This window comes from Anticarsia gemmatalis, chromosome 26 (assembly GCF_050436995.1).
Source record: "Anticarsia gemmatalis isolate Benzon Research Colony breed Stoneville strain chromosome 26, ilAntGemm2 primary, whole genome shotgun sequence".
Taxonomy (NCBI): Eukaryota; Metazoa; Arthropoda; class Insecta; order Lepidoptera; family Erebidae; genus Anticarsia; species Anticarsia gemmatalis.
The window spans coordinates 1056745-2176919 of record NC_134770.1 but is presented as its reverse complement, the minus strand read 5'-3'; the positions used below and the strand labels follow the sequence as shown (position 1 = coordinate 2176919).

The following is a 1120175-nucleotide window of genomic DNA, read 5'->3' as shown; positions in this document are numbered from 1 at the left end:
TACATACATACTTATAAAAACTTTTATTTCAACAAGGCGGACAGACAACAAAGAATACCACTTGCTACCCCTACATGAATTTAATTATTACTGAATTAACGTAGTAGCTTATATTAGCGGAAATTTTACCAACAAAATAATAAGGTACAGCCAGTACTTTATTATTTCGTTGTTGAATTGTACTATTACTCGGACTAGCATTGTAAATGCGAACTATGTATCTTAAATGCATTTACTTGCATCCTGTCACATTTTCCATAGGTCAGCTATGAAAAATGTCGCAGACATTTGTTAAATTTAGTATCTTATAACAGTATCTATGTGCCATATAAGCATACATATTGCAATGTTGTATATCTTCCTGAGTAAAATAAAAAAATAAACAGCTTAAATTAAATGCACCTTCAGGTATAAAAGACGTAACATCATGAATGACTAATAAATAAGTATAAAAAAAATATTCTTAGCTAGCCACAACAAATAGTCATTCTTTAACTGCGAAGTTTATTCTAAGCACTTATAAACTAGACAAATAAAGTTTACATTCATAAACAATATGAGTAACTCATAGACCATTATGATTCATCGTTCATTGAATGACTGCACAAATAAACTTGCAATTTGAAATAACATGACTTTTGCACTAAGACGTGATAAGAATAAGATGATTGTGATGTTCCACGAATTATATTATGCATTGTTTTATAATAATAAAACGATAATGCATGACATAATTGCCTTGTGCTAGTTTATCAGTTAAAAAAACAAGTATTTGTCTATGATAAGAAATGCTATGGAAACTTACAGAGAACATAATATCAAAGTTGAGAAGTTGGAGGTTCAAACACGCATAATATTTTACAGGTGCAATCCCATCTGATCTAGGAAATGACATTCTCTTAGTTTTATTTAAAAAAGACTTGTCACAGCCCCGCAATAATAAAAAAGAACAGTATGACAAAGATTTTCCCGCCCAAAACTAAGCCGATAGATGGAAATGTTTTTATAAACTCAAAAGGAGGAAAATTAAAACCAATTTATTTTCACCGTTTATCTTTAACTACATTTAATTATTGAAAAAAATAACACTTTTCTTTTTTACACGCGCTTTATGTACAAATAATGTGTCTTACTTTTCGGCGTAAAAAAATATAGGTATTTCTATCACCCATAAGAAAAAATATGGCGCCGAAGGATCTCTTCCGTACTTACAAAGATTGTACAAATTTACTTAAGTATTACTCATCTATCAATAACAAACAATGAAACAACTCGACGTACATAATCTTGTATGTAGGTTTATAACTGCGATTCTTAAAAAGGAGGTTTTAGTCAGCGTTATGTCAACTGAAAAGTGATAATAAGTCATTGCTGGTTTACGCAGAAAAGAATACCGGTGGTTTAATAAGGTTAAGTAAGCGTTGACGCCTTTGAAGTGTGGGTGATCGTGAAGATAAAATATTGTAGAATATATGAGTAATTCAAAAAGTCAAGTCTGCTTCAAAAGTCATTGAATATAATCAATCTTTCGGAACCCTATATTTCGAAGGGTACATGCTATTTCAAAGAAACAACATGTGGCATTGACTGAAATTTTTATTAATTTTTAATTCTAATTAAATCTAACTGATTCTCTTCAGGTATATTTAAAAAAATCGAAGGTCTGCAATCCAGACTTCTTAACTTCTTAACCTTTGAGAAATGCTTAAGAGAAAAACTCTGAAAAGACTTTTTGGTCCGACCCAGGATTCTAAATATTCGAACCCGACCGCGCTTCAGAGGCGGTCATAATATATTTTACCAATTTCGTAATAGTATTGAAAATAAGAAATTGTAACACGACTTATGTAGCAGACTCTACCAAGCATGGGTAAGGCTCTACAAACCCTTTTCCAGTCGAGTAGGTAAACCTTGAGATGAGCACATAAAGCCGTTCATATTTTATTTATGGTCCCAAGAAGGTCCGTTACCACAGCTTGTGGTCACAACGTGACTTGCCTCGCAATGACTAACACATTTTTCTTATTGTTTTCTAATTGCAGTGGATAAAACTGTTGCAGTGATGTCATTGCGTCTTGTTGGAATGAGGTAAAGGTGCTGAAATGTAGTTTAGTAAGCTGCAGCGATTCTACTGGTTATGGTTAGTAAAACCAAATTAGTTGTAGATAAACCATCTTATTCATAACAATATATGAGGTTATTAAAGGCTTATAAAGAGTTTTGTTTCTTTCACTAATTAGCGAAATGAAAAAGAGAAAACATATTATAGTCGCTTTTTAACTAAAATAGGTTTATAGTGTGTTTATGAGTAAGTATATAGCGTAATACATAATATACTTCGGAAAAGGTAGGGTAGTGTAGGGTAAGTTTAAGAAGTGAAGCCTGTTTTAGAAATCCTGAACCGAACTCTTGAAAAACGTGACTTTAAGAAGAATACTATCATACCGTGATTTCGTCTGTGTGGAAGGAAGAATGTTTTCTAGTTAATCCCCTAGGTAGTCTTATGGTAGTTATATACCTTATTTTTTGGCAGGTATAAAAAAAACATTTCCTCATACCCTACAATACCTGCAACTTACGCCTACAATACAAAGGGTTTTCCATTTAATAATGTTAATTGCATACCGCGCAATGCAATTGAATTTTCCATTTTTCCGATGAAAAATGTAAATATGGAAGCATAGACTTATGTCATAATGTGTCACCATTTTAAATAAAACGAACAAGGATAAAGACAGTATGTCATCCATTTGTCACCTCTTAGAGCATTTTCAAAAAAAGAATATCATATTTAAAAATATAGAACAATGCAAAATCAATTTCTATGTTTAGTGATGTGACAAATTTGAGGTTTTCAGCCACACCAGTCCTATTGAAACTAAATTTTATCTGTGGTTGTTCTTTTGTAAAATTAGTAGCCTCTACTTATAGTAACTTCGAATCAAAATATTTTATTTTCTGAATCAAATAATGACGCTTATGACTTACAAAGTTTTGATGAATTCACAGTCAGTTCGGAAAGTAGCGCTATTAAGAAGGTGTTGATACGAAACTCTAAGCAACAATTTTTTAGTTTTTTACAATAAACCTCTAATTTTATAGAAATCGGTTCTAGAATGTTTTATGTTAACAAATGAAGATGTAGGTACAAGTACAGTAGCGAGTTTGCCGGTTTTCATGCCTTTGTATATATGTACATATAATGTTATTTAACTGCCTCTAAGGCCTGGGTGGTAGTGTATACGACTGCTAAACACGAGGATTTGTGATCGATTCCCGGGTTGGATAAAGCGATATTTATCTTTTCTACCTCTAATATAAAATATATAGATAGATTGAACTCGAGAATAGCCGAGAGTTTGGTAACGTGGGATTTGTATTGTAAATGACGAATCGCGTGTGATTCTTATGTATTTCTGCCTTCCCTTTTCTGCTTTCAGTAAACAATAGTTAAGAAGCACGAGTATTACCAAACCTCACGTGGCTTCTTATTATTCATGCATATAATTTTAAACTACTACAACATTTAAATTAATAATGACTCCATAATTATTTAGTTTTGTGGTTCAATGTCAATTTTCCGTGTCCAGATTTAGGCTTTGTCACTGTAATTAGTCACTTTTAAAAGTTACAAGTAAATATGTTATTTCCTTAAGTAGCCATAAATTTAAAATTGATTAATTAGCCACTTGTTTTCGCAACAGTATGAGTCTTTAGTTAGTCAATGTCCCTCCATTTTAAATAGTGTCCACTTCAAAATTAAGTAGGATTTTTTAAGAACATACTTTCATAGGATCTAGAGATTACCTCCTATTTAGTAATACGCATGTAAACCTTTTTGCAAGACATCACAAATATGATCTGTGTATGTCTTTCTAGGACGTTTCCTGGCCGCTCCATAAACGAATTTCTTAATGAAAAAAAAAACTCTAAACGGCAAGAAACTCTAGTTTTATAATTCAAATAGTTTTCCAAATCGGTTTAGTAGTTTCGTAGTTTCGATACAAACAATTATTCATTTTCACGTGATCAAACATTAGCATAATAGTCACGTGATGATCAATAGTATTCGGTGTTTATCTATACTTGTACAGATATATGATAAGAGTAGAGCCCGGTTGATTGATTAGAATTGTGTTAGAATGATAGCGAGAGATTTGTAGGCATTTGAATATGTTTAGCTACTAGTGTCTTTGCTTACACCGTAGGATTTAACAGGCGTGATGTATATATTTTTATAAGTCTATAGGATTTAAGCAGAATTACGAAGGCTCGGCTACTTTTCTTAACTCTGGTCAAATGCCAGTTCGTTTTACAAACCTCCATTGAAATCGTATAGTAGGAGAATTCAGATACATACTCGGATGTTGACATGGTGGTATTTTTTTTTCTACATAGAAATAAAATGTACTTTACTTTTTAAGCACTATTTTCAGTCCGAACGAATATTCGAACTCGAAATTACATGCTATTATTGTATACTAGCTGACCCGCGCAACTTCGCTTGCGTCACATAAGAGAGAATGGGTCAAAATTTTCCCCGCTTTGTAACATTTTTTACTCGTACTCTGCTCCTATTGGTCGTAGCGGGATGATATATAGCCTAAAGCCTTCCTCGATAAATGGTCTATCTAACACTGAAAGAATTTTTCAAATCGGACCAGTAGTTCCTGAGATTAGCGCGTTCAAACAAAAAACAAACTCTTCAGCTTTATAATATTAGTATAGATTTTTTAACCCATTACTGTCCCACTGCTGGGCAAGGGCTAACTCCCAAACGAAGGTAGGGTTAGGCCTTGAGTCCACCACGTTGGTCAAGTGTGGGTAGGGGACTTTGCATGCCCTCAGAAATGCATGCAACGTTTCATCACGATGTTATTCCTTCATCGTGATAGTGATTGTAAAGATAACAAGAGCAAGTGGTAATTCATCATCATCATCATCAATCATTTCTAATACACACATAACTTCGAAAAATCATTGGTGTGTTGTCTCGGGTTCGAACCTGCAACCACTAACGTGACTAACGTGGAAGGTGCCGACTTATACCACTCGGCTATCACTGCATCAAGATACAGTTTACATACGTAAAATATCTGAGATCTACACACATAATTTACAATTGCAACTCGCACGATATATTGTGTGTATTGCACATAGAAATGACCGGTCACAGATTACATTGATTGACTCCCGACCACTGTGTGTTTACTATTGTTTCACTATTGCCTTTCTTAGCTGCTTTAGTGATGTAGATTTTTTCATACATACCGCTCACTTGCGACGATAATGTGGCATTTCGAAAACCTCAATTTTAAATTGTACCATTTTAAAATTTTGATCATCGCTAGTGCCACACTGCGATAGTTGCGTCACTTTCTCTCGTTACACCGCCATTTTTGGAGTAAAAAATATCGCGTTTTTGTAGAATAAAGAGCACAGTAAGGCGGTTTTGAATAACTAAAAAATATTACATTGTCGTCGCAAGTGAGCGATACATACAATGCAAAATATTAACATTTTGAATCATTGATTGATGAAGTAGTTAAGATTGAAAGGCTGTGGGATCTGCCAACATACCAAAGACGTACTACGTTTAGTATACCTAAGCCTGGCTTCTCGGCTTACGAACAAGTGATAGATAAGCCTATCCGATAGATAAAATGATAACCCGTCATTTTGCATACGTAAAATATCTGAGATCTACACACATAATTTACAATTGCAACTTACACGACATATTGTATGTATTGCACATAGAAATGACCGGTCACAGATTACATCGATTGACTCCCGACCACTGTGTGTTTACTATTGTTTCACTATTGCCTTTCTCAACCTTAAGTGATGTAGGAATTGTTTATTTGAAGACTTTTTTGCAGGAATTAGTAGTTTGATATTATATTTGGTAGTCTGGCTGATTGATTTAGACACATTTTATTTTGGAGGTGGCGTTCTTTGGTCTCTACCTTAGTTTTAATTTATTTATTTATAATAAAGGGCTATTAACAGGCTCCCAGTTTTTCAAAGGTTTAAAGTTTTTTAGGTTCATAGTTACAGTATAATTCATAAAAGTAAAATTAATGAATAAATAAGTAAATCCCTTGTTTTAATATGTAGTCTGAAATAATTTTCTAAAAATATTTCCTCTTCGAAAAATATATCTTTTATCGCAAGAAATTGGTGCTCAGAAAAAGCTTTTAGATTTTAAACTATCGCGACCTGTGCATATATCCTGCGAATATTTGTTTTAAGGTTTTTAGTCGACTCTACATTTTTATTCTTTACTGTATAGTTTCAGGTACTTTTCATATTAAACTTTACTAGCTTTTCTTTCTGGCAAAAAGGGTACATTTCACATCTCCGAACCAATCATTATTGTTTTAAAACGAAACAACCAACTCGTCTGCTATTTTCTGCATACACTATTAAAATCAGTAATGGAAAGCACTCATTTTAACTAATAACTCGCAAACCTAAAACGACAGGCAACTCAGACAAATCTTTTCATAATTGTAAAACCAGATACGAAAAAAAAGAAAATCAACGTTTTCGGTATTTGAAATCTTGTGTGCAACACTACACTATCGACTTCAAAGAAAAATAAACCTTAGGTTAGAAGTTTAAGGTGTATTTTTTATTGTATTAAAAGTTCTAAAGCTCTAAGCTCTATGTTTGTTTGTGTGTGTAAAGTTACTGCTTTTCAATTAGTGTGAGTGTGTACGTGTATATAGGATATGGTTACGGTGTAGTGATGTCATCGTTGTGATTCGATGGATGGAATTTAGGTCGATTGTATTTGATTTTAGGGTGAGTAATTTTGACTTTTTTTGGCAGATAGTGCCTGGAGAATCCGCAAAAAAAATTGGAAAATTTACACGTATAAAGTTATGGTAAAAAGCAATAATTCTCTATTTATTATTATTACTTATATTTTTAGTATATTTAATGTATAATAGAATACGGGAATTAACGCGAACACGCATTTTACCTGATTTTAATTCTTTACTTTAAAGTTTAAAGTAATTTTCATATTAAACTTTACTAGCTACTCCTTCTGACAAAATGGGTACATTACACATCTCCGAACCAATCATTATTGTTTTAAAACGAAACAACCAACTCGTCTGCTATTTTCTGCATACACTATTAATGACAGTGAGTCAGCCTGGGACCACGGCGAGTGCAACCTAAGCCGAAACGATTAGGCATTTAAGGTAAAATGCGTGTTCGCGTTAATTCCCGTATTCTATTATACATTAAACATGCAACGCGAGAGTTTAAAAGTTATGATTTTTAGTATATGTAGACGTATTACGTCTTAATATTTCTTAAATTGTTCGAACGTCTAGTTTTTTATTGATTGAATATCCTTTTTTATTTTAAGATTTTGAAATTTATCTCTTTAGTTTGACCATATTTTTAAGATTCAATAGTATTTAAAAATGTCGTACGCTATTGTTGAAAAATAAATTTTGTGTCATGAAATGTTATTATTTAGACCTCATTTACTGAATGTATCGCGTTACAATTGTGATTCTTCTCCCTTTACAGACCATGAAAAAAAATTCTATCTGCTGGTAAAGTAAAATCTAATTTTATAAAGAAAATTAATATTTATTTGCGATACTCTAACTTTACATCTCCAAAAGAAATCATTAATATTTTATGCTTGAAATATCGACACTTGAAATATCGACATCAGCCCATCATTATCGCACGCACACTCCCAAACTCTCTCAGAAGACTCAACACTGTGCTCCGTTCGGAAAGCGAGCGACGCGTCGGAAAAATAAAAGTTTGAAAGCCGCCTCAGTTCAGCTTGCTAGCGCGGCTGTGTGGTCGCATCGAACGATAACACACGGTACGTCGGTAAAAACGAATTATTTCACAACTATTTTAACATAAAACAAAACTTAAAAAATATCGACAACGTTCTGTTTTATTTTTTTCTGTGTTCTTATTTTTTTTTAACAAAAAAAGTTGTGTTCTCAGTGCTACATTTGCATATTCAAATTTCGAAGTGACGTGACTAGTGAAAAAGAAATTAAAAAGAAAAACTGTGGACTCTTTTTGCGGTGCATTTTGTTTTGGCGCGGTTATTTTTAAATATACCTACCTATGTTATGCGTTTTGTGTCTGGTTATTTATTATAGCGAAAGCGAAAATAACTGAGGAGCGGTAAGGGATTATTTTAGACTGTGCTGTTGGCTACGTACCTAAAAGTTTTACTCTTTAACTAGGTACTTTCTTTAGTGTCAAATATTTATAAATTTTCAATGAAGATGACTTTAAAAGAAGCTACTTTTGGTAGAGTGAAAACCATGCACTTTTTTTATTTCTGATCTAAAACTTTGATACAACACATTTTAATCTACAGATTATATATAATAATATATTCTTAGATAATTGCTATCGGAATTTATCTAATATTGTTAATTATTATCAGTATCACGTAGTACCTTCATTGGAAAAGTAGTGTTTATCTATATAATCGTTTGTCAATAACTTTCGCGCGAAGTTTCTTGAAACAGGATGGATAAATACTAAACTTGCTTAATAGTTAAATATTTAGGTAAAATATATATTTTGTCAGTCATATTTTTACTGAAGAACAATTACCCGGTATAACTCTGTAGTACAATAAAGTTAGAATTTAATACTTTTTATAACTTTATGCCAAGTAACTTTCAAGGTCTTTTAAAATATTATAAACAGTTAAACTCAGATATAAAATTACAGTGTTTTTTACAACTATTAAGTTATTACACTGCGGTTTCGCTGCTGAAAATCTTGCATTGTTATTTTTTTATAACATTTTATGGCGATCTGACGCAAGACGGCTTACGGATTACTTTTTTTATCTGATAAACTACGAAATAGTTGAAACATGCTTGTTTGCCATGGATTTTAGAATGCCGTACCTACTTACATATAAACACATTTTTTTAACTCATGTCTTTTCTACTGCTGGGCAAAGGTCTCTTCCCGAACTAGGAAGGAGTTAGGTTTTGAGCCCATGACACTGACCAAGTGCGGTTACTTTGCATTTTCAAATTCAAATAATCTTGATTTCATATATCTTTTTAAGTATTTGAAATCGTCGTAATATTTTTTATATGCCCTAATAAATAAATTTTACTACTTTTTATTCATCAACAAAAATAAATACGTTTCAAAAGGGTGATTGCCCTTTGAGATAAATTGGCACAGATCAAAAAATATTTTTTAATCATAGAGTTGTCTATTTTTGTTTTTAAAGCGTTTCAAAGACTATTAATTACAGATATATTATTTCGTGTGACAGTATCCATGTTTCGCGGTGTCATTGACCCTTCTGACTTGTTACGTTAGTAGATTGTCTATTTCAACACGCTTTACGTCTTCGTTTTAGCCATTTTATAGTTTATTTTTAGTTTTTATTATTATTTTGACGTTTATGTTACTGTGAACTTTGAATTTGGTTATAAAGAATTTTAGGAAATTGTAGGTAGACGTACGATGTTTGAAAATGCTCCTAAAATGACAAATAAATAAATAAATTAATATTATTGGGCAACTCACACACGGTCGTTTGATTCCAAATTAAACAGAGCTTGTACTATGGTAACCAAATAACTGATAAACATACTCTATATAGGTACTTCTAAATACATACTTATATAGATACATTAACATCCAGGCTCAAAACAAATACAGAAATAGAAAAGAATAAGTTTGTCTATTATAATGACTATGAAAGATGGTCTTAACTAATTATACAATTAAAATTTCTTACTTTTTTCCATAGTTTTTACAATTTTTCTATAGTTAAGTCCTCTCGCCGCGTCTGTTCGCGACAAACTCAAAATCTACTATCTACTGAATGGATTTCACCGTTAGATCGAGTGATTCTCCAAGAAGGTTTCAGTACCTAGATATTTTCAATATTACCCCGGTGTAACCCGGGCATCTAGTTAAAATATAGTTTTCTTTATAAACTCTTTAGTTATAAGTTAGGAACTTTAGTAAGATACCTATTACGAATTGCATTCAATTGCATTGATTGCAGCTTGATAATTAAGTTATAATGAACTAATTTCCGTTTGATAGTACTCAACGAGTCTAGTTCTAACCTAGATTTTACGTTAATTATAATTATTACACGTTATATGAACCAGTGAATAATCTAGTGGATTATTACGATAGTAATCGATAAAATTATGTAGATTATACTACTTCCTAGTTCGGTAAAAAAGGTAAAATGAAAGAACGGGAAATCCTCTAAATTTAAACTTCTTTTTTTTTTCTATTAAATATAAAATATATTTGATATATTTTGGTCGTTGTTTTTGAAATTTAAATTGTTCTATGAGTTTTGAGTTCAAGGTAGAGTTAAAATCAACAATGTATTTAGCAGAAAATGTCTGAAATTTAATTCAACAGCTGACTAAATAAGCTTGTAAATATTTTATAGTGTTGATAATAGTCGTCTATCAGTACATACATAGTACTAATCAGTGCAATGATATCCGCAAAAATGCCACGTGCGTTGATCTCCCATATATGTATGATAAAACTGTATGTGGAATAATGTGGATAAAGCTAGTAGTATAAAGAATTAAAGATACATTACTTATCACTTGTTATAACGGTGAAGGAAAACATCATGATGAAACCTTGCCTAAAATTAGTTAAACACATTTCTTTCTTCATGCTAAGTTTCCAACCCGCGTTTGATGTGATGGACTCGAGGCATAAACTCGTTTGAGAGAAGACTGTTGCCCAGCTGTGGGACAGTAATGCGTCTCTACTATTCTCTAAAAAGAAAAGTCGACTATAATTCTGAGGTTTCTTATTTACACTTACTTATAGAGGTAGAGTCAAAGACACAAACATAGACAGTTTTAGTAACATTTTCGAAGGTATAATTTCACCGACTTCAAAACAAGAGGAGGTTCTCAATCGTCCCTATTATGTTACCAATATTGTGTAAAAGTAAACTTGAACAGTCTAGCTTGTTTTGCAAAGAATTGAAGTAAATAATACAATTTAACTGATACCCTATACAACGTCACTCGTCAGCGGAGATTCCCAGGCGTATTGTTTTTGTTTTTATTATAAGCAGCTGGATGGCATTTAAGTGCTGAGATAAAATAAATACCTATCAACTTTTTACAACATATTTACTGTGCATCTGTCAACGTCAAAGTTCTCATACAGTGACCTAATAAAGTGATACTGAACGTGCTAACTTTGCGTTAGCTTTGTATAAGAATTAGATGGAATTTTGCCAGTGGTTTTTATATATTTGCTGCTACTTAATCTAGCAGATAGATTATCTGAGACTTATTCATAAGCTTTGCATATGGCCCATAGGGTTAGAAGAGATCGAGAGTTTAAAAATAATGAAGAAAATATTACATTTATCGATCACGAACCTCATGTTATCATTACTGAGCATGCATTCCCTCTGAATATAAAGAGAGGTAGCAAATTTTATTAAGAAATTATAACGTGTAGACTTTCTACTGTGCAGTTGTCAACGTCAAAAACAGTAACCATTCGAATTTTGGCAGATCATTTCACATTTATCATTTTCGATAAATGTCAAAGATTTTTTCTGACGTTTTCGACAAAAATTGCCATAAACAAAAAAATAATTAAAGTGGTTTTTCTGAGGAATGTAAAGCAGGCTCTAAATATTCGTTTCCTATAAAATACGCTTTCTACCGAGTATAGGTTAGTAGTGTTCGCGTATCGATATTATCTTGCTTCTTATCACAACAGATAACTTACACAATCGTACTAGATAACGATTTGAGGTCGCACGTAGGTAACAAAATAAATATGTTTTACTTATAATATTGTTAGAGGTATTTTTATCCTTATTCTGAGATGTCTATATTTATAAGACCACTCATTTTCTAGAATTTTAATCTTTTCTTATTTTAGTTGAAAAACTGTCTCTTTTCACCCAGTTGCTCTCATTACAGTCTCACTACGGGGTATTTTGGGGTACTTCGGGGTACGTTTTATTCCAAAATTATTGAGGATTTTGCTCTTATTCTTTACATCTACCACAAAACGCAAATGCGGGTATGAAAACTGCATGCATTTAAAAAAATAATTTAGATAAAAGATGACACTTTAACGTGTTTATTTGTGACAAATATTAATAATAGTAAAATTAAGTGCATAGATTATATGAAAATATTTAATGTAAGTTGTTTTTTAGTATTGTTTGTTACTTGCTTGTGAGATAGTAAAGGTTTATTGAGAATTAACCAAGTGATGACTCATTTGATAAACTTAATTGATAGAATTGAGAATTTGCAATTAATGTGAAATACTGTGGCAATAATTACTTAAAGAATACCGCAAATGATTTTTACTATCTTGAGTACAGCTGTGCAAATATACAACAAACTGATTTGACAAAAACATCGCCTTAGTCGCGTAAAAATTACTGTCAATTTTACGAAAATTATACGAAATTTTACGTTAGAAACAACATGACGTAATAGATAAAGAGATCTTTACACCGTGAATTATTTCTAAAGGAAAATATAAGTATTTAATAACGTTTTATTTTGTTCAAAATAGTCATAAGATTTGCCTTACATGATCCGACTATTCTCATTAGTAGATCTCTCTCTCTCTCTTTGATTGTTGTCGTCTTCCTCAACCTCACATGTCTTAATGGTATACAATTTCTACAATTTATGTTCTACAATTTAATTGTAATAAAAGCATTGGACATTTTATTCCACGACAACACAAAGCCATAAACAAAAAAAAAGAAAAACGAATGTCACATTGACGTTAAAAGTGGCGGTAAAAGTCAAGGGTACAGATAATAAATGTAAACAGACCAACTTACTACGAGGAAATTATGCGAAATGTTTGCATATTATTATGATTATGATAAAAACTAGTTCTGCTATTATATTCTAGACACCTACGTTACATATAACTTATTAGAATATGATTTTATTAAATCGCATGTTTTTTTTCAAAATGGTGGCTCTGATTACCATTTTGTTTTTAAATAACATTTTTCATCGAATGTTTAAACGGCTATTATGTGGTTTGAAAAATAATTTTAAAATGAAAATGTTTGCTTTACTCTTAAATTTACAATAAGTTGACAATAGTCATTACCTAGTAATTATGCAAAAACGACTGCATAGGTATTTACTGTAAAACGAGCTGTAATTTGACATTGTAGAGTTTTCCTTACATACATACATAATGATGTAACTATTTAGTATGTCCTTGTAATATTTACTAGACTGAAAAATAGGTGCTTCTGAATAGAAAGGTAATTTTTAAATGCTATTAAAATATTACTGCCCCCGACTTCGTACATGTGAAAAGATTTCTTGTTATAAAATGTATTGTGTTAATATAGGTTATTAACTATCTTCGTACCAAATTTCATTCTATGTTCAGTAGTTTTGGCGTGATTGAGTACCTAATAAACATCCATCCAAACTTTCAAACTTTCGCATGTATAATATTTGTAGGTACGATATTTTTCTTTTCACTTAAGTCACACAACACACACACACTCTTTACTAACATACTCGTAATAGAATACTTTGACTAGTACCTATGACTATTTCGCTTTAAAAGCATTCGCTAAAATATACATATTTTTTACTACATTTGCCTCTACATTTGAATACGTTAGTCATTCAACACATGATATAAGTAACGTCAAACACCTTTGGCGCTCTTTTGTAAAAGAAGACACACACAATATAGCGAACCGGCATAATTTACTATCACCCGGCAAATTACCTGACTTAAATATAATTAATTATTTATTAATCCTTTTAAAATGCATGGCATTGAAATTTAAATTTTAAATAGACAAGTTTTTCAAGGCCTTTGTCACCCTATAGGATGGTCTTCACACCTTTTAATTTTGGGGTTCCGTACCCAAGGGGTAAGGAACCATAATATTATATTTCTGAGACTTCACTGTCTGTCTGTCATCAAGGCTGTATCCGATGAACGATGATAAAAAGTTGAAATTTTTACAGATAATATAATTTAGCTGCTGTTTTAACAATCAAATCAGAATAAACTAAATATTTAAGGGGGCTTTTATACAACAAACATGTTATTTTGGCTTAATTTTGCTATTTACAATATGTAGACGCTAAATACATATATTATATAGAGATATGGATGGTATTGATTCCGATTCGCATTTTGCCGTTTTTTTCCTTTATTTTGATAACGGCAACAAATAGACGCTTTAAATATTCACAGAATATCTATTTATAAATAAGCCATAAAGAAATGGAAGGTATGGAACCCTTCGTTTTGGTGCCGACTATAGGCCTTTTTTTTTAAAGTTCTCAAGTTACGTCATTGTCTCGTACCCCTAATGTTTGCTAAATGCTTTCAAGGTAACCAACTGTATAGATATCCCACGGTGTTTCAAAAGTATTATATTAAAACGGGTTTGTTCATGACATTGAAAATTTGACTTTTATTTATCTAATTACGATGCAAGAATGTCAGCTGTGTGTTTTGTTATGTAAATACGAGTATATAGAAGGTCAATAGTTCATATAGTAAAGACTAGCTTTTCACCCGCGGCGTTGTTTGTGTGGAATTCCACCCTTTCGAGAAAGATTTGCCAAAAATCCTCTCTTAGTGCTCCTCTACACTTCCTAAGGAATCTTTATACCCAATTTTTTACTTTCTACGTTCAGTAGTTTCGTCTGTGCGTTGTCCAGTCAGTCAGTCAGTAACGAAAGAGTTTTTGTTTGTGTGATTACTAGAGGCCACCCGCGATTTCGGCCGCGTGGAAACCCTTCCCGTATAAATCCCGATCTTCCGGGATAAAAAGTAGCCTATGTGTTATTCTGCGTCTTAGCTACCTAAATACCAAATTTCAGAGTAATAGCTTCTGTAGTATTTGCGTGAAAGAGTAACAAACATCCATACACACTCATAAACTTTCGCATTTATAATATTAGTAGAATATATTTATTATTTTGCTATCCGATATCGTGCCTACTCATGTGCCTAGGAATAACAACTAAGTATAAATATGAGACTTAATTTTTGTTTTGATTACAGAAGCCATAATATAATGCAAGAATTTTCCAAGTAATTTGCAATTAGATATGTATTAGGTCGGGGAAAAAGATTATTTATCCTAACTTATTTAAACTCCAGTAGGAGTTTTCAAAGTAAATATGGCTGAAATCTACAGAGTATTTTTTACTACCCCAGACTAACGTGGAAAATGAATAACTTTAGAGTAACTTTTCGTAAAACCATACTTATTAGGCGTTTTCATATAATACTAGAATCAATGCTGTATTGCGTTCAAAAATAAGTATTTGATCAGAAAACGTATGATATATTTATCTGCCTGTCATATTGACATAAAACATTCACGCAATATGTATTTCACAGTCATAGTTATTTGATATCGGACACCTATATTTTTATCTTCGTTTATATTTGGATTACTATATTAAATAACAAATATTATTTATTTGTTTTCGAAAGCACATAGTTGGTAACATTATTACTAGCCAATATAGAAATGTCAGTTGACCTAAAAACCGAGATATACTAGATTCCGATTTGTACTAGATTTTTCGTGGCGCAGTGGTTAAGGTTGTCGCCTCGCCACTATCATTGGGAGGTGGTGGGCTCGATTGTCACACCGGACAATTATTTCTTTGATCCACAAATAGTTGTTTCGGGTCTGGTTGTACTTTGTGTCCGTTGTTTGTATGTTTGTAAAAGTCCCCGCGACACAAAAGCAAATCTAAGTGCGAGAGTTGCCTAATAAGAAAAAAAAATAGAAATTCTTTTAAAAAATGGCGTCGATATATTTTTCAATACAAAAATTGTATCTTCAACCAAACTTATTTCTGTATACGCGGTAACTGGAGTATAACTTGAAGTGAACTAAACGGGTTATGTAAATGTTCGTTCACTCAATATTCAGTACCGGTCACTGAATGAGTTCGGAATTTGAGTTCGATGCACCAAACTATTTTGTGTTTGTATGAATGAAATGTTTTGGAACATATGGGTTATTTTGTCGCGTGTAGTAAGAATCTAATTTTCTGTCAAAATTACAAACATACATAATATTTAGCCTGTTATAATTGAAGGCTCAGGCAACGGTGTTAAAAATACTACTACATTTCGCGATTTAGTAGTCCCATGTAATAGGCTTGCTAATGCTATTTACCGGGCAGATTGCCAAACTCTAGGCTACTTTTGAAAAATAAAAACATACGTACAGAACATCACCTCTTCTCACGCCTATAGGGGAAGGCAGAGACCAGAGAAAAGAAAAACTATCAAAAAATATTCCAACATATATTGGAAAAGACTATTAGTACTTTGCTCCTCCCGTGAATCGAACCGATCAGTCAATTATCAATTTCAAAGTAAACAAAAAAATTATTAAAAAATTACAGAAGATTTTTTATGAAATATTCTACAGAAATATCTAGCAACTAGCCAAGTTCAAACCAAAATATGCGGTCGCATTTAAAATCAGTACAATTACTTAATAAACTATAATATACAGTTTCTACTAAGATAAGAGTGTTCATTGCAATCAAACCCTGCGCATGCGCAACTATCAAGAAAGTCGCTCCACTGACATTTGACATCGAACGTTTCATAATACATGAATATAATCAAGTAATTGATACAGTATTTTGTAATATTTTTATTGTTACAGTGTACTTTTATGATAATGGAATGAATGGGTTTGTTTTATAAAGTATTGTGCGTAATTCACTGTATAAGAAAGAATATAATTCTTAGTAGGAAATGCCTGCAAATATATTAGGTTAAGAAAGTACAGAGCAGGACAAAAATTTTGTCATTTGATGTTGTTGCAAAATATGTACAGTTTACTATCGAAAATAGTGAACCACAATTGTTAGTATTTATATATATTACATTTGTTGATGGCATGCAAAGTCCCCAACCCGCACTTGGCCAGCGTGGTGGACTCAAAGCCTAACCCCTACCTCATTAGGGAGGAGACCCTTGCCCAACAGTGGGACAGTAACGGGTTAAACAAAAAAAAAAACATTTCCTTAATTTTTACAACACAATCCAACTCCCTATAAATCTAATTTCTTCAACCATAAAACAAACATTAATCTCCACCAAAAGCTATTTTTTTCTATGCACATCTCTCTCTTATTCAATACAAAGCGGCCATTTTGTCGATAACAATTGAAAAGTGCATAACATTTTGGAAACTCATTGACCTGTATCGAACAGATAATAAAGCAGACGGTATTATCGTTCATTCACGATACAGTGCGCTTCGGTGAGTAACAAAGAAAGAGTTTATATATTGATGATCATATTTTGTTCTATTCTTTGGCTTTTCACTTGGATATGTATACCTTTAAAAATGGGTAAATTGAGTGTGCGTTTGGGACAATCTTCGAAATTATTCGAGTTGCTTGCCATACTGTACAATATTATAGTGGGTTCCTACCACTATCGATTGTCGACAACCGAGTAGCTATAGACCAATTTTGTATGATAAGCTGATGGCATCGCAAAAACGATTCTTTAGTTTCTCTAGTTTATAGTATGAAGTAGAGTTATAGGAAATAACGAAACAAATTTTGAGAAATATTTCGCTCAAAGAAAGATACGTTTTGTGACTACTTTTTCAGAACGAAAACAATTGGATATGAAATTTTTGCTGATACTTTATTGCTCAAGCATTTAGCGAAATTGTTGCTAAACAGAAATTTAAATTATCATCCTAAATTGCTTATTTTGTAAAGCAAAATAACAAAAGGAAGCCTACCTAGAAGATAAGATAACTTTATTTCTTCAAGATTTTCCTTAAAAATATATCTAAACATTAAAACCACGTATTCATTCATTAAATAAAACTATATCTGCATCCATTCATCTAAACCACGTAACTATAGAGGTCAAGGTTCAAATACAATAAAAACAAACAGTTACTTTTTGCGGTTACAAGTATATTATGTAATTGGGTACACCATTACGCATCTTGCAGTTTAAAATTACCGCGTAATGTTCTGAATATTATAATATTTCAGCCTCCGATTTTCGCAAGAAGAAAGATTTCCCTTTGTAAAAAGTAGCCTATATGTTAAACTGAGTTGTAAACTATCTGTGTATAAAATTTTAATAAAATCTGATCTGTAGTTTTAGAGTAATTGAGCTACAAACATCTATTTAAAAATCTAACACCTGTGTGGCATTTTAAAATTAGTTAAAACATCATAATGGTATGTATAAAACTTTGGGTTTCTTGACGTTTCGGCACTGTTTACACTTGCTGTAGTAGCAATCAGTCTGTTTCCATTCTAAATTTCAGAATCTACTGTAAAGATTTCCATAAGGGTTTAACCAATAGACAGAATTACTAAAATATTATTTTATTCAAGGTTAAGCTGTGGCAAGCCACTAGTTTTAGGTAATAATCATGTAACTCGAAAGTTAAAAGTTATAAACGATAGCATGTCTCTTAGATTAAGCGAAACAAAGGTAAAAAAAATACCAAAAGGTATTGTAAAATCCACATTTCCGTCCCAAAAATAAGTCCTAATTAACATAATCAATACTTATATGAAGGTGAGCCAATGGTAATCGAATTCTAAACCTACAATACCATAAACGAATGTGGATCGATAACTTATCAGGACTTGCGTCAGCGTTTACTGTTTAGGTAACTGATAACGTTACAGCCTATAAAGAACGCTATTTAGGTATGTGTTAGGTGTGAAACCTTTTCACGGCTGAGCTAAATGGTAGCTGAAAGTTAGATGTGTTTAAACGTGGTGTATCTCAGGAATTATTGGTTTGATTTGTACAATTCTTGGACTAGTAAGAAGCTGTATAAACACAAAAAATTATAGAACCTAGAGTTAACCTCTACAAGTACAAGAAGTCACAAAAAATTACTCTGAATTTATAACAGTAGTATAATTTTCCGAGTTTCGCAAAACATGTAAAGTTACCGGTCTTGTGCTTTATCGCCGGTCCCATCCCTATGAGCTATGAAAGTGATGGAATAGAGAGTGTACCTGCGTATTGTACACACCACTTACACTATAAAAAAATCTTGTACAGCTAGTTTAATGATACGGGAATAGCTGAATATCATCCAAAGCATTAGAATAGCGTGGTTATCTACAGCTAATACTATCGAATAACAAGCGTTTGTCATTTCGTACTATTGAAGGAGAATAGTTCTTATGAAAGACTCTAGGCTGACTATCAACAAATTTGTTTGAAAAGTTGATCAGCGCCTCTAGCGGATTTTGACTGAACTATTTTCTTAAATTAATTTTAAATGTCAAACTCTCGGTGATTCATAGTAGTTACTGACTGTAGAAAATTTTGTTAGGAGCAGTCCTAGTGTCAATTTGACAATGACGTTTATACGGTGTTGAGTCATCGGATTAACGCTACATAAGCGTTTCCCATGCTCATAGTTAATTGACAACCAAGGCGAAATAAATAATTATCATTATTTTATAGCTCTGACTCATATGTGTACTCATCTTTTATAAAAAAAACTAGTTTTTTAATGCATCATCGGAAATAATAGTCTAGTATGTTTTACTACCGCTAATAAGCATTGCAGCGGAGTACTCGCTTCTTAAAGAGTAAGAGGAATCAGGCTCTAGACCAATGATAATTAAACGCATATTAATGACATTGTATGCTTTTAAGAACTATTTTATGAAACTTCTTTTCACTGGGCATAGTTTGAGACCCTTAGCCAGTTTAGCATGGAATGAAATTACTGAAAAATAACCTTACCTTCTTATATAACATAACTGTAGCAAAATGAAATCAAGTTATTTAAAAACTTAGATAGAAATATTGCGTAAATTTATGCCATGAAAAATCTTTGTTCCATAATAGCATAGTTCTAAAATGTTTGTGTGCAGAAACCTACATTTCTAATCTCTTGAAAAACGAAAGTTAAATTGCAGCTGATCCGAAATTTTCTCTAATACACCAACCTTAAAGAAAGTCACGACGTATCGTCACGTTTTTCTCACATATCTTCCCTCCCTTTCACATTTCAACATTTGCGTATATTCCATCTCTTTCTAATACGTGACACTGGCCTTGTTTGTCTGTTTGTTCGTCTCATTGGCTGAAGTCTACTAACCTATATTGGTTTTCTAATTCACATAGGATATGTGATGTCATTTCGTATTAATGTCAGAGCCTTGATTTAGTAGCCATGAAATCTTAAATAAATAGTGATATTTATTGCGAATTCATGTTTTCTTTGGCGTAATCTATGGTTTTGTGTTGCAATCATCGTTAAAAATAATTTGTGGTACGTTATTGGTTCCAGTGATTTTTATGCGCAATTATATGGCTTCCTCTATCATAAAATAACATTTTTTTTATTTAGGTTTTGCTAATTGGCATTATTCGTTTTAGTTTTGGCCAATGTAGGCAATATTTGATTAGAGTAAATAAATTATTTCGATTTTAATCTCCGACTTTCAGACACCTATGTACTCGTATATTTTACAGGTTGTGTATTTAGGTAAAACGTTTTAAATTAATAATTTAAAAAATATGCTGCATAATATGAAATAGTAACTGGCCAAAACACCTGAGGCAACTTGAAACTAGGATTTATAAACGTTTGTATTTGGTTAATATCTATATGATTCCTGATCATTTTTTACAAGTATTTCATGTCAAAAACCCTGTTCTTTTAGTATTGTATTCTCGGAAAACCGTAACAAGACTACATTTGGATTTAACAGGAACAAAATGAAGATAGATAGGTATAAATCTACACTGCAGCATCCAACCTATTATTAGCAGCATCTACATCAGGATGATCTCCAACAAGACAATTGGACAATTCGCTATCAATCACAGCGAAGGCCGCACTCAATGGATCGTGAGGCTATTCAAACCCAAGGTTATTGTCTATGGGCCATGCTTGGAAGCATAGACACAATTAGAATTAGATCACAGTATAATTAGGTAATTGTGTTAATTTTAATGGATTAGCGAATTAAGGATTTCATTTTAGGATATTTCTTTGGTTTGGATGTTAATAGATTGATTTATTAATTAAAATAAATTTTTGTTTAAATATTTTTATAGTTCAATGCTAGGTGTAAGATGAATAGAAAACAATTAGAAAAAATGTAATTTAGAATATTTTCCTAAACGTTTTATGCAACAATGTAATTATAATTAATGTGTTATATAAACCATGAAATTGGAGAATTAGTTACAGTAAGTATGAGTTCTGAAAATAATAGTAGCATACATTTTCTTCTCACACTTACGGGGTGGTAAAAAATGTTATGAAATTTATCAAAAATCTTTGAATGCAGTTATATTTTTTATCAAAAACAAAAGAATGATTCCTTTAATCTTTCATATTTATAGTAGTTTCTCTTCAAAGGCCTGTATATTCGATAATAGGAAGTAATAACCGTTTTAAAAAAGAAGGAGGATCCCAATTTGTCGCATTTTTTACAATAATCGATTCATCAAAGAAATTAATGTAAATGATATTGTAATTTTTAAGTTTTCTTTAACCCGGTAACAATTATTATCTTGTAAGTACCATACTTATCTTAACATTAAACCTTAATGCGTTTGCCCTTGAATTTTAAAGACCGCCATTTTCGTGTCGCCATCTTGTAAGGAAAAAAAAGTTTTCCCGATAACAATATTTAAAAGACAATACAGGTTTTTCTTCAATTAATCGAGGTTATTACTGCAATACAATTGTATAATTAATTTACATTTTTATTTGAGTAAAAACTTGTAAGTGCATAATGGATGATTTCCTTTTTCAGTTGGTAATTCTTTTTGGTTGGGGACTTTTTTGTTTTCAACTGTTTTTGGTTATACTAGTATTAAAGGACAGTGTAGGTAGTAGCTTTAAATTTTGGGTCTACAACAAAGTAATAATTTTCTTGTAAAACTCTATTGCAATTTTGGCCATAAAAAAATATGTCTTTCAAATTAGATTTGATAAAAACTTGATTGGCGTATTTACTTTTAAAGCAAAGCACGAAGTATAATCCAACAAATATTTAACCACTTTGAAAATTGTAATAAAAGTACTTTCAATATATTATTACGTCTACATGTATGTCTGCATACCTGCCTGCCCTGTCCAAAAGTCAAATAAAAATATTTATTACTCTAATATAACAAACCCGCACTTGGTCAACGCCAGACAATACTTTCATTCTTTTTACTCATAAAACACGTTCTTTACAACAAAACAGGAAAAAAAGCATACGAAAACGACGAATCATAAAAATATTTACGTTTAATAACGTCGATGACAGCTGTCAAAAATATTTTTTTTTTCTATAAATCAAATGACAAAACGAATCGCTGTCAATATTTGAAATATGGACATTTTTATTTAAAAACAAGTTAATTTAAACCTCTAATATTAACATGTTAGTTATAAAGTTGAAAGATTAGTTTTCTCATCGCTGCATCGTTAAACGTATGGATCCGTTATTTCGTGAAATTAGTTACATCCGACATTTTGTATCGTAATTATGTTTATGAGATGTGGTACAAGTTTAATTCTCATGAAATTCGAAACTGGTTAAATATTTACTAGTATTTTGAACTTAAACAAGTCTTACCGAAGGGTGTCGTGTTATAACCCAGGTAACTGGGTTGTGGAGGTCCGATAGACAGTCGCTCCATGAAATACTTGTATTCAGCTGCATCTGGTAAGACTGGAAGCCGACTCCAACATACTTGAAAGAAAGGCTAGGCAACGAGGTATCAAAAAGACAGTCCAGAAAGCCCTTAATTGTAAAAAAGCATTTATTATTTCTATTACTTATCCAAAAAAAATCTTTGAGAAGACTTGTATTATAAACTATCGATCTGTTTAAAAAAAACTTTCAGTTACTCTTTTTCCCACCTCTATATTCCATAGACCATGTGTTTTTCATAGAACTTAAACCACCTAGGTTTAAAAAGTTTCTTAAATAATGTAATTAAAAGCGTAGTTAATTATCGCCGAATCTCTTATCCCTTGTACCAAAATCAATATTTATCAGCCGCGATACGCAATAGTAACGAAATAATTAATCCATGGGAATTTAACTCGGAACAGACCGGTTTACTGACCTCAAGCTATCTATTACGTATTGCACCATGGCCGCCATTGGATACGCAAAATTTTTGGATCAAAATGATCTATTTTGGTGTTAGTTCAAGGTTTCTTTTTGGACGTAATAGTAGTTAAATGGAATTCTGCAATATTTTCTTTGTATAGTTAGTGGTTAACCTTACGTTATAGTTGCTGCTTAGCTACTCAAAAGCGGTAAAGACCATTGGATATTTAATGCCATAGTTAAACTAGTGATAAAATTGTTTAGCTTCTCAAATGTTTTGGAAACGATTGGAGATTTAGGACCAGTTTCACAGCTTGTAAAAATATCTGAGATAAACTATTTGCTAGATAGAGTGACAGCTAATGTGAGGTCATTACTATAAAAAAATCATCTGACATAAAATAAAATACAGCACTTATCAAAAACTATCCAAATATCGAATGCAAAGAAACACATCTCCAATCTGACATACCATAGACAACTCTTCTATACCATAAAGCAGACGTTAAAAAAGTAACCGATCAGTTCCTATCATCTCAAGTTGTGAGATCAAAGGGATGCTGGCGGAAGACATGGACCAATAAATCGTCTTATTTTAGACACCATAAGTACATACTTCCTCATCGCTTATTAATTATAGTAACAGATATTTGGAGAGACAACATACAGGATTTTTTATACGTACAATGCAGCAATGGTTTAAAGTTATGGGGTGATTTAAATAATGGTAGTTTGACAAATGATTTCATTATTATTTTGGTCTCAAGAAGACTATTGTAGTCTAAAAAACGCACGATTATAAAACAAGAGAGCTTTTAGTTTTGTTAAACAACGTTAAGTGCTAAATCTTATAATTATAAATAATTGAATTGAAAACTGTATAAGCAAATTAATGTTCAAAGCATTTCTTTTTTGTTTTCTATGGAGTCGTATTCAGTTTTCTCTGCTGTCTTGTGATTGTTATAATTCTAAAAGCAAAATTTAAATAGTTTGAGTTAGTATTTAGTATAAGGTAAACGCTCTCATAAATTTTCTACCAAAAATTCTTGATAAAGATGATTATTTTTTCTCGAAATTTAACAACTTCAAAAGATTATTTTACATAATAAAAAAAATCTAAAGTTTGTATCATGAATAAATAAGCACGAATAAAGCAATTTGTTTAAAACCGTGTAATTTACACACCGCGTTAATTATAAAAAGCAGAATCATAATTTCTTAATATCATGATTACTCAGTATAACATTTATGGTTTGAACCATAAATAAGGTATCTTTGCGTGTCATATCTCGTCAACGTGACGGTACATATTGTCATGAAATAAATGTAATCTTTCCTATTACGTTATAATTATCTATGTATGTATGTGTGACTACAACTGTTTTGCAATGTATAAATACATTTTGAAGACATAATTGTTTTACTGTATAATTATGCATTATTGTTTAATACATTAATTTATTGAGGGCATGCAAACTCCCCAACCTGCACTTGGCCAGCATGGTGGACTCAAGGCCCCCCACCTCGTTTGGGCCCTTGTCCCTTGCCACTTATTTAACACGTATTCAGCAAAATGTAAACTTATGCCTAGTTGATCTGATAATAAAAAGGACACCTAGCAATTTGGCAGTCCAGCGCTAGGTATTAGATAATATTATGTCCGAAAATAAATCTTTATGTATTTTCATTTTTGAATATAAAAACGGAATTATGATCGCGCAATAAACTTCTCTTTATAGCATTTATTTGCGGACGATATAACATGAAGCTTTAGTGTTTTAAGGTTATTCTTAAAGGGTTCATAATGGCCCATTAATTTTGTTGTTTATCGCTTTATTTCATGAGTATCACGATTGATGGATAAAAAGGGATTTGGAAATGCTTGGTTTAAGAAATTTTAGTGTATAGCCTTTGCTGTTTGAGCGGTAGAGTATACGAAATGTGATGGTAACGGATTCATTTGACCAAATTTTTTCACCATCTGTATGTATTTTGTACACATCTGCCTACAGCTTTGGGTATAACAGTCTTGATATTATGTATGTGTTCTTGTTAATGAAGGCCTGTAATCAGCAGTATTATGTATTTCATGATCAAAGTTATTTAAGTGACGGTCCTTCAATCAGCCTAGCCTTCCGAAACACGGAGGAACTCGATATGTTTAAGATGGTTATCCATCCATAAGTCAACCTCGGCAAGCGTAGGTTAACTAAGCCAAGAGGTCCTCAAGTAATGGTCCTTGAAATCGAATATAAATACTTATCAGCTTCTCTGTTCAATTATTAATAGTATCTTCATACAATAAATATTTGAGAGCACTTACAATAAAAAATTAAACACAGATTAGTCTTGTACAATCTATTATAATATCCCATTACAAAGTTATATAATTTTACAAGCTTTTTTTATGTTGGCAATCAAATTAACGATCTAATCATGTTTAAGAATGAGGGCAACCATTTTGATAGACAAACTTGTTTTTTTTTATGAATGAGCCTACATCTGTTTTTGGTAGAACCATAATTTGTGAGTTTATTACAGTTATGAGGTTTTTTTTGGATTTTGCCGTTGGCGGTAAAGTTAAGTATGTGTATTTGATGTTCGGATATGATAAACGAGAATATTATTTGACGTTTTTAGAGTTAATTTACTGTTTTTGTATTAAGTAAAAGCTTTTCTATCGGCAATACTTTGTAGCATTAACTGTCTTACGTCGTGTTTCTCTGATTTATAGTGTTTTGGCACTTTCAACCAATTTTTAAACTGTATATGAGCACAATACAGAATAACTAATCAGATCTTACGTTTCTTAGTATGACAGTTAGTATATTTTAGAGTTAAAATCACTTTATAATAATCAGAATTACTAATACTTTTATTTAGTGTTAAAACTTTTTAACAAGTTTTGTTGTTTCATAGCCGACACAGTCTTTGAATAAGTATAAGTTACCTTATCACACGTAATTTTGGACAGTTCTTTTGATACTTTATCTAACGGATAGCGTATCTCAAACTTACCCAAATGTCATGAAACTAGTCCAAAGAGTAATAAACAAAATAAGATACCTCATATTGAGATAGTAAAGGGCCCAAATACCGATATCAAAAGTACACTTTCTAATCCTCAATTTCTCAAGATGGAACATGAAGGGCAATACTCGGCTTCAAAATGTTTATTTAAAGAACAATGGGCAATGTTCACCGTAGCTCGAGAACAGCTGTATCGACTTCCGTAAAACTCTGCTATAAATTATAAATTATATCGGAATGAGATATTTTTGTACCAGTGTGATTTGATTCTTATGGCGTATGGAACGAACTACTATAAAACTTGATTTTAAAAGAAAGTGATGTTGATTTTATTGTTCGTTTAATTGTAATAAGTTTTAGTTGTAACCAGACACAAAACGAAGTAAAATGCACCGCAATATTGTTTTCTTTTTAATTTTGCGAACAAACCAGAAAGTTTTCGATGTTATTTTTGTGTTTTTATAACATTTTTATTGATTATTCAGCTTTCTGCGTAACTTTGACTAAGTTTCTTAAATATTGACGCCGCATTGTGCGACGTGCGACGCGAATGAAGTCTATTTCCTAAAAGACTATCAAATGGTCAAAGCAACTATGAAAGCCTTATTCATATTAATCTATTCAAGTCATAGTAACAAACAGACACTATAAACCCTACTTTTTCCAAAAAACCTCCTCTATCGTAAAGTTAATCATAATTTCTTTTCACAGATTGAAACGACAGTGCCTAACCGGAAAGGAATGTGCCTTTAGTGAAAGTGCTAACAAAAAAGTGTTTTTTTAACAATTTATACAAAGTTTTAGTAAGTTATTCTTACTAATAGTGAACTGTATAGTGTTAAACAAGTGATATATTAATACAGAAACATGGAGTTGAGGAGATTGGCTTTGTGTATGGCGTTCTTCGTCTTGGCTGTTTCACAATGTTCAGGTGAGTGTTTTGACGTTTGCTGTCATATTTGACATATGTCACTATCATTTTTTTATTTGTATTTTGGGGTTTATTGGTAGATATAATGAGAAAAATTGTGTAAAATATTGATAGGATATAAGAATTTACTCAAAAACGCGCAACGCGAAAGTTGTACACTAAGCATATTTTACACTAAAAAATATATACGAACTTTACACTATATTATACTAGCTGACCCGCGCAACTTCGCTTGCGTCACATAAGAGAGAGGGGGTCAAAATTTTCCCCGTTTTTGTAACATGTTTTTTAATGCTGCTCTGCTCTTATTGGTCGTAGCGTGATGATATATAGCCTATAGCCTTTCTCGATAAATGGGCTATCTAATACTAAAATAATTTTTCAAATCGGACCAGTACTTTCTGAGATTAGCGCGTTCAAACAAACAAACAAGTTCTTCAGCTTTATAATATTAGTATAGATTTGTGTATTATGTATTGTTATAGTTGTGCTTCTAAATGTGTTATTTCTGTAGTATTTAAATACTTTGTTAACGTAAAACATCAAATTGTGATTTTTCTAAGAATAAAGAAGATATCTGGGGGCACGGAAGTGCCCCCGCAAGTCGAGCAAAAAAAAAGCGGCACGGCCGTAACATCCTTTTCTCGAAGCAATTCGGGCTATTTTTGACACCCCTATAATTTCGTTGTGGATAAAACAAGAAGCCTGGATTTTCAGCAACTAATTAGTCATTGTATAAACACGGTATATTTAAAATTTCAGTCAATTTGAACCAGTAGTTTAAGAATGACAACTTGTTAAAATTTTGAATTTTGTCACTCACTGATTCACTGACTCACTGACTCACCGATCATCAAAAGTCTAAGGTACTTCTAGCAGACTTAGAAGCTTAAAATTTAGAATACAAATAGGGTTTAGTGTCTTAATCATGGGAAAAATGTAATATTTTCTAATTTCGGTCCAGTTTTCTAAATACACCAACTGCAACAATAACTTTGTAATCCCATATAAATGTATAAGATTACAAGGTTACATTTGCAGTTAATGAATTATTATTACTGTAGAAAATAAAATAAAAATAAATAGGTGTAAATAGGTACCTACTATATGAGGCATAACGGGAGGGGGTATAGGGTGGGTAAGGGTGTTTAGCCCATGAAACTGAACAACATTCTCATAGGAAAATATGTTGAATTATGAAAAAAAAAAACGTCTTTCCGTAGAAATTGGACTTATGTTCGCTCTACAAAAAGAAGTGAGATGCCATCAAAAACATTCTGTAAAAACCTCAAGTCTCGCCGTAAAAAGTTGTGAGATCTATATAATACCAAGTCGATTAATCTATTTAGTCTCTACTTAAAGGACCTTCTGTCTTAAGTTATTACGTATGTTATTATCATGCCAATTAAAAAAAATACCTTTAAAACAAATAGATCGACTTGGTCATCGCAAGAAAACACAAATTCGCCATTAACATTTCAGGAGCATTAACTTCTCGTCGTGCTGATTAGTGTGATACATACTAATAATTAAATCATGCGATGGCCAGGTCGGTCTATTTGTTTTAAAGGTATTTTTTTTAATTGGCATGATAATAACATACGTAATAACTTAAGACAGAAGGTCCTTTAAGTAGAGACTAAATAGATTAATCGACTTGGTATTATATAGATCTCACAACTTTTTACGGCGAGACTTGAGGTTTTTACAGAATGTTTTTGATGGCATAAAGATGATTTCAAAGAATCATTTTCGTCGAACCCAAAAAAACAGACATATTAATATCATTACGCTTTCAAAAGCGTATAATTTATCCGGTCATTTACCTCTTTAATTCGACCCGTATTCTGTCATCGTGACGAAAAAAAACTCGCACCATAGACGAGACCATAAATATAGTGGCCTAGTTTTTTAAAATAGTCTATGATTTAAAGACAATACCGGGAAATCCTAAAGATCTAGAATGACTAAGGCTTGTATTTTAGTGGTTATTTCTAGGCCGACGCGGGCAGCCAACTGTGTACATAATGACAGACATAGAGGCTACAAGGTTGAGTTTTTACGACAGAAAAAAAAACTAGTCTATGGATGTGAAGATAATTTTATATTGACGATGTTCTGAGTGCGAATGACTAGTTAAGTGCATAGTAAATGTTTTTTGTTTACTTATTTTATATCAATAAGACTATATTTGTTGTTTTTATCGACTAGCGCCCCGGTTTCGCCCGCTTTACCTTAACAAATTGTGAACTAAAACCTTCCTCGAGAATCTATCTATCTTTCGTTCAAAGCCGTATGGAAATCCGTTCAGTAGAATTTGAGTTTATCACGAACATACAAATACGGCGAGACTTGGTTTTATAATACATAATAATATGTACTAAAGATATACTACGGCGTCATTAGCAAGAACATTTAAAAAGAATGCCATGAATTATTCATTAATTAATTAGGAATATTTATCATTCTGTACGGAAATACTGGTTTTTATGTAAACGGTTACGCCAGAAGTATTTTGGTTATACATAATAAGAAATAGAGAACAAGAAGGTCAAAAGGTATATAAAGAGTAAATATTTTTAACTGTTCGATTGGCGCAGTGGTTAAAGTGGTGAGGCGCAGTGGTTAAAGTGGCGAGGTGACCACCTCGCCGCAACAACCGTAGCGCCGCGTGTGGTGTGTTCGAATCCCACCCGGAACAGATATTTGTATGATGACCACGAGTATATTCTGTTCTGAGCTTGGTTGTTAATGTATCTATATAAGTATTATATTCAGTAATAATAAGTGTGTTTATCAGTTATTTGGTCACCATAGTACAAGCCCTGCCCATGATATTTATTTACAACAGCAATTCTAAATGCGAGAGTTGCCTTTAAGAAAAACAAAGTCTAGGAAATATTTTTTAGTGATCGATTATGTACGCATCGTAAATTCGTGCTTGTGCCTACATTGTGAAAACAAGAGTCAATAACACTTTGAAGGTTAAACCATTATAATAATTCATTCATTGAGTCAATGTGCTAATAGGTGAATGGAGAATTAGCATACGATTCGACTTTATTTAGCAATACATTTTGTATTCTATAGGGAAACTTCCTACACTGAACATTCTAGTGTTATGCCTACAATTGGCAGGAACGGTAATAAAAATTAGCTCTCACGGTTTATGAGATACAGCCTGGAGACAGACAGACAGAGGGAGAGACAGCGGAGGCTTAGTAATAGGGTCCCGTTTTACCCTTCTGGGTACGAAACCCTAAAAATTACATACAGTTAAGGCCTATGAGCCCTGAATTTATAGGCAAAGGTGTAATAAATACACTCGAACTAGTTTGCCGCTTATATTAGTTTTATAAATTAGGGAGCAAGCCTGTTGCCATTAGCGGGCTGCCATTGGGCCGTAGGACCTTGCCTGATTGGAGAATAAAACCCGAGACCTTGTAGTTAGCAGACGTACATAATACAGTCCAGATATCATGTGAGATGGTAGACAAATGCCTACTCCAACATTAAACAAAAAAATAACACAGGCAATCAAACTAATAAAAAAGTACCAAATTAGTCCCGCCTTTTATTGCAACTGTAAATAAAATTACTCACAAATCATTTCGCTCATATAATAACGCACTCATAGTAGGCCAAATCAAATAATAAAAAATACAATTTCATCTTCAAGTGTAGTATTAACACACATATTTTTGTAACGGCCCGTAATTGCGGTACTCATTGACAGCTGCTGTCAAAGCGCGCGCCCAATCGCCCTGTCAACTTGACAGATGTCAGTTTGAGAGTTCTTGAGCGTGAGTATTGAGATTTAATAGTTTTTGTTGTCGCTTGCGAGAAAATTGTTTTCCTTTTACATACTGGAATCGTTATGTCATGTTACCTTTCTTCAAGACTGCTTTTATGAATAAAATTGACAGCAAGATTCACTGGCTTGAAGCTAATGATACATAATTTATATTACAGTTACTCAGTTGGTAAATTTTAACTGAAATTCAAATGGTTAATCTTCAATCTCATAAATACCATAAATGACAATTATTTTCAGCAGATAAATAAAATAGATGTAATAAACATCATTGGTCAACTCACACACGGTCATTTGATTACAAACTAAGCAGAGCTTGTACTATGGTAACCAAATAACTGATAAACATACTTATATACTTCTGAATACATACTTAAATAGATATGTTTACAACCAGTTTTTTACTCTCCTTCTCTCTGGGATAAACTTAATTCCAAAGTAAAATTCTTTTCTCGTAACAACTCGTCCTAACAATAAAAATAACTGATCACGGTTTCTTAAAATTACCTTTTCAATAGTATCGTATAGCTATTGGTAGTCATATTATCATCTACATGAAATCTAAATATTTGACTAGCTGCCAAAAATACTATTATTTGAAACCGTTACTGTTGAAAGCATAGATTTATCTCGATACATACAAATTGAAAATATACATTGCTGACTACTTTTGTTTACGATCAATCAAATTCAGATCAATGAAGATAATGTAAGAAAACGAAGTTAAAATAATGTCTTTTGAAATACTTACGTATAGTATGATATCATATTTGTTGAATTAACAATAGGAATATAATGTCATTCCCTATTATTAATTGTCTTTAATCCAGGTGTAATCAGAGTACGGTACATACATAAAAAACAAATCGAACAAATAGAGAACCTCGTTTTCAAATTTATTAAATTTTGAAGGAAGATATCGTATTAAATGCCATGCCTAAAAGTTGCTCATCTCATTTTCTTGAGGACATGCAAAGTCCCTAACTCTTCCCTTATTGCGGGAGAAGACCTTTCCCTAGCAGTGGGCTAGATGGTTATAAAAAAATCATTACAAAATCTATTAGTTTTGAAATCTACGCAGAAAAAGTCGAATGCGAAGTTGTTTAGTGTCTTTTTATTTTCATCTTAGTGGCGTGATTAATACAACTTCTACTTGAATATATTTTATTTTAGTTAACCGTGTGAATGCGTATATATTATGGCCCTTATCTGAGAATGAAAAGGTTAATCTTGAAAGAGTTACTGGTTTACTATTTACGAAGATATTTGAGTATTTATTTCTTAAAGGGAAGAACTCTAAATGTCAAGTTACGGTGGTTTTGTCAAGCATTTTTAGACCTCGATTTCCGGGTCGGACAAAGTACAATATATCAATATTATGACAATGTATCAATAGTAATTCCGGAGTTTGGTTCCGTGCCCACTAAAATCAAAATCAAGATCAAATAATTTCGACACTTATGATAGTCAATGATACAGAGAGTGAATTTACCGCCAGTTCGGAAGGTAGGGTCAATGAGAAGAGCTGGCAAGAAACTCCTGGCTACTCTTTTTAATCTCCAAATGGTTTTAACTATATTATATTAGGTATAAATCATTGATCAAATATTAAAGGGCAGTATTACATGGGATTAACATGGCTAATATCGAAATGTTAGGTTTTACATACACCTCTGCATAAATATAAGGTATAACAAGCGTGATGTTATATATGTATACTAGCTGACCCGCGCAACTTCGCTCACTTCACCTAAGAGAATGGGTGAAAATTTTCCCCATTTTTGTAACATTTTTCATTGCTACTCCGCTCCTAATGACCGTAGCGTGATGTTATATAGCCTATAGCCTTCCTCGATAAATAGGCTATCTAACACTGAAAGAATTTTTTAAATCGGACCAGTAGTTCCTGAGATTAGCGCGTTCAAACAAACAAACAAACAAACAAACAAACAAACAAACAAACAAACAAACAAACAAACAAACAAACAAACAAACAATCAATCAATCAATCAATCAATCAATCAATCAATCAAACAAACAAACTTTTCAGCTTTATAATATTAGTATAGATTAAGTACTAGCAAAATACAAGAAATGCTTTTGCCCTTAGTGACATGTATGATCATAAATAGAAAGTTTCTAACTCATGCAATGATCTGCCGACCCTAGTTCGTGAAATGCCACCACTACCACCAGTGGCACATTTCATGTTAGAATGTGTTGATAAATGGCTGTTTACATGTACTATGTGCTTACTATGTAACTTGTAAGTGATTTATATTGACTTGTAAATGGTTTCTTGTTATTTGTGTTCGTAGTTAATTGGATATTCTTGAAATGTAGAGTTTTTGTACATAGTTGACTTTTTAAGCGATTTTTGATTATGGAATTAAGTCTATATAATGGCTTTGCTATGCATATGCTGTTTTTTACGTGAAAAGATAAACGTAATTTTTTTATTATCCTTTTTCACTCACACCCCGGTAAATATTAACATTAGGGTTTACCTATAATAATGGACGCTAAAATGCAACCATATACCAAAGTTAGCTACGTTTCAGCGCAATTTGAAAAGCTGTGTCTTAATTAATTAATAGCAAATATATTATTACAATCTTATCTATGTAATTAAAACCAAATTTCTAAACCATCCAATCAAAAAAACCTAATTTAAAAACCAACAGTCACACAAAAGTAAAACATCATCACTAACCATCAAAAATATACCAAAAATAACCAAAAAAAGTTCATTGTATCAACGAAAAACAGGTAATACAAGTGGCTCCCCCTCGCGGCGGGTTCAAGAAACTCATCCAATTAATTAACGCTGGATTATCACTGGATTCATTTGTTAGTGTCGCACTAACACGCAGCCAATGGATGTGGTATCTTTATAGGCATTTTTTGTATTAATTTTAGCTGCTTTTAAGGAAATAAGGCCTTGCCTTGCTGTGTGATACGGTAAATATTAGGTCGGGGAAAAAGTCTTTACGCATTATAGTATGTATGAACTTGTAATATAATCTTTTCTCTACACAAACGTTCGGTATTTAGGTACCTCACAAGCTCACTGAAAGAAACCTGATGAACCGTGTACTCATTTGGGATTCTTGAAGCTGAAGAGATTTTATTACAAGTTCATACATACTATAATGCGAAAATACTTTTTCCCTGACCTAATATTAAGTTTTGGTAGTTCGTGTGATACGGGAATATAAAATTGTTTGTAGTCTTTTTTCGATTGGCTAGTTGTCTAGTATAAAAGGACGTTTAAAGTGGTATTGAGTTACTCGAAAATATGTTGTGCCCTATCGTGTGTAATACCACAAGGTTTTCAGCTACAATTGGCTAGTTATCACTTGTAAGGAACAAGTGATAACTATTTCAAATACACAATATACATATCTATGAAAACTCATTGGTGTGTTGCCTCGGGTTCGAACCTACAACCACTTGTATATTTTATTGTATATTGATATACTACTAAAAATATTGTCGTTACGTCTTATAACCTAAGGTGTGGACAGAGAAATGGGTCTACCTTTTATAATGTGATCCCTACATACTTTTCAAGATAATCATTCCCAAAATACCGTAGGAGCATATGACCATATATCTCAAGTATCAATTCTATTCAAAATAGTTCCGATACGATCAGATGGTCACAGACCTTGAAATATCTGAAGGGACATTGGCCCAATACCACTGACGGAAAGGTCATAGGTTCGATTCGTTCTCTGTGTAGCGTGTGATTTATCTGATAGGTGGTGTATTTTTGTAGAGTAGTTCAGAATTTTATTTAAATACATCAGCGACTCGAAATTATCAATGTAAGTCCCATGTAATAAGGAGCGAACTTATTGCCACGTTACCAAACTCCAAGCTACTATTGATAATAATCCATACTTAATATTATAAATGCGAAAGTAGTTTGTCTGTCTGTTACTCAATTACGCCTAAACTACTGAAACAATTTGCATGAATATGGTACAGGACAGGCAGGTTTGAAAGGAAAGAGGAGAACCTTTGTCCGGCAGTGGAGCACATAAAGGGCTAATAAAAAAAAGGCAAAGACCAATAGCACTTCGTCCGACCTGGGAATCGAACCTGCGACCACGCAATCAACAGTCGGATACACTACCGACCGCGCCACAGAAGCATTTTCCCGATATAATTTAAAATACCATATCCATATTTACTTCCACAAATTATGGTAGTTTCCCTAATACATCTTGAGCGAGCTTGTAAATGCTGATAGTCACGCACTTTGTTGTTTAGTACGTAGTTCGCCAGTCCGCCCAGTCCGCCAGTCCGCCAGTTCGCCGCAGACTAATGTCCGCCACGCTATTAGAGTGATTGCACTCTCATTAACAGATTTTATTGCGTTGATTACTTTTGATTTGGTTAAGTTGTATGGTTTTAAAGGTTTAGCTGCCGGAATAGACATGGTGTCTTCTTACGAATATTAGGAACGGGAAATTTTGTGAGGCCTTTACTCAGAAATTGCTGATTAGATTATGATGTTTGGCACACAAACAGTTTATAATGTGGAAAAACACATAGAGACCCTAGTTTGATGACAACCAACTGACACTGTTTGCCGAAATGTCATTCAAATCAGAATTAAATGAGTAATCGGGTTCATTGCTATGTAATATTAATTAGGTAATAACAATTTGTATAAAATGCAATACTTAATAAGTCAGTTAAGTAGCAACAAAAATTGCATATTTATTCACATGTGCAATTTTTGAAAAATGCTAGTTTGTTAATTAAAGATTTTTGTAAGAATCAAAATTAATCACATATTTATTTAGGTCAAATATTGACACTTATGACAGTCATTACAATTACTGAATCTACCACTAGCTGAAAAAGAGCCTTATGAGAGGAGCTAGCAAGAAACTCACGGCCACTCCTTTTGATCGAAAAATAACACGATATAATGACAATTTATATTTATGATGTTATTCTACACTTCAAAAACGGCTTTTAAATATTATAGTCGCTACACGCAATCCAATCTCTTTAAGGCGTTACCTTTGCCCTATAGAAGTTACTACTTGAGCATTAATTTCTATTTCATACATATTACACACGGCATAGAAAACGTGTTGAGTTAGCTTTACAAGTTTATAAACCGGTCAAGATTTACTATAAATTAATAGGAGATATTGAATATGATATGATCACAAAGTACTTTGGATATGATTTAGGCTTTGACTTTAAATTATGCAGTTGAAATGTCTTTAGTAGCAGTCGACAAATTGATAATGTGCCCGCTGTAAACAGCAGGTAACACATGGTTAATCGAATAAAAAGATAAGTATCAATTTTTAATATGATTTCGATCTTTATAGTGTTAGAATTTTTCATCGTTTTGTTATTTTTTTAGTTTGTGCATGTTTTTAATTTTGGTAATAGATACATTTATTGAGGGCATGCAAAGTACCTAACCCGCACTTGGCCAGCGTAGTGGACTCAAGGCCTAACCCCTCCCCCTCGATTGGGAGGAGACCCTTGCCCTGCAGTGGGACAGAAATGGACAGAAAAAAAATCAATTACTACTACACAATGCAATTTGGAAATGAAAAAATACCCCATAAAAAACGAGAGAAGTTTTGTGTATACTCATTAGAATTACAAACTGAAAACTTCTTCACAAATCACACAATCTATTAGTTTTCAATCACTCTAATATATAGCCAAACAGGCTTTGTCTTATTGATATCTCCGTATTACCTAATCTAAGTAAACAAAAGTAATAACATCTTTCAATCACATTAGCATACAAACAATGCTCAATTGAACGTATAATGTATGAAATTTACGTAATGTATTCATCAATCATCCACGTCAATCCATTTGTATATTCAATTGTAGATTGATGACTGCATTAGCTTGGACTATGGGAATTATGTAGATCTCTAATGGTATTTGCTGATGTAGAATTGGGACAATAGGTTGCTTTATAGTCTTGGTAATCAAGGTCGATTCCCGAGTCGGGAAATTATTTTAAAGTTCTTCGAATTTCCGAAATATTAAGAATTTACTGCCTCGTTGGTAGATATGGTATACGACTACTGATGATGAGGTTTTTTGTTCGATTTCTGGGTCGGGCAAAGTGCTTTTAGGTTTTTATGATATTGTGGTATTTCTAATGGCTTATGCTCATATAAGATAGGACCAATATTATAAACGGCATGAGGCATTTCGATACATATCTACCTTCTCAGGTAGAGCAAGAGCAAAGCAATCGAAACATGTGAAAATCAGTTCTAATAAAAATACATTTTAGAGTAAAATAAAACCATTCTAAACTTCCAAAAACTGATTACAGCTACGAATCTGTAAAAGAAAACTAACCTAATTTTCAATAAATTAATGATAACTTTTAAACTCTCGCGTTGCATGTTTAATGTATAATAGAATACGGGAATTAACGCGAACACGCATTTTACCTTAAAATGCCTAACGTTTCGGCGCAGGTTGCACTCGCCGTGGTCCCAGGCTGACTCAGCCTGGGACCACGGCGTTAATTCCCGTATTCTATTATACATTAAATAAATTAATGGTCAAAAGTCAAGCAAATTCTGTAGTCATGTGTTTGATAACATTATGCAGTATTAAAATACACGTAGACATTTTGTCGCGAAGGTAATTTGATAAGCAGTGATAATACGTTTCTATGTGCGATATCTATCAATTAACATTACAGATTAAGATTGCAAAATGCATAATTTATTGATTAACAGATTTAAATAAAATATTGAGGTCAAAGTCTTTTTGTTTCAAGGCCAGAGAGAAATTTCTGGGCTACCTTTTAAGCGTTTATTTTTTTAGTATTTTAATAGTAGGTCGGGGAAAAGTCTTTTCACATTATAGTATATATGAACTTTTAATAAAATCTTTTCTCTATACAAAAAAACTCGATATTTGGGTATCTAACGAGCTCACTGAAAGAAACCTAATGAACCGTGTACTCATTTGTGATTCTTGAAGCCAAAGAGATTTTATTACAAGTTCATACATACTATAATGCGAAAAGACTTTTCCCGACCTAATATTCATGTTCATTAAAGTGACGGGAGGGGGCGCTCTTGAAAAACATAGACTGATCATACCGTTGTTGTCATGTAAAAACTGCATGAAAATGTATGGAAAATGAATGAAGCAAAAGGAAGGAACGTACCAATAGACGTTTTCTGGTCTCTTCTTAAGTCCTTATGGCTCTCATCTTAATTTTCCACAAGCGGGACCTTTTTTCTACGTATTTTCCTATTACGTATTAGGGTATCGTGTTAAATCCCAGGTAACTGGGTTGTGGAGGTCAGATAGGCAGTCGCTCCATGTAAAACACTGGTATTCAGCTGCATCCGGTGAGACTGGAAGCCGACTCCAACATAGTTTGGAAAAAAGGCTAAGCTGATATATTTTCCAAAGCATGTAGATGTTTCAAATACCACTAAGCGGTAACCATTCTATAGAATGACGGAGGCAAGGCTTGCTTTACTCACAGATCGTTTACTGACCGGTGAGAGCAACTGGGAATGAGTGCTTGAAAGAAATGTCGTCCAGTTATTGTTGGGATAGAAAGATGTTCAAGAACTGAGTACAGGAAATATAGAGAGTGTAATGGGTTCACGTTTGTTTTTCTTTTGTTTGGCGCTCGATCAAAAATGTAAGTGTAGTCACCCGTCCGGTAAAAATAGATATTATACAATGTTTCATATTGAAAGAAAGTTGTACGTGATAAAAAACATATCTTATCAAATTTAATTTTACTGCTAATGATCTATAAAATATTTTTTGCTTTATTAATGTGGTATTTAAGTCGAAGGTGGAATTTTTTTATAGTTCTTTCTTGTGTCACTTCATCTATCGGTTTGGTTAGTCGACACTTATCTATAAGCTATGAAACTGGACCTTCGATTTTCGATTACCTTGAAATTAGTATTCAGCATAATATTATAAAAATGTGTCCCTCTTTCACGTTCAGGGACAGCATAATTTGATAATTAAAGACAGGGTGATTGATTATTACTTAGCATTTTTTTGTGAGCGGAATCGGGGACCTAAGACAGTGCTAAACTGCCGTTTTTTTTGATAATTCGAATATATTTGTACTTCTTATATAATGGTCATAAACAAAATAGTTATACTGGGTATATCACAACACACAACATTCATGTGGGTGTTTTAAATCGCTTCTGCCTACCCCTTCGGCTATAACAAGCGTGTATTTATATGAAATATGACTTCGTGGGTGGTATTGTAAACTAAGTATTATATCTTAACCTTGTCTTAAAGATTATTGTGTTAATTATATTTTTGTTCATGTGTAGGTGGATGATTATCTCCGGGTTACGGGTTCAAATCTGTTGTGACATTTTTTATATGGTCGTAAAATTAACAAAATATTGCAGAATAAATGTTTGTTTATTAATAATTTTGTGGAGATGTTCAGGTTTTATGTATATGTGCAAAAGGTTACCGTAAACTTATGCCGTGAGTTCGATTCTCGTGGTACAAATATTTGAGAGAGGAAGTGTGTTGAGTTTGTTTGTTTTGTATGTTTGTTAAATTCTCACTGACGCAAGATTTATTAATATTGCGAGAAAATTTTGTATATTATGTAACATTTGTTATTAAATCTAAACTTAAGAATGCTCTAAGGCGATGCTGGGGATATGCATCGGTGTTAAAAATCACATCAAAACTAATTCAGCAGTTTTAGAGACAAGAAAAAACAGACACATACCTATAGGCAATCTTACAATAGTAATCACTAACTAAAAATTAAATAACATCAAATTCGTTTCACCACTTTTTGAGAAAAGATAAGAACAGACGCACATGCTTCCCTCCATTTCTTTAAACAAAGAAACTATCAAACACAAGAAAGTAAGATAAAGATACATACCAAATAAGACAAAAACATCTTAATATCTCGAATAAAACCCGTTTCTCTTCAATATCATGTTTGATAAAGATAACAAGTTGTTATCAGTCATGTCTTATCAGTTTATCTGTTATCAGAACATCTTACGCAACTCATTCCGGTGCGAGATGCTATCTACTGTCGTCTTAAATTGTGGATTATGGTACTTTTGATTTCGGATGATGAAATTTTTTGTTGTTAAGAAAAATGTGAGAATTTCTATGGTGTGTATAAAAACTGTTTATTTCAAGATGAGACCATTGTTTTATTTTATATCTATAGACAGTTCGCGCGTTAAGAATCGCTCTTATGTCACGGGGACTTTTACAAACATACTAACCAAGGGATAAAAAAAAACTAACATCATTATTTGTGGGTCACACAAATTATGATATAGAATTTCGTATGGGATCGAACCTATGATCCCTCGACGCACTAGTATTGCCATTGCGACCTCCTTAAACAAGGCGTTACGGATGCTTTATTAAAAGATTTCTTAATTAATTTCTATCCTTTAATAGAAATTTTTATTTTTGTACAACATGCTTTTGCAACATATAACAAAAAAAAAGAATCAAATTTAGATGCACAAACAAGAAAAAGTGTGTGTAAAGATGCTGCGAAAGCTGCACAAAAACAATGGTGATGGCTCAGCGTAATGCTGTGGCACTTGCATTGCTGCAAGCTCTTGACAGCGCTGATTTTCAGCGATCACCCAGAGTTAGGGTTGCCATCCGTCCGGGTTTCCCCGGATTTGTCCTAGTTTAGAGGGCATCCGGGGAGCGTCCGGGGAAGATTTCATTTGTAGACCGGGTTAGTTGTAAATAAATAAAAATTGGGCCGCCTGCGGGACACGCACTATGCTCGCACACCACGATCAACCGACGAACCAAGTATATTCACCGTTCCCCCACTCCTCCCGTTACGGTTGCTCTTCTTGTTGACATGTCCGGCTTTCGGACTCTAAAATCCGGGCTTTTCACGCGTCTTATCCGGTTTTCCAAATTTTAAAGATGACAACCCTACCCAGAGTCAACCCGACGTCCGTCAGTAGCGACTAGAAGAAGAAGAAGATATTCCTAGAACCTTCTATAAAAGTGTTGTTAAAAGTTTATTAAGTTGTAGCGCTTTTATTTGCAATATTACATCATCAGTAAGGCTATAGTCACTCATAATCTAAGTGTTTATCGCACTGTGTGGTCTTTGATTACAGCTGACATGTTTAATATAGTGGCTTAAGGGACTGCGGTGTACAAAACATGGCGGTCAGCTTTTTGTTTTATACAAGTCATTTGTGTTAGCAAGTGACATTTGCAAAGATAAAGTTGTGACAAACTTTTTAATTTACATCGAAAGTTCAGTTTCAGTCGAATTTTAGGCAAATAACAGTTTCGGTCGGACTCGGATGAAATCGCGCCTTGATAAATTAATTTGTTAATTTGAATTCTGAAAATCATACAGGAAGGTTTCTTACACGTAATATTATTTTGTTTAAAACTATTTAATCATGGTTATTAAAATATGTTTTTACTAAATGTTTTTTCTTATTCTTTACAGGTAAGCTTCAAATAACTAAATGACATCTGAGAATCAGCAGTATTAACCCCCGGTGTCTGAGGTACATTTAACGGTAGCTTATCTAGCGTATGCAATAGCGTTTAAACTCATATAAAAAGAACGCTATTGAATAGATAAACTACCGCTAAATGTGCTCAGAAACCGGGGGTAAGTAGTATCCAAAGTAAGTAGACACCTAAAAAACCGCTTTGATTTTGCCTAAATGAGAAAAACTGAATTTTACAAAGATAAATCAATTAAAGATAACAAAAGTGGGAAATATTAAAACAGTACAATATTATTTCTTCTTTAAAGCTATAAATCGTAAACTAACATTACTACCGAGCTGGCCGGCTAATTCCTATGGTAATATAAATTAACGTGTAACTAATTAATTATATGCAAAGCAGTACATTTAGATTCTAAACAGTATTACTGTCGTCACATTCCTAGCTAACGTTTGTTACTTGTTACATTGATTGCTTAACTAGCAAAGGTTTTTACCACCTTTTTGCAAAAGAGGGAATCCATACTAATATTATAAATGCGAAAGTAACTCTGTCTGTCTGTCTGTTACTCAATCACGCCTAAACTACTGAACCAATTTGCATGAAATTTGGTATTGAGATATTTTGATACCCGAGAAAGGACTTAGGCTACTTTTTACCCCGGGAAAATGACGCATTCCTATATGAAAATTCAGGTGGCGGACGAAGTCGCGGGTAAAAGCTAGTATTTATATAAGTGTATGTTGCGATTTTATCATTTGCACTTGGTATATGCATGTTATATTCTTTTTGCACACCAATTTTCGTGCGCGGAGTGCAAAAAATAGGTTTGATTTTAGGGTCATGCATTTTATTAGGCTAGTAAGTAGAGAATAGTTTTTTATTTATTTATTTCCTGCTTAAACTACTAATTATATGTACTTTGTACACATGTAAGACATATACTCATAATAAGGTAATTATAGCTCATAATTAGGTCACAGAAATATACTCTGTATTGTAAAATATACGCAGTTGGAGAATAAAAAAGTGAGTTACTAAAATCCTTTATTTTATGCTAGTTCAGTCCGCGACTTCGAATGCTTAGAAAGATTAAGAAAAGTTTTAAATTAAAAACACTGTTTCAATCTAGACTCTCTTAGTGCCTTTTAAAATACGCAAGGAAAATAGAGGAATGAAAAAAACTCAATATATCGTCAGAAAAATTACATTTTAAGTTAAATTTTGTTAAAGAGTGTTATTTGTATATTTATCTAATGTTTATTATTATTTGTCCCAATTTATTCCACTTACTGCTGTTAGACACGGAAGACATAAGATTAGTTTGTTATCAAACATTTTGTAATACCGATAACGTGTCACTACTATGAGTTCTTTAAGAAAATGTGAGTGAGTTGCGTTCGAGTTTGATTATGAGAATTAACTCTTTCTACGAAATAAACATATCATTTATATGATAGACGATTATATTTCAAGATTTATTAAATAAAAAAAACGTGTAAGGTATAAAATAAATATAAAGGTGAGACGAAGCTTTTATCAATTTTGTCTTACTTATCCTGGCTCTTCACAAAAGGATTAATAGGCTCTCAAAATATCGTAGATGGTTTGTCAAAGTAAAGAAGGTTACAAGATGTGTTTGAAATCACCACAAATTATGCAGGTTTGCTCTACAATGTCCCACATTACGTAAAAATACAGATCAATGATTGAACCCTTTACTTTCTACCCAAACGCTCAGTAACATTAACACAAATGCTTTCGCATAATTAGATTACCTCTGTCTTTGAACATAACAACTCTAAATTATCACTTAATTCTCACTCCATTATCACTCGATCGCAAAACACTAGTAGCAGCACCTTGCGTCACCTTCATATGCGTAGATTGTGACTGTCAACATTACGCCATACGCCATGAACACAAACATACAAAATATTTACTACCTGTACGATGTACATAATTATGTACAAACAAAATTTATAGGTAAACATCTGCTGTCGAATGTTTTAAAAGATTTGTTGTGAATTGAGAGTTAATTTCGCATTAAAAGTATTTTTCGCGAATGTAGTTTTTAGGTTTTAGGTTAGGTAGTATTTAGGTTATGCTACTTAGATGTTATGTAGTTTTAAATAATAATGTCTTTAATATGCTCATTTTGACTTAGAAACTTTTTTTTACATAAAGTCAGCCATAGTTTAATGTTTTGTTAACGTAGAGAATTAAAAAGATTTTTACTCAGATTTCGAACTTGAGACAAGTACCTATTTTAAGCATTAAAGTATTAATTCTTACAAATATTATTATTTACTTATTAATAATCAATATTATTTTAATATGTTTACTCAATTTCTGCAACAAAATTACACTTCTTAACTAACATTTGCCAAAACACAACTTTACTATTACTATAATTAATCTAAGATTTTGTACATCTTATCGGACATTTCTCAAGAATTATATCTAGTCGGAATTCCGTCGAGGTCACGGGTTCAGTACACCTGATATGTGCGAAGGCCGTTATTTGGTACTTACAGAGTGTTTGAAGTTTAATTCATAATAGTTTATGATCGTAATGCGTTCTCTCGAAGATTATGGCAGATATGTATTGCTTAATACATTTGGTTGTTTCTTACAAATGTGGGTGGGTATTTTATTGAACTAATTATGACTAGCCTAATTTTTAATTCATTTTAGATAAGTGACACTAAATCTAGATGATTTTGTGATAATAAGAATAAAGAATGTTTTAGTCAATTTTAAATAGGTACTCTGTTCTTGGTCCCTTTCTTTTGCAATAAAATAAAATAAGAGAAGAATGATGATCAAACGTGTGTAGAAGAAAAGTTCATGCTGTGAAAACTGAACATTTCAGTGATTTGAACATAGCTTTTCCTGTTTTAGTTTCACTGCTTGTGATTAGTCTACTTTCAAAGGCCCTCAACCCATTTTTGGTGGCATGTCGTAATTGATAATAATTGATCCCTTACTAAAACACTAGCATCTTGCTTTTACGCAGAATCGAAATGAACACCTTATCCTCGACATTCCACAAACTTTACAAAGCTTACTAAAACCACTACTCAACTAGGGATCAAACCCGAGACCTCGCAACGAATCCAGCTTCGCTAAACCAACAGTCATTGCCCTCTATGGATGTGAAGGTCGATTTTCAGTCAGAATTGTATGCAGCTCCATTCATCTTGGTTTATTATCAAATAAAACTGATTTACGTGCTATTGCATTCGAAGTACTCGTTTATGAATAACTGTAATGGTTACAGTGATACTGAAATTATTTTATGTTTTAAGGGGATTATGGAAAATATTATGTTTCACCTTAGATTGCTTGACGATTCGGCACAGGTCATACTGGCCGTGATTGTATAATGCTTAAGTTGAAAAGTAATAATATCACAATTTTACTAGCTTCTGCTCGCGACTTCATCCGTGTGGGAGAGTCATCCAAGGCAAAAGGTATCCTAAGCTGTAAACAACTTATTTGCGTACCGAATTTCATCAGTGTCCATAAAGTAGTTTTTGAAAGAGTTAAAAAGTCTATATAATTATTATACACCCACCAAACATATGTTCTTAATTATTTTTTTTTTATTCATATAATAGTACAAAATAATGTTTTACATGTATTCTCCTCGCCAAGTTCGCTGTTATTAATTTACAATTGTTTCATAGAAGAAGATAGAATTCCTTACCTACACTTATCTAGGTTAGTGTACTAAAGTCTAATTTGAGACAAGGCCCTTTCCCAACAGTGGGACAGAACACTCAATATTAACCCTTCAAAAGCCACACTAAAAAGAAACTACAAGAAAAAAAGACCAACCATTTCTCAAAATCAGTTTTCGTTAAGTTAAATTTACCGTCGAAGTATGCAGACGATATAAATCTTTATTCCTCAAGTAATAAATGTCAAAATCGTTTGATGATAATGTGGTGTCGTTTGTGAAAACGATTTGCATCTCTTTTGTTTTTTTAAACGGCGTGTTTTATGCAGCTGGTGTTTACACCAAAGCGTATTGCGATTTTAAAATATCGTAATTATTCTTAAATATTATTATTTAGCGGCGAATAACGCAAAATTCCACTGGTTGCTAGCTAATTATGCCGAAATGTCCAGCAAAAATCATAGTAAACTTACTTACTTGTCGGCACTGCACTTTCATCCCCTATTTCAGCCACATAGGGGTTGATTTTTGATAAAAATGCCTATACCTATTTGATCCCAACTCTTCAACTAACTGCATACTCAATTTCGTCAAAATATGTTAAGCGGTTTTATTAATCGCCAAATGGATTTGCAGACCGAATTTTGTACTTATAAAGTCAATATTCGATTGTTGTTTGAATAATTGGATGTTTCCCAGGAAATATTCGAATATTAGCGTCAAATGTTACTTACGAACATTTGACGCAAACAAGTGCCAATAACTTACACTTCGGTGTAACACTTGTTCTCACGTTGCACCGCTGGCCCACAAAGGGCTAATATATTTAGTCGTGACTCACTCAATAACTTAAGTCTAACTTTAAGCCCGGACTTAAAGAATTAAGTACGTCAATGACTTGAAACAAGGAGGTCCTTGAAATTGACGGGAAAGTAACTTGAGATCAGTAGTTTTTTAGTTATTTTTAATTTTTGCTTTTTTCGATTACTTTGTTAAAGTAAGTGTTTATGGAATAATTCTTCGCTGTATATGATTGTTTATTTGATTTTTATTTCGCACTAGCTGACCCGCGCAACTTCGCTTGCGTCACGTTAGAGAGAATGGGTCATAATTTTCCCCGTTTTTGTAACATTTTTTTCTGGTACTCCGCTCCTTTTGGTCGTAGCGTGGTAATAAATAGTCTTTCTCGATAAATGGGCTATCAAACTTTGAAATAATTTTTCAAATCGGAGCAGTAGTTTCTGAGATTAGCGCGTTCAAACAAACAAACAAACAAACAAACAAACAAAGTTTCAGCTTTATAATATTAGTATATAATATAGTATATGAATGCGAGATCTCGGGTTCGTTTCCAGTTGAAGTGTTGCAATTTTTAACTGTTGTATAGATCTTTTTAATTAGCATTTTGAAATTTCTAGGCGCTTAGCCGAGTTATAAAAGAATAAACTTAGGTTAATTGAAAAAAGGGCCTATTTAACTTACAAATTCAAACAGCGAGTAACTTTTGGAATTTAATTTTCTGTATGAAAGACAGCAAACATACAGGTTTAATGTATTTTTTTTATTTGGCTCCCTAAAGGATTAATAAAGCAATTAACCAAAATAATCAAGATAAGTAGCCCGTATAATATGCAAAACAGTTACAATTTGAACGCATCATTCCAAAAAGTATTTAAGCCGGACACATGCTCAAAACTAGCACAAAAGCATGCCACTATTGAACAACTATGTACTAATATACTACTTAATAGCACGTGTAATAATAATGTCCTCCTAGCCGATATACGGCTACGGCGGTCAGTTTCATTGAAACTGGCCATCTGTGCAGGACTTTGTTTATAGTGTCCAAGTGTGTGCACAATACACAGGTACACTCTCTATTCCATCACTCTCATAGTTTGGTGGGACGGATAACCGACACAACCAGTGAGAGGTCAGGCGCAGGATCGACGGCTTTACGTGCTCTCCGAGGCACGGAGGTCATCAACCTCAACTTCCTAACTCCGGGCAATCTCTAAGAAATTTTTAACAGAGAATCTCAGAAAAGACTTTTTGGACCGACCCAGGATTCGAACCCGAGACCTCTCGCACTGCAGTCGCATATACTACCGACCGCGCCACAGAGGCAGTTAACACAGTGGCACGTGTATAGAAAACATTGCTAATAACGAGCATGCTCATTTCAAGTTTGCTCAAGAATTATTTGTGCAATACACAACAGCGGGGGTTGTCTTTAAAAAAAAATCCGACTCCATACACTCTCGTTTAAAAAATATTAATCATACAAAGTCCCCTACACGTTGTAGTCTAAACAAAATAACCGTCAAACTGAGAAATTACCAGCTATTTATAAATTACGCGAGTTGTGTAAACATTCTTATATCCAGTGTAAAAAGAGCTCTTGTTTTAGTAATAAAAACGCTTTGAAAAATATATTTTTAGTCGAATAATTTTGTTCAAAACAGTTTGTGTTTTTGGAATAAAAATGTTTATGACGCATAATCTTGTTAGTTTTTAATTAGGAAAGTGCAGGTGTGGAGTTTTATTATAGTTTATTTTAATTATCATATCTTTTGAGCTTTTAAGCACCCATTGTTAGTGTGTACTTTAATTTATTAATATAATATAACGGAAACTTTATTGCTTGAGTTATTTTTGAAACTCCTGAGCTATAAATATTTTTAAAATAATAATAAATATATTTTTTTTTCAGGTCTTGAACTAACAATAAACAAAAATAAATATTTTTGTTTATTGTTAGTTCAAGACCTGACCCCTCCTCAATTGGGAGAGGAGACCGTCACGCAACAATAGGTCAGAAATTGGGTTTTATGTATTTTTATTTAATAAAATCAATATATATTTTACCAAAAAGAAATTGCAAGTTATGTATTACTTGCAAGACACTTATAGTAGAGTTAAAATCTATCAATTTGTGCTGCTAAATGTTTTAGTGATACTTAATAGAGAGAATGGAAGATATAAAATATATTAAGGTAATAATATAAACATTTTAATATATGCTTGCTGGTACGTTATATAAACCACATTGATGATGCATTAGTTACATAGTAAATTATAATTATACTAGCTGACCCGGCAAACGTTGTTGGCCATAAAAAATAAATAAAAAAACATTGTCCAGGGGACAAAATTGTGAATCTAAACCATTCTCAGATCCCCTTGAACACACACAAAAAATTTCATCAAAATCGGTCCAGTCGTTTAAGAGAAGTTCAGTGACATACACACTTACAGAAGAATTATATATATAAAGATTGCATATAGATTTGAGGAAAAATATGAAATATTATTACTCAATGGCGATAACCGTATGTCGTCATTAATAATAATTAGTTTTATTATTAGACAAGTTCATGGTCAGGAAGTGGGTTCGATTCCTGACTTCCGTATTATTAACTTTGTTGTTAATACGATAAGGATTTGATTCGTAGAATTATTTATATTAAGATAATAATATGATGAAGTTAAAACTATTGAACAGAAACATTCCTAAGAATCAAGGCGAATCGTGGAATCGTTTTTAGATATTCATTCCATCTAATTTATTCTTTTTTTGGGATAGCAATAATCCTATTTTTTACGAAAATAATGCATTTATGCATTTTTTAGTAGGTATACAAGCCACCATTGGAATTCTTTTACTTAAAATTTTATTTTACAAAAATCCATGAGTACCATTATCCTAATATAAAAGACTTTTCGATTATAAAACTTACTAAGTAAATAATTCGTTTTGCTTTTTATAATTTCGTATTACCGTGAGAATCATTTACCTTAAAGACCACACAGTTTCCAAAAAATACTAGTTATATTTAATGTGTATAACAGTTAAAGTTCTTAATAATCTGGTTAACAGCACATGTCTTTGCGGGGGTGGTTCACCCCACCGTGAAACATCGATTCTTGACAGTTACCCCCATTCATAATGCACGCTTGTTTTTAGAAATTAATCTTTTGATAAATTAGGGTGGCACATGCGAAATTATTTTGATTGAAATGTCACATGACTAATAAGGAAGTAGGGTGTATTTTGTTAATTTGTTTTGTATACGGAACTAAATTAAGTTTTTTTTTCAGAAATTGTGTTTTTGAATAATCCAATTATTATACTGAGACAGGCTTAAGTTGAGATTAATTTATGAGAGGCTATGCTTTTAGCTAGTGTTGTAAGTTAAGTTGACCATTCTATGTTATCTAAGAATGCACCTGTCTTGCAGACCCATGTGGTTGATTCCTTCATAGAAGAATTTGAACATGTGTGGAAAAAAAAATTGTTGCGGGTCTTGCCGTACCATTTATCTTTTCCCACTGTACTGTATATGCTGTAATATACTCCGTGGCGCAGTGTTTTAGGTCGCTACGCCGCCGCTACCATTGCGTTGGAAGGTCGTGGGTTCGATTCCCACACGCAACATTTATTTGTGCGATCCACAAATAATTGTTTCGGGTCTGGTTGTATTTTGTGCCCGTCGTTTGTATGTTTGTAAAAGTCCCCGCGACATAAGAGCAATTCTTAGTGCGGGGGTTGTCTTTTTAAATTAACAAAAAAAAATATCACTTAATATCCGAACATTCGCACGCTCATCGCAAACATTATATTCAGAATACCCACTACCAAAGTATTGCTACTTGAAAACCAATGACATAACCCACACTTGACATGAACAAAGCACCTTGACAACAATGTAAGTCATACATCAATTATACCAGCCGCTAGTCATTAGAGCTAGCTCACTAATTTGCTACTTGTACGTGACATACTGAGGAAAACTAGTTTTGTTGCAGTGGTTTCTATCGATAGAACATATTTGACAATACCGATAGAAATTGAATTCAACTTGAGGTAAATTTTGAAGAAGTATAAAATAATATAATTAATATTATTATAATTGTAATGGTCTAGAGTGTACTTACCTTTGAAGAGAAATAAATATTATTTATTATTGCTTTAATATCCGATTAAAATAAAAGTGATTTTTATTATGATCAGTTTTTGATGTATGCAATACTTGAAGTTTTACTTGGCTAAAATGCTGGAATGAAATCTTATTTTGAAAGACCCTTGTCTAGCATAGGGACTGTAATAGGTTATTTTTTATAATTATCGTATAATTATAGAATTTGCTTCAGTCAAAACTAGTCTATGATGAAAAGACACTCAATTATTATGGTGAAGGCAATTATTTTCTAATGTTAAGAAAAAAAAAACCAAATTAAGTATGAGATGAGCAATAAATCAGAACAGAATAATTTCTAAATTGTTGGCAGTCTACACAAAAGTTTATGTATTGCGTGTTTACACAAACGGAACAACAGTTAATATTTTATATTAGTAAAAAGAATTTATATTATATTAAAGCGTGACTGTAGGTGTGAAAATTAACACCTAACTTCGTTACGAGCAAGTTAATTTGTTAAAGCTGGAGTTATTAGGCTATTATACTTGTAGCTGATATTTTGACAATATTGTGATTTATTTCACACATTTCTCTTTTGTTCGGTTTGTTTATAAGAATCACGATATTGTCATTGAAGGGAGCAACAAAGAAAGATTCAAAATTTACAGACTTGATTGCATTGCTAAGACTTCATTAACGTAAAAAATAAACAAAAATAATATTGTGTTCAGTGTTACTAAACCATTTATTTGAAAGCTTGTATTTTTATAAATAAGAAACCTAGTTAAACTATGCATGATTATGATTTTTGTTGTCCATAATATAATTATTTCAGTACAGTTACTTCAATTATTAATTAATTCAATCGATTACACAAATACATAGAATCGATTATTCCGCTACAAAAATTACACAATATAATTAATATCACATAGGACTTTTCTATCCATATACAGTTTCATCGCACAATTTAATAATCATTTAGCCTTTGCTACCCTATTAGAAAAAGGTTTGATATAATGTATGCACATAAGTACTCCTAAAAAAACTCGCATAATTGGAATAAAAACAGTCAATTTCCAAACTTCCTAAAAATCGTCCTGAACTGCGACACAGCTTGCAGACTGTCTAAATCAGTTCGTAACGAAGGTGCATGTAATTGAAACATATTGTTTCAGTTCAATGCTGAAAGGTTGTGTTGTGTCGACTCCATTAACTGAAGTCATTTGTATTAATCGTTTAATTGTAGCAATTTGTGTTCACTTCCGTGTCTGGAATAGGAGATGGTGTGGAGTCGTGTTGTAATAGATTTTATTTCTTAATTTCATATTTATTATGTTTATCAGTTATTTGGTTACCATAGTACAAGCTTTGCTTGGTTTGGAATCAGACGACCGTGTGTGAGTTATCCAATAATATGTATCTTTACTAGCTGACCCGGTAAACGTTATTTTGCCATATAAATTTAAAAAAATAGTAACACTTAGGGGTATGAAAAATAAATGTTGGCCGATTCTCAGACCCACTCAATATGCTCACAAAATTTCATAAGAATCGGTCAAGCCGTTTCGGAGGAGTACGGTTACTAATATTGTGAATTTGTGACACAGAAATTTTATATGTAAGATTTTTATTTATTTGTTTCTTTATTACGTTATTTTTAGTGCAGTTGGCTAGTTTCAATTAAACTGACCGCCGCGTTGTGGCCTAAATCAAATTTAAACTTTTGCTTTGCATGTTAATTATATAATGTATTAAACAATTTGAGAATTGAACCTAGATCCATAAAACAGGAACAAATAAAATCGCCCTGGTGGTCTACTATTATTACAGTAGATAATAAATAATGTCCTAAGTTCGATTCTCGAGTAGGTCACAAAGTCATTATGTCAGGAATTTTCACTACTTATTATGATTAAACAAAGTAAGTCCATAGTTTATCATTTAAGTATGTTATCTTTAGCAATAAAATTAATTTGCTAAATAACTTGTGATAACCTATGAATTTAACTTCATATAAATTAGCGAACATTAATTTTGAGTGATTTAATATCAAAACATACTTGTAGTGATAAGTTTTACTGATATTTATGCATGAAACATAAATAACATCAATCCGTTTTTCAAAAGGAGTAGGCAGAGACCAAACGCCACTTATTCTGATCCCTAAAAATTTCTTAAGCTTGATTCACGTCGATACATTAATCTTGTCACTAATATTTACAAATACATTTATTTATACTGAAAGCCAAGTCCTTCACTTCGAGGCAATCTTTTGTCGCGGATACTTTTACAAACATACAAAATACTTACACAAGGAATTAGTGTCAAAATAGCAATTACACAAAAATGTTTCGAGTGGAAATCGAACCCAAGCCTCCAAATGTCGACCGCAACAGCATGGCAACTACTTTAACTACTGAGCTATGAACTATATTATTCTTTAACCCTTTAATAATCAATCAATCTTAACCCCTCCAGCGACTCTATTATCCGTATAAATAACCCGTAAACGCTAACTAGTATCACCTTGACAAATTGATGTAAAAAACATAATAATATGTAGTTGTTACATGTTTTGTTTTGAAATATAAATAGATCAAGTATAAAAATAGATTTATAAGTTATTTATGTGATATATGGTGTAAGTGATGAGCGAAAGCGGGTTTTTAAACGCTACCGCTTGTGATGGGACATCTTCTCTCTATGTTTTTTAAATAAATATCAGACGGTTCTAATATATTTAAGTGTTTGCAAGAAACTTTGCTGATAGATGAACTAAGTAAGATTATTTTTTTATTATATCTTTTGAATTACTTATACCTACATGTATAGTTTCATTACATAAATTGTAGTTTTTGACTTTATTTTATTATAAATAATTAAATTATATAGTGACAAGTAAAGTAACATTTATTTATTTTGTGACCATTTCCTGCACAAGTAAACTTACGAAAACAAAAATAACGAGTAGTCTTCCATATAGTTTAATGTTATAATTTTGATATACAATTTCACAATTCTTGAATAAATCGCTAAATACTTCACTATAGTTTACCTAGTCTATTTTAATTTGAGATACCATTTTACAATACTCTAATAAATTGCTCATTTGTGATCTCGCTCTCGCTACAGCTTATAACTTGTCCCATTTTAACCAAAGGGTTAAAAAACCCAGTCGTCACGCGTAACCCGTCAGTTAACCCGTAAGTGACGAACGATGCGGTTATTTCACGGTTAGTTTGTGTTGTACATTACATGGCTGTTGATAGGGTTAGCGCTGTTGCAGGGGATGAAGATGATGATGAATTGTATGAAATATTGTATGAATGATGTATGAAATGGGTTTGTGGATGTATTCTTGGTGATATTGTTTCAGAACAGTATATTATCGTGGATGGCTTATTTATGATGATATTATTCCATACAATTTCGTTTTGAAAGAGGTACTTTTCTTTTTCTTTCATCTAGAATTGATTATTGTGCTGTGATGAGTTTTACAAACATACAAACAACATATTTAAAGTACAACCAAAGTCATGATACTACTATGAACTATGAACTACTTGTTGGTAGATTTTCAGGTAATAATAAAGTACGTGTGGTCTGATTACTATAAATAGTAATGATTTTGTAGATTTTGAATTCAATAAACTATTTTTACTAGGTAAGGTTAGAAACTACAGATAACTATAAAGTTCTAAGCAAACTCGAAAAGACCTTAGACATTTACGAGGTTGACAAATAATTGTCCCAAAAACAATCTACAGTTTTAGTGATTAGTAACATAATTTATTTTTGTTTTATTCTAGTGAGCAATCCGTAGCAAAAAAAAACTATATCTTGTTAGAGAAAATATACCAAAAAGAAAATCCCTTATCTCCTAAAGAAGACATAACAATATTTTTTTATAGTATTCATTCCCCTCGATCGATGGTGCACACAGTCACTGTTATTTCATTGGTATGGTAATGACCATGATTGATGGTTCACCACCCTCTAGTCAAGTTGGGTAGAGATATATCTCTTAAAATGATTTAAAGTAAGATTTCCATTGATAAAGATAGGCTTTAGAGAGCTATAGAGATAGTATATTTTTTTGAAATCTTGACTTTATGATTTTGACAACGTAATTGCTTTTGCTATGAAAGAGTATTGTAGGATATTTTGTGTCGATTTGTATTGAAAGACGTGCAGATCTATTTATATTTTACATCTATGCCTACGATAAGCAAGGAAAAGCGTGATAACCTGAGTTTATGAGTCAGTTTTTCAGCCTATTTTTGACGTAACTGACCTTGTTGTTCATCATATGATAATAAAACTTCTAATAACCCTCCTCCGCGCTGTCGAGTAAAAATAGCAATCTTTGAGACCATAACTAGTTTTTAAAATAATATTTTAAGTTTCCATCACTGTAGCTGTATATTTCTATGTATTATGCGTATTTCGTCATTATTATAGCATGTTATGGACATCGCACCTAAAATTTTCGACTTGCTGAATCACACACAAGAATGCATGTCGAATCGTCCACAAGGGGAGAGCTATATCTACATATATTCATTATATTATGCGTATAAGTGTGACGAATTTGAAACGGCTTTTTACCGACGTATAGCCGGTTCGATTTTGGGTCAGACAACTGAAAATTTTAACTGTATGTAGATTGGTAGTTTTAAAGATGATTTATCGAGTACAGACCACCCGTATCGTTGTTTTTTGTACATTTTCTTGTCTATATTAGTAAAAAATATAGTATTTATAGCTTATAGAATTAGTTGCAGGTTAAAGCAAAAATGGAGGAGTAATCCAAATTCTTTATTATATCTCCTTTGCTCTGATTTTTAATTTGCACTTTTAATTAACCATAATGATGCATATATGACAAAAATATTTTTGTACCGATATAATATAACCGCTTGTTTTTTTTCGATAACAGCAGGTTTTTGCGTGTACAAATTTCTAATTGCGACATTATCTAAAAAGTTTTGCGTGATGTATTGGCAAAATCGTCAGATAAGGTGGCAATTGATAAGAATATCTTTGATTTTCACTCTTTAGCCTTTTTTAGTAAATCCTATATTTCCTTCTCATAAGTAGCTCATGTAATCTCCAAATTAAGGTAAATAAATATTGATTTACAAACTGTTGAATGATTGAAGCAAGGACATCGTGGGTGGGTGACGCTGGTGTTAAGTGCCACAGTTGAGAGCCTAAGTGACCACTTCAGAAAGCGTTTAAAATCAAGGACAAATCATGAAGTAATGAACAGTATTTTTTATTTTTGTGACTGCCATGGAGTACTTATGAGCGTAGTGTATATTAAAATTTGCTAATGTTTTCACAAGCGTGTAATTTTAAGCAGAATTGTTGGTCATTTTGTATTTTTCGTAATTTTAACTGAATTATGTTTTTTTTAAATAAGTTAAGGCTATCTTGCAGAATTCTGAAATTTCTTTGAATTGAGACAATAGAACTCGAGCTGCCTGTGTTAAGTTGCTATATAAAAAATAGTTATACACTACTGACATTATTATTATTATTATTTATTACTGAAATTTGTATATGTTTGACTTAAAATTTGAATATGCTGTACATTATTAACTTTGGTGTAGGAAATTGGGCAAGCGACTTTAAAATTACAATCAAAGCTACACTCAATTAGACACACATTTCTCAGAAACTTCTTATCAGTTATCAATCTTAAAAAAAAAGTGCCGACGTTAACAATAGGATGTCAATTGTTTAGTCTAAAACACCGGGACACTATTTAGCACAGCAATACGAAACTTCACTATCAGAAGTACAACAGTTTCTGAGAAAAATCGCACATGACAAACACATTTTTATCAAGAATGTTGACCGGATGTTGTAGAGAGTTGGTACGATTAATTTTTATTGCAAATACCGTTAAGATGAAGTCTTGAGAAAGAATTGTGTTAAAATGTTTATAAATATTGAAAAGGACTTGCAGCGTATGTGTTGTGCATGGAAAGTGGTCATTACCAATAAAGGTCACGATTCGATTCTCGAAAAAAAAGTGATTCTGAAAAAAGTTTGCTTGTATTTTGTGTCAGATTACGAGTTAACAGTAGTATGCGTTTTAACTGACTTCAAAGTCATGAGGAGGTTCTCAATTCGTCTGTATGTATGATCTCTAATCGTGTAATTCGTAAACGCCTGAAAAGATACAAAAAATCTTTATTTCTTTGAAGTGGTACTTTACAGTTGTCCCTTTGGTCAGGTGATAGGATCTGGGGATCTTGGGGAAATCGAGGGAATAACAAACAAACTGGTACGAATAGAATTTTTTGCCGATTTTATTTACAAACATACAAATCAGGAAGTGTTAAAGAAATATAATTTGCTCTGTTAAGAAATCTAACCTACTCCATTTGTACCTACTACGATTGCTCTCAAGTCATACTTCCAAAAAATCATAAATTAATTAACATTCTACTTAACACTACACTCCCACTGATTATCCCAACTATACCCACTTATGGGCTACTCACGAACCCCTTCAACAGTCTACACCCGCATAACCTAAAAACGAATTAAAACTTAATTATGACAAATGGGCATGTTGTCCTTATCACTCACTATACGTGTGAAAGAGATGCCATTATATCGTGGGAAAGGAATTAAGTAGGTGTTTTATGTACATAGTTTAGTGCTTATATGATTGAAGACAATTGAAGTAATGTTTTGAGGAGTCAACAGTAGTTTAAGATGCATACGTAAGTGGTGTATGTGAATCATAGTTTGTTAATTGAAACTGTAATATATACGGCTATAAAGTTAAGATGTTATTTTCTTGAAAATCGTTTAGAGACAAACAAGTATAAGGTTGAAACTTTTTTCTGGTATCGGACGATTATAGAGAGACAAAATCATTTTTGTAAAATAATTTGAATATTATTAATTAAATAACACAGGCATTTGATAGTCTGTTTAGTATTACAGTTATTTAAAAAAAAAAAACTTATTGTGTGATTGAAAAATGCGCCTTGTAGCCACTCTAACTCTCGACTTTAACTTAATATTATTACCATTTTATTAATCAAAGAAACTTTAAAATTCGCCGTTGGCATTGTCTGAAAATTACTAAACGGGGACGAAATAAAAATAAAACATTGTAGTTTCTTTCATCTCAGTTTTGGTTCCATCAATCTCATATTATGAAAAAGCCTACCTGTCGTTATTTTATTTCCTCGAAAAGTACTACCAACTGCAAAGTCAATGCCAACTCACTTCAACAAACATCTATAAGTCTTCATAAATCTATCTCCCAAGCTTCTTTCATCGTATCTAATCAATAGTGGAAGTGAGGGACAATCGATATCAATAAATATAAAGATATACACCCTCCCCTATGACACAAAACTGCCAATTAGTTAGCCAGCTCCCTACGGAGATGGATTGAAGGGTGGCACCAAGGGTTTCTTTGAATTCATTTTGTACAATTCGTTGAAAATACAAGATATTTTTCGGGGTGTTTGAGTGACGATTTTAACTGACTTCAAAAAAGGGCAGGTTTGCAATTCGTCAGCAGTTTGTTTTCTGTTTATATGATTACCGTCTGAGTTAATTTTAACAAAGAATATAAACTTTCTAATTAGTTACTTTAAAATAATGGGCAGGTAAAGTCATCATCTCATGGTAAAGTTTTCGGTTTGAGTCTCGAAAAGTATTGATGTTTAAGGTTTTACAGCGAATTGTTGAACTGTACCATTAAATACGAAAACTTAAATTCTAGAGAAATGTACATAATGTATGAATTAAATAACAAGCTGCTAGTAAAATCAAACTATTGTTTGCAAGCAGAGCCCTGAACAATTTTGGTTATGCAGAAAAAAATCTGGAGGTACAAAGCTGGGCCGAAATGCTAGTGTAATATAAAGTTAATCTTTCCATCTACGCACATTCAATCACTTTAAACAAGTGGTTACTAATGCATAAATACTTCACTTGATAAAGCTTTGACACTTTGTAAATATTTAACTTTTATCTTAATATGTGACCAAGGTTATGGTGACCTCAGCTTGTACTTGAAATTCTATGATGTCATAGCCTTGATTCTTTCGGTGCTGACTACTTACTTATTTTAACAGAGAATTTTCACGATAATGTATTTTAAACTTACTTCAGTAAATTTTCTTTTCTTCAGGGTTTCCAATTCGACTGTTATTCTTTGCTTGTTTTTTACCTTTTTTTCTGCATAAGATCGTTGGTGTAAGGTATCAACCTAAATCCTACCATGGCTTTTGGGAAAGTTAAAAAATTGACTTCGTAACAAATAAAGTGGAACATTACTAAAGGTTTGAATTACCTTATAATTTTTTTATCCAAATCGGTAACGTAGTTTACTTACTACAACGCGAAAGGCTAGTCTACTAAATTATATTAAATCTAAACGACTTAGGACGCATTCTCCAACATATAATCTTATACCAAACTTTACGCAAATGACGTGGCGTTTAGAATTAGAATTTTGGCATAACGACCAAGGATCAAACACACTTTCACACTTATGCCTCTGTTATTTGTGAAAACTTGTAATTAGCCTTATTTTATGTTTTACGTTTGTGTATTAATTCATTTAGCTGTAAGTTTTCCTTTGAATAATAAAATAAATAAATAGAAATCAAATAAGTATTGCTTAGTATAAAATGTTATCAGTAAACCTTCCTAAAGACCAATACGCCACAGTGCCTGACCTCAGTGGTGACCGCTACTAACGGTTCCCACATCATATTGTGAACTTGTGGGTTAATACAAGTCGAACTGAGTACATGACTACATAATGTATTGTGTTCCAGCTTTAAGACAAGGTTTATTGGTAGTTGAATAACGGGAGCGATAACGAATTACAAATGTTATTTTACTTACTTACCAAATATGGGCCCGTTTTCAATAACATTACGATTACATTTTTCTTCTCGACGTTACAGCTGTATTAAATTTTTTACTTCGCGATTGTTATACCCAAACGTGTAGGCAAAGGTGAAATACACCGTATTCATCCATTTAAAATGTAATCTCCCTGTATATGGGATAATTCTATTGCTAAAGACTGTCACGATAACAAAAAAATATAAAAGAACATTTAAAAGAAATTGGAAGCTTATTACAAAACTGACTCGGATATCAATCCCGTGATTCTGGTGGTCAGTAGTAATATACCCAACCGCTTTGATCACAGATGCAGTAACATTAAATTTATATAACAAAATTCGTGAATTTTGAATCCCCCAATCCGAATAATTTCAACACAAATTGCCTAAACCAACTCAATCGAAAATCCAAACAAACCTATTTTCGAAATTACCCAATTTGATTCTCGCAATTTATATCTATTACCTCGATTGCCTGACAATCTGCGGGTTTGCCATATAAATATGGCAATTTACCCCTAACTTAGGGTGGATTTTGACTCCATACACACGTATGGTCAAATTGAGATGTGTCTATGACCCGTATGGCAGTTACCAATTGAATTTGCTCAATTTATTTGTCGTTTTGACCGTGTAAATTAAACTATGCGTATTTGACTCTATTGTATCCACTACTATGAGTTCTCGAATGATGTTCGAAGTCGAATTGTGTCATAAATCGCGTGACTTTTTTGTCACATTACGTTTACGTTAAATCCGATGTTTGCAGATATATGAAATACACGCACATTTCACCATTTTTGTACTATGTTATAGTGAAATTAATGTCATATAGCGGGCACATGATTAAACTCTAGGCTAATATTGAAAACGTCAAAAAAATGGCCGACCTCATGTACTTTAACTGGTTTGAGAATTCAAAACCTTGTGATCACGAGCCACATACTCTATCGCTTAGACTATAGAGCTTGTTAACTTATAGTATATGTTTTCATATATGTTTATATACATGACGTGATAAAAATGATGTAAATCACAATTCTATATATCTGATTCACCACTTGTTTTGACATATAACGGAAAAATTCTTGAATACGGCAAATATTACAAATCATTAGCATCTCATGCATAACTAATTAGTTATTATAGTATATTTTATGCACATTATAAATCTGTTTGTCATATTATTTCTGTAAATTACTAAACACCTGTCAAAGGTGTCATACTAGTTGTTTTTCGAAAAATATGTGTAGAATATTAGAAACATACAAATATACACGTATAAAATGGGCCTAAATTTCGCCATTGATAATGCTAGTTCAATGTAATAGAGTGCGAGCTTATTGCCATATACGCGGCAGTTCATAAAGGTATGTATAGTCCTCAATCCGCACTTAGACAGCGTGGCGGACTCAAGGTCTAACCTTCATTCCTGGGAGGAGACCCGTGCCCAGCAGTAGGATGTTAAAATATCAAATTTATTTATAATTATTTTATGTACAGATTTATTTTATGAAATGAAAGTCAAGTAGCACAATAATAATTTATAAGGAATTGCGGAAATAAATAATTAGTATTAAATTGAAAACCAATGGTTACTAACTGCAGTAATTAAGGTAATCTTCAAGTACAGCGTGTAATTGACGAGTATAACTTATGCAAACTGGGTCTGCTTGTCAAGAAACTAGTTCTAGAGCCATTTAGCGACACCTTAGACGGGTGGAAAGTAATGAAAAGGTTTACATAAAGAATATGTCGTAATTATAACTGTTAAAGTCACCGTAAAAGATTTTTAAATTTTTATATTATTTTATATTTTATTAATTTTTAATTCATTACTGTCCCACTGGTTTTCTCCCGAAGAGAGAAGTTAGGTCTTGAGTCCACCACGCTGGCTAAGTCAAATTAAAATTGTACAATATTTAAAGCACGCATTCTTGATACACTAGTTAAAAATGAATAACGAGCGTTTAGCGTACAAAATAACTTGAAAATAAATCTTATAAATATTTTCATAAAAAAATTGCGATCACATTTTTGCGTTAATATAGGTAGATCGTCTCTATCACCTTGTCTTCTCCATATATCTCAATCCTATTTATAAACTCGAAAACTACAACATCAACAAACTCGAATGCAAACATCGAGTTAAATTCGAGAACCAATAGTACCGTCCCAGTGTGACCAGCATACCAATTTTACCAATTAGTGTAATAGCCGTTGTAGTTCGCATATGTTTGACCGGAGTCGGTCAATAGGTTGGTCACACCAGGTCGTGTCAATATTTGAATGAGTTATGAGTAAAGGGCAGTTTCATAGAATAAGTGTCAGATAATTTATCTACTAGACTATAAATAGTATAATATAATATATGTTAGTACTACAAATGTACGTCAGTAATATATGTACATACAAATAAACATAATATCACGCCTTTTTACCATAGGGGTAGGCAGAGACCAAAGAACGCCACTTGATACGATCCTTACAAATTTCCATTGTTTTATTTACATCCATAAATCTCATACGAGTTTACGAGTACTACGCACAAAAAATTTGTAAAAAAAACTGCGCAATTTCATCTAGTAAGCTATCTGTTACATAAATATCAAGAAGTGATGAACATTTTAATTTTTAGTTGATTGTGATATGGCATGAATTAAAGATTATTGAATTAAACGTTTGAGCGAATTAAGCCTTTTTTTTAATTAGATGTTTTTAATGGTTGTACTTATGATGTTTTTATTTTGTTACAGGTAATTATTACAACCATGACTGCAGATTTAATAAGGAAGATATAAAGTTGGTATTTTTAAGAGCATTATGAAATATTACGGACATAAAAGACACTCAACTTTCGACCACGTTTCGATTACCTAGATTTTGTCTGTACAAAATCAACCCTGTTCTTTCTCTGGAAAAGTATATATCATTCTAGAAAACCTTACCTATCCTTATCTAGGATGTTTAATAGCAAAAGCAAACGGAGAGAGAGAGAGTGTGAGAGCTAGATTTATAGTCATAAGGTATCGTAAAATAGTATTTTTGCCTGTATCTTAGAAAAAGACATGTGATTCATGTGATTTGAACAAGAGAAGTTGCGTACTAAACTAGTTATTTTATATTTTTGTAAAGAGGAGTCGTATGCAAATACTATCTTACATTTTATAGTATTAAATCAAGAGTAAATCAATAAAAATAATCAGTATTCTAGCAGTAGAAGTTGAGTCATGTAGCCAATGATTTCTATACAATATCACGAGGTACAGTCAACTCAATAGAGCTAGTTGTGAGTTAGTTCCGCGTTCCTAGCGCTACTGACTCATGGGGATATGTGTCGTTTATATACTAGTTACTGCTGCTTGCTTCGTCTGGGAATATGGAAAATATTTTCTGTGGCGCTGTTGGCAATGCATTCGTCTGCTGATCGTTAGGTCTCAGTTGTTTCCGAGCCGGCATAGTGCTATTGGTCCTTTTTTTATTTACATAAGATTTGCAAAAATAGTAGCTAAGTGACAGGTATATGGCAATAGGCTCGACTTTTATTACATGAGACTATAGTGGCAATGGCAACGTGGGTGGGATTCGCCTCAATCTTTTGGTACAATAAGTGTCATATTATATATGTGAATGTAAGGTGGAATTTGCGAACCGAATTCTTCACGAGATAGTAGGGACATAATATATCTCTCTATTCCGTGGAATAATTTTTCATAAATAATAATTTCTCAGAAAAGTTAGAAAATAGAGAGAATAGAAGTTAGAGAATAGTATTTTTACACTTTTGGGTAAAAATACTATTCTAACGGTATTTTGACAGCTACCTTCCAATTATCTAGATTGGAGACCAAATTGTCTCACGGACATGCAAACGCAGTTTTCTAGATAATTACAGCCGAAGCCAAGTATATAACAAGGTAATCTCTTAATTAATTGTGATTTCGAAACAAAAATAGACCATCTTATATAACTTTTAGAACAGAAATAACCTTTAGATAATTTAGATTGTTTGTTTCCTACATGAGTTTGCGTGCAGTTATTAATTGACTCATAAATAACGATAATTTTCCTCAACACCATTCCTAAGTGGAAAAAATGTAGCCTAGACTAACAATGTAGGTCTTAGGTTATAGTTATTACAAGGTTAAATACGAGATTTATAACTGAGATTATGATCTTTATATTGATAAAAATATAACAGACTAAATATCTCTAGTGAGAGTTTTCAAATATTTATCGTTCAAAAGTGACATAGTGATCTATCAACGCACAGCCCAAACCACTTGACAGATCGGGCTGAAATTTGCCATGTGGGTAGATGTTATGACGTAGGCATCTGCTAAGAAAACATTTTGACCAATTCCTCCCCCAAGGAGATAAAAAGGGGATGAAAGTCTGTATGAAAATTCTGTCCTAAGTCACAAACCACGCGGACGAAGTCGCGGGCGAAAGGTAGTTTTTATATAATAAAAGTCATCAGTGTCAAAAGAAAAAAATGATACCGTTAAAATAGGTTCCTACATACCGTTCTATTTTTAAACCCAACATTCTGACGCACAAATTACCACAAAAATTAGCACTCATCTCTCCTAATTAAAAGCACGTAGGTATTTAATTAGCAATACATAACATTGTTATACAATTAACATGTGCGTTTTAAGTGAAAGTAACTTGCGCCATTAAGTAGTTTCACTCTATTGTTTATGGTTGCACTTCTATTATTGTCTTTGGTATGACGTAAGAAGCCCTTTAGATGAGACAAAAGAGGTTATAGAGCAAGGTCTATTACACCATAGTGTCACCTGTGTGTTTTTTTTGTAATCTTACAGTTTTACTATTATTATTGCATATTTCTCGAAATTGGCAATAATAAGGGGTGTCTGATCTGTCTGGGATTACAGGGCGGGATTTGAACGGCATTACCAGTTTTTTTTTTAGATTTTATTTTAAAATAAAATACAAATATCCTGTATGCGAAGACGTATTGTAAAGGTGCGAACCAAGTGGAGTTTTTTGATCTCTGCCATCATCTATGGGAAAATCGTTGATATAGTTAAAAGTTTCCAATTCTGTGGTTTTCTCGCTTCTTAAACATATTTTAGAGACTGAAAGAACGGTGTAAGACTTGGTCATTCAAAAGTTCATTGACATTTACACTGACATTGAGACTGTAACTGCTATTCAGTGAAAACAAAACAAAATAATACTTTGCTTTGCAAGCAATCTTGAAACATTGAAAAACTCGAGTATGGGTATTATGATAAATACAAAAGATTGACCATTGAATAAAGACCCACTGAACAGCTGATCTTGAATAACAAAAGCATTATAGTTTTAGAAATTTAACCGAAAAAATGTCGTACTTAGTACTTGAAAAACATTGTTCTATTTTGTCAAATAAAAATAACAGGAAAAGTGCAATAAAATACAATAGCAGAAACAATAAATAGTCACCTATTGTCACCTGTTTCAAACTCATTCAACTTTTTAAATAAAAGTCGCCATGTTTGTTTAGAATGCGCGCGCTTTTTGTCCAAACGTCAGAAGATTTATGTTTCACTTCCGATGCGTTCCGTTTTTAAAAATTTTTTGTATTTTGAATTAGTAGCACGTATTTTTGGTTCAAATTGATTTATTAAGCGTTTGCTTATAATTTAATTTGGGCGGTGATGTGTTTATACGGTTTTACAGTTAGGAGCTAGGATAATGGAATATGTTAATTAATTTTTAGTATGGTATTTACCTAGGACGTCCGTAACTGTTTTAGTAGTGAAAGATTAATTTAATAAAACTGTTTAGCAGTTAAATTAGAATTCATGTAATATGGGAGAAACTTTTTACCAAAATATTTGAAATGATATTTTATCGGTATACATTTTAAGGTTTGTAATCCGGTAGATTTTTAATAAATTGTTATTTTTATTTAATTTGTTGATGACATATTTCAAGCTTTAATCATTTAGAGTGGAATAATTGAAATTTTATGTTATTTTTAAGTATCCTTTTAGACTATAATTAGCATGGATGACTCAACTTCACAAAATATCAATAAAAAAAAACATAAAACTTTATGTTAATGACCACTAAAACGGTGCTTAGCATATAAATCGATCATTGGACTCGAGTCAGCGGTGCGAGACCGAGTCGATTGTTAGAATCGATACAGAATCGATTGAGAATCGATAGTGACACGTCATCGGGGTCTCTAACGCTAGTTTGGGTCAATTACCGTCACTTTTTAGGATGGTATAATACAATGGGAGAACTAATGTTATAATGCTGGGTTATGGTTCAGTCTATCAGGTAAATGGGGGTGACGAATTACAATAGCCAAAAGTGATTGATGAATATTTTGATGTAATTTGTAGTTCAGGAAGCAGTGATACAGAATGGAATAGCTGTTATTCTGGTGGTGGTGAGAGTTCAGAACCTAGATACACCGCAATGACGGTTTGAAATTAGATTTTGAAAGGTGAAGGAAAACATGATGAGAAAATGTTGCATACCTGAGAGCTTTTTAAACAGATTATGAACGATTGCTATATTCCCTACTTCCACCATTAGCGAGGTAGATACAGGGCAGAACCCGTCCCTTATATTTATATTACAGGAGGAGCTCTGTGCCCTTCTGGGAGATTAATGAGTTATTTTTTCAGCACAAAATTCTTGTATATTATTGCAAGCATAAGTAATATTAAGAGTGGATCTTTATTTCAGCACCATTTTCTCTATAAAGCATAAACAAGTATTGTCATCAAAATACAGTTATCAACCCAAAGGCCTACATGTATTGACCATTAACGAAACAAAAGAAAGAGATAGCAACTCTCATTAAACTTTTATTGTCTATGAAAGCAGTTTGTATTGTCTATGCCACGCACATTCTCAATAACGTTATCTATGCCCTATAAAGTTATTTAATGCTTAACGCGAAGTTTATTCTAATGGGTTTATTCGGGGAATTTTTGAGTGTTGATATTCTAAACATGTAGAGCAGTGATTAAGGAATTTTGTAATGATTGTATATCAAAAATAGACTGTAAAATGAATCTAACCCACTACTGTCCTACTGCTGAACTGCTGCTGGGCTTCTCCTAGAAATACATTATATTAGGAGTATTAAACGATTTTCGGCCCATACTTTTAATCTTTTATAGAGACATCTATGTACGTAATTGGGAAAAGTTACGAAACTACATAATAATTTATCAGTTAAAATTTTCTTATGCCTGTGATTAAGTGATTATGAGGATCGATATCTTTATAAACTGTTACTTGTTTTACTATCACTAAACCACTAATTCAACTTAAAAATTCGATAATGTGACCGAAAATGTAGAAATTATGAAAAAAATATCCTTAGTTGAGTTAAAATATCAGTAGGGATAATTTAAATGCAAAATATCCAGTCAAAAATGATGAATAACACCGCCATTTGATCATGGCTCATTTTACCCACTCGTACTTCACACCACAGAGCATAGAGTGGCATAGACCACGGAATGAATCGACAATGTCTTGTCTACGTGATGTTATGCCCAGCGCTGGGCTTAACGTGAACAATAGAGCTATTTCGATACTATTCCACGAATTTTAAGTTTGTATGACGACTATTTTTAGTTCTTTCGTTATCGTAAAAATATGAAGGAATTTATTTGATAGAATAAATTTCGATTGTATTCAAAATCAATGATTTGCAAGGCTTAGCTGGGGTTTTTGTTTTAAGTCGTGTGGAAGCCTATAGATGATGATATTATTGTAAAGATACTGTTTGACACTCAATCGCAGACCGACTTTTTACGTGCCCTCTGAAGCACGGAGACACTCAGTTTACGTCCGTCCATCTATGGAATGTCCGCGCCAAGATTACTTAACCCACTGATTGTTGGTATCTGCCTACCTCTGTTGGAAAAAGGCGTAATTTTATGTATGTATGTATGTTTGTAAAATGTGAAATCTAATTTCTTAGAATGCAATAGAAACGGTGCATGCCCCATACAATTACCGTAAGACAGATATTCGTATTCAATGCTCAGCCCTTCACTTTAATTATTTCATTAAAACTTTCCTCCGCGTGTGCTGATTCAATAACATACATTTTGTTTCATTTGCATGTTAATTGTTTAATGGTTATGAAGAGTGAAACAATTTGAAGTGATAATATGTAATGTAAAAACTATTGTTTTAGATAGAACTGCTATAGAAAACACATTTGTATTGTCAATAAAAAATAATACTTTTACAATATTCAGCATAAAAACTTTAATCCAGCGAAAATATAACTCGCATAATTATATAGAAAAAAATCGTATTGAAATCTGAAATGAAAAATCAAATTTTCAATAAATCAATGTAATAACATAATTCAAGTGTCTAGTAACAAGAGTTATAACAATTAATAGTTATTGAGCATACTTTTTAGGGTTCCGTACCCAAAGGACAAAAAAGATAGAGTCCGAATCGTACTCATTAACACACTACTTTTGCTGTAAAATCCCATATTCTCTGTACATACCATTTAAACTTCAGATATCGTATGCAGCGTGATTTTGTCACTGTCCCCAAGATCTTCATGTCTCAAGAATGTCCAAACAACAATTTCTCCAATAACAATTAGCCAAAAGCACATGACACGGACCGCTGTGAAAGAAAGAAAGTAATTAACATGAGCATTGCTAACAGGGACATCCTGTGATCGTACAAACATATGCGGCCTACTTTCTATAGCCGAAATATGAGCGCGTGTAGTGTGTGCGCGCGTTTTGGTCAAGGAAGGAATATTTTGATTGTGATTTCTGTTTAATGATTATTGAATGACTAGCTGACCCGCGCAACTTCGCTTGCGTCACATAAGAGAGAATAGTTCATAATTTTCCCCGATTTTGTTACATTTTTCACTGGTACTCTGCTCCTATTGGTTGTATCGTGATGATATATAGCATATAGCCTTCCTCGATAAATGGACTATCTAACACTGAAAGATTTTTTTAAATCGGACCAGTATCACTGAGATTAGCGCGTTCAAACAACCTTCAGCTTTATAATATTAAGTATAGATTGAGTGTTTTGAATGGTAGCTGTTTTAGGGTTAGAGAGCAAAGATGTGCTATTGAAAATAGTCAATGTTCTATAGCGAGGATTGTACTGATAAGTTTTCGATATGAATGCAATGAAATAGTTTCAATAGCTGGTCATAAAAATGTGTCACTTAAGTACACAATTGAAATAGTAGCATAATTAAAATGATATTGAAGAATTCAAAATTAATTGAATTTAACCAAATTAAGATTAAAGTTATAGTATATCTTACAATCAGGTTTATCGGAAATTTACTTAATAAGAAAATAAATAAATATAAAAATTTACTGCAATAATAAAAGTTGAACAAATTACATTAAAACCAGTCTTTTCTTAACTAAAATATGCTACTATAATTCAAAAAATATAATAATTGAATTCCATAACAATATTATGCAACCAATTCAATCAAACATAAATCAAAATGATTGATTGTCCTGTAAACGCCGCCGGCGTTGTCTCTGGTCAAACATGGCGGTTGTCATGGCAACGGCGCGCGTCACTGTGGCGCCCACCAAATGTCTACTCCCCCTTGTGCTGAAAACTGAAGGGAAATTCAGGACGTACTTGTAGATATTGTGTTACTGTTTTGGGAATTTATTGATTTATTTGAGTTGTTTGTGAAAACTAACGTAGACTTATACTATTAGTATAAATGTGAAAGCAAAAAAAAAACCTTTATATTAAAAATCTATACTTACCAATGTTTGAAAATAGTTTGGATGTTTGTTATTCAATCACATCAAAACTACTGCACTAATTTTGGTACTTTATAACTTATGTACTAGAATAACGCAAAGGCGACAGTAATTGGTCTACGCAGATTCGCGGGCAAGAGTTATTTTTTTTTTTTTTTTTTTTTTTAATAACCCATATCTGTCCCACTGCAGGGCAAGGGTCTCCTCCCAAACGAGGGGGAGGGGTTAGGCCTTGAGTCCACCACGCTGGCCAAGTGCGGGTTGGGGACTTTGCATGCCCTCAATAAATGTATTAAACAAATATTAGGTATGCAAGGTTTCCTCACGATGTTTTCCTTCACCGTTGGAGCACGTGATAATTATTTCTAATACACACATAACTTCGAAAAGTCATTGGTGTGTTGCCTCGGATTCGAACCTGCGACCACTTGCGTGGTAGGTGCCAACTTAAACCACTCGGCTATCACTGCTCCTCGAGTCCAACTGCAAGAGTTAATAGTATAAAAAAAATGTAGGAAAACTAAGATAATATTATATTATAGAAAAATATTACGTAAACCTAATTGAGTTTGTTTTTGTTACAGGTAAATAACAATTACTATTTAAAGTCTAAAGGGTCAAAACAAATCATTGACTCACAACATCGTTCAAGTAAGATTCTATAAAATAATATCTACTTAATTATACTCTTTGCGGACGAAGTCACGGGCAGAAGCTATTATAGCCTGACAACTTAATGGAGAGCCTAGGCAAGGACGTTATTTCTAGATTATAATAAATAATTTTGGGCATTTTCGAAATAGTTGCATCAAACAGGCCACCGTTAGATGCAAAAGCCTGGTGGTCACTGATGTTTTAAATTCTGAATTTCGCATACATTCTTTAGGCGAGAACCTTCCAAACAAGGCTTTCTACAATATACACATAATAATATCACGCCGTTTTCCATAGGGGTAGGCAGAGGCCACAGAATTCCATTTGGAACGATACTTACAAACTTCCCTTGCCTCATTCACATCCATACATTTTGTCATACTCTAAGTTGTTGGCCAAATGGACAATATACGCTACAGTTCGGACTAAAGGAAAGTGTAAAATTTACTTAACACCGCATAACTTCGTAGTTATCAAACAAGGGTTAAAACATCCCCTACAGTAGTGTTACTAGCCGTTAGGGGTTGTAATAGCTTTAAGTACTGGTCACCCTATCCAGGGGTGTGAATGTTGAAATATAGGTTAGTTCGAGGGTGAATGTACGATCAATATTTTGGGGATGTTATGAATGTCTTCATTTCTGAAAACTCCGATAGTTTAAAATAATTTTTATGGTGACATTTTTAGCATATTTATTAAAAGAGACTTTTAGCTAAGTAGAGTTAAAATAATTGCAGTTTTAATACAAGATTCTACCGACCTATCCAAATCTATCTAGCTTTGGATAAAAAAACCATTTGATTGGTTATGTGTTTTGCCCGAAAAATGTCAGTGATATTGAAAACTTTTTATAAAAATAGTATCCCGCGAAGGGATAATAAAAATGAGAGCTCTATTTCATATATTATTTAATTCTGTTCCTATTTACATTATATATTTTTCCTACATTTCGTGGTTTAACATCTATGTAAATCATTAAAAATCACAAAGAACACTATTTTGGATAATTAAAAAGAAAGCACAATTACTTAAAAAGAAACTCCATTCAACAAAAACGTTAATTCTTAGCCTATCCTACTATCCTACTTTCTTCCAACAATCACAGCTTCAAAATCTGTAGATGACAATCAACGTTATCAATCTTGAACACAATGCCTAAGCCTGTACTTTATGACGTCATAAAGGCCCAACAATGGCGACCATGAGTCAAGGCACCCACGCATGGTGTAACCATGGGATTATGGAAGCCGTGAATAGTTAAGTGTACTGTAAAAGATTTGTTTTATGGTGATTTTTATGGGGTTTTGCGCTTACTATGGATTTGTGGTGTAGTTCGGTTTCGTTTTTAAATAATTGTGGTCTTTATTTTAGATTTTATAAAGTTGGGAATTATAAAGGATTTTGTGTATTAAAAGTTATGTTAGTTTGCTTGTAAAGTTAAATTAAGCCTAAGTTTTTGGCTTCTCCCTAGTATTGGGCAGAAAAAAGATTGGTGTCTCCTACTTTGGCTAAGTACGAGTTGAGAAAAGAATGAAGTATTTTTTTATTGTGGTACGTTATTTTTGTAATACAATCAATTTTACTTTTATTAAGTAAATTGTAAACGCTAAATTAAAGCTATTTTCACAGAAAAATCAATTTTCAAAACTAAATAACAAGCCGAATCGATAAGGACAAGTCACACCTACCCACAAACGTCAAATTATAATATCATCAAATATTTGTCTAGGACGGGAACCAAACCCCATAACCTCAATACTCAAAAAGGCTTGCCAAATGTGTGGTCTCAATTAAACTTATGTAAACAGTTTCCTTCTATAGAAAATCAATTAAAAAACTGCATCGATTAGAGTGGTACCTTCTTGCAATTCAATAGAGGTGTGCCAAATAACCGTTATATCGATTCAAATCGGTTTTATTGCTTTCATTGTATTAAAATAAGTTTGTTGCAACAATGAAACCGTAATTTTATAGTAAGCTTTTGTATGACTTGGTTTAGCTTGCGGCTTTGCTTGATTTATATACAAATATCGCGATGAATATACATATATGATAATTTTAATATGTGGTATCCCTGAAATGTAAAATATATTGTATTTTCATGTTAAACGGTTCAGTAATAAAATAAAGCGATTGTGATAGACAAACAGGCGTTTTTACGCAGTGTTTTAAATATTAAATCTAAACCATTACAGTCTAGTAGAAAAAAATAATAATGTAGTTAAGTAAAATAAAATGTCTGAATACAATATTTTAAAATTTTCTTGGATGTTGTATGAGTTGTATCACAGGATTTTGACCTATCTCTTTAGAAAACTTACATAAAATCGGCATAGCAGTTATCTCTAAAAGCGTAACAGACAGACAGACAATCACAATCATTACTAGTACGTATAGATTCATTGTATTTATGAATGACAAACGTATGAATAAATAATAAGGTCGTAAAATTATCTGGGACGATGATGAGACTGTATGCAAAATTGTGGTTATGCATTACGATGAGTCTGCTTGCCTTATCTACGATAAGTGGGTCGTATAACTAGATAGATAGTTGCTATCTATCTTTCGCCTTACTAATAAATCAATAATATTATGATACTTTTCTTTGAAATTTTTTTGGTACCTGTGATTCATTTTGGCAACACGGTAAATTAAATTATTTGTGGTATTAAGTAGATTATTATGTTCATGAAAAATCAGAAATCCTTTGGTTTAATGTTCCGTAAAGTTAGCTTTTTCTTTGCAGAAATAATATGTAAGAAAAATGGTCTTAGCTTTTGCTTTAATGTGATAATTAATTTGGTATTCATTTATATGCATTTTCACATTATTGCACATATGTACATGAGTCTGTTTCCACAATCAGAGAAGGATTTGCTCATTATTTAGTCTACCTCACTGGAAGAGTGCAATATGTATCTCTTTCTTAACGTTTTATAGCTCTTTATAGTCCCACTGTAACGCAAAAGTCTGCTCCTGGGGAAAATACTGTTTCAAAGGTCAAAAGTTGTCCATTACTAAAGTTAAATTTAAACTGGAAACTTAACAGTTCTTTAACTGTATAACAAAACTGCGTGCAAAGTTTTATCACAATGTTTTCATTCATAAAGTGATTAAAACTCCACAAAAATATAAACTAAATTGGTCATTCAAATAAAACAAAAAAATATAATCCGGAATTCCGACACGCAACCACGTGTTGCCAATTAACCCTTGTGACGTCATCAACATGGTGACTACATCTGCCGCCCATTTGATTGTTATCGTAAATAATATCTGTATTATTTATGGACCTTTTTGGGGTACAAATGGACTTACTACTAGTTAGAATAAAATTTATTAAGGGCAATTGTTTTGCAGCTTGTTTTTTTGTAGAAAATATTTTTGTTAATGAGGCAAAGGGTTTTTGTATCGATCATAGCAATTGGTGTTTTTTGGTAGATGCGTAGGCAGTACGGGGACTAAGTCTGGGATGACTTTCCACGTGAGCAAAGTTAGTTAGCATAAGCAACTAACATTTAAAATACAAGCAAATTCGACACATATTATGCACTATAAAATGCATAAGCACACTTGCATGTCCATGAATAAATTGACGAACAACGTCACATCCTTTAAAAGTAGAAAGACGGTGAATTTCCCGAATCGTGCGTTTAACGGTAACATACCGTTAGCAGCTGTTCAATGCAATACACTCGTATACTCTCGTATTGGGTTACTTGCGGATAGTGTGTCGTTCTGTGATTTATCTCTCGGTTGAAGATATTTTGTGATATGCATTATCTATTCTATTGTCTGTGTTGTAGAAGATATTAAGGTCTATTCTATTGTAGTTAAGCATACCTTTAAAAAGACTGGTGTTTGGAACGGTTGAACCGAAAATTTTGAACAAATAAAAAGTTAATACATTTTTTTATAAGAAAAAAATTGTCTCATAAGGGAGCTTTTTTATTCTTAAAGGGTATTGACTGCTGTTTAGGATATCGATTTTTTAGACTTACCTGTATTGTCTCGTATCTGGTTCATTCAATTGTAATTTCAGTTTGTTTTTCATGGTTTTTTGCGATTGATAGATGATTAATTGTTTTGTTATTTCAGACAGAGTTTTGTAAAGTTAAGTTTTACGATTTATTTTATTTGAAACATGTTGTTGTAGGTACGGTATATAAAAATGTATCATAACCACTTTTTTACCTAAATTCGTATGAGTTAAACAAAAAAACAGTCAGTTTTGTCCATTAAACCATATTTTAGAGTATCTATATTTTAGCAAAATACCTTAACAAAGTCGCACGTCCAAACCAGTTCAAAAGAAAGTAGGCTTCATAACTACTGAATGTTAACCTCAAATTAATTATGATGATGGATATTCAATTCTACCTGTTAGCCTCGAGGGACGTACTGATAAGGCTTATTTCATCACTATTATAACTATTTATGTGTTAGTAATGGTCGTTTTGTATTTCATAGTTTATTATGATTGGTAATTATTTGAGTCATGTCAGTTAGATGAATAAGCTTGTTTAATAGCCCATAGCCAGTTGCGCTTACCGGTCGGTAAATTTGTGAGTTAAGCAACCCCTGGCGCGGTCATTGGATAGATGGGTGACCGCATAGTGGTATTTGAGTTGGGCGTCTCCGTGCGTCAGAGGGCACGTAAAAAGTCGGTCCCGGCTGTTGTCTACTAAGATAACAGTCGTTAAGGCATGTCAAAGGCCTCTCGGGCGGCTTGAACAACTTTGACACTAGGTTGACCACTAACCATACGACAAACAAACAAACAATCGCTATTATAATTATTTATGTGTTTCTAATGTTCGTTTTGTACTTGATAGTTTATTATGATTGGTATTTATTTGAGTCATGACAGTTAGGTGAATAAACTTGGTTAATAAACGTCAAACAATCGTTTATGGTGCAATGGTTAACGCTACTACTGCGTCGGAGGGTCGTGGGTCCGATTCCCACACGGAACAATTATTTGTGCGGTCCAAAAATTATTGTTTAGGGTTTGTAAAAGTCCACGCGACACAAGAGCAGTTCCTAGAGCGGGAGTTGTCTATTAAAAAAATACTCAATTCTTTCTAATCAGATTCAAATAGAATTTATTAACGATGGATCTTATAAAGGTATTTTTGAAATGCAATAAACTAACTATCCAGTTATCAAAAATGCATCTGCTCTTCTCCAAATCAAACTTATAAACCTCCCACCGATATGAAGTAACAATTTTGATACACAAAAATGTTTATAATAAAACATTTTATTGTTTTACGATTAGACATAGATTTTACAACGCTCCCGTAGCGCTCGCATTAAGGCATACCGTGAAACGTCTAGTTTTTTGTCGAAATATGATAAAAATTCCTTTGTTTCGTATTTTTGTGTAAAAGTTATTGTGGTCGTGTCAACCCCTTGTCTTTTATGATTTAGAGTGGATAATATACGGTTTTTTCGGATTCCTGTGGTTTTAGTTTGAAGCGGAGAGATGTGATTTGAATATTGTATTTGCAAAATATTTTGAACATATATCACTTTTTTTCTACATAATATTGATATAAATAAACGGAGATGGCGGGATGAACTGGATGTATTTGAAAAGGACTAATCGGATCTTGCTACTGATAGGGGGTTTTGGAAGGGAAGAGGGGAGGCCTTTACCGAGCAGTATCATACACTCAAACAGGCTAAGGACAAAAAATATTGAATAGACTTCTTAGTAACATACAATTTTAGAAATTAAACTATTACATTATCTTTGAAAGTCTACAGATTTACTCTAAGCGCAATTTAAATCAAGGTCTGTTTAAGAAATGAGTTGGTATTAAACCGATTAACAGAAAGGAAGGGCTATTCAATTGTTTGCGCAAGATGTACTGGAATTATTGGCTTATCAGCTTACAGAGTGCGCATACTGATAGTTAAGTCGTCAGTGACGTAAGCAGATTTGATGTGATAAAATGAGAGCCCGGCAAATGTTGCCATTTAAAATCGCCGTCAAATATTGCTAGTTAAATATATTTGTTTTGATTTAATTTTTTTAATGTAAGTACTTTGTCTCGTTTTAATAACATATGTTTACCAAAAGACCAGCTTCATTCACGTAATTTTGTTACTAGATTATAAAGACCAATTTCATTATGAATAAACAATATAAAAGCACATTTATGGTACTCCTGAAATTCCATAATTTTGTTACTAGGTGATAAATGCCATATTTTGAATAAATAAAATAAATAAAAATCTACAGTACGCTTGAAATTTAAAGCAAGTACCTCAGCTAAACCAAAAACCTTCAGCCTTGAACAACATTGACCCTAGGTTGACCGTAAAAACCTTATCATCAAATCAAATCACACCCACTCGTTCTTCCCATAGATTAACGGCGACAATTACTCTTTAATTTATTTCCTTTGCCTCAAAAGGTATGTCCAGTAGTTAATGGGATATAAAAAAAACAAATGTCACTTGAAATATTTTAAAAGTGTTGTAAAAAAAGTCGAGAGAGTCATCAAAGGTTTACGGGCATTTAGCGAAACCAATTCTCGAAGTACTAAAAGATAAAGCAACAATACAGAAGAAAATATCTTTTATTTCTTTGCCAGAAGATATAAGACTTTATTTAGTAATGAATTAGGCTGATATTTGATTGTTAAATTATGCTATACCTTTTTTGAATCGATAAAATCTGTACCAAACACTAAAGTTTGCATCCTCCGTGTAATCTTTTAACTTTACGTTTCACAAAGAAACCGCGACTTTTTGTCTCATTTTTTTTTTACAAATTCCTCAAACCCGATACCTGTGAAGGCAAATAGTCGAATTTATTTTATACAAATATACATTTTGTTGCAAAGTGGTAAGGTTGAAAATTGTCTGGTTTTGTTTATTGTCTGCTACAAAGATCTCCCGCCTTATAATTCGGCTTGGCGCCATTTTTTCCTTTTATATTTATTGTAAAAGGGTTTTTTAGGTGTAGTGTTTGATTTAGTAACATTTTACATGATATTATTCAATGTTATCTTGTTCCTCTTGTGCTATAAAATATTAAAACATAAAGATATGATAAGCAATGTCTGTCTGTTAAGCTTTCACATCTGAACCAATTTTGATGAAATTTAGGATGTCTATGGGTAAAGATGGCAAGACACTCGTTCATGTCTGCTTTTAATCACGAAAAATTACTGAAAATTTTAAATAAAATTTGTAGCAGTGTTGTTAACATAACACATAAGGCTTTAAAAATGACTGTTATTGCGCGCGGTTTTGCCTATAACTATAATATCTTACTCAACCTGAATTTCGAACCCGAGACTTGTAAGCAGTAGTCGTACAACCACCCAGACAGTCTTATGAATAGAATTAAATGTACAAAAGTTAACATTTCCGACAACAAGACTTTCTTAAAGTCTCCATAAAAATTCGTATTTTTACTTAACAATTGCATTAACACTTAAATGTCAGTATTTCAAAGAATTCTGGAACTTTCCAAACTTCATTGTGATTCTATACAGCACGGGGAATGTAAAGGTGATCTCAATTGGGACGTTGTATTGTAGTGTATGGAAACTTGTATTGTGTCCATGGCTTTAGAAATTGTAGGATTTTTTTATTGAAGTGTATAGAAGTTTGTTAGGATTGTACGAAGTAGCGTTCTTTGGTCTCTGCCTACCCCTTGAGAAAAAGGCGTGATATTATGTTTGTATGTATGTAAAATAAAAAAACTTTTTGGTAATTTTGAACTGAATATAGGTTAAAATTAATGATTTCATTTTATTTGTAATTAATTCAATAATGAATATCATATAAATTATATAATGATACAGCTTCTTTATTTTGGAATACACAGAATACTAAATAACAATCGTCTGAATCGTGCATGCCAGGGCTCTTTACTAAGTTGTTGAATTATAGTTTGTCGCACTCCAAAATTATTATAACCTTATACAATGAGACCAGTCAATGACAGCAATTTTCATCCAGACACATTATTTAATGAATATCATATAAATAATATAAAATTAACATTTAACTAATTGAAATTCATGTTGTTTACACGAAACACTAATTAATTAAACACAAACATGTTTTAGGTAATTGATGTGTTAATTAGCAATTTTAACTAAATAATTGAAATACTCGCGTGTTTTAAGTAAAAATATTTGTCTAGATAACTAGTTAATTAATAAAATATACTTTTTTACTAGAACTTATTTTTGTAGTTATTAGAGTGTAACTATTAGTAATATAGAAACCAATTTCGTTGCAACATTACTATTTCGAAAATCTATTATTAGTTATTCAAGGTTGATTTTTTAAATCCGGGTAAAGTATACGGAGTAAAGTGCTATGTGGGTTTTTCAATATCAGCCACTTATTACATGTTTTATCGGTTTAGATTTTCAACCCCTGCTAAATGCTATTAGATTTATTCAATTTTCGTTGAAATATTCACAAGTGCATACCTCACTTACAGTGGAATCAAATTAGACGACGCAGATTGTTGTGAAGAATTTCAGCACACACATCTGCCTAAATCTTCTCATATAGCAGGCGTGATATTACAAAAAATACCAAACAAAATAGCCTAAATTATGTCCTCAAAATACCTCAATTCATATGGAACGTAAGGCACGCTTCAAACATAGATTTATGCGTGCTTTTGTGAGCACACCCGCCCGGGCAGGTGATCGGCGCACGCGCATCTATTGCCGTATTGTGGGCGTTGGGGCGCATGGCCGGTGATGTTACAACTAATTTTAAAAGTAGAGATTGCAAGAGATAATATTATTATATTTATGTGGAATAAGAAGTGTTATTGTTATTCTCCCATTTTCGGTGTTGACTGCTCATCTGTATCTTTCTGGAGAATTCGGCGTTATAGAGATTTGCGTGTTTAAACAAAAATCTTTCTTTCTATAGCTCGGTTCTCTGCTGCTATCAACTAACGACAACCGGCTAGTTATCGAAAATTTGTTTTTCAAAAAATCGGTTTAGCGCCTCTACCAGACTCCATGGCAACATTTTAAATGTCAAACTCTCGATACTCGACAGTACCAATCGTGGTTCCGACTGTAGAGAATTGCGCTACTATTATTACTATAGTAGTCTACATTTTTCTGAATGTAAACAACAAGCCGTAAAGGAAATACAAGAGGCGTTTAAATGTGTTTTCTTATAGAAAGATTTAGAGAAAACATTCGTAAAGTAGTAATTCATAGGGAGTAAGTAAGTATTATCAATAAGCCACAATAAAACACTTTGTAAGGATCGTGATCACGGATCATCTATCCTCAGTGAAGTCACGACTACTTTCAACGTTGTGATAAAATGCCGTAGCACACGAAGTTTTTACTATTTCGAGTATTTCCTTTTAAAATATTTTTGGCTTACTTTTTAGTTGAATATGGATATTAGTTCTGGTTATCAGTCCTGTATAACATGATATTTATAGGGATCTTTTTAATGTTGAAGTTATTATAAGTTTCCTTATTCTAGACCGATTTGTTTATAAATATTGCTTTACTGCCTATGTGGCGCGGAGATTAGTGTGGCCGACCACTTTTCACAAGGTTTCGGGTCCAATTCTCAGGTTGGGCAAAGTGCTATTGGTCTTTTCTAATTTAATTCAGAATAGTTCTCAATAGTAGCCTGGAGTACGGTAACGAGCCCGGTATATTGCAACAGGCTCGCCACTTATTACATGGGACTAAAATTGCTAATGGCAAACCTGGCTGTATTTCATACATCTCTGCCTACACCTTTAGGGAGAAGAAGCGTGATGTTAATTCTATATAATAAAAAATGCAGTATGATTTCTGAGAATTGACACAAAATCTCATTTAAAAGCTATACTGTACTTAATAGTATAGTTTCTTATAGTTCACTAATTTAAATGACACTTGTACAAAATTTTTTGAACACAGTTCTAAGTTTTAGACAAATACTAAGAATTTTAAGCGTTAGTAGTTTATTTAGATTTACTAACATTCATTTAAAAGGGCAGCTGCGCAACAGATTCATTTAATATGAGTTATAATCTGTAATACGATACACAAATGTCCGCGATACCATATTTATTTATATCAAGTTTCATGCATTATGGTACAGCCGTTTTTGAGGTTTATCTCTTTTTAGTTTTAGTATGTTTTTATTGAAGATCCAATGCATTTATGATCTGACTTTTGTCTCTAGGTATAAGATTCAATACCTAGGCTAAAAAGATTATAGCGAATTTGCCTTTAAAAATTTTAAGGAAATTACTTATGACTTATTTTAAAGCTTTAAGATAAGTATTTACCATTTACAAAAAAAATACCGGCTAAGGACCAGTTTCACAGCTAATGAATATGTTTTTATCTAACACCTACCTTTCCGATGGTTAAAGATAGCAAATCTATCAACAATCTTCCTGATACGTTAACCAACATTTGAAAATGAAATGAAAATGAAAATACTCTTTATTGTACTGAATACGTAAAATAAAAAAGAAGATACAAGAAAAAGAATAGACATGAATAAAAATAAAAACAAAATAGAATTAAGATGGTAGTACAAATGGCGGCCTTATCGCACAGTGGCAATCTCTTCCATGCAACCATTGGATGGAGAGATTAATGCATTAGAATGAAACGAGAGAGGGCAGTTCCTAAGAGTATTAGGAAACATTTATTGAGAAATAGAAAAAACCGGAGCTAACACGTATGTCATTTTAGTTTCCTAATACCCTTTACATGACAGAATATAACACAATTATTTTAAATAATATAATAATGTAGGTGTAGATCTCTGCCTACCCCTTTAAAGAAAACAGAAAGTAATAAACTAAGGACATAATTTTCCATACACCGTTATTATTTCATACAGTTTAAAGGTGTAATTCCACCATGAACAATAACCATAGATTTTGTGTTACAAATTATGTGGGGAGGACCACCGGTGTGGTACAGTTGACCACATAAATGTTTACCTTCATGGTCAAAATATGGCCAAAAAGGTATTGTATTGAAAAACAAGTGCGGGAGTTGTCTTTAAAAAAAACTGTTGGCCGCAATAATGAAGTAAAGTGTCATAGTAAAAAAAAAATCTAAGTATCATGGAATAGTGGTCAACAGGTAAAATCGGTTTGATATTTAAAAAGCAATTAATGCTTGTTTTAATATTTTAATGTTTGATGATCTTTTACGCAAAAAAATACTGTATTATTTTTTATACAATTTGGTAGACAGACAGGCAGTTTTGTAGCCAACCTGTATAAAAATAGAGTAAAGTGGATTATCAAATTGTTTTCATTTTTAAGCTAAAAATCTTTCCACGTGAATAAAATAACGGGCATAAGATAGTTTTAAATTATTTAAATCAAATTTTAGTGTCAAATAATTATGGTTTTCGTTTAAGAGAGTAATAAAATATTTAATAGTTTGTCCGTTTGAGTGTGGAATATTATTGTAAAGATAATTCAAGGATATTAGATCTTAGTGTTTATGACCCATTACTTGTATGTATGTATAAATATCAATGAATACATAATACTCATGAATATGATAGAAACGTTTACGATTTGTATTTAGGACTACATAATTTAAATTATATTATTGGGGACATTTACTTTATAATTAATACAATAATTTTACTGTTACTTCTAAAGAGGATTCTTTTCGAAGGTCTTTGTCAGTCGTTAACAGAAGTCAGAAGCTTGTAAGTCTGACAACCAGTCTTACCGAAGGGTATCGTGTTATAACCCAGGTAAATGGGTTGTGGAGGTCAGATAGGCAGTCGCTCCATGTAAAATACTGGTATCCAGCTGCATCCGGTGAGATTGGAAGCCGACTCCAACATAGTTGGAGGAAAGACTCCGCTGATATATTGTTGAGTTTCAAAATATAAATCTCAACAATTTCTTTCGTACATAAACATTTATGCTTCCGACTGTACTCCCACGTGTAAGAAATACCTGCAAAGCCCCCAACCCATTGTTTTTAATATAATAATGACACGTCACACATGACTTATGGTACAAAACACCATAGATTAACTTATCTATGCTTTTTACTTTTTAAAATCACTTTTGAGTTTTGCCTCTGGGTATGTTTGAAGATAATTTGGAAAGGTTCACGCTTGACCGTGGGTGGTATATTTGATGTATGTGATTGACAGGTCTTTGGGAAAGAAAATGTACCGTAGTATTGTTTATTTAAATAAATAGAAACCAATTCGTCTTCACTGTATGGCACAGGTCTCCTCTAAGTAGGTGAGGGGCTAAACTGCCCGACTCAGGAAACGAATCGCAATTAGTAACACGATTCTCTACTACTATGGAGTATCGACAACCGGATAGCTATCGAAAAATATTGTATGAAAATCTGATCAGCGCCTCTAGCGGACGTCGAGGAAACTATTTTGGCAGTACATTTTAATGTATAATATGGTCATCTATCTACAGAACAACCTCGACAGAAGTAACTTAACCTCAGAGATCGACCCGCGTGGCTGTTGTTAACTAAGCCTCGAGCTACTCAGACAACAGAGCCAAAAATTAAAATTCAAAGTTGTAACTCGTACATAGTACCAACTGTCCTTTAAAAGTTTGATCAGATAAAGTCCATTAGTTTCCGAGAAATGTCCAGGTAAGACGGATTTTTTTTTGTCCTTGTCACATTGACCGCTCATTGTTATACATAGATGTGCAGATTTTTTGTCTCGTTCTATTGTTGTTTTTTGTTATATTGATGAATGGTTAAGTGAGGACTTTTGATTTTGTGAAGTCCTATTATTAGTAGGTGTTTAGTTTAGGCATTATTCTTATTTAATTTTTTAGGTTATGTAACGATTACTTTTTAAAGCGACATTTCTTGAATTGGATTATGACTCCTGTGTGACCTTTTACAAACATACAAATTACTGATACAACATTTAACTGAACTAAAAACTACCGTTTGTTTACACAAATATTTGATTCGCTTGAAAATCGAACCTACTAGCACTAGAGTAGTAGTCTTATCCCAGTTTCTGAGGTACATTTAGCGGCAGTTTATCTATTCAATAGCGTTTAAACTCATATAAAAACAGTTTGAACAGATGAACTACCGCTAAACCATAATATGGGCATTAAACACTCAAATAATTGAACACAAAAGTTATAATAATATATATGTTCTATACCATTGTCCCACGCTAGGTGGGGTCGGCACAACATGTTTTCCTCTTCCACTCATCCCTTTCAGCCGTCAACTCTGTATTCACCCCTTTCTTGTTCATATCCTCTTTCACACAATCCATCCATCTCTTTTTTGGTCTTCCTCTACTTACATGTCCGCTTACATTCATATTCATCACTCGTCTCGTAACATGGCTTACTTCTCTTCTCATGACATGTCCATACCATGATAGCCTCCTACTCTCTAGCTTTTCTGTGACTGCCGCAACTTTTAAACTTCCTCGAATGTACTCATTCCTTATCCTATCCACTCTTGTCACACCGCACATCCACCTTAGCATTCTCATTTCATTTGTATGCATCTTTCTTTCATTCGTCTTTTTCATTGCCCAACACTCAGATCCGTACATGACAACAGGTCTGATGACCGTTTTGTAGATTTTGCCCTTGAGCTTAAGAGGCATTTTGGGGTCACACGCTGTACCAGAGACCTGTCGCCATTTCATCCAGCCAGCATTTATCCTATTATTCACGTCTCCGTCAATTTCGCCGTCGCTCTGAATGAGGGAGCCAAGGTACTTAAAATCGGAGCATACTGGCAGGGAAACGCCATTTAGAGCAATGGGGGAGAAGTTTGAGGGACCACCAAAGTCGCAGTAGAGGTGCTCGGTCTTAGTTCGGCTGATCTTTAGTCCAACCTTCTCCAACCTCTCCCGCCATTGCTCGAGTCTGCTCTGTACTCCGGCTGCATCTTCTCCAACAAGTACAATGTCGTCGGCGAACAACATGCACCAAGGTGCCTCTCCTTGGATTTCGGCGGTTAAAGCGTCCAAGACAAGAAGAAACAGAAATGGGCTTAAAGCCGACCCTTGGTGCAAGCCTACAGCCACACTGAACTTGTCAGTTAACCCAGCTTCGGACCGGACGTGAGTACTAGCACTTTCATACATCGAACATACAATCCTTACATACTTCTCAGGCAGATTCTTCTTTCTCAAAGCCCACCACAAAACTTTACGAGGCACTCGGTCATAGGCTTTTTCAAGGTCGATGAAGACCATGTGCAGGTTTTTATGCGCATGTTTAAATTTTTCGCACAACTGGCGTAATGCGAATATTGCGTCTGTTGTGCCCCGTCCTGGCATAAAACCAAATTGGTTTTGGGTTACCTCGCACTCTTCTCTTATTCTTTTTTCTATCACTTTCTCCCAAATTTTCATACTATGTGACATGAGCTTTATTCCTCGGTAGTTGTTACATTCTTGTGCATCCCCTTTGTTTTTGTAAATAGGCACCAGTGTACTGTTGCACCACTCATCTGGTATAATCTCTTCCTGTAACAACTTGTTGAAGAATAAAGTCAGCCACTTACATCCATCCTCTTTCAGAAACTTCCATACTTCAGATGGTATGCCATCTGGACCAACTGCTCTGCCGTTTTTCATGCTCATTACAGCCTTTCTTACTTCATCTATACTTACTTCCCTTATCATTCCTAAGTTCCTCGGTACTTCTTCTATTTTCTTGCTCCAATCATTCTCTTCATTCATTAACTTTTCAAAATACATCTTCCAGCGTCCTTTTATATCCTCATCGGCAGTTAAAACTTTTCCACTCTCATCTTTAATGCATTTTATTTTCGTAATGTCCCTTCCATTAATTTCTCTAGCTTTAGCTAACCGGTATAATTGCTTTTGTCCTTGGGGAGTTTCTAAGGAATTATATAGGTTGTCTTGGACTTTGCCCCTTGCAATAGCCACAGCTTTCTTAGCTTGTTTCTTACTTTCATTATACACCTTGCGTTTTTCCTCTCTCATAATGGGGTTACATATGTCCACACTTTTCCAGTCTTTAAATGCATCCTTCTTCTCTTTCAGTGCCCTTTGTACCTCTTCATTCCACCACCATGTATCTAATAAAAGTTATAATAATAAATAAATTTAATACAACAATTTTTATGAATATCCCAAAAATAACCCTAACGAGATTCGAACACTGTACCTCAATCAGTCACATAATTTTGACTATTTCCAACCATGGTCGATACTTAATAAGGGTTTATAAACTAGATAGGGGTAGTTAATTAAGTGTGAAACAAGTAATAAACTATTATACTGATAAATTAAATAGATGGAACCGCAAGATGAATTGACTTATTAAAAACACCTTTTGTTTTAAGATGGGCTGTAGTTTTGTTGTTTTTGTTAAAGGGATTTTAGGGTTCCCAAGAGGTGATAAAAAAACGGTTACTTATTTATTCTTAGGATCGGAAATATTGTTGTACACTTTTTCTATTTCAGAGACTTGAAGCTTGTTTAATTCAAATATAGTGACACAAACATGGAGTTATAGGAATATTATTATGTGTTTTTATCTGATTGCCTTTCGTAGATGATAATAATGAATTTTTACGTTTTTACAGAAAAAAAATTGTTGGATTGTAAGATTTTCTTCATATGTTACGATAAAACATACTGTGTAAAACATTAAAATGATAGATAAGGTATTTCAACTAATAAAAATTTTGAAAATTACTGTTTAAAACATTAAAATGACTGATAAAATATTTTAACTAATAAAAGTTTACAAAGGCAATATCCTAATAAAATAGTTGATTATAAATACACGAAATAAGTAAAAACATACGCAACTACAAAAAAATAAATTTTTCGTTTATTCTTTTATACGGGTCCCATACCATCGTCCAACACCCACGTACCAAGTTATTTCTTTTGTTTCTATACGTAAATAAGATTGGAAAGGAATCTATTTTATTGGTATCTTTTTAACTTAATTAATGTGAAGGTCTTATCACGCTTTTGTTATTAAGACAATAAATAGCCTTTGGGCGGCTTGACCGACCTTACGAAAGAGTTTCAAGAATACCAAGTAGTTGAAACGACTTTTTTGTGCAGTTTGATGCCTAATTATGGCATTTTTGGGAGAATTTTGAAAGTAATTTAATTCGTGATAAGATCGATTCTTTATAATGAAGACGGTAGTTTCATTTTATTGTAAACTTATTTACTATTCTTACTGGTATTCTTGGTCAGTAGCGCGATTCTGTACAATCGGTACTGTCGATTATCGAAAGTTTGACATTTAGAATGTACTGCAAAAATGTTTCCTACGAGACCCGTCAGAGCCACTGATCAGATTTTGATACAAAATTTCTCGGTGACAGGTCGGTTTCCGGTAGTCGATAGTAGTAGAGAATTGAGCTACTGTACTTGAAAAAAATATATCTTGCTTTCAATTATTACTTTGTCGTAACATTTTACTAATTCTTATTTTTCTTTGTTTACAGGTAAACATTCACTTCTGACATAAACTACTTCATAGAGTAAGAACTAAAGAAACTGGGGTCAAGGTTTAAAGAAAGACTTATACCTAACTACTAAGTACTTCAGTACTCAAAGTTCAATGAACTTTCTCTGATAAGTGACAAGCACTTCTCTGAAAGTCTTATCTTTATCAATATCAATAGTAGTCATTCTTTCGTTTGTACAGTTAATATTAACTGTCCTACCTATAATATAGGGTTAAAGATGAATCATTCAATAATCATATTATCTTTATTAATATTATAAAGCTGAAGAGTTTGTTTGTTTGTTTGAACGCGCTAATCTCAGGAACTGCTGGTTCAATTTGAAAAATTATATCTAATATAAGTATAATTATAGTGTTAGATGGTCTATTTATCGAAAGAAATACGTCTTTCAAAGTAGTTGTAGTTAAAAAAAGATTGAGAACTAATGTAGCTTTCTGTGTACGAAAGGATATTTATAATAGGTTCAGTAGTTTCGTAGATACCTAAAGCCAGTAAAGAAGAAAACAATACTTCTGAGTTGCAACTCATTGTCACATAATACTTACACTTTTACTTAAGAAATCATCAACAAAACCACCATTTAACAAACATTACCAAAAACAGACATGTTTTCACAAAAGTAAACGTAATTACTTGACCGTAAACTATCAGACTTTTCACTTTCGACAAACAAACGCTTTCAAACAACCGGTCTGTGTATCTTGCGTAGGAGTCTTGTGTAATTCTCGGATTAATATTCATATGAACTTTATTAAGGTGATAGTTGAGAATATTTAGAGTTTGATATTAAAAGAGAAAAAAAGGGCTCGTGGCCTAGTTAACAACAGCCGCGCGGATCGACCTTTGAGGTTAAGCTACGCTTTCCAAGGTTGTTCTATGGATGAGTGACCACCTTACAAATATCGAGTTCTTCCGTGTTTCGAAGGACACGTCAAATTGTGGGTTCCGGCTGTCATTTTCAAAGATCTTTGACAGTCGTTAACAGTAATCAGAAGCTTGAAAGTCTGACAATCAGTCTTACCGAAGGGTATATTGTTATAACCCAGGTAACTGAGTTGTGGAGGTCCGATAGGCAGTCGCTCCATGTAAAATACTAGTGTCCAGCTGCATTCGATGAGACTGGAAGCCGACTCCAACATAGTTTGGAAGAAATGCTACTATTTAATTATAAACAAATGTTTGATATTATCATCTACTATCATGATGTTATTCTTGTTAAAAAGGGCTATAATTTAACACAATTACTTCGTTACTTTACCGTTACGAAAAAAACTAATTAAAATTCACAAAATAATTGTTCCGAATACCTCAGTTTAATGAATGCACAATCTTGTTACATCGTTGTGGGTGAGCACAGATAATCAATGATTGATGATGCAAGTGAAGCATCAAATTGAACAGGTTGCTCTGACAGAATTTTGATTGAGAAATTAATATAAAGGTTATTTTTGAGAACAAGTTTGGTAATCTTAAGGTGGGTCTTGAAAAGTCTAAAGTTTTGGTTAATGTATAAATCTCATAAAATTTAAAGTCTTTCACTTCAATGACGGTGTTGCAAGAATTAGTTTGCTGTAAAAAATATTAAGAAAACGGTCTTTAAAGTGTACCCGAAATAATATACAATTAAACTAGTTTCTATGAGTTTTGAATCCGGACTATAAACTGTCTATAAATCCTCAACCTGTTGGCTAGGGTGGTGGATTCAAAACTTAACCTCTCCTTCGTTTTCCTAAAAAGAGGCCTTTGCCTATTGGGATAGTAATCACTTAAGTTGGTATTACTTTTTATCAATTATCTGCGTGAAAAAAATCTTTGATAAACAAAGAATTTAAAAGTTTTAGCGTAAATATCGAACTATCTTACTACTATTATTCACTACGTTAGGCAAAAATTACGTTACCACTCTAATCCATCAATGCAGGTTTAAAAAACTAATAAAACCTATGTTGCAACATTTAATATAAAAACAGTAATAAAGATGTAAAGAACCAGGAAACAATGCGAGAAGGAGATAGCAATACTTTTAGTATGAAAAAGAAAAGGACAGAGCATATGCAGTTGATTGCACTTTGATTGTGCGTCCTACTTTTTTAATTAAAAAAAGGTTTGGGCTCAATGAGTTTTTAATACAATATTAGGTTTGATTCCCGTGTCGGATTTTTAATAAGAAATAAATAGATAATATTTTCCAAAGTAACATTTATGACGAAAGTCTATGAGAAATATAATTATGAATCAGCATTTTTCTAGACAATGGTTAATTCAAGTTGTTCTTTTTATTCTTGTCGGAACACAGTCATCTCTTGTGACCATAAAATAGAGAACCACGTAGCGCTATTGGCCCTTAGAGCTTTTTTGCAAAAAAATTAAGGACTACAATCACAAAGTAATATTAGATACTAACTTAGCACAAATATCTTACCTTTGGTTAGAGATAGAGCCGATCTATCTAAATAAATAGAATATAAATTAATATTACAGAAAGCTGATTCAATCGATAGCTTTAAACACAATTTTACTACAATTCAATTATTTTTCATCAATTTTATCTCAACTTAACCTTTGTCTAAAATTTTTGTGTCCCACTGTTGGACAATGCTAAAATTCTCCACTCTATCCTTCCAAATTACTTAACCAACCGATAATCAAACCCAGTACAAGCACTCACAACAAAAGTAATACCGACAACACTGTCTATACCATCAGAATCATCACAAAAAGTAAAAAAGCGAGACAAAACACGCATCCAATAAGAGTGAGAGGGACGGAAGATACACCGGCTTCCCTTTGATGAGTGATGGTATCTAATTCAAGGGAAGCAAAGGGTCATATAAGGTTTTTTATTAACTTATTTTTGACCGGCACAAAAGACTTTGTAGTACAGTCACGGAGAAGTCGTTTTAGACGTGCCTTATTGATGTTGTGTGTTGCTATAGTGCATGACAGACAGACAGAAATGTATTACATACATACATAATATCACACATATTATACCTGCTTAGGCAGAGGTATATGAAATATACCTATGTTTCGCTATAAAAATATGTCTGTCCCATGTAATAGGGGGCAAGTCTAATGCCATTTATCAGGCCTGTTAACAGACTGCGGACTATTATTGAATAAAATTATAATAAAAAATAAAAATTACCAATAGTGCTTTTTGGCCAATCCGGAAATCGAACTTATTACCTCATAATCAACAATCTAGAAAGAAATATGGATAGGTAACCCACCCTGAAAGCTATTCACACGGCTTTAAGACATCACAATTGACCGCAACTATATATCAGCTTAGCCTTTTATTCCAAGCTATGTTGGAGTCGGCTTCCAGTCTCACCGGATGCGGCTGAATATCAGTGTTTTACATGGAGCGACTGCCTATCTGACCTCCGCAACCCAGTTACCTGGGATAACACGATACCGTTCGGTAAGACTGGTTGTCAGACTTTCAAGCTTCTGACTACTGTTAACGACTGTCAAAGATCTTCGAAAATGACAGCCGGGACCCACAATTTAACGTGCCTTCCGAAACACGGAGGAACTCGATATGTATAAGATGGTCACCCATCCACAAATCAACCTCGGTAAGCATGGCTTAACCTCAGAGATCGATCCGCGCGGCTGTTGTTAACTAAGCCACGAGCTCCTCTCACAATTGACCGCAACTAAGATACACATTTCCCGTCCCGTCCGAAGCGTAAAAATAGAATATGATGAATCGCAAACTATAATCATATATTCCTATTATATAACATATCAAAGATTAACCGATATTTTTACATAACCCAAATACCATGGATTAATAGGAGAGCATTTTTAAGAGCTTCCGCATATTGCCATCAATTTGTCCTATAACAAGACTGTTTATAAATATGTATTGTGTAATATGGCACATAGCCAATGAAAGCATGAGAGAAAGTCAGATGAAATGAATTAGCTTTGAAAGAAAAAGGATCAAATTTTAAAATGAGAGATTTAGGACATAATTCAGATAAATATAGGTATCTTTTACGAAAATTTTAGTGTTGGATATTTCTGATGAAACACTAAAATCTGATACTTAGGACACGTTTGGAATTTAGATTATTATATATTTTAGAAAATTTAGTACAGAATATCGCAGATTTTTTTTCGCGAGAAGTATAATAATATGTAAAATTATTTGGGAACTTTCACGTCAAAACGGCTCTACCGATTTTGCTCAGGAAAGGCTACGAATCGCTGAAATTAACATAAAATCAATACCTATTTCGATAGAATTTCCCTAGTTATTAAATTACATCTCAGGCTAAGACATAGGCTACTAATTTCACCAAAAACGCGGGCAAAACTGCAAGCATAAACTAGTATTAATACAAATATAATTCGCCTCTATACATGGTTTCGTTCAAAACCGACTGACCCAATCCCCTATGCCATTATATGCAAATGAAGTAATAAAATAATAGTCTAGTATAAAGGGTGTTACAGTGAAGCAGTAATAATATGTTGTTTGTGTTAATTAATGTAATTAGTGTTCTGTAGTGCAGTGGGGTGACCGCTTCCGGTTGACGCGAGTTACAAGCGACAGCGATTTTATACACAAACTGACAAACACTAATAAACGTAGCGTAATTTCTGATTTATACATAGTTGTATCACTTTTAATCTATATTAAAATTGCTTATGAGTCAAGAAACAAAGCACTATGTAATTTATCAGAGCTTACACGGCGCGACGTTTTCTAGTAAAAAAATACGTTTTGCTACACACTTTTTGGGTTGAATGGCAAACCGAACTTCGTTAAATGTAAGTAGAAATAAATAAAAATCTAAAGACTCTTGGTCACACTTAGGCTACATTTTCAAATATTTTTATTGAGTGCTTTTAGATGATTAGCACCAAATTTTGGATGTTTGGTCGTTTTTGTATTATCGCGATGTATTAAAACTAATCACGATGATATTTCAGAAAGATATAATTTTGTTGCGTATCTGCGATACAAAGAGATTGAGCTAGGATTGGATTCATGACAGTTATAATCTATCGTTAGAAAATTCATAGTTATCTTTCGCTTATACTTTGCACCACAGGTTACTTGCTCCTGTGCCCTAGAGTCTACCATTACATCATCTGTAAGAAAATATTGTTTCATTCAAGAACAACACAGATAAACTCGCGAACTTTAATTATCAACAAGTTCATTATTATTTGTACTTATAGAGCTTTTATATTCACATAGATATACGGACCCTAGAAAGACATAAATAGATAGTATCGGTGATGTCTTGCAAAAAGGTCAGGTGAGTAGTATTAGTAACCGGCGGTCCTGTATGACAAGATGTATGGATGTGAATGAGGCAAGGAAAGTTTGTAAGGATCGTACCAACTGGCGTTCTCCAGTCTCTGCCTAGTACTATGGGAAAAAGGCGTGATTTTATGTATGTATCAGTTACCTAGAACCAGTTTACGGCCTATGAATAAGTGTTAGATAATCTATCCAATAGATAAAGCAATAGCAAATGTATGAAAATGTCAGTACCCTGGTAAGCTAAGCGATACATAGTCCGAATTGGTAAAACAGGGGCTTAATATTTAAAACAACCTAAAAATATGTACTCATACTTTAATCTTGATTAAAAGTATGTATTTACTTATATACTTTCACTTCTTCTTAGTGATTACCCAGAGTTAGGAAGTTGCGGTCGCAGACTTCCGTGCCTCGGAGAGCTCGTAGGTCGGCCCGAAGCCTGACCCCTCACTGGTCGTGTCGGTGATCCGTCCCACCGGGCTATGAGAGTAAGGTAAAGAGAGTGTACCTGTGTATTGTACACACACTTGGACACTATAAACAAAGTCCTACAATTGGCTAATTTTAATAGTACTAACCGTTGTATTTGTAATCGATTACTTGCAACGGAACGAAAGCTAAATTTCTCTGAAAACCATTATTTAAATATATTCTATTATGATATTTTATAATGCAACAATAACTCTATCTAAGCAATTTAAATGTAGTTATTTAAATAAGAGTACAATATGCAGGAAACGCCGCGCGGCACTGTTTGTATAGTACATTAAGCACGATGTTCAATTGTCACAAGTTACGGGAATTTTACTAGTACGTGGGAAGTGGCCATGATTTAGGAAATAATTAGGACACGTCCCAAATTATTTACTATATTTACCAGGTATTGCAATATAAAAACATAAGTAATATATTTTTGTAAAAAGAAAAGAGAAAAAAAATCATGTCACATACATAAAATTATGATTTTATCCCATACTCAAGGGTAGGCTGAGACCAAAGAACAAAACATTTTTCGATTCCGAAAATGCAACAGCAGCATTTTCTATATTATCGTTAGAGTTGTAATTTACAATTTTAGAAAGACCTGAGCGCTGAATCGTAACAACTGACTAAAGACAGAGATTTGGCTTTGCTTGCAATAAGCAAGACAAAGTTTAGCAGACAATATTTTCTAATACCTATAAGAACACAAATTTGTCTAGATTTGCGATAAGTTTGTCTTAAGTTAGTCTTTACTTAGAACTGCGCCCATCCTTAAAATCGTAGTGCACAAAATATTCAACAATTCATATAGGCTGGTACAGTTATATTTAAAATAGTTCCATTTTAATTTTCATAAAAGGGCATAAAAATTATAAATGCAAAACACATATTTTATTTATAGTCTCTCCGAAAGCGTGTCGAAGTGTGAAATGTATGTCATATACATAATTAAAAATATAAATAATCACCTCTCATCAGACTCATTACAATACAACATTTGAAAAACACACCTTTTTTTGTATTTACATATAAATTAACAATAAAATATTCAACCCATTACTATTCTGTTGCTGGGTAAGGGTCTATTCCCGGGATGAAAGAGGGGTTAAACCCATCATGCTGGCCAATTGCGGGTAATTTTACTTTTATAAAGTTTGGATGGACGTTTGTTACCCAATCACATGGACTTTTGATAATTTTTTGATGAAATTTGGTACACAGATAGTCTATAACTTGGATTATCATATAGGAGACTGCAGATCATAGGTAAGGTCTCGGGTTCGTTTTCCAAGTCGGGCAAAGACAATTAATATAAACAAATTTATATTAGAAAAATTCTCAATAGCAGTCCGTAATTTGTTATCATGCCTGGAATTAATCAATTAATCTATTGCTCCTTATTATTATGGGACTGACACTGTAAATGGCGAAACCTAGTTTTCCATACACCTTCGGCTATAACTGGCATGATATTATAATATGTATGTATGTTAATCCACAACATATGACTTAAACTTTATCATTGCATGTTTACTATCGCGTTGCATAATATTATACGGGAATTAACCCGTTTTTTTTACCTTTCCTGTCATTGTACCATATGGTCACCCTATACCACAATAGACATAGTAATGTGTCCACATTTGCTGGACTATTAACTTCGGACAACGGGCCCAAGCGCAGGTATTCGAGCGAAAATACTAACAAAATACAAACTTTTATTTCGAAGCTTGTTAAATATCAATTTGTGGTGATGGTGAAGATAAGAATATCACGCCTTGTTCCCGTGAGGGTGGGCAGGGAACACTTAGTACTAAGCATAGTTATTTTAACTTTATCTTAAAGAAAAATCTCGTAAATGTAGACCGATTTTTTTAGAGATAATTTGGTTTTTAGTTTGATGGTTCTTGTCCATATTTTGATAATAGCTTTTAAAGTGAATTCAAAAAATTGTACGGTTGGCGGACCAATGAAATTGTAAATAAAAATTCAAGTGGTTTGTTATACTTCCGCGGTGAAACTAAAAATCTTTTTTTAATTCCAAAATATCATTTTGTAGTATGATTTTTGTTCCAAAATATTTTTTTTTGTGCGAACGAAGTCAGAGGCAGAAGCTACATAGATGCAATGAATAAATTATTAAATTTATAACCTTTTGCATTTGTTTCCGAGTTTCTCAATAATTGTATATTAAAATCGTTAAAGTTAATAATAGTTATTACTGTGCAATAAATCCTGAAATTGACCTTTACAAAGAAATTACTACTTACAATCAGGAAATCGAATAAATCTTTATTTAATTCGACGAAATTAGCGAAAAGAATGCTGTTGATGGAGGAAAATCAAGAAACAATTTATACATAATTTACATACTTTGTTGTTGAGTTGTTTACGTCTTAGCGTAAAGCGCCTCTAGTGTTGGATAAAGTAACTGATTTTGTAGTCTAATTTAATACTGAATTATTATAGCTTAATATTGTTTTTTAGATTTTTTTTTGGTATGTTAAGATGGATAATAAAAATGATTAAATTATATTTTGTGAAATTTTGTTGTCTTAAATGTCTAATTAAAAAATGCTGCTGCTTCCTAATTTGAGAAACTAGCAGTTTGCCGACGTCGATCGACATACTTAATCCTAAAAAAAAACTTTGAGAATCAATCCATCCATTAGTGAAAACCGCATGAAAATCCGTTCAGCAGATTATAAGTTCACGAGTCCAATGTGCTCTCTTCAAAGAGAAGTAAAACAATGAACAAAATTGTCCCATATAAAGAAACCTTGGAGGTTCTATAAGGCTAAAGCAATCGCTATCATCCGCTAGACATCTCAATAATGACTGCAGATTAAACTCAGGATTCCTATAAAACTTGCTATATTAGGCACCGCTAAGAAATATTATAATAATTATCATAGTTACCTTTAGAAAACGTCGTGATGAAATTGTGAGTACTTTTGTGTTTTACGTATATATCTCGAAAACTACTTATCAGATTTTTATAAATATTTTTTGTTTAGCTACATTATTAACATAGGTTATAAACTATATAACATCACGTAATTACTGACAGGAGCGGAGTAATCGACTAAAACGCAAGTGAAACTTTCATTTTGTAAAATAAATGAATTTAACCCATTAATGTCCCACTGCTGGGCAAGGGCCTCCTCCCGGAATGAGGAAGGAATCAAGCTTTGAGTCCACTACGCTAGCCATTTGCAGCATAAAGACTTTTCATACATCTAAGAACTGTTCTAAAGAACTCTCAGGCATGCAAGGTTGCATCACGATGTGTTCCTTCACCATTGAAACAAGTGATCATTATTCCTAATACACACATAACTTCAAAAAAGTCATTGGTGTGTTGCCTCAGGTACGAAAATTTGACCACTTGCGTGAAAAGCGCATGCTTAAACTACTCGGCTATCGTTTCAATCTATATTAATCTCGTGAAAAGATTTCATCAATATATCAAAACATGTGCCAAAACACCACTTTAATCCGTATGGTTAAAATATCAAACAGATCCAGAACTAGGTCACCGGTTCGATGCTCGGAACAGATTTTTTTGCACTTGTCTAAACATTTACTTTAGATTATGTTATTGTCTGGATAATCTTGTAAATCTAGGTCGATATTTTCGCATGGATTTTATCTGAAGTCTAGATGAAATGTAGACTTTTTAGGTACTGAAAAATACTGATTGATTTTGATAAGATAGATAAATGTATTTCTAGATGAGTGTTAAGAAATTTTAAAGATAAAGACTGATGGAAAATTTTGGAAGACAATAATGAAAAGTGTTGCTGTTTTTTTATTGGTCTGAATATTGAATATGTATATTTTTAAGATTGTTACTATTGCGGCTTGTTGCATGTCTATAATTTTTTTGAATTTTCAGGCTTTTAGGATTACATATTATTTTATTGCATTCATTGTGTAAACATAATTATTATTATGTACTATTACAGCAAGATATATTATGCGTACCTTATTATTTACGATTCTGTACTCAAAGGGAAAAATACGGTACGACTTTGGTGTCTATCTGTCTGTCCCTACCTACTGTCTGTCTACCTCATGAACCGTGATAGTTAAACGTTTAGAATTTTATTTTTTCTGTGTCAGTCCGACTCGGTCTTGACCATTTTTTAAACTAAAGCACTATCTGCGTGGGAGTTCGATTTAGTTATTTCCGATAAAAAAATACACAAATACTTAACGTTTGCACATCTCGATCAAATTCGATCCAGGCCAGGTAAAACTGAAATCTAGGCCAAACACTAAGGTCATTAGCCCCAGGTAAATAGGTCTTGCAGATTTATGTCTAAGACCTACTTAGGTGGAGTATCGTTAACGGTTTAATGCTCATTTTATAAGCTTTAGTGAATAAATAGCTGTTATTTATGAGTTTGTACTAATTTTGGAGCTAGTATTTTAGGTTATATTTTGGTGGACTATTTTTTCTGCTAAATTTGGTATAGGTTAATTTGTTAATTGGGTTTTTGGAATGTTTAGATCTAGACTGAATGAATAATGTTGGAAGATGTTGGTGTAAATATTTGTATGGTTTTCGTTGAGATAAAAATGAGATGAAGATCTCGATTACTAGCTGACCCGCGCAACTTCACTTGCGTCACCTAAAAGAGAATGGGTCATAATTTTCCTCGTGTTTCTAACATTTTTTGTTGCTACTTTGGCCATAATGGTCGTAACTTAAGCTATAAGCCTAGCTTTCCTCGAAAAATAGGCTATCCAACAGTGAAATAGATTTTCAATTCGCACCAGTAGTACCTGAGATTGGTGCGTTCAACCAAACAAACAAACAAACTCTTCAGCTTTATAATATTTGTATTGATTTATATTATTCTATAAACCTTTTTACATTCAATTGTTTACATCTTTGGAATACTTTAATCGTGGTCATAACTTTCTCCTACTTGATATTAATAAATTCTTACTAAATAAAAGTCACAGTAATAAAACCGTTTTCTACAGTAATTAATTCTTAATATCTTTAACAAAGACAAAAACAATACTCTATATTTCATCTACCATCATAACTTGAACATTAATTGTTTTAAATAACATAAAAATCCATTTCTCTATGCCTATAAAATATAATTGATGTAACGTTAATGTACTGGGGGTCCAATTTGTCCAAACTTGACCCCATGAAGAGGTCACGCCGCCCAGTGGGCCGGAACACCATGTGTTTGGACAAAAAATGTTCCGTTACTTGAGTGGCCAAAATTTTTGGACATATTTTTGGGTAATTTTAGTGATCTTTTTTCGGTTAAAGAATTTTTCGAATAATATAATAGGTTTTTAATGTTGTTGTTAAATATAAACTGTGTAAAATGATCGTAAGTCTTTTTTAAAGTATGATAATTTTGGGGAAATTGTTTTACATGCTTGTAACGTTTCATGTAATGGTCGTCATTTATTTACCTCCTTTTATCATTTACTTTAAATTCCATTATTTCAGGAGCTATTTATTTGACACTAATCCATTTTTTTTAATTATCTTAAACTAAACTTAAACCTTGCCCAGCGGTAGGACAGTAATGGAATAAGTTAGTTTATTTATTTTTATTTTTAATAGTTTAGGATAGCCTAAACTATTAAAAATAAAAATAAATAAACTTGATAAGTATGGTAGGTAAAATGTTTTTTTTTAATAATTATAGTCAATTGATAAGAATGATGATTATTTAATTAAATATATCAAACCTATGTAGTAATTTTACTCTAAAAGCAAGACACCTAAGTACTTCGAAAGCGATGCAAAGCACGGAAGTACCTACATCTTCTGAACACTAATCAGATGAACTAATTAGATAACATTGATTACAATCCTTGAATGAAACAGAAAGCTTCAATGTGCATAATTATTACAATCAAATTGCATAACCGGGACATCGAACTCGCTGCAACATGAAAGTGAGTACAAATTCTCGCCCACTTGAACCATTGTGTGGTTTGATATTATCGGATGAGTGGGATGATGAGCATAGGTATACAGGTTCGATTATAAAAATAAATTAGTTTTTTAAGAGTTCTTTGTTGAGATAAAATAATGGTTTGAAAATATTATTTATGTTGTATTAATGTACTACAAATCTATTTTCTTTGAAATGCAAATGCGTGATTGAAATATGATTTCGTTTATAATTATTTTCTATTGTAGTTTCGAGATATATGTCTAAATAAATTTGAATATTGCTACCATATTTTTTTTTATTATTTTATATAAGCATTGGCTTCTGCCCTCCACTTCTTCAATTAGAGTTTTTTTGATGTAATATGATGACTTTCACAGCATGAAAAAGTTGTTTGTAATGCTGAATAGCTTTAAATATTATTTCGTTAAGTCAGTTCAGAATATCCATCAAAAATTGTTAATAACCTTACCTTTATTTGTTACAGGTAACTACGAACCTCTCAAAAGCTCATAATTTGACGTGAGTAGTGGACCGTCCTGCTGCAGTCACAATCATGGCTTCTCTACTGGAATATCTTTATTTGCCGCTATTCGCCACGGTGCGCGCACACGCAGTAAGTAGGTGTGTCGCGCTCGTCGATGTTCGATTGGTCATTGTCGCTTATGTTGTAGGGATGTCGCTCATAGCTCTTGATTGAAGTAAATATAGTGAAAAGGTCTATAGGTTTACACTATACATAGGCAGAGACCAGAGAACGCCACTCGGTACGATCTTTAAAAACTTCCATTGCTTCATTCATGTAGGACTGTCGGATTTTTACACCATTCGAATCTATCTATACTAATATTATAAAGCTGAAGAGTTTGTTTGTTTGTTTGTTTGAACGCGCTAATCTCGGGGTCCGATTTGAAAAATTCTTTCAGTGTTAGATAGCCCATTTATCGAGGAAGGCTATAGGCTATATATCATCACGCTACGACCAATAGGAGCAGAGTACCAGTGAAAAATGTTACAAAAACGGGGAAAATTATGATTCTCTTATGTGACGCAAGCGAAGTTGCGCGGGTCAGCTAGTAATTAATATTTCATTATTTGCTGTTTTTGTGAGGCTGTTAGGCACTAGTTTTCTAAGGCTTCTACGAGGCACTTAGGCACTGCCTTTTTAAGGCATTTAAGATAGAATGTAAGTGTTGACTTTTGCCATTATCATAACAATGATAAATTAATTTTGATGCAAACGCGTAAAAATAATCGTTTAAAAACAGTCTCTTTATTACTTTTTCAAATTTTCAAGAAGCGATAAACGATCATTAAGAGTCTACAAGGAAGTAAAAAAAAGCTAAGAATTGTGTTTGTAGGGAAAATCTAATAATATACAGTGTTTAGGAAAAACAATGTAATACTTGCGGCTACTTTGATGTAGTAATCATTAGCGCTATTAAAAACACATAAACTCGATTCGTAGAATTTTCCTACGATCGTATTAAAAAGTAGTATACTTTTGCAACGATAAAAAGATAGCTCGGTGGTCTAAAAGATAGTTAACAGTCAAGAGAAAGATAGATAGTGGTTCTTGGGCCAGAGGTCCTGAATGAGATTTATTCATACTTTGCAATTATCTTACTTACGTGCGTACATGTTCTTAGTAAAATTGTCATTTCACTTTCGCTAGAAAATGACAATATTAGTACAAGTTGAAGACTTTTTCTTTAACCCAATGCTGGGCAAGGGTTTCCTCTCGAAAGAAGGAGGGGTGAGGCCTCGAGTCCACCACACTGGCCAAGTGCGGGACTTTGCATGTCCTCAAAAAAAGTTTTAAGGCATGTAAGGTTTTATCACGATGTTTTCCTTCACTGTTAAGAGCAAATAAAATATATACAATAAATTAGTTGACCATTCTTTTGACAGCCCTATCCATAGTGCCTTCAAAAGGCCAGCGACTTTTTGGTTGCATCTACTTTTTATAAAGTTTCGGTAGTCTACAGCGTAACCCGAATTTACTTACCATAAAAGTACATGAATTCTTTTCGGTACCATCCTCGGATGCTTGTGATTATTTTAAGACATTTCATTACTTTTGGTACAGCTGTTTTTGAGAACGTGCTACAAAAACGAGTTAACTGGTGGGTTTTGTGTATGGATTTATTGCTTTGTCACTTTTGTGTGCTAAAAATAAATTGACAGACATAAAAATGGCTGTTTTTGTGCACAAATTGAAAAGAACAGTAAAGATAGCGACTTTGGAGATCCTGGTTTTGATTCCCATGTTACGAAAGCCTAAAATTGGTATTGAGATTAAGTGTTAGAAGTTACTGTCTCACTGCTGGGCAAGGGTCTCTTCCCTAATAAGGGAGGGGTTATGCTTTGAGTCGACTTCGCTTGCCAAATACGGGTTAGGGACTTTGCATCCCCTCTAGAAATGTGTCGAACAAATTTTAGGTATGAAAAATTTCATCACGATGTTTTCCTTTACCGTTAGAGCAAGTGATAATTATTTCTAATATACACATCACTTCGAAAAGTCATTGGTGGCCTCGGTTCGAACCGTCAGCCACTTGCGTGAGAGATGCCAACTTAAACCACTCAGCTATCAGTGCTTTTTACCAAGAAAATAATGGTTTAAAACATATTATTGTGCTATTATATATTGCGATGTTCTATTAACAGATGTCGCTTTAATCAATTTTGAAACATCAAAGACCAACATTTCATCACCTGATTCATCTAGTGAACAATTTCAAAGACCGATAAAGCTTCAAATGGATCAAAGATTGACTGATTTCATCACAGATCTCGTTACAGACGGACAAACAGCACAGAACTGTTTCAAGGTCAATTTGACATATGTCAAAATGACACGTGTGAGAAAAGCCGTTGGTTTCTTTTAGAGACAACTCCCGCACTAAGAATTGATCTTGTGTCGCGGGGACTTTTAGTTTTTTTTCTCTTTTGTAATTTAAGTACGTAGGTAGTAGTTACAAAAGTATTTGGAGTGAGCTTCTTAATTAAATACTAATCCTTATCGCGATATGACGTCATTGTTTTGTACACTAAAACCGGGAATTCCCCGATTTCATTTTGGGGCGTGTGAATTTAAGTAACAATTACTGATTATAAATTAAGTTGAATAGCCCTTGAAACCGTATTATTTTACTATACTTTCCAGTGATTCTGATAACAGTGAACTTAACAGTTGGCTTATGAGTGTAAAAACTACACTTAAGAATAGTTCTAAGAGTAGCTTTTACACTCTTATGCTAACTAATATATGACTTAACAAGAGGATATAGATCCCTCCTTCTAACTGCTCAAGTTTTATTCGACACTTTTACTATAACTAAGTACCTAGTTCAGTCTTGTACCAATCTGGAAGTCCATTAAATTTATACTAATATTATAAAGCTGAAGAGTTTGTTTGTTTGAACGCGCTAATCTCAGGATCTATTGGTTTGATTTAAAACTTCTTCAGTTTTAGATAGCCCATTTATCGAGAAAAGCTATAGGCTATATATCATCACGCTACAACCAATAAGAGCAGAGTAGCAGTAAAAAATGTTACAAAAACGGGGAATTTTTTACCGATTCTCTCTTATGTGACGCAAGCGAAGTTGCGCGAGTCAGCTAGTGATCTTATAAAGAAAGAAAACAGAAAAATATCTAGTGCCTTTTTTAAACTAATATTCGGAAAAATAAAGGTTTTGTAAAGTGCATACTGTAAAGTGCCGTTGCATCACTTGAATTCATAACTAAATTCCCTTCTTCCACATCATAAAGCGATGCCTTCTGTCGTCACCTTTCATGTTAAACCGTGAACATTTCATCCACATGCAAGATAAAGTATGTCCCATAAAAGAGAGAGCATCAACTGCGTACGCAGAAAGTGTCCGACCTAATTTCTGTGTGAAGTTTATCTTGTGGTGTTCGTTTTCATTGTTATACGGGAAAATAACGGACATTCGTTTGAATGTATCGTATGACCGATTAAGACTGACACAATTTTGATTCGTATTTATATTTATCACGAGTATCACAGTTTTTAATAACGATTTTTTCAAGACACATAAACTTATATATCAATATTGTAAAACAATGAAGATGGACTTTTGTCAGAACGAATGCTATCAAATCAATGCTAATAGCATAAAGTTCATGAGTTTGTTTGACTGAACACGTTAATCTCAGGAACTATGGTTACGAATTCAAGAAATATTTTTGTCTATTAATTGAGGTAGATAATTTGTTATATAAGATCACGCTGTAACTAATAGGATTGGAACTGAAAACTCAACTCTATGCTTCCGAATTCGCGGGCGGCCGGTAGTTAGTCATACTGCTGCATATTCTCGTCCCGTGTTAAACCATGGGCACACACACCATACAGTCGCTTACGCAACCCATCTAACGTTACAGCACATGTGCGTATGACCATCATATAAATTATTTCAGGATCCGCCCGCTATGCCGTATGAATAGCGAGTTATTTCTGATTACTTTTGCCCGTATATATTTTAGATAATATTATAATGTTTTGAGAATGAAGCCGGAAGGGAGAGAGAGTAATTATTACGTCAGCGTTATTCTCATTATGCTGGATTTATTTTAAAGTTGAAGAGAGAAAATTAAGGTGTTGTTACAAGATTTTCAGTGCAAGAATTAAGATTGTACTTGGTTATATTTAATCTTGTATATCGTAATATGTCTTATGGTAATCATAATTAATATTCCCAATATTACAGAAATCCGCAACTGTCCCATTGCTGGAAAAGTTAGGCATTGAGAGCCAAGTGCGGATGGGGTCTTTGAATGCCTTTAAAAATGGTTTCATAGTATTTTCAAGCGTTCAAGGTTTCATCACAATGTTATCCTTTACCGTTAGACGAGCGGTAGTTATTAATAAATAACTATTGTTCGCGAATTCGTCTATATTGACTAAAAAGCTCAAACTTATAAAAACTAGTATTTCTATAGCTTTTGTGTTATTATAGTACAAAAACTACACTGCCAAGTTTAATCAAAATTGTTCAGTAGTTTGGCAAACATACATACAAACAATGAATTTTGCAAATTGATTCGTGTGTTGCATGAAACTATACGACTTTCAATGTGTGAACTGTGTAATCGAATGTTAATAAAACTAAAGATAGTCTAAAGGAAGTCTTTAAGCCCCGCATGTGTTGTAATTCAGTTAATTGACAACTAAATACCGATAGATGTTCGTTAGTTTATGAGTAATTGACGAACAAACGGTTACACAGTATAAAACCGTTGGTTAAATTGAAATTGTAGGTATTTTCGTATTTAATGTCGTTAAACATTTCTTTGATGATATTCGTGGTGCAGTGGTTAAGACTGACGTGGCATCGTTATGAAACCGGTGATCGTGGGTTCAAATTCTATAAAAAAAAATTGTGTGACTTTTGTTGCGCAATGGTTAAGATCGTCTTTACAGTGTTGCAATAGCACGCAGGGACCGTACATTTGATTCATGGAAATCAAATGTACGGTCCCTGCGTGCTGGCAGGCTAAACATTAAGGGAATTACAATATTTTGAAGAATTAACTGGAGTGTTCCATTTACATATGATTACTCCTTTGAATAGTAAAGCTTGAAAGAATTGAAAATTTACTAAATCTATTTCAGTATGTTTCAATTCTAAAATATTTTTAATCTAGTACTTTCTAAGAACTAAAATGTTGATATATTTACGCACTTACTCTTAGTCCAAAAACAACTCCAATTATTTACTAAACAGTTACAAAATTACATAACTTCTTAGTTCCATGGCAACTTTACTCTACTAACCTTTTATATGCGACAGTTTGTGAGTACGTTTGTATGTGTGTTACTCTTTCACGTGAAAATAAATCACGCATTTGGATGAAATTTGATACATGAAAATATAGTGAATAACTTTTTTTAAGACGAAGTAAACATATTATTGCATGTAGCGCAGGGGAACGTTGGTTCTCCGTTTTTCGAATTTGTTCATACCAACTTAAATCCTGACTGAACCTGTGTTTTCCCGACGATCATTAAGGGTCAGGAAAGTTCCTCCAATAAGATAATATCTATAGTTTATAACCATAGTACTCGTAATCGGCGGTCCTGTATGATAAGATGTACGGATGCGAATGAAGCAAAGGAAGTTTGTAAGGATCGTACCAAGTTGCTTTCTTTGGTCTCTCCTACCCTTACGGGAAAAAGGCGTGGTATTATGTTTGTATGTATGTATAGTTTATAATCTGGATTAACACAAACGATACTTTTTACCCCGGAAAATCTTTTCACGCCGGCAAAGTTGCGAGCATAAGCTAGTATAACAAAAGCTTCAGTTTACAACTAACATCCTGTTAAATCATCTGATTTAGACCAAGGGCAAATATTCTCATCCTGTGAGATCACAGATTCAATATACATCATTAGTAATAGTGAATAATGATCAATAAATGTTATTATGATTTGTTATGTAAAGTTGGTAGTTAATTTAGTGTCTACCAACCTCAGAGACCTAATTTATCAGATGCTCAGCTGAAAAGGATAGTTTAATGGGATAGTGGTTTCGATTCCCATATGATAGATGTTTTAATATTGAGTTGGGAGCTGTAATTGTCTCGGTTATACATTTTGTATGTTTGTTAATACAAGCTTTATTGACAATTGTTCTTAGAAAGTTAACAACAGTAATTTAAACATGAAGAGCATTAGAGTCGTTATTTATCTAAAATTTACTTCATCTATTACTTTTAGATTTTAAACTAAGCTAAATTGTGTTTTAGATTTTCCACATAACCTATATTTTTCCCTGGAATCTGAAAAAAACATTGCTGACGCAAAACCTCTTAAAATCAGACCAAAATTTATTTCTTCTCAACAGTTTCACGCAAATCGATTTTTAACGCTAATAAAAGTCAATATTCATTTATTAATGGCCGCTGTTTATACGTTTCGGTAATCTGACGTAACCGCCATTTGTGTTTGGCATAATGCCAGATTGTCTTTGCCTCGGCTGATTAGTTAGTAAAAGTTTTCTCATGTTGGCAATGCTGGGTAACTGTCATCGCAATGTTGCCAACATTACAGATTTGTTGTATTTTGCCAGATGCATTTGCCAAGTAGGGTAAGTTTTGATGAATGTTTATGAAATATATTTAGTGGAAATTTTAATTAGGTTCAGAGTAATCGTGTAGCAGTTCAAGTTTATTTTAAAATAAATTTGTCGTAGTTTTCATTGAACTTTTTATAAGAATGTGATTGTACTATCATAAGTTCTTAATTACGTTGTAAAGAATAGACTCTTATTATGAAACTCACATTATGCTTCAAAAGTGATTGAAAGCGACAAATCACTGTATAACTATATAACTAATCAGAGCTTAACCGACGTTTATTAGTAAGATAGTTAATGTATATCGACCGTTTCAATACGTCTTTAATTTCGATAAAATAAAGTCTAGAATACCACCATAAAGGGTCAAAAGTCTAGTACTATAAAAGAAAAAGTCATCTACACAAAAGCGACTGCCATTCCCACCTTTCTTAAAACAATATTTTCATAACAAAATACTTAAACACGAATCAAACCCATTAAAACCAACAGTAAGTAACGGTAAGCACATCATTTAAATTTTAAAACTATCATAATGCCTACATTACGTGGGAACAGACAGACAGAAGTATAAACAATGAAAGGCCATAGCGGAACCACGAATTATTTTTAACAATAACAAAAAGCAAAATATTTGTTTTTGGGTGGTTATCTCAGAAACTACTGAACCGATTTTGGTAATTCTTATATTGATAAAAAGCTATATTATCATAGAATACGATAGTTAAGTTTTTTATGCAGAAAAATTTTTGAAACTAATTTAAAAAACATTGAAACAAACAACAATTAAAACAAAATTTTGCATGTTTCTAAAATCGATCTTAACTCAAAAACTACAAAACAAATTTTAACGAAATTTTAACTAGTAAAGAGCTTAAAATCTCTCGTTTCAATTGTACCTTGTTTGATCAAAATCGGTCAAGTAGAATCAGAGATAAGTACGTGTTTTTACACACGCTGCTGTCGTCGGTGAGTTGTTTTTTATAAAAATAATACAAAAACGTGTTAAACCCAACGAGTCGTGAAGTGAATGCAATGAGTTTGTAGAGTAGAGAAGGAAACAGAGAATTCGCTTGGATGTTAATTTAAATATGTGGAGATGTGTCGTGAAGTATTTTTCGTGAAAAAGAAAATGAATAGGCTATTGTCGAATAGACGTTTCAGGTGTTAAATCAATTGTTTTTTTATTTATTTAATCCACTCCTTTAAAAATAGGTCCTTATTTATATATTATGTTGTGATGCCACGACAACGGAGTTATTTCCTAGATACAGTATCCAGCTGATCTTTTAAAAAAAAATTAAGAGTGATGATCTTCCCTTGGCAGTGGCTGTGTCAGACAAAACTGTGTTACTTTCTGTTTATATTGATAATAGGAATACAACTATAAATAATACTACTATATTTATCAAAACAATTAAGAGATTGAGCAATCAATGTATCATTGTTATGCATTTATGATAAACAGTGCCAAATCGTTTTCAATTAGCATTTCAAATCGCTAAGCGATTTGGCAAAGCACTCGGCTTTAATTGACACACACTATGGCACTTATTGTAAATAATTGTAGATAGTGATTAAGTATGTAATATTAATCTGTTGCATTTACTGGGCACGTTACCAAAGTCTGCTATTGAGTAAATTTGATTGTCTTACAACCCAAGAATCCAACCCATGACCATGTTGACGCATACGCATTATCCGCTAATTAGACTATAGTGACAGTTAAGTTTAATAATTAAAACAAAAATAGTTCTTGAAAGAAAAAAGTGGCCTACTCTGGTATCTGCCTACACCTACGGATAGAAAAAGTGATTTTATGTATTATGTGTGTTTTTTACTTTATATTTTTTTAAATGTTATACAAGTTTAATTTCGGCGGGTGAATAGAATCCGCGACACACACAGTCCAAAAATGCTGACTATAAACTACCATTCCTAATTTAGATAATAAAATTTTCATAAAAACAAACTCATCCAGTAATATCAAGTCAAAATTTCGTATCAAACACGTACCAAACATACAAACAAAAACCTCTATATCCTCCCTACTCTACACCACATATGCGCGTAGGAATGCACGTTTTAAGACAATCCTTGCACTTGTGTTAACATGAAATAAAGCCATATTTGTACGGCACATGTCTTTAACACTCACTAAACGATTATAGCTTACTTATGAGGCGTAATGTCGTTATTTACATAAAATATGATGTATTGTGCTAAAAGACTATCATAAGAAATCGAGTTCTATTTAGATTTTCGACTGAGTTAATATAAACTGTGACTAGCTATTATACGCAACTTGACAACCTGATTTTCGATTTTCTCTGCAGATTCAGAAAAATACTGATCATATTAATGATGACCAATGGTCTTAGGTTTGAATTCCACCCAGGGCAAATATATGCGCGATGAGCACCAGTATCTATTCCAAGCTTTATTGTCAACCAGCTTTTACCCGCTACTTCGTCCGCTACCTGAATTTTCCCATGGGAATGCGTCATTTTCCCAGGGTAAAAAGTAGCCTATGTCCTTTCTCGGGTATCAAAATATCTCCATACCAAATTTCATGCAAATTGGTTCAGTAGTTTAGGTGTGATTGAGTAACAGACAGACAGAGTTACTTTCGCATTTATAATATTAGTATGGATTTATCTATTTAGTATGTATTAAGGGGTACAAAAGTATATGTATCAGTTTTCTAGTTAACATAGTACGAGCTCTACTTTGTTTGAATCAGAGAACCGTGTGAGTTGCTTAATGATATTAACTATTTATATTACTGCACTCAATAGTAATGGTCAAGAGAACATTACTATTGAGTGCAGTTTTATGATACACATTTTCAATGCTAATAAAATCTCCTTTTACAGACTTTTCAGGCCAATGTGACCTCATATACAATCAGATAACCTTAAAATCATCTCAAATGGTTGTATCAACCTGTCATCAATCATTTTGCCTTAAAAGTCTAATATAATGATAGAAATTCATTAGAAACTTTAATCTAACATGATAGATGTCGTTGCCATAATTGTATTGTAATAAGTAAATAATATTATAATGTACTAGCTGACCTGCGCAACTTCGCTCGCGTCACATAAGAGAGAATCATAATTTTCCCCGTTTTTGTAACATTTTTCTTTGCTACCTCGCTCCTAATGGTCGTAGCGTGATGTTATATAACCTAAAGCCTTCCTCGATAGATGGTCTATTCAACACAAAACTAATTTTTCGATTCGAACCAGTAGTTCCTAAGATTAGCCCGTTGAAACAAATAAACTCTTCACCTTTATAATATTAGTATAGATTATAATATTAGTATAGATTAAAATACAAGCAACAACAGTTATATTAAAAGTTCGGTAGTATCGAGTTTCTATCGTCTAATTGTCAAATTGTCGATAACATTTCGATGGTATCTTTTACATTTCAAATGTCCTATCTTCGATATTTTTTGGTATACTTAGGTATAATATTTCTTGTTCAATATTAAAGTTTCTGTGAGCTTTGTTATATTAACAGCACAATAATTTGAAGCTGTAGTTTCTATCCATAATAGTCGTTTTCTTATAGAAGAATCTTTACTATTAGTTTTGTGACTATAGCAACCAAAGACGCGAGGAAAACTATGGACCACCACTAGTCTAAGACACGGTTTTATCAATTCGGGATATCTATCAGATAACTAATCAAATGGAAATTGTTTCGATATATTTTCTTCGCTTCACTATATTAAGCAGATCTTACACCTATTAACATTCTATGAAACTGGTATATTATTAGGTACATTAAAAAAAACACATAACTAAATTAAACCGACATCTGAAAACTAGGTCACACCATATTAAACATTAAACAATACCTTTTAAAGGAAAGAAAACTAAGCTATAAATATTAATAAAAAAGCCCTATTATAAGCTTGTCTGTCCTACAAACGTCCGTCCCAGTAGCCGAGACGCAGTGTAAGTGTCACATCCCTAGAAGGTAACTGCTGACTTTGATTTCTGTTTGCCGTACAAGGAGCGCTAGTGATGTACCTGTGTCGATAGTATCTTAAACTGTTTATGGTTTAGATTTCTAAATGTATTTGATATTATTAATGTTGTATGTTATTTGCGATTTCTTGTTACTGCGGAATTGAGTTAGATGAAAAGAATTAGCAAGCTTTTAGTTCTATAGATTTTAAAGCTTTGTTTTTTTTTTTAAATAAATCCGTATTTTGTCATAGGTAAGAAGTTTAATTACATGCAACACGGGTCTTTTCTCATAATGAGTGAGGGTAGGTATAGTTAATAGTAAGCATAAACGCGAATATAACTGAGGGGCAAAGCAATTATTATATTTTAATGCCGAAGAAGCAAAAACACATTTGGTAGGATTGCAAACGGCCAAAGCCTTTGCCTACCTTTATGGAATCTGTTGGAAATGGGATTATGGATGTGCTACATGAAATGTAAAAGTTTATGTTCCAGGCAAACTAACTATATCTGTTATTTACAACACTTGGAAGTATATAGATGTTTCCTAGCAAAGTATGTGTCGAACAGAGAAAGTCCCCCTTAAATAACATTACTTTTATAATGATTGCTTGGGTCTGTGAGACCAACACACAAATACAAATATGATGTCTAGATATTTCTTATTATTTTTTGGATATGAAATTGAAAAATTTCAATAGAATCAAGGCGTGATTTTACTAATATTATGCAATGTATTTAATTCTAATCATAATTTACATAAACCCAATAAATCCAAGTCAAGATAATTCATATAACGTCGAAACAATATAAAACAAACATCAGTAACTCAACGAAACTGCTTTAAAATAATAATGTATGGTTATTTCATAACAACAAAATTAATTTTATACCGCATTTCATGGTTGCAGTGTGCACGTCTTGAAATAAACTATAGACTAACTGCTTACAAAGTTAGCACAAGTTCAGTTTCGTACAATAATAATATGAACTAGCTGAATGACTATACTTCGCTCGGGTTGTCAGGCTTATTTCACATTCGGTTCGGCATTAATCGGCGTAGTCGGGCGGTAAAACCGAATATGTGTGGATGAACATTCGAGAAAAATGCCGCTCAATAATGCCGCACCTGAATAAGAACCGAATTGTGACGAATGACGATCAAACCCCAAGAAAATACCCGATCGGCACAAACCGAAATCGATCGCCCATATAGAATCGTCATATAGCCATAGCCAGTTGCGCTCACCGGTCGGTAAACGATCTGTGAATTAAGCAACCCTTGGCGCGGTCACTCTATAGATGGGTGACCGCATAGTGGTATTTGAACTGGGCGTCTCCGTGCTTCGGAGGGCACGTAAAAAGTCGGTCCCCGCTGTTGTCTACTAAGATAACAGTCGTTAAGCCCTGTCAAAGGCCTTCGGGCGGCTTGAACAACTTTGACACTAGGTTGACCACTAACCATACGATAAGATAAGAAGAAGACAAACCGAAAAAGTGCAGTAATTGCATCGATCGGCTTTGTTATACGATAAATACTGTATAACCGACCACACCGTTCCAAAATATGTGTGAAGTATATTACACACATATTTTGGAAGGTTTACCTTGTAATGTATTTCTTTTTAATGGTACAGTTGCTAGTCAACTTAGTGTCAAAGTTGAACAAGCCACGTTAAAACCTTTGACACAGCTTAGCGATTGCTTTACCAATTTGCATAATAGTTGTGACCAACGTTTTACGTGCTTTCTGAAGACCTGAGATGCTTTATTTAAATACTCCTTGGCGGCCATCCATCTGTAAAGAGTGCACGCTAAAGGTTGCTTAACCCTCAGTAAATTAATTTAATTAATTTAAAGGTAAAGAAACGAATGGTTCTTGAAATAGCGCCTTTAAACAAACCGTCTCTCAAAATTTCGTTTTTTAGTTTGTGTTTTCAGTTTTCTGCAGTTTATTTTTGATGCATTCATCTGTTTTCTGAGTATTTTTGGCCAGTTATCATCATGTGGGATTTTTTATGATGCAGTTCAAACTTTTGCTGACGTACATATGTAGGTTTGTTTGCATGATGCATTTATAATATAAATAAAATATTTATAAACACAGGATGTGGATCGAATTCTCCTGTAGCTAAAATAAAATTTATGTTACTGTATGCAAGAATTAAATTATCATTTTCAATTTATCAACTGGCCCGACCTCAACCGCATATAGTACAATTTATGCCTTTGATTCCATTCCCGTGGGAATTAAGATCCCATCGATCCCATCAATCCCGTACGAACTTTCTGGCTCTTACAAACATATAAAAAAAAATCTATTTGGTTTAGTTGTTCAAAAGTTATGCGCGTACAAAGTAATTTTTTATTTAATATATGTAAAGCCTTAAAAAGACTTATCTTACTTTCCCCGGCTCGGGGATCGAGACCTTATGATCAGCAGCCAAATACACTACCGACCACGGCACAGACAGTCAGCCTTTTCCACAAGCTTTATTCCCAAAACTCGAATATTTTTAGTAATAAAGCACATTATTACAGTAATAACAATATATTACATTGTTCCCTAATAGCATTATATGAAGGCTTTATTTTCTCCCTGTAATTTAGCCTTATTACTTTTATAGACCGGCTATTTTGTATCGTGATTCTTTTGTGTAATGCCTTCAAGAGCTTGACCTCAAGTTAATTTGATTGGCTATTAGGCTTGGGTGAAATATTGTTCAAGTAACTTTGTAGCTAGACTAGCTTTTGCCCCCGACTTCGTCCGCGCGCTTTGTAACTTAGGTCTGAATTTTCATCGCTTATTTTATCACCTTGGAGGTAGAATTAATCCAAATCTTAGCGGATGCCTACGTCATAAGAGGTACCATGATTTAAGCTATGGTTAGATTAGTAATGCAGCTTTTAATCATTTTAAGCTTATTGTCTACTGAAACTGTTACAGCGGGATATTTCTATTCAAAAACATCAATCCCAATATTATTGTTTATCGCGTCATTAGATCTTCAGGCATCATGATAGTGCAAACTTGACTACTAGCGGGTAATTCTAATGTAATATATTACGTAACAAACAAATATCAGATAATCTTACGTGTAACTGTAAAAATACAATAACTTAAGTAAGAGAAAAGAAAAGTGCCAAGCGCCATATCTTGCTACGTCGTAAAATTCAATGGCATAACGATTCTTATGTTAATATAACTATAAGATAAGATAACTATTATGACATAGAGAAAACTTATGTGTTAACGTTAAATATGAATAACTTGTGACGAAAATGGTTAGCGAGATGTATTCTTTAAGAAACTATTATTTTTTATTTCCCATGTATTGACGAAACAGTGTTTTGTGAATTTTGCTTTGCTTTAAAATCTCACTATATGAGTACAAAGGTAAAACATAATTTGTTTCGCAGAGATTTTGCAACTTTCATTAATAACTGATGTACACATCTCTGGCTACATCTTTTTCTATAACAGGCGTGATATTATATAGTTAAATCTAAAAATCATCCCCTTAAAAATAAATAAAGCAAATTTAGTATTTATAGGTCACAGGTAGAATTCCTTGACAGCATCAAGTAACAGTGTCAACCTGTGTCAAAAAAAGACCGTTAAGTGTGAGTCTGTTTCAATAATCGATATGTCAAAACTATCGATAGCTATATTTCAATGCATCACATCACTAGTCACCTTGTCCCATTCCCATAAAGCACTAAATGGGACATATTGCAGGCCCAAATAAGGCACGAGTGTGTTATTTTTATAATTAATTGGCCAATGAAAGCCGTCTCGCCATACAGTCAGTTTTTCTAATTGATTTACAATTACGATCGGCTTCTGTCGACCTTATTCGTTGAGGCTTACAACAGGCTTTTACCAATGACTCAGAAAACTTTCCCCGTTATTTGTTGGCTTTTATTCATCCGTATAACATTATTTGTGGAGTTTTTATATCGTCGTCTTTACTGTAATTACTAAGTTTCAGATTCGATAGAACCTGAAACCTAGTGATTACTTAAATCCAAAATAGGTATTTTGGTATTTAAAAGTGTGTTTTATGTTTAATGGCGTAAAGTTATAAAAAGTTTTAAGGAATTCTTTGGCGGTTGCAGTGCTAGAAAAATAAGTCATTTAGGCTTGGACTATCGTATAGTTTGTAATTGCAACACTTAAATATATGTTATAAATTGTCATCTGTCTTCTCTAAAAACTTTGTTCTGTCAATATGGTCGTTGCCTATTAAATACGTTTATTGTAATAATTTATACGTATATTTATTTACTGACCGAGTATTAAACACTTAAATACTTTAACATTTTATCAGGTGGCCATCAATAACACGAAAGTTACGATTGTATTGTTTAATACGTTATTTGTCAAATACGCAACGTGTGTCTATGTGTCTAAGACTTTAATAGTAAATGGAAAAGTAGTAGGCATAAAATACAAAGCCTTTGAGATCCAACTTAAATATTTAGTTCGTGCGGAACAATTGTCGCATCGTCGCAGTGTGTGGCAATGCAGTAGTCATTTATTTTGTATCAGACCCTATCGAGTATCGAGACAAAATCTACCCTCGTGCTCTGTAAAATGTCGCATCGCTATCTACAGTGGAAACTTTTAATGGCAACCTAAGCTTAAGGTTGGTTTTAATAGTCTAAAATATTGTAAATTTCTAGCTGCCACTTCGGAACAGTTTTTCTCTATTGTTCAGCTGTAATACAAATCAAAATAAGTACAACATTGTGAACTTCAGGCAAAAACTGTAAAAATATTTCCGTCACCTGCATGTATAATTCTATAAATTTTGCTTTAACTTGTAATAAAAATATCTACCCAAAATCATATCTGCAAGTCGCATTACATAAGTTTTATGTAAAAAAATACCTTCCTAAAATTTATTAAGTAATACTTAATTAATTAGATCTAAAATATCCAAAATCTTTTTTAAAGTTCAAAACTTCACTGTAATCCGAAAAACCCTTCCCAAACCAAAAAAAGTTGTACACCCTTTTCACACCTTCACATTTCAATTGGCTTGAAGAGCATCTGTACCATATGTGTTCGGCACGTGTCTGTAATAGGACACCATGAGCCATGGTGCTTGAATAGATAGTATTGATCAATGGGTTTTCAAGGGCTTTGAAATGGAAGTTTGAGATTAGTAGTAGCTTTAAAGGGTCTTATGGAAGATTTTTTGTCAGGATATGCTAAATATAAAGTTTATTTTAATTATAATAGAATTTAGGAATTATCGCCAACATGCAACACGTATTGAACCCTAGTATACCTGAATAAGTTGCAAAAATAGTGTATGCTTTTTGGAGTTAAGACTTTTTTGATTTTGAGATTTAGAAAGAAGTTTGTTTGAACCAAGTGTTCCTTATGAAGAAAGCTTGGTTAAAACTTCAGCAAACAGCAGTGTTTATTATAAACACACATAAAACCACCCATTTCCCATAGAAGGTAAAAACCAGAGAACGCCACCTGGAACGAATCTTACAAACTTTCCTTGCTACATTTACATCCATGCATCTTAGATGTTACATGTTGTTTAAAAACGTAAGTCGGCTTAGAGAGTCACTTAAAATTTGTCACATTTTATATCGGATAGAATTATGATAAGAAGTAAATGCCATTCTCTTTTTCGTAGATAGTAAGGTAATAAATAGTAAGGCCTTTGCTTCAAATTAGGTACATTACATATCATGAATGCAAGATTCTATTCGTGTTTCATGAATCATAAAACGCAATAGTGATTTTCATTACTCCACATTATGGCAAGTAATAAATGTCTGTACGAATCACCGGATTTAATTTATGTACACCTGAAAACTACTGAACAATCGTATTTCATTCAGACAGGGAAACAACTAAATGTATTATGGGCCACATTCACGCTTTTGCGTATGCATTTATTGCTATGTGAATCTTTCAAGGGGACGATTCCAAAAAGGATATCAGCACAAAAAAAACTGAAGCTTGATTTTCGTTTGGACTTCAAGGTAGGCAGCTGCTATGTGATATGCCCTTCATATTTCATACAAATATAATAAAAAAGACCTGAAAATTTGAATTTGACGTCACAGAAAATGTATATTATTAATAAATAAAGTTGCACATTTACAGAAAAAGCAGGAATTATAGTCAGTGGTGTTCTTTTTCTTAGCTTTTTCATGCGCAAACTAGATATGACTGTATGTACATATATATCATACAAACGTGCGTATATGTTTTTATGGTATACAGGCAAGATCTAATTATTGCGCGAACTGACGCAAGTCGAAATTGAAAACGAAAAACAAAATTAAGATAACACCGCACTAGCGTGGATTTATCTATGTTTCACGGTTTCCTAAATAAACAATGAGTCTTTGCACAAACATACAAAAGTACACATAAATACTGGTGTGAGTAATTCTGAGTCACGATTCAAACCGCGAGACAATTTCGTGAATATATTTTTCTTATTTATTTTTTCAATTGAAGTTTGTATCCATTGTACGATTTTGTTCTTACGTCTCTGCCTGTAACTTTGGGAAAAGGACGTAAATTTATATAAGTTTGAAATAAAGTTCTAGTGATAAAAAACATCGTACATAATACATAGATTTTATATTAGCCTTGTGTATTATTGAAACATTGAGATAATATAATAAGTAACATAATTAATCAATAAGTCAAGATAGCTTTCCGAGCAACCTTTACGAGCAAACCAAAGCATCTATACACGATAATTAAAACTTATAATAAGACCTTACTCTCTATGTGTAATCGAGTAAAAATATCAATTTTCAACTGTACCACATTACAATTTGATCGTTTTAGCCTAGAAATAAAGGTGTAAAAGATTTATCCGTTCTATCATGTAACACCTCGTAAACCGTGGAATGGGGTTACGACGCTTGTAACGTAGATACGACACGAAGCGACTACCTGTTGCCTTTGATAACACGTTGACTTTGGACTCTAGGACACAAATATAGGGTAAATATTGACTGAAACATTTTGGTTGACAATTTGCTAGTTAATTTGGTAAAACAAATGCTTAGTAATATGTTAATTTTTATAGAAGGTCGTAAAGTACCACAAAACACGTGTCATTGTCACCATTAATTTGGCTGATCATTGGTTGCTAAATGACTCCTTAAGTGACACAAAAACACCTCGTTTTCAAATTGTATTGTAGCATAAAGAGAGCGCCACCAAACAAAAAATCTGGTACAAATATGAAGATATTCTAGATAATGTCAGTGTGACTTTGATTTTTACTTTTTCGAAATTAGGATATAACATTATTTTTCATATTTAGTTATGCCCTATTGACCTGAACATCTGTGCTTTTACGTAGGGTCTAATCTGTCGAAATGCAGGTGATATGACGCCTTGCGGGTTTCCCTCCGATCATATTTAGCAAATTTCGAAAGGAAACAAATCTCGTATCGTACACAACAATGGAATGGTACATTTAATTTTAACACAGTGTTCACCTCCCGAAATACATGACACAGTTTATGTTAAAAACTGAAACACGGTCATTGCATTCGTTCCTAGAATTGTGCTCAACATAGTACATTGGCAGACGACGAAATGTGCTTTTTATAAAGATAGATTTTTTATAAGTTTTTGGATATATATGGTAATTAATAGTATTGTATACTGTAAAGGAATAATTTAGCTTTCTTTTGGTCAAAGAATTATGAAAATCGGTTCAGTAGTTTAGGAGATACTTAATCGACTTTAAAGTTTGTAATATAGAAGTTGTAGAATTCTTATTCTTATAGTTCGATATGTTTTCATTGATTTTCAAGCATATTTCGCATACAGACTAGGACTTATTACTTTTAAACTTTATAGTTGCTTAATGAAACGAAGCTCTTTGCAGAGCTTTCGTTATTTTCTTACAAAATTGACGAATTTCATGTACTCATGAAATTCGTCAATTTACAAATTGTTTCTTATTTTCAATCGACTTAGACTAAGTCGATTGAAAATAAGAAACAATTTGCACTTTTGGAATAAAAACACGATGTTTTGATTACCGTAAAGCTTTTAGACAACTTTATCAGTCTTATAAAAGTTTGAACGTACATTAAATATCACTTTATCCGAACATCCATCAAAACGAAAACCGGTAATCTCCGTAACTCAGAGAATCGGATTTCCAATCGAAACGGATCGAAAGACATCAAAGTCTATGGTATTTATAGAATGCATCGCTTTCCGGCCGTAGACTAGATAGAATGTTGGAAGGGAGCCAACGCGGACATGGCTTGTCTATGGAAATAGATTCGGCTTCTATTACTTGATTGTCTATGGTTTTTGTCAACCTGTGTCGTTGGGATCTGTGGACGTTTTTATTTTTGTTTAGATTGTTGCCATGACTGTGAAGGCGTAGGCGATTGATTTAGAGATAACATCTTATTTTCTTTTTTGATTAGAAATTCTTATTATATAAAGTACCTCGTCTAGTTTCTATGGAGAAATAGTATCTTTATAGATATTTAGGGAATTCCAATTGACAGCTAGTAGTAAGGTTTGGTTTACCTACATTAAATATGTAGTTAAACCAGAATGACTTTGTACTATTAACCAGTAGTTAGGTTTCGTTTACGTAGATAGTTTTTTGCAAAATGTCCTAATAAAATTGACCTTATTAAAAGTATAGGTAACCAAGTTTTAATTTCGTAGCTCATTGAATCATAAACGCAACAGTCCGTAACGATCAAAACCAAATCAAAAAGGGTATAGCCGTTTTTATTTCATTCTCGCGTACCCACCGTAATATTTGTTTTGGGTTATAACATAACAACGTTATTTTTTTAGCCATTGAAGCTTTAACATCCGTTATTTATTTAATTTTAAATAGCTTTGAATAATAATCTGTGAACAAAAAAATCCATGAATAGTTTTTAATAATCAAATTGACAATAAATCAAATTGTTGCCAACGTGCAAAAATGAATGAATGTTGCCACGTAACCCTTGAAATTATGCTGAATAATTTATGTGTTTTTGCACCTGGATATTCAATGGGGTGTAAAATCGAGGGTAGCGGTTTGATAATAATCTTTAATTTATTAGCGAATAGTTTTTTGTTAGTTTGTTGATTTTGCGAATTCACACGCAAAATATTCCAAGTAATGTACCCGTTATATTTCGATTATTATTTTGTATACGCCGTTTTTTTACTTACTTTCATTTAGTTTAGTATTTTATTAAAAAATCTCCGGTAGTTACGTAAAGTGTTTTCAGATTAGATATTGATAACAGATTTAGATTTAGAACAATTATTATTATTCTTACTGAATAACTGTTGTAATCAGGGATAATAATGGTTTCTTAATTTTACTATAGAACTCTTTATTATAGGCACTATCGAGTTATTAGTTATTTTAACTCGATTTTGAGTAAAATTACCCATCACTCTTTATGTGGCTGTAAAGGAATAATTTTGTTTAGAGTTTATGTCAGAAGGGTAGTATATTTAGGTACCCTTCATAACTTGCATAAAAATAATATCGGCAAAGAATTCCTTTTAAAAAACAAGCAGCTGCTTTTACAAGAAATGCATTCAATCGTTTATTGTACCAATTATTCCGCGGGGAGAAACCGTTCATATCAATAGCCAATTTATTATTATTGATTCTAGTTAAATGCTAGATTATATGGAATTTCCGGACTAGCATTCCTTTGTAATACTACGTAATATGGGTCAATAATACGGCCTTTGTGATTGCTAGCTACATTACAAGATGTTTTTTGAGAGACTACTCCCGCTTTAAGAATTGCTCTTGTGTCGCGGGAACTTTTACAAACAATTTTATTACACAAAGCACAACTAGACCCAAAGCAATTATTTGTGGATCGCACAAATAATTGTCCCATGTAGGAATCGCACTCACGACCTCCCGACGCAATGATTTCGGCGTGGCGACCTAAACCACATTTAAAAGGGTTCAATGTTACAAAAGTTCTCCATGTAAGAGATCGAGCATTGAAACCAATGACCGCCATAAGTTCACTAATTTAGTACTTACTAACATTATTAATGCGAAAGTCTTTTCGCCGATTGTATGAAAAAACTGCTCAACCGATTAACTTGATATTTGCATGGAGACAAATAAAGACTTTAATAAAGATCATTTGTTTCGAAAAACAACGTTTAATTCTCTTATTTATTTCACCTTAATTACAGGCTGCGATTATTACATAATCTTTAACTACAAATAGTAATCGTTTACTGCTAATGCCGCAATAGTAAACAGTGTGAACATGAAACAATCTCTATAAATACTAATTATGTTTACGTCTCGCCGCCATGACACGATTCTCTGTTAGTTTTTGCCGATGTTTACTCGATTACTGACTGCTAAGACCGTCCTTAATCATATTGACATATCTCTAGACGATTTCGCGGGTTTACTTGCTAATATTGCGTTGTTTTATTCAAGGCAGTTATACCGTGAGACCTGCGTTTTTTTGGTAAAAGTGGGAGTAACTCATGATATAATTCTATCAAACTGTCGAAATTTATAAAATCTAGTTAGACTATTAAGTCGTTTTCACATGAAGAAGGACTAGCAAATACGCTTTCATATAAATGTTACTTGTGTATAGATTTTGCAGATCGTCGGAACAGAAAACAGCCTTAGATACATAGAATACATACCTACATCAAATCACGCTTTTTTTTCTATAGTTATTAGGTATCTGTACTAAAATATGGTTGATTGAAACCTTGAAAGCAAGGTGGTCTTCACCCATCATTTATTTATGAGAACTATAAACTCTTATGACACTGTATAAGTAGTCAATAAAATATTATTGAATGAGGTCTATAATATAAGTTATTATCTTCCAAGAACAGATTGCCGTAGATATAAGTGTATCCCATCGTGCCACCCAAAGAGACCTGCTAAACTGTCTTCAGTTTAATGAAAAACTCAAAATCTATTGAACAATGTCCTGTAATAATAATGAGGCTAGGGAAGTTTGAAAGAATTGTTCCAAATGCCATTCTTTGGTCTCTGCTTACTCCTATGGAAAAAAAGGCGCTATATTATGTTACATGTATGTATTATCCATTGACAAAATAATAGCATAGTATTTTATGTATTAACTAAATGATGGTCAAATTAACAAACATACAAAATCTTACGCCATTTTTCACATACTGTCATGTTGTCAGATGACATAAGTGTCAAATATGACGCAAGTGACAGATTGCGTTAATGACATAAGCACGACAGTGTGATCATCGTATGATTAGTGTTGCGAAATTGTGACTTTGACGGTAGATTGATATTTGATGAAAAAATATTGCTTTAATGTGATATAGACAAGTTTTATTTGAAGTTAGTATGTAGGTAATAGTGTCACGGTTAAGTGGCAGTGTTAGCTAGATTGAAAGGTCTCAGGTTCATGCATACATACATACGTACATATAATCACGCCTTGTTCCTAAAGGGGTAGGTAGAGGCCACGTAACGCCACTTGATCCTTACAAACTTCCATTGTTTCTTTCACATCCATATAATAATATCTTGTCATACAGAACCACCGATTAATTTCCCGGGATTCCCGACTTCCCAAGTTCCGTTTCCGAGTTGGAAAAAGAGTGTTGGTTTCATAAAGACGTTCACCTTATACCCATAGCGAGAACATTAGTTTATCGACCTTCCTATGTTTTTCACAAGTATTTAGAATTCCACAATCTCTATTTATTTACATTAACGTACCGTTGAAACACTGCTTTAAAAATAATTCAACATTACCTACATACCTTCAATAAAACAAATAAAATTTCAGAGATACATTGACCCCAATACAATATACAAAATCTATATACATAATACTAATATACAAACAATCGGAAAGGGAAAATTTATCTATAAAACAGATGCCTGTAAACAACCAATGAGAAGACCTCTCGAGCAAACCAATCTCTTAACACTCTGAGCTCTAACTATTCTGGTCGATAGATCCAAACCACTAACCATTTTAGCTTGACCCCTTAAATAGTACATTTTGCAAATAGATATGGATCAGGTTAACCTGGTGTTTATGACCTATTCCCGTTAACGTTTAGATTTAGGCAAAATTAGGTTTCTAGGTTGAAATGTAGAGTGTTAGTGTTAGGCTATGAAATAGACTCATCCTTTAATTTGGACATTAATTTTGACTTGTTTGAAAATACGGTATTTTTACACTTTTTGTAGGATGTTAGTAGATTACGACCGGTAATTACCTAGGTTTTAGTGTTTGTTTTGTATAGCCTAGATATCTAGATTTTATGACATAATTACACGTTACTCGTGTGTAAACCTTTTGAAAGCTGATCTTAATTGTCAGAACTTTTGTAGGTTTATTTTCGCTATCAAGATTTTTTGGGAGCAAATTTTACATAGGTACTTTCAGTTTAATATATTTTCTGTAGTTTAATGGTAACTATAGAAGGCCAAATTTACACTAAATTGGGACAAACGCTAAGATATTATATTAATAGTCCATAATAAATACCTACCTTGCTTGCCGTAATTTTAATTTAAACAACATTGAAGTTAGTCAAGGGAGTAAAATTTTCAATTAAGAAAAAAAATGTTTATACTATAAAGCCATTATTTTAGTCACAATTTAGTGTGAACTGTTTAATTACCACGTTTTTCGTGGCCTCATAACATGTATATTTAATGCGTCCGCTGAACGACCTATTTATTTCATGAATGAGCCACACCACGTGGTTTACATTACACATTGTGGATTTACAAATAGATTAAATTCATAAATAAAGAATTTTGTTCCATCACTACCATTATATGTATGGAACTACTACTATTTCTCCTCCCCTCAGAATTAACAAGTCAATATATTAGTTTACTTTTCTAATAATATTCAGAAACTTGTTTCGGGTCTAAAATTCACAGAACTTTACGTAGGTACTTATAAAAAAATTCCGGGTTTTCAAGCATGAGTTTCCTATGTAAACAAAATTTACATTGATATCTATGACATACTTTGGCATTCATTTGGAGCCTTTTCTATCGAGCTTCCAAATTGTCATGTGACTGTGTTGCTGAAATGAAGCCCATTTATTATCCTCTATATGATAATGTACAGATAGGGTGAAATGATTTATCTATACTAATATTATAAAGCTGAAGAGTTTGTTTGTTTGTTTGTTTGTTTGTTTGAACGCGCTAATCTCAGGAACTACTGGTCCGATTTGAAAAAATCTTTCAGTGTTAGATAGCCCATTTATCGAGGAAGGCTATATATCATCAGGCTACGACCAATAGGAGCAGAGCAGCAGTAAAAAATGTTACAAAAACGGGGAAAATTCTGACCCATTCTCCCTTATGTGACGCAAGCGAAGTTGCGCGGGTCAGCTAGTCTTTTATATTGTGTAAAAGTGCGTTTGCTACATAACTTTAAAACTTTCGCGTTACATGTTTACGATCCATTATTATACAAGAAATTACTGTGAACATGCATTTTACCCTAAATTGCTTGACATATTGGCGCAGGTTATACAGGCCGTGGTCGGAGGTATGTACAATTGCCTGTTACATATATTATAGTAGTATCGTATATACATATGTAGCAGAACCGATTCACAATAAATATTTTACGATAATCTTCTTAAAATAGACCACAGTAATAAAAGTGGTAAACAAATGATATAAAACTCAAGGCAAACGAACCAGCAGTTCAGATTACAAGGGATTAGTGTAAATATCGATGATTTAGTGGTCTTTGGAACAAGTGTACCATGGATTTATTAGTAGGTTGGTTTTTGTTTGTGACTCTGCTTGGAAAATTACGTGTATTTTGACAGTATTTTAGAGTAAATGCGGACAAATTAATCGTGTTTTGAAATAAATTATATAAGATCTTACAAAGTTCCGAAATCGAGGGGAGAAGACTGAATAAGATTGTAGTAGTGTTTGATTCAATTATGTACATATAAAGTAAGACCTCTCTTTTGAAATTTATAAAAATATCTTGTCCTGTTATCCTCTCGAGCGCCCCAACGTCAAAATTCAAATATACCGTTAAGCGTCCAGGCCTAAAATGGCGCGCCGAATTGAATTGGCGGTTGGCGTTTAAGCGCCGATTCCGTCATATTTAAATACTAACACCCTAGTCATACCATATATATTTGAAATCTACATAAAATTTGCTATAGATTAAAAAATAAACCACAAATAATATTTGATAGTGGCAGTACAATAGTCGGTTTAATCTGAATATTGTGTGCTTTAGCCATGTGTTTGAAGAAAGTCTAATAAATATTTTTAGGCATAAAAAATAATATGACGAAAGGTCTTATCGTGTAGTTAATGAATAATGACATTAAAATCCAACTGTAAAATATACTCAAATCTTTAAAATTAGTTAAAAAAAGGATTTACAATATTGGTCATAAAGGAACATGTCGTTGGGTCAGATGTTGTTTAAGGTGCTCTCTGGCCTATATCAACCACTTATTCAAGTGTGTGCATTAGATCGTCGTCTCATTTCATCAGCTTCAATGTCAAATATGTTTGAAAGGGATAAACATAGGTTTAGCATTTCGTTTTTACGTTTTTTAAATGTAAGATCGTTTTGCCGTACCACGGTGGCGGGGCGCTTGACGGGGGTAGAACATTCAACCGTGACACGGTGGCCGGGCGCTTGAGAGGTTATAATTGCTGTACACTTAAAAAGTTCAGTCATAGACAAAATTCGTGCTAAAAATTGCTCCAACTATTAGCTGAAATGAACCTTTAGAAACTTCATCACTTCAGTAGTTTCTTAAATGAATTCCTAACAAATTACCCCTTATTTAAATAATTTGAGTCCCAAAAGTACATTAAGGTAAACTTAGTTTACAAACACAGACAGTTTTATTTTATTTTACCATACATGTAATATATAAGTAGTAATAAGTACAGTATGTACGGTAAATAAAATATGTGCTTAGTCAACAAGTGTAAAAGCATTTTACGAGCGATTACCTCGTCTCTACTTTTAATCTTTTAACTTGATTTGGAACTGAATTTAATGGCCCTTCTTATGTTAATATGAAGCTTAGCGGCCATTACTGAACTAAAGAACTTAAGCTTATTGTATTGAAATGTGCTTCGATGGGATTTTTTAAATCGGTTTATAGTTTTAGGGACATAACAAGCAATTAGGTACATACATACATACATTTCTCTTTTTATGTAGGTTAAGGCAGAGACCCAAAAAACTAATGGAGAGTTTCTATGTCTAAAATCTTTTTAGCTTATTACTGCTATAGTAGTTTTAATAGTACTGAATGAGACTGTTGTTCTTGTGGTCTCTGGTTTGGTTACGGAGTGAAGCAAAGTGTTGGGCTTCTATTTTTGTACAATTTCAAATGAGTGCCTTGCCATGTTTTATTGGTACACGAAGTAATATTTGAACGTCTCTTAAAGATTAATTGAAATACGTTTTAGATTCTTACTCAACTTTAAGTCTACGCTAATGTTGATTTAAAGATCTACTTTGAACAAAAGATCAACCATCGACAATGCTACCGCGAAATAGCTCGCTTAACCTGTATAAACCCAGTAACATAATATTGCAAATAAAATCTCTTTACAAAAAGCTAAGCTTACATTCTAAGTATTACTCGTTTAACATAAACAAAGGGCACATTTCGAGGTCAGCAAATATCATCCTGCTTGTGAAACACAAACAAGCTAATCTTATTAAGTAACGCTAAGTAATTGAACAGTCATAGTCAGGCGGCCATATTGTTTATAGTTTTAATTTGATGGGATGCTGGCGGGAAAGTTGCGATCCAATTTTTAAAATTGTTTTTTTTTGCAAGCTTTTTTTTTTCAATGTTTTAAATGGCAATAGAAGTGTTTTCCATTTTCCATTTTTTTTATTGTTTAAAACTGGAGTAGCTGTATATTTTTTTTCGAAATTAAATGAAATTTATTTATACAAAATGTCACGCTGTACGTATAACACGGTGTGGGCAGAGGTGTATGAAATACAGGCACAATATATTTTATAATAGATGAAATATGTTTTTGTACTTTATATTGTAAATACTTAAAATACTAATTAACCTTTTTTGTTGTTTACAGGTAATAAATCCAGATATTCACGCAATGGAACATGAAAACAAGAGCATACTTTAGTAAGTTCTTAAACCTCGAATTTTAAGAAGGTATTTTTTTAACAGGCGATTTGGAATTCCAACCCAAGATTAGGTATACGCTTTTTAAAACGGTTAATTTTCAGTTAAATTTACTTACTATCTATACTAATATTATAAAGCTGAAGAGTTTGTTTGTTTGAACGCGCTAATCTCAGGAACTACTGGTCCGATTTGAAAAGTTTATCGAGGAAGGCTATAGGTTGTCGAGGAAGGATATATCATCAGGCTAAGACTAATAGGAGCAGCGTCCAGTAAAAAATGTTAAAAAAACGGGGAAAAATTTCACCCATTCTCTCCAATGTGACGCAAGCGAAGTCGCTCGGGTCAGCTAGTATTACATAAATTTACTGCTCTTTCTCAGGACCCAATCTTTCTTTGTACAACATTTCATTCAAATTGATCCAGTGCTTCAGGCGGAATGACAGAAAAAAAATCTTTCGCAGTTATAGTATTAAACGGGGTACTACGAATTATCCTCAATCCATTAAATTAATAGCCTATTAACCACAAGGAAACTAATAATATAATGATCTCATACATACCTGAGCGTCCATACATACAGGATCCATAGCAACAACATTTCCCAACAACACGGCACTGATAGAATATTAATAAGAAGTACTTATCAATGAATGGTATATCGTCATTCATAGCTCGTGATGAATTATCATAACCAACTTAAAAAGACCCCTACGAGCCGATCATGAATGATCTGTGGGTTAAGCAATCTTATCACGGTCATTACACAGATGGGTGACCGCTCATAGCTAGTTGTGCTCATGGTAAACGATCTCTGGGTTAAGTAACACCAACGCGGTCATTACATAGATGGGTGACCACTACGTTTTTGGACTGCTTCCGACGAGGAGCTCATCGGTAAATGATCGGTGGGTTAAGCAATCTTATCGCGGTTATTAAATAGATAGGTGACCACTAGTAAAACGTGTAGTGTTCGTAACTCAATTAAGCCAAAGCTACTGGATGGATTTTATTGACATTTGGTACACAAATAGTTTATAACCTAAATTAGTACAGAGGATACTTTTTACCATAGATTTTTTTTTCACAAAGTTGTAAGCAGAAGCTAGGACACTAAACCATAGTTCAGATAAAACTAGTCAGTATTCTAACCATAACTAATTTAAATTGACACGTCTCACTATACATTTTCTTTGAAATCCCAGTTCATGTTATGCTAGTTAATAATTCAATATAGGGTACCTTACCTAAGCGGTAAAAACCGATCCGATTTTGCTGCCTGTCTGTCTGCCTGTCCGTTTGTCACCAGGTAGGATAATGAACCGTGATAGCTAGATATATAGCTGAAATTTCACAAATATTTTAGCCTCCTCAGTGGTTAAGGTCGCCACGTCCGTTCACACACGGGACAATTATTTGTGCAATCCACAAATCTTTGTTACGGGTCTGGTTGTACTTTCCGTTGTTTGTATGTTTGTAAAAGTCACCGCGACACAAGAACAATTCTTAGTACGGGAGTTGTACTTTTCGTAGAGTCAACAAATGGAATCAATTGAAAGGGAATCATGATTTTTTGCGGTTTTCATAAATAGTACCTACGGAATTCTTCATTTGCAATTCCAACTCACACTTGACCAGTTTTTAAACAAAACATCTACTATATCAAGACCTCTAATTCCATAAAGCTTATTCTTTCACATAGGTCTATGTAATCTGGTCTTATTAACATAACTATCTCGCCAGGTGTCAGTACATTGGTCACTTATAATGACTTATTATAATATTAATTAATATTCCAAAGATGGCGATCGGAAGATGATATTCTATTGTCTGACTAGGTTTTTAATTAGACGGAATTGCTCCATGTATGGTTTGTCGTTAGGGCAATGTTTAATTAATATAGGATCAGCCAGATAGCTTTTGTTTGTTAAACAGGAAAGTGAAAATGAGTTCGTTATGCTTGATTTACCTCCGGTTTCTGGGGTACTTTTAGCGGTAGTTTATCTATTCAATAGCGTTGAAACTCATATAAAAAAACGCGATTGAATAGATAAACTACCGTTAAATGTACTCAGAAACCGGAGGTTAGTAGTTTTTGAGTGATGTGCGTGATTCACAGATAATTAAAAAATGATTATGTAACTTGGGTTAAAGTTTAATTAATCATTCAATTAAGCAACATTTTGTTTTGATGAAAAGTAATTTTGAGATGACTATTTCAGTAGAAGTGTCTGTTTGTTATGCTATCTCTAACTACTAACAGCTAAACCGCTTTTGATGAAATTCATCAGTAAAATAGTTAAAAATACAAGCGCTAGCTTAAACTAGCATTTGGAGTATAAGCGTCAGAAGCAGCGTGTATAAACTAGAATATTACTAATTATACTACTACATTACTAATTTAATATTAGGTCGAGGAAAAAGTCTTTTCGCATTATAGTATGTATAAACTTGTAATAAAATCTTTTCTCTACACAAAAAAGCTCGATATTTGGGTACCTCACGAGCTCACTGAAATAAACCTAATGAACCGTGTACTCATTTGTGATTCTTAAAGCCAAAGAGATTTTATTACAAGTTCATACATACTATAATGCGAAAAGACTTTTCCCCCGACCTAATATAAAAGCTCTACCTACAGCTAAACTTCCGCTTACAAATATACCAATGTCAGCCATAACAAAACAGCTGATTTGTTAACCTTTCAAAAGTTCACAAATTTAGTAAAAAACTTAACAAAACGAACCAAACTAATGCGGTGACAAAGCAACAAATATCTATTCCTAGTCGAGTACGTTAACATCTGTGAAATCAATTAAAATAATTGATTCGACTAAAATAACTTGGCTTCTCGATTGACAACTTCGTTTTGGTGTAGCCAGAAAAAAAAGGTTTTAGGCGATTTTCAACTTTATGGCCGAAAGTATGGCCAGGAAAATAAAGATGTAAGTGAGATTCATACACTTTAAAATCCAAAGAACTGTTTGATAGATATAATATCTTTTAATGTTTCTGATTTCCTGATTATTGATTGCTAGATTACAAAGATTAAATCAATACAGGATGTATGGATGTGAATGAAGCAAGGGACGTTTCAATAAGTATCGTGTAAGCAGGTGGCATTATTTGGTCTCTGCCTATATTATGGGAAAATTACATGATTTCATACATGTATGTTTATACATATTGTATTGTATTAGATATACATTTTCTTCTATTACGTATATATGGACTGCTTTGATTGAGAAAATTTTGAAGTTATGTGGCAAATAATACATGTCTTTATTTATCTCGTTTATTTTTTATTTATATATCTTGTTCTATCAAAACATACTTTAAACAAAATTACGTTTTCGTACTTACGCCCTTGTTGCACTGGAACAAACTTTTTTTAGAACAACGGTAATCGCGCCCTAACTAGTGTTGGGCTAAAAATAAATATCGAATGGAAGTATCGATACATATATATTCATTCGGTTTGGTTCGTGTTAATACAATGATTCTTTTTATAGTACGACCGCGTATCCGGCTGCGTTGTTTCAAAGGGTGAATGGAACATTGTTCTAAATTATTTGATTGTAATTAAATTAATGTGTTGACTGAAAAATATTTTTTTCAGTGGGGTATCTTTGTAAGTTAAAATGCAATTAAAAAAACGTAAAATTTAAGTATAATTAGTGTATTGCTCGTTTAGTGCAGTGGTAAACGTAGCTTTCTAGCTTTCATAACTGCATTGTGTCATGGGTTCGAATCCAACTCAGGACATATCAGAATTTTTAATATCCATAATGAGGATACGTTAAACCTGTGATTTGTAGGAACTACTGAAGTTAAGTGCGCTAGGTATTGTGGGTTCGATTTCCACATGGAACATTTATATGTCTTATCCATAAATATCTATTTGCGGATTAAAAATACGACGCAGATTTTATTTTCAACTAGAACTTTAAAGCTCCTTTTCGCATTTTCTTGTACAATAATTTACTAAATTGTAAAATCTAATAATTTTATGTTAAATATACCTACTTGACATAATATTTTTTTACCAAATAAATTGTCTGAATATTGCTAATATATTTCAAAATCATATTAAACATCAAACAATACAGAAAAGTGAAGGAATAACGGGTTCTTTCCTGTTTTATAAAGTGTTATGTTTTTGTGAACGGAAGTTACAATATCAGAGGCATTGTGCCAAATGAAATTATTAGTATTGCTGCCGTTTTATATTATGTGACAAATCCTATTGGCATTTAATGTGATGAGAACATTTTTTTATATAGTTTAGGTAGATTGAATCTAGTTCTAAGAATAAAATATTATATTTAATAATTTTCTTCAAAAATAACATCCTTTTTTAGGTTAAGTCAAGTTCTAAGAATAAAAATCTTTTATTTAATGATTTTTTTTAAGAATAACATGCTTTTTTAGGTAAAGCGTTTTAAGAAAAAACGTATCATAAAGATACACTTAAATACCAAATACTCAAATAAAATAAAAAGTTTTCAGTGCCCTGTTATTGACGTTTTGGTATTATAAAGCATTATTATCTAATAACATAGTTTAAATCTTCTTTTGGACAAGTTTTATAACCTGAACCAGGATATTTTCTAATCACGAAACCAAACCTGGAACTTAAATCCTGTAAGTATAGATATAGATACTCATAACAAAACGAGTCGCACACGAGACAATCGACTCGCAAAAATAAGGTTACACTTTCGCTCATATCTCAAAAACTACTTCACCAATTTTAACAATTCATAGACAGATAGACAGTATATTTAATTCAGAAAAATATTACTTATTTCTGTACATACAAAGTTACAGTAATAACGTATGTTTTTAACTTAATAAATCAAGCACATCTGCTTTTCTCGGGGCGTTTTTAACACATTAATGAAAGGGCGCATTAATTATGATCTATTAAGAATTTTAATAGATTGACACGATTTATTGAGGACATTTTTTACTGCCTTGTTAGTTAAGTTATATGATTATTTCTAAAATAAGGCAGTTTTTGATAGATAGCTTTAAAAAATAGCATCCGCCATTAATATATGAGTGAAAAAGATTTTGGGCTACTCATTTTTTGTGAAGAAAACATGAAGCCTTTTTTCAGTCAAGACTCTACTCAAAATTATATAAATACATGAATCATGCATTGAGCCCATAGAGGCAGACCGAGACCAAAGACCAGATTTTAAATAACTTCCCTTGCTTTATTTACAGCCATACATCTTGTCATAATCCGCCTGATACGATTAAAATTATGTAAAATTTAAGAAACAAAGTACCTATCCTGTTGTATTCGAATATTTACCTAACTCAAAGTCCGCCAAAAGTGACGATGCAAAATCGCCATTTTTTTACGTGAAAACATCATAATTTCAAAACTAAGGAACCGTACGATTCGAAATACAAAAGTAAAACCATAAACAAAGTATCGAGTTGTATCGAGTGCACGTTGCAGGCGCGCCCTACTAGGTTAATAACCCTCTAACTAAAACAATATGGGCGCGGGAATTCGGTAGAATGCCACCGTTCCACGCGGTGGGATGGAGACGCACTGAGAGATTTTGTGTGTTAATTGTTAGTTGAAATGGGCTTAGATGTGATATTACTTTAGGTAAAACATATTAAGATGTATAGTTTATTGATATAAGTTATGTAAATTATTCATGAAAAATAGTTTTAGGAAGAAATCTAGCATAATGATTTATTTATTTATTCTTGCACAATTGCACAAACACGCTTATGAATACTACATATTCCCACAAAACATAAGTTTTATTTTTTGTTTATAAATTTGAAAGGTTTAGTTAAGTTTAACACAGGATATGTCTTGTCAAACTATTTAAAATTGAATGTAAAGATATGATATCATCATAAAGTTACAGTCAGAATTGTCGCAGTGAGTTTGCAATTTTTTACATATCACATCATATTTAACTTCAATACAAGTGCAAAATAGGGTTATTTATTTCTTCAAAGAAAACTTAATTTAATATCACAATATCATATCTTTACATTCAATTTTATCTTTACGTTCTGTGCTATTGAAGCACAGAACGAATTATTCCAACCATTCAATTGCGATACCGTTACCGAATTCTGTTTGAATCAGCGCACTTTATAATTCTACTAGCTGACCCGCGCAACTTCGCTTGCGTCACATAAGAGAGAATGGGTCAAAATTTCCCCCGTTTTTGTAACATTTTTCACTGGTACTCTTTTCAAATTAGTAGTAGCGTGATGATATATAGCCTATAACCTTCCTCGATAAATGGACTATCTCACACTGAAAGAATTTTTCAAATCGGACCAGTAGTTCCTGAGATTAGCGCGTTCAAACAAACAAACAAACAAACTCTTCAGCTTTATAATATTAGTATAGTATAGATAGAAATGTAAAATAATATGCAGTTACCGGAATGTAAATTGCACTGAGTAAAGCTTGCAACAAATTAAGTTTAAGTATACGTCTGAGTTAATGATCGGATATTAACTCGCTAGTTCTGTTTGTATTTGTTACAAAATAACACTAATAATATCATTATTTGATTATAGAGATATTGCCGTGTTACGCCATTTGTTATATTCCTGTAGTATTCTTGTGCAAGGTTTGAGATTTTACTTTATATAGTTATCTCGGTAGTTAACGTAGTTGTGCATTTTTCTAAACTTGACATTTCGGCACAAGTTAAAGGAACTGGTTTCAAACCATTGTCTGTTACACGAAATTTTAATGTGTTTCCTTCGGTCCCCTGATTTAAGATGAACTTATATGTATGTTTACAGGTCGCTATAGTTAAAACAGTCACCTTTTTCATCTCATAGTGTATGTTTTTAGGGTTTTAATCCCGCATAAATTATTGTAAAAGCTTGGTAAAAATGGTGTAGTTTCACAAAAAAATATATTAAACTACCATTTGAAAGAAAACAAACTCAAACTCTACGAAACTTAGTATGGCATCAATTATAGTCAATATTCTATATAGATTATATATTTAAACAGTTATAGTAAGTCTACAGTCTTCTTCAAACAGTTATAGTAACTAATTAGCAATATTCAGTTGTAACAACAAACAAATATGCGAATTCTGTTTGCCATTCATCTGGTGTAGAAATATAAGTCGGCTCTAATTACCATCGCGGGAGGCGGGAAGCGGTCTAGTCTATTATTAGACGACCACACATTGGCCGGGACTTGAGGATCGTATCGTTATCAAAAATAATTTCTTATTCATAACATATAATATTAGGTCGGGAAAAAAGTCTCTATGGCTTCAAGAATCACAAATGAGTACACGGTTCATTAGGTTTCTTTCAGTGAGCTCGCGAGGTACGCAAATATCGAGCTTTTTTGTGTAGAGATTTTATTACAAGTTCATACTCAGTATAATGTGAAAAGACTTTTTCCCCAACCTAGTATATACTAATAGATTGATACACTCACCGGCACGGAAACTTGGCCACATACGAATTTGGCGATATTATTTATATTATTAAATTTTTATTACTAAATCAATGGTAGATTGATTGATTAAGTGTTTGTTAGAATATTTAAAGTGGTAATTAAAAGATTAACTCACCAATAATAAAGTTTTTAAGTTTTTTACTTTCACGAAAAAAAGTTTCATCACTTTCCATAAAAACAAAAGCACTGTAACTGGAAACTAAGCGAAATGTTTTTAAAGTTTTTACATTTTAGTATAGTGTGTTTCCTCCTCGCGCCCTTATAACCGCTTGCATCCGATCAGGCATGCTTTGAATGATGTTTCTGACGTCAACTTGCGGTACACTGTTCCAAGCGGATACTGCTGCACTTCGAAGTTCGTTTAAAGTTAGGGGAGGGTTGGATACCGACTTAATCTTTCTTTTAAGCATATCCCAGATATGCTCTATTGGATTTAGGTCTGGGCTTCGCGCTGGCCATATCAGTTTTTGAATACCGACCTCTTCCAGGTATTCTTCAACGCAATTTGCGACGTGGGGGCGTGCATTATCGTGCATTAATCTGAATTGCTCGTGTCCAATGAATCCGGAATAAGGCACAACATGTTCCTGAAGAACCTCCTCGATGTATCGCACAGCTGTAAGGCGATTATCGACAACAACCAGCTCCGTGCGTGCATCGGAACTAATGCCTCCCCAAACCATTATTGAGCCTCCATAAAAACTCACTGTTTGTGTGGTGGTGATTGGTAGAAATCGCTCTCCTCTTCTTCTCCACACTCGTTCCCGACCGTCAGGAGCACGTAAAGCTATCCTACACTCATCTGTGAACAATACGTTTGCCCATTGCTCATGCGTCCAGTTAGCGTGTTCTCGAGCGAAGCGAAGTCGAGCTACTCGGTGTTGTCTGAGGAGTTGTGGACCTCGCGCTGGCCTACGAGCTTTTAAATTAACTTCCTCCATTCGTCTTCTCACCGTACGCTCACTCACATTCACACCTCTTGAAATTTGAAGTCGCTGGCGTATCTCAACTGCGGTGAGGTAGCGGTTTCTCAGAATTTCTAAGATAATAAAGCGATCGTCTCGAGCCGATGTGCACCTTTGGCCTCCACTACCTGGTCTGCGGGTGTGCCCGCCCGTCTCTCGGTATCGTTTCAGGGCATACTGCATTGATGACCGAGGTACATTAAGTGCAGCAGCAACTTCACGCTGCGACATCCCTTGGTCAGTCAGTGCTACAGCTTGTGCAACTTTTGCAGGTGTTAGGGGCATCCTTTATTGTTTAAAAGCACGCCTACTTACGAAATAACAAACAGGAAATCACAAAAGTAAAAAAATGTAACAGAAAACCTTCAACATCACACAAAATCAAACTTGCAACTTAGTCGCTCAAATGACCCGAACCAACTAAAGCTCAGAACTAACGTCATAGTGCACTCAATCGTTATGAATTACCCTCTTGAGCTGAAGTAAACATTTTTTTGACCTACCTGCACTACAAACCGTCAACTGAAACACTTAAAATTTTTGTTATCGCGAGATAAGTGACTGGCCAAGATTCCGTGCCGCTGAGTGTATTTAGCCAAGAATATGAAAATTCGGCGTCTCTTGTAGTGTTAGCAATCTTAACGCGTTTAGCCAATTTTGATGATCGGAAAATAAATATTGTTAAGCTCAATATTATACAGGGTGTCCCAAAACTCAACGATAATCCGAGACAGGATGAAAGGCCAAGTCATACCGGCTATAGGAAAAATAAAAAAAAAATCCCATATCACTTAGTTCAGCAATAATAGACACTTTTCAAAAAAGTTGAAAATCCACACCCTTGGTCGCATTTTCAAGTCCTGTGGTCACCAATGTCACAATATCGCTGTGTTTTTTTGAATTTCGTGATCTTAATTAAATATGCTATTAATTGTATAACAAATTAATGCACAAAACATTGTTAATTTAATAAAAAAAGTTAAGTTTTAGTGAGTCATCTTTCTCAAAAATATCGTTAGTCAACTTTGACGCTTCATACTGAAAAAAAAAAGTACTACACTACCCTTGGCAAGTTATTTCAAAAGCTGGCGCATTTAATCAAGATTTCAAAATAGTATAACACTTGCCACTTTTCTTGCCATTAAAAATGTTATTTTTATTTGAACGAAGAGTATCCTCGCAAATGGATCGGACGCAGTGGTACAATTTTATGGCATCCTCGTTCCCCCGATCTAAATCTAGTAGATATTTTTTACTGGGAATGCATAAAAGAAAAATTCTATTCAAAATTAATACAAAATCTATCAGAACTTCGCCAGAAAATTGACACAGCGTCTGAAGAAATAAATGCAAGGAATTTTGATTGATTGGTGCAAAGGTCTTTTGTAAGGCGTTGCAGAGCCTGTATTCGTGCCAGAGGAAAGCAATTATTTTTAGTAAAGATGTAATTGAGTCAGTCCATAGCAAATATTTAATGTAATAAACATAATAGGTTATAATAATTAAAAAAAAAACAATGAACGAACCATCGATCTTATTTAATTATTCTCCTTAAACTAAAGTAATTCCGAATTGTTTTCCTCTAGCATGAATTCAGGCTCTGCAACGCCTTACAAAAGACCTTTGCACCGGTCAATCAAAATTCCTTGCATTTATTTCCTCTGACGCTGTGTCAATTTTCTGGCGAAGTTCTGATAGATTTTGTATTGATTTTGAATAGAGTTTTTCTTTTATGCATTCCCAGTAAAAAATATCTACTAGATTTAGATCGGGGGAACGAGGATGCCATAAAATTGTACCACTGCGTCCGATCCATTTGCGAGGATACTCTTCGTTCAAATAAAAATAACATTTTTAATGGCAAGAAAAGTGGCAAGTGTTATACTATTTTGAAATCTTGATTAAATGCGCCAACTTTTGAAATAACTTGCCAAGGGTAGTGTAGTACATTTTTTTTCAGTATGAAGCGTCAAAGTTGACTAACGATATTTTTGAGAAAGATGACTCACAAAAACTTAACTTTTTTATTAAATTAACAATGTTTTGCGCATTAATTTGTTATACGATTAATAGCATATTTAATTAAGATCACGAAATTCAAAAAAACACAGCGAAATTGTGACATTGGTGATCACAGGACTTTAAAATGCGACCAAGGGTGTGGATTTTCAACTTTTTTGAAAAGTGGCTATTATTGCTGAACTAAGTGATATGGAATTTTTATTTTATTTTTCCTATAGCCGGTATGACTTGGCCTTTCATCCTGTCTCGGATTATCGTTGAGTTTTGGGACACCCTGTATAACTACTAAAACAGTGATTTTAGTTATCATTATTAACTACGGGATTTTAAATATTACTGAAATATAATGACAATAGACAAAGTTATTTGTTTTTAAAGCGACTGGTTTTCGTAATAAATATTTTTTCTTTTCATTTCCTAATCTCAGTGTATCACCATCTTTACCAATTCAAAATAAGAACTCTGTTCCTTCCTAATGAATTCGAAATACTTTTTTTTCTGCATAGATTAAAACTTTTTTTTCTTGATTGGGTACTAGTTAATTAATCATTTGAATAGATTTAATTGAAAATGGACGTTTTATTTTATTATCGATTATAAGTGATCGATTGTTAATTAAGTATCATTAAAATCTGAGATATTAATTAATTAGAATAATTAATTAGTGATGATTTAACGACTGTAGATCAAGTAGTTCATCTTCTAATTATTTAAAGCATTTATGACGCTGTCATAAAAAGGATGTAGGTATCTAATTAACGCATTTAAATAAAAGGTCTATAGGTAATTATATTGCTAATTTAATGTAAAAGTGAACTTATAAGTCTTAGCTGATATGTTTCACCGAATAGGTAAGTTACTTACCATGTTTGAAGGGGTGGAAATCTTCCTGGGTATTGATTATATATTTTTAAGAAGGTAATCACCTGTATTGCTTTACCTATCAAAACTTTTATATTCTGTACAGGGTTTTTAGGGTAAAGTAAAGACTTATTAGAAATAAGTAAAAAAATACCTAAATAGCTGAGAAATTGAAGATTGCCAGGTCTTAAGAACAAAGTTTTAATGCAGTTATAGAAATATCACTACAAAACTAAACTCCCTTATTCTCAACACATTTCACGTACCAATAGTCCTTTTATATCAGTATCATCTCACGTGGGTGGTTTATCCTTGTAACATCGTTATCTGTAAGACCTGTTTTATTAGAGACCCTCTACACCAGGGGCTCCCAACCTTTTCTTTGTCCGGGACCACTTTTATATTATTCTGGTTAGCAAATACCACTGTGTAAGTATATCTATACTAATATTATAAAGCTGAAGAGTTTGTTTGTTTGTTTGAACGCGCTAATCTCAAGAACTACTTATCCGATTTCAAAAATTATTTCAGTGTGCCCATTTATCGAGGGAGGCTAAAGGCTATATATCATCACGCTACGACCAATAGGAGCAGAGTACCAGTAGAAAATGTTACAAAATGGGGAAAATTTTGACCCGTTCTCTCTTATGTGACGCAAGCGAAGTTGCGCGAGTCAGCTAGTTAAAAATAAAGTGTAATAATCGTCCTAAAAATTTTAAATTTTAGAGTCATTCGCGGACCATATTTTGGCTTCCACGGACCACTGGTGGTCCGCGGACCACTGGTTGGGAGCCACTGCTCTACACCCACGGACTACTAGGGGCTCTTAGAAGCTTTTATTTCAAGGAAAGAATGAAACAAAGATGAGTGAACGATTCCTTGGGTAAAAATGAAGTGTAGAGTGAATGATTGATTCCTTGGTTGAAAGTTTGAACTATTAGATTTGTAGTAACAATTTGAGATATATAAAAGACTAAATGGCTTGGAATGAATGAGAATAGTACATATAATATTAATAATCTTTATTAATACATAAAAAAGAATCTTTAAACTCTAATGTAGGTTTTATTACAAAATTTATCTGAACGGTTATCTTTAGTCTTCTTCATCAGCAACAATAAAAAAAGTTACAATCAAACCATAAACAAGCAAACTTCCCACTTTCCCGCCAAAACACACGCCGCCATTTTCTAGGTCAGTTGCGTGCACTATCAGAACGCCACGTCATTTCGTGTTAACGTGTTAAACAATTCTAATTTTAATCTAAATATACGATAAACAGGCGTAAAAGTATTGTTTACTGTTAACCTAAATATTTTTAGGTTAGTTTTTGTGAACCATTGTTGGGCAAGATGGCTGATGTAGACATTATCATTGAGTAATAGGAAGGTACTCTAGAGATAGGCAAGATAAGTATTTAATGGGCTTTTGTTTAAGTTTTATAAAATGCTACCTTTTTTATTTATTTTATCTTGTAGTTAATTGTAAATCTAGTGTTACCCCGGTTTTAGAGTACATTTAGCGGCAGTTAATCTATTCAATAGCGTTTTTTTATATGAGTTTAATCGCTATTGAACAGATAAACTACCGCTAAATGTACTCAGAAAACGGGGTTTAGACAGAAACCGGGGGGAGTTGTGCACGCCAAAAGATCTTTGAAAAGGTGCACCTATCTGTTAAATGACCGGAGTAAGGTTGTTTAACCCACAGATCGTTTCTTAGTAGGTAATGTTACTTTTATAATATTAACAAAAAAGTATTGATAGATGTATTGTAATTTAACTAATAGATGAAAGTCAAATAAATATTTCTGAAAAGCTATAAATCTGTCAAACATATTTAAAGTCTTCAAAAGAAAAGAAAAGCTTATTTTGATTGTGCCGCATTTTTTATAAGAATTATTGTATTGTCTTGAATTTTTGCTATTTAATTAGGTCACTTTTCGTTTATTTTGGAATGCCAGCATGATTTTTAAAGAGCAAGATTTTTTCATTGGTAATTTTTTATATGGGTTATATTTGAACGGAGAAAGGGACCTTCGATGGGTTGAAGGGAGGATGATTAAGGGACACTAGAGGTATAAAAGAAGGATTTTAATTTAAAAAATCATTATCACAGAGATTTGTTCAGTGACTTTTCGAATTACTTTATATAAAAAACGGTTTCAGCACAGGGTAATGCGAACAATAGGTCAAATTATATACGCCGAGATTTCTTCTAAATATCTCACAAAAATCATATATTTCAAATATTACAAACAACAAACTTATTAACCTATTTCAACAAAAGACAGGCAGCCATTTATAACGTGAACAATTTCAGAACACAAGGAAACGCTTTAAACTCTCAGGAATGTGTGACATCTACAACACAGACGTATTATATAAACAGATTAGATCTTTAATGCTTACATTTGCGTAATACGGGAATAAAAGTCACTGGGTGTTATCGTTGAATAAAATTATGGTTTTTATTGAACTTTATCATTTTAGATAGACGATATTGCTAACTTTTCTTTCTTTTGATCGCGAGGTAAAGTCCTTTAAGAAATAATTGTGATTTTTTGACAGTCTCCTTCTGTTATACCTACTGTTTCAAATTCATCAAAATTATTCTTCGCATAAAGTTATCAGGCATTAGAAATCGACTCTTGTAACTAGTTTTAGTATAAATAATAAGTGCCAGACAACCTATCTGCTGGATAAAGTGACGACAAATGTATGAACTATCAAAATATGTGGTCAAACTGGACCACATTTGACTCTATCTACCTTTATAATTAAACTATAAGAGATATACCTATAATTATACGTAGGAAATAGCAGATTTTTTTTTGGGGTTTAGGTAGATAATGTCTGAAACTACCAATGCTTTTTTCTCAAACCTTGGCTCACGCTAAACAAAAATTGATTCCTTTTCACATAGGCTGGATCATCCCGAAAAATATATAATTACGGATATCTTTCAACTTGAGTCAAGCCACAAGAAGTATATAAATTCTTAACAAGGCCTCATAATGCCCTCCCACTCTCCCAAGTAATCTCAAGAATTGAAAATTCAAATCAATTTCGGTTGATTAAAATTTGACTGCAGCGCGAAGCAGCCCGCATACTACCAAATACTTTCATTACACCAATTGAATGAGTTTTTTGACCCCCATAGCACAAAAGGGATGAGGTTCTAATCATGTCAATCGAGATCAAACATCGATTACGATTTATCGATAACGTATTGTGAAGGTTGACACGGCATCTAATTGAAATTTGGAAAGCAGGAAAAAAGTTATAGAAAAATACCCTTAGTGAGTTATTTATTTATTTGGTAAACTAACAGATATATACCTACACACTTTACGCAAAAAATAAAATATAAGTAACCTGTAATTTTCATACAAATGTGTAGCACTAAACATGAATACTATGTCCATTGTCCGGGTTCGCTTCCAGACTAAGGTTCGCTTCGACTACTAACTTTAGTATTCGTTCCTTAATGTGAGTCTTCAATTAGTAGGTAAAACATTAGTTTAACAGCAAAAAACACCCAATTGCATAATACCATAACCATTACTGCCATAACTTAGAACGAGACCTGAAAATCAAAAAAAAAAATTGTTTAAAGTCAAAAAGCAATAGAGCTGTAACAAACAAATTTTTCAGCACAATCGAATGTCATGTATAAAAGTTAAACTGAAGCCCCTTATTGTTTTAATAATGAACACTCTTAGCTATAACTACATACATAAATTAATATATTATTATAACACTCTCAAAATGACGTCATCATTACCAAACGCTTACATTTACAATAATTTTCGAGGTTAGGAACTAAATGGCGGGCATTCTTTCGTTCTATTTTGACGCCATGTTGGGGTCAACGGCCCGAGTTCGCGCGTCCCGTTCACGAAGAACGTTATACAAACGAGTTGGTTGCATTTTGCATTCAGTTTAGTTATGTTTAAATGGAACAATCGTAGCTTGATTTGTGAATGCTCTTTGTTGTGATAAGCTTGAACTATGAACAGGCGTGCTTTCATGGAAATCGTGTTTCAATTTTTTTACCTTTTGAAAGAAAGATCCTGCTACACTTTATATTATATACGTAATATCATTTTCCTTAGAAATTACGACAGTGGATATGTTTGAATGTAGATATTGGGGTTTCAGATTTGATTCCCGAGTTGTTTTTAGAGCTACCAATTCTTCAAATAGCACTCATTCACATAATAAGACATGAAAATAAACTTGATAAAGTCTTGAATGTTCTTACACTCTGATATATTTTGCAATAAAAAAAAGCATTCATCTGTAGTTTCGCTAGATTTTCGGACAGGCAGTATTTTTTTTGTAGCTTTGACACAAAGATTTGTTGAATAGGTTTTGGAACGATATAATATTTATAACTGACTTTAAAAAAAAGAAGGTATGATCTCTCCTGTATCTTTTTTTAATTTGTTACTTAGATTTTATTCCTAGCCGATACAACCGCGATACCATAAACTTCTACGCACGCACCATTATAACACAAGCTCCTGTGTTGCGCCTCGCGTGTAATTCTCGCACTGAGGTTAATAGCAGTAGCCCGGCCCACGCACAACCCTGGCTTACTAATGGAACATAGTGATTACTTCGCACTGCTAACGGAGTTAGATTATTGTAGGTGTTAGTTAGATACATTTTAAGGTACACTATTAGAATATTAAATTAAAGTAATGTATATTGTTGATAACTTCAAAAGCCTAACCAAGTAACCACTAAAGTTTTAGAAGTCAGAGAGAATATAGAGGCTCTTATAATGAGGCCTGATGCACACTTACAGGTAAACGATTTGTGGGTTTAAGCAGCCATTGGCGCTATTATTACATAGATGGGTGACCACTTAGTGGTATTTCAAGGCTACGTACCCCGTAGTCCCAACCGAAATTTTTTTTTTCATTTCTTGCCTTTTGCAAGTTAAGTAAAGTATTCAATATTTCCACCAATTTTAATAAGAAATAAGTAGGATTATAAAAATAATTTTGTTGATACAGTGAATAGTAGCATTTGTCCGCATTTCAAGCATTATTGTGCTTATAGAACCGTTTGGTATTTAGGACATTCCAGCAGCTTAGTATGGCGACTGCGTTTTGACAATCTCTAAACTATTATTAAGATTGTTATCGGAGTAATGGAATTGATACTTGGTTATTTCAACAGGTGAATATTCGGTTTACTAGCCAATAAAAACTTATTGAATTAAAATATCTTGAGAAAATGTACCGCGATCAAAAAAAAAGGAAAAATAATATTTTCCAAAACAAAATTAAAAAACTTTCGCAGCGTTCTTACCAGGTTATACCCGTGACCCCTTTGTCTGCTTTAAGAATAATCTATAGTAAAAATATAATAATAATATGTCAATTATAAGCTATGTATGTACATACTGAAATTGAACAAACATTTTTTCGGTAGTTTTTCCACGGACTCTTGAAATTCTAATAAAATGGGACAATTGTCTTAAGTCCGTTATATTATATGTAGTCATTTAATTTAATATCGTAGACTAGTTGTACACTTAAATATGAGTAAGTATTTATAATTTTAGACTTAGTTAAAACATCTGCCAAAAATGTCGCCTTAGCCTTGACATTTGTCTTACCATGAACTCTTAAATTTATTGCTCTTAAAAAATCTAAATCATTTGCTTTATTCAATTGACTTCCTGAAGACACATATGGCCAGCATTTGTCTCTGAGAATGTGAATTACATATTTAATGATTATTATTTGAGCTATAAAACTATTTAGGACTTGTATATATAGTTCATTTTAGGATAGCTAAATTGCAAATTGTTTTTGCGAACTAATGATAGGAGATTCTGTATCGAATTCGAACAGTAATATTTTTACACAAATGAAATATTGAAATGCGATTTGATTTGGTTTGATTTGCGTACCAAAAAAGGAGTCGTAGGAATTGGGTAAAAGTACTATTAGTCTTTTCTAATAGATATTGGTGTATTTATCAATAGTAGCCCGGAGCTTAGCAACACAACCGGAATATAGCAATAAGGTCTCTTCCTATTACATGGGACTAAGATTGTTAATGGTGAAAATGAATGTATTTTATATACCTTTGCCTACTTTTTCTGGGGATAACAAGCGTGATCCTACGTTTGTTTTTGTTTTGTTTTATAGACAACTCTCGCACTATAAATTTGCTCTTGTCTCGCGGGGACTTTTACAAACATACAATCAACGGACATGTAGTATAACCAGACCCGAAACAATTACTTGTGGATCGCTCAAATAATTGTCTCAAGTGGGAATCGAACTTACGACCTCCCGACACAATGGTAGCGGCGTGGCGACCAAAACCACTGCGTAACGTAGACAGTTAGAGCAGGAAAAATACGTACTATGTATATCTCCTACTTATTTCATACACAATTTCACCAAATTAAGTTTATCTATTTTATAGCGTACCTAATAGATTGACTTGCAGATAAACACTTAAGCATTTATATCAGTATAGATCTTTTAACTAAACCTAGAAGTTGTCACTATAGTAACTGGGTCTTGGAACCGGTACAGTCCATCAGGAAACAGCTGCTTCCCATCCAGGGTACTGATGAAACTAGGTTAACGTGCGTAAAGAGTTTACTGTTTGAACTAGAATATAAATTATGTCAGGTTTCACTCGTGTGAAATTCTGTTTCAAAAACGTATTGGGACTATCTTAGCTTTCTATAAGTAAAAGAAAACTGCACGTTTGGCACAGTGGTTTAAGCGGTCACCTCGCTGCAACAACCGTAGCGCCGCGTGTAGTGGGTTCGAATCCCACCCGGGACAAATCTTTGTGTGATGAGCACGAGCATTTGTTCTGAGCCTGGATGTCAATTTATCTATATTATAAATTGTATTTACAAATATATAAGTATGTTTATCAGTTATTTGGTTACCATAGTACAAGCTCTGCTTAGTTTGGAATCAAATGACCGTGTGTGAGTTGTCCAATGATATTTATTTATTTATTTATTGAAATACCAAATTAGGACTAGTATTAAGAGTTTTTAGTAGTTTTGAGTTGAAACAAAGAAATTGACTTTAGTACTTTTCAGAAAAGATAATTGCGCAACCAGAATTTGCCTTTGAAGTAGTGAATTTAGAGCTAGCAAGCTCTGCTGAAAACGACAACAAATCTTACTTTAGCAAAAATGTAGCTTTAACGTTTAGATAATTGAATAGATAACAAAGAAAATCTGCAGTGTAATGCAATGCCAATATTCCACAACAATTGTGGTCTACCTTATCTATACTAATATTATAAAGCTGAAGAGTTTGTTTATTTGTTTGAACGCACTAATCTCAGGAACTACTGGTCCGATTTGAAAAATTCTTTCAGTGTTAGATAGCCCATTTATCGCGAAAGGCTATATCATCACGCTACGACCAATAGGAGCAGAATACCAGTAAAAAATGTTACAGAAACGGGGAAAATTTTGACTCATTCTCTTATGTGACGCAAGCAAAGTTGCGCGGGTCAGCTAGTTCAAAATAATCTTAAACTACAACTTAATAATGTAAATTATTCCCTAGTTTTTGCTCGCGACTTCGTTTACTTAGTAAAATTTCTCAATTTCAAAAGCACGATGTATGTTAATCCTTGCTGTATACTATTTGTATCAACAAACTCCATAAAAATTGGTTCAGTAGTTCTTGTTTAAAACAGCAACAAACATCCATATACGCTTGCTAACTTTCTTATAGTAGTATCCTTTGTCACAATACAAACAAGAGAAACCGGTTTTGTCCATCATTCATTACAATTTCATTCCACAATAAAATTCTATCACGTAATTTTCAAGTTTCTCAAAACAAACTACGACTTATTGTCTTGATACTTTTTATTTGTACCTTTGTTTTTTGAAACTGAAAATGTTACCGCTTTATAATCCTTACGTGACTGCTGCTGTCTTGCTCGCTCTTGGGCTGTTTGTGTAGGAGTGAGGGAGATGGAAGATGGTATTATAAGCTCGAGACAAACTGTAGTGTTCATTCATATAGAGTCACTGCACCGCATTCTACAGTAGTGATGTAGAGCATCTATCGATATTTCGAAAAGGATAATATATGATTTTCTTCTATTATAGGAAACTAGCTATCTTTAAGGTTTCGTACCTTAAAGGTTCCGTACGGCTAAAGATTCAATACCGTTATAATATATTTGATTTTTAAATAATTGTTAGTTAGTATGTAGATGTTAGATAGTATGTTAGTAATTTTTTTATAATATAATTGACTTTTAAAATTAAGCTCTATAATAACTTACAATTATGCCTAAGAATGCCCAATATCTGAGGGTATTTACATATGTAACAATTTATGTCTTCATGACAATACATTAATTACTTGAATGAAAAAACAAGTCAATAAAATTGGTACCTAAATAGCCCTTTATAAAATTTATCCATCTATCCTATGAAGAAAAAAGCGTCAACCAAATGTTTGTCCCAAACTATGAACCAAAATATCTCAATGAAGACCTTTTATCCTCAATTTTTGGACTAAAAAATCAACAAGCAAAATTCAGTTTTAAACACAGCCCACACCCTTTATAAAATTTATATTCAAGAAACGGCTATGTAGTACAAAATTTCAGTTAGATGTCATACATATTGTTTCATCAAAGAGTGGTCTAAAAGTTCAAACGCTATTTATAACAGTAATTGACACAAATAGCCGCAGTTTAATTGATATACTAGCTATTATAAATAAAGCGGCTCGTCTGTGTATTAAAATGAATGTCAACGATCAAAAGTCGTGTGAATTTCTATCAAACAACGGGCAGTCCTTATTTTGGATGACCCATCGTTTCTGTGAAATCTTCTGCATACGAGGAATCGGTAAATTCCAATTTTCTCTTTCAAATAGTAGTAGAGACAGGTAATATTCTTATCGCGGATTCATTTTCAGAAGGAGTAAATATATTAGGTCGGGTAAAAAGTATTTTCGCGATATAGTTTGTATGAACTTGTAATAAAATCTTTTCTGTACACAAGAAAGCTCGATATTTGACTATCTCGCGAGCTCACTAAAAGAAACCTAATGAACCGTGTATTCATTTGTGATTCCTGAAGCCAAAGAAATTTTATTACAAGTTCATAAATACTATAATGCGAAAAGACTTTTTCCCCGACCTTATATTTATCCCAATTCTGTCCCACTATTATTGGCACACAAGTCACACAGAATGAAAAAGGTCACATCAGATTAGGTCCATCACGCACTAAAAGCGTAGGTTGGGTTAGCCTTAGACCTAGCCTTTGTTTTAAAACTGTTTAAAGAAATATATAAAAGGCTTCTTCACAATGTTTTCTTTCACCGTTAAATCAAGTAGTAATGATCGATGAAACACACAGTAATTTTAGTGGTCATTTGCCAAGTTTTGAATCTGCAACCAATAAGGAAGAAGCAAAGCATGTTTAAAAAAAAATACTATTCTCCATTTTTAGTAAATAACATCATTTAAAAATGTTTATTTCTAAATCCTTTGTCTCGTACAATCGATAGTCCTTCGCAATTCCCCCATCCCTACCCCACCGGGATACCGAACCGGTTACCCGGTCGAATTGGCACAAGATCATTTATGTTTTTGCTCACAACCTCGTTCAGTTTATGTAACATACATACATACAAACATGGACTTATTTCATTCATAGAACTCTTTTTCTTGAATGAGATTTATTTATGGTAGTGATCGACATTTCAAACTTAGTTTTTATTAAAGAATTGTAGGTTTTTTCTATGCTTTAATGCGATTTGTATTATAGAATGAATTGTTCTTTCTAAGAAGACTTTACAAACATACAAATTTGAATTTTTCACTTAAATATAATTTGCTTTCTTTGGCCACAGAATTTAGGATACGTATGTCTCACGAGCATTCAAAAATGTTTGTCGACCACTAATTCCTGCTTTTTTCGTTGAACTAAAAATTTGGTTTTTCACCGACTTCATACATAATATATTTTCACATAGGGTAGACAAAGACCAAGGAAGGCCACTTGGTATAAAAAATAATTTCTGATTTTTGAAGACGGCTCCCTTTTGAAGTTGTATTGTAAGCATATCACCAGTAATATTTTTTTAGACAAAGTTTAGTTTAAATTACTTGGTATAGAAAATAATGTAAAGAAAATGACCTCTTATGTACAGTACACGTTAGTCTGCTAGGTCATTAACCGATCTTGCCCATCTCAAGTCATTTGTGGTTGCCTTGATTCAATTGGCAGCGTGCTGAGGATCACGCGATACGAAGTTCAATTCCCGGGTCATGTAAAGTGTTAATGTGTCTTTTTGTGAACACTAACGAAACATCTCGTATTTTACACCATATAAATGACAAATTGATCGAAATCTCATTTCAATCAATCTCTTAGACAATTTTGTATTAAAAAGTTGATCAGCGCCTCTAGCGCATGATCTCCTTGCCGCAATAAGTGTAGCATCGTGTAGGAACCCTGAGATAAATATTTGTGTGATGATGAGATGCACGACTATCTGTTCTGAGCCTGGATGTAAACCAATTTATATAAGTATGTATGTATTCAGAAGTATATAATGTTATTATGTTTATCAGTTATTTGGTTACCATAGTACAAGCTCTGCTTAGTCTGGCATCAGATGACCGTGTAAGTTAGTCAAAATTATTAAATATCTATTCCTTTTCCTCCTAAGTTAAAGTAAGTAGTTTATTTACCTGTTTTCATAAGCTCGATTCTCATAACTAACGTTAGTCATATAAGGAAAAAAGCTGGCAGGATAAGCCTATCATTTGAAGAGACTGCATCAAAATAAAAAGAGCTTGTTGCAGTTAATCCATTAGCTGTGCCTTTGAGTTAACCGCTGATTCGAATTTGATGGAATTTTGCCTGGAGATAAATTAAAGGCTTAGACGAGATAAAAAAGTCGTTGCTGGAAAAAATTGCGCTGTTTTTAGTAGATAGATGGACAGATATAGAGTTAAAAATACTGGTTTATTTATAATTCATATTGTTATAGTTTAGGAACTGTACTTTTTGTTTGTATATTGTATAATTACCTCAAAGATTTTTTTCAAAAATTAAATAATTAGGTATGTGCATAAAAACACCACCATTTCTTTTTTGCTTAGGGGTCGTAGTTCGATTCCCGCCAGAAGCATATAGAACATGGTAGTCAAATACACACTTTAGTACGAGAGATGCCTCTAAAATAAACGTTTTTGTAAACGAAGTCACGTGTAAAACTTAGTAATATGATACCCAAAGTGTTCCAATGAGTCATTGAACGCACAGCAATCATCGTGAAATGGTAGGAATTAGAACGACCTTATTGTATTGAAACAAATCAATGGAGCTCAATTACTTCGATATTATTCTTAGAATGCATCACTTACTGCACCCGACGGTAAACGACCGCGGTAAGCAATGATGACGCGTACTGGAAACGGATGGGAAACCGCTTAGTGCCTTTGTTCGAACATTTACAATAGACCGAATTGTTTTTTTTTATATAGTCTATATTTCGCTATTGCTACTAAGTAAATAATTGCCGTAATTAAAAATAATGTATTTGGTTAATAAAATTAAAGGTTTAATCATAAAAATAATTACTACAACACGAGTGCTAACTTGACTCGTTAAGTCATTTCATTTCAATATTTATTAAAATCTTAAATAACCAAAATCCTTTTTTCATAAAACTTTATAAGCCATAATCATTTAAACAAACAGCCCCAATACCAAACAAAATTTACTCTCAATTCCAAAGAACCACTAAAAAGATACCGTAAAATTAATTTGAATTCATAAAACCTCATAAAAAACGTTAAAAATTCCTCTCTACGTTATCAAAAAAAGGGTTATGAAACCAAAAAACGCAGTTATCTGTTAAAATAAACTTTATCTTGATGAAATGACCATAAAATCCTTACGGAGTTTTTAACACCGAAATCCTTTGGTAAACAGAGTACAACATTATTTACGAACACGATAACCTAATTATTTCAACATACATTGAGTAGTTTAATACAGCCTTTTAAATTTACAATGCTATTGAAACGTCAATGTGTAATGAACAAGAAAGTTTATCTCACGATTGGTGTACCAAAAATTTGTTCACTCACAACACTATTTAAGAAACAAAATGACATCCAATTTCTTTCACTTAATTCGATATACATTGAAAAGTTGAACAAGACTTTCTGAATTAAACATCGCATTGAGCCGTCAATGTACAACGAACAGAAAGTTTAAAACGGTGTTCCAGAAATGAAAGTCAACTTTTTTTTATTGTAAGGCAAAGGCAACATTGTAAAAGTGTTCTTTTTTCAACAATTTGTGAATTTCGTGAGAGAGTTCCGTTTCTGTTTTCCATTCATTCAATTTTAAATGCGTTCTACGTTCGAATTTAAAGTTTTCATTCACGATTCTTTTTTTTATTTTTTAATAGTTTTTAAATTCTTTATATTTCTTTTTATTATCATCACGCATTCTTTAAAAGTAAGCAGAATTATTTTCATCTGACAACCAGTACTACCGAAGAGTATTGTGTTATAACCCAAGTAACTGGATTGTTGAGGTCCGATAGACAGTCGCTTCATGTAAAATACTGGTATTCAGCTGCATTAGGTGAGACTGGAAGCCGACTCCAACATAGTTGGAAGAAAGGCTAGGCTTATATATATACACTAGCTGACCCGCGCAACTTCGCTTTGCGTCACATAAGATAGAATGGGTCAAAATTTTCCCTGTTTTTGTAACATTTTTTATTGCTACTCTGCTCCTATTGGTCGTAGCGTGATGATATATAGCCTATAGCCTTCCTCGATTAATGGGCTATCTAACACTGAAAGAATTCAAATCGGACCAGTAGTTCCTGAGATTACCGCGTTCAAACAAACAAACAAACTCTTCAGCTTTATAATATTAGTATAGACATTATATTAACACGCCTGTAAAAAAGTAAACAGAAATGTATGAAATTCAACTACACGGTACTTAATTTCGACAATTATTATTTAAATACAATAACAAAAGTGAGTTTATAACTAGTAACTTTTTCTTTAACTTTCGTATGAAACATGAAACATAATTTATTGGTTAATAAATAAACATTTAAAACTTTCTTTTTATTTACACAGTTTTGTTAACTGTTATTAAGACTTCATTGGTGGTCCTTGCATTATGCGACAATGCAGTCCAGACCGAAGTCTTATTTTTCGGACTTCATGTTTGAGGTTTTTTGTTTGATAATGCACAGAGACATTTCATTTCCTTTGACAATATAATGTTTTTAATTACTGAATATATCTTTAGAAAGTACTAAAAGTGTTTTTAAAAATACTTTAGTTGTGACTGTTAAATATTAGACTTCTGCTCGTATTTTGTCTTATATAAATTTCTAATTTCTAAATCAACCGTAAAAACAAAATTATTATAGATAATCATAGTTAGTTATTTATAAAACAAAATTATTATAGATAATCATAGTTGTGGCGCTTAACAGTCTCTGTCTACCCCTATGGGAAAAAGCGTGTTATATTACGTATGTAATAATACCTATGTTTCGTCAATTCAGACTATAATAATACCCTCTTGGCTTGTGCTAGCTTGAAACTGGCTGCTATTTTTTCAGTGGCCAGTTTCATGAAAATTCAGACTACATAGGATTTCCCATAATTACCTTGGTGGCAATTTACCAAAAACCGTTCCGCTTTTTTCCAAATTACTCTTTACTAAGAGCACAAAATGTCTTATTCAAAAGCATCAAATTCAAACCTTAAGTATATAAGCTTTCGTTATAGCAGGCGGAGTCATACTCGTCAACTAGTATAAAATACCGTCATGTCAGTGCACGTCAGTTAACAGATTTGATATTATGACAACGAGTTGAGTGGCCGAGCGTGTTCCTTACTGCGCTGATGTAATACAGATATTATAATATTTAATATTTAAATTAATTTATAGGTATATTGTTATTGTTAGCGATAGATTGTTGGGCGAGTTAAAAATATTATTGAGAGAGTGTTGACAAGTTATATTTTATTAGATTTTTAACGCAACTTTTGTCTGAATAAAAGACGATCAGTAGGTCTTGGATTCGATTTCTGGGTCTCCTCAACTAATAGGCTCGCCTCTAATTATTGGTGTATATTGTGTAGAGAGGTCTACACAATATACACCAAACTTTTATGCACAAGCGTTAAAAATCTACCATGTAATAGAAATTGGAATGTATTTACTTGTTTTTCAATTATTTTCCAAAAAAGTGGCGACGTTTCTTAGCTTCCAACTTATTATAGACATTTTCAAAACCAATTCTACAATTCTTTAGTTTTGTTTAAAGAACGTCGGCATATCTTTCTACAACTCTATATATCTCTCAATACAAAGGTAATACAAATATTCAACTCTGACTAACAGTTGACTCACGACCTAACATCTTACATACTAAGGACTTTGATATATTTTATTACTGCAAATAAGATCTGTACATACCTCATGACGCATTGTTGTGGCGATCAATTGAAAAGCTTATGTGAAGTTTTGTATGATGTAAGCTCAACTTATACTTAGTCATATGGGTTTATTTATTTTTGTTGGTCATGAAGTCTTGGGTTCGACTCCCGGGTCGGAGAAGCCATTATTAATGCGACTCTGTAGAAAAAAAACGACATGAAAGCTAGATTATAGCTTTAAGCACTGCCTCTGTGGCATGTATTGTATTGGATAGCTAACCACAAGGTTCGTTTCCTGGTCCGGGCAAAGTGGTATTTGTCTTTTCTAATTGAATAGTAGTCCGGAGTTTGGTACCGTGCCCGGTAAATGGCAACAATCTCGCCTCATATTGCATGGGACTAATGTCGATAAAATAGTGATTTCTTGCAAGGGAAGTTTGTAAGGATCGTAACTAGTGGCATTTTTTGATCTCTGCCTAACTCTCTATGGGAAAAAGGCTTGGTTTTATGTATTTATGTTTATATTAATTAACAAAACCAAATATCGTTGAAAACATTAAATGATTCCTCTCTATACACACAAACTAATACTTAGATTAATTAATACGGCAAGCTAAAGGAACTGGCCCTAAAGCTTATTTTTTTCAATTTTAAATCAATAGTTTCTAAGATGAGCACGTTTAAGCAAACAAACTCTTTACGAGTATAGACTGAAAACAAAGGCGTAGTGACTAAAAATAATCCTTTACAAAGCCGCCTAAGCAGATGCATAGATAAATAATGCAACAGGGGGGCCTGTGAGGGCATGTGAGGCCTATGAGGAGCATACCATATAAATGACGCGGAGTGACTCAGATGATGGGACTCAATTGAAAAGCTGAACTAACCACGATGACTCTGTGATGACTGTGTGGTGTAAGTGATGAGAGTTAAGCGATAGACTGATTTGTTGAGCGTGTTTAAGGCGTTTTTTGTTAGTAAACTGTATTTGAGTAAGTAGGTAAGAGTTTATGCGAGTTACAGACCTAATTATCATACTTGAAATCGTCGTTTTAAAGGTTCCGCCCTGGTCCCAAAGAGCTAAACTCTTACGCATACTGCGCCGTGCATCCGTCTGTCTGTCGCCGGGTACGTCATAAACCACGAAATGTCATTACAACAAATATAAGTAGAATATCTTTTTTAGCTGGGTCTCCTATACCCTATCTCATGTTAATTCTGGTATATAGATAAATCATATTATGTACTGTATATTGTTGCACTTTGAAATTTTCCGCGGAAAGCATGTTTTCCTTTAATTGCGAGACATTTTAAACAAAATCAAAGCTTTTTTTATTCCCGCTATCCGTTTATGACTTATCCCACACCCCAATCAGCTCACGCGCCGCTCTTACTTAAATTGCTGGAATAAAAATGCATCGACACGTATAAATTACTTGGTACGTTACAAACGCAATGTATTACATCCATTGCTGGGTGAGTACCGCCCACTTGTGTATAATTGTCACTAATTGTTCGATGAAATGTGTTATTACTATTCTTGTAATTGATAATTTGCGTGGTGGGCCTCGTTTGTGTAATTGTTACTTTGTCATGTTTATTGGGTGTAAATGACATTTGTTAGTATAATGGCCACTGGTCAGTGTAGGTTTGATTTCCGATTCGATACGATATTTGATCCATAAGTACACTTTTTAAAGAAATCTGTCTTTAATGCTTTCATGGCTAAACTGTTGAACCGATTCCAATGGATTTAGTACATTTGAATATAATTTCAAAAAATACTTTTTTTTGTAATGAATGAAAATATTGATTCAAAGATCGCTGCGAATTACGTTGTCATAACAAGACTTGATAGTAAATAAAGCGTAATATACAAGTTACTCAAGGTCTAACACCTCCCTCGTTTGGGAGGAGACCCTTGCCCAGAATTAGGACAGTCATGGTTTAAAAAAATACAAGTTAACATAACGCACTTGTTATACAATTAAATATAAAATATACCAGCATTGTCAGTAAACAGGCCATAATGAAATTCAAATTAAAGCGACATTCCTAGATCCGATGTAATTCTTCCTGTGTAATTGCTAAATACTCATTACAATTACATTAACAGACTAATTATTACACGCGGCATCGCCTACCCATAGTATTAGTATGGATGTAAACATACCATACTAAGATTATAAAAAAAAAGTTTGTTTATCTGTTTGTTACGCTAATACGGCTAAACTGCTTAACCAAATGTTTATTATACTATGGCCCTAGACCAAATATAATATTAAATATCTCAATTTTTCCAAGAACCTATGATTTTTTTTTTATATTATTATATATATTTTATAATCTAATTACATACAAGTATAAATTTATCATAAAATAAAGTCCCTTACATATTTGCGAAAGACTCAAAATGCGGAATTTTCATGCACTTTTACAAATAATTATTTTCTTGGAAGGTTTCATGTATAATTTGCAAAAGTCATCTCGGTATAACCCAGACAAAGCAGGGGCAGGCTACTAGTATCTTTGTATAGTCAGACAAGCAGTTTTATTGTTCAATAGTTAATACAATTTATTCCTCCGTGATTCATTCACGTAGGCAGCCATTTTACATTTAAGGCTATAATTGGAAACCAATTTGTTTAAACTATTGGACACCATCTTTGGTTTCATTTTATTACAAATTAAAAGTAATAAAGACTCTGTAATACTGAAAATAGGAAGAAGAGCCCATATAGTTTGCGTATTTTGTATCTCAGTTGACAACTAGTGTACGTCAATTTGATAGTCACTATGCAGTACATTGCTGTTTTAAAGTCACGGATTTATTACTATTATGTTAGTAAAGAAGCAATGTACAGCGTACTGACTATCAAATAGTTTTTTGTAAAAAACTGCGCTGAAACGTCAAGAAAGGTGAACATGCATGGTGCATGCATGGGTTCATTCTCGTATAGTTAATGTAAGATAATAGTCATGCTAAGTATGTCCCGACACAGTAATCGAACACGAATATTCGTATTTTCCTTTACTTTATTTTAATGTTACTTTACTTTTTGTTTCAGGTAATTACGAGTTTATTCACAAACATACAAGGATACTAAAGTCATCAAAAATGTACAACACTTGGCAAGTATTGCTATGGCTCAATTTATTTTCCGAAAATAGACTGACTTCATATTAGAATCGAACCCACACACCGACAGTATGCAGTAGTTAAGTGTCGACCTTAGCCCTACATTATTATTTCAGTCAAAATTTAACTTCATAACTACGTAAGGTCAAACGTTAAGCAATAAATAACCAAAAACCAATTTCATAAACAATAATAATATTATTACAAATCACCTTATTTGTTTATTTCAATCATACTAATATAAAAAAACATATATTATAAATATTGCTGTTTTAGTAACACTATTATAATATATTATTATTTCAAAACTAACAACCACCTGCTGTGTAGTTTGCATTTTATTATTTTCAATAAAACTGCAAGATTATTTCAAAATAATTTGTACAATATCTCATCTTTGTCCTACTGCTCTTAACCTAAGTAATAGCCCAGTGGCTTAGACATTAGACTTTAGATGAAAAGGTCGTGGGTCCCATTCCTTGTATTACTGACATGACCTAATACAAGTCTTCAAATACAGTGAAAGCATAAAAAAAAGTACTATTAAAGCTGTTATAATAATATCTATTGGTTATAATTTTATTATATTTCAAAATGAATTTAGAGCTCAAAGCTACTTATAATATGACATAATCATAAATTTAAAATCAGTTAATCAAGAAAAGCTGTTATAAGTCAATCAATATTGCAAATGGATCAATCAATTAGTCAATCAGCCACTTAATCATTTTAACAATCAGTAAAATGAGTCAATAAGTAATAATTTTCTTCAATATTTGGGACCCAAAATTGACAATTCAATAAGCATGCTATCTTTTGAGAGAAGCAAGATGTAACTTTAATAAAACATTTCACACGATCACAAAGTTTTTTATAGAGGTTATAAAATAAATAAATTTAACCCATTAATGTCCCACTGCTGGGCAAGGGTCTCCTCCCGTAATGAGGGAGGGGTTAGGCCTTGAGTCCACCACGCTGGCCAAGTGCGGGTTGGGGAATTTGCATGCCCGCAATAAATGTATTAAACAAATTTTAGAACAAAGTTTCCTCACGATGTTTTCCTTCACCGTTGGAGCATGTGATAATTATTTCTAATACACACATAACTTTGAAAAGTCATTGGTGTGTTGCCTCGGGTTCGAACCTGCGACCACTTGCGTGGGAGGTGCCAACTTATACCACTCGGCTATCACTGCTCTATATAGAGATTATAATAAAAGTAAATCATCTCGCTATGACCACGGGAGGTCGGCTGTGGGTCAAAGTGTTAGATAGTATATCCCGTACCAATTGAGTTTTATTTAATACCAATGACCAAATAAATTGGGTATCATTTATCAAAAGTGTTATGATGAAATGTAAGTTATGTTTTTATTTTGTAACACGACGTTTTATGTTTTTTTATATCTAAAGTAAGGTGAGATAGTCCATTCTGAACCTTTGTTTAAATGAAGTCAATAACTAAATCTACTTATGTACGTAAATACCGGTTAGGGAAAATTGTAAATTTAACAGATATCTATCATTGTGGCAAATTTTATCGAAATCCATTCAGTAATTTTGACGCGTCAACGAACAGAAAAGTTGGACAGTACGGACAGACGTCGTCTATGGCGCAGTAGTTAATATAGTCTACCCTGCTACCACTATGTTTGTGGGTTTTCAGTTATGTCAGTTCAGTTCAGTTTAATTTGTGTTATGCATGTGTTCTATGTGTTCCAAAAAACATAGCAACACAAGAAGAGAACACTATTCTATTCTTATTTACACTAACGAAAAATGTTATAAAAATATTTCGCATGACTTAGAAACAAAACAAAAATAACAGAAAAATATTAGACTATTACTAGTCCAAACGACAAAATCTTAAACATTCATATGACAAAAATAAACATGAAAGGTACAACCAGTTATTTTTGTACATGCAAGTTAAAGCCTTTTGTGCTCGCATGACTATGCTGGATAAAGCATGAGTTCTGCTGACTCATGGCTTGTTCCTATGGGAGTATGATTGAAGGGGACTGGCAGTTAACTGTAGAAGGTATTGAAGACATGGGGTATAATAGGTATTGAATGAAATTGATTATTTTTTGGGAATTTTAAAGTTTGAAATTACTTTTAAGTTATCATTTACAGGACAAATTATCATTTGTAGTACATGCGTTTTAAATATTCTCGCAGAAATTAAGGTTTCCGTTATGGAATAAATGTATTTGTAGAATACTATCGGCCCGTTTCGGCTTGGCGCAGGGTATACCGGTTTAATCTTAACCAACACTTTACAATGTTAATGCAGTATCGAGAACATACAGGCATCTTATTACACTAGATAACATTAAGTTAGATAAATCCATAAACCATCAAAATAAAATCTATTTAGTAAACAGAAGATTCATAAAAATTAAGAAAATTGCTGTAAATCTATCATGAAGCCCTAAAATAAATAGTTAACTTTAACTTACCTCAACTACTATCAAAACGATCCTACAACTAGCTGAAAACATAGAAAACCTACAAATGTTCCACTCATAACGAGGTCTATTTCCATCGTCATCTGAAAATATTGCCTCAACGCAAATATCGTAGCAATTTGTGAGGTTTATACGTCTTGCCCTCGTTAGCCTGTGCAAATTTATACACTCTGACCCGGTTCCCTTTGCAAATAATTGGGTGTCTGGCTTGAAGGGCTTTCATAGACCTATCTATCTATCGTATGGCTAGTGGTCAACCTAGTGTCAAAGTTGTTCAAGCCCGAAAGACCTTTGACATGGCTTAGTGACTGTTGGACCGACTTTTTACGTGCCCTTCGAAGTACGGAAACTCAGTTCAAATACCACTATGCGGTCACTCATCTATAGAATGACCGTGCCAACGGTTGCTTAACCCCCAGATCGTTTACTGACCGGTGAGCACAACTGACTATGAGCGCCTCAGATTGCTAGAAACGCCATAGTTAGGCTAGGATATGATTCGAAGTATCCAATTGGAGGTACCGTGTCCTGGCCACCTTATGGTGACACCGTCAGGTTTTTAGTCGGTATGTCCAAATTTAAAGCCAAAACGCCTAGACGGTAGGAGAGCCCGACAGTTAGTTACTTAGATAATTACTGATAGTTGCTTCGCGAACTACGCTAGCGCCCCTTTGAAAATATTAATAAGGCTTGAATTTTCCTTTAAGTACCTACGTTATAATAAAAAGCTATTTACTATCATTAAACGCTAATGAGGTTACTTTCTGAACTTCACCTACCTTAAATTTTATAGCACAAATACAAAATAGGAGAGAAAACGTGTCATAATAAATACGTCTAACATTTTTATGGCAAAGTAATAAAAGTCTTGTTGAATTCATGCTGGGAATGTGAACTGCATGATGTCATAGGTCCCTATATAGGTCTAGAATATTGTAGGTGGCCTAGATGACCTAGATGTGTAAGGAATTGTTAGTAGCGGTCGTAAATTTTCGGAAGTAGTTGTTTAGAATCAATCGGAAATATTGAATTTTAATGTGAGCTGAAGTTTTACTGTAGTAACGTGAAGATTTTTTGTGAGTAAAGCAACGAGATAAACTAACGGCCGATTATCTAACTTGGTTTAGTATATTTTTTGTAAAAGTTTAATAAACAAAATTTCAATATTTGTCGGTATAAGAAATACAAATGTAATGTGTATGGAATTTTCAGTGAGTTCGTACATATATTCCATATCATTAAGTTATTAATATAACTATGCCTTTTTCCTATTTTTATCTTTACAATTACGTTTCTTCCGTCCTATAACATGGTACTAATACTATTATTGATTACTACACAATCATGGGTATAATCCAAACACCTGCACTTTTCGGTATAACAGACGTGATGATTTGTGTAATAATGATTTCAGAGGTTACTCATTACAAATAGAAAAATAAAGAATATTTTTGAACATTAGTCATTTTTATATTTTAATTACAATGTGTTATGGGATACAAAATCATGAACACCACATGTTAAAATTAAAACATGATGTATTACAGAATTTAGTGCAAAATCCCGACGAACGGTGCCAAATGTTGCATATGAACGCACATGTATATTTAGGTCACGGTTACTTTGTATACAGGGTGTGACTTTTTAGGATAAAGATAAAATTTCGACGATTAAATATCAAATATCATTGGACAACTCACACACGGTCATTTGATTCCAAACTAAGTAGAGCTTGTACTATGGTAACCAAATAACTGATAAACATACTTATATACTTCTAAATACATACTTATATAGATAAATTGACATCCAGGCTCAGAACAAATACTCGTGCTCATCACACAAAGATTTGTCCCGGGTGGGATTCGAACCCACCACACGCGGCGCTACGGTTGTTGCGGCGAGGTGACCGCTTAAACCACTGCGCCACTGATTCAGGCATGCCTAGTGTGGGGACTACGGTATCCGCAGATTTACACTCAACTGTACAAGTAGTATGATATCCTGATCTCATTGTAACTTGTTGTACTTTGTACTATAATAAAACGTTTATCATTTTGAGTTCAGTCGATATATCCAGTTAGAATCAATCACTCCGATCGCAGATTTTTTAAATATAGATGCTAATAAGAAAGTGTAAATAAAATATATCAAAACAGTAATAGTCTACAAGACAAAAGATTTCGTTCAGAGTATTTTTGGAATATTTTATGGATATGCCAAAAATACTCTGAACGAAATCTTAAAACCAGAAACGAAAAAGAAAGAGAAACGAAAGAAATGTTTTTTTTTACATTTTCATCTTTTAACACCTAAACCTGCTTTAGTCGAACAAGCTTATGTCTGGAGACAGAGAAATAAATATACATTTTAAATAATCACGTGAATTTCAGATAAATGCTGTTTTTTATAAGCTTAAAGTTTAAGCCGTTTATCACAAAAGCAACCACCCTGTACATTAATCCAGAGTTTGCATACAATGACGTAATCGATGACGTCACACGTGATAATGGAGTGAAAGGCTTTATTAGTTTGCCTAATGACCTGTTGTTATATGGGTTAATGTTAGTGGGATGATGTTTATTTGAGATTTATACCGTGACGTGATCTATGGGGGATGTGGGGGGTTAGGTCACTAGGTTGACATGCTTTCAGTTAAAGTACTATATTGAAGTTCTTAGAACAGAGGTTCCCAACCTTTTCTTAGTCAGACCACTTTTATATTATTCTTGTTAGCAGGAACCACTACGTAAGTATTTTAAAAATAAAATGTAATAATGATCACGCAAATTTTAAATTTTAAAATCATTCGCGGACCATATCTTGACTTCCACGGACCACTGATTGGGAACCACTGTCTAAGAGTAACTGAGATGGGTAGAGAAGTTAGAATTGAGATAAAATATTACATTAAAATGCTGCCTCTGTGGTGTTGTCGGTAGTGTATCTGACTGCTGATCTTGAGGTCATGGGTTCGATTCCTAGGTCGGACAAAGTGCTATTATTTTTTTGTAATTCATTAGATTCATATTAGATTATTCTCAACAATAGCCCGGAGTTTGACCAGACTACTCCCCAGTTAATTATCTATTTTATTTTGGTTTTTAGTATTTGTTACTATAGTAGCAACAACACATATATCCGTGAAAATTCCGTATTTACCCATTGGGTACGAAACCGATATATTTTCTGCAATCTATTAGCCTAAGTACAAATCCATACTAATATTATAAATGGGAACGTAACTCTGTCTGTCTGTCTGTCTGTTACTCAATCACGAACTAACTACTGAACCAATTTGCATGAAATTTGGTATGGAGATATTTTAATGCCCGAGAAAGGACATAGGCTACTTCTACCCCAGGAGAATGACGCATTCCTAAGGGAAAATTCAGGTGGCGGACGAAGTCGCGGGTAAAAGCTAGTAATAAGTATTTCATATTTATAATACCCACTTCACAATCTATACAAATTCCAAATCAAATAAAGCATCCTAAAATTGTCTGCACGGCTTCAAACCAGCTACCCGTACGCCAGACGGACGATAAAATCTATAAGTGTTACGTAGGGCTATAAAATACATAGCCATGTGTTTCAAAGGGAATTTTATTTATTTATTCGTCGAATGACCCTGAAAATTCTCTTTAGTGCTATATAAAGATGTTTGTCTGAAGTGTCTTGGAAAGGAATTCGATACTCGTTCATTCTAAAAGTATTTCTTTCATAAATTTTACGCCGATTTTAAGAAATGTTCGATAAAGTATGAAATTAATGAAGAACCAGGAATACTGAAAAACAGTTCAGGAACTCCTTAATTATTGAAGATTAAATAATTATTACGACTGCTGATAACGATGCTTCGGGTTTGATTCCTGCGCCGGGCGACGTGCTATTAGTCTTTTCTAAATAATTTCAGGATATTTGCAATAGAAGCCCGGAGTTTGTTATTGTGCCTGTACGGCAATAGGCTCGCTCTCCATTGTACGGCGTACACCTCTGCTTACATCTTCAAACATGAGCGTCGTAATGATATGCATGTTTGTCAAGTGTATGAAGTAATTTTTGTAGAAGAGAATTTTCCGAATTCCCCTTTCGTTTCTGTTTAGGGGTCAGTTATAACATATTTTATTATGTGTATCAATTGAACACTGAAAGCAATATTATATTATACACTAGCTGACCCGCGCAACTTCGCTTGCGTCACCTAAGAGAATGGGTCAAAATGTTCCCCGTTTTTGTAACATTTTTCGTTGCTACTCCGCTCCTAATAACCGTAGCGTGATGTTATATAGCCTATAGCCTTCCTCGATAAATGGGCTATCTAACACTGAAAGAATTTTTCAAATCGGACCAGTAGTTCCCGAGATTAGCGCGTTCAAACAAACAAACAAACAAACTCTTCAGCTTTATAATATTAGTATAGATAAGTTTACGTCTTCATAATGATAACTAAGTATTTAAAACATGTCAATTACGTGAAACAAAAAAACTTATGGCCTTAGTGAACAAAGATACTTAAAAAAATTAATTATGTAAATAAAGCCATTAAAAACCCATTGCTCACTATATTCACCATGGGAATAGAACATTAGCTACAAGGCTCATGGTGCATAAACTCAAGGACTCTTGGTCACCATGACACCATGACATCATGTGATGAAGTGGCACGAGCTCGAATCTATACTCATTTTATAAAGCTGAAGAGTTTGTTTGTTAGATTGTTTGTTTATTTGAACACGCTAATCTAAGGAACTACTGGTGCAAATTAAAGAGTTCTGTTGCTGTTGGATAGCCTATTTGTTGAGGAAGGCTATAGGCTATATATCATCACGCTACGACTAATAGGAGCAGAATACCAGTGAAAAAATGTTACAAAAACGGGTAAAATGATGACCTATTCTCTCTTACTTGACGCAAGCGAAGCAGCGCGAGTCAGCTAGTTTTATATTTAAGTTTACGTCTTTATAATAATAACTATTTAAACATGTCAATTATATCAAATAAATATAAACTTATGACCTTATTAAATAAAAAAAATACTTACAAAATTAATTATGTAAATAAGGCCATTAAAAACCCAGTGCTCACTATATTCACCATGGGAATAGAACATTAGCTACAAGGCTCATGGTGCATAAACTCAAGGACTCATGGTCACCATGACACCGTGACATCATGTGATGTGAAGTGGCACGAGCTCGAATGGATCATAAAGTGTTTATTATTATGGCTTACTTAAGTTAGTAGATGCTTCTACCATTGTATTTTGCTAAGATCCTAATATTGTTTGAAAGTAATTTCCCATTATTCCCAACTAGCCATTCGTCGTAGAGTTAAAAAAACATCTTAAAACAGCTTACCCCCCCGGTTTCTGAGTACATTTAGCGGTAGTTTATCTATTCAATATCGTTTTTTGTATGAGTTTTAACGCTTAATTGAATAGATAAACTACTGCTAAATGTACCTGAAAAACCGGGGGCTAAATAGGTGGAACTTAATAGGCAAGCGAACCAGCGTGAATTAGAGAAGTTAGCAAAATTATATAGGAGCTACTTTCGGTATTGAAACGCTAAGAGAAAAAATCAGGATTTTTTCGGTCTGATATACCTCTATGAACCGAGTCCGTGTTAAGGAACCCGTACTGGGATTATAGAATCATAAGTTCTGAAACTAATTCTAGTCTTTTTTGCACACCAACTGTGTAACTTACAACAAAGTTGTCCAATTTTAATTACTATACAAATTAATTAATTATACCAATTAGTTACTCTATCTAGAATTCTAGGTAATACCCAAAGCACTAAAACCTATGTGTCATGGGTATAATACACAATGACTAAATACTTTTAGTTAAGCCGATGACGTCATGACTAGCCTAGTTAATTAAATACTAGATACAAATGATCCTAACTGTAACTAACTAATCCCCTCGGATCCACTCGCGCTCGTTATCATATCATATTTAAGTTAAGTCAATTTGTTTTCAAAAAATATATGGGATATTTAATATTGATACCAAATTTCATAAAATCAGTCTAGCATTTAAGTAATAAAAGCATAAGAGACAAACAGACTTTCGCATTTTCGTATAGTAGGTATTAGTTTCGATTGATTTAGGAATCCTTTGTTTTACGGAGGAAAGACAACACCCTGTACAACGTGAGATATCGCGAGGAATTTCAAATTACGTGTGAGAGTTAGATTCCCACTGCGTACAATATTTTATGCGATTCCAAATATATTTCTTATTTATGTATTTTGTATACGTTATTTGTATGTTTGTAGACACAAGACCTTATTCCGCCAATGTCTGAACTATTAGCATTAAAGCCTTAAATTTTCCTGAAAAGACAGCCATGACACCATTAGTGACTATTGACCCAATTCTACAATATAAATCACTCACGAGAGAATAGTGGTGCACCTTCTAATTTTCATAATAGAGTATTAATGTAATCGACTATTCGTTTTAGTAAATTACTAACGAATGATAAATTGATAATTGATTTTGTTACCCTAGTGACCTATTTGAAAAGGTACTTTGCTAATTGATTGCCTCTGTCTAGTCGTATCCGACTGCTAAATGTGAAGTCTTGTGTTCAATTCCCAGGACAGACAACGTGCTGTTGGTCTTTTTCTAATTTATGTAATACTAGCTGACCCGGCAAACGTTGTTCTGCCATATAAAAAATGGGGTATGAAAAATAGATTTTTCCCGATTCTCAGACCTACTGAAAATGCTTACAAAATTTTATGAGAATTGGTCAAGCCTTTTCGGAGGAGTACGGTATCTAACATTGTGATATGGAAATTTTATATATAACATTTGTATCAATAGTAGTCCGGAGTTTGGTAACGTGCCCAGTATATTGCAATAAACTCACCCCCTATTATATGGGACTAACATTGTTAATGACGAAACGTGGGTATATTTTATATTTACTGTCTACACCATCGGGTATAACTAGCGTGATGTTATGTATGCATACAATATAGAAGTTATTGCTATATTGCAAGTAGTTCCCAACTCGCTTCCCGTCTTACGCAACGTTTAAAACTACAGTTTCCGTTTTGTACATTCTTTCATGTTACCACATAAGGGATCCAGAATATCCCGTTGCCAAAATTAAAACCGTTTTAAACTATATTCTTAGAATGCTACAGCTGCATACCCTATAAACGTTTAACGGCGTGAGGGTAGACATAAAAAGGCAGTAAACAGTCGAACGATATAAGGAAATGCCCCGGTTTCACTCGACATTTAGGTCGAAGTTTACACGTTTTAGGTTTTGTCACATTGATGCGGCGGTTTTGAAGTGAGACAAACAAACGTATCAATTAACTTTTATTAAATGTTAATTGCTAGTATCTGCCTCGTAATTATACTCTTAGAAAATAAGTAAGTCCGAAACTAATTAAATAAGTTTTAAAAATATTTTTTGTTTTGTTTTGTGCGCAAAACTTTTAATAACCCAAGTAACTGGGTTATGTAGGTAAGGCAGCCTCTCCTTGTAAAATACTGGTATTCAGCTGCATCTGGTGAGATCGAAAGCCGACTCCAACATAGTTGAAAGAAAGGCTAGACTGATGAAGATGACTGATGACGTAGGCAAAACTACGTCTTCATAATTTTCTAGGTCTTAATGTAATTTTATAACGTATATTTATATGTTTTTTTAAATGTTCAGGCCGCCTAATGTCCTTTGATATGGCTTAACGACTGTTATCTTAATTAACAAGCACCTAAAATGACTTTTACGATGCCTAACACTACTGTAGTCATAAGGAAACGAAATTATGTTTACTTTATAAAAATATTTGAAAGCACGTCTCATTAATGAATGAGTAACACTTTAAACAATATTATTAATCTTGTTAAAGATGAGGACTTCTTAGAAGATATGTTCACAAAATTTCCCATGACTCATAATAAATTGAAGGAAGAACGAACAAATATCTTCATAGAATTATATCCTATGATGATATGAAAAATCAGTCTTATTTATAAGGGTATTAATGAGTCACACCAATGATTTTTGTTATGAGCATATTTAAAAACTAGGTACTTCAAGGATAAAAAATCTGTTTTTATTTTTTCCGTATCTTCAAAAATGACCGAGATATTAAACGTCAAAGTATGGCCTTCGCGCCAAACTCCGGCGAACCGGCCGCACGGACGTGTGACGTCATCTCGTGACACTGCTATTTCGTCAGTACTTGCCGATACCTACATAGGCTCGTTGCGCTCTCGCGGTTTCGCTTTAAATAATTTGTTTTGCTTATAGTGGACAAACAAAATGGTTAGAAAATATTGTATTGTTCCTATGTGTACTAACTCCAGTGAAAAAACACCCCAAAAATTGTTTTTTTCTGTACCATGTAAACTGTTTTATATTTTTGCAAAAGACACCTAATCTAAAACTTAAAGCCCGGTTCTGATACTGTCAAGCGCAAATGTTAAATAGAAGTTTATTGCCTTTTGAACACTTCCTCAAGATCAAGATGCCATATCATGTTCATACATACCTAGCAATGAACTTCTACCTAACAGTTGATACTATTTAATAAGCAGTTCAATGACCTCACAGGCGGCGGCGAGCCGAGCGCGGCGGTTGAGTCGGCGTTGGTTTTTTGTTTTGAAAAAAGAACCCATGTTTATTAAATCTAATAATATCAAAAATTAAAATTTTAGTTTAAAGTTCTCATTACACACCCAATCATATAAGACTACCTACCTACAGAGTAGATTCATGCGTTCATATGATAGCCATCAACCTGACTAAAGGCAGAGGCAGGGGTGACAACTTTTTTTTTTTTAAATTTATTTTAAAACTATGTTTTCCAAATTTACATTTGGTAGGTACGTAACACTCATTATTTGTAATGCCAGTTCTAACAAACTTTCAATTTTATTGTTAACTACACACAAAAATATTATTAGTAGTATACGAGTTCAACTTTCTTTACCTGGGTCTAGTTGATGATTGTGTGCGTGGCGATCGAGATCGAGGATATCTTATTTTACAAAAAACACGATGATTAAATTTATAACCCATACACATACTCAGAATCTTCAGATATTAAATGCAAATCACTTTTCAAATCAAAACTCCGCATCACCCGCAGTCGAACAAGCGTGTCTGTTGCATCGTGACGTCAGCGCATAGCGAGCGAAGCAACGCAAATTTAAAAAAGCAGTGAAACTTTATAACGCTGTAACTTCGGTAATTTTGATCCGATTTTGATAAAACAAAAACTATTATTATCAGCATAAGTACACAAATTAAATGCAGTATGTTTAATAGTCATATTTTGATGTGCTGGTGTGACTCATTATTTCAGCTTTCTAACTATCATGAGCCTGGAGACAGACAGACAGCGCAGGCTTAGTAATAGTGTTCTTTCATACCCATTGGGTATAAACACTAAAAACTGTCAATAATGGTACGAAAGTGTGAAAAACGGGGTAACCTTCATAAAATGTCATGAAACCATCAAGTTGACATTGTAATGACTTTTATAACCGTTTATAATTAGTGCGTGACATCATTAGCGGATGTGAGCGGTAATAAAATGATTCTGACTCAGTGGGATTTTTGGGAAACTGACTAAAACGAATATCATAAAAAAAAGAGTATTATCATCCATAGGTACATCTAACTTAATAAGCTTTTGCATTTACTATTCAAAATGCGATCTATATGATTGGCTGTAAAAAAAAAATTACTAAATTGCTGAACCCGAATTTTGATAAAATAAATTCGTAACATTTGTCTGTTTGTCAAAATGTTTGTCTTTAAAATTTTTATTGCTAAATTGCTGAATCGATTTTGATAGAATTTGGATTGGTGATTGTCGAAGATCAGGATTCAAACAATCGAAGTTTAGGGCTCAACAAGTTTATACCATTAATGAATTTTGCTCTAAAATATTTAACCTAAATCTTCAGTTATTTAACTGTAGTAGGAACTAAATAAATCTTAAGTAAAGTTTACAAATAAAAACAGATAATAACACGTACGGGATACGAACCTGTTGACTCGCGACTCGCGTGAGGTGACAGTTCGTTTGTTTGTTCAACAGACACCTGTTCCACTCCCTGTCGTGTGGTACAAGGTTCAAGCTCGGAGCGATTTAGGTATAAACACAAATAAATTTTACAGAATTCTCTACTATAAGATAACAAACAATCTGTCTTAAAAGTAATACGGGATTTTTTGTGCATTGGTTAAGGTAGGTTCCTAGTACCTAGTACGATGGACGGCCGTTGGTTCGATTCCGATTTGTAACAAAGTCCAGGCTTAACAAAAATTATATCAACATTTTATTCAACGAATAAAAATTACTAAACTCAGATAGAACTTAGAATCGAATAGAGAATAAAAAAACTATGTACAGGAATGGAATCCGGCACATCTAGTACCATAGAAGTCGTTGGGAAACTATCTTAACCATTAAGGCACAGCTTGATCATTGAAAATAAAATAGTATTTACTTGTACTTTATATTTTTATTTCAGTTAGCTAATGATGGCCGTATTACAATACTACTTCCAAGAATTAATTGTCGCTTTATCTACCAGATAAACAATACGCCACTGTAAAACATTTAGAAGACTGCATAGATACCTCTAAAGCTTGCTCCTTGCGCCACATTCTCTCAAATATTGAACATCAAACAATAATACTACCATAATATTGAAAATTGGTTTACTATTATCTATGCATCCTTACTGGGTTTTTAGGACAGATCCGAGAAGCGACAACTACTTCAGATTTTAACTGCAGATCTATGAACAAAACAATATATTTTTGTTATTTTTCGTATACTAGGCTCTTTGCCTGTATAGTTTACGTACCCGTGGGATTTCCGGAAAAAAATATACCTCCAACTATCTTTGTACCAAATTTCATCCAAACGGGTTCAGTGCTTCAAGCTGTAACGGGCAGAGCTACTTTTAATCGAAAATATTAGTATGGAATTAGTGGTTAACCAATGGAGAATGTTAACAAATTTTGATTTTTAGCACTCCTTATTCTTTGTAAAAAATAAAAAATACTAGTGAAAGAATTACTTCGATATCTCAATTAGTTTCCGATTTATAAGTAAAACAAGTTGTAACTGCACGACGCTTGCTCTCGGGGACGGTGTGACGTCACTCTACACTACGCTCAGTCTGGCTCACACAGTCCGCTTGCGGTCGCGCGCTCGGTGCGTTGAAATTATACCTAAATACTTTTAAAAATGTTCAATTCAAATATTAGGAAATCATATGTTGTGCCTAAATGTAATTAAATTTTATGTAGGTAAGTATATAAGTAATAATAATTAACTTTATCTTATAATGAAACAATTTCTTACCGGATTGATCGCGAATTTATTGATTTTACAGTGGCAGGAAAAATGTAAAATCAATAAGTACGCGATTATTTCGATTAAAAATTGTTTCTTTATAATATGCGTGATCGTAAATATATAACATAGCTGACTCGCGCAACTTCGCTTGCGTCACATAATAGAGAATGGTTCAAAATTTTCCCCGCTTTTGTAACATTTTTTATTGGTACTCTGCTCCTATTGGTTGTAGCGTGATGATATATAGCCTATATATAGCCTTCCTCGATAAATGGACTATCTAACAGTGAAAGTTTTTTTTTAAATTGGACCAATAGTTCCTGAGATTAGCGCCTTCAAACAAACAAACTCTTCAGCTTTCTAATATTCTAGTATAGATATTACAAATATGTATAATATACTAAAGGCCGCCCGTGACTTCGTCTCCATGGAAACCCTTCCCGTGTAAATCCCGATCCCTCGGGAACTCTGGGATAAAAAGTAGCCTATGTGTTATTCTGGGCCTTCAGCTACCTATATACCAAATTTCATCGTAATCGGTTCTGTCACATTTGCGTGAAAGAGTAACAAACATCCATACATACATACAAACATCCATACATACGTACATACATACCTATATACATACATTAAATATTTCATTAAATAATAAATATTGCTGGACAACTCACACACGGTCATTTGATTCCAAACTAAGCAGAGCTTGTACAATGGTAACCAAATAACTGATAAACATACTCATATACTTCTCAATATATAGATAAATTGACAATATAGATAAATTGACAACCAGAACAAATACTCGTGCTCATCACACAAAGATTTGTCCCGGATGGGATTCAAAACCTTCATACGCGGCGCTACGGTTATTGCGGCGAGGTTACCGCTTAAACCACTGCGCCAAACGTACGGAGTAAATAGTACAAATAAATAAATAGTACATACATACATGCATACATTCTCACAAACTTTCGCATTTATAATAATAGATAGGATTTCGGAGGCAACAAAATCTCTATTTGTTGATAAATAATGCGCAACCATTATTTTCATCTATTTTAGGTAGATTCTCCGATTGCCCTTTTTCAAATCCTTCATCCTTTTTATTAATTGAATAATATTTACTATTACTACACTATAAATGTAATAAGCGGACGCAAACACAACAAAATACTGCGCAAGTTATTACACCAAGATCAACGGCTGGCAACTTAATACTAAGCGGGACGCGGCCCGTGCGGCGCAAGTGTTGTATGACATCACAACCACTCACGCGGCCGTTAGCGGGACTAGATATTTTTCGAAACTTTGAATGCTTATAAAATCAAAACTATTCGGTATTTTTGACTGAAACAAAAACTAGTTTATATGTATACACACAGGCTATACTGTGTCAAAATTTAAAGCGATTTGGCATACCTAGTAACATTCTCCATTGTCAAAGTGGTTCAATCCTCCCAAAGGTATTTGACACACAGATATCATACTTAATTAACGAAACTGTTCAAATAAATTACTAAGTGGCTACCCATCCATAGAATGTCCGCGCCAGGGTTGCTTAACCACCTTCCTGGGCAGCGTAAAGGAGTGGGGTTAAAAGAGGAGGAACATAGGGCCGAGATAGATCAAATTTAGTAGTTTCAATAGTTAGACACTACCCAGACGAAATTTATCAAACAACTACATTATATTTCCTGGCTTCTATCACCCAGTCTATTAAAGGACATAAGTGGTCACTTGAACTACGATAGTGCTTGAATTTCTAAATATATTGATATGTGCGAGTGAGAGGGCAGATGGTAATATATGTCCGTCCTTGTCTAACACAGACGTCGGCTTGTCTGTGTGTACTTATGATTCAATGATTTGAAGTTATGTGCGTCAATGAGTTTCTAAATTTGTTTAGTATTGATTTATTTATTTTGGTAATTTTGGAATTTCAAGCTCTTTTAATTTCATTTGTATTGTAGATACAGAAATACTTTTGCTTTTAGTGTTAAAACCCTTACCTAATAGCCCAACGCGGGATGGTTAATCTACTTTTCAATTGAAAAGTATTTTTTTCTATTCCTTGCATTGTGTTATACAATACTAGGTATTTTGAATACTTCCTTTTCAGCTAGGAGTTTTGGGTTCACATAGTGCACTGGCTGGGAATTGAACTCGTGAACTCTCCATTGCAAGTCTGATGCCTTAAGCTCTGGACTACGACGTATCATAAACTTATCCATAACCAAAACGTTAACAAAATATAGCACCTAATATTAGTTTTGACAATAAATATATCTATCTAGCTATCACATAATAATGAAGAAAAAATTAAGAGGCGTAAAAATTTCATGCTATATATTAAAATGTTTCATTATAATAAGAACCACACTAAAATGCCATTAAACCGTTCTCAATACTAAACGAAGCGTAATAATACATTTAAGACCACTTTTCAACAAGTTTTACGCCACACTTTAACAAATAAACAAGCAAGATCTCTAAGTACATAATCGAAGGGCATTCTAACGCAATCCTCAGGTTTGTATACTTAAATATATTTGTATAATCGTTACGAAAGTGCATACGATTTGAATCAACCTTCACCTAAAATGATTCTGCCCTAAAGACCCTATTTTATTAACCTTATCCTAATTCTTATTGGGAACACCTTTGAAATCGGTTTAATGTGATTTTTTACACATAGTGTGAAGGGATAATTGTTATCACATACTATTTGATATCAGAACTTTGATACAATTTTTTACTTTTTATTTTTAGATTTGTAGAAATCTTGATTTTCAACTGATTTTACTCTACAATAGATACCATTGTTGCAAGCTAGTATCATAAGACTTCAAAAAGAAAGTTCTATTAGAATTTTCAAAGCCCTACCTTTCTCCCGTTTGGGAAGAAACCCTTGACCAGCAGAAAGAGAGAATTGGATGAAAATAACTCTGATAGAACTTTATTTGTATAGCTTATGCGTTATTGTAGCTAGCATAAGCTACAAGACTGGCAAGTTTCATCCAAACCCATTGGGAAGTTTTGGCGTGACTTAATAACAAATATCTGTCTACTTATCAAAGCTTTCACATTAATAGTATTAGGAAGAAGTAATTTTAGTATAACCGTTTTTATAATTTTATTATTACAAAAAAATGGTATGAAGTATTATATAAGTATGTATGCATGTATTCCGACTATAAAATACGTCTCAAATATCCAACAGCTGTTTTATTTCCCATAGCACTGACAATAAACTGGTACCAACAACTTAATCAAGGAATTGTAACATTCCGCCCTCTATTACTTATTGACCCCACTCGTTAATCAATTGTAGTAAATAGGTCAACTATTATGGCGAAAATTATAGTCGCGTTTTATTGCAAAATGTTTTCCACGCCTGTGTATTGAGATTAAAGGAAATTAAGTGTGCTCCGACCTAGTTGTTTGACCGTTGGTTACTTCTGACTTTTCTAAATTATAGTTTCGATGTAAAATATTACCTTTATTTAGATACATACATAAAATCTATGCCTTTTTCACAGAGGGGTAGTCTGAAAGCAAAGAACAATACTTGCTACGATCCCTACAAACTTCCCTTGCTTTATTCGCATCCATACATCTTGCCAAAGGACTTATAATTACCTATTACTTGTCAGCGTTTAAGCTATAATTATATAATTTCACATCTATTATTAATACGTGAAGAGAAACACTATGGGATATACATACATACCCGTACCTCGATTCCCTACCACTATCGACTACCGACAACCGGCTAGCTATCGACATTTTGACATTTAGAATGTACTGCCAAAAACGTTTCTATGACGCCCGTCAGAGGCGCTGATCAGATTTTCATACAACATTTCTCGATGACAGGTCGGTTGTCGGTTCTCGATAGTAATAAAAAACTGAGCTACTGTTGTGGAGGTCCAATAGGCATATAAAATACTGGTATTCAGCTGCATCCAGTGAGTCTGGAAGCCGACTCCAACATAGTTGAAAGAAAGGTTAAGCTGATGATGATTTATGTAGTTATATTATTATTTTCATTTATTACCACACGCATACTTCCGTATCTCACATCAGAACGACAAACGACTTCTCAGCTTGTCGGATATTGAAGATATTTGTGACATTATGTTATCTATTGTCAACTGAAAGTGACAGTTTTAGAGCACACACTGATCGGCACATCCTGCTGTAATTTATTGTTTTAATATTTGATTATTTACTTCTTAAACCATTTTCGTATGAAGCGAAGACAATGTGCAGGATAGAGCGAAGTGGCAGAGTAAGATTAGAAAGGCTGCTGACCCCATATGGGCATGGAAGAGAGAGAGAATTTTGAAACCTTTATTGTTGCCTTTTTTTACACTCTTGAGAAGAGTATAAGCTATCTATCTATCTCTAATTAAACCGTATAGTCGTTTAACAACATTTTCATAATGGAAAGTTGCTGTCAGGTCTAACACGCGATAAGAATTTTAGGGTTTGCGATACCTAATGTTTCATTTTCATATAGACAGAATTTACAAAGAGCACAACTTTTGTAATAATGGAGTTGGGATTCTGCGATCGGGAAAAACCATGATTCCTGCTATTCAATATCGTACCAATAAACTAAAGAGTTAAGTTTTGGAAATCCCAATGCATGTCAGAAAATAATAACCCTCCGTGGCGCAGTGGTTTAAGTCACAACGCTGCTACCATTGCGTTGGGAGGTCGTGGTTTTGATTCCCACATGAAAAAAATATTTTTGCAATCTACAAATAATAATTGTTTCGGGTCTGGTTATTCTCTGTGTCTGTTGTTTGTTTGTAAATGTCCCCGGGACAAATTAGCTAGCACAATAAAAAAATAATTCAAGAATTAACTAGCTAGCTTCAGCCAGAGCCACTTAATTATTATCAAGTCAATATTTTCCACAAGGAATATTCATAAGACATAATACATTACATATGGGAAAATATAAAACCTTTAAAATTCATAAATATATGAATAAAACACAGTACAACTCGAAGACAGTATTAAGTCGGGTTCAACAAACGAGCGCGCGTCACTACGCAGTAATCTCACTCCTTTATCGCACGGACAGACGTGCACGCTATTATATATAAGTATATTATACTCACTTGACCGCGGAAATGAATATCGCGACTTGTACAATATAAGCTGTATGTTAGCTTTATTACATCAAAGACATAGAGCAAGTTCATACGTGGTCACCCGTTATAGATTTGGTGACAACGCAAAAACAATATCATTTTTTTTCTGAAAATATGCAGAATATTGCATTATAATCTAGATTAATCGTGCATGCTAAAACTCTGCACTAAGTTGTCAGACTATAATGTAAAATGTGTAAATTCACTCTCTGTATCATTGACTATTATAAGTGTCAGCATTTGACCTAAATGAATAAATTATTTAATTTTTTATATTAGAAAAGATTTTTGCTGCTGGTTTAGGTAGATAAACAGGTCACTTTTTAAAAAAACTCTAGAATGTCTTTTTTTTTTGTATTCGCACTTAGTTGTAACATTTACTCTTCTTTTTTTTAAAAGACAACTTTGGCACCAAGAATCGCTCTAGTGTCGCGGGGACTTTTACAAACATACAAACAACGGACACAAAGTACAACCAGACCCGAAACAATTATTTGTGGATCGCACAACTAATTGTTGCAGGTGGGAATCGAACCTAGGACGTCCCGACGCAATAGTAGCGGCGTAATTTATATTTACATAAATCATGTAAACCACAAATATGTAGTTCCCAATCAACACACCACATCGAATAACTTTCCTGGAGCCGTCACAGTTTTAACATAATTTATTATCTTGTCAAATGTACCACAGAAGCGGAGAAACAACCATTATAAATAGAACTCTATATTCCTTTACAACACTCCCTATTAACCAAAACAAGTAATATGGAGTAGACAAGTAAATGAAATAACGTTATATTTTCCATTATTTTATTATTTATGGGGATAAAAAGTATATTTTATAGATAAGGATAGTTTAGCTTTTTATTCGTGAGAGTTAAAAAAATTTGGATCTATAGTTTTAAAAATATTTATCTGCAAATAAAACTTATATTTTGTTACAACGCTCCCTTATACACGAAACAAGTTTTTCGGTATTGCGCTATTATTCCCATTTTTTGTTGTTTTTCGGGATAAAAAATATCACATAATATATAACCCTGAATAGTTAACCCTTATATCTGTAAAATAAATATCAAAATCGGTTCAGTAGTTTCGGAGATATTTACCTACAAACAAAGTTCACTTCAATTTTCTTATAGACGTAGGTCTTGATAAATCGGTCGTGTTTTAATTATTTCTAAGATTTATGTGTTCGAGAGTGTAACTAATGTGTTAAGTATGCATACATTTTAGGATGTGTTCTGGTTTAGTAAGATTTTTCGAAAATGTTTCTTTTTTTTCTTTGAATAGAATGTATGGAGGAGTTCTGATGTTTTCGTGAGTATGGCTTAGTTCTAATGTTGTTTGGAATCGTAAAGTTAGTTTGTTTGTACGTTTATTGCTCGAGAATTGCTAAACAATCTGTAAAATGTAGATCTTACTAATTATTGTTGAAAATTGACTGTTATGTAATGTTATGATTCTGAAAATTATTTTTATTGCACAGGTATGATAACCCAATACATTAAATTTATCTCAAAAAATTAAGTGAGAAGACAGTTTTTTAAAACTTATGAAAGCTTACGTATTTTAATACTTGCTTGACTAAGTGAAACTTTTATTCGAACAAAAATACTTGACCACCCTAAAACCCTAATAAGCTTTACCCCAATCAAATTAATATTTACACATAAATGCAACACAGCTGGACAAATACATTCATATTATTATTACATACACCACACAGACAGACAGACCCACTTCAAACCGTCCGGTAGTACGAGTATGATCTATATTTGTACTAAGCGAAAGGGCATTTGTATTTCTGTTTGTCCATTCAGTTTAGCGTGTTAGAATTCGTTTCAGATGAGTTTTAGTGGTCGCTAGTTATGTATAGCTACACTTACTTAAACGATTTACGGTCTTTTGTAGTAATATGTAGCACTAGAGGCTACCCGCAACTTAATCCGCGTGGAAACCCTTCCTTTGTAAATCCCGATCCTTTAGAAACTCCGGGATAAAAAGTTAAGCCTATGTGTTATTCTGAGTCTTCAGCTACCTACATACCAAATTTCATTGTAATCGATTCAGCAGTATTTGCGTGAAAGAGTAACAAACATCCATTCATAGTCACAAACTTTCGCATTTATAACATTAGTAAAATAGTTTAGTAACGCGATAAAAATACAATATCTAACAATTTATATACAGAAATCATTGTCAGTAGTATTGTACCATATACCGTAAATATTTTAAGATACTGATTCGATATGCTGGCACACATTTGACTAGTTAGTGTGGTAAACTATATTTTTTTCCCTTAGAGCAGTCATAATGCCCTACTAATAGGAAAAATAAAAACATTATACCAAGTTTCACAAATACGGTAGTTTCATAAATCGTTTAATAAATACGATGCCTGCCAGCACATATGAACAGCGTTAACATAGAGTAATCTCTTCCATCATACTAGAAAACACGTATCAAGTAATGGGTCAAATATTATCATTATTGAAGACAAATATGCCATGAAAATGCGCATGATCTTTCGCCAAGATTCCAACATTCCATCTCGTTTAGGTCAGCACCATAAATACAGCATTCTATAAAATATTTACTACCAACCGTATTATTTATGCGTGGACATAAAATAACGATTTATAATCTATTTCGCTGTGCAAGCTTAGTTTTAACGGTTAATCTGCTGTAAAAGCAGGGGGTTTGATTACCGAGTCGTGATAAAATTCTGCAAGAAATTTCTATTGCCAGTCATTAGTGTTTGTAACCTGAAAAATCTTTCTTTTTAATCTTTTTTAATCTTTTAAAAAAGACAACTCCCGCACTAAGATTTGCTCTTGTGTCGCGGGGACTTTTTACAAACATACAAACAACGGACACAAAGCACAACCAGACTCGAAACAATTATTTGTGGATCGCACAAATAATTACTCCTTGTGGGAATCAAACCCACGACCTCCCGTTGCAGTGGTATCGGCGTGGCGACCTAAACCACTGCGCCACGGAGGCAGTCAAAAGAAAAGCTAAGAAAATCTATACTAATATTATAAAGCAGAAGAGTTTGTTTGTTTGTTTGTTTGTTTGTTTGTTTGTTTGTTTGTTTGTTTGTTTGAACGCGCTAATCTCAGGAACTACTGGTCCGATTTGAAAAATTCTTTCAGTGTTAGATAGTCCATTTATCGAGGAAGGTTATAGGCTATATATCATTACGCTACGACCAATAGGAGCAGAGAAGCAATAAAAAATGTTACAAAAACGGGGAAAATTTTGACCCATTCTATCTAATGTGACGCAAGCGAAGTTGCACGGGTCAGCTAGTACTATCTAAGTGTCTACCTAAATCTGTTCATACTTGTACCTACTAAACTACATCCATATTCAATCATATCTATATAGCCATAATGAGTGCATATTTGTTCATTAGACCTTTTTGTGCCTGAAAACGGCTGAACCAATTTAGACAAAATTTTGAATGGTGATGGATTATATCCCGGGTTATTACATGGATTACCTTTATCCGCGGGTAGGGTTAAGCTAGTTAATCTATAATACTAAATATAATTGAATTTTGTGAATTGTCCAATGATATTTATTTATTTATATTAAATAATCGCTATTAGGTACCATTTATTTATAACTATTTACTTGGATTAAACATTAAATAGTACCTACCTAGATGTATTACAATGTAAAATTTCTAAGAACTCTGTGTCCCAATTACAACTCTCTCTACAACGAACAACCACAATTTTCTAAGTAGCAACAATAAATTAATTAACAAACCAGACATTAGAGTACTCTCACCACTTCAAACTAATTACAAGTAGACCGAGTGCAATGAATAACATTAGATTAAGAGGCCTTACATACTACGAATTGAGTATTGAGAACGGCACGCTTTAGAAATGTAAGAAAAATAAATTAATAAACTTAACCCATTACTGTCCCACTGCTGGGCAAGGGTCTCCTCCCGTAATGAGGGAGGGGTTAGGCCTTGAGTCCACCACGCTGGCCTAGTGCGGGTTGGGTAGAAATGTAGAGTATTTAATTATTTAAGTTAGCGTGTAGTATGACATTTGATGAAGCACGTGCTGTTAAATTCTCTTAAAATAAATATTTTTATATCATCTGAGGTTAAGCTACACTTGCTGAGGTTGTTCTGTGGATAGGTTATCATATTATATATATCATGTTCCTCGGTGTTTCGAAAGGCACGCTAAATTGTGGGTTCTGGTTGCAATTTTCGAAGATCTGTGACAGTTGTCACCAGTAGTTAGAAGCTTGAAAGCCTGACAACCAGTCTTACTGAGAGTATCGTGTTATAACCCAGGTAACTGTGTTGTGGAGGACCGATTTGGCAGTCACTCCATGTGAAATACTGGTATCCAGCTGCATTTGTTACTATTACTGAATCTACTACTAGCTTGAACAAAGGGTAGAGCAGATTGAGTAAAGTTAGCAACAAACTTGAATAAAGACCCATAACTTTGTTAGATATTTACATCACACAAACGAAATTTACCTAGTGTATAACGCCCCTAAAACATGTTAAATCATCAAAACAAAAACACTAGTCCTGCAAATTAATTGCAACAATTAAAAAGGTCGTTTGAACAAATTCGCGCGTCCATGACCTAATTACCATAGACTATAGATGAATTAGACCATAGAGCCAGCTGTCAAATGAATGCTGTCAAATTAATGGCGGGAGATCACGGTATCGAATTTATTGCGTAATTGGCGCTTTATTTGGACAAAGAAAAGGCAGAAAAAGATCAAGGAAATAATTTTGCAATTATTTGAAATTAAACTATTCCGTTTCAGGGTTACTTTTGTTTCTACGTACTTAATTTATTTGCATTAAATTGATGTTTGAACATTACATACGACAAAGAAAATATATTATGCTACAGTCTTCGAGATATTATTTCTTTAAAATATTGTCTAAAGAAGAAAATGAGTGTCTTCCATTGAAGTATTATGTGCTGGTAAAGTTTGACTATTGTTATAACTTACAAAATAATCAAAATCACGTGAAACGCTTGATATTCTTCAAACGTCTTGTAAATTTTCCAAATAAGAATGACCAGAGCCGATAAAAAATAATAAAAATAATTTTCTCTACTTTAAATGAACAAAAGAACCTCCAAAATAAACCAATACACCACTAAAAATAATTAAAAATAGCAATAATATAATTGTATTGATTAAAAACATAATTAAAGTTACAAAATATTCTTAAACCTACGAGAATTTCTCTAAACATGATCTTTTACCCTTTACAAACCTTTCAAATCTGAAACGAAATATTTGTTCCAAACAGTTATCACTACAAGTCGTACACTTTCTTAAAGTACCACCAAACAATTAAGTCTCATTATAACAACACTTTAACCTCCGGGAACCGACCACAATTGACCACAATTAGTATTCCCTATCAATATTCCGTACCGACAAGCTGTCTCGACCCTATACACATAATATGGTATTTAATATTCAGTAGAGGTACCCATGGGCACGACTTGTAAGCACTTTGTATGGCGGAAATAAGGGCTAAAGGTATGAGTTTTGAATTATGGTAGGGAATGTATTGAAGCAGATATTGTATTGGGCCTAAAGTAAGTTCAGTATTGCAGAGCTCTGCTTTCAGTTTGTTGAGGGGTAGTGAATGCAATTGCCAAGAGGGCTTGAATCCTGGGTTAGCCAACTCAGTAAAATAGGTAGTGTGCTCTTCTTCCACCAGGGTAAAATGTAAATGGCAAAACTTATAAGTGTCTCTTAATCCCCCGATAACACCATACCATTTAATAAATGTTATGTTAATCATAGTAAAGTTTTCTTTTGGGGACGTAAATTAAATTGATACCATACTATCATAACTATTAGGTTTTCAAATTGACCATTTAGGTATATTTTTTTATTTAACAAAGATTTCGATACTCCGCTTGCTGCACCGAAAGACAAAACAACACTGACATAATCGGGCATCGAACCGGAATCGTAATAATGTGCATCACTACAGAATATAATTTATAACATCTGCATTTTGTATATTATTTCCCACTTTTCTAGACAATTTGTCAACAGCATCAAATTTTCAAAAAAAAAACTAGCCCAAATATAATCTAATCTAGTACCATCTGTAACATTGTCAACTGACCTATAATCCACACAAAATGTCCGTCCGTCCGTCTAATTGTGACTAATTGATTCGCCCCGGTTTCGCCCGTAATTACACCGCACACTTCCTTACTCGGTGGTTAGGTAAATATGTAGTTACACTGTCATTTTGATGATTGAGATGAGCTGTTCGCGGATGATGTTAGTCATCTGGACCTGAAAAGGTTTGTAATAATTGCTTTGAGGTATAAGCAATTTCTATCTATCTATTCAATGCACTATGATTTGATTTTGTCCATAATCTAACGCATCTAATCATAGCAAAGTAGCTCCTGCTTTTGACTTAATTCATGAGAAATGATTTCTTGGGTAAATATTACAATACTACGTTTTAACGCAGGTTATACTATAGTACCCAATTTGATCAAAACCTGTTCACTAGTTAGGGCGTAATTGAGAATTAGTAAAGGTAAACATTTCTATAGCCTATGTTTAATTCTAATAACTAGACTACAACAATTATAAGTTTAATTAAAATTCGTTCCATATGATGAAGAATGATTGAATAACATTAATTAATTCTAAGTAATATGTTATCATGAATTGAGCTGAAACGTTAACTTAACTTTCTTATAAAACTTTTGCGAATTAAAGTAGTTTTGTGAGAATTCAAATTCCATTCAAACTAAGCTTGAAAAAGAGTAAAATCGTGGTAAATTTTGTCCCAAGTTTCGTTTTCGCTGAATTATAGCAGGCGCCTGTCTAAATCTACCTTTAACATAAAACCAGCCATATCAGTACCATATTCAAAGCTCAAACATCAATTCAAACAAATCCATATACAGCATGTTTCAACATGTCTCAGTTTGTCTACAACATGTCCTGACTACTGAATATGCCTTATACGGGTTACTAAATATACGAGAACTGTTTTAGACATGGACGGAAATTTGTGTGGGATAAGTTAGAAGAAGGAGCGGGGAAAACATGTCTTATTATTCATTTGACCGCTCGATATAATATAAATCACATGGTATACAGGTATCCGTGCATAGGGTCTTCAATACATACATAGATAAAATCACGCCTTTTTCCCAATGGGGCAGAAACCAAAGAACGCCACTTATTACGATCCTTACCAATTTCTGCCTAATTCACATCCACACCTCATCCACTCTACCTGAAAACTTCGCCAATTTATACCTTTGAAAATGATATTCCATATTCAGTGAACTAACTTATTGTTATTATTAGTAAGTAAGAATATTGTGTAACTGTTTGTTTTCCCTAAATAAATAAATAAATAAACTTAACGCTAATTTAGTTTATTTACATTTTTTACAGATCTAAGTATCACATTATTATTTACAAACGACTACTAAAGACTCATTCATGTTTCCTATTTTCATTTTAATTATACTTTCGTGTATTTAACAATCTCAAAATTTCCAAGCCACTTGAAATGCCAACGCAATTTCTGTACACAAACTTAAATTATTCATCTCTGTCCTCAAAAACCTCAGAAAATACAAGGAAGTTATGACTCATAATCATTTCTCCGAATAAAAGTTAACAGGACGACCGGTTGATTACAAACGTTCCATGTCATTAATTTCGTCTGCCTGTCTGTCTGCTATTGAATAAAATTGATCGACCACATCGTTACTTATTATACTTAATTGTTTTGGATTAAAAACCGTTATAGTTCAGTTGCAGTCAGTAGTAGTCTGTGGTAAGCAACGTCTTGCAAGGTCTGTCAAAAGATGGGTGGCCGTTTCGTAGTCGCCGTTTAAAAGGACTACTGTAACTTTTACAAACAAACAAACAACAAAACACAATACAGAAACTTGTAATTACAATTTTTTATAGTTATAAGAGTCCAACCTACGGCCTCCTACTGAAATAATGACCACTTTTATAACTGAGTTATTCCAATCAGGCAATTGTTCATAATATTGATAACCCCGATACACGCTGCGCCTAGTGGGGTTGTCGTAGTTATAAGCATAATTTTGTAATACTGGACTGGTAATAAATGATTTTTATTTGTATTTATTTATAAGATAAAAATAAGTAAACTTAAATAAAATCGATTTTAAATTCGCGTTTTTCTTGTAACTTGCACCACAACTCCATCTATTTACAGAAACAACATTTAGAAAACTAGAAAACGTTTTATTTAACACAAAATTACTTAATTTCGTCTACAAACCGCTATGTGGGCACACACTAATGGGTTTACAATTACATCCAAATAAGTGAGTTAAGTCAACAGTAGGTGGCGCCACTGACTTTGTTTGCTCAACTAGTTATTACTAAAGGAATAAATAAACAATTTGATACAGAAATCTATTCTTTTTGAAGTATATCTGAGTATTAATAAGTCTTTTGAAATAAGGTTTTCGATTTTGTACCTACAACGATTTTCGAGTTTAAGTTTTAACTGAATTAGTTATAACTGTTTTAAGCGAAAGGAGGTGAAATACGAGCTAAAAAATATTATTTTGGCAAAGTCAAAATACTTTGATACTTACATAACATGTTAAAATATCAAAATATGTATTTTGAAACTTTGTTTGCAATGTGCAAATCGGTGTTTTTATTTCGTTGCTCTCAAACAAATATTAGGCGCAATATCATTCATATGCAAAATACCCCAAAACAAAATCCTAGATCTACCATTGTAATAGCTACACTGTACATAATCTTCAAATTCTATACAGAAATATTTTGCCGACATTGAGATAACGTGATTTAATTCCTCTTGTTACAGAAGCCCGACATTCGGTGCGACGTCGTGAGACTTTCGACGATGACGTCAATTATGACGACAACCTGTTGGCTGACGAGGCTGGAGACGAGGATACACAGAATGACACCGACAATGGTAAGCTAACTGACTATATCAAGGTATTGGACTAAATTTATTAGCCCAGTCCGAAATAAGTCATAATGCTATTGTATAATTTTCTAGCAGACCCGGCAACATTCGGCACGCGATGAATTTCTATTCGATAATTTGACTTTTGTAACAAAAAAAAGGTAGCCTGTGTTGGATCCCAAGACTTAAGGGCCCGATTTCACTTCCGGATAAGTATAAGATAGCTTAACAGATGGATTTTTTTAAAGTTGTTTTCAAACATTACCTAACATTTTATCTACCAGATATTTTAAGATCAGTTAAAGTTTATAGTGACAGACTTTCAAATTATGCAACGCAAAAGCTACGTAAACTAAAATTCTTGAACCAAACCCATGGACCATAAAAAATTACAGATATGCTTAATTTCGCACATTTTCTTTAAACACCTTTTCCTCTATGGGTTAGGATTAATAAATAACTAAGGAACTGTTTTTCTTTGTTGCAGATTCTCAACCCGAGCCAATAAAGGTCCAGGCTGTTATAGAGACGACTCCAACGTTCTACGAGGTCGAGTCTGGTGCAGACCAGCGTCTGGAGTGCAAGGTCTCACCTGACAGTAAGTATTGTCTTCAAATTGAGGAGTAGGATCCAAGAACAATGTTCACTAAACAGCTGATTTTACCATTGGTAGATGAGGTCAGTAGTTTCTATACCGCAATTGGCCAACGTGATGAAATTACGGAATGAGACCCTCAGCAAAGGGACAGTAATAAGTTAAACTATAGTCCAACAAGTTACTTAAGGGCCTCGTGTGCAAGTTTGCGGCTAACGGAGATATAACAAATTTAGAATTTAAAGCACCATCGACCTGCAAGTGTTTGCAGCTGACGGTAGTCTGCTTGGTATAGCTACTTTATTTTGGCAATAATCAGAAATACTGGTTACAATCTGAATAAATCCAGCATGCCATTGCTCTATCAAGTTGTTGAACCATAAGTAATTTAACGCCACTTGCTATGATCTTAGCAAATCTACTTTTTCTTAACTGTGCATTCATACATCTTGTCTCACAGGACCAGCGGTTACGAGTACCACTAGACCTTTTTAAAGAAAATACCCGATATTATCAGTGAATGTCTTTCTAGGACAGTCCCCTGTAAATGTCTTATTAGGGCGTCTACTAGCGCTATTTTGTTAATTAACGGTAATTTATTGACCCCAATAACTATAATTAAAGTCACTACAATGTTATGGAAATAATAAAATAGTCCGGCTATAACGATTGACCCAAATACAGACACGATTCTGGAGGGACAGCGTAAAGCAGAACGACAAAAACATAAAATACCCATAAATTCTCTACTCTAGGGAATTTTACCACCAAAATGAGGTAACTAGTAGCCTAATTCTCTACTACTATCAAATGCCGAGAACCGGCTAACTATAGAGCAATTTTGTATGAAAATTTTATCGGAGCCTCTAGCGGCCGTCGTAGGAACTATTTTGGCAGTTAATTTTAAATGTGAAACTTTCGATACTCGACGTTACTGTACTATTTCCCTAACTGTCCTATTTTAAAACACAAATATATTCACGATTCATTACGCAATAAAATTTGTACTATACAAAATGGCGGCGTTTCCGGCGTGGCGCCAAAACTCGTGCGCAACTTCCGGCTAACCGTCAAGAATAGACAACCAGCTTATCCTATTTGGTTATCTATATAATTAAGTGTAATCGTAAATGGTACTGTCGGTCTGTCTGTCATTAAAATATGAAGTTAGTTTATTGCTTTCACCGGCAGGAAGAACTATTTGTGTGTTCGTATCTCGGAAATGGCTGGACTATTTTTAATGTTGTTGTGGATAGGGAATTGGTTTGAATTATTTAGATGTTCGAATTTAGATGATTAGAACTAGGTTTAGTTTTTATTGGAAAATAAAGCATGAGTCACGTGATGTCCTATTTTGTTTAAACTTCCTTTTACATTGGGAAATTTGTGTGGAAACCCAATCAACATGGGTACCTAGTTCTAATATGTTAAATATCATTAACTACAAAAGATAGAGATCTTTTGAAGCTGAGATTCCTCAAAAGGTACTTGACCTTTTGAGGAATCTCAGGCGTAGATGTAGACAAAGCAAAAGAAATTTGCAGGGATCCTAGCAAGTGGTAATTTTAAGCTCCACCTCTGTAGTAACCGGCGAGATGTTATGTGTATATTTTACATAATATTGTTAATTGTTTCAGCCGGCACCGTGGTCCAGTGGTTCAAGAACAACATGCCGTACTTCATCGGCGGCATTAACTTGCACAATGAAGAAGACAGATACGCTATGTAAGTATTATGAGTATTACTTGTCCTGGCTTGTATCAGGTGTCGTGGGTTTGATAGTAGCATAATATGATAAAGTGACATAAGGGCTCCTGTTCAAGAAATCTCGGGTTCGATTCTCGAGTCAGGCGATTGGATTTTATTGATTTCTATTGAATGTTCTTAGTTATAGTAGCCTCGAATCAAGTAACGTGACCTTTATAAGGCTTTTTGCCTTAAACGACCGATTTGCTTACTCAATATTTTATGGGAATTAAATTATAAATAACGAAACAAAAACGTATTTATTTCACGCACCTCTGCCTCACCTATTTAGAGTTTTATGCTTGAAACAGTAACAAAGTTATAGAAAAACTAAATACATATTTGAACTTATTAAAAAAAAATGATTCCTCAGCCGCAGCTTCAAAATTTCTTACAGCATCTGAAGTTTCACATTTTTAAAAAACTTATAATGTTTCCAGTGCCCCTGACTCCAAGGACCTGCTGATCAAGAACGCGCGTGTGTCAGACAGTGGTGTGTTCAGGTGTGAGACGGTACAGCAGTCGCCTATTGCCATCAACCACACGCTGCTGGTTACTGAGAAACCGAAGGTTGTCAGTAAGTATACTTTGACATGTCTTTTTAATCAAAGATTTATATATTGCTATCGTCAAATGATAGTCAAACACAAAATTAAATTTTAGCACAATGTATTGAGCGGCAATCCCGTCTGGCAACACAAACAACTTTACCGGAAAAACCTTAATATTGACATTGAACAGCCAGTGGCTTCAACGCATAATTCATCACGATTGTTGGAGTCATCGCCTCAATAGAATCTACTCCTGAATTTTTTAGCCAAGTAATTTTCAGTGATTGCCTGCATTTCTAATAACAGAAAACACTACTACCAAATCTTAAGACTTTGTCTTAATATTTCTTTTTCCTTGTATACAATATACTAAACCTTTTACTAATTCTTTCAGACATGTCTTCCTCAAGCGGCGGCGTGGTCGGCGAGGGCTCAGAGCTGACCCTCACTTGCGTCGTGACCGGCTCCCCCGTGCCTACAGTCCTGTGGTCAGTCACCAGGAAGGGCCAGGAAGTAAGTTGAACACCATGTAATAGCCACCCTGTAGCCAACGGCAGTTTCTTTAGCAAAAGTAACACCCAAAGTATGTATGTATGTATAAGGGGTAGGTAAAAAATTTAAATTTTGTTTCTTCACGAATTTAAATAAATGTTAAATAGAAGTCAATGGCTTTGGCTATTACTTTAGGTATGTATGAAGAAATTAAGCCGAAAGACATTAACGATCATATAAAGAACTATCTTCTGCTCGTGATTTCGACGGTGTAATTAGGATTTCCGAGGTGAAAAGTATTTTATGTGTTAGTTTAGGTTAAAAAGTATATGTGTACCTACCAAATTACATCAAAATTCGTTCAGTAGTTTTAGTATGACACTAACAAACATGTATCCACACGGAACAATTATTTGTGTGGTCCACAAATAATTTCATCTGGTCTCTTTGTACTTTGTGTCCGTTGTCTGTATGTTTGTAAAAGTCCCCGCGACGCAAGACCGATTTCTGTCATTGTCCTTTTTAAACAAAAAAGAAACAAACATTCTTAATGGCGAAAACATGGATGTGTTTTATACACCTATGCTTACACCTTGGTGTATAACAGTCGTAATGATATGTATATCTTTCAATTCCAAAGGACTCACTCATATTATAATATTTATAATTCAAGTCAGTGCTTCCGTTACGATGTCATAATAAGAACAAGACGTGGCTATGTTTAGACCGCGGCGACGCCTGCTTTCTTGGAAACATTATTTATTATTAGTATCATGTGGACAAGTGTTTCGCTCCATTAATTTTGTTTCAAACTTCGGGAGTGACTTGGTGCAGTTTTGTAATAATTATTTGAAATTATGTATTAAGTACTTTTTTAGTTTGCTTTTGATTTGGATTGAACCCCTACTGATATCATAAAACCTAGTACACTATGAAAACTGAACTTAAAATGTACATAATATAGTTTGGGCTTGTGTATTATTTATCTCAAAACTGCCTTGAACAATTCTGAGATTAGATATTTTTTCTTGTGCAACCAAAAAACCTTACTTTTTCGTACAGTGGTAGATTTTTCTCAAAATATTATTCTACTCTATTTCTTTTATCTGTTGCTTAAAGCCCTAATGCACAGATATAGCATTACTAATACGCTTTCTACTTTCTATATCTAAATATAATATTAATGAACACCGTAACAAATTGAATAAACCTCTATATATTATAACATTAGAAGCGATTCATCAATCATACAGACGTTATCAATTCGTGCGCAAGAGTTTACGAAATAGAGCACATGAGAAGGAATATCAACTGTAACATGTAAGAAATAAGATACAAATTACTTTGTAGTAGTTATCTCTTTTATATGCATTGAAACTTTGTATTGAAGAGATTTTTTTTGAGCTCTATATTAGTTATTAGTAATATTATATACGTGAAAGTTTTGTATGAATTGTGTTTGCGATTCTTTCGCTTAAAAACGTGTATGTAATATGGATTTATAATTTGGCAGACAAATAGTTTGATACCTAGACAAACACGAACAATACTCTTTATTTGAACCCGGAAAATCTTTCTACACGAATAAATTTGCAGACCGAAGCTGAAACTAGAAAAAGGTTCTTCACTGCGTTCCGAAAAGTAGTATTTTAGTCAACTCTAAACTACTAAACGGATTTTCATGCAATTTTCTTCAACAGACAGAATATTTCATGAGGAAGGTCGAAACGAAAATTCATACAGTTTTTACTAAACGTGATAATGATTGAAGATGTCGAAATAGGCACCACATGATCATAAGTTCGGAAAGAACAGTGTATACTAACTTTAGCTGGAAATAGTCTTTATTGTACATACATTTAAGGTCGTATTTTCTTTATTAATTTATTGGTAAATAGCAGTGTGTGTGGTTCTAATCAATGGTGCTATTATTAAACTTAAATGTTGTAATATTTGTAATGATGACGTAAGAGAAAGTTTATCGAATAGACAGACAGACTGTTTTGTGTTTAATGATAAAGTACTCGTATGCAGTTATAAGCAGTGTTTTTGTTTACAGTATAAACTACTTTATGTTTATTATAGATAGATTTCTTTTGTTTTTGAAAGCTTATTAACGTGATTGAAGTATAGCATTGTAATTATCGTTGTCACGGATATCATAGGTTCGATTCCCTTGCGAAATGTTTAAGTGATTCACAAATAACAGACGTGGTTTTGGAGCAAACACAATCTCTGTGGTTTGATTTTTCTGTGGAGCAGTATTTAAAATCTTTTTGTTAGGAAAATCTCTGTGCCTAGCAGTTTGGAGTGCGACAATATAATGGCAAACTCAGCCCCCATTATATTTTTTAGTTCTAGAAATACTACGATATCATCACATTTTAAGGAGCAAATACCCCACCAAACCCAAATCAAAACACAATTCTACAAAATTTTTTCATCATATCAAAGTTTAACATGCCATCTCTTTCTCTCTCACAGAACGAGCGCCTAACAGAAAAGGACGGCGAATTCTCGGCGGACGGCAACATTTACTCTCTATACATTAAGAGCGTGAAGAGGGACCAGGCAGGGAAGTACTACTGCTATGCCTTCAACAAAGTCGGCACTCATCAGGCCGAAACTGAAGTTATTGTGCAACGTAAGTATTTACTTAAAAAAGCTTATTTTTTTAAAGAGTAACAGAAATCTCGGGTTTGGATATTTGGATAGAGTTTCCTGTTCCATAACTGTTTTATGAAAAAGGTTCTACTGTTCTTAGAAAATCTTATGCTAATAAGATGACAAAGCAGCCTTTCAATCACAAAACAAAGATGACCATAATATCATCAATACAAAGACCAATAGCATATTTCAGAGACTAAATATTTACATGGGATTGATTAAAACCAGCTGTCAAATAAAAAACAATATTAAAAAAAAATCATGCAGTTCGGTTTACCCAATAAAAAGGTATGAAACTTGGTCATAATATATCGCTCCTTCAATGCAAAAGGGCCACAACTCAAAAAAAAATGAAAATCGTTTTATTGCAAAAATGACACCTGAACCGACTATATTTTATAGTAAAAAAAAACCCCCATCATTTTTGCTTATTTTATGGCTGCACTGACTTACTGCCCTTTTTGCATTAGCTCACTTTGACAGGTAATGTCAGTGCAAAACAGCCACTTTGTGAGTTGCGCCCGGAGATTCAACGCAAATGCTCGTCAGTTGCGTGAAAAAGTGCCACAATCCAAAATACGTCTGTGTTGGGTGCAAAATTTCAAGTTCATGTGATTATATTTCACAATACAAAACTGCCATATTTTGGAAAACGTCCTTTTTGCATTCTAATTATAGTATTTGTTACCATATTTTGTAATACAAAAATGCCATATTTCTGAAAACGACCGTTTTGCATTCAAACACTAGTATTTGTTATTATATTTTGTAATATAACAGTAGCATATTTTGAAATACGTCCTTTTTGCAATAAATTATTGTGGAATAAATAATTATTTTTAGCATGCTACAATGGGAAGGCCATAAATATGACCGTTTGGCATGATAATAATTTTGGTTTTCCGTAAGGGACCATGTTTGGGCACCGTAGGTTAGGACGGGTAGTATAAACATTTCGACGAGCTTCCGCTTTAGTGACAGTGGAAGGTTACCTTTCATTAGCTCTTTCATGGACCAGGAGCTCTTCCAGGCACTTGTGACACGTTTGTCCAACTCTTTGTCCCGTCGGTTGTTAAAAGAGGTTATCTGGCTCAAGTAAGTGTATTCGTCGACATAGTGTATGACGTGTCAGCCTACCTCGACCCTACGTTTTGTGTTGTTGGTCATAACCTGGGTTTTTGTACGGTTTTTACTTAGTCCAATCTGAAGGCTTGCCGTGCTCAGATCTTTGAGCATTGATTCGAGTTCCAATGCAAAGGAAGAGAAGAGGACAATGTCGTCTGCAAAACGAAGGTTTGTTAACTGTTTGCCACTTACAACAATGCCTTTCGATTGCCGCCAGGCTCCTGAAAAATTTTCGAGGGTGCTGGTAAGTAATTTTGGAGATAGCGGGTCTCCCTGTTTCACGCTTTTTTGGATTTAGAGAGATTGTTGTATATTGCTTTGATGAGTTCGATGTATGTAGCTTCGATTCTTCATAGTATCTTTAAGAAGGTCTTGGTTATGGAGTGATGATTCTATGGCGGAATGACTGATGCTGCCAAAAGCATTGGAATAATCCACGAATGCTAAATATAAAGGTTTATTAAACTCATAAAACTTTTCTATTACCTTATTTCTTTAATACTCCTGCTGCACTCAGTCTACCCGTCACGTTACCCATTGATTGATGATGATGATTGATGTTAATTTGACTAAATAATGAAAGTTACGCACAAGGTTGATCTCTATTGTATTACTTACTTAATAATAAGTAAAGATTTTTTAATTAAGATTGTTTAATACAATGTTTTCCTGGTGTCTATTCACTTATGGTTTTATTTACTAATAAGATTTAACTTTTTGATACGGTTTTTTACCAAAAAATGTACAATAAACCATTTTTATTTGCAAAACTGTGTTTAATTTTTGACATATTTTTCATGATATTGGTTCAAATTTTGAATGCAAAACGGACTTATATGCGTTTTTTTCTTAATAGGTAACAGCTATTACAAAGTTTATATTGTGGATAGATAGAGCTAAAAAATACACATCTAATGATATATTAACATCTTATATTTAATTAATAAATATATAAAATATTATAAAAAAACAGTTTCAAAAATTTGTTTTGGCTGTCCTGTAAAATTTATAGTTTTCGATTTGTGGCCCTTTTGTATTCAAGGAGCGATATTATAATTATTATATAAATATCGTTGTAATTTGCAGGCAAACCTCAGGTGCACGTGACCAGGACTATTGTGAACTCAGACTTGAGGATCGAGGCTGTACTCCAGTGCTCCGCTCATGAGGAACCAAGGTAAATTCCTTTGAATTAACTGCTATAAGAATACGCGCACTGTGACTGTCTATTTAGTATTTCGGTGACAAAATGTATGACAATTTCGAACAACTAATGATTCAGTATTATGATGATAGCGACGATCTAATAACTATCATAAATGTAAATATTTGACCTAAATGAATAAATGACTAGAATTGTTTGATATAGTGCCTACTAAAATAATGCGAACAATTGACATTAACGAACAAAATCGTATTGGAGCTATAAGAATTAAGAAAAAATATGAAAAATTGAAATGAATAATCCAACATTTTAAACGTAACAATGAAATGGTGCATTTCATCTTCGGTTATGTAAACAAAATACCTATATCAATCAAATGTCAAATGTATTTCTATGAGCAAACCTCGATAATGGCTGGCCCAATGCAGCTATTTTTCTTCAATATTTTCATAAAAACACTAAACAGACCCTGTTTAGTGTAAATATGCTGAAAAGGAAAGGGAAAAATTGCAAACAAAAATTGTGTAACCATCATTCATGTACCATACAAACCACTAAGTAATACTTATGATAGAAATAAGTCCATCAGAGCATGTAGGTAAGTAGTAGTCTTATAAGTAAATGTTTTATTCCAGGCCACATTTCCGTTGGTACAAGGACGGCGGTCTGATCGAGGACAGCTCCTCCAACTACAAGATCATCACTCACGGCTCTCACTCCAACCTGACTGTCTTCCCTACTGATGATGCTGACTTCGGCACTTTCACTTGCGAGGTAAATATTTAAGGGACTTTGAAATAATTGAGATGACATCATTGGAATTATTTCCTTGGCTTAATGTAAGATTGGTCAGGAATTCTGTATCTATTTGTGGATCTGTCTGATCATAGAATAGAGACATTGTGATTCCAATCTACCCGAACCACTGCAGCCTTCACAAACTCATTCTCCCAACCCCAGTGGCCCGACCCGACCCAAGAACCAATTTAGCCTTCATAATAAACCCAGAAACCTCCAAAGTTAAATCCTAATTTGTCTCGTATATTTCCAGGCTGAGAACGACTTCGGCAAACACAACAGGTCCATCGAGTTGGTGCAGAGTCCCGTGGTGGAGGACCTGGAGGTGGACGGCTCCAAGATGAGCTGGATCGTGCATTCCCATCAGCCGCTCAAGGAAATGGAGGTCCAGCTTAAATCACACAGTGAGGTGAGGAGCGTTTCAAAACTGAATTTATTGAATTTACAAGTAAAATTAAGTTATTTCATCAACCTAGTGTCACAGGCATCCGGTAAGACTGGAAGCGGACTCCATATAGTTTAGAAGAAAGGCTAGCCTGACAGAATTAACCTAGTGTCAAAGTTCTTTATGCCGCCCGAATGGCCTTTAGCATGGCTTAACGACTTTTATCATAATAGACAACAACGGGGACTGACTTTTTATCTGCCCTTCAAAGCACGAATGTGCTCAGCTCAAATACTCCTTTGCCAACGCCCATCTATGTAATATCCGCGCCCAAGGTTGCTTATCCGATCGTTTACCGACCTGTGAACGCAACTGGATATAAGCACCTTGATATATCATAAATTAGGTTTAGGAAATCTTTAACAAACTATTAAAAACTTGCCAATACTTTCAGAACGGAGAATGGAGGCGGCTCACAGTACCTTTGCCAGAGGGCAGCCGTCACACGTACGAAGTGACTTACCTCTTAGATGACAAGCAGCTCGAAGCAGGACAATATGAAGCTATCGTCAAAGTAAAGAACTCCAAGAGCTGGGGAGGATCCAACGAACCCGCGAACGTTAATATTGGTATGTTTTAACTGGCAATTTTAAATGTTTTTGTGAGATGGCAATATTGCGACAGGTGTTGCCAATTAAAAGTTAGTGTGGTTTAGAATTTTTTACCCATGATTGAATTTATTTGATATTTTGCGTTTTTTCTATTTAAAAAAAGCGGTTTGAGCTGCTAATGGTTTTTGATTAAACGGTCAAGCAAAGTGTTTAGGGATTTTAATTTATTTTCGTTGCTATACTCAAAATGAATCCCGGAATTAGGTAGTGTGTCTGGTATACGGTTATATATATACTCGTCCACTATTACATGAGACTAATAAAATTATTGCGACTGTATACGAATATTGGGTGTTAAACACGTAAAATGATCACTTGTTAGTTGTTATATTTTCTGAGATATTATCATATTATTGAATGAGTGACACATGGGTAAAATTTTCTAAAACACGCTGTATATTCACAAAATATACCTTCAAGAATCGAAGGGTTTCAAAACTTCGGTACTAAATTCAAAATTTTATTTTTAACAAAATTCTAAATTGGTTTTAACCAACATTTGGCTTTATTTTGGTTTTTTACTTTTGTTTTTTTATCGTTTTATGATTTTTTAATGCTTAATCACTAACATGACTTATTATTTTTTTGTTTTTCTCTTCTCTTATTTAGAAGTTGACACTCCTGTTGAGTACATCCAGCACGCTTCAGGTAATTTATGTTTTATTTTGTTTTTGTTTTATTATTTTTTTACATTTTCTTTATGAACTTTTATTTTGACTTGGGTGGTTTAAATTGTGTTGAAGATATTGATATAATTTTATAGGTTCACTTTAGAGTGAGTTAATTCCAAAACTATTACTGGAAACATCTAAAACGTCTAATTATAAACACGCTATTATAGATCTTATGTGAATTACTGGCCACATTGCGCCTGAGTATTAAATTGTCCAAGAATGGCAGGCTTTCAACAACAGTCTATAAACTTCACATACCTCATTACCTTTAAACCAATTAATCTAAGACTCATAACTATTTATTTTTGTTTATTTTCCAGTGTACCGCGGCAGCGCGCATTCCATCCGACCAGCCTACACAGTTCTATCAACGATTCTCATGTATCTCCTCGTGCGAATGCTTTAAACAACCTAGCCTTACTTATTTATTGTTATCCACAAGTATTTGATGTTAATCCGAGACAAAACTATACGCAAACGCTTCTAAATTAACAAAAAATCAAGTAAAAATTCAAAAATCTTAACCAAAAGTACAAAATAATTTTGATAATTTGACAATTTTCAGTTTCATTTCAACGTTTTGTCTCCGTTCCATGAGTTTTTCATATATATTATTGTACAGAATAAAATAAGAAATTTAATTTTTATTTTAGCGTTAAGTGAATTCGATTGACTTGTGTAAAGCGAAGATACTTAAATTTTTTTGAACATTGTTGGCATCTAAATAAAAAACGCTTTTTAGATTAGAAATAAACAAATCATTGTTTCGAGATTTTTACTCGAAAATTTCGTGATTTTTGTTCCAAATTGTAACGCAGCATTTTAGATATTTCACTGCTTTTATTTTCTTCTAATATAATCAGTTTTAGTAATGTAAATATTTATTATTAAATTTATATTACGACAGTGAATGCACTATTAATTTTTAATAAAACTAGTTTCCATATTATTATTTAATAATTGAATCTACATTTGGAATTTTTAGTTTACTTACAGCTGGTTTTAGTAAATAAATTAGTCGACTTCTCATATTAATATAGTTTTTTTAATAGGTAAATATTACCAAAGTGTAATTAAGAATCACATTAGTTTATGTATTAGCTTACGTTAATTATGTATTACAATTAATAAATTTATGCTTATTAATTATTAAAAAAATATTTAAACTGTAGTTTTAAAAATACCAATCGCTTTTTTGATTAATAATATAAAGACGGTCACATTAAGATTTTTTCCTTTTATTATTTTGTATAACGCTAACGCTTTCTGTGTAAAGTTTAAAGTACAATAATAATAATAAATAATAATAGCAAAGTTAGAGGCATGTTTGGCTTTGGGAAATATTGAGACATTTCGTTATACAACACTTTTCTTTAAACGGTTCCTATGGTAATATTACCATATTTAATAATAATATTGTTTTTTGAAATATTAATACAAAAAAAATAATAATACTTACATTTCAATATTGACGTGAAAATGAAGAATATAGATTTTATTTTGTTTTTTGTCTCGTTTATTCCTAAAGCCAAATCAGTTGACATTTAAAATAAATAGTAACTAATATGTACAAGTCATGTTAGCTGTCATAATAACTTTGAACGCATATTATTATTAATAATAAAAGTATATTTAACTACCGTTATAATTTGAAATGTAAAAAAAACACATAAGCACAAAACTACTACAATAATAGTGAAATCTCAAGATAATTATTACAGGTCTTCAATAATAATTAGTATTATTATTTGTCTAAAATAATAATTAGTATTATTATTTGTCTAAAATAATAATTAGTATTATTATTTGTCTCAAATAATAATTGTTATTATTATCGAAGAACTTTTTGTTGACATGTCAATAATTTGTTTAAGCGTTCAAAGTGTTAATCAAATAATAATAAGATTTATATTACCAGTTATTTAGAATTAATAATCAATGTGCCTGTAAATTATTACAATAGTTCCGTAAAGGGTGCTTAGTCCGTTAAATAGTTACATACTTCCATTTTTTATTAAAATATTAGTGAAAAATACTATTACTAGTCTTATTTTGTATTACAGAAAGCTTTTAATAGTTAAATACCAGTAGTAATAATAATATTCACAATAATAATTGAATTACATCGATTTTAAACAGAAATATTCACTGAAGAATACTTTTTAACATTGGCAACAACAGAGAAATTAAAATTATAAAAAGACGTATCAAATCAGTGTAAATTGTAATATTATTTATTACATAAAAACGGGTCGTTTTGACACCGTGACAATGTCCTTTAATCCAAAAAAGCTTACATTCAAATTATTTGTATAGAAAAAACCCCATAGACTAAAAATCGGGGGCAATGACCTCGGCATTCCGGGTCAAAAGACCTTTAAGAAAAATTATATTGGCCTTATAACTCGACACTATGAAAAGGGTTGCCAGATACAGACTTTTGAAACCCGGGACTATGCCATCTAAGACAGCCTAAGTCTTTATGATTTTAGGAACTATAGGGACGTCATCGCTTCTCCTTCCCTTCTCACACCTCTTGTTAAGACGGCTAAAGGCTTTACTTTATTACCTTATGGATAATTATAGGGAACATGGGTTAAGAACAAATTTTGTCAACGTTTCCACGTCTCCCTTTACAACTCTGGTATTAACTTTCCATCTTCTATTCAGTGGTTTGTTGCTAGATTCAGAGACACAAACTCAAATAGCATTTAATATAAACCAAGTCACCTTTAGTAGGCGTTACAGCCTCTGAAAGCTTTGCTTGAGAAGAAAATCAAGCTATTGGGCAGAATTTCCTAAATAATGTACCAAGCTATATTTAGGGGAGGGAATACCAAATCCTTATAGCACCAGCTTTAGTTTAAGCTTAACAAACAACCCTTAACGGTCCCGGTAAAAGTTGGTCAGAATTCCCAAACAACCCCGGATTTTCCAGCCATCTGGCGATCCTAACTTTAAATCAAGTCGAGAGTTTACCAATTGTATCTATAGATGTCGCTGTTTAGATTATATTATGCGATATATTGTAATGTTCACGTAATGTACTGTGCCTTCTTGTAATTGAACTGAAAGAGGGTGATATATTTTTTCTTTAACGAATAAACGATTAATGTTTGTAAATATAATTAATGTTGTTGTTTTTATTTGTGACAATAATTATCCTTAATCACAATTATTTTAATTTATTGCTGTCCCACTGCTGGGAAAGGAAGGTACTCCTCACGGAATGAGAAAGGGCTTAAGTAGTCTACTACGCTGACCGAGTGCGGTTGGCGGACTTGACCTAAGTTCATTACCGTCCCCTTCCTGAACAAGGTACTCCTCTCAGAATGAGGAAGGGTTTAGGCTATGAGTCCTCTAGTGGACCGTTGGCCCAGCCCGGATTGCGGACTTACCCTTCAAGAACTTCTTGCAACTCTCGGGCATCAACAAACATACCCATATGTGCGAATATTTGGCCACAGAGTATAGTTATAGGCGAATAGTTGCACTACTTCTGAAAACAGTGTTCGACATTTTGAATAATATCAAGAATTATTGCAAAATATGTTAGGAGAGCTGATCAATATTTTCGTACAATTATTGATAGCCACTCGGAAGTGGATAGTTAATGCCTTGATGACAGAAAAGCGCCTCTCTGTGATTTGTGTATAGTTTTATAGCGTCGTACAAGTGTGCATCACAGCCCGCATAGCTCTGTGGGACATTTTTACAGGCAACCCGATAGAAAATCAGGTGACAAGAATTGTAGGTCATGACGCCTATTTCGCCCGATCGGTAGAACAGCCAACCGAGAGTCCTATGCACTAGGTCTATGTTAAGCTTGCTTATTTAAATCACAATATATGGTAACACCCATATGTATGCACTATTGCACTAATTTCCACGGAAAATTTTCTTAAACACGGCTTAAAGATAAACAAAGGACATTATTCTTAAATTGAAACATTACAATTTAATAAAAAGAATCTGACACAATTAGTATGAAAGGTTAAATAAAACAAGAAATAAGATAATATCGTTTTGTTTGTTTTAAATGTTTCCATTGACCCCTAATTAAGTAAAAAAGTTGACCCGCCGTCGCGGAAAACGATAAGCGAACGACAAAAACATTTAGTTATGTAATTCTAATACAATTCAATTTTACATTGTGCAATACGATGCAAGAAACGTGATTTGTTCGTGTATTGATAAATAAAAAATAATATCCCACTGTTGGGCAAGGGTCTCCTCCCAGAGTGAGGGAGGAGTTAGGCCTTGAGTCCACCACGCTGCAAGTGAGGGTTGAAGACTTCGTATTCCTTCAAGAACTGCGTTAGAGAACTGTCGGGCACGCAACATTTCCATCCGATGTTTTCCTTCACCGTTAAAACAGGTGATACTAATTTCTAATACACGCATTAATTAGAAAAGTCATAGGTTGCCTTGAGTTCTAATCTAGGAGCCTCATGCTTGGACCACGCGGCAATCTGTGTTCTGTTTAATCATAAAAGAAATAGCAATGAAGTAAATAGAAACACTGGGAGGATTAACTACGCCCCAGGTCAGGTGCGTTACTGCCTACCTCTGTAGGAAAAAAGGCGTGATTTTATTAACGTGTGTATTTTGGCAATGTATTGCTATGTCAGTATGTACTTAGTATGAAACAAACATTATTATTACTATGTCGTGTGTTTATTATGAGCTTGTTTGTTGTAAACAACAGATACCCTCAACCGTAGCATCTTTACTTAGCCATGTTAACTTTAACAACTGAAAAATGTAAGTATTTTCGCTAGTACCTAGTTAATGTTAGCTAGTAGTAATTGATGTCAAATGAAAGTCTCGGTTTAATAGCACTTTGTCTTTAAAATTAAACATATTTGTAATTACTCAAATAATGTACACGTAAAAGTTACTATGACAAAGTAAAGATGCGACAGTTGACTGCACCAATAGTTTTTTAAAGTGGGATAAAGACAGGACAGAAACACGCTGAAAACTTTACTTGGCACTCAACTGTCGCATACACAACCGACGGCGACAATCCAATCTAATACACGCAAAACTCATTAAAAATAAATAAATTAATATCATTGGACAACACACGGCAATTAAATTTTGATTCCAAACTAAGCAGAGCTTGTACTATTGTAACCAAGTAACTGATAAACATACTTATATACTTCTAAATACATACTTACATAAAGATAAATCAACAACCAGGCTTAAAACAGATTTTTATGCTCATCACACAGATATTTATCCTGGGTGAGATTCGAACTCACCACACGCGGCGCTACGGTTATTACCGGGTGACCACTTTAAGCACTGCGCCAAACGTACAGTTAAAATGTGTAAACTGTTTATCGTTCCCAACAGACATACGATATCAATAAAATACCGCCAAAGCAATCAATTTTAGCAATAGACCATTGTGTAACACCCTTACAACACAGTTATCTTACATATTTAAGAACAAAACTAAATAATAATTAAATTATTGCACAATAATTACAACTACAGAGTGTTGGCAAACGTGAGCTTTATCAGTATGTTTGTACTTATTTTCTAATGAACGTTATGAAATGGGACTTTGAAGTAATTTATTAAATTACTTTTAAAGAGATGATTTAAATTATTTTTTAATTTAAACCGGCACTAGCCTAACACCTTCCTGGTTTGGGAAGAGACCCTTGCCCACTAGTATTATATGGGCTAAAAATAGAATTTTAAACTAGATTTTTTTGCGCTGTGTCTCTGTGTAACTAATTGTTGCTAAAAGCAGCCAGTTTCTTTAAATTAAGACAAGAAATGAGGTTACGCCACGTGTCCACCTAGCAGCTTACGGGTTGGGAACATAATTGACAGAATTTTAGTAAATACTTTTCTGATGGCAAGGAATGAAGACACTTTTGTGTCTAAAGAGGTGGAAACAGCGTTCTGTCATTTATGATGTCAATTGATGTCAATAATCTAAAATATTATATTCACATATAAAATACAAATATACGTGTACAGCAACTAGTAAATATAAATAAATTTTAAGTTTTATAAAATGATTGACAAAGAAATGGTAAGATGAACTTTATATATTTAACGTTGACGATGCCGATGTTGCTTATTATGAAGCTTGGGCCATTGGGGATCTATAACGTATAGCTATCCTATCTATACTAATATTATAAAGCTGAAGAGTTTGTTTGTTTGTTTGTTTGAACGCGCTAATCTCAGGAACTACTGGTCCGATTTGAAAAATTCTTTCAGTGTTAGATAGTCCACTTATCGAGAAAGGCTATATATTATCACGCTACGACCAATAGGAGCAGAGTAAAAAATGTTAAAAAAAGCGGGGAAAATTTTTACTCATTCTCTCAGTGACGCAAGCGAAGTTGCACGAGTCAGCTAGTAACTTATACGACCAAGAGCCGGTCAATAATCTTTTTAAACTACATCGCCACAATGATCTGTATAAGTCTTTCTACGCCGTTATTTCCTGTGGGCTTATCACGTATCTCAGTTGACAGCTAGTATACGTCAAATCTATGGTCACTATTCAGTACATTGCTGCTTTGACGTAACGTACTAATCACTATAATCTAAGGGAGAAAACAATGGACAGCATAGTGGCTTTCAAATGGCTGTCAACTGAGATACGTGATAGCCCCCCTGGCATCTCCATATGATATTGTGAAATATTCTGAAAGATTGTTTGTTCTTACAGTTTGAGGAGAGCAGTACAAAAGTCATAAGCACAGACGGTCCCAGGTTCAAACAGAGATGTTCTCCGCAAAAGGCGCATGAGTATGATTTTCTTGCCGCCAGACCACATCTGGAGCATACTAACTCGTATGGTGATTCTATAACTTTATAGTAGAATAATGAAAATTATCATCATCTGCGATCTAAGTTCTTAATCATTTATGTCACCTCTATTTAGTGCCATAAGTTTCCAGTAGCGCGATTCTCTGCCCGTATTGACAACCGGCTAGGTAGCTAAAATCTGACTAGCCTAGTGAGGCAATATCTCGGTCTCGCTCATTTCGGTCTGAAAAAAAAGAGACCTAGGTATTGCCTCGCAAGGCTGCTCTGTCAGTCAGTACGCGGCTATTAGCGTCTGTAGCGGGCACTGTAGAAACTATTTTTGCAGTTTATTTTAAATGTTAATTTCTCGATACTCGAATGTAACAAGTGTAGAAAATTACGCTACAGCTCTCTACGAAAAAGTTTACTAAATTACCCCCCTCCTCATAACGTTACCCTACCGAAAGCCTGTCAAATGGAATGGAACTCAGGCCACCGGCTTAAGCACTTGTTACAAAAGACATAAATTATTATTGACTACCATAAGTGTCAGCATTTGACCTATATGAATAAATGATTTGATTTCGATTTTGACATGTATCCCAAAAAAATTAGTTTTTTTTACATAAAAGCCAGTGCGATGTGATTGTTAATTTCCCAGGATTTGTGAATCATCAGCTCACATGGTGAAGGTGATCCTCGGTGCTGGAGTGTACGGCGTCCATGTCGGCTTCACGAAGACTGGTGTACTGTCTGGTGGAATTATCATGTTGATAATGGGCATTCTCAGTGCTTTGGCTATGTGGGTTAGTTTATATATTTATTTTATTTGGCCCAAGACTTGTTATACCTGAAATTGAAAACTGAAGTGTACGAAATACAATAGCGTTACGCCAATTACAGTGTTAGTCCGCCAATTATTAGGAATATTTTAAAAGTAATTTAAAAAGCCTAAGAGCTCTTTTCCGCAAAGATAGATTAGCCGAAGACAAACAAGGCCTGTACTCCTCATTAGATAGAATTGGGATTTGAATGGTGACGATGATGACTAGGCCTGATCTAAGAATTGAACCTTAGACTTCATGACCAGTAGTCGTTTACCACTTAGACCTAGAGATAGTCTTCTTCTTCTTATCGTATGGTTAGTGGTCAACCTAGTGTCAAGTGTTCAAGCCGACCAAAGGCCTTTGACGTGGCTTAACATCGTTATCTTAATTGACAACAACCGGGACCGACTTTTTACGTGCCCTCCGAAGCACGAAGACGCACAGCTTAAATACAATTATTCGGTCCATGGAATGACCGCACCAAGGTTTGCTTAACCCGCAGATCGTTTACCGACCGGTAAGCGCAACTCAATAGAAGCAGTCAAAACCATATTTATTTCAATTCAAGATCCTATTTTTCCATCTGACAGTCGCTGGTACATTCAGCTCAGAGTATGTATGGAAGGATCCACGTGCCGGTCCTCACATACCCTGATCTCTTCGAAGCTGCCATGTTACTGTCACCCTATCCTCGAGCCAAGAAGTATGCTAGATGTTGCAGGTAAAGATGAAAGATTCTTCTGTTTACTTTCTCTGGGAGAAAAGATATTAATATACTAGGATAAAAAGTAGGTATGTGGTGTTAATCTGTATTCAACATTTTGTTTTGTTTTTTGCGCCATTTTATGTGACCCAGACAAACTTACATATTATTATGTATTCGTACAATATGGTACAATTATGAAATTCTAATAAGTCCGACAGTTTGATGAAAAAAAAACATGCTTTACCAAGTAGACAATTAATTTTTCACATTTCACATCACAAATTATGTGCTATTGATGACCTTACTCTTAAAGTAAGTTAATCAACTCGACAGATTAGAAAAAGACGAACACATCCACACTCATCAATTTATAAATGCAATTATTCTTCTTTCAAAGGTACATAGTAGAAGTAACATTAATGCTGTACCTAATTAGCTGCTGTGGCGTCCTCCACATCTTCCTAGCGAGGAACTGCAAGCAACTCCTGGAAGGGAATCCGTACAGGGATAGTGCAGTAATCTACGCTCAATCTATGAAGAAATATGTAATTGTGGTCATGATACCTTTATTGTTAGGTGCTATGATCACCAATTTGAAGAACTTAACGCCATTTGTGACTACTAATATTGCTTACATAGGTGAGTCTATATCATGGAATTTTTTGAAAGATAAGTAAAATTGTGTCTTGGCTTTCTAAAAAATCTTTAATAATATCCTGGCTGTCATTTTCAAAGATCTTTGACAGTCGTTACTAGTAGTCAGAAGCTAGAAAGTCTGACAATGACTCTTACCGAGGAGTATTGTGTTACAACACAGATAGCTGGGTTGTGAAGGTCCGATACGTAGTCGCTTGTAAATTACTGGTATACAGTTCATCCGGAAAGACTGGAAGCCAACTCTTACATAGTTGGAAGAATGGCTAAGCTGATAATACAAAATATTTAAAACATCTTTTTCTGATAGGGTTAGATAGCCTAATGCTTAAGCCAGTTTACGATGCACCCAAAGATGATATTTATTTTCTTGAAATCTGCGCAGGGGTGATAGCCTCAAATGCTCCCTGAGACAAAGATGTCTGACAATCAGTGAACATTTCTTGACAATTTTAATGAACAAAATTTGTAAACTCTTTGGAAAATTGGCAAAATTTTCAGAATTAGTAGACTCAAGGCCGAACCCCTCCCTCATTACGGCAGAAGACCCTTGCCCAGCAGTGGGACAGTGATTTATTTTAATTTACTTATTTCAGTGTTAGCCACAGGAGTGATAGTATACTTCGGATCGAAGAACCCAATAACAGCAGACGATTTCACCAAGTTCAGGAGTTTTGGCGGACTGTGCCAATGTCTGGGGATGTGTGTGTATTCCCTCGAAGGTATCACCGTGGCTCTGGGCATAGAAAACCATATGACTGAACCTAAGAAGTTTCCGTATGTGGTTCTTGGGTGTAAGTTGATTTTTGTAAAGTTTTCTTTATAAGGAAATATTCGACATCGTAAAGAGATTTTGTCAGGTGAGAGACGATTGGAAGGTCTAGCTTCTAATCCAATTGACTGTAGTACCCAGATTTTTAAAAAATGACTGTTGGTGTATTTGATGAAAGGAAAAGGAGAGCTGAATCCATAATAAAGTGGCTTTCAATCATGAGGTGACCTCTTACAAACAAACCTATATTATATATTTGCTTCAGAGTGAGAAAATGCTGAATTGGGCAATGTTACCACTTAAAAACATACCCATTCAAAGTTTTTAATAATTGTCTTTATTTCAGCATACATATTTGCAACTACAGTGCTGCTAACTGTGGGCATATTTGGGTATTTCGGCTTCCGTGTCAAGCCTGTAGCGCCTATCTTCGTACAGTTTCCTTGGACCCAGTGAGTATATATCATCATATTTGAAATATTTAACCTCTTTCCACTTAAGCAATGGTGGTACCAGAATTTGTTTTAGGCGTCCCCTCATGCTACACTGATACAGCGGCGTAAGTCGGTCGAGTTTTTCATCGGTAAAAATCGGGAGTGCACGTCAGCGTCGCTGTGCTGAGTCTCATAAAACATCGTGTATGTGTGTACTTACTCAGCCGACGAACGCTACTGACAGCATCATAGAAAGAAAGAGAGCCAGAGAGATTGTCAAAGTTACGCAACTCTCAAGTTTTAGGGTTTTAAGTGACGCCATGACCTCTTCTTCCTTAGGCACAAGGACAAAGCCTAAAGTCGGCACCTAAAACTGTATTTTTTCCTTCTATTAAAGCAAATGACAAAATTAGTTTATCTTGAAAAAGTCAAGAGGTTTTGAACTCGAATTGAATAGTCCGCGTCATTAAGATATCAATGTTTGTATGATTAATTATTATATTATTACATATGTTCAAAAAACAAGTACTAAAGTTCGCATTATCGTAGTGCTAATTTGCGACCTCGACTCCATAAAAATATTTGAGTGGGACGTAAATTACAATTGCAAAGCCAAACATCAGAATTGCTTCATAATTTTCAACAAATTGTCACTGAGTGAACATTTTTATAGTAAATATTTTCGGGAAATGCGCGCGAGAAAGATTTTTTTTCTGCTCGAAGCATTAACTAGCAAGTTTTTGTGTCGCGGGGACTTTTACAAACACACAACCAACGGACACAAAGTACAACCAGACCTGAAACAATTATTTGTGGAGCGCACAAATAATTGCTCCGTGTGGGAATCGAACCCACGCAATGGTAGCGGCCTAGCGACCTAAACCACTGCGCCTCGGAGGCAGAATACTTGTTAAAGTTTATGAAATAAAGCATAATTAACTTTGTCCTTAAACAGAAATCTGTCTATATTTCAGTCTACCAATGCAGACCCAAGTCTTCGTCACCATCTTCCTCTACCTGACCTACGTGCAAGCGTTTCACTTCGGTTTCGACGTTCAGTGGTACTATCTGAAGAGACTCCACACCAACTCCCACTACCTGTGGTTCTGGGAAAGGGTGTACAGAACCATCAATGTCCTGGCCATCACGCTTGTGATGTACATAATGAGGCACGGCAGCAGGATTGTTAGTTTTGTAAGTAATTGTTCATTGGTATTTTGTTGAAAAAGACTTTTAAGAAGTAGTTTAGACATAGCTTCTGTAAATTGGTTTAGACTATATTTTTGGATGAGATTAGTATTCGTATTCTCGTCAAACGCAAAGCAATTATTTGCTGATGACGCAAATATTTGTTCCGTATGGAGACCGAACCCTTGACCTCCCGACACACTGGAAGCTGCGTGGTAACCACCTTAACCACTACGCCACGAAGAAAGTCAAATTGTTATAATGTTATGTCATTTCAGTTAATTTTAAACTTCAATAAATATTACTAATATAATTTCGTTGATAACATAGTACAGTCAGCTTCAAAAGTAGCTGATCAATGATCATACTCAATCTTTTGAAACCCTATATACTGAACTAGCTGACCCGCGCAACTTCGCTTGCGTCACAAAATTTTCTCCGTTTTTGTAACATTTTGCACTGGTACTCTGCTCCTATTGGTCGTAGCGTGATGTTATATAGCCTATAGCCTTCCTCGATAAATAGGCTATCTAACACTGAAAGAATTTTTCAAATCGGACCAGTAGTTCCCGAGATTAGCGCGTTCAGACAAACAAACAAACAAACAAACAAACTCATCAGCTTTATAATGTTAGTATAGATGTGCACATTATTCCATGCAAAAACATTTGCCATTGATTGAAATGTTTAATTCTAACTCATTCTTCTTGATTTTGTTGTGGAATAATGTGCACACTTCAGTATTATAGGGTTTCCAAAGATTGAGTATGATCAGCTAATTTTGCAGCTGACTCTACTGTGTTTATTTTCCACTTTCAGCTTGGCTGCCTATACGTGCCTCTACTCACCTTCGTGTACCCAGCCATCATCAGGCTGCTGATGGACTGGCCGTACCCTGGCTCCGGGAAGTTCCGCTGGCGACTGATCGTCGTCGTCTCTGAATTTGTAGTCGGCTTCATAATATGCTTTGTTGGTACTTTGGTGAATTCTTTTGGAAGTACCTGGTAACATCTATGTGAAACAGTCAAAGGTATTCTTTTGTTTTAAAGACAAACTCCCACATTGAGAATTGCTCTAGTGTCACGGAGACTTTTACGAACATAATAATAATGTCGATGTACGGCTACGGCGATCAGTTTCATTGAAACTGGCCATCTGTGCAGGACTTTGTTTATAGTGTCCAAGTGTAGGTAGATACACTCTCTATTCCATCACTCTCATAGTGTGGTGGGACGGATAACCGACACGACCAGTGAGAGGTCAGGCGCAGGACCGACGGCTTTACGTGCTCTCCGAGGCACGAACATACAATCAACTTAGTCAGTTTCTATATAAGCCTTTTTTAACCCTTTCACCGCCACGGTCGGCTTTACTCGACAAATCAGAACGTGCTCACGACGCTATATTTGTGACTGGCAAAGGGCTTAAAAGAAAGTATTCTTATTTTGCATGGTTTAGTATTATAAATTATAGCAATAGTATTTCACAATACTGATGTCATAACACCAAAACATAACACGGAATATAATTTTGATAAGTGTTAATACATTTATCTCTATTTGTTATAATTAAATGTAATGATTGTTATAAATAATTTGTTTCTTTGTAGTACGTAGGTTTAATCACGGGGTTATCGTGTCACGACCAATAAAGTTTCATGTAACTTACAGGCTTTTATTTTTAAAGATTGCAAAGATCGATGGCCGAATTTTAACCTATATAGAAAGATATGGTAACTGGTTAATTGCAATTTTATCTAGACATTGGCCTTGATTTTCAAAAATATTTTTTTTGCATACTTTATCTCTATTTTATTAACGATTTCGAAGAAAACAGAACTGTATTTATTATGTGTGTTCACCGATTTTTTTCCTTAAACATATCAGCCTAGCCTTTCTTCCAACTATGTTGGAGTCGGCTTCCAGTCACAAAATATTTTACATTGAGCGACTGCCTATTGGACCTCCACAACCCAGTTACCCGGGTTATAGCACGATACCCCTCGGTAAGACTGGTTGTTAGGTTTTCTAGCTTCTGACTACTGGAAATACGGAGTAGCTCGGAATGCATAAGGCATGAAAAAATAGGGGGCAAAGTTTGTATAATTTTTTTTAGATTTCAGTCTGATTGAACTGAAATTAACGTAAATTCACCCGTAGGATATTTTTTATTACGTGAAACCTTTTCACTCGGACGAAGTAACGGGCGGAAGCTAGTACAATAAAACTCATATCATATATTATAATTTTTAAATATCTGTTTATTATGGAGATTTTATCTGTCTTAAGCAATGTTGAGGGTTGAAACTGCAGTACATCGGCCATATTGGCTGCACCTTCACTAATTTCACCAGCATACGGCATCTGAGAAGACAAATACACTATGAAATTATTTTAGCAGTGATAGCCGAATGGCATGAGGGCACCTCCCACACAAGTGGATGTGATGCACTACACATTAGTTCAACTTCGCGAGGTGCTCATTCGTGTAGCGTGTAGGTAACTTTATGCCCTTTGACTCGGCCGCAAAAGCCAACAAACGGAAGTCGGCCGAGGCGAGGTAAAGTCGGACGAATTAAGCCGAAGTGCTTCTCTACATTATTCTATACGTCTAACCTCGTTTAACTTCGCGAGTAGTGTAGAGGCAGTAGACGGTTCGAACCCGAGACAACACACCAATGACTTTTCCAAGTTATGTGTGTATTAGAAAATAATTATCACTTGTTTCAACGGTGAAGGAAAACATCGTGAAGCAACCTTGTATACCTGAGCGTTCTTTGGAACAGTCCTGAAGGTATGCAAAGTCCCCAGCAGTTGGCCAGCGTGACTCAAGACCTAACCCCTTCCTCATTACAGGAGGAGACCCTTGCCCAGCAGTTAGACATTAATGGGTTAAAGTTATTTTTTACTGTTACTTTACCTATTATAACCGAAACTTATACGTTAGCCGTGAAACTAGGCTTGCACGAAAAAGTTGATCTGAAAACGCTGGTCATTGCAGCGTATGTATAATCTATACTAATATTATAAAGCTAAAGAGTTTGTTTGTTTGTTTGTTTTAACGCGCTAATCTCAGGAACTACTGGTGCCAATTAAAAAAAATTAAAGAATTATTTTATTGTTGTATAGCCTATTTATTGAGGAAGGCTATATATCATCACGCTACAACCAATAGGAGCAGAGTACCAGTTAAAAATTATACAAACACGGGGAAAATTATGACCTATTCTCTCTTATGTGTCGCAAGCGAAGTTGCGCGGGTCAGCTAGTGCGAAATAAACAATCATACACAGTGAAGAACAGATAAAAGTGCGTGACAAATGCGTGCTCGAGCCTTTTTAACGTATGAAAGTTATCAGCTGTATATGTGAACACAAGATTAAAAATATAACAACACCCTGTACATAGCCGCTATTTTCAGATAAGAAGCTCACGTGAGATAAAAAGAGGTCCGAGGTCTTCTACTATCTCCATGCTGAATTTCACGGAAATCGGTTTAGCACTTTTAGAAAAACAATAGCTTATGCTTGCCCCCAAGTTTCCCATCCCCAATAACTCGGTCGAAAATGTATTACAAACAGGCAAACTTTCTAATTTATATTCATAATTTTGATGATAAAACAACAAACAAACATATTAGGTCGGAGAAAAAGTCTTTTCGCATTAAAGTATGTAAGAACTTGTAATAAAATCTTTTCGCTACACAAAAAAGCTCGATATTTGGGTACCTCACGAGCTCACTGAAAAAAACCTAATGAACCGTGTACTCATTTGTGATTTTTGAAGCCAAAGAGATTTTATTACAAGTTCATACATACTATAATATGAAAGACTCTTTCCCTGACTTAATATTTATTTCTAAATCTAATCACTAATCTGAACAAACACTAATGCTTAGCACACGTATATGTTCATCCTGCGTGGGTTACGAACCCACGACACGTATGTTAAAGAGCCATAAATATAAGTAGCAATTTCAAGTACCTTTGATGATCCAGTCTCATATACACATTGCCGGACACGCTGCCGTTCAGAGCTATGTCTGACCACAATCTTTCAGCTACAGCAGCCGCACGTGGCCATAGATGATAGTCAAGGTTACCTGTGAAAATAATTATATAAACATAATAATATCACACCTGATATACCCGAAGGTGTAGACATAGAGGTTTATCAAATATACTCGCGTTTCGCCATTAACAATGTTAGTTCATTGTAATAGGGGGCTAGCCTATTACCACAAAAAATAATACAATATAATTATGACTATTTCAAATACTTTGTACGAAGTTAACGAAATAAAGGATATTTTGAAGTTTGAATTATTTCAGTACGTCACCAATTCCAGGTTTCTATAGAGATTAGCAATGGTGTTCTTATATAAATGGCGTACTGAGGGTCTATACTCAACAGTGGGTAGAAAGAAATTACAAAAAGACCATTAGCACTTTGTCCGACCCGGGAATTGAACTCGGGACATCGTGGTCAGCATTCGGATTCACTTCACCACCGACCGCGCCACAGAGGCAGCAAATTAGTCAGAATAGAAAACAACAACTTTTTTTTGTTGTTTTTTTTTATTCCCGAAAAGACGTAAGCGCCAGAAATGCAATTAAATAAGATATTTCTCAGAAAATCAATTATTTTATCAATCTTCCGGTACAGTCACACATTGTGGGCTACCTGCCACGGTCCTTGGGAAAGACCCGGCTTAATTATACTGTGGTTGCGTATTAGTCATTTTAATTAGGTTTTTGAGTTTAGACTGGAATATTATCAATTTACCATATACGATTGTTAGTGGAAAAAACTAAGTTTTTGGCTGGTTTACGGATCTCCAGGAGCTTATAAAACCCAATCTGGCCATATAAATAGTTGTTAAACCTGGTTTTAGGTATCAGGTAAATAGTTAGCAAGTAATTAATAAATAACTATTGTAGCTTTTCGACCGTGACATTTTACGCGTGGAATTTCACCCCCTAAGGGGTGGAATTTCCAATAGTCTAAATACCACTAAGCGGCCACCTGTGCATAGAATACATGCGCCAAGGGTTGCTTAACCCACAATCGTTTATCAACAAGTAACCGAAACTAGGAAGAAGCTCCTCATGTTAACTTAACTTAACCGAACTTAATATTTATCTGTTTTGTGAATTAGTATAGGACAGACTTCCTTTCTAGGTGTCTGGTTTTTAGTTTTCTGAAAATCAGCGCTGTGCTTAGCACAGCGTACACTGAGCTGTAACCCTTTGTTACATATAAATTTAATGTACTGACTAGATACTAAGTTATGCTAAGTTTTATTTTGTGTAACAAAAATAAATGGTTTAAATGGTTTAAAGGATATACTTACTAGAATCGACCAGATCTGTCCACAATATGGACTCTCCTCCCTCTATGGTGAACACTTCAAGGTTTCGCCAAGACTTCCATGAGTACATTTCTTGCCATGTTCTAAAAAAAAACATAGTTTTTAACATTTTCGTCTACGCAAATCCCGGTTAGGGACTCTGCATACCTTCAAGAATTGTTCTAAAGAAGTTTCAAGCTGCTTGCTAGGTTATATCACGATGTTTTCCTTCAACGTTGGAACGATATACACACATAACTTCAGTTGTTAACATAAGTCAGAAACTTGAATGTCTGACAACCCGTGCTACCGAAGAGTATCGTGATATAACCTAAGTAACTGGGTTGTGGAGGCCTGATAGTCGCTTCATGAAATGTAAAATTAAGTATTCAGCTGCATCCGGTGAGACTGGAAGCCGACTCCAACATAGTTGGAAAAAAGGCTAAGCTGATATATTATACACACATAACTAGAAAAAGCAATAGTTGCGTACTGACTGAGCGAGCAGCCTCGCGAGGCAATATCTTGGTCTCTTTTCTGACTGCCTCTGTAGCGCAGTCGTTAAAAAAGCCTTTTCTGAGATTTTTGTTTAAAAATTCTCAGAGATTGCCGGAGTCGGAAAGTTGAGGTCTTAGACCTCCGTGCCTCGGAGAGCACGTAAAGCCGTCGGTCCTGCGCCTGAGAGTGTACCTGTGTATTGTGCACACACTTGGCCACTATAAATAAAGTCCTGCACAGTTGGTTGGTTTCAATGAAACTGGCCGCCGTAGCCGAAATCGGTCAGGACGACATCATCCCTTTTCTTTCAGATCGAAATGAGCGGGACCGAGATATTGCCTCGCGAGGCTGCTCGCTCAGTCTGGACCCGGCCGTTTGGTGTGTTGCGTTGGTTTCCGCCAACCACTTACATGAGAGGTACACTAGTCACTAAAATATAGGTAATATTAATAATTAATATAAAACAATAGTTACATTAAGACATGAAGTAAATCACTGAAATGTACTGATAATGAAGATAAGGTCATATTTCATGACCCGTGATGGGCACAAGATGACCTTTTTACCCATTGCGACGTATACATTTCGTATGCGTGTACTCAAACTACCTATATACATATATTTATTATTACTTGCTTATTTCCGCAACTTTAGTTGTAATTTTTTTATAATATAAAGTCTATGTCGTTAAGTAATTTAACGTCTAATCAAAATCAAAGAAAGTTTGAAAGGAGTACCAAGTGGCCTTTTTTGGTCTTTGTCTACACCTATGAGAAGGCGTGATTTTATGTACATACTTTAAAACAATTTTATTATAATTTTTTCTATAATAATTTAAAACAGACTTTTTGGAGTCTGTTCTAACATAGAGAATATTGTAACAGAAAATATTCACCACTTTGTCCGACTCGGAAATCGAACTCGACACCTCGTTCAATAGTCGCACACACTACCACAGAAGCAGTTAGTAATTATTTATGTAATTAATATATTACTATACCAATAGAACTCATTGCAAGGTGATCAACTTTATATTGAAAGCTAAACGATCATACGAGGTTGTACGAAAGCTAACTGTATGACGTCAAAGGAAGAGAGTAAGCGACCTTTGCCGAGGTCAGAGTATCGATGGGTGACCGCTAACGGCTGTTTGTGCGAACCGGTTGATATAGGTCTATTTTAGTTGCTAGGGAACTGTATTTTTTTACTTTATACTGATGTGTGTTTGCTTGGTTTCCTTCCAGATCAAAACGGCGGAACCGATTTCAATAAAATTTAGCATGGTCATAGATTATATCATTTATATTGAATTGGGGATATTATTTTGTAATAATATAATATTTGAAATTAAGCAGACTTATTTCTGAGGTTCTTTAAGTTCCATTTTGCGTCGCAATTCGATTTCCAACTCAATCAAAAATAATTTCTGATTATGTCATTCACCTAAGTTTTTCAAAGACTAGGTTAAGCTGCTAGTAAGTAGGTCTGACCTATTTACGGTCATTATATACCTGGTTTACGAGAGTGATGACATATACAGTGTACCCTCGTACAACACACATTTGAGCACTATAATTAATAATTAATTAAGTTATTAGAAACTCTATTGGTGTTAGCTAAAATTCTTAATTGCAACATTATGATAAATATTTATACTGTACTAGCTGACCCGCGCAACTTCGCCTGCGTCACATAAGAGAATCATAATTTTTCCCGTTTTTGTAACATTTTTCACTGATACTCTGCTCCTATTGGTCGTAGCGTGATGATATATATAACCTATAACCTTCCTCGAGAAATGGACTATCTAAAACTGAAAGAATTTTTCAAATCGGACCAGTAGTTCCTGAGATTAGCGCGTTCAAACAAACAAACAAACAAACAAACTCTTCAGCTTTATAATATTAGTATAGATTTATGTTTCTAGAACCAAAATAAATAAATAGATATACAAAGTAAGCCACCTTACATATTCCGGACCTTCAAAGAATTTGAAAAAAACCCAATGACACTGTGACCAACCCAAGCATCGAATCCGGGACATATCAAACGGACCGGATATAAAAAAAACGACAATCTACATATATCCTATACTAAGAAATCCTGTTCAAAGCTCATAGGAAGTGTCTTTGCAATACGGATTCAGGATTTACGAGAAAAACTACGTGACAAATGTTTTATAGATCAGAAATAATACATAATTAATGATATGGATAAATGAATTATTAATTTTTGAAACGGATTTGGTTTAGGTTTGTTGCATCATGCTTGGTAAATCCGAAGGGCTATTTGATCAAAACATTATGTCCATGTTTTGTTTATTTGTAAATTCTACGACAAGTAATGTTACATACATATATAAAATCACGCCTTTTTCCTATAGGGGTAGACAGGGAACGCCACTTTGTACGATCCTTACAAACCTTTGCTTCATTCACACCCATACATCTTGTCATAAAGTCATTTTAATTTATCTTTTTTTTCTACTCTTAATGCTTTACTTTTTAAACAGTGCTTTTTAAGACTAAAAACTGCTTTTCCACGCAAAAGCTACTGAATATATTTAGATGAAATTTGACACGCAGGTAGCTTATAATCTACATACCTATATATATACGTTTGTTACATAATATACTTTACCCCAGATAATCTTCGAACTTGGACAAACTCGGAGTCAGCCTAAAGTGTGAAGCTAGTAGAATTTCAAAGTAGTACACTAACCTGTATTTCCTACACCTCTGTTTCTTAATATCACAAGACAGGTCCCATTTGCTTGAATGTATCACTTTGAACCTACTCAAGAACTGATCTGAAGGACTCTGCTGCCATTCAGATAACTGTACTCCCATCCTGAAGACAAGAGAAGGGAATTATGGCAAAGTATATCTTTTTTATGGAAACAAGTGGCTGATGGAAATCAAACTACAGGTCACCGCAAATAGTGATATTTTGTGAACAATCCCTATAATCTTTATTCAGAACATTTTTATCCTGCAAAGTAGTTTTGCGTAATTAAAGATGCAGCGGATGTTGGCGTGCCAGATTGCCAACTTCAACTATTTTTCTTTGACAATTTAAGGAAGCTAGAATTTCTGTATATTAAACTAAGATAGACAATGGTCGGGGATGTATTTAGAATGTTTTAAATAACTAAAAAGGATCTAAGTATTGAGTAAGCATGAAATTGGCCTCGAAATGTTGAAAACAAATATTCTATCATAATTTACGAATTTTATCATTTACGGATAATTAGGATATTAACATATGGTATAATTTACTTACATATCCCAAGATCTCGCCTCAAAATCCTTCGACAAATGCGCAGTATACCACACAATCGGCAACTTAGGTACAAAACCTTTATTAGCCACTTTCAACCTAGCCAACGCCTTTTCCAGAAACCCTTCCCTCTCCTCTTCCAAATAATAACAATTCACCATCGAAAACAAACTATCACTCAAATGAAAAACATCATCGACTCTTGTCATTTCAATTATTTCTCTATAAATAATTTCGAGTATATTCATTATAGTGTCTCTCATTGACAGTCTGAGACAAAGCATATTGTTGCAAGTGAAATTTTCTGTTTTCGTCGGGCAAGACGCATCGGTGGACCACGACCAAGCCCTTCCAACCGGCCCTGGAGCAGCTACTTCAATCAAAACCCTTATTCCTCGCACTCCAGCTCGTTTCACAATCGCTTTTACATCTTCTTTAGTATAAACTAGATTTCTGCTATACGCTCCATATTCGAAAAGCATTGAAACCTTTTCTAGTAGTAAAGGGAAACTTGTCACATCGGAAATCCTCCAATGAAATGTGTTCAATTTGCAGGTAGACATTGCGTCTATTGTTCTTAAAATATCTGAGACCGGTATGTAGTTTCTTCCAGTGTCGAGCATCAGACCTCTGTATCTGTAGCTTGGAGCGTCTTTTATGATGATATTTGATAGAGTTATTAAATATCCTGTTGTCTCATCGACTAAAATAGTCTGGCTTAGTGTTTCGAGACCATGTCTAACCCCACAGAACGAAGGAGAGGCAATTCTGATCACCACTTGGTTGTTCAAAACTTCAAGTCGTAAATTGTAACTCTCGTCTGTATTCACCCTCATACGAGGATCAGCGTCGCTTTCCACATCAATTTGTATATTCATCTTTCTAACAAACAAATCTGTGTCATTTTCATCTAGGCGATGTAAACTGATTTTTTCTAATTCCGCTAGATTTGCTATAAAGAGCTTGAATGCTTCTGCTAAATACGAATGCACGGCTTCAGATGGGACTGATTGGAATTTATATTCAAGTTTGTTAGTAGCTAGAGCTATGACTTGTTTGGTGAAAAACGTGAAGCCTATGGGATGAGGCCATAGTTGTGGTCCCATACATTCTAAGACACATCGGCTAAAAGATACGTAGGTGGTGTCGGAAGTCTGATGGTAGACTTTTTGACAGAGCTTGTCCTTGCAGACGAATGTGTGTGGATGGTTCTTGCGCCTGGAAAATATATAACGCTCTATGAACTATGAGAAAAAAATATTACTTTCTTTGATAGCGAAGAATCATGCTTAAATTACTATAGGAAAGCCCATGTTGTGGAGGGGAAAGGCAAACGAAATCGTTCTAGTCTCTTTATTTTAGGTACAGTAGATACTTATATTATGTATGTATATTAACATAGTGCGTACCATCGGCGTGGCGACCTTAATCAATGTCTCCGTGGCGCAGTGGTTAAGGTCGCCACGCCGATACCAATACGCCGAGAGGTCGTGGGTTCGATTCCCACACGGGACAATTATTTGTCCGTTGTTTGTAAAAGTCCCCACGACCAAAGAGCAATTCTTAGTGCGGGATCTGTCTTCTAACAAATAGAAATATATTTATCGTAAGGTGATCCGTGCCCCGCAATGAGACAGTAATGAGTTACACCATTTTTAAAGGTCCCTTATCATCAAATGCTCCACTTACTTGACCCTTATCAACGTGGTCTGCATGCTTCTCTTGACATCGTTTGATCTCCTAGTCGGTTCAGCCGGATTCGTAGATAGTGATAAGTATGACATGACACCAGCCACCAGCAGACAGCCGAAGATTAGACCCCAGATTTGCCAGTTAAACTTGAGTCTAGAAATTAACATATATAACATATTTTATATATTACATATATGTTTAACATCATGTCTGTTATACCTGAAAGTGTAGGGAAAGGTATGTGGATAAAATCCTCATTACGTCATTCACAATAATAATTTTCTTAAAGACAACTCCCGCACTAAGAATTTATCTTATGTCGATTTGTGGATCGCACAAATAATTGTTCCGTGTGGGAATCGAACCCTCCCGACGCAGTGGTATCGGCGTGGCGACCTAAACCACTGCGCCACGGAGGCAGTAAATTGAGACTTCAATAAAAAGACGACCCAGGAATCGAACCCGAGATCTCGGCATCAGCATCGGCATATTCACCGCCAAGGTAGCAGTCAGACATTCAAAGAATGTTCTTTCAGTTATTACGCTAATGCTAAAGAAATTATTCTTACTTCTCTCTTAGAGGTTCAACTTTCAGTTCCCGTGATGGTAGATCTGGTGACTTGACGCATTTAGCCATGGTACCTCCAGGGTCACCGCAAGACGCTCCCATGGGAGAGCATCTGGTACACGCGCACTCTGGCTGGCAATTAGTCGCTGGAAACCAGACGAAGACCTTCAAGTACGATGTCAATTTTACATGAAAAATATAACCCATGCTGGACATGGTTTAGGTAATTATTTTATATATATTTGAAGGTATGTGGCACTTAATTGAATTTTGATTCTTGGGTATAAAAGTTTAACCTCAAATCGGTAACTAAATATACATATTAAAGACCCTCAATTAAAGTCCTCTTCACCTTCACGACACAGATCGCCTCTGAAGATTGAGATGAAACTAATAAGCTTTAAAATGGTCATCAGCGTATGAAGTACAGTTGTGAGAACTAAAGGTATGATATATGAGTTCAACTTAATCCGAGTCTTAGCCAGCTGCTGCAGACATAAAGAAATTAAAAACCTGCAAAACTAAGGCCCTGAAACTGCGTTAAACGGACGCCCATTCAGTGCATATGTACGAGTACGGACGTTTTCCGTGGGACCGCAACAGGGTCCATCGCGGGGATCGGATTATGCTGTGTTACTAGTGCCCTCGGGAGGGTATCCGTGGTACGGAGACGGTCACCAAAGCGCGGTTCCGTGCGACGGGTGCCCGCGCGGATGTCCGCTACGGAGCACTCTTGACCAGACCGCGCGGGCGTCCGCCTTACGCAGTTTCTGTCCTAAACTCTGTTTACTGAATTTAAAACGTCGGCTAGAATGGACTAATTGTCTTTTTGTATACGATCTTCAGATAGCTCGATTTGTACTAAGCCGGTAGAGAGTAAAATGACTTAAATGAAGTTTATCTGAATCTACTAACCCGATGTTTGTGTGACGCGGTGGGATACTTTCCTCCGGTTTCCTAATGAGAGAAGTCCATCGTCAGTTTGATGGTAATGGCTTCATATTCATGCGACGTCATCTACTACATCTCAAACTACCAAACTACTAACCCCATTCTTTATATTCAATTATCCCGTTAAATCTTTGGGCGGCTTAAACTTTAAATATAAAGGGTACTAACCAAAGTAAAGAAGAAGGCTAAATAACAACTGTTTTCTTTACATCTTAATCTACAACCTACAAATTGAGTACACACTATAGCATTTACTTATTTGTAGCCGGAATAATTATAAAAAAGTACTTTATCTCAAAAAGGAACTTTAACTATTTCCCATTTTTGTGGAGCTCAAAACTACATTAGCCATTAAACAAATTACACTTGACATAAAGAGTCTAAACAAGACTTGTAAAAACATAGTTCTATTGAACCCAAACTAAGAAACAGAGTAGTAGATGTTAAAAATCTCAGATGCACTAAAGAAATCTTTCGAATCAATCCATTCAATACATTTTCATTGCAGCTACAACTCCAAGTAAATGCCATAACGCTTACTCTCCCCAAGACCTCCCTCACCTGCAAGCTCAGAAGAATTGGACTGTACAATAAAATCCCTTTGAGGAGCCCGATCAAGTCCTTCAAGATTTATCTGAGTGTTCGCATGGTCTATCTTTTTATGTTCACTTAAATCTGCTTGGGCACCGTAGTGTACTTGAAAAGCCAATTCTGATAAGGACGAAGGGTCAGTTGCAGCTGCCGGTAATATTGTTATCGAAGATTTGAATTTGATACTGCGTTTTTGGGAAGGGTCTGATGTTAAGGAGTTTGTAGATGATTGTTTTAGAGTAGAATCGCTCGGTATAGCTGATTCTTCTGATACGGTGCTTATTGACTTCTCTGGGACTCGTTTTATTAGTCTTCTTCGAGGTGTCATTAGTTTTACTTCTTCGCATGTGTCTGTGGAAAAATATTACGATTTATTTTGATTTAAGCTAGATAAAGGAACTTCAAAGTCAAATTATCTTGGCCAATTTCACGTATTTAGCCCATTGACCATGAAAGTAAATAAATTCAACCTATATATATATATATATATATATATATATATATATATATATAGATAGCCGAGTGGTTTAAGTTGGCGCCTCCCACGCAAGTGGTCGCAGGTTCGAATCCGAGGCAACACATTAATGACTTTTCGAAGTTATGTGTGTATTAGAAATAATTATCACTTGCTCTAACGGTGAAGGAAAACATCGTGAGGAAACCTTGCATGCCTAAAAATTTGTTTAATACATTTATTGAGGGCATGCAAAGTCCCCAACCCGCACTTGGCCAGCGTGGTGGACTCAAGGCCTAACCCCTCCCCTTCGTTTGGAAGGAGACCCTTGCCCTGCAGTGGGACAGATATGGGTTATTAAAAAAAAAAAAAAATACTTTCCCGCTGCTAGGCGAGGATTTCCTCCCAGAATGAGGAATGGCTAAGCCCTTGAGTCCACCATGCTGGCTAATTAGAGGTATCCAAAAATGGTCGGGCATGAAAGGTTTCATCACGATTCCTTCACCGTAAAAATGCGATTACTATTTATAGCACACACAACTTCGAAAAGTCATCGAGTCTTGCCTAAAGCACTTGCGTGTTGTAGACCACTATTCTATCAGTGGTCTAACAGCAAAATCAACGTGCGAGGTGGCTGAAAACCGGAACACACAGGCCACTTGGTTTTCAGAGCTCTAAAAAATCTTAAATACCTTAGTCAACATTGCTACCAATAAAAAAAGTCATACATTTAATAGCACACTCCACATTATTACACGTGATCTCCATATCAGTCAGATGTTCGCAGAACTTCAACACCAGCTCCTGTTCTCCTTTATCGAGGTGAGCGCAGATATCATTGTCCACCTTGCCGTTGATAGAAGATACGCAGCAGTGGTAGAGGGTCAGAGAGGTTAGTACGTACTGCTTCTTAAAGTAGTCTTGACGGTCGCAGATGTATCTGAAAATGTATTTATTAATAAATGGCTGCTTTTATGGTGCGGCCGGATTGAAGATCATGAGGTCTAGGGTTCGATTTCCAAGTCGGGTAAGATATTATTGGTCTTTTCTTATTAATGTATTTAAGTAAGTTTATTAGTCGTCTGGTGTCTATAGCACAACCTCTGCTCAGTTTAGAATCAGATGGATTAGATCAGATCAATATAATAACCAATAACGCTTTGCCAGACCTGAGCATCAAACCCCAGACTTGGAGATCAACAGTCGTATACACTACCGACCGCACCACAATGGCAGTCATGATCTCCAACAATCATTATTAAACCCACTAACTGTATGTTAGTGGGTTTAATAATGATTGTTGGAGTACAAAAGTACTTACTTCAATCTCAACAACGGGTACTTATACTTCAAATAAGGTTCCACATCATCAGCCGCGAGGAATGCTCTCTCGACATCATCAGCGCAGATGTCCTGGTAGTACTTGTTGATGACGTGGACCAGGCTTCGTTCGTTCAGTCTCGTCACTGGAGCCTTAGGATGGACGCAGTGGTTTAGCTGAAAAGGTAGCTGGAATAATGACTTGTGGTTTGGGTCGAAGCACAATATTTTGCTGTTTTCTGAGAAAACCAGGAATTCGAGGAAAGTTAGTCTGGAAGTTGATAATTTTGTCGCCGTTCTTTACTTCTCTTCTCAAAAAAGAATTGCTCTTGTGTCGCGGGGACTTTTACAAACATTCAAACATCGGACACAAAGCACGACCAGACCCACAACAATTATTTGAGGACTGCACAAATAATATAATTGCTCCGTGTGGGAATCGAAAGCATGCCTCCCGACGCAATGGTAGCGGCGTGACGACCTTAAACCACTGCGCCACGGAGGCAGTCAATTGCCGCTATTGTTATATTTTTATTTAATTTAAGCTTAGATATTTTGGATTGGACATTATGTTTAGACTACGTTCGAATCCCGAGTCGTCCAAAGTGGTGGTTGAACTGTTCTTAAGGACTCTCAGGCATGCAAAGTTGCATCACGATGCTTTCCTCTACCTTTGGAACATGGAATTATGTCTAATACACACAGAACTTCAAAAAGTCATTGGTGTGTTGCCTCGGATAGGAACCTGCGACCACTTGCATGGGAGGTATCAACTTATACCACTCGGCTATCACTGCAATATTTGTGTAGACAATTGAATAAAAATATCCAATAGAAATAATATTCCTTCTAAATACATTTTGCAGGTCAGCAATACATGCCCTATCTTAATGCTCTTTACATGTTTTCTACGTACTAATTTCACAATATAAGAAATTGTTGAAATCATCAACGGATTTTAATAGTTTTTTAATTAATATCAATTTACCCCCACGTGATAATATAGGTTTTATTGTTATTCTCATTATGTATGTAAAGTCATTACCCTGTCTGCTCTTATTTAAATATTTACAAGTGTTATGTAATAGTGTTATTTATATTTCGAAATGTTATCAATATTAAATAATATTTTTCTCACAATTTGCAGGTTTTTTTACTTTTAAATCTAGATACCTAACTTTAGGCTGTACTTTTTAGTAGCCGATTCGGCCATGGTGACTATTTTCATCTAAACTAGTCAACTGTGGAAGAGTTTATTTAAAGCATCGCTCTCACTCTCTGTTCTGACTTATTGCCTGGTGCGACGGTACTCTAATCTGTTTTACATGTGCTTTCTAAGGCACGGAAGTCTGCAACCTTAACTAACAATCTAAGGGTGATCAAAGATAATTTGTTGACTGAAAAGCTCAGGAGTTAGACCTTTTCTGGACCGACCATAGCATGGCATTCATATGATGTATGTGAATGCCACATCATCTACCATAGAAGCACTAATTTCACAAGACGCTATTTGCTTCTAATTCATGTAAAATGTGTTAGTCCTGCATATGATTGAACCTGTGACCTACCTCTTCGAGTCTTCACAACAATACTGTGCTTGAATGTATATCCCGAGACAAAATAAAAGCATATTTTAATTATTTTATACTCGTACCCATTTCAATAAAAGTTTGGTCCATCTTTTCTCAATTAATTCTATTTTACAATCGGAGCACGAGGTTGGTGTCGTGTGCGAAGTATCTGAATACATTGTTAAAAATAAATAATAATAATTACAAATATTACTAAACGCTTCAAAAATACACCACTGACATTCAGTCAATGACAAAATCAAATATGAGACATTTTTAAGCAAGAAGAAAGAACTTTGATATCTATGGAATCCAGTAGATTTATTGGTCATGATAGAAGTCTGAACTATGGCACTTCAAATTGGACGTAGTTAAGCAGAAAGTACTCAATCCACACATTGACTCCACAATGGAGTTAAGTATGCCATCATTCTCCTGAGGGTCAAATCTATGATGTAGTGAAATCCCTATTTTTTAAATGTACATGGAAACTACTTTTCCTACTATCTCGACTCATCCCACAGTATGAAGAGCGACAAAATATACCCTCAGGAGAGTCCAAAGAAAAGATCCAGAGAAAAGTCAAAGTGTGCATTGAGTCCTTGCTGCTTAACTACAACCAATTATGCAAAATACAGCTCTAACGTCATTGAAATATGGCTAGTCATTTTAATTTGTAACAGTCGTTTATTCCTTCTCATATTTCAATGTGCGTTAAATGTCATCGGCTGAGTTTGGCGTCAGCCATCTTCAATGAAATAGCGTGACTTTCCTCTTGTACTTATACCGTTGTCACGACAGAAACCTGACCTACGACAAATCATTAAATTGAATTTTCAGCTCAGCGCAGCATAAGAGAGAATGGGTGAAATTTTTCCCCGATTTTGTAACATTTTTTACTGGTACTCTGCTCCTTTAAGTCGTAGCGTGATGATAGCCTTTCTCGATCAATGGGCTATTTAACACTGAAATATTTTTTCAAATCGGACCAGTACTTCCTGAGATTAGCGCGTTCAAACAAACAAACAAACACTTCAGCTTTATAATTTATATTAGTATAGATGTACAAATCCCAAAACTGATTATGACTTTTTTGTTATGATGCATATTGTTTGGTATCGTTATTTGTGTCTAGAAGAACTCCATAAAGCACCCTGATGTGACCTGTTTGGGTCACTAGTCTCACCGGACTATGAGAGTGATGGAATAGAATAGTGCACACAATTGACTGTATAAGAACTCCCTCGTAGATGACCAAAATTAATCAGTTTTAAGACAACTCCCGCACTAATTGCATTGCTGTCGCGGGGACTTGTACTAACACACAAAATACGGACATAAAGTACAACCAGACCCGAAACAATTATTTGTGGATCGCACAAATAAGTGTTCCGTGTGAAAATTGAACCCACGGCCTCCCGACGCAATGGTAGCGGCGTGGTGACCTAAACCACTGCGCCACACAGACAGTCATATCAGTCATCCATTCTTTCAAAAATTTGTCTGTAGTTACGTTTCCACCATTATTTAATCTTATAATTATTCTTAACTCTTTGATTTCATAATACAGGAAAACGTGAGTGAAATACAAATAACTAATAGATTTTTAATTAAAACCAATTTACCCCCAAGACTAAACATCGTTAAAACGCCATTAGGATTATTTAATGTTATCTTGTTACCAATATTACAATTATTATGAAACATCACATTTGCATGTAATATAGATAACACGTAATTGTATATAAACCTTTTTTAAAAACAAAAAAATTCAAGCTCTTTCGTGCAAAGAATACAAGCTCATTTGGCTATTGCGATTCGATCGCCCGACTGGTAAAAGTAAAGCTAAAATCCTCTACACGGGTCTAAAATAGAAAACAGAATATGTCTTCGGTTTTCTCTAGAGGTTACGTTCAGTTTCCGTTCTGAACTTGGCTATATACCATTATGCCAAATAGAAAATACTCTAACGCGACCGTACATTGTCGCATGTATCCAAGCGGCCTGTCAACGCTTGCAACGTGCTGCTAGTCGCCTACGGTCAAATAAAAACATGCATGAGCTTTGGAATTATGGCACGTGGCCATATTTTTCATATTGCAATATTTGACCCAGATACCTTATCTTGGCAAAACATTTGTGAACCCTATGTTGCGTAGAAGATTCTCGTGATTGGAAATACATGCCTTTTTAACGGGTGCGCCATTGAAACTAGATACAAGAGATTATAACGCATTATAAACAGTTATTTTTACTCACATATTATGTTTTAACAAGTTTTTTAATAGATCACGTTAATTACGTCTCAATTTACTTAAAAAATATGCTAAAAATGAAGCAATTCATGTTTTTTAATTACATTTCTGCCACAAAGTTCAAACGAGATCTACTACATTGTTTGTTTATCAATAATTAACTTAAAAGTTGTTTTAATTATCACTAGTTTCTACGCGTCGCTTCTACCGTAAAGAAAAGTCTGTCAGGTCAAAAATATCCCGTTTTACTTAAAACAACAAATATAATACTCCAGAACAATAATCCAGGTTATACCTTTCCAAATTACATTCAAATTCATGCAATCGTTCTTGCGACAAAGAGTGATAAATATTCACACATCCATGTGTCAAATAACTACCAATGAACTATTTCGCGTTGAGACAAAAATCGAAACAAAAAAAAACAAACTATCGAATTTATGACATTAGTACTCTTTCAAACAAAAACTACTGTATAGATTTTGACGAAAATCAACACACAGATAGGTTACTCCTAATAAATACTTACACACGGACTCAATTGCAGTCAAAAGGTATACTATAAAAACCTGAATCAAAGATTTTCGTGCACTCTACATTTCCAGCAGCAGAATATAATCACGAAAGATAATGTCACAACAAGAAAAATGCATAAAAAACCATTGATATCTTCTTAGAATTTGCAGAACAATGGTTTGGCCTCAAATAGCATGGTTGGTTAGGTCAAAACACCAACTATTATATAATTCGACCGTGAATTCGAATAAAAAGTGATTGTAAAAAATATAATCGCAAAAAATATTGGTCAAGCTCAATGTAAGGTTTTAGAGGTCTCTTAGACAGGTAGATAAACGGTTAGTTGATGTTTGACGAGGTGAACAACCTTTGGTGTAGGTTAGTTTGTGGATGGGTGGGAATTTTGTGTGGTTTGTACTGAATGTTTCTACTTCGCTGTTTTGGTGGTACATAGGCTGTTTGTAATTTTACTTTCTGGGTTTTGTTCATAAACCTATAAATATAAAACTCTTACGTTGCTGAGTGACTGACTGACTGACGAACAACGCACAGCCGTAACTACCGAACGTAGAAATTTGGTATGAAGATTACTTGGGAAATGTAGAGGAGAACTTAGAGAATATATTTTTGGAAATTCCCCTTCAAAGGCAAGGCTACACACTGACTACTTACTGTTATAAAATTAAGAAATGTTTTTTTCATTTACAATCATTTTTGTAGGTCAATTATGGACTTATACTACTAAAGAGAACTTTCTTAGAAACGACTTACTTTGTAACTTTGGCCGCAAATCTTACTCATTACTTCGAGTTACCGTTTCATCTACAAATTCAGCAATATACTCCTATAATCATATTTTGTTATCAGACCACAATATTTAGGAAGTAAGACACTCGATCAGGTGAGAGAACCGTGCTCTAATTTCACAGCGGTTTTGTGCAGCAGATATTGTGACAGAGTTGCCTAATTAACGATATTTGAGCTTGTATGAATCAGACTGAGTACCCTTTAGAGACCTACTTAGTACTTAAGATAAAGCCTATATTCCTCTTTTTACTCGACTGCGCAATGCAAAGGAGGGTAATGTGATAAGTACCCTTTAGATACTTACTTAGTATTTAAGTTATAGCCAATATTCTTTTTTTTTACCCGACTGTGCAATGCAAAGGAAGGTAATGTGATCAACAAAAGTAAAAGGTGTTTGTGGAAAGCAAGTGGCTTTCTTAAGTCTCTACCTACCATCGTTGAAAACAAGCATAATTTAACGTAAGTACATTGGTTTCGTAGCATTCAATATTTTGATTGAAATGTTTAAAAAATATTTTTAAAGGGTAAAACATTTCTTTATTTGTGTAAAAGTATGCTTATCAGTTATTTGGTTACCATAGTACAAGCTCTGCTTAGTTTGGGATTAAAAATGACCGTGTGTGAGTTGTCCAATGATATTTATTTATTTATAAATGTGTTGACGTACATTTCAAAGAAAATATTAAATGCTACGGAACCAGTGTACATTGTAATAAAGTAACAGAATATACTTTTCACTTTCACTGAAAACTATTAGTGCTCATTCACGTTGACTCGCGGGCGCGGTGGCGGGCGCGGTCGCGAAATATCAAACATATGGCGATGTACCGAAGTGTTCACGTACAAACCGTTCGCGCGGTCTAAGTCGCGGGCGAGCTAGCGGCGTCGCGCGCGGCCCGCGTGGCGCGCTCGCGCCAATATCAAACAAGTGAAGATGTTCGTGTGTGTTCACGTCGAACTAGCGGTGGCGGGCGCGATGTCAAGTAAGATCAACCAGTTTGAGCCAGTTTGAGCCAAACGCCCGCCTGGCGGCCAACGTGAACACAAATCGCCACGTCCCCGCGACCGCGCCCGCCACCGCGCCCGCGAGTTCCAACGTGAACAAGCACTAAGGAAGGAAATCATAAAGGAAAATGGTAAAGTAATCGATACTAAATATGTATTTAATAAGTAGACTAGAATTTTTACCTTGATTGATTGCATTTAGAGCGAGATTCTTTACAACGGCTTCACCGAGCTGGTTATAGGATGAAGAATATTTTCTAAATATCCTAATATCCTGTACTAAGAGTAACCTAATTTATTTTTCCTTTTCGAAAACAAAGGCAGTCGCCACATGTAAAATACTAGTATTCAGGTGCATCCGGTGAGACTGGAAGCCGACTTCAACATAATTGAAAGATAGGTTAGGCTGATACATATAGAACTGTACTATATTCTATACTAATATCTTTATCAAATAATAGTGGACATGTGTAAAAAATACAGTTTTCTTTACAAATAGCAACAATTATCTAATTTTTGTACTCTTTAATAAAATGTTTATGTTTAGTCTAATCATAATGATGTATCAATTATGTTTCAAATGATTTTACATTGTTATCTCGTAACCCTTTGACAGTTAGATAATATCACGGCTGTATGTCCGTGATAGGGTAGGCAGAAGTTAGAGTACACGTGTTTGTTTGTTATGTAATTGCTGACCTAATTGATTTATCTCATTTACAATTTTATGTTTTGTGATGCTAATGTTTTTTACCTAATATTCTATTAAACTAACGCAAATATAAAAAAAATATACATACTTATGTACGTACTATCATGTCTTTTTTCCAATAGGGGTGGGCAGAGACTAAAGAACATAAAAATATGTCACTAAAATTATCTATTCTTAAATCTAGGTTTTCTAGGTCTAGCGTTCCAACCTATGGCAACACACCAATGACTTTTTGAAATAATAGATGTGTTACAAACAATTATCACTTGCTCCAACGGTGAAGTAAAACATCGTAATGAAAACTTACATGCTTGAGAGTTCTTTAACACAAAGTCCCCAACCACCACTTGGCCAATATCTTACCTCTCCCTCGATTTCGGAGGATACTTGCCCGGCAGTGGAAAAGCGAAAGCTTCTTTTATTGCACCCCCTCGACGCAGAATATTTTTGAAGTTTGATGTCTACCTGTACATGTAAGTCCGTTCGTGTCACCGTCGCTCCTAAATGTATAAACCTAATTTTTAACCATTTAATATCAAACCCAGTAAAGAAAACTCTCAATATCAATATTTCTAGAAAGAATCAATGATCAATTTGTGGGCAGTTGCTGTGAAGTGCAAAAAACCCTTGCAATCAGTCATATCTTCACGCTTCGGCGCACAGGTAACAGCTGATCGTGGCAATGAGATAAACACGTTTGTATCGTGATGTAAGGCCGGACGGCAGACTTGTAGCTAAGTTACATTGTACTTAAAATTAGGTTCGCGAAAATATGCATTTTTATACAGGAAAGGAGTACTCCGTTTATATGATTTTCAAGACTATTGTTGTGGTACCAAAATACAGAGCAATCAAATGTTGAAAAAATTCTCCTGAAAATTTTCTTTGTTTATAGTAGATCCATGAATAGTTATAAATTAAACAAACAATAAAATAATATAGAAATTAAGAAAATATGTAGAACTTATCAAACCTACTTAATCTTCAAATAATAAATCTTCAAATTGGATTATGGGGTCACATAACATGGGTATATCTTGCGACTAAAATGTGAATAACATGGGAACTAGATGGATATAACATCTGAGTAGCATGGATACAAGATAGGAATGACGTGGGAATAGTATGGAAAAATGATAAAAATAACATGGGACCAACATGGGAATGGCAGGGGAGTAAAATGGGAATAACATGGGAACGACATGGGAGTAACATAGGATTGACATGATAGTGACATGTATTTTCAAAAACATCTACCTTTTAGTAATACAGTCGTGAGCTGAAAACCTATACCGCATTTCTTATTGACAGTGCTCTCACTTCCTTGAAAATAAGTAATTTCCCATACTATATGGAGATTCCTCTATGACTCTTGTTATGTGTACTATCTCCTAGTCACGTACGACACGTGTTAAAAGTATTGTGGTTTTCCTCTACTGATGTGGGTTTCCTTGTATTATGTCTATTTATTCATAGGTATATAACTTAGTAACAGTATAATAAAAACAATTACTACCTACTATTAATAATAGGTATTCAATACAAAGGTATTTTTCGTGGTTTATGTAATCAATTATTGGTTTCAAATAGTCAGTAGTCAGATCTTTGACTATTGTTAACAGTAGTCAGAAGCTTGAAAGTCTGACAACCAGTCTTACCCAAAGGTATCGGGTTATAACCTAGGTAACTGGGTTGTGGAAGTCCGATAGGCAGTCGCTCCATGTAAATTGCTGGTATCCAGCTGCATCCGATAACACTGGAAGCCAACTCCAATATAGTTGGAAGAAAGGCTAGGCTGATATATATAAGTTTGAAATAGGTAGGACGCCTACAGTTAATTATTAACATGTGGTTGGTCTAATGTAATTAGGGCGTTTCTCGGCGTATAGCAAACTCGTTAGCTGCCACTGGGGTGCTACCGATATTCAATCATTGCAATTTATATTTATAGTAGACTTTTTACCTACCTGCACAGAAGATTTTTTATAACTCTCTTTTCTTTTTATATAAACCCCAAAAATTCAATTTTATGAGTTCTCTCATCCACGAATATGCGATGACTTTCAAATATTTTCTGGACAGAAAAATTCACGAGCATCTCTTAAATCTCTCATTCCACTCTTATAATGATATTCACAACAGCTGCGCTGAAGAGAGATTTTGGCTACTAAATGAAAAGTGTAATTGAAAACACTAATTCTTTTATCCCTCATTGGAATGCTTTAATAATATCTAAACTAACTTTAAATACTTCCACCCCCTAGACGTTGAAATAGCTTAGTTACTCAATCCTTTGAATGTCTTATCCTAAATGATAACCCCTTTGAATTGCATATCGTTCCAAAAAATGGGTCACTAATTGGTTAGTAACGAACAGATTCCAAGAAGATCATGTTAAACAATAAACAATTAAGATCACCTTTAAATACCGTAATAAAAATAATATCCTTAACCTAATCATGGGAAAAAAGAAAGCCATTCATTTTCCTTGTAGTTAAATTTAATAAATATTAGACAGTTCATTAAACTGTATTTAAATAAATAAAATTATGCCTCCTTTCCCAGAGGTAGGAAGACCCAAAGAACACTAATCCCTACAAAATGCTTTTGCCTCATTCATTCCATACATTTTCTCATACAAGACCACCGGTTACGAGTACTAAGCACCTTAAGGAAACCTTTTTGAAGGACATCATAAATATGGTGATGTTTATGTGTGTTCACAAGTTTAAGGTCCTTCTCGAAAATAATATTAATCTACCACATTTTGGAAATATATTTTCAGGCACTATCCAAAGGGCATATCGAACCGCAAAACTGGTTCTTAGTAAAAGAGTTGGCTTTATACTAACCGCAAATATTCACAATTACATATAAAACCACAATGTACTAGCTGAATCATATTGATAGTATTTTTCTTATTTTTCAGGATAAACCCATTCATAACTAAATTTGTGCCGCAAAGACCAAAAAAAAGGTTGTTCCTGAGGGCATGCAAAGTCCCCAACCCGCACTTGGCCAGCGTGGTGAGCTAAAGACCTAGCTCCTCCCTCCATTCGAGAGAAGACCTTTCCCTAGCAGTGGGACATTAATATGTAAAAAAAAATATTTACTGAAAAAGATGCATCATCACCTGAAATCTCCATTTCTAAGGAAAAATTGGACTAGCACTGAAAACCCTGAATAATAATGTACTAGTAAATATACTTAGTCATATTTACGTCAGTTTCTAAGAAACACGTTTCATAATAATAATTTATAGTAATATAATGAGAAAAATACATTTATTAAATCAGGGACGCCCCGTTCCATCTAAAAGGATTAATGAGATTCATTTTTTACTCATTTTGTTGTGAAAATGAATCATCTTTATAGAACCGTTTGTAGTGTAACTAAAGGTTACTTTTTCCATTGTAAAATAAATTTATTGAATAAATAATTTTAAGTTTATGACAGCCAATTTATGTAAAATTTCTGCTCGTGACTTCATACTTATGCATCAAAAACCTCCCGGGGCACAAATTCTTTTGTGCTATTTCAGGTTGAAACCTGTACAACTGTTTAGAAAAATTTTAATTTAAATTTGAATAAAAATGTTGGCGCCCCTAGCGTATTTTACAAGAACTTTTTCCATCAAGTAATTCAATGTCAATCGTTTATACTGTAAATAAAGTATTTTAAATCAAAAGTAATCTGACTGCGTTCACAAATCGTCCATCAAAAGGCAAGCCGCGTCATATGTGCTTTCTTTCGATCAATTAGTACAAAAATTACACATCTCTTTATTGCTTTTTCCATAGATAAACATTAATTATATTTTCTTCCCATTGTTTTGTAATAATTCAATGAAATATAAAACCATATTACTTAAGGTCAAAACATGATAATTTTTATGTATGTTTAATACAATTAAATGATTGTAGATTGTTTGTGTGATACGTTTTATTACCAATTACATCATGTCGTATGTTTCTTCAAGTATGTTTCCCGGGTAAATATTAAACATGCCAGTTATTATTATCGTGAAAAAATGATTTTGTGTAACTGAAAAAATACAGTTAAAGGACTCTATTTGTGCTGTAAATGGGTTGTGTAGTCTATGCCAGTGTGAAAAAGGTTTCGAAAGGCTGGGTTTATAGGTCTACAGATTAGAAAGTCTAGGGTTCAATTTCTGGTAAAATATTTGAGGAGTAGCCGAAATGTGGTTACGAGCCTTGTTTATTAATATTTACCCATACTCCTATTTCGTGGGACTAAAAATTTAAATGGCGACACCTGATGAATTTGATGATCTCTCACCTATGAAGAAAGAAATAAATTTATGAAATACAGAGTATTTTTTTAAAAATGCTGTTTAAAAAATCATTAAGCACATTAGTTTACCTTACTTTTATTTCACGTGTGTTTTTGATCAGTCATATACAGTTCATTTTGTATTAAGATTATAGTTTTGGATTTAATTAAAAAATAAGGCCCCTGGCAGACTCCTGAATAAAGGGTGTCATTAGTATTTTAAGTATATCTATAGCTACGTGGTGTGCCAAAATCAAAACTCATTTACCGAACTTTAACCTGCATCTCAAAAAAATCAATTTCATTCGATAAAAACAGTTTTTTCGAAAAAGTTATATGTCAAATAATTAGGGCGCATATCAGGTTGCTTAATAAAAAAAAAAACATCTTAAATTTTACAATCAATTTGCCCCCAATTGTGTGTTATCATAACGGATAAAGTCATATTCACGTTTCTATGCACGCTTGCGTTCTTGTTAACAATTATCTAAAGTGACAAAGGCCACGATAAAATATGTACTACAGCCTAATATCCATTAATTAACTACAATATTAACACAAAAAAAACAGTATTTCATAACAAATAATAATAATAACTGTCAACAAAACCACAGTCAAAATTATAATAGAATTCTTACACAACTTTAAATCACATTTTTGTATAAATATAAGGAACTTTAGTAGTACTATAACCATTTCTGCGTGCGTCGTGGCCGAATCCACACCTCTTGGTTTTTTTATTGAGACTAAGTCCTTTTTTATTAAAACAATTATAAACCATTCTCCATTTTTTGTCGGTCGAGTTTACCTTGGATGTTTGAGAGTTACCGTTGCTCTAGTTGCGTCCAAGCCTAAGTGTCAAAGTGACGTTTGAAAGCGCGCGAAATAGTCTTCTTTATTTTTTTTAAATAACTTTTTCTTTCGTGACAATGAGGGAGCTTAACGGAGTCTCTACTACCTCAACCCTGGAGAAGAATGGAAACGGACACATTGTGGCCGTTACCAAGAAGAAGGCTGAAAACAGCAATGGAAATGGTGAGTTTTATTTTATAAATTAATATTTTCAGACTTTATTGTGATTATTTTATAAGATCTTTTAAACTTGGTCAAAGAAACAATTGGTAATTATAGGTTATCGTTTCGTGTTCATAAGGTCATTGAAGTAATATTTTTCAAGCAAGATAATTAAAAGTATTATTAAAACTTAATATTATCTTCCATTTTTATTTAATTAAGTAATGCAAAAAGGAACTGTTGGTAACTAACAATATTATTAAAATTATCCTGAATTAACACAGCTAGCGCCCTCTTGCGATTTCTTAATGTGTTAACATAGTGAAAAGTTATATAGGGATACTAACTAAATTTAACATAATATTATTATATTATAATTTCAAATGAATATGATTTTTAAAGTTACTTGAGTCGAATTAAAATAGTTTTGATAGGATCAAATATAATTTTAATGCTTTGTCTTACCAAGTGGTTTAGTAATAATATAATGCCATCAAAAACATTCTGTAAAAACCTCAAGTCTCGCCGTAAAAAGTGGTGAGATCTATATAATACTAAGTCGATTGATCTATTTAGTCTCTACTTAAAGGACCTTCTGTCTTAAGTTATTACGTATGTTATTATCATGCCAATTTAAAAAAAAATACCTTTAAAACAAATAGACCGACCTGGCCATCGCATGATTTAATTATTAGTATGGTCCACACTACACAGCACGACGAGAAGTTAATGCTCCTGAAATGTTAATGGCGAATTTGTGTTTTTTGCGATGACCAAGTCGATCTAATTGTTTTAAAGGTATTTTTTTTTAAATTGGCATGATAATAACATACGTAATAACTTAAGACAGAAGGTCCTTTAAGTAGAGACTAAATAGATCAATCGACTTAGTATTATATAGATCTCACCACTTTTTACGGCGAGACTTGAGGTTTTTACAGAATGTTTTTGATGGCATCTCACTTCTTTTTGTAGAGCGAACATAAGTCCAATTTGTATGGAAAGACGATTTTTTTCATAATTCAACATATTTTCCTATGGGAATGTTGTTCGGTTTCATGGGCTAAACACCCTTATCCACCCTATACCCCCTCCCCCGTTATGTCTCATATAGTAGGTACCTATTTACACCTATTTATTTTATTTTCTACTGTAATAATAATTCATTAACTGCAAATGTAACCTTGTAATCTTATACATTTATATGGGATTACAAAGTTATTGTTGCAGTTGGTGTATTTAGAAAACTGGACCGAAATTAGAAAATATTAAATTTTTCCCATGATTAAGACACTAAACCCTATTTGTATTCTAAATTTTAAGCTTCTAAGTCTGCTAGAAGTACCTTAGACTTTTGATGATCGGTGAGTCAGTGAGTCAGTGAGTCAGTGAATCAGTGAGTGACAAAATTCAAAATTTTAACAAGTTGTCATTCCTAAACTACTGGTTCAAATTGACTGAAATTTTAAATATACCGTGTTTATACAATGACTAATTATTTGCTGAAAATCCAGGCTTCTTGTTTTATCGACAACGAAATTATAGGGGTGTCAAAAATAGCCCGAATTGCTTCGAGAAAAGGATGTTACGGCCGTGCCGCTTTTTTTTTGCTCGACTTGCGGGGGCACTTCCGTGCCCCCAGATTATTGATTTACATATATTTTTTTACAAGTAGTATCCGTAATTCATTGAGGATATATTGTGAACCAAAAGTAGGTAAACTATGCTTATTAAATATATTTAATTAAAAGGATTAGATTTCAATTAATAATAGCTTCTTCTTAACTTTTTTTAATGAACCTCAATCTTAAAAAAAATACGTTTTTAGCACTAAACATTAAAATTGTGCAACAAAGTAACAGTCCTTCACAACACTCAAATATATTATAATTGCATTTATTTATAAATCAATAAAATAAATTTTATAGATCTTTGACATTAAACGTCAAAACCGGTATTATTTTTGGCGCCAAAACTTCCTGTCATGGCGGAACCACAGATAATAATCGTTAATGAGTTCAGAAACGTGACAGTGTGTTCAAAGTCAAGGCAAAGAATTACTTTCGAAAATAAAACTGTATTTATTATGATAGCCTTTTAGTTATGCTTATTTAGTTTTACGTCTATTTATAGCGGCCATGTTGTAAACTAGATTTTTAAACTAAGTCTTACTGAATTACTAGGATGAAATTTTGATATTGTTAGATATATGAATTAAATCATAAAATGTATTGCTTAACTAAATTACGTATACAAAATAATCTATTGGAGTGGTTACAACCTTAGTAGCCCTTTTCAAGCATTGCAATTTTTATTGGGTAGGTAAAACTAAATACTTAAAGATTATAGTTAATTATGTTAGCTTATCCAATGTTGTGAGTAAAATTCAAGAAACTGTAAATTTCAGTCAACATTATGAGTAGTTAATGATATCAATTTTCTAAAGAAAAAATATCGTTCATCACTTTCATTAGAAAATTTGCCAAAGGACCTAAAGAATTAGTCATTTCACTGTCATAGTAAGTTATGGTTTGGATAATGATACATTATTCTATGTAGTTTCAGAAATACATTCAATAAAGGTACCTAATTTTTATTCAACAATGTGAATTACGTGTCAACAAAAATGTGGTTTTACAAAGTATAGGTATAATTTTTGAGCCATAACATACATATTTTATTATTATTTTTTAAAAGCTTACTGTAATATGCAAAAAAGAAATACTATAATATAAATATAATTATTATGAATTCATAGCATATAATAATTTTGAAACCAATAATATAATCATTCGTTCGGAAATTATGTAATAAATATATAAAATCGTAGCTGTTAATTAATATTAAATAGTTTTTGTTTAGCAATTAAAAATAATAAACATAAACTTAGATAGCAAATTAATTAAGAAATTCATATCGTTGCCGAAAATTGAGCTTAAGAGTTCAAAATCCGATAACATTTTCTTAATAGATTCATTATGCGTAACCAAAATGACCTAAGAGTTCAAAATAAGTTGATAACAACTCAAAAAAAAAACAATTAATTAAACTTTATAAAAAGAGCAATTATGGGCGTACAGTAAAGTGTAGCTACATATTTCAAATCCATACTCCAATGCCTTTTCCAAGTAATATGTATTGAAAATATTAAAAAAATAATAACACCTAGTTTCTAACCGACTTCAAAAAAGGAGGAAATTCTCAATTCGACCGCATTTTTCTAGTCATATTGTAGTGTTACACGTGAGGACTTGTAATTGGCTATCTGTAACCTTATTAATAATATTGTCAAAATAAGCCGTTGGACCTCCTTAAATAAATAAAATTTAAAAAAATATAATGTTTCTTTTAAAATTTGTTACCTATTACGCTTAAAACACGAAAATATATTGGGTGTTTAATATTGACTATATTTTATTAAGTTTATCACAATACCACACGTACTTAACGCACTTATAAACTTTATCAATACATAGGTACGTACTTACAAAATAATTATCTCAACATAAAAAAATACATTGATAACTTTAAGGTTAAGAGCAACAAATTTTCCGCAATATTATTTGGTACAATGATCGCAGAACTGCTGACCGTGAAGTTTCACGTTCGATTCTCGGCGGATAAAAAGTATTTCTAGAAAATTCTCACTGTCAAGAACGTTTGCGATTATTTGTGAAGTTCAAGTATTATTGTGTGTCGCGGGGACTTTTACAAACATACAAACAACGGACACAAAGTACTACCAAACCCGAAACAATTATTTGTGAATCGCACAAATAATTGTTCCGTGTGGGTATCGAGCCCACGACCTCCCGACGCAATGGTAGCGGCGAGGTGACAGAAACCACTGCGCCATGGAGGTAGAAAAAAAGTGTTTAATAATAAAATAAATCCGTTGTAATCTTGTATTAAACCTTAACCCGTATAACAAAGAATTCAATGTATTAGTTAGTAATTACTAGCTAACATAAAACACAATAAACGTTAATTGTCTGACTTATTAAATTAATGTACGGCGACCATGTTTAGTTGAAATTATGAGATTTTTTTTTGTAGGACTTGTTTCCTGTTTTCTTAATAGCAGCTCAGAGAAATAGACATCTATGGTTGAGTAGTTAAGGTGGACAATGACAGTGCTTACATGCGAAGGTCGTGGGTTCCATTCCCATAGATATATTTACAAGTATTTGTGTGATCTATAGCTTGCAGTTTTTCGTTTGTCTGTATGTTTTATGTACGACTTATATCTACATCTCCAAATGTATTAAGCGTTTTTTAACAAAAATGTACGTATTGGAATCCCATATTTAGTTTTGCAATCTCCCATATTATAGAAATTCGGGTGTCACTAACAAAGACAAATAATGACATTGCTTGACTCAAGAATCGAACTAAACACCCCAGTGTAATTGATGTTATGGCAACAATTTATTGTCTAACGAAAAAATATCGTTTATAAATTATCCTACAAAATAACAACACTTAGTCAGCCTACAAGCAAACTGGAAGTTAATTGCAGATATTAATCAGAAATCCTTGAACAAGTAGACCGAGCCGCGGGGCGCGCCTAACTAGCCGGAAAATGTACTAACTCTATTGTACTAGATAATACATAACCTAGATTATAATAGGTAACCTAGAACACTTCCCCCTTTCCGGAATAAAGAAAATTCCATTCCCGGTTAATGTGAGCATATTATACCAAAAATACGTTTTATGTAAGTATCATGTATTTTTCATTAAATTAAGATTTCTTCAATATTAAAAAAGAAACCCATTACCTATGATTTTTCCGACCTTGAATACTGGGCTGGTTTTCATTCCGTGCTTCTGTGATTTTTTTAAACTGAAATTGGCTAAGCAGCATTGCTTGACCAGGGAATATGTTAGTTACACCACTAAATAAGGCTCAGGAAAAAAAATTGTTCAATAGCTGTTTTTTTTTACTTTTTCTTAACCTATAGAAGCTGTCCCAGTGTTGGACTAATGTCTTCCCAAAACTCCTCCACCGGACTCCGTCGTTTTTGGTGTTTTCTCATACAAATATTAAATACTAGCTGACCCCCGCAACCTCGCTTGCGTCATAAAAGAGAGAATGGGTCATAATTTTCCCCGTTTTTGTTACATTTTTTACTGGTACTCTGCTCCTATTGGTTGTAGCGTAATGATATATAGCCTATAGCCTTCCTCGATAAATGGGCTATCTGACAGTGAAATAATTTTTCAAATCGGACCCGTAGTTCCCGAGATTAGTGCGTTCAAACAAACAAACAAACAATCAAACAAACAAACTCTTCAGCTTTATAATATTATATATAGTATATAGTATAGATATCAAATTCACAAGCATATCTCTAGTATGCACTAGTTAACTAGAAGTAGGACAGAACCTATCTGTGGTATATGGTTAACCAATAGTTTAGTATTACAGCTCAGATATTGACACCGCAATACTTTGGTGTTATTCGTGTAACTAATATGTAATGTGACGTCATTAGCCTGTATTTATTTGTATATAACGTATTTTTGGTTAGAAATAAAGGAATTTTGCGTCTCTTAAATGTAAAAAGTACAGTGGTTATAGTGGCCACCATGCCATGTGTAGTAGGTTCGATTACCTAAACGAACAAATATTTGCATGGTTCATTATTATGATGTGATCCTTTTTTCTTGTAAAATAAATAATCACAAACTATACAGCGCCTGACCATTTTGTAAGAGCAAAATAATCTAATACAGCAATGTGTTCATGGCATTTTAAGAATCGATGACTATGTCTTAACTCCCAAAACACAATGAGTAATAAAATAAATAAATATCATTAAACAATCCTTGGAACAGCTACACCAACTTCTTTAATTCTTTATTTTATATATTTGTAATTGTTAGAACAAGGGTTGTATGAAATCGACGGGATTCAAACTCCCACGATGGGATCAACAGAAAGAAATTATACTATATACCCGGACTATATCCAGCCGAGCTAGTATTTAATAAAAATTAAAACATAAACCATATGAAAACAGAAACACAACAACCATTTTTACCCCTTAAAATACAATAAATTAACTAGTCAGTAACTAAATTCTCGATCAGATATTCAATGTTTTAGATAGTTAAGATCCGGTCTAAATATTGACACGGTCAACAATCTAAGTGACATTGAACTTGACCTTGTAACAAGTGATACTATAAAAAATGCGTGTTATTCAGATCATTGTAGGTACTACATTTACCTATATATTATGTAATGTTATAAGGCCCTCGCTTGGTTACGTTTTTTAGTAGACTTTAAAGACAAATCCTTTTCATCAGGAATATTTACAATATTGGTAAGTTTTACATAAGTAGGTATTACTTTCTAAAAAACATTAACATATTTCGCAGAGTTAAGTTATTTTCCGATAAGAAAAGGCGGACTTTGGTGTTCTTTAAAGCAGAAAAGTCCTTATGTCGGAATATGATTTCCATAAGCATTAAAATTGGGATGGAGATTACAAAAAATCTCAAAAGTATCCTATCTTAAAAAATAGAACTTTCTATACAATACTATTCTACTGTAACAAAACAATAGAAAAACATTTTTTTTTCATATTTAATTATAAAGAAAAAAGAAAATCAACCCTTTTCAAATTGTACTACACTGACTCTAACAGTACACAAATCCGAGAATTTCTCGGTCCTAGCAGCATAAATACTAGAACACCCTTAAAAAGCAGTTAAAACAGTAAAATATCAGCTAATTCTACTCAGTCATAAAGCCTACATTACAGTGACCTATTTTCAAAGCCTTATACAAGTGCCCATTGTCCCACTTATCTTCACGCTCTCTTAAGCAGGGAGGCTGTTGAGACCATTTCTAACAGTAAAGTAAGGATAAAAACCTTATTCTAACTAACATATGGTATCTGTATCAAATAGCAGAATTGTTTAGTAAGTTCTTCGCAATAAACTCCCTCACGGGGCGGTTTTACCCTCGTGGGGACAACTAAAAAAAAACTAACATATGGTAAGGATCAGTAGTCCTTTTTTTTGCAAAATAATATGCGAAAAATTTAGAAGAATAATATTCTCTTAGCCGACGCCGCGATATTTATTTATTTTAAAATTATATTCTATACCGTACAAATACCAGTTAGACCCTTCTTTCACGTCTAGCGGAAAGCCTTGTCTAGAACTTAAGTAAATGGATAAATTAAAAGTCACATTTTGATTGTAGGTTCAGAATAAGGAAGAATTTATTGCAATAGAGGTGTAAGATACAATTCTGTGTCTGGATAGGGAAGTGCGAAGATTTTATGCTGGTTAGAAGTAGTCAAAAACAGTCTTTGCCTCACTCGCAAAAAAAGTTTAAAAAACTATTTTTACTTTTACCTAAACTTCAGAGACACCCTACACTAATCCTTTTCCGTCTGAAATTACAACCGACGGGACTTGAATCTTGAACCTTTTTGCAAACACTAGCAATGAATATACCACTTCACTGACCTATTTACACTACTACTATATCTTAGATTCGCTCACGTGACCGTAATATTTTCTCAATTATTTTTATAACAAAATCTTTAAATAAATAACTATTGTAATAAAACAATATAGTATATAAAAAATTCACTTAAAAAATATAGTACGAAAAAATATTATTATGTCTGTCTATCGTCTTTTCGGATAAAAACCTGAACATCAAATGTTTATAAAAAGCATTGTATTTATTAATATACAAAAAAAGACAATTTAGACCTCACCCAACAATTAATTAAATAGCTCATTAAGAAACAATAAACTTACACAATATTGAAAAAATGTTGCAAAAAATACAAAAACTTAATGATCTCATAATTTTAATGGACGTTATAATTAAAAATCGATTATTTTAATCATAATTACGGATTTCGTAATAGGTAATATTTTTTTATTATTCGTAGCAATTAGAAATTAACTGTTCAATTTAAAATTAACATTCCGCAATTTAGGGGGTTTTTAAAAGAAACCGTACAAATATTTTTTGTCAATATTAACGCTTTTTCTACCCTAAAAAGAAGTATTACTTCCTTGTAATAGAGAACAAGATATAGCCACAACTATAAAACTGAAGCTCTGAGCTACTAATGAGAAAATCCCTCTGAAAATTAGAAAATCCTTTATTTACAGCAACCTCTATATAACCCAGGAATAGAACCTGGAGCCTCATGATAGAAAGCCACCGGTTACATTACAAAGATAGTTCATGTATGACATCTTTTAAATCATACATAATTGTGACTAATTATGTAACAGCTCCAATCTTCGTTAGGAAAGACCCATCTTGCTGCAATTACATTTTTCCTTAGAAAACAATTAAATAACATTAAATCGTATTTCCCACTCAAGTACATACAAAAACGCTTCATACAAATTACTTATATTCAACGTTTTAGCTCATTACTGTCCCACTGTTGGGCAAGGGCCTTCCTCCGAGGCCCCTTGGATCCACCACGCTGGCCAAGTAAGGGTTGGGACCCTTGCATGCCCTCAAGACATGCATTAAACAACTCTCAAGCATGCAAGTTTAATCAATATTCACCTATTTTTTACTCATTAATGTCTCACTGCTGGGCAGGGGTCTCCTACCGTAATGAAAAAGGGGGTAGCGCCTTTAGTCCAAAACGCTGGCCGAGTTGGAGACCTTACACGCCCTCAAGAAATGCATTAAACTTAGGCATGCAAGGTTGCATCAATATTCATTTGTATTTAACCTATTAATGTCCCACTGCTGGGCAAGGATCTCCTCTTAAATTAAGGGTGGGGTTAGACCTTGTGTCCACCACGCTGGCCAAGGGGGGGCCCTTGTATGCCCCTAAGAAATGCGTCAAACAACTTTTCGGCATGCAAGGTTTCTTCAATATATTCTAACGAAAAGTTATTTGCCGCTTCAAATAAATAAGGTTCTTTACATTCTTTTTGCTGCGTCATTTGACATCAAATCTTCCTATAACCAAACGTCATTGTCATAAAAAAATACCACAATTCAGAAAACCTCCAATAATGTGTTTCTAAGAAATAATAGTTTAGAAACCAATACATGTCGTATTATATTGATGGGTGGTTTTACCTATGTACGTATGAATATGTTAGTACGTAACACTAAGTAAATATTGACCGACTTTTGGTAGAATTTGCTTAACTCATAGATTCGATTCATTCATAAAATTACCAGTTAACTTATGTATGAGTTTTGACTAGACTGCTTTTGTAGTCTGTATAGAACTGCTTACAGTGCTTACCACGAGGTTTGATTCCCCGGTAAATTGCGACTCTGTTTCTAGTTTTTATTCGAAAAGGTATCCTTAATAGTAGCCCGTAGGCTTCAAACGTGATTGATATTACGAATTGCCCCCTATAACATGGGACTAACATTAATAATGGCGAAACGTTAGTGTATTTCATACACCCTAAACTACACCTTTAGGCATATCTTATAAGTTAGGTAAAAGTCTGGCATATTCAATAGAGTTTTTAAAAGATTATAAAAAAGAAGCCTTCCTTTAAAGCCTTCCTTCTCTCTTTTTAAACAGAAACCAATACGTAAGTATCTGACACCAAAAAAAATCGTTTAGCAAACATTACAAAGAAACACCTAATTCGTTTGACAAATATTGACATTCACTATGATTCAGAAACGCGGTGAATACCTCTTATTCTAGACGACATTATGACGTAGGAACATAATAGGAAAAATATACTAATTTCATAGCTCGTCACTTGAAGGAAAAACACTAACTTAACAAGTAAATAATGAGTAATATTTTGACATAATTATTACTTTTACTAAACAACTTTCGTAATAGAAAATTCCCATGTTTGTGGACTTTTTAGAAGATGCTAAATAGTCTTACTTAGTCTTGTAAGACTTCTTTTAACACTTATTTCTAGGAATCTATTTTGTATTGTTAGCTGAAAAAATATATTTAACCTCTATCTTAAGTTATGCTATATAAGGGTCTGCGCAAACGGGCATAATATATGGAAAAACGTGTTAAGTGGGTGTCGCTGGCCACCAGTGGCTGTGGTCTGTGACCGTAAGCCAAATAATTGTATCACAAATATACCATACCACTAAACATGGAAAATTAGCTCAATTTTAAAATAGTACTCAAAAGTAATCCATCCCGATTATGCTACACTATAGTTCAAAAACTTAATATTTAACTATATTATTTTTTATACCCTAGATATATATTCACCCCTAACTATGGCAATTAATTTGAATCTCTAGTGTTTAATTTCCATTCCAATTTCGCTATGTCATATGTCATACAAATATTTGTATGCAAAGCATTAACTTCTCGTTAAATAGTACTATAACATAGTATTATATATTAATAAACTCACTGGTAGTTAATTATGCATAAAATTCATTCATCATTGATGTGTTTGTTTATATTTCACGATACGTTTCCGACACGATATCGTCTTGAACATTTTTTTATCAGAATAATACGAGATATTGTAGAGTCCTTGTATCATTTTGTCTCTACTACAGTTAACCTACGAAAAATAATGGAGAAAATATCTTTATTTTACCAAAATTGGTCAAAATTAACGAAAGAAATATAAAACTTATATTTGCACAGTTATTAACTAAACAAAAGTTATTTGAAAATATTTTTTTTTTTGTATTATTTCAAAAACTCAAATATAGTGATTGTAAAAATCATACATTTGAGGCAAACATTGGCAATAATTATATGTTACATATAATAATTCAATTTGTTGTTGGACTAATTAACTAAAGATTTTTTACTGATTTTTGCAAGTAAGAAGTATAATCTCATACATTAAGTCTTTTTTTACTGTTCTAAATACATCTATATAAAAACTATCACTAGTCTAGCTCATAAATATAAAATTAAATGTCAAATCGCAACAAGATTGCATCCATTGTTTCATATAATATCTACATCTCATAGCAAAGAATGCATGCAGTGTTAAAGGTTAATACTCACATAGAAATAATATTAACGTGTCTATATGCAATAAAAATAAATTGATGACTTGTCCCTACTTATGTTGGAAACACGTGAAACTATTTTGAGCAATTTTTCATGAAATATAAACTAGAAATTATGAAAAATTTGCTATTTGTTATGTATTCTCATTCATTCATACCCGTAGCCAGTTGCGCTCAACGGCTGGTAAACGATCTGTAGGTTAAGCAACCATTGGCGCGGTCATTCCATAGATGGGTGACCGCATGGTTGTATTTGAACTGAGGTTCATGCTTATTTTTACGCTTGTTATTCTTAAAACTGTAGGCAGAGGTATATGAAATACACCTAAATTTCGATATTTACAACGTTAGTCCCATGTAAAAGGGGGCGATTGCCATATACTAGGCACGTTACTGAACTCCGGGTTACTATTGGCAACATTCTCCTAAAAATGGAAATAGCCTTAAATCTTTTTGCACCACCCGGGAATAAACCCGAGACCTGCAATCGGCAGTCGTATATTCCGGTAATTTGAGTCAGATTTGAAAATAAAGGAAAAAATTGTCAAGTCCTTTATTTTTATGTTCAAAGTTCCCAGTGACCTAAATCTGTGTTTTTTTACCCAAATATATGTTGAATGAATCACTACATAACCGTTTTAAGGCAAAATATTCTTAAAATTGTAAACAACGTCATCAGAACTTGTTTTAGGGGGACTTAATAATAAATTAAAAAAGGACTTTGACGTCGAATTCAAGTAATATGTATGATAAAATGTATGAATTTGGATGAAACAAAAATAAGTGTTAAATACCAGTTAATTTACATTTTCCGTGATACTATTTATTTGGTTAAAAAGTATAGTATATTACAGTTAAGTAGTTTTTAAAGATGATAGAAAGTTGCTTCTTTGATTTTTGCTTAAACCCATGACAAAAAGGCGTAATTATAGGGAGGGGAAAACAACTTAATACTTAGCTTTGGCATGTATGATTCCTCTAACTAGATTATAATACCAATAGTGACCAATACCATGTACTTCCGAAAAAAAGTATAGTATAAAACAGACCAATGTCAGCTGCATAAGCATGTCAGTGATGCTCTAAATTCTTATTTTCCCAGCTGCGAATTTTGCATAGAAGGCTCTCCATTAAATTTTCAGACTATATACAAAATAATTTTTAATTTATCACCGGCATATTAACTGCTCCCAAGATGATATAACGCCTGTTTATCAATTTAATAGATACCTTTGTAGTACTAATTAAATATTTTCAAGGTCTAAGTTACGTGTATTTACGGAAATTACCTATGATATAAGACTTCTATAGCTTATCTTTACTATTTTTTTTAGTTTAAAATAGCGATTCTATAGATTATTTTGACTCTATGGAGATAAAATTATGTTTCAGAAAGGGCTTTAAAAGACATTTTGCGTTATAAATAGGTATAACTAAGATTTTAGTACCCAATTTTAACTCTAGAACGATTGTCGTAACAGTTATATTAAAATCTTTTTGTTAAATATCTATATTTTTCATGTTATTTTACAAATTACATTTAATTAGTGTTCAATAATAATTGTTCAATAATTATTATTTCACAACACATTGTTCTTAGTTTATTATAAATTATTACAATAATTCCCTTGGTCATTATTTACTGCACGTCTTGCGTAACTATTTCGGAATAAAAATATTGTTTTATGTTATTAAATATGAAATTGTTATTATATATATATTAATATTATATTATGTACTGAATGAAACATTTCATTACCCATAGTATTTTGAGAAAAAAGCCCATAAATTGTAAAAGTCATATGTTAGAAATCAGTTTAATCCCTTTATAAATAAACAAATAACAAACATATTAAAAGTGAAAACATAAATAAATTATATTATAAATATACAATTTATTGTATTTTCACTTTCAAAGGTATTTTAAGTGCTACAGATTAGTAATATTAATATACATAATCCAATATTATTATGTATTTATTCAATATAATATACATTCTTTTGAGAAGATAATAAAATTGTATGTTACTTTACCTAAAAAAATATATCATAGATACATATATACAGAAGTAACAAGTAATATGATATACATATGTCTGTCCCACTGCTGGGCAAGGGTCTCCCCCCGAAGGAGGAAGGAATTGCCCTAGAGTCTCCCACGTTAGCCAAGTGTAGTTTAGGGACTTAAATGCCCGGAGTTTGGTAACATTCCGGATATATTTCAATAGACTCGCTCCCTATTACATGGGACTAACATTATTAATGGCCAAACGTGGTTGTGGAAAAACAGGTGTGATATTATTTATGTAAATGCATAAAATAACTATCTTCTATCTTCAATACATATAAACAAAACCATCTTGTAATATACCTTTACTTAAGATACATGCAAATCTTACTTGCTTTCATTTGGTTTTCCCTATATGCATGACGTTGCCAAGGGATTCACCGTACACTACAGCCTGTAACCAATTTGTGTAATACCAGATATTTTTAACACTTAGGTACCTTTAGGGGAGTTTTATGATAATACTAGCTTCTGTCTACAACTTTGGCAAAGTCTCTTAGGGTTTAAAATGATCCCTATAAGTATGATAAGGTAACTTAGATTAACTTAAAGGACACTCGAACTTGAATTAACTATCTGTATATCAAATGCTTTCGAAATCTTTTCAGTACTTTTTTATGTGAGAGAGTAACAAACATACTTGATTATCTTTCGCATTTATTATATTAGTGCCTTAGTGGCAATTGTAGTATTGAAATCGACTTTGAAAAAAGTTTTTCTTTACTTTAAGAAACATAAGAAAGGCTAAACCATTTAATCATGCTGGTCAAATGTTGACACATATGATAGTCGTTGCAATTACTGAATCTACCACTAGCTCGGAAAGGGGGTAGTCCCTTATGAGAAGAGCTAGCAACAATCTCACACACACTCTATTTCCTGTTAAATGGCAAATCTGAACTCTTAAAGATTTATCCTTAAGAGAGCATTAAACTTTGTTTCATATCTCCTTTTTTACTCAAGACATTTGTGAGAAATTATAATAAAATTATTATGCAGATTCACCTCAACAAATAACTGTTTAGTCTTTAGGTATATTTTTATGGTTGTAAAATCCAAAGCGTGATTATTCTTCTTGTGGGAAAATATTGTCCTCATATTTGAATTAAATCTTTATAATACTTACGCTGGGATTACCGTTTACATTTGAAATAAAAACCTTTTCTTTAAGACAAGATGTATGGATGTAAGGGTAGTTTGTAAGGAATCCGGGATTGTATCAAATATTCTTTGGCCTCTGCCCACTAGTACCTACCCCTGCGCGAGAAAGGCGTGATTTTATGTTTATATGTATTTTTATTTAGGTCAAATATTGACACGTATGTCCAAATAAAATTTTCTTATTGACATAAAAAAATGTTATCATTTGCGTCAAAAAATGTCACGTAAATCAAAGTTACAATTACGCAAAAAATATTACGAAATTAAAAAAATGATTCACACTCATTACTCTAACGACAATTTACTAATCGATTCAAAAAACTGGTTTAAATATCGATATCGTCATCTCGTAATTATCGATTCGTTAGTTTTGACGCATGCGCGTTTAACGCAGCTGAGGTACAAATACCATCTGTTGCATGTTCGAGCACCAGTCAGCCATCACCCTGTGTTGAGACAACGTGTCCACACAAAATTTAATTTATTTTCCTTATTTCGTTTATCAAAAAACCCGCGAAACTGTAAGTAGATATACAAGAATATTACCAAACGTTTGCTGTGTCCGTTTTAGTGATTTTTTTAGTGTTGTGACGTTTAGATTAACCTTCGTAAGTGATTAATTATATCAATGTGATTTACTTTTTTATTCTAGTTCCTGTTCCGAGTTGTGCCTAGGTCAACTTTTGACCTAGGCTGTTAGATGTAGGTACCTGTTCAAGTCGATAACGTAAAGACGTCATAAGGTTGCTATAGTTTTATAAAAGTGTGTTGTGGTGGTAAGTCTTATGATATATTTCGTCAAAGATTTTGTAAATATCGTCAATTTAAACTTAAATCTTATACTTAAATGTTGATTATTTGGTTCCTATGATGTTTTACGCATTACATTGTCCCGTAGCCCTATTTTTGAGGTCTCTACATAAATATCTAATTCATAAATACAAAAATAAGTAAGATTTTAACCAGTAGATAGATTTTTGTGATATTATGTTGTGTGTTTTGATAAATTTCTTAATAATAGTGAATTCGCCTCATGTATTTGAGTAAATTCATATCAGATAGCATGCAACGAAAAATAAAAAAAGTATGCATAATGATAGTTAAGACGTAATTGTTATAAAATCTTGTTTTTATAAAGAATAAATATAAAATACAGTGTTATTATAACGCGTATTTATCATTATTTATGATAAATACCCGTTATAATAATACTGTGTTTTAAAATCTTAGAAAACTGGTATTTTTTTGTACATTTTTTTTGTGTCACATCTTATACAGTGCTTATAAATCTTATAGCCTATTTCATAGAAAAATACCACGAAATCTTAACTAAAAATACAAAAATACAATTTCAGTTAAATACCGATACTAGCGTGTATATAAATACATTGAAACATACGCGATACTTGAATACTCACGATAAACCACCCGAAGTAGTTAGCGAACCGAAATCACGGTTTCCAATTAACTTGTACCGTTTACAAAACAATGTATTTATGAGTAAATATTATTATATATTTCATAATATTTAACTTACTAACTGAAAAACCTTGCACAAATGTATCAATGTTGATTAAATAAAGACCTTAAAATGGGTACAGACCGATTTTAAAAACTTGAATGTACCAATGTGGCCAAAAAGTAAGCAAAAACATTCAATTTCCTGAAAATGTATGAAATTCTATACAGAGTTTCATGATCTCTGCCTTAAACCAAAAATAAACAATAAAATATTGTTTTTTGTTCAAGTTAAAAACCCTTTGCATGTAAGTCTCTGCTTACTATATAAAATACGGCGTAATCTTAAAGTTTATTTACAAATAACAACAATCTGTAAATTTAATCAATATTTTGATACATTTCGGAATCGAACCTGACATACCTACTGTAGAATTTTATTAGTGTATCGTCCATCCATAAAACGCTTAAGTTTTTCTCAATTATTTAATTCATCACTTTGATTCATTCAATTATTTTGCTAAATTTTTTGCGCTATTAGCAAATTATAGTACTTAACTTAAATTGGACTTCAACTGTAGTTAAAAAAACTCGAATACTTCATTAATAGCACTGTAATTAAGGCTTCCTAAATTATATTCGCTTAATTAACTCGGGTTTTAAACGAATTTACAACGTATATCTTTATATACTCACAATACTTACTAATATTATAATCGCGACAGTAATTCTGTCTGTCTCTACTTTATGCCGAAACCATTGAACCAATTTGAATGAAGCTTTATAAAATGATAGTTTTGACACCCTAAAGAGCCTAGGGATAGTTTTTATCTCTAAGTCCTACGGAAATGGGAACTAGCCAGTAGCAAACCATATAACTATAGTGCAACCAAAGTCGGAGGCAAGAGCTAGTTTAATATCTTTAAAATCAAGTCTCAGATTCACCTTTGATCGGTCATCAACTTACGATAAAAAAACCTAAACATTAATTTCCTATTATAAAAGTAATCAATCTTCAATTTTGCATTCAAATCAATTTTAAAAATACCCTTTCCAATTATTCATAATATTTTTTGTAAGGAATTGAAAGTAAGAGTGTATAATTAATGTTCAAAACCTTAAAAGAATAATACCTAAGTCATTTTTTACATAAAATTGTCCTTTTTTGTCATCGGTACAAAACTTGGTAAAGGACAGGCGTTCACTTTTGCAACAAGGACATTAGGTACTCGACTTAGAACTATAGTCTAACAACTTAGTAAAGAGCGCTTTACGCTTTTAAAGCCTAGTTATCTATAAATAAGATTCTTTCTTCTTTATCTTATCTCATGTTAAGTGGGGTCGACGGCATGATTTCTTTCTAAAAAATATACTGTTAAGGGATTTGACTGATGTTTATACAACCGGCCACGTGCCTGAGGTCAACCCACCTTAGAAATTAATTGTTAATAAGAATACAAAGGAACAATAGAGGGATTTCTACTAAGTTGTTGGCTTGTTAGTAACATTCGTGACTGACGCAGACATGTAAAATTAAGAATTTAGAACATTAGTGACCTGTAGGCTTATGCATCTGATGGTGGCCTGTTTGATATAGCTACGTTGTTTCGAATTACCCAAAAGTATTATCTAGATAAATCGTGCGTGCTAAGGCTCTCTTTGAAGTTGTAGGATTATAAGATATATTAATTATTATTATGTTGGCTATCCTTAGTGAAGGGGACGTTACTATGTAGTGAAAAATAAATAAAATAATTTTGCACTAGTCAAATTCACAATATTACCTTTTTCCCATAAGGGTAGGCAGTGACCAAATAACGCCACTTGTAACGATTCCTTATTCATTTTTTTTAATAATAATAGCCACAAGAGAATTTATTCAATAAAGTTGCAATACCTGTCAAAATATAAATTAAATAACTAAAGTATTGATTTACAATCTTAAATTGACACACTAAATCAATAAATATGACATGTTTATAATAATGACAGGTCAATTTTCCTTATTTGACGTCAGGTTATTGTTGACATAGCAATTATGGTCAAATAAAAACATAAGGAAATAATTTTTAATAATATACTTAAGTGATACCTATTAAAATACTATCAATATATAAGTTAAAAAGATTCCATTGCTAAGCATCTACCTACTATAAAATTACTTTAACTTTTCGAATTAAATTTAGATAACCAATAGCTTAGATTCAAAGAGAAGACATATAGACTATATAAAATTTTAATACAACTCTTTAAAATATCAAAGCCGCGTTTAACTAAAAATAATAAAAAGCTATAGCCCATTTAATTTTGTAGAAAAGAACGAAAAAAAACACTGAAATATCTTTAGTAACTAAATCAATATTTATAAGCCTAAAATACATATAAATTGATCGTATAAAGACATCGAGATAACAAACATATAAGCAATTATCTTTTTATTTACATAATGACGAGTTGTTCATTGTGTTTATATACAAATGGGACAAAAAATAATAATGCGCGGGAAAACACCACAGACAAAGTATTTTTAGGGTACCATAGACAAGAGATGATATTATATTCTATAGTGTCTATGCTTTCAACCAGTTGATCTTTCAGTTGTCTTTGCGTGAAATTTTGGATAAAAATACGCTTATATCTCTTGGTAATTAATTAAAAATATTTTTGTGTAATTGATCTAGTAGTTTTTTAAATTAATTTATTTTAATAATCAAAGATTTCAGCTTTATCATTTTAGTATTAGTTTCGATGTTAGCAAAATGTTTTTCTTTATCCATTTGCTGGTTTTTATCTAGTTTGCATTACTTTTGTATAAACCTTGCAACATAATTAAAGAGTGAAATTAAATGTTCAAAATATATTACATCCGTTTGATTACAAAAATAAATGTAAAAAAGTCCAAATAAAAATAACTAGTACGAACATTTCACAAAATAAATTAATTAAAAGATAGTAATGTATCTCTTTAAATAGCTAAATTTAATTCAACTTAAGGCTATTTATTTTCCTTTATAGAAAAATAGAATTAAAGAAAATAACTCCTTCATTTAGTTATTACTTATTTAATTTATGTACGGAACCATATATTTTTGTGTGAGTAACACTTTTGCCTGTATCGTTAATGATGCGGGATCTTTCCACACAGCTGGTTTATAGACAAATTATGTTTATTATTGTTTAAATGGCGCACGTGACTAAAGAATTTTGAGACTTTTTGTGTTTAGGTATTATTAGTTATAGGCAGTAATATAATAAAACTATCTATTCCTAATGTTTTTTTGATAATTCGTTTGAATAATCTAAATATTATTAGATTTTTCAAGTCAATAATTAACGATTTTTCTATTGATATGCATATTCTTAATACAATATCTATCAACAATATTTAATGTATTCCTCATATAAAGTATAGTTTAGCCTTTCTTTCGGGTATGTTGTCGACTTCTAGTCTCATTTAGAGTAGCTGCTTCTATATGGAGCGACTTCCTATCAGACCTCTAAAACCCAGTTACCTGGACTATAACACGATATCTCTCGGTAAGACTGATTATCAGACTTTCAAGCTTCTGACTACTGGTAACGACTGTAAAAGATCTTTAAAAATTACTTAAATACATAATAATATACAAAAACTAGAATACTAAATAACTTAACACTTAAGATAATATTAGTTCATAAATTTAATAAATTGCCATTTAAATGGCTAAAATAACATCTTTATTACTAAAATGAGGGTCTTAAAGATCGAAATCTTTTAGTTTATTGACTTTAAAGTCACGTGGATTGAACAATTTTGTATTTAAACGATTTATTCCGCTACTAAGATATTTGCTTAGCAACACACACTTTCAACTTATAAATTAACAGATTAGTGTAATCTCGAACACAATCTGAATAAACGACATTCAAATCACAGCAAGAATTTGAATGTTTTTCAACAAAATTTAGATGTCTGTTTGTTTAGATAGACAGAACTCCAAAACTACTCAACAGATTTTGATAAAATTTATATCAGCTAAAAGTACATTTGTTAGGCTTTAAAATGATATACATTTGATGAAAATCGGTCTAGTAAATACAGAGATATTGATATGAATCTGAAATGAGAAATACGGAATCTGGTGCTACGTTTATACGTGACTGAGATCAAGTTTAGGTAAAAGTTTAAAGAAACCACTTTCCTTACTTTTTATTGTGATGCAATGTTTTCTTTTTTGACGTAAGACACTGTCTCTTACGGTATTTTAAAACTTAAAAATGTTACCTTTTACTGCCATAATGCGACTTATATAATGACATTTAGTGTATTGGCCCTAATTGTGTACCTTGAAGTACACCGAAAAACTTAGGTACTACTAAATATAAAATTTATTTTAAATTTTCTTGAAGAGATCTATAATAAGGATATATCTATAACGCATAGTTTTAATCTTAAGGATCTAAAAACTAATAATCCAAATGAATTACTAGCCTAACAACAAATTGAATTCGACCTAAATTCATACATACTTTTCTCAATATTTCAAAAATTATGTCATTATCATAACAATGCCTTATTATACTCTATTATGACCTCACACTTTAGCACATATAACTAGAGGTCTCAATAACCTAGCAATTACGGTAACAATGTAAAACCGGAAACTAAAAACCGCACTACATTAATAGGAAGTGGACCTTGGGCTGACCTCTACTTTCATATGTAGGTAAACGAACCGTAATCAAGGCTGCATATCAAAATACCGGTCGTTACCGGTTTTTCGGTATAGTTTCGGATAAATATCTTGATTTTAGGGTACCTTAGATCACATTGTCAACATTTTGCAACATGTTATTGCTCAAAAATGATCTAATTTTCTAAGGTCCCCTAGACCAGTAGGGCTATGGGCTATGGACTTATATCGAAATACTGTAGACCCATCAGCGGGGTCGATGGGTTCACGGGTACTTTACCCAAAATTCCTAAATTTCTTTCGCTTTATATTACTTTCTTATTTAACTACTACAAAAGTATAGCCACTACGAACTATAATACATCATAATATCATGCTACAATAATAATAATAACAAGTGATTTAAGATTAGTTATACTAATTGAAATCAATTACTACTATTAAATCATTTATTATGTCATAACATGCTCGCTAGGTCAAAATACACAATGACATGCTTATTTACAAACGCTATATAACTATAATTAGAACTTTCTATAAGATTTCTAAGCTTCTCCAAGATTTATACCCAAATGTATTCTTTATTATGAAACCCATTCTTTCTCATTCCATTGAATTAATTATTTGACTGAGAAACTATTATCACTTTACTATTAAAAGAAATGTCATGTATTCATGGCAAAAGTCTTCAGGATAATTAGAGTTACTGACACTAACATAGTCTATCATTACTTTCTAGAATTTTTCTCTCGATTAGGAACCTAGCAACTTTTCGTTATTTGTATCATACGGAACCAAATAATCAACATCATCGTCAACCTTATTACCAAACAAGTTTAAATCGCTACCTTATTACGCCAATAAAAATAACTTTAAAGTGTTTATATTCAAATCAAACATTTACTCCAAATACGGAAACACACTGACGAAATATAGCGAAATAAATTAATATGCCATCAAAAACATTCTGTAAAAACCTCAAGTCTCGCCGTAAAAAGTTGTAAGATCTATATAATACCAAGTCGATTAATCTATTTAGTCTCTACTTAAAAGACCTTCTGTCTTAAGTTATTACGTATGTTATTATCATGCTAATTAAAAAAAAAACCTCTAAAACAAATAGACCGACCTGGCCATCGCATGATTTGATTATTATTAGTATGTATCACACTACACAGCATGGCGAGAAGTTAATGCTCCTGAAATGTTAATGGCGAATTTGTATTTTCTTGCGATGACCAAGTCGATCTATTTGTTTTAGAGGTATTTTTTTTTAAATTGGCATGATAATAACATACGTAATAACTTAAGACAGAAGGTATTTTAAGTAGAGACTAAATAGATTAATCGACTTGGTATTATATAGATCTTACAACTTTTTACGGCGAGACTTGAGGTTTTTACAGAATGTTTTGATGGCATCTCACTTATTTTTGTAGAGCGAACATAGGTCCAATTTGTATGGAAAGACGTTTTTTTTTTCATAAATCAACATATTTTCTTATGGGAATGTTGTTCAGTTTCATGGGCTAAACACCCTTACCCACCCTATACCCCCTCCCGTTATGCCTCATATAGTAGTTACCTATTTACACCTATTTATTTTATTTTCTACAGTAATAATAATTCATTAACTGCAAATGTAACCTTGTAATCTTATACATTTATATGAGATTACAAAGTTATGGTTTCAGTTGGTGTATTTAGAAAACTGGATCGAAATTAGAAAATATTTAATTTTTCCCATGATTAAGACACTAAACCCTATTTGTATTCTAAATTTTAAGCTTCTAAGTCTGCTAGAAGTACCTTAGACTTTTGATGATCGGTGAGTCAGTGAGTCAGTGAATCAGTGAGTGACAAAATTCAAAATTTTAACAAGTTGTCATTCTTAAACTACTGGTTCAAATTGACTGAAATTTGAAATATACCGTGTTTATACAATGACTGATTAGTTGCTGAAAATCCAGGCTTCTTGTTTTATCCACAACGAAATTACAGGGGTGTCAAAAGTAGCCCGAATTGCTTCGAGAAAAGGATGTTACGGCCGTGCCGCTTTTTTTTTGCTCGACTTGCGGGGGCACTTCCGTGCCCCCAGATATATCGAGTTATCTTTGTGAAACAAGTAAATTGAAACATAATTTTGTTTTGATAACCTAAGAGGTCGCATTCACGACAGTAGTGTAAAACAAAACGGACACAACAGACGTATACTTAAACATTTTAATAAAAAAATATATTTCAATAAAAAAATCAAATTTCTAGTAAAAATGGCCGCCGTTAACGGAAAGGACTCAGAGACTGTAGTACCTCCTTCATCTTTGATCAGACGTGTCAGCTCGAGATCTATTAGGAATTCAATTTCTGAAGAAAAGGAGAACGGAGATGGACCCGTGAAGGGTTCTTTCGTGAGCAAATATAAGAAAGCTCCTGAAGCGCTGAAAAGTTTTCACTTGACTGACGCTGAAAGCGAATTGGAGGTCCCTGGAACACCGATGACACCTAGAACATCTACCACACCCGGTTTGTATTATATTGTTAAACAAAAGATGAAAGAATTGTATCCAAATCGTTTTGTTTTTCGACAATCCAAACATACGATTCTAAGGTATTTGAAATCGGCACTTTATACAGTTATTTGTTGACTATTCTTTTACTAGAAATCAAGTGATTTTCGCTCATTTACTTGGTTTTAAGTTCGTCTCTTTTACGTCGAAACTATTATTCATGTTCTGCTACACATTTACTACATTTCATTATTAATTTCTACAGAAATATAAATTTCATCAAAAACTCGTTCCTCATTATTCTGAAATTTTAACACGTGTTTCACTGACTATACAAATATGTATTCATTTCAAAGTTCTCAGCTCCAAAACAAACGTTCCTTGAAACTTTGTTACATGACTAAATTGTTTGTTGTTGTTATATAAACATTAACATATGACGAGTTAAAATAAGGAAACCATAAGGATTTTGATTATAACCGGCTGATAATTAGAACAGGTTTAATTACTTTTAATTTTTGTTAGTTTTATTAATGTATACTACGTAAAAAATAACCGATTGTTTGGACGAGTGTCCTGAAAAAACTATTCACCCGATTTTGATGAAACTTACTATATTTAAGAGTTCATATTCTGAATTATAAATCAAGGTAAGTTTGATCAAAACTGGTCGAGTAAATTCCGAGATATGGACATTTTTGTTCACGTCGGGAATCACGGATGTAGTAATAAGTCAGTAATTTTGCTTCAAAATTTGACCTTAAAATAGTTTAAAACGTTTATTTTAATACATTTATGAACACGCAACGATCTATTATGATTGCAACATACAAATGTTTCTTTGACTGTTATTAATTAGTACAAAAAAAAACTGCAATTCTAAGGCCTTGTTGCGTAATATCGTTCACATCCTATTTGAATGTTTCAGAAAATTCCACTAAGCATTTTGAATAAGTTTATCGTATAACTTGTATATAAAGGGATCTTGGTTTATTGTACGATATTGTTGTTTAAGTCGTAGAAGGCACAATGGCCGATGAATCAGCCGATCGAAAGCCTGACCCTGGTAATTTGTGAAATCATAACTTTTGAGTTATAACAGTTTTGTGAAATTAATTACAGGTTTCTTTATATAATTTAAAGTATTTTACACATTAATTTGTCTTTGTGCTTCATGGTCAATGTCTATTTGTATTTGATTTACTGTAAAATTTGACTATTGTAAGCTATTTTTCTTTCAATATTCAGAACTACAGAAATATCGATAAACTTGATGATTGATGTTTGGTTCGTATTTCACAAACTACCGGGACTTCGACCACTATTAAATAAGCCATTACAAGATTCCTTTATAACTCTACTCCAATATCTTGTTGAAGACCTATTTTAATGTGTATTTATTTTTGTTTTCAGGCCATGAGAACTGCACATTCCATCATGACTTGGAACTGGACCACAGGCCACCAACCAGGGAGGCTCTATTGCCCGATATGGCTAACTCCTACAGACTTCTGTTGACCGGTGCGTAGACTGTCCTTTTTGACAATTTTTATAGTTCTAGCCGTGACAATTATTAGACCTCTTTTCAAGTATTTTCGTAATATGTAGAACAATTTTGAAACAACAAATTATGGGTAATCAAAAACCAATAATCAAATCAATCTTCATAACATTTGTTCTTCTGGATACTTAAAATTGAGAAAATTTTGTTGACAACGAAATGATATTGATGGATGGTAAACATGTAAGTGGCCCAACTAATGGTTTTGTTTTGTTCTACAGGACTTGGAGAGGACCCAGAGAGGGCTGGTCTCCTGAAGACACCTGAGCGTGCTGCCAAAGCTATGCTGTTCTTCACAAAGGGCTACGACCAGAGCCTTGAAGGTATGTCTTCAAAACTAAATACTTAAACATAGCTGTAAAGCAATTTCAAGCTGGATTTTATGTTAAACTTGTATGCACAATTCAGTTCAATATATTCGCTTTGAATGTTAACTATAAGCAAATTAAAGCACAATCAGGTCAATATTAAACCTGAAAAACAGTTACCTAATTAGTAAAATCGAATCAGAAATCACTGAACTCCTAAACGATTTATCTTTATAACTATGCATCTGACAACTTTCAGACTTTTGATATCCTATAACTAATTTTTTTTTTCTTGCAGAGGTTCTAAACAACGCCATCTTCGACGAAGACACCGACGAGATGGTCGTGGTGAAGGACATCGAAATGTTCTCCATGTGTGAGCATCACTTAGTGCCCTTCTACGGGAAGGTCTCCATCGGCTACCTGCCGCAGGGCAAGATCTTGGGTCTGTCCAAGTTGGCTAGGTAAGAAACCATAACATATAAAAAATCTAACAAAGTTTATTAAATGATAGGACCCTGCGACATACCAAATTCTAATTTCTATGAAATAGAAGCGAGGGTTTACTGTCGTGTTTACATAAATATAGTCTGAGTGAAATAAAAATTCACAATCTTACTATTAAAGTAGAGTTAATATAACTTCATCAGCTGAATCTTACTTTCATGTACCTCTAGAAGATCAAGGGCAAATATTTATACACACCCAGTTCGAGTCAAATCCATGGCGTTTCCAAAATTTAAATAGTTGGATCTTTCACCCACAAGGAACGTATCAACTTCCCTTGATTTAGACTGTTCTCTATCTAATTGCTCTCCATCATTCCAGGATCGTAGAGATCTTCTCCCGCCGGCTGCAGGTGCAGGAGCGTCTCACCAAACAGATCGCTATTGCCGTCACACAGGCCGTGCGCCCTGCTGGAGTTGCCGTCGTTATTGAAGGAGTGTAAGTATTATGCACCTTTTTGAAAACAGTGTTCATTTGTATAAAAGAACAGCTAAAATCAAAATGTTTACTCATAATACAATATATGTGGCCTAGTTGGATAGGGAACTGTTAATTATTGACAGTAAGCAATTTGCTATATTATTTTGAATAGGAGGTAAATTAATGAGAATTCTACAATTACTTTAAGACATTTAAACTATATGACAATTTATAAACTTCAATTATATTCAAGAGAAAACCATAAAACTAAATTTCTTGATCATTACGAGTAGTTAAGTACTCGAAAAATACAACAGATGTCGCTACTCGGCTAATCATCTACATAGTACTTGTGTGATAAATCATTTAGTTCCGATAGATTCGCATAGATGGCGTTGTTTACAATTGTTAATTATCCTCACAGGCACATGTGCATGGTGATGCGTGGAGTCCAGAAGATCAACAGCAAGACTGTGACTTCCACCATGTTGGGAGTCTTCCGCGACGACCCCAAGACGAGGGAGGAGTTCCTTAATCTGGTCCACTCCAAGTGAGAGCGAGACAACATGACATTTATGAGGCAGCGGCCGTAATGTTTTTTTTTTGCATTTTTTTTTCTTTTTTTTGGAGGATTTTTTTGGTAAAATTTATTTTTTTAATTAATCTAATGTTATGAAAAGGAAATATTACGGACGCACGATTGTTCAATAAGTTATATTAAGTTATTGCTTTTTCTTGCTCTTTTCTCTAATTTATTATAAATCGAATATTATTTAAAATGGAAAAAAATACTTCTGTTGCAGCTTAACTTTGTTCCTTTAAAGTACAATTTAATTAATTTTGCAAAAATAACTCATACACATTACAATATACAGTATTTATGGAAAATAGGTATTAATTTCTCATAAACAAACAAATACTGCCTTAGTTAATCATAAGTACCATAATTTTATATTTTTTTTGCAATTTCCTTTTTTTTAGTTCCAAATATAATTATTTCTTAAAATTTATTTTTAGAAAATAATTTATTAGCACCAATTTTCTTATTAAGCAAAATAACATGACAATAAAAATGACAAAATAATAATTATTATTTTTAAATTTTTAACTGGGGAATGTGATAACAATATATATTGCCCAAAAATTATCACATTTTCCATAATATAATTGTTTTAAGAGATTTAGTACAAAAAATATAATTAAAAAATATTTTGTAAAAATTGTTGAAAACATTTTTGGACCAATAAGTTTAATTTATTTTTACAAAAATCTCAAGCATAAAATGGCTGATGTTTGACATTTTTGTAATTTTATTTAATGTTTATTATTTTAGTATAGAAAAATACTAAAAAAAGCCGATAATGTTGCCTTAAATGTGAATGTAAGAATTTTTGATATGTTTTAACTATATTCATGATTTTATAAATAAATGTTTTTTATTTTAAGTTATATACCGCTTTTTATTATAATCACACGCACACACACCTTTTTTAACTACCCTAAGTTAAATGTAATACACCCATTTCTTGCAGTCAAAGAAGAAACTAACAATTAAATGCATTGTTAGTTGGTTGTTGGTTTGTCATTGGTTTATTAAATAACGTTCAACAAATATGTATATTAAAACAGACCTGCAAATTACGACGTCAAATTTGAATTACAAGTTCGCTAGAAAAACGACTATGTTTAATGGTTGTAGCTCAATAATCTCCGAATGCCTATATCAGAAACATTTTACATTTAAACTAGCGGACCCGACAGACGTTGTCCTGTCTACACGTCAAAAAAACATTGTGAATCTAAACCATTCTCAGATCCCCTTGAACACACACAAAAAAAATCATCAAAATCGGTCCAGTCGTTTAAGAGAAGTTCAGTGACATACACACTAACAGAAGAATTATATACATTTAAATAACAAAAATTCCACCTCAAATGAATCAGTACTTAGCTTTTGAAAACATGCTTACTGATATAATCGAACATACATGAATAAATACAGTTCTAATATAAAGCATGATTCATGTTTAAAAACTTACTTTAACTCGTTAAATAAAAGAAAAATCTATTTTTACTTATAGCAAAAGAAAACACAACAACATAGTAACGACGACAAAGTTGTTTGTATTTCCATTTCCAAGTAATAATAATAGTCTATCGAATCTATAAAAACGATAGCAATTAACCTAATTAACGATTTTATTTACTTTATAAAACAAATTATCGACAGAGTGTCACATTCGTAATATGCCGTAACAAAGAGATAGGTATAAGGTTAAAATTTAAATTAGTAAGACAAAGTTTATTTGTTTAATGCATTTATTGAGGGCATAAATAGACCCCAACCCGCACTTGGCCAGCGTCGCGGACTCAAAGCTTAACCCCTCCCTAGTTTGGGAGGAGACCCTTACCCTGCAGGGGGACAGTACCTAATGGGTTAAAAAAAAAGACTAAGTTAAATTGTAAAACGTCTTATGTGACTTATCGTTGTTGTTTCTTAAGCTTTTTATCAAACACATTGCCCCTACCTCTATCAAATCACGATACGTAAGCGATGCAATGGCATCAGAAACCCCTTGTTCAGTAGCAAGATTATCTACAGTCAGAAAGTGCCGAAACGGAATATGTTTGTACTATGTAGCAAGCCTAATATGAGACATGATCAAAGCAGGGTTAAGTTAAGTACAGTAAGCAGGAAAGTTATTAAGTGAAAAAATTGTAAACAACATTTTTTTTTTAAATCTTCCAAAACAAGTTTGGTATAGTGGCAATCTCCACATAAAAAGAGTATTAAAAAAATATTTTTTATATAAACTTAAGGTAATTTGCATGCCTATTTCAGGGCAGATTGTACAAGGATCTTGAAATAATATTATGTCAACAAAAATAATGTAAAATGTATAAATAATGTATAATGTAAAAACCTACACTCTGAGCAAATAAATATTTCTATTTCTATTTCAAAAATGCTTGCAAGCACTGAAATTATCGGTGCTGAAAGAGCAAACCATTAATATCTATAAAAACGAACTTATATAAGTAACTACATCTCCCACTCATATTTTTTCTTATTTACGCCCGAAATCAGTCCCAATAATCACTGTCTGACCTCTTAACATAAACAATAAAGCAATAAATAACAACCGAGACACGTGGAAATATACATAACTTTTATATAAATATAGGATAGTCAAATTATAAAATTGCACTCACTTTCTACCGTGGATTTGCTCTGAAAGTAAATTGTTAACAAACTTTGAATGTCTATTCCAGAAATGCAAATTAGTCAAATATTAACATAGGTGGAAAGAGGGAAGGGAGACTTTTGCCCTGCAGTGAGACAATATGGGCTGATAAGTGACAATAATAATAACATTAATAGGTAGGCAGGTATAGATATCGATCTATTAAGAATTTCAATCAATTTTGATACTGTATATGCGTGAAAACGAAAATCTCTGTATAGTCAGAGCTTAACACTTCGTTTATCAGTAAGTCAGTAATACCATAATGGTACAAAACCTATTAATACAAGAAAAGAAAAAAAGAGATTTATTACTATTTGATCCTTAAAAACCAGCATTTTATAAAATAATGTAAGAAGTAAGTTAGTCCAGCAAAATAGGACCAAATGGTTGGTCTCAAGAATAGTTTTCATCAGACGACATAACCCAATAAGATATACAAAATAACCTAAAATATTTACCATTTTATTCAAGAACAGCACTACCTCCCCATGACAGTGATTGTCAGTTGCAAAATCTTAACACGATCTCCAAAGAAAAAGGAAAAACATGAACTTTAATAAATCAAACACCCATCTCGGACCAAACCTTGGAGATGTTGCTTACTACTTTACGACACTGCTATGGATTCTGCTGTCCAACTGTCAGATTTTTTCCAATTCTGCTAAATATAGTCCGACAACTCAGAGAGTATGCAAAGTCCTCAGAAGGCGGAGGTATACAAATAAGAATATATCTTTATACTAGCTTTTGCCAGCTTCTTGGTCCGCGTGGTTTGTGACTTAGGACAGAATTTTCATATAAACTTTCATTTCCTTTTTTATCCCCTTGGAGGTAGAATAGATCAAAATTCTTTCTTAGCGGATGCCTACGTTATAACATCTACCTGCGTGCCAAATTTCAGCCCGATCGATCGGGCTGAAATTTGGCTGTGCGTTGATAGATCACTATGTCAGTCAGTCAGTCAACTCTGAGTTATATATTAGGTCGGGGAAAAAGTCTTTTCGCATTATAGTTTGTATGAATTTGTAACAAAATCTTTTCTCTACACAAAAAAGCTCGCTATTTGGGTACCTCACGAGCTCACTGAAAAAAAACTAAAGAACCGTGTACTCATTTGTGATTCTTGAAGCCAAAGAGATTTTATTACAAGTTCATACATAGTATAATGCGAAAAGACTTTTTCCCCGACCCAATGTATTGAGATTACATTAAGAATTTAGAACGTCAATCATCCTTACACTTATGTAGTGGACAGTGGCCTGTTTACTGTAACAACTTTGATTTGGACATGGATCAAAATCTCAATTAAATTCTAGCATAACTAAATCGTGCATAACTTTACTAAGTTGCAAAAATGCGGTCGTGATTACATAGGCGTTTTAAACCACGAACGAAAATGTTTCTTCGTTTTAAATATTTCTCTGTCTGCCGAGACTTGAATCTACAACAGACGAACACACACCAATGATTATATTGCTACTAAGTTGTTAGACAATAAGACAAAATCTAGACTTTTCTTCCAAAAACCTAGCAACCCTACTGCATGTCATCCAAACTTTTTATAGACCTGTGCAAGGTCAGAACATGTATAAAGTAACTGATAATGAGCCAATTAACTTTTATCGTATTTATATGATACACAACACATACACTATCAGTCGAGTTTAATTTGTCATTCTGTGAACTAGTGTATCATGTAAGTAGTTATTATTATAATCTTATGTTTATTAAAAAATCCCGTTATTGTCCCACTGCTGGGCAAGAGTCTTCTCTTGGAAAGAGGGGTTGGGCCTAAGTCCACTATTTTAGGCTATTGACAACTTGGTACAAAAGCCTCGGAATTAAAGATTTATAAAGACCTAGCTGGCCCGGCAAACGTTGTTTTGCCATATAATTTAAAAAAAAAGTAGTGTCACTTAGGGATATGAAAAATAGGTGTTGGCCATTTCTCAGACCTATTCAATATGCTCACAAAATTTCATGAGAATCGGTCAAACCGTTTCGGAGGAGTATGGCAACGAAAACTGTGACGCGAGAATTTTATATATTAGATAATAATATAATAGAGATTTCCCGACATACTTTGCATATACATATAGTTCTCTACTATGTTGTCGAAATATTTAGTAGATAGTTTTATTGAAACTGAAAAATAATCGTCTTCTACACGAAATGTATGACTCAACTTAGTCAAACCAGTTCTTAGAAATTATGATTTGCATTAACAGGAAAAATGTTTCAAAGAAATCTCGCATGGTTAAGAGGTCTTTAAAGCTTGTATCAAAAAATAGGATGTAATCTTTAATCTAGGCTTAGTCAGCTAAGTGGAGTCAATTAAATGCATTGGAATTGAATTTGAAAGCCTAATTTTTATTCGATTCAGTCACTGAATACTGAAAAAAAACTTTACCTGCACTGAAAGTTCTCAAAAAGTAAAAAAAATAAATATAGATTTCAAACAATCTTTGCTAGTACTGCCACATTGGTATTTTGACTAATATTCCACTTCAGACTAAATCTAAAATCACAGAACTCATAAACTGGAATTTGAAAAAAAACCTTGTTTATCAATAATATCCTTGCCTAATTTATACGATATTGATGTATTCCACGGCAAAAACCAATTAAATAAGTATAGAAAACATCGTCAGATGCATTTCACTGTAGAATGAATGATTTAAACGTGACAAACCATTCTATCTTATCCCAAACTATAGGTTGCTCCCATAGGTTGCTGTAAAGTTGTACGTTAATCCACCAATAGCGATTCTGCAGCACAATCACAAGACCATCTTTATGACACCTTATTATCACATTGTACTCATCGAAATGCATTTGCGAAGTTTCACCCTGATAGAGTTAACATCTCATTTTATAATAGCAATAGTCTAAAATTTTATAATACCGTAAAATATGCTACATTATAAACTACAGCTACAATATAGGCCATTTACCCATTTCATGGAAGATAAGTCCTTACTACCTTCATACCAGTAGCACGGTTCCCTACACACACCTCTAAATTCCTTAAAAAACTGTTCTTGTAAAATATACTAGGGGCGCTGATCAGTTTTTTCCTTGTAATCCTTTTCAATAGCTTCCCAATAATTGTTTATAGTCCAAAGACTTACGGAATCTTTCCTCGAATCAACCAGACCGGGCTATAATTGAACATGCACTTTGTCCCTATTTTAGGTCTCCATCATGACATTCTTTTGTCCCCTAAAATTACATAAAAAAAAACATTTCCAGTAATTTTATCACGCAAACGTACATTGTTATTGTCAATAAGATAAACTTAGCTAGAACTTTAGTTTATCTGTCTTAATCAAGTGACTTTTGAACTCTTAGATTATGCATTATTATAGGTGGCCTGAGTACCTAACGTCAGAAAGTTATCACTTTTTGCTATATGAAGAACAGACAAGCGATATAACGACTATCGACTATCAAACAGTTAAATCTTTTAGTTTCTTGCCAGCTCTTCTCATTGGCCCTACCTTCCGAACTGGCGGTAAATTCACTCTCTGTGTCATTGACTATCATAAGTGTCAGCACTTGACCTGAATGAATAAATTATTTGATTTTGATTTGGATTTGAAATAAGCAATATTATAGAGAATAAGAAATTAATATCACTATCGACAATATAACAGAGTATAATAATTTAAAAAATAGTTCTCTTAGAATACGCTAGAGGCGCTGGTGAGCTCACGCCATTTAACTATACGTGTCTGAATATAACAACAAGCCACTGCAGCAGACGAAATATAAATATAAAAGACGGGCGGGCATAGGTACGAAAGAACGCTCGTCATTACGTCTTTGTTCCCGCTGGCTATTCAGTCCGTAAGAGGGCTCAAAAAGCCGCCGGTCCTGCGCCTAGCTTCACACCGGTAATGTTGGTTATCCGTTCCACCGGACTATTAGAGTGAAGGAATAGAGAATTTACCTGTGAAAGTGCACACACTTGGACACTAAACAATGTCTTGCACAATTGGCATTTGTTATTTGTTAGTTGACATAAGTTGTGCACACAAAATTTTGTTTAAAACCTGATCAGCGCCTCTAGCGTATTCCGCAAGAACTATTTTATTCCCGTAGTTTTAATTGTTAAACGCCCAATACTCTTTAAAACTGACCGAATATCGTCCTATTTTACAAAAATGACTGTTTCACGTATTCCCCACAGCCAATTGTCATTCATTAGTCTAAACTGTCGGTTGATTCTTAAATTGTTCTTAGTCACCGGTGAACCAAACATGATACTTAGGGTTTTCGTCATTGACACATCGAGTTACTCAGTTCCTGTCAATTTAGTGCTACGAAGAATTTTCAGTATAAATAGTCCATAATCTTTAATGTTTGTCAGTTGTACCGTTCAACTTCACCCGTGCATAGTTGATATAACTGGAAGCCTTGCATGCAAAGTTCGCAGTATATTAAATTCAGAATTTAGAACATTAGCCACCTATCGGTTTATATGCAGCTAACAGAAGCCTGTTTGATAACAGGTATCTAATTATTTTTTTAATCGAGATGTATCCTCAGGTTCTCTACCAAGTATAGGATTATAGTACTAACTACTACATTAACAAAGAGTATACATTCTAAATCCATCTTCTCTATTTTCCAGATCACAGAATGAAGCTGCTAGTGTTCTTCACGGCATCACTGCTCCTGGGCTTGGGGTCTACCGCTCCAGCCTCTAATGCCACCACCAACTCCGACCTAGTCACAGTAAACGACGAATTCTTCGATGAACAATTCGTCATCGTCAACGCAGAACACGACATCGTCCAAATTTTAGTACCTTTAAACGCTCTTAACTTCGGCGAAGACAGTGACGAAGAAGAAAACGATGGAGACAGCATAATTTTCTACGTTTTAGCTGATAATGAGAACGGCAAACGAGTTGACAAAGGTCTTTTCGTACGCAAAAACAACACAGTAACTAAGCTATTAGATCATGGCCGTGATGCCGCTGCAGCCAACGATGACACAAAGACTGCTTACTTCGCTGCCCAAGACGGTATCTACTCCTACAACGACAAAACTAACACAGCTGAGAAATACGGCACAATAACTGACAGCATCATCAGCATCGCTAAAGTCAATGGCAGTGACATCATTTACATTTTGACCGAAGACCATGTACTGTACAAGGTCACCGAAGAAGGCACAAAGAAGGAAAAGATCAATGATGTAGTTGACGCTCAACAGATCGTTCTAGATTACGAAAACAATTTGTATTACTACTCCAGCGATAAGAGAGTCTTTGTGCTTACCTCCGAAGGCGTTTTCAGGATCCAAGGATTACCTTTCAACGGTTCATACTTGGCGATCATTAAACCCCCGTTTATTATTGAAAGTGGTATTCCAGTTATTATTGATAGCCAGACCTTCATCGCTTACAGTAATGGAACGAGTGAATTAGGAGAGTTCGTATTGGAGTCCAAACCTACTGCTTACGCTATGGAAGCTACTCTTATTCAATACTACGGTTACAATAAGAAGATTTATGAGTACAATCTTCTTGCACTTCTCCTTGGTGAACTTTTGGATGACCTTAAGAATTATTTGGAAGACAAGACTGACTCCCTCAACGATATCGCGACCAGATCAAGAGGAGATCTCAGAGCGTAAAAAACAGAAAATACAATTATACTTCAAAAGCGAATGATTTAAGAATGTAAAACAGATATGTAAAGCAAGTAAAAGCATATAACTTCTATCTACATATAAAGATACATAGCATCAAGTAAAATTTGAATTTGACATCTGTCACTTTTGACAGCTGTCATTATGTTTTCTTTGGCATAGATTATCATCATATTTCCAAATAACCATGCCTTAGTAGGCGACTTGTATATAAGAATATCTAATACTTATTATAACATAGCCATATCATCGAAAAATGTATATTATAATATATTTCTTGAATGAAACTTTTCTGTTGTAAAATATTTTCTTATTTATGATATTAAAGAAATATGCTACAGTGTAAATTATGTACAAATTGATGTTGGAAACTTATAAATATATTTCAAAATATTGTATTAACGTTCGTGAATGAAAATAAAGAATCTATGAATAAGTTACTGGCTTACAATATTTATTATTTGTAGAACATTTATTAAAAAAACTTATAAATTTATTATCAGGCAATGGATTCGTTTTTCTAATACACTAGCTGACCCGCGCAACTTCGCTTGCGTCACATAAGAGAGAAGCATAATTTTCCCCGTTTTTGTAACATTTATCGTTGCTACTCCACCCCTATTGGTTGTAGCGTGACGATATATAGCCTTTCGCTTTCTTTAATAAATAGGCTATCTAACACTGAAAGATTTTTTCAAATCGGATCAGTAGTTCCTGAGATTAGCGCGTTCAAACAAACAACCCAACAAACTCTTCAGTTTTATAATATTAGTATAGAAGCATAGCTAAAGGTTTTGAGGAAAAAGGTATATTTGACTAGCTTCTTATAAAGTATTTTTTGTAGAACTGAAATTGACTGAAACTGAAAATGACGCTGAAAATAATACATAATTGTTTATATACAGTTTTATTATGCTTTTAAAAGGATGAGATTCCTCTCAATATAAGAGGAGTTGAATTCTTAAACTATATGCCCGCACGAAGGCAAATTTTCTAAGATTTAGTTAAAACTACGATATTTTTATTACAGTTACAGAGTATTATCATTTATTATGTTCGATTACACTACAAATTAGTTAATCCATCATTTTCTGTCTTTAGCAAAACCAAATATACTGTCTTTGGCCGTTTCAATAATCGACATGATTATCTTAGTGACATCTTTCGGCCATTCTGTTGTGACTCCAAACATAGATCTTAACATGACTTCCATTACATTAAACTCATAAATCTTTCCATTTACAGCTGCCACTAGATATAAAGCTGCATCTACACTAAAAGCTGTAGGTTTCTCATTAATTTGAAAGTCTTTCTTTTCATACGTACCGTTAGAATATAAGATATACAAAGACCCATCGCCGAAAAAGGGTATGCAATTCTCCATAATGAATGCAGGTCTTAAAAGTTTGATTTCTTTGAAATCTTCAAGGACACTGGCTGTCAAACTGAGAATATTTCCATTAGACTTAATAATATGAGGCATTTTGTCCCCACAGCTGATGTAATAGATATTATTCGAAGTATCTAGAACGAATTCTGTAGCACACGCTATACTTTGTATTCTTGTTTTAATCGTCGCATTCTTCTCCATTTTGAAGAGCTTTTTATCTGAATGTAATACATAAATAGTGTCAGTACCATTTGCTTTTTGCAACTGAATGATATCGTCTCTAAACGGACCGTATTTTTTAGCTGAAAGACTATCAGAATGGTATTTGTAAAGTCCATCTTTTGCTCCGAAATAAATGGCTCTATCGAAACTATAGTCTGCGGTAGAGTCTCTTCCCCCTTCAAGAATTTCGTAAGCAGCAAAGCCTTCTAAGACATAAATACAGGTTCCCCCTTCCATTTTCGGGTCTGATACTGTGAAGAATATTGAAGGTATCTCTGAAGACTCTCCCTGAAGGTACCGGTTCCCGTCTGCGGGGACCAGGATCTTGGTGATGTTGAAACTTGAGGAGAAGATGATCTGGTCGTCTTTGAACATACTGCTGCTGCTAGTTTTGCTGTTGGGAAGCATGCTCAGGAGAATGGAGATCTGGAGTACGTGCCACATTTTGTAATGTCTGTAATAGAAAAAAAAATGGATTTTATCTTAAACTAGCTGAACCGCGCAACTTCACTTGCGTCACATCAGAGAGAATGGGTCATAATTTCCCCCGTTTTTGTAACATTATTTACTGGTTTTCTGCTCCTTTTGGTCGTAGCGTGATAATATATAGCGTATAGCCTTCCTTAAAAAATGGGCTATCTAACACTGAAAGAATTTTTCAAATCGGACCGGTAGTTCCTGAGATTAGCGCGTTCAAACAAACAAACAAACTCTTCAGCTTTATAATATTAGTATAGATAGATGGTATTTTGTATGTAAACTAAATTAGATTCTGAGTTAGGTCACCAGCTTTTATAGATATAACTTGTGGTTTCGATCGTTTATTTTTGTGTATATCGTCCCCGTAGAGCGAAAAGTCATTAACTCGGGTTAATGATTTCTTTTTTTATTACACCATTGAAATCGCGGTATTTTTCTCTATTTTTCTGTCTAATCCTCATACCTGTAGCTATTATAGTTTTTGTTTTATAGAATGTGAAAATTAACCAGGTCAACCCTTTTGAGCTGAAAAATAAAGGAGCAAATTAACTAATTTTAGTTAATTAATATTCATTTCTTAGGATTGTATCTAACCCATACTTAAAAAATACCTAAAACGACTTAATTACTTTTCCCTTGAATTATCTCTGCATATTAAAATTATTATTAGTAATTGTAAAATCACTAAATGCATTTAGTTATTTCTCACATCGGTACACGCATTTCATACTGCGTTAAAAATCACTAACTCTGATCAAAAATTAACTAACTCGAAATTATGTTACATATTTAAAAAATAAAAGTAACTAATTTATATATTTTGATATTTCCAAGCGTTCAGACAATATTTTCTTAATGTAGTCAATATTAAATAAACTTTGTTATAATTTCCTTCATTTAAGACTATAAACGTAGAGATAGGTTACTGCAATCGTAAGTTATGAATTTTTATATTTTTAAAAACTTTGAACAGCCATATCTCAAAACAAGGTTTTTCGAGTTAATGACTTTTCGCTCTACGGGGACGAATTATGCTTGGGTAACAAAAACTGTTCCCATATAATAGTATTAATTTACTACCGTTTTCAGGTATTTGTATTTGTGTTCATCACAATGTTATGATTAAAATTTGTGAAAAATCTCTAATATCTTATCATATTTCAGTAAAAATATAGATACTACATGTAGTATACAGAGTGTCCCAAAACTCAACGATAATCCCCGACAGGATGAAAAGCCAAGTCATACCGGTTCTAGGAAAAATAAAAAATAAATTCCATATCACTTAGTTCAGCAGTAGTAGACATTTTTCAAAAAAGTTAAAATTCCACACCCTTGGTCGCATTTTCAAGTCCTGTGATCACCAACGTCACAACTTCGCTGTGTTTTTTTGAATTTCGTGATCTTCATTAAATATGCTATTAATCGTAAAACAAATTAATGCACAAAACATTGTTAATTTAATAAAAAAAGTTAAGTTTTAGTGAGTCATGGTTCACAAAAATATCGTTTGTTAACTTTGACGCTTCGTATTGAAAAAAAAAAGTACTACACTACCCTTGGCAAGTTATTTCAAAAGTTGGCGCATTTAATCAAGATTTCAAAATGGTGCAACACTTGCCACTTTTCTTTCTATTAAAAATGTTATTTTTATTTGAACGAAGAGTATCCTCGCAGATGGATCGAACGTAGTGGTTCAATTTTATGGCCTCCTCGTTCCCCCGATCAAAATCCAGTAGATATTTTTGACTGGGAATGCATAAAAGAAAAAGTGTATTCGAAATCAATACAAAATCTATCAGAACTTCGCCAGAAAATTGACACAGCGTCAGAGGAAATAAATACAAGGAATTTTGCTTGACTGGTGCAAAGGTCTTTTGTAAAGCGTTGCAGAGCCTGTATTCGTGCCAGAGGAAAACAATTCGGATTACTTTAGTTTAAGGAGAATAATTAAATAAGAATGATGGTTCGTTCATTGTTTTTTTTTATTATTATAACCTATTATGTTTATTACATTAAATATTTGTTCTGGACTGACTCAATTACCTCTTTACTAAAAATAATTACTTTCCTCTGGCACGAATACAGGCTCTGCAACGGCGCGAAATTCAAAAAAACACAGCGAAATTGTGACATTGGTGATCGCAGGACTTGAAAATGCGACCAAGGGTGTGGAATTTTAACTTTTTTGAAAAATGTCTACTACTGCTGAACTAAGTGATATGGAATTTATTTTTTATTTTTTTCTAGAACCGGTATGACTTGGCTGCTTTTCATCCTGTCGGGGATTATCGTTGAGTTTTGGGACACCCTGTATATATGCATTTTTATCAGAATCATCATCATGCATTAAGATCTTTCTTATGGATCACTTTGCCTTTTGGTTAAAACCATATAAGTTCATCGACGACAGACAAACGCGTTTAGTTCAATATAATCATCGTCACACGCGCTCCCTACCGTACTCTAGGTCAAGTAAGATTGTTTGACACAGAAATAACTACGGAAATATATGAGTTATCAGTCTTTTAAAATAGAACAATGAACTACGAATTTATAATGAGTCAAATAAACAAACATTGAGCTTCTATATGAACGAAATGTCAATTGATAAGTATAAAAATATGGAAATGCTTTTATTCGTAAACTGTAATGTTGAATTTTCTTTGTATATCATTAACTAGCTGACCCGCGCAACTTCGCTTGCGTCACTAAGAGAGGATGGGTCATTTTTTTCCCCGTTTTTGTAACATTTTTCACGGGTTCTCTGCTCCTATTGGTATTAGCGTGATGATATATAGCCTATAACCTTCCTCGATAAATGGGCTATGTAACACTGAAATAATTTTTCAAATCGGACCAGTAGTTCCTGAGATTAGCGCGTTCAAACAAACAAACAAACAAACAAACAAACAAACAAACTCTTCAGCTTTATAATATTAGTATAGATTATTTGAAATAACAAACCAAACTGTGTTAATAAATTCCTTGGTAATCAGTAAGAGTGAGAGTCTCAGTAGCTTTTCGCCTCAGCTGCAGGTGTACATTTCGAACTTATCCATCTATCACACCTATCCACTGACCAACTTCGGCAAACGTAGCTTAACCTGAGAGATTGATCTCAGCGACTACTGTTACTTAGCTACGAATTAGGCTACTAGACTTGCTACTCGGAAGGTCCTGATTTCGATTCCCACACGCAACAATTATTTGTGCGAACCACAAAATTATTGTTTCGGGTCTAGTTGTACTTTGTGTCCGTTGTTTGTATGTTTGTAAAAGTCCCCGCGACACAAGAGCAATTCCTAGGGCCAAAACACATATTCAGTTTGGGAAGTTCGGTTCGGCAATATTTAACAACAAAATCGACTCAACTCACTTGTTCGGCTTGTGCCAATCGGGTTCACTTACACACATTCGGTTTTGCCATCCGTCTAGGCCGATTTATGCCGAGCAAAACTAATAACGTGCGTTTTTTTATAAAATGTTCAAGACATGGTACATCCTGGAATCCCATGAATTCAGCATTGTATCCGACCCTGGCATACATGTTACGTAGCCCAGTTTCACCTTACATGAGGCCAGTTATACAACACAACACACGCACGATAGATCGACGGAGCGTGGAAGAAATGCTGCGCGTGCGCATTGTATTGTGAACGCATACTTTTTATGAATTAAGAGATTTTTATTGATATTTTATATCAATACTAGCTGACCCGGCAAACGTCGTCTTGCCATGTAAATTTGTAAAAAATTATGGGGTATGAAATATAGATGTTGGCCGATTCTCAGACCTACTCAATATATTCACAAAATGATTAATGAGAATCGGTCAAGCCGTTTCGGAGGAGCAAGGACTAACATTGTGACTTAGAAATTTTATATATAAGATTTAAATTCCTACATAAATATGAATATTTTAAACTAAACCATGACTCACTAATAAAAAAAGAAAGTATATTTTCTTTTGGATTTTTTTTTTTCATTTTTATTTCCTTTTGGAGAATTTTTGTAAATGAAAACGTTTTTGAGTATGCATGTTTGTTACTCTTTTACCCAAAAACTACTCAATAATTTTGATAAAATTTGGTACACAGCTAGTTTATAACCTTGATCAACACATAAGGCACATTTTTCCTCAAGTATTTTTATTTAGATGAACGTAGTCACGTGCAAATATAGCTAGTACCAAAACAGTGATAGTAATCCCGTATAAACAATGGAAACGCACACCCCACTTCCTTACCACCTGATATATAGCTCTTACATTCATTTTAGTAAACATTTACTAATATTTAACCCCAACACACAGCATATTAGGATTTATTTTAATATATTAAAATTTATTCACTGAGAACTAAACGATTTGAGTAGTTTCGTTATTTTATGTGTTAAGTGTAATTGTGTGGAAAGCTTATATTAAAAGGTATGTATTAAACTAAATATTTTACTTAAACTACTGCTGATGCAAGTCATTCCCAAATTAGTAAGTTTAGGTCTAAGTCCACCATGCTGGCTTATGCCCGGTTTCTGAGACATATTTAGCGGTAGTTTATCTATTCAAATATATGAGTTTAAACGTTATTGAATAGTTAAACTACCGCTAAATGTACCTCAGAAATCGGGGGTTAGTGCGGTAACTTTGCGTTCCTTCAAAAAAATCTCAAAACAGCTCTCAGTTATGAGAGGTTTTTATTTCTTTGCTGAAGATAGGTCACCTTCCGGAGGAAGAAATGGGTGGTACTCCTATGCCACCTAAATGGTCCTTGACATGTTTTCAAGATAAGAATTTTTGACTTTCTAGCTGAAAAGAAAGTAATTTTAATATGTTTTCTCAACTGCGCACCTAAACTCTCTCCTTGTAGTGGAAATATGAGTCAAGCTAATTTTATCACTCTTTCAAGAACACTTTTTTCATTCATATAAAGCTGTGATATAGTGATGTATAGTTCCGTAAAGAATAAAATGTTTAAATTATTTTTCTCATACAAACGTTACATTTAAGCAAGTTGGTACCTCCTGGGCAAGTGGTCGCAGGTTCAAACCCGAGGCAACACACTAATGACTGCAAAGTTATTTGTGTATTAGAAATAATTAGCACTTACTCTAACGGTGAAGAAAATTATCGCATTTATTTATTTATTTATTCGCATGAAAAGCCTTGCATGCCTAACAATAATATTATTATCATACAGATACCTGTAAAGTAACACATACGTGTTACTTTACACATTCTGAGCTTTTGGTCTTGAAAACGTCCCATATTATTATAAAAAATTATTTTGAATAATTAGCTGGTTTTTACAACAGTTATGTTTCATATTATGTATGTCATATATAAAATGACTAATGTGTGAATCAAATTTATATACCTAACATCTGTAATGTACACCACATTAATGCAAATAAAGATTATGATTGTGATTAAGTCTTTGGTGAAGTGGTATGCTGCCATTTGGGGGCATAGAAAACATAATATATGTGCCTTGGAAAGCGTTTAAGTAAAACAGACAAGAACTAACTAAAAGCAGTTATACCTAAATCTAAATTTCTTTCGAAATCGCTAAATAGCTGATATTTATTAATGTGGTAAATACTGTCTTAATAATTATCACTTAATGATATTTTCTACAAAAAATAAACATCTTTCATTGAACGAATAGTCGATAAATATTGATGTTTTTATATGTATGGTCAGCGGCAAAAAATGCATACACTGTCACATTTTGAAAAGCATTTTACCAATGAAAATAGTCCCGCTGCTGGACAAGGATCTTCTCCCATAATGAGGGAGGGGTTAGGCTTTGAATCCACCACGCTAGCCAAAAGCGGGTTGAGGTCTTTGCATTCCTTCAAGAACTGTTCTAAAGAACTTTCAGGCATCACTAAAGCATATCCTAATACTGATTGAATTGTTATTTTCATACAAAAAAGTACTTAAAATATGACAGTGTGTTCATGTTTCTAAAGCCGACTGTACTATCACGTTTCACACGAGTAAATTCGCGTGTTCCGCGTAGTGAATTATTAAAACATTAATTTATTACATAACTGATTTATTACTAATGTGTATCATAAAGTCTCATGTTTGATTCTTGAGTTACAATACTAGCTGAAATGGTGGTTTGGTTGCGTGTAAATTCCTTTTTGAAATGTAAAAAGTAGCTAATATAATGCTTTAACACATATCAACTCAATCGACAAGCCGTGGAACCGTGACTGATAGACAAACAAGCAAAAAAACATATAGACAGGCAAATAGGAAGACCGGTGGACAAGCAGACTGACAGACAGACAGACAGACAGGTAGACAGACAAATAGTCTGACATACACAAAGACAGACAGACGGACAGACAGACAGGCAGACAAGTAGGCAGATATACAGACGGACAGAGGCACAGACATTCACATTTATAATATTAAGTATCGACTAATACAATCACAAACACTGAAATTTACTTTTTAACTTGTTTGAAAGTGTTATTATTTCGTGTATACATCGCATTTCGTGAAATAAGAATATATTATCTAAAATTATAAATAAATAAATTACTCTACACATACATAATATCACGCCAGTTATACCCCAAGGTGTTGGCAGAAGTGTATGAAAAACACCCACTTTTCGTTATTAACAACTAGCTGACCTGCGCAACTTCGCTTGCGTTACATACGAGAGAATGGGTCATAATTTTTTCCGTTTTTGTAATATGTTTTACTGGTGCTCTGTTCCTATTGGTCGTAGCGTGATGATATATAACCTATAGCCTTCCTCGATAAATGGGCTATCTAACATTGAAAGAATTTTTCAAATCGAACCAGTAGTTCTTGAGATTAGCACGTTCAAACAAACAGACAAACATACTCTTCAGCTTTATAATATTAGTATAGATGTTGGTCCCATGCAATAGAGAGCCAGCTTACTTCCATTTACCGGGCACGTTACCAAACTCCGGGCTATTATTAAGTACCTTATATTCTAAACTAAATTAGAAAATACCAACAGCATATGCCGACTCGGGAATCGAACCCTTTTGCAACTGTAAATAACTGAAAAAGACCAAACTTTGTAACTAATCAGAGCTTACACGACGTTTATTAGTAAGAGAGGCGCCCATAACTAGTTGCTCTCACCGGTCGGTAAACGATCTGGGGGTTAAGCAAACCTTGGCGCGGTCAGTCCATAGATGGGTGACCGTATGGTGGTATTTGAGCTGGGCGTCTCCGTGCTTCGAAGGGCACGTAAAAAGTCGGTCCCGGTTGTTGTCAATTAAGATAACAGTCGTTAAGCCACGTCAAAGGCCTTCGGGCGGCTTGAACAACTTTGACACTAGGTTGACCACTGACCATACGATAAGTAGTATAAGTAAGTAAGTAGTAAGAGAGTATATGATAAATAAAAGATTTTTCGCTAATAATTAAAATGTTTGTACATTGACCTAATTTTGTTAGATATAAGTGCATTCAACTTGTTACGAGAGACTATGATAAATAATAGGGATGGGATTTTAACTAAAATCTAGATAATAATTAAGATTTATCATGAATTAAATGTGTAAGGTCGTGGCGCGGTCAGGGGGGTTCGCGACTACCGCGCAGCAGGCTCGGGTTCGAATCCTGGGTCAGGCAAAACGTATTTTCTGAGTTTTCGTCTAAATAATTTCTCAGAGATTACTCAGAGTTAGGAAGTTGAGGTCGTAGACCTCCGTGCCTCGGTGAACATGTAAAGCCGTCGGTCCTGCGCCTGATCTCTTACTGATCATGTCGGTCTAGCCGTCTCACCGGGCTTTACGTGCCCTCCGAAGCACGGAGACGCCCAGTACTAATATAACTATGCGGTCACGCATCTAAGGAATGTCCGCGCCAAGGGTTGCTTAACCAACTGATCGTTTACCGACCGATAAGCGCAACTAGATATGGGCGCCTGCTAACAAACTTATTATGCTTCATTAATATCCATAAATATTAGTATTACAGATTATTCGTCTAATATTTAAATAAAATTGTGCACATCACTAATTAGGGATGACCGCAAATATTGTATAAATAATAATTATAATTTGTTTTATCTTACAGTGGCTGACGCTGTTCGTGAGCGGGCGCTTGTGGACACATCTGATTAAGTTAATAATTACGTGAGTATTATGATTAATTATTTTAAACCTAGATAATGAATACTGTGGTTAACTAAAAATAGTTCTAATGCATCTCGAAAGAATGCAATATGTCTGATTTAATCATTAAACAACAAAAAGTAAAAAATATTACGTTACTAGTTTCAGGCCCTATCTAAGTGTCCTTTCGTAACACACTTAAAAACTATTTTCAATCATTTTAGTTTATAATTAATAAGAGATTAATTGTTATGTAGGTAAACATTAGTGTCTTGGACGTCAATCAATTTACTACGCAAGCGACTAAGGTTAATTCCCAAAAAAAAAATATTGACTGAGATAGTTAAATCAGTTATCCAATCTATCATAAGAGTTACTTCGGTTAATATAACCCATTCATGAATAGCAATTTCTACCGAAATCGGTTAACGATAGAAGGGTTGACGTATCTAAGATAGCAATCTATCTGTAATCTGCGACAGAATATTGAACTTGGCTAACGTATGTTAGTACTATATATCCGTTGTTTGTAAAACGTTCGATTCATTCAAGTGCGAAAGTTTCCGTTCTCTCATTCAGTCTTTATCTATTTACATTATATATTAATAACATTATAGTTTCACTATGAAGGACGTCTTTGTTTTGATTATATATCTAATAGCTATATAAACTATACGTCACATCCTGTCAATGATACCACGGTATAATACACGCATTTTATACCGGACTAGCTTTTGACCGAGACTTCGTCCGCGTGATTTAAAACTTAGGACAAATTTTTCATACAATCTTTCACCCCCTACTTTATCCCCTTGGGGGTATTTGATCGAAATCCTTTCTTAGCGGATGTCTACGTCATAACATCTACTTGCATGCTAAATTTCAGCCCGATACGTCCAGTGGTTTGGGCTATACGTTGATAGATCAGTATGTCAGTCAGTCACCTTTGAGTTTTAAATATTTAGATAGTGTAGGAAAAGGTGTATGAAATGCATCCCACGTTTCGCTATTTACAATGTTAGTCCTACGTAATAGGGTGCGAGTCTATCGTCAAACACAGGACACGTTACCAAACTCCAGGCTACCAAAGAGAATATTCTAATAGAAATAAGCAAAACCAAATAGCGAACTGACCTAGGAATTAAACCTGAAAACTGTTGAACAACTCTACCGTCTAGCTAGGCCAAAAACAGTAATATCTATATATCTAACTCTTGGCTACCGAAAGAATATTCTTATAGAAATTAGTAAACCAACCCGGAAAGAAGGCTAAAAAAATAAATGTGAAAAAAATAATAAACCTAACAGCTCTTGAACTTCCCACTCTACCGTCTAGGTAAACTAAAAAGTCAATCAAATCTAACCTTTTTCCACTTTATTTTACAGATCAAAATGCTGTTCCTCATATTTTTGATAATACCAGCCGTCTACACCAGCAACTGTTCGCACCATTACAATGGAATGGACTACACAAGGACTGCAATATTAACCATCAAAGGTTTACCAACGAATTTAGTCGTCAACCCAATGAACAAAGACCTGCACTTCACACTAATCGACCTGGAAAGCTTACAAAACGACAATGTTCAAACCAAAATGGATCAATATATACTTAGAGAAAACATGCCGATCAAAATTGACAATATAAACGGACAAGCCGCAGCAGTAGATATAAAAAATGAAAAAGTTTACCTAGCTAGTGATGATGGACTTTATACTCTAAACAGTTCCGATAAAGCTCAATTTTTAAGTAACAAAGATCAAGATATCGTTCAACTATTCAAACCTAATAACTCTGAAGAATTATACGCTGTTTTATTCCCAGATAATGAAGTATATGTTATCGATGTACATAATAATGAAAAGAGGAAATTAGAAAATGTACCCTGTGCTTTCATTTTGGCAGTTGATGATGACGAAAATGTGTTCTACGAATGTGATTCTAAGTATGTCAAAATGTTGCTGAAAGGTTTTCAGGAACCGATCGAGTTTGTTGGAATACCAAAGAATTCTGCTAGAGCAATTACTGTAGATAATTCTAATAGGGTCATCTTAGCTGCTAACGATGGTTTGTATTGGTTAACTCCCAATAATATAATCCCTGGTAAGCTAATGGATTTAGACTATGTACCGTCGGGTATAGCGTTCAATCATGATGAATTCTATTTATCTACCAATGGTATTATTTATAAATATTCTAGCGAGGATTGTTGATACGAATTAAATAGTTGAAATGTGTTTTTGGTTTTATTTTTAAAATTAATAAAACAGGTAATTTAAGTCACTCCTACTTCCCATATGGGCAAAACGCCACCTGCTACAATCCCTACAAACCACGACATTTTTTCCATTTAAATAAATATTACCGATTTAGAAGGTTACGCAGTGTTTAGCAATCGCTAACTAACCGCAACTCGTTCACGCAATTTGGCAATCAATGCCCCATTGTCATAACAATAGAATCACTTGCCGCGATCAAAAAATGATCTATGACTGATATTCTAGCTCTTCTAGGTTATTAAAGGACTAATGTACGTTAAATTTTATGTTTGTAGCGGTGACAGCCAAGTGGTTTACGTTGGCACCTCCCACGCAAATGGTTGCGGGTTCGAACCCGAGGCAACACACAGTTTTCAAAGTTATGTGTGTATTATTCTTAAAGATATTGTAAGTCCCTAACCCGCAATTTACCAGCGTGGTGGTAATGGCTATTTATTTTATTCAAAACCACTAGCTTCTGCCCACGACTCTGTCATGATAATGAATCTAATATGATGTCACGTCATCACCAGAACTTATGGGAACTCAACTGAATCTGTAGAAAGCATTCGCTATCAAAATAACACTACGCACTTTTCTTACTTGAATCAATGAAATACTGTTATGTTAGACGTCAAACTTTTGCTATTGTTTACCTGCATGATGTACCTTTGATTAAAAACCTTACCTTAAAATAAATAGACTACATAAGGAAGCTGCTGAAATAGGTCAACTGTTCTTATATTATGAGGAAGTAAATATGTTCGTATTTTGTTAGGTTTATCTCGAAAACTACAGAACTGATTTGGAAAATTCTTACACAAGTAAAAAGCTACATTAATCCAGAGTAACATAACCTAATTAACATGCCAGGAAAATATTTGGAAGTTTACGAAAAATGTGGGTAGATAAAATAGAAGATTTTTCTTACCTTGTGTTCCGGTATATTTCAGTCCGAAGTCAGCTAAGGGCTCCAAGGTACTGAAGGTATAATAGATTAGATCTATACTCCATAACTCGATGCTCAAATCAATGACATCTTTGTCATAATTACACAGATTACATCACTATTCTAATAGTCATTCATATTTTTTATTCACAGGGTGTTTTATAGACCGGTTGTAAAGCGGACTATAGGTTCATGGTATTTGAATTGCGGGTTCCTTGCTTCGAAAGGAACGTAAAATGTCTCAGTTGTTGTCTAGATAACAGTCGTTAAGACATGAAAAGCCTTCCGGTAGCTTGAACAACTTTGACACTAGGTTGACCATTAACCATACCACAAATGAGCAACCGGATGTTACGTTTGAAGCTTTATTTTAGGTTTAATATGCCATGCCTCGTTCTCCGTATATTAATGAAGTTTTCGAATTATGACCGTACTCCATTTTATCTACTATAGTAGGTATAATGGCATAGGCATATTGCATAAACATTAACTTATATTCTCGGCCCATGGTTTAAAAGAAATCGTGAAAGAATGCAATAGTAATTGTTACCTTACCCTTACTACACAGCTTTCTATCAAATAGACCTATTTATTACATATTTTTTTTTGGTTATTAGTGTTTGTGGTTGTTAAAAATGTTACACAGAAATTATGATTTATTTGAGACATCTACACTAGAAATCTCAATTATAAAAGCTCTTACAGGTTTTAGCATTTCTTTAAACGATCAGTGTACTTATTTACAATATCAGTCGGTTACTTGCATACTTAGCCTTCAGTCAATAGTTAGAGCCCGTCAAATAAGTTAACTGGAATTCACTGCCCAATGCTAGACCCCTTTTGTCCATTTTTCGCCTTATTATGCTGCACAATCATTTCACGCTCATAGAAAACCATCCAAAGAATAGCTCAGAAGAAAGTTTAAAAACTCACTCATCCTTTATAACACAGTCATAACATAAACATACAGCTATGTTTACAATCATACAAGCGCTTGACACAAAGGCAAATGTTTTATAAAGACACGTATATCAACGCATTAATATTACTACCGAGCAAGACGCAACAGAGACACCACACTTACTGGTAATATTTTATTATATATCTATTAATAAAAGTGTAGCTTTGCTCTCTAAAGGAAGTAAAAGAAAATTTTTATATATCTATTAATAAGTGTTTTGAAAGTAAAAGTGTTTGAAAGTCTTTTAAAAGATTTTGCGTTCAAAGAAAGAAAGTGATTAGAATCTTTGAGAAACGGTTTTGAATTTTAGTAAAGCATCTATTAAACATAATATAGATTTGCTTTTAATAAGGGTTAAAGAAAAGTGCTAAAAAAATCCTTAGATTACGGTTTTTGGTTTTGAAACTAAAACGTGGATTTTGTGTGATTTTGCTTTGTTGTTTGGGATAAGAAAGTACAGGGAGAGGTTGAATCCTTAAGAAAGTAAATAAGTTATTAGTGGGTTCAAAAGTTTTAAATGCTCTTGCTCGGTTTTTATGGAGACAAAAGTTGATGAAAAACGGTTTTTGGATAAAAGTTTAAGAGTGGAATTTTGAGTGATTAAAAACAGCAACGCGAATTAAATTACAGAATCAAAATCGAGCAAAAATTGTGATGTGTTATGCAACGAAAATTGGTTTATATACGAATTTTACTGCATAAATACTTCCGGTAATGTTTTTGAGTGAAAAGTTTTGAAGTGGAACTTTAATCTCTGATCTCCTTCCACAGGTAACAACATTGACATGCAATTATCTCTACAATGAAGGCTCCAAGCAAGATCTTACCTATCCTGGCCCTCCTCATCCATGGCTACACCACGGAAAAATGTGAGCGAATCAAAATCGGCAACGAATTCTACAAACGCCAATTAATCGCTACCATCGACGGCTATCCGACCGGAATGGTCATAGACCCTAGGACAGACAACATATTCTTTATACTCCACAAAAGGAATTATACCAAAGGAATCCATCTTTTGAAACACGGGTCTCTAGGTGTCAAAGAACTGCCGGTTTCTGATGAATTACTCGGACAATGTGTCGCTGTAGATGCCGTTACTAATGTTATATACATAGGAACTAATCAAGGCTTAGTTACTTACGATTATTCAAGAACAGAAATAACTGCAGAAAGACCGATTGGAGACGACGATGTCCGAAGTATCTTTATTGATAAAACAGACAATCAAATGTACATTGCAACGGGATCAAACCATGAAATTTTCAAGTTTGTTAACGGGTCTGCCGCTGTGAAACGTTATGAGAAGATCCCTAAGGCTTACAGTTTCATTTTGGATACAAAAGGTAACGCGTTTTACGAATACATTGATGGGAAATTGTATTTCTTCTCTGTAGATCTTTATGAACCAGTGCAATATAAGGGATTTACAAGAGAATTGAAGTACATTCTTCAGTTGAACAATAATGATGAAGCTATCGTCGCGGTGAAAGGGTCTCTGTTTAGATTGTTCACGAAAAGTATTCTGCCCATGAAAATTGGACAGCTTGGGTTCAAAATTACGGGTATGGTCTTCGATCATAAGAATAACATAGTAATTGGAACGAAAGGAAAGATTTACAGGTACAAACCCATCGATAGCAATGACCCATGTCCCGCTGATGACTATTTCATGTCTAGCATTTAATTGTTTATTGTTTTTGAAAGCGGAAACAACTGATATTGCTCAACCACCTCGTAATAACAAACAGATATTTTCAAACAAATGTAAAACAAATAATTGTTTGTTTTCTTATAGAATTCAAACAATTTTTTGTTTGTAAATTCCGATCATTTTTTTTGAGTTGCAGGAATATTGTGAATCACGCCATCTATCGCGTTTTATGTGAACTAAAATGGATACGATCGGATTGAAAAATCATCAAAATGTTAATTAGTTTTTGATGATTTTTCTATTTGTTGTGCACAGAGTCATTTGGTGATCATAATTTAAGTAATTTTATTTAGTTAAGTACCACAATTTTGCACAGTTTTAGCTTATAAGTTGGTTTATTTATTTTTTAATGTTATGAGTTTGGTTTTACTTAGTTTTAAGGGTGGAAGAAACGGGTTCATCTTTCTTTCCTGCACTATCGGCAATCAAAATGTAAATTACTTTTATTTGTTACACAAAGTTTGTTATTCCCAACTGATTTTTTGAACAACAAAATCCTTGTAAATTTATTTCACACTCACGTTTTCAGTTTTCTCTTATGTTTGATTAAAGATTTTGATTGTATTGAGCGTTTTATTATTTTCTAGGATTACAGTGACATCTAGCGGTCAAGATTCGTAACAAAATATTAGTGTTTCTGATTGCAACGAGATGGCGCTACACGTACATATGATATGTATTGAAAAATTAATTTCAACAAAAAACTAATAAAAATACATGCACAATATGCTAAAGATGCTGAGAGCGTATTTGCCAGGTTAAGTTAGACAAAAAATTTATTTGGGCTCGTCCGGGATTTGAACCCGGGACCTCTCGCACCCTAAGCGAAAATCATACCCCTAGACCAACGAGCCGAGTGAGAGACAGGGCGAAATTATAGTAAAAATTCCAAGAGACATTAATATAGTTAACTAATGTTGATAAATAAACGCATTTACAATGTATCATTGGAATATAAACTCTAAAGCAAGTCTAGAAATACGTTAATTGAATATCTGTTACTGTCGCTAGTGATAATGCTATATTGTCGGACCACATATTGTTTATACTAACAATGTTAGCAATTTGTGATATCGTTGTCATAAAATAATTGGAATGATAGGTTAAAAACTTTAAATTTAATTAGTTGGTTAGTAAAAGGACGTTAATTCGTCTCTATCAAAACTATCTAGTTATATTGGAAACTTATAATTAAGGGGCGATATTAAGTAAAGAAATGGTTGTTTCTTAAAGTAGGTATGATAAACCTTAACGGCACTATCACCTCACCATAAGACATAAGTGACATTATTACCAAAGTGTCCACTGCATCTGCCAGTCTGTTTCGCGATAAACTCAAAAACTAATAAACCGAATTTAATTCAGCTTTAATCAATACATAAAGGTTTTATTATAAACCACATTCATTAAAGTTTTGTGTATAAATAGACTGAAATATGACAAAGATTATTGAAAAAATTATAGTGTTGCGGGTTTCGAATTAAGGCAAAACTGTGTTTACCAGTCTTACTGAAGGGTATCGTGTAACTGGGTTATGGAGGTCAGATAGGCAGTTGTTCCATGTAAAAACACTGATATTCAGCCGCATCCGGTGAGGCTTTAAGCCGACTCCAACATAGTTTGGAAGAAAGGCTAGGCTCATTAATTAATGTTTACCATACCTTCTAGTGAAATAATAAAGAAAGGAAGAAGCCTATCTCAACGTAATATAACAATTGTTCTAAAGAATTTCTCATAAAAAATTACATTGTTAAATAATAGCAAATTGACATGCAAATAGGCAATGAACAAGAAATATTCACTAACGATCGAGCGATTTATTACAACACGTTGTTTTCGCAAAAAATCTAATTTGTGAGAATATTGTGGCACGTGAGGTTTAATAGATAACTTGTTAACTTTTATACTACAGCTATGAAGAGGTTTAGGATTCTATTCCTAAGTAGAGACAATATTAATGTAGTATGTGTACAAATAAATTCACAACGTTTGGTATAATTTTGTGGTAAGTGCAAGTAAATGTATAAGAAAAATGTTTACTTACGAATTATTATAATCTATGCATACAGTCATACGCTTGGCAGATCTATAATTTGAAATCCTTTCTCCCTAACAACAAGGGCTAAAAACAGGGGTTTTGGCGGACGGGGGCTCAATTTCATCAAGCCCAGCTTCACCTGAAACCGTGAAAAAGTGGACAATTTTTTTTATTTATTCTTTAAATTGAACACGCAATTTAACACCAGGAGAATACTTTACAATGTTTCCTACCCATTTTTCAACCCGTTTCTGTCCCACTGCAAGGGTCTCCCCCCAATGGGGGAAGGGTTGGGCCTTAAGACCACCATGCTGGCCAAGTATTTGTTGGAAACTTTGTATGCCCTTTGTATGTCAAGTAATAGTGAACTAATTTTAGGCTTGAAAGGTCATCACGATATTTCATTACATATTTACTTATAGCAATAAAAAATGCATAAAACCATCAAGTATATGTCATTCACATTGGTTAAGCCAGAGTTTGCATGTCTTATAGTAAATTATGGCAAAATCTATATAATTTCACATGTCAACATGTTTTTGTTAGCACTCTATTGTTCCGTAAGTCACAATGACAATACTTAATTAATAATTACTCATAACTGTAATAAGCTTTTGCATTAAATCTGATTAATTATGAATTTTCTAGCAAAAATGAAAATATAGATTTTTCTGTGGAATGTGTACTGTATCGTATCGACTTTGATAAAATTTTAGGAAAGCGATAGCTTTTTTTTAAAGCGATAGCGATAGGTTTTACTTTTCAAATCTACCCGGGAAAGCATATAATGCACCGTTTCCCAAAAACTTATATTTAAAACTATTATACTAATAAAAATACCCTTATTCAGGAAATAACCATTATACGTTCCACGGAACTGAAGCCAACACTTATAATTAATTAACTTATCTTTGTATATCATTAATATAGTACTGATGACATAACGAACCTTCTTCGTAATTATGACGTAAGAATAATGCTCTATACACACTAAAGTGGCCGACCCGCCGACAACCCGGCGGCATGTCAGCGGCTTACGTACAAAAGCGCTCAATTGACCAACTAACCCACCGACAAAAAGTTGGCGTCCTGATGTTTGGGCGCAGAACCTGGAATCGCCGAAACGTCACACATTTTAAGGTTAAATGTGTGTTCGCATTAATTCTCATATTCGTTCATTTCGTTACTGAGTGACTGACTGATGGTCAACGCACAGCGGAAACTACAGAGCGTAGAAAGTTGAAATTTGTTCTGAAGATTCCTTGGGAATTGTAGAGGACAACTAAGAGAGTATTTTTGGAAATTCCTAAAAGGGGGCAAAGCTTTATTTATATGAAAACCAAAGTCTACTATATGTAACACGAAAGTTTCAAAGTTATAGTAAATGTTGGCGGGTTGGCGACTTTAGTGTGTATTGCGCTTAATGGCGTCTGAAATAAGTTCGTAGATTATTTGTATTTATGTAATAAAGTCGAAGGGGTCAGTGGTTTGGATTTGTTTCCGGTGACTCGTTTCCTTTACATTTTTGAATTAGAATTTTGATTCAGAGATCTAGAACAAAAATACATTTTTTTATGTTAGGTTAATGTACTGATTAGCAATATCCTAATAGTATTAATTGTTTGATTCGAAAAAAACTAATTCTCGTGACAATTTGGTAACAAAATACTTTTTTAGTCATCACCAAGTTATTCAGATGTAAATAATTTAATAATTGTTTCAAAACTGAAAATGTTGCAGATTACACATTTAATTTAATATCAGTGTCAGCTAATATTGGGATCGGCCTCTAGATTATAACGAAAGTGTTCATATTTCTTGCATTTTCAGGATAAGATAACCTCATCACCAGCCTAGCCTTTTATCCAACTATGTTGGAGTCGGCTTCCAGTTGGCATCTATAGAATGAACGCGCCAACGTTGTTTAACTCAGAGATCGTTTACCGACCGGTGAGAAAGACTGGCTATGAGCTTACTGCCTATGTACAGGGACCCAGTCGTGACCACGGCCGGATAAACAAATAAGGTATCCTAACCATTATTTATTTTATTTTTAATAAAACAACTCCCGCACTAAGAATTGCTCTTGTGTCTCGGAGACTTTTACAAACATACAAACAACGGACACAAAGTAGGTACAACCCGACCCAAAACAATTATTTGTGGATCGCACAAATAATTGTTCCGTGTGGGAATCGAACCCACAACAGCTCGACGCAATGGTAGCGGCGTAACGACCTAAACCACTACGGAGGCAGTCCTAACATCTATAACCTTTAATTTTCAATCGCGTTTGAGACCCGTTACATTATAATATTCTAAGTAACTACCACAAAACAGTATAAAACTTAATTCCCAGCCTGTTTAAACCATACCACAGTTCACATTGTCTTTTAAAAGTGAAAATAAACTCTCAGGGTATAAAAAACACAGATTGTAATCGACATTCAGCCATTGTTGCGAATTATTGGTCAAGCGTGAGCCGCGCCGTGAGAAAATCTATATTGTCTGTGGTAGTAAAAACCTCTGTGAAGTTTGCGACTTTATCGATGTTCATAGACCTGTAGTTGATGTAATATTAGTTGGTTTTTTGTATTTAATCGGTTAGTTCGTAGATCTTTTTTATGATTAAATTTTCAAAGTTAATATTTCCCATGTTTGTTTGTTCACAAAACTGACGCAGCGTAGCGTAGGTTAACATATTTAAATATTAACAAAATAAACAGTAAAATACGAAAAACCTACCTTTAACCTTTTTCTTTAATTTTATTTAAGACTTTCTTATCTCAAAAATGCACAAATATTTTATTTTAATCCTGAAATTATTTGAGCTCTGTATATAAATACCCTATTATTACCCGTAAAACCTAAACGTATTTCTATATAATTTACATTTAATAATAGATAGGTACATAGTTTATTTCCTTCTATATTATTAGTCTCATCTAGTTCTCACATGATTAATAATACCGTTATACCGTAAGTAAACATTATAAGTCATTATTTCGTCTAAAAATTAAATAAAGCTATTTTAAAATAATTGCCGCCATTTAATTCAAAGAATACCTTTTGATTTTATACCATTCACTTTGTTAATATTCCCTAGTCATCCATCGAAGCTTATGAGCTAGTCGTTTAAAATTATATCAAACAAAAACGGTAATGTACACGTAACATCAAGGTCTGAACATTTACCACTGCTACTAAGATATCACTTAACAAAAATGCATTAACAACAACCTGTACAATAACCCAATACATTGCTGCTTTCATTCCACGAAACTGGTAAGACAACTGAACAAACTCATCGATGTATATGAAATAAGCGAAAGTATCAACGCATTGAATTTAGAATCTTATCACATCCACCTCCACATACGAGGTCGTCGCTTTATAACGAAAAACAAACCTCTGAACTGCCAGTACTATTTTATATTGCAACGAGGCTCAATACATTTATGCACGGTGCATGAAAAAAAAAGTTCGTGATATTTTAAAAAAAGAACGCTTTTGTGAATCTGTGATTTAGAAGTTTTTAGTTCGTTCTCTTATGCTGGATTATAAAATAATTTTGTGAGTATTTTTAACCATTATTAAACGAAATTTCGATGATAATAAGATATTAGTTATTATCTTATAATCATTCACAGGAGAATTTATTTTGCATAGAAAATATAAATTACAGTATTCTCTCGACCAACAAATCTTATTCCGATTGAAATTGTCTCAGATAATAATTAAATTAATGTATAATTATAAATAATTATTTATTTCATAAGTATTTTTGTTTCACTATAAAAGTAAAAAAAAACAATTTATCCAGCTTTAAAATTAGGTACATTACAACTTAATTCATAAGGCAAAGTAAAATAATTTAATGTTAGTTTAATAATTACATTATTTACCATAAAAATATATGAATTTTAATATAAATTACATAATTATTACAATTAGCATAATATTTATTTTAACCTTTCCGTATCGTTGCACTTGAATTATAAACATCTAATAGAACTTTTTAAACGAAAGTTGTACAATTTTAGAATAGTTTATTATCCGCATAATAGCAGTAATAAAGAATTTAGCTACAAAATAGTGAATCGCACTTGCTGTTACTAAAAGACGTAAGTGTTCATTACGTCACATTAACTTAAGTCCTTTTTCTTTTAAAGATGATTTCAATTATCTGACTGCCAGTTTCAATATAGGTTTGAAACAACTTTGACTTCGGTTAGCTTCTGAATAAGTGTTAGATAACCAAGTTGCTGTATGAAAACAACTGCCAAAATTCCACCCCATAAGCTATCTCATACTTATTTAGTCTTAATGAAATCTGGCTTTAATACATAATATATATGTTACTGTAAAATCCCGAACTGTGGTAAATCCTAAGATTTTCCGGTAAAACTAAAGATTTACCAACTCGGGCTTTTACAGTAACATATATGTATATCAAAGCTAATTTTCTAAATGCCAATATGTTAATTAAAACGCATTATAACAGATTCTAAACTATCGCCGTTTTGACACATAATACTAAGGTACATTAAGGCACTAGTTTTAAAATCAAAAGAAAATGTCTTGAGTAAAATTACATTATCTTTATATATATAATTCTTTTATAAGTGTGTATGTCACTGAACTTCTCTTAAACGACTGGACTGATTTTGAATTATGAAATTTTTTGTGTGTGTTCAAGGGGATCTGAGAATGCTTTAGATTCACAATTTAGTCCGCTGGACACTGTTTTTTTATTTAATTTTTATGGCAAAACAACGTTTGCCGGGTCAGCTAGTTATTTTATAAAATACTAGAGACTCACTGTTTCCGTAATTTATGCGAAGTCACACCTCCGCATAGTTTCCAATTGAGCCAATATTATCAAAGCAACAGCAAATTCTGAAGCTGTTGACATAATAATAAATTATAACCAGCATTTATTTAACACAACCATTAAATTTTGCCACCCACGCAAATGCACGCGAAATAAAAACCTGACCACTACACCAAAGACCTGTGGAGTCTTTGGTTTTTGAGGTAATTATTAAAGTCATTTTGTCACTTCTTCATCACTGCATAGTACAAAATAAAGTCACTTTCCGATGTGTTAAAATTGTAAAGGTTTATTGTAAGATAACCGTTGATACCGGGCGAAGCCGGGGCGGGCAGCTAGTTGGAAATAAAAAAGTAATAGAAATATTTAAGTTTAAGATCAATTTAGTAACCACAGAAATCAGTCTTTCAATTAATTTGATTATTTTTTGCTAGAAGATTAAGGCACTAATAAAGTTTGAATGAAACTTAAAATAAATCCTCGGGCATTGTATAATAATATTTAGTTTTATGTTCATTGTTATTGCGGAAACTATGATATTCACATCAAAATGTTAATTTTAATACATAATGTCTACATTTCAGGCTAACTTTACATAAAAGTGACAGGGTTTATTATCTTAAAACAGCATAATTAATTAATTGACCGTGTGAGACTTACGTCATTTTATTATCATCAATTATTAATAAATCCATATAATAATAGGCACAGTTGCTAGGTAATCTAGATTTACTAGCCTAAATACATTAATTAATAATAAATTAAGCACTAAATTATGTGACAATTCTTAAGAATAATTTAATGATTGTGTATTTTAAATCACAAATATTATGCACACAATTACGTAATTGAGAACAGACTGAATAAAATTTATGACTGTTCTCTTTGTACAAAATATATTTTTTACATAAAAGTTACGTAATTGAAAACAGACTGATTACAATTTATGACTGCATTTTTATTTTTTATTGCAATCGCCATTTTTTGGGTAATTTTTAAATATTTTTGTATTGTTATCCTTAAACTTTTTCTTTAAGCTTCCGTTTATAAAATCAAGGTCCTGTTTTAATTACTCTTGACCGTCATTTAACCTTTCTTTTTTTGTCTATTGTTTTGTCTTTACGAAAATAATATAATTCAAAACTGCATAATATTGAAGTAATGAGTTGGGTAATTACTTTGTTATTCGAATTTACTTGTTTAATGAATTTAGATGAGTTTTAACTGTGTTAAAACAAGTATTAATTGTTTAGTTAACGGACTATAAAAAGAGTATTTTTGTTATTTAACAGTGATAGCCGAGTGGTTTAAGTTGGCACCTCCCACGCAAGTGGTCGCAGGTTCGAATCCGAGGCAACACACCAATGACTTTTCGAAGTTATGTGTGTATTAGAAACAATTATCACTTGCTCTAACGGTGAAGGAAAACATCGTGAGGAAACCTTGTATGCCTAAAATTTGTTTAATACATTATTGAGGGCATGCAAAGTCCCCAACCCGCACTTGGCCAGCGTGGTGGACTCAAGGCCTAACCCCTCCCCCTCGTTTGGGAGGAGACCCTTGCCCTGCAGTGGGACAGATATGGGTTATTAAAAAAAAAAAAAAAAAAAACTGAATACTGTAATAGTTTTAATATTTTGTAATGTTTTTTTTTTTGACGGCTTGTACACATAATACTAAGTTACACAATGGGTCTTATGCGCGATTAATATTTTAAAGGTTATACAATACCTTATTTTCAGCTTGATGTTTCAGTCGTATTACATCGTTGCCTTAAAAATATTCTGTGTAGCTTTTTACAGTTTTTATAGCTCGAAATTTTTGTCACCGAAAGCCTGAATTCTTTGGAAAATATATTTATTTTACTAAAACAATAATGGTAAAGGTATGCGGAAGGTATAAACTGAATGACTCGGTTACTAGGAATATCTAAAGGTATTTGACGGTATTTCCTTTACGAAGGGCAAAAGTAAAAGAAATTATGAATCATGAAATATTTTCAGATATCAATACCGCAAAATTGTGTTACTAAGAATCAAGAATTGCGCAAGTTGTAGGTTTGAAATTTTCCTGTCTTTAATTGGAATAATTTTTGAATTAAAACATTGCTAAAGTAACTTTGACCAATTACTTACTGGAACAATATAAACATTATACACAATTTATACAATATAAACATAATGAACAATTATTATATTGTTATAATTAACTGAAAAACAAAATACCTATTATACTTAAAAACAGAGTCAAATCAAATACTTATGTAGTAATAAAAAAATTAATAGCTTATTAAACATTTAGACCTAAATAATATTTTTTTTATACGTCATATTATGTTCTATAGAAACTTGTCCTGGGATATTGCCTATTAAGAAATTACATTCAAGGCGAATTTTATATTCACAAAACGTGTTTACGAATTAACTTAATAAAGCCTAGCCAATAGTTTCGAAACCAAACGAGGCCTAAAACAGGCTTTACAGCTCTACATTTTGAATCCATACTAATAAATGTGAAACATTGTCTTTCTGTCTGTCAGTTTGTCTGTCTGTCTGACGGTCCCTCTGTATGTTTGTTAGTTTTTCGTGACTAAACTGCTAGAGGGAATTTAGTGAAATATAGCGTGGATATAATTAAAGACTGCGTATACATAGGTACCTATATTATTATGTTTAACTCAAAATCATACTCGTAATTGGTTAAAAAAGGGAATGAATGTTTATTTCATATTTCTAGCTGATGACTTTGTCCTACATATTGCTTATTATAATTGCCAGAGTTTATGAGCATGAATGTATGTTTATTACTTTTTCATACACAAAATTACTTATTAGTTATTAATGAAGGAATACAGGTAGTTTGTTACCTAGATTAGCTCATAGAATACTTTTTAACGCGATCATTTCACGGACGAAATCGCGATCAAAACCTAGTTATTTATAAACCTGGTTTTAACACACTAATCTATATTACATTTCCTATTGTCTACTGTCGATTTGAACCACAGTTTATTGTTAAAAACTTCATCATAATAAAAGTATTATCTTGAAGGCAATCTGTTACATTTCGACAACGAAAACACAATGGACTATCAAAAATATAATTTGATGTAGACCTAAACCTTTTTAGGCCAAAATAATTATGTTTTTATAGTTATATTCTTATAATGTATGTAACACAATGATTGTAGTAGTCGTCACGACGTCTCATAAGTTCTATTACGTCATAGTCCAAGATTCGAATTTTACGAACAAAATGATTTTCGAGTTACTCAAATACTTAGCTGTTTCTGGTCGGATTGTATTTATGCTCTTTTGCTTATTAATGGCAGGTGGCTCTGGAAATAGTGCTTTTTAAACAACCGAGAATCAACCCCGCGACGGCCTTTTAGGACACAAGACAACGTAGGCACTGAAGTTGAAATAAACAAAAGCATTTTTTCAAGATTAAGTATGTATAAAACAATGTTAAAAGTCCTGTTAACCCCTCCAGCTAAGCTAGGCATATTTTAGTAGGTTCTACTCAGAACAGACTTTTTCTCCTATTCTGGTTAGAAACTAGTCATCCTGTGTCATCGAACCTCACTATAAAAACCTTGTCTTATAAAAATGTTTATCTAATTCAACAATATATAAAACTTGTTTGTTAAAGCCTTATTGGTATATGGAGAAAATATGCAGGTTTGAAATAAACCTATCTTATTATAATCCCACTGCTAGGCATTAGTCTCCCAGCCAATGGTTACGCTACAAGTCACGCTGTCCAATTGCGGATTGGGGACTTTTCATTCCTTCGGAAACTCTTATAAAGAACATACCCACTTAATACTATTGTATGCAAGGTTTCATCACGGTAGTTTCCTTCACCGTTAGAACAAGTAATCATTATTTCTGATACTCATTTAACATTGAAAAGTCATTGATGGTTTATTCTACCTGTTTTATGGAAGGCGCAGTCTAATAATTGCGCAAAATAGAAATTATTTTTAAGTTCGGTATGGTTATATAAAGGAAATATTGAAGATTAGCTTTAAACCACGATTCCGTTCGTCCAACAAACTGTCGCATTTATAATGTTAAAGAGAATAGCTTTAGATCTTACCACAATGAATAGAAACATGATTTTATTCTTCAATGTTTATTGCACTTCATATAATTTTTACTTTTCCCTCATTTACGTATAATCTAGTAAACTTTAATACATTTACGAAACTTGAACGCATGTTATAATATTAAGTAAAACGCATGCTCATTGGCATCGGGATCGGTGAACTCAAGGCGCTCAACTTTCACTTAAACATGGCATTTTGTGCGGTACATCCTTGCCAAATGTACACCCTATGTGCTAGTGAACGCGATTTGAATAGCGAGTTCTTAGGCTCAGCGATTATAATAATATGTACATTACTTCACTATGCTGTTTCGTGAAGATAAAACTAATAAAATACTTCCTAAACCAGCCAAGAGGAGGTAACGATGTTATTTTTCACTTTTGGTGCTCAGTCTTTTAGGTTCTAGAGAAAAACGGCCGTTCGCTGAAATAAGAAATTTGAAGTTATAGCAATCTTAAATTCAACTACTGAGGGGACCGAATGGCTTTAACTGTCACCAAAAGTTTCAACCGAATCGGGTCAGTGGTCTCAAGTGTCTCAAAACTACGAACTGAAAAACTACAAAACTCTTCTTTCCTAAGTTAATAAATTTGATATTAATATAACAATGTAAAAGTTATTTGACGAGAAACGGGCTGAATCCATCTAGATATTGTTTTTGCAAAGTGCTACATTATATCCCAATAAGATGCATAGGCAATATTTTCCGTGGGTAGAGGCGCAAGCGTGGGATGATTACCCGCTGTCAGTCGTACAGCTTCCTATACAAATATATTCTATACATCACAAGGATGTACGTGAAATGTCAACTCATTATAGTCATTACGTACAAAATAACTAGGTTTCAATGTTTTTGTTCATTCATATAACGATCACTATCTATTTCTAACTGAATATGTATAGAGCTCATTTACTTGAAAGCGTATATGAATTACATTATGTATCATATTCATTATTAATCTAAGGCTTAATGTATCTTAGAAATAGTTTATCGCATTTCTAAAAGGCATGCAATATCCTCAACCAAAACGTGGTAGGCTCAAACCTTCCTTCAAATTGAGAGGAGACCTTTGTCCAGCAGAGAGATAGTATTGGGTTGAAAAAAACTTAAGCATTCTAAATAGTGTTTGCTTAAATCCCGTATCCTATTATACGTATAGACGTTCAAAGTTATGATTGCAAACTTTATAGGTAAGTCATCATCTGCCTACCTTCCACTATGTTGGAGTCGGCTTGCAGTCTCACCGCATGCAGCTGGATACCAGTATTTTACATAGAGCGACTGCCTATCGGACCTCAACAACCCAGTTACCTGGGTTATAACACCCTTCGGTAAGACTTATTGTCAGACTTTCAAGCTTCTAACTTTGTGAGTACGTTGATTTTTTCTTTTCTAAGTGAGAGAAAAATAACTCTAACTTTAACAACCTCTGCTTACTCTTTACCGCATCACGCATGCTCATCTGATTTCATCTGACGGTCAGTCCGTCTGTATACGAAATCAGGTGATCGCGGGTCGCGTCTCCGACGGAAATGACGCAACTTCCGCTCGTTGCGTCACGGCCGGCGCGTGTCGCGGAACACTTTTCAAAATTTTTAAGGTTGCCAAAATACGAAGAACTGAATTTTGGGTGTTACAAATTAGTTCTTAGTTTTGTATTTTGGTACATTTCTATACCTTAATCATAACGATCTTGTAGTTAAAGACTACTGCCTAGCATAAAAAAGGCAGACAATTTGAAATACCAATCAATTTCTAGGATCGTAGAGACTGAAAGTATGTAAGTTACCCAAAAATTATTAAAAGTTAATTAAAAACATATAACCTTGTATTATCTGTTGACAAAGATAAAATTATGATGAAATGTTCTGAAATCGTTAGTGTTTAGTATTTTATAAATATTTATTATTGCAAATTCAAAAAGCTATTAACCGCTGTACCTTGTATAAAACAGAACACAAAGAAAGTTACAAAACGTCACAATAAACTATAACATCAAGAGCAAACGCGTGCGAACCCTAGATGGCATGATGAATAAAGATGACCATTAAATAACATCACATTTCTACTTGCTCTCTATGTAGGTTTATGTGTTAATGTGAAACACCATATACTGCTATTACAATCGTTAATATAGTTACAAGACATATCACCATAACTTTAATGAATAATGGAGAATATAATAGTTCTGCTACTAACATTATGAATGCAAAAGTGTACTAATTGTTATGTCAAATTATGCTCTTGTATATAAGCAATTATATAAACGCATTAATGTCTCACTGCTGTACAGCGTTTCAGCCACCTCCCTGAACAAAAGTACATCATTTTAAGTCTAGAGGTGGCTGAAAATCAACCTTTACAGCATTTATGAATAGGTTATCTCTTAAAAGATAAAAATACACTGCATTTTTGTAATGTTTATGCTATAATGTGAAACACCATACACTGATATTACCATTATTAATATAGTTAATAGACCTAAGTAAGCATATTACCATAACTTTAATGAATAATGGAGAATATAATAGCTCTACTTTTATAATTATGAATGCAAAAGTGTGCCTGTTGTTATGTCAAATTATGCTCTTGTATTTTGGCTGATATAAGCAATTTTATAACGCATTGATAGACATGGATTTCTTCCCGAATCAGTCCAGAGTTAGCTGAAAAACGAGTTTTATTGATCGCGAGAATGCAACTTTCCAGAAAATATGAGAAACTTACGAAAACGGCATACCTACATTTTTATGGTTTAACGAGCTACTTGTAGTAGTTTTCAACCGAAACCATAAGAATAATGATTTTAATTTTGCTCTTTTTCACCTTATTTAAATGACAGCTCCAAAAACTAATATTATACTAATATATAAAATAAAATTAATAATTATTAATTATATTGTCAAAGAGTTACCAAATCTATACTAATATTATAAAGCTGAAGAGTTTGTTTGTTTGTTTGAACGCGCTAATCTCCGGAACTACGGGTCCGATTTGAAAAATTCTTTCAGTGTTAGATAGTCCATTTATCGAGAAAGGTTATAGGCTATATATCATCACGCTACTACCAAAAGGAGCAGAGTACCAGTGAAAAATGTTACAAAAACGGGGAAAATTTTTAACGCTTATGTAACGCAAGCGAAGTTGCGCGTGTCAGCTAGTACCTCATAAAAATACTAATCCAACGACACAAAAGGTTCAAACAATTTAAAGTCTTAGTTATTTTTAGCAAGTTATATTGAGTGTTATTTTATTGGCACTCAATCATTTGAGTTAATTGTCGATGATCTCACGATATATCAATTCGATACGGATTTATTTCTAAAAATAACTACAGTGTTTCGTTTTTAGCATAACATTTTAACACAGATGATTATCTAAACTGCTTTTTTGACTCCAAAACATACGTACATAAAATCGCGCCTGTTTTTTTTACCACAGAGACTAAAGGTCACTTGCCACGTGCCCTACAAACTTCTTTGCTTCATTCTCTTTAATATATTTTATCACAAAACTATTTTTATTTTCTAAATAATGTGTCCCTGTAAGAACATCTTCCGGGATGAAAATCACATATTACCTCCATAATGATGATAAAATGTTATTCAGGGAAGAACTAACTATCTCTACAATGATCGAAATCTGTACAGCCGTTTTTGCGTAATAGAAGAACGAACTTTTTAGCGCATTTTTATTCAGATTTCAATCATCACTAAATAAAAACAAAAATCAACTAAAGTCAACAAAAACTGCCTTACCCGACCCGGGAATTGAACCACAACTACAATACAAACAGTATTCTATTAACATTACGTAACAAAAACAATATAAAAATGTATCTTTGTCCAATTAGCTTTTTCCCTGAGACTTTGCATAAGAATTCAGTATTGTTTATTGTGCCCACCCTGTTCCCAACAAATAGATTGATGATATAACGTTAATGCACTGAGAAAGTGACTTTTAACTGCTTGTTTAAATGGTAATTACTGAAGAGGTCTCGGGTTTGATTGTAGAGTCGAGAAATATGACTTTGTTTAATAGAAAGATATACAGGGTGTCCCGAAACTCAACGATAATCCGAGACAGAATGAAAGGCCAAGTCATACCGGTTCTAGGAAAAATAAAAAAAAAATTCCATATCACTTAGTTCAGCAATAATAGACATTTTTCAAAAAAGTTAAAATTCCACACCCTTGGTCGCATTTTCAAGTCCTGTGATCACCAATGTCACAATTTCGCTGCGTTTTTTTTTATTTCGTGATCTTAATTAAATATGCTATTAATCGTAAAACAAATTAATGCACAAAACATTGTTAATTTTCTAAAAAAAGTTAAGTTTTAGTGAGTCATGTTTCACAAAAATATCGTTAGTTAACTTTGACGCATCATATTAGAAAAAAAATTTACTACACTACCCTTGGCAAGTTATTTCAAAAGTTGGCGCATTTAATCAAGATTACAAAATGGTGCAACACTTGCCACTTTTCTTGCCAATAAAAATGTTATTTTTATTTGAACGAAGCATGTCCTCACAGATGGATCGGACGCAGTGGTTGAATTTTATGGCCTCATCGCTCCCCCGATCTAAACCCAGAGATATTTTTGACTGGGAATGCATAAAAGAGAAAGTCTATTCGAAATAAATACAAAATCTATCAGATCTTCGCCAGAAAATTGACACAGCGTCAGTAGAAATAATACCAAGGAATTTTGCACAACTGGTGAAAAGGTCTTTTTTAAGGCGTTGCAGAGCCTGTATTCGTGCCAGAGGAAAACAATTCGGAATTACTTTAGTTTATGGAGAAAAATTAAATAAGAACCATGGGTCGTTCAATTTTTTTTTTAATTATTAATACCTATTATGTTTATTACATTAAATATTGGTTATGGACTAACTCAATTACCTCTTTACTAAAAATAATTGCTTTCCTCTGGCACGAATACAGGCTCTGCAACGCCTTAAAAAAGACCTTTTCACCAGTTGTGCAAAATTCCTTGGTATTATTTCTTCTGACGCTGTGTCAATTTTCTGGCGAAGATCTGATAGATTTTGTATTTATTTCGAATAGACTTTCTCTTTTATGCATTCCCAGTCAAAAATATCTCTGGGTTTAGATCGGGGGAGCGATGAGGCCATAAAATTCAACCACTGCGTCCGATCCATCTGTGAGGACATGCTTCGTTCAAATAAAAATAACATTTTTATTGGCAAGAAAAGTGGCAAGTGTTGCACCATTTTGTAATCTTGATTAAATGCGCCAATTTTTGAAATAACTTGCCAAGGGTAGTGTAGTACATTTTTTTTCTAATATGAAGCGTCAAAGTTAACTAACGATATTTTTGTGAAACATGACTCACTAAAACTTAACTTTTTTTAGAAAATTAACAATGTTTTGTGCATTAATTTGTTTTACGTGTAATAGCATATTTAATTAAGATCATGAAATAAAAAAAACGCAGCGAAATTGTGACATTGGTGATCACAGGACTTGAAAATGCAACCAAGGGTGTGGAATTTTAACTTTTTTGAAAAATGTCTATTATTGCTGAACTAAGTGATATGGATTTTTTTTTTATTTTTCCTAGAACCGGTATGACTTGGCCTTTCATCCTGTCTCGGATTATCGTTGAGTTTTGGGACACCCTGTATACATCACTATGAACAAATCTTGTCTAAAAAAATTACATCTACTTTTTCTCCTAACCCATAACTGTCCCACTGCAGGGCAAGGGTCTCTTCCCAAACTAGGGGAAGGGGTTAGGCCTTGAGTCCACCACGCTAGCCAAGTACGGATTGGGGACTTTGCATGCCGTCAATAAATATTTATAAAGCTTTTAAGCCAAAAGACAAAGTTAGTTAACTTTGAAGCTCTGCTTTCTGAAGTTGAAGTCGTAGACTTTAATCTTCGGAAAGCACGTAAAGCTCTTTGCGTCTGAACTCTGACCTCTTGCCGGACGTGTGGGTGATATGTCTCACCGGGCTTTGAAAATGATGGAACGTAGAGTCTCCATGTGTTTTGTGCACAAACTTAGCCAATACAACGCCACGCCGCTACTATTGCGTCGAGGAGGTCGTGGGTTCGATTCCCACACGGAACAAATATCAGTGCGATTCACAAATAGTTGCTTCCGGTCTGGGTGTACTTTGGGGCCGTTGTTTGTATGTTTGTAAAAGTCCCTATGACACAAGAGCAATTCTTAGTGTTAGAGTTGTCTTTTTATATGAATAAATAAAAGTCTTGCACAGTCTGCTATAAAACTGGTTGCCATATCTGCTAATCTGCTAGGTAGACGTTGAAAGAAAAGAAATTGTCAACTATAATTGCATTGTGTAGTAACATCGTACATTTTTCTATCACAAGGAAATATACAATATTGTTACAAATTTTAATTTTATAATATAACATGTAAAGTGTTCCTCATTTTTGTAATTACTACATACAATTATAGTTTTATTGTAACACATTATTTCCTACTTATTGTTCAATTGTCATTTGGATTAAAAGCTGGTTTATAATTATTTCCCGACGTATAAAATGCTGTATACACTTATGCAGTGATTGTTACTATAACGTATAGAAATACGTGTCTATGTAATTTAGCTAATAGGTGCGTATTAGACCTTATAAATATCATTGTTTTATTATTTTCTAATTTTATATTAGAACATTTTTTGATAGCAGGCCGGAGTATGGAAAAGTGCCCGGTATATGACAATAGGTTTTCCCCCCATTAATATGGGACTAACGTTGTTCATGGCGAAATGTGGGTGTATATCATACATCGCTGCCGACGAGATATGTTTTCTTGGATTAAAAAAAAACACGTTCTTTTAAATATATTAGGTCGAGTAAAAAGTTTTTTCGCATTGTAGTACGTATGAACTTGTAATAAAATCTTTGCACTACACAAAAAAGCTCGATATTTGGGTACCTCACGAGCTCACTGAAAGAAAGTTAATGAACCGTGTACTCATTTGTGATTATTGAAGCCAAAGAGATTTTATTACAAGTTCATACATACTATAATGCAAAAAGACTTTTTCCCCGACCTAATATTTCTGGATTCCTAGCGCCTGCTCATAAATATAATAACCCACTACTGGATAATAGTTTCCTCCCGGAATGAGGGTTAATGAGCACCTTCTTATTATAATAAAAAGATTCCTTACACAAGATTATGACACTAGCCAAGCTATTCAATCAAAAGTCTCGCATTATTATTTCGCAATTTACATGATATCATATTAAATAACGCTTGTCAAGGAAGTCCAAGATGGGGTCGTATCCGGAACTTTATTGTGTTTGTAACAATACGAATGTGCACACTCATAGATTATAGAACGTGTTGTAATAGACAAAATGTAGAGTCATTGAGGTTATGTTGGCTCTCAGGGTTGTAGAAGACGGAACCTTGTAAAAGCTTACTTCTAAATATCACGTGATGATATTCAGACCTAAGCTTGATTGTGATGATAATAATTAGCTACTTAGTATATTGTCAAATGATCCTAAAGAGTCGAGGTTTGAATTGTTTGCTTTAAATTGCTCTTACAGAATATTTAGTTTTAAATGGTCAAGATCTTAAGCCTAGTGTAAGTATATTGATTACGCAAATGCTACATATTTTAAGTGAAAAACGGTTTTCAGATTTTTCACGATATATGAACGTTTCATTTTACAAACATTCGATGTTTAATTTTTATATGTGTTCTGTACTTTAGGAAATATGCAACTAATGAGTCTGTTAGCGGGACCATTTCGTTCAGTTTTTATTTCAGAATTTCTTATTACTGTGCAGTGTAGGTTCATACTTTGACAGTGTATCTAGGCATGCGGTGACGATAGACCATAGACCATCATATTAATATTATTTATGGGCACAATTAGGCCTAAAACAAGTCTAAACTTAAAGTTTTAATACGTCATTTATGCAGATTATTTCAAAGTTATAAATAAAATTGCGTTATTTAACGAGCATTCGGCCTGAAACCTCACATGCCAGTCAATTGCATTTCGCAGAAGAATTTTAAAGTAAATAGTCGTGATTAGAAGTAATGAACCTATAAAAACGCAGTACAACCTATAATTCTACGTGTCTATGGCATTGAGTAAGTAGTTTATGGTACAGGGTTACCCGTTTAATTACTAATAATAAGTTAGTGACAGTGTTGCCAATGATTTAATATTTATTAGAGCTTTAATTACTTTGACAAAAGAATTTTGATTATTATTTACGTTATTTAAATTGACAATTGATATACTGTACTAGTAATACTGGCTTTGTTAACGTAAAAAGTCAGTCACTTTGGGGGTTAGTTTTTGAAAAAACTATCTAGGTATGTTTACTTCCGAGTTTTCAACTACAAGAAACCAAACCAAAAGTGTTACAGTTTAACCGTGAGATGATAGCAGATAAACATACTTACATTATTTGGTTTAGTATCAGTAAGCATAAATATTATTATTCTTTTTTATCACTCAGACGAAAACATGAATCCTTTCCTAAGACTTTTATTTTACCCTTAACTGTCCCACTGCAGGGCAAGGGTCTCCTCCCGAAAGAATTAAGACTATATATATACTATTCTTATACAGAATAAGTATTTCTTTCCTATTATATTTCTAGTCGATTTAATGCAAGTAACACCGCGTATAAAAGCTATATAACTAAATAAACCTGATATTTGAGTCAGCACACGATTCGCCAGGCAATTATTCATGATCGTGGGTTACCTTCACTCCACAATGCAATACTTGTTGTATTCTACATCCTTGTGAACTTAAAGCTTACTATTATAGCAAATAAACTGACTTATTATCGCGTTGTTGCCATAGTTGTAGGTGTGATTCCCGTACGGAAGAAATGGTTATTGCAATCCACAAATGGCTTTTTCGGGATTGTATTTACTTTATTAACTTTATGTATTTAGTAAGGTGGTTGTTAAAAACATCAAAGCAAAAAAACACGCAGTTCTAAGTAGTTTACTTCGAAATACCTCGAAAAGAAACGAATTTTAAACGTACACATAAATAAAATTACGCCTTCTTCCCATAGAGTTAAGCTAGGTATATTGGTACGATCGTTAGAAACTCCCTATAATAAAATTTGTTAATACTTAATGATAAATTATTTTAGTAAAAATATTTTCGTTTTATTGATTTTCTTTAAAACCATAATCAAAATTAAAGTCCGTAAAACTCATACTTATTGTTTTATTATCGCAATTATTGTAGTTAATAAACATAAATTGTATCGGTATATGGTTAATGAAGGTCATACAGTCGTGCTCATCAGTTCACTGCTGACCCCAATACAGTTGGGAAAGGATGAAGATAATGTCACGACATTATGACTGTGGCATTCAGTTAACATTATTTAATTTTAATACATTATACCCATTACCCGTTATACCCGAAGGTGTGTGTTTGTTTGGACTCGCTAATCTCAGGAACTACTGGTCCGATTTGATAAATTATTTCAGTGTTAGATAGCCCATTTATCAAGAAAGGCTACAGGCTATATATCATCACGCTACGACCAATAGGACCAGAGTACCAGTAAAAACGGGGAAAATTATGACCCATTTTCTCTTATGTGACGCAAGCGAAGTTGCGCAGGTCAGCTAGTGTAATATAATAGGGGGCGTGCCTATGGTCATATACCAGGGACGTTACTAAACTCCGAACAACTACTAAGACATACTTTACCATAAATTATAAAAAAATAGATTCTGACGAATGGAGAACCTACTCCTTTTTTGGAGGCGGATAAAAAGACCTATGAATAATACTTTGCCTGACCTGAGGATCGAACCCCGAACATCACAGGCATGCAAAATTTCCTCACAATGTTCGTAACCGTTATTACAAGTTATTTGACTAATTTATTACTAACTAATGAACGCTATCCAATTAGGTCGTAAATATTAACTAAATTCTGTTGAAATGCAATATTAAATGCAGATTAGTTCCAACTTACGCCATTATGTTAAAATTTACATTAATAAACCTAAATATTAAGATATTATATTTATTGCTTCCGTTTGATGTTAATACTGTATTAAGAAATATATAAATACTAGCAGGCGACTACTACAGCGTGCAAAAAGGTTATTTATTATAATTAAGGTTAATCAGATTTCATCAAAATTCGTTCAAAAGTATTTGAGTAAGAGTAACAAACATACATACATACATTAATTCTCAAAAACATTTTCAAATTTTAATAACCCATACACATCATACGAATACCTATTATTTATTCAAATGCATATTCGTCTTTCGCGTCAAAGCGGCTGAAACTAATTGGATAGAATTTGCACGGAAGATCGATTGTAGACCAAAATTATATACCTAGAAAAATAATTTGGACCATATATTAGCTTATATTAGCTTAGTCTTTGTTCCAAACTAAATAAGGAACAAACTATTTTATAGCAATATTCTCAAGAACTGTACAATGTACATAGAATTCCGAAACATGTATCTCACATTGTTTTACAAGTTCTTTAATTTCCTAATACACTTATAATTAAAACAAACTAAAGGTCACGAGAATCGAACCCAAGACCTTCTACATGACAGTCAAGTGATCTCGCTATCTGATAATGTCTAATTAACACAATCTGATTGTTGTACATGATATGTTTAACAATTAAATATACAATTATACAATGTAAAAATACAAGCTTATTTAGTACAAATATCAATATGTCTTTTGCAAAAAGGTCAGGTGCGTAGTACTCGTAACCGGCGGTCCTGTATGACAAGATGTATGGATGTGAATGAAGCAAGGGAAGTTTGTAGGAATCGTATCAAGTATCGTTCTATGAGGAAAAGGCGTGATTTATGTATTTAAGTCAACGAATCCCAGCATAAAGATGGGAATAAGATTGATCGACGGAGATAAGTGCGGGTCGGATATCTACAATCTCTTCAAGAATTGTTTCAAAGAACTTTCAGGTGCATAGAATGTTTCACGGAATGCTACTGGCATATATTTTCAAGAACAAATAAAATAAACACTTTTATTTCGCCATATGCAACGTTTCTTTACGATATTTTCGTTCTTTATTATGTTTTCCTTCGAGTTAAAACAATTGATCAAAATTTTTAATTCATAGTCATTTGTGTGTTGCCTTGAGTTTAAATCTTATCTTTCGACCACTTGCATGGAAAGCAAATACCTGTATCCTTTGCTTTTATACGAAAACATCACTTTCCAAAATCTTACGGTAATGTTCACCTACTCTGAAACTTAAATATCTATTTTAAACCGCCCCTGAAATAACCTTAACAGGGTTGTCAACAATATCAATATCACACACTAACGATGCCACATAATGACGTCACAGGGGGCAATGACCGCTATTTTCTAGTCTACGGGTACAGTCGCGAACAAAAGTGTTCGATACATAACATCTTGTAATATAATCGTTGTAAGAAATTACAATGAGATTCTCACGATGCTTTCAATTACAGTTTTTGTTGTGACTGTACAGTTACTGTTTAAGAAAAAGTTTTTGATGTAACTTTGTAGAAAAAATCTATTACGAAGACTTAAATAATCTATCATAATCGATAATGAGCCGTTCGTAGCAACTAGCGCCTCTGGCGGCTTTTATAGGAACTATTCTTTGATTCCCACCGCATTTTGCCGACATGATGAATTCAAGACCTAACCCTTCCTTCTTTCTTAGAGGAGATCCTTGCTCTGCAGAGGAATAGTAATAGGCTAAATTAAATTATTATCAGTCTGGCGCCTCTAGCGGATTTATAGGAACTATTCTTAGATTCCCATCGCACTTTGACGGCGAGGTGGTATCAAGCTTTAATCTCTCTTTCTTTCTCAGAGGAGACCCCTGCCCAGCAATGGGACTATATGGGTTAAATTCAGTTATTTTTCTGCCTATTTACTTGCTACTAAGACAATACGATAAGATTATCAAGTAACTTCGATACCATAAGAAACAAACGATATAAAGTAAGTTAAGTCAGTTTTTAACTCAATTTAGAGCATTCTTTAAAATCTAACTTGAAATTAAAGTACCAAACATAACGAATTCCGCGTTTCTTTTCACAAACAAAAATTATATTACTGTAATTCTATACAACAAAACCAACATCTTAAAAAAACAATGTCAGCAAAAAATATATCTCATTTCAATCTACTATTTATATATCAACCTGCCTTTACTAGATATTATCGCTATTATACCAGCTTAGTATTAAGTAATATTATATAGTAACACTTACCGGACGTTTGTGAAAACATACGTGAAGTTATAAGTAGCTGGCACGTCGTATTATTGAAGTTGTGTTTTTTATAAGCTTGGAAATGATAGGTAGTTGTTCTTTTTATATGTTTTGGATGTAAAGAAAGGAATAAAACTCAAGATTTGCGTGGGATAAAGACTAGAGGATGTAGTAATTTATTCTTATATAGCATTGTTAATAAGGTTGCAGATGTATTAATCCTTACTTCCTTAACATAAAAATTTCTAATTTCTTGTGTCCCTTAATGGACTTGTCATGCTATCATCCAAACAGGCAAAAGGGAGCTTAGCTATAAGAATATCTGGAAAAAAAATATTTCTTATATTCTTGTAAAAATCTTTTTTATATTCTTATAAATACACATAAACACCGATAAATTAACATAAAAGCTAAAAGCAAACAAAGATCATCTCAAAAATATTTGTCCTGCTTTGGATTCGAACCAACCAAATAGACACAGCGGTTATTGTGGCTAAATGATCACCTTAAGACACACAGTTTAGTTAAGAACAAGTATTTAAACTTGTTCATTCTTCAAGATAAATCTACGTAATCCTTCAACACCTTATTAGGTAATAAACAACTCTAAGATACACTTAGCGGCAGAAAAAGTGGCCCAAGCGCTTATCGTGAATTTGTAAACAAATTAAGTAATATATGAAAGATATATTGTTGTAAGTAGTTGCGAAGTGATCTGTTTAGTGTTATGAAGTGTTGAATTTCAGATTAATTTAAGTGACGGATGACTTTTTCTAACAATGTGTGTTAGAACTGAATTCAGTGTTGATTCGAGAGGTCAGTTGAATTCTGTATTTTGAAATATTGCTGCACGGAAACGATTTTCTTTATGATTTTTATTGATTATTGGTCTATTTAGATTTTAGAAAAGATTTGAAGATGCCACTTACTGCTGAACAAGTGGCTTAGGTGGTCTTGTTGTCCGATCAGGGCCATTACCATTGAGAGGTGGCTGCATTTTTCAATGTATCGCGTACCACTTTAAGGTCTGCGATTAGGAGGTATTGTGAGACTGGTCTCTACACGCGGCGACTAGGAATTGGACGAACACGATGTACATCCGCAAGAGATGACCGATTTGTTAACCTCGAGGTGCTGAGAAACCGCTTTCTGACAGCGTTTGAGATTCACTAGAGGCTTCAAGCGGCACGCGGAGTCATTCTTAGTGAACGGAACATGAGGCGAAGGATAAAAGAACGTAATTTACAGGCAGGAAGACCAACCCGAGTACCAGAACTCGAGAGACACCATCGAGTTGCGCGATTACGATTTGCTCGTAAACATGTGAATTGGCTATCGACCAATGGAGCAAGATCTTGTTAACCGATGAGTGCTGAGTAGCATTAAGAGCACCAAATGGTCGTGAGAGAGTGTAAAGACGCCATTAAGGACGGTTTTTTCCCAACACAACACGTCAGACGGTCAGTTACAAAGGTAGGTCTGTTATGGTATGGAGAGGTGTATGTTTGGAGGCACGTACGGAGCTTGTCATCGTAGATCAGCACCTAACAGCAGCCGGGTACATTGAAGAAATCTTCCAAGACCATGTTGTACCACTTATGGATTTCATTGGTCGGGAGGATTAACTCTAATGCAGTTTAATGCGCGCGCTCATAGCGCCCGCGTTGTGGAATCGCACCTTGCTGATATCGGGATTCAAAAACTGGCTTAGCCTGCTCACAGTCCAGACATCGACCCCATAGAACATGTCTGGCACATGCTAAAAAACAGTGTATGCGCACTGCCCAACCCACCAGAATCACTTGGTGAGCGAAGAACCGCTCTAGTCAGAGTGTGGGATAAAGTTCTTCAAGAAGTAATTAAAACATCCTCCAAAGCATGCCAGAATGCATGCAGGTCACCATAAATGATAGAGGAGGTAACACGCAGTATAAACTAGATTTTTTCTTTGGTGCAGAATTAGGTTTTTGCAAAAACTTTCAGTAAGCGATTTCGACAAAAGCTGTATTTTTTAATTTTTCCCATTTTTGATTAAAAATTACGACTATTTAGTGTAAATTGTAACTAAACTTGTGTATAAACTGTTTAACTAATAGTTATAGCCAAAATAGTAACCATATATTGATATTCTAAAAAGTTTTATCGTAGTTTTGCTTTGGGCCACTTTTTCTGCCGCTGAGTGTATTTCTCTTCCAATGTCATTACCACATCCCGTAGGAAATGAAGCTTTCGATTTCTCCGCGTGCCCATGCATAGTATCCTCCCGTATGTTGACGGACGGACAAACCAGTTGTAATATATAGTTATTTATGTTATATAGTGTGTTGTGCCGCGGTCAGTGAAAGTCCTCATGGTCATTGCGCTGAGGAGCAGACGATCACAAAACTGCTTTGTGACTATTTTAATTTAGATTTTTAGGGATTTAAACATGTTTTTACTGCATTTATAATTGTCTCTGTCTCTTTTGTGGCCCAAGAAGTAGTGTTTGCGATTGTTAACCAGTAAATCTCTAGTTCGATTTCTAATTAGGACAAAAAGTTTTTGGGTTTTCTGTTAGAATATTCTCAATAATAATTCGGATTTCGGCAATGGCGACAAAAGGTTGGATCGCGACTGAATTTTGACGAGTTTCATATTAAGAATTCTGATTATATGTTATTTATAAATTTAACCCATTAATGTCCCACTGCTAGGCAAGGGTCTCCTGCCAGAATGAGGGAGCGGGCCTTAAGCCCACAACGCTAGCCTAATGCGGGTTGGGGACTTTGCATGCCTTCAAGAACTGTTCAAGGGAACTTTCAGTTATATAATAGGTGTCATAATATTACAAGAGTAATAAGTTCCATCTTACTTAGTGTTGTTTTATGGTTTTAGGAAAATAATACAAAAAATAGAATAAAAAGTTCGAAACCAAAATATTTTTTTTGCAAACAATTTTCCTTCCACCTGTATTTATTACACACATGATGTAATGTTACATTCTAACTACACTTACATTATTTAAAATAATAATAAATCATAATATTACATATGCTTATTATGATTAATGATAATAATGATTTAATTAATGCTGTATTTCAGCTTAGTTGATAGAAAGGTGGACAGATACATTACGACTGTTATACCCGAAGGTGAAGAGATGAATGAGATACACTAGGGGTTCGCCATTTTTTTCATAATAATAAATCTGGGGGCACGGCAACTAACAGTAAAATATTTTTTCAATTCGCACCAGTAGTTCCTGTGATTAGCGCGTTCAACCAAACAAACGAACAAACTCTACAATTTTATAATATTAGTATAGATAAATTAGAAAAGACATGAAGCACTTCTTCCGACTTACGAGTCGAATCCGAGACTTCACGATCAGCAGTCGTATACACGACCAATCGCGCCGCAGAGACAGTAAAATGCAAAATCGGTCAAGTAGTTTCGGAGATGATCCGTACACATACAAACACTTATTTGTATGTAAATAGTTCTAGATCAGTTTCCCTCTAGTCTTATGTATAATTTAACGATTTGTTTAGTTATTATAAACAGATACATGATTATGTATTAGTTATATACGTTTTAGAAGCGAAGGAGGCACGTTGTGTGAGTCACTTGTATATAAACTTATATACTTTCTATATCTATAAGTATGTATTTTTACTTTAAATTAGATTTATAAGTAATTAGTAGTTTAACTGTCTTGATTTGTAGGTTTCAAACAAAATTTTATTAAAAAAATAGCTGTGCAATGTTGATTAAATATTCCATGATAGACTGAGACTAAAAAATATTATACATATATTTATCTTCTTTGAAATAAGTTGTACTTGAATAAAAACACATACTTATTGTTTGCTTTTGCGTTGCGCTTTACCAGCCGTAAAAGAATATTTCACTACTAGTTAAATACATAGGTTGGTAGATTAAATACATACAAATAGAAAGGTTTTTTAAAAAGGATAGATATCCAATGTAGTAAAACAAAAGTTAAATTTATTTTGATAATAATTTCCGTTCAAACAAGGAAGGGGTTAACTTTAATATACCCTACCTATTTTAAAATTACCATGTCTACAAAATTACTGATTCCTTAAATAATTCATACCTAGTATTTAGTGATTAGTTTACGAAACATTTTTGCTATGTGAATGCGACCAAACCCACAGGATGTATTATAATATATTCATAGATTTAGTTTATGATATACCTAAATACTAGTTAAACGAAATTAGCAAGAAAAGTAGTCTAATTTATGTTGATTTATATTATGCATATTTATATAATGTTATACTACCTATTAGCCCAGGTTTATCCATTTTGAAAGATTTACCGTGACCAAAATTTATTATGATAATGTTGCTAATAATTTTTTTTTTCTTTTTATAGAAACAGTGTCGATTATACCTAACACTTTATATTATTAGTAAAAATGTAAGACTCATATTAGGATTTCAAACACCTGATACAGCATTTGAAATCCTTTATGTACGTTTGTCACATTTTTCATACAAAACTTTCTAAGTACTTTCATTTTGATTTTCATTCAGTTTTAGTATTTGATTTCGAAAAAAATAACACGCCCATCACACACAATCTATCTCTAATTTAAAGTGAGGGAGGGTCGTTTAGACTTTCGCATTGTTATATATTAAACTGGTCGTAAATATATGAATCTAGGTCATATTTGAATATTCTGACTAATAGGAAATTGATTGCAAGGATCGGAAATTATCTAATAATTTATGTATTAATGTTAAAAATGGTGATAAAACTTGAATAATAGAACCACTTTTATTATATAAATATTAGATTAGCAAAAGCAGATCGACTGATGAAGTGATTATATTAAATGCTTTTGAGTCTACAAGTCGCGTTTTTAGGCTTCGTTTGCATTTAGTTCCTAAGTTCTGTATACACAGATTATGTTTATCTTATTTAGTGCCCATTTTCCATCTTTTGACTTAAACTAACGATGATTTTGATGTTTTTAACAAAGAGCGTACTTTTTGATTGTGGAACATAATCTGTAAAAATCAGCCTTGGAAATTCTAATTCTGCAACCATTTTAAATGTTATAACAATTTGAAATACTATTCTAACATCAAACTTTCTTTGTTTCCAGATAAAAATGCGGCGGCACAGAGAACTAAAAGCAGCAATTTTGCTACTAATACTACAAACAATATCTGCAAAACCTGGAAAAAGTACCGCTCCGGCTGTTTTCGAGGTGATCAATGAACAATCAAGAATAGACGATAAGAAAATCCTGCCTTACGCTAATCCATTAGCAGGGAACTCTTTACAAAATGCCAAAATACACGCACAGCATCAACAAGCAATGTTTAACGCGGAAAGGATGAGACAACAAAGAGCCCAGTTTCAGCGCTGGAATAAACAACCAACACAAGTCGATAGCTACATGAAAGCCTACCAAGAATCTCAAGAAAACCACCATTTAGCTCTAGAACTAATGCAAGCTAATTTAAAAGAGAAGAAAGGTAAATCCAGGCCTGAAAGACCTTTGAAAGATAGACCCCAACTCGAGCCTGTGAAAGTGACCAGAGCTGATGCAGTGGATAAAAGTAGGAGTCATAGGTCTTATGGTTCAGTTTATAATGGTCAGAGGAAACGTAAAGTTAATATCTATCCCGGACCTACGTATGATCAAGGCGTCACAATCAAACCTAATGGTAACGTAGGATTGAATCAATATGAAAAAGAACATTTTAGTTTGTACACAGAAGCTATACCAAGCAAAACTCAGTACGTATATCCAAAACTGTACAGTCAAATGCACGGATACCAATCTGCAAATGACATTAATGCTTTAAACACACTCTTAAGCAAACCTCCACAAGAACAACTATCGCAATTAAATACTCTTATTCACACAGCGAAGGAAACAGAAAAAGATAGTTTAGAAACACCGATAGATTTGTTCTTTTACTTGAAAGATCCTCATCCAGCGAATGCTGAACCACTTCAAGCATCTTACGCTGGACCTTACGCAGCAGATTACACGAACCAGAAAGACCACACGCCGATTAAAGAAGAAGTAGACGATATAGAAAATGATGAAGATCCCAGAGTAACATATGTACAACCACAACCAACAATACCTACAGCTATAACACACGATGATGCAACTACTACAAAAAGTAATTACTACAAAATAGAAGTGGAACAGACTGTCAGTGGAAATATACCTAAGAATGTAGAGTATCCTGCACAAACTATAAAACCTAGTTATGAAGCTTTAACATATGAAAAACCTTTGAATTTCTACGGCCACGGGCCGAGTACTGAAGGAGTGAAATATCTACAGTCCCAGCCAACCGGAGTTCAGCATTTAAGTCAAGATGGGACCGGAGTATCAGCTTATGGAGATGATGATGTAAGTATAAAAAATAGGACTAAACGAGAATTAGATACAGCGTTATTTTTATTAGGTAATGAAACTGTTTCTACCGAAAAACCTATAGTAACAAATCGAGTAGAACCTTTGAACGAAACTTTGATAAATTTAGAAATTAATTGTACGTTAAATATCAATAATTTTAATGATACAGATGATGATGTTTTAGATTATGATGTAGATAGGAATGAGACTTTACCTACTCCAGAAGAATTGAAACGAAATAGATTCATACAATTTGACAACGGTCATCAAGTAGGGGAGGCATACGATTATGATTACACTGACTACGAAGATGAACCACACAGTAATAGTAAATATGATTATTCGTACGACGATGATTACGATCCTGACTACGACAGTTCAGAACTTGATTACGAATACGACGCTCCAATCAGAGCCAAGCCTAATCGTCCAAATCGTAAACGGAGACCCAATCAGAATACAGAACTTGACGGTAGTTTTTCAAACAGATATAGTAGGTTTAAACATCCAAAATATTATGATTATCATCCTCAACCAAGTGATGATTATGGCCCACCACCTCAGTATGGACCTCCTAGTGCGTGGCCTCCGTTACAAAGTCCTCCCGCGCATCAATTTGGACCTCCTAGCAATAGTTATGGTCAACCAATACAGCAGTATGGCCCACCGGTGATGGTCCATCCCAGTCCTAGCACTCGTTATGGCCCACCACAACAGATAGATCTAACTCATCCTGCATCTCAAGTCTCTAGTGTAATAGATTCTTTAGAACCTGTATATGTCCTAACACAGTCTCAAATTAAAAATTTAGTAGGGCAGCAGAAATTAAATATTGAGCATTTAGATGTGTTCCAATATAGTCATGAGCCAAAACCTAGTAAAAAACGACCTAGGCGACCTAGGTATCCTAAGAAACAGAATAAAAGGTATCGTGGGAGAAGGCCGCAGAAGGGAAGAAATAAGGCTAGGAAATTACGTAAATTGAAAAAGATTATCAGATTTTAAGTAGGTGATAGACTTTTTTATATATATGTGTAGAGAAGTCGTGCTGGAATATTTTTATGTGAGTACAAAGTTACCATTAGTTCTAAGTTATTTAATACTAATTTATTCTATGTTTAAGATTTAAATAAATACTGTGTCTTTTATGACTTATTTTTTTACTTGTAGATATTTTAAATCCTTTGTTATAGATCCATATAGATCCGATAAATATAATAAAAAATGTACTTAATACTTTTCTTTAAACCAGTTTGTAACTTGTGAATTGAAGGACATTAAGTCCATGATTTGTATGTTTGTAAAGTCCAGAACCACCAGACATGAAATAACTAACGGACTGTGTTTCATACAAATATTTGTCTCATATAACATATTGGAATCAAACCTACAACACCTAAGGGTAAATTACTTTACACGAGTAAAACAAACATAACACTATCGAAACAAAACTACGATATTTTTCTCAAAAATCTTCTTCAAAAGAAGTTCATCGAAATACCATAAGAGGTAACATCACCTATTTAAAAATGCAGTACAATATTTCTTAACAAACAAACTCCAGTGAAATTCGTCAAGTCAAACATGAACAGTTATGTACTTAATACAAGTAACAACTAATTGTAGAGTCATCAAACATTTTCTAATTACATAAGTGAATTACTTCCTACTGTAGGATTATGACTGTCCATATTGCTTTAAGAAAATATAGTTATGCGTTTTCTTGATGACCATAGTCATATTAATATGGTGTTTTGTTAATCCGATTGGTTTTGTATCGATTTGGGCCGGTGAAATCACATCTCTATTTATGAATCAGCAGTTAATATTTTAATGGAAGCCTATAAATACATTATTTACATTACATTATAATATAGAATACAAAAAAATATTACTTTAAATCGGTAAAAAAACTCTGTATGTACATCCCGTAATGGAGTAAATGATCATGGAAATTATTTAATTGTACAAGTGATTACGTTTTTAGAAGCTCAATACTAGCACAAAAATTATAGAGGATAGAGCAATAATCATTGTTTAACTAGGGAGCAGAGCCGAAATATAATAGTTGACCTTAGAAAAACAAGATAAACCTAGTATAAAAGATACAGCTTCATATACCCTTTTTCAAACGGCTATTTTTACTACATCTATAGTTTAATGTCGGTATTAAAATCTCCACTCGGAACAAATATTTGTACGACTATATATGAACTAAAATCTCTCACTAAAGCAAAAATATAAAAAAAATGCCTTTTATATCCGAAAAATAAACAGTTTTTCTTTAACCTTACATATTCTAACCTACCTTAATTTTTCAGATACACTACGCAGCGAACTACGAATTTGGTTACCGAGTACGGGACCACGAAACGGGCAATGACTTTGGGCATCAAGAGGAGAAATCTGGTGACAATACTAGGGGCCAGTACCACGTGCTCCTCCCTGACGGTAGACTGCAGCAGGTCAGGTATTCTGCAGGTCCTGACGGCTTCCATGCTGATATATCCTATGATCATCTGTCACATACGCTATAAAAATAGAAGCTGAAAAAAAAAATGGTGCTATTTTTTTCAATTATGTTGATTTTTATGATTAAGTACTTTTTTGTTTTAAAATGTGATTTTCTGTTTTTTAGTTTTTCGTGTTCGTTAAGTTCAATATGTTGTGTTAATGTTGTTTTAAACGAATGCGTGCTATGAAATTCATATTGTAATTTTTTTTTGTTTCGAGAAAATGTGTCACAAAATATGTTGTAAAAATCAGTTTAAAAATGTGTGTAGTGTTTAGTTATTAAGAAGTCAAGTAAATTGTAAAATATAGGCTTAAGTTTGTAAATACGCCAACAATAATTTATTAAGTTATTCATAATTGTACATAAAACTATAGGTTTTAACAAAATAAAAACAAAACAATAATGCAATATTTATTTTTAAACCACACATAATATTTATTTCTATAAACTTAAATGCACAAACACTTAAACTAGATTACCACAGACTTAAAACTACTTTTTTAATAACTAGGATGTTTACGCGCGCACGTCCGAGTCAGTAATGGCGCGAAAGAAAAACGTCGCAAAATTTATAAGATGGCCGCTCGAGAAAACATAACAAAAGTTGTAATAATGATATAATGTAGGAGAAAATAGAAAGTTGTCGTATGTCTTTGTGCGAGCAATATTACTGGGTTATATAATTTCATAACACTTTATAGGAAGCGGCAAGAAATGTTGCAAAAATAAAATTTCTTCAATTGAAATACTTTTGTGTCTCTCACGACGCTATGTTACTATTTTCAATTTCTATCCATTGTTTTCTTTTCAATCTTATGAGGATTATTTTTAATTGTAATGAAAATATTCGGTTAAGCTATTTTAATGTTCGATTCAAAACATATTTCGGGCGTTTTTGGTTCATGAATACTAAATATCTGGTAAATAGTTAGATCACTTCTCAAGACTTTTAATGCTTTCTGTTCAGCTATTTTGACAATAGACCTTTGTTATTGTATAATCTTAACACGTCTCATTAAATGATTAAATTAAATTCACGCGCAAAAGCCTAATAATATTGAAGTATATCAACCAGTCTCTAATAAATTATACTAGGTATCTCTTCGGACATGATTAGGTACTTATTTCATACTTACTCAATCATTTACTCTTCCATACACGAAGTAAGATAAACATTTCATTGAAAAGGTTAATGGAGGCTAATTTATAACTCTAGACTTCAACAACAATCGTCTTGATCATTAATATCTACAGGTCTTCATAATGTCAGTTAATTATAATGTAAAATAGTATTAGTAAATTTCTAGCTTTCTAAAGTTATATAACATTTTAGCAACGAAATTGCGTCAGTTAATCTCTTTTTAAGGAACTAGGCATAAGATTTACAATTTTTTGGGTTATCCTTCAATATTTTAGGTAAAATATGACCTACATGTTAAAAACTCGTTTTTTTATCAGCCTAATATAAACGCAGTTTGTAAAACATAGACGGATATAAAATTACGAAAATCTTTTCACATTTACATAAATTATGAATTATGAATATAAAATATTTTACTTCAAATTCGTCCTTTGAAATGTCGTAAGTATTAAGGAGTTTAATGAACAAGTTTTATGGCAAAGATTGCATAATGGCTAAGTGCTACGATTAGATTGGCACATATTAGTAACTGTATAGTAAATGAAAAAGCCAGTTTTTAATTCATTCATTCAAAATCAACATATACATGTGTATGTATATAGTTACGTGGTCTATTAGGCGATCGCAAAGTAGATTTGATTCCGTTGGACAAAGTATGTATAAAGAAGATTTAGCTCGCAATTCAGTAACACGTCTAGAATAACAATAGGCTTCTTTTCTCTCGTGTCTTTATCATAATAACTTGACTAAAATGTTACATAAAATCCAACTAAATATTTGTAAATAAATCTTTAACTTTTGCGTAGTCCTTAGTAGCATATTAAAATACAAAACCTAAGATAATATCTAAAGTTTGTCAGCAAGTTTGCTAGCCATTGTTATTTTACCCGATAGAGTCAGTACATCGATCATGACAGTTCTATATTGGTACAAGCCAGTTACGAATAGTCACGATATAGGAAGTAATACAATACGAGAATGACACCTTGTTTATAGCAATCACGATCGTTATTACCTGTCGTTATGTGCCTTAGATCAAATGAGATTTTAACAGAAAAAATATATCACAAAAAAGTTATGAATTATCCGAATTAAGGTCGCCGAATTCTACTTTAGGTCAAATATTGACACTTATGATAGTCGTTACAATTACTGAATCTACCACAAGCTCGGAAAGGGGATAAAGCCTTATGAGAAGAGCTAACAAGAAACTCACGGCCACTCTTTTCAAACACCTTTATGCTGGGTATTAAATTACGTACGTACATAACATCACGCCATTTTCCCATAGGGGTAGGCAGAGCCCAAATAATGCCACTTTACACTTTACATACTTCCCTTGCTTCATTCACACCTACGTATATTATAGACTTAATGGGTGATTATTGTTCTTAAGCATTTTCAGTTTATTTTTCTTTTTTTTACAATCAATTCCTGCACTAAGTACTGCTCTTGTGTCGCAAGGACTTGCCCAAACAAGTCCCATGTGGGAATCGAATCCACGACGAAGTGGCGTGGTGACCTTAACCACTGCGCCACGGAGGCAGTCATTTACGAAACGTTTTATGGTCACAAAAATGTTATTATAAGGGCTGTAGTATTATGCGTTGAATTAATACAAGAACATTATGTAGTAGGCCGTTTACAAAGTTCCTAAATCAATTTGCAACAAGTGACGTAAAATAAGGCGCGAACTTAATAATTTCCCGCGCAAATTCCTAAATAGATTGCGTTTTGTTATTGCGCGATGAAATCTAATCAGTTTTTCATAATACACTTGCAACAAATTAAGGTTTCCTTACAAATTGCAATGTCCGTTGATTAGTTTTAAACGTTACACGGTAAAAACAAAACGTAATGATGATGATAGTGCGTGCGTAAGCTCTATGAATTATAACAGATTTTAATCTAAGTGTTATGAAATACGTTTAGTTCTACTTGAAAATGTACTGATTACTTTTTTGGATAATAGGAAAAATGTACCCTGTACCTAGTGTCTATACTTCCTTTGTTTTCTCATTTACCACAATAAAATATGAATTACTAGCTGACCCGCGCAACTTCGCTTGCGTCACATAAGAGAATCATAATTTTCCCCATTTTTGTAACATTTTTCACTGGTACTCTGCTTCTATTGGTCATAGCGTGATGATATATAGCCTATAGCCTTCCTCGATAAATGGGCAATCTAACACTGAAAGAATTTTTCAAATCGGACCAGTAGTTCCCGAGATTAGCGCGTTCAAACAAACAAACAAACAATCAAACAAACAAACTCTTCAGCTTTATAATATTAGTATAGATATTAGTATAGATTTATACTTAGACCCAAGAAAATTCATAATTTCTTCAAAATAAAGTCTGTGATAACTAAGTTTTAAAAGTCAGTGTTGGGTATGTACTTTTGGTGCAATATTATTATCTCCTATTTTCTAAATATTTGTGTTAAAACTATTTATTTAGTAGATAAACCAATTGTGATCAATTTATCTAAATTTAAGTCATTTTATGTGCAATGTATTTTTTCTTATTAGTCATAATTTAGTTTTTAGTTTGTATTATGGATGGTTCTAAAGTTAGATTTTCGTCTTCCGCCTTTCTAAGTGCCTACTCCTTTTAAACCAACCTACAAAGGCATTATTATGTCATTTATCTTTAACTTAAATCTACGTATGAATCATATGAATTATGTATATTTTATGCCCTTATCAGATCATCACAATTTTAAAACTAAAGCGTCGCAGGTTCGATGCTCGAAAAAATGTTAACAATTGAGGAATAATTTTGTTGTTTTCAAGAGATTATAAAATGAAAAATCTACGAAATATTTTAAAATTATTCTGAGTATAGTAAGTTATAAAATAAAAATAGGGAATTCCAGCTTTAGATTATTTCGATTTCGATAAAATTAAGTGTGAGATTTATTAATTTTGTTTGTATTAGTTATTCTGCCAGTTATCTCTGAATGAATATCGATTAACAAGGAGCTTCAGTACCTCGATTCTCTTCCACTGTCGACTACCGACAACCGGCTAGCTATCGAAATTTAGAATGTAGGTACTTACCTACCCTACTGCCAAAAAAGTTTCTACGAGGCCCGTCAGAGTCGCTGATCAGATTTTCATACAAAATTTCTCGTGACAGATCGGTTGTCGGTAGTCGATAATAATAGAGAATTGAGCTACAGCTCGCTTTTACTTTATCTATTGGATAATCTATCCATAGGTATAAGGTAACTGGGGAGGCAGTCACTCATACCAATTTGTACTGAAGTCGTATTTCAGTACTTTTGCAAGTTTTGTAATATAAAACCTTGTTGTTATTAAATTAATGTGTATTACGAAATGTCTCTCATTTATACCTTTCTTATTTACTTAAGTATAAGCAAAATTCAAGGACAATCTCAATGTTATTTTACATTGCCTAATGATGTATGAAATATAGGTGATACTGGTTGGGTCTCTTTTCAGACCGAAAGAAGTTATAGGCCTTTGGTTTAGATTATGGACTTTACATCCCTTTAGGAACTGTAAAAAAACATTTTCAGGTTTTTCTTTACCGCTAGAAGAGGTGACTTTTGTTTTTCTCAACTAGTAACTTGGATAAAACATAGATGTGTTGCCTGGCTTTCGAACCCTGACCATTTGCGCCGAAGCTGAACTCTTTAACCACTTGGCTACAGCTGCTTACGATGACGAATATGATGGTTAGTTAGTATTCATAAAATGAAACACCAAAATTATTCTCTATAATATATATTTTCTAATCCGAGTATTGATATAATACTTTCAATGACATTGACCGTTATAATCCTTAATTACTCTAACATACTAGAAGGGGCACAAACAGGCTTATTACACAAACTACCTTACAATAATAGACGTACGTTTTTTATTAAAACAGACATCAATCGCAATTGTCAATCGCCAATTTCTCTCTAAATCTCTGATCAAAACACGAATTTCTTATTTAAATAGACCTCAATTGCAATTGTCAATCGCATTGTCAATAACCAAATTTTTCATTCAATCTATGATCAAAAGTACACGAGGCATACACAAGTTATCACTCAAAACAGACATCAATTGCAATTGTCAATCATCAATTCTCATTCAATCGCTCTACAAAAGTATTTTAAAAAAGGTCTTATAATGAACACAATAAGAACTACATTAATTTAATTACTATTACAATAAAAATGAATTACTTTAACCAACAAGACGAGAGAAGTATTGTGAGACAACTGAGCCCTATAGGTGCAGCGCAGACTATCCGTGACGCACTTTTCAGTCTGTGAAAAATGCAGTAACGCACACGCGTTGTGTTGCGCGTTGCGCTAAAAAGTGCGTCACGAATAGTCTGTAGTCTGCGCTGCACCTTAAGGTCCATCTATTGATCCGATTGATCGACTTTTATCGACAACTAGCTGACCCGCGCAACTTCGCTTGCGTCACCTAAGAGAATAATTCAAAATTTTCCCCGTTTTTGTAACATTTTTCGTTGCTACTCCGCTCCTAATGACCGCAGCGTGATGTTATATAGCCTATAGCCTTCCTCGATAAATAGGCTATCTAACACTGAAAGAATTTTTCAAATCGGACCAGTAGTTCCCGAGATTAGCGCGTTCAAACAAACAAACAAACAAACAATATATTAGTATAGATATAAAGCTATTCTTATAGTAAAAACAATCGATACCTTGGTATGGAAACACGTTTTTAACGTGGCTAATACGTTAAGCATGCATCTACCCTTGGTGGAGTGCAGGGTTATGTGGGACTCTCCCATCAGAAAGGCAGGCATACCCACTAAATCACCACGTGTATCCTCACGATCGCTTAGCGGTTTGTGGCGGGATAACTGCCGAAGCATGTACCGCAAGTCGCATGCCACGGGGTTGCCTTCATTTAGGGGCTGTTCCTCACGGAGGCTTAGAAGACCTCATTTCTATCCACGGCTTGCATATCTTGTTGGCTAAAGTAACCCAAGTCTATAATATGAAACGGTATACAGACAGACATATTCAGTGAATATATTTTATAGTACATACTAAAGTGCGTTTAAATCTTTACCTTGCATTTAAAATATTTCTATATATGATCGACTAGGTATATGAGAGACTATTGTAAAATTTTAATTAAGACTAAGTACACATTCACGATTAAAGCAATATTAAATTAAAATATTATGCCCGTTATGTACTAAGGGGACAATATTATAATGTACTTGAAACCTTATCGATTTTGCGCGCTTAATCTTCTGGTATATACTCATAAAGGAAGGGGGCACTACGAGTGATTGGAGCACTAGGGGTGATACAGATGCTATGAGGAAACACGGGTGATTCGGGTGATAGTGGGTGATCCGGGTGCTGGGGTGCAGATGGTGCTAAAGATGCAAGGGGTGTTAGAATGGCGTCACTACAGGGTGGCAAGTCGACAAAATTCCACGGGCCCCCAGGAAGGGGCCCCCGATCAGAGAAGAATTACAACTCCAACATTTATTATATGTCATAACATTTCAGATTTTTATATTGTGGGGAAGGGGCCCATCCGATGAATTTGCCACGGGCCTCAAACGGTATAGTTACGCCACTGGCGCTAGAAGTAGGTATTGAGTGTAATTTGTAAAATGGGTGTTTTGTTTCCTTCACTCAAAATGGAAAAGAAAGAGAAAAAATATTAGCTTTAAGTAAACTAAGATAGAGTTTTTATTGTTTAAGAATAAAATACGTTTTAAAGTTGTTTTATGTTTGGTGAAATTACACAAAGATTAAAAATTCTAAGACATATACACAACCTTATAATATTATACTATAGTTCTATATATCTAAACTGCTATATAGACATTTAAATATATGTAATCTACATGCGTAAATACATAATATGTGCTTTTATAGTAAATATAATATATCCATATATGGATAAACGTAAAATAGAAATATTTAAAATCTATATTTAACTTACTAATAAACGTGAGTTCAAATTAGTTTTGTCTTTTTCACTCACAAATAGGTTTAAACTTGGTTGAAAGTGACAAAATATAAACATATTATATTGCATTAATTAGTAAACAAAGTGTGTCTATATGGCGTCAAAATCGTGCGTGATTTATATACAATATACTTATGTAAGAATGATTTGTTTTAATACATACCGATATAAAAACAATCAACACTCTTTTTATGGGCTAAAATATAAATACGGCTTAGATAAAAAGTTTTTATTGTTACTACTTGACCATCGCAAATATGATGGATAATAAATCAATCAGGCTAGCCTTTCTTCCAACTATGTTGGAGTCGGCTTCCAGTCTCACCGGATGCAGCCGAGTTCTAGTATTTTACATGGAGCGACTGCCTAACGGACCTCCACAACCCAGTTACCCGGGATATAACACGATACCCTTCAGTAAGACTGTTTGTCAGACTTCAAGCTTCTGACTACTGTTAACGACTGTCTATTTAAAAATTAAACGTGCCTTCCTAAACACGGAGGTACTCGATATGTTTAAGATGGTCACTCATCTATGGTTATAACTCTCCATATAGCCGTCCGTAAGATTGTCAGACATATAAACGAAGTATTACATGACCGATTTTTGCTATAAACTTGCTTTCCTTTAAATTTAACCGTTTAACCCTTTGACCGCCACGGTCGGCTATACTCCACAAATCAGTACGTGCTCACGACGCCGTTGTGGCGGTCAAAGGGTTAGCCAAAGCCCATAAAAACAATTTTTCAATACCAAAACAGTTACTCAAACAGGGAATCGAACTCATAACAACACATTGAACTACGTATCTAATAAGGCAGTGTAGAAATAACTATAATATTATCAATATGTATTAAAACAAACTTATATACTTAAATAAAAGTGCGTTATACAAGAATTACTTTAAACGACAGTTTCAAGACTTACAGATAAGTACCGATTTGCTTATTAGGAAGAACTTTGCCTGTTAATTTAATTAATTCGCTATTAGTTTACTCAATAGCTGACTAATGTCCGGTTTCTGGGGCACATTTAGTGGTAGTTTATCTATTCAAACTGTTATGTTTATATGAGCTCAAACCCTATTGAATAGATAAACTACGGCTAAATGTACCTCAGAAACCGGGGGTTAGATTGACTGAGACTTATTTATATGCCTTGAAACTGGGCTTAAGTAATACAGGGTGTTTAAGTTTTAGATAAAAAGAAAATTTAAAATTATAGCAGATTCAAAGATTTTATCAAAGAAAAAGATGTTATTTCTGCTCCTATTACGAAGTATATTTAATATTTTTTTTGTTTAAATAAAACTGACCAATATTAAAACTAAATATTTTATTAACACGAATTTTGTTAATTTTACACAGGACCTAAATTAATAGGCAAATAATCTCAAAATAAAGGTTTGACTGAAAATTACTAGAAAATAAAATAAAATCTGCTATAATTTCGAAGTTTTTATTTATTACAATTTTTAATCACTCTGTATATAAAACAAAGAAAGCTAAAACACTAGGCGGAATACAAATTTTGATCTCAATTTAACACTTTTCAAATCTTACACATTCTTTTAATTTAAATTTAAAACATACTTTTCAAAATACAATAAAATTTTGGCACTAATGATGTTAAAAATCATAATTTACTAAAGACAGATTTAGGCTTACACTAAGACGTAACTCAAATTTAAGTAACACTTAATGTACATATCTCTCACATATATATAAAATCACACCATTTACCCATAGGGGTAGGCAGAGACTAAAGAACACCGCTTGGTACGATCCTTACAAACTTCCCTTGCTTCATTCATAAAAATATATATTGTTAAACAGAACCGCCATATATCTCTTACTGTCTCATAATTACCAGTTTTCATCTACCGGATAGCTAATCAGAGGAATTATCAATCCATACATTTGCCGTCACTTTAGACTATCTACAAGATAGGGTATCTGAAACTTATCTAGGACTTGTAAAACTGGTCCTTAGTGTCACTTAAATTTGAGTCACATATCGGCAGTAGTTATAATCTGTTAATAATTTAACTCAATACAAAATATTCGAGTAATGAAAAGACATTATTTTATATTTGTGTTTAGTTGAAACATACGATCTTTAATCCAGAATTTTACAACCATTTAGCCGACATACAGATTTACAGTCCCACCAATGGGGTTTATATAAATATTTTCATACTTTTATAATTTGTAAGTGATTTTCAAAGTTATTATATACGTTGATACATTCTCTACAATGTTTGTATCACGAAATGTATAATGCATTAGAATTCTTATAAATTTTCATACTTAAAGCAGTCAGAAAACTTTGTATGTGTGAATTTAGCTGCAAGCCGTTGCCAGAGATGGAAACGTAGGCCCGCCAGCTACGAGTATTACGCACCTGACCTTTTTGCAGAACGTTCATACACACAAAGTTATCTGGCGCTTTGATATATATCTATCAAATAATTCTAATGCACAATTAATTTCGTTTAACGACAGATATATTGATGAAATAAGCTACATACATCAAAATCTAAGTAATATATCGCTACCTCTTTTCCTCTAGTGCTAAAATATATTTATGTCTCACACAACGTGTATTGCTTCATTATATAATGTGTAAATAATTTATATACAGTTAAAATTAGGACATTTTCGAGAATATTCCAAAAGGTATAGTATTTTTTGGGTATTTTTTGACATAATTTGAAGTGGAAGGGTTTATTTGTAATTATTTAACGTAATGTGCAGAAAACAGAAATATTGTATTTACAGAACTAACAGAAAAAAGTATGTGAAAACATGTAGGTACAGTCACAAGTAATAATATGCTAAGAATCACATTTTCAAAAAAACATAATATATGCATGAAAAAATCATCACTTTATATTGTAAAATTATATAGAACATAATAAACTGTAGTAATTTTACTATGTTCATGGACTAAAAAGATTGCTAAAAATATGAAAACAGTTAAACCTGAAGCATTGCCAAATATTTACTTTACTTTGGGCTTTTACAGTTACACATATTTTGTTCATGACTTCACATTGTTATTTATCATAAAAAAAACGTAATGTTTTAACATATGAGGCAAAGTTATTTTGTTATATAACAAACACAAACTGTGTAGAAGTTATAACATTGATCAACAATATTATTAAGCAGTAATAAAATTAAGCTATTTGCCTTTAAAAATAAACGTGGATATATTTTATAATATAACATATTCATATTTTAAACCTGTCTTACTAAGAAACGTCGTGAAAGCTAATTATTTAGTTAAATAGTGTTTTGTCACTTACAATCAATTTGAAACTGTCAGAAAAAAAAATACTCATAAATATCCCACTGCTGGGCTATGGTCTCCACCTGTAATGAGGCCTTAAGTCCACCACGCTGGCCAAGTGCTGGTTGGTAACTTTGCACACCTTCAAGAACTGTTCTAAAGAACTCTCAGACATGCAATGTTGCATCACGATGTTTTCCTTCACCGTTAGAACAAGTGATATTATTTCTAAAACACACATAACTCCGAAAAGTTGGTAATGCATTGCCTCGGGTTCGAACCATCGACCACTTGCGTGGGAGGTGCTTTCTTTCAAGGTGCTCAGTTTGAAACTGCATATGAATGAACAAAGCACGAGCGGCACCCATAGCCATTTGCGCTCACCGGTCGGTAAACGATCTGTGAGTTAAGCAACCCTTGGCGCGGTCATTCCATAGATGGGTGACCGCATAGTGGTATTTGCACTAGGCGTCTCCGTGCTTCGGAGGGCACGTAAAAAGTCGGTCCCGGCTGTTGTCTACTAAGATAACAGTCGTTAAGCCATGTCAAAGGCCTCTCAGGCGGCTTGAACAACTTTGACACTAGGTTGACCACTAACCATACGACAAGCAATGAACAAAACACTATATAATTAATTAGAGCATACACGGTATTTTTTAATAAGACAGTAAATATATAAAGTAGAATATATATTGCACTTATTATTTCAAGTTATTACACCCTTATTGCAATCAATTATAAACCAAGTCACATACAACTCGTACGAATGATTTTCAAACAAAACAATGTTTAAAATCTTATGCTTTTTACTCACACACCATTCTATTTGATCTACTGATGTTAACCAACTTCAAACAAAAGAAGGAAATTCTTAATTCGTCGGTGATACTTTTCTGTTTCACACCTCATAATTTTTGATTGAGTGAAACAACTTAATTATATAACTTTTTAGGGTATATTACATATTTAAGCGGTAAAATCAATACCCTATTACTGAATTATCGCGCCGTATGTGAGTATTCAACATTACTAAAACATTTGACCACAAAACTTTATCTTCAAAACCAATACTGTCTTCAAGTCTCCTTTAGTCAACATGAACCATTATTTTCAACGAAAAACCATACCGGTAACGGTACAACACATCGGAAAATGGACTTTATTCCCTCAAAATAACTCTTAATCAATCTTTTGCTTCTTATTGTCAGGTACAGTTAAATCAATAGTATCTAAACTGAGTGGGCGTTTGAGTTTGCTCTCATAAGATTTAGAGAGGTTACTCAAGTGTCTGATTTCGTTAGCAATGCCTCTTATTTTGGCAATGGTTGACTGTGATTTGTACCTGGGACTTCTGTCTGAGGATGTAGAGGGGAGGTTGTATCGATCTTCGAGTTTCTGCAGCTTAGGTGGTGGCTCAGAATCCGAGTCTTCTGAAAGGCTTGGAAGCTTGATCAGTGGTTTGCGTGGCTTCATGTTTGGTAGTACTGGAAATTACCAAAAGAAAAACTTAAGTATTTATATCTTTAGAAGTTAGTGATCAAAATCTATACTAATATTATAAAGCTGAAGAGTTTGTTTGTTTGTTTGTTTGTTTGTTTGTTTGTTTGTTTGTTTGTTTGTTTGTTTGAACGCGCTAATCTCAGGAACTACTGGTCCGATTTGAAAAATTCTTTCAGTGTTAGATAGCCCATTTATCGAGGAAGGTTATAGGCTATATATCATCACGCTACTACCAATAGGAGCAGAGAACCAGTGAAAAATGTTACAAAAACGGGGAAAATTTTGACCCATTCTCTCTTATGTGACGCAAGCGAAGTTGCGCGGGTCAGCTAGTGTAATTAATAAGTCTATAAATAATAATTCACTTAATTAAAATTTGTCAAGATAAATAAGGATATTATATCTTCAACGTAAAAGGTTTTTAATCCATACTAATATTATAAATGCGAAAGTAACTCTGTCTGTCTGTCTGTCTGTCTGTCTGTCTGTCTGTCTGTCTGTCTGCTACTCAATCACGCCTAAACTACTGAACCAATTTGCATGAAATTTAGTATGGAGATAGTTTAATACCCGAGAAAGGACATAGGCTACTTTTTACCCCGGGAAAATGACGCATTTCCCGGGAAAATTCAGGTTTCGCCACCGAAGTCGCGAATAATCAATATTATAATGGCAACTGTTTTAATGGCGGATATGCCTTAGTGCGACTTCGTTATATTAGGAGATATAAATAATTTTGAGAATATTTTTCGTGAAAAAAAAGCATATTTTATATCATCACGCTATAGGAGCAGAGTAACAGTAAAAAGTTTTACAAAAACGTGGAAAATTCTGACCCATTCTCTCTTATGTGACGCAAGCGAAGTTGCGCGGGTCAGCTAGTATTTTATAATTGGAAACTATAGAAGGGCATAGATACAAGTGATAATTGTGAAATTTTTAATAATGTCATGTGCCAGTCAACAAATGAAAACTATTATGATTCTTAACATTTAACCTAAATGATTTGATTTAGTATTGAATAAATTAGTAATCCTAATACAAGTATACTTACGTTTGCTATTCCGCTTAGAAGTGCCAATAGGCAGTACGGAGAGGTCCAGCTTGATCTGACTGGAGAAGTGACGGAGCGGCTGTCCCGAGGTCGATGCCTCGCCTGAGCTTGTAGCTAAAACAAATCATTTATTATAAAAGTTAATACACCAATCATTAAATTAATTCAATTAAAATAGAGGTAATCCACTAGCGATAATTACGATCGTATTCTACCACTGGCTAAGCGCGAGTTGGGGATTTTTCATTCCTTTAAGAACTGTTTCAAATTCATTCATCATTCATTTCAAAATCGTGTTTTTCTTCACCATTTAAACACAATGATGGTTTTATTTTATACACAACGTGGAAAAATCATTTATGTGTGTAATTGTGTAAATTACTGGGTAGGCCAATGCCTGGATTATTAACTAACCTACCTCAGGAATAGCTAATCTAGTCATACTGAACTAGTGGGTCAGGTCTAAAAGTTTCTGGGTTCGATTGCTCAAGCCAGGTAATTTTACAAACAATACGTAAATTAGAGTGAAATATAACTTACCAGTAATAGCTTTCCCTCCAACGGCTTGGTTAGTGTGTGTGAGTTCACTGTACTTAATATCACACTCCTCAATGCGTTTCTTTAGATCAGCTGAAATATACAATCAATATATAAAACGCTTGTTACTCACTGAATGACTGATAGACAAAGTACAGCTGAAACTACTGAGAGTAGAAAGTTGAAATTTGGTATGAAGATTCCTTAGTAAGTGTAGAGGAGCACTAGGAAGAGTTTTACGGTAATTTCCCCCGAAAGGGGTGAATTCCACGCGGGAAAACCCGCGGGCGGAAAGCTAGTTAAATTATGTAAATATTGTGGCGTAGGCGAGGCGAGCCTTCTGCCATCAAGTAATGTACATTTTGATGGCCTCCGTGGCGCAATTGTCAAGGTGGCCGCCGTACGTAAGGAGTTTATAGGTTTTATTCCCACACAAAACAAATATTTGTTTGATATAAAGATAGTTGCTTTGTATGTGTTTTGTATATTTGTAAAAGTCTTCACGACCGAAGAGCAACTCTAACTGCGAGAGTTGTATCTTTTAGAAGTAAATAGTACTTTGTCCGACATGAGAATCTAACCCGAGACTTCATGGTCAGCGGTCGGAAACATTACCAAGCAACTGCACCACAGAGGTAGTTATATTACTACAAGAGTTATATTAAAACAGAAATATTTACCAATAGAAGCGTCCTGTTCCCGCTGTCGCCTGGCTAAGTCTTTGATAGTCCGACGTTGACGAGACGCGATCTTTTTGTACTCCATCATCTGTAAACAATGTAGGCATACAACAGTCGACTTATCTGAGGGACCTTAAAACTATTGTTGAAATGATTTTAAATTTTAATTAAATAATACTTTATTTATGCCGATCTCTATTTAAAAAAGTGCTATTGACTTATTCATTGCAATAAGCCCATCTTTTACTAGAAAGTCTACTCCAAAGTCAAAGTCAAATAAATATGTTTTATTTCATAAACTTTTGACAAGTATTTGAAATCATCATGGTATTTTTAATCTACCACCGTTTCGGAAAAGCTGTTGCTCGTGAGAAGAAACGGCAAGAAACCCACGAGCTACTATAAAAAAAATGTTCTGATATGAATTAGAATAGATCAATAGATCACTTTGGCGAATCATTAATTCAAACCATACTAACCCCCGGTTTCTGAGGTACATTTAGCGGTAATTTATCTATTCAATAGCGTTTGAACTCATGTAAAAAAACTGATTGAATAGCCCCCGGTTTCTGAGTACATTTAACGGTAGTTTATCTATTCAATAGCGTTAAAATTCATACATAAAAAACGCTAACGTACCTCAGAAACCGAGGGTAGATAAACTACCACTAAATGTGCCTCAGAAAGACGTGCAAACTATACATCGGCAAGACACAGTAATAGTTATCGTACGTACAAGTAATAATAAGAACTATCTAACCCGTTTGTAGAATGTTTTGTACTGCGAGGCGAGGTACAGCGAGAGCTTGGCGTTCAGAATGGACCGCCGGCGGAGGTGGACCATTTCTTGTCGGACCGCTAGTGGAGCTATCACCGCTGTGAACAAAAATATAACATGTTATAATCCAATAATAATTATATAGTAGTAAAACTTGAAGTTTAAACAGTTTAAAACATCAGTGACCCACAAGCTTATACAGCTAAGGATGGTAGTGGTATTTGATACAGCTTCTTTATTTTACAAACTAGCTGCTGACCCGCGCAACTTCGCTTGCGTAACATTAACAAAATTTTCCCCGTTTTTGTAACATTTTTTACTGGTTCTCTGCTCCTTTTGGTCGTAGCGTGATAATATATAGCATATAGTCTTCCTCGATAAATGGACTATCTAACACTGAAAGAATTTTTCAAATCGGACCAGAGATCCTGAGATTAGCGCGTTCAAACAAACAAACAAACTCTTCAGCTTTATAATATTAGTATAGATTATGTATTTCCAAAATATAAAAGCCATTTATTAATTACTAACTGACGCGTGAAGCTCGGCTCACGAATTTTCTTTACGTTTTTTTTATTTTTTCTGTCTCGATAACAACCTTTCCCGTGTGTTTACAAAAACTTCGTTAAATTGGTTGAGCATAACAATGAACAATTATCATAACAGCTTTTAAATTCATCCTTTCCTTGACCTGGTAATATACCCTATTCAAGGGACACTTGTGTTCTTTGGTATTGGGCCCATATACAGTATTGCAAAAAAATGGTTCAATCGTAATGTTACACTTTGTTAAGAAATACTACATCACAATATAACACAATAACAATTATCATAAGTGTCAATATTTGACCTGAACGAATAAATCATTTGATTTTCAATAGCAATACCATATATGGGCTCATGCAGTAAAGATAATATTTCTCTTACAATGTGAGGGCCTGGGTTGTGCGGGCGCCGCTCCCTCCTGCAGCCTCTTCCTGAACGCCGGAGAGATCTTATCATCAAAGTGCTCGATGGCCATGCTGGATATATCTCGTAGCTCTTGCAACACTTCGTGTGCGCGAGGTGGAGTGGTTGCTGTCTCTACTATGGATAGTACGCGTCTGATTTCATCTATCACCTGGAAAGAAGGGTTTTTTATAGAAGTGAAAAAGATAAGAACCATAGATTACTTTATATATTGGAACATCCTTGTAACGGCTTGGAACTAAATTCAGACATATAACGATATTTGGCGTGCGTTTTAGCTATGTTGCTAAATCATAGAGCACTTTCAACGTCCCACTGCTGAGCAATAGCTCACTCCGCACTTGGCCATTGTGGTGGACTTAAAGTGTAGCCCATTTTTAGAAATTTGTCAAGCAGTGAGTCAGTAACTTAATACACGAAATTGTTGTTTAATACATCATCTCTCTTCTAAGTTAAAAACATCTATAATTTGCTCATTTTTCTACGTGGCTCCATCTAAGCCACTTGCAGTGTTGGGCAAAATTTAGTTTGATTGATGATTGATGATTAAGATTAAATTATTTAGTCATGACTAATGAATAATGACTAAAAAAATTCAATCATGAGTCGTGATTGATGATTAATTAGTGTTAGTGTTAGTTATTCAATCATGACTAAAATTTTAATGACTAAAAATAATAGTTAAATAAAACTAAGCTTTTCAAGTCTACGTTCCATGACTGTTGATTTGTTAATCACAGGTTTTTAATTAAAGCTAGTTTTACAACAGAATCAGTTAATTTTTTTTTTAATTTACACAGGTACACATTTGCAAAAATAAGTTCGGGCTAATTTAGTTTAAAATAATTTAAATTGCTTTTTAAAACTACGCGTTTTGAAAATCTAATTTTATAAATAATGGAATTATCTTCTTTCAGTCAACTTAATGTGGTGATCAGTTATAGTTTTATAGATGTGTTCAATTAAACTAAAATTATGTCACCTGAATTATTTTTTTTAGTTTAATCATCATACAAAAATACAATAAATTAGTCATCAGTCATTTAATCATTAAATGATTGATGACTAATTTATTTAATCATGATTATGATTATTATTTTTACTCATGATTAATTCAATCATGACTAAATAATTCATGACTAAATTAGTCATGACTAATCAATTGATTGAAAAAATTAGTTGATTGACCCAACACTGGCCACTTGGACTGCCGGCGCAAAGGTTGAAGGTAGTGAATGCAATCCCGATCTCGCGGGATCCCGATCTCGCGAGATCCCGTGTATTTTTTCGGGATCAATCCCGAAGCATAATATGACGAGATCCCGTTCGGGATTGTCGGAGAGGGCATTTTCAGCAGCTGGCTACATTGCAATAGACATAAGATGCCGATTATAAGCTCGTACTATTGATACACTTTGTATTTTAAGAGGCTACTTTCAAAATGCCATGTGATTACTTTTTATTTTGATCTCCTGGAGCTACACCTACTTTTTGATTATGTTCATGTTATTACACCTGTTAATTATGTTACGTTGTTAGTAATATTGAAAAATAAAGGCTTTTATTTTCTTTCAAATAATAATTTATTGCATTCACCACACTATCACACACATATTACATTAAACAAGCCGTTTGAATTGTATTATTTTTACTAACTAGACGGGATCCCGAAAATCTCGGGATCCCGCGGGATTGATATTTCTGATCGCGAGGGATCTCGAGTTGACGATCTCGAGTCGGGATTGCATTCCCTAGTTGAAGGTGATCACCACGCCTCTACTGGTGCGTCGAGAGGTCGTGGGTTCGATACGTTGTTTGTAAAAGTCCCCGCAACACAAGAGTTCTAAGTGCGGGAGGTGTCTTTTTAAAAAGTAAAGTAATACAAACCTTCCCAGGAATGAAGCAGCAGAGTCCATTGTCAATAAACTTAGAGTATGTCATGTTGAGCATCGATATGCGGGTCTCTATCGACGTCAGGATGTCGCAGTGACGGGACAAGTGATGGTATCTGAAATATTCACATAGATTTTATGAAATAAAACATACTTGACTTAAAAGTATGTTTTATTTTATAAACTTTGAACGAGTATTTGAAAACGTCATAGTTTTAAATCTACCACCGTTTCGGAAAAGCTATTGCTCGTGAGAAGAAACGGCAAGACACTCACGGCTTGTTCTTTTAAATTGTCAATAACATTTACACAACATTTATCATTACTTGTACTACGGTAACTTAGTACAGAACTCATAGGACGTATAAGCGACACGACCAGTGAGAGGTCAGGTGCAGGGCCTTTACGTGCTCTCCGAGGCACGAAGGTCTTCGACCTTAACTTTTCAACTCAAAACAATTTGAGAAAATCTTAACAGATAAATTCGACTTTTTTATCCGACTTGGGATTCGAACCCGAGACCTTTGCGCGGCAGTCGCATACACTAGCGATTGCGCCACAGATGGAGTATCAATAAATGTAATTAGGCTAATTAACTTTTGCGTTATATATTTATTGAATTCTGACATGCAATTTACCTTGGATAGATAAATATTCCGATGGAAGCAACGCTGGTCACGCAGCTTGCGACCACGTATAGCAAAAGATTAAGTTCATGATTTAAAGAATAAAAATATAAACATTATATATGTACTATTATATTAATATTAACTACAAATTAGATCCTAAGCCGCTTCTACACATAAATTTAATCTATATCGCTGACTGTTAGCAGCTCCTCGCATGATCAATTACTGTATCAACCATATTGTAAATCTTATGGGAATAAAAAGAGTGGCCGTGAGTTTCTTGGTAGCTCTTCTCATAAGGCTCAACACCCTTTCCGAGCTAGTGGTAGATTCAGTAATTGTAACGACGCGACTATCATATTATTAGTATGTGTTAATATTTCACCCAAATGAAAAAAATATATCACTATTACACTTATTTTAACTGTTTAGTCAATATTAGAGGCGAGGCGCTCTTAGTCAGTTGCACTCTGGTCTGTTTCAATAATCGATATGGGAGTTAACCAACACCTAGAGCGTTAGTTTTATTTAAACTGAGCATCTCCGTGCTTCGGAGGGCACATAAAATATTGGTCCTGGTTGTTGTCAATTAAAAAAGTAGGTCTTTTCGACACTAGGCTGACCGCTAACCATATGATAAAAAAAATCTAGTTTTAAACATACTGATAATATAAATCTGACGAGTTCGTTTTTTCGAAAGCATAAATCTCAGGAACTACTGATTCGAAGTGAAAAATTGATATATTCCCAGTTGTCCCCTCTAACACTGCCCCCTGGGGTGATAATTGGGACTAAATGGAATGAAAGTAGGAAGAAATTTCCCAACTGTGACAGCGTAGAGAAGACAACTGGGAATATACCGTAAAAAATCAATAAATAAAGAAAAAATAAAATGATAAAACTCACCTTCGTTCAGATTCCCTGCGAGGCAGTTGCGCCTTTACGTTCTTGAGTGCCATCGCATGCCTGCGCTCGATCATCATGAACCCGCGGTTCAGCATGCGCATGCTTATATCGTTGAATGACCGCGACACCTTGCAAACACATACATAAGTTACTAAAAATATATAGGCACACATTTGAAAATCTAAATATATAATAACTTATAGACTGACAGACAGACATAATGATCTATCAACGCACAGCCCAAACCACTGGACGGATCGGGCTGAAATTCGGCATACAGGTAGATGTTACGACGTAGGCATCCGCTAAGAAAGGATTTTGATCAATTCTACCTCCAAGGGGATAAAATAGGTGACGAAAATTTGTATAAAAATTGTGTCCTAAGTCACAAACCACGCGGACAAAGTTGCGGTAGTTTATGTTATAAAGTAAATAATTATATTAAGGTGATATTTAACATCACACCTGCTTTACACCAAGGTAAAGACAGAATTGTGTGAAATGTACACACTCTTCGCCATTTACAATGTTTCTCATATGTAATAGGGATCGAGCCTATTGCCATATACCGGGTACACTAACTCCTGGCTACTATTAAAAATACTTATTTAAAAAACAAAATTTCTGCTTTGATGAAAGGCACACTAATTGTGTCATATCTTTCTTTGATATCGCTTAGCGTCGCGTGAGAAAATGATTTCAAATTCAGTGAAATAGAAACGTTTATGATAGCACTAATCCATTATGTGTAATTGAAGCAATTAAGTACTTTCACTTTAATCCGATAACTTAGTAAAGAGCCTTGCATACAAGATTGGCAGCTGGAGGGGGTATACAAAAATCCTAAATTTAGAGTATCAGTGGCTTTATGCAGATGATTGGGACCTGTTTGGTACAGGCACTTTAATTGGGTAATACACAGTGTTACTAGTAATAACCTACATAAATTGAGGAGTGAGCTGTGAGGATCTCTCTACTTAGTTGCTGGACTACAATTGAATTTATTATAGGCAGAATATTATTGATACATTATGGAATATCAGATATTAACCACTTTAACTATTATATAGTTTTTTACCATTATTACTTTGTTTAAGTTTGTTATGTCCTAGATAAGGACTGGCTAGTATGTCACTGCAATACCTATCAGTAATTACATAGTTATTTTTAGACCTAATCAGTTTATTTTATTTAGGGTAAGTGAACATGCATTTTGTCATTTTAAACACCCAAATACCATATAGTATTTCCGATCACCACAAGTCTCTAGACACTTAGTTTTTCTTTATTTGTTGTCAAAATTAAGACAGCAAGAACCACTCATCATTGGCCTGTGTCCATCTCTTGCAGATGATTCAGGTGGCGTCAGAAAGAGGTATATTAGTAACTAGCTGACCCACGCAACTTCGCTTGCGTCACATAAGAGAGAATGGGTCAAAAATTTCCCTGTTGTTGTAACATTTTTTATTGCTTCTCTGCTCCTATTAGTTGTAGCGTGATGATATATAGCCTTCCTCGATAAATGGACTATCTAACACTGAAAGAATTTTTCAAATTGGGCCAGTAGTTCCTGAGATAAGCGCGTTCAAACAAACAAACAAACTCTTCAGCTTTATAATATTAGTATAGATGAGGGAACATCTTCGTTTGTGACTTAAAAGACCAGAAGAAAGAACCACTAGGATTATAATATTCAGATGATATATTTATTTACTTCATTAAATTCAATGTACATATTTATTATCACAATTTTTTAGCCAGGCATTAGTGCTCCAAAAAACAATTTTACAGGAAGGATCTGTAGTTGCAATTTTAAACTTCTTTTAAGTAATACATTCAGTTTTTTTTTTCGAGTATAAGGCATTCATTACAACATTTTGACCCATAAAAAGACCCACTTTAACCAGTAGATAGGTAATCTGAGACCTATATTCTCTGAAACTGGGCTTTATTCAAACACTATTTTATTATTGAGATATACTTTACATACTAATAATAATGACATAGTGCATTACATGTACTAGAATATTCAATGTCAGTGTGACCTTCATATACATAAGACAGTATATAGGTAATGTTGTTGCCTGCTTTACATGTGTAAAATGTTATGTAAACTATGGTTTTTATTACTAGAGACAAAAATGTAGGCTGCTCTGTCAGTTAAATTCTGTTAGGTGTTCATTTTTTCTATCTTCATAGTGGAAATTGTGACTGTTTAATTAAATGTATTGACTAGATTTATCTAGAAAATATTGTGACTCCATACAAATATTGGTGTGAGGCTTAATTTGTAAAGGGATATTTTTTCATATTTATTTATGTATCTACCCAACATTTTTTTTTAAATATTATAAATACAACAATATATACATTTTTTTTTTTTATATTTTATATTGTTTATGATATCTGCCGCACACAGTCTTGGAAAAGTAAATTATTGTGTTCTATATTTTTGATTTTAAAATATAAAAAGTAAGGACAGTTAAATTTATAAAGCTTTTTAATACCAATTGATTACATAAGTCAATATGAATATCATGCAAGTAAACTTCAATTAATGTACTTAATAGGTAGTAAGTAGTAAGATATAAACTTCCAGGATGTAATAATATTGTGAAACTTAATAAATAATACAATAAACAAATAAGGAAGTTGACATTGTAAAATAACAGATAAAAATAAACACATTGTCTTTTTTTCTGAAGTAATATTTTTTTTAAGAATTCATGTAAGTTTTACCTTATGGCAAGTTTAAAACTAAACTCAATTTTTTTTTTTTATTGCGTGCGGTCTGAATTGTATTATATCGAACTGTTGATCTAGTCTCAGGATTGATTCCTACGTATGTTTGGCAAAATACTATTAGGCTTTAGTTACTCCTAATGAAATATTTACAACAGTCGCACAACTTAGTAATGTGCTCAGTATTTGTAATAGACTCTCACCTATTAACTTGGGATTAACATTATAAATGGCAAAATATTCGGTGTTTTTTACATCATATCAAGTGTGATGTAATAAATAAAATAAACAATATTCTGTTTATTATTTTCATTCCCATATTAGTAGAAGAAGCATGTTTGAGTATTCTATTCAGCTTGAGAGTGAGCGGTAACAATAAATCCTTGAACTATGTTGTTAGGCTGTTTGATGGTGTTTCCAATGCCTTCTAGATGTTTTGATAAAACATATTAGTTGCATTGTGTCACATTTCATTCAACTTGGCTCCCAATGAGCTATACCACAGTCATTTTAAAGTGATTTATTTTTTTAAATCTATGGTCAAATATTTTTGATAAAAAAATGTAAACAAAGTTACATTTTGGTGATTTTTTAAACTGTAAAATACTGGAGTTAGTAAATATAAAAGAAAATTTTGAATTTTAAACAATAAGATGACTAATATACAAGTGTAACAGCACAATGCTACATAGCATCCAAAGGTACTTACTTAACTATGGATATAGAAATGGAAAGTTAAATCATTTTCATGTAACCAAAGGAAGTGTACTTCTATTATCTTCCGGAAGGTGTACAAAACACGAGCAAACAGAATTTACATTACTAACCAGTTATAAATAGCAGTATATAAATATACAATACATCGCCCTAAGTAGCTGCATAGAACGCCTAGAACTTTTTGCGTTACGTGACTTTTACCGACAAAATTTTACAACAAAATTTTTACACATGCATTTTTCTTAAATTATTAACTAATTTCTGTCAATAAAGTACTGTAATATTCACTTACCAGCCGATTCCTTGCAATTTCATCGTACGACAAATACGAGAAAATGTTCTCTATCATAACAACAGGAAGGTCCAGTAAATGCATTGTCGCGAACCACAAATGTCCGGTCAATAACACGAATTATCACGGGCACACGTGAAAACCTATATATTTGCAATGTTTACACATTCAAATTAAAACAAAGTGGTTAGTATTCGCGACGTTTCTTTGGATTCCGTCATACTGCAGCGCGCCTATCTTTTGCAAACAAACACGACATGAACGAGAGGGAAAGAGTAAAAACATACAACGATACAAATTTGACGTTTGCCACAAATGCGATCATGCTCTTTACCAAAACCAAGACACTAGCGCCATCTCTTGGTATTCATCATATTTAGATTAATCTAGACCACAAAGGAAACTAACACGTGTTATTATTTCTCCTAATTACCACAAGAAAAACGTGATTTAATTATAAGGCAACGCATTTAATAACGATACCCTCGTTTATACAATATCATATTCGTGTCAAATCAATTTGATAACGAATCAAAAATATTTTTGTATTTTTGTGTAAAAAAGATGGCGCGGCAATCAATCCATATCAGACTTATCAGATACAAAATGAAAGAAAGCCCGTGCTGCTGATCCCTATAATAATATTATCTTAGCTTTATGAACTTAATATTGTGTCTACTCCACACTTAGGTACTTACTTTTTATAACCAAAATATACCAGGCATGGTAGCCAGTAATACAGGAAAAATGTAATACCTAGGTTATTAGTTTTTACTACCTATCTTCGCAATTTTTACCAATTAGATCTCTTAAAACCAGAAGACGTAAGCTGTGAAATAAATGTTCTGGTCCGAGAAGCATTATAATTTTCGTCATCATAATAAAATGTATGTTTAATAATAATGTTATCCTTGCCGCAGTGCATTCATCTTTAAGAGAGAGATCAAAACATATCAGCCACTCGTATTGACCCACTGATACAGAATATAAAGATAACCGATTAAATCAAGGTGACTACATAAAACTATCATTCACAACTTCACAACAGCACTTTTCGATCCATTTGCGATCTATTTTCGTTCGTTAATGAGAAGAGCCACTTTATCTAGAATTGCGAGACCTTTCGTGTGTCTTCAATCTATTATTAGATAGACAAACAACATTATCAATTTAAATCAAATAACTCGTCAATTGGGTTACGGGTAATTCCATTTATAGATTTTAGCCGTTTATCAAGAAATCAATTCATCTTAACAAATGTGTGGATAGAGGTACAGTCGATTTTGTTCCAATGTCCATATTTGCCATTTATTATTTTTAGTTTCCATCTCTGTAATAGTGAGCGAAGTCTTACATGTTTCTGAGATTAATAAAAAAATATATAATTTTCACCAACTCGGAGTCGAACCCGAAATCTCGAGACAAGTAGATATGAAAGATCTTCTGAGTTTTGTCAGATGTTACGAACAATAATACTGCTACTTTGGTGTAGATGAACTAAAGCCACTGATCGACGGACGAGTAAGACAGCGGTTTTAAATACCGACGAACCTGGCTCGCGGCTCGTTGGTGCTGATCGATTAGCAAGCAAAACAGTCGCAAACATGTCTTGTTCCGAGTCTGAAGCCTTGTGTTATCTCGCCATAGGATATTACGCAGTTATGAAAAAAAAAGAAAACGCCCTAAAGTTTGGGTTAAAAGTTGGATTGAGAAAAGGACACACGAATATAAAATAGCACAAAAAAATAGCACGACGACGAGCCGCGAGCCAGGCTCGGCGGTATTTAAAACCGTGGTTTTGCAATGATACACCGGCGAGCTTTACCGACGAGCCATAAAACCGCGGTTTTACTCGTCCGTCGATCAGTGGCTTAAGGAGCAAGATCCAATATCTTGCAGCAGTATTTTTTTTATGATAGCGAGAAACGCCATCTCTTGGCAACTATCAGAATCAACGAGATACCATGTATGCCCTGAATCGCGGCAACGGAGTTAGCGCAGGTCAGTCTCTCTTGCATTCCATTTTAATTCCTAATGATTTTTGTTACTTATAGACAATAAGTAACAAAAATCATTAGGAATTCGTGTCGAAGATTCCTCCACCATGATTGAGAATTTTATACAAACGGAAGACGCGTAACAATATATTTTATTTGCCTAGATTATTCTTTGGCCTTCACAGTGCGTGTTTATAATTTCACACTTGCGTGATAATTAGCAGTATATTTTTCTCGTTCATTGAAGTTATGGTGATAAATAACGAGCAATCTGTTATACCTACTTTACTAGTATGAATAGAGATAAATTTTAATTTTCAAGCTTACTTTATTACCACATTTCAGACAGAGTATTATTTGGAAAGTACTGGAATGTTACTGAAATATAGTAGAAGCAAATCCAATGACTATGTCTTACCCAGGAATTGAACTGAAGACAATATTCAACAGAACCTATCAAGAGCTTCAACTATTTCTTAAAAACGGAATTTTCAATGGCATTAAACTTATCACTATAAGTACTTTAACATCAAAGATAATCGTCTATTTTTTGACACATACCTACAAGATGTAAATAACAAGTTGATATTATCTTGTTACTAGGTAAAAGCGACAATAATAAAAACACTCATATCATAACACCAAATACTTTAATAAAAAAAACATAAACATTTAGCTGAATGTCGGGAGATCACAGTGTTTTTTCCTAACATGAAACCTTAAAGACGTGTTGTACTTTGTAGCGAATGGACAAACTTCACATTTAAACCGTTTCTCTGAAGAATGCTTATATTTATGTTGGACCAAATTCGCGGGTAAAATCGTCGCGTAATCACACTGATCGCAAGTGTACCTTTTCACTCCAGTTTCATGAGCTTCCTCATGATACTTCAAAATGTACTTATTCATAGTTTGAAAAGGACACTGCGTACATTGGAGTTTCACCCCTTGATCCGCATGTTTCCTTTTATGCTTCTCCATAGCACCTTCATAAAATGTCTTGTATCTACAGTTGGGGTAATCACAATGCAATGTTGAAGCGTTCTTATGTCTTAACATATGTTGCGTCAAACTCACTCTAATGTTTGTCTTAAATTCACAGTATTTACATTTCATTTCAGTTTCCGTATGATGACTTTTTATGTGTTTTTGTAACTCATTCCCTGGTAGAATCTCTCCGCACATCTGACACTGAGTTTGTTCAACGTTGTGGTGACACTGCTCATAATGCAACTTCAATTGCTCCCATGTTAAATATATTTCTGGACACTTCGTACATTGAAAGTTGTTCTTAATATCTTCATCTTCTCTCTTAATATCCATCAAATTAGGCAAATCTTCGCATTTACCGTGAGCAAGATTTATATGTTTACACAATTCGAATTCATCTTTAAACATCTCATTGCATTGATCGCATTTCTGCATATCTGTAGTCACTTGATTTGCCGCAGGATGCTTAAATAATATATGACGACGATAACTCTCTTTAGCTTTAAAAACTTTCTTACAATATCTACATGTATATGAAACTTTTAAATGCACTTTCATGAAATGCGGTCGTAACTGACGTTTATCGTGAAAACCTTCGTTACATAAATTGCAGAATATCGTTTTAGGCGTGTCTATTTTGTGAGTGCACCTTAAATGTTTCGCTAGACCACCTTGAGAAGCGAAAATGAGTCCGCAAAGGGAGCATTCTTTAATGACTTTCGTATGTGAATGATTTAAATACATTTCTCTTGTATCAAATTGTTTATTGCACACTTCGCAATGTGATCCCTGATCATGTTTCCTTCTAACATGACGTTTAAGACTCTCAATCTTATCATAAGACAGATTACAGATCCTACATTTCAATCTGAAATTGTCCTTCAAAGCATTATGTTTCCTTCTCATATGTAGTTTTAAGAAATTGATAGACGAAAAGACTAGAGGGCATTCTTTACAAGTAATTTCTCCTGTTTGTTCATTCTTGAGTTTCTCCAAATCGTTATCTTCATTCCCTTCTTGCATACTTTCATCTGACACTTTATGTTTACGTTGAACATGTCTGGCATAAGTTTCCCGTTTAGTAAACATTTTGGGGCAGAACATACAGTTGTACCACTGACTCATTTCAGGTTTTGCTGTATTACTATGCTTTCTCTGTATATGTACTATCAAACTCCTATACTTATCATAAGTAAGACCGCAGTCATCACAAACATGTTTGAAGGACTCTTGGAAGGAACCGTGTTTTCTTCTCATATGCATCCGTAGTCTAGCCATTCCTTTGAAAACTAGTGCACATATATCACAAGTTCTCTCCTCACTATCATCTGGCATAGAATCAGGTCCGTGTTTCCTCTTGATGTGAGCGACTAAACTGTTCTTCATTTCATAAGACATTCCACAATAATCGCAGATGTGTTTGAATGACTTTCTATAGACTTTATGCTTTCTTTTCTGGTGCATTCGTAGTGTTTTCGTTGACTGGAAGACTAAATGGCATATTTTGCAGAAATGTGAGGGTTTTGGAGCGGCTGGTATGGGTTCCTGAAGACTTTGTTGGTAAGACATCATGGTCTTCTCATTGATGATACTCTCGAAAGTCAAGAGAACTGCTTCGTGGTTTTGGTTCTCGATCTTTACGGCTGGTTCTTGGCTGTCTTCGCTGTTGGGACCCTCGACCAGTAGGCCGTTATTATCGGTGAACTGTAAAAGATAAAATAGCGACATTAGTAGCGAAAGTATTAGATAGCATAGATTGGATGACATTACTTGTCTAATCATCTCTGTTTTAGTTTTAAACATTGTAAGCGCCGGTTCCCACTTGTCGGTCGTCGGATCCGAATATTAATCGGAGGTTCTAGTAGCAGAGCATTTTAAATGAAGGCGCCCATAGCCAGTTGCGCTCACCGGTTTGACAACGATCTGTGGGTGAAGCAACCGTTGGCGCGGTCATTCTATAGATGGGTGACCGCATAGTGGTATTTGAGCTGGGCGTCTCCGTGCTTCGGAGGGCACGTAAAAAGTCGGTCCCGGTTATTGTCTATTAAGATAACAGTCGTTAAGCCATGTCAAAGGCCTTTCGGGCGGCATGAACAACTTTGACACTAGGTTGACCACTAACCATACGATAAGAAGGAGAAGATCGTAAACCATAACATACGGATTAACTGTAAACGATAAATGTTCGGATCCGACACCCAACAAGTGGGGACCAGGCGTCAGTTTAGGGTGGGCCTGTCAAATGTAGTGCAAAATTAAAATTAACTCAGTAAAAAATTAACTCAAATGCAAATACCGACATTAAAAACAAATCTTAATATTTACATTTGATTTTGATACATGACGAATTGCTAGAAACCAAAATAGCATAACTGATGTCATTATGCATCAAACAAAGTAAGCAAAACTAGTTATGCAAGAATATTAAAATATTCATTTAATCATTGAATTCGTTATGGATTTAGACACAGATACACAGACAGATGTACCTATTGTTGTAATGTGGTAAAAATATACAATATTATGTACAGAGCTTTTGAAAAACACACAGCAGGATATTTACTTAACTTACTTTTTTATTTGGATATTTGCTTTGCTTAGATTATTGACAATTATACATGGTTTACCCTATAAACAATGCAGGAAGCAATTTTGTATGTTTCTGTAATCTTATGTTCTTAGAAAAGTTTATTTTATGTTGATTATTTAAGTGAAGTAGCAACTACCCCAGAGAAAATGGGACTGTGAAGCTTAAATTCTAAGAAGATTCTTATAATGAAAACAAACTAGTCTCTATATCACCAATTAAACAGCATAAATTAAGAGAATTTTAAGCACATTACGTTGTCAATAGCACATATTAATACTTACATCATTAAAATCCAATTCCACCTCAATATTCTCCACCTTAATATTGACTTCAGGATCTAACGCAGCATCCGTTACCATTTCCGTTGTTGACGGTTTAGTTTCCATTTTATCATCAATGTCCTTAAACGGGTCTTCTTGTAATCTTTTTTTCTTTTTCTTCTTCTTTTTAATTTCATAAGACATTGGCTCCTCGGGTAAAAATGAGGTAGGATCCTTTCTTTCTACTTTTACTTCCACATTGGGGTCCAGACCCTCCATGGTTGCTTATTATCTGGAAAGATTGCATTATTATATTATAAGTATATGTAGCAAACGTTTAATTTCATTAATATTTAGATTTTCTGTGGATTATTAAAAATATTTAACCCATTACTGTCCCACTGCTGGGTAAGGGTCGCCGGCCTGACTACGGAGCTGGCCAAGTGCGGGTTGGGAATGAATAATAATATAAAAAGCTGGTTCATATTGGCTGTATAGGCATTTCCTTAGCCCTTACAGAACAGAATGAGCAATAAATGTTAATAATGTTTGTTTATGTGCTTCTAAACTAATAATCCAGGAAAATATTGTTTTGAGGATAACATAATATTTATTAAATAATTAACTGCTATACAGTGAAAGCATTGATAGATATTATACAGAGATCCTTAATGTCACATAATTAATTTCAATGCACATAAGGAAAATGTAAGAGAAAAATAAACACCTCTCATAACTTCAATCCAAGATACAATTATCTTGCCTCCATCAACAGACTAATAAAGATTACATGATAACTGTAAATTACTTTCTAGGTTAATTTCAGAGTAATTAATGAGAAAAAAACAACAAAATACTATTAAAAATGGATTGTGTATGGTTATTGTTGATAATTGAATAAATAAAGTACCTACTTAACACTCTCAAGGCCAAACTGATAGCGAAAAATAAATAAAATATTCAATAAGTATAATAACGGTACTTTACACAGAAATGAGGTACAGTTACTTTTATAACTAAGTTTTGGGTCAACAATAACAGTAAACATTGATTTGAATACATTTATATAGTTAATAACCAACTAATACGAAGGTTACTCATGTCGGGCATCCAATGATATTGCGAAATACACGTCATTTAGTCATAAAACTCACCTAGATATCTTCGCAATTACTATCACCGAAAACTCACAACTTTATTACTACGGCAGTTACTTTAAACTAGCATTTACTTATTATACACTAACAACTAATTAAAACTATCCATTACACATACATAACCAACACGTTTGTGCTAAAAATCAATAATTTTATATTATAAATCATTATGAAAAATGGCCAAAATGGCCTTTTTAGCGATTATTGACGTTTTTCAAGAATATTTTGACATATAATAATCAGTGTTGTCATAATCAGAAAATTTTATATATCAAAATTATTTGATAGAGTCCGTCTTTAACATCTTATCGGAAGTAATATTAGGTTTTTAATCATATTTGATTTTTTAGTGGATTTAATCACCTGAATACATATTGTAGCGTAACTAAAAGCAACTTTTTTACTCGTTTTCAATAACTACATGACAAAAATTTTGGAACTTAAAATCATATTGCATCAATTACTGGAGTAGAATAAGAAAGCATAGTAACAGCGATAGAGAAAAGAGGTGAAGATAATAATTGCATCCAGCTAGAAGCCCTGAATACCCTTACCAAACCTTAGTAAACACCATAATACATATTAACATCCACTGTTACTTCAAGTAAGCACGGGCTCGCGCTAGAAATAAAATTATGAGATCAGCCTGGATCGCCCCATGATATGAATATATCGTAGACGACATCAATATTAATTCCAAAACGTGAGAAAAAATCGTTACCTTGTCAGACGAAGACAGGGGGCATCATAAACAAACTAACACGTTAAGTAAGCTATTATTTTTCAACAGATTTTATATCAGTTGATTAAAATTATTTTGTCATTTTTACAAAGCCAACGGGAAACCCTACTAACAGCTATAAAAAAGCTTTAGCTGAATAGGAACCTATTTTTTAACAAAGTTACCTAATCATTGAAAGTCAAACAATAAACTGAGTAAACCCTGGAATATTATCCGAACGACTAACGTAAATATTGTCAACTTTTGTCATATTATTATGTCACTGTCAAGTGTCAAAGTCATACTCGAATTTCGTAGATTCGCACTTCGTGATAATTTTTTATCCAAACAAACCATTTCTTTTATATATTTCGTATTATGATCATATAGTTATATAATGTTTCAGACGGTATTAAAGCGTTACCTCTCTGTGCAGAGAATAAAGCCGATTAAGGCAGTAGTTTCTTCACAAATTAGAAAAATTCACGTGACTTCATGTATGTTGTTATTTTAATGTAAGTTTATAGAATAATTTGGTTTATATCTGACCGATCTATTAATTGTTTTCAGGTTTAAGCCACGGAGAATATGAATGGCAAGATCCAAAGTCAGAAGATGAAGTGTAAGTTTTTAAATTCAGTTTATTTGTTGTGTAACAGAAAATCGGTGACTATCATTGAATGCCGCTTCTGTTTTAGCAACATCGTGTCACTTGAGATAAAAGGTCAAAGATTAAAGTCGTAAACAATCATAATTATCGAAATCCGTGTAATTATTACAACAATAAAAATATAACCTTACTTTTTAATGTTTATCTTGATAATTTTATTTATTTTTCAGTGTAAATATAGTGTACAAAGACAAAGACGGCAATAAGATTAAAGTGAGAGGGAAAGTTGGTGATAATGTTATGTATTTGGCACATAGACATGAAATTCCTATGGAAGGTGACTCATTTAAGTTTTTATTATATATTCCAGTTTACACAAAGTTCAAAAACATCTGTTTGATTTCCACATTCACTTAACAATACAATAAGATTTGTATGACTTAATGCTAATAATATTTTTGCAAGAAACATTAAATACTTACTCTCTGCAATAATAATTCTTATCATATTATTTTATAATCTTATCACTACAGTGCATAATTGCACAGTATGACATGCTACGATTGTATTATCTAATGACTTAATATGAATGAAAAGAGAAAAATTGCTGAAAATAATGAAGTGGCAAAATATTTGACAATAAAATGCTATACAACAATGTGCAGTTTTAGTATAGTAGAAGCTGTATTTAACTTCCACATATAAAATATCAGTCCTTATTCAGTACATGATATACAAAGTCTATATTTGTCTTTCTTCAATTTCGTTTTTTTTCAATAAAAAAGACAACTCCCACACAATGAATTGGTATCGTGTCTGGGGCCACAAAGTACAACCAGACCTGAAACAATTATTTGCAGAAATTCTATTTAATGAAGTCTATTTCATTAAAACCATTTACATGTACTTGTGTGTGTTACTAATAATATTCTTTATAATTTACAGGTGCATGTGAAGCATCACTAGCATGTACAACATGTCATGTGTATGTGCCACCAGAATACTTCGACAAGCTTCCACAGTCTGAGGAGAAAGAAGATGATTTGTTAGACATGGCACCGTTTTTGAAAGAAAATTCTAGATTAGGTTGGTATTATTTATTTTATTATGTACATACTTCAGTAAGTATTGTCAGTACAACTTCATACTTTAAGACATCTGTACACTAAAGGAGAATTTTTTTTGTGTTGTTACCTCTTCTATTACATTCTAACAATTATTGTCTGATCTTGGGAGTAAATTAAGATAAGAAATCCTCATATCTGATAACACCTGGTTAAAGTTTTTACAAATAATATTCAAGTAAAGCTCAAAGTGTACCTACAACTTTAAGAGTCAGTAGCATATTCCATCTGTTTCTATTAATGGATAATGCATTTTGAGGTCTATATTTTCACATAGTCGTGATAAAGTTCACAATAAATCTGCTGTCTTTTTACAGGTTGTCAAATCACACTAACCAAAGAACTAGAAGGAATGGAAGTAGAATTACCGAAAGCAACAAGAAATTTCTACGTAGATGGACACAAACCGAAACCACATTGAGTTTTACGTTTCATACTGATTTTTTATTCAACAAATACGTTTGTTTTAGTATTTACATACAAAATTGGAATTGTAGTGATATTAGAATACATGAATTAAGTACAGTTTTGTAATATAGTGTATCATCATTTTATTGTCAAGTTTTTGTAAGCTTTTGGCCTAGTGATAGTCCATTGAGACATTATTTGTAATAATGTAATCAGTAATATTTGCTCACCTTGAATGATTTGGAAATATCTTATTGTTATAAAGGCTTTTTTCTTGCTTTTTTGCAAAGAAATATATCTTACACTATTTGTAGAAGGATAATAATGTTTATTAAGTTCCAAGTGCAAAATTTTGTTATGTATGTCAACAAAAATTTTAAGTACAATGCAATAAAAGCTTGCTTGAAGCATGATGTAAATAAGTTTTAGTTTAAGTTGTTATTGATTTTAACGAAATGTTAAAAAAATAAAACAAATAGATTATTTGTAAAACTTTTGTCTTTTATTTTCAGATCTTTAGTAGATTAACAGTCTTTTGTGTTGAAGTAAAATTATTGAATACTAAGGTATAAAAATACAAAATTACTATAAAACACTGTTAATTTAACTTACATTTTGAGAAACAATACTATTATTATTTGATACTTTATAAAGCCATACAAATACTCACTCATTGTACACAAAATATAAGAATAAAATTACGAAATTAAAATCGTTTTCTGACACTATTCCTATTATGACTATCAATATGTTTCTTCAAACTTTGTTTATAAACCGTACTATAAGTACACTTATCACAATGCAACATATTTTTCTCTTTATCATGTTTTAACTGATGGCTATATAAAGCTGATTTAGCTGCACAACGGTAATCACAACCTTTAAAATCACACACATACGGTTTTACATTAGAGTGTATGCGTTCATGAATCTTCAAATTCGGTAAATAATTAGTAGAATAATCACAATAACTACATTTACTTTTATTGTTTGATGAATGAGTGTTTTCATGTTGCTTAAAGTGAGATAGTTTTGATGTATTGTAACCACAAATCGTACAAAAATGTAATTTCTGTTTTATAGTGTTGTGTTCAGATTTCATATGGGTTATCATTGCAATGTGATCATCGAATACCGCATGACATTGCATACAAGATTTTTGTATATTATTAAGACCATGTTCTTCGATATGATTTTTAAAATCGGTTGTATTTTTAAACTTCTTTTTACATACATGACATTTTAATTTCTGTTTCCTAAGGCTGTTTATTGTAATATTTTTTAGTTCTTGATAATTCTGACTGTGTTTTAATCTTACATGGTTGCGTAAAGTCTGTACAGTTGAATAAGAAAGTTCACAAAATTTGCATTGATATTTTCCAAAGGTATCAACTGATTTGTACCATTTAACGTCGTGTTCGGGTTCCTGAAAGAAAATTTAGTATTAGGTAACCAGTTACTTTAAAATAAGATTTTAAGTGGTTTCAGATTTAATAGAAGGCTAAATTATTCTTGAGTAGCTTACACATCAAAATTCTATTAACAAATCGTTTAATAAACATATCATATTGTAATAACTTACAATAGGTTCATTATTTTCATCGTTTCTTGGACTTACAGGACTCAAAACTTCAGTCTGCAAGAAATTGTACACATAAATAAAAATATACAGTAAGTAAATATAACTTTCCATTCATTATAAAAACTAAAAATATTATTGTAAAGAATGTCTGATTTAGTACTCAAATAAAAGCTCTTCCTACTTTTTTTTAATAGGTGCGTAGGACAGAAGTGATGATGTCTGTCTGGAATACTGCCAAAGATTCCTTGGTCATGCACCATTGAATATTGTTATAACTATTAAACATTACGTTAAAATTACATCCCATTACATAAACTGCGGCTAATTTCACATTACTAAATAATTCCAGGAATTTTAATACCTACTTCATTCAAAATTTCATCTAAAATTCCTTTTGAATCGTCCGTATCTTTCGATACAAAATAATCGTTATGTTCACTTAAAGGATCCACTTCTATACTTTCATAGTATTCTATTTTTATTTCTGCTTCGCTTTCATCGTCATTCATTGTTATTTTAATAGATTTTCAGTCATAAATAATTAATAACACCAGATAAAGAAAACTTGAAGTGATAACTCATTGACATTTGGAAGTTCATTGACCTTTTGATTAGTCGTATTTTTGGAAGACAAGCCTAAACTGTAAAATCTACCAAAATTATTCTACAAGATTAATGGGTTGGTTCATCAATACATGAAGGCTCGTAGGTCAACAAATATGACAGCAAAAGGTATCTCAATATATGTAAGTCACCGAAATATCAAAGTACTGGTAAAAGTTTTTCTTTCCAAGTACCAAATTAGTAGGCATACGTCGCCTATGGCAATACTCATTCTGCGCGTCCCGCTCTTCGTTCGTTCACGACTCAATACAATTCCATTCGTTCAATCAGTCTGCTCGGGACCGCCGTTGAAGGAGGTATTCTCGTTTTCGTTTCCGACAAAACGCGTTTCGGTGTGATTTGTGTTTTGTTTTGTGGTGCACGATGGCTTACAACGGTAGTGGTGGCAAGAGACTGTGTACTGGGACGGACCTAGATGTCGAAAGGGTAAGCTACAATATTTATGTACACAAATTGTCAATCCTATATCTACGTAGAGCCGACGAAAATGGCCGTGTTTTGTACATTTCCCTTTCCATGTTCGTGTTTCAGTCACGAAACGCTTTGGTAATAGTTCCTGTAATCATACGTTTAATGATAATGATCGTTTGTTGACTGATCCGACGTTTGGTTTACGCGTCTTGTCATGATCACGTTACGTTGTTGATTTCTCGTTTTGAGGTTACGTTTTGTTGACACATGATTACACTAAAAAATATGCAAAGTATGCATTTTTTAAATTTATTTATAAATCGTTAGAAACTTCAATTTTATACCAAAGAATTTTTTTTCACGTTACGACGTCCACGAAATAGAAATATACCAAAATAACTTCGTACCCAGACACTGTCAATTAATGTGATTGACATCGCTCGGTCATTAGGCCTTTTGGTGTTTCTTGTTCGCGGGAAACAGAGGCATTTCCCGTTTTCTAGGTCGATAACAATAGGACGATACCGGGCTTTGTAGTCGAACACCTAACCAATTTATAAATAGGTAACTAATTATCGTCTCAACACATCCATCCCAAAACTTTTAAAAATTCTCTTTGAAGTTATCGATTGCCGAGTTTTAATTAATTTTCTAATTAGAAATTCTTAATTTTCCGCCGTGAAATTACATGTTGTTGTAAATTAAGTATTTCAGTATAGGCACATGTGTAAAAGAATTGCACGTAGGCATTTCATAACAATACATCGCGCTATGTTATCGTGAAAAATAAATTGTTTCTAGTCTATTAATCTTCCACTAGACGTAATGAACAAGTTTTACGATGCTTTTGTGCTGATTAAAAATTCATTGTAAAGCAGAAGTACGTATTTTGCAACTACGTTGATAAAAAAATACCTATGTGCGAATGAAACTCGGTACAAATAGGAGTAACCTATGTTATTTTGCGTAGGTATATTTCTATTAAAACGATATGTATGACATTTTCAACACTACACGAGTACCTATTTTAGCTGACAATAAATCTTATTTGAAATACGACCTCTTTTTACCTATACTTCGATTACCTATTCAATTCATAACACATGTAGGTAATGTTAGTTTTCCTATACGTATCCTTATAAGAGTTCCAACACATATTAGGTCTAGTTAGTGTCTAGTGTCAAAGTACATATTAGGTAGGTATCCATGTTACTGACCGTCGTTATCAGATTAAAATCAAACACATTTTATTATCAACTTTCTATATTTTTTTACATTTTCATTCTTCCAAATTTGCACAGGTCCCCCATTTCACGGCACTTCTTCCTGTCGTTTAATGATTGTGCAGGCTCGGTAGGTACATACAACCAATGTCATTAACCTGAAGGGAGGCCGTCTCCACTCTTTGTATCTCTAAAATTACGATTTTCCCGGCAATATTTCTATCGCGATCAAACTAGGGAACGTATAAAGTAGTCGATTGTTAATTTGGACGAATCTCCCGCCCAATTTGTTTTATTGCAGACAAATGCTCACCCAATCTGTGTATCACTATATTAAATTCTAAACTTCAAAGGTGTTCAAAGTAGAGTCGAGACTTTGAAGATATAATTGAAAGCTGTTGATAATTGAGCATTAATATGTCTCTTTTGTATTTCGAATTGGAACACAGATTCTCTAAAGTTTTTAACAATAAATTAAAACTGTATCGAATTGATTAATTAAAGAACGTTAAAAATGGCGCGCTTTGATTGATTGACATGACTGAATGAGCGATTAACCCGTTCAATGCGGTCAGAATTTTCGTCTATTACGATGCGACACGCGTCATTCCGCTTAATTCTCTTCACGTACGATTGGCATTACAAAAATGTTATTTCGTTTCATTTTTATCTCCGTCGCGGTTATAAAACGCGGAAAAGACAACACTATCGATTCACGTTTACCCCTATGCCGAGCGTGGGGGAATAATTTCGCCACGAAAATATGTTATAGCTTTTTTATACTCTTATGAAAGTCACATAAATAGGAAAAGCGATAAAAGTATTTCCTTTACCGTTTCAAAGTAAGAAAAGTTTTATTTTAAAACTGTACGATTTCCGCAACGTGTTTTGTCGATATTCGCAGATTATATTATTCTCTGCAATCGTTGTACGTATAATGAAAACCTTTCGCTATTGAGTACGTATTCAGTGTGCGTAATAAGCCTCTAATTCGCTTTAATATAATAGACAATGCAATCAGCTTTGCCGTGCATTATGGAAATCGAATAGGCCGGTATTGAGAACCATAATTGTGTCGGAGTACATACTTGTTCATACCAATATCCCAATACTATTACCAATATTAACTCTATTGTTAATAATTGTTTGTACTGTTGCTCTTCGCCGGCTCATATTAAGTACACAGAATTTTAGCGGTAAGCTGTGCAAATTATTATTCATTTGAATTTGAACGCACAATTTCCATTTACATTTTCATCGGAAATGAACGAATACAAAGAAACTAGCCGTCATAATATTTGTATGATTCTGCCAATTTACACATTGCTTTTATCGTATCGCGTTGCCGACAGACATTCTTATAAGACACCGTCATATTTTCAAAGTGCTCTTTATCTGTTTCGCAAAATATCGCAAATTATCTTATGTCCTGCTTATCTTACTCTGCAAATAACTAAGGAATTGAGTCAATATATTCTCTCGGAAACTTTGAAATGTAGCTGGCATAATACGAAAATAGTATTTGTACTAACACCGCTTCGAGATGCTCGGTTTAGTCTCCCCTCTTTACAAAAAGGAATAAAACTACTCTACACACACTTGAGCCGATATAATTGCCTGCAAAACATGCATCTCCAACCCCGTCAAAAAACAAACTAAAATAAAATTTATGCAAACGTTTGCGTGCAAAAACAAAACGCAAAAAATGATTGAAAAAAAGTTTATTTATGATCACAGAGTCTACGACCGACCTCTGCGGTCAAAAGGTTAATAAATAAAAATGTGCAATTAAAAAAAGATAAACAAAAAAGTGTTATGTCATTTGTCTATGTCAATCTTAAGTGCAATTAAATTATTTCTGTCCGTTTGTTCATTTTCAAAGTAGATTTCAAGGCGAATATTTTTGATGATTGTGTAAGATGTTTATTACAGAATTTATTCATCATCTAATGTGTGAACCGTATTATCATTAGAGCTAGTTTTATCTCTGAAAAACAGACAAATATACTCATTTGTATAAAATTAACGGGGATTAAGATACCGAGACGCGATTTAGAACGAATGTGTGAATAAATGGCGATGTAAAATATCAGAAATTGTTTTATTGTATTGAGGTTAAACCAATGTTATTAGTGATATTTAAATTGATTTTAACAATTGGCTCTTTGGGCCACATTAGCTGTATTGCCAAAACTATAAATAATTTATTCGAAATTGCAATTATTTGTTCAAAAAGGTTTATTGGCGTAATTATTAAATCGATATTAAACCTTTTTGAATCCGCGATGTTTGTATTGTATGTTTGTTAATACAGGCAAATGAAGTAAGGATCATAGTTCATTGCCGTTTTTATTTTTACATCTTATAAGATGTTCACTATGTTTAATTATTTAATTAATTGTGACTGATGAAGAAGCGTTATAAAGTTACTTCTTGTTTTATTGATATTAGGGCAGAAGTACATTAGAGTTGGTGTCATATCCTAAGTTTTCACGCGAAAAGAATATTCCACATTTTATGCGATTCATGGATATATTTATTATCTTTCTGGTTTATTTATGTATTTCAAGTCTCATGCAACCACTTATTAAGAAATACATACTATTTCTACGATTCTAAAAAAATATGATATCGTCACTAAAAAAAATGGTCCGGGTTTTTTAGTGTAAACTTTAAAATGAATAGAAGTAATTGAAATCAGTTTAATAACAAAATTAACATACAATTTGTAATCCACAGATATTAATAACGGACGTTGCACAGATGTTATAGTATCAATTAATGGTAACAGCCGTCATCTGTTACGAGACTAATCATTTAAGTTGTACAACTTGCGAGCTTCCTTTGATTACTCTTTGATTTTAACGTTTCAAATGCATTTTGGACTTATGAAATCATATCTATAGAATTTTAACTGCTCTATAGATCCTACTAATATTATAAATGCGAAAGTTTGTGCGTTGAGTATGGATGGATGTATGTGTGTATGTTTGTTTCTCTTTGATGAAAAAACTACTGAACGGATTTTAATGAAGTTTGATACATGGATAGTTTATAACCTAGATTAACACATAGGATACTATTTACCACGGGATATCTTTTCACGCAGAAGTCACGGGTATCTAGTAGTGTTATATAATAGTTAGAGTTTATTCATTTAAAACCTGATGTACCTAGTAAAGATATTAACTTTGCTGATGTAGTATAGTGTAACTTAATTGATCAATTATTAAGAGAAAGTAACTAAAAATAATTTTGAATGTTTCACGTTGCGTGACTATTGACTAATTTTGTACGGTTAAGATTATGAAAATGAAAGGATTTAAGTATAAAAATATATTCAGTTTAAAGATAAACTATTTTAATGCTAAATAATCGGAAAAGTGTTGGTGTGAGTACGGCTTTATAAAAAAAACTAGGTACATGTAAAAATAGCATTATTTATAGACTGAAATGATATGATGTAGGTTTTATTAATAATACGATTGATAAATTGAGAATAAAAGCAGCAACATTTTAAGTTAGGTATTATGGAATTGTCCTGTTAAACATAAATTATAGCTATCGTTTGACAACTCAATGACTCAAAATTGAAATCATAGATAATATTAAAAAGTAAAAAGATCATTGATTAATATCGCGCACCTGGTTATTCGAGACAAAATAAAAAAAGACAACACGTATTTTTACCATTCATGTCGAATAACACGGTGATTCGTTTTGCAAGTTTATTAGAATTTCAATCAATAAAATTGGACTCGCCATATTGTGAACGTGTTATAATCCGTACGGTACTTTTCTAGACTTTCTTTATGAACGTATTTCTACAAAATATAGGCTAATTGCTTCGATATAACGATGTAGCGATACGTCGGAGTAGAAATACTTCATAGTTGATAAAAGAAAACAAAATATAAGCAAAACAACGAATGTCTTTCAACAGTATGAATGAAAATAAAAGATATTTACACTCCCGCTAAACTGTTTGCGTATTTTATCTTTCATGTTTCTCTAGTAATGACGCCACTAGATGCATTCGCGCATCTCTACGTTATTTTATCTCGTAAAAATGTACATCAATCACAATGATATATTAACTTGTAATTGTTAACATCAAAAAGCTAACGTTCAACAAGTTTACAGAGTTGTTGGAGACAGATAAAAATTACCACTAATCTTCTTATTCAATAGTAAGATTTGTAAGAATTTGTAAAGCACAAAAAATGAGCAGGATTAGTCGGAAATAAATCAGTGCGCACGCGTGTACGGCTGATGTAGAACTGTGTTTTATCAGTGCGGCTGTCTGTAGTTTCGGTGAGGCGAGCGACGCGCGTTTGACATTTTAGAGTGAATCACGCGCACGCACTATGCCAAGGGGGCGTGCCATATCGTCTACAAGTCTACGAGCCAGATAACTCCGTGACGCGATTGGTTACTACGCAATTTAGTATAGTAACGCCCTTTTTGGTTATAACCGTGTTTCAAACACCGAAGTTTAAAAAAAATGATACAATCAGCCTAGTCTATGAGTTGCCGTTTTATTTTCGGTTGCTATGTTAAAAAATGTCGCCGATGCCGTTCCAAATTCAAATGTGGGTTGGTATAGCGGCCATTGTTTTATTTTTATTTTCCTTAATTTATTAGCGTGGCAATTAATTGAATTTATTTGATGAGTCCGCTACTCAGACGAAATAATATTAGTCTATTACTATTTTACAGTCCGCTCGGAGCGTTTTTATTTGTATTTTTATCCCGTCTTCAAGGGAAAGATCTGAGAAGAGGCGTAGAATATTTCGGGGACAATAAAAAAGAAATCAAAGTTGGTTCTATAATAATATAATTAAATTATTAAAAAGTAGGAGCGTGCAGCGTGCTCTTAAAAAATAATAAAAGACCACTCGCTGTCTCTGGTAGTTGGCGCCAAAATCTCATTTTCCTTTGTTTCTCATGTTGACAATTGGTGCGATCTCGTGCCAATGTTTTAAATCATAACGTTGGAATGCATCCTAGGAACCTACTGAGAGAATTATTGTCTAGGGAGACAGTCTGTTGACTCATTCTTGTTTTCTTGATCTTTTTAAGGTGTCTTTGGCACAACCGGTTAATTTTCTGCGCATGTTTTCATTTCTTCAAAGAGCATATTGAATAAAAAATAACTCGAGTGTTTCTTACATACTAAGCGACATAAATTGTATTCCTAAATTTGATAGTTCAGATTTTAGATAGCACGTGCTATGACTAGATTGTCATTAGGTATTATTTTGTCTTGCAAAAAAGATCAGGTGCGTTGTACTCGTAACCGGTGGCCTGTATGTCAAGATATATTATATGGATGTGAATGAGGCAAGGGAAGTTATCAGAATATAATTAATTAATTATAAGAATCTGACCAAGTGGCGTTCTTTGCTCTCTGCCTACCCTTATAGGAAAAGGGCGTGATTTTATGTTTGTAAGTCATACATACGAGGTAGTTTAGCATTCATTATTTACAGAAAACAATCAATATTTTATTTCGACTAGGGTCTCAATATTATGTCTTTTTCCCAAAGGAGTAGGCAGAGACCAGAGAACGCCACTAATAAAAACACAAAAAGCATACGGCCTTTTACATTAAATAAAACAAACAAATATCTCGTTTACACTGGTTAAAACGATACAAAAGAAGTTTTTTTTCCTCCTGACCCATATTTACAGCTGTCGAGCAAACAAATTCAACAATATAACTTAGTGGCAACAATTAGAACAGGTCCCCAAAGAAGCCATTAAACTGACTTCATTACTTAATACTGTTAGTTGATGACATGATACTGTCGCTAATTTGTACAACGAAACTCGTGATTATGTTACTTTTCTTCCGTTAAGTTTGTAGAATAAAACGTGAGAATTTTTTGTCAAGTTAGTAAATGAGAGATGATAATATCTGAGGTTTGGGTAATTAAACTCGGGTTTTCTTGAGAAGTACGGTGTTTTTAGGGCTAGAAAGACGCGACATGTTACAAAAAAGTAGATGTTGTATTACATACTTGCATAATACTCGAAGGTGTATGTGATGTATGCAATATACCCACGTTTCGCCATTAACAATGTTAGTCCCATGTAATATTGACAAATATTGTAATTTAAATCTGAAAAGACTAATACTACTTTGCCCGACCCAGGAGTCGAACCCCTAACTTTGTCATCAGCCGTCGGATACACTACCGACCGTGCTACAGCAACACAGCAACCAACGACTGTCTCCTTTACATTTTATTTTCTCTTTTATGGTTGCAATTATTTTTAACTTTCGATAAATCAATTGCTTGTTTTAGATTTGAACTTGAATCTCTTGTATTCAAAGTCAAAAGTACAATTAGGATCCAAATGGATAAAGTGAATTCTCTTTATTTAGATCTGCAAAAAACAACTCCCACTCAGCAGTAATTGGATTCAGGCTGATGTTGATAAATGGACAATACACCTAATTTCTCTTATTCAAATTTCACCAAAAAATGCCTCGTTTTTACGTCCAATTTGTTTGACTAATATAAGATACTAGCTGCAGCTCGCGACTATGTCTACGTGAGAATATTTCTCGGGTAAAGAGTATCCTAGGTGTTATTTTTTTTAAGACAACTCCCGCTCTAAGAATTGCTTTCCGTCACTATTACAAACATAATTATAAACAACGGACACAAAGTAGGTACAACCAGACCCTAAACATCTATTTTCGGATCGCACAACTAATTACTCCGTGTGGGAATTGAATCCGCGATCTTCCGACGCAAAGGTAGCGGTGTGGCGACCCTAACCAGCGCACCATGATGGCAATTGGAGGAGTTAATCCAACTTAAAATATATCAGTCTAAGAAATTTCATTAAAATTCGCCCAGTAGTTTTTACGTAAAAGAGTAACAAACATACATCCATACATGCTAACAAATATTCGCATTGATAATATCAGTAGGATTGCTAGGTGCGGACTGTGTCTAAAATATTACGTTAATAGGCATCGCAAATCAGTCGTGCCCTACATAACTGAAGTGGAACATTTGATCAATAACTTGCCCTTGAAATGAACCGATGGACGGAAATCAAATTTCGTTAAATCTATTATGTTTTGTCATGTCCTTGGTTTGTCGTAAAACAATTTGATTATGATGATACTAGGGGTATTAAATGGAAATTATATCATCGTTCTTGGCAAAGGGGTTGGAATAAAATTGACCCTATTTTTTAGAGTAAAAATAAACGACATTAAGCGACACAAGCGAAAACAAGACTTATCATTGGTTTCACCACTCCTGTATAAGTAAAAGATAGCTTATGAGATATTATGAGAATTAATAATTTTTATACTGTCACTATCTAGCAAATAGATTATCGGACACTTACCCGTAAGCCGTGGAACTAACCTTTATATTTTTGTGTTACATCAGTCGACATTGAAAAACTAAAAGGTTTATATATCTTACGACGCTACGATAAATTTTGCTCATAATATAGCGCTACGAATAAAAATATATCATGATTTCATCCCATAAACCACTAACGGAACCCATAAGCTACAGTTAGGAGCTATTATTACGGGCTTAGAAAAGATCACCTTTACAATATCGATGGTTTTTCGCACCCCATGACTCAAAGATAGTATGAATGACATCCATAACCCATATATCTTGAAATCTATTAAATAACGGTCTATTTTGGACTCAACGATCGAACGAGCGAACGAAATTTCTTTGCGTACTTTTAGTAGATTATTTAGTCTTTCTATGTTAAAAGATACTAGGTTCCTACTACTACTCCAATTTATGTTATAAATGCGAAAGTTTGTAAGTTAGGTTGGATGGATGTATGTTTGTTATTCTTATACAAAAATTACAAAATGGATTTTAATGATAATTGATACAATCGTCTTTTGGCAGAATATTGCCTATAACAGCATTTATCGCCGAAAAAACATTCAATATTATCTACCAATAATGTTAAAACAGCCATTATTATGCTCCCAAACTATAGATGAGCTAATACGACAGATTTTAGCATATTTTTTTGTCCTCCAGCCTTGAATACAAATACAAATCTATGTATTCATAGACGCATAATAAACCAACGTTAGTATCTAGTATCTGCGCGTATCGTGTCTTCGAGCAATAAAGCAATGAATTGAAATTACGTACTGTCTAAGTGAGCTTGATTGAGGAGCTCGTGGCTTAGTTAACAACAGTGGAGATCGATCTCTGAGGTTCAGCTACGCTTGCCGAGGTTGTTTTGGGGATGAGTGACTATCTTATACATATTTAGTACCTCCATGTTTCGGAAGGCACGTTAAATTGTGGGTGTCATTTTCAAAGATCTTCGACAGCCGTTAACAGTAGTAAAGATTGAAAGTCTGGCAAACAGTCGTTACAAAGGGTACCTCCACAACCCGGTAACAGGTAACTGGGTTGTGGAGCTTAGATAGGCAGTCGCTCCATGTAAAATACTGGTATCTGGTGAGACTGGAAGCCGACTCCAAAATGTTAGAAGAAAAGCTAGGCTGATCGTATTCATAGACTCATAATAATCCAACGTTAGTATCTACCCGTTTCGTGTCTTCTAGCTATAAAGCAGTGAATTGAAATTACTTACTATCTAAGTGAGCTGACGGCATTCCAGAGCATAAATTAGGCCTGTGTAACGTCAATGGAATCTTGCTAGTATTTCGGTGATATCGATGTATAATTGGGGAATATTAAGTAGTGTTATTGAGGTTGATTGCCTAGACTAGCTATAGATACTAGAATTTTAGTACCTATTTTATATAGAGTTCCTATGCAATGGAAATGTGTATGGGAAAGTCTCAGGTATCCAGGTTCCCTTTACCTGACTGGATAAAACAAGAAGTGTTTTTATTGAGCACAATTCTCGGAGCAATAGGTTTCAGTTTTGAACCGGAGACTTTAATTTCATTAGTTCTCTACATTCACGTTATTTCTATAATACAATTTTCTGCTAAAAGGTATATGTAAGCAAAACATATTCCATTCCAAAAAACCCACTAGCAAAGCAAAATTAGCTCCCATTTACAAAACACCCCGATGAAACTGGAAAGCTTAACCCAAACCACTGAAATTACATTAAACAATTTTAATAAACAGTTTTGATTCGCAAAATATTGTGTACATTTTACTGTATTATGTAAAACGTTTCAGTTTGGCAGTCTCATTTGAATACGAGTCTTCAGGCCCTCTCGACATGCCATCTGAAAACACAAACAACTTTATATCCAACTACCCACAAAATAAAGTCGATATTTCGTTGAAAGATTTTATTTGAAATATTGTGTCTTTGGAAATACTTATGTTTGAGCAAAATGTGTATTTTTAAATCTTGACAAAGTAGCAGAAATAGAAGTTTTATGGTTAGTTTTAGAGTTTTTGGTTTATTGTGTTATCTTTATGGGGTTTAGTTCAAAGTCCCATGGTTGTGATTTTAAGCCTGGATCAACTGCTAGGGGACCGCAACAACACGGAACATGACGTTTGGTTAATCTCGGGGAAAGCTTAAACGATTTTGGATCCCTTTGAGTCAAGGAGTTGGAAAGACAATAAATCTAAAGGTCTAGTGAAAGTATGTCGTGTTTCCTGTTAAATGCAATTTATTTTACGTATGGGAGTGCTGAAAAGAAGGAAAGCGACGATTGAAGACAGAAACATGAACATATTAATCGTGCTAGCGTAATGCTTTGGCAAATTATGACATAGGTGTGTGAATAAAATCAAAGATATTTGTACAAATTGCAGTAAATGGTGTAAAGTCTGCTTTCGTCTATAGCAATAAGGTATAATGAAGTACATAATTTATTTCTCTAGTGTTTGAATAAATATTGAAAGCAATATTCCATTTTAGTAGGAGCGGCTGGCCTGTTGACCTCGGGATTATACCGTTGCCTAACCATAAATTTGTTCATTTAGCTTTACTTTGCTAGGCCTTTTACACTTAAATCATTTAGTTTTGTTAGAACTTCTGTTGTTACTTGTTGTATTAGATATTATTGCGTATCGCATATTGCGGTAAGTTTACCGTTTGTTATAATTATCGTTTATCAACTTCGCTAAGTTGACATTAAATTCAGATTTTCATTCGTTAATTTGTGCATTGTATCTAATTTTAGTCAACTATTGATACCATTTTGATAGTGTCGGAAAATCTGTTTGCTTATGAAAATACACTGCAATACGGGCTTGCTCTTTTTAGTTGTGAATTTTATTGAATGATGGAAGTGTGACTGAATTTAAACCATAAACTTTAACTAAGTTGCATATCTAAATGAAGCATGATCGTGTTAATTTCCGAATCGTATTATATCGTTACGATAACTACGCGTCGAGGTAAACTTTAATTGGAAATTGTATTACCCACCGTTAAATTAAAACAAAAATCCAATCCGATTTCGAAAAATTCATATCAATACCATAAAATTACATTACCATCTCAATTCGCACATTCAAATAAATAAATCGAAATATTTATATTTTCCGTTGAGTCGCCATTTTCTCGGCTATTTCAGTCACACGTCTCAATTATAACCATCAGTTGGTTACGGTGACTCGTCATGTGCAATCGAAACATCATTCATCGCATTTCAAATGTAATAAATGTATTAAACTGACGGATATATAAATATATTCGGTGTATTTTATATTTATAGCAAGTTTTGAAAAAAATATTTAGTTTTGCTAGGCCTGACGTTTGTGGGTAGATCGAAATATTTTGTGATATAGATTTGACTGTCACTAGTGAAATTTGAAAGTAAATGTGAAGAAAATTTATATTTTCTCCATAATATTTTGACAAGAACTAATCAATACATCGGTCTCATTATTCAAATTTATAAGTGCGCAATCGATGAAAAGATTCAGCAAGTACCCTCTTGACTTACCTTAAATATGAATTGCTTTGTAAAAAACAGATCTGTAATAGCTTTGACTGTTTATTCTCATGAATACTCTATATTTCACGGTCTAAAAATACCTTCTGAAGATTATAAAATGTCCATTTTAAAAGTCATAAAGTTTCTCTTCATAATACAGTGCATTTCAGGTGATTCAAAACACTTATTAAAAACACGTGTTCTCGTTCCCAAGTTCATGAAACTAGTGAATATTTTTAGTATTTCAAACATAAATAACGAGATATTTCTGTAGCAGAATTCTCACGTAAATTGAAGCGTAACAGACAATTTGTCAATTCTCCGTTACAAAGTTGCTGGGCAACATTGTATAGGATATATAGCATATGACAGTGAACGAATGAATCATTGGAGTTTTCCGTATAGAAGTTTATGTTAATTCATATAGATGTTAGTGTAGGTAGATGCGTATTTCCTTTGAGATGAAAACTGGAGATAATTGAAATTGCCTATTATTTTTGCTCTTGCAGAATATAAAGTAAAAAATGGGTAAAGGTAAATAAAAAAGAAACTGTCTTTTAACAGCTTTTGATGTTATTATAGATGTATTAAAAAATCTGCCGCGTGAAAATGAAAGCTGAATTAATAAACTCCAGAATTCCCACGACAGACTTTCAGATTCATTGCTTTTATAAATAACATGTCACACAATCCTATTAGTAGTTATTCGTTTCAATTTAATGCAGATAAACATGATAAAATGGCATATGAACATAAACTCACTAATGACTCATAAAAGGTATGCGTGGTAATATTAGCGTCGTCATGCCGAAGAATCTGGCACGCATCAGGGTGTATTAGCCGAGGACGATTCTGATATGTTTATATGCGATTGTCTCGATTTTATTGCTGGAATCAAATGCTTAGGGATTCTGGGGGAAAATAGACACAAAACAGATGTCAGGGCTAATTATAACATATGGAATTTTGTTTGGGTTAGTTTTTAAATGTCCTCTTGCTTTTATATTAGAAATTTTCGAAGGTATTGTTAATGTAGAAAAGTATTAAGAATCAGATAACTCCCTAATAAGAATTCCATTGGGTATTGTTCATCACGCAAGTAATTTTGGTTAAAACGTCCTGGCTAGGTTTGACCCAAAAATAAAATTTCTGAGAACGATATAATATCAAAGGTATATAATAAATTAGATGAGATTTCAGTACGTTTTAACGGCTACATATTAAACTACGGTCTATAAATTATGTTTATTGCTTTATTAATTAACCATCATCATTACCCGCGTATATATCGTCTATTTAAGTCTTCACTTTCATTACTATTTGGTTTAAATAAGTCCATATTATTTGTCTTACTCAGAACCAGGTTGACGGATAAGTGTCGTATAGCCTATCCGATGGATAAAGTGATAGTAATAGTATGAAAACAACCTGATAACCATACCAATAAGTAATTCAGAAGTGGTAAGAACGGGGCTCAATCTTATTAAGATAGGAGACGTTTATCGGTTTGAAGTTATATGCAATAACGCGGGTAATAACACTCAGCAATTTATCTCCCAAGATTTAAAATTTTAAACTCCATAAAACATTGCATATTAAACGATTATCTAACATTGTTACCGTCGTAAACCTTTATTGAAGGCTTGTTTACGAGAATGCATTTCATAAAAGCTTTGATGGTTCCCATCAACGATGTATTTAGGTCAATATCTAGATTATTACCATCTTGTGCATTAGGACTGATTCGAGCAAGGCCTTCGATTGAGTTTACGATTTATGATGACAATTACTGGGGAAATTACTGATTGAGATCGTATGATACGAGTATAGTACATTGCTGTATCGTATTGATAATATTGAGTATGCAAATAGAGTAATAAATAGTGATGTGACTTGACTCGTGATCGTAGAATTAGGTTATGTAATACTGGGTGTCTTACAGGGTGACGTATTGAGACCCATAAAATTATTTGTTTTAACGTTTCCAATAATGTATTTTTTTATGTGAAAGAGTTCCTGTTTTTCTTATTAACGTCGTGTAAGCTGTGATTAGTTTAAGTGATTTGTCACTTTCAATCAATATTGAAATTGTATAGGTATGAGGGAAAATGACAAAAACTATGTAACTAATTAGAGTTTATTAGTGTATTAGTGAGACAGTTAATTTAAAGTGTATTAGTAAGATCTTTTTATCCCATATACCTATGAGAAAATAAGAGGATAATTTTATAGTGAAGTCAAATAGCCATAAAGATAAGCCAACGGAAACAAAAAACTAGGTAATGAGAAATGGGAATTCTTGCAACCGAAATGGAAAATGTTATCCCGGACACACATAAAAATGCTTATCCGATAGATATTAAACTTAAGCTATGAGTAGATTATATCTTTCCACTATATCCATGGGATGCGAGTATAAAGCTATCGTGCTATAAACTTGAATTTATTTTAAAACGAACATAATAAAAGTCTATCGAATCGGTTTTGGCAAACGGTTTTCCTATCCAAATATAACGACATAGTATTTTTGATGGGATTGTGGAAAAATAAGCGTATATCGTGACTGTATAAAATTGCTAGACATGGTAAAAATAAACAAAGTTATTGTCAGTTTAAACTGCATACACATATTATATGAAATCAAAGGCTCAATTTTTACACGAATAAAATGATTTTATGTATTTTCACTAGTTTCTTGTATCTATACTGTATACATGATTTGTATGTTTGCTTGTTTTGCGTGACATGAACTTGAATTATATTTTGATACTTGAACATACCAATTTGTTTCCAATTGGATAACACATTCTTACACAACTATTTACGATCTACACTCACTCTATTTGCTTCGACCTTAATTTATCACACCTTAAATACAAAAACGAAATTTCTCAAGAAATATCTCAACAGTACGAAAAATTGAGTCGATTTCTCTACTTTATATTAAAAAATGATGTCATTATATTTCCAAATTGTCGCCCTGTGAAGTGGCCATCTGTTTGATGGGGTGTCAGAACCACCTTTAATATTTGACGACGTTAAATATATCTTTCAGTGGATCATTATTAAACCGCCAATGTGAAGATTTTATCTTATTATAAAATGTTTTATTTACACGTGGCGGGAGGGCAATATATTTTTCTATTTTGTGGGTATTTGTTAAGATTTGAATATTTAAATGTGGTTAGATGTTTTAAAAAGTATTTATCTTTTGGATATTTCTTAAAGATCACGTGCTTTTTAGAATTTGCTTAGGTATAATATACTAATTGAAACTTTGCTCTTTTTAGAATATGTTACATAGCACAATAGTTGTAATCAAAGTCCATTTTCTTACGAATTGCTGTCGATTATAAGCAAAAACACGTAATTTTTATGTACATACGCATAACTTAGTTTCATGTTTCTTAATTAGGTAGTTATTAAATATTTTGTATGTATTTACGGTATTTAGACCTGCTGCTGGTCATAACTGACATAACCTTATTTATTTGTTCATGTACCACGTGTACTTTGAGCATTCCTCAAAGAAATGGTGAAAAAGAAATGGTGTTATTTTTTGTATGCGTGTATATACGTATGTAACTGGTATTTTAGTACTTTATATTGATAGGATTTCTTTCAGCCATTGTGGTGTTTTAAACTGCTGGCTGCTATTGGTGGAATTTATCTTAGCTTGTCGTTTTGCCATCTCACTGGATACGTAGCCTTATATTTTGCTATAATTTTGAATAGAATAACACCCTAACACCAATAATGTATGTTTATTCACCGTTTTGAGATAATACAGATCAAGTAAGTGCGTCAAAATTCCAACAGAATATTGGAATGATTTAATAAAATCTTCTCAGCCCTGATTCAGCGTCTAAAACAGATCGTATGCAGGTCCAAAGTAAACAGTGTGTGTGGTACGTATGTGTACGGATTATGATGAACGAGTAGCGTATGCCAAAATACCTGTGTTAGTCGGTTAGGAATTGGTTCGACACTGTTCGTGTAATACTGAGCCGTGTTGCGTTTGAGATGAGTTATTTGAGCGCTATTATCTCCTTGTTTACTGAATTTCAGTGTTCAAGTGGCAATTACGTTCGGTCTGATTTTTCCTACTGAGTCTTATTGGGAGATAAGGCATATAGACGGCGTTTGTGATTAAACACTGGATATTTTGTTTTAGCAGGAAATTGCTAAAAATACTTATATTTTCTGAGATAACTTTACTTTTAAAGAAAATATTTTTGAGTTCCTGTCTTGATTCCCACTTAAAACCTTTCGTTTCTTAGTGTACTTTAAACTTTCCAGTAAGAATCTTATAGTCTTTTATGTCAAATATTTTCAGGGTTCATACAATTTACCCATTTTTAGTCATTTAATGTTCTGAATTATCGTTATGTCACCGGCTCTCATATCCTACATATCTTGTTTTTTATTATTTACCTTCTATAGCATTTTTTTACTACACTCAGATACACAAAGTAAAATGGCGCGTACTTAAGCTTAATCACTCTACAATACACCTTCAATTAATAAATCTGTCACCGAAACCGCAGATATAACCAATGTAACTCGAACGCTAATCGAAGTCGATCTCATGGACGTTTGAATGAGAGATTCTCGTCAATTTAACGGGTATAGGTATCATTGAAGGAGTTGCTCAATTTGAGTTTCCAGTGGGTTACGATGTATGGTTTTGTATAACGAAGGATTTGAAGTGGAGGAGGTAATTGTTATTGTATTTGGGTATCTGAAATCATTGCTTGCGTGATTGGAAATGTGTGCTTTTCTGATTAGAACGTTTAATCTCCAATTTAGGTAGTCTTCTAAGGATTCTCTTTATGGGGCATCTTAGTCCCGGTTAGGAATAGGTCTACTACCAGTCAAATCAGTAACTCTTTATGAAATGTACAAAACATATTATAGTACAGAAAATAGACGATAGTGACGTCATTATGTTGTATCTTTGTTAACAGTGCTTGATATATTGTTTTATTTTATAATCAATTTTATAATAATTCTAAATTTGTTTAATATATTCTTTCAGGCCATAATAAATTTGTAATATGTAAAAAAAATACATTACATAAGCATTTTGGATGAACGTTTTACGAATACAAGTTTAATCATTTTCTAATGTACCTGGAAAAACTTACACGACTCTTATTAGAAAGACAGTTTGTTTTAACCACAGACTTTGTTTCATTCATAGTTGTAACTCTAATTAAAAGTTTTAATCATGTGTTTTGTATAACAATTACTAAGTATAAATGTTGGCAATACTAGTATGTAATTCTATAATATTGAACGCAGAATAAAACATTCTAATCACATCCTGTCAGCTCCGTATTGATAAATTGTGAATCTAATTACGAAGTATTTATTACGACTACAATATATATGATCTAGGATTTAAAACTGTGTTTTATAATACGTCTGTTCATTAAACCATTACTTATAAATTTTATATAATGTTTCAGTATTAATTGCATTTTTATAATGCTACTTATAAAGCTCTTAATAAATATAATGATTGTAAAAATTAACATAAAAAAACGGTGTTTCTTTATAAAATTGTATATGTGGATGTGTTGGCTACTTGTGCACTCTTAACTTATATACCGCTTATATTGCATGGTTAGTGGTCAACCTAGTGTCAAAGTTGATCAAGCCGCCCGAAAAGACTTTGACATGATTTAATGACTTTAGTTTGAACAGGGACCAACGTGAGACGTGCCTTCCGAAGCTCTTAGTCCAAATACCAAAAATACCAAAATGCGGTCACCCATCTGTGAAAAGACCGCGCCAAGTGTTGCTTAACCCACAGATCGTTTAACGCGCATCAGGTCGATTGACTACATGCGTGGACTTGTGTCGGATTGTGTGTAGTACTTATGCTATTACTTAACTTATGATATTATTATATTACAGATTGTGGTCATATTAGTTTTAGTTGTCAAGGTCGGAAGTAAAGTTAATGTCAAATAAACCATGTTTTAGGTGAATGATAACAGTAAAAACTTTCCTCTTTATTATATTAGTTAATTTATTAATGCCGTACAAATTTCGACGCACAAGTTTTGTTCTCGAAAACTTTCTTTTGTCAGGGAATTTTATGGCGAAGACAATGGTAGTCTAAAATACCGTAAATACCTTTGTATTATGTATTTTATTCTGTTTACTTATGGCCTCGGTTTATATTAAATTTACATATATACATAAACCTATCATCTCTTGCCATGGAGGTAGACAGAAGAATGCCAATATTGTCAATGTCAAGTTTTCTACCAACCTTTATGTCTGCATAAACTAATTTAATGTTGTGTACCAAGCATTAACGTCCGATCAATAGCTTTCACGTTCAAGAGTAAAAAACATACATACATCCATTAAACATTCGCATTTATAATATTAGTAAAATAGGTTAAGATATTCCTCGATATCGACAATCAACGGTATTTTTTTCGAGGAAGGACGCTTCTTCCACTGCACCTTTAAAATAATTTTTGATCCAACCCAGGTCTTGAAGTCGAGATCTTCAAACCCACTCACTGCTGAAGCATTTTTATATACATAAAGTAAGGCATTTGGAACAATAGAGAAATAATTGCTATCTTAAAACAGGAAATTAAATTTACGATACATTTATGTGTTTACGCTTTCTGCAGCATCGGAAAATTAATTACGAACGTCTTAAACGTACATTTAATTGTATTAATAAGCAATAAATTTAGTTTTTATGCTCAATTTATCAGATCTCCTATGCAATATGTATTACAAAAGTTATTAGTCTACGGGTACGGGAATTAATTTATCACCTTGATATATTGCTTCTTTGTACTTAAAGATATGGGATCCACATTTGTGCAAGCATAATTTTATGTAACAACTTGTGTGTAAAAACTTTTCATAATTTCTTCAAAGTCCCCAACCTGTAGTTGGCCAGCGTGGTGGACTCGAGACCTAACAGCTTCACTCCTCATTCCGGGAGGATATTGTTGCTCACCAGTTGGGACAGTGGGTTAAATTGATTTTTATTTATTATCGTATGATTAGTGCTCGTTTTATTAAGACTAGCTTAACCCTTTGACTGCCGCGGTCGGGCTATACCGAGAACGTGCTCACGACGCTATATTTTGTCGACATTTGCCAACGAAAGCGTCGTGAGCACTTTCTGATTTGTCGAGTTGTCAACCGTGGCGGTCAAAGGGTTAACAAACTTTGTCAACAAAAAACAAGTTAAGTTAGTTTCAATCATAAACTTTGTACTCTAACATAAGGTATGGCCTCTAGGCTTGTCGTAACCCTATAATCGCCTGTTACGGCTCCCCCGGGACCAGGCCGGGCAGTCTAGATAGATTGATTGATTTAGGGTTAACTACAAATTCAATTAACCCTCCCCTACTTACTGGGAGGTTATTTACTTCATTCTGTTGGATTAAGGTGCTGTTGTAATGAGAATTAATAGGTTTAATACTGTATTTTTTATTGATTATCTTCTGCAACTACTTCGTCTGTGTGAAAAGGTTACCAAGGATAGGTAATAAGTATCCTAACTATCTGTTTATTAAATTTCATTAAAATCCATCCGGTAGTTTTCGCATGATATAGTAACAATCGACTAAACTTTCGCATTTATTATGTTAGTACAATATTTTGTAATTATGGACCGTATTTTTAATTTAAGCTTTTCGCGGGTAGCTATTAATGTCATAACTACGGATTCTATATCGGATCATAAATATTAAATATTTTTCATCCATTAAACTGACGGACAAACGTCGTTTCTCTATAAGAAAATTAATGATAAACGTACCCACCCGTGTTTGTATTGTTTTTTTTAAATGTATGTGCTATTAAAAATAAAAACAAACTTTTGTTTTCGCTCATAATTGGTTTAACTTTTTGTTAAACATTCTAATTTTAGATTTGATTTCAACAGTATTAATGTATACCTGTAATTGACCGGCCAATTAAACCGCCATCATCGTTATTGACCTATTAATTACTAAAGGTCGGTGACTCACGGCGAAAGGACGTTTTAAAAGATCTTCTTTTGATATTTAGTAGGTACTCAATTACGTAATAACGACTGAATATATTTTGATGAAATTTTACAAACTGGTAGCTTATGCACAAATACACATACATAAATTCCCGTTTTTTCCCCATAGAGGTAGGCAGGGACCAAAGGTCCAGACGACCTGGTACGATCCTTACAATTTCTCTTGACTCATTTACATCTATACATTTCGTCATACATAACCACCGGTTACGAGTACTTACTATGCACCTGAGCTTTTTGCAAGACTTCACCGATATGATTATACAAGATAATTATATTTAGCTATTCAAATCATTCATACATAATATCACGCCTTTTCTCATAGGAGTAGACAGACACCAAACAACGCCACTTGATACCATCCTTACAAACTTCCCTTGCTTTATTCACATCCATACATTCTATTCACGCTATTCAAATCGTCGCAAGTAAAGACGCGGGCGAAAGTTAGCAAATTATAATATCATAATATTAGCTTTAAAAGCATCATCTAACATCAATTACATTAACACGACATTTTATATAAACATGAAGCCACATTTATAACGAATAACACAACATATGCACTTTATAAACGATAAAACACTAACTCGATCTAGATCATCCTCTTGCAAACTAATAGTTTCATATAACAGATGTTCTCCTTCCATCACGATGCTTTTAATATACGACATTAACAATGTTAAGATTTTATAGTTCTATATGATTTATGATCATATGATTCTTTAGATTTATGTATTTTTAGCCAGACGCACATGACAGATGTTTGAATCTCAAATCATGTAGTGTCATCTCGTAATTTAGACAAATCTTTTGTCCTTTTATTGTAAGAAAATATGCCAAGTGTGAGTCGGACTCGCGCGCGAAAGGTTCCGTACATAAAAAATACGAAAGAAAAACGTTTATTGTATGAGAACCACCCACATTTATTTTTGTGTTTGCTGTTATAGCGGCAACGAGAATACACAATTTTTGAAAATTTGAGCTTCCTAGCTATTACGATTTATGAGATACAGCCTAGTGACAGACGAACAGACGGACAAACAGCGTAGGCTTAGTAACGGGGTTCCGTTTTTACCCTATGGGTACGGAACCCTAAAAAAATAAAACATTTCTTTTGTTCTCTCTCTATGTTTACTCGCATTATCCCGGATTATGTGTCAAATCTACTTCCAACGTAGTGTTGATTTATGACGCCCATTTCATATCAACGATGTTTTTGTCCCGTTTCTTCTTCTGTAAATTATACTGGTTAAAAGGAGCTATTTATTTCACGCGTGTTCCTGATTGCCTAGCGTTGAATTTGTTCAACAGTAATCTATAATTTTGTGCTAATATTATAAAATTGTAGAGTTTGTTTGTTTCGACGCGCGTATCTCAAGAACTACTGGTGCGAATTGAAAAAATATTTTACTGTTGGATAGCCTATTTATTGAAAAGGCTATATATAAGCTATATAACATCACGCTACGAATAGGAAGAGAGTACTAGTATAATGATACAAAAACGGCAACAAGCGAAGTTACGCGGGTCAGCTAGTTAATGATACAATAATAAAAATATTATGACTCTACTCGAAAACTGGCGCCAAATCTCAACCGTTTCAAAAACAACAGTTTAAACTTTTAAACGTTCTAATTTCAAGTAATTTTATCGTTTGGCAATCTTTCGGTATTAAAAATAGAATTAGAATAACTTTTTTTTTAATAAAAAAAGTTGTTATAGGCCGGAACGTGTCGCTGCCTTGGCACATGACACAATGAGGTTTCACTACAAATTTTCTTATTGTTCACACACAATTAACATTCATTAGCGGATTGTAATTCGCCTGTCTTATCATAACTGGTACATAAACATGTTAATAAAAATATTTATCATATATTTAGTTGTGCCAGGTTTCCGTGTAAAGTCGTCTGTCTGTCATCGTTCATTATAAATTACTAGTTAAACCGTGCGGTTCTGCTTGCGTACAAAATTTAAATTTTATTTTGACATAAGGATCCATTAAAAAAAAAGTTGCCCATATGTCACCCCGAATCCAGGCCTTCATTTCCATGCTACATTTAAAATCAGTTAAACAGTTTAGTCTAAAAATATGTACCTAAGTATCAGACAAACGGATCTTTGACTATCTCCAAGCTAAGTTTTACCAAAATTGATTTAGTAGTTTAGCCGTAAAAGCGTCACAGACAGACAAACATTTGCTTATTTAACATGAGTATGACTAGAACTTTCATACATTTAGTAACATTCACTAATGACTAGTTCGTATCAGTTATTTCTGTCTAGATCGATGTCGTGCGGACGGCTCGTTTGAATAAATAACTGTACTTTATGATTAATGATCTAAATCGAATTATTTTTATGTAAAATTTATCGATTCACTACCTATTTTGTTAGATTATGGTAGTAGTAAAGTTATAATAGGCTAACAGTGTGTCTAGACTAGACTATTTATGAAGTTCATAAACAACAGATTTCAACCATATTAGTTAAGCCATTAACGGAGACGGCTTTTGGATTTTTGTCAGAACGAAAATTCATGTTAGGTTTGAAATTATAGTTTGCATAACATTTTCGATACTTGGTAGTTTATATTTTTTACTTGCTATTCTACCACTTTATGTGTGCGTGGTTTTCATATTTATTTAGATTATTTCTTTAATCGCGCTTTAAAGCCTGATTAATACCCGTATTTGGCGTAAACAATAAAAATTACGTACAAAACTGTTACATTTATCAATGAAACAAACAACCTGTCAAAATTTAGTAAGACAGTACTAATCCCATCAAAGCGATAAGGTCATCAGACATTAGTTTCATTACATCGCGTGACTTGGGGAGTCGAAAGAAATGAATTATTATCTTATTGGGAACCGAGGCGTATTGTAAATATACCACGTTTGTCGCGGGAAGTCCGCCATTACGGTTACAATGAACGCCTAACACGATATTTCGTCACGCTAAGCACAAACGGGATAGAATAGACTAGAGTTTTTGACAAAAATGTAGAATTGTTTGTATGAGAGAGTATTATGAGCTTTTGTCGTTCTGTCCTTAGGTTGTTGTTGGTTATTACTTTGTGCAAATTCCACCCTTAGTTTGGTCGCTATGTTGATCTTTACATAATAATATGTATCTCTTTCGAATGATGTTAGTATCAGTGATGAGGTGATTGCGACTAAATAAACCTTATGATGCCAGAACTACCTTTTTTAACGTGTGTAGGTGTATAGGTGGGCAAAGGCCTCTTCTTTTCCGAAATTATCATTCAAAGCAAATGTTTGTGTCATTTGATTTTTTTGGGTTGATTTTAGTGTTGTTATAAGTCTTAATTTTTATTTTCTATTCATAATAAATAACTCAAAATTTGAAAGTGCGGAATTTGCGTGGATAAAAATATTTTGATACTTTGAAGTACTTATCCCAAATTAAGCAGGCTTTCTAAGTGATCTTTAAAAATCGTTTTGATACTTTGAAACGTCTATTAAGCTTATATGTTTAAGTAATCGTTTGGTTTGAAATAAACGACGGACTTATATCGCGGTGTAACGACTCGGCTTAAAAGATGGCTGTCATTTAAAATCCGCGCACGGTAAACGTACACAATCGCTCTTAGCTATTTACCAAATGAACATCTTGAGATATATCGTTTTATCAACGTTACGTGTATAGCTGTCGTTAATTTTGAAACCACGAAGAAAACGTCAAGCAAACATCGGTTTATAATGCACTAGCTTGCCGCCCTCGGCTTCGCCCGCGCACAATTTTCCCTCTTCGGAGGAAATTTCCAGAAATTCTCTCTTAGTACTCCTCTACACTTCCTAAGGTATCTTCTTACCATATTCTAATTTTCTTCGTAGTAAGTAGTTTCGACTGTGAGCTGTCCATCAGTCGGTCATTTAGTTACGCATTAATAAAAGTTTTATTTATATTGATGATCATGTTAATTCGCCGATAATATTAATTGACTGTAGTGTAACCGGCGGCTGAACATGAGGCACTGGAGACTGGAGTTTGATCACGTGGTCGTTATAGCAATAGGCTCGTCCTCTATTTCACATATGCAATCCATGGGATCAAAATTTCCATGGGAATTCAATGTTCGGCCAGGCAACTTGTTTAGTAAGAATAAATTAGGTATAAGTTATTATTTGTCGTTTTTTATGTGTAATAAGCAATAAATGGTTTAAAAGGTTATAATATCTATTTACTTCATAGGATAACACACTCCCTCACAAACTTTTTATAGTAGAAAAGGAACAGCATTTTAATGATACAAGAAATATTGTACGAATTTTCGTAAAAACATCACCGGAGTACTCACGTTATTTCGTTCGAAAATTCCGTCACGAAACGTCGAATTTTCCCTGCCCGCATTCTCTTGCGTTTCCTTAACAATCATATTGATTATACAATTTACTTGACGACCAATTGAATTATTTAGTTGATTGATTAAACACTTGCTCTTTTGTGTTTTTGTTGGTTAAGTATAGAGAGTATACAAGTAAGTATTTAATTGTAATGTTTATGACGAATGAATTCTGACTTGACTGCCTCCGTGGCGCAGTGGTTTCGGTCGCCACGCCACTAGCATTGCGTCGCCACCCGGGACATTATTATTTGTGCGATCCATAAATAATTGTTTCGGACCTGGTTCTACTTTGTGTCCGTTGTTTGTATGTTGGTTATAGTCCCGCGGCAGAAAAGCAATTCTTAGTGCGGAAGTTGTCTGTTAAAAATAAAAGTAAAAATAGAATGTAATTCGTAGCAATTGAATAAGCTTTCAGTTATTTGTGTTTCTTCTCAGAAGCAACTAGCTTTTCCGAAAAGGTTAAAAAAATATGTGACGACGTGTAAGAAGTTTACGAATTAAAGGATATTTTGAATTTTAATTGTAATGCTTAAGACGAATGAGGATTCCGTGGCATAGTGGTTAAGGTGGCATTACAAGTGCGTCTAGAGTTACACGTGGGTTCGATTTCCACATGGAGCAATATTTGTGCGGTCCACAAATTGGTGTTCCGAATCTGGTTTTACTTTGTGTCCGTTGTTTGTATGTTTGTAAAAGTCAACGCGACACAAGAGCAATTCTTAGTGTGGGAGTTGTCTTATTTAAAAAAATATTTCCGATTCACACGTTACTTTGATAAATATATTTAAAATTATAACTCCTAAAAATAAAACCCAGAAATTTTCCCGATAGTGACCTTTTCAAATCGTTCAATTAATATTTTACGAGCAATCGCTCTATACAAAATTGTTGTCCAATTGTACCCGTCTAGAATGATGGATGAATGAAAACTATTATAAAATTGACATTTAGTTGTTTTTCTTTTCAGGTAATGCTTTTATTATGTAGCTGTTGACACGCGATGGTGCAGTTCAGAGTTCAATGCCGTTGTTTTGGTGTTAAATATACCTAAGAATTTTCACGATTTCAACACATTTGATGATCAAAACCTTCGTTTGTAAGTAGTAAATTAAATTGTGTAACAATCAAAATCATTTATTTATTTAGATCAAATATTGACACTTATGATATACCACTAGCTCCGAAAGTGGGCTTATGAAAAGAGCTAACTAGAAACTCCCAGCTATTGCTGTCTTGTTTGTATATTGCAACCGTTGACGCGGTCATTCTATAGATGGGTAACCTCATAGTGGTATTCCAGCTGAGCGTGTCCGTGCTACGGAGGACATATAAAAAGTCCTGATTGTTGTTTATTAAGATATTCATTGTCGAGCCATGTCTGCGGCTTGATCAACTTTAACCACTAGGTTGACCACTAACCATAAGATAAAATAAAAAAGAAAGTAGATTTATTTTATCTTAAAGGGCCTGAAAAAGTCACATGCCTACACCCTTGTGATGGTTAAGTGACGTAATTCCACAAATGTTTTTAGGTCTCGTCACTTAGGCCTTTCGTTATGCCCTAACGACTAACTTTAGTATTAGGCTATATGTGACTCAAGTGAAATATTGCGAGGTAATGGTTATTATATTAAGTTTGATAGCTTAATAGCGTTTAATACATACATACATAGGGAGAGACCAAATATGGGGTTTCATTATACAGTTACTATAGTTTTATGATACTTTTGTGAATAGTGCCCATTTGTTTTTTTCATCAGTCATGAATTATTAGTCGGTCAGCGATGGACAAAAATCATTTGAATATAAGTTTTCACTGCTTATAGCAACCAAAAATGAGAGGAAAGGCAAGGATCAACCGAGATTTACTTATAGAACAAGACTCGTACCAATTTGTTTTTTATTTTAGTCTTACCCTCTTATTCATAAAAATATATGAAGTTATGAAAAGCTTATAAAGTGTTTTGTTTCTTTCACTCTTTAACGAAATGCAAAAGAGAAAACATTATAGTAGCTTTTTACTAATATAGGTTTATAGTGTGTTTATGAATAAGAGGGTTAATCTATTAGTTTTGTCCACAAAATTGTCCAAATTATTGATCCTATCAGATATTAAAATATAGTATTTAAACCAAAACAAAAACTTCAAGTACACTATTCAAATAATCCACCCCCACGATTTCAGACCGATTAATACAAACGATTGTCGTTCATTGACCTTTGCTGAACAAATACATTGAAAGTTCGGACCAAGTTTAATTACAATTCACGATTCCTACAAGTTATAATTACTTGTTGAGTACTATGTTTAAAAGATTATTAATTTAATCTATTAGTTTTATCTAAAGTAGGTAGTCATTACTGAAGTGTAGTGTATAAGGAGAATACTTCTATCAGACACTTATATTTCTATCCTACAATTGTAGATTAACCTAACAATCGCCAATGAACATATCCAAATAAAAAAAAAGATGATCTAACCTTTGATTTTCTGTATACAAGGTTTAGCTACTTAACGTTACAACTCATACAAAAAAACGCTATTGAATAGATAAACTACCGCTAAATGTACTCAGAAACCGGGAGTTAGTCCTCAAACTTAAACTGACACTAACCTAATACGGAAGGTATTCATTCGGTTACCAGTCTCATTAAAAAAAATGAGATGACTTATTCCTACATTTCATAAAAAAACCTATTTTAAGGTTCTTCATTAGGTTACTTTAGTTCCATACAAAAACGTTTTAGTTGTTTTTTTCCGTTCAACAAATTTTCTCTTTCATGTAATTTCGCAAGACGAAGTACCAGCAGCACTTATCACATAAACTGTACTAACCCACAACGGAAGGGACGGACATGTGGTCATTCGGTCACCCATCCCGTTCCCATTTGCTGTCTCCCTCGCTAATAGAGCTCGCTCACGCGATATCGACCTATAAAGGGCTGTGACACCATGTCATTATGTTCTGTTTTGTTTTGATGACAATTGTGACTTTATTGACTGCTCGTGGATAGATTAATAGGAAGGACACTTAGGAGAATAAAATGCTCGTGGCTAAAGTAACAACAGCCGCGCGAGGTTAAGTAACTCTTGCTGAGGTTGGTCAGTGGATGGGTGACCATATTGCATGTGCCGAGTTTCCGTATTTTTGGGAGTAACTTTAAATTGTGGCCGGCTTTCAATTTCGAAGATCTTTGGCAGTCGTTACCTGTAAAAGTCTTGAAAGTATGATGACTAGTCTTACAGAGGGGTACCAAGATTCGACCAATAGCACAGAAGAAACGTTAAATTGTGGGTGCCGGCTGTCATATACAAAGATCTTTGGCAGTCGTTAACTGTAGTTAGAAGCTTTGATAACTAGATTAACTATTGATACTGAGGACACCAAACTTCGGCCTATAGCACCTTCATTCAATAGGTCACTCTTCCTTGGTGGTACGTTTTGCAAAAACGGTAATAAAAAATCCCATTTTGAGAAAACGGTAAAAAGATTATTGTCGATAAGAGGGTGTTTCTACCTACTCCTTCATTAAAGCGAGGCGTGACATTAACAATCATGTTTATAGCGTATTTAAGTGGATTAAAACCCGTAGCATTGACCTCTATAAAGATAAACAAATGTCAAACGACCCGACATATTGACAGAATCATATTTGGGCCTTTTATCGGCGTGTTGAAACTAGGGACTGATCGGTGGTACTGATAAGAGATGAGGTTTTGACCCAAAGGAATTGTGTGAGTGTCAAAAGATACCGAAAAATGTGTTTGGTCATAATATAGTACAGAATTCTTGAGCTTTTTTAGGTTTTAGGTTGTGCCACAAATAACAGTATAGACGTTTAACTCACGGGAACTAAGCGTAAAATTACTGAAGATTGCAGTTTTTTTTCTTTCCATGCTAGTGTATATACGACGATATTTAAAAATACTTTTACAAATATACAGATAATGGACTCTTAGTACGTATTTTAAGCATTTTTAAGCATCCACAATGGTGGCTTCTTCATCTAAAAACATAGCAAAAACAACCTCTACATCAATAACATACAACCATTCAGAATCAAATTAAATGTCCATAAAATGTTCTACAAGACTCAAAGCTTCCCACACGGAACGAATATAGATTTGGTACACACACTACACATTGCAAATAATAATTATACTGCAACTTTAGATGTCACTGCGCAACTATTAATATTTCGTAGAGAATTGAGAGGCGTATAGTTTGCCGTGTAGGGTTGGCTGTTTTGCTGCTTGAAAGAGCAAGTGGTAATGAGATTTTTGAAAATAAATATAATAAAAGTAAGTAATCATCGTGGTAAGCTGTAAAAATAAACTATCCAGCTTGTCATAGCATTGTAATCTTGTTGTAGGTGATACATTAATTTTATTCGAAACTTACCAGAAGATTTTTTTTGAATGAAACAAAAAAAAAGGGTTTGTCTGTTTTCTGGGTATCTATTCGATATTTTATATTGCTGGATACACTACCCACCATCTTGTATATCACCTAAATCTCTAATCAATTGTTTGCCAATACCCATGACCTACTCCCAGACAGCCCTGCGAACAGGACGTGACGACTAATTAGCGACAAATGCTAGAGGTAGCACGCTTTATGTTTCTAAAAGGGAAATTGGTTTCGCCAAATTATATCCAGTACGGGTGTCGTATGCCTCTTAAATTATTATGAACAGTTATAATAACGTTAGCGGGAATTTGAAATGCAAGTATTTCCAGTTAAACTGACGCTGTAACTCATTCTGGAAGCGTATAATGTCGTGAAGAATTAGACTCTGCGTTTGACGAAGACGTATGTATCCGTTTACTGATTGACGATGTGTATGAATATGTATTTCATATTTATGACTTTTTGTGTTACTTGTTTTATATTCTAGTTTTAACCTGCTTATTTATTTTTCACTAAGTACTAGGTCGGGGAAAAGTCTTTTCGCTTTATAGTATGTATGAGCTTGTAATAATAAAATCTTTTCTCTACACAAAAAAGCTCGACATTTGGGTACCTCAAGAGCTCACTGAAAGAAACCTAATGAACCGGGTACTAATTTGTGATTCTTGTGAATCTTATGGCATTTAGCTGGGAAGAAACTAAAGTATGTGTGTTGAAATGATGGACACCTTTGGTTGATCGCTAAAATTGAAGTTCTTTAACGGGATGAACGGTCCTCAAGTGACAAGTGCGGTAACTCGTGGTAAATCCAAAGGTTTTGAAGGAAGCGAAATGACAATTTTAAGTTAGTATTAAAAAACTGTCGTAATGTTAAGTGTTTCTGAGAGTCTGCGTATCAGAACCTTGTAAAATCAGTAAAGGTTTGAATGCTGATGACAATCTAAAATTAATGTCTCAATAACACATGAAAAGATATTTCTTGTTAACAAAGTGCCATGCGGTACAATGTGCAGCAGTATACAATGCAACAATTATTTAAGTGGTCCGCGTTGTGGCTGTCCATTTGTTTGTTTGTATTGTACGCCAATATGCCGCTTTGTTGCTTTGTGTCTAAGTCATTGTTGAGGAGTTACAAGTACCAAGATTGATTTTACTTGCCACAAATGACTAACTGGTTTATTGCCTGTTTAGTGAAGGCTCACTAACGGTCAGTTTTTTCGTACATATCTTAAGGAACAGCTAAAGCCATTAACTTCTATTACATTATAAGTAAATAATAAAATAAATAAATAAAAATAAATAAAGTTTTTTATTTATTTATTTTATTATTTACATTTCTTTAAATTCCTGGAAGAAACCTTTTTACGTTAACTCTTTACTTTGGCTGTTACTTTTGATGAAGAAAATGGCCGTAAATTTGTGAAAGTAATGTCATTGCTCCCATATTGCTGAATAATATGCTGTATTTCTGTGCATTCAGCTGCATCCAATGATTCATAACAAGTATTAAAATAATAAACGATTATCATTATCTTTATTTATTCCCAACATTAAACTGGACAAAATGTATCAGCAATTTGACGCATATCCAAGATAATAATTTTAACTTGACGCAAATAACAGTACCATAAAAAAATGAGTAAATAAACAATTGTGACTCGAATAATCTCATGCCTCGAATCTGCATCCGTGGGAAGATGAAAGGGACATGCTGTTTTTAGTAATACACGCGTTAGTCAGATCCGACGGCCAATTCGTTCGTGTATTAAATCGAATTCGTGAGTTCGTGTATTAAAATTTCTGGGGTAGCTTTTGATCGGGAGTAGTTGATGGGTAATGAATGCCAGAATGAATGGTTGGATCTTGAAGATTTTGGAAGAGATTGCTTTCTTTGATGTTGACGTGGTTTCATGGATTGTTTGAATTTAAGGGACAGTTTTAGTAATTGTTTGTGTCTTTGACTGTTGTTCCGTTTTACGATATGAATGTTTTGAGTTGAAGGTCCTTCTCATATTAAGTTTTATGTAGGTCGAATGTTAGGGCTCATAATTTTACAATTTGCGGCTCGCTCTCCTGTTTATAAACTGTTTAGTAGATTATTTGACAGTACAGTGGGAATTCTTGAATTAATTTATTCACCTGCTCTTGAAATTCCTAGCCCCGTCTGTTTGTACTTCTATATTTTACGTGTAAACAACTAAATTAAGGAAAACGATTCCCTGACTATAATTTCTCAGCACAAAGTCTATTTTGAAAGCTTGGACAGGGAGAGTCGCAAGTAAGGGCTAGTATAAAAATACAGTATACAATTTGTTTTCTGGCGTATCTTCAAATAAAAATATTTGAATCCAAATAAAATTAAAATTTGTATGACACAATTTCGGGAGTTTACTCTATCGAATAAGAAAATAATTAAAAAACTCACAAGTGATAGTGTAATCAGTGAACACACATACCAAAAAAATCATTCGAACAAAGCATCTCCTCTTTTTTTGAAGTCGGTAAATTAAATTTTCCAGACTTTGACAGTACCACACATAAGCATCGAAGGTGAACATTAACCATGCAAGTGTTCAGATATGCAACAGTAACTAAGAGCATACGAGAATAGATTGTACCATATAGGTGCTTATATTGTAAATGTTCCTTTGTGTTACTTGAAAGTTATGCGTTTAGGTAGGTAGTATGAATATAGGATAATGGGTTAGATTTTGGCTTGATTCCTAGATTGCGACATAGGTTGTAAAAAAGGCGGTCTTGTGTCTAATTTTAACAATTTTTTATGACATCACGCATATTGCACTTTAAAGGGAAAACATAGGTCTATAATACACAGTCAGTTTATATTAAACTCCTTTGTAATAGGATCTATTGACATATACAGTATTATAATAATAGACTCCATAAATTACGTCAAAACTTTCGTACTACATGTCAAATCATATCTAAACCGAGACACGCTATCACGGAAGTATTAAACAAAAGATTTCCGCGTTCACGACAACGGTGTTATAAATCTTAATTTAACGATCACTATATCAACATAACTGGACTTTAATTATGTAATAAGTTATTGATATTCAACTTTCGTATTTTTAAGCAAATATTGTGAGGTATGGATTTGAAACCGGTTTGAGGATGTTCAATTCGGTCACGCTTGTTTCATTGAACTGCGTAGAAGTTTGTTTATGGTGAACTAGTTTTTGCCTGCGATTTTGTCCGCGTTTGTGACAATGGAAATAATTAGCGCACAAACTTTCATCTCCTATTTTATCCCCTTGGGGGAAGAATTTATCAAAATACTTACTTAGCGCATGTCTACGTCATTACATCTACCTGCCAAATTTTAGCCCGATCCGTCCAGTGGTTTGGGCTGTGCGTTGATAAATCACTAAGTCAGTCAGTCAACTTTGAGTTTTATATATTTAGATAATAACTGTGTGTATATAAATATTATTATAAACTCTCTATTCCCATTGAATTCGGTGAGAATAGTAGAACGAAACGAAAGCTCAGTCGAAGGTCATCCCTTACTTTTTAACTCTAGGTAGTTACAGATTTTTTGACAAAAAAAAAATACTCACAAGAAATTTGAAAAAAAAAAGAAAGATTCTACTCCCACACAATAGTCGCTTTGACAACCACTAGATCTTCGAGGAGAATCGAACCAAAGACTTCTTTGACACCTCTCTATCGACGTTTCAAAGAGGCAGTTCAAAAGATTGATAGCACCCTTAAATAAATAACTTCATTATTTATTTTGAAGGTGCGTCAGCTGGTCCCCACCCCCGATCATCCCTAGGGGGTGGGTAACGACAGCTCCATTAACGCGTGACACAATTATTGTAGGCTTCTACCGAAACACTTTTACGGATTGTTAGTTTTGCTACAAGAAATAGGTTTTTTGCTATCTGTGGGTAGTTTTTTTTTTATAGCAGAAGAAACATTTGTTTTTTTCAGAATATATAGTTTTAGTTAGGTTTCGGCCAATTTGGCTTAAAAATTGGTTTCTTTATGTGAGATAATAAGGGTGAACAAATATTTTTTATCCGTCTGGTGTATTATTGAAAAATATTTTGTGTGTCTGATAGCTTTTATGTAGGTGATATTTTATTTACGCACTAGCTGACCCGCGCAACTTCGCTTGCGTCACATAAGAGAGAATGGGTAAAATTTTTCCCCGTTTTTGTAACATTTCTTACTGTTACTCTGCTCCTCCTGGTCTTAGCGTGATGATATATAGCCTATAACCTTCGTCGATAAATAGGCAATCTAACACTGAAAGAATTTTTCAAATCGGACCAGTAGTTTCTGAGATTAGCGCGTTCAAACAAACAAACAAACAAACAAACAAACAAACAAACAAACTCTTCAGCTTTATAATATTAGTAAGTATAGATTGTCAATTTTCCTTTAGTAGCTGAAAATGTTTGGATGTTTTAATGATTGGTTCTCAATAAAGTTGAAATCGTTAAACGCATTTTGATTAAATTGAGTACTTTTATTAAAGATTTTTAAAACTTGTATATTTTTTACCCTGAAAAATCTTTTCACACATACCTAGTGGAGGGTCTTTAGTGATATATCTTCTTATTCTTCTGGTGTGGTATGGTTGTGGTCAACTTTTTACGTGCCCTCCGAAGCACGGAGACGCCCAGTTCAAATACCACTATGCGGTCACCCATCTATGGTATGACCGCGCCAAGATTTGCTTAACCCACAGATTGTTTACCGACCGGTGAGCGCAACCGGCTATGGGCGCTGAAATATAACTTCTATTCGTCATAGAAATATCATTCTCAAAGCTTACTCATCTTAGATAGTTTAAAAGTTATTTAAATCTTAAACATTTTCTCCGTGAGTGAAAATAGCGTGAAAGGTGTTTGTGAATAGGAACGGAAATCATTTGTCTTAGAATATGATGTCTCTATAACATCTGTCTTGGTTTTGAACAGAAAATATATACGTAAATCTATTTACAGGTGATTTTTAGTTAGTTAAATAGAAGAACGGAATTTTAATATTGCGAATGAGTTAGAATACGTGCATACTAGATTTACTTAAATTATTGGTAGCGATTTTTGCATCGGTATTGATATAATTAGGAAACAAAAACTCAAGATTTAAATCCGACACTTAAGAATCTAATTCATGATAACAATTGTATTTATTGTCTTTTTAACTAAAGAAGTTCAAATTCTCGATTTCTCTGAAATATTTTAAGTTTCTTTTGGTTCAGAGACACAATTAACCTATTTAACTAAATAATTCAAAATGTTCACCTGAAAATAAATCTACCAAGTTTCTCTTAAAATAAAAGTTACTAATAAACTAAACGTGTAGACGTGAATTACAAGCATTGCATCAGTTTCCTAGAAGGTGTAGGATGTGTAGGTCTGACATGCATATTATGATGTAAGGCCATGAGAAAGTGGGATTATTGCCTGGGAAAATACGGTAAATTGCTGCTGATGTATCCGTTTATAATGTAATACTCTTGGTAATTTAATCTTCAATGAATAAGACAGGATTTCCGATCGAAAAGTCGTGGGTTCAATTCCCACCTAACGCACTAACGTGAACCGACGTGTAACTTAAGCATAAGACAAGTAAATTTTGTAATAAACAGTATCTTAACCCGTAGATTTTTGAAAAACAATTGTATTATTAGTCATTCGCCTTTTTCACCGTTTTAAATAAGCAAGAAAGGTTTATTTGTTTGCGTATAGTGATATATCTTTATAACTATAAATCTCATTCGATAAATTCCAATAGATAATTGGTCCTTGTCCTTCTGAAGATCATGGAAAACCGGATCGTGCAGATAAAAATGGTGATTTTTAACCCAATTCATACCTTATTTTCTTGCAATATTAATGATATAGGAAAGAAATGACAAAAATGATTCTACAAAAACATGTTACTAAGTTAAAAGAATGAAAAGGAGGTTACTTATCAGTCCGTTATCAGATAACAACAATATAAATAAACAATCAAAAACTCAATGTAATATTTATCACCGATTGTCGATAATATTTACGTGTGTATATACATATATTTATAATCAGTATATTAGTCACGTTAATTTGTATGGAGCTCTTATCAATCGGCTACCGTTTTCTGATAAGAGTGTTACATGAAACTTATTAAAGTGCCGCTGTTTTTGATAATTATCTTGGCGCCTGACTATGATAGATTTTTATCAGTTTTTGATGATCGTCTGTTAACTAAGGCGAGACTTATATGGCGTGATGATAATTGTTTTTAATTTGATAGTTTAAATACTTAAACCAATTTAAAAAATAAAACGATGTGACACGATCAGTTTATTGTGGACCGGTAAAACCAAGATTTTTTTTCCAACATTTGTTGTTAACAGTTTAGTTAAAACTTATCTAAATCCATTCATATGTGTTTAGAAGTATTTAACTATTATTATCAGTTGTGCAGTTACAGTAGTACAAGGATCTGTCTGCTTAGTTTAGAATCAGCAGTCTTGTCAAAATATATTTATAGATACATACAATTTTCAATGAGACTAAACTTTCGGCCTGTGACCATGTTCGATGCAATTCGATTGAAAAGTAGGGCAAATAAATAACGTATCCTTACCTTTAATTTTCAATCGCGTTTAAAATCCGTTGCATCATAATACTTAAAATCATTAACTACGATTTGACTACACAATTCAGCAATACAGTACTAGAAACTACATAAGTATGTATTAGATATTCAGCTATGTAGATGTTCCACAATGTTAAGATTCCCAGCGCAACAATGCAACAGCTGTATCGAGTGCTGTGTAAATACTATACTATAGACGCTTGATAAATTGACGACTTCAAATTCGGTTTGTTTTGAGAGATCGATTGGTAAAGTTTTGTATCTGAAGATGATTTGTAAAGTGACTTTTTGGTTTGTATGTTGTATTTTGTTTTTTATAATGTTAAGTTCTTTTCTGTGGTTTTCGAATGAATTTTCAATTTTGATAGGAACATTGTTTGTGTCTTCGTAACTGGAGATTTTTGTTATATTGCTTACCAATTTTGGTCTGTGATTTTCTCTGTTGATGTCTCAAGTGTGTTAGATTTCATAAAATCTGTTTGGACATTTTGTGTGACTGATTAATAAACTGTGTGTCGTCCCAAATACATAGATACACAGGTCCGCTCCCAATATACAATAACTGACATTGGTGATTCGACTTTCCTACATACCTACCCTAGTAACTAACCAGTTTATTTTTGGACTTACCTATACCTACAAAACCAAAATAGCCTTTCTTACTTAACAAAGTACACAAGAGAAACTACTTACTGACATATATTTATAAACCTAAATAATTCTTTTGAAGCATACCTTCAAAATATTCAAACAAACGTAGTAAGTTTAGCGAGGGCGTCACAACGGTAATAAATCACGCGACGACGGGAGACTGACTGATGTCTAAAATGTATACGTAGCTCGTAGGTTAGTTAAATATATATGTGCTTTTGTAGTAAAAATACCTGGGTTTATGAAGGTACTTATAAGTAGTACATGAGTACCTTGCTTAAATAATATGCAAAACACACTTGGAAAATTATGATTGAAAAGTTTTCGCTGTGTTAGAAATGAAGAAGAAAACAAAGACGATGTCCAGGACAGAGCGAAGTTAAGGAGAAAGATCAGGAAGGCTAACCCCACTACCATATGGGATTCATAACATGGAAGAGAGAGAGAGTATGTGTCAGAAGTGATCACCATAAAATGTATTTTTGTCGTGTTGTAATTTTAGGATGATACTATTGAAAGAATATTATCATTCTACTTACCGATATTTTTTCCATAGTTAACTTTACATAGAAATAATTATGTTTAGATCACAAATAGTTTTGTGGGGTAAAGTGACCTGTCAACCACCCTTTTTTTCTATTTTTGTTACTTTTCATTGCCTTTATATGAAACTTGAATGTGACTCAAAGTCTAACCTTATTCAGTTTATAAAACTTCTATAAAATGTTTTCCATTCATTTCGTCAAGACAGATATTTTAAATAAACAGGCGTGACGGCATTGTCTTCAAAATTAGACTAAAAAACCTATTGCAAAACAAAATTAGGAATTCCATATTCTTATAATAATACAATTTATAGTAAAATATATACTAATTTGAATAAAATCTGGTGCAATCTGCCATCCAATATATTTTAATGTCGCCATTATCACGGTTGTATCGGAATCAATCACGAAAATCTTTTATATTGCCATATTACCATAAATAATCTAGATCACTCTAGTTTGGTATCTAGGTCATTGGAACTGGACTAGTGTGTGTCTGTATTATGTATGTGCTAGCTCTTGCATGCGACTCTGTTCGCATGGATCATAGTTATTTCATACACATATGAAATCACGCCTTTCCGGTACTATGCTTATAAACTTTTATTGCTTCATTTACATCCATACATGTTGTCAAACAAGAACGCTGGTTTAGGGTACGTACTTACGTGCGTGACTATTGACGTATTACAAAACATTACCGAAATGATCAGTATAATTATGTCTTTCTGGTTATTTATTTATTTATGGAAGTCCTGCAGCTTACATAGCTTATTACTCGCAAAACCCCGAGCTGAAATTTCCGAAATAATAACTTTTTTTATGTCCTTCTCGAGTTTCAAACCATGTAGAGAATTTCAACCAAATCGGTTCAGTGGTCTAGGCATAAGGGAAGGTTCATATCTGACGGAAGATCCGTCGGGCGTAACTTAATTTGTATGGGCTTTGCACCGACGCATTATCGGTTGAATGTGAACGGTCGAGTGTTTTTCTATACATTTGTCTGTTCTGGAGTTGCGCGACCGATAATACGCGACGTATGTTTCGTCAAATATGAACCTTCCCTGAAAGACAGACAGACAGACAGTCACTTTCGCATTTTATTATTAGTGAAATTTTATATATGTATGTGTTTGTATATAATGTATAGGAATCCGGTTCTACGGTGGTCTTGTCACCTGACCGATGTGTTAGAAAATAAAAACTTTACAATCGAGATCCTTTGTTCTTTTTAAGGTCAAATAAAATGTTTTGTTTTTGTTGTGAATGTCACCCGATATTTTATGCTTTGTTTAAGTATCTAATAATACCTTTATGATAATGAAATTGGCCTCTAGAATTCGTTAATAGACTTGTTATTTTAGAAAAGTTAAGTAATAAAAATGTCAAAAATTGTAGAGTAAATTAATATTGTACTATTTTGTTTTACTACTTGAAGTTATACAAAGTCCCCAACCCGCAATTGACCAGCGTGGTGGACTTAAGGCCTAACCCCTCCCTCATTACAGGAGGAGCCCTTGCCCAGCAGTGGGACATTAATTGGTTAAATTTATTTTTGTTTTACATGTCAGTAACACAGGCAATTTCAATGGCATAAGACCTTTGCCCAGCAGTGGGACACATAAATGGCTAATAATAAAAAAAACAATAACCGTGCGTAAAAAAGTACCCAATGCGACAGAACAAAGTACGAATTGTTATCCCAATTACTGGCACTTACGCTATTTATTCTTGAGCATTAAAAATTGCAAACATTATTGGAACACTAAAAGAAAATAAATATTACTCGAAGATAATTAGCGAAATAGACATAACACGTCCGGTAGGCATTACGCCAAATGAAATATCTAGTTTTAAGCTATCCAGACTAAGAAATTTTAGTACTTATCATACTCTAGTTGATTTAGCGGATCTTGTTCTACCGATCACAGGGCTATAGTTTATTTTTGATATCTTTAAATAAAACTTAAATGTATGCCTACAAAAGCGTTGAAGACTTTTGACTGTAAAATCTGGTTCAAGTATTTATTTTCGAAAACTGCATGAAAGTCTGTTCAGTAGGCCTACTATGTTTAATTAATCCGAAGTTTCGTTACAATTTCGTTATTCGATAAATAGGATGAGTCGAAATAGATTTTGGCTTTCGTACTTTCGCGAATTATAATAATTGGTTTAGAGGATTCAAATTGAAATGAATGAAATCGTGTTAGTAACTAACCAAAATGTTGTGTGAAGTTTTGTTTTCGCCGTATTTATAGTGGAATAGTTTTTGTAAACTGGCACGAAGAGACAGACAGACAAGCGTGGTTAGTGACTATGTTTTATAATTTATGTAGTGTTACAGTGTATATAGTTCATCCTTTATCTATGTTGCAGTTAATGCGGCAAATCTAATGTGCCCCTTTAGTAATGCACACATCGCTAATTACTACAATGTTCGTGGAAATGTACGGAAATCAAGCTATAATGTTTTCGTCGAAGCCATTCGTGGCCGGAATAACAAATGTGTGTGATTTTATACATTCTAACTTGATAATTGTTTGTGCAATGCATTTTGTTAAATGATTCGGCGAAGTGTTTAGAATTTATATTTTTTTAAAGTCAAATATTTGATTTTTATAAAAGCATAAATATTCTAATATAAATTACAAAAGACCAATAGTATTTTGGCCGACATGAGAATCGACCCTGTGGCCATCAGCAGTCTGATACAATACCGACCGTTCTACAGAAGCTTTTAGGAGCGCATATTAGGATGTCTATATTTAATTCTTTTTTTGTATTTTCAGTAACTGCAGTCGTTTTAAAAACCTGCTGTTATTAGAGTATCATAAAATGAGGTTTTAAACTCCGAAAGCTAGGGCTAGAAAAATACTACTTCCTTTACTATAAAGGCTGCGTTAAGTTTTCGAAAAGTTTCTTCTACTCATCCTTATATCCTCTGAGTACAGATTGACAGTATGCTAATTATGAGTTATCGGTACCGACTAATTTGGCAGTTAATTGTAGACCAAACGTATTAAATATACTTGCAAGGCCAACTAACCAAGTAATTGTAAAACTTTATATTATTTACTTTAACAATTTAACTTTTAAAACCTTGCACAGAAATTAGAAGGGAGTTTTTTAGTTACCTTTGAAAGCTTATATTTTGAAACGTGAGCAAATAAAAACTTGCGGTCGTTTTTTTAAATGCACGCGGACGGCAAAATAAATGTTGTAGCCGATTTTTCACATATTCTGTTACCGTAAACTTTGTCTGTTTTATTACAGACTGAAAAACCTAGGCGTAACATGAATATAGAGAAATAAAATAAATATTCTTCACTGTTTTAAACCAGTGGAATTTTGATCACTCTTTGAGAATCACAATTTCGAAAATCTATAAGCTGTGTATCTAAATAAATAAATATCATTAGGCAACTCACACACGGCAATTGATTACAAGCAGAGCTTGAAGTATGGTAACCAAATAAATGATAAACATACATATACTTTTAAACACATACTTATATATACATACATAAAAACCAGGTTTAGAACAGATACTAATACTCATCACACAAATATTTGTCCCGGGTAGGATTCGAACCTATCACACGCGGCGTTACGGTTATTGCGGCGAGCTGACCACGTTAACCACTGCGCCAAACGGGCAGTTGAAATAAAAATTAAAATATGTAATTACATATTTTAATTTTTATTATAGTAGTCCCCGAACCGTCTGAACCGTTTTTATAAATGATTTCAGTGCCACACATTTTTTTACTTTATCATTGAACATGTCTGATTAACGTAAGATATTTTTCACAAGTAAAAAAATCACTTTATCGCTAAAGATAATCTTTTATTTATCACAGGAAAATATTACACGAAAAAGTTTTTGCGGTCGTAGACCTTTTTAGCACTATAACAATAATTGTAACTGCAAAATGTAAGTCTGTCTTTTACACTTTTGTTGCTAATCTGCTGCACCTAAATTTGATGGAAATCGAAATATTGAAGCAACTATCTGATTAAAAGAACAAGTAACATTTACATTCAAGGAAAGTAATAGTTCATGTTTTTTTGTTTCAAAGTTTGAATTCGTATTTTCTTGCAACGTGATGAAGCCAATTTTTCCAACTATAACATGTTTATTTAATCGAACCGAAGTTTTATGTTTCTGTTGTTGAAAAATATTGTTTACAGTTGATATATTTTTACCAATTAAGGTTATTATGACATATTTACAATAAACTTGTTCCGGCAAACGCCAACGTCTTTTCTTAGATACTACGCCTACTACCGTAACTTGAAACTTTAAGATATGTTTTTCTTCTGTTTGAGAAGTATTTGCTTTGTATTTGTATTTCTCACCTTTTAAAAATAAACATCTAAGGATCAATCATTTAAACAGAGAATTTTGAAAAATAGACATGTAAAATAACAAAGATTCCTTGGCGCAATGGTTAAGGTGGTCGTTACGCTACCACCGCAGCGTCGAGATTTCCGTCAAATTTCCAAACGAAACAAAAATACTTGTGAGTATTTCACGCGGGAACTTTTCAAATATTTAAAAACAGACACAAAGTAGAACCAGACCCGAAATAATTTGTCGATTGCATAAATAATTGTTCCGTGTGGGAACCTACGATCTCCCATCGCAGATGTAGTAGCGTTGTTACCACCTTAACCACTGCACCGCGGCCGTCAAAAACCAATTAACCTGTTACTAGGTAGACCACTAACCACATAAAAATATTCAATTATAAACAAACAAGAGTTTAAAGTCCCCGCACTGAGTCACGTCGCCGTCGTTGCCAATCATTGCCAAGTAATAAAAAACTCACTACATATTGAACGGGTAACGAGCATCTGTTGTGGCGTTTACTTGTATGATTCATTCTATTATTTGGCACTCAGAATTGTTTAAAAAACATGCTTTTGTATATTTAACGGTCGCTCAGGTGGTGGGTTCCATTCTCGGTTTAAACAAAGTACTTATTTTTCAACTTAAGCAGGCTTGTTGGACGAAGGTCTTATCTAATTTATTTTGTAATATTTTTGATAGTGGAGCCTGATTTATGACAGTATAAGGGATTATCATTGCATATGGTAAAATGAAGGTGTATTTCATACACATTTTGTAAAATAGAGTCTTCTCGCCGCATGTACGTAGGTATATTCAAGCGGTTTTCTCTAAGAGATTGCGTTGGGAGGTCGTGGGTTCGATTCCGTCGAAGCGTCGCGAGCACTTTCTGATTTGTCGAGTATAGCCGACCGTTGCAGTCAAGGGGTTAAAAACGTAAAAAAAAGTATATAGAGCAATTAACGAGGAAGGTTGTAGTGTAAAGGTAATCCGGGCAAAGTCAAGTAGACTACTAGTAAATAACAAATGCTGAACGGTTAACGAGCATATCATGTGGCGTCTCATGACTCACCAATATTTGGCACTCGAAATAACCACACAGAAAAAAAAAACTCCTTTTTGTCTTAATTTCACGGACGCGACCAAGCTGACCCAGTGGTGGGTAATTAATCAGTAGCCGACACTTCACTGGCAGTTTTGATAATTAGTGCCGCGACGCTAGCGACACCTACCTGTCACAATTGTGACAAATGCCCGCCTTGTAACCGATGGTGGATCTAGATTTCGGGAGTTTTGGATGTGTTCGTTTTGTTGATTTTTCTTTTTGTTTTGTGAATTATATTTGTGTTTAAATACCTATATCTATACTACAAGAAGTTAAGGAATACCTAAGTAAAAACCGAATAATAAACTATTTTTTTATCTTTCCCGGTTCTTATAAGCTCTGGTTGATGATAAAAGAAAAATTTCTGTAGTCATATTATAGTGCGTTGATTTAAAAAGTGACATATAAATGTAAGATTTTAACCTTTTTTGTCTATGAAAAGTATAACACCAAAAATATTGACTTGATTTACAGGAGCTTTTTGTTATTTTTGACATAGGTATTTCAAAACTTATAATGACAAGTGTATGAATGCGAATAAAGCGAAGTATTTATATTTCAAAAGGTCAATGACACTAAATATTTTATTTCAATACATTCCATCAGTCTTCAAATAAAACGCTTCGAAACTTTTATGACTACCAACACTTCACCTAAGTGATGAACTACTTTCATACCATATTGGTAACATACTTTTCCTTATAAACAACAAAACTCACCACTAGTTTTTTTTGGTCGCAAAAATTCCTTATTTCCTGAAGAAACTTAGATCTCGCATGATTCGGGTCCTATTTACGACTCATGTTTATCTTGAGTACTGAGAGATGTTTCTTCATATGTTATGGACTTTATGAGTTTTACTCAGAACATTTCAGCTGTTTCTTTTTGGGAATCTTGAAGTATTATATTTAGAACTTCAAGGGATTTTTCTATTTATATTTTTGAGTTAAGAGTTTGGTAAAGTAGGATATAAATAAGTGTTTTGGAAAAGTCCGTGGATTGTCCCATGAATAGAATTATTGGGTTTAAATAATTTTTTTTGGCTCCTAATGCTCCTGTGGGGCTCAGTCTGTAAAGGTGTGCTTAATTTTTCAAAGATTTATATCCTTGAATGATAATACTCGACAATTATGATGATGATAGTAAGCCCTTCAATTCAGCTCAACTCATTCAAGGTTAATAGATTACCTTACTTAATTTAGTGATCACTTAAACATAATAATACAGATACTGACTTGATAGCACAAAATAGCTCAGTAAACGTTTCTTCACTTTTTCATCCGATCATTTTACACAGAAATTTTCCTGTGAAACCTTACGAAAAAATCCAAAACACAACAAGATTATTATATAATTGAATTGCCTTCAAAATCCCTGTTTGTCCAGTGATCGTGTACACAGTCTGTTTTCACTGTAAACATTTTGGCTTAGATGTAAACAAATTTTTCAATGGAGTGTTTTCGCTTTCGCTCCTGTCTTGGTGTTAGGGCTAAATTTTGTTTGCTAGGATAAGTTATTTTTGGAAAATTTGGCGTTATATTAATTTATTTTTAGTATGTAAACAAATTAATACAAATAGATAAAATAAGTGTGTTTTGTTCAAAAATATTGTCTTACTGCTGGACAACGGTACAATGATGAATTTAATTCAATCAGGTTGATAGTCTCAACTTTTATAGGACAGATAGGCTTTCATAACAAAGAAGGGTTCAAATTGCTATTAATATATGATTTTTTATGCTTAAAATGATATTCAAAGCAATTGCGACAGTAATTCTACCAAGAATGTACGATTTAAAATTTTCAAAGGAAATGTTTATATTTTGGTTTGTGGAAAAATATTTTTGCACAAAAATATATTGACGTTACTTACTGCTCAATCGTAGCTTTATTTTTCATTTTTACCGACAAATATTTTCCATAATACCGCTGAATACAGTATTTTTCTACCGGTTTTACGCTTGTCATGGTTTGAAAGCTCGTACATTGACGCTTCATCGGAGTTTATTTTTCATCTGCTTTTGATAAGTTGAAAATAAACAAAAAATACATTAATTAATGAGAATATTTACGTAAACAATTTTGATAATACTCACAACAATTTATCGCGTTATTGGTTCCCTTCTGGGTATACAGGGGTTATGCTTAAGTCTGCTACCCTAGGTAAATGCATTTACATCTTTCTCTCCGTTTTTAAAAATTCTTAGGCATGCTAGATTTCCTCACGATGTTTCTTTACTAAAGAAAGTGATTATTATTTCTAACTACTAAATGCTTGTAGCATCGCGTGCATTTTAAAATACAAAATGTGGCTTATGTTCTTTTCCAAGGTTGATCTATATTTCTGCCAGTATGTATCCATAACGGCTCTGCTGTTTTGGCGTAGAAATAGACAAATAAACATTAGCATAAATATACACAGTATCGATTTCCACAAAATCCCCCAAAACAAGATATAAAATCTTAACTAAATAAGTCGTGTACCTAATTTTAAACTGGTTTAATTGATACGGAGGCTTTTCTAAGGTTTTATAGACCATTCAACGTAATGGTCCCCAATTTATACTAATATAAAAGACAGTTTGAATACAGTGGAGTGAAATGGTTTTGGCATCGATTTAATTCCCAGTTATCTAAGGACTTCGATTTGATGAGATAATTAAGACTGATAAGAGATTCAATGTGTTTGAATTCTTATCATGAGTTGTAAAAGTTTGAACGTTTGATGATCGTTTAAAAAGTTTTGCTTTGCATGTTTTTTATTTCACTAGGTTCTGCCAACGTGTTTGTCAGCAGAAACCTTTTCAGGGGTTAAAAGTTAACAAAGTAATTATCGATTTACTGTGTGTGCAAAATTTCTTTGAAATATATGGAGTGGTCTTTGCCTAAAAGAGCAATAAATATGCTTCTATTCAAAGATATATTGATTGGATGCATTTATTATATTCATAGTTTTGCTTGACGATTCGGCGCAGGTTACACTAGGCGCAACATGATTGACTATAGAGGATTTGTCGCTTTGGTAATGATTAATGCATACAACATAATATTTTAAAAATGCCACCTACATTTGTAACTACCTAGTTTAACTAAATGGCTGATGTTTGTACGTAGATTAGCAAGATCAAGTGTTATGGTCACGTCATGTCAGCTTGGGACCTCGGCAGGTGCAATATCGAAACGTCAGTCACTAATGTAAATATTGCATGATTGCTCTAATCGCCTTATAACTAAGTCTATACTATTATAGTACTTGATTTCAACACCTTTGCATTGATTAGGTTAATGAGTTGAGTTGCATGTTTTGTGCAATGGTTTAGGTAGTTATTTTGCTATTGTAACTTTTGGGCTGCGTGTCGTGGGTTCAAATTCTACGTAGGATAAATATTTGTATGATGAGTAACAGTTCTGAGCTTGGATATAATATATGTACATGTGTAATTAAAAGTATGTACGTATATCAGTTATTTAGTTACCTAATTTCAAGCACTGCTCGTTTGAAATCAGATGAGATAGAAGATGCGTTTAATTCGATCGAACATCGTGTAAGTATTAGATATCATTTTCAGATGTAGACTTACGTATATACCAGAGGTGTAAGTTTGCTTTTCTTCTGTATCAGTCTTCAGTACATTAGGTATTTTTCACTTATTGGCTGGTTTTATTAAACTGGACGACATAGCCGAATATCGGCTAGGAGGACATTATTATAACAGCCTTACTTAAAACATCGTAGATTTTAGTTATAAATACGTTTATCCGTACTACATCTCCCATTATAATAGCAGTAGGAATGTAATAAGGTAAGGTAACAAAGGGCCGCCCAAGGGCCGACGAGATTGACTCGCGAACAGTTAGTTATGTGAGATTGCGCGTCTGTTGCTCCCTTCCTGTTGAGATATTAGTTTCGTAGCCATTATACAGGTTTACATCTGTGGTGTGATGGAATGGAATATTTAGCGGAAATATATGCACGATTTGGAGACCTATTGCTCAAGTTTGACGACTTTCTGGATGTCTTTGGATAATATCTTGTACGTTAATAATATCCATATATATAATATCCAAATAATATGGGCGGTTTGGATATTATTTACTCACTGAAGTAAAAAAATCTGAGTGATTCGTGATTCGTAATTAGCTCTTGAAAGCTACTGTGCTTTGTTTTCTTTCAAACACACGTATTAAATAAATGCTTTAATCCTTCATTCCACCAAAAAAGAACAGTTTGCAACTTTTCAAATTTTAATTGTAGGATTAATTTAGTTAACATTACATTCACTATAAATGAGTTAGTACCGATGTAACCTTTTTGTTTCTAACTAAATTAAACCATTCAAGATACACCCAAATTTTATCGAAAATGTATCCATCATCAATATTAAAACTTCAGGCTACAGATTAACATTGTAATCGGTCCAAAAAGTCAATAAACAGTAAAGTAATTTAGGGTTAATACGTTGTATCGTTGGATTATGTGGGATGTGGGTTCGGAGCTCGTACGAGGCAAGTTTTAATGAGGTTTATCTCCGCAACCCAAACGGGGTCAAGATGTTACCTTAATATGTCATTTGTGGAGCGTCGGGTTATTTTTAATTAGCGAGGGTTTGATAGTTTTTGGATTGTGGTACAGGAGTTTTATTGAAAGATTATATAAAAACCTTAAACATTAACCCTCTTATTCATAAAAATGTATGAAGTTATGAAAGGCTTATATAGACTTTTGTTTCTTTCAATCCTTAGCGAAATGAAAAAGAGAAAACATATTATACCTAGTAGTTTTTAACTAAAATAGGTTTATAGTGTGTTTATGGATAAGAGGGATAATCTTAAACGTAAAATTTTGTTGTTGTTTAGCTAGATGACTTAACCTAGCGTCAACGATTTTTTAAGTTCAGAGTGTTTATGTTCCCATCCATACAATATATAGATAGATAGGTAGGATATATATTGTAAATACAGAGTGAGTATTTGTCTTGTAGATTCCGATTCGAATTCGAACCGAGAGAGATTAGTTTATCAAACGTTATTTTTGAGTCTGCTTTTGTTTACGATATGTATAAATTAATACAAGATTTTATATTTTCAAATGAAGTTCTAAAACAAGAACCTTTTTAAGTACATAATAATCTTCAAGTTAATCTTTCATAATCAATTCCCAAAGAATAATAAAGTTTCGGCCTCTCAATCAACTACTTTAACCCAAGATTACGAGGGAACTTCTTAAAGGCTTTTCAAATTGAAAAGCACTAATGAATCGTTCTCCTTAGCGTCGTTACTTCGGAACTAAGGCGACAAAATTTTATGAAAGAAAACATTCATTGGAAACATCGTGATAGGTTTTTTATTCATTCTTTAGAAATTTTGGTTAGCTTTGCTAATGTAGGCTGGAATTATGCCTATTTTCCATTTAGTCCATAAAATACTTTTAACAGTACCTCACTACGCACTCTACATATTTCGTTTGGTACATGCACCTTTCAAGTCAAATTGAAAAACAGTAAAAAAAATGGTACTTGATTAATACCAAAGTACTATTTTCTTATTGTTTTATATGGATTTGAAACTTGAAGTAATTTAAACTTAGTATCCTAGTGATTAAATACCTTAATCAGGTAAAAAAAAGAAACATGATAACTTTGTATAACAGCAGAAAACAAATATTTCCTTAAAACCACACCGTGCAATCGCAACCTAAAGAAAAAAATATCAAAAATGAAACCCCCAAAACAACTTCAATAAATATAATTCGTTCAATCAATCAAAAAGCTTATCATAAAGAACTGAACCGTTTCGCGTGAAACAAACAGACTCGGATCAGATACAGTCACTCAAACGGATTGATTCACACTCAATAAGGTTCTCTTATTAGAAAATACTCTTTATTGGTTTTTGAGATAAGTGGCGATTGGTAAAGAATTGTTGTTTTATTTGTTTTTGTATTATAAGTGGATAGATTTTTAAAAAAATAGTGGTATTTGAATGTGATTTAATGTACAAGTACTTCGATGATTAAAACCTATAATTCTCGTCTTGAGGTCTTGAGATAGAACCCAATTTAAATTTTGTAGCTATCAAAGCAGTGTCACTTTAATGGGCACGTAGTAAAGGAAAAGCAAGCTTTATAGGTAGTAAAGCAATTTAGCCTTGCTAGGCAAGTTTGAAAGAAAAATAAGTAAATAATTTTGAACAAATCATGCAAGCAAGACAATAAGCCACATTTTAGTTAATGTCATTATGTTTGTACTAAAACCACTGGTAGTTAATTGATCAACTTTTGTTATAACAACTTGCAATGTTATCCAAACAAATTCTTTACGGTCAGGATTTCAACGTGCATCTAAACTCCGTATAAAATTTTCAATCTCCACCTTATAAAAGCAAACAGGCACTACAACCAAATAGAGAAATTCCATGTTTCCGTACAATACCGATATCTTTTCCACACAGAATTTCTTTAAAAACCTTCCGAAAATTTTACAATCCCATCCAATTTTACTGAGAGCACTTATGGCTGTACAAGCTGCAACACTTAATCATCACAATCCTTAGTTACGCGTACATAAAACGAACGAAACTTGTTATCGCCTCCGTACACCGCACTGTGGGTAGTTTGGTGGTTTTTAGAGTTCCGTATAAGTAAAACAAAAACGCTTTTTATGTCGTCCAAAAATAAAAAAAATGTTTACAAGGTTGATTAGTGCCATAATAATTAAGTAGTCTGTTATTTTAATAGTGTAGTTACAGTTTGTCAAAATAAAGGTACAATTAAATGATAGTCTAATTATTCTGTAAGATAGCTTTCCGTATACTAAAGGTAAAAACGGGTTTCATTTACTAAGATTCTGCTGGCTGTCTGTCTGACTGAAATGATTACAGAGTATTTCGATTGCTGCGAAAAAAAACGTAGGGCTCCCATTCGACTGCCAAACGTATTCTTATTGTCGAGATAGTGGTGACAAGGGTTGGACCCCAAGGCGGTTGAGTTTAGGGTTATCTTCGAGAATGAACGGAATTTGAAGTAGTGTGTAGTCCGATAAGTTAGTAAAGAGCATGGGTATGCATGATTAACCTAGATTATAATTAACAATCTTATGCATTGTTTAAATAAAGTGGTTGTATTAAACAGACCATCAACAGCTGCATTGCTCTGTGAGTCACAGATGTTCATAATTTTGAATTTTGTATACTTCCGCCGGCCGCGAACTGTGAACACAAGACTCTCTTCTAAGTTGCTAGGCTATAGTAAAGAGGCTTGCTATACATGATTAGTCCATATTCTAATGTTGAATTCTATGCATTTCCGAAATAAAGTAACTAGTACTAGTCCTATATCAAACGTCAAAGCCAACGTCACCTGCATAAGCGTACGGGTCTCTGATGTTTATAATTTTGAATTTTATATACCTACCTTTGACAGCCGTGAACTCTGCATACAAGGCTCTCCCTCTAAATAGTTGGAATATAGAATTGGTCGTAAATATGGAGTGTAAATAGTTGTAAGCTTGTTCTTATTGTAAAACGATTCTTTTGATTAATGGCTAGATTTTGAGTAGATTTTTCAATCGTGTCATAACTTTAAAGATTAATTATGTCAATTTTGACAGGTTATGTATAAAGTTATTTGACAAATTAGCCATAAACCAGTAGTTTTTATCACTCAATTAGTTTTATATTGATTTGGTTTTAATCAACAGTTTTGTTGACCAAATTAATCCAGATCGCGAAATATAAAAAGTAAACGACTTCAAGATGGTTTTGATTATTTTGAGCGAAGATATAAAAGCGATCGTATATCAATTTATTCGAGAGTTCCATTCACCTCATTATTATAAAAATATCTCAAGAATAACGTGAAGAAGACGCGAATACAAAAATGAAGGCAGAAATAATATACTCAACACTTAAAATGATAACCATATAAAAAAATAAAAAATTACCCTTAAATTTACCAAATTACCCATTGCTGGGAAAGGATCTCCTTCTGTCATGTCATGAAGGGTACACACATAAAATCACGTCTTCTTCGTTGGGCAAAGTCCAGAGAACGTCAGTTGGTACGATGCTTTTAAACTTCCCTTGCTTCATTCTCATTCATACATCTTGTCATACAGGACCGGCGGTTACGAGTACTACGCACCTATTTTTATTCGAAAGTATGTTTATCTGTTACGCTTTCACAGCCAAACTATTGAACCGATGTCGATAAAAATTAACAAGGAGATAGTTAAAGACCAGTGGTCAATGATAGGGTATAATTTACTATAAAAATCGACCTCTAAATATCCCAAATAGGGGATGAAACTCTATACGAATACGTCAGATAGTTGAAAATAAAACGCGTTCTCATAAGTGTTTTGAGATCGGCGAATGACAAATGTTTGACATATTTTTTTCAACTCATCTGTTAAAATGTTAACGATAGTTTTATTGCCCATTTCCGTTCTATCTTAATAACTTGTAATATCATTAGCTAGAATTTAATGAGCAAAAACTTGTGCATGTGTTTTCGATTTTGCTAAGAATTTAGTACTAATTACTTTTTATTTATTTGTTACAAACTTCTAACATTTGTTTTGATAAAAATACTTTTTAAATTAACATAAAAGTTCGTAGTTCTACTGATGGACAATTGATAATGAAATTCATATTTACGATGATTTTTTTTCAAGTTTTTTGAGTAGAAAATCTTTAGTCATTGATTCTCTGATTCATAGTTAATAAAAACAAAAATAGTACACTTGGATTATAAAATAAAATTTAAAAGCGGTAAAAAAGCTTTGCCGATTTTCTAGTGATATTTATGAGATTTTCGTTCGCCATTCGCGCTTGTCTATCTTGTTAATTGATCATTTGCGCGAGTTTATTAATACTTGTAGAGATATACCCTTATTATTAATAACAGTCGTTATTATGAGAGCTAGTAATATTTGTATGGAGTACCTTCTAGTGGGCCATGATTGGCCATCTTTGTTATAGCGCAATTAGGTGCTATGATCAGTTAGGACGCTTTTTATCTTAATATGGACGTTATGTAATGAATGTTGTATAAAGTAAAACAAGTATGGATAGACATTAAGCGTTCTTTAGTATTCTTAATTCTGTATGATATGAAGCAAAAGAAGATTGCTTGATAAGTTCTTCGGTCCAGTGATGTTCTTCGGTCTTCATATTCTTCTCGGGAATATTGTATGAATTTATGTATGTTTGTGAATGTATCCTACCTATTTACTAATATTATAAATGCGAATCTTTTGATGGATGTATGGATTTTTGTTATTCGCATAAAACGCAAACACTTATTTTACAATTAGCAAAACTGGATAATTTGTACGCAGGAAAATGTTTTTACGTGGTGAAAGTCGCGGAAAGAAGCATTTGTACAGTTTAGTATTGACTTTATTTTTATAAGTCTACAGTTTTATAGTTTAGCAAATGTTTCCTTTCATTATCATAAAATGTACAAACTATATTAATCTCTAGGTATTAGTCGTATTACACAATGTTTTGTAACTCGTAAATTAATACTATCATCTTTTTAGTTTGCTTTGTGTCTGACTTGTAAAGTTTGTTCAAAGTAAAATCATTATTAGCGGAAGGTTGGTATTTATTTACCAACAGTATTATAGTGATGTCAAGCAAAAAATTATAATTAAAATTGTAGAGTACACATGGTCACCTTTTTGTACCAGGTGTACCATCAGTGCACGAGTATTTTTTTAACCCCGGTCGCAAAAAGTGGTGTGTTAGAAGTTTGACGTGTCTGTCTGTCTATGGCATCATAACTCCCGAGCGGAAGCAGTGATTTTTTTTGATCGGACTCCTTACTTTGGAATGAAATGACCGAGAGTTTTAAAATAAATGTACTTATTGAAATGACGCAAAAACGTCACATCCTACACACATAAAATCATTTTATCTGATCGTCGTCACACGCCTAAGTGACAATCTCTTTGAACCAATCTTTCACATTTCACACTTTAAATATATCAAGGAGGCGCTCTTAGCCAGTTGCGCTCACAGGTCGGTTAACGATCTGTAGGTTAAGCGAACCTTGGCGAGGTCATTCCATAGATGGGTGACCGCTCAGTCACCGTCACCGCCGTCTCCGTACTTCTAGGGCACTTAAAAAGTCGGTCCCGGTTGTTTTCAATTAAGATAACAGCCACGTCAAAGGCCTACGGGCTTGAACAACTTTAACACTAGGATGACCACTAACCACACGATTAGAAGAAAAATATATATATAGAAAAATATCTATTTCAGTAAGTTCGACATACTCTCACCTTGACATTCAGAGGGTAATTAAAAATAAATCTGTACCAATTTATATTTAACGGGAGCTATAAAATCGATTCCTCGTTATTGGCTTTGAAATACACGTGGCTATTTTAAACTTTCGCCTTCGTAAAGTTAGTTATTTGCTCGAGAATAATGTTTTCTTTTTATACTCTGCTTATATTTTTTCTGTCCTTTTGGCTCGCCTTGCTTTCTTTGACGACTTATCTAGGATATATTTTTCTTCATGTTTTTCCGAAGCACGGAAACGGAGACACTTATCTCAAAAACTACTCAAATGGAATACTCGTTCCAGAAGTAGAGTTAAATACTGATTCTTTGGTGAATTCAATTTTCATTGTCTATAAAAATAGTAAAAAGATTTTTTTAAATTTAGTTTTACCGAATTACAAAATTTGCTTTGTATTAGTGAACTCAAGATTAACTTATTTCATGAACTTCTTTCATTCAAATTGACCTTCTACTGTAATTTTAATGTGGGAACACTGTGGGAATGTGTGTAAACACTGGGCCTAAAACCAATCAACGTTTCTATTTAATTAAAAATTATATAATATTCTGGTCGTACACAGGAACTAGAAACTAAGTCCAATGCCTTCACCCTGAACCAATGCTACTGTACTCACAACTAAACTAAAACTCAAATCACGAAAATAATTTTCAGCTCTCAATTTCTAAACAAATATCGATAGAATTTTAATCCGTTCCCGTACATTTGCGCTCGTACGTCTTATTAATGACTTCTGCTATACCCAGTCTCTGTTCGTTTAAAATAGACTGGCCTTGGAAGGGCAGCTGGTCTGAATTCTTTAATGCACATTAAAAAATGATAGATGAACACTCATATTTATTAATGACTATTTTATATGCTCTTATTTATAATGTCAACGATGAAGCGATGTAGTTATTTTATGATGTTAAAAGTATTTTACGGGTATTTAACTATTAATTAGTCGGGATTTTGTTCCAATGGATTATAGTTATATGGCTTATTAACCGCATAGTTCCCGTGGAGAGCTTAGTTCTGTTTAACTAGATTTTATAAATATGCACAAGAATATAAAACAAATATGATATTTGGTTTCCTTAACGTTAAGATTCTATCCAAAAAATGTACCTTACGTCTTTTATTTCTTTCTTATTCTACTTCCTATTAATATTATAAATGCGACTTTTTTGTGGGGATGGATGTGTGTTTGTTTGTTACTCTTTTACAAAATACTGTACGATTTTTTAAGAAATTTCACACATAAATATTTTATTAGCTAAATTAACTCATAAGATACTTTTAACCGCGGGACATATTCAAAATCAATCAATCAAATCATTTATTCATTTAGGTCAAATGTTGACACTTATGATAGTCAATGATACAGAGAGTGAATTTACCGCCATTCGGAAGGTAGGGTCATTGAGAAGAGCTGGCAAGAAACTCCTGGCCACTCTTTTTTATTTTCATATTCATATTTTCACGTGGACGAAGTCGCTGGCAGAAGCTAGTTACATTATAATTTAAATAGGAGATTATCAGTTGCACACACGTTAAGAAACATTAAACAATCTTGTACAACATAGATTGCTACGCTAATAAGCGTGTATTAATCACTTGCTACGCTAATAAGCAGTTTGCTATACTTTGCGACAGGTAGTTAGGAAACAATCTCATAGGGTGACCATATTATTATGTAAAATTGACTAAAAGTTCGAATACGAGTTTTTCCCGGAAGGTGGTAGGAGAAAGCCTGACCGAGTGCTATTCCATTCCGATCAGGGCTTCAGCTTCCCTAAAATAAATATTTTTACTTCTTCTATATGGTTACTGGTCAACTTAGTGTTAAAGTTGTTCAAGGCGCCCGAAATTAATTGACAACAACCGGGACCGACCTTTCACGTGCCTTCTGAAACACTGAGAGACCCAGTTCAAATACCACTATCAACCATCTATGGAATGACCGCGCCAAGGTTTGCATAACAAAACTCAGGGAAAATATGTATGGATAGCTCAAATTTCCGCCCGGTCAAAAAAAGACGCGCAATTTTAATACTTAAAAGTACCACATCTTTATAATGTTGTGTCCAAAATTTTTATTTATCGATGCCCAAGTTTCGGCAGTAGTCCAGACTGTCCTCACGAACTTTCGCATTTATCAATTCAGTCCACTATCCCTATATCATTTAGCTCTTGACCTTAACACTAAAAAGGACACAAACGGTTCAGTTCCTCCAATAATCCAAATTCAGACCTTTTCGAGCCCACTCATATCAATGCATGGGCCCTTTCCGTTCGATGGGTCTTTCCAGTTAATCTTCATTCATTCTCACACGTGAGTGGAGGGTACCTTTATTGATTCGTACCTGGTTACGAGGGGTAATCACTGGACCGAAGTGTCTTTGTGCGATCTACTGTGTAAGGAGTTCGTTGCTGTAGAGATTATTGTACGGCATAGATTTTTGTTAAGATATTTATTTTGGTAAGGCTGTAGCTGTAAGCTGTTGTTTTATGGGTAGTATTGAGTTGCAGTTGTACCCGATTTGATATAGTTGCGATTTTATCACATTAAAATAGGAATAGCGAAATGATTAGGTTTTACGAACGTTGCAGTCTGTTGAGTAGTTAAAGTAAATAAAGTGTTAAAAATAACACGATAAATATGTGTCATCTTAAATGACCAATATACCTAACTACGTATTATGGAGAAGAAGCTACGACATTCATAAGTTTGTACCAAAACTGTCCCATCTTATTAGATGTATATTTTTTAACATGCATGTTGTCTTAAATTAAATGTTTGTATTAACATAAAACTGTTACAGTTTTGCAACATTAAATAGTCGCAGTTACATTTAAAACACAGTTTCTCATAATGAAAAGTTTAAAACGGTTTCCGAGCACGGGAACTTGAACATTTCAAACATTTCTCTACGTAAAAACTTCGTCCATACAATATTTATAAAGCAAACATGGTAATTTCAATACAAACAAGCTCGAGTACTTAATATTTTACTTTTTAATACATTTCCTTTTATAACCTTTTGGTTGGAGGCTTTGACCGTGACCGATAAAATGAAATTGTTGTACAATCGATGGTAATGTAACTTTGACAACGATTTGTGTTTTATTTGAACGTATTACGTAGCTGTTTTTTTATAAGGTAGTATATTATTTATATTTTTCAAAGTAATTGAATTATCCACATTACCCACATTACGGGAGGAGACTCTTGCTCAGCACTGGGACATTAATGTATTATTTTTTTTTAATTGAATTAAGTAGAGGATAATGGGGCTATATAAGATTGAACACTAGATCTATGTTTCTTTTTTAACCCGTTACTGTCCCACTGCTGGGCAAGGGTCTCCTCTTCCGAACGAGGGAGGGGAGGCCTGAGTTTTTTTATTATATCATGATTACAAATAATACAAAGTTTAATAAGTAGGTTATAATAATAAATAACTTAATGTAGTCTGAGTTTAAGGAGGTTTTGGTATGAAAGACTGATAAACAAAGAATTTAAAGTAGTTCATCAGTAACTTAATCAAACTTAACAAGTCTGTTTACAGTAAAGTAGACTTGTAATATTATACCAGTACAAAGATTCTCCTCAATATAAGCAAACAAAAAAGTTTCCAATTTACAACATTTTCAACAAAATGCCGCCCTCGAAGCCTATTTTAGTTCGTTATATAATACCAATACCCGGATTATCACCCTAATACCCTAAAATCAAATCAACCCTCTAATATTCAGGGTACTTCTTATTTCATACGCTTTCATACATGTATTAACGTATGTATTATAGATACGATCATTTTTCAAAGTATCGTACGAACTAATCTCTCTTCTATCGGGAAAGCCCGATTATTTGCATATTGAACGGGTGAGTGGGGCTACGCTTTGAGTATGGTTTCCCGTTGGGTTTCGATTGTCGTGGAAAATTTGATTACTTCAATGGGTTTTTAGTACTATTTTTTTGTATAATTCTGTACATACGTATGTATATAAAGGCTTGATGTTATGTATGTATATCACGTCCATAATATATTATTAGATATTCCCGAAGGTGTATGAGCTACACTCATGTTACGCCATCAACAATATTCGTGCCATGGGACGAACCTATTGCCATTGACTGGGCACTAATGAGGAATATTTTAAATTTAATAAGAAAAAAAACCAGTAGTATCATGCCCGGGCCAAGAATCGAACCCGGGACCTCAAGTTTAGTAGTCGAACAAATTCCCGACCGCGTTACAGGAAATTATTAGACCTTAATAGAGATGCTCATAGGGAAACTGGCAACAAACATATCATAAGCGCATAAGTTAGTACAATCCCATTTCACACAAATCTGTCAGTTGATTCATACAAGTAGTTGACTTACAAATCTGACATAATACTAAAATTACACACGTCTAATTTACTCCATTCAAACAGTGTACGGCTTACCAAATAACATAAACAACGATTTAAACTGTAACATTATTTCAAAATTAAGCTTTTAACTATAAATTATTTCGTGTTTGTATTGTTTAAATTTAAAGTGTGATAAATACGATGTTTAGTCTGCAAATATGTGTCAATTTATGTTTTGTACTATTGGGGATGTGTTATGGTATTGCTCATTGCTTTTCTTATGCTATTTTGGTCAACCTTTTTGCCGGTAGTGTAAGAGTGAGTGTATAGTCAATCAAGTTGAGGAATTATGAATGTGATAATCAATATTATTGCTATTTCCAGCGGATAGCTATTGTAAGCCCCAAAGCTGTCTACTGTAAGCCATACTTCATCAAGTAGGTACCTATACTTGACAAGAATGTTTGGAAGCCTCAGATATACTTTCCAATAACAGTCAAATTTACAGTGCGCTGTATAAAGTCCGCTGTAAACTTATCAGTAGTCTTGTTGACGTTTCGAGGTATTTTCATGTAATTGTTATACACTGGGAACCTTTGTATTTGAATATTAAATGAATTCAAAGAGGCGTAATGAGAATCTAATGTCCTAAAAAATGTATAAACAATCTTTAAGAATTCAAAGAAAAGGAACGCATCAATCCGCAATTACCGAAACAAGCCTTTAATCAACGCAAAACTAACCAATTTGCTAATCATAACATCGAGAAGTCTTCAAATACAGATCAATAACGCTCATGCCACGCGGCGCCGGCGCAGATTAAATCATATATCGGAAAGCACAAAATTGTTCATCTAATTATATCTTTATTGATCTGAAAACTGCCTCTGTGGCGCGGTTGGTATTAAATGCGACTGCCGCAAAAGACCTGCAAAGGTTTCGGGTTCGAATCTTGGATTGGGTCAAAAGGCTTTTCCGAGTTTTTCTATTAAGAATTTCTCAAAGATTGTCCGTACTCCGTCAGTTAGGAAGTTGTAGGTTGTAGACCTCCGTGCTTTGGAGAGTACGTAATGCCGTCGGTCCTGCGCCTGACCTCTCGCAAGTCGTGTCGGTTATCCGTCCCACGAAACTATAAGAGTGATGGAATAGAGAGTGTAGGGGAGAGGTGCCATGAAAGGGACATTTATGTTGTGGAGCCTCTAATAAGTATATAAAATATTATTTTTATTAGGTTGGAGTTGAATGGGAAGCCTTCATTAATTAACTATTGAAATAAAATACAGTTATTATTAATTCTAGCTGTTGAGTCATTTATTTTTGCATTTTTCAAAAATGTGTGTTTTGTCCCTTTCATAAATTGCCTGTTTTGAAAGGGACATGATCATTTATGAAAGGGACAGTACAAAATATCTAAAATAATCAGGTCAAATTAAGTAAAAAACAAACATAATAAAGGAACCACCACTACAATAGATAATTTTAAGAAAGTTTACGATCAGATTTTAAAGTAAAGGAATTGTTATGTCTAGTCTTACTATTTTTATTATTAGAACATAACAAGTTATTATATAACATGTAATTGAAATAGAGATCAATACCTAGGTACATTACATAGTTTCATAAACATCTTAAACACAAATTAACTGTCTTCTTTAACTTTGGTTAGGTATTATCTGAAAAATATTTTTAGTGACAAATTGAAAATGCCTTTAATGCCACAGGTTTCGTGTGCCCATTTGGTGCATATCATTCACTGCCTCTTCAATCTATTTGGTATCAACACCCGGGTTCTCTTTTTTGGTGACATTTTATCTGCAATGATAAATAATAATTGATCACAGTGATATAAGCAGTCATGAAAGGGACGTCCCTTTCATAACCGTTTGTTGTGTCCCTTTCATAAATATCATAGTCAAAATGAAAACATAACCACAAAATCTACAATTGTAAATAAAAGTGTACTTACCTTTTGTTTTTATATTCGTGTACGACAAGGAGATACTAATCTTATGAAAAATAATAAATAATCAATTCACTTCACTTGAAAAAACCTTTTACAAAAATAGCTAAAAAAATACTTTTCTACCGTAATACGAACACTCACACGCGGTGGCCACCTTTAAATTGACAGAAGCATGAAGTTAGGTGCGATCGAATGTCCGTTGGTGCTGCCATACAACAACAATAATGTTGATCTGAATCGGTTTTTATTTTAGCTGTGATTTGAAATGTCCCTTTCAATACGTGTCCCTTTCATGGCACTTCTCCCCTACCTGTGTATTGTGCACTTGACACTATAAATATAGTCCTGCACCATTGGCCATATTGCAGGTCTTTATTTATAGTTTTAATGTAATCGGGTGTCGTAGCTGGATATCGACTAGGAAGACATTTTATATCTTTAGTGATTTGAAAGCACATTTGGAAGTAGGCCAGAAACTTATTTGTTCTAATTACTTAGTACACAAATCTTAATTAGTAAGTTTTTAGTATCGACGTTCTTGGCAAAGATGTTAAAACTGCTATAAGTGGAGTGGAATTTAAATTTCAAATGCATCGAATTCTCAATTTGTCTTAAGTGTTCTCGCTTTTAAGAAATTTTAATGTTATATTGACAAAAGTTACACCGAAAACTTCAAAGTAATTTTTTTTAAGATATTTGCGACGATTTTTCCGTCGTCAGATAACTTTGTTTCAGAAAATATTTTAATGTTTTTTGACAAATAATATATGGAGATATGAAGATGAAAATATCGGTCCTCATTCCGATAAACAAATGCTTAAAATACATACATACGTATATGAAATACAACAATTTAAAACGTTTCGCCATTAACAATGTTAGTCCCATATAATAGGGAGTTTAAAGTAGTACTGGAAATATTTTGGTGTTTCTTTAAGTATTTTCAAGAAAGTGTTATGAAGCCGTTTGTGGTATTACTAAGTATTTTAGTTTACAACTCGCAGTAGCTGTTAATTATTTATTATTCTTGTGAGAAAACCTATTAAAATCAATATTTAATGTATTTCACTGGTATCGCTGATTGGTTATTTATTAGTTTCTGTTGTGACTAAAAATAGGTTCTTTAATTAAGGAGTGATCAATAATTGATATGTATATGAGTCTAATCTAACTCATTTTATATGCGATACGGTCGTGGTCAGCGTTTTGATAGTGATGATAATGTTAATCTTTTTTGTGAATGAAATAAATTTAACCCTTTAGTGTGCCACTGCTGGGCCAGGGTCTTAAAAGAAAGGGTCTCTCACTTTAAAGAAACGACAATTCTGAAACAAAGTACAGTTTGACTGCTTCCGTAGCGTAGTGGTTTAGGTCGCCAAGCCGCTACCATTGCCTCGGGAGGTCGAGGGTTCTGTCCCATACTGCAACTATTTGTGCGATCCAAACAATAGTTGTTTCGGGTCTGGTTGTACTTTGTGTCAGTTGTTTGTACGTTTGTAAAAAGCCTCACGACACAAATACAATTCTTAGTGCGGGAGTTGTCTTTAAAAAAGAGAGAAATGAAAATCTATAAAATAAGTTTTGATATCAACCCTTTAAAGTGAAACAATTCTTCATCATGACACACGAACAATATCGACCAATGCTAGCGGGTGTTTGACCCGAGTTATATTTAGCACCGAGGAATTACACCGCTCATTCATATAGCCCGTTGTTAACTTAATAACTAAATTATAGTGTACAAAGGTGTGCTGCATTTGAGTGAAGGTAGATTTTTGACGCGATTTTGAGTCTATTTTGAGAAAAAGTGAAGTTTTTCAGTACAATGATATATGTAGCAACAATTTCACTACCTTTAAATAAGTATCGGTTAGGTAGAATATTGATAATGTCTACTATTTATCTGATAGCTGATCAAAAAATCCGGAATTGCCTTTAAAAGCGTCTGGAATCCTTCACGATGTATATTTTTGATAGTTTGAAGTTAATAATATGAACCTTTTTATGTTAGATAAATGTTAACTTTATTAAGAATCAATTTGTTATGCCTGAAAATAAAAGACAAAATCTATTCAAAATTGTGTGTGCTCTGACTCATTTTCAACGACATTTTAATCAACCAAAGTAGTAAAGTTTGCTGCTATTTATTAACTTGGGAAATAATTACAATATTTATTATTGACAAATAGCAACAATTTAATAATATTTTCATACAGAAAAAAAGGATTCGTATGTCAGTGTACGTAATGACACGTCCCTTTCAATTTATCCTAATTCATACTTGCGAGGAACCCTGTGACCTTTACGAAGGACATCCGAAAATGATATTCTAAGAATTTTAGTATATATTATATTAATATTAATCTCGATCACTGAACATAGTATATCATGATGTATTAGATAACTGACAGCTTTTTCGTATTACATTTTATTACATTGTATTGTATGTACATTTAAGTAATATGTTATGAATATAATTTATTAATGTGATGTTTTCTTTGTTACAGGTAAGACGCTGAATTATTTGAAAGTGGCTTCTTGACGTCTCACGAAAAAGGAGTATTACATACTAAAATGGAGGATTATGTATGATAAAATCACGCTCTATTCCCATAGAAAAAGACTGCGACCAAATAACCACTTAATGTGTAACGGAATACGGGAATTAACGCGAACACGCATCGCACGGCGAGTGCAACCTGCGCCGAAATTAAATTCCTGTATTCTATTCTACATTAAACATGCAACGCGATTTTTAAAGTTACAAATAACCACTTGCTTATAATCTCTTCAAACTTCCCTTGCTTCGATTACATCCAAGACTGCCAGTTACAAGTACTACATATGCAGTTTCTTAACATATTGTCTGGTAAAAACTATATAAGTTTTTTGTCTGCGCAAAAATAACTCGTTTTAGAAATGTTGTGACAATAACTTCTTTAAAAAATGTACTCAGCAACGCGAAATAACCATTTAAGGTGTATTTCTTTCAATATTTATACTGTCATCATAATTTTTTACCGATTATATTGCAATCAACACTGTATCGTTTTCACTTTTCTTGTGTTTACTGCAAACGTTTTTGTCGGTGACATTTTTTGCCGTTTGATGTATATTTTTACTCATAAGTATAATGTTTGTATTTACTTTTTGTTCGTTCTTATCCGCTCAGTCATTCTGAAGTTTCATTGTTAAAATTCACTTAAACCCATTTGCACCGCTTGTCAAAAGATATTTTTATAATCAGATACATTAGTGGTAGATTCAGTAATGGTAAAGACTATCATAAAGGTCAATATTTTGACCTAAAAGTATAAATGATTTGATTCTGCTTTTGATTTTGTTTATGACCTATGTAGATTAACACATACAACACTTTTTACCCCGGGAAATCTTTTCACGCGGACAATTCGGGCGAAAGCTAGTTTATTTATATTTAGACTTACAACTCAACTAGACCAAATTGTGTAATATCACATTATTTACTCAACAGTAATCTTAGTACACAAATACTGTTATGATGTATTAGTTTCTTTTATATTTGTTCTGTAACCCGGCCTTCCATTAGCCGCCGTATTGATTTGGGCTCAGTGATCTATTATGTGGGATCTTCAGTAATACCCTTTTTGAATTATGCCTGCGGTATTAGTGGAAAACAAAGCCTGTTTCATCCACACGTGGGTTTAGTCTTATGTTCAAAACTTATGAGCGTATAGACAAATCTTAGTATGGAAAATATGTTTTTTTTTTATGGCTGGCAACTAACAGTCGCTTTCAATGCCTTATCTATCCACTTAATACTTACTAGAGACAACTGTTGTATATGATTTGATCGTTATTTTGATTTCTATAACACATTCTTCGACAGCAATTCTCATTAAAATTAGTTAGTGATAGATAGTGTTCATGCAGTAATCTGGGGTAGAAGGCTATCTGTAATCTTTGATATAACATTGAAAATTGCCGTAAATTGTCAATGAGTCGTTAAAATGACTAAGAATTTCATAAACTTACAGTCAGCGATGACTTAGTTTATGTAGTTGTGGCAAATTAGTTGCACATTTAATTATTAAGGTACTATCCGTTACGCAATTAAAATACACCGTTTATATAAGGGTTTCCTCCTCAAACATACCTCTTACAGGATAATGTGATTGTCCGTCTTTCTGTTTATATTTCTAATGCACATGGTTTAAATATATCTAGACATAAACATTTTCTAAACCTAACATGACCTAACACTAAGCCTTATAAACCGTAACAGAATACCTATAAAAGGTAATGTCATATCGAATTGACGACAATTCACGGACAAACAACCTTCCTTTTACGGAAATGACATCTACCAATGATGTCATCCGCGAAATAAGGTTTGAACTGTAAAGCCGAGTACACACAATAGCATTAAAATTTGTTTGTTTATAGTGACAGTAATTTGTTATATGTATGTTTTGAGCATAGTTAAGTAATAAGTTTAAAATTATAATCTGCTTATTTAAAACGCTTCAACATGTGTGTTTCTTACTCTTTCAAACGAAAACTATGGAAAAGATTTAAATGTAATTCGGCACACTGTTTTGTCATCTCTTTATAGGGAGGAGATAAAATTCCTGATATTATTGGGAGTTGAAGACAATTTTATCATATTTAAATGCGCTCTTCTTTCCAAGTCTGACTCAAAGGGCATAATCTATATGTGTCCACTGTCCAGCTGAGTGAAATAAATTTGTTAACAGGATTCACATGGTAAGTCCATCAGTAAAATTTGAAGCAACTGATTGCAAGTCTTTGTTAGGTATTAACAATCTAGAAGTAGCGGCTTGCGTCGGACATCCTTTAGTGTGTATTTACCTTGAAAATAAAATGCCCATATTAAAAGTATTTTATTGCATTGTTTCACAAAACAACAGGTTCTGTGACATATTTATTGATTTTTAGATATTTAAATTATGTGAGGATTGAGGAAATGGCGCTAAATCGATTTATTAGCAGGTTTAAATATTTGTTGAGTAAGATCATGACTTTTAGTTTTTAAAATGGAATTTATTCTAGACATTCCAAAAGAACTAGCTACTCTGCTGGTGAATAGGTCTTAAAAATATATTTTTACACATGTGCTTGCAACTTCGACCGTGTGTAATATAGTAACCTAAGTCCTACCCCGTATATTTTTAAGCCCTCTTTTGTGTAACAATTCTGAGCAACGGTTCCCCCTTCCATAATTTTGCACATTCACATTCACATCAAAAGGATAAAAAACACAGTTTCTTTTGTCCGAATAATTTTTCTAATAGTCATAAGTAAAAGTTATTCTAATCGAAAATACTTTCCCTTATATAATTTTAACCTACAATTAATTTCGTTCTTAGGTTTCCTCCTTCGCACACCTTCTAAAATCCTTAACCGAGACAGCATGTGGGAAATATAAAAAGAATCACCAAGATTTATCAAGACTTTCTAAGAAAATAAAAATATCAACTAAGCGCCAATAACACTCAATGACAAAGTTCGTCGTACAAAAATATACAAAAAATTGCAATCATATTTCTTATAAACGCATCGAAACGATCTGCAATGTCATTACATTTCTTGAGATCGTACTGCATGACATGCAGACATTTTGTAATGATCATTAATGTCGGTCTTAGTGGGCGAGGACTGGCGTTTTATTAAACGTGTTTGATCGAAATTGTATGCAAAATAAAGATAGGAATGGATGTTACGATAAGTGCGGGTAGTTGTAAATTGTTTTGCGATTTATAGTGATAGATGCAGTTGTGGTGTAGTGTATCTAATTAAAACTGAGTTGAGAATGTTATTTCGTTTTAATAATGCAAAAACTAAAAAAAAATATGGTGCATGCCTAAAAATGTTCTTTGATACATTAATTGAGGGCATGCAAAGTCCCCAACCTGCTTTTGGCCAGCGTGGTGGACTCGAGGTCTAACCCCTCCCTCTCGAGACCCTTACCCTGCAGTGGGAAAGTGATGGATTAAAAAATGCAAAACTTTGTGTTTGCAGCGATGTAAAATATTTTGTTTGTCTTTTTAATAAAATAAACATGACTCATAAAACCAATTTATTTATTCACAAAAGTAATTAACAGTTTATACGCGCTAACGCCGTCATGAAAAAAAAACATTGGCATCGTAAACAATTTTCGCTTTCGATCCAAAACACTGACATGCCCTTACATTTTCTCATCTCATTACACAGTTCAGTCACCTTTTGAATTTTTTAACGAAATCACGAGACGTGCCTGTCAAAATTCCATCGATACCGATGAGAAAAAAGTCGGAAAATCGTACAGTCTGTCCCAGTTCTAACGGTGAAAAATCGTTGTTGGCTTCGTTCCAAAACGTTGATATTGTGCATACGTTTAGTATTGTTGATTCATAACGCGAATTATTCCGTGTTTTTGAACTGTAGTAACCACGTGAGTATTGGAATGTAGTGTTGGATAGATCAATCGATTGATTGATAACTTTTTTAGCTGTTATTAGAATTTTGTTAGGTTTTGCGTAGATCAATGATTGTTGCTGAAAGAACTGTTGTGTTTGTGATTTATTTGTTGTCATGCAAGTGAAGTCTCAGTAACACGTATTTCCAATTTTGGCTAATTATCAGTGGCGAAGGCCTATAACCTGGTCCCTACTATTCCAATCAATCATAACATCACAATAGGAATGTACGATATAGTTAATATTTTTTAAAATAAGTAATCTTTAAACTAGTTGTTTTGAGACTTTTATAATTAGTTGTAATATCTGCTGTTAGATTAGTAGCAGTATCTAGAATATCCAAAACGATTCCTTCCCCTGGGAATTTCCCAAGTAAAGCTCATTATACCGCAACAAAGCTTTCGTCAATCTCGGAATGCGTTACGTCTGTATAGGTGTGTATCACACGTCACAAGTGTGTGTCCCGTGGACGAATGTCGATGAGTGATCTCTCTGTTCTTTCTTGCCAATATCTAATAGAGGCCGCCCGTGACTTCGTCCGCGTGGAAAACCTTTCCGTGTAAATACCGATCCCGGAACTCCGGGATAAAAAGTAGCCTATGTGTTATTCTGGTTCTTCAGCTACCTACATACCAAATTTTATCGTAATCGGTTCAGTAGTATTTGCGTGAAAGAGTAACAAACATACATATATACTCACAAACTTTCGCATGTTTAATATTAGTAGCATTCAATATAGTTATTCATGGGAAAGTCTGGTTGGAGTTTTGTCAACTACAGGTAGGTGACCTACTAATTTTAAAGAGTAAATGAAATTGGGGGGTAAGAATTTGGACTTTTGAGTGTTTTACGGTCAGGTCGTTCCTTGTTAAGACAATCAGACTTGCTATTTTTATATCGAGTCAATTGACTCTTAAGGTAGATGTATCTAAAGGAGATCTTTAAAATCTGCTGTCAAAGTCATAGAAGTTACTTAAATAAACATTTTTATTATTTTTTATTTTGTTTAGAAGTATTTTTACATTCTTAATCATTTAGCAAAATTACTTTGACATTTTATAATCGAAGAAATCTCAGGAAACTAATAAGTCGGCTGTACATACGCATGTAATTCATAGATACCTTAATTTGTGCAAGAATACTTGCGTGTGTACATTTAAAAATAGCTCTATGTCTCGGTAATCTAGTATATCATAGCTTTCAATGGAAACTCAATCGATAAAAATCTTCCTGAACTTTTAAAAATCGATACGTTATTTTAAACAAGCTCTTTGATCTCATTGTTTTAGTATGTTTGAATTATTATAAAGTATGTTTTGTTATAGTTTCTAGGTTGAATGAACGGGTGATGTAAAAGTATTTGATGGTTCGCGTCTGGCTTCTGTACTTGATCTCAAGGTTAGGATTCGGCTTATCTCGTGATATGGATGTAATTTTTCATGGTTATGAAATAAGTGGGTGAAATGTTTTTCCTGTTGCATCATGAGCTTTCGTAGCTAAATATGACTCGTTCATTCATATGAACATTGAGGAATACTTAACTACTAATTATTTGGTATTTTTTTAATCTAAATAAAATTGGGTATTTAAGGATAGGTCTCTTTCGTTTGTCTGTTTTTGATTTATATGTGTATTATACCTGTTTTGTAACCTTTGAATAAATATAAAACATGTGTTATTGTTGACGGCTTACGTATCGCAGTGGTTAAGGTCTAAGGCAAATATTGATTATTTTATAGTTATTTGTAGGTTAGGTTATGTTCAAAGTTTGAAAGCAATTCTTATTGCAGGAATTAACTTTAAAATAAGACAGCAATCTTAATAGGACTGATGACACCAAATCTATCATCTTTCCTTAAAAATCAATCGTCATATCGCTCCTTCAATGCAAAAGGGCCACAACTAAAAAAAAAATGAAAATCGTTTTATTGCAAAAATGACACCTGAACCGGCTATATTTTATAGTAAAAAAAAAACACCCATCATTTTAGCTTATATTATGGCTGCACTGACTTACTGCCCTTTTTGCATTAGCTCACTTTGACAGGTAATGTCAGTGCAAAACAGCCACTTTGTGAGTTGCGCCCGGAGATTCAACGCAAATGCTCGTCAGTTGCGTGAAAAAAAGCCACAATCCAAAATACGTCTGTGTTGGGTGCCAAATTTCAAATTAATGTGATTATATTTTACAATACAAAACTGCCATATTTTGGAAAACGTCCTTTTTGCATTCTAACTATAGTATTTGTTACCATATTTTGTAATACAAAAGTGCCATTTTTCTGAAAACTACCGTTTTGCATTCAAACACTAGTATTTGTTATTATATTTTGTAATATAACAGTAGCATATTTTGAAATACGTCCCTTTTGCATTAAATTATTGTGGAATAAATAATTATTTTTAGCATGCTAGAATGGGAAGGCCATAAATATGGCCGTTTGGCATGATAATAATTTAAGTTTTCGTTAAAATTTTCAAAACAAAATTTAACATTTTGATGCAGGGAAAGGCAAGGAGCGACCCTGCCCTTTCAAATCGCCCTTTTAGCGGCAAGATCCGACTAGACCTTTTCAAATGCGTCTAGGTCATCCCGCCATCTCCGTTTAGGTCTCCCGCGTCTGCGATGACCATCCTCTGGCATTTAGTTGGTAAATATGCGGGCCCACGTTTCCGGATACATGCGGATAATGTGGCCGGCCCAGTTCCATTTCAACCTGGCGGTCTTCTTCCCTAAATCGGCTATGCGAGTTTGGGAGCGCAGTATAGAATTTTGGACGTGATCTGTTCTTCTTACATCTGATATACTACGCTCCATCGCTCTCTGGCTAACCTTCGGTTTCTACTTTCCGTAAGGGACCATGCTTGGGCACCGTAGGTTAGGACGGGTAGTATAAACATTTTGACGAGCTTCCGCTTTAGTGACAGTAGAAGGTTACCTTTCATTAGCTCTTTCATGGACCAGGAGCTCTTCCAGGCACTTGTGACACGTTTGTCCAACTCTTTGTCCCGTCGGTTGTTAAAAGAGGTTATCTGGCTCAAGTAAGTGTACTCGTCGACATAGTGTATGACGTGCCCGCCTACCTCGACCCTACGTTTTGTGTTGTTGGTCATAACCTGGGTTTTTGTCCGGTTCTTACTTAGTCCAATCTGAAGGCTTGCCGTGCTCAGATCTTTGAGCATTGATTCGAGTTCCAATGCAAAGGAAGAGAAGAGAACAATGTCGTCTGCAAAACGAAGGTTTGTTAACTGTTTGCCACTAACAACAATGCCTTTTGATTGCCGCCAGGCTCCTGAAAAATTTTTCGAGGGTGCTGGTAAGTAATTTGGGAGATAGCAGGTCTTCCTGTTTCACGCTTCTTTGGATTTAGAGAGATTGTTGTATATTGCTTTGATGAGTTTGATGTATGTAGCTTCGATTCTACATAGTATCTTCTTAAGGTCTTGGTTATGGAGTGATGATTCTGTGGCGGAATGACTGATGCTGCCAAAAGCTTTGGAATAATCCACGAATGCTAAATATAAAGGTTTATTAAAGTCATAAAACTTTTCTATTATCTTATTTCTTTAATACTCCTGCTGCACTCAGTCTGCCCGTCACGTTACCCATTGATTGATGATGATGATTGATGTTTAATTTTACTGAATAATGAAAGTTACGCACAAAGTTGATCTCTATTATATTACTTATTTAATAATAAGTAAAGATTTTTAATTTAGATTGTTTAATACAATGTTTTCCTGGTGTCTATTCACTTATGGTTTTATTTACTAATAAGATTTTACTTTTTGATACGGTTTTTTACCAAAAAATGTACAATAAACCATTTTTATTTGCAAAACTGTGTTTAATTTTTGACATATTTCTCATGATATTGGTTCAAATTTTGAATGCAAAACGGACTTATATGTTTTTTTTTCTTAATAGGTAACAGCTATTACAAAGTTTATATCGTAGATAGATAAAGCTAAAAAATACGCATCTAATGATATATTAATATCTTATATTTAATTAATAAATATATAAAATATTATAAAAAAACAGTTTCAAAAATTTGTTTTGGCTCTCCTGTAAAATTTATAGTTTTCGATTTGTGACCCTTTTGTATTCAAGGAGCGATATTTCCAGTAGAAAATATGCAAAGTTTTATACAATAACTAAGTTCTAAAACAATCCGCTTCACCTGTACTGTGTACTGTAAACCTTGACACATAAACCGTGTCGCACAGTATTCTCATAGTTTACGGGCCAGCATTCTTAGCGGCGCCGATGTCTCTTTAACTGGCCATAACTGACGCGTTTTAATGTTTATTGTTCTGTTTCATTGTGGTCTTTGTTATGGCCTATTTTCTTTGGATTAAATTGTATGTTTTAGAAGAGTGACTCGGATTTGCGGTTAATGGGTAAAAGGATTTTTGTTCAGGATAATTTGTAGGTGGGTGGCCGGTGGTTAGCTGAGTTGAGCGTCTCCGTGCCTCGGAGGGCACGTCAAAAGTTCCAGTTGTTGTCAGTGGTGATAACAGCTTTTAAACCCATGTCTAAGGTCTTTCGGATGGCTTTTTTCTTTCACTTTCTGGTCGTCTCTCTTCGATTCCCTCTCAAAAGTATTAAAATTCAACCTTTGCTTTGATTAGCTGCGTGTGCGCATGAAAAGTTGTTGTTTTCCCAAAATGTTTATCACAGCGTTTTTTAAATTTAGAATTATATTCGATACAATATAATCTTTGTTTTCCATTCTAATCTCTTCTCTATTCAGTATACAAAGTACAGTATTGAATGCGATTAAAACGTAAGTCTACAAATAAACCACTTCACGTTGTTATAAGTGCCTGATCTATGTTCTAATGGACAGCTAGCTATGAGTGGATCACGGGTTTCTATCAAGTGCTGCCCATCTTGACCGGTTTCATGATATGAAGATATGAACTGAAGTTTCAGGGTTAGGTTTGAAGTATTGTATGGGCTGGTCAAAAGGTTCAAGGTTTTAGGAGTTTTGTTGATTAGGTTATTTTTGGCATATGTCGGTGGAGGCTTGAAGTTAATAGGATATTTAGATGAGAATGTTTGATAGGCTATCTATCTGAGACTTAAATGTATCAAGTAATCGTACGCTTCGGTTTTAAAATTTTGCTTTGGAGACAACACAAATGTGATGTCAATAACACATTTTAATTGGTGTTATTGCTTGCTTAGGCTAACTACCTGTAGCTATATTTTTATTATAAGTTTATCGGACATCGTTTTGCGTTTCATCGCGTATATTAATCGACTAATCTTGAATGAATTGTGATATTTTCTAAATGACTGGTTAAACCCAATTTTACGTTATTTTACTTGATTACTCTCCATAGGCTAAAGTTGACCGTTAAAATCAATTTTCCGCGATCTAACTCATAATCCATACTAATATTATAAATGTGAAAGTAACTCTGTCTGTCTGTCTGTCTGTTACTCAATCACGCCTAAACTACGGAACCAATTTGCATGAAATTTGGTATGGAGATATTTTGATACCCGGGAAAGGACATAGGTTACTTTTTACCCCGGGAAAATTATGCATTCCGATGGGAAAATTCAGGTGGCGGACTAAAACGCGGGTAAAAGCTAGTTATTCATATAACAAAGTATGAACGTGAAAGTCTTAACACTATGACCTAATAGTTTACATACGACCTATCCAGACACAATACGCTAAAAATGTACGTAGGCGTCTATATATAGTGCCTACATTTTTGTCTGTAATGTAACAGAACGGATATTGAGCGTGTAAACAGACGCGATTGCGATTAAACGCAAATAAACGAGATCGACAAGACAAAGGGTCTTGATAGTTACTGGAGTTTAACACCCACGGTGTAAGGATGGATATGTATTGTGCGTATTAATTTGCAGCAAATTGTTTGCGAATTAACCAATTGTTTCAGTTACCTGTTATAGTTGAAAGGTGAACAATAGATTATTAATATTAGATCGAGGAAAAAGTCTTTTCGCATTATATGTATGAACTTGTAATAAAATCTTTGGCTTCAAGAATCACAAATGAGTACACGGTTCATTATGTTTCTTTCAGTGAGCTCGTAAGGTCCCCAAATATCGAGCTGTTTTGTGTACAGAAAAGTTTTAATTACAAGTTCATACATACTATAACGCGAAAAGACTTTTTCCCCGACCTAATATTATATGCTTTGGAAAGAACGTGCGTTTGAAACTAATTACGTTGCCGAGTTTATTTTTATTATAACTAACACAAGCCTTAAATCCCATCTGTAAGAGTTCACAAAATGATGAGTTAGATAGTGAGTTTGGATATAAAGGCCGTCTCGATCAGTAGTCCGGTGCCTTAACTAACGACCTAATACGGTGTTATAGATAAATTAACAAAATCAGCCCTAAGAATTAAACTCAGACCTCAGGCCAAGCAGTCGTAAATTCCACAAGATTGTGACATTTTCTAAATAAAGTACTAAAAATGTAAATTAAAATAGTGAATCATCAAATCTAAGTTTTAACGCATGACGCGTGACAAACACGGGATTATCCGCTCAGTGCGACCGTGAACACTCATTTTATTTGTGATCCCACATAATCCTGCTGTGTTTCATTTTAGCCGTATAAAAGTGAAACTCGTAACACATATTGATTCTATATTTAGAGTACTAAATTCGGTTTCAGTATATTTTTATATTTAGGTCACAGATTAGAGAAAATTAGTATCAAACATTTCTGGAAGTCTTGCAAAGTCTCCAACTCTTGCTTGACCAGTGTGGTTGACTGAAGAGTGAAAGTCTAACCCCTCCCTCATTTGGGAGAAAACCTATTACCTTGCCCAGCAGTGGGACAGTAATGGGCTAAGAAAAGCGTAAAACATAATTCTAGAGTGCTAGCCTGTCGCTTAGAAAATGTCAGGTGCACTCATCTTTTCGATTCGACATGAAAATGAACCCAAGACCCGTCGTTGCCGCCTTGTGGACTGCCGTATAAGACTATTGCCCGGTTTCTGAGGCACATTTAGCAGTGCCTAGGTAATCTATTCGAACTGTCATGTTTATGTCAGCTTAAACGCTATTGAATAGATAAACTACCGGTAAATGTACCTCAGAAACCGGGCATACAACACATTATAACAACAGTATAGTTTCACCTCACTTAATCTCTTAGCATAAAGTAAGCAGCTAATTCTACGCCTAGTGTTATCACAAGTTAACCCGTAGTGCGCACTCAACAATTTGAATGGCGCGTGTGTTGTATCGTAAATAGAATAATTGAACGTATCGCAGGCTGTTTCGACGCGAACTGATTGTGTTTACTCTCAGCTTCCATCCAGGTGTCTGGATTAACGGCTTACACGTGTATTGTGTGATGGAATATTTCCTATATTGTCTTGCGATCTTGTTACGTGGTGATAAGAGACTGTAGAAAAGAAAATTTGATTTTTGTAGCCCGAACTTCGGTATATAAACTACCGACCAGCAGTCTCATAATGATGACTAAACCATAGCTTTTCATGACTTCTTGTCTAGTACTCAATATTGGTTCTAAATTTAATGCCTTTATCCAGTTTTTGCCCATGGACTACTTTTCAACAGGCTCATAGTAATATCTTGTAAACTTTCGTTTGCATAACTTGTAGTCTACTAATATGGTTTACAAAATGACTTATCATGTCCAGTCTTCTCGGGATCATGCTAATGCGAGCTGTGTCTAACAGCAAGTAAACCTAGGTATCCTCATCATCGCGACTAATCCCGTGTTTTTTTAAATATTAACATTATACTTGATTATGCATTAAATTAACTATCAACATACACTTAGTTTACTCGTAATAATAAAACGTGTTTGGAAGTTATGTACCTCTATTTCTCGTTCTTTAATAGATGGAAATAAAAAAATTATAAAACAGCTGAAATCGTAAAATCTATATCACTCCACTAATACTAGAACAAAAAATTGCAAATTATGTGTCTAGAATTCGACCAAGGTCAACTTATTCTAAAAATATTCACCACAAAAAGCCTAAGAAACATAGTAATTAGTTATATTGTCATATGGCGTCACAAAAATTATGCACGGTAATGTTTGAGTCTTTAAAACAGCTGTCATATGATATAATACGTAGCTAAACAAAGGACGTTGTATTTAACATGTACATAATGAATGACTCTTCTGACTTACATTAGTCATTTGTAGGTAGATTAGAGCTAACAAGCTGATTGAGTCAGCTTGCTACCACGATCATGTGCGCGAGACTGTCAAACTACTTGTGTATCGATTTAAATGGTTAATTAAATTATTAATGAAAGTGAAAACTGCTTTTTTGGATCATATCACAAAACAATATGTACCTTTAAGTTGTAGAACTTTTATTTAATCTTGTAAAAGGTATTTTATTTTTTAATATACAATTAACAACCATTCACATGACATTCGTATAAAAACACTAACTTTAATAAATTGACAGTATTCATATTATTCATTGACCCTTTTTTATATTTTTCAAATCACCCCACTTGTATTAAAAATGCCATCCATGCAACTGTCTTTGATATGTACAACAATATAACCACATATACGTGTAGTATACACCTTTCTTTCCACACCTCCCAAACAATCTGGCACCAAACTAAATACATAACGATTTGATGACTATCCTATAAAACGTATCATGTAATACATGCAATGTAAAACAACGCAGATCTATGAATGAGGTGACTATGCGTTGCCCAAGGTCGCAACATTTCCCCACCACGCGCCAAAATAAACACATTCATTGATGAATTAAATCTCGCAAATTTTTCCTACTTTTGATTCATTACGTGCTTTTTTTGCCGACATTTTAGAAAGTAAACATTTTGTAATGAGTTATGTGTGTGTTAGTGATTTATGATCGTAATCTATTGTTTGGATTTCGGGCTAGTTTTTTTTTGTTGGTACTGAATTAATTCAGTGATTATGCATGACAGATTAACTTGCGAATGTGGCTTATTTTGTAGTGGGATTCATTTGACATCGTTTTTCATTAAATACTTTATTATGTGCTAGTATTATTAGGAATATTACCGGCATTTTCATATTATCTACATTAAGAGCGTTCTATATAATAGTTAACGGGAATGAACATGAACTTAAAACTTAAAATTTTACCTAAGATCGCTTGACGTTTCGGCTGCGGCGTAGGTATAACACCAGTCGTGGTCGCTAGCTGACTGAAATGTTATTAATGTTCAGATAACCTGAAAAAAGAAACAACGAAATAGACGTACACACTATTAGATCACTTTTACTATCTATAAACAAGTGCAAAAGTCTAAACATATTGCACTCAATCCACTATCCGAAATTGCAGTTTTGTCCCACTATGACACATTGACACGGCCGAAAATATTTCAAATTGACATACCGAAAATACGCTGGCCTATATTGTAGACAAAGATATTTAGAGACTAACGGATATAGACTGTAACCTGTTTGGGCTAAAAACGACCGAGTTAGGAATTCCTAGTGCAGGAATATTGCCACCGTCGGAAACTTTCTGCTCGGAAATAGAACTTGGGACGTAACACTTGCAAGTGGAAAGTGGAATTTCGGATGAATACGTAACTTTTTTTAGGTTAGGTCTTACTTTGATTGGATTTAAGTTTGATATACTTTTTGAGAGATATTTAAAAATATGATCTTGAATTTAGATATGCAAAGATTTGAAGCTTGTAAATAGTGACTAGATAATGTAACGAGTACTTATCAGTCTCAACCAACATAAGCTCGAGTCAAAAGTCGTTTAGTTTCATTTCAGTTATCTTACAATAATCTAATAGGGAGTTTCCTATCAGATATATAACTACAACCTATAGGGTGATTTCACTACTTTTATTTATAGCATAGAAGTATTTTGACTTTTTACGCAGAATTTTACGTTAGTAGCGATGTAAGACATTTAATTTTGATATTAAGTTAAATATTGTATCACTATGTACAGATGTATGAATGAACATTACTTCCCTTTGTGTCTCGCAGTTGAATAATTTTCGTATCAATACGATACAATAAAATACGAACTCTAAACAAAAAGAATTTAAACGATGAATCGATAAAAATACTATCGAATACTCAGCCGATGGTATAGACGTAACGTTTATATATCCCTGAAAATAAACTTTACTACGTAACGGTATACATTTGTAAGTGCCAACAAATTACAATTACTTTTATATTGTAAGAAGAAAACGGATAAAAGAAGATATCGTTTTACTACCTACGCTTTCTTGACTGAGTGTGTTTGATACTCTTTTTTTAGATGAGTGAGATCTTAGTATTGACGTTACTTGAAGGCATTTGTACTGACTTTGAGTGATGACTAAAGACATCATCAATATCATCATAATGGCCAGTTTTTCCTTCTACTTTTTATGTTTTATGTCACTGACCCATCTTGCTACAAGTCAACCAATGTTTCGTGTGATGAGTTCCAAGAGTCATAATGTGCTAATAATTATGTATTAAAGCTTTCTTATTGACTACAAAAAAACCACAGATTTGTTTTTCCATTCTAGAACATCAATATGTTTATAACCATAGATGCATAATTGAAGCTTAGCATAGAATCGATTGTGATTTTTTTATTGTGATATTGATTGAATTATTGTGATTTTTTATTCATTAAATATTGACGCAGAGCTGAGCATTAAAGAGCAGTGATAGCCGAGTGGTATAAGTTGACACCTCCTACGCAAGTGGTCGCAGGTTCGAATCCGAGGCAACACACCAATGACTTTTCGAAGTTATGTGTGTATTAGAAATAATTATCACATGCTCCAACGGTGAAGGAAAACATCGTGAAACCTTGCATGCCTAAAATTTGTTTAATACATTTATTGAGGGCATGCAAAGTCCCCAACCCGCACTTGGCCAGCGTGGTGGACGCAAGGCCTAACCCCTCCCTCATTACGGGAGGAGACCCTTGCCCAGCAGTGGGACAGTAATGGGTTAAATTTACTATTTTTAAATATTGACGTCAAAAGGCATGTAAGCACAAAGTTCTACAATTGAAAAAGCAACTCCATATTTCGATTTCAAAATAAAATTCGTGAACTTTTCACATCGTTAACTTGCGAGTGGTTTGTTAATCAATCAATGTACAGCCATTCATTAAAGAACCTTTTGAAACATAACTTGTTGCGTACTTGTGTACGCGGGTTAAATTGTACGACTAACTTTGTGTATACGCCTTTAATTTGTTTCCTACGAGTTCATTTGTCAAGTTTTTATTGAAATGTAAAGTTTTGTATTGAGGCGAAATTGTGAGTATGATGTGAATGGTGTTACATATTCTGAAACGTTTTATTGAAAGGTAATTATGTTCTTTAAAGGTTATTCTTGCTTTAGGAATTAAGGTTTTGTACTCCGCATAGTAAATAAATAAATAAATATAAATATAAATTGTGAGCTGCAACAACTTGAGTAAATTTTGCCTATAATTAGCCGATGACAAAACATAAATTAATACTACGATTCGCTTTCATCTCTCTAAAATGTCGGGAGGAAACTTACACAGTATTCCATTTCAGTTGACATTTTACAAAAAAAGATTAGTTAGATTAGTACCTGCATGCAATTGGCGAGCTTGTGAAGATGTTTACTGTTGAAGATGAGTAATTTTTTGACAACTAACGAGTGTACCTATATGTTATGCCCGATTTGCAACAATCTTTACCAAATTTTGTGAAAATTAGTCATGCACAAGCGTGAATTCTCAAATAACTAGCTCTCAAAATGCTAAAGCATAGAAATACGTGAATATATTTTTATACTTATGATGCATGTATGAAAAACAATCAAACGCATCTATTTGAATGTCATCTCATCTTACTCACGGGCTGAGTCACAAGTAGTGCGATATTAACGGATTAATAGTCGTTTGTTTTTATTTATTTACCGTGCTAAATGTGCAACGGATTGCTCGTTGAAATTGTTTAGTATTTATAGCGGGTGCTACTCAGCTTTGTGGGTTTTTTTCATTTGTTTTTGTAGCTTTGAAGAATCTGTGTAGATGAGAATTAAAATTGTTGTATTCATGATGATGCTTATATTTCTAGGTAAATGATTCGCTTAAATGTTATTTTCTGTGTAAGCAGTCGTTTTTTATGTATTTTTGAATGTGATTAATTGTTATCAAAGTAACGTAGTCCCTAACCAGGTAATACACAGGATAGACACAGATTGAACACATAAATTATGTTTATCTAATACTAGCTGCCCCACGCAACTTCGCTTGCGTTACATAAGCGTTAAAAATTTTCCCCGTTTTTGTAACATTTTTCACTGGTACTCTGCTCCTATTGTTAGTAGCGTGATGATATATAGCCTATAACCTTCCTCGATAAATGGACTATCTAACACCGAAAGAATTTTTCAAATCAGACCAGTAGTTCTTGAGATTAGCGCGTTCAAACAAACAAACAAACTCTTCAGCTTTATAATATTAGTATAGATTAGTATAGATAAACATAATATTACAAACGATTAACTAAGCAATACAAATTAATTCCATCATAAATTCAATATATTAGCAACTTTGAAATCTGTATCCAACGGCCAAATACTGAAGTGTCACTGAATTTTCACTATCGTGATTAAAATAAAACTACTAAATCAATCGCCAATAACAATAACTTAGAATTACTGCCGTTTCAGTACATTCATAACTTCTACCTATTCACAATATAGACTACTAAACCACATCAAACAATTAACACACATCACAACAAATATCAAAGTACCCACATTTTGACAAACAGTTAGTGCGTACTAAACGTCAATAGTGACATTTATATCTAAAAGCCAACTGGCGTTAGTACTTTCATTACGTATTTGATGCAATTCATACAAAACATTCATACTTACAAAAACCATTTAAAAATATACCTTATCTTTGTTAACATAGAGTTGATTTTAGATTGCCAAAATGTTGAATAGTTGCGACGTCCTATAGTTTGTTCAAATTTAAATTTTATTGCTTTTGTGATAAGGTTTAATATTCGATGATTTTTTTGTTTTACATTTCGATGTGAAGTTGAATTGTTTGCTCAAATTTAAGCTATAGTGTTAAAGTAATAGGGTTTATTTTTTAATAAGTGTTTTGTTCTATATTTTGATGCGTTTCAGTGTATTCTTGAAATTCAGTTTAATGTTTAGATTGAATGTGTTAACTTGTGGAAATAGTACATATTTGTGGTTGTTACAGTTATTTAGGAAATGCACTTATATGTTTGAAGGTCGTTCGGCGTTTACTTTTGATATTTTGTTGCTGAAATGATATGAAATTCTTTTGTAGAACCCATGTTACGGGGTTTTTATTGCCAATTGCACTTAGAAATCGGTAAGTAATGGTCAAGATATATAAGTAAACTTTAGTGTGGCTCCACAATATATGGCTGTATAATTATATTTTAATTTGATCGTAGCATCTCCGTGCCTTAGTGAACGTGAAGTAGGTTCTGACGTCTTAAGAAAGTATGAATTGTGACAATTAAATTAACATTGTTATTAATTTAGTTACTCAATTCCCAATGCTGCTGAAACACCTTAAATCTATACTATCTATACTAATATTATAAAGCTGAAGAGTTTGTTTGTTTGTTAGTTTGTTCAAACAAACAAACAAACAAACAACGCTAATCTCAGGAACTACTGGTCCGATTTGAAAAATTCTTTCAGTGTTAGATAGCCCAGATAGCCCATTTATCGAGGAAGGCATATATCATTACGCTACGACCAATAGGAGCGAAGTACCAGTAAAAAATGTTACAAAACCAGGGAAAATCTCTTATGTGGCGCAAGCGAAGTTGCGCGGGTCAGCTAGTAACTCCATATATCCTAGTGACATTAAATTAATGTCTATCCTTTCAATAAAAAAAATACTTTTTTCTATGTCAATCCTTTATCTGAACGTAAATATCAAACGTAAAAGTTGTTAAACTAAACTTGAAACATAGACCTACAACAATATCAGCTCTACACAGTTACAAATGACAATAAAGCAACTAGTCCAATAATAGCACAATGGTCAAGTCTGCATACATTGAACGAGTGAGTGAATGAGAACTGAATGAATGAATGAACAATGTGAACAAACGACTCGTTAGCCACAACAGCGTCGTTCACTTGTTATTGTTTGTGTTAAGATAATAGTGACGTAAGGATTCGTGGGCTATTACATTTAAAAGCTTGACCGAAATAGTTTTATTTAGGCAGATGTTTTAGCAAATAATATTGTATGTTTCTATACTGGGGTAGTCCATGTTTTGACTTAACATATTTTAGGAGGGTCAAAATCGCTCTTCTTTATGGTATACTAGCTGACCCGCGCAACTTCGCCTGCGTCACATAAAAGAGAATGGGTCATAATTTTTCCCGTTTTTGTAACATTTTTAACTGCTACTCTGGTACTATTGGTTGTAGCGTGATGTTATATAACCTAAAGGGTTCCTCGATAAATGGTCCATTCAACGCAAAAATATTTTTTTCAAATAAAACCAGTAGTTCTTGAGATTAGCGCGTTCAAACAATCAAACTTCAGCTTTATAAAATTAGTATAGATTTACTTACTCTTACTTACGTTCGGCATTCATCGTTTTGATAATAACATTAGCTTAATTTAAACCTCTCCCTTACCTTATTGCTAACATATTTACGTAAAACATTTCTCAATACAAAAACAACCCCTAAGACTTCCTTGTCTAAAGTTGAAAGAAATCCTTGAGATAAAAAGCAAATAGGGAAAACCCATTAAATTAAATATAAAAATAAAACATCACTTTGCAGGTTTCCTGTTTAGAAAACAGTATGAAAGAAAATGATTTATAAAACAGCAGTAAGCCATTTATTTACCTCGAAAGTGGTAGAAAGTAAAAAGTACGTAACAACGTGTGTATTAGAATTATTTATCTATTCCAATTGTGAAAGAAGATCACGGAGAAACTAAAAACTAAACAAATAAATGTAACCCATTAATGTCCTACTGCTGGGCGAGGGTCTCCTCCCGTAATGGGGGAGGGGTTAGGCTTTGAGTCCTGCTCCTCACGAAGAAACTATATACTTAAAAACCAGTTGACATTGTTATTGAGGAAATGCAAAGTTTGTATATCGCAGTTGTTCAGCGTAACTTACTCATCGTCCACCTTTCTGTGACTCCTGAGAGGAAGAGGAAAGCTATAAGGTTAAATTTACTTTACATAGTTACTTCTGTTTGTTTTGGTATATTCTTCTGGAGCAGTGGTTCCCAACCCGTGGTCCGCAGAAGTCAAAATGTGGTCCGCGAAAGATTTGAAAATTTTAAATTTTCTGGGTAATTATTACACTTTAATTTTAATATACTAACATAGTGGTCCCTGCTAACAAGAGTAATATAAAAGTGGTCTCTGGCTAAAAGTTTGGGAACCCCTGTTCTAGAGGGCTCAAGAGTCAAGGGTTTTAGTATTTTTGGCTTACAGAGACCATTACCATCTTTTTGATATATCCATAATTTGTGTTTTGAAACGTCAATAAGAAACAGAGCCCTTTAAGTGCCTTCAAATTGTTTAAACATCGCTTCAAAGTATACTATAAATAATTATGGGATAGATAGATCAAATAAACAGCTACAATAAATAACATGTTCCCATTATATGTAGCGCAATTATCTAAGAGGTTGTTCGTGTAATAGCATCTTTAAGTTTCAAACGGTTTCATCAATCAATGACCGGCATCGAATGGTCTGATATTGTATGTTACGAAATAACGGTAATTTTGATGTATGAAGCTTTTGAGTTACTTTGTTGTTGTATTGGTTAATTTTATAATTAAGACGTATACATTTCTATAGGCAGAATGACCAGTATTCACTAGGTGTTGCCGACTCCAACGATTCGGACGCTATATCTGTGTGTTTCTTTATTTATAGTAACTACCTATATTTCAATAGTCTTCACGTGTGGGTCAAAAGATGTAACCTAAGTGTCTTTTCACATAAATCAGTTAACAGCGCCAGCGACAACGGCATTTATGTGAATGTAATGAATACATGGCAACAGGTTTATGTGAAAAGGCGCTAAACGCTTACTTTCAGGATCTTGTTTAATTTGAAGTTGCGTTGTTTTTTAGTTCCATGGCTTTTAAATTATTAAGGAACCTAGCTAAAAAAATATTTCTTCTTTCATGTATGATCATTTTACAAAAAAAACTGTTAGCCCTTCCATGGGTAAAATGTGCCTCTTTATTGTACTTCTATTTCTGTCTATTATGTATTATAGTAGTATATATTTATGTATTTTGTCTTAAATTTATATTTTTCAGTTATCCATCATAACATTTTAACCTACAAGCTTGTATTAAAGTTGAACCGTTGGTTACATTAATACAAAGGTGCAATTAAAACCTAGTGTAAAGCTTCTAGCTCGTTCACATGTTATATACGATCTTTTGTAGGGCTGTCGCTTATATTGTGGGACTTTACTACAATAATTTATATTGTTTAGTTACAGTATAACAATAAATAATTTAAATTTAACCCATTAATGTCCCACTGCTGGGCAAGGGTCTACTAATGAAGGAGGGGTTAAGCCTGAGTCCACCACGCTGACCAAGTGCGGGTTGGGCTTGGGGACTTTGCATACCTTCGAGACATGGTTAGAACTCTCAGGCATGCAAGGTTGCATCACGATGTTTTACTTCACCGTTGGAATCAAAAGTATATAACTGTTTATCCTAAAGCTATAATGCATTTAATTCCAAAAGATAACTGCTTCTATAAAAAAATCAGACATCGATATTTCGATAAACCTTTTTTATAATACGACAACTCACTCAAGAAAAACTTGAAATCTCATGTTCCAGTTTCTATTTATAATAAACTAGATTTTTCAATCCAGACTTACACGTGGAGTTAGCAATCTTAATTCTTAAGGCTTTGCTTGAACTTAGTTGTGAACTAGTAACTCACTGTGAAACATGTGGGCGGCGACATGATGGATTATTTAAGTACTCGTAGCTTTAAATGTAGGTTAGTTAGTTATAAAATTAGATTAAATTTTGCTTCTTTGTCTGACTATGAAGGTGAGTGAGATGGAGAATTGGTTTTAGAAAGTGTTTTTTCCCATTACTGTCCACTCAAGGCAAGGATCTCCCGAACGAGAGAGGGATTAGGCCTTGAGTCCACCACGCTGGCTTAGTGCGGGTTGGGGACTTTGTGTACCCTAAGTGTATTAAACAAATTTTAGGCATGGAAAGTTTTATCCCGATGGTTTCCTTCACCGTTGGAGCAAGTGATGATAATTTCTAATACACACATAACTTCGAAAAGTCGTTAGTGTTTTAGCATATAATACATGACGATTACGTTCATCACCAAAAGATAAGTAACCACCAGAAACGTAAATAATACTGCAAACCATAGCTAATATTCTAAGGTAACTATTCGCTTCGAAATAAATCAAATATAATCAGTGTAGAATAGAAGCTACACTGATTTATACTTCCCCATTTAGTTCGCTTGCAATTAAACTAAAATCAAAGATAGTAAAAAGCCGAATAAGAGAAAGTCTAAATTAAATTTCAACTAACATCCTTCATCAAATCGTCAAAAGACTACGTTTTGACAAATTATCAAGTGTTTTCACAGCTAGCAACCCTAAATGGCAGCTTTTAAACTGATTCAAACATTATATTTAGACGGTTGAGTTTTAATTATATTCGTACGTGCTGCGAAATTGTCTTTCATATGTCATTTTAGTATCAAATTCTTGGTAAGAGGGAAATAAGGACGGTAAATAGATAGGTTAGCTTGTTGAATTGAGTTGGTATGTTTTTTAAAGTACATTTTTAGAAATTACTAAGTACTTAATTATTATCTTTCTAAAATATATCCTCTGCAATGTGTCACGAGAACTGATACAAACATCAGACTAAATGTACGATCAATTTGTAAATTACAATTTGTGTTATCATTTTTTTTTGTTCAGTATGAAAATAGAACCCACTATCACGTACGCAGTTTTTTATTATAATTTTCATCACTTGAACTATAGCATTATCACTGGCCCGTGTCTATCTATTGCAGATGATTCAAACGGCGTTAGGCAGGAATATTTATATGGAAGGAAAACTTCGTTCGTGGCTAAAAAAGCCTTTGCCGCAAGTGAATTTTTTAAAACTACAGACTCAATATAAATTAAAATTCTTTACACCAAGATTGTATTAAACTCCAAAACGATCCAGAAATTGTTTTCCAAAGCCACAACTAAAAATAATTTCGTCTCCAATTCTCTAGGTTTCAAGCGGAACAATTAAAACAAGTAAATCAATCACAAACACAATCGCGCTATCGTTTCTTATCGCTTTGAAATTAATTAAACATTCGTACAAAGCGTTTGTTTTGATAGATTGACGTTTTATATATTTTTGTTTGATTGTTGGTTTACAGTTGCAGAGCGTAGAGCGAGGCGTTTGTAGTTCTTTTTTATTCAACTCCCGCATTAAGGAATTGCTCCTGTGTCGCGGGGACAGACCAGACCCGAAACATTTATTTGTGGATCGCACAAACAATTGCTCCGTGTGGGAATCGAACCCACGACCTCCCGACGCAATGGTATTGGCGTGGCCACCTAAACCAACGGGCCACAGAGGCATGACATGTAGAGAAAAACTGTCCTAATAAACTATAGGTACCTATAGTTCAACAACTTATTAAAGAGCCTAGTAATCAAAGTTCGCAGCAGCCGGATGTATACAAAACACAGAATTTAGAACATCCGTGACCCTCAGACTTTTGCAGCTGACGAAGTCGCCCATTATCGCAACGTAGGTTCAAATACCGATTAAAAATACAATGCTTAAATATTTCTATATCAATTGCAATTTTGGTTTGTTTATTGCACTGGATATAAATGTTATTTCTAACTCGCAAGAGTATAATAATTGAAATTTCGCAATTTCCTAAAGTCAGACAGAAATACATTTTTGTAATTTTAAATTGAGTATTTAGCCTTAAACCTATGACTTGATCTACTAAAATGACTTATATTACAAATTCTGTCATATACAATCATTTACCTTTTATCTCCTATTCCTCCCACTATCCTTACAAATGAAGCAACCTTTATAACTCCTTCGAAACGAGCCCTTTGTCCAATCTTACTTGAAGGGATGACCTTTACGAATATAAATATACATGGCAGTCCCCAAAGGTAGTGTGACGCCCACAGGCTAGATTAATTTGAGATTTATTTACGTGGAATAATAAGTTTTAGAGCAGATGAACTGGTAATTAGGTGTATTGATTACTTAGTACTAGGAGTAGTGTATGGTATATGTACTTACTTGTAGATATATAAAAGTTAATAAAGATTTCAGTGTTATAATTGCGAAAACAGCTGAACTTATTTTTGTCGAAAGCATAAAGAGAGATGAAGGATCAAATTATCTACTTTCTGCTAACAAAAACTAAAGTTTACTTTTCTAATAACAGACAGAAAATATTGATGGTCCACGGAATTTTTCAAAATTATGTGTCTTACTGCAATTTTTGTAAACTATGAAGTTCTGTAACATTGATTGACTTTACATTTTTAATAGTATAACTTTATTTTCATATTGTTAATTATGTTCAGTGAAAAAGTAAGGGAAGAAAACACCGCCACAGATCATTAAACTTCTATTCTAGATATTCATTCATAAAAGCCCCAGACAGTTGACATACCACCAGCAATAGTCCCACAAAATCCCGGTCACTCCCAACATTCTTCCACAATCTTGAAGACCTCATCATCAAAACTTCGATACGGATTCCACAACTAATTGTTCCAACTTCGCATCTCGGACTCGAACCTCGTACTTTAGAAACTTTCATATTGTTCAACTCAGCTTATTGCCTTTCTTAGATATTGCCAAGTATTTAATTATATGTTTTAAAACTCCAGTTATTTGTATTGAAATCGAAGTTGAACTATTGTGGGAATTGTATTGTTTTGAGCTTTTCTCTTTTAATTGGTATTTGATGATATCAATCAAGTTTAAAGAGGCTTAAGATCGTCTTGTTTGTGCGTCTTTTATTGTACTTCTATTGTTTTTGTTAATTGGAAGGAATCTGAATAGTCGTTGAATGTTTGTTAGTTAATAATTGCTGTAATAGTTCTTCTTATTTATAGCCTTATTGTAACTTAGGCTAAAAATATTGCAAAAGCCGGATAGTGGATAAGTGCTCTCTAATTTCTAAACTCATTTTCGACAAAATTGGACTTATGCCCTTTTTTACTAGAAGCACAGAATTGTACTATCTCTATTCTGAAAAATCTAGCTCTGTAAGTCCACCACGCCTGTGTGGTACAGGCGTGGTGGACTTACAGAGCTATGCCGGATATCGGATTCGATTCCGGTACAAATATAAATGTAACCCACAAATGTTTTGCCGTGCCGCGGCTAATGTGTCTGTTATTTGTAAAAAAATATTTCAAAAGTTGGCCTTTTCCAAAGAAAGTTATAAAATGAAACGAATTGCGCCAACAGTTTTAGAATAACTCTTCCTTAACCCTAGAAAGATAACCATATTTTGACTGCCACAAAAGATAACCATGCGCTTTAGAGGCGTACGATATATTAATATTTTTTTTTTAATGAACTAACTTAACTACAACTAACTAAAAAGCTAACTAAAAAGGACAGGTAGATACGCGCGCTCATTAGAAAGAGACAGCAATTTCAAACGGACGCGGGCGCCTCTGAGGCGTAGGTTATCTTTCTAGGGTTAAAAGGAAATAAACTTAAATCTTCGGCCATATTGGCCACAACATAATCCCGTGTGTAGCGAACATAATCCACATCTCTATAAATATCTAAGAAAACAAATAAACAATATATTAGAATAGTTCGGTTTATCCTTATTACCTTCGTGATATTATAGTGAAGTAATATAAAAATAAAATTCAATAAATCTGTGGTTGTTACGCCCACGGTTTAGTAGGAAAGCGAAGCGTTTCAAAGAAATTGTTACTTATTTTAAATTATCGCAATGGACAAACTTTTACATCTATTTTCATGGTAATGTAATTATACTGATTGCAGATGATACCTAGAAAATAAATTAAACTACATCTTTGACAAGACGTCATAACATCGTTTTTATTTTCAACCACTTACCCATAAGTGAACATTTCATTCAAATTGAATCACAGTATCAAAATTTGGACCAAGTGCGAGATATACAGGTGCGTATTATTTTGTTTTTCAGTAAAAAAAATCATAAATGAACTCTTGTCATTCTTTGTTATACCTACAGAAAAAAAAAATTGTTTTGACTTTTTAACTCGTATTGATTAAATTGCTATACGCTAGTCGCTCTGCGCTACTAAGTCCCAAACCTAACCAAACCCGCGAAAACTTTGCAGTATAATAAACAAAGCGCCAATAAATGCCTATTTCTTAAACATAACACTACATAACACTCCCCTGGCGTGATAAAACGCTCGATACGACCACTAAATTGTAAAGCATCGCTCTCCTGTGTACATCTTGTTTAATAGTGCTGCCGTTGTAGATTCGATTACGGGCTCAAAACTTTTTAGTTTTATTTTTAGTAGGTATTTTTATGGTTATTTGTGCTTTTGGGATTGCGGATTTTTGTATTAATGGTTATATATAGTATTGAAGTATAAAGTTCGATTTTTTTTGTTATTTATGCAACTCTCGTTTTGGGAATATAGTTTCACAGTTAACTTCAAAGTTAATATAAGTTGTTTTGGGGTTAATTCGTAGTGAAATTTTATTCTATTTTTAGACCCATACGAACATTTCGATTCGAACTATTTTAACAAAATATATTTTTCTGTTGTCAGATGGGTTTTCGTCGTATTTTCTGTCTTTTATAAGATGTACCTATAAAGTTGTTACTTATTAACACATCTCAACAAAGTTTTATGATACAACAAAAATGTCATCAAATGTTGTCCAATTCGGACAATGTGTGCGTTTTTACAACAAAGAACATTCACTGTCCAAGGGACGTAGTACACATACACTAAGTATAGCAATGCGCGATCTAGCATCATTAAGGAGCAGTGACTGTCAAAGAGTTATATTGTACGCAATATAAACTAAAAGCGCGGCATTCCATATCATGTCTGTATTATATGAATAAAGGTTATAAAAAAAAATGTGAAATCAAATGTAAAGCTCTATTTTACAGATATTATAGATGAATAAACGCAATTTGTACTACCATCTTAATTTTATTTTGTTTTTATTTTCATCCATGTCTATTCTTTTTCTTGTATCTTCTTTTTTATTTTATTTATACAAGTACAATAAAGAGTATTTCATTTCATTCATTCAATAAACGTTATAAAAAAAATGTGAAATCAAATGTAAAGCTCTATTTTACAGATATTATAAGATAGCTGTTATTTAACAGCACTAGATTTATACAGCAAAATGTATAATAATATAGCAGTTTGCTCAGTCTCAACTATTCAAAATCGATAATTGGTAAAATTAAGTGTGCTACAGCCTTTAGAAACATGTGCTTCAACATTTTTGGTCCAATCGACACGTAAATAGCTGAGTCAGTCGTCTAATCCATACAAGATACAAAGGGAAGTGTCGTTAAAACACGATAAAATCGACTTTTACCGTAAAAATCGACTCTCGCCGAAGAAATCGTAACTTGTTCGCAAAAAAGGTACTTTTTATTCGATACGGAATGTCGAAAAAGGTTGTTATTAGTAGCTCTCGGGGAGCCAAATGTGTCTTAGGTTTTTCTGTAATTTTGGAAATGTTTGGTTCTTAAAAGATTGGGGTGAAATGAATGGAAATTCAAGGTGACTTTGAAAGTCTGTACTTTCGAGTTCATGGAAAAGTTCTTCCTTTTTATGAGTATTTCTTAAGATTGTTCATTACGTGAGTTGAGGGTAAAAAAGGGCTGAATGCAGGCCATGCTAATACACTCAGCGGCAGAAAAAGTGGCCCAAGCGCTTATCGTGAATTTGTAAACAAATTAAGTAATATATGAAAGATATATTGTTGTAAGTAGTTGCGAAGTGATCTGTTTAGTGTTATGAAGTGTTGAATTTCAGATTAATTTAAGTGACGGATGACTTTTTCTAACAATGTGTGTTAGAACTGAATTCAGTGTTGATTCGAGAGGTCAGTTGAATTCTGTATTTTGAAATATTGCTGCACGGAAACGATTTTCTTTGTAATTTATATTGATTATTGGTCTATTTAGATTTTAGAAAAGATTTGAAGATGCCACTTTCTGCTGAACAAGTGGCTTAGGTGGTCTTGTTGTCCGATCAGGGCCATTACCATTGAGAGGTGGCTGCATTTTTCAATGTATCGCGTACCACTTTAAGGTCTGCGATTAGGAGGTATCGTGAGACTGGTCTCTACACGCGGCGACTAGGAATTGGACGAACACGATGTACATCCGCAAGAGATGACCGATTTGTTAACCTCGAGGTGCTGAGAAACCGCTTTCTGACAGCGTTTGAGATTCACTAGAGGCTTCAAGCGGCACGCGGAGTCATTCTTAGTGAACGGAACATGAGGCGAAAGATAAAAGAACGTAATTTACAGGCAGGAAGACCAACCCGAGTACTAGAACTCGAGAGACACCATCGAGTTGCGCGATTACGATTTGCTCGTAAACATGTGAATTGGCTATCGACCAATGGAGCAAGTTCTTGTTAACCGATGAGTGCTGAGTAGCATTAAGAGCACCAAATGGTCGTGAGAGAGTGTAAAGACGCCATTAAGGACGGTTTTTTCCCAACACAACACGTCAGACGGTCAGTTACAAAGGTAGGTCTGTTATGGTATGGAGAGGTGTATGTTTGGAGGCACGTACGGAGCTTGTCATCGTAGATCAGCGCCTAACAGCAGCCGGGTACATTGAAGAAATCTTCCAAGACCATGTTGTACCACTTATGGATTTCATTGGTCGGGAGGATTAACTCTAATGCAGTTTAATGCGCGCGCTCATAGCGCCCGCGTTGTGGAATCGCACCTTGCTGATATCGGGATTCAAAAACTGGCTTAGCCTGCTCACAGTCCAGACATCAACCCGATAGAACATGTCTGGCACATGCTAAAAAACAATGTATGTGCACTGCCTAACCCACCAGAATCACTTGGTGAGCGAAGAACCGCTCTAGTCAGAGTGTGGGATAAAGTTCTTCAAGAAGTAATTAAAACATCTTCCAAAGCATGCCAGAATGCATGCAGGTCACCATAAATGCTAGAGGAGGTAACACGCGGTATAAACTAGATTTTTTCTTTGGTGCTGAATTAGGTTTTTGCAAAAACTTTCAGTAAGCGATTTCGACAAAAGCTGTATTTTTTAATTTTTCCCATTTTTGATTAAAAATTACGACTATTTAGTGTAAATTGTAACTAAACTTGTGTATAAACTGTTTAACTAATAGTTATAGCCAAAATAATAACCATATATTGATATTCTAAAAAGTTTTATCGTAGTTTTGCTTTGGGCCACTTTTTCTGCCGCTGAGTGTAGATTTGTGCCAATAGACTGCTTCTACTGCCTTTAAAACATTGACCCTCTTGAATTAAGTGGTAAAACTCGAAGCAAATTCACCTTAGATACTTATTTCTTAGTCACTGCTTTTCATATTTAATGTTCGAAGTCCAAGGTGCGAAAAATATGTGTAAAAAAGCCGCGTTTTGGATTCAGATAAAGCTACTTTTTCTCTTCCTACAATATCTTTTCATTACAAACACCTTTTCTACGTCAAAAGTAAGTATTTTTGCATAACGACCTACCCACGTAACAACAACGATTAACTATAACAGTAAAGGCTTAAAGGCTAATGAGTAAGAAAGTGCATAATTAGTACTTTCAACACCATTAGTATCTCACTATTACTCTATACAGATACTCTTAGTTATTTCTTTGCTTTAACCTTTATTTCTTGAAATATTATGATTTCTATGAAGCTGTTTACTGTAGACTTTACTCTTCAGAGAAAGGAAATTGAGTTGAATTAGGAAAATCGTAAAGTTCTTTCTCCCTTTATGTATATTTCTTAATTAAAACATCGGTTTTTAAACGGTATTTTTATGTAAACTATCACTATCTATACATCATAAAAAAATAGGAATATTTGTATAGTTGTATGTTTGGTACTCTTTTACATAAAAACTACTAGACGGATCTTCATGAAATTATACACATAGTGTCTAATCTAGATTAACACATATTTTTACCTTAGGAAATGCATTCACGCGGACTAAGTCGCGGGCTGAAACTAGTCTAGTATAAAGTGGATAGTCAGAGGAGAGGAATGGGGCTTGCCCATCCAAGGAATGGTTTTAATATCTATTCGAAACCCTGCCTTATTGACACAACCATAGCCAAGTTACTTGTTCCTATCTTCAACATAAAGAATATTTGTAAACCTACTTTATTTCCATACTTAACAAAATATTAAATTCCGATCAAAAATAAGGCTTCAATATTCTCTCTATATAAAAGAAGCTTGCATAAAAGGCTTGTCAAATTTTCACCGTAAAACGGGACGCGCTGTAAAAGTGCCTACCCTCCAAACTTTTGCTGAACATAAAACTATCATAGCTATTCCGCAATTTAAAGCGCCTGTTCGTGTATCGATTTCCCTGTAACCGATTTGTAGGGGCAATTTAATGGACCGATTTGTTGGAAATTGGTTACTTTTCATTCTTGTTCTTGTTCTTGTTTTTGTTTTATAGACAACTCCCGCACTAAGAATTGCTCTTGTGTCGCGGGGACTTTTACAAACATACAAACAACGGACACAAAGCACAACCAGACCCGAAGCAATTATTTGTGGATCGCACAAATAATTGCTCCGTGTGGGAATCGAACCCACGACCTCCCGTTGCAGTGGTATCGGCGTGGCGACTTAAACCACTGCGCCACGGAGGCAGTCAAAAATTCATGATCTGCCTTTTCATCGTCACCTTTTTTTGTACAGTTTAACAGATAAGGCTTGATTCAATTATTTTAATACGTAAGATTTTTAATTCAAGATTATGCAACTATCTGTATTACTTATCTTGTCTTACAATGTATTACTACTATTGTGTAAAAGAAAAAAGTTAAAACAGTTTCTTTTGTCTTGAAATAGGACACAAGCTAAGAACTAAAACAAACGTTAATACTACAAAGAGTTGTTGCGTTATTGAACTTTTAAATTTGAATATAATGCTGAATATGATAATTAATCACAGTAATTTTAACTTGTTGTTTGAAAAATCGATTTACGCAGTAATCACCAAAACTAATAAAACCTATTCATAATGATTCAAAAGTTTATTACCAATATAATTATTGATAAAAATACTTTTATCCAGGCAAATAGTTTAGGCTGCCAATTAATCTTCATAGCAAACTAAAGTTAAATCTACATATAAATCAAACCTTTAAATCAGCCAACTAATCGGCCCGATTTATCACAACCAACATCAAAACTAAAGTAAGCGTTTTACGAGTTGCGTGAAAAGCTCCTTGTTTATAACACCTGGGTTCTTTTTAAAGTTTGACACTAAAACTAGCAAGCCGTAAACCTATTCTGATTAGGTTTTTTATAGATACCCTCCATTTTAGACGAGACACGCGATGCCGCGATTGTTTTTATTAGTCTGCATGGTTTATGTGAAGTGCAGTTTGTATGTTTTAAAAGGGTAAAAAACTTTTGAGGAATACCCATTGTTAAGTGATGGGAAATAGTAATTTGAACTGAATCGAAACATCTTAAGCTATGCGAATTTTAGTGGTAACTTGTATGCGTATATTCACTTAAATAAAAACTAGAACTTTTTAAACATCTCATTTATTACTGTTGACATTTACATTTAATTCGGCTGTAATCATAGACTTCTGAGTTTTGTATTCATATTTCTTTCTGTAGCCCAAAAGTCCCTTCAAGAAACCTCACAAAGACTGTAATTAAGCACTTCATTACTCTTAAATTAATAAAAAATCTTTCTCCATTGTTTCAGGTAAGCTCCAGACCTCGGTGATTACTTACAAAACAAAACAATAGCGTTAACGACCGACACAGAAGAATTTATGACCTACCATAAATTCGGACGAAAAAAAAATCTTTCAACGAAAAATATTGTCTTTGGTACGTTATGTACAATGGCAATACGTTAGGGGATTCCCCCTTTTCCGACAGATTTTTCCGCTGAATTAAATTCCTTTTTTATTCGTGTCATATTTGCGATTTAATTTCGGTTGGTATAAGTTATTACATTTATTATACTATAGTCCAAGAACTAAATAGAGAGGCTTGTATGCAATGTTGACGGCTGGTGCCTATACAACATCCATAGTTTAAATCATTAGAGCACGTAGGCTTATGCGGCCTATGGTGGCATGTTTGATACAGCTAAATTTAATTTGAAAGTACACAGAACTATTAATTGTAATCTGCATAAATCTTGACAAGGTTCTCTACTAAGTTAAGTGACTATAGTAGGGACTTTCTAGTTTATCTCATGGATAAAAAAAATCAATCAATTTCGTTTATCAGGATCTCGTAATATGAAAAAGGAATTACAAGCCTTGCTATCTTTGTATCATGTCGAAAAACAAAATTGAAATCAATGGATCCTCCGATAAAAATCTATGCTACTCTAGATAGTTTTAAGATTGAATGAAAATTCTCAACTTTATTACTCTATCGATACTCAAGATGATATTTTTTACAACTTATTTTAAATAAAAGTGCTGAACAGATAATTTCGATATCGATAACTTTTACGATAGCATGAAAGCGAGAGGAGTCATAACTTCGCAACTTGGCATGATAAGATACTCGTTTGAAGTCTTTCATCTTTTAAGATAATTTTTAGGTACTTAGTTGGTCACACACCTACACCTATACTATTTTAGTATAAATATATAGATAGGTCGTTTTAAATAAGGTATGAAAGCCAGAAAGTGAAATAGGGTCAATTTGTTTAGTTTGATGATTGATTGACATCATCAAAATGGTGTGGCATTGCATAGGATGAGACTGGTATATGACCCTTAAAGGTCTAGTATTAGAGAACTATAGGTAGATGTAGACTGAAAAATAATATGTGGCTTTCTTAAACCATGGTACTTAGTTGACGTAGACGATGAAAAGATACATGTTTACCATGCTTATTGTGTCAAAATATCGTATCTAAAAAAATTGTGTTGGATGAAATGGGTCTGGTTGTTCTTTGTTTGTATGTTTGTAAAACGACCCCGCGACACAAGAGCAATTCTTAGTACAGGAGCAGACATAAAAAAAACCAAAAGTGAAGGTTCCAAATTTTAATGATATTTAATAAGAGATTTGAAGTTTACAAGTGTATCTCAACGTCATCACTTAAAAGGCATGAAAAATGTTGATGAGCAGTTTTCTAAAATCTATGGTGTTATCTCGACTTCGATTACTTTCCTCAACAGTGGGACTCATAAAAGTCTATTAAGATCAAACAGATGCCTTTATTGGGGTCACGGCCTCCCCTATGAAGAAAAATTCCGTAAAGAAACCTCCCCCTCCCTTCGTTCGAGGGTTAAATCCACTACGGATTACGGACTTCCTTCTTTAAACTCTTAGATGACAGGCTAAACAAATTTATTACGACATCAAAAGTTTAATTAATTTTGTAATAACATGCCTGTGTTTCTTTTGAAGGGAAGCGGATTGAGTATTAGTCATTTTTGGCCTGATATGTTTTAGTTTATTGTCATATAGTTACCTATTCACTGATAAGTTGCACAGCAGGTTACTGTAATCTAAATAACGAAATTTTTAGTTTGAATGATGCCCGTGAACTTCTGAGAGATACATAAACATTTATGTGAATGTTGAAGGGAGGTTTAGGGACCTCTTACCTAAAATCAATCCTTATCATAAGTGTTATGAATAGTACGATAGATGACGATAATCTAATAAATCCTTTCACAAAAGTTCTAAAATAAAATATGTTTTGCACAACCCAGCATTACACCTGTTGTTTTATTGCAGAGAGTTAATCATCGCACAACCAAAAAAGTAATTTTATTGTGAAAATTATAACATCAAAATATTAGTAATAGTAGCAATTTAAAGAAATACTTATATAAGTTTATTTAATTATACTTCACAAGTAACAGCGGTGGTCCAGTTTTACTACTAATTAAATAATTCTGATATTCAGAGTGGAATAATTGTTTTGGATACCGAGAGTTCCCAAGTTTGCGTATTTCAATGAAAGTTGGCCAACGTTGGTAAGAAATGGATATCTTTGGATTCAAGTCTTAGTTTTGAATATATTGTGGTTTGTTTAGTTAAGAATTTGTGGGAAAGTTTATTTAGTTTTCTATCATTTTGAGTTTGGATCAAATTTTGGATGAAATGCTTACAAAATCAAATCATTTATTAATTTAGGTCAAATTCTGATGTTATATATGATAGTCAATGATATAGAGAGTTAATTTATCACCAGTTCAGATGTTAGAGCTAATGAGAGGACCTGGAAAGAAACTCCAGGCGATTATATTTGGTTATATTATAAGTACAAATATTACACTATATAATATTTACAATGACATTTTAAATTAGTTACAGCAACAATAAACTAACTTTATATACAAATAGATAAAAAATAAATAAAAGAAACAAGTATTAAAATATACAAACCATGGAAAGCGCACTACGTGTCGTAGTACTCTTCTCGTGGTATTTGGTTTGGTTTTTACAATATTTTCATTACAGACTATTGACGATAGCTGGAGCTAGGGCAGCTCTTACTATCACCACCTAACTATAAAGTTGAAAACGTATGTATGTCATTTGCAAAGAAAACGTCTTAGTTACTTTTTTTTTGTAAAAAAAAAGAGATTTTTCGTGTAGCTTTGTTTACGCGCAAACAACTGACGCTGTGTCCGCACTCTAAACTATGTAGAAATCGAACTTACGACCCCAGCACGCGGTAGTAGCGGCGTCATGAGCGCTAACCACTGCACAGATTTCGTCAAAAATTGATTTACGTTACCAATTTTAACCTACACTATATTTCTTCAATATTAAATATACAAGAAGCTGCACTAAACTTATAAACGTATTACTTTGTATCATAACATCCTCTTTATAATGCAAAATAAACGTAAATTTACTAGCACGGTGCGGAGCTAAACACGGCGTGTGTATAACCGAGATGTATGGATATTAGATAAAACGTTGACGGTGAAAGTAACGCCAGACGTTCAATTTTACAGGATTTTTTGAAAGGAGCAACCACTTTTCTTACCCCTTTTTAAAATATCTAAACGTTTTAAAGTTTAGTTTGTTTTTAAGTTGTACTCATGCCATGTGAAAAATTCTGAATCGGTTACCCCACTGTTATTTTCAAGTTATGTGTGTATTAGAAATAAAACACTTGTTCTAACGGTGAAGGAAAACATCGTGATGCAACCTTGCATGTCTGAGAGTACTTTAGAACAGTTCTTAAAGGGTTGCACGGTTCTCAACCAGCAGTTGGCCAATGCCTAATCCCTACCTCATTCCGGGAGGAGACCCTTGCCCAGCAGTGGGAAATTAAAATAAGTCATTTGTTTCCTACTTCCTTAAATATTTAACTTTAACCCACATTTAGAAATACACTTAAACTACACTACTACAACTTTAGAAACATACTTTAACTACTAAAACTTAAACTATTTTAGTTATGACAACAAAACGACTATTTTAGTAATATTTCAGTGCAGTTTGTATATAAATAAGACACGAGAATAGACATTTGGTTCACGTTTAATTATAGTCTAGGTTTTAATTGCTCTCGTGGATATAATAAAAGCTAGAAATTATGTCAGATGCTTACAGTATGGCTCTACCAATATTAAGTAAAGTTAAAGTTATCTCCATTAAAATTAAGGGTTGACAAAGCAACACTGAGGACTTTTTACAAAAGTAATCGATATAAAATAATTAATGGGATAATCCAGATAGTTTTTTCTCGTATAGTTAGTGGTTAATCTAGAGTTAAAATTGTTTAAATTACATGATAATTAACACGGTTATGCAAGGGCTGTCTTAATTGATAACAACCACCTATAAAAGTGTTATCAGAAGCACTTTCTTACCTGAAATGCTACCAGCTAGGCGGTCATCCATCTATGAAATGACCGTACCAAACATTACTTAACACACTGATTGTTAATCGGAAAGTAAGAGCAAGTGGCTAGCAGCGCTTCGCAAGATACTGTAGTTGATAGCAAAATCATCAAAGTTGTGAAAGATTGCAGTCTATTATACCTCTAGAATCATTTACATGTGTACAAAAAAATGCTATAGAAACAAAAAACTGTGTTCGATAAGATAGTTTATTTTTACAGCCGTTCTAATTACTACAACTATATCTAAAAATAAATACTATCTAATTATAACATAGCACATACTGTACGTAACACAGTAACCGTCTTTTAACGACTTAATAAACTTTGAGTTTTAGTTTTAATCGCTCGTTTAACGGTTTTTTTATGCAACCGTTACATTGATGGTCAATGTCGGTATTTTAATTTTTATTACTTTCTGTATGCTGATAGCGTATGTTGAAGATGATTATTATGTTCTAGGTTCGATTATTGGGTAATAATAGGTGTTTTCGATTTTATTCTTGCTATTTTAAGCTGTAAAAATGCTGGGAATATAGCAATAAGGAGCCGGTTATTGCGTTTTATTAACGAACTAGCTGACCCGCGCAACTTCGCTTGCGTTACATAAGCGTTAAAAAATTTCCCCGTTTTTGTAACATTGATCGCGATGATATATAGCGTATAACCTTCCTCGACAAATGGACTATCTAACAATGAAAGAATTTTTCAAATCGGACCAGTAGTTCCTGAGATTAGCGCGTTCAAAGAAACAAACAAACAAACAAACGATCAAACAATCAAACAATTAAACAATCAAACAATCAAACAATCAAACAATCAAACAAACAAACTCTTCAGCTTTATAATATTAGTATAGATATTACACATGTTCGGTCTTAGTCCAGGTATTTTAGAGTGATTATTACTAAAGTGTACATATTTCCGTATTCTAGAAATTGGTGCTCGTGTTATGTTAATAAACCGTCAGTTGCAAGTTGCAAACGAATCGGTAATTCTTTTTGTCTTTTGTAGAGTTTTTGTTTTTTGTAGAGATTTGTCATAGAGAATACATTAAAACAAACCTAAATCTTAAACCTAGCCATATCACTTATTCAACTGAACATAAACTTATTTTAAACCGATCATAAAAACTTTAAACGTCCATACTCATCGAGATTATTTTCACTTAACCGTTTACGATCGAACGTAGTGCTGTACCGATCTTTATATGTTTATTTATCGGTTTTTCGATTGTTTACGGTTTTGTTAATGGGAGACTTAGTATGGTTAAGTTAGTATTAGGAGGGGTGGGTGTTTTGCTGTGTAAGGAATTTGTGCAATAAAAAGAAGGGGGTTTTGTAGGATTGTTTTTTATGTTTAGTGATACGTATCTTAGAATAATAGGTCATTTTGTTATAATAATATGCTAAGACTTACATTACTGAAGAAGAAATAAAAATGTTAAAATGGAAAAATATATTAATACTTCATTCATCTCAAGTACTTACGTTGTCGTAAGTGATTATTTTTATTATTAATATAAGCCTGTATCGTCCCATTGCTGGGCAAAGGACTCCTTTAAAGTTTTCATTTGTCGTAAGTAGTAACAGGAGAAAATATTTGTATGTACTACTAATAAAGAAAACAAAAGTTGACCTCTTAATGTTAGTATAAAGAAATAAAATAATAACTACAATATCAAGAACACAAAGAAATATGAATTAGACACAGCTATTATGTTACACAAATTAGTTATTACATTAGACCACCTTTGAAGATACATTAAAAAAGAACTTCCCTTTGTAGATGGCTACAATAACAAGATTAATTGTACACCGGTTCAAGCGAGCTCCGTGCTATGAATAAAATACTAGGAATCGAAGGAAAAACCGATACCGATCTTGAAAAAGTCTGACCTAACTCTGAGCTAGAAATAAATGCACGAAAGCCACCTTTTTGCGGGTACGGAACTTGTAACTCTCCCGTTGGGATCTCAGAAAAAAGTAAAGTCACTTCTGGCCGCTTGCATAAAACCGAAACTTTCCGAAACATCTCAATATATCATGGACGTTGCGCGATAAAGGCTCCCGTCTAAATCAACGGTGTAAACACGAAAAACATGAAGCGATATTAAATTCCACGCGGTGAAATATCGTGCGGTACAGCGGTTTAAAATTGCTCATTGCGTTGGCCGAGGTTATAGGTTACACACGAAAATAGACCTAAATTCGCAGGCATCCTTTGAAAAAATAAAACGGAAAATGCAAAACCCGTTAATAGGTTAGCATCACTAAAATTGAACGTGGAAATGGTAAAATATTTTTTCAAACGCTCAAAAGTTTAGCTAAATATCTATTGTGCTAGCTATTAACTTAAACATTTTTTTATTATCGGTATAGTAATGTTACAACAAATATGATATCAAACGTAGTGGAAAAGACCAAGGAACGCCACCTAGGGTTTATCGTATATTTCAGTTGACACGTAGTGTACGAGAGATTGATAGCCACTATGCATTATACATTGCTGCTTTGACGTAGCGTGTTAATCACTATAATCTAAGGGAGAATACAATGTACAGCATAGTGGCTATCAAATAGTTGTCAACTGAAATACGTAATAGCCCTCAGCAACGATATCTACTAAGAATTTTTAAACCATTCACATTCAATATATCCGTGAGAACGAATTTTATATGAAAAAAGCTGCTTCAATAATATATCTATAGTAATCTCGAATAAAAAAACTCCCTCATATTTTTTGTAACATTTAGTAATATTCTTCAACATATTCGCGAAACGACAGCTCATCTGCTCAAAGTAATAAAGTCCCTACTTTCAATTTCATCCGTCACACATACACTTTTAAAATTCAATCTACCGTCAAACGTTCGCCGGATAAAAACCGGTTATCCGGTCACGTATATCGGTTCGACGTCATTTATTACCGGTTCGAGTCTTACGGTTCTAGAGTGGCAGCTCTACGTGTTTTAAGTTGAATCGTTGATTATGTGACGTTTGTATGCTTTTTGCTCTAGTTTTGTTGATGGGTCATAAGGTAATATAGGAAGAAACAAATTCAACTTATTTTTGTCGAAAACTTTGGTTGGTTTTTAATTAAAATCTTACTTAATTCGGTACAACAGAGATTTAACTGTTATTTCGTACAATGTGCAGAAGTTATCGTCGTTGTAATTATATTTTATTTTAACATCTGTTTCAAATAAAGATACAAAGATAGGACGGTATCTATGGCTAGCTATCTAATCATACTAAACAGCTGAATTGATTTTGATTAAAATTGAGATGATAATAATAGTCTTATTACAAACAATCAACGTGTTCATTCTCTTAATTCTTTTTGTAAGGCTTTCGGCTTTTATATTTATCCTTGTATACTTTTTTATTATAATCCGAGCATAGCAATGAGCATACTGGATTTTTGATTTATCGGATCAATTCGCATGCAAAAACAAGTTCAATCTAACACTACCTAATAGAAATCCATAACAATTTGATCATAAACATTCCATTCTATATCAAATGTACAAATCACGATATACAAATAATATATTGTAAAACATAAGTTTAAAGTTTTTGCAGTAATACGTTACAGTTTAAATATATTATTATGTAAACGTTATTTATTATATCCATTTGTTATCTGTTTAAACGCGTGACTGTAATAAAATTATACCAATATGTTTTTATTGTAATGGTAAATAGTTTTTGCGGTGTAAAAAGAGAGTTAACAACCGTGTAATATTTATGAGAATCATTTGCTCGTAGTAGCAAGTATATACAACTTATAATGTAAATTATATACGTTTTTTTTATGCATTTATCTCAGAAACTACTGGTTCGAAATGAAATAATATTTTGTGTTGGATAGTCCATTTATTGAGGAACGCTATTATAGGCTTTTATAACATCACGCTAATACTAAAAAGAGTGGAACAGCATAAAAAAATTGGCAAAATATAAGTCCACGCGGACGAAGTAGCGGCCGGCCTTATGTCCTTCAGTAGTTTAGTCGTAAAACGTGTAATTTACTATAAGATGCTCTTCCTACTTTAGTATTTTATCCAGTAGCTGACCCGTCAAACGTTGTTTTGTAAATAAAAAAACATTTTCCAGCGGACAAAATTAATGAATCTAAACCATTCTCAGATCCCCTTGAACACACACAAAAAATTTCATCAAAATCGGTCCAGTCGTTTAAGAGAAGTCCAGTGACATACACACTTACAGAAGAATATATATAAAGATTAGAGCCCTAATTTTACATTATAATTCAGCTAAAGCTTAACTATTCAGCTTGCTGTAAAACTAGCTAGGATATGATGACCTCGCTACCATAAAGAATATATAACACGAAAAGCTAGTTTTTGAAACTGGCCCCAATTTAATAAATAAATTCCACGTCACAAGTGCCACCCAACCCTTGCAGTTCTCGTATAACGATACATGCACTTACTTGCAAAATAAAGTGTACAGCTGCTGTCGATCGTAACTTAGTAATATCCAGCGCTCGTGACGTAACTACGTGCCTTTTTAGTCTTGCTCTTAGTAAGTTAGTTTGTGATGTTTGTGTGTCACTTGTATTGTATGTGAAACGGAATTTTGTATTATTGTAAAGAAGGATCCGGAGTTCTGTTTGGGGTACGGTTGCTGATATTTTTGTTGTGTTGCAGTTCAAATTTGGCCAAAAAGAAATATTACTTAGTTAGTTTTTTCTCTTTAACGTGATTCAAAGAATTGAATTGGTTAGGTAGCTACGTTATTATCATTATACCTAGTGAGTGTCGTGCCATTGACCTTAAAACGTAAATATTTTGTGTGTTTTATAAACATCCTTGCAGGCTTGCAGAATATTTTCTTTCGAAAAAATAAAATATGGCGTTCTATGATCCCTGTCTACCCGGGTCTATCCCACTAGTCCCGTTGAGTTGTCCCGTGACGGGACAACTGGCACTATTTTGTCCCAGTTGTCCCGTGGCGGGACAAGTGACACTGTTTTGGTGCCAGTTGTCCCGTTGCAGAAAAATCACGGGACTAATGGGACAGACGGAAGGGTCAAAACAACTGGTTGAGTTGAGTTGTTGTGTGACAACAGGTACTTGGTATTTTGGTAACATAGCAGACGTTATACGTTGTGTTGTAGTACATTTTTTCTTAATTTCTATTAGATAAGTTGAAATTACATTAGGTACATGTTGAATTGACTTGAGTGTTTGAGCTGCTCCAGGGGCCTGTTAACAATATATTTTTAGTTTCCTTGCATTATGTTTTTTCAAGTAGGGAATTTCGGATAAGCATTTTACATTTATGGTATGGAAGGTCATAAATATAGACACTCTTGTCAATTTAATTATAAAGTGAAAAGCCCAAATGGTAAAAAAAAACTTCTTGTGAATTTAAAGTTTACATAGAGTAGCGTACAATTCATCATCTGCGAACCAGTTGTTTTGACCCTTCCGTCTGTCCCATTAGTCCCGTGATTTTTCTGCAACGGGACAACTGCCACCAAAACAGTGTCACTTGTCCCGCCACGGGACAACTGGGACAAAATAGTGCCAGTTGTCCCGTCACGGGACAACTCAACGGGACTAGTGGGATAGACCCGTCTACCCTATAGGAATAAGACATGGTTTTCTTATTTTTGTAATATTATTCCAGAATATTTAGCAACTTTAATTTCATTCTCCACAAGCGTCCCATGAATTCAATAGTAAACGCAATAACTCATGTTAATTATAATATAATTACAAGCAATGTAATAAGCTCGTAAAACAGACACGTCGCGTGCTATTGAATATTCATCAATCAATCATGGATTACGTGTTACGTCAACGGGGGAGCAGCATGCGGGTGCCGAATATGTGTGGTAGTATGTGTATCTTTGTTTTATATTAAACCGAACTGTTATGGAATTTTAAGGAGACAATTAAGGAAGTATCCCGTCTTAAAAACACTTTTTAACACTTATGGTTTCAGTGCTGAAAAAGGAATATTTTAAGTCTAGGTTTAAACTACTAATATTAGATTTCTACGACTAATTATTCTGGTGTTTATGTAACAGCTCTAAAATTAGTTGTTGCAAGCTCAAAAATGTTTTGATATTGTGAAGTAGAATATGTTATTTTGTATGGCTGCTCAAATGTTTTATCTATCAATCGGATAAAAAAAGTCTTTTACATTACCAAAGAAAGGTATATTTCAACTGTTAAGCGCTTAAAGTTTTAAGTCTTCTAGTTAATACATATAAAAACTTACTGCTGATTACATTTTATTACCATCTTGCTCTTCCATAAAATCTTTTATGCATCCATAGCCTTAAGTATTGGAGCAAAAGAAATACTTTTCCTACAAAATGGAAATCGTTACGTATCACTTACTTATCTGTTCGCATAAATTAAACGAGTTCGTCTGTTAACTTGCTCCTTTGTCCGTGTTCGGGATGCGTCAATATTGTAATTTTATCATTTTTCACCTCCACCCTTATTGAGCGTTCCGTTTTCATTCTTGACGAAAAGTCAATGTTTTGTCAGATTCATTTGCTTGATTTGAAAAGTTTAAAGATGTGAAATTTGTAGGATTTGCAGTGACCTACATTTTGATTACAATGGCGAGATTTGAGTGTTGGTCCCAGAAAAGAGCCTTGAGGGAACCCACACAAAATATTACTGGCTAACTTTTGCTCGCGAATTCGTCCGCGTGCAAAGTTTTCTCGAGACAAAAAGTATTCTACGTGCTAATAGAAGGTATAAACTATCTGTGGACTAAATTGTATCTAAATCTGTTGAGTAATTTTGGCCTGATTGAGTTACAAACATCACATGCTAGCGAGAAGCATTTGGAATCTACCATGAAAATTCTGTCAGTGTTTTTTTCTTTTGATATCTAAGCCTAATATCAGGTATAAATGTATGTAATTTCAAACTTACCACTGTGTGTTTAGGGAAAATAAATATTGGCCGGCTATCGTAAATGAAAAGATAATTTGACCGAAATAACGTTGACCTTTGAACGGCCGACTAATTTGAATAATTTCGTTAATGAAATAGCCTGTCACTTTTTTATAGACACGAATTAATTATAAGCAAAAACATTGTACATATTTTTGGCTTGTTAGTTAGTTGTTTTTAATTGAATATTAAAAATGTAGTTACGACTCATATGTTATGTAGCCCTGTAGGTTTACTTTTTATATGTTAGTGTGTAATAAAACAAAAAAAGTGTGTCGAGATCATATCAAGTGGCGTTCTTTGGTCTGCTATTAAAAGAATGGTTAAGAGTTTCTTTTCAGTTCTTTCCATTGGCTCTACATTTCAAACAGGCGATAAATTTACATATCATAAGTGACCCATCCCTCACTCGGAAGGAATGGTTGAAGCATTAAGTGGGACAGTCATGAGTTAAAAAATTAACTTTATTTTTGTTAGTGTCTGCCTATGAGGTATTTGTATGTACGCGAAATTGCTACGAAAAAAAAACATATTTTGCTTGTTGTCTTTTAAACAAGCCCATAATCTTGGATAGCTCATATAACTTGATGTTATTCATCGAGATTAAAACCAGCTGTTTCTTGTTTACTTTTTATCTGATCTAACTTTTAATAGACTTTTGCGCTATCGTTTTCCCAACCAATACAGAAAGAACTTATATTTTTATTTAAAAATGTTTATGGAATCTATACTAACCTGTCCCAATATTCTAGAACTGTGGACATTTTTATAGTTTACATTCCCATGAAACGTGGAAAAGCGCACCAATTTTTTTTGCCCAAATTTACTACAAAAACTATATTTTGAAAGTTCGATACAAAATTGTGTCCTCAACTGTAAAACATTTATTTATCGTCACGTAAATACTCGCCGTATCGGGGATTACACGACCGGTGCAATTACATGGATGCGTTTTTATTTTTGTGCCATTTATTTTATAAGTTATACGACTATTATAATATAGTGGGTCTCATTTTGTTTGCTATAGTTTATTGCATTGGTTTGTTTTGGTTGGTTTTCTATTAGAATAAATTCGATGCTGTTGTCAGTGATACAATTTCGTGTTAGCGTTATTTTTCGTGTCATGTTAAAAACTGTTTCGTTTTCTTTTTTCCTATGGTGTGATTGGTGGATTAAATAACGTTGGAGATATCAATATAATATATTTTTTTTAGGTTTGCTTATAAAAATATTACAATTTGTTATTGTAGTTTGATTTTTTGTTGTGCATGACAAACACATTATCACTGAAACTATGCAGCGTATAATCTGTATTAGATACCAGAGATTACGACATATTTGTAACTTTATGTCATGATTTAGTTTTAAATTATGTTTTGGTACTATTCGGTAACCTATATTATATTATCTGTAATATGATAGAAATTGATAATTGTACTTTTATGCAACGCGACACCTACTTAAGAAAGTGGAGATAGTTTGTTGACGACTGTGCGACTAAACAAAAATATTCTACAGTCGTCAAGGGACTAATTGCAAGTTTTGAATGCCATACAACGAAAAATGTCTTTTAATAAGTAAGATAATCGTAAAATGTAATGTTAGCTTATGTAAGCAAAACTATGAATTCTGTAGATTTTTACAACATTTGTGAATATTTTAAGTATTTTTGTCAACACTTAAGTACCTACTTAAAAATAATTTTCTAAATCAAAACCTGGTGAGTCCCAAGACCGTCTTAGTGTTGTTATTTTAGCCTAGATAAACACTTTGTTGTTCTAGTTATGAGCTTAAAAGCTAGGCAAACAGACCGAAAATAGACTACATTTTACTAAGTTATCTTTATGAATATAAAAGTTATTACTGGGTTATGTCTGAATGTTGAAGATGTTTTTAAAACTTGACGGTGTAAAAACTTAATTCCTTTACTTTAGTTAGAATTTTAAGCGTTAATATTTTATTTAAAGATAGTAAAATGGGTGGTTTCTTATGTCAGTTGTTTGTTAAAGTACCTGTTTTGATTTTAAATAAGAGCGAGAGATGTTTTTCTATAAAATAAACTGTTTATTTTTGTTGCCTATACTTGGTTAAATCTAGAACGCCTACTACTATTATGAAAGAATGACTTGTTCGAGTGCTATGAAACTATGATTAACTGTAATTTCATATTATTTCGATTATGAACCTCTTGTTTCATTTATAATTTCACTTTTCCACACGTAAATACTGCTGAAAAAAAAAGCCATAGAATTGAAAAGTTGCACATAAAACTACCAATTCTCTTTTCCTCGCTTCTAATTAAAAAATCTACGCCTATCAAAAGTGGGAACAGAGATACTGACGTTTTCAAGCAGAGCCGCGGGCGTTCACGAGTAAAATTATAAGGCTTGTTTGTTTTGGACAAAGCTGTGGAAAGTAATTTAATTAGACGAGGGCTACGCTCTCCGCGGCCGCTGGCTTTACTTCATTTACCATTTTATGTATTTATATAGATGTTTTTATTTCTGAAGTTCACTTTTTTATGTGATATGAGTTCTTAGGAATTATGGGTCCTTACGTTGTTATGTTGCTTGGGGAAGGTAATGTCAGCTTGGTTCTTTCGTTTGTTAGTTTGTATGTTTGTATATTTTTGATGAATGGTACTCAGGCCTTTGATGCCAATTAGGAAATTTAATAATGTAGCATCGTATGGTATAAAATACTTTGTCACAATGACTCCGTTCGGAATACATTAGCATATAAGTTTTTTTTTCTGACTAGACAAAATTACAATAAAAGAAGTTTCCGTCTTTCAGTTCTAACATTTTCAGCATCTACGGTTTCAGCACCTTAAACTATAGGACAAGTCGCTGCTAAAATTACCGTAGAAAGGAGAATACATGTAATTATTACACTCGTTACATTCTTCAGTAATCATAAACCAAAAAAATATATATCTTCATAAATTCTTGCTTTAACATATAATTCTATAAAAACTACTGAGCACAAGTTTAATATCTTCAGTGTAGAGTACAGGTCACAAAGGTCTATAGTGGACGTGTTTACGGGTCTCCCGGGACATGGTTTTTATAGCTCGCATCACATGAGAGAATAAATTGGATTTTGGCCAAACGACTGTATGCACACAGGTTATGGGCCGGTGTTTGTTTTACTATGTTTTTGTTTATTTTAAGATAAACTTCCGTTGAAATGAAGTTGACCTACTGACCGAGTGTTTGACTGAATTATGGCCAGTTGCGCACCCATTAATATGTGGGATCGAAATTTTAATACGCTTTTGTCTACCTGCAGATGTATTATATGTTATCTCCATGGCAGGTGAAAAACAAATTAACAAACTTATTGATCGATCTTTTGGTTTAATGGCATGCAAAGTCCCTAACCCGCACTTGGCCAGCGTGATGGACTCAAGGTCCAACCCCTCCCTTAATTCGGGAGAAGAGCCATGCCCAGCATTGGGACAGTAATGGGTCTTATTTTTTTACTTAGAAATATTAGTACTGAATAATTAATTATCATCAAGATTATTAAAATTTACGAACCATAAATTTTATATTCGTAAACCAAGTTTACCCCTAAATTGTAATATTAGATTTCTATGTTGAGATATTTATATAACTTTCTCAATTATCTATTTCAGTCAGGTTTCCTAAATCTAAGTGTCTATTGAGTTTACTAGCGGCTCAAAGCGGCGGTCATTGGCCAAATCAACAACAAATTTCAATGCCTACCCAGTCCTTTGTATCGTTTGCGAATCTGTTTCAATAACAAATGTTTGTTAGTCATACTAAATACTGTGGGCAATTTACTATTGGAAGCAGACTTTGGTAGATAAATTCTGTACGTTTGTAGAATTATACTGCTGTGATTGATATGAATATTTCTGTGTTGTCGAATGCTAAATAGAAAAAAATGACATCAATTGTTAGTTTTTTTATAGTTTATTAATACTTCCTTTCGACTTCGGCCGCGTAAATAAATTTTTCGCGATGAAATTTCATGTTAATCCAGTTTATACTACCTGTATACCAAGATTCAGCAAAATTGGTTCGGTAGTTTTAGCGTAATCAATTAACAAACATCTAAACTTCTAAAGCGAAAGTGTGTTTGTTCTTAAGGGGTTCTTCTCGAGTTTTCTAAAATAATTATTTATTACCAACTGCGATTACCATGATTTAACAGAGCAGCCGCTACGTTACCTGTTTAACAATTGTTGTGGCATGACAAGGAATAAATATTTACATGGCTCAATTCTATCTAGCATGCGAGAATCATACAGCTAAAGACACAAGATTTTTACTCGTTCCTCACCTATTAATGACTACAAAAAGTTGCAAATCAATAAAAAAAAGCCATAAAGCCTAAGCCACACTAATCTGGTGCCTTAAGCCAAGCCTTATTCACTAAATAAATTAACCGAACACTCGTTAATCGATGTTACACCAATGTATCCGCATTCTTAATTTGTCCGTAGCCCCTTGATTTCACCGATAGGCCGAGTTTTGTTCTATTTTTAGCGTCCTATTTCCGAGCAATTATCTAGGCAGACATGTGCGTTTAAAATAGTTTAAATATACTTTGATAAGGGCTTTCTCATACTGCCGGTTTTGTAACGAAGGGAACTTGACTATGAGTTTGTTCATAATCTTTGTTTGTCAATGTTTTTGTGATAGCGTAATTTAATGCTTATGGTGGTAAAATATTTGTGAAGCTTGAAGAAGAAGAAGTTGAAGCTCCTTAAGGGACGAGATAGGCACAAAGACTTCAGGCCATAGATGTAGGATAAATGCAGGGCGCAGATTGCTTTTAATCATTGCTGATGATTCAGTTTAGTCACTTCGATTCCCAATTGTGAACATTAGCTAAAAATCTATGAAAGTAGTATATTTTTAAACAAAACTATTATTTTACTTTTAGGGAATTCATTATCTTAAGCATATCTTCAATATATATGAAGTAGTTCGGTTTTTCTACATATCTTTTCATCCTACATACAATGCATGCGTCTGTAATTCGCTTTATACGATTTTAAATTGTTTTCTCACCAGACGGGACGTAGTAAATAGCGAGTAATTTTTATTGAGCGGATATGTGTCTGTCCGTCTGTTGTTATTATTTATAGTTAGAATTGCACTCGGTTGAGTAATTTTAATGGAAATAAAAGTTGAGTGTGTGAGACATATGAAATTTTTCATCATGAGTCATTTTAGTGTCTCTTTTATTTTTCTGTCGCATGAGTTCATTTTGCAAGACTATGAAATACCTATAAAAACATGTGTAACATATTATTAAACAAAGATTCTCATTGTGTATGTCTGTTTGTAATGAGATTAGAATCTACTGAACAGATTTTCTTGCGGTGCTTATCAATATACAGTTTTTAATGGTGATGTTTTTGGAGTACCTAACCTCTATATTTCTTATGTTTTTATGAATTTTATAAATAAGCAGAAGTATTATGATGACTTAAATTGATGATTACAATAAAAGACTTTTTTGATCGAAGTCTGAATTTAGTCCTAATACTAGAGTACTATGTCATAATTTCTAAGATGAAGAAAATATTGTTTGTACTTTATTTTTTCTGAAATTTCTTCAAAAACCATAGGCCTACAGTCAAACTACAAACAATTTGGCAAATTCATAGTAATAAAACGTAATCTGAATTACGTATTTTTATTAACATGGCCCCTCGTGCCAAATGTACACGTTACAGTGTCGCCGTTTACTTCTAGCTATTCTCATCAATTTCACATCACGCATTGCTTTCTTAGTAGATGAATACAATTGATTCTTTGTAAACAAGTGTTTGATACTAGTTCGTTTACAAAGTATTTCTCTATATACTTATTAATAAAACATACACCAAAACAGATTTTCTATCAATAATGTATGGATTCGTCAATCTTGTTTCAAATTGCTTATGTAATTTGAATTAGAAGTATTATGCCAGGTGTTAAGTTAGCCGGAATCGTTAATGCGTAACATCTGAACGAAATCGCATAATCATAAATATACATAATCAGACATCATATTTATTTATTTATTTAAAAACTTCTTATACAAAATTTGTACAAAGGCGGACTTAGTGCCAAAGGCATTTTCTGCCAGTCTACCTAGGGTGATGCAGAGATTAAATGAAGTAGGTAGTATTATAATGATATGTCACGCCATAGTCCTGAATTTAAACTTTTAGTGACGCACAAAAATATATTTTACAAACAATTTTTTAAACCATTTTAAGCTAGATTTAAAAGCACTATCCTAAATTTGTTTACATTATAGTATGGATTATAGACAAAATTCTCGCTAAGAGCTCCCACCACCTTCCTCTATTTAGTTATAAAAATCAACGACCTTTAAGACATTATCCTAATAGTAAAAGCCGTAATAGACCGATCGTTTACAACAATTAATAAGTAAAACAAACCTTTACTTGGAACAAAAAACTTGATAGCACTTAAAGTATTGGAAATGAGAGGTTTTTGTTCAATATTTAGTTTAAGTTTGAGTTACGGATAAGCTGTAAAAATGTTTGAAAGTAAACGTTAGTTTCTAGACGTATTTATAAGGATAATAGGTTCAAGGAATTAGATTTTAGGCTTTTAAGAATGTTGTGTTTGCGTGTGTGATATATTTATTTATTTATTTATTAGCAGGCATGCATTTGTATACAACTGGTTAATACCTGTATCCTGGTAATTCACTATGATGTAATCATTCATTAAATAAATAGATTCATCAAATTTATTAAATAATTTAGTTGCGGTATTTTTGGTGATGCAAAGAAGGCTGTCTTTTTAAAGTCATAGCTTGTTTTTTATGTATATTAAAACTTGAAAAAACATAGTAGATAGTAGTTTGCTCCTATGTAAAATTGGAACGAAAATCTGTATTTTGAAGCTCTTTATTATATAAGTACTATACTCGTTAAATTCAACTTTTACAAGACTTTTATATATAAATTCGACCTCTTTCTTGAAATCCAAAGTTATCTTTGATACATCATTGAGGCTTCTCTGAAAATCAAATATTACAAAAATCCTGAAAATATTGATAATTTTCCGAACTACTAAAATAGAACACAGTATACTTATACACGTATTACAACTTAAAAACTTCAAATATGTTGTAACTTAATAACATATAACGTTAATAAACTCCCCCATATCAGCTGTTATTTATAACGTGTAGTTAACGCACGGTTTAAGTATAGTAATCTGTTTAATTACGACTGTTTACGATGTTACTAAGGTGCCGTTTTCTTTGGTGTTAAGGAGTGTTTATATTGTTAATGTGCGAATTTTTGATTATTTTTTAGAGACGGTAGTCGGTACCCAAATGGTGTAAATGGGACCCTATTACTGAGACTTTGCTGTCTATCTATCTGTCACCAGGAAGTATCACTTTTAAATCGTGATATTTTGACTAATTAGGTTTTCTAAATATAGGTCCAACATAAATATAAGATATCGTAAGTGTAAGAAGGTTGCAAATTGTGAGAAGTAAAAAAGCATGAAGTATATAATGCAAACACACCAATAAAAAACTGTACATACTTTGTCATATGCGTACGTTTTAAAAATCTAACATTGTGAAATTTTTTTATATTGAATTGTTTTTCACCTTGTTTACAAAATGCTTAACAGCTTATTTTACTTATAAATGAGACGTAATGGTTGTTACGAAGTTTCTATAAGTTACATTAGTGCAATCGATTTAGTATTGTCGAAACTACAATCATCTTATTCTACTAAAATATCGTCAAAATTACATATGAAACATAATAACAATACCTTTCTACAAAGAATATTTCAACCCAAGGGCTCAGTAATCTAATTGTTGATGTGTACACTCCCTTATAAGGGTCTCTATTTGTTAAAGTAATAAATCGTCACAACTTGGCTGAAGGTATACCAAGTGTTTTAATCTAGTGGTACAGATTACACAAGCTTTGTCATACTGTTACACTAATAACTTTGTTAGTTTGTTTGTATTTATGTTCATGAAATATGCTCCTTTGATTGATGTTAGTAATGTATTACAGTTTAAAAAAAAGTAGGTAGTTCTCAATTCCACTGTTATTCTTTTCTAGGAATTGATTAATAGTTGACGGACTTCTGAAATTAACTTTGTTGTATGAATTTTACTTTGTCTCTTTCTAACCCTATGCAAAAAGACCTGATTTTATGTATGTATGTATCAAAAAATGTAGCCTTTTCTTGGTAATCAGTAATGATTACTATCCCACGGCTAAGCTGAGACTTCTTCTGGAATAAAAAAGCGCGCAAGGGTTAAAGGGAGGATGTATGCCACGCTGAATTAGTGATACTTTGGGATTTTTACTAGTTGATAAGAACTGTTTAAAGACTTCAGATAATGCAAGGTATCGTAACTATTCACCGATAAAACAACTAATAATCTATACTTCTATACTAATATTATAAAGCTGAAGAGTTTGTTTGATTGTTTGTTTGTTTGTTTGAACGCGCTAATTTCAGGAACTACTGGTCCGATTTGAAAAATTCTTTCACTGTTAGATAGCCCATTTATCGAGGGAGGCTGTATATCATCACGCTACGACTATTAGGAGCGGAGTAGTAACGAAAAATGTTACAAAAACGGGGAAAATTATGACCCATCTCTCTTACGTGACGCAAGCGAAGTTGCGCGGGTCAGCTAGTTATTTCTAATACTGAATGTGTTGCTTGTTTGTGGTGACGAATGCATTGATTTCGCTGTCATCTTATGTTTACATGCAATTTCTTGGCTAGCTCTTATTAGTAAAGTTAACCTTTAAATAAAATCTTAATGCATTATTTCAAGTTGACTGTCATCCAGTTGTGCCAAGTACGCACAATACGAGTGACTTAACCGGTCCACAGTTCGTTGACTGACTCCATTCTAGTTTATTTATTTACTCTTTGTTCTTAACATTTATTATGGGAAATAAACAATATATACCGGTTTTAGAAGACCATTGTGTGGGTTATTTTGTTACATTTTTTTCTCATGATAATTAGTTCTAGGAACAATGTTGTACAAAATTGTCATTACGTTGATACCTACTTGATTATCTATTTTACTACTATGTTATAGTTTTGTTCTGTATAATGTTGTGTATATATTGTGTGCGAAGGATACCAACTATTGCATAAACAAACAAATAAAGAGATTTTTCATTTTATTTTATTTCATAAGCCTTCCACTAAACAACGTTTTTTTTCTTTAAAAAAAGCTGAATTCCCAATCCGCACTTGGCTATTGTGGTTGCCTCAAATTCCTATCTATAATTCCTAGACACCCGTGGATATTAAGTTTGCAGTCATTAAAAGAACATTGCTTTAAGTATACCAAAAATTAGCATTTAAACGAATTAAACAAAGAGCATCTACAGGATGTTACCCGTTACAACACAAAACACTTAAATAAAAAGTAGTTTCTATCAAATGAAACAAAGGAAATACCATTGTTTGAAAACAGGAAAATTCCATAAATCTAAATAACATTACAAAGTGAAACTTCGATCGTAAACTAAAGAAACATTAAGCGGGGACATTAAAAAAAGACAATTAGCATTTTTGAAACGAAATGACACTCACTGTCGTAAAATGGAGTAAAAAGTTTGAAAAATTAAACTGTAACAGATGTTCCGTAGTTAGTTTAAGAATTTAATTAAAGATTGAGTAATTGGAGGTACTTTTGTTATCCCTACTATCCTTTTAGTATTATAGATCAGCAACTTATTAAAGAGCGTTGTATGCAAGATCCGCGGTTACTGAATCTAAACAAAATTTAGATTTTAAAACATCAGGCATATGTAGCTGCTGGTTTCTGAGAGATCGTGCATAACAAGGATCTCTACTATGTTGTCAGACTATAGACCTAGTTTAAGTTAAACACCATGGTTATTTGATCAGGATGGAATTAAATTGAAGAAATTTGGTTGGTTCATCATGTAAAAACAAATTAAATCTAAGATGCTTACTATACTTATGCCCGGTTTCTGAGGCCATTTAACGGTAGTTTATCTATTCAATAGCGTTTTTATATGAGTTTTAACGCTATTGAATAGATAAACTACCGTTAAATGTACCTCAGAAACCGGGGGCAAGTATCTTAATAGTACGTATGTAATTTAGTATTTCCTAACCATCCAAAAATATCCTTCATACAGAAATCGATGACATAATGCTTCATCATTTGACGGCGACCGGGAACGATTTTTAGCTTTGATACATTTTATAGTGAACAATCAAAAACCAGGGTATATTCTAACCCGTTGAAGATACCCATTGCAATTGCATTGTAAGGCAAAAAGTTAATCAAGTAAAATAAGAACTAATAGAAGTTGAAGACACATTACAATAAAATAAACAACCAAATTTCATACAGCATCCACTTCTTACAATTTGATAGTTAATCGTGCAAAGCAGAATACTAGATGCCTTAAATGTTTCACACAGGTGTAAGGTCTGAGATACCTACTTAACTTAATGGTATACTACATTTTGTTTAACCACTCATTGAAAAAAACATATTTTTACTTCATTCAAAACAATGTACAGAATGTTTCGGTATTTTAACAATGATATGTCTTAAACAGAAGTAGTAGCCTTTCCTAGACACATTGAAAAAGGTGCTTGAAAGACCAGGGTTAACTGGTAAATCAAGTACTAAAAAAGAGTTTAAGCTACAGTAAACTAACAACCAAATTGCATACAGCATCCACTTCTCACTCAATAAACGTATGTAACAATAAAACACGGCAATCTGGCGGACAGCGGGCGCAACATAAATAAATATGTAATCAAGCCCATACATAAACACGTCTAGAAGAATTACAATCAATCCCTACGAGAATAAAAAGGTTCCCCTTACTTATGCACAGTTTTAGGGCTGCCTGTGTGAATATTATTGTAAGTGATGAAAGAAAAATAGTGCGAGGTAGAAACCAAATAATACTACTTGCTTTAAGTAGTAATATTTGGTTTCTACCTGCTTCTCTTTGGTAACAGGGAATCATAATAAGTATGATTTAAAATAAACATACAAAGTTTAAGGCCCTTTTCCCATAGGTGTAGGTAATGACCAAAGAACGCTATTTGGTGCTATGATTACAAACTTCTCTTGCCTCATTCACATCCGTTCATATTGTCATCAAGTCTTGTTTTACATATTTAACTGCAAAGCCCGAAGTGTGATCAATCTTAAGATTATCTAGTAAGACCTCTGCGATTATCTGAAATTTCGAAATTTTATTTCTATCACACTTATCCAACCATCATTACAATTTGATAAATTTTCAAAATATTCACGCTTACCCATTGCAGACACAATTATTTATTTTCAAAAACCGTATTTATCCATACACTCAAAATTCAAATCAATATAAATTCATAAACAGCACCTCCTAAAATAAGTAATAATAACAGACACCATTCCGCCAAGTCATCCATTTTTTGCCAAGTCAAAGTTCAAAAGGGTTGACGTCATGTGTGTATATTTGTCCCCTCGCAGCGTCTGAACTGCTCGACCGGTTTTGATAAATGAGCTGACCCTCGTGACGCACGGGTCATAGGTGTTTGAACTCGCTATACTAAATCCAGATTTGTAAACATGTCTGTCTGCTTTTGTGTGTTTGTGGGAATGTCTGACTGTCGCGGATACAAGGTCGCCATTTTTTTTTGTAAAAACGAGACGAGTGTGTTATTCTTTTACGAGTTATGATGAGGATAGTTTATTAGTTATCGTTACCTAAGACTTTGAGTGTGGGAAACATGGAGATTTTGATATTTTAATGATACTTTTAAGGATAGAAAAGACGCTTGTTATGTAAATCCAATTAATTTTGGCGGTTACACTAAACCGTACCATTAAGTATGGTATGAGCCAACTAAAAGCTAAACTAAAACAATTATTTTTTATTTGTACCTAGTTTCATGTCAACTTTGATTAAAGATTTAACTATGTTTATATCACTGTAACATTTATTTAAAACCTACTAAACAAAATTGTACATAAAATAAATCGTACCTAACAAAATTGTACATAGAACTAAAAATATTTTTCAGCTGAAGTGGCACCCCTGAAAATGTAACATCACGATTTATAAGTCTCCCGATATTTCTCCCATGCAAGGCACAAAGATTCAATGATACACAGCTAAATAAAACCTGCCACGTGCCCGGCCTACTAACACTAGACAAAATATAGTCACGAGCTAAAATATGTATACACTTACAGTTAAATATATGTACATACAGGCACTGGGTAAAAATATTTGTATACGTTTAATACTTTAGCGTTACATACATCGTGGCTTGAACAACGGTGGCACAAGAATTCGCTAGATAGTTTTAGCAATCTAAAACGAATCACAAAACAAAATCATCTCCATACAATTGTGATTTCAGATATAATTGGTCAAGTTTGAAAAAAATGCTTAAATACTCGTGATTGTAAACGTATTAAAATTAGACAATCCGCATTCATTTTACTAGTTTCATCATAGTAAAGCCATTATGCCTAGAAAGTACATGATCTACATTTTTTTATGGTAAAAAATTGTTACAAATGTATACGTTTTCTAGCTCGTGATTGTACCTTATACTGTACTAAAAATATAAGGAATAAATTCCTAGAAGTAATAACACGAGACTCTCAGTAAATAACTACAAGTATATTGAACAAGTTTTATATTATTATACAATCTTAATATCTATGTTAGAAATCTGTCTATGTTAGTTTTATAAATGTCAGACTTCTATATTTGTAGTTTATTTATATTTTGTAAATATGTATATTTGCATAGTAAAGTTATTGAGAAATGGTGCTTAGGTGGTTAGATTATTTTTAGTATGTTTCTACATACATACATATATTAACAAATTGTACTGTATTTTATCACGTATCAACAAAGGGAGGAAAATGGTCAAGTTTTGCTAAACCCCTTTAGCTAGATAAAATAAAACTTAATTACCTATCTTAAGAACACAGATTGTTATAAAAGCTTTCCGAATAAGACATCTAATCTAGAAAAAAGGCTGTGAAAACGTTATTACTACCGCTAAATACGGGCTGATTAGACATTACCAAAGAGACTAATGTTTTATATATAATAGGATACGGGAATTAACACGAACACGCATTTTACCTTAAAATGCCTAACGTTTCGGCGCAGGTTGCACTCGCCGTGGTCGCAGGCTGACTGGAGCAGCGATGTTTCCTTCCAAAATCTTCTTAAAAGCAGAAGATAATGAAATGTAAAATTAAACATTTTATCCTCATCTCGCTGTAATATCCGGCGTTTCGATGATGACTCGTGAAATATGCAAATGGACGGACAGATGTACATTAATATTTATAAACATTACAATTAAAAATCTTCACTCAAGCACCCACTTTTCGGCCTAATTTAGAACCTTTTGCGTTATGGGCTAATTACTTATTCTGGAACTAAAGTGTACGGTTTTTAGGATGACTTTTTAGTGGCCGGAATTTTTGAAAGGTCATTATCGAGGTTAATAAAAATTTTAGGTTTTTATAAAGCTTGCTGTCTTGCTATTCTGGGCAGTTAATTTTTGTTTTGTAACAGTTTTAGATTGGCGTATGAATGGAGAATACATAACATTGGTTACAAAGTTCTGACATAATTAACTTTAATGTTGTTTGTAATTTAGACTGGTAACTAAATAACCTTTTTATGTCTATGACTCCCATATCTGTATTTACCTTATTTTTATTCTATTTTGATTAAATTACTGACAATCTACTATTCGATGCCCAACGATTGGGGACATCTTCACTTACGACTACCCAAAAAAAGATTGAATAGTATTTCTTATTCAAAAGTACCCAGAACAAAATAAGACAGTTTTATTTACATCGTCACTCACTTAGTAAGCAAATTCCTTATTCAGTGACCTAACTTTAGTCAAAAATTCTGCCTCATTTGTGGAAAGTAGGTCCCAAGTTTTTGATAGTCTCATTGTTACGGGTTTCATGTTTACAGGTGACATACTTTGGCTTTTTTTCTGTTGAAAAGCTACAGTCTTAGGGGTAGTCGCTTTATTTCCTTCGTCTTGAAGTTATATAGAAGTAAAGTTTTCTTAGTGGCTCAATTGTTGAGTAATGTATTTCTTTTAGGGTTTTGTATTTTGAGTATGATTGTTTAATGCCTTAAGATTTATGAATGTTAAGTGTTTAACTGGGATTGCACTTTTCTTTATTGACATCTGTAGTGCAATTTTCTACTACTTCCTGCAATTGGCTAACTATCCGCACATTTTGTGTAAAAAATTATAACCGCCTCTAGGCACCCGCTTTACAAACAAATTTTGAAGTACATATTAAGTGTCACTCGATACTCCATAGTACCGACTGTAAAAAATCGGGCTACTGTTAAATTAATGTCAATTTCAATATCGCGGTTAAAAAAATTGTTGCTATGTCTCCTTGTTGCATAAAAAGAATATTTACTGTTCATTCATGCATTTAAAATTCCACACCCTTTCTCCATAATACAAACACCACAACAGCCCTTTTCACAACAAAACCCATCGAAATTAAATATGTATTCCTTACCTTAATACATCCAGACGGTAAATAAAGAGTTTCACGGTGTTTCAGGTCGCTTTTAAAGAATGTTTCAGCTGTTGTGTCCATAGTGTGTGTTTGTTTAGGACCAGGGGTCTATGAGACGTGGGTACGGTGACCTTAGTGAGAGGTTTTTTGGGAATTTTTGAAGAAATCGTGGACAGTTTCGTGAGGAATAAGTTGATATACAGTTTTTTCAGAAATAAAGGTTTAAAGATTTCTATCACTTTACTGCTTTTGTGACAATGAAGTGGAATTGATTTACCTGAGCTAAATTACACTGTGCTTAAAAATATATTTACTGAAACGTTTATGTTAATACAGCCTATTCACTGTCTCGGACAACACAGGTCTGACGTTTTGGAAGCATTAAAATTATTTGATTTTGGTGTCAGACATTTCGAACAGTTTCATATTCAGTATTTTATTAGTATTACTTACATGTTTCATCTCATTGATAAACAAATGTCTTTGCCATGGCTCTTCAATATAGGATACTTATCTCCAAAGGTTTGTTTTAAATAAAATAGTCATGGCGCGATATTTTTCCTCAAAAATATCTTTAAACGTTTACCTTCCTATACAACAAGTAAACGACGTTGTTTTTCCACCCAACGAGGGTCATGTCCGCACTTTTCAATTTTGCGTATGGTTGACCCACTTGATCCCACTAAGGTCCAGTTCAAAGGTCCTAGTTACGCCGTTTTTTCACCTCGTGCGGTCAAATTTACTACGAATAGGGTGTTTTGTGGACCTTAAGGTGGGAAAAAACCTTTGTTTCCTTAGTGTATTGATATTTGTGGTCCGTTGAAGGTAAGGACTTGGATGAGTTACGTGGTTTGGGCGATAAGTGTGTTAGAGTTTGAAAACAACAAACGTAAGGGAAATGAATAAAGAAATTGTGTTGGAGTGTAGAAAAAGAGATTTTGCTCTGTCTGGTTATTTTTTCAAAAATTGAAGTTTTGTAAGAAGAGCAGTTGATATTTCGTGTTTCGAGGTCTCCGTGGCGAAGTAGTTAAGGTGGTCGCCTAGCCACTAAGTATGTGCCGGGAGGTCGTAAGTTCGATTCCCACACAGAACAAATACGTACAATGCGGACAAATTGCTGTATTTGAAAATACTCGATGTATTTTCAAATACAGCAATTTGTCCGCATTGTACGTAATTAAGTCATCTCTGATTCACTTCTACTTAAATATTATAATATTTAAAGTAATGATTAAAATACCTACAAAACAATCATTAATCACAATTACAAGTTAATATTACAAATGGGAAAGTTTAGTTGTAAACACGAGTCTAATCGATGGAAACTACGCAGTTCTTAATCGTATTGGAAAGTGATCAGAAAAGTGCTCAAGATAATACACCCAGAATCTGTAACATAAGTAAAAGTAGATCTGTCTATATTTCTTAGATTCTTTTCTGTCGTATGGTTAGTGGTCAACCTAGTGTCAAAGTTGTTCAAGCCGCCCGAAAGGCCTTTGACATGGCTTAGCGTCTGTTATCTTAGTAGACAACAACCGGGACCGACTGTTTACTTGCCCTCCGAACCACGGAGACTACTAACCATACGACAGAATAAAATGGAATTTCTTAGATTCATGTACACATAAAATCATACCTTTTTGCCATAGAGGAAGGCAGAGACCAAAGCATGCCACCTCGTACGATTCTTACAAACTTTCCTTGCTTCATTCACATTCATACATCATGCAGGACCACCGGTTACAAGTACTCATATAACAGTATAAGTCTTGCTTCTTCTATTTGTTAGACATTACCGACTAAACGGCTAAACAGATTTAGATGAATTACTAGCAATAATCTTTGTTTCATTCACGTCTATACATCAAAATATCATACAAACTAACATTGCAAAACTACTAATTCGTTTACGGCTAGACGATTTTGATACTATTTAGCAGGGCAATAGATTACACCTTACGGAAGAGCACAGATTTCTTATAAAAAATCAACGCTAAAGTCGCAAAAAACACGAGATTTCTACGAAATTTAACAAACACAAATGTATTGCGCATCAAATCGTTTAACAAACAAACATACAAATCGATAATCCGATGAAACACCGCTATCATGCTGTATATCTTTCGACGATACTTTGAACTAAAGACAGGGTATTTTTCATCGCTACGATGTGGAGAAATAAATAGTTATTTAATGATTTAGCGCAGGGTTTAATACAGGCGATGAGAGATCAGTGTGGGATTGAGAAAATAATTGAGCAAGTGGGATGTAATTTTGTAAATAGATTTGAGTAGAGATTGATTGTAACTGACTATTAAAAAACGATTTTTTCTTACTTCAGAAAATAAGATGTCAGTAAGATTACTAAGTTATTTTCAACAGCTATTTGTAAATATTTCCTGTCACTTTATCTATTGTAGACTCCATGCGTTAAGATTCTTGAATTACAGAGCCAATTACGTTCTGTTTATATTACTAACTAGCTGACCCGCGCAACTTCGCTTGCGTCACATAAGAGAGAATGGGTCAAAATTTTCCCCGTTTTTGTAACATTTTTCACTGGTACTCGGTCCCTATTGGTAGTAGCGTGATGATAAATATAGCCTATAACCTTCCTCGATAAATGGACTATCTAACACTGAAAGAATTTTTCAAATCGGACCAGTAGTTTCTGAGATTAGTGCGTTCAAACAAACAAACAAACAAACAAACTCTTCAGCTTTATAATATTAGTATAGATAATATTAGTATAGATGATGGATACTGAAACGAGAAGGTGAAAGACGATTAAAAAACCCTTCTTATTTAGTTACTTATTTACATTAAGTACAATTACAAACTAAGCAGAGCTGGTGCTAAGGTAACCAAATAACTGATAAACATACTTATATACTTCTAAATACATACTAATATACAGAACAGATACTTGAGCTTATCAAACAAATGGTTGTCCGGGTGGGATTCGAACTGCCACACGCGGCGCTACAGTTATTGCGGCGAGGTGACCACGTTAAACGCCAAACGTACAGTCAATATTAATATTCTAGAATGAAATCACTCTTCTTTATGTCACATACCCAACAGCATAAACACAAGCAAACCGAAACTTCTTTAAACATCACTCCTTTAATTCAATGTTTGTTTATCCTACTCTGTTTACAGCTAACTAATTGTTGTTTTGACAGGCAATACGCCGCATTTATACGGATATAGGTTATGTAAACATCTCTAAGGGAACGTTTGATAGGTAATCTTATTAACTGAAGGTATTGAATGACAGTAAGGAAATTTCGTACGATTAATTTCGAAGAGGATTCGCGGGGATTTGCGTTGTTATTAAAATTGTGTTTGTGAATCTATAATGCGGAAAGGGCTGAACGGATTTAGATGGAATTTGGTAGGTACATAATGTACACATATACGTAGTTTATAGTCAGGATTATTGATATGAATTTCTAAATCGCGCGAAAATTTTATAAGCGATTCGAGCTGCAAATACAGGTTATATTATAGACATTTCAGCTTTAAGAATTGAGTCCCCAACCCACAATTGGTCAGCTTGGTGGACTCCCTTGCCCCTCCCTTATTTCGGGAAAATACCCTTGCCTAGCAGTAGGCCTCAAAGCATGACAGATATATGTAGGATCGGCGGACTAAAGAACATAAGTCAAAAAATTCGATATTTTTTTATTAGGTCTCTCGACTTCAAATAATTCAAAACGCCATCTGACTAAAGCACTTAAGTCACTGAGGAATAATTCCCAGCATACTAAGTACCTTATCAGCCTCGCACAATTTGAAAATTCCAAGGTTTTTTATTGTTCCTGTAAAGTTCGATTTTTTGACTTATGTTCTTTAGTCCGCCAATCCTACATATGTACTATAGAATAATCTCTAAAAAAATTTACAAAATATCTTAACTTTATTTAGTAACACCTGTATTTCCTCATACAAAATGTAACCATACTTACGTTATTTCACATCCTAAATACCCCAATTCCATTAAACTACAATAAACTAAATTAATATAATTCTAGCAACACTGTAATGTAATGCAAGTGCAACTTAATACCCGGGGAGCTCGTATGCATGGTAATACCGTCAGCTGGGACACTTTGTCTCTAATGACGCCGTCATAACCGTGACGTCATAACTGTGACGTCATAACATGTGCTGTATCGACTATTACGTCATATTTTGTAACTTAATGTGGAACGCAAGATAATATTTATATTGATACGATAATTATGCGAATTTCTTTTTGCGGGCTAGGGACAGATTAGACACCGCACGATGGACATCGTTGTTGAGGTCGGCCACGACGCAAGTGGCATAATAATCTTAACTTTAGTTGGGATCTAAAGTTAAGATTATTATGCCACTGAATTATGAATGCCATGCAAAGTCCCCAACCCGCACTTGGCCATCGTGGTGAACTCAAGGCCTAAACCCGCCCTCGTTTGGGAGGAGACCATGCAGTGGAACAGTAATGGGTTAAATATATACCCTTTTATTCATAAAAATATATGAAGTTATGAAAGTCTTATAAAGTGTTTTGTTTCTTTCACTCTTTAGCGAAATGAAAAAGGAAATACATATTTTAGTAGTGTTTTAACTAAAATAGGTATATAGTGTGTTTATGAATAAGAGGGATAGTTTTAAAACAAAAATATTCACTACACGTTACAGCACAAGAACATCTCGTATGTGCTATTAAATCTTATCTCCTATTGTTCTACTGGACAAACAGCATTGGGAATCGTACTCGAATTATTTATTACATAATGCTTCTCACAGATTCCGATTGTGCACTGTAACTATTCTTGTGTGCATTTTAGAAGACAAAGAAGATACCGTTGCAGTTTGTTTTTTAGAAGATTCTGAACTATTTATTATTCTCTTGGGGATAAATTGTCCATAAAGAAACTGGACATGAGATAAGTAAACTTCTGTAGATAAATACTAAATTATAAAAATAAATAAAGTGAAGTGTAAAATTTTTGTTGTTGTATGGGAATCGAACTAACGATATCGTGTTCTTTGTTAGTTTTCAGTGACGTCACAGCTATACAGAGTGTATTAGATGAAAGTATTGATTAAATAAGAAAACCTTGCACTTGAATGCGTTTTATTCAAAACTAAAGCAAAAACCACTAGCTTATCAAAAATTAACTAAATTGTTTTGAACTTAAAATTTTACGAATCTGATAATTTGGAAAGAGACCCATGCCCAACAGTAGGTATAATTTATATACTAAATAATAAACCATAAATAACTCAAAACCATTAAAACCACATATTCACAAAATCCAACCCTTCAAGACTACATTATAAACAAAAGTATCCCTTCACCCTTATCACGGTTGAACTTCATAATTTCCTTTAAAACTCACTTTACGGGCTCCTTATTAAGTGCTCTTAGATATTTCAGTGTATTGTGTGTACATTCCCACCGACATTCATTTCACTTGAAGTGGATGATGGGGTTAATATTTATTTAAGAAATTAACTTTGGACGTAGTTTTTACTCACAGATGAATATTTCTTTTTTGTTTCGCTGTCAGATTTGTATTTTATGTTTGTGAGGTCGTAATTACGAAACTTTTGGTCTATTTTAGTAATGATGTTTAATTCAATGGGTTATATCTCGAAGTAATAAACATATAAATATGTATTTAGTATATAAGTGTGTTTATCAATTATTTGGACACTATAGTACAAGCTCAGTTTAGTTTGGAATCAAATGACCATGTGTGAATTGTCCGATGATATTTATTAATATCATTTAAAATATGATTTTAAGCCCGAAATTTAACTATTTTTACAAGAACAAACGGAATGCAATTGGATTTACAATAAGATTTAAAACTTGGAATAACACGTAGAATACTTTTTACCCGGGATTTTTTTCCACGTACACAGCGATATTGCAAACAGAAGTTAGTATTCTCTTAAAAATTTTTTTTTTATATTTCACGGATATAATTGCAACACCACGTACATCATTTAAAGAAAATAAGTCGATTGTTATCACAAAATACATTTCATATTTCTTCTTATCCATTGCTTATATTTCCTCAGGTATTTATACTCTGTTTGCAAATTGAACAAATGACAGGCAGACAAACAAACTTTCATGAATATAAACACGGATTCTGTGAATTACGTAAAACAATTGGCTTATTGAAGTGGTTATTAAATTTCAACTGGCCATTGATAGATTTAATTGTGTTTTCAATATCGCTTGTTTGACTGACGGGATACAAGGATGTTGAGGAGACTGGATGCTGCAGGCATATAAATGGTTGGAATTTCTTCAGGCTGGTATAAAAATGGCACTATAGTATCATTTATTTTATTCTATACTAGCTGACCCGTGCGGCTCCGCTCGCGTGAATTTCGTACTGTTGCTTATTCGTTTGACTACGCGAGTTGCGAAGCACTCGATACACCTACACATAAAAATGCTAACTACTCTTTTGTCATCTAATGGTTATTTACGAAAGGGACCCGAAGGGCACACAATGTGACACAGGCTCAGGCAGGCCTGATTTCCTGTGGTTACCTTCTTTCCCGCTCTTTTCTGTATCCGTACCAGTTTACACTGTAAAATATAATAGGTAGGTACCTTATTATAGACTGAAATTTCTTACCCGTCTGGATTCAGAATATTATTATAGGTACAAACAGACCTATCTGCGCCGGAGCTCTTCACACGCGTAATAATGTATACTTGCGATGATACGTCCGAAACCGCGTAACCCGTAATTATTTTTTAATATATCATCCGTTGTTTATTTTTTAAAACTTACCACATAGTCTGTTTCACAGCTATCCAATTTATTTCCTTAATGCAACCAACTAATTTGGTTATGTGATACGAACTACTACGCCATCTGTTAGTTGGGGCGACAACAAACGAAATTACTCGGTTTGCCATCTAGTATATCCCGAGCGCACCGGACCCACGTAAACCAACATTTTTGTGTAATATATCATGCAACATTTATGTTTGAAAATCTTATTAATGTATAGCCTGTTTCAAAGGTATTTTTTTTACAATAAAGCAATCAAAATAAATTAATTAGGAAAAACATGCTGTGTTGCTGACTATAATGCCATCTATTGGTTGGTGAGAACAACAGGTATCGATACGGATGGCACCGCGTTAACTATATGCGAATGTTGTGAAATAGATTGCAACGCAATCTATGGTCTCTTTAGGGAAACGCAGGTTCAATCGATTTCTACGTATTTTTTTCAATTTTCTAAAAATCTATGAAATTTTATGCGATAAAAAGTATCCTAGAAATTGCTTTACTACTTATTCTATGCATATACCAAATTTCAGCGCATTATATCCGGTAGTTTTTACGTGATAGCGACACATACAGACGGAGGACAGACAGACAGACAGACAGACAGACAGACAGACAGACAGACAGAAAAGAAAATTATAAATTGCAGATTCGGTATCAGTATCCGTTACTAAACATCCCCCATTGGTTTTTTTTTAAATATATTCAATGTACAGAATTGACCTCTCTACAGATTTATTATAAGTATAGATGAGGTCTCGTGAGGATCTTTTTGCATGTTACGCAAAATCATATTTTCATTAAATACGGTGTAATTTTCAAGGTTATTCGCCTTCGACAAATTGCAGTGGTATTTTTAGGAATACTTTTGATATTTTTCAGCTAGGTTAGCCTTGAGCTCGAAGCGGCGTTATAAAAAAGTGAGTTTGCTACCAGAAACGTAAGATCTAAACGAAAGTGTGAAACTAAACGAGTCGTTTTAAAACTGATGAAAATAATACCTTTGTGTATGTTTATCCATGATTCTCTAAATGTACTACAAAATTATTTGATTTACGTAATCCTAATGTTTCTTCTTATTTCAATATTTTTTAGTTTAAAGTACGCTCAAACTATTGCGGTATCTAGTATATTTAATGCCCATGTTGTGAAGTGATTTTCGCGTTCACTCCGTTACTGAGAATAAATCATTTTGTATGGTCAGTTTAAACGTTTCATGGAAATATTGTGTTTGATCATTCAATTTCGAATAGTGTGCAATTTTAAGTGCCAAGTGTCGGTTGACAAATAAACAAATATTGACTATTATGTTTTATTTAAACGATTATGGTGTTTTAAGAGGAAATATTTGTGTAATTTTATTGCGTGATTTTTATGAAATGATTAATGCGTATACGTTTAAATAGTGGTTGATTTATTAACTTATTTCTATATGTATTTGTCCCAAAAAATAGTAGAATTTTCTTGAATTAGTGGTCCTTCCAGGCCAATCCTAGTATAATCTGGGTTAACCTTAACAAATTATACCCTAAAGCATTGGTTGACAATCACTCTATCTATAAGTCAGAACTGCAAGAAAATTCATTCAGTAGATTATGAATTGTTCTCAAACAGACAGCCAGACAAACAAACAGACAGGCAAACAGACGTGTCAAGGGGACTAATTTACAATTTGCATTTGAAAAAAAAATGAACGTAATAAATATATTATACATTTAGGTAGTTATTAAACATTAACTTCATAAATAATTTCTTAGATCCATTCAAAAACATAATTCTTTATTCTTAAACTCGTAATAGTTAATCGTAAGTAAGGGTATGATACTTCAACATTTACTCAACCCTATTGCATTAGGTTGAGTAGGGTTGCTAAACCTAACTTAGTGCGTATTAGGCATTCACGTCGCACTATTTCTAAGTATTTTATATAAGTAGTAAAGTAACGTGTTACCCAGGAAAAGGAGACGTAGTATTTTTAGCATTTTTTAAAGTTTGTATTTTTTAAGTTCGAGCTGGGTGTAGGCTTTCTAATTACTATCTACTTTTATAAGAGTAAAATGATAAGTATCCTTTTGCATATTTATTTTCATTATCACTTTTAATTTATCTTAAAAAAATATCTGTAAGTATTGCATGTGGTCGTAATAAGATAATTTAAATCAAAAATATGATGGAATCTAAAATATCCATATTTCAATGTGAATACAAAATTTAATGTATATTAAATCTGCAAGAATTCAAAAGTGTCAAATATCTAAAACATTAAACCTTATCAACTCTGTAATCAAATCTTATCATTTCACAACAGCTACAAAAAACATACTTATGAAAATAGAACCCAGGACCCCATGCTCCTAACCCCATATGAAACAATCTGTCTACACCACAATGATCGTATAAACAACCCTCATCCCTTACACATAAATCCTACTTCGTACATACAGTATGTTATATTAAATTCTTAGCCGCTATCCCGGTTATATGAGTGTGCTCATGCTTATACTGCTTATGCTGCTTACCAGTTACAATGGATGCATATTAGATGGTAAGATGGACGTCATATTGTTGTGGGTTTGATTCTTGCATGAGAGAATAGTGTTTTGATCTAGGTGAATTTTGAGTCCGTATTTTGTATGATTAGAGAGGAGATATTATAGAGGCCTTTCTGCCAAACTATGTTAGAGTCGGCTTCCAGTCTCCTTAGATGTAGCTGATACCAGTATTTTACATGGAGCGACTGCCTATCTGACCTCCACAATCTAGTTACCTGGGTTATAACACGATACCTTTCGGTAAGACTGGTTGTCAGACTTCCAAGCTTCTGACTAAAATCTTTGTAAATTACAGCCGAGACCCACGTTTAACGTGCCTTCCGAAACACGAAGGAACTCGATGTGTATAAGATGGTCACTCATCCACAGAACAACCTCGGCAAGCGTGGCTTAACCTCAGAGATAGATCCACGCGGTTGTTGTTAACTAAGCCACGAGTTCATCAGATGCTGTTGCGGAATCTCTTTAAAATATACTTAGTCGACTCGGAAACGGAAATGTAGCTAAACTTTTTAATTGACAAATTCCAATTTATTCTTCAATACCAATGTTGAAATACCAACACACATGTACAATAGCGTATTGTAAAAACAAATAGTATTTAAACCAAAAACTCGAAACAATAGCGAATGTTCCGTCGTATGAAATATTTTGAAACGACTCACTGATTTAGTAACTGTCGGTAAAACAATCTGTTGGTTGTACAAATTATTTTTGTATTGTCGTTGAGTTTTACCATTTTAGTGTAATAAAAATGCTTCAGCAGTCCCATTGGAAAGTGACTGCTGACAACGAAGCGTTGGGTTTGATTTTCAGATAAGTCAAGTTCGAAAATTTTATAAAATAATAGCAATAGATGCACTACCACGTAAATATGCAAAACAACCCTTACAACATTTTATTGGGCTTTAATACCTCTTATATTTTCTTACGTTTTTTTCTTCATTTAATATCATATTGCAACAGAATTTACATCTATACAAAAATTTTAATTACATTTGTAATTAAGTATAGTAAGTGTAGTACCAAAATCATCCTCTTTATACCATTAAAAGAGACTAGATCAAAATCAGTTAATAGCATTCTCCATTAAGTATCCACCATTACAATATTACTAAAATTACTTTGCCAAGTAATTATAGAAATGGTTGTGTAATGTCATATTTACTCGGTCTTAATATGAAGGGTCTAATATGAAAACTTTAGGGTGTATCGCGGTTATCACACGGATGTAATTTCAGTACCGTGTTGGGCACAAGATTATTTTGAAGTTGATTGGTTGAACAGATTTTAATGGAAGAAAATGTTTTGGAGTGATAATTTTGTTTGCCTTATATGCTCGTTTTTAGTCGCCAAACAAACTGGACACATAGGTGTTTTAAAAAGAAAATTGAACGTAAGCCCATTGTAGCGATTTTAATGGAAGAAAATTTTTTAGACAAGTAATTTTGTATGTCCTACACGCTTGTTTTCTGTCGCAGCAGGACGCAAGTAGGTGCCTTAGACAGAAACCTGAACTTAAACCCATTCTAGAGAACACTCGGGTGACCGTTCTAACAATCGGGCGATCGAAACGCAATAGCCCTTGTGATTCTTTTCAAGCAGACCTCATAATCGGTCTCATGATGTAGCGAGATTGTCATGTTGTTTGGCAGTACCTAATAACATGCTTAAGGACTCATTAATATCTCAGAAGCGTTGCAGCATGTCAAGGGATATAGTGTCTTATTGTATTCGGTTGCATGTAGCAATGCCCAATAATCATTTTCCTTGTCGATGGAATGGGCGTTAGTAGACTTACAGCTAAATGCAGTAAAGTATATTAACGTTGAAGAACTAGCTGTCTTTTTCACTTTGACACTGCCATATACTGTTACTGGACTACAGAGTCGTATTTAGAAAATTGAAAGAGAAAATAGGAAACACAATTATTTTCTCGGAATCAAACTGGAACTTCCTTGTTCTGGGAACAAAATACATTGTTGACAATGCAATGTACTGTCGAATTCAAAGTAAAGTCGCAAAGCTTTGTTTGCCGTCTGTCCGTTTGTCAATTATAAGAGAAGTATTTTGTAACAAAATCCTATTAATACGAGTTAATAACTGTTGTTGTTAGTTGCACTAAATTGGGTATAACCACGGGAATGAACGTGTTATATAAGTTTTGTTTTAAAGAGCGAAATTTACGAATTTCCCAATTGTCCGGTGAGTGCTGAATGAACTGTTTTTTGGTTTATTGTTTTATCAATATTACTTTATTCATTAAGCTAATATTTTGATGTGAAAGCCTGCTTGTCTGTAACATTTCCGCGTCTTTACCATTAAAACGATGTTGACGGAATTTAGTAAGAGAATAACCCGGAATAAAAGATTGTACTGAAATTAACTACTAACCAATTGGGGAATGAAACTAAATTCGCAAATAGAGCTAGGTTATTATATGTTTGCTAGCTAGGTGATTCAGCTAGTAATTTGTTACTAATTATGTCAGTAAGTAATAGTAAGCAAAAATCTTTATTTATATGGGTAATAGAATACATTTGTGTTTAGCATTTAATGTATGTATAAGCTATAAATACTGTATAACTAACAGCTAACAATTTAGGCCATAACATGCCATATTTATAGTGACATTCTAAGGCTATAATTACCATCAAGCTATTCACAAATTTAGCAATTCCATATTTACCCCAAAAATGCTTTAAAGACCGATGAACTCTAACAAAAATGGTTAAAATAGTCCGCCAATACCAAAAATAATGCCACCAGAAATAACTTAGAACTATTTATAGAAAGTATTTAGTGAAAGTAAATAGTCGTTTGGAAATATTTACTTGAAATGTTTATTGCGAAGTCGTTTGAGTTATTTTTAGTTAAAATAACTTGATTCAGATTGATAGTGGTTTAGTTGAGCTATTTTGAATGGCTTGTTTAGGGCTTCTTGTGGTATGTTAATGTATGATTTGAATTGCTCGTGATGATAGTGGACTAATGTTAGTTACAATGAATAAGTTTCTAACCTCTGATTTGAATTGTTTTTTTTTTGGTATTGAGTTTATTGCTACTGTATTTATTTAGATTCTTTAGGGTAGTAAAAAGCAATTTAAAAAAATCTAAATGAATTTGATTATATCATCGTCTACATGTTGATAGGCATTTTTATTAGTTTTTTTACTCCCGTTATATAACCACTGCGCCACGGAGGTCGTCAAATTTATTTCTCAGGGAAATGTCCTTTTTATTTTGAGCTTAAACTTAAAAATGTTTTAATATCGTAAGAGTTCTTCTTTCCCCGGAAACCAATCTTTCGCATAGATATATTTAATATAGCCTCATTAGCAACATATTAATCAAAAACCTCCATTCATCAATAAATGCAACAAAAACGAGTATGAAACTATACACGTACCGCGTCTCCGCCCGCTAATTGGTTCACAGTGAACAGGTCTCTAATTAGACCGACCTTTATCACCTCGCTTGATTGAGGCCGTGTCGAGTGCGAAATATGTAGCGTTATACAGCGTGTGGGTATTTGAAGATCGTTTATTTAACTATATTAAGTTTGTAGATATTTTTTTTGTTCGTTTGTAAATATACCTGTATGTTCCAGGCTTTGTTATATTCTAAGATATTTTATATTGCAAATACAAAAAGATATGTAAAAATCTTTTTTGCTTACGTATATCTCCAGCTATGACAACAGAAAGTAATAAGACAAAAATGATCAATTTGAAAATAGATCTGAATCGTAATTATCAGACAAAAATACCACGAGAAAATATAACCTAAAGTATTAATTATTTTTAAACTTTGATGAGACAAATCTAAAGTGTCACTTTTCTTGTCACTACTTATCATCTTGCGATAAAAACTGTAACTTCCATCCCCTATTGTCGATTTAAACTCTATCTATGCTATGTATAATATAATATTATAAAGCTGAAGAGTTTGTTTGTTTGTTTGAACGCGCTAATCTCATGAACTAATGGTCCGATTTGAAAAATTCTTTCAGTGTTAGATAGTCCATTTATCGAGGAAGGTTATAGGCTATATATCATCACGCTACTACCAATAGGAGCAGAGCACCAGTGAAAAATGTTACAAAAACGGGGAAAATTTTGACCCATTCTCTCTTATGTGACGCAAGCGAAGTTGCGCGGGTCAGCTAGTTTTTGATATATTTCAGAAAAAAATGGGTGCGTCAGATTTGTGAACACTCTGTATATGTTACGTCCTGTATAGCATAGGTACGTTTTACCTCGTTTTCTGTCATAAGAGCTGATTTATTCACATCTGTTGTTGATTGTAATTTTGTTACAAATGAACATTTTTTGTTTACGGTTGAAACAAAAAATACAAATACAAAAGTGTGGTTAAAAAGGTCCGTTTTGTTAGGCTTTGATTTATTTAATTTTAACGAACAGACGAATTGGAGAGTTTAAAACATAAAAGTGACTTTCAGAGTAATAGTGATATTTTTAGTATGTTGAAGGTGTCTCATTTTTTTTTAAATTTAATTGTTATTGAATAAAAACGTGCTGTTTGAATAAAAGTGTAGACACGACAATATCATGATTATTTTTGTAAATAATTTTAGTAGTGCTTTTTTGTCTGTACCCTTATAAAAGTAGCCGTGATTTTAAATCAAGTACAAAAATAACTCACAGATACAAAACTTCTAATTTTCATCATCTTCAAAATAAACTAATCAAAAGTTGTACAAAGTGTTTCAATTAACAAACGTTATCTTACCCTTGGTCGGTGAGGCGTGTGAACGAGTTGCGTCCTCACGTCACATTGACTTCCTCGTCCCGGCATGCAAATTGCAATATTACGTCAACTATTTACTAAGATGTGTGATGCTAGAAGTGACAAGGTGTGGACGCAAGTGGCGGGAGTGATGTGGGTTAGGAAGCTATTTGACGGTGTAGATCGAAATTAAAGATGATTATAGAAAATCTGACTTTACCACCATATTAGTTTATTTTTATACTTTTGATAATGTTACTAATTTATGATATTAAATCCAAAGACACGTAAGAAAATGTTAGTTTTTTAATGTAATTTGAAAATTTTTAGTGGTGTTTTTAATTTCTGCCTGTGGAACGAGCCGTGATGTGAACCTATTTCTGTTTATCAATAACAAAAATAACTTAAGCATCTTATTATTAGTCGCAACTTCAAATTAACTAATCAAAAGTTGTACAAAGTGTTTCAATTAACAAACGTTATCTTACCCTTGGTCCGTGGTGTGTAAACGAGTTGCATCCTCACGTCACATTGACTTCCTCGTCCCGAATGCAAATTGTAATATTACGACAACTATTTACTAAGATGTGTGATGCTAGATGTGACAAGGAGTGGACGCAAGTGGAGGGAGTGATGTGGGTTAAGAGGCTATTTGATGATGATGTTCAAAATTAAAGATGATTATCGAAAAAAATCTGACTTAGATAGTATTAAAACCAAAGACACGTAAGAAAATGTTGATTTTTGAATGTAATTTGAAATTTTACGTGGTGTATTTAAACTCTTCCTGTGGAGCGAGGCGGGATGTGAACCTATTTATGTTTATCGAGGAATAAAAATAACATACGCATCTTATTATAAGTCGCAACTTCAAATTAACTAATCAAGAGTTCAAAGTGTTTCAATTAACAGACGTTATCTTACCCTTGGTCGGTGAGGCGAAACGAGTTGCGTCCTCACGTCACATTGACTTCCTCGTCCCGGCATGCAAATTGCAATATTACGACAACTATTTACTGAGATGTGTGATGCTAGAAGTGACTAGGAGTGAACGCAAGTGAAGGAAGTGATGTGACAAGGTTTGGACGCAAGTGCCGTGAGTGATGTGGGTTAAGATGCACGTACGGTTGTCACCACTATACGAGCTTTCCAAATTTTCCAAACTTCATTCATTTGGAAAGCTCGTATGGTGGTGATTTTTCAAAGAGCATTTTTTACTTTTACCGATCTTAAGTTCGACTGGTGTATATTTAAAATTTACCGTACTTTAGGACCTTCGCAGTTATATAATAATCCAAAAATAGAATAGGAGTAGTTAAGGAAATCTTTGACGAATTTCTTGGCCTATGGTTTGGGATGGTTACCACGCAGCTACAACTAGAGAAATATTTTTGTAGTCAACAGGTTGTTTTTTCTGATTAAGTTGTGTTCTATTGGTTGTGATATTTATGGTTGTGAAACTTCCAGGGAGATGAATGTTGATCTTGATACAGTAGTAGTCCTTGAAAATAAAGATATTCAGTTTTGCTATAAAATAGCTAAGTACTTGACTGAATAAAAAACATTGACAAAATATGTTTTCATCGAAAACCACTGCCAACCACAGTTAGAAACAAGTAAAGTTATAAAAACCAATCTAAAAAGGATTTGTTCGTAGCTTTATTTTCAAACGTAGAGCTACGTTGCTACGCTGTACTGCTACGCCAAGGTTCTTATACGACTTTCACCGTTGCTACGGCGTAGAGTCTTATTGCTACGGCAAGTTAATATTACAGTGTGCTACGGTTCAGTTGCTACGGAGGTATCGATGCTAATTAGCTTGTTCTTATTCACGATGTTATATAGTTTCTGCATTAATTTGAATAAAATTATTGAATGTATTTCTTTAGAAATTTAGTCTTATTGCTGCATGATATTTTACAATGTTATTATACTAACAAATCGCTCAAAGTAGGTACAATCAGACACAAAACAACTAGCCCGTAGCGGCACTTTAAGAAATGTACAGTATTACATTTTATTTTGATTCTTTATATAAACAAAATGGTCAAAACTATTAAGTTACAAAGTTAAGTTTATTTTTACTAATATGAGTAAGTAAAAATATGTATTTATATTTTTTACAGTCCACTTGACAAAATCTGATTTTAATGGTATCCCCTCAAATAGTTTTTTTAATAAAAGACTTGCGTACCGTCTCTTCCAGCATCCACACCTCCACGTGATCTGTCAAATGACGTCACGTAGGCGACATCTCGTTCATTATAACGAGATTCAGAGTGAGGTCGTAGTGCTTGCGAGATGACTCTCGTCCCAACTCACGCATAAACTTGTCGCTCTTGTAATTTAACCAAATACACAATATTTCAGATTATTCAGTGTATTCAAAATTGTCAATACCTTCAGTTGTTATAAAATTAAGTTTTTTTCATTAACATGAAAAAACAAAAATATGTGTCTAAATTTTTTTACAGTCCACGTGACAAAAAAAAAACTACTTTTAATGGTACCCTCAAATAGTTTTTTAAATAAAAGACTTGCGTACCGCCTCTTCCAGCATCCATACCTCGACGTGATCTGTCAAATGACGTCACGTAGGCGACATCTCGTTCATTATAACGAGATTCAGAGTGGGGTCGTAGTGCTTGCGAGATGACTCTCGTCCCAACTCACGGGTAAACTTCTTGCTCTTGTAATTTAACCAATATTATCTGCATTCGATTCCGAGATATACGTCTTGACAGTTGTGGAAGTTAGTTTTGCTGTGTAGGAATTTATGTTAGGATAAACTTATGTTTTTTTGGAGTTATACTATATGAATATTGGGACAAATGTTAAGAATCGCATGTAGTTAGGATTGTAAATAATATCAGAATGCACTTGTTTGATGCTCTGATTGAAGATGAAGCAAATAAGTGTTATTGTTAACTATTTCAAATCAATTATTTTTGAAATATAATGTCCAGTTGTGTCCAGTGCAGATTTCGATAGCAAATGCCTCGGCCTTCCATAGTAATTAGGGTACAACAGGCATCGTAACAAATATTGTAAGTGAATTACTAGCCGATATTTCATCTAATCCACTCAACCAATTTTGGTAAAATTGATATGTTGAATACTCGGGGTTAAACATAAAAGTTTTGCACGCTTAATCGATCACATGGGATACACTCCCTACAAATAAAAATAAATTAATTATTAGTTATTAAAGTAGTGAAATTTCTAGTCACATCCAGTATGTCTCTACATCCATAAACCAAGAGCCCAGTTTAATTAAGTGTAACCCAAAGTCGTAGTAACGTTTTGTTGATTATTAACTAACAGCGGAACATGTTTTACTTCTGCTAGTGTGGGTCTAGTGCGGGTTCGGTGCTCCGACAAATGTGTGCATTGTTTGTGACTTGTTGGTTTGGGTTTGATTTCGGGGTTGGGTTATTGTTATTACACTTTCCTTACATAAGTAAATAAAATTGCGCCTTGTTTCCTGTTCCGATTTACCTTATTATGTGTTTGTATATCGTCTTGTTTCTGTTAGAGTAGGCAGATATTAAAGAACGTCACTTATTACACACATATTTTGCTGTATGTATCTTGACGTAAAATTCTGCTGGTTACGAGTCCTATGCTTCTGGCGGTTTTTGAAACTTCACATAAATTACGTGTGTATTTTAAAGCATCTTGTCATTCTTGAGATATTGAACTCACGTGTTACGTCAACATTTTAAGTCCTTCAAGCCGCCTGAAAGTTCTGACATTGCTTACAAACGCTGTCGTAATCGGCGTTATCAGAAACTTGCCGATATTATATAGAATACATTTAGAAATGCCCAACTCTCAGAAAAAGAGTAATGTTATTGGTATAACTACATCTAAAGAGAGTAGAACTATCTTCACTTAACATAAAAATAGCATCTTTATAAAAGTCCTTTATAACTCTAAGTAAGGCTTTGTATTAATTTTCTTTTTCTTTCTTTACAGGTAAGCGTACTTCATTAAAGAATACTCATCTTTTACGTGAGAAGTAAAAAGGTATATCTTTGTGAAAGTAAGTTCGTAGTAATGTTTCCTTTTGAATAAAAGCTTTTACTAAAAGCTTGTTTTTTTGTTTACAAATTTTTGATAAGCTTTTTAAGAATTAAAATATTTTTGTGTGGTAATATTTTTTGTTTCTTGTTTTTTTAAATAATTTGAAACTTGATTGCGGTAACGTTTTGTATGATCCACACATTTACTTTTGACTTAAACAATAAAATTGACAATAGAAGCTATTTATTTATAACACAAACTTTTATTCTTACGGAAATCAAACCCACGATTCGTAGTTGTTCGTAGTCGATGAGGTGAAAACTATATTTATTGGACTACAGACATCGAATTTAAGAAAATATCTATTCATCTTATAAAGGTTCAATAACTATATTTTCAAAGCTTTAAGTTTTATACCTCAAATCCTTTCACTCATTGAAACTGTAAACACTTTGTATTATTAAAAGCGATAATTAATGATGCGTCACTTTCACTCAACAATAATTAATAATAATAAACGTCGGTGTAGTGGAGTGATTAATATTGGCAGTCTTGTACATTGTGTGGCAGGTTCGGGTCTGGTCTGTGTGTTTGTTGGTTTTTCATGAAGTATAGTGTGAGGCTATAGTTTTAGTTTTTTGTATATTATATTAGATGGTGGACTTAAGGCCTAACCCCTACTTCGTTTGGGAAGAGAAACTTTGCACATCAGTGAGACAGTCATTGGTAAAAAAATGGTTTATTAAGAGGTTGAATTTTTTAAAGGATTTAATGTAAATATGGTAGATTCATTCATTGTGAATACGGCATTAATAAGTGTATTGTTTTTTAATTCTAAACTGTGTGTAAAAACTGTGTTTATTGCAAAAGCACATTTTATTTTGATCGAAATCTAACTATAAAAAATATTTTGTAGCACAATTTTATTTAACTTAAACAAACGCAGTTTTTGTTGTTAACTCTTATTTTAATAAACTTATAGTAACTACTGTATAGTAAATCATTTAAATAACAATCACTACAATCTTAATGACCAAAACAACGTGATAACAGAAATAATGGTCCACAATTTTATTTGAAACGAGCATTTTGTAACAATATTTCATACAAGATATCTAACGGTAAATAAACATAATCTTAGCTAGAAGTTTGTACATTTATACAATACGAGTACAAGTGTAATCCCACTGAAGGTGTTAAACCATTGGGCCCTAGTAAAGTGTAGGTCATATTTGTACGGGCCCTTTTAACCATAACTTACAAACTTGTAAAAATTTTAATCATTATGATAATGAAATAGGGCCAAAAGGCAGTGAATTAAATATTAACAGTAGTACCTAGTATTATTGGTACAGCTTTCTTTGTATTATTAATTTAGTCAAGCAAAAACAAATACAGGACTAAATAAGTTAGTGCCGCAATTACCGGCTCTAACTTATTCAGCATTGATTTTTATCAAATCATGTCAAATCAAATCAAATCATTTATTCATGCAAATATGGGTGATAAATAAATAAATAAAAAAAAATAACGCTTACATACCAAACAGTCCTAATCAATTTCAAAACACACATATCGGTTCATAATTCCATTCCATCAATATCGTCAAATTTCGTTAGTACGTTAAAAGCCTATAACAATATTTCCACAATATATTCCACGCGGCAGTGTTTAGTTATTTTGTTTGGTATAAAACTCGGCTATTCGAAACTTTTATCCATGAAACCAGGCGGCTATGAAATAAATCCTTCATGCATAGAAACGTGTGAAAAACAAAAGGGATTTTATACAGTCGAATAGAAACAAAATAATTTTATACAAAATGTAGTTTCAAGGTACTTTCAACTGAATATTTTCAATTAATCGCCATGTTTTAAATTCCAAGGCCATTATGCGTTAGATTAAGTAGTGACTACACGTGTTTGGTTAGCTTGCAACTGCGGTAAAAACAAACTGTGCCGAAACGTCAAGTTTAAATTAAGGCAGTTATGCTTGCTTGTATTAGTTGTCATTTACAATCCATACTATCCATACTATTATTATAAATGCGAAAGTACGCTAAGAAGAATGCGAAAGTAACTCTGTCTGTCTGTTACTCAATCACGCCTAAACTACTGAACCAATTTGCATGAAATTTGGTATGGAGATATTTTGATACCCGAGGAAGGACATGGGCTATATATCATCACGCTACGACCAAAAGGAGCAGAATACCAGTAAAAAATGTTACAAAAACGGGGATAAATTTCCCCATTCTCTCTAATCGCAAGCGAAGTTGCGCGGATCAGCTAGTATTCAATAATGACAATTTGACGCGAAAGACTTTTTTGTGTTCCAAAAAACTAAATAAAAGTTGAAATCACGATCACTGTATTTTTAGTTAATCCTTCGGGCCGAAAACACATTACTAGAAAAGGCATATAATTTTATTACAACAATTACATTCGAAACGATCTTTTTCATAGTCTATTAAAATCAGCGTATTTTCTATCTAGAACATTTTCTTTGGGTTATTTTTCGTTGTAAAAACGACCCGAGTGGGTGATAATTTTGACTCCAGCTAGGGACTTGTCGAGAAAGTGTAAACAAACCCTAAGCAACCCTTAAGGTGTCGCATTAAAGTGTTATACAGGTATTGTTTAGAATTATACTCGGAAGATTAGAAGGTTGTATATAACTATTATATAAAGTTGTATCCGATGTTTCTGATAAGATATCTTGAATGTAAATCTGTTTTGTTGTGAGAGTAATGTTTTGTTTTGCTAGTTCTGCGAATTTGATTCAAGCACTTGTTACGTCTACATTAGGCATCGGCAACCTAAGCAGACAAGGTCCACTAGGCCAATTTAAAAAGGTCCTATGATCAGTAGTGCTACGTTTTAATTTAAATATATCACTACAGATTCTGTTAAGTTAAATCTTGTTTTGAAAAATAACATTGCTAGCAGTCAATATAGTCAATGTCTATTTCGTTTAATATACACAACCTTGTACCTAAACTTAGAGTTCATAATTCTGATAGATGGTTTTTTATTTATTTCACAAATAGTAATAGAAGCTTTTTTTCATTGTCAAATTATACCTTTATCTACCTTTATTTCAAAAACGAAAACACTATACCATAACAACTTCAACAAAGAAACTCATCATTTTTGATCACTCCAATAAAAATGTGACAAAAGAACCGGGATCCCATCTCGATAATCTTTTTTGTCCGAACAGTCTGTATCAGCAAACTGTGGATTGAGTTACGCCTACCGAGAGACGATCCGTTGAGGATGCTGTAACGATCCGTGAGAAGAAAGGGGCGGGGCTGTGGTAAATGTGATCATTGTTTTTGGGGGACATTAAAAGAAATTTCTGGAAAATGTATTTGAGCCATCTGATGTTTTCGTACTATTTGCTTTTTATACTGTACTAGCTGACCAGCGCAGCTCCACTCACGCTTTTTTTTCTCTCTCCAAAAAACCGTTCCCGTTTTTTGAATACAATTTTACAAAAACAATTATGGTCTGGTGAGGTATTTTCTTCCACCAGGCACAAACGTGCCCGAACGGGATAAAAAAATCTATTTCCGTCTCGTGGTTCTCAGGGGCCGAAACAGGTCAGTAAAGTCAGTAAAAGTCAGTATTTTTGGACCTGGTCAGTAAAAGTCAGTATTTTCGAAAATCGGTCAGTATAGTCAGTATTTGTCCGAACTCAATGTTTTTTTGGTTTTCCCTTGCTGTTGATTCTCGATTTGCCCAGTAATGATATCAGAGGGCTGCTTTGGATGCTCGATATTAGGTATGTGAATGATCTACGTAATATATGTATACATGTATTGAAGCATCACATGACTTCAATAGAATAGCAAATTAAAATTTACTATTTTTTCGAAATCAATATTTTTGAAGAAAAAAATTCTCTAGCGCAGTTGCGCACTTTTTTTGGAATTGGTAAAAACTTCTAAACTCGCGTCAGGACACGTGACCTGATCGAAAATTCGTAAGACCTGATCGAAAATTCGTAAGAATTGATCGAAAATTCGTAAGACCTGATCGAAAATTCGTAAGACCTGATCGAAAATTCGTAAAAACTGATCGAAAATTCGTAAGAACTGATCGAAAATTGATTGAAAACCTTACTGACAAAGCTTTTTAACACAATAAGAAGGCGATGCAGGTTGACTATGGGGATGATAGAGACCACTAACCGAAAATAAGCTTTTTAACCGACATCAAAAAAGGATTTTAACTTCTCAATTCGACTGTATTTTTTTTTATTTCACACCATTCACCCGAAAAAAGGTTTAGAAATGGTCTGTATTTGGTCAGTATTTTTGAATTTTTGGTCAGTAAAATTAGTATTTTCGACCTCGGAAATTGTTTCGGCCCCTGGGTTCTAAACTGCCACTCCACCAATTTTCAGCCAAATCGGTTCAGCCGTTCTTGAGTTATAAATAGTATAACTAACACCTACGCTTCTGCGCTGTCGTGTAGTGTAGCTTTATTATTATTAGACTATATATTTATTGATCTTATATTGTATTCTTTAGTCTCTGCTTACCCTAGTTGGATAGAGGCGTGATTTTATGTTCGTACGTAAGCATATTTGATTCAAGGTCTTATGCTGCCTGCATGCAAAATTTTAGTTTCAAAATCAAGTCTGCGATTTGGTTGTGAAAGTTTTACAGACAGACAGGCAGACCAATTTTCAAGATAGTAGCATGTATGAGACTTATTTAAAACTAGCTGACCCGCTTCGCTTGTGTCACATATGAGAGAGTAGGGGTATTTGTAACATTTTTTACTAGTACTCTGCTCTTTTTGGTCGTAGCGTGATGATATATAGCCTATAGCCGTCCTCGATAAATGGGATATCTAACACCGAAAGAACTTTTCAAATCGGACCAGTAGTTCCTGAGATTAGCGTGTTCAAACAAACAAACTCTTCAGCTTTATAATATTAGTAAAGATTAACTCAGCTCATCTTCAATATAATCACCCAAAAACCACTAACCAAAATCAGCCTATCAACAGAAAACTTAAACACCCTATAATTTTATATAACGCCGTATTACCATCGCCCTGTGCATGTAAGACGGTCCAAAACAAACATGGCCGCGGTGTAGCACACATATCGTTTAGTTAAAACGTCTTGTGAACCTAAGATAAACTTTATGGACTGTCGTTATTGAAAACTGTTATGGATAATGATATTTAGTTTTGTTAGTTATCGCTATTTATACGTTTTAAGGTTAAAACTATATGTGAAAGGGTAAAATTAAATTAAAAGTGGGTATTTTTGATATAATCTGGAGTTTCTTTAAGGCTTATACTCAACAGGGTAAAATGGGGTTTCTTTATAGTGTCGCAATTCTTGAATCAGATTTTACTAACGTTACCGGTTTTAGTACCTGTTGCATCTTAATTTGTATGTGTTATTACTTTCTTTTGTTCTTTGTGTAGTAGTTTAACTCTTTGTCGAAGTTATTCAAACAGCCTGGAGATAATAATAATATAGCATTGCTTCGTTTTCGAATGACTACTTTATGGTGTTTACACACTATATTACGGAGCATGTTCTATAACAATACTTTATTTGATTGAAATGCATTTATAACACGTTATGTTGTTTGGAGAATACCATAAGATTAGAAAACGAAATACGGCACGAGAAAAAAGAAAATGGAAAATTGGCTATAAAAAATGTAATTTGCCAACTAAAATAAAACTTTAACTATGCTATTACTTTAAATCATAATAAATTTTACTACGACAATATAATATATGAGAAGTCTGCCGATAACAAATCCGAACAGTTAAGATAAAGACACTATAAAAACGGAAAATAACTTGAAAGATGGAAATCTTGGTGAAACGGTTTAGTTACTTTAGTAGTCTTTTAACGTGAACAACAACATACGTTACTTTACTAACCCCCGGTTTCTGAGGCACATTTAGCGGTAGTTTATCTATTCAATAGCGTTTAAGCTCATATAAACATGACAGTTTAAATAGATAAACTACCGCTAAATGTATCTCAGAAACCGGGAATTATCCGGCTATGCTATTTGTTATAACTGTTAGAAAATTTAAATAATTTATATCCACACCATTAAAAGATTAGTCTAAAATTCAAATAGGATTTTTTTTATCTAGCCTATTTCTGTGTCCCACTGCTTAGCAAAAGCCTCTCCCCTAGACTTTTATAGGATTTTCATAAATGATATAAATAAATAACCTTCACATAATTCAATTTTACTATGAAAATTTAAAGGTTAAAAAAAGCAGTAATGCGTTTTCTTTATACTTGGTCACGAATTTTCCATTAAACGTTTAACTTAAACGTTACGCTCCAACACATATTTTTCAATAATGTGTTTATCTTATATTTAGCATAAACAAGTAATTTAATCCTTTACCTACTTTACGTTATGTGCGACGATATAACACGTTATATATCAACGTTATCGTTATAACCGCTATCATAACGTTATTGGTTCATATTTGTTTAACAAGACAAGTTCCAAAGATACTGTTAAGTGTTATATTTATCACTTATATTCAAACTAGCCGACTCGCGCAACTTTGCTTGCGTCACATAAGAAAGAGTGGGTCAAAATTTTCCCCGTTTTTGTAACATTTTTCACTGTTACTCAGCTCCTTTTGGTCGTAGCGTGATGATATATAGCCTATAGCCTTTCTCGATAAATGGGCTATCTAACACTGAAATATTTTTTCAAATCGGATCAGTAGTTACTGAGAATAGCGCGTTCAAACAAACAAACAATCAAACAGACTCTTCAGCTTTATAATATTAGTATAGTTATGGTACACAGATTTTATTAGAAATCTTGAGTGTATAACCAAAACGGTTATAGCGACATCTCATAACGTGCTATTTTGATTTCGTTATACAAATAGCAGTTATGGTGTTTACTCGTTATAACGTTATGGTTTTCAGTTTCATAAAAATGAATGGTAATGTAGAGTTGGTTTTATACAGTGCGTTACGATTACAGATTTTCTGGTTCATAAGAAAATATTGTTATGGGTGACTAAAATGTTTATGTGAACGAAAATTACTATGAGATTTACATTTTAGGTTATTTATTGAATTTGCGAAACACTTTCAGAATTTTGTAAAAAAAACTTTCAATATCAAATCGGCTATTTATTTACTTCAAATATTGATACTTATAATAGTCGTTACAATTACTGTATCTACCACTATCTTGAAAAGGGGGTAGATCCTTAGGAGAAGAGCTAGCAAGAAATATTTTACGTCTTCGTATTATTAATTGATGGTCAGTAGTTACCTGTCTTTAAAAATATTATAGAAATATTTTTTCCCATTTCTGCTGCAAGTAAAGGAGTTGAATTATATTTTAAATATTTGTTTTTATCGCACAATGTAAAGCGAAGAAGTAACCCTCACGACGTTGTTATCTGAGTGTGGGCACGCGACCCTACCACATAAGGGTTGATGACCCCGTGAATATATTAAAATGGTAGTTTTTATACTTTTATACTTTGTATTAGAGTAAACGGATAAATGTATGTAAATATGTTATGTGCATTGTGACTGTATTTTTGTGATAGCATTTTTTGTTTTGTTTGTTATTATTAAAGTTTTACATTGGTTAAAAAGACTTTCTTTGAAAATCTAGTTAATGAATTTTTATTAATTCATTTAGAAGTTGCGAAAGCAGAGGTGTTCAAAGATTTTTTTATAATTAGAATTATTTTTACATGCTTAAATATATTATCTGTAATTTGTTTCTATTGTTCTGTATCGTAACTACTGCTTTGTTCAAGAAATTACTGCCTACTATATAACAAAGACGCAAGTAACCCTTACACTGTCCCATCTTAACACGGGTCACATCAACCCCACAGCACAGGGGGTGAAATTTTATGTACTTTCTCATGCGTAGTGTGTAAACGTTCAGTTGTTATAGCATTCTTGTAGATTGACAACGAAGTACTTGATTGCATTAAGGTCTTTGCTGCAAAACTATAAAACAAATTGGTTTGATGATTTTACAGCGTTATAATGTTGATATTTGTCTTCAAGCACTAATTGATTTTTGCATTTTCTACTAAACTTTGCTGTTGGCGTGTCTATAAATAAATATATAAATAAATACTATGATTTTGCGGGGTGAGTTTGATTATTTCAGCTTTTGATTTAATAACATGAAATATTTTTCAGGTTAATAAATTGTAGTTTTGAATTAAGAGGTACCAAGTTCGAATATACTGACTAGGGCAATGATTAAAAATATTCTATCATTTTATTCACTCTCTTTTTATACTTTATTAAAGAGAAGTTTGAATAGTTTTAAATAATGGGCCTTTTTTCAAAGAGTAACTTACCTGTACTTCACCCTGCCTTTTTTTTTGCATCCCTTATTCTATCTCCCTTTCTCTTGGGACACAAGTAGTTGTGCCGTAATAATATTAGTTTTCTTTAGGCGTTAGTTACTGAATAATGTTACTGTAGGGAAATATAGGGGCGGAGAAAAAGTTTATATTGTTTTATTATGAGCTTTTTTTACATCTAGATGTTTGTAATATATCTTGTTTGTATTCTTTAAGGAAAAAATATTTTCGTTCTACTTAATTAACAGAAATTGTCTTATTTTAAACTTTATACAATAATAGTGATTTGAGTATAAGACGAGTTATTTCAATTGAAACAAAAAATAATGATTGAAACGGACACATACGGTTTTTTAATAAACTTATAAATGCTACTTATATTTTTACGCGTAAATAATTCCAACCAACTAACTCAAAACGTTGACTAACAAAAGAATGGCCACAGTTATAAAATAGCTAAACTATTGTTCGTTAGTTTAAATAAAAATCAATTCCATACAAAACTATACAACACGGTCAATTAACCAAAATGTCGGTCGTACAATTAAAATTAAATCCGTGGGTTATCACTTTGGAATTACTGAGAAAACCGGACACAATTAAGCTAAATAAAGCCTTAATAGTCAGTTTTCACCGCGAATAAAACCACCGTAGTTAATGAAACTCTAGCTTTTGTAGCGTTCGCAGTGGAAATATTGATTCACCTGTGAAATAAAGAGAAATGTCGACGAGTAGATTTTTGGAAGAAAAGACTTGATTTCTTTTTTTTTTAATAAAACTCCCGCACTAAGAATTGCTCTTGTGTCGCGGGGACTTTTACAAGCACACAAACAACGGACACAAAGCACAACCAACACACGAATCGAACCCACGGCCCCCCGACGCAATGGTATAAACCACTGCGCCATGGTCAAATTACATGAATGAATGACAGTAACCGGCTAGAAAAAAAAACTTTCTATGTCTAACTTCAGACATATACAGAGTAATCCATTAGGGTTTACTACTATGTAGTCTTTTTTCATGTAGCGTGTACTACTCGCAATCAAAACATTCTCCTATTTTGTTGCTATCTGTACATAAAATTTAAATCAAATCATACAAAAACAGTGAAACCGCGCCGCTTTATATGTCCATCGCAATATTCCTATTCGGCATAATAGCATTTTGTTGTATAACCGGTTAAAACTGGTACGTGCCGGATTGAATTGGTTATGTGCAGTTAGGCCAAAGCTTTGTAAATTTAGTAGCTTGGATTGTGTCCTCTGTGTTTTAAAAACAGGATTCTAGCAGTTTATTAGTTTTAGCTAGTTCTGTTTTGGTACAAAATAATATGCATATAAATTGATGGAATGGAACTAAGAGGACCATGGCACTATTTTTTTATATAAGAATAAGTAAGGCTAAATAAGGTTTAATACAAGTACTGATTTTTCGTTAGTACATGATGCACGAATACAAAAAAACAAGCTATACGTTTACATTTGTTTAAACTCCTGATTTTTATTTTAAAAAAATTGGACTTACTTCCAAACAAATATTTTTCCTAATTTTATTGCTTCAACGATTTGTTGACATCAATTTAGAGTGTCAAAAGTTCACCTATCTTTGTATTTTCAAATACATTTAATCCCACATTATTCAAAATGTCGTACAATTACACAAAACACTTATACCTTTTGGAAAAAATCGCCGGAAACGTCGCTTTATTTCCATACATTGTCCACGGCCAACAATTCAGTTTCATACATTCTTTTGTGACAAAACACTGGGAAATATTAGGTGGTGCGATGTTATCATACATTTTACGTCATACCGTATTCCAGAGCATACATACGCTGTATTAATTAAAACGATATAATAAAATCGTGCCGCCATTTTGATGACAGCGATAATGACAGGGCTGGTGGGTGGTAGATTTTGTTTGAAGTAAATTTTGTTAAAAATAGTGGAAACTTATTTATACTGTTTGTAATGGTTTAGAAGGTCATATATCCTGATTGTAATAAATGCGTAGTAATAAATTTGTATTGCTATAAAATTAATTAATTATTATTTTAGTTAAATGGACTTATAAAAGACCTGGGCTATGACGACTCTCTTCCATACAAGGTAAACTCATTCAGTTTAACCACTATGTGATAAAATACCTCCGTTATAAATCAAAATACTATTAATATGACAATAATTTTGGAAGTATAATTTAAATCTTAAGTCCGTTTCCAGCATCGCGTGAATAAACAATGCTGTTTGACATTGTGTTAACATTCTACCATTATTTTATATTTACAAATCTCTTCTATATTAACACATAATATAAAACCTAAACCCCACATGTTACTTCAACAAACAAACACTCACACCCAACAAATATATTCCCAAAAAAAACAATTAATAATAAAGTACAGCGTGACAACCCTAATGCGTCGGCAGTTTTTACAAAGCGTCGCACAGGTGCGCCGCGCGGTGATTGGTGTGCTTTTATTTGTACGATTGTTTTTAAACGCACGTGCTATGTGCATGTGCATATATGCATGTGTGCGCTATTTGTCGCATGTCGGGAAACTGTATGACCATTTGTGCAACAAAAAATTGAGGTATCTGGTTTTGTTTTTTAGTAAATATAAGTAAATTATGTCCCATTGCTAAGCTACAGTCTCCTCCCGGAACGAGGGAGGAGTTAGGCTTTAAGTCCACTTCGCTAGCTAAGTGCGGCTATATAACATTACGCTACGACCATTAGGAGCGGAGTAGCAATGAAATATGTTAAAAAAACAATATGACCTATTTATTCTCTCTTATGTGACGCAAGCGAAGTATAGTTGAGTTACAATAGCCAAAATATTATAAGTTATATTTTACGTAGCTCTTTTTGTTGGCAAAAGTGTTAAGTGAACACTTATGAATCACTCTTGTACAAAACAATAAATGAATGAATAAAAACAGTTCCAAAATCCACACCGTACCTTTGGCCACAATCGCTATCAATAAGGAAAAATAACGTTAAAATTACTCATATTTTTTTACGGAAATGAAAGGGCTTGTGGTTAAATCGATAATGGTTTTGATATATTTGCTAATTGCGTGATAAAGTTGATACAAATGTGTTTAACCTTCACCCAGTAGCGGTAGTTTTGTTTACGTTTTTTGTACGTTTCTTGTGACTTTTTCAATGAATTGTGAATTATATAGCTAGACTCTGCCCTCGACTGCTTTCATGTAAGTGGGTATGTCGTGCCTTTCTTTAGGATAGTAGATTCCGTCTCAATCGTTTTTCAGTTTAACAATAGAAGTGCAGCTGACAGTTATTTGTATATGTTAGCCTTACACCGCAACTTCGTCTGCGTTAAGATGTTCCCTGGGGTCAACATTTTCCTATATATTTTGAATCATACTCTGAGTTCCAATTTCATCAAATCCCGATTAAAAGTCGCGTGAAGTACTAGCAAACGTACATACATCCATCTCATAAACTTTCGCATTTATAATATTAGATTGATAGTGCGATTAGTCAATAAATTTTAGATCTTTATGTATAACATTTGGAAGCGTAATATTTTCCAATACGAATAGCGTCCGCCCCGGTTTGAAGTGTCTTTCCAAGATGTTCTAAATCTTCCTTCAAGGTAAAAAGCTTTAGAGTACAACATACGTACGGCACCAGATTTGCCTTGAATTGTTCTGAAGGAGTATTAGACGATTCGAGCAAGCAGGATTTTAGTCCCGTTTTTTTATTTTATGACAGCAAATATGGCCAGGTTTCGAGTTCTGTTATTAATTTAATCGATATGCAATAACAAGAGTTTCTACATAAAATCACGTATTTTTCACATAGAGCCACTTTTATAATCCTTACGTACTTTCCCTTGCTTCATTCGCGTCCATACATCTTGTCATACATGACCGCCGGTTACGAGTACTACGCACCTGACCTTTTTGGACATCACCGATAGATCCGTGTATGTATTTCTATTACGTACTCTCCCAGCGTTTCTATTTACTTCAGTTCTTTATCTTGTTTTAAATCTACCCAACAAACTATTTCCCACCCATATTGCCATCGGCAAAAACATCAAAGCACTTTTTTATCACCATAAAAAGATTTTTACTACAACCCCCGAAGGCTTGTACTCTTTGACACACTCCATAATGCAAGAAAGCGGATAGCAATAAGCCGTAGATAATGTACCAACATCGGTTACAAATTGCCTCAGGAGTAAATCGGCACAACCGTTTACGTATTAAGTACTACGGTTTGTACTCTGTCCCTTTTTAACTTGTGGCGTTTTGTCGGACCTCTCGCTCGCACTGTAAAGAGTGAAAAGCAGTGATACGGTATGTAGATTTTGTGTGTGAAATCAGATATACTCCAAGTTGTTGTCGTCGCTTTTATTCTGAAAATAGACCCGCGATACGTCTTAATATATGGTGAAATACCACTTATTTTTTCTAAGGACTTTGTAATTTTATGAAATGTATTAAGATTTTTCAATACATGTTCCATGATTTGGGTTGAGATGCAAACCACGTTTTCCCACGAAAATCTACGCCATTGTTCGTCTTAATGCCATACATGTATGACAGGTATTGAATTATTGTTCTCTATGCTTACTTTACTTAAGTTTTTTATTTAAATTGGCGCTAATCTCTGCATATACAACGCAGAAATGGTTCGGTAGATCAAAAAAGCTGATCCATTACTCATTACTAACAATTTAACGTCCATTAACACACTATAGTCTAAAGCTAGGGAAGCCTAACCTAACGAAATAGCAAATCTTTTCAGGCCTCACTATAGAGGTCTTAACGTTACAAATTTAACTCCATATTTTCAAAGCTTTCTTATCCGAGATCAGAGAGGGTTTGATACGAAGTTTTATGTGATGTGATAAAGTATATACATTTGATATTTATTGTTATTTACTTGAACGGCCTGCGGAAGTTTCCTGTATATGCTTTTTAATGGATATTGTGTGTAGTGCGAATAGTAAAAAAGCGTGTAAAGTAGGAACATGTTTTTATTGGAATTTTTGTTGTGTGTGATATTATTGAGAATAAAAAGGGCATTTAGTTTCATAAATGCGGACATAAAATCATGCCTTTTCTTATAGGAGTAGGCATAGGTCAAATATTTTAACATACAATGAGTTTCTTTTTATAAATTACAGTCCATGTTTTTATATTTTTTCCGGTAACTTGTGAAATATTTAACTTCTACTTGCGAGAAGGAATATAAACAAGTGACGAAGTGAGGGTTTTTATTTTACCTCATAATATGAATTCTTAGTTGCGGTCTTGCTTATTTTGTAAACACCTTTCTTTATTTAGCCCCTGTCAGTGTCCCACTGCTGGGAAATGATCGATTTTCAGGTCCTTCTTTCCCTTGCTTTTTCCATTCCTTCAGGAACTTGTACCAATATAAAAATATTTTACACTATAACAAATTATTACAGCTGAAATCTTTCTACTCATAGCCAAAGACCTCCATACAGCCTTGTATTCAATACAATACGTATATATTACTCAAAAAATTAGCTTTCACTTACTCAATTGTAAGTCTCCAATAAGTACTACTAAAAAGACATACGCTTCAAGGATTTAGTATTTAGATGTAAATGTAAGTAATGTAACATAATTCAAGCGTTACAGAAATATATTCTTTTATTACAAAGAGTTAAGAACTCGACGAGAGGCAGTCTGTGAACAAATTGTTGAATAAGCGAAGTTATTGCGATGGAGACGGAGGTAAAAGGTTTAGGGTTTTTTTACAAATAAAAGTCTGATGACTTAATTTATTTCTTGAAATTGAAGTGTGACTGTAATGGGAATTGGGATGTGTAAGACTATCGTGTTAGTGATCTTTTTTATTTTTATTTTTTAGACGTTTACAAACATAGAAACCGTTGAGACAAAGTACAATCAGACCTGAAACAACTTTTGGTGGGTCGCGTCTAGGAATCGAACCCACGATCTCGCGACGCAATAGTAGCGGCGTGGCGACCTTACCACCTTCCTCCTATATAAACTCCTTGATAAGGCAAAGAAAACAGATCCTAAGCGATTTATATATTACTTTTAGATACACCATGGTCTTGTGAACTTTGATATCTTGACATTTGAACTCCTAACCTCAAATGCAATCCAAGCACTAACAGCTATTAATTAACCTGATTCCGTCCTGTCTCATTATACCTGTAATCAACGTCACAGCTGTTCAGTTAGTGGCTAATCGACAGCCTAACGAGCTACATGCGTCCGCCATCTTGTAGCTAATATGAATGTAAAAATGAACGGTTATTGCCGAACAGGTGGGGATAAGTGTTTGTTTTGCTTGTTTCGTCTCGGGAACTGCTGTATCGATTATTCTTTTGGAGATTTTCTGGTGCAAAATTTGGAGGTGTTGAGTTGAGTTGAGTTTGTGTTTTATTCTTGTCTTGGCTGAGTGTATTTTGTTTTTTTTTATAGTACTGTTACCTGGTGGAACGCAACGATATATTTCTTGACTAATCGTTTATATATTAATCGTACAAGGTCTTACTCAAAACTAGTGAAAACAACACAAAAAGTTGCAACATTTTTTTTAAATTTTGCTAGATCATTACAATCTGCTTTTAATGAATCCTTCATTCAGCTATACGTTACATAGAATGATTAATTCATTTCATGAAGATATGAAAATGAATCCATGAATACGAACTCATAACTTTTACTTACAAAAGTAGGTTAAGGAAATCTTATGCAACCCTCTGCACCCTTTGAAATTACACCGCGAGAAAATTACAGTTTTCACACCCTCTTTTCATAATCTATTTTTCTTCATCTAAACCAACCGTGGTATTAACGAAACAGAAGGCTACCTATTGTTCATGAAAACGAAATTTCGTCAAACATTTAATATGTTTGTTTATCACGTTTTTCTATTGTATTTTGAGACAGAGTGGTCACCACTATCATTGCGTTTACAGGTCTTGGGTTCGACTCCCACACGGGACAATTGTTTGTGCGATCCACAAATGGCTATTTCGGATCTGGCTGTGCATTGTGTCCGTTGTTTGTGTGTTTGTAAAAGTCCCCGCGACACAAGAGCAATACTTAGTGCGGAAGGTCTTTTAAAACTAAAACTTTAAGAAAACAGAATAGGCAGTGTAGGATAAGCATGCATTATATTCTTGTACCATAATTCGACCGACGTTTTATAACGAATAGAATTGTTATAGGAAACAAACCAAATTTCAGCGAATATTCGGTTTTATCATAGTAAGGCTTCAGGTTTTCAACCCTGGAATACAAAAGAATAATGGAGGGTTGTTTTCTTTTTCCCTCCCTTAACCCTCCGCGAGGACGCCAGAGGTCGGATCACATCGTTAGCTCTTATTATGAGCGTCATTAAATTTTTGGCCGAATTGTTTCGGATCAGAGCACTGGGCAATTCTTTGTGGCTAGTTTTTAGCTTTTGGGTCAGTGTTGTTGATGACGTAGATTTAGGCTATTCGAATATTTGTTGTTGTTTATTGGGCTGTAGTTAAGTGTATGGAAATGCTTCAAGGGGAATATGGTTTTTTAGCCGAACGCAGTCTATCAAGCAGAATATATTTTTGTTAGCCTGTATTGTCCCACTGCTGGGCAAAGTCTTCCCCCAAAAATTGTCAAGCGCGTTAACAATTTATTAATTTAGTGTAAATAAAAAAAAAACTATTTATTTAGATAAGTTACAACGTTGGTAAAAAAAAATACACGAGCTGAAAATCTAACCCAAAATCATCTGTTAATACTATATCATAATATATTTGAACCACGAGTTTTGTTAAGAAGTTTGTTTGCTATCTTTCAAAAGAAAATATAATTTGAGTGTTTTATTACGCTTGTATATCGGACTCGCGTTGACAATTTCCCGTCTTTTGACAACCCTGTAAACGGTAATGAACGCATTCAACGCGTGCGGACCGTCTTACAACGTCGTAACAACGTAGGGCTGCCACAAAAAACATAAAAAAATTGTTTACACTTTATTTTATTATCTTATTCGAAGATCCCCACTTTGAAACATTAATTGTTGATTTTTCTATAAAACGTTTTTGTTGAAAAATCTTGTTTTCTTGGTAACATCTTTGTTTAATCTTTTCTCTGTAAACACTTCTCGGAAGTATTTTTCGTCCAATCGTTTTTAGATTATAGCTTTGTTTTATTTCCCAAAGGCTTGTTTATTTACAATTACAGATATAAGTTACTATACATACTTACTCTCTTACTTATAATCGTCGTGTAAACTCTTATTAGTTAAATAGTATTTTGTCATTTTCAATCAATTTTATAACTGTATATGAGTAAAACCCCAACCCGCTCTTGGCCAGCGTGGTGGACTCATAGCCTAACCTCTCCCTCCCGTTTGGGAGGAGACCTTTGCCCTGCAGTGAGACAGTAACGGGTTAAGAAAATGAGTGGAAAACACAAAACACTGTATCAATAATTAGAGCTTAGTTTATTAGTAAAGAAGTATTTTTATACATTTTCGCGTGTTTGACAACCCTAGAATCTTGTCTCTTTGGTGAGAGTTGTAAAATTGTATTTATTTTTATAGACTATAAAAATATGGCATGCAATGTATCTTGTTTTATGAAATCATAATGTTTTTGATTTATTTGCATTAGTGATTTAATTAAATTACTGAGTTGAGAAACTTCCTATTTGATGAGATTGAAAATGTTTAAAAATATTTTGTAAATTAACTTGTGGCAACTTGTAAAAATAATACTATAACAGATGATACGTATACACGATCAAAAAATTTAAAATACCTGTTTATTACCTGACATTTCGGCCGACTGTATTTCTTTTGGTCACCGATGGCTTAAACAACTTTGACATTAGGTTGACAACTAACCGTATGATAAATCATGCTAATATTATAAATGTGAAAGTTTGTAAGGTTTCATATTTGTTACTTTCGCACTCAAAAAGTACTGGACTGATGTAATTTGCTACACATATAGTTTACTTGGTACACACAGTATACTTTTTACCCCAGTAATTGATTTCATACGAATAAAGACTCGAATGGAAGCTAGTACATATTAAAATAAATGAACAAAAAGTCACGAAATAAACGTTCTACGTAGCATCTTTTACAATAAAAACACTATAGATAATATATTTTGAAAATTGTTAGCGAAGACTGTTGATTCTAGGAATATACTTAAGATGTACGTGAAGAGAATGTCTCAAGTGATTTTACTTTAGTTCTTAGTTCCTTTGCCACTTGCAAGCTGCTTCCCAGTATTTCATTAGAGGTTATATTATTCAGTAGTATACTTGAATAAATAATTATAAAGGAAACGTATTGTTCTTAATTTTTTGATTTCGGGTGATGTTGTATTTCGATTAGTTACGGTTTTTACGGTTTTCTGCATAAACACCGTAACCGTTAGCTATTATTTGTTTACGATGAAATTCGTACCTGGGATAGTCAAAATAAAAGAAACAAATGTGAAAATAAATAACATCAAAAAATATAAAACGGGACATGTGATTGATCTCTCTTTTTTAAAGGTCTTGTATATGTATAATAAACCTAAAAATATGACCTACATCAAATATACAAATATAGTTAACGATTAAATACACGATAATCACAAAACAATCTACAAACACAACACATTAACTTCTCAAACAATAAACTTCAGTTTTAAACAAAACCGTATCACGTTGAACTATAATCAAAACCCTGATATTTATACTGTGCAACTATCTAATCTCTACTCAAAACTTTACACCTGACGAGTTTCTAAAACTATTTACGGTTCGCGCCAGCCCTAACCGCGATATAAAGGTAAATACATATTAGAGTTAAATGCTACCTGTAACGAAAGTTTAACATTTTACGCATACGTCAGTTTTTGAATAGACCAAAATCTGACGCTTTGTAAATATGTTTATGGAATACAAATGTTTTTAACTGTGATTGCGATAGTTCAAAACATTTTAGGTTCTAAGTAATAAGATTGAAAAAAACAACTACTTTCATACATTTTATCGTATGGAATCGTATCATCCCGTTAACATGCATAAAAAAACTGACTTATTAAACTTATTTAATATGTCTCCTTTTTCCTATAAAGAAAGGCCGAGGACACGCTAACCCACCTACTACATTTTTTTTGCATCATTCACATTGATTTCTTTTACCACATAACTAATATTTTAATATGTTGCTTGTTTTTTATTTTCTACTACTAGACAGTTTTTCATTTTATTAGAGTCTACAGCTACTTCGTTCCACTAAAATTTTAAACGAAATAATTTGAAACTAAACATACACAATCTAATGTACATTCATCTTTAGCCGGTATACTCACACCCGTCAAATCGCTCCCATTGTTCCGTATTATCCGGGTTTTAGGGCCGCGGATACATCGGATACGCCGGATACGGATCGGGTATACGACAAATAGACACTGATGGCCTGTCAAAATGTCCGACGTTAATTAATTCCAATAACGTTTACATTGCGCCGATTTGTTAGTAAATAATTTTGGATTTCGCTTTCAGCGTTCAATGTACGATGTTTGATTGGAATGATTGTATTGTTTTAGTGCAGTCAATTAAGCTTAAATTAGGTAAGAATCTCGGAATTCGAGATACCCAGCTGTAAGTCTGTAAATACTTGTATATTGACACCCTAAAAGTTGTCTCAAAACCTACATATGGTAGGGTGTACGCAACTATAAAATTTCAAGGTCCAAAGTCCCAAAAACCGGTTTTTTGAGCTTTTTTTGTAAATATCTCATTTCCTATGGAATTTTTGCATTCGTATTCATTACCAATATTGTACAGTATAAAATTCTCTACAAATTTTGTTTGAATTTTTTTTTTTACGGTGAACCGTTTTCGAGATAGAGGGGGGAGAGCGCGCGGTCACAGGATCATTTCAAGTCAACCGGTGCCTCCGGTCGAAGATGCGCCATATATATTATAGTTGATGAACTATCGATAAATCAATGATTAATAAATATTTGTCAATTTCTATAAACTATTACATTATTTTTTATCATTTTTTTCATAACCTATCCACTTTTTATTCAGTATTAATTAACTTATCAACACTTACCTGCCCATGTAATTGCAGAATTTTTCATGTAAATATAGGCACTATATTTGAATTTTAACCTAATTAATATTAATAACTTCTTACATGATGAAAAAAAAAAACAAATAAATCAGTATTATTGAAAAGATATAGATTTAATATAATTATGAAGAAAATGATGACACCAATGACTTTTCGAAGTTATGTGTGTATTAGAAATAATTGTCACATGCTCCAACGGTGAAGGAAAACATCGTGAGGAAACCTTGCATGAATAAAATTTGTTAAATACATTTATTGAGGGCATGCAAAGTCCCCAACCCGCACTTGGCCAGCGTGGTGGACTCAAGGCCTAACCCCTCCCTCATTACGGGAGAAGACCCTTGCTCAGCAGTGGGACAGTAATGGGTTAAATTTATTTATTATTATAATCATTGATTTATCGATAGTTCATCAACTATATATGGCGCATCTTCGACCGGAGGCACCGGTTGACTTAAAATGATCCTGTGACCGCGCGCTCTCCGCCCTCTATCTCGAAAACGGTTCACCGTAAAAAAAAAAATTCAAACAAAATTTGTAGAGAATTTTATACTGTACAATATTGGTAATGAATACGAATGCAAAAATTCCATAGGAAATGAGTTATTTACAAAAAAAGCTCAAAAAACCGGTTTTTGGGACTTTGGACCTTGAAATTTTATAGTTGCGTACACCCTACCATATGTAGGTTTTGAGACAACTTTTAGGGTGTCAATATACAAGTATTTACAGACTTACAGCTGGGTATCTCGAATTCCGAGGTGAACTTACTATAATGACTGGACTATTTAGACTTTGTTGATTAGTGCCGATTTGAGTGGGAAATAAATGAGTGGAGCTTTTAAACATTTGTAGGTTTTTTGAAGAATGAAGTTATCAAATAACTCTTTAAATCAGATGAATCATAAGAATAATATCTTTACTAGTAACACAGAATAAGTAATAGTACTACCGTACAGAAGGTCCACTTCCGAACAAAAGTGAAGTTTAGGCATAAAAAATTACCTACACTAACGACTGCCACACGAAATTGAAACTTATCGCGCTGCGCGAGCGTTCATAGTCCATTGGGTATCGCCGCGCGTCTCCGATTTCACCGCCGGAACACAGGGTTATCACTAGTCGATATAAATATTAAAATAAATCAATAAAGAGAACAGTGTGTACCTATGCAAATACAATACTTCAAAACATGTTAATCTGTTCCTAATAGTGTCTGAAAAACCCATTAACCATTATAAAATAAAATTATAATTGAATTGCTGTCTGCCATTAAATAAATATATGTAGGTAGCTTTACTAACACGCAACATAACTTTACTATAGGTAAAATCAAAGAAGCGAATAGAACGAACGATTGGCCGCCGCCACTTTTTTAATAGGTATTCCGTGGATTGCGCCGACGATATTAAAAAATGATATTTATATATTTATTATATTATTATGATATTTTCGATTCCGTATTGTCTTTGTTCACACATAAACACTACAGTATCTTTTAGCTTTTTTACGGGATTTTTGTTGTTTAGTTGACATTTTTTTATTTAAACAGAAAACAGATTAAGAAAATAGATAAGTGTAGCTAGCACTAAATCGCGCGACGCGGTCAGCGAGCGCGCCAAGTGGCAACCTACTGAGATAGGCCGCATATGCGGCCCGGCGGCCGATCATACCTACTCTGCGGAGTGGAACCCCCCTGCTAGTAATTCAAATAATATCTTTAATAGTATATTCAGTGAGTGATAAAGACATATTTTAATCTTAGTTACTGTAGCATGAGTCATCCCATTGCTCGGCTAAATCTCCTTAAGATGGCCAATAATCTCCTGATTTTTCGTACATTTACGCAGAATCCAGCAATTTCATAATTCTTGTAATAATTGCAATAATTAATTCTTGTTCTTATCTCATAGTATTGGAATACTCGTTGTTAAAAATAGCAGACCTAAATCGTGTTATTACTTCATAAAGCCCAAAATAGCTTTCAAAATTAACTAACCCTAAAAAATTACATCGTTAAAATTTAATAAAAAAATAAGTGTACACCAAATTGAGCCACTAGAAGGGTCAAAATACAATAACGAATGTAGGGGACAGATCAATGAGAGTTTCCAAGTGACCCATCCCTTTTGGCTCACACGCGCAATACCAAATGAACTATGTATGGTCTCCATGATTTAGGTGATGTGGGATAGTTTTTTGAGGCTTAATTTTGAGGTATTTGGGATTTTTTGATGATTCGAAAGTTATTTCCAAATTTTAAGGTGATGTTTATGTCTAAATGCGGAAAATTGAGATAGATTGATTATGAGAAGTTATATTTTATTTGTCAAAATTAAGGATAAGGTAAAAGCTACTTTTTTATATTTGGTTCGTGCTTTTGTTAAAGTTAAAGTAGATTTATAAGTGGCCCCAAAACACTTATTTAATTAGAAGGAGTTCTGAATAATGTTGTATCTAATAAATTCTTTCCTAGTTATTTCTTAAAAGCTATTGTATTTCTAAAAGCGCTTTTATTGTTCGGTTGACCATATACAATAAAAACAACAAACTAAACGTGCAAAAGCCTGCTTCTAAAACATAACTATTGAAACCACAATGACCGCCGACTATAGAAGGTGTTAGAATAAAGCTCGTTTCAAAAAGCTAATCCTACTGTCTGTAAAATTCTAAATTAGCGAAATCGCTTTGCCACCAAAATTAGTTCACAAGTACATACTACTATCATACCTGTTATACTTGAAGGTATTGGCAGAACTGTATATATAAAATACAATGCTGTGTAGTAGGAGGCAAGCCTATTGCCTAATACCGGGTATGTAACCAAAATCCTGGCTGCAATTTAGAAATAGTCAAAATTAAATTAGAAAAGATTAGTAGCACTTTGCCCAACCCGAAAATCGAACCCTGAACATTATGTTTAGCAGTCACATTCCCACTAATCCTTGCAACACTCATTTCAAAACCATTTAGTATTCACCACAAGTTACCCCTTACCTACATTACAAAAAAGAAAACATAAAATTTAAACCTCAAAATTAAAAATACAAAGACATCGAAATACCGGGGGATTTACCTCCATCGCAGGTGCGAGTGAACCGGATATAATGCCCGGATATACAGGAATATCCCGGAGCATTCCGGCCGCAAATCCCCGGAAAATTTTAAGATGCGTTTTAAAAGTAACTGTGTCCGGTTGTACAACGGTCGTATGGTTACCCTACTCTTGTCCGGGTAGGGACCTTGTAATCCGTCTTGAGTCTAACATTTTTATGTTATTATGGACACACTAACTCGATTTCTTGTCGAGGATACGTGTTTTTGGCGGACTTTTGCTCTGTTTTCTTAGTTTAAAGTTTTAGTTTTTAGCTTGTGTTGTTGAAAGACAGTTCGGTTGAGAACTTAAGGCCGTACTTATAATCAACGAGAACGAATGTACTTTGAAATTTCGTTTCCCTTTCTCAATGTTGCAAAATTATTTGTTACTAGCTGACCCGCGCAACTTCGCTTGCGTCACGTAAGAGAATCATAATTTTCCCCGTTTTTGTAACATTTTTCACTGGTACTCTGCTCCTATTGGTCGTAGCGTGATGATATATAGCCTATAGCCTTCCTCGATAAATGGGCTATCTAACACTGAAATAATTTTTCAAATCGGACCAGTAGTTCCCGAGATTAGCGCGTTCAAACAAACTAACAAACAAACAAACTCTTCAGCTTTATAATATTAGTATAGATTAGTATAGATGTGTAACAAGACTAACTTACATAAAATCACTCTTTCTTCCCATAGGGCTAGACAGAGATCAGATTTTTTTTCGAAAGTATTTTTACTGAGTCAGGAATTATAGTTTAGAAAAGACTACCTAACTGTATTGAGATGAGCTTAGCCAAATGTCTAATGTTAGAACATAAAAAAACACATATTTTATAAAACAAACATTGAAATACATAAACTGTATAATTTTACGACTGTTCACAACATGTTTTATGTAGTCACATTATTTTTTATTTCTACCTGTGTCATTGTGTTACACTTTACACTTTACGATCAATATTCACTTAACCTACAAACATAAAAACTATTAAGATTAAAGAAATATAATAAATATACACATTAATATATATTTACTAACTAGCTGACTCGCGCAACTTCGCTTGCGTCACATAAGAGAATCATAATTTTCCCCGTTTTTGTAACAATTTTCTCTGGTACTCTGCTCCTATTGGTCGTACCGTGATGATATATAGCCTATAGCCTTCCTCGATAAATGGGCTATTTAACACTGAAAGAATTTTTCAAATCGGACCAGTAGTTTCCGAGATTAGCGCGTTCAAACAAACAAACAATCAAACAAACAAACTCTTCAGCTTTATAATATTAGTATAGATTAGTATAGATTCTCGCCAAAGGTTGTGAATCCCTGGTGGTTGAGATTTATATTAATTGTTATAGTTTTAATTTGAATACGTGTATTCTATTTTATTTATTAAGAATACATTAATTTTATTCACACTCTGGTTTGTTTGTGTCTCCATTAATTTAGTTTATTACATTTATTCGAGTCTTAGGGTTGGCAAGATCCCTGATATCTGATATTATTAAAAGTATTTAAATATCACGAAACTTTATAGCTAGACAGTGTTTTGGATACTTGTCTATAAAAAAAAACCGGAATGTATTGAGAACCTCCTCCTTTTTTGAAATCAGTTAAAAAATAAGAATACATTTGCCAACCTTTACACCTAACAACATTTAGTAAACTCAACACAGTACCATTAATAACAATAATTTAAGGTCAATTCTCACTAGTTGGAACTATATGTTTGCCTGTATCGTTATTCTGTCGCCGGCTACAATCGATTGTCTGTTGGTGCACTTATGTTTAACTTATAGAATGATCATTGAAGGTGCACGTACGACGATTTGATCTGTTAAACGTTTGCGACCATGCGACTGTTATAATAAATTAAATAAATTAAGATGTCGATTCCGATTTTTTTTTATCTTATCAAAATTATGTTATAATTGTTTAAAACATGGAGTCAAAACAGCAAGATGCTCTATTTTATTGTAAAAGACCCTAAGGCATATGATAAACTAGTAGTTGTTTGTATGTTTGGAAAAGTCCCCGCGACACAAGAGCAGTTCTTAGTGCGGGAGTTGTTTTTTTAAAATAAGAAATATTTTTTTTTAATATGAGTTCCTGAGATTAGCGCGTTCAAACAAACAAACAAACTCTTCAGCTTTCTAATATTAGTATAGATTCATCTTGCACTAAGGAAACCGTCGTGACTTTCAACCTTATTTATAAAGTATCGAAATCAGAAACATATCGTTTCATGTACTAAGTGAACAGATACAAACGATTATTGCGATATTATCGTGTAGTGAGTGCCGTCTGTGTGTCGTCGTGGTTATTCTCGATCGTGTGCCGACGTCCTTATGACACGTGGTGAGCGGGAATATATGAAGTGATACTTTTAGGTATATACTACTAATGTTATATATGCGAAAGTTTGTATGGATGGGTGTATGTATGTATGGATGTTTGTATGTTTGTTTGTTTGTTTGTTTTTTTGTCTCGCAAAAACTATTGAACTGATGATGATGATGATGATTTTCATGAAATTTTAAGACCTAGATATACCAGACCTATTCACGCGGACAAAGTCGTAGGCAGAAACTTGTCAGCTATAAGTATACAATGACATATAGTTAAGCAACCCATTTTGATACTTCAAGATATCGCTATGATTACTATTGATTTTTTCTATTCCTTCAAGTTATTATTATTTGTACCGTTAAGTTATATCCTTGTATCGCAATTTTCTAATTAAAAGGTAAATTAATTGACCATCTCTTAATTAACTTGATAAAAAGCCTAATATCGTAGTAAATTAGAAACGGATAATATCCCTGAAAGAAAAAGTAGGTACAGGAAACTTAAATTTCACTTTTTAAAAGTAGATGTAAACCAAATTCTTGAGATAAAACATACATTTTAGTTGAAGTAGAATTATAAAATATTATATAATCTTCGTGGCCTTGGTGTTCGTATTTAATTTTAGCTTCGCATTAATTGACACGTACGTGATAAATCAAATCAAACGGGTGTTAATTAAACAGGATGCAAATAAAACGTTTAACACTGTTTATTTTGGTATAACTAATTAATAGTAAGGATGTCACACTTTACCTAAACGTAAGAGATTATTTAATGTTTCTTTATTTGTACAAAACTGTTTTGTTTTGTTTGTCGTATAGTTAGTGGTCAACCTAGTATCTAAGTTGTTCAAGCCGCCCGAGAGGCCTTTGACATGGCTTGACGACTGTTATCTTAGTGACAACAGCCGAGACCAACATTTTACGTGCCTCCGAAGCACGGAGACGCCCAGCTCAATTACCACTATGCGGTCACCCATCTATGGAATGACCGCGCCAACGGTTGCTTAACCCACAGATCGTTTACTGATCGGTGATCGCAATTGGCTATGGGCGCCTCTGTATAAAACTAAGACTTGGAAAAACAATGTATTAGAGCACTCGGAAAGTTTTGAGAGTAACAGGTTGTTGTCACAAAAAAATATTTTTACAGTTCTCCGTGGCGCAGTGGTTTAGGTCACCACGCTGCTACTATTGCGTCGGGAGGCCGTGGGTTCGATTCCCACACGAAACAATTATTTGTGCGATCCACAAATAATTGTTTCCGGTCTGTTAGTACTTTGTGTCCGTTGTTTTTTAAAAATTTTTCAGGTTTATCTTAATTTCATGTATAATATCCAAAATGTATCAATATACTAAACATTGTAGTTACTAAGTACAATATTGAATTAAATGTAATCATAATATTATTATAACGATGATAATGTTTATTACAATAAGGTTAAATTGTTTATAAATATAATTTGAACGTACTACTGTTACTGTGTAATAATTAAACGTTATAGCTAATTGTTCTAAATACACACAAAGTTAACACTGATTGGTGATTTAGTTGCTGATAGTAAACAATGTATGACAACATGTTTGGATGAGAATGAAGCAAGGTAAGTTTGTAAGGATAATACCAAGTGGCGTTCTCTGGTCTCTGCCAACCCCTATAGAAAAGATAAACTATCTACTATAGAATAAAACATGACTTTGTACTTATGGTAGTAAAATAAATTGCATAGGCATGGGTCTTCTCTCGGAATGAGAGAGATGAGGCTTATTCCACCACGCTAAGGACGGGTTGGAGATATTAATAAACGAACAAAAAAAAAGGAATTTGAATACATTATAGCCTTTAATTTAAATTCCAATTGGACAAAGCTTTACATAACTTTTGCATTGCATTTTATCTGTTATAATCCGAGGGAAATTCAAAAAATTTCATATCCATCCATCCCAATTTGGTCGGATTAAAGGATCATAATTACGCAAGCTTCCCAAAATTTCGGCTCTCTTTCATATCTCAGAGATTATGTGATGAAATTCGGATGGTGGTTTGTCGGTCAAGAGTTTTGTGATCCCAACTTAAGCTACGATTATGCGTTTTATTTTTGTTTGGAAAGATATCTACCTATTTTCTTCCGTTTAAGAGATTTGTAGGTCATCTTGCATTGTCAAAGTAATTTCATTTGATGCAATTTGCCTTAAAAACTTTTCGTCATTTTTTTTTTCTAGCACAGTTTATCACATGATTGACAGATGTGACATATTAGAAATTTGTATGTTTTGCATTGTGGTAGATTGGTAAGTCAACTCTATAAATTTTTTATCTATCATAAATACATAAAGTAATTCATCATTCAACCATCTCTACAGCTGGGAATCGAACTTCAAACAAAGTTAGCCTTCCGTAATTAAACCCTAAAACAATTCGTAACAATTACAAACAAGAGTATGTCAAAAAAATACCCAGTAACCCCTAGAGGGGTGGTTTTTAATAAAAGATACAATGACATACAAAATTTGTACGTTGAGGTCAACGTGAGGTACTACCTACCCTTAAATTAGCACGTTTGTACGTTCAGAGGTACTCGGATTTTCATTATTTGTATGTAAAAAGTTTTAGAATAAAGTTGTACATGATTTTTTGTTTGAGTGAAAGTTTTTTGTGGGCAAATATTTTTTTTATTTTTCAGTGTTTTGTAAAGATTTGTCGTATAGTTGATGGAACAAATTCGACACTGGATAGGCCACAAATAGATATAAATAAATAGTAGAAGACGTGAGAATTTTAGTAGCTTTAAAATTTTAGATCTTCAGTTATTTTGAAAGTTTGGTCAAATAGTTGATGGAACGAACTTGACTCTGAATTAGCTACTAACCATACCAAAAATAAATAAATAGTTGAAGACATTAAATCTTCAACTCAAGTTGCCTTGCCTAAATTTGATTCAGGGTCAACAACTATCTCTGTGCAGAATTTTATAGAAATTGGTTCAGACATTTAGCCATTAAAACGGAACAAGCGGATAGACATTCTTTATGCGAGTGTTCAAGTATTCATTAAGTTTGAAGTCGTGTTTATTCACCTCGCACATAAGATCTTATATTTTATTACCATAAGTAATATAACCTTTTATTGTTATAATTAAAAACCAAGTTTCACACATTTTATTGTATATTTAACGAGTTAATCTCGGTGCTTTTTAAGTAAATTCTCATGTAATGTCTCTTCATGACCTGTAAATGTTTTCCTATGTGATCGTTAGAAAGAGTCGTTTACGAAGAACATCAATTATTTTCAGTTTGAAGTTACTCACTCGTCTTAATAGATACTGAATCTTGCTTCTCATGGGACGTTAGACATTTTTAAAATAGGCTTTGTTATAAAATTTTTATCATTATTCTTTCATAGAAATTTAGGTAGCCCTTTTATTGTGTTTCAATCATGTGTCTGAAAGCTAAATACTCAGGAGTAAATGACTGTTTAAATACTTATTAAATGTACACGAGTATAGATCAAGTACATGTATTAAAAATCTTAGTGTGAACGTGAAGTCCTAGATTACGAGTCTATTTTTAATTAGAAGTTAAGAATCATCTATAGTCATTTTAGCCTGTTACAAAGCCGTAATATGAAACAAATTTTGTTAAACTTAAATTTGGCAATTTTGTAAATCTATATATAAATCTAAGTATCCAACTACTTAACTCCGCTGCATTTCTTGCTTCTGAACTACATATGTGATTAGCCCTTGGATAATAAGTGTGGATTTAAAATACTTATAGATAATAAACCGCTTTTTTAACAAGTAAATTTTTATCTGTTTTTTTTTTGTCCCATACAAGTAAATAAGTTCAATGTATATTCTACTTTAAATAAACATACCAATTCATAAACTCTTTCAATTCAAACAAAACCACAATACAGTGAACAAAAACGAAACAAAAATTATATCATCCACATACATCATAAATAAGGGTTGGTGGGGGGATGAGCAGGCTTGTCACACACCCTTTTTGTTTAATTATCACCCCTTTTAGCCATAATTTGTACGGATGACAATGGGTATTTTTAACCATAATATTTGTTATTTTTTCGCTCTAAATGGACTGTCGTGAATGTAATTAATGGATTCCGAAAGGTTTTTGTTTTGGGAAATGGACCGATTGAGTTTTTAAGTTAGGGTTGTGTTTTTGTTGGTTAGTTAATTATATTGTTTTTCGAACGGTTTAATAAACAATTATTGTGCTGTTTTGGAACTATTTATAATATTTTGCAAGATGTTGTTTAAACTACTTTTACTTTGCTATTTTCTTTTTGGTGATGACGTTAATGTTTTCATGGTAAATGTCATAAGTAAGCTTAATTATAGATTAAATAGGTTCATAATTGAATATTTTGTAGAAATTTTCAACTTATGAGCCAGGCTCGTAATAATTTACCATTATTAAAGCGGCTTTTTTCCGCCATTCTTTCCATAGCACATTTATTATATAAGTTACTCAAGCATTACAATCCCCGCTACGAAATATTAACGCTTAAATTAAATTTAAATATAACTGAAAACGTACTTAATATTCCATCGTGTAATCCCTTCAACAAGTCGAGTATTATACAAACAGTATACATCAAAATTCGACCTTATTTACAAGACGCTACAGAACAATATCCAGTAATGTCTCGCAGTCGTAATAACACACATTTCAAAATAATCTTTATCTACTTTTATACAGAGCACAATTTCTCTTAATGAAGTGTTAAAAGTAAAAACGTATTTCGAACTACGTCGTAATCCAAAAGACGTAAGGTCGAAGTTTCTTTTACGCGTTCAAATGTATTGTAGGATCGGCGGGGAACGCCAACCGAGCGGGAAATTCAAATAAGGAACTAAAGGAGTTCTCGTTAAGGCAAAGTTTCGCGAAACTTTGAATAGTTTGCGACCAATTTCTGTATTCTATCGTTCGCGATTTAAATTCAAATTTCTGGTAGTATTCGTGACGTGTTGACTTTGATAACGATCGCGGTCTTTTATTGGTTTAGGCTTTGTCCGCCATCTTGGATTTGATGTAATTTACTTCTGTTTGTATGTTATTTGGAGTTCCTTGTGAGGTAAGAAGGTCGGTTAGCAACTTATTTGTAGTCGTATAAATCAAGGTTTCACGTCGGCAATTCAGAAGTCTTTGAAGAATACTTTATCGGTCAAGTTCAGCTACCTAATGGTCGAATGCAAAAACATAATATTGTTTTAGTCATGTTTTAAAGTATGTCTGTTGACACGACAATATTACCAAGACTGCGTGAAATTTAAGAGTAGTAGATTAAAGTTGAAGATCGTTTCAGCATTGGGCAGAAGTCAATAGTCATAAAATAGTCTGAATATGATATCTATTTATGTATATAATCAGCCCGTTTCCACCCACTGTTGAGTATAGGCCCCTTTCACAGTACGCCGCTTGTCTCATCAAATGCGATTTATATAGAATAGATAGATGAATACAAATTAGTTGCAATAAAAATCTTATTATGGTGTATCCCTGACCGAACATTCCTGGCTAAAGTTCCAGCATTCCACAAACGCATATCAGCATCGCAATGCCAAATTTCAAAGGAAGCATCCATCTTCCACCATCAAACATCAATAAAACTGATCACCCATCAAAACGGTATTACAATTCCATAACTAATCGCTATCAGTTCGGCTATCGGAAGTTTAACCGGTACATTATCATAAATAACAAGTAATCTATACTAATATTATAAAGCTGAAGAGTTTGTTTGTTTGTTTGTTTGTTTGTTTGAACGCGCTAATCTCAGGATCTACTGGTCCGATTTGAGAAATTCGTTCACTGTTAGATAGCCTATTTATCGAGGAAGGTTATAGGCTATATAACATCACGCTACGGCCATTAGGAGCGGAGTAGCAACGAAAAATGTTACAAAAACGGGGAAAATTATGACCCATTCTCTCTTACGTGACGCAAGCGAAGTTGCGCGGGTCAGCTAGTCATAAATAACAAGTAATCGTTTAATGCTAGTCCTTCGTAAAATAATCGCTTGCATTATTCATGGGTACAATTGTACTGTTTCGATTGATGACCGGTTGTTTTGTGAAATGTGCGTGTATTTGCGTGTTATTTGCTGGCCCTTTTATTATAAGAGGCGATATGGATAGCAGTGAAACTGTAGATTATTATTGCTAGCTATTTAGTGTGCCTAAAACATCATGGGGAAACCATGCATGCCTAAAATTTGTTTAATACATTTATTGAGGGCATGCAAAGTCCCCAACCCACACTTGGCCAGCGTGGTGGACTCAAGGCCTAACCCCTCCCTCATTACGGGAGGAGACCCTTGCCCAGCAGTGGGACATCAATGGGTTAAATTTATTTTATATAGTGTGTCTGCTTGCTGTATGTAATGAAAGAAAACTGCAAAATAAACACAGAAATGTTATTTAATTGAAAGAATCGTCAAATATCATATTAATTAAACTTTAGCATTATATTAAGATCTAATATTTTACGAGAATTAAGAAGAGACAGTTTGAGAACACGGCCAGTCTAACTAGAACCGAAACGTCAAGTTATGAAAGGTAAAAAATGCCTTTTCACCAAGTTTATCAAAGGAAGCATTGGCGTCTAGGTTTCTTGCATATGTCCCATAGCGGTACGTAAAAAAGTCAGAGAACGCAACTTACTAAGATCCTAACTAATTTATTTTTCTTTATTCACATACATCTGTCACTAGGTTACGATTACGAGTACAAATAATATTTCAATGAGGCAAATTTCACCCGCTTTTACCATGGCTATTTCCATCCTTTTCCAACTACCTACATTAGAAAGAGACATACACAAGTGAAACACAAATGCATGATTAACAAACATAATCAGTTTTCGATTCGAGTTGATCTACCGCTCGCGATTCCGTGCGGGTAGGCGCGGAATTAGGGCTCTAACTAAATTACGCCGAGACTACGCTCTGTGGGCCCGATCGTATCGGGGAGGCTTGTTACTGGGTCGCAAGGGATGAGAGGCAGCGGAATTTTGAGATTTTAAATTAGTTTTTGTGTGAATGAGTCGGAACATCAATGTAATTAACACAAGTATTTTGTGGACGATACAGCGTTCTAGGAAGTCGTTATACACTTAAAGCATGCTAGTCTTGTTTAAGTGAACAAGCTTTAAATCAAAGAGTTGCAACACTGTTATTTTTTGTCTGAAACATTGCCCATTAGTTTATAATTAATTGAGATCAAAGAAGAAAATTAGTTTTATTTGGATCTTGGTCATCCATCTTAATGATCCTAAGCTACTTTCAAGTGAAAGCATTTTGCGGATTTGCAATCTTCTTTGCAAATACAAACAGTTGCCAGAACTTTAGAACGAAACAAAAAAAAATAGTTCGGAAGGGATTTTAATTCTATATTTATGTGCCAATTGCCCTACCTATTGACCTAAATCTATCACCCGCCTAAGCTTACAACTTGAACCTATCTCCCGTAGCGTTGATGATGAATATTCATACGGCGCGTTATAACGTTTGTTTAACGTTACACTAAGTTGTTTGTCGATATTAATATCTAGTGCCGCCATTTTGTTTCTCTTGTGTACTGCTAGTCTGCTACTATTTGTTGAAGCTTGTTATTGTCGGATGTGCCGGGTGACAATGGAATTTTGAAGATGGCTTTAAGGGGTTCTGTAAATGAATGAGATGAATTTTAAGCTTCTTTTGAGTATTGTGTATTTGTATGGGAATTGAGTTGATTTGAAGCAATTGTCACCGAATTGTTTGTATGTATTTGTTTTGAAATGATATTTTATGTTTTAACATATTATGTACTTTCTATCGCTAATATAAATATCTGGAAAATAAAAAAATGTTTTGTACTGTAACTTTCAGTAAAATTAGAAAAAATGTTTTTGTGCATAGCAGCGTTCTTTTACGCAGAAGGCGTTCGAATATTTAACGGTAAGCTGCGAGTTACGAATTTTTCCTACTTATGGATAACCATGAATGTGATAACCTTATGCAAGCAAAAGTATGTAACAAAGAGGGAAAAGTAAAACCTTATTTTTTACACACAAACTTTTGACAAATCTGGAAATCAATCTTGACAAAATTTCATTAACCCATCGTACAAACTCTTCAAGTAAATGTTACTACACATAAGTCAGAATGTATCCCTAATGATAAATACACAAATAGCACACATAAGACTATCGTGGCACATCCATCATGTGCGACGTGAATGCAATTAGACGACCGATGATGCTAAATCATTGGTGCTTAGCGTCTGATGTGATGAGTGACTGCCCTTACTTGTCGTGGTGGTTCATAGTATTTGCTTTTGTATGGTTTTGAACACTGCTGTCATATGTTCCGTGAGATTAGTATATGATTAAGTTTGCATCTGATATATAAAATTTCTATGTCACAATGTTAGTTACCGTACTTTTACGGAACGGCTTGACCGATTGTTATGAAATTTTGTGAGCATATTGACTATGTTTGAGAAACGGCCTACTTCTAATTCTTCTAATGTAATCTGGTATTTATCTCTCAAACGACGGAATTGAACTTATGAAGGTTGTTGATAAATTAGAATGTTTGGTGTATAATTATGGATAAAAACAAGCCACCATTGCACGCTAAGACTGACCAATCAAAGACATTTCAAATTATATCCGGGTGATAAAATACGTAAGATGATAAACAAATAGTATATAAAATGGCTAATAGTAAAAAGAAGTCTCCTTTAGTTATTTTTACAATAAAAAAAAACATTCAATGAAATTATATTGCCGTGTAATTAAAATATTCTACAACCAATCGCCTTCGATTCTCGGAATAAAAATTTCCCGTTCCAGACTCGTTTAATATTAGTTTTCTATATTCTTGGTAACATCATGATGTCTATTTTTAGTTTGTGTTTTAAAATTAGCTCGAGTTTTACTAAACTACTTATATGATTTTTCTATCGCGTGGCATGCATCGGGCTGTAATATCGTTTATCTATAAAACGGCACATATTTCTAGTTATAGTGGATAATTTACATAATAATATGTCACATATTTTACGAAACATGTTTTCCAGATTACGACATTCAAGTTTCGACTAGATGTTAATGTAAATAATATACATTCGGCAATAATTGACTCTGTTTTACAGTCCTTATTTTTCCATTTAAGATGAAATACATTTCTTTTGCTTTGTAAATTTTCAGCACACCAAATCCACCAATCCTCACATCCGCGTCTTTATTACAGCGGATTATTTCCAAAGGATCTATCAGCCTACTGGACCTAAACTGTTCTAGATAACATACTTCTAAACTAATAAAAATAATGTAGTTTTGTTTTCCACTGAGTTTCTAGTTTCTCATATAGTTATGTATGTTTGTTACAGAGTAATGGCAACAACTACATGGCAGGCGAGCCGCGGCGCAAGCGCGAGCCACCCGCGCGCCCCAACCACATACTTCTATACACCATCATCAATCCCGCCTATCCTATCACTGTGGTAAGTATTCTTTCTTGCTTTCTAACTATACGTGGCTAAAAGAGAGGTAAATTGTGGATAATTCTCCTGAAGCTCTTGCACTAAACCCAGTGGATCATTCTTCTGAAGATCTTGCTCTAAACCCCGTATTGCAGGAAGTATAAGTGACAGAAAGAGAAATAGATAGTGGTGACTCAATTTTGGAAAGATCGTTCTTTATATTCTTGTCAGAAAAAAGCGTTCTCTTTGAAGATTTGAGGTATTTTGCGAAGACTTACCTATCATCGAAGACAGAGTTGACACGTGATAATAAAGAGTTAGAATACCCAAGGCAGCTAGATAATCCTAGCATTATTGCGCTCTATCATCATAGTGAATGGGATGAATCGCTTATCACGTGTTTTTGGTTCTACGCCTAGCAAAACGAAAATATTTAATATCAAAAATATCTTCTATCAGGACTATCCTTTTAAGATTTGTCCCAGTTTCTTTGCAGTATTCCCTTACCTGGAAAATTTCGCTCCCACAAACCTTACAACTGTACAACATAAAGGATAGTTCCATTAAAATCCTAACATTATTATAACTACCTTCTTCAGAACATCTCAGTCACCACAAACTTAGTTTTCAAAGCAATCCTCAAGTTTTATACGAGTTTGAATAGCTACAGTTTTCATATTGTTGGTATTAAAAGTAAATAACGCTGCAACTGCACTGGTTATTCCCGACGCTTGGAAACGTCTCTTGATGGGTAAAGTTTTTTGCCGTTTGGATAATAGAAGTGTTTAGTTTGAAATTTCTGTGCGATTATTCAGATATGTTAAGAGGTTTAGAAGTATCAAATCCTATTGATATTTTAAGTGTGAAAGTCCTTGAGGAAGATGTTTGTTTGTTACTCCTCACGCAAAAGGTACTGATCTGATTTAGATGGTGATAAAATATGAACTAACTGTAAACCAAATACAATTAATATCCTGAAGTAACACAAAGGATAGTTTTTACCTCGGGAAATCTAGAATCGCGAGCAAAAGCTTGTATAGTGTAATGATAACATAGCTAGATTTTTATTTATTTGGACTCTTTATAAGACTGACAATGGCTGGTAAACCTTCTTGTTACCTCAAGGCATGGATAAGGAAATATTCCTCTATCCAACAACGAACAGACATATATTTTTGGCAGTATTTGGTGCAAAACTATGGTTAGTTGCTATAAATGTTTTGATAATTCTGGATCCCTGTTACGTAAGTTAAGATGCTAAGTTCTGAATAAGTCTCCTAAGAAATAATTCAACCAAACTTTCTCATGATACACCAGAGTGTATAAACACCATATATGTAAATATTGCTTCGACATCGTTTGACGTAGAATTATTCGTCACCCAGATCCCGCATTTTTTATCCAACTTATACCCTTACTAAACCGGTCTAAGCACAGTTATACGTAAACTTCCATATATACTAATATTATAAAGCTGAAGAATTTGTTTGTTTGAACGCGCTAATCGAAGGAACTACTGGTTCGTTTTATAAAATCTTTCAGTTCAAAAACAATTACAAAGATGGGGAAAATGTTGACTCATTCTCTCTTATGTGACGCAAAGAAGTTGCACGGGTCAGCTAGTCTATACTAATATTATAAAGCTGAAGAGTTGGTTTGTTTGTTTGAACGCTCTAATCTAAGGCACTACTGGTCCGTTTTAAAGAAATATTTCAGTGTTAGATAGCCCATTTATCGAGGAAGCCTATAGGCCATATATCATCACGCTACTACCAATAGGAGCAGAGTACCAGTAAAAAATATAACAAAAACGGGGAAAATGTTGACCCATTCTCTCTTATGTGACGCAAGCTAAGTTGCGCGAGTCAGCTAGTCTAACTATACCCTTACTAAAGAGGTCTAAGCACAGTTATATGCAAACTTTCACACGACGCTTCAAACAAAGGCACAGCAGATAAAGGCACCCCAGCCGGAACAATTTTAAGTTGCGCGTATTTCACAATTTCACGGTCTATGAAACTTAGCTGCGATAAAACTTTGACCGTTCTCCGAGTATAGTTGAGTTTTGTGTTTACTGTTTGTGTGATGCTGTAGGAATGCTGTGAAGTTTAGGATTCTGTTCCCGGGTAAAGAAAGACTTTTGGTGAACTAGTAAAAGGTGACTAGTGCAATCCTGTATGATTTTTGAGCATAATGTGCTTACAAAATCTCGTTAACCAAATATCGTTTATTAAAAATTATGATTATGTTGGTTTACACGAATATACGGTTTTTAAGAAGTCTCAAAAATCGCGACAAATTGTCAATTTCCTCCTTTTTACCAAAGTCGGTTAATAATTATCTTGAGTATTTTTTCGAATCCTGTGCCAACATTAAGTAATAGAATTTTGCATCCTATATTGCAATTGGAATCTTACGTAGCCACAGTATTTACAAAGCTTTAATTCGAACAATTAATCTGCCGCAAACTTCTTGCAAACATCTTATATTCAACTCTCACAAACATTTAACTTGTATAAGTAAACATTCAGTTTTACACCTCGCCGGTAAAGTAGAAGTAGTTACACCGTTTTATGACCAAGTTACCTGTACCCTTCGTTTGAAACAGTCCTATAAGGATATCGGATTCGTTTTCAATGGGATTGCCTTGGGTTGGTTTATTGTTATGTCTTTTTTGGAGTAAGGGTTCGTGTCTTTAGTGTCTGCTGATCTTGAGGAACTGGGTTTGGGGACATGTTTGGAAAGTTTATTGGCAACTAGTATCCCAAAATTTTAAGGTACAAAAGATACTAGTCTTGAATTCTTGAAATTCTTTATTTAGTAGGTACCCTGTATTTTTAGTTATTCAATAATATGCATGAGTAAAGAACTATATGAGTAGTTTCTGATTTTCTTGAGTAAGACACATTAGGGTTTTATATTACAGTTTTTGGTGCCACAACCCTAAAACCGCCATGAGTAATTTGAATTCCAGATTTGCACATGAATAACATTGTGTAAAAAGTATTTGTTTGTGCTACAGACAAGCAAACATACAAACATAATATAATTTTAAGGAGCTAAGATTCATTAAAAGTACGTCAAGAACTTAACGCCCTGTAATCAAAAGTTTTCATTATAGCCTTATGCAATACGTTACTAACCCTACAAAACTACCAACCACTTGATAAACAAAAGCCATTCCCGAAAGCTTGGTGGAAACTTGACATTTCCACTAATTTGAACGAGGGGAACCTCAAAAAGGGACCTGTTGATCGTCACAATGCCACGCGATTGGTACACCACCTTCCCATGTACGATTGTCGGCACTTGCCAACTGTTTTACTAGAACCTGTGGTGGATCTGCGTGGATGAAATTTAAGGTTCTGATTTTTTTTTTTTGGATTCGCGTGCTCTTGGTACAAGAATGGGTGATTTCGTTGAGTCTTGTAATGTAGCTTTGCTATTTATACTCCCCCAGGGGTATTAAAGAGATGAAGTGGTGTCGGGTGTAGATGTACTTAAAAATTATGTTAAATCCTTACTTTTCTATGCGGACTGATTCTTGGATCACAAGAAAATGTTATGAAGCAGCTTAGACTATCTTTAATTCAGCTCCTGTCATCTATAACTTCAAAAGTTGGTTTGAAAGTGCTCGAAAAAGGCCTTAAAATATTCTTCAACTTGATTTATCAGCACTATAACTCTCAAATAAATAACCCATAACCTTCCGTCTCCGTCGTAAACCCTATCAATCTCGCATCAAACCCCCTACCCTATATAATTGCGATATTATGGAAAAATATACCCCTAACCCCCCCTAATCCCCCCCTCTCATACATTACCGTTGGCGACAATTTGTCATCCAAGTTCAACGGCAAAAGTTTATGAAGGAAGACGCGTCGTGTTAATGTTAGGCTAATCGATCACCGGTTTGATGCTCGGCTGTGTTTGTTTTGGGTGCGTGCGTTTTATGGCGTTATTTATAGAGTGGAGTTAAAAGCGTAATTTGGTAGTTAGATTTTGGCGATACTAAAATTTTGAAAAAGGCAAAACTAATGTCTTTGAAATAGTTATTTTTTATTACTTGTCTGGTTATTTCGGTATTGTTTCTACTAAATAGTTTGTTAGTAAGTTCTTTGTTCTCACCTACCTCTATGGGAAGAAAACATGATTTTTTGTATGCGTGTCTATGTATAAAGATATTGATGTTTTTACTAAATTTAGAATTTGGAAACTGCCAATTTAGTTACAGGAAAAATGTCAACCATACAAAATCAAAAATATCAATGAGTTAAGTACTAATAAAGCTAACAGATTGTCAGACGGTATAAAAAAATACTAATCGAACCTTATCTCCCAGTTTTTCATCTCAAATTCCTCATTGTAACTGAGTCATCATATTTGAGGCAGCACTCAGCAAACCTCTTCAATCTAAAATACTTTCTGAAACCAACAAATATTGTTCCCACAATTCCATTGTTACTTTCCTTCGAGATATTTCCAGAACATTCTATCTATCGCCTCGCTATTATTTTAGTATGTTTCTAATAGAAAAATAGAGGCACTGGAAACGAGTTTTCTAACGTTGTATAGAAATTTGCTGTTCCCAATTGTGAGATAGATATGTTTTCTGGAATTTTCTAGAATAATGGAAATGTGGCGTAGGTTTTGTTTAGCTATTTTTGGATTTTGACTTTGGAAATTGTATTGTTGTTGTTGAATTTTAGTATTCTCTATTACAATTATTTATTGAAGTCCCATTTCGGTAGTTATTTTTAGTTCGATTTTGTACAAGTATAATAATGGTTGGCAGTATTTCAACCCGGTTTCAAGATTTGCTAGTAGTAGACTTTGATATTTCACGATATAAATGGACCCATAGGCAGAGTATGCCACTCTATTCTACCAGTTATCTAAGAACGAATTTTTGCCTACTGACATTGAAGATCCCCATTTTGATTCTCAATGTCAATAGGCAAAAATCCTTTTAGTCACGTTAGAATACCCAAAAAATATTTTGTACATGGTTATGGAATAGAACATTACAATAATTATCTAGCGGCTAGACAGAAACTAAAGAATGTCATTTGCTACGTTGTCTGCATAGTTTATTTTTTCTATCAATAAAGCTACTTTTATAGGCATATAAAGTAAGGCTTGCTACACACATATATTCGGTTCTGCACATCTCATGGTCTACACATGTCATGTACAGTTTTATTTAGTTTAGTTGTTCAGTTGTATGATCGAGAAAAGTTCCGCTCGATGTCGCCGCGCTTGTATATTTAAGCTGAATCGTGACGATCGGACCCAAAGGATGTACTCGATGGGCACAAACCGAGCAAGTGCAGAAATAGCTTTGAGTCGATTTTCTTGTTCGATAAATACTGCCGAATCAAACCTGAATATGTGTGTACCAAGCTTTAAGTCTTAAGTTTGTTCATTAAAAGTTATTACGTACGTTTCTAAGCGTCACTGAACATTTTATTTATAAAAGTTTATCATGAATACGATATGAGGTCGTTACCCCCTTTGTCCTTCAACGTTTTATATTTAGGATTTGCGAGGTTTAGGTAGGTCAGTGTTGTAGTGGGCGTATTGATTGTGGCGTAGTATTTGCTGATATTTATAATCATAATTTATTTAGTAACTAGCTGACCCGCGCAACTTCGCCTGCGTCACTTAAGAGAGAATGGGTCAGAATGGGTAAATTGTTAGGTACTCTGCTCCTATTGGTCGTAGCGTGATGATATAAAATATGCTTTTTTTTCACGAAAAATATTCTCAAAATTATTTATTTCTCTAGGTATAACGAAGTCGCGCTAAGGCATATCCGCCATTAAAACAGTTGCCATGGCAACGGAATTTTGTTAATTCAATGTCATTATAATATTGATATTTCGCGACTTCGTTGAATTTTCTGAATTTTCCCGGGAAATGCGTCATTTTCCCGGGGTAAAAAGTAGCCTATGTCCTTTCTCAGGTATCAAAATATCTCCATACCAAATTTCATGCAAATTGGTTCAGTAGTTTAGACGTGATTGAGTAGCAGACAGACAGACAGACAGACAGACAGACAGACAGACAGAGTTACTTTCGCATTTATAATATTAGTATAGATTTGTTTGAACAAAAACAACAATTAAAACAATAACATTATTATTTTAATTGTCACGTATTGTTTAATTGCTCATGTAAACACGACACAAAAAATGGAGATATGTATCTGTTTCGCTTTGAAATTCAAAAACATGCATGTTCGTTATAACTGGCATTAATATTGTTGTATTTTTACATGTTAATTTAAAAAATAATGTAGTAATTTTTATATATTCTCGTTTTAACTAGGGCAAATAAGATTTCAAACGCCGTTTTCTGGTTTGAGCAAAAGATCAAACGCCTTATATAAACCACATCTAAAAACTTTTAGTACGAATACTAAATCTGTAGTTTTTCTCACAATAAAGTTTTTCTGGAACATTTCACTAGTTTTATCTTGAAGGTCTCTTTCGGTGATATACTTGTATTTGTATTGTAGATGTATTTGTATTTGTCTAACGAGTGAGACAATTGAGAACGGACCTTGAGTTTGATCTTTTAAGGGTACTATAAACTTTGGAGATAGGTACTTAGTTTTTTTGTGCAATTTGGTTATAAAGAATTGAATTTAGAGTTATATTCTAGATTGTGTTTCATTACTTTATAATATATTTAAATGTTCGTTTTTTTGTGGCTTTATTAAATTCAAAAAATTCTGGTTTATACATTTCTCGTGCAAATTTACATTTGCAGTAACACTAAACTTGAATTAGGACTCACCGTTTAGGAGATAGGAGATTTTCAACTATCATCTATATATTTAAAGGCATGTAAAGTAAAAGATAGTTGTGGTATTTACATTACAAACAATATTTCATACCTCTTAAACTAAGCTGAAAGATTTCTGTTGGTAGTTTAATCACGTTGATAGTGCAAGTTAGGATTTGAACCTTCTTGATAGTTAGTCAGTCTTCATCTTCCTGCCTATTACACGAAGGAAACATAGCCGTAACACTATGTAATTTCCCACTTAACTAACTACAGCTTAACGACTGTCAAATAGTTAATACAGAACTAGTTCCACTCTAAACTTTAGTTTATCTTGTGACCTAAATACTAAGTTTAGTCCTAGTCTAACTTGTTACTTGTTACGGCTCACATTCGACTTGTATTTTTAGATTTTAAGACCTTAACTTAAGTGACTGTCTTTGACAGAATATTTTAGTAACTGTTTTGCTTTTTACAATTTCATACTTTTTTATATTAACTTTTGTTTTGAGACTTTGCGTGTAATTTTAGTAGTAGTTGCTTCAATTACGTTTTGTAAAAAGCAGTTCATATATCATATTATTTATTTATTTAAACTTTATATACAAAGTTGTACACAGGCGGATCTAGTGCCATAGGTATCTTCTTTCAGTCTACCTAGAGGTTAAATTAGAGCCTACCTAGAGATTAAATTATATATAAATAACAAGTTAGAGCCTAAATTAGTTACAATAGTATCTATACTAATAAATAAATAACAATTTGATCAAGTATGAATGTAGCGACATATCAGAATGTTGTCTAAACACGCTGCGAGTGCAATACAATGCGGTCATCGCATTACAAGCGTGCAGGAAACACGTCGGTCCCGGCGACCGTGCCCACTACACCGCAGAGTTTAACACGCTTACATTCACAGCGTGTTTGTACTTATAATAGTAACTGTAGCAGTTTATCTATACTATCAAAGAAGTCAAAAACTAGCGGATTGTGTGTATTAATAAATAAATTACAGACTATTTGATGAAATATGAATGTAGCGACATATCAGAATGTTGTCTAAACACGCTGCGAGTGCAACACAATGCGGTCATCGCATTACAAGCGTGCAGGAAACACGTCGGTCCCGCCGACCGTTCCCGCTACACCGCAGAGTTTAACACGCTTACATACGTAGCGTGCCTTGCACGTAATTTAAACACGGTATTAGTTATTGTATTGTTTTGATCGTAGCAGTATCTCTGGGTATAATTATTATCTGTCTACAATGTTACTATAAAAAATTAAATAGTTGTTTAAAAAAATCGTAGTTCATCCATAGTAATGAATTTGAAATTTTATAGCTGTAACTAAATATTATATAATGACGAGAATTTTCCCTTACTCTCAAATTAAACCTCAAGAAGGCGTTTCGTGATTAGCAGTCGCCTCTATGGTTAAAAACAAAAAAAGTATGAAATTGTAAAAATTACGCCTTTAGTGCGTTATAAAACCTTAAATGTGGTCCGCCAGTGAACCATATTGTACACCGGTATGGTACCATACTGTATTGTAAGCTTCCTTTGATCTTATGATGACTATATCACAAAAATTTTGCCAACTATAAATTGAACCAAGAATCGCAACATCTCAAGCAGTGAATAACCCAATCGGACACCCAAAAGTCAGTCTTTCAACCCCAACCCATAAACAGATAATACTCAATAAAAACTTGCCAACAATAACATGAACAAGTTTCGATGTATTGTGAGCAAAACGTTCTGTTGCCATCTTTCACTGTAATAGCTCAAGTTTCTCCTATAAACGATCTTTCTATTCTGTAGCGCTACCATGAGTTGGTAACTATAGTCTCCCGGAGACACTGTAGTTCTCGTAAAACTCGAACAGCGCCTCTAGCGGATAGTTAAGGTACCAAAATTGCTACCATGGGTCGCCATATTTAATAACGTGTAGTTAAATTAAACAACAGTGAATGTAGATTGGCTTTGTCGTTCATTCTTTCCCTATTTGAGCCCACTGTTGTAGTTGCGTTCTCACGTTAACTACTCTAGTTTTTAACTACGCCAACTCATGGTAGGGCTACTGAAGTTGCGCTAATATTTGTAGTAAGAGATATTGTTATGGTGTGAATGCTTTTGGGTCGTGTTGTGTATGGTTTTGTGTCGAAATTGATATAGAGGATCTCTATGTGTATCCATTTTGGTTAGACGATGGTGGATAGTTACTTACGAGTGGGGGTTATGATATATTCGTCGGGTGCCTGTGAAAATTGTTACAGTAATTGTACTTGGGCCATTACAAAATTAAATATGCGAACTATGTAAATGGCATTTTATAAGACTCCAATTAATAATGGTATCATCATGGGCATAATGAGGTCTATTTCAATAGTCCTAGTTGCTTTTGATTACTGTTTTTTAAGATAACAGTCGTTTAACCATGACAAATGTCATGTTCAAATAAGTATCAACGAATTTGTAGTTTATTTCTTGATGCAGTGACTAAAGAAGTATTTGTACCCTGCATAATTCAGACGTGACAAAGACTTTTCGTAGTAATATGGTCAATAGTCAAAACAAAAGATTATCCATGTAACAAAACCATCCCAAAGATAGACATCAATAAGTCACAGTTAAAAAGACACATTTTCTAACATATCTCTGCAATCGACAATAAGCAATAACGTAACAATACCACTTACAACATATTTCTTTGAAAGAAAACATTTAATAGTGCAGTGTAAATCTGTTCAGATATTTTATGTTCTCCTCGCACGATATTGGTGCTAGCCGCAGTGAGAAATAATATTGTACGTGTGTTTTACAAGTTGTAGTTGCACCTTTACTGCATTAAATAATTGTCGATTGAAGTATTTTTCAATTGAGAAATTGCAGAGATTTTCTATTTAAAATTTTATCTGATAAAAAAAATGTAACAGATTTTTTTTACTTTCTGATAAATTTTTAATCAATTATGAATGGTTGTGAAACTTGACTTTGTTGGTCTAAATTGGGACATGAAAGGTATTTAAATCAGGTCTTTATTTTGTTATAAGGTAGTTGAGCCCATGAAACAAATCTTTTCAAAATTATTGAATGCATGGATTCATGGAGACCAAATACCACACACAGTACAATAATCTTTGCATACGATACGCTACACCAAAAGTTTTAAGTCTCTTTTTGTTTATTCAAAAATAATCTTTTTACTTTCCACATAAATACATTTCTTTATTTTTATAATGAACAAACACAGGTAGTACACAGTAACTTCAATGAATGCCGTAATAAAATAAAAAATAACATCCACTTGAAACTTTGTCTTATTCTGAAGGAAGTTTGTAGGAAAACAATGAACGCTGAAACTCATTACTCATACTTCAGCACGTCTGCGTCGGTATAAAACCGTTCAATTTAACCAAAAACTTTTATAATGCATAACGGAGTAATGAAAAACCCGAAACTTGTTGCCCCTACCATTTGTTTTCATCTTAAAAGTTAAAACTTCGAGGTTCGGGAGAGTTTTATAGGAGACGATACTGTAACGATACGATAATGATATAGATATAGATATTTGCGCAAAATTGATCGTTCCGTTTGGTAAACTTCGTTACGAAAACTTGGAAAAGAATTGTACAAAACAAAGTAACGAAAGGTTGCTATGAGATGAAAATGATGAATCTTGAAAATTCTGCAGAAACACAAATAAATAAGATGTTTTCATCATACTCGCACTACAAATAAATACTTCCCCAATTTTTCTCTATCTAATATTCATAAGGTTTTAATACTTTATGAATACAAAAAATACGTGATTCAGTGGTGTGCAATAAGAAGAAGACATAGAAAAAAGAGAAAAAGAGTACCAAAACAGGACAATTTGAAGTATGACAAAATCAATATAGTACAAGTGTCGCAATCGTATCGTGTAATATAAAAAGGACGTCTAACTTTAAATGATTTCATAAAAAAGGGAGCGAAATGTTTATTATATAAACGAGTTTCTCAAATAGGTTTTTTTCTCCCGTAGCTTGTAAAGTTTATCAGTTATTGCAAGTTGCAGCTTGTTTTCTATCAATTTCCTTGCTTTATATGATTTTTTAACTCGCCAAGATTTTATGAACTGTTTTTATACAAAGCTGAATGGTCTATTGAAAGGTTTTTTACGTCATTTTTATTGAAAGGTGTTTAACTTTGAGCTTGTTTCTTTTATACGGTGCTAGAGATTTTTATTCAGTTGATATTGGAGTGTAATTTTGTATTATCGGCAATATTGTGTAAAGTTTATTTTATGCTAAAGTTTATGATAATTTAGGTCACCAATTGATTTAACTTATTTTCTAATTACTAATCAATTTTAATAGTCATTTGTGGGTCCCGCTATTAAGCAAAGGTCTCCCCTCTCTTCTTTTTGTAAGGGGCTTGAACCGGTGTCCAGCACGCCTGTTCAGTGTGGATTTGTGAAAATCAATCACACAAAGCATTTTCTTTTACTTTTGGTATGTATGACTTTTATCAGACATATTTAGTTCTCAACTTACGTCAATGGCGAAGTATCCCATACTAAAAGGTCAAGTAGAATGTGTAAAACGATCACGTTAATTCCTATGTCATAAATATAATTATATTTACAGACATAGGAAGCAGATTTTTATCTTTTCTATAGAATCATTTATTGGTTTTCATTTAAAAAAATCATTTAAATCTCTCTGACTATACAGACATGTCATACATAAATCATAGTCGGTAACTTTAGTTGGCATACCTACTTAAAATTTCAGAGGTTTACGCGGTTAATGTCGACCGGTAACCGCGCAGTGGTTTTTGTGTTGAGAGCCTACGTTTGGGAGACAAATGTTTGTTAATTTAAGGCTTAAGGAGAGACTAGCTAAATTAGCCGACGTGAAGAAAGTAAGTAATTATTTAGGTAAGCTAAAATATGTTTAGCACTTTGTTTACTTGTTCTGTTTTTAAGAGTCTGATGCACGATTTTGTTTAAATTTGTTCAGTGGTCTTCTGCGTACTTATCGTTACTATACCCCTTAATATTAAAAAGTTTTAATGAAACTGACCGCCGTAGCCGGGTATCAGCTAGGAGGACATTATTATTGTTAATATTAAAAAATAAATGATTTTTCCTATTATTTTTAGTATTAATCAACTGCTAAATACACAGCTAGATAAATGTCTTGATAAAATATACAATCACATGTGCACTTAATCCAGTGACTTTCTTCTTTAACATTTAAATATCCAAGTGATAACCCTGGATCCCATTAATCCTTAATGGGATCTAGGATAAAGTAATACAAATTCTTCTGTTGTTCGTATAACTCTCAAGTAACTGTCTATCTCACTGTGCGTTTCAATCGATTTCCGTTCGAGTGTCCTTAGTAGTGGTCAGTAAACAAAGTTGTCTTATCGCGTTTTTGTTTCGTTCGCCTCTGTTTCGGCAGCTGGACGTGGACGCTATAATTTTAGAAGAACCTCTACCATGGTTACTCGCCATTTTAAAATACGAGTAACCGAAGCGTGAAAGTACTTAGGTTTAGTGTTGAACAATACAAAAAGTTAGCCTTTGTCCTTAAATATAAAATATTTTCGTTTTATAAATCTTATTGGTCTAATATCTGCCAATAAATATTGGGTTGTTTAATCTGTCCATCTAATGAGCATACTGCTACCCACTGTTGAGAACAGGCATTCCCGTAATATTAACCTCACGAGCTCAATGAAAGAAACCTAATGAGCCGTGTGTGTCATTTGTGATTCTTGGAGCCAAAGAGATTTTATTACAAGTTCAAACATACTATAATGCAAAAAGACTTTTTCCCCGACCTAATACTTACTTACGACATTCTGCTAGTCCATAGTATTAATTACGTTAATAAGTATATTCCTGTATATTCATGTATTTCTTTGTTTCACGATAAATATAGTAACAAGAAATGCTTTGTTTTGCCATATTCAATCGAGTTTCAAGTGAATTAAAATCGAGAACGCATAGTAGTGGTGTTGAATGCACTTTCTTAATGAGATTCGGGTTTTTGTTCCCAACAATGAGTCGGGAGTTTTAAGTTCGATTGGATTTGAGTGCGGATTGTTTCGTTATCAGTGTTTTATGCAGTAGAATTTTTAACTATGAATCATTTTGATGAAATACAAACAGATAGGTTTAAATAGCACAGATAAAAGCCTAGTTTTATTGTGTTTTTCGGTGCTAATCGTATTTATTCGAAAAAAAAACTTTAGCAAAATTAAATAATCGTAAATAGACTCGTACATGTCAACAATATGGTGTTAGGTAAGTACTCACTACTCTTAATATGTAGCACTAAATAGAAATAAAATAAGACACGACTTTAAGTTAAAAGAACACTATCAAAAAAATAAGGCTTGATTTTTCGACTGCTTTCCTTTTCGACCGGAAAAAAAGAACAGTGAATAAATGACTTTATAATCACAGTAATTTTTCTACCTTTTCTTAACTTCAAACTATCCCAGTATTAAGAGTAAAAATCACCATTTTACATACAACCTAATTCAATGAATATTCTTTTCAGATAACTAGGTCACAAAGATAATCTTCAAACTATCAGTTTCCAAACGACACCCATTTTCACACACGACGTATACAAAATATCAAACAAACTACACCTCGTTTGAACACCTTCACCAAAAACCTTCTGATAAATAATAACGCTAGACTTTGATATTGAACGTTCGAAATATCCGCCAGATAACATAGACATAAAGATAACAGCCATCTTAAATATTAAATGTGTATGAACGCGGCTAATCTGCCTCTGATACGAGTTTAGTGATGGGATTTAACTGCCGGTTAGCGATTTATGGTAATGTGTTAAAGGTTTTCAGATAAGTGGGATATTCTTGCGATAGTTGCTGAGGTTTTGGGTGAATATTTTTGGGTTAATTAGATTCAAGGTACCTAATTAGAGGTATGGTTAAAGTTTTTGAGCAGGGATGTTTTTTGCTTGGATTGTCTGAAAAATGGATTGATAAAGAGCTGCGTGAGTTAGAGAAGTGTAGCTGAAAAATGAAACAAAAAAAAAGCTGAAAATCTGTTTCATAGACCGTTCACTATTCACACATTTAATATGTCCTTTCGATAAGTCTTGAAAATACAACTATAAGCTAATAGTTTCTAGTTCAAAATACAATCCGTAAAAAAAACTCCACTTCAAGTATTTGAGTGAACCAAAGGTCAACGTAGCTCTATATCATAAAACCTCAATCCCAAATCAACAAAATAAAAAAATCTTATCTTTAAAACCTCAAGATTTTCTATTTTCTTAGACGTTAAAAAGTCCCGGGTTTTGAACGTTTCGCAGCACTATCTCGCTAGTTTCCCGGCTGGTCCCGGACGCCGGACTTCCGGCTTCGACATATCAGCTAAATCGAGTAACGTTGCGGTAAATGATTATGTTTGAACCACTTTAACGGGACTTATCTGTTGAACGGTGCTAGTTTGGGACTTTGAAGGATGGCTTTAAGATATCAGCTGGTGTAACTTATGAAGACTATTTGGCTCTTGAGTTTATCGCTTTTGAGATTGTAAAAATCTCAGATTTCTGCACTCAAATGCCTTACTAACCAAAGTGAAAATTGCATGACTTACCTCACCCGTGAAAAACTTTAAACGGATTGAAATTTGAAATTTAGACTAGATTAAATTTTGGCAACTCATACACGGTCATCTGATTCCAAATTAAGCAGAGCTTGTACTTTAGTAAACAGACAACTGATAAACATACTTAAATTACGTTAAAATCAAAATTATTTAGACACTCTTACATCTCCGAACAGATGGTCACGGTCATCACAAAAATATTTGTCCTGGGTGGGATTCGAACCCAACCACGCAAAGCACAGCGGTTATTACAGCGAGGTGACTATGTTAACCACTGCACCAAACGTGCTTAACAAACCTGTAAAGATAATTTAAATATCGATAAACCTCATCCCATCACTGAACACATAAATCGCTTATCCTTCACTCGGAAATCGCCTCTCGGATAACGCCTATATCTGCAACCTTGTGACGTCATCGCTGTTTACAACGCGTTCATGACGCAACTGAGACCTCGATACGGTAATGAGATTCTAACGAGGATTGGATGTAGTTGTATTATAATGATAGTAGGTTTATATCTAGACTTGTTGATATAAAGATTTATCATACTCTAATATGAAGTAGACTAGCTTTATGAAAAATATTATCTATGTATGTATATAAAAATGAATCCCTATTTCCCTTTGTCACGGTGTAACACGTAAACGGCTGGATCGATTTAATAATATTTTTTTTTGATGTGTTTAATGAAGTATGAGAAAGCTTCTTTTGAAAAGAAAAATGGTAAAAAGAGTTAAAACTACACGTGAGTGGAGCCGCGCTGGTCAGCTACTTTTAGGTTAGTCACTTAGGTCAGTTACTTTACATTTTATAGTTAGATTTCATTTTTGACATTCAAATAGCAAGCATGAAGAATGAGAAGGAATGATATTTATAGGTGTCGTTATATTGTCTACAAATCTTCATGGGAAGTAAAGATATATTGATTTGTTTATTATTATGTTGTATAATTGCTTTTAGAAGACGTAATTAGGTGCATAATTGTTTAGTAAAGTCAGTTTTTATATAAATGAACAATAATTCGTTTGTTAATTTGTATACAGATTATACAATCGAAACCTAGTTCTAACGTAAAAGAATAAAAAAAGCGGATTGGGAACTTCTCTTTCAAATAGGATAACAAATACATGAACTTCACTACCATCTCGACACGCTTCACCCACTTTCATACAGCTCGTAATTTACAGTACCTTTCTGCTTCATCCACCTTCAAGAAAATTTCAACATCATAATAGTCGACTCAGCATAAACCATCAAAGTCGATAACTTATTTCCGTAGCTTTACTTGCGATCAAAAGCAAAGCTGCCGTTCCATTCCTCTTTATCAGCGGTTCTCGCCAAGTGTAAAATATCAGAGAACACTTGAATCGTGCGAAAAACTTCTTAGCTACTTGAAACGTCGGATTACTTGAAGACTTTTATTGAAAAAGTATTCTTTTCATATTTAATGTCTTTACCGACTTTTTATTACTTTGAATTTAGTAGTAGATGTTTTTGTTAATTCTTTATCAGATTTGTAAAATTTATGAGACTTAAATATTGTAATTGTCTACACGATCAGAATATAGTATATTTTTGCACGAACAATCCAAAATGTGACGGTTGCTTTGTACCATAGATGCACCTCTATATTTCTTTGGTCTCTGTATACCTAAATGTACCTACCTAACATTTTTGTACATCGTTCAATAATAACAGATTTAAATCTTAAGAGAAGTACTTCACAGGTTGAGTAACTTCGCTAATATCATTTTCTGTATAAATTTCTTTGAATTTTTTAAAGGAAGATTGAAATTCTGACTTTTCGCATAATAGTCAAACTTCCACTCACTACTTTTTCTTTTCTTTAACGTCTTTGATTTTTGATCTGCCTACCCTTGTAGGAAAAAGCGTGACTTGTACTTTAAAAATCAAACTTGTCACAAAATTTGATACAAACACACAAATATACAACAAGATATAACTTAGCCTATTTCTATAGCATCCCAAAAACCCGTCCTTTTAACCTACTCCAGTGGCCCACTTATCGTGACGTCACATCGAAGGGTACGATCTATCATTCATCGTTCATTTATCAGTTCTATCTTAAGAACATCTTCACGGCTACACATGGTACTCATGACAAGTCTTGAGATATTCTCAAGGGATGAGGGAAGAAATATGGTGGGCTTATCGTGGGCTAGTGTGTTGGAGTAAGGCTTTTGTAGGATAGCAAATTATGAGTTATAGAAGGAAAGTTTTTGCAATATTGAAAAAACTCTCCAATATTCAAATTTGCAATATTGAAGACACTGAAATTTTCATTTACTGTAAAGAAACGTGTTTTAATTTGTTCAATTAATTATCAATATGTACCTTAACGGCGAAATACTTTTCTACCCTGTATATGCGTAAGTTAAATTTAATATTATTTACTATTTTATTTCAGTATTTAATTTTTGTTTTGTCCATTATGCAGAATAATATCGATTAAGCGCCAAATAAGTAAAACAGCAAAGCTACTATTTGACTGATATAGGTATAGTTGAAACAAATAATTTCTAACTGCATGGATAAAGTTAATGATTTTGTAAACGATTTTGAAGTCCCGATGTCCTTACATTGTAAATACCGAACAGAGTTTAAGTTTAAATTGAAATATCTCAAATAACTCTTGACCAGCGAATCGAAACTGAAGTGAAACAAAGAATGTAATCTTACAAATATTTCAGATTACATCTTAGCAGCATTTTATTTTGTTTAAAGTTAAATATTTTATGTAGTGCAAGTTGCATTTGCAAAGGTCTTTTTTGCTTTTGAGCCGATACCATTTGTATTATTTATAATCAAAACAGTGTTTTATTTGTTGTTTTATTGTAAGTTTTAAATTTCATTCCTTTTTATGACGATTTTTGCTTATCTATAAAGTCGCAATATGAATGAATGGTACATAGAAGCAACGATATTCAAGAGGATAAAGAATAATTAAATTGATTGCAATACACTGGTTTTTCAAAGTCATGACAAGTTTAAGTTGTATGTGTATAAGAAATGTTAGAATTAGGATATTTATTTGTAAGGATCGTACCAAGTGGTTTGCTTTGGCCCCTGCATACCCTTGTAGAAATAAAGCGTGATATTATTTATGTATGTAAATTATAGAATTAAATTAACGTGGGGAAAGCATGCATGCCTGAAGGCTTTTGAACGTTTCATAAAGGAATATGCAAGAATTATCTTATATTCTATACCATATGACCCATTACGCTTTATATATCAATTTGTTTTATAAAACTTGATGTTCCATACATGTTTTATCCTTCATAATATATTATGAAACATAAACTTTCTCATTTAATCAAACGCAGCCGTAACTTGATAATTTTATTTTCATATCTCCAACGTTCTCGCAACTCTTTTCTTATTCCAGGTAAAACCTAGAATTGCAGGAGAATAATATTATTATACAAAAGAAGATGTAGTTAATTAGATTGAAGTAATTTGTGCAAGATTTCTTCTTTAAAATTAGATTGTTCTTCTGATTTATGTGGCTTCATTGTACCAAGGTTTCTAGATTTTATAGTTCTAGTTATTTTTAGTTGTTCTTTTGTAGATAAAAAACCGCTAAGTTAGGTACTATATCTGCTGGTGGTGGTTTAGGTCACCACACCGTTACCATTGCGTCGGGAGTTCGTGAGTTCGATTCCCACACGGGACAATTATTTGTGCGATCCACAAATAATTGTTTCGTGTCTGGTTGTACTTTGTGTCCGTTGTATGTTTGTAAAAGTCCCCGCGACACAAGAGCAACTTTTAGTGCGGGAGTTGTCTTTTTAAAGAAAGATAGACAAAATGTGTCATTACTTCTGAATAAGTAGTGGTTATCTTGGCAGGTGAAATTTAGACAGGTGCTTTCGTACATTTGCTTTTAATTAAAATATTGTTCGGGACATAGAGAATGATTAAATATTTTAATAACTCTAAATGATTATATACCTGCAAGATAATTAGATAAGAATGTATTTTAAAACCGTTTAAGATTGTTATCTTCGTTATCATAGTATTTTTTATTATTTGTGAATAATATCTGATAAATCGTTATAAAACAATTGTTTTATCAGATACCGAATGGTAGAGGAAACAACCACAGTAGAGACTAAATCTTAATTTTAAATCTTTATTTTTTATATACAGTCTCAAATAAATAAATCTTTATATTTTAATTTATCTATAATATTACTAACCTACTGAATAGTTTTCAATAATACATGGATATTGAAATATATAAAGTTATCAGCAATAAATATTCCATAATCAGGAGAGTGTAAAAGTATGTATCTATCAATCTGTCAAATCAAAACGGATTTCATCAAAATTTAGCAAGACAAGACTTCTTGGAAAGGACACTTGTCCCACAGTTGCTAAGACCTTGAATCTTATATCCTTTGCAGGACAAAGACATCATCATACATTAAAAGCATAATATAAATCCCAAATCGAACCAGTCCTAAAATTCCTTTTATCAATCTCAGAACCTATATCAAAAAATAATCTATTAATCTTAATAATAAATCTTGTAAGAATATCCAGGTATTTCTAAGTATCGGCCTACATCAACGACCTATCATTCTGAAAGCCTAGATTCTATTACCTGAGCTTTGACAGCTACACAATAGGGCCTAGGTTTTTAGTTATTGGATGAAATAAATCGGTATTTCTAGACCTAAGGTTAGAAAAAATCTTAGGTTTTACGTGACTGATTAGGATTTATTACAGGTATTCAATTTGATGTTTTATACGAAAATTTGTAGCAATTTTTGCGAAATTATGATTCAAATTTGTAGGTTATTGTGCTACGTTGCGTAGCCCCGTAGCGCTCGTAGCTGTTAGCGTAGATTATATCTTCGAAAAGTTCTTGAAGATAAAAATATGAAGGTGATATTGTTTTTCTGATATTATTTATAGAAAATGCTCTTACTATCATTTAATCAGGGGAAATGCATCAAATAATTAAAGCATTTAAGTGAAAATTTTACTGAAATTTAGCAGTTTACTGAAATTTCTTAATGCATATAAAGTTTTAGATTATTGACTGCCCAAATTAATGACTATCATTTATTATAATCGTTTTAAATCTAAGAATAGAATTAGTTTTCTTCCATAAAATTGTAAAGAGGATATCTCAAATCTCCATTTAAAGGTTATACGGTTTTAAAAGTGATCATGAGGTCTACCTGAATGAATTTTACACAAGTATAAGTACGTAGATAATCGTTCAGATTGTCGGTACAAAGTTGTTGGCATTCCGACCGCGCGTTCACAACTTGAACTACCGCCGGTAATTCACTCAGTCTATACGTATGTATGTATGTACTTTATAATAGTTTGATCTAGTTTGTTATAGTCATTAATGGTAGATGATCAAAGTAATTATGAGATTTCAAATAATGTAATGGATTTTGTTACTTAACTATTTATTTTGGGCGCCTCATTTAGTTTAAGTTGACTAATTCATGTTCATCTTAAAAACCGTTTTTAACGTTGTTCGTAATAAAAGAAGCCTAATCCTTGAGTCCATCCAGTGGCTTCATATTCTTTACTAATAATCCTCTTATTCATTAAAATATATGAAATAATGAAAGGCTTATAAAGAGTTTTGTTTCTATCACTCCTTAGCGAAATGAAAAAGAGAAAACATATTGTAGTAGTTTTTTTAACTAAAATAGGTTTATAGTGTGTTTATGAATAAGAGGGTAAGTCTTTTTCTCTCTAAACTATCAGCTGTCACGGTCACCTATACCGTAAATATTCAAAGACCATCCAACACAGTTATTACATAACCTTCATAATATTTAATAACCTACTTATTGAACTCGACACAGCATTACTAAGGCTTCTTGCTGTAAGACTTCACACTTAGCACTCGCTTTAAACATATTTATTTATATCTTTAAGATGTGATTGAAAATTCTAGACACATGTTACTCCAGGATATGGTACTTATAGTATACTAGCTGACCCGCGCAACTTCGCTTGCGTCACCTAAGAGAGAATGGGTCATAATTTTCCCCGTTCTTGTAGCATTTCTCATTGCTACTCCGCTTCTAATGGCCCTAACGTGATGTTATACAGCCTGTACTCTGCTCTTATTGGTCGTAGCATGATGATATATGCCTATAGCCTTCCTCGATAAATGGACTATCTAACACTGAAATATTTTTTTAAATCGGACCAGTAGATCCTGAGATTAGCGTGTTCAAACAAACAATCAAACAAACAAACTCTTCAGCTTTATAATATTAGTATAGATTATAATATTACTATAGATTATTAGTATTACAGGAGTTACTGATTTTCAAATATTTCTACCAATAATTTGCTCTCTTTAGTTTCGTAATTAGCGTGTGGTAGTTTTTTATTTTTCGTATTTTCATGCAGACTTGGTCACGGTCCAAAGCTAGTTTTAGGTACAAGTTGCCACTTTTAACATTTTACGCGTAAACATTAATAATACCGAGACTCAACTATTTTTAATGTCTTGATAAGAGAGATGTAGGTATGAATGTGGACGATACAAACAAAGTGTAAATTGTAACAAGTGGCGTTACTTATACTATGTCTTTTTCTCATGAGCACAGAGGTCAGCTGGTGATAGAGTCCTCATGGTGATAGAGTTTGATAGTTTCTACATAAATGAACATTTCATCCAAGAATTTAACAAATTTGCAACACCTATTAACAACCTGTAACCACACTACATGTCTGCCAAATTTTTTATCCCACCCAACGCATTAGCGCCAATTATTTTTAATCGTGTTGGCAGCATGTGAGTTGCTTGCAAAAAATATGGATGTCAAGTTTTTTAGTGTTTAATTAGACTGTTAGATCATTTATTGGTGGTATGTTTATAAAATTAATTTATTCCCCTTCATTAATATAATGATATTTAAGTCACGATAGAAATTATTTGCATCTAGTCAGTCCAGAGATAATTTAAAAGAACGCTGATGAATTTGGTTAAGTTTTGCTTTAAGGCTGAGACGAACTTTGAAGGGGTTATGATACATCATTATGATGATCTTTGAAAGGGTTTGATCGCTATCTATAGTCAGTCTTTGCTATAATGTAAGTAATAGTATTATTATAATAAATATAGTTCATCATTCTGTTGTCAAAAGATGAGTTGGTAGTATTTAATGATATAGAATAGCACAACACCCTTTTAAAACTAAATTAGAGATTCAAATACTAGAAGGTACATTCATATCTGAATAATTGAAACTGTTTTGTATACTCCGAAAACAAAACATCTTGAATCTGAAGAAGAAGCTTAACATGCTATTTTTAATAACTTTAAGAATGAAAAGACAAAGGTGAACAGCAAGAAAAACTTTTTGATTTACACCTGTACGCACATCAGTATCATCATTATCATATAAGTCCTCCATCAAACTGTTCTCATTAAACAATAGCAGTGAACTATTAAATCGATTTGTACGATCAACAGGTGTATCAGAATATTGGGTAACTAGTCAGTTGCGGTTGTTCGCCAGTGTAATTAATTTCGACGTATCGTATCAGTACGCGCTTAATAGGGAAGGATTAGACTGTGGCCCTCAAAGTTTATGGTACTCTGTACTCAATTTAACTATAGCCCTGTTTAAAATAAATATCTAGTGTCAAAGGTGTTGAAAACATGCAACTCAGGGATATATTTTTAAAACTACATTCTAATGAATTCATCTATGCCTACTATTATGCCTTCGAGTTAAGCTGGAGTCCCCTGGCTAACAGTTAACTCAAGTAACTACGATTGCTAATACTGTGTAATCTACAAAGCATTTTTAAAATATTGTTCAAGATGATATTACTTTAAAGTGAATAGTCTTGTTTTACGTCGTTATACATATTTCTGCTAATGAACTCGGACATGTCAAGCGCGCTCTTAGCTTAGCATTTACTTAAGAATAAAATATGTTATTGAGCTCCTTTATGATATCCTTCTGTTACTAAAATACGCCCACGTGTTCATTTGTCACTTAATCTCTCGTTCAAAACTTAACTTAATGCCAAGTTAAACTTTGTTGCCTTACGTGTTGAGATGCTTACGATTTACTAACTAGTCGTCAGTGTGTGATAAAGTCGTTTAGTAACAGCTGTTGTTATGAACCCGTTAATGTGATGGATAACTTTTGAAAGTTATTTGTTCCAGACGTCTTCATTTGAACGTTTGAGACATGTTCTGTCTTATCATATGCAATAAAATGTATGAAAACGTGTTGTAATGATTTTAAAAATAAATATATTGTTTTCAATCATTATTGTCATTTTTATCATCCTGTTTTACTGTTAACATTGGTATCTCTTAAGTAGCGATCCTTTTTTGAACTAATTATGTCAACAATCGCTGACTTATGAATACTAATTATTTTTGTGTTTTTGTTTCAGGTAAGTTGCAGTATTTGATTCGACCAATTTGATGAAAATAATGTGAGTGTTAAGTGACCGATATGTTTGCAATTTAAACTATAAGTCACTATTTTTCAGGCTGTATAATGGAAATTATTTGATATAACATACTTTCTTCCTACTCATTGCACTAGTTAACTCACTACAATCACACTTAAAATACAACACACAATTTAAAATAGAATCATTAAAATGAAATGCAAACTTTGTTTATTTACCTCTGAAACTTTGCTCGGCGTTCAAGCGCACCTGTGCACTTAATACCTTTGTTGCGAAGTCCTACTCCCACACGAGTCCATTAGTTAAAGAGTGAGCGGGATAGAGCATACGCGAAAGTGTAACAAACTTATGAGTCTCCAACAGGGATGTAACTGAAACTATCGAATGTATTAATTAAATTCGTAATTGTATTTCATATTAATACTTGGTAATATTTAATAAATGAATGTTAGTTTAATTGTACTCTATTTATGTGAAAATGGCTAAACCGATTTGGATTATACATAGATTTGGTTGTAAATTGTATTTTAGGAGGAACGCAGATACAACATTTTGTATAGAACAGTTAAAGGCAATTATTAACAGTATAGTTAAACTTTTGAATAATTCGAAATCATTTTACATGAAGAAGTTGGTAAAGATGAAAGTGCGGTTTTTCAGACTGCCTCCTCAATTTGGGAAAAAAACGTGATTTTATGTATGTATGAAAAATACCCCTATTCATATGAAATATACGATATCGTATATTTCATAACATCCCTATTTCATAAGTTTTGAAGCCAGTAATAAGATTGAATAGTTAAGTTAAACTTGTGTTATAATTACGTTGAAAGTTGTGTTATTCAGTCATTTATCTTACACTACGATTATGTGGCGACACTTTCATCATTGTGAGTGTTGATGGTTCATTATTATAATTTAGCTATTTAGTCGTAAACAAATGTATGAATAATAATATACCCAGAAAATCTATACTAATCTATACTAATATTATAAAGCTGAAGAGTTTGTTTGCTTGATTGTTTGTTTGTTTGTTTGAACCCGCTAATCTCAGGAACTACTGGTTCGATTTGAAAAATTATCAATGAAATTGATAATTTTTCAAATCGAACCAGTAGACCCATAGTGTTAGATAGTCCATTTATCGAGGAAGGCTATAGGCTATATATCATTACGCTACAACCAATAGGAGCAGAGTACCAGTAAAAAATGTTAGAAAAACGGGGAAAATTATGACCCATTAGTATAGATCTCTCTTATGTGACGCAAGCGAAGTTGCGCGGGTCAGCTAGTGGATAATATTTGGCTTGGCGGGGGCACTACCATGCTCCCAGGTTCATCTAGAAATTGACATTTGATCTATTCTGTCTAAGAATCAACAATTCTTAACTGAATATATTCGAAACTTTTAAACAATCGGAAACTTCCAAATATTCCGAAATTGGACACATATTTCGAATTTTGACACATCAATATTAGCAATAATCTTTTAACCATAACTTAGAACTAAAATTATGATTATTTATAACATTAAAGCGAGTAATAAGAGTGAATAGTTAAGTTTAACTTGTGTTGTAATTATGTTGAAAGTTGTGTTGTTTAGTCATTTATCTTAGACTATTATGTGGCGACACTTTCATCATTGTAAGTGTTGATGGTTCATTATTATAATTTATTTACCGGCGTGAAATTATGTATTGTGTCATAAACTGTGGTGCAATGCTTCTAGTTAGGTTGTAGAGTTGCTGAGTCTGTTTTGTAATACCTTGTTTTGAGTGAATTGTCTAAAAGTATGACTGATTTGGTAAGTCTTACTCGATTTTGTCACTAGACTTGCGAGAGATTTTTTTTATAGCCTGTTGTTATGCCATAGTTAGTTTTGTCTTCACTAGTTCTACATAATTGTTAATTATGTAGAACTTATGTGGTTTCATTTACAAACGTAGAATAATACCGTGACTTTCAGAAGTAGGCCCAAGGTTTTGCAATACCTAAACTCGATATGGTGGACCATAGAAGTGTCCTGTATCTCAAAGTTAATAAAGCTAATATTATCTCGCAGGTATCTCTGCTAGGCAAGAATCCACCACGCCAATTTGACGTTTTTAAATATTCATTTTCAATAATTACTAGAACTACCAGTATAAATAATGTTGCCTTATATCAAAGTTTGAACACCACTGTTCTATTGACAATGGAGGCGTTGAGCGCCTTCTGCAGGTGATCTATCAGGACAGAGATCAGGTGTGACGTGTCAACGGCAAGGTGCCTGTAGATTGCACTATTGTGATGTACTAAATTGAATATTGGATGCCCTAGGAAGCTTAGACTCGTGGTGTATGGTCTTGTAGAGTGAGGGAGATTGTGATTGATAGAATGTTGGAATCCGTGTTGTGGACAAAGATTTGTTGATGACAGTTAAAATAACGAACAAAATGTTGCTATTATAAAGCATACATACTATTACGTCTCTTATACTCCAAGGTGTTGGCAGAAGTGTATGAAAAACACACGTATCTCTTTTAACAATATTAATCCATGTAATGGAGCGTGAGGTTATTGCCTTATACCGGGATACTACTATTGAGAATCCTACTAATATTATAAATGAGAAAGGTTGTGAATATATATGGACGTTTGTTACTCTTTCACGCAAATACTACTGAATCGATTATGATGAAATTTGGTATGTAGGTAGCTGAAGACCCAGAATAACACATTGGTTACTTTTTATCCCGCAGTTCCCGAGGGATCGGGATTTACACGGGAAGGGTTTCCACGCGAACGAAATCGCGGGCGGCCTCTAGTGATTTAATATTTGTTGAGATGGAGAGAAACACTTATATACAGTTATAAAACTGATTGAAAGTGACATAATACTGTAGAACTTATCAGAGCTTACAAGTCGTTTCTTAACTCCCGTTTCTGAGGTACATTAAGCGGCAGTTTATCTATTGAATAGCGTTTAAACTCATAAAAAACGCTATTGAATAGATAAACTACCGCTAAATGTAATCAGAAACTGGGCATTAGTAAGACAGTATGCAGTACATTCACACAATCACCTTCCTGTATGTCAGTTCAATATAATGCAAGATTTATGACCATTGATACAACGTGGTGGTGTACTTGCGTTAACTGCACATTACCGTACATACAATGTGGCGTGTCGTGAAGATATCGCTGCTGTAACGGTGTAGTGTAATAGATGTTGGTAGTGGATAGTGACGTCATAATGTTGTATTGCATAGTAATAGGGTAGTCTAATAGGATTGTGATTTTCAGAAAAAGTAATCTGATTTAGTAATATTTAGACTTATCGTTGGTTTTGAATGTAGATAATAATAGAGGTGTATCAAGACAATATTATATTGTCCATGTACTTCAGTGTCACGTAATTTTGTCTGAGTTTATTGTCATTTAATCAAATGATTTTAAGGTGCTATTAATATATAGAAACAGAACTATGAAGGCAGTTTCTAAAAGATTCTATCAATGGCTCTACATACTTACTTAAATATAACATCATATTCAAAAAAATGATAAATCGAGAAACGAGACTAAATAGTTAACTTGTATCCAAACTAATAGTTTAAAGATTCGTACTCAAAATTCAACACAAACTAAGCTAGGGTCACTGTGTATTACAAATAACTAGTATTACTAAGTACAAGTACCTACTAAATACTAGTACCTACTAATAACAAGCCTTCGTATATCAAGTAACACACATGTTGCGATGTAATCAACAAGTTGGACTTACGGCTATTACGTTGCCATGGCAACCGGTGTCTGTAATTATTGCTAGTTGGCGCTAAATGTAGCGTGCTTTCGTAATAGAGGGTGTTTGGATAAATATAAGTTAGTTTTTTTAAAGAAAATTAAATGTAAATTACGCATTTTTTTTAAAGGTAGGTAGTACGATACTTTCAAGCTTTTCCATATTAATATATTAATCTTTGATATATTAATTGAACTAATTGTGATTACTTAATATCGTTTGAATATTTCTTCTTTGTGGGAATAGAATCCACTAAAGAATAAATTACAGACAATTTATAAAACGCGATTATCTGATTAACTGAAAGAAGAGAAATTCTCCTTCTATTGGTGTTCACAGCGTATTCCTACTTATAATTTTTCATAACATATCTAGAATAAAAAGAAACTGAAAAGTATACCACGAGATATTTTCTTTCTCATAAATAGTTTCATCTAATTAAAAAAACAAACATATTAATTTCTCTGAAAGCAAGACGTAGTTCTACTTACATTCTATTAAGGAAATAACTTTTGATATTACAACAAAAATCTTTCTCTTGCTTCGTTTTAATTGGTCTCTACGTTACAAACGCTATGAACTTGGTAGGGCGGGTGCAGACTTGGCAAACGGAAAATAACTTGGCGAAATTTAATTTGCTGAAAATGTTCCATATCTTTTCCACAATTCACATAAATAATTAGAGTTTTTGTTGAAAAATAAATTTAAGATATTTAATCATAATTATTGTATTATCATTCATATTGCAATTAATTTACAGTTTTTAAGCTACCTTTTTCTAAAAAGCCTAAATTTTGGGCAACACAGCCGAGAAGCAAAACGAGAATTTCTCTTAGTAAAAAAAAATAATTTCAAGACTTAATAATGAAGTAAATTAATTATTGTTTTCATTTTAAGACACGCTATTAAAATTTATTCTGCAACTTTGCCACAAATTATACGCCTAATATATTCTCACCTCTTTTAAAGCACGTTTCTTTCATTCCTCGTCCGCCCTTAATTTTTTTCCGTGCAATATATTTTAACTGCGCCGTTCGTTTCGCTAGATAAAACCTTAAGGGAAGGTTCATATCTGACGGAAGATGCGTCGGGCGTAACTTAATTAGTATGGGCTTCGCACCGACGCATCATCGGTTGAGTGTGAACGGTCGAGTGTTTTTCTATACATTTGTCTGTTCTGGCGTTGGCGCGACCGACAATACGCGACGTATGTTCCGTCAGATATGAACCTTCCCTAATACTTGATGACGTCATCTCTGCTGATGCCCTTTTGAATTAAAAGCACGTTTGTTCATAGTTTATCAATGTCTTATTCAATGGAAATGTTTGTTTGGTGTATTTTATTGATTAGAAATACGATAAGATTAACTTCGTCTAAAAATATTGAGGGTCTCCTCCCAAACGAGGGGAAGGGGTTAGGCCTTGAGTCAACCACGCTAGCCAAGTGCGGATTTCTAGTTATCCCTATCCCTCGTTTGGAAGGAGACCCTTGCCCTGCAGTGGGACAGTAATGGGTTAAAAAAATAATAATAAATTTAAGATCCAATGATTGCAAATAACTTGTGTATTTGTGAAGTATTATCACGTATTATGCTTACGAGAGTATTCATAATTTTAGATTCAATATAATTTTCAATTTATTATTCATATTTCGATAATATTTTCTATTTGTAGCCCTAAGCGTAAAATCTAAAAGTTAGCATGTCTATAAGAAATATAACCTAACTAATCCAGTTGAACATAATGTTGTACGTATGTGCATAGTTTCATAGAAAATGTCCTCTCTTTTCAAAAGATAATAAATGTGAAATACTCACGTTTGTTTCTCAACGTTCGTGACTAAGTATGATACAATCCTTATTCTCACTCGTATATGCAGTGCGGTGCATTCGCGGACGCAAATGGAAACACAGTAACACGACAAATAACGATAAATAGCAGTAGCGGTTTTGTAATAACGTTAGCAATAACGATCGTTGTAACGATAGCATTAGTGTTGTGACAAGTTTCTGGCAACGGACTGGGTTATTTGCTTAGATTGAGTTGTTTCGTGATGATTGTGTTTGGTTGAATCTATCTGTTTGTATCGTGGATTTGATTGTATGGTGATACTGCAATTGTTTGTGGTTTTTTTTTTCAATTACATCGTAAATGATTTTTTGTTAGTGTGTTGAGATAATTGGTGATAAATAACAATTTAGTATTAGTTTTAACCGTAACAAAATTGCAATAATTGTCTATAAAAATAACATGTTTTTTAACAAGATCTTTCTGTTAACAAGCCATTTACAACATATTTAATGGAAATAGTTGGCACGTGACAGTGGTGCATTACACACACTACTATTCAATATATCGATATCTTTTAGCAATTGAAAGAGCTGCCGTGAGTTTCTTGCTAGCTTAAGTCAATATTTGACTTTAATAAATGATTTTTAATTTTGATTACTGAGATTTTGAGGCTATTAATTACAATACGAACAAGCTTAGCATTTATGTTTAACAGCAGTAACTGCAATAGCAGTTTCATTATAACATAATAACGACAGCAATGTAGTCCAACAACTTAATAAAAACTAAATAAACGTATGTTTCACTACAATCGAAGACGCACAAAATTCTTAATTTTGAACATTAGGAACCTGTTAGGTTTATGAAAATTTAGGTGACCTTTTTTATTCAGCTTGGAGATTCAGAGAATTGTTATACACGCCAAGGCTCTCCACTTAGTTCTCGAACTATAGTGTTATCTCCGAAATAACATACTACAAAATTCCTAACAACAATCAAAAACAGATTCGAGAGTACATAAGAGAAGCACATATCCGCGCTATTATCATTAGTAGCGTGTCCTGGTAGTAACGCGTATTGGTACAATAATGGGCCATAACGTTTTATACGTTCGGTTACTGCCGTACATGAGTGTAGCTTTCATTCATTACATTCTGTAGTGTTTTCTTTGTAGTGTTGTATTTGTATTAGATGTTATCTTTGTGAGGTTTGAAGTACATATATTACTAGCTGACCCGCGCAACTTCGCTTGCAATATAAGAGAGAATGCGTCAAAATGTTCCCCGTTTTTGTAAAATTTTTTACACATACTCTGCTCCTATTGGTCGTAGCGTCATGATATATAGCCTATAGCCTTCCTCGATAAATTGGCTATCTAACACTGAAAGAATTTTTCAAATCGGACCAGTAGTTCCTTAAATTAGCGCGTTCAAACAAACAAACAAACTCTACAGCTTTATAATATTAGTATAGATAAAGGGATTAGTCTATGCTGTGCCGTATGCTTTCAAAGATTTATTTGCGTAAGTTGGTTGTCGGAACAAATGTCCCATTTTATGGTCTTTGTTTATCCCAATGGTAAAAGGCGTGATTTTATGTATGTGTGAATGGCCTCTGTTTTTGATTATTTATGTTTATAAACGTATATTTTGCAAAAATATTATTAATATTAATTTGAACGGTATAAATAGGCTAGAAAATATAAGGACTAATAAAACGACGAAATAAATACTTAAGTGTATCTAAATTAAGTTTAGCATTTTTTATAAATAGCTTAACAGTAAGTTTTATTACTATTATTTTAAAAGCACGTTTCGTTAGACGGAAAACTTTTCTACTTCACGTTTTTACGATTTCTATAAAAACGTATTTTCAATGGTGCATATTGGAAACAGCAACTTGCTTCTCCAAGAAATATATACTCTATTTTTATTTTCCGAAGTTTCACGAAATAGCAATAAAACATAATATAATAATATTTTCTTCACCCTTCAAATCAATAGAAACATAAAATTGCAGTAAAACTAAATACGTATTTCACGAAATATTAACAAATATCGTACTTTAACGTGACACAAAAAATTTCATAAAAAGCGGAACATTTTTTAAAATCTATACTAAGATTATAAAGCTGAAGAGTTTGTTTGTTTGTTTGAACGCGCTAATCTCAGGAACTACTGGTCCGATTTGAAAAATTCTTTCAATGTTAGATAGCCTATATATTGAGGAAGGCTATAGGCTATATATCATCATGCTACGGCTAATAGGAGCAGGGTACGAGTAAAAAATGTTAGAAAAACGGGGAAAATTTTCACCCATTCTCTCTTATGTGACGCAAGCGAAGTTGCGCGGGTCAGCTAGTATAGATATAAAATTTAATCGGACGTAGTTAAGTACTGGTGTTCCTTTTAACGAGAAGACATTAAATTTTTATGCATTTTTAATTTTTACTCCTAATTTTTTTAGTCTTAATTAATTATATTTTATGAGTCATATTTTTTATTAAGCTGAAATTGTATCATCTAGTTTTAGTCACGGCTCAAAATTTTCAATATGCTTTTTTATTCATAACTGAAACATCTGAAATAAATAAATTTATTATATTTCGACCCGGTTATAGATAAGTATTAGTTAGTTTAATACGTGGAATTTTATAGATATTTCATACATTTTCTGTCTTTCTATTCAGCACATAGGTTATTTGACACATAATAATAAAGTATGAAATTGGCCTTGAACTCTGTAATGTATATATTTTGCTTCAATTACAAATTTCAATATGATTATTCATTCTCAAAATATCAGTATAATTACTAAAATCATTTAGTCACGATTAATTTATATTACATATACGTTAAATAGTTTGTATACAAATACGTGGTATTGTCCATACATTACCAAATTAAACACAGTCATATTTTCAGGTATTTCAGGTTAACAACAACAAAATCCCCCACACCTGCACTATTTACTAATTGTCCCAATTGGTTAATAAACTGAACTGTAGTTAATCGCGAAGTTAATTAATTTCAGGTCTATAGGTGCAGCTGTCAAAATTATCGAGATTTATTTGCTTGTTTTGTAATTTGATTAATTATTTAAAACTTGTTTCTTGTAAATTAGTGGTAAGTTTTTGGTTTTAATTTAATAACAGAACAGGTAATTTAATTATCAAAATATTATTTTATTGATTTAAATTACAAATCTTAAATGTCAAACTTAATTGGCTAGGGTAATGCACTCGCTTTTTCCACCTTATTTCCACGGGAGGAGACTCAGTAGTAACGGGTAATAACGAGTTCCAAAAAACTGCATTATAATTATATGTATATTACTTATTAGTAGTATACATAGATATATATATATATATATATATATATATATATATTTTAAATTTAGTCAGTGTGTTTGAAATACCCAATTTCTTTACCTGAAACTTACATAATAGGATAAAAAGTTAACCATTCAAAATGAGTTGTCTTAGAACAATAATAGGTATCATATCAAAAAAGGTAATTTTATTCAAAGTCGTTTCTTAAAGAAAACTCAATAAAAGCCACCTTAATCTAATTTATTTGTTGTGTTGTGAGAAAAATATCGTTTTCTCAAGTCGGCAAGGTGACAACAAAGAAATGTGTTTAATTAAACCTGTCGGTATTAACTGCGGTGAAGGAAGAACGATGTAATGAGGCTCGAGTTATAAGCGGTAGCGGGGAACTTTGCGGCTTTATCTAATGGTGGGATGGTTAAAAGCAGTTATACAATATTTTTTATATGTTGTTTTAGTAATATAATATGTTTTCTTATTTAGTTAGTAGGTATAAATTACGCTAACTAATAATACTTTGTCACAATTTTGTCTGTTACTTTAGATTAAATTTTAGATGATTGAAGCTAATATTGTATCGTGTGCTTAAGTATTCAAATGTTTGTTTGTTAAACCTAATACTAACAAAAATAACTAAGTTAAGAATTCATTCTGTCATTTATATCTGATCAAAATTGATATAATGTTATATTTATGACTAATTAGTTAAAAGCTTCATTTGATTGGATATTCTTGTAGATAGATATCCTTCAAGCTTATGGACGGGCACTGATTTTGTAAAGTAGTAAGTAAAGAATAAGCTTAAAGTAACATTTATACACGTTTGCGCACTTTATACCAAATAATAACTTCTCCTAATGCACTAACTGGGAGTGCAAAGGTAGTAGATAATAAACAAGTAACAACTATTTCACACCGTTAGTGCATTAGAGACCGAGTATTGCTTCTAGCGCTCGCTGAATCTACGTGTAATTATGGCTGTAAGTCATGAAAGGTAGCGGGATCGAGTTGAATAAAGAAATATAGTCTAACTAACCATCTGACGGCTTTAAATGTTTACCCGGTACTGTTGTCGTTACTGATAATAATAAAGGCCAGCTTTAAACTTTATGTAAGACGCACGCAGACGTCCAGTGAACATTCTATAATCAAGCTCATATCGCCATTTTCTGAAAATGTTTGAGGCAAATATTGTGTTTAAAAAATACTGATTGGTGATTGCGTCCATCTGCGTACAGACTAAAAAATGCAATGTGTGCAAATCTTTGAAAGCAAACAAAAGACGGAACTCTATTTTAAGAACAGTAAATAATGCACTAGAACACTATCACGTACGTTTTACAATTATCTTTGAAACAAATACAAAACATGTGGTTTTTATTGTTAATTGGAACCATTAGTATCTGTTTGAGTTGTGTTAATTGTAAGCTGGCAACAGACCGCAGGAACTATTTCACACGGCGATAGTGCATTAGACAGTGCAAGTATTGCTTGCGGCCGCGAAGTGCTGTGTAATAGGCGTGAGTTATAAGAGGTAGCGAGAGCGGAATGAGGCGGTTCATGTAAATATAGTGAAATTAAGCTTTCCTCTTTATTTTCTTGATGGAAAACATTTTCTGTTTAATTTTTAAACTTCATTTTTTTGTTGAGTTCCCATAAAGATTTTTTTGGTTGTATTTTATTTTGTACTCTTAGCCGATTCCAACTTAGTTTGAAAGAAAGGCTAAACTGATAATGATTATGTTCTCTTATATACAGCCGATTAAGGGATTCTTTGTTCTTGATTCTTACAACCTTTCCTAATTTTTGTTATGCTATTGTCACTTTTCCAGTCGTCTTCATCGACATTAATCAACTTCACTAATAGTTATAATTTTTGTGATATAGATTTCTCTAACGCGGCATTCTGCGTTTTTTCATTGCTTTGTATTTTTATATAAACTGACTCCTAAAATTATTTACACAGCTACTTAGGCCACTCGCTTTCAGCCGTTAACTTGAGCCCCACGTAAACCATTATCAAGCAAATTGGAAGAAAGCAATTAGTTAGAAGCAAGGCGGCGAATAACTGTGACTTGAGACAAATTACATTGTTACTACATTCTTATACAACTATCGACGGAGGAATTTTATCTAATTTCGTATATTTCACTATAAATTATTGTACTATAGAAACTATATAAGTATACAGAAATAGCCGAGCCCAAATTGGGCATTCACATTTAATTTTGCTTATTAGTTAAACAATAGAAATCGATTTTGCATTATTCCACATTCAACACGAAGCTAATTATAACTATTGATGTTGATTGAGAAAAAGCTTAGAAACTGAAACCATATGTACACTGAACACCTAGTAGTCTTCGTTTTATATTTGTTTTAAATGTGCAATTCATAACAATGAGTTTTTACCAGTTTCATATTTTATCGTATTTCCAAAAATAATTATATTTATTTTAACCGTATAATTAATTTGTAGAAATGTTGTAAGTAGCTGCTTATATCGCTGCTTATATAAGTCTACGAAGTCCTTGATTGTTTTTTTTAATGGCCCTTTATGTGTCCCACTGCTGGGCAAAGGCCTCCCTTCTTTCTTTCTAAACCTGTCCGTCCTGTGTCATGCTCCGCCACGATGGTCCCTCAAATCCTGGATTCTTAAGTTGTAATTATATTACTATTAATAGCTCATATGCTATCCTAAAGTTAGATAAAATACTATTAAATTAATGTAATTTAAATCTATTCAATTAACAAGAGCGATCTCAAACACATAAACTACTTGTAATGAGTAACGAGCTTACCGACTTACCGACTTACTCGTTAATAACGAAGCAGCGACTATTAACTGTGTTTTACATTACGACGTACTTACACCGTATGAGGCGGTTACATTTGTGGCTATAAAACCAGCGAATCTTAAAAATCATTTTGTAAAAATAGCATTGCGTATTGACTGTGGCAACAAATAGGTTAAAGTGATTGAAAAGAGGAGAGGTGTTTGCTCAGCAGTGGGACATATTAGTGGCGTTTATACAAAAATTATTGCTGTCTGCAGAGTTGAGTACGGTGTTCAGTAAACTTGGCGTTGCTTGGCTTCTAGTATGCATGAGTTCATTAGATTGCTGGACTTTATAACAAACTTGATCGTATTGAAACTATACATAATAGGTTAAATGTAGACAGTTATAAATATACGCCTTTTTACCATAGGCAGAGACCAGAGAACACAACATGGTATGATCGTGATAAAAGTTAATTCAAGATATCGACTCACATTAAATATTTAAAATATATCTGATTGTTATTAATTGAAATCCTAGTTCATATTCATAGTTTTTTATTTCAAGAAACTGTTTTTTTTTATTAAGGGAAATTCTACTCAAAAAACTTTCGAATTGAGGGAGAGGTTACGGCCATCTTTAGTTTGGGAAAACACTCGTGCCCGTAGGTTTAATTAGACAATACAAATCAAAGATCAATAATAATTTAACATGAAACAGTCTAATAAATTAGACCACATATCTTAAACCCGCTAACTTCCTAGCTCTACAATAGCAAGTACAAACTCGTAACAAGGTTGTTCGTTATCACGTGCCTTTAGGCGACGTACAGTGATACCTGTTTAGACGCCCAGTGCTCTCTGTGTCTCCTTCACTTGGTTTATGTATATATATTTACTTATTGTAGGTAAAGTACGGCTATTTGTGTATCTTGTGAGAGAGGAGAAGAGAATGTGTCTTGTTTAAAATTGAGATGTATTATTACGCTGGGAGCAATTGTCTAGCCTTCTAAAAATCTACTCAAGAAACAACCGAATTGAGGGAGGGGTTAGGCCCTCACTTAGTTCGGGAAGTCTTCTTGCCCAGTAGTAGGTAATGAGTTAAAAGGAGGAAATTTTAGACAATACAAATCAAAAACCAATAATAATTTGACCTCGAGCAGTCTTATTAATCAGTTCACATATATCTTATTCCCGCTTACTTCCTAGCTCCAAAATAGCAAGTACAAACTCATAACAAGGTTGTTCGTTATCACGTGCCTTTACGCGACGTACAGTGATACCTGTTTAGACGCCCAGTGCTCTCTGTGTCTCCTTCACTTGGTTTATATGTATATATTTACTTATTGTAGGTAAAGTACGGCTACTTGTATATCTTGCGTATATGAGATGCTCTGGAAATTGTAAAATTAAGATGATGGGAGACGATTGTTGTTATCGTTTTAAAAAAAATTAATTGTCATACAAGTCATGGAAGGGTTGATACAAGGGTTTAATTCTGTATCTATTTTAGAACTATATTAAATTTGATCCGAATAACGCACATGTGAATACATAATAATTTATGTAATTTGTAGATGACTAATAATAGACTTTCTTTATAATACTACTAAGTAAAAAGATAACGTCTCTGTGTTCTGTAAGGTTTGCTACATACATGTTCTGGAATATTTATCGTACAACGAAACCCACTTGACTTACTTGTTCGGCTTGTGTCGATTGGGTTCATTTACACATTTTGCCGCCCGGCTAAGCCGTTTATACTGCCACACATATTAATGTATGTAACAATTTATTTCGATTTTACAAGGCAGGGCAAAAGTGTGTAGCCATAATATCGTCTTTCTACAAAAACCTTCGCGAGTGTGAGGCTTATTTGTTAATAATAAAACACAACTATTTACCTCACCCCAACTTTCAAAATATCCAACTATCAGCTGATACATAGGTGTAAATAAAGCCATAATATTGATATATAGTTCACAAGCTATTAGCCGGCGCCATTACCGGAGGAGCACGTAAACATGATGTACCGACCTTTTGATAGCGATACTAACAGATTATTGGTGTTATTCTCTATTGGAATACAATGTTGTTGTTGTTTGTTGTTCCTTAGTTGTTGTAAGCATGTCTGTGTAATACAGAGTTTAAGGAGAGGTACTGGTTGTGTATTTAATAGATTTGTTGATAGAAATGATATTTTTTTTGTCTAACATGAATATTGAGTTATAATATAGTGCAATGATAAAACCTATTACTTAGCCGATGAGGAGAATGGTAGGTACCTACTCGAAAATGCTTTCAAATATTACCTAGAAAATAAAATTGTTTTTATTTGTATAAATCTTTACCTTTTTTTGTAAAACCTAGGTACTCCATAGAATTGAATTATTTTTAATTCTTATTTTTTTATATTTATTTAACTTTATAATTATACACAAAATTTTAATAAAAAAGGCTTAATACCAAGGGTATACTACCTGTCAACATAAAAGTTTTACAGAGATAAGCGGCAGCAGGTCTTATCGTTTTTTTAAGTTTGAATATCTTGTGAACTCAAATTATAAAAAGTTAAGTAGGTAAATACTTTATTTTAAATCAAAAAACCGCAATCTCCTATAAATCGTTGTAATAGTTATTAAAACAAATAATAAAGTGTAAAGTGTAAACTACTCGATCTATCGAGTGGTGTTCGAGCGGTTTGATAACAAATACTACGACTGTGCCCTCACTACGATTATTATCTCACTTCCTTTAGTTCCGCTTCTGGTTTCTACTGTTTTTTGTTATTTAACTGCCTACCACGTTTTTGACTACGGTAGAATATACTACTGCTGCGCAGATGGCTCGGGTTCGAATACTAGGTCAGGCCCATTTTCTGTGAATAGTTTCTCAGACAGAGCCCGGAGATATAAACTTAAAGGCGTACAACACGGTAAAGCCGTCGTCGGTCCTGCGCCTGTCCTCTCTTTGAACACTATAAACAAAGTCCTGTACCGTTGGCCGGTTTCTATGAAATTGGCTACCGTAGTTTTACATTTTCTTTTTTTATTCAAACCCATCACACGCGGCGCTACGGTTACTGCGACGAGTTGACGACGCCACACGGGCGATATATAAAGTCAACAGATGCCTTGCTCAATTAAAGAACCAATATTCTTTAAATCAATCTAATAGTTATTAAAACAAATAATAAAGTGTAAAGTGTGAACTACTCGATCTATCGAGTGGTGTTCGAGCGGTTTGATAACAAATACTACGACTGTGCTCACTACCATTATTATCTCACTTCCTTTAGTTCCGCTTCTGGTTTCTACTCTTTTTATTATCTTTTGTTTGGGAATTGGCTTTAATGTTTAATAGTTTTTAATAACAAGACAAGAAATGTAATTATTTATGTTACATACATGAAATCACGCCTTTTTTCATAGGGGTAGACAAAGACCAAGTAACGCCGCATGGTACGATCCTTACAAACTTCCCTTGCCTCAGTCACATCCTTATGTATTAGCATGTACCGACTTAGTTACTCTTTTTCATCTCAATCTAGTAATAGTGTATGTATATAGACACTTTTAGTGACAGCCTTACTTAATAGTCTTTTGTAGAAAATAACTAATTTTAACGGAAACTTACATGTTCGGGCATTAATTTTCTTCAGTCGATATTTCCGTTAGATAGCATATTATTGGTTTTAACCTTATACTTTTCTTTGTTTTAATGCTGTTGTTTTTAAATTGTTAATATTAAATACTTAATCATTTTTGTTACAGGTAAGTCTCACCTTAAGAAAGATCTATTTCATCGTAAGTCGATTCATTTCAGTAAGTCTTATATATTATAAGAATAATAAGTATATTTCGTGTAAATGTGTACTTCTGTATTATGAGCGCAAAAGTATTTTACCTTAAATGATATTCGGTTCGGTCTATACAACGGTGAAACTTCCAGTTTCCTAGTAAGTCTATTGTGAACTGTCAACAGTAACAATCTCCTGTACAAAAGGATTTCGTCGGAACATACTGATAAAGCCGACTAGACGCTGTGTGAGATACGAACGAATCTCTCAGATACTCTTGACTTCCTTGTAAAGTTTTAATAAACCAGCTAACTTTATAGGAAAAAATGTAGAAATTAAATACAAAACTAGGAACGTTTTCAAGTTACGTAAAACACTAAAGTTATGTAAATCTTCAATATCTGTAATGCTATCTTTTTATACTGCTGCAGAAAAAAAAATTGTAAATGAAATTATTTTTTTCCTCATTCAGCGTCATTTTTGTAAGACTTCTGGTTTCAAAACTAAATTATTCCTTATTCTCTTAAGCTATATATGCTGAATCTGTAAGCGCTAAAAAGGCTAAAAAAGGCACAAGGAATAGTAATCAAAGTTTGTAAAAGATCAGTTACAACTCATGTATACATCAGTCTTACACAGTACTAAAATAAACATGAAAATGTTGATAACTTCAACACGGCAGACAATTTTCTATATTTCTAAAATGTCAAACAGCGCGTTGTAAAGTTTTAATATGAAATATCGTGTGACTTATAAATCAAAAGCCGCATGAAGTATGTTAAGGGCGAACTAATAAAACTCTGGGACGAAGTTTTCGCATCCTTATGTGAGTGTGGAACTTGCTCTAGGCTTGGACTACATACGGGAGAGTAGGATTTATAACTTTTAAACTTACTGAGGAAGTGTGTAGTGTGTCCAACCAACTGATGACGAAATATTAGAACCAAGTACTGGTGTTTATGACTTTCTGCCACTTGAAATTCATGTGAAAGGTAGGCAAAATCATGAGATTTTTCTTAATGTTTATGCTATAAGGTCTTGTAACCATGTTACAAACAAATAAATATTCTGCTACATTTAGGGCACAATTCTTTTTGTAAAAATTATCGTGGAACTATTACTTTGATGTGTGTAAACTAATTAAGTTAAAAAAGTATGCAATCGTCAAAATCAGTTTTGATCAAGTTATAGTACTTGATTTTGAAAGTTTCCTAATACCATAATACCACCACATGCATACTGTGTCTGATTTATTGTTCTTATGATTATTCAATTGATCTTAATATCAAATTGAGGATTGCAATAAAGAATGCAATTAATAAAACTGTTTATTCTGCCGCCATTCTCCCCGTGTGTCCCACAGACCTTTACTTACAGGGTGTTTAATTTTAAACACTCGACGCTTGATAATTTTAATTACAGCCTCTGAGCCGATAAATTACAAGTCGCGCCTCCGACGATGTGCTCTCACTTTAATTTACTGACAGTGTACACGCTGTACGGTTTTTTTTACCTATTGTGTTTATATTTTCGGCTGTTTTTCGGCCGTTTTCGGGAGCTTTCGGGTGTGTTCGGGCGCCCTCGGGTACTTTCGTAAATGGTGTTGGTTTTCTGTGTAGTGAGTGTAAATGTCTAGTGTTATAGGTTTTTGATGAATAGGTTTATGTAAAAGGTGAAATGGTTACGGTGAGATAGGTATGTGGCCGTATGGTAGTAATACATGAGGTCAGTTTACATGAATAGTGTATATGTAAATACATGATTGAATTACTTGGTTTTCTCTGCAGAAATCAATAATTTTAATATAATTTAAGGTATACTAAATTAGTTAAACTAAGGATATGTCTCAAACTTGCAAGACTTTTTTACAGTCCATTCCTATATTTTATTCTGGAGCATCTTTAAAACTCAATATTGCGTGCTTTTTGTTCCATTTCAATAATTTCCATCTCCACCCTCAGCCAACTACAGAATACTTAATAAAAACCTCGATTTATTCAAGTCAAAAGCAAATTACAGTGGAGTTTCATGCACCAACAAACGCAGCAATATTGCTTCTTTCAGAGCTTCATCTGAAAACATCTTGTTAAAACTTGTTTGTACAAAGTTGATCTACCCGCGTTTGATCGTTACGTGCTCTCTTTGATCGACCCGTTGGTTTGAGATGGTTTTAATTGTTGTTCTCATTGGGAAATTATTATTGAGAGTTAATTGTATAGTTTTCAAAGGTAAATTATTCTTTGAGGAAAAGCTCTAGCAGTAGTCATTCGATAAAACCTGCGGGCTTATCACGTATGGCAGTTGACAACTAGTGTACGTCAATTTGATAGTCACTGTGCAATTGATTGCTGCTTTGACGTAATTATATAATTTAAGGAAGAGAATCTAAAATGGTTAGTGATATTATAAAACAAAAATGATGGCTTTTTTGCCTATCGTCTGTTATAGGTGGATCACAAAATAAGAGATTTCCAGAAACAAAAAATGCTTGAATTTTGAGCTGTGGCTTTTGTCACCCATGCCACATTTGACTGCTGTAAACTTAATAGACCATTCGGAAGTAATATAACATTTTATAATCATTCAGCAGACAGTCACTTGTCAAACGCAATAAAACAAGCATTCTCATTCCACATTCTTAGACAGACAATTATAATAAAACTAAAAGTATTTTTATCGTACCCATTAAAATGAGCAATGTTATTTTTTCGTCCACCTGTCAAAAACAGGTCACATCTTCAATCACGGCCCTGTCAACTATTTCCCGACATACCTACTTTTGTATTTACACAAAAAAAATATATTGCAAAAGTATACTTTCCTAGAACATAGGATGTTGCTTTTTGCCAGTTATTGAATTTCTAAAAGCATTTTTTAACAACAATAGCTCCCGAAATACCGCTGCAAGTCCGGCGCGCGTCAATTTTGACAGCGCACGTCAGGTGTCAAATTTGACACGTGTCAAAATAGCGGATGGTGTTATGCGAAACGGGGTAATTTTAGTTTGGTTCGCTTTTGTTGTTGTCGAATGGTTTTTGATGTTTTAAAGTTATTTTTGGATTGGTACGCGTGATCGGTTTGCGATATTTGAGTTTGTTTGTTTTGTGCCATCGATTGAGTTGAACTCTTTTTAACATTTAGTATTTTACGCAAGTTTCCACGTAACTGAAACCACAGGTTATTTTTGTACTCTACAATTCTTTGGATGGAGATTTTTTGTGTTATTTTTTGAAATATATAAAAAATGATTATTTGTTGATAGATTTCCGGTTACTTGTTTGTGTAAAGTTGTTCACGATTGGTTATATTAATCTGTGGATCTACTTTAAACTAAAAAACAGCCCAAAAACCAACACCTAGATATTAAAGCATAGCCTATAAGAAATAATATTTCGTCTTTATTAGTTCCATAGTTTTATTTATTTATTATTTTTACCGCTATTTCTAATTTTACAAGGACAAACTTTGAAATAGCAGCAAAACAAAATAGCAGGATAAATAGCCACCAGCAACAAAGTCACCACCCTCAAATTAAATTAATCCTCAGCACAAAAAACTTTATCAACCTGACTCTATTACAGGCTACGAACTTTCTAACATCGATACTCCTTTACGCTATTTATACCAGTTTGAACGAGTATGATACTAGTTAATAGCTGTGAAATTGCTCCTCTTTGAACTGAACTCTTCTATTTACGGGTTGATTCAACCGAGAGGTTTTCAAATTGATTTTTTTAAGGAGTTATACGTGTGGATATTTTTGACTTCATTTTTGAGTATGGATTCTGATTGAGTCTTTGGGGAAATTAATTGTGTTTATTTAGAATCTTTGCGTACATAGTAGATTTGAATGAAATGTTGGGTTGGAAATGTACTTACTTTTTAGAAGAGAGCTTTGTATGGAAGGTTCGCGGCTGGCGGAGGTATAAAAAATTGAGAATTAGGAATATCGTTGAGCCAACTGACGGAGGCATGTTTGATAAAGCTACTTCATTTAAAATGAATATTGTGCATGCCAAGGCTCTCTTCAAAGATTTCGGAATATAGTGTCGAGGACAAATTTCACTGTGAGAGTTTTTCGTTAATTAGTCAGAAAGGTCATTTCACACCTCGCTGTTTCTGTCACACACACACATGAAATATGAAAATCTGTCTGCAATACTTACAGCTAAACCGTAAAACCTATTTAAATTAAGTTAACATTAATGAAATGTTAAAGACCTGGTCAAACAGAGTCTATCTATATACAAAATATCACGCCTTTTTCCCATAGAGGCGGAGAACAAAAAACTCAACTAACAAAAAGAAATCTTTATTTCGAAAATCCGAATATTTATTGTGAAATAGTAGCATGAAACTAACAGATAGAAGACTAACTTTTTTTTAAAAATCCGTATCTATATTCTCAAATAGTATGAAACTTTAGCTGTTTCAAATAAAGTAGCAACACGATAGCTCGCCGTATGTCGCAATAATTGACGTCGCGCCGGACGCAAGCGATATCCGCATCTGTGTCGGTCCACCGATCCGTTCTATTGTCACTTTTTGAATACTACACTCGTTAACTATTCATGTATAGAATTTGAGTTTAGATAGTTTTGTACAAAGGTCATTGAACTGGGAGGGAAAGGTTGTGCCTTTTGTTAGTCGGATGTAATCGTGGTGTTTGATGTGTCAGCGTTATAGCTAGTGTTGATTAATTGGTATTACTTACAAACGTACGTTTCAAAGGTCATAAGATTATCTTCATTTTAGTATATACAATATGATTGAATTTTGAACGTTACAATTGGATGAATTTATTGAATACTATGTACGTAATATCGGACTGAAAAACAGCTGTCTGCGAGAGAGATTGTCTATAGAGACCAAATGTACAACGACATTTGAATCGGTGAAATGCCAGGAAGATTTAACATGTTCTCTAAAACACGGAGGTCTGTGAATTCAACTTCCTTACTCATAAGATTACTGAAAATTTCTTGAAAGAAAAGCTCCTTAATATAATCCACATATTATACATACAAACTATTTTCCATAGGGGTGGGTAGAGACCAAATAACGTCTATTGGTAGGTACGGTCCTTTCAAACTTCGCTTGCTTCATTCACATCTATAATATTACTTTGAGACTTAACATTACTGTTTCCGATTTCTCTCGTTCCACAGACAGTCAGATATCTATTTATTGTATTATTTGTATACCACCCTGAACTCTTTAAAATCGTTTGCTATTCCAAGTTTCTATTACAATGTCTGATCGATGTTGTTATTCAATATACTCGAGTGGACCCGGAGACCCTTGCGGTACAGTCGCTGACTAAAGTTGAACGTAATTTAATTTTGCAGACATTTTATAATAAGATTGTTTTAAATGTTTCATTTTCATTTTATGATAAGGACGCGTTTCTCGATGGATGAAGGTAACAAACGACCTATGGGACTGAGACCTAGATTTTAGCTTGTAAAAAATCATTCATAGGATATTAATAACTTCCTCGTTTGGGAGCAGACCCCTTTGGTGTTGATGCTGATGACTATAAATTCAGTTTTTGCCTTAGAAGAAGGCATAATTTAAATTAATATAAATATGCCTAAACGTCGCTTGCCATGGTTTTAAATAAGTACTTATAAAATTTCATCTATTTTTAAACATATCTTGGATGACGTAACATGCTGAAAAAACAATAATTGATTTGCACGTCTCAATAGTGGAATCAAATGTCGTGAATTCGATTCCTAGCGACGAGTTTCGCAAAACTAAACAAAAGGTTGTTAAAAACAAGTAACACTAGAGTTTTCCATCACAATGTTGTTATTCAATAAATTCGAGAGGTACAGTCGGGTGCTAAAGTTAAACCTTATAATTGAGTTTGGTCCGTGTAATTCTTATTACAAGAGGTTTTTAGGAGGAGGGGTAAAGAGGGGGTGTAGGAGGGTAAATATGGTGTAATTTGATTGTCGTTCAGGTTACCAAAAGTTAATGGGGTTGAGGTTTACTTAACGGGACGTGGTACTCGGTAAGTCATTCGGAATGACAAATAAGTGTGGTTTATTCGTTTTCTTCGGTTGTGATCATAGGACCTTGTTGGTTTGGGGAAAAGAGATAGAGGTGTAGCTATTTCAATTTTGTGCTGAATTTTTTTGTCTTAATTAAATAAGAAAGTGATTATCTGTGTACATTTTATACTTTTGTTCTTTGGTATCTGCTTGTTAAATGGGAAAAAGGGGTGATATTATGTATGTATGTATTTTATAAAGAAAATTAGAAGTGCCTCTATGGTCTAGGCGGTAGTTTATACGACTGCTGCTGAAGAAGTTTCGGGTTTGATTAGTGGGTTCCACAAAGTGCAATTGGGTTTTCGAATGTGTGTTAAAACATTATCTATTGGTGACACAAATAATTGCTTGGATAACACTAAAAAGAGCTTGATACTTACATACAATTAAAAATTCAGATTGTCAAACAACAGACAAAAAACCATAAGTTACAAAATGCTAAATTACTTTTTCTCAAAGCAAATATCCTTACAATATAAATAAACATACATAGTCGGTGTATCCGTCTGTATCACATAATTCATAGCGGTACTCATCCGATAAATAAACATCGATTCATCTGGAGTTATGGCTTCCTTCCTACGTTCTAACGGTTCGTCATTACTTTAAATACTTCAAACATATGCTAAATTATATGAACATGTTCTAGGGCTTGCCAAAATATGTTTAATAATACTTTTGGGTTATATATTAGCTAGTAGACTAAAATAACTTTTTCGAAATAAATCGTCAAAAGCCGACGAAGGGTTTTGTAAATAAAAGAAGAAAATTGGTAGCCAAATAATACAAAGCTATGGGAAAAAAGGCGTTATATTATGTATGTAAGTACTATACACAAGTAACATAAATAAGATATTGGTAATAACTGGATAAATGTTGTGTCGGGGGGCACGGGAGTGCTCCCGCCAAGACGAGCCAAGCGAATCGCAAGTGGACTCCTTCCTTTTTCTCGAAGCGTTTCGTCGTATAAACCTTTTTTAATACTAAATACCACTTATTTATTTATTTTCTGCTGATAGTCAGTGAGTATTTCGAAAATATTTCAAAATTACCTATTCCCGTGTCTTGACACTGTGATATTATTCATACCTGTTTCAAAATAGCTGATGTCTGATGAACAGATGTAAGATTTCTACTTTTCGAAATATGTATGACTTACAAATTAAAGTTTGTTTTATTTCAAATGTCTTCAAGAATTCTAGATTTTTTGAAGTCAATGAACGTCTAAAACCACTTTTAATAAAATTAGAATGTACTTACATATCATGTTACAGTTTGAGCTAATCTAAATATACTATTGCAGGTCATTAGACTTCTAAAATGCTTTCTAGAAATAATATACAAAGTGGAATGACTCCATTGAAATGCATTATTTCTTTAAAAATTTCCAAAATGCTTAGGACTGAATGTCTAAATGGAAACATGGAAAAATGTCTAACAAAATGCCGGGAAACGTAAATTTACGTCAATTGCAAATAAAAAATCACTCGTAAAGTAATTCTCACTAGTTTAGAAAATAAATTTAAACCAAAAGTAGACACTTTTGTCTACGTCTGTACAATAGCCACTTGAGTTGAGCATCAATTGAGCACAGAGACTGTTTATTCATCGACAGCTGGTCCTGAGACGTGAACAAAATACTAGAAGCTTCCATGATAGATGCACTACGAATGTTCGGATATATCCTGAGTTATGTGTGCATGTGTATCGGTGAAAGATGTTAGGATCCTGTGTCGTATGGTTTTAACTTGATTTATGTGTTAGAAAATATATGTGTCTGAATGAACATTTTGTATCTAAAACCCATTGTCATATAAAATATGTTATGATGCAGCGGCAGGGAAATGGTCGGATATATCTTGAGTAATGTGGACTTGTATATCTGTCCTGTATTTTTATAATTTTGGAATATAGGCTTTCTTTGTTTTGCAGAATCATGCGGACAATAGGTTTATAGATTTCCAATATTATTTGCCACAAGTTTGGTTGGCAATCTTCTCATTCATTCACACCAAATAATTTGGAGTGAAACTTTAGATTATGGCTTTGTAATTGTAGTTCGTAAATAACTACGTTTGTACTATTAACATTACCCCATGAACAATCACACTGGTGTCTCCTGGCAATAGCCAATTGTGAAGACCTAAATGTATTAAACTATCTTAAATTATATATTTAGGTTAAATATGTTTGTAAAGGGCGTACCAAGTGGCGTCCAATACAATTCTTCTATCAGTTGATCAATATCTAACAAAATCACACATTTCCATTGAAGAAATACAATTTTATTCCCTTCCCCATCCCCATAGAAATATACTGTAAATAAAAATAAACCATTCATTGAAAACACGTACAAACAAATTCATAAGAAGCCTTAAAACTCAAAGGTTTTTCAAACGTTTAGTAAATATCAGCTATTTTGTTTACACCGTTATTATAAAATATCGCTTTTTGGTACTGTTTTTGTTTTGTTAGTTTGTTAAATGAGTTGCTTTTGTTTAGTAAGACCTTAGAATAGGGAAATTAATTTTTGAGTAAATTATTTTAAAGTTTAGGTTTTACAAAATATTAAGTTGTAATTTACCTATAAAAGTTAGTTAAATGTATGTTTGAAAAAAAAACTTTCTAGTATGTTACAGAGATAAACCGTTCATGCTTAAGTTACCTATTGGTTATGAATTCGCATTCCTGTAGAGCATTTAAGTATATTATTGGTTACTACTATGATCTCGGAAACTAAAAAATCGGCAAAATTAAAATCATTCCCTAGAACTCTTCAAATCCTACCTAAAAAGGAACGAGCGTAGCTGTTTCATTTCGAATCTCAGTAAGTTTATATATATTCTTTGACATATACGAGATACTTTGCCATTTTTGCCATCTACTTCACTAATTTTTCACCCAACAAACCTTACACCTCAATATTTTATAAACTCTCAAGACTTTTAAATCTGCTCCCAGCATCAGGTGATCCGTCAACACAGTATTGTACTCCGAGGTATGATTCAAACAGATTTTAAAGCACCCACGACGAACGTTTCAGCCATTTTATTTGCGTTTACATGTTATTGTAACAAAGTAATGGCTTTCTGTATGTACTGTTAGTAAATTGAACTGATTTTGGAATACGAGATAAATATGGAGTTAGTTTATTTTGTTTTAGCTTTCACGGGAAACGTTTATATTTTTATTTACTATGTAGGTATACGATGCATTTAAAACACCTTGTCCACCCTATAAACGTTGTTCAAACTATTGAAGTCATTTTTGCTTATACTAACTATTTATGTATTGTAACTATTCAACAGATATTAAAATTGCATCGTATTGATAAGTCTTAAGATCCTTACTCTTTTCTTGATAAGAAGTTAAATTAACGATATAAAATAGTTCCATATCGTGGGTGATGGAATCTTTCATGCCCAATCTAAAAAAATGTTAAAGCAATTCCAACTCCTCAGCCCGCATTTAGCAAATATTCTGGCCTCAAGGAGTAAACTTAACTAACCTTTCTTATATTCTACAAAGAAATGCCTTCAAAGCATAGAACACTGAATTTCCTCTCTAAATAACTAAGATTAATACGAATAATTTAAAAATGATTTCATAAATCTGTAAATGCTGATATTTTTCACGCGCTAAAAGCAAGCGTAGGTTCTGTTCAAATATGCCGTGATAACGTGTGGGTTGTGAAGCGCTGATCCCGTGGGTGACGTGATGTATGATAATAGAAGTATACTTACTTTTGATTAAGATTAGTGACATACATCGAGTGGAGTGAAACGGTGGATTTATTTTTGAGGTGACGGTAGTTTAGGTGCTTTTTTACATCGATGTGGTTTTAGATTTTGGTGTGTTGGTTTGGTTTGTTTAGGGTTAATGCTGAAACTATTAAATGCGTGGTTTTGGTGTGACTGAAGATCGAACAGATAAGAACTGTATGACGTGTTAATATTTGTACTTGCTAAGATATGATTTGCACTTATTCTTGTCGTATGGTAAGTGGTCAACCTAGTGTCATAGTTGTTCAAGCCGCCCGAAAGGCCTTTGACGTGGCTTAAGTGGGTATCTCTAATTTGTAAATTGCGAGTTTATTAATATCTGCATTCAATAAATTAATAATACATATGTCATGCAGATATAAAAACAAGACGAAAAGGTAGCCCTTATTTACACTTCTATTTGGCTGTTATAAATGCTTTTAAAAATCCCAATCCCACGGTTTACGAAACATCGCTAAGTTGAAAATTTTCATCGTCATTTTTAGCGTCAAAAATACGGAATTACGCGGCAATCTCTTGAGCGTAATATGTAAACATTCCTAAATAGTCGACGCTTTAGGCGTTTAATCTACAGCTCAGAAAATGAATTTAATATCATTAGTTATGTGGCGAAATTACGGACATTTTTTACGCGTAAAATTACGTATTAGCGCCACTTTTTGCGCAATTATTTACGTTGATGCATGTCGTATTATTATACCTAATGTATGTGTCATAAATAAACATACATTACTCAGGAGGCATGTAAAATATAAGTATTGTTAAAGTAGGATACATTCGGAAGATTAAGGTTTATTCTTTTGGGGTAGTATTAAGAAAAACATCTTGTGCGCATTTAACTTATTCTACATGCAAACTTAAAATGATATCTTGTTTTTGTAAAGCCACAAGTTGTCATACTAGACCGCCAGTTACTAGTCCTAAGCACTTGACTTTAATGCAAGACAATTAACGATAAATATATGATCTGTGTATGCCATTATTGTATATAAAAACGTTCTCATTAAATCAGTTTCCTCAACAAAAAGCGCTCAAATCGAATCAATAAATTAATTATTCCATAAATAGCATACAGAAAAGTTCGCAACAATATTTATTTGACAGCTGTTGATTCAAATCCGGCTCAGTTCCGATCCATACACTATTCATATTCATAACGGAAACTCGATATCTCGGGTATTAATAGTTTTCAATGGATATTTTTCAATTCACCTGCTTCTGGGACGATTGAAGGGTGGTTATCCGGAAGGGATGGACAGAGGGTTGAAAAAAACATGTTATTTCAACAATTGTGTAATGTGAATGTGTTATGGTTTGTTGAGCAGATTTTTTATTCGAGTTTCTTTGTAGCGTATAAGCTATAAATAATATTTTTTTGGACAACTCACGCACGATCATCAGATTTCTAAGTAAGTAGTAGGTTAATCTAGTTACCAGACAACTGATAAGCATACTTATATACTTCTAAATACATGCTTATATAGGTAAGGTTACATCCAAGCTCATAGCGGATACTCGTGCTCATTACGCAAATACATGCCTTGAATGGGATTCGAATACCATCATCATTATCATCTTCATCATCAATGGCCTGTACTCATCATAGATCATTAAGTTGGCGTCAAGTGGCATTCGAACTAAAATGTTATAAATAAACACTGTGACGTGCGAGCATGCAAATGCGTGATTGCTAGGATTTTTATTTTTGAATTTGCATAAATCCCTAGAGTTAGTTTACACACCAAGCGTATTAAAAAGTTGCATGTTAAAAGTCACACTAGTTAGAAGTCAGCCGACCTTAGTGACGTGTCGTGAAGTGTTAAACCAAGTACTGTTTGCTCCCCGACTGTTAGGGCTCTTTAACGCGTGCATAGAAAGGGGCGAGTTCCCGGCGCTCTGGAAGACCGGGAAGCTCGTCCTGTTGAAGAAGGAGGGGCGCCCCGCGGACTCGCCGTCGGCGTACCGGCCCATTGTGTTGCTAGACGAGGTGGGCAAGCTCTTCGAGCGCATACTTGCAGACCGCCTCGTCACGCACCTAAGTTGTGTAGGGCCGGACCTAGCGGACCAACAATTCGGGTTCCGCAAAGGGCGCTCCACGATTGACGCGATCGCGCGCGTTAGGGCCCTGGCGGAGGACGCAGTAGCCCAGGGAGAGGTCGTCTTGGCGGTGTCACTCGACATCGCCAACGCCTTCAACACCCTCCCCTGGAACAGCATACGAGTGGCACTCGAATATCACCGAGTGCCACCCTACCTCCGCCGTATCATCGGGGCTTATTTGGAGGAAAGATCGATTATCTACCCGGGTCAAAATGGCTGGTCACGCCAAGTGGTGTGTTGTGGGGTTCCACAGGGGTCGGTTCTAGGCCCTCTCCTGTGGAACATTGGTTATAATTACGTTCTGCGCGGTGCGCTCCCGCCGGGCGCCGGTATATTCTGCTATGCCGACGACACACTGGTTACAGCCCGGGGGAAGACGCACCGCGACGCGGAGGTGCTGGCCACAGCTGGGGTCGCACAGGTCGTCGCTCGCATCCGGCGGCTGGGTCTGGAGGTGGCACTTGAAAAGTCGGAGGCCCTATTTTTCCATGGGCCCCGACGCCGCCCGCCTCCAGGATCCAGCATCATCGTAGGCGGAGTCCACATCGGCATTGCATCGTCGATGAAGTACCTTGGTCTAACTCTCGACGGCCGATGGGACTTCACAGCCCATTTCAGTCGGCTGGCCCCCAGACTCGTAGGTGCGGCGGGCGCTCTTTCACGCCTGCTGCCGAACCTCGGGGGGCCAAACAACACCTGTCGACGGCTGTACGCCAGGATCGTGCGGTCAATGGCCCTATATGGCTCACCCATTTGGGCCAATGCCCTGTCGGCCAAAAACATCGCCGCGCTGCGACGTCCGCAGCGCGTGATGGCCGTCAGGGCCGTGAGAGGCTACCGCACGATCTCATTCGAAGCGGCGTGCCTACTGGCCGGAACGCCGCCGTGGGACCTGGACGCGAAGGCCCTCGCGTCACTCTATACATGGCGCGAGGAGGCCAAAGGCGGAGGATCACTGCCAGCGCCTCAAGAAGTGGAGGCGCGGAGAGCAGAGCTCCGCCAAGATGTCCTGGCGGCGTGGAAGCGGCGACTGGAGAACCCCAGCGCCGGCCTCGTTACCATCGAGGCCGTGCGGCCGGCGGTCACGGAGTGGCTGGAGAGAGGGCACGGCGCGCTCACTTATCGGCTGACGCAGGTCTTGACCGGACACGGTTGTTTCGGCAAGTACCTGTGTCGCATAGGCCGTGAGCAGACGCCCAGGTGCCACCATTGTGGTGACTGCCCCGATACGGCGCTGCATACGCTGGCACACTGCCAGGCGTGGTCGTCGCAGCGCCGTCAATTGACCGGGGTAGTCGGGAGCGACCTCTCGCTCTCGGCCGTGGTTCTGTCCATGGTCGGGAGCGAGGCAGCGTGGTCGGCCGTCGCCTCGTTCTGCGAGGAAGTTATATCCGCAAAAGAGGCGGCGGAACGGGAGCGGGAAATCAACGCTCCCCTCCCTTCCCGCGCAAGACGCACTGGGCGTCGTAGGCGCCGGGATGATCTCCGGCCCCCGTGACGCGGACCTGTGGGCGGCGGAGGCGGAACGCTCCGTCGCCTGGACAGGGAACAGGTCCGAGAGGTGGGGAGTGCGCTGTGTGTTCCTGGCACACCCCCTTGAAGTGGAGAGCTAGGGGGGGGCAATCCTCGTGCCTGCCCCCGCTCGAAGTAGGGCCCGCATACAAAGCGAGCCGTCACCGGCTGGGACGCGGAGTATCCGATCGGAGGTACCGCGTCCTGGCCACGTTATGGTGACCGCAGAAGGAACACCGTCAGGTTTTTAGTCGGTATGCCCAAGTCAGCCGGAACGCCTTGCCGGCGGGAGAGCCCGACAGACCCCCGCTTTCCTCCCTGGGGCGGGACATGCAGTAATGCATTTTCTTGACGAAAAAAAAAAAAAAAAAAAAAAGTACTGTTTGCTAAGTGAAAACTTGCTAGTTTCAGTTGGAATCAAAAGTTTCTATCAAAGGTGTTTGTAACGGTTTTACTCCAGTTTGACTTGTGAGTTTATTGTTGGATAAAAGTGTAAAACTTTTGGACTGTTTTGTACAAGAGCTTTATAGTGTACTAGCTTTTCGCCCGCGGCTTTGCCCGCGTGGAATACCATCTCCTTCCCAAAAATTCTCTTTTATTGCTCCCATATGTTCAGGGCTATCGAGCTATAATCTGGGTAACTGGGTTGTGGGGGTACGATAGGCAGTTGCTCCATGTAAAGAACTGGTATCCAGCTTTCATACGACAAGACTGGAAGCTGACTCCAACATGGTTGGAAGAAAGTCTAGGCAGATGATGATGAACAATATACCATTTTACCGTTTTTCAAGTTTGCGATTAAAGCGAGTATCAAACAGACTGGCCTAGAAAACAATTTACGTAAAAAATTCGAATGATCTTATTCTCAGCTTCGAAAAACATAATTAATGAGCAGTATTTGTTTTTATTCACTTCTCCTTTTATATATACTACAAAAACTACTTATCTTTGATTCACATCAACACACAACAATAGTTTTGATCGCGGAAATAGCGTGCATGTGTGATGCAACTGAACATCGAACCTGGTACCTCGTCTCACGGTCGAGAGAGCAGCGAAAGTGTATAACAAACGAGAGCCGATACTTCCCGACACGTGAGAATGGATTTCCATTTCTTTTGTTTTGTGGAAAATTGTGGAAGATTCTGATAAAAACTATAGTAAAAGTGATTTGATGGAAGTACTGTCGTTTAAATTATTATTGAAAGCGGTAACTACCATGATTTGATTTGTACTCACATTTCACATCGGTTATTATTTACTCTGAAATGAAAAATCGTTTCACCTATACAGGGAAGAAAGACAGGGCCCCGTGGTGCAGTGGTTAAGGTGGCCACCTCACCCCTACCGGTGCATTGAGAGATTGTGGGTTCGATTCCCACACGGAACAAATATTTGTGCGATATACAAATAGTTGTTGCGGGTCTGGTTATAATTTGGGTACATTGTTTGTATATTTGTATAAAGTCCCCGCTATACAAAAGCAATTTCAGTGCGGGATTTGTCTTTTTTCATAAGAAAAAAACTAATTAAATTATAAAGTTCTGCGTGACAGAAGTTGAATTAAAGTTTTATTAAGAAGACACGTTTAAACTAATATTTGACTATTAATTTTACCCACACTTAACCACGTATTAAACTGAAGTTTAACCCATAAAACTAACCAGATGCAGCTAAACTCGCGTTACACAAACTCCAGTAAGTTATACAAACAAGCGGATATAACTGTCGGTTTACGATCACTCATTACTTTTATGTGCCGCGGTGATGCTAGAACGATTCCTTTACTGTTACGAGTTAATTAAATTGAAGATCTTCTTTTGTAAGGTAAAGGGTTAGATTTCGTTCTTGTAGTAGTTATGTATTTTGCGCAGTGGTTAAAGCGCTTAACTCGCCGCAATAATAAGCGCCGCGTGTGGTGGGTTCGAATCCCACTCAAGACTAATGGTTGTGCGAAGAGCGATCTATTCTGATCCTGGTTGTCATAAGTATATGATTAGAAATATTAGTTACTCTTCTTTTTCGTGCTATAATTATATTATCTGCACTTGGGTAAACCTTACACATAATTAACCACACAATTTTGGAAACCTGACCTGAACTTTCAATAATTTGTAATTACACAGCCTTATTGTAATTGCATTTAGTGTTAGTCTTAATACAAATTCATAGTATTTATGAAGGTACTATATTCCGTTACTAGGTAAGTCTAGTTCAGTTACTAAGGTACTATAAGCCTTTATTCTCTACACCCATAGAAACTAAGTAATTTAAAGCCTTACACAATTAATACTTCCCAGACCTTTCCAAGTGCTCTCTCCTAACATACATTGTATTGTAAAATCCGTTTCCGTAGAACAAGTCACGTCTGATCCGTGTTTGCGTTACGGATGCGGATCCGGGCTCGGAGCTTGTTAAACCGAGTAGTGGGGTTCTATCGACCGATGTACATACGGTTATGTGTCAGGGCTGCCGTTTGTGGTGATTGATAGGTAGACACGATGTATATGTTAAAGTGACTGTTAACTAGTTCAAAAACCATGAAATTTGCTATGTTTTAAGTTAAAATAGCGTTTGGACGCATTGTTAGAGTCATTGAGTTCGATTCCATGGTTTAATATTTGCGTAATTCAGAGGAATATGAAAGTCTAGTGGTCGGTTTTAGTTGGTATTTTTATCTGTTGCAAAAAATAAATTATGTTAAATATGTGTTTAATAAAATATCCCGTTGAGCTTAAGTCTTAAAGTCATTTAAAAAAAAAACGAGACCCATTACGTAAGAAAACTTAATTTTTTTAAGTCGGACACGTAACACTTATTAAGCATCAAATAACATATAAATTGTATTTATTATTGAACACATTCTTCTCAATTTTCTTATCTTCATCTCAACTCATTTGAACTTCTTATCAAAAAGTTAAAAATAGCCATTTAATTTTCTCATTTCGCGATAGTGTCAACCCTAACACGATTGATGCCGGCACACATCAAAGGTTAAGGGTGCGATTGTCGCGCGTCGCCGCGATTTGAGATTTATTTTTTGTTGGTAAATATTTCGGGATCGATTCCGGGCCGAGTACTTTTCAAAGGGTTTACTGATTAAACTTTCTTATGCTGTTTGTGTTTGCTTGTGATGAAAGTTTGTTTACTTTTATTTATTGAGGAGGAAAGTAGGAAAGAAGTGAGATCGTGTGAAGGGGGAATTATTAGGTTTTGGAATGTGTTTATAAAATAAAATGATGATAATGGTCAGAGCAGTAGTGCTTTAGAATGCGTATTTCGAGGTCTCGGGATTGATTCTTTAGTCGGATAAAATGCCGTGTGCTTATTATAAATTTTCTAATTAGCCCGGTATTAAGTTGCATTTTTTATATAGTTTACGCAATATTTTCTAAACATATTTTTAAAAAATATTCCAAAATTAAGGTTCCCTTTAGAATCTTACTTACCTAACGCGGTAATCAAAATCGTTAAACCCATAATAACCTCATTACCTTTATCCTAAACATATAAACCAACATTACCACACATTTTAATATAAAACAAATAAAAAGCTTAATAAATCGTGGCATAAGACGAGTAAACATTGACTCTAAATTATTGAAACGTAATCGATGAACGTTTGCTGATTTATAAATGTCGATACATGTCTTCCCCCTCTGAGTTGTATGGGGGAGGGTTGGAAAAAAACGTCACGCATGGTTACTTAGAAATAACTTTGGTAGATTAGTAGACTAGTTATTATTTCCTTGGTTAGTTGTTAAGATAGTGCTAAATTCATCAAGTTGATTGAAGGCTTTTAAAGTTGAGTAAAAAGGCTAAATTTGTACATATATACTCAAGGAGGGCTTCTTGAGTAAATACAAATTCAGCCTTTTTGAAGGCCTTTTCAGCTCTTTGAAGTATGGAAACGAATAAAAAATTTAGATTATCTTAAATTTCGAAAATGCTTTAGTCTTAAAAATTAAGAATATTAATTTAAAAAAGTTCAATAATTGATGCCTGGTTATGTGTTGTTGTGGAAATCCAAAGTCAATTTGTGTCGAAATGAAGCAATTTCATACTAAGGTAACCTGGGTCTTCTATTTCAAATTGTTTCATACAATAAAAAATTGCTATTAAGTCTTTTTGAACCATCAGCAGAGATCACTAATGCTCCTCTCTTCACAATATAAATATCAATGAATTCCTCATAAGCGTAATAGAGCCATTACCGAAACCGAACGGAAACCGTCATTCATCACTCCACCCACAAGCCAAGACCATAAAAGGGCCATAAAAAGTTGGAGAATCTAATTTTCATTTCAATTTCCTTAGAGCTTCCCCTATTACACCTTATTAAGTACACGCGTTTATCCTGACGTCATCTAAGGAAGTAGGTAGATAATAAAGCATGTTATGGTGTTTTTATACTGGAGAGACGTGCGTGTGTTCTGCGGAGACTCGGCGATTTTTTTAATGGTCATGCGTAGTCTGTTTGTTTGATTAGAGGTGACGTTTATGGAACCGAAGAGTTTGAAACTTGCAGTTTTTTATCGATTGGTGTATAAAAATATGAAACCAGACCTTTTTTGTTCTAAGGTTAGATACAAAAACTTCGATAGTTTCAGAGGAATGCTTGATTTTAACCTTAAAGCACCCACCAGTTAAATGGAAATTCGTAATTTTTCAAGTACCATTATTTATTTTTGTAATATAAAATTGTCGATACTGTTACATGAGGGTTGAAATATATTGAAAAAATGTATTTTACTTATCTGTACATTATCAATAACGCAACAGGCACGCTCAAAAACCGCACGTCCCACGCAGTAAAATCGTCAGCAGCTACAGCAAGTACCTTATATCTCGTTATTAAGAGGGTAGATTGAGATCGGCGTTGAGCAAATATTGCGACTGGCGAGCGATTGATGTCGAGAGGTCCTCAGTTCACTCGATATTGCGTTCTTGAAGGTTTTCTGTTGCGTTACCTTTATAAATGTTGATTGTTTGGATAGTTTGTTATTGGAGAACAGATTGCTTATTGAAAATGGATTATTTATAGATGAAATATCAATTTCGACAAATGACTGTAAAGTTTTGTATGAGACAATGAGTTTATAAATAAGGTCACGTGGTTTTAGAAATTGCTAATTCAATAGCTTTTATCGTTGTCTATCTGTGTAAACAGAGTTACCCAGTATTTTTTTTAGAAATCGTATTAAAAGATCGTCATTTAATTGTTTCACACATCAAAAGCCATCCTTGAATTTGTTCTAAACTATGAATATCTAGTATCTACTACATACATACTACTACATACTTAAAAATATATGCTATACTAGCAGACCCGACAGACGTTGTCCTGTGTATAGGTCTTTAATTTGTAAAAAATAATTAAAAAAACATTGTCCAGCGGGCAAAATTGTGAATCTAAACCATTCTCAGATCCTCTTGAACACACACAAAAAAATTCATGATAATCGGTCCAGTCGTTTAAGAGAAGTTCAGTGACATACACACTTACAGAAGAATTATATTTATAAAGATGTACATAATATTTTTAAGTGTAAGGACACAAAGGCGTTTAGTTCTTTTAACACGTGTTCCATGTTTATCCCCATTTCTCCTTATCTCCGAGCTGTACCACAAAATCATCAAACAATCATATCACGATTGACATTTGCCATCTTTAACCTCATTTTTACGACTCATTGCTTATTCCACACATAAAAGGATTTCATCCCTTCAAACTGTGCACGATTGTGGCTTCCCCCGGACTATAAAATATTTTATTACTTATCTAGTACCTATGTTGTCGCGGTGGTGGGGTATGCGACTATTGATTACGTGGTCTTGGGTTCGGTCCCCGGGTCGGCCAAAGTGTAGTGAGTCTTTCCAGATTAAGAATGTTCTTCAATAGGAGCCCGGAGTTCGAACGTGTTATATGCAATAGGCTCGCTTCTTATTACATGGAACTAAGACCGTGTCCAGAATGGGCGAATTCGCCATGAATCGATTCGCGCGATTTTTTAGGCACTCAAACATCGCGTCTTCTGGACTAAGTCTAACATAGTATTGGTTAATTGTGGGTGTATTTCCTACACTTCCTACACAGGTATAACAGGAGAGATATTATGTATGTATGTCATTGCGAATCCACATTAAAACATTTCATCCCTCCAAACTGAGTGCGATTGTGGCGCCCTCGTGTGGACTATAAAATGTTTTACTACTTCTATGTGCCACGTGCTTTTGTTCTACGATTAGGTGCGTCGCGATAAGGGTGGGTTTTAGGGGTTGAATTGTTGATGTGATGAGAAATTATAATGAACTTTATATGAAGCCTTACATTTCTACTATTTCTACTTGGCATTGAAGACGATCGAACTACAGTGATACTGCCTGATTTCTTATTAGCCAAGTTAATGTCCAAATATGGAGTGTTGGGGCCAATACCCTTGTTAGCCTCATAGATTTTTTTCTGGGAAGAAATTTTGCAACATTGAACAAATTTTTTAACACTGTCGCTACTTTATCACATAGTATTTGTACCTAATATAGATACGATTTTATATTAAATAATACAAAGGTACAGGATAATACAAATCTACAACATTTTAAATCTTTTAAAACCAAAAACCTACAATCTAAATGTAAAATTACACATCCCCATTACTCAACTTTACCCCCTATTCCGCAGTCGAGTAAAGAAAACAAACAAACCTTAAGTGGTCCCGTGTTATGACAACTTAAGAATATATTTACCTTTACCGAGATAACAAGAATTTTACCATTATTTAAACCAAAGGTAAAATGACATACAGCGCACATAACCTAATTACATTTTAAACCACCCCTGAAAGTTAAATGTGAAAAAATGGCTTTTGTGAGTCGGACCCTCGTTTGATGTGTTCCGTATTATAGCATAGATTTTTTCTTAAGATGCGCTAGAAAATGCAGAACGAAAACATTTTTTAATACAGCTTCTAAATTTAATTGAATAAAAACATATTTATTTATTATTTTACTCGATTTTCGACCATGGTTTATTTTAAACCGTATCATTTAGATAGGACACGTAGGTAAGTATGTAAAACAGGAAGTGTTGAGTCCTGCGACGTATTGAAAGACGGATAATGGACAAATGAAAAACAAAATCCTATTACTATAGAAAGAGTGGATACCCGCCATATACCTTTGTGTGTCTCAATATAACAATAAGCAGTAAAAAGAAGAAGAAGAAATATGTACATTAGACAGAAGAGTGCAAGTGACGAAGACTAAGACTACGACAGCGTCTTCTAACACACAAAGTTAAATAACTGTCCTTATGAACAATAGGGTCTCTATAGCGCCCTTTAAGTAAGGAACCCAAAAAATGTATATTTTTGTAAATTATGACGTTGATGGAAAACCTCCCCGCCTCCCGTCTGAGTGCGCTTTGTTGAATTTTTTATACTAAGGACCTTTATAAATGTGGTTTTGCCACTTTTTGGGGAGAGAATACTCACTAAATAGAAGAGTTTTTTGTTAATAGGCTTTGATGTTGTATGCAGTTGGTTTTTCGGACTGTTGTGGTATGAAATGTAAATAAAAGTAGAAAATCTCTGTTATACAAAATGTTAAAATACAGCTAAAATTCTTTTGGAAATATGAATGAAGTGGGAACTTACTATAAAGTTAGTCTATGAACTCTGAGTGACGTAGCCAGCTATAGTAAGTTTATTTATGGATTCTGTGATTATTTATACTAGATTTTCTGTAAAAAAATAGGAAGAGGCGCTAACAACTCGGGTCACATTTAGGCAGAAAATAAAATCAGTACTGTAATTTTTAGGGATTTGAGTTTCATATAGGAAATATATTTTTTTGCTGTATTAGTGCTTCTAATAGAGAACATCCGTCTATTTGAAGTTGGTTAATTTTACGTTTTAGCTTTTCCAAAAGCGACGACGAGCTTAGCGCAACGGTAGTCCATTTACTCTTATTACTTTGCCAGAAAGAAATGATTTTGATTCCCATTCGAAACAAATTAAATGTATGTATACCAAATTAGTCGTTTTGGGCCTGACCGTAGATTGCTTCTGTTACCTGTAGATATTATTTTTAAAAATTCCGGGATCATAATACAATTTTTTTTTATTGTTCTTTACCTTATATTGACTTATACAAATATCTTGAACAAAACCTATTCTTATAATAAACTGAAAACTGCCAAGTATCACACACAATCCACACAAACCTTTATAAGTAGATAACATTTTCCAATAAAGTGTAAACCGTCTGAGGCACGGGCGAAGTCACGCGCCAAAGTTTACACAAGCGCGTGATTGAAATCTTTCCTTCTAATAATGTATAATAACGATGGCTATACATTTACTCAATGTACATTATATTATACTGAGTTTTAGATAAATGTGGCTCTAACTTTAGCCTTTAAAGTTGCTATAAAGTATAGTTTATTTTTTTAAAGCCAACTTGTGCTGTAAGAATTGCTCTGGTATCATGGAGACTTTAACAAACATACAAATAACGGACACAAAGTACAACTAGACCCGAAACAACTATTTGTGGATCGCACAAATAATTGTTCCGTGTGGGAATCGAACCCATGACGTCTGAAGTTTGTGAGAGTGTAGGTGTTTGTTACTCTTTCACACAAATACTACTGAACCGATTATGATGCAATTTGGTATGATGGTAGCTGAAGACCCAGAATAACACATAAGCTAATTTTTATCCCAGATTTCACGACGAATCGGGATTTACACGGGAAAGGTTTCCACGCGGATGACGTCGCGGACGGCCTCTAGTCTTAAATATAACTAAAAACTCACCCAAATGAGATAGATAAACCAAATAATCCACCATCTTGTTAAATCTCATTGTCAATAAAACGTATACACCTGAGAGTAGTGACTTTAGTAAAGGTAGTAAGGGGTAGTCACCCCCTCATTAAAATGGCTCCCGTGAAACGACGTCACAGTTTTTATGTTTGTTCGGTTTTGTGTGTGTATGTGTGTGCTTGTGGTCGGGCATGTTGAAAAGGATTACGACTTGCTAGCAACTGTTGAATTATTTTGAGTGTTTTTTATTTACTTTTAAGAAAAATGTGTCATTATTTTTTAAAAAAACGTAATTGAAAAGAACTATGAGTAGGTTTTTGTGATAATTGCTCGTAGATTTAAGAGTCCATATCGAATTTAAATTAAACATTTCCGTATTAACACAGGAACTAACGCGATTGTTTTACTTTATTAGCTTAGTCGGCCCTGTGACCTGAGAGTTCATCGGTGCCGAAACATCCAGAAAATAGTAGTTAAAATCATCATTTTGGTGAATACGAGAATTAAAGTAAATTCCCGCGATTACTATTAAAAAGTTATGATCGTGTTTTCTTTTAACCCCATTTAAAATTATGTAGGCTAATTTCAACGTAATTAATTTTGACTATTAAATACACAAGCCTATAAATAACAGTACCATTTGACCAAGCAACTCAGTCATGTAGAGAACGTATGTGTCGTGTGGGTACCTCAAATAATGCCTTACCTTACGGTTACGAGCCTCAAGGGAAATGACGGCCGGCATTAACAAGACGGACCATAGCACAAGATACGGTTGGATAATTATTTCTTGGTGTATTGGGATGTGTAGGCAGAGGCGTATAAAAGGCTTTTAGGATGCTTTTTGTTAATAATGCTACTGTTATATAAATAGAGCTGAGTTTATTGTTTTATACTGCACACGTTATCAAAATTTTCCACGAAATTTTCTACACTACAAGTATCCTTAAACCGTTTTCAATTATAAACCTTCTATTCAGATTATTTCAGAAGAAATTGTTTGTAAAGGAGCTCTTTGCTTTACCAAGTAACCAAACCTGAGACTGAGTGAGACATTAGTCAGCTAGGGTCGTTCATAATAGCTCAAAATTATTAGTAGCGACTTACAAAAGACTTAATTTAGATTTTTTTTAACTGATTTTAGGAACGGAGGATGCTCTCATTCTCAATTTGTTGGCAACTTTTTATTACGGCTTGTAAATTCTGTCTGAATCATTAAGCCAACTTATAAGCCTACAACCATTAGTCAATAAAGAAATATCGCAACGAGTTAACCACATCGCTCCACATGCATAAACAAGTGATATTTACATTGGGTACAAGGTTCAGCGCCCGGGTCACGTAAACCGATACGTTGTACAGTTTACTGATCGACAACGCATGACAATTTACACGCAACTTATTGTGTTTATAAATGTTTGTTTACACATGATGCGTAGGACATTTTGATATGATTGTTGGTTCTAGATCATTGTGAAATGTAACCTAAAAATCAGCAATATGCTTCTACATTTCCACAGCTTTTTGCTTTGTCAAATCGATCATCTTATCAATCTATAATCTATCAAAAAAATCTTCTCTCCTTGTCTATTATTTGGACTATGTCAAATATCACACTACTTTGTTAGTCTAGAGTGCTTAAGAAGTGAATAAATAAATCGATTTTGATAATATTCTGTGTCTCAAACACTCTTTAACACGTGTAAACTTCTATTTAAACCTTAATACATTTTAGAGGTAGATGACTTGCTTTACGACTGCACTATAATAATACAAAGCTAAGAAATACGTGCACACTTAGACAAAATTCGACCAAAAATTGTCGTTGGTTAATTCAAATAGCAGAAGCCGAATGCCCTGCGATGACTTGAGAGTGTAACTTGAAAATGATGATGATGAAACTATGCCTAACAGAATTATCATTACAAAATCAAATCACACACGTACCCTCATATCCTGAACAAACAAGGTCACAAGTACGAACTCGAGGTAAATCGTGACTTAATTAAAGTTCCGCCGCAAATCTCTATCTACCGGCAACATCTACGCGTGTAAGTTATAAACCACTTGACGTCAGAACATTATAGATGTATACAGACTATAAATATATAACAACTTCGTAGAAAGCTATGCTATCTAAATATATATGTAAGTCAAAGGTGACTGACTGACATAATGATGGTTTAGGCGCATTAGGGCTAATTCTCATTATGGCAACCGACTCGCTAATGGACTACTTCTCATTATGGCCACTTCTCATTTTGGCTACTTCTCATTAGGGCTACTTCTCACTTGGGCTACTTCTCAATAGGGCAACTTCTCACTTGGGCAACTTCTCGTTAGGGCTACTTCTCAAAATTGGGGAATGTTTATTGAAATAAATGCTGTCTTTATGTACATATAATATAACATGTTTATTCATTCATAAGAGATTAATGACATTATTATAAGAATAAATCAACATTAATCCACACAATAATCAACAAACAATATTAATTAGGTATATATTTATAGAAGCATAAATCAACACAATAATTAACAATCAGTAGATTCCTTTATATAAGAAGCTGGTAATAAGTCATTTTCTTTAAAAATGTAAGAACTGTTATTTGACCATTTTTTAGTTTCGTAAGTACTTTTTTATACCTTTTGTCGAAATTAATGTACTTGTTATGCCGTTTTGTTTTAGTTTGAATTTGGAGTCTGTTCTTGAGTTTGGAGTCAAAATGTTTGGCTTCTTTTCGGAGCTTCTGTAAGAATAAAAATAAACTTGGACGTTTGGGAATTTTCACATTTATCCGATGGTGCCACCCCTCAAGAGAGTTGGTAGTTCGGTGGCGTTGTCTAGAGCAACTAAGAAGCGCAGGGTTCATTCTTGGATACCACTGTTTTGCAAAGTATTTTAAAAATGTTTCAAACAATGGTAACAACGATTCATTTTCAATAATCTCTGTTAGTTTTTGGCAACCCTCTGGAATATTCTCTGCAGGTAAAAGTGGTAGAATAGCTATTTTTCTCATAATCTGTCTAGTTTCTTTTCTTTTAGTCAAATTTAACTCTTTCGCCTTCTTCCAGATGGCTTTTCGATAGTGGAAATAACATCCGGTTATTTGTGCATCAGGATACACGGTTTTTACCGCGTTCATTATACCTAATTCATAGTCACATTTAAAGTTGGTAATATTTATTTTCAATACACTTCTCATTATGTTAAAGAGCCTTATATACGTGTCTTGATTTTTATTTGGAAGTAACGCATATACTACAGGTACAATTTGTGTGCTTTTGGAATCAGAACATAAATCCACATGTAAGGTAAATAGTTGGTAGAACGGCTTGGGTACACATTTAAAAGTGCCATCTGCAAAATATCGGCCGTTATGTTTACGACGAGCGCGACGCAAAAATTTTTTGGAAATGTTTGATGCGAAAACCAATATTTTGTCGCTTTCTCCATCATCTGCCACTAGAAAGTCATCGCTTAAAGCTTGCGGTACGGATACTTGAGCCAAATCTTTAAAAATCAGATGATCTGCATGTAGAAATTTTTTTCTCGCTCGATACAAACAATCTTTTTTTTCATGAAAAGTCGGAATTGATGCTTTGGATATGCTCGGTTCAAGGGCCAAATTATCAAATTTATTTTCAAACATTCCTTTAATGGGTTCTAAATTTGTACACACCAATTCCTTGAGCGTACACATTTCTAAATATACAGCATTTTTATTATTATCTGCCTGACAAGTATGTTGGGACTGCCTCATGATTTGGTTTTCAGTTTTATTTAAAGTAATAGATGCATTGCATTCCCTTTTGTTTGTACAACGCCACAAAACACTTTTATCTTGGTTAACTTTTTTAGTTTTATTGTATCTATATCCATTGTGCAACAGAGCGTCGTTACCTCTTTGATTTTTCACAAACACAAGGTCTTCTTCCATCTTTTCGAATTATAAACAACAATAATTGAGACAATTCACCGTTTTTTCTTGATTAGAATGACAGATGTCAAACTGTTTTGACTAGGGTTGTAGAAGTATTGATCAAAATCGATAGCGAAAAAATCGAATCTAAAATAATTATATTCGATTCAATTATTTTTGAATTTGCTTTTTACGAATTGTTGTTGTGAATCTTATTATTTAAGCAAATTCGTATAGGACGACCAGCCCTACTTTTAACACCGCACGGAGACCTCTCCTAGTTTAGTATTAATACGGATCAATTATTAAATAAAACTGAAAACCAAATCATGAGGCAGTCCCAACATACTTGTCAGGCAGATAATAATAAAAATGCTGTATATTTAGAAATGTGTACGCTCAAGGAATTGGTGTGTACAAATTTAGAACCCATTAAAGGAATGTTTGAAAATAAATTTGATAATTTGGCCCTTGAACCGAGCATATCCAAAGCATCAATTCCGACTTTTCATGAAAAAAAAGATTGTTTGTATCGAGCGAGAAAAAAATTTTTACATGCAGATCATCTGATTTTTAAAGATTTGGCTCAAGTATCCGTACCGCAAGCTTTAAGCGATGACTTTCTAGTGGCAGATGATGGAGAAAGCGACAAAATATTGGTTTTCGCATCAAACATTTCCAAAAAATTTTTGCGTCGCGCTCGTCGTAAACATAACGGCCGATATTTTGCAGATGGCACTTTTAAATGTGTACCCAAGCCGTTCTACCAACTATTTACCTTACATGTGGATTTATGTTCTGATTCCAAAAGCACACAAATTGTACCTGTAGTATATGCGTTACTTCCAAATAAAAATCAAGACACGTATATAAGGCTCTTTAACATAATGAGAAGTGTATTGAAAATAAATATTACCAACTTTAAATGTGACTATGAATTAGGTATAATGAACGCGGTAAAAACCGTGTATCCTGATGCACAAATAACCGGATGTTATTTCCACTATCGAAAAGCCATCTGGAAGAAGGCGAAAGAGTTAAATTTGACTAAAAGAAAAGAAACTAGACAGATTATGAGAAAAATAGCTATTCTACCACTTTTACCTGCAGAGAATATTCCAGAGGGTTGCCAAAAACTAACAGAGATTATTGAAAATGAATCGTTGTTACCATTGTTTGAAACATTTTTAAAATACTTTGCAAAACAGTGGTATCCAAGAATGAACCCTGCGCTTCTTAGTTGCTCTAGACAACGCCACCGAACTACCAACTCTCTTGAGGGGTGGCACCATCGGATAAATGTGAAAATTCCCAAACGTCCAAGTTTATTTTTATTCTTACAGAAGCTCCGAAAAGAAGCCAAACATTTTGACTCCAAACTCAAGAACAGACTCCAAATTCAAACTAAAACAAAACGGCATAACAAGTACATTAATTTCGACAAAAGGTATAAAAAAGTACTTACGAAACTAAAAAATGGTCAAATAACAGTTCTTACATTTTTAAAGAAAATGACTTATTACCAGCTTCTTATATAAAGGAATCTACTGATTGTTAATTATTGTGTTGATTTATGCTTCTATAAATATATACCTAATTAATATTGTTTGTTGATTATTGTGTGGATTAATGTTGATTTATTCTTATAATAATGTCATTAATCTCTTATGAATGAATAAACATGTTATATTATATGTACATAAAGACAGCATTTATTTCAATAAACATTCCCCAATTTTGAGAAGTAGCCCTAACGAGAAGTTGCCCAAGTGAGAAGTTGCCCTATTGAGAAGTAGCCCAAGTGAGAAGTAGCCCTAATGAGAAGTAGCCAAAATGAGAAGTGGCCATAATGAGAAGTAGTCCATTAGCGAGTCGGTTGCCATAATGAGAATTAGCCCTAATGCGCCTAAACCATAATGATCTATCAACGCGCAGCCAAAACCACTGGACGGATAGGGCTGATATTTGGCATGCAGGTAGATATTATGACGCAGCCAACCGCTAAGAAAAGATTTTAATCAATTCTACCTCCAAGGGGATGAAATAGGGTATGAAAGTTTATATGAAAATTCTGTCCTAAGTCACAAACCACACAGGCGAAGTCACTGGGCAAAAGCTAGTAATAATATGTAAAGATAAGGTTAGCTAATTATTCTAATGTCAAAGTTGTTGTCTAGTCTCTTGGTCGTATCAGACGTTGCTAACAAACGCTTGAGAATATTATTCTGCATAAAAGTTTTAAAATATTTTCCAGTCGGCTGACCTGTCCTGTCTTCATTTTTATGATGTATACAAATGAGGATAAAACTACAGTGATGAAATAAGGACTTTCTTACGAAAACGAAATCCACCGCAACAATATCCCCTCACTTCTAAAATTTGATTTCGCTCGGAATTAACTTAATAGACCTACTAATAATTCATATCTTTAAAACTATCTTACTTCATCTTCAAGAAAATCTATTAAAAACATCAACACACAATTCTCAATAGCTTAACACACTGAATCATTGTAACACGAGCGATGTCGTTCCGGTCCCGTGCGACCCTCGTCACGGATCACGGACGACACGGCGACGACTCGTGACGTGTACACGTGACGGTTTTATGTACGCTGACGTCACGTGGCGAAAGAGACGGGAAATCGATTCGGTTTTTCCTTTTTTTATTGTGCTAGAATTCGTTTTGTGGTTTTGTAAAGGATTTTGTTTGTGTTGAATTCCTATTTAATTTTAAAGATCTTTTGGCTGGATTATTCACTGTAACTATAACATACATACGTATAAAAATTACACGTTTTCTGGTAAAGATAGATAGACTAAAGACAGCCTTTTGCAAGGTAGTGTGTTATTATACTATTTGAAATTATGTCATTTCTAATTGTACTTTGTTTTGTTTCAGGTATGTATTCTTTCAAATATGGATTACAATGCAATTAAAGGAGGTAAAAGCAATTTAACACTTCACTATGCATCGCTAGAATATAGAAATATTTAAAACCATCACGTGGACAATCCCTGAGTTTTAAACTCAAAGGTCCAGTTTTACAACTTAAATAAGCGCCGGATAACTTATCTGGTAGATGACAGTAAGTGTATAAAAGCACTGCCAAAATCAAAAGTAATGAAACCGGCAATTTTTATGTATTAAAGCAGCAGTCAAAAAGGCTCTCCTTGATGTTCCACTACAATAATACGGAACGATCACACGAAGAGCCCTCCACAGACCGCTGCATACAATATTCTCTCGAGTCGAGCGCAAGTTCTAAATCTTGAAAGTTGGACAAGTTGCCGCTGCTCCTAACAAGTTGGGAGCAGCCTGTCTGGACCGCTTTACGTAACCAAATGGTTAACGATTGTGTGCTTTGATATTGCATCCCTTATGCTTAAGTAGCTGTTTAAAATTGGACGGTTTTTAAAAGTATGGTTAGGTTTTAAATATGCAGTATGGCTGCTAGATCTTTGACTGCCTCCGTGGCGCAGTATTTATACCAAAAGCCTTATGTATAATGTACATTTTGAAAGGTAGTCCTGAAAGGGTGGCAAGAACCTGCCTCTCTGAATGCCAGTGGTCTTTCAGGAAAAAACAAAAAAAACTCCTCAGACTTGTCTATTTTCGGCCATGAATATTTATTATGACCAAAAAACCATGAGTCATTCAAGTTAGATGAAGTTTTCAGTTTTTTTTGAACTTGCAACTTATACTATCTTAAAAATTTCCAACTAACAAAATAATTCTTCATAATTCTGGCCGCCGGAAACTTTTAGTCCGCTATCAAATTGTGCACTTTAAAAATAAAATGGCGCCGTGGAAGCAGGTCAACCGTTAAATATCGTAACTAACATCTTAAACTTACAGCCCCTAAGTTAATGACCAGGAAATTATATTGTGACGCAAGAGCACTGCGCCGGAATCGATCTTGGGAACATTAGGTCAGATAATGTGTGTTGGGAGGAAAATGTGTAGAAAGTAGTGTTTGATTGTGAAATCTTAACTTTAATTAGTGGTTTGATGATAAGAAATAGCAATATATTTAGAAGTTTAAATCCCTTTTACTATGGCAGCAATTTTGGTTGAAAATACTTTTTCCTGGTATAGGCTAAGTAAGATCCCGCTATACAACGACCTTCACCGACCTCGCTAATGGATGGAATATATTTTTTGTCAAATATGTCAATATATTGAGAATTTCTAAAAGAACAGTCCAGAACTTTTGCTTTCTATATTACACGTGCGTTTTATACACAGTTTTTTAGCATTGAAAGCGTTACAGACATGGTAGTATTTGTATGTACCCATAGTACATAGAATCCATAAAAATACTACCATAGTACTACTAATAGTAGTAGATAAAATTATCTGAAATGCTGTAAAAAACTCATAATTATGTGCGTATTGTTATTATAAAGTAGGTACAAAAAAAGGCTAATATATCTCGTTGTTCATATTCTACTTAATGCTTTCTTGACACTTAATCTCCATTCGTCTTGAAAGAAAACATTTTTTCCACCATCCCAACACGTGCTTAAGAATTCGTCACATTTTTCGTGTAACTGTACAGAATAATATGTAAAACGTGTTAGTCTACTGATGTATGTGAATATAGAGATGTGACGTTGTTTCAGTCGATTCTCATTTTAAAGAAACGGAAATCGATTTTCAATTCGTTATAGTGCTGAATGTGTAATGATTAAAAGAATTTACAGTAATTAGACATTTATCTGATTGATAAGCATAGTAATTTTATTTTGTTGAAAATACGTTATTTGACTTTTTATGATAAAATGTGGTTATAAATTTGCTAATGATGTGAGTGGCAAGGGAAGTTTTGTAAGGATCGTACCAAGTGGTATTTTTAGGGAGACTTATGGGAAAAGAGTGACATTAAGAATGTATAAATTTAAATAAGGTATTTTATACTTATTTAAATAAATCCTATACTTATATCTAAATTAATTTCGAAAGCTAATAAATTCTCACAAATATTTATTCTTTATTTGTATAATACCGTCTTCCTGTTTTTAATAACCCACATACTAAACATCACATCAATAATACGCGAAAACTCCCTGAAATCTAATCTAAAATTAAGAATAAATTTCATCGTGAATTTGTTCAAGACGAACGCAGTTATACGACTCAAAGAATTTAATATAAACTCCGATAAATCTCCCTTTTTGGCGTAAGGAATCTCATTACCATCGTATAGATATTATTTATTTCGTTTTCATTAGACAATCGTTACTAGGTACGATAATTAGGTGCGTGATTAGCCTTTTCTATGAAGGTCTAAATTTATGGGGATGCCTACGCGTTGAAAGTGTTTTTGGGAATTTTATGATTGCCTTAAAATTGTAAGGATTTTGGCCAGTGGATCCCAACCTTTTCCTAGTCCGAGACCACTTTTATATTATTCTTGTTAGCAGGGACCACTATGTTAGTATATTAAAAATAAGTGTAGTAATCATCCTGAAAATTTAAAATATTAAAATCATTCGCGGACCGTATTATGACTCCCGCGGACCACTAGTGGTCCACGGACCACTGGTTGGGGACCACTGCTTTAGGTAATGACAGGAATTCTATGATTTGAATTATAGATAATTATTAGGTTTTTTGTGGGGTAACAATAACTAACAAACAGGAAGCTTAGTACCTTCGTAAAAACTAAGCAGTTATAATGATATTTCTGTAGTTTTTAGTTATTAAAATATGGAAAATTCTGGTGAAAACTATTTTGCTTGAAATTACTCGTGCCTTACAGTACCTAGTCCGCTAATTACAATAGTTACATGCATTTATAAATTGGTAGTAACCTATAAAATCTTAAACTACTTCCTAACAATTGCATTTTTTATCGAATCCTAATCCACACTCAATCGATAAACCAAACAACGCTAAATCGATACTCGCATCGAATAATCGTAACAAAAGCGACACGTCACGACTTGTTGAGCCCTCGTGAATTATTCAGCGCGCTGACCCTCGCTCTGAAGGGATGAACTGGTGTACTACCCGACATTTGTCTTTGCTCTCCTTTTTCTGAGGGTAGTTTTGTTTAATATGATTGATGGTGATGCTGTTGTAATTTTGGCATGTGATGAAATGGGTGAAAAGTGTAAATGTATTTTTTTGGTGTTTTTTCTACTTGAATAGGTCAGGTTTATTTGTATTTGTGCTTTTTAGGAAACTGTTTTTAAAGCGATGTTGAGTTTGATCAATTATTTTCAAAGATGTTATCATCTTAAGTTTTTTAGCAGTTTTTATAGCACTTGAGGATAACTATTTTATGCAGGTACGGTTTCTTCTCCATCTCACATAATATGAGTCAACTACATAAGTAACATAAAGATATACGCAGAACTAACGCTAGTATTATTATCAAGGCTTCAAAATACATAATTGTTGAAAATTTAACGATATAGGTCCCACGTAATATAAATATTGTCATTGTCACAAAGGCATACCACCAAACTCCGGATACTATTGAAATGTATTGTAACACAAAATACTAAAGACCAATATTACCTTGCCCGCTAGAGAATCGAACCCCAGACCTCATGATCAGCAGTCATTTCTGCAGAATAAAACTAGAGTAGGTATGTTATATTATAGACTAAGGTTCAAACTCGAGTTCCCTATCCTTCTGCCCATGTATCCACAACACCTTGTAAACAAACATTAAACAAACAACATCCATACGACACATTTCCCCACCGACCAGCTCTTCAGAGATAAAAACGTTTTATAGAATCACATCACACGACGCAGGTAACGTGTGCGTTGGGAATAAACCTCCCATACTCACACGATGTGAGGTATTTCCCATGATGGTAACGCGTTGAAACTCTATGGATAAAGGGTGGAAAATTATGTACAGTTTTTATGGGGTCGATGACATGAGATCGGTCAAGTATGCTACTAATATTATAAATACGAAGGTATTTGGTGATGTATACCTCATTGTTTCTCCATTTTTTTTGTTTCTCGCATATTAATAGATTTTGATATACCTAAGTAAACATCGGTATTAAGACAGAATAGTTTTATCCCCTAAAATCTTTCCACGTAGAAGTCAGAAGAAAGTAGTATTGGGATGAAATAAATGGAATTCATTATTCTTCCTGTGTAATATTTAACAGAGGCACTTTTCTTCTTCTCTTGTAACAAGAAGCATTAGGTAGAGTTCTCTTCAAAGATAAAAACGTTTTATAGAATCACATCACACGACGCAGGTAACGTGTGCGTTGGGAATAAACCTCCCATACTCACACGATGTGAGGTACTACCCATGATGGTAACGCGTTGAAACTCTATGGATAAAGGGTGGAAAATTATGTACACTTTTTATGGGGTCGATGACATAGGATGTGATGGTTGTAGATTCTACTACTATATTATAAATGCGAAGGATTTTGATTGTTTCTCCAATTTTTTGTTACGCATGTTAATAGATTTTGATGTAGGTTAACATCGGTATTAAGACAGGATAATTTTATCCCCTAAAATCTTTCCACGTATAAGTCAGAAGGAAGTAATAATGGAATTAAATAAATGGAATTCATTATTCTTCCTGTGTAATATTTAACAGAGGCACTTTTCTTGTTCTCCTGTAACAAGAAGCATTAGATAGAGTTCTCTTCAAAGATGAAAACGTTTTATAGAATCACATCACACGACGCAGGTAACGTGTGCGTTGGGAATAAACCTCCCATACACATACGATGTGATGTATTTCCCATGATGGTAACGCGTTGAAACTCTATGGATAAAGGGTGGAAATTATGTACAGTTTTTATGGGGTTGATGACATAGGATGTGATGGTTGTAGATTCTACTACTAATATATTAATGGGAAGGATTTTGATGAGGGATACATCTTTGTTTCTCCAATTTTTTGTTACTCTTTCATGCATATTAATAGATTTTGATGTAGGTAAGTAAAAATTGGTGTTAGGACAGGATAGTTTTATCCCCTAAAATCTTTCCACGTAGAAGACAGAAGAAAGTAGTATTGGAATTAAATAAATGTAATTCAATACTTATCATGTGTACTATTTAGCAGAGGCACTTTTCTTGTTCTCCTGTAACAAGAAGCAGGTAGAGTTCTCTTCAAAGATAAACGTTTTATAGAATCACATCACACGACGCAGGTAACGTGTGCGTTGGGAATAAACCTCCCATACTCACACGATGTGAGGTATTTCCCATGATGGTAACGCGTTGAAACTCTATGGATAAAGGGTGGAAATTATGTACAGTTTTTATGAGATCGGATGGGTATAAGCTACTAATATTATAAATGCAAAGAATTTTGATGATTGATCATACATTTTATTTGTTTCTCTTTAACACAAAGGACTTATCCCCATGTTTCTGAGTACATTTAGCGGTAGTTGATCTATTCAAAAGCGGTTAAACTCATATAAAAAATCGTGTAGTTTAAACGCTATTGAATAGATAAAGTAGCGCTAAATGTACCTCAGAAACTGGGTTGAATGGGTTTTGATGTTCACATAGAGGTAGATCTGGATTAAGTCATAAGGTGGTTTTATCTCCCAATAACTTCCCACGCAGAAGGCAAAAGGTTGGTGTAGTATGAAAACGGAATGTAATTCAATACTCTTGTTCTATTTAGCAGAGAGTCTTCTCTTGCAATAAGATAGATCAGATAGAATTCACGATACTTACTAAGTAAAACGTCCAATGGATACTAAAGTATCCAAAATTATATTACAATACCCTCTATGGACGTTAGAGACTGATGCACTGTGCATCCTTCAAGAACTGACAAAAGAACGTTGTTCTTGAACGTTGTTCTCAAAAAAACGTTGTTCTTTTGACTGCTTTTCTTTATTGCTATAAAAAGTGAAGTTTTTCACGGTGTTTTCGCCTTTTAGTTTAATAAATCTCATAGTTTTCCTGTTTCATCATATTTTGTAAGCGTTAAAACTGTAATATAAATATTTTTATGTAAAATTGGTCGCGTTTATAGATGATACCGACAATTTGATGTGGGAGTACCTGTAGGCGTAGCGTAGGTCGATTTTAAATTCAAAATTGATATGAAAAATATGTAGGGGATATTTTTACTCTCCCTCTGTTTTGCAGTTGTAGTAAACTAAAAACATACAAACAAATAAGTAATGTGGCGCTAATAGCCAGTTGTGCTCACCGGTCGGTAAACGATCTGTGGGCTAAGAAACCGTTGGCGTGGTAGTGGTATTTGAACTGAGTGTCTCCGTGCTTCGGAGGGCACGTAAAAAGCAAGGAGTAACATGGAATTTAGATTTTTTTCATAAATTTGCCAGTTATTATACATACTTTTATCTGTCTTAATTGACGATTAATATGAACGATGACATGCGTGTTAATACTCGTTATTATGAAGGTATTTTTCACGAAAAAATATTCCCATTTCATAACAACATACCCTCAAGAGTGACATAGAATTTTATCTTAAGTGCTGTACGGAGATAACAAATGCGATTCAAGTAAAACTGTTTAAGATAGAGAGATTTGTACGTTGATCTTGTAAATGAAGATTATCTCGTAATGGTTGCTGAACGCTTCAGGCTGGTACTTGAAGTAGGCTTGAAAATGTCGCCGTTGAAAAGTGTATTGTGAAATGTGTTTTTGATGTTTTTGAGATATAGAGAGTACTAAAATTGGTAGTATTTGATGCTTTGATGGACCTCATTTGTTTTCCTCCATTGTTTGATGAAATGAGCTAGATTACAGTATCTGTTGTGTGAGTTTGCTTTTAGTGATATCTTAACGATTCGTAATTGACGGTACTAAAAATGAGGGTTTCTCTTTGATAGTGTTTAATAGAGACAAGCTAGAAGTCATCAAACTAAGTTTTGGGGTGGTTTGTCCAAGTTTAATTAGATGATTAACTCCTCAGCATATTAGAAAATACAATAGGAAAGAATATGACAACCTGCTTAACATTGAATTACTTATACTTCAAAAATATGTATTTTACCAATATGGTAGTTGCCTACCAGTCAAATCAGCTACTTCTTATGAAATGTGAAAACACATTTTAGTATAGAAATACGACGTAGTGACGTCACTATTTCAAATTTTCGTTGATATCAAATGAGTGTCTTATAAAATGTTTCAGTCTGTAATAATTACAATTTCAACATTATTTACGAAAAAAGCTACATAGCCTGAGCATTTTAGATGAACATTTTACGAGTACGAGTTTAATTATTTTTCGTTAACCCAGGCAACTACCCAATTGTAGTAATCCAACATAAGTCAAAAATATCCCGGTCAAAAGAATAAAAATAAAGGAGTGACAACAATCATTGCGTTTACCGTATCGCTAGAAAAACATCACAAACCCTGCCCGGGATTGGATCAGATACCTTTATCAGCGAATATTGATAACAACGTCCTTTCACGAACCTTTTGTGATGGGTGTATTTGTAGATTTTTTTGTTTAGTTTTGCTTTGTGTTGTGTGTATGTATGTGTTGTTATTAACTGGTTAAAGAATACGTGCTATATAATGTGGCAATGCAATAGGCTCTATTGCATTAGACTAGAATTGGGTATTTGACTGGATTAATTAAAAATTATCAAAATTGTAAAAGGTTCGTATAAAACACAGGATACGTTGTTTTAACCGATTTCAAAAAAAGGAGGAGGTTCTCAATTCGACTGCATTTTATAATGTAGTTACAAATTTTATTAGTTTTGACTTTTTAGTTTGTTTTTGTTAATAATATTGAATAATTAGTTATTACAGACTAAAGCATTCTATTAGTTACTCATTTGACGAAAATATGGTATAGTGACGTCACTATATACTACTGCCATCTCTTTTCCACCTATAATATTAAAGTGATAAGGAAAAGTGGAATCAAGTGGGATGTATTTGTAGTCAAGCACAGTAATATTATACAATAATAAAAGCTTTTCCTCAATTTATTTTCTACAAACGATTATTATGGTAGGTGGAGTATCTTGAAACGTGTACCTGAAAACAAATCGAAAAATAAGAATACAATACTCTCTTCAGCTTAACCTTGCTTCCAAACTGTGTTGGAGTCGGCTTCCAGTCTCAGAGGATGCAGTTAAATACCAGTGTTTTACATGGAGCGACTGTCTATCTGACCTCCACAATACAGTTACCTGGGTTATAACACGATACCCTTCGGTAAGACTGGTTGTCAGACTTTCAAGCTTCTGACTACGGTTAACGACTGTCAAAGATCTTCGAAAATGACAGCCAGGATTCACAATTTATGCACAAGATGGTCACCCATCCACAGAATAACCTCGGCAAGATCTCAGAGATCGATCCGCGCGGCTCTTTAGCCACTAAGCCACGAGTTCAATAATACAATACTCTATTACATGATATTGAATTCTAAGAAATCACCTGTTTTCACATATTCTTGGAAGGAAAAGCTATTATGATCGTTAAACGAAGTACTCTGCTTACCCTGTAGTGAGACTTTGTACGGCTTCTTCAAAGTTATTGAGCTCGGAGCATGTGTGATTGGTTTCTTTATAAGTTTGTATGAAGTAGAAAATATTTCTGATGTAAAAGGTGATTTTAGAAGTATGTTATGACGACTCTTAAGGTTTTGAGGTTAGGTTATATTGTAAGAAATTTAACTGGCCAAACAGGCCCATCACTGCTCCCGGCCTCTTTCATCCTCTGTGGCGCAGTTGGTAGAGTATCCGGCTGCTGTTAATGAGATCTGGAGTTCGATTTTCGGGTACAAAGATCTATTCTTATTTTTTTTTTTTTTTTAATATTTTCCATAGTAACCCGGACGTTGGTAACGTACCCCTTATATTTCAATAGGCTCGCCCTTATTACATGGGACTAGCATTTTTAAAAGCGAGTGAGCGTATTTCATACACCTTTGGGCATAACAGATGTGTCATGTATGAACGTATAAACATTACGTTTTCGCCTCTTATCCGATAGTTTTCGGGCTAATCATCAACTACGCCATATTGTTCAGTTAAACTGCCATTAAGAGGTAACCTAAGAAAGTGGTCAGTATCTTAATTAACAAGTACTTGTTAAAAGATAAGTAATCTTAACAACATTTGTGGTGGTCCCTTCATTCTCGGTTACATTAGTAACTGTAATGTGTGAAACTTTAAATCTATGTAGACGAAGACTGTTGCTACGTATTAGCTGGACTTTGTCTCATAGTGAAATGTTGTTTTAGTTACTTCTCTCGAAATAAATTATGATTGACTGTCTGATTTAAATAAAGCTTATTTTTGTTGTAATTAAATAGAGACGTAAATTATTTTAAAAGATTCAAATATGATAAAAATATACTTCGAATTTTCGTTTGATGGCAAAAAGCAAACATGCTACCCGATTTTGAATAATTTGGAACAAAAATCAATACTGTAGTGACTGTAATTCAACAAAATTATAATATTAGTATGATTATTTAAATGCTTTGTACAAAGTTTACAAAATAAAGAATAATATTTTGAGTATCAATTTGAGTCAGCTAAAAAAATCTATCAGTTTTTGCTGACGATACATAATAAAACTATTTTATATTTACGTTTATGAGATTTCCATTATCCTTACTAAAAATCCCATCTCAATTTCACATAATATTTCGTTTAACAAAGACCTATATTTTCTATTCTGAACCATTCCTTCGAATACGCTGAAATTTTCGGCGACTCAGTCTAAATCTTTAAAGTCAGATATTATTTCCAGATTTGCCTAAGTCGTATAGATTTTATTGAGTTATTTGAACTGTGGAAGTTATTCACGATCCTCTTACGATTTTATTGGAACTTTGTGTTATCGGAGCGTTTTGAATAAAATTGTTAGGTTTGCTTTCTAAAAATCTTCATTGCTTTTGATTCTATGTTTGTTTGCATTATTTTGCGTAACAAGTGGCGTTCTCTGGCCTCGGCCTAAAACCTATGGGAACCTTTTTACATAAAAATTGTAGAGCGCTTTATTTTTGTCATATTTCTCGTAACACGATAATCCATTAGACATTGCATATATTCGAATATTCCCAGAACAAAATCCGATTATTCGACAAATATAATCAAATATATGCAAGCTCTACAACCTATAGCAAAAGTGATAAATATTTTATTTATTTTCAAAAAAGTGAGCATTAATTTAATAATTTTAATTAAAAACTATATTTAGAAAGGGAAAAATTTTACACGGTATCAGTAGACTTAACGCCTGAGTACACCGCTACGACATCAAGCAAAAGTAACAGCCTAAACACCGAAATATATTAAATCCTTTGACGAAACAGTAAGCGTTCTCAACATTTATACCATTAACAGCCAATTAATTCACAAAAGACAAACAGAGCACCCCTCGTCATACAAAATCCCATCCAACTTGCTTTCAACGCTACCTAATTAATTTTCCAACATTTAAAACTTTCATATTTGTTCACGAGACGTGTTTGCGCTGTCAAAGTTAACCGTCGAATGAAAATCTGCCGCGCGTTTTGCGTTTAAATTTGAATTTAGAACGCTCCTAACCGACGACGTTTATGAATGCGTTCTGAAATTAGCCTTTTAATAGTCCTCTTTGTGTTGAGATCAGGGTTGCCATCTACAAATAAATTATGTTAATGCTCCCCAGGATTAAAAGACGAAAATATATTTCAAACAATATGTGTCGGATTACGCTTCTTTATTTTAAAATTGGGACGGCTATTTTGAAATCGTAGGACTGAAATTAGTTTTTGTTTAACTTTAAAATGTTTTAGTATCGATGAATCACAATTAAAAAGTTGTAAAACTTTATTTTGACGTGTACTCTAAAATTTTTAAATATTTTCAGAATAAATATACTCTATAAATAAAGGAATGAGTTGAAATTCCTGGATTTTATGTTTCGCCGGTTTTGTATGAGAGTGTTTCATTATTCTGTGGATGGTAGATATGTTTATTTGTCGGAATTTAAACTTAATTTATGTAATATTCATATTCTGGGTAGAACATTTTAATTACGTGTCTTTGTTCCTTAAATAGGTACTGTTTTTCTGGCATTTTCATATTATACTAGTTAATTATGTAGGCGTCTAGACCGACCGACGTTTCCTGTGTTTTTATTCGTATAAAAAGGTACCTCACTTTTTAATGTTTCGTTTCTTTTGATAATACATTAGATAAGTATGTTAATCAGTAATATTATAAATGTCTATAGTTAGACTGTTTGTTTATTACACTTTCAGGGACTAACCGCTGAGCTTGATTCCATTAAATTTCGTGTGGTACACGACCCGGGATCAAAATATAGACCACATTTTTATCGTACATACATATTCTGGGCCTCCGAAATTCTGGTGTATATACGTAGGTATAATTATTAAAAAACCTATATTAAAACAAACAATTTACTATCGGAATTTAATTTTTAAAAGCATTCTCATTGGTCAAACATCCGTCGTTTACTACGTCATTAAATATCTCGAATGAACTACATTAACGAACCGACCATTTAATTCACATTCCGAACTTACCCACTCGTATCAGCTAACCGCTTGAAGTTGGACCAACGTTTGCACAAATGTTGGACGGTTGCGGCCAACATTGGGTCAAATGTTCATTTGCATTCATGGCTGCAGGCTATGTCTTGAAGGCTCTATCTTAGTATAGCAAGCTTTTGAGTTCGTAAATGGCGCGGGTGTGGTTTTAGTTTTAGCGGTTTTGCGTAAATAAATGTGTTTGCGAATGCGATGTTGTAAAGCATGTTTATTTTAACTTTCTTTTAGTGAAATAAGTGTCAATGTCAAGTTTTCAAAAATACTTATATCTTGAATACGTGATTAAATGCAAGTTAGAATCATAAATTGATTCTCATCAGGGGCTTAACTACGGTGAAACCGCTAGCTAAGTTGTAATAAGGCTTATTGGGTATGTTTGCAATTAAATTTTCGGAAGAATTATCGTATTCGGCTGTATATTTCAAAATAACATTTCTTAGTTTGTTTCCGGCTAGTGGTCAAACATTCCAAAATACTTTTAAAATCAAGTAAAGATAGTGTTTTCTACAGCAAGATTCTTTCTTTTCGTATGGCTAGTGGTCAGTAGTTAGGTAGTGGCTAGTGTAGTGTCAAAGTTGATCAAGCCGCCCGAAAGCCTTTGACGTGGCTTACATCAAGATAGAATTCAACATTCCATCTTACCCATTCCCGTTTGACATTAACACAAGTTTTAAAAATAAATCCCAGTTTATCACTAAACCGTGTCCGCCCCTCGCTTTCGCTCATGTATGAACGCTGAAGCATTTCTTTGACAAGAAGCCGTTTGACGTCGTTTACCTACATTATCTTATACCTACACTTTTGCTTGTCTTTTTAGAAGAAAATGGGACGTTAAATGCGGTCAATAGGTCAATGTTAGTGTATGACCTTAAAAGATTTATTTTTGAGGTAAAGAATCTGGTTTGTAATACTAATAATGCTGTGGATAAGTTTATTATAGTTTTCAACTGGTTTCTAAATATCCTAAGGCCCTTTGCGGTAGCTATACTAACTAAGGTTGTAGTATCAAAATAGGATTTGAAAACTTTTGTATTCATATTTAATATATTATAATTACTTCAGTTTTCCGTCGGTAAAGCTTCTACACTTAAATCACTACCCATTTTGATAAAAAGTAACATACAGATCAATAAAACGTTATTTTATAAAATCATATCTTGACTAGATTAATAGAGGGTTGAAACTAGTTTAAAAAAAATATAACAAATAATTGAAAGAAGAGCAACAGAAATAAATGAGATACAATTTCAGAAAGGTCAAATCTATTTGTACTGAATTGACTTAGCGTAGGTGTATAATATTATTACCGATGAACACAGGAGAGATTGTAATATACATGAGATTGAAACTATAAAATAAGCAAACAGGATGCCTAGAACGGGCATAAACCTAAGTTTCATCAAAATGTTATATTCTAGATACATCTATACTAATATAATAAAGCTGAAGAGTTTGTTTGTTTGTTTGTTTGAACGCGCTAATCTCGGGAACTACTGGTCCGATTTGAAAAATTCTTTCAGTGTTAGATAGTCCACTTATCAAGGAAGGCTATAGGCTATATTTCATCACGCTACGACCAATAGGAGCGGAGTAGCAACGAAAAATGTTACAAAAACGGGGAAAATTTTGACCCATTCTCTCTTATGTTACGCAAGCGAAGTTGCGCGGGTCAGCTAGTCCTAGATACATAAGGTCATAAAACAGCCGTGCATCTTATATACATATACCCAGGATTTATTTTACGATTGAAAATCGTAAAATAAATCCTTCCTCATCAAACTATGACGTAGTTCGTGACGTCACAGCTATCTGTTTGCAAATTAACGGTGTTAGGTTCAAGTTTGGAAGATTATCTCGAAGATATAGTGGTGTGATTAAGTGAATTGTACCCCGAAGTAGCTTTGTGGTATATGTATGTATGTAGCTTGTAATTGTTATAATAATTGCAATGCCTGAAAAGGCTACTAAGTTTGTCACTATACTAATTTAAGATAATTTTGTATTTTATAATTTAGTAAGCAATAAATGATTTGTATTACTATCTATTACGTGTGTATATTTTTTTAGGAAAGATTTAGGCCTACACATATAAGCCTAACTCTTTCCTCGTTCAGTGACACAATTACGGGTTAAACAAAATCTTGAACGTTAATGTAACTCATAAGAAACATGTAAATCTCTTTGTTATCTCTATCATATTTATACGTATCTTTACAAAAGAAGACGTTTTAAGCATAACTTAAAATCAAATCTCTTATTACTACACGATCGTTAAACCATAACAGTTCTTTTATAATAATAAAATTTGATTGCTAAACCATATCCCTTCCTTAATAATAATAAAATTAAACCCAAGACAAGCCCTTATCAAAGAATTATCTTTCAACACCAAAAGCAAACTAAATGTCATAACATTTCAATCTACTGCCGGCCAAAAATAGTAACCCCTTATTAATGCGCCCTCGCGTTACAACCGATGCTTATCTAAAACACCTTCCTTCCTTCTTTGCCGCTGCGTTTTTTTGTTCGTCACCCAATTCTTGTCTTGTTAATTGTCAACGCGATCCGCTGATAAGTTTAATGCGACGATTTTGACGCTATGCCCTTTTTTTGGTCGGCTGTGTATTGTCTTTTCTTTGTAGTTTATTATGGTATTACTGTATTTATTTTTAATGTTATTATAATTTATTTTTTATGGGTCGAATGGAAATACGAAAATTAAAATTTCACCATGAAAACTTTCGTCTCTGCCTTTTATGGTCTCTGCCTACCCTTAGGGAAGAAGACGTGATTTTTATATATGTATGTAAAACTTACGAAAATGTATTCTTAGTATATATAACAGTTCTTGTCGTTTATTAAGTTCAAATAGTAATATAATTGAAACTAACTATGTCTATTAATAACAATCCAGATTTCTCTACAAAAATAAAAGACTTGGCCTGCGAACTACCGTGTGCCCTAAATAATCGAAATTCATACCACTTGGTCGGGTCCCCAAAAAAAATCTCAGCAACCCCACTTTCCCTAGTTTATTTACGTAATTTACTTCAATACCCGGTTATATAAAACCTACATGTTACGGCTAGACGGCGGTAAATACCCGGGCAATACCCCGCCCGGGTAATGTGTTCCTTGTTTGGGTAACCCCTATTATTGCAGATTTGTTTACTTTAATTAGCGGTATTGAGTGTTTGTATATTTTTCTACTCGTAGTTGGGTGGTAATAGGCTTGTTTTTGGTTTTCCGGATTATACCCTGTTAAAACATAGAGAAAACATATAGATTATTACACGGATCATAGTTAAATACTATTTCTCGGTTTGGGCAGTAGTGTATACGACTGCTGATCACGAGTTTTGAGGTTCGATTTCCGGTTGAGAAAAAGTGTTTTAAGTAAAATTAAATAAAAAGGGAAATTATGGATTTTCTAATTTATACTCAAATATTCTCAACAGTAACACGGAAATAGGTAACATGCCATGCTTATGGCAATAGGCTCACTCTATGTTAAATAGGACTTACATTTTGAATGGCAAAAAATATACCTAGTTAAGTAATATTCATAATGATTTCGATTGTAAAGAGGAAGCAGGTGCATATGATTATAATTATTAATTTTGCGTGAGCGTCAATTAAAATACTGACAATAGTTTCTAATATATGCATTGTAAATGAATTGGAATATTTAGAAATGGATTATAAATAGGAAATACAGATATTGCATGAATAGAAAATACAGAAAAATAATCTGTTACTTTCTTAAACAAAAATATGATATTAGGAAACAAAAAACGTCATTTAGTGTGCTATTGATTAACAAATGACTAGTTTAAAAGATGACCTGGCAATAGAAAATCTTGAGTTTAACCCTATTTTTGGCTCTGGTTTCACTAAGGTTAACCGAGACTTATATAAGCTGTGAAACTGATATTTTTACTTTTAACTCTCTTTGCTTAGGTTTTAATTACTACACTCGTAAAAACCCTTTAAGGAAAAACAGGCCAATCTCAAAATCACAGTAGAAGATTACCACCCAACATTGCTAAGCCAATTAGTATGCAACTCGCGTCAATCGGCCGGTCATAATCTCAGCTGTTACACCCCTTACTTTATGAAGCAGATATTTTGTTTAATGAGATTACTACATTTTGACATAATTATTTCTGTAGATTATTGTGTTTTGGGCAATTGATAAGGGGAGATTTTGTTTTAAGGAATAATATTTTTGGTTATGTGTTTTTTCTGCTAAATATCAAAAAAGCAAAACTTAAGCAGTCTAACTATTTTAGGGGTTGATTTTTGAGAGTTTTAAGAATAACCTTTATATCAGTTTAGTATTTTAATAAACCTCAGTCGTCACAGTGTTTGGAAATGGACTTCTCCAATAAATTCATTTTACATATAATAAATTAATAAATTAAACAGAGCAGTGATAGCCGAGTGGTATAAGTTGACACCTCCCACGCAAGTGGTCGCAGGTTCGAACCCGAGGCAACACACCAATGACTTTTCGAAGTAAAGTGTGTATTAGAAATAATTATCACATGCTCCAACGGTGAAGGAAAACATCGTGAGGAAACCTTGCATGCCTAAAATTTGTTTAATACATTAATTGAAGACATGCAAAGTCCCCAACCCGCACTTGGCCAGCGTGGTGGACTCAAGGCCTAACCCCTCTCTCATTATGGGAGGAGACCCTTTTTATTTAAATTAATAAATACAATAAATTCCATTCGTTTCTGTCATTGGCTGTCTGACACCCATCTAATAATGGGTGTTTAATATTTTTAATATTGTTTTCGAATATAATGTGTATTTTGCTGAAAACATCTTGTATTAAATTCGATTCTAAACCTAAAATTTTTTTTTAAGTAGAGTTTTCAGTTGCTTTTGAAGATAGGTATTCTTCCAAACTTACTTTTACTGTCCAAAAAATTTACAAAATTTTAACCAATTTAGCTGCACAAAAAGCCTATTATCCTGTCACAACCCATTAAACATAACTGGGTACATTTAAACATGTTGAATACATTCCAGCCTATGTCCCTATGGGATAGCGTGATGTTATTACGTCATGTCAGCTTCACTTAGCCGGTTGAGTTGTTAAGTGATGTGTCCCGAGGGTAGCGGGTTCAACTTGAATTATGTTTTTGTATAGGTGCGTTTTTTTAACAAATTAGGTTTGGAATTACGAAGGCTTTGTTTGGGTATTTGTAAAAAAAAATGATACTGAATAATTTAATTTAAGATTAATATTTATATCTACTAAAAATATTTTCTGATATCATGCCCGTGGCATAATGGTTTAAGTTGTTACCAATACGCTACCAAAGCGACCAGGTGCCGTGGGTATGATTCTCACAAAGATTCGACTATGATTGTATTTTGTGTTCGTTGTTTGTATGTTTGTAAAAATCCTCAAAAAAACAAAACAACACCTTTGTGCGGCAGTTTACAAAGAAAAGACTAAAACGTAGACCTCTATGTGCGAGTCTATTAAACACATTAATTATCTATTTATTGTTGTTAAGGTTATTTCCCTAGAATTAAGTAAAAAACATAACACACGTCATGATTAGTAGTACCATACACTTCCGTTAAAACCGGCAGTTGAAAAAGAGGGTTAAAAAAACTTGTATTTTGCGTGTAATCATTGGTCGGAAGTGTTTTCAATTAATATATGACTAAAAATATAATGTTAACACGGCAATATAATATATGATAGATTGATTTTTCATAATGGTTTTTTTTGTTACAGGTAAGTTCAGCTTAAAAAAATATCTTCATTCAACTCGCGCTGGATCAATCAAGCATCTTTGATTAAACATTTATATGGTAATCTATTATGTAAGTCAGTTATATATTTTATGCAAAGTTGCACGAACCGATTTAAAAATACACTCGCCATACATACACAAAATCATGCCTTTTTCATACGATTGAAACGCCAAAAGAACGTCACTTGCAAACTTCTATTTTATTCGCAAACATGAGAATATCTTGTTATAAAAGACTGAGTAGAATAAAATAATGTAAGGCAACGCTTTAAAAGTTAGATAACAGCTGCTTAAAACAAATTCAACGCTTAGGTACTCTTCTCAAAATTACCCTCTAACCAAGTTATTTTAAACTGTTACATATTTGTTAACTATCACCAAACACTCGAGGCGTGATGTTGTCTAGTTTAGTGTTGCCACGCTAATTAATTGTGTACACCAATTTATTATCTGTGTACCTCGGGGCTGCCATACTCCGGTGTGGGATTTAGTCTTAATTTTATGATGACATAGTGACCGTTTATTTTGGGAGGTGTTAGAAATGTTATTTATTATTAGAAGTACTTTGGACATTGGTATGTCTATTAGTATAATAATGTGCTATTTTTACTTGCATTTGAACGTCTGTAAACCACATTTTCGTGGTCATTGGGGACCATTACTTAATCACCTAACAGCGTATTATTAATATTAAATTTAACCTATTAAAATCCCACTACTGGGCAAATGGTCTCCTCCCAGAATGAAGGAGTGGTTAGGCCTTGAGTCCACGCTAGAACCAAGCATAAATCAGTAAAATTTCTGATAATTATAAAATTACTTCATTCAAAGATCTTCAGTTTGCAAAATAATTATCTAAAATGTCACACATAACTTCGATATCTATAACGTAACTATCAATATTCTTACTAAAGTTAGTTTAAACTTTGCTACAACGGTGCACACCCGGGACTAATAATTAAGATGTATACAGACTGGTCGAGGTCCCCGGACAGTTTGGTGTGACCGATAATGAACGGTCTTTAGCAGGCTTTATGCATCCCGGGACCGACGATATTCGTCTTATAATAGGGAGAAGTTTAGTTAGGAGACTAAAGACACGTCGAAGTCGTTAGTGTAACTAATATTTTAATAGTACTGTAGCTAATATTTTAAGTAGATAATTCCAAGGACCGTTTTTTTTAAGGCAATTTAGGCAGTAAAGGCATATCGATGTTTGAAAGTAAATGTGTTAAAATAACTTATTCAAATTCAAAATAGCCTTTATTTCGTAAACTTCGTACAAAGTATTCCTTAAAGAAACTAAATTTAAAATTAATTTAACTGCTCGTGAGAATACATTATTAATAAATAATAAAAAATAATGCATCGTGTTCAAATGTGTACTTATACTGTATTTGGACGCGTCTTCACTTAGAAAGATCATTTATCAGGACCATAACTTTAAATATCTTTATGCAGCCAATTTACTAGACACAGAAATAGAACTCAATTTTGGTCATCAAACAGTCAAAAGCTTGACTTTGAAAAGATGTTTTATTTCATTAAAAACATACTCAACCAGATGTCAATCTTATTTTAGAAGCTTGCCTCGTCCCTAATTAAGTAATAAAATTACACCACTATAACTTAATGGTACACATTTACATCCTTCCCAACATGGTATAATTACTACGTTTGTGGGAAAATACAACATTATGAGATAATTAACTTCCTAACTATTATGCGAATCTTTGTCAAAGAATTTTGGAGAATTTTGAAAAATATGTGAGCTGTTTTGGTATTTGACACTTGTCATAATAGAGTTAAGTGGTATAGTTATAGTACAATATACAGTCAGCTGCTTAAAGTAATACACAATGTTATAAGTTAACCCTTTTTGGGCTTGTTAAGTTGTTCTTTAGTTGGATAATTTGGATTTGATTTCTGTTTCTTTTTGTCTAAAAAAAAATATTTATTTAACTAAGCAAAGTATAGGCTTGCATCTACCTATTAACACTTATTTCTCAATATTGTAGTTGTGCAACTATCATCGCAGCAACGGCATAACATAGATCTCGGAAAAACCCATTTTTCGGATAATGTAATATATAAAGTAATTTTTAATTTTGCCCAGCTACATTTATTCTGTTTACTACTATTTACCGAAAAGAGAAACAAAATGTATACTGCGTAGTCCATATATCCTGAATTTGTTCATATATTTCAATTTTACTTATCCGATATATCTGGCAAGTTTATCTGAAGTAAACATTGAAATCTACCACAATGCTGTAAGGGTAGGAGTCCTCGCCGCTGCCAAAGTGCAGCCAAGTGATTTGTAAAAGCTTCCTCTTGCCAAGTGTAGGAATACGACAGAAACATAAAAATTAACGGGGTTCACTTTGTTATAATTAAGATGTTAAGTTGCGAGATATTTTAGCGTCGTAAAATATATCTCATTAGCAGTGGTAATTTTTTTATGTGTACTGTTCCAGAAGGCACTTTAAATTGTTGGTCCCGGCTGTCATTTTCAAAGATTTTTGACTGTCGTTAACAGTAGTCAGAAACTTGGCTCTTATAACCTGTCTTGCCAAAACACAGCTTACAGCTCAGGTAACTGGTTTTCTGAAGGTCCGTTAGGCAGTCGCTCCATGGAAAGTAGTGGTATTTAGACGCATCTGATGAGACTGGAAGCCGACTCCAACACAGTTGGAAGAAAGGCCTGATGATGTTGATATAGCAGTAATAAATCTGTAAAGTCCCATTGACTTAAGAACTTCATATTCTCTCTATTAAAAAGCAAAGGAATATTCCATCTATTTCTATCCATACAAACTTTTAACAAAAGCATCTAATTCCTACATCTCGCTGACATTTACTGACATATAAACTATGACACGTGGGTGTGTGTGTGTGTGTGTGTGTGTGTGTGCACAGAAATAAACGTGAGATGTAAAATGTACGAGTGTTTATGGAAATTCTCTATTTTAGGAATATTGGTGCTAAATGTAAGATGGAAGCCAAATGAATTTCAACAATATAAAGTCACGCCATATTGCCATAGGGGCAGGAATAGAGGAATACGGTTCGTTTATGATTAGGTAACCAGATAAATGATAATGCGTTCCGTATTTTTCTGTACTTTTCTGTTTGTAGTTTACCAGTAAAGATCTATGAACACTCCTTTTGACCACAAATGGACAGATAACATTTAAATTAACTGCAACCAGTTTAATTTCTAAATAAGTTTATCTGTGATTTTTATGTAACTTACCTCTTTAGTTAAGAATCCGTAACGGAATAACTCTAAATTACATTTGATGCTTACCTCTGTACGCCTTTATCATGAATAACAGGTGCTATTTTTACACAATTAATATCTCCAAACTTGCCTTGTACCCTTCGCAACAGACAATAAGATAATCAAGACTACTGACGGACGACCCCTGAATCTCAATGAGGAACCCTAATAAAAACGTCCATACATTCCGCTTGACGTCATACAGAACCCATCTTGTGCAATCAACCCGCGAAAATCTTCAATAGACTGTCCATATAGTTATATTGTATATTTTTGTCCAAAGTATTATATTATAGCTGAATATAGTGATATAAGCGTTGACTGCCTGTGTGTGACTGCCGTAAAGACAACTTGGATTCATATTTTTCCTTGACATTTTAGGGGAACAGGAATGGGTTAAGATTTTTTTGCCGTACGAAGTTAGATTCGTAGACCTCGGTGCATACACTTGGAAACTGTTTATAAACTCCTGCATAGATGGCTGGTTTCGATTAAAACTGCTCTACCACGCTAGCCGAATTTAGGCTAGGGGAACATAGCCACATTCATTTATCGATAGTTTCACCCAAGACAACACTTCAATGTTTTTATCTCTACTAATACACTAGTCCCAAAAATTAAGGGATATAAAAAAAGAATCCAAATTTTTGGGTGATTTTCAACAAGCTGTAACTCCGAAGAAAATGGCCGTACAGAAAAAATAAAAAAAACGTATTGTAGCTCCAAGTGTCTAGTTTTTAGATATGACCATGAAAATTTTTTGTCATGGCCAGGTCTGGAGAAATCCTACGAAAACTACCAAAAAAAAATGTTTCCAAATTTTTTCCGTCCTAAAAAAAGGTCCACGGGCTTCAAAAAATTTTTTTTGATTCTTTCATTCTAAAGTTCTTTTAGAAAATTTAATCCTCTTTAATTTGCCGTATTCAAAAAGCCTGTACGACGATTCGCCACGGAGTTATCGTCAATCAAAGCAAAAAGGTTATTTTTGACTTTGATATTCAATAACTCCGGAAATAATGATCGTACAGGAAATCAAAGGAGGGTTTTGAAAACTGTACAATATTCTCTATAAGAAAATGTAAACATCTTCTAAGAAAATTTTTTTTTTTGATTTGAAAACTCGGGACTGAAAAAAAGACAAAAATTCGCAAAATTAAGGATATTTGGATAACTTGGTATAACTTTGGATAAAATGGATGAACGAAGGATATCGTCGGTAATTTTTCAACCTCAAAGTGTCCCCTAAAATCCCTCAAAAATTCAAAGCGCTGCGATTTTTTTTTCATTGTGCCCCGAAGCTTCAAATTCTTTGTAGTTGCAAAAATCACCATTGTGAGCAATTTTGTGATTCTTATTAATTTTTTTGATAATTTTTTTTTTCTCTCTAAAATCTTTATTTTTTCGATTAAAAAGCGAATCGCGTGCCTATGCTCACTCCACGACATCGTCGAGCCCGATTGGCTTATGCGCATGACCATCACGATTGGGGTCGTAGACAGTGGACCAGTGTCTTATGGACTGACGAATCTCGATTTTGACTTCATGGCAGCGATAGACGATCTCTCCTTTTGCGATTTGCTTTTTAATCGAAAAAATAAAGATTTTAGAGAGAAAAAAAAAAATTATAAAAAAAATGAATAAGAATCACAAAATTGCTCACAATGGTGATTTTTGCAACTACAAAGAATTTGAAGCTTCGGGGCACAATGACAAAATAATTGCAGCGCTTTGAATTTTTGAGGGATTTTAGGGGACACTTTGAGGTTGAAAAATTACCGACGATATCCTTCGTTCATCCATTTTATCCAAAGTTATACCAAGTTATCCAAATATCCTTAATTTTGCGAATTTTTGTCTTTTTTTCAGTCCGAGTTTTCAAATCAAAAAAATTTTTTTTCTTAGAAGATGTTTACATTTTCTTATAGAGAATATTGTGCAGTTTTCAAAACCCTCCTTTGATTTCCTGTACGATCATTATTTCTGGAGTTATTGAATATCAAAGTCAAAAATAACTTTTTTGCTTTGATTGACGATAACTCCGTGGCAAATCGTCGTACTGGCTTTTTGAATACGGCAAATTAAAGAAGATTAAATTTTCTAAAAGAACTTTAGAACGAAAGAATCAAAAAAATTTTTTTGAAGCCCGTGGACCTTTTTTTAGGAGGGAATAAATTTTGAAAATTTTTTTTTGGTAGTTTTCGTAGGATTTCTCCAGACCTGGCCATGACAAAAAATTTTCATGGTCATATCTATAAACTAGACACTTGGAGCTACAATACGTTTTTTTTATTTTTTCTCTACGGCCATTTTCTTCGGAGTTACAGCTTGTTGAAAATCACCCAAAAATTTGGATTCTTTTTTTATATCCCTTAATTTTTGGGACTAGTTTATTTAATATGCGAAAGTAGTATGCCTGTTTCTTCCCCATGCCTGAACCTACAACGAACCGATTTGGATAAAATTTTGTTCAAAGATAACTCGCGAAAATGCATAGGATAGTTTTTATCCGGTAAATCCACCGGGAACAGGATCTATTCGGGTAAGAAACGCAGACAGAGTCGCGGCTAAGAGCTAGTTATTTAGTTAAGAGCTAGTTAGTTAGTTATTATTTCTAACGATGACTTGCACTAATAGTGAAGGTTATTAGCACAGAAGCTGACGCACATTCCCATTGCTCAGAATTGCATCAGACTGTGCTTCCAAATATCTGCTTTGTAATCATAATACGCGTATTTTTTCGAAGAATACTAATAAATACAAGAGTGGTACAAAAAGTGTAGTGTGTGTTAGTCACGCACTTTAGTTTCGTGAAATGTGTGGGCATAAGCAGAGTTGTACGACGCACCTGTTGTGCTTTTTATTTATTCTATATTTCTGTCGTCATTATTTGCGATAGAAGTTTTATTTTTATTGATTACTTTTTTGTTTGTCTGATCTCAGTTGTTAAGGAAATTTGATGGTTTCCGTTTGGAAGAAATTAATATGTTTTATTTAGTTATGATATCTTGTTAAGTATTAGTACTTCGTATGTAATATGATACATAACTAGCTAGATGATGAGGGGATCTCACTGGGGTCATAGAAAAAGTCGTGCATCAACACGGAATAGAATTCGTAATAAATCTTATACAATTTTCCCGCCGCGCAAATCCAGTAGTTCATTAAAAAGTTTAAAGTAAATGTATAGGTATATTTTAATAATTTCACATAAAATACAGGCACTTATATTTACGCTACTTACTTACTTACTTACTGAATTATGGATTTCTAAGATCTTTTAAAAAAATATAAAGGATGTATTAGAAATCATATAAACAAGACAAGCCTGACTGTTGGAGTATAAAATCATTCAGAATCACATATTATCGAGTCGCAGGAGCCGAGCGTGCATTCATGTGTGAAATTTGAACACACCGAATGTTTTATATTATATTCCCTTTCGTAAGGTACCCTTGACTAATGTGATTTTCGTTCCCATTGATTTCTGGACCTTTAAGAATAGAATAGAATATTATTTATTACAAGTAACAATGACTCACTTTTTTTTGTTAGTAAAACTTAATATCTATATTAGTACATACCATAATTAAAGTACATGGCTGGCTCACTGTCGCTTCATTCCATGTGAAATGGCACTACAATGAACCAGGTAAGGACAGTCCATCCTTTTTGCAATCATGCTTAGAATGCTGTTGGAGCTGGTCCGCACCCTGCGCATCAGAGACTCGCATCTTCTACGCATCGTTGCAAAGAAACAATGAACCTGCGCATCCGCAAACATCCCTGATGCGCTACAGAAGCGAGGCAGCCCCATCAGAACCCTAAACGCGTTGTTGAACTGAACACGGAGAGCGCTGTACGCCCTTTGAGTATATCTAGCCCATAGGCTGCACGTGTAAAAGGTTGTACAGTAAGCGCGGAAAAGCGTGATCTTAACTTCTAGCGAACAGCGTGCGAACCTACGAGCCAGCATATTCGCTCTGACCGACAGCGCCCTCCGCTCCCGCTCGATGTCAGAATCGTCTTTAAGATCAGGGGTCAATATATGACCTAGATATTTAAACATACGTACTCTCTGTAATAGCATCCCGTTAAGGGTTACAGGCGGTACCACATTCTGACTTTTACCTCCAGACTCAAAAACCATTAACTCTGACTTCTTACAATTATAGGTCAATCCATGTGACTTCGCGTATTCCTCACATTTCTTAATAAGTTTTCGTAAACCACAGACAGACGCACTAAGCAGCACCATGTCATCTGCATAACTAATATTGTTGAGGCAGACATCATCAATATAACAGCCGACCCTAGTGCTACTGAGCTCGTCAATCAGCTCATTCACGTATAGGTTGAAGAGCGTAGGCGAGCTCAATCCTCCCTGCCTCACCCCGCACTCCAACCCATACGGATGAGACAAGGCTCCAGCCCACCGTACATGATTGATCTGATTTCTATACCAGAACTTAAAGGTGTTAATTAGCTCTTTAGGTAACTTAGATTCCTCTAATTTTCTCCATAACCTGTCATAGGAAACCAGATCAAAAGCCCTTGATAGGTCGAGGAAGCAAGCATAAATAGGCGTACCGCGCTGTGTGTAGTACGTGACAGCCTGCTTAAGACACAACACTGCACTCTCCGTTGACAGGCCAGGTCTAAACCCGAACTGGTTGTCATGTAGTTTTACTGACTTGTTCAGTTGTGTATTAAGCATGCCGTCAAACACTTTCGACACTACCGTAAGTTTAAGCTTTTGTTTTCAGTTTTTTGATAGTAGTGGATCAAGTGATGTGTAAAGCATTTCATATAGATGTACACTATGTAGATAATGCTATTTGGGCTTTTCTTGTATAACTGCTAAAATGAGAGGAATTTAATTTTGATGGCAAGATTTAGTGAAATTGGTTTGCTGTTTAAATAACAGACGGTTTTAAAGAGTAGGCTCAAATTGTAATATATGTCATTTTTTTAGTTAAAAAACTAGGCAATTGATTATTACAAATAGTGTAAAGTTAATCTAAGTTATGCGTCTCTTACCGTAATATATTATGCCGTCTTATCGATCATTTCGAAAACATCACTGTACGTATTATATTATACTGTCTTATCAATTGTCTCGAACAGCACTACACTCATCAAAAAGCTCATGAAATCTTCACAAACCCAATACTTTACGAGCATCAACCCTTTAAACCGAGTTGACATCGCCACGCGTCTGGCACGAGGCAGCACTGTCGCGTGACCAGATATGATCAGTCGCGCGCCACACGCCGAGCAGTGCGGACGTGTCGTTTACATAATTATTATTTACTAGCTTTTACTCGCAACTTCGTCCGCCACCTGACTTTCCCCATGGGAATGCGTCATTTTCCCGGGGTAAAAAGTATCCTATGTCTTTTCTCGGGTATCAATATATCTCCATACCAAAATTCATGCAAATTGGTTCAGTAGTTTAGGCGTGATTGAGTAACAGACAGACAGACAGAGTTACTTCCACATTTATAATATTAGTATGGATTAGCTTTCGTCCGCATGGTTTGTGACTTAGGACATAATTTTTATACTAACTTTCATCCCCTATTCTATCCCCTGGGGGGAGAATTCATCAAAATCCTTTTTTAGGCGGGTGCTTACGTCATAACATCTACCTGCATGCTAAATTTCAGCCCGATCCGTCCAGTGGTTTGGGCTGTGCGTTCATAGATCACTATGTCAGTCAGTCAGTCAGTCACCTTTGAGTTTTATTTCTATTATTCCTTGCGTATTTGCATGACATTTTATAGATATGTCTTTTAGTATGTTTGGACGTTAAACTTGCAGTTTTATGGGCTTGTAAGGTTTTAGGTTAAGTATGGATTTTGAGTATGTGGGGTCACGTTAAACTAAGTATGCAGTAAAAGTAGTGTTATATATATACTCTAATATATAGTTTATAGTTTTAAAACAAACATAAGCACCTCTCTTTCTATAAGTTTTAACGAAAATTATTTACTTTCAGTATTGTACTTTAACTAGTCGAAGTGAAACATTGCTTTACCTGGCTTTCTTACCTATTTAAGACTTGAAAACAGTCTAAACCAGTTTCAGACTAAGTAGTCTCAGTTCTATAAATTATGAAGAGCTATCTTGAACAGCTTTTAAGCTTCATTGTAATTGATCTTACATTTAGCCGTTGTTGGCCAGTGTGGTGGACTCAAGGCTTAACCCCTCTCCCTCGTTTGGGAGGAGACCCTTTCTCTGCAGTGGGACAGTAATGGGTTAAAATGACCCGTTACAGGAACAAAAGAAGTAAATGTAATTGACAATAAAAAATATAATTTCCAAAAAAAGTTATCACGATCGACATTTCACCCCAAAAAGTGTTAGGAAACAAGGCGTCATTATTCAATAAAGCGCATCGGAATGGCGGAAGGAACGAGTCGGAATGACGATAATCGTTTATTTAATGACGTCATTGTACCCTTATGTTTATTGCGTTGCTGACCGGAGTGACGGTCAGGGTGGGAGGTTTATGAGTGCAAGTTGAGATGCTTTGGTTTTAGAAATGTGAATTGGGAAATTTTATTAAAATTATTGTTAGAAGATAACAAAAAGAAAAGAAACAAGGGCAATAAGTACAGTCAACGGTAATTAATATACAGTATTAACGTCACTTTTGAATCAAAAAGCGACAGTTTATACATATTTTTGATGCTGACTGTACATTAAAAAAAGCAATTAAGACAGATCGGACTCTGCATCAGATTTACTTAATTTTAGCGTTTTGATAAACAAAAAAACATTATTCCACTGTTTTCCATCAAATCACACATGAATAAAATATACGATCTACTGGCAAACGATTTCAAACCCTGAATCACTACCTATTAGAGCTTCGAGAAAGTGCTTCATCATGCCAAAGTTGTACTTATTGTCCATGGTCATTGTCATCGTATTTATCTTCAAATATTAAATTTAAGTAAATTATTTATTTTAAATTATATTTTATGACAGAGGTGTAGAACACTCACAGTTCGCCATTAACAATGTAAGTCCCATGACGAGGCGAGCCTATTGCCACATACTGCACATTACCAAACTCCGGTCCTTCTATTGACAAATATTGTAATTAACATAGAAAATACTAATAACGTTTTGCTTGACCCGAATCAAATGCGGGACTTCGTGATCAGCAGACTTATTCTCTATTTCCACAGAAGCAGTCATAAATTTATTCCTCCTATTTCATATTTTTTGCCGATTTGTAGCAACCCTAATGCAGGTGTACAATCGGGGCCGTGAAAACTGGGTTAATTGTGATGTGCGTTATATGTCACGATATTATGTTGTTTTGATTTGTTAAATATTTATGTACGAAGGGGATGGGCCTCAGGTGTACGGGAACCTTCCCGGTTGATACATTAATATGGGATGGAAATATATTTGGTTGATCGTGGAATGTATAGATGCTATTCCCATAGGACCTCGCTGCTAGGAAAGGGTGAAGATTTCTATATACATATAAGGGTGACGATATCTCTTATTTCGTATAACTAGTTATAAACTGTAGCAAGGTGAGTTTGGAGTTTTATATAGTGGATATTAGTGCTAAAATCACAATATTGTTTAATCCAGAAGTATGTTAAGATATAGTTCAAAAAGTATAGTCTACTTGATGTTTACTTTGGTAAACTTTTACACTATCTTTATTCCTATAAAAACAAAGAAATCTAAAAATAACAAATAAGGACATAAAAATTCGAAACAATTTCTTATATGATTAAAAGTTGCAAATCTCAAAATGTGGTACCTTGAATTGTTAATTGTAAGCAATGCAGTATTATAATAAACTATTATGAAAAAACTGCCTATAAAACAGTAATGTAAGTAAAAACTCTCAAGCTTAAATAACTCGGTAAGTTTTTTTCTCTAACAATAATGTCATCAGCAGTCGTGACGTCACAAGCCACTAGAGACAAGAACTATGAATAAATATTACTTTTTATATAAGTACGGGATTTGAGGTATAATGATTTGAATTTGAGGTCTGTTGATTGAAAGTATGTGTACCTACATAAACGTGTCTAACCGTGAGATTTGGAAAGAAATAAAATTGCTCCAAAAAAGTGGGACAACATGCGAGGCTTAAACAAATTTAAGATTGTTATTTTTGCTTTTTCAACCAAAATTCTATTTAACTGTAGGAGCCCTTGTCTCTTGTCGTATTTAAAACTGGTACGTGTGGTCTATATTTTGTCCATGATTTAGATCTCTTAAGTGGTAGACTTGCTCCAAATCATAAATTAAGAATATTACAGACATCGTCTTAATCCTTTAGTACTTGCTATAAATTAAAAACCATAATTTACTCTACACTGTTATACCTATACACTAACCCCAAAATGAAGGCCCAAATTTTTGTCATCGTCTTCTTCACGTCTTTTGTTCATGACCCCAACAAAACCTTGATCTATGTCAAAAGCTACAATAAACCCATTAAAACCACTTAATATTAAAAATCCCCGTTACACTTTATTACCCTAAAATATATTCATAGTGTTGTGACCAACATTATCTACATTAAAATTCATGGCACTTTACCCAGCCGTAGGATAACAAGCGAAAACATTACGCTTCATAGTCAAATGGGGTAGGCAGAGCATCTTAGAGCAAGAAAAACGCTAAGGGACGGAATAGCCCATAGAATATTATAGGCTATAAAGGGAAAAGGCTGAAAATGTAAAGCGATGAACACGAGTGGCAGTCAATAAAGTGAATGCGACGTTTTGTGAAATGACTAGATACGTTTTTGTAGTGTGTTAAAGTGTTTTCTAGATAGGGAGAATGTAGTACCTAATGTACTTTTTATAAAAGTCTTCATATTTTACATACATGTACACGCAGTTTACTGTAAAGGTATTGATGTAAGTCTTTGTGTGGAGATCTTTGTCAGGTTTTGGCTATGTGTAAATGGTTGTGTATTTTAGGTGCCATTTGGGCTGCTATCATAATTTTGATTATGCTGCTACTTTTATTGTAGCTCTTGGAGCATATCAGATCTCTCTTCTTCTTATTGAAACGGTATTTAGACGTCTACTTCAACAGGTCTTTTTATAATCAAAATAATTACATGAGCGTGAAAATGTTATGAATATCTCAGTAAACTACATGTTTTCGTTCTATAGGTTGCTTGAACAATTTGTTAACATGAATAATACGCAAATACAATAAGATATGACTTATTTAGACTATTTTCAACTTAACACCAACGCAATAACTATAGCAAACATCAACCGCACAATCAAACGCTTGACTCAAACGCGTAATCTATCAACAAAGCGATAATTTAATTAAACGTGCAATTATGTCAAGCTTTGGATTGCGATGTAATCGGAGCAGGGTTTCACTTAACGCCTAACTCCGTTACTCCGTCCCCCGAGGCGTTCAAACATTAGACCGGAACTCCGACTGTGGGTTGGATTAGTCGCGTATATCACTTGGTGGAGATCGGGAGCTTTCGTGTTTGGACTTGTTATCGATAGTATATGCTGTTATTGATGGACTAGATGATTAGCATAGTTTAGGTCGCATAAAATTAAGTAAAAGTAATTCGCTCGGGAGTAATGAAGTCAAGTGCGTTTCATGCGTTAAAAAAATCATTCAATTTTTATCACAAAAAGAAGATGCGTCAAGTCTTGCATGAAGAGTAAATTGTAGTAATCTGTCTATCGCATGGCTAGTGGTCAACCTAGTGTCAAAGTTGTTCATGCCGCCCAGAAGGCCTTTGACACAGCTTAACGACTGTTATCTTAATTGACAACAACCGGCACCGACTTTTTTACGTGTCCTCCGAAGCACGGATACGCTCAGTTCAAATACCACTATGCGGTCACCCATCTATAGAATGACCGCGCCGACGGTTGCTTAACCCACAGATCGTTTACCGACCAGTGAGCACAACTGGCTATGGGCGCTTCGAATTAATTAAATAAAAGTAGTACTCGGGAGTAATGAAGTCAAGTCTTCGACTGCCTCCGTGGCGCAATGGTTATTTGTGGATAGCACAAATAATTGTTACATGTGGGAATAGAACTCACGACCTCGTGACGCAATGGTAGCGGCGTGGTGACCTAAACCACTGCGCCACGGAGGCAGTCAATATATTAAAAATAATAAGTCAAAGCTTGAACAATTTCTTTTTTATTATAATTTAAATATGAAACAATGTTTCGTACATTCTTGTAGCAGTTTAATTTTAATTCTTCATGTAGTCGACTCTTTAAATAATTAATTCCGTGTCGACTGAGTAAGAAATCTAATTAGTATTTTTATAGCTGTACGGCTTTTAATGTGTTTACGTACAAATTGTACTAAGCACTAGAAACATTGTAACTTGTATGAAGTAGTTAAATACAATTACAATGTATTTTATTTGTTGGACAGTAAGGTATGGAAATTAACACTGATTGGAAATACTGAAAGCTGAATACAGCAGAAGTTTTTTAATAGAATTCGTTTGTGTTTCACTTTTGAACATATGTTGCCTTTCAATGATTTTAACCCTTTGTCAAGTGTATTCTAGTGAAGTACATTTAATATTTAATTTTACCTACTAAACTGTATTGTGACGCAGTGGTTTAGATGCAACAGTATGTTACTACTACTGTTTTGAATGTCTTGGGTTCGATTTCCAAATAAATTTTACGGACCAGTTGGGAATATGGCTTTCTAATAATGTTTTTTTAAACTGCTGTATGTATCTCTAATATAGACTTTACATAATTAAAGCAACAATTTCGACGTATCTTTTATTGTTTTACCTATCGTTATAATTTTAACTATTTTATCTATACCCATTGTCCGGATTTATTCGAACGCTTCTCATTCAGAGTCATCAGTTATACCTAGATAGTAAATACTATATTTGATCAAAACAAACTTCACTTCCCAACTTCTAGGTACTACAAATAAATTCCACTCGCATTTGACTGCAAGCCAAAGTAAACGAACTGGCATGTGGCAGTCAATAAATCAATATCGGACGTTTCGCTTAACGCCTAGTTCCGTTTACGACGTGCATCCCCCGCGGCTAGACCGCGGTGTTGCGGGACTTTTGTACCCCCGGGATTTTATTCCGGGATTATTAGAACGTCGATTTTTGTGCGATCTATTTTCTTGTGTGGTGCGGCAACTTGAATCAAATGATGATTGCTTGAAAGTTATACTTAAAAGGACCAATGGTACTTGGTGTATATTAATAATATCTTATATCAATCGAAAGCAGCATTCATATTTTTCTAGGTTGTTGTTGTATTATGATATTGTATACCAATTTAAATTGATTTATTTTAAATCTGTAGTTTTAGTCGTTTGTTTAGTGGTAAATAAATAATAAGTACATTACTTAATTAATTAAAGCCGTCACTTAGAGCAATAGTAAGTTACTTTGTATTAATAACCTGTACCATAATAATATTATTGTAACGTTGTAATAGCAAACAAACAAAAATAAATAAACAATCCCAAACTACATAAACACTAAAAAACTACAACAAAACTTCATAAAAACGTATCGGTGCACACAAACAGAAGCGTGTGGCAGACAATAAATCATTATCGGACATTTCGTTTAACGTCCAGTTCCGTTATTGACGATGTCCCCTGCGGCGATACCGCTGTGCGAAGATACCGGCGGATTTACGTTTTTTTTTCTCCCCTATTTTTCACGTAGATAATGGGGGTTATTGTGTTTCTGTGTGTGGTATTGGAATGTATTTTTTTGGATAGTTGAAAGAAAGCTTAAGTATGAGACTAGATGATGTTAATTAGGAATGTGATGTTCATTTGTAAATGTAAGGTATCTATTCTAAAGTTTAAGTTTTATTAATTCTAATCTAAAGTTTAGTTTAATTAAGAACTTGTTTAAAAATCATCACACCAAATAATATATAGCTGTCTGATTCGCAAATTATCTTGACGTCCATGGTCTTATGCTTAAGGTGGTCATACTGCGCGTAAAGTCGTGGGTTCGATTCTAACACGCGTCAAATATTTGCCATATCTACAAGCAGTGTTTGTATTCGGGGAATACCTTTTGACACAAACTGAATTCTTAGTGCAAGAATCCTGTATTTAAAGCAAAGTAAAAAAACGCTCAACTGAAAAACCCAATATTATTGTTCGATCCGGAAATCGAACCCTTAAACTACTACGGTAATACTACAAACGCAGCATCAAACCCCAAAGTGCACCCATATATCTTTCTTTTCAACCCCCAAACGCGACAAAACCGAAAACATTCAATATTTTCCGTTCAGTTCGCCGCTAACTGGGGTAACATAGTAAGATAATGATTGAGGGTAGCCTCCCCTTTGACGGGGGTAGGAATCTTTCCTCGAACGTATTAATACCGTATTTCATATTTATAATGCCTGATATATTTCGATATACGGAAATGTCGGTAATATTTTGTGGATATTCTTTTTTATCATGTGATACTCCAGTGGTATAAGTTTTCGTCTTACACGCAGGAGGTTGAGGTTTCAAACCTTTAATAACTTTTGAAATTTACATGAAAATTAATAATAATTATCACTTGCTTTAATGATGAAGAAAAGCATCGTGAAGAAATTTTGCCTACCTGCAGATTCCTCAAAATTGTTCTTGAAGAAATTCTATTGCGTACTTAATCAAAGTGGTAAACTCAATGTCCAAACCCTACCAAAATTCATTAATTTTTGCCCTTGACCTTCTTAAAGTTTTCTATACTTGTATACTGATTATTGCGAAAATTCCAATCTTATAACAGGTCAGCGTGGTACCCTACCAAAATACATTTTATTTTAGTCTTTGGCCTGAATCGAGATAAACAATAGGCTCTACTTAATATCGGGCGGAAAAATCATAAATACCGAAGCAAATGAGACGGAAAGACGGCACAGAATCTGAATGTAATCAATTTTGTTGAAACAAGTCACGTATTTCGTAAGAACAGAGACAAGGCAAGGGATTTTCATAAAGAAAACGCCTCCAGTTGATTTTGGAGGGAATTAGATTCTATGAGATGATTTCTGATGAAGGAGGATAGTTTTTTCTTTGTTTCATGGTAAAATTGTAAGTCACAAATCAATTTTCCCTTTTTCTTTGAGTAGCAAGTAAACGACCTCTGCATTGTAAAAGGCCCTTCAGATCCGTGAATATGATTAAATAATTTCTTTTCTTAGTGGCAAAAAGTGGTCATGTACTTTTCACACTTTTGTAACAATTCAATAATAAGTGATTGTGAAAAAAAAAATTACTGCTACTTCCTTGTGCAACGGCCTAAGAGCGTTTCTTCGATTTAAAACATCTGTTTGGTTGGGATTTAGATCCAAATTATTTGTTGTTGTATTTTTTTACAGGGAGGTTTAAAAGTTTGCATTTGTTAACAGTTAATTTGTTTATTGTGGAAGGATTTTAATGAACCAGATTTAGTTAATTTAGTCTAGTTATGGTTTGATGAACATGTTTAAATGTACACATTCATCCTCTCTTTGATAAAACCTGTTGCAGAATACCAATTAACCCAATATTTCTTTCTTGTTTTTTATAGTAGGTGTTGTTTTGCATGAATCTTCATATTATTATTATCGACTTAAAAAAATATTCAAAACACATAAAAACATGGTTCCCAAATCAAAACCCCATGTCATCATAGCTAAAACCATGATGCCGCAGACTGAAACTGAATAGGCAGCATGATTAGGCAAATCTGTATTTATACACTTGTTCGATAGCAATGTGTTTGATAACATTTAAACTAAATGAACGATGGAACATGTGTGGATACCATGTGGCTTGGCAATACTTGTATGAAATATCTGTCTATAGAACGTGCTGATTGAAGATCTATAGAAAAAAATGGCTAGATTAAGTACCTATTATTAATAGAATAGATTTTAGGCATTGGCGGTAACCTTCCAGCTTATCTGGGATCGAAGCAAGATTTCCAGTCTTCCGCTTTATTCAGGAGTATAAAATATTTTTTTTATGTAATTTTTTTTAAGATTTTTTGGTTTTACGATGCCATAAAAGTCAGGACACTCAGTGTTAGGACTTTAAAAGCGGGTCCACATCAGGTCAATCAATTGGATACGAACCCAAGACTCTTCCATCGTCGGTCTCATTGCCTCAGTCACTAGAATCCTGTAATCTATATAAAAAATACGTATAAACTTGTAAGCAATCGCTTAATAGCATTCTAGAAGAAAATACCTGTAAATTGCTCCCACATTTAAAGATTTAAACACCCCATTAATCCCGTTTCCTTACAAATGCGCTGATGATCTATCATTCAATACATTTCTATCTTTATCCCCATTTAATAATGCCTCATTACCCCTACGGAGGGTTTTTTTTACCCCTTTTTTCCCTCCAGTGAGGAAATGAGCGACTGTTTACCTCCCCTCCCGGTCGATGCAACAATTGCTTGGCGAGTAATTAAAAAAATGCTTTTTAGTTTAGCTTTTTATGAGATTGAGAGGTATTCTGTTTGTCGTCTTTAGAAAGCTTAGTAGGGCATTTGTAGAGTAAATAATGTGTTTAGAATTTGCTATTTTAACGAAGATTGACACTGGAATAAGTAATAAGTAGTGATATTTTTCGCTCGTGTTGTTTTCGACACCCATTGCCTAGTTATTAATTGCATTATTGCATATGCATTATGCATGATGAATGATTTTATTATACAATAGGTTTACGTGTATAATGCAAATCATGTATTTTATGTATTCATGGTTCGCCGCTTGTAGCACAAGCCATGATTTCAAGCTAGTTGCATTGGTTTTCGATTTTCCCTGTACACATTTTCTTAAATCTCTTGTTTAGTTAAAACCTTTATCCAAGAGGAGACAAGGCAAGGAAACAGGCATACCCAATTAAATTAGTTAATAATTAACTTTTTTTTTACCAGTCTTTGAATCCACCTCGAAAAACACTTTGAAAACACACACGAAAAACTCAGGAGTAGTAATAAATTTTCATAAACATAATCTAAATTATTCGCATAAAAACTATTATTAAATCATTCTCGATCTAGCTGCTATACAGCATGAAAACAATACGTACATTAATGATTCACTTTCACGTAAAGATTTATGTACACGCTGTATATAGAAAGTGATGACACCTAGTAATAAGATATTATTCTTTACGATCGCGTTGAACATACTGTATAGTTGTTAATAATGAGAGTTTGTTTGCTGAAAAATATAAAGTTTGCTCTTAAATCAATATGTAGTTTATGAATGAAAAAAAAAATACAACATATACATTTTTTCTATACACCTAACCATAATTTTCTGAAACGAATAAAAGACTTTAATTAAAGGTTTTGTCAATATCCTTAAAAAGTAGCTTACTTTCGTCCTTAGGTGAATATAAAAGTGATTAGAATTCTTAAAATGCAGGCAAAGTCGCGGCAAAAACTAGTATTCCCAAAAATACTAGTATCTACAGATTTACATAATGTAGCTGTTGGCTACTACTCCTGAAAGGCAATAAATTTAAAACTCCTCATTTCCATATTACATCAATACGGGTTCATCAGTTTAGCAGTGAAAGCGTAACAGATTGACAGATAACTTTCCCCTTTATAATAATAGTGTGTAAGTAGGGATGTTTCATTTCCACTCGTACAATAGGTTCGCGTAATATTTCACAAAAAAACTCGATTCACACGCGTTCGATCATTAGGTAAGATGTAGCTCAAGTCACAGGCGGTAGCGATAGCGATTGATGTTGGATGGACCTTAAAAATATTGATTTAATTGTTACGCATTTCTATAATATTTGGTTGTCGATTTATGCTGTGAGAACTGGCTGTACTGTCAAATTCAGATTTGTTGCTGTTGTTTCAAAATTAAATTTCGTGAAAAATCAAAGGTAACAGAGAGTAGAATTCAACATTATATCAATCATCATTAGTTTGGTAACAAATTGGATTGCTTTGCTACAATTTGGACGGACGTTACGACCTACGTTTTAAACGGTAATAAACTACGGTTATAGTTTTCAGTAGAGTTCCAAAATTAATGCAATTTATATGTCACTTTTCTAAAATACCTTGTGGCGTTTTCTTCATCTTCAAATCACGTGTAATTTTTAATGCACAATTATATCAAGAAGTCATTGTTCTGCTGTATTCAAGATTTTGAACTCTAATGCTATGCTCTAATGTAAGGGAATATAAAACCATTGCTTTTCTATGCAAAAAACTATAAACCCGCTGTTAGCTTATAACATGTAACACACGTCAAACACACGGTTTTTCCGACAGTCAGCGCGAAAACTTTCACTGCACGTCTTCCCTGCACTGTTGCAGACATTACCTCACCGCTAACAAGCTAATAACACCCTTAACCACTAAGTAATAAAGACTAATATACCCTCCAGAATATTCTAGACAATTTCAAAATTTTTCTTCAAAGGATTTTAGCCCGTAACTCAATGTAATTAAGATCGTTTTATGTTGAAATAAGAATTATACGGAAGATTATTCGTGTTAATGTTATTACCATTTCTTTATTAGTTACTCGTTTCGTGCAAAATTTTGCGTAATGTGACGTAACGCATTTATCCAGTTATGATTGCATTAGTTAAACGGCTGAACCGATTTCGGTTAAATTTTACAGAAAGGTATATTTAAAGCCGGAAAAGAACATTACTATTTTGGACAGTCAAGAAGATCCCGGGTAAAGCAGCGGGCATTAGCTAGTAATATAATAAATATGTGAAAACTTTTTTGTAAAAAACGGTTTTGGATATAGTTTGACAAGGTGAAATAGGTATCGAGAAAGGATGGGGGTGTCAGAAGATAAAAAAGCAAGCGGTCCTGCGGGTATGAGCTAATGTTTGATAATTCCATCAATTACATTATCTGTCGAGATTTGTGGTTTCCTAATGATTTTATTAGCTGTTATGAGGGCTTTCCTGTGTGGTTAATAGAAAGTATTTCCCTTATTAAGTTATGTCATCAATTTAATAGGACGTATGCAATTTCTCGGTAGAATTGGTGGGAAAAGACATTTTATAGTGTGTGAGTTCTGTCGTAAATTGACTTTGGCTATCTATTCAAAGTTAAGGAATATTTTACAAAATATTAAATTAAAATATTATATAGGGGCATCATTATTCTATGATATTATATAATCAGAATATGAATGGTAACGCTTAGGATATGGAAATTTTAGTCATACCTAGTATATTAAATATAACTTTAATTTCCTTTATTTGAAAAAGAAAGTCTAAATAAAATACATTTTTTATCAGTTTCTAGATTGTGCTTTTACTGTTGTGAAAAACTGCCTTCTAAGTTTGATACTAAATTACATTGAGTTATTTAACTTGACGTTATTTTCATTTACTTACTCTTACTCAAAGTATCGTCACAGCAACTCAAAAACACAACTTGTACCAAAAGTTACCATCCACAATAAATCACCGAAGCGGGAATCGAACCGGGCAATCTTTACAAAGCCCGAGAGCCGTGCTAAATGTTTGGTGCGATAGTCGATCTGTAGTTGGCTCAATTGCTTCGGTACGTAATAGCGATTGCACGGGACTGTCCTGAAATTCAGTTTGGGGCACAATGAGTACATGGAAGGCTGAATGCTGAATGCTGAATGAAGACTGATTCAAAATGGTTAATACCTTGATGGTTAATTGATGACTATGATAATGCTTGTGTAAAGTAAGTGAAAAAGTTCAGAGTAGTGTGGAAATGCAGGCATTTCCTACGTTTAAAAATGTCATAAAAATCTTGACTACAATAAGTAACATTATTTTAAGATTGAAAATCATGGTCAAAATTATGACTAAAAAATATGAAGTAAGAAAGACAATTATATATACAACAAAAATACCATTATATAAAGGTATAAGAGCCTTCATACGACATACTTGAAAGAGCTTTGTTTCCTCGCGTTCTAACATTTCCTTATATCCTTCCGTCCACTCCATTATCCCGAGTGCGGTGTGTCCCCACCCTATTATCTGGCTGTAACCGCTTCGATCCAGTACGAAGCGGTTCGGTCCGGAATTGAACGGCTTAATTTACATAGGGCTGCCGCCGGATGCTTTAAGAAAGTTTAATGAGTAAATCTTTCGAATAGGCTTGGAAACTGGAGTGAGTCGAGAATGTACCTTCAGAATTTAAAATGACAGCAACCAAGATCCATTTGCAGTGTAGGTGACTTTAAGAAATAGAGCTATTTGTTTAGGTCATAAATTATCTTTTTTGGGGTTCAGTCTAGTTTATTTTACTAGGATATAAATGGAGGCAATTTCATATCTATGAAAATATGTTAAATAAAAATTGATTTATTACTGGTTATCGTGGATCAAGACAAATCGTTATTGATTTGTTACCCGACTTTTAGATCAAGAGAGCAAGACCGAGACTGGTTTCATGACCAAGTTTAGTATGTCAAATTAATATTATTTTTACAATACTGACACGAGCAAGACTTATTAAAGCTTGCAAGTAGTATTTGAACAAAGCGTATCCGTGCCTCGTGGAGCACGTAAAAAAATAGTAAAAAAATAGTTTTTGTCGATTTAGAAAGACTATTCGACCCCAGGAGTCTAAAAAAAGGTGTATTAGTGGCAAATTAGCACTATTTCAGGCTGTAGTGGCAGCCCTTAATTCACAGTCGGTGGTAGTGCGCGGGTGATTAACTGCACCCTTCCAGATAGAGGTGGTTGCGATGAATATTGATGCGATGTGGTTATGGATGGACACCGCCGACCTGATACATTCAACTCTGGGTACCGCTGCTACTGAGTGCTAGGAGATCTACTATCCATTATAGTACTGATATAGAATTAGTAGTATAACTACTAATTAATGTAAGCCTACTAATATTTGAAATAAAAAAAGTATGTGATAATATTTTAAGTAAAAAAGTTTGTGATGGTGCATGTTTGTTTCACGTAAAACTGCCGAACGGATTTTCTGATATTAGGAACAGTGATAAGTTTGTAACATAGAATAAGTTAAAATCTTTTATCGCAAAAATTGTAAGCAATAGACAGTTACTCTCTATTAACGACAAATCTTACAAAGTGGACTTTTTTTTAAGAAGTCAGAGGCTGGCCGTAGCTGCTTGAGACAGTTTTATTTTCAGGGTTAGAAAGAGAGAGGAAAATCTCTTATTTCTAAAATCAAATCGAAATCGAAGATATGAATCGAGTGACATAAGAACCAGAATATAAAACTAGCTAACTAAATGTTCCATGTAAGAATGAAATTCATGAAAATAGTGCTTAGTGCAATAACCGACTGAAAAAATATATGCGACATAAATCAGTCAATCAAACTCATCTACTGCCAACATTAATTTTTATTGCACTAATTTATCTAGAAATTATACGATTTCTCTAATCACAAAACGACTTGCTTGCACAAAGTAACTAGCAGACCCATGCGGTTCCACTCGCGTCAGGGGGGTTCCACTCCGCAGAGTAGGTATGATCGGCCGCCGGGCCGCATATGCGGCCTATCTCAGTAGGTTGCCACTCGGCGCGCTCGCTGACCGCGTCGCGCGATTTAGTGCTAGCTACACTTATCTATTTTCATATTCTGTTTTCTGTTTAAATAAAAAAAAATGTCAACTAAACAACAAAAATCCCGTAAAAAAGCTAAAAGATACTGTAGTGTTTATGGGTGCATGAACAAAGACAATACGGAATCGAAAATATCATAATAATATAATAAATATACATATAAATATCATTTTCTAATATCGTCGCCGCGTCGGCGCAATCCACGGAATACCTATTAAAAAAGTGGCGGCGGCCAATCGTTCGTTCTATTCGCTTCTTTGATTTTACCTATAGTAAAGTTATGTAGGTAGATAGGTACCTACCTATATTTATTTAATGGCCAGACAGCAATACAATTATAATTTTATTTTATAATGGTAATGATTAATGGGTTTTTCAGACACTATTAGGAACAGATTAACATGTTTTGAAGTATTGTATTTGCATAGGTACACACTGTTCTCTTTATTGATTTATTTTAATATTTATATGGACTAGTGATAACCCTGTGTTCCGGCGGTGAAACCGGAGACGCGCGGCGATACCCAATGGAGTATGAACGTTCGCGCAGCGCGATAAGTTTCAATTTCGTGTGGCAGTCGTTAGTGTAGGTAATTTTTTATGCCTAAACTTCACTTTTGTTCAGAAGTGGACCTTCTGTACGGTAGTACTATTACTTATTCTGTGCTCGCGTTTTATGTTTATGCACTCGCGTTTGCGTTTATGAGTTTATTTTAAAAAAATACTAATATTTGAATCCAGGGTTTTAACCATATCTCTGCTGAATTTCATTAAAACCTTTGCAGTGGTTGAACTGTCAAATACTGTTTATAACACTACTCGCGACTTGGTTTTGGACTTGGTGTGAAAGAGTAACAAACTAAAATATATACTTGACCACATATGATAACATATAGGTACATCCATCCTTGGAAACTACCGTATTTATAATGTCAGCAAAATGCAATATTCCACTTTTTCAATAGCGCTTACTAAATCACGAGTGACTATACTTATACTTTCAGAAGCATCAAAAAACAATTCCACTTTACACAAAAACATAAATAACACAAAAAAAACATCTTTATTAATCACCATTTTCATTAATACGGCGTCACCTTATCGTTTCGCGCCGAGCTACAATGAAAAATGGTCGTCGTGTGCTCGGTTTACACTGGCGGAATAAAAACGGCTTGTTAGTCATGATAAATGAACCTTTATTACGTGTATCCACGGGTTTATTGGGTTTACAGATTGCTGTAATCTTTGCTTTAACAGTTTGTACGCTCAGTGGATCAGTTGAGATGCTGAATGTAAAGATGACGAACGTTTTTGAAGTTATGCTTAGAAGATTAACTTAAGCTGAAAATGGCTTAAGAAAAAATAATGATTAAACTCTTTATATGTTATCAAAGAGGCAACAGACAAAAAATAAAATACAATAGTATACTTTGTCGAACTCTATTTATGTGTAATACCAAATTGCTAACGGGTCTTAAAAACGATGATAATTGTAAGGTTTACGATATGTTATTTGCTGCCCAAAGTTTCGATCGAATGGCTTCAACCATGGTCCTAGACTGGCTTGTTTAAAATCAGTTGAAGTCAATAATCTGTTGTCATAGCAATATAACCATATACCACGACTTAAGCCATTACAAATCATATTTATAAATACCGAACCTTATTGCCAATAATACCAAATTCAATCACGCTACAAATTGCATATTTACGTTTCATCTCAATCTCAAATCATCCCTTAGATCTATACTAATAATAAATGCGGAAGTCTGTCTGTCGCACATTCATGCCTTCTTCTTACTGCTTCTTATCGTATGGCTAGTGGGGTCATCCTAGTGTCAAAGTTGTTCAAGCCGCCCGAAGGCCTTTGACGTGGCTTACCGGCTGTTATCTTAATTGAGAACAACCGAGTCCGACTCTTTACGTGCACTCTGAAGCACGGAGACGTCCAGTTCTAATTACCGCTACGTGGTCCCATCTATGGGATGACCGCGCCAAGGTTTGCTTAACCCACAGATCGTTTATCAATCGGAGAGCGCAACTGGCTATGGGAATCATGTGAACTGTTAAACTGAAATCCGAATTTCATGAAATGAAGCATGGATATAAAGATACAAACATAGGTCTAACAAAAACTTCCATATATTTTCCGGAATGAACCTTTAAGCAGCTGAAACAGGATACATAATTTACTTAAACTATATAAATAGCAGTTTATTTTCCACAAAAAAAAGAAATCCGTCTTCGCCACTACTAAAAGGCCTACTAACTTCACAGCATTCAAATAGCTTATTTAAATACTAAAAGAAACAAGTCTAGCCGTTAACGTTAGACGTCGGGCCATAAAATTAGCGATGCTACAGCTATTCTCAAACAATTTGCGCTCGAGTGGAGTTAAATTGCGCGTTTAATGGCCCCACCCTGGAGACGGTTTCTTGTGTAGTTCAGATTGGTTGAGAGAGGTTTATCCGATTGTGAATCAAATGTAGGGTAATGCTTTTTGATGTAGGGTATTTCTATGACTTGTCAATATTTAAAATTGTAATGCGAATTTCTGATTTTTTTCTTTGCTTTTGTTACAGGTAAGTTTCCATTTTGGCATAACAATGTCTATATGTATAAGAAAAATAAGTAAGTGCTACATTCTATATTATTTCACTGAAATCACAGATTATTTTATTTTATTAAGTTCTTAGTTATTGTATATTAAATAAATTAAAAAAAGTATATTAAAAAATATGTTATTATCCTTTTTAGTGTTAAAAATTACCAGAAACATGAAATACTTTCCCTTACTTTGGCAAAGGAAAACTGAAAACTTTTCACCAGTCGCGCACAGCAAAAATAGACCAAAACATAAAGACAAACATCTTCCTAACAGTCTGACGATCTTAAGATAATAAGATAATTATAAAGCTAAAGAGTTTGTTTGTTTGTTTGAACGCGCTAATCTTAAGAACTACTGGTCCGATATAAAAAAATATTTCAGTGTTAGATAGCCCATTTATCGAAGAAGGCTATAAGGTATATATCATCGCGCTACGACCAATAGGAGCAGAGTACCAGCAAAAAAATGTTACAAAAACGGGGAAAATTATGACCCATTCTCTCAGTGACGCAAGCGAAGATGCGCAGGTCAGCTAGTCTTACGATGATATCTCTTACACTTTATCTCTGCCTACCCTCTGTTTTGTTATTGTCCTTATGTCGTATTTTTTTCTGTATCTGTCGCCATATTTACGCAGAATGCCTTATGTGAGTTGTTTTAATGGAAAAGTTGTGTTGCTGTTTCTTGTAAGTTTTTCGTAAAGTTTGTGGTAGATACTGGCCGATTTTGTTTCAGTATAACATTGGCAAATTGTATCTGCATTGTGGGTCAATTTATACTCCCGTTGTTGGATGATCTTTTTACCCTCCAATATCTTTTGTGATCCATTATCAGCAGATTTTTTATTTCTATTGTTGACCGATTTTTATTCCTAGTTGACCAATTTAATTTTCAGATTTTTGCATTTGTAGTTAATTTTAACTTCTGAATTAGCTTAGAAGATCGAAGGTAATAAGAAAGTTAATTTAGATGGAAGGGATTATTTTTAGTTATTAGATAATAATAATTAATCATAGTGTATGGGAGACTCAAGGAAGTAATAAAAATTATAATCATGGCCAACGAATAACAATGTTAAAATGCATCTCATATTATGATACAAGAAGTTGTGTTTGTTTAATCTAGCAGAATCGACAGAAGAGTAAAACTATGCAATTTTTTGCAACTTTGTTTCTCCTAAACAGTTGAACAGTATCCAACCGTCTAAATCCGTAACGATATTATTACATGATGTAATCTTATGAAAACGTCTACTAATCTATTGTAACAATATAATAATGAATAATACCAGCAGTCGTCACTCGCTCGGTGTTATTAATCGGATTGCATTGTGTTGTCTATTTCCAGATGTACAGAGAATGTGTTTTGTGTTATAAGCTGAAGCGTTTTGGCATCGTATTCCTTCGTACTTTAGTCTATATTAAGTTTACCCGTTGCTGTTCCACTGCTAGGCAAGGTTTTCAACACGATTTGAAGAAGGAGTTACACCTTCAGTCTACTGCGCTGACCAAGGGCGGGTTGGGTGCGAGATGCACTAATTATGTATACATTTTTGTTGATCAGTGCAGATTTGTACTTATTTAGCAGTTGACGAAAATGTAGTGTGTGAGTGCATAGTCTTCTGTTAATTTTATTTAAAAACAAAGTGTCATTGTCAAGGTTTCACTGAACCGTGAGCCGCGTTTCTTTTAACGAAATAATTTTAATCGTTCTTAAATCTTTAAACATCGAAAACGGTGCATTTTTAGTAGCCGGTAGGATCTTGCTGTCATCTAGATCACTCCGGTTCACAGTTTTCGCTGAAAATAGTCTAAGTTTACTAAAAGTAGTTAAATGACTGGTTAAAGTTTAATTTACCGCTATCTCTTATCCCTTATACCACACAACGCACACGATGCATCGCAACAATCCCGCTACACTGCGTTGCAAACAAAAGTGCCCAGTTCAATTCGACTAATGGAGGGAGATAAGCCCCTCCATTACGTCTCTGACGTACACTTGAGGCCCAAGTGGATGTTATGATAATGCTCGCAAGTGTAATATGGAATTTCTACTGTGAAATATGTGAGATGTTTGAAACTTGTCAATAGTTTTAAGGGTGAGTTTGTGTGAAAATTTTGAAATGAATAAAATTCAGTTTGGTTTTCTTTTTTTCCGTTGCTTTTCTTTTATATTTGTTAGTCATTAATTCAATATTTCTTTTAAACATTGTTTTAATGTGGTTAAGGGAATTTTGACTGCAAATCCTGAAGCATGAAAATATCATATCTCCGCTGATTTTAATTTACGTATACTATAATATGTACATACATACTTTCCTCATCTAGAAATAAAGTTTTGCTATAGAGTAATAAACGGTGATAAAATGGTTAAAAGGATTCTTATTGATTGATTAACTTTAGAGCATAGGTTTCTATATTTCCAAATGCAATTTGTACATATCGATTCTGACTTAATTTTGATGTAAAATACAATCGTATGTTTAATATGTTTGTCTGTTATTATCGGTTTAATTTTGGGTGTGACCATTCAAACCGAAAATAACACCAAAATACTATTTGGTTGTAATCAGTTGATAAGACATATCAGTATTCTTATCACCCGAGATAAGTTAAACAAAATATATCAGCAGTTATATCTCAACCATGGTAAAGAACCTACGTAATCGCATCCGCTTTGAAAAATACTTTAAAAATTATCTAAAGCTTAATCAATGAACATTAACAAATAAAAAATTATTAGTCTTCTACAAATCTAAGAAAAAATAGTACCAAAATCTACCAGTGATACAAGAAACTTTCGCCTGGGGATCAAAAATGGATTTCACCAACAAAGTGGTGATCATCACCGGAGCCAGTTCAGGAATCGGTGCAGCATCAGCTATACTCTTCGCCAAGCATGGAGCCAAACTATCCCTGATCGCAAGAAACGAACAAAGACTGAAAACTGTTGCTGAAAAATGTCGAGAAGCCAATGGATTTGAGCATATTTACTTAGCTTTAGACCTAACTGCTGAAGGAAGCTGTAATTCAGTCGTGAACCAGACTGTCGCAAAATTTGGAAGAATTGATGTTCTGGTTAATTGTGCTGCAAAATTACTTGTAGGCTCTTTATTTGATGACAATATAGACACGTTTGATGAAATGATTGACATCAATCTTCGAGTGCCTTACAAGCTCACGCATCTCGCTCTCCCGTACTTGGTTAAAACGAGAGGAAACATCATTAATTTTAACGGAACTAAATATACAAGGATTCGACATGGATTTTTACCTTACTCGATATCAAAAGCTGGTCTGGAAAGATTTACGAAATCTGCAGCAATTGAACTGGCTAGTGAAGGGGTTCGCGTAAATTGTCTTCAACCAGGAGTAACACGAACTAATATTCTGTCAAACTTGGATATAGGGGAAGAGGAAAGTCAGAAGACTTTTGAAAGATTGACAAATAATAATAATATCAAGATCTTGGAGCCGGAGGAGGTGGCTAAAATGGTGGTGTTTGTGGCCAGTGGTGTGTGTCCTAATATCAATGGAGCTGATTTGAGTATCAATGGGGCGTCTGCTTTGTTGTGATTGGTTGTTTAAGATTTTTTTAATGACAGTGTATGTTTCTTGTGACAGTGGAAATGTTGTCATTTGTGAAATTTTTTAGGTGGTAAATACTTAGATATCAATGTTAGTAGGTTGATTTGATTTCCACGTGGAATTATGTTATAGTTGAGAAAATATGTTTTAGGCAAATTTTTCATGTGTCGCGAATATTGTTGAATGAAAGTACGTAATCTGTTTATTTTCTATTTGATAATTTTATATTGAGTGCTCGATAATATTTTTATAATTTGATTCATATTACATTTTACTGTTATAATATATCTTGCCTTTTATTTGTTTACTACCACAATGATATTTTCTTTGTTTTCATTTCCTTTCTTACGAATATAGGTAATACCTACATCACGTAGACTATTATTATACTAGTTAAAAACAAAATTCTCCGAAAATATTGTAAAAATCTTTATTCACGTAGGTTTCAAGTTTAAACCAATGACAAATAAATTTCATCCAAAATATTTTAAATACTGTAATAGGATTTTACGATTACATTAATTATGTATTAGATAATCCTAGTCTGGGTTCATTAATATGCTAAATACTAATGGATTTAGATTAAATTTAATATTCACGCCGCGGATAATTTATGGTCTGAATTTTGTAGATTATTATTTTACTATGCGGCTTTGAGTCTAGGGTCTGAAATAATAATTAAATTTTACTGTTCTACTGAGATACCATAGTTTTAGTTGCTGAGTAGGTACAAGATTAGGCACTGAGCTACTATGATTGTTATGTTCTTCAAAGATTTGAGCGTGCTATTCTTATTAGACAGATATCGTGTAAATAAAGCAATAAATCGTAACCTAAGAAGCGCTTATTGCTATTTATCCTAGATAGGGCACGATATTCTTATGATAAAATAATAATTCTTATGATAAAATAATAAAAAAATACTAATCTTAATGCCTGCACTTTTTTAACTTTTAATCAAACTTTCGATACATACCTTTTTCCTTTTAAAAATAAAATCGAACTTGGGACCTATTCAGCAAATACACCCAACGCTTTTCCCATTTTAGCAATTATTTTCTTTAAAAGTCTCTACAATAATGAAACAATTTCCATAGTTAAAAATATCATTCACAATACTCACTACATTTCTCTCATTGAAGCGCAATATCCAACAATCTGCATTGTCCGGTATAATCTCATAACCGTTTGTCCATCGCGGGCTGCATATCAATGACGTCACATATAACGTCACGATGCCGTCACGACGCCGTCACGATACCGTCACGAGCCCGTCACGTGATATCGGATAAATATGAGATATTGTTACGTGGAATATCGGGTTATGGGAAGCTATTGTTGTTCTATTGTTTTGGGAGGATTATTGAGACTGGACTGTAGTGTAGAATAGAGCTTTATTTGATGGATTTATGAAGTATTTAAAGAGACCAAAGAATGGTTTTTGATGTAGCGTTTTTGTGTGGTGTAGTGGTAAGACAGCTCGGTTATATAAAAATACTTGAGATCAGTTGTCTGAAATCTGATGTCAGCAAAATGTGAGCACGTTAAGAAACTATTTTAAGAAATATTTACTTAAATAGCTACAGCGTCTCTGTCGGCTCTAGGCAACTAGTTTTCTTTAAGGTTTCCTTCTAAGTTCAGAGGTTTTTTTACTCGATTTTTTGTCCATTCCATCCACTTCTCATTAGTTTACCTGGCGGTGAAGTCTCTATTTTTGACGATCAAATAAATGAATTTTATTTTTGAGAATCATAAGTGTATGTATTTAACTTAAGTGAATGACTTATTAGATTTTGATTCTAGCCTAAATTTCGATGCTATTTACTTACTTACTCGCTTCATGAAAAGGGCGAGTTTCACTTAAATAATACGTACAGTTCAATAATTCTTCAAATACTTTCAATATCGTTCACATCTGTTGCGCCGCGTCACACGCCAAGATATACGTCACGTCAATGAATATTGTCAGTTTGCATCCGAAACTTGAGCGCTATTGTATGCTGAATTTAAATCTACGTGTGTATGTTGTGGAACGATATCATTACGATCTAAAGATCGTGGATGGTCATGAAAGTGTATAAGTCTAAGTGTTCAATTTATCCATTGCCTAATCAATTTTTACATTTTGTACTAAGTATAAAGTAAATTAGACGAGACGACGAAATTCTCTTAGTAAGATAAAAAGAATTCCTGACAAAATACTTGGTGTAATTTATAAATAAAGACGAACAATTAAAGTTTGTTATGGCTAGATGAGAACTATTGTTCTCTAAGTTCCATAAAATGCCTTGGTTTTACATTTTGCCGCTCTCATAACATACCGTTTAACAATGGGGAAAATGACAATATATTTGTACGTATAATCAATCAGCATGTCTCGAACAATTCATTAAAGATTTCTTTATAAAAATTCTTCTTTGCTGTAAATTAATACCAATTCATGAATGCATTGCCAACAGATGAATGCGTAGTTTTACATTTTTTCAAAGAAAAAGCAGACAAATATTATTTCAGCAAACGCGTTTAAATTGCGTACATAATTTTAATCCCGTCTGCAATTTATCTCAAAACACCTAATTAGAGGAAACTGCATCATTACTCATATAAATTATAATATCGTTCTAATATCGTTCGCTTACATATCTACACAGAAGCTATCAAAACCTAATAACTTTAGCGTCGGACAAGCGTACATCGATTTACAACTCTATTACATTTGTCATACGGCGTAATTCTGAGTGGCATGAATCCACAATGGATGAAGCTTGGCCGCAAAGTTGGACATACGCCAAATACAGCCGTCCAGTTTTACTAGAACCGTAGACCGTTGTACATTTCAGATTTAACTAGTACAAATTCCCTTTGAGTCATGGAGATTTCAGAGGTCAATGTTAAACGGTTTTTTGGTTAAAAATATTCGGGCACTAATAGACATAGTAATTTATTAACGATGATAGTATCGCTTTGTAAAATCTAAACATTCCTTCGCGTCTAATTTGTTTACTTGTTTTTTTTTTACGCTAGTGTTGTGCTCCGAAATTCTAGTAATGTTGATTAATAGTGTTGTAATCGGTCTTGTTTTTGTGTTGAAACGTGATTCTGCGGCTAATGGTTTCACGAATGTTTGGGGTTGAGTTTCTTGTTTATTGGGAAAGGAATTAGGTTAGTTTAAAGTGAAATATCGTCGTTTAAGGATCGTGTTTTTCTTTTTGTATTAATTTTGATTTCGACTGGACTAAATCATTAATCTAATCTAAGAGTTGGTTACCTAATAATATGTAGTGTTGATCACTATGTATGGGATTTGATAGTGATAATAATGCGTTATGAAATTCTGATTCTTTTTACATGAAAATGAAAGAAATCATACAAACTTTGCATGATGTACGAGTGTTTATATGCATATTGCCTATATACCTATATAACCAGCAGGCATGTAGTATTGGCAAGTATATGAAACTAAATGAAGCAAAAGAAGCATCTGTGCGTATTCTCTGTCTACCCGCAAATGATTTTATATACGTAATTATATTGACTACTTGACACTTTTATAGACATTTAATTATATTTTAGCGTTGACCTTTCAGCGGCCATTATTTACAAGTTTATTGCTTATGGTCCGTTTAGATCAGCTTTACGACTATTTATATTTATTAGTTTCAACGTATTTGGTGCAGCTAATTATTATTAATGTCGTTGTAATTCTGTCTTCATCGATTCGTAGAACTATATTAGATTTGTTTGATTATAATACTTGGTCTGGTTTATTAGATCCTGGCTTTGATATCCAGGTTGGACAAAGTGTGAATTTTCTCCTAAGAATTGTGCAGAGGACTCATTTATTTATATTTTTATCTCTTTTTAAGAGAACAAAAAAGGAAGACACTTGGATGAATACTTTATACAAAGTATTCATCCAAGTGCCTTCCTTTAGTACAATGATTAATCGCATATATTTTGTTAAAGCTACTCTTTCTATCCACAAATGTAATAAAATACTTACTTATAAATAAAATATACAAAATCCGTAAAAACTATTACGAAATCTGTAATCCAATCAACACAAAAAATATACCAATAAATCATTCATATTAAACACTCAACGTATCCAAACAAAAGAACGATAAAAATCAAATAGAAAAGATTGAACATATCGATATTAAAAAGTTAAATTACGCGGGTAGTCGGTGAAAAGTTTAAATTTCCGGCAACGGGTGTCATGGCGGCGAGCGAGTGACGTCATTCCGTGAGCGACGCGCGGACAGCCAGGACGTATCGCGGAAATTAATTTCAACGTTCTATTTTTTATCTGATTTAAAACGTAGTGACAAAATAGTTTGACTTTTGTAGAGGGTTAAATGAAATAGATTGAAAATATTTTTATTTATTTATATAACGCCTGTTGTGGTTGATTGTGGGTAGTTTGAGTAAATACACTATTCGTTTATACAATGAATTTCATTTTTGATTTCTGTAGTCATTTATCGAGCAGGTTACCTTGGACCGCGCTGCTATTAACAAATTTCCAATATAAAATAGGGAAGCCCTCCCTCTTTACTCCACCCGGAAATCAAAATTGAGACCTTATAAACAGCAGTCGTATACACTATCGTCTAGAACTCAGAGATGGTCAAATGATATGATTTACTTTCTGAAAATCATACGTACTTTACTCTTTTATTCGTGAGTTAAGAATAGAAAATTTAATAGGCTAAGTATACTTGTTTCAATACCAAATATCGGAATTATAAAGCTCAATATTATTTCTCCAAATGGCTTTGTAGAGTCAATACCAGTTCAAATATTGATCAGCTTTTAAGGCATGATTTCCTTTTAGAGGCACCTGTTTTATTGAGACTAGGTAGCTCCCTCGGTTTACCCTTGGCGAAATCTCAATAGATTTAAAACTGACTTAGTTTAATCACCACATTACAACCCATGTAAAAACTAGTTACAAGCTTCCTGTTTTGTGTATATTGATAATGCAATTATGTTGCGTATACAACTGCTGATCGCAAAGATCTGGGTTCGATTACCGGGACGAGATAAGTTTTATCTTTCAAGCTTTCCCTGTAACTCTCTATCTTCTACTAAAATGATAGGAACCTATAATTTCTCTTATAAATATTTAACACATTCAACTCATGTAAGTACAAACTTTTTGCAAAATTAGAAGACAATGTCGTTTCGCTGTTATTAAACTACCTCTGTATTCGATTTCATAAAGAACTATTAAACAAGTACAAGTAACATACAAACAGAATTACTTTCCTATTTATAGTACGCGGTAATAGAGGAGGGATCCAGTGAAATGCCTGTGTGGGCGACCTTTAGTGCTAGAAAGTGAGTTTTCTCTTGCATCGGACGCAACAGGTGAAAGGATGCTAACATACCAAGACTTTAGATATTTATAGCGAGATATTATGTTACTTTATCTATATACTAGCTGACTCGCTCTGCTTTGCTTGCGTCACAAAAGAGAGAATAGGTCATAATCAAAATCAAGCGTATAGCCTTCCTTAATAAATAGGCTATCCAACAATAAAATATTTTTTTCAATTTGCACCAGTACTTCCTGGGATAAGCACAAGGGATAAACAAACAAACAAACAAACTCTACAATTTTATAATATTACTATAGATATTAGTTTAAAACCTTATTAAACGATTTTGCTCTAGGTATATAACGACATATTACTTATCTCTCTCTTACCGTATTATTTATTGGTATCTAAAAGGTTTGTTGTAGATCAAAATAGGTAACATGAGTTACGGGCCAGCTCTTCTCATTGGCCTTACCTTCCGAACTTGCTGTTTCTGTAACTTTGAATATTTAAGAGTCTATAATAAACCTGAAGAGTGTAAATGATTTGCATTTGACGTAGGTAACATGTTTTCTAATTGATGTAATTCTTTATGATATTTTGTTCCTATCTACCCGTGGCATTAAAATTTGCATTGCAGATTAATTAAAACAAACAAAGGAAATTACCCAATACTGGAGCAGTAATTGGCTATTCATTAAAGTTATTCTATGTTAAATGCATGCAAGACTTTTACAAAACACCTATTCTATATTTAGACACATACAAAATTACTTTTTATTAGTTCGAATTAGCGAACCACAATGCAATTCCGACCAAAATAACGTTACCGCACACTAGCAAATCATTGTGACATTATTTAGAACATTGGCTAACCGATATGACGATAATTAAATATGCTAATGCCGAACTATTGTGGTCCCGTCTATTTAGAATTCCATAGCTCTGAAATTGTTTTAGATATAGCAGTTAATTCATGATAATGGAATATATTATGGAATTATTTACGTGAATGCGTTTATCACCTATATTTTGAACTGATTATTATTTTAATACTCCTGAATTATGTCTCCTTTTCTCCTGATAGTTTAATAGGCACATAATATAACGCATGCTTTATCCGAAAGTGTAGTGTAGAGGTGTATAAGATATACCCACGTTTCGCCACTTAAAATTTTAGTCCCATGCAATAGGGGACAAGTCTTTTGACATATATTATATTATTAAGAAATACACACATACATAAAATCACGCCTTTTTTCCATAAGGGTAGATAGAGACCAGAAAACGCCACTTGGTATATCGTACTGAGAAATACTTTAAAACAAATTAGAAAAGATTTAAATTCAAAGACAAATAGCACTATGCTCGACCCGAAAATCGAACCCGAGACCCCGTGGTCAGAAATCGAATACACTAGCCACTACAGAGGCGGATATTTTTTAATAAAATATCGTGATATAAAGTTGTATCCTAAGTCACAAGTCATGAGCCATCTAAATACCTACTTAGTGAAAGGTTATCCAGTATAATAACCAGTCTGCATTCTCCCACCCACCGTTGAAAATAAAACAAAAATACAAAGCGGCGACGAAATAAAAAGCGACGCGACTCTCAGCTCCATTAAACTTTTTACTAAAGGTCCTGTTTTACCTTCCGTGCAAAATATTTAATATGACGTTGAATTTTCAAAAGATTAACGTTTTTGAGTGTTTTGTTGTGTAGTTATAGTATTGTGTAGTTATTTTGTTTGATTATTCAGGCATTTATAGATGAATTTTGTATCAAATTAATTGAAGGATTCTATTCTGGTATATTTTTCTTATAAAATAAATTTAACCTATTTATGTCCCACTGGCACGGGTCTACAATATATCTTAAATTGAAAAAAAAAAACAGAATTACGTAACGATTTGTTCTTTAACTGACTTTTACATTGTTATCTACTTAAACCATAACTATAGACATTTTTATATCTTGGTAAGTCTTCTAAGTTATATTAGGACCCTTGTATTCAAAAACATTTAATCATATGATTGAACTCGATATACGTTTTGATACCCGTTTCCAGCAAATTGCTTTGAGGATTCCGTTAGGTAATTCTTATTAGCAGGTGAGATTTTACAGATAAAGTATGGTTGTATAGGTGTATAGGTGACTCGCGCAACTTCGCTTGCGTCACATAAGAGAGAATGGGTCATAATTTTCCCCGTTTTTGTAACATTTTTTACTGGTACTCCTATTAGTCGTAATTAGTCGTAGCGTGATGATAGCCTTTAGCCTTCCTCAATAAATGGGCTATCTAACACTGAAAGAATTTTTCGAATCGGACCTGTAGTTCCTGAGGTCAGCGCGTTCAAACAAACAAACAAACAAACTCTTCAGCTTTATAATATCAGTATAGATTACTATTTATAAACTTGTGACTACATTCTTTAGTAAAACAAGAATAGTATTTACTTTCTATACAATTTCTAATTAACAAACGTATCAACAGCGCTAAGTGTAAATAATTCAACGCCTCATATATTGTCGTTGGCAATGATTTGTGCGGTGCATTTACTGGCCGCCAGTGTACTCGTGTTACCTTTTGTTCTACGCCTCGACGATTTTAAGATATTTATAACTAGATCGTAAAGTTTGATTCATACTGTCGTGATTATCAACTGTTAACTATCATGATTTTTGAGTTCATTAAATATTGCATTATTTTTTGCGGGTTCAAAATAAAAGGAGATTTTCGCGAGTCGTCTTACTTTTTTCTGGGTATAGTGATTATAATTAATCTTCCTTTATTTGATAGCTAGTGTGATGCAATTAATAAATACATCCGATATAAACTAGTTATTGGTGTTATCCCCAAAAATGGTTAACTTGGTATAATTTTATTATACGATCAGGTTCACTTTTTGCATTGAAGTCGGTTTTTGGTTAAAGAATCACTGTTTTAAAAGTTACAATTGTTTAAAAAATATTGCGTTAATTGATTGGTGAAAGATTATTGGAATAAGCATCCCTTGACACTAGCATTATATTAAAGATGGAAGCCGCTTAGTTTTATATGAGATGAGTGTCTTCGTGCTTTAGAGAACACGTCATAAGTTGGTCTTTGTGATTGCTTTTTTACATTGCATCATAAACGGTACAGCAACTTAGAAGCGCTTCCAGCGTGACAGACAATTTTCTGTTTTTACCATTTATAATGCCAATTATAAGCTCGAATCATCAAAATAAAGAATCAAGAATCTGTTTGTATAACATTTGTCTATCAACAATGACTAAGCTGGTCATTGCATGGCGATATTGAGCAACTTTATACGTCATGCCGGACGCACATTGATAGAAAAAATGTGTGATTGTAAGCCTCTATACGTTTAAATTCTCTTGTCATCGTGAACAGTTATTTATAAGATGTGTTTATCATCTAATAATACGTAAGACTTTAGATTATGCCATCTAATTACATCTTACTGTGGTGTAAATATACTAAGGAAATAAGGATTTTCTATACACATGATAGCGGCGGCTGTAGTGTAAGATGTATTGTAAATAAAAATACTACTACTACTAATCGTATGGTTAGTGGTCAACCTGGTGTCAAAGTTGTTCAAGCCGCCCAAAAGGTCTTTAACATGGCTTAACGACTGTTATCTTAATTTACAACAACCGGAACTGTCGTTTAACGTGCCCTCCGAAGCACGGAGACGCTCAGTTAAATACCACTATGCGGTCACCCATCTATAGAATGACCGCGTCAACGGTTGCTTAACCCACAGATTATCGACCGTTTATCGACCAGTTGTTTATATCAACTGGCTATTTGGCAATTTAAAATATTATACGAATGATGTCACATCAGCATCTTGAAAGACATTCGACAGTGTGAACGATCTAGACTGACATTTATAACGATTATTTCAAAGTGTCGATTAATCTGTTAATTAGTGCGTGTATGATTACAATGAGGAAGCTCGCTACAACTGATTTGTTGAGCCATTATAAACGTATAGCCGTTATAACAATGATTGTACTTTCAAACATTGAGATTTATTTTTCACTGAAGTGTATAGTAAAACTAATAGTGGGCGCATTAGGTTTTGATTGTGATTGAGCTGGTAATTTGGTAAGTAGTTTTATATTGTTGGAAAAGCAATATAGTATGTGTATTTCGAATTTTTTTTAAAGACAACTCCCGCACTAATACTTGCTCTTGTGCCGCGGGGACTTTTACAAACATACAAACAACGGACACAGTACAACCAGACCCGAAAAAAAATCGTTGTGGGTCGCACAAATAATATAATTGTCCCGTGTGGGAATAGAACCCACGACCTCCCGACGCAATGGTAGCGGCGTGGTGACCTAAACCACTGCTGTTGCCTCAGGTTTAAATCTTCAACCATTTGCAAGAGAGACGGGAGTGCAGTGACTGCTATAACTTAGTAATATTTTAGTTATTATATACCTCTTAAATTATTTCGCCTACAAGCGATAGTAAACAATATGTTTGTATAAATCAGAGTTTATTGTTGGGTGATCAGTTGGCAAGTGGTAGACAATGGCGCTAGTTTTATTTAGTGGCGATATTTCGACGTTGCCAACCTAAGTGGAGCAGAATGTTAGTCTGCAGGATGTGAGAGGGACAAAGAACAAGCGACAGCGGCAGCGATTAGCGTATTTAGTATTAAAATTTTGTCTGTGCTGTGTTAAGTTGAACGTAATTTAAAGAATTGTAGAAGTATGCATGTGGGATCGTGTTTTATTTGTGTTTGATACTATTTAGTACCATTGTATTTGAGATGATGTTTCAACTCAGTCAACTTTTGGTATTTATTTACTATTGTGAAAAGGTTAAATGGGAGCCAAAAGAAGACACAAGTCGTTGTGGATTGTACATAACATATTTTATAAGAATCCAACGGCCGGCCCTGATTTTGTACTGGTTAAAGAGTAAACAACGAGAACTTTTCTTGAGAATCGCTCTATCTATTGGTGAAAACCGCATGATAATTCGTTCAATTGATGTTAAGTTTATCGCCCACAGACAGAAAGACGTGGTGAAAGATATGTCTCTTTTTCACTTACTTACTTACTTTTAGCGAAATATTGTTTCGCTTTCGCTCATGAATTACTCCACTATACACAAGAACGGTTAGTTTATTTAATCACATTGTGTTTACAGCCGTAGTGCTTTGATTGTATTGTCTCACACGCGCGAGATGAACCGAAGAGCTTATGTGCCAAATTGTATGATACTACGTTACTTTTAGTGTGGCAGACTTTTTTTTTAAAGACTTTTCCTTTGTAATAATTACTCTTGTTTCGCGTGACTTTTACAAACATGCAAACAACGGACACAAAGTACAACCAGACCCGAAACAATTATTATTAGTGGATCGCACAAATATTTGTTCCGTGAGGGAATGGAACCCACGGCGCGTAGCGGCGTTATTTTGATTTGTGCAATAAAGATCTTTGAAATTCTTTAGGTAATAGTCGTAACCGGAGGTCCTGTATGACTAGATGTATGGATGTAAAGCAGGCAAAGTTTGTAAGAATCGTACCAAGTGGCGTTTTCTGGTCTCTGCCGACCCGTATGAGAAAAATGCGTAATTTTATGTTTGTGTGTATGTTTGTATGTGTGTGAGAATCCCAGCAAGTGGCGTTCTTTGATCTCGGTTTACCCCTATGGTGAAAATGCGTGCTTTTATTTGTCCTGTATTTTGTATGTGTGTATGTATGTAAGTTTGAGAGTATCGTAACAAAGTTGCGTTTTTTGGTTTCTGCCTAACCTTTGGGAATAAAATGTAATTTAATGTGCATGTACATAGTATATGTTACTTATTAGGGATTGAATTTAACATACTTCCTCGACCTTTAACCTTGTCTAACACAGACTTACACTACTTATAAATCACGTCAAGAACTACAATAATATCAAAAAATAGATGACAATCACAAACAATGACTCACGCAACGTTCTCGAGCATGACAATACTTTCTAAATATAAACCTAACGATCCCAACCTCAGCGGTTATTCAATTACACGGAGTTTTTCACGATCGTTTACGTTTCTCGTGATAAATTGCTGTTTTATGAAAATTATTTGAGTAGTTCCCGGCCTCGCGGGTTCGGTCGCCAGGGAGTTGGGTGTAAAAGTGTTTAAGTTGGGGATTTTAGTTACTGAAACGAGTAGGGGATGATTTTCTGAAAAAAACTGTAAAAATATTGCAGTATAATGTTTACTTATTTATATGATTACTTAATATATTCATTTGTAGACTACCGTTGTGGCGCGCTCGATAGTGTGTTCAACTGCTGATCTTAAAGTCTCGTGTTCAAATCCCGGGATGGGCAAATAACTTTTGATCTTTTCTTATTTGTATTAAAATATATGGCAATGGTAGCCTGAAGTTTGGTAACGTGTCCTTGAAATGGCAATAGGCTCACTCTCAATTACGTTGGACTAAACTATGCTTATAATGAAACGTGTGAAAGACTTTCGTGACACTTTTTTTACTCTGAGTATGTACTTAGAGTAAAGATAGTTTTAGAATGTGTAGTTTAAAACAGTATTTCTCTTTATAATATCTTTACAAACGGACGGACAAATTTTCTTACATTTTTATATAAAAGATTATTATTAAAATAACGTGTTATCTCTTTGTTACAGGTAAGACGTTGGAAGTTGCAAGTTGTGCTGTTTCTATTAGCATAGTGAGTTGGCAGTAGGTTCACTTTTATTGTACTCGTTCATGACTAGAAGTTATGCTGAGGCGATATATTTTTTACTAGAATTTAATGTGTTTTAGGAATTCTAGTATTACGAAAGACTATTTTTGTGAAGGTTTTTCTAGATTTAAAGAGAGGTTAGACCTATGGGGCAAGCAGTATCCAAACCTGTTAACTGTTTTCGGTAATTTGAATATGTTCTTTTTCACATTTCGTCGACGATTTTCTGGCTTAAAACTTTAAGCATTGGGGCAAAGGCCTTAAGATAGTTACCATTAGCAGTATTAGCTTTATGATTAATTATAAGAAAAAACATTAGCTTAAATATTATTTAGTATAAGTATAATATAAGTTATTGTTTATAGGAGACCATCGTGGTGAAATTTAACTTAGCTGTATTGTACTTTAAATTTTACTCACAATTCTTAACAATATCAGTTTTAAATCATCCAAAAACGGTCCCATAGCAACATATTATCTACTACTAAATAAATATATATCATACTAAATATATATAATCTACTAAAATAATCTAACAAAATTGTATACGTGTTTAAATCGTACCTAAACCTCTGCATCTAACCGCACAGTGGTGACGTCAAGCGTTAGATCATAAATCATAAGATTTCATCCTTGCGAACGCGACAATAAATCGCGACAAACAGTAAAATCGTCGTAAATGCGACGTTTTGTCGCGCACGTGTCGAGGAATATTCGTGAGCGTTTTAGTGTTAAAGATATATATTTTTAGGTTTTTGTTCATTTATTACATAGTCCCCCAACCCGCACTTGGCCAGCGTGGTGGACTCAAGGCCTAACCCCTCCCTCATTACGGGAGGAGACCCTTGACCAGCAGTGGGACATTAATGGTTTAAATTTATTTTTATTACATGGTTAGTGGTCAATCTAGTGTCAAATTTGTTCAAGCCCGAAGACCTTTGACATGGTTTAACGACTGTTATGTTAGAATTACAGCAAGAGGGTCTGACTCTTTACGTGCCCTCCGAAGCACAGATACGCTCAGCTCAATCACTGAGCGGCCACCTATCTAAACAATGTCCGCGCTAAGGTTGCTTGAATAATATTAAAATCGTAAAAAAAAGTAATAGCTGCGATTTTTAGTGTTGCCCTTATAAAAGTTACATGCCACTGAAGCTTTATAGTTTAGCAAAAAAATTTATGTAAAAAAGTATCTAAATTGGATTTTTAAGGTTAATATGTAATGAGTGCGTGTAATGATTATACGTGTGTTTACAAACATGAAACACCACCCAGACTGTAATTAAATAATTTTGTTATGTCTGTCAATGTTACAAGAATCCCATTGTGTTACGTTTAAACTATACAATAGCGAAGATCTCAAAACATACCCATTGGTTCCGTCCGATAAACAAACGACTTCCACAAAAGGTCGTGGGTTCACATCCTGTTCTAGAACTATTGCGGTAACATATTCATGGTTGTAAACTAGTTAAATGGGGTCTAATTTTATTAAAATATTTGTTGTAAATATTCAAAATAGGTACCCCTTTTGGTTAAATGTATTAATTTGGTGATTTTAAGATCCAACTTAAGTTTACCGTACTAATATTTCTTTTAGAAAATAATTTGTAACTATGCATATATTTTATATTAAATACATACTTGTATTAGTATAACTAGAACTAAACCGTCAGCCAAAATATATACCCGAATAACAGTCAATTTATTGGTAAAAAAAACTGAAAAAAATACCAACCTGCCATAGTTCACGTTAATCCCCATTTTTCTTTCAATATTAGACGTTTATAAGCTCTAATCACCAATATACCTCGAGCTCCCTACAATCAGACGAAGGTCAAAGACCTCTCACAATTTATTAGAAACAAATCTATACTAATATTATAAAGCTGAAGAGTTTGTTTGTTTGTTTGAACGCGCTAATCTCAGGAACTACGGATCCGATTTGAAAAATTATTCCATTATTAGATAGCCCATTTATCGAGAAAGACCATAGGCTATATATCACCGAGCTACGACCAAAACGAGCTGAGTACTAGTAAAAAATGTTATAAAAACGGGAAAATTTTTGACTGATTCTCTCTTATGTGACGCAAGCGAAGTTGCGCGGGTCAGCTAGTTAATAAATAAACTAATTCAGTCCAACTATCGACCTTGTTCACTAAAACTGTCACTTTTACAAGCGATTATAGCCTTTATTGCTTACAAAATAAAGATCAGTAGTGTCAATAAATTCCATTTGTGTATAATAAAATTGAAAGATATATGCTATTTGGTTTATCGAATGTAAATAAAAAGATGTTTAGATTAAATTCTATAATAATGTTTTAAATAATATCTAACTAAGCTTTGCAACATTTTAAATGGCAGAAGATATCTCTAAATTGCACATTTACATGATAAACTGGTAGGTATACTACAAATTATAAAAAATATAGTTTCTATAGAACAATCTTTAGGAAATGTTGACTTTATAATTATTTTTGTTATTTATAATTTCTCTGACATTTAATTTAATATTATCAGAAATTTTATTTGTACGCTATTAATATGGTATGGATATGTAGAGCGTATTTCTACCATCTAACACCATTGTAATTACCATATTCAGATAAAAAAATAATTTGATTTGAAATTATTCCTATCGATACTTCTCGATTTCTCATTACGAGAAAATCTAAGTAGCTGTAGGAAAGTAATGTTGTTAAAAAACAATTATATAAAAAAAATCACACAACCATTTATTACCAAAATCTTATTCTAAAAACAATACTAATATCTAATTCACGCCATACAAGACGCTCCATCGACAAGTAACTCGGAACCGTTCATACTAGGAAACACATCACTTGCAGCCAAGCATATCAACGTAGCCACCTCCTCTGGCTCTAAGACTTCACCATTCGGCATATCCTGGGCCAGTACATCATAAGTCACCTCCTTAATATCTTCAGTAATATTCACGTTCTGTAAAATATTCGTTTTCGTATGTCCAGGACAAATAGAATTGATTCTCACTCCTTCAGTTATGAGCTCAGGTGCTGCAAATTTCGTAAATACTTCTACAGCAGACTTCGAAATTATGTATGGGAGTATCCCAGGCTTGTACCTTCTTGTCATTGAAGACCCTATGTTAACTATGTTTCCTTTCGTCGTAATAAGATAAGGTAGCGCTAGCTGAGACAGCTGATAAGGCACTCTGAAGTTTATGTTCATTAGGTCGTCGAAAATGTCCATGGATTCGTCGAATAAGGAAGACACGGCCACTTTACCCGCACAGTTCACTAGTATGTCTATTCTTCCATACATTTCCACTGTTTTGTTTATCAGTCGTTGGCAGCTACCAGGGTGGGTCAGATCCAACTGAAGCCATAACGGCACTAAGCTACTTTTACTCACACATTTGTTCGCGGTTTCTAACAGTCTTGCTTCGTTTCTTCCGACCAGGGTTAGTTTGGCTCCGTAGCTAGCAAATGCCACGGCTGTAGCTGCTCCAATGCCGGAACTTGCTCCTGTTATGATAGCCACTTTGCCGTGGAAGTCGATTTTGTCCATCTTTGTTGAGTTTCTCGAAAGATCCTCTCCAGGTTATTGTATAGCAGCCAGCTTAGCGACGAAGCTGAATGGTGAACCTTCTTTAAAGTATGTCCGAATATTTTGGGTTGACCGTTATGTCTTCCAAGTTCTTCTGTATTTTATTTTTATTATTATAGATTGTAGTTAGCCTGATCTTCTTCTGCTTTGGCGTTTCTTCTGATGCTGAATTTCCAGTTGTTGAGGCTGTGATTTCTGTCTTCAATGTTACTTCTCTTTTGAATAATAAGTAGACCTTCAAATGCACTCTTCAATCTTGTTTTTCAAGCTCAAAATTGTAATAATTATTCCGTTTATATATCACTCCAATCAAAATAATTTTCAACGGCACTTTAATCGGTCCACTCCGTCCATTTCGCTCAATGATCGTACGATTACTGATAACCATCCGGGTGTTATCAATTATCAGTTGATATCTTTCTGTGTATTTTTTTGTTTACTTGCCCTTATCAGTGTGTAACCTTGGCTTTATATTTGGTGTATTGATAAGGGTTGCAGTATTTCTTATCGTTTGTTGCAATTAGTTGATGTTGTTGTTATTGCGTGATTTTTATCGTGTGGAGCGATTACTGTGCGTGGTACTGGCTTGGGTTTAATGATGTCATTATATATTTTTAATTAATGATCTGTGTAAATTGTTTTTTTTTTAGTTCAATTAGCTTGTACTATCCCACTATGGGGCAAAGGGCTCTTTCATTTCTTTTTCTACTGTCCCTATAAATTGTCAACTAAATAAAAAAATATTTTAATTCTCATTGTTTAAAATTTGTAAATAACGTAATAGCCTATTTACTGTTAAATAATATAGACATATTGTTATCTGCGGTTGATGATCACAGACCCCACTGAATAGCAATTGTTTTATTAACCTGTGATCCCGAGTTTGATATCCGGGTCATCACAAATATATAAGAAATATTAAAAATACAATTATAAGTAACGATATTAATAATTGCTTATGAAATATCGATGTGTTTACAAACAATCCTCTCAATTCCACCCGAATGTTTTCTATTTTGACCTCACAAGCATAAAAAAGGCCTACATACTGAAAATGAGGGCACGGACTACAATTTTGCTGAATGCCTAAGATTTTCGTAACCTGAAACCACGCGACCGCGTTCGAAACAATGGTTTTTCATCAGAGCCCCAACTGTGACTAGATACTCACTCATATGGATACTTTTCCACCCTTTTTTGTAAAGAAATAATACTGGGAATTTCCAAAAATAGGTGGGTTTTGGATATTGATGAAGGAAGTCAAATAAAAATACAAGATCAATTGCTTTATTTAATAACAGAAACTTAATAACATTTGTCATTTTTACAAACGATCTTATAATTATATGTTACTCTAATGTAAGTACCGTTTCAATATTGAGCACTTGCTCAAGTGTTGTAACATGTATTAAAGAGATAAAAATACATACAGTGCTAATCTACGTACTCATGAGTATAATATTGTCTTGGGTACAGAAAAAAAGTTCTATTCCCGGGTCGGGGAAGTACAATTTTCAAATTTTTATTTCAACATTTCTCTACAGTAGCCCGGAGTTTATTAATATGTCGTTAAAATGGCAATAGGATCCCTCCCTATTACAAGGGACTTACCACAAACAACACTGTGGCAAAACGTGGGTGTATTTCATATTTCGCACTAATCATACATGTAGTAACTCAAAATATATTAGACAACACTATTAAGTACCATACCTTTTTTTTATTTATTAGTAGGTACTAAAATAATCTCTTCTATTTCATTTTTAAAACACAAAGAGCATTTAGTTTTTTTGTACCCATTTTATTATAAACAAGTTATTTGTCGGTTATGATAAAAGTTTTTTTTGAGTTGCAGCACTATTGTATTATTAGTGCGATTTATCTACACCTTCGGCTATAGCAGGCGTGATGTTATATATGTATTCACATAGTGATACAACTGACCGTAGACTCAGTTGCTCCACAGTTTATTGTTGCATCCACTGTCACGTTTTCAATTTCAACTCTTAGCAAATATTGTTTCCAAACTCCAAATATAAACAGGCTAGCGTTGTTTGTATTGAATGTTTGTTACATCCCATGTGACCAGGCAATGATTAATTTTGTGTTTTAGCTATACCTTTTAGCAATCTTTATCTGTTGAAAAATGAGGCGTGATTCTATTTTTAGTAGCATTTAGAATATTTATATCGCTACAATATAGAGTATAAAACAAAAAAAGTAAAAAACAGCGCAAAAATTAAACATCCCTCAAACTGGACCCTCATATAGATTAATTCAATAATAATATCATCAAGCATGAGAGTTAAATAGTTCTTAGAAATATGCGAAATTCCTAATGTGAATTTCTTGATACACATTTAGCCAAGCTGTTAGATTCTAGATCTGACCTCTACACCGTACCTTTGCCCAGTAATATGACAGTCATGGGATTATTTATTTTTCAAATCTTTATCACCAACACACAAATAAGTTTTACTTCCTTAGTACATAGATAAAAAAATATTAATAAGTACCACACATTTTCCTCTAAAACCGAACAACAAATTACTACTATATTAATAACTATATACAAGTACATAATAAAAAAAATAACCCATAACATTGTTACGTAATTGCTACTGATGACGTCACAAGTTGAACTAATTTTCCTTGTACACGCCACTAATGGTGTATAATTGTAGTTATTTTTGTATTGTTGTATCCGTTTCATTGTTAAACCAGTTTCAATTTACATTCAAGTGTCCCACCCATCAATTTTGTGACGGAATTATTGATCTGTAATAGGAATATTGTGTGTTACAGTGTAGTTTATTTAGATGTTTTGTTTTTTATATATAAAAAATAATGATATAAGAAAGAAATATATAAATATAAAATATAAATAGATATAAATAGCAACGAAGTGGACCCCGCCAAACGGGAGACGGGGGCGAGGGTGACCTCGCAAAAGATGGAGAGACGAGCTCGACTCCTACAACCCGAAATGGATACAGACCGCCGGAGATGGCTTGCAGTGGAAAGCTATGGGGGAGGCCTTTGCCCAGCAGTGGGACGATACAGGCTCATAGTAATGATATATTTTTTTTATTATTACTACTTTAGCCTTGCTGCTAAGCCAGCGTAGGATATTATGAATGTAATGTAGATGACCGATCTGCTAGGGACAATGTGTGAAAATTGCTTTCAAAATAACATTTGGGTGTTTGATAGATATTTAAAAGTGGTAAAACCTAAGGTTTAAATGTATCTTGTGGTGGAACCAAAGTGATTGATTAGTAGTTAAAATCATACTCTTGTGGTTAGTTTGACATTGAAATTAAGCGTAAACAATTTTTGTTTGTTTATTTATTCGTACTTTTTGTTGTTTGTGTTTATAATTATGTTTTTGTGCTTCTATAAAGTTTACAAGTCGTGATAAATGATTAATAGTCGCTTATTTTATGGATTATAATTTTTTTGAGGTTATTTTTTACAAAAAATAATAAATAGCCCTGGCTTCAGCGTTTAATAAATACATTAATCCTGCATTTCCGAAAATGGGAATCGATTTTTATATATAGGATACGAAGTCCACTACCCGTATCAGCATGGTGGAAACAAAACCTAACCCTTTCTCATCCTGAGAGACAACCTTGCAGTGTGACAGTTATGGGCTACATAATTTTTTTTTTTCAAATTAACATTTTGCTATGGTATGTATGGCATAACACAGCTAGATGAAATGTAATTGTAAACAACTTATTATAATATCTGTGTTTTAAAAATAAATAATTTGAATTGATTTGACTTTAAGCTACTAGCAAATATACCTATACATAGTTTGATAGCTTGTCATCTCATTAATACATTGATCAACTTATATCTTGAAGTACTGTATAAGAAATGCGATCGCCATATAAGGAACCTGAACTGAATACATTAGTAGGTCAGAATGAATGCCCTTAAGGTCATTGAACTCATATAACAAGTTTCATTGCAACATTGTATCATGAAACATGTTTGCATTTTATTTAAGACCTTGAGACTTTTTCCTCAAACAGTAAACTTATAGTTTGACATTTATAAGTTGAATATTAAAATATTTTGTTCTATATATCGGTTAGTATTCACCATTTCAAAAAGCAATTTTTTGAATGTTTTAATGTTGATACTCATGTGAGTGATGTTCCGTAGCTGGGCATAGATATACACTAAGTATCTTTAAGTCAATATGCAAAAGAAAATCTGTATTTTCCTATTTTTGAGCACATTGTGTGCACGAAATAGTGTATGATTAGAACAAAAGCTTATAAAGGGAGCAAGTGCAGAAAGATTACAAAAGAAAGTCCTGAAATGGACGGTCTTTAAATCCTTAGCGACTACTTGTACTTAGTTTACTATTAATGGCTTAATCCAACACTCGCAAAAATTCAAAAATAATCGATGACAAAATGTTTTCTCAACTACCTTGTGTGTTGGTATTTTAGCGCCTACATTCGAAACGGCTCGACCGGTTCATTCAAGTGAGGTATTTTAACGATCGCACGCATATTTAATGGGAAACAACGAATTATATTTCAATTTGATGTTTAAACAGCGGATGTACTTATTGTTATTGAAAAACCTATTTTTGGTTTACATATGAGTTGGTTTTGACCTTGGTTATTTATATAATTTTTGTACATATTTCAAAAATATGTTCAAACATAAGAGCAATGGAGGTGTGTTTAGCAATTACGTGCAATAATTATTTTATTTTCTATTTTGAGTTGAAAAAGCACTTTTATCCCCAATTCCACTTACACCCCCTAGATTGTAAACATTCCCTTGTCATATTTACAGGTCGTTTTAGTAATGGTTTTAGTGACAACAATACTAAGAGGTTAATTTGTAATCAAAACAACATGACAGTTCAATGACCTGCTGTTGATATGATGATACTTATAGGTTAGTTTTGGAAGATTAATATAATGGTACTATGTAACAATTGGTCTCTTTAGAAGACATAAAAGAAGTCAGGCTTAGTACAAAAGACAGACCTATTAAAAAAATAACAAAAACTCACAATCCCATTCACAAAACCTTATAATATTTTATTGATAAAACTAGACTTACATTCGAATGGAGCGATCAACCATCACTTAGAAATCATTCCACAGTATTATCAAATACTTTAAAATACTTTTTATCACAACATCAATAAGACGACGCGGCTCCGTCTACAGTTAAACTAGCACCGTTTAAGTTCGGTAATTCATCACTAGCAGCAAAAACAATCATCTTAGCTATCTCTTCAGGCTCAATAATCTGATGATTCGGCACCTCTTGAGCTATTGTATCATAAGCCAGATCCATATGCTCATCATCCACGTTCAAATTCGCCAAAAACTTCGTCCTTGTTATTCCTGGACGTACAGCATTCATTCTCACTCCCTCACTCGCAAGTTCCAGAGCTCCAGCTTTAGTGAACCGTTCTAAAGCATCACGAATCATCGCGAACGGCAAAAACCCTGGTCGGACTCTCATTTGCGCTCCGAAGACGTTGACAACGTTTCCTTTAGCCTTCTTCAAGTACGGCAGACAAGATTGTGTCATCTTGTAAGGTACACGAAGATTTAATTGTACTAGTTCATCAAACACTTCCATCGTTGTATCGAATAGAGATGTGACAGTCGCTTTTCCAGCGCAGTTCACGAGAATATCGATCCTTTTGTACGTCTGAACGGTTTTTCTGACGACTTCTTCGCAGTTTGCGTCGCTGGTTAGATCCAGAAGGAGGCATAGCGGCTTCTGTTTGCTTGCTTCTTCACATTGTTTTGCTACTTGCAGTAATCTCTCCTCGTTTCTCCCGACTATTGCGAGCGACGCACCTCGGAGCGATAACAGTCTGGCCGTGGCTGCTCCAATGCCGGAACTGGCTCCGGTCACGATAGCGGTTTTCCCGGTAAAATCCATGTGTGTGCGGCCGCCTGGTGTGCCGTACGACACACAACTGTCGACTTAAGTAATCGCGCTCTGTGTATTTGTCGAACAGGTTTTGCCTCGATATACTTTGTGGTTCTCAATGTTTTGTGTTTTTTTCATTTCGAATTTTTTGTCAAAAATATTTTTGCTTAATGAGTCACTTGTTGTTTAATGATTAATTTTGTATTTTGGTCGTAATGAGACAAGTGATAGAAAATAATTTATGATTGTAATAGAGTAAAAAGATATTTAGCCATCAAATTACTGAAGATATTCTGATTCGCCAAGTATTCTTACTTATTACGTCAATTAACTTAATCTACTTTTGACATGCCATATTAATATTATATTAAATAGTTTATTTTGAATATTATTTGTGGTGTCATTAACTAAGCTTTACTCAAATTAGACTCGACATTCATTCTACTGTCACATTTTTTTTAGTAAGTGGACTTTTCAATTAAAATACTAAGTAGTTTTTTGCTTCAACAAAATCTCAACCTGTTCATAAGTCAAACAAAAAAATCATTAACATTTTCACAACATACCAGACAAGTTAACAGCAAAAAACAGTAACAGGAAAAAAGCGAGATAAATATTGAATAAAACTTTGAGATCCAGAGGTCCATTAGATAATAACTACGTCCTTCACCTTAACCTGACTAAATAATATCATGTCTCAACACTTATCAACGGATTTTCGTCATCACTCCGATTCGGAGTTTGGACTTGAAAATATTATTGAAGTTGAGGTACTAATAGATGAGATTTTTATGTACCATGTTAACTTTGACTTGGACGTTTAAAAGCGCTCAAATTCTTGTGTTTAATTTATGTGAATTGGCGTGATAGTTACAGTGTCAGTAGCTAGATAATCGCTGCATTTGTGTTTATAGAATTAGTTTCTTGCTAGCTCTTCTCATATAAGGCTCTACCCCCTTTCCGAGCTAGTGGTAGATTCAGTAATTGTAACGACTATCATAAGTGTCAATATTTGACCTAAATGAATAAATGATTTGATTAATTTGATTAGTTAAGGGGTTATTGCCTAATAAATCAACTTTGTGATTCCGAAATGCATTCGTAATGGGCTCATGAGAACCAATGCATGTCACGATTCCATTTTCTTTTCATTTCAAAAAGACGATCATCGACATCGAGGCACACATTTGTAGGTTTTTGTATGGGGCAGTTAAATACTGATGATGATTTAGGAAAACTTCAGGCAGACAGTTAACACAACAAAACAAAAATTGTTCTTTTAATGAAGGGAGCTTAACGTGACCAAATCAGTGAGCACGATTCGTGTATCTAATGTGTATCTCCCTCAATACCTCGAAAGCCTGAGAACGAGGACTTTGGACCCCTGTGAGAACGACAATTTGGACTTTGTACAATCAATTTTGAGATTTTCATGGGTTTTTTGACTCCACAAAGCTAATTCCATACAGTTTTTTGTTAATAAATCTATTTTTTGTTTTGATTACTGATTCGATTAGTCAGAATGGACTTTGGAGTCGGTGGTCCACTAGCCCCTGACCGCGGTTTCTCTCGACTTTTTCATAAGTACTTTACAAACATACAAATATATAGTACAAAGTACATATAATCAGACATATAAGTATTATTTAAAGACAACATAGTTATATTAGTTATGTATTTTGTCTAGTCATTGAAACGCTCAGGGCAATCACAGTGGTTTGGTGACCATGACCTACGTCCTTCTGTGCGCTGTTGTGTACTTTCCAAGGTTCGATTACCGCGAGTTGTAAGATTTATCTGTAGGAAATTTCGAAGAATTAAAATCGGTTGTGGTTATCGTGAAGGCTTTAAAGTGGTATGCGGCATTTTTTGATCATAAGATTTCTTATCTTTAATCATATATATTTTAGTAAAGATTGGAACTATAGTGGCACAAAATAGGGATGACTGGTGTATATGTGAGGTTTCTGCTCTGCGTTGGGTAGAGGACAGCTGTTGACGATCCTGAAATAAATAAAAATGTAATTAAATTTAGGCCTGAAAAATTATTGTTATTATATTTTTCAGTTTTATTAGTTTCATGCGACTTCCGTCAAAATATCGAGGCACCTACAAACTATTAGATATACGAGCTCAAAAATCTTTTCTCTTTATCTGAGAATGATTAGTTCTTTACCAGTAACATAATAAGTAATTATAAACTTAACCTATTACCGTCTCACTACTGGACAAGGGTCAGCTAGGGAATCAGTTACGGATTAGACTTTGAGTCCATCGCTGACCAAGGGTCTTCCCTCTGAATAAAAAAGGGCTCAGGCTGCCTGCAAAGACTTGAAGACTGAATTATAAAATAATAGTTTCAAATAATACATTTTACGAACAAACATAGACTCAGATCTATTTTAAAAATTTCTATGTAGATATAAACTTTGGAATTTAATAACTTTCAAAACGTGATATTTGTGTGTAAATGCGTATTGACGCAAAACTATCATGTTTTCCTTATATATAACCTGTCGTTCTTTAAGTTTAATGTTTATGGTGATTGAGGAAAAAGTGGTTTGACGTCAGTATTTGTAACATTATGGCTGTTCTATTTAGGGACGGCAGGTGTTATAATAGTTATACCAGTTTTTATATTTGTGTACAAAAATAAATGTATCAGATAATAATATAGAAGCTGTAATCGATTCTTGGTACTGAATCTTGTTTTAATATCATTATGATACTTACAGCTGTATGGATGTGAGTGAAGCAAAATGAGTTTGTAAGGATCGTACCAAGTGGTGTTCTCTGGTCTTTTATGTATTGGATGTACTTACTACTGTATTACTTTTCCAATTGACTTTATTATATTTAACGCAGCTTTAGTAAGCGCAAGCGATGTACAAAAGTCTGTAAGGATAATAGCAGTCCTTTAGAGTTAATGTGTCATGAAATTTTCAGTTATTTAATAATTATCACATATTTCGGGACATAATGTACTTATTGACCGAATGCACAAAGGAGCGTGTTAAATTATTTTATGCTTCCAAAATCTCTTTTCTATGGTAAACGAGAAAAAGAAGCTTAACTTAACAAGAAGAAAACAGTAATTAGTTTACAAAATCAGTCAAGATTTTTCATTATAACGGATGCTAAGTTCAGGTTGTGGAAAGCTAGTAAAAAATAAATCATAAAAATGCATTCAAATTGATCGCTTGCAAGTTTATCTAACAATTGCAATATCCGCCACATAAATCAGTTGGACGTAATACACCGACGGTTGAACCGAACACAATTTATTGCTCGACAGATTCCTGTATGTTTGTATGTATGTATGTATTAGGCACTGTATTCCCGATACTGACTAATTTTCGTTTCAAATTGAATTTGGTTTCTGGATTGAATTGTTATTTCGTGCTTGATTTTTTACCTAGATAGATTTTATTTTAGCCCGTGTATGTCCTTCTGCTGGGCAAGTCTCCTCCCCAATTAAGAATCAATTATCACTTGCTCTAACGGTGAAGAAAACATCATGAGGAAACCTTTCAAGCCTAAAAGTTCTTTCAAATGTAAGAGTTGAAAAAATGAAAAAGAATTACTTAAATATTCCGTAGCAGGGGCTAGTTTTGTTAAAGTCCCTAGTAAAAGAACTATGATACCGAAAAGCACCTCTTTACAAAATTTCGCCACCATCGATGAATGAAGTCATCTTAGCAGTTGACTTGATCACGCACATAATATCATTTTGCATTCCACTAGTAAGATAGCTTTATTATTTATAATAATAGTTATTATCTGAAGCTTCACAGGTCAAGTGTGAAGATAAGCTTCAATTTTGATTGCTTCCGGTTAGGTATAAAAAATACTTTAATGTTCTTGATAACAATACTGTTATTTACATTATAAGACCTAGAACTGATAAAGATTTAATTCCAAAATATTTTATTTATATTGAGTCATGTTTAAAACAACGTGCTATCTTTGCCTCTGTGGCGCGACCGCTAGTGTATCCGACTGCTATACACGGTTCCGTGTTCGATTCACAGGTCGGACTAAGTGGGGTAGTCTTTTCTTTCTTATTTTTATTAGAGTATTATCAATAATAAGTCCGAAGTTTAGTAACGTGTCCAGTATGTAACAATAGACTCGTCCCCTATCACATGGAACTTACATTGTTAATGGCTCAAGGCATGTATGTATCTTCTTTGTCTTATCCATACCCCATCCCCCATTCAGGGGGGTCAGATAATTATATTTTCTTTTTCAAAAACTTACTGCTGAGGAATTAGGCTGACGTTTTTACGACGGGCCTGACGTTTGCCCTCCTTGTGAACAGAGCTATTATTTTATACCAAAATAGACTATCTTAATTAAAATTATATTCAAAAATTGTTTAAAAGGTTTTTTATGGTTCTCACATGACGTCAATGGTGTGATATACGTTGTTGTTTATGTTGATAAAAAATCTGACATTTGCAAACATTTTCAAATTATAAGGTAAAATATTTGTTCAGATTTTCCTCAAAGTTTTCTTGTAATTTTCCATTGCTGTTATAGTAAAATTACTATTTCAGATACTTTCTTAACTTTGAAAAACCATACCTTAACACTGAATATCAAAAAACCTATTTAATAGATAAAAGAATAGAAGTGACAAATGAAATAAGGCATCAAAATTCCACGTGACAACCTAACCTATGTTATGGTATTGTATGATTGCTTTTAAAGCCGAATAATTTTATGAAAAAAGTTAAGTTATTAAAACCCATTTTTTAATGTCCACATCACTTGGCCAGAGTTGTGGAATTTAGGCCTAACTTTGTCTAGTCGAGGTACAGTTATAGGTTTAAAAATATGTTATCAATGGTTCGGAAGGAGGCCTTTGCCCAGCAGTGGGACAATCATGGGTAATAGAAAACTATTCTTTAATCATTAATACCTAAGTTTTCCACACATTTTTTCAAGCGAAACCATGACGGCAGTACCTCAGCATCTCAACTATAACCAATGCAAAAGTTCTCAGTATTTCGCCCACGATTCGTAAATACGTGCCCATAATAAATATTCATCAAGTGACTGCTGCGATACGAGACTTGCGTCGCGTTTCCCCCACTTTTTTCCCACTTATTTTTCCACTTAAGTGGTAATAATTGCGACAAAGTTTGATTTGATTGTTAAAAAGTTGAAAACCTTTTAGTGGAGATGTTTGAAATATGTTTTAATACGCTTGAGAATAAGTTGTTACGATTGTGTTTTGTTAAATAAGAGTTGATGTTTTTATTCTGTTGTCATGTCTTTAGAGTTTGATGTCTGTAAATAGATTTTGTAGGAAAGTTTGATGTCTTCTAATATATTTGATGGCTCGAAGAAATTGTTCCATAGAATATATTATTATTCTTATCATCTTTGCTTATAGAAGCAAGGGAAATTGATTGTTAATATCTTCTGAAAAAAGATTCAAGCTTACCATCGGAACGCATTTTTTTAGGAATTCTTCTTGTTTAGTTCTTTACCTTTATCTTTTCCTTATTTTACTACACCTGTTTTGTACCTATCTTTTCTACTCCTGGAAGTCGTACCTGCGACACCACGAAATAGACTAATTAGCCAAAGCAAACTTGGTAAGGAATATAGGAAGGTAGCTTTTCTCCGCGAAAATCATAATTTCTTCGAAACAATTGTATAAACCCCTAAAAGTTCATTATTCCACGTTAAAAGAAGTCTTTCCCCATTATGCCGAGGTATAAAAGAGACGATTATTTAATATAACCGCCATTTCGTTATAATTGTTTTGAGTTGGTACCCCTGAGGCACTTAATTTTGCTCTCTAGTGATGGGAAATGGGTTTAGTCGACTAATTCTCTGAAAGTTAGTAAGTAATTGTTTTGAAAATTGATTACACTGCTATTTGTTTGGAAACATAATTACATCTATGAATATAAATATCGATTTGTGTACCGTTTAGATTCTTCTTCGGTTATTAACTTGGATGGTAACCAAATATTACTGTTTAATTGGAAGCTATCATATAACTTAGTCTCTCAAAAACTTAATCGTTTTCAAAGGATTTGGTTATGATAGAAAATCGAAACTGAAAAGCAAAAGCAACGTTGTAGTAAAAAATCATGTATTTTTAGACTTGTATAAAATAAAAATAAAACTCATTACTGCCCCGTTGCTGGTCCACTGCAGTCCCACTGCTGGGCAATGATATCCTCCCGGACGAGAGAGGGGTTGGGCCTTGAGTCCACCACGCTGATAAAGTGCAGGTTGGCGAGTTTGCATGCCCTCAAGAAATGTATTGAACAATATTTTAGGCATGCACGTTTTTATTACGATATTTTATGTGATAATTATTTCTAACACACAGATCACTTCGAAAATCACATTATTGGAATTATTGTATCTATAAGAATACAAGAATTTATATTTATGTATGTATCTCAATATTACCAAAGCAAGAATATCTGTGGCGTAACAATTTTACGCACAGCGGGTGAGATTTCGTTTCATATGTGAGTTTTGTTAATACATACATAATGTATTAGTGGATTTACATTTATATATGGTTTTGGTATATTTCCTATACTCTTGCCTATAATTATTGTTATTTTGGTTTGATTTTAATGTGACTTTGGGCTAGAGTATTTTTGTAATCAGAGTGGGGTGGAGTGAGTCGGGTTTGATGTTTTTAATATTTTACTACGTACTATCGAACAAACTGAATCATGACCCACCATGTGCTCATTTTTAAAACACGTCTATATACGCGTAGGTCGAAATTGGCTTGAACTACGTTTCCTTGGTAATGAATTTGTTATCTGTCATTATTGCGACAAATCTTTGTGCGCCAATACAATAATGCTTTTCTACCGTTTTCAACAGGCTCCGTGGCGTAGTGGGTTCATATTACGACTGCGACGCGTCAGGAGTGGGTTCGATACCCACTCAGGACATGGTTTATTCGGCCATTATAGGAAATAATGTAATAATAAAAATCAAAATAATATAGGGTAACCAGCATAGTTGTTACCCGGTTAAGGAATTGATAAACAATTTTGGTCAATAGTATCTTTATTTAGTAAAACATTGACATAAACTCTATTATAAACGCAACTTAAATATTCTTTCTAAAAGACATCAGTCCTTTGTTTCAATAACTTTATACTAATTAAAACACTTAAAAACAAGAAATACTAGCGAATACTGTTAATTCAAATGTGTTATCCTTAACAAATATTGCAACAAACTTACTTTTTCTTTTCGAACTACACACCTATCGCACAAACGTCGGACATGAGTTCTATAAATTAAAAATGTTACCAATATTCTAAAAGTGACGTATATCGCAATTAATTTGAACTGGTTACTTTGGAAATTAGAATAAACGTATTATTCCTTAACACTGGCAATCACTGTATGACGGGCAATGACTATAATGGTTACCCTAATCGTTTCACAGATTTCTAAATGACATGCTATTTGATATTTGACACAAATAGGTTTTTTCGTAGTGAAAAGAGTTTAGACTATTTACATTCTAAATTCAAATTAAGAGTGATTTATCGAAAACGTATCTACGTACTGTAATAACAAAGGTCAAAGTTGTCTGTAGTCGTAATACATCATAACACAGTCGTATGCATGTTTAAAATGTCCTAAGTGCAACTTTGACGATAGAGATGAAATTCTTACTGTTTTGACGGTGTCAAGCGAATTATCGGCAAAATGGGTCATGATTCAGTTGGTTCGATAGTACATGGGGGTCGGCAGAGACTAAAAGAAAAATAATTTTAATTTAAGAATTATAATTTCACTGTTTTTATCGACAAATTCTTACTACCAGTTTGGTGTTTGCAAATTGATATACTTATAGCAATATATTTACCTCGTTTTTCATGGTACAAACATTTCAATTATGTTTATTGGTTGCTTATATTTTGGGCTGCCCCCTATTTGTAAAAAAATATTACAAAAAGAGTTCGTAAAAAATAACATCATTAACACAAATAAAATTTCCAAAACACTATAACACCCCTTTTAATTTGTTTTAAATGTAATTTACGAGAAAGTTAACAAATAAATTTAACTTAAGCAATTTGTATGCAAAACTCTTGCGACCGAGTTGCGTAATTTTATTATTTATACTTAGTATTATTTTACTTTTGCTTTCGGGGGTGTATTGCTTAATTAAACTTGTTACATGATGTGAATGATGAATTACCCGCAATTGTGGGAGTTGTTTGTAGGCGTAATTTCTTAAAAACTTTCATCACCAGCGCCAAAAATATGGGACTTATGTTTTGTCAGTTGACTTCCAATACTGTTGTTATTTTGAGGTACATGGCTTTACACTTTATATCCTATATACATATATAGAGATATAGGCCGGCCAAGTGGTGCAAACCTCATAAGAAGATATAAATCCAAAGTTCGATAACCAGTTTTATCTTTGATTTGTCTGTGAAGAAAAACTCTTTGAAATACGCACAAATATTTCAAATTTCAAGCTATCTGTTTGTGTTAAACATGTATCTTCTTCATCACGCGACTTTCACCAAAACTTGACTTTCTCACAAGACTTCCGCCAAAAATATAATTAAGTTACAGACGTTTCCACAATATGTCTAAAACCAGAAATATGTAATATTCTTTCAATTGACAAAACTGTAGCGAAGTTTTGAGCCCTACTTTACAGACAGAGGCAATTTGTACGAAGGGCAAAAAGTTTACTGTTCCGCCCCTTTGACGCGGTCACCAAATTGCATCCTGTATTTAAAGTTTGAAAAATTCTTTGTTTTAACTTTACATTCTTTGATGCTGACTTAAATGTAGACTTTTTGAAAAAAAATTAAACTGTGACGTTGATTTTGGAATTCTTTTTGATCGAAAATGTTTTTTTTGGTTTTTAGAGTTATAATGATGTTAATTTTAAAGATTTGTGTATAGTTGTGTTCTTTAAACAAAATTGTTGCTGTTAATTACTTAACTATGTCCCGGGTTTGGTGCCCAGCAAGTTTAAGAAAACATTTGTTATTTCTGTCCTGACAGGAAAAGACTGAGCCTGAAAAAAATCATTTTTTATGAGGTTATATGCGCGTTCCTTATTAGGTACCTTTAGTCAAAGTAAGATGTATTTATTCATTTCTTAAACTATTAAACATAAAATGTTTATATAATTCTACTAAACATAGTTTATTTTCATAGAAAACTATACGTTTTCTAAACCTAGGTCTGTTTTATCAGACACTACCTCTCACACGTGTCATAAAACATGTAACATTTACAAGTTAAACGTTATACTGTAGCTATGTGGTCTGTGAAGTTTCAGTTAATAACGACTGTTATCTAACACGTTACAGCAACGCCTGTATAATGTCAAGTTTATGAAACATGGCTTTTATATTTTTAATTAATTTAATGGTCTTTTTATTTTTTTGTCTCATGTTATTATCCGAAAACTTGTCTGAAGAAGGAGTTTGAATTTTATTTGTGTTATCGTTTGTTCATTAAAGAATAAGTTCAGATGATATACGTTTTTATAGATACATAAACTAGGGCTGGTTTTTGGCGGCTAAAATTAAAATATATCTCTTGCAATGTAATTGTTTGTATCAAAGTACTTCACTACTACAAATTAATTACTAATTTACGCTTTAACTGAAAAGTAAGAACAATAGATTAAAATATAATTCGTCAAATCTATACATAGTCTTGGACTAATTTCCCACCCATCGCACTATATTAAAAGAATACATTATTACGTTTGAAAAACGAACATTTTATATAAAATACAATATGTATTTAAAAATTACTAAACTAAAACTACTATCGACATATTCAATTAGTAACACTGTCCCATCACTAGCAACAACTGATTTATGCGTGCCCCGAAACAATAGATGGAATTTGAGTACGTTTTACAACTAATTACTGCCTTCTCGGTGATTTATATTTGTTAAATATTTATTGAGGTGTAACGAATAGGGTTGTGACATCCTTTTATTAGTTTGTCGAGGTTCCGTATTTATAGTTTTAGTTTGGTTAAGGTCAAATATGGCTATTGATCTGTTTGCTATTGAAGTTTATGGGAAAGGGGTTTGTTTGACCTTTTAAAAGGTTTTGTTATTAGGTTGAAATTTGTAGAATGTGTAATTAGGGTCTTCTCTTTAAATATAATAAGTTTTAATTATTTATAGATTTAGGGATGTGAATGAAGCTAGGGAAGTTTGTAAAGATCGTACCAAATGGCGTCCTCTGGTCCCTGCCTACTAGTGCCTACCCCTATTGGAACAAGGCGTGATTTTATGTTTGTATTTGTAAATACGAACTGTAAACTTAACTTGAACTATCTATGCCCTGAGTTGAATAGAAAAACCTAAAATCAACTCCAGGAGGATTTCCTCCGCACAAGTAACGAACCAATTTTACTCAGTAGACGGCGACGGCTACCAACTTAAACATCAGCGCAATCTATATAACATTACAATTTAGTTTTCCATCTTTAAGTTATACAAAATAGACCAAAAACCAAAGCCCTAAACGTAGTCCAATCCCAAAAACCAACAAGAGATAGTGACCTCATTTATCTCATGTTGGGAGTGAGCCCGAGGGTCCTTGGCGCCACAAAGTGCCTAAAAAGCCGCCGAGTGTGGTGTTGCGTGATCAAAGAGGCACGTGCTTGGGGCCAGACAAGACCCAAATGTAGGGTACTGTGACTATGTGAGGACAGAATATGGGATAGTTTGAAATAGTTTTTTGATGATACATTTTTTAAATCATTATTTTTCGGAGATCACGTGAAATGTCGGCCCCGGTTATTGCGAGTTTCAAGTTTCAAGTTAAAAAAGACTTTACTTTGGAAGATTTGCTCTCGTGTCGCGGGGACTTTTACGAACATACAAGCACCGGACACAAAGTACAGCCAGACCCGAAACAATAATTTGTGGATCGCACAAATAATTGTTCCGTGTGGAGATCGAACCCACAATCCCCTGACGCAATGGTAGCGCGAGCTAAACCACTGCGCCACGGAGGCAGTTAAGACATTGCATTTAAAGGCTTGATTAGGTTGACCTTTAATTACTAACTAAGTTAAAAATATCGTGTATCGCATGATCTCAGAGGAACCCAGTAATACTCTAGCTAACACCTCCAGTAAAATCATTCTTAGGTCTTTTCTCGTTATCTAAAGCAAAATTGTTTTAATTTTGAAATAATTTCGAAATACATTAGAAAACGATTGACATTGGTATTTTATGTAATCAGCAGTGGACGTCCAAAGCATTTTAATTACTCACTACAATTTATGGAATGCTAAAGAGCGCAAGGCTCTTATTTACTTATGTTGAACTGAATTTTAAGTAGTGCTAGTGATTTATTTAGGTCAGTAGATAGCTTGTTTTGTAGGTAAAGTGAATTAGACTAATTTATTAGATTGTTTGGTTGTTGCGATTTCAAAGTCTAATTCTAAGGTTTTAATGTTTTTGGGAGTTTTTTTATGTAGTATTCTTACTGTGCTAGTTACGTATATGATTTATTTGTTAATAAGGGTTAAATTTTAACGATTTTTTTACCACCAGTCTGAAAAGTACAGCCATTGATATGAGCTGCACAGTAACTCTAAGTGACTATTATTTTATCCGTCAAATATTTTTTTTATACTTTTATCTACAACTTAGAAAATAGACAATTAGGGATAGGCTACAGTGTAAAACTATGAAGTATTTGCCCAGCAGTGGGACTGCCTAACTTTTATACAGTTCTTGATAAAAATATCGAACTTAGAACCACAAGCTTAATACACAGGCCTTATATTCCTTCAATACATTCGATACAATTCAACACACATCCTCACAATTTAGCAGCAATGTACTCTAGAATACTAAGCGCCACGCAACAAAAATAAAACATTCTCCCATCTCATACAAGAGTCTCGCAGAATAGCAAAACGGGACTTGTCCTATGAATATTAAATGATATGTGCCCTAGTCTTTTGATGTCGTTCGCTGTAAATCGCGGCCGCTTACTTGTTTGCGCTCACAGACCTAAGAGATGGGGAAATGTCTTGGATTTTAGCGTTTTTCAATGGAAAGAGAATGATTTCTTTTTCTTGTTTTTTTTAAATAGTTGTTGTAATTTTGTGTTGGGTGTATATTGGGCTGTCTATTACGCTTCTACGTCTAATTTGTTGAATCGATTTTGATTTAATTGTGTCTTACATTGAACCTGGGGTAAGGATAATATTATTTATCACATTAATTAAATAACCAAGCAAAGAGACGAATAATATGTATAGTCATATGAAATATTTAAATAAGGTTTACTAATGAAGGTGTTTGACACACTCCTTCCACTGCTGTTTGAATTCCAGACGCAATAAATATTTGTTGTTCACTATGTTCATTGTTTGTATGTTTGTAAGTTTCCGAAAGACAAGACTACTGCTAAAATGCAATTTTTAAACAACATTTTATTTGCATAATTTTACGTAAAAAGTACTTTTTACATTGTCTATCACACAGGCATTACCACCAGTGGCATTTTTTTGAAGAGCATACCTGCATTAAATCAAATGTTAATCTCACAATGGTAACTGTTAATCTAAGGTTACGGCTCCCATTACTGTGGTTTATCTGCTACAGGAAGTTGGGTGAGACGTACGCATTAATTTACTGAGCTCTACATACGTGCGTTGTGTTGGGGGTACAATGAGCTGGGATATATAAAAGCCATTATAGTCTTATAAAATAAAATTACTTTAAAAATCTTTTAAAAGAAATGTTCGTTACTAGGGCTACAAAAAAATTATGGAAAAAGAAAAATAATAACAATATATTGTATCGTTATCGATGCTACATTATTCTATGACGATATATATATAACTTTATATCTCTAGACAAGTATTCGATCCGAATTGGACTCCCATAGCACTCAATTTTATTGCAGGATTGACGAAAAATACGCAATCAAATAACGATGCATTTTATTCCATTCCCTCCTGTTTTTGACCAGAGAAAACAGCACAGTTTTATATTAGTTTATAAAGAAGTAACTTAACTTTTGCCCTTTTACTAAAGTGTATTTTTTTTTGCTTTTTTTGGTCAAACATTTACACAAACTTCATAACAGCAACATTTGAAATAAACCACAGCACAAAATCCTCTTAACATTTTAAAACTCATTTTGAATATTATGTAGTCTGCAAATAATAATCTGTTTGCTCTGAGTGTGTTCCCAACTTTATGCCGTTTCCTTGCGACAGATTTAGTACACTAATGTCCATTAGCATAACATCAAGCTCGTATATTCATAAAGGGATAAGCAGAGATTAATGAAGACCGGCTTTTTTGATTACGTATATTATGTGTTTTTGATTACAATTAAAATATACATTATTTTACAAATTGCTGGGCTAAGAAAATTGAAAATATTTTGCCTGGCCTAGGAACTGAATACACATTTTTCAAGCAATATGGTACTATTTATATCTCGAGATTCTTTTGACAAAAGGGAGATAACAGAATGAAAACGATGCATTTTTAAGTTATTTATTGCACAAATCATTTTCACAAATTCTTAAAAAATATATATTTAATAATTCTGTAGCCTAACAACCTAAAAGCTGGTTGTAAAGGTCACTGAACCTTACAATAATCGTACACCAAATGACGCCTTTTAATTAATTAGTTATCTCTAAGATTCTAATAGCATATTCATTTACAAAATAAATAGTAGGTACTTTTATACTCAATATTAATAAATCTTGAAACACGATGAAAGTCGTCAGAAGCTAAGTAATAAGCAATTATAATTTAACTCTCGGTGTGTGCTCAACCGGACGTCACTTCCTTTACAGTGATTTACCGCTACACTAATGGCTATTAGCGACGTTACATTGTAAAATATTCATGTTTACAATCATATTACATGCAGTTTATGCTTTCAAATCTGTTATCTATCTATCTTTATATATATAATTCTTCTGTAAGTGTGTATGTCACTGAACTTCTCTTAAACAACTGGACCGATTTTGATGAATTTTTTTGTGTGTGTTCAAGGGTATCTGAGAATGGTTTAGATTCACAGTTTTGTCCGCAGGACAATGTTTTTTTAATGAATTTTTAATTTATTAGACAGGACAACGTCTGTCAGGTCCGCTAGTCTATATATATAAAACTAAAGGACTGACTGACATAGTGATCTAAACACAGCCCAAACCACTGGACGGATCGAACTGAAATTTGGCATGTAGGTAGTTGTTATGACGTAGACATCCGCTAAGAAAGGATTTTGATCAATTCTACCCCCAAGGGGGTGAAAGTTCGCAATGAGTTTTATATGGAAATTCTGTCCTAAGTCACAAACCACGCGGGTAAAAGCTAGTTCATAAATAAATCTTCATCTTAAAATACGATGAAAGTAATCAAAATCTAAGTAATATGCAATTATAATTTAACTCTCGGTGTGTGCTCAACCGGACGTCACTTCCTTTACAGTGATTTACCGCTACACTAATGGCTATTAGCAACGTTACATTGTAAAATATTCATGTTTACATGCATATTACATGCAGTTTATGCTTTCAAATCTGTTATCTATCTATCTCTTTATATGTATAATTCTTCTGTAAGTGTGTATGTCACTGAACTTCTCTTAAACAACTGGACCGATTTTGATGAAATTTTTTGTGGTGTTCAAGGGGATCTGAGAATAAAATATCAAATAAATAAATAAATATCATTGGACAACTCACACACGGTCATTTGATTCCAAACTAAGCAGAGCTTGTACTATGGTAACCAAATAACTGATAAACATACTTATATATTTCTAAATACATACTTATATAGATAAATTGACATCCAGGCTCAGAACAAATACTCGTGCTCATCACACAAAGATTTGTCCCGGGTGGGATTCGAACCCACCACACGCGGCGCTACGGTTGTTGCGGCGAGGTGACCGCTTAAACCACTGCGCCAAACGTGCAGTTGGTTTAGATACACAATTTTGTCCGCTGGACAATGTTTTTTTAATTAATTTTTATTTTTAATAGACAGGATAACGTCTGTCAGATCCGCTAGTCTATATATATAAAACTAAAGGACTGACTGACATAGTGATCTACCAACGCACAGCCCAAACCACTGGACGGATCGGGCTGAAATTTGGCATGCAGGTAGATGTTATGATGTAGGCATCTGCTAAGAATGATTTTGATCAATTCTATCCCCAAGAAGATGAAACAGGGGATGAAAGTTCGTATGAAAATTTTGTCCTTAGCCATAAACTACTACACTAGTGGCTATTAGCAACGTTACATTGTAAAATATTCATGTTTACATGCATATTACATGCAGTATATGCTTTCAAATCTGTTAAATAAATCTGTCGGGGTTAGCAGTTTTTGGGATGGGTGATTTTCTTTACTTTTGTGCAGCAGTTAGCTAAACTGGCCGTTATTTTAAACAATGTACGTTCTACAGTATTTTTTTGTTTAAATAAGTTTATAAAAGCTCTCAAATAATTTTGTTGCTTGAAAATCGAACCAGAGAATTTTGTAGTCATATCTTTTATTATTATTTCTGAAGTAGCTGTCTACGGATTGCAAATTAAAAAATGCTCTCTTTTCGTTGTCTTCACAAGAAAGTAAAAAAAAGAAGAATTTAAGAGAATGTACATCACATTATTAACTTTGTCAGAAATAAGTGTCTAAATTTCTAAGATGGTAAACCCATCCAAAGCTAAGCCGCAAGAACATTACTTAACTTAATTACAATGTCAATCAACTGCAGTGAATGAAATTTACTATGAAAAGTCTAGGTGTTTCATTACAAGCTACTCTAAGTTAACAAAAAACTAGCAAGAACTCACAATGTGAAGCTTGAAAGTTTTTTAAACAAAATAAACGGTAGTTAGCGAAACGCTCCGTGTTTGTAACTTTAACTTAACTGTAAGTTAACTTTGAGTTAACTCGACTTGAAGTGTGGGAATGGATTGACGTAAGTATGTGGAGCGGCGAGGGAAAGTTTGTTAGGCCGAGGTTTTTATTTCACCCGTATAACTAGTTTTTATTGTACGAAGAGTACAAATTGTTGCTCTGAAGGAACGTATAAAAATCAACGGTTTTTCAAGGACAAGTATTAAGACCCATTTCAACTTATAACGTTTAGACGATAATTAGGCAATGCAAGTGAGTAACTGCTTTGGCATTTGTTTTATGCAGTTCACAATAAACTTGAAGTTGTAAAGAATTATTTATTTCGAAATGGTGGAAAATGTAATGAAAATATTTACTAATCAATGAAGACTTCTTACAAGAGGTAAATTGATACAGTCATGGACAAGAATATGTGTTCATTCGCACATTTACAAAAACAGTAAAAAATACGATACTATTCACATTGACATTGTCTTACAAAAACTGCATTTTCTTTGGCCAAATCCTGATTATTCTCATCCTATAATACATTAAAAAATAGAGTAGTATAAGTTATGTACAAACGTCGGTATATTTTTAAAACAAAGCTCATATTTTCTTTCCACAAAAATCTGAGATTCTCTTGTATACTTTGATTCACAATTTAATCCGATGTATTGGGATGTTAGAGTAAACAAACATTCTTTTAGACACTAATGTTAATCTGGATAATGGAAAACATCGCATTGAGAGCAGATTTAGTTCCACTATGCACATAGAATTATTCACAACTAGCTTTCACCCGCGACCTCGTCCGCCACCTGAATTTTCCTATTTTTTTTTGAAAAGTATAAGCCTATGTCCTTTCTCGGGCATCAGAATATCTCTATACCAAATTTCATGCAAACTGGTTCAGTAGTTTAGGCGTGATTGAGTAACCGACAAACAGACAGAGTTACTTTCGCATTTATAGTATCAAATAGTATTAATTAGTATGGGTGTTAAGTTTGTAAGAATATAGTCGACATTTTAATTCTGCTATTGATCTGAGTCGATGTTTATTTCGGAAAAAAATGTGCTCTTATGAAAATCTTTGTGTATTTTTAAGCGACGTCAAAAAGGAGAATGTTTTCAATTCTGTTGGTACATAATTTTGTATGTTTTATTTGCGTATAAGTATTCTGTAGTGTATATCGACATTTTTGCCGTTTTTTCTTTATTTTGTTTATACTTGAATTAAATGTATTTGCTAATGTATTATTTCCTTCTTTACAGGTATGTATCCTGATTTATTCTTACTACGGCAGTTAGGTTGTAAGTACATTTGGTAAAATTTTATTTTGAATGTAATCTTAATGTTATTTACGAAAAATGTCTGTTGGCCTGTTTAAAAAGCTAGGCCATTTCATCATCATTCTCTGAAGTCTAGGATTTCATTCTAGTTCTAAGCCGACTGAAGCCAATTTTAAGGTTTGCCTTTCATGTTTGATCCCGATGTTTTCTTTCAACAGCATATGGGATCTAATTTCTAATTTAACATAGTATATTAGTATCAATTATAAAATATTATTTACTTTCGTTCATAATACCCCGTACATAACTCCATATTATTTCATATTATATACGTGACATCATGAAACTTTAATGAGAGCTTGTTCGTAGTTAAGGCTCATATTTTATTTCGTACCAGTTATTCATATGAGACCAATTATATCTTTTGAGCCTCCTTCACTTATGTTTGTTTGCGATTGTTGTATGTTTTGGTAAATGAATGCTACGAAAAGCTTTTAAATGTAAGGATTCGTAAGTACTAGTATTGTATAGTAAAATAATTGATAATGGTGTAAGTTATTAATTTGGAAAAAAATCTATCAGAATTAGACATGGGTTACTAGGAAGATTTTTAGTTATGGTACGTAATTTACGACCAAAGTCCTCAATTGAAATTCTTCATTGCATTACTGATATGAGCTCACACTGAAAGTCGTAGCTAGTAATGATAAAAAGAAAGATAAATATTTACTTATCTATGCCCATGACTGTACATAATAATATAAGCAACAATACAACTGTAATACAGTTAGGCGCAAAACTGTTTTTTCTTTCTTCACATTTTTATTCAAATGGCCGAAACGTCAAACAAAATTAGATTAAATGTGAGATATTCTTCTCATTTATAACAGGAATAAATAAAATTATTTATAATAAAAATTACTATTATACTAAGACTATGACAACAAAAATATTCTCATTTTAGATATAATTGTCTATTATTCGACACCAGAAGTCCTGAAAACTAAACTAGTATAACTGAAAACATATTTCAGCACTTCTATTAAAATGATCCCCATCTATCATACGAACAATACGTTCACACAAAGCGTAACTAAACAAAAACGAAGGTGGGGGGAAGCAACGCCACCTATTGGCAGGAAATTGCAACATCGACCCGTCACGCTCAATGGTTAGTGGTGATGAATTGGTTACCGGTGCGCCGGGAATGGGGGTGTAGTGGGGAGGTTTTAAAGGGATGATTTGTGTTGTATAGACAGTTTTATGAAGTAGTTTTTAGGTTTGGTTAAGTGGGATGCGTGTGAATGAATATTGGTGTTAATACGAATTTCTTTTTTTAAGGATTAACTTAAATGCAGTTTATGTTGTTACTTGATATTAAGGGAGGTTCCGCCCACGTGTAGTGTGTGTTTTTTTATCATGCCTTTAGAACTAGGACTTAATTTAGTTTTTTGAGTTCAGTTCAGCTGTTTTGTCCTGAAAGCTTAAAAGACCGCCGTTCGCATTGAATATTAGTATAGATCCAAGCCGAATGTACCGTTAGTTATAAACTAGCTAGTAATTTAGTTCGTTTACTTAAAATCAAAGATGATACAGATTATTGTAACGGAAAATGATTACAGGTCACTTGCAAAGTCCTTATAGCAAAAATACTAGGGTACAACAATAAGCAAATACCGAAAAACTATTCTTACTTCATCCAACTTAAAACAGCACTCCGTAAAAGCCTTATCTGTAAATAAAGCTCAACAAAGTAATCGCATGGCAGGTCGTTTGGCAGATCGCGGCACTTGAGCACCCTGTATAGTGGATTGATGCCAGTCACAGCCAAGACTTGGCACAGACTTTACACCTGTTGGACGTGGACATGGAAATTTATAGAGAATTGGAATTGATACATTTGTATAAGAACAAGCCATTTTAGGTGTAAGAAGGAATCATTGCGATTAGCGATAGTTTAGAATTCATCTTATAAAATCTGTAAGCTGGTTTAATTTGCAGTTCATTTCTGTAATTATAATTATGTTTAATTATCAGCTTTTCATGAGTGAATAATGTCACTCTGCCTTTCATAATGGGAAAAGGGCGTGATGTTATGTACGTGTTATATAAATTAGAAACTTTTAATTATCCCATTCCCAAATAAAACCATCTCTGAAACGTACAAGCCTACGTGCATTTTAATTGTGTATCAATTCTGATTTATTCAAGCCAAAAGAGTAAATATATGAAGCAACTTACAAACAGTTATTCAAAGCCGGTTTAACTTAAACCTCTCATTAACGGTCAATTTAAACTGAAGGTAAAATTAACACTTCTCACTAACTAGGCAACACTAAGTGCTATGAAAACCTCAAATAAAGCTTAGTGAAGTTACCCAAAAAGGCGCCCGGGTTCAATGCAACCACAGACCCGGGTATTACCGGGTATAACTGGGTAAACCCCGAGCAAAATCGGGTAATACCCGGGTAAAGTGGATGGCGTTAAGCGCATCGGATTTCGAACTACTTAAAAGTTAAATATCGAGTTCGTGCGACGTATGAGCTGTTGAGTTTATTACATGGTTCTGTGCTTTTTGCATATGATTGTAGGATTATGGAAGTTGGGTTCCTACTTGGGAGTTTATGTCGTGTTAAGTAAAGTTTAGCGAGCAAATAAGTTTTAGTTTTTTAGTTTAAGGTTTAAGTTATTCGGTATATGCATTGTCCTTTTTTGAATGATATAATAATTTATAAGTAAAGCTATATAATTTCATGTTAACTTAACTATCTTCACTGTAGTTGAAGATGAAGAAGTTAGGTTAACATCTAATTTGACATTACAGCTATTTTCATAAAAGCCTCCATAACAAACTTATTGGTAAAAGCTTCATAATAATGTCCAACAAAGTATATTAATGCTGTTACTGTAAGCGTCCTTCCTATGAAAATAACCCATTTAATACTTTTAGCCAAAAATAAAATAACTTAAAAAAATCATCACGGCTCTACAAAAATCTCTTAATACACTTAAGAAAACTTCCTAAAAAGGGTAAAAAACATCCCGAAAAAAGATGTCAAAACGCTAAAAAGTCGAAATTTCCGAAAGCCATTTGTCACTAACCGACTTCGACTTTTCGGCCTCACTATGAACCCATTAACTCAATTTAAAAAAAGTTCAATCCAAGTTGCCGAATGGTATTATACGGCAAAAGTTGGGAGGTGTTCCTCGGTCAACAAATACCCCTAAGTCTGCGTTAAGTATTTAAGCCGGGTAATACTGGCCAGCTAGTTAGTGTTGGGACGGTTTATTCAGATTATTCTTTTTTAGAACGCTAGAGGAATTAATGGGTAAGAGTTTTTTAAAAGTTTCGTGAACTCATGTTTGTATGCCAGTGTTTTTTTTTATTGTATGTATGGACTTTTCTATGGGTTTATAAACTTTTATGCTTTTCAGAAATCCTATTTTGTAGAATATTAACTGTCAAATGTATGCAAAATTGAAAATCGTGCTCATTGTTTTACGAATCATAAGGCATAGTTTTAGCTTTCAAATCAAAGTTAATCAAAAATATTTTGTTAAACTTTGCGAAAAGATGTTCTAGCAATTAGAGACTTTGTTGCTTTATGACACTAGTTTAATCAATAAATGATAAGTTATAATTAATAAATGAGCTCGAAGGCCGATTTTCTCAGTTGACATCACGCATACGTAAAATCATGCCTTTTTTCCATGAAAGTATGTAAGAGAAGACAAGAGAAAGACAACATCACTAACTTCTACTACACACTGCTTTTAGTACAAATAGCCAAATATTTCTAGCAACCTTCTCTCAAATCATTAGTAAACCCTGAACCGTTTCAACACTTAATAAACAGACTATTCAGAGGACCATTTATCCATTTATCTAGTACCTAACTACCTAACTACCTGGGTCGCAGACAGCTATCGGGCTGGTTCAGTCTAACTAATATTGCAGCCGTTTGCATAATAATTACTAAGTTCGTACTACGTGGCGTGTTTGGTAATGACTGTAATGCATTAATGGACATTTCTGTATATATTTTAGGTCGGTATTGCGACGATGGTCAGTGTAACCGTGCGCCGAAACGTCAAGAATTGTAAAGTAATGCCTGTTTGATTGGATTACCGTATTATTTTATATAATAGACATAAAACAAAGAAAAAAGAACTTGCAATGCGAAAGTTTAAAAGTTATGAATTTTTAAGTCTTAAGGAATGCAATGGTTTGTAAAGTCGCCATGACAATGCCATCGTGCCATTTATTTTTATTTGTCATAGGTCGTGAGTTTAATATCCAAGTTTCGTAAAAATTTTAATGAAAATTATTTAGTTAAGTATCCTATTTTGATTTGTATGCTTATTGTAAGAGAAATTGATATATTATGAATGTGGGTGTTTAGTAGAATAATCCCCAAAACGTTATAATTTTAAGATGCAATAAGTTTTCATCAACTTATACAATACAGTTTGTAGCAACTATTTGACCCGTTACTGCAATGAGCAATAAGGTCATCAACACCTCCGATTCATCGCCCAACTTTAACCGAAACCTACAACCAGAAACTCCACTAAAACACCTCTGCTCACCTAACAACCCTTTAGTGGTCACTCCTCCGAAATTTTCCCTCCGATTAAATCTCATTGTTATACAATTCTATTCATCCCCTTTTCGCAAAGCTCCTAGAAAATACAAGTACCCGCAAAGTTCAGAAACATTCGTCCGTTACGCCCTCACGTAACGTACGTGATCCAAACGGGATTTAAATTTAGAACACGAATCCGATCGAAATTCAAATCGGGACACCCGATTGGATTACGGACTGCCAATCGTGTGGCCCCGCTGCATGTGTGCGATTAAATCAAAGAGGTTTATTCCAAACAGATGTTTTTGAATTGTAACGATCTTTGTTAAGCTCGGGAGAGTTGTCTGTGATGATTAATGCATTTCCGGAAATCAGTTAGCATAGTAAAACCTAGCAATGTTAAAACTTTCTTTAGATTTATCCGTATAAGTTAAAAAAAAAGGTTAAAGCAAAATGTAAATATAATCATATCGTCGATTGCGCATTTTTATTTTTGAAAGCACTAGTTTTAAGAATCGAGGGGACAAAAAACGACTTGAGAACCTCCTCCTTTTTTCAAAGTTGGTTAAAAAGTAGGTTGACCACTAACCACACTACAAGGAAGGAGGAATGAGATAAAAAAGAAAATTAATTTTAAATAAGTTATGAATCTCAAAACTCAATCTTGCATGTATTTAAAGCAAATTTAAAAGCATTATCTTAAATTGTCATATTTCAAAATGAAAGTAACGTTTTGCTCACGTTTCGGTACATTTGTTTTAAACTGTCGGGTCTATTATTACTACGATATGAAATATCAAAGGAGTAATTTTGTATGTGTATGTTTCTGTCAGTCAAAATTATTATATAAATATGTTTTCTTGTACTACAATACTATTAGTTACCTCGTGTCATATTTTAATTTGTTCTATTCTCGGACAAAATGAATCATTATTGAAATTTTGGAAGAATTTTTTTTTTTTTTTTTTAAAGACAACTCCCGCACTAAGAATTGCTCTTGTGTCGCGGGGACTTTTACAAACAACGGACACAAAGCACAACCAGACCCGAAACAATTATTTGTGGATCGCACAAATAATTGCTCCGTGTGGGAATCGAACCCACGACCTCCCGATGCAGTGGTATCGGCGTGGTGACCTAAACCACTGCGCCACGGAGACAGTTGATAGATTGAAAATATTGTATAAGTAAATCAAAAAGAATGATAAGCCGTTATGACTGGATAGTATAGACTAGTTCTTACAACATCATTTATACAACAATTGTAATAAATAATATAACATTTACAATGACATTTTAAATTATTTACAGCAACAATAAACTAACAATAAATAATTATGTTGACGATTAAAAAAGTTCCCAGCTCTTTTTAATAGCGCTACCTACCGAGCTGGCGGTAAATACACTCACACCTATAGTATCGTTGACAATCAAAAGTGTCTGAATTTTACCTAAATGAAGAAATTCGTTTGTGGTCTCTGCCTGCCCGTATAGGAAAAAGCGTGATTATGTGTATACATGCATGAAGAAATGAATTGATCTTGTTTAGTGCAAATTACTCTCAAGAACGTTCTAGCATACGGTTCTGCATAGAAAATCATTTTCCAATAACGTCAGAATAACTATAAGTTATCGCGCCGTTACCGTGGCGCGTCTGCCATCCGATACTGTGTGCATTAACCTTAATGCATTCTGAATATCGTCAACTACCCTCATTGTGCTGTTTGACGGCTGTCGATCAATATTACATGTTGCGGAAGAAATATTACGTTTTAAAGGTATTGTAGCAATTAGTTGTTAGACAAAATTAGCATAGCTAACAGACTAGTAAGTATTTTCATAATTTCTGTTACTCAGTGTATCGTTAATGCAGACACACGTCAAAACCTTTACGTTAGGTTTTTTAACTTAACCCACGGGATTCCCGTAATGAAAGAGATTACGGGAGGCCCTTGCCCGGCAATGGGACATTAACAGGTTGAATTTATTTCATTTTATCAAAAACCAAAATATTTTCAATGCACGGTGCAGAAAGTCATTTCGCCCCACGCACCGAAACATGTGTTTCTCAGTTAGAATTATGTTTATTGTATTAATTGGTAAGCTTATATACATCTATTGTTAACTTTATCATACACTTGACTGCTGCTAAAAGCCTTTACAGTAAATATTTCTTAACTCTCAATTTGTCATTTGCAGCCGCACACACTACCAAATTAATAATCATAATATTACCTAATTGTAGACAAACAATCGCACTTCAATATTTGCCAAATGTCCCATGTTTTTTCCTTAAGGATAAACCATATACCTATCTATGTATTAATATTAAGTCTCGTAATAATAAACTAACGTCCCTATTGCTATCTGTCATTATCACTTGCTACAAAAGTAATTTCATGCAGAGATTATTATTTTCATGGTAGAAGGAACTCCATGTACAGATTTTTGCCAATTACTTTAAGATAAACAGGAAATTTCACCGTTAGTCAAAAGTTTATTAATATTTTCATATCCAATTGTGGCGTCAATGTTTTGGATTTAATTTGAAGTCTTTCTTTATGGTGCTAAAATCGAATCGCAAGATTTTTTTTGTATAACCATCCTTTTTGTCCATCGATAGAGTACGCAAGTAGTTAGATCATTCAGTCAATGTTTAAACAAAATAATTTGTAGCCAATAGGTCCATATTCTTATAATTGCTGTAATATAATGGATTGCAAAAAAATAACCTTGCGAATATACATTCACTAAAGTAATGCGAGAACTTTCATGAAAAATGCGGAATATTAAATCCTTCACAAAAAGCAATCGGTAAATTTCATGATATAATAGCTAATAACCCTGAAAGCTGAAGTTTCACTCCATAAATATACTCCAATCACCCATACATTAAGTAAACTTGGTGCTGCGCTTAGGGTTTCCAGACGACCGAGAAATCGGGGCTAGACTGGCAAAAAATGCCCCTGGCATTAAGTCCGCCTTTATACAAAGTTGTATAATAAGTTTAAATAAATAAATAAAATAAATAAACCACAATTCAGAAGTGAGTGACACTTCTGAATTGTGGACCTTAATGTCACGGCTTATTTTATTCTTCTTAATATGCTGGAGTTTTGTACCTCTAGCGTCCTTCTAATTTAAGCTTGGGATACCATAATAACCACAAAAAATATAACGTAAATCTGGGTAACTTTGAATCATTTGGGTAACGTTGACAGTAGGAATATGAACTAGTTTCGATTATTTTTTCATATGAAACCAACACAATTGATAAAAGTTTATTTGAGTTTTGCAAACTTTTATCAATAGTAATTTTCTACTCCCCATAAGCAATAGTCTGCTTACCCTGTTTAAATGTGTCACTGCTGAATGTAAGTAAAAAAAACCTTCACGAAAGTTTGATTCTCCCAAATAAAGTGTAGCTTAAGTCTATAATTTTGTATGAGTTACACAAAAGACATTATACTACTGCTAATTAGATGGTTTTGTCCTGAAATTCATACCTCTGTACCTGGAAACTCTAGCCACACGTGATTGGTATCCATTCTCGCGCCGAACACGACGGATGCACATAAGCCAGTTGAAAAGCGTATAAATCTACTGCTTTGAGTGATTGACAATCGTTCGGATTGTTGGCGATGTGTTGCGTGTATTGAAAATGTAGTGCAAGTGTCGCTCGCTGTAAAATGTGTGTGTCAAGTGAGGAAATATGTGTGTGGAAAGGATTTGTGTCTATTTCGAGTTTTAGGAAGGAAATTGAGAGTATTTTTGTTATGGGGTGCAGTATATTGACTGGGAATCTCAAGTGTCTTAAAGTTTTGGTTTGCCTTTCATTGGTGTTATTTATTGAATAATCAAAACGATTTAATCAGGGCCAAAAGTAGATTAAAACATCGAGAAATAATTATATTGAGGAAGACAGTTGTGTGAAGGATCTTTTTCGGTTTCAGACTATAATCAGTATATAAGTAATTACAATAACAAAAAAGGTTTTTTCTATATTGCCAGTATAAAATATGTCTTATTTTTGAATAATGTATTAATAAGGAATAAATCAAATATGGCTAATCTCGTATCGTTAATTTCGACGCACCTATTTTTAAAGTAAAATGGCGGTCCCGCGTTGGGCGCCAAAATTATTATTTAGATTAAAATTGCCGCAACATGGGACCTTTTACGGGATCAATTAAGAAATTTATTTAAATTTATAATAGCGGTTCTACCATTCGTATTTATCAGTATCTGGGACAAAAATCTACAATCTTTATTGGCGAAAATACGAAATTGTGTAATTACCCTATTTTAGATTATAAAAGTTAATGTTTTTGTGGGTTTACGCACGCAAAGTATTTACCATTTTATTATGAGGTAATTGTATCTACCTTTGTTGTACTGTTATTTCCCGTAGCTCTGGTTTTAATGGTCTAATTTTAGCCCGTATTATAAAACTTTTATATTTTCGCAATATTTTAATACTCCATCGATCCTTCCAAAAGTTTTCTAAAATATTCACGACTACATTAAGAAGGTATTCCTAAAAAAACTTCGTCAGCACAAAAGTAGCCCAATCAGAAACTTCTCTTATAAATATTCATATTAACCACCAATCTTAATTACGAACCAAAACCGATCGAGTTCCACAATTTGACGCTTCATAACTCTCCATAAATCGATTGCATAGTTTTCACACTCAATAATAATATGTGGCAGGTAATTAATAAAGGAAAATCAGCCAAGTGCGGGCAGAACTCGCGCACGAAGGGTTCCGTACCTAAGACAATAAAACCGGTTAAAACATCACGTTTTTTGTATGGGAATAAAAGACCCGTTAATTATTTGATGTATTTGGTTTTAGTATTTGTTATTGAATTAGTAGTTATTATTTGGTTGTAACAGAAATACTTCATCCGTGAAAATTTCAACTATTTAACTATCATGGTTCGTTAAATACTACATCCGATAAAGCGAAGTCTTATTAATAGGGTTTTCGTATTACTCTTTGGTTACGGAACCCTGAAAACGATGTCAAAAAGCTAACGGGAAGTTGTGAAGGCGAAACGTGCGAAACAATTTGCCCGCTGGTGCGTGGCCGTGTGACGTTTAATTATTGCAACCGGCAAGATGAATTGGCACCCAACGTGGGACGGCATGGTTTTGTTTTCGTATTGCACGATCATTTTTACGTTTTGTTGCTGTTTTAGATTAAGTTTTTTTCATTAAGGTTGTGTGTGTTGTGGTTTTATACTTTTTAAGACTAGTTATTGCAGCTTTTGCGAGTATCGGTGAAAAACTTAACTACTATTAATATAATGATTATTCATTGATTTAGTACCACGGTGAATTCGCTTGCGTGATATTTGGATGCAGTAAAAAATGGGATTTACGAGAAAAGTAGCCAATGTTATTCTGCTCGTTAGATTGCTTGAAAGTTTCATAAATTCGTTTAGTAGTTATTACGTTCTAGGGCAACTAACGTCCCTACAAAACTGTCACATTTTTACTGTCATTTTAATTTCAGTAGGATATCTTACTAAATTGTAAATTCAAAATAGATATGAAATAGTTTAGCCATCGTAAATTGGCTTAATTAAGTAATTTATTAACTACAATACGATTCTAAATCAGTAATAATTTATCCCTAAAATTAGCCATCTATCTGTCAAAGTGTCAGTTAAACAAAATGTATTTCCAATAATATCGCATAGATAAGCTATTTGAAACGTTTAGTTATTGCGCCGATGCGTAACTGGTTGACGTTTAATTATTGCGCGCCAAGATGAATTGGCGCCCAACGTGGGACTGACAAAATGTTCCGTTCGGAAATTCACCGGAGGCTTTTTGTTATATTTGGGCTAATAATAAGGAATTATTTGCGATGGATGAACAAGAATAATTATGTTTTATGACGAAATAATTTCCTTAGTATTCCTAAAGGTACTGTTCAGAAAGCATTAATTTTATTGCGGTGTTTAAAGTAAAGGATAATCTTAAAAATTATCCCTTTTCCCTGGTGACTGACAGAGACATGGTGAAATCTTAGTAGGGTTCCCCTTTTGGGTACGGAACCAAAAAACAAAACCACACAACCTTTTACGAAGGCTGCATTTAAGCGCTACTATACCTATATTAAACATATCCAAATATCATAAAAACGCGGACAAACTCACTCAAAACCAGGTCATATTTACAATACCAATAATCAGATTTCAACGTTGTTTACACGAAACTTGATCACCCGAAATAACGAATCAATCACTGTCATTATATTTAAACAGTAATAATTCACATTTCGACGTTGCGGCTTGTCTAATTAGTGCTCATAATTTTATTAAACACTCATTATCGGTTTCAATGTGCATTAACTAAAGTTCGCGGTTGAAATTATAATTAGTTTGGCCATTTTGTTCTGTGGTACAATTTGTGTATCGTTTTATATTAATTGTTAATAGATAAATGGTAATTTAATTTTGTATGTACTTTTCGTTACTAAATTACTAAAGCGATTTAAATAAATTTTGGTTGGCGAATGCCAAGGAACTTGAACTTCTTATTTAAGTTCGTTGATGGGTTCACAAAAAAAGACTAATTTTAGCTCTCGTGTCACGGGACTTTTACAAATATACAAACAACGGACACAAAATACCACCATATCCAAATCAATTATTTGTGGATTGCACAAATATTTTTTTCGTGTGGAAATCGAACCCACGGCTTCCCGTCGCAATGGTAGCAACGTCACGAACTTAATCACTGCGCCACGAAGGCAATACACTACAATGCCTTCAAATTTTTTGCTTCTTTTCAAGCTTCACTTTATTTTTTCCGCTAAAAAAGCTTTGATCAAAGCTTGTAGCAAAATAGGCAGTGAATTTTACATTTTGCCTATGTTTTTAAGACATTTTTAAGCAAATACCGGCATTCTACAGATTACCATACATAACATCTACGTAGCTCGGGTCTAAGGCTGCCTCGTACTGAGTCCAGCAAATATATGTACATTAAACATGTGAAACGGCGAGTTCCAATCCGATTACCAACTACCCACATTCTCTGATTCTAAGATACTTTTGTTTTATTGTTTGTGTTGTATACTCATTTTGTATTTTGAAACGTTGTGTTTATTTCATACATTTTTGTGGTGGGAATCATCATATGATGTATAAATAAAAATTGCATGCTGAGTTATTGTAACTTCGGGTTTAACGAGTGTATTGAAAATTGGATCGGAAAAACCGTGAAAGTTATACTCAGTAATTTCTGAAACAGTTAATCTTGCTGGGAATAGTATCTCTGTATTTGATGCTCTATCATATAAAAAAAATAATAAACGGATGTTCATAAAACATACATAACGATAAATATTATAGAGATGAGGGCTAAAATCTTTGAATTATAGCAGGGGAACGAAGACCCTTAGTAATTTTTCATTAAAACGGAGAATGAATTAGTATCATAAAAGTAATATCTATGAAACCTAACACATATTTTCTTGAAATGCACTGGAATGTAGTGTATTAATTAGAAGCGTGCATTCTCACAAAGACGCGGGATTACGTCACAATCCCCGCGTCTGAGAGATGCAAGCCGATTAACAATATGCGACTACCCACATACCGAATTGTAAATGTGCTAGTGTTACTATTTTGTTAGTTGATTTTAGTCTGAGAATTTGCATTGTGTTGGAAGTGTTGAAATCAATGTATTACGAGTAAGTTCATTTTGAGATAAGACTAGTTATTTTATATAGATGACCCGCGCAACTTCGCTTGCGTCACATAAGAGTGAATGGGTCATAGTTTTTACCGTTTTTGTCACACTTTTACTCGTACTCTGCTCCTATTGGTCGTAGCGTGATGATATTTAGCCTATAGCCTTCCTCGATAAATAGGCTAACTAACAGTGATAATAATTTTTCAAAGCGGACCAGTAGTTCCTGAGATTAGCGCGTTCAAACAAACAAACTCTTCAGCTTTATAATATTAGTATAGTATAGATAAGACAATGTTTTTGATTGTCATTTTATTGTACTTTATTAACAAATGTTTTCTTATTGATTCAGGTATGTATCCTAGCAAAAAATCAAACTATATTCGTGAGCAAGAAAAAATAACTAACCATCCCACGTGCGAGTTACTTTTTACGGAAATAATAACAATGATTATAACTGTCAAGTTTAATACTTTTGAAAGTCTTGAACAACTTAAGCTTAGCATCAAATCATAAAGTAAAAGAGCTATCCAGAAAGATTTCCCTTTAATCTCCGAGGCGGTCATTGCAAAAAGACCTCCAGTTTCAACGCTTAATGCAACAACATCTGCTTTTGAAAATTTCATGAAAGCAATTTAAACGTTAAGAACAGGCTTGTTGCAGAAAACTGAAACGACTACGACGCCTCTATCTGTAGTTTGTTAGGCTATAGTGTTAGAATGGCGTAGCGGGTAGCGGGGCGATTTTTTAAAAACATTAACATGAACAACTCGATTTGGTTTGTGGACTCAACCACCATTCACCCCCATCATTTTCACGACGTCACATTCATTTCACTTTACTTTTCTGAACTATAAAACCACAGTTTCTGAGGTACATTAAGGGGTAGTTTTCTATTCAATATTGTTTAAGCTCATAATATAAAAATGACATTTTGAATAGATAAAATGCCGCTTAATGTACCACAGAAACGTTGGTTTTATAGTTAAAAAAAGTAAAGTTTATATTATTTTTGTTGCAATTAAATATAATGTGTTTCTTGTTGTTTGTTGTTAGCTAACCAAACTTAATTTCTTTTTCATTTTAAGCCATTGAAACTTAAAACATTTGTCGTGAAATACGTAAAGATTATTATAGTACCTTACTATATATAGCTTTGTATGGTGACGATATTTTCGGCATAAAAATCAACGTTCTTTCTTCATTATAAAGCTTTTAGACAGTATCTAACTTTCACCCGCTCCCCGCTCCGCTTACTTAAACCGTGGCTTTAAGTTTCTAATTAATTTTGCATCAGCCTGTTATCTCGCGGTGCATATCTTATGCACTCGCTTAAGATCTTATTTGATTTGCAATAGAGTTGTTTTTGCACTGGCATTTACTGCCTTTGTAAAGGTCGAGTGTTTGTGATAGCGTGTGAATTCTAAGGACATGAAATGTCTCTTCAGCAATTTTTTTTCAGTACACTTATTAATTGATATTTTAATTGCGCGTTTCTATTTTGCATAATTGTCTCGAAGCTAAACTAAGCTGGTTGCCAAAAGTTCGTTTTTGCGTGTTTAATAACTTGATCAGAAAAAAACCTAAAGAATTATGCAATTTTTACGAATTTAGAATAAAATTATGAAGGTTTTTTTCCCTTAAAATATTTTTAACTAGCTGACCCGCGCAACTTCGCTTGCGTCATATAAGAGAGAATGGGTCAGAATTTTCCATGTTTTTGTAACACTTTTTACTGTTACCTACTCTGCTCCTATTGGTCGTAGCGTGATGATATAAAATATGCTTTTTTTTCATGAAAAATATTCTCAAAATTATTTATATCTCTTAGTATAACGAAGTCGCGCTAAGGCATATCCGCCATTAAAACAGTTGCCATGGCAACGGAATTTTGTTGATTCAATGTCATTATAATGTTGATTTCTCGCGACATCGTTGAATTTTCTAAATTTTCCCGGAAAATGCGTAATTTTCCCGGGGTAAAAAGTAGCCTATGTCCTTTCTCGGGTATCAAAATATCTCCATACCAAATTTCATGCAAATTGGTTCAGTAGTTTAGACGTGATTGAGTAACAGACAGACAGACAGACAGACAGAGTTACTTTCGCATTTATAATATTAGTATGGATTAAATAAAATTAGTTATATCCCCGCTATCAAACACACCACACCCTACAAAAGATAGCGGATCTAACTAAGTTGAAGTAGTTTATTTCACTTGATTTAAGTTAGTACTTGTTCTTGCGAGCGATGACAGCGCTGTGCATTTTGTTCCGTGTAGCGTGCGCTCATACATGTAATATTGAGAAGAATATTATATAAGTACTCCTGATAATTACGCGTTTTAGTAATAAGAGTCTACGGACCAAGGTATTATAATATTAATGATTTTAGAAATATAGTTCAGATGATTTCATTGACAACTAATGACGTCAAATTGATAGCCACTATGCAATACATTGCTGCTTTGATGTAACGTTAAGATCACTATAATCTAAGGTAGAAAACAATGTACAGCATAGTGGCTTTCTAATAGTTGTCAACTGAGATACGTGATATCTTCCTAGGTGATCTCAGATTTTATCATTCAGAAACTTAGCCTCACAAAAGTTTAATAAAAGTATAGTTAACTGCTTTTGCACATCTCTCTATTATCTTAAAACAAAAGACGATAATCAATTAATTTGGAAAACCTAGAACTAAAAACAATATCAAAAACGACAAATATTTGACACTATCTAGAAACCTACACTAGTGTAATACTAGGTGAACAAAATGTACCTACGTATTCTACAAAATCACAATGTTCCTTTACTAGATAGTAAGGTAATATCGATGACATAAGTAATAATCATAAAATGATATGGGACTAAGGTGGAGACGTCGATAGGTAAACTGCTTGCTATAATGTAACTATCAGTCAGTATGGCCTATGAAGACTAACGACTTAGGAATATAGTAACACACAGGACACTCACGCACACAGACAGACATACACGTTTTGAGTAGATTTTGCGAAAATGTCGAGTTATTTTCTTGCTATTGTAATGTTGTAAGAAAATAGTTTTATTTTGCGATTGCTGTTTTGTTTATGATATTGGAATATGTTGCTGTTTGATCAATGAATATCATGAATAATTAAAGTTGACTAAAAATCTAAATTAACGTCGCAAATGTAGAGCGTTTATACGTAGAGCGATATTATTATGTCGATACCTTTTCTACTTTAGCTTGTGTGTGTAATAAAGATGTAACGTTCATCATGCAAGCATGTCTACTACCCAGCATAGATGTTCAATCCGGCCTGAGTTATGCAATATAAAAAATCGAGAATAACGAAAATAACATAAAAATGCTTAACCCTAGGTATTACAATATGCAAGGAACTTTAGTTGATTCAATTACAACAGTTAAATCACAAGACAAATCGGCCCACAATCGCCAACTCGACCGAATAGAAACGTTCACTGCGACCGCATCACAGTTTATTGGTATTGCACTTCGTAATTTAGCCGGTTGCCACAACTACAGTTGCGATAGATTATTTATCGCTTCTAATATACAGTGTTTAGATATCGGTTTTAGAATTCCATTGCAATGTTTTTGGTGTTCATTTTGAAAGTCTGTGTTTTGGCTATATAAAAGGGGAATTTCATTAATTGAAATTCGCGAAATTGAAGGCCGATTAATGACTAGTACCCCTTACTGCTATATATTTAGTTATTTAGTTAAAATCGGCCTCTTAGATGATAATAACGCATCTTTGTATATCGCAATCCCTAATTCCATACAATCCATACTTAATCCATTATAAATACTTAAGAATATATCTCTGTTTACACTTTTACGGCTAAATCGTCTGGCTAAATTAAGAGTCTGATTTGTAGTCTTGATGATGACCTAGCATCAAATAAGGCTACATTTGCAGAGATCATTTCTTATTCTCCCAAACTACACACAAGCAGAATCACCTCCGCCTCTGTCAGCCACTCTTTGATTGATCATCAATCCTAATTTTATGAACATAATTTCAAAAATATTAAATGCAGATCAAGTATAAATTTGACTTTAACTAAATCAAACATGCTAATTACAATCAACTGTAAAATCAAACTAATTGTCAGTAAGAGTAACGTGTCCTAACTAATGATGCGCCAATAAACTTCAATCTATGTGCCTCTCGAATGCTAAGAGTTGGGAGCAGAGCAGACCAAATTAAAACAAATGGTGCACTGAAACCAAGCTTAGTACGGCGTGGTCATCTACTGAGGAGATGCGGGTGACCAGGCTTTGTGAGGACATCTGGAAGCCATCTTAGGAGAATAAAAACTCTGATAAATAGCTAAATCTGTAGCACGATTCTCTACAGTCGGTACTGTCGAGTATTGAAAGTTTGATTTTTAAAATGTACTGCAAAAATAGTTTCTACGGCGCCCGCTAGAGGCGCTGATCAGATTTTCATACAAAATTTCTCGATGACTAGCCGGTAGTCGATAGTGGAAGAGAATCAAGCTTCAGTAACTAGAGAGGAAAAATTTATTTTTAATTTCGGTCTGATAGATTATTGGAAAAATATTGGACAATAAATTAAAAATATTTTTATTGCACTCTGTATACAATAATAAGATTATAACATATTAAATACATTAATATATGGTATAACAATTGGCTTCGGCTATATCACGGAGACAAAACATGATTTTAATTTTTTGTGATAAACCTTTTTGCTTTAATGTATTTTAAATACTTTTAAGTCCCGTAAAGTCCTCAACCTGCACTTGACCAGTGTAGTGCACTCATTGCCTAACACCTACCTCATTCCAGGTCTAGCCTAGAAGTGAGGCTAACTAAAAAACCACGTCCATTAAATGCTATAATAATCATTCTTTTGATAATTAAGTTATTTTTAACCGACTTCAAATAAAGGAGGAGGTTCTCAATTCGACTGTATGTTTTTTTTCTGTTTGTTACCTCATAACTTTTTTTTTATCTTTGTAAGTTTATCAAGTGCAGTCTCATATGGTCACCCTACATTTCTAATACTAGTTTACACAGTACACTGTCCATCGCGACACAGCGACTAAGTTTATTGACTCTATTACTGAGAGCGCACTCAGTTTTATTTACGATTTACATCTACACTTCTATTGTGAGACGTTAAAGACTGCACAGGAATTAGTAGTGCTATATCGTTGATGAGCTTTGATTTGAGTTTGAGATGATAGTTTTAGAAGTTATAGTTAAGGTTTTACGATCTTTAGGTGAATGTTTTTTAGCAAATTGGAAAGATTTTTTGTGTATTTTAATTTTTACGGAGTTTTTCTTTTGATGTGTATGATCATCTAGTGAAATGATTTTTACATTATTATTTTAGTATCGATTTTCTGTTACCTGGTGTGATTTCTGTATTTATTTTATCGCGCGGATCTTTAACTTATGAATATCTCAATGAACAGATCAAAATGTTGAGTAATTAAAAAAGAAATGAAAGAGTAGTTCACAACAGAGTGCTTCGTTTGTTTTCGAAAATAATATTAACTGGAGCTATCTAGTAAGATTATTGGAACATTAAAAATAATTTGGCGTGCACATTAAAAAAAATGTTAATCATTTGATACAAATTTTCGTTAATACAAAATGTTCTATAATGCATTTAGTTTCTATAAAGCTATGGTTTTTTTTGTATCTATTCCTTTGCACCACCAGTCACTAAATTTCTATCCTGAAATAGTAAAACACACTACAGCAAAAGTTTCTAAAGCACACCTATTAAAAAATAAAATCCTACACTACACTAAACAGACTCTAGGGTCTAAGAACATTTCTATTGCCTCCACATGTCCTAAGCTGTATAAGTCTAGCGACTAATGTGTGTTATTATAGTCTTATGTAAGGCTTCCGCTCTCCTTTTAATTTATAGCCCAGATTAAATTGTGCGGGGCTTTTTATTTTATGACCTTTTTGTACTGGGTAACTTAGTATGTGGTGTTTTGTAAAAATGTTGTAGGGTTTTGTTAGTATTGAGATTGGGAGTTAAGTCTCTGGGTTAAATGAAATTTGTTCTGATAGAGGTTTTGGGTGATTTTATAGAAATTAAAAATAGTTAACTATTTAATGGCAGGGATGTAAATGATATGTTTTTTTTTTAATATCGTAGACGGTCTACGAAAGTAATATCGTAGACCGTACTACTCAGTAATATAATGAATTCCAATGTAATTTAAACCTTATGTTGTGTTAAATATTTGGCACTTTTTACGTTCTCGTTTAAGCAATTATATACAGATTATACGGGCCTAAGATACAAGCCAAGCCTGCGGTTACTGCTATGCGATTTTGTACTTCTTCGCGATATATTTTTTTATTTTATCTAAAATAAAAAAACCTCCCACATAAATAACTAAATTACATGCATCAAAACTAGGTATACAATATTTCATAAAACACAAAGCTCACCTAAAATGTATTAAAACAGAAGCTTACAAACTTCCCTCTCTAAAACACAGTCGTTTCATACACTTTCAAACTCAAAACTGTTATTACATTCCAAATTGATTCTACCTCCAAACTTTCATCCATTTCATACATTAAATTTTATAATCACTTTTAAAATTACTTTTTTTGTTTTCTAAATACATACATAAAGTCAAGCCGGTTATACCTAAAAGTTAAGGGATATGTGTATGAAATACTCCCACGTTTCGCCATAGTTTTTTCCCTATTAATATGGGTGGAGTCGGTTGCCATATATGCCACATAATTTGCGTTTAGTCTATATCGCTAATTGTTGGGAGCTCCTCGCATGATCAATTATTGTATCAACCACATTGTAAATCTTATGGCGATTGATAAGACTGGCTGTGAGTTTCTTGGTAGCTCTTCTCATAAGGCTCTACCCCCTTTCCGAGCTAGTGGTAGATTCAGTTATTGTAACGACTATCATAAGTGTCAATATTTGACCTAAATGAATTGATTTTGATTTTGTCGGACACTTTTACAGTATCCGGGCTTGTTTTGAGAGAGATTCGTATATAAATTAGCAAATATTCTATTCAACATTAGCAAACACCACTAGCAATAGCACTTATGTTATAAAAGATGGAGAGACAAACTTGACTCCTAAAACCCCAAATGGATACAGACTGCCGGCCATTGTTTGCAGTGGAAAGCTATGGGGGAGGTCTTTGCCCAGCATTGGGACGATATAGGCTCATCATAATAGCACTTTGCCCAACCCGGGAATCAAACGCAAGACTTCAAGATCGACAGACGTGTGCACCACCACACCGTCCAAAGCAACAGTAATTTGTTTTACAAACGATCAAAAAATTCAATTACGTAAATTTTACCACTTTTTGAAGGAAAACGGGGTTGTTATCTTGTTGTGAATCATCCCCTATTGCACCCTCGCCCTTGCTACGAATAATTAATCACATCTGCTAACGTTTACACGATTTATAAGATTTTTATATTAAAAAATACGTGTTTTTGTCTGTTTTTTCTGCGATTAATTAATGTTAGTTTGACAGCACAAAACTCTTAAAGATTTATGCACTAAAATGGGAAATATATCTACAACAGAGATAATTTAGAGAAGAAACCTGAAAATCAATGATTTTTGAAGATAAGTCCTGATATGCTCGTACATTTTGTGCCTTGTCTATTTGTAGGAGTCTATAAACGTTTCAGTTGACATTAACAGGATTTTACATATAAAACATTGATTTATACGCATAATTATGTAGGTTTGATGTTATACCTCAAATTACCTACGCTCATTTATGTATATTAAGTTTTTAATCGTACTATACGTCACGTGCTAATTTCAGGAACTCAATGTTATGTTGCGCTATACATACGAGTATATAGTAAACAGTATTATATAGATTTATTATACCACTAAAAACACCTTACATGTACTAATAACCTAATTTCAAAAATAGGTCATTAACCGTAACATCTTGTACCGTCATGCTCGGTGACCATCTAACAGGGTTGTCGAATAATTAATATTCGTCAGGCACTCTGATAATATCCGCCTCAACGTTTAATATCCGCTCGGCAGACGATCAGACGGATTGTTTTATTATCTGATACATTTTTGACAACCCTAATTATTTTTAGGGATTATGCCCGAAGTAAGGTTAAATTTGCTGAAGGATATTTATAAGTTAAGCTATCGGAAATATATTTTAATTATAGGCATATCTGCAAAATACCAAAAATAGTTGATATTGTTGTTGACCTGAATATTAAACTCTAAACACCGTCTATAATATCTTTATTTAATGCAAAATAATGAAATGCCTTTTCAAAATTACTTCCTTTCGTCAATAATAGTCTATCTAGTGCCAAAGTTATATGAGCCACTCAAAAGATTCCTTAACGACTATGGATTAGATTGACAATTTGTTCTGCCTTTTTACGTATCCTTAAAAACTTTGATATCTGTTAAAAGATTACCTTAATACGTATTTACTAACAACCTTATACTGATAAGTTCATATACTCGCTAAGTATGCGGCAAATTATAATTTTTTTCTGTTAAGTAACTTCACTGCATAAGAAAATATTCTGGTATTATCAAAACAATTAATCTGCCATAACATTACGAAACAAGAAATACTAGTCATCATTGCGAACTTCATACATTTTCATACAACTACGACTAGTTAGGAACATTTACAATTACAGTACTATTATAACTACATCTACTACTCCCCACTAGTTCTCACCTATGGTTAAACGTTTAATGCTGTGTCATGTAGTAACTTTCATATGGCACGATACGATAACGACTTTGTTGAAAATTAGCGCCATTTGGGCTTAACCAAAGAAAGTCTTTAGCTCCGTTGCTATTGAAAAACGTAAAGAAAAATTTAGTTTTTGTGGAAATTATTATGTAACTGTATAACATCATCTGCCTGCTAACCTGAAATTGTTGGCAAAGGTTAAAGACTGTTATTTGCAATTAATTCATTAGATATATGTATTTTGCATAAAAAAAATCAGCTGTAATAAAATAATCCCATTGACACTTTATGGTCCTACAATTTAACCAGAATTCTTTGATCAATAGTCACATACACTACCAAAAGCCTTATAGGTAAAAGTACCTTGTCGGGAAGTTTTTTTGGAAGTCTCTCTATTGTCACCCACCCCTCACTATTATTATATCCTTTTCTACATAAAGGTACCAATCGATGTCGTGTCGCCATCGTCTCGTATCGTATAAGATCATGCCCCGAATCACATCTAGTAATATGTTCAGAGGTCAGGCGTTCCCGAGCATGACTTGCGGGAACATGTAACTGTTAGATTTTGCGATGACGCGGCGTTTCCCCTTCGATTCCCGCTGACGTTAATTTTGCAATAAATCGCGGAAAACTGTTCCATGTTATTAATAGATCGGGGGAGATTTTGAATACAATATTTTTTGCATAAAGACGTGACGTGAGTATTAAAATGAATAAAAAATGGTGTCCTTCGTGTTAACGGCTAGTGTATGTAAATTTAAATTTTTATGAAAGATTTACATTTAAAAATCATCTTAAAGAAATTTACTTACTTTACTTTTATTTCCTACTTACATTATTACCTGGATTACTATGATACATTTTGTTATCAAATATTATTATTATGCTACTACAGAAACCAAATGTTTTTATTTTGATGTAAGGTATCATTGATTTTTTCTTAAGATATTTACTTGCTCATTGTCAACGAAAATGATATTTTCTACTATAAAATCTTCACTAATAAAATCGCTAAAACATTTCATCATTCGTATTGCTTTAGAAAATTAGAAACTATAGAAAATATTAGATGATGTTCATGACGCTTTTCAAGTAGTCGTTTTAACAATAACAGTCATATTTGTTCGAACCTCAAAAGTAAAAAACGTTTCTGTATACACCCTTAATTCATAACTTTTAAACTCTCGCGTTGCATGTTTAATATATAATATATATTAAATATATATTTAATATATATTAAACACCCTTGATTGACTTATTTTTTAACTAACAATCAACGCTGTGGTTAAACTTAGAACTCACCCGATTTAACCTCATAAGATAAATCAAAATGAATCAACGATTAATATTCAGAAACATTCAGAAGAAACGTTCACAACGGTTCATATACCACACATAATGGTCTCACACTTCATTAAAATACCAATCAACGATACAATTGTCTAATAATACATCGCAATAAATGTCTGTCTGTACAGCAACTGTGTTGCAACGGATGCGTGAAATGTCGCGTTAAATTGTCCTAGCTGTTTTTTTGTTTAGTAGTTCAGTCTTATGTATAACATAGACCTTTGAAAGACCTTTTTTATTGACAAACAAGATCGTTTTTGTACTATAAAAAACCTCTTTTTTTAAGTCTCTTAAAAACGTAGTCGCGATAGTTATAAAAAAGCTGGGACACTCCTCACTTCTGGTAAACCATTAATTACATTATGTGGATTGGCCTATATTTATTCTACTCTTAAGTTTAACTCGTAATTATAATCATGTCATAGAACATCACTGGCTTTCGGTGGGGCCTAAATAGCTTTGTTCTACCTATTTTTGGCTAACCCTAGGGGGGTTAGCCAAAAATAGGTACGGTATTTCAAATTTATTTCGCAAAATAACAATTAAGTAACTGAATTTTTTTTTTCTAATATTGAAACTAATTCTGATATTTTCACTCGTTCAAGCCTGTACACAAACTATTGCCACTTTAATACGACTTAACATAAAAACACGTGTAACTAAACCGTCAATGTAGCGCTAGTCAGTGAAAGTGCCGCAACATTGTCTCAGTAGTGTACACTAAATGTCATAACAGCACTTGTAGTTATTTATGACGTCGTTCAACTGTCGACTGTAGTGCTTTGTTAAGTATCTAAAGTGGTTTGTGAAGTTAAGGGATCTTTGTGAGGTTTGGATTTGGATGGGTGACCGGTTACGCAGTTTTCAGTAAATTAATGATTCGTAAGTTAACAGTTATATGATTTATGAGGTTAAGGCTATTTAACCGATAAAAAAACTGATCTCCAAGATTAAAAGGTATCAAGGGCTTACTAAAAATAATGCTAACAATCCAGTGCTGCATTATAAGGCTAAACATAAAAACACGTGTAAGTAAACCGTCAATGTAGCACTCGTCAGTGAGAGTGCCGCAACATTGTCTCAGTAGTGTACACTAAATGTCATAACAGCACTTGTAGTTATTTATGACGTCGTTCAACTGTCGACTGTAGTGCTTTGTTTAGTATTTAAAGTGGTTTGTGAAGTTAAGGGATCTTTGTGAGGTTTGGATTTGGATGGGTGACCGGTTACGCAGTTTTCAGTAAATTAATGATTCGTAAGTCAACAGATACATATGTGATTTATGAGGTTAAGACTATTTAACCGATAGAAAGACTGATCTCTAAGATTAAAAGGTATCTGAAAAAAATGTTAACACACCATTGCTGCATTACAAGGCTTTACATAAAAACACGTGTAACAAAACCGTCAATGTAGCACTCGTCAGTGAAAGTGCCGCAACATAGTCTCAGTAGTGTACACTAAATGTCATAACAGTACTTGTAGTTATTTATGACGTCGTTCAACTTTCGACTGTAGTGCTTTTGTTTAATATACCCGCTTGTTACGTATTTAAAGTGGTTTATGAGGTTAAGGGGTGAATGTAAGGTTTGGATTTGGATGGGTGATCGGTTACGCAGTTTTAAGTAAATTAATGATTTGTAAGTTTGAGGCGCTTTATGGTGTAGATATTTGATTTATGAAGTATGTAAGTATGCATCTTACTTACTTTTTATTGTCTTGTTAAAGCGGGTAATATTAGAAAACGTGAAGCACAAAAAGGCAGATTAGGATTATGACTTATTTTAATTTTGACACATGACCAACTGGATACTTAATATAAGTCAAAATCACGCAGTTCCCTAAATTAATTCTGTGCTTAAAATAATAAATTAAATTCAATCCTTAATTTTATTCCCGAATTCCAAAAGCACACTCGAATATTTTTCTTTCTTTTCCAATAATTCTAAAGTATATTGAGGTCAGTCCTCATTCTAAATCGAGTCTCAGAATTTCCACTGAAAATTACAATTTTCCCATTTGCACTTTTCGCACCGACTTACAAACCGACTCCTTATTCACCTGCAAATCCAATTACCTCTCGAATCCGACTTCCAGCTTAATGGATGTCTGTCTTCCATACATTTGTATGGAATCTGCGTCCGAATCTAATATGGCGTTAATTTATTCTCAATATTAAAACGTATTTTTCAAACTGATGCCATTAATTCGGTATTTTATTAGATTTTCTTTTTGGAAACGAATTTTGGTGTGGAATAATGTTGTTGAATGGAATTAGGGGATAGAGGCACGATTTACTCATTTTAATTTTAGATTAGATATTTGTTTTCAATAAAATTGTGCACCTGTGATAATTCCTTTATTGTGCTATATTAAAAATATTCAATTTGAGGAGAGGAGTAACGTTACTAGTTTAAAAGAAAATAATTTGACTTTTCTAAGCATTTGTTATTTACATAGTTTACGTCCTAGAGGCCCTAAGCACAGATCATATCGGTAATGTTCTTTAATAAGGTGCATAGTACTTGTAACCGCCGGCGGTCATGACAATGTATGGCAAAATGAAAGAATGTGAACAACGCAAAATAAGCTAGCAGAGTTGGGAACAAGTCATGTTCTTTAGTTAAGATGTGATTGTATGTATAATTATAACCACTTTCTTATAATCAAACAACTACTATAAAGCTTTGTATGCAAGCTTAGCGGCTGGCGGAGGTATGGTATAACTCATAGAATTATGCAGCTGACGGTGTGCTGTTCGAGCTACATCATTTTGAAATACAAACATTACTAATTATAATCTAGATCAATCGTAGATGTCAAGGATTTCTACCAAGTTGTTGGACAGTACCTACAGGTACGCTTACAAGTAATTAGTAGAATTCCAGGTTAATTACAGTACACACCACAGATAAATAAACCAGTGTTTAAGTGTTTCCAGCTAAATTAAATTAAATTGTAAACCTGAATACACGGAAGCGTTTGTCAGTCTCGTTGTTAACGAGTTTTCTATGAAATGATTCAGTTTTGTGAACGTTTTCATTGTTTGTGTGGGTACTTGGGAATTTGATAGTTTTATTTTTAACTTACGCGTTGACAGGTGTCGCAATAGTTTTGAAATATGCTTACCCTCTTATTCATAAACACTCTATAAATCTATTTTAGTTAAAAAGCTACTATAATATTTTTTCTCTTTTTCATTTCGCTAAGGAGTAAAAGAAACAAATCACTTTATAAGCCTTTCATAACTTCGTATATTTTTTATGAATAAGAGGGTTAATGTTAAAAACTCTTCATGTATTTTAAGAAGTAATGTAATTTCGACTCAAAAATTAAAAAAAAAAAAAATTTTTCAGTTTTATCGTGGTGATTCATGAATATTTGAGATATTTAATTACATTGCTAGTAAAAATAACTTCGTGATGTAAACTTACGGCTCCAAGGTATCTTGATGTTCTGTATACTGATGTAATTAATGTCGCCTAAACACTTTAGACATGAGAGACATGCGTTATGCCACCATATTACTGCACATGTATTGCAAGATTAGATATTTGCGTTATTAAATAACACAATTATTAAAGAACACTCTTCTCGACCTATAATGTTCTTACTACAGACGAACGTACTTATATATAATTCTCTTACAATTACCAAACAGGATGGTTATTTAGGCATAGTGACGTTAAGCCCCGCTCATCGCAGACGCCATCGAGACCACTTGATTGATGAATGGACACTACACACGTACCTCTCTGACGGTACCCTCCCCCCTCTCACCACTTCTCTGCCTTCCCCTTCTTGGTCCGTCTGTGAGGTATTCGTGCCTGATGGGTTGGGAGCCTTAATTGGTTATGCAGAGAAAAATTGGTATAATAATAGATATGAAGATTTTTTTAATAAAAAATCTATTAAATAAAAAAACTGCCAAAAAGCTTAACTGTTTTTGAAAATATATTACAAGCCCAATAACATGAATATTGCAGCAAGCAGCTGCAAGCAAGGCAAAAATAAGTAAAACAAGAGCCGTGGGAAAAGTGTAATAGGACTGGATGGAAGGCAATTGTCTCTATTCGGGCACACACAGTTATATGACGCGTCCACAGTCTCAACATTATGTGAAATATTGTTGTTTTATATACGATGCTTATTTGTTTATAACTACTTCTTTGTAAGATTTCAGTGTAAGTATCCAAAGCAAATACAAAAATCACATTTCAAAGTTCTTCATACAAGTTAATGTTTAATCGAACTTTATCCTTTCTGACTACCAAACTCGATTTCAAACTCAAACTGCACCTGACTTTCCAAACCCACTTCCTCTAATCCAAAAATAGATTCGTTTCATGTTTGACACAATGAACAAAGGCACGAGTGATTAAAGCAATCGTTAACGGCGTTAAAACCATCAATCTATACGATTGATAGCTCGCCAATCAATCACAATTGAGCTGAGCGGGAGAATTTTATTTGTCGACAAAAAACTATGTCAGTCATTCGTTGGAAAGTTCAGTGGGGAACTGTGTTTGCGAATCTGTGATGGTGATACGTAAGTTCTTAGTCTACGGCTACTTTTTTTCTAGAACTCCAGTTTCTTCTGAAATGGAATCTATTCTTTTCATAACGTGAAGCTTTTTATCACAAGAAGGATTGATTTCGGAACGGCGTGTCTGCCGGTTGCTTTATTAGTAAACATGTAATATTTTCTCTTGAACTTAGTGTTCATTTTCATCGTCGTAAACTACTTTTACGACGTTTAGAATTTACTTTTAAAGTACATAATCTGCCAAACATCATAATATACCTAATATACATTTATTTTAAGAATTGGCCCTTTAATTTCTCACGTGAATCCCATAATATAATACCTATACATCCTAAGGTTGTCTATTTAAACAAAGCTTCTGTCAGTCAACAAAAATAATTGTTTTACCTTCAAAGTTTGACGCACAAGCCATTGTAGCTTCAAAACATTTACAAAACGGCCCTGCGATCGTAAAACTGAAACGATTTAACTGCCAATAATTTACTATAATCTCAAAGCTCTAAAGCGCATACACGTTTAAGCGTAATTTATAAGCAACGCACGACAAATTATCAATTGGCCAGCGTATTCGGAATTATGCCAGAATCGCTTCTACTGTTGTATTGATTTAGGATGCTTACATATTGGCCGATAATGCTAATTGTCGCAGATTAAAATTGTCGTGGGTACTATATAATGATTGAGCTACTACTTGAACATTCTGAATAAATTATACGTGTTATTCAGACTATTGTAGTAGACAAAGTTGGTTTTCTTATGGCGCCGTTACTTGTTATTTTTTTACTTAAATTTAGAATGATTATTTTATTGTTACATTGATTTCTTTTAAATTAAGTGTATGGTAACGATATCACACTATAAGCACATTAAATAAGACGTTTTACTCTTGTATTTATTTGCTAATTTCTTTCTCCTTAACATATTTAACATAATATAATATTGTGAGCAAATTCTGAAAACCTAAACAATATTTGCCATATTTTTCAAGACGGTTTACAAATACGCAACAGAATACTTGTCAAAAGTTGCTTTGTCGAATTTTTCCAGTCGTCCCCTCAATACCTTATCTCATCACGCTCGATTAGTCGCATTCCTCATCGACTAATATGCAACTGTGTAACCGGCCTAACGTACACGAGAGTAAAATCGCCTGTTATACGCAATATTTCACAGTAACGATACGAAATGCTGATTGTTATTTGTGTGTTTTTATCTTATATTATACGAGTTTTATAGCTCTTTATAAAAAATATAGGTTAGTAAGTGGAAACATTTTTTTTATGTATAACTAATTAGACTTTTTAGTAGCTTGTTGTGAGACTAGGTTTAGTTTTTCAACTATGATTCATACTATACAGAAGTTTTGACCCATTTATTAAATGCCGATATAATGAGATACAAAAGAAATCATAAAATTACAATGCAATAGGTCCTAAACTAATTTGCTTACCCATAGTTTCGATCGAATTGCATAGACTGATGACCACAGTCTTATGTGTACAAGTCGCGAGAGTTTAAAATCATTAGTAGAAAATATATTCTATTTTGCGTATCTCTGTGCTTCCCGGCTTTTAAGTAACATGTTTGCACAGTATACATAGACTTACGCCGTTGAATTAGTATATTTGGGACTAAACTAGTCGTTGCAACCCTCAGAAGATTGACAATAACGTGGTTGGAACCTTACAATTACGGTAACTACAATCTTAACTACGGTTCATACAGCAAGTCGCATGGTCAAAGTCGATAGTGCGTTGTATTTCTTAACTAACTTAGTTATTATATTTATATTTTATTTTACTCTTTTCTTATAACGTGATGTTAATTTCTAATGTTTTATTGTTTCAGGTAAGAACAACTGTTGAAAGAAAATTCTATAACAATGACGGTAAATTAGAAAATTATTTATACATGGCTTACCTAACGCCTGACCGCATTCGGACTGAGGTTTTTCGTAGAAATGGCTGCCGTATAAACGAAAAAGTTTACCACTAACATTGTCTGATTAGCTTGAAAAAGCTTTTGTTTGGATTCATTGTTCTTCTTTACCACGGATTGTTACCGCATACTAAATTAATTATTAAGTATAATTTTAGCTAATGGTATAAGTGAAGTCGATGGTTTAAATCAGAAACAACTCAATGACTTTTCAGAGTTATGTGTGTATTAGAAATAAATAACACTTGTTCCAACGGTCAAGGAAAACGTCGTGATGCAACCTTGAATGCTTGAGAGTTCTTTAGAACAGCTCTTGAAAGTATGCAAAGTCCCAAACCCGCATTTTGCCTGCATGGTGGACTTAAGGTCTAACCCCTCCTTCATTACGGGAGGAGACCTTGCCCAGCAGTGGTACAATCATGGGTTAAATTAGATAAGTACTGTTAAGAGACTTCACATCAATACATGTATTAAAAAACCTTTAAGCATGCAAAGTTTCATCACGATATTTTCCTTCACAGTTAAAGCAAGTGATAAAAATGCCCTAACAAAAACATTTCACACTTTTCTGCCCAATTCTCCCCCAAAAATTCTTCTCGTATATTCTCAAAGTAACGTCTTGAGCATATCACAAAGTATACTGTATAGTATAGTACGTACAGTCGTATGCACGATGCAGTGGGCGCCGCGTGAATCTTGAAATCCTATCCAAAGCTGTCTTGGAGTACAATAAACGCGAAGCTTATGTTTAACGTGTGGTACAAGTGATAGGTGAAGCGATTTTTATGTGACTATTAGTATTCGAAAGTTTGTCAGTCATTGTTTAAGCTATAAAATTAATTTTACTATCGATTCCCGTTATAACATTATTATTAAGGTGATGTGCAAATTACTCTGGCTTTATTCTCTGATGACACTTAGTTACACTTAATGAATAAAGTGTCTTCTGTATTTTTCTTAAAAGCGAATTACTCCGTTTTCGTTATTCAAAAGTACCTAGTCCATATTCACACTACATTTTACTTTACTTTACTTTACTTAAAGTGTACTATGCATTCAACGCGACTACTTTGCAATCGCAATAATTGGTTTCACATAAAAGTCATGACACACTGCCACATATCTTAACCGAAAAACAAAACAGACAATCTCTTCTCTACTTCCATATCGCTGTCTCTTTCTAATTACGTCACAGTATACCGCCGTCTCTCTCCACTTACGTCACAGTATCGCAGTGCAAGTGTGTGCGCGTGGCTCAGCGCTAATGTCACGGAACGCTGGCCGCCGTCGGCTTCCTCTTTGTGTTTTATTTGTGCGACTACCCGCATGCTTTCTTTTTCTCTTACTTTTGTACTACGCTTGCTGTTTGACTTGATTTTTATTGGTAGTTTGATTGTCAGTTTCGAGAAATTAGTAGTTAGTTGTGTAGTTGGAAATCAGTTGCGTTGGCAATCTGTTGGCAACTGAAATGCAACTGTTTTGAGTTTTATGCTCAGACAGATAACTAGTTAAACTTTTAATGGTTAACAGAGTTTTTGAGAGATCTTGACAACACAGCCGTTTTATTGTGTCCACTAAGGAAATTAGAACTGAAGTCTATGTTATATACGTGGACCAGTTATATGGGACTTAAAACTGCGCCAAAAGCTGATGAGTTTACTGATCATTGTGAAAGTAATTGCCTTTAAATAAAATGATAAGATAGTATATACAATTATGGCCTAATCACTCACATCTGTACTTGGAATCAAACACCAACAAAATGGATGTTGATAAAGCTAGACATTATGTTTTTATTTCGCGTCAAATACAAAACACAAAAACTACCCAACATTGCGATTACAACGTTTTTTCCCTTGACAAACATACAGCTGGAAATCCGAGGGTTTATAATGAATGGTCTCGCTGCAATACGTGAACAAATAGCTTTGTGCGAACACAATTAATGTGTTTTAAAATGTGTGTTGCGTTCTGTGCAGTGTTTTTTAGGTTTGTTAGGCTTTTTTCAGACCTGGGTAGTGATTAACTGATAAATTAAAAGCTGGTAGTATTTTGCTACTACTATTTTTAGTTGACAACAACGACTTTTCTGGACCTCCTGATGATCTTAAGTAATTACTTCATAGATTTTTCTAGTACCTACAACAAAATATGTTTACAATTTTCCGAATCCACACTTGGCCAGCTTGGTGGACTCAAGGCCTTACACCACCCTATTTCGCGATCCTTCGGTGATCCTTGCCTAACAGTGGGACATTAATGGGTTATTAAAACATTTTTTTACCATTTTTGTATCTGTTATCAAATTTTCTAAACTAAAGTGTCGGAAATATTCTATTGTATTTCACACTTAATTATTTCTGTCTGAGTCTGAGATCTATTTACAATCCTTCAGTACACAAAAAACACAAAGATCTTGCACCGCTATCGTTTTAACAAGAGATGTATGTGTTTCATTAATCGATATCGTAATAAAGTGCGTATCAAAGGCACGGGTGTATCGGCGGTACGGGAATAGTTCACAATTAAAGAGCGGCTATTTTTGCACAGACGAGAAACAGAACGTTGGTATGTTTGACCCAAAGAAGAGGAGACAAGCGTTTTTTAAAGAAAAGGAGAATGCTCAAAAAAAACCCAGGCTGTACACAAAAGTTATGTAACTCAAAAAATTAGTTATACTGTGTAATTGAATTCCCAATGTTTACCTCTATCAAATTCGATGGCTGAACATACTATTTTGCTATTACTTTTCAGTAGGGGTTTTCAATATTTTTTTATATTTTTAAATAAGTTACCTATATAAATGTTTAATCTTTTTTGAGTCACACATTTTTAATATAGGTATGTAACTGAGTTACAAATTAAAAATATTAAAAAATATATTTTTTGAAAAATGAGTCATCATCACCGGGTCATATATGTCCCCACCAAGGGGCACGAGCCTCCCCTCTTAACAAAGATGGGTATCAGGCGTTAGTCCACCACACTGGTCTAATGCGGGTTGGCAGACAATTGGAGGGCTATTATAAGGTAGAAAAGTGTTGTCATGGTGGTAGATTGCTAGCCTATAGCCTATGAAGCACCAAACCCTTCCATCCCTCTACTGACTTTTGCAGTATGCACGGGAAGAAATGCAGCTGGCACCTTGTATGTTTTTTTTTTTTCGCTCTCAATCCAGCGTGGGAGCAATGGGAGAAATGAGTGATACTGTGTAATTAATTCCAGATATTTACCTCTATCAAATTCAATGGCTAAACATATTATATTGCTATTACTTTTACTTTGTTTTGTACTATGTAGTGATAGAATATAATTATTTTATTGGTAATTTTTTTTTTTAATCACATTTCCATTAAAATTAATTATTTATTAGTACTAGATATTTACTTATACAATTATATTATTCAAAAAATAATCATTGTGATGTCACCTTTTAAATAGTAGATAATAGCAAAAAATAGTATTTAGCCATCGAATTTGATAGAGGCGAATATTTGGAATTGAATCACTCAGTATCACTAAAATTCTGAGTTACACACCGTTTGTGTACGGCCTGGGTTTTTTTCCCATACATTTTGAGCATTCTACTTTACTGCTTTCAACAATGTGGATTGTTTATTATAATATAAATGAAAGAATTTTGAAAATAACGCGAACATACATTTTTCCTTGAAATGCCTGATGTTTTGGTGCAAGATACTTAGTTAGTCTTATAAATGGTTAATGACACCGATAATAAATATATCTTAAGTAAAAACGTTTCTGCTTTATTTTTTAAATGGTTTATAAGTTATTTCAAATTTGGCATTTAACTTTAACAAACCAATTCAGAACGCCAGTTATCACTTAAGCATTTCATATTAAGTTAGGAAAGCCACGATTTAAAGCATGTAATTTAAGATACGAAGATAATGTAATGAGCGTCTAATATATTATATTAAAGTCGCCTTATTTCAATATTAACTCATAGTTATTTCAACACGCTATTCGCTTGTAACTTGCACCACATACAAACCGATAGCACGCTTAAGATTCCCAGCGAGACAAACAGCGAGACACGCGTCACGCTCGCATCACGGCATCAATCACGAACTAACTCGCTTCCGGGTTGTTCACTAATACTTGTTTTAACGTGTTCATTATTTTGTCACCACTGTATCTTAGTACTTACTATGTACAGAAAAGACATACAAACTTTAACGTTTTTAAACTCTCGCGACTAGTACACATAATATTATAATGCAACGGGTCTTAAACGCGATTGAAAATTAATGGTTAGGATACCTTATGATCACCCGACGTTTCGATCGAATTACATCGACCGTGGTCAGGGGCTGACTGTAATAAGGTACCTTTAATGTTCAATCAAGACCCGCATTATAATATTAGGCATACAAACTTTCTTCTTCTTTGCCACTGCTTATACTAGGCTCAAGTTCACTTTTTGATTGTTCAATCATTAATTGGTTTATACTTTTTAATCGTCTAATAAATCATTAATATAAAATAAAGTCCAAAATCAACATAAACACATCATGTACCAAAAAAGGGAGGTTTCGGAATATAGGATATTTAGAGTCATATAACTGAGTACACGATAGAGCGAAGAATATAGGGATATCCCAAGGATTCCCAGGCATTTGGTATTAAAGCAGTAGACAGTATCTACTCCTCTGCGTCACAACAATAAACGAACTACCATGCGATTGACAGTCATCGTTAAAATTCATCTGGTACAATTTATTAGCACTGTACTTACAATGTGGTAAAAAGATTCATCTACACATCATTTTCAAAATACCACTGCCGCATTGTTGCACTGTCTATAAAAATAGCCGCAGCTAGTAGAAATCGTCAATTTGAAAAATCATTTTGCCCAAGACTAACCTTACCTCCTTATTCATTATACTTCGCTATGCAAAGAAACTACCCTTAAACCAAATAAACTTCACTAATCTCTAAACAGCCAACAATATCGACCGCACAATATAATTTATTTACTAACAACATTTACCTACGTCAGTATGCTACTTAAAACGTGTTTTGTCTTAAAAAATTCATCGCAAACGGCCGTGTGTGGCCACCCTATTGTAAGGGTGGGTGCACACTTAATTTATTTAACGGCGCGGAGAAGAGTATTGTGTGGTTAATAATAATTTGTTTGTTGGTGGAAGGTATGAGGTACTTATATTATACGATGTGGGCTAATGCTACGTTACTATGAAGGTGGAAATTAGTTTTCATATGATTTCATAAGAATTTAGATTTTAGTTTTAGCGTTGCTATTATTTAATATTATACGGATATTTCTGTAAAGTATAAGATAAGGTTTCTTCAGAAGCTTTTTTTAAATGTTTATGTGAATTTATAATGAGTACGCCTAATTTAAGGTAACTTGAAAACGTATGCCTTATTAAAAAAATATTTTAAAAAGCTCTTGTATGATTATACTTGAAGTTTTATGATAATATGTACATGTAAGGACTAGAACTACATAACGGTACTATAACTATGTAAGGGTTTGTGAGCCCAAATCTTCACTGCAAGTGTTTAAATTACATTATTTAATTTTCGTTTAAACAATAATATACATATTCTATATGTATATGTGTGTAGTCCCAGCAGGCTTTCTTTTCTCCCAAATCGTATCGCAATCGTATCGTCCCCTATAAATCTGTAGCCCTAGACGGCCGGATTACCCTTAAATAATAGATCAGTATTTGGGATTCGTCGGCCGACCGCTGCAAAAATGCGTTCGCGAATAATACATCATAGGCGATTTGTTATCCAACACTATCCGCGATTTGTGGCGCTCCCTGTGTATTCACTGCCTTATTTATATTTAAGGAGTTAAGGCTGCTTTCACATGTGCGATGGAGAACAAATTCTGGTGGTTTTATGAACATTATTATTATTACTCATTTATTTGCAGGCCGAGTCCATAGTGTTAGTAAATAGTTAGTAGGTATTGCAATCCTCTAAATTTAGGTATATTTTATGATAATGTTAAAAACCCCTCTCCATTCGCTTGGTGAAAAAAAAAATAGTAGTATGTATTTATATACATTGGTTTGCTGGCAGTGCTGCAGTTGTTACAATTTACTTAGTCTAACAAAATGAATCACAATAGGTTTAATGTACAACCTAGAAAAATCAAACACCACATGGAAAAGAAAAAAGAATTCTAGCTATCTTTAATAATTTTTTTCGGTTTTCATTGTACTAGTCATTTGCATTTGAGACACTATAGACAATGCTCAGTAGTCAAGTATTGAACTTAACTATTGTTACAGAAAGATCTCAAACACACACTAAAGTTATGACCGTTTAAACTAATAAATTCTGGATTATTTATTTTTAGCTCTATTTAGGTCTTACAAAATCTAGTCTCTAGGAATAACCTAGTGTCTAATAAGGCAACCTGATGCCTAAGTCTATGTGTACAACCCCTAATCACAATGATATAATGTTAGTATTAATGGTAATGTGCATGTCTGTGTGTCTGTGTGTGTGTACATGTAATTGAGGTGTGGTGAGCTGTGATTGGTCGGTCGCTTTGTTCCGATGTTACTGCTTCAGTTGGTTTTCAATGGTTAATCGTGTGGTTTATTGTTAGAATTGCAGTTTAGTTTGTATTTTTGATTTATTTGTGGGATAGGACAGTAATTGGGGTAATGCATTGATTTAAATGGTAGCGAAAATAAGGTTTTAAATTTTGGTCTAGGTAGAGATTCGAGCATAAATATGGGACTATTGTGTCTCTATACATAGTTACGTGCATTACTGTAACCCACAAAGTTTTTCTCAATCAGCAACTGGATGGTAATAAATTAATATTACTTAACTTAGGAATTAAGACTTACCCATCTTTTTCTGTGTGAAATACTTTAGGTAGGTACCTAATAGTTGCTAAAATCATAATAATATGGTTTTCACTCAACATCGTAAGTTTGTACTTAAAATAAATATTTGTATTCTATCCATACTAATATTATAAAGCTGAAGAGTTTGTTTGTTTGTATGTTTGAACGCGCTAATCTCAGGAATTACTTTTCCGATTTGAAAAATTCTTTCACTGTTAGATAGCCCATTTATCGAGGAAGGCTATAGGCTATATATCATCACGCTACGACTATCAGGAGCGGAGTAGAAACGAAAAATGTTACAAAAACGGGGAAAATTTTTACCCATTCTCTTAGGTGACGCAAGCGAAGTGGCGCGGGTCGGCTAGTCTCTTATATGACGCAAGCGAAGTTGCGCGGGTCAGCTAGTTAGAAATAATTCTTAGAAGAAAAAGAGGCAATATGTTATTTATAAAGCTCAAGATATTTCTTCAAAACATTTATGTGTATATATTTGATCAATTGCGCTGTTTACGATATGAATAAATAAACACTTTCAATATGTTACGTCTCAATATACAAACGAATCGAAAATAAAGATATGATACTTGTACTAAAACATTAACATTTTTAATAACATCATAATATTTTAGTGTACGTTTACATTATTTTTTCGTAAGGTTTTTATATGTGACTAGCTGACCTGCGCAGCTCCGCTCACGCTTTCTTGTTTTTATTTAATACCGCGCATTTTCAAATTTATTCACTTTTTACACCTTCTCTGGACTTCCACAAACAATTCAAGACCAAAATTAGCCAAATCGGTCCAGCCGTTCATGAGTTTTAGCGAGACTAACGAACAACAATTCATTTTTATATATAAAGATGTGTTTCGTTGATACAATGTGCATCAGCTATAAAATCCTTATAACAAACTAATGAAGACTTGTAAAACTGTCTGAACTAAAGTTAAATTACAATCAATAGTTTCGCCCCTATTTATTTGCCTAGATTATTTTTTTGCCTATTTCCCTTTTATTTTAATTCAATTTAATAACTTTACATTCTCAAAACAAGTTTAATTCTGCCACACATTACATTCTCCTTCTTAACAAACGTTAGTTATAAAATTAATCAGTTCGGCGTAGATCAAGGGCTGATCTGCCGTACCTCGTGTTACGTTAATGATTCCGTCCCATGGGGTTTGTTGGTACATGGGCTCAGTTGTAGCGGGGAGAGTTAGCGGGTGGATGTTATGTTCCGGATAACGGGAAAGATAGTGGGTTGCAATGTTGCCCTGAAGCGAAGATGTCATATTTGTAATGTAGTCTTATGTGGATGATAGTTTTTGGTTTGGTTCTGCGTTCGTGGTAGGGAATAGTAATTAAGAGCAGTATTTAAAATAGTTTTTGTTGATGCTTTAATTCTTCATTTTTTCAAAATTTATTTAGAGTAAAAAATACCTAAATAACTGTCTACGACATTTTAAAATAGGTAGTATTTAAACTTCATTCATGCCGGTAGTATTTGATTGTAATCTTAATGCATTCTGAATTTTACTAAAAACGCTCAAAGATATAAAATGAAAAATTCCATTCAACCGCACCTTATGATAAAAATTCTGATATACTTTCAAAGAAAGTTATATTTTAATCATTAAATTTCCGTAAAGAAAACTAACGCCTGAATATTTTATACAAACTAACATGATCTATTAATTACTTCGCCACGCGGAAGTTCACGGAAAGTTCCTCATTTAACATTAATCCACCATGCCCATGGGATTACACCGCGAGAGTTCATCCGGGACTCGAACCCGCCTCACTTTCGACACGTGCAACTTTAATTTTGTTGTTTTAAACTTGCATATCTTTGGGGAAACTATGGGGAAATCGAAAAACTAAACTCCCGTGATTGATTAGAATTTTGAATATGTAATGAAACTGAACTACCGTTAGTTAACTTTTCAGGTAAAAAGCACGCTTTGTGGTAATCCAAGTTTCAAACTATGTTTTTGCCAAATTCATGAAGATCTGTTCAGTAGATTAACAAACATAAAACCTTGTGCATTTATGTATCAATCGATAAACATAATTTTTATTAAACTCTACTGAGTTACTCGTCTACTGCACAGCGAAACCTGCAAAATTGGTATGAGGATTGCTTAGAAAGTGTAGAGGAGCACTAAGAGAGGGCGTTTGGAAATTCCCCCGAAGGGAGTGAAATCCTTCGTAGACAAAGCCACGAGCGGAAAGCTAGTTAGTTAAAATAAAAAATTTCAAGGTTTTGTACAACATTATCACGACATTCGTTTTCAATAAACAGAAAATAAAGCCTATTTTAGCCCCCAAAATAAGGTCCAACAGAATCAAATTGTACATAAATACGTAAACAACTTAGCTTTTACATCTAACATTGTAAAATTAATGAACGCTGGTGTAAATTAAGGAGTCTTCTCGTATAATATTAATGAGTTCGTGTAATTACGTTGTATTACAATTATGTGAGGTTTAACGTTATTATTGTTTAGTTTAATTGGGTTGTTGTTTACTAATCATGTATTTTACTTAAGAAAACCAAAAGATGAGAATATAAACCTGCCGAAGAGAAAATATGAGGTAGGTCTTTGCCCAGAAGTACAGTCGTTTGAAATTTAAAAAACTCAATGAGTTAAAAAAGACAAAATTATTTAAATAATAAAATTACTTATAAGTTCGAAGTATTTTTGTTGCTATAAATGGGTGTCTATGCTAAAGGTGTATAAGGGAGACAAAAATACGAGAGCTGTTTTAAATGAAGTCAGCATTTGGATACATCCATATTCTGACTTCATTTAAAAAAAATATTTTAATTACATTCATTTTTTTAACGTGTCTAATATTGCTCAATTATCTAACTGAATAAATTAGAACTTCTGTTTGTTACCTTGGAAACATCCCTATTACATATACTGGTGTGATACTAATTTTAATTGGAACCAAATCTAAAAATAGAAATATAAAGTAATTACACTCGTCCCAGTAATTAGAATATTTAATTGTAAATTCAGTTTGAATCAAACGTAACGAAGCGTACATAAGACTGTACGTCTCGTAAGGGGTGGTACAAATAAATCAATTGTTGAAACAACCCTCTGACGTCATCGCTGACAGCTGTGGGAATGAAGGAATACCCATAGAAAATTGTCAGTTTAGATTTTGGATTGTTTTGTTTATTTTCATAGATGTGGAGTTTTGTATGTACCTGCATGCATACATACTTGATAGAATTTTAAATTAAGTATTGAATTATTATTGTTAACAATAATATTTATCTTTGTTTTTACCCCATATTTGCAGTTATCTTCACTTTTTTTTTCCCCACTACAGAGCAATGGGCTTTCCTTTCTCTCCAAATATTTCTCTATCTTGTGCAATCTCTTCACGCTTAAATATTATAATTAGGAATTCATCAGTTAAAGAATTTACCGCTTAAATAAGTCAGACTATAATTATATTTAATTGATGCCTTATCACCTATCTTACTATATTTCAATGGGACTGAGACAGCTGTGCCATAATTTTATGTAATAAATTTAAAAAAATGCATGATTCGCATAATAATTTTCGTAAACACATTTTTACACTTTGTAAATCGTATTTTCTTCCGAAAATAAAAATAAGTTAATTTTCATTTCTCGCTATCACTGACACCCCACACAATCCCCCGGGACATCCAACAAGGATGCGGCTACAAGATTGCGTGTGCGTTTTACGGCTATAGTTAACTATAGCCGGAGTTAACGACGCTCGCTACCGTCTGTAGTTAGCAGTTACACAAGTGTTAACATGTTTTGTTCACAAGTTAATCGCCCTTGTTAGTTCTCAGTTTTGACAATTAGTCCCGCAGGGATTTTTCGAGTGGTTTCACTAAGAATTTGTTAAGTTTTGTAGGAGGGTTACTAAAAAGACTGTGTATACAATTTATCTACACTATTTTTTGCGTTTTAGTTTGCAATAATTACGGTCTTAGATACCACCTTTTATTCTATACACAAAACTTCCTAACTTATATAATAATATATTCAGATTGATTTAAATATTTGACTGACAGAGATATGATACTAGTTAGACTGAAGTCAGTATTCTAGTTAGCTACATCCCTCTTATTAAGTTGTGCTATCTAATATTGATACCGTTAAAGCAATAGAAATAAGAAAATGTTTTCAACGTGGTCTGAATTTTAAGTATTATTATTACTCTAGTATATATAATTACTCTCTAAAACATATTTTAAAGGAACCAAAATATAAATCACAATTTATCTCAAAATTGGATTCCTATATCTCATCTACCCTTTCTTTGAAAACTTTTATCATAACAAAGAATCAAGTAGGAATTCTGTAAAAGCTCTTACACTGATTATACCTTTGTTACATAGAGAATTATTATAGGACTTGCCAACGTTAATTAATTAAAACCTCGTGAATTACGACTTGAGCAAGATTTGGGGGTTGTTTTCTGGAAGGGTAGATATTTAGTTGATTTTAAATTGGATTGTTTTTATCAGATTCTAGATGGAATATAGATTTCGAGATGCGTCATAAGTCCCATTCATTACTATGGCAAAAAATTGACAAATGACATTTTATGACTTTAAAGGGACATTTCACGACTTCAGGTAGGTGTCTGATAATCTATCTGACAGATTTAGTCATGAACAAAAAATATTTGTCAGGTTTTCTATTTGATAATTTGCAGCCAGACTTCGTCAGATAACTTTATTCGGAAATATTTTCCCTAAGGTTTAGTACTTAAATATTGTCATAAAATGCGTTGAAATAACTTAAGTTCGTCTTTACATTTTTATATTATAGAGCTACACTGGCTGTTTTTCACTCCCTACCTTTTTCTTATATACAGTTGTCACGCACTTCGCCACTCCATTTCTAATTCCCATCAAGCCATCTGTCTCTAGCTCTCGAAACGTGTAACGCTCATGTATTTACCCTACCGTACAAAAATGCTTACTAGAGCATCCCTTAAGCCCTAACACCCACCCCCCACTGCGAGGTTAGGGGGTGGCATCAAACATTTAACGTTACGTAGGGGGCAGAAGGCCGGATGTACTTGAAATTTTAAATGCTTCCTTGAAAATTTTTTGTGTTGTTTTTTCGGATGTGAAAATTTTTAATATGTCGGGATGAGTGGGCTTTTGGTGTATTAAAATAACATTAGGGTATCATTCAATTAAACGTTAGGAAGGTTTATGTCTGTCTTAATTATCTCTCAATTTGAAATGGTTTTAATTTTAAAGTAGAGTATTTACACTAAACATTTGTAAATTGTAAGAAGTGCTTTAGTATATTCTTTTTCCAAAAGTTTAGTACTTTTTTCGTCCCTAAAGAATCTCATATACCGTAGGCCAATTAATGGGACAAACCAGTGGATTCCACCGGACATCCACTGGTACTTCATCCGAGAAACACTAAATAAGCCGCAAGAGTATTTGTGGAAAAACAGCCGGAACGAAAATTCTTTAAGGCAAAAGATAAAGAAAGAAAAGACTATTCGTTTCTCAGGATTTAAATCAGGCGATCTACAAACAAATACTTTATGTATGTCAGAAGAATTCATTTTGAAATATATAAAAATTTCCAAATGAAATGTTTCAGATTTAATTTATGAGAGGTGAAAGGCTAAAAGGTTTTGTATTACATTATATTGTGGTAGGCCACTTGTGTTGTGGTCATACTTAATTGAAAACGTAATGTAATACGTGTTTGTGGTTGTAGTGTGGTGGTCAGACTTATAACATAATAACATTACCCTTTAGCTCATAGGGGTAGGCAGAGACTAAAATAATTAAAGTTGCAGAACATTTATGGTGATTTTTTTCTTCTTTTGGATAGATAATTATATGGATGTGTTGTTTTCTTTTGCGGAAATCTACTGAAAGAGTTTTGTCACACAGATAGTATATGACTATTTTTAAGGCATTACTGTCTCATTGCTGAGCAAGGGTCTTCTCCCGAATAAATAAGAATGCTAAGTACCTACTAAATGAAACTTCTGTTACACCGGGTAATTTTTTCATTGAAAATTAAAAAAATAGCAGTAGTTAGTAAAACGTAACTTATACAACATTTTTGTTTGTCCAAAATAAAAAGTTTTTACATAATGAAGTAACTTAAAAACTTTCTATAATACACTAGAAATTTCCACCCAATTTTCTTAAAAACGTATACATCAATCGAAAAACTTTGCGATAAATCTTTCACGTAAAAATTTCCTTCAAAATATCTCGCCCGTTTTTCCAGTTTCAAAGCTTACGAGCTTAATAGCCTAGCCTTTTTTGTTCTTAGCCTTTTTTCCGTATCGCGTTTAAGTCCAGGTTAATCCTAGCTTCGGATGGTATAAATCGGCTATCACCTGGCTTACGCCTTTCAGTCTACCTGGATTTATGTCTGGGTGTTACGTCAGGGTGAGTTTTAGACAAATGGGATGGAATATAGAACAATGCGTTTTTGCTGATCAAATTTTTCGAGTGAAGTAGTTTTTTGACTGATGGAAATACTACTATTACAATACACTACTCTTCTATTTGTAGAGTCAAAAGTGCTTTAAATTGGAAATGTTTACTTCCAGAAAGAAATATGATAGAGATCACTTTGGTTTCTTCATTAAGGCATAAGATGCTTTTGATAACTCTTGATTCGTCAAATGCTGATGGAAAAAGTTTATCTTTTTATTTTGACTCAATTTCTGAAAAAACTTTGGCACTATAGTATATTACCACATTAAAAAACATTATTTATCGTAGACGATTCATCGTCATTCCCGAACCCTGATTCATTCCTATGTTTCATTCATCTCCCTGCCGTACCACAATATTTACTTACTAACCGTATAAATATATCAAAATTACTAATTACTCATGCACCCTGCCAAATTTCATTGCACAAACATTTATTGCAATAGAAACGTGTTTAAAATAGATGCGTCTACGCATATCTGTCCGTCAACGTTCGGGCGCATGACGGAAATAGCCGAACGGTGATGCGACAAAAATAACGCGTGTCGCGCTGTGACGCGATTTGTCGCTAGCGTGCGGTGTGACTCATTGAATCAGTTGGGATTTAAGACAAGGAGTGGAGAGGTTTATTCGATTTTAAGTATGTGTGACATGTTTAAAGGATTTACAAATCTGTGGTTAAGACTTAGTTATTGGGTAGTTTTTGAGTTGTTTTTTTTTTGTTATGTGTTACAGTTAAGACAGACAGGTTTGGAAGGAGAGAGGTGAGGCCTTTGCCCAACTGTGGGACATATAAAGGGCTAGTAAAAAAAATAAAAAAAATGTTAGAGTTACATTAACTATGTTATGGTTTGGGTATCTGATCTCGGTTACTGTTGTGTGCATTAGATAAGTGATAAAGTTAAGTTTAGTAACTTAACAACCTCGTTTACAGTCATCAAATAATTTAAAATTAGATATTTTGTTAGTAATCCGAGCTTTTCTTCCGATTTTTCATAAACATTGGTCTGTCAAAAAATGACAAAATTTGTCTAAAACTATAAAAATCCCTTCAAGGCGTTTATTATCTGTAGTTACTAAAACCAATGTATATTTGCATACTATATACCAATGTACGCTATCTTTATTAAGCCTTAAATACACTGTATAAACTGTCAAACAAAGTCCACTAGTAGCACTAGAATAATACAACTATCTTCGGAAAGCGCTACTAAAATACCTGTGAACTGGATTCAACCTGTCTGGTTAGTATCGATTGTAGCTAAAATAAATAGTCTAGCCTAGACTCAACTATGTCTAACACTAACTGTAGCTGACGTAGGTCATGGTTTGTACAGTCAAAAGCAAAAATATGTAAACACTGACACATTCTTACATATATACATAATCACGCTTTTTGGGTAGATAGATTCCAAAGAATGACATTTGCTACGATCCTTACAAAATTATTTCGTTGTGTTATATCTTGTCATACAGGATCGCCGGTTACGAATACTATACATCTAACCCAAGTGTCACATTTTTATCAATTAAAATGCCAATAATACTACTGAATTGCAACTTCAGAGTAATTCTAAAATCACTAATTATTTATTGTTAGCTTCTAGCAATAAGTTAAGTAAAATTTGTAAGGATCTTAGCAAGTGGCAATTTTTTGCCTCTGCCCTATAGAAAAAAGGCATGAATTCATTTATGTATGATTTTTTTTGTATTCATGAATGTACTTAATTTGAATTGAAAAATTGCAATTGTGACAGAGTATAGATGTTTTTGCTCATAACTGTACCTACGTTGCTTTGTTGATACAATGATTTAAAATGTTATGAGTGAATGTACTGATAGTGTTCTGGCTCACGTCCAATATTTTTGCAAATGATTTGATTTATTTTGTAGTTAGGTGCAGCAATTTTGTATCTCTTTTTTATGAGGAGTCATTTTGTTAAATAGGAAGTATTATTTTTTTTATGAACCTAATGATGGTTTGTACAGCGTCAAGTTTATTTTAGTCTGCTGTAGACTTGACGGAAACTTGATGTTGTAATGCTACCTTAACACAAAACTTTTAAAATATACCTACTTGACGGCTCAAATTTTCAGGGTCACATTAATTTTTCAATTTTAAAGTAAATCTCTAAACAGTATTCTCGAATGGAATAATACCACATAAAAAGACTAATTTCGTCGTCATAAAAAATCCAAAGATTAACTCACAAGTTCCTAAAAACTATTAGTAAAGTGTTATTTTTAAACGACCTCAAACCGTCAGAAATATTCTCCACAATATGAAAACATCGTAAAATGTATTTAAAATGTCAACCATTAATGTGTAATTATGTGGGTAGATGTAAAAATAGCTAGGAGACAAATTTAGTTACATTCCAGTGAGACAGCGTGACAACTGGCCAGAGACGTCAGAATATGTGTGCACTTGTGTGTGTCAGTAGGTTAGTAGTTATGTGTGTGATGTTTAAAAGGTTATAGTTTAATAGCAGGTTGACTGACAAGCAATTTTCTTTCTTGAATTCCTGCAGTAGAATGAAAAATGTGTGTGTTTTTGCTACTACCGTAGATAAGTTATTTTTGGTTTTCGTTTTTGTAACGAAATCGGTCAAGCTCAAGGTTTTAGGTGATTTGACGTGTTTATTTGTAAAATCTAAACATAAATTCAAATGCAAAGGGTTTCATCTATCTGTCTTTTAATTTCATGGCATTCCACTTAAAGTCAGGAGGTTAATATTTACTCAAAACAGATTTTTGGTGGATCAAATCTAAGACTATTTTCCATAAATAGTATAAAAGCTTCTATTCTGGCTCTGCTATGAGTGTGTATTAAATTAGGTCTTAAACATAACGCTTTCTACGTCTGAAAGAAAAATACGCACGAAATGATCATATAAAAGATTTTATATCTAGATCTAAAGTGTACACTTGATAAATAACACAAACTTTCTATCCATGAAAATACATAGCCGAAGGCTCAACCCTCTCATAATTTAGTAAACAACATTGTCCGCACCAAAGATTGTTTCAGCAATAATGTAACTAGCCTGAAACAGAACCGCAACAAACTATCGTTCACCAGCAAGTTAGACGGGAAGTGAAGCCGGAAGCCGCGGCATCCATGCTGGCCTCGCATCCGCCGCAACTACTGCGACCTTTACTTGTTGAGGCCACTTTGTACTATATATTATGAACACTGAACTATAGATATTATAGTAGTCCAATAGATTTGTTATTGTGAGGCTTCGTCTGAGATTTTGCTCGAGACTATATGGTTTTACATTGAATCGTCATAAAGTAAGTAATGTCACGAGCAGATTTAGATCATTTAATAACAATACAAGCTTGTTTCTTTTTTTTGCGGTCAATCATGTCCTTCATATTTTCTTACAAAATTTCACTCCACTCCTTCTAATTCGGTTGTTTAATACATAAAAAATTAATCAAACCCAGCTAATTCAACATTATTGCCTCGTGTTCACGATTTCTTTTATTATGAAAGATTTCTCGACGAAATTCTTGTGTGAATTCAGGTCATTAACTATACAAGTGACAAATTTCATCAAGATTCATTAATGCCCGGTTTCTGAGTACATTTAGCGATAGTTTATCTGTTTAATAGTTTTTTTTAAAGGAGTTTAAACGCTATTGAATAGATAAACTACCGCTTAATGTACCTCAGAAACCGGGGGGAAGTAGGTTTTGCGTCGGATTAACAAAACATCCGCACATTCATTGCTATACAATATCAGTAATATATCTAAATGCAACGACTAAACTTTAAAAGCAAATACATTACAAGTTATAATAGTTAATTAAACAGCAACTAATGAAACTGTCCCTTTAATCGTTGTTCTTATTGTTTCGATAGTTAAAACATATTTTAAACTTAATGTTCCTTCGAGAAAGTTCTGCCAGATGCCTCGAGATTTAAGTCCGATAGTTTTGGGATCGTATTGTTTAATTTGTTTCAAGTTATCTCATTGGTTTGTGAGTATTACTTGTATATTGCCCCCTAAAGTTTCGAAAATTTCGGTATGTATTTTGAAAATTGTATGAAGTTTGTGGGGTGCAAAATTAGGGTGAGGTTTGGTTATGTTTTGTTGTTTTCGTTTGTGTTTTAATCTTGTGTCAATGATTCTCAATGGATTTGACTTAAAAATCTCTTTGAAAAATAAACGAGTTTTTTTATATTTTACGTGATTTCCTGTACTTTCACACACAGTAATTTGGTTCAGAACACCTTACTCCCTTGAAACGAAATTCCTACCGTATTTAAAAAAAAAACATTTGAATATTTTAATCTTAATTCACCGTTTTCAAAACTACATTTTCATATGACGTCAATTGTTATAGAAAAACGTCTGTGATTTTGTCGAAGTTTTTTTTTTTAAGGATTTCTATGTATTTTCTAGTTTAGTAATATGTCATTCTGACTACAGTCAGACAAAGTATACTTTACTAAGAAATCGGTTACTTTGTAACAAATACTCTTTAGTTTCTCCTTTAAATTCAACAAGTAACATTTGCAATACAAAATAAGATTGAAGTAAGTGTAAGTTCTCAATCTTGTTGCTTAATTACTTGAGCCACTCTTGAAACTTAGCTAACTTAAGTGTCGGGAATGATGTATCGCACAAGAAACTGTTATAACGGTAACTTGCAGAAAATTTGCGACTAGTGCACGGTTAAAGATAGGTTTATTTTGTGGGATAGATAGATTTTTTGGGTAAAACATGAACTTAATTTGTATTTTCAATAAAATCCATTGTAAGGAGAATTTGCCATACGGCAAAAAAAAATATGTGTACCAAATCGTCTGTCTAGTGTGTTACTCCTAGGCCGATCTCAGTTTACTTTCGATTTTAAATACTAATAAAATTGAGTGGTAAACTTACGTTAACCCAAAGGCTGTTATTTAAAAGCACCATCAGAAGTCCCCTCTTAACCAAACTTTAAGATGCATTTTCTCTGTATTCAATCGATAATATTATCTATGGAAATTTGCCGTAAGTTGCCGACTCAATTGAACAACAGTAAGCCAATGACAATAATAAAAAATATATACTTTTAAACTACCCAATGATACGGCAGTGTAACGTTAACACATTACCAATTACACCTAACCTTCTAACTACACTTACCAAAGTACTTCTATTCTTAGCTTCACAACTAAAGGAATAAACAAACACTCCTTATTTACTTTACAAAGCTAAGTACATAGCTTTTGTCTGAGTCCCGACATTGTACAGAAATCCTTCCTAACGTCTCACCTTACAATGGTTGGTTCAACTTGTAAGACTAAAACCAGTTTAGTTTGAGCCATGTACGAAATTTATTATTGAAACAGAATTTTTGGTAGAGTTACTACTAAAAGTTTAAAGTCTTTGTTTTTAAATGAAAGATAGTGAAATGCACGTGTTGCGCATTGCGAAAGTCCAGGTTTGTGTTCTGAGCACTTACGTGATGAACAAAAATTATAAATTACATACATACATGAATTCATAATACGCCTGTTATTTATTTATTGGTACTTCACAGCTGACAATTCTGTATTACAATATTTAGGCTTAATATTACGTCAATTACGATGCACATCATTAATATACAAAATGAGAGTAGAAAGGTTATACCTGAAGGTAGAGGTGTATGAAATACATTCACGTTTCGTCATTTACAATGTTAGTCCCATGTAATAGCCGGCGAGTCTATTGCCATATACCCAGCACGCTACTTAACTGGTATTATTGAGAAAATATTTAGTTTTGGGTTTAAATTATTTGTTTACCGTTGTATCTATTTTTAAAACCATCCTGTTGAAATTTCTGTGTGGATTTTAATATTTTGCTATAGTTTGATCTCGCATCATAAGTCTCAAGTTAAGTCTCTAACTGAGATCAATGTAAGTAGTTAAATAAATGGGTCATTCCTTGAGTTCATAATTTCATATAAAAAGGAAACGTACTTCAAAAATTCTCCCAAACATTTTAAAGCTCGATCATCAAAACTTAAATGGCTATCCGTTTTCCAAATCCAGTGGATTTTTATTTGAAGCCGGTATTATCGTTTATAAGACGGACTCGGATACCCATATATTGAATACGCCGGGAACCTTGGGGAACCTGGGACGTTTTATATATCATTTACCGTCTTCCGAACGCTTAAGTAGAAATTCTGAGACTATTTTATTACTAGATTTTGAAGAATTTTAGTTTGAGAATTCGGACGGAGATATTTTTCGTTTGGATTTTATTTTTTGATCGCTCGTAGATTTGCGAATTGGGTCATTATTTATGGGTTTGATGTGTTGAAAATATATGAAGTTATGAATAAATTTATAACTAACTTTGAGCAACTCTAACTCAGTCATTTGGATTCTAAACCATTTTTTAATCTGTTATTGTAATCAGACAACTGATTAACATATTTATATGCTTCCAGATACATAGACTCAGAACAGTATGTGCTTATCGTATGGATTCGAACAAGCGCGTTGGTTGTGTCAAGGCGACCATAATAACCACTGCGAATATTTGTTCCATATTTTTTACCAAGCACTACGTTCTTTCAAATTATTTTTAGATCATTTTCTTTATATGCAAAACTATTCCCACAAGTCTAGACACTATCAAAAAGAAATCACTAAGTAAAGTCGGACCCTCTCTCCGATCATAGCAAGAGGGCTGAGTGAAGAACTTATCTGATACTTGGGAGGCTCTAATGTCCTCCCACGATTTAACTGGAGTCGTTAAAACCACTTGGCGTTGTGTAAGGACTTGGTTATGATGAGCCTTTTATAACTATAGAGTACTATAGACATACAGCACCTGAAAAATGTGTTTTTGAACTTACAAAAATATTATAACTGGCATTTGTCCGTGACTTGACCAGGGGTGAAAACAAGCCCACAATAAAAAAATATATTCATTCTATATTAGTAATTTTCGTAGCAAAGTTACAAACATTAATCGTCACGAATGTTTCGTATTAAATAAACTGCACTTAACCAGCGTATTGGAATCACAACCTTGTGTCTTTTCTATTACAATAGGTTATTTATGTATGACAAAGTTGGTATACATAGACGAATCGAATATCACAGAAAATAAAACAATATCTTAGCTGAAGCAGTATAAGAAAACTTGATTTCTATTTTATCAAAATTAAATATCCAACTTAAATTAAAGATGCTTTTAACTTAGAAGTAATCATTTAATATTTCCAATTGAAATTCAAGATAATACATTTCAAAGAACATTTAACAACTAGTAGCTTATAACAGTTAAACAGTTAACAAAGAAATTTTCGAATTGGAGCGAAGAGAAAATTCTCAGCAGTACATTTTTATAAGTATGGACGTGGCTTTACTGGATTACGATTTGATATTGTTTGAATGCTATCTTCAGTTTCAAGGTATTAAAGACTTTAAGTAGTTAGTGTTAAGGTTCATTTCCAAGTGGTTGTAAGTGCTGGATGCAAAAAACTGACGGGTGAGAGACGGGGATTCATTTAAATGTGTTTGAAGTCAATCTAGATGATGTGTTTGAAAGATTGTTTGAATTTATTATTGTTTTGTTTTTGTTTGAAATGCAAAGGTGATGTGCAGTTTTTGTAGTAATTTCTTTTCTTGTTTTAAGTATTACTCCCTCTTTTTAAGTTTGATTGCTTTATTTGCTGCTCCTATTGATTTATGCTCTCTCGACCAAATCGTTACATGACAAAACAGATTTTTTTAAAGGCTCGCGCGATGTTTTAGATTTTTTGAGGTTATTTAGCTTTTATTTGGCTTACGTTGTTTATCTTTTATTAAGAATAACCTTATGTTTAATATTGCTCTATTCTAGAATATGCTGAATATGGTATATATTCTAAATTATATAGTTGTAAATATATAGTTTAAAAACGATAACTTAAACTTTGCCATTGCTAGTATATATGAACGTGAACATGCATTGTTCATTATATTTTTAGACGTTAACGTACGAAACAGACTCAAGTCATTTAATTCGGTAATATTAGCTTTAATTCTATTTTAACCCAAGTCTCTACTAGTCCAGAATATCAGAGCATTTTTGCTCTTCCATTCCTGTTTCCATCCACAATAAACTTAACTAAATAAATATTCAACTAAGTAACATCTCAGTTTCAAGCTATTATTTCAAGTTAAAGAAGCCAGCGGTAATTATTCCTGCACTTAATTATAACGAACGCATTGCAGTTGACATCGGTATAAAGGTGGCTGCACACCTACTGTAAGCTTGAACTTTGAACGCTTGACCGCTTAAGTTACGGCTGTCTGTTGCAAACTTGTCCTTTCCACCTTGTGTTCCTGGAAGAATAGTGGGATAGTAACTTTAACTTGAACTAAATGCTTCCAAATCTAGTTGCTCCTTTAGGTTTTACTGACCGAGACTAAACAATGATTGTTTTTATAATGTTCATCATTAGCCTGTGTCTATCTTTTGCAAATTATATGGCGTTGTTTGTATAGAACAGAGTTACATGTATAGAAGGAACATCTTTGTTTATGGCTCAAAAAGGTCTATGTGAAAGGTCAAACGGGGCCACTACATTTTTGACTGATTAAAGTTTACTCATCGCCACATTGGAAACCAATGACAGTGACTTAATAATTTGCTGTTACAACATCGAGTACCTGAACTACAAAGATGTACGGTCTACAATTACAATAGATCTCGTTTATCTGTCACCTACATTATCATTGGCCTATCTTTCATCACTAGATCACACAAAATCAGCCGCAGATTACTTGTACACAATTTTTAGGAATAGTTAAGCCTACTTGCAACATTAGTTTACCCTCGTAGTTCGTTGACCGCTCGCAATTATGTGGGCTATCACCTTCACAGCAACTAGTGCAAGTCTACGAGTGCTTTTATTCATTGATATGCTAATAAATCATTGTGCTAACTGCGGCCCTGTTAGCAGATATTATAATGGACCCCTTAAGTATTCATAGTCGGTACTGGGCTTTAGATATTTATTATATTGGTATTGTTTTGTTAAGTTAGATGTGGAATATTTTTAATGGGGTTTTTTAAGGGATGTTTTTCTTTATATGGAGAAAATGTGTAGTTTATTAGCTAATTCAGTTATTTGGTTATCATAGCTCTGCTTGGTTTGGAATCAAATGACCGTGTGTGAGTTGTCCAATCATATTTATTTATTTAATTGTAGAAAGAAGAATTTTTGATATTTATTGCGACTATTGTGACTACTGTACTGTATATTTTTTAATTGATAGAGAGATTGGAGAACACTTTATTTGATATAGAAATCTAACATTTTCCTAAATAAACTAAAATAAAATCACTTTGTGGAGTTTGCATACATAGTTTGCGTAAGTAAGTAGCTAAGAACAAAATAAAAATCATTTTTTTTTTCATTCGTTTCTTAACTCTATAATCTACGGACTAACCAATACACTTGTGGGAAACCATGACAAATAACACAACAAACATACAAGCATAGCACGCGACAAAAACACATGTACCATTATGTCACACGACGAATACGCAACACTGACTTTGTAGACGCATCAAATAATTATCGCGCCAACATCTGTTCCATACAAATTTACAATTTACTACCAAATATACAAAATTTTGACCAAAAATCGCTCTTATCGCTATAAAAATAGAGTTTAGAGTCAATATTTGGGAGTTTACACTTAAAATTGTTGCGTTTCGAGGAATCTTTGATTTACACATCTGTGACCTGTGTTTTGACGTTTACGAAGCTAGCTACATGTCAACCGATTGTGATTTACGACTACCCACTTTGTACAACATCGAATAAACGATTTTCAACCTTGTTGTCTTAGAAATAAAGCTTTTTAAGATGACAAAAATATTTTTGTTTATTTTTTTTTGTGTTATTTTTTGTAATAAGCATGATGAATGGGTCTCAGTTTTAAGTAGGCTTAAGCCGCAATAAACAGGTGCATTTGTTTTAGCTTCTGTTTCAAATGCCTTTTGACACGTTTTTTTTTTCAATAGTAGCTAAGAAAAGGGTGGTTTTTTTGTTTCCTTTTTTTCTGATACGACATATTTTTTTCTTTGAGAAAGTTGTTAACGGGATGATTGTTACAAATTGTTACAAGTTTTACTGTGTTTTTAGAGTCTTTTTTATACCCATATTTAGAACCTCCCTAAAAAGGAAAGGGTTAGGTTTTTAGACCACCTTAACAATTGCAATTTGGGGACTATTCGTGCCCTCAAGAAATGGCATACATTTGATCACGATGTTTTATTACAGTAAGTGATAATATAATTATATATAGCATACGTATTAAATAAAATATTAAAGATAATTTCGAAATAACCTGGCCAGTAAAAATAAATAGATAATAGTACATCTACTATAATATTAACAAGGTAATTTAGAGGCCCACTGTACGCGATATTACTAAAGCGCGCTCGATAGCCAATCTCCATCCAATTCTCACGAAAGTACAATCGCACGCGAAATATTTAAACGATATATTTATTTATTTACAAGACTTTATCAGACGCGCAGCCTCCGTGTAGGGTTGGCAGATGTACGAATTTCAAGCTAGCAGACTATTTTTGGTTTGTTTTAACATTCCATGGTTTTTATTCGATCCTTTTCGAAACTATTGGTTAAAGTATTTTTAATGTTAATAATTTTCTAGTTACAAGGATTTTTCGATATAAATAATATTTCATATACTTAGCAATAATAATAAGAAGTGGTAATTTGTATTTCATTCAGCTAACATAAAAAAATAAAATCTCGATAAAGTTAAATAAATGAGCTAAGTATTAAAATATCTTCATGTTTTTACTGTCGTTGCAGTATTTATAAATCCCTCTCAAATCTTTGTAGGAACTGTAGCTGAAATTCAGCGAATATTTTTCTACATCGCTTCTATTTTCACCAGCCCTAACGGTGCGTGAATTTTTCAATCGCGACGAGATGAAACAATGGTCGAGTGTGAGTGAAACTGGCGATTGTATGAAATATTCACTTGTACCACGGATCCCTGAATTGTAAGCTCATTGTAGGCGAATTGGAAACTTTTGCGCAATTATTTTTATATGCGTGCGTTCGTGGAAAGAACTAGGTATTTTTTTTTGCTGCCCATATCTCATCATTTAAACTTCTTATAATTATTTTAAAAGAACATAAAAGAATCTAGCTCAAACTATTGATTATAGCCTATTATTCCTGTATAGAAATTCTGCTCATCGCTCAAAGTATTGTTTATTTTTTGTATAAACTTTTTTCATAAACTAAAGGTTATGACACTGGCTTCCGGCTATGCCCTCACCCTGCAAAATGTTATCTTAATCTGTTAAGCAGATTTGACTTTATAAAAAGACACACACACTATCAAATAATTTATGTTGTACATACTGCTTACTTAAAAAGAGCAAGTACTCTAACTTTAGATCTCACTCAGTATGAATAAGTATATATGTATCTAGCAAAATATGTACATACATACTGCTTAACCCCATAGGAATAAGGGGTATTATGTATGTAAGTAACAATCACGGTTGCAGTGATAAATGCATTAACAATTTATTTAACTAGTTTCCTACTTTGGACTTGATTTCCTTGGAGGTTTTGTAGTTTCCACTTATTCCTTATATTGTGCACTGTTACACGGCAAGGCCATAGAATTTCTGCTTAGATTTTAGTTAGAATTTCCTTTTTCTATATCTTATGCTTGAAATTCTTGTTACTATGGTAAACTTGGTAGTATTTTTTTACTTTTTACTTTGTACTTATAACTGACGGTCGTGTATGACAAGATGACATGTATGAGTCTGAATTAGGAAAGGAAAGTTTGTAAGGATCGTACTAAGTGGCGTTCTTTGGTCTCTGCCTACGCCTATGTGAAAAAGGCGTGATATCATGTATATTTTACTTTTTCTTACTTTGGAGTGTTCAATTTATTAAGTTTTTTATTATTATGAAATATTGTTTTACACAACCTCCAGGTCTTTGGTGTGTTCAAGGGCCTATACAATGCTTGATTTGTAAATAGTTTTTACGTTTTTTTTTCAATTACTAAGAATGTTTTATAACAGTTACCCGTTCAGATAAGCACTTAAACTTGTGTTAGAAGTTCACGAAACAAGTTTGTAGTGCAACGGTTAATATAAAAAATATACAAAACCACGATCTCACTCTTACAACGCCTTTGCCCTTATACACGCTTCATATTGTTGCATATGAACTTATTAACAGCTTTTCCTACCTACTTCATTGTCGAATTCGAGCCCTCACAAACATTCAATTACATTTTTACACGTGATCGGGGTTGCAAATACAATTAATATTTTACAAAAGGTGAGGAAACCCTACGGGATATGAAAGGGAAGACTCAAAAGTGTTTTTCTGAAAAATTAAAGCAATTTTAAGGTCGACTTTTTGCTTTGGGCACCTTTGATGTTTTGAAATAAAAATTGATGGTTCTGATATTATACTTTGTGCTGGGGTTGACTACCTTTAGGGTTATGCGATAAATAAAATATATAAATAAATACAATATGCTTCCCTCTTTTTTGGTATGAATAATTTTTTGGAAATTCAAAATTTTTTGCCAGTTTACGTAATAAAAAAGAGGGAAACATTTATTTTGAGATTACTGTTATGAGTCTTACAACGTCCATTTGTTAATTTAATAAGTCCGTCGTATAGTAGTCGTCGTAGTCGTAGTTTTAATAAGTCCGTCTTTTTACGGCAAGGACCTGCGTTCAGTAACTGGGTAAGACATAATAATTCATATAAACTATTTCTGCCTCCAAATGCTGAGTTTTCAGGAGCAATTTTACAAAAACTTGCAAAAATATTTACAGAAAATAATAATGTCCTACCCAGACGTTTTTTCATCTCTTGTAAAAATGGCTACGACATCCATCGTATCTTTATTGATTGGATTTTTCTTGCTTATGCCTATCTGACATCGTCCGATGAATAGAGATAGGCTCATCCCCTTATTCATCCCCTATTACGCTCATTCTCCGGCCCATTAGGAACTGATAACATCAAAGAGTGAGTAAGATAGTAAAGTTCTTTTAGTTAACTGTTCGAAATTGAATGACTGAAAATAATCAGCACAAAACAATATTATGAGTTTTACTTTAAAAAAATAGCCTTTAACCAGGCGTCTGTTAGGAATTTAAGAGTTCAATTTGACATAAACTCGCATCTTGCACGGAGCAAGACAGGAGATCTTAAAATGTCATCAATCATAATTCTTTGTACAAAGCCTCCGTGCTTAAATAATTTTGCTATTGGGAACACATATTTTCAAATGTACTCTTTTCAACGAATCAATTTTATTATATCTATGTAATGAGCACAAATATGTTCTTGTTACCAATTAATGTTATATAATCTGAAAAAATATCATACATTTCTAAAATACTTTACATTACACAACCCATTTCATTTCTAAATAGCACATTCAGTAAATGCCTCTACGTTTTGTTTATTCATCGAACGCCCAAACGAGTGAACAACACATATTAATAATTGATACATAAATTAAAACGCGCGAGTGTTGACCCTAATATCAGGGGTGTGCTTTCATAGAAACTGTGTGCTGTTCTCGAAAATTGCAAATAGTTTATGCTAAACTTAGACTATTCGCGATTGCAGAAAATTGGTTCCTGAAAATGTAGGCAAAATTGTTTCCTGAAATTATGTTTAAAATTCAGTGGTATGCAAAATAGTGTGTGTTGTGTAATAGTATAGTATGTACAATCAACTAAATTACAACTTTTTAACAAAAATAATAAATTATTAAACTTAGTTAAAATATCATACTAAAGCTACACAGGTTAATTATCTGGGGGCACGGAAGTGCCCCCGCAAGTCGAGCAAAAAAAAGCGGCACGGCCGTAACATCCTTTTCTCGAAGCAATTCGGGCTATTTTTGACACCCCTATAATTTCGTTGTGGATAAAACAAGAAGCCTGGATTTTCAGCAACTAATCAGTCATTGTATAAACACGGTATATTTAAAATTTCACTCAATTTGAACCAGTAGTTTAAGAATGACAACTTGTTAAAATTTTGAATTTTGTCACTCACTGATTCACTGACTCACTGACTCACCGATCATCAAAAGTCTAAGGTACTTCTAGCAGACTTAGAAGCTTAAAATTTAGAATACAAATAGGGTTTAGTGTCTTAATCATGGGAAAAATTAATTTTTTTCTAATTTCGGTCCAGTTTTCTAAATACACCAACTGTAACAATAACTTTGTAATCCCTTATAAATGTATAAGATTACAAGGTTACATTTGCAGTTAATGAATTTTTATTACTGTAGAAAATAAAATAAATAGGTACCTACTATATGAGGCATAACGGGAGGGGGTATAGGGTGGGTAAGGGTGTTTAGCCCATGAAACTGAACAACATTCCCATAGGAAAATATGTTGAATTATGAAAAAAAACGTCTTTCCATACAAATTGGACTTATGTTCGCTCTACAAAAAGAAGTGAGATCCCATCAAAAACATTCTGTAAAAACCTCAAGTCTCGCCGTAAAAAGTTGTGAGATCTATATAATACCAAGTCGATTAATCTATTTAGTCTCTACTTAAAGGACCTTCTGTCTTAAGTTATTACGTATGTTATTATCATGCCAATTAAAAAAAAATACCTTTAAAACAAATAGATCGACTTGGTCATCGCAAGAAAACACAAATTCGCCATTAACATTTCAGGAGCATTAACTTCTCGTCGTGCTGTGTGATACATACTAATAATCAAATCATGCGATGGCCAGGTCGGTCTATTTGTTTTAAAGGTACTTTTTTTTTAATTGGCATGATAATAACATACGTAATAACTTAAGACAGAAGGTCCTTTAAGTAGAGACTAAATAGATTAATCGACTTGGTATTATATAGATCTCACAACTTTTTACGGCGAGGCTTGAGGTTTTTACAGAATGTTTTTGATGGGATATGATATATTCACGTAAACAACGTCATAAACACAAACATTTCAACTACATTATATTTAACGCAGAAACAGATTACCTACAAATTACCACTGTGTAAAACAAAACGTCAAATAAATCTTGCCACCCACTCTCTCGCAAACAACAGGCCTATTACGAACCGAGAGAAAAAAAGAGACAAAAAACATGTGAAATATTAACACGCCAATTAGTTAGGCACAACCCTAAGGGTGGCTTTCCACCAGGGATGTGCTATGAAGCTATGCTACGAGGATGTAATAGATAGCTATCTTCTTCTTATCGTATGGTTAGTGGTCAACCTAGTGTCAAAGTTGTTCAAGCCAGAAGGCCTTTGACGTGGCTTAACGACTGTTATCTTGATTAACAACAACCCGGACTGAATTTTTACGTGCCCTTCGAAGCACGGAGACACCCAGTTCAAATACCACAATGCTTAGAAACTATGTGACTATGTGACGTAGGTCGTGGGTTCGATTCCCACACTGAACAATTATTTGTTTTATCCACAAATATTTTTTTCGGGTCTGGTTGTTCTTTGTGACCGTTGTTTGTATGTTTGTAAAAGTCCTCGCGACACAAGCGCAATTCTTAGTGCGGGAGTTTTCTTTTTCAATATAAATAGAACCGTTTTCACCAGTGCCATACAATATACATCAATGAATATAATTAGTGGATATCAAACGCATCTATAGCAACGTAGTATAGCACATCTCTGTAGAAAGGCACAACCCTAAGGGTGGTAGCGGGGTAGGGCTGTGCGTAATGGAGTTTTTAAATTTTAATTAATTGATGCGGAAGTGTGTGTGTGTTTGTTTTTATTTGAAATAGCGGTACTTGTTTTTTGTTTTAGGGTTCAGTAACTGCAGTCTTCAGGTGTTAAAAGGGTCCGTAGGGACTTTGATGTTTTTGGTTCGTGTTCCAATTTTTCTGTGAATGGCATTGACATATGATTTTTTGGTAGATTTAGGGTAGCGGTTTGTTTACTTAATGTTGTTGCTGAGCATCGTATGGCCATGGGGTTAGATTCCGAGATAGTATTTTTTTAACCCACTACTGTCTCACTGCTAGGCAAAGGTATCCTCCCAAACGAGGGAAGGGTTAGACCTTGAGTCCACCACGCTGGCCAAGTGTGAGCTGGCTTGTACTTTCTTAGCTTTACTCTTACTTTTAATTGTTTTTCATGAAACAAAGCCAGATTTGATAAACAATCACATAGCAAACAAGCCATCATCAGAAAACATAAAATTTTTGGACCCTTTATTTTTTTGACCTTTTACCTATCCCTTTGTGAATTACATCGCCGAGGTCTCAATTACAACGCTGTCCACTTCCGACCTCTACGTTTCGGTTCGTTACTTGTGTTTTTACACTAAACGAATGCTTTCGGCCTTTCCAAAACTGTTATGTTTTTTATATAGTTTTTTGGAGGATGGAAAGATTTTTACTCGAAATTAATATGTGTATGTACATACTAGGCGATTTTCCCGAATCTTAATTTTCTTTTATCTTAAAAATCGCTGAAGTTTAGTATCATTTTATTTATGGTCTGATAAAAAGGCATTCGATATTCTCTATCATAACAAATAAAACAAAAATAATTACCTAGAATAGTTTCCATATTCCATAACATTGCTCATAGCTTAAAATAAGATAAAATACGTTTCAACAAAAAAAATAGGTCTAAATTTACACAAACGCGAAACTACCCTGAAAACAGAAAAAAAAACAAGTTTCACAAGAGAATCAATTTGGCACAGTCCGCGGCTAACCTGTAGAGCCTGTGTACCGACAGCAAATTAACTTAAGTGCCACGCCAATTGAATTTTATTTGTTGATTGTACCACTCTCAATATAACAAGTCAGAATGAATGTTTCAACCGCACAAAAAAAAGCTAGTTTGTTTTCCGTTTTTTGAATAAAAAATGGCGTTTGAAATCTGTATTTTTTTGTTTTTGCTACGGATCTGAGTGGTTCGGTTTGTTGAAATATAAAGTTGGCAGTTTACATATTTCAGGTTTCAATGCATAGTGATATCCAAGTGATGTGTTCATTCGTGCTTTGTTAAATATTTTGAGCTAAAGTCTGGCACATTAAGACTGTTTGATGTAAAGTTTAATTTTTCCATTGTTTTGACTCTTGTTAGGTTTCATTACTAAAGGGTAAAGAGGGTAATACCGAGATGTTGATGTTTCTCTGAACTGCTTTAGTCTGTCTGAACCGTGAGAGTTAAACAGTTTCCTATTTCTACGTATGGTGTATTTCTGCTGCCGCTATAACATCATATAATAACAGAATAAGATAACCCTCTTATTCATAAAAATATATGAAGTTATGAAAGGCTTATAAAGTGTATTGTTTCTTTCAATACGCGAAATGAAAAAGAGAAAATATATTATAGTAGTGTTTTAACTAAAATAGGTTTATAGTGTGTTTATGAATAAGAGGGTAAGTTTCTAAGAGGGCTCTCATATCACAAACCAAGTTTTTTTAGCTCGTCCTCTCGCACTATCTAGTATTCTAAGCCATGGTCTATCCATCCTTTACAGAATGTATCAACGCCTTTTCTATCAAATATTTATACAACCATTAGCTTTGTCAAAGAAAATCCCACATCCTCCCCTCAGACCTTCTACCGCACGTTTTCAAAGATAGTTTATTTCTGTTTCGAATTGATTTGAATGTGAAAGGAGTTGATGTGACATACAACGTCACGTATTCGCACGTGTTATTGGTATTCTAGAGTTTCTTAGAATCAAATATTTTGTGCGCTAGATAAAATTATTTTGGATCTAATAAAACTATATTAAAAGTGAAAGACTTATATATTTTATTCACATATACAGTAAACTCAATAAATATTAGTTCTATATTTCTTTCTTTTTTATATTTTTAAAAAGACAACTCCCGCACTAAAAATTGCTCTTGTGTCGCGGGGACTTTTACAAACATACAAACAACGGACACGAAGCACAAGCAGACCCGAAACAGTTATTCGTGGTTCGCACAAATAATTGTTTTGTAGTAATAATTAAAAAAAAAACGCTCTTTTATGAACACACTACTTCTCAGGGCAGGCTATAGAGGTGTGAGAACTGTCTTTACCAATCCGACATTGGCATCGCAAAGCTTGTTAAACGGTTTATTTTTTATATAATTATTCTGGATTCCGGCATTATTAAATAATTACCCAATCAAAAAAACTTGAACGGGTCTTTTTGTTAGGAATTTTGTCATTTAGAAGTCCAGATTATAGACGAACATAGACGACAGCAGATATACAGCAAAAGTATAACCTAGAAGATTTCTCATTTCCCAAAGTTATTCCTCAAAATTGTCTTTCGTTATATTCAACAATTTATAAACTTTCCCAAGTCTATAAACACTAACTCAACGGAAAAACTAAGTCCAATATCATAAACATGTAGTCCATCGTTCTTGCAACGCCATCTATCGGTGAGTAGTGCGCACTAAACAGTTTTCAACCCCCTAAAACTATTCGTAATGGCTCAAGTCTAACGGTATCATCCCTTAGCCGTCTACGTAAATATTACTTGAAGTTAATAGGGTGACCATAGAGTGGAAGAAAATTAGATTTTATATTAGTTTTTTTAAATTTTGGTTACAATTTTTAAAGGTGATTTTGTAAAGTTTTTGAATTTATTTCTTTATGTGGGACTGGTTCGTAATATAATAATATGTTCTAGTATTATAACTAAATATACACTTACCGGTTACATATTGTGTTAATGAAAATAATTTACTCTAATAATCAAAATATTTACCCTTTAGTTTGATTTGCCTTTAAAACTTTTTGAAATATAAGTGCAGTTTGTTTATTGACTTTTTTTGGCAGGACTCCAAAAGATGCATAATTAATAAATTGATTTCATTTAAACGTAGTATCTAGTGAAAGTAGTTACCCTTTCACGCAAATACTACTGAACCGACTACGATGAAATTTGGTATATAGTTAGCTGAAGACCCAGAATAACACATAGGCTGTTTATCCCGGAGTTCACGAGGGATCAGAATTAACACGGGAAGGTTTTCCACGCGGACGAAGTCGCGGGCGGCTCTAGTATGTCATAATTCTGAAAAGTCAAACTAAACTACATAGTAAATAATATTACTTGCATCATAATCTCGAAACACTGAACTTTTAAAGAGACTATATTTCAAAAGAGATACATGTACTTGACTATTTTAAAATACTACAATGCTCTTTTAAATCATACTCACCCTACATTCTTACAAAAAGTGTTATAAAAAAGCGGCGAAGAGTTACGGCGGCGTCGTTCGCTCGTATGTCATTCGCCAACTACGGAACTTAAACGTTTGCCTAGATAAAATGTAAGGACATTGTTGCTTGTGTTCGAGTTTATTCCTTTGTATGGACGTTTGTGAGCTTCTGAGAAATAATGTTTTATATTGCTTTATCACTATATTATTATATTATAGTCTTCTCATCGTGTCTGTCTGTTTGTGTGGCTGTTTGTGTATGACCCATTCAAATGAAATGAATAGATTTTCATGCGGTTTTCGCTGATAGATACAGTGATTTCCGAGAAAGCTTTTGTCGTATGATTTGCATAGGCTTAGTGTATATGCAAATTACTATTTAACCTTTTTGAAACACTGAAATATTTGCATTTTTGAAAAAATTAAGTATAATATAATAAAAGTAGTTTTAGAAACACAAAAGAAGGTAATTAATATAAACAATAAATGCATAACGTCTGGAGTTAACTTCTAAACTTTATGTAAACAGACTCGTAAAGTCTATCCCTCTTATTCGTAAACACACTATAAACCTATTTTAGTTTAAAAAACTACTATAATATGTTTTCTCTTTTTCATTTCGCTAAGGAGTGAAAGAAACAAAACTCTTTATAAGCCTTTCATAACTTCATATATTTTTATGAATAAGAGGGTATGTTTGTTTTCGCACAAAACTTAGTCTTTATATCTTGTGTTAGCTATTAGTATCATAAGTTAATCACTCTACAATATTCTATCTACACTATACTATCTATACTAATATTATAAAGCTGAAGAGTTTGTTTGTTTGCTTGAACGCGCTAAGCTCAGGAATTACTGGTCCGATTCAAAAAAATATTTCAGTGTTAGATAGCCCATTTATCGAGGAAGGCTAAAGGCCATAATCATCACACTACGACCAATAAGAGCAGAGTACCAGTAAAGAGTGTTACGAAAACGGGGAAAATTTTAACCCATTCTCTCTTATGTGACGCAAGCGAAGTTGCGCGCGTCAACTAGTCTTTAACAAAGGACACAGTTTCGTAAAGTCAGTCGGTTCGATCCCCGCGCGGGTGTCTGTCACCCGCACAATTAGCAACAGTCACCAAGTCGCAGCGCTCTGAGCTCAAAGGTAGTCGGTTCATTACCTATGCGAGGCTAATTTGATGGGTAACTTTGAACGGTTGTACAATCGATTGTGTTTTGGTATGCAGCTAGGATTATAGGATGTAATGTGGGTGGTATTTCACTTTAGTCTACTTCGCTAATTATGATATTTATTAGAATACTTACTATTAACTGAAAAAATGTATGGAAGCTTTAAACTTCTTCTTGCTATTAAGCTCCTTAGCTTAATTGCTTTTAATAGCATAAAAAGCTATACATTTCCCTGAGTGTCTAGCTTTTTTTGGTATTTTCTGTTGATAAAAGGCGTGATTTTTTTATGTAAGTACCCATTTGCGCAAGAAGACTTGTGATCTAAATTAAGTCAGATCCAAGATTTCGTATTTGGCATTTCTATCGATTTTTTAAAAACCTCTTATTCTTATCGCAAAGCATTACAACGTACCTGCACATGATAACACTCACAAATCAGTCATTTATACGTATTAAAATACGTTTAATAATATTTGGTTCTGTTGTTACAATCCCACCCCTTTGCGCAAAAATACGCTTGAAGCAATAAAACAAATTTACACCCCGTCACCTTACCCGAGAACCGAACCCGACACCCTTAACAAGGCGGTTCAGAAACCCGGAAAAATCGTATTAAAATGGAACTCAAATATTTTCATTAAAGAAAACAAAATGAAACATCACGCGTGCAAAGTGGTTGAAAATGGCCGGGTTTTTAATTATTACTCGCGAACCCGGGTTACTACGCTACGGGTTTGAAATTAATTACGGTATGATGTTACATACTACCACAGATTTAAGATATAATTGGATGATTATACCTGAGTTTGTAGCTATTTTTTAAGTTGGCAAGCATGTTTTTGACTTGCCAACAGATAAAATATAATATTAAGGTTTTGTTTTTCGTGAATAATTTTTTACTAATGAGTGTTAAGGCTTTATATAATAAAATGTTGTATTGTTGTAATGAGATTCTAATTTGACGTTATGCTAAAGTAAAAATGATATAACTATGTCTGTCTATATGATACGCTCTTTCGTCTATACTACTGAACGAGTATACCAGCAGTAGAGTAATTTATTTAGAGTAGATTTTGCTTAAATTTTCATAAAAAATATTTGTAAAATTTATGAAATTATACATACAATTATTATACCGAACTGTATTATCCTTAATGACTATAATAAAATATGGTACAACATTTATCGAAAACTACCGACTGTAGACTAACATTAGAAGTGTCACGACTCTACGTGGGTAAAGTCACGGGGAATAGCTAGTAAATTTATCCAAAGAATATGTCGAGACAAATGCTCACAATGCTTGCAATCTTGTGTGAATACGAGCTTGCATATTGAAGCGAGTAACTTGCATTGTTCTGCGTCGCTTGCCGCTTTGTTACCGGGTTTATTGGACGTATAGAACAAAATGAGCAATGGATACGAATTGTATTAGACTGAGAAAAGATCGGTGATCGGGTGACGAGGTGAGCAGTCTTTTAGCGATATTTGAATTGAATGAATAATATATTGGAAGATGCTTATGATATTAAATTTCATTTCTCTGAGTTTTTGAAATTTGAAAATATGTTTCTAATGCAATTATACTTTGTTATGTAAGTAGATAGATCCCATTAAATGTAATTTTGAACCACTATTTGACTATCTAAAAGGTTAAAAGTATTTTTTTAACCCATTACTGTTAGAGCAAATGATAATTATTTCTAATACCTTCGAAACGTCCTGTGTGTTGCCTCAGGTTCGAACCGTCGACAACTTGCGTGAAAGGTGCCAAATTATACCACTCGGCTATCACTGCTTAAGCAAATGTTCCATCATTTTACCAATAGATTCTATAACAGTTATCGCAGTCAATATCAATATTTTCCACTGAACAAAAGCAACAAAAACAATAAATGAAAACCAATTCCAGACACTCGACATTCCAATATACAGTTTTTTTTATTAAAAACTACCTCGATCGAATGTCAAATGCAAAATGTTATTACGGCCCGCAGTGTAAGGATTTCAATTCCAACAAGTGGGTTTGGTATTGCCGCGCGGCGTACACTGCGGGCCAACGCGAAGTGTACACTTTATATTGCTTTAGTTTTTATTGTAAAACGTTTTTGCTAGTTTGCGTAATGGAACTTCGATTTGTCGGTTTTTCTATTTTTATTCAATTATGCCAGTTAAATGGTTTCTGAGTGCTTGTTGCGTCTTGAAAGCACTATGAATTAATAGTTTGATAATAAATGCTGTTTGTAGATGATAGTGCTTTTAGGAAAATTATACTGGACGGTAACGGCTAGCTTTGACAATGTTTATTTCAATTTGAAGAGTTTCTCTAGCTACCCGAATAATGTTATGTAAGCTGCAGTTTTTGTTACAACATTATTATTATTGGCGCAGTGGTTTAAGCGGTCACCTCGCCGCAACAACCGTAGCGCCGCGTGTGGTGGGTTCGAATCCTACCCGGGACAAATCTTTGTGTGATGAGCACGAGTATTTGTTCTGAGCCTGGATGTTAATGTATCTATATAAGTTTGTATTTAGAAGTATATAAGTATGTTTATCAGTTACTTGGTTACCATAGTACAAGCTCTGCTTAGTTTGGAATCAAATGACCGTGTGTGAGTTGTCCAATAATATTTATTTATTAAGTTTATTATAAACAAACAAACTATTTACTACTAGCTGACCTGTCGAATTTCGAACCGCATAAAAATCGATAAATAAAACGCGAAACAATAATTGCAGATTTAAACCTTCCCTGAACATCCACAAATATTTCAAAACCAAAACTAACTAAATTGCCCTAGCCATTTTCGAGATATAACGCGACAAACGAACAGCAATTCATTTTTATTTATATATATGTTACTGTAAAAGCCCGAACTGTGGTAAATCCTAAGATTTTCCGGTAAAACCTAAGATTTACCAACTCTCAGTGGTAAAAGTCCGAACAAGCCAGAGTTTAAAAACTATGTTACGATATATAAAAAAATCCTCCTTCATAACTATGTTTATAACTATTTCACGGTATAACTATAAACTGTGACATAGTTATAAAAAAGGAGTTTTGGGCAAAACGACATGGGTAGGTTAGGTTAGAAGGCTAAGGTGGGAGCGAGCGAAGCGAAGCTCCCACCTTAGCCTTCGTGGTTATTTTTTTTTAACCACCCAGAAGGAGGAGCCCCGCGAAGCGGGGCTCCGGCAACATCTCGATATCATCAAGGGAATATAGGTAAAAGTTCGAAATAAAAGAATTATTCGGACTTTTACCATTGCGAGTTGGTAAATCTTAGGTTATACCGGAAAATCTTAGGATCTACCACCGTTCGGGCTTTTACAGTAACATATACATTTGTAAATATTCGTAGACAGTGAAAATCAAAGGCACAACTCTTTGTCGCGACTACCAGCTTATCAGCAACTTTATCAACATAACATCGGCTTATTTGACATCTCAATTCAATACAATATGTGTTCCCAACTTGATATTACACTCCACAAAACTTAACCTTACAAGCCTGCCTCCTGCCTTGGCCATTCTGTTCCACCCCTAAGGCACTGGTGTAGACAGTTACAAAACTTACCCCCAGTTATACAACCCCTAACTATTGGAAACTGTACGTGATCGCCGCTGCTTACGATGCATAAGCCTTTGGGATAGCAAACGTGATTTTGAGAAATCTTTGGTTTTAGTTAAAGTGATTGTTACTAAGTTTTTTAAGGCGTACCTGGTGTTATTATCTATATTTTTTTGGGAATAAGAGATATAATATGTTAGCTACTTTTATAAACTATTTTTAGGCAATAAGTCATTAATTTTTAAATAAACGAATGTTGTGCTAAGAAACATTTCTAGGTTGAAAAAAATATAGTTATATCTTAATTCTTTCTATTTCTAAATTCCAAATGCGCTTTTCTACGTGGAAAATATGTGTCGAAAAAAATATTTGTGATCATTACCTCTAAAATCGTAATACATGACTATCTATTAAATTATTTCAAGAAATACATTTTAAACAATAAATAATGTTAGTATACATCAAAAATATGTTACGCAGTTTAATAAGCCCATTTAAAATCTCCCATTAAACAAGTCTAAAGCCTTAAATTAAAATATACGCGTGTAAATAATTTTGTCCCACACCTCACAGGCCCCGCGTCAAATCGGCTATACTAAAATGCATGTGATTTGAATTTCAGAGCCCCTCTAACACCTCCACACGGGGCACAAATAAATATATTTACATATACTTAACTCCTACTTAGGACTTAAAGCTTCTAAGTATTTTAGTGTTTCTATTTGTTATCCTTTTAGTAGGATAGGATTTTGAAGAATTTGAAACGGATCTATATAGTCTAGATTTTTGGGTTTAAGTTTACAATCGTAATTAAATGTTAGTTGGTAAAATAAATAAGGTTAATTGATTATTATAAGTTACGTGGAATCAGTCGTTTCTGCTTTCGATACTGATATTTAGGGTAGAGTTTATTTATAAGCTTCCTATATTCGATACCTACCATATTATTAGAATAGGCAATAAATTTTCAAGATTTTAAATACAAATTATTTTTTAGGCAAATATCGAACTGTAGCTACAATGTCGCGTAATAAACCAAAATTATGATAAAATCAGTGTCAGTTTAAAGAAATTCAGGAAACGATTCTTTGGTTTCTTGTTGTTTATCATTTAAAAATAAAACATTAGTACTTAGTGCATAAGTGATATGTATTTTTGTACATAATATTAACATTTGTATGTATGTTTGTTACAGGACGTGATACACACGATCAGCACACCACACGGACAAGTACAGAGGATCGTCGTGTTCAAGAAAAACGGTGTACAAGCCATGGTTGAATATCCTTTACAATATAACATAGTAAATCATTAGTTCAGACTTTAGAAATTCACCTGAAAGTATCATGACTTTCATAATATTAATGGTGTGAGCAAGTTAAGACAGTTTGATTTTACGATTTTGATAATTATTTTAAATTGAAGAGTATAACTCCAAAGATGTATATCTAAATATTCGTGCATGACACTGTATTTCAAGTATTTAACTAAACCATACATTAGTATGTTAGTTCAGTAGTGTAAAAATAATTTAAAACAAATCTATTAATATTATGTTGTGTCGATGTCCAATAGTTTTAAACTGTAGCCTACAAAGAATTAATTAATCAATCCCTAATATTTATACCGAAAACGGAAACGCCAGAAGGATAGTCGGATACCCTAGAAAAACGTATATAGATCTTATATATACGTGTTGTCTCGCAAAAAGGGCAGGTGTACTAGTAACAAAAATAACATAACAATGTCTTCCTTCAGTCAACTGTCTAGTCTTCTTACCAAGTACAGACTAAAATAACTTCAACCAAACATATGATTGACATAAACGTCATCTTCAGTCAATAAGATATAAAAATAATAATATATTCATCAAACTCGTTATAAATATGAGTATTTATTTCGATTCCACTCAGTTCAATACAGCGTGGGCATAAAATAAAAACTTTGTATATTTTTTTTCACCTTGGGTGAGGTCTTAGTGCGAGCGGGCTCATAAGCGGAGCGGGAAGATTTTGAATCCATGAATTTTCTCAAAGAACATCGCCATTGATTTTGTTTGTAATCGAACTCTTATTTATCTCTTTTTAAACATAAAACTTATGTTTAAGAGCAGATTATTCTTTTAGTCATCACACACCGATTCTGAAACAGTTTATTCGAAGAATACATTAAAACTTAAAATGGAATTAGTGTTCAATCCACTTTTATTTACATAATAAATGTCATCATATTATCAATAAAAAGATTTTCTCTTACAAACACGAAAATAGCAAGAACACTGGTCGTATCATACTCTGTAATTCTTTTGCACTTGTATCAAAATCAGTTATACAGCGTTTTACCTCCTCGCTCGCAGTGAGGCCCGTTCCTTTATCGTTCAGTACAGGCGTCGTTGGCCTCATTCAAACGGCTATAAAACTGTACATAAATAAACAGATAGTTTGCATTTATTCCAACAAAGTACTTCACTACTTGTACTTTACCAATAAAACAATATAGAAGTTACAATGTATACAGATTTGAGTGTTTTGTATTGATTTTGATCGTGATTTTATTATTTTGTCTGCATTGCAATCGTGATTAAGTATTTACTGTCAAAATGGGATCAAAATAAAATCTGCTTTACATAAATATTAAATGCTACTTCTTGAATATTAATTGATGTTTACTTCTTACTTAATTATCTCGCAGCAAGTGGTGAGGAGCTGTAGGTAATTGGCCATCTGTGTGCTATGTAATTTCTATATTTAATATTATAAATAAAATAAAAATAATCAAATTTAATTTTGTCTCCTGTCTGTAGTCGGTAAGTTGGGCTCAAAAACTATAAAACTTATTTCTCTGTACTCAGTTATTATGAATAATTAATTCATATCAACATTGTGATAAATACGACAGTAAGTAAATGTAACAAACACACTTTCAAAGCTAGAATGCTTAACCGATTTTAATGGAATTTTAAGATTATTGTTTCCTACAGATTCCACGAGACTACAGAAAATGTATTAAAATTGTCATATCTTTGGAAAATATACTGAAAATCATGGGCAATCCCTCGGCAACGAAGTCAGGGGCAGCCATTGTTAAATTCCCAGTAATTCAGGTGTATCTCGTAGTAATATAAACGGTTACAATTTATTAGATCATTGCCGACGTAATGACCGGGCCACGGTTTATGTCCCGGTTAACGATATACCCGGGTAACGATCTATAGTAAGTAGATATTGTGGGTAATTATATTGATAGTAGTTTTATAATACGTAACAATCGTGCGAACTATAATAATATAACAGTCTAAAGAATCATAGTAATGTGACAATGTGTAAGTGCGAGAGAGAGTGAAAAAATTACATGGCGTAGTTCGCTCGTTTGTAATTGCCCGAGTATAGTGAGTTTTGTGTCTACTTTGACTGATCTTTATGATGATGCCTCGGATTCGATTACCGGATCGGATAAAGTAGTTAATTCACTTTGAATAGCTTCATGGGGTGCAGAATATTGCTTTAACGGAAAGAAAGTATACGTTGTATACAGTTAAAGTTGTCATTAATTCTCTGATTTCAACAGCCCTTATATGTATTTGGGAGTACAATTTCTTTAACCGAAGATCACAAAACACATGGCTGTTTAGTTGTTCTTAAAAAGAACACTTTGCAAAATTTGCTTTTTTCCCATCACTCATTGCGTATAAAACATACGCAATGCATTAAAAAGAAAAACTTTCCGATTTTAAAACGCATTCTAAGAAAAAGCACTAAATAGAATAATAGTCATAATAATATGACTAATGTTACCAAGAATCTTAATAAAATGTTCCGCTCAAACAAAATAAAAGAGAATCTTCACGGGCCATATAACACGCCATTAATAATATTACGAACTATTGCCAATAACCTACTCATTGTGAAACAAAACTTTAAAAAATGTATATCTGTTTGTCATAGTTTTACTGCTAAACTGTTGAACAGCTTTTAATGAATAAATTCTAGTTAATTTATCGCGTTCTATTATTTTGTAGTGTTTCAAGGGGTTAAAAAACCGTTGAAAGTTAAAAGTATTTACCGGGTTGGGCTTTCTTTGGTATTTTTTGTTACCAAATGAACACTTACTTCTGCCTAAACTGCCATGGGAAAAAAACAAACAATAAGCTCTAAATTCATAAATCAATACTTGGATTAAATAACAAAATTCACATCACAAAAAATATAACAAAGAGCCATATTTTGTAGCCAACACGAGCAAAACCGCAGCTAAACCCTAGCAAGATATAAAAATATCAACAAACAGTTTTCCATCTATTATAGAAATGAGTAATGGCTGCCATTGGGTTTGTTTTAATTCGGCACATTATTATTATTATTATGACACATTGACTCACGCACAAAGTCTGTGGTGTCCACTTACGTCTGTAGATTGTTGTTGTATTTTTTTTATTATGGGTAATGGTGTCAAGTAGTGATGTTAAGCTACTGGCAGGGAGGACGGTTGTTAGATGGGTGATCAGTTTGGAAAATCTCAGTATAGGATTAATTGATCTTGTTATGTTATGATGTTTCTACTAAAAAGCTTTTTTTGTTGTATGAATTCAATCAAAATTTCCTTTAATTGGGTTATTCCACTTAACTCCAAAAAAACGTTCCACTTTAACTCCAAAACAGTTTTAATAAATATTTTATTTAAATATAATTCATTCCACTTTAACTCCAAGAAATCAGCAGAAGTAGAGTCAGCAGCATAAAATATTTAGCCATACGGATGACATGGATGCAGAGGGAGCAGTTCGAGTCGCTGCACTACGCGCAGGCATGGTCAGGCCCTGAATAATTATAATATTGAACATCCAATCTTATTACGTAGTAAACATCACTTGAAAAATCAAAAAAAAAATCTAAAATTATAAGAACATCGAAGCGAACAGCGCGTGTACTCCGACAACTTATATCTAAAAAACTTATATCTTATACATTAAAACCTGCACTATTTATTTTATGTTAACTTAGCTAAGTAAGAAATTTAATTTTTATTTAGAACTTTATTCTAATATAACAGCTTAATCCCGTCCTTGACTTTCAATCTTTTCACCAGGATAGCACTTTTGATCCTACGGTGTTCGTTTTTGAGGACGATGAACTGACTAACCTAATTATACACTAGTCCCAAAAATTAAAGGATATAAAAAAACATCCAAATTTTTGGGTGATTTTCAACAAGCTGTAACTCTGAGGAAAATAGTTGTACAGAAAAAATAAAAAAAGCAAATTGTAGCTCCAAGTGTCTAGTTTTCAGATATGACCATGAAAATTTTTTGTCATGGCCAGGTCTGGAGAAATCCTACGAAAACTACAGAAAAAAAAAATTCCAAATTTTTTCCCGTCTAAAAAAAGGTCCACGGGCTTCAAAAAAATTTTTTTTATTGTTTCGTTCAAAAGCTCTTTTAAAAAATTTAATCCTCTTTAATTTGCCGTATTCAAAAAGCCTGTACGACGATTTGCCGCGGAGTTATGGTCAATCAAAGCAAAAAAGTTCTTTTTGACTTTGATATTCAATAACTCCGGAAATAATGATTGTACAGGAAATCAAAGGAGGGTTTTGAAAACTGCACAAAATTCTCTATAAGAAAATGTAAACATCATTGAGAAAAAAAAAAATTTTTGAATTGAAAACTCGGAATGAAAAAAGGACAAAAATTCGCAAAATTAAGGATATTTGGATAACTTGGTATAACTTTGGATAAAATGGATGAACGAAGGATATCGTCGGTAATTTTTCAACCTCAAAGTGTCCCCTAGAATCCCTCAAAAATTCAAAGCGCTGCGATGTTTTTTTCATTGTGCCCCGAAGCTTCAAATTCTTTGTTTTTGCAAAAATCACCATTATGAGCAATTTTGAAATGATGAGTTTAAAAAAAAAAATTCTCTCTAAAATCTTATTTTTTTCGATTAATAAGCAAATCGCGTGCCTATGCTCATCCTCATCCTCATACTGCAGTTCGCACGCGATTTTTTCTCCGCGCAAACAACGTAACAACGCTTAATCATCCAGCTATGAGTCCTGATTTGAACCCAATTGAGCATGTTTGGGACATGCTTGGGCGTCGATTGTGGTGAGACAATCTTTTTAATCGAAAAAATAAAGATTTTAGAGAGAAAATTTTTTTTTTATTAAAAAAATGAATAACAATCACGGAATTGCTCACAATGGTGATTTTGCAAAAACAAAGAATTTGAAGCTTCGGGGCACAATGAAAAAAACATCGCAGCGCTTTGAATTTTTGAGGGATTCTAGGGGACACTTTGAGGTTGAAAAATTACCGACGATATCCTTCGTTCATCCATTTTATCCAAAGTTATACCAAGTTATCCAAATATCCTTAATTTTGCGAATTTTCGTCCTTTTTTCAGTCCGAGTTTTCAATTCAAAAATTTTTTTTTTCTCAAAGATGTTTACATTTTCTTATAGAGAATATTGTGCAGTTTTCAAAACTTTCCTTTGATTTCCTGTACAATCATTATTTCCGGAGTTATTGAATATCAAAGTCAAAAAGAACTTTTTTGCTTTGATTGACCATAACTCCGCGGCAAATCGTCGTACAGGCTTTTTGAATACGGCAAATTAAAGAGGATTAAATTTTTTAAAAGAGCTTTTGAACGAAACAATAAAAAAAATTTTTTTGAAGCCCGTGGACCTTTTTTTAGACGGGAAAAAATTTGGAATTTTTTTTTTCTGTAGTTTTCGTAGGATTTCTCCAGACCTGGCCATGACAAAAAAATTTCATGGTCATATCTGAAAACTAGACACTTGGAGCTACAATTTGCTTTTTTTATTTTTTCTGTACAACCGTTTTCCTCAGAGTTACAGCTTGTTGAAAATCACCCAAAAATTTTGATGTTTTTTTATATCCTTTAATTTTTGGGACTAGTTTAATAACTTAAATCAAAATTACTGGTTTGTGAAAAATTACTAGGACGTTTGGTATATGGGCTTACACCAAAATATCGTCAAGATATAATTTTTGCTGCTGACTCTACAAAAACTCTTTTGGAGTTAAGTGGAATTGATGTAGGGAAATATTTCTATCTGTAAATTATTTTTTTTATTGCTTTGGAGTCAAAGTGGAAATAATGTATGGGATGTTAAAGTTTAGAGAACAATGGATTTGGAGTTAAGTGGCATAACCCCTTTAATTCATAGTACTATTTTAAATCGCAAGTATGCAATGTTTAATTAACTGGGTTTTGAAATACGCTGTCTTATTTTTGATCTTAACACACTTTTCACACCTCCTATACAATTTTTTTTGAAAATATCCTAGTTTATCCAATTTAAATAGTTAGAACCAATCATGCAACAAAAACAGATTTATGCCACAAAAGTGAATCAAAGTCCAATAAATTGATATTGAAATGGCAAATATTTCAATAGTCAACAGAATCACGTGAATCCACTTATCGTGCTATATCCGGCTATTCTTTGCCCTGGCAACTTTGTCGATATTGCGTGATTTATTTTTAAACTACTCTACAATTGCATAAAGGCGAACGGCAGGTTTATATGAAGAATTCGTACAGCTTATAAAATGTCATGTTTAGGTTTACTTTTTGTTTTAATTGGTAGCTAATATGATAGACAAGCTTATTTTAAAATTCTTATATTTTTAAAAGTTGGGAGGTAAAAGTTATGTCCATTTTTAGAAGCCCCGATAGTTCGCTAAATTGCTCAGATGCTGTCAAAACCACAATTCAAAACAACAGCAAATTGGCGGATGCGTAGACGTCAGACGAAATGTGACGTCTCATGAGATTTTCTTTTTCTTTAGTTGTCAACAAATATAAGCCATGGACCAAAAATTATTATTTAAATAAACAAATACTTTCTAATTAATCCGGACTTCTAAAAATAATACTCCTAAATAAAAATAAGTGACTTAGTCCCCTTAATAAGTGGTACAAATTCTGTTACGAAACAACACAAACTTTAAGCTGTACGAAATCTGCCGATCTCCTTTGAAATGAAAAATTACCAATATGAGAAACACCGCACGTTTTAAAAATGTACCATCGAATTTTATTGACTTGGTAGCCATTTCAGGATCCGACATTTGGAGTTTAAATCCTTTTACGACTTCAAAAATGTAAGGTTCTATTTTAAAAATATGAGCCTACAAAAAAAATATCCAAAAGCTAAAGTCTAAAAAAATACAACTATGACTTCTTCTTTTAACAAAACAAAAATGGATACGTTTTTTAATAGTTTAGCTTAATACTTTAACGCAAAAAAATAATTACTACGACATTTATGTTAGTAAATATTCTAAAAATCTAGGAGCTCTTCTTCTAAACCAGTATTCTTACCCGGGACTTTTAATACTCAGATCCACCGCGCATCAGCCATTCAGTTCCTAAATACTTTCAAAACTCGGACAGTAAAAACTTATTAAAATACGTCCCCGAACAGAACGGACAAACCGCAGACGAGAGGCAATCTTAAAACATCTGTCTAATTACGGCTCTCCATATTTTTATCAAAAGACAAATTTTATTCAAATGAAACCACCAAGTTTTGGACATCAAATTGTAACAGTGATTGCTGGTTTTTATTACTAAGTATTTTACATAATGTTATAGCGTTGTGTCGAATAGATAAGGGTGTATTTTTGGGTGTATTTTTGAATAATAATCTCGTTAAAAGAAGATTTTGTTTGACACTTGTCTTTTCTCAATGAGGAAGCTGCAAAAAAACAATATCCACAAAAAATCTTTTACAATTTTACCTGTCCTATGAATCAGTCTTATATACTTAGTTTATGTTTATTTCGTGTATTTAGAAACTATATCTTGCTAATGATTTTGAGATCCAGATATTCTACAAAAAATTTACTTTTTTTTTTCTCTCTCATGTCTTTAAGTGTTGTCGCCCCCTATTCCATGGAACTACCGTACATATAAAGAACTTTTAAAAATCTGAACCTTTTAGGGTCCTTTTTAAATTATTCTACCTATGGTTTTTGGAAAAACTGGTGTAATAACATGATATATCATATAAAAATTATACCAATACCTAAAACTCTTCCGTCCAAAGCCAGTGTTTATACCTCGTATTTGTCCGTCAATTTTCCGTTGACAGTCTGACCCGTATGCGTTCGACGTTTCATGCACTAACTAAGTGTATCAGGGTCTAATCTAACTGCGTTACCGGCCGTGTATCGAATTACTTGATAAATTATCGGCCGCCTGATACCACTTACCTGACAATATTACCAATACTTCGTTAGAATATACATACATACATGTGTCAGAACAGTTATGTATATTGACCTTACATACGATTTAGAATGAGTAGTAGTATTTTGTTTTTGTAAATTCTTTTTGCCCAGTTTGATTATCATTTTTTTTTAAAAAAGAGAGTAAGACAAATAAGTTTCCAATTTCACTAAACTTGCATGTTTAGTGAAATTAGAAACTTATTTGTTTGTCATACGTTTAGTTGGCAACCTAGTGCTAAAGTTGTTCTTGCTGCTCAAAACGCAGTTGACATTAATTAACGAAAACTTGCATAATCAATAGTTTTTTTTTATTGATAGCGACAATATAGATAAGTAGCTCATACTAGGGTGAGTTCCATGCCCAGTCGTAGGGTACTATGGCCTAAAATTAGGACTCTGCCTGCTAAAAGAACATAGCAGTCTTCAACCACCCAGTTCGTGACCGCAGCACCGTAACTTAACCTTGTTGTACATTTTTCACCACCTTAAAACGATTTCAACAAGAATGATTCGGAATAAAATGTAATTGGTAGCGATGGTTCGTGATAAAATTAGAATAAATCGCAAAGCTTTCTGACTTGTGATAACAGTTTGACGTGCCTAAGTAATCGTCTTGTAGCAGATCTTGTTATCTTATCACTGTGGGGTTTGAGATGTCAAATTATTTCATTTGAATATTTAAAGCTTGGGATTTGCCCTTGACTTTGACATTCACAGTATTATTAATGACTAGCTGACCCGCGCAACTTCGCTTGCGGCACATAAGGGAGAATGGGACATAATTTTCCCCGTTTTTGTAACATTCTTTACTGGTACTCTGCTCCTATTGGTCGTAGCGTGATGATATTTAGCCTATAGCCTTCGTCGATAAATGGACTATCTAATACTGAAAGAATTTTTCAAATCGGACCAATTGTTCCTGAGATTAGCGCCTACAAACAAACAAACAAACTCTTCAGCTTTATGATATTAGTATAGATAATGTCACTAAATTGTCATTATACAACTTGCTAAAAAGACATCCATAAAAAGTATTTTTAGAACGTCTAGAAAAACTACAAAAAAAAATTAGAGATAAATACTGTCAATCTAAATAACAAGAAACAAATTACATCTATATTTTTTTAATACAAGCAAGTTAGATACTAAAACAATAAAAACAAATTACTATTAAAAATGTGCGATGATTTTACTAAAACGATTTTTGTTGTCATACATTCAAAATTGACAAAAACAATTTATAATAAAATGCTTGTTTTCCCAAAAACAATCTTGAACGGTTTAAATCCAAAATGAGCTATGATAAATGTATTTATCGCTGGCAACATTTATTTATTGTAATTTATTCATTTATTACAATTGCCATCATCTGCATAACCGACTCGTATTGAAATCATTCCATTTGTAAATATTTTTATTGGATTTATTTATTGAGACGAGATTAACGCGAAATTGGATAATATTGGAGGAATTTGGAATATCAAGTTGTTGTGTATTTCGGTTAACCGTGCAGGATTTTCTGAATAATGATATGATTTTAAAAAAGGTTGACTTTTGTCAACTCAAAAGCTAATAAAAAACCTTAAAAGGTGTCAAATCTCGCAGTATTTCTCTTTACGAAAATAACGTTTTCGTGACGTAATGACTTAAATTTCTAGAACGACTATAATACATGAGAAAAAAAGGAGATTTCCAATAAATAAAATTCTATTAAGATTTTTTCAAAATTGCTCAATTGACATCGACGCAACAACACAAAAAATAACTACAATAATATTTTTTACCACATTTATTTTTAAGATATCTAATTAAATTTTATTTTATGTATGTTTGTATGTTTGTCCATATTTCCTTAACTCCTGGTCACAAGTTTGAAAGTGTGGAGTCCGCGACGAGAGCGAAGGAGGCGCTACACGGCTGCGACATATACTCAGGTTGCTGCACACTCAAAATTGAGTTCGCTAAGGTGAGTACACTCTTTATTTGTATGTACATCTGTAGAGAATGAGTTTGAGATTAGATTGTTGAAGAATTTTTGGAGTTGAATGTTTGAAACGAAAATTTATAGAAAATAAGAAAAATGGATTACGTTTTTGTGTACTTTTGTTGACACCGTTTTAAATATATGAAAAGGTATAGGGAAGAGATTTCTAGCAGTGTACCCAAGGCATAGAGGTTTATTAATGATTAAAATCATCACACAAAAGACTTTTGTAATACAAAGGTTGAAACACAGTTAGAACTTCTTGAATTCTTTTTAAATATTAAACCTACTAGTTATGTCATAACGGTTAAAGCGAATTCGGTTTTTGAACTTTAGATTATTATAATATTTTGATGGGTCACGTTAAACCCTTTATTCAAACTAAACTCTCGCGTTGCATGTTGTCGCAACCACGGCGAGTGCAACCTGCGCCGAATCGTTAGGCATTTTAAGGTAAAATGCGTGTTCGCGTTAATTCTCGTATTCTATTCTTACGTTAAACCGTCAAAATAACTAAAATATAGACGTCTTTTACGCACCACTAGCCTGAGCTATATAGTTATATAAAGTACACAATATAAGGTGCGTCCATCGGTCAGTAACACGACACTCGACGGTGAGAGCCTCCTCGAAGGTTGGAGTATGTTTGCATTAGTTCCGGTTACTGCCACTCCGAGCTGTCAGTTTTTGGCGCTAGCACTCTTGCTGGCCGTGAGTGACGGTTATTGGTTAGTGATGGGTTAGCTTTTGTGGTAAATGTAACTTTAACCAAGTTAGCGAATCCAGTGACATTTTTTACACCTTTAGTATAGTGTTGTGTTTGTAGGTACTGTAACTGTACTTATCATTAATCGACTCGCGTTAATTGATAACAGAATGCATAATATCAGAAATTACCGAACGTAAACAACTTTTCTATTTCGTACTAGTAGTATTATTATTTGTGAAGAAACTTGAATATGTGTCTATTTTAGTCGCTCTTTCATGCAGTAACTACTTAATAGAAATGCAAATTGAATTGGAGAAAAGCCTTTTTCATAAACTTTTTCTGGTATGTTACATTATCATAGTACTAAAAATAACCATCAACCACCTTTTCGGAAAAGATTTTGCCCATGAGAAGAAACTTTTAGCTTTAGATACATAGCCTGAATTAAAACAGGATATTTTTTTCCAAGAAATCTTTTCACGCGAACTAAGTTCTGAGCAAGCATAGTGTATGAACAAAAGGAAAACAACTCTTGTGACAAAACGAACCACAAAACGACATAAAGATTATCCTTTGCATTTTTCCAAAATAGTATTAAAAAACTTGAAACAAAGCAGCTTTATTTAGACATGACACGCTTACTGTCACATCCGAAACCATTGGTCGAAAAAGCTCAAATATTTTGCTTATTCACCCCCCTATTTCGTGGGGAGTGGGGGGTATTTTGAGCGGGAAAATAAAAAGGGACGCTGCACTGCTGTAGCGGTGGGTAGCTTGAAACGAACCGTGTTTGTAGGGGTTCCATAGACAGTTGTTTTAGTAGGATATGTCCGGGGTATTAGGATACTATTTGCATAATACAACTTAATATTAGTTGTGATGCTGCTATGATTATTTGGTGATTTGGGAGTTATTATTTGAGTCATTTGCGATTAATAGTAAATGTAAAACGTTGGGATAAGAATACCTTATTTATGTATTGTTTTCTGTGAGGACCTTTTTCAGCATGTCTTGCATAATGAATTTTTCTATTGACACTAGTAGTCAACGTAGTTGCGCTCAAAAAAGATCGAGCTACCCAAATGGTACAGTCATGAGCTCCTTAAAGGCGCCAGAACTTTATTATATATTTGGTATGTAAGTACTTTGTTTTAACAAACCAGTAGACTCGTAACGTCTCATATTCATAAAATACTAATACCTTGGGCCTACGAATGCTCTTCTAATTTATGAAAACTTATACAAGTAGAGCAAATGAAATCACACACACCCTACTGAGCGTTAGGTAGAGGCTTCATTTGACGGCATTGTTCGAAATAGGCTATTTTTTTATTCGATTTCCATCCTCCTCGCTACGAGGGGGACATTCAAGAGTTTTCACCTGCCGCGTAATCACATTCGTACTGTTGTGATAGCCGGATTCACCAGCTACCGGTAATGAATTCGACTCCCGTTTTTGTCGAATTTAGTTTTTTTGATTTTTCGTTTAATTCGTGTGTAGTCCGAAAATTTTAACAAAGGTACATTGGGAAATGGTTCGTTTGCCCGTTTTAAATGCGGGCATTTGTAGCTTTTGTTAAAATGTAGGGTGATTTTTTCTGTATTAGTGTTATTTTACATAGATTTTATAATAGTGAATACTTTATAGTTTAACTCTACATTAAAAAGGATGTTAAAACGGAACGTTACCTATTCAAAAAATGAAGACACAGGCAGTTTACAGACACGCCACAGCCGACGTTAAAGCTCTCCAATAAAAAAGTTTCCAATTCGAATTTGGAACGCGAGCTATTTGCTTGACAACCGTCGCACTGTTTGGACGTGTGTCGTGATCGTTCTCGTTTAAAAGAAACTGAATTTCAGTTGAAAATTCAGTATTTTTACATTTGGTCTTCGTATTCGTTACAAAATAAACAGAGAATTTATTTGTCGCCCACGGTTTAAAACTGACAATGGTTTTCTGATGCGATCGTGATTTTTAAGCCGCTTTTTATATAAAGATTTATTTGAGTATACAGTAGGATGGCGGTTCGGTTTTATTTTTGGCTTTTCGAAGTTATGATTGTAAGTTATATATTTCGACTTATTGAAATAAAAAATCTACTTTGTTGCTTTTTATTGTATTATAACCATAGTATTTCATATATACTTGATGAAATCAAAACTTGATAAATTACTTTGTAATTATAATTATGTGAAATAGATCAATAGTAATTTGCATTTTTTTAATGTCACAAATTATTAACATTTATTTTTCCTGGTCACACAAATTAATATTTGTATTTGGCATACGTTTTTCAAAGTTATTTTAACTTTTGTCAACTAAAACATTCAAAAGAGTATTTCACTCCATACACAGGTTGTTCATTAATCACAATCCATTCACTCGCAATCAACAAGCGTCCGATCTTTTATGATCCGGTCCATTCATTCATTCACTCGCTCGGTATCGCCGTAACTCGATTCAGAATATAACAGTACTTCTATTGTGAGCTATCCTTTCATTATCTGAATAAAAGATAAGGTGTTTTTTTATGTATTATTTAGTACATTAATCATTTTATTTTTGTAGGATACTTTGTGATGCATGACAAAATTATATGTATGTAATTTATTAACGATCTGTGGAAAGTACTAAAAGGTTACATTCTTTCTTAACTTTTCGATTTTTCTTTTTATATATAAAGGATTTATAACTTTTCTTATGCTTTTTAACACTTTAGACATGGTTTATTTTTATTTTAACCGTACGTCATTTTTTTTTTAAATGTTTTTCTTACAAAATCTATTAATCATTCGTTGTATTCTCAATCCGAAGTCTTATGCAAATTCCAAAAAAAAATGCAACATTCCCTTCAAAAAAGTAGCCAAATTAAATCGTTCCGCGCCGTCATTATGTTCTCGAGCCACAAGTTTACGTTGATAACGTGTAACAAGTCGCTAAAAGCCCTCCTACGTCAAGAGCCGAGTGAGGGCCGTTGTAACGGCCGTAGGGCTACCTCTCGCCTGCGTTTTTCGGCGAATTTGTGAGGAAAAAAAGACTATGAATTCGGATACAATTTTGGTGAAAAAAAAGCTTTGAAAATTCGTGATAAATATTGTGCCTGAACCCGGTATTTAGGATGTTTTGAGTGCTTATTTTTTATTGAAATTATTCTTTTGATCGAATTGGGTAGCAATTAGATTGTTAGGCGTTTACAATTAAATAAAATGTTGTTGTGCAAATGTATAAACAGGGTTCCCGTGCCCAAAATTAAGATAGTTAATGAGTCTTAAAAAAACACACATCAGACTGAAACGACGAAAGTTTAAAAGTAAGTCTGTTTATAAAAGATAACTCTCAATACACTGACTGTAATAATAATTAATGACGAAAACTTTACACTTAAGGGACATTCTAATAAAAATTAACGCCTTTTTTTTTGAGCAAGTGCCACCCCTATCCCATTGACCCTTACCGATGATCGATCTTCGCGAACACAATATTATGTAACGGGGAATAATGCGTCGCTAAACGTTGTATTATTAGCGCACCCTGTATACGCGACTAAACGTTCCTTTATTATAACAACGTCCTGTATACGAGGCTAAACGTTCCTTGTATTATTACAACACCTTGTATAATGGCGAGTGAGGGGCAACGATTTGTATTCACGTGAACGCTGAATGGGTGAATGGATAAATGAGTGAATGATTTGTGATTTTTGGTATTTCGTAGTCTACTGAACTGAAAAATGGGTAGTAAAATATTGTAAATTTGTTGTCTCACAGGTTTGATGTCCGCTTGCATAACTAATCTTTAGTACTACTTACTATTCAAGGAGTTTTTTTCCTTAGTCTGTTTGAGTGTCCCACTGCTGGGCAAAGGCGTCCCCCCTTTTCTACTAAATCCCCCTATCGGCGGCAAGATCTGACCAGTCTTTTTCAAATGCGTCAAGGTCATTCAAGGAGTTAATTATCATTTCTTGACTAAGAAATCTAACCCAACCCCTTATTTCTCTGAATAAGTATTCTTTTGCCTTTTTTCGTACATACTGTCTTTAATTATACATTCCAACCTCTCAAGAGAAAGTCAGCCAATGTTAATAATCTATCTAAAGTAAGTACAAACCTACCCTTAGAAGGGGTGGAAGATAAACGGATCACATTTAACATAGCAAAGCTAGGGGCGGAACTGTTTAACGTGTGATTAAGGTGAAATAAAAAATGTTCACGGACTCAGACGGATATTTATTTAGAGATCCTTATAAATGTTTGACGTTTTTAATATTAAGTGATTTTTTTATTTATCTATACTAATATAATAAAGCTGAAGAGTTTGTTTGTTTGTTTGATTGTTTGAACGCGATAATCTCAGAAACTACTGATCCGATTTGAAAAATTATTTCAGTGTTAGATAGCCCATTTATCGAGGAAGGTTATAGGCTATATATCATTACGCTACGACCAGTAGGAGCAGAGTACCAGTAAAAAATGTTCCAAAAACGGGGAAAAATTTGACCCATTCTCTCTTATGTGACGCAAGCGAAGTTGCGCGGGTCAGCTAGTTTATTAGAAATTACAAACGGTTACACATTGTGTCCTTAACAATGTTTGGGTAAATGTGCACCCACACCGTTATCCACAGATACAGTATTTCTTAATATTTAAGGGATTATGATAAGATATTTCCGCACTTTGAACATGCGAGTAATCCATACTGATATAAGAAATGCAGAAGTCGGCATGTCTGTCTTTTCCGCTTTTACTACTAAACGGCTTAATCCATTGAAGTGTGCATGACGAAACGGTAACGACAATCACGTCTTTGCGTACTGTAACTACCAATCCATGCCTACGTCTTTTGTTTTTATCTTACGCATTTTGCATTAAAGTTTCCAGACTATACTTAGTCATAGAAAGTGATTTTTTTCGTATAATCTTGCTTTATAAGGAATACAATAGCCAAGAGTAGATTCCTGCCTACCTAACATTTCTGCAATAATTCTTAAAATTCAGTCCATACATCAAGTCTACGGAACCATAAGCTATTAATTCGAATGTTTTTTATTCACCCCGAGCAAATGGCCCGCGCAAAAGTTACATGTTAAAATTTTAAACGAACTGAGAATGTTGCCAACCTCTGCACGCGAGAGTTCTTTTTTTTCGGTGTTTAGTACATTTTTGCGAGGGAATTAAAAAAGGTTGTCAGTATATGGATATTATGTTATTTATGTTGAAAAGTTTGTATTTAACTTTTGCTGTGTGGTTGAAATGGGCTTGGTTAACTCATTGATAAAATTAAGTTAGGATTTTGATGTAGTCATTGTTGATGATAAAGTATGGTGCGATATAGAAAGGTCTTATTCCCATTATGATTAATCCGTGGGTCTTGAATTCCTGCTCGAAGTCAATAATTATGTACTAGTTTTGGTGCTTTTCCTGTATTTTGCTGACTGTTTTTGTTACGTCTTTAAAAATACTTTTAAATCTCGCAATTTAATATCCTCTTTTGTTGCGGGAACATACAGATAATACACACAGTTATTTGTACTCATTGATTATTATCGAATCCACAACAAACTACGCTATGGTCTTCGATAGTCTTTAGCATAAAAACGTTGATATAATTCCATATAGTATATTATTATGTTATTCAATCTTTCACGCAAAAATACTGAAAATAATTGATAAAATGGTGTTACACGCTTGTCATCCTGGGAAATCTTTTCACTTGAACCAAGTCGCTGGCAGAAGCTAGTTTTCACATGTAACCATTGTAGCGCAATTGAATATCGTTAACGCTAGATCTAGTTGACGCAGCAACGTCGCTTCCTCGTTACTGTTGCATATTACGGATCATACGGCTTTATACGACGATGTGATAATATGCAGAATAATTGATAGGAGAGGAAATAAGTGTTATTGAAATAAGCAAGTCTTGTTAAATATTGTCGCTTGTTGAGATTTATTTCGGTCTGATGTTTGGGTTCTTTGAAACGACTGGCAAGTTGGAAAGGATAAAGATGAGGCCTTTACTATATATTTTCTAAACACTAGGCCTTTACTGAGCAATTTAACAATACAGGGGGGAATAGATTATGAAATAGATCATACACTCTTTCGTCTGGCAAAGGATAAGACGAAAAATGCAGAGTAGATTGCCAACCTTCATTAGTTGGAGAAGCACTTTAAGAAGAAGAAGAAAAAAGAGAGTATAGCAATTAGACAATCTTTTTGATTAAGCCCTTCTGGGCACGAGACACTAAGGAATTTGCTATGAACTGACGCAAAGTTTAAGTTTGCAGTATCCCTGCATTGCCGGTTCTTCTCCGGAAGTGCGTATTAGTACACGGCAAATTCATCCGTTTTTTTTCAAACTTTTACTCTTACTTTAACCCAATTGTTGACAACTATACTCGGGCCATATGAAACGTGCTAACTAAGTAATTTCATTTTATCGCAGTCTCTCGCTCGCACTTACACATTGTCACATTTAGTTCATCAACTGCCTGATTATAATAATAAAACATTGCCACATACTTACACTCTTATCCAATACCTGCCTTATATGCTGCCACACGGGCACTCAACCAGAATTATAAAAACCTTTAAACCCATTAATGAATAGCTCCACAATAAACCTTTGGACATCGCGTGAGTATAGTACCTACCACCATAAATCTCGCCAGGGGCCATTTAAATATGTAAACAAAACTTAATAGCGTTCCCCATGACTCTATGGCCATAAACCACATAGTGAGAAGTCATGACTGACTTATGACCAGTTTTCGTTATTTTATTGCCATGTTAATTGTATAGAAATATGCTATAATTAGGAAAATACTTGAAGAATAGCTTTTATAAATATGTTATTAAGAATTCTGAAGAAAAATGTGTGCCATTAGATTATGTAGGACGGAATTTGAGTATTGTAATATTTTGATGCTTAGTCAGCTATGTAACTAGCGGTGTATCGCGGTTTCACCCGCGTAGACTTTGGTTTAGCCGTTTTCCCAACATTTTTATTGCTGCTCTATTCTTATTGTCATAGCTTGATGTTTTACAGCTTAATAAGTGGACTAAGCATCACAAAAATATTTTGTTCAATTCGAACCAGTAGTTTCTGAGATAAGTGTGTTCAAACAAACAAAGTGTTTCATCTTTATGATATTCATAATAGTATGGATGAAATGTAGAGTGTGGCTATGTATGGCTCCGGTGCAGTTGACTAATTTCAGTGAAATCGGAGACAACAAAAACACTGCCTACCTTTACAAAGCATCATTTTTTGTGTGCTCAGTAAAGTTTACTTATAAGTACATAATACTTTTTGAAATCCCATCAGAAGGTTTACTCTATGCAGACTGACAAAAAGCTACAGAATCCAGAAAATATCTAAACAAACATCAGAAGCGTAGTTTTCTCCTAAACATAAGAACTAAGACTAGATACAAAACAGCTTTACCCAACGGTATAATTTCACCAGCCCATCATATCACAAAGGCAGACAATATAACTCCGGCTATTTAGCTGAAGCAGCACTTTGCACAAATGGCTCGCACTCCACGCACTCGTCGCAGACGTGCATCGTCTCCCACGCTCCATGTACAACGTGGGACTGTTACAGCTTTGTGTGGGAGCGGGACGGAAGTATGGCTATCTCTTTCTATTGTACGATGTCGATTTGTGATGAGTGATTATGTAACTTGATGTATTGATAAGTATACCATTTGAAATTGCATCAGCAATTTACTCCAAAAAAAAGAGAAAGAGAAAGAGAAAGAGAATCTACAGAATCAAGTTTTTTTTCGGCAGTTGATGTATTAGAAGCCTGTTTCAAATGTATAAAAGGTTCAACATGGTAGGTTACAAGAATAAGAAAAAGCAAAATTTAACTACAACAATAAAATAAGTGGTAGATAATTTTTTTTAGTCGAGTGATGGTACTAGCGACCGCAGCTATCTATATAAATTCAAAATTCTGTGTTTCAGAAAACGAGTTTTTAAGACATTTTGAATTATAATAATATATTCAGTATTTTTGTCATTGTGGAAGAAGTAAATTGCAAATTATCTATACTAATATTATAAAGCTAAAGAGCTTGTTTGTTTGTTTGTTTGAACGCGCTAATCTCAGGAACTACTGGTCTGATTTGAAAAATTTTTTCAGTGTTAGATAGACCATTTATCGAGGAAGGCTATATATCTTTACGGTACGACCAATAGGGGCAGAGTAGCAATAAAAAATGTTACAAAAACGGAGAAAATTTTGACCCATTCTCTTATGTGACGCAAGCGAAGTTGCGCGGGTCAGCTAGTTTCTTATACGTGATGTTCCCACTGCTGGACAATAGTCTCTTCCCAGAAAAGGAATCAAGCCTAGAGTCCAACTGAATACATAAAAAAACCAACTCTCTTTCTTTAGTGAAAAATCGTACTCCCAAAAGCATCCTAAAATGCGCAAAAATCACAAAAACTCATAACCTCCTCCATCCATCTTCCATTAAATATGAATAAACACATTCCCTCTCTTGTGTATAGTTGTATGGAGTGCGTGAGAGGTCTCGGAGGGCTCTGCCTACCCTCGCAGTGCACTCCGAGTCACGCGCTCAAAACGTATTGTTTGTCAAGCACTTTAGCGACTGTAGTTTATATTTTATGACCGTTTTTGTATAAGAAAATATATAGGAATTTGTTTGCATGAAAAAGTACGCAGAGCCTATGGGATATGGTTTATGTAAAATACAAACATGTTCAAATTATAATATAATAATAATAAGTATTTATTTCTCCACAAAGGTAGTACAATTTTTCACTTTTACAAATAAATAATAATAAATATAAGATAAACCTTTGAGAGACTTGGAGCCTGTACTAGGGTAGCCTTGTGTTACAGTTCTGCCGTTGTGAAGTGAAAAAGAACCATACGAAGTTAGATATATATAATATACCCTTTCACAATATGAATAGGAATTTCTTGACTCCATGAAATCCAATGAAAACGTCTGGGCTGAAAATGGCAGCAAATTTGCTAAAGACTGTTCTATATATATCATTTTAATTCAAAAGAACATAGTATTTACATGTTTACCGAACTACTAGACTATTGGAAAATATAGACAACTTTTGTTTAAAAATGTATATTTGCATTTCTGTTTTCCCATTTCCATAGTTGATTGCCTCTAAGTCGCAGTGCACCATTATAGTGACGAGCGTAAACGCAAAACAATAAAACATGCGTAACCAACCTAAGAATGTTGTACTTTCTGCCGAGTTATCATTGTGAGGCCATTATAACAGCGAGTTTGTAGCGATAGCGGGTTAAATAAGCCTATGAAGCGTCGAATAGAAAGATGGCAATGTTCAGATGCTAGTTTTAAGATTGGGACAAAATTAAGTAACTGAACGTTTGAAAAGAAATTCGGAAAATATCATGAAAATACAAACATCTGTGGATGAATAAGTTTCTTATTATTTTTAAGGTTGCTCGGGTTGCTCCAATAAGCTGTACTAGAACATAAGATTTTGCACAATTTGTGTTGAATATAAAGATTGATGCATTCAATTTTGACGAACTTCTGTATTTTTCGCGTGATTATGTAACACCATCCATACAAACATCCAAACTTTAAACTACCTAAAAACGAACTAAAAGACAAACGTTACACACCCCGTTATGTATTCCATAAAAAAGAATTTTAGCTCAAAAAACCTAAACCTATATTTACATTATCTAACCACCACGTCCCGCTAATAAAACCGCTGACTTAAGACCCTCAAACGAGAAAGGGTTGTAGCTACCCCACAGTACAATATATTGAAATAGCTCGCATACCCTTCACGAGATAGCGGAAGATGCCGAGTATTGGTAGATTTCAACAAACACACGGACCGATATGAAAAACTATATATTTCGTTATTCTCTCACTGGATTGTGTATAACATATGTTCTGCATGCCGTTTCGTGAGGTAGGAATAAAGATTTGGTAAATAAATAGTATATTGGATATTACGTGGATTTTTTTTGGGAAAATTCATATTCTAGGCTAGGCTGGCAGGCAGGCTAGGATGATTTAGATAGGTTGTTGGACAGCTATTTAGTGTTAGTATTTAAGCCCACCCGGTTTAAAAGGTATATCGTGCTTATCGTCGGATAACCCAGCTATAGGCTAATAGGCTCAATTAAATAGACTTGAAATTTTTTGACAAATAGGTCGGTTAAAAGAAATTTTATATTTTTCTTCATTTCCACTTCTTCGACTTCAAAAAAGGAGATTCTGAATTTGACCTGTATGTATGTATGTCTGCGATTTAGCCTTTGAATAAGTCAATTTTTCGCGGTGTTGGTATTTTCAAAAACGAATTTGAAGTTTGACACATTATGTGTGACAGTATGTATGTCCGTTATTTTATATTAAGATATATGTCTGTATGTAAGTGGGAGTCAGTAGCAACTTGCTAAATAGAATTCATCATAACGACAAAAATCTTTTTTTTATCCTAAAAGTATATTTTATTTAAATGGTAATAAAGTGATCTTTGTTTGTTTGTTTGTTTCAGCCTGAAAGATTGAACGTGTTCAAAAATGACCAAGACAGTTGGGACTACACACGTAAGTTCACTTTTCATTATTTACATAAATAAATTATTATGACGTATTAAACATCATTTTCGCATAAATCAAAATAATATTAATCTCAAGAATAGAAAAGAGATCAAGAGATTCTGATTTTGAGAAATTAAAATAATGTATGTATAAGTTTTCTGGTCTCTATCTATGAAACGAATTTTATGTATATAAAATACCTAATATATTCACGTTCCTTGAGATTAATATTGTTTTTGTACATTTTGTACATGAACACTTTACAGCAAAGAACAGTATTAGGAATATTTACAAAACATACCTACGCATAAAATTTAATTACTTGGATAGTTAGAATATGCCAAATGAACTCTTTTAGGAAACGACTATTAGTTAATATATTTTGTGCTACAAAAGACATGAAAACCATATCACTTTCAAAGGCTTCTCTTATGATCAAAATTTTTAACTCTATACTACCGGGTGCAATAATTTAAAGCAGTAAGTAGATTTCTATTTTTGGCAAAGTGTTTTAAATATCTTTTGTTCTAGCATACATATTTTTTGGTCAGAATTTATTTCGTTGTGCTACAAAGAAAATACACAATTTATATGAATTCAGCTACATACTTACATCTTGAATAATGCACATAAATACAACCCAAAGAAAATCATTTGTAAATAGTACCTTATTTTTTTTTTTAATCGAATAAAAGCAGCATACTATCAATTAAAATGCATAACTCCCACATTTCAAAACAATTCAACATCAATTTCGCGACGATACCCCAACGTTTTCATTTAAATATTAAAGGGATATAACTTAAAACCTTCACAAAAGACGGTTTGCAGTCTAAAAGACTTCTTTTCATATGCAAAAGTACCGGATAAATCCAGTTAGCGCCAGTCACAACAAGACGCCAACGGCAGCCATTTTATATTTTTAAAATTGCGAAGTTTTAAAAAGTTATTCTCACACAAAAGCGGGTAGATGTACAATTATTCATTGTTGCGATCTTAACGGCTCTTTATTTGAATAAATTCATTTTTTGCATTTTTGATTTAAGGTATTTTTAACCCTTTATTTTCCATTCTTTCTTTCAATGGAGAGGGTTAAGTAATGCCTTTTTTCAAAAGCCGGATGTAACTGTCAAATATAATTTAAAATTTTCATTTTGAACACCTAACTTAGTAAGTAGGACTTAGTAGTCGTAAATGGACAGACTTTTCACTCGGTTATGGTGGAGTATTTACTTCAAAATCACTACAATAGTATTTTTAAACAACCCTTTTAAAGTTACTCTAAACTTTTAGGAACATCATGAGACAAAACATAACCTCCCTTCGTAATGAATTTTACTCGATCGAGCTATCATTTCCACTAAAATTCATGACTCGATCAAGTCTAACAGTGAGTACTGCCCTTAGATCGATAGAGATAGCACCCATTCTTATATAAAGTAAAATAAGTATCTATTAACGCCATGAAACTAATACTGAAAGTGCTCAACATAAAATCTAAGCATCGTAATATAATTCAATTACGTTGTAATTATTTCTTCTTACCCGACATACTTTCTCATAAGGTTCATTTTGAGGTCTAAGGCTATAGACGTAGTAGTAGACTAAACTGTTATTTTTATTATACCTACTCTGCTTGAACAACTTGGCACTAGGTTGATCACTATCTACATATATGTATCACTATACGATAAAATAAAATGCCCATTCAGAATATAAGTATGAACTGAAGGTGTGTACCGTAAAGCAGATAGTTAAGCAGGTTGCCTCGTTACTGATGTACCTTAAATTAAGTCCATTCCCTAAGATTCCAAAATAAACTGTGATCCATAAGTCTTTGGTAATATCCATATAAGTCTGCATTGAGAAGTATATGTATAAGTATGTTGATCAGTTATTTGGTAACCTTAGGTACAAGCTCTGCTTAGTTTGGTCAGATGACAGTGTATTGTAAAGTCCAAAAACTCAAGGGTTAAATCTTAATTCGTCTTGTTTTGACAAAAAAAACATTAATTTCAAAATCATATATTAAAATTACTTATCTATCTTTAACTAAAAATGTAATAGCTTCTAGTCTTCGAAAGCCATTAATACCTGTACCTATCATCACGCTAACGATGCGAGGGAAATTATTCCATCTACTTCATACCACATAAGATGTGCAATGTACAAAACCTAGACGATGATTAACACGTTTCATGAGATCTAGTCACGTTTCTTTGAGTTAAAGACTTGTCTGGTTAAATTAGGTAGAAATGTTGTAACTGTATGTTTATAGTACCTAGTCTAATCTTTGGCCCTTTCATATCCAGCTATTTGAATTATCAGAGTCTTTTTTTTATTTGTAAGATTAGGAACCAATTATAAAAGTGAAAAACTATTTCTTTTACATGTCTTTTACATCATACCTAAAATCACGCCTTCTTTCCATAGGGGTAGGCAAGAAAAGAACGCCACTTGGACGATCCTTACAAACTTCGCTTGCTTCATTTACATCCATACATCTTGAAATGATTTTTTTATAAAATACAAATCTTAAATTATCGAAAATCAAAGCAATATAAAAAGTGTATATTTTCTTTTATCCCAGTAATCTTTTAGACGGCAAAAAATGCAATCTACAAACAATATCTTCGTTAAGTTTTTTAAGTATATACGTTGCGCTCATTCCATGTCTTGCAATCTGCACTGCGAAGAAAATGGCTTTGACCGATAATGATGATGAAATAAAAGTCGCAGCGTTTAATCTCCCTATCCGTACGTGCCCTTATTCACGGAGAGCATGTTCTAAGGAAATTGCGATCTTCACATTAAGTTAGAAAGTCGCCGGGACCCGCACGACCTGCCCGCAGTTCTCGGTGCAACGTGACGAAACCCTGCATTATACTATTATACGAGTAAGTGGGGAAAGTCTGATTGTATGGATAGTGCCTTACGAAGTTTGTTGATTGTGTGTAATTGCTTATTAAGAGGTAATTTTTGTGGTGAGACTGGAAGTGTGCTTTTTGTTTCTATTTATCCTATCAGAAATGAAGAGAGATTTTATGAAGGCAAAAATTTTGTCAGTCTATATTATATTTTTTTGAGCAGTAGAACGCTGTCTAGTTGCAACTGTAGGAAACGCCTTAAACTTAAGACTTAAAAGAAGTTTCTTTTAATTTTGCCGACTACTTTACTTTTCTTCTAAAACGACTTTCACTAATGAAAACTACCCTCAAAAATGCGAACTAAATTACAATATTAACATTAGCAAGAAAAAGACTTCAAAAGCTTTTAATGCAAGCAAAAATTTAGTTACAAATCTATAACTCCGTAAATGTTCAAAGACATTAATAATCAACATCCAATAAAAGTCACAATAACCAGTACCTACTCTCCTAATCCCTCGCAATAAAATTCCCTCCCTAAAAATAACAGATCGATTGTCCAATTGTGAATCAAAAATTCCATTAATCAATGGTAAAAATGACATTACCATAGACGCCTGGGAGTCCGATAAATGATTTAAATTCCTTGCCAGTGCAAATTTATGCTAAATGCATCAACATTCGGCGCGGGCGTACGGAATTTTTGTAGGGTACCGTGGTCACGTGGAGCGAGTTGAAACGTTTTTGTGAGTCATTTCAGTGTGATTAGTAAAGTAGTCGTTTTTTAAATATTAAATAATGTATATCTTAATCAAAGGCACTTATTGAGTGGATACAAATATGATGTTAAATTAAAGCATATGTTTTAAATGTCTTGTGTGAGAATTTAGTTAAGTTTTCAGGGCAACAGATTTTTAATGTCGTAAAATATTAAACACATCGCGTTAATTATAATTAACGATTTCGATTATAATTAATAATTATTGATTCAACTGAGTATAGATTAGTAATTATACAATTTAGTTTATATATATATAAAGAATAATATTTTAGTAACTTTACCAGTTAAGAATCACAAAATAGAACGTCTTCTTGAATGCATGCAATAATATTACAGTATCACAATACTTATAGTACCTAATTAGACAAAAAATAATGTAGAAATTGTATGCATAGGTGAACGAAGCATAATAAATTTGCAAATATACAGCAAATAACGTTATTTGGACCTTACCTACTTTATAAGGAGACACAATACTTTGTATGTATGTTTGTATCATTTCACAAGATAAAAGGACTAACAAAAAACGTTGTCTTCACTCGTTCATCATAAATACGGGCAGTTAAAGTCTTGTGAGACAACAGTAGCGTCCTTTCGATGACAGTTACGAGCTTCTCGCGTTATTTATACGTCTATATCGTTGCTTTATATCTAGATTATAGTTTCGCTAATAGCTTAAGGGAGCTGTAGAAAGATTGGGTTTTAGTTTTATGATTCTAAATGACCTCATTTAGAATAGGAGGGCTGTTTTTTTTTAATGACTTACTATCAGAATGGCCCGAAATCTTAGCGATGTTGTTTTGTAATGGCTTAATCCTCTTATCAATATTATCGTCATCGGCTTATTTACCATCATCATCACCATCACCATCGTTATCATCATCATCATCATAGGCTTGTATTCATCTATTGCATTGCAGATAATAAAGGTGGCATTGTATAAATTTTGTGATTTTCCTTTCGTGGGTCAGAAAGCCTAATCGGGAGTGGCAACTTTCAATAGTAAAATATGTATGCCCCTTTCGCATTCGGGATACTATACCTATGATAAAAGTCAATGGGCAAATCTCTATCAATATGAAGCTGTCGCCCATCCAATACTAAACCTCAGCAACGATACTTAACCTCATGGCTCATATGATTTACAATCCCTCAACATTAAAAGTATTTAATTAGAATCAAAGTACAATTAAACCATGCCATATTGAAATTCCTTCCAAGTAATTTCAATTTCATTTCTACGGAACCCATACCCATTTAATCTTCAAAGCTATAAAAATTCCGGCCATTTTTTGCAGCGAAAGGCTTCAAGCCATTACCGGGGACTCGAGCTATTAAGTTTTGAGCTGTTCCAGTGATTAATAGTCTAGTGTTTACGAACCGTTCTTAATCACTAAGATGATTCATTTATTTTGATAGTAGATTATAGCATCTTTTTAGAGATTTTTATCTCATTGCTCATTGAAACAGGTGATGTCTTGCAAGCAATTGGCATTCACATTTATTTCTCGCATAAAATACGTTAATATACAGAAATCATTTGCGATGTATATTGTATTTTTTTATGTGAGGTTAGATATTGAAGTATTCTTCTTTTAGTACCTAAGCTGGACAAAAAAGGATTCGTTTCAGTTCTAAAATCATAGGTACTGAAAAAATAAGAGCTAGAAACGATTTTTAGAACCCATTTCACAAACTGGAATAGTTTCTTAAAGCAGTGCACTCGTACATAGAAATTACCTACTTTTGTTCGACTTCTTTACTGCTCGACTTGCAGCTATATTCAGACACACAAAGTAACTTTGCGCGTACCATACATAATCTTACTAATGGTAGCACTAGCAAATCTCCTTATAACCTACTTTTCTCAGTGGAACAGTGCGCTACAAACGTATTAAGTTGAAGCAAATTGCATTACAATCCGCTGCATGCGCTGATTGTGTTAAGATTCTAGTTTGCGGTACCTCTCTCATTATAATACCTATGTACAGTCACGAACGAAAGCACGTATGATGTAGGAAAACGTACAAAACAATCAGGGGTTTGATTAGACTTCTTATGGGTCGTCAAATCCCAAAGCATGGTAGAATTACATGTACCAGACAAAAGTTAGTGATCTGATCGAATTACTAATTATTTTTGTTAAAACATCAAATAAATAAACAGAGAAATTCGAAACAACAACTATAAATTTCTGTGCGAAATATACACTGTAAAAATTTTTACGAAAACATTCAGGTTAGTGTGATTTGTAATTGGATATTCATTGTGTTCAATCAAAAGCATGAGATTGAAAATGTGACGGTTGAATACAATTTGATCATGACTGTACATAAACAATGTTGAATTAACAGTTTTGCCTTACATTACTTTTCTAAACATCAATTCTTTTTCTTAAATAAACTTATTCAATAATTGCAAATTTTCCCTAAGGCTGTTATCATACTTTCATACGTAGAAACCAGAATGCAATATTCTCCATACTAAGTTTTATTTTATTTCTACTCAAACAGCGTGGCATATTGTTTTGTGTACGAAACAAACAGACAGACGTATAATAGCACGATAAATCCGAGCAGAGCCTAGTGCTACACAAATATTTTGAACGCGCATCCCATCTGGGGAGGGCGGCCATGTTTCTTTTATAGCTTGGATAAAGTCCTGTGTTGGTTCTTTCAGACGGTAGAGCATTGGACTTTAAAGCTAAGATTCTAGGGTTCAAGTCCCTGTTCGGGCGGCTCAATTATGATGTGACAATATGAACTGTTCCTTTATTTTACGTTACTTTCATAATTAAAAAGATTTTACTTCTTTTAATGTATTATTTAATTTCAATCGTATCTTTGTAAGATATGATTTGAAGATCTAAAAAATTTTTTTTATTATTTTGAGCGTAATTCAAAGATTATTGGGCGATTACTTTTTCTAGAGTTACAAATTCTTATAAATATTTAATCAAGCATGTAAATTTACACACATATTTTTTGAAGAACGTAAAAAATTACGTCCATCAAAATGTTTTCATACAAAAGTACCTACACTCAGCTCGTGCTGAAACATCAAACAAAATAATTTAAATGATCACGTTAAACTCCATAAAACATAAGTCATGCAAAGCGAAAGTTCAGAGTACATTTCCGCAGTTATCGTAAATCCCGTCCACGTATAAAGTATGGCGACCGTAGCGCCGTCGTAAGGTAAACAAGAGCTCTTGCCAAGCGCACTACTTGTTATAATATTGGGTTGTATCACGATCTTAACGTACAGGTATAATATGAAAGATAAGATTTTAGAAGGCTTTATAGAGGATATTACTTTTTGAGGTTATCTAAATATATATGACTTCAAGATGACTGACTGACTGACATAGTGATCTATTAATGCACAGCCAAGACCACTGGATAGATCGGGCTGAAATTTGGCATGCAGGTGGAGGCTATGACGTAGGCATCTGGTAAGAAAAGATTTTGATCAATTCTACCGCCAAGGGGGAGAAAGTTTGTACGAAAATTATGTCCTAAGTCCACGCGGACAAATTCGCGGGTATTAGCTAATTTAAAATCTTTGCTTAAGTAGCAAGTCTGAAATTATTTGCCCGATTCTTTCTTTCGTATGGTAAGTTGTCAATCAATTGTCAATTTTGTTCAAAAAGGCACATGGCTCATTTACCCGCTGATCGTTTATACTATTGAAACTATGTAATATCATAATATTGTTCCATGCCAAAACATCAAAATAATGTCTTCATATAAATGACATTGTATATTAATATGTTAAGCTTACAAATTATCATTAAATACTTTGTTGTGCAGGTTTAAAATGTAATTGTATCTACAGCATAATTTATTATTTTGTCAATGTACATTTGGTCATATAAGGCCACCGGTTACGAGTACTACGCACCTGAACTTTTTGAACTTCGACAAAATTATCTGTCTTTCTAGGGCGTCTGATTACTTAAAATTTCATACAGTATATTTTTGTTTATTGTGACTCTGTTTACGCAGGCAAACTCGGATGAGTCCGCTAATCTAGTAAACAAATAAATAACGATACTTTTCTATGCACTTGCACATAACTGTGTGTGTTCGTTGGACATCATCCAAGCGTACCTTCCCCACTGAGGAATGTTGCCAAATTTCACCTGCACACAGTTGTATATTAAAATTTTATTGCTTATACCTATTCAGGAAAACTTTATCTGTTTGATTTGTGAAATATTTAGTTTGCTTTTTGACTCTTGAAGTAATAGAATATAGAATAGAATAGAATATCTTTATTTCGGACAAAATCCATAAGCGTGTTAGTAACATGATTAGTTAGTAATGTCTGGTCTTTTAATATTTTTTTACGTTTTTTAAGTTTACGTTTTCACCATCAAAAGTTACTATATTAATTTATTTACGTTGGGAGGAGAACCTTGCCCTGCAGTGGGACAGATATGGGGTATAAAAAAAAATAGTACTGCTTCTATCGCTACTTATACAGACAGGCTGAGAATACGGCCAGTGTAACCTGTGCCGAAACGTCAAGCATTCCAAGGTAAATGGTTGGTGTATATTATAATATATCTACTACAACATTTTAAAATCCATTATCCAATCGAGCAAGGTCTATCATTTGTTTATATGTTCTTATTAAAACTCTGAGATACCTGTTACTAGGCAATGGGTTCACCCCATGAAATACGACAATATTTTAATCAAAACTGGTATTACGATATGTTTCTAGCTTTCCCTTCAGTTACAACAGTCGTGAAGTTAAGAAATACCTGGATGACACAAATTGCTATTATTCTGAAACTAAACTAAAACTACTTTTCACTTAACCCAAATAATCATGCATTACGTTTAACAGTTAGCGATCCAAGTTCTATTCATTTGCGACTGATTTCAGAGCATTTACCACTCGTAGTGAAACGTGCGCCAAATCGTCCACAACTAATTTTCAATTCATACGCTTACTAGCAAAAGTTTAGCTTGTTTGTAAACTAGTTTTAATTGTACATAATAATATTAGGTTTTGAAATTGTTACTGTTTCAAAGGAAAGTTAAGCAATGTTCGTGCGGTTGTTTTAGGGATGGGTTGCATTGTTACGGTTTTGCAATTTCTTCTTTCAAAAGATTCGAGTGATTTTCTGTGCGACTGCTAATTATAAGGTCCCACAGGCGATCCCTGAATAAGGTAAAACGTAGAAACTTGTCAGTAGGAGTCTTTGAACTATACACACTCGAAACAAGTTTAAATACGATGATGTAACACCGGCGTTATATTCTCTTATTGAAGCTTTTTATTAGCCCTTAATATTTCTATAGTAACATAAAAAAATAACCTTACAGGGAAATCAAATGAAAGACTCTACGATCATCATCACAAAAGCAAAACTAACAAAACCACATAGTCTAAAGTAATTCGTATAAAAACAAACTACCCTCCCAGTTAGTTAGGCTCGGCAATGAGGTCAGATAACTGTGCAATTTCCTCCAGGAGGGGCAGTTCCTCCCTCCTTCTTATCGCTGCCTCATTCGGACGTTCAAGCCCGCTAAGCCTTCCGCCTTAGTCGTGTTAAGATCTCATTGAATTTCGTATATTATTGTATGTGTAGACAGGTGTGGTAGTACCCTCTCAGTACGTAATTGAGGTCAAATTTAAGATGTTTCTACTCCCTAGGTTTTATTGACATGGTTAGAAAATCTTGTACGTTTTGGTAACTTATGATTCACTTGAATTATCAGGGGTAAGTATAAAATTTTATACCCTTGTTGAAAAGTTGTTGAATTGGACAAGTTTAAAATGTGTGTGTAAAAAATACATCGTCTAACTTATAACAACTGCAACTAATATATTACTACTATTGCAAAAGTAATCATTCAAAATGAGCAGCCTAGACTCATTTGTTCTCCTATTCTTATTAGACTTATTTCTCCTCCTTCCTTCTGAACGATTAGTAAATTAAATAATTACATTGATAATCTTCATTATGAACAATATAAAACAATATAAGTATCGTTCCGAAAGGCGTTCTTTGGTCTCTGCGTACCCCTACGGGAAAAGGGCGTGAAATTATAGTTCACCAATCATTTCATTCCAAAAAAACAAAATACAGTCGAATTGAGAACCTCCTCTTATTTTGAAGTCGGTTAAAAAGCTTCTTACCTACAACATTGCAATAACATTCAACCTTGCAAGACACTGCAAGGAGAAGCCACGTGTCTTCAGTAATAGTAACGTGAAATCAATAACCGATCTATTTACGAACTGGCACGGGTTGGTACCGCCCTGATAGACACGCGACAGTGTACATAACAAGGAATATTTTACAATTGTGCCCTGTTATTTGTTGAAAATGAGCCTCCATTTGTTCACTTATTGAATAAGCGAACAAATGGATCTGACTGAGGACTGAAAAGTTTGTTTATTTGAAGGCGTTTTTCTCAGAAACTACTGGTTCAAATTGAAGAATTGTTAGGAAGGTGATAGTCCATTTATTGAGGAAGGCTTTCGGTTATATAACATTACGCTTTGACCAATAGGAGTGGAGCAGTTGTATAAAGTTTTGTGAAAACGGGAATTCATTGCGTACTGCAATTAACAATGTTAGTACCAAATAATAAGGGGCGAGCTTAACATAACATGCATATTGCCTGGTATATACCATAATAATATGTCGGGCTCTTTACGGCTTTTGTTTTCAATTTGAAATATTGATTCCTTGTTTAAGTCGATAACGGTTTCACAATACAAATATTAGTTACAAAATTGAATCAAAGCAAGGACAATGTTTGAAAAACTATTCTAAAAATCGTACAATATCAATTAGTCTGATTAAATAAAATCAAATGTGTAAGTCGGTTCTAAATTAACAAATAAACTCTACCTCAAACACGGTTTTACAAAGAATTTGGTTTGTAAATACTCCCTTTTCCAATATAAATGTAAAGGTGGCTTGTCAAGACAATTTATTATAATTAAACAACTGTATTGTACAAGCAATTACTGGAGACATCGCAGTTGTTTGTGTTTTACAGTCACCAAGATACGGATTGTTTTAGTGATGGGATGATACTGAGTATTTTCGATATCGATAAAACAATGTTCTACTTTTTCATGGATAATTGTGACGCCTGTATAAAAATTGTTTGCTGTAGCAAAATATATTTAAATTTAAAGTGTGGTATAAATTAGTGTGGGAGTTAGTGTGTTAAAAAATTAAAAGTAATATTTATTATGTCTCCGCCTTTTCGTACTTTTATGTCGTTACCTATTAGGTGATTTGTTCCACACAGGAAGAGACTTTAATATTTTACACTAATTACCTTTTTTTACTGATGTATTGGCCAGCACCAACTATGATTTGAAACTAACTAACAATCGTCTAAAAAGTGGCACCTGAAAAAATCCTAAAAGTTTTCTAACCAAAACTAAGCCAAATATCAACATACGTGAATTCTTTTCATTATTCACACTTCCATAGACATTGCAAAATTGAAATAAAAGCAACTATTTTTATTTATTGTTCCCCCAGTGACTATAAGCTGAAAAGTTTTTTCCTACAGTCGCTGTGTGAAAGTAACTTAAATAAAGAACTTTGTCGAAGTACTTGGACTTTCTTACTGAAGATGTCGCAAACTATAATGTCTTCTGTTTTATATCGACTCGCAAATGTATGGGAAAATAAGAATTTGTTACTAAATTCTTTATACAACATTTTTTTTATCGTTAGATAATTTTATTCATAAGATATTTTGACGGCAAAAGTTATGAAGAAACTGTAAAAAAAACTATGACTCATGAACTACTTTTAATTTGTAAAATATGTTGTCTTGCTAGATTTATTTTATTTAATACTGGTTTTTAATAAATCATCCTACTATGTCTTGGAAACTATTTAAAACACCCGGATCAAAATCAAAATCAAAATCAAATCATTTATTCATTTAGGTCAAATATTGACACTTATGATAGTCGTTACAATTACTGAATCTACCACTAGCTCGGAAAGGGGGTAGAGCCTTATGAGAAGAGCTAGCGAGAAACTCACGGCCACTCTTTTCAATCGCCAAAAGTTTTGCAATGTGGTTGATACAATAATTGATCATGCGAGGAGCTGCCAACAATCAGCGATATAGACTAAACGTCAATTAAGTTAAATTAATATAGCTAGGTTATTTATTAGTCTCTGATCATACCGTATGTTGGGAGCACCTACTAGCATGTGATAATAAGAATATGGGCAGCAAGTGAGCACACTGGTTGTGAACATTATAAAAGAAAAAAAGTGTCAGTTTTATGAATAACATCAAATTGTACGTAACATCACCTATTTGCATCATTAATTGCCCATATTTTACAATATTAGACCTACTGCTACTGAGTTTATACAATTTATAGCAAAGTTCCCTAATTTAAAAGAATCCTAATCAAGCGAGCGACTAATCCCAAGAGCTATTGTCGTTTAGATACTCATCAATTCTGTAATAAGCTTTCCTAACGAGATGTTCCTTAACAGCAACTTTGAATTTTGGCAGGGGTAAATCCATGATGTGCTTGGGAAGCTTGTTGAAGAAACGAATGCCGAGACCTACAAACGAATTGTGCACCTTGTGTAAACGATGATGGGGACCTACTAATTTGTGTCTGTTTCTAGTGTTATAATTGTGTCTATCGCTATTTGTTGCGAAAGTCCCTAAATTTTGTTTTATATACAACAAGTTTGCAAGCACATACTGTGATGACACCGTCAGTATCCCTATCTGCCCAAAAAGCTCTCTCAAGGAGTCTCGCGCTCCTAAACTATAAATTGCACGGATAGCTCTTTTTTGAAGGACAAAAATAACATCTATATCAGCAGCCTTACCCCACAGTAATATACCGTAAGACATGACGCTGTGAAAATAACTAAAGTAAACCAGTCTTGCCGCATCCACACCAGCAAACTGTCTTACTTTTCTGATTGCGTACGCGGCGGAGCTGAGTCTCCCCGAGAGATGCGCTATCTGAGTGCCCCATTGGAGCTTGCTATCCAGACTGATACCTAAAAAAGTTGCCGAATCTACCAAATCGATAGTTTGCCCATTTACGACTATGTTAGTACCTGAATTCCTCGCGTTGGGCATAGTGAACCTAATGCACTTAGTTTTGTTAGAATTTAATAACAGATTATTACAAGTGAACCAGTTGATCTTTGCTTGGATCACAAAGGAGACAATAGGTCATAATTTTCCCTGTTGTTGTAGCATTTTTCGTTGCTACACCGCTCCTAATGGCCTATGGCCTAGCGTGATGTTATATAGCTTAAAGCCTTCCTCGATAAATGGTCGATTTAACACAAAAATATTTTTTCAATTCGAACCAGTATTTCTTGAGATTAGCGCGTTCAAACAAATAAACAACCTCGTCAGCTTTGTAATATTGGTATAGATATAATATTTTTGAAATTTATCGATACCTTACTTTCCCATCTCTATACGACACGATTTGTAAATTTTGTCTGCTTAGCTTATTATATAAACGAACTACGAAAAGACAGTTTCCTGGATTTCCTCCTTATTGTTACCCGATTCTTCTCCTAATTTTGTAAGGAAAGTCCTTGATTTAATTCGATAACGATAGGGCAAAACAAGCTTTTATATAATGCTCATGCTCTTGATAATTTCATTACCCATAGTATTGTTAACTTAATGGCTCATCATTAATAGTGGCCATAATGGTAACATATTACTTTTCTTCAACTATAGCAAACATTTTAAAAATAAAGTTCACTTCCTCAAAAAAAATTGTTAATAAATTTTTTAACACGTACAAATCTTTTACCATAATAAATAACTTATAAACACAAATAACACGGAAATCATCCCTTAATTAGCACAGGGTACATTTGTTCAATAAGTCGTACTTTACAGCACATTTTTCTCCATAAAGAAACATAGCATATTTATCTACTACACATATTATTACACAAAATGCTAAACTACTGTTACTCTATTTCAAGGACGATACAACTTGATTAAGAGAATAAACAAAACGGGCCCAATCCTGTAAATCTCGCTGTTATGTGCCTGTTTGCATATAGAACCGTATGCATACTAAATATTTATATTAACAAGCTCCACTGCGGCTCCCAACATTTTTGTTCAGAACTATTGTTGCTATTTTCTGTACCAGCATTCCCAAGCTTTATGCAACCGAAAATTTGTTGTTACTATTATTTGAATCAAGGATTTTATTGTAAAGTAAATTTAATTCTAGATTCAAATGAAAGATTTTCGCAAACCACTCTTCCTAGCTCCTATTTAGGAACTGGGTAGAATGATAGTTCGATCAACACGGTCGAGTAAATCTCACATGCAAGACCGATGGCATTAAAATCTGTAGCGGATCGCTACATACAGCGACATCGACCGGGACCAGCGCACAACCAACCACCACGCGCAGTGTGATTGTCGTCACAAGTCCTGAATCGCGCTATCGAAGTTTGCACTGCAACTGACTATATATACAAGTTCCCGACTACAACAGTCGGACAGCCTAGGCCCACCAGGCATGAACACCTCGCCTGGTCGGAGGATCCTCCCTTTGTGTTGGAGGAACATGATCACTTCGTTCCTCCACAAGTCCTTTATTTTGGTTTCCACTTTCAATTCCAGAAATTTCAAACGGTGAAAGGTCAGTCGAAAATATTTTTCCTAGAATTTCAGAAGCTTGTTTCTATTACGGTCTAATATCTTAACGATTTTGACCACTTTCTCTACCGCTGCACCAGGTACTCAATCGTATTATTCCTAGAGGCGATTCTACATATGATTAAAATGCATCATGTATAGGTTATTAGGTCGCCACATCAACGCATCACCAGTTAAATATGCGCCCATAGCCAGTTGCACTCACCGGACGGTAAACGATCTGTGGGTTAAGCAACCGATGGCGCGGTCATTCCATAGATGGGTGACCGCATAGTGGTATTTGAGCTGGGCGTCTCTGTGCTTCGGAGGGCACGTAAAAGTCGGTCCCGGCTGTTGTCTAATAAGATAACAGTCGTTAAGCCATGTCAAAGGCCTCTCGGGCGGCTTGAACAACTTTGACACTAGGTTGACCACTAACCATACGACAAACAAACAGTTAAATATGTAAGGTCCCCACTTGACATGGACTTTACGCATGCAATAAATGTATGAAACAAATTTTAGCCATGCGAGGTTTCATAACTATGTTTTCCTTCGCCGTTAGAGCAGGTGATAATTATTTCTAATACACACGTAACTTCGAAAAGTCATTGGTGTGTTGCCTCGGGTTCGAACCTGCGATCAGATAAACCGATCCTATGTATTAGTTTGAGATCCACTGTCTTACCCAGTCCCTATTATGTACCCCCTACTATGTTATATAATATAGTTTATTTATGAGAATAGTTATAGAAGTTTATTTGTGGTATGAAGAGAATTTTCTTCAGACAAGTTGATATTATTTTGCTTAGGTTATTTTTGAAGGATACTGTGGTTGGCTTCATGTCAAAGTTAATATGATTGAATATGGGTTTCTCTAGTCTTATACATGTGTTACTTTTTGATATATTTTAGGAAAACAAATTGAAAGTTATTTGTAGAATGTTAAGAGTAAATTCGAATAAAGTAAAAGTTTGTAGCGATCGTAGCAAATTGCATTATTTAGTGTACTAACTTGCCTTAAAAACTTGGCTTGATATTTTCTATTAGTGCATTGGCGGGTATTTCGATCGATTATAATTATCGAGACCTTACATTATCTTAAAGAATCATGTGGATCGACTAAGCATTGATGCAATTATGACTGCGTGATACCAATATAATACTACAGTTCATTTTTCGGTCCATTAGGCTTCACAGGAATTTATATAATTGATGTTTGGCGCCTATAATATGTACTTTTATGTCTATGAAAACCTAACAGTAAAACGAAAATAATGTCGAAACCTGTTATCTGGCTCTCTTACCTGTACGGAACAAGATAACCCAAATATAATATAATTATAAAATTACCATTTCGTATTAAGGACAAAAATCACGCCCTCGCATACTTATCTATATTTAGAAAGGCTTACATTCTTATCCCTTCCCTAGTGAATGCATGTACGAAGGGCTAAACGGGAGCAGATAAAACGTTTTCACTATCTACATGTAATAGTTGCAAATACTTTGTTATACACTGTTCAAAAGGTGGGCCAACATGTTGGGTAACATGTTGGTGGTGTTGGACAAACTAAAATAAGACTCGTATTCTTATAACTAAAATTAAGGTTTGGGTTTGAAGGCTCGCAGACTTTTCCGGATTTATCGAATGTTACATAGCCTTTTCTCCTGTTTGCTAGACGTTTCGACACTGATTACTCGAACGTTGGTCGTAATTAGTTATTCATTTTGCAATTACGGCTACTGACATGACATAAGACAAATCCTTGTAAAAAATAACTATACAGACGCTGGCATTGATAAAACAACGCCCAATAGTAATATTTTTCGTAAATATTTACTCACAGAATAAATTACTTATCACGACACATACATATTCAAATTAGTTCATATATTATATCTAAATTACTGTGACAAGTTTATTGTTGATAAGTTGCAGTCGCCATATTGGAATCAAGCCAGAGGAACTGTCAAGCACTTTGATAAAATAATTTTGTGCAATATGTGGTTTTTGGCGAACTGACGTTATGTCACTTTTCTTTGAGAGAAATTTGCTTAGATCTCACATTTTGATTCGTGTAATTTAAGAGAAAAATATAGAGATGAGGAAAAGCTTTGTACAAAATTATCACGCATATTATTATATGCTTAAGAAGTAACAGTTTCTTAAAGCTATGTTTTGATTTGTTCAACCGAAACTCTCTAAAACGCAATTTTCGTCCTGTTTTGGCTTAGGTTATGCCTTATTACAAAGTACATCAATTGTTTCGTTACATATTTTATTTATAGCGTAAATAAATAGTTTATTCTCCCTTTTTTGATAATTTTGTTGTCCATCCTATCAGTCCGTGTGTCAGTGCTACTTCGTATTCACATCACGGTGTTCGTAGGTCGGTATTGACTCCCAAGCCCGCTATATTTCATTCAATTATATGTACAAACTCCTATATTGTTTTATATTGGGATATAGTGTTAATACTCGTTTGGGTATTACCTCGAAAATGTGAGGTAAGTTCAGGATTGTGTTTCAGTATAAGGCTCAGAGGTAGATAAATAAAATACACTCAGAGTAAGATTTTCACTTAATAGTCAAGAAGATTTTTTTAAAGGAATAATGGAAATTAGAAATGGATATTGTATTATAATAAAAACTTATTGTTAAAAACAAAACCCGCACTATTTTAAAAAAGTGTATACTAAACGCGGTTAATAAATAATACTAATAGGTTTTGTAATCAGTTTCCAGTCATTCTTCTACGAAAAACGTAACAATTGCATTTTCAGATATTCAATTCTTAGGTTATAAAATAAAAGACAGCATCATCAACTTGAAAGCACGGATTTACAACCCAGATTTTGACATATTAAATTGGTTCTCAAAACCATGTTTCTTAGAGCCGTTCATACACTACCCTAATTTCCCAATGTTATATGCTACACGAGTTATATAACAACACAACAAGTCACCACTGTGTTCGTCCTTCATTTGACCTCTAGTTATTTACGAGGGGTCAATAAGAATAATTCACGATACACTTCTATTTTAAGACCTTTCGTCCGCACTGATTCACTGTGCACTATGTTTATTTTGCTTTGTAACCTGACCTTAATAAGATAGACTAGTTGGGATCGGTTTTAGTTAACCGATTTGCAGACGGTGTTAAGAATTGGCAGAATATTTTTGGCTTTTGTTATTTTATTTATGACCTGGATTGTGCTCTATAGTACTTGATGTAGAAAAGGTAAGATAAAAAGTAAGGGTAAGCAGTAGTGTGTGATATTGACACACTACTGCTAGAGTGACAAATTAACTAGATGGCGAATAGTTTGCATTTTTGATCGAGTGAGTGATTTTGTTTTATGTTTCGATGGCTAAATCGGTAAGGTGATGATATCAGCTCACATACAATGATTACATTGTGTTACTGATTAAGAGAATTTCATATTTTGCAATTAATTATAAAATTTGAATGCTGTGATCTCCTGTAATTGAGAAAGCACTTAACTTTTATAATTCTGTTTTTGTAAAGTGTATTTCTTGTTGGAGATCCATAATAAATAAATAAATATAAAAAAAATGTTATAATTAAAAAGTTATGATAGCTAACTAAAAAATCGGTTATTATCATTTTCATTAAATATAATTTATTGTCACTACTACAAATGTAAGCTTACTACAAACAACATTAGGCATATAGCTTTCCCCATAGTAAAAACCAACCCTCAATCCCAAAGAATCTTAAATCTCAACCCCCCATCATTTATTCAGATACATTACAACATTCCGATATCCTTATCTGGCAGAAGCTCGCACTCAAAACGTTAGTTTGCCAATATGGGCAATAAGTGGCCATGTTGGCAATCTGGTGGAATAGAAACTGCCAACTAAATACACAAGGAGATAAGAAATACAAGGGGTAGTTTGTACACCGGATGTTGGAAGGAAATGTCGAAGTTTCATTTATTTAGAATAATGGTTTACTGCATTTCCGGTTAATTGCGGTCTTTGAAGATTATTTTTGTATTTTAATACTAATGCCCGGTTTCTGAGGTACATTTAGTGGTAGTTTATCTACTCAAACAGTCATTTTTATATGAGCCTAAACGCAATTGAATAGATAAACAACCGCTAAATGCACTTCAGAAACCGGGGGTAGGTCTACTTATCTAGGTATTAATGTCTATTTAATTTTAATTAAGTCGTTTTTTAGCCCAAAAATCTACTAAACTTTTGGAAAGTCGCTTTTAAGTATTTATCTAAAAAAACGTTCCAAAATATGATAAGGCGCTTTGACGGCCAATAAAAAATACATTCTCAAATATCGAGTTAAAAAAAATAACCCCAGACGTATTTTCAAACCTAAAATGGTCACCAAACCACACAAACTAAAGTACTTTATGATCTAAAATCGGTCCCCATTCTAAATCCATAACTAATAGCCGAAAACTAACACCAATCGCCAAAATATTCCAAGAAGATTAAACCGAGTCTCAAACATAGTGCACAGTGAACCGGATTATAGGATCAGATACCTAGAAGCGTTGCGTTTGCTTTGATCTAGAGCGTACTGATTGGACCGGTCCATTTCGACGCATGCAAAATTTAAACCTAAGCCCTTAAAGGTAGGTTATGCTTTTGAAAGGGGATGAAACTAGTGACCATTTTAAAAGGGTCTTTTGTACCTTTTTGGGTAGTGTTATCCGTGAAACACAAGATTTTACACGTTCAGGCTCTGTTTGTGTGTTACGCTTTTTCGGCTGAACGATTGGACCGATTGAATAAAATTTTGACAAAGCCTGTGTTCTATAAATGATGATTATTTTCCTCAAATCTACAAGTATAGCCATTTTGATACTTTTTATAGTGACATTCAATCACACAAGAAATATATATATTTTTTTACTTCTCAAAAATAATGTTTATTTTGAAAAGACAGATTGTTTTTAGCGATTCTATAGTAACGATAGTTAGCAACTGCGTGAAACCGACCAAATCATCATCAGCTCATCAAATCATTATTTCATTACCTTCTATTAATAGACTCATACAAAACAAACACACGGGGGCAGTTAGTAGAGACCCCTCTTAATTAAAATAAAGTATAAGTTCAAACAAAACGTACCGGTAGCTAATTTAAACAGTATTGGCGCCCAACGAGGGACTGATCTGTGAGGGTATTTTTTGTACTGTTAATTTAGATATTTTATGTTATTTTTGCTATTCGGTTAAATAACATCATGGGTAAAGTTAATTATTCATAGTAAGGAAAGTTTTTAGAATTGTTGTTGCGGATTGATAGTCATAGTCATATATACAGTCTTTTCAATATTTTACTCGCATTTGGACTAGAAATAGATTGAAATTCTTATTACTATAAAACACAGTTTTTGGGCCATTCCAAATCGTTATCTTATTTGTTTATCCACACTATTGTATAAAAAAATAAATTTAAAGAACTTTGTAAGATGTAAAACAAAAAATGTTTATTTAGTTGTGTATTAATGAGTCGGCCCACCTTCCTTTAAATTCGTTCTCTAACGAGCGTCGGCTGCCTTATTAAAAGTTATAATGAAACAACTACATTGAAGGGAAAATGGGACGGAACAAAAAAATAAATTATCAAACTTTCCTTTCAAAGGGTTTTGGAGAACTCATTATTTTGGAACGAATCTTAGCCCAATTGTGGACTTTAGCAAAGGTATGGAGAGAAATTTAGTTTTCATATGTCTAGACTCGATAGTTAAAGGAAAATTAAAACTCAATTACCTGTGAAATTAAATTGAATGTTCAGAGTTCTTGTATTGTTTAAATGAGACTAATTACGACTTTAATAATAACCACGACAACCGAATCAAGGGTCAATAGATTTATTTACTGTAAACTAATTGAGAATCAAGGTACAACTCACTAAAGTCGCCAAATCGACTCTTTATTTAAAAAGAATCAAGTCAGCGACTTCTAGACTACCTCCTTCACTAAGTCGGCGACATCTGTCGGCAGGTCACCGATTTTTAAGAGTAGACTGCATTTAACATACAGAAAATCGTCTTGGAAGTCTCTAGAGCTTCTTCTTATCGTATGGTTAGTGGTCAACCGAGTGTTAAAGTTGTTCAAGCCACCCGAGAGGCCTTTGACGTGGCTTTGACGTTTAAGAGCTGAATCCATAATATCCAATGCAATACTTTTAGAATCATTCGTCACCAAAACAAAATATCTAAATCATTATGCACGACGCTACTTTTGTAAAACTCACTCATTCTCATACTCAAAACGTTTCATTAACTTTTTACCTTTTCGAGTTTCTCTCACTTTTCTGGACGTAATTTATATTCATCAGAGCTACATTGCCCGGGGGTGCGTTTCCTCATTTCCTAATGGTTTTATTTATTTGGGGCAGGCCTGGCCATCCCCCGAGGGCTGCCTTTGTCACGTATAGGGTTGAATATAGCCAATTGTTTTCTTTACAGCAAATGAGGCTATTTGATAGGGTAATTAACGGGTTTTTTTGGTGTCAATGTCAATATTTGTTTGGATTTTTTAAGGGTGGAATAAGCACGATATAGCTGTATTATCAGAGATGTAATAGGTCACTGAAGTGTTATTAGGGGATTTCTTCCATTCCATAAAAAATAAGACAATAAGATCGTAATCATTAATTTTCTTGATATAACATTTTTGTTCTCTTAATCATTTAGTTTTTCTGGTTGCGATTTACTCTGAAACTACTGAATGGGTTATCATACGGTTTTCATTAATTGATAGACAAATTAAAAAAGTTTTTTTTTTATAAATCATTAAGTTTTTGTGTTTATTAAACAAGTGAGTTAGCATTGTGATTGTTGAAGGGCTCGAAAAAAATTGTATATATGTCTGTATATTTGTTGTATAGTTGTCATTTGGCGCCTATTTCCTCTATAAAGAAACCTCCGCCAGATCCGCTTATATACTCGTAAATAAATGTGTAAAGACAGCTATTTACTTTTGTACTTGTACCAAAGTTATTTCCTCCTTTATAACAATAATAAGGTACAATAATAAAAATAAAATAACAAGGGAAATATCAAATATCTAAATAAATATACCGACACACGTCAAATAATACGACACCCAATTGTACTTTCTGTGCTGACCTCATTTGATGACGCATCGCCGTAATTGTAACTCTACGCTGAATGATATCGTTCATCAAATATGTACAGATAGCAAAATAAATCCTCTACTTTTTTTAACCAAGTTTTTGATTTGTAACTTGAAACTAAATTAAGTCGCCGACCAATTTTGTTTTCTTGTAATAAATAGTTTTGCGAGCACAGGTTGGCTGAAATTGTCTTACAGATCAGTGAAACGTTGTCTGGAGAAAGTGTCGAGGGTATAAATTATTTATCTGAAATATACGTCAAAGCATGGTCGTGACGATTGCTGAAGATAGAAATCAGACAGAGAAAGAAATGATTTGCGTGCTCTAAAATTCTCAGTATTGCCCAAAGTTTGATAACATTCCCACCGCTATAAGACCACTATAATACATATAATAATACTAGCTGACCCGGCAAACGTTGTTTTACTATATAAATTTTAAAAATACTGCCACTTAGGGGTATGAAAAATAGATATTGACTGATTTTCAGACCTACTTATTATGTTCACAAAATTTAATTATGAGAATCGGTCAAGCCGTTTAGGAGGAGTACGGTAACTAACATAGTGACATGGCATTTTATACGGTACACAATTAAATTGTGATAAATTAGATTATTTTATAAAGCCGGTATGTTATTTCCTAACGGTACTCGTGAAAGGACAAGCCTACATATAAAATATCGATCATAGGCGTATTGTGTTCGCGCGACGTATCGCGTTACAACCGTTTTTATTAGATCTACATACTAAAATACTATGTTTTTTACATATAAATATGTGTCTATTTAGAAAGACAATTTCAGACTTTTTATTACATAACAGTTGATGTTTGCTTTTCGGAACAAATGGAAAACCAGGGGAGGCGTATCTCGAAATGGTTACATTTGTAGCTCTTCCGTTAGGATCGCAAGTTTGATATTCACTCGAAATACGTATTCGTAGGATCCAATATAAATTGAAATAATAAAAGATTTTTAAAAAGAATGACCCAATTATGTTTTTTTTTTATTTAATTGTATTTTATTTTTGTTGCTTATAACGCCCCCACAAATTCATTTTACTAATTGCATTGTCTTTAAATTTCCATAATAATTGTTACATACACATATACATCGTTTAAGATGACAATATGGGTATATAAGACCTATCTAATATTCCCATATTATCTTAAACGTTTGTCCGTACGGTTACAAATAGCCTGTATGTTTACACGCGGTAATCCGCAGCAGCCAACGGGTTAAGTGCTTATGTTGAGACCTAGGGATAAACGCAGACCTATTTGCGTTCCACGGGTTACATATAAATAGAGGGTTTGAAGATTTTTGTGAAAGGTCTTTGAACTTTTGTGACCTTTGTTTTCTCGTTTATTTAGATTAGATACATAAGGTTTTATGTTCGTTTACTTAATCTTTTGTGTGTAAGTGTGTATTGAAATAGATTTATTTGCCTTGTAAAAACTGAAAATATAAATATTGACATTGGAAAAGTAAATTAAGTATAACATATTTTAATTAACATATTTGCAACACAACATAGATATATGGTAAAAGCCACATACTTACTTTAAACTTGTATCATTTCTTGATATTTTTCGTTACTACTTTTGTGCAATCTAGAAAAAATACTCTACACTTTACACTCAACAATATTGAACAGGACAACATAATATTGGGGCATGAAATCGGTACGTATTATAATAGTTAATTTAATATTATAACATCAATGCAGTGTCAGAGTTTGAGACTAGTTTCAACAGAAGAATTATGAAAAAATACATTATATTGTCATCTAATTTATAGCCGTGGTACTTTGACAATAAAGATGCGGATACGAAAATGACATCGTCATAATAATCATCTTTTAGTGTTTACATCACAGCTTTACATATTGCAATGCAAAATATTCTGTAAATATATTTATTTATGTGTTGCGGTCACAGTGAATTAGCGATTACATCGACACTTAAATCTATACTTCAATCTTGGATAAATTTAGAAGGAAACCGTACTGGTTTTTCTCCTTGATCTTGCAAACGGCCCTCAAGCGACTTTTGCTTTGCCACTCATAGTTGCATCGTAAACAGTTAAGACTTTTGGCCACTAATAGTTGCTGCAAGTCGCTTTCTTGTGAGATCATTTTAAGTCCTTCCTATACTTTTAGCAGACTCGTAACAAGTGTGGTTAATTAACATTTGTTTAATTTCTAATTCACTGTGTCCGCTATTCGCTGCGCGGAGTGCGCTTTTTGATACTGGATTGTGTATGTGTTTTACAGATTAACATAATATATCTTTGAAACTGTGACACTAAAAATGCTTATTTTTAATGCAACTTTGTAAGACAAATAGCTTTTATACTGTGTATATTTAAATAAATTAATAATTTGTGAAAAAAAGCTGTGTGTCTCGCAAAATATATTTATATGACAGCATTTACCCATCTCTTAGCATATACAATAGTCGTATGCATCCACTATACTGTTTTATATACTTTTAACATACATATGTACACCAAATGTTAAGTTGACCGTTAGATTATCATGAAAAAACGACAAAAATATTGCGACTTGTCGGTACAAACCGGCGATTATAATGTTGCCTCGCAACTCTCGAGTCGCAAGTTGTTTAATTTAACTGCATGATCTTTTATAAGTTTAATCGCAGATGTGATGGTTTGTTCTGCGAATTTGTAGTCTATAAATCTGCTATTGAACTTAATTAAGTGTAAAAGCGACTATAACACTTTCTTTGACAGAGTCGCGCGTCGCAGAGTAGCGAGCGCGACTGCGTCGGACACAAATAATCGCGCGACAAAATTGTCGTCGATGCTCCACTAGCGGTCAGCTTCAGATTTCTACTGTCCTTACAATTTATAATAATAATGTTATTTAATTAATAATCTTCCATGCACATATAAAACTAATGACAAACACACTCTTGAAAAAAAATGGTTTATTAAATATTACATATTGTATATCGGTTTGAAATTCGTTCACTGAACAAAGCAAACAGACAAAAAATCAATAACACAGACACATTTGTCTCTAAGAACACGATATACAAATCGATGTATTGAAACTTTCGAGAAAAAATATATTTTTTCATTTTTTTTTATAAGTTTTTTTCTATTATTATTTTTGTAGCTTCTTAATGAAATTGGCATGCACCGTTAACGCTATGCGTGGTGACGATAGTTTATTTTTTTATTGAGTTTTTTTTAAAGAAAAGAATAAAGAGTGTGTTTCGTCTTTATATGTGCAGGGAAGTGAGGTGTGTGGGTCGCGATCGGCGACTGCGGACGCCACGCGAACGCGGTGAGTGTTAGCAATTAGTTTAGGGCCATCAGAGAGTAGCAACTTTTTGTAGCGCGAAGTTGCCGGTGTGATTATGTCAACAGACAAGTTGCTCGTCTAGGATGGCTCTTAGTTATTAACTAGCCTTAAGATGCAATCTTTAAGTTTAAGATTATGTGTATAATTAAAAAAACTGGACTGCCACAAAGTCATGAGTGTACAGTTCTGTATGTGTCACTATAAAAATAATTCCTAAATCTGCACTGTATCAGCCCATGTAACTGTTACAAATCATCGTATCCCAAAAACCAGAAACAAAAATATTTGAGTCGCAAAGTTGCTAAAATTGCAGCAAAAAGTTGCCAGTATGCAGCAAACTATATACTAACTACAAGAAAATACGTTTGATCTTTATTTCATAGTTAATAAGACATCGGTAAACGTTTGTACGTGTTCCGAAGGCCTTACGTGTCGTCTCGGCCGTCAATTTACACTGAATACAGTGCTTTATATATTCATGGAGAAAGTGCCATTTACAGTTTCACTGTGAAGTAATAGCGCAGAAGTTTCAGTCTATTCATTCGCTATTTTGTTATGAAAATATTGAATGCTTGAAAAGATTTTCCAATATCATATTGATAAACAAAGTCTTGTGACGTTTGATAAAGGATGAAAATCCATGCATAGCTGGCAGAGAAATCGCGTAACAAACGTGTAAAAAGAACAATCGAATTGACAACATACGAATTGGTAAAAGATAGAAAAACGTTACGGTCAGGCTCTGTGTTTAAATTAAACATTTTTAGTCTGTGAGTTATATTTATTACTTATTTTTAAATCTAACTACATAAATTGTTGTTTTCTCAAAACCATATAATGATTGCTTTTAGAAAAATGTAGAGAATCAAATTAAAATAAGTTCTACCAACTTCATATTTCTTGTATCCATACTCGGCGAAACTAATTAATTTTAACTAAATATTATCATAATCGAAACATATTATAACTGGAAAGTTTCACACGAAGTAGAGTTGATTTTACTGAGAAACTAACCGCCAAGAAATTCAGTTAAGTTTAAAGTTAAACCACCACTTAAGACGGTGTTTTGCATAGTTTATACTTATATGAGCTGCAAGTTAGCGAATAAAACTGGCTAAGTTAGGTTTAAGTGATCGTTATGTACATGGTTTTAAAGCTAAGTGATGGATTTACGAGATTCAGGGCAACGGGTACTCAAATGGTTAAAATTATGCTTTGGTTAAAATAAAACGGTAGTCTGAAACAAACATAGAGTAATAAAAAATACTTTAAACTTTGTTTTATAACCATATTAATACTCTAGTTAAACACCTTGTGTTTTCAGTGATTATTAAGTGCAGAATATTATACATGGGTTTAGAACCAATTTACGTATCGTCAGCGACCATCATCTCCAGCCGATTTAACTGTAATTTTACTGAAAATACTGAAAATTCCATTTTTTTTTGTCTGTATTGCATGAAATTCTTTTTTAAAAGTCAAATTGGTCGACTTCCTGAAAACGTCGATTCTGCAAAACTCTTTCAGTCAATCTAATTTCACGGTTTTCTTCGAAATATAAACCTTTTGCTCCTTTCATTTTTCTTTCTCTATTTGTATTTTGAAATATTGCTTCCGTTTGGTTTGCTGTTTTATTGCTGCAGAAATTTTCAGCAGTTCGGAGTTTTACGCACTTGTCCATGTTATATGAAATTATTAGATGCGTTTGAATGCGAAATATTAACAAATATTTTCGGTTCAGAAAAATATTGAAAATATTGATAAATTTTTCAGTCCAAAATATTAAATTCTGCCTGAATTTTTGATTTGTGTAAAAGTTTTTTACTACCTTATATTTTTTCATTTCGCTAGTTAAATGATAGGATAACTTAGCAATATAGGATTATTGCTAAGTTATCCTATGTTAGTGAAATTATTATTGCATTGACACAGTCTACTTTCATTTAGAGCATTAATTTCTAAGCTGAATCACTCTCAAGATACAGATTTCCTAGTTTGAGAGGCAGGGTGTAGTTTTTTTTGTTATGGTGTTTTCAAAGTAGATGTACCATTTCACCCACTGCCCCGACCTGTCATGCGAACTGCATCGAAGGCCGCTCCCAAACATAGCACAATCGATGTTTCTGAATTACTTATAAGTATCGTAGGACTAATGGAGCGGTGGCCGGGCCGGTCGTACGCGTTGTCGTACAAGAGAGTTAATTGGGTGCCCGTGTTTACAGCCACGGGGCTTGTGTGGAAACTGCAGAGGGTCACTGGCGTTCTGACTGTTATGTGGAATGCGTGTGAGTTTGTTTTGTGAGAAAAGAAGGAAAAATAAACTGTGTTGTTTTTGAAAAAGTTTTTGATAGTTGTCTTTATATATTTGTTGTCTTGTTGGAATATTTAAGCTTAGTGACGAATACAACATTTAAAATACTGTTTTTCCTATAGTTAGATTTTATTAGAACAGTCGCTCCATGTTAAATGCTGATATTCAGCTGCATCCTTTGAGACTCAAAGCTAACTGCAACATAGTTTGGAAGAAAGACTAAGGCTCAAAGATAACTTTATTAGAGGAATAATTTTGTTTTTTTTTGACAGTATCTCCATATAATACGTGTCATTAACGTTCAATTTACTCCAAAGAAGATTATGTTATATGTGTAAGCTAGGATTTTAACCTGTTGCTGGCGTCGCTAATTTATTTATCAACGCATCATAATAGGATCATCCGTGTCTATTCATCGCAGCTTATCGCATAAATTAATTGATATTTTCTGAAATATCCTAACGCATACGAACTTGTATTGTAAAATAATGTATAAAAAAAACTTAAATTCATTAGAAATATTCATAATGATATAATTAGAGAAATAAGCTAACACATTATAATTTTAGTTGCAAAAGAGCTGCGCGAATCATTACTGATTTCTCTCCCATCTTGGAACTATCTACTGATCATTATAATTAAGCCTATACTTTCGTTGTTACAGTGTCAGAAGATGTGCAGCCAGTACAAAGGAGCGCCCCCCTACTACAGTCCCCCCAGTACACCGGGGGGAGGCCACAGCCATACAGTAAGTAATATCATTTAGAAAAATGCATATTCTACTTCTATGGAGGTTAGAACAGCCATTTTTTAGGCTTTTATATAGTGTGGTTGTATTTTCTTACATTTTGATACTTCAAAATGGATTTATTTACAAAGGCACTATGTTTAAAGGTACTTATTTTTTATTTTCGTGGATTTATTTACATGAGTATTGCAGGAATATTTAAATAACTAGTTATGTCACATAGTTTACACTCCAAAACTACATAATGCGAACATATAAGTGAAATACGAACGAAGCTTAATTCACCAAACATACTTCACACAATCATCTTTCGAATAAAAAATAACCTTAAAAAGCGTAAAACAGCCTATAAAAGTAACTAGTTATCAAACTATTTAGGCATCTCCCGTGGAGCAAGTTTCAAACAACCAACTTTTGACTACACTGTCCAACGTTCGTTAGTTTCCTGCGTCATAAGTTTTTTGAACTCGATTCAGATAAAGTTTCGCGGTTTTTGACAACTTCGCTTTTTGTTCTGCACCTGCAAACTTATTAAAGTTTGCCTTGTGACCTTTTTACTGAATAAGCATTCTAATAGGTATGTTCAATTGAGGTTTTCTCTTCTTCAAAATATAAGTTGGAGTATAACTGTTATAAATTGAGTAACAGATTTTAAAGCACATTTCTTGATTCTCCGAGGCATGGAATATACCACGGAAATTTGTGAAAGTTTTGAAAAACGGTAAACAGCTTTTTGGCTTAAAATGTTACTTATTTTATTATGGTTGCGATTAGAAGAAATCATCATTTTGGGGCTTAGTTTCTGTTGTCAGTCTCACCTTTGTAACCACAACTTTGCCTAGATTTCGACTACGCAAAAAACTTCTTAAAAACTTTGATGTTCTTTATCAAACTATGAGTTAAATATACCGTCTTCATTTCAAACTGTTCTTGCGTGACAAATCGGCAGCTTTACCAAATATTCAGTCGACTAAGAGTCTTCTCAATTGCATCAGAACCAATACGTTTGCAGCTGAATGCCCTACACACGCGTCTGTACATCTATTCACTAGTATAGCTATGAGCGTAGATAGATACATATTTAGTATTGAAATTGCTTTTGGTTTGATCCTGATGAGATGTGAGACCTATGAATCTGGATTTGTTTTTTCAGCATTTTACTACAGATTTACTTCTGACTGATAGCAATATAAAAGGAGTTTTAAATTGATGATAGTTGCTCACTAGATTTCTAGGATTGTATTTATAAATAATCAAGATGAATTCAAAGTTGTTTCAACAATTTTATAAACTAAGTTATCTAATACCCAGTTTAACCTACATAGCAATCCTAAATACAGACTAACAGGCCACATGTCCATTCGCTCTTATAATAACAGTCACAATAGTTAAACAATTAGCATGTTTAAAAGTTCACAAGTCAGGGAACCGATAAGATAGTAATGAAATAAATATTTATTCTGAATTATAGACACCCCTCTGCTATCATAGACATTAATGACAGGAATTACCTACTTGAATTTGTCTGGTATCTATTAATGTGTTTTATAATGTAAATATATACAGATTTACACCCGTGACTATACACATATCCGTGCCAGTATCTCGCAGTGGCTCGTAGTAATCCATCGCCTGTCGCCGTTTGAGCGAGCACAAAGCGCCACGTCACGCTTGTACGACTACAAACAATACTATATCTTGCGTTATGTGCTATATTACTATAGAATACTAATGCAGGATATTGAGATTAATTCCAACAAGATTTGAATCATTATTGTTAATTTTTCTTTATCCACTGTAAGTTGGTACACTTTGCACACCAGTCGTAGCTGTTTTGGGAAACTCATCTTGTTTTTAGATAATTATTTTTGCCAATTTTCTCTAGTATATAATTTATCCCTATTCTAAAAAGCAACTAAGGAATCTAGTTGCAATTTACCGTTGTCTACCCAACCATGATCCTATTTAAGTTTCTGTCCACAGAACTTCTAAATCCTAAATATACTTACCTCAAATCTCAACCGTAAGATTACAAAACTTTGCAAATATACATTATATTTCAACTAGTAAGCGCAACTACGGACACCTCACGTAAATCTAGAGTATTACCAACTACAGAAAACAATCCCTGACCTTAAACTTGCAAATCTCTCCGTTTAATTCAAATCAAACTTCCCGACATCGAATCTCGAATAGTCCCGAAACTTACTTCATCCAAATGCACAATTCTCGATAATCCACCGACAATTTAATACTACCCAACAACTTCAAACTGTGCCTTCTCTTTTTGATCTACCCGAGAGTGAGCGAGAGGTCCGAGATGGGCTAGAAGATTAGAAAGAGACAGATGGTGCGGATATAGTAGGGTAGTTGAGAAAGTGCTTGAAACGTTTGGAGTTCGGACGCGTCTAATACGTTGTGGCTTCCGGTGAATGTTGGCCGGAAGCTGTAGAACTTGAAACTTTCTAGCGGTTGATTCTGGCGTGTGGCGGACGATTTTAAACTTTTGTTTGTTAGTAACTGTAGTGTACTCTGTCTTTGTTAGTGAGAAGTGGCTATGTTTGTGTCTACGTGAAACTCGATTTAAATCTCAAAGAAACACTGGAGAATTCTAAACAAGAAGCTGGAACTGTTGGAACTACTATATTCTTTATTATTTACGGGTAACACTGGTAGCAAGTTTAATAAAAAATTGGACTAGTTTTACTAGAAATATAAAAGATGAACTCAAGCTTACCTCGCCGTAGCTCTTTGTTAATTTCCATCTAGTTTCAGTTTGAAATCTTTTCAAAACTTACTAAATTCTATCCTGTTGACATCAACAAATAAAAATATCTACGAACAACATCTAAAAACCCAACTGGAGTGTGAATTGCACAAGTTTTAGCGAGAAATTTCACCATTTTGCATATCATAATGTATTCATCGTTTTCTTCGGGTATTTCTTACCGAGGATGCTCTAGAAATTCTCTTCCTACTACGTAGAAACATTTCGTAGTGCAAATGTTCGCTGTTGCTGAATAAAATATATTTATTTCGACGCTAATTTGATTACAGGACTATTTACTTGCTTATGTGTGGACACAATATGTTTCATAATATTTCAGTAGAGACTTCTGTTGTTCCATCATAATTTTATTTTGAAATGAAAAGGTAATGAATGTTTAGAAAAAAAATGTTGTATAGCCAAACGCTTTCTTAAGCTCGCAAAAATAACATGACATGTAAGTTAATGAATGTGTTTAAAAAAACTTATTTAGAAGAACTAAACGGTTTTCTTAAGTTCTTTTAAATAACATCTCGCACAAATGATCAGAAAACTCAGTAATGGCATTTCTGCCAGACAGTTCGTTCCCGAGATCTTTGGGCTACAACCACACGCGCTACCGGTCCCACCACAGAGCAAATTATAGATATACAGCTTAAACAATTTCAAATCCAAACATCTGAGCGACAGCCACATACATACACTAAGGAGCAAATGATAGGCTTAACATTTTTAACAAATATGAAATATGAAAACAAATATTGAAGTACAGTGTCCCCATTAAAGTTATCACAACAGATAGTTAATAAATATCAAAGGTTATTAGTACGGGATAACTAAATAAATTAGTGCCATACCGGCCATGAAACTAGACTAACTAAGTTAGGTACGTGTTGGAAAATCGATGGCAACTCTAACAACGGGAGCGAACGATAGTAACCTGATATATTTACGTTCTTTAGGGTGGCTTTCCACCAGAAATGTGCTATGATAGGTGCTGGGAGGATGTAATAGCTGAACTTTAAAACTGTGTGACCGTTTCCACCAATACTACTTTTGACTGCCTCCGTGACGCAGCGGTTTATCGCCACGCCGATACCACTGCGTCGGGAGGTCGTGGGTTCGATTCCCACACGGAACAATCATTTGTGCCATCCACAAATAATTGTTTCGGATCTGGTTGTGCTTTTTGTCCGTTGTTTGTATGTTTGTTAAAGTCCCCGCGACACAAGAGCAATTCTTAGTGCGGGGGTTGTCTTTTAAGAAAAAGAAAAATACTAGGCTATGTAGCGGTGCGAGTTAGATGTGCTATGAAGATGCGCCAACGCAAAGATGTACAGCTCGAGCTATACGATGTATTGATAGAAAGGAAGCGACGCACGCGTCACGCTTAGCACGCATCCATAGCACATCTCTGGTGGAAAGGCACCATTGTTCATCTTTTAGGAAATGTATAGGGCAGTTACCACTTTCTTTAAAGTAAATTATTTAACCCATTATCGTCCCACTGCTGAAGATGAGTTTGCTCCTATAATAATAATGGGTTTAGGTTTGAATCTGTCACGCTGTGTATGCTATTTTTAAGAATTTTCAGGCATTCACGGTTTTGCATGCAATATATTTGTTGCTAAAGTTGTGTCCCTTTAACTGTTCACGAAAGACCCTAATGCATTTTCCAAATGAAAGTTTAGAAAAATTAAAAATCGGAATTTAATCAATTTAATAAATAGGTCCTGTTCGAGGGCCTATTTATTCCAGTCTTATTACCTATCTTGGTTTTAGGCCAATGTTAGGCATAAAAAAGAAAATCCTACTTTTTATACTTCCATAAAAACTCTACAAAAGGCTGTACACATCCATGTTTAATTCAACAAGAAAATAAAACGGAACACCTCATTCTCTTCACTCCCAAATTAAGCAATCCAGAATTACTACAAAATATAAAAACATAATAAACCACCATTTTCGTGGGTAGTCGTAAAAATTTGCACGGAATTGAAAAATTCATGCATAAAAGATAGAAGTCACACGTTACCAAATGACCTATTCAGTTTGAATAAAAACCAAATTTGTTTTAAACGATTCCAAGCGGCGACGGTTTGAAGGAAATTGGATTCAAAACCGTACTTTTTCGAGATTAAAATGGTAGGCATTGTTCATATTGAATGCCTGGATTTAATATGGGGCGGCTGATTTGAAATCACTTTAGATTTATGCGATTCAAATCTTGTGTTTGGTTTGTTAGGTTAGCTACGAATACGTTTATTTAATTTAGTTTGGGAAACACAGATGAAGAAATTGTCATATCATATTGGTGATGTTGTATGTATTTTATTTGTAGCCGACGGTCCTGTATGACAAGATGTATGGATGTGAACGAAGCAACGAAGTTTGTATTGATCGTATCCAGTGGCATTATTTGGTATCTGCCTACCCCTATGAGACGTGATATTATGTACGTATTAATGTAAAAGAGAATTGCTACATAGAAAGCGAAAAAATTACGAATTTGTTAAAAAAAAACAATGTTAGTAAAATTTTTGATCATGTGATGAAAAAATATTATGAACTGTTAAAGTGCTTGTAATTTTCTATTATAATTTACATCGCTACATAAGCATTCGTGTAAATACTTCTAAACGACCCCATCCATTCATCTTGCGGCTCGCATTAAAAAAAACGCTGTAAAAAAGCACTAAAAAACTAAAATAGGCGGCCACACAACGAACGCATAAAAAGTGGGTCGCATTTAAAAAGCGCGCGAGTGAAAAGCGACCGTCCCTGTTGAAATCCGGCGGCGGAATGAGAGATATGAACTCCTACCCTGGGGAATTGCAATAACGCGATAGGGTTGCACTCTGGAAAATTTAAATAGCGCATCGCAATAACAATAACTATGAATGACAGAGATGTTGATTGTGGGCTAGATTATGCATATTTCTGTTGTCTTTTAATGTATAACCGTTTTTCTAGAAAAAATTGTGTTCACAAATTGCAACTCTTTTTTATTTCATACACCTTTGCCTATGTTATGTAATTTCAACTTTTCGTCAATAAAAGTTTTTCATGAAAGTAATAGTAGTATTTAACCAGGCCCTTAACTCGAGGTTGCTAGTAAAAGACAAGACACAGTTACTCAGAGTGAAATCGAACCTGGGACTTCTTGATAGCCGTCCCAAACACAAACATCACAAAAGCGAAGCGATGTTAAGCGTTATTTTTCATTTCATAAAATTATATCGTACACTGAATACCCAACGTAGTATTAGAAACGCGATAGTTTATTCAATGTGTCATCGCTCCATTATTCATGTATTCAGCTCTCATTGCACCTGGACGCTGGAATAGCTAGCGGTTTTATGTTTCAACCCATTATCCTTATATCCAGTGAAATAGACTCGTCGGGAAGTAGCTGAATTAAAGGATGGTAGACTTCAAATGTACGTTTAGGTAGAGATTTTTTTTTTCTAATGAGGCGTAAGTTTGTTAAGGTTAAAAATTAGTATAGTTTAGACGTGATCAATTTTAAATGGGTGATTATTGTAGAAAATAGTGGCGATAATGACTGATCCTCTTGGTCGGTAAATTTGTAGTAATTGAATAATTCATACACAATTATGATTATCAAAAGGTAGTTAATGGATAAGCTGCAATTCGGAAGGTAAAGCTGTTGAGAGGGACTATCAAAACACTTTGAACAAACGCCTGATTTGTTCACAATTTACAGAATTAAAACCAGAATGAAACTTTTCTTTCTCTAAACCCTAAACAATATAAAAATAAAGTTACATTTCTTTTCGTGATTTCCGTACTGCAGTATGCTTTCAAGTTTCAACAAACAATTCACAAGCAAAACAAATCTTGTGAATTCAGAATAAACAAATAATGTAAGGTGAAAATTACAAGAGCCGACAGCCCTGGCAGGTAGTGACGTGCACGGTGTTGCCACATGTAAATAATTCATAAAGTCGAGCGGTACACGCGCACCCTGTATCACGTTGTGCAACGTGAATGATTCTGATCATGGCTTGTGTTTATTTTTTTTAGGATTGTTTTGATAACTGTAGGGTCTATGTAGTACGTATAGCAGTGATAGCCGAGTGGTATTAGTTGGCACCTCTCATGCAAGTTGTCGACCGTTCAAACCCGAGGCAACGCTCCAATTTTCGAGCCCTTCTTCGTTTGGAAGGAGACCTTTGCCCAGCAGTGGGGCAAAAAAGGGTCTTATTGCTAGGTTCTTGTCAAAAACACCGAGTTGGTAGTGAATAAAATTCGTACTAACTAAAGATTATTTAAGTTTTATAAAATTCCGGAACGGATGAACCGATTCAAATTTGGTAAATATATCTCAGTGTACGGCATGGTTTTTGTTTTGTAAAACAAAATATTACATAAAACTAGCAATCTATGTAACATTTCAACTGGGTCTCAAACTTTGGCTAGACGTTTCATTTTGTAATAAGTGATATTCGAATGCACGACCTCTCGCCTCGCAAAACCGACTGTGATTGTCCCAATGATGCTTCAAAATAATAGTATTGTTATTCATCCTATAATGTTATATTCTGCAATACCTCATAAAGATTACAAATGCATTAATTCTATTTATGGAATGTTTCACACAAACATTTGATATTGCACTTAAAACTGAGTGGCATCATCTTAATGGATATTTGAGTGTCACTTAACCTCAAAATTAAGATAAATTGTATATGGATAATATTAATTATGTTATTTATGGCACCCCTGACATCAAAAGTCTTGTATGTCAGTGTTGCCAGAGATAAGTAAAATGAACAACAATGGTCGGTTGATTATTAAAATATATAATATTGTGATACTTAGAGTTGTGTAATTTGTGTATGTAGGCTTTAGGAAATCAATGCTGTAATACATTTATCGAAATTGCATTTTGAACTTCAGGATTTCGGGTTATTTTATTTTCAGTAGTAGTATTTCAGATTTCTATTGGAGAGAATATAAATAGAATTTTTACATTTAACTTTACTTTCTGGTTGGCACGAAACAAAGTTTCTATGAAGCGACACTGTAACCAACAAATAAAAATAAGCTACATATTAATGTATGCAAAATAGTAATAAAAATAACATAAATAAAAGTACAGACAATAAACCAAAACACGCCATAGAAAAACTACCCAAAAAAAATCTCGATCCTAATAAAAAAATCATTCGTTCATCTCATTCACTCGTGATACTGACAGTCACTATTCATTCATTCTTAGTTCTACCCTCATAAAATAGGGGATGTATGCAAGGACGCTCGCACCTGCCCGCTGCTTGAAAAATGTATGGACACTCCCACCCCTAGTTTTTTACCACCTACGATGGTAAACATGAATGTGTTAAGGGATCGTTCGGATGGACGATTTGCCGCACGATTTTTAAGTATTCCCTTTTAATAGTTGACGCTATCGATAGTAACATGACGTCATTGAACAAAATAATAATTATTTCCTTACAACTATATAAGTATTATCGCGTAATCAACAACCTTTTTAAAAAATACAAGCCTTTTTGACTTTTTAGTTTCGTTAATTTAATAGGGACGTTTTAGCTTATTATTATTTCCAAGTTTCGAAGCCTAATTAGTATTAAAAGCATTTTGTTAACGAGCATATTTGAACAAAACATACATATTTTTATACACATTTTTACAAAAAGTAGTCCCACAATTGTATTGTTCCCTTGGCAGTTATTCTGCACAACTTCTCATGTACAAAATTTCATAAAACAAGCAGTTGTATAAAATTACCTTTTTACAGAAACACACAGTTGAAAAATGAAAAATTTAAACCCTTGTCACGTTTTTCGCGAAAGTTTTTAACTGTCACGTGTAGTGTGTACACGACTTTATTTGAACTGAAATAAAGATTGTCGCTACACGTGCCGCTGAAATTGAAAAATATTATGCTAGAAAAAATATTCGCGTTCGTGTGTACGAAGTTTTATGTTTATTCCGTTTGTTTGTTTGTTTGTTTGTTTCATGCGTGTATTTCTACCTCACGGCTCGTACATTGAGATTAAAAGATTTTAAAACGACAGATTTTAAACGTATAGCAAAATATGAGATATATAAACTAAATGTAAAGTCCTCCGAAATATGAGAATATATTTTCGAAATCTTGTAAGTTAAATAAGGCATAAAGAGTTTAACTCAAGATCTTTTGGTTAAATTAATCGTTCAATGCCTCGACCCACGGTCATTAAATATTTGTTTACTATTATTATCTTCAAATCAACCTTGATTCAGACTATAACATTTCTAGTAAGATTTATTTATATACATAAGTTTAAGTAGCTCTTAAATAGTTAGGGCTTGATTACATGCAGGCGGATTCAGAAATAAAATAGTGCCAAAACAATTTAATATACATACTCTACAATTCTCTACTTTAAAGTCGCAGTTTACCTACCTATGTATATGTTAAGCTTTCAGGCTTAAACCAGTACATTGATATTGATAAAATTTTAAACGGAGATAGTTTAAAACTCGGGGTCAAACAAAATATACTTAATATTCTTTCACAGCTAGATTAAACGTACCATAAGACAATATTCTACGATTTATAACATCGCTATGATTGTAAAAGTCAGCGCATTGAAATTAATATCACATTTTTTGGCAGTGAAATAGCAATGTTTTACTTATGAAATCTTAAAATTATTGTCTGGCGTGTAGTTTATGTTTTTGGGTACCGTAATACATAATACTATAGGAAATAAAGATTTTGGCTTTGTTATTTTATCAGTTCATGTTTAATTTTACCCATTGTTGACTTATAAAGGAGAAAGTAGTAGGTACTTTTTTGGAGTGATAAAAATAAAAGTGAGTATAAAAGCATGTATACTTTGATCAACCACACTTTATTTATAATAGAAATCGAACATACGACAGTTACCACAATGATAGATAGAGTGGATTTTGAACTATTTCTCCCGAATCCTATAGTTTATTTAACCCTTATTCATACCTATACTAAAAAAATGATACAACTCTGTCTCTCTTTTGCTAGAAAGTTCTCTACCGATGGATCTCTTCCTTAGAACGAGATTTGTGATGTATAATTATAGATATTATCTCGAAACGAGATGTGACATATTACAACTTTTAAACTCTCGCGTTGCATATTTAATGTATTATAGAATACTGGAACTAACGCGAACACGCATTTTACCTTAAAATGCCTATTATATATTCGCTTAGCCTTTGTTCCAAACTATGTTGGAGTCGGCTTCCAGTCTCACCGGATGCAGCTGAGTACCAGTGTTTTACATGGAGCGACTGCCTATCTGACCTCCACAACCCAGTTACTTAGGTATTAACACGATACCCTTCGGTAAGACTGGTTGTCAGACTTTCAAGCTTCTGACTACTGTTAACGACTGTCAAAGATCTTCGAAAATGACAGCCGGGACCCACAATTTAACGTGCCTTCCGAAACACGGAGGAACTCGATATGTATGAGATGGTCACCCATCCACGGAACAACCTCGGCAAGCGTAGCTTAACCTCAGAGATCGATCCGTGCGGCTGTTGTAAACTAAGCCACGAGCTCCTTACCTTAAAATGCCTATTACTCTTTAAAAAATGATTCACGCGAACAAAGTCACCGACAAAAGTCAATATAAAAACGTCGAACATTAAAATACCGTTATTTCGTATATTAAATAACCCATCAGTAATATATTCCCGGTCACATGTACTCGGAGTGCTTTCAAACAATTAGCTTTGTGTAATGGCTGCCTGTATCATGTATATGACTACCTTAAATGTGTGTATGTATTTGGCAGCCTGTTTGTTGCTCACTCTCTGCAGTTTATTTTATAGTAATAGAGAGTGCAGAATGCTGTTGTCTTGTTTAGTACTAAAAAGATGTAGTTTAAGCTTTTGGTTTCCTGTTTCTAAAGAGATGTCAACGCAATGATTTACATATTTTCAGAAAGTACGGCATAGATAGAAGAAAAAATTTAAAAATTTGCCAGGCTTCTTTGCTCAACATTGGGTAAATGAGGCTTATTGAAAATTTAAGCAACAAACAATCGGCCTAATTTGAAAATGCCCTCAAATATTAAAATCGTAAAATCCATTAAGGCGAGATTTAAATTTGCAATATTACTGAAATAGCTTAATGGCTAATGGCCGTGTTATCAGTGGTTTTATCAGTAAAGGCTTTATGAAGTAACAATGGAAATGGTTTAGAAGGTAGAGCATTGTATATCTTTTTTTATTCTTTTATTTTAAGCATGCCGGACCCAGCATTGTATATCAATGAAGAACTGTTTAGATATTTTTCAATATCTATAACTAGCTGACCCGCACAGCTAGCGTCACGTAACAGAGAATGGTTAAAATTTTCACCGTTTTTGTAACATTTTTTACTGGTACTCTGCTCCTATTGGCCGTAGCGTGATGATAGCCTATAGCCTTCCTCGATATATGGGCTATCTAATACTGAAATATTTTTTCAAATCGGACCAGTAGTTCCTGAGATTAGCGCGTTCAAACAAACAAGCAAACAAACAAACTCTTCAGCTTTATAATATTATATATATATATTAGTATAGATTTGACAAGCTAGAAGGCTTGGTATCACGTAACCTAAGGACCTACACAATTTACTACACATCACTCGTTTTGTCACGATCTATCGTGAGCCTGTTATATTCGAACGTGTAGGCTAGTAAATAAAATACATTTTCGCCATTTATAATGTTAGTTCCATGTAATAGCATATTGCCATATACCGGACACGTTACCAAACTCCGGGTTGCTATTGAGAAATGTTCCAATACGAATTATAAAAGGATGTATCGTCAGTTTGACAAGTAAGGTACTCAACAGATACCTTACTTGTCAAACTGACAGAGAAGAAAAAAGTAAATTTTATGTTAAAATTAACTTTATTATCTGCATCCCAACCGCAAATGTTTCGGTGTACCTTCAGTTCAAAACAATATACCAATCACACAATTTTCAAATTACAAAAACCAAGCAAGGGATATATCGTCAGTTTGACAAGTAAGGTGCTCAACAGATGCGTCAACTCCTCAAGCTACCACCAGGTCTTGCAGTGAGGACTCTTGCAGCCAGCACAGCCAGCACTCCTGCGAACAGACTAACGGTACTGTATTGGATGGACGAGTCGATCTAATATGTTAATTTATTGTGGAGATAATATATGGTGATTTTTAACCACTGGAATTTTTACTGAAAATATGATGCTTTTGTAGAGTGATTTCTGACCAGTTGTAGAGGTAGTCTTTTATAAAATATGTCATTTTTTAACCTTCCAACATTCCCAAATTGGGTCACTCTAGGTCTATTTTAAAATAGCATTGCCCAGCAGTGGGACATTAAGGGTTAAATTTATTGTAAACTCCCAGGTTATGATTTTTTAATTCTATGTATATAAATAAATTAAAAGACTTCAAAAGAATATTTTTTTTAATATCGACAAAAACAAACTATTTTGAAAAAAAAAAACAAAATTATGGAAATTAGTTATTACGTATGGTTAAAAGTATCTAGAGGATCTGTTAATATAGGTATGATTAGACGGATAATGTTATCGTATTTTCAGTACAAACAACAGTGGTTAAAAATATAATAAACCAAGTGTGTAAAAATCGCATGATGTTGGAATGGAATGAACAATAACCTTATTCCAAGATAATCTTTGGAAAACAATATAATTCGCCTCATTTTAGACCGAATTTATTCCATAAGATGTTTTAGTTTAATTTATTGTTATGGCTTTTCACTAACTAAATGTGTGTTTTGCGCGAAATTAGCTAAATTACTGGCCAATGAAACTAGATAAATATTTAAACGAAGTGTCAGAAATCCCAACAATTTTTATAGTAAGTACTATTTTTTGTCGCTGCACTTTCTGATGGCCGAATTTGATTGCTACCCGCAATCACAGATAGGCTTACCTTCTTATCTCAGTATACCTATCTCTAACTGACGATAGCTTATTGAAACCGGCCTTAAAACAATTCTCGTTTCGTTTCTTGCTTAAAAGAATATAAAAAGTTACTTTATCAAAGATATGTTTACAAAATTTGCCTAGTCTCATTGGCTAAGTTATGAAAGTGTGAAAATTCCTACAAATGTCTTCGAATAAGGCTGTTACTTGAATGTTATGTTTAGATACCAATGTGTTGTATTTAGATAATAATATTGTTATACCTAACTAATATACAATTATAGTGATATGCTTGTTTGTACAATGAACAAAAAATATTCTAAAATCCATGATTATTCTTAAAAGAAACATATTTTTCCTTAAAAAAGCAGCATTTCGTAAGATTTTAGTGTATATTGGACAAACATTCTATTACTTACCTATATAAATTTTTTTGGTAATTTTGGCAACCAGCTTACTTTCGGTGTATGAAAGTTTCAGGCAATGTTACCAAAGTTTCCAAAGTTTCAGCACCACTATCAACTATATACTATTACATTTAGACTTTAAAACAAACATGTTTAGATATCATTCACTTGTAAGAGACCAAAACACGAATAGTAGAGTCAAAGAAATGACATACATTTTTTAAACACTAATCTTTACTAAAATTTTGCAAAAATAAGAGCTTCGTGCAAATACGAAAAAACTGACTTTCGCTATGTAAATCATAGTACAAAGAAGTAAGAGGCATTATAAAAAAAAATAAACATATATTTGTGAGAAAAATACTATTTGATTAAACAGTTGAAACTTGCTATTGTAATGCTTATTATAGTACAAATAAATAACGGACACCAAAATTTTTTATACATGTAACTCGATCGATAAAAAAATAACATACAAAAAAAATTTTTAGAACCTCTGAAGCTTAGTGTTTCTATCTCATTTCTTTGGCTTTACTATACATTATTTATTAAAACGGGTTGTCTATGCCACCCCCTAAACTACCCTTTTCCACCACTTTGTACATTCATGTAGAACATAAAATTGTTAACATACATTATTACAATAAATACATAAATACAAAACACGTGACTTTCATTTCAATACCCGCCTCTATCCTAGCATGTATGAAATGTATGAAAATGTATGAAATTGTATGAACTTGTATGACCGCACCAGCGTGTGATAGGATGACACAGCATCTTGTGCACTGTTGTGTGTTTAGTATATAAGATGTTTAAACAAAGTAGTTAAAAAACTAACTTAACACTGCAATTTAATAAAAAATGCACTTCCAGTATCTTAATTGATATTGTTTGTCCGACTTCGAAAAAGGAAGAGGTTCTTGTATTGCCAACTTTGCTTCGTGATGACAACTTTGCCACATCAACATTGCCTTTTAAGACAATTCGCATTTAAAATAGTGTTTTGGACATTTTTTTTTGTCAAAAACTGTGTGTGATCAATTTTAACATCACACGGCAAAGTTGGTTCTGTTTGGCAATTTGAACCTAAAAATTCTTCTAACTCGACCTAGTTACCAATATCTAAATTGCTAAAATTAATTTTAATCACAAATATCCAAGCAAATCAAACAGACTAAAAAAAGTTTGAAAAATAATTTAATCGTCATTACTTAGGGCAAGGCATATAATTTTTCAGTCTCCATCTGTCCTAACTTATAAACTTTTCGCTTCTCCCACACTAAATTTGACTTTTATTCTCCACAGACATGGACTACGGAAGCGGTGGGCCTCCGCCCCCGGGGATGATGAAGGACAGACATGGACCTCCACCGCCACACCATCCGGTAATTCACATTTTACTCCTACCTTCTGTTCCACCTTCCATTTGACCGCCACGGTCGGCTATACTTGACTAATCAAAACGAGCTCACGACGCTATATTTTTGTCGACAGTTGCCGACGAAAGCATTGTGAGCACTTTCTGATTTGTCTAGTATAGCCGACTGTTGCGGTCAAAGGGTTAGTTATCATTAGTATAGCACTCAGAAAAAATTGGCTTCAAACTAAATCCAAGTATACTAACATGCTAAAACGATTCAAGTTCTACTTGAAGTTACGGGATGTGAATAGTACTTTGTTTTGACGGTAGGATTTGAATCGTCTTTACCATGCCACGCATATTGTACGGCTTCAACTCTTAAGGTCTTCAGCTGTCCTGCGAAAAGCTACTAGTTTATATTCAAGATACTTTTATCTTTACATGGAATACGGAAGTAGAAATCAACGATTATGTGCCTTAGACAGTACCTAAAGATACCAGCCTTCGTGACACAGAGACTGCGTTGTCAAGTAATTAAATTGTGGGTGTCATTTTCACTTAGTACCTGCAATCATACTCCCGGGCAATTCCAATGGAACTGACCGTCGTGTCCGAATATCGGAAAGGTCACGCGTATTCTGACAGTCAATTAACTACTTTTGTTTAATAGCCCCGCGAACTATATCAGTGATTTCCACGCAGCCTCAACGAGCGAGGCACGATAATAAAATTAATTAAAAACGACTCCAGTCATCACATTTACGAATTAAAATGAAAGTAATTAATTTATCGGAAAAAGATCGAATCATCGCAATTGAAGTGATATTCGGTGAGAATTAATCTTTTTATTGAAAACAGTCCAATTTTCATTAACATAATTGGTAAGGAAAAAGTCATTATTATTTGCTTGTGCGTGAAAATGTTGTATGAAATTATTCGGAATAATTTTTTGAATAATTTTGGTAAATTTTCTGTGAGTTATGAGAATTCCAGCATATTTAATTACAGCATTAACTATTTCCAATAATAATGTTTATAGGAATTTAATGAATGTGTTAATTATTAAAGACCTCTGGGAAAAACGATTTCATTTATGGGAATATGTACACTCAATTAACTAATCATTTTGATTTGCTGAAAATTTCAATTGACTATTGCAAACATCATAATATGTGAACAGATCTTGAAACATGTTAAAAAAAGATGTTTACGCCATTTTATTTTCCAAGATTTCAGCCAAATTTTATGCTATAACATGGTGCAACTTGAAAAAAATAAGTCCCAATATTTTCTATTTTTGTCATCCCAATTTTTTTTTAAGAATACCTTCAAAATGTCTCTTTCCTGTATTTTAACTTGATTATTCGGTATCCTTCCAGCGTGACGGCCGTGGTTATGGTCCGGAGGGGTACGGCGGCGAGGGCTTCGTGCCTCCCCCTCCGATGCACCACCCCAACATGCCGCCTCAGAACCAGGTAATTGACGAGGTAAAAATAGCAGCCCCATCCCTTATACGCTAATAACATTTGTATTGCAGATTTGGAGAATACAGGCCGAAGAGTTTTGCGACAACTATTAAGCACGAATCAAAATCAAATCGTTTATTCATTTAGGTCAAATGTTGACACTTATGATAGTCGTTACAATTACTGAATCTACCACTAGCTCGGAAAGGGACTAAGATTCTTATGAGAAGAACTAGCAAGAAACACACGGCCATTCAATGAGTTTTGTACATTCAAATATTCTGCAGAAGATTTTGAGTACAATTTTTAGAAGATAACTTTGTATGTGCATGAATCTTTTGAGAAAAAAATTTCATTTGCTTTTGAAGTATCGTCAGAATTTGGAAGGTTATATTTTAATGTTTATCGGTAGTTAGATAAGTATGGAAATTATTGTTACAATAATAAGCGGCGACTTTTACGTAACACTAAGTATAGTTATCAAGACAAAAATCTGGTTGAAATTCGACGTAAGCTGCACTTGATTAGTTTTTGTAGTTGACATTACATTTATTCATCTAGGTATTTATATTATGTCTTAGAAGATAAATAGCAAATATTAGTAGAAAAAATTCTATCGAAATTCCACTCAAAATCGATAACACTCAGACCAGGGATATAAGGTGTAAACTAACGGAAGCTTATAACTGCCAGGCTTGATAAAAGCTACGCAAGATGACACTTTTTTCAAAATACCAAAAGTCAAACTAGCATTTTACCAATAACGAACAAAAGTAGACAATTAAAACGATTCCGAAAATTTTCCACCGACATTTTTGTAGTAGCAATTGTTCAGTTAAAATGGACAAATCGACTCGAACAAATCGGATCTGTCCGTTTACGGAACTGCTTAATCATTGTTACGGAATTCACGCGTAGCGGAACGGAATTGGGACGTTTACGGATTATAATATCGAAGTACTGTGTACCGAATAATTCGGTACATTTTCGTGGAAATGCTTTTGTAAATTTATTAATTTGTAATAATTTTGTGGAGTAGTTTCGTTGAATGAGTAATTATTTGAACGCTAGTTATATTGATAATTAATTATGTATATAAATTGTTAATTCTTGAAATAATAAAAACTTATAAATGAAATTGCAGTAAAAAATCCTTAGTAATTTAAACTGATGATTATTGTCACATCTTTGGTAAGTTTGCGACACCAGAGAATTAATTTCTAGAGCGAAAGTTTTTATTCTCAAAATTCACAGTACTAACTGAAATTCTTGAAAACTTAATAACGAACCAAAACTAAAAATAACCTAATTATAAAAGAATACTTTTTACTAAAAACTTTTTATTCCCAAGTAAGTCCGGATTCACGGAGTTGAAACTGTACAAATTACAGTGGGCTTACTCCGCGCCGAGTGAGTCGGACCGGATCTCGCCGCCGACTTAATCAGGGGTTAATAGGACGAAAGAACTTATACGGAAACTACTCGAGAGCGTTGTAGTCTTAATTTTATTTATTTTTACGTAGTTTTATAAGGAATTAAATTTAATAAAGTTATATTTTTTTTTTTAATTTTTTATAAAAATCAAAAATTACAAAGAAAACTTTTAAATTAGTTTATACACAATTATTGCCAATAAAATTTAATTTAATTCATTAATGTCTCACGGCTGGGTTTCCTCCCGGAATAAGGGAGGGGTTAGACCTTCAGTCCTATAAGTACATTAGTTTTTTTTTGTATATTAGATATTATGATAGGTATAGATAGAGTTTAGGATTAGACGGTAAACATTTGTAGAAGAAAAAGTGGGTTATTTTTTTTCGTAATTATAATAATAATAGTTGTAATTTTACTAGTTCGAGCTTCGAGCGGTAGCGTAGTCTTCTAATGGGTTTGATTCCTGTCTACGACAAGTTTGTATGGGTTTTTTGTGAGTTTCTGTATCAATCCGTAGTTTCCATTTATATTTATTAGACAAGAAAAAAGAAGTTACTAATACTTTTACTAGTTCTTATTTTCAACGGGAGGTAAAATATAGTTTCTTTCGTGATATTTTACGGTAGAAGCAGACAAGCAGAGGACAAATAAAACGATCGAAAACCACCACATTTAAAGCCCACAATTTGCAGCAAGAAAAGTGTTACAGGGATAAATTTACTTTCACATAAATATCTTTCCTAACCCCCGGTTTCTGAGCACATTTATCGGTAGTTTATCTATTCAGTAGCGTTTTTTTTTCATACGAGTTTTAACGCTATTGAATAGATAAACTACCGATAAATGTGATCAGAAACCGAGGGTTAGTCAACTTTGCTCAATTTTTTTTATACTAGCATATATTTTGTGTGTTGTTTTGTTTGTATGTTTGTAAGTATGCATGTAATTGTTGCCCCTGCTCCCCGCAGGGTGGTCCCCCGCAGCAGGGCGCCGTGATGATGGTGTACGGGCTCGACCCGCAGACGGTCAACGCGGACAGACTCTTCAACCTATGCTGTCTTTACGGCAATGTTGTTAGAGTAAGTATATTAGGAAAATATTTAACCGGCATTATTATCTAGTAGATAACTGTATACCAGTTATACAAGGCCTTATGTCAGATATATTTGAGCTAGTTTCACTACATATACATACACAGCGGGATAAATAATATCTACATAGCTAATATAGTTAAACAACAAAAAAAATATAATATAAAGCAAAATTCAGAAAAAAGTTTACGTTTTAAGTCTAGACAAAGCATGATCTGTGTTTTTTTTTATTATATAGAAAACCTAGTTAGTAAATGCATTATTTTGCATACAACATTTCGATAGTGTTTTTCTGAAATTAACTTAATTATCTGAACTATCTAAAAAACTTAGCAATTTTTTTTCAATTTTCGCTTTATCTGTAGGTTATCCGACACTTCTTTATGAGTCATTAACATGGTCCTTAATTTAAAAAACTGTATATTAATTTGTATGTTTGTTAACTTACAGATAAAATTCCTGAAGACGAAAGAGGGCACGGCGATGGTACAGATGGGTGACGGCGTGTCCGTCGAGCGGTGTGTTCAGAACCTCAACAATGTCACTGTCGGTGACTACACACTTACATTGGCGTGAGTATAGCAACATTCCAGTTCCTCCTTGGTATATTAGATCGGTTAAAAATTCTTTTCGCATTATAGTATGTATGAACTTGTAATAAAATCTCTTTGGCTTCAAGAATCACAAATGAGTACACGGTTCTTTATGTTTCTTTCAGTACCCAAATATCGAGCTTTTTTGTGTTGAGAAAAGATTTTATTACAAGTTCATACATACTATAATGCGAAAATACTTTTTCCCGACCTAATACATATAATCCGTCATCCTGCCAAGTTATATCCAAATCGGTCAAGCCGTTTTCGCGTAAGAAAGTGCAACGGAATCAACACGTGGTTCCAATAATGTTTAAGTTAATTGTATACATATTTTTTGTGTGTTGTGAAAAATGATTTTGTATTCGAAATTTGGTTATCATTATTATTGGCTTGAACTAAGGTCTACTAATCAATAGACCTTTTGGTTAGTTAGACCTTAGCTCACCACGCTGGCTTAGTATAGTACGAATTTACTTCGCAGTTCTTCAAAAACTAAACTTTCAAAAGCATGTAAGGTTTCCTCACGATGAGCTCTTTTACCGTTATAGCAAATGATAACATAATTATTTGTAATACACACACCAATGACTTTTGAAGTTAAGTGAAGACACCTAAACTTCAAAAGTCATTGGTGTGCAACCATTTTTAAACTTTGACCTGTGTGGACGGAAATGTCCATACCACTTGGCTTTCCCTACTCACTTCCACAATTGGATTAATATGTAATATGTCATTCATAATAATTCGAACTGAATCTTCTTTCTATTAAGAACAATGGCATCTTAAAGTTGCCAAACGAAACCTTTTAACTAAGTATTGTGTTGAACGTATAAATAGTTTAACTTTTAGTTCCGCTGCGACGTTATTGAATGTGCTTGAAACTTTGCCAAATTATCTCGACAATTCTCTATACGGCTATCTAGTACTTGTGTGGGACAATCTTGCCGGTTTCTTAATTCTATTGTTTTATTTCTCGCTAGCTCCTGCCCGCTACTCTGTCTGCATAGGGTAAAAAGTACCCTATGTGTAAAATAAATGCTGAAGATTTGAGTTTTATTTTGCATTTTCAAGCGAATTTCTGCAGAAACTAAATCAAAATGTTTTTGTTTCCAAGCCAACCTTTTAGTTTAGTAAGGGTTACTTTAGTGGCAGACCTTAATTAATTTTGGTCTATTCGTCAGAATTTGATTCTTGGTACTTGTAATTTTATTTTACTTAGGCATTTCAAATAATGTGCATAATCTCGATGGTAAAGTTTGCTATACAAGAGGATTTTTCTCCTCACAGCATCGTAAAAAACTTACTTACAACAAACTTATTATTGTTTAGTTTTTCTCTAGACTTTTAATAATAATAGCATCATGTTGTATGTTTCAGTTTCTCAAAACAAGCGTACCTGTCAGAGGTGATGAACCCGTACCCGCTGCCGGACAAGAGCCCCTCGTTCAAGGACTACGTGGGCAACAAGAACAACCGCTTCCTCACGCCCGCCTCTATACATAAGAATAGGATACAGCCGCCTAGCAAGGTAACAATATAGATAATAAATAAATTTAACCCATTACTGTCCCACTGCTGGGCAAGGGTCTCCTCCCGTAATGAGGGAGGGGTTAGGCCTTAAGTCCACCACGCTGGCCAAGTGCGGGTTGGGGACTTAACTTAACAATATAGAAACCTACGAATTTTAATATCTTAGAAAAAATATTTTTTAGAGGTATAAAAAAAAGTTCGTTTCTTCTGTCAACTGTTATTGTTATTGCTACACACATATTCGGGTTGGCACGATCAGTTCGGCAATATTTATCAAACAAAACTAGCATGAAGCAATTACTGCACTGATTCGGCTTATGCCGATCGGGTTTCACAATGAGAATTCCTTAAAAAAAGACAACTCTCGCACTAAGAATAGCTCTTATGTCGCGAGGACTTTTACAAACATTCAAACAACGGACACAAATCACAACCAGACCCGAAACAATTATTTGTGGATCACACAAATAATTGCTTCGTGTGGGAATCGAACCCACGACCTCCCGACACAGTGGTATCGGCATGGCGACCTAAACCACTGCGCCACAGAGGTAGTCAAGTAATGGAATATGAGAATATGTAGTAAGTAACCGTGTGTTGTCCAGGTGCTGCACTTCTTCAACACGCCGCCCGATGTGTCGGACGAGCAGCTGCTGCAGGTGTTCAAGGACTACGGCGTCACGCCGCCGCACACCATCTCCAAGTTCCCGCTCAAGAGTGAGAGGTAAACACCCTTCATAGCTTCATACTCTCATTACTAGAAATAACGAAGTAAAATTTGTTACGTTAATTGTAAATATTAGGTAGGCGAAAAAGTCTTTTACATTATAGTATGTATGAACTCGTAATAAAATCTCTTTGGCTTCAAGAATCATAAATCAAATAAAATCAATAAATGAATACACGGTTCATTAGGTTTCTTTTAGTGAGCTCGTGAGGTACCCAAATATCGAGCTTTTTTGTGGAGAGAAAAGATTTAATTACAAGTTCACACATACTATAATACGAAAAGACTTTTTCCCCGACCTAACATATCACTTAATATTATTTTTTTAAGTAATAATGAAGTTCAAACACGCAAAAAGAAAGCTGGCTGTAGTATTCTACAAACAAACCTAAATGTCATTTCGGGAATTTTTTATACCCAACCCGCACTTGGCCAGCGTGGTAGACTCAAGGCTTAACCCCTCCCCCTCGTTCGGGAGGAGACCCTTGCGCTGCAGTGGGACAAAAATGGCTTATTAAAAAAAAGTATATTCGTAAAAGTTATTATTTTGGGGTTTTGGTTTCCTAAAAAAAGATTCAACTACGCAAGGAATTATACTTGAGTTTACCAACTATTAAATATGTCTAAGAACACATAATACTATATTTATAAACTGGGGTCATTCAATCCATACTATATACTATATATACTATATACTATATATACTATACTATATATACTATATTAATATTATAAATGCGAAAGTAACTCTGTCTGTCTGTCTGTCTGTCTGTCTGTCTGTCTGTCTGTCTGCTACTCAATCACGCCTAAACTACTGAACCAATTTGCATGAAATTTGGTATGGAGACACTTTGATACCCGAGAAAGGACATAGGCTACTTTTTACTCCGGGAAAATCACGCATTTCCCGGGAAAATTCAGGTGGCGAACGAAGTCGCGAATATTCAATATTATAATGACACTGAATTAACAAAATCCGTTGTCATGGCAACTGTTTTAATGGCGGATATGCCTTAGCGCGACTTCGGTATATTATGAGATATAAATAATTTTGAGAATATTTTTCGTGTAAAAAAAGCATATTTTATATCATCACGCTACGACCAATAGAAGCAGAGTAACAGTAAAAAGTGTTGCAAAAACGTGGAAAATTCTGACCCATTCTCTCTTATGTGACGCAAGCGAAGTTGCGCGGGTCAGCTAGTATCCAATAAAGCAACAATGTGTTACAAAATATTATATGTATTATTATCGTATATTTCCAGATCATCGTCTGGTCTGATGGAGTTCCAGAACATATCGCAGTCAGTGATGGCGATAATGGCGTGCAACCACGCGACCATACAACATCCAGGTACATAACACTTCACTTTTAACACTTTTTAACTTATTCATAACCTATTTTTGTAATAACTCTCGTCTATTTAGTAAAAACTCTAGCTCGATTCTCTACTACTATCGACTATCGTACTAGCTTGTAATAAATAAATTTTGTATGAAAATCTGATCAGCGCCTCTGACGGGTGTCGTAGGAACTATTTTGGCAGTACATTCTAAATGTCAAACTTTCGATACTCGACAGAATCGCGCTACTGAAGACTATTATCATTGACTAGAAAAACTTTATCATAAACTGTAATGTATTTCATCAGTTTAAGCATAAAGACATACTCCATTTATTTGGTTCGAATACAACTAATTTTAAGCTAGTGCAATGCTTTGAAACTATGATATAACTTGAAACTATCTGAAATCTTCATATAAAATCCGCATGAAATACGGATTTTGTATGAAGATAATAAATACGGTGTTTCATATTACTCTAAGGCAACATTAAAAAAGATTTTGCCTCACAGGTAGTCTTCAAATATTTTACATCTCGTACTAAAATATTTTCTCAAACATTTTCAGGCGCAAAATTCCCGTTCGTAATGAAGCTGTGCTTCTCATCGTCACGACAAATCGGCCAGGGCAAGGGGCAGAACCCCAACAAAAGCCAAAACCAAAGCCAAGAGCAAAACAACCAGAGACAAGGCCAGAATAACGGCATCTCCGATCATGAATACTAGTAAGAACAATTCATAATTAAATGTATAAAAAAAATATCGAAATGTTTAAAAAGACATGTAAATTTTTCTTTAGCGGTGAAGGACCAATTTAAAAAAGGCGGATTCGATATTTTAATGGCAACATTGCCGTGTTTGTGCATAATTTTCGTTGTTGGCAAGCCAAAGAATTAGTGTTACCAGATTAAAAATTTTAATGTTTAAGTTTTGTTTAGTGTATAGTTATGCTGAAAATGATTTTTGTCTGCACAAAACTTAGTTAGGGGCGAATTTAGTCAATGTTTTTAGATATTTTTCTCATGGACTCCTGCCATTTTCGTTTTTTTGTTGTGTTTTTGTGTATTATCTCGGGAATCTTGTATTTATTGTGTATAGATCGGCCTAATTGTTTTAGATAATAGGCTCCTATATTTTATTTTGACTTGCTTATTTTCTAGTCAGTTCTATCGCATAATATTTCAGACTGAACTGTGGAGGTCTATAAATGATTTTGTATCGAATTGTCGATGTTTCTCAAAAACCTTGGATTGTAGGGACCATAGATTTTACTATTGATCATCTCTATATTTGCTTCGATTTCATATACAATGTGTGTTTAGTTATTTTGGAAACAACTCACAATATTGTGTTAAAGTAAATCAAAGATATTAATTAATATAATACTTCTTAAAAAGATGGATGCTGAACTTTATATTTTAAGGTACAACAACTACAACATTTTTTAATTTATAATTTACGATAATGGTCTACAATAAAAATGTTATCAAGGGTTTTTTCTATAATTTACTGAATAACTAAACACACATTGGAACGCTTAAGAAATTTGTAAAATATTATTTTTAAAAGCGAAAATATAGAGATATCACATTTTATACAGTCTTAATGGATCAAAGTATAGCAACACTGAAAGATTTTTTTTTTTTCATTAAATTAAAATCACTCGTAATAGTACGATTTGGAGCTTACACCATACCATAATAGAAATAAAATATACTATTTATATTATGTTTATTGAGACATTAAGTATTCATTTAATTATGAAAATCAAAATTGTACAAAATATTCTTCTTTTCTTATTTAAATCGCATTTTTGTTTAAGTAAGATTATTTATAATAATCAGATAGATACTTTTTGCAATCAATATTTTCATTGAAATTTGTTATTTAACTCGAATAATTGTTATACTTTGATCCTAAAATTATTTTGATGAAAATATTATCTCTATTCTTATAGTGAAAATTGTACACATAATTTCCTAAAAGATAATTTTATCGATTTTCGAATGAAATACTAAACTTTCTACATCACAAAAAAAATCTTGACAAAAAAACTTTTTTGCAATTTTTTCTTTATTTATTTTTTCTCTCTCAAAATACTGCTTTTGTTCCTTGACTTATCTAAGCCAAAAAATTAAGCCAAAGTGAATGCAAGTTAGATCTAAAAATAACATATGTATAGAAAAATACTGATTTATGTACATATGAATATGCTGTAAAACATATTTTGCATCGGTCCACTGTTGGACATAATTTTGGGGGAAACGCCCACTATCTTTCATTTCTACTCTTTCCTATTTTTTTCTATTTTTCCCATCAAAATTGGTCCAGCAGTTTAGTTGTTATGAAAGTACAATCAGGTACTCAAGTGTCATGTTCAATAAAAAAAATACTTAATAATAAATAAATATAAAATGGCAGTGTTAAATATTTAAGAAATTTTAATTAGTTTATTTCAATTTTATTGTGTTCGTGCGAGATTTAATTGTTAATGATGGTTTGTTGTGACGTCACTGTTGCTTTCGTAGAGACTTCTTATATTGGTCACTACTTCTTTAATTCTTAAGAAGACGGACTAGAAATATTCTAAATATTTTTTTAATTTCTATGATCATTATCAAAATGTGGAGTGATTATCAACAATATATATTGTCTTAGTGACAATGGTTAATAATTTCAAAGTATCTATAGTTAGACCCAGTTGTATGAACCAAACAACTATTTGATTAATCCCTATCCAACAATAAGAGAAAGAAAAGGATGAAAGAAGTCTCTAAAGGTTTTAGCAAAAAATATACCTATTTCGTTTAGTTTAATAGTATATTACTATCAATATGATTACATCTCGCATGAACAAAGTAGTTAATAGTTATAAAATATATCTATCGCGGGGAATGACATATCTTTGTGGATAAAAAGCGTAATTATGCTATGTCAATTTATAAAAACACCTTAACGAAAAGAAAATATGTAGATATTTTTTAAGTGTATAATGTACATTCGCGCACAACAAGTCTTATATTTTTTCGTGTGGCAACACAGCTTCTAAGCTTAATAAATTTAGATTTGTACTTAAAATACACTGATTTAGATTTGTAGTAATATTGTAATGTAAGGTTAAGCGTGTTGTGCCCGATTGTACAACGCTTGTATGGAAATGTCAATTTTTGTTTTAAGATCTTTTCGGAGTTGAGCGTTATCCGTTACCGCTGTAGGTAGCGGAACTTTTCCTATAGAAAATTGATACCAGTGTTAACTTATTCGTTTTCTCTCCAAATGGTTAAATAATCTTATGCTGACTTAATAGGTTGAGGGCATGCAAAGTCCCCAACCCGCACTTGGCCAGCGTAGTGCACTCAAGGCCTAACTCTCCTCCTCGTTTAGGAGGAGACCCTTGCCCTGCAGTGGGACAGAAATGAGTTATTAAAAAAAACTTAATAGGTCATATTTAACACCGCGAACCCTCAAACAAACTGAAGGCTCCCCAGGGCTATGCGGACCACAGGTTGAGAAACACCGATTTAGCGAAATACCCTTTGATGCGTACTCTACCGCAGTAGGTAACGGCTAACGCTCAAATCTGAAGAGGTTTTTACGTCTAGCGTACGTCCGTATATATATTATATAAATATTATATATGCTTCGAAACTACATATCACAGTGACAAATAATTAGAGAAATTATGTAAAATAAACACAAGTACATGTCTTTTTCACTGAAGTCACAGTTTTTGCTCAATTTCAGTTGAATTTTTTAGTTTTTTTTTCTCTTAGTTTGTTTTTCAGTTTAAGTTTTTACAACAGTACATACGATTAGGCACTGAACAGACGCTTTTTGACCTTAAAATGGGATAAAACCTTTTTTGTATTATTTTTTACACTAATCAGTTTGTATCAGTCAACAGCTACAATTAAAGTGTAAAAAGAAAAATATACTTTTAAAATTGCACAGTCAAAATAGTTGGAATCGATTGGGATTCCCTATCCCGCTCAATTGCAATTATTTCTATAATAATAGTTTTGACAATTTCACTATTATATTTTACCCATTTATTTTCATTATTAAATCGCCAATTTTTCGGTCAAAAGTGTAAAACTTCAAATACATTCATAACTCAATGAAAACTATTTGCTTCTAGCTAACGGCGTTGAGGTGGAGAACACAATCTTACACATATCAAGAACGGACGGCACACAGACACACACAGCCACAACACCACCAGTGAGGGGGGGGAATGGGGGGTTGCCTTACACATATATGAGAAAAATCTACCCGTTTTACCATCCAACAACTATTAATACAGACAAATGACTCATTAAAAAACGTTATTTGTCGCCTACTAATAGTTGTCGGGTAGTCAATATTTCGGAAAGTTACCACAAAAAATAAGCGGGTAAATTTTTCAATAGAGGCAACATTTTTAAATAATTCCTTATTTTTACAATTTGTGATCTAGATCACTCTTATAAAGACATTAACAGTTAGTTTTTTTAATATAATTTTAGACACAGTAACATGAGTTTTTTCATATTATTACACATTATTACATTTCCATTTTTTTCTTTTTTCTTTTTTTTTAGTGTGGAGCAATGCTCCGTTGAATGCATCTGCATTTTGTTTATGGACTTAGCGGTTTAGGTATCGATTAAGTAATATTCCCATTTAATTTGAATAATTAGAGTTTAGTTTATTATTTTTCCAGTGCCGTTTTCAAAATGGCGACACTGACTTAGATAAAATTATGACCGGTTTTGAACACGGCACTGTTACCCGTTTTAGTGATGATTTTTAGTAAAAAAATGATATTAGTTTGTGAGTAATGTTGAAAAGTACTTAGTTTTCGTTTCTTGTTCCCTTTGACGCGCGGACGAGACGTTAGTGTCCTCGCGTATTTGTAATATTTCTATAAATTAACTTACAAGTTATCTAAGACTTTTAAGTTAAACTTGGTTGTTTTGTAAAACGTGACAGTTGTGAAAATGTACAAGAAATAAAGAAACTGAGGTATATTATAGAAAAAAGTGAGTTTTATTTTTTGTTTATTTCAGTAGACCACGCTTTGTGCTTGTTTCTTAATTTTGCACGAGTTTCGTTTCGTAGACATTCTGTCGGACATTTTAAAATGTTTTAAGAACCAAAAGTATGTAATTGTAAGTAATAGTTTAGCACTCTTTAGGTTAGTAGTAAGTGTCATTGCAATGTCAATTATATTCGATTAGTGAAAAAAAAAACAGTAAAAGATTTTCTAAAAATTTTTCTTAAAAAATATAGCGATGATTCGACTTAAATTTGAGTAATAAGCCTTGCACAAGGACCTAGCTTAAGACAGGAGTACGAAGACACCACCGCGCGCTGTTTATCAAACTATTATGTTTCCTAGAATAGATGTTTATATATAATGGTGTGAACCTTGTGGTAGTTTGTCTATATTACTGTTTATGAATAGCAATATTTAGATTATTTTACGTTTGTCTACGTCGCCAATTCTAGATACAATTACTACGATGTCAAATTACATAAACAGTGTTATAGCCAACATTGGACTAGTTCTAAACATAGCTGAATTAATTAATGTTATCAGGTAAATAGTGCATATCTTTTTCTCTAGAAATATTTTCGAATGGAAAAAACTAAATGTTTTAGTGATAGGACTTTGATGTCGTGATAGCTTACCTCTGTTTGTGTTGAATGTACAGAAGATAATATATATCAATGATTGTTTTGTTCGTGATAATTTAATATCTTGTTACTGACAAATGACACTAATCTACTCAGATGACGCTATTACACATGTTTAAGACATTAAAATTGACAGAACAAAAAAGACATTTTAAGCCGTTAATTTACATTTAAAGTCAATTTTATTGTCTATTCACATATGTCGCTAAACGATGCTTTACAAGACACGGGAGACAGCACTATGGCACGTTCATAGAATATATTGTATTTTACGTTGTTAGCCTACATTTTATTGGATTTAGGTCTTGTAGTTACATGATAAACATTAAAATACATGTCAACACAACAAATTCTTTCATTTATCACACCACTGCAGACATTGCAACGCAGTTTTACCAACTATTTGTTCAATATTTACTTGAATAGTTGGTAAGACTTGTGTTGACGACTGTACATCCTGACTACCTTCACAAAACAGCTTTATTTACTCAAAAAATAAAGACATTTAGTACTTTAATAAGTACGTTTATTTCGCCTTTATTACCTCGTCAATTAATTATAAAATACTGAGACGCTATTTTCAATAAATATTTATCTACCTACTATATTTTTTCTCCCCAAAAACGGGGAGAATTCAACTTTCTTCGCAGCTTATTTCGCTCTTAATCATTTCATGGTAATTGTTATATTAAAAGTGCTGTAAAAAGATGAAATTGCTCAATTTCAAAGTGAAAACTAAACATGATACACTTTAATACGCTGGTAACATACTTAGCTTACGTTACAACACGAAAATGATACTGCATCAGTTTTAATTATCGCTAAATATATTAATTGTTGAACGTAAGTTATTGTATAAGTGTTGAAACTGAGAATATATTTGACAAATAAGTACTTACATGAATAGTGCAAGCGATTTTTGCACCTTTGCCTTGCGATATACATAAGTTAAAATTCTTTGATATAAAAGGAAGATAGTCTAGTCAGCACCTTTTGTAAGTATTCTCCTTAAAATATTACTTAGTTTATTGTACGCCAAAAAAATAATTATCAATTGAATATTTAAATTTTATCACAAATATAAAGTTAACACGTTTAAATATGTTAGGTAGTATGCGATAATGAGTAATTAAGCATTAGTTAATTTAATAAGCACCCGTTTCTTATAGTAAAATTAGTTGCAATATCATGCTATCTCTCTCTTTCTAAAATGACAGGCAACGATAGCGTGATATTTTATACTCAATTTTACTTGTACGCTCTGAAACGGGTTCTAAAATTATAATATAATTGAAACGGATGCAGTTTTGTTTGTTGTAACGTATGCTTAATATGTTACCAATGCATTTCAAATTTTGCACTACACAAGAAAAATTAAATTTAAATGTATAAATAATTTAAAATACGGCGAAGAATATGTTGATATGTAAATAGTAAGTATATTGTTTTTAATTCTCAGAGATTTTTTAGTTATTTATTGTAAATTTTTAGAATTATCAAAGAAATTATTTATAGAGAGCTGCACTCGAGACGCAAGAAATGTAAAATTGTATAGAAAAATAAATAATGTTTTTTGATTAAGAAACGTGTTATTTATTTTTTGTTTTGAAAGTTGAAGCGCTCAAAATGAGTTGCTTCCAGAAAATTATTTAATGCCGATCTTTTTTTGTTTGACGTTATAGTATACCCTGATACCTTATTAAATTCTTAGGGCCGTTTACATTTAAAATTAAAACTGTAGTACGTTTTTCTACAGATGTTCTAGCAAACTCTCGACATTCAAAATACTTTGAAACAATAGTTCCTCCGAAATTCACTTGGGGCGCTAATCAGTTTCTCTACAAAATTTGTCGCTAGTCAGTAGGATTCAGAAGTTGCACCTCTAAATTATAAAAAATCACGATCTAGACATAGCTTAAAACCTAAAGCTTAAGCGCCCTCCAAAGATGTAAATAGAGAACAACGACATCTAGCGGAATTTACATGAACTAGTACATGTTAGTACAGGCCGCGCTGAATTCGAAATTCAAAGGTGGTAATTTTTCATAATCTCATAGGGAAAAATATGTAACATTTTCATTCTACATTAACATTACCTACTATAGATAGAGATAAGAAAAGATACCATTTATACTTTTCTCGTAAACGTTTACGTAAACGCTCATTTTATCCGACTCGAACAAGTCAAGGAAATTAGGTATTAACTATTAAGAGACATCTGCAATAAAATTATCAATTAGATTTTAACAGCCAGACCGAGTCTTATGACGTCATCCAACCCTCTAGGATGTCTGGGGATCTTTCAGAATCAGATGATTCTACTTAGGCCTAGATAAGTTTGCGAGGTTTGAAACGATTTCATGTAAATAATAACAAAATTTGTTTCGTTAGACGTGTTCTCTTCAGCTCGGTAAAGAATGCCTTCACCTTAATACCGTCAGAAAATATAAATACACAATGCACATAGCTTCATCCCAATAATATGGAAGACGCTGGCACCTAGTTATTTCTTCTGAGGACTAATATTGACCTAAAGTAAGTACTTAATTACGAAGTAAGTATTAATAACTACGAGTAAGTGCGTAAGTATAATAATATTTTCAATACATACCACAAGTTTCTTGAAAACGATATCAAAAGTTGGTGTTGAGTCACGGCTATGTAGTTACAGCACATTTTTAATGACTGAAAGTTATTAAGGCAAATACAAGAGAAAGTAACAAACATACCTAGGTAACTAACACTTAACATTGTGTAAAAATTAAGATGCGAACAGTATGTAGGTAAAACTAGAATTTATTGTCCACCGAAAAATGCCGCCAAACCGCGGGAAATTTAAAAACTAAAGATTTTATAACGCTGGGACGAGTATTGTAAACCTCCGTAAGTAAATTATTTCACTCTCATAAAGACCGGAAAAGAAAATATTAAAATATGAAACGCGGCATGTTAGAAGAAAATGTTTTAAAAAAGTATTCTCTAAAAGGCCGCGATTTTTTAGATTGTGCCTGTGTTGATATTTCCCTGATCGGACTCTGTTGGTTTTAAACTTTTAAAGGGATTTATAGCGATCTTATACTAATTAGCTAACATATAAAGTAAAAACACATAGTATTGAGATTTAGTGATAATAATAAATTAAGCTCATGTTACTGTTAGTAAGATTGAAGCGCATTACAAAAAATATATATTTTAATTAGACACTAATATCAATAGATACCAGAAGATATTAGTAATATTCTCTTAAAGTTAATCGTCACTAAAGCACTAATTAATTTTTAAAAATACATTTCATTATACAACAAAAGGTTTTTTTGGCTGAATTAAAAATCGACTAAAACTCACTTTGACATTTAGTCGATAAAATTACATGGAACGTGCTTAACGGAAACTGATAAACAGCGCCCCTGGCGGAGAAACTAGAACAAATAATATTAAGAACGTAATGGTGGCTGCTTGTAGTCCATTGCTGACAACATATTATTTTAATAAACCGAATGAAAACCTTCAAAAACTAAGTTTGTCCGGAAGAAAATTTGCGAACTGTTCAGGTAAGTCGAAATTAATGGGTTTCTCTCGATTTTTCATCATAGATTGATCGTAAAACTTATCAGGAACCTCAAAATGGCTGCCATTAACATATTAAATAGCCCAAGTCGTAAATTTTTACGTAGAAAAACTTTATTTTTCTGGTATGGTGGCAATGATTTTGAAATGAGCGGTGAGTGATAAGGATGTAAACATTGATAAGGGCTGCATAAATATTACCATTTTTATTAGAGCATTAAATGTGGCCTAATTACATAAGAACAGATATAACAGTAAACGCCTTGTGCTAATTTGAATGATATATTCAGTGAAATACCGAAATATTAATGAAAGTTATAAGCCTGTTTTATAACTTAACAAGGTTCAAGATTTCGCTGGTTTTTCAAAATCAATTTAAAAATTATGGCTTATGTTATATCTTAATGAATATAAATCGTATCCAACTTGTTGGTGTTCCTGTTTTCCTAAAATTTGCTGTCAATAGACAAGGAATATCTATGCTAATGGAAATCGCATGTAGATGTACTTATATGCGTTTAGTGCAGGCGCAGTCTATAATTAATAGTTCAATATTTTGTTTATTTTCGTCTAAAATAAAGATATTTAGAGGACCTATAAACTATATTTTGAACGTGAAAGTTATAATATATGTGCTGGTCGCAGCAATATTTTAAATAAACATAAAAATACGAATATCTGTTGGTACAAATGCACGACTTTTGAGATGATTCTTACGAGTTCAAATTATTGAAAAAGTTTCCTATATGGGGAGATATTCCAGGCAAGAATTCGATTCTACACCTTATATCATAGAATATGAATTATTAATAGCCAATGTAACCAATAGATTTGCGTGATTAAACTGTTTATTTACAGTTAGTATATTATTTTATAGTTAATAGAGCTATTATTTAGCTATGTATGACTAGGTGCCTATATACATAGCAAAAATATTACGATTATTTATCTACTTGCGCGCCCACACTTCGCCCGGGTAACGCAAAATTTACTTTAAGAAATAAGACACTGAAATCTTCCTCAAAAATTAATATTATACCTATCTATTAGTGAAAACTGCATTAAAGTTCGTTCAGTAAATGTTGAGTTTATTGTGAACTAGCTGACCCGCGCAACTTCGCTTGCGTCACATGAGATAGTCATAATATTCCCCGTTTTTGTAACATTTTTCATTGCTACTCTGCTCCTATTGGTCGTAGCGTGATGATATATAGCCTATAGCCTTCCTCGATAAATGGGCTATTTAACACTGAAAGAATTTTTCAAATCGGACCAGTAGTTCCCGAGATTAGCGCGTTCAAACAAACAAACAAACTCTTCAGCTTTATAATATTAGTATAGATAGACAGACAGATGCAGGAGCGACGTTGTTTTTTAATATGAAGTGATTTCTGTACAAAAAACAGCCAGTATTACAGTTAAAAAAATGGCTAAATTAATAGGTAATTATTTAGAACAGTTAGAATAATAATTTAAATAATTAGCACACCTTTGAATAAAAACTAAGATATATAAAAATATAGAATAACTAGCTATTGCCAGCGGCTCTACTCAATTAATTTATGATGAAAAGTTAATAAATGCTTACATTCTCATCACATATAAATATTAAACCACTATGCTCTATTACAAGTTCATAATATGTTCACTATTTTTGGCTCTGCGAGAAGAGATAGCTGTTTGCTAAAATTATATAATATGCAAATTATATAATCTTAGCAAACAGCTATGTCTTCTTTAAATAAAACTGCAATTCTTTACCCTTTTAATGTCGGTTTATTATTTATTTCTGCTATTGCAAATGAGTTACCCCCGGTTTCTGAGGTACATTTAGCAGTAGCTCATCTATTCAACATTTAAACTCATACAAAAAAACTCTATTTAATAGATTAACTACCGCTAAGTATACTCAGAAACCAGGCATTTGTAGACTTATCTCATGCATGACCATATCCTCAATGTGGTCACCTTAATACTATCACCAACCTGTAATAGGGTTTGAATTCCAGCTGTTGACAAATTGAATATTTGTGTAATTAATATAAGTATATAACTTAATCGGCATAAGTATATATTTGAAAAGTATTTATGTATGTTTATCAGTTATCTGGTCACCTTAATACAAGTTCTTCTTAGTTTGGAATCAAATGACAGTATATAAGCTGCCCAAAAATATAAATTATTTACTATTACTATATGTACCTATATAAGTATGTTTATCAGTTGCCTAGTAACCATATTACAAGTTCTGCTTAGATGACTGTGTGCGAGTTGTCCAAATATATCAACTTATTATAAAGTATATAAGTATGTTTATCAGTGGTCTAGTAACTAATATATAAGGTTTTTTGGAACCAGGTGGAATTATACTGCTCAACGCGGATCTTGTGTGGGACTGTTATATTAATTTGTATATGTTGTTTATTTTCAGTATGAGTCAGTGTTGTTTCATATGTAACAACAGAGCTGGTGTGACTTTGAGAAATTCTACAGGATTATTTGGAGAACATGTGAGTAATGCAAATGTAATAATTAATTTCTTGAATGTAGTATTATTTTTTTGTGTTATGTTTGTTTTATTAGACTGTGTATACTCATATGTATAAGAAAACTGACCACACTAAAAATAAATACTGTGGTTAATTAGATGGTTAAAGAAAATAAATAATTTAGATTTTAATAAGAACTTATTTTGAAATCCCACAGACATATTTTAACGTATTATTAGTTTATATTCTTAAATGTTTTTGTTTACTGTTTCAGAATGTTCTTCAATCAGGCAAAAAAGTGTTCGAGGTAGTGAGTGAGATTATAGAAAAGCCTATAATAGAGAAAAATGCACACAGCTCTGTGCTATGCAAGAAATGTTTCAAATCTTGCTCAGAATTTGACTTAATTAAGACTAGGTAAGCTATTCTTTATCCATTATTTACTACTGTCTATACATCTATCGCATAGTTAGTGGTCAACCTAGTGTCAAAGTTGTTCAAGCCGCCTGAAAGTCCTTTTACATGGCTTAACGACTGTTATCATAATTGACAACTGGGACCATTTTTTTTACGTACCCTCCGAAGCACGAAGACGCTCAGTTCAAATACCACTATGCGGTGATCCATCTATAGAATACGGTAATTCTTGCCAACGGTTGCTTAACCCACAGATCGTTTACTGCCTGGAATGAACTGGCTATGAGCGCGTCGGTTAACCGTCGTGAAACCTTATTTTCCATTCTATAATACTAAAACAACAATTTATATATTTCAGATTGCATAAACTAAGAAGAGATTTCCTAGAACAATTCAAGCAATCGTTAGCTATATACAGCATAGATTATGATACCTATGGAACTACGATAGAAGAAGATATTGTCAAACCGGAGCCAGCGCCGCCGAAGTCAGTGGTTCTTGGCAAGAAGCTAGTGTTGCCAGCGTCAAAATTACAACCTATACCGCCGGATTTGTTGCTCAAAGTGGGGAAATTACCACCGTTTTCTAAGACTGGTATCATTCCACAACAACTTAAGGTGAGTGTGATTTTGCGGTATGTTTTGAATTTAATATTTTTTCCTTTGGGGCTTGTTTATATTGCCTTTCAAGCTATAATATAAATAAATTTAAACACTTGTCCCTCTGCTGTACACTCCTCCCGTAATAGAGGGTTTAGGCCTTGAGTCCACCATGCTGGCCAAGTTTTGGTTGTGTTTTTTAAGATATCCTATTGATATTTGAAGTTCTGCGGCAATAATTGCGACTGCTACTCAGAGAGTAAAGGGTCGATTCCTCTGTTTAATCCTAAGTCTGACCTGTCAAGTCGTTTATGCGTTTTTATTAACATTGTACAACTATTTATGTGCCACCCAAAATGTGTATTAGCATATGGATGTCAATCTTACGACCCGCTCTTCAGTTTCGGAGGTGTACTTAGTGACCACATGAAATACCCTACGAACGCCGTTACAAATTCTAACTCCTATTTCATAATTTTTCAGGCAGCGCCTTCAACACTAAACCTGAAAGTGACAGTAGGATCCTCAGTATTAACCCAAACAATAAAAACAACCACCACAAGCAAACCCACGGACAAAAACATAGACAACAACATACTAAGTTCTTTAACAAACTCTTTGAAACATGACATGGACAACATCGTGACGTCACAAGCCAGTATTACACCAAAAACGTCCATTTTGAATTTCAACGTGAATAGCTTGCCTAAGAACTTTTTGTCCGGTGCGGTGATGAAAATCGGGGATGATGATAAAATTGATGGTGATAAGAATAATGATGATCACGAAATGGAAATTGATGAAGGTATGTAGGTTTATTTCATGTGTTAGTTGATAACGCTGGTAGGCACTTATCTATTTATTCTGAAAGTTTGATTTAGTATATATTATTATATTATTTATATCAAATTTCATCTTTTACTAAGTAGCTCCTGAGATTGGCGCGTTCAAACAAACAAACTCTACAATTTTATAATATTAGTATTTATTATTCAGAAGGTTTACCTTGGAGCCATTACAAAATTACTATAAATTCAGACAAAATAAACAAGAAAATTCATTAAGCGCCATGTTTTAAGTGGTCCTCAAATACAAATTGGTTTGAGACTTGTTGTTACTTTAAATCTGTGATTCCCAACCAGTGGTCCGCGGACAACCAGTGGTCGGCAGAAGTCAAAAAGTGGTCCGCGAGTGAATCTTTCATTACTGACTGTTATTCTTACTTAACTTTATTTCTTAAATGTAAGCTCAGAAATCACATAATACAACGTTACAGAAGTTTATCTCAAAATCTTTTGTTTTACCCTATTATTACAGTTTATTTTAAATATACATACATAGTGGTCCATGCTAATAATAAATAAATAAGTATATAAGTGGTCCCTGGGAACAAGAATGGTATAAAAGTGGTCCCGGACTAAGAAAAGGTTGGGAACCCCTGCTTTAATGTAGAGCTTTCATCATGTTAAACCATTAGACTCTAGTTTAATAGATATTTATTGTAATGTTTACAGATTGTTCCCTGTCTCTGGTGTCAGTATCGACGGCAGACAATGGAAACTTGGCCTTACAAGTAGAAGAAGTTAAGGTAATTATATTTTTTTACTAGAAAATACTATTTATGCTCCATTTTGTTTAGATAACTACGACCGTGGTGGGTTCAAATACAAATACATTCAGATAGGATGTTTGCCCTGAGACATTTGTGTATTGAGCATATGTTGCGCGGAACCTGGTTGTAAATCTTAAAAAATCTCGTATCACGTTTTGATTTGATTCTCATGAAATTTTGTGAACATATTGAGTAAGTCTGACAATCAGCATACATCTATTTTTCATACCCCTAAGTAATAAAGATTGCCCAACCTAACTTTTTTTTTTACATTTATATGGCAAGTCAACGTTTGCCACGTCAGCTAGTTTATCTATATAAGTATGTATTTAGAAGTATCTAAGTATGTCTGGTATATAAGTCTGGTTACATTGGTCAACACGAATTTTGAGTCTGAGTTCTGTACCTTTGATTTTGATTACATATACCTAACTTAATAAGGAAATAATATTTTTATCTAATAAAGTTTGCTTTTGTAGCTTTTAGAACGAATTTTAAGTTTTAATGGTAAAGCTCTTTTTTCCACATACAATTATAAATATATAAGAGTAAAAAAGTTATGATTTATATATTTTTATTAATTTAAATGATGAAATAAGGCATAGAGAAACACAAAATACAAAAAGGATACATATTTTTTTAGAAATGAATACTTTTGGTTTTTTTTTTGTGTGAAAATAGGAACTTGATGTGTCAGTAGGCTCTCTCCATATTCATGGTACTTCAAACTTCATCTTTTTTTCTCTCCTCAGTACCAGGCTGAAAAAAATATTAATAACATTAATTAACGATGTACACATGTAATGTATATTTAAAAAAATATGTATATAGGCATATAAATGTTCATTCAATATAAGGAGTATTTTCTTACCTTCTAAAGTGTTTTTGCAGTTATTACACAAGAAGTGAGGTGCCCATATTTTATCCTGACTTCGTACTGACATGTTAAAGTAAGCTTCATAGGCTTCACAAAATGCCTTATTTGATGATAAACAAATTTTATTGGCTCTCACTTTAATAAATTCATCACAAATGTAGCAAAAAGAGTCCACGTCGTTTTTACACTTTTTCGATGCCATTTTTAGACCCCGTGACGCAAAAAAATGTGTTATTCCTTTTAAATGCGCACGCGCATACTGCCATGACACTCTGCTACCACTCACTTCGCACCCCCAGACCCCTCACCCCTGGTTTTGAGTCATAAATGCAACGGCTCTTCAAAAAATCTGCCAAAACCCTATATATTTAGTTTTCGTTATATAAAGTACAAAAGCGAACTTTATTTATTATTAATGTTATTCCTGTTTTCTTTTTGATTAATATAATCAGAAAATATTCACTAAAACACAGGCTCAAAAAAAAAAATTTTTTTTGTCGACTTGTGTTATCATAGTACAAACTCAGCTTTTTTTTTAATGAGATGACCATGTTTACGATTTTCAAAAAATATATTTATTTAGTACAACCACAAGTGTACAGTCCTGCTATTTACCAATGTCATTCATAAAACAATTTAATATTTCAGTCATTAGCCAAGACAGAAGTGAGTGAGTTCTTGAACGTGAGTGAGCTGCCCAGCTTGGACGGAACGAGTGAGGATCACAAGTATATACTGGGCAAGGTGCAGATACTGAACGGAGAGGGGGAAGAGGACCTCGATGATGATGAAGCTCGTAAGTTATGACAAATATTGTGGTTCTAATATAAATTTAGCCCATTAATGTCCCAGTGCTGGGCAAGGGCCTCCTCCCGTGATGAAGGGAGGGATTAGGCCTTGAGTCCACCACTCTGGCCAAGCATGGGTTGGGGACTTAAAACTTATACTTAATAAACAATTGTCATGTTTATATAGATTCTGATGTGATTCATAGGAAAGGAAACTTTAAGCATATCTAGATTGGAATATTAATTTTAAAAAATATATACAGGGTGTAACAGACAGGCTACCGAAAACGAAAAAAAAATGATTCTAGACATGATTCTGGTGCTTATGGCGTTGAAAATTTTCATCGCTTTTTTCATGATTTTTTCGGTTTTTTATGCGTTTTTTTTATTTTTTTTCGGTATTATTTCGTTAATACTACACAGTGCAACATGAATATGAAAAAAAATCCGTCATATTACTGTTTTTCACAAAAAACAGCAATGGATTAAAACAACGTATAAATTCGCTATCAGCTGTCCGCGGCCAACGGCCGCGACGGTCGACGTACCTACGCGCGCCACACAGACACGATTACGCACACAGCTGTCAGCCTCACTCTCACTAGTATGCAGCGTTACTTAGTATTTGTTCTTCTATGTTAAAAATGAAAATGACATAATTATCCCGCTCTCCGATAAAAGGTACATTAATAAGATTTAAAATGTGTGTGATTTAATGATTTAATATCTTATTATTATTACACGTACAAATACATACAGAACGACAAAAAATTTGATATTGATATTCTTTAGCGCTATAAAAATCTCTAATAAACAATTTAACAAGTATTGTCGCTTTGTTCTATTTGTTCTTGCAAACTTATTATTCTATTCGATATTTACACGCTCATTCATACAAGCGCGGTGCGACTCGAAAAGTAGATGGCCGTAGTGACGCGTGACGCCGCGACCGCGCGTGGATGTTACATAGATGGGATGCGACAAAATGAATGCTAAGTAATTCTCCGGGGATAATGAATTATGATAAGTTAGTTTCTCTGATAAGAATATTAATGGATATTGATTGTTATCATTGTTATGTACCTACATTTTTTATGGTTTAATTAAATAAACGTTTCGTGTTTATTTTATTTACTTTAATCTGATTTTATGTTATTAAATATCAAAGTAGGTATTTTAAACTTACATCAATAATGTTTGTAATGTTATTCGGTATTTGAATAAAACTACAATGCAACGAGTAACAACTGTGACAAGTAAAAATAGTACCTAATGCCACATCAATATTTTATTCAATCTAATCTCTCGCTGGGATCCTAACTCGTCGCTCGTCACCAAATCGGCGGCGCGCGTGCGGACGGCGCGGAGGGAGCGGGTGGCGCGGGCGAGGGGCGGCGCGAGTGAGCGGAGAGGCGCCCGCGCCGGCGGCTCTCTTTGATAGTTCGAGCAATTCGCTCGCGGAAGACGGAAGCTCTTCACCGGTGTCGTTCGTTATGTCCTATTCGTCGTGTCGTGTGTGAACTGCTGTTTATTATTACTTGTTATTGTTTCGGTTTTGAGCTGTTAGTGTTTTTATTGTTATTATTTTTGTTGTTATTGTTTTCGAAGTGCAGTTGTGTTCGTAAATAGGAAGAAATGTTGATGTGCTATGTATGGTGAAGCACGTGGAAGTGCACGGCGTGCTCTGCACCTGTACGTCCGGATCCAAAGGTACCTACTCAAACTCTCGCCATACACCAGGTAATTGCGTGTTGATAGACATTGATAACAATTCGTTTTAGCACTTTCTTATTATTGGTTACATTTTGCTATTATTGTTTGATTTCACGTAAGCCAAGTAGGTATCTACCTACTTACAATTTTACTATGAGCTATTGTAACATACGAGCGTACTTACGATACCTACCATAAACGATACATGAGATTGTTATCTAATAATACATACTAGTGAGCGCATAGACGTGGTGGTACGCGTACGTACTGCTGATTGTTGGCAGCTCCTCGCATGATCAATTATTGTATCAACCACATTGTAAAACTTTTGGCGATTGAAAAGAGTGGCCGTGAGTTTCTCGCTAGCTCTTCTCATAAGGCTCTACCCCCTTTCCGAGCTAGTGGTAGATTCAGTAATTGTAACGACTATCGTAAGTGTCAACATTTGACCTAAATGAATAAATGATTTGATTTTGATACCTACGACGCGTCGCGACATGTCGTCGCTCAGCGCGCCGCCGCTGCCAGAAATCTCGTAGGCATGCGCGGAGATATATCGCGTTGTTCACTATACATTGAATGCTCAAAAATGACTAACTCGGGAACCAATCATTTCCGAGAAAAATGGTTGAAGTAAATTTCGCGCATTTAGTGTCACAAAATTAACACTGAAGTTTTCGGTTAACCGTCGTTTACACCCTGTATATTTATTTCTTTGTTTAATAATCTAGGCTCAGACGGCTTGGAAATGGTTGTTTTTTTTTGTATAAAAAATAAAGTTTTCCCAACCGGTATAACATATTTTATTAATGGTAAAGGATTTTTGTAGATTATACATTAACTAAAATTCACAAAACAACCTCATACATATATTATAATCTTTGTATAAATAACAACATATTTCTTATATTACAGACACAATAGTGGTAGACAGTGAAGACGGTTCGATACTACGCATGGTGTCCGGTCAGAAGTTCATATACGAGGGCGGAGAGATATCGCTCGTTATGGCCGATGAACAGAACAACGACTCTAACGACTTGCAAGACGAACAAGGTATGTGTTTAGTATTTTGTTATAACATCATGCTTGTGATACACGAAAGTGTAAGCAAAAGTGTATAGAATTCACCCAGGATTCACTTGTTAAGTTGAAGGTGTTTAATATATTAGTAGAGCTTGAATCCCAGACCGGACCGCCAGAGCGGTTAGTAGATTTAAATAACAGTAAATTTCCAATGATTTAAACCTAATAAAAATTTGATGTATGTATGTTTCAGATTCTAATGATGAGACGGCAATAGAATTACAAATGGCTGGTGATGAAGAAACAGCTAAAGCTATCTTAGCAGCAGCTCAGGAGCAAGGTATGGTCATTACTATTCTTCTTCTTCTTATCGTATGGTTAGTGGCCAACCTGGTGTCAAAGTTGTTCAAGCCGCCTGAAGGCCTTTGACGTGGCTTAACGACTGTTATCTTAATAGACAACAACCGGGACCGACTTTTTACGTGCCCTCCGAAGCACGGAGACGTCTAGTTCAAATACCACTATGCGGTCACCCATTTATGGAATGACCGCACCAAGGTTTGCTTAACCCACAGATCGTTTACCGACCGGTGTGCGCAACTGGGTATGGGCGCTTCGAATTACTATTAAAATTTTTGCTTTAAGTGCGAAGCATACAAAGTAGGAAGACGACCCTTCGCTATCTCTACATACAACGCACGCTGTCGGAAACAATACCTTGACTTGGTTAGGGTCGAAAGGTCGTGGGTTCGATTCTCACGTCAAGTAATTATTTGTGCGATCCACATATAGTTGTTACGAGTCTGGTTGTACTTTGTGTCTGTTATTTGTATGATTGTAAGAGTCCCCGAATATAAATAAAATAGTCCCTGCAACACAAGAGCAATTCTTAGTGCTGGAGTTCTCTTTAAAAAAAACAAAAACATATTTGTATAGATCATTCACAATTACTCGTGCTTGTTTCGTTTCGGAGGGGTACAAACTGACATTGTGACATTTTTATAAGACGTATGACAAAAGCTATTGCCTTTCTAAAATTTGCAATAATAATTACATATTGTTTTGTTTTAGGTGGAGCATTTATCAAGGTGGAATCAGGTGAAATGTTCCGAGTGCAGACTGTTGAACCACGAGATACTACAACCTTCGTCGCTAAAGATGGAGACCATTTCAAGTGTCTTCTGTGCGAGAAAAGTGGTTAGTATATACATAACATCACGAAGGTTACACCGTTCCCAGAAGGGGCGAATTCGCCGCGAATCGATTACCGCGAGTTAGTTCGCCTTACCTAGACATTAGGCGCCTATACATAGCTTCAGGCTTCAAGAAATACGCGCGGAAAAATCGAAGCGTATCGGCCCCTTCTACACAGTGTCTTCTTAGGTTGCATTTCCTCTGAAACGTGGCAGATAGAAATCAACCAATCACACACGCAATTTTTGGCATAAGGTTCTTCTTCTTCCTATCGCATGGTTAGTGGTCAACCTAGTGTCAAAGTTGTTCAAGCCGCCGGAAGGCGTTTAACGTGGCTTGCCGATTGTTATCTTAATTGATTACAACCGGGACCGACTTTTTACGTGCCCTCCGAAGCACGGAGACGCCCAGTTCAAATACCACTATGCGGTCACCCATCTATAGAATGACCGCGCCAATGGTTGCTTAACCCACAGATCGTTTACCGACCGGTGAGCGCAACTCGCATTAATCACTACATAGTTTTTTTTCCTTTCGTGAGCTAGGATGCCACAGACAGACACGTCAAAGTTATAACACCCCTCTTTTTGCGTCGGGAGTTAATAAAACTGTGTATTTACACAGATTTACATCGATTACAATTCTCGTTAACTGTGCGAAACCCCTATGGCATTCTTAGAGCGCGGGATCACCGTGCGGCGTGCTGACTTACTCCACTGCGTCACGGAGGTATAAAAGTCCCCGCGACACAAGAGCAATTAGACACAATGCTAAATGCGGGAGTAGTCTCAGAGGTCGGGGAAAAAGTCTTTTCGTATTATAGTATGAACTTGTAATAAAATCTCTTTGGCTTCAAGAATCACAAATGAGTTGGTACACGGTTCATTAGCTCGTGAGGTACCCAAATATCGAGCTTTTTTGTGTAGAGAAAAGATTTTATTGCAAGTTCATACATACTATAATGCGAAAAGTATTTTTCCCCGACCTAATATACGGTTGTTGTGTGCTATATACCGGGCACTTTACAAAATTCCAGGCTTTATTGTGTACAAAAAACTTACTATATATACAAATAGATAAAAAATAAATAAAAGAAACAAGTATTAAAATAGAAAAAAAAAAACATGGGAAGCGCACTACGCGTCGTAGTACTCCTCCACATCGCTGTCAATCGGGAACGTTCCCAGAATGCTGGCATCAAAATATAAAAGATTGTTATGTTTCAGGTGAAGTAATGTCGGGTGACGCGGATTCCGTGATGCGACACATGAAGCGCGTCCACGACGCGAGGTTGTACATCTGTCAGTTCTGCGGCGCCATGATGAAGAAGAGACAGGAGTTCTCTGCACATATCGGTGAGTGAGTGACACATCGCCTGTTCATCCGACTGATATTATAAATGCGAAAGCTTTTGGGTATGTGGCGACCTATTTCATTCGCCCATATTCGCTTGTGACGTTTCCGAACGCAACCTGTCAAATCGACTTTGACAGCTGGCGTTCGAAGAGCTTAGATCTTTGTCCCGCGCGAACATTCTGGGACGCGCCAAAAAGTAGAATGGACGCAGGTCCATATTTCTGTAACATATAACTCGGCTTAAATACTGACTCAACAATGTACATTCAGTCATAGTTGTACTAAAACTTCTGTACTAATAATATAATATAGTTAAATAGCAACCAAGTCGTTTGTTTCCTGACCTAACGGCGCTCACCAAGCATCCGCCAAAGGTATGTATGTATGTATGGATGTTTGTTACTCTTTCTCGCAAATACTACTGAATCGATTACGATGGAATTTGATATATAGGTAGCTGAAAACCTCGAATAACACAGGCTACTTTTTATCCCGGAGTTCCCCGGTTTACACGGGAAGGGCTTCCACGCGGGCGAAGTCGCAGGTGGCCTCTAGTTTCCTATATTATGTCACACTAGCTGACCCACGCAACTACGCTTACATCACATAAGAGAATGGGTCATGATTTTCCCCGTTTTTTTTACATTTTTCGCTCCTAATGGTCGTAGCGTATTTTGACATTCTCTCTTATGTGACGCAAGCGAAGTTGCGCGAGTCAGCTAGTTTTATGTATAAGATGAATATAAAAAATAAGTCATTTGCTGGAGTTGACCGGCGTAGCTGACGCGCTGAAAACGCCTGTGTTCTTTGCGTACAGAGAGATGTAAATATGCCTGTCTGAGATCGGCTGACTATGAATGTTATGATCGTAAAATAAAATGTGAAAATTCGTTGAGTTTCTCATGTTTTGTGTTATAATAGAACTCGTAGAACAAAAGTTGTTGCATTATGTTAGCTATCTAGATCTGAGAGGTTTTCGTTTCATTTTTATATCATCCTTTATAGTTAAGAATTAAAATGTCGCTTACGATTATGATTCAATTGATATTCTATCGGGAGGCAAATGTCGCTCAAGGTGTTGAACGAGAAGAGAATCTTCGAGGTGAAAACCTTTTTCTGTCTACATCGCTGCGGTCGCTAAAAGCCTATGCAGGCCGATGGCGCATGGCAAAATATATTTTTTTTACTAATTGATATTCAAATGTATTGATATAGAAGGTCAACAAAAATTTATATACTTAAAAATGTTACTGTGGGATCGATTCGATTTAATTGCGCGGCGGGCTCCCTTTGCGGGATGTCGCTGTATACTGTGGTAGGCAACGACATACCCAAGACTCCGGCGCTAGTTGTTACGTGGGGGTGAGGCGGCAGGGGTAGAGGAGCGGAAAATGCATACAATTGGCATTCCTGTGCAGTTTCTTCGTATACAACAATTGACATCAATACCAAACCCCAATCTGTCATTTTAAACTAAGACATATCAACTTTTGACTACAAACGCAACTGAAGACTGCAAGTGTATCAGGTGGCAGTGTGGCACGAGCCGCCGAGGTGCGGTTAGCGCGCGACATGCCGTGGCGTGGTTGAAATGCCACGCGATGTAATCGACTCATGTGCGGTGCTTGACGTCAAAATCCCTCGCCGCTGGCGTCCCGATCTGCGTGTGCCTTATTCATTCATCCCTAGTGTTTAAAATAACACAGATTTCTTTTGTTAAAGAAATATAGCGCGTTTTTATTATTGCCTTAAATTTTGTATCAGGGCTCGTTATTTAGGACACTTTTCTATTCCAGCGGAGCATGCAGCCAAGCTAAAGTCAGCTCCGGCCAAGCAGCACCTGTGCACTACATGCGGCCGGACATTCTCTAGCCGCGCGGCTCTGGGCGAGCACGCGCACGTGCACGCGGGTCTGCGGCCCTACGCCTGCAGCGTGTGCCACAAGAAGTTCGCGTCCAAGTACTCGCACCAGGCGCATCTCAAGACACACTCGGTACTTGTACATGTTCATACCGTACTACGTGGAACGTAAAACGTTTGTTCTCAGGAGAATAAGACAATAGAAAGTTGAAATGGGTCGTGAGTTCGTTCCAGAAATCCCAGTAGCGATTGTTAGGAGCACTAACTTAACTGATGAGCGCGCAGACGCCACGGCCTCGTACAGGCTCGCCTCACCCACTGACACCGTCGGAGTGCGTAGTCACATGTTGTCATTTAACTGCACGTTTGGCGCAGTAATTTAAATGGTCACCTCGTCGCAATAACCCTAGCGTCGTGTGTGATGGGTACGAATCCCACCGGGGACAAATATTTGTGTGATGAGCACGAGTATCTGTTCTGAGCCTGGATGTTAATTTACTTATATAAGTATACTAGTTGACCCGCGCAACTTCGTTTGCGTCATTTAAAAGAGAATGAATCAAAATTTCCCCGTTTTTGTAACATTTTTTACTGGTACTCTGCTCCTATTGGTCGTAACGTGATGATATATAGCCTAAAACCTTCCTCGATAAATGGGCTATCTAACACTGAAAGATTTTTTTAAATCGGACCTGTAGTTCCTAAGATTAGCGCGTTCAAACAAACAAACAAACAAACAAACAAACTCTTCAGCTTTATAATATTAGTATAGATTAGTATAGATAAGCAATAAGCAATAAGCATAGATATTTAGAAGTATATAATTATGTTTAGTGTTTACTAGTTATTTTATTACCATAGTACAAGCTCTGCTTAGTTTGGAATCAGATGACCGTGAGTTGTTCAAAAAATATTTATATTGATATTTGTTTCAGAATCGTCCGCGTCCGTTCAAGTGCAGTCAGTGCGGCAAGTCGTTCCTCACACAACAGAATCTCATACAACACGAGAAGACTCACACCGGCCTCAAGGAATTCGTCTGTGGCATATGCAGTGAGTTTATTATTATATTGTTATTCTGAGGTTATATCCTATATCATCGTATGGTTATTGGTTAGTGGTCAACCTGGTGTCAAAGTTGTTCAAGCCGCCTGAAAGGCCTTTGACATGACTTAACGACTGTTATCTTAATTGACAACAATCGGGACCGACATTTAACGTGCCCTCCGAAGCACGGAGACGCCCCGTTCAAATACCACTATGCGGTCACCCATCTATGGAATGACCGCGCCAATGTTTGCTTAACCTACAGGTCGTTTACCGACCGGTGAGCGCAACTGGCTACGGGCGCCTCAGATAGTTTATTATTATAATGCGTTAATCTGAGGTTATATTCTATATCATCGTATGGTTAGTGGTCAACCTGGTGTCAAAGTCGTTCAAGCCGCTTGAAAGGTCTTTGACAGGGCTTAACGACGGTTATCTTAGTAGACAACAACCGGGCCCGACTATTTATGTGCCTTCCTCGCCCTTTGGATGCGGTCATCCATCTATAGATTGACCGCGCCAAGGGTTGCTTAACCCACTGATCGTTTACCGACCGGTGAGCGCAAGTGGTTATGAGCACCTCAATCTGAGGTTAAGCTACACTTGCTGATATTGTTCTGTGTGACCATCTTATACATATCGAGTTCCTCCGCATTTCGGAAGGGACGTATAATGTTGGATCCCGGCTGTCATTTTCGAAGTTCTTTGACAGTCGATACCAATAGCCAGAAGTACCGAAGGGTATCGTGTTATACCCGGGTTACTTACTGGTTTGTGGAGGTACGATAGGCAGTCGCTCCATGTAAAATACTGGTATTTGGCTGCATCCGGTGAAATTGGAAGCTGACTCCGACATATTTGGATTGGACGGCATTGTACAATTATACATTTGTATTAATATTTATTTATATTGTTATTCGCAGACAAAGCGTTCAGCACTCAGCACAATCTAGAAGTGCACGGCGTGGTGCACTCGGGCAACAAGTCGTTCGTGTGCCCGTCGTGCGGCAAGGCCTTCGCGCGCCGCCCGGAGCTGCGGGACCATGTGCGGACACACACCGGTATGGGACACGTATATACGCACTTTTACACACCATTTTGACTATATTTGTTGTTGTTTATCGTATGGTTAGTGGTCAACCTAGTGTCAAAGTTGTTCAAGCCGCACGAGAGACTATCGACATGGCTTAACGACTGTTATCTTAGTAGACAACAGCCGGGACTGACTTTTTACGTGCCCTCCGAAGCACGGAGACGCCCAGCTCAAATACCACTATGCGGTCACACATCTATGGAATTACCGCGCCAAAGGTTGCATAACCCACAGATTGTTTACCAACCAGTGAGCTATTATTTCGTTAAAAAAAAAACAAAAAAAAACAATCCTTTAGTACTTTATACTCTTTTAGTGTTACTATTATTTTAGTATTAGCTTTTTGCTCGCGTCTTTCAGCCTCGTGCCTTTAGGGAGGAATTTCCAGAAATCTCTTAGTCTCCTCTACACTTCCTAAGAAATCTTCATACAAAGTGTCAACTTTCTACGCTGAGTAGTTCATCAGTCACTTGGCAACAACTGAAAAATATATATATCTACTTATCTTGGAATGCCTAACGTTTCGGCGAAGGTTTTTTTTTCTTTTTTTTTCACAACTGCCGCAGTAAGAATTACTCATGTGTCGCGGGGACTTTTACAAACATACAAACAACCAGCCCCGAAACAATTACTTGTGGATCGCACAAATAATTATAATTGTCCGTGTGGGAATTGAACCCACGACCTCCCGTCGCAATGGTATTGGCGTGGTGACTTAAACCACTGCGCCATGGAGGCAGTCAATGTGTCTCACTGACTGACAGACAATGCACAGCCGAAACTACTGAGCGTAGAAACTTGAAATTTACTATGAAGATTCCTTAGGAAGTGTAGAGGAACACTAAGATGAAGAAGAAAAAAATAAAATATATGTGCATGTCAGGCGAGCGGCCGTTCTCCTGCGACATCTGCGGCGCGCGCTTCACGCAGCGCTCGAACCTGCACTCGCACCGCCGCGCCACGCACCTGGACGACAAGCGGTACGCCTGCACGCTGTGCCCCAAGAAGTTCAAGCGTAGGAGGTACTAGCTTTTAATACTATTTTACACTTAAATTTTCCATGAGTTAAGATAAATTTAAATTTAAAGAATTAATTTAACGGGGAAGTCCCAAACGGAGATGGCGGTACGACTTGACGACCGAAGGGACTGGAAGTCTAGGGGAGAGACCTTTGCTCAACAGTGGGACACAGAAAAAGGCCAAATAAAATAAAAAATATTAAGTCCGGTTTTTCATGACCTCTGAATAAATATCAAATAGCATGTCAGATGAAATTTGGAAAAGTGTTTTTATACATTTTCTGTAATTTTATTTAGCACATAGGTTATCTAACACTTATATTTTACTGTGGAACTAGCCCCCAAGGAATTAAACTACATCGCCGCTACCAAGAATAGAAATCGGCAAATTAATGTGTACGTAAATTGCAAAACATTACCGCAAATCACCGGGCGACACACAATAACAAATTACCGATATTATTCTATGAAAATTAAGTCACCTACATCAAATCGCGGAATGTCAGCGATTTGACAAGTTCCGAATATGTATATGAATGCGTATCAGCAAGTTGACAAGTTTCGTATATTTAAATTACAAAGTTGATGTCTATCGCAGGTTGCTGGAGTACCACATAAAGGCGTGTCACACGGGCGAGCGACCGCTCAAGTGTGACATGTGCGGCTCGTCGTTCGTGTACCCCGAGCACTACAAGAAACATATACGCATACACAGCGGGGAGAAACCTTACGTCTGCGAGGTACAACAACACTACTTTATTCATTAATATTTATAAGCAACCACTGTCTCATTTTCAATCATTATTTTTTGTATGCTCATTTAGTTAGCAACAGCCACGCGGATCGATCTTTGAGGTTAATTCGTGCTAGTCGAGGTTGTTCTGTGGATGGGTGGGATGGGACTAATTATACATTCCGAGTTCCTCTGTATTTCGGAAGGCATGTTACAAGAAGGCGCTTTCTTTGACAGCTCTTACTAGTAGTTAAAAGCGTGAAAGTCTAACAAGGAGTCCTAACGAGGGGTATCGTGTACCCAGGTAGCTGGGTTGTGCAGGTCCAAGAGATATTAAATCTTCTCCAATAGTTATAAGAAGGCTAGGTTGATGATGAGGGGTGCATTTGTTCAGAAAGTAGCCTATATTCAATTCCCAGCCTCAAATTATTCTCATATTTAATTTTAACGAATTCTCGGTTTGTTAACGAAATCTAAAACACGAAACAAAGATACTTTCATATGTTAATACAAGTTTCTTTTTTGTATTGATAATTCTTATTCTATTATTGGGTATATAAGAAACTGTATTCGTCCCCAGATCTGCGGCAAGTCGTTCAACTCCCGCGACAACCGCAACACGCACCGCTTCGTGCACAGCGACAAGAAGCCCTACGAGTGTGTGGCGTGCGGCGCGGGGTACATGAGGAAACAGCTGCTGTATGCACATATGAACACTAGCGTGAGTATACTGACTGTATTTACAAAAAAAAATATAGAAAAAGTTCAACTGGCTCAAAATCACGGTTCATGAGATACAACCTGGTGACAGACAAACAGTGAAGTCGCACGAGTCCTGTTTTTACTTTGTAAACTTGGCCAGTATGATGATGGCCCCTGCCTTGTTCAAGAGTAGACCCCTGCACAGCAGTGGGACGGTCATGGGCTAGAAAAAATATAAAAAAAACTAAACTGAAATGCCATCCTGTGTTGTCTAACCAGTAATATGTGGTCCACAAAAATCAGGTTTAATACCCGGATCGAACGAAATTCAGGTTTTTTTTTCATAGTAGAATTTTCTTAATAGTCCGGAGTTATTTCGCGTTCCCAGTAAAGCACCGCTATGTACATACATATTTAGCCTTTATTCCCTTAGTGGTAGGTAGAGTACATCCATTCACCTTGTCATACAGGACCGCCAGTTACGAGTACTATAAACCTGACTATTTTTCAACCACCGTTACATATTTATGTATTCTTTTCTTTCACTTTCAGGGTCATTTAGCAGAATCAATAGTGGTGAATCAGCCAAGAGTTATTAAAGTCTCTGAAAATGTAAGTATTATAACTACATAGTATAACAAGTGATGCAGTTTTTAAAATATATTTAGAATTTCTAGAAGAAAATTGATGTTTATCCAAAACTGAAAATAGTAAAGGATTTTCGTAGATGTTTTTAAAATGGACGAGGCCGTGCCGGGCCGCTAGTAATACTTTAAAATAATAAATAAATAAATATTAATGGACAACTCACACACGGTCATTTGATTCCAAACTAAGCAGAGCTTGTACTATGGTAACCAAATAACTGATAAACATACTTATATACTTCTAAATACATACTCATATAGATACATTAACATCCAGACCCAGAACAAATACTCGTGTTCATCACACAAAGATTTGTCCCGGGTGGGATTCGAACCCACCACACGCGGCGCCACGGTTGTTGCGGCGAGGTGACCGCTTAAACCACTGCGCCAAACGTGCAGTTATTAAATAAAAATATTTTTTTTTTCAGCAGGTAGCCGGAACGCAACTAGAGTTTGACAGATCTGATTCCCAATCTAGCGACAAATTCGATACGGTAAGACACACAATTATTTGCAATTAAACTTCTGAAAATGAAAAAATCTAAATAGATTGGCCATAAGATTTCTTATTAGCTCATCCAATAAGAGTCTACAAACTGAAACAATAAAATTGCAACTTGAACTCGAAATTTAGCTAACCCCATACATATTACATACTGCTTATTTCTTTCTTTTTTAAAGACAACTTCCGCACTAAAAATTGCTCTTGTGTCGCGGGGACTTTTACAAACATACAAACAACTGGACACAAAGTACAACCAGATACGAAACAACTGTTTGTGTGATTCACAAATAATTGTTCCGCCTGGGAATCGAACCCACGACCTCTCGACGCAATAGTAGCGTGGTAACCTAAACCACTGCGCCACGGGGAAATAAACTCGGAGGATTTTACAAAATAAATTTATAGAAAACTCACATATTTTCGTAAATTTGATTAAATATATGTTTTTCATTATGTTTCAGATATTTGAAGCTACGGAATTGGACCCATCCGGCGTCAAAACAGGTAATTATTATTTTACTCTATTTTTACCCTTTTATTCATAAAAATATATGAAGTTATGAAGCGCTTATAAAGTGTTTTGTTGAATGAAAAAAAGAAACATCTTATAGTAAGTAGCTTTTTAACTAAAATAGATTTATAGTGTGTTTATGAATAAGAGGCTTAGTCTATTGTAAGTATACATAAACCGGGAATCGAACACTGTTTATAGTAGGTAATGCCTGAATAATATTTTAAACGTATTTTTTTTGTTTTCAGTAAAAGCTGAAACGGAAATTGAAGAAACCAAGCTCATATTGCAAGATGGTAAGTTTAATTTCGTTAACCTTACATTTTAATTATTAATATGCTTTTCTTGAAAACACCACACATATATTTTCGTATGCTGCATTACTTTGTATGATTTTGTCCTACTACTTTTGTCACCATGTATCTATCTCTCTCTTCCATGCTTTGAATCCCAAGTAGGGATATAATCCACTTGAATAATTTATTTTGAAAAAGCAACATAACATGTATTTCTGATATTTATTTATTTTTTACAGAAAAGGGGCAATTGAGTCTTATTCAAGGAACTGAAGACCCTACACTATTAACATTACGTGAGTGTTTATTTTGTTTTATTATGAACTTTTTTCTCTTTATTATAAACTGGTCCGACTTCGGCCGGGTATAGTACAATTTTATCCCGTTGATTGCCATAAAAACCTTGTCCCGACATTTACAAAAAGAATTTAGTTGTTCAAAAGTTAAGTTTATACATTTTGGTGATTCATATTTATTTATATAGATCTTCAATATCTCTCTTTAATATTTATCAGTCAATCTAAGGTCCCATAGAATTTAAAAATGTAATTTTTTAGATTTTAAAAAACTTAGAATATTTTTTAAATCCATGCTTTTGTTTTACAGATAATCTAGGCGACAGAAGTCACGGGACGATACTAGAAGCAGTCAGCGCTGAACAAACGAGTGAACCGACTGAGGTTAATTATAAAACTTTCAATTACTTTAAATAATATTTGTTGTTAAATTTTTAACAATAATTATATTTATTTTCATAAACAGCTTTATGTAACCTAACCAGATATTTTTTTACTAAACGCCAAATATCCATTGTCAGATAACTTAACAATTTTGCCAACAACCCAATTGGTGGGTACAATTCCAATTCCAACTAACTTGGGCAGTAAAATGGTTAATAGATTTTATTTCTATTTACACGTCATATTATTATCTTCTCTTTAATAATTTGGTCTCTCTAAAGTTTCTAAAAAAACTAATTTATTAAAGAAATGTATGTAATTTTCAGATCGTAGCGAACGATGAGAACGGTGAAGTGGTGCGTCTCATACAAATCAAATTGCCCGACGGTAACAACGGATGGGTGGCCTTCAACAGATTATAACAATATATCATTATTGACAATAGCCAGGTTTACACCTACCTATAAGTATCTGATAACTTACTTGACAGATAAACCCCCGGTTTTTTAAATTCATTTAGCGGTAGTTTATCTATTAAATAACGTTAAAACTTATATAAAAAAAACTATATATTTTCTACAAACTATATACTTTTATATAAGTTTTAACGCTATTGAATAGATAAACTATCGCTAAATGTACCTCAGAAACCGAGGGAAAGTAGTGTTTGAAAATAAGGCCCAATTTCACCACTTCTAGACTATCTTCAGATAAATCTATCTATATGCATATAATATAATAAACTGTAAAAATAGCGTGTCTGTACATTTTTACAAAATAATCAACGAAAGGGGTTTAAAAACAATAAAAGAACACAGATCGACAAAAAATTGTCTGTTTATCCGCGCAGTGTGTGTCGTGGTTCAAATCCCACCCGGGACAAATATTTGTGTGATGAGCACAAGTATCTGTTCTGAGCCTGGTTGTTAACCTTTTCACCGCCAGAGTAATATTGAAAATCGGTGTTCCCCACGCCAAGCAATAAATTCCTTCGTTTATACCTACAAAATAATAGTCACGGGAAAAGTGTATATCGATAAAACTTCGATTAATTTTACGTGTTCTTATATTATGAGTAAAAATTGCATAAAAGTACCACAAAATTTTATTGAATTTCTCCCATGTGTCAACTTTACACTACTCAGTACTCATTACCCAAAAATAACAATGATATACACGAACAATTTGCATAAAAAAAGTACTTAATTCAAATATTTTATTCAAAAAGTCACAGCACTAATCCCAGTTGTGACGACACCTTTTGACGTTAAGAAACGCCACTGGCGTGGTCAGCGCTGCGATTTCAAATTTTGCCGCCTTATATTAGAGATGTACCAGTGTGGCAAGTCGGAGTGAAGTATAATATATCGTTACGTTTAATCATTCATCTGAATACGTTAAATTATAATCAATACTCAATTTTGCACAATTGTTTCGTACTCGTATCTTACGATTTTAATAAATGTAGAAATAAAATTTTCGTAATATTTTTCTAGTAATATTTATATTTATTTATATTTTTTTTTCGTAATATTGAATAACGACAAAAGTAGTAACTATACCTAAAAGGTACAATAAACATAGATAGTACGTATTGGCATGATAACTGTGTTTTTTTGTTAGTCCTACAACAAATACCTTTATTGTTTGTTTAATGTATTCAAACAATAACTTACCTCTAAATCGTCACTCCTTAAAGATTCTGCTTCAGAATATGTAACATCATCTTCTACACCTTCTAACACTCTCAACAGCTCTTCTGTCGTCATTTGACTTGAAGACATTTTTGTGGCGCAGATGGTGTACGAAAAATTTATTATACACAAGAATTTATGTACCTATTATTAATAACGTATTGCAACAACACTACGAGTGTCCAGCAGCGCGGGTGACGTCAGAGCGCGCCGTCTGATTCCGTCAGTGGCGTACGAAGCACTGTAAGGGATTCCGCTAATAGAGATGCGCGAGAGTTGCCACAAAATGATCGATTTGCACTTATTTAGCCATGAGTTTATCACTAGATATGGTAGTTTTATTACATATTTAGGTTTGTATTGAATCTAATTTAAAACATATCAGACAAAAAATTTTTTTTTCAGAAAGGAGTGAAGTATTTCAATTTGTTTTCGAAATATTGCATAAAGTGTTTAGATTGTAGTCCTTTTCCTTGCACATCACTAGTTGACGCGTCTTCACGTCTGTGGCGTGGATTTGCGGGCTAAATTTATACATTTTGCATGATGATTTACTTTGTTTTTTTTTCAGGTACAACTGTCTAATTATTATATGTCTTTGTGTAATAATGTAATAAATATGTTTAGGTAATAATAACAGGAGAAAGAAAACACTTGAAACGTATTGTTGTATGTTTATTTTGAACTATAAAAAAGTGATATTTTTGACGTGCTATCACGTCGATGGCGTCGTGAGCGATTTTCAATTTTACGTCTCTTAACGTCCGTGGCGGTGAAAAGGTTAATGTATCTATATAAGTTTGCATTTAGAAGTATATAAGTATGTTTATCAGTTATTTGGTTACCATAGTACAAGCACTGCTTAGTTTGGAATCAAATGACCGTGTGTGAAAAAAATAATACTTAAATGTCACTCAATTTTAAGTTACGCTCAATAATAATAACTTAAAATTGAGTTATATTAGACTGTATTATTACAGCCTTATTTAACGTCGTATGAGCTCTGATTATTAATAATACAGTGTTTTGTCTGTTAAAGACGACTCCCGCACTTAGAATTGCTCTTGTGTTGCGGGGACTTTTACAAACATACAAACAACGGACACAAAGCACAAAAACCCAAAACAATTACTTGTGGACCGCACAATTAATAATTGTTCCGTGTGGGAATCGAACCCACGACCTCCCGACCTAATGGTGATTGAAATTGACAAAACGCTGCATAACTAATCAGAGCTTATACGATGTTTATTAGTAACACAGTTATATTGTACTATAATATATTTAAATTATTTAAGACTGAAAAAAATATATCTTGTAAATATGTATTTATTTAAAATAGTTATTCTTAGGCTCCATTTGAAGAATAACGTTAAAATTATGAACGGTTTAATTAATGTATTATTCATTAATTTTAAGTTAAATTCAACTCATTACTGTCGCACTGCTGGGCAAGGGTCTCCTCCCGGAATGAGGGAGGGGTTAGGCCTTGATTCTACCACGATGACCAATTGTGAATTAAACACATAAAAAATAAGACTATTATATTAGCTAAAACGCTTACATCAAATGTCGAGATAAATATTGGTTAATATAATAAATAGAATTTAGACAAAAACTTTGTACAATAATTGCCAATTTTTCATCAGTAAAATAAAATTTTAAAGGTTTGCAATAAATAAAATAAAGTAGTATTTTACAATAGATTTAATCGAAATCAGCTTCCAAATGGCCAAAATAAAGTTTTAACATAATCATAATATTTAACATAACATCTTTTATCAAAAGGATTCAATATCATGTAAAGTTGTTTTAGCTATGTTATGTTCCACTGGGTTATGGTCTTTTCTCAAAATGAGGGAGGGGTTAGACCTTGAGTCCACCACGCTGGCCAAATGCAAGTTTAAAACTTTGTATTCCTTCAAAAATTGTATTATAGAGCTCTCAGGAAAATTGAATCGCTATTTTTTCCAATGATCATACATACATACATACAATCACGCTTACTTCCTATAGGGGTAGGTAGAGACAAGAGAACCCCGCTTGGTACGATTACAAAGTTCCTTTGCTTCATTCGCATTCCTAAATATTGTTTATCGTCATTAAACAGAATAGACTATAATAATATATCATCTTTAAAATGTTCCTGAGTCCATCTGTGCAGTCTAATACAGAAATTATATATAAGTTAATTTTAAGTCAGCTTTGCAAAGCATAGCTTGTTTATTTATATTGTAAATATACTGATCTATACTGTAAATTACGTTACTGTAATATATTATGTTTAATAAAGAGTTTTTATTGATAACTGTATTTTATTTCCATTACTGTTTGTAAATGAAATTTTAATAAGTGTAATAAGACCTAATATGTATGATTCCCATCGGTCTTGTAAGTTGCATTACAAGACCGATGGGAATCATACATATTGGATCGAGGGAAAAGTCTTTTCGCATTATAGTATGTATGAACTGTAATAAAATCTCTGGCTTCAAGAATCACAAATGACATGACATGTACACGGTTCATAAGGTTTCTTTCAGTGTGCTCGTGAGGTACCCCAATATCGAAGTTTTTTGTGTAGAGAAAAGATTTTATTACAAGTTCATACATACTATAATGCGAAAAACTTTTTCCCCGATCTAATATTTAGCTAAGAAATAAAAATTCTAGAACAATCTTTGGTCTGCCTTGAGAGTCAAACCTAGAACGACTATGCAACAGTCGTAATCCAGCAATACACTGCAAAAATAGTCATACATTAAAACTGCAGTATTGCCAAACTGAAATTGATAACAAACTAGAATAAAGGAGTCGAGGTCGTGTTAATTTGTTTTTGTGACAATGAGTGTTGAACAATATTACAATGAACACAGTCAAATTATTAGCATTTTTGGCGATGCTTGCACTGGTAAGTTAATTGTATTAATAATTAAATTTATGCAGGAAATCTCTTATTGTTTTTGTGACTACAATGTTCTGTATTAAATATTATTTTATTTCTTTGTTCAGGTAATCCACCCTGTCGTGGCGTAAGCATATTATATATTTTTAAGTATTAATAATATATATAAGACGATGTAAGGCCACCTAATTTAATTAAAAATATTCTATTAAAGAGACATTATGGATTAAAGGTATATCACATATTTTCAGATACATTAACTAACAGATGTTAAGAATTGTTACATTAACTTAGTAATTATTACTAAAAGTACTCCATCAATTTTAGTTCAGAAATGCTCACAAACATTCGATAATTATCTTTATTAACATATAGCAACAGGTGTTAAAGTTATTTATAAGTGTTTCTGTTTTCAGGGCGGCCAAAAGAAGCAGACTTCGACGCCAGGCAGCCGTGTCAAGCACAACACCACGTTATGTTCAAATGATTGTGTTTAATCGACCATTTGTGATAACAATTAATGAAGAACCGGCATGGCTGACTCCAAGGATGCGAAATATTTCTAATGCTATGCAATCGATGTTTACAAGAAATTGAAGTATTTTTTGGTGATCTAAAGTCTTTTTTGTGTTCAAAGATGTTACATAATTAAATTGATATACCTAAAATAAAAAAGCCTGAAATAATTAAATTATTTGAATTTGAAATATACCCGTTGTGCTTACAATATATTTGCGTTTTTATTTTGTTCATAAGCATGATGTAGGCGCGAGTTTATTGCCTATATACCTGGCACATAACCTCCGTTATACTATTGAAAATATTTAATTACTAGCACTTAGTCCAACCCAGGAATCGAATCGAGATCAGCAGTCGCAAAATGGTTCAGTAGTAAAACATAAATTAATTATTAAAACAGATTTATTTGTAAATAGAAAACAGTTTATATTAAAATTTCTCATAAAATTATTTGATTTAAGACTGGATTGTGCCGAAAAATGGTTTCACAGTGATTTTGATTGACATCGCAACAAAAAATGAGTGCAAGCAACATCTGAAAACAAAGAAAATATTGGTTAAGTAACGTTAGTGAACATAAAATATAAATGGGACAATAAATGTATTAATAATTTCAATTGAAAATAATTATTAATATTTATATTTCTCACCTACTTTAATTTCTTTATTTCCTTATAAACCTTAGGTATGAGTTATTTTTAATTGCACCTTCAAATTGGTACTCATCGACATTTTATGTAATTGGTCAATACTTCATAAATAATTAATTAAAATTACATGAGGTTTATTATGTTTTTTAGTTTATTTTTTATAATAATATCTTTAAATAATGACATGAATATATTACTCAATAGGCATATAGTTAATATAATCATACGTAGTGAGACATACCATATTACATATCTTTATCATGTTCAGGACACACAACCCCGCGGCAAGTGTCGCCGTAGTCCAGGCACGGACGATCTGACGGCTTCAGCGGCTCAGCTTTAGGACAGAAGTGGATCACACTGCGAAACAACAAAAATAAATTAGCGAATAAGACAAAATACCAATGAATTTTCCAAATTATAGTTAATGTTCGGACATTAAGCCTTTTTATGCATCAAATCTATACATTAATATGTGAAGCAAAAACTTTGGACATCTTTTTACGAAAAGCGCACGGACGCAGAAGTATGAAATTTGGCACATTTACGTAAATAAAACATTACACACACTACCATGCATTTTACATTTGTGTTTATACATAGAGCACTGACATAGACATCGTTTTATATGTATGTTTACTGAGGTCTAACTAAATGTCATACATTTTTGTATTAAACTAGCTGACCCGCACAACTTCGCTTGCGTCCAATAAGAGAGAATAGGTAAAATTTTTCCCCGTTTTGTAACATTAATTACTGGTACTCTGCCCTTTTGGTCGTAGCGTGATGATATATAGCCTATGTCCTTTCTCGGGTATCAAAATATTTCCATACCAAATTTCATGCAAATTGGTTCAGTAGTTTAGGCGTGATTGAGTAGCAGACAGACAGATCGACAGAGTTACTTTCGCATTTATAATACTAAGTAAGGATAACTTATTATTTAAATTAATTATAGTCATCTTTCGATTACTGGGCGACCACTAGTTTTACTTAAATCGCTTCGCAATCGATACACGCAATACAATTTTTTTTCGTTTGTTTGAAGGTGTAAATATAAAATACAAGTAACGTACCCATATTCTCCCTTCTGCATCCATTGTTCATCTAACTTGCACAGTTGTTCGTATTTACCCTTCGGCATGGCGCAGATCAGCTCAGCCTTCACTGTCCGCACCGCTATGATAGGTGCCGGGATAAAACCTGCAAACATACGTTATTACGGGTTAAAAATAAATAAATTTTAACCCATTAATGTCTCACAAGGGTCTCCACCCTAAATAAGGGAGGGGTTAGGCCTTGAGTCCACCACGCTGGCCAAGTGCGAGTTGGGGACATTGCATACCTTCAAGAACTGGTCTAAAGAACTCTCAGACACCCAAGGTTGCATCACGATGTTTTCCTTCACCGTTGAAACAAGTGATAATTATTTCTACACATAACTTCGAAAAATCATTGATGTGTTGCCTTTGGTTCGAACCTGCAACCACTTGAGTAAAAAAGAAGAAAAAGAATATACCATTAAAATATACCTTGCAAGCAGGGTTCGAAGCCGGTATAAGGGTTGACGTTCCTATCTCCCAGCAGTTTGCGGTAGTTGAGGTCGCCCTTGAACATGATAGCGACCGCGTACTGCAAGGTTCGATACATGTTGTAGTCGTACTTCTTCATGTCGCGGTACACGTGCGGGTACGTCCAGAAATCTTCCGCCTGGAGACAAGAAAAAATTTACATGATTTACAGGAGTAAAAGATATATATATATATATATATATATATATATATATATATATATATATATATATATATATATATATATTCGCTTAGCCTTTGTTCCAAACTACGTTGGAGTCGGCTTCCAGTCTCACCGGATGCAGCTGAATACCATTGTTTTACATGGAGCGACTGCCTATCTGACCTCCACAACCCAGTTACTTGGGTAATATTAACATGATACCCTTCGGTAAGACTGGTTGTCAGACTTTCAAGCTTCTGACTACTGTTAACGGCTGTCAAAGATCTTCGAAAATGACAGCCGGGACCCACAATTTAACGTGCCTCCGAAACACGGAGGAACTCGATAGTATAAGATGGTCACCCATCCACGGAACAACCTCGGCAAGCGTAGCTTAATCTCAGAGATCGATCCGTGCGGCTGTTGTTAACTAAGCTACGAGATTTCTTTTACAGGAGTAAAAGAAATCTTTAGAAATAAAGAAGAGACATTCATACGCGTTGAAAAAAAAACTTAGTTCCTATTCTATAGTGTCAGTAACAGTGTACGCGACTGCTGTAAAAGGGTCTCAGGTACGAATCCTGGGTCAGAATAAATGTTAATCTTGAGTAATTCTGTTTCGGAGTTTGTAATGAGATACTTGGAGAGTACGTGTCGCATAGGTACACTTGGAATCTTGGATACTATACCCAAAGTCCTGTACAGTTGAATGGTTCAATAGATCTAGCTGCTATAGCCGAATATAGGCTAGGAGGTATGCAACTACCACACAGAGGTCTCAGATTCGGACCCTGGGTCGAGCCATACAGTTTTTCTAACTTAGAAATGCTCCAAATTTTGAAGATGATGATATACTTACCAATACAATAAACTGATCGTTTTCATACATAGTGTTGAACTTGTTACCCAGTTGTCTTAAGTTTTCTGATGTGATTGTCTTTACCTCGGGAGGTCCTTCGTCGCCTTCTACAAATTAAATATAATTGACTTTACTGAACGTTAGAGACTGGATCGAGAATCTCTAGTTATCGACTAGCATTTTTTCAAATCATATTTTCTAGTGTACATGACTTTTGTATGCCATATTCTGTATGACATAGTAGCCTTTGTCCTTCCCGGAATATTATCTATCACTAAATTTTATACGAATTGGATCAGTCTTTATGTCGTGAAAGAAGGCCAAACAATATAGACGCCTATAAATCCCCAATTTTTGATATTTGAACTAAATAAATATGTATCAATAAGAAAATTATCTTACCTTTAGGCTCTTGAGGGAAATCTTTACTATAATTCGCGTTCATACACGCGTTTATTACAAACCTGTAATGTAAATATAAAATTTATATTAAAATAATGATATATTCGTTTTCTACACACAATATCAAGCCTGTTAGCCATTTACCAGTGAACATTACTAAACTCCAAGCTACTATTCAGAAATATTGTTAAAAATTAGGAAAACAAATTGGAAAGACCAATTAAGTAATTTGCCTTATGTGGGAATCGAACCTGTGTACTCATGATCAGTAATCGGATATACTACCACCCGCACCTCTAAGGCAGTCTTAGTTTAGTTTTAATTTGTTACTATTTTTATGATATAACTTAGTACTTACTTAAAATCTCTAGGTGTGACATCAGACACAAACCAAGGCATTTTCTTAACATGGAATCTAACCTGAAAACGAAAGAAATAACATTTTACTATACGTTTTATATATTACTGTATCAAATCCGAGACTAAGATTAGTAGATTCATACACACACATATACACCTGAGTTAGTGACATAAAGAAATGTGGTCACACTTGACTAAATAGTTAAAATAAAAATAAATATAAATATTATTGGACAACTCACACACGGTCATTTGATTCCAAACTAAGCAGAGCTTGTACTATGGTAACCAAATAACTGATAAACATACTTATATACTTCTAAATACATACTTATATAGATACATTAACATCCAGGCTCAGAACAAATACTCGTGCTCATCACACAAAGATTTGTCCCGGGTAGGATTCGAACCCACCACACGCGGCGCCACGGTTGTTGCGGCGAGGTGACCGCTTAAACCATTGCGCCAAACGTGCAGTTGAATTGCACAATTTCATAAACAAAAAAATTGAAATAATAGATTTGTACAGTTGCTTCCATATTTCTGCCACTATCTTTATTTATACTTGCTTTTTGTACAATTTGCTGTTCTATCAAGAATGCGCCGAAACACAGGTCGGCGAACAACTCGTAGCCAGCGTTATCACATACTATATCTGAAACAGAATGGAAATCAATAAATATTTAACTGATAAATTACTACTGACAACTTATTAATAATATTTGTATGTCATTTATGATATAACATAGCGGAACATTTACATGTAAGATCATCATATGTATCAAATACTTACATATGTTAGACAAATAAAAAAAAATATTTTGATACTATTTTCTCGTCATCTTACTGTAAAAATTGTTCAAGCCGCCCGAAGGCCTTTGACATGGCTTAACAACTAATCTTAATTGACAACAACCGGGACCGTATTTATGCCTGCTGAAAAGCACGGAGACGCTAAGCTCAAATCCCACGAAGCGATCACCCATCCATATAATGTCCGCGCTAAGGTTGCTTAACCCAGTTAATCGTTTCCTATTGAGCGCAACTATCTATGACCGCATCGCAAGTTACTAAAGTACTATTCAACAATTTAGTAAAAGACCTAAGCATGCATTAGTTTTATTATGCACTTACCGAATAGAACATGGTTAGGTATGACCATTTTGGCCGGGCAGGGTATCTTGGGTAGTTCCTCCGGCTCCCCCTCGGGGGCGGGGGCGGGGGCCGGAGTGGAGGGCGGACTACCCTTCTTGTCACCCGCGGGGGGAGCGGCCGCCGGCTGGAGAGGTGACAAACGCTCATATTATTCAAAGATAATTAAATTGAAGATTTTGTTTGAAACTTTTGCTTTAAAAGTTTCATTAAATCTTATTACATTAATATATTAATGAGATTTATTAGTAAACCTTAATACAATTTCTACTGTTTACTACCTATATAGTAAATAGTTTGATAAATACACATAACAAAAGACCTATATAGAACTACCAATCACATTATTCATGTACTCATAACTCAATATAATTATTACAAAAAAATACTTCTACACATTTTTATTATAGTACTTTCTGCTTACCAAAATACAAAAAAAAATTAAGAATAACCAAGTAAGGCTAATAGTTAACCAAAAGGCTATAATTTACAGCTTTTCTAAATAAAAATCTATTTTTAAACAATTGTAAACCTTATCAGTGCACAGAGGCATGCCGAATGACGTAGCTAGTCTGTGACAACTGCACTTAAACTTGAAGGTCGTGTTCTGTAAATTAATTAACTAATAAGTTAAAAACTCCATAAATAAGTATCCATACTAATATTATAAATACGAAAGTAACTCTGTCTGTCTGTCTGTTACTCAATCACGCCTAAACTTCTGAATCAATTTGCATGAGATTAGGTATGGAGATATTCTGATACCCGAGAAAGGACATAGGCTACTTTTTACCCCGGGAAAATGACGCATACCCATGGGAAAATTCAGGTGGCGGACGAAGTCGCGGGTAAAAGCTAGTAACCCATAAATGTCCCACTGCTGGGCAAGGGTCTCCTCCCGTAATGAGGGAGGTGTTAGGCCTTGAGTCCACCACGCTGGCCAATTACGGGTTGGGGACTTTGCATAACTTCAAGAACTGTGCTAAAGAACTCTTAGACATGCAAGGTTGCATCACAGTGTTTTTCTTCACCGTTATAACAAGTTATTTATACTACATAATGCTTAGTTTTTGTCGTAGACCATTAAATAATGTTGTAATGTTAATATATAAAGTATTTCTCACTCACCCCTTCAACAGCTTTAAACATGGCCTCCGCTTTGTTGCACACTTGATCTACTATTTTACCCGTGTCATCTACCAACAGCTGTCAACAACAAACAAATATATCTATAAGTAAAATATATATATATATGTCGGAATACGAAAAGAGTATAAAGACTCTTTGGTCGAAATGAGGTCGTATACAGGAAGCCAACGCCATCTAGTGGCGTTCGATGGAGTTAGTGGCGCGCGTTGTTCGAATTTGACAGATGTGATTCTCTTCTGTTTTGGCGGGAATGGCGCGTGGACGACACTGAACCATCGCGCATTCTGTTTTACGAATAATTACGTTATAACTGTTGTTTACTGTACCTACTTGTAATTATAAAGTGTTCAAATGTACGAGTGTGACTTATTATCTATCTGACACTACCCCACGACGCCCACAGTCGATGAATAAGGTTTATCACAATGAGTACCTATGATGACGGAGGAAGACAACCCAGAGAACCCACACCCCTCCGTCACATCATCATATTATCAATTATGAACCCGTAACGACGACGATGACGACATCAGAAGTGGGATTCGGTGTCAGATAGTAAGAGAAAAGAAACGAACATATGGCGAGCTATGTTTAAGCTGCAAAATAAGAAGAAAAACAACAATAACCTCAAAAACAAATGAACATCTGCCTACGATTGACTCAGAGAAGTAAGAAACAGACGCAAGATTAAGTGAACCAATGAACTAGCAAGCGAGCAAGAACATCTACGTCATCGTCGGATCAAGCACCGCAACAACCAGCAGCCGTGATGTGCTACAAATGTGGCAAGCCTCGCCACAAAGCCGTCCGGTGAACGAGCGGCGCGGCGCGGCGGCTGCAGCGACGGCAGCGGCGTCGGTGACGGCGGCGGCGTCGGCGGCGGCTGCGCTGGCGGCTGCGCTGGCGGCTGCACTGGCGGCTGCGCTGGCGGCTGCGGTGGCGGCTGCAATGGCGGCTGCGCTGGCGGCTGCGCTGGCGGTTGCGGTGGCGGCTGCGCTGGCGGCTGCACTGGTGGCTGCGGTGGCGGCTGCGTTGGCGGCTGCACTGGCGGCTGCGCTGGCGGCTGCGCTGGCGGCTGCGCTGGCGGCTGCAATGGCGGCTGCGGCGGCGGCTGCGGTGGCGGCTGCGCTGGCGGCTGTGGCGACGGTCACGGTGACGGCGGTAGCAACGCTAGCGGTGGTAGCGGCGCCGCGGCGGCGACGGCGAAGGCGGCGGCCGGGTGACAACGGGAAGCGGAACGAGCGGCGCATTATGTGCGCATACGAGTCGTGCAACCAGCATCGAGTGCATATGACCATAAAGGTGAATCGTTACGTTTTACTTATGGTTCCGTGGCTGAATGCTCAATAGTAAAACAAAGATATGCATCAAAATTTACTGGTTAAAGTTTTAATGTTGTTGCAATGACTGATATTGATCAAAGATGTTGGACGAGTGTTCAGTACAGAACAAATTTTATGTCGTGTACTGTGTAGTAATTAAACGAAAAGTCTTATGACGTGGTTTTCGGTCAGTCATAGTTTGTAGTGATGCACTTCAATGAGTTCACTTTAATTTAACTTCTATTGTGACTGATATTACTGGAAAGTAGTAGAAAGTACAGGACTGGACTTTAACAAATGTTCAGCGCATTTTGAGTTTTTCGTTACGGGTTAACGACATGTTTGACCACAGATAAACTAAGGATTAAGTTGATTAAGTTGAGCATAGTATTATGCGCGGTTGTATTAGAAAAGTATTAGATAACAAGTTCAAAGAGCCTTTTGAAATTATTGAGATTGTGGATAGATGTTGGTCAGAGGTCATGTACCAGTCGATATAGAATTTGATGATAATGAGATTGATGAGTTTGTGGTGAAGGTATTCAAACGAGTGAAGGTTTCTTTCGGCCGTATTGTGTTCGACCGTATCAGTTGTTAATACGTATTCGTAGCCCGGTGGAAATCGGTATCTCTTGAGGCAACTCAAGTAGTCCGTGGGTGCGCGGTGAGCGTTTAACACTGACGGAGGTCGTGGTCTTGAGAGACCGTATTGAGTGGTTCGACTTTGGAGAAAGTCGTGGTCTTGAGAGACCGTATTGAGTGGTTCGACTTTGGAGAAAGTCGTGGTCTGTCGAGACCGTATTGAGTCATTCGACTTTGGAGAAAGTCGTGGTCTGTGGAGACCGTATTGAGAGGTTCGACTTTGGAGAAAGTCGTGGTCTGTGGAGACCGTAGTGTAGTCCAAGAGGGATGCACGTGTGAGCAATGTGATTGCTCGTCGGCTGGAGAGCCGTGGTGTTAGAAACTTTACTCGGGGATAACTGTCAACTAAGAATTGTTTTTGTACAGTGGTTTTAAAGGTTGATTCGAATGGCTTTGGTACATGACTCAGGCTGATTGTTGTTAGTGAAACTATTTTGAATACAGTTTCCCAATGTTTGTTCGTAAATTGAGGTTTAATTAAAAATCCAAGTAAAGCTCTTAGTAGAGTTATGAGATGGACCCAGTAATTGTAGAGTTGGGTCAGGAGTGGCCGAGTGTGACATTGTTCTGTCGTGAGATATTTTGTTCACAGAGTGACCATCACACGAGGACGTGTGCAAGCAGGATGGCCGTGTCGGAATACGAAAAGAGTATAAAGACTCTTTGGTCGAAATGAGGTCGTATACAGGAAGCCAACGCCATCTAGTGGCGTTCGATGGAGTTAGTGGCGCGCGTTGTTCGAATTTGACAGATGTGATTCTCTTCTGTTTTGGCGGGAATGGCGCGTGGACGACACTGAACCATCGCGCATTCTGTTTTACGAATAATTACGTTATAACTGTTGTTTACTGTACCTACTTGTAATTATAAAGTGTTCAAATGTACGAGTGTGACTTATTATCTATCTGACACTACCCCACGACGCCCACAGTCGATGAATAAGGTTTATCACAATGAGTACCTATGATGACGGAGGAAGACAACCCAGAGAACCCACACCCCTCCGTCACATCATCATATTATCAATTATGAACCCGTAACGACGACGATGACGACATATATATATCTAGTACAAATTGTATAATAGAATACGGGAATTAACGCGACCACGGCGAGTGCAACCTGCGCCGAAACGTTAGGCATTTTAAGGTAAAATGCGTGTTCGCGTTAATTCCCGTATTCTATTATACATTAAACATGCAACGCGGGAGTTTAAAAGTTATGATAGTACAAATTGGCCGTAGCTTATACATTTTATAAACTGGCTGTAAATTTTTCTAAACATGAAAATCTATACAGCCTATGTCGGAGTCAGCTTCCAGTCTTGAAAATGACACAAAATTTTATTGTCGGCCACTGGCGCGTGGTTAAGGTGGGTTCAATTCCCACACGAAACAAAAATTTGTGTGACTGCTCTCTCTCTTTATAGTGCGGTTGGTAGTGCATCCGACTGTTGATCATGAGGTCCCGGGTCCGATTCCCGGGTCGAGCTAAATACCATTCTAAGCTCTAAGGTCTATTTTAAATATATAAGAATATTTTTCAATATTAGCCAGGAGTTTAGCAACTGATAAAGATAATGCATTATATTATGTACGTACCTTATCTTTCAAATCTAAGATCATTTGTATAGGGTCGATGGGCCCACTGCTAGGTTTAGGAGGGGGGGCTCCCCCCTTCCCCTTGTCCTTGCCGGCGGGCTCGGGGGCCTTGCCCGCCGCCGGGGCGGCCGGGGCCGGGCCTGTGGAGAGGGACGCCTTACCTCCGAGTGAGAGGGAGAGGTCGCAACGATTGGCCCATAGACATAACTGGAAATAAAAATGCTTATTATTGTTTGAATGACTTGTTAATGTATAATTTCGATAAGACAAAAAATAATCTGGTCTCGGAGACCGGTGACGAAGTACAACTAGACCCAAAATAAGATTATGTATTATGGCATAAATATTTGTTTTAAGTGGGAATCGTATCCACACTCTCACGCTATTATGTGTAGTGGCGTAGTGACCACTCAAACCATTGTACAGGGGACCTCAAATGTCTTTCAATCGCGTGGATAAAACCAGCCAAGTTAAGTTATTTCTTATAACATCAACTTTGTGGCAAAAGAAGGCTGGTCAAAAGAGGTCTGGCTGTTTTGGAGATAGGGCGGAACAGGCACACATATTCACAAAATATTATTTACCAAATTTTAATTAAAATATACCTTCAACAATGTAATGAAGTCAGCTTTTCGTTTGTCCTTCTCACTTTTACCGAGCATGTCGATCACCTTGTCTGCCGCCATGCACATCGGCTCCAGGAAGTCCTGGAACGATTGGTTCTTCTGCTCTTGGAAGTAGTCGAACTTTCCTAGACTTTTACTGAAATATATATCACAACATGAATTAAACCGAGGTTTTAATATTTTAACTTAGTATTAATGATGGCATCCCTATGTCAACCTTTTTGTATATTTGCATGCTATTGTAAATGGCAAAATGTGTCTTGTACCTATTTTTATTTACTACCATGTTTTGTTACCACATTTTACGCAAATAAATAATTATTCTATTCTATTCTATTCTAAAAAAATCTGAAGGAAACTAACGCCATCTAGCGGCCAATAGTCGAATTATCTTTTCAATATACAAGGTAACAAAAATACATCTGTAACTTAGAAAATAATAATATAAACTAATTACTAGACATTCATTATGTTATCTAAAAATTTGTAAGTAATTAATTGTGTCTGGGTTAAGTTAAAAAGAATTCTTTAATTTTTAATAAAGCGCCATCTATGTGAAAACTTTGGTACTACTTACACTCCTCAAATGTACTGAAGGTAGTTAATTATTATACAAACACTAGATGGCGCTGTACTCAAACTTATTTCACAAAACAGCATTATTTTCTAGTTAAGTCTGTTTTTATTTATTTATTTGGATTACGTACCCTAATTCACAGCCTTCATACAATTTCCTATAAACATAGCACTCGGTGAACATCCAAGTGTTAAGGAAGTATGTCTTATTGTCTTGTGACTCGATCCATTCGTTCCATTTCTTAGCTTCTTCCGTCTCTACAGTGAACGGATCGTAAGGTTTGTTTGTTACTAAGTCGTTCTTCAACTTTGTCACTACTTGCATGAAGTTTCTTAGGTCTTCATCTGACTAGAAAACATAGGAAAATAGGTTAGAATACTGTTAATTATTATTATAGGTATAAAGATGTACTTCAGAGTAAACATGTCCAAAAGCGAAAGATTCTTGCTTTTTGGAAAATTAGATTTTAAAGGACTTTACTTTGACTTTACTTTTACAAGAAATAGTGATTAAATATGAATATAAATGATTAAAATATGATAATTATGTAAGATCTTAATGTAAGTACATATAATAATAAGCAGGTACATTAATATACTCACGGCACCACTGGCTGATTTAATTTTAGATCCATCTCTAGATAAATGATCTATTATTTTAGTTAATATCACTGGAAATCTTTCCTTTAATGAGTAATATGCAAAACTCCTGAAAAATAAAACAAATAACATTAATTTATTAACAATTATTTATAAACTCAAGTTCTATGTGAAAAACATCTTCAAAAATGCAATAAAAAAATAATTTTATTAAAACTAAGATTTTTTTTTCAAAAATATCTACTATGTTTCACTTACATACAAGAATATTTTATAAAAAACTGAAAAAAGTTACAAAAAGGAAGCCGCCCGAACAGGGACTTGAACCCTGGACCCTTGGATTAAAAGTCCAATGCTCTACCGACTGAGCTATCCGGGCTCTGACAATGTGGTCGAAATTACCGATAACATGCCACTGACTGCTGTTATATTACTAAGAGAAATACATACTGCAATATTATACTTTATTACAACGTTTATAAGGCTTATATTCATTTGGCGTTATTTACACGAAGCCAACTCGTTTGTGGAAATGAATGTCACAGTTACAGAAATATAAACCTTATGTTTTTCGCCTAAAGTAGTGAATTGAGTAACAGATATTGGCATGACAAATTCATGGTAATATTTTACTGTGAGAAAACAGCTGGTTGTAAAAATAGAACTAATTCTAGATTAAAAAAAGGGGGTTTTTAGTTTTTTTTTATTATTAGCAAAGTTTAGCAATTATACAGCCTAAAAATATCAGGAATTCAGAAGGTATATTTTGGTAATTTTTAATTTAATACATTTTCATGACTACCAACAAAATTGGGTTATATTATCAGGCTATCAAACCATAGCAGTAATTTATTTCAGTTATTGTATTATAATCATTTTAATTATGTATAATAATGGAGAATGTTGAAAATTAATTTACAAGTTCAGGACAATGTTATAAATCTAGTCATAATCTAGAAATGGTAATAAACAACATTGTAAAAGTGATTGTTCTGTTATTGTCTTATCTTTATAATATAGATTTTCATTTGTAAAATTCATCTAAGTGTTTGTAGATGACTTTAAAGCAATTAGCTTTGTGTCAGTACTGCTTATATTTTATCTATAGAATATGTTTTTCTTTTTTTGTATGGAAGAAAGATATGTCTTTACTCTATACATGGCTATGATAAATAATAATCCTAAAAAAGAATAGAATTGATTTCAAAATAAACAAATGTGTATGTTATAGTTAGCATGAATTAGTTAAATTAATTGTTTAAAACGGTACATAGAAAGAACCTAAATGTATTCATACAGAATAAACAAATATTTCAAGAACTAAAATTTTAAACCACGAGGCTCTTAGAAAGAACAGGGGAGTGGCTGAGTTATTATTTATAACAAAATCTATATGGTTACATACAGTTTGAATGTCCCTTGTAACGGCAGATTAATCGGTGTTGCTGAGTCCATAAACGGGGAAGGCAATTTAACAGGAATAAAAGGCCCGCCATAAATAAATTCTGGAGTAACGAAGTAATCTTCCGGCGAAGGCTCTTTAGCTACGCCGACCGAGTCTCGTTGTGTTGATGTCCTAGGTGAACTTGGTGCAGAGGTTTTTGGCGAACTCATTTTTTGTTGCTCTATTTACACGTTTTATGCCATAACAGAAGTACTATTAATTTTGTAGAATTTCGATTGAAAAATGGAAAACTGTGTATTATTATGACATTGCGTTGACATTGACAATCAACAGTGTGCGTTTATGGAGGATGTTATGGTTTTTGTTAGTATGGAACTTTTCATGAACCTTTTTGCAACGCATTTACATATATTGCCGGTCGGCTGTCATTTAATAAATAATGGATGAAGGTCACGGAAAGATACAATTAGAAATCAACTATAAAATAATAAGTTACACATTTCTCATAAATCATTGATTCGTCCAGATATTGGATACAAAAAAAGCTTTTAATTTTTACCGTATTATTAACAATATTCTACCTTTGATACCAAACAATTAGCAGTATAATAGACATAAAAGATTTACCTGCCATACATCCCACATAAATCCTCACAGAATGGGGTAAGCAGCTTCATCACAGGCAAATTTTCTGTATCTATCAAACAATCGTTGTTGTACTCCATTTTCGCAAAAATATTATTTTCAGAAACTTATATAACTTCCAAACTTATTATTTTCAGGTTAGCGTTTACACTGCGAAACTGATCTTGACCGTGAAACTAAAAATAATTTCGTCACCACACACGACCGTTTCACAAGCTGTTACTCGATTGACTGATTTTAACTTATTGTAGGTAGGTACCCATTATAATTATTGCAATGATAAATGAGAAATAAACAACAGTAATAAACTGATAAGATTAAACTTCTTATTAATATTAGCACTAAACTTTTATCAATATTAGTTTATCAAGTTTCCGCTGCGCTGACGTTTGGCCATTTGCTGGAAATGATATAAAACGGTCCACTGTAGACTTGAATTTTTTTATGCACGTTGCTTTCAATTTGTTTATAACGTGTGTGAAAACAGAATATGAAAAAAACATCCCGTTCAGAAGATATAAATAAAAAGTGAAATAGGGTTTTTAGGTCCTAGTACTTAAAGTAGGCACTCTAAAGCCTAACTTTCATCGTCAATATGGATCTTGTAAGGGTCTTCAGTGCCTTGCCGAGTTTTATGTATGTGCATTCAGTAATTAATGAGCAATAGCATAATTTACTACGACCGGACTACTGTAGTGTATCACATCCAATTGTAGGACTTTTAAATGGAAACGGAAAATAAAACTTTTTCCAATAATTAGTGTATTGATCTAACTATTCACATGTTAAATTTCAGCTCATAATCTATACTTATAATAAATCTGTAGAGAGGTCAATTCTGTACATTGAATATATTAAAAAAAAACCAATGGGGGATGTTTAGTAACGGATACTGATACCGAATCTGCAATTTATAATTTTCTTTTCTGTCTGTCTGTCTGTCTGTCCTCCGTCTGTATGTGTCGCTATCACGTAAAAACTACCGGATAGAATGCGCTGAAATTTGGTATATGCATAGAATAAGTAGTGGAGCAATTTCTAGGATACTTTTTATCGCATAAAATTTCATAGATCATTAGAAAATTGAAAAAAATACGTAGAAATCGTTTGAACCTGCGTTTCCCTAAAGAGACCATAGATGGCGTTGCAATCTATTTCACAACATTCGCATATAGTTAACGCGGTGCCATCCGTATCGATACCTGTTGTTCTCACCAACCAATAGATGGCGTTATAGTCAGCAACGCAGCATGTTTTTCCTAATTAATTTATTTTGATTGCTTTATTGTAAAAAAAAATACCTTTGAAACAGGCTATACATTAATAAGATTTTCAAACATAAATGTTGTATGATATATTACACAAAAATGTTGGTTTACGTGGGTCCGGTGCGGTCAGGATACCCTAGATGGCAAACCGAGTCATTTCGTTTGTTGTCGCCCCAACTAACAGATGGCGTAGTAGTTCGTATCACGTAACCAAATTAATTGGTTGCATTAAGGAAATAAATTGGATAGCTGTGAAACAGACTATGTGGTAAGTTTTAAAAAATAAACAACGGATGATATATTAAAAAATAATTACGGGTTACGCGGTTTCGGACGTATCATCGCAAGTAAGTATACATTATTACGCGTGTTAAGAGCTCCGGCGCAGATAGGTCTGTTTGTACCTATAATAATATTCTGAATCCAGACGGGTAAGCAATGGTTAGTCTATAATAAGGTACCTATTATATTTTACAGTGTAAACTGGTACGGATACAGAAAAGAGCGGGAAAGAAGGTAACCTCAGGAAATCAGGCCTGCCTGAGCCTGTGTCACATTGTGTGCCCTTCGGGTCCCTTTCGTAAATAACCATTAGATGACAAAAGAGTTGTTAGCATTTTTATGTGTAAGTGTATCGAGTGCCTCGCAATTCGCGTAGTCAAACGAATAAGCAACAGTACGAAACTCACGCGAGCGGAGCCGCACGGGTCAGCTAGTATTAAATAAATACAGAGATATACCTACTAAAAATGCTGAAACCACCGAAATACTTGCATAACCCGACCAAGTTTGAATGGCCAGAAAAAAGCGACCATTTAGTATTTTCCCGCTGGGCATACGCACACTAGTTTATCTAGTTTTATGATAGATGGCGTTATTTATTAGGAAATGCAAATAGGATCTTTATTGAGCCCATGTAGTATGGTATTACGTATGCAGATATAATAAATAGCAATACTTTATTAGCATTGTACACTGTAGTAGTTGCTTAGGTAGGAAGGCCTGCCTAAGGAGTTTTTAGATGTAAATTCATTATCAGTTGCACACTGGTAATCCAATAACTGGGACATGAACAGCATTTCTATAGAATTAAGAGGGACATGATGGGCTAGATGTTAAAAAAAAAATTATGTTTGTTCTATAAAAACTTTTATTAAAAAAACATGCAAGTTTCAAAATCATATGCATAATATTAATACAAATCGTACTTAGTGTACATTTAAGCTTTAAAAATAATGCTATAGCATAAACATTTTCATGTAAAACATTGAGCATTTATCAAAGTATTTGAAAACAATCGTAAAGAATGTCTAACGAAATTGAGCAAACAAGAATTGCTATAAAAGACATTAAGTTCGTCTTAGATGTACCATATGTGGTATTCAAAATTTAAAAACATAACAAAAACACATAGTATCTTCTTTCTTTGATTAAACTCATAAAAAATCAACCTTAAAATCTATCAGGCTTTTTTCCTCCTATACTGTACCGATCGCGATCGCCTAAAATAAAATTTACCACGCACGTCAGTGTCGTTGTGCTGGCTTGCAAGCGAGTCTGAGACGTGAGACTGCGATAAGTCTACTAAACCTTCGGTAATGCATATGAAACAGTTAGCAACCGAGACGAAGCCAGGAGACAGATCGTAAGTAAAGATCAGGTTGCAGTCTTCAGTCGTGGCCTGCTTTACATCGTGTCGATCGACGCACGTCACCGATGCCAGCGTAGGAAAAATGTAAGCCCTGAGGCTTTTCAAACCTTTGAGCATACTTAAATTTAACTTAACTCTAGTAGTCTTAATAGACAAGGACAGTAGTTAATTTATAATTCATAATGGTTAACAGAAATCATTGGTAATTTCATTGCTTTTTAGCTTTTTTACATGGAAATTATACAGAATTGTATTTTCGAATGTACTTAAAATATTTAGTAACTTAGTTTAGCTTTTAAAGAGTGTAAAATCTTCATATTCTTTATCCAGTTTATGGTATTGGTGGTAAAATAATTGCACAAAGTTACAAATTGGTGATGAACAAAAGAAATATACTTTGGTATATTCACATAGTTATTTATGTTTGCAACAGTACAACTTAGGCACATAATTCAAAATTAGTAAAATAAAAAATCACATCATATAAATTATTTACAAAGAATTAAAACCTTTCAATAAAAATCTACCACACAATTATTATTTGAATTACTCAAACAAAGCCATTATTATAAAAATATTATACACAAATTAGAAGTTGATAAATGGAATTAAGATAACAGTAGTAAACAAATTTCGAGGTCAAACCACTTACGAACAACTAAGATAATATGTAAGATTGATAATGTTTGCATCACTTCTTATTACACGATGGTTTGGTCAAAAATAAAATGTCTGTTGTAATATCAAACATTAAACATAGCTCAGTCAAAATTACTTACAAACTAACTTATGATTATAAACCTTTTAAGTAAGTCATTGTTAAGTCAAACACGATGTTAATAGAGTCAAAATAATTTTTCGAAAAAACAGTAAGCATAAAGAAAATTTTACCTTATTACTAGAGTATAATGGTATGAGTATCATCATTTATATGAAGTGTTGGTCATATTTTTATTTTTTAGGCGTCATTTTAAAGGAATTATAATTAATTTGGGGGTCCATAGTGGCAGAGAAGAGCACAGGACAGACAGATTTGGAAGAAAAGGGGGGCTTTCGCCCAAAACTTGGACGCATAACGGGCTAATAAAAGGAATGTGTTTGAAAATAATAATGTTAAAATGTTGGTTGTCTTTTTTTTAAGTTTTTAAATTTTTGTTACATTCAATGGTCATGTCTGTAAAATAATATGAATCATGCATTGATAAATATTAGTTCACTTTAAAATCGTCAATGATAGTCATGATTTTTAAGATATTATTTGTTATTTAGTCAAATTAAGTGTGATTTAAAGCAAAAAAAAAAAAAAGTAAAATTGTCATAATTCTAATAAAAAAATACGAACGTAGATATAAAAAATACACAATTATTACAACGTCAGTCAATGTAAAGGCACAAGTAAAAAGTATCAGCTTTTAACTGAATATTATTAAAATCTTAAAATGTAAGTTATTTCAATTATCAAGTCATTTATAACACTATAAAGAGATCAAATACTATTTTTGGTCCATTTTTAAGTAATTAAATCTTAATTAGTACGGAGATCACATTATTTCTTTAGCCTTGATAAATTACAAGATCACATAATTTCTTTAGTCTTGAGTATAATGAATAATACTAGTTTCTACTTATAAAATCATTATTATTTAAAGTTAATCTTCTAAAAAACACGAGTTTGGCAGAAATACTTTTAAAACATTTTATGGCAGCAGGTTTGATATCATGGTTTCAAAGTTGCATTTTTTAAATGTATAAATTCTAATTCAGAATTGCTAGTTTAACTAATATGAAATATCTAATATCATCTTATTGGACTATTACTTCAAAAATATGATATGGAGATCATTAATTTACAGTGTGAAAGTATTAGATCATCAACTTTGAGTAAAAAATAATAGCATAGATGTCGCTGTGGTGACAGGAGGAATAACATTATTAAAATTGACATTTAATACTGGGAAATACTATAAAAATTGGATACAAATATTGCAGGAACGGAAACAAGTTCAACTTGGCTTAAAATAGTCCTTAGTAGTTACTATTGTACACTACACAAAACCTAAAAACACCAGCTTGGAACCATCTTTGATGGAAGTCTGTGTCGCAATCAATGGTTGAACAATATACCACCCTTTTCTCGTAGGAGAAGGCAGCTATACTTAAATAATAAATAATTATATCGCTTTCAAAAAACGACAGCTGTAAAATCATTATACACAATTCTTAGTATAAAATTATAAAAGTTTTGTGTTACCATGGCTTCTTGCTAGTATCTTCGTCTGCCATTGCTCTTGATGCGTGTGTTCTTTAGTGTTATTGTGGTAGACTGTAGAGGTTGTCCATTGTTGTTGCTCCTCAAAACTGGACAGTAGGTACTGGAAAATAAAATTGAGATTTATTATCAACAATAAAGAAAGGCTACAGTTGATTTAAATAATATTAAAAACTTGTTTATTCTGGTTTAGTCTAATAACTCAATTTTGTATTATAAAGACACCACATAAATGGGATGTTTAAAATATTATTACTAAAGAATTTGTGAAAGATAATAAATTTTTGAATCTGTCTTTTTTGCTGAACACAATAAGACAACAGCAGAAAGACTAGTAACAGAATTAGTTAACGGTACATAGAAGGACCAATGGAAAAACTTTTGAACCATCATTGAATTGATCAAGAGGAATACTTACATGGTATGTGCATTGTCTCCTGAAGCGCCACAAGTAGAACAAACATGAGACCTCAATATAGGACAAGTCACCACATTTTGATTTCCAACTTTTTCCTTCACAGTGTGTGTCATATAAACCAACGGAGTTTCACCATTCTTGCGGCAGAAAGTGCACATTTTAGCCATTTTCACATCAAATCTTGATGTACTAGCGAAATTAACCGGATTCTGGAAAACAGGTGCAGCTGGCATTCTAGGCAAGCATACTTTCGGCGAGTTAGGAGAATAATTCGACCTTATTGGTGATAAATTTGAACGTATCGGTGAAAATACTGGCGAATCCATAGATGCAGTGTAATTTGAAGATGGCGACCGCGGCGAAACTGGTGTTCTAAATTCAAATCCTTTTTTCTCTGTAGGAAATAGCTCATAGAATGCATTCGGAGTTAACTTTTTCTGTTCAATGTTAGGTGGTGTGCTTGGAAACAAATGTTGGTCATCCGGCTGCCATATTGAATTTGATAGCTCCTCTTCAAAACGTTTGGGAGTTGGAGCAAATGTTTGTTGTAAATCTTGGTTGTCAAAGATCTTTCTGCCTACTATTGGTCTTTGGCGCCTGATGACAAATGGAGTGTCTTCTGGTCTTAGTCTGTCTCGGTGCAGGTCTGGGAAAGACTCGGATGATGCTGACTCAGCACTGCTTGAAGATCGGTTGATAGATGTTGATTGTTGAAATGGTGAGTACATTGTGTTGGTTGGGTTTGGTGTGTGGAAGTAATCTGGAATATATTACAGTTACAATAGTGAGATTCTTATTAGATTGTTATTTAGTAGCCATTCAAAAATATTTCATGATTTTTCACAGCTGGTTACACAAATGGTAGAAAGCAAATTACCTAGTACACACCAAGGTAGCAACAATAACATAATAACTTTATAACATAAAATGGTTCTGAGTAGCTAGCCAAAGTGCCTAGCTGAGACGGTTGTTTGTAAATAAATTGCTATTACTTTGAATAATTCAGAATTAGTTTAATCAAATTTACTATAAAAGAGATGGCATTTCTAACATTTCCCATGGACTTATCTTGACATCAAAAAGTTTCTGCTTATATTATTCATTTATATTAATAATTATAGTTATGACTCTCTAACAAAGGATACACTAATCATCTACAACTAATCAACATTATAAACATTATGTGCCTTCAAATAGAGGAGCTTCACTCAAAAAATATTAAGATCAAGCGAAATATCGAAATAACAATAACGCCATTTTGTGGAACTTAGTTTTTCGAGATAATGATTTCAACTTTGCAGCCTTTACAACATGTCAATAGAGTTTGTTTGTCCAACTTACCATTTTCGTTGTTTCTAGGGAACAGCCTATTCATTTCACTCATGTATTCATGCATTCCCTTTGTCGGATACATTTTCTTATCTGTAATTATCACAAACACACCATTTTAGTAAGAAAATATTGATAATTTACGTAAATATGTAAATATAATAGTAAGAAACAGAACTGTAGTAATAATAAGTTGAAAAAGCTTCATTGAAAGTTTGCAGGATGTGACGTCATTACTACCCGTGCGCGATAAGTTGAGACCCGCGTGGAATGCGACACTCCTCCCCCATCCCCGCGCACCTACCCGCGGCCGCCCGCGGTGTACAGTTGAAGCCATATTTTTTATCTATTAGTTTCGTACTGGCTTACGTCACGTATCGACGTATCGAATGATAAGGGTAGGAGGATGATGATGACGACTAAATTATTGTTGAAAATAATCTAATAAATACTTATACATAAAAGCATCTTTTATTTAATATAATACCTATCGGCTTTCACTTTTAGTGATACATAATAAATCTATAGTCTGACAATTACGATTAATTATTGTTATAAAATAACTTAATATTGTAAATAATTTCACTATGGAAGATGACTACCTACCTAAAATTCGCAGATACCGCCGCATGCGGAAGCTAGTTACATTTTTTGTTTGAACTGTACTTGTCAGTGACGTCACCGCGCTCAGGTCTCAACTTATCGCGCACGGGTAGTAGAGTTCATTTAAGTAATATTTAAAAAAATCTAATAAGATATTGTAAATTAAAAAACCTATCTAATAGTTTTGAAAAATAATGTTATTAATTAATTGCTTCATAGTACCTATTTAGAATGAAACATGAATATTAACATTTACGACCGTCAAATACCATTTGGTAATTGGTTCATTGTTCGACAAGGGAACTGAAATACTTTTTACTATTATTTTTTTACTGTATTCAGTTCTTGAAGTAAACCAATTATTAATAATTAACTCGTAATTTTAAAATGATAAATGCAATGCCTTAGAACACTTATAAAAAGGTACATAAAAAGCATCAACTTTTGATCTGATGAAGACAGTCTCTTCATCCACTACAGAATTAAAAAAATGCAAAATGTAGGAACTTTTTGAAATAAGTTACGTAAATAATGTAAATATAACTGAGATAATCATTTTCTGTTTGTGAATTACCTACTTAACTTTACAAATAAATCCTCATTCTGCTAAACATAGAAGAAAAAAATGCCACTGATTTTTGCCGTCGGCACAATATTATGGAACCTACTTTCAATCAAATTAGACAGCGTTAGCTTTAAAGGTAGAATCTTACTTGAATGTAAATAAAAGGGCTCAGTTTAATAAGAATTTATTATGATAATAATTTAGCTTATTACCGGCAGATTATATTAACAAATAATAAATTTATCAGAATCAAACTTTACGATAGGACATGGATACAATAAATAGATTTTAATATATACCTAAACATTTTGTTTAATGAATTATATTATACAAGAAAGATAATAACATTAAAAATACACATATATTCTAGAGTGTGAAATATTAAGCTTTACGGATTTTCTCTAAACATAATAATATAATGTTCAAGGCAAAAGAAAGAATTGCAACTTTTTGCCGTCGGGACGAAAATTACGGGAATACCTACTTACAATCTAAATAAACTAAGGGCTAGTAAGAATTAAAGAATAAATAAAATTTTCTTCTAGTTCTAGTTTTAGTTCTAATCTTCTTTTAGTTCTAATTAGAACATACCTACTGTAATTCAGCTAATTACGGATAGTTAAAATTAACGAAACTATACTCATTTATCACAACAAAACTTAAATATACAAGAGTTGATTAAAATCTAATTAAGAGAATGGATGTAGACCATTATTTATAATCAGTTCTCACATTAATTAAGCTAAATGCAGCCAGATAATATTGTCAAAATTATATTAAGCAAGAGTTTAGCTAGTTTCATTCAACAATTGGGCATTGATTAATTATAATCATGAATTTTAATGAAACAAATAAATATACCTAAACGTAATTATCATGATATTATTTAGTACAAATTTAATAAACAATAGGAACAATAACTTACTTGATAATAGAGTACGAATCTCGGAGAGTTGAATCATATAGATCACACACGTCGTATCACTTTCAATTACTAAAACAAAATGAACGAAATTAAATAAATAATTTCACTTTTCGGCTTTGCACAAAGGATGCCGACAAACTGACATGTACAGTGGTTAGAATTCTCTAGTAAGAATGGTTGTGCCGGGATCGATTTCGTGTCACAATATTATTATAGAATTGTGATTGCGTTTTAGATTTTTATCTCTTATTATTTATAATTATCGCAATGATTTGGATGTTAAAAATATTTACTCGTAGGAAATTTCCTTTTAGGGATTTAGACCTTAAATAAATACATCAAAATAATATGAAAATATCTGGAAATTAGTTATATTCTAAAGTGCCAATATACTAAAAAAATCTGGTAATAATGTCTTATTAATAGTTTCAAAATCAATATACCTAGGTATGTATTAATTAATTTTCAAAGTGAAGATACATTTAAGTCAAAAGAAAGCCGACATTAGGCGGTACGTGCGGCGGTTCCCTTGACTCCGCCTATCAAATGCCGACAAAGATCGCCCGCACGTGTAACAGTTTCTATCTACTCGACAATAGATGGCGTTGTTACGTGCAAATTTATTGATTTTTGGACAAAATATACGAGCGTATGAATGAATATTTTTTTCTAGATTTTTGGGGAAAATTGAAGGGTGAATTTAGTTTTTACTACAAGATGGTGTTTTTACCTTCCATAGTTAAGTAATAAGATCGTTCCGATACATTGGTATTCCTCACGTAAGTTAAAAAAAAATATATAATATCAAACCGAAGGTGTAAGTAGAGGAAATACACTCAAGTATAGCTATTTATAATGTTAACCCCGTATAATACGGAGCAAGCAAGCCATATACTGGACACGTTACCGAGCCCTGAGCTACTATTGAGAACATACAACAGACTTCCCCCGTAGTCTGAGCGGTGCTACACTTGAAGACAAGGACCATAAAAAAAGGTTGCAAAAAATTACATCCAAACTTCACCAAATACGGCAATCAAATACATTGATCAACCCTTTACAGTCGCTTTATTACCATAAAACCTATGTAATAAAATTTTATAACAAAACAATCACCAATCTGTCTTTTTAATTATCACTTCAAAACTTTTAAGGAGTTCTCCATATTTTTTAGTTGTACATTTACGACCACTAGATGGCAGTAATAAAACAAAAGGCGGTGCAATATGGCGGCACGTAAGTAGATGTAACATGTATTGTGTTCTGTTGCAATATTATTACGCAATTAAAGTTCGACCGCCCACAAACTGAGTGATCTAGTTAAAAAAATACGCTATGTTTATTATTTTTGTGCTTTTGTAGCCATAGATTATGTTGTAAACAGAGGTGGAGTAGGTAGGTTTTGAAGGCCTCCGTGGCGTAGTGGTTAGTAGCGGTACCATTGCGTCGGGAAACCGTGGGTTCGATTTCCACACGGGACAATTATTTTTCGATCCATAAATGTCTCGGGTCTGCTTGTACTTTGTATTTGTTGTTTGAATGTTTTTCAAACTTCCTGCAACACAAGAGCGATTATTAGTGCGAAAGTTGTCTTTTTTTAAAAAGAAATACTAATAGGTATAAAGTAGTATCTAGATTCTTCTTAAGTACATTATCTTGATATAGACTAATGTAAAGCATATACTAAGGTAGCTAGATGACATAATATTCGAGGTGGCGTAAAAATACATATTTTCATTTTCAATGATTAAACATAAAAAATAATGAATAACGTTTTTGCCTAATACCGCGTCTGTTATTTAGTCTGTAATTTGTACAAGAAGTAAATACGTGATGGGATTTAGAGCAAGGTCATCGGATCGCAATTATGGACCGATTGTGTGTCCGGTGTCTTCAATGTACAGTATAAGGTATAAGCGTAAGCGAGAGTGGGATTAAAAGCTTAGAGGCGGGAGTCTTGTCAGAGTTTCAGGATTTTAATCCCCACTTGGCATTAATAAGGGTATGTACCTACTCCACTTTATAAAATATATTTAAGAAAAAGCTACCGGCTCCGGCTACGGTCTGCGTACCCTGTAAGAAAACCTGTTGTAGTATTTTTCTTTGGTTAGCAAGTTAAAATCAAATTGTTTTTTCACAAAATCAAAGGTATTTGACATAAACTAATGAATGAGTCTATTTTGATTGAGCTTTACCTATGTTACAATTACTGAATCCACCACTAGATCGGAAAGCGGGGAAGCCTTATGAAAAGAGTTAGCAAAGATACTGACGGCCACTTTGGAGATTTACTTACGAAATATTATAAGCATAAGTGCGTTTTTCAAATCGCTACAATCTCATTACTTATACACAAACGCATACAATAACAATTCTGTTTATTGTTTTTATAAACTTGTGTTAGTGATGTATCGGAAGAAAGCAAGGTCGCGTCTGTTTTGACAACTCTATGATATGATGAGGTTGTATTGTGTCTATGGTCTGTATAAATGAGTGATTGTTTAATAAGGATGTACTTTGTATGGTGTCATAGATACTTATACGACTTTGAAAATTCCACCCACAATTTCGTTCGTGTGGAAAGATTTTTTTGCGATAAAAATATCCTGTTTTAATTATGGTTATAAATGATTACCTAATTTCGGATTAGCCGTTTAGAGGAGAATACAAACTTTTGAATGTTTCATATTAAATAATTATTTTGGGACAATTCACACATGGTCATCTGATTCCGAACTAAGCAGAGCTTGTACTATTATTGTAATCAAATAACTGATAAACATACTTATATTGTACTTCTAAATACATTCTTATATAGATAATTGACAACCAGGCTCAAAACAAATATTCGTGCTCATCACATAAAGATTTGTAGATGCAGTGCAGATGATTAGTAAATATAGAAAAATAAAAGACGGTACAGCGTAGATTTTCATAGTGTAAGGCTAATTTCCACTAGAATGGTGCGAAGTATAATAAATATAATTTGAGGACCAATTATTGTTCGTAGAAAAATATAAGAAGTACTGACATACAAACAAAGAACTTAAATCGTATCAACAATAAACACTATTTTTGGCGAATATAATGTAGAGTCGGCGTACTTTGTTCTATAAAACCTTGGCAGCCCTTAAGTGGATACAAGCTACAATATTTATGAATGTTTTTTGTAATTTATAAGTTTAAAAAAGTAGGTATGAGATGATATCGCGAATCTAATATACTTATAAAAAATAACTTTTCAGGGGATTTTATATTTTCTTTTTGTAATTGCTTTCTCTATAAGAGTAAAATAAGTAGTCAAAACTTAAATGGTAGTACTGTTACCGACTTTAATCGAATAAAGCAGGAATAAAGATTATTTGGCCGAGGAAAGGCTACATTTTAGCAAAAAAATCTAGAGTTGCGCACAAAAGCTTGTTTTTCATTAAAGAATCAAATATGATTTTGAATATTAATCGATGTAGAAACAAAATCAACCGTTGCCTAACCCTTGAAAATCGCGGGAGAAATAAAATCAACACTCACTCCTGAAAATAAAGTTTTAATACTTCAAAAAATAAAGGCGAGTGTGCAATACTCGCTTTTATTTTTTAACTATAACTACTTTTTAACTATAGCAGATTGTAGATAATTACACATAAATACATCTACCATTAATATTCGTAAATAAAGCATAATATGTTATTTATGGTTTAATCAAGATCAGTAACGCCGCATCTCTCTTCCAAGGACAAATAGAGCACGTTCGAATTTCAAACTGCAAAGCGCGCCAAGAAAATTTCGACATTATGACTTATGAGTTATGTTTTTTTTACTGATGCGATGATAACCGTATTTGGAGCCAATAATGTCAGATGAAAATTATGTTGGAACTCATTGGAGTTCATTTGACTATATTTTATTTATTGCGAATTATTTGACGTATGTTATTTTATGCAATGTCTTCATTAATAACTTTTTCAGCTTTTATAAACTAACAGCTAATGCTCGACATAATGGGAAATAAAAGAATTGAAACCTTGTAAGAAAAGAATTATTTTTATAGCTGTTATCAACTATAATAGCTAATCCATACTAATATTATAAATGCGAAAGTAACTCTGTCTGTCTGTCTGTCTGCTACTCAATCACGTCTAAACTACTGAACCAATTTGCATGAAATTTGCTATGGAGACATTTTGATACCCGAGAAAGGACATAGGCTACTTTTCACCCCGGGAAAATGACGCATTTCCCGGGAAAATTCAGAAAATTCAACGAAGTCGCGAAAAATCAATATTATAATGACATTGAAATAACAAAATTCCGTTGCCATGGCAACTGTTTTAATGGCGGATATGTCTTAGCGCGACTTCGTTATACTAAGAAATATAAATAATTTTGAGAATATTTTTTGGTGAAAAAAAAGCATATTTTATATCATCACGCTACGACCAATAGGAGCAGAGTAACAGTAAAAAGTGTTACAAAAACATGGAAAATTCTGACCCATTCTCTCTTATGTGACGCAAGCGAAGTTGCGCGGGTCAGTTAGTGCTTTATATGAGTAGGTACTTCTCTCGTAATGATATTTTTCAGGAAAGTTTAAAATCACGACCATGTGCCATTCTGACTTAAGTTCAACCTGTGTAACAGTTTACCCATACATTGAGCTACTGTAGCATCTATAGGTACCAATAATCAATAAGAACTAGATAAAATTATTGCGAGAGCCCAGAGTTATAATATTACTAGCTTTTACCCGCGACTTCGTCCGCCACCTGAATTTTCCCATGGGAATGCGTCATTTTCCCGTGGTAAAAAGTAGCCTATGTCTTTTCTCGGGTCTCAAAATATATCCATACCAAATTTCATGCAAATTGGTTCAGTAGTTTAGACGTGATTGAGTAACAGACAGACAGACAGAGTTACTTTCGCATTTATAATATTAGTATGGACGAATAAAAATGCACGTAACTAAATAAGTATCCGGTTTGCAAAATTACATTTCAATTTGCTTCTTTTCAATCAAATAAAATAAACACGAACCGATAGCTCTAAACAAGTATCTAATTAATACAAAACATAATTATTATTTCACGAATATCATTACAAAATTAAACAGTGCTATTGAGATGAATTGCTTTTTTTTGCACTCATTTCGACATAGCAATAAATAGAATATATTTGAGTAGATCATGATCCGCCATTATTTTAGCATTATTGTGCTGTAATCAGACTGTTATAACGTATTTCATTGAAGCATATTAGCGAAGTTCGCTTGAGTGAACGTCAAATGTGTATCAGCGAAACTGCTTGACCGACTTTAATGAAAGAGTAGTGGTTTTTTTAAGAAAATCCTTGGTGTTTCCCGGGTGATCAATTTATGTATGTAATCAATTATCCTGCCAAATAGTATTTTAATTAGTTCATTTACGTCATCAGTTTAAACAAATTCTTAAATACTAACCTAACTTTTAATGTCTTCTGCTCTACTTTGTCGAATCGAAGAAAATATTACTTCAAGCTTTTTGTTCATGAAAATTTTAAGCCTTTTTAATCTTACATACATAAAACTTTCCATTTACTTTTTTAGTATTGACACCAGTAACCTACTTTTCAGGAACTAAATAATAGTATTAAACTGCTTCTTAAAGGTCCTTGTACATTCATGCTGTTTAAACTTGTTTTCAAAGTGCAACATTCTATAACGAGAAATAAGCAACAGATCGAATGCTTTGAAAATATCGACTTATAAAACTGCAACCTACGAAAAGGAATTCAATCTCTTTCATATTTTGCCATCAGACAAATAGTTAAACACATACAATTTGAGATATACTTACGCTACAGATATAGTCTACCTAGTTACTAGTCAGATAATATAAGAGTTGTGTTGGTACATAATAACCTAGCTACTGAAGTTGGAAACACGGCTAGTTAGTAATAAGGGGCACTGAATGAAGGAGCTATCGAATTCTTGACGATACTTTCGTGATGTTACTAACGATAGATCTAATACTGTAACAATCAAATCGACTTTATTCTTTTATTTACTGAAATCTAGGTATATCGGCCAAGCCTTTCTTCCAGCTATTTTGTTTTCGCGACTTTTGTTAACAAAGCCACAAATATAAGGAATATTTACTCAAATATAGGGGTAAAAGTAAAATGTAGAGAAAAGGTGTGTATTTATTTGTGAGAAATGAAATAATAAATCTTTATCCCCGTGTAATGTAATCAAACCAAAATACTTTGTTTACAGTCGATCCTAACAAAATCAGGATTTCTACATAATTCAATAATTTTCTGATAGTTTTCAACCACAGAACTTTAAAAGGTGCTTTCCTAATTAGTAAATAACTATAATATAACTACTATTCTAAGGCTAGTCTGAACTAAAGCGAAGATTACATAATTACATATGTAAAACAATACAATAGTTTAACTTATCTACACATGGATTAACCCACTTGCTCTAATAAGTACGTTGGCTCTTCCTAAATAGATAAAAACCTTTGAGATAGATAGATCTACCCGTGAGAAGCACCTTGAAACTTTCTCGAATGTAAAGTGGGGGCAGCACTAGTTGGGAAATAGTTTTCAACTAATTGGTACAACACTATTGTATGTAGTTGATTTTGTTAACTACTTGTATTATATCGGTGTGAAAATTGGGCTTTAATTTGCTTTAAGGTACTTATGTAATTACGAATTACCAATTAAGTACATACATACAATTACGCCTGGTAAGCTCTATGAAGGTTTTACCAAGGGGTACTGTGTTATAACCCAGGTAACTGGGTTGTGGAGTTCCGATAGGCGGTCGCTCCATATAAATAACTGTTTTCAGCTGCATCCGGTAAGACTGGAAGCGACTCCAACATAGTTGGAAGAAAGGCTAGGCTGATAATGATATCCGAAGGTTTAGATAGAGGTGTATGGAATACACCCATATTCCGCTATAAATAATGTTATACCCCCTAAACTCGCTAAAAACGCCCCCTATTACAAAATAGGGGGCAAGTTTATACTTTATTGCCATTTACCGGGCACGTTGCCAAACTCCGTACTACTATTGAATTAATATAAATTATAAAAAATTCTTGATTTTTGCACGGAGACTCCCAGTTCAGATATCACTATGCGGTCACCCATCTTTGGAATGACCGCGCCAATGATCGCTGTACCCGCACATCGTTTACCGATCGGTCAGTGCGACTGGTTATGGGCCCCTCAAATTAATTCCCTTTTTCTAATATTTAAAGATCTCTTTGCAAGCATAATCATCGGACCCGCAAGAGATTATAACTGATCTTGAAAAACACGTTTAGCAATTATTTTTTTCATCTTAAATCCTTGCAACTCTAATGTTAAGATAATATTAGTCAATGATGTCTTAATATCGTTACAAACAGACATAAAATCGTATAATAGTGAGTTAGCACGCATATACATACATATTACTGAAATTAACGGCGCATGCAAACAACGTCGGGTGTAATGTTAGTATTATTTTTAGAAATGCAATCGCTCTATTGCTGAATAAATTCATTCATACATTTTTAACTGATTAAGAGAGGCGCCCATAGCCAGTTGCGCTCACCGGTTGTTAAACGATCTGTGGGTTAACCAATCCTCGGCGCGGTCATTCCATAGATGGGTGACCGCATAGTGGTATTTGAGTAGGGCGTCTCCGTGCTTCTGAGGGCACGTAAAAAGTCGGTCCCGGGTGTTGTCTTCTAAGATAACAGTCGTTAAGCCATGTCAAAGGCCTCTCGGGCGGCTTGAACAACTTTGACACTAGGTTGACCACTAACCATACGACCAACAACAACTGATTAAGAAAATGAGAAGATTCTCAGTTCATCGTTATTGTTTTTTAATCGAAATAAAGGGTATCGTGTTATAACTCAGGTAACTGGGTTGTGGAGGTCAGACAGGCAGTCGCTCCATGTAAAATACTGATATCCAGCTGAACTAGGTGACTAACCCCAGGTTTCTTAGGAACATTTAGCGGTAGTTTATCTATTTAATAGCGCTTAAAGTCATATAAAAAGAACGCTATCGAATAGATAAACTACCGCTAAATGTACTCAGAACGGGGTTAGTGATCAACGCACAGCCCAAACCACTGAACGGATTGGACTGAAATTTGACATTCACGTAGATATTATGACGTAGACATCCACTAAGAATATTGATCAATTCTTCTCCCGAGGGGTTAAAATGGGGGATGAAAGTTTGTATGAAAATTCTGTCCTAAGTCACAAAGCGGACGAAGTTGCGGGCAAAAGCTAATAATCAATATAACTTAATTAAATCTCAGTAATAAGCTACCAAATGCGTTTGAAACTTCGTGACTGTTGTTCTTAATGAGTGTTTTACAATAGAAAGAAGTTTGGCATTGGTAGAGTAGTATATACTATGTTGTATGGGTGGTTGTGAAATAGTCATGTACTGCTATCAATTCTTGATTTATTGCGGGAACTGTGGGGAGTGAACAACCTTTTGGTGAGTTTTGTAGTTTAAGTTGAAAATATAAGTTGAAAAATGTTTACTTAATTTGGGTATTGCAGCTTTTTTTAGAAAATGTATTCTTTTGGCTATACAACATGATGAGGTGGATTTCGAGTTTAAAATTTACTCTTATCTTTAGTAGCGCTTTAGTATCTGTTTTTTAGAAATAGACTTTAAAATCAAAGATCTATTTTTTAAATTCCAGATTGATATTGAGCCAGCAATGCGAAACTTAATAAATAGACCGCCAGGAAAAGTTAGAATCAATTAGAAGAACTGTCAAGAAACTTAATAGAAAAAACACTCTTTTTTTAAATTGTTCTAACGAAATTGTGTTTTAAACTAAATAGTTGAGTACCCCTGGCTCGTGATCGTAATGACCCAAGGTTATAGGTAATTGTTCTCGATGCTCGATACTGTCTCTACAAATTGGTACTCGATGTACTAACTTACATTTAGGAAGTACAGGGTTCAAAACTCGGGAAAATAAAGGCTCTATAATAGCTTTACAAAAGTCATCCCCTATTTAAAAAAAAAATTATCTCTCTGCAAAATTTTATCAAAACCAGACGTTAACAGAGATATCTACATATTTTTGAGTTTTTTAATATTAATTCGGATAAGCCTCCATTTTGGAGAGTTAACAGCAGTTCCTGGAACACTGCGTTGTAGAGTCTGGTGACGATTTTAGCGAGATAGAAGAAGACTGCAATCAAATATAGGCTACTTTTCAAGAATCTGCCCTTAAGTGGCTGGAATAGGGGATAAAGCGTTGTGGGCGAGCGGAGATGCACACCCTGACCTCATGGTAACATCGTACACTGAAATAAAAACAGTGAACGTCGATTATAAATCTTTTTGTTAATTTGGTTCCCCAATCCCGGCTGATTCCAGCATTTAGCAGAATTCTGTGGATGCATTCGTAGTAATGTTAAGTAAGAAAAGTATGTTTGTAGCAATTATTTTAAGTAGTGTCCATTTGTGCCATCTACAAATAACTGTTTCGACTCTGGTCCTACTTTGTGCCCTTTGCCCATATATTTGTAAAAATCCCCGCGACACAAGATCAATTGTTATTGCGGGAGTTCTATAAAAAAGAAAAATATAACTAAAAAAACAGAATGCATGAACAGGAATAAATACACCGTCAAAATATGAACCCGGATTTTAAAAACCTAACAAAAAAGTCAACTTTAACCCACGCATGTCTTTACGAAGCTATCAAAACGCAGTCAGTACGTGATGTCAGTTTTCGAGATAGGAGTCAACATTTAAACAGACACATAGGCTTGGAGGTCAGAATTCTGGAAGGTTGTAGATTAAAATCTGTTTTAAATCATCCCACAGAAAATTTCCTGTGAATTGAATTAGATTTGTAGGATATTTTGATTCGGAAGAAGGAAATAAGTTTGCAATTATAATGGCTTAATGATACATGTTTGTTACTTGTTCACGCAAAACCGCCCAACGAATTTGACGGCTTCCTGTGGCGCAGTGTTTAGGGTCGCAACGCCACTATCATTGCGTCGGGAGGTCGAGGGTTCGATTCCCAAACGGGAAAACTATTTGTGCGATCTACAAATATTTATGTACGTCAGGCTGGCCCGGCCCCATGGAATTTAATAATGAGATTGTTATCAATCCAATGTACCCGGGTATACTAATATATGTAACACCTTCATTTTCAATGTAACTCTTTTTAAAAGAAATTACGTGCACTTCTTAGTGGCCGGGCCAGCCTGACGTTTTCAGCCCGGCCACCTTGTTTCCCACTAATCTACAAAAAATACTGGCAATATTGTGCTACAGATGAAATGTACCCTATAATTTATGCATATGTAACACAAAATCGAATCCTAAAATCTGTGATTTTTTACCAAGGTATAATAAGTATTTAACCAAAAATTATCTTCTAATATTCTGAATGAATGAATGTTCGATGTTAAGGTAATATTGATATTACTATAATTTTTTGATAACTGTGTTATTATCAATGTGTAACCTTTTTTTACATTATTTATAATTAACAATTGTTATAGTACCTAATTAATATAAGTACAAATGTTGTCTATCTAATTTCAAAAATGATTATTAAAAAAATATGACAATTACCAATTTTGTTTCACTCAACAAACCAAATGTCCTGAAATTAGTTAATAAATGATAGTCACTCTTCGGCAAGTTTCTCAGATTTTGATAATCTAGTCAAACAGAAGGCTTAAAGGTATACGACTAAAACGAAACGAATGTAACTTTCATTTCATAGCTGTATCAGGTTTTACTGTACAAATTGGCATAAGATTTTAGGGAATATTACCGCTTTTAGGTGGCCGGGCTGAAATATAATTTCAAGTGATTATTCTTTCTAAATATGTATTATAATTTAAAATGAAAGCGTTACATGTATTCTATATCTCTATATCTCATTATGTACTGGTATTAGTTTTTGGTAGGTGTTGCAGTTTTACTGTTTTATATTAACGAAATAATTTCAGCCCGGCCACCTGCAACCGCTAATATTTCGTATGCTATTGCATTTTAGGATTCGATTTTGTGTTACATATGCATAAATTATAGGGTACATTTCATCTGTAGCACAATATTGCCAGTATTTTTTGTAGATTAGTGGGAAACAAGGTGGCCGGGCTGAAAACGTCAGGCTGGCCCGGCCACTAAGAAGTGCACGTAATTTCTTTTAAAAAGAGTTACATTGAAAATGAAGGTGTTACATATATTAGTACACCCGGGTACATTGGATTGATAACAATCTCATTATTAAATTCCATGGGGCCGGGCCAGCCTGACGTACATAAATATTTGTTTCGGGTCTGGTTGTAGGTACTTTTATCCGTTGTTTGTATGTCTGTAAAAGTACCCGCGACACAAGAGCAATTCTAAGTGCGGTAGTTGACTTAAAAACATAACGTAACCAAATAACTGATAAACATACTTATATACTTCTAAATACATACCTATACAGTTACAAGCAGGCTCAGAACAAATACTTATAATATACTTTAAAAAAAGCTTGCTTATTTTAAAAACATTTATTTCTCAAGTAGCTCTACATCTGTCAAAACCAATCAAACCTCATCTAAATTGAAAGCGTAATATCGATAAAAAAAACAAAGAAGGCTCTATACAATTACAATAGGCTGTTTGGAGATGCGCCCTCCACTAACTCGCATATAAAAACAACATTTCGCATAATGTATAACAGTACGCAACTAGATCTGTGGCTGTGCGTTCCGTATTTGAAATTGCCGCCATTTGCATTTACGAGTTCGTTCGTGATTTTTTTTTGTGATTTTTATTTTTGTGTTGTTTTGGAGTTAAGGTGAGATTATTGTTTTGTTGTTAATTAGTATTTCATTAATCTGTTTAGGAAATGGAAATAGGTACCTTTTAACCCCTTTATCTGTTAAATAAGTTAATGATTTAGTGGAAATGTAGTTAATGGAAATAATATATCAAAAATTAGGTTAGAGAAGTTTCGATTAGTTATAAATTAGATAACGTTATTTTTTAGTTTAAGTGTTAATTAAATAGATAAGATATCTAAACTAAGATCTTTAATTAGGGAATATTTTCTTAAAAATTCAAATTCAAATTCAAAAATTTGAATTTTAAGATCTTTAATTAGGGAATATTTTCTTACAGGGGGAACACGTGAAAAAAAATTGCGAAAATCTTTAATTAAGCATTTTATGCCCGCAATCTTAAGTACTTAAAGAATATTAAATTTGACTTATCTTAGCAAGATAGAAAAACTGCGTTCGAATCCTTCAGCAAATTGTTATGTTTACCACTAAAGGATTCAATTTCTTTTTGTTATTTAGTTTCCGCCTTTCCCTACGGGGATGAGACGATGACGACTGATTTTATGTTTAATACAATTTGCACTTAAAAGAAAGAACGAATTACTTATTTTACACTGTCTCTGATGATCAATAAATTAACAGCCTGGATAACACAAAACTCGGGAAAAGTTACAAGTTCAAGTAGCAAGTCCGTAATTAGATATGTTTACAATTAACTTAACAAGCGATGAGTGAGATTGCTATGGAGAGCTTTTCTTCTGATTTCGTTTTCAAATAGGTATTAGGTATGTAATTAGTAATTCACAAACCAACTTAGTTTTAAAAATAATCGTTAAACTCTCAAAACCTTATAGTTATTTACAATTTAAACCCCATTGTATTAACCCATAAAATCTAAAGAATCCGTTGTACATAGCAGTCAATCGATTCAATTTTTCTCGATATTTCTTTTAGTAATCGCAATTTACTTTTGTGAAAATTCTTCTAATATTATAAAGGCAAAATTGATGAGTATTGAATGGAAGGATTTAGGTATGCTTGTTGATCTTTCACGAAAAATCTACTAGACAAATTATAATCAAATTTAGTACACTGATAGCTTATAACCTGGATATTTTTTAACCCCGGAAAAACCTTTCACGCGGATTAAGTCGCGGGCAGAAGCTATTGAAATATAATTTAGATGTAAAACCAAGAATTTCTTGTCCGACCATATGACAATAGGACTGCCCAAACTGAATTTAAAGATGAGATTAATAAATAACCACTCCCTTTATCCCAAACCATGTGAAATAACAGATTTAAACTGATAACAGTCTAAACGTTTATGTAATTATATGTAATTGTAACATTTTCCATGTGTTATATAAGAGATAACATCGCGTTTTCACGTGAGAAACTATTGTGGTCTGCAAATCTGATCATTTGGTTCTGATTAGATTCTGATCTGTGAGACCGGACTCCTGAGATCTTAGAACATTTTCAGTGGACTTTTCGATTGCTTACTTAAATAAATTTAACCCATTAATGTCCCATTACTTGGCAAGGGTGTCTTTCCGTAATGAGGGAGGGGTTAGGCCTTGAGTTCACTGACCCAATTGCGGGTTGCGGACTTTGCATGCGTGCTTCGGAAGGTACGCAAAACGTCGGTCCCGGTTGTTGTCTATTGAGACAACAGTCAGCTATGTCAAAGGCCTTCGGGCGGCTTAAACTGTTTAGACATTAGGTTGACCATACGATAAGAAGATTAAGGGTAACTTAATGATTATTCGTGGATCGTCTAGCAATATAAAAAATATAAGTTTTAAATTAATGCCAGACTTGTCTGTTATTCAAGAAACAACGCACTGCCAAGAATCGAACTCGGTGCATACTTACATATTTTCTAGTTCAACTATTTGTAAATACTTCATTACATAAAGGTTATTTCAGAATTTTTGAAATATTCTTTACTGAACCTACTAAAATATTCTTCACGGTCTGTTTAGTTAGTTTATTTTGAAAATTATACAAAAAAATATAGCACTTAATACATGCATACATCATTAAAAAGAAATGGATAACAAGTACTCACGATTCGTAAAAGACACTAACCGATTTAAATTGAGATCTGCTCCTTTTTTACTTTGCTTAAATAAACCTAGTCCATACTGTGGTAGGCAGGGACCAAAGAACGCCACCTGCTACCCTCCCTACAAACTTCTTTTAATTTATTCGCACCCATACATCTCGTCATATACGACCGTCGGTTACTAGCATTTGATCTTTTGCAGAAGACTACTTACCTACTTATAGATAATTATTAATTGTTTTTTTATTTCCAGGTCTGATCTTCAAAATGGTACATGTAAAGGTAAGTTATAAAACTTATTTTCTTCATCATTTAATATGATTTTCTTATATAAAGCTATACTTCATTATTAATCACGCCTTCGTCCCATAGGGGTACAATTATATAGACAGAAAGTACTAACATGGAAAAATTAAATTTCAAATTTTTATCTATACTATAATAATATATATATATAATATTATAAAGCTGAAGAGTTTGTTTGTTTGTTTGTTTGTTTGTTTGTTTGTTTGTTTGAACGCGCTAATCTCAGGAACTACTGGTCCGATTTGAAAAATTCTTTCAGTGTTAGATAGTCCATTTATCGAGGAAGGCTATAGGCTATATATCATCACGCTACGGCCAAAAGGAGCAGAGTACCAGTAAAAAATGTTACAAAAACGGGGAAAAAATTCACCAATTCTTTTATTGGACGCAAGCGAAGTTGCGCGGGTCAGCTAGTATCACATAAAAATTGTTTCGTGTGGGAATCGAATTAGCGACCTCCTGAAATCCTAATACACTTTCATCACTGCGTTATGAAACATAGTGACAACTTTGTACTTCAATAATAAGATATAATTATTTTCGTCATCTAATTCGCTCTACATAACAAAACTATTATCAAATTGTCGTATTCTCATGAGATTACACACATAATAAGATGTAATATACAAATACCGGTCCATTACATATCATCATCCCTAATCAAATAGCGTCAAGCACGACGTCACGTTACGTCATGATTGTATGACTATTGAGATATAGGTATAATTTTGTAGATTGTCTCTTATGAAGTAATTTGTTAAGAAATATTATTTAGCGGTCTTCTTATAAAGTCCTTACCTACCTGTAACGACAGGCTGTCGGTGCAAAAGCATCCTAACCTTTAATTTTTCGTATGCCCAATATTATACTACAAATGGTTTCAAGCAACCCTTGGCGTGGTCATTCAAAGGCCTCTCGGGCGTTCCACTACCCTTGCCCGGGTGGTGGAACGGTAATAGGTAAAAAAAATGTGAAGAGGCTAACAAGCTTAGGCCATTTGCCTACCCATCGCCCTTTTGCGCTTGAGGGCCTTTATAGTGGTAAATAGCTGTCAGGGGAGTACTTGAGAGTTCGAAACACACGAATTAATTTTTCAAGTAGTGTCTCGAAGTAAGGTGAAGGCATTTTCTAGCTTACATTGGTAGTGTTTAGCTCCCTTGAAACCCACACTTAGTGTTCTCGGTAAATTCGAAGTCTATCTCCTTTCTTATTCTGGTAATATCTATTTTCTTAGACTTGTTCGAAAGTGGCACAGTGATGGATTGAAAGCCCGAAAAAAACAATTTCATGTCAATATTTCGGAGCCCTTATCCAAAGGACTTCAGAGTCATTGGCATGCAAGAAGTGCATATGTAAAAACTAGTAAAAAGTGCAAGTGTTAGCCAGTTATTCATAATTTCCCAGGCTTTCCGTATAAGGTGCATATAATAAGTATAATTATTATTGAAGGGATGTGGCGTTATCATGTTCCTTACAAACCGGTTGTAATCGCCGGATATGATTAGACCGGTCCAATCTGATTGGTATCCGGATGTTAATGCTTGGGAACATCGATTACGGGACGGTAGACTGATTGCAGTGTGACTGCAATAACGTGTAGGTTGCGGTCGGACTGCATAGTAGGTACTTACTGAAATAAATACAATGTCACTGTTACACAGAGGTTTCGGGTTTAATTCTTCGGTCGGGTAACAATGTTCAATAATGTTTTTGCCTGAAAAAATTGTACCGAATAGTACAATAGACTTTGTTAAATACAATAAACGAATTGCAGACACATATGAATGAATGATGAAAATTGTTATAATGAATGAGAGTTCTTTTAAACAATTGAAGGTACGTCAACTTTAAAAACCTCAATCCATCGTAGTGGACAAAGTCTCCTCCCAAATAAGGAAGGGGATAGGCCTTGTGTCCTCCACGCTGGCCAAATGGGGGTTGGGGACTTTGCATGCCCTCCAGAAATATATTAAACTATACTAATTTTAGGCATTTTCCTTTACCGTTAGAGCAAGTGATAATTTTATTGATTCTAATACATACATATCTTTGAAAAGTCATTGGTGTGTTGCCTCGGGTTCGAAACATCGGTAGTCCAATAAAAATTAGTAGCAAGATCAGGGCCATATAACACAAAAAGATCTTTATGAAACATGACCTTATAATATTTCACCATAAAATGGTCATTTTGAATCAATTGCTAGTGTCATCATGGGCATAATGGACTGTGCACTGTTGCGACATGTTATAAATAATAGTTGTATGTAGCAATGTGTGTTAAATATAGTTATCATGACATGAATGGGGAAAAATGCTTGTAAAAATATCTATACTTATATACTAATATACTAATATTATAAAGCTGAAGAGTTTGTTTGTTTGAACGCGCTAATCTCAGGAACTATTGGTCCATTTTGAAAAATTATTTTAGTGTTAGATAGATAATTTATCGAGGAAGGCTATAGGCTATATATCATCACGCTACGGCTAATAGGAGCAGAGTACCAGTAAAAAATGTTACAAAAACGGGGGTTTTCTTTTCACTTTTATGTGACGCAAGCGAAGTTGCGCGACCCAGCTAGGGTGAAATATAGGTCATAACTAAAATTACATTTGTTTGAAGGTAGCTTAAATAGTGTTTGATTCTCTTTTTACAAAACCTCGTTTTCTACTAAGATCAAATAGCTCGTTACTGTCGAACCGTGGGGTAGTAAACTTCTTCAGAAAAGAGGGAGGAAAAAGTTCTTGAGTCCTACCGCTGGTAAAATGTGGGTTGGAAACTTTACATCCATTCAGGATCTATTTTAAAGAACTCTTAGATACGCGAAGTCATATCTTGATGTTTTTGTTGACTGTTAGGACTAGTCATAATTATTTGTTATTAAATTTTTTATTAAAATTAATTAGTGTGCCTAAAGTTCGTTCAGCAAGTGATTGACGTTATTGCCTTGGGATCGAAAACTGGACCATTGGTTTGAGAATTCTTGGACTTAGCTATCACTGTAAAAAAATAACTTTAAAAAAAGCCTTGCCTTACTGTAATTCAAATCGGTAGTCACATAACACTACTACACGACTAACCCCCGATTTCTGAGGTACATTTAGCGGAAGTTTATCTATACAATAGCGTTAAAACTCATACAAATAAAACGCTATCGAATTGATAAACTACCGCTTCTAGAAACCGAGGGTAACAGAGGCGGTAACCAAAAATGATAAACAACCAAACTCAACTTTCTTTCATGCCATTGTATTAATTCAATTAATCAAATACCGTGTTATTTAGTTAAACAAATATAAAAACAATAGGCAATCTGTCAGTCTGTCCTATTGTTTATATTGTAATTAATAACGGGAGTTTCAACACTGCTTTATTGAATTATAGTGAATAAGGAAAGAGTTTTTTTTTGGAAATGCGGAAATGAGTATTGGAAAGTGCATTTTTGGGTATTTTATTGCGCTCACTGGCTAACGATGGGCACCATTGTTTGTACCTATGTCGTGGGCCAGTCTGGTTAGGGGTTAAAGTGATCGCCATGATCGAAATTGGTTGAATAGACCATCATTACGTCATCGGGGGCATTCATAGATGGTGACTGCTTAGTAGTATTTGAGCTAAGCATCTCCGGGCTTTGGAGGGCTCGTAAAATGTCGATCAAGATAATAATCGGTAAGTCATGTCAATGTTTTTCGGGTTGTCAGATTCGGACGTCGGAGGTTTTTCCAGTTACCGATTTTAAACTCTCGCGACTTGTACACATAATATTATAGTGTAACGGGTCTTAAACGCGTTTTAAAATTTAGGGTTAGGTTACTTTATTTGTTACCGATACAATTCGATCAAAACTTTAAGTAAACAAATAAGGTAATTTTTTATCGCACTTAAGATTCGTTACATCATAATTTGTTTCTATTGTCCTCACAGCACATCTTAATGGAACTAGTAAGAAAAATCCTTCTATGTGGCCCATTAGTCCCATGAATTTCTGCAACGAGACAACTGGCAACAAAACAGAGTCACTTGTCTCGCCACAGGACAAAATAAAGAAAAAAGGGACAAAATATGGCCAGCTGTCCCGTGACAGGACTAGTGGGATAGATCCGATCGATCCCTAAAAAGATGACGTCACACATACAAAAAAATGACTGCTATATAATGCCCTATTGTATCATCGTTGCAAAAAATCCGATAACGCACAGAGATATACAAGTGCGAAGTAAAGTCAGCTTAGAAATAAGTACATAATATAATAAACGATTTACATATAGACACGATTGTTCTCATGCTACGATGGACAGGGCACATTTCCTTTGTTTCAATAAGAAGGCGTTTATATGGTGCCATTGTATTTAATCACTACTTACTTTGTGTGTCACTAGAATGCCTTAGTTAAATTCTTTATCAACAAGAGTACGTTTTCATGGTTTTTTATGTTAAAGCTATGCTTATTATTATGGATCTATATCCTTTAAGATCACAGGCAGAAACATAAATAAGTATTTGATGAAAAATCCTCTTGTCATGTAAGGCATTTGTCAAAACTAGTTTGATAATATTGGTAATCTCCGATAATATACTGCTAATTTCTCGTTTAACTCCATGGAAAATACAGGATGGTGACTTAATAATGTTGTATTTCCATATAAAAAAGCATTTTAGACTTTTTGATGAGTCTGTTGCCACCATAAGTGCACGTTTCAAAAATTTTTCATATATCCAAATGACTTTCTGAAAACACAATCCTTAACTGTGAAATGCCGTGAATCAACTTCAGGACTTGTTAAGTGTAAGAATCCCTACACGCAAATCAAACTTGGGACTTGTTTTGGATGTCCAATGTTTTAAATTCTTAGTAACCTGTAGCGCAATTTTGTATAGTCTGTACTGTCGAGTATCGAGAGTTTGACATTTAAAATGTACTGTCAAAATAGTTCTTACAGAGTACGATAGAGGCGCTAAACAGATTCTCGTGTACAATTTCTCGATAGGTAGCCGATTGTCGGTAGTCGATAGTAGTAGAGAATCAAGCTACTGATACGAATATCCATGTAAACCAAACTTTACAATGCTGGGAATTACAAAACGATTACAGAAAGAAAATCAACATTAAATATGTTGCAACAATTGCGTAGAGGCATAAACAACCATTATAAGTATTACTTAAAAGCTACCACACTTAACTTATCTTTATTGAATTATTATTTATAATAAAAAATAAAGTGATCTAGTCACGAATGTCTTTTTTAATGGCAGCTAATAATGCTATAAAATTATGGAAATATCTTTCTCACGTGTTCGCATAAAATCTTTGAAGATGGTAGGGAGGGTGTGTGTTCGGTTTGGAAAGGAAGCAGAAAGGAGCATTAATAAGTAATTAGAGGTATAATTGCACAACTCACACAGTCATCTGACCAAACTAAGCAGAACTTGTTTTATGGTTACCTGATAACTGATAAACATACTCATATTCTTCTGAATAAGTACATATTTTTTTAGATAAATTTACTACCAACCTCAGAACAGATACTTGTGGTCACCAAACATATATTTAACCCGGGTGGGATTTGAACCCATTACAAGCGGAGCTACGGTTATTGCGGTGATGTGACAACGTGAGCCACTATTATTTTAGGAAATATTATTTTGAATTTCTCTTGTGTCGGAGTCGAACCCACGACCGCCCGATGCGATGGTAGCGGCGTTGCGACCTAAGCCACTGGGCTGCAGAGGCAGTCAAAAATAATTAAATGGTTGTACGGGATAACTAAGAATTCGCAGAATTTTCCTGTGTAGGTCAATTCTTATACTTACTTATATTTCCATATCACACAAGGCGATCCTTTCACTGTCTACGTAATTAGTAATGTGTTACGTTCCCACGTAGTGAATGGGTCCCAGTCCCACTCCCATGGTTGGGCAACGTGGGACTTGTGTAACACGTGATTAGTATGGACAGTAATGATGAGGTGTTAACTGAAGATTAATATGAGTGATAACATTTTTATAGTTTTACTGTAAAGTGATGTACGTGGATGAAGCAAATGATGCTTGGTGGCTGCTTATTATCATAGATCGACTGTGTTTGTAGTATGCTACTGCCAGAGATCTCGGGTTCGAATCCGGGTCAGGCAAATGAGAGTTTTCAGAGTTTTACAGTTGAGAATTTCTTAGAGATTGCCCGGAGTTGAGGTCGTAGATTTCCGTACCTTCGAGAGGACCTTAAGCCTTTGGTCCAGCGCCGGCTGCGGTTGCCGTCCAACATGACGTAAAGTCCCACCGCTATGAGAGTAAAGATCGTGAAGGAATAGAGAGTCTACCTGTGTTGGTGTACGCACTTGGACACTGATTTTGAAAGTCAGACTTTGAAAGTACAAACAAGCCCAGAAGTTTACTTTAAAGGATTTTTTTTGAGTTTCTGAGGAAACGTGTTAAGTTAAACAATCCATCTTTCATCATCAGCTTAAACAATTTTGGTTCAAAATAACTAAATAAATAAATCACTAAATAAAATTATATGGGTATGCAAAATATGCGAATGCATCTTTTCTTCAAAAAATATCTCTTAAAAATACTAATTTAAGGATATAGCTTTGCATCTTTTCAGGAAGATTGCTCTTAAAATAGTAAACTAAGGTTGCTCTTGTAAATTTCCAGGTGTTTCTACTCACCATCCTGGCTGCAGCAGCTACCTGCGAGCCTCCGGTCCAGGGTTACAACTACCAGCAACCACAGAACAGCTACAACTCACCAACCAACAGCTATCTACCTCCTACCACCGGTAAGGACTTTGTTCTTTTGAAGAGTTTAAATTTTCCGCCACCAGGTGGCGCTGGTCGACTACTCTTGTGACGTTTGATAGATAGATAATTATAATCTATGTAGAATTTGTCAAATGACAGAGATAAATGCCTAAATAGCGTTATCTCTATTAACATATTTAGCCAAGTAATTAAACTAAAGCACTTACTGTTATGTTAAGACGCAAATATGACAAATATCCCCGGCTTTAAAACTTGAAGTGTTTTATGAATAAATATATCAGCTTAGCCTTTCTTCCAAACTATGTTGGAGTCGGCTTCCAGTCTCACCGGATGCAGCTGAATATCAGTGTTTTACATGAAGCGACTGCCTATCTGACCTCCGCAACCCGGTTACCCGGGATAACACGATACCCTTCGGTAAGACTGGTTGTCAGACTTTCAAGCTTCTGACCACTGTTAACGACTGTCAAAGATCTTCGAAAATGACAGCCGGGACCCACAATTTAACGTGCCTTCCGAAACACGGAGGAACTCGATATGTATAAGATGGTCACCCATCCACAAATCAACCTCGGCAAGCATGGCTTAACCTCAGAGATCGATCCGCGCGGCTGTTGTTAACTAAGCCACGAGCTCCTTTTATGAATAAATAGTTACCAAAATAAAGTGATTCGGAAAACTCAGAGATCCCTAACATATTGTTGGTCATTACAGTAGACTCAAATACCTTTCTTTATTTGAGAAAACCTTCCCATAACTTTTAAACTCTCGCGTTGCATGTTTAATGTATAATAGAATACAGGCTGACTGTCAGGTAATGTCAGCTTGCGACCACGGCGAGTGCAACCTGCGCCGAAACGTTAGGCATTTTAAGGTAAAATGCGTGTTCGCGTTAATTCCCGTATTCTATTATACATTACCCTTCCCATACCTAACAAATCTTTTTTACTACACAAGGCAATACTTATGTCCCAAATTCAAATATTTTTACAGGTTTTTCAGCCCCGAGTAACAGTTACTTACCCCCTACCTTCGGATCAGGTAGCCAGGACTCCTACAACCAGCATGGAAGCCACGGTAGCCACGGAAGCCACGGGAGTCACGGGAGCCACGGTCAGCATGGAAGCCATGGACATGGTCATGATCACGAAGTGGTAAGTCCATTGGTATAAAACGGGAATTGAACTCAAGACCTTTTAACTGACATACATACTTATAAAATAATACCACTTCTTTTTCCCATAGGGGTAGGCAGAGACCGCTTGGTACGATCCTTACAAACTTCTCTTTTCGGTCTTTTTTTCTAAAATTCTCCAATTTTAATGTAAATACGTTTAAAGATTCAACCGTTAAACCGTATGTAACATTACATCTGCTTATTATTTTAGTTATTTATTTATTTGAGGTAATGGTTTAAAGTCTTACTGTAATGTAGGAATTAGCATAACTTTGTTTATTTTGCTAATTAGAAAGTGTCATTTAGCATTGTAACCCTGTTTCTATGAAGAAACACAGTAACATACATACAAGGTCTTTTTGTTAATTTGAACTTTATAATTTTTATTTAGCCCTTCACTGTTCCACTGGAAGGCACGAGTTTCCTCTTGAACGAGGGAATGATTGGGCTTCGAGTCCAACGCGCTGACCAGTGCCAATAGGCAATACACTATACAACTTTTAAAAAACCGTAGCTATTATTATTAATACGAAAATGTATCTGCTATAGTTTAATAGTTAAACTACCGTATAGATTTTTATGAAATTCAGCATAAAGATAAGTGTCAATTAAAAGCTACCATTTAGAACAAAATTTTATTTATTATTTTTTCAAAATCTATTTTTCGTGACATGCTAGCCAAGCATTCTATTGGACAAAACTGAAAGCCCAACTTTTAAGAAATATATATTAATTTATACAGGGAATACACGTTTCTAAAAGAGAAATATTAACAACTATTTTTATGCAAATGTGTAGCTACTAGCTATCAACTTTATATATTATTATGTTTGTATTACGCATCAAAAGTAATTATAATCAGTCCAACAATTGTTCTAATTACAACAATGTCAACTGAAGGACGTTTGTTGTCATATTTTTATGTGAAGCTCAATTAAATTGACATTAGTTAACATTCGTTATGAAAAATGAGGAAAACCCGATTGTTGCTGTGTTGTATAAAATATTAAACGTTAAATTATTAAGTTTCGCTACAATTTAGAATTCGATAACTATCTTGTGTGTAAATAGATTTTTGATTCAAATTTCACTTAAACGAAGCTTAAAAACCGGCCAAGTGCGAGTCTGTCTCCCGCACGAAGGCTTCCTAACTCTATCTATTGTCTATTGTTTGGGAAACCCCCTTAAGGGTTTATGAGATACAGTCTGGAGACAGACAGACAGCAGAGGCTTAGTAATAGCAGCAGTGGCAGAGGCTTCCGTTTTTACCTATTAGGTACGGAACCCTATAAATTAATGAATTTGTCGAGAGAATTCACCGAAATTTTGTGCGAAGTTTCATTTTCGTTTAATTATATATAGGAGGCGTCTATATAGCCAGAGGCGAACTCCGGCGAAAAATCCGGGATATACCAGGCATATTACCAAACATACTGTAATAACACTACCGGAAATCAAACCTGCTAGTCAGTTTTCTATATCATGCACTCGGGCAGTACCGGTTAATATTTAATTTAAATATAATATACATATATTTGCTCTAGATCTGAATTATTTTATTATAAACTAGTTTATTTTACTTATGAATAAGTTAAACATTAAAATAAAACTATTATTTATTCTAAGTAAAGGTGATACGGTTGAAATGATATTTAGAACCGTTTACTAATTTTACCTAAACGTAATAATTAACATAAGGGGTTATTTAATTTATATCTATTATATAAAATGAATACATAATAAAGAGAGGTATTACCATAATACGATCGTAATAGTTGCATCTGGTAATGTGAAATTGTAGGTTGAGAGGGCTTGGGTTTGATTTCCGGTAGATACAAATGCTTTATTTACTTCTACTTTACAAGAAATTGTATAATTTTAGTAGCAATTTGTATGTGTCCTCTTTTGTTTCTTACATATCTTCATTCATTATTTCAGCTACAGAATTTCCGTTTCAAGAACTTAGTAATTTCCTAATCCAGTTAGGTTATAATTTATATCACATTCATTCTAAAAAGATTTAGACCAAAACATATGAAAAAGTTTAAGTTACTTTATTAAACTCTAAATACATATTTACGTCTTTAAATTCTAGTATTTTTACAAAGGCACATCAAAACATTACAAACACATCAATTATTTTCATCTCAATAAACAATAACAAGTCTAATGATACGTCTTCTTGCGAATATTATAAATATGATAAGAACTAATAGGCCTTAACCTATAGATACTATTATCTATACTATAAAATATATCACCGTAGTCACCGAATATCATACTAGAAGGAAAAAATCCTAGATTAGCAATTTTCCTAGCCGTACCGTTCCAGCAATCAATGTCATATATACCATCCTCTGCTAAACCAAATGTCTTGTCATCTTCAACGAAAAAGTGATACACAACACTCAAATCTTTATTCTTTATAACCTCATGGCTTTTATAAGCACAGAAAACACCACACATAGTCACTAAATGCACGTTTTTATTATTATCCACCTCAAATTCCATAACAGTCTTCAGATTTCCAATTTTAACAGCCGTTTCTCCTTCATTAAAAACTTTGTATAACATATGATCGTTCGCATCTATTAAGTACATTTCATTATTTCTTACGATTAACTTGTATATGTTCATGTTGTATAATCCTATGTTTACTGCTGTGTTATTTATTGGATCGTATTTGTACAATCCATCGTCGGAGCCGAAATAAACTTCTCCAGTCTCCGCGTCAACGGCAGTCGCTTTATTCCTCACAATACCATCAATTGTTCGCGATTGTTTTGTCACTATGTTCACAAAAGCACGGCCAGAATTCTGCAAATATCTATCCATGTACATGAAGAACAAATTTCTGCTTGAAGAATCGTAGACCAGCTCTTTAGGGCTCTCATAATCGTTTGTTAACAATTCCTTTCTGTATAAACGTGTTCCGATTTTTTCTATAGGGGTGTTAGTTAGGTAAATAGTCACTTTAGCGTTGACACATACGAGTAAAACGACGAATATAATTTTGGTTGACATTTTTGTACGTGCGCCGCGATCCGAATCAACTTCACCACTGCTATTGTTAATGTTTTGATTACTTATCTTAGCTTCTGCAAGCTTATTTATATCATCAAATACAACACTGTCATTCGAATTTGATTCTTAAGCTGTTGCATTAAGATTTATAGTGTGTTTTTGTATTATATTTGTGTGGTCACGGTCAGCTGGGTTCGCGTAAATGAGCAAATTGTTATGAACAATTTTAAAGGTCACAATGCCATGTGAATCTCTAGTGTAGTATTAATTGAGCTCGTTAGTACATGGCATGTGTATGTGAAGAATGTGTCGTGCGTTTGGAGGATATTTTAGCTGTTACTCAGAGATTTTATTAGGTGTAATAAGAGTTAAAAGGGATACAGAGCAGACTATTGAATCATATGAGAGACGCTTCGTGGAAGAATTTACGCGAATTGTTGAGATTGTGGTAGGATGTGATGTTGTTAAAGACAATTTCTTATATTGCGGTAATTGTACGTTTTGTAGGGTTAGGGGTTATTGAATAGTAAGTTATCAATTAAATCTTTGAAGTACTATAATAACATATCGAATGTAAAGAAAAATAAGTGGAGTGTCGCTTAAAAAGACTTAATAACTGTATCTTTAATTTTTTGATAACTATTTAAAACTAGCGGACTCCCCGACTTCGTCCGGTTATAGTCAAATCGTATCCCGCTGATCTTATTCCCATGGGAATTTGGTTACCATCGATCCCATACAAACCTTTATCCAATTTGATTTGGTTGCCCAAAAGTTATGCGCGAACTACATACATTTCGGTAATTCATTTTTATTTACATACATGATACTTCTATATTTTACCAATAAAATGTATCTTTCGTAGAGTGTAGTAATTAGTATTAGGTATGTGTTAAAAATTAAGTAATTTTCGGAGATTTCCTCCACATTATTTATATTTTTTCTTCAATAAGAACCTAGGAGCGGCATTTATAAGGTTCGATAAATATACTCAGACAATAGAAATACATTTGAATCGCATAATATAATCATTCAACTGTGATACCTGTATCCTGTATTGTTTCAATGTCACAAATTATTGTTATATCTAATATAATCTTCCATATGATACCATAATCTTCGGCATTCTAAGCTTAGCGCAAAACTGGAGAACCGTTCAACCAATTCGACTTAATGTTTTTGTAAAATTGTCTTTAAGACCCGGGAAAAGTTTTACGGAGAAAATAAGAATAAAATACGTTAGCGAAGCTGCGCGGGTCAGCTAGTTATCTATATATTTAAATTTAATCCATTCCTGTTCCGCTACTCGGTACCTAAGGATCAAAGAGAGAGGGTCTAGGGGCTCTTTCAATTTAGCCGTATCGTGTCGGACCGCAGCAGTGCCGAAACGGTGCGTTTGTCGTACGGTGCACGGACGGTCATTTGTTTTCATACAAATCGCACGGTGCGGCAACAGTGCGGTGTCGGTACCGAGAACGCACGACGACAGGAAGGTAACGTCGCAAGCTCCACGTGTTCATTTCGCTGTTGAATAGTGCGGTGACTAAACGTGACAGCTAATTTCATCTGGGGGCACGGAAGTGCCCCCGCAAGTCGAGCAAAAAAAAGCGGCACGGCCGTACCATCTTTTCTCGAAGCAATTCGGGCTATTTTCGACACCCCTATAATGTCGTTGTGGATAAAACAAGAAGCCTGAATTTTCAGCAACTAATCAGTCATTGTATAAACACGGTATATTTAAAATTTCAGTCAATTTGATCCAGCAGTTTAAGAATGACAACTTGTTAAAATTTTGAATTTTGTCACTCACTGATTCACTGACTCACTGACTCACCGATCATCAAAAGTCTAAGGTACTTCTAGCAGACTTAGAAGCTTAAAATTTAGAATACAAATAGGGTTTAGTGTTTTAATCTTGGGAAAAATTTAATATTTTCTAATTTCGGTCCAGTTTTCTAAATACACCAACTGCAACAATAACTTTGTAATCCCATATAAATGTATAAGATTACAAGGTTACATTTGCAGTTAATGAATCATTATTACTGTAGAAAATAATAAATAAATAATAGGTGTAGATAGGTACATACTATATGAGGCATAACGGGAGGGAATATAGGGTGGGTAAGGGTGTTTAGCCCATGAAACTAAACAACATTCCCATAGGAAAATATGTTGAATTGTAAGAAAAAACATCTTTCCATACAAATTGGACTTATGTTCGTTCTACAAAAAGAAGTGAGATGACGTAAAATATTTTTAATATTGGCATGATAATAACTTATGTTATAACTTAAGACAGAAGGTCCTTTAAGTAGAGACAAAATAGATTAATCGACTTGGTATTATATAGATCTCACTACTTTTTACGCCAGAAAGACTGAGCTGCGAGACTTGAGGTTTATACAGAATGTTTTTGGTGGCATTGAATTTTCATGTTTATTATTTGCTTAAAATGGATGATATAGACGTGGAAGAATTTATAAATGAAATTGAATTATTGAGTAATTCGTAGAAACATTCTCTTGACATTCTTAAGTAATTAAAAAATTTGCTTGGGTCTTGTTTTAACCTAGGATAAAGAATATGGAAATCACCAAAATTACATGTTAATGAAAACATCGGTAGTGTTCTTTTACGGGCGCGGCGTTTTTGTTTCTGTTTGATATTTTTTAACAGGAGCACTAACAGTAATGTTTCTTCGTCAGAGTCCATGGCTACACTGCTGTCACATGAATTTAAAACAACACTAACATACAAACGTACGGCAGTCAGATACGCTTTCAATTTAGGCGTTTGGTGTCGGACGGCTAACGTACCGCAGCGGTACGGCAGCGGGCTATAACCAGCGGCACGGATAACGTGCGGCAGCCGTACGACACGAAACGTCTAAATTGAAAGAGCCCTAGGGAATTAAGTTCACCATGCTGGCTAATTGCATGTTACATACATTTATACATTTTGCATACCTTCAAGAACTGTGTTAAAGAAATCGCAGGCATGCAAAGTTTTATCCCAATATTTTTCTGTAACAAGTGGTAATTATTTCTTGCCTAGCATTGAATGTCAATGGTTTAATTATGATTTTTTGTTTAAATTTACTATCTATTTTTCTATTTCCAGCCGAAATCCTATGAGTTCGGGTACTCGGTGAAGGACGCTCAGTCAGGCAACGATTACGATCGCAAGGAAAGTTCCGACGGCAATGTCGTGAGAGGAGAATACAGAGTGCAGCTGCCCGATGGACGCACTCAGATCGGTATGTAAACCATAGTCTCTTAATTTCTATTTGATCTGTCTTTCTTTTGATCTATCTCTCTTGTAATCCATCTTTCTTCCGAGCTATATTACTTTGTTTTATTTCGATCTATCTTTCTATAGATCTATCTTTCCTTTGATCTATATCTCTTTTGATCTATCTTTCTTACGACCTGTGTTCCTTTCAGTCTATGTTTCTTTGGATCTATCTTGCTTTCGAGCTATCTCTCTTCCGATCTGTCTTTCTTGCGATTTATCTTCCTTTAGATCTGTTTCTTTATCTATCTATGTTTTGATCTATATTTATTTCTATCTATCTTTCTAAATTGAGAAAAACTATGCTGTGCCAAAACAACTAGAAGAGTAGGGATCTAAAAAAACTGTTACAAGAAACCCCGTTCTTCGACGGCACATGTCCACGACTCTTTATTTCAAAAAAGTCATGTCGTATTAAGAAAAAAATAGTTTTGACTGCTTAACGCAACTAACGATAGACTGTGATCTTTTCGTAGCCGGTCCAAAAAATATCCAAATTAGTTATGTCATTATTTTCGTTTTGTAGTGACTTACCACGCTGACTGGCAGACCGGCTTCCACGCCGACGTTCGTTATGAAGGTCAGGCCAAATACCCTGAACCTACCTACAATAACAATAGGCAACAAGGTAAGATGATTAGAATTTGTTATAAAATCTAAGTAGCGGCGCGCCCCGACGTCGCCCGGTTTAAAGAGTTATTTTGCAAAAAAAACCTTTACAACTTTTACACATAAACCTTTCAAACACTTCACGATTTTATAACTTTAAAACTCTCGCGTTGCATGTTTTATGTTTAACAGAATACGGGAATTAACCCGAACACGCATTTTACCTTAAAATGCCTAAATGACTCACTCAGCCTGCGAACACGGCGAGTGCAACCTGCGCCGAAACTTTAGGCATTTTAAGGTAAAATGCGTGTTCGCGTTAATTCCCGTATTCTATTATACTTCACAATTTGTGCGTAGTTTGAAAGATCTAAGCATGCATACAAGCATAATTAAGGACAGACGCGTGAAGCGAGTTTGTTTTATACTATGTAGTGATTATATCTGTATCTTTATAATTTAGGAGGATACAATTACAACGCACCAAACGACTTCAGCGGTTCATTGACCGGCTTCAACAACAACAACAACTACAAACAACCATCAACAGCGTACGGACCCCCCGGATACCATTGAGTAATGCCCAACAACGATCTTTGATTATAGTTACCATTTGTACAGGACTTCTATTACACTGCCAAATCACTCAATAATTTTAGTCTAAATATTTAACGGTAAAACCCAACAACAACAACTGTTGATTGTAATAACTGTAACAAAAAAACTGAACTAAAAATACAAGGTAATGATGTATATAAGGGTTAAACTATGTTCAAATTATCTTAGGGTAAAACCGAACAACTTAAATTGTAACTGAATGAGACTAATTCATTGTGTAATGTAAAATACTTACTATGATGACTATGATCTAAATCAATTTGGGTAAAACCCAGCAACAACAACAGTTATTTAAAGTTACAGTTAAAAACCCAGTAACATTGAATGGGTAACATCAAGTAAAATCTTTGGGAAATATGTACATGATATCTCATTGGGTAAAACACATCAACCACGGGTAAAACGAAACAACATTTTGACAGTGTAATAGATTTCAACTCATGTAGTTATGATTTCGCTACAAAAATACACAAATGTTGTATTGTATTGAATACAACATGTTATATTGTATTTATAACATGATTTGTATTGATACATTTTAGTTGCGACTAAGAACAGTATTTTATTAATTAATGTTAGATATAAGTCATTTTTGTATCAGTATTGTTTTAATAATAAACATTTTATAAAAACACATTTTTATTTAGTTTTTGCCTAAACATTTACCCTCTCATTCATAAACACACTATAAACCTACTTTAGTAAAAAAGCTACTATAATTTGTTTTCTCTTTTTTGCTAAGGAGTGAAAGAAACAAAACACTTTATAAGCCTTTCATAACTTCATATATTTTTATGAATAAGAGGAATATTCTTTGATTCTAGATTGATTTTCGGCATAATATGTTTCGAATGTTACTAAGCAGTAATGTTGCTTTGTAAGAGTGTAACACGTTCCTAAAAGCTTTAAGTTTTAGAGATTATACTGAACAATTATTTGTGCGATCCACAAATAATAAATTGTTTCGATTCTGGTTGTACTTTGTGTCAGATGTTTGTATGTTTGTAAAAGTCCCCGCGACACATGAGCAATTCTTAGTAGGGGAGATGTCTTTTTAAAAACAATGCGATGTCTACAAAACTAATATATTGTACTTTTGCCCTTTAAACCGTTGTTCTTAAAACTTTTATCGATCCTGAAATACAAAGTTTTTCCATCAGGAATGGATGGACCTATAGAAAGAATTTTGAAGGCATGCAGAGTCCCCAACCCACACTTGGTCAGCGTGGTGAACTCAAGACCTAACCCCTCCCTCAATTCGGGAGGAGACCCTAGCAGTAGGACTTTAATGTAAGGTTAGTTAGTAAAGGTTTAATTATTTAGGAAATTAATCTATGCGTAAAATATCTGACTACGAAAATCTACCACAGAATGATGATTTATTCATTATACTTATGTACCATTTATATACTCTTAAATGCCCAGCAGTGGGACCAAAATAATATAATAAAGACTTCTTTACAACCTGTATAAATAAACAAACAAAGAAATTTCGGTAAATAAATGGGTTTTCAAGTGTTACAACATTTATTGAGAAACTTACTACAACATTAACTTCTGAGCATTCAACTTACTTATCGTATCTTTACAAAAACAGAACTTATTTAGATGAGGATGTGTTCCACTTATACAGGATGGTTCACTACCGTATCTGGAAAATACAAACATACATACATACATACATAGTTACATAAAATCTTGTTTTTAATGTCCCCATGAGGTAGGAAGGAACACAAGAATGGACACGTTTCTACTAACGCTTGTTTCATCTACAGGCATGTATTAGGTCGGGGAAAAAGTATTTTCGCATTAAAGTATGTATGAACTTGTAATAAAATCTCTTTGGCTTCAAGAATCACAAATGAGTACACGGTTCATTAGGTTTCTTTCAGAGAGCTCGTGAGGTACCCAAATATCGAGCTTTTTTGTGTAGAGAAAAGATTTTATTACAATTCATACATACTATAATGCGAAAAGACTTTTTCCCCGACCTAATACAATATTATATGAACTAGTCTTCACGATCACGAGATCCCGGGTTCGATTCCCAGGTTAGTTAGTGTTATTTGACTTTTGAAACTATATTAGAATATTCTCAATAGTAGCCAGGAGTTTGGTAACGTGACCGGTATATGGCAATAGGCTCCCTATTACATGGGTCTTAAATTGTAAATGGCGAAACCAGGGGTATTTTATACATCACTGTCTAAACTTTCGAGCTGAATTCTATGTTATACTAGCTGACCCGCGCAACTTCGCTTGCGTCACATAAGAGAGAATGGGTCATCATTTTCCCCTTTTTTGTAACATTTTTTACTGGCACTCTGGTCATATTGGTCGTAGCGTGATGATATATAACCTATAGCCTTCCTCGACAAATGGGCTATCTAACACTGAAAGAATTTTTCAAATCGGATTAGTAGTTCCTGAGATTAGCGCGTTCAAACAAACATACTGTCCAGCTTTATATTATTAGTATAGATAGTATAGATTATAATTTTAGTATAGATTGAAAATGTTAACTCACTCATTAATCCTAGATATATCACGTTCGGTGATGTAGAAGTTATTTGATTTAACATTGAATATCATCGTGCCTTCAAACACCGCATTACCGGGACTCATTACTATCTGAAATAAATGTCGTAATTTTAGAATTTAATCAGGGATACATTAAGGCAGAAATAAAATAAATAGATATTTTTGGACAACTTAAACACGGTCATTAGATTCCAAACTAAGCAGAGCTTGTACTATAATAACCATATAGCCGATAAACATACTTATATACTTCTAAATACATATTTTATTAAAACATTGGGGAGAACTATAATATAACTATATATTGTCCTGAGCCTGGATGTTAATTTATCTATATAAGTATGTATTTAGAAGTATATAAGTATGTTTATCAGTTACCATAGTACAAGCTCTGCTTAGTTTGGAATCAAATGACCGTGTGTGAGTTGTCCAATGATATTTATTTATTTATTTAACTTTGCAAAAAAATTAAAAGCCTTGGCAATGAAGAGTCAAGTATCCTTTAGTATAGGTGTCCAAAAAAAAAATCTCACAACGTTTGAGTTGAATTTGTGGACAAAGTAAAATAGTTATTTTGGGGTACCTTAGTTTGATAATATTCATTAGGAGCCCTAACAGAGGGTTTGACTGGGTTCCCGAGGTAGCTGTGCACTTCCTTACTGGCTGAGAACTTCAGTAGACCGTCGTTAGGACTCTGTTGTAGCACCCACTCTATGGAGACCAGTTTTCGCATAGCACATTTGTCACTAAAACAAAATGTGATTTTTATGTTCCTGATACTGGCAATTTTGATAACATAAATGTTGAACTATTGTAACTTTTGTGTGATGTGGGTTTCCTCTCGAAATGATAGAAAGATCGTATATATATGTATATATTTAATAAGTTAAGAAACGCTTACGATTAATCGAACGTAGTGTGAGTATTCAGAAGTTATCTATCAAACTGTTCAACATAATTAATCGGTAAGAATTTTCATCATAATTTTGAAAACTAACAATTAATTCTGACTCAGAATTTGAACTGAGATCTCAGCCAATTTCACTATAACTACAGCAGACATAAGATTTTCACTCCTGACAACACAAAAGTATTATTCCCTTCAAACTCAAAAGTGCTAACAGAGCGGTAGAACGGAATAACAAAAAAAAAACCCTTCAAATATGGCGTCGAGTTTGTTTTAATAAAACTTAAAATAATAAATACTTACCGTTTCTCATCACTGATGCCGTCAATATACCTGGCTAACACTTTAGCGACCTGCTCGTAGAAGGGGTTAGTCCTCGACACATTGTACCACTTGGTGCACACACACCAGTGCGGGAGTACCCCTGCTTCTCCACATGTACGGAACTTTGGGATCTGAGGAAGAGTCATAATTTGTAACATATTACAAAATCATAGATTATTATTCACCAAATTAGAGTGAGGATAGCCGCATCCCAGAGGCAACTAGCGTTTTGATGACTTAGATATTTCATGTTATCTGATTTGCCAGAATTCAGTCAGCAAAAAATATCTTATGTTTCACGTTTGGCGCTTATTAACGCGGTCACCTCGCCGCAATAACCGTCGCGCTGCGTGTGGTTCGAATCCTACCCGGGACAAATCTTTGCGTGAAGAGCAAAAGTTTTGGTTCTGACCCTCTGGTTGTTAATGTATCTATATAAGATGTATTTAGAGGTATATAAGTATGTTTATCAGTTATTTGGTTACAATAGTACAAGCTCTGTTTAGTTTGAAATCAAATGACGGTGTGTGAGTTGTCCAATGTTATTTATTTATTTCGTTATTACATAAAAGAGAATTTAAAAATATTGTATTTTTCATATTTCACTTCAGTTACGTAATATTGTTTGTAATATATTCCAGCCTGTTACAGTTGCCATCTATCGTGGTCTATAAGATCATATTTTGCAGAAAACAGTTATGATGTAACAAAAATATTACCTTTTCAAGCAGCGTCATAGCTCGCGGCAAATCAGACCCAGGCACTTTGTACGTATTACTTAGTTTCTTCATATCTAAAACATCTAACACTGTAGGGTAGATATCGAAATGCGTCGTCAGTACATCTTTGTTATATTTCAAAGCTTTCAAAGCTTCAGGGCGAAGTTTTTGCAGTCTTTCTGGTAAAATTATGGCCATTAGTGGCAAACGTTCTTCGATTCTACCTTGATAAGTGTTGCGTATGGAAGCGAATCTGAAAATATCGGGAGAATGACTAAAATAACAAACATCTTGTTAATATATTTTGTACCCATTTAAAAAGAAGCCTCCATTGCACTATCGCGCCATCGAATCGCATTGAACCGATTTAATCTTACAGTATTCTTAGAAATGTTAATGTTAGTTGTTTGTATGATTTTACGGTATAATGACAATAAATTAATTTGTGGAGAAGCAATATTTAAAGATCTCTAGACTTCGGCTAATGATACCCAGACGAAACGCAAAGAAAACCCAAGTACAAATAATGCAGCAGGATCGAATCAAAATAATTACCCGATATCGCAATACTAACCTACATTATTTTGTTACCAACCTAGTCCCATGGTCTCCCATGACGATGACGAGGGTGTCTTCGAACAGCTTCTTCACGACCATATTCATGAGGAGCCGCAGAAAGGCGTCGTCAGCATTGGAGATCATGTTGAAGTCATCGTGGGTCACGTCTGATATAAACGTGAAGGCAAACTTCTTGCCGTCCAGGGAGAAGAACTGGAAATACATAAATAAAATAAATTGAACCCATACCATTACTGTCCCACTGCAGGGCAAGGATCTCCTCCCAAAATGAGGGAGGGTTAGGCCTTGAGTCCACTACGCTCGCCAATTGCGGGTTGGGGACTTTGCATACCCTCAAGAACTATTTTAAAGAGCTCTCAGGCATGCACGATTGCATCACGATATTTTTCTTCACCGTTGGAACAATTTATAATTATTTCTTGTACACACATAACTTCGAAATGTCATAAGTGTGTTGCCTCGGATTCGAACGTGCGACCACTTGCGTGAGAGGTATCATTCGGTATCAACTTATACCACACTGCTCACTTGTATATTACTATCATTAAAATCTTACCTGTTCCGTAAGATCCAACATGAACTGATACATCGGAACAGCTCCTAAGCAGTGCTTGTCAGAGATCCCTCCCCACCACTTCCTCCTACTCTTGGCCTCTTCAGTGAAGAACGCTCTCAGGTAGTGGTCAGCCGGCTGGTGCCGGAAGCCGTTGAACCGGTACTGGAACGTGCCTATCCAGGGCATGTCTTCGAAGTATGCTGTACGGTACCTAGAAATATGATATTTTGTTAGACTAGCTTGTACCTGAGACTGCGTCCGCACCAAAAAATTTATCGGAATAAAAAGTATCCTATATGTCAATAAAAAGAGATAAACTACGTACGGACCAAATTTTATCAATATTCGTTCAATTTGCAGTAATTGAGTAACAAACATCCAAACTTTTGTATCTATACTAATATTATAAAGCTGAAGAGTTTGTTTGTTTGTTTGTTTGTTTGTTTGAACGCGCTAATCTCGGGAACTACTGGTCCGATTTGAAAAATTCTTTCAGTGTTAGATAGCTTATTTATCGAGGAAGGCTATAGGCTATATAACATCACGCTACGGTCATAAGGAGCTGAGCAGCAACGAAAAACGTTACAAAAACGGGGAAAATTTTGACCCATTCTCTTAGGTGACGCAAGCGAAGTTGCGCGGGTCAGCTATTTATAATATTACTAGAGGCTCGCGACTTCGTCCGCGTAGTATCCCTTCCCGTGTAAATCCCGATCACTCGGAAACTTCGGAATAAAAAGTAGCTTATGTGTTATTTTAGGTCTTCAGCTACCTACATACCAAGTTTCATCGTAATCGGTTCAGTAGTACTTGCGTGAAAGAGTTACAAACATCCATGCATACATACTTATAAACTTTCGCATTTATAATATTAGTAGGATACTAGTCTTTAAAAAGTTCTTCTTACCCATTCTCTTTAACATGATTAAAGATAAAAGTCCTATGATCAAGGAACTGGTCTTTTGCCAGCGTCTTCCTCGTGTCTGGATGTTCCAGCTCATCCCTCCCGGTGAGGATAGGGAACAACGCAGCCGGAGTACCATCACCAACTATGGAGTGACTGAAATATGAAAAAACATTGAAACTTATTTTACTACCTAGTGCCTATGTCGTTTCGGTAGGGCATACGACTGCTGATCACTAGGTCTCGCTTTCAATTCCCGTGCCAGGTAAAGTGTTATTAGTCTTTTTAGGGTTTCGTACCCAAAGGGTAAAATCGGAACCCTATTACTAAGCCTCCGCTGTTTGCCTCCAAGCTGTATCTCATAAACCGTGATAGTTAGAAAGCTGAAATTTTCACAAATGATGTATTTCCGTTGCCGCTATACAAATACTAAAAATAAAAAAAACAAAATGTTAAGGAGGGTCCCCATACAATCAAGTTCAATCAATCAAAATTTTAACACTAGGTTGACCACTAACCATACGATAAATCTAACTACTAGCAAAAAAAACATTACCCATTCAAGAAAACAGCATCCAAATCTTCTATAAGGTACTGATAACTCTTTGGCATGGAGCGTATGAAGCCGTTATGTGATATAGAATCGAAGGCCAGGAAGAGTACGTTGTAGGCATCCTTCAGGTCCGGTCTTACTGGCAAGGGGATATGACGGAATCCGGCCTTGTAACTACTCCATGTAGATGAGATGAGGCCTAGTCTGCAAAAAAATATTTATATTAGGTCGGGGAAAAAGTCTTTTCGCATTATAGTATGTATGAACTAAAATGAACTTGTTATAAAATCTTTTCTCTTCACAAAAAAGCTCGATTTTTGGGTACCTCACCAGCTCACTGAAAGAAACCTAATGAACCGCGTACTCATTTGTGATTTTTGCGACGGCTTTTCGTGCTGTCCGAGGCACGGAGTCCTACGACTTACCAACTCCGTGCAATTTCTGAGAAATGTTCAGAGAACTCGTTCATTGTACAGAGAACTCAGATAATAATTTTCGGGATTCGAACTCGAGACTTCTTGGGCGGTATTGACCACCGACTGCGCCAGAGGCAGTCAAAATTAACCAATTATAACTAACCCATTAATATCCGTGCCGGTACAGCTTACTTTGACATGGTCGCTTTTGTTCAGCGCGTAAGATTCAGCTTCTTTAACAACCACTGCTTCTCCCAGGTAATAGTAACTATCGTTTACATAAATTATATCTCTGTAGGTACACTCTACATCTTTCATAGTTTTCAGTATGTCTCTGTCTACCATACATTTTGATCTCTGAAAAATATTATTTAGTTTTTAAAACGAAGTCGCTTTTTATTTAGTCAGCTTTTGCCCGCGACTTCGTCGGCGTGGATTGTGACTTAGGACAGAATTTTCATACAAATTTTCATCCCCTATTTTATCCCCTTGGGAACAGGATTATCAAAATCCTTTCTAAGCGGATGCCTACGTCATAACATCTACCTGCATGCCAAATTTCAGCGCGATCTGTCCAGTGGTTAGGGCTGTGCGTAGATAGATTTTTTTATAGACTACTTCCTCATTAAGAATGTTCTTGTGCCGCGGGAACTTTTACAAACATACAAACAACGGACACACTACCAGACACGAAACAAGTATTTGTGGATCGCACAAATAATTGCTCCGTGTGGGAATCGAACCCACGACCCGATGCAATGGTAGTGGCGTGGTGACCACCTTAACTACTGCACCACACATAACTAAGAATAAACGTTTATCTTACATAACAGTTGACCCAATCAGTACCGTCGCAGACTATCTTTGATGGTTCCTTCTTAAACATCATGGCGTCTTCAGAGAAAGGATCCAGGTTGGGAATCTCGCAGCCCGTTCCTTTTTCTTCTAGAACGCTTTGACTAAGCCGCGTTTTGACTATTCTGAAAAATAAATTAAGAGTCCTATACTGTCCTACTGGAGCAATGATAGCCGAGTGGTTTAAGTTGGTACCTCCCATTCAAGTGGTCGCAGGTTTCGAAGTTATGCAAAGTCCCCAACCCGCAGTTAGCCAGCGTGGTGGACTCAAGGCCTTACCCCTTCCTCATTACGGGAGGAGACCCTTGCCCAGCAGTGGGGCATTAACGGGTTACATTAATTAATTAATAATATTAACATTATTTTTTGTGTTTTCTGTTAAAACGTTACATAGGCGCCCCACGAAATGAGGGAGGGGCCCTTGAGGAGCTAAGCCTTAAGTCCACGACGCGGGCCAACTGCGGATTGAAGATTTTGCATGCTATCAAATTAACTCACGACAAGTGATGAAGTGATGCTTAGGGCTAGAATTTGATTTGCTGACAACAGTCATTAATGTGGTGCCTTGGATTCGAACCCAAGTCTTCTAAGCATTCACGTCGTAAACAAGCTGTCCTCTTGTTTACGTCGTGAATGTTTATAAGACTCGGCTATTACTTACATAAAACATAAATACATTAAATCACGCCTTTCTCTATAGGCAGAAACCAAAGAACGCCCCTTAGTACGATCCTTAAAAACTTTCCTTTACTCATTTACATCCATACATCTTGTCATACAGGACTGCCTGTTACGAATACTACGCACCAGATCTTTTTTCCAAGACATCTAACCCTCTTATTCTTAAAAATGTATGAAGTTATGAAAAGCTTACAAAGAGTTTTGTTTCTTTCACTCCTTAGCGAAATGAAAGAGAGAAAACATATTATAGCAGTTCTTTAACTAAAATAGGTTTATAGTGTGTTTATGAATAAGAGGGTAAATCTATTACTTACATATTAGTCTTCTTAAAATCCGCGAATTCTTCTTTATTCGTCACAATATACACTCCTATAATAAGGAACGCAGCAACAAAGACTCCACATGCAACTAAATGCTTTTGAGAACGGTAAAGGCGCTTCGAACATACTAGCAACTGAAACAAGAGTAGTGTTATCTATATACGGAGGTGTAATGTAATGTAATATAATGTCCTCCTAGCCGATATACAGCTACGGCGGTCAGTTTCATTGAAACTGGCCATCTGTGCAGGACTTTGTTTATAGTGTCCAAGTGTGTGCACAATACACAGGTACACTCTCTATTCCATAACTCTCATAGTCTGGTGGGACGGATAACCGACACGACCAGTGAGAGCTGGTCAGGCGCAGGACGAAGGTGTAGGACTCTAGTGACCTCTGTGTTTTATTCGGTATGCAAATGATCGTGAGGTTTCAGGGAAGGTTCAAATCTGACGGAAGATGCGTCGGGCGTAACTTAATTTGTATGGGCTTCGCACCGACGCATCATCGGTTGAGTGTGAACGGTCGAGTGTTTTTCTATACATTTGTCTATTCTGGCGTTGCGCGACCGATAATACGCTACGTATGTTCCGTCAGATATGAACCTTCCCTAAGGCTCGATTCCTGGGTGAAAGTCAGGTATCTACACTTAGAATGATCTCAATTTTGTCACAGCGGTCATAGAGGCAACATGCGAATGACTTTTCGAAGTTATGTGTGAATTACAAAATGGAAAACATCGTGTTGAAACCTTCCTTGCCTGAAAGTTATTTAACACAATTCTTGAAGATATGCAAAGTTCTCAACCCGCACCTGGCCAGCTTGTTGAACTCAAGGCCTAACCTTAATTACGGGAGGGGGAGCCTTGCCCAGCAGTGGGACACCAATTGGTAATATATTATTTTTGTTAATAATATATGATTACCTTTCGCAAATTCCATTTCTGTTTTATAATCATTGTAGAAATTGTAAGCGTAGAGTATTTGACAGTTTTGACCAAAGACTAAACTTCTATCAAAGTGATATGATGGCGATGACAAGTCACTCTTCTTTTTTTTATTTCTTAAGTAGGAAAAAGGATAATTAAAACGAGGTCCTGTATGACAGAAATATATTGTATATTCATGGAGTCCTAAGGATCATGGGTTAGGCTGCCTTACTTATTATTCTTAGATTTATTCATGATCATTAGAAGGCTCTATAATATGTACTTTTTTGAAATCTCGAAGGGATAAGTAAATGCAAGTTATATTCAAATAAAACAACAAATCTCACAACAAAACGACTGTATTAGGTATAATTTATTTACACAAACATTGTACTACATCACATTATATTTATACACAAAACACTTTTGACAAATAACTTATAATAATAATTATGCACACACTTTTATAAAAACGTGTTTAAAATTAGCTTGTTGTTTGACCCAAAGAGATACAGTAATTTTCCGAAAATATTAACTCAGGTCATCTTAGGAACTTCTTGTTTATTTAAAAAACCTTAATTAGGTGACCACTTATTTCAAAATACGTAATAATAAAATAATAATAAATATTTTTGGATAACTCGCACACGGTCATCTGATTCCAAACTAAGCAGAACTTGTACAAGTAACCAGACAACTGATAAACATACTTATATACTTCTAAATACATACTTATATAGATAAATTAACATCCAGGCTCAGAACAAATGCACGTGCTCATCACACAAATATTTGTCCCGGGTGGGATTCGAACCCGCCACACGCGGCGCTACCACAAAATTCTAATTGCTAATATTACTGGTCTCAAACATACTTACCTCTATTTTAACTGTCAACTGGTCTTAGGGTCGGTTTAACCAGTTCTAGATAACTATCAAATAACTTTTTAGATTATATTTTTACAGTTGCTTTTATACAATTTTACTGACGCTATCCGGCCTACCCCCGGTTTCGGAGTACATTTAGTGGTAGTTTATCTATTCAATTACGTTTTTTTATATGACTTTTGACACTATTGAATAGATAAACTACCGCTAAATGTACCTCAGAAACTGCGCGGGGTCTAGTCAGCTAGGCTGAGCCAACTGGCCCCAAATACAATATTCGAAAGACATAACAACTAGTATCTGATATCAAACCAACGCTATTTTGCAAGCCATTAAACTACTATTACAAAACAGGTAACCATTTAACAGGAGTGAGTAATCCTTGCATCATGTAATAGTCCAGATATTTGCAACATGAATCACTACAAACTTATGAACCTGTATATATATATGTTTCCATACTTTCTGACTATAAAACTATGCCATAAGATATAATATACGGCAAATAACTTTGTGCGTCTGAATATAGCAGCAAGACACAGAAGAAAAATGAAAACAACAGACGTGAACTTGACAAGAGGTATGCCTTCTACTTTTCTGGCTTTTATTTATTTTAAAGTTAGTAAACGGTTATAAGATACAAATAAATACTTAGCTTAATTTATTAGTGGCTGGTTTCACAACCTTTATAACAATTAATATTGATTAACAGAGCAAATGAATCTTGACAGATTTTTCCGTAAATATTTCGCTGTTTCTGTAGCTATTAGATATGTTAACCGACAGTTATCCGTAACTCATGACACTGACAAATAAAGCCAGTTTCATGTCTTACAGGTAAGAGTTACGCTAACCGAAACATATTTGAAAGTTACGAAACCGGCCATTAACTGGCCATAAGACCATATTTATAAACTAAATCTAAGGTATATAAGGTATAGGATTATAATTCAATTTAACAATATTATCTACAACCGCATAAATAGGTTCACCTTGCTTAGTAAACGTTAGTTCTCTCAAATCATATATATTTGCCACTTTATCTAAAGCATATTTGTACTTATTATATACATAGACACCCGAGGTTGCACATACATAAGGCTTATATAGATAATCTGTAGTCAACACATCAACGATATATCTTTCATGAGTATTAATAGCTCTTGTACCAATTTTGACTCTAAATAACTTTCTATTTTGTACAAAAAGTATATTATTATCATCATCAACTATTAATTTGTCTACTGCTTCGCCATTTGTTTCCTGCAATGGAGTTACATTGCCGTAATCAAATTTGTAAGCTTGCCGTCTTCTGTTCACGAAATAAACAACATCTTTGAAGAAAAGATTTATTATATTATCGTTTACCGGTAGTTTTTCTGGAACTTTATTTTGATGGAGGAAGAATAAACCATCTGATCCGCCTACATATATTCTGTTTCGTCTTTTATCTATAGTAACGGCTGTAGCATTTCTAATACCGTCTATAACACCAGCTGATTCATCGTCTATGTTAAAAAAGCCTAGAGCTCTTGAAGGAGTTCTTGCTATTTGGTCGAAAGTAAAATATAATGTGTTGTCATTATCGTTGAAGACTAATTGGTGAATGTTGCTGATTCCTTCTTTAATAATTTCGATTTCGTAGCATCTGTAGTTGAAGAAGATGCCGGGACATTTCTGTGCTGATGCCCAGGAGACGAGGATTGTGAAGAGTAACAGCTTCATATTCTGAAAAAGCAAAACATTTTGGTTATTAAGCTTGTCAAAAGTATTCGAAATCTTAAATTATAGGTGAAAGAAACCTAATAAACCGTGTACTCATTTGTGATTCTTGAATCCAAAGAGATTTTATTACAAGTTCATACATACTATAATGCGAAAAGACTTTTTCCCCGGCCTAATATTATGCATATTATTATACACATCAATGAATCACTCTATCTTATAAAAAAGATCGCATCAAAATCTGTTGTGTAGTTTTAAAGATCTAAGCATACATACATACAGACAGACATAGGGACAGACCCGAGAAGCGACTTTTCTTTATGTCATGTAGTGACTAGTCACAGAATTAAGATTGCACTTGAAACCAATTGTTAATGTCCAATCTTCTAGTAGGTATTACAACTAGTTCCATTACGTTATAATGGTCTGAATTAGCTCAAGTTTCTACTACGACGTACGAGTGGTAAATAAGTGTTAAATAACACGCCTAATTGAATTAGTAACTTAAGAATAACAAACTAAGTATTCATGAACTATAATGTCTGCGAGTTCGCTCGCAATTTTATTCTGTTACGATATTTTGGCTGGCTTAACGACTGTTATCTTAGTAGACAACCACCGGGACCGACTTTTTACGTGCCCTCCGAAGCATGGAGACGCCCAGTTCAAATACCACTATGCGGTCACCCATCTATGGAATGACCGCGCCAGCGGTTGCTTAGCCCACAGATCGTTGTCAGACCGGTGAGCACAACTGGCTATGGCAAAGTAATGCCAAATATTTTTTCGAATTTCTGCCTGAAGATACCATTTCTGCCGTAGAAAAGGTATCTTCTGCAAACCCTTTAAGGACTATTTCTGCGATACTGAGCAACAAATATACAGACTACGTCATTTACAGTAAAAATGAGTGCTCTACATGGAAAATTACGACCATTAGCTGCGATCATACGTTAATAGATGCTCACACGCACATAACACTACAAACTATAATAGACACTAAGTATAACACATACATAATACAGGGGCCGAAACAAATTCTAAGGTCGAAAATACTGATTTTACTGACCAAAAATTCAAAAATACTGACCAAATACTGACCATTTCTAAACCGTTTTTCGGGTGAATGGTGTGAAATAAAAATAAAATACAGTCGAATTGAGAAGTCAAAATCCTTTTTTGAAGTCAGTTAAAAAGCCTATTTTCGGTTATTGGTCTCCACAATCCCAATAGTCAACAAGCACCACCTTTTTATTGTATTAAAAAGCTTTTTATATTGTTATTAATTGTTATTGTATTATTATTACAATGCGCTCATAGCCATTTGTGCTCACCGGTCGGTAAACGATCTCTGGGTTAAGCAAGATGGATGACCGCATAGTGGTATTTGTACTGAGCGTCTCCGTGCTTCGGAGGGCACGTATAAAGTCGGTCCCGGTTGTTGTCGATTAAGATAAGAGACGTTAAGCCATGTCAAAGGCCTTTCAGTCGGCTTGGACAACTTTGACTCTAGGTTGACAACTAACCATACGATAGATAAATAGATCATATTGCAAGTGAGTAATACGCATTCATGCAAAATTGACGTACTCCAAAAAACTCCAGAAACGCTAATAAACTCCACTAAACTTCAATAAACTCCAATGAACACCAAAAACTCTAATAAACATCCCGTCTTACAAATTTTCAATCAGGTTTTACGAATTTTTGTCAGGTGACGTGTCTTCACGCGAGTTTAGAAGTTTTTACCCATTCCAGAAAAAGTGCGCAGCGGCGCTAAAGAATTTTCACTTCAAAAATACTGATTTCAAAAAATAGTAAATTTTAATCTGCTATTCTATTGAAGTCATGTGATGCTTCAATATATACGTAGATCATCCACATAATATAGAGCATCCACAGCAGCCCTCTGATATCATCACTGGGCAAATCGAGAATGTAAGATTGGCCAACAGCAGAGGAAAACCAAAAAATATTATTGAATTTGGAAAAATACTGACAATACTGACCAATTTTCGAAAAAACTGACTTTTACTGACCAGGTCCAAAAATACTGACTTTTACTGACTTTACTGACCTGTTTCGGCCCCTGATAATATTATTATCTGTGCCTCAAGAGAAAAAAGTTTTAAGTCCGATTCTGATGAAAATGAGGTAAGTATGCTCTATCGATTGGTGAAAACAAATATTGTTTATTTTTAATATGAGAAATTTAGCAACGTTCAAAGGGGGTTAACTTACGCTAAAATTTTGTAAAAGTTGGATTTAAGTGCACTCTAATTTGTTAACTATATTCCACAAAATCGAACTTGTATTTTTTTCACTAGAGGCATAGATATATTCGCGTGTAATGACGTAATCATAAAGTTGTCTGAACTCACAAAACTCGTCTCCAATCGTAGAAAGTAAAAGATTATTGAACCCATTTAAAACCTGAATATCAGTCATACATAGAAATGTAGGTATAATTTTGCAGGTGTAAGCGTAACCTTGGCTTGATCTATTCCAAATTCATACATCTATAATCTATATACTTTATACAAATAAATATACCTTTGGTTTCTGTGTGTTAAGATAAAAGTAAAAATCAAAATCAAATCATTTAGGTCAAATATTGACACTTATGATAGTCGTTACAATTACTAAATCTACCACTAGCTCGGAAAGGGGGTAGAGCCTTATGAGAAGAGCTAGCAAGAAACTCACGGCCACTCTTTTCAGTCGCCAAAAGTTTTACAATGTGGTTGATACAATAATTGATCATGCGAGAAGCTGCCAACAGACTGCCAGTAGACTTTTGTCCCCTATTTTACCCACTTAGTGGGCTGGTTTACTAAAAAATCCTTTCGTAGGGGTGCCTAAACCATAAAAGGCCTTGGCCAAACTTCATGTTTCTACTAAAACCACTCGATTATAACTGCTCACTTTTATATGCATACTAGCTGACCCGCGCAACTTCGCTTGCGTCACATAAGAGAATCATGATTTTCCCCGTTTTGTAACATTTTTCACTGGTACTCTGTTCCTACTGGACGTAGTGTGATGATATATAGCCTATAGCCTTCCTCAATTAATAGGCTATCTAACACTGAAATAATTTTTCAAATCGGACCAGTAGTTTCTGAGATTAGCCCGTTCAAACGAACAAACAAACTCTTCAGCTTTATAATATTAGTAAAGATATAGATTAGCTTCTGCCCGCGACTTCGTCCGCGTGGTTTGAAAATTCTGTAGTACAGTAGTACTTATAATGGTATGAGGTACCCTATTGAAACTTTGATGGACTATACTATACTTCTATAGAGTATAACTACATGTTTACATGAAGTCAATGTATGCTCCATTGAATACAGTACAATGTAACGTTGACAATAAACAACAATACATAATAGAAGGGCGTTGACTATCAATACCATGTGCCACGGAAATGAGAGCACATCTTCTCGAATTTCATGATACATTTTGATATAACAACATTATAATTGATATTTGCATGCCTTTTTGGTAAAAACACTTCAAATTTGAACTTTCTTGTAATTTTTGTAACAACATTGTAACAGTGTTTTCTGCGAATTAATAAATGACTTGTGACTTATATTATTTATCCTTACATACATAACTAACGGCCCGGCTTCTCGCGGTTTAAACAGCAATTTTACAATAAACCTTTACAACTTTTGCACATAAACCTTCCTCTTGAATCACCCTATCTATTAAAAAAACTGCGTCAAAATCCGTTGTGTAGTTTTAAAGATCTAAGCATACATACATGCAGACATAGGGACAGACGCGGGAAGCTATTTTGCCTTATCTTATGTGCTAATTGCTATATAAAATTTCCATGTCACAATGTTATTAACCGTACTCCTCCAAAACGGTTTGACCGATTCCCATGAAATTTTGTGAGCATATTGAGGAGGTCTCAGAATCGGCTAACATCTATTTTCATACCCCTAAGTGAGACTATATTTTTTAAATTTATATGGTAAACGTTGTTTACATTTGCCGGCTAATGTTATGTAGATATATAAATTTATATAGTACACTTTGCGGTTAGCTTGAGTAGCAAAGTAGCTAACAACAGTCTTGTCCAAGAAAATATTTGGTACAAATTTCATGAAAATCTGGAAGAGTGGAATATGAAAAAAGGACATAAAGCTCTCTAGAACATAAACTGCGAGGTAATACGCACAAACTAGCAATTTTCGTTATTACATGAGCTAAGAAAGTTGTTTTTGTGTATAGTAGTCAGCCTTAACCCGATGTAATAAGCTTGACCGGCGACTGATAACATTGTAATAATGAAACATATCAATAATATTGATAAACAGATATTAATTAATAGACAGATAGATCATTAATTATTATAACAGCAAATATTTAATATATTTTATAGACTAACTGATAATATGAGCATTTGATTCCCATGCATGTGAGGAGAGAAGACTCCGGGAGTCCTTTGCCCAGCAGTGGGACGACTGTTTTGCTCACTAGACTTGGTAGTCTAGTAAGCAAATTCCATGGTATGTAGGTATTTTAAGAATAACCTTCAGACAAAACAGTGTCTGTATAATCCTACTAATATTATAAATGCGAAAGTTTGTGAGTATGTATGGATGTTTGTTACTCTTTCACGTAAATACTACTGAATCGATTACGATGAAATTTGATATGCACGTAGCTGAAGACCCAGAATAACACAAAGGTTACTTTTTATCCCGGAGTTCCCGAGGGATCGGGATTTACATGGGAAGGGTTTCCAAGCGGACGAAGTCGCGGGCGGCCTCTAGTTTACTATATATTTGAGTCTATTTTGAGGATGTCTGTATATATGTATGTCAAGTTCCCAATATAATAATATGGTTAATAAGTATCATATATTTTACTGTTTTGTTATTTGTATAGAAAATTCTTACTTCTACACTCCAATTACTATTTCTGGATATAAACAGCAAATTGCTAGTATTTTTGTATATTTTTTAAACTTATATTCTTATAATATACCTTTGAGTATAAATGGATGTCAAATAGGTTTTTTTTCTCTATAACGATACGTTTTTCATGACGTATACTTACCTGTATCCGGTAAATTAGCTTGTATAAACATATTATTATAATCACATACGTTTATATGTATTGTGTATATACAAATGTATGTATAAATGAGTAATTTGATGTTCAAGGTCAAATATTGTTGTTTAGAAACGTTTGTCACGTTTTGTAAGATGTCCAGATTTATTTTATTTAAAACTCTCTTTTACATAACGATTTCTTTCGCCTTGATAGACTTCCTACGATAAAAAGTACAAATTGAACTTATTAACTATCTGTAGGCCGAATTTGATCAAAATCTGTTCAGTAGGTAGGTAGTTAAGGCGTGATTGAATAACAAACGTCTATCTATCGTTGCAAACTTTCGCAGTTATGATAATACCTAAGTACCTACCTACTTATTTGACTATTTTTGGAGAGGGTTATAAATACTGACAAATTCTATTGTTAGCTGAAATACTTAATTTTAGGCCTTTATATTCAATTTTGGGGGAACATGAAGATAACAGTCTCATTTAAAAACCTTTCTAAAGTAACCTCTAAAACCATTATACCTACCTATTTGTGTAGTAAAGGAAAATCTTCTAAAAGCATCTAAATTCGTGAAGAAACAAATTTGATTGTAATTTTTACTTTTGCTGTTACTTTTGATGAAGAAACTGGCCGTAAGTAAAGTTAAGTAGGTATACAACAAAGTCTAAGGACAAAGTGTGTAAGATAGTTTAAGAGATAATTAAACTATTAGTCATACCTTTTAAAATGCTGTACTCATATCAACCAAAACAACTTTAACACAATATAACTTTTGATACTAAACTGTCACAAATTTCCGTCCGCACTAACCTTGTAAGGGCGTCACCAATTAAATTTAAAGTTCTATCAAATTAAACACAGATGTATCGTCATATCGACAGTTGAACGCTGACTGGTGATTGGACGCGGCGGAAGAGCGGGGCCGTGACATTCATGCTGTATTGTTCGTAATATGTTATACAATACCTTATTATATGGAATTTGCGGCGTCTGGTTTAAGGGATTGGTAGAATAATAGATACAAAAACTTTGCAAAAGCGAAGTACCTATTAAAGTTTACGATTGAAAAATCCTGAGTGACTCCAATTTGGCAATACGGTTAAATGGGACGATTGAACTTATATATAACTTTAATATATAAGCGATAAAATATAAATATGAAAATGCAAAGAAGAAGTCCAAAGTCCCCAACCCGCACTTTGGCAGCGTGGTGGACTCAAAGCCTAACCCATCATTCATTCCGGGAGGAGACCCTTGCCCATCAGTGGGGCTAAATGGCTTAAGGGATACATTATTGGCTTGGTTTTGTTTGTTGTATAAAAACACCCAACATGGAAGGGTTGCTCCCGATGCTGTTCTCCATTAAACTAATGATAATTGTTTCTAAATATAAAACTTCGATAACTCATTAGATACTGTTTGTGTTACCTCTTTATGACTTCTGTGACATTCCACGGTGGATAATCGTTTTTAAAATGCTTTTGTGTCCTTCTAAAAGTAGCGCATATTTTATTTCATAAACGAATATTGTTAGATATAAGAGGCAGAAATAGATATAGGATATTACTTTGAGTCGAAACAACTTTATTGCCTGTAATTTACTACATATTAGGTCGGGGAAAAAGTCTTTTCGCATTATAGTATGTATGAACTTGCAATAAAATCTTTTTGGCTTCAAGAATCACAAATGATTACACGGTTCATTAGGTTTCTTTCAGAGAGCTCGTGAGGTACCCAAATATCGAGCTTTTTTGTTCAAAGAAAAGATTTCATTACAAGTTCATACATACTATAATGCGAAAAGACTTTTTCCCTGACCTAATACATACATATTTAATATCACGTCTTTTTCCCATAGGGGTAGGCCGAGACCAAAGAAATATTTATTTATGTATTTTTAGTTTATATTATTATCGTAGGTACTACCTTGGCCTTAGTATATTATGTTTTTGCTATCATCTAAGAGGTTATAAGTTCATATACTAATGAAAACATGTGCTGATAAAACGTACATACAAATTAATTGATTTTTTTTGTGACATTATGATATAGCTAGGGGTCGTTAGGTCAACAAGAAATTGAAGTTATTACTAATGAGTTCAAGGGTTATACTCCCGGAGGAATTTAAGATCTCTTTTATTGAATTTTAACCGTTATTCTAGATTAGATAATTAGAAGTTAGTCTATTCAAAATGTATTCTAACCCCCCCGTTTCTGAGTACATTTAGCGGTAGTTTATCTATTCAATTGCGTTTTTTTATATTTTACATTCAAAATTCTATAACTGGTTCTATAAGGTGCGCTTCGCACTTTTCGCAATGTACCTGAAATACTTACTTTTACCTTGGCAACCGAACATAAGTATTTTGAAATTGCAAATTTACGTACCTACATAGGTACATTAAATCGCGCATAACAAACAAGATAAGCAGAGACCAAAGTAGGTACGCTATTTTGCTACGGTCCCTATAAAAAAACTAGGTACTAAAAGTGTTATTTTACTTCCTTTACACTCATACATTTTTACATATAGAACCGGCAGTCATGATCCTACAACAAAAGAAGTAATGGTTTTAAAATATTACGCGTTCATTTGTTGCAGACGTAGTCACGGGGAAAGTTATAGTGTGTTACGACAGAACAGCATGTACAGCATGCGAGTGGTGTCGTAACCACCGGGTTTGGTTAGATAATAAGCGAGTGCTGGCCTTGATTTGATAAAATAAAACAATTTCCGCTCCATAGTTTAATAACTGCAAATTATTTCTATGTTCCATCGTAGATTGTTAGATAGATTGGTGTTGTACATTAAATAATTAAAGAGACAATAAAAAAAAAACAATTTTGAAGTAATAATTAAATTGGTATTTTTTGGTATTTTGTAATTCAAAAGATGACGATATTTCTCCTTACGCTCGAGAGATGGCGTTGCAAGTGCACACAGTTTTATTAGTAATTCTTTCTATGTTCCCCTTTTCTTTAAAGTCGTATGAATTATTTTGCACTGCTTTTAATTTAAATAGAAACAACTTTTTTGTGTTTGTAGTTTTCTAGGAATTTTAATTACGGATTTTGGTGCATTCATAGAAATATTTAGTTTGACATTTGCGGTACGAAGCGGTCTTCGTAAACGCTCAACACACAGCTGTCATAAATCGCAACGAGTGATTGTGAGTGTGAATTGATTTGTTTTCAGTATTTGTTATCAGTAACATAGTTCAGTTACGCACGAAAGCTCATCGATGTGGTTATGTTGAAATATGTGCTGAATAATACATCCGATCTTAGATTATAAAGTTAAATCGAGAGTGAATGTGAATATCAACTTGTGTTCAGTGGTTTCGTTACTTTTCTTTTTTAGAAGGAATACCGCTCGGGTAAGTGTATTTTATTCCTTTACGTATATATTAAATTAAATTTATAAATGCCGTGCTGTTTTTAGATTGCTACCTACGTTTTTCTCACGCAAACTATTTCTGTTGCGTGATACGTGCACGTGAAAAACGTCGTTACTTTTCTCGGGATGATTTATGTGCCAAAATTTGCTTATTGAAAATAGTCCGTGTACGAAGGTAAATAATTTACGAGTTTGGATGTATGTCGATTCTCTCATAGTTATATCAGTAGCATATGTTATGCCCCCGTTATAGAAGAACGCGTAAAAAATAGTTTCCTGTTGCCATTGAGTTCCTATCTTTTATTCCAGCCAGTCATTTATGACGGTTTAAAATTTTTGCTCCAGGCTGAATACATACAAAAATGTTTTTTTTCATCTCCCATGTTAAGATGGATAGAAGTTCTTGTTCTGTGGTAGGCTCTGTCGAAGATTTAAAAGACGAATATTTAAAAAAGGAGGGAAACGAAAACTTAAAAATACAGATAAAAAAATCTGTTTTTGCTTAACAAAAATTTAGTTTTTTTTTTAAGAAAATAACATATTTCTATGTTACTGGATTAAAGCATATTATTTTTACCTGTTTCCTCCTGTATATAATATTTTTATTATTTGGCAATATTACTATGGCTCTCTCTATTAAAAAATCTGTAGGTATCAGTTTTAAAGAGATTGTGGCAAAAATGCCTAGTTACACTAAAAAAATATTTAATTGAAGCTAACATTATACATCATATAAATTACATTAGAAAAGTTTGTTCAGACAATAAGAATGTATATTATAAATTATTCATTCAGATTTATAGTATAAATAACAAATTAAAATACTAGGTAGTTTTAATTTATTGCAATGGACTTTCACCTAGGTATTATATAATAAGGTTAGGAGAATAAATAAAAGCAATATCACTAAGTTTATGTAAACAATCAATTTTAGTGCAAAAAATATATAAGAACCTGTAAAAAAAATATAATTGCATTTTATCTCTTATCTACTTTACATATTAAAAAGTGCTTATCACAAAAGGTCATTAGTGATTTCGAATACAATTTTGCAGTTATAAGTGGTTTTCCCAAAAATTCTTAGCTGGAGAACTGTTGTTCTGATAATTATTTTATTTTTAATACACATATAACTTCGAAACATCAATGACTGGTGTGTTGCCTCGGGCTCGAATCTGCAACCACTTGCATCGGAGGTATCGACTTATACCACTCGGCTATTACTACTCCCTTTAATACAATCTAATATATAAAATTCGAATAATATATAATATCCGAAAAGGCTTGACTGATTCCCATGAAATTTTGTGAGCATATTGACTAGGTCTGAGAATCGGCCAACATCTATTTTTTTGCCCCTAAGTGACATTTTTTGTATTTTTATTTTTTGGCAAAACAACGTTTGCTGGGTCAGCTAGTTATTATACAATATTCATTAGTTTCCCAGTTACATTACATTCCACAGCAACTCATCTCATTATGAGTTTCTTCTTAGTTTGAGAGAACTATACGTAATTATTTTATTAGTCATAGGAATTACCTCCTAGAAATATTTTCCTCAGATGAATGCCTTACTTCCTATTGCTTGAATAATTTTTTATACCTAGATGGATGCTGACCAGTAATTATGGTGACCAATAATAAATCTTTCTGCCTAATATTATATGTAAATGCAAAAGTTTTGATATTATGTAAGAATTAAAAGAATAAAAAAAATATAATATAGAAGCAGTTTGTAAAGTGAACTAACACTGTTTCCCATATACATTGGGCAATATTTTTGTAAGGTCTTAGTTGAAAGTAAATGAATAAATATATTTCAGTACCCTTTAGACCCTTACCCACCTCGAGGTAATTATCCCCTCCAAGAATAAACAAGGGATTTGTTCTTAAGGTCACTAAGGAGGTTGCATATTTTCAGGAACTGTTTGAAAACTAGTCAGTTTTCATTGGCTTGTCTGGTTGAATAATACTACTACCTTAGTTGTTTGACTACCTCCGTGGTGCAGTGGTCAAGGTCGGCCGATACCATTGCGGAGAGAGGTCGTGAGTTTGATTCCAATTGGAAAATTCCCAAAATGGAACAATTATTTCTACATCTGTAAATAATTGTTTCGGGTCTGGTTGTAGTTTATGTTCATTGCTTGTATGTTTTTAAAAGTCCTAGCAACTCAAGAGCAATTCTTACTGCGGGAGTTGCCTCTTTTAAAGTACAAAAGGAACCCAATATTTTGAATAAATTAAGTAATGCACTTGGAGAATGTTTCCTCGTAAGTCTCTCCAGTAGTTCATCTTAGTGATTCATGAGTCACGCAAAAGTCACCCACAAATTGTTGTCAATGGAGAATGTTACTAGGTATGCCAAATCGCTTTAAATTTTGACACAGTATAGCCTGTGTGTATACATATAAACTAGTTTTTGTTTCAGTCAAAAATACCGAATAGTTTTGATTTTATAAGCATTCAAAGTTTCGAAAAATATCGAGTCCCGCTAACGGCCGCGTGAGTAGTTGTGACGTCATACTACTACACTTGCGCGCGGGCCGCGTCCCGCTTAGTATTAAGTTGCCAGCCGTTGTTGTTAGTGTAATAACTTGCGCAGTATTTTGTTGTGTTTGCATCCGCTTATTACATTTATAGTGTAGTAATAGTAAATATTATTCAATTAATAAAATGGATGAAGGATTTGAAAAAGGGCAATCGGATAATCTACCTAAAATAGATGAAAATAATGTTTGCGCATTATTTATCAACAAATAGAGATTTTGTTGCCTCCGAAATCCTTTTTATTATTATAAATACGAAAGTTTGTGAAAATGTATGCATGTATGTATACATACTATTGTATTATATGTATACTATTTATTTATTTGTACTATTTACTCCGTACGTTTGGCGCAGTGGTCTAAGCGGTCACCTCGCCGCAATAATCGTAGCGCCGCGTATGGAGGTTTTGAATCCCATCCGGGACAAATCTTTGTGTGATGAGCACGAGTATTTGTTCTGGTTGTCAATTTATCTATATATTGAGAAGTATATGAGTATGTTTATCAGTTATTTGGTTACCATTGTACAAGCTCTGCTTAGTTTGGAATCAAATGACCGTGTCTGATTTGTCCAGCAATATTTAATATTTAATTAAATATTTAATGTATGTATATAGGTATGTATGTATGTATATATGTATGTACGTATGTATGGATGTTTGTTACTCTTTCACGCAAATGTGACTGAACCGATTACGATGATATTTGGTATATTGGTAGCTGAAGGCCCAGAATAACACATAGGCTACTTTTTATCCCAGAGTTCCCGAGGGATCGGGATTTACACGGGAAGGGTTTCCATGGCGACGTAGTCGCGGGCGGCCTCTAGTATATTATACATATTTGTAATATCTATACTAGAATATTAGAAAGCTGAAGAGTTTGTTTGTTTGAACCCGCTAATCTCAGGAACTATTGGTCCAATTTAAAAAAACTTTCACTGTTAGCTAGTTCATTTATCGAGGACGGCTATAGGCTATATATCATCACGCTACAACCAATAGGAGCAGAGTACTAATAAAAAATGTTACAGAAACGGGGAAAATTTTGAACCATTCTCTCTTATGTGACGCAAGCGAAGTTGCGCGAGTCAGCTAATGTTAGATATTCACGATCATGCATATTATAAAAAAACAATTTTTAATCGAAATAATCGCGTACCTACTTATTGATGTTACATTTTTCCTGCCACTGTAAAAACAATAAATTCGCGATCAATCCGGTTAGAAATTGTTTCATTATAAGATAAAGTTAATTATTATTACTTATATACTTACCTACATAACATTTTATTACATTTAGGCACAACATATGATTTCCTAGTATTTGAATTGAACATTTTTAAAAGTATTTAGGTATAATTTCAACGCACCGAGCGCGAGACCGCAAGCGGACTGTGTGAGCCAGACTGAGCGTAGTGTAGAGTGACGTCACACCGTCCCCGAGAGCAAGCGTCGCGCGGTTACAACTTGTTTTACTTATAAATCGGAAACTAATTGAGATATCGAAGTAATTCTTTCACTAGTATTTTTTATTTTTAACAAAGAATAAGGAGGGCTAAAAATCAAAATTTGTTAACATTCTCCATTAACAATCATGCATAGGGCAGGTTAATGACCTTTTAGTTGTTTGGGCAATGACACTAGATTGACAAGATACTAAGTATATGAATGAAAAACAAAAAGAGAAGTATTAGAGAACAACTAGAGTACTTTTATTTACTCAGGTAACTGGGTTGTGGAGGTCCAATAGGCAGTCACTTCATGTAAAAGATTGGTATTCAGCATTCATGCTAGATGAAGTTAATTTGTTATTATTACGGCATTATATTGTTTTTGTTTATATTTATATAGGTGTTTATGTCTGTTATTGCAATCTCAGATAATTTGGTTTATAATTACAGAATACGTAATTAAAGTAACATGATTGTGCTATATCAGACTGCATGTATGTACATACAGATTGACAGCAGCTGTTTATACTATGCTTAATAAAATTTTGCTAAAATCCTACTTTTATGTCAAATTACTTAAAATGTGTTGTTTTATATGCCATAAAAATTAAACAAAGAAATATCCAAAAATAATGTAGTTACAAATTCTGTACAACGCTAACTAAACATACTTTTCATTACAAGAGTTATCAAGTTTTTCCGTATAAACGTTTCTACTGAAAAGTTCACTTTTACGAGTTAGCATGAATAGCTGCTATCAAAAACGATTTTTTTTTAGAACTTAGCTGGAAATAAAAGGAATATAGTCTCTAGAATAATAATATTTATTGGTTGTTTTACTTATTAAAAATGACAACTCCCGCACTATAAATTGCTCTTGTGTCGCGGAGACTTTTACAAACATACAAAAAACGGGCACAAAGTACAAGAACTGAATGCAACAAGCCCCGAAATAATTAAGTATGTTAATAATACACAAGTGTTGCAATTAGTGACTCGACTTTTTTTGATAATAAATATATAATTAATTGTGATAAGATACGCTGGCGGTTATAACTAGTTATTAGTCATTTCCTGCGAACGACATATGGCACGTTATCTATTTTTTAATAGCTATATACATATTTGGCAAAGAGTACATGTAATATAATAATAAATTTAACCCATTACTGTCCCACTGCTGGGCAAGGGTCTCCTCCCGTAATAAGGGAGGGGCAAGCCTTGAGTCCACCACGCTGGCCAAGTGCGGGTTGGGAAGAGTACATGTATTTATAGATATTTAATTATCTTTCGTTTAATTCTGGTTTTTGTATATACTAGCTGACAACCTCAACTTCGTTTGCGTCACAAAAGAGAAAATAGGTCATTATTTTCCCGTTTTGTAACATTTTTTACTGGTACTCTGCTCCTGTTGGTCGTAACGTGATGTTTTATAGCCTGTAGCCTTCCTCAATAAATGATCTATTCAACACAAAGAATTTTGCAATTCGAACCAGCAGTTCCTGAGATTAGCGCGTTCAAACAAACAAACAAACTCTTCTCAGTCATAATATTCGTATAGATAGGTGACTGACTGACTGACATAGTGATCGATCAACGCGTAGCCCAAACCACTGGACGGATCTGACTGAAATTTGGCATGCAGGTGGATGTTATGACGTGGGCATTCGCCTAAGGCATGAAAGTTTGAATGAAAATTCTGTCTTCAGTCACAAACGCGGACGAAGTCGCGGGCAAAAGCTGGTTGAAATAGTATATCTACTGGTATTCTTATTGCATATCCGTCTATTTACATAACCAATGGGTGTTCCTGACCTGCGCCATGTTTTTAAATATATTATAATATCCCACTAAACACATACTACCGTATTGTTTGATTTCATTGTTTTAGTTTTTATAAACACGCTGAATGAGGTCACAAGGTCTTTGAATAAAGTAGGTGTTATTTTATAATATAGGTTTGTTTGTTTCTTAGAAAGTCTGTGTTATACGATAGACTACCCGGCCATTGACAAGGAAAAAACAATTCCAGAGCCCGCCTCTCATCATGGCTTAGCCTTTTTTCCAAACTATGTTGGAGTCGGCTTCCAGTCACATCGAATGCAGCTGAATACCAGTGTTTTACATGGAGCGACTGCCTATCTGACCTTCACAACCCAGTTACCTGGGTTATAACACGATATATCCAGAGCCCCCCTCTACATATAAGTAATACCATGTTTTATTTCTAACTAGAGGCCGCCCAGGACTTCGTCCGCGTGGAAACCCTTCCCGTGTAAATCCCGATCCCTCGGGAACTCCGGGAAAAGTGGCCTATGTGTTATTCTGGGTCTTCAGCTAAATACATAGGTACCTATATACCAATTTCATCGTAATCGGTTCAGTAGTTTTTGCGAAAGAGTAACAAACATACATATATACATTCTCACAAACTTTCGCATTTATAATATTAGTAGGAATTGTAGGCTCGCTGGGCTGTAGCGGGTTAGTATGCAGTATTATTAAAGCGAACTACATGTATGTTCTCTCAAAACGTCTAATCTATGCAGACCAGTTTAGATGGAATTTGCTAGCATCGAAGATATCGGCAGTCGTTACGAAATCTACATTTTACTATTATTAAACGTCAGGCTTCGTTCATATCATACTTTTTATCATTAATAATACTGGCTGTAAATATGCAAATAAATAGCTTGTACCGTACACATATAATACGCCCAATGTGTAAACGTCCTTAGTGTCTCTGTATCTCCTAATCCATAGGAATCGATTTGATAAACATAATTATCAAAGTTTTAAACATGTACCACTAATTCGAACAGTTGTTTTTGTGTTGCATACGACAACACACGTCCGTTGTTATTTCGTGCATTTTGAAGGATTTTACTATACAAATATTAAGCGTTCAAGGTGCGTACATACATGTGTAAATATTAGGTCGGGGAAAAAATCTTTTCGCATTATAGTATGTATGAACTTGTAATAAAATCTTTTCTCTACACAAAAAAGCTCGATACTTGGGTACCTCACGAGCTCACTGAAAGAAACCTAATGAACCGTGTACTCATTTGTGATTTTTGAAGCCATAGAGATTTTATTACAAGTTCATACATACTTTAATGCGAAAAGACTTTCCCCGACCTCATGTTTGTAATTGCTTAACTGCACGTTGGCGCAGCGGTTCACGTGGTCACCTCGCCGCAATAACCGTTGAGCCGCGTGTGGTTCGAATCCCACCCGGGACAAATATTTTTGTGGTGAGCACGAGTATCACTTCTGTGCCTGGTTGTTAATTTACCTATATAAGTATGTATTTAGAAGTATATACGTATGTTTATCAGTTATTTTGTTACCATAGTACAAGCTCCGCTTAGTTTGGAATCAAATGACCGTGTGTGGATTGTCCAATGATATTTATTTATTTATGTTTTGAATCAAGCCCGGTTTATAGCAAACTGTTCGCCCTTTACATAGAACTAACCATGTAAATGGCACTAAATGGTAAATTTACAATGATAATGATGTTATGACCTAAGTAAAGTCTTATTGTCGTAATTTAGTACAATGACAAAGGTACTTTCCTGCGATTGTTTGAAAGTTCAAAGAATGATTATTGTGTGTGAATTTTTTCTTGCTTCGGTATTCTTTTGTATTTTACGTCTCTGGAGGCAATTGTTGCAGAAATTCGATCTTAGCTTGAAATTGATGAGTTGACAAACAGTTATTGATGGAAGTGTCCGTTATTCTTATTCATTGTTTTGAGAATTCTTCAAAACAGTTCTTGAAGATGTAAGGTATTCAACCCGCATTCGGCCAGCGTGGTGGACTCAAGGCTGCTGCCTCATTCTTGGTAAGGGCCCTTGCCATGAACCGTGAAAACCTAGACCATGCAAAAAAGAAAGTTACTTGTGCATTATAAATTGTTATCACGTGCTCTGATTGTGAAGAAAACCATCGGGCTGCCAAGCTTGTTTGAGAGTTTTTAAACAGTTTTGGAAACGAAAGGAAACGAATCGTGCGCATGGTCACTGTGCTGTGACCGTGTGATCTCTCTCTCTCTTCCTGGCTATTTGTCCCATATGGTAGTGGTCTTCCTCAACCTCACATGCCTTCATATCTCGCCGCAACACTTCTGTCCACGTGGTCTTGGGTCTCCCTCTTGGTTTGTGCTGTGTAAATAAGTAGGGTAAATGGTGAAACGTGTCTGTAATTCATACACCTCTGCCTAAACCTTTGTCGATAAAAGGCATGATATTAAGGATGTATATATGGTGCTTGTCCAGACTCTACCAAGTTGTTTGTTGACGCTACAGATAACGATTCAGAAAACCTATTTCGATAAACATGCAATTGTTTTATTTTTATAGATTGATGTTTAAATGTTATTGTACGCTGTTTGTTTTTAACTGATACGGGTTTCCGTCAAGCGAGAACAAATGATATTGTTTATATTTTATAGATTTATTACAATCACAGGTTGAACTGGCCTGTATTGTCGTTATACAGCTAGATATATAGCCTAAATGACATGTGCGAAAGTAAGTGTAAGATCGTGATCATTTTCCTGTAAAATTTGTTAATAGTTTTGTAAAATATATCCACTTTTTTGTATCTAATAGGTAAAAACGGAACCCAATTACTAAACTCCCGCTGTCTGTCTGTCCGTCTGTCTGTACGTCCGTCTATCTGTCTGTCTATTTGTCCTTGGTTCGCCAGGCTGTATCTCATAAACCGTTTTAGTTAGGAAGCTCAAATATTCACAAATAATGTATTTCCGTTGCCGCTATAACAACAAAACTAAAATTTTAAAAATATGTTTTACGTGGGGTCCTAATACAATGAAAGTGTTTTTTTCGTATTTTTTTTATTATGATGGTACAGAACCTTGCTTCTGCGACTCCGACTCGCACTTAGACACTTTAAATGTTACCCGGATATCGAACCCGAACACTTATGTGAAAGGTGAAAATTTTAGGAATGAACTTAACTATTTTTTTCTTTGTTCCAGATGACAGTCATGGTGAAGCGATGGTACCGATCTCGAAGGAATCAAATCGTCATATTTATTATAATTATATTATGTATAGCTTATTATATAAGTTTAAATGATAGCCTTCAAAGGGAACCTGATTTGGATTTAACAAGGAGGTGAGAATTTTATACATTTTTATATATTAATTATTTTAGTTTAATATTGTTTTTTTAGGATTACTTAAAACTCTTAAAGAAAAATATAACTGAATTTTAAATAATTTTGACCTTCTTTTTAAGGAAAATATCTTAGAGCGAAAACTAGTCATACTTATATTAAAATTAACTAATTAAGCGCCAGTTTTACGACTTATGGATAAGTGTTGGATACGGTATCCGATAGATAAGATGACAGTAAATTATGTAAAAAAGCTGTCCAAATTTTACTCGATAACCTTATCGATATTTATTCAGAGGTTGTGAAAACGGCGCTTAAATATAAGCGATAATATCACATAAGTATTTTAAGAGATTTATGCCCGATTTCTGAGTACATTTAGCGGTAGTTTATCTATTCAATAGCGTTAAAACTCATATTAAAAAAACGCTATTAGATAGATAAACTACCGTTAAATGTACTCAGAAACCGGAGGTTTGTTTTAAGTCTGTTTGATATCAAACAGTATACACTGTTTTTACGATATACGACAATCATTCACATATTTTAAATCCTTTTTTGTTAATGTTCTAGGTCGTAATATTGGTATGTTACATAGCATTTTAATACTTAAATACGTTGATAAAAACGCTATAAATTAAGTAATAGGATTTTATATAAGTACGTGAATTTGTGTATTAAACAATTTTATATTTGCGACATAGTATCGTGTTATAACCCAGGTAACTGGATTGTAGAGGTCCGATAGACAGTCGCTCCATGTTAAATACTGGTATTCACATAGTATCGTGTTATAACCCAGGTAACTGGGTTGTGGAGGTCCGATAGACAATCGCTCCATGTAAAATACTGGTATTCACATAGTATCGCGTTATAACCCAGGTAACTGGATTGTGGAGGTCCGATAGACAGTCGCTCCATGTAAAATACTGGTATTCAAGTATCGTATTATAACCCAGGTAACTGGATTGTGGAGGTCCGATAGACAGTCGCTCCATGTAAAATACTGGTATTCAAGTATTGTGTTATAACCCAGGTAACTGGATTGTGGAGGTCCGATAGACAGTCGCTCCATGTAAAATACTGGTATTCAAGTATCGTGTTATAACCCAGGTCACTGGATTGTGGAGGTCCGATAGACAGTCGCTCCATGTAAAATACTGGTATTCAAGTATCGTGTTATAACCCAGGTCACTGGATTGTGGAGGTCCGATAGACAGTCGCTCCATGTAAAATACTGGTATTCAATTATCGTGTTATAACCCAGGTAACTGGATTGTAGAGGTCCGATAGACAGTCGCTCCATGTGAAATACTGGTATTCACATAGTATCGTGTTACAACCCAGGTAACTGGATTGTGGAGGTCCGATAGGCAGTCGCTCCATGTAAAATACTGGTATTCAAGTATCGTGTTATAACCCAGGTAACTGGATTGTGGAGGTCCGATAGGCAGTCGCTGCATGTAAAATACTGATATTCACATAGTATCGTGTTATAACCCAGGTAACTGGGTTGTGGAGGTCAGATAGGCAGTCGCTCCATGTAAAATACTGGTCTCCGCTGCATCCGGTGAGACTGGAAGCTGCCTTTGGGAGTTGGGAGAAAGACTAGGTTAACTTATTCAAAACGTTATTGCCTATCACAAAACGTTATTTTTCTTCAAAGTTTATACATAGTACAGTTACTGAAATGTCTATCAAATGTGTCGTTTACATCAACAGTTATGTACACAAATATTTCAGCGGTAGAAAGACGTAAACGCCACTGAAAAATAAACAACATAATGACATTTTAGTATTCAGTCGTTGGAGTATTATCAAAATTCAATCTAGTCAAAGTAAGGGTTATTTATTAATGAATATGACGCCATTAGTAGAAGCTTGACAAATCGATCGCGAAATATGGCAGAAGTCCAATTTTTAAATGAATCGGAGACATAAAGAATTTTAAATGAAAACGAATCGGCAATGCGGTACAAGTTATGTTATCATCTTACTTCCTACTAACATTATAAATGCGAAAGTTTGTGATTATGTTTGTATGGATGTTTGTTACTCTTACACGTAAATACTACTAAACGGGTTTTTTAATAGTTACCTGTTTATTACAAGACATTTTATAACCTGGATTTACACATAGGATTATTTTTATTCCGCGAAGCAGACGGAGTCGCGGGCAAATGCTAGCTTTACATAGATAGCTAGATTTCCATGAATTTACCAAGACAAATAAACCTTGTGAATGGTAAACAGACATAATACAAACCAAAGGCGAAAAGATAACGAGTTATTTACTTAAAATCTCAGTGATACTACTACTGACACTAAAAAGGCGTCCATAGCCGGTTATAAACTAAGCTTTGAATTAAATACTAAAAAACCAAAATAAATTTACTAAATTGAATCTAATTTGTATAGCAAGATAAAATCTTTAATTTCTATAGAAATATTTTTATATGTTATGAATTAGGTACTATAGTCTTCTACCCGCAGTTCGCCAGCGTGGTGGACTCAAGGGCTCACCCCTCCCTCATTCCGGGAGGAGACCCTTGCCCAGCTGTGGGAAATTAATGGGTTTAATCTATTTATATATTAGTATAAAATTATATAACAGGTTATAATAATCTAGGTATATTGGACACTAGCTTTTACCCGCGACTCCGTCCGCCACCTGAATTTTCCCATCATCCCATTTCATTTTCCCGGGGTAAAAAGTAGCCTATGTCCTTTCTCGGGTATCAAAATATCTCCATACCAAATTTCATGCAAATTGGTTCAGTAGTTTAAACGTGATTGAGTAACAGACAGACAGAGTGACTTTCGCATTTATAATATTAGTATGTAGGTAAGGGTTATAATAGTAAGTATGTATGGATGGTGACATTGCGCTTATGTCGGTTCGAATCTGAAAATGATTTTTAATTTCATATTTTTCTTTTTTCATGTTTTTGTTTAGACTTAATGCGCAAGTCAGGAATATAACAGAGTTATACAAAATGGATATCGACTTAATAAATAAAATTAAAAAAATCGAAAATTATGTTACTAAAAGGTGAAGAGCTTTTTTTACATCGTTTGTTTTACGAGCTAAGGAAAACGATTGGCTTTTAACCGACTTCAAAAAAGGAGGAGGTTCTCAATTCGACTGTAATTTGTTTTTTTTTGTATCGGTGCCAAATTATAGCTTTTCCAATATTACGCACAAAATCCTGTTTTCATTAAGAATTGAAGGATTTTTCAATCAATGATGAATTGTGCAGATTTATCTAGTAACTACAGTTCTTGAAGAACTGAAAGAAATAAGAAAGAAAGTTTCCAACCAGAACATCCCCTCCTTCATTCTTCTAGCAGTCTTGCCCAGCAGTGGGACAGTAATGAATTATCAAATGTCGATCGTTTTTCTAAGTTTGTGTTTAAAACGCAGAAATGATTTAATATTGACTTGAAAAACATTTTGTAAAGTTTTTTCTTCACTGCTTACGTTTGGCTAACTTTTGATTAAGCTTGATACTTTTAAGTAGTTTTTGATTTTGCTTTGTTCTTCTGATCTAATAAAACTATAGTCCGACAACTTAGTAAAGAGCCTTGTGTGCAATAATCGCAGGTCTATGCAGCTGACAGGGGCCTGTTTGAGACAGGTACTTTATTCTGAAAAAATAGGAACTATTATAACTTAAATAAATCGTGCATGCCAATGCTCTCTACTGAGTTGTTGGACTATAAATTGTCCGTATTTATGCAAAAGGAACCACACAGCAAATACGTACTTTTGAGATATCAAAGATTTTACATAAACATGTGGAGCTATCAGTTGCATTGCAATAAACTAATCATTTATTTTTACTTTTTAACTTTCTGGTATGACATGGACGCGTTCCTGGAAGGTTGGCCGGAAGCAGCAAGCGACGGCGAGAGGCCTTTGCTCAGCAGTGGGACACAGAAATAGGCTAGATAAAAAAAAAACTTTCTGTGCGAACATCCTATTGTTCTATTTCGTGTAGGTACGGCTTTAGACCACTTTTATATTAGTATTCCGCTAAAAAGTAATAATTGAAATATTTTCGTGTGGTTCAATTTGTATAAATACGGACAACTGTAGGTACTGTGAATTAGTGGATTTTAGATTTTTTGCTGTCTAGATTGTGTGAATACAAAGTTTAATTTATTTTAAGATTATCTTAATGACTTACTTTTATTTCTACACTGTATAGTAATACTGCGAATTCTATCTTTTAACTTGAAAATAGTAGATTATGAAAAAAATACGATTAAGCAATAAAAATAAAAACTATTTAGCCTATACATACATACAAAAAAGATATAGGAAAAGACGTGATATTATATACCCATGTATTTATTATATGCCTATAAGTTTTGTATTGTTCTGTGTATTTTTAGAATTACTTCACTTTTTCCTTTATAGGGAAAATAAAATAATCTTTTTATCCCTTCATTACTCTTGTTGGCAAAATAATAGTTGTTATATTACTGAAATAACAACAATTCATAATATGAAATTGTTTATTCGAGTAACCATGACTATCCCCCGTTTTCTGAGGTACATTTAGCGGTAGTTTATCTTTTCAATATAGCGTTTAAACTCATACAAAAAAAAACGCTATTGAATAGATAAACTACCGCCAAATGTACTCAGAAACCGGGTATCAATAATGTTAGTATAACTTAAAACTATGTTAGTTACATTTCATATTATTTATTGAATAAAATATTATTTTTAACAAGATATTAGATATCCCATCTCACCTGATCATGTAGACGGTATTTTTCAAACTAGCTACCGAATCTACTGATATTCTAGTCCGAGTTTGAAACAATAACTCAAAACCTTAACAATATTATTATGTTAAATTGTTTTTAAATTCTATGCAAATGTTTCTTTTGACCTCAATTCGTAGTTTTACTATTAATACAGGTATGTACACTAAGAGCAATGATTCGTAATGTAACATTTTATTTTAGCGAATGTTCGAAGTCGTGTTCGACGTAATTTCGAAACGGGTTGAACATTTTTAAAGACATTACTGTATTATATGATTTGAATTTTTTTACATAAGTGCGTATTTTGGTACAAAAACAGAAGTATTATGGTAAAAAATTGTTTATACAGAAGAAAATTGCTTATAGTTTCACCAGTCAAGTTTTAAGTTATTATATTATGTATCTTATACTTTATTACTTATCCTTGCTCATTGTGTACTGAAAATAGTATCCTTTAACCATGCTTGGTGTAGGTATTGCTTATCTTAACAATTTATTTTATTGGTCCCGCTCGTTCCGCCCGCATTCCAAATATTCCTATTTCGGCCCTTACGACCGGAAAAGATCTTCGAAGAAAGTCTCCATTAGATTTCCAGGTCTCTCGACCTTTGCCCCGTAGTGGGACAAAAAATTAAAAAAATATACTAAGATACTTAAATATTGACGTAACATTTCACATACGCGGCTTTCTATTAACTTGTTGGATTATAATTTGGGGCGAAAATGTGGGGCGAACAAGGAATTTCATGTAGGCCGTAACTTATCGGGGCCAATGTGGCTTGAGATTTAATTTTACCTTATTTTTGTTTTAATTTTCTATCTCTGTCTAGTGTTGCACGTGCTAATGTTTTCACTCCAACTACTAAAGAACCCCCGTTGGTTACTACCTTTAATATCAATAACAGGTAATGGTTTTGTTTGATTTTTATTTATTGTTTTAAATGCGTTTCTTATTTATTGAAATAACGTAGTACATTTTAGAATTTTTGCATTTAATTGTACATAAATTGAGTTTCCCTATAAGGCCGACATAGCCTTTTGTTGGCTAAAGGCCTTATTAATAAAAAAATAAACCATTTAATGACTTTTCAACTCTCGCGTTGCAAGTTTAATGTATAATAGGATACGGGAATTACGAACGTTGGCGCAGATTCCTTTGATGAAACCAACACGAGCCGGCCAGCTATCAACGCTCGCCCCAACGTTGGGACCAATTCCATTTTCTAGATCCACACGTTTGACGAATAGCGTTGGGGCTAATATTGGGGCCAACGTGTGGAGCCGGCATTACTGATATCAGTTAACGATGGATAATTTTAACGAATCTAAGATAACAATCTATCTTTATCTTTGATAGTAAATTGAAAATGGCTATAAACTAATCTAACAAGTATAACTTGGATTGGTAAAACTTGTTAGATATGTATGACAAGAAATCGTTGTGTCTGTCTGTTTTATTTTCATTTAAATAAGGTGTATTTCAATAAATATGAAACGCTTACTAACTTTATAGGAAATATTGGGATAGGTCAGCAGTACGAAATAAATTATATTAATATTCACCTTTATATAACCTTTAACTTTTCTGTAAGTTCTCAAATGTATCTTTGGTTTCTTTAACCGGTGGTTTAACTATCTGTTGAGGTCTAACAGACTCAGGACCGTTTTACAGCTTACCGATAAGTGTCATATAACCTATCCGATAAAATGACACTAAATGAAAGTAACTGTCAACATTTTGTCTTATAAATTACACTTATTCAAAAGCGATGGATGTTTTCATAATATATTCTTTTCCAATATTTTGGTTACGAAGCAGCACCCAATTCTTTTTAACCAGAATGTAAGTTTATTTCTCTTACTCTAACGGTGAAGGAAAAACATCGTGATGAAACCTTGCATGCCTAAAGTGTGTCTAATATCTCAATTGAGGGCATGCAAAGTCCCCGGTGCTTGGCCAGCGTGGTGAACTCAAGGTCTAAACACTCCCTTTTTTGGAAGGAAACCCTTGCCCAGCAATGGGATAGTAATTTGTACAAAAAATAGTTTACGAAGACTGACCAGTAGACAAAATGTAAGTTGTGCAAAAAAATATGTTCAATGACCGTTTACACCGAAGTTTTACCCTTTTATTTTGTTTTAGTTATTTTTGCTGTATCTTTTTGTAGTTTAGACCTTTTGTAGTTTGTATGTGTTTCTGCTAACCCATCTTAATAGTTCCTTTTACTGCATGCTAGCATAAACCCTGGTTTCTGAGGTACATTTAGCGGTAGTTTATCTATTCAGTAGCGTTTAAGCTCATATAAACATGACAGTTTGAATAGATAAATTACCGCTTATTGTGCCTCAGAAACTGAGTATAAGTAGTACTTATTTTAAGTTCGGTTTTGGTTTTAATTTGCATACTAAACCTTTATTTTCTACAAAAAATGTATTTGCGATTTATAAGATTAAATGGTTCATTTCAACAGTTAACATTTTCCAAAAATACTGACGTTATTCTTGCTCTTGTTCTGCTCTCAATTTTGTAAAAGATTTGAGTCTTTTCGATAATTTCGGCACTAGAACAAATTCTTGCTCTAGGGTTACTCTCAATTTTGTAAGATTTAGGTGATTTCTATAATTTCGTCTACTTTATTTATATTATTGAGTCTTAAGCTTGCTACACACATATTCGGTGCGGCATTGATTGAACCACAAAACCGACTTAGCTCAATAGTTCGGCTTGTGCCGATCGGCTTCGTCCATACATATCTGGTTTGGCCGCCCGGCTAGGCCCATTAATGCCGAACCGCTTATGTAGCGAGCCTCACAAATCTGCAAACTACCTACCTAAACTCTAACCCTCTTATTCATAAACACACTATAAACCTATTTTAGTTAAAAAGCTACTATAATATGTTTTCTCTTTTTCATTTCGTTAAGGAGTGAAAGAAACAAAACACTTTATAAGCCTTTCATAACTTCATATATTTTTATGAATAAGAGGGTAATTGTCCTATGATAAAATAATCCTATAAAATTCTATAAAGACCTATGACTATAATTCTCACGTTAATCGATAATATAGAGTTCTAACTGTTTAAATTAATTATTCATAAGTTAGTTGATAGTTTTATTTACACCCTGTTGCCATAGCAACGGTTATCTGTCTCATTCTAATCGCTTTGTTTTTACGACCTCTCACTCTTTCGCGATTGTAATTACGATAGGTTAATTAATTTGTACAGCGATAATTGGGTTATTTTGGGAGAAGCGGATGTTTTTGTTTATCAATGTATAGATTAGTTTATTTAGAATTATGAGTGTGTCGTCCTTCGGAGGGCACGTTACATTTTGGTCCGAGTTTCCAGTAAAGTATTTGGATTTCACAACATTCGTAAGCTTTCGTCCGGTTTTACCAAATTATGTTATATATTTTTTCATAATTAATCCTTTTTCATAAGAAATCCTTTTTCATAAGCAATCAAGGTTTTTAACAATAGATAAAATAATACTTTCAAGCTTTTAGTGTGTGCGAGAGATCACAATAGTATACAATTCAAGCGTTGAAATTAAATATTTTCCAGTACCCACACGTCACAGTCATTATCAAAACAACTCCCCACCGATGAGAGAGATAAATAATAAAAATGTACATATTATCTCTAAACCACATGGGTTTTAATTCATAAAACTGAACTATCCACTATCGCCGATAGATAAGATTGCAGCAGGAAAATACACAAAATATTTTGACAAGAGATAAATTTGGATAGTTAGCAGTAAAAAGATAATAAAGAAATATTTTTCCTGTATAGCTATAGCCAGTTGCGCTTACCGGTCAGTAAACGATCTGTGGGTTAGGCAACTGTCGGCGCGGTCATTCCATAGATGGGTGACCGCATAGTGGTATTGAAACTAAGCATCTCCGTTCTTCGGAAGGCATGGCAAAAGAACGGAGGACCAGGTTGTTGTCAACTTAGATAACAGTCGTTAAGCCATGTCAAAGGCTTTCGACCGGCTTGAACTACTTTGACACTAGGTTGACCACTAACCATACGATAGAATAGAATATGATTGTGTATTGTGGTATGTACTAGTGAAGAAAATAACTACTGAGCAATGTGTTAGTTAGTTAATACTTTAGTTTCCCGACTGTACTCAAACATTTTTAACAGAAAATACCTATATTATCTTGTCATATGAATCATTTTGTTCTAACTTAATTAGTGGATTACTTATCTCTTATACAAAAACATGTTTTATAATATAATGTGTTTTAATTATCTTGGGTTATTCCATATTATTGGGATTTCTTAGTATTCCCCAGAAAATATGGCTATATATCTACAATTATTATAATAATAAACTAGTGAACTGGCCCGACTTTGTCCGGCGATAGAACAATTTCATCCCGTTGATTGTATCACCGGGGGATTTTTGATCCCATCGATCCCATAGAATACTTGTCTCGACAGAAACAATCTTATTAAAGGAGAATTATTCGATTTAGTTTACTTACAAACAAATCATATATTTCCATTGCAGCTATAGAAACAAATACTAAAAATAAAAAAACAACTATTTTAAAGGTCGACACTTATCTAATTATCAAGCATTAAACCCGTTTTTCGGGACATACCCATTTATTTAACATGATACTAGTCTCTATAAAGTACACAAATAATTTGTTCACGTGAGAATCGAACCTCCAGCCTCCTGTTAAGGGCCTCTGGACTCTCCCCTGAAACTGGTCGAATATGAAGACATCAAGGCTTTAAATTATACCGTTTAATTTTTCCAGTTCAGATGGAGTCGTCCACGTTAAGTTCAAACTAATTAGAAAAAGACCGCTTTTCTTGTAAGTAAGATCCGTATTTAGATGGGTCTTGTTTCTAACAAAAATGACTAGGGCAAACCGGTAGACTATTGTAAAAATAATCCTACTGTAATCTAATAAAGATAAAACGATTAGATATTCGTTTCCATGAATGGAGCAGAGGAAATCCCACCGCGGTATCGATAAGCATGCTGTAGGATACTGTCGTGGGATTTGTCTGCATGCGTCGAAATGCGCCCGCATGCTCCGAAATGCGACCGCATGCGCCGAAATGCAGCTGTTTTGTATGCTTCAGAATTGCACCGGTTTGCTAACTACAGTCAAAAGTATTTTGTCATACGAGGGAATTATTTTTGGTAAAAACTCTCTTCTTGATATTTATTTAGAGAACAAACATTTCTGTAAATCGCAAAAACATTTCTTGTAGATGAACTTAAAAACAACATTAAATATGAATGAATACAAATTACTTGTACATGTTTGTTTCAAAAGAGAGGTTCCGTAAATCGGCAATACAATTTTTGTAGAAACTATTTTTTTTTTATGCTATATTAATTTTATATTAAGCGGATATACCGAAATTGTTAGCGCTTAAAGGCGACGCAAATGCCACATTTGTGTCGGGCTACATTGTCGGCGACACGTGCGTGTCCCATTAGCGTGTCCCAATTATATTACGGCTCCTATACGAAAAAATCCTGGATTAGTATCTACTGTTTTTTTATGAAATTTTCTGACTCTTATTTACAGGGTTATTTTAATTTGCATGAATATCATATCTATGTATTATGCAAATTATGCAAACTAGAATAGTGGTGTATTTATCCTGCAGATAACTATCAGATAACTTGTCATTTTAAGTAAAATGTGGTTCATCTGATAGTTGTCCGTAGATGGTAAAATAAGCCGTAATGTTAAGTATCAATTATAATCGAAGTAATTTATGTTTAAGTATTTAGTATAGTTGAGGGCGCGTTCACATATAACGTCCGTTTTAACAGGATCCGTTTTACGAATCCGTGGATTGCTGTTATTTTGTCGAATCGGTATTTTTTACTGGATATGGAATACTGTATTATGTGTGTACTGGCTCATACAACTACATACGCTAATAACACACACGTTTAAACGGACCTGTAAACTGACGTTATATGTGAACGCGCCCTTAGATTGTAAGTTATTTTAGACAGTAATATAGCTATTAGATTAAATTCGTTTCACACCGAAAGTAAAAAAAAAGTTTTAAAGGCATTCCACACTGTCGTTTTGTACGTATTATCGTTACGATTGTTTAGTTAAGTCATTGAGGACACACTGACGGCTACACACTCAATCGGCACTCAATTTTAAGTGATGCTTAAAGTTTAAATTGATTACTACAGTACATGACAAAGTACAGACATAAGACTCAAGTGAGAGTAAAACGGAGTTTTTTCTCTTGTTCTTATCGCATCTTGACTTGGGTCGGCACATGATTTCTTTCTCAAAAACATGCTGTTAACGAATTTGGCTTAGGTTTTTACAACCGGCCGTTTACATGACGTCAACTCTTCTTAGGTATTAACTTAAAATTGAGTGTTGTTTGGGTATTCGTCTGTGAAACGTTCAGTTGCAATTACTCGTACGAAACGTTAGTATGAAGGTGCCTTTAAGATAAGTATTGAGTACTTTAAAATTCTGTTGACATTGCTTTGACACAATGTTAATCTAAAGTGGTTTTATTATTTACGTTTGTATAAAGAAATGTCTCGACAGAATTTTAAAATGCACGTATTATAAGTGACGCTAAATAACTTGAACACGAGGTGTTTTATAAAGAAAACTGATCGTAGACCAAGTACAGAGGACTCATGGTTGACTATTCTACCAATAGAAGCGCAATAGTCTTTGCCGTTGCTCCCTGCTTTTCGTTTTAAGTGAACCTTAAAATCTTTATAATGTAGTACTTAAAATTGTTCAAGTTTGAAAATTAAAGTTTAGGTTAAGATCGAAACTTCGGGTGAATAAATAAGGTATCCTGAACTTTGATTTTCAATCGCAATTATGACCCGTAGCATTATAATATTGTGTGTACAAGTCGCGAGAGTTTAAAATCTTTAATTGTTCAAGTTGTTTTGCGTTACTTTTACTTGTATATGCATGATGCTGATATTTGTAATAACATGTAATGTAGGCAAATTTAGCCTAACTATAGGTTATTACAGGAAAACATTGAAAAAACACTGTTTGTGCTATTTTGAGTCTTATCTTTTGGGGAAAACAGTTGAAATTAGTTTGGTTCTATAGGATGGTCAGTTTTTCCTGGAATTGTGAAGTATATTCCGCTCTCTGTTTCAAATGCATTTGTATCCTTTTGTACTTAGTAATAAAGTTCAAAATGCTAAGTACAATTATGGCGCAGCGCTTCAGAATTATGTATCGAAAAAGTTAGCTTAGTTAGTTAGTCAGTCTTATGCATGTTTTTTTTATATTTAGGTAAATTTTGATAGACAGATAACTATTTAGCGTTACTATTTATTGAAGCGTGGTTTAATTACGTCATATATTCTTAACCGACTTCAAAAAAAGGAGGAGGTTCTCAATTCGACTGTATGATTTTTTTGTTTTTATAACAGCACTATGCATATGCATGTCATGGCATGCGTTTCGGTGTGGCATGCGAATGTAGGCATGTGATTAATTAGAATTTTTATTTTAATCTTTTATCTTTGCAGGCCTTCAGTGCTTAAGTAAGTAGAATGGTAGTAAGTAATTAAAGCATGTTATTTTTTATTTAGCATGTAGCATGTTTATTGTTTTTTTTTTTTGCATTTTTTTTTCATTTTAACTGCTGGTTTTACTACTTCTAGATAAGTATTGGTTAGCTTATCAGCGGGCTTATCACGTATCTCAGTTGACAACTAGTGTATGTCTAATTGATGGTCACTATTCAGTACATTGCTGCTTTGACTTAACGTATCAATAGCTATAATCCAAGGAAGAAAACAATGTACAGTATTGTGGCTTTAAATAGTTGTCAACTGAGATATGTGATGACGCCCCAGGTGGTATTTTGACAGTTGATTTATCAGTCACTTTATCCACCAGATAGAGTAACCAGCACTTATCTAAATAGTAAAACTGGCTCATGCTGTAAATAATTTGATTCACACATTATATTTTTGATTCGCATTTTTATGTGTTTTGGGTATGTTATGTTATCCAACATGTTGTGCAACGTTTTTGGGACATTTTCGTTTGTAATCGGTCCCAAGGATTCATTAATTCAAAGGTTTTAATGAGAAACTTATAGAGGAGTTGGTTACAAAGAAAAAAATATAAAAAAATCGGATTCTATTAATTTAGCTCTTGCTCATCTGCTTGAGAGTTTAGAATTGTGGCCAAAAAACGCACAAGACGTGTGTGTTATATGAAAATAATTTTAGGTCGTACATGTTGCCTCTTTCCTTCAAATTTGATTGGGAAGAGATGACTTATTTTCGTATATTAACTTATTTTCGACAAAATTGGACTCAGGTTCATATTTGACGCAAGATGCGTCGGTCGTAACTTAATTTGTATGGGCTTCGCACCGACGCATCATCCGTTGAGTGTGAACGGTCGAGCGTTTTTCTATACATTTGTCTGTTCTGGCGTTGCGCGACCGATAATACGCGACGTATGTTCCGTTAGATATGAACCTTCCCTTTTACCCTTCTTCACTAGAGAGACTGAAGGACCTATTTACGCAAACAGGAACCAACCCACATTTAACGAAACTGATATTTTACACATTAACAACAAATTATGCATTGTAGCTGCTCAAAATAGAAAATGATTTCCCTGTATCAATTGATTAAACGCATGAACAGTAATCTATTTTGCGAAAAGAATCTTTTCTTTGCAAAAAATCTAGTTTTTCTTAATTAAACTTATGTGGTTTGGTTCTTGTTGGCATAAGTAGGCCCAATGTATTAATAATGTGCTGTATTGTGCACTATGTCTATAGACATGAACATACCATCAATCATCTCTGCACATACCTACTTCATAGATAAGCAGCGTCATAAAACTAGCTTTCATTGCTTTTTTATAACGACTATTAACATTTGGTCATTAATTTTAAATAGCTCTAGTTAACGGTTATAAGTTAATGAGATTAACTACTTAAACTTAGTATTTAAATAGATAATAGTTAATTATTCAATTTATTAATGTTCTTTAAAAAACGATATAGTTATGCGATCTCTAAATGTTTCAAAAAATACTTCTATGGTCCGAATGAAGGCAATGATGATTTACCCTCTTATTCATAAACACACTATAAACCTGTTTTAGTTAAACAACTACTATAATATGATTTCTCTTTTTCATTTCGCTAAGGAGTGAAAGAAACAAAACTCTTTATAAGCCTTTCATAACTTCATATAATTTTATGAATAAGAGGGTTAGTATTTAAAGATCCTATAAAAAAGAGACAATTATTTTTTTGCTCAGGGACTCCAGCTCTAACGGAAAGCCTAAAACTATTTAATTAATTAAAACGTATGATATATACAGTCAACTTGGGTAACTTTGAATCATTTGGGTAACATTGAACGTGGGAATTTGAACTAGTTTCGATTATTTTTTTATATGAAACCGATGCAATTGATAAACATTCATTTTAGTTTTGCAAACTTTTAATAATCGAAACTAGTTCAAATTCCCACATTCAATGTTACCCAAGTTGACTGTACCAACTTTTCGCCATTAACAATGTTAGTCGCATGTAATATGAGACGAGTCTATTACCATATTCTGCGCTATTTTTAGTGAAATTGAGCAAAACCCTTTTAAGTGCTTGGCCACTTATTTATTAATGGTCCTCTATGAAATAAGTGCACTTGTATACCCAAAGGGACCTACAAAACTAATGTTTTCACTCAACAATTTCAATAACACACACCGTTGCAAATCGTTTAACTAAACCTACATTCTCACATTGGTCACGCACATAATCACTTATATAACAATACGTGTTAACTACATAAATTAACTTAAATTATAAACTGTACGCAAATAATGTATTGCAAATAAACAGTTCCACAATACTTATTGATTTGTAACGCTCCGGTAAGAATAGAACTGTAGTTAACTGTTACTTCAATCGCAGCGTGACGTATGCTGTGCGTGTGCGTTGCGGTTGCGTGGCGTGTGCGTGTCTGTAGCGTTTCTGAAATAGAGTAGCTGTATCAAACAGGCCACCATCAGTTGCGTAAGCCAGGTCACTGGTGGACTAAATTTAGAATTTTGTATACCTCAGCTAAAGTTTTTAAAGACAACTCCCTCACTAAGAATTGCTCTTGTGTCGCGGGGACTTTTACAAACATACAAACAATGGACACAGAGTACATCCAGAACCTAAACATTTATTTGTGGATCGCACAAATAATTGTCCCGGGTGGTAATCGAACCCACGCCTTCCCGACGCAATGGTAGCGGCGTGGTGACCTAAACCACTGCGCCACGGAAGCAATACTATATTTCACAATTCGCCATCGAGCCTATTTCTACTAAAAGTTTACCATTCGACATTAGTTTACCGTATCGTTTTCACCTAAAATATTAATTACCAACACTTCATCGGTCTTTTAATTAAACACAGCGGTAGTTTAGTTATCGAGATTGTTTTGTTTGGTAATACCCGAGATAAGGTTCAATGTTTACGTTTTGATATTAAACCTGAGGTTTTTCCTTATAAGCTAGCGCACCCAAATGGGGAAAAAACATAATTTATTACTCTCATGATAGTAACCCCCGGTTTCTGAGATACATTTAGCGGTAGTTTATCTATTAATTGCACGTTTGGCGCAGTGGTTAAAGCGGTCACCTCGCCGCAATAACCGTAGCGCCGCGTGTGGCGGGTTCGAATCCCACCCGGGACAAATATTTGTGTGACGAGCACGAGTATTATATTAATTTATCTATATAAGTATGTATTTAGAAGGATATAAGTATGTTTATCAGTTGTCTGATTACCATAGAACAAGTTCTGCTTAGTTTGGAATCAGATGACCGTGTGTGAGTTGTCCCGCAATAATGAAAAAAAAAAAAATATAGCGTTTAAATTAATATAAAAAACGCTATTGAATAGATAAACTACGGCTCATACATCAACACTAATAGGCTATCCTCTTTTCTTTATATTTCAATAAACAAATAGTTAAAACCTATAAATAGTAAGTAAATATTTAGCATAATGACCGCTCCTTGTGAATGAGGTCACTACAAGGTCATATCGGGTTTCACACATTAGTGAGTTAGAATAGACTATAATATTATGTTATTATATAATATAACTATATTATTATAGGACAACTAGCTTTCCGCCCGCGTGGAATTTAACCCTCTTCGGGAGGGAATTTCCATAAATCCACTCTCTCCTCTACACTTCCTAAGGAATCTTCATACCAAATTTCAATTTTCTACGCTCAGTAGTTTCAGCTGTGCGTTGTCCATCAATCAGTCCGTTAGTAACGGAAGAGTTTTATATTTTGATTACATTATTTGTCTTTCTGATAGGCAAACAAGGTTAAACAAGAGTTAGCCCGGATTTTCTTTGTAATCACATTTTAGTTGAAAAGCCACATGACGTCACAATGCGGAACATTTCATAGCAAGGTATGACGTAATTTGTTTCCTAATTAATGCTCTTTAACTAAGACACCCTATTTCTATAACTATTTGGTTAAAATTAGGGCCTGGTTTAGGATATATACTTTAGTTTAGAAATCGCATAACTATGTATCGTTTCAAGAAAATAAATAAAATCGAAGACTTGTGTTAATTTACGTTTATAATCTAATTATTTATTTAATATTATCAACACTATTATGAAAATAAAATATTAACACTCAACATTTATCATTGTGATTTATAAAAATTATTATATTTTAATTGTGGCAACAGTTTTCATTCCGGATGGCACTTTTTATTTATGTAACCTTACAATACAATGTCAATAAAATATTATATGTCATTTATCATTTCATTTTTCATTACACTTAGAACATTGGGTGAATGGGTTCATTTTCGAGGTGTGGAAATATTTAAGAAAAATATAAATGTATATAAATTCTACCTTTAGTTTTGTGTCATACATACTATTGTTTTTTCCCCTATTATTAAATGCTAATATTTTCAACTGTAAATAAGAATATACACGAAGAACGGGGTTCGATTCCCATAATTACTTTAAATATTTATATTGTATTTATGTACATATGAAAAAAGTTCTTATCTTTTCAAATATCTATCTTATACTTTCAATTCTATTATGTTTTTCCACCGGGTTCACCACCTATTGATAAACTTTTTGATTTTAAACTGAAAACAAATTCAATTACGTATTTATAAAAAGTGTATGTATTGTGTATCTCAGTTGACAACTAGTGTTCGTCAGATTGATAGCCACTATGCGGTACATTGCTGCTTTTTTTCTTAAGTAGACAACTCCCGCATTAATAATTGCTCTTGCGTCAAAAAACTAACACACAGTGTACCTACTATCGAACCAACTGATTCATGACCCATTTTGCCGATAATTCGCTTGACACCGTCAAAACAGTAAGAATTTCGTCTCTATCGTCAAAGTTGCACTTAGGACATTTTAAACATGCATACGACTGTGTTATGATGTATCTACGACTACATACAACTTTAACCTTTGTTATTACAGTGCGTAGATACGTTTTCGATAAATCACTCTTAATTTGAATGTAGAATGTAAATAGTCAAAACTCTTTTCACTACGAAAAAACCTATTTGTGTCAAATGTCAAATAGCACGTCATTTAGAAATCTGCGAAACGATTAGGGTAACCATTATAGTCATTGCCCATCATACAGTGATTGCCAATGTTAAGGAATAATACGTTTATTTTAATTTCTAAAGTAACCAGTTCAAATTAATTGCGATATATGTCACTTTTAGAATATTGGTAACATTTTTAATTTATAGAACTCATGTCCGACGTTTGTGCGACAGGTGTGTAGTTCGAAAAGAAAAAGTAAAAGTTTGTTGCAATATTTGTTAAGGATAACACATTTGAATTAACAGTATTCGCTAGTATTTCTGGTTTTTAAGTGTTTTATATTGAATTAGTATAAAGTTATTGAAACAAAGGACTGATGTTCTTTTAGAAAGAATATTTGAGTTGCGTTTATAATAGAGTTTATGTCAATGTTTTACTAAATAAAGATACTATTGACCAAAATTGTGTATCAATTCCTTAACCGGGTAATAACTATGCTGGTTACCCTATATTATTTAATTTTTATAGTTACATTATTTGCTATAATGGCCGAATAAACCATGCCCTGAGTGGGTATCGAACCCACTCCTGACGCGTCGCAGTCGTAACATCAACCCACTACGCCACGGAGCCTGTTGAAAACGGTAGCAAAGCATTATTGTATTGGTGCACAAAGATTTGTCGCAATAATGACAGATAACAAATTCATTACCAAGGAAACGAAGGTTCAAGCCAATTTCGACCTACGCGTATATAGACGCGTTTTAGAAAATGAGCACATGGTGGGTCATGATTCAGTTTGTTCGATAGTACAACCAGAATCGAAACATTGTTCCGTGTTTGAATCGAACCCACGACCTCACGACGCAACGGTAGCGGAGTGGTGTCCACTGCGCCACGGAGGCAGCCATTGACACAAACGTATTAATCACCATCATCTTATTAAAGAAGCAATGTACAGAATTGTGGCTATCGAATGGTTGTCAATTTATATACTTACACCATACCCCCTAATTGCTGCTCATTTATAATTTAAATTAAAAACTATCGCGCGTTATATCATCTGAGTTCAAAAGACGAGAGTTATCTATAAATTGAACTTTCCAATAGTTATCTAAAGGTGGTGAAATCCGGTCATTATCAAAATACCAGCAAACTACTATGTATATATTTTTTGAACTTAGATATATAGAGAGTAGGCTGCAAGAAGCGTTAAAGGAGGACAAGGGGACAGGCTGTGAGATACCCAAGCTGGACCCCTTCGCTAAGGAAGTCACGCAGTTTGATAAAGACCTCCCTAAAGTGGTCTGTAGCGGGCAAGACTGGGTTAGATGTTATGTAAGTACGATTATAAGCTTTTCATGAACCTAATGAAAAATATTTATTGTAGCAATAGACGAATACAAAAGTTTCTAAAATAAACACTTAGTTAGACCGTTGAAATTTTTATTTCTATTATGTGATATGAGCAGTGATAGCCGAGTGGTATAACCCCTCTCTCATTACGGGAGGAGACCCTTGCCCGGTAGTGACCCCACTACCGAGCCACATAGTCATAAAAAAAAACTCATTAATACCCATTAATGAGTTTTTTTTGACTATGTGGCTCGGTCGACAGTGTATGCGACCACGCAAGAGGTCTCGAGTTCAAATCCCGGGACGAGCCAAAAAGTGTATTCTGAGTATTCTGTTAAAAATTCTCAGAGATTTCTCGGAGTTATGAAGTTCGTAGACCTCCGTGCCTCGGAGAGCACGTAAAGCCATCGGACCTGTGCCTGACCACTCTCTGGTCGGGCTATGAGAGTAAAGGAATAAAGAGTGTACCTGTGTATTGTGCACACACTTTGCCATTATAAACAAAGTCCTGCACAGTTGCTGGTTTCAATAAAACTGGCCGCCGTTGCCGAAATAAGCCAGGTCGACATTATTGAATAAAACAGAAAAAAAAATTTTACAAAGGGCAAAATAAAAACGTAAATTTTCATTTCAATTTCAGCACTCAAAATGCAAGGTAGTACCCGAAGTGTTGAAGGACACGAAGAATATAGAATGTACATACAGCGATATTATATACGACAGTGACGCCAGCTACCACCTGGGGCATGGCGTGATGGTCTACAACGAGGGGGAGTACACCCTCAGGAGGAGTGACCATGTCAAGATTGTGTGCACCGGGAATAGGGGTGGAAGGTAGTCAACCATATTTACTTATTATTTTTATGTAAAAGTTATTTTGACGTGGCTGATTTAAAAAAAAATGTATACACTCTCGTTTTCTTTCCTTTTCTTTTTTTTAAAGGCAAAAACGACTCTTGTATCGCGGAAACTTCTACAATTCGTGGATTGTCTTAATCGTGGAATGGAATTCTTAGTGCGGGAGATGCCTTTAACAAAAGTATCTACAGCCCCGCCGGTTACAAGTACATCACAATACTCAAAAATGACGACCCACTGCAATTCATATGTTTATTTTTTCCTTGTCTTTTTTGGACGTGAAATATCTCGTAGAAGCAAATTGTATATAAAAATCTAGCCTATCATAATACCACTTTTTGTCCCAATCGGCACAGGCAGAGACCAAAACGACACTTACCACGATCTTTACATACTTATACATTTATCTTCTCTCATATTTTCAGTTTGATAAAAACAAAATGGATTGGTTACGCAACGGCTTTCCGTAACTCAGTGGAAAGGAAGCCGTCACCCCCTGGCAGGGAGGATACCCTCAACGTGCTCATATTTGGGTTCGATTCCACGTCCAAGAACGGCTTCATTAGACGCATGCCCAAGAGTTATAAGTATCTTACTGAAGTTATGAAGGGGACTGTGCTTAATGGGTATGTATTTATCAGCCTAGCCTTTCTTTCAAATTATGTTGGAGTCGGCTTCCAGTCTCACCGGATGCAGCTGGGTACCAGGTTTTTACATGGAGCAACTGCCTGTTGGACCTCTACAACCCAGTTCCCTGGGTTATAACACGATAGCCTGGCGTAATGGCTAAGTAACAACAGCCGCGCGGATCGATCTCTGAGGTTAAGCTTCGCTTGCCGAGGTGGTTTTGTGGATGGGTGACCATATTACACATAATGAGTTCCTCCGTGTTCCGGCGGTACGCTAAACTGTCGTCCGGCCATCATTTTCAAAGATCTTTGACAGTTTTTACCAGTAGGCAGAAGCTTGAAAGTCTGACAACCAGTCTTACTAAAGGGTATCGTGTTATAACCCAGGTAAATGGGTTGTGGAGGTTCGATAGACAGTCGCTCTATGTAAAACACTGGTATTCAGCTGCATCTGGTGAGACTAGAAGACTCCAGTATAGATGGAAGAAAAGCAAGGATTATAATATATAATGTTATGTTCTTTAAGTATATTTCCTTATTTTTCCTTTATATGTAGTGATGGAGTGGATGTCCTGTTAATAAGATGGCCGACTCGTGCTCGACTCAAGCTTGAAACCACCGCCTTAGAAGCTTGCATAGTTAGTAACATAAATATTTTTCTAAATTTCAGTTACAACATAGTAGGCGACGGCACCCCGGCGGCATTGTTTCCTATCCTAGTGGGCAAGACTGAGTTGGAGCTACCAGACGTACGCAAGAGTATGAGAAACAACGGCTCCATGGATTCCATGCCTTTTATATTTAATAGGCTCAAGGAAGATGGGTATGTAGTGTAATCTTCTTATTATTCTTAAAAGAGACAACTCTCGTACTAAATTACTTTTGTGTCGCGGGGACTTTTACAAACATACAAACAACAAACTCTAAGTACAACCAGACCCTAAACAACTATCTGTGAATTTCACAAATATTTGTTCCTTATGGGAATTCAACCCACGACCGGACCGATAATTATAAAAAGTGTTATAAAAAGTAGACAGTGATAATTATAAAAAAAGTGAAACTTTTGTATGCTTGAAGCAGCTAAAAAGCAGATCCATCTCTGAGGTCAGCTACGCTTGCCGAGGTTGTTCTGTGGATGGGTGACCATTTTATACATATCGAATTTCTCCGTTTTTGGAATGGTTGGTTAAACTGTGGGTCCCGGCTGTCAATTTCGACGATCTTTGACAGTAATTATCAGTGGTCAGAAGCTTGAAAGTCTGATGCACCAGTCTTACCGAAGGGTATTGTGAACCCAGGTAACTGTGTTGTGGAGGTCAGATAGGCAGTCGCTCCATGTAAAATAGTGAGATTCAGCTGCATCCGGTGAGACTGGAAGCCGACTCCAACATAGTTGGAAGAAAGGCTTACCCGATGTACGTTTTATTAAACATCACAGTATAATTAGCTGTACATTCTCTAGTCAACAAACTTTTTAATTTCCAGGTACCGTACAGCATACTTCGAAGACATGCCCTGGATAGGCACGTTCCAGTACCGGTTCAACGGCTTCCGTCACCAGCCGGCCGACCACTACCTGAGGTCGTTCTACCTGGAGGAGTCCAAGGGCGGCAAGTCCTGGAGTAAACATAAGTACTGTGTGGGAGACCGGCCGCAGTATCAGATGATGATGAATATTACTGATCAGGTAATAGAATCATCCATACTAATATTATAAATGCGAAAGTGACTCTGTCTGTCTGTCTGTTACTCAATCACACCTAAACTACTGAACTAATTTGCATGAAATTTGGTATGGAGATATTTTGATACCCGAGAAAGGACATAAGCTATATATCGTCACGCTACGACCAAAAGGAGCAGAGTAACAGTAAAAAAGTGTTACAAAAACGTGGAAAATTCTGACCCATCCTCTCTTATGTGACGCAAGCAAAGTTGCGCAGGTCAGCTAGTAAGTAATAAATTTAACCCATTAATGTCCCACTGCTGGGCAAGGGTCTCCTCCCGGAATGAGGGAGAGGTTATTGGGTACTTATAAGTTAGCGAAATATAGTTAATTAAGTAGTTAATTAGTTAAGAAGTTGCTAATAAATAAAATCTTTTGTAATTCCAGTTCCTCCGGTTAGACGGTAAGAAGTATATCTTCACGTTCATAGCGGACATCACTCACGATGACTTCAACAAGATAGCGACGGCTGACGAAGACATGGTGCAGTTCCTCGCCACCTTGGTGCAGAGGAATGTGCTCGAAGACACCATCGTTATGGTCATGGGAGACCATGGGCCTAGGTGAGTTCTAGTGCCGTAATACCGTTCGAAGCTAGTGGTAAATTTTGGATAGGCCCACTTCCCCCCAATATTAAATCAAAATCAAAAATCAAAAATCAAAAATCGAAAATCGAAAATCGAAAATCGAAAATCAAAATCAAATCATTTATTCATTTAGGTCAAGTGTTGACACTTATGATAGTCAATGATACAGAGAGTGAATTTACCGCCAGTTCGGAAGGGATGGCCAATGAGAAGAGCTGGCAACAAACTCCTGCCCACTCTTTTTAATCGCCAAATGGTTTTAACGATATTTATGCTTGGTGAACCAATTTTTTTACAAATACTTTAAATTTTGAATAATTTTTTGAAATTGTTTCTGCAACTGAGTAGGTAACAAAAATAAATAATTGTGGTTTTGGTGGTTGCTACGCCACTACCAGTGCGCCGGGAGGTCATGAGTACGATTTCCTCGGAAACAATTTTTGTTATACATAAAAGACTACACAACAGCAAATTATATGTCATATAATTTGCTGTTATGTCACGGGACTTTTGGACAAATACACTAGAATTAAATAAAAATCTGTAGAGCCATTTCGGAGATGATTACAAACACTGTAAGATATTTTTATGCTTTAATTTGTAATTATTTGATTACGTACATTTAAATTACTATTCATTTTAATCAAAGTAAAAATAATGTACATACTACATAGTTAATCATAGGATAATGCCCTAGCAATATGATTGGTAATTTAATCTTTCAGCGCATAGTCCCTGTGGCGCAGAGGATAGCGCGTTGGACTTCTAATCCAAAGGTCGTGGGTTCGATCCCCACCAGGGATGACCATTATATTTGATGTTTAACAGCGTTAAATCACGTTTTGTAATTTTTAAATATTCATTGGCATTTATTATGTAGAAAATATTTCTTATAAAATGTTTTTTTAGTTTTGTAGAACAGTTTCGATTAGGAACGATTAAATACCAGATTTTTTATTCCAAACTAAGCGGAGCTTGTACTATAGTAACCAAATAACTGATAAACATACTTATATGCATGTAAAAAATACTCATGCTCGTCACACAAAGATTTGTCCCGGCTGGGATTCGAACCCACCACACGAGGCGCTACGGTTGTTGCGGCGAGGTAACCGCTTAAACCACTGCGCCAAACGTTTTATTATAAGTGTCAACATTACCTAAATAATAAATAATTTGATTTTGATTTCACCGACTGCGCCACTAATGAAATTAACTTTTGTTTACAGATACGCAAACGTGCGAGACACATTTCAAGGTAAATTAGAAGAACGTTTGCCTCTAATGTGTATTCTTCTACCAGAGAAGTTGAAACGCGCTCGGCCGTCGGTCCAGGCGGCCTTGGAACAGAATGTGAATGCTCTCACCACCCCTCATGATATTCACGCCACCGTGTTAGATGCTCTCGATCTTAGAGACTGGTATAACCCTTATAAGGTCACTGGCGCTGATTTGCCGAGAGGAATGAGTTTGTTGGAGCCTGTGAGTATATCATAACTAATATTATAAGTTGTAGAGTTTGTTTCTTTGTTTGTACGCGCTAATCTCAGAAACGGCTGGTGCGATTTGAAAAAATGTTTTACTGTTGGATAGCCTATTTATTAAGAAAAGCTATAAGCTATAAAACGTTACGCTACGACTATTAGAAGCAGATTACCAACGATTAAAAACGGGGGGAATTATGACCCATTTTCGCTTATGTGACGCAAGCGAAGTTGCGGTAGTCAGCTAGTTAAATATAAATCGAAAAACCACCGATTTTGCTCGAGTTACAAACCGAACTTGATAACTCTTAGTCAGTATTAAATACACTACTGAATTAAAAATATTTCTTTTTCTAGATCCCACGCAACCGATCGTGCAGTGAGGCGGGAATCGAACCCCACTGGTGCGCGTGTCTCGCCTGGCACAACGTGTCGGAATCTGAACCTGTCTACCTCAAAGCTGCCACTGCCTTCATGGACTATATCAATTCATTGACGGAAGAAGTGCGGTAAGATATTAAACTCATAACTTTTAAACTCTAACGTTGCATGTTTAATGTATAATAGAATTCGGGAATTAACGCGAAGTCAGCCTGCGACCTGCGCCGAAACGTTAGGCATTTTAAGGTAAAATGCGTGTTCGCTTTAATCCCCGTGTTCTGTTATACATTAAGATATAAACTCTCGTGATTTGTACACATAATAATTATAATGTAACGGGTCTTAAACGCGATTGAAAAGGTTAGTATACCGTTAAGAGCAGTGATAGCCGAGTGTGGTATAAGTTGGTACCTCCCACGCAAGTGGTCGCAGGTTCGAACCCGAGGCACCACACCAATGACTTTTCGAAGTTATGTGTTTATTAGAAATCATTGTCACATGCTCCAACGGTGAAGGAAAACATCGTGAGGAAACCTTGCATACCTAAAATTTGTTTAATACATTTATTGAGAGCATGTAAAGTCCCCGACCCGCAACCAGCGTGGTGGACTCAAGGCCTAGGCCCTCCTTAGTTTGGGAGGAGACCCTTGCCCGGTGGGCCAGAAATGTAAAAAAAAAACATGAATTAAAAGTTGAATTTCACGATGTTAATGTAGCGGCTCGCTACATACAGTGACATCTACTGGGACCAGCGCACAACCAACCACCACGTGCAGTGTGACTGACGTCCCAAGTCCTAGATCGCGCTATCGAAGTTTGCACTGCAACTGACTATATATACAAGTTCCCGACTACAACAGTCGGGCAGCCTACGCCCACCAGGCACGATCACCTCGCCTGGTCGGAGGATCCTCGCTTTGTGTTGGAGGAACACGATCACCTCGTTCCTCCACATTAATTCCATTGTTATCTGTTACAGTTCCCAGTGCGTATTACGTACACTAACAGAGATCAAATGGGTGATGAAGCAGAAAGCGAACCAGCGCATGTTATCATTCGTATCAGCTAAAGACGCGGACGGGTACGTGGGCAAGTTCGCCGGACCTATCAAGTTGCACTCCGAGAACTATCAACTTAAGGTAAACACTCCCTCTTATTCATAAACACACTATAAACTTAGTCTCTCTTATTTCTCTTATCGTATGGTTAGTGGTCTACCTAGTGTCAAAGTTGTTCAAGCCGCCCGAAGGCCTTTAACATGACTTAACGACTGTTATCTTAGTAGACAACAACCGGGACCGACTTTTAACGTGCCCTCCAAAGCACGGAGACGCCCTGTTCAAATACCACTATGCGGTCACCCATCTATGGAATGACTGCGCCAAGGTTTGCTTAACTCACAGATCGTTTACCGACCGGTGAGCGCAACTAGCTATGGGCGCCTCAATAAACTTAGTAATTATTTTTTTTTTTATACTTAGTAAAATAAATAAGTAAATATCATTCGACAACTCACACACGGTCATTTGATTCCAAACTAAGCAGAGCTTGTGCTATGGTTACCAAGTAACTGATACACATTATATACTTCTAAATACATACTGATATAGATAAATTGACATCCAGGCTCAGAACAAATACTCGTGCTCATCACACAAAGATTTGTCCCGGGTGGGATACGAACCCACCATACGCTGCGCTACGGTTGTTGTTGCGAGGTGACCGCTTAAACCACTGCGCCAAACGTGCAGTAATAAATAGTAAATAGCTACTATAATATGTTTTCTCTTTTTCATTTCGCTACGGAGTGAAAAAAACAAAACACTTTATAAGCCTTTCATAACTTCATATATTTTTATGAATAAGGTCTAAATATATCGCACTAATAATACAATAGTGTAATAACTCAAAATACATCGACTATACTTAACACTATAACCATATTACTATTTATTTATTAGTGACGAAATAATATCTTCTATTTTATTTTTAAAACACAAAGGACATTTAGTTTTTTTGCACCCATGCAAAAGATAGTTTATCTATTCTCTTTCTTCTTATCGTATGGTTAGTGGTCTATGGAATGAAAACTATGAATGATTTGTTACATTTTCAAACTATTTCAATAAATTTGATTAAATTGTGACTTTATTCCTTATCCGCAGGTGGTGGTAGGTCCAGGGCGGGGTATATACGAAGCGTCGTTGAAGTACCTCATAGCAGAAGACAGATTCCTAATCGATACAAGAGATATCTCTAGAACGAATGCGTAAGTAACTTTACAATATAATAACTATAAATTATAAAAAACCCCTATTTTTTTTCATATCTTTTATAGATTGGCTAGTTAGGTTTAGCCGTCCTAATATTCCCACCAATGTTCAGCTATTTGAGACCCCATCCGAGTAAATTTCCTCTTCTCTCCTCAATTTCACCCCTTACAACTTTTTAACAGCTCAACCGATTTTCATCAAACATGTCTAAGAACACTCGCACATATTAAGTAACCTTTAATACAAAAAACCAAATTGAAATCACTCTATCCTTCCGGGAGTTATGATGCCACAGACAGACAGACACACACATAGACACGTCAAACTTATAACACCCCTCTCTTTGCGTCGGGGGCGAAAAACTAAACTATAATATATGTATAACATCAATTCTTTTACAAAATCGTATATTACGTTAATACAATAGTTTGGGATACACATGATGATAAATAGTTACACCACTCAGTCTATACTTAAAAATCGTATAAATAAATCAAATAGTTTAACCTCTCATATTGACACATACGATGCGTATCTATACTAATATTATAAAGCTGAAGAATTTGTTTGTTTGAACGCGTTTATCTCAGGAACTACTGGTCCGATTCGAAAAATTCTTTCAGTTTTAGATAGCCCATTTATCGAGGAAGGCTATAGGCTATATATCATCACGCTACGACCAATAGGAGCAGAGTACCAGAAAAAAAATGACCCATTCTCTCTTATGTGACGCAAGCGAAGTTGCGCGAGTCAGCTAGTGTGTTATAAATAGTGTTACTAAGGTAAAATCATATATTTTTCTTTTATTTTCAGATACGGTGAAGAGCCAAGTTGTATGAGTGCAAAACTACCACATTTAAATCCATACTGTTACTGCAAAGATTACGTCAGCCGAAGGGTCTGAAGTCTCGCTTGCACTAGTGCCCAAGTACTGTAGTCAGAAAGAGAGAGTAGATGTGACGGTCACAAGCGTAGAAGTGGGTTACTTTAGCTTTGTTTTGAGTTTTGTTAGTTTTTTTTGTATGAGAGATTTGTATGTTTGTATTGTGTTGAGAGAGTTTAGTTTTTAGTAATGGATATTTCTTTAAAAATCATTTTTTTTAGGTATATCTTATATATAAAATTTCCAGTTGCTAGTTACCGTACTCCTCCGAAACGGCTTGACCGATTCTCTTGAAATTTGTGAGCATATTGAGTAGGTCTGAGAATCGGCGTACATCTATTTTTCATACCCCTAGTGACACTTTCTTTTTCAAAATTTATATGACAACGCAACGTCTACCGGGTCAGCTAGTATTTGAATATAATTATATATTTGAATTTTACAGTCCATCTGATAGATTGTGAAAAATAATAACACATGTATTTTTTATTTAACTGTATGTAACTGTTAATAAAAATCATGCAGAAGTCTGTAATTTTCGATCTCAACTAGATATTTTCTATCCAAGCTAAAGTAGCCCACTTCTAAATATACCTTTAAGGCTAGTGCAGATGAGTGACTCGTGTGACGTCACTCAACCTGTCTACACTCGCCCTTATTTGTAAATATATTTTTAGTTTTAGTATTTAGTGTCTAGGGACAATACTAGAATTACTAATTAAGTTTTACTAATGCATTTAAATTACTAAAAAATACACACAAAAATGTTACCAAATTATTATTAGGATTATGTCCTTATTTGTAAATATATTTTTAGTTTTAGTATTTAGTGTCTAGGGACAATACTAGAATTACTAATTAAGTTTTACTAATGCATTTAAATTACTAAAAAATACACACAAAAATGTTACCAAATTATTATTAGGAATTTAACCAAAATTTTACCAAAATTTAATTAAAAAAGCGCTTTACTAATTTTCGGGCTAGATCTCTTTTGAGTTAGGAGTTTTTTTAGAAAATAAGTTTTAAAAGTTTGAATTTTTCACCGATAGATGGCGGTTAAATCTTTAAATTAGTTTACTTGTCTTATGTTTTTTTAAAATATATTTCAAATTAATATTATAAGTATTTATAATAGTTTCTCGTAACCGGCGGTCCTGTATGACAAGATGTATGGATGTGAATGAAGCAAAGAAAGTTTGTAAGGATTGTACCAAGTGGCGTTCTCTGGTCTCTGCCTACACCTATGGGAAAATAGCTTAAATTTATGTATGTATGGGTAGATTCTTATGTTTGCGAAGATATATTTAAAATTTACTATTGATTTATTTTCTATTCAATTTAATTTTCAGTTTTCGGTTTTTTTATCACGTCATTTTTTTTTTCACAAATTCGTTTTATTTCGGTTTATAGCTACGCTAAGGAACGTAGTGGGTTTGATTCCCACACAGAACAATTATTTGTGCGATCCACAAATAGTTGTTTCTGGTCTGTTTGTATTTATTTGTCCATTGTTTGTATGTTTGTAAAAGTAAAAAAGCAATTTGTGGGAGTTGTCTTTGAAAAAATAAAAACAAAATAAATGTATGTATGTATGCACGCACGTATGTATATATGTATAAATGTTTGTATGTATACATGTACGTATGTATGTATGAATGTATGTATGTATTTATGTATCGTAGTTCTTGGCGAATAAGATTCGACCTTACAACGTACCAGTAAAACAGTAGAGCTGCCACCTAGTGATATTTTGTCGCAAATAAATAAAGTGATATTACAATGTTTCCATACATTTCTTAATATTAAGACCTACAGATAAGTGTATGGAACCTTACCCATTGCGCTCACCGGTCGGTAAACGATCTGTGGGATAAGCAAACCTTGGCGCAGTCATTCCATAGATGGGTAATCGCATTATTTGAACTGGGTGTCTCCGTGCTTCGGAGGGCACGTAAAAAGTCGGTCCCGCTTGTTGTCAACTAAGATAACAGTAGATAAACCACGTCAAAGGCCTTCGGGAGACTTGAGTAACTTTGACACTAGGTTGACCACTAACCATACGATAAGAAGAAATGGAAATAAATTGGATAAATGGAAACTAAATACTTTTAACTTGTATGTTACAAACAATATATTAGCATGATATGAAAGAATAAGACTACAGCCCTACTTAGGCTCTATAAATAAAGGCATGTGGAAAATGCATAATAATAGATTAGAAAACAATGTAAAAATCCTTTAAATAAGTAATCTTTCTACACACATATTCGGTTTGGCAATATTGATCGAACAACAAAACCGACTTGACTCACTTGTTCGGCTTGTGCCGATCGTGTTCATCTAAAGCAGTGGTTCCCAACCTGTGGTCCGGGGACCACCAGTGGACCGTGGAAATCGAAGTACGGCGCGCGAATGATTCTAAAATTTAAATTTTTCGGGATGATTATTACACTTAATTTTTAATTTACTTACGGTCCCGGGCTAAGAAAAGGTTGGGAACCCCTGATCTAAAGTACCTAATCTAAACATATTAGGTTTTGCCGCCCGGCTCTGTATTACCGAACCGAATATATTAGATCGGGGAAAAAGTCTTTTCGCATTATAGTATGTATAAACTTGTAATAAAATCTTTTCTCTTCACAAAAAAGCTCGATATTTGGGTACCTCACCGGTCACTGAAAGAAACTTAATGAACCGTGTACTCATTTGTGATTCTTGAAGCCAAAGAGATTTTATTACAAGTTAATACATACTATAATGCGAAAAGACTTTTTCCCCGACCTAATATGTGAAGCAAGCCTAACGCTGAAACATTCTTTAGTAGGAGCGAATCTGATAAAATGGCATGACGTAGTTCGCACGTTTATAAAGGACCTAGTAAGAGAAATTGTTATGTTTTTTTATGATTAATGGTGCTTTTTGTTAACTTATAATAATTCATAATAACTTTAACCCACTTCTGTCCCACTGCTGGGCAAGGGTTTACACCAATAACGGAATAATTAAATACAAAAAACAAACCTTTTTTTGTTAGAACTCCCGCACTAAGAATTGCTCTTGTGTGTGACTTTACAAACATACAAACAACGGACACAAAGTACAACCAGACCCGAAATAAGTATTTGTGGATCGCACAAATATTTGTTCCGTGTGAGAACCGAACCCACGACTTACCGATGCACTGGTATTGATGTAGCGACAACCTGAACTACGGGTCTGGTTGGACTTTGTGTCCGTTGTTTGTATGTTTGTAAAAGTCCTCGCGACCCAAGAGCAACTCATAGTGAATGATTTGTCTTTTAGTTAACTTCTTATTTGTAATGTAAAAAATATAAATAATATATTATATATTTCATAGCATAATATGTTTGGTGCCTTTAACTCAGTACTTAAACAACGCACATAATACATTAACTCTAATAAACTTTAAAAGCACGCGCTAAATAACTTTGTGTGTGTGAACATAGCTACAAGCCGCTATAAGGAAGTAAAATAAAAAATACGAAAACTGTGTGATATTTATTTGTCAGAAATATGAATTAGTTATTAAAATATAATACAAATAATAAAGCCAGTTTCAAAGCTTGTGGATAAGTTCTAGATAGCTTATCATAGCCTTAGCCAGTTGCGCTCACCGGTCGGTAAACGATCTGTGGGTTAAGCAAACCATGGCGCGGTCATTTCATAGATGGATGACCGCATAGTGGTATTTAAATTGGGCGTTTTCGTCTTTCGGGGCAAGAAAAAGTCGGTCCCGGTTGTTGTCAATTAAGATAACAGTCGTTAAGTCACGTAGAAGGCCTTCGGGCGGCTTGAACAACTTTGACACCAGGTTGACCACTAACCATACGATAAGAAGAAGAAAATTAATAGCAAATGAATCAAACCGACTGTTAAAATTCCAACTGATACGCTATCTAATACTTATCCAGAAGTAATAAGCTTTTAATAATTACATCCTAAAATAAATTTATTCTAAATACTTATTACTGGAATTGCCAAGATAACTTCATAATGTATAGGATTGTAAGCCTTATGATTATTTTAGTAGACCTTAATTTAGTTTGTAAACGCGCCAAATAACTTTATGCGTCTGAATATAGCATGTTTTCGTAACGCTATACACACTAAAGACGCCGACCCGCCGACCTGTGTTGGCCAGTATTTGTCGGCGAACTGAGCGCTTGAGTACGTAGGCCGCTGACATGCCGTCGAGTTAGGGCGCGTTCCCACAATGTCGTGATAACAGATAATCGTGTAGTTTAAAGTGTCGTGGCTTATGTGATTAAATGGAGGTGTCCACATATAGAACGACACGTCTTCCTGTCGTCTACAACTTTTTTTGCAGTGACGACAGTTTATCGTGACAGTAGGAACGGCTGGATACGACAGTCACTAAACAATAAAATATTTTGACGACAAACAATCGTTATAATGGAAGCAGCTAGAGACAGTCGTCCAACGATAAATTAATCGTTACGACATAGTGGGAACGCGCCCTTAGGTCGCCGGTCGCCGGGTGGGCGACTAGTGTGTATTGCACTAAATATTTTATCTGTATTTAACCCTAGAAAGATAATCATATTGTATAGTTGTGAAAAGATACTCTTGCGTAAAATTGAGTCACGCTCGTCGTTATATTTCAAAATCGATGCAACTTACCTTATTGACACGTACGCCACACAGTAGCCCCCCAGTGACCAGTGAAATGTCCGAAACAAACAGCGATGCATTCGCGATATTAAGAAAGATAGAGCGTTATTTCGCAAACGCATGCGTAAATTTTACGCTACTATCTTTCTAGGGTTAAAAATATAACCAATTATTTAAAAACTCACAAATCTTATTAAAGTTAAAACACTTATGAAATATGTTTTCTCTCTTTCATTTCACTAAGGAGTGAAAGAGACTATGATTAAGGCGGTTAAAAACCTTTAACAATAGACTTAAGAAAGTGCTAAACTAGTTCTAGAAATAAAATCTAGTCTTAGGTTACCTTTAGTTAAAGGAATCTCTCTTACAATGCAAATATTTAATTAATATTATTAACAAATAATATTATTATTACCTATTTCATTATATAAATATGTAATTAACTGCTCCGGTTTGACGAAACCTCCTTTTTTTAAGTCGGTTAAAAACGTTATAACGTGACTTCTGATCACAAAATTCTAGATTCGATTATTTTATAAGTTTTGAAGCTTTACTTTTTATTAATAAAAGCAGTTTCAAAATGGTGAATTAAATCACAAAATTTATTAATATAGGTCTAGTACTGACACTTATGATAGTCAATGATACAGAGAGTGAATTTACCGTCAGTTCGGAAGGTAGGGCCAATGAGAAGAGCTGGCAAGAAACTCTTGGCCACTCTTTTTAATGTGGTTGCCTTTGGGAATATTTTTCTTTTTTATGTGGTTGGGTAAGCCACTGCTTATACCTTTTAGGGTATAAAGGCGTGATTCTTTTACTATATTTCTATGTGCTGAATATTGAAACCTTAATCAATATTAGGTTGCCGTAAAAATAAATCTTTACAATATCCAATTAAACAAATGTAGTAACAATTTCAAGAGTTACTCAAAATTTAGAGTTCTGACAATCAGTCTTGCCGAGCGGTGTAGTGTTATCCCAGGTTACTGGGTTGTGGAGGTCAGATAGGCAGTCGCTCCATGTAAAATACTGTATTCAGCTGCATCCGGTGAGACTGGAAGCCGACTCCAACATAGTTGCGAGAAAGGCTAGACTGATGACTTAAAATTGGAAAGGTTTCAGTATTCTACTTTTTAATTAATTGTATTGTTTTTTGCTTTATTTTTTTAGTTAATGATTGTATTGTGATTACTTAAATTCCATAGAAAATATAATTCTCTTAAATATATAACTCAATTTTGAGTAGCACTCAGCAGTATTAGTACCGTTGAGTGCTACACAAAATTGAGTGACGTATCCGTACTCAGTGGTTAATAAAACAAAGTTTGTACAGTTATAGTGATATTGTAAATTATTATAAATGTGTGTTTGAGCCAAATTTTATGAAAAAAAAAAGAGTTTCTGCCTTTCGAAAACTCCATGGCGCAGTCGTGTAGGTCGCTGCTACCATTGCGTAGGGAGGTCGTGGGTTCGATTCCCACCCGGGACAATTATTTGTGCGATCCACAATTAACTGTCTCAGGTTTGGTTGTACTTTATGTCCCTTGTTTGTATGTTTGTAAAAGTCCCCGCGAGACAAGAGCAATTCTTAGTGTGGGAGATGTCTTAAAGAAAAATAACACCAGAATAATTTATTTTTATCTTCTTAATAAATATTACATAATTTTAACATTGAATTTGGCTCAAATTTGCATTATTATTGTTATTATAGTAAACAATTTAAAGTGTTAAACAACTCATACCAGTTTCTTATTAATACTTAATAATAAATAATTATTAAACATTCAGTTTTACTCGAAGCATGTCTCTCTTGATTTTGGTGCGCATTTTTATAAGTATTCTTAGTTTTCTAATAGTTTAAACAAATATAATAGTTAAGAAATTAATGTGTGTTTTATTTATAAATATCCTTAAATGCTTTCCGATGATTTTGATATGACTACCTCCGTGGTGCAGTGGTTTATGTCGCCACGCCGATACCACTGCGTCAGGAGGTCGTGGGTTCGCTTCCCACACGGAACATTTATTTGTGCGATCCACAAATAATTGTTTCGGGTCTGGTTGTACTTTATGTCCGTTGTTTGTATGTTTGTAAAAGTCCCCGTGACACAAGAGCAATTCTTAGTGCGGGAGTTGTCTTTATAAATGTAAAAATAAAACTTATATATATTTATTGTGTTTCTTTCTATTACTCTACTACGTTTAGGCGCGATTCACACAGAAAGTACTATTGGTTCTGTTTTATATTAGAATATTTCTCAATAATATAGTCCGAAGTTTGGTAATTGGCCCGATAAATGGCAAGAGGCTCGCTCCCTATTACATGGGACTATCATTGTCAAAAACGAAACGAGGGCGTATATCTTACACTCTGCCTGAGCCTTCGGGTATATCAGCCGTGATAAAGTTTCATATCTCATCATTATTTTATTTTTACATTAAAAATAAAATAATGTTTAAAAATAGTGAAAATCAAGTGAGGGTAGGCGTAAAAACTCGCGCCGCAAAGAGATGACGTTTATCAGCCACGTCAGTCAGCCCGTGACAACGGTCGATGTTATTCGATCGATAAACGTCGGATAAACAAATATGGTGCCTAACGATCAAATTTTAATAGCATTTAAGACCCGTTGCATTATAATATTGTGTAAAAACATGTCATTGTGTTTGTGTAATGTAAAATTTTTACCTAAATTAGTGATTTGTTTGCTGGGAGGTGCCACTTCACGAGTCAAAATAAGTGTAAGTCATTTTCTTTTCTTTGTTTTAAACTGTAACAGTGATAGACGGTTTAAGCATGTACCTCCCACGGTCGACGGTTCGTTCCCAAAACAACACACCAATGACTTTTCGAAGTTATGTGTGTATTAGAAATAATTATCACTTGTTCCAACGGTGAAGGAGAACATCGTGATGCAACCTTGCATGCCTGAGAGTTTCATAAAACAGTTCTTGGAGGTATGTGAAGTCCCGTACATAGGCGGCGTGGTGGACTCAAGGTCTAACCCCTCTCTCATTCCGGGAGGAGATCCTTGCCCAGTTATTGGAGATTAATCGTCAGTATTTATGAAACCACAGAGCAAATACGTACTTTTGAGATATCAAAGGTTTTACAAAAACATGTGCTGCTCTATCAGTTGTTGTTGGTTCTGTTCGGCTTTTCGTAAACCCCTTTTTCTGAGCCGATCGTGTGTATCTTACATTGATAAGGTTTTAGACTACTTCTATATTTATATTCCGCTAAAAAGCTTTATTTTTATTTAAAATAATTAAAATTGTACATAAATACAGCCAATCTATGTATTAGAATAGGTTTTTGAAGTTTTTTTGCAGATATTTAATTGTTAGTATTGTAGGGTTGGATAACAAAAGATTATATTTTTTTATAGTTCATTTATTTACAAAAGTAGTCGCGATGCTAAATGTACTAAGTATAATGTTTAGATATTAGTATAATATACAGATTATCAATAGAATAATATAATAGATCTTATATTAATTTTGAAAAATAAGGATAAATACTTCAGCACATTAATGCTTAGAAATTTAAAATCATTGGACTTACTGGCCGGGTACAATAATAATCATAATATTATAATAAAATTCATCGGAAAGATAAAATCACATTTACAAAATGTGAAAAAATATTTTTCCGACTTAAAAAATAGTAGAAAAACAATAGACAGAATATTAAAAAGGAATGAAGTAAAAAGGTAATAAAATATATTCGGCCATTTTGTTTTTCTAAAAACTACACTAAATAAGCGTTTTGTACATTAGTCTCGTAAATATGGCTCATTATCCATTTAATAGCGCAAGTCGTCGTCAATGTACGTAATAAATAAAATCAAAAATGAAAATTCTATTTAATTTTCGTATGAAAATAAAAAATAAAATTTTCACCTTTGACACTTCAAGTTCCCGCCAAAATCGAACCACAGATAAAATATTATCAACTGTCAAAATTATTCACAGAATAAAATTTGACAACTCATAGACTTTATCTATGCTCAACTATTTTCAATTATATTTAACGACAATCGATTAAATATCTTTTCTTTTGAGTTTTAAAATTAGGAGATCAGTACTGAAATATAATTGAAAATAGTTGGCAAAACCTAAAAACGATACTAAGAAAATCATTTTTGAAATAATCAAAAGTATTTTCCAGTTATCGTTTTTATAGGCTACTTGTCGTTAGTTTAGTAAGGGCCTCCTTGGTTCTGGTAGCCATTGTAACCACTCTGGCTGTTCCTATCGTAACCTCCTTGGCCAAGACCGGTGTCTTCGTATGAAATCCTGGGCTTGTAACCGTCTTGGTCGGCTTCATATTCTACAGTCTAGAAAAACAGAAATAAATTTAGAAAAGCGTGTAGAATAAAGATATTTTTAATTTATTTTTATTGAAGGTAGAAATGGTATATTCCCAATTTTCCCCTCTAACACTACCCCGGGGTAACGACTGGGAATTTTCTCCCTACTTGTGTTCCCAGTTGTCAGTGGTGAGTCCAGTCCCTGGGGACAATCTAGAAACACTGAAAAAAACCCAGTGAACCGTGTATTCATTTGTGATTCTTGAAGCCAAAGAGATTTTATTACAAGTTCATAAATACTATAATGCGAAAAGACTTTTCCCCGAACTAATAAATCATCATAAATTCATTTGAAGATACAGAAATCAGTATAACCAAATACCTTACTTGACACGGGAATTGAACCCGAGACCCAGCGATTAGTTACTGCTGAGACCAAAGAGGGAAAATGTCTTGAAATCTAGACCTTTATTACCTCTGTGGTCTAAGTGGTAATGTAAAAGACTGCTAATCCTGGGTAAAGTGATTTTAGGGGTTTGTAGTAAAATTGATTAGTTGGTGTTACCTGTTTCCTGCCATCAGGCAACAACACATAGTAAAGTCCCTCAGCCCTGTCTCCTTGTCTGGACTCGCGGTGTCCGAAGTCGTTGCCAGAAGGCTCATCTTTCACCATGTATTCGAAGCTGTAGTTGGCTGGCTCCTGGCAAGTTCAACAATCAAAATCAAATCATTTATTCATTCAGTTCAAATAAGTACACTTATGATAATTATAATCAATGATACAGAGAGTGAATTTACCGCCAGTTCGGAAGGTAGAGCCAATGAGAAGAGCTGCCAACAAACTCCTGGCCACACTTTTTAACCGCCAAACGATTCATGTCTTTTTGCGCTACAGTTTCCTATCTAGTTCTTTTCCATATCTTCATATAGTGTGGAATAATCTGATTCATTGTTCAAATGCTGTTTAAATCAAGAGCATGATTGTTCTTTTATCTTATTGTATGGTTAGTGGTCAACCTAGTGTCAAAGTTGTTCAAGCCGCCCGAGAAGCCTTTGACATGGCTTAACGACTATTATCTTAGTAGACAACAACCGGAACGGACTTTTTACGTGCCCGAAGCTCGGAGACGCCCAGCTCAAATACGACTATGCGGTCACCTATCTATGAAATGACCACGCCAAGATTTGCTTAACTCACAGATCGTTTACCGACCGGTGAGCGCAACTGGCTATGGGCACATGATTGGTTAAGAAGTACTTACACCATTGCCTTCATCACCGCCGTAACCTCCTCTGCCGCCGGCGCCGGCGCTAGGAGGCAAGTATTCACGGCTCTGACCCTGGGAGAAACCACCTGTGGAATATACAAAAAATCATCTTATATATTTATTGGACCACCAACAGTAAACATAATATTATTATTATTCGGGGATAAAAGTTTGTATAAATTTTCTTACATACTAGCTGACCCGCGCAACTTCGCTTCCGTCACATAAAAGAGAATATTATAGGTCATAATGTTCCCCGTTTTTGTAACATTTTTTACTGGTACTCTACTCCTATTGGTCGTAGCGTGATGATATATAGCCTATAACCTTCCTCGATAAATAGGCTATCTAACACTGAAAAAATTTTTAAATCGGACCAGTAGTTCCTGGGATTAGCGCGTTCAGACAAACAAACAAACAAACTCTTCAGCTTTATAATATTAGTATAGATTGGCATGATTGAACTGAAATTACCCTAGATTTACACATAGGACACTTTTCACGCGGACGAAGTTGCGGGCGGAAGCTAGTCATATCTATAGTTTAAAATATTCCAGTAAGAATAAAGTTATCAGTATCTATCATTTTGCAAACAACTCTATAACGTACACCATTTTTATGATCTTACCTGGTCCACCAAAGCCAGGAGCACCATATTGGCTAGAAGGAGCTGAAGGTACGCCGTAGGAAGTAGCCGGGGCGCCCTGGTCGGGGGCTCCGTACTGTGATGAGGGGGTGTTGAACCCACCCTGCGAGGGAGGGCCGTAGCGAGAAGACGGGGCGCCGTATTGGGAGGACGGGCGAGAGGGTTGGCGGCTTCTGAAATACAATATATTTTGCTTATAATATAATCTACTTGTAACAGTACATAGATGTAATGTTTTATATTATGATACCAAATTAATGGTATTAAATATAAAGTGATTCTCAAAATCCTTATATTGCACATTACAACAATACTTAACATTTATAAATTTCCTTTTAAACTTTTAAGATTTAAAATTTGGATACAAAATAGTTATAATTTTGAAAAGGCAGTTTTTTTTTTGTAAGAAATACAAAGTAAAAATATTTTGCAATTTCTACACAACGATACATTCCCATCATTTCACATACTTCTAGTTGCACTAAGGGGAAAAAGTCTTTTCGCATTATAGTATGTACAGTCAGCTCCAAAAGTAGCTGATCATACTCAATCTTTTGAAACCCTATATACTGAAGTGTGCACATTATTCCATGGAAAATACATTTGCCGTTGATTGAAATGTTTAATTCTAAATCATTCTACCTGATTGATCAGTTATTTATTAAAGCTACGTAACACAGAGGTTTTGAAAATATGAAGTTGTTCATCTACTTTTGGAGGTGACTGTACCTATGAACTTGTAATAAAATCTCTTTGGCTTCAAGAATAACAAATGAGTACACGGTTCATTAGGTTTCTTTTAGTGAGCTCGTGAGGTACCCAAATATCGAGCTGATGTAGAGAAAAGATTTTATTACAAGTTCATACATACTATAATGCGAAAAGACTTTTTCCCCGACCTAATATGTTTCTATAAGCCTTAATATTACCTGAACACAGCATCAGTTTGCCTCTGCGCCGGTGCTCCGTAGAGCGCAGACGGAGGTCCGGCCTGGCCTTGTCCGGGAGGTAAATATCTGTTGTTTACCGGCGGTTCGGCCAGCGATACCACTGCCAACGCGCTGAGGATTATGAGCTAAGAAAGAAATAAAATGATTAACTCATGACTGCTGGGCAAAAGTTTTTTTTTTCGTTTTTTTTAGACAACTCTTGCACTAAGAATTGCTTTAGTGTCGCGGGGACTTTTACAAACATACAAACAACGGACATAAAGTACAACCAGACCCGGAACAATTATTTGTGATATAAAGAAAGTCTCGAAATGAGGGAGTGACTGAGTTTAAGTTGATCAAGTGCAGTTTAGGAGCTTTGCATCCCTCAAAATACAGTTTTCTCTTTGGTCATGTAAGGTTTCTTCAAGATGTTTTCCAACAGTGTTTACCCTCTTTGTGATGTGGGTCCATACATGGACAATTCCATACATGGAAAAAAAAATTGTGGATCGCTCAAATAATTGTTTCGTGTGGGAATCTAACCCACGTTCTCCCGACGTAGTGGTATTGGCGTGGTGACCTAAACCACTGCGCCACGGAGGCAGTCAGGTTCAATCGTTACTTTAGACTTAATACGACATCAAAAGTACAATACCATGCGGTTCATGCAGTAGAGGGTTAAAACAGGAATCAAATTATTCATATTATTTACTGGTTTAAAAAGGATTATTTTACAAAATAATAAAAGCACTTACTTTCATTTTGCTAGTTTTCTAATTTTCTTCAAATGAAAACGTTGACCTGTAAAATCAATTGTTATAGTTTTTACGGCTTATTTACTGCAATTAAGATTTTTTAATTTGTGGCCGGATTGATTTCACAACTTCTAAATTATAAGTACAAGTAAGATTATCTTGTGGAATTTTGACATATATGTATAATAATTTTTTTCCAACATTTGCTGTCACATTATCTATCCATCAGATAGGCTAACCGACACTTATCTATAAGCTATAAAACTGACTTTTACTATACAAATTATTTACACTATAAGAAAACTACAAAACTGCGAAAATTCAAACCTTTTCAAAATTCACTTCACAAACGGTTATTAAAATTCAAAAATTATTCCCGAACATCAAACGAAGACGACCGATGATGCCCGAATGATGATTCGTATTGATTCCCGAGCTCTTATATAGCGATATGTGAATGATCAGTATATGTATGTATGTATGTATGTATGTTTGTGTGAGTGAACGGCTCATCTTTAAGCGTGGATGTTGCTCTGATTCCTATAGAAGGTCAAACTAATTATTTTTGGTTATTATTTTAGTAGTAATATAAAGTACGTTTATTAATAAGTAGAGAAATTATTATACCGTATTTTAAAGCCTCTATTTTCAATAAAATATAATAAAGAGCAAGCTAAATCTATCTTCTATATAAATAAAAATGCAACACCGAAACGTTATGAACCGATAACTTTTCAACAACTTAACTAGATTGGATAATTCTTTGTTTAATATATTTATAACTGTCGGGAAAAGGTGTGTTTGGGATCGATGGGATCGAAATTCCCACGGGAATGGAATCAATGGGATAAAATTATGCCCGGGTGAGGTTGGTCCAGTTCACTGGTAAAAAGATAAATTATTTTAAAAATGTATCACAATTCGTACATACTTACTTACGGTCCAAAAATGTATAAACATTGAATTTCTTATATAATTATCAATAATTCGAAATCGGAAAAAGTTATGTGATATCAGACCAACCAAAAAAAAACAGTTTAATTGAGTAACAGGTTATATTTTTAAAATACAGCAAATAGAGAACAATCTTTTTTGAGTCGGTTAGAAAGTTTGGAAATAGATCCCTTTTTAAATAATTAAAATCCCCATTTTAAAATTTGAAAGTAAGTTTTGTTTACTTAATAAGTTCTTTATTAAGTAAACAAAACGCGGAAAGTCCGAGAACATTATATTTTTAATAAAATAATTATTAATTTAATTGGTTATTTTTCCCTTATGATTGTTGTTTTCAATGAAGGCTGTTATTTTGGTTTTTCCTAAGTAAACGATTATTATTAAGATAACGTTATAAAACCAATATAATATTGGTTAAGTGTAGTAAACAAGTTATAAATAGCAATTAAATAATGAACTATACTATAGCACATTACCTTACCCCCCCCCTCCCCTAGATTGGGAGTAGACCCTTGCCCAGCAGTGGGTAATGGGCTTAAAAAATCTTATTATATACATTGGATTAGATAAATGCCCTATAGTGTATTATTCACTGAATTTCACGGGTTCCATAAAATATGTGCGTAAAATTCCAGAGCTACTTTCATATCTCCTGAAAAAGTGTCAAATAACCTATCTGCAAGACTGCCTCCGTGACTCCGTGGTTTAGGTTGCCACGCCGCTACCACTGCGTCCAGAGGCCGCGGGTTCGATTCTGAGTCGGAACAATTATTTGTGCAATGTAAAGTGTAGTGTGGAAGTAGTCTTTAAAAAAAAGTAACAGCAAACGCATGAAAAATTCTATCTACTATCTCATATTTATCCAGAATTAATGGAAATCGGGCCTAAATAAAAATAGTTAATTTTATAGTTATGTAAAATATTCGTCAGTATTAATATTTAATGAAATAGAGCATACTCCAATCCATATCGTGTACGATCTCCAAGCAATGAACGTATTAAATATGCTCTACTTTACGTGCAGCTAAAATTTACTTTACGGCTAAGACTTAGGCTCGCAGGCTGTACATTTATTTAAATTTACGATCAGTCTCTCATAACAACATTTTAATTTATGTAGAAGGAGCACCAATAATAACACAAATGTCTTTTTCAAATTATGTTTTATTAAAAATATTTTAAGGCGAAGGAATCAAAAGGTGGTTGCCACGCCACTGCCATTGCCTAGGGAGGTCGTGCGTTCGATTCCCACACGAAGCAATTTTTTGTGCGATCCACAAATAGTTGTTTCAGGTCTGGTTGTACTTTGTGTCCTTTGTTTGTATGTTTCTAAAAGTCCCCGTGACATAAGAGTGATTCTTAGTGCGGGAGCTGTTTCTTTATAATAAAATAAAGAACATCGTGATGAAACCTTGTATTCCTGACAGTTCACTAAGGAATGCAAAGTCCTCAAGCCGCACTTGATCAGTGTGGTGGACTCAAGGCCTAACTCTTCCCTAATTACGGGAGAAGTCCTACACCTAGCAGGGTGATAGTAATTGACATTCTGACAAAAAATAGTTAAAAAAAATTTTTTTGACGAACGCGTTGAAGTCTTTTCTACTAGCGGATCAAATGTTTATTTTTTATTTGAACTAAATAATCAAATATCAAAATGTTAAATAATTTGTCCTCATTATCACTAATTTATACTATCCATGCTCATATTACAAAAAAAAAGAGTGCTAGCTTGAAAGTCCAAACACTTGAAATCGGGTAAACTTTTTTGAAAAGAAAAAACAGCATTTATTTTAATTACTCATCCACATAAGTTAGTCTTAAATAATGCCTAATTATTCCTTTGTCCGATCCAATAAACGAACCCAGTCCATCATGAACACAACCGTACGTTTTATAGGACAATAAATTAAGGCTATAAATTAAAGTATTTCGTTAGCCTACATTTGTCGGCTATAATTCAATAATTCGTGATCTAGCGTTGCACCTGTCACTAAAAACACGATGTTCTTGTGTACCTTCTTTGAGTTGTATAAAACTAAGTTATGCCTCCGTCTCTGCCTGCTGTTTTCTGGTAAAAATGTCCTTTCAATGGCTCAATCTCTATTACTTGGAACTGACATTGTGAATTATAAAACGTGGGTGTATTTCATACACCTCTGCCTGTGTCTTCGGCTATAATAGGCGTGAAGTTATGTGATGTTTGCATGTCCTTTCTAAGTCTGTCTTATCGCCAAATTTAATCCAAATCAATTCTGTAGTTTTTAGGTATATGTCAAGCAAATGACTTTTAGAAGTTATATTATGTATATTTATATATAGGTATATGAAACTTAAAATAAACTCAAAGGTGACTGACTGACTGACATGGTGATCTATCAACGCACAGCCCAAACCATTGGTCAGATCGGGCTGAAATTTGTTATAAATACTATTATAACTTGTTTTAACAGTAAAGGAAAGCATCGTGATAAAATCTTGCATAAGATTTTTTTTTTAGATGCAGAGTCCTCAACCCGCACTTGGCGAGTGTCGTGGTCTAACCTCCCTCATTTCTGGAGGAGACATTTGCCCAGCAGTGGGACTATAATGTATTATATTAGATCGGGGAAAAAGTCTTTTCGCATTATATTATGTATGAACTTGTAATAAAATCTTTTCTCTACACAAAACAACCTAATATATATTATTTATTTCGTTACTTCATTAAACTTGACCCCCTAAAATGAAGCAATATGAAGTAACATGCCAAGAATAGTGTTCATACACCATTAAACACATATAACTATGGTTAACTATGGTTAACTGTGGTTAATATAGCAACCAAGTGAATTAGACGAGTCTTTTTGAGGTTATAGTCATAATAAGAGTTTATTAACATAGGCATATTGTTTTTGGTAATGAGTTATTGCTTAGGTGCAGTGGTTGAGTAGGACAGTTATTGTGTCAGTAGTTGGGTTCGATTTCTATGTTATTTAAGTTATTTTTTGTATAGTATTTACATAAATATTATGCTTTAATTTCGTGTAACATGTTTTTTTTATTTCAAAAAAGTTAACTCCCGCATTAAGAATTGCTCTTGTGTCGCGGAGACTTTTACAAACATACAAACAAGGGAAAAAGTACAACCAGACCCGAAACAATTATTTGTGGATTGCACAAATAATTGTTCCGTGTGGGAATCGAACCCACGACCTCCCGACGGAATGGTAGCGGCGTGACACTTACTTTACCAAAGAGCATCTTATAAAATTACTGACGGAGGAGTATGGCAACGAAAACTGTGACGCGAGAATTTTATATATTAGATTCTAAAATTAGGTAGCTGCATATTTTAACTCAAATAATTTACAAAGAATAATTGACACGAGCAGTGATAGCCGAGTGGTACAAGTTGACACCTCCCACGCAAGTGGTCGCAGGTTTGAACCCAAGGCAACACACCAATGACTTTTCGAAGTTATGTGTGTATTAGAAATAGTTGTCACATGCTCCAACGGTGAAGGAAAACATCGTGAGGAAACCTTGCATGCCTAAAATTTGTTTAATACATTTATTGAGGGCATGCAAAGTCCCCAACCCGCAGTCTTGGCCGGCGTGGTGGACTCAAGACCTAACCCCTCCCTCATTATGGGAGGAGATCCTTGCCCTGCAGTGCGACTGTAAAGGTTAAAAAAAAAGAAAGTATAGCACTTTAACATGAAGCTAAAATTAAGTAGCTATATGTTTAACCCAAATAATTTACCAAAGTAATAACATCATGTAGTAATATATTAAATATATAAGTTAAGTAACGCGTAGCCTTGCTCTAGGTCATAGTTAGAATCAATTAAGTGTATCAGTAGCGATCACGAGCGCACTGGACACGAGTGTTGCGTATCTGTTCACTTGTTTATTGAGCAATGTACCGTACACAAACAAAGTTCTATTAGGTTAGGGGAAAAAGTATTTTCGCATTATAGTATGTAAGAACTTGTAATAAAGTCTTATCTCTACACAAAAAGGCTCAATATTTGGGTACCTCACGAGCTCACTGAAAGAAACCTAATGAACCGTGTACTCATTTGTGATTCTTGAAGCCAAAGAGATTTTATTACAAGTTTATACATACTATAATGCGAAAAGACTTTTTCCCCGACCTAATAATTATTTGTTTAGCTTCATGGCGAATCTGGCATTATGGATAATTCCGCCAACAACATAGTATTAAATAAAATTATCAAAAATATTCTAAAGTCGTATTTTTTCGACTTCGACTGCTAAGCAACCATGTTGAAACAAAAAAAACTCCAAACAAAGTTTTTAAATGTTCTCACATGTTTATAGTAATGTTTTAATTAAAAGAAAGTGATAGCCGAGTCGTGTAAGTGGGTACCTCCCTCGCAAGTGGAGATAGATGCAGATTCTAACCCAAAATAGGGCATCAATAATTTTTCCAAGTTAAATGTGTATTATAAATAATCATATTATCACTTGTTTCAACGGCGAACGAACACATCGTGATGCAACCTTGCATGCCTGAGAGTTCTTTAGAAGAATTTTTGAAGGTACGCAAAGTCCCCAACCCGCAATTGGCCACCGTGGTGGACTCAAAGCCTAACCCCCTCTGTTATGTTGCCTCGGGTTGGACCGTTGACCACTAGATTATAAAATTAGTTATAGGGTTTTTTTTTCGTTTTTATGTTTATTCAACAAATAATGTCTTCACTCGAAATTATATTTATGGAAGCAGTGTTATAACATACATTATATATTTTAGGCTAAGGTATATATCTATGGGCCTGCGTGAAATAAACAACACATAAATAAATAAGAAAATAAGTGAAGGTTCGTTGCTAACCGTACCGAATAGTGCAAAGTAATCGAGTACCGTCTCTTCAGTAAACGATGCGTAATCTACAAGTAGGATCAAATTTCGTTCATTTTGATGTTATAAAGTAGAGCGGCTTGTTTATACTGTATATAGACTGCGGTTTTACTTGTAAATATTTATTTTACCTAAATAAAGGAGATAGTTTGTTAGGCTGTTTCTTTCTCTATAAATACACATAAACTTCTGAATGGATTTTTAATATTTGATACAGATAGTTTATAGCTTAAATTAATGCCTAAGGTATTTTTTATCCCAAGATATATTTTCAGGCAGACGAAGTCGCGGATAGAAGCTAGTCAAATACGGTGGATAAGTATTCGTCACACTTTCATTTCGTTTATAATAAATTTCGGTTTCCTGAGATTGTCAATGGCGAACGATTGTCTATTATTGTCTACGGTCCGAGCGGTAGTCGTGATTGCTCATTACGATGTTTCAGGTTCGATTTCCGAGTCATGGCGTGGAGTTTTTAAATATATTTTTATATATGTTTATAAATATGTGTCTAACAACTTTTGGTGTGTCAAGATGTTATAAATAAATATCAAATATATCGTGGTAACTATAATAGGATAATCCAAAGATAGATCTAGTATTGTAACCGGGCCGTAAACAATCCATTGTTCTAGTGAATTATAGTTCAAATCTTTCTCAAAATAAACATCAAAATGTCGAAATTAAAGCTCAAAGACAGTGGTGCCGCCTGGTGAACGTCGCACGAACTAACGTGACACAAAATGGCGACTGTCACAACTGTCACAATGAAAACACGATGTTATTTAACATGTCTACGAAATGATTTACTTGTAAAATATTGTATTTTAATGAGATGCCTTAGTTGCGCGGTCTGTTGTGTATCAGACTGCTATCTTCGGGTCCCGGATTCGATTTCCAGTTTGGACAAAGTGCTTTTGGTCTTTTCTATAGAGGAGCTCGTGGCTTAGTGAACAACAGCCGCGCGGATCAATCTCTGAGGTTAAGCCACACTTGCCGAGGTTGTTCTCTGGATGGGTGACCAGTCTGACAACCAGTCTTACCGAAGGGTATCGTGTATAACCCATGTAACTGAGTTGTGGAGGTCAGATAGGCAGTCGCTTCATGTAAAACACTGGTACTCAGCTGCGTCAGGTGAGACTGGAAGCCGATTCCAACATAGCTTGGAAGAATTGCTAAGCCATGAGTAGTCAGGATATTAGTAATAGGCTCGCCCCCTGTCATATAAGATATATGATATGTGGCTAGGTTTTACATAATATATGTCGGTCCTTTTCCTTTGCTCTATAAAATTGATGAAATAGAGAGTGTACTTGCATATTGTGCACTACTAATACACTATCAATAAAATCATGCATAGTTAGCTGATTTTTATGAAACTGAACCGAATATACGCCAAATTGCACTGATTGCAATCCCTATGAGGACAAACGTTTATGTGATAAACACGAGTATCTGTTCTGAACCTGTTGTAATATTTTCTATGTAATGATGTATTTAGAAGTAAATACCTAAGTACCTTGCTTTGCCTGCATTGAAATTTAACCCCTTCTGTGAAGAATTTCCTATCATCCTATCTTAGTGCTCCTCTACACTTCTTAAGGAATCTTCATAGCAAATTGCAAGTTTCTACGCTCAGTAGTTTCGGCTGTGAATTGTCTATCAGTCAGTCAGTCAGTAACGGAAGAGTTTTATATAACATATTGATTTATCAGTTATCTAGCTTAGTCTAAAATCAAATGACCGCATGTAATTTGTCCAATGATATTTATTTATTTACCTTTACCTAGGAGGATGTTATAAATTCAAGCTTTAGTAAAAGTCTTCAAGGATGCTACTAAAACAGTCTAAATCAGTTGAAATAATTGGACAATCTCTCAAGACTGCACGATATCTATTAATATGGTTGTACAAATCGAATAATTAGCGAAATCACTCGTGTAAAAGTAATGTATCGGTAAACGCAAGCCAACGAATCGATTGCGATGAGATAATGTGATGTAACACAGTGTACATAACAGTAAGTAATTGAATGTTGGTTTTAAAAACGGTAGCTGTCTCTTTAGAGAAAAATAAATATGAATATAAAAGATTTCTTTTTAAAATCTTGATCTTTGTGTGTTTTAAAAGAATGAGAGTTGTTAACTATTATTTTTTACGTACTGAAAAATATTTTGTATTCCGGTTTGAGGTAATTGAGAATATTTATTTTTGGATATTAATTATTATCATTTTAAAAAATTGGTAAGTTGATTACGCAACATTAACAAAATTGTGCTCATTTCTACAGTTAAGAAAGATGAAATTAATAACATTAGGAACTAGATACAAGTGTGAATTACTTACCCTCCTATTCATAAACACACTATAAACCTATTTTAGTTATATAGCTACTATAATATGTGTTCTCTTTTTTATTTCACTAAGGAGTGAAAGAAACAAAACACTTTATAAGCCTTTCATAACTTTTATGAGTAAATTATTGATGTATTTTTATGAATAAGAGGGTTAGTATAAAATTTTTTAATATTTAAAACAGTAGATGGAACTCGAATTCACGACCTCCGGCAAAAAAAAATACTTACGACAGGTTAAATCATGTATGTATGTATCATAGTTGTTTCTCTGTGCTTATACTCCTGTGGTAATAGACCACAGTCGTGATAGGTACATTAAACTGTTGCGTATCATCACGCTTCTAGCCCATTAGGTGCGGAATCTAGAACTAGGTCTCATACATCAGCTCGGTGTACAATTATGTCTCATCTTAAATGTTTGACTTTAGAAAGTTATGAAAATATACCTCTTAGGTTAAAGTAGGTTAACTTAATATATAAATTGCTTTAAATTTTCCGTGTAGGAATCGAACCCACGACCTGATTAACCTCTAAACCATTGACATAATATTATAAAACTCGTGTATAATATGTACATAACAACATTTTAAAATGTAAAAATAAAGCAAAAGAAGTATAAACGAATCTGGGTTAAGCAATCTTTATCGCGGTCATTACATAGATGGGTGACCGCTTAGTTCAGCTAAGCTAATGGCGGTTGCAGGCGATAAGAATAGTCAAGCTATGTGAGATGTTTTTACGACTTGAACAACTTTGACACTATATAGCCGATAAATATAGTCTAGTACCATATTGAGCAAGGTCTTACTTTGTATCTAAACCAAGAATGTAATTACAAATTCGTAAGTACCATCTCTAATTAAGAAATCACCTCACGAACATTATTCCAATCAAATCAAATAAATAAACGTCTATGTATCAAATGTATGTGAAAATCTAAAATTCCGAACGATTTTCGCAAGAAAACCTTCAATTGAATTAAGTAAGGATCAAGTGAATCTGTTGAGAGGCTACTGTGCAATTTTAGATGGACTTTTAAACTAGGTTATGCTCGCGGCTTCACTTGCGTTCCTGTCTTAAAAAGATCAGGATAAACCTTAAGTTCATGCGCCAAAGAACTTTGTGTATCTCATTTAAATCATATAATCCTATGCAATATCACGCTGCTTATATCCGTAGGTGTAGGCAGACGTATATGAAATACACCCGCGTTTCCGCGTTAAAACCATTTAATAGGGGGTGTACGTTTTGCCATTGATAGGCAAGGATCTCCTCCCGGAATGGGGGAGGGGTCAGGTCTTGAGTTCACCGCCCTGTTCAAGTGCGGTTTATGGACTTTGAGTGAGTTAAAGAACTTTCAGACATGCAATGTTTCATCACGATTTTTTCCCTCACCGTTAGGGCAAGTGATAATATAATTATTTCTAATACACACAGAACTTCGAAAAGCCTGTAGTTGGAATCGACCAACTACGTGGGAGGTGCATAAAGACCGCTCACCTATCACTGCTTTTAATTTTATTATAAGTCTATCTATCTATCGTATGGTTAGTACCTAGTATCGAAGTTGTTCAAGCAGTTCGAAGGCCTTTGACGTGGCTTAACGAGTGTTATCTTAAAAGATAACAGACGAGTTGGGAAATTTGAATAGGGATGGGATTTGTCGATAAAATTAATAAGTAAGGGAACCTGTTGTACCTAGGCCGGTTTTTTAGAAATATATTTTTTATTGTGATTTGACGTGCAGCACACAAATCATATTTGCATATTCTGAAAAGTCAATTATTTGGGTACTCACCAAAAAAATATCAGAAATGTATATTTAATACTTACATAATATTTTTAAATTTAAAAAAAAATGGGAAATGTGGCCAAGGTACAACATACCCTATGTACCTAGGCCAGTAGTACGTTGTACCTAGGCCACATTGAAATTTGGGGGTAATTTAAGCAAATTATCAAGTTTTGTTAAATAAAATCATTTTATTTGATTTATTACAGTACACAGTATTATTACAGTATACAAGTATTTAACAAAACATTTTAAAAATTCTCAAATGATCAAAATTTAGAAATGATCAAAATTAAAATAATATTCATAGCTTTTTTTATGCTTTTCAAACAAAATATTTAAACAAAAACAACTAACTTTGGCCACCGTTTCGTTACATCACATCGCTGCGCCTGCCAAACTCCATATGTGTATTTTGATGTTAAAAAAAATGAATATTGTGTCCCAAATAAAAAAAAAGTTTTCTAAAATCTCACAAAAGACACATGTGGAACTTGGCAGGCGCAGCGACGATATCACATAATATAATATAGCAAATCAATATACCTATATAGTATAGCAAAGGAAAATAAAATATTGAAACAACTAGCTGACCCGCGCAACTTCCCTTGCGTCACATAAGAAAGAATGGGTCATAATTTTCCCCGTTTTTGTAATATTTTTTACTTTTACTCTGCTCCTATTGGTCATAGCGTGATGATATATATAGCCTATAGCCTTCCTCGATAAATGGGCTATCTAAAACTGAAAGAATTTTTCAAATCGGACCAGTAGTTCCTGAGATTAGCGCGTTCAAACAAACAAACAAACAAACAAACTCTTCAGCTTTATAATATTAGTATAGATTATCTTTACCTATATATAAATTATTATTTCTCTCTTAAATTTTAATCAGTCATTTGGACTAGCTATTATAAAAACACTATCAATAATGTAGATATATTATTCAGCCTTAAGCATTTAGTAGAAATCCCAGTACTTCTGTATCTCTGGAACATAATAAATTTCTCTGTTCTTGTTAACTTTTTGCGGGGTTTTAATCTCCTCATTTTCAGGCCATTTCCAGTTGTTAAGTGATTTTTGCATCGATTTCTGAAATAATAAAGATATTTAATTAGGAATATTATTACGTAAATGTGAAATAATTTAATAAAACATTCTCCTGGCCAAAGTATAACATCCAGGTTGTACCTTGGCCACTGGCCAAGGTACAGCTGATCGACAGTGACCGAGGTACAACACTACTCCAACTTCACTAAAACGGTGATTTTATATAGTTTAGAGGTTAAGTATCTCGTAAGTTCTTATTGTGTTGAGACTTGTAAAATCAAAGAACCGATAGCATATAACAGTTAAGTGACTATTAGAAAACTTTTAAAACTATTAGACTTCAAAATATATTAGAAATACTTACTTTTTCACACAAAAAAGTTTCAGCGTCGATAACACCAAACACCGGCTTAATGGCGGTATGCGACTAACTTTACATTAAATAGTCTGTAGTGACGTATCGAATACAATAAACAGTAGAATTTAGTATCGCGCGAATATTTGAAAACGAGCCCAGTGGCCTAGGTACACATAGTGCCAAGGTACAACAGGTTCCCCTATATGTTATTTTAAATTACTGTTTATCATATTTTGATAACAACGTGGCACAGTTGTTTAGGCGATCGGTGAAGGTCGCAGGTTCGATTCCAACAAACCTAGTGTAATTTAAAAAGTAGTTTCTTGTTTAGTTGTACTTTGTGTTCGTTGTTTGTATGTTTGTTAAATTTTCAAAAGTTTTGGCTTTCTCCTGTCAATCAATCAAATATTTTTTTCATTTAGGTCAAATATTGACATTTACGATAGTCGTTACAATGACTGAATCTACCACTAGCTCGGAAAGGGGTATTATTTTAGACTTTCTAAAGAAATTTTATTTTTATTACACATTTTTTAATTAATAATTCCCGTATTCTATTATACATTAAACATGCAACGCGAGAGTTTAAAAGTTATAATTTTTTTTAAGCAGTTAATAGATAATATAAATATTTATTACAAATAATATAGGGTAATATAAATATAATAATATTTATTCTGAGTCGACTCTACGCCTGTATCCTAAACAAATTAATTCCCCACACGTTTCACTTACTAAATAAGATAAAAAATGTCACTACATAGTAGAGATTCACACGCTCCATTACAAATTAATGAATGGGATTACTAAATACAGACAACGATGCCATTGACATGTATCTAGTTTAATTTCATTAACAAATCTAAAAGTATGTTTTAGTAAGTATCATTGAGGCGCTCTTAGCCAGTTGTGCTCACCGGTCGGTAAACGATCTGTGGGTTAAGCAACGTTGCCGCGGTCATCCTTTAGATGGGTGACCACATGGTGGTATTTGAACTGAGCGTCTCCGTGCTTCGGAGGGAACGTAAATGTTGTTAATTAGGATAAGATAGGTTAACTCTTTCGGGCGGCTTGAACAGCTTTGACAACCTAGTTGACCACTAACCATATGATAGAGAGTCAGTATCATGCCTGTTTCTGTGGCGCGGTTCGAATCCCGGGTCGAGCCAAAAAGTCTTATCTGAGTTTTCTGTTAAATAATCTTAAAGATTGCTCAGAATTAGGAAGTTGAGGTTGTAGACTTCCGTGCCTCGGAGAGCATGTAAAGCTTTCGATCCTGCGTCTGACTGTTGTGTTGGTTATCCGTCCCACGAGACTATGAAACAGAAGGGATAGAGAGTATACCTGTGTATTGTACACACACTTGGCCTCTATAAAGAAAGTCCTGCACAATAGGCTGGTTTCAATGAAACTGGCCGCTGTAGTTGAAATCGGTCAGGACGACATTATATGTATCATATTGTTTTTTATGATATTTTTCATATCATTTTATTTTTCCCTAAATAAATAAATAGATATTGACTGCATTTGCACATCACTATTTTTGTTTATAAAGAAGCGTAGCCTTGATAATAATTGCATTATCATTGTTTGTACGTCTGTGAGCTTATAACTACAGAACGGCTGTTTTATTACAGATCATTATTTATATGGTAGCTTGGATTTACAAGTACAGTTTTATGATTAAATACTAGTAGCCCGCACCGGCTTCGCCCGATTTAAACAGTTATTTTACAAAAATACCTTTACAACTTTGACTAATTTTGTGTTTCCTGCGGTGTTGTATTGTCTACCAATCATGAAGTCTTAGGTTCGATTCTCGGCTCGGGTAAAGTAATAATGGGAGTGGCAATTATTTGATTGTATGGTGAGATTACGTGGGACCAACATTAGCAATCGCGAATCGTAGGTGAATTCGTCTCTACCTACACTTTAGGGTATAACAGGCGTGATATTTCGATAAAATAAGAAATACTACAACTTTTATAATTTTTAATTAGTTATACATAATTATGGTTAAGTGTAATTATATTTTAATGAACTATTCAAGTCCTTGAAACTCATCTGCTTGTATCCTTAAGTCGTGAAGATACAATAAAATTAACATAATGAGGAAATGAACACATTTAAATAAAATTAAGGTCAAACTACGTAATTAAATGTACTTAATAATTTCATTTGAACATACATACATACCTGCCCGGTATATGGCAATAGGCTCGCCCCCTATTACATGGGATGTATTTCATACACCACTGTCTACCTTTTCAGGTATTACAGGCGTGATGCATATAAGAATTTAACTTATTATTATTATTATAAGCCTGTATCGTCCCACTGCTGGGCAAAGGCCTCATAGATTTCCACTGTAGCCTATCTCTAAGAATTTAACTTGTTCAGACTTTTTACAAACATACAAACAACGAACATAAAGACCTGAAAAATATAGGTGACTAGCTTTTACCCGCGACTTCGTCCGCCAGCTGAATTTTCCCATGAGAATGCATCATTTTCCCGGGGTAAAAAGTAGCCTATGTTCTTTCTCGGGTATCAAAATATCTCCATACCGAATTTCATGCAAATTGGTTCAGTAGTTTAGGCGTGATTGAGTAACAGACAGACAGAAAGACAGAGTAACTTGACTTGGATTGTACACAAAATTTCTCGTAAGAATCGAATCCAGGAACCACATTATCGAATGCCAGTCATAACGTGTACATCTCCGCATTATGTGTGGTCTAGTTAAAAACTGTAACTATAGCAAATAATAAGGTAAATAAGTAAATATTGTTAGTTTTGTATAAGTAGAGTGGTTAGAAAAGCTTGTTTTCGTGATGTCAGAAAATTGCAAGCTTTTGTGTTGTGTGGTACAAGTTATAGACGTTAAGCGATCTTTAACATGATGTTTGTGAAATAAACCTCTTTTGTAATATACGAGTATAGTACTATTTTTAAAATATAAAGTATATTTTGCAGTTAAGTTTTCGTTTTCACGTACTTATTCGGTTTCGCCCCTCGGCTAAGTTAATTGATGTCGAACTGAATATGTGTGTAGCAAGACTTAATATCTCTAGTCTCTCTTTAACTAGTCCGCTGTTCTCTTTTTTTTGACAACTCCCGAACTAAGAATTGCTCTTGTGTCGCGAGGAATTTTACAAACATACAAACAACGGACACAAAGTACAACCAGACCCGAAACAATTATTAGTGGAGCGCACCTATAATTGTTCCGTGTGGGAATCGATCCCACGACCTTCCGATACCACTGCGCCACGAAGGCATTCTCTTATAACTTAACCCACAATTCTTTTAAACCGATCGATACGTAAAGCCGGCGCGTGTTCACGATCGTTGCCACACATACGTACATTATACGTCGAACAAGGAACTGCGCTATTATCACCAGGAAGACACCGCATCCAGGGCTTGTGACTTACTGACACACATACACACATACAGACATACATTGTGTTATTAATAACTATAGTTCGACAACTTAGTAGAGGCGGTCTCTGACGTGGTCGGCTTTGTATCTACCTCGAGATCTCGGGTGCGAATTCCGAGTCGGGCCAAAAAGTCCTTTCTGAGTTTTCTGTTAAGCATTTCTCAAAAATTGCCCAGAGTTAGGAAGTTGAGGTCCTCCGTTCCCCAGAGAGCACGTAAAGCCGACGGTCCTGCGCCTGATATCTCACTGGTCGTATTGGTTAAGCCGTCCCACCGGGTTATGATTGTAAAGGAACAGAGAGTGTAGCTGTGTATTGTTTTCACACTTGGATACTAAAAACAATGTCCTTCAAAGTCCCTCCGCCCCTCGGAAGGAACACTAGATTTTGAGTCCCGGCTCTCATTTTCAAAGAGTAGTTAACAGTAGTCAGAAGCTTGAAAGTATGACAGGCAGTCTTACCGAAGGGTATCGTGTTATAGCCCAGTCAAGTTGGTTGTGGAGGTCAGATAGGCCGTCGCTCCATGTAAAACACTGGTATTCAGCTGCACCCGGTGAGACTGGAAGCCGTCTCCAACATAATGTAGTTGGCAGAAAGGCCAGGCGAATTGATATTAAAAAAAATCGCAGACAGGCTATTATGTATAATTATTATCTGGAATATAAAATTTCCATGTCGCAATGTTAGTTGCCATACTCCTCCGAAATGGCTTGACCAATTCTCATGAAATTTTGTGAGCATATTGAGTGGGTCTAAAAATCAGCAAACATCTATTTTTCATACTCCTCAGTTACACTTTTTTTTATTTAAATGGCAAAACAACGTTTGGCGGGTCATCTAGTTATTTATATATGTTTCAATACATTTTAAAACAAATTTAACCAACGTTTACGCTTGTTTTAGCCTAATTTAACCGCTAAATCTACACTTAAAGTTACAACAATATGAAGCTTGCAATTTCTCAAGAGTCGTGATGTTACTCGAGGGCATAGGCAGGTATGCACATGACATCGTGCGTAAAATATTTGTGATTCACGAACATAGCGATTATTATGTACTTACAGTTATTGCAAGCGAGAGGAATTGTGTTTTATGCCCTAGATAGGGATTTAGGTTATAGCGCTTAGAGCCGTAGGTATAGTCCGACAATTTAGTAGAGAGTGTTGGCATGCACGATATATATTATTATTATAGATTATCATTAAAAATTATGTGTGCATACACACACAGAATCATGCCTTTCCATAGGGCTAGGCAGAGATCAGACAACGCCACCCGGTACGATCCTTACAGATTCCTTTTGCCTCCTTTACATCCATACATCTTGTCATAATACTGTGTATTTCAAAAATTAGTTTAACGCATATCATTAAAAAAATTGTAAATTTAACCCATTATTGTCTCATTGCTGGGCAAGGGTCTCCTCCTGTAAGAATGTAGAAGTTAGGCATTGGGTCCACCACGCTGACCAATTGCGGGTTGGGACTCAGCTTACTTTATTTCCATGCGAACGTAGTCGCGGGTCGGAAGCTAGTCTACAATGAAACACAAATAAATATCATCACTTCGTTTTATTGTATCTATATGAATCACAGTCTACAAAATAATAAGTATACATAAAGTTGATCACATTTATTATATTTTACACATTATTATTCGGTTTTTCTTATTATTATTAAAATAACAACATTTATTTTTAAGAAAAAAATATATTAAAAAATAGGCAGACTCGATTTTTAAGGGGGTTTATACACGAGCGGTTGGAACGTTGCGTTCTAACCGCTGGGCGGGCCAGCCGCCTCCGTTTAAAGGCTTCAATACTAAATGGTATAAAAATAAAGTATTTCTAAGCAAAGTACAACAGATATATAAGATAATTATGTATACAGACACTTAGTATATTATGTACTATGTTGCCTCTTTGGCTTAAAGGTAATGTACGGGCTAATACTTCACAGGTTCGAATCCCGGTTTGGGAGACTTAAATTAAGTATGATATGGCGAACTGGTATTATGAAATACTTGGTAAATTTTTTTGGAATATGGAGTTTACATTACAGTTTCGTAAAATTTTAGATACTTTAAATAAATATTTTATTGAATTTTGTCAAAATTACGACCAATATTATATTAAAATGATTCCATTCCGTAAAAAAATACAAAAGTCTTAGTAAAAAATTACTCCATATTATCAGAAAATGTAAAATATTGTACACAATTCCAATAAAATTGTTACTTTATATTAAAATTTGTGGTGAGCAGAAGCCTAAAAACGTATGTAAGCGAGCGTTAGTACGCGCTGTGTGTGGCGGCCCTTAATACAAACTTATAGTAACAGGAACATCCAGTTAAGTATACTCGACGCGTTAGTTTGTCTCTTACGTTTATCCAGCCTGTAACAAACATACAAATATTGTTAGTATACATACAAAAAGTATATTTTTCTTATGTATTTTTAAGCTTTAGATATTGTTTCAGTAGTATTCAAAAATTATAAAAATAAGGTGTAGTGTAATAATAGGACAACATTGGGACAGGAATGGGAATATAGTGGGACAGCAGAGGGACGGTAGTGGGAATGTAACGGTTGATAGTGGTATAGGAATGGGACAGTATTGGGAAAAAATAATGGTTCAGTCAGTCAGTTCAGGATGAAAATGGGATAGAAGTGGTATTATAGTGAACCAGTGGTGGGATAGTAAAACTGCGGGACAGTAGTAGAACGGACAGACTATTGGGAAAGAGAAAGAACAGAAATGGGACAGTAAAAGAACAGCAGTGAGACTTTAGTAAGATCATTTTGGTGGGGCAAAAATGGGTTAAACTTGGTAATTAAAGTTATAGATACTCACTCGTGCAGGATAGACGAAGGTTTTAGCGAGTTGTGATCCGAACACGTTGGTCGCGTAGCAAGTGAACTCGCCCATGTCGCTCCAGCGCAGTGGAGAGATCACTAGCTCGCCTGAACGAAGCACCTGAACAATAAGAAAATTATATTATCATTAGTTATTTTAACAGTGACAAATTCGACGGTTCAAACAGTTTTCGAAGTTATATGTGTATTAGAAAATGATCACTTGCTCTAACGGTGAAGGACAACTTCGTAATGAAACTTTGCATGTCTGAAATTTGTTTAATACATTTATTAAGGGCATGCAAAGTCCCCAACCCACACTTGGTCAGCGTGGTGGACTCAAGGTCTAACCCGTCCCTCGTTTGGGAGGAAGCCCTTGCCTGTTAGTAGGACAGTAATGGGTTAAAAATAACCTATTATGCTGTCTTTAATTCAAGGTGGTGTCTTATTAGCGTTATAAGAAGCATTTAGATAGATTTTTGTAGCTACTTTTATACTTAAAGTAGTGCGCCCAAATGATTTTAACTTCGATACAAAATGATAGTAACTGTAACTTATGATGAAATGGCGCTTTCGTTCAATTGTCTTGGAATTTGATTCCTTTGCCAGGTAAAATATAATTGGACTCCATTTTTTTATAATTTCGAAGACAATATATACGGTAAAATGTGTCTTCAACAACAGTCATTATTATTATAGGTAAACCTACCTTCATTCTTGGGTCTTTCTTGATGGTAACGCCTTTGCTATCCTTCCACGTTATATGAGGTCTAGGGTGGCCCTTAGCCCTGCACGGGAGCACGATACTGTTGCCGATGGTGTCCACGAACATCTCATAAGTGACCAGGATACGAGGTTTTAGTGGGTACAGCTTGGCGCGCTCTGATAACTCCGTGCTGCCATCTGTTGGTGAGTAGCGGAAGTTTTAGTTTAGTGTTTGAGAAATAATTAATTTAATGCCTGAGACTATTTTTATTTGCAATTTTTGTCACAAATCATATCAATAATAATAGGATTTAGCATCGAAACATTTACTGTATGTATATAAATATTTTAATTAGTTAGTTACATAAAACAAGCTCTGCCTAATTTGGAATCAGATGACTGTATGTAAGTTGTATATAGACAATTATTTAAATATAAATACAGCAAAAAAGTATCAATTTTGTTAAGTCCACACATACCTGTATTAACAACAACAGTGGTAGCTCGCATGGTCTTAGACCCTGAGGTCACGAGACACGTGTACACATCCTGGTCAACCGTTCTTGACACTAGGAGGGTGGACACCACCCGCGCGAGAGATGATGGGTTGCTGTCTATCAACTCGGTTGATTCTACATCGTACTGTTGAAAGATAAAGTATTAGGTTAGATTTTGTTTGTTTGTCGTATGGTTAGTGGTCAACCTAGTGTCAAAGTCGCTATGGAATGACCGCGCCATTGGTTGCTTAACCCACAGATCGTTTACCAACGGGTGAGCGCAACTGGCTATGGGCGCCTCAGGTCAGATATTGAAAGTAGCTTTAAATTTTGACAAAATTGGGTTTATGTAAAAGCAAGAAGTCTTTTAATGTGCCACGTTGGTTACGCTATTATGACTTGCAATGGAGATATATTTCATTCACATTTGCCAAAATGTTTAAGTGTAAGAGTACTGAATCTATTCTATCTACAAGATACCTTACAAATCAAATAAATAAAGGTATGTTGTAAGATTGGTGAATAATAAAATACGTAACAATAATTAAAAACTAAATTTAAAATAATGGAAATATGTATTTACCTCATAAACCGGCGCATCATTTTTAAACCAATGTATAGATGGCGCTGGCGCTCCGATCGCGTCACACGTTAGTTCCAGTACTTCGCCGTTAGAGTGCGTGTAAGTGGGGCGCGGTCGTTGCGTGATATTTAGAAATCTACGAGCACCGGACTGTTTTGTTGAGGCCACAGCTGAAATAAATAAAACGAAATAAATATAATATCTTTTAAATTATATTAAACAACTTAAGAAATAGAAAATATACGAAAAATAAATTAGTAGTGTTGCTACTCAATACTAGATGGCGCTAGCCGTAGTCAATCCTAACTGCAACCGTTTGTAATTAATTCAAAATTATTAAATTAAAGCTGAACATTAAAATAACTAAATATAAGTTGTAAAAAATAAACGAAAAAACAATCGAACAGTCAATAACTATCAGTGTTGGCGCCACGTAATTGCCAATAAAGTGCATATGCAATAAATGCATGTTTTAAAATGTAGATTGTTCGAGAATCGATTGGCATGATTGGCGCAATTGGTGCTGCACATTGAGACAATGAGAGGACCACCCGCTCGCCATTGATTGTCGTAAGAGGGTATAAGTAGTAAGGGAATGTGAATCACTGTTGTCCCCATGACAACTAAGCGACAATTACTTTAGGCATTAGCAACTCTTTTACTTACAATAATTTATAAGGTTGTACATTAAACCTAATATGATAGTACTATGTAAAATGTAACAGCTGTTAGCAGACCAAAAACAAATAAATAAACTCTTAAGTATCAAGATGTTTTAGTAACTTGTCTTTATTTAGTTTTATAAATTTTGGGTGAGAGTTTTGCTTAAAGGCTATATTTTTGAAAAATACATGATTCTAGAAAACGAATTTACTATTTCGATAAACCATTTTGATAACGGAAACTCTGGGTTGGATGCTAGTAGAAATTAAATTCGAGAAAAAATATTTTACTTGCATTTAATTTCTCTGAATTTCTAAATGGTCGCAAAATGATCCTGTCTCCGAATCGAGAATCTTACCAGCGCGATTTTCTACAGTCAATTCCGCCGACCAGTAATCATTGCCATTCAAATAACTTGAAGAAATAAGTTCTTGCGAAACGCCCTACTGGCGCTGATATTTTTTTATCAATAGCTACCACTGAATTACATCGGCCACTTTGGTGTCTGATCTTATGTATGTTTGTATGTACTTCGAAACCCAAGTACTTACTAAAGTTTTATGCTAAAAGACTTACCATTATTATCAATAGTGTTGTCTAAATCAGCGATAAGTCTCATATGCCTGTTGACGTTTGCTGAGCGAGAGGAGCCGAGGAGCGCCGCTAGTATCAGGAACAGGTACATCGTTACTGTTGTGTCGAAGAGATTCTTGGTTACAGGTATTCTGAAACAATATGAGAATAACATTAGATACATACTAAAATAAAAATATTAAACCTATTACGGTCCCATTGCTGGACAAGGGTCTCCTCTCAAACGAAGGAGGGGTTAGGCCTTGAGTCCACCGCCAGTGAACTTTACAGTAGAAGCGTTTAAAGTGAAAAATTTGATAACTCTTGTAATATATATGTATATAAGATTTGTAACTGCGTTATCTTTTGAATATTTCTTCGTGAATTTTAATGGCATATAAAACAACACGATTTAGGTCATTTGGCATAAAAAAACGATTTGTCTTAAAATTTGAGTGAGCTTAGTATATAATAGCTTCTGTCGATTTTAAAATGCCGAATTTACTAAGTTTAAAAACTACTTTACTTAACAAGCGGCAACAAAAACCGTTCCTATTCATATTTCTATTCCCATTATTAACCAATCAATGAGTAATCTAAGTTTGGGTTGTCCCACTTTCAACGCAAACAGATTTCCTAGTAACGCCTAAGAATGTGCGGTATGCAGTTTCCTAGAAATTGGGCGAGCAATTTCGGAGTTATTGATACACAAACAAACTAACTGCAACGTAACAAAAAGCGTCCCTCGGTGATTCATACTTTGGAATACGTTAAGAGCCGATAAAGTGTCCCTTTACTGTTTAATGCCTTCCGGCTAGCGACAACTTTTATGTCCCGAATTAGGGTGACATGTACGAATATTGGTCGATATTTTTTATATAATTTTAGTAAGAATACTAAGTTACACGTTTTGTTATACAAAAATAAGTTGTGGTTTTAGCACTGCATAATTCTGCATGTCTATTCGGTCTGAATGATCCGAATTTGGTTTCAAATGGAGCAAATATTGTTTAACATGTAGCTAATAAAAAATATAATTGTTATTGTATCTGCTTGTAAACTGTTAGTGGGTCAACAAAAGAAGCTTGAAGTCTAGTCTCTGAAGGTCTTCCAATTAATAAATAAATAAATAAAGTCTTGAAAGACGAAAGGAAGTAAAGATTATTTTACATTATTCTGAAAAAGGCACGATTTTTCAAAAAATCTTGCCTTTCTCTGCGGTTCTATTAACAATTATTTAAAAGCTTTTTTGAATTTCGGTAATATCGAATGTTTTTAAATTGCGAGACGCGAACGGTGCAACACACCCTATTCTTTATCACAATCTGCACGTGTTGGGAACGGAAGTAAAAACTCTTATAGTTAAGATAAACGCAAGATTTTAACTTGTTCAGACTTGTCGTAAAATACGACAGATTATGTGTTGCAGCTTTTTGTATGTATGTATGTTTGTATGAGAATGTAAATTGTTACTAAATGTGGGGGAATATTTAGTTATCTCTGATATAACTTATTAAAAGTAGTGACTGAGGGTAGATTCTTAATTTATAGTTTTAGTTTAGGTCAGAATGGTCCCATAATCAAGTCTGTTTTTCGTAGTAAGGTAATTATGTTTAACTTTTTTTTTTAATACAATTTTAAACACTAAAAACTGAACTTTTACAAACATGCAAACAACGGACACAAAGTACAACCAGGCCCGAAACAATTATTTGTGGATCGCACAAATAATTGTTCCGCGTGGGAATCGAACCAACTAAACATCGAACGATGTGTGTTCGCATAGTGGTATAAGAGTTGAGTTTTCGTGGTTTCGGAGAGTACGTTAATAGCTGGTCAAAGGTCGTCAGCTTTAACAATTAAGGCAAAACCTAAAAAAATTATATAAATTTAACCTATTGATGTCCTACTGCTAGGCAAGAGTCTCCTCCCTTAATGAGGGAGGGGTTAGGCCTTGAGTAACTTTACTCATGTAGAGCATTATATTCGTATGCAATTTTCAAAACATCTAAAATTTCATTGCTGTGTTTTTTCCACCAAAGAAATCTCAACTGACCATTGAGAATTTAAGCAAACAGACTTCAATAAACTGCCGCCGTTTTTCACCGAAATGTCTAATACATATTGAATATTTCGTAAACATTTTAAATACATTACAATGTAATTTCAATAATTTATTCTGAAGCAACTCTGCTTGTATGCGTCAGAGCCTATCCCTTGAATAACGGACTTTTCATGACCCAATTGCCACTTCCGATCAGTCAATAGGGTTGACTAACAATCTATTTCTTTTTCTATAGTTAGTACAAAGTGAGGTTTTCGAAGTTCGGCTGACCTATTAAAATGAATGAACAAAAAATGATTCATTTAATTTCAAGCAATGCTTAGTGTATTATAAATGCGAAAGCTTGTGAGTTTGTATGTATGTACGGATGTTTGTTATTCTTTCACGCAAATAGTACTGTACCGATTACGATGAAATTTGGTATATAGGTAGCTGAAGACCCAGAATAGCACATAGGCTATTATCCCGAATTTCCCGAGGGATCGGGATTTACACGGGAAGGGTTTTCCAAGCGGACGAAGTCGCGGACGGCCTCTAGACTATCATATTTTTATTAATTTAAATTTACAAACCCTAGTTCACTAGCCAAGTATCTACAAATTAATTATTATCTCATTCATAAAATATGTGACTAAAACACCTAAATGAGTCATAATTATTATGTAATTTACTATTAACACATGTGCTTATCTTACAAACGTGACGTTTAGTTCGTAGTTAATTGATTTTTTATATAAAATTCTTAAGAATAAACGATTTTTATTGTGTGATAAGAATGTGTAGATAGAGTTTGGCTTTAGTAATTATCTATTTTATGAATGGGTTTTTTTTCGGCCGGTGTTTAAGGTTTCGCAATTGAATTAATATTTGCGAAAATTTTGGATTAAGTATATTAATAATGTCCACTATTATATGTTTCAAAGTGTATTAAAATTTGTATATCCGCTTTTTTACGTGAAAAACTTATTTGGATTTGGATATTCGGAAGTTTGTAAGTACGGATGGATGAATGTTTGTTTCTTGTTCAGTGAGAAAAAACTGCTGGACTGATTTTAATGATTTTTTACACTAATTGCTTAAAACCTAATACATAGGATACTTTTCGCTCCGGGTAATTTTATGTGGAAGACGTTGCGGGCAGAAGATAGTAGTTTAGAATCCGGAAAAAAGACACGGTGTTTTTTTTCGTGGATTCTGATACAAGCTATAGTAGTTGAATCAATATACACTGACTGATGGACAACGCACAGCCGAAACTTTTGAGTGAAAAAGTTTAAATTTGGTATGAAGATTTCTTAGCAAGTGTAGAGGAGCACTAAGAGAGGATTTCTGGAAATAATAATATTAAAATAACATGACTTCTTTGCCTGTATGTATCGCTTTTACAATATTGTCTGTGATACTGAGACGCTGACGGGCGCGGCAGATTTTTCTATGTAATACGCAACTGACTAGGGTAGACCGATTCAACGTAGGAGCAGAGAAGCCTTAAAGATGGAACTATATTAGATTTTTTTAACCTACTCTCCCTCTGCTGGGCGAGGGTCTCCTCCTGAACGAGTGGTTAGGACTTCACGCTAGCCAAGTGCGGGTTGGTTTTTGCTTGCCCTCAATTAGAGTTTAAGAGCTTAACACAAGATATTCATGTAACAGGAAATAAATCAACATTTTCCTTAATTTTATCGAAACTGGATCCATATATTACGATATTTGAAAGTATTGACGCATTTTTTTATTAATGACGTCAATCAGGGTAATTCCCGAAACGATATTTTATCTGTTTTTTAACAATAGTTTTCATTATCTGTAATCGATGGGGAAATTTTAAATTTCTATTTTGATAAGTATTACGTCACAGTTTTATGAATTTTCATGTAAGTGTGATATTACCGATATTATGTGAAATATAATAATAACACGTCTTTAGGGTTATTTGTTCAGTTCACTTTGTAGACCAATATAATCGATATGAATGAGAGATTCTTATTCTTTTTAACATACTATTATCTACTGAAACGGCTGAAATAGTACTATTATCCTCATTATCTCTGTACCCAATCTACACTGTGCTGGCGTGATAGAATCAAGACTGCATTCCATCTTGTAAGCGCTGAAAATGTATAAATGCGAAGCTTTTGATCCATTCATGCCGAAAAACCAAGATTTTTTTACAATTTTAATTGAGGCGTTTAGTGACAATCACTTCTAATCTATATACCGCATCGGGCAACTTAGCTTCGAAGAGCACTTAAACCGCGGGTCCTGCGTTTGACCACTCACTGTGCCGGTAATCCGTCCTACCGGACTATGAGAATGAAGTAATAGAGAGTATGCATTTTAAACAAAACACTGCATTGGTTTCAATGAAACTGGCCCTATCCGAATAACGGGTAGAAGGAAATTATAAGTGAGCAATTTATTGATGTTTAATAATAAAATTTCCCAACCCGCACTTGGCCAGCGTGGTGGACTCAAGACCTAACCCCTCCCTCATTATAGGAGGAGACTCTTGCCCAGCAGTGGGACATTAATGGGTTAAATTTATTTTATTTAATAAAAAAAAATTATGAAAACTATCGGTTATCACAATTAACTTTTAAACTGTATTTAAAAAACCCTGCTTCAACTGGGAATCCAATTTCACATCATTTTGACAAAGATTATCTGAAGCTAAATGTACATTACATTACTATGTAGGTCCATTTAGTCATTTAATATTAATCCTAGGTTTCCTAGTAACAGAGCTAGGTCACATCTCAATTATAAATGGCGTGATAGCCATTCATCTGTTCACTGAACATGAAACGCGAAACTATCAACATAATTATTTATATACCTATACATACGACTTTAAAGAACCCATATATTTTTACTTAAGAAAATTGCTTGAAATGTAAAAAAAATGGCTTTGGAATTGAAAAGCATGTTGAATGTTTCAAAATTTGTTTTATAATTCGTTTTGTATATTTTTTACCCGACTTAATAAAATGAGGAGGTTCAGTTCGTCTGCTTTTTTAAACTTTGTTACCTTATCTTTTATAAATATTTACAAACTTTTATGATACTTTTTACATAAAATTATGTGACGATTCCATGCTATTTTGATGGAATATATTTTTTTGATTCCTGGTACATTTTTTTTGACTTTTGCTCAAAAGTCGGTCTCTTATGTTAGGACTATCTTGTAAAAAAAAGGTACTTATGGCCGAAACATGCGTAAGGGATCATCATATCATAATTTTAGAATTTACTCCTCTTTTTATCTTTAATTTACTCCCTATCTTAATCAATATTTAGTTAAGTTTTAGAATCAAAATAATAGAAGCGAGCCTATAGACACTTTTGGGCAAAATTCAAACCTTCTTGCTGTGAGTATTGCAAACTATGAAAGCTATGAAATCACTGAAATTTGGTAGTTCAAAGCATTTTTGCAAAATGATAAAGTTGCAATATCAAAAGAAAGAGTTGAAAATGTTATGATTGTGTAATCACATAAGCCTTTTTATAAGTAAAGAACCGATGAGTTAGCAGCGCATGCGTCTTCTTCAATTATAATGTTTTTTTTTAATCTTCCCGTATAAGTCCGGTATTTCAAATGACAATAGAATTATTTTTTAAATCTAAATGATTACTAGTTTTAGCCTGCGTTTTATTCCGCGAGAATAGATTTGTTCAGGGTAAAAGTATCTTACGTTTTAATCCAGGTTATAAATTATCTGTATGCTAAGTTTCATAAAAATCAGTTCAGTAGTTTTGACGTGATTTAGTTACAAACATCCATGCTCATAAAATTTCGCATTCATAACTATACCATTTCTTATATTAGTAGAAATTAAGGCCTATAAAATACGCTATGTTTTCTGTAAAGAAACCTACCTTTCAGTCTGAAAAGTCAATGACCTCTATAACGTTTCTTTTCGCAATATTTCTGCGACATTAAGTTTGCATTTATTTAAAAAGAAATGAATAATTTTATAGACCCATAATAGTAAATTATAATTATAAAATTGCCGTAGGAAGTAGTGAAACTAACTATTTCTATTGAGTTAACTATTAATTTAATATTCAATATTAATAGGCGATAACTGGTATTTGAATTTTCTAATGCAATTATAAAAATGTCATTTCCTGGGAAAATTATTTTAAATGATGTTTGTATAATGTTTCTATCAAAGAATGTCCGTTCAAATAGCTGTTTTATCTTTTCAATCTATGCGCGTGATTATGCGTGTATTTAACTATCTTAACTATTTAATTGATTTCTAGTACCAATACTTAGTTTTACTTCTTTGAAATAATCTTTAAAATGACAGTGATAAAAAATACTATGTGATGATTAACAAAAAAATATTTCATTCGTAAAAAATAGGACAAAAATCGAAAATATAAATTAAATATTTTCTACAATATGCCTTTGGAAAATAAAAAAATAAATAACACACAGTAAAAAAGTTATAGAAAAGAAAAACAAAATAAAAAAAAAATACCTGTCAAAAACTTCCCGCCGAAAGATCCGTCAAAGATTCACTTTGAAAAAGAAATAAAAAAAAAACACGAACACAACTCAAAAAAAGAATGTGAGTGAAAAAAAAATCAATTCTAATTTTGGATCACTAAATGCCTGTGGCACGGGCAGGGGTGAACTGACTGCGTTTCTCACAAGTAACAGTTGAAATGACCGAGTGAATGAGATATTCCTTCATTTATACTCCACCTCGGACGCGCAATTGAATTTGATCTTTTTTTATTTATTCTACTTTAGTTTTCATATTAGATAAATGTACTTGTTAGGTTCAAAATTAAGTAAAAATATACATGCATAGTAAAATGAACGACTAAAATTTTTTTTTTTACTTTTAAATTGTGACATTTCCCATAGATTTTTTTTTTAATTAGTATAAAGTTTTTTCCTAAATATAGGTCACGTATTCAGCCAGTCGAATTAATGTATCGATTTATCAATGAATATGTTATTTAAAGCGAAATGTTTTATAAAATATTCGTGAATATTAATTAACGTAAATACAGTGATGGTGTAAGTTATTTTTAGAACAATTAATTCAAGAAATTAATGATAATTAACGTGATATGTAAAACGAAATATGTGGAATGCAAGTTTCTGCGTATTTTTAGTTTACGTCGGTTAATCGGTTTTTTGTATTGTAATTTACCTAATATTAAGTTGGGTTTTTTATTACTTTTTATTCAAATATTGTTTTTATGATTAAATGATTATTTACTCATGATTTGGCACATAAAAAAGTTAGTCATAGAAAAAAAAACTTAAAAACATTTATGGTAGATTATCTTTGTGAACCCGTTTTATTTTTTATTGCCTATTGTCGAGACAAATTTTTGAAATTAATTTGAGAAGTAAACTATGAAAAACCCATTCTTTGAATGGTCACGAGACTTTTTAATTGATAATTATTTTACTTACATAGCAAATATGTAACGTTTTATGAATAAATTAAACGATAACACGTTAGTATGAAACGACTAAATTTGTCATAATAATTATGTGTAAAATAATTTTATTGTGATTTTTGAAGCCTATTTTAGAGGCTTTTGACAGCATTGATTTGTATTTTGATTTATCAGTAAAACGTCCAGGCTTAAAATATATTGCTTTGATATTCTTATTGAAAAAAGTTTTGTTAGTCTCTAGCTAGGCCTGTATAAAGGTACGATTCCAATGATTCTACGCGTTATTTTAAAACAGTTGTATTTACTTCGTCCTGTTTGTATTTGCATATATTTTGTTTTTGACTTGTATGCATTTTGTACATAAGTGGTATACATATGTAGGTATATTAAAAAACAATAGTTCGATTTTCGTTTTTTTTGACAAAACATGTTTCCTTCTTTTTCATAAAAGTTATCTATAGTCAGCCTTTAATATTCGTAATTGAAAACAGCCGTTAATCTTTTAAAATGCTCTGCGTCATTATATTTTATGGCGCCATAATTAACTGTCACTTTGGAAGTCCGCCATTTTGGTCCTACGTGCTTCGAGCTGCGTTTGCGCCGATAGTTTTAATGTATTAGAAATTAGTGTACTTACACCAAATTATATAATATAATATTATGATAAATGTTATAGTGTGTGTGCTTTGTCTCTTGTAAAACAGTTAAACCAATTTGGATAAAATGTGAGAAGGTAATAGATTGTATCCTTAAAAATGAGTTAGCGAAATTTGATCCCATTTGTACAAAAATAAACACAGGTAGAGTCATATGCACCAGTTAATATAATAATTATTTAAAATATATTCATTTTACGCCATTATTTATATTAATTACTATTTAATTCAGTAGTAGAAAAGTTAAACGCAACAAACACCGTTAGTTCTTGGTTGAATACGTATCTATACGCACGTAGACACGCACAGATTTACGCATGTATCCTTTGTGGTCGAAATACCCAAACGTCAAAATACGTGATATGTATTAAATTACATAGTATCATGACTTTTAAAGAAACTACAAGATCATGCGGGCTGTATTTGCGTATCTCAGCCCCATAGGAGATGATTAAAAAAACATATATCTACTTGGTCCACCGTTTTCAACTATTTTAAGCAAATAGCTTCAATTGTTCAGCCGTAAAACGTAAAAGACAGACTTTTGTACATATATATTTTCATTTCATATTAATTTTTAAAGTATATAATGCTTTAAAAACGTGTTTCGAAAAATATGCCTGTGTGTGTGCTTTGCTAATCTTAAGTTTCATGAGTTTTTATTTTTATTTTGCGTGAAGGAGTAATCCGTACAAATACAAAACTTAACGTGCTTTTATAACACTACCTAATAGATAAATAGTTTAATAAGATATTAATAAGTAGGTATAAGTAAATGTACCCCTAAAAAATTGCAACATCCGAAACGGGTAACTGTTAAAACTATTATATTGTAACAATATGTACACAGTTTTTATGATGCAATAAACATACATATGTCTATGTCTATGTCAACATTTTTCATATTTGCATCGTATTAACAGGAATTTCATACCTCTGCTGTATCAAAAACTATTAAATAATCAAAGAATGCATGTTTAATGCGCGAAAATATTTGTTTAACGATAAATGATAGAGAATAAATTCGCATAGCTGATTGGACGCGGCAAACAAACTGTATTCATTTACTTGCATTGCATTCCTATATAAATTAAACTGTGGAATGTGGAAAGAATCACTGCATATTATAAAATAAAATCTAAAAGTCTGTTTGTACGATTAATACAAACTACTGAACGTATTCTGATTCGGTTGGCGGATTATTTCTAAGATCTATACTAATTATAAATAATTACGGTTCATGAAATACAGCCTGGTGACAGACAGACAGCGAAGTCCCAGTAATAAGATCCTATTTTTACCCTTTGTGTACGGAACCCTAAAAAGAGTATTTCCCTGTCATTTCGATTGTTGCGTCATTTTCATATTCCATTAGAGCCGAAGTAAAAATACAGTTTTATTTTTCTCCTTCCAGCTTTAAAGAGGCTCTACAGAACTCTCAAGCATGCAAGGTTTCGTCATGTTTTCCTTCACCGTTAAAGCATTTGATGAATATTTTCTCTGACAATTTCAAAAAGTCTAGGGCCTCCAGCCAACCAGCTAGCTTTTTACAAATTTTTGAATAATATTTGACTAATGCCTCTAGCGGGTGCCTTTAGAACTAATTTAGAATTACATTTTAATAGTCAAACGCTTGCGACTGTAGAAAATCGCGCTACTGATATTATATAACTGCTCATCATCTAACATCCTAAGCGTGAGGCTTAAGTCTTGTCTTGAAGGTTCGCAGACAATGTCCTTGGCGTGCTGGCCATCTGTCAGACTTATTCTAGAATGTGTGATTTACATGTTTCATGGTAATGTGCCGTATCGAGGTCGGAACACTACAGAAACGCACGGGTATTAGAGACCAGTAGGTGTCCGGACATACTTGCTACATTTATATAAAACTGAAAGATTGTACGAATGTTGAAAAATCCTAAATATATACAGTCAACCTGGGTAACTTTGAATCATTTGGGTAACATTGAACGTAGGAATTTGATAAAAGTTTGCAAAACTAAAATAAAATTAATAATTGTGTTGATTTCATATGAAAAAATAATCGAAATTAGTTCGAATTCCCACGTTCAATGTTACCAAAATGATTCAAAATTACCCAAATTGACCTTAATACATACATAATATCACGTCTGTTATACCCAAAGATTTAGACAGCGGAATATTATCGATCGGCGCATGACGGTTGATCGATTGGTGTGGTAGCTTAAATTGGTATACGGAAATCGGTCGACTAACCAATCGATGTCGTGAATTCGCTATGTCAGTCCCATGTAATAGGGGGCGAGCCTATTGTAATAAATGGGAAACGACGTTACCAAACGAAAAAACTACTTTACGGATTTTAATGAAATTTGATAAATGATAATGATAGATTCTTTTTACCCCGGGAAATCTTTCCACGCGGGTAAAAGCTAGTAAATAATAAAACCCTTATCCCGTTAGTATCAAAGTACAAAATTACACAATTTCATTAATAATGACAAATTAAAGCAAATATTTGAAGCACGTGACGTTTATTTAATTGTTAAGCAACTGTGACGTCACTATATACAATACTACATGTGTACAAACATACAATAATACTATAGTATGTATACGTATGACGATTATAGTCAATTATTGGTATACGCATTATTTGAACAAAATATTTATGTGATTTATTCAGGCATTTTTTTATGGCGCTCATAGTTAATCTTTGAAGGATAGGTACCGTTTAGTGGTTTTTGAGCTGAACGTATTCGTGCTTTAGAGGGCACGTAATAAGACGGTCCCTGTAGTTTGAAACCGTTTTAAAAATAGATTATTTTGGACACATGTCTGTCCCACTGCTAGGCAAGGGTCTCCTTCCAAACGAAGACTAACCACCACGCTGGCCAAATGCAGGTTGGGGACTATGTATGCCTTCAAAAAATGCGTAAATTTAGGTACAATTTTATTGAAGGTTTCATCATGATGTTTCCGTTCGAGCAAGTGATTATTATTTTTAATATATTTCGCTCTAGGAGGTATTTAATACACAGTAAGCTTCTAATACCGATTAATTATTATTTAACTGATACAAACAACATCCCATTACAATTATGGGTCTATTAGACCCCATTGAGCATTAAACAGGCTACCAACTGCCAAACTACAGTTCCCATTCTACCCTCGGCCCCATAATTTAAATTTCCAATTGGAATCTGAGCACAGATGTTAATCGATCCCGTATTCAAAACTGCGCAGGAGTTTTTTCAATATATAAATCTAAATTCGCGTTATTTTGTATGAGAGGAACCCGGTCAGGAAATTTCCAGGTGCGAGATGGATGTTTTAATTTTAAATTAGTTTAGTATCTCTATTTAATGTGCTGTTTATATATCTATTAGTTGTTTACGGCTGCAAGATACGGTTGTGCCGAATTTTCCTTAGTTTTTCTATAATGAAAAATAGGGAAATTTTATAGGGATAGTAAATTTCTTAAATTAACTTGTTTATATACTAGGTACTCTATCTAGTGTATAAATAAGTCAAACGCGCAAAACTTCAGATTATATTTCATTTTAGACTGTCAATGGTCACTCAGTGAATGCATTGAATATTAAAAATGTTCTGTTATTTAAGAAAATAAATTACTTTGGGAAAGGTCTTTGCACGGCAAGACACTGTTGCAGGCGGAAAATAAATTATCGTGGTTGGAACGAAAACTCTTCGAGATTTCTTTAAAAAAATATCAGCAAAATTTTCTCGATTTCAATCGTATACTTTACTTTTCTCGTTGTTCCATAAGAACCTAGTTTATTACTCGCGGAAAAACTCGCAAAAAATATCTATCACGTTTTTTTTTACTGTTCCAGAATAAACAATTATAATTTACCGTTTATGTTCCATTTCAACACATGTGACTTGGCGAATTCCGTCTCACAAAGCACGTTTATTTTACTAGAGGTCATAGGAAGCGTGTAGGAAAATCTGATAGTTTTTTCGTTGCGCAAGAGTGGATTGTCTTCACGTTTTCAGACATGGTTGTGCGATTTGCCAGGTAACTTTGTGTTTGAATAAAGCCTGTAGATGTGGGGACGGAAAACGATTTATACGAGAGATTTAGGCTAGGAGTGGATGGAAGGTATGGAAGTTGTTGTAACGTCTTCATCAACCGTTCTCTACGGATTGTTTGGTATTGTATCACACACTTTTCTCTACACAAAAAAGCTTAATATTTGGGTATCTCACGAGCTCACTGAAAGAAACCTAATGAACCGTGTACTCATTTGTGATTCTTGAAGCCAAAGAGATTTTATAACAAGTTCATACATACTATAATGCGAAAAGACTTTTCCCAGACCTAATATATATTTTCAGTTTAGTGTATGGTGTAAGTGTCAAAGATCAGTCCCGCTTTGTGTTGTTGCGCAACAGTCCACACGTTTTGCGTCATGCCTCCATAGTTCAGGGTTTGCAATACTTTTGTTATTTGGGTCGAATAACTGACTGGGTTTCTTTCAGAAAGATTTAAGCTTGGTTTAGAGTATGTTTTAGATCTAAAATTGTTTTTGATACTAGATTTGTAAAAAAATTATGACTTGTGACTGATTGAAAATGAATTGGAATGTCGTCAAAAGCAGTATTTGCTAGGTTCGTATTAGATTTGTCCTTAAATTTACACAATATTTGAGTTGAGTATCATCCAAAGCTAGAAAAAAAAATTGAGGATACTAAAAAGCACTTTATTATGTAGTACTTTTACTCAAATGAAGTTCATTTATTACAAAAATCTAAAGATGTATTATTTTAATACAATATAGTGATTAACTTTGCCAGTCACCAAGAAAAGCGTTAATTACCTAGTTCAAAATAATATCAAATGACAAAATTTTCCAAATCCCTTATTTTAATTCTAAATTACAAATAGATTTCCAAACGCCATTCATTTCACTACCTACATATACCGGAAACCTTCACAGAACAATCTGGAACGAACACGAAATACAAAACAGGCCAAAAGGATATCATGATATGAAAATCTGAATGCAACTTTGTGAGGAACCATTTTCATGTAAATTTTCTCACATCCGTTTCAAAGTTGTCGAGGTCGTAAGCCATGGAACCTTCCCGTTTCAGGAGTTGTGCAACCATAGACAATGGTCGCACGTTTTTTAACATGCTTATACTCTGTGGCATGTATTTGGTACAGAATGGATTTTAATTCGCGGTTTTTAAATTCTGTTGCCCTGTTTTTTCGGGTTTTGGTTAAAAATTACGGTTTTATGTGAATTGGGACAATGTAGATTTAGTCATAGTAGTACTTAAGAACTATTTATTTACCTATACCTTTTTGACTCAAACCTAGAAACAATTTTGATGAAATTAAGTTGAAGATAGTTGAAAACCGGGGATATATTTTGGGCGTAGTTTAACAAAAGTTAATTTGACCGTTAGTCTTACAAAAATACAGGAACGACTTTATCGATGGCAATGTTTTTTTTATATGTGTGTGTGGCGTATCAATCATGATAAAAATATAGATGAATTTATTAAAACTTTGTTTCTTCTACTGTTTTTTCCATATTAAAATCTGTTATTATGTGCATTTCATATAAATAAATTAAGTTTATCTGAACAGTAAATAACTGATATAGAACTCCCCACGTATTTAAAACTTCAGATACAAACAAAATGGGCAATAAGCTTGCTGAAATATTCTGAAATGAGTTAAAAAGGTCAAAAATAGTCTTATTTAAATAAAAACATTCGTCAAACACATATTAAAATGCAGAGTTTGTGGCTAAAGACGTCTGTTTGAAGGGGAGCGGTGCAAATGAGCTGAAAATTAGCTTCAACATTCAAATTAAGTAGATCGTGTCCTGCCTTTGTCATCTAGGTAGGAGATGGTGTTTGATGCCGTCACTATCCACCCAGGCGGCATCACCCAAGGTAGGGCCCCCCTACAGGGGGCGAGCCACTCATGGCGTGCGTCTTGCGGTACTAGCTTATTGCGGTTATCCCGGCGCACGTCTTTGCGGAAGCGGTTGGACACTCGTCAGGTTTTAAATGGGCTCTACGGCGGACCACCTACCCCATTTGCGCAGTCCCAGTGCGGCGGGGACCTAGCCGACCTTTTACAACGACCACGATTGGTTTCCCTGACGAAAAAAAGAACACAAAAAAAGGTGGGAGTGAATATGGTATATCGCACTAGTGTCGTTGAGTTGTCTCGTGACGAGACAACTGCCACTATTTTGCCCCAACTGGATCTAGCTCATCGGGCTGAGCTTTTCTAAGTTACACTACCCGATACACGAAGTTTTTAATGGTAAAGGAGCTCGTGGCTCAGTTACCAACAGTTACAATAACAGGATTAGTATTTTATGTGTCGCAATTTTTTGTATTCAATAATATTATATATAAGTATATTAACCTCTGTGCCTACTCATATTTGTAGCATACTAAGAAATCACTATTCAAAGTCATAAGAAATCCTTTCATGATCATGTTTTTTCATTAAATTCAAGTAAACTAACCATTACACATTCAGTTATGTTAACTTTCGTGTTACTGAATTTACAATAAAAACTTTTTTTACAAGTAAAAGCACCCGCGCCGGAAACTGGCTGGAATCAATTACAATAATCATAGACTATTAACATTATTTTTTTAAGTGTTAAAAAAAATATTTGAAAGAGTTGATCACATGACATTCTTTTTTTGAAAACGTGTTCGACTCATGGCATTTTGGCGCGCTTTGTTTGGCAATTATTTCGATAGATTTAAAAGTAATGTTTATAGTACTTTAGAGAAAATATTGAGTTTGTTAAAATTGGAAATAATAGGCTCGATTTTATTTCAATTATTTTTTGTCGATTCGTGTTAGTTCCAAAATTTTCCGCTAGGCGCAATTTTTTTTTTTGGTTATTTATAACTGTTTGTGAGTGAGAGATGGGCTAATATAGCCACGAAGTGGGTGCCACAAGATGGTCGGCGGCAATGGAGAAGGCCCAAACGGAGATGGCGGGACGACATAGACGCGTTCCTGGAAGATTGGCCGGAAGCAGCAAGCGACCGAGGGGACTGGAAGTCTAGGGGAGAGGCCTTTGCTCAGCAGTGGGACACAGAAATAGGCTAGATAAAAAAAAAACTGTTTGTGAGTTATTTGGGGATTTTTTTGTTGGCGACAAAAAGTAGTCATGAATATTTCTGAATTCAGAAAACTTTTTGTTACTTTTTATCGCCATAGTAACATTTAGGTGTATAATTTTGTAATTTATATCTAGAATTTCAAATTAGTATCTTATTAACCTTGACATTGTCGTTTAAATTGACTGGAAAAGTCAGAATTGTTTATGAGATTTATCGAAGTATAATCACTATCTACGATTAACTTATAAATGATTTCAGCAGTAAATAAAAAGTATATTTTAAATAGACTGCTGTTTTCGACTGTTGCTATGAATGCTATGATATTAAACATAAATCTATGTACGTTTATATATTTGTACACAAATCTACTTTAAATTGATCTATTTATAAACGAAAAGCGTATGCAAATGCGTTCAGTATTTTTTGAGTTTATCACAAACAGACATACAGACTTTGTTTTATATTTAATGTTAGTACAAATTATTTGGCAAGACTTTAACAATTGTAATCGATATTATTTCAGATTCAGTTTTTCAGTACATATTTCAGGAAAATCAGGAAAATATAGTCCACAATATGTAAATATTTGAATATAATTTCTGCAGTATAGAAACCATTGAATTTATTTATGTTATAATGAATTGGTGTCGGTTTCTGACCTCTGTCGGCAACTGCGAATACTAGTAACGTAAGGTGACGTCAAATGGTACCATTTTTATGAATTTCTATGAAAAATAAATAAATTTTAATATTTCTTTGAATAATGGATGATTGGGCTTTTTATTTTGTAAAAGAATATTGGGAATGGAGCAAGCACATTTTTTCAAGCATATATAGCTTTTTTTATCGTTCCGATAGTTACCTATGTTTTTTGCAAAATAGCTTTACTCTCGCGGCTTTACTCGCATGGAATGTCATTCCCTTCGGGGTAAATTTAGAAAAATCATGCCAAATAATAATAATAAATTCCTAATTTCAGCTTCTTGCTTTCAGTAGTTTCGGCTGTGGGTTGTTTGTCTGTCTGTCCGTCAGTCACTCAGACACGGAAAACTTTATATGAACACACATGAAATTTTTAATTGAGAGATAAATATACTCATATGGTAAACTACTTTATGTTTAAAAATTAACTAAAAGTATCTTAGCGAAAAGTGATAAAGTACAATAAACTATGAGAACCAATAATATCATAATAATATGTGAAAATGAATCCCTAAACGATGTAAAAACTGCGCAGCATAAAAACTGTTTTAGCTGCGCAGTTTCTACAAGTACCCACTTTTTTCAGTTCACTTTTTTCGCCGTCAAAATAACTACAAAAAAGTAAAATTACCATTTCATTATTTATTGAAAACTTTTTTACGAAAGTACATCTTGTAATACAATGTTTAATTTATGATGTAATGCTTCAAATTATTCAACTACCCGCATTTACGTTGAAAGTAAAATCATTGTAAATCATGTTAAATCACGTGAGATCACGTGTTTTTGGTAGCAGTTACTCTCACGTGTCGTGAAAGTCACGTTATGTGAGGGAAAGAGACAAAAAATACCTAAATTGAGCTAGATTTTTTATGTGTTATGACTAGTAACATGTTTTTTTGGGAAAAACGTGATGAATGGAAAACTGTAATAATGTGAGGTTTGGACGAGAAAATTGAAAGAGTTTTTTAAGAAATCTTACTTTAAAGTTTGAAGGTATTAGCAACATGCGGACACTGTACGGCTCGGATCGGAATAAATTATTTGATTGATTGAATTGATTTAAACAATACAATCTTTTGGGGTCTTAATTGCAGTTGAATAGATTTTCGCTTGGTGGCAATAATAAAAAAAATAATAGAAAGATTAAGCCTTTGCTATTCAATGTCAACCTAGCCTTTCTTCCAACTATGTTCGAGTCGGCTTCCAGTCTCATCGGATACAGCTGAGTAACAATATTTTACATGGAGCGACTGCCTATCAGACCTCCACAACATAGTTACTTTTGATGTACTTAAAAAAGGTTATTAGAAAATTGATTTTAATAAACCTTCAGTGATTATATTCAAAGGTGATTTTTAAATTGTAAAATACGGATAACTCACATTTCTAAGAATCTTTGTATGACACTGAAATTATGTTAAACCAGCCTGTAAGGCGACATTCAAATAAAACTACGGTCAAATATAAAACAGATAACTGAATGACTCAATGCTAAACCTTCAGTTTCATGAACTACTTTATTCTACACGAGTTTTGAATGAATGTCATAGAAAAATCACAAAACATAAGGAAAAAACACTTTGCTTCAAAATGGCAAACGTCATTCCCGCATCACCCCTCGGTTTTAGGCCCGGTTTTCACCAGAAGCGGAACGAACAATATGCAGTTTGCGCTGGCGAGTTTAACGAAGTTAATGTACTGGATGTTAATGTATCTATATAAGCATGTATTTAGAAGTATATAAGTATGTTTATCAGTTATTTGGTTACCATAGTACAAGCTCTGCTTAGTTTGGAATCAAATGACCGTGTGTGAGTTGTCCAATAATATTCATTTATTTATTTATTTATTAAGTCTTTAATGGTCCCGTTCCGCTCGCGGTGGAGGCAACCGGGCGTAAATTCTTTAAGATATGTGTGGGAATTATGATAGTTCTTTTAATTAATTTGATATCTATCTATCGGATGGGTTATCCAAGACTGACTACAAGTCTTGCCACTAAAATTTTTAAAACTAATTGATAACCTGGAAAATACGTAATGCTGAGTGTCATAAAGCTATGCCCGAATAAATATATGGCTAAGGTCTAAGACCTGACAATTATTAATCAAAATCAAAGCAAGGAAGCATTGTAGACGAGTCTCCGATAAGATGAACCTTTTTATAACTTTCGCGATATACCCGAAGGTGAATAAAATACACCCATGATTCGCCAATAACAAAGTAAGTCCCATGTAGTATGGGGCGAGTCTACTAAGAAGTTACGATACTCCTTACCCAACGGTTTTCAGACAAATATACGAATATGTAGTTTTGAAATAATTTGCGAAATAGGCTTATTTCATATTCGTATTAACAAAATCGCCCCACATTCATTGTTAAGAGGGGAAAACCTATTTTTTCAGTCGTCTCATGAATTTTTCAGTATCTAAAAATATCGGTAATATGGTCCAGTTTGTGTCCATGAGATCACTTACATAACTTATGTGAGTACTTATGTATGTACAGTCAGCTCCATAAATCGCTTTACATCTTCATATTTTCAAAACCTCCCAACTAGCACACAAGCGCTATAACAAGCTGCACAATGGCCGGTTAAAGGATTTTTATAACGCCTTAGGCTCCTTAGTAAGAAGTATAGTGGTTCTATAAGCGGCTACAGATCTCTTGTAGCGTCAAATAGGCCCATACTGTCCAGCTTATAGCTCGACATTGGATCTACAGTGGTCGTAAATAGTAATTATAATAGTACGTAGTATAGTAGTAATACAGGAGCGCTAAAATAAGATGAAGGTGGTATAATCGCGCTACAAGAGCTTTTTCGCAGCTTCGTGGCGCTTACCAGCTGTTGTACAGAGGTGGTTAGCGCCACGAGCGTTCGAAAAAGCTCTTGCAGCGCGATTATACCACCTTTACCTTATTTTAGCGCTACTGTGTAACGGTTATAAATGCTAACGCTCTAAATTAGTAATATAGTCGGTTTATTATGGTGTAAACTAAATATATTTTTTTAAAATGAATCATCAGTGACAAATGAGGAGACATTTTATTTTTACGGATTGGATTATTAAAATAACAAGTAGTCTATCGCTTTTATTTCTTTGTGTACGTGATATGAAAGTGCGAGTTCCAGTTTGCTGTCAATATATATGTATATTATCGTCAATATTTTCATGCGCTCTCAAAATATTCAGTTTTAAGTGCAAAAATTATATAGATATGTGGATTTGGAAATTGTATTTTGAACATAAATAAGACTTTGAGGGTTACAGATAATTTAATTAGGGTTATAGGTAATAAAAAATGATTTTAGATTTATATGATCTTCAAAAGATCGTAATAACCTCAAAAAATATGTTTACCAAATGCTATAATGGCGTCTCGATCAAGCAGCTCTCAGAGTTGGTTACATCTGCTCTAGCGCCTTAAGCTGTACAAAGGCTCTAGTGTTTGCTGTTGTAGACCTCAAGGTTTTGCAGTTGTGGCATAGGAGTGCTTCAATATAACTGTTTTGGTCGCACACCAGCATTTTACTCGTACTTTTAGGGGTCAGTCGTTGAATATTAAAATAGTTTGAAAATCTTTTATTTTATTTTATTTTATTTTATTTTATTTTATTTTATTTTATTTTATTTTATTTTATTTTATTTTATTTTATTTTATTTTATTTTATTTTATTTTATTTTATTTTATTTTATTTTATTTTATTTTATTTTATTTTATTTTATTTTATTTTATTTTATTTTATTTTATTTTATTTTATTTTATTTTATTTTATTTTATTTTATTTTATTTTATTTTATTTTATTTTATTTTATTTTATTTTATTTTATTTTATTTTATTTTATTTTATTTTATTTTATTTTATTTTATTTTATTTTATTTTATTTTATTTTATTTTATTTTATTTTATTTTATTTTATTTTATTTTATTTTATTTTATTTTATTTTATTTTATTTTATTTTATTTTATTTTATTTTATTTTATTTTATTTTATTTTATTTTATTTTATTTTATTTTATTTTATTTTATTTTATTTTATTTTATTTTATTTTATTTTTTTTTTTTTTTTTATTTTTTTTTTATTTATTCTTTAAAAACAGTTGACAGACTGAATCACCACTGCACCTATGTAAATATATTATGATAATAATTTTAAGCTTTAGTATAAAGGTATATTACTCGGTTATAGCGCTTTAGGTGCTTAACATAATTCTGTAATCCCCATGGCTGTAAAAATGTTTCGAATGATACCTTATACATCTATTTGCCGTACAGAAGCCATATAAATATCTGATATAACGCTCAAGGCGCTATTAAAGACCTACGCAACTCTTTTATAGATGAGTAATACACTAGCCCTAAAAAAATCTGTTATAGAACCTAAGGCATTACAAAAAGCTTATTTACGCTCTTGAGCGCTATAAGCGCAACGCATAACTCCGTTTAAACTCCTTTATCTCCTAAAGTCCCCTTATACAGTTAACGGTGTTATAGAAGATTCCATTAACTCAGTTATACTTCCCTAGGCTGTCTAGCGATGCAATTACATGCTCATATATCACTATAAGTCATTAGTTTCCTACTAAACGGCTACTGTCCCGCCTAGCTGTTAAAGGGTTTTTTAAATAGCTAGTATACAACTTATAGAGAATTGTACAGCATTTGAACGACTCTTATGCAACTATCAGGCTGTATAACGACTGTATAAGCAGCTTGTGTGCTAGTTGGGCTCTTTATTACCAAATATTAATAAATACATCAACAAAATCAAGTAAAATTTGTTGGAATTAATTATTCCTATCACCGTCAGATGTTTTCTCGATGGAATAATATACAATACTACATATATACGGTTTCGAAAGATTGAATATGTTCAGCTACTTTTAGAGCTGACTGTACCTATCAAGGCATGATTCTTGCGCAATTGTCAACAAAATTACAATTTCAAAATGGGTAAAATAAAATTTCTGTATGTTTTTTTGAAGGTTAAGTAATGGTCGTTACATAATTCTATTGAATTGGAATTGATGATTACTTTTTTTGTTCTTTGTTTTTGTGTTTTAGTTGTTCAACAACGTGTCTGCCTTATGAAAGTGAACTGTGCATTAAATAAGGAAAAACGAAATATTTTTGTCTAGTTTTATTATAATTTCCATTCCTGAAAGTCAATTAGGAGCTTTGTTCAGTGTTTTTATGGAGTCTGTACACCAGTCTATGTCCAATGTCACTGACCATCGACATATTATTATGTCGACAATTTAATGTTAGCGGATCTTTATACCAAAAAAACGTATTGGCGACTGCCCTTAATATAAGGCTGCATTTCCTTTATTTCAAAGGTTTCTATACTTATTTATACAAAAATTAACGTTTATTTTAATAGCTAGCCGTTGTGTTGTCTTATTATCCCAAATGTAAATAACAACTGCCTTTTTTACAATTTTAACGACTTATTCTTATTACTATAAGTAACTCACGTGTTATATCATGAATGCAAATTTTAATCCTTTGACAATTTCTCAAAAAGAAAACATACATACATAATAAGTTTGTATTTAAGAGCAAAGTACATTTTATTCAGCCTACTAGGCAGCATAATTTACCGCCTTGACCCGTCGCGAGATTTGAAATTAATATCAACTTTTTACCCCAAAAAACTATTTTAAATTTCCAATTTGAAAAAGTTATACTGTATTTTGAAAATAAGGAACATTCTGAAACTGTTTTCATTATATTTTTTTATAGATTCGCGTGTAAATTCTTGAATTGTTTCTAAAATACATTATTTATATCTTCATTGAAGTACACGTTTGTCGCAGTGGTTAACGTAGTCTACTCGCCGCAATATCCGTAACGCTGCGTGTAGTGGGTTCGAATACCAACCGGGACAAATATTTGTGTGATGAACACGAGTATCTGTTCTTACCCTGATTGTTAATTTATCTATATAAGTATGTATTTAAAATTATATGAGTGTGTTTATCAGTTATTTTGTTACAAAAGCTCTGTTTAGTTTCGAATCAAATGACCGTGTGTAAGTTATCCAATGATATCTATACTTTTTTTTAAGGTTAATATAATAAATGCGACTACAACACACAATCAATTTCTAAACACGTTTTAAATTGAAACCCGATTAAAATTCCGTTCTCAAATCATAGCTATAATCGTTTAGGCCTCGTAATCTATGAAAGGCTCCCGATTAACGACTTTTTAGAGAAAAAAAAGTATAGTTGGCGATGCCTACGTGACGGGAGCCGCGTGGCCATAGAGTATAGACTGTTGGACTATTAGTTCCACGAGGCATGTGACACGTAGACTGTTCCTTGTTTAAAAACCCTTATTGAGAAAATAAAAGGTATACTTTTTATTGGTATTAGATACTTTCGGTATTGTTTAGGTTGAATAATTGATTTGTAGTGCTATGGATGAATGGAATGGTTTGGTTTTAAGCTTTTTGTGTATGGTGTAAATTAAGTCTTGTAGCTTTGAAATTAATTGGTTATAAATCAAAGGAAATTATTGTAGTTTAGAACGAATTATACGGAAAAGATATTTGGAAAGATCTGTGATTGGTTTTACTGATTTTTAATTAATGTATAAAATTATATAAATTATAGTATTTATACGAATATTATTTTTAATAAAAGAGCTTTAATAAAAACTGTATAAAAACACTTTATTGATTTTTTTATTTGTTATTTCTAAGGTTTAAAAACGTATAAGTAATTTTGTTGTAATTACTAACAGAAGGTAAATAATAATAGAACCAATCAATTATTGAATTATAAAAATATTCACATTTGTCCTTGCTTTATTTCCTCCCATCTTTAATTTTCTTAAACATACACCAAATTAATTAAAAAAAAGGCCACGAAGACCCTTTAAAACATACAAAACATCCCACCCGCCTGTTGCTAAGTGAAGTAAAACAAAAAGGTTAGACCGCCAGCTCGCAACAAGTGTCAAGCGACTTGTAAGTAAATGACAGATTGATTTCAATTGAACGAGTATAGCAAGCACTTTGCCTGTACACTGATAAGTTCCATACGGTTCTGGAAGCTTGCAGTTTTGTACAGCTTTTTTAGGAATGTATTTCATTCAGAGTATATAAGGTTAACTTTGACCATGAGAATGATAATGGTAGTTGCCTGGGTAAACGATTTTTTTTTTACAATTGTACTCATAAAAGGTTCATTTAAAATGCTCATTCTATGTTTATAAATTATGTTGAGTTAAATTTTTTTGCAGAATGAAACATTATAAATATGTGTCACACATTTGATTCTAACAAATAATTATAAGAGATAATGACGCCACTGTTTCGTATTTCCATACTAAAATGTGTTTTGGACATCCTATAGAGATTAGCTGATTTCACTGGTAGCCAACATTCTTATTGAAATAAGATAAAGGCAAGCGTAATATGGTTTTCTACGTTTTAGTGTTAAGCAAGAGATTTAACACCTAAGCAATACGGTTATTTCTTTAAATTATGAAAATGCAAAGACCTGACAAGTCATATAAATGAAAATAAAATAACATACGAGTAATACCCAAACTTTTTGTGACTCAACTAATTGTGTCTATACGAAAATATAAGAGCTTTCGATCATTAGGATTAAAATTTATAGCCTAGATTTTCAGATTGATAGCTGGAAAATCCGTCTGCAAGTAAAAATGTACATATTTAAAACAATTTGTTTATACAGATCTTTCAACGGTCCGTGCGCATTTCACCTAAATTAACCAAAGATATAAACTTTCTGATTTGTTTATTATTTTTCTGTTCGATAGTTTAAAATCGATGAGAGATATGTTCTGTGTTGTATCAGAGTTTTTGTTTGAAAGGTACCTATTAGTACAAGTTGTTGAACTTCTTAAAAACGGATTATTTTTGAATAATTTTGTAAATTACTATATACTAAAAGTTCGTGAACTTTTGACTTATGATTTGAACAAAGCTCTGTTTGATGCAGTGGGTAATATGGTCACCTTGTCATAAAAAAATGCTGTGCCGACAAATTTTGTGTGATAGGCCCAAATATTTTGGTGTGATGTGTAAAATTCATGTATGTATCATATAGTAATAAATAAGATCATTATATAAAAGTCTCTTGTAAAAAATCCACGTATTGAATCAATTAATCACGTTCGTATAAAATTGTCCAATGATATAAAAGTTCTTTTATCAATATTTTAAACGTTAGTTCCAGCTTGCTAAAGTGTGTGAAACCCTGTATAATATCCCTGATACCATTTCTCTGTTCAATGTTGAACTGATTTTAAACGATTTAAAGTGCATTTTATTAAACGGTACGTTAAAATGTTAATGGCTTAATAGCTAGAATCTATCTAGAATAATGATATAATTGAATAGTACAACGTCAGGTGCGTAGTACTCGTAACCGGCGGTCCTGTATGACAAGATATAGCGACGTGCATGATGCAAGGGAACTGTGTGATCATACCAAGTGACGTTTTTTGGTCTCTGCCTATATGGAAAGAGGGCATGATTTTATGTACGTCTTTTGAATAATTTAAAGCCCAAACTTCAATATAAAACGAGTTATTTCATTTTTCCTTCCAGTTTTCCACACTCACTACACGTGCAATTTCCGTGCTCGGAGCACGTGCAATCAAATGACTCTGTAACTCCGACGTATCACCTAATACGCAATAACCGCGATTAAGAATACCCCGTTATGCCAAAACAACGAATCACATCGCCAAATGTACAGCTATTTACGTATTTACAAGTAGAAAGTGTACAAGAATGTGGTATATTTTACAAACACGAACTAATTTTACCAGGAATGTTCGATAAAGTTTATTTCGGAGATTCTCGGTAGCACTTTATAGTGAGTGATTCGATTGCTGATTTAGCCCACGTTACTCCCACTGGTGGGAATCGAAACTATAGTAAAGTTGTATAACCAACGCTATACTTTGTCTTAAAACCTTCAAACATGTGTCATACCCTAATGAATATAGACAATATTGAAGATGGATGTTTGTTACTCTTTTACACAAAAAAAAACAGTCAACGCCAGTGCCAGATAGTTTATTGATAAATATGTAGAATATATATTTTTGTATTTTTCTCATGGACAAAATCTGTGGCAAAACGTTGTAAATAATTTAAAAGACTGTATGGCTTCATTGCCATCTTAATCCATTCAGAAATCTCAGCGTAAAAGAGTTGCAAACATTTGTACATACTTTCGCATTATAACATTTGTAGTAATAAGATATTACTTAAGGCACTTCACAAAACAAATAACAAGACGCATAATTGAGACAAGAGTAAAAAACGACCAAAAGTAGCCAATTTACATTCTTTTCAAGGGCGTTAAACGTTGCATACCATACATTCAATACATTCTGACAAGTCACGGTGTATTCCAGGAAATATGAAAAAAACAGCTACACTTTTATCCTTGTTTCTTATTTGTATACGAGTTTGGTTTGGTAATAACAAGTATTTTATAATATTAAGCAAAAAAGAGTATACTAAATTATTTTTATAAATCTAACTGAATTTGTGGTCGTGGGAGTAGTGTATGCGATATATTATTATATATACATACTTCTGATCACAACGTGTCAGATTTGATTCCCGTGTCGAGCAACGTGCTATATGTATGATCTATTAGGATGTCCTTAATAGTCGCGCCAAGTTTGGTAATTTGCCCGGTAGGTATAAGGCTAGGCTTACCCTCTATTTCTTGAAACACATTTTTTTATCGTTTAAATATGTGTTTTTCATACACCTCTGCCTAATCATTTGAGTATAACAGGTGTAATGACTAGATTTTCTCGTATAAAACATTTAAAAAAAATGATTTTCTTAAAAAGGCATACCAGCAACTGTAACTTTTATTTAAAAAAGGCATAAGTGATACTAAATTACTTTGATCATACGCCTGTCTTCTTTCAAAACAGATATAAGGATAAACTACTGAAATAAAGAACAAAGGTCATACGATCAGACCGACCTTTGTCAGTACATAAAACATGAGTTTCTTGAAAACTGAATGAATTTGCGGCGTAGTTTTTGGAAAAATGTAAAAGGAAAAATTGTAAATTTTGAAAAAAAATATTGCCTTCATGCTAAGTCAAATCGCGATTGTCAATGAGTTCGCAGATATTTGAACTCAAAGTTCCTACAGCGCCCCTAGCGTTTTTTAAAGGAACTAAATGTCTTTCATTTTCAAGCATGATAACATAATATGTTTTTGTACAATTGTTAATAAAGACAGTCACAATCACGAAATATACCAGTACAATCCACATTTATCAAAACCAAAGCCAATAAATCCTGAAGGAAACTCCTTAATGAGTCATAGAGCAGAACTGTACATGACGCCATAGATAACAAGCATCGTCACTTCCGGCCACTCCCTCGCGATCACGCCATCGTTATCAACGCGGGACTCGAACCTGCGTACGCGCCGGCCAGACGCCGACCACGTGTGTCCGGTAGGGTGACTGTGCAGTTACGTTTTGTAGGACAGTCTTGGTTTTTTTGATTGAATTAAATGTATGGATGTGTGCAAATGAGTATTTAATGTAGTTTTTTCTTTTATATGTTTTGAAGTATATTTTTTATATATTTTTAAATCAATGCAAAGATTTTGCAATATCTTTTTAGTCGAATGAAATAAATGTTAGAAAAGCTCCAGCAATTTAAAGATTAATTGAGTGTATTTAAAGCATGAAAGAGGAGAGTTTCGAATAAGTATAAAGTGTCTTTTGGAATATTTTTGGACGTAACTAAACATGATATCAAAATTTTTCACACTTTTGGATTTTGAACAGGTTTTATTACCTTCAATAAGTAATAAAACCTGAGTATGAATATTAATTAAAGTAAATTTGGAAAAATGTTGAAAATATTAGTTGTTCAGGATAATAACAATTAAAATATATAGATAATAGTAAAAATGGTACTCTCTTCCTACCCTCATTCAAACAAGATTTAAAAACATGTAATTATTAGTCATTATAAAGAATTTATGGCTGTCATTTTCGAAGATCTTTGACAGTCGTTAACAGTAGTCAGGAGCTTGAAAAGTCTGCGACCAGTCTTACCGAAGGGGGGCATCGTGTTATAACCCAGGTAACTGGGATGTGGAGGTCAGATAGGCAGTCGCTCCATGTAATATGGTCGTATTCAGCTGCATGGTGAGACTGGAAGCCGACTCCAACATAGTTTGGAAGAAAGGCTTGATGATACAGAATTAATGCCAATTTATTCACGTTAAAGCCCATGTGCGATATACGAGTATGTCTGCTATCATAAAGAATAATCTAGGTCATTTTAGTATTACTAGATTATCACTGACAATAATGTAATATATAACACTCTTGAGAGATAAGAATTATCATAAAGAACTCACGTAAAGAATGTTGGATAAAATTCTTATAGACATGTAACATCACATCTTCAGAGCATCTGTAAAAAAGTACTGAAAATTAAAGATTTCATATTTTGCTAAGCCCATTTATTACCGTCATGGACTTTTTTCTCATTCAGTTTTGTTAAACTTTTCGAAAAAGAAAAAACATAAGTTATTGTGCGATTTAAAGCTAGTTAAATTGTTTGATTTAGCTTGCTACCATTTTATACCAGCGTTTGTAAAAGTTTAACCTCTCCGTCATTCTGGGAGGAGACCCTTGCCCAGCAATGGGATATTAATTTATTATTCATTTTACTTTATTAGTCAAAAGCCGCCCTAAACCTCGGGTTATCATTAGCGTTGTTTTAACAAGAAATAATATAGTAAATCTGATAAGTGATGTCGTCATGAAAATTATAATAATTCCAGAATTATCTTTATCAATGTGTGTCAGTTTGTAGGCATCATTTCTTTATCAATTCTTGGACTTTGATCTCTGAAACTTTTACATTTTACCGAGGCGCCCGTAGCCAGTCACGCTCACCGGTCGGTAAACGATTGGTGGTTTAAGCAAACCTTGGCGCGGTCATTCCATAGATTGTGACCGCATAGTGGTATTTGAACTGGGCGTCTCCGTGCTTCGGAGGGCACGTTAAAAGTCGGTCCCGGTTGTTGTCTACTAAGATAACAGTCGTTAAGCCACGTCAAAGGCCTCTCGGGCGGCTTGAACAACTTTGACACTAGGTTGACCACTAACCATACGACAAACAAAACAACTGACCTATAAATCAAATGTACGATTTTACCTAGTTATGCCTTAAAGCCATTTACGTATATATAGTATACAAGCTATTAGTTAGGTGGTAGACTAGAGAGTGGATTAAAGTGGATTTACACTACAGTAACTAAGCAAAAATTTATTTAAATCAGCCAACACTACACTAATTTTATTTGTGTTTGGTTTTACTTGGTTCTAGTGTAGTCCTAATAGCCAAAAAAGTAATGGACTAACCATTACTTTACTAACCTTTACTGGCTTTTATTTAAGAATGTCGGGACAAGTTTTTTACGGGATTTAAGTACTCACGAAATACTTTAGCTGAAAATTTGCAATTCTTTTTCTGCTTCTTGTCTTTAGTAGTTGGATATATCTAATATATAAAATTCTCGCGTTACAGTTTTCGTTACCGTACTCCTCCGAAACGGCTTGACCGATTCTCATGAAACTTTGTGAGCATATTGAGTAGGTCTGAGAATCGGCCAACATCTATTTTTCATGTCCCTAAGAGACACTTTTTTTTAAATTTTATGGCAAAACAACGTTTGCCGGGTCAGCTAGTTTTTCATAAAATTTCAGCTCTGAAGCTGATTTGAAAAAGTTAATATGGCGGTGCTAATCGGGTAATTAATCACCTACTTAGATTACATAATTAGGCTTTAAAGCCTTCTTTGTTTTTGATAACATTTATTTGAATAAATATTGTCATTATATCTTCACGCTATTACCACCTGTACTATTTGAACAGATCACTCAACTGTCACATTTTCTATGAGTTATCTTATCAAATGAAGTTTGTACTCGTATGATCGCAATGACTTAGTAGTTTTTGAGAATTAGATGTCTGGTTTATATGGCATATTATGTACTAATACAGAGATTATTGAGATTTATTATATCTAGATAATGCAGGAGTATATTTGTAAAACGATATGTAATTAAAAGTAAGGATATAGGTATAGTATAAATATTAGTTATTAAGAATATTAGTTCTGCGAAGAGAATATTAGGGCAGATAATACGCTGTTGTACGCATGTACCTGAACAAATTGTTAACTTTTGATAGATTTAAAAAAAGATTCTTCTCTATGTAAATATAATAATTATTTGGATATAGAAGCAATAAGTTTTTTATTTACAAAAATTGTTTTTTAAATCGAAATTTAGATTATATTATTATGTTTACGTTTTTAAATTAAGACAAAAAAACTAATTGGCGTCAAATCTGAACCTTCACTATCTATTAACCGGACAACAACCAAGAAAATCTCTCTATCTCACTCAGGATTATCCCAAAAATTACCCCATTCATGCCCACCCCACAAACCACGCGAAAGATTATGAATAGTAAAGTTAAATATTGGTCCATGATAAGAAGGCACGCGTTATTCTCTTATCACTTATCAGTCGCGGTTCAGGGTCGGACGTGATCTACTGATAACACTATCGCCGTAGGTGTGTGATGAACTTTGAACTTTTGAACGTTTTTTATGAACTGATTTAATTAACACCACGTTATGAGGTTTATTCCCATTTCAACTGATCGCTTCGACGGTGTAAAAAATATTTCATGTGGTAAAAATGTGTTTAATTTTGTATTTATATAGATGTTATTTATAAAATCGCGCCCGTTTTACTCGAGAGTGTAGGTAGAGTGGGATAAAGAGACCCATTTACGGTGTTAATTCTATGTAGATAGGACAAGTTTATTACCATTAACCGGTACGTTACGAAACATCGGGCTTCTATCGAGACCACAAAAGTATTTTGCCTGATGCGGGAATCAAATCCGAGACCTCGTGCTGATCAGACGGATACATTATAATTGTAGTAATACAGAATAATCAACAAATTTGTTTACCCTAGTAATGGGGAAACTATTATAAAAACAGACTAATTAAGAACTACAACTTTTTTTTAAGTTTACAAAATACTAGCTTTTACCCGGGACTGCATCCACCACCTGAATTTTCCAATGGAAATGCGCATTTTCCCGGGGTAAAAAGTAGCCTATGTCTTTTCTCGGGGATTAAAAATATCTCCATACCAAATTTCATGCAAATTGGTTCTGTATAAACTACAGAATCGGACGTGGCGTGATTGAGTAACAGACAGACAGACAGCGTTACTTTCACATTTATAATATTAGTATGGATTAAAATATAATAGGTATATTATTATGGATACCCCATTACAAAGAGAGGTTTTAAATGTCAACCGCGCAAGCCTTAGGCGAAAACTCTACAAGAACATTTTCTTTCTATATTTAGTATATTATAATAAGAAATATGTTACAGTGATATTCCTGTAGGCGTTATAATCTGAACATTATACCTCGTTATATTACGCTAATTAATGTCAAATGTCGCGTGTTTGATGTTAATTTTAATTATATTGTTTCAGTAGTACAAAGGCTTGATTTATTTATATTTGTAGGGAAGGGTTAAAGGTGGAAATTTGATATACCTCTAAAAAAGCCGTTTCCAAAAATGGTTACTACTATCGCCTCAATCGTAATATTGTTCAATGTAATTTCTAAAATAGGGATTACTGCTTGCTATGGAGTTGAACTCAAAATCCAATTTAACATTGTTTTTTTTATATAAATGTATGACGGTGTTTCACTATTCTGTAAGAAGGTAACGCTATACACGTTGTACACAGTTGCTTAAAAAGTCTTTACTTTAATAGAAAGCTATATTAACTTTTAAACGATAATTCTATTTAAGAAATATCGCAGGATTATGAAATCATAGGAAATATTATCACTTTAACAAATTGGCAATGTACAAACTTTTCGCGTTTTGTTTAATTCTCTCTTTAAAAGGACATAAAATTATTATGTAGGTACATACAATCATGCCTGCTAGACGCGCAGATGTAGACAGAGTTATATGAAATTCATTCAAGTTTCGCGATTGACAAAGTTTTATAGAGGAAATATTCCGAAAAATTACTTACCCTAATCCAAAATTCGATAACCCGTTCAAACTAACCTCTTTCCATTGACGCAAAAATAGCTTGAACAATACAATTATTCGTCATTTTTCTGAGATATTCCTTCACCCGAATTACTGACACGTCGGCTAAGACAATACGGTTGACGGTTGAATACTCTTTCTTATCAATACAGTGATAATATGTAGGCGTGACTGACGTGTGGGTATCATACGATAATACTAGCCTTTTGCGGGGGTTTGGCCTGTGTTTGTAGTTGTTTTTTTAAGTGAATATAGAAATGAGCTTAAGTTAACTTACTTAGTTACTTATGTTGTTGTGCGTGATTTTCTGCATCTTAGTAAGTTGAGGTATAAATAAAAATTAGTTAGTAACTTTGAAGTTAAAGTCAAAGCTACAATATACTACATACTGGTTATGAAAGTGACGTACGTTAGTTTTAAACTGAGACAGTACGCATGCAATAGGGACATTCTTTACAGACGGCACTATTGGGTAACGATAAGTGAGTTTCTTGCCGTTTCTTCGCATGAGCAACCAAGTTCTCCGAAACGTTCAATAAATTATAGTAAGTATATAACTATTTCAAACACTATATACGAAGCTTAGGAAATAAAGGATCTTTGAATTTTAATAGTTCCTACAGAATACAAAATTATGTCGATAGCAAACCGGTTGTCGATACTCGATAGTGGTTAGAAATCGCTTCTCAGGATATATTTCGAAATAACAAGTAAAAATTCACTAGGGGAAGACACTTTGACTTTACACAGACTTGATTGTAAATATGGTAAATGAACCTGCGAAGCGCTATGGTATGATGGTTATCTTAATCATTTAACAATTAATGTATACGTAATTAAAATTTTCTCACTTGCTTTTCCGCAACCGTGGCAACTTCATTGTAAAGCAAAGTCTCAAAAATATTGAAATAACATGTAACTAAATTTATTTGTCTAACATACGTATTCTGTAACTGAATAACTATCACAAAAGGTAGGCTTACAGTATAAAACTGTCGAGAAAATGAAATAATCTGTAGGCATAGATTTAGTTAATCAACATATTTTTATGAGATAAAAACATGCAGGTATATAGGATAAAATCTCATATTAATGAAATCTACTTCATCTAACGACAATCTAATATCTTATCAAATTAAATGTATTTTTCTAATCTTTTCCTCTTAAAATTGTCGCAGTAATGTGTGAATCAGTACGTGAGAATTTGCAAACATCCAAACGGCGGATAGTGTATAATAGTAGTATATATATGTACTAGCGGACCCGACAGACGTTGTCCTGTCTAATAAATTAAAAATTAATTAAAAAGACATTGTCCAGCGGACAAAATTGTGAATCTAAACCATCCCAGATCCCCTTGAACACACACAAAAAATTTCATCAAAGTCGGTCCAGTCGTTTAAGAGAAGTTCAGTGACATACACACTTACAGAAGAATTATATATATAAAGATATATGCCCTCATTTTTCATCTCGTCTGTTATACCACGGGTTACAGCATTTACAACTTTAGTCCAAAGTTATAAGGGAGGAGCCTATTGTCATATGCAATGTATGGCCAGCGTGGTGGACTCAAGACTTAAGCCCTCCCTGTTGATGGAAGGAAAATCTTGCCCAGCAGTGGGACATTAATGGGTTACATTTTTCTTTTACACTTTAAAGCATAAACCAAAAATGGGACACCATAAAATACACGATTTGAGAACCTCCTCGTTTATTAAAGTTGGTTAAAAAATAAATACATAAGGCATAAATTACATGAATCAATAGAGTGATATAAGATAACGGTGTTGGTTAAAGATTATTGTAATTAATTATATTATATTTTAATATAACGTTATCAAATAGTGAAGTAGTTTTAATTGAAGATTAAATTAATTACAAGTCATTGACACGCTTTAAGTTTATGATAAGTGCTTTGGTGGTCTAAACGATACAATTGATATAAAATTTTAGAGTTTGTTTGAACAAGCTAATCTCAGGAACTACTGGTGCGAAGTGAAAGAATATTTTAATGTTGGAAAGCCTATTTATTGAGGTACGCTATAGACTATATAACATCACGCAACGACTAATAGGAGCGGAGTAGCAACGAAAAATTTTACAAAAACGGGGAAAATTATGACCCATTCTCTCTTATGTGACGCAAGCGAAGTTGCGCGGGTCAGCTAGTGAATGATACAATTGTTTTATTCCCGATTTATCCGATTTTCCGGCCTATGGTAATTATTTTTTTATAGACACAATGATAGGGTCTTCTAGGTCTTATATTCGATTCTCGGATAGTGTTAAGTGTTGTAGGCTTTTCATGCTTAACATAATATATATATAGGCCCCTATCACATCGGATCAAAAAATAATAATGGTGAAGCCTTTATTTCAAACATAGCAAATGTAATGTTTTAGAATAATAAATTGAACCCATTAATGTCCCACTGCTGGGCAAGGGTCTCCTCCCGTAATCAGTGAGGGGTCAGGCCTTAAGTCCATCACGCTGTCCAAGTGTGGGTTGAAGAAAAGTTAAAAAGTAATATTTTAATACCGATGTAGTAACCTTTTTAATTTTCATAAAGGCTACGGGTATAATATTAATGATCACAGAATAAAAAACACTTACTTAGAAGTCCCTTAGTTACCTGTGATTAGAATAAAAAAATGGACTCCATATTTTAATCTAAAAACACGAAACGTGTTTCTAAAAATAGTATGTAATTTTACAAGAGCTGTTGTTAGGCAGCCTTTTTAAAGAAATGGGTCGAATTTATTAGGTTTTTTTGTTAAAAAATAACCTGGAATTTGTCATACTATTTTAAGAAAGGATCTACTTTGAGTTCTCGAAAGAAAGTCGATTATATTTCGTGAGTTTCTCACTAGTTCATGCGTTTTAATATTCGAGGTATAAATAGGTACAAGAATATAAAGCATGCTTATCCAAAATTGATCTATTAAGTATTTTCTATTAATATTATAAATGCGTACTTTCCAGGGGTGGCTTTAAAGACATCTATTACTCTTTCACACAAAAAGTAATGGATGGATTTTGATTGGCACATACTTAGTTTGTAACATACTTATTATAATACTTTTTACTCTGGGAAATCTGTCCACATAGATAAAGTCACGCGCAGAAGTATTAAAAAAGGATAAGGTTTTACTATCGAGTTAATTCGCTAACGAGGTTTCTTTTCGAAAACCTAAAGTAACCCATTTTATAAATTAAAATGTTTGAATAAATTATAAGGACCTTCTTAGAAGTAATTTTGTAGAATTTATTTCACTCCAGTACATTTTTACGGAGGATTTTTTGATAAATGAATGACATTGGTAACGAATATCTTAGGCTTGTTTTTATTATTAAGACTATAACAGTTGTTAGAGCTGTCTAATTAATTATTTTTTTGGTAACAATTGTAGTAAACCTTTTATTTGAAAGGTTATACTTTGAGTGATGAAAATTAGTGCTGTTAAATAAAACATGAGTAGTAGGTTTATAGGATACTTGAAATAATTAAACAGTATTTTTAATTGTTTTAAAATATCATTATTTTAAATAAGTTTTGACGGCTGTGTGTGTCACCTTTTCAAATGTTTTTAAATTTTATTGTTTGTACAAAAGTTGTGTATCTATATTTTTGCAAAAAACATCAGTAGCAAATTGTATTTTTCATATCTAAAATTCAAATAAATAAGTTTTGCAACCTAAAATTTTAATATTTTCTCAAAATCTTACGTTATCCAAGATATAAACATAGGCATAGGTGTTTACTAATTATTCAGTTAAAATAACTACTAATTTCAGGACTGTCCTGAACAAGTGAAAACTCATAGTAACCCTACATGTTCATTGACTACTACTAAGTGGGTAGAATCGTTACAACTACACTCACTATCGCAAGATAAGATAAACTGTCGCTTCCTGCTCGTTCCGGGGTAGGCAGACAACATTGACAGTAATTATAGCTAAGTAGATATTATGTGTCATTGGTTTAATATAGATCGAGAAGTCACAGATTCGATTTTAGTTTCTGAACTTACGTATCTGGGAAAAGACTTCTAATGTGTGGTTCTGAGAATTAACGTCTAAAAAAAGAATGTAAAATAATAATTTGATATGGTCTCAAGACCTAAACCTCCCTCTTTACGGGAGGAGACAGCAGTGGGACATTAATGGGCGATTTTTAATTTTTAGTATGACTCGCGCAACTTCGCTTGCGTCACATAAGAGAGAATAGGTCAAAATTTTCCTCGTTTTTATAACATTTTTACTGGTTCTCTGCTCCTTTCGATCGTAGCATCATGATATACAGCCTAAAGCCTTCCTCAATTAATAGGCTATCTAACACTGAAAAAAAATTTCAAATCGGACCATTAGCGCGTTCAAAATAGTTAAGTACACCCAACGATAAACGGTAATTGGGTTAAGCAACCTTTAACGCTGGCATTTCATAGATGGGTGGCTTTGTTTGTATTTGAAGTAAACGTATCCGTGTTTGAAGCAATTAGAGAAGATTATTTTATATGTCGCAGGCTTGGCTACATATAAAAGAAAAAATATCCAGATGGGATACAAACCCACACTCCATCGCGCAATGACAGTGCAAAACATCTTTTTAACGAGTTCGGAAGTACGCCAGATGTGTAAAACTGTTCAAAACCTGTACTATTAACGAAATGAAAACACAAAAACTTGACAGTTACATTAAAACACTTTTATGTTATCACGATTGGTTTTAGGGTTCCTTTGACTCAGATTAAAATCCTTTGTATGTTTACTATTTTAGAATTTGGGCATACGTTTACAACGGATCATTACAAAGGTACGATTTACGACTCAGACAAAAGGAACTTAGGAATGAGAAAATTCCGTAGAGACATGCAAGTGCGAGAGAGAGATCTAATAAAAATGACTTATTATTATATATTATGTTTATAATGGCTCCATTATTTCATTATTTATTTCATTTTATTATTTTGCATAATTCGTTTTTGAATTTGGTAAAACAAAATTGCTTGATTTTATACATCACTCTCGAAACAAAATAACATACGCACAAACACGGAACCCAATAGTTTTATCTCAAGATGTCACTTAACATTTTTAACATTATTTTTTTCATATCTTCCGCAATTTTTTTCTCAGTTTCTGAGAATTAGCATGACGTCATAACATTGTATTTTTTTCTAAAACGTTCTGTTACAATTGTTATTACAATAGAATGACTTGACACATTGCCTACTAGTTTTTATCAAACAAATGTGATTTTATGAATGAATCATACAGGTCGTTGAACTTTAGTTTATCTGTTTCGTGTAAATTCCTCTACTTAAAGATATAGTAGTTTTTGGGAAGCCCCGTTAGAACCTTTAAATATACTTATAATTATGTAAATAATGGACTTAAAGTATGACGAGAGCCGTATAGAATTTCTAATCAATATTGATTTTGTGTAAATTATTATACTTAAAGGTATAGTAGCTTTTGGGAACCCCCGAAAAAGACTTAGCAAAAAAAGTAAAGAATGGGCTCAAAGTATGACGGGAACCGGATTGACAATTGTGTATCTCGTAAATATTTGTTCTGAATATCGAAGCCACAACCTTCTGATACTTTACTATACTGGGACTTCAGCGCAGTGGTCGTTATATAATTTCTTTGCCCGCGACTTCGTTCGCGCGGTTCGTGACTTAGGACAGAATTTTTCATTCATTCCCTATTTTATCTCTCCTTGGGGATACCTGCGACCACGGCGAGAGCAACCTGCGCCGAAACGATAGGCATTTTAGGGTAAAATGTGTTCGCGTTAATTCCCGTATTCTATTATATATTAAACATGCAACGCGAGAGTTTAAAAGTTGGGGGTGGAATTAATTAAAATCCTTTCTTATCAGATGCCTACGTCGTAACATCTACCTGCTTGCCAAATTTCATTCCGATCAGTCCAGTGGTTTAGGCTGTGTGTTGATATATCACTATGTCAGTTAGTCACATTTGAGTTTTAAATATTTAGATTGGGATTTCTCAAACTTCTTATCTGTAGTTCTTAAATAAAAATACGTGAAACAGTCAAATACAAATTACATAAAAAGACTCGTAACCTATTTTTAAGTCCCAAAAATTTCCTCCAAATGGAAATCAAACCCACTACACCACTACAACAGTAGACATCGACTGTCAACCACTGCGGTCATCCAATCACAGCATGATGCAATACAACTGAACACACTCATCAACCTGTAAGGACAGTCTACTCATAGCCACTTGCACTCACCGGTCGGCAAACGTTCTTTGGGTTAAGCAAACCTTGGCGCGGTCATTCCGTAGATGATTGACCACATAGTAGTATAGATCTGGGCGCTTCCATACTTCGGAGGGCACGTAAAAAGTCAGTCCCGGTTGTTGTTAATAAAGATAACAATCGCTAAGCCACGTCATAGGCCTTTAGGCGGCTTGAACAACTATGACACTAGGTTGACCATTAACCATACGATAAGAAGACATACCATCAGATTCGACACAAAAATATGACTCCATTTAGTAATCAAACCCACAACATCACTACTACACTACACATCCACTGCGTATAACCCATCACAGCATGATGCAATACAACTGAGCACGTTCATCAACCTGTAAGGACAGTCGACTATCGCACGATATTAATATACTATGTCCGTTCTAATATAGCAGCTCAGCGTATGACATCGTGGTCGCTGTTGCGTCAGATTTAACTAGGGCTGTCAACACCGCATTTGGAAATAACGCTCGAAAGAAAACGAGGTGTATGAAGACACCCTGTATTAATACGTTCTTGCCTAAGCCTTACACTCACGTTTCGGAATTTTTAGGGGCGAGTTTGCCATTAACTGAGCACGTTATCTAACTCCAGCATCTAACAAATTAGGAAATACTACAAGCCCGTGTAAAAAAGTATATCAGTATGTGTCAGTAAGTATTTGATCTAAAAAAATGGTTTTGATTTTTAAATGTGCTTATTACTACATGTGTATATTATTAAACGAAGTGTATACCTCAACTAGGTATACCATTTTTTAAATACTAAATACCTGATTCATGTGAACTTTAGAGAATACACAAATTGGGGAATAACTCTAGTTTATAGACAGTCGTTAGAAGCTTGAAAGTCTGACAACCAGTCTTATATTAGGTCCGAGAGGCAGTAGCTATGTTTAATACTGGTATCTATTTGGTGCGATTGGAAGCCGATTCTGACATAGTACGAAGAGAGCTAGACTGATTTGTCAACCCTAGTCACGGCACACATACGAGTGCAATGGCGCGCTCATTACGTCTTCCGGAGAAAGGTGAAGGTTAGACTAGAAATAAAACGGAAATGTATGGATTACTTTGTTTTTTAAACACTAGCTAGCTTGCGCGGCTTGTCCCAGTGTAATAATCAATAACTTTTTATCAGATTTTGGTAAAATTTGGTACACATAATTAAAGTGTGGTTACTAATAATATAATCCTCGTGTAAGTTCTGGTCGATGGCCAGGTCGATCTATTTGTTTTAAACGTAATTTATTTTTAATATTGGCATGATAATATCTTACGTAATAACTTAAGGCAGAAGGTCCTTTAAGTAGAGACTAAATAGATTAATCGACTTGGTATTACATAGATCTCACAACTTTTCACGGCAGAGAGACTGAGCTGCGAGACTTGGAGTTTTTTACAGAATGTTTTTGATGGCATTTGTTATACAGTATTTTGTCACTTTCAATCAATGTTGAGACTATGGGTGGAAACGACGAATCATTGGTATTGCTAAAGTGAATTTAAAAAATCTAAGTATATAGTAGCCTAACCCCTCCCTTATTACAAGAAGAGACCCTTGTCCAGCAGTGGGACATTAATGGGTTAAATTTAATTATATTAATTTCGCATAAACCTGAGCCAAGTCACTGATTATAATGATTATCACCGGATACGCTCATTAGTATACACAATATAATTATAATTCACTGATTAACTGATAACGACTAATAAAATGTTATCTTGTAGATACAGCACGCGCTTTCATGAATGTTCTACTTTGATATGCGGGTTCGATTCCAAGCCAGATATTGTTTTTATCACGAAAAAATATTCTTACTTATATTAGTGTTTTTTAAGTTGTGGCGTAATTGTCAAAGAAACAAACAGCACAATATTTTTTATCAATATTTAAAGTAATATAAAAAAATAATTTGAATATAATAAACTATCGATTCTGCACCCATCACAAAAATGTATTTTCCAAAAAATTTATAAGTATATTTTTGGAAATAATATCTATCTGCTTTTATTATAGAAAAATAATCAAAATTAAAAATATATGTGGAATATAAGTTACATAAAAAAACATTTACTGTATAATAACTAGTATATGTACAGAAACAGTGACTTCAGACACACCAAAAATACTCCAACACCACTTTACCTGACACAAGAATCAAACTGCACACCCAAAACTTTCATTTAAACATAAAAATTATAACTACGATCAACTCACTTAATAAATCACGAATGACATATAAAGGTGTTGTCACACTGTGCAATAAGGCGCGGTACACACTGGCCCTCGAGTAAATACTGCAATGATTAGGGCGAATACATTTTCTTTTAAAGAACTCGTATTGAATGAGTCATTCGATCAATCGTAGTGACAGTGGTTGTCAAAGTTTTATTTAAATAAATATAGTTATATAGCTTAATCATTTTTACTATTAAACTGGGTTTGGAGGTCCAGTAAATAAATTGAACCCATTACTGTCCCACAGCTGGGCAAGGGTCTCCTCCCGTAATGAGGAAGGGGTTAGGCCTTGAGTCCACCACGCTGGCCAAGTGCGGGTTGGGGACTTAGTTGATATATATAGCCTGATAATTTTTGTTCATCAGTCGCTCCATGTAAAATACTGGTATTCAGCTGCATTCGGTGAGACTGGAAGCCGACTCCAACGTAATTTGGAAGAAAGGCCAAGATGACTTAACTTTATTTTTTTATACAGCTTTTAAGTGGCTTTATATTATGAGGTTCTCGGATTTAATTCTCAGGTCGTTAGTTAGAATTTGTTTTGTAAACATATAATACTGTGGACCCGATTGACTTTCATTATGCTTGCGGCATTGATACGAAGTATAAAAATATATTAATTTGTACACATAAATTTAGTAGAATGGGCACTCATTAGTTAGTCATTCATACATCACCCAGATCAAGATTTAGATAGGTTACCATTAAATAGTATTAAACATAAAATAATTTCTTCAAATCATATTATTACTAGTCAATCTGAATAGCTCAAGTACAGATTTTAATTCCTTAAAGGTAAAAAAGTAGCTGTTGATCTCGGTATTCAACTATATCCATGCTAAATTTCATCAAAAAATGTTCTACAGTTTTGGAGTGACAGACGAATTTCGCATTTAAATATTAGCATACAATGTACCAAGGAAGCTATCTAATATCTCAAACAAAGAAACGTATAAATTGTACAAATTATAGATAACATAACGGATAAAGTACTCAAGGCCTATAAATACGCAGATAAGCTATCAGGTGTAATTATATGATTATATCAGGTCGTTACTGTCCCACTACTGGACAAATTATCATTTGATAAAGCAAATAATCTTTTTAAGTGATGTCACACTTATGCACTAATTTTGTACTTTTCATAAGCTATTAAAGTTTGTTTCTTTTTCTTTACCCGTTTAATGTCCTCCTAGCCGATATACAGCTACGGCGGTCAGTTTCATTGAAACTGGCCATCTGTGCAGGACTTTGTTTATAGTGTCCAAGTGTGTGCACAATACACAGGTACACTCTCTATTCCATCACTCTCACAGTCCGGTGGGACGGATAACGGACACGACCAGTGAGCGTTTACTGTCCTACTGTTGGGCAAGGGTCTCCTCTCAACCCGTATGACAAGATGTATGGATGTGAATGAAGCAAAATAAGTTGGTAGGGATCGCAGCAAGTGACGCCCTCAGAACTCTACCTCCTTCCTCTCTCTGCGTACCTCTGTGAAAATGGGGGATTTTATGTATTTTTTTTATAATATAGAGTGTAGACTATTCTATGCATATATAGATATGATATCTATCATATTTCTAACAGGCTAATATACATATGTATATTAGCCTGTTATACCCAAAGATACAAGCAAAAGTGTATAAAGTACGCCCGCGTTTCGACATTTATGATGTTAGTCTCATGTAATAAGGGCCTTTTGCCGTATACCGGGCATGGTACTAAATTCCGCGCTACTGTTGAGAATAGACAATTTAAATAAAAAAATACCAATAGCACTTTCCGACCGTGTAATCAAACCCGGGACCTAGTGTTCAGCAGTCGGATCTTCTACTATCAGCACCACAGACGCAGGTACTTCAAGTTCCCTTTTATTTTCTTCTTGGAAAATCTATACTAATATATCTATAAGCTGAAGAGTTTGCTTGTTTGTTTGTTTGAACGCGCTAATCTCAGGAACTACTGGTCCGATTTGAAAAATTATTTCAGTGTTAGATAGCCCATTTATCGAGGAAGGCTATAGGCTATATAACATCTCGCTACGGTCATAAGGAGCGGAGTAGCAACTAGCCATTCTCTCTTATGTGACGCAAGCGAATTTGCGCGGGTCAGCTAGTAATTGATAAAGTAAAGCTTTTTGTTCGAAGTTTCTGGAATAAGCAATGCCAACATAATGACGTAAATGACGTAATGGCTGAAAGCTATTTAAATACGCAAAGATTTATGATCTTATGGATTTCCCCAATCGTAACCAGTCACTGATTAGCTTGTACGAAGTAAATGACTTGCATCTACGTTTTTATTCTGAAGCGATAATTGTGACGAAATGCAATATTGATGGCAATTATTTTTTAATTGTTTTTATCTAAAATATCCCTAAATAAACAAGCTATTACTTGACTTCTGGTTTTGTTTTTGGATTTAATTTATGAATTAAACACAAGTTTGTTGTTAAATCGATATTATTTTGAAGTTTCATCAATGTGTGATTTGTAGTTTTTTGCGTGAAAGAGTAAGGATCATAGATTTTTTATGGTAAAAATCATGAAACTGAATTTTATCTTAGGTCTGCGGTTTTTAAAATGGTGGTGATGACATATATTGCAGAATAAAACTTAAAATGCTGTTTTTTGAGTGGAATTGTAGAATTTCTAGTATCATTAGCTAAGACATTTCAAACATGGAATTAAACAAACGGACACATGAAAAATAATATCATTGTCTATGTACACAAAAATAATTTGATAAAAATATGATCATCATCGCTACAAAGACTTTTTTAATCAGTCAAAAATTACACAAATATACGTATAACGTACGTACTTATAGGTAGAAGTGTCTTTCAGAAGATTGTACAATTTACCTAATCTATGTACAAAAAATAAAAGCAAAGGTTTTGTACGTTTGTTACTTACCCCCGGTTCCTGATGTACACTTAGCGGTAGTTTATCTATTCAATAGCGTTTAAACTCATTTAAAAAAACGCTATTGAATAGATAAACTACCGATAAATGTAAGTACATAGAAACCGGGGGTTAATCGCGCCAAAACTAAAATTGTGATTTTCTCCCACTATTTATAAATAACCACAAACTGTCGACTTTGTATAAAAATTGAATCAGCACTCCTTGCGGGTGCCATAGAAATTAGTTTTTCAGCTACTATCGACTTTTGATGATCGGCTAACTATCCAGACATTTTATATGAAAACCTGATTAACGCCCCGAGTGGGTTTCGTAGGAACAAAATTTTCTAAATATTATAAAATGTCAAACTCTCCATAATATCGACTCTTGAAAATTGCGAAACAACAATTCCAGTGCTATAGAAATGCTAGTTTTTGCCGGCGGTGATATAACATAAAGCCATGTGACGTCCACGCGAAGTCGCGGGTAATACCTAGTCTTTATTATAAAATAGCTGACCCGCGGAACTTCGCTTGCGTCACACACATAAGAGAGAATGGGTCTTAATTTTCCCCGTTTTTGTTACATTTTTCGTTGCTACTCTGCTCCTATTGGTCGTAGCGTGATGATATAAAGCCTATAGCCTTCCTCGGTAAATGGGCTATCTAACACTGAAAGTTTTTTTTCAATCGGACTAGTAGCTCCTGAGATTAAACAAATAAACAAACAATCAAACAAACAAACTCTTTAGCTTTATAATATTAGTATAGATTAATTGTTTAATTGATTGATATTTACATTGTAAGTTCTTAACTTGATTGATAACTATTTTATGTATAGACGTCACATTAATTATTTCGAACATTCAATTAAAAATATTATAATTTAATAACTGAGATAACATTTTAAGATAGTTTAAGGAAAAGTTTAATGATACGGGGTTTTTTCATAAGGGCCAGTTGTTTTGTCGCCAGATAACCTTTTAAGTAAACAATTAATAATAATAAATAATTATTCTTTAGGAAACGATGTATTTCGTAGCTAAACTGCTAAACAAACTGTAGTAAAATATTGCGAAAAGAAATTCAAGATCCGTGAAGAGAAGGTCAAGAAATCAAGTAAATTAATTTTTTCAGGTTTTAATTTAATAATAAACCGCTGCTGCATATTTTGTATCAGCCCCTTTCCCGTTTAGGAGGTGACCTTTGCTTTTAGACGTTTTTCAACCCCTTATTGTCGCACTGCTGGAGTGAGACTGTAATAGGTTGAAAAAAAGCATTAAAAATCTCATCGCGTTTAAAACCCGTTTAGCAATTTTGTATCTAGTGGAAGTCTTTTACCCCCGGTTTCTGAGATACTTTTAGCGGTAGTTTATCTATTCAATAGCGTTTAAACTCATATAAAAAAAACGCAATTTAATAGAAAAAACACCTCTAAATGTACTCGGAAACCGGGCATTAGTTATTTTCATATCTATTAGATAGTTTATCTCACTCTTTTCTAGAAAACCGGCCTCTTTCTGAAGCGAAGAATGTAAGGACCTTCACATACCAAGACAATGGGCCAATTACCCAGTTAAGTTTGACCTCCCAGTGTCACGGTCAAGGTCTTCTCGTTACTCAGTCTTAAGGGATATAGATCATTTCCTTTGACGTAATAAGAGGTTAATTTTAACGGGTTTTTTGGTAAATGAAACACGAACATTAAAGCCAGTAGGCTTATGATTTTAGCCAGTAGCCGGTAGAGATTATGATTTTGTCAAATACAGTGTAAGTATAATAACAGATTTTGAAAAAAATGCAAGAGAAACTGTTTAGTTTTCATATTAATCAACTTTTGAAATGTTAAGTAGATTTTGATGAATTTTCAATAGTTTTACCTTGTTAGATAGTACCTTTTTGGGGCTATTTTATTTTTATAGAGGTAGGTAAAATGGGAAACACATTTTTATATAATATTAGTAACTTACTAAGTTAAACATTTCGATTCTTAACGAGACCCGTGCCTCACGCATTTTCGACACCGGTTTTAAAAACTATTCTTACCCGAGTTTTACAGTAATTTAATGATTGCGCCTTTAAGATTGATTGACTCAAAACATTGAGAGCCACAGATCAAAAATCAAATTCCGCACGTGTACAGATCACCTTCGTAAAACTTTTTGTACAAAAAACCCTTGCCTTAAATCATTGTACAATTTAACTTGCTGTCATTAAAATAATAAAAATTTGTTTAATACAATGTAGCGATAATTTACGACCTTATATCTTTGAAAGATTTTGAACCTTATGTTAAAAGTATAGGGTTGGTTTTTGCGTTTGTTTTTTATACAATAACTCATTTTAATGACGATTAGAATGATCGGTTATAAACTGAAGATAATTCTGTTATAATTTAATTTCGTGTTATAATAGTGATGGGTTTCTATCGATACAGAGTGTTTTTAAAATCTAACGTCGACTATGAGTATGGTTGCCATCTCTAAAATTTGGAAAACCGGACAAGACGCGTGAAAACCCCGGATTGTAGAGTCCGAAAGCCGGACATGTCAACAAGAAGAGCAACTTTTTTTAATCATTGATTTTTTAACTACAAATGTATGGTCTACAAATGAAACCTTCCCCGGACGCTCCCCGGATGCCCTCTAAACTAGGACAAACCCGGGTAAACCCGGACGGATGGCAACCCTAACTATGAGGATAAAAGAGTGTAAAAATTACTATCATATTGATTGGCGTCTGAAACAACTAATGTGTCTGTTGCTGAAATGCCGTAAGATTAAACATTTCCAAGAATATAATATAAGAAATTTGCTTACCTTTTACAGTTATTCATCAGCGGTTAAATATATCCTGTAACAAAAAGAAATCTTGTGTTAATACTAGAGGCCCGTCCCGTTTTGCCCGGATTACACCCGGTTATCATTAACACATTTTAATACTTCTAATGTATTTGTGAAAACCGCATCATTTATAAACACCTTTCTGTACATTTTGAGGAGCTCGTGGCTTAGTTAACAACAGCCGCGCGGATCGATCTCTGAGTTCGGAGAGTTCGGAGAAGATCGGTTAAGCCATGCTTGCCGAGGTTGATTTGTGGATGGGTGACCATCTTATACATATCGAGTTCCTCCGTGTTTCGGAAGGCACGTTAAATTGTGGGTCCCGGCTGTCATTTTCGAAGATCTTTGACAGTCGTTAACGGTAGTCAGAAGCTTGAAAGTCTGACAACCAGTCTTACCGAAGGGTATCATGTTATCCCAGGTAACTGGGTTGCGGAGGTCAGATAGGCAGTCGCTCCATGTAAAACACTGATATTCAGCTGCATCCGGTGAGACTGGAAGCCGACTCCAACATAGCTTGGAAGAAAGGCTAAGCTGATATATTTCTGTACATTTTAAGTTAATCGCAGAATACAAGCAGACACGCGAACAGACAGACATTTTATTAAATACTAGCTGACCCGCGGAACTTCGCTTGCGTCACGTAAGAGATAATGGGTCATAATTTTCCCCGTTTTTGTAACATTTTTTACTGGTACTCTGCTCTTATTGGTCGCAGCGTGATGATATATAGCCTAAAGCCTTCCTCGATAAGTCTAATCGGGCTATTTAAACTGAAAGAATTTTTCAAATCGGACCAGTAATTCCTGAGATTAGCGCGTTCAAGCAAACAAGCAAACAAACAAACTCTTCAGCTTTTTAATATTAGTATAGATGTATGTGTATGTGTGACGAAAGTCTTTGTGTACAATCTTGAATAAATCGTCAACATAATTAAGATATCTGAGTAGCGTAATTAAGTCCTCACATAAAACAAATAAATGTGCAAAAACGACTTACAATTAAATGTAAAAATATCGATTACGAGATAGTTGCATACTTTTTTATTGATTGCTTTATCGCAATGTTCAAAGATGACACATAAATGTATATACGATTTGCCTCAAAGATACGATTATGCAAGTTTCCACGAATAATTATTATCTTGATTGATTTACCACATTAATACGCTTTAAATATGATTGCATACAAATATATGACACGACGGAAGCGTCATTTTGTCATAAAACACATGTTTTTTTAATTAATTTCAAAAGTCAACTTTTGCACTAAGAATTGTTGCGAGTTAGGGAAATGTATTAAACAAATTTAAGGCATGTAAGGCTTCCTCATGATGTTTTCCTTTACCGTTAGAGCAAGTGATAATTATTTTTAATACACACAATGACATGACATCGAAAAGTCATTGGTGTGTTGTCTCGGGTTCGAACCGTCAACCACTTGCGTGGGAGGTTCCAACTTATATTACTCAGCTATCACTTTAATTAATTGTTAACATATCGATTTGAAAAACATATACGCATCGACTTGAGAATCTACTCTTTTTCGTTTTTCGTCGGTTAATAAGTAATCTTCACTACATAGTATAAAACAAAGTCGCCCATTTTGTCTGTAGTCCCTTCGTATGCATAAAACTTTAAAACTACGCAACGGATTTTGATGCGGTTTTCACTAATAGAAAGAGTATTTTCTCCGACAGGTTTTTCATATATAATTGAAATACATTGAAACTATATTAGCTGAGTTATAGCGATTTATGTCCAAGAAGTCAGAAAAAAAATCTAATTGAAGATTGCATTTGTGCGTGCGCCGCTTATACCGTTGGATACAAGTAAGAACAATGTATTGCAAAAACATTGGTCTTTATTAGTTCTACAAAAAAGTCCGCGATGACATATATCCAGCTTTTTTATTTAAGTCACAAAAACTACTTTTCTGTATTAAAAAAACATTTAATTCGTTGGGTGATGTTTAACTGGTGATATAACCAATAATACATATATCCTTATCAAAATAAGTAAGTTCATCATCACGAGCATTTAATTTAGATTATTTTTGCAGTTTACAGTGTGTTATTTAGACATATAGTTTAGGAGATATCACGATATTAGTATTGCGGCACGGTACGGGCCGGCCGCGGCGGCGGGGGCAGCGTCCCTATAAATATATCTACCTACAGGTAGTTTTTAATTGTAGATAGTCTTTAATTTTAAATATATGGGAAACCTTTCTCATCGTTAAAATGAAAATGTATGTATACCTTATATTATATTTCAAAAAATGTAGACAAAGTTAATCTTCTAAAAATAAATGTAAATAAAAAATAAGTAAAAGTAATAAAATGTAGAATGTAAATAATTTAAAAAGTAAACAAGAAAATAATAGTTAGATGTATATAACAAAAGTAGGTAATTACATAAAAAAAAACAAAAAATATAAATAATAGGTTCATAAAAAATAAATAATATTAAAAAGTAGGTACTACGACTTTGATCTATACATATAAGACAAAAAAAAATCTGTACATTACTTAAATATTTTTTCCAAAAACTGATAGGGGGGGCGATCAAAGAAGAGTCACAGAAACCAAAAAACATTTTAATATTTTAAACGCGGTTAAGGGAAAGAGAAGTTATTGTGAATTGAAAATTAATATCCAATATGTGTTGGTGCGTTGACTGTATTTGTCGAAGTAGCGGGATACACGCAAACGAAGTTGCGCGGGTCAGCTAGTTGTCGATAAAACCTCGCCCATCCTTACACCAAAAAATGCCGTTGTTGCCTAGCAATTACCAAAATCATTATATTTAATATACCATTCATAAATCAGGCGAGTTATTTGAATAATGACCATTTATTTTATTACTTAATATCATGTATTAATGATGGTGTACAATGAAACCTTTTTTGTGAACACTTTTATTTATCAACCTGCTGATTTGACGGTTCAGTTATAAAATAGACAAGTATACAAAGTATTTTTCAGAGTGTATATAATATCTAATATATAAAATTCTCGCGTTACAATTTTCGTTGCCATACTCCTCTGAAACGGCTTGACCGATTCTCATGAAATTTTGTGAGCATATTGAGTAGGTCTGAGAATCGGCCAACATTTTACATACCCCTAAGTGACACTTTTTTTATATGGCAGAACAACGTCTGCCGGGTCAGCTAGTATATATAAATAAATACAAATACTACATATATATAAATAAAATTCACTAAATATTATACCTAAATGCGAGTGTTTGCGAGGATGCTTGTTTATCTTTCTAACTAAATAACTGAGTGAAACTTGACACACTGATAAGATACTCTTCACTCTTTTCCATTCACACGAAGTGGCGATCAGAAACTAGTACATTACAATTCTTTTTAATTTATTTTTAGTTAAAAATAATGTTTTTTATACCGGAATATCGTCTCGATCAATGAAACTGATCGACTTTCTCGCTGAATGACTGGGAGCTCCTTTAACAGTTGTTGAAAGAACCTACCTATAGTCATTGAACAGTATGGATATGTCTCAAATCGGCCCAAGATTATCATTATAATGGGTCAAATAAATGCATGAACATGACTGAGACCCTACGTGCTAGTCATGACAGCAGTTATTAAGCCAAAAACCTTTATGACTTTGACATAAAATCGTCCTCTACCCACTAAAAACGACAAAAAATATAACTTGGATACAAAGTACAGATGAAACTGCATAGGAACAATTCAATTATATAAAACACGGTACCCGACCGCCTTGACATTCAAAATGCAATGAAACATAAATAAAACGAAACACCATCCACCAAACGAAATTCGATCACAAAACTAAAAATAACTTTTATACCAACAAAAAAGAAAATAAAGACTTACCACCGCAAAAAATAACACGTCAAATTAATTACGGAATATTTTTTTTTTATTCGATTACGCAACACACTGACAAGAAAGCCTGGCCTTATGCGAGTGAGTCAGTGCGGCGACGTTTTAAAAAAAAAAGAAGAAAAAACATGGCGGACAAAAAAGAGCGCGAAAAAACCGCGGCGGGCAGGTGTGAATTTCGAAGGACGTGAAAGTACGTCTTTAAGATGTGTTAGAGATCATCTTGTAGTGTTTCTGATCCCATTTTTAGAGCACATTTGATAATTAAATGTTTTTACATTTTAGAAGCAAAATCTTTTTAATTTTTTAACATAATGGCATCTTTTAATACTTTACTAAGATGTCGCTTTCTATAAACGAAGAAATACGTCATTCCATGTCACTTTTAACCACCATATTACAATCTATATGTCTATGGCATTGGTTTAAGTAATAAGAAAGCATTTAGATCAATTTTCATTTCCTAAAAACGAACAACGCCGGCGCGCCGGCAACGTATTAACATTGAAAGCAATGTCTCGGATTGGTGCGCGTTATCTGCTGGCGTACCGCAGGGCGGCGTTTTATCTCCCTTACTTTTCGCAGTTTTTATAAATTCAATATCCAATCGCTTAACTTCTTCCTACCACCTCTATGCAGATGATCTACAAATTTATTCTTCTGCTCCCGCGGATAGGTTGACGGAAGCTGTGGACACGATAAATAGTGATCTGGCTCGTATTTGTGAATGGAGTAAGTCGTATGGTCTCAATGTCAATCCTCACAAAACACAGGCCATTGTCATCGGTAGCCCCAGGATGCTCTCTAGAGTAGATTGGACAGTAGTACCCACTGTGATCTTTGACGGCACTACCGTCCCTTTTAGTGATTGTATTAAAAACCTGGGTTTATATTTTGACAGGAGCTTTTCCTGGAGTCCTCAACTCCAGGAACTCAGTCGTAAAATATTTGCTTCGGCGGGGTCCTTGCGCAGGCTACGCAATTTTCTCCCCATCAACACTAAAATCGCGCTTGTACAATCCCTTCTCTTCCCCATCCTTGATTATGCCGATGTCAGCTATCCCGATCTAACCGAGGACCAACTAAACAAGCTTGAGCGCCTTCAAAATTTCTTTATCAGGTTCATATTTGGATTACGCAAATATGACCACGTCTCAGTGTATCGAAACAAGCTCAAGTGGTTACCAATACGTTCACGCCGGAATGCTCACATTCTCTATCTTCTGTACAATATCTTGTTTAATCCTTTGTCTCCCTTCTATCTCAAACAACGTTTTGTTTTCTTACATGACACACATTCAAGGTTTTTACGATCATCAGAGAATTTAAGACTTAAGATGCCTGTGCATTCCACTAAATTCGCAGACAAATCATTTACTGTGCAAGCTGTGCGGTTGTGGAATGCGCTACCGTTATCTATTAGACGAGCACAGAGCTTGCCAATTTTTAAAAATCGGGTGAAGGAGCACTACTTATCACTGCAAAACGATTTAACTTGAATACTTCTCACTCTTTGCTTTCACTAACCTAAGTTCTTTACTTTCCCATGACTGTCTAAACTCCTCTTGCTATCTCTGTATTAATATAATTACATGTATATTTAAAAATATATATATTTATATATTTATTTATTTATATATATATATATATATATATATATATATATATATATATATATATATATATTCTATGTATTATTTACATATGTGCTTATTTATTTATAGATGATGTCTATTCTATTCTATTTTTTTTTTTATATGTATACGATTTGTATTTATTCTTTATTTTATATAACTCATACATTTAGGTTAACGTGACTTGTACGCAGTACTACCTCTTTTCTGGTAAACATCTCTTTCCATCCCATGGTTGCCTGTAAGAGATTGCCTTGTGCGATAAGGCCGCCGATTGTGCATAGGAATTGTATCCAGCCTTAGATTATAGTTTTTATCTACTCCTTTATTTTACTGATACATTGTGTACAATAAAGAGTTTTTATTATTTATTATTATTATTATAATAAAATATCAATAATTTTATTGTTTACTTCGAAAAGGCATCAAAGCTATTAATATAAATTATATTATTTTCAATAATTACAACAAAAGAAAGCAATGTTTTCTTTGTTAGTATAGTAACTTTAATTTAAAACTAATTTAATATGCATGTTCTTATTTATTATCCTAGAATAACAGCTAATATTCACTTAAGTTTATGTAGTTACGGAACCATAGAATCCTAAACAAAAATATTACACGAACCATTTCTTCGCTGCGCAATATAGTTTAAAGAAAAAAGCTAATAAAAACGTACCAAGTGGAGGTGTAATATGACGTAAGCTTCACAACTTGTTTTTAACTCGACCTTACTATATAACAAGGATTTGTGTCTGTCTGTCTGTTTGTTATACAGAAAATTCCTTCAGTAACCAAAAGTTCGGATTAGGTAATTATTAACAGGCACTTTCTTGATCAAAATTAACAGCCAAAGTATAGGGTAAAGCAAAAATAACAGTCTTTGCCTCTTCACAAATTTACCGATAGTTTTAGATAGATAGATAGTTACTTGAGATAATTATGTGTGAAGAAACTGGCCGCTAGGCAGTATTTACTGCACTTGTAACCGGTCTCAAAATCTCTCAATGTTAAGCCTGATAAGGTAACCATTACCAATTTTTAAATATTTTTTAGGTTTTTGAGTGTATCTTACATTTGAGTGCAGTCTCAACTCATCTCTAAAGTATGTCTTTAGTGAGTATTTGGAAGCCGTTATATCATTAAAGAATACAAAAAAGTCCATTTTTGACCGCAATTAATGACTTTTGTAGGACTTCATGAGATATTTTGATTACTTGAGCATATTTAAACCTATTAAACACGAAATTCGCATGGTTAGTAGTCAACCTAGTGTCAAAGTTGTTCAAGCCGCCCGAAGGCCTTTGACGTGGCTTAATTCACAGTAACTTTAACAAGTGAATCCAGGGAATAAAACTAGTGCCTTCACCTTCATCTTGACCCGTTTTATTTTTTGTTCAGCGAAGAGAAACAAAAAGTAATGCCATAGTAATGCAGACGGACTTATGTTAATACTTTCTTATAGATAAACTATTTGTGGAACAAAAAAGTGTTAGAAAAAGTTTTGACTTAGTGGTCAAGGTGAGAGATTAATTTAAAGGGTGTGGTTTTTGATTTCCGTGTTAAGTAAATTATGTCATCAATTTTTTTTGCAAAGAGTAGTCATGTATTTTTTCGACTAGATGAAAAAGTTGGTAAGGATAGATTTTTGTATGTTTGTTATTCTTTCACTTAAAAACTGTTGAATAATTTCTGATGAAATATAGTGTACAGATAGTTTGTAACCTGTTTTAAGTAAAAGCTTGTAAAGTTCCCGTAGAAATAATTCTTTGTTAGTATTATTTTGAAAGTATAATAAGTATTAAGGACAATTTAAGAACGACTATGTAATAAAGTCTTAGGTCATGTTTGAACACTGTTGAAATGATTCTTAGATTTCTCTCAATACTGAAAGAAAACTACACAAAACAACATTGTGATTTAGTTTTTTAAGATAATCTTCGGAACTGCCGATCCAACTTAAATTTTTTGATAACTTTCTACAGAAGGCTAAAGTTGAGTTTTAATCAACAATACCGCAAAGTTTTTGGGAAAAATATTTAATATAGAATAGAAAAAATCCGGCAAGTAATCGTAAAAAAAAATAGGTTATCTGTAAAGTTTAATGGAATCGAAAGAAACCAAGTGTTTCTTACAATGTCTTTCAACAAGTAACATCTTAGTACATAACAACATGACTTACTATAACAAAAAAACTACACAAACGAAGGAAAATAATAAAACTACAGTAAATAGTTCAATTTCATCAGTTTCATTAGTAATTAGTGTGATGACGTCAGCAACATCACGCGAGTACAGTGACACTAATTAGAAAAATCTTTATCAATTAACTATTACTATTGTTCTGTGTAACTGAGGGCAATGGTATAACTTGAGTTAAACAAACTAAAGACAGACCGAGAATCAAACCTAAGACATTAGAATTTTAACATAAATTATATAATCTATACTAATATTATAAAGCTGAAGAGTTTGTTTGTTTGTTTAAACGCGCTAATTTCAGGAACTACAGATCCGATTTGAAAAATTCTTTTAGTGTTAGATAGTCCATTTATCGAGGTAGGCTATAGGCTATATATGTATCATCACGCTTCAACTAATAGGAGCAGAGTATCAATTTAAAAAAATACAGAAACGGGGAAAATATACTAACTAACGAACTAAGCGGCCACCCACCTACAAAACAACCGCACCAAGAGAGCTTAATTCACTGATAACTTTTAAACTTTCGCGTTGCAGGTTCAATATATAATAGGATACAGGAAATAACGCGAAGCTACGTTAGTGTTTGCCTAAATCACAAATCATCACAAATAGCTATTTAACTAAATGATTGTATTATATATTAAAGTTGAATGTTCAAATCAAATCAATATAATTCTTACGTAGATAGTTTGACGCACGTTATGTGGGTCGGGATGCTATATTACGCATATACGTCACAACTAGAAGGTTTCACTAGCACGTACAAACTATGGACTTAGGACCTTTTAAATAAATATTTAAAAATATTTCTAAAACTATGTCATGCTGAAGCATTTTTGATACGTTTGTGTCATCTTCATGTTTATTTGAGGAACCACTTTGACGTTTTGATAAAATAAAGAGACGATTAACGCTACAGTAAATATTCCGTGGAATACCACCTTAGCAGTACTCTAAAGAAGCAGCAACATAATTCAGAACATTAATTTTACGTAACTATTTATATCATAATATTTTTTTTTCCACACTAATTTCTATCCCAGACTTTGACCACTTAAAAACTTTTGCGAGGGAAAAAGTACTTTTGGTTATTAACAAGGAATTTTATTGATATGGAAGAAATAACTACTAAGTCTTTCTAGGCTATAAACTATTTGTTTACCAAATTTCACCAAAATCAGTTCGGTAGTTTATGCATCAGAATAACAAATAGCCATACATACATCATCAAACATTTTAGATTAATAATTTTAGTAAAACTACATTTTTAACTTCAAAGTATCTGTACCCAACATTATTGTAACGAAAGCTGCTGCATATTATCTACATGATGTGTTATCAGTATCGTTATCGTATGTTCTTATTATTCTGAGCACAGTTAGATGTGACCGACTAACATAATCACGGTACTGTTACACATTTTATATGCAGTAAGAGAAAACAATCACAATTTTAATGTACTTATTTATCTTCATTTTAGTTTCTTTCTGCGAGATTGGCTAGCTTATATCTCTTAAAATTGAAATCAAATCATTTTTTTTTTCATTTAGGTCAAATGCTGACACTTATGATAGTCAATGATACAGAGAGTGAATTTACCGCAAGTTCGGAAGGTAGGCCAATGGGAAGAGCTGGCAAGAAACTCCTGGCCACTCTTTTTAATCGCTGAATGGTTTTATATTTATGTTTGGTACAAATCAATGATGATGTAAGGAGCTGCTACCAACACCACCGAACACACATAGATCAAAATAAATTAATTATTTGAAACTATATTTGATATCAAATGTAATAAAGAGCGTGGAGTCCTAAAAGGAAAGCTCCAACCATCTTGTAAATAGCTTAAGTTTAGTCAATAGAAGAATCGATGTAGTTATGATTAATTTTACAAAAATAGAATCAGGAGCTTCTGAAATTAACGAATAGTAATATAATAATGAAAAAGAAAAACATAAAGAAAATCAAAGTGTTTTTGTAAGAATAATACCAATCATTTTGGAACAAGCTACCATCTTATTTTGCATCTAATACACTATGAAAAAAAGATGGAATACATAACTACACAACTGCAATGCAATAATCAAATTATTTCTATACTTAGATCAAACCCTATAGCTAATATTATTATACTGTCGTCTAGACAGTATAATAATATTAGCTATGCCAAAAGTAACTAAGCAATAATGAGCACTTTACTCGGGAATATAACTCGGAACCTCTTAATCAACATTACCAACTCCCAAACGACCACCAAAGCAGGCTTTATCATAAAATTATACAACACTACAGAAGCCAACCACACTGAATAATTATACCACTTGCGGTACCATGTTCGTGCAGATTAGCCAATGAGGCTTCAATTTTGGCACTATGACGTCACAATGTCACTAAATCGTCATTGTATGGTAATGAATAAGGAAATGAAGGTACTGTTTAGTGGTACTATGGCCCAAATTATATGGATGACGTAAGTTTGACGTCAAATGATGTGCTGATTAACCTAATTATTTCGGCTATTGATAGCTGGTTGATATTTAATTGTGTAGTGTAGTGTATTGAAATAGACAGTGTTTTCAGAAACCAAGAGGTTGGGCCCGGCTGTCATTTTCGAAGATGTTCGACAGTCGTATATAGCTTGACAACCTGTATTACCGAAGGGTATCGTGTTATAACCCAGGTAACTGGGTTGCGGGGGTCAGATAGGCAGTCGCTCTATGTAAAACATTGGTATTCAGCTGCATCTGGTGAGACTGGAAGCCGACTCCAACATAGTTTGGAAGAAAGGCTTAGCCGATATATATGCATTTAGTCACTATGGCAGACTTATTTCTATTTTATTCTAAGGGTCTCGTGTCAATCAGTGGGACAGCAACAGGTCAAAATTGACCATCTGTTGAATGACTAATTCCCCAAGGTCCATCCCTTGACACGTGTCCAGTCAATTGTCTTATGAGTGTAATTGAAGAGCAATTAGTTATAATAGACTGGAATCATGTTCTGAGTTAGATACAGGACAATTTAGCTGACGGACTAATTAGTGGGCCGCAGACTGCTTGGCGTCTATTAGAACTGGCACGAGTATAGGTATAATATGTTAGTTTGTTAACTCTGTAGCTGATAGGTAGAATGCGGTTGCTACGCAAAAGTCTTAGGTTTGAATCCCGCGGCAGGACAAAAGGTTAATCTAGGGTTTTATTGCTGTCATGTGGAGTGTGGAAGTTAGTTAACTGCATTTGTGGAATACAACTGCCTACGACGGTCTAGGGGTCGAATTAGGAGTTGGGTCGAGAAGGTAATGCCTAGTTTTCTTCTTACGAAATTTGGAGTAAGGCCGTTGAGGTAATAGACCTTCGTACCTCGGAGAGTAAAGACTTCTCGCCACTCCTGAATAGCACTTGCGAATGACCTGTCGCCGCTCATGTCGAAAAAGACTTTAGGAGTGATGATATCGAGTGTGCGTATTACTGCGTATGCACGTTTAATCATTTCAATGAGTAAAGTTAAATCTTACTATCTATTAAAGTCTCGTAGAATGAAAAACTACTACGAAGGACTGAAGTTTCAAAAGGAATCCGCCATATTTTAACATTTTTGCCTTTAGCATTACTACGTATAAAATACTTCAAACCAGACCTACATACTCTATTTTGTAACAGGAACAGAAAATCCTTGAATTTATATTCAAGTTAACACATTCAAATAACGGTAAGCAGAGCTCTTGTTGTACGGAACAAATGGAATAGAATAATAGTTGACAAATATTGTGCAATATGATCGAATTTTCAAGGTTTTTATCACGTTTTCACGTGTTTTTCATAGGCTGTTTTTTTTACGATTTATGAAGGAAAAAACCGTAGGTTTTTGTTATAACAAATATTAAAATATTATTGTCTGTCGCGATGTTACTGTTGTCTTAAAAAAACTGGATCGAATTTGATTAAATTCTAGACATTGTTTAAAGTCTGTAATACATATTATTACTTGTATAAGGAAGTGTCAAAGAATGTGAAAGGGTAGCAAATGATTTACGAAATGTTCGAACTTCTTTTGTAAATTTAATTAGAATTTGTTAAACAGTAATAAAGTCTCTTAAGGATTGCTTTAGACCTTTTGGAAGAGACTTGCTATTTACAATATTGGGCCCATGTAAAGTGCGAGCTTATTGCCATATGTGGCCATAGGCGGATGCCTACGTCTTAACATCTACCTGCATGCCAAATTTCAGACCAATCCGTTTAGTGGTTTGGGCTGTGCATTGATATGTCACTATCCCCAAGTTTCTGAGATACATTTAATGGTAGTTTATCTATTCAATAGCGTTTTAACTCATATAAAAAAAAACGCTATTTTTTAAAGCTAAACGGGCATATGTCAGCCTACCATAGCCTTAGCCATACTTTTGAGTAATATGTGTTTAGATACTGTGCTTTGGCTTGCTTTACAGGCACAACTTAGTAACAAGAAAACCCCTAATTTAATTTCACAGATGCGTTTCAACGCAAGACTAGTCGTAAGTTTCGTCATGCCGACAGTCATGCGACTAATAAACGTCATGCGATTATTTGAAGTCAGAAGTCAATTGCGAGCGCAGTTTAGACTGCACGGCGACGGCGATCGAACTGAGTCGCTTGTGTGCAATCAACTGTGAACTTTGTATTCAGGTTAGGCTGGCTGCAGTTGGGCGATTTGTCGTACGACTTTTTGTTGCGATTGCTTTATTAGAGAAAAAAGTAGTACATATTCTGAAAAATGTGTTGCGATGTTTATAAATTTTGTACATGTTTAATAAAAAAATTACGAACTACAATTCTTAGGAGTCACTAAACACACAACCCTTTGTCCCTAAAGTTTGCGAATTTCACAAAAACAAAAGGAAAGGCAAGATTTCTATAAGTCTTTGTTGAAATAGAGGTGTGTCCACAAATTGCTTTTCCTCTAGACTCCTGTGTGAATGTGGGTCCTTTATTTTGCACGTTTTTAAATTGTCTTTTGTATGAATCATATGGAAAATTACATACCTTTAATCGTATGAGTAGATGCGATATCTGGAAAAAAAAAGAGTATTACGTAACATGTTTTACTTCAACTAAATTGGAATTTTTAAGAAATCGAATACTGTCAAAATAGTAGTACTCTCTAGTAAACGAATTTCAAACATTCCATTATGAAAAGAAATAACTAGAAAGATACCCTAAATCTAGGATACACTATAAGACAAAATTGTTCTCCAACACGAGTCACTAGCGTCGTTGCCAGGCTTCGCTCGTCACTACAGAAACAAGTCGCAAGATGTCACCAGATATATTATGTTAATCGAAAGTGACCGAACACGGGTTTTGACATAAATTCCCGTAGCCTAACATATGAATATTATATTAAACTGACTTTTTGATTGACTGCCTCTGTGGCGCAGTGGTTTAGGTCGCCACGCCGATACCACTGCAACGGGAGGTCGTGGGTTCGATTCCCACACGGGACAATTATTTGTGCGATCCACAAATAATTGTTTCGGGTCTGGTTGTGCTTTGTGTCCGTTGTTTGTATGTTTGTAAAAGTCCCCGCGACACAAGAGAAATTCTTAGTGCGGGAGTTGTCTTTTTAAAAAAAAAAACATGCAATGCGAAAGTTTAAAAGTAACTAAAGTGACCGACTTGACATATAGCCGACACAATATCGTGAGACATTAATTGTCCCCGAAACATCACTGGCTGATTAAATGTCGTAAGTAAATCGCATGTTTGCAAGCAGCCTTAACGGGCGCTTGGCAACAGGGAGGACGCTATGCAATCTTGGTGGCACTCAGCTGAGAGGGACTTGTATATAAGTAGGTAAATATGTACAGATGATACTGGATAGTAGTAGCTATGCACGCGGCTTTGCTTCATAATATTGATATTTGCTTTACGACGTTAAAGTGATAATTATAATGTGCAACTGTAGATCACCTTTAACTCCCCGGTAGAGTAAAGTACTCTTTGTATTTTTTTCGCATTAAATTGCCCTAAAAGCTGGGATTTTGGTATTTGATATTTTGCCAATAATTGTGGGACGTGGAGAAAAAAAAATGCGATGAAAAATTCATTGAAGACACCATGATATACTGAAAATAAACTTAAATTGAATACTTGTATCTTTTGCAACTGCATTTAAAGATTTTTAATAAACGCTCACATAAATCATGACACAACATATTATAAAATTAACTCAAAATCGTTCGACAGAATTTCATGCGGTTTTTACCAATAGATAGAGTAAGTCTCGAGAAATGTTTTAGTGTAAAATTTGTTAAAGATAATTCGGGCGGACCGCTAGTGAGTAATAAAGTAAAATATAGGTTCATAGCCTTACACAGATATTTTTTTGCTAATAAGTAACATTGTGATTAACAGAAGAAAAAGCTAGCCTTAAGAACGATTGTTTGCTAAAAGAAAACATTTTAATAAAAGCTCAAGATTGCAAAGTATTTCTAATAATACTAGATTAAAGTCTGCTTTTCATATTTCTAAGTAAAGAGTCTTCTACAATAACCAATTCAGTAGAAAACTACTTGAAATCCAATTTAGTTGGATCGTTTCCATTTCATTTTGTTTGCAGTGATCTCGATGCGATTGTTAAGATGGGAATAGAACTACTTGAATGTATTTATAGATTGTTTTAATTTGATTCTAATAATTTATCGTTGTCAAGGGATAATTAATGGCTAGAGAAACTGTTGTTTTATTTCCTTATAGAAATGACAGTTTTTCTCCAGGAATGAGCAGATATTTTAGTAATATTAACATTATCAGTCTAGCCTTTCTTCCAAACTATGTTGGAGTCGGCTTCCATCTCACCGGATGCAGCTGAATACCAGTGTTTTACATGGAGCAACTGCCTATCGGACCTCCACAACCCAGTTACCTGAGTTATAACACGATACCCTTGGGTAAAACTGGTTGTCAGACTTTCAACCTTCTGACTACTGTTAACGACTGTCAAAGATCTTTGAAAATGACATGCCTTCCAAAACACGGAGGAACTCGACATGTATAAGATGGTCATCCATCCACATAATAACCTCGACAAGCGTTACTTGACCTTAGAGATCGATGCGATGGCTGTTGTTAACTAAGCCACGAGCTCCTCTTTTTCTTCGTCAAGTCTACCTAGATATAATTTCTAAAATTAGTCTTTCTCTTACCCCAAAATCTATCATCTAAACTAATATTATAAAGCTGAAGAGTTTGTTTGTTTGAAAAAATATTTCAGTGTTAGATAGCCCATTTATCGAGGAAGGCTATAGGCTATATATCATCACGCTACGACCAATAGGAGCAGAGTACTAGCAAAAAATGTTACAAAAACGGGGAAAGTTTTGACCCATTCTCTCTTATGGGACGCAAGCGAAGTTGAGCGTGTCAGCTAGTTCTTTATATCGGCTCAGTTGCTTAACTGTACATCCTAAACGACACACTATACCTAATTTAGTTCCTATAATGTATTTAATTATGTATTTTTAAGTCCTCAATATTCTTAAAATTCTATTTCGTCTCACATAAGCCTTTTCCTTCCATTTCTAGTCTATTCTTGCGTCACAATCAAAGATGCGTAAATACAATTGATAGACCAGTATGTATGTATGTATGATAATTACTCATGAATTCCTACGTCATCTCGTTACTGTGTCAGCGCTGACGTCTGTATTGTCCTCGAGATCATGGTCGTGATGTTACATGAGTTTTATGAAGGAAGGAAAAAAATAGGGCCATTTTAAGGGTAGCAGGTAAGTGTTAAACCACTTATTTGATAGATAAAGTAAGAGGCAATGTATAAGATTTACTGCACGTTTGGCGCAGTGGTTAACGCGGTCATCTCGCCGCAATAACCGTAACGCTGCGTGTTGTGGGTTCGAATCCCATACGGAACAAATCTTTGTGTGATGAGCACGCAATTTGTTCTGAGCCTGTTTGTTAATGTTTCTATATAAGTATTTAAGTATGTATTTAGAAGTATATAAGAATGTTTATCAGTTATTTGGTTACCATAGTACAAACTCTGCTTGAGACTGAATGCTCTCAATAAATGTATAAAAATATTTTTTTGGCATGCAAGGTCATCACGATGTTTTCCTTCACCGTTAGTGCGAGTGATAAATATTTCTAATATTCATAATAATGATGCCTTGGGTTCGAATGGTCGACCACTTGGAAGGTGGAAGGTTTCAACTTATACCACTCGGCTCACAGCTTTTTTCACGTTTATAGGTAATATATTATATATTAATATAATATTTTGATTATAATCCATATCTGTGCTTTTAATCTGGCACGCACTTACTAGATATCAAGTCAAATAATTAATTTTAGCACCTGCGCAAAATATACCTAATCAATGATTAGTGATTAATTTAGCATATATTTTATACAGTATATAAAGAGACTATCTAATCGTTGTTAATATATAAAATAGTTTTGTACGATTGTGAAGATAATTGATATCTTTTGATATGTCGATTAGATTTGGTAAAACAGATAAGGTATGTTTGAAACAATTGGTTGGTTTTATTTCTGTTCATTTTATATTCCTACTAGCTTTTCGCGTGAAATTTGCAAAAAATCCTATCTTAGTGCTCCTCTACACTTGTTAAGGAATCTTCATATGTAATTTCAAGTTTTTACGCTCAGTAGTTTCGGCTGTACGTTGTCCACCAGTCACTTAACGACTGTTATCTTAATTGACAACAACCGGGACCGACTTTTTACGTGCCCTCCGAAGCACGGAGACGCCCAGTTCAAATACCACTATGCGGTCACCCATCTATGGAATAACCGCGCCAACGGTTGCTTCACCCACAGATCGTTTGCGTACCGGTGAGCGCAACTGGCTATGGAATCAAAGCCATAATCAACATCAAAGGCCTCTCGGGCAGCTTGAATAACTTTGACACTAGGTTGACCACTAACCGTACGACAAACAACAACCAGTCACTCCTTTCTAGCGGCTTGAACATCTTTGACATTGCATACCACTAACCGTACGATAAATACATACGTACATAAAATCGCTCCTTAATCCCATAGAAGTAGACAGAGAACGCTAACGGTACGATCTTTACAAACTTCCTTTGCTTCATTCACATCCATACATCTTGTCATACAGGACCGCCGGTTACGAGTACTACACACCTGACTTTCGGCAAACCATCACCGATATGATCTGTGTATGTCTTTACCATCTTATGCGTTCATTCTCTTTACATGACCCTCGGTTTCTGAGGTACATTTAGCGGTAGATTATCTAATCAATAGTGGCAAAAAGTCATATAAAAAAACTATTGAATAGATAAACTACCGTTAAAAGTACTCAGAAACCGGGCAAAAACCATCTAACCATACGAGTAAATTAAATAAAAAAGTGGTCTACGCAATTCATACTAGTCACACGACATATGACCTATTTCGCAATTTCTTTGAACGATATTTGACCTTTTGACCTCATGACCTTTGACCCAGAATTGTACGAATTGTCGTGTGCTCAAGGAAAATAATCTTATATGTGATAATAAAAATGATATTATTAAATTCTTAATTGTTATAAATTAGCTATTATCTTTTCAAACTGCGTAGATAAGTTGGTCAAACGTAGGTTTTAATTAATATCTAAATATGTATGAAAATGATGAAATATTTACCCATTTTGTGTAAACATATTTACATGTAGTGTATAATTTTATTTTTGTGCACGGTCTAGGGTTTTATTTCGCGCCAACTAATTTCTCAATAATGTTCATGTGTTAATTAGTTAGTTTTTATGTTTTGTGTCTGCCTGTGTTAACCTTAAAATTTTCTTGAGAGACTTAGCCAAAAGCAACTATCTAGAAATATAGCAGACTGTTTTACCCGGGGAAGACATCAGTTGATATTTTGAAAAAAGTAACAACGTGAACACCGGCATCTAATTTGAGAATTTCGTAATAATATAATTAATTGTAATAACACTAGTTTTGTAAAAAGTATCTTTTATCATAGTTAAGTTTATTATCTATCTATTTACCAAGTTTCATCAAAATCCGTTCAGTAGTTTCGGCGTGTTTAAGTAACAGACATCTTAATCTATTTATAACTAGCTGACCCGTGCGGCTCCGCTCGCGTGAATTTCGTACTGTTGCTTATTCGTTTGAGCACGCGAATTGCGAAGCACTCGATACACCTACACATAAAAATGTTAACAACTCTTTTGTCATCTAATGGTTATTTACGAAAGGAACCCGAAAGGCACACAATGTGACACAGGCTCAGGCAGGCCTGATTTCCTGTGGTTACCTTCTTTTCCGCTCTCGTCTGTATCCGTAGCAGTTTACAGTGTAAAATATAATACCTTATAATAGACTGACCATTGCTTACCCGTCTGGATTCAGAATATTATTATAGGTCCTATCTGCGCCGGAGCTCTTCAGACGCGTAATAATGTATACTTGCGATGATACGTCCGAAACCGCGTAACCCGTAATTATTTTTTATACTTATATCATCCGTTGTTTATTTTTTAAAACTTACCACATAGTCTGTTTCATAGCTATCCAATTTATTTCCTTAATGCAACCAATTAATTTGGTTATTAAATATTATGTGATTCGAACAACAACGCCATCTGTCAGTTGCGGCGAACAACGACAACAAACGAAATTACTCGGTTTGCCATCTAGGATATCCCGATCGCACCGGACCCACGTAAACCAACATTTTTGTGTTTAATATATCATACAACATTTATGTTTAAAAATCTTATAAATGTATAGCATGTTTCAAAGGTATTTTTTTACAATAAAGCCATCAAAATAAATTAATTAGAAAAAACATGCTTTGTTGCGGTTTATAACGCCATCTATTGGTTGGTGCGAACAACAGGTATCGATACGGCAGGCGCCGCGTTAACTATGCGAATGTTGTGAAATGGATTGTAACGCCATCTATGGTCTCTATAGGGAAACGCAGGTTCAAACGATTTCTACGTATTTTTTTCAATTTTCTAAAAATCTTTGAAATTTATGCTATAAAAAGTATCCTAGAAATTGCTCCACTACTTATTCTATGCATATACCAAATTTCAGTGCATTCTATTCGGTAGTTTTTACGTGATAGCGACACATACAGACGGAGGACAGACAGACAGACAGACAGACAGACAGACAGACAGAAAAGAAAATTATAAATTGCAGATTCGGTATCAGTATCCGTTACTAAACATCCCCCCTTGGTTTTTTTTTAAATATATTCAATGTACAGAATTGACCTCTCTACAGATTTATTATAAGTATAGATTTTAGCAGTCTAGTATTACCAAACCTTGCATCATATCCATTTCCAGACAGACAATATCGAATTGACAAACATCTTCCGTATTTGATAACTTAGTAAGAGATTAAATGAGATTTGAGAATCTGCCGCTGATAATATTATCATATACTTATCTATATTGATAATGTATTGTACGCATATACAATATGCGTATATTTGAATTGACCTCGTTGATGCATAAAGAAAACACTGTGTGTTTTAAATTTTTAGATGAAATAATAATAAAAACAACGTTTTTCTTCTACAGTCCAACAGGTCATGGGGCCCGAGATTTGATCTTCTTCTTCTTATCGTATGGTTAGTGGTCAACCTAGTGTCAAAGTTGTTCAAGCCGCCCGAAGGCCTTTGACGTGGCTTAACGACTGTTATTATAATATGACTACAACTGAGGCCGACTTTTTATGTGCTCTCCGAAGCACAGAGATGCCCAGTTCAAATACCAGTATACGGTCAACCATATATGTAATGACCGCGTCAAGGTTTGCTTAACCCATAGATCGTTTACCAACCGGTGAGCGCAACTGGCTATGGACGTTATCTTTACGTTGTCTATAGAGATGATGGTACACTTCTGATAGCAGAGGAACAGTCAGTTCTGCAACCTTCACTCCTGTACTATGACTTGCCTCCGTGGCGCAGTGGTTTAGGTCGACACCATCGCCGCTACCATTGCGTCGGGAGGTCGTGGGTTCGATTTTTTGGAATACAAACCTAATATCTCTGCATGGTCACTTGCTTGCATTATCTATAAGCATAAACAAGCAAATATTTATAACAGCAAATTGTCACCGTGAAATATTATGATAGCAGCAAGTATGTTTCTTCCTACAATTTGACAAGTGACAATCATAATCTCATATTAAAACAGTTTACGATTCCCACGCTTCAATAAAACTCGTCCGCGTAGAAACACTTGACAAATGAAATTACTGAACGGTTACGGTAACCACTGTCGATAACCGAACTTTACCGGTTATTAGCGCACTCGCATCCGTTTGTTACGATTTATTGTAAGGTTGGACAACCAGTGAGGAGCGAAGCTTAAAATACGATTGCCAACATTTTTTTATTAGCCTGACACCACGTCAAATATTATTTTCAGATTTTTCAGTAAATAAATTGAACCCATTAATGTCCTACTGCTGGGTAAGAGTCTTCTCCCGTAATGCGGGAGGGGTTAGGCCTCGAGTCGACCACGCTGGCTGAGTGCGGATTGGGGATTTATGATTTATGAATGATTGTTTCCTTAATGGTAAAGAAAAATACGACGATGAGACTGATATGCTTGAGATTTTTTAAGAGATTTTTTTTTCTGTTCTTGAAGTAATAAATAAAGTACATCTTTCACATTCCTGGATATCTGTGTCCAGTAGTATGACGGTAATGATTAAAGCATATTTATGTTGAAGAATTACTATTAATTTGTATAGGGTCTTCTTAGTTAAAGAAGTCGGGGCTAGAGGGTTTAAATATGCGCAAACTACTGAAAACACATACATTAACAAAGTTTTTCTCTATGACTAACTTGTTACCGCTACTTCTCCCGCCTTAAAATATTGTTAATTCATGTAATAAATTAGGCAAGCGAATGCCATTACATCGAGATTTAATCCATAGTTTTATTGTATTTTTATTTATTTTGTTTAAAATATTACTAAGTTTTTGATATCAATACAAGTACACATGCACTTGGATAATACGTCAGTTGTTAAGTAATGGTGATAAGTAAATGAGATTATACACACGTTACTATCGGCTATCAATGGGTGGATTTGCACGCAGCCTTGTAGGTCGGGATTTATATTTAAATTTATTTTATATAAATACGAAGAAATATTGTGTAGTTTTCAGTTTGATCTCGCCCTTTATTATGTCGGACTAATATTCTGCCGTCGTAAATCTAAACACAGTAACTTCAAAATATGCGTTTTGAGAAAAACGCGGTTGAAGTTTAATGGTTAATTTTTGCTCTCATGAAGATACTAATTATTGTATATTATTTCATGCAACTTTTAATGTTAGTATATAGTTAAATCTTTGATTCTGTATATATATATCTTGTATATTATTATTGTATAAATAATAAAATTAGATAATGTGTTTTAAGCTAGGGTAATAATATAATATTTTTTTCTTTTTTAAGTTACAACACGGTAACTCAATGGTTACTGTGTTGTAACCAAGTTTTACCTCTTACTGTGTTGTAACTTTGTAAAGATATTAACATTAGGGGAATTACGACACAGTAAGTATGTACATACTGTGTTATAACTATGTTTCTTAGAAATACGTATAAAATCAGTAATACAGTAAATAAGATACTGTGATTTATTCAAGTATTTGTTGTTTATCTTTGAACAATATTTTATACGCAATCACAGTAACTGAAGAAGCCGTGTTATAATCAAGCAAAAAAAGAAAAATTAAAATCTATTCACGTTAAAAAAACACAGTTAGTAGTGAGATACTGTTATTTAATTTAAAATAACACAGATACTGTATTTTTTATTAAAAATTTTTTTTTTTTTGTAAAAATACTGTGTTTTTATTTAATGTATTTCGGTAACTATCCATCGTACAAACAAACCGAAAACTTTCTCAAATAGCCCGCGGTCTCCTGATTCCAAAGAACTAAACAAACTATAAACACAGTAACTTAAGTTACTGTGTTTACATTTACGACGGCAGTATTATTAATAGTGAAACGTGACTGACTCGCCCTCATGTTATAGAGGGCGAGTCTATTGTTATTACACGTTATCAAACTCCGGACTACAATTAAGAGTAATCTAAACATAGAATATATTATAAATTAAGAAGCCCCAAAAGTACTCTGTCTGACCAGGGAAACGAGCCCGGGACGCCGTGTCAGCAGTCGGAAATACTACAGACTGCGCCACTGGGGTATATAATATTAGCTTAGCCTTTCTTCCAAACTATGTTGGAGTCGGCTTCTAGTCTCACGGATGCAGCTGGATACTATTGTTTTACATGGAGCGACTGAGTGTAATCTGTACAATTTAGGTACGCATATACGAACCTAGATTTTGCATCATTGTACTTAACGACAGTTAGTTTCTGCTCTACATACATACATACATACTTAACTGCAGTTACCGAGCGGAACTAACCTTAGTATAGAGAAAGTGACCGAAGGTTTGGTCAAGGCAGATTGTGGCCATTTGCTATAATTATATAAAGGTTACTGCAGTAATATCAAAAGGTTGTATAGGTTGTATACCTGTTATTCATTAAATATGTTGCAAACTTTAATTATTTATATTAAAACTACTTTAGACTGTTATTTCGGTCAAGTATTTTTGATATAAGCATATTACTGAATAACTCAACTAATACAACACAATTATAGTCCAATCGAAGTTTTTCTAATGCGGGTATCAATATTTGGTTCTTCCGGATTACATTGAAGGTATCGAGTTTTACGACTTATGAACAAGTGTAAATTTATCTTTAATCCACATCATGAGGCGCTCGTGGCTAGCTGTTGTACCTTGGCGCGGACATTCCACAGATGGGTGGCCGCATAGTGGTATTTGAACTGATCGTCTCCGTGCTTCGGAGGGCACGTAAAAAGTCGGTCCCGATCGTTATCAATAAGATAACAGTCGTTAAGCCATGTCAAAGGCCTTCGGGCGGCTTGAACAACTTTGACACTAGGTAGACCACTAACCATACGATAAGAAGAAGAAGGTAATGTATGAAAAATCTTTAATCCACATCATAAGCTAACCAGCACTTATCCAACAAAATGTATCGAGAATTCTGTGGAAAATTCGATACGCATATAACATCGAATCTATTTCAATCATAGAAATATAAAACTCTACTGTATGAGTAGTATGTCTGATATTACTCTAAACTATGCTAAAAGGTATGTAGACATTGAAATTTCTTCCCTATCCGGTGACTAGCCTTGACTGGGGTCACTAAGTTAGCGATTTTACGAGCGTTTTAAATTAATTTTTATTAACTTTTCTACTTAAGTTTAGTTTTCAAATTATTTGTACAAAATATTTCACAGTCTCTGTGATCTGAGCGACTGTTTATGCGTCTACTGTTTGCGAAATCTTGGGTTCGATTCCCAAGTCTGGCAAAGTTTTAGTTATCGAGGAATATTTTTGATAGTGAGCAGCGTTGTTGAAATTTGAGGGACCTAGATCGTCTAGCAAACAAAAGACAACATAGGTACAGTTCTATACAAAAAGCTTACCCCGAAAGTGAAAAATAATCAACAGAAAAACCATTAGCACAGGATTGAAATTCAAAATCATTTTTAATAATGAAATATTTTATCACACTGACCACACGGGTTAGCCTACTCAAAACCCATGAAAAATTGTATCGTCGTTATTTTCCGCGCAAACATTGCAAGGGAAAAAAGTGAATCGCTGTTTTAAAGGCCATACAAAATGGCGGGCGACATTTTTATTGGGTGTTCTATTGTGTATTACATTACATGATGTGTGTCAAGCGTTGTGCGATATTTGAACGGATATCACGTGATGTATATCAAATCATCTATTACGCTCGTACGGATTCAAGGGTTCGATGCGTAGAAATCTTTTTAATATACAGTTTCTTAGTAGAATGTTATTTGAAGCATGTTTACTTTTGTCATGTTCTTTAGCTTTAAAACTTTTGTAACATTACAATTGTTAATGGTTAATTTGAGATTACAGACTGAATAGAATTAATAGCCTACAAATGTTCTAAAAGGTTAGCAAATTAATATTAGGTTATTACTTAATAATAACCGCTATATAATGTCAGGTAACAAACTTAAGCATCCCACCCCGTATACAAGGTTCTGACATTGTTAATGGCGAAATGTGGGTGTTTTACATACACCTCAACATTTCCTACCCTTTGGGGTATAACTGGCATGGTTTTATGTATGTAAATATGAGTGGGTACATAATTATATTTCAATAGTGTGTTATTTTATTTCCTTTCATACTTCTACTTAAGTCTGCTAAAACTTCATAAAGCTGTACTACAATTCACAATTTAACTATTTGTGGGAAATTGACGTCGCCATTAACCTTTTATTGTTTTATGACGACGAGCGGTCAATTGCATCTTCTGCAACTCTTTTATACTGATCTTTTGCCCACTAAGTAGAAATTTACCGATAAGCAGTGTCTGGATATATAGGAATATCGATGAGGGCGGAAAAATACATGATTACCTCACATAACCTTTCATTGACCACGTCAAGTCACACTAGGGTAAATAATTCAATCAATTTCTATCTTCTATTAGATAATAGTCTACGCCGTAGATTCGTATGCTGCAGAATTTAACAACAAACTCCTAAAAGTATTTTTCCGCAGCCAAAACTCCGTCGTACTTACTACGTAGTTTCCTATAGGAAGAGACGATCAGTGATACGCATTCAAGAGCGATGCGTCATAGGATGTCGGACAATGGACCGTTTGGCCATCGATGGCCGTGGGAATTGGACAATTGGGACGCCTCTTTACTAGGTTGACTTATGGAAATCGGATTTGGGGATAAGAACTTTAAAATCTTTGTTTGATGTGGTGAAACCATAGAATGGACCAAAACTTTTTTAATTATGTATAATACAAAGTGGAAAAGCAGCAGATGACACTAAATAATTGTCATCGAACACCAGGGTGGCAGAACCAAGTAGTAGTGTCATTAGTACCCATTGCTGTAGTTATATGCTTGAAAGGCAGATGGTTATAAACCTGCTGAATGATTCCACAAATATGAACTAAGCCTTCCTTTTTAAGGAATTTAAGCTTTAATTTAAACTGAACATGTTAGGATAAGTGTTACTACAAGGTGAAGATCGGCCATGGGCCAGAAGAGGATCCACCTTGATAAGGCAAAAGTATCCTGACAGATGTTTTTCCATAGTTTTAAGGGTTTTCTATAAGCCCTAAGGTTTGAGTTACCCTATTGTTTAAAGCGATAACTCAGTCTTATTCTGGAAGTAGATACGTGCTTTGCAGCAGAGGTTAATAATCTATACTAATATAATATTATAAAGCTGAAGAGTTTGTTTGTTTGATTGTTTGTTTGTTTGTTTGTTTGTATGAACGCGCTAATCTCAGGAACTACTGGTCCGATTTGAAAAATTCCTTCAGTGTTAGATAGCCCATATATCAAGGAAGGCTATAGGCTATATATCATCACGCTACGACCAATAGGAGCTGAGTACGAGTAAAAAATGTTACAAAAACGGGTAAAATTATGATTCTCTTATGTCACGCAAGCGAAGTTGCGCGGGTCAGCTAGTAGGTTATAAAATTGACTGTTTTTTTCTCTTTAGAAAAAATCATCGTTCTTTTTGGTGCCATTTTTAGATGAGTGCAGGACTATAAAAAATTGTGCTATTTTCCGGTAAATCCACGCAAGCAAAATGACGCCCAAAACCTAGTCTAATAAATATTAAACTCGCAATAGTAATACCGTATTGCGTAATACATACAAGTTTATAAATTCCTTAGCATTTGAATCAAATAAACACGATTCGCGACGTCTACTCATATCCAATGAATTTGGACGGTAGGCCTACAAATCACTTGACAATGTGCAAGTTGTTACCAGTTTGAAGGAAATAATGTAGATAATACTGGTATGGTAGCAGGATTTAACTGAAATGTTAACGAATGTTTTAATGTATGTACATTGAATGAACCCGTATGTCTGTCGGTCTGTCTGTATTTTTATCTCGGTCTGAATGTCTGTTATGATTTTACAGCTAAATAGTTGAATAGATTTCGATGATTTTTAGCAGGGTGATAGGATGACATTGTTTATACAGTTTAAGTGCCGACCTTGCATCTTACTCAATTTGAGAAATTAATCCTGGACCACTTGCTTGTATACTCTACGGCTCAAATCGTCTGAAATGATAATAATTAGTTTCTTACTAATTAACTTTAAACGTTAAACTATGAAATATGTATTTTGCAGTTAAACCTTCTGCGAAGTAAATTAAAGTTGATAAAAAGCGCTCATAGGTTGTCGCGCTCACCGGTCGGTAAACGGTCTGTGGGTTAAGCAACTCGTAGTACGGTCATTCCATAGATGGATGGATACGCTTAGAGGTATTTCAACTAAGCGTCTTACCCCCGTTTCCGATTTACATTTAGCTATTCAATAATGTTTAAACTTATATAAAAAACGCTATAGAATAGATAAACTACCGCTAAAGAACCGCTAAATGTACCTTAAAAACCGGGCATCAGTGCTTTGGACGGCACAAAAGTTTAACTCGGTTGTAAGAATAGCCGACGTTAAGCAATGTAAAAGGCCTTTTGGACCTGAACAACTATGATACTAAATTTACCACTAACTTAACAATAAAATAAAAGTTAATACAAAATTTTCCAATTGCGTCGTAGTAACCAAATAGCCTCGACTTTCACGCATCTTCGCCCGCATTCCGAATGATCGCAAATCGATTATCTACACTACTCGATTCTCGGTATATCGATATAATTGGCGTTTACGATTTAAAATAATCGTCACGTAACGGTTAAGTGTTGCTTCTTTCTATTTTTATAAACGTTTATAAAATTCTTTTGGTTACAAAATTGTATGTTTGTAATTTGTATGTTAGATCCGTATTCTGGAATTTTAAATGGTACCTGTTTTATAAAATGTGAAGATAATTTACAAGGCTTTTGTGTGAATCATTTTAAGTAATTTTTTGTTCAGAGAAAGGTAATTCTAATAAGACTTTTTTCTTTTCTATAAAATAATTTGTTTTAAAAATTCGGTCGTATCATATTAAATTAACAGTATTCTCAATGCGCATTAAATCTACATTTCCCGGGTGATTAAAGTTTAAGAAATCTAGTATCGTCCTAAACTGATTTGTCTTTTGAAAAAAGTCTACTAAAAGCATATTTTACTATGTACTTATAAATACTTACACGTGTTGTCCTGTGTCGGTCAATTTGCACGCATTGATGTCAATTTTTACGTTTATTGTTTCCAAGTAAAGATATTATACGTTTCTAATACTTTTAATAAAGACTTTATTCTTTACTTACGGTCGTTTACATAAATTACAACTTATTTAAGCTCCGGACAGTCAGATTTTTTAAACTATTTACTTATACTAATGCGACAGTTTTGTAAATGACAATAAAATCTACTGAACGGATATTGATGAATTGATACTGGGATAACCATCAAATTGATTTTAAATTATCTACTAAAGATGAATTATAAACTGAATTAATACCTAGGAGCTTTTTAACATTAGGCAATCTTTTGGGAGAAAGAATAGAAGCTAGTTCGTGCATAGTTTAAATGTTTTCTTCAAGATTTTCGAATTTTTCATACTGCTAATGATTGCACCACAGGATGCTTTTGAAATGCCTCTTATGATTTCATTACTTATATTATTATGTGGGTAGATGGTCCCGTCATGCTTCCAATACTATTTATATCTTGTTTATTAGCACCTTAATATATTGACTTAATTTATATTATGACCAAAGTGTGTTCGGTAGTGTTGGTAGGTAGCAGCTACTTACATCATCAATGTTTTATACCAAGCATAAATATTGTTAAAACCATTTGGCGTTAAAAAAGAGTGGCCAGGAGTTTCTTGCCAGCTCTTCTCATTGCCCTACCTTCCGAACTGGCGGTAAATTCACTCTCTGTATCATTGACTATCATAAGTGTCAGAACTTGACCTAAATGAATAATTGATTTGATTTTGATTTGATTTGATTTTTGCATACTGTAGTGTAGTGCCAATATGTTTATGCGCTTCCGTATATATCTAGGTCATAACAGCAGTCGATTTACATGAATGAAAAAAGCGTGTACAAATCGAAACCTCTTCAAATTTCTAAGAGTAAGTAGGTACCTAACAAAAATGAGGCCTTTATTCTGCACGTTTTAATTCCAAGAAATATAAACAAATGCTTACTATAATTATTAATTGGATCGCGTGAGTACTAGAAATTTTGCGCGTAAGCGTTAACGATCGTACGATGAATGAAAAAAATGCTTTTTGATGACACAAAGAGAATATTTTATTACGATTTCGTAACTTTACACCTCATACTACTTACTATTTCTAGTAAAATTGTAAATAACACCTTTGTTTTGTTTGATGTAGGGTATACAGGCCGGTGTTAGACGAGTGTATTTAGTTAGGTCATGTTGGATGATATTAGTTAACTTTATTACAGTAAATTATTGAAAATTAAGACGTCAGTAAAATTTACATCGTATATTGAAAGAAAATATTAATTTATCTTTTTATCTTCTATAACCCAGGAAACTAGGTTGTCGAGGTCCGATAGACAGTCGTTCCACGTAAAATACTGGTATTCAGCTACGTCTTTTGAGACTGGCAGCCAACCCCAACATAGTTGGAAGGAAGGCTAGGCTGATATTAATATATTTGTGAAGATTTTTTTTCTAATTATTATTTTTTATCTCTACTTTCTTTCAAGGCAATTAGTTGGCTGTTTAATTTTCGGTATTTTCGTAGAATTTTACTCATATAAAATAAATTTTTTAGACCCTCTAAAAGCCTTAATATTAAATACTCATTACTTCCTACACATATTTTGGTCGCAGTACACCTACAAGAAAGTACATAATTTATCACCCGTAATGTCGTCATTTATCGCCTCATCGTTTAAAATAATAATAAATTTTCACGGTTCTAAAGATATAACCTTAAAGTAGCCTTTTATAGTCTGACAACTTAGTAGAAAGTCTTGTATGACAGGTTCGTGGTGACATATTTAAAGTTTAGAACATCAATGACTAGGCTCATGGCTAAACTAAATATTTGTATTGTACAACAATACAGATACTTAGTTTTAATTCAATTTTAATGTTCAAAACTGAGTAGCTGTATTGTAAATATTGTTCTAAGTAAATATATTATGCATGCTATATGCTATATGTATGATAGATTGTGCATGCCAAAGATTTTTACTAAGTTATTGAACTATAGAGATACCAATATTTTATCAATAGAACCGATGGCACAGTTTCCATTGCGACACTAACTAACTTCTTAGTACGTTATTTTAATTCTTGCACTCCATCTCAATACTTCGGAATTCTGAAGAAAAGCCATCTTAAACAAAAGCAGTGATTCAACATTTTGTTTCTAAGTAAACTAAATACGCCTATTTAAAGATTTCCAGTTAATCAACCATTAACCGTGGTTAATCGTAAAGACAATACTGTCTATGCCCATCGAGCTAGAAAGAAAATGGTTCACTGTTTTAAACAACACATTTTTTGCTTGAAAAGATCCTCGTACTAAGAATCCCTTGTAATCGTTATTTAGATATTTTTACAAACATACAAATAATGGACACAAAATAAAACTAGACCCACGTCATTTGTGGACTACACAAACATTTGCTTTATTTCTATAGCTTCGCCTCTATGTAGCACTAGGCCTGTTGCGCTCACCGGTCGGTAAACGATCAATGGGTGAAGCAATGGTGGCGCAGTCATTCTGTAGATGGTTGACCACATAGTGTTATTTGAATTGAGCGTCTTCGCTCTTCGGACTGCACGTAAATAGATGGACTGACTGAGCCATGTCATAGGCGTTTCGGGCGGCTTGAGCAACTTTGACACTAGGTTGACCACTAACCTAAACTTGAATAATCTTCTACCTACTCCTTCAGGTACAATAAGCGTGATATTACAAAGAACACGTCATTATTACATAACAATTGATGACATCACAGTCTATTGTACTCGTAATTCATACGACGAAATGTTCATCAATCATTTCGAGGAAGTGTCACTATGAGGTCTTTAGACCACAGACTAGTTGTAAAATGATTAGGCCTTGACCCCGAAAAAGATTTGGATGCCTAGATATTGGGTATAGTAAGGTTTTTTGCCACCAAGTTCTAGGTTCATTGCCTAGTTATGTAGTTTAGATTGAATTTAGTCTCAAACCTAAAGACTGATTGGAAAAAATGCTTAGGAATGTCATCAGCAAGCACTTTATTATGAAACTTATTAAAAAGCCTACTAAATTTTCTTAAAAGAGAATATAAATATTCATAAAAGGCCAGGTGCGTAGTACTCATAACCGGCGGTCTTGTATGACAAGATGTAAATGAATCAACGTTTGTAGGAATCAATTCTTTGGTACATACCTGCCTACTCTCACATAACATTTTTTAATGCAACAATCTAACACACTCCTCAAGTACGCTTTCGTCCAGCTTGGTGGAAACCCCTCCTCCATATGATGAAACCCCTTCCTCGTTTATATGACACAGGCTTTTCTAGGTGGATGGACGCTACGAACAACCGAGGACATAGGATATCTTTGGGACAGGTTTTTGACCCAGATCAGGCTAAGAAAAAACCCAAGATAGTAATCTATCTATCTGTAATCTGCCTCCGTGGCGCAGTGGTTTAGGTCGCCACGCCGCTACCATTGCGTCAGGAGGTCGTGAGTTCCATTCCCACACGGGACAGTTATTTGTGCGATCCACAAATAATTGTTTCGGGTCTGGTTGTACTTTGTGTCCGTTGTTTGTATGTAACAGTCCCCGCGACACAAGAGCACATCTTAGTGCGGGAGATGTCCTTTTATAAAAGAAAAAGAATCTTAGATAGATAATTGAAAACGGCCGTTAGCCATAGACGTATATAGTACTCATGTTTAGTTGACATTCACTAATACATTGACCAGTAGTGATTGAGAATGTCAAGCCTTGAACCACGGGTCATTGACCGCGTGCGCTAGAACCCGCGTGGCCTTGCCAGTTCATAGAATTGATACTACATTGCTGTGTAAGTGTATCGAGTTTCATGGAAGCTTGTAAACTATGAGTATTTACTTGGCTCATAATACTAACACTAACTTGCATCTTTCACCACTGCTGGATATGGTTTTACCCAGTAAGATTTTAAAAATGATTATCCGGATTTCTGCAAAATGGAACCACACGACAATTTTTATTGTTTTTCTTTTTAGTGGATTACTAATATAGTAGTGGTCTAAAACCTTATACAAAAAAGAACGACTCGATTTTCGCCTGAGAAATAGGGTTTACAAAAAGCAGAACAGAACCAACTACAACTGATAACCTTTGATATCTTGAAAGTACGTATTTGCTGTATGGTCCTTTTTGCATAAATACGGCTAATTTTACGTTCTTCAATACTTACAATCACGTTTGCTAAACACAAAGGTGTACGTAGAGGTGTTGCCCTACACGAAAATCGAATCCGAAACGTACTTTTTACAGCTTAAATCGCACAAATTAAGATCCTACGGTTGGTCATGGGACCTCTCCCAGAATGAAAGAGGGGTTAAACCTAAAGTCCACTGCAATAGCCAAGATGGGAAATAAAAGAAATCTATTTTAAAATTCACACATCAAGTTAAACAGTGCCAATTGAGTAGCCTTTGACAATGATCCAAGGTGTCTTGAAGGTCCATGATTAATGCATGAGGAAGCCACTACTTGTTCGTAGTAATGTAATAAGGACTATTATTACACGAACGAGCTGTTTTATCCTGCATCACGACGGACTTTGAAACACGTGCAGAATCGTATGCAGTCGTTCAAGAGTCCTATTTTGAATCCCTTTATTTTGTTCCCAGGTTGCAAAACTGTATTAAAATCGTGCAGTTTAGTGATTGCAATCCGGTCCGCCGGATCCGGTGTTTGTATTTGAAATATTTTCGACAAGTGAGATAATAATTACTATGCTCTCCTCTAGTAGGTAGGTACTTACAGATAATTACATTAATGACTGAGACAGATTATTTGATTACTTAGAATTATTATATCTTAATTTCATTAGCTCAGAAAAGACGAATGAATACTAATCATTTATGGTTAGGAGTGAATAGTATTCATTCGTGTTTTCTGATATAAACACCGGGTCCAGGGGACCGGATTGCAATCCCTCGTGCAGTTGTTTAGCCGTGAAAACCTCACAAACATACAAACAACGGACACAATGTACAACCAGAACCGAAACAATTATTTGTGGATTGAACAAATAATTGTTCCGAGTGGGGGAATCAAACCCACGAGCCTCTCGACGCAATGGAAGCGGCGTGGCGACCTAAACCACTGCGCTACGGAGGCAGTCAATCAGAGATATTAAGTGGGACGTGCTGAAAAAGTTACAGTCCCATTGCTGGGCAAAGGTCTCCTCCTGGAATGAGGAAGGAGTTAGGTCTTGAGTCCGCTACGCTGGCTAATACGGGTTGCGATTAAAAAATACATTTTAATCTGCCTCTGTCTTCTGATATGTATTAAGCCGAGTCCAGACTAAGCGAGCAGCCTTGCGAGGCAATATCTCAGTCTTGCTCATATAGGTTTTAAAGAAAAGAGACTGAGATATGTTTACTCGCGAGGCTGCTCGTTTAGTCTGGATCCGGCTTTAGACTGCTGATCAAGACATCTCGGGTTTAATTCCTGGGTCAGTTAAAGTGCTATAATACTTTTCTATTTTTTATTAAAATAGTATCCCAAAGTCTGATAATGTGCTCGGTATATGACTAAAAGCGTGCCCCCTATAACATGGGACTTACATTGTAAAAAGCAAAACGCGAATGTATTTCAACCATTTCTGCCTATACCTTCGGGTATAACAAGCATAATGTTATAAACTTTAAATAACCAGTAAAATAGTCTATGATATAATAGACCTTCAAGCTTATTATAAAATACTTAATACTTTGCTAATCGTTACCTTCAAAAATCATACGATGTCTCAAGGATTTCTTGTGGTTTAATAACATATTACATTTGAGGTATTTTTTTACTATTAGAAAGATTTAGTACTAACAAAACTGGGCCTCTTTTTTTAAAAATAAGACAACTCCCGCACCAAGAATTGCTTTTGTGTCGCGGGGACTTTTACAACCATACAAAAACGGACACATAGTATAGGTACTATGTGTCCGTGTTGTAGGCAACCAGACCCGAAAACACTATTTGTGGTTCGTACAAATATTTACTACGTGTGGGAATCGAACCCACGACCTTCAGACGTAACGCGGCGACCTGACGGAGGCAGTAAAGAAATGAATTCAACAAAACATTACGACGAAATTTTATTAACTGCTTTAAAAATAATAACTCATACTTATATCAAACACACGGATATAAAAGTTCCAGTGAAAGTTACACATTATTAGGGCCAGCAGTTTTCGAGATGATCGCTCAAAAACGTACTTTCATCTTTATTACACATAACCGTATAAACCGTATTAACAATTAGGAATGTACTGCATCACACAATGACCGGGATTTCTTTAAAACTGAACTGTTTTTAAGTGAAAGTTTCATCAAAAGTGGCACAGCGGCAGTAAAATCGTATTGTCAATACGATAATTTTATTGAATTTAATATTCAAAAGTAATGACTTGGCTTATATTCGGTAGATCCATAGATATGTATATCTTTTTATTTCTACGTGTATCCCACTACCGATTATGAGGGTTCAGGTCCAAATGCTATTAGTTTTGTTTAATCCACACTAAAATATTTTCAATAGAAGCCAGGAGTTTGGTAACGTGTCCGGTATATGACAATAGCCCCTTGTTACATGGAACAAACATAGTAAATGGCGAAACGCAGGAGTATTCCTTAAACCTTTGTTTAGGCTTACGGGTATAACAGGCGTGATTGTATCTTTGTATATTAAATACAAAGATACAATCACGCCTGTTATATGACATGTACCTATATTTTATCTCAAATAATGACACAAACAAGGGACACAAAGTACAATCAGACTCGTAACTATAAGTGAAACATAAAGATAATGTTAAGGACCAATTCAAACAAATTGGTCAAACATTGACTTACTGAGATGTTAAAAAATGGAAATCATTTAGTTTTTTGTCTTAAATACGTATAACATAGTAAAAACTTATACAAAAATGTCATATCACTGTTTGTATACCTACTTGAATGAACTGAGGAGATATTGAGATTGTTTGTTCAAACGTACTTACTTAATTTACTTATCTCAAAAACTGCTTGTACAATTTGGAAAATGTTGTTGCTAGTTGGAAGCTAGATTATTACCAAGTGGCAACTACAACCTTTTATGAAATCGATGCTTATAGCTGTGTTCATTGGACAATAAATGATCAGTTAGTTAAGCAACCTTACCACAAACATTTTATAGATGGGTGACCGAAAATTAGTGTCTTAAGGCAGAACGTTAAAATTCTATAGATGGGTAGCCACATATTGGTATTTCCAATAAAACGTAAAGCAGTTGGTTGTTATTAATTATGATAACAGTCGTTAAGCCATGCCAGAGGCCTTTTTTTAGGCTTAAACAACTTTGACACTTGGTTGACCACTAACCATACGATGAATGAATGTACGTGAAAAGATTCCCTGGGAAAATTCGCCTATGTGTTGAACGAATGTAACCCATTAATATCCCACTGCAGGGCAAGGATCTCCTCCCGTGATAAGGGAGGGGTTAGGCCTTGAGTCCACCACGCTGGCCAAGTGCGGGTTGGGGACTTTGCATACCTTCAAAAACTGTTTCAAAGAACTCTCAGGCATGCAAGGTTGTGTCATGTTTTCCTTTACCATTGAAACAAGTGATATTTATTTCTAATACAAACATAACTTCGAATAGTCATTGGTGTGTTGCCTCGGGATCGAACCATCGACCACTTGTGTGGAAGGTACTAACTTATACCACTCGGCTATCGCTGCGTCTATGTGTTAATCCAGGCTATAAACTATTTGTGGTGCCCATCAAAATTTATTCTATTGCTTTTGCGAATGCGAAAAAACATTATAGAAGGGAGTTAAGGGCTTTCTTGCTGGTCAAAGATCATCAAATCAAGTAATAAAAATGGATTGAATTTGACCACAAATAGACCACCGTGATTACATTAACCAAGAACTACGTAATGACAGAGGAAATTCGGCTCATAAATTTTAACGATGAGGCCCATGCGTAATGTAGCGGGTTCAATTCTTGATTGTGGTTTATAATACTGGGAAAATTGAAGAAAATTATTTTATAGTCTAAATTTGCGGCTGCTGATGGATTTAGGGTTGATTCTCGGGTGGTGAAAAAGTCTAGTCCTCATATAATAAAGGGCAAGTCTATTGCCATATATTGCAAGAAGCTAATTACTTGTAAATGCGAAAGTTTGGATTTTTGAGTGGATATTTGTTAATTTATCACGCCAAAAACTACAGAATGAATTTTGAATAAACTTTAGTTTATACATAGTTTAAAACCTAGATAAACGCATACGATACTTTTTACCCCAGTTAATCTTTTGACACCAAAGAAAATGCTAGCAGATGCCATTCTGATATAAATAAGCACCTTACCCGACTTGAGAATCGAAGTTAAGACAGAAGCAGTCAATAGTAGTAACAATACATCATCGCAAATAATAATATTAATTAAGCCCACTGGCGTCCCACTGTTGGGCACATGGAACAGTAACAATCAATATCATCCCACAGTTGGGCCCGTGGGGCCGTTACAATCAAAAGTCACATCCTGGAAATCGAACCCATCAAACGTTACGATCAAGCTACCGTTGTTACGCGTTAGATAAAGCTCCGTTACTCTCAGCCGGATGCTGGGAGATTCCTCGCATTAGATCATCTTTGATTTATTGTTAATGTACTATAAAAACTAATAGTTAGTTTAGTTGGAGTCCGGGTTCGATTTTGTGTTGAAATTTTTTTTGATTGCTATTGTAATTCCTTCACATTTCTTGTCCTTATAAGGACAATCTCTTGTTCCTGACTTTTGTATTTCTCTCTCTGTTGTGTTATTGGGAATTTAACAAACATACAAACTAAGGACTCAAAGTATGGGCTGAAAAATCTATTTGTGGAGTTTACGATTTATTTGTTACATGTGGCATTCGAACCTATGACCTCCTGTCACTGTGGTAGTGGCGCCATTGGACATTGTGTATAATATCTGGTAGCTCGCTGCTGAAATTGTAGATTGAAATTAAATTATTATTGCTACCAACTTATATCCACTCCCATAACAATCCTTTAAGCTTAGCTAAGGGGCTCACCGGTCGGTAAACGACCTGTGGCTTAGGCAAACGGTCATTCCATAGATGGGTGACTGCATAGTGGTATTTGAACTGGTCGTCTCCGTGCTTTGGAAGGCACGAAAAGTCGGACTCGGTTGTTGTCAATCAAGATAACAGTTGTTAAGCCACGTCAAAGGCCTTTGGGCGTCTTGAACAACTTTGACAATAGGTTGACCACAAACCACACTATTAGTATTAACATAGTATATTTGTTTGCACTAAATAAACATAAGTATTAGAGGTGACTTTGAGCGAAATCCTAAATAAATATAAGCACTAGTTTTGGTAGCTTAAGTAAATAATGTACTTAATATTGCACTTAACGTATGTGTATTACAACGGCTGGTTCATATGAAAGTAGGTAGACAGACACTAACATCTATACTAATATTATAAAGCTGAAGAGTTTGTTTGTTTGAACGCGCTAATCTCACTATCAACTGTTCCGAATTGAAAAATTCTTTCAGTGTTAGATAGCCCATTTATCGAGGAAGGCTATAGGTATATATCATCACGCTGTGACCAATAGGAGCAGAGTACCAGTGAAAAATGTTACAAAAACGGGGACAATTTTTAACGCTTATGTGACGCAAGCGAAGTTGCGCGGTTCAGCTAGTACTAGATATAAGAATAAAATACTAATACGAACTCGTATTTTACCAAGCATTTTAAGATAAAATATGTGTTCGCGTTTTTCCCGTCTTCTTAGACATTTAACATGCAACGAGAATTTAAAAGTTGTGGTGATAATAATAAGATTAAATAAGCCACGTATTTTAATGTGTTTCGCAGTTTAAACTGTAGGTATACTTTAGTCAAAAGTGAACTGGTGTTCAATTTGATGAAAATTCTCTGTTTTTTAAATTGTAAATATTCCTTTTTAGCGGAAGGCAGACACCAAAGAACGCGACTTGGTTAGATTTTGTCAAACCACCCTTGCTTTATTCACATCCATACATCTTGTCATACAGGACCGCCGGTTACGAGTTATATTATAAATTATTATTTATTATTTATGTTTCATATGTATCAATATATCTAGACTTAGGCCTTATCTTTATTGATATTGCAAAGCTATTGAACTCCAAAATACCACTAAATAATTGAATTATATAATGCTTTATGTAACAAACTCATTCTGTATATAAAAACACCTGTAAATATAAATCTATCAAGCAGTTTAATAAAGCAATTATAACTACTAACACTCGTTACACTACCTCATGATAAGTGGCAGTTAACGAGGGTAAATTAAACAGAACATTTTACATACATTTAACCGCTAAATAGTTTATCCGTGAGTGATGAAAATCGCACTAAATATTGCAGAAACGGCCGTTCAACACAGTTATAAGTTCATAAATATCTACCCCCGGTTTCTGAGGTACATTTAGTTTATCTATTCAATAGCGTTTAATATTATATAGACATGACAGTTTGAATAGATAAACTACCGCTCAATGTGCCTCAAAAACCGGGGATTATTGATTTGTATTAAACACATTCACTAATAAAAGTATCAAGATAACTTACCACGTGGCTGTCACTACACTAAACTAACACAGTACTTGAAATTTATAAATTTCAATCCAAACCACTACTTAATAGCAAAATACAAAAAATGTTGTATTCTAAAACGACCATAAAACATTTTTTTTTAATTTTCGACGAAAAAAAACACTCCGGAACCACAAATAAAAAGTCACAGATAAAAAAAGCACACGTGTTCCCGTTCAATTAGTGTTGGGACACAATAGTTATGTCGATTATCGATACGTCTTTATTCTACGAGTGCGAAATACCGAGTGGCGGATTAGTGTTGCGCCGGCGACTTATCAGCTATATAAAGAATGTTATAATGAATCAAATTGACATACAGATTGCGCATTTAACGTGTCGATTTTCGTTGATAATGCATTTTAGTGATGGGAAACGGTATGATTGTAATAATCCGTACTTGGGTTACAAATGCGAAAGTTATTGTTACGCTTTCTTGAATACACTGTTGGATAGAGTATATTGTTTAAAATTAAACTTGACAGTACGACAGTTTTATACTAAACGTAAGATATCGGTTTGTATCTGTTTTCATAAAACACAACAAGTAACTGCGAATAGTTAGCTTAGTATGAATCATAAATAAATAAATTTAACCCATGACTTTTTCATTCCTGGCAAGGGTCTCCTCCTGTAATGAGGGAGGGTTTAGGTCTTGAGTCCACCACACTGACCAGACGCGGGTTGGAGATTTACATATGAATCATATCGTTCGATAAAAGATACATACATACAATCAGGCATTTAGCCATTAATGTCCCACTGCTGAGTAATGGTCTCCTCCCGTAATGAGGGAGTATTAATAGACTTTGAATCCACCACGCTGGCTAAGTGCGTATTAGGGACTAGCATACCTTTCAGACCTTTTCTAAAGATCTCTCAGGCATGCAAGGTTGCAACACGATGTTTTCCTTCACCGTTGGAACAAGTGATATTTATTTCTAATACACACATAACTACGAAAAGTCATTGGTGTGATGCCTCAGGTTCAAACCGCCGTCCACTTACGTGGGAAATGTCAACTTATACAATATAATTTCTTTATGTTTACTTACTTATTTAATATTTATACAAAGTAAAAGTTTCTCGTAATTCAAGGTTGAACAGAAAGTTGAGATACACTTGACATTTCTGTAATGCGACTACAAATATCTTCCATCTCTTTCATGCATAATATATGGCAGACAATGAAGTTTGAGGAAATTACTAATCATACTCGTGTGTCTTTTTCCCGTTATTACTAAACAATAATGCCGGGTGGTTGCTACCTCCCACTCAGGTGGTTGCAGGTTCGAACCCGATAAACTAATGACTTTACAAAGTTATGTGTGTATATTCAGTTGCTTTTCCATCTTTTTGGGTTTACCAAATTAGGAAAAACGAGTACAATCTTATACTAAATAAGATTGTTTTTCAACTTTCAAGAAAATAGCCAATAACTATCTTTATTTCCGGGGTTACGTGATGTACGTGTGTTAAATTAATTTGATTCTTGTGACAACAGAATTATAGTCTTAAAAATGGACTATAACTTAACTCTGTTTTGCCGGCTTTTACCTTACACCGTGTCCCATTTTGTGACGATAATCGATTGGCAAATTCAATTGACTTTCGTGGTTACTTAAGTCAATGGAAATTCAAAAATTTACTTTGGTTTTTCAGTAATTAATACACTAATCTAGATAAGGATGGATACATTTTAAAGACAATATAATACTGTCAAGTCGTTACCACGGAAAACTTAATAAAATCCAATTTCCTGGTCTACTCCGACTTGAAATAAATCTTAATTCTAACCTTGATTTAGTACAAAATTTTCTAGAAATCAATCAATTACTGACCTAAAAACTTCTTAGAACGAGAATCAATTATGTTGACCGGTAGTCCATTATTTAAATTAATTAGCTAGACTTGTTTTTTGAGTACTAAGTCATTTGTATAAAATCGATTACTGTATAGAATTAAATAATTAATCAGGCGTATCGATTATCGATAATCGTGTGTGGACATCTCGTAGATTTGATCTTTATTTCTGAGAATATATTTATTCATATGAAATAGATTTTCTGTTGAAAATTATTTTTGTCTTTTTGTGAAAAAATGCGTGTTCTTCGCTTTTATTTTTTAATTTCCTTTCCCTTATAGTGTACCATTATATTTGAGAAATGTAGAATATTTAAACAAGAACTAATATTTATTATACGTATTTTACAACCTGGGTATCAAACCTAGGACTGTGATGAAACAAATCATTAGAAAGTTAGTTATAAATATTATTTAAATTATTAAGCAAACGTAGTTTACTTCTTAATACAGTATTTGCATAGTAATTACTTTATACAAAAATAGATATAAGTAATCATGAGAAAATCCCTTTCTATTATTTAAAAACCAAATTTAAGGGAGGGAGAATCCCTCGTTTGGGAGGAGACCCTTGCCCAGCAGTGGGACAAAAGAGGGTTAAAAAATAGAAGAACTATATTTTTATATAACTTATTCCTGAAACTAAGTTTTTATAAGACAGTTAGTTGTAAACACAAAACTCCGGCTTGACGTAGTTACATGTGTTTCAGAAACAAATTATCACTTGCTATAACGGTGAAGGAAAACATCGTGAGGAAACTTTGCACTCCTTAGAAATATTTAAACAATTCAGACAACGTAGTTGACTTAGATTTTATTTCTACATTTTGCATGGAGACATGTTGGACTGCCTCTGTGATCTAAAGGTAGTGTACCTATACGACTGCTGATAATAGGGGTTCAATACCCGTGTCGAGCTAATTTAAAAAAAACAAAAAAATAGAGGCAAAAGTTTTAGGTTCTAAATGGCAGTTCGGAATGTGATATTGTTCCCGATATATGGCTATAGGCTCGCCCCCTATTATATGGGTCTAACATTATAAATGAAAAAACGTGGATGTCTTTCATACACCTCTGCCTACACGTTTGGATAAGATGTTACGTACAATATTTGTAATTATATTATCATGCAAATCAGTTCAGAAGCGCATATTATACTTATATTAGGTACTTATTTGACACACATTGAAGCGTCATTTATTTCGCAAATCTACACAAAAGCGGACATATCAAGTGAAAACCGGTTTTATCTAGTTTTTTCTTGTATATCGTTCCTAGATATGGATCGGAGTAGTAACATTATTATATTGCATATTGACGATTTAGATAATGAGAATAATTAGAAAATATTGCGAAATTGTTTTTGATATAAAATCTTAATCGTCATTAGAGATTGCAGATTTGAAATTTAGCTCAGTCAATGATGACTTTCATTATTTAGAAAACGATTATTATTAAACTTTTCAATATACTTATATTGCTCCTGTACAGTTCTAAATCACTAAAAAGTTGTTATGCTGAAAAGTTTTTGTTTAAATCGGTCAACTTAAAGGTACTATACAGATAGCCATCAATAACATAATGCAATGTTCTTCTCGCAGATATTCGGTGACAACGGTGCGAGGTGGCCAGTTTCATTGGAACCAGCCAAACTGTGCTGGACTTTGTCAATAGTGTGCAAGGGTGTGCACAGTACACAGGTCTGGATACTTTTCATCCCCACACTCGCATAGTGCGTAAGACGGATAACCGACACGACCAGTGAGAGGCCAGGCGCAGGACAGACGGCTTTACGTGCCCACCAAGTCGTCGACCTCAAGTTTCAAGTTTACGTGTTCTCAGAGGCCCGGAAATACTACAAATCTTCCCAATTACAATTTCCCAAAACGGGCAATTTACTAAGCATTTCTGGACAAAATAACTTTTTGGGGCGGTCCAGATTGCGTATCCGAGACCTCCGCACAGCAACTGCATTCACTGTCGATCATCGCCACAGACACGCCAGGAATAATATACACATTATGTTATTATAAGTAACTGATGTTATTTATTCAGACCCGTAAAAATTATTCCATTTTTTGCATCAGTTAAATCATCTGACAGTCAATTCCTCATCATCATACAGTCCAAAGACACCTACCAAAGGCCTCTACTTGTCTAATCGTTCGTAAACGTGCCATCAATTTACTCACTGTTACCGGCATAGTGACCGAGTGGAAACTGCACGTGGCATCCACACATCACTGTAGGACCGAGGGAAGCAGGTGATTGACGTCCTCACTCCAATCTCTATTTATAGGAATGACTAAGTATGTATCCTTTATCAATTTTTGCCGTTTGAGATCACCTGCGATTACCGGCAGCTAGCCATTAGCTAGATATTTGATATGAAATATTTATCAGCGCCTGTAATATATGCATAGGATACGACGTTACAATCTATACTAATATTATAAAGCTGAAGAGTTTGTTTGTTTGAACGCACTAAGCTCAGGAACTACTGGTCCGATTTGTAAAATTATTTCAGTGTGATAGCCCATTTATCGAAGAAGGCTATAGGCTATATATCATCACGCTACGACCAATAGGAGTAGAGTTCCCGTAAAAAATGTTACCAAAACGGGGGAAAATTATGACCCATTCTCTCTTATGTGACGCAAGCGAAGTTGCGCGGGTCAGCTAGTAGATAATATAGCTATTGATGATGACAAATAATACAGTCCTGTATGACAAGATGTATGGATGTAAATGAAGTAAGGGTTCGTACCAAGTGGCGTTTCTTGGTCTTTGCCTTGTTATTCAACGTTCATGCAATTACTAAGAATTCTATTACATCTTACTTATCATATTGGATTATACTTGAAAAGAGAGTCAAATGTTTAGCAAAACATACAAATATTTTGCCCTTTTTACTATTCAATGCAAAAGTATAACCACTCGAGCCAAAGTTCTCAATCGAACTCGAAACGTTCCTACAAAAATCAGGATTTCGCAACCTCGTACATTACACACACTACCATTTTAAACTCAGATGCAGTCAAAGTCTAAAGGCAGAAAATTATTCATTTTATGTTATAGATGAATTGGGATTTTAGCTTTATATATTGACCGAAGCAAAACAAAAAATAAATTCATTTCCTTCTTATCTACAGGATTAACCAGCGGTTTTCCGCACACAACTCACAAATAATTCGTCCGGTTCTATGTGAACTTATCACTAATTTCCGGGTTTAAGCTATTCTTAAAGAAATCACAATGTATTTTTTTGGATTGTCTTTTCCTTAATTAAGATGCTAATAATAATAAGGTAAATATTGACTTTTCTTAAAAGAAAATTAGGTCACCCTATATTTCATTATCAATCCATATACTGTCTTCTTCTCTGGCTTATCAATAAAGCTGCCTCGCGGAGATCCGGTGTTTAAAACCCAGTTCGGGCAAAATAGCTACTATTCGTATTTTTCTAAGAAGAGATTTTCAGTGTGAGATCGGAAAGCTATGAGAGTGAAGGAATACAGAGTGTACCTGTGTATTGTGCACATACTTAGACACTATTGACAAAGCCCTCAATGAAACTAGTCATGCTAGACTGAAATTTTGTTTGTTGACGAAAGTTAAGGCTCTCACAGGCGCATGATTAATTATGTGAAATTATGTCGATAATATCGCATGAGTTTCTGCGATATCTGATTTCAGTACATTTTGTACTTATGCTGCGATTATAACGCCGCATACATGACTGTGTGGGGAATCCTTTAATGAGCTACATAATCATCATCTCATACAGTTCTTTAAATAGTTCATGAAAATATGGCCCTATTTCGACTCTTATTAATGATCATCATAGTCCGTTGTCATGGCAACGTCAATTAAGAAACGAATGGCTTGCATGCAATACAAAATTATCTACGTCAGAGCATCAAAGATATAATTTGGTATGTTTTATTAGATATTAATCATAGTTAGTGCACAAAAACGAAACACAAATCTCATTGTCTGTCTGCAAAAAAGCGAAAACTAGTTGTTTGTTAAGACCCTTACATATTACACTATAGATTATTTAGCTATAAGAATTAAGCCTCTGCGATATAGGTGGTAATGTATACAACTGCTGAGCAATAGGAGTCGTGTTCGATTCCCGGCTCGGGTAATTAACTTCTGAGTTTTACTAATTTTTATTTTATTGTTTTCGATAGTAGTCTGGAGGTTGTTACAGTGTTCGGTATATGGCAATAGAGAAGCCCTTTATCACATGGGACTTAGTATCTCGTACAACTCTGCCTTCACCTACGGGGTATAACCGGCGTTATATCATAAAATATTATCCATGCTCCGTGCAAAACTTTGGAAATTTGGATAGATTTTTGTTACTTTCTCACTCCAAAAATTATGAACGAATTCTTATAAAATTCAATTCACAAATAGTTTTTTAACACATAAGACTTTTTAACCCAGGAAATCTTTTCAAGCAGACAAAGACACGGGCAAAAGCAAGTATGAAACGACAGAGATTTCTTTCCTCTTCCTTTCACCTGCTGTCGCGCAACAGTGTATACTCTCCTTAACCATAACGGCACAATTACTTAACCATCTAAAAGTCTAGTCTAGACAGACTGTTGCTAAGTCGTTCTGTGCTATATTTAGTTAGTTCCGCGTTGTATGCACCGTGCAGCGAGTCTTTCCGCGATAATTATGACTCAGGTTAAGGTATGTTGGTGAGGACGGGTTTTGGATGGGTGACCGTGTGTTTGATTAGTATTGATTTTGATATTTCTTTTTGGTTTACTCTTGTATTGGTCATATTTTTTACCGTCTTACCATCTCAAAGGACATAAGCATAAAAACGATAAATTTAAAAGCCTTTATTTGACTACAGCTGTTATGTATGTAAGTTTTACTTTTTCACGAAAAAACCACCGAAAGGATTTTAATGAAATTTGATACACAGATAGCTTAAAACCTAGACCAACATATAAGGTATTTTTACCAGGAAATCCTTTCACGCGAACGACGTCGCGGGCGGAAGCTACTCTATAATATTTTCCCACTTTTTTAACGTCTTTGGTCAAAGTCAAACCATATGCGACAAAAACTTAAGTTTTTTACAACAAGTACTGAACATAAATTAGTTTTTTTGTCATCCTACTAATATTATAAATGCGAAAATTTGTAAGTATGTATGTATATATGTTTGTAACTGTTTCACGCAAATACTACTGAACTGATTACAATTAAATTTGGTATATAGGTAGCTGAAAACCCAGAATAACATATAAGCTACTTTTGATCCCGAAGTTCCCGAGGGATCGGGATTTACACGGGAAGGGTTTCGACGCGGACGAAGTCGCGGGCGGCTTCTGGTATAAAATATGACATGCGTCATAATGACATAATATTACGATTATGACTCAGGGGTCTTTCCAAGTATCAAGAATTTTAATAGGTATGAAATCTTCCGTCTGCAGCACGGAAGATTTCAGAATTATTATTACTTGTGTGACCTTTTTAGCCATGAAGGAATATGTTCTTTGACCACAAAATTTTCCCTTATCTTAAGTAATTTGAATAAGTTGCAATAAGTGGAAACAGTTTAGAGAGGAGCTCGTGGGTAAGAAACAACAGCCGCGCGAATCGATCTCTCAAGTAAAGCTTCCCTGCCGAGGTTATTTATTAGATGGACCAACATAATTATTCATACCCAGTTCCTCCGTGTTTTAGAAGGCACATTAAATTGTGGGTTCCTGCAATAGTTCCGGTAGTCACTTTTAAGTAGTGAAGATATGAATGTCAAATTAACTTAAAAAAAAAACAACAACTAACCAAAGAAACGTATAAATGCTAATATTATTTTTGTCTGTCCATCTTGCGTTACAACACGATTAAAAATATAGAGAAACACTCGGGTAGTGACAGAGACTAAATAATCTGTGACAATAAGAAACCACGCGAGCGGATAGTACACAGTATATTAAATTTCCCATTTCAAAAATAATATTAGTAGTTGATATAAATTCAATAAACTAAGAGTTTCAGATCATTGAGTATGTTTTACAGTCTAGTGATTTTTTATATTGTATCTATTCTTTCTTTCATTTTTCTTGCGGTTAATAACTACTTGTCAGTCTGTTGTAGATATAGAAATAATGATCGAAAATGTTTTTGATAAGTGTTGTTGGAAAATCGTAATATTAAGAATAAGAATTTTATTTAATAACTGTAAATTAAAAATTTAAAGATCTCCTGATTTTATACAATCTTTTTTTCATACTTTTTTTTAAGATTGGCTAGTTAGGTTAAGCCGTTCTTATATTCTTGGTGGGAATATTAGAACTTTTTCATCATACGAAGCTATTTGAGACCCGATCCGAGTAAATTTCCCCTCCTCCCCTCACTTTCACCCCCTACAACTTATTATCGGCTTAACCGATTTTCATTAAACATGTCTAAGAACACTCGCACATAAGTAACCTTTAATACAAAAAAAAACTAAATTGACAGACACACACACAGCCACGTCAAACTTATAACACCCCTCTTTTTGCGTCGGGGATTAAAAATACTTATGGATGCTAGCGGATCGTGCTCTTAAATTACCAAAAACTAAAGATTCAATTCTATTAAAATAAACTAACAATTGTTTTACCCAATATTTTAAGGTCAGTTGTTTGGTTAAAAAAGAAATACCACTGCTGGGCCAAGGTTTTCTTTTCTTCTATATCTTGACTCTACAGAATACAACGTTATCTCTAGTACGTAACTGATACTAGAGATATTAAAAAAAGGCATACATTTCTAAATGATGATACATCACACAGCAGCTTCCACGAAATTCCTCTTTTTATACATAATGATGACAGGAAATAAACAATTTTATATGTATTATTACTATACTAGCTTTACACTTGACTCTATTTAAATACATTATTATTTATAAAAATATATTGCTAAAGAAATTATTAGAAAATGCAAATGGCTTGAAAATATAGGTACCTGTTAACTACACGAAAATTTTGGAACATATTTTAATCATGATTTCGTTTTGGTAAAAATGCAAACTTAATAACATCATGATGTATTCGACAACTTGTCTGAAAGTTTCATATTCACAACTGAATTATTGTACGAATTATAAAAAAAAAATCGTGGTACTTAAAAATCCAGAATCGAACATTGGCTTCTTATTTTTTCTTCTTTTTTTACCCTCAAAAGGGCAGAAATATAGTACAAATGTAAATGGATCGTTTTTAATATAAGCCTTTCCCTTTTAACCCGTAGGTGTAACCAGGGGTGTATAAATTCCTTCGTTTCAAAGTCTATATTTAGCTTATGTAGGTGTTGTGAGAGCCAATTGGCATTTAGGAACAATTACTCAAACCTTTGGGACGATCGAATTCTCATTAATCCGTCAAGCGGACACAAGTTAACCAATAAACCATTGAATGAGGTAACATGCTCAATCGAAAAAAAAAAAGAGTGATTTAACCGCGATCGACTATCTATAACCGAGTAACATAAAAAACTGATCAGCGCCCCTAGCGCATTCAGCGAAAACATTTATTTCTAAGGTTCGGTTTGCTGAGGCACATTTAGCGGTAGTTTATCTATTCAAAGTAGTTTTTTACCGCTAAATGTACCTCAGAAACCAGGGGTAAGTCAGTTTATATATCACACTTTTGCTAGTCAATAGTCATGAATGTAGAAAATTTAGCTACGGACAGACGGACGTATAAACGTGTACCTATTATTATTTGCGACAAACGATTATTCCACACACAATATTTAAGTAAAGTGAGTTTTTGCAATATTATTACACCTATTTTAAACATATTTCCTGTCTTAATGTCTTTGTGCACGCCTCTTTTCCGTAGAAGTTGACAGAAACGGGATAAATGAACACTTGAATATGAGAACAGTTTTGCTTTTTTATTCTATAACTAGCTTGTGCCCGCGACTAGTCCGCGTGGTTTGTGACTTAAAACAGAATTTTCATACACACTTTCATCCCCTATTTTATCCCCTTGGTAGATTTGATCAAAATCCTTTCTTAGCCGATGCTTACGTCATGACATGTACCTGCACGCCAAATTAGACAAGGGTATCGTGTTATAACCCAGGAAAAAAATATTTATGGAGGTCAGATAGGCAGTCGCTCCATGTAAGATACTAATATTCAGCTGCATCCGGTGAGGCTGGAAGCCGACTCCAAAATAGTTTGGAAGAAAGGCTAGGCTAATGATGATAGTGGACTTTTGATTGCAAAAAATTGTTTTAAATTTGCGAGCGAAGCCGCAGGTACAAGCTAGTATTTGTATATAAGTCTAGATTTGACCTAGTTCTAACAACAAATCACCCAATAAGCCCTTCACAATCGAACTAAGTGACGATAATTTCAATAGCTATTATTAGCGTGTAATAAATAGCTGTGCGTACATTATCGGAGTTATTTCTGTATACAGCCTGAGATTAACGGCTTAGGTGTTAATTATAGATATTATACACTAATGTGAGGTTGTGGGAGTCTTAGGATTACGGCTCAGATACTACTATAATAATAATAATGTCGCCCTGGCTCGGTTAGGGCGGCCAGTTTCATTGACACCGGCCAACTGTGCAGGACTTTGTTTATAGTGGCCAAGTGTGAGCACAATACACACACACTCTATTCTTACACTCATAGTCCGGTGGAAAGGCTAAACCGACGACTAACGACTAGAGAGAGGTCGAGCGCCCGCTTTACATGCTCTCCGAGGCACGGAGATCTACGACCTCAACTTTCTGGACACAATATAAACAAAGTCCTGCACCGACGGCCAGTTTTAATTAAACTGATCGCCGTAGCAGGTTATCTGCTAAAATTAGTTTCATTACGTTATGTACCTTAATTTTTATACTATATGTCTCTATGAGCTTACTTCATTAGCGATTGAAGTGCTAATTGATCGTAGTATATTTTCACGTATTGATAACAATTGATGATTGTTTAAATAGTTTATTATACTAGTTTGTAAGTTATAACATATGGTTAATTCCGGTTTGGTGTAAGGAGGTGTTCACAATGACTGTTATCGAGACTTAAAATACATTATTCATACATAAGATCACGCCTTTTTTGCAGTAAGCAGAGGCCAAAGAATACCACTTGCTGTGATCCCAACAAACTTCCCTTGTTTGTACATCCTGCCTTACATGAAGACCGTAAACTGTCTGGGCATACAATTTGTCTAGGAAAGAAATCAACATTTTTGGGTCTCCCCACATTTATCGGCGCGGAATCGGCTTAAGCCGAGTGCGTATCACTACAGTACTTGGCATAACGCCGATCATCCGTTGCGATGCCTAGTCCGAGCTGAGCCGATCCGAATTGTATTATAACACTCTTATATCGCAGATATAAAGGCTTTTTTAACCGGCGTTAGCCGATTCCGCGTCCATAAATGTGGGGAGACCCTAAGAGTCAATGCTTGCTAGCCTTGTACCTAACTAAGGCCAATGCAACCTGGCCAAAACATCACGAAAATTAATGCGTATAACCAACGCCTTGCAATGCAATGCACTATTATTTAATTTTCTTGACTTCAGTGTATTAAATAAAAATAAATACGTTACCCGGAAATCAAATACGGAGCCTCCTCAATTTACTATCTTAGAGTACTACTCTCGTTTTACTAGCTCACTGCCTGAAAAACACGAAATCACAACTAACTATGAAAAACTCCAACAACTTAACACCTTAACAATATGAAAACGTCCTAAGAGCCACAGAGTATTACATAATTCGTGTATTAAATAAAAGGTCAGCAAACATTCCCAAAAGGTACAGAAGCCCTGTTCTATTTATCGTATAAATTACTTTTAAAACTGACACGTGTAAAATTAGAATATTATAATCTGTATAAAGTCCCTTGAAGGTCACTTACTGCAAAGGGACAAAATATTTTAAAACTCGCAATTGAATAAGGAATGTCTCTGGTCTCTGCCTACTCCTATGGGAAGAAAGCGTGATTTTATGTATGTTTGTTTGTGTATATGTATGTATGATAAGGAATGTATGGTATGGTGGGAAGATAATAATACATCCATAACATCACGCATTTTATTACTGCAGTAGGCAGAAGTGTCTGAAGTACACCACGTTCAAGTTTTGTGTAATGTTATTTCCATTAAGAAGCGAGCCTATATAGATATATTATGGCAACCAGGTATGTTATCAAACACCGGGCGACGTGAAAAATCTAATAAAATATATATAAATAGCAATTTGTCTGACTTGGCAATCGAACCTTAGTAGTAAACTACAAATGAATAATAGTATCAGGTCTTAACCCATCCAGGAAGAGACTCTTGCCCAGCAGTGGGACAGTAATGGGTTAACACATACACAATACACGTGTACCTATAACTTCCGGATATTTCCATTTCACTGCGTGACCTTAGATCATTCCCTTTGGGAAAAGTTCCGGGTAACAGTTATAATAGAACTATAATGATTACTAAGAATTTCTCTATTATAATGGAAAACAACAACAGGAACAAGCATATCCGCGGGAAGCAACTAGTGTTGCTACAATAATAACTTGACAAAAGGATAAATGTACAAAGATATAAAGTTACTTATGAAGACTTTTTTTAACCCGTATATGTCCCACTGTTGGGTAAGGACTCTAGAAGAGGGAGGGGTTAGGCCTTAAATCCACCACGCCAGCCAATGCGAGTAAGGTTGGTATGAAGATATGAAAAAAATCCACAACAATATATTTTGGGGTAGCCTTAGAAATTAAGAAAAATGTAATAAGTAATTATTTATTAATCTATTAATGCTCCTGTATGACAAGATCTATAGATGGAAATGAAGCAGAGTAAGTTTGTTATAAGCCTACCAAATGGCGTCCGCAGGTGTCTGCCTACCCCTATGAGAAGATGGCGTTATTTTATGTATATCTGTATTTACTTATAAAATAATATTAATGTTTAACTAAAACATCGAAATACAGTCTAAGCGGAAGTACATATAAATAACCATATCTCATCCAGTACGATTAAATTCTATAATTAGCCATACGTTTCCCATAATCCCGTAATACAATGTGTTCTAAATATATCCTCAGTTACCAAGTCAACTGTCACCTATTGTAATAGCCCAGCTAAGTACAGTCGACAGCAAGAACTAATAAACAATCCAGTTTACAGTCATAAATAGTAAAAAGATGGAGGCGCCCAGTTGCGCTCACCGGTCAGTAAACGATCTGTGGGTTAAGCAACCGTTAGCGCGGTCATTCCATAGATGGGTGACCGCATAGTGGTATTTGAACTGGGCGTCTCCGTGCTTCGGAGGGCACGTAAAAAGTCCGTCCCGGTTATTGTCGATTAAGATAACAGTCGTTAAGCCATGTCAAAGGCCTTCGGGTGGCTTGAACAACTTTGACACTAGGTTGACCACTAACCATACGATAAGAAGAATAAGAAGAAGATAAGACTTGTGTTAACAACAATTTTGTGTTAACAATAGCTCATCCATACCTCCAGAAAGGAGATCATTGAGGCTCTATACATTTTTGGGCCTTTTTGACTATACATTACTTTACATTACTCCTTTACATGTTTTTTTTAAATGACCTAACTATTTATTCCTCGCTTGTCCAGTGATATAAACTTATAAACTGCACTGTAAAGTACTTTAGTCGCTAACAAAGTAATCCAATATTTAAATTCTTGTTAGTTTGTTTGTTATTTTTGTGGATTTTGCAGCACAAATAGACTTTATAAGCGATACTGGAGTCAAACTAAATTTTACAACGCTCACGATGATATGAACGTGATGTAATGAATGTTCACTGATCGCGGTTTAATGCTGCTGACTGTACTCATATAAATGATAATCTCAAGAGGTATATTAAACCAAAGTTCTAAATTAATATACATTGATAAAATAATTCTAAGAATTATGTTGGCTACACGTATTTAGAGCGATGGTGTTGGCTAAATATAGCTTTCCAGCCATGATACAAGATAATGTACCTACTATGTACTTGGTTAAGAAACATTATAAAGGTGAGGTGTCGGATGGGTAGCTAATAGTTGTGAATGATGTTTTGCGGCAACATGCATGTTCTAGTTTCACTAATTTCTTTATCTGGCGTCTCAGGTTCGATTACCATTTTAATTAAATTAATGTAACATTTTGTCCGATCCACATTGGTAATTTCCGCTCTAGATGCTATTCAGGTTTATAATTTGTATGTTTGTAAATTATTTTCTTTAGTTTTCTCATAAGTTTGCTCTAAGAAACAATCATCGAAATATTTCGTCCATAAGGAAATCGAATCATAAAATTATATAAGGAAATCGAACCCACAACCTTCGTATAATGGTAGCAGGCACCACAAAAACAAACAGTTCAAATAAATTATCTCTTATTAATTCGGCCTTTCCCTAATAATTTCTAATCAAGTCCAATTATCTTAATTCTTACACAAACAGGGTATTTCTTTGATATCAATAATATTAATTTGTGGCCCACCATTATTAATTATTGGTCGTTGTTGCTCAGCGGGCTATAATAACAGACACTACAAACAATTTGATTCAATATCATTTGGCTTATGATTGGGGACACCATGGGTTGTGGAAAATACTGGATCTTACTTGAAAAAACTGTCTCTGTGGAACCAGTTCAAAATAGTTATAATATGTTAGCGGAGCCTTTCTTCCATCTATGTTAGAGTCGGCTTCCAGTCTCACCAGATGCAGCTGCATATCAGTGTTTTACATGGAGCGATTGTCTCTCGTACCTTGACAACCCAGTTATCTGGGTTATAACTCGATACTTTTGGTAAGACTGGTTGTCAGACTTTCAAGCTTCTGACTACTATTAATGACTGTCAAAGATCTTTGACAATGACCAATTTAATGTGCCTTCCGAAACACGAAGGAACTTGATATGTTTAAAATGGTCACCCATCCACAGAACAACCTGAAACGGGTTGTGGACTTTTCACGCCCTCAATAAATGTATTAAACAAATTTTAGGCGTGCAAGGTTTCATCACGATGTTTTCCTTCACCTGATTCAATGGTCATAAAAGAGCCAAATCTTGGAAACTCCACACGTCTTTGCACCCTACAATGACAGTTCAGAAGGTGGTCTAACATATCACTTTGTTTTTCCACGAACACGTCACCGCCCACGTCCAGGCTAAATACGAATAATGGCCGCCATTGTCAATACGTTGCTACGTAGCTTTATAACAAAGAACTTGTAGATAATACTTAGGTTGTTGAAAGACTATGAAAGACACGGCGCCCTGGATACTGGGATTTTTGTATGAAAAGAAACTGACATGTGTTACCTTGTATCCAATATTAGAAAGCTGAAAAGTTAATTATATTTATACATTAAATAATCATAAAATTGATATAAGTGAAATAATTATAATTAAAACAATTATTTATGAGCAGTGACAGCCGAGCGGTATAATTTGGTACCTCTCACGCTAGTGGTTGCAGGTTTGAACTCGAGGCAACACACCAATGACTTTTCGAAGTTATGTGTGCATTAGAAATAATTATCACTTGCTCCAACAGTGAAGGAAAACATCGTGATGCAACCGTGCATGCCTAAAAGTTCTTTAGAACAGTTCTTGAAGGTATGCAAAGTCCACAACCCGCACTTGGGCAACGTGGTGGACTCAAGGCCTAACCCTTCCCTCATTACGGGAGGAGACCCTTGCCCAGTAGTGGGACATTAATGGGATAAATATGTTTATTTATTTCAGTCAAGTAAAGTTACAGGTAATGAATTTATCGCCGCTAGGTTGGGCTTATTTACACTTATGATAGGTAGTCATTCTAATTACTGAATCCACCACTAGCTCAAATGGAGTGTAGAGTCTTATGAGCTACTTAAGAACTAGCAAACTACTCATACTCAAAGAAACTTTATTAACAGGTCTCTTAAACTATCTGAAACTTCAGATTGGAAATAGTATTTCTGCAGTATAGCCACATTTAGCAGGACGGTTGTCTAACATAACGCTATGACCTGTGATATTTTTTACCATCATTCTAGCAATAATGCGTTAACTTTAACAATATCCCCGATATTTTTTCAAGATTTTCCTTAATTTTCCCTGTAAAATCCACTTAAAAATAAACCATTCGTCAGACCAAACAAAATTAGTGCAAAAAAAAATATTTCCCAGTACTGAAGTGTGATTTGAAAGTATAAAATATAAATGTATACCGACTCTGAAACTAAGCGACGACATTTTGTCTCGGACATTAGAATTTTAAATATATATCTTTTAGTGATCCTTTTTTGATATTTTTAGTTCTTTTTGAGAACGTTCTAAGTGATACTTTTAAAAGTAAGTTTGATATATTTTTTCTATTTTAAATCCTTTTTAACTATCTATTTTTAATGTTTTTTTAGTGTCCCTATTTTTATCTAAAGTATGTTAAATATTTATGGATGAATTCTTTACAGATCTCTTTTTTTGCTTTAAATGTTCAAAAGTGACTAGGTTATTAGTTTTTTATTTTAATACTGTAATGATACTGTGTGACAGGCATGTATCTACAATTATTTTTTAAATAAACAGATCGGTCCACACACCAATAAATATATGCAGTAGTTCCAAACCAACAAAACGTCCCTTTATCCAAAAAAACATAAATAAGCATAAAATATGTACCCTACAAAAGAAAAACATAGTTATTTATTCAAAAAACTAAACCTAAAAAACACAGGTACCTAAAAATAATGGCTAGTTATTGAAATGTCAAATCCAGGTACAAAGCCATTCACCCAGAACTAAAATCCAGTAAAAACTACTTATTTTTCTTCAGATAATATTTTAAACCAAGGATTCTAGTACATTGAACTTCGGTTCATAGCACCCCAGATGTTAGGGGGTATACACATTAGATACGACGCGATTTTGAAACGCGCGGCTTAGAAACAATAACAAAAAGGTGTGTATTTTTTAGGCCATTCAATTTTATTTAACGTTGTGAAATTATTCAATTCTTATTCACAACAGAAATCACTGCTGCTTACACTTATAAGCATAGTATAACATATATTATGGTCTACAGAAGGATATTGTAGCATTTTTCATTACATATTATGTTTGTTGTGTTGATGCCCGCATAATTTAATTGACATATTTCTCTTTCGTTTCGGACGTACTTTCCCGATAAAAGTATTCGCGTAAACAGGCGTCTATCGTTCCAAGAGTTATAATATCTAGAGGCACAACTCAGACTTTACCATAAGACGTAGTTGAAACCAAGTAAGCGCCCGCTCGACTCACCATATGGTAAGTTAAGTATATCGCGTAACCGCGCGTCTATCTTGCGGAACGTCTAGTCTAGTGTATAAGGTCCCTAACAGAACAGAATAGACCGGGATTAAACAAATCGAGGTCACAGTAACAGTCTATAAAGGAAAACCTCTTAGCATTTTCAATTTTCAGTCTGGAAAACTTTCTCAGATTCTAGGTATTCAATTTTAGTTATTAAAGTTCCATTTAAGACTAAAAGTAGATTTCTAGATTTATCTAAGCTGATCCACGTGGTTAAGGCATCGTAGTTAAGGATTTCCTTTGGATGGGTGAGCGTTTTTCTTGATTAGTTGTATGTATAAGATGTAATTTACATGAAGCGTGAGTTTGTTGGTTGTGTTTCTCATTGTACCTGTTTTTCACTGGATAGGAAATATTGTTTATGGGATCACAAGAATGTATGCAGTGCAAAAGATTGTAGGAATCCAACCCGAGACCTCTCAATGGTAAGTCCTGGATCATTACCGTCTCTTGTTTGGATGACTTTTTGAAAGAATTTGACCTAAATATTTGTTTATTCTATAACTTCCAAGACATAATAATATTTATATAAGTCCTGCGCCTGATCTTCCCTCTGCCGTCCCCTAACTATAATGCCGTTATCTACAAAAACAATGTTTCGAGATATTCGCGAAAAGGCGGTAGAGAAAAGAAATATGCAATGCTGTTTCGTAACTATCTGGAAACTGCGATTTGGAATATCTTTAGCAGCATTGCATATTTCTTTTCTCGCGCCTTTTCGCGAATATCTCGAAACATTGTTTTTGTAGATAACGGCATTATATTTATAGGACGGCAGCCCTGGTCGTGTCGGCTTAGCCGCCCCACCGAGCTATGAGAGTAAGGGAATATATAGTGTACCTGTGTATTGTGCTAACACTTGGACACTATTAACAAAGTCCTGCACCCAATATCGGCTAGGAGGACATTATTATTATTTTTAAACAAATATAGTCAAATAAAAAATACTATGTACAGAACCACCATCTACTTAAAAGTATAATCCCAATAAATTATCCAAAAAAAAGATGTTCAGAAACAAATATCCAGCCATAACAGTTTAACGATGACCATAGACTAGCGGCCGGCGTTTGACATAGACATTTGTACTCTATGGTCATGTAATATACATGAACCCATCTGCTTTGTTTTAAACAATCATTTTATAAACATTTGCCGGTGATTTTCAAGTTATTATGTAGGATATTGAACCTTATATTTTAGTAATAAAGGTTGTAATTGCTTGAACATGTTTTGTGGTAAGAGGCAAGGCTATATGAAATGGTGTATATAAAATAGATGTTTTGGAAATGTGACTGCCATATCTTAGAACATCTGCCAGACTATTGATTTTGATGAACTAAATGTGAGAAATTATGGTATTTTGATATTAATGGTTTTGGAATTTGATTATGGTTAATAGATACATTTTGAAGCATACATTTAATAAACACTTCACGACAGCTCACAGTGGTCTGATTCCAAACTAAGCAAAGCTTGTACTGTAACCAGACATACATTATGTAGAACCAATACAAATTATGGAGATATAATAAATATATATTTTTTGTAATTATTATCCATGGGATTCAATTTAATTTCACTATACATATTAAAATAGTGAGTAGTAAGTATAGTAGTAGTAAATTGTTTGATTTCAAAAATTTCTATATGTGCAACAAAGTGCTCAAAGTTGCTTGCTAGACGCTAGTCAGTTACCTTATACATATATATACTAAAGAAATTCTACAATGAAGCAATTTGACCATTTACAGATGTGAATTATATTAATTAACTTAGATAGATAAACACGCTATTACATATTTTCTTAAAAACATTTTACTGATACCTTGGCAAGATGTCGAATTTCAAACAACAATTTAGAATAATGAAAACAATATAAAAGCCGACACAAACCTCATCCAAAAAACCCGAAAAACGAATGAGTTCGAATCAAAATGTTTATGAAAAAAACATTTGGACATCTGTTTGTAAGCAGTTGTTAAAAAATGAGTGAATCTGTGAAAATCTGTCAATCTTAGCACATCTGCTGTTTTCTATCTGTTCACACACAATGTGCGTAAGAGAAACTTTACACCTGGGTGTTATCATTCAGTGAAAAGATATGTAGCATTTATCATGTTCAAATTGACGTGACCGATTGGTGCAAACGCTTAATATAAATATGTTACTTTCAAAGACATGCCCCCGGTTTCTGAGGTACATTTAGCGGTAGTTTATCTATTCTTGTTATTAAACTGGTATAACTTGGTTCAAAGCTATCCTACAACTTTTGTGCCATACTAACTACTGCTCCAAATGGCTAGTTCTATCGATGAAAATGAAAAAACATTTATTGCAGCAATAGACAAACACAAAAATTTCTAAAATATACCCTTCACATTATTTCTATATCTAAAGCTGGTACATTCTTAACGGAAGGAACAATATCTGGTGGTCTTCTCACTAGGCATGCCTGTGTCGAGAAGGCCGTCTACGATTTACAAAAACATAGTTTCAGTCGTTCAGTTTTACAATTTCACGTTTAGACTATAAATGTAGTTACAAATTATTCAAATATAACGATATATGCCATTACTTTTTATTGGCCGGCACTTTAAAAAAAGGCCTAAAAATTTTTGGATACTGCATTACCTCCTTTCCATATAATCTGTCTTGGTAATAAACGTCATGTAAACTTCGATTAGGTATACGGTATTTAGTCATTTTCAATCAATTTTGAAACTGTATAAGTGAAAAACTCACCAAACACTGGACAAATCTTTCTTTTATGCTTCTGCTATTTGCCAAGTGAAAGTTTACATCTCAATCTCGATAAAATATGGCGGTACGAAGTTCGCCGGGTTAGCTAGTATACCTCTACATATAACGCGAAAATTTTGAAGTTTTAAGCAAAAATTTGTATGTTTGTAACCTTAAATTTACAAATTCTTACGTCTCTCTCCATTAGTATAAGTGGTTGAGTTTACTGCTTCAGTTAGTTTAACTTGACGTGATGTCAGAATTTACAAGTGTTGGCTTTCAGCCAATTGCTACATTGTTAGTTTAGCTTTGAAATTTACAAATATGCACTTTTCAAAATGTCTGTAATTGAATTGGTAAAACGGGTACAAAGTTCCGTATTTGATTTAGCTCCCATGATAAAATTAATAGATAATATTTATTAGATAAAAACCATTTCCTAATAAATAACAATTTCGAAAAAGCCTGCGATCACGGCGATTGCAACCTGCGCCGAAACGTTAAGCATTTCAAGGTAAAATTCGTGTTCGTGTTAATTCCCGTATCCTTTATATTAGGACTCTACCTGGGTTCCATACAAGTAATAATTTCCAGCGATTCATAAAAAAATAATCAATTAGGAATGTACTAGATAAAGTGAGATCTTTATTCAGCGTTAATAAGATTATTTCAACTCAAATGCAAAGCTAGGTTGAAATTACAGAGTTACACACATAATCGAGTCGGTATTGTTAGTTAGGCAGCATTTTTGGAACTAGAAGGCCACCCATAGTAATTACTGCACTTGTTCGGCATCGTATGTAATAAGGAAATAGAGTTTGACAAATTTACAAAATAAAAAAAGATCGTCATAGTCTGGTCGTTGCGATTTACGATTCCCGAACATTCATCCACATATTATAAGATTTGTGTAGATAGAAAACTATGTGTCTTACAAATGTTACTGAATTGAGATCATAAAGAAATAATCAAAAGCGGACATAATAATGACATAACAATTAGTAATCAAAATAATTTAAGTCATTGACCATCATAACAACAAATATTTTGTCCCGCGTGGGAATCAAACCTAAGACACAAAGGCTCTTGCCCCACACGTGAAAAAAAACTACAACACAAAATTGATTGACATCAAAAGCCACGATCAATGAATCGCACGCACAACAAGTCACGTACACACTTAGTAAAAGTTTTATCACTTTTTGTGCAGCTTACGTCAGCATTTCTTATTTATCTATCTTTAGTATGACACAATACCTGCCGTTCGTTTGTTTGAAACAGAAATAACGATAGTATTTTTCTTATGAAGAAAAACATTGTCAGAATCTTTAGCAGGCCTTATAGTTCTTTGAACAGCTGCTAATGAGATGCAATGTTTCCTACTCGTACAAGCCTAGCGTGATGGACACAAGACCATATCCTAACAACAGAAGTAGACCCATGACTAGTGCCTGCATTTGTGATTCGGGTGGTAATGGTCTCGGGTTCAATTTGGGTCTCTGCAAAATACTTTTGATATTTTCTAATTTAGGTTGATTTCATAATAGTAGGTACATACAGTTACCATCCACGTTAGTTTAGCACTTATAAGTCAACATTCTTTAAATATGTAACAGAACCACGAAACACGGACTAGTTTACCAAGAGTATTCAATAAAAAAATGTTTTCAGAATCGTATTAGGTGAATCATATCACTTTTTGTTGCAAAAAAACTTAACATATTTTTTTATTCATAACACGTGGAGATGACAGGAAAATAATTACGAAGTCAAAGTCCAAAGTCCTTTAGTTAACCATCATTTGAAAGAAGATCTCGGGTTCAATTCCACTGTCATATAAGACAAATCATATGCAGAGTTTATATAATAAAACAAATTTACGTTTTCGTACTTACTTATAAAATCGGAAAACCTTTATTTGGAAAATTTATTTTATATAATTACTATAAAGTCTAGAATATAAGACTGACTGGCTGAAAAGAATTACGCTACAGATCTTTCGACCCTATTGTAGGGCCTCTCTTCTACCACATACTCCGTCTGCGCAGTCCCAGTGCGGCGGGGACCTAGCCTGGGTGGGTCGACCTTTTACAGCGACCGCAACTGGTTTCCCTGACGAAAAAAACATTGAGACGAGAGTTTGACATTAAAAATGTATTTCAAAATTAGTTCCTATTACAGCCGCTAGTGGCGCTAATCAAATTTTCCTTATCCGTAATTGAAACAAGTCGATAGCTAGACTTTGTGATTATGTGCACGAAGTCATGCATACATACACTTTCAAAAAGGTCGGCTAGCTGAGCAGTCAAGTGCAATTCGATGACTGAATTTTAACTAAATTCTCGAGAGCTACAAGATTTCTGTCACGTGAGCAGAATAACATTGACATTATGGGATTCTTTAACAAGGTAATGTTAAACCGAATCGGGAAGGAAAGAAGGACCGGTCAGGATGCTTTAAACTTTTCTGAAATACAAATCTATACTATAATAATATTATAAAGCTGAAGAGTTTGTTTGTTTGTTTGTTTGTTTGAACGCGCTAATCTCAGGAACTACTGGTCCGATTTGAAAAATTCTTTCAGTTTGTTAGATAGCCCATTTGCCGAGGAAGGTTATAGGCTATATATCATCACGCTACAACCAATAGGAGCAGAGTAGCAATAAAAAATGTTACAAAAACGGGGAAAATTTTGATCCATTCTCTCTTATGTGACGCAAGCGAAGTTGCGCGGGTCAGCTATGAAATATAAACTGAGAATTTTGTGGTATGGATTTTAATTCATCTTTAAATGTGTGCATTCGAAGCGCATAAATATGTAAGTTAATAAGTTGTCTGGTTACGATACACATTAGTTTGAAATCAGATGATAAACATTATATCAGGCTCTTCGATCCCAACGGAAACACGTGATTCCATACTAAAATGTGTTTTTGACATTACATAAAGAGTAGCTGATTTGACTAATAGTCGACTATCCTATTGGATCGATTGAAAAAATGCCCATAAATCTATCAATAAAATAATCGAACAACAATATCATAATTATATTTACACCTACTGCTAAAAGAGGCGTAAGATATTATGTATGTATGTGATACACAATACAAATTGCACAACAATTGTAGCTTACGTCACAACACACCCACAGAATGTGCGTAGTTTTTACAACTGCCAAGCCACAAGTATTTCATTCAGACAAATGACGTATCATTCAATTAATTAACGCCATAATATGGTCGCCATCTTGAAAAAAAAGCCGGGCAAGTGCGAGTTGGATTCGCAAACGACACAGATGAACGGTTCCGTACATCTCTAACTATAATATAAAAATATTAGCACAAATGTCGAGCGTAGTTGAACTGGTTTCGCTAATTATTTTTTTATACGGAGAAAAATTAATGCAAACAATAAAATAAATATTTTAAATTAAAAAAATAAAAACATTAATGAATCTACTGTTAGGCGGTATGAAGTTCGCTCGGTCAGCTAGTTATTTATAAAAACGCGAGAAAATCACATTTGTAATGTGGGTTTTTCCTCTTTATTTTATTGCCTTTTTTTGTAATAGTAGCAACAAAAATAAGAATATCGTTTGTGAAAATTTCAATAGTCTAACTATCACGGTGTGACAGAGAGATAGACAGCAAAGTCTCAGTATTAGGTCCCGTTTTTACCCTTTTTCTACGGGACCCTAAAAAGAACACACGTCAAACAAACGTCATATGGATTCGTCATTTTACTAAGAAATTGTCAAAGTGTTTTTTCTAACTTTTTTACCATTAATTTATTACTTTTGGCAGTTAACTATCCGGTTTTTGGAATAATTTATGAGTCTAGTCGCTTTTTTTGTGATTTTTTCTATGATTCATATAAAAAATGTTTTTTAATTGGACTATACAGGGAAAACAGAAACAGTAACTTTTATATAGAAAGCCAAATTAAAAAACTGCTTCATTTATTGACTCACATCCTCGTTAGACCAAAAAAGAACCATTTTTTTTGTTAATTATATTTAACACTAGTTCCAACAGTGAAGGAAAGCATTGCGATGCAATCTTGCATGCCTGAGAGTTCTTTAGAACAGTTCTTGAAGGTATGCAAAGTCCCCAACCCTGTGCAAGGGCTTTGCAGTGGGACATTTTTGGGTTAATTTAACTTTTTGTATCTATCTTATTTTCTACTAACTGATCCGCGCGGTCAAAATTTCCCCGTTTTTGTAACATTTTTCGCTGGTACTCTGTTCAAATTGGTAATAGCGTGATGATATATAGCCTATAACCTTTCTCGATAAATGGACTATCTAACACTGAAAGAATTTTTCAAATCGGACTAATAGTTCCTGAGATTAGCGCGTTCAAACAAACAAACAAACTCTTCAGCTTTATAATATTAAGTATAGATATACTTACCATAATTCCTATTCGGAATATTTCTCTTCATTGTTATAGAAAATAGGTACCTAATGACGACTGATAAACATACTTATATACTATACTAGCTGACCCGCGCAACTTCGCTTGCGTCACATAAGAGAGAATGGTGAAATTTTTCCCCGTTTTTGTAACATTTTTTACTCGTACTCTGCTCCTATTGGTCGTAGCGTGATGATTTATAGCCTATAACCTTCCTCGATAAATGGACTATCTAACACTGAAAGAATTTTTCAAATTGGATCAGTAGTTCCTGAGATTAGCGCGTTCAAACAAACAAACAAACAAACAAACTCTTCAGCTTTATAATATTAGTATAGATAATATTAGTATAGATAATACATACATACATGAAGTTTGCAAGGATCGTACCAAATGGTGTTCTCTGGTGTCTGCCTACCCCTATGGCAAGAAAACGTGATTTTGTGTATGTTTGTACGTAAAATACATACAATTAACGAGCACGGAACAGATACTCGTTGTCATCATACAAATAATATTTATCCTTGGTGGGATTTGAACCCACCCCATGCATAATGGTTTCTTAACATTTACACCAAACAATAAAATTGTTTCAGACTAGTAGACCCGCTCGGCTCCACTCGCATGCAATTAACATAGTTACTAGATTAAGGTAAATTGTAAAAGTACAATAAATTAAATAAATGAATAAATAAATATTACGTAGTAGGTAGTAGGTAAGTAGTTCCCTAAAATAATTAATCTTTGTATTATTCAAATGTCTAAGCTATATACTTATAAAGTTTCATCTAAACCCGTTCATTCATTTTAAATACGTAATAAACAAACTATAGCATTTATAATAATAGAAGATTTTAAAATTCAAGTTATTTTAAAATGTCAATCCGATCACGGAAATCCCAAGATTTGATTACAAATTCAATGATTATTGTCTGATCAGGGGTGCAATGGAAAGGAAGGCGTAATGAAGGATACAATCAAGAGTATAGGAATCGACTGATTGCATAAATTAAATTAAAAAGGCTTCTGTTTGTTTACAATTTTTTTCCTTAAGAATATGTAATAAGTAAACAAAAAAATAGGTCAAACTTTTATATAACTTTCGCGTTGCATTATTATTATCCAATATTACACGGAAATTAACTTGATTATCCATTGCTTACTTCAGTTTTCTTGACGTTAAGCCTCTTTCGGAACTCTAAAAGCTCTTGTCTATGAAACTTACGCAAATGGATTCAAAGAAAAACGAAGTATATAGTCTTCAAAGGAAAAATTCGCAAGTGAAATAGCCAGTAAAAATTAGTTAAACTAACTCAGTTACGTGACAATTGCATTAATTACTGACTAAATCATCGACCCAAAAATCAAACCCACGACCTCTACCCAACTTCCTCTCTACCACACCATAGAAACAATTATTAATCTTAACTCCATTTTACTAATTATTCAATTACCAAATAGGACGAATTCCGATCCAAGAATCGAACCCGAGACCTCTACCTAACACACCATAATCTTATCTTAATTTTAATAATTAATTAATTAATTAAACTTCCTTCCGTTCAGGAAAAACTGAAACAAAATGAAACGAAACAAGAACTACTATTTCATCATACTCTGTAATACTAGGAAACAAATATGACACATTATTACAAGCCGCTATGGAATTCCTAATTAAAAAACACATATGACGTCATAGTGCAGGAATTTAATGGTAGCGCCGTTTATCTGAGAGATAATTGTTAGTTATCTTATACCTAGCTAACCACGTGGATTGGGGAGTTTACAAAGTAATACATACATACATTTTTTTTAAACATACGTACGAATATAATATTAGGTCTTTTATACCCTTTTTATTATGGGTGTAGGGAGATTTTTGATATTGTTAAAACCATTTGGCGATTAAAAAGCTACCCATACCATACTAGGCCCTACCTTCTGAACTGGCGGTAAATTCACTCTCTGTATCATTGACTATCATAAGTGTCAGCATTGACCTATATGAATAAATGATTTGATTTTGATTTGATTTTAACAGGATTCGCCATTTACAATCTAAGTCTCATTGTCTCATGAAATAGGGGACAAGCCTATTGCTATATAAAACAAGCAAGTTAACAAAATCCGAGATATATTTTAATAAAAATTAGAAAAACCTATTGATTCTTTGAGGTCCGAGGATCAGCAGTGGTATACTCTACCTCCCAGATCGCAGAAAACAGGTAAAATATACGTACAGACTAAACTAGTTTTATAAAAATGCGTGCGTTTTAGAAATAATTATCACTTGTTCTAACAGCGAAGGAAAGTATCGTACTGAAACCTTCCTTGCCTGAGAGTTCTTAAAAACCATTTTGGAAGGAGTACAAAGTTCTCATCCCGCACTTGGCCAGCGTGGTGGACTCAAGACCTAAACCTTTCTTCGTTCCTTGCCCAGCAGTGGGACACTATGAAGTAATATTTTATTTTATTTTATTATCGCAAACTACCTACATTAAAACAGTACTTTACTGTACATTGATTTAATACATAGTATTCTTATTTCAAGTACTAGATAAGATATTTTCGTAGTCAAATACCAGTGTTAGATATCTCAAATATTTCGGGTGAAAAATACCCATGTTGCATTTATCTATGAAAAATAACTGATATCAAAGTAGTAGTTGTAAATTCTCGGAAAATGTATTTTATAAAAGATAAGGTAAAGACATGTGAATGTGAATGAAAAGAATTTTGGCGCCATTACAATTACTACGCACCTGACCTTCTTAATGTATATTAATAAACAGATAAATAAATAAAATAAATATCATTGGACAACTCACACACGGTCATTAAAATTTGTTTCCAAACTAAGCAGAGCTTGTACTATGGTAACCAAATAACTGGTAAACATACTTATATTTCTAAATACATACTTATATAGATAAATTGACATCCAGGCTCAAAACAAATACTCGTGCTCATCACACAAAGATTTGTCCCGGGTGGGATTCGAACCCACCACACGCGGCGCTACGGTTGTTGCGGCGAGGTGACCGCTTAAACCACTGCGCCAAACATACAGTTATATTACCGACTAGCTTTTACTTGCGACTTCGTACGCGTGGTTTGTGACTTAAGACAGAATTTACATATAAACTTTCATCTCATATTTTATTCTCTTGGGGATAGAATTGATCAAAATCCTTTCTTAGCAGATCCTTACGTCATAACATCTACCTGCATGCCAAATTTCAATCCGATCCGTCCAGTGGTTTGGGCTGTGCGTTGATAGATCACTGTGTCAGTCAGTCATCTTTAAGTTATATATATTAACGATATGACCTGTGGTTGTCTTTCTAGGGCGGTCCCTCCCGGCGACTCCATTTACTTCCGTAAAAAACTATTTTAGTTATCTACAAACATTCATTAATTCTTTCTACATGATACTTACCAAATTTCAAGTTTCCTGCTCAGTAGTTTTGGCTATGCGTTGTCCATCAGTCACTTATAAAATATATAGATTAATTAAATCTTATTAACAAAGAAAACAAATCTTAAAACATATTATTATAGTATCATCTCAAAAATCATCTACAATTTAAAATATTGAACTTTGAACCTCAGGAACACATTCGAGAGAATAACCGCTACACCACCGCTAAAAGTCCTTGGAGTTTCAGTTGGAAAGAAAAAATATAAAACACTGTATCTTTACATAATTCAGTGAAAAATATATACATAAAAAAGTACCAGTGGTTTAAGATTGCGGTCACTCGGTCCTGGGTTTGATTTTTGTTTAAACGAAACGTAATTTTCATAAAGGACACCCATCGGATACAAGTCGTCTCTGTAGTAAAAGAGAGGTCACGCCTTGATTCAACCACTATGTGAAATATAGTTAGAGGCGCCCATAGCCAGTTGCGCTCACCGGTCAGTAAACGATCTGTGGGTTAAGCAACCATTGGCGCGGTCATTCCATAGATGGGTGACCGCATAGTGGTATTTTCAACTGGGCGTCTCCGTGTTTCGGAGGGCACATTAAAAGTCGGTCCCGGTAGTTGTCTACTAAGATAACAGTCGTTAAGCCACGTCAAAGACCTCTCGGGCGGCTTGAACAACTTTGACACTAGGTTGACCACTAACCATACGACAAACAAACAAGTTAGAAATAAATGATATTCTTTTCTATTAATTTTAAAATAAATTTCTAATTAGTGCTTTTCGATTAATTTAAATTACCTCTGGTTACTAACAGAAAAGGCTTTACAGTGTCACGTTGAACTTAATAATTTTATTTATTTTTTATTTTTATTTATACACAAAAGTTAAATAACTAATTTGTACGCCTTCCGGTCTAGAGAGAGGACGTTCGAATCCTAAGTCGGGCAAAATACGATCATTTGTAATTTCTATAAAAAAATCTCAATAGTATATTATAGTATATAGTTTAGTAACATGCGGTAAATCGCAAAAGGCTCGCCCCCTATAACGTGGGACTAAAGCTATCAATGGCGAAACGTGGGTGTATTTCATACACCTCTGCCTAAGCCATCGCGTATAAAAGACGTGATATTATATACGTATTACTATGTTCCTTTAAGATATGTTATAAATAGAACCACTTTAATATATTGATTTTATTTGTTATAACCTATGTGTGTTCGGTAGTGTTGGTAGCAGCTCCTTACATCATCAATGATTTACACCTAATAGTAATATTGTTAAAACCATTTGGCGATTAAAAAGAGTGGCCAGGAGTTTCTTGTCAGTTCTTCTCATTGGCCCTACCTTCCGAACTGGCGGTAAATTCACTCTCTGTATCATTGACTATCATAAGTGTCAGCATTTGACCTGAATTAATAAATTGTATAAAAATTTGATTTTGGTTTTGACGATTTCATTGTTATAGCCGTATTCAAAAAAATTGTTTAGTTAGGATTGAGGCCTGTGGCTGTGTGTGTGCTACTTTTCCATAGAGCCACGTGAGAGTAGTTTTACACACGTTTTCACAAATTTAGGCATACTCTAAAATTTTCCGTTTTTCATAAGCACGTTTTTGGGATTTTTAGGTAAAAGTATGTCCTAAATTAGGATTAGAATTACGTAGATTGGTTTCTATCATTTTTTGCGATAGTTATAGTACGTACCTATTTAAACATTAGTAAAAGCAGATATTTATAGATGTATATTTAATCGTTTTTGAATTGTCACCAATTATTATTGTCACTCCATCATCTCCATAAAGCCATTATTCAAGACAAAATCGAACTTGAGACCTTACGTTAAACAGTCGGATATACTCCCTACTGCGCTACAGGTAATCTCATAGGAACTACAGATAAAAAAGATTTCTAAAAATACATTTTAAAGAGCACTTGAACTGTTCAAATCAATCATTTAAGAGGATGTAATATGATTCATGATGTGATAGACATTTCCTACCGTTGACTCAGTAGGACATAATCTTGGAAGAGATTTTGAAGAAATTCCTATGTCTTTAGTCGATATGAGTGAGTTTACTAAATTATACTTTAAAAGTTTTGAATATGAATATGATTAATATAAGAAGACAACTCCCGCACTAAGAACTGCTCTCGTGTCGCGGGGACTTTTACAAACATACAAACAACGGACACAAAGTACAACCAGACCCGAAACAACTATTTGTAGATTGCACAAATATTTTGTTCCGTGTGCGCATCAAACCCACGACCTCTCCATACACTGGTAGTGGCGTGGTGACCACCTTAACCACTGCGCCACGCTCATTTATTTAAACATTATGTTCGGTATTACATCAAGGCATCCTCTACCAGTCATCCATTGGGTTTAATAAACTATTATCACGCTTAGTTCCCATAGGGCTTGACAGAGGAACACCGCGACCTTACTGTGGTACTTATTATGTTTCGTCAACATTTAGTAACATGTATTTTGTACATAACAATACTCTTACCCATATTACGTTAAATAAACTATTTTAAACTCCTAAAACTAAATTAATGTGTATACATTACCATAAAATTATAACAAAATTAGGTTTCAATAACTATCTTTCATACAACAAAACTACACAACAAAAAATAATTGAGCTATTACAAAATATATTAGTTAACAATTCATTTCCTAAAACCACAAGATATTTACCTCAAACCAAACATTATAACAAATTAACACTTCACCTATTACTAAGCACAAAATTTAATTGCCACAAAAATCACTATTCCCACAAAACAAACACATCTATGGGAAAAAAGATCTTCAAAGATTAAACCGGGAACCCCACACTACAGTTCTTAGTAACAGTAATTAAATCAAGTGCTCGAGATCTTATCAACACATTACACTACTACATTATTTAAACATATGTATCGAAGGATTTCTAATGAACAAAATATTTCCATGTAATTTTCCTGTACATTTCAGACGCTAGAACCCATCTATGGATTAACCTTGAAAATAATAGGATGTTTAACGTAAAGAAAATATATTTATAACTAGCTGACCCGGCAAACGTTGTTTTGCCAAATAAATAAAAAAAATAGTGTCACTTAGGATTATGAAAAATAGATGTTGGCCGATTCTCAGACCTTCTTAATATGGTCACAAAATTTCATGAGAATCGGTCAAGCCGTTTCGGAAGAGTATGGCAACGAAAACTGTGACGCGTGTATTTTATATTAGATATATTTTTGGTAGTTTTACTAATAATTATTTATTATTAATATGTATTACAATGTAACATATTTTATAATAGGTGTACCAAATTACCTATTTTCCTAAATATCGTTCATACATTTAAAATGCAAAAGAAACTGCATTGCAAAGCAAAACTGCAGAATACAAAGATACAAAAATAAATGAAACGATATAACTACATTAATAATTATTATTCACAAAATAAAAATAAATAACATTGTCATTAAATTTATTTATCAAATTCCAAATAAATTATTTATAAAAAACAAAAAGTATAAAATATTTATTTAATTCATTAATGTCCCACTGATGGGAAAGGGTCTCCTCCCGTAATTAAGGAGGGAATAGGCCTTGAGTCCATTATATATAAATGTTTGAATAAATTATAACAGAATAAAAAAAACACTGAATTCACGACAAAAATCAAACCATTTATTAATTCCATTCACTATAGACTCAATAAATTAATTAACCCTCAAAAAACGACCAAGAAAACTAATTTTCTTAACTCCTTTTCCCTAATTATTATGTCAGAGGCGACAATTATTGGCACAAAGGAATTTGATCACTATATCAAAGGGATAGAGTTGAAATTGTACATCGTATGTCCTGTAGGAGCTGAGCAGACGGACATATATATAGGGGGGAAACAATTTTCAGACATCATAACGCACAGATCTATCGAAGAGTGAAGTACTCTACATTTTGTATTTTTATACCAACTTGTGTTACAAGGAATAAATAGGTATGTACATAATATAGTATATAAGTTCTCAAAAAATTGTCGATTCAGTTTTTTCGATTGTTTATTTTTGTCATACGATTTTATTACGATGTTGAATTTTATGATGATTTAACAATTAATTGTTTGATGAATTATGTTTATTAATTGTTTCGGATATGTGATCGATTTTTGCATATTGATAATTATACTAACGCAAATTTTATTACCAAATTTGACAAATTATTTTTTGGAAAATTTTGATCAGTTAAATTATTAACTGAAAAAACTTTCTCATTTTTATTGAATAATTTATTTTATTTTATTTATTGCCTAGATTTTTTCATCTGTGCCTAGATTCAGGTCATCCGTTTGCCTCTAACTAGACGAGTCTCGTTATTCTTTACTATATGACTCAACAAAGCACATATTACTCAATATATCTGCTTACTACCTTGCTAATCTAATAGCGCAATTGTGCGTTATTTGTATGTTTGTTAAATTCCACGTGTTATAAGATTTGTTTGTAGAATCTGTCTTTTTGATTTGAGTATTTGTATATAATATAATTGAATCACTTTTTTATGTATAAAATAACATTAAGGTGTTTAGGATTTTAATTTTATGAAGTAGTTTTTCCAAACAATAATTTTCAATAATCTGATTGTTTTTCAAATTCAATAAATTAATCAGATTTTAATCGTAATTTTATATAATTAATCATTTGTAAATTCCTTCCGTAACAAACGTTAGAATAATACAATTTATTAATTTTAATTACCGATAAATAAAACAAATTACACGAATAAACTCATAGGTAAAGTATTTTAGAATGCTCTACAAAAAATGATTGTGAATATAACGTGACTTACTTATAATTTTATTATCATTATGACATAATTATTTCATAATTCATTTATAACAACTAAATAGCTAATCAATTAACATACAAACGAACAAATAAATAAAATGTATGTATGTTTGTTGTGATGATCTCCAAAACTACTGTACTGATTTAAATAGTCATTTCACTGATAGAAAGATACATTATATTTAACTAGCCATCCGCCACGGTTAATCTATTAGCGTAAACATAAATTAACACAACTATAGCGTGTAAAGACTTAAATTCTACCCCTATTTCAGCCCTTTAAGGGTTAATAAAAAAATACTTATTTGATTTGATAATAATTGTTTATCATAATAATAAAGATTTATATGCTACACTAGTACATATTTTTTTAGTCGGAAAATTACGAAATTTCTCGAAAAATTAATGCTAAATCAGTTATGTACAAATCATAAAATATAATTATTTTACCACATCGGAATCAAACCCAAAAGATTTAGATTAGATTTAGACCCGAGACATAGTTATTAAAAATATATTAGTATGTATGTCAGAATTATACTCGAAAACTACTCTAACAATTCTAAAAATAGTTTCACTGTTAGATTGTCCTATTATATCCGTATATCATTAGAAAAGAAACCTGGTCAATGTATTCGATTCCTAGAACTCGTATGAATTTACAAACATACAAATTTCATACATGAGGTACTTACATATTAAGGCCGAAAGGAGTTTCTATTAATTAATAAAAAATTAAAATACTTTACATAAAAATCGAACCATCGAGACTGTGTTTATTACTAGTTATTTTTAACCCATTACTGTCCCACTGCTAGGCAAGGGTCTCCTCCCAAACGAAGGAGAGGTTAGGCCTTGAGTTCACCACGCTGGCCAAGTGCGGGTAGGGGACTTTATTAGTACTTATGTCATAATAATACGATAAAACTCAAAACCAGAATATATCGAGCTAACAAATATCTGCTTTACACGGGAATCAAGCCCACTGTAACTTGTATATTATTATTTGCATGACAACCGTTTTAATCACTGACCGCCACAGGATGAATCAAATTAATTTCGGTCGGTAGTGCAAAAGACGGGTCATAAGGTCTTGGGTTCCAATCCTATGTCGGGCAAAGTATTATTGGTATTTTCATAACTTATATTAGATTATTCTCAATAGTAGCGTAAATCGGTAACCTACTTACTACCAGTTTCTGAGGTACATTTAGCGGTAGTTTATCTATTCAATAGTCAAAACTTATATAAAAAAAACGCTATTGAATACATAAACTACCGTTAAATGTACACAGAAACCGGATGTTAATGGCAGTAGGCTCGCCCCCTATTACATGGGACTAACATTGTTAATGGCACCTCTGACCAATCCTTCGGATATAAAATCTGTGTCTTATGTATGTATCTTTATATATGTATATAATTCTTCTGTAAGTGTGTATGTCACTGAACTTCTCTAAAACGACTGGACCGATTTTGATGAATTTTTTGTGTGTGTTCAAGGGGATCTGAGAATGATTTAGATTCACAATTTAGTCCGCTGGACAATGTTTTTTTATTTAATTTTTATGGCAAAACAACGTTTGCCGGGTCAGCTAGTATCTACATAAATCTTTATATAGGCATGTTAGTATTAAATTTAAAAGTCTAGATTTCTAGATTCCTAGGATATCAGATAACTTTATATCTCGTTTAAACTCTAGGGAGGAACTTCGCACTGAAAAGCGAGAGTCGTTAGGAACAAACCGTTGCTATGGCAACGAATCAACAGTGTTATAGTTATCAGAAATGCCAGTTCTACGGCTTAAAGATAAGTGTTAGATAACTTACCCGGTTGATAGTGGCAGTAAATGTGAGTAGGTATCTGTCAATATTCTACCGGGTAAACTAATCGATACTTATTTAAAAGAAGTGAATCTGGCCGAAAACAATGAGAATTTAAGAATGCTCTGCATATTTAGATTAGCTGTTAATCGTGGGTTCACTTGCGTTTTTCCGCAATTAATAAATCTTTGTCCACTTTTTTACGTTTCAAGATATTTTTAGCATTTATTCGGCAAATGCGTTGTGTGGATGTTAACTATCATTCGCAAGATTTTGTTATAATGTGTAAAGCATGTTGAGACTTATAAGATCCCAATATTCGTTTCTTTTTGTTCAATTTAGAAATCGAACTTAACTAGCCAAAAAATGTCTTAGGAACAATCCTAATTGTGAATAATCACGCTTAAAGTTATTCCAAAGAACATATTTTATAATATTAGCCTAAACTAAGGCTAAATAAAAAAGGTTTTAAATAGGTTTGTTGTCAAATGTTATACAAAACTGCTTTTTATAATATAAGCAACGTAAACTTTTAGGTAATCCTATTTATAATTGTACCTTGAATTCAAAATGTAAACTAATTTAGAATTTGAATCAAATTTTGGAAAATAAACATTTAAGTTATAGAACTTTAAAATGTCAGAATAGTTTTGATAGTTTTCCGGGAAACAGAAACTCTATGACTGCCTACTTCTGTCCAAACAACGAATTATTTATCGCTGGTCACTGGTTCGATTCCTGCAGCAGGCAGTGGTTATTGAGCTTTATTTTGTCAATTTAGTTGAAATAATCACAATTTTCCAAGTGCTTCAATAAATCATGGACATTTATTAATATTTATATACCAAGGTTACCTTTTAAACTTATTTATAAGCAGTATATAATAAGAAGGTTTTGAACTCGCTACCGTTCGATCACAAGTCCAATACATTAACAGTTAAGGTAACATCGAAAGTTCGTTCAAAATCCGCGAGAGGCGCTGTTCAATTTTCTATTAAACTTCTTCGTTAGTTAGCTTGATAACTACTGCATAGCTAACTCGATAGACCGCTAGCTTGATAGCAATTTGTTGGATATCTCGATAGAACTAGGAGATGTTCCGCGGTATCTTTATGAATGAATTGTACGAATATTTGACCGTACGCGATAAAAATTCACGCATGATATTATTCACTTATTTGGGGTTTCGTATGCGTACGATATGAATTCTAATGTGTATAAAGCATTCTCAGTGTGAAAATGCCGTACGTCATTTTCTGGTAAAGTCAAGTTATGTTCTTTTTCTATTAAGCGTGAAATGTTAAGTATTAGAAGTGCTTTAATTAGTGTACCGCATACGACAATTGTTGACGTAGGTCCGATTCCTATATCTTGTAAGAAATAATGAGACAATAAGTGACTGCCACTGTGTTAGAGAGGATTTCGATGTTCGATACCTAAGTTAGACAAAGTACTATGTCCCATAGTACTTGCTTTTTAATAAAACTTTAAAAATTTGTCAAATAACAGCCCGGAGTTTGGTAACTTGGCCGGAATATGGCTAAGATCACCCACTACTACATAGGACTAACATAGGTGTGTACAAAACTTATACACTTCTGCCTAAATCTTGGAGTGCAGTGGGTGTTATAAACAATAAGTAGTACATAATGCAATAGACTATCAAACAATTCCTGTGACAAAAAAGCACAAAACAGATTCCTAATTCGGAACAAAATACCGACTTCCCGCAGTACTATTATTAGACGAGGAAGTACGAATACCATTCATAATACCTTTTGTTATATACTATATACGGGTATATATGGGCTATCACTAAGTCGGTTTGAAGGTCGTTATATTCCCGGAAGGAAACTTATATCACTATAGTATAAAGTACAGTCAATTCTCACGTCTGTCTTTATGTGTGTCTGTATTGTATGTATGCTTAGATCTTTAAAAATACTCAACAGATTTAGATGCAGTGTATTTTAATAGATAGAGTGATTTAAAAGGAATGTTTTTACGTATAATTACCTGCATGAAATATTAGAAAACCCCTGGTAATTTTAAGATTTCTTATCCATAGTCGTATATTACTTTTTGCGCTTACGTTGCAAACGCTGGCTGAACTCTACGAAATAGATCAAAATCTATCATCCCCCAGCGAGTAAGAATTCAGTAGTTTAAAGTCTTATTTTTTTCTAAGTTATACACGAGTGAAGCCGCGCTTGTCCACTTGTCTTTTATAAACTACTAGCTTCAGCTCGCGACCCCGTCCGCGTCAATGTTCTTCAGAATAAATGCATGCTTTGTATTAATCCTGGTTATGAGCTATCTGTGTACCAAACATTAAATTCCGTCAAGTAGTTTTTTCAGAAAGATACATTAAGCCATAATCACAAACTTTCGCATTTATTATATTATTTATTATATGTATAATAATGTATTTCGTAATATATATACAAAATATATAGTTCTGAAATATTTCCTTTCGTTATCCATCATATTAAGTAATCGTTTAATATTTGTCTTTCATAGTAGGACCCCTTCCGTATACTATTGCGTACAGTCGTGGGTACCATTCCCACTCTAAACCTTAATTTATGTATTCTTTAAATAGCTGTACGTTGTCTCTTTTCTTCATTTGTATGTTTGTAAAGAACCTTGAACTTGCTATGGTTTCCAATATGATTATGAAGTGCCTGATTAAAACGATTAGCGAAAATACATACAACGTCACAATACTGATAACTTTTTTAAACGTCATGTCCGTCTCATTAATGTTATATTTCTGTGATGTAAACAATATAAACTATACACGAAATAAATAAACTTAGTAAAGAAGAAGAAATGCACTCCATACTTCAAGATTAAGCCTACCCCTCTTTTATCCCCTTACCCCCACTTAATCCAAATTTACAAGGTGAGCGGCGCGGCGTAACAAAAATAGTTTCTTATAACTGTTACGCTTAAAACAAAGCATAATAAAGTGTTTACCAAAAGTAGAAATAAACTAAATTTAAACAAATTTAAACCCTTTGAAAAATGTATTTAAAATTTTCGTTTGTCTCTTTCCAGTCTGCAACTGAATACTCAAACAAACAACCAGCGCCATCTATTACCGAATAGCGACAATGATGAACTCACTTTCGCTACTCGTCGCCATATTGGTGTCGCTGCAGTGCACCTTCGAAGCGAGTGCACAAGATGACAGAAATGGATTAAATAATAATTTACAACCTAATGGTAAGTTATAAAACAAAAATGTGAGTTTAAGTGACAATATTATTGTCCTTTTAAACTCTCGCGTTGCATGTTTAATATTTAATACATAATAGGATACGGGAATTAACGCGAACACGCATTTTACCTTAAAATGCCTAATTCCAGTATCCTATTATGTATTCAATATTATTGTCCTATTTAGGGCTTACATGTTGCATTATTTAATAGTACTATCTATTAGGACTTTAGATAAATTTGGTGCAAATAATTTGGGCGGCCTTTTACCGGGAAATTTTTGAAAACAATTAGCACATACAATTACGACTGATTTCTGCTTCTATGTAATTAAACCAGCCTCTATGCCCTTCGGCCGTGTATGATACCAGAGTTTGGTAACCAGTATCATACGAAGAAAAAATGATCGTTGTAGGATACTGGTATCCAAGTGATAGGATTTATTCTTTTTCTGATACCCTTTGTTATGTTTGGTAACCAGTATCCAGTAAATAATATAACACTATGCCTATGAAACCAACTCGGCAAAACTGTGATAAGCAAAAGGGTAGTTTCCCAACTCAATACTGAGATGAGAACCCTAACTGGTTATGTCATTATCCACTTCTGGTTATATTATTGTCCTCTTTCACTGAGTAAAAGCCATCGCATCGCATTCTGTACCGACGCTTATTGTAAACCCTCGCTTTATTGAAAACATACAAGGAAACAAGGAAATAGTTCATGAGTTTTGATTTTTACGACTTCATTTTTAACATTTAGAGTAACATTCACTGTACATCTATAATTAATATTGTGGCAAAGCTAAAAGGTAGATTCGTTTGAGTAAGGTTTTTTCCTGCGGTACTTGCGACCATCACTCAATAGTGCTCTTCCTCCTCCCTTCGTAGTGATAAATTCAATTTATTTACTCATTTTGGACTACAGGCAACGCGGAAATATATCAATGCACATGACATCATCAGTTGCATACGAGGAGATGTTAAGAATTCACTTGTAATTATTTGATATTTTCCTGAGCTGATACTGGGTTACATAAAACGAAAAATCCCTCTCACTTGGATACCAGTATCCTACAACGATCATTTTTTCTTCGTATGATACTGGTTACCAAACTCTGGTATCATACACGGCCGAAGGGCCTCTATGTTATATTAGGCTAGACTCTAGTACATTTTCCGAAAAGTTATTGTATCAAAGGAAAAAAGTGTCTATCTATTTTTAGAAATAAAGGTTCCATAGCAGCCGAGCTACCATTAAATCAACACATTTCAATATTGACAGTTTATAACATGGCGCTTATTTCCCTTGAGAGAAACAAAACAGAATTGAACTGACATAAATTTTTACGTATCGTGAAACTGAGTGAGAGAAACGTTTTAATTTTTTAAAGCAAATTGATTTCATTGAATGACGGTATAATTTTCAAGCTAGACTTTTTCAAAATAACTTCGAACGTGTTAAGTAAGACAACTTTAATCATGAGTTTATATTTTCACAGAACTTAAATACAAGTCTTTCATTAAAATTACTGTAAATAAAACTTAACTTAGCTTGTCCCCAACCCGCACTTGGCCAGCGTGGTGGACTCAAGGCCTAACCCCTCCCTCATTACGGGAGGGAGACCCTTGCTCAGTAGTGGGACATTAATAGTTTTTTTATTTAATTATAACTAATAATTTTACAGAACTTTATCCTTAGTAATAATGAAAGATCCAGAATTAGACAAGGCGGTCAAAAATTAAATCAAAAGGCGCCTATATGAAATCATCGACATTTTCAGCGAGTTTTGTATTAAAATATTCTCAAATGTTTTGAATTTCATGATTTCCCCGTCGCCTTGTCCGGACTTAATGCTTTTCGCGAAACGAGATTGTATTCTAACCTAACAAAGCCCATGGTATTTTGAGCTATAACAATTATATGGCTTTATTTACCCTACGAGAAAATAATTATATCAAAAATTAAATTGACGCAGTCGAATCCTAAAACCTTAGTTTAGAAGATTAATATGTATGCCTCCAAGTTTTTGGAGTAGCTCGACCTTGATTCCTATTAGAAACCTTACAATTGTTGAGGTTAACGTCTAAAAGATACTTTTTTCACTAGTTTTTCGTACTGATTCTTAATTCTCCTGTATGTTGATAATCGAAAGTGATAAACATTATTTGCAATCAATAATTTTAATGTCGTTATAATCTTTAAACATTATAAACTTACAGTTCAAAAAACATTCAAATGTCTATCCTAATAATACGCTAGAATTTAAGCATAGAACGTTCCACGGGTTAAACCTTTCTTTCCAATCTAAATTGCAAACCCACGAAATCAATTCCCCCAACAGGAAGTAGAATAATTCTATTTAGTCGTCGACCCCTCCAAAAAAACTTTAATCACATTACTAAGCATCTGCTTACCACTTATTAAGCGAACTAAATTAAAATTCTTTACCTACCCACAAAAAATTGTGAAAAAAAAACCTCCTGTTTTATTCAAAAATGGGATTCTGTTTCTCATACATACATTTTCTGTTTGAAATGATTGATTTAACTTTATAAGCAGCGGTCGCCAGTCAATGTGTTTGCAATTCAATGTACTGCTTCGTATAGTATACTGGTATAATATTCTAGATAATATTTGAATGTCTAATTTTGTGTCTGCCCCCAAATGTGGACCGAATAATTTTAAATTAGTTGATCATGATTTTCTCGTTTTTTGTTGAATCATTCACACCTTTACAGAACATTTTCATGAGGCTACAAAAATGTTAAAGTTTGCATTGGTATGATCTGCTGTGTCTCTTTTATAAATCGACTTCAATAAGGTAGCAATTGTATTCAATGCATAAATCTGTCCTCAATCGTTATCAATAATAGTTACTCAAGTAACTCCTTAAAGCCAAATACGGAAATGATAGGATATTTTTAATAAAATACTATAGTCAAATTTTGAAAAGCTTCCCCGTTCGTTAATTTACTTCAAATCGTCATTATTACTGTTTATTTCAAAGATTAGCTACATTACAACTAGTTTCAATTTCTTGTGAAACCACACAATCAACATACTAACCTTTAATATCTCCATTACAGTAGTCCCAAGCACACCGCGCCGTCGTTCCCGCAACGTGGTCCACATCAGAGAAGCGCCGCCGTCCAGCCTGCAGCTGGAGCCGGGCACGAGGCTGGTCCTCAAGTGCGAGGTCCTCGGCAGACCTTCCCCCACAGTGCAGTGGATGAAGAATGGAGAGCCTGTGGTTGATGTGAGTTCATTCTAGTGCTACGATCTTAAATCAACTTCACGGTGATCGTTTCACAATGTCAATTGTTCAGACAGTTAATTCTAGTAATATCAATGTTATTTTATGCTTCACACCACTTTCAGAAATTAAAAAATGTTTGAAAATGACGAATCTTCAAACTTGTAACTCGGTTCAAAGTCTTCCTACAGGTTTAGTGCCATAACTATTGCTCTAAATGGCTAGTTTTATCGATATATTATGGCTTTTTTGTTGACCGACTTTAAAAAAAAAACCAAAATGGAAGATCTTTTTTTTTTTGAAAAGTATGAACGAAATCTTCTTTAATATGCGCCTGCTTGTGACTAAATAGCAAGATACATCGTGATTATATAACATTATGATAACAGTTGATGTTTATTTAATCCATACTAATATTATAAATGCGAAAGTAACTCTGTCTGTCTGTCTGTCTGTCTGTCTGTCTGCTACTCAATCACGTCTAAACTACTGAACCAATTTGCATGAAATTTGGTATGGAGATATTTTGATACCCGAGAAAGGACATAGGCTACTTTTTACCCCGGGAAAATGACGCATTTCCCGGGAAAATTCAGAAAATTCAACGAAGTCGCGAAAAATCAATATTATAATGACGTTGAATTAACAAAATTCCGTTACCATGGCAACTGTTTTAATGGCGGATATGCCTTAGCGCGACTTCGTTATACTAAAAGATATAAATAATTTTGAGAATATTTTTCGTGAAAAAAAAGCATATTTTATATCATCACACTACGACCAATAGGAGCAGAGTAGGTAACAGTAAAAAGTGTTACAAAAACATGGAAAATTCTGACCCATTCTCTCTTATGTGACGCAAGCGAAGTTGCGCGGGTCAGCTAGTCATAAAATAAAAGTCTAAAGTCATTTTCATAGCTTAAACACCAACTAGCAACTGAACAACCTCGTAGTAAAATTTTCCATGTAGAATTATTATTATTATTATTTTTTTTGCTTACCTAAATCTCCTCCTGTTTCAGTATGAGGAAGAAACCAACGACATTCTCCCGGCTCATCCGTCAAGCGCTGCGAATCTGATTAGTCAGTTGATCGTCAACTCTGCTGTGTCTGGGGACGTGTTCACGTGTGTGGCGACCTCTGGCGGCAAGCAGGACAGCGCCTCCACTACTGTGTATACTGCTGAAGGTAAATAAGAAAAATAAATATTATTATAACCAGTCAAAGATATAGACAAACGGAAAGATATATATATATATAAACATTTCTGAAAAAAAAATAAGTTGACACCTCCCACGCCAGTGGTCGCAGGTTCGAATCCGAGGCAACACACCAATGACTTTTCGTAGTTATGTGTGTATTAGAAATAATTATCACATGCTCCAACGGTGAAGGAAAACATCGTGAGGAAACCTTGCATGCCTAAAAAAAAAATTGTTTAATACATTTATTGAGGGCATGCAAAGTCCCCAACCCGCACTTGGCCAGCGTGGTGGACTTAAGGCCTAACCCCTCCCTCATTACGGGAGGAGACCCTTGCCCAGCAGTGGGACAGTAATGGGTTAAATTTATTTTATTTTTTTATATAGTATATTTCGGATAAACAGCTACGATATAAATATCCACTTTAATGGCATACAGAATCATAATAATTAATATGATAAAACTATACGTAAACAAAGTAACTGAAAGTAGTAAGACTGTTTTCCACTGCCATCTATCGAGTAACTAACACAACATTTACAGCCTATCAGTTTTGCTACGCACTACAAGATGGCAGCACTAATACACCCAATTTTCCTCCAGGAAATGATGAAGAGAATCTACTCACTCTTCAAAAGCTGTTCCGTCTGCCGGCCAAGCCCATGATCACGACGTACTTCAGCGACGTGTTCCAGAACATTGGCACTGACATCATCCTGCCTTGCCGAGTGGACAGCTTCACGAAGGCACAGATCTTCTGGCAGGATAGGAACGAGAATGTTATTTATGGGAACTCTAGGATGCGGGTAAGGAGAACTTACTTTTTAGTAGATTTTTAAATTGTGTAAGATTTTATATAAGCCGTGATCCGTTTTTGGGTTAAGCTGTAATTTTCAAACAAAAACCAATTGTAATTTGATTATCCTTTTTTTACAATAAGTTACATAGTAGTAGTATAAGAAACCGTTCGCAAAAAGAAAAAAAGTAGCCGTTAAAAGGGTAACTTTTTCATAAATTTCTATGTCTTTATCAATTCCAATTCCTTTACTGTACATCAACCATTTCAATCATTTTGAAACTTCCATTAACAATTATTATGTTTTGTTGATACAGGTGCTGCCATCTGGCGACCTCCTACTGACAAGCCTGCGGTGGTCAGACATGGGCAACTTCACCTGCATAGCCAAGAACATGTACGGCAAAGACGTCATCACTACCTTCGTGTACCCTGTCAAAGTTGCGTAAAGGTACGTCACTTATTAATACCATTTTACCTTTTTTAACACTGTAATAATGATTGGGCCTCTGCTCACCCCTATGGGATAAGGGAGTGATTTATGTATCAATATTGCAATTGAAATGAAACTTAATTTCAAACGGATTTCATGGCAGGTATTAGTCGCTCCGGGTTCGACGAATCGATATCAGAGACTCTATGCACGTACCGGGTTCTATCCGGGAGTCGGAAAAACCTGACACTTCTAAAACTAGTTATAAAATTCACTGAACAGAATTAACATATTTACATTTTCATCTAAATGCGTCACTCCACTGTGCAAAAGATCCACTATGATTCTTTACTAGCCTTCCTGACTGTAGTTCCTGCAATTCAGTTCAGTTTCATCAACCAATAGGGAGTCCTATTTAACTAACTGCAGTTAACATATACCTTACATAGGACTAACATTGTTAATAAACGGGTGTATGTATGTATATCATACAAATCTGTTAACATCTTTGGGTATATCAGGCGTTATATTATGTATCCATGTAATATACCCTTATTTTTTATGAGCTTTATTACATTATGTAATAATTATATATTTTTCTTTGTTACAGTGTTTAAAGCCAATGGACCAACCACGTTACCCGCCGATAATATTGATGTTCCTACTCTTAAAGTTAAACTTAAATTATTGTTAGCGTTTAAGTTATTATAATACAAACAACTTATTATGTATCAACAAAGTACTTAATATATTTTATAAAATGTGCCAATACTTGCCGATAAATATGCTTTTTAGAAAATATTTTAAAAAATAGAAAAAAAAATTAGGTTGTCATTTTTTTTTTTAAATTATTAAATATTTTTTTTGGGATCAGTCTTTTTCAAAATGAAAGTAATTTTTTGGAGCGTTATTTTGAAATAAATAAGGCTTTTTGACGCTTATCGGACATTTTTTTTTAAATAATATAAACTCATATTTTTTATGTTTTAGACTGTTGTATTTTAAGTACCTAATTTTAATTTTGTGATTTTAATTTTTAAGTGAATTCTATTCATTGTACAGTTGACAAGATATTTTAGTATAATTTTTACGTTTGCGATGGTACATGACATTTTATTGTATTGTTATGCTGACTGTACTAGGTGTTTAATGTTGAATACATACGATCTCTGTGATTTTTGAAATAAATGTTTTATTACACAAGAGTTCATACTTTTATTTATATTTATTTTACTATTAGATACCAGTAATTGTATCTACTCATAAATTATCCTATGAATAATTCCAGGTTACAAACTATGTGCGTTTTTGCGTAAACGAGAAACAGATTTACGTACAAACTTTTGCATTATAGTAGTAGCCTCTAACCGATACTTTACCTGTGTGGAAAGATTTGTCAAGTTATTATATGTGTTCAATTAAGAATATAAACAATTTAACATGATAAAGAATCTATGTGCCACATTAAAAATCATTTAGTAGATATAAAAAAGTATAAAACATCCATACAAACATTTTCAAAGTATCATACATATATAGTATAAGTATAGTATCATACATTATAAGCAATTGTGGTACAGAATTTAGTCATTTTTTTCTGTAGTTTTTGCGAGAAAGAGTAACAAACGAACATACATACAAACTTTCGCGTTCATAATGTGAGTAGGATATTGGGATTTTGTGGTTGAAATGTGGTCTATGGTCTGCAATTTATGTGCTAATGTAAGGTTTTATTGCAAAATTGTTATTTGTGGTTAGTACTCAGGATATTTATAAATCTAACTAATGCATCTTTTTATTAGATTCTCGTGTGATATGTAGATTGTGTATTGTGTAACTTGCTGTCCTTTTTGCGAAGTCAAGTGTGTACAAATAATTGACACTTTCTTCAAATATGATGGAAAACATTGTTTTAATGTTCTTTAAGAAATGCAGCTTTCAAAAATCAAATCAAGCTCTCAAAATTGGTATATTCCCAGTTGTCACCTCTAACATTGCCATCCGGGGTGACAACTGGGAATACAAATAGGGAGAAAAAACGCTAAATTTCACCTTTCTTATTCCACCATAAGACTTATGCCCAACAGTGGGAAAAACAGACTCGGAAACTACATGACACTTCGTGCGGGAAGCGAAGTGACAACCTAGTAATACAATATAAAAGTGATATTAACTTATTTGACTTCCTCCGTGGCGCAGTGGTTTAGGTCACCACTCCAATACCATTACATCGGGAGGTCGTGGGTTCGATTCCCACTAAGGACAATTATTTGTGCGATCCATAAATAATAGTTTCGTAACTGGTTGTACTTTGTATCCGTTGTTTGTATGTTTGTAAAGTCCCCGCGAGACAAGAGAAAATCTTAGTGCGGGAACTGCCTTAAAAAAAACTTAAACTACTTACTGCTTTATCAATGACTAGCTGACCCGCGCAACTTCGCTTGCGTCACGTAAGAGAGAATGGGAATTTTCCCCGTTTTTGTAACATTTTTCGTTACTAC

At 33.8% G+C, this 1120175-nt stretch overlaps 30 protein-coding genes, 1 long non-coding RNA gene and 3 other non-coding genes across 62 annotated transcripts; 18 read left to right on the top strand and 16 right to left on the bottom strand.

The window, feature by feature from the left end:
- The first annotated feature begins 7742 nt into the window (after positions 1-7742).
- LOC142984139 (opioid-binding protein/cell adhesion molecule-like) lies at positions 7743-195070 on the top strand. Of its 2 annotated transcripts, XM_076131544.1 has the most exons (14): positions 7743-7864; positions 26877-27096; positions 181643-181756; positions 182238-182348; positions 183983-184070; positions 184532-184668; positions 185037-185155; positions 187619-187778; positions 190013-190103; positions 190727-190865; positions 191143-191298; positions 191729-191903; positions 192555-192593; positions 192940-195070. In XM_076131544.1, exons 2-14 carry the CDS (start codon positions 27033-27035, stop codon positions 193023-193025), a joined length of 1479 nt encoding a protein of 492 aa, XP_075987659.1. In that variant the 5' UTR covers positions 7743-7864; positions 26877-27032; the 3' UTR covers positions 193026-195070. The 2 variants fall into 2 exon arrangements, with proteins under 2 accessions (XP_075987659.1, XP_075987660.1); XM_076131545.1 differs by lacking the exon at positions 192555-192593.
- Positions 195071-198659: 3589 nt separating this feature from the next.
- Positions 198660-202820, top strand: LOC142984063 (neutral amino acid uniporter 4-like). The gene is made up of 7 exons (XM_076131373.1): positions 198660-198677; positions 199326-199450; positions 200067-200211; positions 200823-200953; positions 201336-201577; positions 202189-202386; positions 202711-202820. Exons 1-7 carry the CDS (start codon positions 198660-198662, stop codon positions 202818-202820), a joined length of 969 nt encoding a protein of 322 aa, XP_075987488.1.
- A 609-nt stretch (positions 202821-203429) lies between these two features.
- LOC142984296 (uncharacterized) lies at positions 203430-205481 on the top strand. The gene is made up of 2 exons (XM_076131789.1): positions 203430-203992; positions 204806-205481. The coding sequence occupies exons 1-2, from the start codon at positions 203780-203782 to the stop codon at positions 204992-204994; spliced, it is 402 nt and encodes a 133-aa protein (XP_075987904.1). The 5' UTR covers positions 203430-203779; the 3' UTR covers positions 204995-205481.
- A 740-nt stretch (positions 205482-206221) lies between these two features.
- On the bottom strand, positions 206222-219901 carry LOC142984062 (putative beta-hexosaminidase fdl). The gene is made up of 12 exons (XM_076131372.1): positions 219867-219901; positions 218690-218986; positions 218097-218308; positions 216885-217265; positions 216288-216329; positions 215374-215518; positions 214802-214957; positions 213116-214330; positions 212555-212683; positions 209339-209439; positions 207970-208087; positions 206222-206349 (listed from the first exon to the last, which is right to left on the bottom strand). Exons 1-12 carry the CDS (start codon positions 219899-219901, stop codon positions 206250-206252), a joined length of 2931 nt encoding a protein of 976 aa, XP_075987487.1. The 3' UTR covers positions 206222-206249.
- Positions 219902-230544: 10643 nt separating this feature from the next.
- Positions 230545-257963, top strand: Pu (GTP cyclohydrolase punch). Of its 2 annotated transcripts, XM_076131659.1 has the most exons (7): positions 245499-245601; positions 253477-253734; positions 255132-255239; positions 255501-255602; positions 255886-256051; positions 256416-256532; positions 256939-257963. In XM_076131659.1, exons 2-7 carry the CDS (start codon positions 253482-253484, stop codon positions 257066-257068), a joined length of 876 nt encoding a protein of 291 aa, XP_075987774.1. In that variant the 5' UTR covers positions 245499-245601; positions 253477-253481; the 3' UTR covers positions 257069-257963. The 2 variants fall into 2 exon arrangements, with proteins under 2 accessions (XP_075987775.1, XP_075987774.1); XM_076131660.1 differs by lacking the exons at positions 245499-245601; positions 253477-253734 and adding an exon at positions 230545-230882.
- A 3404-nt stretch (positions 257964-261367) lies between these two features.
- Positions 261368-265883, top strand: LOC142984196 (uncharacterized). Of its 2 annotated transcripts, none has more exons than XM_076131628.1 (2): positions 261368-261458; positions 264399-265883. In XM_076131628.1, exon 2 carries the CDS (start codon positions 264407-264409, stop codon positions 265406-265408), a length of 1002 nt encoding a protein of 333 aa, XP_075987743.1. In that variant the 5' UTR covers positions 261368-261458; positions 264399-264406; the 3' UTR covers positions 265409-265883. The 2 variants fall into 2 exon arrangements, with proteins under 2 accessions (XP_075987743.1, XP_075987742.1); XM_076131627.1 differs by lacking the exon at positions 261368-261458 and adding an exon at positions 264123-264276.
- A 461-nt stretch (positions 265884-266344) lies between these two features.
- LOC142984281 (uncharacterized) lies at positions 266345-278886 on the bottom strand. The gene is made up of 2 exons (XM_076131763.1): positions 278824-278886; positions 266345-267489 (listed from the first exon to the last, which is right to left on the bottom strand). The coding sequence occupies exon 2, from the start codon at positions 267477-267479 to the stop codon at positions 266508-266510; it is 972 nt and encodes a 323-aa protein (XP_075987878.1). The 5' UTR covers positions 267480-267489; positions 278824-278886; the 3' UTR covers positions 266345-266507.
- LOC142984295 (uncharacterized) lies at positions 271786-277871 on the top strand. The gene is made up of 3 exons (XM_076131788.1): positions 271786-271944; positions 275596-275654; positions 277020-277871. The coding sequence occupies exon 3, from the start codon at positions 277026-277028 to the stop codon at positions 277845-277847; it is 822 nt and encodes a 273-aa protein (XP_075987903.1). The 5' UTR covers positions 271786-271944; positions 275596-275654; positions 277020-277025; the 3' UTR covers positions 277848-277871.
- A 966-nt stretch (positions 278887-279852) lies between the features above and the next one.
- LOC142984194 (uncharacterized) lies at positions 279853-282080 on the top strand. Its single transcript, XM_076131625.1, has 2 exons — positions 279853-279927; positions 280574-282080. The coding sequence occupies exon 2, from the start codon at positions 280605-280607 to the stop codon at positions 281487-281489; it is 885 nt and encodes a 294-aa protein (XP_075987740.1). The 5' UTR covers positions 279853-279927; positions 280574-280604; the 3' UTR covers positions 281490-282080.
- A 218-nt stretch (positions 282081-282298) lies between these two features.
- Positions 282299-282370, bottom strand: TRNAP-AGG (transfer RNA proline (anticodon AGG)). The gene has a single exon. It is a non-coding gene; the product is annotated as a tRNA-Pro (tRNA).
- Positions 282371-286988: 4618 nt separating this feature from the next.
- Positions 286989-318141, top strand: LOC142984251 (uncharacterized). Of its 2 annotated transcripts, XM_076131724.1 has the most exons (4): positions 286995-287127; positions 293691-293831; positions 309874-311145; positions 313473-318141. In XM_076131724.1, the coding sequence occupies exons 3-4, from the start codon at positions 309880-309882 to the stop codon at positions 313686-313688; spliced, it is 1482 nt and encodes a 493-aa protein (XP_075987839.1). In that variant the 5' UTR covers positions 286995-287127; positions 293691-293831; positions 309874-309879; the 3' UTR covers positions 313689-318141. The 2 variants fall into 2 exon arrangements, with proteins under 2 accessions (XP_075987838.1, XP_075987839.1); XM_076131723.1 differs by lacking the exon at positions 293691-293831 and having other exon boundaries at positions 286989-287127.
- LOC142984055 (uncharacterized) lies at positions 311161-312242 on the top strand (the record flags this gene model as incomplete). Its single annotated transcript, XM_076131366.1, has 1 exon — positions 311161-312242. A coding segment is annotated over one exon (996 nt), but the record flags the coding sequence as incomplete, so codon positions are not given.
- A 387-nt stretch (positions 318142-318528) lies between the features above and the next one.
- Positions 318529-337058, bottom strand: pall (F-box protein pallbearer). Of its 2 annotated transcripts, XM_076131541.1 has the most exons (10): positions 336792-337058; positions 333041-333168; positions 332144-332188; positions 331501-331621; positions 329572-329764; positions 328627-328742; positions 327867-327954; positions 327190-327279; positions 326650-326763; positions 318529-325579 (listed from the first exon to the last, which is right to left on the bottom strand). In XM_076131541.1, exons 1-10 carry the CDS (start codon positions 336873-336875, stop codon positions 325275-325277), a joined length of 1284 nt encoding a protein of 427 aa, XP_075987656.1. In that variant the 5' UTR covers positions 336876-337058; the 3' UTR covers positions 318529-325274. The 2 variants fall into 2 exon arrangements, with proteins under 2 accessions (XP_075987656.1, XP_075987657.1); XM_076131542.1 differs by lacking the exon at positions 332144-332188.
- Positions 337059-339421: 2363 nt separating this feature from the next.
- On the bottom strand, positions 339422-344002 carry LOC142984199 (uncharacterized). Its single transcript, XM_076131633.1, has 3 exons — positions 343783-344002; positions 342650-342920; positions 339422-341482 (listed from the first exon to the last, which is right to left on the bottom strand). Exons 2-3 carry the CDS (start codon positions 342905-342907, stop codon positions 339461-339463), a joined length of 2280 nt encoding a protein of 759 aa, XP_075987748.1. The 5' UTR covers positions 342908-342920; positions 343783-344002; the 3' UTR covers positions 339422-339460.
- A 798-nt stretch (positions 344003-344800) lies between these two features.
- Positions 344801-347122, top strand: Fdx1 (Adrenodoxin-like protein 1, mitochondrial Ferredoxin 1). The gene is made up of 5 exons (XM_076131578.1): positions 344801-345003; positions 345077-345128; positions 345347-345453; positions 346062-346202; positions 346558-347122. The coding sequence occupies exons 1-5, from the start codon at positions 344904-344906 to the stop codon at positions 346659-346661; spliced, it is 504 nt and encodes a 167-aa protein (XP_075987693.1). The 5' UTR covers positions 344801-344903; the 3' UTR covers positions 346662-347122.
- Positions 347123-347142: 20 nt separating this feature from the next.
- Positions 347143-348814, bottom strand: LOC142984161 (zinc finger Y-chromosomal protein-like). Its single transcript, XM_076131577.1, has 3 exons — positions 348596-348814; positions 348231-348284; positions 347143-348074 (listed from the first exon to the last, which is right to left on the bottom strand). Exons 1-3 carry the CDS (start codon positions 348737-348739, stop codon positions 347355-347357), a joined length of 918 nt encoding a protein of 305 aa, XP_075987692.1. The 5' UTR covers positions 348740-348814; the 3' UTR covers positions 347143-347354.
- A 291-nt stretch (positions 348815-349105) lies between these two features.
- Positions 349106-819076, top strand: sm (heterogeneous nuclear ribonucleoprotein L). Of its 5 annotated transcripts, none has more exons than XM_076131363.1 (16): positions 349106-349280; positions 519754-519867; positions 739982-740067; positions 749918-750014; positions 761284-761335; positions 789088-789171; positions 800997-801083; positions 803606-803685; positions 805040-805135; positions 807544-807639; positions 808102-808223; positions 809625-809775; positions 810383-810501; positions 811770-811858; positions 812416-812572; positions 815986-819076. In XM_076131363.1, exons 1-16 carry the CDS (start codon positions 349218-349220, stop codon positions 815987-815989), a joined length of 1497 nt encoding a protein of 498 aa, XP_075987478.1. In that variant the 5' UTR covers positions 349106-349217; the 3' UTR covers positions 815990-819076. The 5 variants fall into 5 exon arrangements, with proteins under 5 accessions (XP_075987478.1, XP_075987476.1, XP_075987477.1 ...); XM_076131361.1 differs by having other exon boundaries at positions 807529-807639; XM_076131362.1 differs by having other exon boundaries at positions 805040-805147.
- On the top strand, positions 360481-410900 carry LOC142984309 (uncharacterized). Its single transcript, XR_012960145.1, has 3 exons — positions 360481-360525; positions 374784-374912; positions 410628-410900. It is a non-coding gene; the product is annotated as an uncharacterized LOC142984309 (long non-coding RNA).
- LOC142984188 (putative oxidoreductase SERP2049) lies at positions 632825-634066 on the top strand. The gene has a single exon (XM_076131617.1). The coding sequence runs from the start codon at positions 633017-633019 to the stop codon at positions 633773-633775; it is 759 nt and encodes a 252-aa protein (XP_075987732.1). The 5' UTR covers positions 632825-633016; the 3' UTR covers positions 633776-634066.
- Positions 648549-650083, bottom strand: LOC142984159 (putative oxidoreductase SSP0419). Its single transcript, XM_076131574.1, has one exon. It carries the CDS (start codon positions 649397-649399, stop codon positions 648629-648631), a length of 771 nt encoding a protein of 256 aa, XP_075987689.1. The 5' UTR covers positions 649400-650083; the 3' UTR covers positions 648549-648628.
- Positions 654488-655422, bottom strand: LOC142984160 (3-oxoacyl-[acyl-carrier-protein] reductase FabG-like). Its single transcript, XM_076131575.1, has one exon. It carries the CDS (start codon positions 655373-655375, stop codon positions 654617-654619), a length of 759 nt encoding a protein of 252 aa, XP_075987690.1. The 5' UTR covers positions 655376-655422; the 3' UTR covers positions 654488-654616.
- A 1885-nt stretch (positions 819077-820961) lies between the features above and the next one.
- Positions 820962-843409, top strand: LOC142984155 (uncharacterized). Of its 2 annotated transcripts, none has more exons than XM_076131571.1 (24): positions 820962-821077; positions 823525-823603; positions 823857-823999; positions 824358-824616; positions 825082-825403; positions 826113-826186; positions 827736-827883; positions 830504-830644; positions 830868-830954; positions 831686-831811; positions 833035-833163; positions 834961-835157; positions 835960-836077; positions 836995-837132; positions 838048-838186; positions 838782-838923; positions 839497-839637; positions 840171-840230; positions 840700-840762; positions 841235-841277; positions 841533-841580; positions 841820-841876; positions 842187-842260; positions 842587-843409. In XM_076131571.1, exons 2-24 carry the CDS (start codon positions 823526-823528, stop codon positions 842680-842682), a joined length of 2823 nt encoding a protein of 940 aa, XP_075987686.1. In that variant the 5' UTR covers positions 820962-821077; position 823525; the 3' UTR covers positions 842683-843409. The 2 variants fall into 2 exon arrangements, with proteins under 2 accessions (XP_075987686.1, XP_075987685.1); XM_076131570.1 differs by having other exon boundaries at positions 840697-840762.
- Positions 843410-847762: 4353 nt separating this feature from the next.
- On the bottom strand, positions 847763-861341 carry LOC142984167 (damage-control phosphatase ARMT1-like). 3 transcript variants are annotated; one of them, XM_076131587.1, is made up of 16 exons: positions 861087-861341; positions 859058-859163; positions 858586-858803; positions 857858-858014; positions 857253-857459; positions 853667-853744; positions 853071-853145; positions 852521-852665; positions 851956-852041; positions 851382-851443; positions 851024-851085; positions 850622-850728; positions 849561-849738; positions 849105-849231; positions 848270-848388; positions 847763-847913 (listed from the first exon to the last, which is right to left on the bottom strand). In XM_076131587.1, the coding sequence occupies exons 1-15, from the start codon at positions 861182-861184 to the stop codon at positions 848274-848276; spliced, it is 1821 nt and encodes a 606-aa protein (XP_075987702.1). In that variant the 5' UTR covers positions 861185-861341; the 3' UTR covers positions 847763-847913; positions 848270-848273. The 3 variants fall into 3 exon arrangements, with proteins under 3 accessions (XP_075987702.1, XP_075987700.1, XP_075987701.1); XM_076131585.1 differs by lacking the exon at positions 861087-861341 and adding an exon at positions 860460-860797; XM_076131586.1 differs by lacking the exons at positions 853071-853145; positions 861087-861341 and adding an exon at positions 860460-860796.
- On the bottom strand, positions 859361-859433 carry TRNAK-UUU (transfer RNA lysine (anticodon UUU)). The gene has a single exon. It is a non-coding gene; the product is annotated as a tRNA-Lys (tRNA).
- Positions 861342-865419: 4078 nt separating the features above from the next.
- Positions 865420-870174, bottom strand: LOC142984216 (uncharacterized). 2 transcript variants are annotated; one of them, XM_076131663.1, is made up of 4 exons: positions 870133-870174; positions 868052-868132; positions 866711-867470; positions 865420-866395 (listed from the first exon to the last, which is right to left on the bottom strand). In XM_076131663.1, the coding sequence occupies exons 1-4, from the start codon at positions 870167-870169 to the stop codon at positions 866287-866289; spliced, it is 987 nt and encodes a 328-aa protein (XP_075987778.1). In that variant the 5' UTR covers positions 870170-870174; the 3' UTR covers positions 865420-866286. The 2 variants fall into 2 exon arrangements, with proteins under 2 accessions (XP_075987778.1, XP_075987779.1); XM_076131664.1 differs by lacking the exon at positions 870133-870174 and adding an exon at positions 868218-868298.
- Positions 870175-881852: 11678 nt separating this feature from the next.
- LOC142984335 (uncharacterized) lies at positions 881853-900438 on the top strand. Its single transcript, XM_076131870.1, has 7 exons — positions 881853-881971; positions 884279-884307; positions 890987-891110; positions 892087-892247; positions 898418-898553; positions 899115-899216; positions 899661-900438. Exons 2-7 carry the CDS (start codon positions 884293-884295, stop codon positions 899771-899773), a joined length of 651 nt encoding a protein of 216 aa, XP_075987985.1. The 5' UTR covers positions 881853-881971; positions 884279-884292; the 3' UTR covers positions 899774-900438.
- On the bottom strand, positions 894304-895332 carry LOC142984173 (ommochrome-binding protein-like). Its single transcript, XM_076131598.1, has one exon. It carries the CDS (start codon positions 895292-895294, stop codon positions 894437-894439), a length of 858 nt encoding a protein of 285 aa, XP_075987713.1. The 5' UTR covers positions 895295-895332; the 3' UTR covers positions 894304-894436.
- A 1900-nt stretch (positions 900439-902338) lies between the features above and the next one.
- Positions 902339-910128, bottom strand: LOC142984060 (uncharacterized). Its single transcript, XM_076131371.1, has 12 exons — positions 910096-910128; positions 909165-909304; positions 908141-908294; positions 907478-907671; positions 906902-907102; positions 906349-906501; positions 905442-905652; positions 904902-905077; positions 904307-904559; positions 903567-903718; positions 902940-903102; positions 902339-902446 (listed from the first exon to the last, which is right to left on the bottom strand). The coding sequence occupies exons 1-12, from the start codon at positions 910126-910128 to the stop codon at positions 902339-902341; spliced, it is 1938 nt and encodes a 645-aa protein (XP_075987486.1).
- Positions 910129-910441: 313 nt separating this feature from the next.
- Positions 910442-918694, bottom strand: LOC142984143 (ommochrome-binding protein-like). 2 transcript variants are annotated; one of them, XM_076131550.1, is made up of 2 exons: positions 918606-918694; positions 910442-912713 (listed from the first exon to the last, which is right to left on the bottom strand). In XM_076131550.1, exon 2 carries the CDS (start codon positions 912708-912710, stop codon positions 911907-911909), a length of 804 nt encoding a protein of 267 aa, XP_075987665.1. In that variant the 5' UTR covers positions 912711-912713; positions 918606-918694; the 3' UTR covers positions 910442-911906. The 2 variants fall into 2 exon arrangements, with proteins under 2 accessions (XP_075987665.1, XP_075987664.1); XM_076131549.1 differs by having other exon boundaries at positions 918514-918683.
- Positions 918695-920957: 2263 nt separating this feature from the next.
- On the top strand, positions 920958-964437 carry LOC142984134 (uncharacterized). 3 transcript variants are annotated; one of them, XM_076131536.1, is made up of 15 exons: positions 920958-921172; positions 930200-930339; positions 935950-936024; positions 942656-942670; positions 948900-949053; positions 949712-949905; positions 950355-950555; positions 951229-951381; positions 952047-952248; positions 952675-952850; positions 954104-954356; positions 954716-954867; positions 955719-955878; positions 956905-957008; positions 957826-964437. In XM_076131536.1, the coding sequence occupies exons 2-15, from the start codon at positions 930200-930202 to the stop codon at positions 957914-957916; spliced, it is 2070 nt and encodes a 689-aa protein (XP_075987651.1). In that variant the 5' UTR covers positions 920958-921172; the 3' UTR covers positions 957917-964437. The 3 variants fall into 3 exon arrangements, with proteins under 3 accessions (XP_075987651.1, XP_075987652.1, XP_075987653.1); XM_076131537.1 differs by lacking the exon at positions 935950-936024; XM_076131538.1 differs by lacking the exons at positions 935950-936024; positions 942656-942670.
- TRNAR-UCU (transfer RNA arginine (anticodon UCU)) lies at positions 953606-953678 on the top strand. Its single transcript has one exon. It is a non-coding gene; the product is annotated as a tRNA-Arg (tRNA).
- Positions 964438-965083: 646 nt separating the features above from the next.
- On the top strand, positions 965084-1118874 carry LOC142984127 (neural/ectodermal development factor IMP-L2-like). 3 transcript variants are annotated; one of them, XM_076131527.1, is made up of 8 exons: positions 965084-965293; positions 1077745-1077843; positions 1111825-1111992; positions 1115076-1115245; positions 1116265-1116430; positions 1117049-1117251; positions 1117559-1117692; positions 1118285-1118874. In XM_076131527.1, exons 3-7 carry the CDS (start codon positions 1111881-1111883, stop codon positions 1117688-1117690), a joined length of 783 nt encoding a protein of 260 aa, XP_075987642.1. In that variant the 5' UTR covers positions 965084-965293; positions 1077745-1077843; positions 1111825-1111880; the 3' UTR covers positions 1117691-1117692; positions 1118285-1118874. The 3 variants fall into 3 exon arrangements, with proteins under 3 accessions (XP_075987642.1, XP_075987643.1, XP_075987641.1); XM_076131528.1 differs by lacking the exon at positions 1077745-1077843 and having other exon boundaries at positions 965084-965291; XM_076131526.1 differs by lacking the exons at positions 965084-965293; positions 1077745-1077843 and adding an exon at positions 1106011-1106093.
- On the bottom strand, positions 965938-970899 carry LOC142984129 (uncharacterized). Its single transcript, XM_076131529.1, has 7 exons — positions 970793-970899; positions 970466-970511; positions 969708-969853; positions 968761-968951; positions 968127-968218; positions 967430-967564; positions 965938-966891 (listed from the first exon to the last, which is right to left on the bottom strand). The coding sequence occupies exons 2-7, from the start codon at positions 970469-970471 to the stop codon at positions 966754-966756; spliced, it is 708 nt and encodes a 235-aa protein (XP_075987644.1). The 5' UTR covers positions 970472-970511; positions 970793-970899; the 3' UTR covers positions 965938-966753.
- Positions 986840-1115121, bottom strand: LOC142984126 (neural/ectodermal development factor IMP-L2-like). 11 transcript variants are annotated; one of them, XM_076131516.1, is made up of 9 exons: positions 1115056-1115121; positions 1049320-1049346; positions 1036557-1036590; positions 991162-991310; positions 989923-990092; positions 989322-989484; positions 988847-989040; positions 988136-988258; positions 986840-987676 (listed from the first exon to the last, which is right to left on the bottom strand). In XM_076131516.1, exons 3-9 carry the CDS (start codon positions 1036571-1036573, stop codon positions 987668-987670), a joined length of 825 nt encoding a protein of 274 aa, XP_075987631.1. In that variant the 5' UTR covers positions 1036574-1036590; positions 1049320-1049346; positions 1115056-1115121; the 3' UTR covers positions 986840-987667. The 11 variants fall into 11 exon arrangements, with proteins under 11 accessions (XP_075987631.1, XP_075987630.1, XP_075987634.1 ...); XM_076131515.1 differs by lacking the exon at positions 1115056-1115121 and adding an exon at positions 1074257-1074556; XM_076131519.1 differs by lacking the exon at positions 1049320-1049346 and having other exon boundaries at positions 1115056-1115071.
- Positions 1118875-1120175: the final 1301 nt, after the last annotated feature.

What these genes read in the sequence shown, in the direction of transcription:
- LOC142984139 (XM_076131544.1), top strand. Translation starts at nt 27,033, where the DNA reads ATGGAGTTGAGGAGATTGGCTTTGTGTATGGCGTTCTTCGTCTTGGCT. An exon ending in TGAGAAACCGAAGGTTGTCA is followed by an intron (nt 184,669 to 185,036) that starts GTAAGTATACTT and finishes TAATTCTTTCAG; the next exon opens with ACATGTCTTCCTCAAGCGGC. An exon ending in TCCGCTCATGAGGAACCAAG is followed by an intron (nt 190,104 to 190,726) that starts GTAAATTCCTTT and finishes GTTTTATTCCAG; the next exon opens with GCCACATTTCCGTTGGTACA.
- LOC142984063 (XM_076131373.1), top strand. An exon ending in CATCTGGAGCATACTAACTC is followed by an intron (nt 199,451 to 200,066) that starts GTATGGTGATTC and finishes TTAATTTCCCAG; the next exon opens with GATTTGTGAATCATCAGCTC. An exon ending in TACTAATATTGCTTACATAG is followed by an intron (nt 201,578 to 202,188) that starts GTGAGTCTATAT and finishes TACTTATTTCAG; the next exon opens with TGTTAGCCACAGGAGTGATA.
- LOC142984296 (XM_076131789.1), top strand. Translation starts at nt 203,780, where the DNA reads ATGCAGACCCAAGTCTTCGTCACCATCTTCCTCTACCTGACCTACGTG. An exon ending in GCAGCAGGATTGTTAGTTTT is followed by an intron (nt 203,993 to 204,805) that starts GTAAGTAATTGT and finishes TTCCACTTTCAG; the next exon opens with CTTGGCTGCCTATACGTGCC.
- LOC142984062 (XM_076131372.1), bottom strand. Translation starts at nt 219,901, where the DNA reads ATGGCCGAATCGGCTACTAAAAAGTACAGCCTAAA. An exon ending in TGTGGAGTGTGCTATTAAAT is followed by an intron (nt 217,266 to 218,096) that starts GTATGACTTTTT and finishes ATTTTTCCACAG; the next exon opens with ACACATGCGAAGAAGTAAAA. An exon ending in ATGAGACTGGATCATCAAAG is followed by an intron (nt 206,350 to 207,969) that starts GTACTTGAAATT and finishes TTGTCTTCTCAG; the next exon opens with ATGCCGTATGCTGGTGAAAT.
- Pu (XM_076131659.1), top strand. Translation starts at nt 253,482, where the DNA reads ATGGCCGCCGTTAACGGAAAGGACTCAGAGACTGTAGTACCTCCTTCA. An exon ending in TAGAACATCTACCACACCCG is followed by an intron (nt 253,735 to 255,131) that starts GTTTGTATTATA and finishes TTTTGTTTTCAG; the next exon opens with GCCATGAGAACTGCACATTC. An exon ending in GCCGTCGTTATTGAAGGAGT is followed by an intron (nt 256,533 to 256,938) that starts GTAAGTATTATG and finishes TTATCCTCACAG; the next exon opens with GCACATGTGCATGGTGATGC.
- LOC142984196 (XM_076131627.1), top strand. Translation starts at nt 264,246, where the DNA reads ATGCAGCTAACAGAAGCCTGTTTGATAACAG. An exon ending in AGAAGCCTGTTTGATAACAG is followed by an intron (nt 264,277 to 264,398) that starts GTATCTAATTAT and finishes TCTATTTTCCAG; the next exon opens with ATCACAGAATGAAGCTGCTA.
- LOC142984281 (XM_076131763.1), bottom strand. Translation starts at nt 267,479, where the DNA reads ATGTGGCACGTACTCCAGATCTCCATTCTCCTGAGCATGCTTCCCAAC.
- LOC142984295 (XM_076131788.1), top strand. Translation starts at nt 277,026, where the DNA reads ATGCTGTTCCTCATATTTTTGATAATACCAGCCGTCTACACCAGCAAC.
- LOC142984194 (XM_076131625.1), top strand. Translation starts at nt 280,605, where the DNA reads ATGAAGGCTCCAAGCAAGATCTTACCTATCCTGGCCCTCCTCATCCAT.
- LOC142984251 (XM_076131723.1), top strand. Translation starts at nt 309,880, where the DNA reads ATGCGGCGGCACAGAGAACTAAAAGCAGCAATTTTGCTACTAATACTA. An exon ending in CAGCTTATGGAGATGATGAT is followed by an intron (nt 311,146 to 313,472) that starts GTAAGTATAAAA and finishes TTAATTTTTCAG; the next exon opens with ATACACTACGCAGCGAACTA.
- pall (XM_076131541.1), bottom strand. Translation starts at nt 336,875, where the DNA reads ATGCATTTACTGGACCTTCCTGTTGTTATGATAGAGAACATTTTCTCG. An exon ending in AAATTGCAAGGAATCGGCTG is followed by an intron (nt 333,169 to 336,791) that starts GTAAGTGAATAT and finishes TGTGTTTGCAAG; the next exon opens with GTGTCGCGGTCATTCAACGA. An exon ending in GGAACAGGACGCTTCTATTG is followed by an intron (nt 327,280 to 327,866) that starts GTAAATATTTCT and finishes TGTATATTTCAG; the next exon opens with CTGATCTAAAGAAACGCATT.
- LOC142984199 (XM_076131633.1), bottom strand. Translation starts at nt 342,907, where the DNA reads ATGGAGGGTCTGGACCCCAATGTGGAAGTAAAAGTAGAAAGAAAGGAT. An exon ending in TGGAATTGGATTTTAATGAT is followed by an intron (nt 341,483 to 342,649) that starts GTAAGTATTAAT and finishes TATCTTTTACAG; the next exon opens with TTCACCGATAATAACGGCCT.
- Fdx1 (XM_076131578.1), top strand. Translation starts at nt 344,904, where the DNA reads ATGTTTCAGACGGTATTAAAGCGTTACCTCTCTGTGCAGAGAATAAAG. An exon ending in CCAAAGTCAGAAGATGAAGT is followed by an intron (nt 345,129 to 345,346) that starts GTAAGTTTTTAA and finishes TTTATTTTTCAG; the next exon opens with TGTAAATATAGTGTACAAAG. An exon ending in ACATGAAATTCCTATGGAAG is followed by an intron (nt 345,454 to 346,061) that starts GTGACTCATTTA and finishes TATAATTTACAG; the next exon opens with GTGCATGTGAAGCATCACTA.
- LOC142984161 (XM_076131577.1), bottom strand. Translation starts at nt 348,739, where the DNA reads ATGAATGACGATGAAAGCGAAGCAGAAATAAAAATAGAATACTATGAA. An exon ending in TAGATGAAATTTTGAATGAA is followed by an intron (nt 348,285 to 348,595) that starts GTAGGTATTAAA and finishes AATTTCTTGCAG; the next exon opens with ACTGAAGTTTTGAGTCCTGT. An exon ending in ATGAAAATAATGAACCTATT is followed by an intron (nt 348,075 to 348,230) that starts GTAAGTTATTAC and finishes ATTTTCTTTCAG; the next exon opens with GAACCCGAACACGACGTTAA.
- sm (XM_076131360.1), top strand. Translation starts at nt 349,218, where the DNA reads ATGGCTTACAACGGTAGTGGTGGCAAGAGACTGTGTACTGGGACGGAC. An exon ending in AGACAGTTGGGACTACACAC is followed by an intron (nt 761,336 to 789,087) that starts GTAAGTTCACTT and finishes TCGTTGTTACAG; the next exon opens with TGTCAGAAGATGTGCAGCCA. An exon ending in GGATACAGCCGCCTAGCAAG is followed by an intron (nt 809,776 to 810,382) that starts GTAACAATATAG and finishes TGTGTTGTCCAG; the next exon opens with GTGCTGCACTTCTTCAACAC.
- LOC142984188 (XM_076131617.1), top strand. Translation starts at nt 633,017, where the DNA reads ATGGATTTCACCAACAAAGTGGTGATCATCACCGGAGCCAGTTCAGGA.
- LOC142984159 (XM_076131574.1), bottom strand. Translation starts at nt 649,399, where the DNA reads ATGGACAAAATCGACTTCCACGGCAAAGTGGCTATCATAACAGGAGCA.
- LOC142984160 (XM_076131575.1), bottom strand. Translation starts at nt 655,375, where the DNA reads ATGGATTTTACCGGGAAAACCGCTATCGTGACCGGAGCCAGTTCCGGC.
- LOC142984155 (XM_076131570.1), top strand. Translation starts at nt 823,526, where the DNA reads ATGAGTCAGTGTTGTTTCATATGTAACAACAGAGCTGGTGTGACTTTG. An exon ending in TCATTCCACAACAACTTAAG is followed by an intron (nt 824,617 to 825,081) that starts GTGAGTGTGATT and finishes ATAATTTTTCAG; the next exon opens with GCAGCGCCTTCAACACTAAA. An exon ending in CTAGCGACAAATTCGATACG is followed by an intron (nt 840,763 to 841,234) that starts GTAAGACACACA and finishes ATTATGTTTCAG; the next exon opens with ATATTTGAAGCTACGGAATT.
- LOC142984167 (XM_076131585.1), bottom strand. Translation starts at nt 860,668, where the DNA reads ATGAGTTCGCCAAAAACCTCTGCACCAAGTTCACCTAGGACATCAACA. An exon ending in TTACAAGGGACATTCAAACT is followed by an intron (nt 859,164 to 860,459) that starts GTATGTAACCAT and finishes TTTATTTTTCAG; the next exon opens with GAGTTTTGCATATTACTCAT. An exon ending in AACAGCAAATTGTACAAAAA is followed by an intron (nt 851,444 to 851,955) that starts GCAAGTATAAAT and finishes TTTCGTTTTCAG; the next exon opens with GTTAGATTCCATGTTAAGAA.
- LOC142984216 (XM_076131663.1), bottom strand. Translation starts at nt 870,169, where the DNA reads ATGATTCAACTCTCCGAGATTCGTACTCTATTATCAA. An exon ending in GATTCGTACTCTATTATCAA is followed by an intron (nt 868,133 to 870,132) that starts GTAAGTTATTGT and finishes TGATAATTACAG; the next exon opens with ATAAGAAAATGTATCCGACA. An exon ending in CCCTAGAAACAACGAAAATG is followed by an intron (nt 867,471 to 868,051) that starts GTAAGTTGGACA and finishes AATATATTCCAG; the next exon opens with ATTACTTCCACACACCAAAC.
- LOC142984335 (XM_076131870.1), top strand. An exon ending in ATGGTCATGATCACGAAGTG is followed by an intron (nt 892,248 to 898,417) that starts GTAAGTCCATTG and finishes TTCTATTTCCAG; the next exon opens with CCGAAATCCTATGAGTTCGG. An exon ending in CAATAACAATAGGCAACAAG is followed by an intron (nt 899,217 to 899,660) that starts GTAAGATGATTA and finishes TTTATAATTTAG; the next exon opens with GAGGATACAATTACAACGCA.
- LOC142984173 (XM_076131598.1), bottom strand. Translation starts at nt 895,294, where the DNA reads ATGTCAACCAAAATTATATTCGTCGTTTTACTCGTATGTGTCAACGCT.
- LOC142984060 (XM_076131371.1), bottom strand. Translation starts at nt 910,128, where the DNA reads ATGATTATAAAACAGAAATGGAATTTGCGAAAG. An exon ending in CTGATTGGGTCAACTGTTAT is followed by an intron (nt 907,672 to 908,140) that starts GTAAGATAAACG and finishes AATATTTTTCAG; the next exon opens with AGATCAAAATGTATGGTAGA. An exon ending in ATGAATATTATCAAACTAAG is followed by an intron (nt 902,447 to 902,939) that starts GTACCCCAAAAT and finishes CATTTATTTCAG; the next exon opens with ATAGTAATGAGTCCCGGTAA.
- LOC142984143 (XM_076131550.1), bottom strand. Translation starts at nt 912,710, where the DNA reads ATGAAGCTGTTACTCTTCACAATCCTCGTCTCCTGGGCATCAGCACAG.
- LOC142984134 (XM_076131536.1), top strand. Translation starts at nt 930,200, where the DNA reads ATGACAGTCATGGTGAAGCGATGGTACCGATCTCGAAGGAATCAAATC. An exon ending in ATGGGAGACCATGGGCCTAG is followed by an intron (nt 952,851 to 954,103) that starts GTGAGTTCTAGT and finishes TTTTGTTTACAG; the next exon opens with ATACGCAAACGTGCGAGACA. An exon ending in CCGAGAACTATCAACTTAAG is followed by an intron (nt 955,879 to 956,904) that starts GTAAACACTCCC and finishes CCTTATCCGCAG; the next exon opens with GTGGTGGTAGGTCCAGGGCG.
- LOC142984129 (XM_076131529.1), bottom strand. An exon ending in CAAACTGATGCTGTGTTCAG is followed by an intron (nt 968,952 to 969,707) that starts GTAATATTAAGG and finishes ATTGTATTTCAG; the next exon opens with AAGCCGCCAACCCTCTCGCC. An exon ending in GCGGTGATGAAGGCAATGGT is followed by an intron (nt 967,565 to 968,126) that starts GTAAGTACTTCT and finishes TGAACTTGCCAG; the next exon opens with GAGCCAGCCAACTACAGCTT.
- LOC142984126 (XM_076131514.1), bottom strand. Translation starts at nt 1,030,774, where the DNA reads ATGAAAGTTTTGGGTGTGCAGTTTGATTCTTGTGTCAG. An exon ending in CAGTTTGATTCTTGTGTCAG is followed by an intron (nt 991,311 to 1,030,736) that starts GTAAAGTGGTGT and finishes ATATTGTTTCAG; the next exon opens with AATACCTGTAACCAAGAATC. An exon ending in ATGATGCGCCGGTTTATGAG is followed by an intron (nt 989,485 to 989,922) that starts GTAAATACATAT and finishes ATCTTTCAACAG; the next exon opens with TACGATGTAGAATCAACCGA.
- LOC142984127 (XM_076131528.1), top strand. Translation starts at nt 1,111,881, where the DNA reads ATGATGAACTCACTTTCGCTACTCGTCGCCATATTGGTGTCGCTGCAG. An exon ending in TAATAATTTACAACCTAATG is followed by an intron (nt 1,111,993 to 1,115,075) that starts GTAAGTTATAAA and finishes TCTCCATTACAG; the next exon opens with TAGTCCCAAGCACACCGCGC. An exon ending in ATGGGAACTCTAGGATGCGG is followed by an intron (nt 1,117,252 to 1,117,558) that starts GTAAGGAGAACT and finishes TTGTTGATACAG; the next exon opens with GTGCTGCCATCTGGCGACCT.